The 1,153,433-nt window shown below is 37.1% G+C and overlaps 11 protein-coding genes, 1 long non-coding RNA gene, 2 other non-coding genes and 2 pseudogenes across 51 annotated transcripts in view; 9 read left to right on the top strand and 7 right to left on the bottom strand.

Annotated features, from left to right (window-relative positions):
- Positions 1-903, bottom strand: part of LOC105063313 (uncharacterized) — a 940-nt gene extending 37 nt beyond the window's left edge. Inside the window, exons 1-2 of the mRNA XM_074371310.1 lie at positions 638-903; positions 1-528 (exon numbers count right to left, since the gene is read on the bottom strand). The exon at positions 1-528 is cut by the window's left edge and continues 37 nt beyond it. Of these exons, the coding sequence (XP_074227411.1) occupies positions 1-528; positions 638-903 (794 nt within the window). The remainder of the gene's footprint in view (positions 529-637) is intronic.
- ZNF639 (zinc finger protein 639) lies at positions 66-15,342 on the top strand. Of its 5 annotated transcripts, none has more exons than XM_074367553.1 (6): positions 70-216; positions 3,657-3,728; positions 4,381-4,449; positions 5,471-5,581; positions 7,739-7,873; positions 8,029-15,342. In XM_074367553.1, exons 3-6 carry the CDS (start codon positions 4,392-4,394, stop codon positions 9,180-9,182), a joined length of 1,458 nt encoding a protein of 485 aa, XP_074223654.1. In that variant the 5' UTR covers positions 70-216; positions 3,657-3,728; positions 4,381-4,391; the 3' UTR covers positions 9,183-15,342. The 5 variants fall into 5 exon arrangements, with proteins under 5 accessions (XP_074223665.1, XP_074223654.1, XP_074223659.1 ...); XM_074367558.1 differs by lacking the exon at positions 70-216 and adding an exon at positions 320-454; XM_074367554.1 differs by lacking the exon at positions 70-216 and adding an exon at positions 474-2,358.
- A 4,395-nt stretch (positions 15,343-19,737) lies between these two features.
- On the top strand, positions 19,738-51,730 carry MFN1 (mitofusin 1). Its single transcript, XM_010947810.3, has 18 exons — positions 19,738-19,895; positions 20,957-21,072; positions 25,705-25,840; positions 27,247-27,409; positions 29,633-29,757; positions 30,552-30,660; positions 31,996-32,103; positions 34,322-34,475; positions 34,592-34,659; positions 40,387-40,508; positions 42,179-42,305; positions 42,478-42,582; positions 42,880-42,982; positions 43,132-43,361; positions 45,026-45,178; positions 45,970-46,166; positions 47,668-47,802; positions 49,620-51,730. Exons 2-18 carry the CDS (start codon positions 20,961-20,963, stop codon positions 49,699-49,701), a joined length of 2,229 nt encoding a protein of 742 aa, XP_010946112.1. The 5' UTR covers positions 19,738-19,895; positions 20,957-20,960; the 3' UTR covers positions 49,702-51,730.
- Positions 51,731-52,121: 391 nt separating this feature from the next.
- GNB4 (G protein subunit beta 4) lies at positions 52,122-103,312 on the bottom strand. 3 transcript variants are annotated; one of them, XM_074367569.1, is made up of 11 exons: positions 103,151-103,312; positions 90,328-90,399; positions 79,795-79,892; positions 70,344-70,382; positions 69,508-69,614; positions 67,170-67,233; positions 65,557-65,719; positions 64,486-64,552; positions 64,181-64,382; positions 60,167-60,383; positions 52,122-56,554 (listed from the first exon to the last, which is right to left on the bottom strand). In XM_074367569.1, the coding sequence occupies exons 3-11, from the start codon at positions 79,849-79,851 to the stop codon at positions 56,448-56,450; spliced, it is 1,023 nt and encodes a 340-aa protein (XP_074223670.1). In that variant the 5' UTR covers positions 79,852-79,892; positions 90,328-90,399; positions 103,151-103,312; the 3' UTR covers positions 52,122-56,447. The 3 variants fall into 3 exon arrangements, with proteins under 3 accessions (XP_074223670.1, XP_074223669.1, XP_045367238.1); XM_074367568.1 differs by lacking the exon at positions 90,328-90,399 and having other exon boundaries at positions 103,151-103,306; XM_045511282.2 differs by lacking the exons at positions 90,328-90,399; positions 103,151-103,312 and adding an exon at positions 102,581-103,060.
- Positions 65,730-69,501, top strand: LOC123614782 (uncharacterized). The gene is made up of 3 exons (XR_006722249.2): positions 65,730-66,208; positions 68,140-68,249; positions 68,355-69,501. It is a non-coding gene; the product is annotated as an uncharacterized LOC123614782 (long non-coding RNA).
- A 54,741-nt stretch (positions 103,313-158,053) lies between the features above and the next one.
- Positions 158,054-185,746, top strand: ACTL6A (actin like 6A). The gene is made up of 14 exons (XM_074367510.1): positions 158,054-158,247; positions 168,136-168,212; positions 168,376-168,550; positions 171,630-171,730; positions 172,867-172,964; positions 177,635-177,729; positions 178,026-178,132; positions 178,227-178,316; positions 179,419-179,480; positions 179,786-179,900; positions 180,047-180,127; positions 181,780-181,875; positions 184,322-184,408; positions 185,271-185,746. The coding sequence occupies exons 1-14, from the start codon at positions 158,223-158,225 to the stop codon at positions 185,349-185,351; spliced, it is 1,290 nt and encodes a 429-aa protein (XP_074223611.1). The 5' UTR covers positions 158,054-158,222; the 3' UTR covers positions 185,352-185,746.
- On the bottom strand, positions 164,461-165,976 carry LOC105063318 (heterogeneous nuclear ribonucleoprotein A3 pseudogene; annotated as a pseudogene).
- A 241-nt stretch (positions 185,747-185,987) lies between the features above and the next one.
- On the bottom strand, positions 185,988-205,626 carry MRPL47 (mitochondrial ribosomal protein L47). Of its 2 annotated transcripts, none has more exons than XM_010947814.3 (7): positions 205,469-205,626; positions 202,933-203,084; positions 202,325-202,385; positions 199,282-199,378; positions 192,134-192,264; positions 189,872-189,967; positions 185,988-186,311 (listed from the first exon to the last, which is right to left on the bottom strand). In XM_010947814.3, exons 1-7 carry the CDS (start codon positions 205,591-205,593, stop codon positions 186,188-186,190), a joined length of 786 nt encoding a protein of 261 aa, XP_010946116.1. In that variant the 5' UTR covers positions 205,594-205,626; the 3' UTR covers positions 185,988-186,187. The 2 variants fall into 2 exon arrangements, with proteins under 2 accessions (XP_010946116.1, XP_045367239.1); XM_045511283.2 differs by lacking the exon at positions 205,469-205,626 and adding an exon at positions 205,122-205,447 and having other exon boundaries at positions 186,074-186,311.
- A 102-nt stretch (positions 205,627-205,728) lies between these two features.
- On the top strand, positions 205,729-219,124 carry NDUFB5 (NADH:ubiquinone oxidoreductase subunit B5). Its single transcript, XM_010947815.2, has 6 exons — positions 205,729-205,887; positions 212,089-212,177; positions 213,203-213,269; positions 214,095-214,156; positions 215,221-215,327; positions 218,943-219,124. Exons 1-6 carry the CDS (start codon positions 205,764-205,766, stop codon positions 219,061-219,063), a joined length of 570 nt encoding a protein of 189 aa, XP_010946117.1. The 5' UTR covers positions 205,729-205,763; the 3' UTR covers positions 219,064-219,124.
- Positions 219,125-232,227: 13,103 nt separating this feature from the next.
- On the top strand, positions 232,228-360,920 carry USP13 (ubiquitin specific peptidase 13). 17 transcript variants are annotated; one of them, XM_074367452.1, is made up of 24 exons: positions 232,228-232,711; positions 257,196-257,321; positions 269,873-269,933; positions 278,086-278,207; positions 283,292-283,434; positions 284,947-285,131; positions 293,437-293,531; positions 294,771-294,958; positions 300,091-300,162; positions 300,539-300,632; positions 308,883-309,008; positions 310,107-310,260; positions 312,249-312,423; positions 318,066-318,154; positions 320,529-320,651; positions 322,002-322,028; positions 324,838-324,981; positions 326,324-326,490; positions 327,950-328,103; positions 341,831-341,915; positions 343,577-353,137; positions 354,815-354,887; positions 358,240-358,510; positions 359,909-360,920. In XM_074367452.1, the coding sequence occupies exons 1-21, from the start codon at positions 232,544-232,546 to the stop codon at positions 343,668-343,670; spliced, it is 2,592 nt and encodes an 863-aa protein (XP_074223553.1). In that variant the 5' UTR covers positions 232,228-232,543; the 3' UTR covers positions 343,671-353,137; positions 354,815-354,887; positions 358,240-358,510; positions 359,909-360,920. The 17 variants fall into 17 exon arrangements, with proteins under 17 accessions (XP_074223553.1, XP_074223537.1, XP_074223525.1 ...); XM_074367436.1 differs by having other exon boundaries at positions 357,979-358,510; XM_074367424.1 differs by having other exon boundaries at positions 356,743-358,510.
- LOC123614803 (small nucleolar RNA SNORA81) lies at positions 253,960-254,140 on the bottom strand. The gene has a single exon (XR_006722279.1). It is a non-coding gene; the product is annotated as a small nucleolar RNA SNORA81 (small nucleolar RNA).
- Positions 358,656-956,195, bottom strand: PEX5L (peroxisomal biogenesis factor 5 like). 9 transcript variants are annotated; one of them, XM_074367482.1, is made up of 22 exons: positions 956,114-956,195; positions 953,887-953,984; positions 913,239-913,395; positions 863,277-863,331; positions 778,593-778,698; positions 726,314-726,399; positions 721,579-721,758; positions 567,686-567,751; positions 513,340-513,411; positions 449,817-449,921; positions 440,328-440,439; positions 432,358-432,552; positions 429,242-429,368; positions 427,692-427,788; positions 418,570-418,665; positions 373,567-373,683; positions 371,230-371,373; positions 368,199-368,269; positions 366,665-366,862; positions 365,823-365,988; positions 365,277-365,434; positions 358,656-360,108 (listed from the first exon to the last, which is right to left on the bottom strand). In XM_074367482.1, exons 10-22 carry the CDS (start codon positions 449,883-449,885, stop codon positions 359,904-359,906), a joined length of 1,755 nt encoding a protein of 584 aa, XP_074223583.1. In that variant the 5' UTR covers positions 449,886-449,921; positions 513,340-513,411; positions 567,686-567,751; positions 721,579-721,758; positions 726,314-726,399; positions 778,593-778,698; positions 863,277-863,331; positions 913,239-913,395; positions 953,887-953,984; positions 956,114-956,195; the 3' UTR covers positions 358,656-359,903. The 9 variants fall into 9 exon arrangements, with proteins under 9 accessions (XP_074223583.1, XP_045367243.1, XP_074223604.1 ...); XM_045511287.2 differs by lacking the exon at positions 913,239-913,395 and adding an exon at positions 721,985-722,040; XM_074367503.1 differs by lacking the exon at positions 863,277-863,331.
- A 41-nt stretch (positions 956,196-956,236) lies between these two features.
- On the top strand, positions 956,237-966,115 carry TTC14 (tetratricopeptide repeat domain 14). 4 transcript variants are annotated; one of them, XR_012508215.1, is made up of 12 exons: positions 956,237-956,540; positions 957,028-957,152; positions 957,258-957,457; positions 958,409-958,493; positions 958,590-958,719; positions 959,030-959,185; positions 959,631-959,702; positions 960,116-960,235; positions 960,339-960,461; positions 962,507-962,624; positions 963,557-963,649; positions 964,586-964,722. XR_012508215.1 is itself a non-coding variant. In XM_010947828.3 (12 exons), the coding sequence occupies exons 1-12, from the start codon at positions 956,380-956,382 to the stop codon at positions 965,496-965,498; spliced, it is 2,313 nt and encodes a 770-aa protein (XP_010946130.2). In that variant the 5' UTR covers positions 956,240-956,379; the 3' UTR covers positions 965,499-966,115. The 4 variants fall into 4 exon arrangements, 2 of the variants coding, with proteins under 2 accessions (XP_074223572.1, XP_010946130.2); XM_010947828.3 differs by having other exon boundaries at positions 956,240-956,540; positions 963,540-963,649; positions 964,586-966,115; XR_012508206.1 differs by lacking the exon at positions 964,586-964,722 and having other exon boundaries at positions 962,507-963,121; positions 963,540-963,650.
- A 2,669-nt stretch (positions 966,116-968,784) lies between these two features.
- Positions 968,785-1,107,342, bottom strand: CCDC39 (coiled-coil domain 39 molecular ruler complex subunit). Of its 4 annotated transcripts, XM_074367355.1 has the most exons (26): positions 1,106,864-1,107,342; positions 1,103,145-1,103,199; positions 1,027,212-1,027,243; positions 1,024,708-1,024,890; positions 1,019,678-1,019,795; positions 1,018,841-1,019,016; positions 1,015,335-1,016,375; positions 1,009,314-1,009,433; positions 1,007,518-1,007,664; positions 1,006,258-1,006,416; positions 1,005,384-1,005,476; positions 1,005,160-1,005,288; positions 1,002,120-1,002,311; positions 999,449-999,552; positions 998,793-998,925; positions 992,606-992,800; positions 991,493-991,657; positions 988,841-988,978; positions 986,782-986,990; positions 981,027-981,150; positions 972,268-972,427; positions 971,735-971,841; positions 970,874-971,014; positions 970,549-970,728; positions 970,318-970,403; positions 968,785-969,099 (listed from the first exon to the last, which is right to left on the bottom strand). In XM_074367355.1, exons 7-26 carry the CDS (start codon positions 1,015,422-1,015,424, stop codon positions 968,946-968,948), a joined length of 2,826 nt encoding a protein of 941 aa, XP_074223456.1. In that variant the 5' UTR covers positions 1,015,425-1,016,375; positions 1,018,841-1,019,016; positions 1,019,678-1,019,795; positions 1,024,708-1,024,890; positions 1,027,212-1,027,243; positions 1,103,145-1,103,199; positions 1,106,864-1,107,342; the 3' UTR covers positions 968,785-968,945. The 4 variants fall into 4 exon arrangements, with proteins under 4 accessions (XP_074223456.1, XP_074223465.1, XP_010946131.1 ...); XM_074367364.1 differs by lacking the exons at positions 1,103,145-1,103,199; positions 1,106,864-1,107,342 and having other exon boundaries at positions 1,027,212-1,028,026; XM_010947829.3 differs by lacking the exons at positions 1,024,708-1,024,890; positions 1,027,212-1,027,243; positions 1,103,145-1,103,199; positions 1,106,864-1,107,342 and having other exon boundaries at positions 1,019,678-1,020,228.
- Positions 972,971-973,070, top strand: LOC123614809 (U6 spliceosomal RNA; annotated as a pseudogene).
- A 23,438-nt stretch (positions 1,107,343-1,130,780) lies between the features above and the next one.
- Positions 1,130,781-1,130,856, top strand: TRNAS-AGA (transfer RNA serine (anticodon AGA)). Its single transcript has one exon. It is a non-coding gene; the product is annotated as a tRNA-Ser (tRNA).
- Positions 1,130,857-1,153,433: the final 22,577 nt, after the last annotated feature.

Raw genomic sequence — 1,153,433 nt, 5'->3', positions numbered from 1 at the left:
GGTCCCCCGCCCGGAAGGGACCTGCCGCGGCGCGGAGCGGCCTGCAGGGGGCGCGGGCCGTCGGGCCACCCCCGGGGCTGGAGCCGGGTGGTCCCTCCCAGGCCGGGTGTGCGGCGAGGCCACGCGGCCCGATCCCCTGCCCCCACTCTCACCTCGTCACCTCCCCGCCCTCCCGGCGGGCCCTTGAGGTGTGCGGCGCAGGCGCGGAGCGAGGCGGTGAGTGCGGCCGCACGGCCTGGGCCTGGGGCCTGGCGGGCTGGGCGTAGGGCGCGCGGGGAGGGAGTGGGGCCGGCCTCGCGGAGCGCCCTGGAGCGCGAGGGCCAGAGCGGCGCCGCCCGCCGCCGAGCGCCCGCGGGCAGGGGTGCGCCGCCCCTCCGCCCGCGCTCGGGCTCCTGGGCCGCTGCCGCCTCCGAGCTGCGCCTGGGCTGGGCTGGGCGGGCGGGCCCGGGGACTGGTGAGTGCGAGGGCGGAGCGGGCTGGCGGGGCGCTGGACTGCTGCAGGGGCCACGGGCGTGCGGGCGCAGCTTCCTACGGGAGAGGGCAGGGAAGACCGGATGGCGTCTCTTAAACTGGAGCCCTGCCTGCGTTTTTCTGGCGGGATGGCGCTCCCCTCCCCCATCCCGAAGGCAGTTCCAACCTCTGCGGAGGACGCCTCCGCCCCCGCTCGCCTCGGCCCCCTGCTGCTCTTTTCCATGCGGTGCCTTTAGAGTACGGCCTTGAGAGTCCCTCTAGTCGCCGGGCCCGGGTGGGGCCGGTACGTGGTGCGAGGGTGGGGACGACTGGGTCCGGGTGGCTCCTGCGCAGCTCCTTCGGGCATCTGGGCCCCGGACGCCCGTCTGTGCCACGCTGGCCCTCTGGCCCTCTGGCCCTGCGGGGCGGCATCTTGACCTTCCGGCAGCGCATCCCGTGCCCGCGCCGCGAGCTGCAGCCATCAGGCGTCGGTCCCGGCTCTTAAGTCCCCAGCCAGTAGCCTAAGTCACTTGTTAGGGTGCATATATATGTAAAACCCCTTTTGGTTTTATTTTTCGGTACCACCTAGGGACACTAGTAGTTTGAAGCAGTTCATCTCTTTGCAAAGAGATAAAGAGTTGTACTTCAGCGAAGATTGATTCTAAGTTGGACATATAGTGGGGTTCTAGTTCAAGTTTTCCTACAGCATCTTTGTTTTATTTATTTTAAAATCTGAAAAATATATACTTGTTTCAAACTAAGGGTGGAAAAGAATGTGCTTTTAAAACTCTAGTATAAAATAGCTTTTTTATTGTAAATGCTTGTCTTATGTTTATACCAATTAGGAAGAAAGTATTTACGTTGCGTGAGAGGCCTTTAAAAGGCTGAAGTATTTAACATGTGCTGACTGCCTGTTATCTGTAGTTTGTCTTGCACGTAGACGTTCTTATTGTTGAAAAGTGACAGGTAGAAAGATACTGACGTGTTTTGTCTTAAGTTGCCTTTTTAAAAAATGTTTTAGATGGTATGATCTCCTTTTGTAAATGTCAAATATGTATGAGTACTTTAGCTTGAGAATATATCTAGACGTCCATCTGTACACCAGAATGTTGACAGTGGTTTTCCTGGATGAATGGATTCTAAGTGATTTAATTGATTTACATTTTTTTTCTAATTTTACGGCAATGTTATATATTACATCTGTAGAGTTTTGTTATGTTTTTGTTTGTTTTAATGGAGGTACTGGGGATTGAGCCCAGGACCTGGTGCATGCCAAGCATACACTCTACCACCTGTGGTGTGTTTTTTAAGTGAGGAAGGGGGGTTGAATGAAAAGTTGTATATTCAGAATCTGCCCAACAAAAGGAGTAGTGAGCAGATGTTTTTATGACATCCCTAAGTAAAAATCCAAACTTCCTCATCAGGGCAGTTATACGAACAAAAGGCACACAAAAATATTTGCTGAAATGATGGATGGAAGCATTTTTAGTCTTGAGTGGGCATTTTACCATCTTGCTTAAAGGAGGTCTGATAAGTGTTTCGATATTCAGCCCTAAGTAGGAGTCAAACATTTCCTGCCATCGGGGTGATCCTATTCCTTCACCTGACGGTCTGAATCCAAGCCAGCTTGCAACATTAATTTTAATGCCATGTTTGGTTTCCTTTTCTTGCTCTTTTGAAAGAATTTGAAGTGTTTGACATGCTTAGCTGACAGTTTTCGGTGTTCTCTCTGATACATTTAAAATATGAAGTATAAAGCTTTTAACTGTTAATTCTGGAAGTATACAAAGGAGGTATTAGTAATAAATCTTGAGATTTTAGTTTATTGCATAAACATGAAAACAGCTTTTCTTTTGATTTTTTTAATGCACTTGATGGGGGTAGACTCAAGGAGCATTGTGTTGTTAGGTGAGGTTTTATTTATATTGATACCATTTCTGTAACTATTATGGTCATCAGTTTCTTCAGGGAGTTCCCTTCCTCTCCCAATTGGTGGCTGAATAAGAACTGGAAGCAAGATGTAACTTGCTGGTAGCAGTGATTAGCAATGAAGATTTGCTCACACAGATGTTCCAAACCCAGGAGTCAGAAGACATGCTTTTTCGCTGCTGGTTCTGCTGCTTAATTGACTTGACTTTTCACTGAGTCTGTTTCCTCATCAGTAAAATTGGGGCCGGTTCGATGGTAGCCCTTCTATGTGCCCCCACAGGATTGTGTGAAGATCAAATAAAATAAGGGAAATGCAAGAAACTAAACAGCACTACTAAGTAAATGATCAATACGTGTAGTGCTGATATATGCAGAACTTAGTGAAGCAGCAAATATAATATGTCCACCTCAAGTTCCTTACCAGTAAAAATGAGATGGTCTTAGTAATGATGCCAGGTTCTACCTGCTCTGTACATATATATCATCACCTTGGTGATAAGAAAAGCAGCTTATCAAGCTGGTAGAGAAAACCTCACATTTCTTTTTCTTACTTTCCCACTGCTACGTGGAAAGAACACAAATCTGAAATGGAGGAGGCAGTTCTGATTCTAACACTAATCTATTACTTGAATTGGGGTGATCACTTTACCTCCCTATTTGTTTCCAAAACTGAAATAAAGGGATTGAAAGCATAAACTTGAAAGTCATTTCAATTTTTGTTCAAATCCCAACCCTAACACTTATTAAGTATTCCTCTATTTATGCCTCAGTTTCCTTATCAGTAACAAAGGGTAAATGGTAGGGATTTTGACTGTTGTGGATTTTTGCAAATGATGAGATTAAATGAAGTATGTACACAGCACGGTATGTAATTGGTGCTCAGTAAGTGATCATTATTATTTTTATTTCTGAATAATCTGTAAGGATTTAAACAGTTTAAGGTCTGTGATTTGCTATTGGCTTTCATTATATTGGCTTTCATCATGGCTGAATAAATTAATGCAGACTTAAATTCCTATTTTGATATTAAGATATAGCTATAGCGTTAGAAGGTAAATTCATTTCGAAGAAATATGACACATATTTACATGTAGTCACATGTTTATCAATAGATACATATTTTAGTACTTTAATACTGTATGTTCAAAGTAATATTATACTTGAGTTAATTCTGTATAACTTTCCAGTTGATTAAAGATCTGGTACCACTGTATTCTTGAGTCTCAAAAATGAACTACATTTTTGCTTATATGACTTCTGTCATGCTTTTTCTACAGGCATTTTTTTCCATCTGTGAAAACTTCCTTGTAATTCATTTTTCCTCACCTCAGTATTAAGAATTATACCAAGTAAGTGGGATATAGTAAAGCTAATGAGTCACTTTATAACAGTCCATGGGAATGTAATCATTCAATGGCTGCCATACCTGTTTTGTTCTCAGTAGAATGTTGAATGTGATCTCTTAAGTAAGAAAAGGATTTTTTCTTGAAAATTATATTGTGAACTTCTATAAGATGAGCATTTTATTCTGGAAGCCAGGGAGTCAATACAGATTTGTGACAGTATTTTTTTTTAAGGGAATGTGTCTACCTGTAGTGTCAAAACTGTATCAGAATATTCCCAATTATAAGAAATTCCCAGTATAAGAAATTATATTCCCTGTAAAACTCTTAATATGGTGCTGTAGGCACAATTAGTCTTTTATAAAAAATAATTTAAGCATAAGATTTATTGTAATTATCCAATTCTCACAATTACATGAACATTTGAAAAAGAGTTCTTGACCTCAGTAAGAAAGAAAACAGAACTCGGTGTCCTCCCTTTAAACTTGATCAGAAAAATAAATACAAAATACAAGCAAAAGGATTGTTTAACATGCCTCTTACGGATTTTCGCATGGTACCCATTTCCTATTACCAGTAAATTCTTTGGTTAGAAATTTTTATAACAATATTAACATTTGTCGTTTGTGATACATGTGTTAAATTTTTCCATTTTTAGATTAAAGAGATATGAATGAATATCCTAAAAAAAGAAAAAGGAAGACATTACACCCTTCTCGTTATTCAGGTTAGTGTATAATTAAATTATTTTAAAAGTTAGGCCATTTATTAATTCCCATGCAGTTGTGTTCCCATCCATTTTCTCATGAATGATCTGATAAGAGTTAAATATCTGGGTCAATTTTTAGGTAAAAGAAAACTTTTAACTTCTTTGTGTGTGTGTATATATATATTTATTTATATATATATGTGTGTATATATATAAAATATATGTATTTATTTTACAGACATTTAATCCTCACAACTCCATGGTTTATAGATACTTAAAATTAGATATCTGAGGTTACATACTTATACAGCATAACTGAGATTTGCCTATGTGATTCCCAAGCTTGTGTATAAGGCACAACAATAACCTTGGTGGAAGATATTTCACATCATTGGGAGAAAACTTTATCCTATACATTATTTTCAGAAATGTGAGCTTTCATTCTGATTGTGTAACTTTAGATCCTTTCTTTGAGGTTGGCTCTGCTTTCTTGGCAAATAAAAGGTCTTTGTGGCCATCTGTAATTATTACAGCTCACATACATATACTTGGGACAGTCTCAGGTATACCTGTTAACCAGTCAACCTACACATTTTTCACATATGAGGCAATTGATCTTGGTTTACTGCTTACTGGCCCTTTCCAGGCAAGACTTGAAATTAAGCCCTAACTGGTCCCCAGACCTTCCCCTGTGTATTCACTTTCTCTGCACTACATGGTAGATCTTCTAAGTAGTTAATTCAGTGTTTTTTGGAGTTAACACATTTATCACATATTTATATTTTGTGGGATTCTGACTTAGGCAAATGTATCTTTGTGCTTCAAAGTGTTATATTTTAAATTGTATAATTTATAGTTCTTTCAAAGCTTGAAGTCAGTATCAGATCTGAAATATAAAAGCCTTCAGAATTGAGGGAAATATTAATGCTTTATTATAAATACTATGAAAATTTATATATGTTGAATAAACAGATGACTGTCATTAAATGTATGTATGTTTAGTATGCTTGAAATTTTTTTAATTTTGTTTTATGTTTAGATTCCTCTGGAATAAGCAGAATTGCAGATGGATTCAATGGAATTTTTTCTGATCATTGTTATAGTGTTTGTTCTATGAGACAACCAGACTTAAAATATTTTGACAACAAAGGTATATCTAATATTTTCCAAAATATTTTTCTTTAAGTTGCTTATATAATTTTTTATTTCTTATTTGAAAATGTGGGTGAAAATGAGGGCAAGTGTTTAAACTTGTTTTAAGAAAACAGAAGAGTTTTGTGTAAGAAAGTAAGTAAGTGAATTTTAATTTTTAACATTATTTCAGACATATAGATCAAAAGCACATCCTTCTAAATCAGTTTTAGTGGGCTAGGAATCAGTGTCAAAGCAGGAATGACCCAGAGCTTGGAGCGCTTATTGTGAAAGGTTAAGAATGTTTTTGTACACAGTTCTTCCACTCAGCTATACCTTTCAGTCTGGAGGACTAATGGAAGGAAAGAACAGAGGATGAAGGATTTGATCATTTTCAATCTTACATTTTCTATTGACTCCTCTTTTCTAGGGCCTTGGATGAATAATAACAACGTGCATTTGTTCTCATCTCCTTCTGTAACCATCAAAACTCCCAATTCCTTTGAGCTCCTATTACAGGCACAGAAACAGAAATTATTTAAAAAACGTTCAGAGTCAGAGACATCAGTATGAACTCATGTTTGGCTTAATATAGAAACAAATAGTTATGTACAGAAACATTTCTAGATATGTTTATATATATGTGGTAGTGTACAGGCACATATTTTTTGTTCTGTTAGCTGAGAGAGCCTAACAGTAATGACACCTCAGTAGCAATGAGCACATCTACTGCCCAGATCTTAGTTTCTAATACCATTTTCCAATAAAAGGAATTAAGGCTTCTTGGAGAAATGGCTGATTCCAGTTCTGGGGCAGGAAATATACAAGATGAGCCCAGAACATCTTGTAGTGCCAGAAAATAAGGAAGTACTCAGAAAACACAAACACACACAGACACACACTCACTCACTTAATACAAGTATGCTAAAGGAGCATATGGAGCCAATTAAAAGAGCTCCCAATAGTCAGTTGTTCAGCCAGAGCTGAAACAATTTGACAGGGAAAAAAATGAATTATAGCCCAAAGAATAAAATAAATATCCATGAGTCCATACTGATATACATAAATGATCGAATAACTAAATAAATAAGAGAGAAGAAACAAACCTCCTATATAGAAGAATTCCAGATTATTTATGTAGATATTCATCCCTCAAGGAGTTGGATCATAACTCTCCACTCCTGAAGGTTGGACTGTACATAGTGACCTAATTCCAAAGGGTAGAGCATAGAAAGTAAAAGAGTGACTTCCAGTGGAGAAACCTGATAAATACTCCCTCAGCCCAGGTGACCAAGGTCAACATCAGCAGTCATAAACCATGTTAATAGTAGGTACTCTCAATACGATGTGATGAAAATGTCAGTTTGCCACTGTGTCTACCTCCCAGTAATCCATATCCCACTCTAATCATGAAAAAAACAACAGACAAACTTCATTAGTGGGACATCCTACAAAATACTTGACCAGTCTCAAAATTGTCATGGTATTGGAAAACAAGGGGTGTCTGAGAAACTGCCACAGCTAGCAGTAGCCTAGAGACATGACAACTAAATATTATTTGTCCTGGATGGGATCCTGGAATGGGAAAAGGACACTAGGTAAAAACCAAGGAAATCTGGATGAAGTATGGACTTTAGTTAATGACAATGTACCAGTTTTGGTTATTAATTGTAATAAATGTACCATGTTGATGTAGGATGTTAATAGTGGAGGAACTGAATGAAGGATATATGGGAATTCTCTGTACTATCGTCTCTTTTTTTCTTTTTTCCTGTAAGTTTGAAACTTCTAAAAAATAGTCTTTAAAAAAAGACATGATGTTGAAGCCCAGTTTTCTCTACTGACTGGCATTTCAGTTTTTTCATGCACTTGTAACATTGAGGCTTGGCTAAGGGAATAAAGACTTACTCAAACTCAGTAATTTAAAGTAAAATTCCCAAGTAACTTTAAAAAGTGTATTCTAGTCCAAATGGGACATGGAAGGGAAAATAGTTGCTTGTTTGGACAGATTTTCAATATGTCTGTGGTACACAGATAACAAGGTTTTCATAACAAAATCTAAGTCCTTAGTTCTGTTGGAATTCTAAATTATTTAAAACATTTGGTGCTTTGTTTTATAGTAATGTTTAATGCTTTGATATAAATAATTAGTATATTTCCAAATCCCTTTTTACAGATGATGATTCTGATACAGAGACATCCAGTGACTTGCCAAAATTTACAGATGGAATCAAGGCCAGAAACAGAAATCAGAACTACCTGGTTCCCAGTCCTGTACTTAGAATTCTAGACCACGCTACCTTTTCTGCAGGTAAAGGAAACTAATTAATAGCATTTGCACATTTTGTGTAGATCAATGAGAAAATAATGAATAAAATAAATTTATTTTTTGCCAATTATCTATTTAATAGGTCTTATTTAATAGTAGTAGTAATAATAATAATATACTTCTTTTATTTTTTTCAGAAAAATCTACTGATATTGAAATTTGTGATGAAGAGTGTGACTCCCCGGAGTCAGTCAACCAGCAAACTCAAGAGGAGAGCCCTATAGAAGTTCACACTGCTGAAGATGTTCCAATTGCTGCAGAAGTACATGCAATTTCTGAAGATTATGATATAGAGGCAGAAAATAATTCTTCTGAGAGTCTCCAAGACCAAAATGATGAAGAGCCACCAGCTAAACTTTGCAAAATTCTTGACAAGAGCCAAGCTTTGAATGTGACTGCCCAGCAGAAATGGCCTTTACTGAGAGCTAATAGCAGTGGCCTCTATAAATGTGAACTGTGTGAGTTCAACAGCAAGTATTTTTCTGATTTAAAACAACATATGATCTTGAAGCATAAGCGTACTGATTCAAATGTCTGTCGAGTGTGCAAGGAAAGTTTCTCCACCAACATGCTTCTGATCGAACACGCCAAACTGCATGAAGAGGATCCCTACATTTGTAAATACTGTGATTATAAAACAGTCATTTTTGAGAATCTCAGCCAGCACATTGCAGACACCCATTTCAGTGATCACCTTTACTGGTGTGAGCAGTGTGATGTACAGTTCTCCTCAAGCAGTGAGCTCTACCTACATTTCCAGGAGCACAGCTGTGATGAACAATACTTGTGTCAGTTCTGTGAACATGAAACGAATGATCCAGAAGACTTGCACAGCCATGTGGTGAATGAGCATGCGTGTAAGTTAATAGAGTTAAGTGATAAGTATAACAATGGAGAACATGGACAGTACAGCCTCTTAAGCAAAATTACATTTGACAAATGTAAAAACTTCTTCGTATGTCAAGTATGTGGTTTTCGGAGTAGACTTCATACAAATGTTAACAGGCACGTTGCTATTGAACATACCAAAATTTTCCCTCATGTTTGCGATGACTGTGGGAAGGGCTTTTCAAGTATGCTAGAGTATTGCAAACATTTAAATTCACATTTATCTGAAGGGATTTATTTATGTCAGTACTGTGAATATTCAACAGGACAGATTGAAGATCTTAAAATTCATCTAGATTTCAAGCATTCGGCTGATTTACCTCATAAATGCAGTGACTGCCTGATGAGGTTTGGAAATGAAAGGGAATTAATAAGTCACCTTCCAGTCCATGAGACAACTTAATTGTTCTCTTTAACTTCCATAATGTTGATGTAAAATAATAAATTTGACTTTTTTTGGAGATATAAAGATGGATGATTTCAAACATAACTTATGAGAATTGTCTAACAAGATTTTTTTATAGCTGTCCAGTTTTCTTGGCATTGCTACCTTTTTCAGTATATAATTGTATCCTAAATGTGGTATTTTCAATGCATTGTAGTTCATAGTTTTAACCACTTTTAGTGACTGTCGTCTTGTTTCTTGCATGTGTTCTGATTTCATAAATTGATAAGAAACAGATGTACTGAAGAAACTAGACTTTCCTTCTGTAAACAGAGGTGCTGTAAACTTTTTCTTCTTTAAACTCAAAACAAGCTCAGTTTTTCGTGTATGAAGTCGTTAAAATACTGCACTACCAGAACTAAAGTGCAACATACATAACACACAGTTAAGTCCATTGATACTCCCATTAATAAGAACAGGACCCTCTTGAATTCCCCATCAGTTTTCCCCAAGGATATCAGTGAACGCTCCCACCTGTGTGATTCTTTCAGTGACACTAGGAAGCCAGTTTTATGGCAAGAAGGAAAAATCTGGTTTTCTTGGCAGTCTTTTTTTAAATTCTCGTTTTATTTTAGCCCCTATCTGTGTGTTAAATAATTTTACATGGTGGTGAGGAGGAGCTTTAAGGGGCTTAACAATAAAGTAACATTTCATAACTCATTTATAAATGAAACAGGTCATTTATAATCTGTTCACATTTCATTTTCAGTTATGTAACTGCAAAGTCACGCCCAAACTTCTGATAACAAGTCATTTATTTTCTGAGAAAATCCGCTGAAGTGTTAAAATAGAAATAGGAAGATCTGGAAGATAGGGGTTGCTGGTATGATAAGGAATAAATTACTTTTTATAATAGCAAATCAGTCTTAACTCTTAGATTGGTTCCCTGTGGCTACCATAACAAATTGTCACAGAGTGACTCAAACAATAGAAATTTATTGTCTCACAGTTCTAGATGCTGGAAGTTTGAAATGTTAGCATAGTTGGTTCCTTCTGAGAGCTGTAAGGGAAGGATCTGTTCTTGGCCATTCTTCTTGGCTTGTTTGTCTCCCTGTATGCAAGTCTATCTCCAACTTCCCCCCTTTTACGAGGAATGAGTCTTTGGATTAGGGCTTATCCTGATGACCTCACTTTAACTTGACAAAGACCCTATCCCCGAATAAGGTCATATTTTGAGGTACTGGGGCCAAGGATTTCAATATACGAACTGAGATGAGTGAGGGAGAGACAACCATAATTCAGTAACAGTTTCTTAAATAGCACTATCAAGAAGATAGAATTTTGTATATCATTGGCCTCAAATATAAACATTGCTGCTAACAGACAATATTGTTAACAAATATTGATGTAGTTGCAACGACCAATTGTTGACCCATAGTTTTCCTACTGCAAGACCTGTGGGAATTTAGTGTTTAGAGAATGGTGGCAGCAACAAGTATTTTCAAAACCAATCGTTTATTTTTACTGTTCTGTCTTCTATGCATACCTGTACTCCTAGAAACTACCTTTCCATCTGATTGTAACATTCCAGGTAGAGCTATCTGATACAAATGTTTCTTAGAAGATGTAATTGGAAGAAAACCTTACCAACCATTTGGTCTTAACCCTCTAGGTTTTTAAGTTTCTTACAGAAATAGAAACTTAGGTTATTTTTAGGTCAAGGTCACAAAACCAGTTATAAAAGGCAGGAGTGGAATCCAAGTTATTCGGCTCCCATTCCAATGATGTTTCCATTACATCATGTTACATAAAAACCTAAGCTTTGACCTCGGGATGTTTTTCATGGCTACTTAACCTAGCCATTCAGCTTCCTTCCTGGTAATTCTGTTTTCACACTTTTTTGATATACATCCAGCTTCAGGAATTTGATTTTCAGAAAACAAACCTTAAGTAATGCCTTGATAGGTTTTTATATTTTTGTATATTTTACAGCCTTACATTTGATCAGGTGTTAGTAATCAAATTAGAGGTTTTAATGAAACTACTCAAGAGACATTAAACCCAAGTTTTAGTACCATATAATGTGCTTTTTGATGACTTTGCAGCTTGAGGACACATCCCAGTGACAGTTTGTCCGATAAAACCTTTCTGCTTTGACTCAGCTTTCAAATAAGCCTGTGACCATAAATTGAGGTAGCAGGTTTATATTTATGGCTTAACAAACCTACCTAAAAGAAAATTTCTAACTGCTCCTGGGTTTTTTCTACTCAAAGACAGACATTTTCACTGTACTCTTCTGTGACTTGAGAGTTCATAACTGATAGTAATGTTTATTAGCATCACAATAGTATTCTTGGCAGCAGTGAACAGTAGTGATGGATCTTTTTTTATTGTTTTCTTTTTTTTATCTTCACCTTTCAATGAGTTGTTATTGTTACAAGTTGAAAATGTGCGCTACTCAAAAGTCTCTCTTCTTGCTTATAAATTTGCCAGTTTTAAATCACCTTTCTTAGATTCCTCTGAAGGTATATTATCACATATTAACCAGTTTCTTAGTTTTACGGGGTCTATAGCCTGTTAGGTGATTGCTGAGTTACTGGCAGGTAAAGCATATACAGGTTTTTTTTTTTTTCAATAAACTAACACTATTCCTAATTTTTAAATCTTGATTTTCACATTAAGTTACTTAATTCCTGACACTTTACAGTTAACCTTACTTAGCTTGTTTTGTCAGTCTTAGTACCTTTTGCAAGCAGGTTAATATATTCCCCAAATACTGTTGATTAATTTTTAATGGAATTTTGATGACTTAAAAGCACTATAAGTGACATAAATTTGAAAAAGCTAATAAAAATCAAATAGCCACAATCCTCTTGGGAAGCAGATTGACTTAAAAAAAATCAATACTATTTATTTAAATGAAATAGTTAAGACCAACTGTAAATCCCAACACAGAAACAAATTTGGTTATTCAGGTTTACACTGCAACTTAACAGATTCATCCCTATAAATTCAAAATGAACTTTCAGATGTATATTCCTTTGTAACTTTCAGTTCTGGTGACTGAAGATACAGAGTATCTACAAGAAGTTTTATTCATGGCATTGAGTTTATGGATTTACAAATATAATATATTGGTTTAGCTTTCCATAAATTAATCTCTTAAGACAACTTCGAGTCTAAGACAAAGAAATGTGTACACCTATAGTGTTAAATATAAATTGACAAAGCTAAAAGTTGTTACATGTAATGTACATGTTTACATGAAGTTTATATGCTCAATATATAACTTTAAAAAACTAAAAATCTTAATAGTTGCTTGGAGTCTGCTTCATACTAGTGATTTAAAAAGTAATTTTCTGTATAAAATTTTTCCACATTAAAGCATCACCACAATTTCCTTATTAAGTTTATTCTCTTTAGTAACTTTGGTATTAAACTGGTAACTACCTGAACCCAAAATAAATCATATTTGTGAAAAGTAATTTCTTCATTCTAAAAAGATAATTTTCTCACATTGCTAAGTAGAAATACTGTATTATCTACTAGCCTTATTCCCATACCTTAAAAGTGATGGTTATTTAGATACTTTTTAAAATAAATTTTTGTTATCACAACCTTTAAGTTTGTTGTTTATTTTGGGTTTTAAAGAGGCAAACAACTATGACCCAGACAATCTTTTTTCTTACTAAAAATACTGAGCTGAATGAATTATATATTGAAAAATGTAATGAAAAGTATGTTTTGAATAAAAACTGAAAGTTTTCTAGTTTTCAACAGCAAGATACTGGCCACCACCAAAAAACATTACAGTTTGAAATAACTGATACTTCTGCCCTTTTTCTTCAGAGTAAGTTGAGATTAGGAATTGGAATCATACCAAAATTACACAGTAATGTAATTTCTGGTGGGTAATTTTTTTTAATCCTCTTTCTAAAGGCCATTCATCATGATGTTTTGAATTTGGAGTTTGGGAGTTTGAGAATATTGAATTCTCTTTTCGTGCCTATCATGCACATTTTATTTAGGGCTGCCTCTTCTCTTTATGGCATTATATTCCTAAAACATTGCTCAAACTATATTCTATGACTGATTACCCTCCTCTTTGCAACTTTTCCTCACCTCACTTGGATTTTCAGAAAGTCTCAAAAGTTTAAAATGTTCCCCACTGACAAGGTGAGAATGGACTTACTTTAATTCATCCGCTCTATTCTCCAAACATTTTTATTTTTGTTTTTTATGTTAATTAGACCATTTCTGTCATTCAGCTTTTTTTTAAAATTGACGTATAGTCAGTTTACATTGTCATGTCAATTTCTGGGGTACAGCATAATGTGTCAGTTATACACGTACATACATATAGTCATTTTCATATTCTTTTTTATTATAGGTTACTACTGAACTGTCTTAAAATAACTTATTCCCTTCGCACCATATGCCATATCACTCACTTCTATACCCTGTAAATATTTTATAAATTCCTGTCTAACAGCAATGCTGAATTTATAAATTTCAATGTGTCTTTTTTTTTTTATTTTTAAGAAGCAGAATTTCATGGCACAGATCTTAATACTTCTTTATGGTTAGAAGATAATAGTTAAGTGCCACAAGGTATTCTTTAGTGAACAACTAAATTAATGAAGTAGAAAAACTAACCTAAAATGACAGAATGTTAGTTTGGGAGAAACCTCAGAGATCATCTAATTCAGACTCATAAAGTGCACAACATACAAAAATAATTGTGTATAGTACATAGTTTTATTTTCACAATTGTAAATTGTATGTTGTAAAATGTAACATCAAATTTGATTCATTAATATTTTTATTTAGGACAACTAATTTTTTTTAAGCAAGTTGATTTAAAGAAAAACAAGTAAATAATCATACCTGGACACGGAAAAATTGGACAGGAGAAACATGAATGAAATTTGAGATTACAAAATTCTGATCTTAACTTCTTGTTTATAGCTTAGAAAAATGATTCTCTAACATCATTAGGCAAATGCTTTTTAAGCTAGAATAAATAGGACTTCCAACTCTCTACCACTCTTCAAAGAATTTTCTTCAGAAAAAGTTAAAATGTGCCCTATTTTTTTCATGGAATGTTATACCAGACAGCTAAAGAGAGAAAATAACAGAATAATACTGGACCATGGTATTTGGCTGTGATTTCTAGTCCCCCTGTTTGCTAAGCATAAATTGTGTAACTATAACCAACGTCATGGATGTAATGTTACCAGATTTTTCTCAGTCCATGGACTCTCTGCAACTCCTCAAAAACTTCTAGTTCACTACTAGTCAGTTTAACAGCTATGAAAAATCTACTATCAAGCCATGTGCACAGGGATGCATAGATATAAACTATGGTTCTTGTCCTCAAAGAGATTTACCACATAGGGCAGGAAAATCTGTCACCCTTCTGAAGTACAATTCAGTTAAGTATCAAACTGAGTGCCTTTTGTGTTTCTAAGTATTTGCTTTATATACAAGGCTACTGTAAATATTCTTGTATGTGTTGAGGTGTTTGGGGATTTTGTTCTTTTTTTTCTTGGGGCAGGGATGGGCTTCATATACATACATTTTTTGATTGTGATTAAATACTTCTAAAATATCCAGAATGGCTCAAGTTTATACTCCCATCAGCTAATCATATTTCCCTACATGCTAATCAGCAGTTGATATCATACAACTGTTTAATTTCCTGTAAATTTGAGGGTCATAAAGTACCATGTTACTATTGTTTGAATTTGCACTATTTGATTACTAATATGATTGAAAATATCTTAATGTGCTCATTTTGGGTTCTCATTTTGTGGACTGGTCTCCATATTCTTTGTTCACTTTGCTATTGGGTATTTTGGTTCATTTTCAGAAATTATAAATTTTAAATATTGGTCCATTGACAACACACACTGCAAAAAATAGATTCCCAGACTGTCATTCATCTGTTACAAATGTCTTTTGTTGAAGAGAAATTTTTAAATTTAACGTAGACAAATTCATCACATCTTCCCTTACAGGTTGTGCTTTCTACATCTGGTTTACAGACCCCTCTCTAACCCCAATGTCATAAACCTATTTTCCTACATTTTTTTCCTAGTAATTTTCTGGTTGTACCTTTTGTGTTAGGTCTGAGTTTCTTAGTGTGTAAGAATGATTCAAGTTTTATTTTTGTTCATTCGAGTGAGACAATTTTCTCAATAATATTTGTTAAATGTTGCATCTTCCCCCAGTGATTCATGATACCAGTTTGGTCATATATTAACTCCCCATGGGCATAACTGGCATATGGATCTGTGTCTGTACTCATTATATTCCTCTGTTCCTGCAATAGTATCACATACTTTAACAGTTGCTTTAAACATTATGGCTTTGCAATATGTCTTAATATCAGGTAGTATGAGTTTATTCTCTCTTCTCTTCTTTTTGAGAACTGTTTTAGTTATTGGTAGACTTTTCCTACCTCCATGTAAATTTAGGATTAGTTCAATTTCCATCTAAAGTCTTGTTGGAATTGCATAACAATTATAATCGTTTTAGAGGCACTGGACATATTTACAATGTTAAGTCTTTTCTTTTGTAAACACTGTATAATTCTCCATTTATTCAGGTCTCTTTTAATGTCCTTTAAATTTTTTAAAAATATAGGTTGTTAGCAGTTTTTGTTGAAGTCAATTCCTAGGTTCTTTTTTCCCCCAGATTCTTTACAGTTGGTTTCTTTGACATGCTGTCTAATTTTCTAATTGGTTGTTGCAGGTATATAGGAAAGCTTCTGAATTTTGAAACATGGATTTTGTATACAGAAACCTTTTTCAGGTTTTAATCTTTTTAGTTCTAATAGCTGTCTTTGCTTAATTTTTAACATAAATAGTCATATAATCTGCTATATATTACATATGTCTCTTTACTTCCAGTCTATGAGTCCTGAATGGCTCTTTTTTCTTATCATTGAATTGTCATTACTTCCACTACTATAATGAGCAGAAATAGCATTAGCAGACATTTCTTTAGAGGTAAGACTCCCAAAGTTTTCCCATTAAGTATGTTTTCTGTAGGTTTTGGTAAGTAGCCTTTAGCAGGTTTCTCAGTTTTCTAAGACCTTTTATTATAAGTATGTAATGCCTTTTTTTAGCAATGACTTTTTTTGTTGCTATTGAGACAAACGTGGGTTTTTTCCTTTACGTGTGCTAATATCAATTACATTGGTTGATTTTCTGATGTTGAATTAATTATCTTTGTATTTCTAGGAAAACCCGACATGGACAAAATTATTTTTTTCTAATATGGTGTTGGTTTCAGTTAGCTAAAATTTCACTTCTATATTGTTAAGTGCGATTTTCTTTACTTCTACCTCCTATCCAGCATGGTACCAATGTTATTTTAGTCTTATGAGTGGGTTGGGATGTTTATTCTCTTGTTCTATGCACTGCAAAAACCTGTATGAGATAAGACTAATCTTTTCTTTAAAGATTTGGTAAAAAGTTATCTCTAAAATCATCTAGGCCTGGCTTTTTTTTTTTTTTTTTTTTTTGTATATATGGGAAATTGCCATTTCAGTTTTTTGAATGCTTATTAGTTTTTTTCCTATTTTTTCTTAGGCTACTTTTGGTATTTGATGGTTTCCCAGAAATTTCAAACTTCATCTGAGTTTTCAAATTTATTGGCCTTTATGATATCATATATCTAGAGTTATTTCCCCCTTGGTTTGTGTCTTCACGCATTTTGACATTCTTAAACAGATTTGGCAGTAGTATGTCAAACGTGTAAGTTTTTCACATAATTAAATTTTAGTTGTTGTTAATTTCTATTTGTTTTAGCCTCTATATTTTCATTTTTTCCTTCCTTCTTTATGTTTACTCTGCTGGTCTTTGCCTATGAGTCTCCTCCATAAAAAGAAAAACAATGGATTAAATTATTTATTACTTATTATATTAAAACACTTATTTTTATAATTTATAATATGCAATGTCATTTTTACTTTGAAATACCAGAATTATATTAAACATGTAGTTATTATTTACAAAGGGATATCAAACTAACAAAGGGATATCATTATGATTTTAAAAATTCAAGCAATATAAGTAAAACTTCACTTTGAGAGTCCCTATGCTCAAAATTGATTTGAGTGGTTAGGGGTTTCAACATAACTATTAACTGGCATAGTCTAGATTTGAACTGAAGTCTTCAGATCAAGATCCATGCTTTTTCATTAAAATATTTCCTCTTTAATATATATTTGTTGAATGAACATGTGATCCCTAAAGTGGTAACTGGCTTTCACCCTTCACATGCTAGTTGATGCTTGAAATTCATCCTTAAAATTTCATTCCTTTTTGCTTAATGCCTTAACATGATTGTAAAATAGAGTGCTTATTGGTCAGGCAAGTACAAAGGAAAGCTTTTGATTACACCATATTTTGTGCTTTTTAATCCTTTATCTCTTCTCCCCACCCTCCCTCTCCAGACCATAAACAAAAACACTTACATAAACAGTATGCTAGTCATTTCTGCTAGGAATCCTTAGAATTGCGCTTCTATCAAAATGTATTTCACGATAAAGAAATTTACTGCAAGGAATATAGGGCTGGCTTAGGCAAATCCAAAATATGCAGGGATAAAGATGTGGGGGGTATATATATATATACACACACACACATACACACACACACACACACAATGGACTATTACTTAGCCATGAAAAAGAATGAAATAATACCATTTGCAGCAACATGGGTGGACCTAGAGATTATCATACTAAGTAAGTCAGATACAGAAAGACAAATATATGGTATCACTTATTTGTGGAATCTAAAAAATGATACAAATGAACTTATTTACAAAACAGAAACATACTCACAGACATAGAAAACAAATTATGGTTACCAAAGGGGAAAATGGTGGGGGGGATAAATTAGGATTTGGGGGGTTAGGAGATACAAACTACTATATATAAAACAGATAAACAATAAGGTCCTGCTGTATAGCACAGGGAACTATATTCACTATCTTGTAATAAACTATCATGGAAAAGAATGTGAAAAGAACATATATAAAAATTGAATCACTTTGCTGTACATCAGAAACAGTATTGTAAATTAACTAAATTTTAAAAAATTTTAAAGGTGAAAAGGCAAGCTGTAGGCTAAAGAAAATATTTATAATACATATGTAAAAGGTTGAGTAGTATCTCCCAAAAATATATATCCAGGTCCTCACTCTTGATACTTGTGAGTATGATCTTACTTGGAAATGGGGCCTTTGAAGATGTAATTAACTTAAGGATCTTGAGATCGTTTTGGATTTAGGATCCAGGATCCAAAGCCCCATACTGGATCTAGTGATTGGTGTCTGTCTGTATCAGAGAAAGGAGAGGGAGATTGAAGACAAACGGGAGAAGGCCATGTGAAGGTTCACCTGAGGATGGAGGCAGAGATTGGTGTTATGTAGCCCTAAGCCAAGGAATGCCTGTAGCCACCAGAAGCTGGAAGAGGCAAAGAAGCAACCTCCCCCTAGAGTCTCCAGAGGAAGGTGAGGCCTGCTGACACTTACTTTATAGACATTTGGCATCTATAACTGTGAAAGAATAAATTTTTCGTTGTTTACAAATATATATATATCTAATAATGGGCAAGCCATCATTAAAGGCAGAATGGAAATTCTTGGGCAGGAACTGATACTGCAGTCCACAGACAGAATTCCTTTATTAGAGAAATCCCAGTTCTCCTAAGTCTTTTAACTGGCTGGATCAAACACACCCAGATTACCCAAACTAATCCCCTTTACACAGAGTCAACTGATTGTAGATGTTAATCACAAATACTTTCCCAGCAACACCTAGATTAGTGTTTGAGTAACTGCGTACTAGAGCCTACCCATAAAGCAAGTATTAGAACTCTGATTTTACAGATGAAGTACCTGAGGCTCAGAAAGATGAAATGGCCTCAGTTGCAAAACTGCGCCTCACTTGCCAACTCTAGAAAGAAATTCCAGGAATTTCCGTTGAGCTTGTGCAGACTAGCAGCAGCGGCAGCGGCGGCGGCGGCGGCTCTCCACCGATGTTAGAAACGCACTCTCCCAATAAATCAGAATCTGCAGCTTAACAAAATCCTCCAGTACAAAATTCCTAAGTACAAAATTTGAGAAGCACTAGTCAAGAATACATCAATTTTCTAAGTTTCACCTGTAATTCAACAAGCACCCACCCACACACAGCTATACTCCAAGCTCAGGAAGTAAATCACGCAAGAATAGAGGGTAGTGAAAAGGTCAAAAGGTTTTCCCTTATCGCTGCTGGCCCTGTAAGCTGGAATCCTTCTGGTCCGGCACCCCGACCCCACCTTATCTCATCCCACCCCTCCTCCTTTTAGCTCTCCTCACTAAATCAGCCACTGGCAGCTAGCTACGCCCAGGCTGGGCAGAGCCTTGGAAACTTTGAAGGGACAGGGAGGGGAAGCCCAAGTTGGGAGTGAACGGAAAAGCATTCTTCTGGTAGCATTCCCTGCCCACAACAACTTCTTGCCTTCTGCCCGGAAGAAAAATGGTGATCGGCGTAGACACACTTCCGGCTACGGAGCCAAACAAAATCGGGAAGGACATGAGACCGGAAGTGACCGCCCTTTTGCCTCTACTCCCGCCGCCTCCCCGTCTCCCAGCTTCTCATGGAAGAATGAGGCGATTTGGGGGTTGTGGCTGAGTTGCGGTTGCCGGGTGACAAGTCGGAGCCGGGACAGGGTGAGCGTCCGCTGCCTCGGCTGCCGGCCGGTTCACTTTGCTCGGGGTGACCTTCGCCCGGCCAGGGACAGGGGACGGGGAGTCGTGCGTGGGGCTCTGTGACGAGACGCCGCCGCCGTCCTGCGGAAAAGGAGCGAGCCAGCCGGGTTGCGGGCAGGGCCGGCGGCCGGGTCGGGCCCGCGGAGCCCGCGAGGCCGGAGCCAGGGGGGCAGGGAGCCCGAGCCGGGGCCGGCGCACGAGGGGCGGTGGAGGGGTCTGGCGCCGAGCCCTGCGGGCGGGGCTCCTGCGCCTGGTGTGGAAGGCGGGGAAGGCCTTTCCCCAAGGTAGGTGTTCACACCCAGCTGAATCGGGTTGTTGCCCTCACCGTGCTTTCCCGTGCGGCTCCTTCGCTCAGTCGTTTGCTGACCCTTTGGAAAGCTCAGCTTTTTTTACGGCCACTCTGCTCCATTTTATACACATACACATCGGGATTAGACTAGCGTATGATTATTTTTGTTTGGTGTCTTTTCATGAGAAGCTGCCTCAAAAATTTTTCTTGTATTCCTTGAAGCTCTTGGTATTTTGGCTGAAAATTTTAATGCTCGCTTTAAGGCTTGTCCCTCTGTTCGTTGTGATGAGAACTACTTTCTAAACCTTAGAATTGCATTATAAACTTGGAATTCTTTTCCCCTGACTTTGTATATCCACCTCCACCCGCCTAGATGTCCAGGTTGAGAAACTTAACTTACTGTTCGTGAATTTGACTTCATCTCACTCACCCTGTTCCTGAGTCACGTGCAATCAGAATTTAGCCAGTTTCATTGTCAGCAAAGGGAACTAAAGTAGAAATTGCAGCCACTATTTTGGCCAGTAGGATTCACTTATTTTAGTGGAATATCACCCCAAAGGATTCTTTAATTATCTGACTAAAACACTTCTACCCCAAAACACAATTATTTGCAAGTTATTTTGGAAGTTTGTTTCATTTATTCAATTGGGGAGTTAATGTCGCTGGAAAGTGTCATTAATTAACGTATCTTCAGCATCCAGTTTAATTTGTACTTTTCTAACTTTATTTTCAGCATAATGGCGGAAACTGCTTCTCCACTGAAGCACTTTGTGCTGGCTAAGAAGGCGATTACTGGGATATTTGATCAGTTACTGGAGTTTGTTACTGAAGGATCACGTTTTGTTGAAGGTTAGTTCCTCTAAGTTTTTAAAATAAATTACTTTTGAAAATATATAAAGGTGCTTTATTCTTTCAGCTTTGGTTACTGAACACATATAGGGCATTATGCTAGATGAGGGATACAAATAAAACCCATTTCTGCCTTCCAAAGGAGCAAGATTGAAGATTATTACAGCAACTAAAAAAGGATGCTTGTGTGTGAGGTATTATTACTCTAAGCACTTCATTACATTAATGACTCATTTAATCCTCAGATCAGCACTGAGGCAGATTTTAATCACACATTTAAAGATGAATGAACTAAGGCACAGAAAAATTAAGCACCTTACCTAAGATCACACAGCTGGTAAATACCCAGACTAAAGTCAGGCAGCCCACATTTAGCCATTATACTTATGTCTTCCATCCACTCAGCAGTTAAGCCAAGATCTCAGACGTGTCTTATCCTCTCAAATGAGGCTGGGGTACAGTGGGAATAGAACAAAAGGAGTTATCTTAAAGTGAATGTAACTGTTCAAACAAAGGTGATGAGGACGTCCTACTACAGAATACTACTTTAGAGATAATTGTTGACCTTCAAGGGTAGGGATTGTGTAAACTCCAGTGGGAAACATTTGGTAGGCTGGTAGAATCAGACTTTTTGCCTTATCCCTCCCAATCCTCCTTCACCAGATTTTGAGTTCCTTGAGAGTAGGGACCCTGCCTTTTTATTCTATCATCACCAAACGTGACACAATTCAAGTTTTGCTGTTGAATGAGGAAGAAAAGTACTGGTACAGAATCTTAGTTTTCTTTTCCTTTTTTAAAAAAATTAAAGTATAATCCATTTGCAATGTGTTAATTTCTGGTATACAGCATAGTGATTCATTTATGCATGTGTGTGAGTGTGTATATATGTATATTCCTTTTCATATTTTTTTATTATAGGCCATTACAAGATACTGAATATAGTTCCCCGTGCTATACAGTAGGACCTTGTTTATCTATTTTGTGTGCAGTAGTTAGTATCCACAAATCCTGAATTCCCAACTTCTCCAATCATAAGTTTGTTTTCTATGTCTCTGAGTCTGCTTCTGTTTTGTAAATAAGTTCATTTGTGACCTTTTTAAAAAAAAAATTAGATTCCAAATATAAGTGATACGATATTTTTGTTTTTCTTTCTGGTTTACTTCACTTAGAATGACGATCTCCAAGTCCATCTATGTTGCTGCAAATGGCATTTTATTCTTTTTTATGGCTGAGTAGCATTCCATTGTATAAATACACCACAACTTCTTAGTCATCTGTCAATGGACATTTAGGTTTCTTCCATGTCTTAGCTATAGTATACAGTGCTGCTGTGAACATTGCGGTGCATGTATCTTTTCAAATTAGAGCTTCCTTTGCGCATATGCCCAGAAGTAGGATTGCTGGATCATAGGATAAGTTTATTTTTAGTTTTTTAAGGAATCTCCATACTGTTTTTCATAATGGCTGCACCAAACTGCATTCCCACCAACAGTGTAGGAGGATTCCTTTTTTCTCCATACCTTCTCCAGCATTTACGATTTGTGGACTTTTAAAGGATGGCAATTTCTGACTGGTTTTGAGGTGACACTTCATTGTAGTTTTGATTTGCATTTCTCTGATAATTAGCAATATTGAAGATTTTTTTATGTGCCTGTTGGCCATTTGAATGTCTTCATTGGAGAAATGTTTGTTTAGCTCTTCTGCCTATTGTTGGATTGAGGTTTTTTTTGTTGTTGTTGTTGTTACTGAGTTGTGTGAGCTGTTTGTGTATTCTGGAAATTTAAGCCCTTGTCAGTTACATTATTTGCAAATATTTTCTCCCATTCTGTAAGTTTTCTTTGTTTTGTTTATGGTTTCCTTTGCTGTGCAAAAGCTTCTAAGTTTAATTAGGTCCCATTTGTTTATTTTTGCTTTTATTTCTATTTCCTGGATAGACTGCCCTAGGAGAACATTGCTGCGATTTATATCATAGAATGTTTTGCCTGTGTTCTCTTCTAGGAGTTTTATGGTGTCTTGTTTTATGTTTAAGTCTTTGAGCCATTTTGAGTTTATTTTTGTGTAAGGTATGAGGGAGTGTCCTAACTTCATTGATCTACATGCAGCTATCCAGTTTTCCCAACACCACTTGCTGAAGAGACTGTCTTTTCTCCATTGTATGTTCTTGCCTCCTTTGTCAAAGATTGACTCTAGGTGTGTAGGTTTGTTTCTGGACTCTCTATTCTGATCCATCGATCCATATGTCTGTTTTTGTGCCAAGACCATGCTATTTTGATTACTCTAGCTCTGTAGTATTGTCTGAAGTCTGGATTATTCCTCCAACTTCACTCTTCAGTATTGCTTTGTCAATTCTGGGTCTTTTGTGATTACATATAAATTTTAGGATTATTTGTTCTAGTTCTGTGAAATGGACTCTGTTGACCTTTGCCCCAATTTTATGGTGAATTCTCTGCTCAAGCCCCTTCATGAATGCTCATGTACCCTTAGCTTAAAACTTCTCCAATTTTGTTGTTCTGGGAGACACTGCTTCAGGAAAAATCCTCAGTGTTCTCAAATAATGTCCTGAGTAATTTGATAGATATCACATTAAATCTATAGATTGCTTTGGGTAGTATGACCATTTTAATGATAGTCTTCCAATCTAAGAGCATAGGATATTTTTCTGCTTCTTTAAATCATCTTTAATTTTCTCAATCAATGTTTTATAGTTCTCTGCATATAAGTCTTTTCACTTCCTTGATCAGGTTTATTCTTAATTATTTTTTTTAATGAGAATTTAAAGGGGATTTTTTTTTTTTTTAACTTTACTTTTTTGATATTTCATTGTTAGTGTAAAGAAATGCAACAGCAGAATCTTAGTTTTCAATTTGGAAAGAATTTGACATGGCACAGTGGCTTTTGAATAATATTTTATTCTTAAAAAGTTGGTGGGAAGTGAAGATGAAGTTAAATGTAACATCTTCTGTATATTGAGCCTGTTAATGAATTGAACATTCTCCTAGGAGCTAGCGAATGGCAGCTTTAGAATTTAGATGAATTCAGTGTTACTATTACCTGAAACCTGAGTTTGCTTCTTGGGTGTTGAGCCAGTAGACACAACCAAACCAAAGATAGGGAGAAGGAAGGATTTATTATTACTTTCAGCAAGTCGGGAGAAAACTGAGGTCTTTCCTGAAGCAGTGTCTCCCAGAACAGCAGAACTGGGGAAGTTTTAAGCTAAGGGTACGTAAGTATTCATGAAGGGGCTTGAGCAGAGAATTCAGCATACAATTGGGGCAAAGGTTGACAGAGTTCAGGTCATGGTTGATTGAAGTAAGCAGGGCCAACATTCCTTCCTCCACCCAGGTGGTATCCTTAGTTCCCAGAGAACTCAAAGATATACTATTACGTATTTCCCTTGAGGAGGGACTAGGCTCCACTTTATCACTGCACTAATGTTTGCCTTTTCTCTGTCCCCGCATTCCTTTGTTCCCTTAAGATCATTGGTTACTGAGACCTGTTCAAGGACAAGCACTGTGGCCAAACTTAGATACCAAAATGGCTTAGACTGAAATGGATTCTCTTATGTCAAGAAAGCCATTTATGGTTCTCCTTCTCTGAGGACCCCTCCTTAACCTATTTTCTTATATTACTGGTTCTAGAATCTCAGAAAAAAAATGTTGCAAAAAAAGAGGCAAAGCAAGTAAGTTAGGAAGAATAAGTAAGAGCAAGAATAAAATGAAAAACAATGATGAAAGTAATGATACTTAAGCCAGTCTCACTTTTATTCACCAAATTGCATGTATTTTTTTAATGTACTTGAAAAGTATGATGTAAAGCTCAAGTTTAATTAGATGATCACCTGGTAAGTCGTGTCAATTTTTGTCTCTAACTGGCACCATTCAGATAGCTAAAGAATCTCCATGTTTTCACCTTCAAAATGAGATGATAAATATATAAATGTAAAAATTTATATTATTGGAATATAAACAAAACTGAAATTCTTTTCTCCTTTTCAAATCCTTGCTTTTGTAGGTACCCCTATTCTTGGAGGAAGGGAGGTTGGGGCTGGGGTAGGCAGTTACCCCCAAACCCGACAGTGGGATACAATCTGCAGTTCTCTTTTCATGTTAGCTGTTTTGCTCCATCTGTGTGGGAAGAAGACAAGAAGTTGTAAAATAGCAAGGTCTTACCTAGCTTGAAGACCTTGAACCATATCTTTTGGTGGGGGGAGGGTGGGGTACCCATTCAAACCTCACTCTATTAGCATGTGAATTCCTCTTCTGACTTCAAGATTTAAAGCTGTCAGGATGGAATAATACTAGGTGGCTATTGGGTTCTAGTTTCTCTAATCAGAAGTGCGATTTTGTCTTAGGTGGGTATTTTGTATCTTTGAAACCTAGATGACTAATAAATGACCCTTTTGACTGGACTTAAGTAATTTTTAATTATTTTGAAATTCTTTTGGATGGTATTTTTATGACCCATTGCAACGAGGCATTTACCTTTTATCAGATATTCAGATAGCATGGCATTTTTATTTTCTCATGGCATGTTAATACAGAACAAAGCTAAATATATGCATATCTGAAGTATTGTGTTTTATACTTAATATTCATCTTTATTACTTTCTCTAATACCATTTCAATTTTATAGCAACATACAAGAATCCAGAACTTGACCAAGTAGCTACTGAGGATGATCTGATAGAAATACAGAGGTATAAAAACAAGCTTTCCATCATTGGTGAGGTGCTGTCTCGGAGACACATGAAAGTGGCATTTTTTGGCAGGTAATCCTTTTATTATTTCTTCTCAAGGGTAGTTTTCAGAAATTAGTGGCTTTTCTTGATCATATCCCTAGCTTTGTTTCTAATGTTTCAGCAAGTGCTATTCCTCCCTCTCCTCTTCACAACAGTTTCTGCCTGTGTTAAATGTTAAAGCTATCAGCATGTGAAAGAATTTGTTCATTATAGCTCCTGGTATAACATAAAGCTTTATCAAAGGCAGTCATATTTTTTTAAGGATGCTCACCTCTAAGAATTGGCTTCTGCCAGTTATAAGAATAGAAAAACAAGTGATAAATATAACTTGTGACTTACTGTTTTAAACTTCTATTGATTATCAGGTGTATCTTCCAAAAGGATTTTCAGCTCCATGATTCCCAGAGGGAGAATGGGAAGTGCCATTCGATAACATAACTCCTGGAGTGGTAGAGTAACAATCTCTGCCACAGCTCATGCATTAATCTAAGGATCATTTGTTAACTACCTATATACCATGCATTCTGTTAGGCACATGGGATACAAAGATGACTAGGCCCGTACTTGGTTGTTCAGATATCATATGCTGTGTACCAGTGGAGGCATTAATTTACTCACTAAACTAACCTCATAGGGCTTCTAAGATATTTTCCATCTTAGGGCTTTAGCACTTGCAATTTCCTGTAGTTAGAATTCTCTTTGCCTTGCTCTATGTCTGGCTCCTCCTCAGTCTTCACATCTCATCCTAAACGTTACTACAGCAGAAACCTTCCATGACCACTCTGTCTGAGGTATTCCTTTTTGGTTATTCTCTACTAAAGCACCCTGTTTATGTCCTTGAAAACTTCTCACAAAGCTCTGTGGGTTTTTTGGTTTGTTTTTTGTTTTTGTTTTTTGTTGGTGTTGTCTGCTTCCCCCACTTGACCATATTCTCAGGGCCTTACACAGTCTAGTAGGAAGTAGGTCCATGAAGGAGGCCACACCTCAGGTAGGGTGGAGTAGGAGTGGGAGGGAAGAGGCCTCCTGAAGAAGTGATGACTCAGTTGTCCTACTTGAGAAGGAGAAATAGGAGTTAGTTTTGGTTGTGAGAAAGGTCCAGCCCAGATTTAAGAAGATGGGATATTAGACCACATCTGGAGATGTGAATACTGTGTTGGGACAAGTAGGCTGTGATTTCAGATTTCCTCAAGAAGCAAGAAAGGTAGAAAGGGCAAGGATAGCTTTATGGGAAATGTAGGATTTGTTTTCCTCAATTTTTCTGAAATGTGCATTGCCAACAGTTGTGTAAATCAAGTTGTCAACGTTTTCATGGAAAGTGTAATCTGATGAAATTTACAAAATTTCCATTCTAAAAAAGTTGGCCTTCGACCCAGTGAAAGAACAAAGTTTTTACTGTTATGTTTTGTTTTTCATGATTTTATGTATTCATTCTTCAGGACGAGCAGTGGGAAGAGCTCTGTTATCAATGCCATGTTGTGGGATAAAGTCCTCCCTAGTGGAATTGGCCATACAACTAATTGCTTCCTGAGTGTTGAAGGGACTGATGGAGATAAAGCCTATCTCATGACAGAAGGATCAGATGAAAAAAAGAGTGTGAAGGTATACTATTGGACCTTTAGCAACAATAATGTACCTGAAATAATGCCCTTAACTTGTTCTTTTAAAAAATGTTTTACAAGATGTCTGCGTTGCTGGAGATGGAAGAATCTTTACTGTTTCTATTCATAGCTTTTACAACCATCATTAATGTTTTGAATTTTATTCTTTTGCTTCAGAGCTAAATAACTGAAAGCATAAAACCTGTCCTTAAATAAAAGTAAATTAGAATTAAAAGTTTGTGAAGTTTTAAAAATGATATTCCCAGTGAAAAGAACGTTATTGAAGTGTGCTGTTGCTGTTTAATCTCAAATATTTACTTTCTGCAGTAAACTTTGTTTAAAAAATTGGGCTCTGGAATCTGTTTTTGACACATGTCTGTGCCTTTAGAAACTTTTTACCATTGGAGTATTTGGTAAGCATATTCATGAGTAAATGTCATAGCTTTCTCAGATAAATGCCAATGGTAGTTCCCTACCTTTCTTAGGTTTCTTAGGGAATTCAGTGGCACTAGATTTTTTCAGCCAAAAGAAGAAATAAAGGAAAAGCAATTACGATGCAAGATGTTTACTCTGGAATGAAAGCAATTGGTAAAGGCAGTGTTTCTCACTGTGGTTACTTTCTCTCAGTCTTAAGATCTCTCCCACGAATGCAAAAGTTCAGTGTGTGTAGATCCATGTTGTTTTAATTTTGGGCTACACTGTAGGTGAATTCATAGGTCTAGTTCTCGTTCTGTGAGTTTGCTGTTTGATCAGAACTGGTAACTCAGTTTGTGTAATACTGTTCAGATTAGTTATGAGCAATACATGAGATGATATTTAGGAAAACATTTTTCAAACTTTTAACCCATACAAATGAAGGCATCACTTTGTAATCAAGATTTTTACCAAATCAGAATTCCAACTACCTGTGGCTTAAGATCCTCAAAGTCAAGCGTGCTGTGCTGTTTCAAGGTAGTCATCTCATTTTTCGTGATCTGTGCTCTCTACCTCCAGTCCTCTTTCTTCTTGCTCTTTTACTCCTCTCCCCTACTGCAGAATTTAAATTTGTTTATCTCAATAAGTGGCCTGCTTTAAGGTATAAATAGACTTTGAGTCTTTGGTGATAATAGTTCACTTAGTAAAATAAATGCGACAATAATAGCTAATACTCTTGCACACTTGTTGTGTACCAGGCACTATTTTAAATACTTGTAATAACTCAAACATCACCACAACTCTGTCAGATAGATGCTTTTATTATCCTAATTTTATAGGTAAGGCATCAGGATTTTAATACAAGTTTATAAATCTATCAGAAAGTTTATGAAAGCAAGCAAAAAGAAAAAACAAAAACCAAAAACCTACCTAGCATTGTTGCTGTGGAAATTCACTTCAACCCTGTTGTGCCCACTTGAAAATAGATGTTTCCCTGTAAAATTGCATACAAATCACAAAAGAACCATACAGATACATGTGCTGATGCCCTTTCCTTGATTACTAATTTTGTTTTAAACCTTTTGTATTGTATGTTTAACTTAACACATACATGAAAGGTAATAAACTAAGTATGTCAGAAGTCATCTTGAGAAATAGAAATATTGTAATTAAATAGAAAGAGAAGGCATAATCATTAATTTCAAGGAGGCGTGTGTGGATAAGTAACTGCCTGGTGACATGTCTTTTGTTTCCCCCCCTTAGTTACTAAGCAATAAACTCATTTTAGAAGAGTCAGAAAATACAATTAGGCAAAAAGAGGAGAAACTCCAAAACTCACACACTTCCAAAACCAGTGGAAATTCTTTGGTATAGAGTTAAATTGGTGTTTCTCTGTATTTTTAAAACAAAATGCTTTTTTTAATCATATATGCTATTTTCTGATACACTTTTTTCCTCTAAAAAATAGTGTGCATTTCTTCTCATATATACCATATCAATTTCAGGGGTTGCATAGGATTCCATTTCCAGAGTGCCATTTGTTGGGCATTTAGAATGTTTCCAGCCTGGATTATTTTTGCAGAATGATACTGAGTAAACTGTTTCAAGGGTACTATTTTTTTTTTCTATTTGATCATTTTAAACCTCAGATTTCTCAAGATTGCTCAGATGGGTTTCATTTCAAATTATTTAAAGTTCTGCATTTTCTACGTTTTGAAAAAATAAATATTGTACCAAATCATAATATGTTAAATTTTTATTCAATTTGGTTGTAAGTAGAGTTTAATTTTTTCTTTCCTTCCTACTTTAGACAGTTAATCAGCTGGCCCATGCCCTTCATATGGACAAAGACTTGAAAGCTGGCTGTCTCGTACATGTGTTTTGGCCAAAAGCAAAATGTGCCCTCTTGAGAGATGACCTGGTTTTAGTGGACAGGTAAAATTACGTGTGAATTGTTTTCTCATTGTAAAGTTTTATTTAATAGAAGTGCTGCTTACTTTGGCGTGTATTACATAAAAATGTAAAATGGTCAGTTGCTGCTTTGTTCTTTGCTAGATTGTAACTTTATTACAGGAAATTTCAAGAATTGTGGCGCTTCTGTTTTGTTTCTCTAGACTGACTTTGTAGTCTGGATAATTGGCGGGGCTGTCATAGGATACATTAAGCCAATGTATAAACAGTTGGAGTACACTTTTTATAGTATAGGTTGTATATTGAATTTATGTGTAGCAGGTGTTTTTTAAAAAAATTATTTATGCTTATAAGCACTTAAATCTCTGAGCTATACTGAAAATAGCTGCTTATACCTTCATTTTTGATTATGTTTTAGCCTAGTTTATTTTTGTTTTCCTGTACTTATTTTCAGCCTTCCAAAGCATAAAGATTTAAAAGATTAAAATATTGACCATGTTACTTGCCTTGTCAAAAATTGAAGTATTCTGTCTTTAGTAAATAAACTTTTTTTAGCGTTTGTGAAGTTGTCAATTAGATAGGCTCTGGGAGTTGTCAGCAGAATAGAAATATATATAAAGCACAAATTCTCGGCTTTCCACATCTTCTCTCTGATAGGTGAGAAAGTACTCTAAATCTCTTAGGCTTCAAGCTGATAACTGGTAGAAATCCTATCCTTTAGGCTTCAAATAATTGTAAAAGTTTTAAAAAGTTCTCTCTCTGTAATCCAAATTTTCTTTTTAAAGACTATGTAATACAATTTTTGTTATTCCCCTTAGTCCAGGTACAGATGTCACTACCGAGCTGGACAGCTGGATTGATAAGTTTTGCTTAGATGCTGATGTCTTCGTTTTGGTTGCAAACTCTGAATCAACACTAATGAACACGGTAGGATCTAATCACATTATTTTGTATGAGTGATAGCAAGTGAAATGATGTCTGTTTTAACTCTGAAAAGTGAGGGAAATCCAAATCATGGATTAGAAAGAACCTCTTAATATCAGGGGTGAACAAAGGAGTTTGTGTTTCTGTGGGACTTAGAAAGGCTGATTCTGGTCTTCGTGAGTGTTCCCAGGGTTTCAGTAGCTATCTAGGGTTTAATAATGGCTCTAACTTCTAGTGAATATTTCAGTTCAAGGTGTGATACATGTATGTTGTTGACATTCACTGTGGTTATTTGCCAGTTTCTGAAGGAACAGTCACCAGCATTGTTAGGCTATTGACTTAAGTCTCTTGAATAAAGTGTAACACTCCCACCTCACCTCCCTGTCTGGCAGGCAAAGCTTTTCATGTTTTGAGTTTTGTCAACCTTTTCCAGCTTTACCTGTGTACACTCTAGGTTTCAGCTCACCTGTGTACAATTAAAAAAAAATTGTTATGCATAAAAAGCGTATTAATGGCCAAACACCATTAAAACTAGGTGTTACCAGCAAGACCTGTTTTGTCACTGTGTTATTAGTGTTTGTATGGCTCGATCTAATCACAAACCAGGCTGCTTTGACAACAGTGACAGTTGTTTATAACCTGATGGTATTAAAAAAAATAGATAAATGTTTAAAATCTGCTTTAGAGTAACTGCATTATTTCAGTGTTGGTTAAACAAACTTTGATACACATTCTGACTTTGGTACTTTTGTTTATATCACTCTTTGCATATAATTCTTCCCCTTCCCAACTTTTTACCCTTCAAAAAGCCCTGTTATCAGTACTTTCAAGCCCATCTTAATCACCACTTCCTTCTTTATAGAGCTTTTTCTAATTTCAGCTGGATATGGTGTCTCCTTCCTAGCATTTATTTATAGTATTTATGGCACATACCTTTCTCCATTGTTTATTATATGTTGTACACGTGTCTTGCATTATTATTTACTTAGTCTAAATCTTCAAAAAGATTTGAAGTATCTTTTTGAAAATTAGACTATCATATTTAGCAATATCTTTTATGTCCTGCATATAGTAGAAATAAATGAGTATTTGTTAAATTGAATTTCCAAAAAGACTTGTGGGAGTAGGCAAATCTTAACTTTTGCTTTCTTATATTTTAATTTTCTCATCTTTGAAAGTTTAATGCTCAGAGTGCTTTGGGATCCTTTATCAGTGAGTGTTAATCACTTGTTAAATGGTTCCAACTTTTAGATTCAAATACAATTTCAAATATAAATATACAAATAAAATAGTTTTTTAAAAAAGTAAACATACTGTTGGGTATTTGATGTTTTTCAGGAAAAACACTTTTTTCACAAGGTAAATGAGCGACTTTCCAAGCCTAATATTTTTATTCTGAATAATCGTTGGGATGCCTCTGCATCAGAGCCAGAATATATGGAAGATGTAAGTTATATTTTTCCCTTAAGTTTTGAAATATAGTCATGTACATTGCTGTCTGAGAAAACAATACACTTCATAGAACAGAACATCATAAGCAGCTTTTCCCTTGCCTGAGAAGACTAATTATAGAAAACCTGAAGTGGGTATGTGATAGGGACCAGAGTATTAAGCTACTTTGAAGGAAAGTTGTGTCATAAAAGTAGTATCTAATCATTTTAGATCTTGAAACTTCCTTTTTGTTTTATTTTAATTCTCTAAAGAATAATGTAACAGAAAAGTGTATAGGTCATGTGCCCAGGTGAGTTAATTTTATAGATTTAACACACCTGTGTAAGGATCCCGATCAAGAAGCAGAACATTACCAGCACCCCAGTATCAGCCACTTCCAGCCTCTATCCTCCAACCCAACCCCTAACCTCTGATCATGTCTTCTAATACCCTAGATTAATTTTTCTGGTTGTTCAACTTTACAAAATGGGATCACATAGTATCTAGTACTGTATCAGGTTTGTTTGGTTCAGCTTTACATTTGTGATTTGTATCCATACTGTTGTGCATAGTTGGAGTGCATTCTCATGGCTGCGTAGTATTTCATCCCATGAAAACAACGTTGATTTGTTCTTTCTGATAGTGATGGGCATTTGGATAAATTTCCTGTTTTGGGCTATTATAAATAATGCTGCTGTGCACATTCTTATATATGTGTTTTTGGTACACATTGGTGTATATTTCTGTTGGTTATATATCAGTGGTTCTCATTGTGAGGGGTTGGATGATTTTTGGCCCTAGGAAATATTTGGCCATGTCTGAAGACATTTTTTGTTACCACAACTAGGGGAGTGTGCTATTGGCATCCAGTGGGAGGAGAGGTTAGGGATGCTTTTAAACATCCTATAACACAGAACAGCTCCTGTCCCTCAACCAAAGACTTATCTGACTCAAAATGTTAATAATGTAGGAATCAGTAATCTGTAGGTATATATCTAGGAGTGGAATTGCTGGATTACAGGTTAAGAATATGCTGTTTTAATAAGTGGCCCAAGAGTTTTGTGAAGTGCTCATACCATTTGATATTCCCACCAGCAGATTGAGAATTCCAAGAGATTTATATCCTTGCTAACACTTGGTATTTTTTGGCTTTGTATTTCATTTTAGTCATGCTGGTGGTTTGAAACTTCTGTTTAAAAAGAGTAGAGAATCTGGCATTTGTTCTACATGTAATATTTAATTTGTTTGACACTGCTTTTTCTGATTTTAATAGTAAAAAAAAAAAAACTTGGAAAATGCATTAAAAAAATAAAACCTACACTATCTCATCACTATTCACATTATATTATTTGCTTTAATTCTTCCCCTCACTCCCAGAAGTGGAGTTTTGCTTAAGACGAAGCTTTATATCCTGCTGTTATTAACTCTTGTTTTATAATCATGCTCTTTTCAAATCAGGGTCACATTTAATCATCAGAGAATTAGGAAATATCACCCACAGATTGTTCTTCTCCATTCCAATTTAGCTGAATTTTATTAAGTCTTAACATGGAGGTCTGTTATCATGGCCATAATGCTAAACCCTAACTACTAACACTTATTCTTAATTTAAATATCCAAATGCTAGTCTTAAACCTAATAATACAAACCCAGTCCCTAGCTAATGCATTCTCCCCAACTTTAATTCCCAGTGTTTCTTAAAAGAAAAATACACCATGTATGTTCTGAATTTAAATAAAAATAACTTCACTGTAACAAATTTACTGTAGCATTTATTTTCTGATTTTAAAGGCATTAATAGATTCATTGTAGAAAATTTGAAAAATAGGAAAAGCATAAGGAAGAAATAAAAATGTTATCCATTTTTGTGGGTGTTGCTGGCATACCACCTATTAATTTACACAAATATATATATATCTATCTCATATATTCTTAATACAGAATTAGGAACCTTTCCCATGCCATTAAGTACTAACATTTGACTACAATATGTTTCATAATGGATGTGTAGTATTTGGTGGTCCATCAGAATTTTAAATTAAATATTCAAGAAGAATCATTAAGTTAAGAGAAAGATTTCTTGTCAGGCAAGTATCAAACTTCATTTATTAGAATTTTTGGATTTGTTGAGTGTATGGCAGCTGTTACTATAATATTATAAATGGAGTTTAGTATAGGCCTATAGCTGTTGGCTATAATTATGTTTGCCCCTTTTAATACTGTTTTTCTCTAGGTACGCAGACAGCACATGGAAAGATGCTTGCATTTCTTAGTGGAGGAGCTCAAAGTTGTGGATCCTTTAGAAGCACAGAATCGTATCTTTTTTGTTTCCGCAAAGGAAGTCCTTAGTGCTAGAAAGCACAAAGCACAGGGGATGCCAGAAGGTGGTATGTATTCAATATAGACTTCCTTTTGAAATTCATGTATAGATTATAAAAATGGCATTCTAGAAATCCTATCTTGCTATTTACTAGATTTTTAAATCTTCACCTAAATATTACAGGTGGGGCACTTGCAGAAGGATTTCAGGCAAGATTACAGGAGTTTCAGAATTTTGAACAAATCTTTGAGGTAGGAATTTTGTGAATGTATTAACTAATAGAAAACCCTAGCATTGGTTGAAGAGTGATCACAATCTTCTGTTTTCACTACTTAAATCTTTGTCAATAACCTTTGCTATTATTTAGTATAGTTTCTGACACAGCAAGTGAAACAAGGAGAGTTTGAAGAAAGTCCCTGCAAAATGGATGACACGTAAGAATAGAGAATTAAAGATTGTAATTTCTTCTTACTCTTTTTCCTTATGTATTTGTATTTAAATGAGACACTTTTCTGGTGTGTTGTGCAATGAGTGAAATTCCCTATATTCAGTAGTTAAGGATAGGATTAAAGAAATGTAATTGCTGTTGGGGTGGATAATAGAGCAAAATGAACATCTTTTTTCTTTTGTACCATACTATTTGCAGAGAGAGATAGAACGTAGTTAATGTCATTTGACAAAAGTATTACATTTCTAAACTGTATTGTCATCTGTTGATTCTCTACGTTTTATGCCAAATGTCCTGAACAAACAAATACAAAAAGAATTAAGATAAAGGTCCTGTATTTTAGGAATCTGGTAGGAACTACTGAGGTTCGTGAATAGCTAACGTGTGTGCAGCACTGGGGATGGAGGATGCTTCCTTATGTTTTGGTCTAGGTGTTTTATTCAGACATTAAAACTCATCCTACATTTGACTGAAAAGTTCTTCAGATGTTAATCTTCTTACCTCTTATTTAGCTCTGTCTAGCTTGCTTACTAGATTGCATGTCTCCTCCTTACCCCAGATGAACACAAATACTTCAGAACTGAAAAGACTTCCGTCTGTAATTATTCTTCCTTGTAAGTAGTAAATGCATGAATAGTAAGGACATGAATGTTGAATGTACTTGGCAGAATTTTTAAAGTTACACATTTGCTCACTATCCCCCATTTTTCATTTGGTGAGAGGGAGAAAGACCATTAGGTAGATGAAGGTAAAGTGTTAAAGAAAACCCACTCCCAGCTATCTTGGTAAGGTGTCTCTAATTGTTCAGAGGCCCCTGGGAAATCAGCAGATACCCTCTCAAGTTAAGGCAGAGGATACATGATGTCCCAGTTACTCAAAGACCATTGTTTATTATCTTTCCCTTTTGCTTTTGCAAAAGGTTCAATGCTCTCCTCACTCATCAGTTACAGTCATTTTATCCATGGGGAAAATATCGGGGAGAGTATCTGTTGTTGTTTCTGTTTTCTTTTCTTACTTACTGAGTTTTTCTTTTGTCTTGTGTCTGTCATTCATTTTTCCTACCAAATCATATACTATTCAGTTATACATTTATACCTCTTTCCTATTGGTTCCTGGTACAGCTTTTGCTTTCCCAGAATATCTCCTTGAAGAGATGGGAATGAGAAGAATAAAAGATGTGCTGTAGAGCACTGGTTCCCACACCCGGCTGATCATGAGAAACCCGAGGTACTTTAGAGAACTGCAGCTTCCTGACCTGCCCCAGAGACTGATCCAGTAGGGCTGGGATGGACCTAGGAATCTGGTATATAGTCAGAGCTGCAGTGATGGCAACAATCAGGCAGACTTAGGAACTGTTCTTTCTAGTGTTTTTGAAAGAAACATGGTATTTCTCTTTTTTACTGTAAAGGTTCATTTGAGAATCTAAAAGTGATAAATGGACAAAACTGAGCAGGAGATTTTTTTTTACATGAAGTTGTAGAGAATGTCAGGCTTTAGAGGTTTGAAATTTTTGTTTAAAACTATGATAGATGTAAAATGAGCATCAGCTGGAAATTTTTTGTATTTACCTCAAGAAATAAACAGATAGGCAAAAAATTTTGTCTGGATGGCAAACCTCTTTTTGGTAACTACATTGACAACTCTTCAACATTTATCCAAAGCTGAAATTTATTAATTAAAAAATCAATTTTGGTAATTTATGATTGCCTATAAATTTGTGCATTCCTGAGAATTTATAATTTCATAGTATAAAATTATTTAAAATATTTTATATCCCTTATCTATATATCTATATAGACTTATATATGGATATATATAAAGGATACAAGAAATGTCTATGTATTTTAAACATTAATTGGATTTGCTAATGATTTGATTGCTTTGCTCTATCCAAAGACCCAGGCCTACTCCTTGGTTAATTTATCAATTAATAAATAACATTTTTTGAGTTTTGTTCATTAAATTCTCTGTTTCCTACTGCTTTCATAATATAAGTGGAATTGTTTTTTGCTTTTTGATCTTTGAGAAAGAATTTAGGGCTATGAATTTGTGAGTGTAGCTTTGGATGTACTCTTTGGGTTTTAGTATCCAGTTTTCATTGTTGATTATTTTTAATTATAGTTTTTGGCATTTCCTATTGAATACAGGAGTTATTGAAATTCAAATGTTGGATTCTTCTCATCTAACTTTTCTTGGTTTCTTTGTGTTGTAATCACAGAATGTGGTGGCCTTTACACACATTTTCTCTGTTTCTAGAATTCATTTTTGTGTAAGTTTGTGTAGTCTTATAAGATAGTTTTTGTGAAAAGAAAAACTTTACCAAGTCACCATTTTTATCCAATGGTCTGATCTTTGCAGTGGACTTCTTGAGATTCATTTGGTTTAAAAGAAGCTAAATACTGTGAATGATCAGGGTACCAAGTTAAATTTTAAGTCAAGTAAAATCAATCAAGAAAATCAATGTTGATTCTGTTAATATGTTTTCTTATTGTTTTCAGCCTATATTTGAACAGATGTATATTCTGAAGGCAGTTTAGAAATCTGAATTTTTTGCCCAAATATTTGGCCATTAACTATTCTTAATAGTTTTGGTTGCATGATAGAAAAGAGGTATAAAATAAAATGTCAGTGAATTTCTTGTAAAGGACATTCTTGGGACAACTGGCAAAGTTTGGAAATAGACTGTATGTTAGGTTAATAATATTCCCAGTGATAAATGTTCTGAGTACAATAATTATTTTCTGGTTGTACAGGAAAATATCCCCGTTCTTAGGAGACACATGTTAATATATTTAGTAGTAAGGTTGTGGTGGTTGCAATGATCTGTCAAATTGTGCAGCAAGAAAATATATATACAGGTATGTATAAAAATATATGAATACCTGCATAGACTTATCTCTACATATTTGTATGGAAAGAAAGAAGGAAAGGTAAACAAAGCTGAATGTTAACATTTGGTATATTTACTTGAAAGGTATATTGTATCTTGGTGTTCTTTTTTGCCCTTTTCCTGTCCATTTAAAATATTTCAGAATAACACATTGGCAGTGGTGAATAACATGTTATTGGTTGTTTGGGGTGTGTTATTAAGGGGACCTGACAAGTTTGTTTTATATTTTAATTACATATAAATATTAATACTTACAAATTTGTAACTACATATGATTAAATTGCCAGCTGTCTTCTTTAGATGCTATTAGAAAATCAGATGATCTTGAGATGTGATTATTGTTTTGGTTCTAAATCTTTAATAATTTTTAAAGCAGCCTATAGGAGACTCTGACAAGATGGAATTTAAATTGTCTGCTGTAGTATTTGAAGTATCTCCTTTGGAAATTGGAGTTCCTGATAAAATAAGTCTGGGAACTACTGCATGCTGTATATGTCCCCACAGAGATTCTTCAGCATATTATGTTTGAAGGTCTCTGAGAAATGGTTCAGTAAAGAAACTTTATTTAAATTGGCATTTCTTACACTTATTTGGGAATAGAGTATTTCTCTTGCAATTAACTCTTGGTATTTTTATGATCAGTGGGAACATTAATGTGAGATACTTTTTAATTAGAAAAAGATTGCCTGTTTTCTTCTTTATATTTGTTCATCGTGTATTTTTGAATCAAGAAGTAACATATATTATCTAATAACCTTGGAGTTCTTTTCTTTTTGTCTGGTCTAGCTCTAATACTGTGCTGTTGTCTACAAATTTGGGGTCTTCATTGCTGATATCTAGATCTGCTTCATCGAGGAACATAAAATTTTCTTTAACTTTTTTTCTTTTAAAAACATTTTTATGCTTTTATTATAGTTTTGTTGAGGTTAATTTGGCCATTTTTGAGACCATTATTTAAAGTAAAATCAAAGCTTTTTTTAGACATTTAAAAACAAGCAGTTTGCACTTTAAATGTTGAATATTATGTAGTTATTGGTGGTTTTTGCTTTGGCATGTACAGAGCAGGAATACTGTAACTTCCTACCACTAATTTGCTTCAGGATTAGTGATAATTGAATGATGCATAAATGACTTGGTCATGAGCAGATGTGAGGCTATGCAGTGAAGAAAAATCATAGGCTCTGAGTGAAGGCTTTTAAACTGTTAACTAAATGAATTACTCTCATGTGCCCTTTAGCTAAAGAAATGAATCTGTGTTGTTTTCTATACCTCAAAATACCAAAGGTGACAGCTAAAATGGCAAGGGAGAATTTAAAACTTCCATCTTAGTGAAGTGAACAAAATAATCATTTTAGAGACGTGAAGGCAAAATGGATTAAAAATAGAATATTGAATGAATACGTAATATACTAATGATTTTAAGATAACAAATACAGTGCCAGAGTATTAAGTGAATACCTTCTAAAGCTTGGAAGCTATTTATTTTGACAAAGGATAGTAATACTTTAGGGTGTAATTACCATAATTTGTACTAGTTATGTATATAAAGTTTAGGATGAATTCATGGAAATATTGGAGAGTCTGGGAGCATATTCCAAGTTTAAAAAATTTTATCATAGAAGATAAGCATGATCTCCTAGAAAACATCTATTGTAGGTATTGTTGTGACCCAGATGAACATTTCTTGATTGTTCAAAGACCAGATAGGATTTTTCTGTTAATACTTGCAGTTACTTCCAGATGTTACATCAGTACAGAATTTGACTGTTAAAAAGTGAAAGGCCAATTTTAATTTGATCATTTTGCAAGCTTTAATGGTGAATCACAGTAAATGTTTTAAATAACAAGTAATTTGCATATATATTGAAATTGAGATAAAATTTCACATTCATCATATGTGATACTTTCTAATATATTTTCTTCTGTTTAAAAAAACACTGGTCATGAAACATTAACTGATTTGTACAACTATTAATGAGTTTTGAGCTTCAGTTAGCTTGAAGGTGAAACAGATGAGATAAGGTCTTCTGACCTGTATGCACACAGTATAGACCAGTGACAATAGTAGGGTTATCTTTGAAATAGCTATAGATATTTTTCTATAGACAATTTGAACTATTAGGTTGTTGCTGTTAAAGAGTATTTTTCAATTTGTTCAAGCTTTAATCTACAGAAGTCCTTTTTAAATAACCTTATGTGAATCATAGCATTCAACTAATATTTTTAATGTAGAATTCTAATTCATGGCCCAATTAAGAACTTTATTAGGTTATTGATTGCAAATATGAGAAAAATCAAGGTAGATGGACTAGAAGTAAAGGTGATCCAAGTAAAATTAATAATTCTAATGAGGAAACGTTTTGTAACATTGAAAATAGTACCCTGTTTATTTATTTTTAAATGTAATACAGTCAAAGAACCATTGCACATTACTGTGTAAAATTACACAAAGATATGAACTTGCTGTTAAAGCCTTTTTACTTTTGAATCCTTGTAATTTTTTTTAACGTTTACAATTTTAAGTTGTGTTTATCATACATTTATTTTCTATCCTTATGTGAACAGCAAGTTTTTGTGTTTAAATTCCTGAAAATGTTAGGATGGAATTACAGTAATGTGTTATGGCTTGGGCCCTCGCAGGAGTGTATCTCGCAGTCAGCAGTGAAAACAAAGTTTGAACAGCACACTATCAGAGCTAAACAGATTCTAGAAACTGTGAAAAACATAATGGATTCAGTAAACGTGGCAGCAGCAGAGAAAAGGTATGAATTCATTTTATTGCAAAATAAAAATGTTTTTGTGTCAATTCCTTAGACACTTAGAATTCCTTAGACTACGGTTCAAATTGTTACATTATTAAATACTTTTCACACTAACATCAACCTTGTAGGCTTGGCAGATGCCTACTTACATGATTTTAAGTGAATATTTGAAACTAATTATTTCTTCTACAACCTTGAACACATCATTTACATTCGCTGGATCTCAGTATTCTCGTGTGTGAGTTGTGATTTTAAAATGTTCAGTGGCTTTAAAATATCTTTAAAACAGTGGAAGAACCACTTCTTCAAGCAGGATTTTTCAAAGACTTCCAAAACAGGTGATCCTCTTTTTTACATTCAACCCATCACTCATCTTTCATATATGCATACATTGAAACCTTGAAATGACTCTTTTATGCCAGTTGTGGCTTTTTATTGGCTTGTAAACGAACAAGGTGATACTGCCTGCCAGCCAGTGAATGTGGTAAACACTGCTCTATATGTCATACTGTACTGCAGTATTTTATTCCATTATATTATCTTACAAAGGAGAAAACAAATACACAAAAGTACTAACACTATCGAAAAAAAAAGGGTAGTTCTTACAAACTTGATACACCTGAAACAAAGATCAGGATATTGTTTTATGTGACAAACAATGTGAAGCCTCATTTGGACTTCGAAGTGGGCTTAAGCCAATGAAAGGAAAGATATAAAGCATCTAAGAGTAAGACCAAGATGACATAAAAATTGGGAATTTTAAATGTACTTGATTTTGCTGGGAACAAAACTCCACTCATATCTAAGTCTGTTGCCTAATTTTGACGCAGGAATGCATTATGTACAAAATTAGAGAATTTGCAGAATTTGTTAAAACACAAGGGTCAGAACCCTAGAGTCTGATCTCCAGCCCTGTGCACTGTTTCTGTATTATGAGCTTGGTTGCTTTATTATGATAGCTAAAGTGAGTATTGGTCAACCGGATTGACCTTAATATCACTAATTTTTATGAAAATATAGGACATTGAAATAAATCTGGCACAAAAAAGATGTGATTTGAGGATGGTTTGTATGATTATGTCTTGGGAACTCTTAGCTAAAGATAATCTTAAAATCTTTAGGCCATTGTTCTCCTGTATCATCCAAGTTGACAAATTTTAACAGATAGTAAATACTCTAGGCTTTGTGGGCCATGCTGTGTTTTTTTGCACCCACTCAATTCCGTGGTTTTAGAGCAAATACATGTACACAATAGGCACAGGAATGCAATGTGGCTCTATTTGAGGAAAGCTTTATTAGCAGCTGGCTAGATTTGGCTTGCAGGATGCTATTTACTGGCCCCTGTTTATTAAATATAGTCAGTATTGAGTTGGGTCTATTTTGACTGTTTATATCTATGAAGTGGGTGGAGATTTTAGAATCATTATTAATCCTTTGTGGGATTCAGGTGCCACATTAGCAGAGAGACAGTTTATATCCAAGCTTCTGTGAAACATCTTATGAGTGAAATATTTGAATCCTTTTAGATGTTGAAATACAGTTTGGTTTTTTTGTTGTTGTTGCTTTTGGATCACACTAACAGATGATTCCATGTGTGAGTGAGTGAGTGTGCTTAATTTCTTTGGGGCTTTAATATACCCTGATAATGATGACTCTTCATACTATTATAGGGTTTATTCAATAGAAGAGAGGGAAGACCAAATTGATAGACTGGACTTTATCCGAAACCAGATGAACCTTTTAACACTGGATGTTAAGAAGAAAATCAGGGAGGTTACAGAGGAGGTGGCAAACAAGGTGGGTAACATTAGCTTTGTGACTGTAATATCTAGGAATGAGAGTATTTTTGATAATATTGAAAATGTTATCTGTTACCTTAAAGGAATTTTTTTTAAGTTTTTTTAACTTGATTTTTTGAGCAGTCAGTAATCTTTAAAGTTTTTAATTCTGATTTTTAAAATATTTTTAGGTTTCATGTGCAATGACAGATGAAATTTGTCGACTCTCTGTTTTGGTTGATGAATTTTGTTCTGAGTTTCATCCTACTCCAAGTGTATTGAAAGTATATAAAAATGTAAGTTAAATTGTAGTTAAATGTTATTCAAATACAGTTTCCTTACCTTATTCTTACTCTTATTCCACTCTTTGGTGGTTTGGCCATTCTAGTCTTTACGTGGCCATCAGGACACGATTAAACTATTAACATCTCCTGTTTACTCTCATAATAAACATAAACTGTAAAGTATACAGAAAAGTTATCCTCTTAGAAAAGAATAAGATCAATAAATGTTTACTTTTTTTTTAAGTTTTTAATAAAATCTGCATATGTTCTAGGGAAAAAATAATGTGGTCATTTACCCATTGTTAACAGGAATTAAATAAGCACATAGAAGATGGAATGGGAAGAAATTTGGCTGATCGGTGCACCAATGAAGTCAATGCTTCAATGCTTCAATCCCAGCAAGAAATTATTGGTAATTTTTATATCTACAAGTTCATGTGTGTAGTTTTTTTGTTTTTTTTTTTTTTGGTGAAAGATTTACTGTAAAATCCTTTAGGTATTTTATAAGATGTAAAACATTATATACTGTTGTTTCTTAAAATGAAATTTTGTTCTTTTTAGAAAATTTGAAGCCATTACTTCCAGCTGGTGTACAGAATAAACTACATACACTGATTCCTTGCAAGAAATTTGATCTCAGCTATGACCTAAATTGCCACAAGTTATGTTCAGATTTTCAAGAGGATATTGTGTTTCATTTTTCCCTGGGTTGGTCTTCCCTTGTCCATCGTTTCTTGGGCCCTACAAATGCTCAGCGGGTGCTTCTAGGATTATCAGAACCTATCTTTCAGGTATTATATATACATGTCTTTTTTTTTGGAGTAGGCGTTTTACTAGGTGGATATTGCTGAACCGTGCAGAAATGTATCTGATTCTACCAGTTGAGTCTCCTTTTTTATGTGATTTTCTCTATAGAATTAGCTGTGTCAGATTTGCTTATTTGTGAGCTAGTATTTGTGATATAGAGCCATTTCTGAATTAGGTATACTATGTGTAAGAGAAAGCCAATCTCAGACTTCTCATTCAGTACTGTTGTAGATTGTTCTGCATTCACTTTTAAAACTTTTTTTTAAGTTTTCTTATCTTAAAAGTTTTTGTTTCTATAATTCAGGTAAGTTGGAATAAATATAAGCATTTAAAAAATGTTTTGAATTTATCAATTCAGTAATTTTTCAGAAAATTTATGGAGTTGTAAAACCATTGCCACAATCCAGTTCTAGAACATTTCTGACACCCCAAACGATACCCTTATGCCCATTTGCAGTCTGTTATCATTCCTGCCTCCAACCCTACTGCCAGTCAGGCTTCTGTAGCTATCATTTTTGCTCTTCCGGGACATTTCCTATCAATGAAATCATACAAAATGTGGCCTTTTGTGACTGGCTACTTTTCACTTTAACATAATGTTCTCAGAGTTCGTTGTCATGGTGCATGATGCAACAGTATTGTAGCATATCAATACTCCATTCCTTTTTTAATGGCTGAATAATGCTACATTATGGAGATCACACATTTTACGTATCCATTCATCAATTGGTGGACATTTCAGTTGTTTATACTTTGTGGCTATTATGAATAATGACGTTATTAATACTCATGTACTGGTTTTATGTGGACATCTGTTTTCATTTCTCTTGAGTATATATCTAGGAGTGAAATTGCTAGGCCATATGGTAACTCCATGTTTAACCTTCTGAGGAACTGCCAAACTTTTCCAAAGCAGCTGCACCATTTTACATTCCCACTAGCAACGTATTAAGGTTCTGTTTCTCCACATTCTCAAGACTTTGTTATTGTCTGTCTTTTTTACTCTGGCAGATATAAAGTTGTATCTCATTGTAGTTTTGATTTTTATTTCCCTAATGACTAATGATTTTGAACATCTTTCATGTGCTTATTCATGTATCTTATTTTCTGAGATGTGTATTCAGATCATTTGCCCGTTTTTTAAATTGAGTTATTTGGCTTCTTACTGACTTGTAGGAGTTCTTGATATGTTCTAGATACAGGTCTTTACCAGATATATGATTTCAAAATATGTATGTTTTTCTAGTCTGTGGCTTGTCTTTTAATTTTTTTTTATCGTGTATTTTTAAAGTGTAAGTGTTTTAATTTTGAAGTCCAGTTTTTTTTAAAGGATGTTGTTTTTGGTGTGGAGAAATTTTTGTTTTTAATTACTCTTAAGAGTTGAGGGCATATTGTTACAGGTAGACCCATTGTATATTATGAAGATTCATTATTCTTCATGATATCATTGGTCCATGTCATAGAAGATAATTTTCAGACCATTTTTAGTTTCTTCGTATATTTATGGTGAACTCATTAATTGAAGTCATTCTTTCTGTAGATTTACTACTATAATTTTAAAAGAGAATACAATAGAATTTTGTAAATGTGACTATTCCATTTATAGTTGTTTAATTGAATTAATCCTTTTTCTCCCCAACCTTACCAGCTCCCCAGATCTTTAGCTTCTACTCCTACTGCTCCTACTAATCCAGCAACACCAGATAATGCATCACAGGAAGAATTCATGGTTACCTTAATAACGGGATTAGCTTCTCTTACATCTAGAACGTCTATGGGCATCATTGTTGTTGGAGGCGTGGTAAGAAACAGTGCTTTTTAATGTAATTAAAATTGAAATTTTTGCAAAGCTGTCTGCTAGATCAGAAGAAGAAAGGTGTAGTTACCTCTCTGTTTTCAGGATCTATAAAATGACATGAAAAGTTGTAGGTTAAAATTAGTGAATTAAGAGTTTCACAAGTGTAAATCTTTTTCAAATTTATTTTTAAAAATATAATTGACATATAACATTGTATTAGTTTTAGGTGTACAAGGTGACTTAATATATGTATATATTGTGAAATGATTACCACAATATAAGTTTTTAAACAATGGTTCCTATTTTTATATCACGGCACACAAAGAAACAACACTTGTACATTGAAGTAACAGGAATAATCCAGGTCCCTTATCTAGCCTTCTCTGAATACCAAAGGGATCTGCCTTGAAGTATTAGGTGATACTTTTTGTGGTAGTTCTTTTATGTTTAGAATTTTTTTTCTTATCATTAACAGCATAGGTTTACTTGTTTGGGTTTTTTTAAACCTTTGACCTAAAAAAATATTAACATCCCGTTTTGCAACACATTGAATCAACTTACCAAATTTCTGACAGGTTGTAAAAGTTCTTGCCTGATAGTTATGTGCTGTCCCCTTTTCAGCTTGATTTCTGATAATTTCATATTTTCTTACAGAGAAAGAATATACATTTCTAAAAAATGGGTCTGACTTAGAGCTCTGTAGGGAACTGATGAGTTTTCTGAAGCCTTTTAGTACATGCATCTCCCCAGTGGTGGCTTTCCTTCTCAGAGTAAGCTGTGTATTTATCTTACAGATTTGGAAAACTGTAGGCTGGAAACTCATATCTGTTTCATTAAGTATGTATGGAGCTTTGTACCTTTATGAAAGGCTGACCTGGACCACCCGTGCCAAGGAGAGAGCCTTTAAACAGCAGTTTGTGAGCTATGCAACTGAAAAACTGCAGATGATTGTAAGCTTCACGAGCGCCAACTGCAGCCATCAAGTACAACAGTAAGTCGAAAGATTCATCTGTGTTTTTATTTTAAAGCGTTATTGAAGTATGACTTACATGCAGAAATGCATGAGTAAGAGTGCAGCTCAAAGAATTAACGCAACGTGAAGATGTTTTGTAATTGCCACCAAAGTGAAAAGATAGAATGATATCAAACAAATGAGCTCAGAATGCATGGAGGTGAATGTAATTTATTTGTACTGGGACAGCCCAGATTTATAAGTTTAAAGGCATTTTTTTAAAAAACTCTACAGAGAATTTTATTATAATAACCTGGGTCCACTGAATTTCTTCTTTTATGTATCTTAAATATTTGTTTCACTGATTAAGTAAAAATATATAGAACTCTTGTCAAATCAGTGTATAATGTTCTGTATTAGGATGCTACTGAGAGCTGACTTAGAAAGTTTTCTGAGCTAAAGATGATTGCAATTTAATGGAAGAAGCAACATGCACATAATTTTAATAAAAGATGAGAAGTGTTAAGTAATATGAGAGCTTCATAATGTGAGGCTCTAGAATCTTAAATCATGAAGGATAGTGGATAATAAAGGTTTCCTGGAGGAGAGGTAGCCTGATGAGATTTGAACATGCAGAATAGAGAGTGAACAGAGAAAACAGCCAAAACCAAAGGCAAGAAGGTAGGGGGAAAGACATGTGTTCAGAAACATGACACAGTTTCAGTGTAGCAGATGTGTTATGGTGGGGGTGAGGGGGGGTGTCTGAGCATAATCTAACACTGGGACTAGGGTTTGGAAAACTGGAATCCTGGGAATGATACCATTAACGTTTAGCTCTAGAACAAATAATTTTGCAGTGGTGTGTTATATAAAGTGCTTTAGACTGAGACAAGAATTGCAGGAAGATTAAACTGTTTCAGACACAAGATCAAAGCCTGTACTAACCTAGTTAAAGCTGTAGGGAATGGTAACAGTGAGGGCACAGGGTTGCGACCACTATATTAAATTCCAGAGGTACCCATCTACCAGGCATGCTCCAAGGTGCAAAAATATAAACGTAATATTTGCCAAAGTTAATATATTAACTGGCACACAAATATAACTCCTTGGTTCTAGAAACATGGTTAAATGTTTCTATAACTTAAAGTATTTTTGACTGAGTCACCAAAGTTCATTAAATTTTTTTTCCTTTTTAGTAATTTATTTTTATATAGGCAGGGGACAAGAGTAAGGCTTATTGTGCTTCTGAATAAATATATCTAGCCTCTGCTGTTTTATAGTTTACTCATATTCACAGCAACATGGCAGAGTAATATTACTCGTTGAGCATTTGTCTTGAGGCCAGATGAAATTGAGGCCACCATCAAATTAAGCTTACAAGCGTCATACCGACCCTCACACCATTCTTAGCAGTGTTCTTTGACCTAATGTTTTGGGACTTTTTTAACTTGTGATCTCTTTTTTATATAAGCTTTAAATTAAAGTGTATTCATTTTGAAAGGCATTCATGACTGCTGATAAAATTGTTTTTTATTTTAAGGGAAATGGCAACCACTTTTGCTCGTCTGTGCCAACAAGTTGATATTACACAAAGACATCTAGAAGAAGAAATTGCTAGATTATCCAAAGAAATAGATCAACTGGAGAAAATACAACACAATGCAAAGCTCTTAAGGTATTTGAACCTTTTTTTCTCAATAATACGAACATTTATCTATCTCATTACTGAAATATAATTATGTAAAATCACTAGCAAATTTGTGTTAAAAAATTTTGACTTTACTGACTTAATTATAATTTTCCATATTGAATTCCATATGTTTTACAGTTTCAATGAAAGCTAATTTCAACAAGAAAAATCTGAGCTTAAAGGAATTTTTTAGATTACACTTAAAGCTTTCTGTTAAGCTACATTAGTGCCTTTTCAGAGCAGAAGTTCTGTAATTAAACGTATGAGTTTTCAGTCCTATATATCCAAGACGTGTAACTTCTGTTCTCACTGGAGACTGTTAGGTACACTTAAATTTGAAGCAACAAAAGTAAACAAGATACCCTAATATAATGTGGAATTCTGGTTTAATATGACTTGTCATGGATTCTTTGGAGTCTGGTGGGGGAACAAGACCAGAAGTGTCATCACCAGGTCTATACTTCTTGGCAGTTCTTAACTTTCAGCTTTATTACCCATTGGCTGGCTCACCTACAAATCTAGGAGAATCATTAAACATCATTTGTTCCCTGCTGCTAGTTGCCAGGACACATGCTCCATAAAATTGCCTGTATAAAAACAGTGTCCAGTGTCTGCAAATTGGAGAGGCTGTCCTTGTGAACTGGATTTTAAGACATATATTTAGAACACCTGTGATAGCATTTACCTATGGTATCTTAATCTGATTGGCAGCCATCTTCTCTTGGTACCTGTTTCAGAGTGTCTGGAAAAGGTAACTGACTGCCTGTCACTTCAACCCCAGTCTCCCTTCACATGCACAGACACACACCCAAGTGAATTTCCTATATTCCATCGCTCCTATTTTAAGTTAGATCACTCCAAATAAAGCCTTTCAAATTTGATGAAACTATACCCAGTAGAAATTTTTTTTTAACTTAAGTATACTTTTTAAATACTTTTTCACCTTGTAGTTAAAGAAGCAAATGATAAAATAGATTATTGGCACTTACATAGCTTTCAGATTTTGGCCAGACTGACTTGAATAAATAATATTTTTGATCTGCTAATTCTTTTCCTAACAGGAAAATTTAGAATATTAACAGTACTTGGACTTTCCGTTATTACTAAATTAGGCTTAGCCATTCAGATAGAAGTTAACTAATGCTTTAGAGTTACCTGAAGAAATACAGTGGTGTTCACATGTACATTTAACTTATATGACCTTGACCGTACACACGTAGCAATGAAAGAAGACCAAGAAAAAAAAAAAATCATTCGAGAGAGAGAGAGTGTGTGTGTGTGTGTGCGCGCGCGCGTGCCCTGGCATTGTATGGAAGACACAAACCTGTTTTGCCCTGTGTGTTTTCATTCTTTTTCCCCCTCTCTTGTTATGGGCATTTGGCTCCATCAAGTACAGTTCTAATATTAAAAAACATTTTTTTTTGGTCCACCATGGTCCTTTGACATCTGCCAGCTACTTCATGTATACATAAAATGCTTAACTTAAAGGGAATCCATGTGACTTAGGATATAACGCCTATGTAAGGTGATACGACTCCACTGTCTCATAAGCTTTTCATTCTTGTTAAAGATTTTGTCTTTTATCTCAGTATACCTTTTTTTTTAAAGTCCTGGACATTGGATTCTGTGTTTATTGCAAAGTTATAGTAGCACATATAATAAGTGCTTTAAAAAGGGTTAATAATCTGAGTTCAGATAAATGTAGCAACAGCCGGCTAGTGGTTTTTTTTTTAAGATTTGAATAGGATGCATTTTTTTCCCACTGATCTTTATGATAATTAGATTGTTTTGTTTTTAATTAGAAATAAAGCTGTTCAACTTGAAAATGAGTTGGAGAATTTTACTAAGCAGTTTCTACATTCAAGCAATGAAGAAGAATCTTAAGAGATTGCCTTGGTAATCATCATAGGAGAAAATGGAGCTTGTAAGGTTGGGGCAGTTATTTTTATGAAGTGACTTTATGAATTATACTAACTGTATCTAAGTAGCAAATCCTTGAGTAGATTCTGGTATTGATCTATCTCAGGGTGTTTGCATTTCTGAAGAATGTTATGATGTCTCTTTAGTTTTAATTTTGGGTAAAGAAAGATCCTTTGTGTGACAATAATGAATTCGTTAATAGCAAAAGAACCAACTCTGTGACCCCTGAGGGGTGGGGCCCTGCTCTTAATTAGGGCTCTCTTTGTTTTTGATTCTGAAAAACTCTGCTTCCTGGCATCCAGGAGTTAGAGAATGCTCTTTTCATCTTCTTTCTCAAAACTAATTTTTGATGCCTACTTGAATGGGAATAGTCACCTTCTTGTTTTATAAACTGCATTGCTCTAACCACAAGGGAGTGTGGAATGTTCTTGAGTGTATTATTTATGCAGGTTACAATCACTTTTGCCATCCCAGCAGGTATGTAAACCACTAATACATAATGCTGTTTTTACTCCTTTTATTCCCATTAAAACTGATACAAAACAGTATTCAGGTTTGTTATTACAAATAGTCTCTTATAAAAGTATCTGGGTCTAAGTTTGCTCACCTGTTTCTAAAGAAACATTTCAGCCTCAACTCTGATTCCAGTAAAGAACACTTTCTATCTCAGTTTTAGAAGTCAAGTTTGAAGTGATAAAAATAGCCAAAGATATGGAAGGTCTGAATTTTGGGTGGTTACATGACAGTCATGTATGTTTAACAGTGTTCCTCAGAAGGTGCTTGCCAAGGATACTGCTGGATTGTCGTCATCCCCCGCCCCTGCCCCGGTAGCTTTTATATTTATTGAATTGTATGAATTTGTCAGGGCACGGTTAAAAATTATGACTGTATTTTGTACCATAATGAAATGTTTTGGGGTTCAAGAATTGTGTCTGTTTCTCTGTTAAAAACTAACTGAAACTTAAAACTGACATTCTAGGGCTTTGCTGAACAAAATGTAATTTTGAGGACCACCAAATCAACATAACCCACACGCTGGTTAGAAATGCACAATCCCAGAGGACACAGTGCTTTAGTGTGTGCTGCTTTTCCAGGGAAGGATGTTCCAGGCTTTTTTCTTTTAATACTGACTACTTCCTTTTCTGTGCCTTTAAGGCTTGTGGATATTCCGGTCTTTTCATAGCAGGTGCAACACTATTTCTTAGGATATTTTAAAGAGAAAATAACATTATTTAGGCCATAGAAGCCTTTTAAAAACACATTTTTAAGCACATCAGATACTATGATGCAATATTCAAATCCAAACAAATATTGGTTTATAGCTAATGATGTTGCTTTATAACCAAAAAATGATACAAGCCACTAAGAAGTGGGATTAGGTAACAACTGTAACATAAAAAACTGATGTCTAGGACTGAGTACTGCTGATTAAGGTTATGAGCTCAAGGCCTTAATATATATATGCAAGTACTTGAACTTTTGAAATAGCATAGTGGTTTGGTGTCACCGCATTACTGTAGCACGGTGGTTCTCAAAGTTAGTTCCTTGATCAACAGTATCACTTGTCAACTTCTCACACCAGACCTACTGAATCAAATACTAGGTGATCCTGATACATGCTAAAGTTTGGGAACTCCTGGAATAGTGGTTCTGGAGAGTAAGTTTATACTAAAGTTCTCCATCACTAGCTTGAAGGCAGTTGTGCCTGATAAGTTCGAAAATGTATGAACGTTGGAAATGGGATACTAAAATAATGAAACCCAACCTTTACACCAGGAGATAAGTACACCTATGACCAAGCCTGTGAATTATAAAGAAATGATGTGATTTATACAGCTGATGTAGTTCAAGGTTATTGCACATTTACTTGATTGTCTGCTATGTATGTTTGCAGAATTATTTATAAACTTTGTATAAGCTTAAACTTTTTACAACACTACATTTTATAAGTATGCAAGCTTACAAGGTGAAAATAAAACTTGTTTGCCTGATAGTTGGTAAATGTAGCATTTATACTGGCATTTAGTGAGTTTTAACCTTTTATTAATGATTTTTATGGTAGACATATAAACTATCTTGGGGAGACTGGCTCATCTTTATCCTAAGGGGGAGCTTTAGGGAAAGAGTGATGTAATTTTGCTTTTTAATGAAAATCTGTGGCCTTTTAATAGTAGGCTAACATTCACAGTACTATAGGATAGGTCAGTGGCACTCCAGTCTCTTCCTTGCTACCAGCAGCCCATTCATTTTTTATGACAAAATAATTACCTGTGTTTAGATAAAGGAATCAGAGCTGAGCATGAAATACTGGGCTTGGAGTTTAGTTCTGGGACTTAATTAAAAGTGATCCTACTAAAAATTGACTTAAAACATGCTACATGAACTCTGGTTAAAAGCACTTTATTGATTACAGTATCAATTCACAGCAACATTATTTCACAGAGCTACTGCACACATAAAGGAAGGAATCACTGTGCAGGAAAGATCCAAGAGTACTGCTAAATCATGATACAAGTCCATAGTTTGGTGGAAAGCTTTTTATAAGAGCTTTAATCTAGTACATTCACCTTCCCATAGTCTAACTGCAAACTACTGACATTCAGATTCAGTTGGCCACAAGTGTAGAAACCATTCTAGGTGAAGAAAAACATTTTGATAACTTTAAAAACCCACTTAGATGTCAATGCCTTTGGATAAGAATACGCAAATGCAAGTGTTCAGATGCTTCTTGGAAAAGAGAAAACAATAGGATAGAGCACCATTGTGTAAGAGACAGAAAAGGCTTGAAGTATTTACCAAGTATATCACTGAAGTTCTATTAAAAAATAAATACTGGATGATGTAAGATTTTGTCAGGCACATATAACACCAGTTGAAACACATAACCAGTTTTTCATATGCTGCATTAATCAACTATTTTATAGGCTCAATAATTGGATTTAAGAAAAAAGACAGGAAATTTTATCAACATGCAAACAAATTTGCTAAATACAAGGTGTACCATCAATCTGATTAATAAATTACTTTTTTAAACTATGCTAGCTTAGACATTCAATCACACACCATTTTAATGAGTACCTATTGGAACCAACATTTTTAAATACTGCACTGAATTTAAGACAACTGAAAATGGGAGAAAAATTATTAATTATGAAGTGGACTTCACATTCTACTTAATCTAATTTAAAATACCAATTTTATTCATTGTGCTACCCTTTCTCACAAGAAAGATAGTCTGACTGGTGAGTGTTTTAAAAATTCTAACAGGAGGTAAGAAACCATTTAAAATTTCACTTTTCACAATGGCAAAAGGGGTATTAGAAACTGAACATAGCACTTAACTTTAAAATGTTTTTAAGCCTGAATCATACCCTAAAGGTTTTAGAACATTATTATTAAAATGATAGGCCCATTTGGGAGATTGTTTAATCGGTTTCCATTAACTTTAAACACATCAACAGGTAGGTCACAAGTGTTCAACTGTGTTATAATTTAAACTGAGACATTCACCAATAATCAAGCATAAATTTCCCTGAACATCTTCATTTTTAAAACAGTTAAAGTCTTAATTTATTACTAAATCTAACACATCAAAAGTGTTGGAGATTAGCCATGTAATATTGACACGGTATTTTTTTTAACAATAATAAAAATTTCATTTTGTCACCTGGAGAAGCTCCATTTCTCTTTCAATAGGTTAACTTTAAAATGACTTAACATATTCGAGAAGCATCTACATCTGTTATGTCTAGGAGACTAATTTACTATCATCATGCAATATTAATCAGTTCAGCTGACTCTAAATTAAAATAAGGAGATTGCCTACTAGGCTCTATTGGAGAATTGAGAAGTATTTCTTGATAGTTAAGTATCTCTTGAAATATTAAGCCAAATCTTTGCCTCTCTGAAGATGGAACTCAACATGCTGTTGTAACCATGGACTCACAACTGTAAAAATCTGAGCTAGGGAGGACCTTGGAGTATGTAGTCTAAATCTCTAATAGCATAGCTGCCAAAAATGAAGCCTTTCCATCAGAGTGAAAGCAATGTCCTTGCTGACAGCACGAAGTGCTTTCTTGGGCAGGTTTATGGGATGATGTGCTGAATCACGTGGCAATCCCTCCACTTTGTTTTAGAAAAGAATATGTGCCTTTAAGATATTCTTGCAACATCTTAAAAACTGTTCTTTATGAAGTGAATAAAGAATCTATAAGTAAACCTACTGAGGCACATTATGTTTAAATCTTTCTTACAAGGTAAAAAGAAAAATTATTAGGCACCAGAACTACAATATTGATGCAAATTTCTTACTACAATGTACAGGCATATTAAGATTTTGAAAAACTAAGATTCAAACTATACTGTACTTCTATAAATTATACACTCTTACTGATTTCAGGAAGTCTTATGCACAAAAGAAATGGTCAATCTGCTGAACTCAAAACCACAAGTAAACAAATATATCTAGCAACTGGAACGCATACCTCTAGAAAACAAAAGATTTAACTACTAAATTAATGTGGTAATAAGGTCACCATTCAGTCATTCATGTATAATTAGCTATAACAGTGGTCAGTTTTCAGTTGCCTAGTACATATTTAATTATGGGAAATGCCTTTTAACTATAAAAAATTTAATAACATCAAATCATTTTTATTAACATGTTTAAGACTAGAATACTTGTCTGTGTGCCTCTCTGGCTAAAGTGTCTTATTACTAGAATCACCAACAAAGTAAAGGAGATACTCTTTATAAGGCTATCTTGCACATGGCAGAAGTGCTTTCTTGAACAGGATTTTGGAATAAATTGCTGAACCACATGGCAACCATCCCTATTTCTGGAAATGAGTATGTTCCTTTAAAATATCCTTACCTTATCTCAAAGAGCTGCTCTTTATGAAGTGATGTAAATAGTCCATAATCATTAACAGCAAAAGTTCATAGAAGTCTTGTATATAAATACACATTCATGCCTGCTATCTACAATAGTCTGGGTTTTTTGGTCCTGTATCTTAATCATCCTCTTTCCATTTTATTCTCTTTTAGTATCAACTGATCTACACAAAACTGTTACTGACTTAATTATACTTAATAAGGTTGGTGCACTTATTAGCACATTCACAATATAAAAATGAAAATTTACAAATAAAATTTGGGAGTATTTAGGTTAGGGTTACAAGTGATCAAAAGTTAACAGACCTATCTCAACAGTAACTGACAGTTTACTAAGTTACAAAACACAATACACTTCTTTATTGGAAAAACCCCAAGACTTCACCATCAGGCAAGACTAACAATCTTCTATTGTCAATCATTTGGGTTATTTGTAGAGAAAATCCAAAGGGGAAAGTACCTTTGTTTAAGCTCAGGGGGGCACGCTCTAGTAATAGCCACATTATTGTATCATTGACAAGGAGAGGAACTGCTTATTAGTATTTTCCTCTGGCTCCTTGAAGAACTGCTCTTAGAATTTTCTTTTTGCTTTAAAGCGGGGCTCACTTTAGATTTTCTTTGAAGCAAAACCACTTAGAAACCAATATTTTGTGCAAAGGAAAGAAATATTAAGATCAAAAAACTTGAATGTTTCCTTTTTAAGTTTTTGAAGGCACAGATAGTTTCCATCAATTCAGATTTTGTATTATGTGAACATAAATTCATAAAAAGCAACCTTGTTACAATGATAACTCGTCATGTCTAGTGATTGGTTAGCTTTTACACTTCTTTCAAAAATGTAATGCTGTTACATTGTATTTCCTGTCTAGATGAATACTGATGGAGAACATTGCGGGGAAATTCTTCAGATGCAAGGACAATCCAAATGTTTATCAATCTTCTGAAACAGGGAGGGCACTCTATAACTCAGTTCTAGAATATGAAATCAATAGGAAAGCCCAACTATTTAGAATGCTACCTGAAGTGTCATTTGATCCTAACCAGCTTTTTAAAATGCCTACATTTATATGTGATTACTGCTATCTACCTATTAACATAATACAAGTTTCTTATGTATGTCTAAAATTTCAGAGTGAGAGCTCTATTCCCTGGCCTTCCTTATGATTATGTCCCCTTCAAAGGACCGAATATGAGCACTTACTTCAATTGATAAGATGGCAAACGATGTACTAGAAACTAATGATAATCAGAAGGACTCCCCTCCGCGGTACCTAGGCCTATCAGCATTCTTAACCAGTAGTGACCAGGATTTCTTTCAGATCAGAAAGAAAGAACGGAGTTCAAAGAGACTTTCTTCCAACATCAGTACACACACCTACGGTATCACTTCATCTATTCCTGTGCCTGGTTCCTCCATTACAAAACTCAAAAATGTGACACTTAATCTTATGTATACAAAGTTAAAAATATAGTTCTTTAAAAATGCAACACATACATACAATCAAACATGACAGGCTGCTATAGTGTATACATTCTGTTCTACACAAATAGACTGAGTACGAGCAAAAATTCAAGGTTAAGTTAGCTCAACTTCTCTAATACACTGGTCCTTCTGATCTTAGCAAGCACCTTTACCTTATTTTTTTCACCTTTTTTTTGTATTGTAGTTTACTTGAAAGCTTCTTTTTTTGTATATAATAATCTCAATAGAAAAATCTTCACCTGCAAATATAAGGTAAATTCTTTTTTCACAGCTATAGGCTGTAGTACGGATTTCTCCAGATATTGGTGGAGAACAGAAAATCTGTTATGCACTGTTAATTCCAGATTCTAAGAAAACTGTCCCAAGACCCTGTTGCCACAGCCATGCCATCATCAGTTACACCTAAACAGCTGACACGGTTGTCATGACCAGCAAGAACACCTGAAAAACAAGAGTTCAGTAACAAGTCAGCAGTGGGCAAGTTTTAGAATGAAGTAAGTGTATGCATCAAATACCCTGGAGGGTACTAAGAAGCTAACAAGTTCCTCTGAGCTGAGAGACTGAGCGCCAGGGGTAAGCTGGGCATGTACACGAAATGAAAGTCTTGGTACTACATGAATATCTGTGACATGTGCTTCAAATTGTGTTTTTCATTTTTGAAAAATTATAATTATGCCTTTTTATATCTAGGAAAATATATGTAGACTTTTATTTTACATCTCTGATTGACACTAAATTTTGTCAATAAGCTATTCTATTTTCAGCAAAAGCGAAATTTTAAATGAAGTTCAATAAACTTTGACCACCAGAACAACAAAAACGTAAGAATGAAGCTGTCTTACACCACCACTTCCAAAAATATCAACATAATTTATTTACTTTACTCTTTTAGCCACCAAACACTGGAATGTTCTGGCCATAACTTTCTGAAACCATCAAACTCATCCAGTTTCAGTTTCTTTTGTATGTTAAACTCATGTGATATACTGATCACCACCCAGGAGAAAATGAAATATTCTCAAATATTTGTTAGGAAAATGAGAAATGCAAAGATTTAAAAGAAAAATTAGAATATTAAATTCTCAATAAGAATTTTTTCTTTAATATACTGTGTTGGAATTTGCATTATCTTTATAATGAAGCATAGCATTTCACCCAGTCGCAGGAACAGAAGTTCATCTTGCCTAACTTAATTTTCTCTGTAGTATGGCAATGTTTGGCAATAGGCAAATTTTTTACCATTATGGGTTAAAATAACAAAAAATGAACATTGTGGCTCAATACTCCAAGTCACATTGGAAAGGATAATGAATTAGCAATTCACGAGTCACTGTTCAGCTTTAAGGTGAAAGTATCCAGGTGAGCCAACGTGATACCAACCAGCCGTAACAAAGCAAAACTAAAACTCAAGCATATGCTAAAAAATACGGAAAACAAACACTTTTTTATTTTGTTATAGATACTAATTGATTCAATCCAGGCAAAACACCTAATACCTCAAAAAAGTCATTGGATTTGGATAACTGAGTATGTCTAAAAATCCACTTGCAAAATGCTCAACTGTGAACTTTTCGGCAGTCTCTTCAGACAGGTTGTAGAAAATTATTCCTGGTAATAATACTGCTCTGGTCCCTCAGAAAATTCAACAACTGTACAGGAGTTTAAAAGGGAAAGGATATAAACGCACTGGACACCGAGGATTTGAGAGCAAGCAACACAGCAAAGTTCTGTGAGCTATGTGGCAGTGACTGTTAGTGGACCCCAAAATGCTGAATTCAAAGCAAATGGTTTGGCAAGCCAGGAAACAAAACTATACTGCAGAACCTCCAGAAGGATCAGATGCTAGTGGAACCAGAAAGGGGCAAAGACAGGACCAACTAAGACTGCATTAGAAAGTGTCCAGGAACCAGCTAGACTCCCAGGTCTTCACTCTGCAGTCAGATGATTGATGGTTCTGCCCTAGAGCATGAGACCAGAGACTTAACTTGCTGGAGAGAGTCACAGAGGGTCTCTTAACTGGAAGAAAACAGGCAGAGTTCAAGTTGGTCAAACTGCTGAAAATGGGGAATAAGGAAGGTTTACTTGCTACTGTTTTTGCACCCAGCTTTCCTCCTGAAGTCAGCCCCCAAACTGTCCAGTCAGCTTATATACTCCAGGAAGAAAAGGAGAAGCTCCACCTCAGAGAACACAGCTGGCCCAAGGGGAAAGGCCGTAAGATCGGACAGAGGTTCCCCAAAGAAAGCCTGGGAGGATCGCCCTGCAGTGAGGCCACAGCCAGGACACCCAACCACGTGCAGAGGGCTTTCCCAGTTTCAGCGCCTCCCTCTTTAGCATGAGTAAGAAGCTAAGAATCACCAGAGTTTTAAGGAAATATGCTTGACAGGAGACTGAAAAAATAAGGGGGAAGGAAGGCAACCTGCAAAACACAAAAGACTATGCTCAAAAGAAGAAAACTTCAAAAAAAGGCTTTCATTAACAACCTCAAAGAAACAAAAAACTTTACTCATGAAAAAAAGAATGGGTGCCTTAAGAGAAAAACCTCTCAAAAAGATGGTAGCAAAAATGAAAAAACAAAAGTTTAACACAAGAGTCATGGAAAGAAAAGGCAAGGATTTCTCAGAACATGGAGCAAAAACGACAGACGGAAAACAGAAAATATAATAAAGTCTAAGAAACTCCAACATCAGAATAATGGGAGTTCTACAAAGAGAATGATAATGGGAAAAAATGCAACCAATTAAATACACCCCTCAAAATTCCCAGTACTACCAGGTATAAATAAGTTTCCAGATTAAAAGCTCCACTGAATACCCAGAACGGTAAAAATGGGTCCATTCCCAGATAACAAAACTGGCAGAAAGTCTGAAGATTAATTAGTGAGAAGTACATTAAGACTAAGGGTGTAAGCCAAATAATTAATTTAACCCTAGAGAATATAAAAAAGCTGCATAGCCAAGGGGGCGGGGGGTGGGAAGGGATAGAATGGGGTTTCAAAATGTAGAACAGATAAACAAGATTATACTGTACAGCACAGGGAAATATATGCAAGATCTTATGGTAGCTCACAGAGAAAAAAACGTGACAATGAATATATATATGTTCATGTATAACTGAAAAATTGTGCTCTACACTGGAATTTGACAAAACATTGTAAAATGATTATAAATCAATTAAAAATGTTTAAAAAAAAAGCTGCATAGCAAAGGAGTCACACAGCATATACCTCACTGCTCAGCAGTAAGAACTGTTTAAAAAGTCGTAATTACACCAACACTGATGTTCTAAACAAAATTCACTACACAGGAAAAACTGGAAGATGGGCACTGAGGTGGGAGGAGGGATGTCAAGGCCAAACCCTCAACAGATAATGCGTAAAGTGTTTTTTTAAAAAAAACCAATACAGGCATGTTACTCAAAGGTATGGAGGTAAATACTTAAAAGCTCTCTTTGGGAGCAGAAAATATGAGCTGGGGTCAGAGGACTGCTGTGTTCTGGTAACAAGTCATGCAAAACTATTTGATTCCTTGAGTATAATTTTTATTCCAAAAAAATTTTTACATCACCCTGTGTAATGTGTTATTAATGACAGTCCCCAGGATGACTTGATGCTAATATTCTGGAAGCTGCAGAGGAGGACTCGGAGTATGGGACTCAGGGGAGACAATGGTTCTGTGTCCCATCCCAGATGAGATTGAAGGCAAAAAGTCATGGTCCATAACAGTTACAGCATTTCCTGTCAGGTTACAGGGAAACTGTAATTTGGAAAAGACCACCCTAAATGATACTCACTATTCATCTTTATGTCAAAACTTACCAAACAAGAAAATATTATAAACTCAGATAAAACTCTTCAGAAAACAGAAACGTAAATGTAAGTATGGTTCATGGACGGGAACTGCACTCAAAGTTGAGGCAATATTGACCATGAATGAGAAGAGCCAGGCTACCGTTCCCCATGGCCCCAGGGTGTCCAGGAGGCCCCGAAAACAAGTGACAGGAGCCCTTTCACATTTCCTGACAAAATCAAAACCTAACATGGACTTATTTACTAACCTGCACGATCTCCTTTGAGCGTGTCCCACACGTTACAGTTGAAGTCATCATAGCCAGCTAACAGGAGACGCCCGCTTTTTGAGAAGGCTACGGAAGTGATCCCACAGATGATATTGTCATGAGAATACAGCAGTAACTCCTGGTCTGCACGAAGGTCAAAGAGCCGGCAAGTGGCATCATCAGAGCCAGTGGCAAAGGCGTATCCATTTGGGAAAAACTAGAAGGAAAAGCAACATTTATTCCATCGATGTATATAGAAATTATGTGAGGCAGTGTAACAACAGACTCTAGGCTAAGACAGACCTAGGTTCAGATTCCAACTTGGCTTCTTACCAGGTGAATGATGTAAAGCACTAAAGATTCTTGAACACTTAGGCCTTAGTTTCAGATTCTGAGTGCTGGTTAGGACTGAATGAAATAATACATGCAAAATCCCAAACCCTTGTTCAGCACAGAGCAAGTATTCATTAAGTGTTGGCCCTGGCACTCCATGTGTCTTACTAGAACATTTAAACACTGCTATTCACAGAATTTATTTACATATGTGTACTCTTAGAAGAAATGTTCCAAAAATCTCATTATGAGAAATAGGAAACCTTTCATGAAAGAGAACAAAAGTCATTCCAGTTAGGCTAGGTTATAAAGTAGTAAAGAAAACTGTGAGTTATTAGTTTGTGAATCCCCTTTCTCAGACACTTTACAAAAGAGGAAATCACTTTTTTCATCTATCTATTGGTCATCTGTATTACTCTGTCAGTAATAAAATAAATAAAATAAAATATTCTTTGCAGGAATAAAATGAAGAATACAAATGTTTCCTTTGTTGCAAATATTTATAGTTTATCATTTGCTTTCTAATATTGCTTACTTTTTAAAAAACAGAAAGCAATTTTTTAGAGGTATCACACTCCCTGATTTCAAACAGTACTACAAAGCTGCATACAAAACAGTATGTTACTGGCACAAAAACAGACACACAGATCAATGGAACAGTGGAGATGGCCCAGAAATAAACCCACAAATATACAGTCAAGCTACAACAAAGGAGGCAAGAATATACAATGAGGAAACGACAACTTCTTCAAAAAATAGTGTTGGGAAAACTAGTCAAATACATGCAAAAGCATCAAACTGGACTAGTTTCTCATACCACATAAAAATAAACTCAAAACTGATTAAAGACTTAAAAGTAATAATACCTGAAACCATAAAACTCCTAGAAGCAAACATAACCAGTATACTCTTTGACAATGACCTTAGCAATAATTTTTTGGATCTGTCTCCTCAGGCAAGGGGAAAAAAAGCAAAAATAAACAAATGGGACTACCTCAAACTACAAGACAGCTTTTACACAGCAAAGCAGACTGTCAACTGTCAAGAGGAAAAGGCAGCCTACTGAATGGGAGAAGGTGTTTGCAAACAGTATATCCGAAATAAGGTTAATATCCAAAACATACTAATAACTTATGCAACTCGGTATCAAAACCAAAACAAAACAATTGATTAAAATATGGGCAGAGGACCAAACAGACATTTTCCCAAAGAAGATATACAGATGGCAAGCAGACACATGAAAAGGCGCCCAACATCACTAAATCATCAGAGAAATGCAAATCAAAACCACAATGAGGTAGCACCTCACATCTGTATTATCAAAAAGACAAGAAATAACAAGTGTTGGTGAGGATGTGGAGAAAAGGTAACCCTCCTACACTGTTGGTGGGAATGTAAATTGGTGCAGCCACTATGGAAAATAGTATGGAGGTTCCTCAAAAAATTAAGAGAACTACCATATGATCCAGCAATTCCACTTCTGGGTATTTACCCCCAAAATCAAAAACACTAATTGGAAAAGATACATGCAGCCCATATTTACTGCAGCACTATTTACAATAGCCAAGATATGGAAGCAACCTCAGTGTCCACTGATAGAAGAATGGATAAAGATGTGATATGTGTGTGTGTATATATATATGTGTGTGTGTGTGTGTATAAATACACATATCTTGCCATTTGCAACAACATGGATGGATCTAGAGGGTATTGTGCTAAGTGAAATAAGTCAGACAGAGAAAGACAAAAACATGATCTCACTTATATGTGGAATCAAAAAAACAAACAAAATGAACAAAAAGACACTCATGGATGGATACAGAGAACAAACGGGCTGCAAGGAGGGGGTGGAGGTGGGCAAAATAGGTGCAGGGAATTAAGAAACACAAACCTCTAGTTGTATAATCAATCAGCTGTGGGGATGTAATACACAGCAGAAGGAATATGGTCAATACTGTAATAACTCTGCATGGAAACAGGGTTACTAGACTTATTGTGGTGATCATTTCATAACTTATGCAAATGTTAAATCATTATGTAGTACACCTGAAACTAACACAATATTGTACATTGACTTTCAATTAAAAAAATTTTAAATCTATAAACAACTTTCAATTTTTATGTAGTCAAATTTGTTTATCCTTCTCTTTTAGATTTCTTTCCTTGTTTTTATGAATAAAGTCCTTCCCCTTGAGTCTATTAATGGATGTTCAATTATATTTTCTTCTGGTTTCTTTTTTCATAATTTCATTTTTCACATCTTAATTTTTATCTATCTGGAATGTATTTGATACATAGCATTCAGTATGAGGATCTAACTTAATTTTCTTAATAATTAAGCAGCTGTCCCCCAGCTATTAATAAATAATTATTTTTCTACTGATTTTGTTGCTACATCTATAATTCCCTAAACTCATTTACACAAAAACTCTTAGTTTTGAGTTTTTGGTCAACATGTGCTTGATAAATAAAAAACATTTTTTCCCCAAAAATATCTTCTTGCAAAATTAAGAGTATATCTTATATACAGAACCGTTAGCAATTACGTTGCTTTTGGAAAGTCTCATCATATCTATACATTTTGGCACCTGATCCAGATAGGACAATTTACCTAAGTCAAGCAGTACCCCACCTCTTTTTAGGACCCCTCCCCTCAATACTGACTGATAAATCATTCTGATTGTCATTCATAATGCCCTTTTAGCTTTAAACTATAAACACATGTGACTAGTTCATCCTCAAATACTTGTCATCTGGCTTAATTAATCCATCTGTGGTTACCTGTTTGTTTTTGTTTTTTTTAAAATGTGAAGGGGCTATCCTTTTACTGGTAATGGTAAATCCGTACCATTTACTGAGCATCCAATATAGTTTTGTTTAGTCTCCATACCATTTTCTGATGTAGGTAGTAGCATTATCCCTATTTTAAAAACTGAGAGAGGGGAAGGATACAGCTCAGTGGTAGAGCTCATGCTTGGCATATGCAAGGTCCTGGGTTCAATCCCCAGTACCTCCATTAAAAATAAATAAATGAATAATAAACAAACCAACCAACCTGATCCCCCCGCAAAAGAAAAAATCTAAAACTGAGGAATGTGTGGTTCACAGAGGCTAAGTAGCCCACCTTATCTCACAAGGCTAGTTCCCAGCAGAACTAAGGGGTTTGGCTGACTTTAAAAGCTATACTCTCTACACTAGCAGTTGCCTGTCTTTTAGACTGTTCTTCCCTTGGGTAGTTCCCTTTGACCGCAGAGATATGGGACTTTATTCTCCTCTGAATACACCGCTGATGTTCATGATCTGCTTGTTTGCTCAAGATGGTCTATCTCCGGGGAGGGTATAGCTCAAGTGGTAGAGAGCATGCTTAGCATGCATGAGGTCCTGGGTTCAATCCCCAGTACCTCCTCCAAAAATAAATAAACCTAATCCACCCCCCCAAAAAAAGATGATCTATCTCTCTATGGGGTTGAAATAAAATTTATTCCTGTCACCTACAAATAAATACCTAAGTCTATGGATTAAAACCTTTCCATTAAAAAAAAAAAACCTCTATTTGAGGATTCAATGTTGTAAGAGCACATTATTTATAAGAATTCTTGAAGATAAATTGTTAAAATCATACTACAGAGTTCAACACTTTAAATGCACAATAAAATTTCCTTAGAAATGCTATTCACTTACACTGACGGCGTTAATATCTGACACATGTCCAGTGAAAGACTGTCTACACATTCCATCGCGAATATCCCATAATTTGGAAGAGGCATCACAAGCACCAGAAACAAAAGTCCTCATGTCGGGACTCAGAGAAAGACTCATCACATCTCCAGAATGCCCAGTGAATATAGTGGTCTGCTGGGCAGTTTCAATGTCCCATAAAGCACTATAATCAAAAGGAAATAGAAATAATTAATGACTGTTAATGACTATTAGTTTCTAATACCACCCTCAACCCCCAAATCAGTATTCTTCTGGAATAAACTTACCAAGTTGTATCTCCTGAACTCGTAACAATTTGGCTGTCATCTAAAAAACGACAGCAGGACAAGTAGCCTACAGCACAGAGAGTAACAAATTTTAGGTCATTACTAATTAATTCAATTACCGTATGAAATAGTAATATATTTTTAAAAATACAATACCTAGACAACAAGTGTTTGTTAGTATAATCTATAGTTCTACTTATAATTACCTCAAACTCTGTTATCTGCAACTGAATTTTATCAACAAACTCTCTCAGGTATTTACTATGTCAATGACATCATGGTGGACCCTCTGACAGTTACAAGCTTGAAATTTGAGAAAGTCACAGTCCCGTCCACCTACTACAATTATCTAAGAGAGAGAGAGATACTTCTTAATACAAATATCTATAATCTATAGCAGACTTGGTTAAGTACTCTGGAAAACTACTTTAAAAGCCTCAGTGAAGGCTTCATGAAAAAGGTGGCATTCAAATGCTCAGAATTCAGCAGTTTCAAAATATGCAAATGGAAGGAAAACACCATTATAGAGATCCTTGTAAAAAGCATAGCCAAATAATATTTCCAAGAATCCAGAGAGGCTGAAGCCTGATGAGTGTCAATAAATTCCTAACGAACACTGCTAACCAAATACTACTGAACTATAGTGTACACACCAGCAAATAAAGCAATGCACAATCACACAGTGGAAAATACTTCATAAGTGTATCTTAATACATGTTTTCAACTACATAGTTAAGTGCTCGTGCCAAAATCTTGTAATTGTTATATGGTTATATGCAGAGAATACAAAAAATTGTTTGCTTTCTTATATTTTTCATTATTGTTTGAATTTTTTGCAATATATTTACAATTTTTACAAAAAATAGTGCCATTTTTGAAAGAGTTATGACCATCATTGGTATAATTATAAAAAGTCAGTATTTCCCTGATTGATGGTACTTTCTACTCTCAGCTGATTCACATTCATCCTTTGCCCAACTGAGCCCACTCGGTCACGCCTTCTCCGCCATCGGCTCATTCTTCAGGAGGAGTCAGGTTTGGGAGGAGAGGACAATAAGCAGTGAAGCTCACCTGTGTGACCCGGTAACTCTCGGCTCACTCTCACATTTCCTTCTCTGGTTTTTAAGTTATATATAGAGCAGATGTTGTCCAGTCCTCCACAAGCAACGTAATTACCAGAGGGAGCATAAGCACAGGTCATCACCCAGGAGGACCTCAAAGGAATAGCATGCATCTGCAGGACAAACGCAGTGCATAGGAACTATTACTAAGTGAACATTACAAAAACAGTCATTAGTTTTTCAAACCTATTTACCGTGAAGCAAAGACTACCAAAAATTAAATGTACCTTAAAAAATAAGCCAAGTAACATAAAGAATGCAATGGCTTGAGAGAAAAATAAAAAATAAAATACGAATGCATACTAAAATGCCTCTTATTTTTCCTGTATTATTATCAAATCATTCAGATTTAAGTGCTTTTTTCAGAAAGTATTCTTTTAAGAAGAACAAGAACATAGGATGTTTCAATGCTAATGTAGCCATTTGAAGAATTAAGTATAAAATGTTAAAGATAAAGAATTTAATAAAATTCTTTGTTTCTGCAGTAGTGCTCAAAAGAGGAAGAATTTCCTCCAACATTAACACTGAACAATACAAGTGAGGAAGTTGACCAGAGTGGTTCTCCCACAGAGATGGCACTACATCCTTCCAATAACACAATGGTAATATTTTGCACTGATCTACTCACACCACTGTCTGGTGCCTTATTACCCAAAACCAATCATTTGCAGGTCAGGTTGCAAAATTTAAGGTGTATGGGAACAGTAAGGCTAAATGGTCCACACAAAGAATCAACACATTGTGTGATTACTACTGTGCTCTCATTAACCTCTAAAAGAAATTTTTTTAATGCAATTTTTTTGTTTTAGGAAAATACAGTTGATAGACACATGCTCAATGCCGACTAATATCAAAAAACTGTTATATTACAAATCTGTCTTAGCTAGCTTTAAATTCTCAACTAGGCTGAAGTTACTGTTTATTTCACAAAATAAATTCTTCTAAATCTTTAATAAATCTTAATAAAAAACAGTGGTATAAGTGTATACAGAATCTAAAAGTATTTGACTCGTGAGAGTCTTCCTGGAGCTTTTCCACTACCTCTCAGCATGTCTACATCAGGGGTTCTTTCTAGTGGACATACCAGGAGGACCCACTGGCTTTTACCACCAAGGGATCTAAACAAGATGTAATTTGCCTCCAATCTACTGTCTCTTCTGAGCAGTCCAGAATCACAAATCAGTGCCTAGAGTGGACCAAAGAAAACATGCTAACTTACCCACAACCAAAAATAAAAACCGCAGGGTTGCTGTCACATTAGGAAATGTGAATTTTTTAAAAAGTCATTTGTATGTAAAACTGATGCACACTGTCTTCTAATATGAAATATGAGACTCAAATAAGACACACTGAACTATATTCCTATAGCTGTCCTTGGGAATAAAAAGAAGAGCTAAATATTAAAAGCAAACACTAAGCCTCAAGAGAGGATCTAGGTTAAAATTAATGGAATAAATTTATCCCAAAAGGAGATTAAAGTTCGAAGTAACAGAATAAAGGGAAGAACTGGTGGACATGAAACCAAATAAAAGGTTATACAAGAGAATGATTAAGAAATTCTACCTTATTTGTTGTATAGCTATCCCAAATAATTAATTTTCCATCTTGGGAAGCACTGACTAGTAGCCTAGAGGAACAAACACAAAAATAATTTGACACTCAGAGGAAAAAAGTAGTTTAAATTAGTTATGCATTGCATTCATGTAGAACAGTTCAGAAAAGACAAAAATAACTTCTCTAATTAAAAACCTGATACCAGGGAATATTCTCCCAACTTTAAAAAAATGTATTCTGCATGCCAAAAAAATTTCAACATAACTTAGCAAACATAGAACTTAGCAAAATTTAGACATTTTACTAAAAATGTCTCTGGTTATGATTCAACTTTTTCATGGTGAAAACATTCTAGTTCTTATTCAAGATTCTGGAAGATGTTAGCTGACTGGTTTATTATTTATTGATTTAAATATAATGACAATAGAGTATGTACATATAGGTCTAACCACCATATTTCATTCAGTTTACAAATATCAACTGGGAGCCTGTGAACGTAAGCAGTGTTAGGGATACAACACCAGCTATTCCTCCTGCCCTCGTGGCCGCCACCTCTGGTGGAGACAAGACACTTACACGTATCTATAGTAAACCAGGCAAGTGAAAACTGGCAGAAGAGTGGTATAAAACAAAAGGCCACAGGAAAATAAACAAAGGACAAATAATCGCTAATTGAGTTAATCAAGTAGTATCACAAAGGAAAATGCATCTTGAAAAATGGAATTTTGAAAGCTAAAGATAGAAAAAAAAAAAGTCTGTATTCTACAAGGAGGTTAAGTATGTTCCATGGCAAGAATGCAAAAAAATGGGGGGTGTTTCAGGAATTGTGAATTTCCCAGTTATATAGCGTTTGTAAGAAATAAGATAAATGGTTTAGAAAAGTAGACTGGGCTTAAATGGTGAAAGCTTTGTTCGCCAGGCTAAATATGAACTCTTGACTAAGTAATCATTAGTCACTAAATTTTTTGTTCTGTTTCAGAATTTTATTTTTCACTATGGCATAAAATTCAAAAGATGCAAAAGGAGATACAGTGAAAAGAATCACATTCCTGTCCCTGTCGCCCAGCCACCCAGGTCCCTTCACTACAGGTAAAGAACATGGTTATGTAGTGATCACTGTAAGTTTTATAAAAGCGAAGATCTAACTGTAAGCTGTTGGATTGAACCTAAAGTAAATTCTTTAAAAATCAACAGGCATCATCAGCACTGAGTTGAGAAGAACGATAAATAATAAGTGGATAATCAGAATGGGTAGGAAGCCAAGGTAAGACAGGTTCTTTGTTGATACTTCTGTCTTTCTAAGAAGATTAATGGTCTTGAGAAAATTTTAAGGAAAGTAAGCAACATTATCATTGTTTCAAGTGATTGTGTTTTGAGTTAAACATTTGCTGTATCAATGGGCAGATTATTTTTTATCTTAAACTTCTTCAAGAAAAGGAATAAAACACTTGGCCTAGCTTTATGTCAGTTGTCAATTATGTAATTTTACTTATTCCCTCCCAAGAGGCACCAGTTCTATATGACTGTGCTCAAATATCCATCTACTTCGAGATGTGTCAAGTATTAGCAACACGCAGTGACATTTTTAGGTTCTCCTGGAAGAAGAGGAAAAATGTGCAATTTCTATTAAATAATGTCTTAGTTAAGCCTTTTTCTCAGTTAGATGAACCAAATTAAAGGAACAAGTCAACCACTCTGGCAGCGAGTGCCCTGCCATTGCCAGAAACTCTGGAAAAAGCATAGACCACACTGTAACCCCATGAACAAAGTAAATCGTCATGACTAAATATTCAATTGCAAGCCAGATGGCAGCTGAGTGTGTGTGCACACGTGTGCACCCACATGCTTGAAACACACACACTTGTTTGTTGGGGTTAGGGGAATAAAAGATGTATTCAATGAAAATAAATGTCGTTACTTTATGTAATTCCATCCTTTGTGAATTTAGGTAATAAATAATTATAGAAATATCTGGTAAATTGTACATAGCAATACTGAACAAATATTTCCTTATTAACTGAAATTTCAAGGGTGATATACCATAAAACTGCCTTGGCATGTTAAAAAACAAAGTATAATAATACCCCACTGCAAAGAAAAGAAAGCCTAAATATTTTTCCTGGTTCATTTTATAAAGGATATTTTTGAGAGGTAAATTTATTTTCCATATTAAAAGTTTTTAAACTTTTAAAGTGTCAATGAATATTTTAGTAAAAGCGCTGTTCATATTAGATTTATGTTCTGCAAACACTTCATAGATATAAGTTGTTTCTAAACAAAGAAAAAGCAAGAGATGACTCTTAACAAAAATAATTCTGTGGACAGTTTGAAAATGGCAGGTACAAACCTTGAATCATATCCCCAGTGCATAGCATAGATTTTAGCTAGGTGACCCCTCAGTGTGCGTCTTGTTCGCATCTGTATTCGACCCACGGAATCCATATTTGCTGTGATCTTTAGGAAGTGATGAGAACATTATTCTTTACCTTAGACATAGCTCAGAAAATAAAGCAGAAACAGTAACAGGCAAAAAAAGCAGACATAAAACAAATTCATAGTGATTTAAGGTAATTTAATATAAGTAATTCCATAGAGTCATTATAGGATCATATATTGTTCAAGAAAAAGTATGATTTATTTGCACATCTTCCAGTGGGAATATCTTCTGTAGACTATTAACTAAAAAGAATAGACATACTTCCCAACTTCAGTAAAAAAAAGCCAGCCACAAATAAAAATCTATTTAGTAGATGCTCGAACAATAAAACATTTCTGATTTTAATTAAAGAAAGGCAATTTTATATTTGAACAGCATGTAAAATATTTCCTTAATAAAAGTGATCAATATTAATTAAACTAATGAAATCTTCCCAATAGTTTATATAAGAAAAAAAAAGGATTAACCAGGTAGTATCAAAAAGAATCAGAAGCTACCTAAAAAGAAACATGAAGTATATGAATCTGTGTATTTTTATAGTATTTATTTTTTCACAGACTTCTGTTTTAACACATATGCTTTAAAAAGCACTTGTACAGCATCTGAAAAATTAGTGTTTAATTTAAATAGAGATTTCATTTTTCTTTCAATTAAATACTAATAAAAAGAATCTGAATGTCATTTGCATCAGTGTCAAGCTGTTTCGTGTGAATTACTAAAATGAACTAAAGAAAACAAAACTTTACCTGAACGAGTGTTGCATCATTACATGCCTTCCTAGCATCCTGAAGTAAAGAAAGATGGTGACACATTTAGACATGGAAATCTACAGATATGATTTAAAATAATATTTTCATTGAAAATGCAGATTTGAAATATACTTTTTACTGTCCCATATCATTTTTATTTTAAAAAGTTTATTGAGATAGAATTCACATAACATAAAATTAACCACTTTAATCATTTTGTGGGGTGTGGTTGGGTTGGTTAGCATATTCACAATGTTGTGCAGCCATCACCACTATCTAATTCCAGAACATTTCCATCACTCCAAAAAAAAAAGAAACCCTGTACCTCCTAATTCCCTCTTCCTTCATCTGTGGGGGATGGCTAATTTACTTTCTAATGGATTTGCCCATTCTGGACATCACATACAAATGTGATGCTAAACACACATGTGGAATATCTTTACATGTGCTTATCAGCCATTTGTATATCTTCTTTGGAGAAGTGTTTATGCAAATTCTTTGCCCATTTTTAAATTGGTTATTTGATTATTGCTGAGCTGTATTGGGAGTTATCTACTCCAGATACTAGACCTTTATCAGATGTATAATTTGCAAGTATTTCCTTCCATTCTGTAGGCTGACTTTTCATTTTCTTCATAGTGTCCTTTGACATACAAGTTTTTATAATTTTGATAAAGACCAATTTATCTATCTTTTCTTCTGTTGCTTGTGCTTTTAGTGTCATATTAAACTGCTGCCCAATTCAAGGTCACAAAGATTAACAACTAGGTTTACGTCTAAGAATTCTACACTTTCAGCTGTTGTATTTAGGTACCATTGTGAGGTAATTTTTATCTACGGTATGAGGCAGGAATTCATTATTTTGCATGTGGATATCCAGCTGTCGCAGCAACAATTGTTGAAAAGACTATTCTCTCCCTATTGAATAGTCTTGCTACCCTTAATAAAAAGTCAAATCAGCCACAGACACAGCTTTATTTATGAACTCTCAATTCTATTCCATTGTAAAATGATTTTTCATTGTATCCCTGGAGTAAAACAAACTAGACTGATTTAATAAGCCCAACGTATTCAGAGTTATAGTTGTTACTAAGCTTCTGGGCAAAAAGCAAGTGTTCTGAGTCTCCTGTTTGTTCTGGCAACTACAAGTTGAGGTGATGGGAAGGATATTTACCATATAATCCAAGTCATTTCAGAAATATTTTTAAAAATATATAATACTTGAAAACTGGAAGCTAAATTTAAAAGAATGAAATTAGAACATTCTCTAACACCATATACAAAAATAAACTCAAAATGGATTAAAGACCTAAATGTAAAACCGGAAACCATAAGAAGAAAACATAGGCAGAACACTCTTTGACATAAATAGTAGCAATATTTTTTTTGATCTGCCTCCTAAAGCAAAGGAAATAAAAGCAAAAATAAACAAATGGGATCTAATTAAACTTAAAAGCTTTGCACAGCAAAGGAAACCATCAACAAAAATAAAAAGACAAACTACTGAACGGGAGGGAATATTTGCAAATGGTATGACCGATGAAGGGGTTAATATCCAAAATATATAAGCAGCTCATACAAGTCAACATCAAAAAACAAACAACCCAATTAAAAGACCTGAATAGACGTTTCTCCAAAGAAGACATACAGATGGCCAACAGGCACAACTTAAGATGCTCAATATCCTTAATCTCCAGAGAAATGAAAATTAAAACCACAATGAGATGTCACCTCACACCTGTCAGAATAGTTATCATCAAAAAGATCACAAATAACAAATGTTGACAAGGATGTGGAGAAAGGGGAACCCTCGTGCACTGTTGGTGGGAATTTAAACTGTTGTAGCCACTATGGAAAACAGTACGGAGGTTTCTCAAAAACAAACAAACAAACAAAACCTAAAAATAGAACCCCTGTATAACCCAGCAATTCTACTCCTGGGTATTTGTCTGAAAAAAAAAAAAACCCACTAATTCGAAAAGATACATGCACCTCAATGCTCATAGCAGTATTACTATTTTTTTAATTTAAAAATTTTTTTTTTTGGTTTTTTTGGGGGAGGAAATAATTAGGTTTATTTATTTTATTTATTTCTTAGTGGAGGTACTGGGGGTTTAACTCAGGACTTTGTGTATGCTAAGCAGACACTCAACCACTGAGCTATATCCTCCCCACCCCACAGCAGCATTATTTATAACTGCCAACATATGGAAGCAACCTATGTGTTGATCAACAGATAGATGGATAAAGAAGACACACACACACACACACACACACACACACACACACACACATACACACAATGGACTACTACTCAGCCATAAAAAATGAAAATTTTGCCATTTGCAACAACATGGATGGACTTGGATGCTAGGTATTATGTAAAGTGAAATAAGTCAGGCAGAGAAATAGAAATACTGTATGATATCACTTACATGTGGAATCTAAAAAATAAAACAAACTGGTGAATACAACTAAAAAGAAAAAGACTTACAGATATAGAGAACAAACTAGTGGTTACCAGTAGGGAGAAGAAAGTAGGGAGGGGCAAGATAGCGGAAGGAAATTGAGAGGTATAAACTACAATATATAAAATAAATAAACTATAAGGATACTCTGTGAAGGGAATATAGCCAATATTTTATAATAAGTATAAATGGACTATAACCTTTAAAAATTGTGAATCACTCTGTTGTACACCTGTAACTTACATAATATTGTATATCAACTATACTTCAATTAAAATTTTTTTAAATTAAAAAATACATAACACTTCTTTAAAATACTTCACAACTACATTGTATACAGATGCTATTAGAAATAAAATATTTTAGATCTACTATGAGAAAAAGATGTCAGGAAATAATTTTTTATGTAATGAGTCACATCTTTATTTTTAATTAATAGCAAATTCCCTACATGTAATCGGTTGTTTATGCCTAAGTATTATAGGGTAGTCTTTTAAAGAGATCTTAAATTTTTACACAAACTGAAGAGAATTATTAAAAGGAAGATAATAAAATAAAAATCAATGTAACAAAATAAGTAAAGGCAAGCAAGGAACATGTTTAATAAGCAATAAAATGTTTTAAATCATGTTTATCAGTTAATAATAAATTGAGGATTCATATACACTGGAAAATAAAAAGCACAATTAATTCTTCCTACTAGATTTGTTCCAAAATTTTCCCCCCTAAAGGTTAGGGTAGCATCGTCTTCAACTTTGTTTTTCCCAGCTGTGCTTATTAGCATAGCCCTGTGCAAAGAGGAGGCGTGCACTATTTATTGAATAAATGTCCCAAAAGGACAACTTGTTCCATTCAGGCAAGGGAAAAATGACTGCCACTACTTGCAGCAAAGATGAGGTGGATACATGATCTTTTTGGCAGCCTTTTCAACCTATTTATAAACACTTAGAATATTTCTACGTCAGGGTGTTCATAAGTAGTTACACAAACATATGATTTGAGTCTCTCATTCTTAGTCAAATTGTGGGTTTAGAAACCTCATTTGGCAAGGAATAACTTAGCCCACTTTCCTATGATGAAAAGAATGTCTAGAAATGACAGGGATGGCCTGAGCCATGTCCCAAAACAGTGGAGTTGAAGACTGAATTCTATAAAAAAAAGGCTTTCTGATTTAAGCTTTGTGAAAAGGAACTATCATTGTTAAGGTCATCTTTCTTAATTCAGTCATTCAATAAAAAAAAATCCACTGTCCACTGTGTTTCAGGTACTATTCTAGGCACCATGGATACAGCAGTAGACAAACCTAAAATCCTTGTCCTCACTGAGCTTACCTTAATATCAACAATGCAATTAAAACACTGCAAGTAAAAATTATTGAACTATCATGCAAATCAGTAGTAAACATTAAAACACGTTGGAATATGGGAATTCGATAAATACCTTAGCAGTTACTTGCAAATTCACATATGCAAAGATTCTAACCACACTATGAAAAACTTACTCTTATGAACACTTTAGTCCATTATAAAACTGAACATTAAAGAACCATTTCCAATTAACAGCTGAATTCCATGTTGTCCACCATAAGAAATATAAGATCTGATTATCAACGTCTTTGTACAAACTAAAAGTATCTACACCAAATCACTCCAGATCTTGCTCCAAATCAAACAAGTTACAATTACAAAAGAAAATCTGTTTTTCTCTATTTCTGTTTTTTGAATTTAAAATGAATCATATATTACACCAAGTAGTATACATTTCTACTATGTCATGTGTTTATGCCATAATTAGGTAAATATATAGTTAAATTATATTTCTAGAAGTGAGGGGGAAAGAATGGGAAGAAGGAAGAGAGGGTCTGTAAATACAGCATGACATGATTTGACTGAGACTAAAAGTACGTGGTACTTTACATACATGCGGTTACTTGAAATCATGGAAGATGATTCAGTGAGCACCTGTGCCCATGATGTTGTGCATGGATGCTGGTGAGATATGAAGATGATTAAGACACAGAATCTTTCAGCCAAGCACAAGCAGTAGAGGTAAACGTGCACAAGCAACTGTAATACAAGGCAGGCTGCAATCAGCCCTGCAACATAAATCCAAAGGGCTGCACAAGTAAGGAACTGCCACTTACTGGAATTGGTCTAAGTCCTTTACATGTCATTTCATTTTAATTCTCTCCATAAACCCACAGAGTGGGCACTGGTATCCTCACTTTACAGCAAAGATACTGGGCATCAAAAGTTTTAAAACTTGCCCTGGCCACAAGATAATTAAAAGGTGGAGTCCTCGCACTTTCCACCAAGCCATGCTGCCTTCCAACAAATCCAAGTGTAAGACTCCAGTGACCCTTTTTAGAGGAAGACTAGGACTCAATGAACAGAAGTCCCAGGAACAAAATTAGAGCAGAGGTAGTATAATCCCAGGCAAAGGAAACAATATAAGAAAAGGTAATAAAGTAGAAAAGAGCAATGTAAATTCAGGGAATGGGAACCAGATTCGTTTGGCTGTAGCACAGGCTACACAGCTGGATGTTAGCAGACACAGCTGGGAGGCAGGACCACAGAGGTGCTCACAGAACAGGCTCTGGAACCAAAATAAACCTGGTTTGAATCCTGTATCTACCACTTCATAATTATATTACCTTGGCAAGTTACTTAATCTCACTGAGGCTCAGTTTCCTCAACTACAAAATGAAGTAACACTGTCTACCTTATTGGGTTGCTATGAGCATTAAACGAGATCAGCATGTGGCCAAGTGACTGGCCAATCATTCCAGACAAGGTCACTATAAGAAATGAAAACTGCAGGCCAATATCCCTGATGAACGTAGATGCAAAACTCCTCAATAAATATTAGCAAACCAAATTCAACAATATATTAAAAGGATCATACATCATGATCAACTGGGATTTACTCAAGGGATGCAAGGATGGTTCAACATCACAAATCAATGTGGTACACCATATTAACAACATGAAAAATAAAAACCATACGATCATCTCAACAGATGCAGAAAAAGCTTCTGACAAAATTCAAGATCCATTTATGATAAAAACTCAACAAAGTGGGTATAGAGGAAATACACCTCAACATAATAAAGGCCATACATGACATATATGACATCACACTCAATGGTAAAAAACTGAAAGCTTTTCTTCTAAGATAAGGAGCAAGATAAAGATGCCCACTCTTGCCACTTTGATTCAACACAGTATTGGAAGTGCTAGCCAGAGAAATCAGAAAAAACAACAATAATAAAAATTTTTAAAAGGGCATCCAAAGTTAAATGAAAGACCTAAAACTATCACTACTTGCAGATGACATGATATTATATATACAAAACACTAAAGATTCCATCAAAAAACTATGAGAATCAATAAAGGAATTTGGCAAAATTTCAGGATACAAAATCAATATACAGAAATCTGCTGCATTTCTATTCACTAATAAAGAACTACCAGAAAGAGAAATTAAGAAAACAACCCCATTTATAATTGCATCAAAAAGGATAAATTACCTAAAAATAAATTTAACCACGGTGGTGAAAGACCTGTACACTGAAAACTAAGATACTGATAAAAGAAATGGAAGATAACACAAATAAATAAAATGGTATTCTACACTCATGGATTGAAAGAATATTGTTGCGATGTCCATACTACCCAAAGCAATCTACAGATTCAACGCAATCCCTATCAAAATTCCAGTGACATTTTTCATAGAAATAGAACAATCTTAAAATTTGCATAAAACCAGAAAAGACTCTAATAGCCAAAACAATCTTGAGAAATAACAACTGGAGGCATCATGCGCCCTGATTTCAAACTATATTACCAAGCTACAGTAATCGAAACAATATGGTAATGGCACAAACACAGACACATAGATCAATGGAACAGAACAGAGAGCATAAAAATAAACTGGACCACTGTCTTATATCATACACAAAAATTAACTCAAAATGGGTCAAAAACTTAAATGTATGATCTAAAACCATAAAAATCCTAGAAGAAAACACATGCAGTAAGCTCCTTGACATCAGTCTTGGTAATGATTTTTTTGGATTTGACATCAAAAGCAAAGATAACAAAAGCAAAGAAAACCATCAACAAAATGAAAAGGTAACCTACTGAATGGGAGAAAGTATTTGCAAATCATATACCTGATAAGGGGTTAATATCCAACATATAAAGAACTCATACAACTCCACAGCAAATAAAACAAACTGGTTAAAAAAAATGGGCAGAGGATCTGAATAGACATTTTTCCAAAGAAGACATACAGATGGCCAATGGGTAAATGAAAAGGTGCTCAACATCACTAATCATCAGGGAAATGTAAATCAAAATCATAGTAAGATAGCACCTCACACCTATCAGAATGACCATCATCAAAAACATAAGAAATACCAAGTGTTGGTGAGGATGTTGAGAAAAGGAAACACTTGAGCACTTTTACTGGGAATGTAAATTAGTAAAGTTACTATGGAAAATGGTATGTAGATTCCCTGAAAAATTAAAAACTGAATTACCACATGATCCAGCAGTTCCACTTCTGGGCATTTATTTAAAGAAAACAAAAATACTAAATCAAAAAGATATATGCACCCCCATATTCACTGCACCATTATTTACAACAGTCAAGATATGGAAACAACCTAAGTATCCACTGACAGATGAATGGATAAAGAAAATGTGAGATACACACACACACACACACACACACACACACACACACACACAGGAATATTATTCAGCCATGAAAAAGAATGAAAGCTTGCCATTTGCAGTGACAGCATGGATAGAACTTGAGGGCATTATGCTAAGAGAAATATGTCAGACAGAGAACAACAAATACCCCATAATCTCACTTATATTTACTTATTTTATTTTTGGGGGGAGGTAATTAGATTTATTTATTTGTTTGTTTAAATGGAAGTACTGGTGATTGAACCTAGGACCTTGTGCATGCTAAGCACATACTCTAACCACTTGGCTATACCCTCCTCTCCCAAATCTCACTTACATATGTAACCTAAAAAAACTAAACTCATAGAGAACAGAGTTTTAAAAATGAGATGGGCATGTGACCAATGTGCTTGGCCAATCAGTCATTCCTGCTCAGCATCTGGAGCAAGTGACACAAAGTGGAGGTGGTGGAGAATCCATTCTGGTGGTGGCAGCAACATCTAACTCAAAGATTTACCTATGAAGCCTCCTCTGATCATCTCAGGCAAAATAAATCCCTCCTTTGTTTTGACAGCTTTGTTCAGACACCTAAGGTATCCACTCAGAGTTTTTATTCACATCTAAATCATTAACTTCCTTGAATTCCTGGTGATGAGACCGGTTACAATTTTAATCCGCTCAGAATCAACATTTTTCTGCTGAGTGTTCTGCATCCATCCTTTGTTTTTCCTGCTCCTTTCCTCTCTGTCCTGTAATATCTTTGTATAGCTACTACGATTTTTCCTTCTTTCTTATTCTTCACTTTTAAATTAGATGAGTTCTTCTGAAATAGCTATCACAAAAGGTTCCTATCGGAGAGACCACAGCAGTGTCCCAAGTTATTAGGGATTCTCCCTGCTTCGTGCTGAACTTCATTTATATTTTAAGCTGTTTAGCTCTTACTTTTCCCTGGGGAAGAAGTAGGCAGCACCTGGCTACACACAACTCAGCCTCTTTCCTCTACCCTGCTCATCAAGAAGCTTCCTAAAAGATGGCATGTCTATATACTTCCATTTTTATCTCTGCCTTCCTTGATATTCCTCAGTCTAGGGAAGCATCTGTTTCCACTGTTCCAAAGGAAAGGAATGATGCTGTCCCTGGGAGAGCGCTATCTACTTTGTATGAGATTTATAGCCGCAGAAACCGTCTCTCAGAGCCCTTCTACACCTTAACATTTGATGACTCTTCCTCATTCTTACTAGGCTTTGAAGTTTTGAGTGTTTTTAATTTTGTTGAAAATGAAGCTTGTATTTGTTTCTTATGCTCTTTACTGTTGAGTTGATTTCCAAGAGTAAAAGATGACAGATATGTCTTTATTACATCATCAACAATTTTTAACGTTTTTCTGCCATCTGATGTTTTTAGAGATTAATATTTTTCTAATATAACACAATGTGATAGTATCTGCCTCATCATATTGCACCAAAAATCAAACTACGATTTCTGCACCATGTATATGAGTAAGAAGAGAATTATTATGTTTGTCTTTTAGCAGGGATTACATGCACAACATAATTAACTTCTTAAGCACAGAGGCCATTGGTCCAGACAGGTTGTTTTTTTTATTGAAGTATAGTCAGCTTACAATATTATGTCAATTTCTGGTGTACAGCATAATGTTTCAGTCATACATATAAATACATATATTCCTTTTTATATTCTTTTTCATTATAGGTTACTACAAGATATTGAATATAGTTTCCTGTGCTACACAGTAGAAACTCGTTTATTTTATATATAGTAGTTAGTATCTGCAAATCTTGAACTCCCAATTTATCCCTTCCATCCTCTTCCCCTTCTGGTAACCATAAGTTTGTTTTCTATGACTTTCTCTATTTTGTAAATAAGTATATTTGTGTCTTTTTTTTAAGATTTCACATATAAATGATCTGGTATTTTCTTTCTCTTTCTGACCTACGTCACTTAGAATGATGATCTCCAGGTCCATCCATGTTGCTGTAAATGACATTATTTTATTCTTTTTTATGGCTGACTAGTATTCCATTGTGTGTGTGTGTGCGTGTGTGTGTGTATCACAACTTCTTTATCCAGTCATCTCACACAGGTATTTTTTAGAAACGGTTTTTGGAGAATTTGCAGGCATGATAAAAACAAATTGACCACTTCTCTCCTTATAAGTTATTTAATATATGTAGACCGATACACTAATGAACAAATTTTGTTCATTGCTGGGACTACATAAAAGTGTTAAAATTTCAAAATGAAAAAGCTTGCTCTTACCTGGATCTGATTTCGCAGCTGCTCAGCCTCCTGCCTCAACTGTTCCAGCTCACTCATCCTTGAATTTGTTTATCTCACAAACTCACCAATGAAAGTCACTATTGAAAAACAGAAAGACTGATTCAGTTCTCCGATGACATATTGATCTACTTTTAAAGTATTGACATATAACTTCCTCTTGGTACCTCTGAAACTCAAATGAGATTATTACTAGAACTTAAAATTGCTTAGTAAATATAGATCTACATTATTTACTAAAGGATTTTATGGAGGAATGAGATCAGAGGATGGAAGAGAAATCTTGAATTGCAGTATTTAAGACTAAATTATAGAGAATTAGTACCAGAATGGAGTTTAGTAAAAAATACTTAACAACAGTTCAGAAGGCACCAACAGATGTCTGCACCTGGATGTCTAACAGGCACCTCAAACTTACTTCAAAACTGAACCCCACACCACACTGAAGTCTTCCTCATCTCTGTAAATGGCAATTCCAGCCTTCCAATTGTTTAAGCCAAAAACTTGGGAGTCACCCCTAACTCCTCTGTTCTGTTTCTTTCATACCCTATATCTAATCCATCAGCAAATCATGCCAGGCATTCCTTCAAAACATATCCAGGATTTGACCAATGCTGATTACCTCCACTTTGACTACCTTGGTCCAAGCTACCATAATCATTCACCTGGTCTCTCCTTTCTACTGCCCTTGTCCACTCTCTAGTCTATTCCAAATATAGCAACCAGTGGTCCTTTTAAAACACACAGGTCCTTCTGCTTTAAGTCCTATAATGGCTTTTTCACTCCACTCAGAGCAAAGCCTAACTCTGTATCTTAACCTCCAGAGCCCGTATCATCTCTTACACACACCGCTCCCTTTTCCTATCTCCCTCCCTCCTTCTGCTGCTGCCATTCAAAAGCTTTCTCCTGTTCCTTGAACACATTAAGCAGGCTCCAGCCTCCATCTTTGCACGTGCATTTACCAACGCCTAGAACCCTCTAGCCCCTGATATTTTCATCTCTTGCACCGTCACCTCCATTCAAATGATACCTTCTCAGAACAACCTTCACTGAGAGCACATACACACCCAACTAGACCCCTTACCCTGTCTAATGTCTCACGATGAGACTCAATACCATCTAGCATATATTTGCTTATTTGTGGTCTGTCTCCTCCTAGCAGAGCATAAGCTCCTCGGGGCAGAGACTTTGTTCACTTTACTCTTTGCTGTATCCCTGGTACCTGAGATAACTCTATTCTCCAATAAATTAACTAACCTGAAATTATTTAAGAACTAAAGGAAAATTCACTCTAAGGATTTAGGATGAACCCCCAAATTAAAGACAAAAATATAACAACCCCAGAAGAGAACAGAGATTGGTAACCGGCAGTATTCTTTCTCTATCTGTCCTGTTTTCCTCTTCATTCCTGCTTTATTTTTCTCTTTCTACAGAATGACTTTCTCTACTTCTCTGAGCACAAGATCCAAGTTTATATTTCTCAGGTCAAGTTTATAGCCCAAAATGACTATTCCAACTGCAAATTCCTGTAAGAGAAAATTTTTTCTGGTGTCTATCCTTCACTAGCATCAGTGGTGGTATAAAAATGTTTTACTTTTTCAGGGTTAACTTTAAATGTATATTGTCAAATCAAAACAATAAATACATTGGGACTGATTAGAATGGCATTAAACTATAAAGTACTTTTAAAAGAACTGACATCATTTTAATATTCCATTTCCAATTTAATATTGTGGTACATTTTTCCATTTATCTAAATTTTGGTAACAGTCTTCATAAGTCTTAATCATTTCTTTTAAAATTTTTTTATTCTTAATTTTTTGGGCGGATAAATAGTTTTATTTATTTATTTATTAGTGGAGGTACTGGGGATTGAACCCAGGACCTTGTGCATGCTAAGTACACACCCTACCACTGAGCTATAACCTTCCCCCAAGTCTTAACCATTTTTTGATAAAGTTGCACTGTTTAACAATTTAGCATGTTTCTCAGAGACTACCAGACTGGTTAGGTTACAGCCAATCTGGACTATCATTCTACTCAACTGAAGATAAACTGCATTCAGGTTCTTTAAAGTCACAAACCCAACTGCCCTTGCTGGACCATACCTGAAATATCCCTGGCCACGAAATCTTAGAAACTTTCATTGGTTTTGATGCCTTTTCATTTTCTGAGTTCCAAAAGATCTTGGGCAAGCAGGACTGATGTAAGTCCCTCCTACTGAGTTGCTAATGTACTTTTTAGTACATTAGGGGCTCAAAGGGGTCTCATATAACTTTTAAGGGCATTCAAAACCAACTCTTGCCCATCTCTACAGCCTTTCCACCCCAAAGCGATAGCCACACAGAAGTGACCCTCTAAAGAGGAGCTATCTGCAGCTAGCAAGACCATGAGTTGCACCCAATGAATGAGATTTTCCAGCCTGGGTGCCCAAAAGGATGGAGGTACTATGAATAGAAATGACAAAGAAAAAGAATTCTCTTATCACCACCACTCTGTGGAGGGGGAATACTGGGAGGGCCATGGGCCATGAGAGTCCCTGCACACCCTTGCTGGGAATGCCAAGAATACAAGGCCCTCGTTTCTTTCACCTGAGCCATTGTCAGGGTTGTATCTGGAGTGAGCGACCTCAAGGGATGAGACAAATCTGCCCTCAGTACAAAGAGTGGGCTTGCTTCCACTTACTATAAAAGTAGTAAATCCCCCAAGCTCAGTGTTTCTGGACTATGATGCAAACCCAGTGCACATGAGCATCCATCTGGGCCCATGTGGGTCACCCCCACGAGAACAGAGAAACACAAGGAACAGGTGCAAACCAACATCAGGTCACGCTACTTCTAGTGCAGTGAGTGATAAAGTCCTTGGCTCTGACTGAGGAGTCTCATGTCTTCTGCCAGCATCCATGAAACAGTAAGAGTAATTTATTAGCTTGTAAGGAGGTGATTACAGACACTTCACAATCCTTGGCAGGGAGAAGGTTCATAAGAAAGACAAGGGGTCCAATGTGAAATATAGTGAGTGTGTGGCAATTCCCTTTTACTAAAAAAATTGAGACATAATTGGCAGATTACATTGTATAAGTTTAAGATGTACAACGTGCTCATTTGATATTTATATATTGCAATATGATTACCACCGAAGTGTCAACAAACATCTCTATCACATCACATAATTACTATTTCTTTTGCAGAGAGAACATTTAAGACCTAGTCTCTTAGCAACTTTGAAGTAGGTAACACAGCATGGCTGACTATAATTACAACACTGTGCCTTGTATCTCCAGGAAGTCTTCATCTTCTAGTTGCAAGTTGCACGTCCCTTCTCATACAGGCTAGATTCTAGGTCCAGCACTCCATCACCCATTCTGCTAGCACTTTAGTTTCCCATCCTTCCACTTGGTCACACTCAACAGACAAAATCACACCTTGGATGTTCATCCTTGGATGAACCCAACTCCTTCCTTTCTTTCAGCCAAGCTACCAAACATGGATGGAAAAGCCAAACAGTGAGGTGCATTAGTTCTACTACAAGCTCACATAAGCAATCTAGCTGGGCCCTCAAAAGTACCTGTCTACCCTATGCAGCTTTTAACCCATCACATCCACTCTTAGTATCAACGATTTCAATTCCTTTGCACTCTTTGCCAGCTTCCAAACTTCCCACAACCCCTCTCACAGTAGCTGGCCTTGCTTCCTGTATTACAGAGAAAGTAGAAGCCACCAGACAGGAACTTTTAATTTCCCACTGCTTGTTTTACAACACGATACATGCATGACTGACTCACCAGAGGCTCCTCCTTCCCTTCTGTGACAACAGAGGAGCCGACTGTTCTGTCATCTGGGCCAATTTCTCCCTCTGAGATTTAAATTCTATCTTTCCCTAACTTTTCAGTAATCTTACACTTCTGAGGATCCCTTTTCATCTACTACGTTCAACCTCTCACTCTTGCTCCATTGTGTCAGCCTTTTTAATAAGAAAAATTTCAAACACAGAGAAATCAGTATAATGGACCTTCATAATGTCCATCACGAGAGTTTACAAACATATTTAATACTGTTATCGTACTTGCTTCATCTTTTGTGGTTTTTGCTGAAATATTTTAAAGTCAACCACAGACTTCAAGATATTTTAGCCCTAAATACTTCAGTACACATCTCCAAAAATATCAAGACATTTTCCTAATAAACCATAATACCATTAACAAACCTCCAATATTAACAGGAACTATTTACTATTTAGTAACTATTAATACCTAGTCCATTTTCAAGTGTCCCTAATTATTCCCACCGATGTCTTTCACTTCAGATTTGTTCAAATCAAGATCCAATTAAGGACTACATAATCCATCTGGTTTTGTCTCTTAAATCTCTCCATCTAGAAGAATTCACCTCTTGCTTTCTTTTTTTCCCTATGAAATTGACTTATTGGAAAGACTTGTCCTTAGAACATCCCACATTCTGTTTACCTCCTTATAATACTGTTTTGTTTCTCAAAGATGTTAGTTACCCCTTTGAAACCCAAATTGACATTTACAAAGGAAATCTCCAATTGTATGGATGTCTCCCTCTCTGCACCAGAAGTGAGGGATGGCTCTAAATGACACTAATTTAGATGACTCTAAACGAGCTTTATCAATGGAGAAGGCATGGACTTAAATCTGCAGTATCAAACCTTACCCCTGCTTTCCTTAGTAACCTCCCAAGACTGGTCTCCACTCTCAACCCTTGATATACCTTTCTTTTTTATCTTTAGCTGAAGATCGTATTTAAGCTGGTGGCTTGGGCTACCTCAGGGAGTTACTCATTTTTACCTGGGTATCACATGTATACCTTGATATACATATTAACAAACTTCTGTGTGTTATTCTCTTGTTAACCTTTTATTACAGGAGGTCTCAGTCAAGAACTCAGAAAGGTATAGGGAAAATTACTTTTCCTCCACTACTCAACAACTCCAAACTTTCTTTGGATTTCTGAAAAATGTCAAAGTTGCCTCCCCACCTTTCATATCTGTTGCTAAAAAGATGACTAACGTTTCACTCTTCAATGAAAACTTATTAGTGTTACCCAAAAACTGGGTTCACTTCCTGGTGGGTGTTGAGCCAAAATGAGACAGGAAGGAAGGGGGCATAGCACAACCATTAAAGGAATGACAAAGCAATTAACACCAACATGGCAGAATTGGGCTTCATTATGTACAGCGTAATGTACTAGCACAGTGAATGACACACCCACAGGCGCCATGACAGTTCCTAGGCTGATCGTGAAAAGTCAAAAAGTGGGTGGTGGACCAACCCCTGGGAATCCCCACCCCTTCCCCAAAGTGGTTGGAATAATCCTCCCATTTGCTGGCATATGAAATAACCGAGCTGATGAAAACTAATGACCCTCCAACACCTCTCTCCCTTCTGAACGAGACAGACTGCACTCTGTCCGTGTAGTGTGTGTCTACTTTTACTTTAAACTAAACACCCACACACAGGCCTCGTGGCCTCTCTGGCCTTCTGAGATGGTCTACACTTGGTCTGTGGAGTGTGCATCTCTCTGAATAAATATACTTTTATTTTACTGTGGCTTGCTCTTGAATTCTTTCCTGCATGAAGCCAAGGATCTTCATTTAGTGTGGCACGTCCCAGGGACTCAGATGAGATCTGGGACATGGCCATCCTCTCATGCCCCATTTTTTTCCTGTATCAAAAAGACACAAGCCAAAGACTGGGAGAAGGAAAGACTTACTACTTGCAGCAAGTAAGAACACAGGGGATCCTTCCCAAATCAGTGTCTCCCGGAAGAGCAAAACTGGGGAAGTTTTAAGCTAAGGGTACATGCATGTTCACGAAGGGCTTTTGGCAGCAGACAGAGTCCAACCTTTAGCTGATTAAAGTCAAGAGGGTCAGAAAAGGTCATCATCAGCATCCCTTAGGTTCCAGGAGAGCTGGTGTCTGAGCCCTTCTCAACCACCAATTAGCCAGTCTTGACCACTGAAACAAAACTGGAGTCTTTGCAACTGATACATTATCTTTGCTCTTGTTACTTCTCTTGCCTGACAACAATCACTTGTTCCTGCCTTCTTTTGTTCCTTTAAGATCATTAATTACTGAGATCTTCAAAAGCAAGCATTGTGGCCAGGCTTGGATCACAAAATGGCTTAGGCCAAAAACGGTTTCTCTTCTGTAAAGAAAGTCATGCCTGGTTCTCTTTCTCACGAAGGAGAAAGAGTATTTTGACCACACAGACTTTCTGTTGATGTTTTCTTCTCACCTGACAATTGATGGAGTCCTGAGAATACCAACAAAAGTGCATCCAGCAGAGACTAGCAGATTATAAACTACTTCCAGACAAGCTCAGAGTCTGATAAGGGTAAAACAAGGCAACAAGATACCCCCAGATGAAACCTAACATGATAAATGCTAATAAATTAGAGGATCTAAAGAAGTGGTCACTATATGTATCGACATGGTCTGTGTGTGTCTAATATGGCTATAAAGGGTTTGAATTCCTGAGAACAATACTGTTCCACAAGGTATAGTTTAGTAAGTAGCTCCCTCAAACTATACACCTAACAGCATGCTCAAAAGCAGAGAAGCAAAGTCTCTGCAGGCATTTATTCTGGCTGGTAGGAAACAAAGCCACCAGACTACCTGCCTTCCTGCAGGTCCTCTGTACCCAAAGGAAGGAAAGGACAGAAATCAGGAAAGTGGCAAAATATTTTATTAAAAGCTTTGTGAATTCCATGTGGGGAAAAGAAATATATGGAAAGTAAGGACAGGAGAAAAAAAAAAAAGAGTAAGACAAAGAGTCACTCACTGGGCATAGCCAGGCAGACTAACTGCATTCTAAATTAACCTATTGATGGGGTGAGGGGGTTATAAATCAGGAGTTTGGAATTAATAGATACACACCACTATATATAAAACAGATAAACAACAGGGGCATACTGTATAGCTCAGGGAAGTATACTCACTGTCTTGGAATAACCTATAATGGAAAAGAATCTGAAAAACAATATACATGTATAACTGAATCACTTTGCTGTACACCTGAAACTAACACAACAATGTTAATCAACTATACTTCAATTTTTTAAAAATTAATTCCTTCTCTAAAGTTTAAAATAATCAAGACCCCAACCTGAGAAAGGAGTAAACCAAAAAATATTCCCTGATTAGACTTTCTCTGAGTTAATGACCAAAAAAGGAAGTGATTATAGACAGGAATTAGGGTTTTCCATCTACACGGGTTACATGCATAACAGAAAATTGAGTGGACCTCCTCCTAAGGACTCAGGCCTGGTAATCGGCCCCAAAGCTGAAGATAGAGAGGCATCAAGCACACTACCTTTTAAAAAAGCTTCCAACAAATGGGAGTAGAATCACCCTCCAGGCTTACTAAACAGCCCAGTGGCCCACTGCACACCCCCCACACACTCACACACTGTCAGTGATGATGTTCACAATTATCCCTATATACAAGAAGATGGAGGAGGAGAAGAAAGAGCAGCTGTCAGATCCAGCATCTTCAGTTGCCTACGTGCAGCATATGCATGAAGAGAAGAGAGTTTTTCTTCTACCCCAAAGAGAAAAAAAGAAAAACAAAAACAAAAAAAACTAAGCCACACATTGGGAAAGGATAGCTTGCAAGCTAAAATTCAAATAAAGGATTCACACTTAAATTAATAAACAGAAATGCAATTAAATAGAGTTGGGAGGCCAGAAGAGGGAGCTCTCGCACCCTGTGACATAACAGAGCCCAAAAGAAAGACTCGTTCCCTGGCAAGGACTCAGCCAATGAAAAGCCATGGACTCTGTTTACCAGAGCCTCCCCAGATTCCTTTTCCTCGCTATAAAAGAGCTCTCCTTTCCTTGCTCTGCAAGACTTACACGTGGTTTGCCATGGCTGAGGACCCTGAATTGCAATTCTCTGCAATAAAGCTGGAGAAATATCTGGCAGTCTATGTGTTTTAGGTCCACAGCACCTAGAACTTAAAAGCAATTCCTCCAAACTAATAATTAAAAAAGGCTGATGTTCCAAAAGAAAAATGTGCAAAGCTATGAATAGCAGATCAAAGCAGGAAAACCAAGAGAGGACAATATACAAATGAAAAGATACTCAACCTCAGTAATTAGCAAAATGCAAATAAAAAGCAATTCCATACCTACGCAACAGAATTTTTTTTTTCTCATCCAGGAGTTGGCAAAGCTGCAAGAAAAAGGTAACTTATATTCTGGTGGGACAGCTCTTTGGGAAGTGATCTGGCAACATCTAACAAGGGTGATGATGTGTATACCTTTCAATTTGATAATTTAATTCCACTTCTGGGTAGATAAGCCTTAAAGAAACTCAAGCACATGTGCTCAAGAGCCAGATTCATATAGTTGCTTGTAAGAGCAATAAAATAATACTCACCAATAGGAGAATGGATAATTAGTGTTTTCACAGTGAATTACTATATTGCAGTGAAAACTAAGGCACTACAGGTGTTTACAACATAGATGAATCTGAAAAATACTGCTGAGAGGAAAAAAGCAAGTTCCAGAAGACACAAACCAACATAATACTCTGTACAAAACTCAAAAACAAGTAAAACTCAATAATATATTGTTTAGGAATGCATGCATATGCAGTAAAACTTTTTTAAAGCAAGAGAATGATAAACAGGAGGAAAGAGCACCCAACTGTAAGTGACTGTTAATTTCCAAATTCCTGAGTTGGGTATTTGCTTTACAGGTGTTTATATATTATCAATAAGCAAGCAAATACAAAAATATAAAAGTGAGTTATACATAGATCCAGGAATATATTTACAATTAATCTGACTCTTACACCTGCTCAATTAAACAAGGAGGCCATTAGACTGAGGTGATTCTAATACCTTAGAAGCCTATGTAAACAAACCATAACCTAGGGCTGTAAATGCCTTAAGGTTAAGAAATCAAACCCTGAGGACAATCAGTCACAGCCAATCAGGCTTTCCAAATGAGGCAACCATGTAAGCTACAGCCAATCAAGTAATTTCCTTGCTTCACTTCCTCCTCCTCTCTATACAAGTCTTGCCCCCTCCCCTAGAGGTGGGTGATGGGGCACTCCTAACCACTTCTGGTTTGGCACTGCCCAATCCAAACTGATTTTTACTCAAGATTATTAAAAATATGTCTCAGTTTACTTTTTAACATACCTTAAGTCCACTGGGAACCATAAAATAAATGTAATGGGATGGAAAAAAGAGACGAAAAGAAACCGAGCCTTAAGTTAAATAACTTGCCTAAGAATAGAAGTGGAGTTGGGAACTGAATCCAAGTGTGTGTGACTCTGCAACCCAGTCTCTCAACCACTCTGCTTTGCCTCCTTGCAAGGGCACGTCATGAGACCTCTCTGCTAAAGCTAATGATCCTCCCTTCTTGGTCAGGCTTTACTCCAATGGCTTTCATGACCCCACACTTCCTGGGTCTTCCTTGGACTTCACTGACTAGTCCTTCTCTGTATCACTGTAGGCTCCTCCCCTGCCCCACCCGAATTCATTTCTATAATATTTATGTTTTTCCAGGATCTATCTTCAGCCAGTTAGTTAAGAAACTTCTTCCCTCCTGGGAGGAAGGAAAGACAAAGAGGAGTATGCAATATGAGCCATTTCTACCTGTTTTTACCAAAAAAAAAAAAAAAAAAAAAATCATCAGAAGGGTACAGTGTGAATTTCACCGACAGCGATTTTTAGTCAAGATCAAATTGAAGCTGTTCCTCACACTCCCTGAAGTGATAACTGAAATTACTGACTAATGCCATTTTAAACTAATAATTTAATGGAAATTAATTTGATATAACCATAGCGTTCTTTCAATTACTAGAACTTCTTGACTAAGTTCTTTTTCAACATGAATATTTGATTCGTTTAACACATTTTAAATAACTTGATCATATAGTGAAAGCATTGTTAGCTGAGTAGAAAGCAGCATATGAGTTATCATTTTAGAAGTTCAGCTGTACCAGTTACAAATATCAAAATGAGCCATTGTACTCAAGCCAATTTACTAAATAAAACAGAAAAAAACACAGTTGCATAATTCAAACAGCCTTCTCTCTCTACTTCTTAAAATGTCCACAGAATTTACTAAAACAAGGCATTATGTAGCCTGTACAATTATACCGCTGTGCTAGTGAACAGCTATTTTAATCTATATGAGACAAAGCCATACGAGTGTTTCTTAGCTACTAATAATTTTCATACAGATCATGAAAGCTCATGTAGGCATGAAAGCATTTTAAACTGTACTTTAAAAATTAAAGCATAAACTACTTTTGCCTACTAAAAGAAGTCTATTCATCAGAAAAGTTAATTTTAAGTTTGCTATTTTACAATTAAATTCTCTAATATTCTGCTTTTCTCTTTGCAATAATGATTCATAATTCCTATACTTTATTTAAAAAAAAAAACCCTAAACTCATAATGAATTAGTTGAGGTATTTAAAGCTTTTATGATCATTCTCACCAGGGAATTTAAAAACACACTTGCTTACCCACCCCAAGTAGTCTTCCAATTACAGATACTCCCATGTGGCTTTCTTTCTCAAGAAGTCAGCCAACAATCCAGAGCTGCGGGGGGCGAGTGGGTGACAGAGGAAAACGGAAGTCAGAGGTACTGACAATACAGTATTGGCATTAAGTTTTGCTTTTTAATGTTTTTTTTTTATTTGCTACCAAATTTCTCATTACAGGGAACATTTTTAAGTGCCCAAAAAGTAACACAGTTCAGCCTCTTGTGAACTGAAGGCAGTCTGTTTTGTCTCCGTTCCAGGAAAAATAAGGTGCTGCTCTCAAGTCTGTTTCCCATCACCTAACTGGCATGTTCTGGCATAGTTCATTCTCTCACCAAACACTGACTGAATGCCTATTATGTGCCAAGAACTGGGCCTACACATGGATTAAACACAGGCCCAGCTCTCCAGGAGTCTGCAGACTAAGAAGGAAAACAGACATTTAAGTGCATGCTCACATAGGTCCATAATCTATTGCCCTAAGCCCTAAGGGCCAGATGTGTTTCAGAATTTGGGAGTTCACAGATTTTAAAATGATAATTTTAAAAGGTTTTTCAGATTCTGAAAAGGTGTATTTATCATATATTTCAAAACACCCCAACTGGACTCTGGGGCAGCACCAACATGATCCAAAAGTAGTATTTCTGCAGCAACAGGTGGGCATAGTCACAACTAGGTGGGGAGAAAGCAGACTGGCAGCAGTTTCCTGTTAGCGCAAGTCAGGCTGTGGCACCAAATGAGTTCAAATCACGTAAGGTTTTCCCACTAAAATGATAACATGAAAAAAATCCGCAGTTTCAAAGGATTCTGGATCTCCAAATTGTGGATAGGAGCTTCTTGCCCTGTAATACGTAAGAGGAGGATTTCCTGGATGACCCCTGAACTTTAAAAGATACTCAGTATTTAACCAAGAGATGACGTCTATTGAGCACTTACTATGTGCCATGCACTGGTCACAACTCTTCACAGCAACTCACTGAACAACCTCAGATCAACCACAGAAGGTAAGTGCTAAGCCATCTTCCTTTCACAGATGAGAAAACTGCATGTTATGGAGGGTATGAGCCTTACCCAAGTTCACACAACTTAACAGAGCTGGAGTTTGACTGCACTTGGGGGGTGATGCCAGAAATTGTTTACCTTCTCTGCCCCTCAACTCCCTCTGTGCAGTAGAGACACTAGTATCTATGCCCAGGGATTGTTTCAGGGATTAAATCATGCACATTTACAAGACGTTCTTGGAACTTTAAGTCAGAGCTAATTTGGCCCAGCAAGGGAAATAAATGAAGAAGCTAAAATAATCATATAATCATCAGGCCGATATCTTTATCTGTTGATGGAGCAACAGGCATAATACATTAATACTTTAAATACAAAGGGAAAATAAATTTATTACCAGAAAGAATTCTGTTCATGGCCTCAGCATCCCACTTCTGCTGAAATGCAACCACTTATTTCTCTCAACTCCTTGAGAAACACTGAGCCTTCCTCCCTGATTCTAGAGGCTCTCTAAGTTTGCTGAGAGAGGACCTGAACAGTCTCTGTCCGCATGCACCCTCACTTACAGACCAGGACTCTGTAACGAGCTGGGAGGAGAGAGGGAGATTCAAAGGGGGAGAGGACAGGAGAAAAAACATCCAATCTTTGAAGGGCTTTCTCAAACTACATCCACCTCCTGAAGATTTCAATATCTGGCTCACTCCAACTGCACCTTGCCCATCCCCACCCCAAAAGCCTGTGACTCCTAGATTGGGGCATTATTAATGTTGTATCAGTCAGGTGTGTAAGGGACGAAACATGGTTGATAACCACTAATTTAACCAAATAGCCTCATCATTGGTTCTCCAAGGGTGAGGACCAGCAGCATCAGCACCACTTAGGAAGCTTTTAGAAGTGTAACTTCTGGCCCCTTCCCAGGCCTGAAGAATCAGAAACTCAGGGCGGAACCCAGCAAGCTGTGTTTAACAAGCACTCCGTGTGATTCTGATGCCTCCTGGAATCTGAGAACCTCAGGTCTAAACTCTTGTCTAAAACTATTTGCTTGGAGGAAAGTTCAAGAATATATGTTCACGCATTAAGAAGTTCCTAAAAAAAACAAAACAAAAAAACTAAATGGCATTTATATTATCTTCCTGGTCAAATACAACATCTAGATACTTTAAAAATAAAGATATTAGATGGCATACAATTATAGAAAGGAATCATTTCTACTCCAACTGGTTTTAAAATAGAGCAAAACTATTTTCTATATCAGAATCGTGCAAATTTTTAAAATCATCTTTTTCTGAAGGACAGCTTGAGAATGAGAAAGGGGGCGATTAAAAAGAAGAGAAGTTTCTGTATAAATTTCCTATTTCAACACTCACAACAAGATATTTTTTACAAAGAAATCATTAACAATTCCTTGATGTATTGCAGGTGTTATCTTCCCGTTCTTCAAGGGAAACAATGCATCTGGCAAAATCTTCATTTTCTTTTCTTTTTCCTTTTTTTTTTTTGGTAGTCAATACCTCCTTCAAAATAATCTACCTGTATTTGGTCTCACTTTGCCCTTTAAGAAATATAAAAATGAAATAAACACAGGACTGGAAAGAACAACTTACAAGCCAAGTTATCTTCTATTTTGAAATACCCATGTCACCTAAAAAGAGAGATACTTGAAAACAAATTTTTTAACTTAAGGCTTAAATGCATTAATCTTTATTAAAGTAGCAAAGATTATGAGAAAACACCCACGAAGAAAATAGTGTTTCGTGTATCTTCGGAATTAACTAAAAAAGGAACCAAGATTCTGAAATGCTAAAACTGACTTCCATTTATTTATTTTTTTAATCTGTGTTCAAGTTTACTTAACAAAAAGCACAAGAGGTTCAGCCCCACAAAGTCATAAATCAGTCATCTGGAAGACAAGCTTCTTATCCAGGTATCATTAAACAAATCCGTTTGGGGTGAACACTTCATATAATAATCTGGGGTTCTGTCACTGAACAGGCTATGTCATCATTGCATAAATGTAAACCAAGATGGTAAATTCCATGACCCAATAAAATGTCATGCATAAAAAAATGTTAAGAGAGAATAGGAATTCATGGAACTAAAAGTAAATACATTCTGTTGTCTCATTCCTACACATTTTTTACACTTGTGTGTTATAAATTAAATCTCTGTGAAATCTGCAGTGTTTTAGACTATCTGCCATTTATAAAAGCCAAATGTTTAAACAAAAGTTCTTTAAGTAAGTTTAATTTTTAAATTAAAAAAATTTAATAATCTTCTAAATCAAGAAAAGGGAAAAGAAGGGGAAGAAGTCTTTGAGGCAATGCTAACAAAACCTAAAATTACTGTAATATCAGGAACTACATGAAACCCTGATGCAGAGTACATGTTTTAAATTTAGTGTATCCTTTTTAAGTGCCCACATACATATATAGAGATACAATGGATGCTTTAAACGAATAGGTTTAGCTTTTTTCCAGTCAACATTTTGGGAAAGCTTTCAGAAAAAGAGTTTTCTTCCTGCACTTCCCATTATTTTTATCCACAGCCCTAATGTACATAAGAAATGAGGATTATCACCATTACTGTCACTTCAAATCATCATATGATTTACTCTTCCACTCAACAAATGTGTATTTAACACCTACCCTGCACCAGGCACTGGAACTGACCCACCCAATCAGCAAAGTTCATCTTCTCATGAGAAAGGTAAGTAAGAATAATTACATTAGGATGTAAGTGCTACAATAGGGTACATATTTAGAGTGTTATATCACCAAAACCAAATGTTTCATGAGAATGTGACTGAACATACTAAGGATCTCCCTTAAACTTAATGCAATACATTCTGAAACCACTGTCTGGAATTCACTGAAACCATTTTCAGTGTGCTTGTATTTTTAGCTGTACTACCTCTTAAAGTAACCAGTTCTATAAAATCACTGTCAGCTATGTAAAATAGCAGGGTATTTCCTTTTACTTAGTCTTCAAACTACTTTCTCTAAGCTGAGACGCCTCTAGTTTTAGCATTTCTAAGGCTTTGTGAACCAAACGTTAGGAAAATAAATTATGATTATGTAAATGACAGATCATAACTTTGGCACCTGTCTTTTCCCATGTGACTCTATTCAAGTATTATCACCTCTTGGATTTTTTTTGATAGGATCATGTGTGGTTCATCTCTATACCACTAAGTCACACAGTCTTATACCCTTTAAAGTCATGCAATTTGCTTTTGCCTTACCAGAAACAACACCTTAAATTTACCAGACTCGGTTATGTCCAAAAACTTTTTTAATGAATCCCACCACTAAAGGGTGAAAATAGGACAACAGAGGATATTAGAATTTCATCCAACAAATTTGTATGAGTAACTAACAGGCACTAATCATGATCTAGCTCATTTGCTGAGCTGGCTTGACAGCACAAAATGTGCGTTGTGTAATTAACATATTCATAGAAAAGTAGCTATAATTCCCTGTGTTCCCACTTTTAATGAAAGTAAAATACTTTAAAAGTTATCAATAATAAGTAGAAACAGTATAGCACTCAGTGTCTTTTTCCCAATACAGATTTCATTCTTTCTAACATAGAGCCACAATGCGTAGGCACAAGATAGAACTCTGGAGGTTTTACTAATTAAAAAAGCAAGTGTATTTATGTGATGTTGGTCTGAGATGAACGAACATCCACCAATGCTAACTCAGGATCACACTTTCTTTACCAAAATGTCATGGGACTGCTGTCTTGGTTTAGACCAACAGCTAATTAATAACCCACACTAGCTATGTGGGACTCAACTCCATCCCCAGCTTCCCCCCAATCACTAACGCCCTCAAAACCCCTCAGTCACAGGGGGCTGATCTCACCAGGTGGCTTGAACAGTGCGCTCCCTTTTAGTGACACTTACTTACACTGCAGTCACATTTAGTTTTCTTCTACTGCTCTGATTGTCCTATTGATGTTTTCATCCTGCACTTACGACCACACGCACCAGTACTCCTCCTCAGCAGCCTGAAGGAAACACACATTACTCCTGATGCTTCACCATCCCTTCACTACCTGTCTCACCATCATCCCTAGAAAGCATACAAAGATACTCCCTCATGAAAAGATTAGTTAGCACATAACCATGGGGGAAATTTACATACCAACACTTCCCTTCTCTTTCATATCTACAGGCACAGAGGAGTCTTTGTGTGGTTTTAAATTTCTTTTCCCCCTAAAAGCTTCCCTAGTGTCACCATACTAATTAATAGACATAATGAAACCCCTTGTTGATAAAATTTAATTCCCTTAGATAAAGGTTAACATATAAGCATGAAAACTAACATCTAAGTTTAAAATTTTTTAAATACCAACTGCTTTTGCTTTTTACACCAAATGACAAGGAGATCACATTTTTCAAAAGGTTTATTTCCCACCAACGGCTTCCCTGGAGGCCCATTTAGTAAGCAAAACACATAATGAAGATCCTTTGTTGATGAATTTCAACTTCCTTAAGTAATCAGCTGTCTACTATTTTTCCACGTAAATGTATAATTTAATTTATAGAAGTTTAGACAGCAAAAAATGTTTCAAATTGTTTCCTTATAAAAACCAACCACTATAAGCCTTGTTAATTATTCTAAATACAGTGTATAATCTATGTCACATGCCAGTTGGACAACAAAGCCTCATTCAGCTTAAGCTGCATTAATGGGTTTTTAATTTCACAAACAGTTAACTCCCAATTTTCTTATGTTAAACAATTCCTGGGTAAAGGTGTTTAGGTGGCAAACTCATAAAAATTGAAGGGGAAAAAAAAAAAGTCAAGCCATTGTTAAATGTCATCATAACAAAAATACCAAAAATTCCTATGTAAGAGCCCAGAGGTTACTGGCTTTTTGAGCACAGGGACCACTGTCCTCATCTTTGTCCCTCCCAAAGTTGTGTTTTCACTTTAGTGTACACATTCTATCAATTTCTCTATAGCTACAAATATATTACAAGTTAGATGATGATGAAGAGACAGCAAAGCTTCTAAAAACATGGTATCTTTTGAAGAGGTAAGAATGAATATATAAGTACAGTCATTATCAAACTTTATATAACAAAAAATTACAAATGTAAATCAATTGGAGAGCTAAAGGCAAAACCGGAAAAACAATTTAAGCTGTATACTGCCTGAAATATGAAATACGGACATTAAGAGAAATTTTATTTTAGCAAGTTAATAGTGTACAAGTGTTGAAATCATTTAATGTGATTTCTACTTCAAAACAGATTAAGTAAGATATAGTTCCCAGCAATTCTGGAAGAAAAGGCTCTCCAACAATGCACACTAGGAAGATGGTATTGAGGAACACATGCTGTGAACTTATCGAGAATTTTCTGTTCACAACTATAGCACCAAAGGAAATTCTCTGGTAACTGTACCACCCATAGGACATCAGTAGGAAGGCTGTAGTGAAGCACTGTCTTTAAGAGGGCGCCTCTACTACCCAACTCTTGGGGTTTGAATACTGGCTTTTCCCCTGGCATATGCTAACTGACAACTGGAAAAGTCAACAAAGGTTAGCTGGAATTATTTCTACAGTTGAGAAAAGATGCCTTTGAACTAAAGATGGAAAAATGTTAAAAATATTTTACAAAAAAGAAGTATATTCAGGCAGAAATTATTTTAAGTAATCAAAACATTGTGGAGCTAAAAAGTTTAAGTTTTCATCATAAGCCAGATATCTCTTTAAATCTAACTACTGCCTGTTTTCTTTCCAGTCTTATTATGGTTAATTTTGAGGCTTACCTAAAATTAAAATTTTCAAATCTCTGTAATTTAAAAGTTAATTACTCAGTTTGTGACCAAAGTTCATCCATTTTTGTTTCTTCCTATTGACCCTCTCACCTTCCACTTACTACTCCACCAGAGAGCAGACAAAAAAGAGATGAAGTCTCAAAACACAAAGCTGATCACTTACTTGTTAGCTTCCAGGAAACCTGTAGCAGTGTCACCAAAAAATTTCAAACAGCACTCAAGTTATGGGATTCTCTGAGACAGCATCCTCCATTTGCAAGAGCATTCGATAAAGTACAGCCAGAAAGTTGGCAAATATTAATTCACACATATATTCATTCATTAAACAAATATCTGAGTTCCAACCACAGGCCTGAATATTCCAGGCGCTAGGGATTCAGCAGTAAACAAGTTTCCCCGCGGTCATGGTGCTTCATACCACATCCGTCTAGAAGATAATAAAGCATGTGAATAAGTAATAATGTCAAGTACAGGTAAGTGTTCAGGGGGAAAAAACTTGCAAGAAATTAGAGGGTGACTAGGAAATTAGAGGGTAATAAATTAATCTAAGTAAAGACCTGAATGAAAGGAGTGAATGAGCCATGCCTTCAATGGGGGAAGAACATGCCAAGCACAAGGAACAGTCAATGCAAAGGTCCTGAGGCAGAAACCAACCTGGCAAACTCAATCAACAGGAGAGAGGAAAGTAAGGCTGGAGGGGAGTAAGCAAAGCAGAGGATACTACTAGGGAGTATCCTAGGGAGGATACTAGACAGGAGCCCAACCATGTGATCACCAAGGCCTCTTGACCATAATAAAAACTTCAGATTTTACCCAACAGGGATGAGCTCTGATGACTAAGAGATATAATCTGACTTGATTCAGACCTTTTAAAGCTTACGCTGGCTGCTACGGGACAGAGACTGGAAGCTGAAAGACCGGTTAGGCACTACTGCAGTAGTCTGTGTCAAGATGGTTTAAAACAAGGGTAGTTGCACTAGAGGCAGACAAATTTGGAATAATTAAGTCAGAGCCCATAATACTTGCCAATGGAGGAACAGATGTTGGAAGAGTCAATCAGGGGAAGTAAGGACAACTCTTTGGAGTTTCAAACTGAACAACTGAACAATGGATGGTGATACCATTTACTGAGCTAGAGAAGAATAAGAAGCCATAGCCAGTGAGGCAGGACGAAAATCAATGTCCCAGCAGCCAAGGGGAAAAATGCTTCTATAAGGAAGGAGTTCTCTCACCTGTGTCAAATGTGGCTGAAAGAGCTACTTTGGCAAGACTGACACTCCCGGTGAGGGACGACGGGGAAGAATGGCTCTTGGGCACAGGAAGGATAAGTCTCTGGAGTAGGTTCAGAAGAAGATGGGAGACAAGGAGTTGAGGAGATGCAGCCCACATGGAATCCTTGAAAGACTTTTGGACTCAAAGTAGCTTTATTATTTTTTGAAGTTCTACTTTCCAGTTTTTGAAATTTCAAACTTAAAAATTGAAAAAGTTAGTAAATACTCTTATTCCTTTCACCTAGATTCACCAATCATTAACATCTGCCACATCCGCTCTATTACTCTCTATATGTAATATTTACTATTGCTTATTCATTTGAGAGTAAACTGAAGATATTTTGAACCTTTACTCCTACATAATTCACTGTGTATCTTCTAAGAACGAGGGCACTTTCTTACACAGTACAATTATCAAATTATCAGGAAACCTAGCGCTGATGCAACATTATTATTTAGTATTCAGTACATATTCAAATTTTGCCAATGTCCCAATAATGTTCTTAGAGCAACTGGATTTTCCAACCCAAGATCCAATCCAGGATTTTATGTACTGCATTTAATTGGCAGGTCTCTTGAACTTCCTTTAAATTGAAACAGTTCCTCTTGACTTTCTTTGTCTTTCATGGCATTAATATCCTAGAAGAGTAAAAGCCAGTCACTTGGTAGAAGAATCCTCAACTGAGGTCCCTCAATTGTTTCCTCATGATCAGATTTTGGTTATGCATTTTAGAAATACTACAGAAAAGTAATGATGCCCCTTGTTCAAGCACATCAAGAGGGACATATTTATTCCACTGTTGGTGATGCTAACTTTGGTTGAGGTTGTGTCTGCCAGATTTCTCCACTGTGAAGTCACTGTCTTCCCCCTTGGTCATTATCTCTAGAGAGATCATTAGAAACTGTATTAATATCCTTTTCCCCATCAAACTTTCTCCTTTGGTAACACCTGCCTGAATTAAAATCACCATGATGGTTGCAACTGGTGACTCTTCTAACTCTATTGTTTCTTCACATTTTTATTGGCAGTCTACTGGGAAGAGCTTTCCCCTTTTCCTTATTTTATTTATTTATTATGAACTTGCGGATTCTGATTTTATTCAGTGGGTTATAACCTGTTACTATCGCTATTCATTTTGGTGCTCAGACTTTCCCAGATTTGGCCATTCAAGCTAGTTCCAATGTCCTTTTGACATGTCCCATACTTTTTTTTTTTTAGTATTTCCTTACTTTGTGTTCTAGGCCGATCTTATGCTTTCCCTTCCTCAGCTCTGGAACCAGCCATTTAGACCTGGGCACTGGTTGTGTTCACTGCTACTAGGGTGTCACTGCTCCTAGGCCCTTTCCTCAGACAGAGCTAGGAATTATATGCATGTATGTATGAATGTGTGTATGTGTATTTTAACCATGAGTTCATATGGATAACTCTAATTCCAATCCAACACCACAGAGTTCTTCATTGCCTTCTTCTGTTTCGTATTTTTATTTCCCTTCTCCTACAGAGAAAACTCTAGCTCCCAAAATAGCAATGAATTTGCTCAGTCCTACAGCACACACAATATAGTTTCAGAATTGCTATAACTCTACCACTATAAATAACAGCCTACTACACAAACCTCAAAGTTTTTTGTATTTTTCTTTTCAGCAGTCCTTTTCATCTTTAGATTAAAGGTATATAATCGAAGTCCTGTGTTAAAAACTTACCTGGATTCATTTTTTTCCCTAAGATCTTATGTTAGTCATTAAAATACAGTTGATTCATCTGTTGCTATTTGTATTCAATTTTGGAAGTTTTCTTCTCCCAGACTTGTTAATTTCATTTTGAACATATAAAGCATTAACAAGTTTCCAAAACTCAAAACTAAACAAACAGGTATAATCAGAGCAGTGCCATTCCCTCCACCAGTCCTTTTATTCAGCTCCTACCCAGCCCCTATAGGTAACTAATTAGTTTCTGGTTATCTCTCTCATATTTTTGTTCTATCAAAAAATTATGCTTTGTCAATGTGGAGCAGAGAAATGGGGCAGAATACTGGATCAAGAAAAAATTTAAGATGGGAGACATAACAGAATGTATTATAATGTAAATGATTCCCTAGAAACTGGAATTGAAGATGCAGAAGGGGTGGGTTAACTGCATAAGGAAATGCCTATCAAAATACCTTCTGGTTTAATTTGAGATATATCAGAGGGGTCCCACATTCCCAAATAGATTGCCATCCTGTTTGTGACATTTCAAATTAGTTATATCCATGGCTCTAGAGAACCCACATTAAAATGGGGTTATTATTTTTGAAGGATAATTAAACTATCACTACCTATTAATGTCAGTAGGAGAAATTCTGCCCAGGCAAGAGGGAGGGAGCTAAACATTTAACCAGGAATAGCCAGGTGAGAGAAGAATGGCTGACATGAGGATCTGTACAACAACACAGACGGACAGTAATGATCATGTTGGAAAAATGAACCCATATCTCTGGCATGTCTTGGAAAACTTACAAATATGCTAACAAGTAACTAAGGGTTATTCCTCATGCCCTGGTACCATGTCAGTGTGGCACAGAGAGAAGAATACAGACTTTAGAGATGTCTGGCCTTAAATTCCAGCTGAGTTACTTAATAGCTACATAACCACTGGCAAGTTACTTAACCTCTCAGAGGCACAGTCTCTTTACCTGTAGAACCAGATGATGTCTTCTTTGCCAAGTTAATGTGAGATATAAATAGAATAATGTATAGCATTGCTTCTGGCCCAGAATAAATGTTTAATAAATAGTTCCTATAATAAATGCATACAATAACCTGTATTAGCAAGGTAAAAACATAACACAGTCTGTGTACTTCAATAACATGTCTGAAAGAAATCAGTGAAATCACGCCATCTCAGCCAGTATTTGGTAAGGGCAGAAAAATGTCCAACACTTAGTTCCAATTCTCAATTTTCAAAATGTCCCAGAGTCTATTTTTAAAGTGTAAAAATATGTGCTGACATACTAAAGTGCCAATGATTTCAAAGTAACAATTCTGGGGATGTGTTGATCAAATGGTAAAAACTTCCAGTTTTAAGATGAATAAATTCTGGGGATTTAATGTACAACATGGTGACTATAGTTAACGATTCTGTATTGCATACTTGAAAGTTGCTAAAAGAGTAGATCTTAAACATACGTACCACCCCCCAACACACACAAAGGTAATTATATGAGGTGATGGATGTATTAACTAATCTTACCGTGGTAATCATTTTACAATTTATATGTATATCAAATCAAATTGTATACCTTAAACTTACACAGTGTTATATGTCAATTATATCTTAATAAAGCTGGAAAAAATTTAAAAGCATGGATTCTACAGGTTAACAAGGATCAACAACTCAGAATAACCTCCTAAATAATGCCTATGGTTCATAAAGAGATGAACTTAAATGTATCACAAACCATGTTAATCAATTCTATAATTTTATAAATGTGTACGCAAGAATTAAAACGTTCAATAAATAGATTTTTTAAAGTTTCTATTTCACTTTCAAATTCATCCACAAACTAAAATGTAGCATGGAAAATCTTAAAACGATCTTTAACCAAATACTGAAATATACCATAAACCTTCAGAGCCTAGAATCAGTAATAACCCAAAAGCCCCAAACTGAAGAGTCTTAAAAGTGTGAAATGGCAGGGAGTCTCAAAGCACACAACTTTACATACACAGACCATCATTTTCCTCACCGACTAGAAATGACTCCTCTATTATTTTAAATAAGCAGTGTGTGCTCTATCTCTGTTCTAGAAGCCGGACTTAAAGGTCACAATCTCAGTTTGCAATACAAAGATGGACCGATAATAAAGCGTTCTAATCAACAATTAAATGCCAAATGTCTTAAGAAAACTTTCCAGTAGGGTGCTGCTAATCCACAGACAGAGCTATTTTGCCTGTGGAGGGAGAAAGATGCTTCCACACCCTTTACTAAAAGAGAAAGGGAAAGAGTGGGAGAGAGAGAGATGCAAAATAACAAAATACTGCTTGGATAAACAAAAGTCTGTTTTTAAACTTTTAGAAATTCTATCTTCCATTACCGAATAACAATAACTATCAAAGTACAAGGCAATCATTTGTGTTTTGAAGCAGAAAAGAATGTGTAGAGAAAAGGAAAACATTTTACCATCCACTGAACTTACAAATATCCAAAATCCTTAATTTCCTCCTCCCGTCAAAAATATTGGGCATCGTATCATTTCCAAAATAAATTTAACACAAAACCGCTGGACTCGTTTTTAGCCCTCGGTGGAGAACTTTTATAAGCTCTCAGCGCTCTCCACTCAATAACCCTTCTGGGCAGCCCAGAATAACCGCTATTCTCGGAATAAACACGAGCTTGCGTTTCAGTGCGCGGAGGGGCCTTGGTGCGCGGAGAGGAACCGGGGGTCCGGAGGCCGAGACGACGCTCTCCCTCGCTCCGCAGAGCAAGCGGTCCGAGCGGCCCAGGAAGTGCCCGAAGCCGTGGAGGAGCGGCGAGTCCCCGCGCCAGAGCAGCGCGCCACCAGGGCGCGCCCGTCCCGTCCTTCCCGGGGGGTCCGCCGTCCGGAGCCCCCTGTCCCAAAGTCAGGAGGGACGTCGCCAGCCCTGCGGCGCCTCCCCGGCCGAATTCCGCCCAGGCGGCCCCGCGGCGCCTCACGCCCCCTACGGGAAGCCCGGGATGCCCCCGCGGGGCGCACCGACGAGCCGTAGCTGGCGCGGCCGCCGCCTACCTGGAGGGAACTCGGGCCCGCGTTGACCGGGCGTGCGGGGGTCCGCTGGGCGCTCGGCAGCCCCTCGCGCGCGGAGCCGGCGTGCAGAGCGCAGCGCAGCGCACCGCCGAGACCAGCGCCGCGGAGATCCGCCGACCACACCCAGGCCCGCGCCGCCCAGCAGCCAACTCCGCCGCGCGCGGGGCCGGGGCGGGGACGTGGCTGGAGGCGCGAGGCGCGAGGCACGAGGCGCGCGGGCCCAGCGGGGACGCGCCGCGGGGGCGCGCGGGCCCTGGAGCGTGCACCAACCGGGCGGGGGGCGAAGGCAGCTGGCGCGGCGCGCAGCTTCTGCTTCCTATTTTCTGTCTCGTTTCCTGCTAGAAGGAGAAGAAAAACATTAATTCCCGGGCAGTTTCATTTTCTTGGTGCGGCGTCTGGACGCCGGAGCACACTTCTGAGTAGCGCCGAAGTGGTGTGGCCAGTTTCTTTCCTGGCACCGCAGAGACCTCAGTTTGCTTGTGGGCAGGGTAGGGGACTGATTCAGAAGACCTCAGGGTCTCATTTAGGTTTCACATTCTGGAATTCTAAATGTAAGAGAGTTAAACTGAAGCCCAGAGTCATACAAAATTGCCCTGTAGTGCCAGCTCGACCGTCGCTAGTTGTGTGACCGCGTTCAGTCTCGGGGCCTCGGTTTCATCATAGGCGAAATAGGGATAGTGTACCTGCTTCATAAAGGTGCTAAAATATTAAATGTGATAACATTTGCACAGAGCTTGCCTCTGAATAAACAATGCTTGGAAGTTAATTGTTACCATTGTCACTGACGAAACCAGGCCTTCCAGATAACCCTGTCAAGTCGCTCATCTCTGCATGAGTTAAATATCACACGCATCTCAACCGACTTTTTCTACATTTCTCTGCGTGTTTTATGTTTAAAATGTCATAAAATGAATGCATCTACCCAATTTGCTTCCTCTGAAGTCAGTACCGCCCGGGAGCAATTTTCCTCTCCCCCACCTCCATCTTTCTTCTGAGTTAATTCCAGTTTGACAGACTGTTGCTATAGCATTCCTTCTCTGACGTCAAACAATTTAAAGAAACAGCCCTGGGTAACGAAAACTGCAGAGGAGTTCTTTGTGGAGTTTCTGTGCTGGAGAAAGGTTTGAACAATATCCTAGGAGAACTTTAACACCTCCGCAGCCTTCCATTTCGTCTTCAGCAGCTTCCCACTATCACCTGGAATAAATCTTTTAGTACCTTCATGATAAGCACACCCTGATTGCGGCTGTGGAGAAAATGCGACCGTTTTGTGTAAACGCCAGACCATGACAAAAAAGGAAACAGCTGTGGTGCCAGGATGATGAAATTATAGGTTCTTTTTATTCCCAAATTTTCATTTTCCTTATTGTGGGGTGCTTGTTTCCACTAAGAAGAAAGAGGAGAAATGCCAAATCTTACACATATTGGTGTCAGAAAAGTTGATTGGGACCTGAGTGGTTTGTAGCTGTAACTGTTTATATGTTTTAATGATCAAATCCTGAGCATTATCATTGTCATTTTTAGGAGGGAGCAAAGGGAAATTATTATTTAAGGAAATCCTATTATAGACCAGGCTCGCTGCTTTCTTATATGTACTTAATTCTTACACTAACTTTATAATGTGCATTCTACCCCCATTTTACAGACAAGGAAACTGAGGCTCAGTGAGATTAAGTAATTTGCCTAGAATTACACAAGAAGTGTCACAGCTTTACATGGAATCCAGATTGGATTTACTCCAAAGCCCACTTTCTTTTAGATTCTTTTCTGTCTTGTTCTTGTGCACTGGCACTTAACAGTTATTATAGGTCTTTGAGAGGTGGTTGGGCTAAGATTATTGAAAAACAACTGTGCTGGTGTTTAGGAAAACCCAGTGGAAAGTACTGAGATATTCTATCCCAGAAAAGATTAGGAGAAATATAAGTCAACAGCTTCTAAACACAAAAGAACCTGAAAAGATGGTACAAGAATTCTTACTGACCATTATTTAAAGATTTGAAATTAGTTACACAAAATGATGACTTCAACCTTCCTGAGAATTTGTTGTGAACAGAGAAATTACTAGAAGAATTAAAGTCCAAGTACAAAAAAGGAAAGTTTAATTATTAGCTAAACTAGTCCATTTCCAAGAATATTATATTTCTGTTTTGCCACATCTGCTGCATATTTTTTCTGGAAAGAACACTTAGTCATTAAAGGACAAGCCTATATTGCAAATCAGAAAGTGGAGCTGATGGAAAGAATTTCATTACCAGGAATGATTTCCTGAAAGTACAGTGATGCATCTAAGTGATCCAACAATTGGTAATTTTCAAATGATAACATAATCCATGTAGAAAGTAAAAGAAAGAGAGAGAAGGAAAGAAAGAGAGCGAGAGAGAAACAAAGAAAGAAAAAAGAGGTGTTATTAACACTTTGAAGCCTGCTGAATTATGTAGACAACTGTAATGATATCCTGATTCTAATGATTAAACCCAGTGTTCTTGTGTTCGGGTGCCACTGGGTGATGTTTAGTTTTCTAACTCATTAGGACCATGTTGACAAATCCTATTCTATTAAAAGAGGATGGTGGGGTCCCTGCTGGAGAACCTTTGAAGACAAATTCTCTGTCTATTCCTCCTAGTGTTTAACAGAATACCTTGCAGATACCAAGTACTCAGTGAACAAATGAATGAATGAAGGCACTGGGCTACTTTTTTTACTCAAATAACCTTCATACCTAACCCCACCCACATGCCCTACTCAGAATCATAGAGAGGAGAAGAGCAATTATTATTTTTCTGGGAGTTTACTTATAGTTGCTTCTGCAGGGTGTTCTGCTCTCCTATAGTTAAGTTCAGAGAAGCTCTGCTCTTGGTCCTGTGTTGGATGAATCTGAATCCTGTCCTCAGCAAGCTACTCTAAAATCCACAGTACCATAGATTTGTAACCTTTGCTTTTAACTCATACCCTAGAAATCATCTGTATTTTTTCTGAGCCTACTTTCTCAGACAATGCCAAGTGCATTATGAAGAACAAAATTGTCAAAATGGTCAATATTCCAGTACTGCCCTGTTATCTGTGTTGTATACATTCCAACTGGATTTGATTCAGGATGAGACCAAATTATATACAAGCAATATATTTTATGGAACTAAATAACAGATTTTCTTCCAGCTACAACAAAATAGTTCAAAAATATTAAATAGAAAATTTCTGATAAGCTATACACTAGAGTTCCTCAAGGATGTAGGAAGTGATTCCTTAGTAGACTCTGAGAAGTAAGTCTTTGTGTCATTTCAGACATCCTTAATCCTGAGCAGTCATGTCCAAACCCTTCCCTCTTGCTCACACACATTGCATTTTGATATCAACTCTTTTCACAGCTTATATTTTGAGACGGCCTTTGCTGTATTCTTCTGACACTCCTAACACAAATCAGTTATAGCTTTTGCATCTTTGTACTCAGGTTCTCCAATGGCAATTTGGGTCCATCATCAATATGCACATCAGTGACCTTAGGGAAGTGCTATACTTGACTGATGATGTCTGTCTCAGGTGTAGGGAGGGAAGTAGAAGCACCCAGGCATGTATTTGCTGCTCTAGGTCCTGTGGTTTAGGTCTCAGGAATCTGTTATTGGGAAGGGACAGGCAAAGTGAGAAGAATACTAAGCTGCACATCAGAAGACCTGATTTGGAGGTTTGGCTCTGGTACCAAATATCTGTGTGATCATGAGCAGATCACAACCTGCTGCATTCTGTCTTGTTCAATACATAAGATGGGAGTGCTGGATTCTAACAGGATTGGCAAATAGCAGTGATACCATCACTCAGTTCTATGCCAATATATAACTTGGCTAATCAGTTAGGCATTCTTTCTCTCTAAGCCTCATCCCATTTTCAACAGTTCACTCCCCTTTTCAACAGTTCACTTTATGCCACTTCGTGTTTATGAAAGACCTACATTAGAACCTGTTTTTACTAACAGAAAGAAATCCAAAGAGGATTTTCACTTTCATGGGAAAAAAAAAAAAGACAAAAAGCAAAAATAGCATTCAGCATTTGTTTTGCAACAGCCTTCCTAAAGGCAGCCTACACCCAGAGGAGCAGGAAGAGCAATACCACTCAGCTCCTTCCCTGGAAACTACACTCAGCCTCTTAGCATCCAGCCGCCGTAGCTTTGGACTGCGTCTGTGAGCATCTGTGCTTTATCTCAATTTATTTTGTGCTTCCATTAGCAAGATGAGTCCTAAGGTAATTACTTCTTCACTTTATGCCATTTCGGCTTACAAATGGATTCCCAGGCAGGCTCTACTTTCAGATAGCAGGGACAACCTGCACCACACCAGGAAGGTGCTCTAATCTGTTGGTGAGTAGAAACATTATATTAGCTATCTATTGCTGTGTGACAAGCACCCCCACCCCAACTTTGTGGATTAGAACAACAGCAATCATTTATGTTTCTCATGAATAGCCTACTTAGGCAAGGCTGGGCTGACACACTGCTCAGCTCTGGGCAGTGCCAGCTAGTTTGACTCTACTATCAAGATGGCTCTGTCATATGGCTGGCAAATCTGTGGTGCTGGTTGTTGGCTGGAAGATTGGCCAGGGCTGTGGGCAGACACCTCTGTTCCTCTTCACATAGGCCTTTCCATGAGCTACTTGGAATTCCGCACACTACAGTGGCTGGGTTCCAAGAGCCAGGGTTCTAAGAGATCTGGGAGGAAGTGCATAGCATTTTTATGACTTAACTTCAGGAAGCATATACTGTAGCTTCCAGCATCCTTTCTTGGTCTAGACAGTCACAAATTCAGGTCATAGGGACACAGACCTCTTGATGGAAGAGTAGCAAGGTTCTAGAAGAGCATGTAGGCTGACACCTATAGTTGTGGCCATTTTTGGAAATACCATCTGCCACAAGCATATTCGCTGACCCTGGATTAATCTGTAAGCCTAACACTCTAAGATTCTGTTTTTCCACTCCTTCTTCCCACTTGGCATTACCTTGATTTATGCTAATGTGCTCCGTCCAGTAGATACTTCAAACAATGAAAAATCTCTTGCTTTCCCTGCTAGTTTTTTTTTTTTTGGCTTTGCTTTTTTAGTTTAATTTTTTAAATCATCAAACTATAAAATTGACCTTTTTTGGTGTATGGTTTTATGATTTTAAACACATGTACAGATTCATGTAACCATCACTACAATCAGGATACAGAAGAATTCTATCATTCCCCCCAAATTTCTCATGCTGTCCCTTTATTATTATTAGTGTTGTTATTCCCTCACCTCCTTCCCTAACCCCTAACAATCGTGGATCTGTCTCCATCCCTGTAGCTTTGTCTTTTTGAGAATATTGTATAAACGGAATCATACTGTATGAAACGTTTTGAGACTGGCTTCTTTCTCTCAGCATAATGCCTTGCTCCTTCTTATTGCTGAGTAGTATTCCATGGTGTGGTGGGACTGCAGTTTATTTACCCATCCACCCACTCAGCGACATTTGGGATGTTTTCCAGTTTGGGGCAATTATGAACAGAGTTTCTGTAAACACTCACATACAGGTAAACAGGTATGTTTTCATTTCTCTGGAGGAGATAACCATGAGCGGGATTGCTGGGCTATGTGATTAGTATATGTTTAACCTTATGAGAAACTGCCAAATCATTTTCTGGAGTGGCAGGCCCATTTATCACTCTCACTGGCAATGTATAGGAGTTCCAGTTGCTCTGAGTCCTTGTCAACACTTGACATTCTCAGTGCTTTTAAAAAAATTCTAGCCATTCACGTAAGTATGTAGTGGTATCTTATAATAGTGGCTTATTTTTGTATCTTCTTCAGCATCACACATACATGTTGTCTCCTGCCTTTCCCAACCCTGATCCAGTTCATGCATTTCTATCAAATTAATTCTCCTAAAACACAGCAGTGATCAGATTCATTTTTGGTCCAGATAACCTGCAGTAGTTTCCAATTACTTACTGAATTTAATATACCTGCCTTGCACTGGCTTGCAAGGCCTTACATAATCTGACTCCAACCTACTTTTCCAGGTTCATCTTTACTTTTCTACTTTACTTTTCTCTCCACCTAGTCCTTTTACTCTTCTGAGAATAGGTTCTTCACCTCCTCATCTTTGTTAGTGCTATTCCCCAAACTGGCTCCTCTGTCCCTTCCTTCTGTATCACTCAAGAACCAAGAACTTGAGGAGACTGTCCCTGGCCCTCTGTGCCTGGACTCCCACCAGGTAACACAATGCAATCTATCCCAGATACTCTTTCTGGGCTCTCAGAGCACTTCCTGAGCAGGTCAGCCAATCCAGCCCTGGGCAGGAATCCAGCTGGGGACTGAGTCTTCTTTGCTGATAGAGACCTACTACTTTCCAAGTGATTTTGCTGGTCACCTTTCCTACAGATGGGGGGGGGCCCTTACTAGCTACGTAAGTATTCTCTTCATGAATACTGCATCCCCCTAAGGGGACATTTCCGCCCCCAGACCTTTCCCCCTTTAACCAGTGCATGAACTCTAGAAAAGAAAGAGTGAATATATTGTAATGATATTATCTCATGCCTATCTTATCAGTTCTCTGAGAGGTTTTTGAAACATTTTTGAGATTTGAGATTAATGATATGGTAATTCTCCAAATGACTTTCCAATAAAGCATGAACAGCTCTGATAGCTGTCAACAATATGTCACTTCCCTTCAGCAATGAAAGCTGAGAAAGGATAATAGAATAACATTAATAATTTCCCAACAGAAACAATTGCTTTGGTCTCATAGCAAGCCACTTAACCTGGACTTCAGACTCAGGAAGAGAAAAAAAAAAAAGATGAATAGGAGATATGTAAATCAACTATTATTCTAAGCACTTTTATTTAAAGTTTGAAGAAACAGCATTCTCGGTAACAACAAACATTAATGAGCCTGTTCTTTAGAACAAAGCTCTGAGATGAAGGGAATGATTTTGAAAGCCCCTGCTTGCTCCACGGATTATTTAAGAGAAAAGTTTTATGAGTTCAGATTTTCTTAGCCATCTACTCTAAGAGGGCCAGGATATTCAAATCATGTTTTCGAAAGCCCATATAAATCTAAAAGAGTTAAGTTTAATTGTTAATGAAAGCAAATTCAGTTCAGGTCAAGTGTATGATATATTCAAGTTACATTCTATATACCTTCCCTCTTCTATAATTATGCCCATAATTACAGTGTCTAAGGCATAATATATTATTTTGTATGATCTAGAGGTTTACAATTATATGATTATTCTATGCCAAAATCTCACTCCTAGAGAACTCATGTCTTATCACTATATCTTTTGGGGGGGCAGGTAATATTTATTTATTTATTTAATTATTTATTATCGTTATTATTTTTTATTTAATGGAGGTACTGAGGATCAAACCCATGACCTCGTGCATGCTAAGCATGTGCTCTACCACTGAGCTATACCCTCCCCCCCCATCACTATATCCTTAGTCTTAGCACAGTACCTGCACATAGCAGGGACCCATCAATGTTGGTTCAATGAATGAATGAATATAGAGATCTAAGGAGAGGTCGCCGGAAGCTTCATTCATGCATTCATACATTCACTCATTCATTCATTTGTAAGTATTTGATAAGTTCTCAGACAAAAAATATCTTCATAGCTATTTAGGAATGAATAGAATCAGGCTAACAAAATGCTGATTCAACATTAATGCTTGTAGGAGGGGAGTCTTCCTGGCGGGGGTGGAGGTGGTCCAGCTGGGGTGGAAGTAGGGTGTGCATTCTAAGGCTTGGGACGGTTTTATACCCTTCTCTCACTCAGAGGTGATGTGTGAGCACTGAGCTACCTTCACAGATTCCATTCCCTTTTGTTGTCCTTTAATTTCTTAATGTGTTGTGGGGAAGGGCAGGGCACGGTGGGGGTTACTCTCACACTTTGCCACCCAAATGACAGTAGTTAATAAGGGTTTCTGGAGCAATTCACTCTCCTCGGGGACCGAGGATGGGAGAAAACTACTGGGTAGAAGCCAGCTTCTGTTCTCATAGCCTGTGCTGAGTGCACTCACGGGTGTGATATCATCACCTGTTTTTTAAGTGCTCTGTGGGAAAGCCCAACCCTTTGCACTTGGGCCAGAATATTAGCAGGGTAATGATGGTCTAAACAGGAACTGCTTTTCTCTTCTTTAAAGTACCACTAGGGGGAAAAAAATCAACAATTAGGACTAAATATCTGAAAATAAATATCTAAAATGTTCTAGGAACAAGGCAGAATTAAGACTTTTCCTAATAGAAACAATCTTCCAGAACAGATATCCTAATTTAGTATTTCCCCTTCGATGCCTTTTAGGTTTATAGACATTTATTGACTATTTAGGAGTCAGCACTTCACATTATTTACCCCATTTACTATCTACAACAGACTTGTAAGGAGATGTTATTATTCCTATTGTGTAAAGGAGGTGATTTAGGCTCAGAGAGAGCAGAATCTTGCTCAGGGGTGGGCATGAAGGGTTCAGGCTCCCTTATCCCTCCCTAACCTCCACCTCTAACAGCCCTCCCAGCTACGCCAGTAACTATACAACCTAAGGGAAAGGTTGTGCAAATATTATGCAAATAAGGCTTCAAAACATGCCCCTTCCTCAGCAATACCCTAGCCCCCAAGACTCTCCTGTATGGAATCACACTCCTAATACGTGATAGAGCTGGCAAATGGAGTCAGAGCTTTCTGACCCGATGCTTGAGGGGGTTCATCTTTGGAGCCTACTTTCCAGCAGTAACACAACTGCCTTCACTTAGGTTTCATTTTGAATATTATATTTTCTTCTAAATAGATTAAGGCAAAACCTCTGGTTAATGAGTGCCTCAGAAGTTTTTCTATCTCTTCAGTTATATCACATAAATAAACAGCAGGCAGGTGGAGAATTTAACCACTCCGCCCTCATGCAGCTTGCCCCAACATTTACCCAAATCCCAGAGACTTCACAAATTCTTTCCATCTGAGATCATCAACTTCTTTACTCTTTTTTGGCACCCCCCCCCTTTATCAGGATAGCTACTTATTGCTCTTCCTGTTTTGCTTTAACTGAAGTGAATTTGAGCTCTAATCCCTTCTGTCGGATGGATTTCCTGGTTTAAAAGCTTTGGATCAGAATGACATTAATCCTACTTTTTCTGCAATGTGGACTTACTGCTCATTACAGATATTTGTACTGTTCCATCTTACTTTCTGAGAATTCCATGGACTTTTTCATTGCAAATGAATCAGTGTTTTGGAATTTGCATCTTCTCAAGTGATAAGTGGGCTGTCCCATTTTTGAAAATCTCATTTTTAAAATAAAATTCTAGTAGTCCAATCTTATCAATTTTTCAAAATCTGATGTAGTTACAACTAAACCTAAAATTGAATTACTAAACTTTAATTATTTACATTATTAGCAATGTTCAAATTTAAGTATATTTTGGGGTGGGGGACATAATTAGGTTTACTTATTTATTTTTAGAGGAGGTACTGGAGATTGAACCCAGGACCTTATGCATGCTAAGCATGTGATCTACCACTTGAGCTGTATCCCCACCACCAAATTTAAGTATATTTTATGTAGAAATTGACCCTAGGGCAGCTGCATGAGTCTGCAAGAAAGTTCCTTCTTTTTGATGACAGTGAGTCAGATTTGTATTAACTCAGAAATGAATTCAAGGGAAAAAAAAAAAAAAGAAACTCTGTCATCTAATGAGTAACTGTTTCATCTTGGTTTAGTTGATAAAGCAGCAGCTCTAAAAATAAAACTTACTGTAGATTTGTTCTTTTTTTTTTTTAATCAAACTCTCAACTTGCCTTTTGGCATACCTAATGAACATATAATTTTAAAAAATGATCAAGTATTAGTAGTTGGAAGGAATTTCTTGGTTTGGAGATAGTGTGCTAATTGTTTGGGTCAACATATGAGCTGCCATATAAATTTCAATAAAGTTTAAATGTCCCCAATTTAGTTATTTTTCATGAAATCAGACCTAGTTTTTTTTTCCACATTGACAATGATTGCCTCGACCAAATAATATATGACAGCTTTCCAGATCTTTTTCTTCTTCAACCGACAACTACAATGGCATTTTGTATATTTCAGTGACATTTATTAAAATCTGCCTTTTATTGAAGTTATCTGTGTGATTGTGTAATAAGAGTCTTAAAGATATAAACCAAGTCTGAGCATCTTTGTATTTCTTACGGCACCAGAGTTTTCCAACTTTCTGTGCCCCAATCCACCCAACATACTACTGTCAAAATCATTTACTTGAAGTTCAACTCTGCTTAAGTAACCTTTTGGTTAAGAATCTACAACAGATTCTGGCTGTTTACTGAATTAAATGCTCCTGCCTCATCTGACATGCATAGCCTGCCATTACCTAGCCCTAACCTGTCCTTTCCAGCTTTATCTCTATGGTATTTTCCATTGAAACTTGGCTCTTCCTACTTCTGAGAAGAGGTTCTGGGATTTCCCATTTTTCTTGTGCCATTCTCACGAACTAGAGTGCCTTATATAGGGACCTGTCCACAAAGGCATGGCTAATTCTCCCAACCGAACAGGTAGTTTCTGATCTTTGCAACACTTGGGTTATACTACTCTTGTGTATTTCTGTCACTACTGCCCACTTTGGCTTAAATGATAATAACCTGTGTGCTTGTGTTATCTCCCAGATTCGAGAGTAGGCATGGCATGCTTGAGAGAACACAAGCTATGAGGTTAGGAAAAAGTTCTAAGTTCATATAGTGCCTCTATCACTTATGAACCGTGAGACTTTAGACAAGTAACTTCCATTTCTGACTTTGTTTTTTTTCATTTGTAGAAAAGTCTTTGATTCACTTGCCTTCTCTCTCATGCTATGAGTTATCCCAAAATTAGTGTAAATAAAAAGATTCTTTCCACCTAACCCAATCCCATTTGTAAATACCAAAGAAAAGTGATAAAGATAAAAGGAGATAAACAGGCTCATGAATGAGACAGAAAGCTTATACAGGAAGTCTAAGGAGGTTTGAAAAAAATAATTAAAGGTGTTTAGCTGAGAAAAGAAAGAGTAGAAAAATAGTTTTTTTTTTTCCAATTCCTTGAAGGAGTTTTATTAGTGGTCTGCACATTCACTGAGTCAGGAAGCAATATCTGCAGTCAGTCAAAGCCACAAAGCCCCTGGAAATCAAAAAGAAGTCAAACTCACTTTTCTCTGAGTTTTTCCTTCCTCTACTATGTCTTTTAAAAATAAGATATTGAAAAGAAATGTAGACATCCAGCATATATTGAAAGATTAGGTATTTGGTCTCCCAAAACAGAAGAAATTTTTAAGGAGAATTTCCTGAAATAAATTTACCATTGCTTCTGCTGGAGAGGGAAAGAATTAACGTACACATTAGTAATAATAGTGAATATAACAAGCCTAAACATTTGTTGAGTGTTTATTATGAGCCTGTTAAGTAATTGGTATCCAAAATTGTTGTCTTGCTTAATAGCCCAATAACTTTGCTACTCTGAGTGGTCCATGGAGCTTCTAACAAATGCAGAGTTACAAGCCCTACCCCTCAACCTATAGAATAGAATCTATCTTTTTAAAAGATCCCCAGGAAACCACCAACAAAATGAAAAGACAACCTACAGAATGGGAGGAGATATTTGCAAATCATATATCTGATAAGAGGTTAATATCTAAAATATGTAAAGAACTCATAAAACTCAATAGCAAATAGCAAAAAAAAGCAAATAAAAATAGCAAAAAAAAAAAAAGATTTAAAAATGGGCATTTTTCCAAAGAATACATCAGATGGCCAATAGGCACATGAAAAGATGCTAAACATCACTAATCATTAGGGAAATGCAAATCAAAACCACAATCTTGCCATTTGGGACAACAAGAGTGGAACTTGAAGGCATTATGCTAAGTGAAATAAGTCAGAGAAAGAAAGACAAATATATGATTTCACTTATATTTGGCATCTTAAAAAACAAAACCAAACCAAGCTCATGGATACACAGAACAGATTAGTGGTTGCCAGAGATATGTGTGGGAGGGGGAATGGGGTGGGTGGGAGTTGGGGTGGTGGCGGTCCTGTGAAAGGGATGAAGGGAGGCAAGGATACAAACTTCCAATTATAAGATAAATACGTCTTTATTTATTTATTTATAATTTTCAATATTTACCAAAATTTTTAAGATGTCTTATTTCTATCATTAGGAAAAAAATTAAATAGCAATATAATGTATAGTTGGTACTCCTTGATTACTGCTTCTGATTTCAATTCTTGAGTTGGAAAAGGGAGAGTATTTTTGATGAAACATTCTACCACTATTATCTACTTGCTGTCTGTTATTTGGAAAACAACCCTCTGCAGACACTAACTATACCCTTTGAAAATGAGAAAGGCCTGACCACAGTCTTCCTTTATTCTTCTACTAAACTGAAGAATATAAAAGTAATTCTTTCTAAGTTTAAAAGTCCATTTCCCACACTGAAGGAATTTAAAAAAAAAATCTTTTACTTTGGAATAAATATAGATGCACAGGAAATAGCAAAGATAATACTGGAGAGGTGTGTTGTGCCCTTCACCCGATTTCCTCTTGAAGCAACGTTTAAACATGAATTACTTGACAGATTTCATTTCTTTATTCTTATAGCAAGAGACTAGCACTGGGCAGCTGTGTCGTCAGTTCTAACAGCAAGTCCAGTCCTTTCGGTTTCTCTATTTTGAAAACAGGGAAATAACTTTTTTCTTAACTTCCCATGGTTGACCCTGAGTCATAGATGTTTACAAAGAAATCTCAGCCCACTATGCTGTATAATTTCTCCTGCCATATACATGTGTAAATGTAACCTCTTAGTTGCAGTTTCAGTTCAAGAGTGCATTTGCTCTACGCTTCTCTCTTTATAGGGAATTACCAGGTGCTGTGGGTACTCTGCTCAGCTAAGCCGAGGCAAGGGTTGCAGAGAAAGAGGGTGGAAAAGATAGTCTCGACTGATAAAACTTTCCCTATCATTTTTAATGTGTTGAGGCTTCAACATAACTGAAATATAAAACACTGATTACTGAAAAAAATACTGCTCTATTAAATGACATCTGCTTGATGATGAGATTAAAACAAAACAAAACAAAAGGACAAAACCTGACTACTTCTCTTGCCAAATCTGACTACTTAACCATGGATAGTGGTAGAAGCTCGGCAGCTCATAGGTGGCAGGAGACATTGGTTAAGTGGGACACTCTGCAGTCAGATTTGCCCAGGTTTAAATGTGGCCCTGGGCAATTTCCTGTTCCTCAATTTCTTTATCTGCCTGGCCTTTTGAACCACTCAAGAAATATTAGCTATCATTCCTGTTGTAGAAATTATAAATAGTTCATTCACATTCTTTGAGATTCCCAACCACCTAACGTTATTCAAGAATCTTTTTTTAAGAGTTTGAGTAGAATTGGTATTAATTCTTCTTTAAAAGTTTGGTAAATTTCACCAGTGAAATCATCTGGTCCTGGACTTTTGTTTCTTGGGAGGTTTTTGATTACTGATTCAATCTCCTTACTAGGAATCAGTCTGTTCAGATTTTCTATTTCTACATGATTCAGTCATAGTAGTTTGTATGTTTCTAGGAATCAAGAAGTCTTTAAAACCAGTGTAAAGCTGCATGTGTACTATGATAATGTCGATTTATAAGATACACCTCAATTTTAGCCTTTAACAAGTGATTCTATATAATCTCATGTGCCCACTTGTTTTTGAATGGCTGGAATTCTCTTCTCTCAACATGTATCTCCAGGTACCATCTGACCAAATTTCCTATCTATACTTGTGTTTGTCTCCTATAACCATTCGGATATCTTAACATTTTTATGTTTACTTCATGTAGAAATTGAAAAATTATTTGAGAGAAAATCAAATGCGATTGTTAATCAGAGGGCTACCGCTTCCAGGTTAAGAGCCCAGGACAGGGATAATTTGGCTTTGTCTATCCAGTGGAAGGAGTACCTAAACTGAAAAAAAAAGCCTTGTCATTTTGCCAAGCTAAAGAAGGAGTTTTCCTATTCCACATAAAGGCATCCTACGAGCTAATTAATTAGTTCAATTAAAAATAGACGAAAGATTTGAGTGCAAAAAGTATGAGAGCATGTATTAGAAAAAATACTCAAATAGCTATAAACTCTTTTAAAATAGCAAATATCACATTATTACAGTTTTCAAATCTTCTTAAGTGCTCCAGCATCCCTTAGAAATATTGCACATTCTCAGGTCATAGAATTACAGAATTTTTAGAAACATAATAAATCCTAAGGATCTTGTGCAGCTCAGCCCTTCATTTTACAAAGGATAACAAGCGCCCCTGGGGGAATTGACTTGCTTCAAGGCGTTGGATACACCTGGCAGCTGAACCCAGCTATTCCAATCCCCTGTGGTAACAGTCTCCTGGTGCACAGCTCTGAACACCTTTTCTTATGCTGTCTCCCTTTAAGTCTCACTGTCTTTATTTTTCCTTCTTTCCATCATAAACCAGCCTGTCATTCCCAAGGTCCTGGCTTCCTCTAGGAGAAGCCTGGGAAACAGTTTCTCTCCTGCACATCCCCTATCTCACACCATGCACATCTCCACCCACTACTTGGTACTGTTATCAAGTACAGAGGGGTCTGTGTTTATTATCCAAGTCCATACACATAAGATATGGTGAAAAGAAGCAGAATTTATTATCACATGAAAATATTCACTAATGAAATCACTGCTCAAATTCCCACATATTTAACACTGGTCTTTCTTTCCTTGTACATGGCATCTACAACTTGGTCAGTCATCTCCATCTGATTTTTAGATACAGTAAACATCTGCTAAAAGAATGGGAATACAGTGCAACCTGATTGAAAATGAAGGTTGCAAACCTTGTTAAAGGTGCCAAAATTCCATGAGGTCTGTAGCTGTAAAATTAGTCTTAGGAAATAAAGATTCTTACCTCCCTCCCTCCCTCTAATTTTTCAAAGATAGACGAAGTTATTGATAATGCAAATCTGACACAATTTAAGATTAAACTTGTTAATTAAAGAAAAGAAAGTAGATGAGAGTCATAACACAACAGGCACTTGTGAAAAGAATGATTTAATTATTAAACCAATGAACTATCTTTTTAATTATGCTGCAAGTATCAATTATATTTTGTTCAATCAATTGCTCCAAAACAAAGTCAAGAGCTTGATTCATGGTAAGATTTCATGCATAATTTCAACTCCAACCTAAATTTTGTTCAGTATGAGATAAATTGAATTTAGTTTCATAATCTTCTCCTTTTAGAAATCAAGTTTCAATCAAACATTTATTTATCATCTACATGTAAAAGTATGATTCCTTCTTTAAATGATCTTTTTGTAACACCATAGCTCCTCAGAGGGGGAATATATGCATACTTGAACAAAGTTTAGAAGGCTAGAAAGACAGTAAAATGTTAGTATAGGTTATCTCTTGAGTGATAGTGTGGCAAGTGATTTTTGTATTCTTCTGTGACCTTTACTAAATTTTTCAAAATCTTGAAATATGAACATATGTTTCTTCCTTTCTTCTTTTCTTTTTCTTCCTTCCTTTCTTTCTTTTTTCTTTCTTTCTTTCTTCCTTTCTTCCTTTCTTTCGTTCTTTTCTTGGAGGGACTGGGATTGAACCCAGGACCTCATGCATGCTAAGCATGAGCTAAACCCTCCTCCACTGAAAATAATTACTTTTAAAAGACAGAATGCACCTTCTCGCCATCTCCTCATAATCCCCCACTCCCACCAAGAATCTGAGGCACTGAGGCTACTAAGTTCTGCTGTCCTCAAGGGTGGAGCCACTTCTACCCTTACAGTTACTCTTCAATGCAGCTAATCTTCAGTTTTGTAAGTCAAAATTTAAACAATTTATATTTCTGAGTAATTTTGGCATATTTCTAAGGCTTTTCATGACCCTCCTTTTTCAAGCAAGGGAGGTGGCATAGGTAACATGGGACAGGTGGAAAACTCAATTTTTTGGTATGACCTTTCTGGCCTTGGGGTATAAAGTTAGTCCTGAGAAGTAAAATATCTTATCTTCCTCTACCTAAAAGATAGTGAGCCTTTTATGATATCTCTTCTTTACCATGTCAAGCATAGGAAGTCCTCAGCCTGAAGCCTTTCTTCTAGCAATAATCAGCTAGAGGGCCAGTTGTTAAGGCCACCCCTGGCTCATGAGCATAAAACCAGGATGCCAGTGTCCATATAAGAAGCTGTAGACATAGTTCTGCCTGCAGGAAAGCAATGGCTTGTTCTCTTTCTACCTAAAAGACAATTTAATGTTTTCCTCTATTTACTTATTTCCTTTATTAGTCTGTTTTCCTGTGTATACTCTGTCTCCTTACCCAAAGGAGAATACTTTTCCCCTTCTAATTCCAGAATTGTATGGCTGACAACAAAAGACATGTAAAATGAAAGAGTAAAATAGAGACAGAAAGTTAGGATTGAGGAAATTATAAATAAATAGTAATAAATTTGTAATTAATTAACATATAGTGCATTATAAACATATTTTAGTCGATTTCTAATTAAGTAGAATAAATTACAAATAAGATTAGAAAGAGGAAAAGGCTTATAAAGGCACAGGTCTTGAAAAACTATATAGTTGTTATAGTTGATCTTCAAATTTCACTCGAAGTTGTCTGGAAATTAAAGCTAAAAGAAAGAAAGAATCAGCATAATTTCATTTTCCTTCATTAATTCAGCAGGGGAATCTGTGGTAGATTTATATGATGAAGCAATTATTGAAATCACAAATGGCAGAAAGCCTGTGACAAACAGGCAACTGTTTCTCATGATACTAAATATAACCTCTATTATTAAGACTGAAAAATTGTTACCTTTTCCCAGATAACAGTTTAAGTAATCTTTTGATACTCTCTGTAGATTATTTAGATGGCTTATTTCCATTTCAACTTTAAGAGAATTTTTTCTTTTCTGACAGTGTCCTTGCATAGATTAGGATTAGAAAATGTTAATAAAGTAAAAATATTTAATATTTTATTACAATCAATATAGTTTGAATAATTCTGAACTATCCCTCCCTCATTCCTTCTCAAGGCTGTCTAGTCTCCTAATATTGCAGAATTTAGAAGAAAGAAAGGACGTTAGAACTTTTCTAGTTCTTTCCCCTTGTTTAGCAGTTATGGGTGTGTTTTCTCAATGTCTTAGTCTCTGAAAATTTCTAGAGTACAATTTTCAAATTGTTAAAAAAAGTGACTATCAGAGAAATAAAAAATGAACACATGTCAAAGATTTTATTCAATTCAATTAGTAAGGAAACCAGAAGAATATTAAAACCAGTTCAAAGAGCAAATGAGCAACTAGGCTGATAAAGGCAAACTAACTGATCCTGTCCTAGTATAAAGTTGGTTAACCCCCTAGTAGAGCCACAGGACTCCGTTCCACTGGGTAGTTCTTATTTGCATCTCTTGAGGATGAATAAAGTCGATCTTTGTTATTTGCGAATTCCATTGCCTGCTCATTAAAATTTACCTGTAATCCCCAAATTAATACTCACCACGCTTTTGTGGTCATTCAAGGACACGCATGGAGCAGTGAAAAATTTGAGTTGCCTGACGTGCATGTCCAGCAAATGACACTGCCTTCTTGGTGCAACTCTAACACTGTAAACAAGTGTCCTTTTCCTAGCCTACTTAGTGCCGTGTTTTTTTTTTTTTTTTTTCCCACTTCTGTGTGGTTCTGTTGGTGATTTTGCTGTTTAAAATGGCCCTCAAGCATAGTGCTAAAGTGCTGTCTAGCGTTCCTAGTGCAAGCATGCTGCGGTGTGTCTTATGTTTTGTTCAAGCATGAGTTATAATACTTTTGGCCGTGATTCAATGCTAATGAATTAACATTATGTATGTATATATTAAATAAGATGTTTCTAAAGAGAAACACGCATGAAACAAGGCCATATATTGACCAGTTAATGAAAATGTTGTGATCAGAAGCTTTCAGGAACCTAACACTGTATTTCCTGTAGAAATAATATTTGCCAATTTAGTATTCACGGAGACTTTATAGAACATCACTACCAGGAGTAATGAGGCTCAGCTCTATCTGCAAGTTAATCTCTGCATGTGCAGAGTTACAAAATAGGCCTGGAAATAGAAAGTCAAGCCTAGCACTGGACTGGTAACTCTTTTGCTTATTTCCAAATTTCAGATAATATTTCTAGTAATATAATTAGCTTTGTAAAATGCCTTGACCCCACTAGAATTCTCTGCTCTTTTCTGAAGTTGTGAAACACAAAGCAGGACACATTTCTCTGCTAACATTTAGATCAGTACCATGTGGAATGCCTTTTTCCCCCTTCTGACTCCAGAAATGCATTGTCTTCCAACATATAAAATTCAGTCTCCTGTGCTTTAAACATCATCACATGAAATTCATACTTAAGCTGTTGTTCATTGACTCCTAAATCCCTTTCTGCTATTCCTACTCTTTGGAAAACTTATATTTCAGTTATACGATTATATCATGTTTTGCTCTTAACCCAAATATAAGATGGCAAATTAAACTCTTACAAGCCCCTTAGATTTGTTTGCCTTTGGAAGTTTAGAGGACCTTATTTATGTTTAGGGTAAGAGTCATTTTCCTAATTCAAAAGACTTGCTGTAGAGCATCAAAAGACATTTCATCAAGTTCTGTCACTCACTGTTGTGATCATGGGTAAATCACCTCACCGCTCTGTGCCTCAGTTTATCTCATCTCTAAAATGAGATTGAGAACCACCTAGCTCGTTTACCTCCCACTATTATTTTAATTGCCAGCTGCAAGTGAATAACACAAAGTTGAACCTAGTCCCGGGGATCAGAAAGTAATACGTAAGCTGAAACTTGGAGAAAATAAAGGGCAAAGAGGGATAGCTTGTGAGAAGGGTCATCTGGAAGACAATGTGTGAGGCTTGAGAAACTGCAAACCCAGGATGACAGGAGCGCCAGGGGGGCTAATGTTTTGAGGATGTATTGGGATGTGGGTTCTGTAACTGCCTTCTTTCCACTAATTATGAGTATTCTTTAAGCTACATTTCTGTTAAACAATTTAAAATAATCATGTATTTATAATCCAGCAATCTGCCTCCTAGGCATATATCTGGAGGGAACTCTAATTCAAAAAGATACAAGCACCCCAAGGTTCACAGCAGTGCTATTTACAATAGCCAAGACATGGAAACAACCTAAATGTCCATTGACAGATGACTGGATAAGGAAGGTTTTGTGTATATATACACAGTGGAATACTACTCAGCCATAAAAAAGAATAAAGTAATGCTGTTTGCAGTAACATGGATGGGCCTGGAGATTGTCATTCTAAGTGAAGTAAGCCAGAAAGAGAAAGAAAAATACCATATGATATCACTCATGTGTGGAATCTTAAAAAAAAAAAAAAAAAAAAGGACGTGAACTTATTTACAAAACAGAAACTAACTCACAGACATAGAAAGCAAACTTATGGTTGCCAGGGGGAAAAAGGGTAGGAAGAGATAAATTGGGAGTTTGAGATTTGCAGATACTAAATACTATATATGAAATAGATAAACAACAAGTATATGTTGTATAGCTCAGAGAACAATATTCAATATCTTGTAGTAACCTATAATGAAAAAGAATACGAAAAGGAATATATATGTGTATATATATGACTGAAACATGCTGTACACCAGAAAGTGACATAATTGTAAGGTGACTATACTACAATTAAAAAATAAAATAAAAAAAAATCAGGTATTGATTGACTTAATAAATTCTCTATTAGATGAACATTTCCCTGCTTATTTTGCTGCATCTTAAAATTGTGAAATTAATTTGAGGGGTTCTTAAGCTTTTCCAATTCCCAGCTACAGTCACCAATTTTTGCCTAAAGTTGAAGACTATTTATATATCTTTCTGCTAAACAAGAGTAAGAACATACAAAAAGTAAACAAGAATATCACTGACTTTTCCTACAATAAGTCAATGAGCTAAATTATAGGATTCCAACTGAATTTAGAGAAGAATTCCTGGTGACATAGGACAGGTTTTCATCCTATTTTACTTGATGTGGCAAATTACAAGTACAGTAAAGCCCAAAGGAGATCTTAGCAGGCAGAATTTGGCCAACCCATTTTAAAAAGCAAAGTTTTACCTCAAATTCAGTAAGCTGGGCACACAGAGACTGCTGCACTGCCATGACCTGCATTGGTAGGAAGAATCTAAGGCCTCAGAAACAGAAGTCAATCAATAATTAGGGAGTTGTGCGGCCCTGTGAAAGGTGAGCTTGTGCCTGCAAATTAAAAACAAAAGAAAACTGTTTAAACATCTGGCCTTACAACATACTCATACAACTCTTTTAAAAACATATTGGCATAAATCAAGCTGTAGTTAGAAAAACACCTCTATTTAAAAATGGCTCCTTCTAAGGGAAATCTGAAAGAAGAAAAGAAAGCTTTCATCAGTAGCATAAGATGCTTCATTATTTCAAAATCTAACCAAACCTATTTTAAATAGGAGTCATTTAATCCAACATGTGCTTACTGTGAATGCCTTTAGACTCTAAACCAATTCCTCCTGTTTAACAAAGAAGGGCATACTGTTAGCTGTGATGAATATGCTAATAACATTTGAAAGAAGGAAGATTATGCAACCACATTTTTTTTTTAATTGAAGTACAGTCAGTTACAACGTGTCAATCTCTGGTGTACAGCACAATGTCCCAGTCATGCATATACATACATATATTCATTTTCATATTTTTCCCATTAAAAGTTATTACAAGATATTGAACATAGTTCCCTGTACCACTACATCTTATCACATCATCTGATTTTGATAGAAAAATATAATATGTTATCAACATCTTATATTAAATATTTTAAAAGTAGCTTATATAGAGGAGCCAATTTGAGATCTAAAATGCTAGCTCTAATTGTAAAATATGAATTTCAGTTGTAAGCTGTGACTATTCCATGACCAAGTGTTCATGACTCTGAAATAAGTGTCTCTATCTTAATTCGAAGTGATCTATTTTAGAAGGAAATAACTGCAGACTTTCAATTAAGGAACATAAAATGTTTAGTAATACCATATAAATAAAAGGCATAGTTTATACTAGCTTTTTTATGGCAATGTTCTATCTACATCCAAAAACCTTAAAATAGTTTACTGTAAAAGTCACATTATACAATTTGGCTATTGCAATTTAAAAAATGGAAAATAAAATGCCATGTTGTTCCACAGAGGCAAATATACCAGTTCCACAAATGAACATATTGATTGCTCATCACACTTAGCTCTGAGCCTCCTGTCAGCCAAAGCATAAAGAAAAATACAAGTTGCATAATTCTTCCCATCTGACCAAAAGAAACATACTATTTCTTCAAGCAGTCTTTTCCTGATACTGAATTCTAAAAGGAAGTGGAATTAACATTTATTTTCTATCTTACGTATGCTGGGGAATTTACATACATGGTATGATTTTATCCTCTCAGCGAATGTCATAGTAATCCATTTTCCATTCTATGAAATTTAGGTTCAGATCTAGGATTGTTTAATATCAAGGTTTGTGCTTTTTCCACATTTTCCAAATTCTTTGCAAAGAGCACTTTAAACCCTGCAATGTATCAGGATACATCATAAGGACTTTATTAGAAACTCAGAACCATTCTTCGTATGGTCATTTCTTCTATAAAACCTCCATAGAAATGAAAGATACACATTTAAAAAAATGACTTAGTAAGGTACTGTTCTGGTCAAGATAGCACAATTCACTCTGTTTTACCCACTAGATACCACTATAAAATCTAAACAGTACACATGGAGCAGCTATTTTAGGACACTTGAAAAGTAAAGAGTAGCAGACAGACTGGAGAAGATCAGAATTTGAAGTATCACCGAGCTGCTGGTGACTCTCCAGCTTTTATTCCTTCAGTATTCCCTAGCCTGAACTGAAGGCAGCCCCAAACCTAGAAGTGTGGTCAAAATTTGCAGCCTGAACCCAATTAGGTCAATTATCCACTAAAATAAAAATATGAACATTCTCTTAAAATTTCAATAAGACCCAGAGCCCTGTAATATTCAAAATATCCAGAACACCATCCAAAATTGCTCAGCATTGAAAGAACCAGTAAAGTCTCAACTCACGTTGGAAGAGAAAGTCATTTAGATACCAACACCAAAATGACACATACGTTAGAATGATATGGCAAATTATTTGAAGCAGCTTTTATAAAAATGCTCTAGGAAGTAAGGGTGAACACTCTTAAACATATACAAAGACAACAATTCTCAGACAAGAAATAGAAAATATAAAAAACCAAATGGAAATTTTTACAAAGATGAATAAGAAAAGGTCCCTGTGCTCAAAATGCTTGTGACCTAATTAGAAGGAAAAGAAATGTTAAAATTACAGTAATACCTAAGAGAATAAACATCTAAAATAACAGACTGAAATCCATTCACAGATTTCAGCAAACTCAGAGCACCTACTAAGGCACCCAAATCATGACAATACGGTATGGAAAGTGCTGTGACAGGAGCACTCAGAGAGGAGAAGGGCCAGAAGGAGGGAACGATCAATCCTCCGGAGTTGGGGGAGCTGTAGAGAAGGTTACGGTAGATATACTGTTCAGGATTAGATTAGCCCAGCGTGACAGAAACTCTAAAAATCATCACTTTTTTGCTCTTATTAAAGTCTAGGTGAAAGCACTCCAGAACTAAATTTCAGGGGGAAAAAAAAATCCTATTATCAACTACCCAGTTGGTTAAAATATCTTGGGCTTTAAAAGCTGGTCAATATCTCAGTGGTTTTACCTCCAACAAAGAGAACCTCTGCCATTTGTGGCTTGCCATCTGTTTACTAGCGGTGAACTAAAAACATCTTTGATTTTCTGTTCCATGTTTCTATTCTAAGACCCTTATAATTAACACTGTTGGGAGCATAATGTCATTGCACCCAGTGCAACCTAGTGCCAGCAAGCAGCCCAGACACAGCTTTCAGCCTTCATGGTGGGTTGGCTCATTATCCAAATACAAGGATGCAAACCTACTACAGTTGCATTCAAAGGACTAAATTAAAGGGCAGGGGCTTTAAATTGTAGAATGAATCACAAGCCAAACTTGTTCAATCTGTTTTTCATTTGCTAGCAGCCAAGATTTGAAATATTACTCCCAGGTCTCTGCATTGCTTTTTTTCTCTTGTAAGATTAATAACAGATAAAGCTGAGTTGAACTAAACTGGGGAATGGCTGAGTTCTTAACTCCCAGATCTTTTTAAGTGTACCCTTTTCCCAGTTGATCACAGTTTCCAGGGATGGATGGGACAGGTCAGTTTTCATAACTGCTCTCCTTTGATATTATAATCCTTTTCATTCATATCAATCATAATTCTGAACTTTCTGGTCTTGTTTGCTGTTTCACAAGTCCGTGCTTTTTAAAAATTATTTTTTATAGTGGTAAAAGTCTTCTATGTCGCTATCTTAGATGTAAGAAAGAGGTAAATTTTTACAAAAGTAACTAGAGATCACCTTCTCCCATCTCTCACTTAGGCCTGATGCTAACCAGTTTATGTGTAAATTATATCATAAGTAGAAAACATTTATTCTGAATGTATATGGCATGATATCCTTTTGTCTTTGTGACTATTGCCCCAAAGTAATAAACTAAAGGAACTGCTGACCTAGCTTTAAGGATCTGGTAAGAGGTTATAAAACTTACTTTGTGGCTCTAAGCCTATCTCCTACCTCCAGCCTATAGATAAGATGAGACTTGTCAGAGGTGGAAACAGTTATTGGAGCATAAGCATGGAAATCTCCCTACCCCACCCCTACCTAAGTGAGATAAGAAGCTGCAAGAGAAGATCTCAGAGAACTTGCCATGGATCTTCAGGTGTCTAGAGGACTTGGAGACTGACTTGCACCTAGAAAAGTCAAAAGACAGGGACTCACTAGAGTTGCCCCTGAAGACAGAGTGAGAAGTGAAGGTTATAGTGGGAATAACCAGCACTTTCAGAATTTGTTGGAGGAAAAATATGAGTATTTCCAGTGAACCAGAGTGGACATCGCAGTACGTGGTCAGCATGAGGTTTGCTTTCTTTATATGTTTCTTTCTTTCTTTTTTAATTCTCTTGGCTTTACCTTCAAAAGATCCAGAATCTGACTGCTTCTCACCCCTCCCCTCCTATGCTCTAGTCTAAGCCACCACCATCTTTTTTTTTTTAATTGAAGTATAGTTGATTTACAATGTTGCATTAGTGAGTTGTCTTAAAGCATCTTCATCTAGGAGTCTGTCTGCCTGGTGAGATGTCCCTGAGAGGAAGAGTGGTCCTGGGATGTAAGGAGAGAAGCAGGGAGCTGTGGTGGGTTCAGCTGGAAGACACTTACCCACATCAGGGAACAGTGCGGTGGGGACCTCTAGCAGGGAGTCTTCAAACAACCCACAAAAACATCCCATGAGAGAAAGAGCCAGTAACTTCATCTGTTAAGCAGAGAGCCTGACCAATTAAACCAATGTGGTCCCAGTCAAGCAAAATGATTGGGGGAGAGGTAGAGAAAAGGAGACCCCCTCACTGCCAGTGTTCAAACCTAGGTCTGGTGAAGAGCTGTGGAAGAGAGATGCTTTAAACTGAATGAGGGATTAAAGTTTTTATTTTGATCAACTGAACTTTTTAAGTTATGAAGACAAGACTGTGTAATAATACCTTAAAGTTGTAAGAAAATCTTTCAGATCTGGCCCAGATAATGTCCATAGCTGGGGAAGGGGCTGCCATTCTGTCCTATCTGAAAGGCAGTAAAAAAAAAACAAAGCTATTTAATAATTTTGCCCACAAAATCCAGCTAGTTCAGGAACTATGATATAATGTTGAAATGGTCAGAGCTGTTCTTAACCCTGAAAATTGAAAACAGCTTAATAAAATGCAACGTACTGCTATTAGGTCATTAAAAATTATGTTATAGAGGAAACTTTAGAGCAGAGGAAGAGATTTATGTTATAAAGTTTTTTTTTAAAAAAGCATGTTACAAATCAAAATATACAATATGATTCTCTTTTTGTAAATGCAAACAATACATTTTCTCTCCTCCCCCATATCATTAGGAAAAAGTGGAAGATTATCCTAAAACATTAACAGTATTTATCTTCAGTGACAGGATTATAAGCTATACTTAAACTTTCTTCTTTTTGCTTATATTATGTAGAGAAGGAAAATATTTTAAAATTTAAAAATACAAATGAAAAGGAGGAGAATTCCACAAATTAAAGGAACAAGAAAAATATGTCTGAGCTTTGGTGATAGCAATGACAATGAAAAGAAATATACAAGAAGCTTTATCAAATAATTGATGGGGGGAGTGGGTGCAGCTCAGTGGTAGAGTGCATACTGAGCATGCACGAGGTCCTGGGTTCAGTCCCCAGCACCTCTATTAAAGTAAATAAATAAACCTAACTCTCCCTGCCCACCCACCCCCAAAAGAATTGATAGGCACTTGGTTCACCAGCCTCTTAAACTCCCTGGGGCTTCAGCATCCATTCAAACTGAAGCAATTTCGGGTGAACGAACTATTTGGATCCTTGAGATTAGTTACTTTCTTCATGTTTCTCAAATGCAAGCTCCATGCTGTCATCCCTCTGCTCTTTTCCCTCTCTTTCTTTCCTAAGTCACCCTCTCTAGTCCTCTCTCAACTGTAAATAAACTCCTGCACATCCTTACCCTTATTTTACAGTCTGCTGATCACTTCCTAGAAAACATGTGCCTTTCATAGAGCAGAAGCTCAATAGATGTTTGTTGAATATTTTTTCATAGTGTCATTCCACTTGGATACCCTCATCATTGCTGTGCATCCTCCAGCCTGTTGCTTCTCCTCTAGTACTTCTATTCTATATGAATAGTGCCAGCATCCACTCAGTTGGCAAACCCAGATGTCTGAAGGTGTCCCAGAGTCACCATATACTTGCCAGTCTCACTGGTTCTGTCTCCTTCGTGTCTCTCAAGTCAGTTTTCTTCCCACCACCTTTTCTGCCCCGGCCCTTGGTTCAGGCACCCATCTTTTCTCCCCTGAACTGTGGCATTAGTCTTGCCTCCAGATTTTTCCTTTTTCATTTCATTCTCATTCTCTGACCAATATTCAGGGTGATTTTTTTTTCTCTGGAAAATTATTGGTTTATTTTGAAGTAGGAAAAATACAGGGTGATTTTTTTTTAATGCAATTCTGATTGCATCACTATACAATTTTAAATCCTTCAAGGGCTTCCCAGAGAGTTCAGGTAAAAAACCAAAATCTGTAATGTGGTAGATGACCAAAATTGCCCAGCATCAGTTCTCTAATTATCTTCCTTTTTCTGACAAACTATAACACTCTACGCGTATTGGAAACCCTGTAGTTCTTTTTTTGTTTTTTGGATAAGCAAAAAATTTTCATTTTTATTAATTTCACACAAATGAAAAAGAGTACATTAAAGGCAGGGGGCAAATTAGTATTTAGTAACTCCCAACACCCACCCCACTCTGATTTCTTAAATAGTTGGTTCACATTTCACCGAAAACCCTGTAGTTCTTAAACACATCCTGCTCTCCGAGATTTACCTCTGAGCTCTCTCTGCCTGGGATACTCTCTCTCCCATCTTCATCCTCTTCTCATGATTAAATCCTACTCCCACTTCCTCCCAGAACTCAGTTCAGGCATCACCTCGTCTGTGAAGTTCTCCTTTGTTAGAGTTTTCTGTACTCACTTTGTTCTCCCAAACTATCTCTTGCCTACTTTGATTACAGCACCTTACACCACACTGGGTTCATTTATTTATTCTGTGTCTTCCCCCAATGAAAGAATCACCAATCATGTCCTAGTTATCATGTGCTTGGCATATAGTTGATGCTCAGAAAATATTGATGTCAAATGTCTTAGTGACTGATAGAGTATGAAGACTACCCAGAATGGAGAAGTCCAAGTTGACCAAAGTTTTGATACTGGGTAATTAGGAGAACTGAGGTGCTGAGAATAGATACAGGGAAGTTTAGAGGCAGAGTTAGTTTGAGGGAAAGGCTGCTGCTTTGGCTTAATACATAATGAACTTTAACTGACTGTGTCCACATGGAAGAGACAAATTTGGACATTTTAAAATATAACCAGAGTGCTCTCACTCACACAGCCCCATGACAAACACACGACCATGGGGGACACGTGGGCACATCTGACCCGTCACTGGAGTGGCAGAACCCAGGGCAGTGTGTCTCCCACAATTACCCCTCCTTTCAGTAGCGTGTAAGAAGGGAATAGGGTTAAAATAGATACCTATCTGCTCATATTTGCAAAACAAAATACTGCAAAGGTAAATCAAAACTAATAAAAATGCAGATGGGAGTAATTCTTCCCAGAATATACTTTATTACATAGTTTTAGCATCTTGTTAATATTTTACATATCCAAAAGATAAATAAAAAAGAAAAAGCAGTCCCTAAAAATTAAAAAAGAATTAAAATGAATGTTTCATTGTTTCTAATTATGTATCAAGTCAGTGATATAATTACACAGAGAAAATTACTTCAAGTTATTGAGCCAGTATTTTGACATCATCAATGGAATGTATTCTAAGGAAACACTGAGCTGCAGAGAAATCATCAACTTCATCCATTAAATAGTTTTATTGTTAACAGTAATATTAGTGTTATTTTGCAACTATTTTTTATATTGCAGGATAAAGCAGATAACTATGTTAATACTGTTAGGAATCAAGATCTTCCACAGTAATATATTATATTTTGTGTATATATATATATATAGCCCTATAATGTTATCCCTGTAATGTTAAATCTGAATCGGAAATATCAGTGTGTGCCTGTGATTTCTTTAAGTTTACAGAAATATGTGCTTCCTAGCTCTGACCACTGAAAAGGCCTAGATGTAATGACAGCACAGATTGTGGCCTTTAAATACCATTTCCCACTCAAAAAGACAAGGCTCCTTGGAGGAATGAGTGATTCTAGATCTAAGACCTGAGATGTGTGTGTATATATATATATATCTTAGATATATCTTTATCATCATATATATGATCATCACAAAGAAATTTAATTATCAAGCATGTCTTAGATGATGAGGTACCGGTTTAACCAAAAGAGATGAATTTGTAAAATCAGAATGCTTCTTTATTATTCTAGGAGGTGAAGTAAAACTACCAGTTAAACTGAATATTCATATTTGCATTCTCTGTCTGTGGACAGAGCTTGGGAAACCAAATGATAAGCGGGAGTAGCATGGTGAGCACCAAGCTGGAGTGACTAGTGTTAGCTGAATAATTCTAGCAGCTGATGATATATCAAGCCATAATCATCGGAGGCATTCATGCCACACAGGTGACTCAATACACATCTGCTACGTAGGGTGGATTCCCCTGCTCCGCTTACCCAGTACTGCAGTATTACAGACCCTCAGCCTCTGCTCACCCTGTCCCCATTTTTCTTTTCTTCTGGCCCCTGTCCTCCCCCTAAGCAGCTTCTTTCTTTAGACATAATGAGACTATCAAGTCTTAGGAGCAGAAGACCACATCTGTCCTGCAGACGTGGATTTTTGCCACTTACCCTACAACATCAGTTGCACACGGTTCAATGAAAACACAGATTTCTGACTTCTCTTTTTAAAAAAAGAAAGAACGAAATAGAAAAAAGAAATTGGGCAACGACTGGCTGGAATAATAGAAGCAGCACACAGCCTTCAGTTCATCATGAACTCCATCCAGCCCACGTCACTCATTTCTGTCACCTGTCTTGCCACTGTAGGCACTGAGTTTGCAGCCCTCATTTTAAGGTGTCTCTGTAGGATGAGTCCCTCCTCTGAGCCACTGCCCTTGCATGGCAGTTAACTCTCGGAAGCCAGCCTTTCTTCCTAGTGTCCAGGTTCAAGGCCAGAATAGGCTGTCTCCCTGTTGGCCTCCTGTCCACATTTGCACCAGCTACTGATGAGCTGGTTAAAGCCAATAAATCAAATGAGTTTGCTCAAGAGGAGACTGAGGCCTGAGCCTTGGGGAAAACTCACGGCAGAAAAGTGAGAGGAGGAGAAAAAGCCTCTTCAGAACAAGGTTCCTATTTGCTCTTTTCCTTCCTTTTAATTTTTTTCCCCTTTAACGGAACTTCCCACTTGCAGAGTTGGGAATCAGTGCTCTTTCTGGAGCAAAATCTCTGTAGTCAGAATTCCTGAAGTGAATCTCTAACCTGAAGTTTCCTAGCTGAGTTTTTGCACATACTTGCCACGTCACCCACTGCGTTACAGACACAGGCATGCACTCAGGTAGCTCCTGTGTTTAAGTTGTGCACAGACTGAAACCCCAGTCAGTTTTGGTCCCTATTACAGATGTTAGCTTGCCTTCCATTTTTAACTCTGACGTAGGAACATGCCCTGGTTGCCTAGGAGACATGAATCTGGGTAAACCAGGGAGAAGAATGCCCTGAGGGAGGGCAAATTTTGCTTCTCTGTGGTGCTGCTCCCCCAAGACTCCAAACCTCACCCTCTCCCTCGCACCCTGACCCAAAGAGACCCATGGTGAACCCAGCACCACGGGGTGGGGCACAGCTGACCCTCCCTGCGTGGCAGCAGCCAGGACAGTGGAGGCCCCCTGATCACCCCTCCCCTGGATGTCGGTTGTACTGCTCAAGTTTCACCTGCTGAAAAGAACCCTGTCTGGCCCCTCTGACTGGGTCAAGTCTCTTAACCACTCTCAGTACTGAAGACCAGTCCTTTGTCACACTGCTCCCCGTGGCAGTTGTGCATGTATTTGTGTCTGAGGAAGGTCTGCTTCTCTCACCATGAGGGACCGTGTCTGCTGTGCTTGTGGATGTGAGTGCCCAGCTTCTCATACACTCCCTACCCAGAGTGACACTCAACAACCACCGCGTGCGTGAATGAATCCTAGACCACTGGCAGTGGAAAGGACCTTAGGTGGCATTCGGTCTGCTTTCCTCATTTGATGTGTGAGGTAAAACAATTTACTCAGATCACTTAGATTTTCAGAAAGGCAGCATTCTGTAGTAGTTAAGACCACAGACTCTGAAGGCAGAATGCCTGGGTTCATAGCTGGCCTCTATCACTTACTGGCTCAGTAAGTTAATATCTTTGTGCCTCAATCTCCTCATCTGGAAAATGGGGGTAGTTGAGAGGATTAAATGATTTTATAAAGTGCTTAAAATTTTACTTGGTACATAGTAAACACTATATAAGACCTTGTCCAAAAAAAATATATATATAGGCTTGAATAGCACCATATTCTGGGTCTCTTGATTCCCTATGGAGTGCTTTTCAAAAAACTGCCTAATATTATTTTGTCATTGGTGTAGACCACTGCTGTCCAGTGGAATTTTCTGTCATGATGAAAAGGCTCTACACTGCCCAGTATAGTTGCCCACTAGCCACATGCAGCTGCTGAGCACTTGAAATGTGGCTAGTGTGACTGAGGACATTCATTTTTTATTTTATCTTAATGAATTAGAATTAGAATTTAGACTCAATGATGGACAGTCAGGAGGAGGATCCTTGCAGCAGCCAAGTCATCACAGCTGATAGAACAGGGGTCTGGCTACCCAGGGAGATCCTTCTGAGCATGAGCAGCTCAGCCTCCTGGAAGCCAAGAGACTCCCCACATCTTTATTGTGGTCAGGCCTCCCCGGCCAGGCATCTGGCATCAAGGCAGAGCTCCTATTCTCTCAGGTACCTGTGCAGGTTGGCTTCCCCCTAAAACTGTGGTTGAATAAACCAATTAAAAGCATCTTTCCTTTTTTTAGGGCCAGACACTATAAATTAAAAAAAAAAAAAACAACAGTCTACAGATACACAAAAACTTCCAAAGCCTTAACATGAACCTTTTTTTCAACCGGTTTTACAATATATATTCTTCAAGAACATTTTAAATGCTTCTTTTGGAGAACTCCTTTTCCAAATGTATAGCTATCTATTGTCATTAAAAAAAAATCAATTCAAGAAAAAGGCAAGACCTCGACTGGTTGGATTCCAAATTAAGCTACAGCTTGTGCTAAAAATAGCTTGCCAGTGTTGAGAATCTGTTCTCTGAATTTTAATGGCTTGCCTCTCTCCCAGAGGACAGCATTCACTGTGTTCTATGGCAGGACTGGACTCTGGGAAAGCACACTTCATGTTTTCTCTGGACTCATTTCTACCTTGCGTTCAAAGCAGAGTGAAAGTAACCGACCATAGTTTTAGGTTCTATTCACGTGCGTTGTTAACTGTAAAGAGGATAAATATCTATACTTTTCTTAGTAGGAGGTGTGTGTGTGTCAGTTCAGCTTTGTGTAGGTAACCCTAAAGGTATGCATGAAAGGCTGAAAGCATGTTCTAACATAGATTTTACCTTTTTTCCCCAACCATGTTATCGTTTACTAAAATCTATCTTCCACTCATCACTGAAAGCTTTTGTGCTTTCTAATTTCAAAAGACAATCTCTGCTTTGTCTCTGGAACTTTGGGATACTTTTCCATGTAGTGGTGAAGACCTCAAAAGGAAAACAAATGACAAGCTGCAGACTTAATGTGAAGTAAAAATTATATTTGAAAATTGATTACATTAAAAAATTTCAAAGCCACAGGAAAGGCATTTATCACACAGAGCATTTTTTCCCAAGATTTCATGTTCATCAGTTATTCATGCACTTATCTTAAATAATCAAATAATTCTAAAAACCTTTTAAATTATTTTGAGAATGAGCACTTCTGCATATGTACACACCTCAGGTGCCTCCAAAGCCCGCCTCCTTCACTATCTTGGCCACACGGACAGTGCATTTTAAATATAATAGCCGTATTTCCTGACATCAACTTTCTTCCTCACACCTAACTCTTTTTATTTATTTACTTGTTGTTTATCTATTTTATTCATAGTAGTATCTGCAAATTTCGAACTCCCAATTTACCACCTACCTCTTTTTAAAGATGCCTGAAATTTACAGTACCTTTTCTTATTAAAAAATTAAGGCATATATATCAAAAAATTCAAACAATTCAGAAATATACCAAATATAAAATGAAAGATGTCTGAAATCTCACTCCTCTATAGATAACCACAGTTAAAGTTTGGTATTTTTCCTTCCAGACTCCTCCTACTCTGTCTCCTCCTACCTGGTGGTCACTGGGATGCAGTCAACATTCAACTAAATTTCATATCAGTTCATGCTTCATCTCCTCTTTGAGTTCCTTGCGTGCCAACTAGTTCCGATTCATCCACCATAATCCTTTCTCAGTAGAGTATTAGCCTCAAACTGAATTTAAGCTTTCTTTACCTCTCTCCACCCTACTATCCCTGAAGATAAAACATATTCCAATCCAATTTTCAGATATCTGACCAAACATTCCTCACAAGATTCTAATGTCTAAACCAAAAATGGAGTTTCTGGGCCCATAAAGCTGAGGAGTACCCTTTTGACCCTGGAAGTCCACTCTAGAAAGCTCTGAGTGGTCTGCTGATCTTTCTCAGACATCTCTATTTCATTCTCTCTAACTCAACACTGTCTTTACTGTCTTTATTGCAAAAGTCTGAACTGTGCTTCTGTGCCAAGACTCTGTCAAGTTATATTATAGATTGAGTTTTCTTGGTCTGGTTGTATAAATTTTGAAAAATAGAGAACAAAACCTTCCTCTCTCTTTTCTGTGTTGAGTGGTTCCTTAGATGATAAAGAATATATGTGTTGCACATATAGAAGATCCTCAATAAACAGTTCTGAGCTAGAGAAAAATTCTCTGTGACACCATTCCCAGTATTAACAACAACAAAAATTTAACTTTATATCTCAATGGTACAAATGGATATTGTAGGAGGCTTAAGGGAAAGGGGAGGGAAATTCTGTGAACAATTCTGCATCCCAGGGGATAAGGGTCTTTAGCGATTAAAGAGTTAAGTCTGGAGGGATGGCAGGCAGCAGCCTGAGGGAGTGTTTACAGAGTGAGGAAGGGAGGAAGTGTGGAGTCAGTGAGGAAGGGGCACAGGAGAGGGAGTGGGGGAAGAGAGCTGGGCATCCGGAGGGAGAAGAGGATTTTCAGTTGTTCTCAGCCTGGAAGACTTTCTCACAATTTGAAGCCAGATAGTGGCCAGAAAACATCTCCCATTGCTGCAGAAAGGGTGAAAAAGGTACTGAGTGCAGACAGAGTGAGGCCAAAGTTGTGAGACACAGGCCTTGTGCCCAGAATACATTTGGGACTTCCAGAGATTGAGTGGAGCTCCAGGAAATTAGGAACTGGGTTGCTTAGACATCTAGAAACATGCTGACAAAGCCTTTTTACATGATCATCGTAACACCTAACATTTGTTTGGCAATTTTTACAGGCCAAGGGCAGCCTTAAGTGTTTTATATTCATTATCCCATTTAATTCTTAAGAACCCTATGAGGAAAATCCCCATTTTAGAAATAATCCCTCAGTGAGGCTTTGCGGGTTAAATGGTTTGCCCAAAGTGTAAATTTAAATAGTACAGATTTCTAAAAGTTAGAAACATGATCTTCATACAAATATATAATGTCCAAGATTTGCTTACCTCATTTGTGAGGGAACCAGCTTGTTTAGAAGAGAGGATGATTGTGTGTACTGTGTGCACGTGCCCCTCAACGGTGGAAGAAAAGAATCCCAGAAAAGACTGTGAATAAGATAGATAAGACTGACTAATGTCCTACAGAGCAAGAAAACTAAAACCTGTAGGGGTTTTTTTTCTATTGGACAAAAAATCATTTTTTTTATCTCTCTAGGACAAAAATCTTTTGCCACTTAACAATCTTCTAGACATTATCATCTACTTTTAAAGACTTGGAACCCGAATCAATAAAATGTAGTAGGTTAAACAAAATTACACCCTCCAGATGATCAGGTGATCTCAGGTGGCCTTACTGGGCAACGTTGTCTATAGCACTGGCTAATGGAACTTTCCATGCTGGTGGAAACGCTCTATAACCGCACAGTCCAGTGAGGTAGCCACGGGCCACGCGTAGCTACTGAGCACTTGAAATGTGATTAGTGTGATGGAGGAACTGAATTTTAATTAATTGAAATTTAAATAGTCACAGCTGACTAGTGACTGCTGTGTTGGATTGTGTTAGATAACACAGCTCTTTGACTTGACAGCACAGGCTGCAGAATACACAGATGGCTCAGATGCACAGTAAATATTGAGAAGTACTTTTTTGGGTGATACTGACTAAAGTTGCCAGATTTTTTTAAATTGAAGAATAGTTGATTGACAACATTGTGTTTGTCTCAGGTGTCCCACATAGTGTTTGTTGTTTTATGTTTTGAAAAGCGCTGTTCCAATCCATGCTCTCCTAGCATGCACTTTCTAAAGAAGGCAAAAGTGGTATGATTGATCCCATTTAACAGCCAGGTAACCGAGGGTCAGCTGCTGAAGGCAATACAATTGGTGGTTAAAGTGGGATTTGGACCCAGGTGTGTTTGGTTGAAAGGCTGACCTCTCAAATGCCTACAGAAGCTGGGCAGGTCAGACAGGGGTCAAGTGCTTTGGTTATAAAACAAACTGAAAGCAGCTAGTCTAGATCCAGTTGATTACAGTTCAGAATTGCCAGATCACATCTTGTAATTTTTTCTGGAAAATCCATAATTCTGGCCTTTTACGTAAAGTATTCTTGATTTTTTTTTTAAGACTCTGTATAGACCAAACAGAACAAGTCTGCAGTCCTGATGTGGCCCACCGGCTACCCGTTTTCAACCCTGGCTAAGCTCAATGGTGGGAAATTTTCCTCGTTGCCCGGCTGCTTCTACCGGGAACTGAGAACATGGGTTTGGCCTTTCCGGATCTTTCCAGGCAGAGTCAAGGGCTTCTCCCAGGAATGATCCTTTCAGTATTTGTCACCTACCACCACATGGTTATTTACATGATTGTTTTCTCAACTAGATTGCACGTCCCTGGAAGAGAGGAACATCTACTCAGCTACCTATTGCCAGCATGACACCTGGCAAATAGAAAGCATTTAATACATGTTAGTTGAGTGAGTTTGCATAAAAATTAGAAGTTTAGATAAATTGGGCCGTTTCTTCCTTTTCGCTTTAAATTTCTCTGGGCCAAACCAGTTTATTTCCTCCTTCTTGTTGCTGCTGTTGTTTTGAAGCCATCTCAGACATCCACATAAATATGACACACAATAATTCAGAGATGATCTCAAAGTATCAATGGCTCCCATCTTTTTAAAAGCCTTCTCTGTGTAGTTCCTTTCTGTGCATCATTTATTTAATCCCTCCAATAACCCAGTGAACATCATTGTCTAACTCTTTTACTGAAGAGAAAACAGATGCAGAATTGTTAGGTATTTGCCCAAGGTCACCCAGCTCTCAACTCTGTGAGCTCTGCCCCCTGTACATTTAAAATCTATCTGGACGACATTAACACGTCTAATCCTTTCCTTTGGTGGGAAGGCTGTGAATAGAGGAGGAAGGGGGGCTGGGGTGGTTCCCTGGGCCAGGGCGCTGGGGCAGGGCTCTCTCCCTGGGAGCAGCTGTCAGAATTAAGCAAAGTAGGCAGGTGAGAGTGAGGTGGGGTGTGGAACGGCAGAGCTGGAGTGGGTGAAGCCAGACAGGAGGTCTGAGGAAGTCACCGTGAGGAGAGCTGGAAAATAGGACGCAAAGCCAGCGAATCTGTGAGAAATAGGAGTTTAGGGAGGGACAGATTTTGCCTGAGTCAGAGGGTCGTACTGGTTTTCTTCACATGGTCTCTGAAGCTTGGTAGTTGGGAAAGCCACAAGAAGGCACAGATTCTGTAATATCCTGGAGCAGTGCCAGGCACCAAATCAGGGGCTCAGTCATACTCCGTGACTGATTACCTGTCACAAGCTTGCCCATAACGGATGCATTAATAGATGTCTCTTACCCTTAAAATTCAAGCAAAACAGAGGTTTGGAAAATTTGAGGAAGGTATCAACCCAGTAGGTATTTCGGATCATGGTTTTTCTCCTCTCCGCCCATTTCCCACATCAGCAGTTTATCTACCCATGAATATGTTACCATTCAGCATTTATTAATCCATTCATTTGTTTTAAGGATCAAACTAAAATCCATTTGTACACATGGATCAAATGCTGTTTATTCTCAAGGAACACATAACAGAGCTGGGGAAGTTCCAAAATAACCAAAGGAGAGAGAATGACCTCCAGGGGTTTGGACTCTGAATCCTGGGCTGGAGTCTCAGAAAAGTGTGTGATTGCGTCCCACTAAGTAAGAAAAGGAGTAGACTGGGTGAATGGTGAATTTTCCATCAGACTCCATAGCGGAAGGGCACATGATTTGAAGCTTGAATCTTACAATTCTAAGATGCATAAGAGGAGGTAAGTTACAATCTGATACACTTGGTACAAAGTTAATGAAAGTGGTTCAGACTGAAAATAGAAACAGTCTCAAAAAAGGTAAATATGTTGGATCATCAAATTCACAACGGGTTATTAAGAGAATCTAAGTGTGTTTGAGGACAGATGTGTTTCTGACCCACTATACTGGCCTCCTAGAGGGCAAGCATACTCAAGAACAAAAAAAATCCCTGTGTCTTGTATGAAATACTTTTAAACGTTTGTTCAAACATAAAGGATTTCCTTAGAAAATGACTTTTGTTTAATGTTTTGAATTTAATTTGAAAAGTAAATACATGAATTTCAGTAATGCCAAAACACACACACTTAAGAGTACACAATAGTGAGAACTTATTTTGAGATAAAAGAGCCACCAACAGAAATAGAATATTGAAGTGTATGCCTGAATATAATTTTCTAGTATCAGGTTGAATTCATTTCAAAACAGACTGAAATTCAACTTAACTGTGATAGGTTCCTCCTCAACCCACAGTGGTTTACTTATCGCTGCCACAAAACAAAAACGTATCTGTCAGTGTGTAAAGTTGCAAAACTTACTCTTTTATTGATATAAATCTTAGAATTAGTGTGATGTGACGAATCTGTCCCACTAGAAACATATCGATTAACCATGTTGATCGATAACCCCAAGTATTATTTCTTGATTAATTTTTAAAAATCACATACTTACTAAGGAATGTGAAATATTCCTTTTGGAAATATTCCTTTTTGAGGAAAACTAGGTCTTTCTATTGACTTTACCAAAATAATTTTATAAAATACAGCCAGTACCATCTCACATTTTTTTTCCCAGAAAAAAAAAAAAAAAAAAACATGGCAAGTTTAAAAGTCTGTATGCAGTTTTTGAACCACTCCAGTCATTAAAAGCAGAGCTGCAAAGACAAGGGTTAGGGGAAGTGGGAGGGTTCTTATCTGTACTGTGAAAGTTTTGTTCTCTGTGAAGTAGAATTTCATCAAACTGAATGTGTTATGAATTTTAAATGTATTTGATGCTAAAAGAGAAAAAATAAGTATGCTGTCCTTTCTTGCAAGCCTGTCTTTAGATGTGTCTGGTCATTACCTTGGCAACCCTTACAAATGGCAACTGACGTCAAGAAGAGAGGAAAAACACTGCTGAGAGCATACACTCTATGCATTATAAATCATCCTGAGGACCTGGAATTCTTAGACTCTTACGGCCCCTAAATGGCTTTAAGGTGAGCACAAGCAATGTTGCATTTTAGAAACATTCTTCAAACTTTTTAAGGACTTGGGGATCTGAAAAGAGCCTCTTTGAGTTTTTAATTTAAGTGAAATAGCATTTAGTTATTAGCTTAGGTATTCAATCTCACAATAACTGCCAAGCCCATTGAAGTGTTTTGTATTAGTAAATTGCAAAAACAAATGGAAGCTGCCTTTTCTTCTGAAAGTATTTTTTCCCAACGTTGCATGAAAAATTTCAGACATAGGAAGTTGAAATAATTTTACAGGGAACACCCACGTACTTATCACCCAGCATCTCCCATTACTTTTTACTCTCCTGCCTTATCACATACCTATTTGTCTATCTGTCCATCCATCCATCCATCTCCTTATATATACCTTAATTTACCTAATTTTTGATGCATTTTGAACATTAAAATTGCAGATATGAGTTCCCCCTAAATATTTCAACATGCATATCATTAACTAGAGTTCAATTTTGTTTATAGAGTTTCTTTTGATATAACATTTACAAACAATGAAATGCATAGATATTAAATGTACATTTTCTGACGTTTGAAAAATGCATACAAACTCCTATCAAGATATTAAATATTACTATCACTGCAGATACTTCCCATGTGCCTCTTCCCATTCAGTACCCATCTTTACCCGCCCTCCAAAGTCAACCACTCTTCTAATTTCTAAAAGTATTTTTAAGAGCCTTGAATAAGGGCTTATTACTTCTAAGAGCCTCCTCCCTTGAACTGTCCCAAGGACTTCATTCACCCTTCAAATTAAAAGTGCACATATTCAGTGACATGTAACATAAGCGTGGTCAGCATTTACTTTTCCCCTTTGCAGCTTTCCCGCCCCCTCCTCCTTCAGCCATGTAATCACAATACTCACCCTCCAGGGATGAAAGGCAAAATCAGAACAGGCTATGTAATTTTCGAGGCTCAGAGCAAAATGAAAATGCAAGGCCTCTGTTTAAAGAGTTTTAAGATGGTGACAGCCAAGTATTAAACTACTTCTAATCTCTCTCCAGGATTTCTTCTGCCTTGGCCCACAGACCATACAGTGGATGGCAATCTTTTCATTTCTCCTGATGCCAAAGCGTCTGAAGGTGTACCCAGCTTTGGAGAACACAGGGGTCTGGCCCGTGAGCTGTTTCAGCACCGTGGCTGCCCAGGTCAGCTGGTCTCCACTCTCCCTCACATGAACGGTGAGGCAGAGCTCACAGATGCGAAGTTCCCATGTGGGACTCTCCTTGTCACCCTGATCCTGAGCTGTGATGGAGAACAGGAAGAGTGTCTGTGTATCTTCTTTGGTGAGGCATCTGTTAAGGACTTTAGCCCACTTTTAAATCAAGTTGTTTGTTTTTTTATTGTGGAATTGTAAAGGTTCTTTGCATATTTTGGATAACAGTCCTTTAGCAGATATATCTTTTGCAAACATTTTCTCCCAGTCTGGCTTGTCTTCTCATTCTCTTAACAGTGTCTTTCACAGAGGTATTATTCATTTTTTCATTTAAGAAGATCCCTGCCTTCCTAAAGCCTACACTTTATAGACAGAGAAAATGACAAAAAACAAGTAAATGAATAAACATATGACAGGCATTTAAGTGGAGATAGTTGCTGGGAAGACAATCTAAATAGGGAAGGGGGTTAGAGAGTAGCTGGAGGAAGGTCACTCTGGCTGCCGTGTAGACCTAGTGCGGCCAGAAGTAGAATCAACCGTATGGGAGCAGGAGTGGGGGTGGGGTGGGGGGGCAATTAGTCTATTGCAGCCATACAAGCTAGAGACGATGTGGGGATGGACCAGGGTAGAAGCGGTGGAGGCGACGAGAAGTATCCAGATTCTAGACACTTGTTAAAAGTAGAGCTGATATAACTTGCTTGCAGGTTGGGTGTAGAGGAAACCATTCAGGGATGAAGCTAGTTTTGGGCCTAAGCAACCGAGTGAATGGTGGTAAAACCGAGAGGGGACTGAGGAAGGAACAGGATAGGCAGGGACCCAGCCCGGGCAAGGGACAATCAAGTAGAAAATTCAGGCGGAGAGGTCCAAGCAGGCCATTGTGATTCAACCCGAAAGGTGAGGGCTAGAGCTGTAAAAATTTGAGACTCTTCAACATATGATCACGTGCTGGATAGCTTTGTGGGCCTTCCAGATTCTCTCTCCAGGCCTCTCCACCCTGCTCCCTGCCTCCGTACAGGAGTCGTGGTTTCCGGTTTCCAGCTGGATTCAGCCAGCCTGGCAACAGATCAGAAGAGAAGAGAGCAAGGTGGTGTGATTTACTCCCCAGCTTCCCCTCTTGCAGTTCCCCTCAGTTGCCTGAGCCCCTCCATGAAAATGTACAAGCCTGCACATAGCTGCCCCTCCAGATGCAGTAACTGCTCCCTCCGGTCACCCCTTCCCGTCCTTGAGTGGAAATAGCTCCTCCCCTTACTAGCCTCAAAGTACTGCTGTCCTTACACCTTTACAAACAGTCCCTTTAGTGATCTCTGCTTGCATTCTCTTAATTCGAGTGTGCCATCTGTTTCTTGTTGGGACCTTGATTGGATTTAAAAGCCTGAGGTTGGAGGAGATAGATCACTTAGGGAGAAGAGGAAGAAAAGAAATTTGCATACTGACTCCTAGGACAGTCTTATTTAGAGGCTGGAAAGAGGAGGTGGGTTCCACAAAGGGGAGATCAGTGAGACAGAAAAAAATCAGGGACACGTGGTGTCCGGGCAGTGGCTCAGTGAAGACAGGTGCAAGAAAGAGCCCTCCTAAAGTGCCCCAAGTCACCCTTGGCCTGGGATTCCTGCCCTCTCTCCCATTTCTGACTCCTTCTTGCCTCAGGTGAATTCTCTCTCATGGGTTTTGAAATTGCTTTGTAATTTGGCTTCTGACATCCCCAGGTCAGCTGATTCATTCTATGTATCTCAGCCCTAAGGGAGATGGTTTGAGTTCTCCTTGGAGGCTCTCAGAAGTTGTGCAAATGTACAGATGCATTAGGTATGGGAGGGAGGGAAAGGGAGCGGAATCGCCAAGGAACACACGCACACAGACACACACAATTATACCTGTCTCGGCCACAAACTGTGACTGTGGCCAAGGCAGGACCTGTTTCATATTCACCACTCACGCTGAGTACCTAACATAACGCCCAGTACACAGTAGGAGCTTAGCAGATTTTTTTTTGATGAACTATTATTTTTTTTTTTAATGGCTCATTGTGATGTAGTTAAACCATGCTTTTGGTGCATGAAGGCCCTTTTTACAGACTTGAAAACTAACTCCTTGAATTGTCCTACTTTAATTGTTCCCTGACTATGCTTTTGTATACTATGTAATGCCTGAGCATGAATGTATTTTTTTTTTTTTGACACAATTGTATTGAGAAGCTGGCAACATAGACTCTGCAGAAACAAAGGCTGTGGATTTTGGTCACTTGGGCTCTAGGGCCATCAGATAAATATATTAGTGCTGCACTTCTAAGAACAATCCTCTTTGTTTAAAGGGTAAAACTGCTATTCACTAATATCTTGGTGCCATTCCCAGAAAGCATGCTTTGTGTAATTGGCAAGTTTTTGCAAAGCTGTTCACTATTTGCAGCCTCCGTGTTAGTGTGCTCAGCTGATTTCCTTAGCTCTCTTTTTCTTACCCTGACTTGGTACAGGTGAAAAAAATCTCCCTCTTCTGTAAACTGGAGTTTGAATCCTGGCTGTGCCAACTTCACAAGCAGTAACCTTGTGAAAGACCTTAACTGCTTTGAGTCTTAGTTTTCTTATCTATAAAATGGGGTTAGTAGTACAGTTGATTCTCAGTACTTACAGGTCCTTATTTGCGAATTCATCGATTTGCTAGACTTTATCTGTGACTCCAAAATCCACACTTGCAGCACTTCTGCTTCATTCACAAACACCTGCAGCGCAACGAAAATTTGAGTTGCCCAACACACATGTTCCCAGCTGAGTTTAAGCAAGGTGATGCTATGCCTTCTTGTTTTAGTTCATACTGTAAACAAGTCACTTTTTTATGGTCTATTTAGTGCCACGTTTTTGCATTTTTGTGCTTTTTCTTGGTGGTTTTGCTATTTTAAATGACCCCCCCCCAAGCATAGTGCTGAAGTTCTGTCTAGTGTTCCTTAGCACGAGAAGGCTGTGATGTGCCTTACACAGAAAATACAAGTGTTAGATAAGCTTTGTTCAGACGAGAGTTATGGTGCTGTTGGCTGTTAGTTCAACATTAATCAATCAACAACATATATCTTAAGTAAGATGTATTTAAACAGAAACGCACATAAAAGAAGGTTATGTATTGACTGGTTGATGAAAATGTGATCAGGGGCTTGCAGGAACCTAACCCTGTATTTCCCTTAGGAGAAATGGTTTAGTTTATTGGCTAAACCAGGGTTTGCAAAGACTTTAAGCTGGGCCCTAAAGACTTCACTTTAACTTAATTACCTCTTTAAAGAACTTATCTGCAAATATAGTTATATTCTGAGGTCCTGGGGCATTAGGACTTCAACATATAAATTTAAGGGGGATTCAATTCAGCCCATGACACCATCTATCTGTGTATTATTTCCCATGTCTGATTCTCTTGCCAGCCAGACTGCCCATTCGTCATTCCCTGAGGTTTCCTTGCCAGGTTTCTGGGCTTTGTTTATAATATTGTGTCCTTACAGCATCCCCCATTTCTGCACATCTAAGTCAAATCTACTTTTCGAAAACCAGGATATTGGCAAGTGCTCATTAAAGAGGTAATTAAGTTAAAAAGAGGTCTTTCAGGTGGGTCCTAATCCAATATGATTGATGTTCTTATAAGAAGAGAAAATTTGGACACAAGCATGGATGCTCACAGAGGAAAGACCAAATGAGGACAGAGATAGAAAGTGGCCATCTACAAGCCAAGGAGAGAGGCCGACACCTTGATCTTGGACTTCTCTGCCCCTAGAACTATAAGAAACACATTTCTGTTTTTTCACAGTTGACCCTTGAACAACATGGGTTTGAACTGTACAGGTCACTTATATGATTTTTTTTTCAATAGTAAATACTACAGTACTACACAACCCCCAGTCCCTGGTTGGTTGAATCCCGGGTGTGGAACCACACATATGGATGGGCCGTGTATAGGGAGGCCCAACTATAAACTACTTTAGGATTTTCAACTGCACAGACCGTGGGCGTTCCTCATCCCTGCATTGTTCTAGGGTCAACTGTGTAGGCTACTTGGTTAATGGTATTTTGCACAGCAGCCCAAATGGACTAAGAAACAGACAAAGGAGTTTGGGTTGGATTCTGTAGTTAGTCTGAGCAACTGAATTTTTTAAAGAGTGATCCATGCTGTTTCAAGAAAGGAACTGGTACCACCTATATCTGAGGGTATTTTTAGTTATTAGACCCTGACACAAAAAACTGTTCAGGACTATAGTTAAACTAGAAGGTCAGAGCCTGGGACAAGGCTGGGCAAACACTCTAACCAAACAGTGATATTGCATGAGTTCTGAAAACCTTTTACAATAGCATGTTTAAAATTTTCAGTGGAGCCATAAGGACTACAAAAGAATTTTTCAGCAAAGGCCACTGAGCATAAGATGTACTATTTCCAAGGATGCTGAGGATATGATTAGAGGTATGAAATCTTGAGACCCAGCTTGTGAATAACAGGTCTCTAACAGGCAGTCAACTGAGAGTCCTGAGCTGATGTATGTGCCTGGACCAGAGGTAGCAACTGAAACCTTACTTCAGTTTGTCTTTTCACTTCATTTGTTTTTGGCCTTCTGAAGTCTGATCATCCTAGGGAAACTGAGGCAATGATTGCATGAATCTGCAAAGCAAGTAATAAAAGCCAGAACCAGCCGCTGTGTTTGTAGTGAGGAGGGTGTGGTTTGGGGAGGTATTGTAGGGTGATATTGACTGAACATAGTAACTAATTGGATCTGAGGGTACAGAGGAGAGAAACTGAGATTGCCCAGAATAACTAAGAGTTTGAATTATGAAAGAGCAGAATAATTTCACTTTGGGGCATATTGAGATTGAGGTACATTTCCAACTGGGGCATGTGAATGCAAAATTCTAGCAGGCCAAGACTGGAATGTATTGATTGGAGAGGTATTTCCCTGTGGGTGACAGATAAAGCCGAAGGAATGAACGAGATATCAGGGATCCACACTGGAAGAAAAGACAGGTCGAGGCTGTGAAGAGCTGTTCCCAGGCTGCAGTGGAAAGAAGTGGAGACTCAGGAGTGGTCAGAGATATAAGAGGAAAACCAGGACACAAAGCCACCCGCAGAGGAACAAGTAATGTGGTTAAGTTTGGAAACATGGATAGAGGCAAATACAGAAGAATGGGGTTAAAGTGGAGGAAGCTCAAGACAGATGAATTTGATTTCAGAGAAGTGAAAGGCTAGCTTATCTTAGGGAGCGGGAAAAGGGAGCGGGAAAGGAATTCAGAAGAAGAGAAACTGTGGAATAGGCACCATATGGAATAAAACAGGAAGTAAATAAAGCTGAACCAAAGGACTGCTGATCCAAGTGTGACTTCAGTCGATATTCTGTAGGGTAAAAGTATGAGGAAAAATTATAGTTTCCCGATGTTGCCATTAATGCTTCACAGCTGTTTTAATCAGCACTTTTTCAGTTGCAAGTGACAGGAATCTCAATGCAGAATAGATGATAGAAAAAAGGAAATTTATTGGCTTACATAACAGGAAAGTCTAAAGAGTATAATGATTTAAGGCATGGCTAAATCCAGGGCCTCAAACAGTGTCGTCAGAACTGTGTTTTTCTCGATTGTTTGGCTCCACTTTCCTAGGTAGCCACTGGCAGCCCTGAGAATACAGTTGACCTGCTTTAGCAAGCCCACACAAAAAGAGCATTTCTCTCCCAATTTTCCAGTCAAACCCTCATATAGACTCCAGTTGGCCCCACTTGGGTGCTGTGACCACCGCAGGACTAGCCCCTGGGGCCAGGAGATGAGACAGTTTGACTGACTGGGTCTGAGTCACACTCACCCCTGAAGCCATGAATTACACAAACTCGAAGTGGGGAAGGAGTGGTTTTCAGAGGAACATTGACCAAGCAAAACAACTGGGTTCGCTACAGGCTGAAAATGTGAGCAGAGGAAATAGACAGTAGGATCAGTATGTGTCAGGATAGGCTGGGTTATGTACGATTACAACCCCCTAAACACAAATGCTGAAAACAACAAAGATTTATTTCCTCTATCGCTACATGTCCATTGCAGGTTGGTTGGCCACTTTTTTCCTCGGAGTATATTGTTGGTCATGGAGGCAAAAGGAAAGAGAATGTGGCAAAGGAAGCATTATCTCTTAAAGTTTCTGCCTGGAAATGAGGCTTCATAATTACTCACATTTTGTTGGCCAGAGCAGAGGAGGTGGAGAAGTAAGACTGAACCAGTTACCTAGAGAGAAGAGACCTGGAAATTTTGTAGATGATCCTAACGATGACCCTAGGCACTAACCAAGTTTGGATTATTGGCAGAGAGAAGGTGGCAGAGAAACCAAGACATGAGAGGATCTAAAAAGTTTGGAATGTCCCAGAACAGTCAGGGAAGCAAGTGATGCAAGAGAAAAAGCAAGGAGCCCATGGGGCAAGGGAGATATTAAGCAACTGGAGAACAAAGGGAGAAGGCAAATCCAGCCTGACAGCTGTGAGAGAATGCTAGGAAGTTCAGGGACTATTATCACGTCTCATTTCAAAGCTGGTCACAGAAAAGTTCATTGCAGCTTCGTGGGACAGACTGAATTGAAGCTGGACCAGTCTACTCGAGTGAGCAGGTGCCAAGGATAAAGACCCAGTTGTTGATACTTGGAAAATGTCCAGTCAAGGAGGCAGAACATAGTAGTCAGGAAATTTATAAACCTATAAAATTCAGGGTTCAAGTGAACAGTTGGCTTTAGGGTGAATGTGGCTACTGGAATCTAGACACAGGCAATATTCAGAGAGTTGAGGTGATGCAGAGGCAGGCTTTAGGAGCCAGGAACGCTTGCCACAGATGAAGCCCCGGCCTTGGAGTGAAGTTTTGGAGGAGACAGTTCAGGACCCATGGAGACCTATGGGGAAAGGACACTTTTATAGAACTTTAACTCAGGGGAGCTAGATGAAAACCATTTTTATTATTTGGTAAATTCTTTTTTTTTTAATCTGTTTTTTTAAAATTTATTTTATTGTTACTTTTTTTTAATGGAGGCACTGGAGATTGAACCCAGGACCTTATGCATGCTAAGCATGCGCTCTACCACTGGTAAATTCTTAATATCAAGTTGAAGCCTAATTTCTAGAACTGCAAAAAGAATTCAACTGCAGGAAGTTCTATTTGCTTTTGAGCTTTCCAAATGGTGATGCAGAGCTTCACAGAGCCTTTTGACCATGGAAGGTTGGGGCAGAATTAATGAGTGAGTGTTGCTGGACCCAGCTGGCAAGGAGAGGAGGCATGGGAAGGGTAAGGAATTATGTTGGTCCCAGAAGAATTGTAAGATCAGAATGTTGGGAAGTTCACATGTGGCTGTTGAGGTTGATGGCAGTGGATAGGGCAGAGAGAAGGACTGAAATCCTGCAATGATCAAGGAAAGGGGAGAGGTCCTGAATTTCCATAGATAATAATAGGGAAGGTGGGGGAAGGGATATATAAGTGAATGGGTTGGGCTTCTTTCCAAAACACATATCGTGTTGAGAGGAGTGGTAGAGAAAAAGTAGGGAAGTAGCAACGAAATAAAATATAGCAATGCCTCCTTGCCCTGTGAGTAATGGGGAAACATGACAGGTCTCCTTTGGAGATGACACTGGTATTGGTGGAAAACCAAATTTTAATTGCAGCGGGGCACGAACTGTATTTAAGACAAACTGTGTTCAAGAATGTAGGGGAACTTGTTGACCCTAGAATGGGGGGTCCCCAATGCCCAAAAGGAGATTCTAGTTAAAGACCAGACATGGCAGATATGAGAATGGATGGAACCAAGGTATGAAAGGAGGGAAGTGAGAGTTGAGTTCTGCCTGGATGGCCCGGGGCACAGGCAGAGTCATGGGAAGGCAGAGTGGGGAGAGCCAGGCCAGGCAGGACCCCAGGCAGCCTGCTTCAGTGTGCCAGTCAGGATCTGGAGTTACCAAGCAGGGAGGTAAAGGAGCTCAGCCAGAGCCTGGGAAGATCAATTCAGTTGCCAGCAGTGGGAGCACAGGGAGGGCAGGGTGGCTGGGTTCTGGGCAGCAGCTAGCCCCTTCCTGCTTTGGCTTTGAGCGGTTTTCCTGATATAAATGGAATAAGGAGGAGCAGGGACTTCCAAGTACATATTGGAGAATTCAGCAGAGAGCTAGCTTTTTTGAAAAAACAAACAAACAACAACAAAAAGCCCAATTTCTGGTAGCTATCCATCTTTCTATGCATGATACTAAAGATAAAAATTATAAAGGAAATAATTGCTGTATTAATATCAATGTCAATGGAAAAAATTCTGAACTTCTAGATAACAATATTCACAAATATGCCAAGACATAGACATCTAAGATACCTAAAATACAGATAAAACTATCATTTAATCTATATGAATATTTATAACAGCAGAACATTAGAAATGATTGAAATGTCAATCAATAGATAGTTGCTTAAATAAATTATGAAATATCTACAGTGAAATTTGAAGGCTTTCTTTTTTGTAAAATGCCAGGTAATAAATATTTTAGAGTTACGGGCCATAAAGTCTCTTTTACAACTACTTAATTTGTAGTTGTTGCACAAAAACATTCATAGACAACGTGGAAGCAAAAAAAGCATGGAGCATTCCATTATAACTTTATTTACAAGAATGGGTGAGTGGCCCACAGGTCATAGTTTGCTGACCGCTGTTTTTAAAAATTATGTGAATCTATATATAATACTGTGGAAACCTGTCCAAATATATTAAGTGAAAAATGCATGTTTCAGAACAGAATTTGTACTTACATAGTATATTCTTATTTTATTAAATATTATTTATGTCAAATTATATAAGTAAAGTTATGTATAACTATATATAATGATATATTAGAATACTGTAATTATATGTAAATTATATCTATATCTTTTACAGATAAAGAGATAGTATAAGCAAAGGAAAAAAGACTGAAATAATACATACCAAAATGCTAACCTGGAGATTAAAACCCCAATTTAGAATTGTAAAATTATTTTCCTAGTATAATATTTTAAGTGTGTTTTTGAAAGCAATAATGTTTAAAACAAATTTGTGACACAAAACAAAACATTTGTAAACATACACATAACTCTGCTAGTCATGTACAACCATTTTCATTTTTCTGTGTTCCCTTTCAGTCCTTATCTGCACTATATGTTTGTCCAAGTATGTATATTTTCCTGGTTTTATATGCCTTATTGCTATTGTACCCTCAGGGTCAGCATTTTATAAAAAACACAGCTCAGTAAATATTAGTTAACAGTTGTGATTATGATCATAGTGATAATGATGTGAAGTAGAGCAATTTTAGGAAAAGTTTTTACAGTAAGGCTTCAAACTAGCAACTGCAGTCAAAACTTACTGTTGAGTGTTAGTCAAGAACCTTTCAGAAGGGATATCTTGCTGAATCCTTCAGAATCTCTTTGTTCGCATGTCCCAGGGGGTAGATACCAAAAAGGTTCTGGGCACATTGCTGTCTGTTTCTTTCTCTAGCCCAGCTGGCACAGTGGGAATGACTTTGATGCTTCTAACAGCTGACAGAACAATATGAAATGATCAAAGGTTCAGCTTGTAAATTACTCTGCTTGCTTTTGTCACCCAGAGTCTGAGTTCCCCCAAAACATACTCCTAGATTTAGTGCAGCGCTGATGGTACAAGCAATAAAATCAGAGGCTTTTTAATCCCTGTGTTAGTTTATTAAAGTATGACAGTTGATAAAGAGGGTGAGTAATCTTAAGAGTAGCATAATGAGATTCTATATAAGCTACCAGAGGTAATGGGAGGGGTGGACAGAGAGGCTGGACTCAAAAATCACACCTCACGGTATTATGTATAATAGGCTAATTATGACCTAACTTAATGTTCAAATTCTTCAATGATTGAGTGTTTCCATCTGGATTATGGACACCTTTTGATGTCTTTATCAGAAATCAACAAACATAGTGGTAGGTTTAAATCTAGGCTTTCTTGCAGTTTAAGTAGGGCTGGAAGATGGCAGTTATTTGAATCATCTGCAAAAACTGATGGTTTTATAGTTAATAATTCCTCTATTTCTCATATATATATATAAACCTTTGATATCTTCCCCCTCCCCCCTAAAAAAGAACAAAGAAACACCTTCTCCCCACCTACCAACAAAATAAAACAATTGCTATAGCCTGTTCCCTGGTTAGAGATACAGAGCACGCTACAATTAAAAAGGGAGTACCACCTATTAGGTGTGCTGAGTGCCTCCTCTTTTGTTTGCAGCTGTCTTATTCAGATGCCAGAGTGAAGATAAAAGATTTCAAATAGAAGGATTGCACAACCACCACCCACATCTTCTCAAGCTTTGGTGGAAGTCTAAGCCCAAGTGAACATTTGGGATCCATTCTCCAAGTAGCAACTGGGAAGTGTTAGCAGCCATTTCCACCCAATGTGGGAACAGTTACAGTCCCTGAGTGGAACCAGGGCTCATTTCTCCCAGTATTCCCAGTGCCTGGCCCAGAGTGGGTATTCCATAAATTAGCTGACCAAAGGTTCACCTTGATTTTGTCATCCACAGTCTAGAGCCCCAAGAATGTACTCCTAGATATGGTACACCATTAATGGTACAGTCAATACAATCAGGGCTCTGCCTAAATAGCTGATGAATAAATGGAACATCTTTTCTAAAAACCCATCTTTTTTGTCTTTTTTTTTTTTTAAATAGAGGTACTAGAGATTGAACCCAAGACCTCATGCGTGCTAAGTACACACTCTACCACTGAGCTATACCCCGCCCCCCATAAAATACCATCTTGACAGAAGTTTGATAAAGTTCTGTGCTGGTGAGGTTTGGACGACAAAGTGTAATTCCAAACACGTTAGTGGGGGAATGTAAATTGTACAACCTGTGTGTGATTTGGCAACGACCATTAAAATAAATGCGTATACCCTGTGACTCAGCAATTCCACTTCTGAGAATCCATCCTGCATTAAAAAGAACTCTCTCACACATGCACACAGAAAAGGACAGTCACTGCGAGATTCTTTATACTAGCAAAAGACTAGAAATAACATAAATGTCCATGTATAGAGAACTGGTGAAATAAATTATGGTGTAAACATATAATGGAATTCTGTCTGACATTGAAAATGAATAAGATGGAATTATAAATATGGACATGGAATGATCTTCAAGATACTAGGGTTTAGTGGAAGAAGTCAGGTACAAAACAATGTGTTCAGTATGCTATGCTTATGTAAATAAAATATAGTGGGAGGAAAGAATACAAATATATGCTTTTATTTGCAAAGAAGAGCTCTGGAAAGTTATAAAAGAAACTGGTTAACAGTGGTTCAGTCTGAGGGGAGGTACTGAAGAATTTCAAGGACAAGAGGCAGAGAGGCTTTTCAATCTTTTGTATTGTTTTAGTTTCTAGCCATGTGTATAGACCATTCACTAAAATTTTTAAAATAAAAATGTTCAAAAGTAAATATCTTAAAATTAGTTTCCAAGGAGAATGCTTTTTAAAACTCACTAGCATAGGGGGCAGGGTATAGCTCAGTGGTAGAGTGCAGTGCTTAGCATGCACGAAGTCCTGGGTTCAATCCCTGGTACTGCCATTAAAAAAAAACACACAAGAATAAATAGAAATCACTAGCATAATGTAAGTTACCATTTATATAAGAAAAATTGTGGGGAGATATATCTACATAATTACTTATAGAAGCTTATAACACCTCTGAAGAGGAGGACTGGCAGCTGGGGACACAGGTAGGAGGGAGACACTTCTTTTTGTACTTTTTGATCAAGAGATATATATGTATATACTTAATAAAATAAAATATATACTTAATAAGAACTTCTAAAGTTTACTGAAAGTGTAGCGGAAGAAAGATATATCTTAAGAAAAAGGAACAGCATGCTTGGTAGTTTCAAATCCTGACTCTTTCAATAGCTGGGTGACGTTGGGCAACCTGCTGAATTTCTGGGCCTCTTATGTAAAACCCTCATGGGGATGTTGTGTGGATTACATGGAAAATAGTATATAAAAGCACATTTCCTATGATAGCACATATTAGGAGGTCAGTCATTGGTAGTCATTATTATTGTATGGCAGATGAAATTCTTCCTACTGTAAAACGGTTTCAGTTGTCCTGAAGAAGGAATACAAGAGCAAGGACCTTGGACTCGGTTCAGTTACTCCTTGGGCTTTCCCATAGCAATCCCATAACGTGGCATTGGCACCGACCTAGATCAGTGGGAAGCACACAACTTCAAAGCGACCCGTGGCAATGCGGAAGCCCTTTATGGCACCGATTAAATGTTTACTCGTGTTGTGATTTCTCACAAGACCTATATCAAATGAACAAAGAAATTTTTTAAGTGATAATGAGTAACAGTAAAGACTTGTAAAATCCACAGAGTATCTAGCACTTCATCTTTTTTCTTTTTTTGTCTTTTCAGGATCACACTGTTAATACTACAACAAACCTATTTGTGTGTTATAAAGTTACCTGCCATGACCAAATATAATTTCACTTTCTTCTTTGTGTATCTAGGTCATATTATTTGAAATGGTTAGCGGATCTCTTACTATTCTAATGGCAAATAGATGAATGAATCTTACTGATCATATGTCTATTGGTAAAAAAAATTCCAGACTCCAGATATTTATCCTTTATCTCAGTAGTGTTTGCATGAGTGTTTTATTTTTGGAATTTCCATAAAGAGAGGATGGTACTTGCAATGACTATACATACACATATCCACACAAAAATGTTTATGTTGACATTTGTTTTTCATAATTGCCAATGTCATATATTTTGCAGCATGAAAAAATTCCTAATGTACTTAAATGTTTGTGTTATTCTTAATTGATGATAATCCCCTGAATGTTTTTCCTAGCTTGCATTAATAAGTATTGCAGTTCTTTTTTTTTAACTCCAAACTTGATAAAGGCTGAGACAGAGGACACGATCAGTAACATTTTGTGATGACTGCTGTGATTCCATCATCTGAATTCTAACAGAGCTAGTGCAAGAGGAGCGAGGATGCAGCATCAAACGCGTTCTGGTGCAGCTTTACAAGAATGGAAGACCAGCGACCCAGCGAGGCAAAACCAAGTGTTGCACCGGGTACACAGAGGAAATTCTTGATGCTTAGAGATCACAAAGGATTTCTGAAAAGGCACTCATTTTTATAGATCTGGATTCAGAGCCAACCACTGAGCACCTCCTGTGGGCTACATAAGTTTATATACGTGTTACTTCAACGTATTTTATTTTTAGGTTGACATACAGAATATGCTAGCTCAGGCAGGAAAACTGCAAGTATTGATTGTCTTGGTATGTTATACCCTTGAGGACTGACATACAGACAATAAGCCTTGAGTTGTTGTTGTTTGATCAGACTAGCTATCAGTAACAATAATGAAGGCTGTGCCAAGACTTTAGAGAAAATATGTTAGGCTACAAAGGAGAAATATTAATGCAAAAAAAAAACCCCTCAGATATTTTATGTTTCGTAAAGTAGATTCTGCAGTGTCAGTATTTTTCTTTTAATGTATTTTCTACCAGTTTTCCTAATTATGAAGAATGGAAGAAAACACGCTGCCACAGTGTAATTCTTGCCTCAAAGGAAACAACGTCATTATTACTGAGGATGCGCAGTCCCCTGACAGTGTTCTCTTAGGATGCTGAATCAGTTTCCTTTCTCAACAGTCCTTTCTTTTAGCAATTTAATACGTTAAGGCCAATAATTTTATTGCCCTATTACGTCTTTTGCTGATTAAAATTTGTGAAAAGCTTCAGTGTGCAATTTTATCTGCATTAACATCAGATCAGTCCTGACATATCAGATGGACTCTGAAGTGTATTTCAAATGGTTTATAAAGCAATGTGTCCAATGATACATCAAGAGAACAAGCTGACCTGAAATTATGAATGATCTGTTTTCTTTTCTTTTTTAATTGAGGTATAGTTGATTTACAGCATTATATTAGTTTCAGGTGTATAACACAGTGATTCAAAATTTTAATAGATTACAGTCCATTTTAAATTATTATAAAATGTTGGCTATATTCCCTGTGCTGATCTATTTTCTAATATCTTTCCAAGTTATCAAATGAAGCAAAACTCTTACTTTTTTTAACATTTTTTTTATTGAGTTATAGTCATTTTACAATGTTGTGTCAAAGCAAAACTCTTACTTTAAGCAACCCATCTAAGCATGACTTTTCAGTATTTTCTCAAGCTGCCCTCTTTGTGCTATCAGATTGAAGATTTCCCTGTATTCCAGTGTGTCCTCTGTGGGAAGAGACAGTCATAGCATCTCAGGCCTCCCTAGAGGCTAGGGGTGTGGTCTTCATTAACCCTGCTGAATTGTTTTGTTTTCTGATGAACTCTGAACTAGTGGGACAAATATTTTACTTTTTTCCAATCTACGTGGTATTTTACTTCCATGGGAGATGTTAAGAGATAATGCTGTTGAGAGATATCAATACATGTAATCTATTTAAATTGCTATGTATGACTATGCATTTAAATGGTAAATTGATATAAATGAATTATTTTGTGTTATAGACACAAATAGTATCTCTTCAGTATTTAACTATTACTATTATTTAAAGTAATAGTTTTTATATTTTATTTATTTCATAACTCAGCTATTTATTAGTCTAACACAACATAAAAACAGTGCAAACAGTTTGGGGATTTCATGTGTATCCATAGAGCTGTAATCATGGGGGCCACAGATAATAACATGGAGTAAGTACTTGGTGGGCTGTGCTACTGTGTTACAGGCATTGTCTCTGGGGTCAGTAAACTCTTTCTCTAAGGGATCCAATAGTAAATATATCCTCCAGCTTAGTGTGCCCTCTGTAGTAACTACTCAACTCTGGCCTTACAGAGCAAAAGCAGTCATAAATGAATAAGATTGGCTGTGTTCCAGTAAAACTTAGTTTATCATCACAGAAATGTGAATTTCATAGAATTTTCATTTAACAAAATATTTTTCTTAAAAACATTAAAAAAAAATCTTAATGGAATTAAGATTCTGAGCTCACTGGCCATACAAAAACAAAGGAGGCTGGATTTGGCCCTGGGGCCACAGTTTGCTGACTTCTGAGATTTCTCAATGGGTAAATGGAGTTTCTAAATGAACAGGTATACTGAGATTACACTGCTAAGTGAAGAGAAAAATTTTCTCTCACTAGCCTTGTTCCCCATCCTACTATCACTTTATGCCAAGCCACTGCCACTGAGACTGATGAGGCTTTATTCAATTGTTGCCAAGGTTAAGAGCTATCTATATGTCTAGACCCTAGACAAACCAACTTAAGAACGGCTATCAACCACAAGGATATACAACCGATCTTAAGAGTGTTAATTGGCATGACATAATCGGATTGGGGCGTTTTGTATAGATCAAGCTGCCTGCAGTGTGGCCAAAAGGCAGAGCGACAAGTTGTTGCAGTAATCCAGCGGAGAGATAATGGTGATCCGGATGGACTGGGCTAGTAGAAATAGGGGACTAAGAACAGTTTGGAGACGTATTTAGGATTAGGTACTCCCTTGGATGAGGACTGATTACATTGCTTTATTCCTGTCTCACAGGATAAAAGAAATTGACGACACTTACAAAAATAATTTTTAAAGTGCTACTTAAATTTAGCTGAGATACTATATCATCTCCTTCTTCCTTTAATTATTAACCATTAAAAAAATTTCAGTATCGTATCGGTTTGTCCGATTTACTGATTTCCCCTACCCCAAAGTGGTGCATAACATTTAAATTTTTTCAACAAAGTTGAAAATACTTCTTCTGAAAAAAAAAGTTGCATTCACCACAATGCAAAATCGTCGGAACTACTGCGTGGAGACAATTTCTCAAATTCCAGAATCTGTTTTCCAGGGGTCCACCTTGCTGTACTGTATTCCTACCGCTCCTCTGCACCCAACCAAACCCCTGAGCCCGCCCCGACTCTGGCCAGCAGCCTTCCTCCTCCCTCTCTAGCTCCCTTCGCCCCACTCTCCCGCCCACTCGGGAAGCTCCGCCCCCCAGTGCCGCAACCCAACTCCTTTCCTCTTTCCGTCGCTTTCTTCTCTCCCCGCCCCCATGGCTGCCCTCGATTGGCTAACCTGGCGGTGCCGCGGTAGGGATGCAGCAGAGCCTCGTTCTGATTGGATCAAAGGTAGCCGGGCCCCTCGTAATTGGCTAATAGGAGGAGACAGCAAGTGTGACTGCGCTCCGGGGTGTGTGGACGCTGCTTTGTTGCCGGAGGCGGGTGGCGGTGGAAGTTAAGGGGGTCGGGGGCTAGAGCTTCTCAGGACCCGCAGCTGCGGCCGTTGCAGTCACTTCACCTGGTGGCCTTTACCGTAGGAGTCGCGTCGACAGCAGCCATGAGCGGCGGGGTGTACGGGGGAGGTGAGTGCGGCCGGTCGGGAGAGCGCGCCTTTTTAGCGTGTTGGGTGTGTAACCGCCGTCCCCAGCCCTCCTCTCCCCGGCGGCCCTTCCGGTCTCCCCCTCTCGGGACCCCGGCCTCCCCGCCCCATCCCCGCCCTGCTCTCTGCCCGCCTCCGGAGCCCACCCGGCTCTGCGAGCACCTCGGGCGCCGGGAGTCGCCGCCCCCTGCGGCCCCTTCCAGCCTCCGCCTGCCGCGGAGCCGGCTTTTGGGGGTGCGCGCCGGCTCGGGGCTGGGCGGCCGGGCCCCCTCCCTCTCACAGTCGGCTCGGTCGGGCTGTGCGCGCGTGTGTGTTTAAACTCGGGAGGTCCCAGCAGTTCGCTAGCGCGGACGGAGGGTTTCCGCGGCGTGCGGGAGATGGCAGAGCGAGCCGCGAGGGGTGGAACTGATTGGAGGAGTGGCGGCCACTCAGGGCGCAGCCTCCTCTCCGTCCCCTCTCCGCGCTCGCGCTGCCTCACACCTTTCAGTAACTCCTGCCTGTTTGTCCGCTGTGAATTCTCCAAAATTACTCGTGGGCGGGTCAGCTCGGACTTAATTTAGGAACACATTGTAATTTCAGGATGCTTAAGGATGAGTAGGCTGTGGTGTAGTGAAAGATGATCAGGGGCTTGGGGGGTCACACAGACCTGGGTTGTAATAGCCTCACCATTTATTTAGCTGTTTGGTCTTGGGCAGATAACTTAACCTTTCCCAACTTCAGTCTCTTCGTTTGTGGGATGATAATCCCTACCCATTGGGGTGGTTGTGAGGGTTAAGTGGGTGTAATGCTACACTGATTACAGTCTGATCCAAGGATCAGCCGCATCAGCACCTCCTGCAAGCTCTTTGGACATGTAGAATCTCAAGCGCCACTCTCAATCTACTGAATCTGAACCTCCGTTTTCTGCAGGATACCTTGATGAAGCCCTGATGTATACGATTCATGTTTTCTGTCGTGTTTGATGAGTTAGAAAACAGAGACAAATCCAAAGTGTTGCTTTCTTTTGTTATTGTGTTTAATAAGGATACTGTTTCTGAAGAGGATGGCATTTTATAAGTAGGAGATGAAGACAAGGTTTTCAAAGTTCTTAGTAGTTTTGGCGTGAAGCTTGAGTCTTTACTCAGATGATAGCGCTGACCCTCACCCCCTCCTTAACCCATTTACGTTCTTGGTGTTGATTTCTTAAATGTGAGAGTCACTAGTTTCACATTTTTACCTTGGAGAAAGCCTAGTGAATCTTCATGATTTACGTCTTCCCCATCTGAAGATGGTCCTGACAGAAAAACTGGATCTCTGTGCCTTTGCCTCATGGAGACTGCTGTCTCTGTTTTGACTTTCAGGTTCACTGATCCAAGAACCTAAAGGCTGTCCACTATATTTCCTTACGAGGCATTGTTTATTGTGACCAAGGTAGAAAATGGTTACTGATAATGCCAACAGTTAACATTTATTGGATGCATACTGGGCACCAAACAGTGTTCCAGAGGCTTTTCATGCATTGCACTTAATATGTACATTAACTCAGTTAATCCATAAGAACCATGGGAAATAGTACTGCTTATCCCCATATTTTAAAGGGAGAAAATGAGGTATAGAAAAGATTAAGTAACCAGCCCAGAGTTACATAGCTTTCTAGTAAATGGGGAGCTGACCTCTGGGATGAAGAAAAGGCATTTCAGTAAAACCTTTTGCTGTTTAAAATTAAAAAAAAAAAAAAAAAAAAGAGTTTGGTTGTTTTTCCATAAGCCATTTTTAAGTATATAACCATAATATATTCATGTATGGGTTAGGTATTCAGAATAAACATCCTGCTTCTCATTTGCTTATGTAGAGGAATATATCTTAAAGCCTATTTTACATATAAAGTATTTAAAACTCACAAAAATAAGTGTATGATAAAGATAAGTGTGTTTGAGCTACCACTGTATGGCCAGTATTTATAGTGGGTCACGTTTTCTGTGAAAAGCAACCAAACCTCCCCCCTAAATTTTGTGTAATTAGCTTAGTAAACTGTATTTTTAACCTAATTATTAAAAAGGTATCTGTAGTTTAAATTTTAAAATTTGTGCCTGTCTTATTCCAATAGTTTTTTCTGATGATATATGACACTGATCTTTAGCTTCAGGTATAATGTGTAATTCATCCAGATTTCCATACTTCCCATAATTGGTTTCTAGGCCTGCTCATTGCTCCTGTGATCATCTTTTCTGATACTCCTCTGCTTTAGACTCCTTTGCGTGATAAAAAATAAACAGGTATACTACCAGCCCATCTTTGATAAATTGTTAGTTTTATCACTTCTGCACCAAGCCCCCATCTCTAATCTTAAGAATTTCTCAAAATCATCTTCCCCATGAATTGGGGCACCTTTGTCCAAACAAACAAACAATAACCTTTCTACCTCCTCACAAAGATAATTAGCTTTCAGTATTATATTGGAACGTTTTAAGGCCAGGTTAGAAAATTGCCCTCATTGCTCTGCGTTTTCTCCGAAAAATCACATCACCCCTAAACTTGGAAACCATTTACTCTGGGGAAAAACATCAGAATCCTCAAAAAAGTGAAAATAGCATTTTTAGTGAAAAGAGATTCAACCCTGAAGTATTTTTATCCACTAGAAATTGCATCCTAGTTTTAAAATATCTGGACCTTTGTGGTTAAGCTATTAAGCCGCCTATCTCCATTTACCATTTTCCTATTTTAGGTTCATTGTTGCTTTGTTTTTAACAAAACATAGGAAATATCTCTCATCCTCGAAAAAAGGAAAATGAACAGATGCAAAATTCTGAGAATCTAGAGTCTTAACTCAAGTTAAAATCCCAGTGTCAAATTTACCACACTAATTAAGACAGGAAAATAACTGATTTATTAGATTTTTCTTTTCACACAAAAAATATTTTTGAGTGCTTGCTGTGTGCAGAGTATAGCTTCTTCCTTCATGAAGCTTGCAGCTCCTTGTAGGTGAGTCAGTCAAATAAATAGACACCATATTTCATTAATTTTTAGTTGTATATATGTTTTCCTCACATTTAAAGAGCCAAAGTTGGAATATTATTGATGGCATGGCAGAGTTTAATTGGCAGTTTGTTTTTTTTAAGTCGTGCGTGAGAAAAATAATGGTGCATCTTATAGTTTATAGTGTCTTGTATTGATGGTAAAGGTTATTGACTAATTCACTGAAGTATGTTCAATCATGACAAGGTATGGAATGTACAGAGGTAGCACAAAGTTATTAACTCAGTGTGGGGGAGTCAAGGGACTTTACAAAGGAGGTTTTGGGGATGATGGAAGAGGAACAGAGAGGGACAGCATGCAGAGGTTAGCTGAGTGAGAGTAAATGGTGTGTTTAGGAGACAGCATAATATCAGCAAGGCTAGTGGATGAGAGGGAGGTGAAGACTGCTGCCAGATTATGCTAAATCTTGAACATTACCTGGGTAGAATGATTTGAATTTTATCTTGCAGATGAGAAACCACCAGTCAGTTCACCCCTTTCTTTTCATTGAAGGAGTTATGTACCAAAAAGTTCAGTTACAATTTTGAAAGATCCCAGTACAGCAGTTTGAAAGGTGGATTGAGCAGGTGAAGATGGAAGCACAGTACCCGTAGGGCACTGTGGTAGTTCGTGGTTGAGATTAGAGCTTGACTCGAGACAATGGCAATGACATTAAAGAGGAGGGGAGTTGAGAAATACTTAGCAGAGATATTTGGCAGAACTTGATGAGGGGTATGAAATATGAAGGTGTTCACAAAGGTTTTTGCCTCTGCTGACCGGGGCCACTAACTGCTAAGCACTGCTGAGATTAGGTTGGGCGGGATGGGATAAGAGAAGACTGATTCAGATGTGCTGAATTTGAGGTAGCCGTGGGACATCAGGTGGAAGTGATGTTGATGTACAGTAGGAAGTTTGAGGTAGGATCTAGATGAAGATGCAGGCTGGAGAGATTTGAGATTAGAAGTATCAGTATTTAGGTAGAAGTTGAGGCTGTAGGAGTGGAGCAGATTACCTAGGAAAAGTAAAGTTAGAGGGGTTTCCCAAGGAGTCCATGCATATAACTATTGTATTCTAATTGGTTTCTTTTGTAGTCTGTCTGAAAACATTCTAAGAAGGTGTTCATAAGTATTCTCAGATATCTGTATGAGTGTGCTAGGGCTGCCATAGCAAAGTACCATGGACGGGGCAGCTTAAACAACAGAAATTTTCTCACAGTTCTGGAGGCTAGAAGTCTGAGGTAAGGGTGTTGGCAGGGTTGTTTTCTTCAGAGGCCTTTCTCCTTGGCTTATGTTGGCCTTTTTCTCCCTGTGTCCTCACATGATCTTCCCTGTGTTCATGTATGTGTCCAAATTTTTTCTTCATGTAAGGACATCAGTCAGATAGGATTAGGGCACACCCTAATGATATTTTTACTTAACTTAATCATTTCTTTGAAGACCATTTGCAGCAACATGGATGGACCCAGAGATTATCATATTGAGTGAAGTAAGACTGAGAAAGACAAATATCGTATGATATCACTTATATGTGGAATCTAAAAAAATGATATAAATTCTATTTGCAAGCCAAAAACAGACTCATGGACATAGAAAGCAAACTATGGTTACCTAAGTGGAAAGGGCAGGGAGGGATAAATTAAGACGTTGAGGGTTAACAGACACATTACTATATATAAAATGAACAACAAGGATCTACTGTATAGCACAGGGAACTATATTCAGTTTCTTGTAATAACATATAATGGAAAAGAATCTGAAAAGAAAAAACATATATCTATTTATGTATATGTATAATGGAATCACTTTGCTGTACACCTGAACTAATATTGTAAATCAACTGTGCTTCAATGAAAATTTTTTTTAAAAAGACCTTCTCTCCAAAAACAGTCACATTCTAAGTTATTAGAGGTTAAAACTTCAACATGTGAATTTTAGGAGGAAACAGTTCATCCTAGAATAGAACATTATTAAAGGGGTCCATGACACAGAAAAGGTTAAGAGCCCTGGCGCGTGGCAAAAGACTGATCCTTGAGAACAGGAGTTGAAAAGTTTGGTTAAACAGGCAATTCATTTAGTTAGGATATTTCTGTACCCCGCATTCTGGTTAATCAGAGTGTTAAAGTTTACTAATTCATGTTCATTGGTATACTGCTTTACTTACTGTTTGTACTTGAGTTTACATGGTGTAGTGAAAACAAATGCAGTATTCTACTTTTAAGAACCTCTACTTTTAGACAAAATAATTTAGACCAGTGAGTATATGTAGAAAGGTTGATTACTTAGGGAAATGTAACAAATGCAGAAACTTCCTTTCAAATTAGAAATAAAAATAGGTGGCTTTTCATTTTATTTAAATAAAAATGACATCATTATGCTGTAAAGATACCATCTCTCAATTATGATAGTTGTAGTGTAAGAATTGGTTTTTCTTTTTTTTTTAAGGGTTAAGCAATGTATGATTTTTATTCTCTTGCTCTGAGAGCTTGTATCAAAAAAAAATATATTAAACCAAGGAAAATAACTGAAGATTTATGGGCCTCTTGTGCTTTAAAAAGGAAAAAAAGGGTAGCCACTAATTTGCTCAGATACAGCAAGCTTAGTGGTCCTGTATCTTCCAAGATTTTAAGAATGTTTCTTCAGGTAGGAGGAAAGGGAAAACATTCACTACCCCTTTCCAGAATTTAAACAGCAGGCAGTAGACATCCTTTACACCCAAGTAAAACTATGGCAGCAGTTTACATGTGACCAAAGTGAATGCAGAATGATGTTCTAAACACAGCTAGGACTCTCAGTAAAGCTAATACACTAAAATCATGATTACATTTTGAAAGAAAATGCACAAAAACCAAATAGAAATTTTGAGATTTTTCATTTGAAGGTAAATCTTAATGCTGTTAAATTCAAAAATATTCTAATTTAAATACCCAATTCTGTTATCTAAAACACACGTTGCAAACATACAAATATCTGTTCTCTCCACATGTCAGAGCCCATTCATTTCATGGTTTGGAAATGGGGAGAATAGATTCCCCTTAAACTGCATGTAAGCAGGTGCTTCTTTACAGTTAACTTTAGCAAAATTCATACAAAATAGTAATTAACAATGATCTTCTTTACTTGTTAACTCACAAGAAAACACCTTCAAAACTGCATTTTGTTAAAGTTTCTGTACTAAAATGTAGAAAAACTGAACTACACAAATATTGAAAAATTAAAAATTCCTTAATTTTTTATTCCTGGTACCACTACCACAATTTACAGGGCAATATACCTGATGTAATGAAAAGAAAAAGAAGAAGACAAAGCTACAACAGATAAAAGACCTCAGGAATGTACATCTAATTGACACTACATTGCATTAATCAAAAGCTGCACTTTTTGCAAACTGTGGCTATGACAGTCCTGAACAAGTAGGGTTTCCTGTTAAAGCTGCAGTAACTTTTCTGACTATGGATCATCGTTCCTCCTGTGGCAGATTTTTACAGTTCCTCTAATGCATTTGGGACGACTGTCTCAAAGTAACCTGCAGCTTTCCTGACAACTCCTCGCTCGCTCTCCTGCTAAAAACTGTAGCCCTTTTCTGCTGAGTTTTTAGAACCTTCTGCTACCATATCCACCACTTCCACCACCAGATCCATAACCACCACCATAAGGACTTCCCGAGCTTCTTCCACCAAAACTGCCCTGCTTCATGGGTCCATAATTTGATTGCTGTTATCCACTATAATTTCCAAAATCATTATAGTTCCCACCACCACCATAGTTACCTCCAAAATTTCCTCCTTCGTTGTACCCATCGTATCCTCCACCACTGCCACCATATCCACCACCTTGGTTTCCATATCCTGGTCCACCACCGCCATAGCCTCTTCTACTACTATAACCAGGACCACCACCATAGTTGCCACCGTCACCTCCAAATCCATTATATCCACCGTCACCTCCTCCATAACTACCTCTGCTGCCACCACCTCCACTGCCATAGCCTCCTCTTCCACCAAAGTTTCCACCACGGCCAAAGTTACCTCCACCACCTCCAAAGTTTCCACAACGACACATAAAGTTGCCAGATCCACCTCCACGACCTCTTTGTGATCCAGCAGACTGCATTTCTTGTTTAGAAAGGGCCTTTTTCACTTCACAGTTATGCCCATTAATAGTGTGGTATTTCTGAACAACAATTTTATCAACTGTATCATGATCATCAAAAGTTACAAAAGCAAATCCTGTCTTTTTCCCACTCTGTCTGTCTTCCATAACTTCTGTGGTTTCAGTCTTGCCATACCTTTCAAAGTAGTCTCAGATTATATTCTTCAGTATCTTCTTTAATACCACCAACAAAAATTTTCTTCACTGTTAGATGGGCACCAGGCTTTACAGAATCCTCTCTAGAAACAGCTCTCTTTGGTTCCACTACACGCCCATCAACCTTGTGAGGTTGAGCACACATTGCTGCATCCAGCTCTTCAACACAAGAGTAAGTCACAAAACCAAAGCCCCTGGAACGTTTTGTTTGGGGGTCATCACCACACAATCTGTAAGTGTGCCCCATTTCTCAGAATGTTCTCTTAAGCTATCATCTGTAGTTTCAAAGCTCAGACCACCAATAAACAGTTTTCTCAACTGCTCTGCTTCCTTTGGATCATGGCCCTCCTCCCCGCGGCGGTGGCGATGGCCGGAGTCGGGCTCAGGGCTACCGGGTGGCGGTTTTACCTCCATTTTGAGACCGGACTCACCTCTTCCAACTCGAGTTCAATATGGGACTGAGAGGAAGAGGCCAAGAATTGATTTTTCTTTATTTTAAAAATTATTATTTGTTTGGTTTTTGAAATACTTTAAACATACTAAAAATAAAATCTGTATATAAGTTCATATGTGATTCTTCTGTACTCACTACTGAGATTAAGTAAATGTAATATTTTGTCATATTTGCCTCATATTTTACAAAATGTTATTGATATAGATTCTCCTTTCTGCCCCCTGAGAGGTAATCAGTAAGCCGAACTTGGTATGTAATACTCCCAATCCTATGCATATTTTTATACTTTATTAAGTGTGTGTGAATCCATAATGAATTAAATAGTATCAAAATATGTGTGCATAGTAAATAGTTTTTTAAGCTAATTCTTTTGAGATTTATCCATGTTGATACATGCAGATCTAGACTATTCGTTTTTAACTACTATGTAGTATTTCACTGTATGAATAAACTGTAGTTTATCTGTTTCCCTACTGAGAGGTCATTTAATCCTTCTGCCCTTTCCTGTGGCAAGCAGTGTGATGGTAATAATTACAATGGCAGCTACCACTTACTGTGTTTGTTATGTGCCAGGTAATGTTCTAAGTGCTTACATACTTTGAGCATCCTGTGAGGTAGGAACTATTATTATGCATATTTTACATATGCATAAACTGAGGCAAGATAGTAAATCAACTGAGGTCACATAAGCTAGTGAACGGTCTCATACATGTCTCCTTGTGATATACTTAAGAGACTTTCTCGAGGGAAGATAAAAGTGGAATTTCTATATATGCACATTTTCAACTTTAGTGTAGATGACTGAATTGTCCATAGTGGTTGTACTGGTTTACAACTTTTAACAGCAAATGTATAAGGGTTCCTTTTTCCCTGTCTTTGACAACACTTGGTCTTATCAGACTTACTAATTTTTGCTAGTTTAATGGAGCTGAGTAGTTTTTCTTTATTATCTTTAATGATTGATTGAAAAAATCCTTCTTTGAAAAATCCGTGCCTAGAAAACCCAAGTGCTTTGTTTTAGGAGCATGCTGTTTTGGGTGAAGTATTTTTAAAGTATAGAGGCTTTTCTCTGAATTTGAATATGAAAAAAATACCAGCATTCTCGCTCAGCATTCAACTTTTTATCTCATACACATCTGTGAAATGTGCAAACTTTGATGATACCTTCATCTTAATGATTTCTACCTGGCCTGTATTGTTATACCTTGAACTTCAGGCATTCAGGTATGCTTCAGGTTCTCTGTTTTTCTTGGGTTTTTTTTGCTAAGTTTCTTCCCTATGTGCATGAAATATAATTTCCTCTAATGTATGAAAAAATGATACCTAAGTGTACTGAATATCATTCTTTTGCCCCCCTATATCTACCTTCCACCCATTTCCACCTTCTCTGTGCCCTTAAAGTCTGACCCTTCTAGACTTCATCAGTGGACTCTTCTGACTTCTGGTTTGGCCGGTGGTAGAGTAATCATACTTCCTGCTTTGTGCCACTTGTCCTGGTAAAATATTAATAGGGATTCCTATCACATTCAGAAGTGACTCAGTTTGGATGAGAAATTATAAGATCACCCTTGCCAGTGGGGAGAGAGGTTGGCATATGTTAGTCTGGTTCCTTTCCCGCAGGGTCAGCCAAGACTGCCTCCATCCCTCAACTGAAGGTCACAGATCCTGTCAGGTGCCCTCCCCACACAGCTCTCTCCAGGTTCTGGTAACGGTTTCCTCTCTGCATTTCTTCAGTTCTAAGGGTGGCTACGTATTTCTGTTATTACTAGTCATAGGGTATCATACCGTCCTTTCTGGTTTTCTATATTGTGCCTGTATCTTTGTAAATAGTCCCTTTAATCAGTAAACTCTGCTTAAGTTAACCTAATTTTAGTGTACCATCTCTTTCCTGTTTTAACTTCTACTGATATACTATGTATAACTTGATATATTTTAATTAAGTGAACCTTTAGTTTAGGGTGTATTTAAAACTAGGTTCAAGCTAGTAATATGAATGTAATGCCTGTTTTGATTTTTATAGAGCTTTCACATATATTTTCATTTTAAGTATGCTAAGTACTCTTAATTTTCACATGATACTTATAAGTTGTTAATGTTAATTATCTTTTCGTCTTTTCAGATGAAGTTGGAGCCCTTGTTTTTGACATTGGATCCTATACTGTGAGAGCTGGTTATGCTGGTGAGGACTGTCCCAAGGTAAGTGTAACATTAGTGTTAATTGGATATCAGGGGCCATTCATGCAGAGTTAAATTCATGCAGAAATTCTGACTCAAATATGGTAAAAGACAGTAGTTGGGGGAAAATGACTCCTTGATAAAGACAGGTAAAAGTTGTCAATCATGTTTTTGACCCTTCCAGGTCGATTTCCCTACAGCTATTGGAATGGTGGTAGAAAGAGATGATGGAAGTACATTGATGGAAATAGATGGCGATAAAGGCAAACAAGGCGGCCCCACCTACTACATAGATACTAATGCCCTACGTGTTCCGAGGGAGAATATGGAGGCCATTTCACCACTGAAAAATGGGATGGGTATGTTTTTTTTTTTTATGGATTTGATTATAAATGTAGAGTATGCATAGTATATTTTAGATGTAAAGCAATGGCTTCTTGTAAGTTGGACATCAGCTATTTTTTGTTGTTTTTATTCCACGAACTGATGTTCCAGGCACTGAGAATATAAAGATGCATAAAACATGTTCCTTTTCCTCAAAAAACTCATAGGTAGGGGAGATAGATGTATATATACAAATATGTCGTGTAAGAGCTATAATATAAGTATATTTGATAAGCAGTGGGATTAGAGAGGGGAGGTATTTAACTCTGTCATTGGGAGTCAGTGATGGTTTCCACAAAGGAGGTAACTTTTGTACTGAATCTTAATCACTGAATAAGAATTAGCCTGACTGGCAAGGCTGGGTAAAGCAGAGCCACCAGCATGTGTGAAGAGATGGAGATGTGGAAGATACTTGCATATTCAGAAATGTCATCAATTGAATATGACTGTAACATTGGGTTCATTAGGGCCAACTGCAGAAATGGTAGGCAGAGAGTAGTCATAAAAGGGCTTGTAATGGCCAGGGGTGTATTAAGCTGGTAACTGAATGGTAACCCCAAAGGAATTTAAACAGACAAGTGAATATATGCCAGCTGGAAAGATAATTCTAACAGCAATATTCAGGCTATATTGGAGGGAGATACTAGAGACAGAGAGATCAGTTAGGGAGGTGAGAGTCCAGATGAGAAATGAAGAGGGTTTAAGTTTTAACACTGATGGCAGAGGTATCTAGGACGAATGGTACTAAGTGACTGAAGGGGTGAATCAAGAAGAGTTGAGAAACTTTCCTAGATTTTTGATTGGAGTGACTAAATGGAGGGTATCATGCATAGAGATAGGAATGGAAGGGGGAGGAGTAAATTTTATGGTCTTAAAAAGCAAGTGTGAGACCCAAGATCACTCACAGGTTAATTCCGCCAGCCACCAGGAACACGTGTGGTCTACGAGGGGAGCTCTTTAACGACTCAGCATCCTACTTCACCCTCACCAGAATGGCCATATTATAAAGACAGACAATAACAAGTGTGATGAGGATACAGAGAAAGTGAAACCTCCATATCTGTTTCTGGAGAGAACATAAAATGGTGCAGCGGCTTTGGAAAATAGTTTGACAGTTTCTTAACAGGTTAAACATAAATTCACTGTAGAATCGAAATAGTTCCACTCCTGCATATCAACACAAAAGAAATGAAAACATATGTCCACACAAATACTTATACGCAAATGTTCATAGCAGCATTATCCATATTAGCCAAAAAGTGGAAATAGCCCAAATGTGTATCACTGGATGAATGGATATATAAAATGTGGTATATCCATAAAATAAAGTACTATTCAGCAATAAAAGGAAGAAAATACTGATGTAAGCTAAAATATGGATGAACCCCAAAAGCCTTATGCCAAATGGAGGAAATCAGACACAGAACTCCACGTAATGTATGATTATTCTCATATGAAATGACCAGAAAAGGCTAGCCTATAGAGACAGAAAGTAGAGTAGTAGTCGCTGGGGGCTGTGGATGGAATGGGAAGTGACTGCAAAAGGGCATACAGTTTCTTTTTGGAGTGACGGAAACGTTCTAAAATTGGATTGTAATACTAGTCACACAGTCCTGTAGATTTACAAAAGAAAATCATTTAATTTTACACTTAAAATGGATCCATGTTATGGTAAATTAAACTTCAATAGAGCAGTTTAAAGAAAAAAAGAACTGGAGGACTTTTTTTGTTACAAATATCTTATTGTATTATCTTGATACTTGGAATAAATGACTGACTTTTAGATTAAAAAAAGATTCAGTTCCCATAGTTTTTACTGGAAGTTGGTCATGTAGGTACCCTATGCCTAACATGTACCAAAACCTTGAACTCACAGAAGGGTGTTCAGCATAAACCACATTGTTGGTATAAACAGCTTAGGCACAATGAACTACTCTTATTTAGGGAAAGTTTTATATCATTGTAGGAAACTGTTTACTGGCCAAGTTCCCAGATGCCAGCCAAGGGTCAACCTTGTAAGCAGGCCTTTTGCAGGTCTGCTAAGTTTAACTCTTTCTGCACAGCAAGTAAATGAGTTTGTTATTAGTTCGAAGTATATGAAAATAGGTGCAGATCTAGTAAGCAGGTGAGAAAGATTTTGAGACATGGAGGTGCATGTTATTACCCAGAAGGAGTCTGGGGTATGAGAAGGGGATTGACAATGGCATTCCTTGTGAAAACTTACGTATTTAACCAAGAGGTGCCTATGAAGGAAAGTGAGAAGGAACAGTTAGGGAAGTAGGAGAAAATTCAGGAGAAGGCCAAGAGAAGAAAAAGTTATAGAAGCACAGAAGTCCAGTGATTGTCATTGTTCTCAGCTGTGACACTGAGATTTACATTAAGAAGGGGAAAGAAAAGTTAAAGCTACCAAGGAAGTCCATTGACCAAAAAGAACCATCCTGATAGGCCTGTTGTATGTTGTACAAGTAATGACATTTCTTCCTTGGACTGTGGCAGAAAAAGTTTATAAACTAGTGAGTCCATAGTGTCAGATAATGAAGAGAGGTTGTGTGAGATTACAAATACGAAGTATCTGCTGAGTTTGCCTGTTAGAATGTCATTAGTGACTTACGTGAGCAGTTTCAGTGAAATGTTTAGGTGGAAGACAAGTTGAAAACATACTATTCCTTAATTTTCTTTTTCATGTCTTCATCCTATTTCATGTAGAGTATAAGCTTTTTGAATGTCTGGTCTAGGTTTCTTCTGTGTTTCCTCTTACCATTCCAATTGCATATTAGGCCTCTAGTAAGTACTTACTAATTTGGGATTTTAGGTCTATTAGATACATTAATTACATCTGGGACAGGTCTAGGGGTTGTAATACTTTGGGGGCTGGAAGAACCATATCTAGAAGACAAAAATGATGTCTGTGTAAAGTACTATGTTACGAAGTAGATTGTAAAATAAGTAGGTTCTATATGTTGAGGTATTAATGCTAAATCATTAAAAACGATCTCTCAAAAGCTGCTATATTCAACTAAGCATTGTTTTCAAGGTATTAATCTTATATTCTAGTTGAAGATTGGGATAGTTTCCAGGCTATTTTGGATCATACCTACAAAATGCATGTCAAGTCAGAAGCCAGCCTACATCCTGTTCTCATGTCAGAAGCACCGGTGAGACAAAGACTTTCAAGTTTCTCTAGGTTGTTTTTAACTCATTTGAAGAATGTTTCTTTTTTCTTTAAAGAAATAGAAATTCATGTTCTGGATTTTGAAGTTAGGGAAAGGTGGATTAATTTTTAAATATAATTAAAACTTTTATTATTTCAGTAATTAAAATAGTCAAAGAGCAATAATAAAGCGCCCTAGTGGGTTTTGGTGGTTATTTATCTATTTTTTCCTGAATTTTCTTTGGCTGCTTCCCATTTTGGTTTATGAATTGTCCCTTATCCCTCAAGGGCATTGCATATCTGCTTTTATATTTAGGTCTCCAGGAAAGAAGTCAGTGTTGAACTAGGGCTAGAAATTGCTAGCCCAAAGTCTCTTGTGAAATACATTTGGTACAGAGTCAAAGGGGCCCAGAAGGCTAGTGTAATGATCGTAAATTACGAATATTTTGTTATTGTTTTCTAACCTGTAGTTTCTTTTATGAGTACCAACTACAAGTGGGAGAATTTGGTTTAAAATTCATATTTAAAAAAAAGGTAGATTAATGGTGATCTGGGGAGGGAGGATATGAGGAAGAATGGGAAAGGGAGATTATAAAGGAACATAAAAACTTTTGGAGGCTAATGTATATGTTCACTGTCTTGATTGTAACATTTTCATGTTTGAATATATATGTCAAATTTTATCAAATTGTACACTTTAAATATGTGCAGTTTGTTATAAGTTAATTATACCACAATAAAGTTATTTTAAAATCTAAAATGTCAAAATAAATGTATTTTATGCTGATTTAAAAAATAAAATTCATATTTAAGATTTTGATGACTAGATTCACTGTTAAGATTTAATAATACTTCATGTTTATAAGAATCCTGATTTCCCTGTACTTTGAAAAGTCTAATTTCTAGAATTCATAGCAGCAGTTTTACTTATTAAATAATAAACTTTATATTTAATTTATTAAATTTATTTACAAGCAGATATAAATGTTGTAAAGATATTACCATGAAGATTTTCCATGGTATTTTACTCTATTTTTAATGTTTCACATCTTTATTAATGCTGTAATGAGTCTTGAGATAAATCACCATTTTAGTCTTTAAATAATAAGTAATTTGCATTTCTTTTTCCCTCTTCTCAAGTGGAATACCAGAGCAAAGAGAGAGAAGCTGACAGAGTTAATGTTTGAACACTACAACATCCCTGCGTTCTTCCTCTGCAAAACTGCAGTTTTGACAGCGTATCCTTGAGAGAGTAATACTCTGCTGTTCTTGAGAAGCAGCTGTGGTGCTGCTGAAGGTGATGCCCCAGCAGGAGGGCAGGAGCCAGTTCTTGCTGGTTCAGAAGTCTGAGGGTTTTTCTCTATTGCTTTTTGGATATCTGTCCTTTAGTATTTCTTATTGGAACTGATACATGTGAAAATGTGAGAGGGAAATAGGAAAGAAACATTCAAATCCTGCTCATTAATTTAACAGAGTTGAAAGAAAATTTGTTTTTAGAAGGGGAAGTAGAGGGCAGTGTTTAAGTCAGTTGGCTGAGATGAATTCAAAGCTTGCCATTTCCCTCCTTCTCTCCAATACTGTAGAAAAGTGGAAATTGGCTATAATTCATTGAAGAGTTAATTACCAGATATTTATAGGAAATACTATGTCCTGATCTCAAAGTATAATTAATATTCTTGTTGAAAGCTAAATAATAAATTTAAATAGTACTTCAAAATAGAATTGGCAAAAGTCATAAAGAAGTACGTGATTTTAATTTTTCAAGTAGTAGTTATAGTTCAGTGGAGGAATAATGAAGCTTGACAAACCTTTATAAAGAAAAGAATTTAGTTGTATATGTGGGGGAAAGAGCCCTATATTTAGAGTTTAAGTTTCAGTGCTTATAAACAGATCTTGAATTAGGTACTTAAAACCAGAGCTTCACTTTTTACTAATTTATCATGTATACCTCCCTGGATTGCTGTCATATTCAAATAAATTTTATGTATGTGTGAGAATCACTGTGGTAACTGTAATCCAGCATTTGTCTGTCGTGCTGTGTCTTGGAGATGACTTTAGCAAAAGTGTGGAGGTGGAAGGTGTGAATGTTCTTCACAGTGACTTAGTTTATAGTTGATTCATGCTCAGCTTCAGAAGGAGTTGTAAAAATAGGTGTAAGTCAGGCTGTAGAGGCCTTGCATGTTAGATTTAAAAAATGTGAACTTTAGAGAACCATTGCAGGTTTTGAGTAGAGGAGGGAGAGTGCTAGCAGACTCATTGTGTGCATTATTTAAGTTAATTTTCACAATAACTCTGCCAGGAATCAGAATCAAAGTAAGCAAACTGCTCCCAATCTGCAACTTGAAAATGGCAGTTCTGAATTTGAACATAGGTCTGTTTGGCTATAAACATAATTGGCATTTTATTTTTTAACTTTTTGTTATAGAAAATTTCTAACACAGAAGATAGACTATTATATTGAACCTCCACGTGCTCGTCACCCAGGTTTAACAATTTTCAACACAGAGCTAAGTTGTATGAACTACAACCTCACCCACTCCCCCTCCCTTCATGGTTTTGAAGTAAATTCCAGATATTATGTAGCTTTATCTATAGAAACTCTAGCATGTATCTCTAAAAGATTTTGCTGTTATGTCTCTTACAAAAAAAGATATAACCACAATTTATTTTCTTTTTTAAAAAAAAGAAACAGTTTAGTATATTTGAATCAGGACCTAAACGACAAGGGTGATGTATTGTTTGATATAGGTCTCTTCTGGGCTATAGATTCTGCCCTTCCTTTTTTTTTTTTCTTATAATTTATTTGTTAAGGGAAGCAGATTGTTTGTCTCATAGAATTTTCTAACATTTCTGGGTTTTGCTAACTGGTATTTTTTACTGTGTTTTTCTAGCTCAGTGGTTCTCAAATTTTTTCTACCTAGAACTTTTATGTGGATTGTATTTGACAGTATTTATCAAATTAGAAATTAAAACAGAAACTTAAAAATTATATTTGCTTATTTTAAGTAAATTAATAAGCCCATTGTATTTTAACATAAATAAAATATTTGAATAAAAAATAACTGTATTTTCCAAAACCAAAAATACTAATGAAAGGGTGGCTTCGTTTTACATTTCTTCAAATCCCTTTGACTTTGGACCTAATAGCAGAAGTTGGATTCTCATATCTAGCTTTTGTATTCAGTCTGTTGTGTATCACACATGACATAGCCTCTGGAAAACTCCCCTGTACACTCATGAGAGAATGACAGTGAAAAAGGCGAATAATATCTTAGTATAATTCTGAAAACTGTTTTGGCTCCTCAAACATGCCCTCAGGATTCCTTTACACTTTTAAAAATTACTGAGGATGCTACAGACCTTTTGTTTGTGTGAGTTATAACTATCAATATTACTGTTCGAGAATTTAAAACTAAGACTTCTTTTAACATTTACTTGTTAGTTCAGTTAAAAAGAACAAAAATAGATGCATTAGTGCCAACACAAATAACAGTTTTATGGAAAAGGTAATTCTATTTTCCAAAACAAATAACAATGAGAAGAGTAGTATTGTTTTAGCTGACTTGATATCTGGGCTCTCATATCTGCCAGCCTCAGGCTCTGTCTGTCCTTGACATCGCAAGTTGGGAAGAAGGCTTCAGCTTTCTGCTGCCTGAGCTGCATACTGTTGGGAAATTCATTTAATTAAAAAGGAAGCAAAATCACAGAACTCAGTGGTGCAACTCTCTTTTTCAAGACTGCATTACTCTTCTGTTCCCTCTGCATTTTTGTTGGTCCCCCTGAAGTCCTACACTTGAATAGTTCAGTGGTCAGCTAGTGATTTGGGTAGATTTTATACTCGGATTTTGGATTTTACCCTTTCTGTGGTTCTGTTGCTTCCAGAGTTTCTATCTTAAATGTCCGGCTTTTCTTTCTTCTGTTGAGTTTTGCTAGCTCTTCTAGCCCTGAACTGCTTTCCCTTGGTTCACTGATTGTGGTAAAGTTGGGGTTTTTCACCACTGCTTTCCTAAGCCATAGCCATGGAGCTGGGAGAGCTGGGAGAGCTGGGAGGCACTTTCAGGCAAGGAAGCTGCAAACGTACAATTCTTAACCCTTTCTAGTTGCAGTTTCATGAGGATTAAAATTTTGGCTGAATTTTGACTACTTTTGGATACTTTCTGGTATCTTATAATGGTCACTCAAATAAGCTCAGATTTTATAGTTGCCATCTATAGGAGGGTTTACATGCCTTTATGCTACTTTTTAGTCTGGCGTTGCTGTCTCACTTTGTACTAATAGAGATAAAATTAGTGTTTATGTGTATAGTTGACCAGAGATCAGTAGAGTACCAGTAATAGCAAAGATAACTACTAACCTATCTTTCTGGCCATTTGTTCTCAGACCTCTTTCCTCTATTCATCCCTACCCATGCCTTGGTTTTCTGCCTTTAGCCTCTTGACAGGTGATTTAACTATCCATTTCCTTGGCTTCAGATACTAGTTATACAGTGACAAATTACAAATCCTTATCTGTAACCCAGATCTCCTGTGAGCTTCAGGCCACGTCCAGCTGCCTACTAGAGCTTTTTGTATTAGTTTAAATTTGAGCACTTAATTAGTTTCTGTTTAAACTCTTTAAACTCATTATGTCCAAATCTGAATTTATCTTCCCAAATTTATTCCTTTTCCTTTGTATTTCATCTTACTCCCAGTTGTCCAGATCAAGAGTCTTCCTCATCAACCCTTCAGATTTAGTAGTTATCAAGATCTATCTATTCTCCAGCCTCTCCCCACCCCAATCCAAACCCTCAAATCCATTTATTTCTGTCCACTGCGGTTGCTGCAGCCCTTCCTTTTACCTGGTCCAGTCTTCACACTGCAGCTCTGATAATCTTTAATTGCCAGCCTGCTGATATAAGCCAGAATCATCTTCCACATCTTTCCTTCTGCTTTCAAGCTCTGCTGAACTACTTTGCACTTCTCTGACCTCACCATGCCCCCTTGCCTCCTGGCCTTCCCACAGGATCCTACTCCTCCCCATGTCCCCCTCCCCAGCTTATACTTGGATATCCCGGGGGTTGATTAGGTGGTCTCTCCTTTATACTCCCCAGGGCATCCTGAGCTGTTCTTTTTATAGCTTTAACTGATCTCTGCTTCACTGAACAGGATATCCTTCAAGGCAGAGACAGTTGGTTCACCTTTGTATGCCTTCTGTGCTTAAGGAATGCTAGCGCTAGACTGGCCTCCCTTCTTCCCTCCGTTATTGAACACCAGACTCATCACTTGCACATAATAGATGCTCGGTAAATATTTGATGACCCAGTGAATGGCTCCACTCCTGAATGTCCGCTTACGATGTTCACATGATGCAGGCCGTCTGCAGCACAGAGCTGTGGGAGATGGAATAAATGGGACCTGCCGATATTCACTGGCTGTTGAACGTGCCTGGAATGGCTCTTCCTATTGAGTCAGGAGGGAGATGATAACTGCCAGTCAGCCGCCAAACTGCTGAAACTGCTTTCATCCTGTGTGAGAATGGTTCTTGTTCTTAGCTCAAATGTAACAGCCTCCCACTCTTCCTACCAAGTTTCTGTAGATTTTTTAAATGCCTCTGAATTTGTTGTAAGCCCTTTGATCTATGCCAGAGACTTTGAGTAATTGTGCTAATTTTGACCAGCTTAAATAACAGGTGTCTCTGGGATAAAGATTTTTCTGACTTCTTCATGCCACCATTCTGGGAGTCCTAACTTTTGTCATTTGTTTTTAAACCAGAGATGTTATTTGATATCAACTTTCATCCCTAGATTTACTTTAACACATGTTGAGCCATAATGCACATATTTAAAAAGTGCCTTAATAAAACCTTCCCTTCACAGTAAGTCTTTTTTTAGGAGCCGTGATACTTTCTTTTCCTTAATGCTTTAAACTAGATTTGCTAATGGTCGTTCTACTGGGCTGATTTTGGACAGTGGTGCCACTCATACCACTGCAATTCCAGTTCACGATGGCTATGTCCTTCAGCAAGGTAACCGTGTAACCAGGGTACACTGGACGTGTGGGCTGCCATGAGGACACAGATAATGAAATAAAGTAAAGAATAGTCCACTATCAAAATTTATCAGTTTCTGAATGTCTTTTTTTAAGTGTTTTTTAAATCTTTAGTATATAGTATATATTTAAAATGGATGCATGAATTCATTCATGCTTTGAGGGATAGTTCAGTTAATTCTACTTGAAGAAAATTTGTTTATAAATACACTGAGGAAATTTGTCCCAAGGAGTTTGGATTTAATTCTTAGCTTTATTTAATCTGTTTCATAGGCATTGTGAAATCCCCTCTTGCTGGAGACTTTATTACTATGCAATGCAGAGAACTCTTTCAGGAAATGAATATAGAACTGATTCCTCCATATATGATTGCATCAAAAGTAAGTGACGGTTGATTTATTTCTGGGATTTATCTCCAGCTCCCCACCCCCATGTTGTGGACTCTGTTGATAAGCTCATGCTCTTGGCACTCAGGAAGCTGTTCGAGAAGGATCTCCAGCGAACTGGAAAAGAAAAGAGAAGTTGCCACAGGTTACAAGGTCTTGGCATAATTACATGTGTAACGTAAGTAACCCTTACTCTCTTTATGAAAGCATTATAGGCTATAAGTCTTTGAATAGAATATGAGCACTTATATTTTTAAACTTTATCTTTTTAATGATATTTTACAAACAAAAATTTTTGGTGGGGGTGGGGGGTGCTTTTCATACTTGCCAAATTTGTCAACAAACTGCTGTATATTCACTTGGATTACTGTGGTGAGACCTGAAAGGAGCTTTGTTTTTGAGGTAAAAACAAGCATTATGCTATTCTGTACATTTTTTGGCTAAGAAAATGGTTTTTGTGTATAGAAACCTGCCAGTGTGGCTCAGTTATGTTCTTTTTCCTAACATGAGTCAGCTATATTAAAAAATGTGTTACTGTTCATAGCAAGGAGCCAACAATAGATTTTCTTTACTCAGAATCCATCTCTGAACATATGACTTACTGATGGGGGAGAGGTTAGTAAAACAACCTTTCACACTACAGTATACCTTCATTTCTAACAGTAAGAGGATATGAATTTCATAATTTTCTATGGCAGGGATATATCCTATTTGACAGTTTTTTACACCTAAAAGTTTTTTGTGGGTGTTCAGTACAAGAAAAAATTGTGACGATGATTAATAATACTGCCTAGACATTAGACAAGATTTTTCCTTCACAGCTCAGAGGTCATATGTATTTCACAGCAAGTTTTGTAACTTTTATACTGTCAGTCTTTAAAAGTTATATAACATGCAATACGTATGCATGCTTATATATATTCAGCTAATGAAATCTTGCTTCTAAGTCTACACTTATTTTTAAGGAAAAAACAGTGTTCTAAAACCAGTTTTGTTATGTAGGACTGTGGTACAAGGGTTCCCACTTGTTTTTATCTCCTCATTTTTTTTCATAATGGTTGTAATTTAAATGTATAATTTAGCTTGTAATATGAGTGTTTAGAATCTGATTTCTTGATGCTGAGAGTCCTTGCTGGGTAGATTTATACCTTTGAAATGACAGCCAACAAGGAATGTGGTCCATTTTCATTAAGAATTTTAAAAGAATGTTACAAAAGCATAGATTATACAAAGACAAACCTCAGTAACCTTGTTTCTTAACCTTTTTTTTAAATCCATAGTGTGTTATCCAGGATTTTCAAGCCTCAGTACTTCAAGTATCGGATTCAACTTACGATGAACAGTATGTTTTCATATTTTATCTGAAGATTTATAATTTAATAGCTCATTAAAACTTTCATACTAATCATTTTAAAAGCTGTATACTTCCTAAATGAGGAAAGAAATTCATTTGTTTAGTTAAAAGAGTGATAGAATATGCTTAAGCAGTCTAAAGGTAAACAGTTTTGTTAAATACTAAATAACATTTTAAAAGAAAGTAAGATATTCTCACTCTGCTTTCTCACAAGGTGATGATTCCTTAGTAGTTTATGATTCTGAAGAGCATCGTTTTTGTCTTTTGTTTATTAGTGTTTAATATGTTTTCAGAGTAGCCGCACAGATGCCAACTGTTCATTATGAATTCCCCAATGGCTACAACTGTGATTTTGGAGCAGAAAGGTTAAAGATTCCTGAAGGATTATTCGACCCTTCCAATGTAAAGGTATAAAAGCTTCCATAGTTAGCCTGGTTTTACCTTTTAAAATCTTGTGTAATTGCAAAACATAAATAAGACTGACTAAATTTGTTTGGATGTGCTTTATTGTTTGAAGTTCTTCTGTGTGACTACTTGTTTCTGTTTTGTTGTAGGGGTTATCAGGAAATACAATGCTGGGAGTCAGTCATGTTGTCACTACGAGTGTCGGAATGTGTGATATTGATATCAGACCAGTAAGTGCCATTCTCCTGTTTATGACATCAAGGTATCCTATAGCGCAATCTCATACCCCCATTATTTATAATGGCCATCATTATTTAGGAAGGCAACTTTGCCCATTGACTTTGAAGTCCATTTTATAAAAGAGTATGTAAAAAGAAAAAAAATGAAGTTCCACTAGAAAAGGAAAAATGCAGAACTCTGTAGAGCTGTGGTGTCCAGTGTGGTAGCTACTGGCCATATGTGGCAAATTCAACTAAAATAAATAGAAATTTAAATTTCAGTTCTTCAGCTACACTAGCCACATTATAAATGTAGCTAGTCTCTACTGTATGATAGCACAGTTCTAGAGATTTCCTAAAATGTGACACAAACCAAAATATGTATATATTATTGGTGACTTTTCATGTATATAGTGCATTTATTTTATTTTTCAGGAAGGTGGGTTTAAATTATGTAACTTATACATGGAGTTTAGATGATGATCTTACCTTCGTATTTTTGTGCTTTGCCAAGTCTCCAGGACTAATTCCATATTACATACCATACTAATTATTAGATAGAGTAGATCTTATTTAAACAGTAGATGTAATTTGTAGCCAATATACTATATCTGCTTTCTTTGAGTTAATTTATTTGTTTATAGCATAGTGCTAAGGGTGTGTAAAAAATCATATTCAAAAAAGAGTTTTGGGTAGTTATGAAAAACATTCCTTATTTCAGCTAGTTACCTACCAGGCATGCGCTGCTTTTTAGGACAATAGGGTTATAAGTATGAAGTTTTTTTTAGTATAAGCTAAAGGCCACTTTTGGGGGAAGGCAATTGATTTGAAATAAGGCAATTGGTTTACGAAGTAAGAGATTGATAACTTTTTTTTTTTTGGTGAGATTTCTCCTTTTAACTAATGTTGATTGCAGAGGAGAGGCTTATGTATTCCATTTTCTCTTTCAAAAGTTAGATGATTTAGACATTTGGAATAAATTTTTAAAATATGAACTTAGCCACTAAAAAGGCAGGTTGACATTTAACTTTTTGATGCCATACATGCAAGTTAGAGGTAAATATAGTCCTTATTACTAGGAACTTAGTTTTATTTGGGGAGGCCTCAGCATGTGGATTTTGAAAAAGCTCCCCCTGTGGTTCTGATGCACATCCCTGCAAGAGGAAGGTAGCAGTCATTTTGGCTGGGACAACTGATGGAGTATGCATTATCCATCATAATCATTCAATCTTGTCTGATTTTAAACACCATACCTTCTAGATGAGCATGCTGAGATGATGAAATTATGAAATGCACCTCTAATTAAATATTGGCAGCTATCTGCCAGAAAATCATGATTGGGTTTTAGAATAATTGCTTTAAATTGGTGGTTCTTATACTTTAATGCACAGTAGAATCATCTGGAGAGTTTTAAACTTTGCCTCAACCCCATCCCCAGAGATTTTTATTTAATTGTCCCCAGGCATTGGTGGTTTAAAAGCTTCCTAAATGAGTTGAATGTACAGCCAGGATTGAGAACCACTGGATTAAGCTACTAGGTCTATATAGAAGTAAAAAATTTAAAAAGAAAGGCAAAACTCTAGTGGAGGACATGGTTTTATTTGTAGTTGTGTTTAAAACCGTTGGAAACATTTGGAACTAATTTATTTTTGTTTTCATCCCAGGGACTCTATGGCAGCGTTATAGTGGCAGGAGGAAACACGCTAATACAGAGCTTTACTGACAGGTTGAATAGAGAACTCTCTCAGAAAACTCCCCCAGTAAGTTATGTCTGTTCTTTAGTGCTATTTTTCAGTCATACGTATCCTCACTGCAGGTGTAACTTTATATAGACATGTTTTGTTTTTCAGTAGATTGATGGTATTTTGCTTGGTATAGTATTACTTAAAGTTAATACCCCTTATTAATCAAATTTTTCTAGATGACATCTATTAGTTACTCTTGTATTATTTGACTCTCACTTTATTCATTGATTCCATATGTAAGTACCTATAGTCCGCTAGGCATTAGGGATAGGAAATACAGTCCCTTCCCACCAAGCGCTCAGTCTACTAGGAGGAGTAGATATGCAAAAAATAAAAACTGTAATGTGCTAAGTGGTTCAGTATGTTATCAACCAGGCACTCTCAGGAACACTGTGGGACAAGCACGTAACTCCCTAGGAGTATCAGGAGAGCCTCATGAAGAAGCCATTTGCATGATTAGGAGTTTGGCTGGATGGCAGTTTATGAAAGGACATCTGTGTAGAGGGAATACCGTGTGCAAAATATGAAGGGAAGATGGCACATTTCAGTTTAAAGGCATTAGCTTATACTCGTGTAGAAGCAGGGAGAGCCACACGGCTGGAAAGATGGATGGTGTAGTAGTTTCCTAGGGCTGCTGTAACAGAGTACCCAAACTGGATGGTTTAAAACAACAGAAATTTATCACCTCTCAGTTCTGGAAGCTAGAAGTCTGAAATCAACATGTCAGCAGGGCTATGCTCTCTGAAACGTGCAGAAGAGAATCTGTCCTTCCCTCTTTCTAGCACCTGATGATTTACCAGCAGTCCTTGGCATTTCTTGGGCTATAGGACTTCAGTCTCCATCTGCAACATCATATGGAATTCTCCCCTCCTAGGTCTGTTCTCTCATAAGAACTCTAGTCGTAATAGATTGGGGCCCACCCTACATCTGCAGAGACCCTGTTTCTAAATTAGGTCACATTCACAGGGACCAGGGATTAGAACTTCAACATATCTCTTTGCGGGACATGGTTCAACTCACAGATAGGTATCAGGTATTGTCACTTATTAATAGTAGAGGACTGAAGAGCTTCTGTGTTGTTTTAAAAAGATCCCTTCATGCACTGTGACAACTTTTAAAAGGATAGAAGAACGTGGTTTAGGGAGAAGGTGATTTATATGGTACATTAGTAATAGTAGCAATCATAATCTCATAAACTTCCATCAAGTAGTTCTTTGTAAGGTAAATATTATGTTTTAAAATACTTACTAGGGGTTACATAGGCCCTAACAATATCTATAGAATTTGTATATATGATAGCCTTTGGTTTCTCATATAAAAGAATGTTTTACATATGCCACATTTTAATAATTGTTATTTAAGTATTGATATAAGCACAAGATTGACACCTGTCTTACCTTCTTGGAGATACAGTCTGATCTGGAATATACCCCAATTATAGTACTAATTAGATTTCATAGAAAATCCCAGAACAGTGATTGTAGACATGGGCTGTCTAAGGTTTGGTCAAGACCAGTTAGATACTATCCTTGGCTTTTAGGAGGTGATTAGAATTTAATGAAATAACACAATCCATTCTAATAAACATCAACCAGTTCCTCGCCTACAAAAACCTGTGTTTGTCCCTCTTGCTCCCAGCACTCCCACCCAGCCATTCCACATTCTCCACCCCTCCCACACACACACATTATGTCACTTTGAAAAAGACTCAAACTGTGTGTTCATATATAGAATATTTGGTAAGTATCAACAGTTTGAGAACTATCCCCAGAAGCAAATTCCTAGGTAGGGGGCAAAAATCTCTCAGTACAGGAAGTGAGATAGGGATAGTGCTGACTGTAAGACCATGTTCATTAAGAGAGCATTCAAGCAGAACAGAAACTAATTTGGAAAGAAAGCTGTATAAATAAACTCTCCAGAGATCTAATGTCTGCATTTTGATTTGGGTGGGAGACACGGAGGATTCAGGAGGGATGAACTTACATATGAGAGATGAACTAAGATAGGAGGGACTAGGGTAACATGAAGGCCTAAAAGGGTAATAGAAAATTGAGGACTGCAGAAAGGGCAGCAGGTTGGGGTAATAATTATCCTTGGTGTTAGACGAAATGAAGTAATATATGAAGCACTTAGCATAGTACCTGATTTATAGTTAAGCATTAAGTATGTGTTTGCTGTTCTAGGATTAAATTGTGAATGCCATACTCTATAGTATGCAGTTTTCTAAGGTTTATATAATTTATTCCTTATTAAATTATATAAGACATAATCAAAGTTCTTTAATCTATCTTTATATACAGTAGTCCAGCCTACTGTTAGCCTAGCTATTGTAGAATAATCATGTATAACTAATGCTTGAACCAGGGCGACTAAAAAGAATTCATCAGAACTGAATTTCCTAAGTTGAGTCACTTGTTCTAGTTGACCATTAGGAATACTTATTTCTCTTTTTCCATTTTAGAGCATGCGGTTGAAATTGATTGCAAATAATACAACAGTGGAACGGAGATTTAGTTCATGGATTGGTGGCTCCATTCTGGCTTCTCTGGTTAGTAGATGCACTACTTTGTAAAATAGTTAAAGATTCTTATTTAACTTAAATGTATCACTAAAAATATTAAATTTAGTAAAAAGAGTAAAAATAATTCCAGTACATCATTTATCTTTGCATTTTAAACTATCAAATGAGTAGTGGCCCTGATAATAGTTTTACATGTTGCAGTATAAGAAAATGCTTTATTACCTTATTACTGGGTATTTGTCAGCCTAATTTCAGTTTCCCCTCAAACAGAGGTGGGAATCTGTTAACTTATCCATGCCTCTGCTGACAAGTACTCACGTTGGCACTTGTCAGGACTTACCTGCAGCACATTTAAAATTAAATCATTCCTTCTCAGGATCTGGTTGCTTCCTGGCCTGTTAGCAAGGTAGAAGTCAGGAATTGGTTCTTGAGGCAGATGGTGAAGTCATGGTGTTGGGTTTTGCATGTTGCTTAGACTGGTGCCTGCCTTGAATCAGGAGAAAATCCTTGTACTTATCTATACCCTAGATTTGGAGAATTTCCCCTTCACCTCAGAGCAGCCAGAGCAAATGTCACTAAGTACTTAATGCTAAACATTTTAGGCCTATTAAATGTTTGTAACTGTCCATTTACATATTTCTTGTCTGTGTTCTATTTCTAGTCTTTTAAAAGATCTTAGTTCAAAACTGAACAACATAGGGAGTAGATTTCTCCTGCTTACGTGTCTTAATAGCAGTGTAGTTCAGGTTCTTTCCTCTGGTCACTTTCCTCCATTCACCTTCTTTTTATTTCTTCAAAAATCAGGAGTTGTGAAAATGAAGATATTAAAAGAAAAAATTTTTTATAAAAAGCCACATTAGTATATATAATTTTTCTTTCCATTTCACAGGGCACCTTTCAACAGATGTGGATTTCCAAACAGGAATATGAAGAAGGAGGGAAGCAGTGTGTAGAAAGGAAATGCCCCTGAGAAGGTTCCCAAACCTCTACCTTCTGTGTCACCTTACGTTTCATAGCTTTAGTACACTCAGGAAGAGAACAACCATCTTTTGTAGAATGTTTATACATTTTTGCATATTTCAATTTCCACTTAAATTTTTTAAGGCTTTAACTGGCTCTATAAATTAAAATAAGTTTGTGCTTTCCTTGAAATGCACTTATTCTTATTACAAGCATTTTATAATTTTGTATAAATGTCTATTTTCTCTAAATATTTTGCTTTCAGTAAAATGTTTTCCAACTCTGTTTAGTATATTACCAGTGGATTGGTAGAATTACTTTTTATTGACTAGTAAAATTTATTGCCTATGCCTTTTATCTTAGGCTTGCAAAATTAAATAAAAATTACTAGCCATTCCAGAAATACTTTTTTTTGGACTGCTGTGTTGTAACTTGCTACTTTAATCACTAAATGAATTTATCATTATTTTAAATGAAAGTACTCACTATTTATTAACAGTAGAATCCACAGCCCCTTCGTATCTAGTAACAATAGCAGTAAAAGTATTAACCTGAATTCCAAAATTACCTTATTGCCTTTGCTGTAGAAGTTGATACCATTTTCCCACTCTAAGATACAAGAGATTAATTGAAGTCTGCTTAGATGTCAGAATTTATAAAATGGGAATTTAATCTGAAGTTATACCACATTTTGACCACTTCCAGAATTAGCATGCCATAACAACACTTAAAAATAGTTGGTAGTCATTTGACTAAAAACACAATTTATTTATAAACCACTTAATATGTATTTACTTTTGTATACAGACTGTAATCCAAGAAAATGGTAAATTAAGAGTTCATATCTTAGACAAGACTTGACTTCTGGGCTTCAGAGAGATGTGGAAACTTTTCCTGAAGAAATTTTTCTTTCTTTTTCTCTAAACTTTTCTTCCTTGCTCTGATGCGGGCTTGTTTCTCAAGTCTCAATCTAGAATAATAAAAGCATAACAGCAACTTATACAAAACTATTTCTGTAACTCAATATATATATACATCCAATCAATTACTACAGGCCTCAATCATGCCAGTCATGAATTAGATGTGTCACGTGTATTATTAACCTTGAATAATCACTGTAAACCTACATGAGTCAAAGATAAACACAAAATCAAAAGCATCAGTGGGGGAAGGTATAGCTCAGTGGTAGAGTGCATGCTTAGCATGCACAAGGTCCTAGGTTCAATCCCCAGCACCTCCACTAAGGCAAAACAAACCATCTGTGACTCTACACCTATTCTCTTTCCCATTTCCTGATGGAAATAAGAGATTTCATAACCCTGTAACAGACTGGGCTATCTTTCTCCCCTATTTTAGAAACACTAATTTTATTGACTACATTAGATTTTTTATATCCTGAGACTTTTAGGAATTTCCTAATTTCAGCAGCACTCAGTCTAGTGTATGTTAACTCCCCACAACCGAGCAATGATGCTTAGTGCTAGTGGACTTGCCACTCTAAGTGAATTTGCCTCTGCCCATCAGCAGCATCCCAAGGCATTAGGCATTTATTTATGCCTCAGCTAAATTATAGTGACTTCTAGGGTCACTTCGGAGTCATCAAAATTGCAAATGATAAATTCACAGATGCCAAGCCTCCAGTGTACTTGATTTTTTATAGGATATTTTATTAATCAGTAGGTGTATGTTTATATAAAATATAACAATACAATTAAGAGACAGGTACTGAATAATATGCCAGTACTACTGGTGGGGAAGGTCACACAAATTTGATGAGGGTTATATAGAAAGACAAAAATATGTATATATACAAAATATATAAGCTACTTTGTAAATTAAGTATAAAGACTAAAAGTTGAAATCAGATTACCCATTTTATTCATCAATCTTTACTCCAACTAAATTTTGGTTATAAAAAATAAACCCATGTGAAATAATAAAGGTTTGCTATTCTTAAGAATATTCAGAAGATTATGCTGCATGCTCTGAAGGTAAGGCTAAAGGAGGTAGTTTCAAATGTAGAAAAAGTTTAAGGTCTGTGAAAGTGACACTGGATTCATAAATTCTTACATATTAAAGTCATGTTATTTATTTATTTATAGGTGTTTCAAATTCACCTATTTATGACTAAGGACAAAAGGATCAAATTGGAACATTAGGTTTGGAGAAAGTGAGGTGGAAAAGCCAGTGCAGCTAATTCAGTTAATTTCTTCAATTGCTTAGCACCTGAACTGGGCCTTAAAATATGACTAGGTGGAGAGAGTTCAAAACTGTAGGAACTGTAGGAACAGGGACAGGAAAAGGGTAAAATGAACAAGTTATATTTAGGAAACAAAAAGAATGGTCTGACTTTGATGATAGCTAAGACTAAATTGTGGGAACCCTGGGTGGGAAGGAGTTTGGATTCTGTCTGGTACACCAGAAGTTACTGTATGTTTTTGAACAGCACTGATGTGATCAAAAGGTTTGAGGAAAATAGCCAGGAGGCAACATTTGAATGGACTGGAGTGAGGAAGATGTTCAGTGATGCAATTTGATGACAAGGGTCTGCACTAGCACAGAAACAGAGTAGGAAGGACACATTCTGGAGACATTTTGCAGGAAGAATTAAATGAAGGATTGACTGAACATATAGCACTGGTGATGAGAAAGACTGACATCTAGTGCCCACTTAGAATGGATACATATCAACAAAGGGGTTCTGAACCCAATTCCAGTTCTCAAGACACCAGCAGGATGTCCAAGAATTCAACTCAATTTCTGACACTGTACCTGGAAACAGCATCAGAGCTTAGAACCTATGCTTCTGACTGACCCACTACCGACTGGAAATTCCCACAACCACCTCCTTGGACTTCAAATGCCAATCCTAAATCCAGGTTATTACCCATACTTCTGAATGGCTGGCTGTAAATTGGGGTTCCGACAACCCTCTCTTTGGGTTTGATTAATTTGCTAGAGCAGCTCACAGAACTCGAAAGCCATTTACTCACTAGATCACTGGTTTATTACAAAAGGATATAGCTCAGGAACAGCCAGATGAAAGAGATAGTTAGGGAAAGGCATGCGGAAAGGACAAGAAGCTTCTATGCCCTCTCTGACCCACCAATCTCGCCAAATCTCCACGTGTTCAGGAACTCCCCAAACCCCTCCTTCGGGATTTTACGGAGGCTTCATCACAAAGGCACAACTGATTAAATCACTGGTCATTGGTAACTGGTCCAACCTCAGCTCCTTTCCCCTCCCTGGAAATTATGGGGTGAGACTAAAAGTTTCAAAGGGCTATTCAAAGTTGGTTCCCCTGGCAACCAACCCTCTTCCTTCAGTGCTTCCCAAAAGTCATGTCATTCACATAACAAAAGACTAAAAAAACCCCAAAAAACAAAACAAAAAAACCTCCCACCTCATCACTTAGGAAATGCAAAGGTTTCAAGAGTTTTGTCTCCATTTGCCAGAAATGGAGACAAAGACCAAAAGACCAAATAAATTTATTATAAATCACAACACCTCTATACATAAAACTGGAAATGGTTTGGTGGGAAAAAAAACTGTGATTCTAAGTTATACTAAAACATCTTAAAGCTCTGTTTAAAGATATATTTCCTCCTGTTTAAATTTTTTGTTTGTATTTATTTTGGTATGAAAACAAGCTTTTGGGGGAGAAAAATCAGTTTTTAAAGAACTCTTGCTGAAAGATGACTGTACTCTTTGGCAGCTGTTAAAAGCTGTGGTTCTTGTGCTGCTAGGATTTCTCCTTTAAATTTCCAGCTGCTTTCCTGCCCTGAATTCTGATCTCTAGCATCTTTAGCCTGCAACCGGCCAGCTTCCCCACCTGTTTCTGCAGCCACAGCCCTGGGAGTTAAGCAGCACCCGTGCTCCAGAAACTATAAACTAGCAATTCTTTTCCCTTTCAACTGCAGTTTTGGGGATTAAACTCTCCTTAGGCTTCTGTCTGCTTTTGGATGTGGATCTAAGTGTTTCAAAATCGCTGTTTTTAAAAATCTTATTTCATTTTTATAATTATTAGCCTGGGAGTTCATATGACCCCTTCACTCCTCTAATGGAACAGAAGCCTTGTGTTCTCCCTACTCAATAACAAACTTAGTGCAGAAAAAAATTTGCTATAAAAAATACCTAGAAATCACCATTCTGCCGGATAACAGGAATTCAGATGTACTGCAACAGGTTCCTCTCCTCACCCCAGCCCCTCTTCACTCAATCAGCTCTGCAAAACACACCTCACATTCTATGCAGCTGAAGTATTTGGACCTTTCTTTTAACATTACAGAGGGATTTAACCATCTACTTACATACAGATTGATGATTAGAAAGGCAACAAAACTTTTGAAAGGATATACACTAAAATGTTAACAGTAGCTATTTCTGGATGGTGAAATCGTATTAGACTTTAATTTCTTTTTTTACCTGATTTTTCTGGTTTTTCCACAATGAACATGTGTTAGTTATGTAAAAGTTTAACACATGTCACCTGATGTAAAGATATGTTTTATTAAGGGTACTTGTGCTCACCTGACAAAACGTTCCACACAGGGCATCACAAAGAATCGTTTCCTGTTGTATCTTTTATTCAGGTACCAAGGTATAGGCCACTGCTTGAACTTGTGCCTGCCAAGAAAACAGAAAGGTGTCACCTTACAAAAAATACTGAATATATTTTCACTTTTTGCAGAGATTTAGCCATCTTTGGACCATAAATTTTCAGTACAATGAAATGTAATTGGCTTTTAAAGATTTTTAAATGTTTATACCTTAAAATTATAACGTATTCTAAACTTAGAGAAAAGTGCAGGTAATATAAGACACTCATGAGCCCACTACAAAATTGTAGATGTTAGTATTTTACAAAGTTTGCTTCAGATTCTTTTGAAAACATATATATATAAAAGTTTAAAGATGCACCTTAAGTTCTCTACTTTCACAATAGCTCCTAGCCTTAAACTAGAGTATAGCATTACCAGATATATTTTATACTTTCACTACATACATATATTTGTGTTCACTAATTTTATACATATACATGTATACACACATACATAATTTGAAACATTGATATTTATTTTATGTATTTAAAATGTAAACAAATGACACCAACTGACATAGATATCTATCTGTATCTACCTTAACATAACAAAACCTAAAAAATCATAATGTTGAGTGGGGAATAAGGGAAACTGTGAATTCATACTATAACATTTATTTGAAAGTATTTCAATTAAAAAAGTAACAGAAGGATTAATTTCAGGGCATTTAACCAATCATTTCTAAAAATCCAGAATTAATCTATAATATTAGAAGCCTAAATTCCAATCTCTTTGTAATTTTGGCGTTTAGTATATAATTTGACAGGCAGTGCCACTGGAGCAATGGACCACATTGCTTTAAGCAGAATTGATAATTGTACTAAAGTCCCTCAGTTCATCAGGATAATAGTCTACCACTATTTCTCAACAGCCAAGGAAGGGCAAGACACATCCAAAGAGGAATCTCTGACATTACTGCCACATGATTTTTCTGTCAGAAAAAAAATTTAGATGTAATATTTTTAAGAAGGAGCTCTGCATTTAAAAGGCTACCTTAAATATTTTAACATACAATAGAAAATTAGGGAAAAGGCACTGAAATTATATTTGATTTAATAAGCTACACTGGAAAGATGATATAACTGTTTTGTTCATTACTTTGTTTAACTCTAGGAAAGTTAAAAAGCAAAATTTTAAAAACCTTAAAGAGAACAGCACTCTCACAGATTCTAAAAGTGACACCTAGTCTCTCCCCTAATCCCACCCTTTCTTAATGGACCTCAGTCAGGACCTCAGTAAATTTTAGTAGAAAATAAAATAGATCAAAGTTTTTAGTCAGATGTTTTGACAATTCCTCTCTTTTCTGTATTGGATTACAGAGTTACAGACAACATAGCCACTCCCTTAAATTTGACTCCGAGCGGCACCATTACCACAAATCCATGAAAAGAATCTACCAAATGCAGGAGCACATTTATGTAGTATAATTTCAAGAGTGTAGGGAAAGTCTTCAACCACCCATAATGCCTCATCTTGCTGACTGATGTTTAAAATTCTACTAAAGATGCTTCCATTTGGCAGCTCAACCCAAATGCAAAAAAACCCAAGGAAGAGAGAATACACTGGGTCCTCTCAGTTAATTATACCTCAGTGTGAATGTTTTTTTCATCAGACCCTTTCCAAGGTCTGACAGGACTTTGGGAACTGGATGTAGGGAACAAGATGTCACAAAAGGTGGAAAGATGTAATAAAAATAAACTGTTTCAAAATCTGGACTAGGGCTTATCCTAGTGGCACTGGGAGCAAACTGAGACTGGTTCATGTGGCCTTACTCCTCGAGAACTTCTTTTTTAATAGTGCCAGTTTCTTAATGGGTAAAGAGGATAGGTGTGTCCTAAAATTAGCCTCATAGGATTTACAACCTTCTGAAATTATACACATGCACATTTTCCTGGGGAAAGTATCTATAACTTACTTTCATCAAATTCCCAAAGGTCATGTGATTCTCATGAGATTGAGAATGACCGTTATAAAGAACCTGTAAGTAACTGTATCATGGGAATGGGCTGCCTGGGCTTAGATACAGCTACCTTCATTCAGATCCTGAAGTTACAGAGGGGCTTCGGGACCTCTGCTTATGTTAGATATATCTCTAAATTAAACACATATGGTGAGAGTTTTCTTAAAAGGTGCTAGATAGGGAAAGGAGGCATGAGATTTCCACTATTATCTCAGAAAAGCCACCATGTACCAGATGATTCTTCCAAAGATGTCTCTTCTCCAAGCACCAGGTCTAGCTTTTTCTTGACCAGTCTGAAGAAGTCTGAGGGCATCTTCCCTTTCCTGGACAACTTTATCTAATGCATCCATGGAGTCTATTACCTGAAAAGAGAATAGAAAGACATAATTTCAACAATCACTCATGACAGAATTTCAAAGAAAGAGAACATATAAAGACTATGCTACAGAAAACCTATCATGAATATTTTTGTCAAAGAGCCATTCCGTCAAATATTTACCAAAAATCTTTTTGGCTCCAGTATGCGTTTACATAGGTGTCTGCAATATTGTTTACTGTAATTTTTTTTTTAAAGTTTAGCTTCATCTAAATGAAAATCTATTTAACTCAAATTTCCATATATTACTTTTGTTTGAAGTAGGATACACCCACACAGATTCCTTTTAAGGATCCAATTTGACTCCTCATTTCAAAACTCAATGAGCTACTAAGAAGTGATAACAGTTCGCTACTTTTTAATATTAAAACCCATCTTTTTGGCCTTAACTAATCAGTGTGTCCCTAACACACAGACACATTATTGTGCCCGCTTGGCAGCTGTTGCTATTACAGGAAACAGAGAATCAATCTATCCTAATACTAATCTCTAAAGATCCATCAAGATATAGGAGAATGCTATTAGAATCTCTATTTATTTTTAGCTCTTTCTTTTAACATTTCTATTGTGTCGTACACTGTACACAATGATACACTGCTCAAGTAATATATATTTATTTATAAATAAATGTTCATACATTGGGGATTGTAATAACATACGAGTTAAATTTTTTCATAGTTCTAAATACCGAGAGCCATTTTTAGGTGGTTATGTGTGTTTATTATCTTAAGCATGACAGATATGAAATGTTGCATATACACATTTGTTCCTTTTAAGAAAGCTTTAAAGGGGGTGGGGCAGCCATATGACAGAGAAACGCTGGTTCCCTTGAATGGAGAATGGTATATTTAGAAACCAGTATCTGGGTGATACATGTCTTCGTTGCTGCAAAACATTGGTAAAGTAATAGGATTTTATGTTTAGATATATTTGCCATTTCTGCCATCAAGGAAAATTATGTCTTAGAGACTCTTTTAAGTGGTTTGGCTGTTTATAAATAGCACATTGTTTATCTGATGAGAAAGCTTTTGCTAGAATGGTGCTATTCTAAGACTTTAAAACTTCGATAATAGATTATTCCCTCTCCCTGCTTTAAAAAAATATATTTCAGAGGTGAACTTCAGCCCAATAAATAATAAGTACTACACTTCCTGAATTAGTAGAATGCAAAATAATAAAAGTTTTCTCTAGATAAACTGAAAGTGACCATAATTTTTTAACCTCAAATAGGTGCAGTTTTCTGTGTTTTGTGATATACTGCTAACAGAAATTTATCAACAAAAAATAAAAATAATAATTTTTCTCAAGTTAAGAAATAAACTGAAGCTCTGGAACTGTGTGAGGACACTCTTGGCTCTGGGAAAGTTATAAACTAAAAAAGGAAGCTCTCTGAGGTTGGCTGCTTTGAATAGGGTGTATCTAATTGATGCTTCTGATTTTCCTTGTCATCTGTTGACATGAACGTGAATAACTGGGTGTTAACTCTGTGGACTTGGTAGACATTTACTTTTTATCTTTGTGAGCTAACATTAGATTGCAGTTAGGAGCCTCAACCCTGACTTTGCTTGGACAAATTCTTTAATGTAGTCAACAGCCAGGTTTACTGAGTTCCTGAGGATCAGAGAGCTCTGTGTTAGGCCCTGATCTCTCTGGTCCCTTCACACTTCTTAGTTTGTCTGTCTTCAATAGGATTTGTCATTCTTACTTTCTCAAGGATTTCATAGAAATTCATACAGTTGAGAGGAAGTGACATGTGGATTCAGCTACTCTGGTGGCCTTGAGTTCATGTAGGGGGTGGAAGTGCTGAGTGTGGGCTGCATGTACAGGTGATCAGATAGTGTATCTCAGTGTGTGGCTTTCACATCTCTTTCAGGTCCTACAGCTACTTGGGGGATTATCTTTATAATCTAATCTGCCATGGAAGTTTAAAAGTCTTAGAATAGCACCAGTCTAGCAAAAGCTTTCTCATCAGATAAACAACGTGCTATTTATAAACAGCCAAACCACTTAAAAGAGTCTCTAAAACATAATTTTCCTTGATGGCAGAAATGGCAAATATATCTAAACATAAAATCCTATTACTTTACCAATGTTTTGCAGCAACGAAGACATGTATCACCCAGATACTGGTTTCTAAATATACCATTCTCCATTCAAGGGAACCAGTGTTTCTGTGTCAAATGGCTGATTCCAGGGCTGGGGCAGGAAAAGTACAAAATGAATCCAGAGCATCTTGCTGTTCCTCATCAAAGAATAATGAGGACACAGGAGCCAACTTGAAGGAACCCACACTGGCCAAATCTGGGATGATGATATTAAAGGATTATAACTCAGTGAATACAATTAGAATGAATAAATCAAGAAAGAAAAAGAAGAAGAAAGGAAAGGAAAGAGAAGCGTAGGGGAGGGGGGGAAACAAAGAAACGGAGAAAAGGAAAAGCCTTTCCTTACAGAAGGAAGCTAACTGATATGAAACTAGAAAACCACCATTCAGCAAACATCATAGTAATAACTGAGGCAAGATCAACATCCATGGATATGAAAACCAGTGAGCGCAAGTGTGAGGAGTTGCAATATATTTACATGATCTCAATACAAAGAAAAATTAGTAACTACACAGTGGAGGAACCTGACAGACAGGACACTAACCAAATTATTAACACTAACAACTTCAGTAACAGAACAAATCAACATCAAGGAAAACGAACTGGAAACTGGCAGAAGGTCTCCCATACAACCAAAGGTGCAAGAAAGATCTCCTCTAGGTAGGACGGTTTAAAAACAAAGAGTATCAGCTGCACCTGCGGGGGTGATCTGTAAGGAAGAGATCACACGGATGAACCCTCACCCTGGGGAGGGAGCGAACTGAATCACAATCTGGGCATCCCATTGCTGAGGTCTTGTACAGAGGAGACAAGGCCCAACGCTTACTGAGAAATCCACTGAAACAGAGAGGGCTGGAGAAGCCTAGACTCCACTCAGAAGGAGTACGTGCATGCTGGCTTGCTGACAATCAGGCCAGAGAGAGCCCTGCACTGGCAGCTGCTAGCCTGCTGCACTTCCAATCCAAAGGGTGAATGCCCCGGCCCTACTTACTCCACGCCACAGCCTGGTATGAGATCAGGGCAAAGCTTTGGTCTAGCTATGCAGAGACAAACTAGGGTCCCTGGGGTGTGATCTGGGTGGAAGCTTGCACACGGCGGTGGTGGGCAGACTCTGTCAGTGTACACACTTGGCAGCGGCCATGAGAATGCACAGTGGCTAAGCGCTGAGTCTTAGGCAGACAGGCCCCAGGCAGGAGTACGCAGCGATTTCGCATCCCAGCGAGAGACTCCGGCTTCGCCCACCCTACACCGCAGCTTAGCACTAGATCTGGAGCAGACAGGTCCTAGGAGAATTCTGCCACAGAGGCAGCACGGATCTCTGGTGGCAACCCAGTTAGCTCAATTTTTGCAATCACAATGTCCTGACCTCCAGCCTACTCCACACTGCAGCCTTGCACTAGAGATGGAACAAACACAACAGAGAAAGGGACGTGACTTTGGGATTTTCTGCGCCGAACCATGACCTACCCAGGCGCTGTGACCACGCAGGCCTCACTGGCTTCAGCAATTACCTCCTTTGGGGCAGGGCACAGATTTAAGCATCAGAGCCTAACTGAAACAGAACTTCAAGGCTTCTATTCCAACAACTGGGGAGCACACCCTGCCCCCTACAGGGCAGTGACAGCTACAGAGCAAAGCCCAAGGCAAAGCATAGAAGCCCCGTCTCACATCCAGCACAGGCTCTAGACACAACACCGATCACACCCCCTGCCAAGGGGTGACGGCCAGGGCACTGTGAGGGAGGACCCAGCATGCGCCCATACAAAAACGGCCCTTGCACCAAAATTACTGGACTCAGTCTACAGGGACGTTCCCACATAAAAACACTCCTTCAAGACCACAGTGGATAACTGTTTCTCCTAAATTCATAGAAACAGAGAAAGTTAAGTAAAAAAAAAAAAGCAGAGAAACTACTCCCAATTAAAAGAACAAGAATAATAAAAGACTTCAACAGTCTACTAGACCCCGAGTTTAAAAAAGAGGTAATAAAAATGCTAAAGGAATTAAGAAAGATTATCAACAGAAATGCAGGTCACCATACCAAGAAACTAATGATAAAGGGATCAATACAAGAAGAGGATATTACACTTATTAACATGTATGTACCCAATATAGGAGCACCTAAATATACAAAACAAATACCAACAGACATAAAGAGAGAAATGGACAACAGTACAATAATAGTAGGAGACAGTTAACACCCCACTGACATTAATGGACAAAGTTTTTAGAAATATACAATTTGCCAAAACTGAGTCAAGAAGAAACAGATAATTTGAATAGACTGATCACTGATGTGAAATACTCTGTAATTTAAAATCTCCCTACGTACAAAGTCCAGGACCAGACGGCTTCACTAGGGAATTTTACCAAACATACAAAGAATAACTTATATACTTATACCAATCTTTCTCAAACTATTACAAATACTGAAGAGGAAAGAACACTTCCAAATTCATTCTACAAAGCCACCATCACTCTGATAGCAAGCCAGACAAAGACACTACAAAAAAAGAAAACTACAGGCCAATATCCTTGGTGAATATGGATGCAAAAATTCTCAGTATCATCAAACCAAATCCAAAACTACATAAAAAAGGATCATACACCATGATCAAGATAGATTCATTCCAGGGTTGCAAGGATGGTTTAATATGTGCAAATCAATCAATGTGATACACCACATCAACAAAAGACAAAAACTACATGAGCATTTCACTGGAGAGGCTGTGGAGAAAAGGGAACCCTCCTACACTGCTGGTAGGAATGCATTTTGGTGCAGCCACTGTGGAAGACAGTATGTAGATTCCTCAAAAGACTAGGAATGGACTTACCATATGACCCAGTAATCTCGCTCCTGGGCACATATTCAGAAGGACCCCTACTTCAAAAAGACACCTGCACTCCAATGTTCACAGCAGCACTATTTACAATAGCCAAGACATGGGAACAGCCTAACTGTCCATCGACAGATGACTGGATAAAGAAGATGTGGTATATTTATACAATGAAATACTGTTAAACCATAAAAATGACAACATAACGCCATTTGCAGCAAATGGATGTTCCTGGAGAATGTCATTCTAAGTGAAGCCAGAAAGAGAGAGAAAAATACCATATGAGGTCGCTCATATGCGGAATCTAAAAAAAAAAACAAACAAAAACCACTTAAATACAAAACAGAAACAGACTCATAGACATAGAATACAAACTTGTGGTTGCCAGGGGGATGGAGGGTGGGAAGGGACAGACTGGGATTTCAAAATGTAGAACAGATAAACAAGATTGTACTGTGTAGCACAGGGAAATATATACAGGATCTTGTGGTAGCTCACGGTGAAAGAGAATGTGACAATGAATGTATGTATGTTCATGTATAACTGGAAAATTGTGCTCTACACTGGAACTTGACACAATATTGTAAAATGACTATAACTCAATAAAAAATGTTAAAAAAAAAAAAACTACACGAGCATTTTAATAGATGAAAGCACTTGATAAAATCCAACATCCTTCATGATAAAAACTCTCACCAGAGTGGGTATAGAGGAAATGTACGGAGGATCTATACTCTGAAAACTGTAAGACACTGATGAAAGAAATTGAAGATGACATAAACAGATGGAAGGATATACTGTGTTTTTGGATTGGAAGAATCAATATTGTTAAAATGGCCATACTAAACAAGGCAATATACAGATACAACGCAATTCCTATCAAATTACTAATGACATTTCTCACAGAGCTGGAACAAAAAATGTTAAAATTTGTATGGAAACACAAAAAGCCACGAACAGCCAAAACAGTCTTGAAAAAAGGGGAATGGAGCTGAGGGAATCACCCCTGACTTCAGACTATACTACAAAGCTACAGTAATCAAAACAGTATGGTACTGGCACCAAATCAGACACAGATCAATGGAACAGGATAGAGTCCAGAAATAAACCCATGCACTTACAGTCAATAAATCTATGACAAAGGGGGTACTGGGGGTTGCTGCACAGCTTCAGGATGGAGGCTGGTCCCTAGAAAGACCAAGGTCTAGGATGAGAGGGTGGAGCATTCAGCCTCACCACCACTCCCACCTACATAAAATAGATAAGCAACAGGATTTACTTTATAGCACAGGGAATCATACCCAATATCTTGTAATAACCTATAATGAAAAATAATCTGAAAAAATATATACAAATGAATCACTTTGCTGTACACCTGAAACTAACACAATATTATAAATCAACTATACTTCAATTTAAAAAGTACTACTGAACTCTACACTTAAAAATGGTTAAGATGATTAACATTGTAAACTGACTGTACTTCAATAAAAATATAGTTTAAAAAATGGTTACGATGATAAATTTTGTTATTTTTTTTACCTCAGTTTTTAAAAATGCATTAAACACGTTGATTGCCACATCACCCAAATCTGAGTGACAGTTGTGTTTCCTCAGGGGCACTCAATCCACAGTAGGTGATCAATGTGTCAAAAAAATTTGACCTAGCTAGTGGAGAAGAATCTAAACCAGAACCAGAAATGTAAAATGGTGAAGGTACTTTAGAAAATGGTTGGGCTATTTCCCAAAATGTTAAACACAAATTTACCATACCAGCCAGCAATTTCACTCCTGGGTATCTATCCAATAAAAACAAAAACATATTTTCATGTATATGCAGGAGGAAGGAGGATTGACTGCAGATGGGCACAAGATTTCTTTTTGGGGTGTTGGAAATGTTCTAAAATAGACAGTTGTGATAATCATACAACTCTGTAAATTTCCTAAAAATCAAGCAGAAATAGAAAGAAATCTTCTTGCCAAGAAATACAGGAACCATACATTCACACCTTTCAACATTTATCTCACTCTCAGCAATCTCCAGCCTCCCCCAAATCTCACCTTTTCTAACCTCTCCGGACTTGGCATTGGCAACCTCTGCCGCTTAGCCTCCTGTTCCAGAGTTAGGAGCATGTTTCTTTCTTTCAGGAGAACATACCTATATCAAAAAACACAAAGCTTGTGATGCTATCCTGTGGTTATAGTAATAAAGTTGTGATTTTTGACATCAAAATTAATGATATACTCAAATGTCCTCTAGAAATCTTGATTATACAGAATATCATTACAAAGAATAATCCTTTAAACAGAGCTACATCTATTCTTACTCATTTGTTCAATTAACTTTCCACATACCACATATCATTTTAAGTAAGTGCCAGAAGAGTTACAAAAAAAGCACAAAACACAGTCCCTACACTCCAAACGGAGAGAAAACATGGAAGATTAAATAACATTTATTCAGTGCCTGTTACACACCAAGCAATGTGCTAAGCACTTTATATACATTTATTTCATTGAATTCTTACAATTCTCTTTGAGATTGGAACTATTTACACTTTCTAAATGAAGAAACTAAGGCTGAGAGAAGTCGGGTATCTGGGGGCACATGGCTAATTCAAGATTCAAATCCTGAACTCCCTGTGTGTAAAACCCATTCTATTTTTAGTCCACTATGCTGCCTCCAGAACTCTAATATGGTATGGTGTACTGAGTAGTATAGACAAGTACTAGTAGCATTAAGAGGAGAGATGAGACATCCTTCTAAATAAGATGATCAAGGAAAGCTTCATAGAGATGGAATTTGTTAGGCTGGAAAGGAAACCAAAACAAACACAATCAAATCACAAATCAAAACACTGAAGTGGCAAAGCTCAAGTGAGAATGGGTTTTGTGAATAAATGTTTGATTGAGAATCAGAGCTGCAAGAAAGGAAAGGAAATAAATGTGCAGGCACTGAAAATGAAGCAAAGGAACTGAGGTACTTTTTGGTATGGAAGAAGACAATTTGGGGGGAAGGAGTGGCAGAAGAGAAATTATGTGGTATTAGCCAGGATGAATACTGAAACTGCTCTAACTATTCCTTTACCAATAAGCCACAATAACAGTGCTTTAATACAACTTATTTTACTATAATGAATCTGTACTGTTTTATATATAACACTCCTGACACCAAATAAGGGGTTTTTTCCTCTCCTGACACCAAATATGTGTGTGGTATTTTCTAATACAATTTTTTCAACTCTCTAACACTAACTACATGGAGTTAGTGCCAGATTCCATAGATTTAAGGGTTCAGACCCACAAGATTGCCCTTCACTTCAGATACCAACAGCAACCTCCAAGCCTCACATACATCTGACTGATCAGCTATAAACTGGGGGTCCCAACAACCCCATCTTTGGGCTCGATAATTTGATAGAACGGCTCACAGAACTCAGGAAAGCACTTTACTTTTACAGGTTTATTATAAAGGATACAACTCAGGAACAGCCAGATGGAAGAGATGTAGAGGTCAAGGTGAGGGGGAGGGGTACAGAGCTTTCAAGCTTTCTCAGGGTACACCGCCTTCCCAGCACCTCCAGGTATTCATCAGCTGGGAAGCTCTCCAAACCTAGTCGTTCACGGTTTATTATGGAAGTTGCACTAAAGCAAGCATGACTGATTAAATCACTGGCCACTAGTGACTGGACTCAGTCTCCAGTCCCTCTCCCACTCCAGAGGTGGGAGTGGTGGTGAGGCTGAATGCTCCACCCTCTCATCCCACCTTGGTCTTTCTAGCGACCAGCCTCTATCCTGAAGCTGTGCAGCAACCCCCAACACACATCCTGCCCCAGTAGAGAGTTGCCTAATTATAATAAAAGACACTCCTATCACTCAGGAAAATTCCAAGAGATTAGGAGCTGTGTGTTAAGCAATTAGAAACAAAGATAAAATATATATTTCTCATTGTATCATACAAATAAGCCTATAATATTAGTGGTTTTATAAGCATTTTACAGTTCTTTCACCTGCCATGAAAGATAAATAACCCTTTAAATCAGGGGATAAAACTTTAAATTCCTACTACAGTGCCTAGACAAATAACAATTATGAGTGAAGTGGGCTTGGTAAAAGACCAAGATGGGTAAGAAGCAGGGCACTGCTCCATTTAGACCAGCTGAACTGTTACCATGTAGGAATGTAGAGCCAGTGTTGCTATAATACAGGTCTGACCATTCAAGAGGAGCCAGAAATCCTTATCTTTACGTGAAATTTCCCAGTTTAAAAACACAGTACAGCCCGAACACATATCTCTGGGCTAAATATAGTCAATGCAGGGGGTGGGAAGTCAAGAGGTACAAAAACATTACATCCCCGTGACTTTTTCATTTTATAAAGTGAACAGTGATAACAGCTAGTGAAAGTACCTCAGAGAATGGATCTTGAAAATTTTTATCACAAGGAAAAACTCTTTTTGTAACTACATATGGTGATGGATATTAACTGTACTTATTATGATCATCTTGCAATATACACAAATATCAAATCATTACTCTGTACACCTGAAGCTAATACGTTACCACAATTATCCCTTAACTTACACACACACACACACACACACACACACACACACACACACACGGTCTATTAAAAATGCAACTCTGTCTTAAATCCTCTCAACCCTCTTTAATTCACCAGGAGAACCTGCCAGGAAACCCTGCCTAAACTTCCTATTAAGTGCACCCCCAACACACTTCCCCAAAGCAAATAAGCTAAAGATTCCAGACCATGCAAAAGGTAATAAAAAGGAAGAAGGCCTAAATGTGACCAACTTGTCCCCACTTCATTTTATTAGTTTCCTGAAATTGTTAGTATAAAGGTGGTAGTATGACTGGTAACAGTTACAGTAAAATTTCTAAACTCCCAACTATTTGAGAACTCTGATACATTTGTCTTAATGTAATTTGACCTCTGTTGCATTTACAAAAACTTTAATGATCTTATATATCACCCACAGTACTATAAATCACTTTAATTTCTTACATTAGATAGAAGTTTATATCTCATTACTATACTGTAACTGATTCAAACACGTAGATGTTAATGTACTTGGTCCACTTACCAAAGTTTATGTAAATCTTCATTACTTTTGTTCCGTAACTGCTGACAGGTCCATGAAGCTCCTAGGAAATCAATAAATCCACAATATGAAATAATTTTCTAGCTATGTACCCTTTGGCAAATTACTCAACCTCTCTAAACTTGTCCCTTTATATATAAAATGTATAATACTTTTAATATATTATGGTATAATATATAATTATGATTAAATTGTGATTAAATTAGGTAACATGAAAATATCAGTAATGTGACTGACAACAGCATTCAAAAATGTTAGTATTAGTATAGAGTGTATTTTCAAGTCTAATGTCAAAATACTTCATATTATTATAAATTAATTTTCAATTATTTCTAAAAAATGAAATCTAAAACAAACCCAAACCTCACTTTAGTTAATAATTTCAAACTACTCCTCTTCTAAACCTTTTCCAACCTGCCAAGGAACAGTTAACTCTGCTATTACATTGTCCTTTTAATTTTCTCTAATAGCCATTCCCAAAGAAAATCAAAAAAGGAAACACCTAAATAATCCCCAAACTGGATTAACAACCCTAAAATGATGGAGGGTTCAATAAATATATTTAATATTGACCAATGCAAATATCTCACCAGATTTCACTTTTTCTTCTCCCCAATTCTTTGGGTCATCAAAAAATTCTTCCAGTCCTCTTTTTGACAATGTGGTATGAAGTAATCTACACTGGTGAAAAGATGTGACACTTGGTGTATTCTTAGTCAACAGACTAAGAGAAAACCTACAACTGAACATACATAAACAAGTGATTAAATTTTTATATTTGGATTTTATAAACAATAAATGGAATAATTTCCTCATCTACCTCGTTAAAAAATCTACTTGGAGTTTCTGCACAAGAAACAATAAAGTCATAAAATGCTTTAGAAACTATTTTTAGCACTGCATTATAGGTATCACTACCCTATACTTTCAGAGCTGAATATATTCACATAATTTCAGAGGTAATAAATTGACATAATTCTATTTTAAGGTAACGTTTTAAGTCCTTCATAAGGTGCTAGTGGGTATATGAGCAGAAAAAACCATTCTGAAGGTTAATTTTGCAACATGTGCCAGAGGCCCCAATGGTTCTTCCTTTAACCCAGTAATTTCACATCTAAAAATTTCAACTAAAGAAATTATCAAAAATTAGAATTAATAAATTAAAATATCTATTGTGGTGATCATTTCTAATGTATAAAAATATCAAATTACTATGCTGTACACCTGAAACCAACATAATATTGTAAGTCAATTACACTTCAAAAAAAAGTCTACTAAAGCATTGTATATAATACCAAAAAGTTGATAATAATGTAAATGGGCAAACAGGGAATGGTTAAAAAAAATTATTGTGCATCTGTATGATAATCTATTATGCAGTAATCTAAAAATTATGTTTTTAAAGAATATTTCATGACTTGGGGAAATAATTTGAAACACAATAATGAAGTGTATCACAAGTGTTGTATTCCTATGAAAAAATTTAACCTGAATCTCATCATGAGGAAACAATCAGACAAATCTGAATGCAGGGATATTCTAAAAAGGCTGACCTTATTAAAAAAATGTCAATATCATGAAAGAGAAAAAAAATGAACCATTCTGAATTAAAGAAGACTAAAGAGACATGACAACTAATGCAATAAATGATTACTGATAGGATCCTGAATGAAAAATTAAGAAAAGAAGAACAAGAACTTACCAGGGCAATTGAGGACATTTAACTTGGACTGTACGTTAGATAAGAGTGGGACAATGACAGCAGTGTATTCATTTTCATTGCCCCGTGTAATCACTGCAGTGTTGTGGTTATTAAGACAGTGTTCCTGTTCTTAGGAGATATGCTGAAGTGTCATGTTTGACACTCTGACATGCCTTAAACAGTTCAGGAAAAAAAGCATGGATAGAAAAAGTACAGAAAATGTGACAAAATGTTGAGGACTAGTCAACATAGGTGAAGAGTATATGGTTATTCTCTGTACTACTCTTACAACTTTTCTTTTGGTCGGAAATTCTTAAATTTCCTAAGTTGGGGAAACAAGGGTAGAATACAAAAATGCATTTATGTAAATATGACCCTGATTTTATTTTAAAATTACATGTATGCACATACATGCAAAGTCAAAAAGAATGAAAGGAAATCTGTTTATCTCTGAATGGTAGAATTATTGTTGATTTCTTCTTCAGAATACTTAACCCTATTTTCTAAAATGACTGCAAATGGACAGATATTCATTCAACAGTAATGATAAAGATCCAAAATTAAGTAAAAAGGATGAAGTACAAGGGACAACTGATTCAAGTTTGCCACCTTGATCAAGCTGCAACCCCTAGACCTCTGCAAAACCACCACCACCCAACACTGCTTGTCTCTGAAGTCAATGTAAGTAATTAAACACTGCAGAACATAAGAGACGCTCAATAACTGTGCCGGATTCGAGAGCACAAACATTACTTTATTTAAAAAAAAAAAAAACTGACATACACAACTATATATAAAATTCAACTCATTAAAAACAAAAGCCAATAAAAGGGAGGAAACCGTACATCCTCAAGTCAGAAATGATCAGTCTGTCCAGAAGACAAGGATCTTTCCAGAAATAATGAACACCACGTGTAGACTATTCCTTTGTCACACCTGCAGGGCGACTTTCCATTCATTTGGCTACTTTCATTTATTCACTCAACATTCACTAAACAATCCCATTACGACAAACTCTGGGAGTACAAAGCGCTCTCCCTCCCCCATCCACCGCCTTTTAAAAAAATCTATCCAAACCTGACACAGCCTTCAGTTTCACAGCCAAATGCTCCTCAGTGAAGTTTTTTCCCAGCTCACCAAGCCACACAGGATGCTTCTGTACCTCTAGGTTTAATTCACCAAATACTGGGCTTCTACAGACCCCGAAGTACTGCCTGGTCCACAGCAGGTGGCAACAAAATGTTTGCAGAAGAAGGAAATGGGGGAGATGGGAGACGTCTCCAAGGTCACTCACTCCACACCGCAGTGGGTTCGGGCCCAGCCATCCCAGCAGCCTTTCCATCCCTGAGCGTTCTCCGCATCTTGGCAACCGAATAAGATCCAATGTTAAACAGATGGATAAACTGACTCCTCACATCACTTACCCTGTGCTAGCAAGAGCCTGAGGGCTTATTAACGACCTGGAAGCCTTTACAGCAGCCGAGACTCTCCTGCAGAAAACAGCCAAACCGGCTGCAGCCATTTTTCCGCCTAAGTAAGCAAATCGCATTTCTGCCAACAATGATGTCACTTCCTGTGTCTCTCGCCGACCGGATGCAAAGAGCAGGAATTGTCTTTGCCCTCGCTCAACATGGCCACTTTCCGGCTTCGCCCTCGGAGGTAAATTGGCTCTCTCGGCCCCCGTTACTCTCCCTCGCCCCTCTCTTGCCAGTAGTAGCCATGGCGGCCATGAGTTTATTGCAGCGGGCTTCAGTCACTGCGATAGCGGCTCTGTCCGGTCGCCGTCTTGGCACTCAACTTGGATTTGGGGGCTTCCTCACCCGTGGCTTTCCGAAGACTGTCGGTGGGTGCTAGCTTTGGGAGAAAGCGCGCTCAGGGGATGCGGAAGGAGAGACGGAGGACTCTTCCCGGATGACCTTGGTGGAATCTGGAGGGAGCCGGGAGGAATTGAGGACTTGGGGCTTGCGAGACGGAGCATGGGCTTGTGAGGAGACTGAGGTTGTTTCTGAAGTAATCAAATCGGTCATATTTAAGTTAATAGTTAGAATTTGTGAAACGCTTTGTTACTCACCTCTCCTGTTGGTGCTAATTTTCAGATCAAGCTGAGGTTACAAAGGCAAGGAGCTGAGAAAGGTTTTAATTAAAATTTTATTTTAACGTCAGAAGGAAAAGGACTATAATATTAATGCATATGTGATGGTGAATCCAGCCTGGATTGAATTCGTTTTATATTAACGCAGTCATAAAATAATTATTTTTTAGTATCTTCTTAGAGAAGAAGGGACTCATGAGAAAGTTCCTCGGTCCTAGGAAGGTCAGTGCAGTAGTGGGGGGGGGGGTGTTATTTGAAGCCTCTTGGAGACTGTGAGTTGATTTCTAGGAGAATGAGTAATCATAACAGCAAAACATCAAATGCTTTGTATTCAGTGTATTTTATTCGTTATTGGATTCTGCAAAGTAAGTACACTGTTATTCCCATTTTACAGATGAGGAAACTGTGACTCAGTTGTTGCAAAAGTAATGCACTGCTGTAATAAGTTGAGTAATAGTAATGGTGGCTAACATTTATTGAGCACTTATGTGTGGGGCACCATTCTAAGATATTAAAGGTATTCATTTAACCCTCTTGATCAAGAATACACTGTAAGCTATTTGTCCTGTGCAATACAAGTAGGTACAGAGGAACTGAAATTTAAAGCTAAAAATATCTTCTCCAACTTAAAAGTATCTTTTTTTTGTTTACTGCTCTGCTCGTCTCCCAATTTAATTTGAATTATGTTGCTGGAAAACTGATGGAAAGGACCAGTGGTATTCAACACATTTCTAGCAGGAATTTGAACTTGTTGCAAAACTACATATACTAACATCCTTGATAAAATTCCTTTGTAAGCCATTTCTGACTACAAATATCCTCCTCTTCAAATACTCCTCCCCAACCCCATAGTATTTAATCATGCCTAGCTGGAAATAAACTGAGGTAAAATTTTACCCCTAGATCCTTTAGATCTAGATACTCCCCATTCTTGGAGTTCTGGAAGGATCGTTGCAGGTAATCTATACCCTTTCCACTGGATGCAGGAAAGGATCTGATAGCTATACTGAGTGTTACGGTGCTTCAGTGGTATACCTACTTTCAAAGGTATTTTGCAAGTGAAGCCTAATCTGTCACCGTGGAATGAAAGGTTGTAATCTGTTTTATATTAATGTTTATGTCTGCACCTATGAGGATGTGAGATCCAGCAGAGTAGATGGAGGTTTTGTTTCCTCTGGAGCTAGATTGCCTGGGTTCTAATCCTGGCTCCAGAAGTTAGTAGCTGTGTGAACTTGGGTCATCACATCTTGGAAACTAAACTAAAGGCACTTAATTACTCCGAACTTGCATTTTTTCATCTTTAAAAAGAGGATTTTTATTACAAGTGTGCTTATATTCTGTTGACTTGACAGGGAAATAAAAACTAATCTCTTTCCCTTTGACAAGGATAAACTATAGCCCTGAAATGTGTTTCTGCATAATTTTGCATCTTTCTAGAAATGTCATTTTGAAATGTACTTGTCTCTTACCATAAAAACTGTTTAAAAAAAAAAAGATGAAAATTTAACTTACCTCAAAGGTAGTGGTGAAGAGTGAGCAGGAAAAAGCTACAGCACCGAACATTGTCTTCTACAGGGCCCTGTGGCCACACTTTTCTTAAACATCTGGCACTGTTATGTTATCATCAGTCACCTCAGTGAAAACGTTTCTCAGAAAATAAGCAGATAAAAGTATTATACTTAATTAAACAATTTATTAACTGTCAGACATCAAGGGATTCTAGAAATGAGCTTAAGTCCTTCAGCTGCAGAGAACTTTAATGTTAAAGACTGATGTGCACATATTATGGCTTAAGAAACTGAGAAGAGTATTGAAATGATTTTATAAACAAAGTGGTGTGGGCTTAATTCAGACATGGATAGTGGGGCATGTTAATTGGATTCTGGGGATAGTTTTAACAGGTGCAATTGGCAGAAAAGTAAAGGATGTGTTTTCTGATATATCTGCATATGCAGCTCTTGGGATAGGTAGGTGTTGAGAGAGAAGGCTAAAAAAAGGGAAGTTAGGGCCAGTTTGGGGGAGGGACTCAATGCAAAGCCAAAATATCTTAACATTCTGTAGGCAGCCGAGAGTGTTTTAGCAGGAGAACAACATCAATAGTATGTTTTAGGAACATGCTTTTGAATATTGGGTGGTTTATCAGGGATGTTGATTACTTAAGCCAGTGAGGTGAAGAGAGCATGGAAAGGAATGAAGAGCTTGAATTTTAGAATCAAGAGGCCTTGACAACTGATGAAATCAGGCGTAGGATGATGACTGAGATTTTTAGCCTGAGTAATTGAGTTGATGGTGCCATTAACTCAAAATAGTCTGAGAATAAGGGAAAGAAAATGACCAGTTTTCAGTACTGTCTTGGAGACACAAAAAAGTCTTACATTGTCTTACTTGATCCTTAAAAATATCACAATTCTCCAAAACATAGCTTTCCAGAAGTTATTTGCATTTTTAAAAAAAAACTGGTTATTTAAACTTTAGTTCCCTGTAATTAATGAATAGCTAGTTGAGAATTCCAGGCTTTAGAGAGTGGTAGAAAATGCCTATTTTTGTGACAGGAGGGTCTGAGTTCCAGAAATCCTGGCAGTCACCTGACTGTAAGCATTGTTCACCCTAATATTTTTAGATTGTAAGCAAATGGCCATACTGCAACAGCAAATCATGAAGGCTCACAATATTTGTAAAAAGTTGAGTGCTATGAAATACTCTTTAGAACAATGAATGGTATGACAGTATCTATAAATTTAATGACATGAATAAGTGTTGCTTAACAATAGGGTTATTATACGGAAAGAAAGCAGTAAGTTCACATTACTAACTGCTTAATATTGCTAGAATGCAGCCAGATCAAGCTTTTGTCTGTAGTTTTTTTTGTTTGTTGGTTACAGTTTCCATATCTATTAATAGTGTCACTCATAATCAGTTGTCCCTAAAATCACACAGTTTGATCCTTAGTTCTTATCTCTGTGCATCTTTCTGATTGAAAGGGAAAGTTGGAAGTATATGTCCCTTCTGAGAAGATTTACTTTCAAGGACCTTAGAAAGATCCCCTACCAACATTTAATTTACTTAAGAAATGTAAGTGTAACAGTATTTATGGAGCTCCTACCATGTGGCAGACACTGAAGGGTTCTGGAGATACAGTGCTGAATAAGACAGTTCCTGACCTGATGGACTTTAACAAAATAATTTGGTTTAGGGCTTATTGTTCTGAAAGAGATAACCAAATGATATTAAGGAGAATAAGTGGGAAGCCAGCTTTGCATAAGGTACTCAGAGAAAACCTCTGTGAATAAGTATTCTTAGACCTGAAGGATGAGGTGAGGAGGTAGCCATTCAAAGAGCCTGAGGAAAAGCTTCCAGGTAAAGAGGGAAGTAAATGCCAAAAACCTGAAAGTATGAAAGAGTTCTTGGCAGTGGAAGGAAACCATTGAGATTGGTGAGTAGGAAAGGTGTGCCTTTTTATTCAGAGAGGCCATCTATTCATATTCTATGAGGGACAGGACCTTAGAAATCTATGCCAACCCCCAGTAGTATGCTAATCCTTGTTGCATCCCATTACTGATACTTGAATGTAACCTGGAGTGGGGAATTGGGGAGGCAGTCCAGTATTCTGTTCAACCACTGAAATTGTTAGAAGCTTCTTCCTTGTATTAAGCTGAAAATTACACATTAATCCTAGTTCTTCCTTTCAGGTCAACACAGAATAGTGTAAGCCTTTAGTCATTGGACAACCCTTCGGCTATTTAAGGCCAGTCATCTGATTTCTATCCTGACTCTTTGGGCCAGTCAGCTTCACTTCTTTCAGTTTCGGTAGGTTCAGTTTCCAGGTTGTTTGCCATCCTTGTTGCTTAACTTGGGGCATACTCCAGACTGTCCCTCTGAAACAGTGTCCTCTGGGAGGGACACACTTACGCAGGTCTAGGTAATGGATGGGAGTGGGGCTCCTCTTGTATTGACCTCGTATTTCTGGCACATCAGATTAAGATTGAATTACCTTTGGGGGTTCTTTTTGTTTGTTTTTTGGGGTAGTTTCTTGTTGTTGTTGTTGTTTGTTTGTTTGTTTTTAGTAACCACATCACACCAATGACTTTTCTTAAGTTTGTGAGCAGCTAAACTTCTGGAGGATTCAGGCAGGACCTTCCACTTTCTATACTTAATCCTTTTAGATTCAGTTTTTTATAAATGTGTAGGAAGACTTTTTTGGGGGATCTCATTTCATCATCAGGGTACCCACTCTTGTAACTGTAGTCTTGTATCTTCAGGAATGCCATCTCCACCTCATCCAGGCCATTCATAGAAATCTTGAGACAGCCCTTTGGCAGGTTACTGCATTAAGTGATCAGCACCTTTTGGGTATAATCAATCAACCAATTACCTATTACAAATTTCATCTAACTTACTACTTCTGTCGGCTTATAATGGGCCTTCCTGGTACCCCCCCAACTCCACTATCCTGTCTAAAGAGAAACTTCTGGGCATATTCTTTTCTGACACTGCATCCTTCTTCTTTCTTTTCTTGTCCTGATAGATTTATAATTATGTTACCTATTTGTTTCTCCCAGCAGGATCTATATTCCTCTTATACTGTAGGCCTAGCGTAAGACCTGTACATAGTAGGCACTAAATATTTATTGAATTAATGAGCAGTTTGTACTGTTATCCAGCCCATTTTTTCATCTAGTCCACAAAAATTTCCATAATATCTTACACATAATGTGCTGAAATACGTACTTACCTTGTCAAATTCTCTTGTTATTTTAAAAGTCTTAATGGTATTATTTATGCTTAGTAAATTCATGCCAACTTCCAATTCTCTTGTGAAGTAACCTCCTACATTCACTGCAGGCTGCTGCAGATGATACCAACATTAAAAAGACAGTTCCTGCCTTCAAGACAGTTATGTTTCAGTGGGAGCAGTGAAATCAAGTATACACATCAGTAAAATACATAGCAGTTCAAAAGCAGGAGAGCTCTCGTCTAGGTGGGACGCATGTTGGTTTCTTGGAGGATAAGATGTCATCTGGGCCTAAAGAATAGATTTTAGGAGAGGTGAGAGCATTTACATTTAAGCATCAACACAGGATACAAATCTTTCTGCCATCTGTTATGACTGAAATCCCTTTAATAGGAAATTAGTTTTTTATTCTGCAGTGACTCATGGGAAATTTCCTTGAATGAGGTTATGCAGCTGAAAGACAGTAACTCCCAGTTTCTCAGTAATGTTAGATGCTTTCCTGCTTTTAACAGAAAGCTCTTGGAGTGGACATAGTATCCTTTCAGAGTTCCAAGAAAGGGAATTCATGTAGATAGATGATCCAAGCACAAAAGTTTTGTCTCAGTTTATCTCCAGCAAGGCTTGATTAAATACCGTCTGGGAGAGGATTTGAGGAAGAGAAATTCACAGTAACAAATGGCTTAAAAAGGGATTTTATCAAGATATATTAGAGTGTTAACTTCTAAACATGTTCAAACTCCTGCTGGAGATATGTTGAATAAATATCTTTACATTTATTTTGCATCAAGTCCCTAATACATATTGCCTCATCATACGAAATGGTATAATTTAAGTTAATTTCTTTTGCAACATTATCAGATATTTTTTGCAGAGGTAAACAAAGATAAGTAGCCCACCAGGAGTATCTGATCTCCCTGCCTGCTACTGAAACCTATTATTTAGATGTTGCTTTAACATTAAATAAAAATGAAGAAAGCTATAGTTTAGAACAGTACATCAGAAATGTCTGTTTAGAGATACCTTATCTGCCCTGCCTTTAGTACTCAAAGAAGCTTGCATTTTTAATCTCAGGTATGTATATTTGGAGGCAGAGAAAGGATGCTTTATTTATCTTAATCCATATCCGTTATTTATGCATGTACATCTTCTTATAATCTGATTTTATCTCAAAATATAACAGTATAAACCTTGTGTATAACAGGGTAATTTAATATTTCCAGCTCCTGTGCGACACAGTGGAGACCATGGGAAAAGACTATTTATCATCAAGCCCTCTGGATTCTATGACTGGCGTTTTTTGAAATTAATGGTGAGTTAAAAGTTTTGTTGAACTAAACTCTTTACTTAGGAAGAGGAAATTTTTTTCCTATTTAGAAAACATCTTTCATTTTATGAAAGATTTTATTTTATAAATTCGTATTTCTTTTCTCAACAAATATTGAAATTGTGTAGTAAGGCCTGATTTGCTACCGAATTTATTTTTAATTTAGTGAGTCTTCTCCTTTTTCAAAAAAAGTATTAATGCATAATGGAGGTAAAAATCGAACCATTTCTTTCTTCTCAAGATTATGGGGTTTTGAAATGTAACCTGTTGTTCCCTGCCCCACCCCCACATCTATAAATTACAAAGCTAAAAACAGATTCATTTGAGGATAATTATTTATATTACTAAGATATTCTTTGAATTACTGAAGAACTCATTGAAGGACTTCTTTAAATAAGTAACTCCATTATCTTGGGATATGATTTTTATTTCTTTGTGTTTAGGAACATTGGTTTCAGAGAGTGAAGCAGGGTATTGACCGTATATTTGTATCTGAAGACTCTATACAGAAGAGACTTAGAAGGTGGAAGATTGTCTGGACTCCCTGTCACTGTTCCTAAAGCTGTGACCCACCATTTGCACACTGGCTGCCCTCTAGACCTTCTCCTGCCTGTCCGTGTGCTTAATGCCCTTCTTCAGCCCACTTTTCTTGTGATGACTAACTCAATCTCTGGAAACAGCCCTCATAGTCTTACTTTTATTCTTAATACAAAAATTTCTTTTGTTACATTGCTTTAACCAAAAAGAATGAAAAATCATGTAAATACACATTGCATTATACTTGTACAATTAGTCTTTACTTTTTCCTTTCATTTCTGATGCTAAATATAGGCATCTAAAAACTAAAGCAAAAGAAAAATACAGAAATAAATAATTTGGTACTGCACCTCCAATTTGGCAAGTTTATTTTACAAGAAATAGAAGGAAGTCACGAAATGAGGACAGTTTCAGAATGGGGAAGGAGAATTAGGAAATTGTTGTGTGAAAACTTTTTTTTTAAATCTTAACAGAGATTCTACATTTTGTTGACTGGGATTCCAGTAGCGATTGGCATAACTCTGGTGAATGTATTCATTGGTAAGTATCTCCCTCGCTGACTAAACTGGTACATTTTTAAAACCTGTGACATTAATATAAATAATAAGTTATGGATACTGTAAGGAAAAGTTCTTTAAATAATAAATAAACATAAGCATGGGAATTTATTTTAAAATAACCAAACCTTAATCTACAATAATATACAGTGGACTTTGCTTTTTTTTTTTTTTACTTTTTTTTTTTTCACTTTTTTTTTCCCCCTCTGAAAACCTTTGAGGTCACTGACTCTATAGGCCACGTAAAAGGCCTTTCTTCCTCCTCCTTCTCATTTCTTAAAACTAGCTTTGAGAAGTCTGAATAAGGAAAATAGAAAGAGATAGAGGTGGAAGAGAGGCTGAGGGATAGAGTAATTTTTTTTATCCATCCTGGAACATGTAAAATGATAATCTTCTAAAAAAGAATGGATTTGTGAATGACAATAAATATTAGATTTTCCTGGGAAATTCTGCTCAAAGTGCTTCCAATGTCTTGAATCCTAAAATATTCTGTCTAGGAGGTTTAGGGAAAACCAGAAGGAATAATATGTCTTTTATTATATCTTGTTACACTTATAAAAACAAAATGTGAACTCTTGTATAATGCCCATAGACAATGCCTTACACATAGAAGACATCTCAAAAATATCTAATGAATGAACTGATTTTCTACCAGATTGAAATTAATTTAAAATATTAGATATCTTCATCGGTACAAAATAAAAGTTTCTTTCAAACCACCAGAAGATGGTTTCTTACTTAAATAGTGAAGAATCAATATTATAAACTCCTGATACTAAAGTTGAACATCACTGTTTTCTCTTACTAGGTGAAGCTGAGTTAGCAGAAATTCCAGAAGGCTATACCCCAGAACACTGGGAATATTTCAAGGTTGGCATAGATCACTGAAAGTTATTTTCAGTTAGATGTCTTGTCAATGTACTGGTTAATGTCTTAATTTAGCAATTGTGATATAGTTTTATATTCAGTTTTTGATATCAAGTAAATGATACATTTTGTGCTCACTTTTTACAAGCAATTTGTTTTGGTAATTTTCTGCATTGTTTTATTATCTTAAGCTTTATGGTTTTTTTAAAGACTGGCTCTACACTGTGTTGTCAACCTAGCAGAGTAACAGTCCGAATTTCTCCTACCTTCAGTGGCCATAGGAAAGATTGTACTGAGACTAATGCTCCCGCATTTATTGAGCACTTACCGTGCAGCGGGCACTATGATAAATGTTTTGCAAATATTATCTCATTCCATGTAAAAGGTACTATTATTATTCCCACTTTAGAGATAAGGAAGAGGAGGCCTGAAAGAGGTGGAGTGACCTGTCTAAGGGACAGGGCCAGTATTTGAACCCAGGCAGTCTTGACTCTAGAGTCTGCACTATTAATTAGTCACTTGACCACACTGTCACTGCTGCTAAAACCCAAAATTAATTCTGTTACTTGTACTAAATGTTGTAGTGAGATTACCTTGATTACAGTATATCTTATCGTGTTTTATTACCTGAGTGAATTATATCTTAGAAGACAAATACTTCATTATTAAATCTTAAGGTAAGCCATACAAGTGGTTTGTTTCTCTTTGCTGACTGGTGGTGGAAAGAGCTCCAAGTTTGGATCAGCAAACCCTGGGATGGCTCCTAAACCTTCCGCTTAAGATATTCAGAGCATAGTGTAATAGGAAAGAGCTTTGGAGTTAGACAGACCTGGCCTGAGTCCAGATGCTGCGACTTAGTATTTGTATAACCTGGTGGAATTTGCTTACCCATAAATGGGGACAAAGGTAGTACCTACCTAATGGATTAAAACTATTTAAAATATATATAAAGGGCTTGGTACATAGTAACTGTTGATTTACCTGAGATGGTCATTTTAGGAGAACAGTAAACTGGAAAAGCAAAGTACTTTTCAGAAACTAATTTTAAACAAATTTTCTTCTTGTAGCATCCTATATCAAGATGGATTGCTCGAACTTTCTTTGATAGTCCTGAAAAGAATTATGAAAAAACAATGGCTATCCTTCAGATTGAAGCTGAAAAGGCTGAATTACGGTAAAAAACAAAAACAAAAACAAGAAAGGTGGGGGGTTGCGGGAAAGGAAATCCTTTCCTACAGTTGCAAACCACAAGAAGTTTAATAGAGCTGTTTCAACACTGTAGGATGCTCTGTGTAAAAGGCTGAAGATGGGGAGAGAATTAGCCTGTTTGAAGTGGAGACTAGAAGACTATTAGGAGATAATATCTGTCAAATTAAAAGGAATTCTTTTAAAAAATATCCTGACTCTAAAGTGCAAGGCAGCCCTCTCCTTCCCCCTCCCCCTACAGCTTCCTTTCCTCCTATACCCAGTTTCATCCTTAGAGATACCACTATTTAATGATTTCCTATATATGTTCCTAAAAAAATTTTGTGCATTAAAAATATATTTTATGGCAGGAAAGGGTATTGCTCAAGTGGTAGAGTGTATGCTTAGCAATACACAAGATCCTGGGTTCGATCCCCAATACCTCCTCGAAATAAACAAGTAAACTAATCCCCCCACCAAAAAATAAATATATATATTTTTTATGTATCATTTACAAAATATATTGATACAAGTGGAATCCTGTTATCAACACTGTTCTGCACCTTGTCTTTATTTCGTCTAAATATGTAGTTATCCCTCAGTATCTGAAGAGGATTGGTTCCAGGACCTCCAGCAGATACCAAAATCCAAGGATGCTCAAGTCCCTTATGTAAAATGGCATAGCACAGTCAGCCCTCCATATGTGCATGTTCTGTATCCGAGGATGGGGAGGGCCAGCTGTATCTTGGTGATCTTTCTGTAATAGCATATACTCCATTGTTTTTTCATGGCAGCACTGGATGGATGTGCTTTAATTTTTTTAGCCAGTAGGGGGCCTGTTGTTGGTACTTAGGCTCTTTCCAAGTTTTTTGATATTATACATAGTGCTTTGGTAAATATCTTCATACATATATTTTTGCATATTTATTCAATGTAGCTGGAATATAAATTCCTAGCAATGGCTCTGATAAACCAAATGTTATGTTTGAAATTTTAAGTAGCTATTTGACAAACTCTTAAAGAATTGTTCCAGTTGTCTTTTCTGTCATCAGTACATGATAATTCTGTTTCTCCATACCTTCCTAATAATAGAATTTATTAAACCTAAACATTTGTGCTGAAAAGGTAGTTGAAAAATGTTATCTCATCATTTCAATTTTTTTTTTTTAGTTTTGAATTTTTTGATAAAGTTTGAGTATTTTTTCATATCTATTGGCTCTTTGTATTCCTTTTCCATAAATTGCCCATTTTTCTACTAATTTGTACATTAATTAAAATAGCTTCTTTTATTTTTGTTGCAGATATGGTTTCCTGGCTTGTCATTTGTTATTGACAGTGTAGAATTTTTTGCAACATAGTGTTTTTATGTTCCAGATAACAAAACTGTAGTAGTAGCTAATACGTTTTTGAACACCTACTGTGTATCAGTGCTTCATTACTTTACATGTATTTACTTATTGTCAGGTTTGTCATTCTTTCTCCTTAGCTTCTGGAATTTTGTGTCATGCATAGGTCTCTGATGGTTACAAAATGAGTAAATACTACAAGTCCAAAATTATTTTTTTAGGTGCTTGGGTGGTTCAGTGGTAGAATTCTCACCTGCCAAAATTATTTTTTTACTGTCCACTCATGTTTCCTTTTGCTACTTTAAAATATAATCTCATCTGAGATTTATTTTGATGTTTGGAGTGAGGTTTATGTTCAATCAGATGCACCTGTTAAGTTCAGTGGGTTTTGAAAAAAAAATATAGCTGTGTAACCACCATGGTTGAAGTCATTTCAGTTACCTCATCTCCTTCCTGTCCCTTTCAATCAGTCCCATACCCTGCTCTTGGCTCCAGGCTACCATTGATCTGCTTTCTGTTCATTTTAACTTTGTAGTTTACAAAAATTGCTATGATATTGAAAAATATTTAAATGATTAATGAACACATGGTTGGCTTATTTTCTAGTGTGTAATTGCATGTATGTGCGGTTACCATATAGAACTGTCAGTAAGTATTTAAGAGCATGGAACAACATTATGCCTTATACTAATAACTTTGGACATTTTTTAACTTCAGACATATACTTTTGAGTTCCAAATAAAACACCAGATCCCAGAACTCCTTAGACATATAGAGATCCTAAACAATTTCAAAACAAAACAAAGTAAAACAAAAACAGGACTGTGACTTTTACCCCAAAGGAGAGATGCCAGTGTGGGCATGGAATGGGGAGTACCTACAGTTTAAAAAAAAATACATGTTTAAGTATTTGGAAAACTGAAGCTTAAAAGAAAGGTATAAAATAGAAAGGGACTATCTCTCCTAATTGATTCCCCCAGAGATAACTATTATTTTTGTCCTCCAGAATTTCTAATACTCTGTGCATGTGCACGTGTGAATGTGTGTGTGTATAGTTTCACAAATAATTACTTTCTGTTTTTTACTGAAACAGGAAGATGCTACACATACTCATTTTATACCTTGCTTTTTAACCTAACAGTATATCTGTCATCTCCTTCCATATTGCCATATGTAATTTTTCTTCATTCTTTTTATCAGGTACATAGGTTATCCGTTATATAGGTGAACCATAATTTATTTAACCAGTTCCCTTTGATGAATATTTTAATTACTTGCATTTTGAATATTACATTCTAAAGAATAGAAAAGAAAAAAGATGATATTTAATCCTAAAAAAAGCTAAATATATTCTCTTATATTCCCTATTACAAAGGTATATAATCTCTCATAGATAGGGTTAGTGAGCTGGTTAAGGTTAATGAATTATTTAACTGTGATAGGTTTCCAGTCATATGAAAAAGTTGCTGTGTAGTCTATAAGAATGGAAAGGGAAAGGCTTGATGGAGAGGAAGGACTGCTTCAGAAACGTGTGGTAGCTTGCAAAGACTTGGCTTTAGGGGAAGGAAAGTATCTTTCTAGAAAGAGATTATTCAGTTCGTGAAGAAGATTGAGGACAAGTAAGTAGATCTTAGAGGTGGAGAATGTTTTTCTCAATCCTGGTTTTTCTTTTTTCTTTTCTTTACAAGTTGTCTCTCTGATGTTGAACAGGCTCAGTGTGATGCTGGTGGCTGGTGAATAAGATACCATTCCTTTTCTCAAGAGGTTTTCTGTCCTGTTGATGATAGGCTGCCAGTATAGACAGGGAGTGTGAGCTTCTCCAGGAAGGCTTGCTCATTTTTTAAGTCCTAGCACTTGGCACAGCATAGGGGCATAATAGCAGGCGTTCTGTAAATGACTCTCATAACATCTAAAAGACAGGAAAACAGGAAATGCATTACCACAATTCAAGTGAAAGTGACCTGTCGTCAAAGAAAAGGGACAGGAGGAGGAATTGATTATCAACTCAACTGCTACTTGGGTGACTAGAAACAATATGTGTTGGTTAACTATACAAGCAAGATAATAAAAGCCAAATAAATCCCAAATTTTGCTTATAGGGATTTGTCAGATATATGTATACACATGGATCTGTGGAGGGACATTATACTTTACATAAAAGCAAAAGACTCTCTAGTGGTTGTTCTTTATGGAGATACTTCATTAAATTTGTAATTGGAAATGCTATAATCACAGTATCACTATTCTGTCTGTTACAGGTTAAAGGAGTTGGAAGTACGAAGATTAATGCGTGCAAGAGGTGATGGGCCCTGGTATCAATATCCAACTGTTGATAAGGCACTTATTGATCATTCTCCAAAAGCAACTCCTGACAACTAATCTTTTATTTCTTTAAATACAAAGTATATTCTATTTAGGGAGAAATAAATTACTGAATATATTCTGTTTTTTTCCGTGTGGTAAATGAAAGATCCTCTTCATTGCTCTATTTCTCAACATTGGTTCAGGTTAACACTTCTTTGTGTGTGATTTCAGGTTTTTTTCCCAGCTTTATTGAGCTATAATTGACAAAAGTATAAGATATTTAAAGTGTACATCATGGTGACTTGATATATGTATACATTGTGAAAGGCAGATTAAGGCTTTTGATTTGGAGGGTTTGGCTTCCTCTTTTAAGAAGGTTTAAAATGTAATTTTAAAACACTTGGAGAAATAGGAATTTGTGAATTCCTAAAAGTGTGACTTTAAAAGATGAATGTTTTATTTGCCTGATAAATGGAAGTTAGAGAAGTCTAATTATGTTAAGCATCAGGAAATAGAACAGTTTATATACATGTGAGTATTGTAAACATCTGGATTATTCAGGGGCAACTCAATTTTAAATTACAGAAATATTGAACCAACTATACAAGACATAAACACCTTGATAAACAATTTTTTAGTGAACAGATCTCAAAGTTTAATATTTTCAAGTTTTTTAGCCATATATCGTTCTGCTTAAATGCACACGCACACGCACACACACACACACATGCATTTTTCTTTGATGCACTGTCTAAGATTACTTAGAAGCCTTTTTTGTGAACACTAGAGAAGTTCCACAAGGTAAAATGACTACTGCCAAGGCTAGGAAATGTAACGGCTAAAATATTGGCTATTATTTATTAAGCATTTACTGTCTGCTGAGCGCTGTGCTGAATAACTGCATTTTTCACCTTATTTTCAAAATGACCTTTGAGGTACTATTACTTTCTGCATTTTATAGATACCTGAGAAATTGAGGCTCAGAGATTTTAAACATACTCAGTATTTACAAAAATAAGCATTTACACTCCAACTTCCAAAATGACATGTTAGCTTCAAAAAAAAATCATTATTTTCAGTGAATACCTTTTGAATGTCCTTGTGTCCTAAGAGTCCCAAGTGCCCTTTGAATCCAGCCAGTGTCCTTTGAGGTGGCTGCATTTTCTTACTTCCCCAGAAGAGGGCTGCCTCACCTAGTTACTTACAGATTTTGTTCTGAGGATCCCTGTGCATTCTAATTACCACCTCATAATTCTGCCAAAGGATTTGAGGGAAAGGCATGCTGTCCCTGAGCCCCTGCTTACCCAAATCATTCAGTTTTGTAAGAGAGGTAAGGAGAATGGAAGTGGATAGGTCTTGTCATTGGTAATTGTAAATGTGTTACATCTATGTACATTTATGTTCAGTTTTTTTAGACTTGACATTTATTTCTCGACACCAGTATACTTTATTTTCTCCTTTCTACTATTATATAGGAAAACTTACCATAGAAAATATGGAAAATGGTACAAGAAATACTGATAATTCCACTACCCGTACCTGAGAAATTTCCTTTTTTAAAATTTTTTTTTTAGCATAGCTGGGCTCATATATATATAATGGAGAGATTTTTTTTTTAAGTTTGAAAGTGTTTCTAGAAGAGAAATGTTAATTTAAAAACATATATACTGATTTTTATGCAAACTTTTTTTTCCCAATTCAAATATTTAAACTAATTTTATATTGGTCACTAAGATACGTACTGGGATAAGGTGGTCATCACGGTAGACATGTTTCCTACAAGGAGTTTACTCTTTAGTACAGATGATAGATGTTAAATCAGAAATTATATGCATTGAGTTTGATAGGTGGATGTGTAGAATATATATGTACACATATATAGTTATCAACTATAGTCACCTTGTTGAATGTGAAGTAGGAGCAAGCATGGAAATCCCCGAGGTAGAGATTTAAGAAGAGAAACTGACAAGAAATAAAGAACCCATGCTGAAGACAGGGCACGCAGTACTATGTGCTAACAAATAATGAGACAAATGACACTAAGACATATCCTGGTAAATGATAGCATTTTAGGGCTTAAAAATAGGGGAAATAGGGAGAGGTTGGTAAAAGGGTACAAACTTTCGAGTGTAAGATGAATAAGGTCTGAGGGTCTAATGTATAACAGGGTGACTATAGTTGATAGCACTATTGTATAAAAAAATAAAATTAAAAAAATTAAAATGGGGGTAGGGAAAATTTCTAGGCAAAAAAATCAGATCACTTGTAAAGTAGAAAAATCGAACTTCCTTCCCGTATCATGTGTTCTCATTCTTGTAAAATTATTTCTGACTGGCCATTTATCCATAATCATTTTAATCTATAGGCATACATAGATACTTAGAGTGACGTTCACCTATTAACAATGGTAGTTCTGAGTGAAAAACCTGGATGATTTACATGCTTTACTCCTTGTAACTTTGTTTCATCACAATATTTTCATACTGTTCTACTTTTAGGACTACTATGGTGGAAAAATTTAAGAATCATTTCTAATTGAGTGAACTAATGTTCAGTTCACAGAAACTTTTTTGTGTATGTTCTTCAAAAATAAGAAGGAAGGAACTATCTTTTTGTCTGGGCAATAACAGAAAAAAGAATAAAGTTTAGCAGGAAACCTGACTGCCAGTAGCAGTAATACACATTTGGCTCTATATCAGTCAGCTTCTGCTGTGGTAACAAGTAACCCCAACACCTCTGGGGCTTTTAATAATAAACAACTATTTCTTGGTCTTAAGGGCTGATGGCTAGCTTTGGACCAGCTGGGCTCTTCTGGTACCACATATCTTCTTTTTCTAAGACTCCAGGCTGAAGGAGAAACCTTTGATGATAATACTCTGCCCACAGGTGAGCATGGGGAAGGCAGGACAGAAATGACGGTGTTTGAATAGATTATGTAATACATCACATGAACCTTGATTCCATACTGTCTTGTCTTGTTTTTTTATCTGTGTCACATATTTAACTTTGCCCTTCTATGAAACTATAAGCTTCTTGAACACAGGCATTAGGGCTTTGGATTCCAGTTCTTTTATTTCTTAGCTGTGTTACCTTGGGCAAGTTATTTGACTTTGTGTAGTCTTGATATCCTCATCTGTAAAATGAGGATAATCATAGGCCCAACTTTAGGGTTGTTGTTAGGATTAAATGAGATAATACACATGTAACCCCCGGTCTAATAGAAGCTCAATAAGTTATCACTCTTCACCTATTTCTTGCCCTCTCTTCTTTCCCTTTTCTTCATCCTCTTCCTTCTGCTGTCTTTTACCTTTTTCTTCTCTCATTAGTTTTACAGGACAAACTTTTCTTGAGAAATATTCATGTACTTCAACTGTTCTTGCAAACTGCTTATATTTAATGGGGCTGTCAAAGTGACACTGGAAATAATACAATACAATTTAGATGAGCAACACCACCATCTGTATCTGCTGGAAGTTGCATTAGCATGTCTTGACTTCCTCATATACTTTGGAGCTTTTGTCATCATTTCAGGAGGGTTTAGGAGATAGCTGAAGTTTTTTGTTTTGTTTTGTTTTGTTTTAAATAGAGCAGACAATGAGAATGAGAAGAAAGCGAGGGAAAATGCAATTCTTACATGATTTTTTTCCTCATCCACAGAAAGTATTTTTTATTTTCCTAATATTTTATAAATGAAGAGACTCAAGCGTGGAGCAGTGATGTAACTTGGAAGTACAGCTGGATAGCTATGGCTAAGAGTAGAACATTGGCCTTTTATGTCCCAAATAAATGTTTGTCAGTTTTTACTTTACAAGTTCCCTCACAAAACATGATTTTCACTGCTTCTCCCTGATTTGGTCATTGCTTGCTGCACGCCCTTTTGCAATGTCCCCAGCAGGCTCCTTCTGCCAGCAGCCATCCCACTTCAGGCGATGCTGCTCTGGGCAGCCAGCCTCATCTTCCTCAAAGGTCACTTTCATGTGCATCACTTTCCTGCTCAGCAGCCTTTGGTGAATTTCCATTGCCTGTGAGGAGGAAGCCCAAAGTCCTTTCCCCAATCCAAATTGCCTGCAGTGTCACATTCTTTTCAATGATAAACTTTCTGGACCCTTGATTCTTGCAAAACCAGTCCATCCTTTACATTTATTTTATGCATTCCCCCAGTATGCTAGTTTTAAATCTGTGTCATGCAGTTGATGGCTAATTCTGTCTATGTTGTTTGTGGAACATTGCATCTTAGGTGGACAAGGGGAAAATGTGTGGACTTATACATTTACCATATATACTTTGGGCGTCTGGAGTGTCAGGCACGAGATATTAGGAGTTGAGAAGACAACAGGTGGTTCGTAGAAGAAAGTATAGTTCCTCATTAGAAGAGAAGCAGAAAGGCAATTCAAGTTGTATTAGTTTCCTATGGTTGCTGTAACAAATTACCACAAACTTGGTGGCTTAAAATGGCAGACAATTATTCTTTCACAGTTTCTGATTCAAAGTCTGAAATCAGTATCACTGAGCTGAATCAAGGTGTTGGCAGGGCCGTTTTCCCTCTGGAGGCTTCGGAAGTGAATCCATTCTTGTTTTTTCCAAATTCTGGTGGCTGCCAGCATTCCCTGACTTGTGGCCACATCGCTTCAATCTCTGTCTATGTGATCACTTCGCCATTTCCTCTTCTGTGTGTGTCAAATCTCATCTGCCTCTCTTTTATAAAGACATTAGTGATTATATTTAGGATGGACCCAAATAATCTAGGATAATCTACCCATCTCAAGATCCTTAATTTAATCTCACATGCCATGCACAGAACTTTTTTTTGCCATGAAAGATAATATTTACAGGTTCCAGAAATTAGGATTTGAATCTCTTTTGGGGAAAATCAAAAACTTTTTTTGGAGCAACTTATATACATAAAAGTACAGCTTAGGTCTGGGAATACAAAGATGTATTATGATGGTCTCTTCCCTCAAGTGACTTGAAATCTAGTTAGGGAGACAGAATAGATAAATAAGAGATATTTTTAAATGCACTTACTGTCTAATGAGTGATATAGGCAGTAAGTGTATGTGACGGACTTTCTGAAACATGTGGGGTAAATAGGATTTAGAAATTTCGAATGAATGAGGGAGAATGTTCCAGCTGGGGTTCATCATAAGCAAAACTATAAAAGCATGAATGTTCATGAAGTGATCAATTTGCTTAGCTATATGTGTGGAGGAAAGCAATTCCCCATAGTAAACTGAAGTCATCCCCCCTGGAGAGAAAGGAAGGGGTCAGTTTTGCGGATGATGATAGAAATATTAAGAATAGTTAGCATGTTCCAGGAACTCTGTTAAATGCTTTAAAAAACATTTCACATCCTTGTAACAATTCTGCAGGATTAATACAGTATTTACTTATTGAATTTTGGTCTGATGAGCATCCCTTATTTACAGAATGGCCCCTTTCCAATCACAGGCATGGATATATTCAGAGACGCAATCAAGCAGACTTTCTCCCAGAAATCTGGATCTTGAGTAGAGAGATGTATGGATGGAGTGAAATTACTGTTTCATCAACTGGTGGCAGCATTTGGAAAGAAAGTGTGTGAGTGGTTACTACCGTGAGCTTTGGTTTCTGATAGTTCAGTCTATCCTTCAGTCCCAGGAGTCAACCATTACCTTTCCATACACCCCTTCTTAATGTTGGTCAGAGCTACTTTTTTATTGCTTACAACAGAAGAACTCCAAATTTTTCAGTCTCAGAGAATGTGTTGCAAGGAACAGATGCTGAGGGATACAAAGTGGGTATTTGGAATTGCCTTTCAGTTCAAAATTCAATAGAAGGCAGTTAGATTTCCATTCAAATTTCAAGATAGGAAATAGGAGACCACAGTACTCAGTGGTGAAACAGATCAATCAGGTGAGCACCCGTGTTGTCTGGGACTGTGTGCTCAGAGCCATAAAGTTCTGGGAAAGGTGGCCGTCCTACACCTTGGGCAGTGGGAAATATCAGGGCTCTGTTTTAAAAGACATCAAATAATTTGATGCAAGAAATGGACACACTCAGAACTTTACAGTCTTTAAGGAATAAGATGAATCTCAAAATATTTATATGACCATGATAAAAATACTTTCTGCTTGCAGCTGTAGAATGAGATCCTGGAAAATCAAATCCTACTGCTGAAAATGCTGCCCTCCTCACTTTAATGTTCAGGTAATGGCACAAGTGAGGCAAGAGTAAGATTCCCATAACTGAAACAGAAAAACCTAGGAGTGTGCAGGGGTCTTGGGGAGTCCCAAATTCTAAAACTTCTGAACTTCTCCCCATACTCTTTCCTTCTTTTTCCCGCCTTCCTTCGGAGGAAACCACACTTCCTTTCAGGAGCAAATTAGTGTTTTTTCTCATTGTCCAACCCTTTAATATTTTCAACTGATAACCATTTCCTCTGATAACTCAATGTAGTCTCCAAGAATACACTGAGGAATCAGAGTGGAAGAGTTCAGCAGTCATACTGAAAGCTGTCACAGAAATCAGTAAATTCTACAAAATGGGGCAATGTCTGTGGAAATGGATTTTGAGGATTTTTGACCAAGGAGGGCAAAACAAGAATTTGGATCAAGCCAAATGGATCAATATGGATTTACTCAGCAGACATTCTATATAGAACGCATTAGCGTGGGCGTGATCCTAACGCCAACTTTGGTTGCCCAGCCCACACCTGGACCAAATGCTGGCTCAAGGCTAGAAATCCCTTGTCATAGCATAGAAGGGACTCGAGACAGAAGCACTGAATTTGATCTATGAAATATGTTTTCAAAGGGGCCCAGAATCTCTCAAAGGCAGTTTACTAATCATTCCAACTGACTTTGCTGCTCACAGGATTTGCCCATGAAGTGGGCTTCCTGATCCCAGTGGGGCTGGAAGAGTTCGGGGCGGATACCCCAGATGGTAGTAATTCACTGCCAGGAGTAAAGCCAGCACGGTTTTGATATGAGGCAACAGTCCAAACATGATTAATATATCTTAGGGAATGGCTAATTTACAGACAATTCTGGCTATGTTTTATCATGGGGTTCCCAGGTGTATAAGCAGTGGACCTTCCACTAAGCTAGTGTATCCCACTCTCTCCAGCTTCAAGTTTAGCAAGCAGAGACCTCAATCAAGCCACCTTACTAGACAGTCAGGAGGAGTTAGTTGGCACCCCCAGAGTTCCTTGATTGGAGAGGAGGCTGGATTCCTTAGGAAAGATGCTAAAGATAAAGTATTATCAGATATGGACCTTCTGAACTTTCCTCCTGGCCTTCCCTGCAGCCGCTTCCCTAGTAGCAGTGCCCTGGAGAATGGAAAACAGCCAAACTTTTAAAAGACTATTAGAAACTGGCTATGATTGAAATGATAGCTTGCTGGAATGCCACTCCCATCAGCTAGAGGGGAGGTTATGGGAGCCAATGATATATGGATTTCTGACCTCGTTCACCACACAGTAGACTGAGTTGGGACCCCAAGCTCATCTTGTGGCTAGTATTCCAGATCCTGGAAGTATTTTTGGATCACATGACTGTAGCAAACTGTAGAATCTCCATATTGACTCCCTGACCTGTGGACTAAGAGTTACCAGAGGAGGAAGGACGAGAGGATGCCACCGGTGTTCCCCTTCCCTAACAGAATTGTAAACGTGAATCAAAGCTGCCTTTCGAGTGGAGCTGCAGGAATTCGTGCCAGTCTCAAAGACCAGGAAGACATAGACTTGGCGATTTCTGTCATACTCCCGCTCTTTTCCCCGTCATTTCCTATTATTTCTCCCATTAGAATAGACAATGATAGTGGATTGCAGTCAAGTTAATAAGGTGGTGATTTCAGTTTGGTTGATGTTCCAGAGATGAACTCCTTATGAAGCAAGTTAATACATCTCGTGGCATTCAGTTTGCAGCTACTGATCTGGCGGAAAGTATTTTCTCCATTTAGGTAAACAGGTTTGTTGTCACCTGAAGGATAGGTTGCACAATTTAACTCTCTAGCTTAGGGGCATGTCGAGTCTCTGATTCTGGATGATAACACACGACCTGTAGGGATCTTGACCAGGGGTTGGCAAACTTTCTCTGTAAAGGGCCAGACAGTAAATACCTTGGGCATTGGTCCATGTGGTTTTGGTTGCATCCACTCCACTTTGCTTTTGTAGTGCCAAAGCAGCCACAGACCAATGTAAGTGGATGACTGAAGCTGGATTCCAGCAAAACTTTATTTACAAAAGCAAGCTGCAGGCTGGATTTGGTCCATGGGCTGCAGTTGGCTGACTCCTGATCTTGACCATCAATGTCTATAGGACATCATGTTAGTCCTACAGGGACAACAGTGTATAGACAGGACCTGAGGAGCAGGAAGTAGCAGGTGTCCTGTGACAGAAGGTGAGAGATATAGTCTGAGAAATGCCATCCTAGTGAAATTCCAAAGGGGAGTTTAATAATATAAAAAAATGAAAGTCAGATTCTTCTTCTTTAGCTCCCTACTACTGAGAATGAGGTGAGTTTCTTTGAATTTTGGAGCCAGTCTGTATCATGTTTAGATACTTGCTTTGTCCATTACTAGGAAACTTGAAAAACAGCTTGTGGCCCCATGGTTAACATGTTTTTTCACTGTGCTCACACCAGGCTTGCCTACACCTGAGTGGAGGACAGGTCTCACATGTGCATGGAAATGGTGGTGGGCATGAGGAGGGATGGTATCAGATTGGCCTGAAAGGCAACCTGCCTGCCCAACTCTGTGAGTAACTTACGAGTCAGCCTCCTAGAAGGACTGTGTTGAGTATTACGCATCATGAAACCCAAAAAGGTGAATGGGGATCTCAGATTTCCTCTTAAGTGGAATAACAGCTTACCTCATCTTGATGGTAAGAGCTGTGCAAGGAGTTTGCTCATTCCAATGTGAACCTGCCTTCTAGTTAGGCAGATTGTCTATAAATGTAACAGTAGAAACTTGCTGGGTTTTATGGAGGGTAAAGGGGACAAGCAGGTAAGAAAGAGGGTAGGTGGAAGAGAGGATTGACGTAATCAGTGGTAACGCAAAGTTAGCATTTCCCTTATTTATAAAAAGAAATGGATACTCCATGAAAAGCACTAAGATAACACAGAAAAACACAAAGAAAAAAATATTTTTTTCAGCTAGAGATAACCGCCATTAACATACAGCTTATTCCAATCTAATGTTTTCTCTGTGCTATTTCTATGTGTGTGTGTATTTAGATGGGATGATAGTATATATGCTCATTTATCATCTGTTCTTGAAATCTGCATTATAGTGATTGTTTTTGCATGTCAATGAATATTCTTATACCACATGGTTATGTAGAATTTCCTCAAACAGAAAATGCCTTAAATTTCTTAATCAGTGACCTATTGTTTTATATTTAGTAACCAGTGCTTCTTGCAGAGGCTACCTGCCAGCATAGAAAATTTTATGGCTTTGTCTCCATAACTAGCTGTCACCATTTATGGCTTTACCAGATCACTGCACATAATTAGAGGACATCTGAGGTCAAGAGCTATTCCGTTAATTGGAATAATTAAGGTATCTTTTTTTTCCTCTATAGATTTCCCCAATTTCCCTTTTGGCACTAGTCACAGTAACTAATATTCATGTCATGTCTTAATGTGACCTTTGTCAGTTCTAGGAACATTAATACAGCAATGAATTTTACCTAAAAGGCACAAAGCTGACTGCAAAACATATCTGTTACAATGTCACAGATGTGAGTCATTCGTTTGGTAGGTACTTGCTGAGTGCCTAAAATAAACAGTGCACCACTCCATTCTGGCCAGCAATATTCCATAAACACTGAGCTTCCACAATGTGCAAGGATATGAAGTAGAACTTCTTTCAGAGGGTTTGCTTTCTATACAGAGGGGCAAGATATGGAACTCAGACTAATTAAATAAGAGCACAAAAGATGTTATAAGGCAGTATCTAATGAGAGGTACAGGCAATAGGGGCTGTCATTTTTTAAAGATCCCTGAGGGTTGGAGCAGTCAGAAAAGGCTTCACGGACAAAGTCTTGAAAGGACTGGGAAGGTAGAAATGAGAGGGAGAGAGCTTTCACCTAAGGCTAGGAGAAAGTACATTTATCTTTGGGGGACAGTGGACCAAGCTCACCAGAAGTGTAGGAATGAGAGTAAAGTCTGCAAGGAAGGAGAGCTTGACAGAGAGGTCCCTCAATGCCAGGCCATGGGAGTCTGGGCTTCACCCTGAACATCATGGGAGGAGGCTTGTGAGCTGTAGTGTGACTTGGTGGCCTAATCACCTCGATGTACAAAAGTCAGTTTTTAGTCTTAGGTCCTCTGATATCTCTTCAGTAAGACTTTGAATTTATGTTGGAAGTTAAAATTGTTTACCTATTGTTTACTTATCATCACTTTATTCCTGCTCTTTGATCAAGCTCCACATGCAGAAACTGACCCAAGAGTAAAACAGTCCAGTTATAAATTCATATGTAGACTTTGCAAAAGTAATTGAACTAGAATTTTGTCCTAAAACAGCATGATTAAGACATTGTCTTAATTCAGTGATGTTTCTCTTATTAGCTTTTTTGTCTTGATAAATTTTTATATTATAATACAAATGTAACATCATTGAAGACATTTTGAAAATAGAAACACAATCCTATAACCGAATCCTAAACATAACTGTTTAAATTTTACATCTTTCCAGTCTTGTCAAAATGCATATTTATTTTTACCCAGTTGCAATAATATTGTACAAGTATTGTAAATACGTTGAACTAAATACTACAAATGTATTAAAACATTTTTCTAATCATTTTTAAGATTTGTATAAACATCTCTGAATAGATGTACCCAATTTAATCATTTTCCATGTTTAAATAGTGTTATTTTCCCATTTTGATTAGAACTTTCCATCTGATGTGTCACTGGCATTCTGGTGTGCAGAGATGGCATTCAAGTGTGATGAGATCTCTTTGGTCCTTGGGAGGCCATGGTTAGGACTTGCAGTAACTTGGACCCCCAGACTACTAGCCTCAGGCTGCATAAAGCATCCCTGATGGATTACTTCCTTGGGCTGTACAAATATCATTTTCGATATGTGCCATTGCATGAAAAAAATTAGGATGTGCTTTTACAGAGGTGCTTCAATCTCTGTTAATATTACTGGTTACTGATCTTAGATTGTTTTTTCCAATTGAGTTTTAATTACTTTTTAAAGCAATACTTGCACACAATAAAAATGTAAATGGTAGAGAAAGGTAAAGAGTGGTTCTAAGTTCCTCTCTAACCTTAGGCATTGTGTGTCTCTCCACAGAACCCAATTGTCATTAATTTCTTATGTATTCTTCCAGAGGCTTCCTAAATTCAAACAAGCACCTAGCTATCTAAAATTTGCATAAATTTATTGATATTGATATCGATATCTATCTATAGCTATGTAGGGGCAACATGAAAAATACTTAGCAGGGATACAACCACCTGGACGGCCCGTGGTATACAGAATGTGCCAGAGCCCCTACTGTGCACCCTTAGCCTTGCTTTTACACACTGATTTACACTCGGCTTTTTTAACCTAGTAATATGGTTTGGAGATTGTTCCACATCAGCACATACAGAGTGCTTCACTTCTCTATTGGTACCTTTTTCTTCTTTTAATGTTGGTAATGGGGATAGAATGCAGGCCTTCATGCACGCTAAGCTATTACCAGTCCCTCCCCACAGTGGCACTGTACAGTAACTGCTTCCTACAGATGGAGTTTTATGCTGGTCTCAGTCTCTTGTTACTATAAACAACCCTCCAACAAATATCCTTATACAATGTGAATTTATCTGTAGCATAAACGTCTAGATGAAGACTCGCTGGGGAAAACAGTATATGCATATAAAATCATGGTTGGTATTGTTAAATTTCCTTCCAAAGAGGTTTACTGTTTTTATTCCCATCAGCAATGTATATGAGGGCCTATTTCCCAAACCTGGGCCAACTCACTATATCTTTATCAGTCTGAAGGGTGAAAAACGGTGTCTCGATTTAATTTGCATTTAATCTAAAAATATTAAAAATGTTGTTTTGAACGCTTCTGAAGCAAGTTTTTCTCCGTATTTAAACAAGTAAGCTTCACCCACGCACCTGAAACGGGCACAGATACTACTAGAAAGTAAATAATAAGCTGGTGAGGATAATACAAAGCAAAAACTCCTTGAGAGTATCTGCCCAAAGAGGAGGATAGCAGTAGTGCTTAATTATTATTATTTTTTTTCTTTATGCCTTCTCGTCTCCATTTCCATCAGGTTGCATTAGGAAGCTGTGAGTTACATAAACATATAGTGTGTTGAGCTTTGCTTGAGGTATGGAAAGTTAGATGAGCCGGGCAAGAAAGAGCTCAGCAGCCTGTCTACTTCACATCAAATTCCAGGTACCATCCTTTCTCCCTAGCAGAACCGGCACATTTGCAGAATTAGGGAAAGTGACAAATAACGGAAGAAAAAAGAATGTAAGTACTATTTGATCTGGGAGAGGCTTACAGAAATCAGCGTTTTGATTCACAATTTTCCCATTTCATTAACTGTCAGGGATCGCCTGTACCCTGCCCCGTACGCTGAGTGTAGCTGGGGAACCTCAATGGAATTGAACCTGTGTTTTAAGAGTTTTTTTTGGAAGAGCTTGAGAGTATACTGTGAGGCATGCTCTGTTTGCAGATTATTCCCCGCACCCGCCAACCCAACCCCATTTATTATTTATTTTGAGGAATGGACGTGCAAGTCAGGTAAGATGTATGTCTGTACATAAGATCCCAAATCAGTCTACTGAATGCTTGACACGGAGAACTCAAATCTCGCAGAAGACGTTCCAAAGAGAAAAACATAAAGCCTCCCCCACCCCTGAAAGTAATCTTGACACCCCTACCCTTGTACTTAAAGAAAATCTGTATTATTGTAACAATATACAGCTATCCTTACTGGAGTCTACCCTATTTTCTTTTAATGAGCTTTAGATGTTTTTTAAAAAGTGAGAAATAAGGCTTAGTGAGATTAACACCGAAGTGCAAAGCACAAATTTCGATTTGGGCCCGACGTTAGGTTCCAGATTTGCACCTCGAGTCCCATCCCTACCCAATCAGGGGAAGTCCCCGCTGTTCTCGGCTGTTTTAAAAGCAAGCGGTTTTAAAACCTCAAATCCTCTTTGTGTTGGCTGCCTCAGAGCTGACTCTTCGCAACCTAGCGATGTAGGATAGAAAACACCGCGGTGGGGGCCCACGGCGGCCCGCTCCCGAGCCTGCGCCCGGGGGCTCGCCCTCCGCCCCCCGCCACCGAGCGGGGCCAGGGCGCCAGGCCCCTCTCCAGTGCCCCCTCCCCGCACGCTGCGGCTGGCGCTCCCAAGCGCCCCGCCTGACGCTGCAGCTGGGCCGGCGATTCGCCATTGGATTAAAAATAGCAGCGTCCCCTCCGCCAGCCGGGGGCCCCGGGTGCCCGCTCCCGCCCCGCGGCCCGCTCTCCCCGCCCGCCCCGGCTCGGCTCCGGTCGCCCGCGCAGCCCGCCGCCGGCAGACCCAGCGCTCCTGCTCGGCTCGGCTGCGCGCCGCGGCCATGCAGCGCCGGGGCGCCCTGTTCGGCATGCCGGGCGGCAGCGGCAGCAGGAAGATGGCTGCAGGAGACATCGGCGAGCTGCTGGTGCCCCACATGCCCACAATCCGTGTGCCCAGGTCCGGGGACAGGGTCTACAAGAACGAGTGCGCCTTCTCCTACGACTCCCCTGTAAGTGAGGCTCGGCGGCGGCGGCGGCGCCTCGGGGGAGGGTCGCGGTGCCGGCGGCCTGAGGCGGCCGCGAGCGGAACTCGGCGGCACGTGAAGCGGGGGGAGAAGATGCGCAGTGGCAGCCGGGGACCTCCTCCCGGAGGAGGCGGCGGAGTTGCCTCAGGGGCACGGCAGTTCAGCAAACACTTAGCGAGAGCCTACTGGGTGCCGGGCGCTGCATTCCCGAGGCTGCTGCAGCCGAAGACTGGGCTTGGCGGCCGGGGTGGTTTGCTCCGCCAGCCCTCTTAGGCTGACAGGGCCCCAGTTCCTAGCAGCCTGCCCAGAGCCCCGCCACCGTTTGAAAGATAGATCGAATCGAAGAGTTTCCTGGTCTAACAGTCTGTTGCAGATGGCTTGCGTCCTCTTTGGGGCGAGAGCGGAGGGCGGGTTGGTGGATGAGACTGATTCCCTCCGGACGCACACAGCCCTTCTCTGTCTGGGACCGTTTGCTTTTCCTGGGATTCCCACTCCTGGACAGTTCTCATTTCCTCTCTGAGCTTTTCTCCGTCCACTTTAAATTTCTCCCCGCTTCTTTTCGTTCCGTCAGAATGTCGGAAGAAACCCTCGGGTGCTTCCACCCGGGCAGCAGAAATAGGGGGTCTACCGGATTATTACGGTTTCCTCAAGCCTTCCCTTTCCCCCTATAAATGAGTCACTTTGGCTGAAATGCACTAGTGTATATTATTAAAAGTTCAATCGCGAGTCGTGACCTCAGACAGACTGGAGTGGGAAGTGGAGACGCACCGCCGTTTTCCACCCAGGACGGTTGGTGGTGGTTTTCACCAGGTTGTATGTGTATGTGTAGGAAGGAAAAGGAGGGTGAATGTCCCTTTCAGGAGTCAAAATGGGCTTCAAAGTGACTCAGCTGTCTGGCGTTTATCATGTCTTTTTGAGGACCAGGTTATTTTTATCCACCCATTTTAGAGCTCGTGTGTCACCCGCAGATCTCAATGCAACCAGGAGGTGCATGGATTTGGAGGGACTGAGGCAGGTTTCACAACAATAGTCTCACACATTTTATTCCTATTATGTATTGTTGGAGGGAGGAAAAAATCAAATGAGTGGCAAAATTTCCAAAGTATCCTTTATTATCTTGTGAGTTGATTTCGGCTGCTTTCAAAGCTTTTTTGCTTGGTACACATTGGAGTCCCAGAATTAGTATCTTCTCTGATATTTAATTTTTCTGTTATGCTAATTCCAGATCATTTGGTGGATAAAAATCTCACGTGTTTGTTTATGACTTGACTTATTTTTTTCTTCCAAAAAGGTCTGTGTAGAGTGGAATGAAATGGTTATATTGAATATTTAGCATATTGTGATCGCACTATTTAATGTGACTGCCAGCAGTCATTAAATACTGTTAACCACAAAGTATTTGAAAGTGGCATTTTCAGATTTTGTGTCCAGTGTTGGGCAGTTTCCCACTAATAGTTCCTAAGGGTGCAGAGGGTTGACCCTAATTAACTTAAGCCGTCAGTGGATTGTGAACTCCAGGAAGAAAGTGGCCTTAAATCTTTTAGGATGACACAACATGTGAAGTGGGTAAAACTACTTTTCTGTGTTTGATCTGGGTTACGCTTCAAATTCTTCTTACAAATTTTGTTATTGGAAGTCTTTACCACGTCATGTAGTGTATGGCAGGTGTGAAAAAAAAGCTGCTTATCTTCATTCACTTCCACAAATAGTTATTGGGAGCTTACTGTTTGCCAAACACTAACCTAGAAGCATCTTATCCAGTATAAAATGATGATTTCATTCACGTCACAGTAGTTCCTTGGGGAAGACTGGCTTATTTACAAGGCCGATGAATCAGTATATTTCATTTTCTATGTTTCAAGGGAGGAAGAGAAAGAAGGTTTTATAACAAGTTATATTAAAGCACAGTGCATGATAATTCGAGATCTTTCCCTATGGTACTTACTTAACACTTCATCATGAAACCCATGAAGGTTCCTGAGCACCTACTATGTGTCATCTCATACATGCATGGCTGTAAGAACCATCTGGAGCAAAATCCATTGGTACCAAACATAGCAGAGACTTTAATCCACAAGTGCCATAGAACTATGGTAGAGAAAAGACTAAAACCATGTGAGTGGAAAGAAATAGTCATCCTTGTATTGGATACTTTTGTAAATGGTCATAGATAAAGATGGATAGAAATAAATAGGAGACCAGCATTCTGACCCAGGTAAATCACATGTGCAAACACATAAAGTGTGACTATTTTCTTCTTATTTGCTTGTAATGTATTTGGAAGAAAAAGACTGATTTTCTAAGCAGTAAGATCAGAACTAAGTAGAGAGTAGAAGATGGGGCCTTTCATAGCTAGAATAGGATCTTGATTTCATACATCAGTTATGAGAAAGCTACTGTGAGTAATGTGATTTGAAGTGGTCTTAGAGGAAGACTGAATTGATAAATTTTTATTTTGTGTCTACCATGTGTAAGGCAAGGTGTGACCACCTTTGTGGTTCTTCACCTTTGTGGGTGAAGTGGGACTGATTTCAGTAGTCCTCTCCTCCCTCTCTGCCCACCTGCTAGGACTTAGCACACAGCAGATGTGTAATAACAGTTCTGGGATCAGTGTGAATTTGTTTTTTCATCTAGCAATTTGATTTCATCCCAGGCCCACCTTCTCACCTTGACCAGTAGGTTCACCTCTCCATGACTTGGTTCATCTTGCAAGATCTGCAGTGGGACCTTCCTGGAGAGTGGGGACTGTATCTTTGTGTCCCTAGCTATTGGCCCAGCATCTGGTATATATACCAGGAACTCAATGAATGTCTAGGAAATGTATGAATTATATGCAGTTACATCTTCTGAAAAGGGTTACTATACAACATAGGGGAAACAGTGAGAAAGGAATCACATGGGATTATCATGTAGAATGTAGTGACTTTGTTGTGGGGGACAAACGTGAAAGAGAGAGTGAGACTGGCAGAGTTGGAATCCCAGCTCTGTGTCCTGGCTGTGTAACTTCTCTGTGCCCCAGTTTCTCCATCTGTGGAATGGGGGCAATATTTGAACCTACCTCATGGGATTGTTTTGTGGATTAAATAAATTAATATGTAAAATGTGCCTGGCCAAACAGTAATCACTATAGGAAGAAAGGAAAGAGATAAAGAGAGTTAATCATGGGTTGTAAACCCAAGTGTTTGGTTGTCAGGTGTTATGTAGAAAGTTTGGTGTGGGTAAGTGGGGAAATTGGTTCATACTTATGCTCACAAACCTTCATGAACCACCATGGAAAATCTACTCTCATGTCCTTAGTTACTGAGCTCCTCTGTCCTCTGAATGTACTTCGTCCCACCTCCCCTTACCTTCTAGGTTACCAGTTCTGGGGAGTTAGTCTCTGGGTCTTCAGCATATAAGACTCATTTCCTTTTCCAGGACCACCTTCCTCTTTTGATCATCGCTCAGAGCTCATTCTCATCTTTTCTGTCTGCTTCAGAAAAGCATCCTTTCCTCTGAACCGCACAATACTTAGGGTCTGTGTCATACAACACGGCAATTACAGTCTGTCTTCTATAGTTTTATAGAAAATCATTCTATTTTCTTTTATCCATTTCACTGGTAGTTTTAAAACATTACTAGGTGTGAAGCCTTATTGAGTATTAGGTACGAGAGTTGCTGAGCCACTCGGCTGATTATGCCCCCTCACCACCTGTCTGAGGGTGGGGAGTTTATCTTATGCCCCGTCTTAGCTGGAGTCCACTGAAGACCGAGACAAGGGCTTTGGCACAGGCTGTTTATTTTGGAAAGATATCCCAGGCAACAGAAGTGGAAGAATGTCCAAGGGAATAGGAACAAAGGGAAGGAAAGAAAGTGAACCCAAAGGTGAGGTATCGAGCCTGCTACCACGGTGGATGCTCAGCCCGTCCAGGACTGCCTGGGGGACTGTCAGTGTACCTCAGCATCATCCACCTGGGACACGGAAGAGGAGAGTGCTTACCCACTGGCTCCCACGGCCCGTTGGTCAGGGGTGCCCCATGGCCGAAAGACTCTGACTCTTCCTGGTTTGTGTTTGTGTTGGAGAGGCTGAGCAGGCTCCCCGCAGGCTCGCTGAGACCAGCAGCTGCTGAGAAGCGAGAGATTCCCTGTGTCACTGTTGGGTCTCTGCCTTCCTGGGAGTCTTTGCAAAACTCTGGTGGACAGACTTTGGTAGTTGGTGGTTTAGATATCCATCAGGAAAGGCTTTGAGATCATCTACTTGTAGGAAAATTTCATGTTAGGGGCTCACTAAATCCTTCTGTGATATTGTGATTTACAATAAGGAATATATATTTGATCTTTGTCCTTGTTCCTGGCACAGAGCTCCTAAAACTCTTGGAATTTCTTGCATGATAGGAGCCAGGAAAGTGTCTTTTGTTATGCATAACAAGCCCTTTCAGCCACACCTGAGTTTCTGTTAGGGGCTTTTGGACCATGCCTAAGGATGGGCTGGTTGTCAGGGGAATCATCTGCAAGATGAGAGGGTTGGAACTTTGGGGCCCCCTCACCTCCTGGAAGTGGAGAGAAGCTGGGGACTTATGTAATCAACAGTGGCCAATGGTTTAGTCATTCTTGCCTGTCTAATGAAGACTTGAAAATCCCTGCACTACACCCTTTCCCCAATTCCTGCGTATCTCTTCTGGTTGTTCACTGGTATCCTTTAACATCCTTTGTAATAAACTGATAATCTAGTAAGTAAATTGTTTTCCTGAGTTCTGTGGGCTGCTCTAGCAAATTGATCAAACTTGCAGAGGAGGCCATGAGAACCTATGACTTACAGTCAGTCCTTCAGAAGCACAGGTGACAACATGGACTTGCGATTGGTGTTTTAAGTAGGGGGGCAGGGGGAGGCAGATTAGGGGACTGAGCCCTTAACCTGTGGAATCTGATGGTGACTCCAGGTAGTGTCAGAATTGAGTTAAACTGTGGGACACTCAGTGTCTTCAGAGAGTTGGAGAATTGCTTCCTGTGGGAAATGTCCTCCTTACCCCCATCCCAATTTGGTGACCAGAAGTGAAGTGTTCTGTGAGTAGAGGAGAAACACAGGAGTGCACTTCTGTCTTTCTATCCTTCCTTCTACAAATATTTATGGATCTGCCTGGTACTACCTAAGACATTACTGCTAATAATAATGACAGCTAATATTTGTACAGAGCAGTGGTTCCCAATGTATGCATCCTGGCTGGACCAGCAGCACTGGCGTGCCCTGGGACCCTGTTAGAAATGCAGATTCTTGGATCCCATCCCAGACCCACTGAAACAGACACTCTGGGGATGGGGTCTAGCAACCTGTGTTCATATAAACTCACCAGCTAATTCTGACACGTGCAGAAGTTTGAGATCCAGTGATAGGGCGCTTACTAGGTACCAGGCATCATTCTAAACATATTTATTCATATAGTAACTCATGTCATCCTCTTGACAACCTTATGCTGTATATATTGTTATCATCATTTTGCAGATGAGGAAACTGAAGCACAAAAAGTTATACAGACAATAAATGGTAGAGCTGAGATTTGAATCCAGATTGTCTGGCTCAAGAATTTCTCCTTTTTTTGTCCCTTGTTTATACCATCTTAACCGTGTTAATTGTACTGCTCAGTGCCATGAGTACATTCACATTGTTGTGCAACCATCACCACCATCCATCTCCAGAACTTTTTTATCATCTCAAACTGAAACTCTATACCCATGAAGCAATAACTTCCCATCCCCCCTGCCTCCAGCCTCTGGTAACCACTGTTCTATTTTCTGTCTGTGTTAATTTGCTTATTCTAAGTATCTCATAAAAGTAGAATCAGACAGTATTTGTCCTTTTGTGTATGGTTTGTTTCACTTAGCATATCTTCAGGTTTCATCTATGTTGTAGTAGGTATCAGAATTTCCTTCCATTTTTAAGGCCAAATAATGTTGTGTAGTTTGTGTAGACCACGTTTTGTTTATCCATTCTTCTGTCGATGGACATACGAGTTGCTTCCACCTTTTGGCCATCATGAATAAAGCTGCTGTGATCAGTGATGTACAAGTATCTGCTTGAGTCCCTGTAGAATCTGTGCTTTTTACTATTGTGCTATGTATGCTGCCTTCTAGGCAATGAGACTTGCCATCATGGTACCTACTTGTTTCCCAGGGGAAAAAATAATTTAATTTAGGATCTATGTGGAAAAATCCTCCTCCTAATGGTTAAACAGATATAAGATAGTAAAGCAAAATTTAGGAACTTACAGATTTTTTTTTCTCTTTGAGGATGTAAATTTAAACTAAATCTAATTGGTTTCACATATCAAAAGTTCCCTTCCAAAAGCAACTAAAAAGTTGTTTTCTAGCAACAATTCTCAAGCTTTTTGCCCCTTTATTCTCTTAAATATTTTTGAGGATGCCAGAGAGCTTTTGTGTGGTTTCTATCCATTGATATTTACCATATTAGAAATTAAGACAGAAAAACTTAAAACAACTTCCATTCCGTTAGCTGTTAGAGTGATGATGCCTTCGAATGTCATGTAGACTCTGAAAAATGCCACTGAAAGCTCATGGGAGAATGGGAGTGAAAAAGGCAGATAAGTTCGTGTTATGAAAATAGTTTTGACCTCCCAGATCACTTGAAGGGTCTTGGGGCATCACGGGATTCCCAGGCCGTACCTTGAAAACCAAAGTTCTAGAGTTTAGGCAAGAAAAATACAACTGGTTATTCCAGTGACAAACTCCACCTGCATTGTGGTTTTTGTGGGTTCACATTTTCATATTTGTGGTGATTGAATAACTTGTTGTTAATCTTAGCTCAACCATAATGTCATATTCCACATGTACATTCTTTTTTAAGCAAATTAAAATTTAGAGAATTTGACTCCTTTTGGAAAAAAAAAACTGCAGCTACTCAGGCTGGGAAGTGTTGGCTCTTTCAGAGATGGGAATTCTTCATTCAGGTGACTGTAAGCTTTACTGTAGGGTGGTATGGCTGGGCTGTTTCTTTGGGGAACCTTAAATTTTAGCATCCTGATTTTTTTTCTTTGGCCACTGGTTAGGAGACTTCTGTCATCTCATGCCTGAAAACTGAACACTTATCTGCTGGATTCAGGGAGCTGAGCGGGAGAAGAAGCTGAGGGTGGTCTCAGTATCTGGATATTGAATACCAGCTGGATATTGTCTCCTGGCTCTCAACCTGATCCCTGTTTTGCTAAGCTTTCTCCCATGTTGCAGGGGCTAGGAACCTGGACACTACATTTCCTGGAATCCTTTGACAGCACGATTCTGATTTTGATTCTGCCAGAGAGATCTGGAAGGCCGAAGAGAAGGAGAAGTCACTATTGCTAATGTACATGGCAGATGTGAGATTTCCCTATCAGCTTCTGAGTGTCTTCCTGGGACTCAGAGCCACCTTGGTTATGGGAGAGCTGGGGTCGTCTGTTCAGCTTCTTGTGATCCTTGTTCATCCTGATTTCCTGAACTTGAGTAGTGATTTCTCTGACCTTGGCTTTCACAGCTCTTCCCATGATTTTGTAAGCCTCTAATTTCCTATGTTACATCCTTTCCTGCTTGAAATACTTAGAATAGTTTGTAGTTTTCTGACCAGTTCTGGATACATGTCTAAGTCTCCGTGTATTATAATACCTCTATTCTTAACTGAGCCCATTGTCCCACAGACCTGAGTCCTTTGTTTTTACCTACTTTAGAGAATAAATCAGTAGTTTTCTGGTGTGGAGGGGACTGCTTGGAGTAGCAGAGGGGTCTGGGGCTCTGAGTGCTACCTACACAGATTTTTCAACCCTTCCCCCTTATTTTAGCTTCTTTTTCACCCTAATTTCAGAATCAGCTGGAGCTGCCAGTTCTGGAGTCTTTTGGAAATTCTGGGGTGTAAATCAGATTGGATCATGACTTTCCCACTTGCAGGCCTAGGATTCGGCTTTGTCAGCTCATCTTAGTCTTTTTAAGCACTTATCCATATGGAGTCCAGTTTCCAGATTTTGTGGTTTATGTTTTTTAAAAAAAAATCTCCTAAGTGTTCTTTTATTTGAGCTTCAGAAAGGAGTGAAATTGATGTATGGATGTAATCAGGCCTATGTACCCTAGAGTCCTGCTTTTCCAAACTAATAATCAATAAGTCACTTGCTGTCTCTTTTTGGCAGCAATTAATTAATTACCTTTAAAGTTGTATCATTTTTAGAGCTTTGGAATGTAAGAGATGATGCTGATCCTGTCTGGGAGCCTTGCTGGGAATGTTTGTGATCTCAGCCATACTGAATCTGGACTTCTGTGCAACTGTGCATTCTCTTTTCACTCCCCTGCATTCTTCTTCCTCTGGACTGGAGCTCAGTTAAAGGTGCTGTCTTGCATTCAGTGCCCTGGGCTGGGAGATGTACAGTATCATCCACTCTACCTCCTGCTCCCTCTCTCTGTTTTTAAATAGTTGTGTAAAATTTACGATCTTTAGCCTACCCGTCAGTGGTATTAAGTATATTCCCATTGTACAGCCATCACCACTGTCCATCTCTGGAACTCTTCATGTGCAACTGAAACTCTGTCCCCATTAAACAATAACTCCCCATTCCTCCTGCGTCCCTTCTGTCTTCTAGGTACCTTATAAAGGGAGATCATGCAGTATTTATCTTTTTGTGACTGGCTTATTTCATGTACCATGTTTTCAGGGTTCACCCATGTTGTAGCATGTGTCAGAATTTCTTTCCCTTTTAAAGCTGAATAATATTCCATTGTACATATACACCACATTTTGTTTATCCATTCATCTGTCAGTGGACACTTGATGGCTTCCACCTTTTAGCTGTTTGAATAATGCTGCTATGCACATGGGGGCATCCCCTCTCTTTTACATCACGTCCCATTAGTGACCAGGTTCCGGCTTGTCCTCCTCTCTCCTTCTCCACTGCTGGGGCTCAGGCCCTCATCATCCCTTGCCTGGACTCTGGCGGAAGCCCGTTAACTGACCCCCTTGCCTCCCTCCTCCCTGTCACTTTGCACTCTCATTGTTTCTCTAAAGCATGGGTCTTAACATATCATTTCCCTGCCTAGAAATTTTCGAAATTTCCAGCTTTCCTTGCTAGGTTGTCCCTTGGCACCTGCCCTCTGGCCCCATTCCCTTTGGCCTGAAGGACTTTATGTTCTGCATGTGCTCCGTGCTTTCTCTGCCCTACGCGTTGGCCCGTGCTCTTCCCTTGGCCTGGAATGCCTTCTCCCAACCCCTCACCACCTGGGAAACCCACCCATCCCTAAAAACCAGCTCAGGTGTTCTCATGGGGTCCTTTCCCCCAACCCCCCAAGCTGGGTTAGAGACTTATTTTCCTGTGCTTTCAAAGCACTCTGTAGATCTCTATCATGGTTGGAATACTGATTGTTGAAGACACAGAAGGTGTTACAGAATCAAAGAGAAAAGAGTTGAGGACTGAAAACTGTGCCATTTGTGAACCTAGTAAGGCTGCATCTTTCCTATTTTTTTTCTATTTTTTAAAAACCATGAACATATGCTTTGGAATAAAAAATGTTATTGAAAATAACCACTGCCATATTTTCATTTTATCATATTGTCTGGAAAGTCGTAAGCTTGACCCTTGACAAGCTGGGGAAAAGTGTCTTGGGTACTTGTCTGCGTGTTTTGTAGATGGTGATTCTAGATGCCCCGGGGTCTTGGTAGACATGCTCACATGTACCGCTCCTCAGGGAGATGACAAGAGAGCTGATCTCCGTGGACGTGGCCCAGGCCTCTGTGCCACCACGGTTCACATTCAGTGTTAGAGGGGGTCAGCCCAGGACTCCCCTTGTCCCCACGTGCAGGGCAGGTGTGAACAGGAGCACCTAGTTTCGAGCTGGAACAGTAGGACAACGCAATAATGACGAGAATTTAATGAAGCTGAACATGCTTCTAGATCAGAGATGTTGCTTGAGGGGCAGAATAGTATGTGCTTCCTGTGATAAGATTAAAAATAAAACCTTTGTTTTGCGGTAAGTAGCAAGTACTGATACTTATTTAGAGCCTACTAGGTACACAGGACTGCGCTCTGTGTGATAGGGGGTCGGGAGGTGTGAGTATTTAGGAGAGAAACAGAGGCCCCAGGAGAGGAGAGTATGATGGGAGTCTTTCTATCACGGTGGAGTGTGAGCACCGATTTTGCGTGTCTGTAATGAGGCAAAGCCTATACTAGGTATTTTTATATACATCATCTCATTTAATTACAGTAGTAACTGGCTAATAAATTATAGTTACCATTGTTGTCCCATTTTACAGAAGAGAAAACTGAGAGTCAGGGAGATTAGGTAGCTTGTCCAAACACTGGTTCCTGACAGAGGTGGAACGTAAGCCCTGACATGTCATGAGGTTGGACCCTGAAGCAGTTACAGGATATTTAAGTTTTAAACAGTGTGGCTCTTGTAATGTGTGAGTGGAGCTTTCAGGCACAGGAATAATCAGTAAAATCTAGAAGTTACTGGTATGGACAACTGGATGGGGTCTGAAGAGGTGGCATTTTGGGGGAGGGAGAGGACGAAGGCATGGAGGTGGGACCAAGCCCTGCATGTATGTGAGAGACTTAACTGGCTTCTGGAAGAGAGGATTGCTGGGGAGATTGAAAAGCAAGGCTGAGACCTCTGTGGGTTATAAAGGAGATTGTCTTGATCAGGTTAAACCAGAAGGGCTGGCCAGTTAGGATCAAGAGAACAGCGTGAGGCAGTGGTTATGTGGTGCCTCTGTTCTGGGAATGGAATGAGGAGTAGGTTTGGATGTGGGGAGACCTTGGGAATTCAGCTAGGAATCTCCTGTAATATTGGTGGGGGGTGCTTTCATGAGAGTGATGGCAGTGGGGATAGAGGTGGGGTGGAGGGACTAACCTCAGTGGAGATTCTGATGAAAGATAGGGCCCAACTTAGTGACGGAGTCGCTTAGTGCAGTGGGTGAAGGCGTGGGAGAAGTTAAAGATGACTTCATGGCTGGCACCTTGGGAGATGGAGCCTGTCAAGGACACAGATGAGCAGGGTGGCGGGTATAGCTCAGTGGTAGAGTGCTTGCTTAGTTAGCCTGCATGAGGTCCCAGGTTCAATCCCCAGTACCTCCATTAGAAACAAACAAACAAACAAACAAACAAATCTAATTACCACCCCCCCCCCCAAAACCAACCAACCAACCAAACAAAAGGACACAGATGAAGAAGGTGAAATAGTCAGGTGTGAGTGGGCAAGTATTGCATGCCCGTGCGGAAGATGTGGGACTGGCACGGAGCTCAGGGGTCAGGGTTCAGACTACAGAATCTGGCAGTCCTTAGTTTAGAGACCCTGGATTTGTGAGTAGCAATTCCTTTTGAAGGGCCCCAGGGCTCCACCTCTTTGCCCCTGGGATCTTCCCCCAGGTTATGGGGGAAGCAGTGACTGGCATAGGCCTCTTGCCCGTCCACTGATTAGCCATGTTCCAGAGACACTCAGACTGGAGCCTGGGGCAGTGCTTCCAGCGCGTTGGTGTGGCCTCTCTCTCCAGACCCCCAGGCAGCTGAGCAGGACCACTGACAGATATGGTTGAGTGGCTGAAGCGGATGAGGGTGGGCACGCTGAGGAGGCCGCCGAACCCTGTAGCTACTTTACCAGCATCTCGGAGCGCAGCTTGGTGGGTCCTTGCCCCTGTGGTTGTCAGGAAGCTATCAGCTGAGAATGGCCACCTCCAAGGACTCCAGCTGTCCTTTCGAGTCTGGGGAGGGGAGCCGGCAGGGCCTGCTGAAGCTTCTTCCCTCCCTTGCAGAAAAGCCTGGCAGGGCACCTGGTATAGGCTACTAACTTGAGCAGGGTGGCTCTCCTTTGCCTGCCCCTTTTGCTTTCCTGGAATGAAAGAGCCTTGAAAAAAAAGAAGAAACTGCTCTTTTCCCCAAGACGACGTGTGCTTGCTGACAGCCGCCCACCTGGCACCTGCCACCAAAATGACATCTGCTTCTCAGTTGCACTCGGTAGCATGTGGGGGACCAGACTGGCCTAGGTTCAAATCTGCCCCGCTTCTTATTACTTAATAGCAACATGACTTCAGCAAGTGCCTTAGTTTTACTGAACTTCTCTGAGCCTTGGTTTTCCCTTCTGTAGGACCTCCCTTGCACGGTTGTTGTAATCACGGCTGCACATGAAATGTTACTTGTTGAGCTCCATCTCTTTAGTGAGATGCAGAAGAGGGGTCCCTCTAAGAAGGTGAAATGGGATTTAGGGGGTTTGGGGATTACCATAAAGGGACGTCTTGTACTTGGTAATTCTTTGTGAGGCTCTGTCCTAGAGCGAGAGCTTTGTGTTTGCTGGCCTCCTTGTGGGGAACTCTGTTCAGGGCTATTATTCAGACTCAAGTTCAGTACATGCTGATGGGCTTTTATGGGTTAGCATGGAAACCTAATCCTCGTGTTGAATGCAGTTTATCAGGGGAAATGCATCCTGAAGAAAATCATCTCTTTTTAAAAATAATAAGAAATGTCTATAAAAGGTTTTTACCTTTGACAAGGTGGTTTCACACTTTTTGTTTTTTTAGATGTAAGTTGGGAATGACTTAGCTGTATTATAGCTTCAATTTAGCATTGCTGAAGATGCTCACCTTAGTGTCTTCATCCTCTGATGATTTTTATTTTGCCCATTTGTCCTGTGAGCATCGTAGTCGCTGCTCCTGGTGCCCCGCCTGAACCCTTCCCAGCTGTTCAGGTGACAGCATCCTCATTGCTCCAAATACCCAGAGCAAGGATTTAGTTTTGTTTTTTTTTTAAGGATTTAGTTTTCTACTCAGGAAAAAAGTTAATAAATGATGCCTCAGTGGAACAATACATTTATAATGTGTCAAAAGCTGCTCGGACTGTGCCTTTAGCCATGCAGCTCCGAGGTGTAGGAGTTCTCTGCAGAGAGAATAGGAGTTCTCTGCAGAGAGAACATGCAAGTCAGAGCAAACTGGAAGAATCATTACTGCATTGACATTTCTATTTTTCCTTAACATTTCATGGCCACAAGCATGATTTATCAATGTTGAGCTATCTCTTGGGATTATATGCATTTTTTTTCCTACTTAGCTAATAGGGACAAATTTATTTCAGTGGATTTGCTGTTGAAAACAAGTTTTTGCATTTTGCAACTACTGTATTCTGGTAGTTCTGTTCTACTAGTGAACTGTTTGAGTCTTTTCCTCATGATCATGATTTTTTTTTTTTTTTTGAGTAAAGATAGACTTATTTAGAGAGATACATACTACATAGAGTGCAGGCTGTTTCAGAAGGTGAGAGAAAGGCCACGAGGTGTGGGGGTGGGTGCTCAGGTTAAAGTAAAAGTAGATACACATTCCATAGACAGAGTGTGGGCCTTCTCTGAAGATGAGGGAGCAAGAGAGGCCTTCAGGGCGGTGTTGCTAGTTTTTATGGGCTTGCTAACTTCAAATGCTAACAAGTGGGAAGATTATTCCAACTACTTCAGGGAAAGGGTTGGGATTCCCAGGAGTTGAGCCACCACCCACTCTGACGTTTTTGGTCAGCCTTGAAGCTGTCATGGTGCCTGTGGGAGTGTCATTTACCGTGTTAATGTTACAATGAACATATAATGAAGCTCAAGGTCTACTGGAAGTCGAACCTCCCTCCATCTTGGGCCTCAAGGCCTACTAGGGGGTTGAATTTTCCACCATTTTGGTGTTAATTGCTGCATTATTCCTTGAATGCCTGTGCCCTGCCCCGTTCCTTCCTGTCTCATTCCCCCCTCAGAGATTTTACTCCCATAATCTTTTGGGGGTGCAGAGGGGCGACTGTCTGTCTTCCAAAACTACTTCTGGGCTGAGTAGGGACATGGACCCTCCCTATCAGGGAGTAAAAATCTCTGAACACCTAATCTAGGGGCCCCAGGTGCACGACAGTCTTTTGTTTTTGCATCAGAGGGTGGTATGGGCTGGAATCCTTGCATAGCCGTCTTCTGATGTGGGACTGTTGTAACCTGGAAGACACAAACTTTACCAAGAGGTTAAAGATAAAAAGTTTAAAGAGGAAGAGTAGGATTATGACTATTAACTGTAAATGAGACCAAATGTCTTAATGCACAGGTTTCCCCCTGCCACGTATTATCGATGTAAAGAGAAGTACACTGGGGTACACTTGTCTTTGGGCCCTCATTTTGAGGAGTGCCACATACCCAGATATATCCTGAAGGTGCAATAAGAGATTTGAGAGCAGATGAATTTTAACAAGGAAGCAGTCATCTGGATCCATGGAAGAGATAAATTATGAACATAGTGTGGGGACTAAGATCTATTAGTATAGTTAAGTCCCGTAGTATTTTATGTTCTTGGCTTAGATGAGATGGTGGTGTAAGTGATTTTTACCCACTGTTTCCATGGACTTCCAATGAATTTTTTTAAAGATGAAGCACCTTTGTAACATCAGTTTAACTGTCCATAAATGGCAAGACTTAAAAAGACATGGTTAAACACCTGTAATTGATAAAGAGACTTGTTTACAGTTACTAGAATTATGACTGATTATATATGATTTTTGGCGGGGCAGGGGGAGTTAATTAGATTTCTTCAAATTTTTTTTTTAATAGAGGTACCAGGACCTTGCGCATACTAAGCATGTGCTCTACCACTTGAACTATACCTTTCCCCCCTCGTATTTTTTTGATAGTGCTTTTTCTCCATCATATTTCCCTTTTCTGTGGGTTGAATGCTTGCTGCACTTGATCTGAAACGTTGTTTTACTTTATTGTACTTTTGCTTGCCATCTGCGTGTACTTAAATTTTGTATTTTAAAACTGTGGTCTGTTTGTTTTGCTCTAGAAGCCAGATTGTACTGGGAATCTGTGCTCTGGTCATTGGAATATTCATATGTGCCGCTCAGATATGGAAGTTCCCGGGAGGCTGAATTAATAGGCAGATGGTTGCTTGATGAAAGCAAGAGTTAAGCAGAGAGAGATGGGTAGTCTTATGAAGTAATGAGTCAAAACAGGGAGGAGTTGACCTCGATTCCTCCCATTTTCACACACCTCTACATCAGTTCTGTTTTCGATGCTGAAGGGCTGTATCCTAAAGTTATATCCTGAGTCTGCCCCAGTTTCCCCATGTCTACCACGAGCCCCTCCCTTCTTCCTTCTGCCACGCCCACAGGCTGAGCCACCATCTTGCCCTGGGTAGACAGGGCTGTTTGTATGAACCATGCGGTGCACTGTCCAATATGGTAACCCCCAGCCAAGTGTGACTATTGAACACTTGAAATGTGGCCAGTGCGGTCAAGAAACTGAATTTTTTATTTAACCTAATTTAAATTAATTTAGATTGAAATATGCACATGTGGCTAGTGGCCACTGTATTGGACAGCCCTGGTCCAGACTATACAGTAGCCTTGTGACCATGTGTTCTTTGGATCCTCTCCCCGTACACAGTGATCTTTAAAAATGTAGATCAGGTTGTGGCGCTTCTGACTTGGGAACCCTCTCATGGTTTTTGTATCCTGTTCCTCTCGTGCCCGTGAGGCTGACTCTGCTGGCCTCTGCGGACCTCTCCTCACGGTCCCTTGACTCCAGCACCCTGACTTTCTTTCGGTTCTTTGAGGGCATAGCCAAGCTTTTCTTGGAGCTGTGGCCTCTGCACGTGCTTTTCCGTCTAGAGAGGGCGCTCTTCCCACTGTGCTTGCCTGGCCCCTCATCCTGAGGTCTCTCCCTCCCAGAGACCCACCCCCACCCCATGCCCCATCCCCACCGTGCTGTGTCAAGACCCCAGCTCTCCTGTCTCCATCCTCAGGCTCCTCTATCACTCTTCTTTCTGCTGGAAATTGTCTTGTATGTCTCCTTCTGTTTATTTTCTCTCTCTCCTAGATAGGATGTAAATGTTATCAGGACAGCAGGCCTGCTTGTCTCTCTGCTGAGTAAACTCCTCCTGCCCCATATCTCCACCCGCCCCCCACTTCTCTTGCCCTCGGAGAAGACATCACAGCCTCATTCTCTCTCACAACTTCTTTTCCAGACTCCGCACAGACCATCCCCTTTTGTAAACTTGGATGGCATCCAACTGGAGTACGGTGTCCTTGATTAGTTTCATTTTTCTCAGCTGTAATCACATTCTTGTCTGCCTCCCACATCACCTCTCTTTTACTTGTGTGTTCCCGCGTTTCCTTGGCTACTCATTTCGAGATGATCTCTTAGTTATTACAAACTGCACTTTTACTTTGAGTAGCGAGAATATACAGCCCCTTAAAGCTGTGAAGTTGGGTTGCAAAAGCCTAAGGAAAGCTTAGTTTAAGAAAAGGGGACATTTGAACGAATGCCTACTCTAGTCCATGCACATTTTTTGATTCTAAATATTTTCAGTTAAGAAAAATATTGTTTTTATTATTAAAAAGTAAGTGAATCCATGTTCCTGAAAAATAAATTAGACAATGCCAAAAGATTATGTGAAGAAAAAAAATCCCACATTTCTCTGTGCTGGTATGACATCCTATGCCACGAAGCGTGTGTGCTGTGTATATTACAACACACACACACACACACACACACACTTTTGTTACTTCCTTTCTTCACCCAAGAATACCATGTACGGCTTTTCCTATCAGTAAATACTCAACTCAAGTCAGTTTTTAATGGCTGAAGAGGGTTATGTTTCATGGATGTACCATGAATTACTAAGCAGATCTGTTCTTTAGCATGCTGGTTATTTCTTTTCACCATTACAAACAGTTTAGTTCATTTCTTTTCTTTAAATAATCAACGTTCTAGAAAATACTGTGTTCTAGTCCTTTTTGTCTCCCTGGTGCACAAATGTGAGTCAGTCTTAGCTCGTGTTAGTAGGTAATTTGTCCTGGACGAGGGTTTGCTGTGACTCTGTCTCCCTACATCATGTTTCTCTTTGAGGCAATGACCGCTTGTTTTCCACACGGTCCTGTAGTTACACAAACAAGTGTTACGTGGCGACGCTCCTTCCTGAGTGCGTGGCGGCACAGGCTCACTCTCCCTTCCTGTCCTCCAGCGGGGGCTGGTCTCCAAGAACACCCCAGCGTAAACGAAGTTCTTTGAACACCTACCGATTGACAATGTGGTGTATTTTTATTTAAAGTGACTATTCACTTGCCCTTCTGAAACATGTTATAACCTTGACCTTTATATTTGCCACTGTTTTGATTCTTTTAAATGGCAGGCAGTGTACAAAGAGGTGACTTTGTCCTTGATGTTATTTCTAAATCGTACGCAGGGTCCTACAACATAAAGCAATAAATGAATGGCTCTGTAGCGCTCGTATCTATATTCAGATGCACTGAAGAGCAAGTTTAAACAATGCAGGGGCTTCTGACGCTGCTCTTCTCTCTTAGGGTTTGATGGTGGGGTGGGAGTGGTCGTCAGAGGAAATCATTATAGAGCCTTGGAGGTGCCCTGTATGGTATTTCTTGACTTCCTTGTAATTTCAGGTTTCTAAATCAAGTCTTGCCTCTTGGTCAAGTTTCTGCTCAATGCATCCTGTAAATGATAATTAGAATCTTACTTTGCTAAGAGCATGCAGAGAAGCACACATCGGCTATTCTGGGCTGGGGATCTCTGGAAGCAGGAGCCAGATGGGGTCCAAGGTGGGATGGGGTGTGGAGATGGCACCGCTGTCCTAAAGACCCGTGTGAGGCTGGCCTGATTCTGGAAGGCAGGAGTTCTGGTGTCGTGCTGCTTAGAGCCTGACTTTAGCCAAACGCACCTGAGAAGCTAGTATTCCTGCTGGTGCCTCAGGCTGTTTCTCTGTGCGTGGCCATCGGTTTTCTTTTGATGAACCCCATTGTTTGGTTATGCCAAAGACTTGAAGTGGAGCCTGTGCTACGAAGTATTTTAAATCCAGATCAGAAGGGCACTGAGGACCAGTTTGAGAGACTAAACTATGTAAATGAATCACAAATAACTATGTAAAACTTACCATTCCTTCCATAAACGTTTGTTCAGTCCTGCACTGTGCTGCTCAGGTACTGGTTTTGCAGTTCAGTGATGAGTGTGATTTTCCTGCCCTCAAGGAGCCAAGGGATGCGTGGTTCAGCTTCTGAATGTAGTGGCCCCCAGTGAAGGAAGCATGGGTTTCTCACAGCTACAGATTTTATTGAGCAATATGCTAATCACTGTGAAATGAAAGTGGATATGGGGTTAAGGACTGTCAGCACAGGGGACCAAGCAGAGGGATGTGGGAATTGGTCATGGACAGAGGCTGGCAGAGTGGACAGGTGGACGGGTGTGGGACCTGGGGAGCATCTGCAAATGCGCAGACGGTGGTATGTGCAGCCAGTTTTGATGTGGGCTGCTCTGACGGCTTAAGGCCCTGCCTGGTGTCCCCAAAGGTCCTTGAAGGGATACTTTCTTGGCAGTGAGACACTCAGAGTTGGACAGTTCACCCAGCTCTAGACCAGTGCTCCTGGAAGTGTGGTCAGCTGACTGGTGCCAAGAGATAAGTACAAACTTTGAGAGTAAGTGTTAGAAATTTCTATGGCAACTTGACATTGCAGCCACATCCAGGCGCAGGAGCAGATTAGTTTGTTTGAACAGGATATAGATCCATATGGGTTTTGTGTTGCTTACATATATAACTTCACACCTGGCTGGAGAACTAGCTACGTGCAGCGGGACCACATATCTTTCCTTAATGAATAGAAGTGAAATGAAACACATAACAAAACCAAACCTGGTCCTTCAGGAGGACTTGGTAGTTTGAGAAACGCCACTCTAGATCAAGCACGAAGGTAATGGGAGGTGAGGCTGAGGGCCCCCAAGTCAAGAACTTAAGTAAATATAAAACCATTGATCTGTTCCAGTTTCATCTCAGGTTTTCTTCAGTATACAACTTCCCTTCCCCTCTTCCTCTTCTTTCTTGTCATTGGCATGTGTCTTTTTTTCATGAACTTTATTTTTCTATGCACATTCTACACAGCTCTATACATATTATCTACACACATTACACTCAAGTCATAAATTTGTCATTTTAAATGATGTTACAGTATTTTGTTGTGTCATATATTCTTAGCTCCTCTATTTGGGGCCTTTGCTACTTTTTCCAATTATTAATAGTTTATCTGTGAATTTTTTTTTTAACATTTTTTATTGATTTATAATCATTTTATAATGTTGTGTCAAATTCCAGTGTTCAGCACAATTTTTCAGTTATTCATGGACATATACACACTCATTGTCACATTTTTTTCTCTGTGAGTTATCATAACATTTTGTGTATATTTCCCTGTGCTATACAGTGTAGTCTATTCTACAATTTTGAAATCCCAGTCTATCCCTTCCCACCCTCCACCCCCCTGGTAACCACAAGTCTGTATTCTCTGTCTGTGAGTCTATTTCTGTCCTTTATTTATGCTTTGTTTTTGTTTGTTTGTTTGTTTTTGTTTTTTAGATTCCACATATGAGCGATCTCATATGGTATTTTTCTTTCTCTTTCTGGCTTACTTCACTTAGAATGACATTCTCCAGGAGCATCCATGTTGCTGCAAATGGCATTATGTTGTCGGTTTTTATGGCTGAGTAGTATTCCATTGTATAAATATACCACTTCTTCTTTATCCAGTCACCTGTTGATGGACATTTAGGCTGTTTCCATGTTTTGGCTATTGTAAATAGTGCTGCTATGAACATTGGGGTGCAGGTGTCATCCTGAAGTAGATTTCCTTCTGGATACAAGCCCAGGAGTGGGATTCCTGGGTCATATGGTAAGTCTATTCCTAGTCTTTTGAGGAATCTCCACACTGTTTTCCATAGTGGCTGCACCAAACTGCATTCCCACCAGCAGTGTAGGAGGGTTCCCCTTTCTCCACAGCCTCTCTGGCATTTGTCATTTGTGGATTTTTGAATGACGGCCATTCTGACTGGTGTGAGGTGATACCTCATTGTAGTTTTGATTTGCATTTCTCTGATAATTAGTGATATTGAGCATTTTTTCATGTGCTTTTGATCATTTGTATGTCTTCCTTGGAGAATTGCTTGTTTAGGTCTTCTGCCCATTTTTGGATTGGGTTGTTTATTTTTTTCTTATTGAGTCGTATGAGCTGCTTATATATTCTGGAGATCAAGCCTTTGTCGGTTTCACTTGCAAAAATTTTCTCCCATTCCGTAGGTTTTCTTCTTGTTTTATTTCTGGTTTCCTTTGCTGTGCAGAAGCTTGTAAGTTTCATTAGGTCCCATTTGTTTATTCTTGCTTTTATTTCTTCTAGGAGAAAATTTTTTAATATCTGTGAATATTTTTATAAAAATAATTTTTATTTTTCTCTCTTACTGTTGGGTTTCTGAAGTCAGACCCAAAGGAGCGATACTGTGTTGAAGGCCACAGTTTCCTTGCTCTCGAGAAGGGCGGAACTGATTTCTCTTGTGGGGGTGGATGTACACGTTTCCTCTGTGGCTTCAGGCTGTGTAGTTTCCATACTTTTTGCTAGTTCAGTAGACATATAACTGCCTTGAGATTGCTTTAATGTGCTTACTTCAGGTGGTGGTGAAGATATGATGATTCGATTTTAATATTTTCTTACGGCTGAAACTAAAAGCTCTTTAAAAATGCCGACAAACTCTTACCAACTTGAACCTGAATGTTGACATCCTATAACTTTATCAAATTTTTACGTAGTTTGGAAATAAGCTTTTCTTTGTTATTGCTGTATCTTTCCCCATTCTGTTATTGTTGGTTTTCTGTTTGTTTCATTACATTTTGTAACGTAAAACGTGCTCACTAGTGTTTACATTTTTATCCTCAAGTACTCCATCTCTTTTGATATCCCATGTTTTCTTGGCCAGAAATTATTTTCCTCTTCCCAAGTAGGATAAATATGCTATTCTGCTCTTTTCCAGTTTTTGAAGTGCTGATCTATCTGGACCTTATTATAGTGTTTGGTATAAGATGTGTGTCATCTTAGGTTAATTTTCTTCTATGCTGATGTCCTACTGTCCCAGTAACTTTTATTACTGATTTCTTCCTCCCACCCCCATTTCTGTATATCTTGTGGTTTACTTACGGCAGCAGTGATCATAGAATGAATATATTTTTGGAATCTCCATTATTATGCTACCATTTATTTAAAAAAAATTAGTCCAATATATGTGAATTGCATTTGTAGTCTATTTTAATTTAATAAAGCACTCTACTACTACTACTTGAAAAAAGTATTGTTTTGTGTTCTGCCCTCTTACTCTTTGAGTTGCATTTCACTGTCAGTTGGTACAGTTCTCTAACCTGCCTGATTTATTTTTAAAAAATTTTTTCTTTAATTTTTATCTTTTTTGTAAAGACACAGCACATCAAACCTTAAAACAATGGACACCGGACATTAAGACAGAGGTGGGCCATCCCAGTCTTTACAGTCAAGTATAATTACTCTTCTTCTTGTGTGTACTCTGCCAGCATTACTACGAAGTCCAAGATGTGGCCCTAGTTTGTGCAGTTTCAGCACGGTGCTTAAACAAGAACGTCCTGCCTCATTTCCTTGGCTGCACTTTTGGTCACACGAAGGGAACTGCTTTGGAGTGCTTTCTAGGGGCAGAGATCTTAGTGGGGGTGTGGGTGGTCAATGAGAGGATGAGGTTGAAGGTTTGAAAACTTAAGAGTCAATTAGCTCTGATTGATCCCAAGCTATAATCCATTCTGTGTGCTTTGGTCGCAAAGGAATTTGGGGGAGATTTGTCAGCACAGACTTCTCAACATTAGTAAGAGAAGCTGTTCAGAGCACATGGCATGGAGTATTGATTTTGTATGTGAAAGAAATTGTCTTATAGGACCAGCATTTAGACATTAATGAGGCAAGAGGGAAGAAAGTGTAGATCATTAGACTTGGGGGGTGTTCTGTATGGTTAGCTTTTAAAGGGTTTTCTGTCTCAGTGTGTCTTGAGTTTTCAGAATTACTGGCAAGTGCCCTGGACAGTGCCTTCATCTCAGAGCCTCTGGTGAGAGGCATGTGCTGCTTTAGAGGCCAGCCCGTGTGCTGGATGGAAGATGCCCGTGGATGTTTGTAGTAGGATCCTTCCCTATGCGGGGTTGTCTGTGAGTGCCAAAGCGTTTTTCTCTTTGTGACAATATCAAGTGACTCCAGAAATTTGAGATTGAAAGTTTGGCATGTCAGATTTTTATCAAGATCTCTAATAAGTCAAAGACTCTTGGCAATGAAATAGCAAAGACTGTATAATTATTTTAGAGATTACTCTTGCATTATATAGCTAATCTATATTTTTCTTCAGAAGAATGCTCTGTTTGAACATTTTTCTTAGCTTGCTAACTTCTTGGTTCACCCATTAGCTGCCTAATACATTTTTTCTGACAGGTTAATATTTGTTATTCGCAGGCTGTGTGGCTGTCAGACTCGCTTTTTTTGTTCCTTCTGCTTTTTCCCTGCTTCTGCTTAATTCCCGCTCAATTATAAAATAATTGAGATAATAGGAGATAGCACACAGAACTTTTAGCTCACAATAAATAATTATTGATGTTTATGTACTACTTTATAGTACAGAGGGCGTGTCATCCCCTTTGAACATCATGAAACCCTGTGAGGTAAGAATGATTGGTTCAGCCATGTTTGTTGAGGAAAAACACTGAAGCTCAGAGACCGTATGACAAACCTGTTTAGGCCACAGGGCTAATTAGTGGCAGTTTAGGACCTTGGGTTACAAATCTCATTTCCTCCAGTATATCTTCTGGTTTGAATTCCTTTTGATCCAAATACATTTTCTTGGAAGAGAATGGAAGTGATTTTTTTTTTAAGCTCAATTTAATGGGCTTAATGAATAACTGACAATTATAATGATGCAATATTTTTTTCCTTAAGGATTATGACTATGCAAAAGAATATGTTTATTAAAAAAAACTTTTGAAAATATTTACCTGATCTATGGATCAGGTGAATGCAATGTGTTACCTCTAGTTGAAGAAATTTTCTAATTTTAGTCCAATGATCTCATTTAAAGGAAAAAAGCTAACCAGAAGCATAAGATGTATAATACTGAGTTTTTTTGGATGGTATGTTATAGTCAAGTTTTAAAAATTTCATTTGTAAGTATTGCCAGTGTATAAAATTGAAATTGATTTTTTATCTATTGACCTGTATTCCATGACCTGGCCAAATTAAATTCTTTATTAGTTTTACTAGTTGTTATTTTAGTAGTTTGTAGATTCCTTAGGATTTTCTGTATAGACTATAATGTCATCAGCAAATTGAGACCATTTTCTTTCTTTCTTTGTGATCATTGTGCCTTTTTCTTGCCTTATGCAATGTAAATGCTGTAATAATAAGCACACGTTTGTGCTAATGCTGTCATAATGTTCTTGTTGTGACAAGAGTCCTTTATGTCTGGCTTATAAACCATAGCTACAGTGTTGGAAAACTTTATTAGAAATTAAAAAAATAAACAATCTTGAGGTATTGGAACCTTAAAATTATTTTTCATATATTTGCAATGAGCATCAGTGTCTGTTTTGATATTGTAGTTTGTGCTCTTCTAAAATTCAATGTAAGGATTTTTGGTAGGTGTTTGTTGGCAATTCTGACAGGCGTTTAAAATTCTTGATTTTTAAAAAATTATTTGGAAGGGTAAGACTAGTAGCATAATAAAAATCTATTTCTGCTGAGGAAAGGATGGCTGATTTTATAGGCTAAGTTTACAGAGAAGCACATTAAGCAAAGTGAGAGAAAAGGAGAGATGAAACTGGGATAGAAAATCAAGTGTCTAAAATGTGAACACTGTCCTTGACTGTTCAAGTATGTCTATAATTAATAATATTTGAAATGTGGCATAGAGAGATAAAAGAGAAATAGATTCAAATTTAACTCTGACACTTCCAAGCTATGTGAACATGGACAAGTGACTTATCCTTCGTTTTTTTTAAACTGCACAAAGGGAATCATACTAAGCAGCGTGCAGTATTGTTGGGACTAGAAATAGTACATGCAAAGCCCCTGGCACACATCAGGCATGCAATAAGGTGAGGACTCCGTCCTTTATTACTTACTTATTACATTATTATTTATTTATTGAATTGTTATTATTTATTTAATGGGTACCATCAGATACCATGCATCACCAAAGGAAGGGAATAATATCTTTGAAGCATCCTATCCTGTGAAAAGGGTATAAAACTTTATGTTCCTGGAGATTTTCACTGACCAAGGAGGAAGACTGGTGATGAACCATTGCAGTGATGGTTGCTGGATCATTTGCCAACTTTCTTCTATCTCTGATCGTCCGTTACCCTAGTTTAGAAAGTCAGACAGGCATGTTTATTTCCCAGGCTCTCTGAGGAGCTCCCTGCCTGTGAGACTGTGCTCAGCTGGCTGGGAGCACTTGGAACCCCAGGTTGGGTAGGAGCTGCTGCTGGGTGGCTGTGAGCTTTTAGAGGTCACCGTAGATGACTACCACGGCCAGGTGGCCTTTTGCTAGACTTTGTTTTCATTGTTTGTCATCGTTTGCCTTCCTTCCCCTTTCCTTTTTCTGCATATAGACTGCTTGACTAATGTTGTAATGTGTCTCTTTCTTCTAGAATTCTGAAGGTGGACTCTATGTATGCATGAATACATTTTTGGCCTTTGGAAGGGAACACGTGGAAAGACATTTTCGGAAAACTGGACAGAGTGTCTACATGCACCTGAAAAGACATGTGCGAGAGGTGAGGTACACGCTTTGGGAGAACTGGCCTTGACACCTTCCCTGTAATGTGGTCTTAGTGGGTGGGTTTCATCCCATGGAGATTTTACTATGCCCACATAACTTCTCATTCTCTTGGATGATGGGAAAGAAAGATAGCACTGTTGGCAGAGATTCATAGGTTTCCCAAACGTTATCTTAGCCAGTTTTATATTTCTCTTCCTCTAAACTTCGGATTAGAATTGTTCAGAAAGACATGGATTGGCTGATTGAAAAAAAAAAAATCAAGTCTGAAAGTATAGAAAATAATGCCAGAAACACTCATGGATACAAAAATCAGAAACAAAAAACATTTGGATATTTTTGCTTCATGTTCTGCTTCTTTTTTTTAAGCCAGAGAAAGAGCTTTCCTAAAAGTTCAAGTCCCTTTTGGTCCCCTCCCTCTGCAGAAGTAACCGCTGTTGTGAATTCGTTGTTTCTCATTCCCGTGCATGCCATTATATTTTATGTAGCTATATGGGTATTCATGAACAGTGTGTAGTATGGCTTCATGTGTTTTAAAGATGTCGATAAGCATCATGTTGCTACCTCTAATTCTCCGTGGAGCTTTCCCCTGCAGCAGAATCTATCCATGCTGCAGTGCATCTGGATGTATTTAATTCATTTCAGTAGTTGTTTGGTGTTCCACCTTGTCATCTGTTCTTCTATTCATTTAGATTGTTTCCATTTCTTTTGCTTCTACAAACAACGTATTGAATAACATTTTTATACATTTCTCCTGGGGAAACATGTACAAGATTTCTTTCAGAAATACACCTACAAGTGGAAATATCAGCTCAGGAGTGTGCTTATCTTCATTTTTCCTAGATATTGCCAAGTCCCTCCCCAGAGTGGTTGCACCAGTTTATATGTCAATCTGCAGTGATTATGAGTATGTTGCCCCACACCCTCACCAACACTTGATCAGACTTGATTTTTGCCAATCTAATGATTGTTGAAGTGGCATCTAAACATTTGGCATTTCCTTGAGGAGATTTCGTATGTTTATTGGCCATTCTTATTTTTTGTTTTCTGACTTGCTTATTTATATTTTTGGCCTATTTCTTTCTGGGTTTATCTTTTTCTGATTAGCTCTTTTTACATTCTGGATACCAAAAATTTGTCTGTTACATACAAGTTTTCTTACTGTTTGTGACTTGTCTTTTTACTTTGTTTATGAATTAATTTGTAGAACAGAAGTTTCAAATTTTGATGTAGTTAATTTGTTAAACTTTTATGATTTGTACTTTTTGTATCTTGTCTAAGAAATTGTTTCCAACTGAAGGTCATAAAGATATTTCTTCTAATTTTTTTTCCAGAAGTGCGTGCACACGCGTGTGTATGTGTGTGTGAATGTGAGAGAGACACAGACAGACAGACAGACAGACAGACAGACAGTGAATGTTTTAATATTTTAGGTCTTTTTAAAATTGAAGTATAGTTGATTTACAATGTTGTGTTAGTTTCTAGTGTACAGCAAAATGGCTCAGTTATACATATATAACTTTACATATATAGCTTTATACATATACATATATAGCTTTTCCATTCTGGTTTATTACAGAATATTGAATATAGTTCCCTGTGCTGTACAGTAGGACCTTGTTGTTTATCAGTTTTATATATAGTAGTTTATATCTGCTAATCCCAAACTCCTAATTTATCCATTCCCACCCTCTTTCCCCTTTGGTAACTGTACGTTTATTTTCCATGTCTGTGAGTCTGTTTCTGTTTCATAAATAAGTTCTTTTGTGTCATATTTTAGATTTCACCTGTAAGTGATACCCTGTGGTATTTGTTTTTCTCTTTCTGGCTTATTTCACTTAGTATGATAGTCTCTAGTCCATTCATGTTGCTACAGATGGCATTATCTCATTCTTTTTTGTAGCTGAGTAATGTCCCATTGTATATAAATACACCACATCTTCTTTACCCAGTCATCTGTTGATGGACATTTAGGTTGCTTCCATGTCTTGACTAGTGTAAGCAATGCTGCTACAAACATTGGGGTGCACGTATCTTTTTGAATTAGAGTTTTCATCATTTCTAGATACGTGCCCAGGAGTGGGATTGATGGATCATATGTCACCTTTATTTTTAGTTTAAAAAAAAAACTCCATACTGTTCTCCATAGTGGCTACACCAATTTACATTTCTACCAACAGTGTAGGAAGGTTCCTTTTTCTCCACACCCTCTCTGGCATTTGTAATTTGTAGACTTTTTAATGATGGCCATTCTGACTGGTGTGAGGTGGTACCTCACTGTAGTTTTGATTTGCATTTCTCTTTAATTAGCGAAGTTGAGCATCTTTTCATGTCCTTATTGGCCATCTGTATGTCTTTATTGGAGAAATATCTAGTTAGGTCTTCTGCACATTTTTTTGATGGAGTTGTTTGATTTTTTTGTTATTGAGCTGTATGAGCTATTTGTATATTTTGGAAATTAAGCCCTTGTCAGTCTCATCATTTGCAAATATTTTCTCCCAGTCCATAGGTTGTCTTTCTGTTTTGTTTATGGTTTCCTTTGCTGTGCAAAAGCTTATAAGTTTTATTAGGTCCCATTTGTTTATTTTTGCTTTTATTTCTATTGCCTTGAGAGACTCACCTAAGAATATGTTGCTGTGATTTATGTCAGAGAATGTTTTGACTATGTTTTCTTCTAGGAGTTTTATGGTGTCATGTCTTATATTTAAGTCTTTAAGCCAGTTTGAGCTTATTTTTGTCTGTAGTATGAGGGAGCGTTCTAACTTCATTGATTTACATGTGGCTGTCCAGCTTACCCAACACGACCTGCTGAAGAGACTTGTCTTTTCTCTATTGTATATTCTTGCCTCCTTTGTTAAAGATTAATGGACCATAGGTGAGTGAGTTTATTTCTAGGCTCTCTATTCTGTTCCATTGATGAATATGTATGTTTCTGTGCCAATATCACACTGTTTTGATTATTGTAGCTTTATAGTATTGTCCGAAGTCTGGGAGAACTATGCCTCCAGCTTTGTTTTTTTTCTTCAGAATTGCTTTGGCAATTCTGGGTCTTTTGTGGTTCCATATAAGTTTTAGGATTATTTGTTCTAGTTCTGTGAAAAATGTCCTGGGTAATTTGATAGGATCATACTAAATCTGTAGATTGCTTTGGGTAGTGTGGCCATTTTAACAATAATTTTTCCAGTCCAAGAGTATGGAGTATTTTTCCATTTCTTTGCATCACCTTCAGTTTCCTTTATCAGTGTTTTATAGTTCTCAGCATATAAGTCTTTCATCTCCTTGGTCAGGTTTAATCCTTAGTATTTTCTTTTTTTTGATGAGATTTTAAAAGGATTTTTTTTTAACTTTCCCTTCTGATATTTCATTGTTAGTGTAAAAAAATGGAACAGATTTCTGTAAGTTAATATTGTGTCCTGCTACCTTGCTGAATTCATTTCTCAGCTCTAGTAGCTTTTGTGTGTAGTCTTTAGGGTTCTCTATATAGTATTATATTATCTGCATATAATGATAATTTTACCTCTTCTCTTCTAATTTGTATCCCTTTTATTTCTTTTTATTATCTGATTGCTGTGGTTAAGACTTCCAATATTATGTTGAATAGAAGTGGTAAGAGTGGGCATCCTTGTCTTGTTCCAGATTTTAGTGGGCAGGCTTTCTGCTTTTCACCATTGAGTATTATGTTGGCTGTGGGTTTGTCATAAATAGCTTTTATTATGTTGAGATACGTTCCCTTTGTACCTACTTTGGTAAGAGTTTTTATCATCAATGGATGTTGAATTTATCAAATGCTTTTTCTTATCTATTGAGATGATCATGTGGTTTTTGTCCTTTCTTTTGTTGATGTGGTGTATCACATTAATTGATTTGTGTATGTTGAACCATCCTTGTGTCTCTTGGATTAATCCAACTTGATCGTAATGTATGATCTTTTTAATGTGTTGTTGTATTTGGTTTGCTAATATTTTATTGAGAATTTTTGCATGTATATTCATCAAAGATACTGGCCTGTAATTTTCTTTTTTGGTAGTGTCTGTCTACTTTGGTATCAGGGTGTGATAGTGGTGTCATATAATGACTTTGAAAGTGTTCCCTCTGCAGTCTTTTGGAAGAGTTTGAGAATGATCCATGTAATTTCTTCACTGTATGTTTGGTAGAATTCCCCAAGGAAGCCATCCAGTCCTGCACTTTTATTTGCAGGGAGTTTTTTTTTTTTAAATTATGGATTCTATTTTACTTCTAGTTATTGGTCTGTTCAAATTATCTATTTCTTCTTGATTCAGTTTTTGGTGGGCTGTACATTTTTAGAAACTTGTTCATTTCTTCTAGGTTGTCCAATTTGTTGGCATGTAATTGTTCATAGTATTCTTTTATAGTTTTTTGTATTTCTGTGGTATTGTTTATTATTTCTCTGCTTTCATTTCTTCTTTTGTTTCTTTGGGTCCTCTGTGTTTTCTTCTTAGTTAGCCTGGCTAGAGGTTTGTGGATTTTGTTTATCCTTTCAGAGAACTACTTCTTAGTTTTACTGGTTTTTTTTTTTTTTTTTTGCTTTGTTTTGTTTTGTTTTTTAAATCTCTATTTTATTATTTCCTCTCTGATCTTTATTATTTCCTTCCTTCTGCTGACTTGAGATTTGTTCTTCTTTTTCTAACTCTTTTAAATGGTGGATTGTTTATTTGAAGTTTTTTTCTTTTTTTTTTTTTTTTGAGGAAGGCCTGTATCACCTGCATTGCTATGTTCCCTCTAAGGACTGCTTTTGGTGTATCCCATAGATTTCGTATGGTTGTGTTGCCATTGTTATTTGTCTCAAGGTATTTTTAAAATTTCCTCTTTTATTTCATCATTTACCCATTGGTTTCTTAGTATCACACTGTTTAGTCTCCATGTAATTTATTTTTTCCTCATTTCTCTTTCTGTGGTTGATTTTTAGTTTCATGCTGTTGTGGTCAGAAAAGATGCTTGAAATAATTTCTAGCCTCTTTAAATTTGTTAACACTTGTCTTGTGTCCTAGTATGTGGTTAATCGTAGAGGATGTTCCATGTGCACCTGAAAAGAATTTGCATTCTGTTTCTTTTGGATGTAATGTCTTGAAAATATCAATTAAGTCTAACTGTTCTATTGTATCATTTAGGATCTCTGTTGCCTTATTGATTTTCTGTCTGGGAGATCTGTCCATTAATATGAGTGAGGTGTTAATGTCTCCTACTATTTTTTTATTCTCATCAATTTCATCTTTTAGGTCCATTAATATTTGTTTTATGTATTTATGTGTTTCTATATTGTGTGCCTATATGTTAACAAGTGCAATATCTTTTTGCATTGATCCGTTTATAATATATGTCCTTCTTTATGGCCCTTGTTTTTATTTAATTCTTATTTTTTACTGAAGTATAGTTGATTTACAATGTTAGTTTCGGGTGTACAGCAAAGCAATTCACTTATACATATACATACATATATATGTATTTTTTTTAGATTCTTTTCCATTACAGCTCATTATAAGAAATTGAATATAGTTCCCTACCTATACAGTAGGTCCTTGTAGTTTATCTATTTTGTATATAGTAAAGTGTATCTATTAATCCAAACCTCCTAATCTGTCCCTCCTCCCCCTTTTCCCCCCTGGTAACCACAGTTTGTTTTATATGTCTGTGAGTCTATTTCTGGTTTGTAAATAAAATTTGTAATTTTTTTTTTTTAGATTCCACGTATAAGTGACATCATATGATATTTGTCTTTCTTTGTCTGACTTACTTCACTTAATATGATAATCTCTAGTTTCACCCATGTTGCTGCAAATGGCAGTTTGTTATTTATTGCCTTTAGTTACTTTGTCTTTTGTCTCAGCAAGTGAGGTTTCTAATTTTAATTGGCTCTTCTTTATAGTTTCTAGTTCCTCTTTACAGTAGTCTACATTTCTGTCAATAGCCTTTCTTAATTCCTCCAGAATTTTCATTACCCTGTTTTGAACATGGGATCTGGTAAACGGGAGAGGTATATTTCATTTTTTTCTTTTTTCAGGGGACTTCTCTTGTTTTTTTAATTAAGAGTGGTTCCTCTGCTTCTTTACTTTATAGTTCAGTGACTATGAATTTAGGAGTAACAGGTATCTACTGTGGTCTTGAAGGGCTGTTTTTATGCAGGAGGGTCCCTGTGTAGCCTGCATGAGTCTAATATTTTTGTTGGGGCTGTTTTTAGTATGGAAGCCTGCTATATATCCTTTCACTGTGTGTGCAGGCTGTTATCCCCTCCATAGGGGATATGATTGGTGTTGTGACGAGAGCCTGCGCTTGATGTTGGGCAAGGCATCCTCTTTGCTCTGTGGTGTCACAGCCCTGTCGGGGGCAGGGTCTGCTCCCCAGTTGTTGGAGTAGAGGCCCTCCTGACCCGTTTTTGAGCTGTGGTGTGAGATAGGCGGGACTGGAGTACTGCTGCTGGGAAACACGCCACCGCGTATTCCTCCCCAGGGGCCGTCCATTGGGAAGGGCACTCTGTGGTGTCTCCTGTCACCTGGTGTGTGGGTTCACAAAGTACACTGTTTTTGGCACTGCCCTCAGCCCTGCCTCAACCATAGGTAGTCAGGCAGTCGGCCTGGGTGTTCACAGAGCCACCTGTGAACCTGTGCTCACCTGTGCTCACAGAGCCACTAGTGCACATCCATTAGCACAGAACCGCTGAGCTCAGGCAGTGGGGCTGCCGTAGTTGCACACCCAGATCCACTGTGGGTCTACTGAGTTAGCCCAGACCCCAGCCCTACTTCTTCAGCCTGCAGCTGCTACTGCTGGACCGCACTGGCCCCAGGAGCACAAGTAGTCTGCTTGAATGTCCTGCAGGCACTGAGTTTACAAAGCTGCCTGTGGCATGTAAATCCGTGGATCACTCAGCCACTGGGACACTTAGATTTCAGCCCTGCTTCTGCGTGACCCTTGGGGATTGGCTCAGATTTCAGCCCTGTCTCCGCATGTGCGCAACCCACTCCACTTGTGTGGTCCCAAAACTCTTAGAGGCAGAGTTGCGCATTGTGAGCACCCCGAGAATAAGGCTGCCGTGGCGGCCCCACTCCTCCCTTCAGTGTGCATGTTAACAATGGGGCTTCAGTGGTGGCCCCCAGCATCTTGTGCACACCCCTGGTTGTGCCTTGGACCACACTCCAGCCCCTCCATGCAGCCAACCCCAGGCCTCTTCCCAAGTCTGCTCTCTGAAGCCCGAGTTTCAGCACCCAGCCCTTGTGTGCACCAGCAGATATATGCCGAGGGCTGGGGAGTGCAGCGAGGTGGCTGGGACTCTGTGCTGGTCTCGCTCTGTTCTGCCTGCCACAGACCTGCTGCTGGGTTCTCCTCTGACCCTCTGAATCTCCCTGACTGTCCTGGCTGATATCCCCGCTGGTGAAGGGGCTTCCCAGGGAGAGGGAACCTTTCTTCTTTCGCAGTTCCCTCCCAGGGGCGCAGGTCCCGTCCCAATTCCTTTGTTTTTTTGTTCGTCCTGTTGGTTATGTGATAATCTTGCAATTTTGGTTTTATGAGATCTTCTGCCAGCGTTCAGCAGGTATTCTGTGAGAATTTTTCCGCATGTAGATGTATTTTTGATTTATTTGTTGGAGGAGGTGAGCTCCACGTCCTTCTGTTCTGCTATCTTGACCTGGCCCCTTTTAGGTCTAATTCATCTATAACCTACTTTTATACTTGTGTCAAATGTGGGATTCTGCTCCTCCCCCTCCCCCTTTTTAATAACTAATTGTCTCGGTATTACTAGAGTAGTACAGTCCTTTCTCAGTGGTTTATAGTGCCATTAAAAAAAAATATTTTAAGTTGCCAGTCACACTTAGGTCTGCTTGGGGGCTCTCAGTTCTGTTCTGTTGCTCTTATTTAGACAAATATCTCTGTACTGTTCCCAAAGGTCTTGACATCTAGCAGTAGAAGCACTTCTTCCATGTTCATTTTTTCCTAGAAATTTAATGGGTTTAGATGTTGATTTTTCTATATAGATTTTGGAATCAGTTCATCTAGTTAAAAAAATCTTGTTGAGATTTTGATCATGATAACACTGAATTTGTAGGGTGATCTATAATCCACAGCACTGTGTAAGCTCCATGAGGAAGGAACTCTTGTCTGCTTTGTTCACCTCTGTGTCCTCAGCACTTAACAGTGCCCAGCACATAGCAGGTGCTTCATAAACACTGATTGAATGACTGTTCAACATGGCATACCCCTCTATTGATTCAGGTCTCTTTTATGCCCTTCAGTAATATCTTGCAATTTTTAATAATGGAGCTTTTATTTTGTTAGATTTCTAAGGGTACCCTATAATTTTTAGAACTATTGTTACTGCTGTCTTTTGTCCTCTAAGGTGTTTTAATTGGTTATTGATGGTGTTTGGGGATGTTATTAATTTTCAAATATTGATTTTATGTTTAGCAATACTGTTCAACTTTTGCATTAGTCCTAATAGTTTGTAGACCGTCTTGGATCTTCTGAATAGTCCATGCTGATTTAAAGTTCATCTTTCTCTCACCCTAGCCTAGCTAATATGTTCTCTGTTTAAGTTCTGGACAAAGGAGAGATCCCCTAGTTGGACAGTGGGGAGAATAGGAGGAAGAAAGGCCAGGAGGTCAGATAGGTCATAAACTGAATGATTAGCTTGAAAATAATCTAACGTTGGACTGATGTTACGTGATTTACATTCACCACTCCTGTTAGGTGGGACATAGCAATTCTGATGAAGTTCATTTTGTATCATCTGTCTTAGCGGAAAGTGATGACGTTTTAGGAAACTGGGAGGGAAAAATGAAACTGAGGCCCAGAGGCTTGAAACAACTTGCTCAGGGTCACAAAGCTAGTGGCAGAATTAGAGAATGCAGTTAGCTCTGCCTCTGACGCTTTAAGCATTTCACTTTCCGACCACAGCCCTCTCTCATGTTAGCTCTTTCACCCATTTGTTCCTGTTTTGACCTGTTTAGCCTCATTCTCAGGATCCATGACTTGAAACATTCTCTTTTTATTGATACCCTCAACTGACCCTCATCCCCTTGTCTTGCCTCCCTGGCTGTCCTCCAGAACCCCAGCCCGTGCACACATCAGTATCATCCTCTGCTTCCACGCACGCACGGCTCGGAATCCCGCACTGCCATGGGGTTTGGGACCGTGTCAAATTCCTGGCCTTGCCTTTTCCACTGGGCCCTGTCACTGCCCTGCAACCCTGCTCTACTTCCTCTCCCACTCCAAACTTTGGGTGCTTTCCGCGAGCCCCTACCTGCACCTCCCTCATCGTTCTCAGAAAACAACTGGACTTGTACTTCCCAGAGAAAACAGGGACCGCTGGACAGGAACTCCCTGAGCTCCTTCCTCCCCTCCTGGGAACTCATTTGCAGTGGCTCCACTTTGGTTTCCTCCCATCTCTGCAGAAAGCTGTGTTCTCTCTGTTCTCCTGCCTCATTAACTCCACTCCCTTTTATATCTCCAACACCTCCCTCTTCTGGCTTTTTTCTCCCACGCTAGGAAAGAGCACACCTCAGAACTGTCCCTCTGACTTGAGTCCTCCTTCAGTCATCCCATCCATCAATTAAAGCTTCTCTAAAACTTTTCTGTTCTCCTCATCTTCACTCCACCTCCCTTTAAGTTCACCACTGCCGTCTGATCCATCTTCCTGTGAATCCGCTAAAACCGCTGAGGTTGTCAGTGACCTCTTAGTTGCCACACTTGGTGGATATGCTTTAGCTCTGATTTCACACGAATTTTTGAGTCTTTGAACTTATTTTCCTTTTGGAACTGCTCCACCCCTGCTTTCATTAGCACCGTTCTTTGCTGGCTTTCCCCGCTCGCAGACTGCCCTTTCTCTCTTCCTTTCACTGGCATCGTTTCATTCCTTTATCCTTTAAATACTGGCATTTCCTAGGATGCCATTTGACCATCCTGTCTTCTTTCTCTGAAAGCTGCTCTTCCTCATCCGTGTCACCCATACCTTTGTTTAGCGGCTGTCTCTGAGCTGGTGACTTGCAAATCAGTATCTCTCCGGAGCTGGAGACCTGACCATCTGACTCAGGCCTGGCTTCTTCTACTCAAACACCTCATAGGTACTTCAGGCTCATTGTGCCCAGACTGAATGAATTATCCTCTTTCTCCGAGTTGTTCTTCGTCTTGATTTCTCAAGGCCGAGACATCCTTTGCAATCTGCTTTCATTCTGTGGCAGGTTGGTGACCAAGTCTAGTTATCTGGGCCTCCCAAATGGCTCAGATGTCCATCTTGTCCTCTTCATCCCCACTGTTGTGTGAGTGCTCATCCCTTAAAAGGGCTAGTGCTGTGCCTTCCCGACTAATCTTCCTTCAGACTTGCCGCCTTTAATCCCACCTAGTCTGTCCACTGCACCCCAAGCGATCTTTTCACAGACGCATCCATCTGTGCATCGGTGGCACACTGGAGCTTAAATCCCAGATGTCTTTCTCTATTTTGCAGGATGAAGTCCAGACTCTTCTGCGTGTGATTACAAGGCTCTCCATGATCTAACCCCTGTAACCTTTCTATCCCTCCCTCGTACTCCATCAGCTCTGGGCTCCAGACACAGCAGACCACTTCTTTCTGGACACACTGTGATGTTAGGCACTTGTACATGCTGTTTTTTTCTGGGGGGGGGGGGGGATACCCTACTTCTACTCCTATCTGCTCCTTTTACCTGTTGTACTCCCTGAGGTTAGGATATCCATCTGTCCATCCATCCATCCACCCACCTGTCCCTCTGTCATCATCCATCCATCCATCCACCTGTCCATCTGTCATCATCCATCCATCCAACCAACCAACACATACTCTCTGAGCAGCTGCTGTATGCCAGGCCTGCTGCTCTTCCTCCCTCACCAGCCCTGCCCAAACCCTCCATCCCCAGAAGAACTATCATTTCTTTCTTATGATGTGATCCTCACCTCATGTAACACTCACCGGAGTCTGTCCTGCTCTTTGTGTGCATGTTCCCCTACTAGGCTGGCGAGCTCCTCAGTGGATGGAGCGTGTCTTCATTCACTCTGCATCCTGAACTCCCGCACGGAGTCTGACGGGCACGTCTGCTGACTGAGGAGTTCCAGTTTCTCAAACCCTGTTGATTTCTAGTGGTCACTGTTGCATGCACAGAGGTGATGGTCTTCAGAAGGAAGACCTAGTAGTTTTTTTTTTTTTTTTTTTCTTTTCTGAAAGGAAGTGGATCTAATCCGAGTCTCAGATGTGACTCTCACAGTCAAGGAGAGCTGCGTGTTCCAACAGTTCCTTTCTTCTCTTCTCCCTCCACTGTCACGCAGGGCCGGAGGGGACAGTGAGGTTGGAACAATTAAAAGGATGCCGTAAACTTCTGTAGAGAGATTTCAGGTGACCTCCAGGATTGGTAAATGTGGCTTGTTAAATATGCTATTGGTGCAGGTTTTATTTCAGCATTTTTTGAGGCGTTAAGTGGAGGGGAGAGGAACAGAGGCTCTGCGATGTCGGAGGAGGCGGATTCCAAGAAAGGTGACATGAACGTGGCATTAGTGTTTGGAGAGACAGGTTTTTGAGCTAAAGCCTTCAGTAATTTTCACATTCCTAAGATGTGAACTATAAACTTGTACTAGAAGCTGTAAAAACTTATTGTGAGAATCGCAAAGATGAGTCTCCGCCTTTATTGCCAAATGATAAAATGTGGGAAAGGAGACTTAAGATTGACGGGAGGAGAGACTAAAGAAGCAGGAAGGCCTCGATGCTGCCATAAGGTGTGGCTGCTTGAAAAGAGGCCGGGCTTCGACCCCAACGCCGCAGCGTGTTGGAAACGTGCTCTTTTCTAATAACGGGAGGCACATGCAGTGTAGAAATACGGTTTTGGCCTTTTGAGACAAACGTTTTAATTATGCTATTTGAGAGTAAAATTCTTAGTGTGAATCAGAAGGGGAATGAGTGAATGAATGACCTCTTTTGCATAACCACTTGATGGCTGTTTATGTCCTTGCACTGGGGCCGGGGATGGAAGATACATGAAGCTTAGGATGGCAAACATGGCTGATCGGTGGAGCTCCAGAAGTGCCTAGGGAGGTTAGATTGAGGTTTAATATGACCAGAACATCAGTGACTCTTTATTAATAATTATGAACTCTTTCAACAGTAATTGTTGTGCACACCCAGGACCAAGCACAGGGGTCCGGTGGGTGGGTTGCAGGGGAACAAGAGTCTCCCTCCTGGGGCCACCACCATCACTCCGGAGTAGCTCCCACCTCAGGCATGGACCCCAGCCTCTTGGGAGCATGTGCCGATTTGCAGTTGAAGTGCCCACTTCACCTCGATTCCTGGTTTCACTTCCCTTTCCAGAAGTGCTTACTTGATAATTTGGTGAAAACATAATCCAGTGGAACAGTAGCATTGCCCTTTACCTACCTTCATGGACTTGGGTCAAGTTCCTGTTTATCCTGGGATCTCTAGTTCAGGTTGAATATTTCCTTTTGGCCTCTTATAAAAACCGGGAACTCTGAGATGTGCCCCCTGTCCCATGCCTCCATTGTCTGTTGCATAGGCTGCATTTTAACAATCTCTTGTTTTCTTTTCAGAAGGTAAGAGGGGCATCTGGTGGAGCTTTACCCAAAAGGAGGAATTCCAAGATTTTTTTAGGTAATGTAAATAGTTATCAATAGTGTGCCCGGATTTTCTCTGTGTATGTGTGTGCATGTGCATGTTCGGTTTAAATAATAGGTTGTTTATTGCTCTACAGTTTAAGGATGAGAGGAGCCAATTTAATTCCAGATGATCTTTCTCTACTTCGTGTTTACCCAGTGGTGAAGGATGCTCTCAGCACTCTTGTTGGGTTAGTGTTTTGAAACAATTGTTTTTATAGTGAGTGGAGAGTAATTGTGATTCTGCTTCTGGTCTCTTTTTTTCCACTGCCTTTAATGAAGAGGCAGGTTTTCTTTTTTTCTTTTTTTAATATTAGCAAAACGACAGATTATTCGGATTTTACCATGTTTTCCACTAATGTCCTCTTTTTGTTCCAGGATCCTATGTTGCATTTGGTTGTCATGTTTGCTTAATCCTAATCTATGATAGTTCCTCAGTCTTTTTTTGTCTTTAATAATCGTGGCACTTTTATGACACTTTTGAAGACTACTTGCCAGTTATTTTGTAGAATGTACCTCAGTTTGGGTTTCTCGTGTTTCCTCATGGTAAGTCTGAGGTCATGCATTTTTGGCAAGAATACTGTAGGGGTGATGGGCCCTCCACGGTGCCTGATATCAGGGCGCACATGAAGCTGGGATGTCTTCACACTGGTGAGGTTAACCTTGATCCCTTGTGAAGGTGGTGTCTGTTGGGTTTCTCCACTGCAAAGTTAAAGTGTAATTAATCAGAATCTCAGGAGTGGTACTTTGAGATTACGCTAATACTTGTTTCTCCTCAAAGTTTGCTGGCTAATTTTATCGTCCATCAGTGGGTCTTGCCTGCAACAGGGATTACTGTGGTGTTTGCCTGATGGTGATTTTCTGTCTGCCTCATTCAGAAGAAAAGGTTTTTTGCTCATGCAAATTCGTAGTGGTTTCTGTATCATGTAATCATGATCATATTTCATATTAAGCTTCTGATATGGTTTTCCTGAGAGAAGAAGTGGTTTATTAATTTTTGAACAAGCAGGTTTATACCCCTAAATTGCTGGGATTATTGTTTGAGAGGAATTTCAAAGTTGTTTGCATATTGTGATTTCATCTATACATATATACTCACATATGTGTGTATGTGTGTGCATATATGTATGTGCGTGTGTGTATATGTGTGTTTGTGTGTGTGTGTGTGTGTGTGTGTCACATATACACATGTACATAGATTACTGAAAGTCTGGTAGAGTTTGGCAAAATATACTCCAAATTGTTAATAGTAGCTCTTTCCTGGTGGTGGGATTGAGGTAATTTTTATTTTCTTCTTTTTGCTTATCTGTATTTGATTTTTTTCTGTAACAAACTGTAATAAAAAGACATTAATTATTTGAAAAGTACAGCCATTGGAAACAGTCATGGGGCTGAGTTTCCTTCCTGCTTTGATTCTCTGTCGCTCTGCGCTGGGCCCACTTGCTAACTTTCTCTCTCGATTTTCAAGTTGTGGTTTTCTTGATGAGGCTTATCTGCAGTGGGTTTTTCCACCCTGGCCAATCTTTCGCACTGCTCGGCATGTGTTTGGACCACAACCCCAGTCAACCAATTAAACTCAGAGCAGCTTAGAATGGGCCTGAAAGCTAAAGTGACTGCATTCTGATGTTTTGGTTGTAAACTTTTGGCTCCCTTCCAATAATAGAGATAATTGACTTCTTCTGAATTCAGTGACATCAGCATGACATTCTTTTTTTAAAAAAACACTTTTTTTTTTCTTTTTTTGGGGGTGTGTGGAGTGGGTAGAGGGTAGATAATTAGGTTTATTTATTTATTAAAAACAATGTTTTTTAAAATGGAGGTACTAGGAATTGAACCCAGGATCTCTGTGCTATGCACGCACTTTACCACTGAGCTACACCCTTTGCCCCCAGCACGGCATTCTTGAAGGTGGAAATAATTAAACATTTTGACTCGCTGTTGTTATTTTTTCATTATTTTCTTTGGTTGAATAAAGAAGTTAGTTGACCTCTTGTCTTTTAACCTTTATGTCTTTTACTCAAAAGACCTTGCAGTTTGATTTTTCTAGTGGTCATTTTGGTGGTAGAAGATATTGTCAAGTAATTGCTTTAAAAGTTAATCCAAAGGTAAGCACTGAGGTTTTGGGCTTCAGTGTGGCCCCCTCCTGGGAGCACCAGCCCTCCCTTTCATTTCAGTGGGACTTCTTCTACAGGCTGTTCTCTGTGTTTTCTCAACATTCCATGTCTTAGAAAGCCACAGGGTGTGCCTGAAACTCACAGCCCAGTAAAAATGTTCCATTTGGACTGTACCAGTTTTTAAAAAATGTAAATTTGAATGCTGTAGGCACTCTGGGGTTTGTCCTAGGCACCGTTTCTCTCTGTTATTTTATACTCAGATGCTTCGCTAATTTTATGTCAGTAAGAATTTGGTTTTGTGAGTCGTGACTTACAGCTCCTCAGCTGGTGCTTCTTATCTCCCAACAGCAGGCCCTCTTCTCTTGCCACACTGATCACAGCTCTGTTTTCAGGTTGGTGTGGCCTGTAAATTAATTTCAGTGAAGGATTGTATTAGGCATGCCTCTGGTTATGTAACAGGAAACTTAAAATACTGGTGATTTTAAAGAATAAAAACCAAAAAACAAAAACAAAAAAAGATGACCCCCCTCCAAAACCCCCAAAACTGGTGAATTTAAATAAGGTAACTGTTTTTCTCATTTCATGCAGATGTTAGGAAGCGGCAAGTGCAGGCTGATGTGGTGGCCTCATGTTGATCATGATCTAGGTTCTTCCCATATTTCTGTTTCACCCTCCATCTTGCCCTGTGATTTCCAACCTTCATGGTCACTTCATGGCCTAAAATGGCTGCTGGAAGTCTAGCCATCATGTCCCCCTTCTGGAAAGTAGGGAAGACAAAGAGGGAAGGACAGAAAAGAAAAACCTTATCTCCCAGTGGATTCAGCTTCCTTTTGTCAGCCTTCTCACAAATCCCCACACAGAACTTAAGTTTACACCTCTCTGGTCAGAACTTGGTCACATGCCTATACCGTGTGCCTCACTGAATAAAGTCTGTTACTGAGGAAGAAATGGAGAATGAATGCTGGGAGGCAGCTAGTAGCCTCAGCATGAGTCCTTCCTAAAAGAGACATTGGGCTGTCTCTTCATGAAGAGGAAGAGAACTCAGAACTCTCTTGCAGTCTCTTTGTTTCTTCAACTAGAAAGTACTTTTTCATTGCTACTGAAGCGTAGTTAAGATGACCCTTCTTCCCCCTCACAGAACACAGGCAGATGACTAATGCTTTCTCCTGGATAGAGGGTTCCCCCCTGTTCACTTAATGACTTTGTGACTAATTCCTTTTCCATTGGCTCAACAGTGACGTTGAAACTGTTGAATCATTCAGTTAGGACCTTCAGTATTGATTTTACAAGGGAAACTGAGGCTGAATGGCTTACCCGAGTCTCCTGAGCCCCATTCTGCCCCTCGACATTCAAGTCACTCTTCCTTCTGAATACCTGGACAGTCATTTAAGTCACACCCCAGTTAAGAATCCTTCCCTCAGCTCTAGCTTTTGCTGGTAATTTTTTTTTAAATCAACAATGACAGTTATTGCTAATTTTTGAATCACTTAAACTTTATACTTCTTTTAGTAGTTAGGATTTAAAAAATATCCTTTGAATACATAACACATGGGCATTGCTTAAAATTGAAACTTTATTGGAGCCTCCATAATGAAAAGTAAGTTTCTCTCTCCCTTCCCTATCTCCTTGCCACTTGGTTACCCTGCCCAGAGACAAACAGTATTTTCTGTTTGTGCATCCTTATATGTCTTGTGTATTCTTCCAGCAATAGTCTAGACATATACCATACTTGCAGGCTTTTTTCCTATAGGCAGGAGGGAGCATTAACATTTTGGTTCCCAAACTGTGTTCTGAGGCATCTTAGGGTGTTGCAGCGAACTCACAGGTCCATCATGGGATGTTTTAACTCTTCAAGGAAACAGTGATGCTTGAACATTGCATGAATGATTAGCTTGTTGTAGTTTCATTAATTTCATCTCTTTCTGAAGCTGCTTTTTTGGTGTTTTCTATGGTAAAAGGCAAGTACCACAGGAAAATAATGTGGAATAGGAATATGGGAGACAGTGTCCAGTCTCATTCAAAGAGAAAAGTTGAGCAGTGCCCAGCAGGCACACACAGCCCATTAGTAAGGAATTATGACTATATAGGAGTGAAATAAAACATTTTTCTTTGAATATATGTGTATTATTTTTTTCAAATGGTTACTAACTTGTTAGAATGTAAATGCTTATTAAGTTATCTGGACCTAACTACTAAATAAACAGAACTACTAGGCATTTCTTTTGGCTTAGGGCTGCTGTGCAAAAATTGCTGGGGTGCTTAACGGTGCTGTGAACCGAGAAAGTGTGTGTAGCTCTGCAATAATGTTGTTTAAGCTGGAAAGGGACACTATTAGGCTGTCTTTTACAAGGATAACTTACAGCTGTATGAAAGATTGTGACTTTGGGGAATAGGCAGGTATAAAAGTTACTGTTTAATGAGATAGAAGGAGAGTAGTGGGGATGTAAGGGAGTCTGGGATCTTCAAAGAAATACCCCAGGACTCGTGATGTGATTCTGGCCTAATCTCATATGTATTTTTTTTTTACAGTAAAACTACAAATGTGTATAGATGTGTAAATAACTGCTAATGCAGTGAATTAAAAAAAATACCATGTCTTTGTTATGTCATGAAAATAGTGTTAAATATTCACATTTTTATTGACACCTCCCCACTTTCACAGATAAGAGTAAATGTTCTGTGTCTGTAGACTGGGAGATCAAAGAGTGACCGCTAAACCCCAGAGAGCTTCCGTTCCACTGTTTTGGCTGTAGCCCTGGCATGTGTGTTTCACCAGGGACAGGTTGAAAATAACATTTGTGGAAAGTTCCAGGAACGGGCCTGTTCAGAAAACTCATCTGTGCCTATAATGACCAGAAGGTTGACGTAAACCCCATTTTGCCATTTCCTTCTGAAGTAGGTCCTAGGGCCGGGTCTGTGCACAAGGACCATCCCCCTGTGCCTTCTTGAGCAGTTCGTGAGATTTCACAGCCCCGGAGCAGCAGCCTGCTCATCTCCAGCTCATAAGTTAAAGTCCACGTGGTCAGGCCGAGAGAACTCTGAGCCAGGCTTCAGAGCTCTCGTTTGATTTAGGGATTCTTTCCTCGACTGTGCTGCTTTGTAGTGACTTCTTGGAAATGGCTGTGGTCCCAGCCACTTCTAGGAATCTGAGAGGATCATTGAAGTAGAGTTGAGGAAGAGGTATTAGAAAAAAAATTTTTTTTGACTTAGAAAAAGAACCCAGGATTGCCAGTTAATATTCCCAGTGGAATTTAGCTGCTGGAGAGGTTGGGAGTCTTTGTTTTGCTGGTTCTTAGGCTGTGGTTACTCTGTAGGTTCCTCAACTAGGTATTTTTGGGGTGGTGAGACTCCAGTCAGAGAAATACAGAAAGGTGGATTTATACCTAGGATTGTGGGGGTCACATGTATTGAGGAGAAACCTTAGATTTGTCCCTTAGAATCAGAGTGTAGGTTACCTCTGGTGACTTTCCCCTGCATTGGATTAAGATGTCTGGGAAAGATCGTGGTGCCCTTCGATCCCATTGACTTTAAAATAAAAGTAAACTATAAACTAAGTGTAACGGAGCTCATCAAAGCTCTGCGTTTTGCATGACAGCAGTCCTTGTTTAAACAATGCATCAGTTACCAATTAAAAAAAATTCTAACAACACTTTGGATGCTCTGGCCTTGCTCTTGTCCTTGGCATGCTGGTGTTGTGAACTTCCTAAAGTCTCCTTTCACAGGCATGTACTGAATGTGTGGTGTGTGCTGGGCGCTGGGCGCTGGGCTGGGGCTAAGGTTATGGAAGGTGAATTAGACTCATTTCCTGCTCTTAAAGCTACAGCCTGGAAGCATTTGAAGTTTGCATCTTCTCTATACTCAGATCACACAGAAGATCCCCCATGATATCCTGGTCCTCCTGAAGCTTATTTCAGGATTGCTTTGGAGCTGCCAATCATGTTAGTTGTGTGGAGCGTAGGGAAGAGATGATGTGGTGGTAAGGGGGGTGGCAGCTACTGTCTGTGGAGCCCCTAATACCTACCGATCCTGTACTAGGTGCCTTAAAAACTTACTTTATTTCATCCTCTCAAAGTCTTGGGTAGGTAATTATTACTCATAGCTTACTCATGAGGAAAATGAACTTGGAAAGAACTTGCCCAGGCTTAGTACCTAGTCAATATCAGAGCAGTTTTTTTTTTTTTTTTTTTTTTTTTTGGCAGGGTCGGGGGGCTTAGTTTATCACTGTTTTTGGCCAGGTAAGATCTGAATTAGCATTAAGTATATTTTCTGTGAAAAAGAGACACATAGATAATGTGTTACATGAGTTGAATCTGTACACAAAAATGAAAGATTTGTACTTTGGTTACTTAAATTTATTATACATAATAATAAAGAAAAATTTAAGAATAAAGCTCCCCCACTCACGATTTTCATTTGTCCAGATTTCCTTCTAATTTTTGTCTATGATTTTAACTGCTACAAAGACTTTTCAGGGAAGATGAATTTTGCATTTTTAACATTAACGTGGCATAAACATTTCCGTGTTTCTATGTAGTTAACTAAATATCATTTAAATAATATTCTATTGGATTGAACACCATTCTCACTGAATATTGAGGTTCTAATTTTTAAACATTGTAGATATTGGGGCATTCAGATTTTTATCGCACATATAATGCCTGCCTTTATTTGAATCATTTTCTTTAAGTAAATGCCATTAGTTAGTTCTTAAACTCTTAGGTTCTTTTTTAAACGTTGCTTTTTGTCGAAATTAACCTCTTATAACTTTCTAACAATGTAGTTTGTTTATTTTGGCATACCTGATTCTTATTATTTGGAATCTTTTATTAAAATGTGTAGACTGCATTTTAGCTGTATCTCATTTTCCACTAAAACTGCTCTCCCTTTGAGAATTTAAGAGCAGAGCTGTACATAAAAAGATACCAGGTTTTTGGCTGGAGGCATACAACATGGTCATAACAGAATCTAGATACTTTGTTTCTCAGGCGGCTGCTTGGTCTAGTAAAATAGCTTTCTCCTATTTACAGAGCTCATGTTTGTGTGTGGGTTTGTGTGTGTGTGGGTGGAACATGGCTCAATGGCTCTTTGTCACCATAGTTCTAAACATCTAAATATACAAACATGATCTGGGATGCTGGCACCCATGTGGGCACAAGACTGAAATGTCCATGTAAATATTGTGACAAGACATTTCCTTGAGTCTTTGCCTATCCTTCCCAGAGATTAGCCAAGCAAAGAGGCGATGACTTGATAGACAACAGGCTAGATTTCTTACTGAGAATTCTCCACAGCCCAAGCACAACAGGACTACTTATATCATGGGGCTTCCCCCTCTGATTTACTGTGCAGTATATCAACAACTCTTAGTGGGGAGGGAGAGGGAGGGGGAGAGAGAGAGGGAGGGAAATCGAGATTTTTATTTTAAAATAATTGTTACCATTTACTGACAGCTTTTTATGTGCCAGGTCTCTTGTTTATAATTTATTATTTATTCCCCGTATAAACTGTGTGAGATAAGTGTTATCTCCATTCTCCAAATGAGGAAACTAAGGCTTACAGAGTTTATGACTTGCTTAAAGAAACATTAAGTTTTGGGGGCCAGAGTTGAACCTAGGTTTATCTGCTCTCAAACCTATGTGCTGTCTTCCACTGTGCTGTGAAAAACATTCCAGCCCATTCTTGGGAAATCAGGAGCCAGGTACCCAACAGATAATAAGGACCAGCCTATTCCTCTAAACATCTTTAAGAATTGAGTATCTAGCACAGATGTCTATTTCAGTGGTAAAGCTGTGTGATGTGGCTCAGTCCTCTTTGTACATCTGTCCCGAGTAGATACGGATGTAGAACTTCGGCAACTTGGAAAAAGCCTTTTATTCCTGGTTTGAGGCCGATGGGTGGCAACATCAGAGGCGGGAATTGTGAACGTCGGCCCGTGGTTTGTCGTCCCCGTGGATTTCTGGCTTTCCTAGTGAGTGCTGCCTTGGTGTAGAATGTGCTCTTATACTTTCTTGTTCTCTGTTTTTGTTTTCTCCTCAGATCTAGATACTGATGATGATTTAAATAGCGACGATTATGAATATGAAGATGAAGCCAAGCTTGTTATATTTCCAGACCACTATGAAATAGCACTGCCAAATATTGAGGAGTTACCAGCCCTGGTCAGTGAGTGTGCACGGCTGCTAGCTAGATGCGCGTGACTCTGTGTCAGGTGTGTGTGCGTGTGCCGTGTGCGTGCGCTGGGAGGCGGGGAAGGCGGGTCGAGCGAGAGGAGAGGAGAGTGAGCTGGAGCAGGGCAGATCGCTTCTCCCTCCTGGAGAGGGCCTTGCGAGGCTCCATTCCAGGAACGTTGGGCGGTGTCCCCTCCGCCGCCTGTGACTTCGGGGCTGCTTGGGCTTCACTGCTCACCGGCGGCCTCCTCCAGGCGGGCTGGCTTCTTGCCACCTGTGAATCACAGTCTGTTGCCTAGGTTTTCAGACCGCGCCCCCGAGACGTGCCAGGGCTGCTGGAGAGGGGCTGCCTTCCGATCAGAGGAACGCCTAAAATTTTCTCTCTCCTGCACGTTGGCCTTCCACGTAGAATTTTGTTTGGGAAACATAAAAGGGCCCCACTGAGAACACAGCAGCACAGTTATAAAAATAACCGAATATTTACTGATCCCGGGTCTGCAGGAGGACTGTGGGGGCTGTGAACCCACTTGTTAGTTTTGTTCCAGGACGAAGACAGCTTTCTAGGTTTTAGAATTTAGGTTTAGTGGTGAGTTTTTTTGTTTTTTTTTTCCCCTTCCCTGCCCTCCCCTCCCCTCCTCTTCTTCTCCTTTCTTTTTTGTAGAGTGACTTTACGTCTTCTTGAACAACGTGAAGCTGGGGGTGGTGGTAGGAAACCAGTTTCTGTTACACTTTGATTTTCAAATCCTGTGGGGACCCAGACCGTTTTCCTGTTCTTCCCTCATTTCCTGTGTTGTCTCCACCGCTGCATCCTTCTTTCCTGTGTTCCCTTCCCTATTTCTCCCTCTCTCCCTCTCTGTTGCCGCCTGACTTCTGAGCCTGGCCGCAGGTAGCGCGGTCAGAGGTTGGGGTCGATAGAGTTACACGTGCCAGTTCGTTTTTTCCCTCCTCAAACTCTGCCAGGACCAAAGCCAGGTCTTGGGGGTCCCGATCCTCCTGGATGTTGTGTGACTCTGTATCTACAGCCACCTCCTCACTCGCCCCTGCGGAGAGGGGACTTTTGTGCTTGGGGTTCCACTGTCGTTAGGAACCAGGTTTCTACCATTCAACCTCTTTGACCTACTTCATCCTAAACATAAGACCAGAGAAATGAAAATTTTGTATGTTTAGCTATGGTAGCTCTTCCCTTTAATTATCTGATATAGCATAGCCTTTTGAGTCCTGAGTGCATAGCTTTTAGCAATGTGTGAATTAAATTACCTCTGCTTTCTCCAATTCCCTGTTTGACTCACATGGCTGTTACAAGGGTGAAATATATGAATGGACAATATGGTCTTACCTTGTCCCATTACCTGATGTTATATACAAAGCTTCTATCTATATGACACTGAGAGTTCTTACGGTTCTTGTTTAATGTAACTCCTATGTCTGCTGTCAGAAAAGAAGCAGCACGCTGTGAATGAATGTCATGAGAAATGATTTTTCTCTCACTCACTTAAGAAGTCTTTATGTGAAAAACTTGAAGTACTTTCAATTATTCTTATATTGAGAACATAATTCTAAGTATGAACACTTACAGAAAAGTGAAGTGTCATAGAAATCTGAATCCAGCAATACATATTACAATTTTTAATACAGAGTGTTTTAGAATTTAGAAATGCTTTAAGAATTAAAGAGGGAGAGAATTGTTTGGAAGGTGAGGTAGGGAGCTAGAAGGAAAAGCCTGGATTTATCTGACAGTAACTGGTAAGATTTACCTATATGACAGATGCTAGTTACTATAATTTCTTTTCATGCTTTCACTACATTTTTGGTGTTTGATAATTCTCTTTTGAAGCTTTCAAATAGCAAAAATTACTGAGCACCAAATCACCCCACCAAGTGACTCTTCCATCACCTCTTGAGCTTCTCATCACAAAAAATTTTGGTTTCAGATAGGTACTCTATAAATTCTGCCAGAGAGTTAAACCAGCTCTTAGTGATGCAAGGGTCACAGAGACATCGCATTTGGGGGCTCATTAGGGATCTTAGAGCCTGGGACTCAGTGCCTATTTGTTGACTCAGAAACTTGAGCATTGGTGTGCTTGGGAATGGTTAGCAACCAGCTCCCTGGGGGAGGAGCCCTGTGCTCTAGTGTTTGCTGATTTCTGTGGTGGAAATCCTCCCACCGTGGCCGATTTCAGGCTAACAGCACAGATCACAGTATTGGGAAGGTATGTGCAGTAGGACACCATCACATAGAGGTTCCACTGTTCACATGATATGGACCTAAATGACCCCAAGAGCATAAAGCTAATAGTAAGATATAGTAACACAACTAGGGAGTAAAGAGTTTTGAATATTTGTTACCTTTTAAGAGTATATTTTGTTGTGAGTTTTTATAATTTAATTTTTAATAATGACTGTGTTTAACAACTCTCTTGCAGAATTTCTTAAAATTCAACTATCAATTATGTGAGCCAGTTTGAGCCAATTCCAGAACAGCCCTGAACATGAGATAATTCACAGTATAATTATAGGATAATGGATCCTGACCTTCAGTTGTGATCCATAAAAAGGGCCTCTGAGTGATTTTAGATGGTATTCTGAGAACACTAGGTCATTGTTTTATAGTGTCTCAGACGTTTAAGGGAATTTTGTTGAGTATCACCAGGAAGGATGTTCAAAGGAAAGAGAATATTACATCCAAATAGTGGTCAAAGTCATTGTGCATTGCAAACTAGAACACTTTGAAAAGACCTCATGGGGTGGAGAAGATTCATGGGAGGACAGGGAAGGGATCAAGGTCGTTAGTGAAACAAAGTTATAACAGGCCAGACTAAAAAGATTAGGATGTGGAGCCAGCAGTGCTGAGGCAGCATGTCCACCCTTAAAATCAGAAAGCGGCTAATGGTGAACTCAACCCTGTTTTCTAAGGGCGTTACTGGAAGGGGGTGGAGATGAATTTTGATAATTGAAAGGAAAGGTAATTATGTAACATTTGCTTGTGGGAGATAAATGGGACTATCTTTTAAAAGGTTTAGGGAGAAGCAAGATAGAGGATTAACAGGTACAAACTACTAGGTATAAAATAAATAGATACAAAGATATAATATACAGCACAGGGAATATAGCCAATATTTTATAATAACTTTAAAAGGAGTATAAGCTATAAAAATATCAGGTCACTATGTTGTACACCTGAAACTAATAAAACATTGCAAATCAAGTATACTTTGGTTACAAATTTCTACCAAATAAATACCCCCCACCCCAGCTAAAAAAAATTCAAATATATTCACGGAGGCCTGATTGCCTGATCTGAAATGGAGTATGAGCTTTTGGAGGGCAGGGACCTTTTTCTTTTCCTGACCGTGCCTAGCCCCTTGCTGTCAATTGGTGGTGCTTAGTATAACCCTGGAGCATTTTAAGTTGGAGAAGGATAGGATCTAATGTTCATAGCAGATCACTCTGGCTGCTGGGCAGAGAAGAGGAAGCAAGAGCGGAAGAAAGGGGACTGGAAGGAGGCTGCTGTGTGGCCATCCCGATAAGCTGGGATGGTGGCTGAGATGAGGATGCGTGTGACTGAAATCGAGAAGAGGTAGATTCCAAATAGATTTTGGCTGAAGGACTGATAGGAACTGCTCATGGCCTGGGTGGGGGTGGGGGTGGGAGGGCCCCTGAGGGAGCTTCCTCTGTTGTCTCCTCATTAGCTCTGGGGTCAGTGGTCAGTGCTCCCCAGGGGGAAATATTCTGCGTGAAGTTCAGCTAACTGTGCAGGATGCCAGTCTTGTAGAATACAGATTTTTGTTTAAAAATTTTTTTTTAAAACAAGTCACTGACTTTTATTATATTCAGAATTGGGAATCCATCATGACTGTCTCATTTTGGAATATTTTTATTATCCCGACAGCCAATTCCTCTCAACCTCTCATCCCCCCAGTCTCTGGCAATCACTGATCTCCTTTCTGTCTCTATGGATTTGCCTATTCTGGACATTTCATATAAAAGGAATCATATAATACATGGTTCTTTGTGGCTGACTTTTTTTTTTTTTTTTACTTAGCATATATTTTCAAGATCCATCCATGTTGTGGCATGTATCAGTATTTCATTCCTTTTTATTGCTGAATAACATTTCATTGTATGGATATATGACATTTTATTTATCCACTTATCGTTAATGGGCATTTGGGTTATTTCTTCTATTTGGCTGTTATGAATGATGCTTCTGTGAATATTTGTATAAGTTTTTGTGTGGACACATTTTGGGTGTATACCTGGGAGTGGGATTGCCAGGTCATATGGTAATTCTCTTAAACCATTTGAGTACCTGCCAAACTGTTTTCCAAAGTGGCTACACCATTTTACATGCTTATCAGACTGTGTTTTTAAAGAGAGCAGAAATAGCTTATAGCATTAAGCAAATAGCGAATGTGGTGAGAGGCATATGTCCAGAATCAGTGGGGTTTGGGAGAAAGCAGAGAGTCTGCCCTCCCCATGGTAAGTTGGTGCCAAGCTGGACATCACAGATTTGCTCAGGACGTGGACTGATCTGGCACAGAGACACCTAGGCATGTCCCCATCCAGGGTCACATTTGCACCAGATTAAGAAGGAGCTGTGCTGCTTGCATTCCATTCAAGTGCCCTTGAACACCTGTCATTGTGTGATGAGTTAAGGATATTGGATATCTGGGTGTATATTTGTTAGGAGGAAAACACGCCACTTGGGGAAATCCTAGGCATTCCTGTTGCTAATTTCACCCTTGTAAATTGTTCACCTTATGCTTCTCACTTCGCTGGCTAAGAGGTAGGAATTGTTAAATCTGACTCCTGTGCTTGGGTTTACAAAGTGGATTTGGTTCTTTGCTATCTTGTGTTATTGTTAATATTGCATACTCCAGGCCTGGACAAAACCTAGCTAGACCCAGCGAGAAAGTGCTGGTGTCAGGAAAGTAGCATCTTGCTCTCATGGTAACTGAGCTGTTTGAATTTTCTTGAATTAAGCTGTATTTATTAATAAACTTTTAAATTCACCTTATAGAAGTTGCTGTTCTCTCAGACTGTTTTAATGTATTACATCTGGGTTTGTCTTACAGGTAACAATTGCTTGTGATGCAGTTCTCAGCTCAAAGTCTCCGTATAGAAAGCAGGACCCAGACACATGGGAAAATGAATTGCCAGTATCCAAATATGCCAATAACCTCACGCAGTTGGACAACGGAGTCAGGATTCCTCCAAGGTGAGGGTCAGACAGCAAAGTGGAACTCTACCCCCTAAAACTGGCTGAAGGAATATTTATTTTTCTACCTCTTCACTGAATTAGTAGTTACATATTTTCTTATCAGATGCCTTTTCTTAAAAATAAGCTAAAAAATTCTCTCTAAAATTATCTGTACCTGTGTAATAGATGCTGAACATGGCCAGCCCATACCCTCAAGCCCCTCCCCGCCCTAAGGCCCTCGGCTGCAAGCACCTGCAGCTCTTTGCTTGAGGGCTTTCTCTGCCTGCAGAGCCAGGTAGGCCACTGCGTGGGACAGTCAGAAATGCCACGGAGTTAATGCTCCCTCCCGTCCTCCTGGAACAGCTCTCAACCAGTGACTGCAGAGTGGAGGAGGACTACCCTAGATCCCTACCCTCAGGTAGGGGCCTGCCTCCTGGAGTTCCCCAGAGGGACTGAGCCCCAGTTGCCCATGGGGCCATCAGCTTGTTGACAGTCCTTGCGCTGGCTTTCTGTCCTTTCAGTCTCTCTTCCCCCACTGCCCTAGGGTGCGTCCTGGGATCAGTTCCCAAACAAGCCATTTGCATTCAAATCTTTGTCTCAGGTCTGCTTCTTGGGGAACCCAACTTAGGAAGACTTACAACAGTGTTCCGCACATTTTGGCTGGAATGCTCCTTAGACTACTTTGGCACCTCCTGTAATTAGATGCTGGTGTGTTTCCAGAGGCAGGTGCTAGAGGCAAAGGGCAGGTGGATGAGGACTGTGTCCAGTGTGGTTAAACCCTGACTGTACTGCATCCCAGTTCTGTGTGGGCCTAGGGAAGGCAGGATACCTCTGGGCCTGTCTCCCTTTGTTAATGGGGATGGTAATGCTGATGCTGAAGGATGTTTATTAGAATTAAACGATGATGAAACTTCTGTAAAGCACCTGGCACATACCTGACATTTAACTTTCAGTTGTTTTCCTTCTACCTAATTTAGACTGTCAGTGTCGTAGAGTCTTGATGAAACTAGTTTTACTATTTGTGGCTAATGCTTTAGACTTTAGATGTTTGTACACGTGGGATCTTTAGTGTTTTAAGCTTATTCAGGATTCACTTTCCCTCATGTAGTAATTTTAAGGAAATGACCTTTCCTCCTGTCCTCAGGTTCTGTATCAATTTTTTCTTTTTCTTTTTTTTTTTTGTGTATATATATATATATTTGTTGTTGTTGAAGTATAGTCAGTTTACCATGTTGTGTCAGTTTCTGGTGTACAGCATAATGCTTCAATCTTACGTGAACATAAGTATATTTGTATTCATTGCATCAGTTTTCTAAAGTAAAAGAGCCATCTTGGAGCTGGGAGGAGCTGGCCCCCACCAGAGGGGCAGACAGGGTACTGAGTGGTCCTGTAGCTCTGGAATGAGTCTCTGTTATTCCACTGACCATCTCCTGGGACCCCTAGCTAGAGACACTCTGTTTTCTTAGATGTTCATTTTCAAATCACGCCTGATGCCCCGGCTGTGCTGATTGCTCTCTGATGACTTTCCAGTGGTTGGAAGTGTGCCAGGTGTGACCTGCGGGAAAACCTCTGGTTGAATTTGACTGACGGCTCTGTGCTGTGTGGAAAGTGGTTCTTTGACAGCTCCGGGGGCAACGGGCACGCGCTGGAACATTACAGAGACCTGGGCTACCCTCTAGCTGTGAAGCTGGGAACCATCACTCCTGACGGGGCAGGTAAGTGTGCCTTTACTGACTTGGGAGCTTTCAGAGGCTCCCTCTTAGATTCAGCCAGTGCCTTAATCTCTGGGGTTGGAGGGCGTAGGCTTTGGACTCAGCCCAGGTTTAAATCCTGATTCTGCCTCTTGTTAGCTGTGAAGTCTTGGGCGAGTTCTCAGATCCTTCTAAGCTTCAGATTATCTTGAGGATAATCATGGTGTCTCTCTCACAGGTTTATTAAGGGGCGTGAGCACGTAGCCCAGTGCACACAGCAGGGTCTTGATATAAGGTAGCTGTTCTTGTTAGTGTCTTTCTGTATATCTCTTGGCTGAGAGGACAGAAGCAGGAACCAAGACTTGTGATATGAATGTGCATGATCAAATCCACCATTAGAATAGTAGGAGGAAGCCCTAGAATTCATTATAAGAATTATTATCATTTTAGGAACAAATGGGGAAGGTGGGTTTTAAAGGATACTGTGTGTTCCGCGTCCCTGACATCAGCTGGCAGTGATGGTGTTCCAGTGCAGCAAAGGGTTAGAAGTGGTTCCTGCTTGTACTGTCAGCTTCACCACTGGTTTCCTTTATGCTCTCACACCATATGCTCTAAAATGTTAGCTTTTGGTTATGTTTGTACAGTAAATTCCTTCTATCATTTTGTGAGGGAAAAGGGAAATAATATCAGGGTTAATAATGAGAAACTTAAATACTGAGCAGTGGCCTTAAGAACCCATCATCTAAGCATCACTGAAACCATTTATGAAGCACAGACTTGGACCAACACCTAGGTCAGTCTTCTCCATCTGTCTAGGTTTTAGTCTCTTCTTGTTTACTTTAAGGTAAGATGATTTTTTAAGGAAAAATATTAAGACATGTGTCTTTTCTCTCCTTCTTTGTTATCTTTCCCTGACTGAATCAGCCTGCCTCAGAGAGAACTGGTAAGGGTGTTTTCACTAAATATGGTGCACTCCTGGTCAGCCACGCCCTTTTCATTGAACTGATTTCATTTCTCATTTGTTTTATAATTGAGGGCTGGCAGTTAGGTTGTGTCAAGATTCTTTTGATTCACCTTTTGGGTAATTTTCCTACTTCCAAAGGTTAGTGGACTTATTTTAACTCTTTAGAGAAAAGTAGCTTCAAGAATCTCAGGTGCTGGTGCCAAACATTTCCCTTCAAGTTAATAAACCTCTACACAAGCCAAGTCGAATTCTGAGCTTTCCAGGATCTGAAGAAGAAATCCAGGACATGCAGCTGGATCCAGGGTGCAACACAGGGTGCATGTTCTACATTGCTTTTGCCAATGTTTTATGCTTATAGCACGGTGCTTCCAGGTCATTGCTGTGTTGAATGCCTGCTTTATATGGTAATCGTCATTGTCCTTGTAGGATCTACTGAGAGAAGGGTTTGTAGTGTAGTCATTCTGTGGGGTACAATTGCAAGGAAAGGTTAATTTAGATGTTTCTATTTTCGGTGCTGTCTTATGTAGTATTTTTTTTCCTCTCATTGAATTTCTTTTTTTTTTTTTTTTTTTTTACTTTCTTATTTTATTTTTTTAAACACCTTTATTGTGGTATGACTCCTGTACAGTAAACTACACATAGTTCAAATGTACAATTTAATGAATTTTGATAGACGGGGAGTGATGGAAGTGTTAGTTATCTTGATTGTGGTAGTGGTTTCATTGGTGTATACATCTATCAAAATTCATCAAATTATGTAGTATTTTTTGATAAGGCTGGTTATTAGATCCGGTTCTCAGAACCTCCTGTCCAGGACTACAGTTACCTGTATAGGAGGCTTTGTTGTAAAATTTCAGGTGTTTGAAGTCAGGGCTATGTCTTACCCATCTTTGGATTCCATACAAAATCTTACACATAGTAGGCATGAATACTTTTGTTAAAGGAACCAACTGGTTTATAAGTATATAAGTAATTAGATTCTGTTTAAATGTATGCTAATAATAAAGGCAAGGATTAATTCTGCTCCCTATGCATCTTTAATTTTCTAGAAGCCTTTTTTTTTCTAGCGTGAAACTTATTTTCAAATTATGATTTAGAGTTAATCTAAAGTTTCTTACCTTTCAACTTGAGGAAGGAAAAGTTTTATATTTGCCCTTTGGGTATATGAAAAGCAGATGTTCAGTGTAACATATTTAGAAAACAGAGAGAAAAGTTTAGAGAAGTAAAAATCACTGGTACTACCACCTGCCCAGACAAATCACTTCTAACAATCAACATATTTCCTCTCAGTCTTTTTTCCTTTCTAAGACCTTGATCAGTTCTTATACAAATACACACACACATACCCCACATTTTTACAAAAAATTGAATCATGCGGTATAAAGTTTTATTCCTTATTTACTCAATTTAACACTGAATTATATTTTCCATATCATTAAATATTCTTAAGTATCCCATGATAATTCCATAAGTCATCTCACTATTCCCCTGTGAGTTTGTTACAATCTTGCTATTCTGATGAACATCTTTGTACTTATGCAAATCTTTGGGTGTTTGTGTAATGATTCTTTTTTAGGACACATTCCAATAAACATTTTGAGAGTTGAAACTTTAAAATTTTTAATTGCTGAGTTTCTCTTTTAAACAGCCATAGTAATTTACATTCACACCAGAAATGTATGAAAATATCCCTTTCGACAAATCTTTGACAACTCTGAGTATTCAGAAATTTAAAAAACCTTTGCTAATCTGTTATCTTGTTTTAATTTGCTTTATAGTGAGGCTGAACATTTTTCATAGTATTCTTGGCCGTTGGTAGTTCTTTTTGTGAATTTCTTTTTTTTAAAATATTTTTTTAAAGACTGATTTATTGATTTATTTAGTTTTTTTTTTTTCTAGGAAGTGGTAATTAGGTTTATTTACTTCTTTATTTTTAGAGAAGGTACTGAGGATTGAACCCAGGATCTTGTGTATGCTAAGCATATGCTCTACCACTTGAGCTAAGCTGTCCTCCCCACCTTTTTGTGAATTTCTTAGGCTGATTTTTCCAGTAGGTGTATGTGTAGGTGTTTTTCTTACTGGTTTTTAAAACTCCTTGGCTATTAAGAATATTAACCCATTATCTGCTATAGTTAGGTTTTCTTTCTTTTTTTTTTTTTTTGGTAGAAGAGGGAGAACTTTTAAGATTATTCTTATCATATAATTGAGAGTATTTGAATAAATACTCATTTTCAATCATAGAAAGCATTGAACATTGGTAAAAACAATGTAGAACATGCACCCTGTGTTGAGGATTCTTGAATTCATTTAGCCAAAAAGAAAAAGCTCACTTTTTGACAATAGATCAGGATTTGATTCTAGCTTATCATGTGCAGAGTTGGTTTTAACACCAGTGATTATTTTTAGTCTAATTTTCATTTTATATTAGTTTATGGGATACATCAATTCTATTTTCATTTCTTTGGAATCTGTTTAATAGATTGCTAGTTGTACTTTATTGTTTGTTTAAATGCCAAGTGAATTAATGAAAACATGCATAAAATTTCCTTAAATGTCTGATGATGAGACCTGTGGATGTTGAGGCCTCTCTATCTGGGGGTGGGGTGACCACCTCCTGACGAAGGTACCATTGCCGAGGGCCCAATTTCCTTACTCGCTATGAACTAGGCTCACTGAGGCTAATTCAACTCACAAGAGACAGAATCTCAAAGTCAGGGCATTCATTTTTTAGTTTATAAGGAGAACCACAACTGCTTGTTAAGTGGGATGTTTATGTCAACTTGACCAGTACATTCCTTCCCTGTGGGAGCCTGATTTATATTTAGAATGTTGCTTAGTGAACATGGAATCCAAGCAGGTTGTGAACTCAGATATTTAATGGTAATGTGATCTGATTATCCTGGTTTCTTTCTCCCTAATAAGAATATACCTGTTCAGTGAGAAACTAACTCATCTTGAGGTGTCAACCTAGAATTAGTTCTCCCAAGAAGCCTTGATCCCACAGGCTACGCCATTGTGCTTGCTGGGTGATAAAAGTGGGCCCCCTATCAGATTCCACTCTGGTTCCCCATGGGTACAGCAGCAAACAAACAAAGCAGCACATCACCCTACAAACAAACAAAACGCTTTCCTCTGTGGGAGGAGACATTCATTTGGCAACACAAGGATGATGTTCTTGGTGGGAAGCAAATGAAGAGAGTTGGAGGCAGAAGAGGGTGTTTTTTTTCTTCCATCATGGAAATTTGTTTGCCTGAGAAGAAGCCTTGGTGATTGCAGGAGAGTCTTCCAGAGATGCTCATGGCAGCTGTGAAGTCGACTATCCCAGTGGCCCCTGCACCAACTTAGCAGCATCTCAAGGTGGTTTTTCTTCTCTGGTCTTCCCCACCCTCAACTTGGCATCAGCCCAAAGATTTGGAGTCAAGGCCCTGCCTACTTCATTTTAGTTCTGACCTGGCTTGTGCCCCTCTTGTGTGCCTCCGTAGCACCTTGTGCTGCTCCATCGTGACACTTTTCACGAGATCCTGTAGCTGTGCTTACTGGGGGTCACCTCGGACAGCAGGGCCTGAGCACCATGTTTGTTGTACACTGTTACAGCTCTAGCATCTAGCACAGCCCCTCAAACGTAGTAGGTGCTCAGTAAATATTTGTAGAGTAAACAGATGGAGGAAGACAGACATACCAATAAAGTTTGCTTCTCTGATTCACCTTTTTTCTTTTTCTTTTTTAAAAATTTTATTGACATCTTTTTACTCTTACTTGTTTTCCTTTCCTGGCCACAGTCTAGGTTGTGTCAGGCCTGGGAGTTATACTGTCTAAGGTGATTGTACATACCTCTAAGTTCATTCATTTTGTGTTTGGTCTTTTAGACTAATTGCTGGAGTAGTCTCTTGTTTCTCTTTTTCCTGTCTGTGGCTGATGCTCTGTGGGCACACACAAAAAACTCGAGGAGAGATGCAGTTTAGGTAGATCACACTTACTCTGGAGAGAACCTTTCCTCATCCTTTCCTCTCTGGTTTATGACTTGGTGTTTAACCAAGAGTTCTGGTTTTCTCTCCATTTGAGCTGTGAGAACAGAGCAGTGAGGCTGGCTTCTCTGGTTTTGTTATTTTTTCTAAACACAGGAGCTTGTTGAGGTACATCTTTACCTCTCTCCTTCTGCTTTCCTGTGTGGGGATCTGAGGGAAGGGTCTGAACTCCTGCCATTTTCTAGGGGTTAGGAAGAAAGCCTGAAGTCAAATAAGTAAACCATAGCTAGCCAAAGAAGACGTCTGTTGAGGTCATTTATACCAAACCAGCATTCGTATAAGATTATTTGAAATAAGGAAGTTTAAACTTACGAGGAAAGGGATCCTGCTTATCTTACTTAATATTATATCCTCAGTATTTGTATATATTTGGTATTCAATAAATATTTGCTGAATACAGTGAATGAATGGGTGAATGAATGAGTGAGTGAGTGAGTCCCTGTGTATGAACAAGGATGACCAGTCATATACTAGCCGTACCTAATAGCATGCCATCATATAGAAACATTTTAATCTTTGGCAATTAATTATAAAACTTTTTTTCAATCAAAACATAATAAATTTGGAAAAAAATAGAAAAGCAAAAAAAAAACCTTCCCAGAGATAAGAAATTATTACCATTTTTATATAATTTCTGACAGATTCTCAGCTGTTGTCTGAGTCTTAGTCTCTATCTTTGTGCTGTAATTTTTTCTGTAGTTAATTTTGGAACTTAATACACACACTATTTTCTAACATGCTTATGACATCAGTGGGTTATTCATGCTCTAAACCTTTTCTTTTACCTTTTCCCTTCTGTGGATCTCTCTGTGCCCTCCATGGCTTAACTTGTCATTTAACTTGAAATGAAGCAATGACTAGTTTCCTTCTAAAGTGAATGTGGTTACTCATGAAACGCTGCTGGGCTATTCCTAGCAGGATCTTTCTGTGAACTTCCTAACTGTGTTCCTTGGCTCCAAATTTTTAAGTTCAAGTAGAAGTCGGGGAGGGTAATACTTGTCAGGCAATGCTTATGTGCTACAGTAGTTTCTGAGCTAAGACTTGACTTTGCTAAGCTGAAGTTGGAGGTAAAATGAGTTTCCCAGTGAAAAATGTGTAAGGATTTTCAGCTCCTGAGTCTACTTCAAATTTTTTTTCTATGACTACATGTCATTTATAAATTCTTCACGATTGCCAAGTTTAAGGATCACAGTTCAGTTTTAGATTTCTAGTGTGTTACTCACTAAACTGTTTTTGTCATTGGAGTAAGAAGTAACTATTATGTCTGACCAAATCATGTCATATTTTTGGAGCAGTTAATGACTGGAGATAGGAAATGTTAAATTTCTCACTGTGGCAGGAGCCTAGTGGCTTAAGAACAATAGAATTCTATGTGATTTTCACTTATTTCAAAATCCTAGACCAATGCCAATGGTGCATTTCTAGCAATCTTACTATTTTCTGTTGGGGCTCTGATAATTAGGGGCTTAATGTCTTGAGTCTTGAAAACTCTCTCATTAGTTAATAATTACCAGAATTAAATGCCAAAGGAGTGTCACTTTCACTTTTCAGCCAGTATTTCCTATCACTTGTCATAGATTAGAAATATTGTTGCTGTATTTAAGTTATTAGTTCAAATAATTTTTTTTTTTTTTTTTTTTTTTTTTTTTTTTTTTTAGTATTTAAACTTTTAAGAAATTTTTTCTTAAGTGGGCTGGGGATTTTCTTTTGTTTTTGCTTTGAGAGCACTAAGTTATATTTAAAGAAGAAAATAAATGAAGGCTACCATCCGCAAGTTAAAATAGGCCTCTAGGGGAGGAGGTATAGAAGAAAAAGCTATATAATGTTTAATCTATTAATAGTAGAAACATTGACTTTTTTGGGGTGGCGGTGAGACTCCACGTATCTGGGTTTGGGTTGGAGGGTCACCATAGTTCCTGTATGTTACTTTCTTTCTCCTCTTGGTGATGTTCCAAAGAGTAGGAAATTCCTTGAACAGTCTTTTACTGTTCTAAAGAATAATATCTTTATATCTATTTTCTGATTTTGTTTTTCAAATTTAGGAGCAAAGAAATTGCAGCTTTTCACTCCCTTCTTGTTAACAGCCTGGTGCTTCACTGAGTCTGTTGGTCTCCTGAGAGATCTAAGGAAATAGTCTGGTGCAAAGGAAAAAGGACTGGGCCAGGAGTCAGAATATCTAAGTTCTGGGCCGCATGTGCTGTTTGAGGCAAATGACTTTTCTAAGCCTTATTTTCTGATCTGCAAAATGGGCCTGAAAATGTTTCCCTCTGCCACACTGCACAGCTGTTTGAGGACAGAAGAGGCAGCAGTTCTGATAGCTGTCGAAAGCTCTAGGCAGGACTTCTCAGACTTTACTGTGCACACTCGGATCTTGTTAAAATGCAGATTCCCATTCAGTAGGTGTGGGGTGGGGCCCGAGATTGTGCATTTCTAACAGGCTCTCAGGGAATGCTGTTGCTTTGAATCCATGCCCCACACTTGGAGAAGAAGCCAGGAACGGTCTAAAGCATTATGTTGTCGGGTGGGCTGTGAGGACCCTGAGGAGGGAAGCCGCCCCCCTCGGTACCCAGCTTCCCAGCACCAGTGCGCCTTGAATGGGTTACCCACGAGGCCAACAGGCTGATCTGTCCGGCCGGGGGCGGGGGCGTGGCCTGGGGGCGGAGCCTCCGGAGTTTCCCCGTGGTGCTGGCGCATCACTGTTTCCTATGTGCTGCAGGCGGCATGTTTGGAAGCACTGCAGTCTTCACAGGTCCCTCACCAGCTCTGTGAGGTGTGGACACTGACAGAGAAGAGAGAGGGGGAGGGGGCAGGTAGAGATGGTAGGGCTGAGACTACAGAGGGTTCCACAGGCAGAATTTTGTTTTGTCCTGGACTTACTCCCCAGTGCCACCATTCAGCCACCCCGAGGCTGTGTGTTCTCTCTGTTCTTCACAGGTTCTCCCTCCGGGTGCAATAGGGGTCACCTCCTTCCTCACCCTTCCCTCTTCCTCAACTTACAGTGATGCTATTGGGGTTTGGGTTAGAACAATCAAATACTCGGCATTTATATTTGTCTGATTCTAAGTTGTTTTAACTTTATGCACTGTTTTCTTTTTCTTGTTTCAGAAAACCTTTTAAAAAATTACTTTCTGAACTATCAGAAGAATTGCTATATGAGTATATTTACAAATATACCCATTATATTTATTATCATCTGTCTTTTCCCCAGTTGAGACTCACAAGGGGGTTTTGTTTTGTTCATTTATATAGTCCAAGTGCGTGTAGGAGCTCAGTAAGTATGTGTTGAATATTGAATGAGTTGATTGAAGATCTCAGTGCTTATTTTCTCTTCACTCTCTAGATGTTTATTCTTTCCAAGAAGAGGAACCTGTTTTGGATCCTCATTTGGCCAAGCACTTAGCACATTTTGGAATTGATATGCTTCATATGCATGGGGTAAGCAGGTCTACTTTTGTCTCTTTTTCTGTCTTGCGGGGAAACTGATTTATACAATATATAATTTCTGTAGTGCAAATCTTCATTTTATAGGTTTTAATGTTGGCACTTACTTCTTGAATTTAATTATTGTTTTCTTTTGGTTATTGGCTAATTTTTTTTTTATGTTATAATAAAAATGGTACCTCATCAAGTACCATTTTGTTTTAGCTGGAGTTTACTTGCAAAATTTCTGTCTCCTTTGATGGATAGTTGCATGAATCACTCTTTGTTCACTAAAGGGAGCAGGTACAGGGAGAGGACCTTTAAAATGATCTATGACCAATATCACTTTAATTACTTTCAGGAAGGGAAGCAGGGCTTGGGGAGGAGGCTGGGGATAGGGGTGGAAAGAATAGGCCAACATGTTATTGTTGATAGAAACACTCTGCCTCATTTCATACTGTTTTCAGGCTGAGATTGTGACTAGGTGACGTTTGTCCCTATGAGGAGCTGATTTAAGTGTATGTGTTTTGGTTTAGCCCTTTTATCCCCGCCCAGGCCATCTCGCTCTCATTATGTATCTCTGACTTCCTTTTCTCACTCATATCACTTTTAAATTTATTTTCACAGCTCTTTATTTTTATTTTCTTTCGGGGGGTGGTAATTAGGTTTACTTATTTATTTTTAATGGAAGTACTGGGGATTGAACTGGGACCTCATGCATGTTAAGCAGGCGCTCTACCACTGAGCTATTACCCTCCCCTCCTCACCAAATTTTTTACTGTTCTTCTTTAACCTTCCTCCTATGCTGAGCTACTCCCAAGCCCCATTGTTTTATTCCACTTTCCTCTGCAACTGCCTTGCTTTTTTGTTTGCTGTGTTGCATTGTGTCTGCTCTTGAAATTATTCTACTTGCTTCTTTTTTGATTCCTATTTTTCTTTCTTTCTCCTATCTCCTTTCCTCTCAGCCTTTGTCTCTTCTATTTTTAAATCTTCTAATTTGGTTTTAAAAAATTATCAGAAGATATAAAATTCACGATTTTAACCATTTTAAAATGTACAGTTCTGTGGCATTAAGTACATCTGCCTTGTACAGCCTTCACCGTCTTAGTCTCTTTTCATGAAGTTACTTATTTCTCTGTTTAATTGGGGGGAAAAGGGCAGAAACATCAATTGCTGTTAGAAATAATTTTTGAGACATGATCTTAGAGCGATCATCATCGTTAAAGCTGTTTTTCCTCAATGATGTTGCCCCAGACAGAGAACGGGCTCCGGGACAACGACATCAAGCCGCGGGTCAGCGAGTGGGAAGTGATCCAGGAGACAGGGTCAAAGCTGAAGCCCATGTACGGCCCCGGCTACACGGGGCTCAAGAACCTGGGGAATAGCTGCTATCTGAGCTCTGTGATGCAGGCCATCTTCAGCATCCCGGAGTTCCAGAGAGCGTAAGTGTCTCCCGCAGAACGGGCGCAAAGCCTGCCTGGCGCCCCGCCCCGCCGCGTGCAGCCGGGCGAGTGCACGGGAAAGCCCTTCTTCTTTGGTGGCAGGACACCTCGCCGCACCGCCTGCGCTGTGACTTCTCGCCCTGCGCTGGGTGAGAACCCTTGCCGAGGGTTATGGGGATCCGCTGAGCTAGGGAGAATTCTGTAAACGGAAAAACATCAACAGGGCATTTGTCGTATTAATAATGGCTTCCATTTTTAGACCATCACCCTGTATGCCAAGAATATAATAATCATTAATCTTCACAGCAAACCTGCCAAATCTCTTCTATAGATGCACTAGGAGAGAGTCAGTGATCTGTTGGGTCAGTGTCGCCTTCCTGGTGAGTGGAGTTTCTTAAAGGATTTAGGCTTTTCAATTTTTTTTCCTTCTCAAAATGTGATTCCCAGATGGCGCTGGGCCTTTGACTATTGGATATGGATCTGTATGTAGTGAGACCAGTATGGAGATTGGGAGTGAGCATTCAGAAATTGTTGTAGCAGTTTGACATTGCTCTGTTTTATAAATGGCATTTCGTTTTTCCAGTACAGTTGAGCCTTGAACAACACAGGTTTAAACTACACTGGTTCACTTATATTTGGATTTTTTTCAATAAATATGTGCTACAGTACTACATGATCTGCGGTAGGTTGAAACCTCACGTATGGAGAAACCCTGAAGCCAAAGGGCTGACTGTAAAGTTAGGCGTGGAACTTCGACTGTGCGGAAGGTTAGTGCCCCTAAATCCCGTGTTGTTCAAGGCTCAGCTGTAATTCATTTTTTATTGTATTTTAGAAGGTATCATTTATATGAGTTGAAATCAACAAACGAGTTGGCCCTTCACCACAAGTTATTGGGAGGCACTGATTTAGGGTGCTTGCTAACTATGCGCATTTAGTTGCCTTCTTCCTCCTCCCTTCCCCTGGGTGGAGTGGCTGCCTCTGGCCGTTTTCTAATGTAGGCTGTGCTTGGGACAGGGAGCCGCAGAGACTGGCAGCTGCAGCTCATGGGCAGCTGCTGCCTAAATTTAGGAAATAATCTCTAATGTTTTCCAGAGCAGGTAGGTTTCCACCTTGGTTCAAGTATGGAAGAGGACACATGCGTGCTCGGACACACTGACAGGCAGACAGCAGGCTAGGAACAACAAAAGGCCATTTTTCACCCACGTGGAGTTGACCACTGATGGCTTTAAGGGTGATTATATGTCATATATGTCATGTGTATCAAATATCCTTTTCTTTCCTCTCTTGGTATTTGAAGTCTTACCTCTTTTTTTTTTTTTTTTTTACTTTTCCTGGCTTTGGAAATCTATGGTCAGTTTTCCATGTCAGATTTTCATTTTTCCATCTGGGCAAAAACAGTGGGTTCTATTCTGATCAGCATTGTGCTGGGTGTGGGGGGTTCAGTGGTACACAAAAGGATAGGTGCCTGGCCCTCCCTGGGGAAACAGACATTAAATAAACATAGACAGCCTATTACTTGTGATGATTCGATTTAAGATTTTTTGACTTTATGATGGTGCAAGAGTGGTATGTATTCAGTAGAAACTGTATTTCGAATTTCTGAGTTTTGCTCTTCTCCTGGGCTAGTGGCTTGAGGTACATACTCCCCTGTGATGCTGGGCAGCTCCCGGTCTGCCACTCGATCCCAAGAGTAACCATTTTGGACCCAGACAGCCCTTCTGTTCTGTACTTTCAGTACCGTAGTCAGTAAATTAGATAAGGTAGTTAACACTTTGTTATCAAACAGGCTTTGTGTTAAATGATTTAGCCTAACTCTACGCTAATGTCAGTGGTCTGAGCACGTTTCAGGTAGGTGACACTAAGCTGTGGTGTTTGATATGTTAGGTGTATGCAGTATATTTTCTTTTTTTTGTAATATGTAAGGTTTTTTTAAATGGGATTGTTTTTTCTTTTCTTTTTTTTTAGGTTTATTTATTTAATTTTATATTTTGAGGGGGACAATTAGGCTTATTTTATTTTTAGAGGAGATACTAGAGATTGAACCCAGGATCTACCACTTGAGCTGTCCCCTCTCCCCTGCAATACATTTTCAGTGTAAGATATTTTCAACTTACAATGGGTTTGTCAGGACATAACCGCATCTTTTGTCAAGGAAGATCTGTAATCCTAAGAACAACTGCATGGTTGTAAACATGGTGAGTTCCATGAAGGAGAAGGGAATGAGGTGGTCAGGGAGGATCTCTTTGAAGAAAGGACACACGAAAGGACACTGACCTTGAATGATGTGCAGGAGGAGTGGAAACAGGGTTTTGGACAAAAGGAGGAGCAAGTTTGAAGCTCTGAAATGGGAAAACCTTTTCGAAGATTTGCATCATGCATTGTATTATTTTTATGAATTCTGACCCTTGTGTCTTACTTGTATTACGATTTGATTGGGGAACAATGTAGCTTCATCTTCTCTTTCTCATGCTCCAAGATTTTTTTTTTTTTTTCAATATTGAAGGAAAGCTCTATGGCCTTATGGTAGATGTTATATAATTATTATTTCTTTTAAACTATAATGGAAGAGACTTACGTTCTTTTGTTACAAAGCCCAGCAGCGTTTTTAGTGCTTTACAGTCTATAGTTTTTGAAAATATTTTCTACGTTTCAAAGTTTGATGAACAATTAACTTTCTGAAGTTTTTCTTCAATGAAAAAATGTACCTCATGTCTGTATTTTGGATTTAAGATTTGAATCTCTTGCCTCTCAAGTCTCGTTTCAAGAGTTTTAGAATTTTATGTCATCTAATATTTTATATTCCATTTCCTAAACATTTACTGTATAAGAAAATGAGCAACTTATCCATACCTTGATCTTTTTGTTCTTTTCCCAAGTCTCACTGGGTAGAAATACTTGCTCTGGAAACTCCTTTTTCCCCAGTGGGACTAACTCAGTGGAGTTGCGTCTAGGAGCAATATTTCCATTTTGCAAGTAGAAAGAGTGACTCACAGAGAAATTAAATGACTTCTGCACAACCACAGTGGAATTCAGGAACATTAGTCTGACTCCTTGATACCCTGTTTGCTGCTTGAACCCAGTTTACATTTCAAAATAATTCTGATGGGGAGCAAATCTAAATAAACTGGTGTGCAAATTGAATGACAGCTTGGATTGTCAGATAGCAAAACTGTTTTTTTGCTTTGAAAACCACTAGATTACAAATTGAAGATATAATGAGTTCTTTAAAAATTATCCCACATTACTGCTGCATATTAATTTAATTTTGTTTTAATGGAGGACAGTCCTTGTTGATTAGAAAAGGAATATAAATTACTAGCAAAATGGACTTTTCTGATATTGATGGTTTACAACCCCCTTTAACTTTATTCTTCTCCAGCAATCTTGCCTGAAAACCTAAGCTTTTCACTAATCTTCATATTCTCAGTAGGTTTTCTTTTGTCTTGTCAGGTTTTGAGATATGAGAAAGACTGGATTGTATGAGAGCTAAGGTTTATAACGTTTATCATGTTGTATGTTATTAACAGCTCTTCAATGCAATCTCTGACTCTGAATATGGTTTGGTTCCAAAGTTTGGTTTATCTATTATTTGGCTCTTGGTCCACTGAAAATTTCTAGATGGAATTGTTGCCTAGTGACACATCCAAAAGCTGTTTGAATGGGACTGTTCCAGAGACATGTGCTGTTAATTTCGGTGTTGGTCCATAACCTCAGATACAAATTCTGAGTTTGTAGACAGCAGGTCCGAGAAATTCCTAGTTGTTGAGGGATCTAATTAGAGGTCATTACTAACTATAGTGTATCATGGCTCTCTGCTAAGGCTTTATTGAAATAATTCCTTTCCTTTTGGGTTAAAGGTAGTCAGTTACAGAAATTGGTTATGTAGTTCATGGAGATTATATTCTAGTATGTAATCCCTAGAGAGATAAATAATAAACAAGAACATAAATAAATTAATATAATTGCAAATAGTGATGCATGCCAAGAAGAAAGTTAGCCAGGGTGGGCTGATAGGGGATTTTAGGAAGGGTGGGGAGGGACTTTTAATCAGACCTGAAAAAGAACAGGGATGGGTAGAGAGAGTTCCAGGAAGGAGACAGTGTATGCCTGACCTTGAAGCAGGAGCGAGCTTGGCGTGCCCTGGGCAGCAAGAAGGGGAAGTGGCCGGGGCATTGTGTGTGAGGGGGAGTGAGGTCAGAGAAGTGGGCAGAGCAAGTGCAGGAAGGGCCAGGGAAAGGGATCTGCTTCTGGATCCTTCTTCCTAGAACCTTCAGGCTCAGAGAGTCAAAGCCTCAAGAGGGAAAGGTGAACAGCTCAAAGCAGGGGGTATGAAACAGAAGAAGAACGTAAGAAGTGAAGGGAATGATTGTGCACTGAGATGAGAGGCGGGTGGGTACAGTTAGCGCTGCTCAGTCGGGATAGACTGGTCAGAAAGGGGTTGTGGACTGCAGGAGACTGTGGCCGGGGCAGGTCCAGCTGGCAGAGTGGTTCAGAGCACCGCATGGGAGCCAGGCTGCCTGGGTCCCCTCTGGGCTTCATCACTCCCTCCTGGGTGACTTTGGAATCTCACTGAAGAATTTGCCTCCCAATTTCTCATCTCTCAAACGGGGTAGCGATAATAATCCCCTCCACATATAGTTGTAATGAAGACTTAATCAGGTAACAGAGGAAACCCCCCAGAAACAGTAGTTGTCACTCTTACTGTCATCATTATTCATTTTGACATGATTGAGATAATTCCTAACTTTACCTTTTATTTTCGAGATGGTAGTTGTGATGGCATAAGCCAGTGGTCCTTGACTCTGGCTGCATGTTAGAATCACCTGGGGAACTTGTAAAAGATTCCCAATCCCAGGGAGTGAAATCAGAACCCCTGGGCGGTGGCTCTGGTTTCTGCATTTTTTCAAGAAATCCTTTAGGGAATTCTAACTCGCACCCAGGGTTGAGACCCACTGAGAGAAGCACAAACATTTCAGCGGGGCCCAGAAGCATGGCTGCAGGAAAAACTTCTCTTCGGGTAGATGATTTAATTTTGACAGGAAGGCAAGAAGGTCTTAGCCAGGATGACAGCTTATTTTGGTTCTGTTTTTCCCTCAGTTCCTCTGTTTTGACTGTTGCTTCTCATTTTCTAGGTATGTAGGAAATCTTCCAAGAATATTTGACTACTCTCCTTTAGATCCAACACAAGATTTTAATACACAGATGTAAGTAACCAATTGTAGCTTTTAAGAAAAGTATCTGATAAAGTGTTTATAGTAGTCTCTGGGTTGCAGAATTAAAGTCAGTTCTTTATTTTCTGTATTTTTAAGAGTATTCTAAAATGAGCATGTGTTGCTTTTATAAGAATTAGTAAATTTATAAGTTAAATTTTATGTATTATATATTATATATATAATTAGTAAAATTATAAAGTGCTGAGAAAATTTAACATTTCAATCAGTATCAAGCAGAATCAAAAGAGTTATTTGCGAGTAACTGAGACACAGTGTTCAGCTGTAGTTGTTGGAATTTGTGGATAATTTTAATATCTCTGAGAGGAAACAACAATGACCTTTTTGTCTGTTTCTCCCTCCTGCCCAGGACTAAGTTAGGACATGGCCTTCTCTCAGGCCAGTATTCAAAACCTCCCGTGAAATCTGAACTCATTGAACAGGTGATGAAGGAGGAGCATAAGGTATGTGTCCATGTGTTTGCCATGTCGATATGTAGGAAGGAGGGACCTTCCCAGCTAGAGGGTGGATTTCCTGTGATTTGGGGAATGGTGGCTGTAAATGTAGCAAGCTGCCAGAATAGCTGTTTCATTTTAGGGTCCACGGTGTGTGTCCGCTCTTAAAAATTGTGGTGAGGAGTAGCCAGGGCTGGGGTTTCTAGTGGCAGTTGCTTCGTGGATTATATGTAATTGCCATCGTTAATGGTCTTCAGAAATAATATTCTGCATAAAATAGAGCTGAAGTAGAAGGAATAAACTTTATAAAAATATAAACATTTTCCCCTTGGTAACACAGTCTTGGCCTTCCTAGTGTCTTTCTTCTCCTAAGCCTCAATTTTGTTTGCTAGGGTTTCTCAGGAGGCTGGTTGTTAAAAAAACAACACGCACATTGCTGTTCCCTCTGGAACTGAGGGTTCTGAATGTCTGGGGAGGGCTGGGCAGTCCTCATTTTTGGTAAGCGGCGGAGGGTTTGTAAGTGTAAGAAACTTAGTTGGCCATTTAATCACTATTCATTGATTAATTGAAAGATGTGCTTCATCTCCTAATATAGCCAGACTTGCATTTCCATGTGCCAGCAGGATGGGCCCCTGACCCCTCCCTGGGCTGCTCTGTTACACATCTCCAGAGGGCGCCACTTGCCACCTGGCCTTTTTGAGCAGTGCTCTTGGAATTCTGTAGTGCACAGCTTAGGCAGCTGTATTTGGCAGCCTTGGCTCCCACTGTTGCAGATGTCCTGGCTGGAATGCATATCCCACTTCCCCAGCACCTCCTCTGCCTTCACAGTACCTTGTCTTGACTTAGTGGGCAAGTTCTTTCAATTGTTTGTCAAGTGTGTGACCTGTGGGCTCCTATCTTCAGTCAGTCATCCTTGACGGATGCCTGCAGACTGAGAGCAAGAATCAAAAGTGAATAAGTACATCTTCATAATGAAGCCAATTAGTTGGGGAAATGGATCAAACAGGAGAAGGGAGATTAGGAAGGGAACATATAGAGGCAGTGTCTGGGGTGGGGAGAAGGAAGTTGGTTGTGAGGAGGGTAGAGAGGGTTAGACATTTGGAGTGGCCAGGCCTGGAGATCAGAGTGTTGTGAGGCAGGAAGACTTCAGTTCTTCAGTTGCATTGTTATCTGGCGTTGCAAGATCATGAGTTCCTTGTCCGCCTGAGACTGGAAGACCCTCAGTTCGGATGGTTTGGGTGTAGGGCTGGGGTATGGGGTTATCCAGGCTGCTTTTACCTCTGAGTTCCTGTGAAACTTCGAAGAGGTGATGGTGAAAAAACTTGGTCCAAAATTTTGTTTTTGATGGCATTTATCCTGGATTTTCATCCAGGCTGTCACTCCTTGGACCACTCTTGGGGCAGAGTCCACGCTCCCTGCTGGAACAGGAGGAGACTGGATTGGGACTCAGGATCCTGGCTTTCTCTCCTGTCCCAGCAAGGATCTGTAGACTGTGTGCAAGTCCCGTAACCCTGCAGTTTCAGCCATCGAATGGCAGATTGGTCTCTCCGAGGGTTGTGAATATTGCAAGTGTGACGGTCCCCTCTCTAATGTAAAGAAAATGTATCCAATATATGACTGCTGTGCTTTTGGAATCTCTTCATTTGAGAAAATGTGAAGTGAAAAGTCATCGGTTTAGTAAAATTTGGCAGTAAAATTTGGTTTTGTTAATATCACAGTATCCTTTTACATTAGGGAGTAAAATACTTCCTATATGAGCAAGGCATGTAATTTAGTCTGTGAAAGGCTGGGGACCCTTGTCCCCTCCTTGCCATGGACTTAGTGTGGTAGCTGTGTGATCTTCAGGGCTCTGAGGCTTGCAGGTGAGAACCCCTCCCTGTCTGGCTCTGGGTGTGTAACCTGGCAGCATTTGGGCCATTTGTCCTGCTGGTGTGTTTGCTTGACTCCCACACAAATCTGTGAATTTCCAGGTTCTTTTAAACACTCAGACCCTCTGGCAGTCCCAGGCCAAGGACAGCAGTTGGCTGGAGCTGAGTAATAGCCCTCCCTTCACACAGGACACACAGTCCCCAGCTGGCTTCAGTCCCTTTGTGGTTCATGACCTGGCTGGTGCGCATGGTATTTGGGTGTGTGACCCTTGAGCTAGATGATTTGTAAAGTCCTTTCCCCAGTAGCTCTGAGGTGCCAGGATCAATAGGATCCCATTAACATTCAAAATGAGCTTAAATTGACCACAGGATTTTCTTTGTGGCCCTGGAGGTGTCAGTTTCAAGCTGTTACTGCAGCAGACAAGTAATTCATTGTAACAATCTCCACTCCTCTTGACAGTGGAGGGAGTTACTTTCTGAGGCATCAGGATTTTCACCAGCAATTGGTTTCAGAGAAACGGTTTTGAGTATCTTTATTCTTTCAGGTCTCAGGAGCCCTTTGGTCAGGTGATCTTGTCCCTAGCCTCTGGCGTTTTTATCTTGTAGATGAGCCTGAAATGCTCCAAGAGAGGAAGGAATATGTGCTGAAGCAGAGAGGAGGATAGATTACGAGAGGAATGTGTGGTGGAGGGGAGAGAACACGGGAGAGCCATGTGGCAGGAACTCCTTTTTACACAGCCAGTGATACCAATAACTAGCCTCACATAGATGGCCAGGCTCTTCCTGTATGGTCATTGATGCACAGAATCTTTGCCTACATTACAAAACTAGGGAGTAGGGGAGCGGGGGTTTACACCAGCAAGTCTGGCGCCTGAGTCTGCTTTTGACCACCGCACTGTCCTGCTTGCGTAACTGTGGCTCCCGTACTTGTTTCAGGCTCCCTGTGTCTCAGTGTGTGGATGCTGGTAAGTGGATGGCCAAAGGGGCTGCTTAAGGTTTGCAGAATTACCAGGTAGCCCGGTATCTTGGGCTACTTACGTGTTGGGTCACTTCTAGAGTATACACTTCCTGATATTAAATTGCTCTGCTACAGACCAAGATGAAATCTAGTTTTTATATACACAGGCTTACTATATATTTCTTCTATAAAAAGGTTTGCAGTTATTTTCTTGGGCACTGCCATTTCTATATAAGTTTGTTGAATTGATTTTTAAAATTAAATTGCATCTGTAGTAGATAAAGCTTCCTCACTATGAAAGGATACTTTTTCTTCTCCAAAAAATATATTCCTGATCTTTACGCACTCTAAGACAGCGCTTTCACATTTTAATGCTGAATACGCCTTAATTTATTTTTCCTTCCGAAAATAGCTTTTTTTTTTTTTTAAACAATTCTGTATTCTGAACAGTTTCTTAAACGATAATTCATTTGATTTCCCATCTAGCTAATCCTTGACACGTAATTACTGGTCTCGATTTTTGACTAACATGAAGTAATCAATGATCTACTTCCAGGTGATGTAATTTTAGCTCCAAACATAAGAACTGTTTTCACTAACCTCTGTTTTCCTGTGTTGGACAGATGTGACATTTCTAAGTCACCTTTTGAAATATGAAATATAGCCTGGGGAATATCCTCTGTTCTTTTAGCCTAGGAGATTCTGGATTTGAACCTGGGTTAGGAACTACTGGTTCAGGGTTTATGCTTTAAACGTTTCAATCAGCAGATGGCAAACACCTGCTTACAGGGGCCGGGCTGAGCTACGTGTATCTTTTTCTCATTCCCTTGGTTTTCCAATGTAAATATCTGTACAAATGTTGTTCTACAGTGATACAAAGCCTCATTCTTGCTGCTTGTTTGTTAATTAAAGCATTAGGCTCAGAGGAATGTGAGTGGACAGTGTCCAGCCGCCTTCTTGGTGCAGCATTAAACAAAGTCCTGTGTAAGCACTTGGGAAAGATTCTGAACACCATAGTCCTCTCTCTAATTTTAGCTGATCTGTTTTGCAATTGCTGATGGAGAAAGTAAGTACAGTAGCCTATAAATATGACAGGGTCCTTAGGTGGTTGCTGTTTTGGAGACTACCTGGCGCTCCCTCTTATAAAGTTAGTTTTGGGACTGGCCATCGCTTCTGGTGCCCCAGGGCCAGCTCACACTGAGAGTGTGAGCTTCCTGAAGGCAGGTCTGACTCTTGGTCAGTTTTGGTCTCTCTCTCTCACCCTGTTTGGGGATAGGCCCATAGGGGATATTACAGGTGATGTCACTGGCCCTGGGCCAACCAGAAAATGTGGTATTTCTTTGATTTAGGTCTTCGGTACTTGTTTTGGCTTTTTGGTTTCTTTTAAGTAACTGCCTTATTCCAGAGCCAGACCTTTTAAAAAAATTATTTAAATTTGCAAATATACACAGACAGAGAGCAGAGTATAATGACTCTCCCCTGTACCATCGTGTAGCTGCAGCGTCACCAGTCTGCCTGTCTGGGGTCTTTATTCCCCCTGAACTCAGTCTTTCCCTACCACCCCCATCCTCTCCTTTCCTTGCAGTATTTTAACACGAAACCCAACATCCTCCTCTTCACCTGTAGGTACGCAGTATGCACCTATAACTAGACTGCCTTTTTTTAAACATTGGTATCATGTTAAAAGTTGTTTAAAGTGTTAGAAGCACAGCAGCAAAATGTATCCGCCAACGCCCAGCCCGTATCTAGGTTTTCGCTGCAGCATCAAAGACATCTTTTTCAAGTTCCCCTCTTTTTGCAAGTGATTGATAGGTTGAAGGAGCTGGATCATTTGCCCCAGGATTGCTTTAAGGATTTCTCCCTTGCGATGTGGTTTAGCTTTTGTTTCTTATAAGATGGAAGTTAGATCTGGAAGCTTCACTGGGTTCATGCTCAATTTTTTGACAGCCTGACTTTCATGTACATTAGACATGAGGGGACCACAGTAATAGCTGATCCTGAGCATGAGTGAGACCTCCCCTCAGAAATCAGGGCTAGGATCGGTGTGGGGCGTAGGTGCGGGCGGAGGGGCCAGCTGATGCTCAGGCACTGAGTGTGGGGTAGCCGAGTTTGAGATCAAATCAAACCCAGCTGCGAAAGCCGGGAGCCGGTCTGCAGCGGGACGTGGAGAGGGAGAGGCAGTCTCTCTCTGTTGAGGAAGTTTTTCAAATAACTTCTCGATGATCGTCAATTCTCAAGCTATAGCTTGCCTGTTGAACGAAGGATTAAGCAAGGTCAGTTGACGGGAAACAAAGAAATGAAATGGGCACTGAGAGACAAGAGGCGTGGGAGGGGGATGAGTGAGGCTGGGCCACTGTCCAAGTGCAGGGCCGAATCTCTGGAGTTTTCACCGTGGTCTTCATTGAAACGTCTCCTCCCAGTTGTATGACCACATGGTGGCATGGAGTAGCAGCCAGCTTTTCAGAATTTACTAACTTTCAACGAGTTAGTAAACTTTCCCAAGCAGCTGCCTTGATGGGACTGGCAGCCACCTCAAGCTCCAAGACGGCTTGTAGGGAGTAACGCCGCCCGCAGCGGGCAGTGAGTTGTACTGATGTGAATGCCTCAACCGAAATGCACGGTGCAAGCAGGTTTATTCCACGTGGGCCTCCATGCTGCCGAGAGTGGAGATGTAATTGCTGGCCTGGCCTGTAATGTTGGCCCCAGAGGTGTGTGGGTTTGAAGAGGGCTTACCCAGAGTCCGGGACACACTGTCTTCTTTTCTCAGGAGCTGGTAAGAGGGGTTCAGGGACATCAGAGATGAGAACTAGACACATGTATGCAAGAAGCAGCATTAGGACAGGAGAGACAGAGAGAAGGACAGACAGATGGACACAGAGAGACAGAGAGATTGACTTTTCTAGTTGTGTGAGTGGGTCAGTTACTTAACTCCTCTTTGCCTCAGTTTCATCTGTCAGGTGGAGGAGATAATGATAATCATCATCATCATCACCTTGTGAGGTTGGGTGATTTAAGCAAGATACGCATGTAAAGTACTCAGAACTATGCCTTGCACCTAGTAAATATTCATCCACGTACCTAGATGGTATCTGACATGTTATGCCACTGGGTAAATTTCTTTTGAATGAATGACTAAATGTTAGCCCTCATGCAAAGGTTAGGCATTATTTTTGCATGTGTCAGCTGATACTCTGTGGATGTACATCAGCACTGAGTGAAGAACGTTACAACTTCTACTTCTACATACTTCTCAGAAGATGTAACAGTAGTTAAATTGATCATTTAACTAACAGTTAAAGCTGCCAGCACTGTCTCAGGTCCTCTGCAGTGCTCCTTAATGCTTGTTACAGATACATTTTGTCTCTTATCTTCCTTGTTGTCTGTCAGCTGTTGGAGGGCAGAATCTGCAATAATGCTCTGCATGAAGTAGGTGGTTGGTAAATACTGGATGCCAATTTTTTTTAAGCAAGGTAGGAAAATTCACCTGAGTTTTATTAGGAACATTGCTTAGAACACACACATTGGAGAGATTTTATATGTAGAGCTGCCCCATGGCTGCAGGGAGATAGATATTGCAGTTTTCCCATCACCTGTTGTGTCTGACTGTGATTGGGCACACCTGCCGTGATCTCTCAACCCTAGGCATTGATCCCGATGTCCCAGAGATCTCAAAGGAGTATGGGACAGGGCCTCCGCCTCCAAGGACCACAGTCAGGCTGAGGAGACTGGCCAGAAGCAGGAGAAGTTAAAGAAAGTAGGAGGCTGGTTGTGCTGTGTACCCAGAGATGGCCCAGATAGCAAGTTCTCTGGCCTTCGGAGGAGGGGGAGGGGCCTGGAAGCTGAGCACGAGGAAGTTTTGAGAAGTGGTTGGGCAGCAGCCCCACCTTTGCAGAGAGCACACGAGTTACTTCTGCTGGATTGGCCAGGTGAAGTTTGTCTCAGAGACCTACAATATGCTACAGCTGCCTCCGTTTTTGCTGCGGAGAGCCTAGAATTGGAATCCTGCTTCTGTTCTCTGTCAATTGCATGATAATCCGGTCGTAAGGCCACTTTCTGTTGACAGACCTACGTGGCACTTCTCTGGCAGCCTCAGTTTCCTGAGCTATAAAATGGGGGTCATGGCAGTACCTCCTTTGTAGGGCTGTTGTAAGGGTTAAATGAGGTGGCACGTAGCACCTTTATTAGATGGGCTGGACTTAGAGGGGACTCAGGAAACAGCTTTATTCTGAGCCCGCCTCTTTACTTGAAGGTGATGTGGGTGTTCCACTCTGCCTCAGGCAGACTGCCTAGATTTCTAGTGGTTTCCAGCAGACTGCCAGCATTAAAAAGCCAAGTTCACATCAAAGCCAGTTTATGGCTTCTCCCATGACCAAGCTCGGGAGCCTTGGAGACCAGCAGTGCAGAAGGGTTCTCGTCCTTTTGTGTCTTTGCTTCACCTCTTTGCCTCCTCCCACCCCTTCTGGCCCCTCCCGCATCAAGGATATAGGGTTGGGAGATTGGAGAAGAGGTAGAACCTTTCACTGAGCTAGTGCGTTTGGCTCTCTTGGCTGCTGTGTGTTTTCTGCCATGGCCAGCCGTTTTGTGGGGGCATATCAGTGATCCTTTAGAGGTGTCTCCCACCCCTGCTTGTCCCCTCAGGGACCTCCTAAAGGGCCTTTTCCCTGATGCCCTGTTGCGGTGAGCTCTGTAACCCCCCACTCCGGCTCCTGTCCGAATCTCTTCAGCTGGCCGCCCTCGCAGCATCTCTGCGGCGTCCTCCCTGGAGGAGCCTGGCTGCCTTCTGAGCTGGGGAAGTTACACGTCCTCGTCCTGCCACAGTTGTCCCTGCTCTTCCTATACTAGCAGCTCTGGCCAGCCTCTTTTCGTGTTTCCAGTGAGGGGTGAGCTCCTGGGGGCTCCCTCTGCTCTTTTCCAGAAACAGCCCTGGGTGGGCTCACGAGCCCAGTGGCTCTGCTGCGGTTAGAGCCATTTCCTTCTCTTGCAAGTACCCTGGTCTCTACCAGGGCTCCTCTCGGGTTCCCTTGGGGGAGGGAGGGATGGAGCTGCTGCAGAGTTTTCCTTATTTCCTTCAGAGGATTTCCCCCCAACCCAGTGCATTTCTTGCCTGCTCTCAAATGGACTGTCGTGGACAGACCAGCTTGGCCATCAGCCTGGAGCAAGTTCTGTGAGGAAGAAAAGCGGAGTGTTTATTGAGCCTTAGTTTTGAGTCCAGGGAGGGCCCCATCCTGTGGCCCATTTTGCGTCAGGGTCATCCATTGTACGGTGCCCGGTACCTAATACACAGTGCACGTTGGCCATTATCCCTGTTGTGCTTCCGTGGGCTTCAGTTTCTTATCTGAAAATTGGGGCTAATGGTCATCCCTGCTCTGCCTTCCACTGAGCACTGCTCGTGTGATGAACGTATTGTGAGTTGGCTTTATTTTTATTTTTTAGCCTCAACAGAACGGGATCTCCCCGCGCATGTTTAAGGCCTTTGTGAGCAAGAGCCACCCGGAGCTCTCCTCCAACAGACAGCAGGATGCCCAGGAATTTTTCTTGCACTTGGTGAATCTAGTCGAGGTGGGTCACTTATCAGAAATGCCTGAAGGGGTTGTGAGAGGTGTGCCCAGCCCCCGCGTGCGGTCCACACTGGCGTGGCCGAGATGCCCCCTGCCCCCGGCTCAGTCTCCCCCAAACCAGCTCCTCCACAGTCTGCTTCTTGGAGGCGCTGTCTGCTCAGCACACCTGATGCGATCGCTCCCCGTGCCCGGCCTCCGGGGCACTGGTGGGCTCCTGTTCTCCTAATTCGCCCGTGTTGTAGGAGTGTTATCCATTATTTCATTCGCTGTTTGTGTTTTCTTGTCTCTGTGACAAGCTCCTTGAGAGTCCTGTGTGGCATTTGGTGTCCTGGCATCACTCCGAGATGGTCACCCTTGGCTCAGAGCAGAGGCGAATCACATTCAAGACTGTGGTTTTTAAAAGCCACTGAGAATTCATGGTTAAAGGCTTTTTTCCCCTCTTAATAAACAACTGTTTTTTTTTTTTTTCCTGATGACAAATATGTTCCTCGTGGAAACAGAGAGGCACAAAGTAGAAACTCAAAATTTCTCATGCTTTCAGCCCCACAAACAAGCAGTGCTAACATTTTAGTGTGAGCCCCTCTCCCTCGCCCTCAGTCCTTTCCAGGTGCAATCGATTCTCTCCATGCTGGTTTGTAAGCAGAGTTTTTCACTTAACCTGTTGTGAACAAGTCATTACATACTTGAATACAACATGATTTCTTTTCTGTTTGTGTATAATTTACATTAGTGCATCTATGTATTCATATCATACTTGGTTTAATTTTTCCAGGGCAGTCCTTGATTTCCTTCCCCTTTTCCTTAAGTTGGGCTCCTTCATCTCCTAAGTCTATCTAGGTCAGTCCCTCTGCCATGACTTTTAATGGCTGCATAAGATTAATTCACATGATGAACTATGATTTTTAACCAATCCCCCATTTTTGGACTTTTTAGGTAGATACCGAGGGTTTGCTTTTTAAAGTCCTCTGGAGAACTGGCATGCCCAGGAATGCTTAGTAACCCTAGCTCTTTGCACCTGGTTCATGTTTGATTTTCTGCTCATTTTTACTCCTGGCTTAATATTAGTGAGTTTACTAACCTGATATAATCTCACCTTCAGAGGAACCGCATTGGCTCAGAAAACCCGAGTGATGTTTTTCGGTTTTTGGTGGAAGAACGTATTCAGTGCTGTCAGACCCGGAAAGTCCGTTACACGGAGAGGGTGGATTACCTGATGCAGTTACCTGTGGCCATGGAGGCAGCAACCAACAAGGGTAACGTTCCAGAGCAGAAACGAGCAGTGTGCTTCTTCATATGCAAAAACCTTCCAATCAGAGGCACCACGGTTTAGCCACTTGGGAGTAGACCCAGCACCCAGGGAGTCTGGTTTGCACGTCTCATGTCTCTTTTTTTCATCTTTTCCTTGGTCCCCACGTGACTTTCTTTTGCGAGGAATCAAATGCATCACAGATTTTTGTGGAGGGGTTATAGGTGGAACCTACTTCAGGGCCTGTAAATTTGACCAGCTGGTTGGTTTGGAGTCAGCTTAATTAGGAGGAAATTATTTGTGATTATATATGTGGAAAAATTCTTTAACCTTATCACTCATAAGTTGTGCTGTAGAGTCTGAGGGAGATGATCAGAACTGCATTTTTTTTTGCTGTGGGGCATTGAAGTAGAGGCCTCTTAACACAGTCCAGCTTTGACATCTGAGTAAGATGCCTGTTGTGGGACATAGAGTCAGGGCTGTTAGTGGGGTGAGGCCCCTTAGAAGGGTCTCTGGACCTTGGAAGCAAGCAAGAAAGCAGATACCATAGCCAGGTGGGTGGGGGGGTCTCAGGGGGAAGTTCCTTCCGTCAGTCTGATCTGGTTCTTCCCAGGCAGAACAGTAATTTCTTAGAATTCACATCTTAGAAACAGAGAAGGGCTGAATATCTGCCAGATTGCTTATCTCTTGTGAATTGGTCATTTCTGTAAAGTTCAAAGACTCCCTGGGTGTCCTTTTTCCTCTTTTTTTTGGCGGGGATCGTCATTTTATTGTGTTCATTGGAAAGTGATGATTTTAAGATGGAATGATTCCCCTTTTCTCTAGGTTCATGCAGCTTTTGACTAGTGTTTTAATTCTCATTTATCATACAAAGTGGAATAAATGCCCCGCCGAGGGTGGGGGTCTGTAGTGTGCTTCCTTTTTAGAACAGGGCTTACTTGCTTTCTCTCGCCTACCTCAGGGACCCTGCCTTACATGTGCTGCTCAGTGCTGGCGTCCTCTCTAACTCACTGTTTATAGTCTATGACGGTAACTTCTTTCTTTCCAGAAAGGAGATTTATAATTTAGTCTCAGGAAATGGATTGCTGGGGACACCTACTGCTAGCATCCTAGGTAGAAGTGCATCATGAAGTGACTGTGGCCTGGGGACTGAACTTCAGAAGCATGTTCAGATGTGTGTAGGAAGACACGGGGTACAGCAGTGTGCCTGAAAGCTGATAAGTCAGGAGTGTTGTCGTTGTTGTTTTGGTAACACAAAAGGAATTCCAGAAAGGTCCATTTGAAATCTATACAAAATTTTGACTTACGGGTAGTTTCCAGGAGCAAATCTGCTGACTCTTGGGAAGTTTACGGTGTGCTCACTTCCTTCCCCTTGGTATTTAATCATTTGAGCAGGGATGGTGTAGAAAGGCCTTGCAGGTTGGCCGCTGTGCTCTCTGCAGTGCTGGGTACCCCCAGCATGGAGTTGTCTTGGCGGCGTTGGTTAGGATCACGGGCTGGGTGCCTTGGATAACTGCGGTCCTTATAGCTCATCCTGCCCCTTGGCCCACACCCTCCAAGACCTCTAACCATAGTGAAGGGCCCGGAAAAGGAAAGCTCAGGTCTATTTCAATGTGAGATTCTCTGGTGTGAAGACTTTGTGATTGGAGGGGGTGTTGGGGTCCACACACTTGACCTCTGGACAAACGAAGGACCAGATGCATGCATCACTTACATCACACGCATGGCCCGAACCTCTCACCTGGGCCGGAGTTCGCAGTCCCCCCTCTCAGTCTCAAAGGGGTCAGAAAAACACAAATAGCGTGACGCAGCCTGTCACTGCCACTGTAAGCAGGCCTTCGGCAGGCTTCTCTGGTTCTGTTTCTGTGGAGGGCAGCGAGTAAGCAGCCCTGCCTCTGCCCAGAAGCCTTCGGGGGAGACTGTTCGTTGTTCAGGGAGGTCTTTCTCATTTCAAGAAAAGAGATTGCAAAGTCATTCGTTTGCTCTTTTACTCAGATGAACTAATCGCCTACGAGCTAACGAGAAGGGAGGCAGAAGCAAACAGAAGACCCCTTCCCGAGCTGGTTCGTGCCAAGATACCATTCAGCGCCTGCCTTCAGGCCTTTTCTGAACCAGAAAACGTTGATGATTTCTGGAGCAGCGCCCTGCAAGCAAAGTCTGCGGGTGTGAAGTAAGTGTGTGTGTGTGTGTGTGAGCATGTACACGCTTGTGTGGTGGCGGCAGCGTGAGGGGGGGACCTTGAGAGGCGGGGACGGGGGGAGGGGAGGGTTGGCGGGTGTTGCGTGAGTCTGTGCGTGCTTGCCCCTGTGTAGCAGGTGGGACTAGGGTTTACACGCCATAGCTGTCACAGCCTCTCTTGTGTGAGACCAACCCAGTAAGACAGGCTTGTAATCTCTATTATGTGCAAGGGCTTTTTTTTTTCTTTTTTTAAAAAAGCAACTTTGTAGTTTATCCTCTGTAGGGAATTTGTTTTTCCTTTCTTTTATCTGCCAAGAGGGTGTAGCAGAGAATCCTTTCTTCCTGTGGCAAGAATGATATTAATGAAGAAATTATAAAAATACTTAGGACAGTCTTCAGTATTTAAACTCCACTGTGATAGGTTTTAATTCCACAACTAAAGATTTGGCTTAAAGTGGTGACTGTGTTGCTACCCAGAGACCGGGGGTCTCAGTGCATCACAGGGTGGACATCACGGCTCCTGAGCGTCCTTCCAACAAGCAGCTGCTCAGGACATGGTCAGGAGGTACTCTGTTTCCATATCGTGAGCCTTGTATCAGGTACAAACTTCTTTTCCTCCACTTGACACCTTAATTGACTTGATACAGTTAAGTCCTTGCCAGCACCCTTCATATCGTTGGAAAAAGAGTACTTACAGTGGCATAAGAAGAGAGGAGGGCTGAAGGTTAGGCTCTGGGACTCTCACCACTTTTAGATACTTCTCAGCCATTTTCTTCTAGGCTAACAGGGCCCTGGCTGATGTGAAGGGAGGGGGATGGACAAGCTACTGCTGGTTTTTTAATCACAACCTCATGTAGCAGTCAAACCTCAATCCCTTACTCTCTGTGACAGCATCCCCCAGGATTCCTCTGTTTCAGATAATCAACTTCATGTGTTAAACATGGAAAACCAAAAAGAATTTATTTCAAAAGCTACGAAAAAGCCATCTTTTCTTAAAATAATTTCTTTCCCCCAAGTTTCTTTATATCCAGATGAGATTAATGATAATTCAGTTATCAGTTATCCGTTGTGGGTTAAGTTTTCACCCTAGGACTGCTTGGCTTTGGGGAGGGGTGTGTCCTTGCAGATCACAGTTGGTGAGTTCAGGCTAAGTGTTTGAGATTCACTTCATTACAACATGGACCCATCTTTGGGCAGTTAAAAACCTACACATAATATTAGTAGTGGAAACAATTAATTTTTTTCTCTTAGCTTTATTGAGATATGATTGGCATACAATGTTGGGTAAGTTTAAGGTGTACAAGTTGATTTTATTTATTTATTTATTTATTTTCACTTATCAACAGTGGGCTGATGAGTGCTGAAACATTAATCCTTCTCTTTGCCCTTTCATTCTGATTCTGTATGGAAGGTGGAAGCAATCTAGGGCCTGGCAGCCTCAAAAACCCCCAGCATCAGGTGTGCGCTGCAGAGTGGTCATCTTTGGCCTGGCCGCTTGGTCGCCGTTCTCTGCTCTTCAGGAAAGCGGCCCCATGTCTTAGGAATGCAGGGTGTGACCTGCTCTCTGGGCCTGCAGGAAGGAGCCGCTCCTCACTAGGAAAAGGCCCGTCTTTGTGGTGGAGCTGGGAGGCATTCACCTTCCCCAGAGATGGGATTTCTGACCCTTGGCTAGCAGCCAGGAGACCTGGATTCTTCGTCTGTCCACTTCCCAGCTTGTGGTCTATCCAGGGGCAAAGTTGCCGCCCAGTGTCCTTTCATCTGAAGGGAGGAATGACGCCCACTGACCTGATTTTCTCCTCAAATGCTACAGAATATTTAGTTGCAGGCAGTGCTCATATAATCATCTAGAATCCTTGAGGAGAGCTTTCTGCTGTCTCTAATCCTTCACAGTGGATTTAAACATGTTTTTTCTCTTTTTTTACATATAAATGTGCTCTTATGGTTTTATGTATAGGAAAGAAAATTAATGCTAGGTGTATCACAATTGTTAATAATTGAAAACTGGCCTTTGTGGGAAAGGAGAAAACAGTGTTTTAGGGTCAGAAAGCAACTACCATTTATGGCACGTTTTTGTTCCAGGTTATGTGCTGAGTGCTTCCCATCAGCTGTCACTGAACCCTCTTAGTACTGTGGTGGGGCGGAGCCATTACATATTCTCCCCATTTTACAGAGGGGCGAGTAAAAGGAGAAGTCATTGACCGCTAAGTGGCGGACTTGGAATCATTCATGTTCGAAGTTTGAACTCTTAATCCTTGTTAGGTGTACAGTGTCCCTTGCTCCTTACCATCCTTGCTTATGCTTTTATCTTTATAATCCTTACATAGCCTTGTTTATTCCTTATTATGTCTTATGTTTCAAATATTAGTTTAGGGGAAGCCAGTTCAGTGGATTCCTATCAGATCTTTTTTCTTTCTTTTGTCCAGCAATCTAGCCCTGATCACCTTATGATGTTAATTTGGGGCCTTGAGTTTTTCTTGTGTGAGACCAAAGCCTTTAAGGCCAGAAAGAGGCAAAAGATGTCCTCTTGGTAGATCTTGGGTCAGAATGGACCAGACATAAAGACTCTTCCCCTCATCAGCCCTGAACGACAGCGCCTCGGACGGATGCTGGCATTCGGAAATTCCATTCAGCAAGCGGCTATGACTGCTCACCTGGTGTTTTCTAGGCAGTGAGTTGAAAAGACCTAGTCCCTCCCCTCAAGCAGCTCACAGATTAAGGATCAACAGGGAGAAATTTTGTCTTGACCTTATCATTTATGAAGAGAAAAGCAGGGTATGGGGTTCCAGAGCCCAAGCTTTAGGTGGACTGGCAGTGTTTGAATTCTCAGTGTAGAATTTACTAGTAGGTGACCTCGGCCAAGTGACCTCACCTCCATAAGCCCATTTCCTTTTATGTAAACTGAGGATACTGATAAACTGAGGATAAAAATAGTACTTTCTCTATAAGGTTGGGGTGAGGACTAAGGCGAGATAAGCTGTACGGTGCTGTGCACAGTGCCTGGCAGGGTAGGTATGTACTGTAATTGTTACTACATTATATCTATCTTTTTTTTGGCCATGGATTGTACAATTTGGCTGTGGTTGATTAATTATTATATTTTCAACATATTTCATGGAAAGGATAGAACTGTATTTTTTCAGTTGCCAGGTTTTCAATAAAATAGATAGTCTTAATTTCCAGGAGAGGGACAGTTATATATATTTTTCTTAATAAGGCTTTCATAGTGTTTTTGCCTGAATTGTAATTACTGAACAATTGCTATATTTTAAATAATGGTAATAGGTTGTCAATAGACAATGCATTAGTGTTGTCAGACAGGGTTCTAAGCGCTTAATGTCTTAATTCATTTCCCATAACAGTTCTTGAAATTGCTCTGTGTCTATCTGGATCTTTTTGAATGATTTATATTCTAATGGTCTTTATTAAATACATAACTTTTTAAGAAAATTTTTAATTCCAGGAATTAATTTTAGGAATAAAAGAGTAAGTGGTACATAATTTATAACTTTGCTGGATTTAACTAACAAACTTAATGTCCCAAACCTGCAATTAATGAATGTCAGGTGTTAAGTTAGAGATTGATTTGAACAAATTTATGTCGAGCAGTTACTACATGTGTGATTCAACTTGAGATCCTATACAGGTTACAACGATGAATTAAAGAATATTTACCCAACAGGGCAAATATAATGTGGGCATCGTCTAACCTGCGAATCTACTGTTAGGTTGGTAGTTACCCATAATAAAGTGATGTGTTAAATTACCCCCACCCCAGCCTTGAGTTCCCTCCGCTGCTCCCCACTCCCTGGTATTGCCAGCTGATTCCTCACCCAGGTTCTGACCACATAACAACTGCAATCGTCTGGGGGTTCCTGAACCAGATCTTGGAAATCACAGATTTACTAATGACTTTTGCTTGATTTCACTGTTATATTTTCCAGATTTTAAATTAACGTGGTAAGAGGAAGGGGTCAGGGAGGTGACATTTTTTACAGTAGTTGAAAATATCAGATGGAGTTTGTTAGTTTTGGTGAAATTGAGGACTCTAATATATTTAAGAATGATGTTTACTTCTCAAAAGATAGGAAAACCTGATTAGAGATAATACGTAATTTCTGGAGCGTGAGCCAGGCTCATAACAGATCAGTCCCTTAGGACAGTTAATTGCTTGTTTATTTTTGTTTTGTTTTTTGTTGTTTTTTCTTAAGAACTCCATTAAGTGATTGCCTGTACCCTTCTGCCCTCCTTGTGATGGAGAACTTGAGATATAGAGAGGTTAAGTCACTTGCCCGAGGCAAAATACAGATCAGTGACAGACCAAGTTGGTGACCAAGGCCTCACAGATTCTGGCTCTTTCATGACGATAATCATGCACCTCCTAGTGTTCTGGGCAGTTTCATATCATTTCACGAACACTGTGCAGCCCTGCAGGTAGATGTTATTAATACATCCATTTTGTAAATGTGAAAATGGTGCCTCAAGGAGGGTCAGATTTGGAGTGAATTAAGTAGCATCCAAGTGTTTTGATACCCTTTGGATAGTCCCTCAGCCCCTGTGCAGTGACTTCTCGTCTACACTAGGGGGCAGTAATGTATTTGCATTTGTTTTCTGAACTCTAGGAAGATGAGCTCTGAATAGAAGGCAAAGACTAGATTTTGAAAAGTGGACTTTGTAGGGAGCGTGTTCTGAGATCTTTTATTTTAAAAGACACCTATGGTATCTGTCTACAGCTAATTTTCTTTTTTCCATGTACCTACTACACCCACTCAAATAGAAATGGTTGTTATAAGCAAGATAGTAAATGTGGAGAGAATGAGCTGGAACCAGGCATGAATTTGGTGTATAAATTGAATAGTTTGTGCATGAAATTGTCAAACTCAAGTTCAAGCAATTCAGCATTCCTGAAAGTTTGAAGGGAAACTCAAGACATTGACCATATGTATTACTTTTTAAATTTAAGGCCCAGATTTAGATATTTTAGGTTCCCCATTATATATATACACGTATAAAATACACACCCACACACCCACACACCCACCCACCTACCTACCTTTAGGAACCTTGTAACCGTGGATTTTAGCTACAGTAGTTTTTAGTGAGGCCCTAGAATTTACAGCTGTCAACCTCAACCAAAGTTCCAGTAAATCCTCCTGATGCCAACTCTTTATCACAAGATAGACTCTTGGTGGAATTGGGGGAGGTGTCAGATTTCTTGGGGAGCTTTTTAGACCTCATACACAGACGTATAAAGCACACGTGCCCCCACACACCTACATATGTGTATACTAAATCCCAGCAAGGGTTTTAGAAGAAAACATATTTCTGGTTGAAGACAACTTTCCAGAAATATAAAATGCCACAGCAAAGTAAAAGTAATAATTTTGCAACATGCCCAAAATCCTTCTCCAGGGACAGTGTTCTCCTCTGTTAAACATTTTCTTATTGTGAAGAGGCCAGGATGAACGGTGAAGGGGTGAGTGTGTGTCTGCTCGTGTCTGCTTGCGTGTTGCTCCTCTTCAGTGCCGTCTGGGGAACTGCTGGGTATGCCTCAGACAAAGCTTTTGATGCTTCATGAACTGTATTCATAATTCTTACTGCCTTGTTTCATTGATCTAATCCCCTTGTGTTTCCCAGAACATCCCGCTTTGCCTCATTCCCTGAATACTTGGTAGTGCAGATAAAGAAGTTCACTTTTGGTCTTGACTGGGTTCCCAAAAAATTTGGTAGGTATCTTTTGCATGCTTTTGCTTAAAACATCAAATTAGCCATTTGAAAAACATGGCATGTGAAAGAGCCCCTGGGGTTGGCTGTCAGAAAGTTTCATTACATTGCTTTTCCATGATTCCCACCTTTCTCTTTTGAAAGATAAAAATATATGATAAGCATTGACAGTAAATAAAAAAAAAAATTGCCACATGCTAACCCATCCCTCTAATAATAGGTTCTGTAAAGACCAGATTCTAGGTTCTGGAAAGACTGGATTCTAAGAGTGAACAGGACCTTCACATTGTCAAATAAATGATGCTTCCCAAACTTTCACATGATCTTGGTGAAATGCTGATTCAGCAGATCAGGGGTGGGGCTTAGGATTCTTCATTCTAACAAGCTCCCAGGTGATGCTGATCCGCTAGTGTGGCTGCTCCAAAAACCATGCTTGGGGGTGTAAGTAATTGAAGATACACTCTCAGCATCTCTCCTCTGCCTCTGAAGCGGGCAGGTGTGGCTAATGGCATTTGCTTAAATCATACACGTTTTAATAATAACGTGAGTAGTCAGTTGTATTAAAAAGTCAGGAAAGGGATGTGACTGGCTTAATTGGGCTTTCTTCTTGCTGATCATAAAAGCCCTTGACTAGACAATGTATAAGAACATTTTCTTCATTTCAGTCTAATGTCAAGGTGTTGTTAGGCTGTCCGCAGTGCTGTGGAAGGATGTCCAGTTTTACCCTCTGGTTTCTCAAGCAAGTACCTCGGACCATTTGCCAGTCTTTTAAAGTTTTTATGTTGAGCACTTAAAAAATCACACAAGTCTTATGCTGGTTAATTAAGCACTCATCTGCTCATCTAGAGGGGATAGGTAGGAAGAATGTAAAATTAGCAGGAGTGTTTTCCCAGAGACCTCTGGCACTTATGGCTTACATAGAGCCCGTTTCCACGTGGCATCAAGCAGCCTGGGACTGAGTCTGCAGCATCTTTTGTTTTTCCTGGTGGAGTAATTTTGTGGGCAGGGAGGAGGGCAGAGGGTAGGTTGTTCATCACTCAGCCTTTCCTCGTGGACCTGAGAAGTTCCTGAGAGAGAAAACTGACTTCTAAAGGCTGTGAACTGCCTCGAAAACAGTTTTCTTATTTTCTTTTGTCCTTGGAATTTCTGTAAAGGCTAAATTCAGAACAGATCTTGTAGGCTTGCTGACTTTAAAGCAGCCCCAAAGCTTTCATTAATGAACCTGAATTTTTCTATTGAGGAACAATTGTATTGATTTTGTGGGTCAGGCATTATGTTTGATTTTGCTGTCCCCTGAGATTAAAAAAAAACTTTTTAAACTAAGCTTTTTCCGTGGCTGGTTGTTTTAGGATTTATGTACCTGGCATCATAACTGTTTTGGAGGATAGTGTTTTCAGGTTCTGTTTGCTAGCCCAAGAGACATACCCTGCACCAGCGTTTCAACCCATTTTCCATTATTACCCTATCTGAGTGTGTGCAGTACTCAATCTCAACAGGCTGTTAGACTGATACATTTTTTATTTGAGTTAGTCAACGTAATGACAGCTGAGCTGAGAATGTTAAAAAAAAAAAAAAGTCCCTTAAGATGAATACACTTGAGATTCAATTAATTTCTTTAAAGCTTCATCCTTTTTTATTACCTTAGGTCGAATAATCACAATACCAGTCATGATCTGAGAAAAGACATAAACTAGGGGTTGCAGACTCAAATGCCTAACCAGGGTGATAATGTGAATGAAAGAAGCAGGCTGGGTCTGAGAAACATACAGCTGTAGCTGCCTTGGTCTTTCTTGGGTATTCCTGTTTTGAATAAAGTCATGGATTAGGAAAGCTGTTCTCTACCATAAGAATCAGAATCACATAAATATGTTCTGGATCATGGGGGCAATAGGGAGTGGTGGGGTCTGTAGCAGACCGGCACAGGGGGCACATGTTGCCTAGAAGCTGAAGACCAGCCCCAGGCAGTTGTCACCATATGAGAATACGCTACAGCCTTTTGTTTTTCAAAATAAGCTGGAAATCTGGATGTTCAAATTAAATTTTCTGATTTAAAAATTGGAATTTGTTGCCACCATTTAAAAAACATCAAACAAACTGGGCAACAAACATTCTCTGGGCTACCAGTGTGCGACCTCTGGCTTACCTCATTTGATCTTGTTCCGTGTGAAATCCTGCCACCCCCTGTATTTCCCCTGATTCTGCATTAAAATCTAACTAGTCTCAGTGATTCTTCTGGTCCAGTGCTTTACTCAGGGAACTATAAAGCATCCCTTGGCTCTGCCTAGACACGTGTGCATAGAGTTAGCAGTGCTGGTTTTAGGAGGTGATTGTGTGTGTTTGGAGAGTCCAGTGAATATTATCTTTCTCATTTCACAGATGTTTCAATTGACATGCCAGACCTACTTGATATCAACCATCTCCGAGCCAGGGGGTTGCAGCCAGGAGAGGAGGAACTTCCGGACATCAGCCCCCCCATAGTTATTCCTGATGACTCCAAAGGTACCATATTCTGCCAGCAGGACCTTCTCGACCCATCCCCCGCTCCTCTGCTGGAATAGTCCTTTTTCACCACTCAGCTGTCCCTTGGTGCCTTCCTGTGCTGTAACCCACCATAGACACACAGATGTGAAGCCTGGCTGCACCTGTAAACTTAAAATAGACATGAGAAGTGGCACGGACCCATCGTGAGCAGTCGAAATGGACCTGCCACAGAGGGCAGCAAACCTCCAAAAGGCTTTTAGGTTTTGTTGCCTCTGGTCTTGCCTCCCTCCCTCCTCTTCCCCCTAACGCACCTGTGGGGAAGAGGAGGCCTGTGTTTTCAGTGGGCTCTTAGGCTAGGGGTCTGTGTCATTCCTTTGGACACCTAAAGGGCAAATTCAACAATATTATATGCATTGGTTTTAAAAATCTAGTCTGCATCTCACCACCCCAGCTTCGTCACTGCTTCACAGCAAGACAGCAGTTTGAGTTTCTCATTCACTCTGTGAATGCTTAAGTAGTCATTGTTCAGAGTCCTTAACTTTTTAAGGGAAAAGGACATGCAAAAAATAATTGCCTTTTTGAGTCCAAGAACAGCATGGAGAAATCTTGGTTTCATGAGTAGCTCAGGCGTTCTGATGAAATCACTTTCATTCTGAGTTCGCTTGCTCACCTGTTTACTGTTCACCTTCCTAATGAGTTAATTAGGTAAATCAGCTAATAGTGCACTAAACAGAGCACCCTGGGCCCCTCTGCCATGGGGTTTCCCATCAGCTGAGCCACGAATATTATGGGTGATCACGTTCAGGTGCAAAAGAAGGGTAAGGGGAATCCAGGAGGAGCAAGAGAGGGTCGAGACGGTCACATTGTTCTCTAATGCCCAGTCAGATGCTAGTTACAGAGGATGGCCAGTAGGGGAGGGGCTGTAGGTGGGACAGTCTGGGTTAGTGGTACAGGTGGTTCATTAAAGGGGTTCGAGGAAGAAGAGATCAGTCTGTGTGACCGAGAAATACAAGATGGTTTGCTAGCGTTGCTCCTGCTTTCTCTGATGCTGATAACAGAATCCTTGGCCAGTAGTTATATAGAGCTCTTAGAAGTACAGGGAGAGAAATTATCTGGTTCATTAAGATGATAAGCAGAGCGTCATGTTTTTATCTGCTCTGAATGCCCCAAACCTGGTGTTTTCCTCTCTTTACTGGAATGACTTTATCCTGCAGGCTGGCGGGGGCTGCGTGGGGAGTGGAGGGGCTGACAACTGTGTGGGATCTCAAGGGGTGGGCGGTTGGTAAGTGCTCTGGATTAACTCTTTCTTTCTCTAGAACTCTCTGCCATGGTTTGATCTCACTTCCTGCCTTCTCCTTTAATTTCCAGATCGCCTGATGAACCAATTGATAGACCGTATGTATCTTTTACATTTTTTTCTCAGTGTCCTACAGTTGTTACTGGCCTGACACGCTTATCTGTGGGGGTTCAGTAAAGGGGTGTTGTTCTCTGCGTGTGGATGTGCAGCTTTTCCTGGGTGGGAACCATTCTTGGTCTGCAGGTTGAGGTAGCGGCAAATCTAAACCAGTGACATGGTGATGAGGTGGCTCTGTGGTTCAGGAGAGCGGCCGTTAGCGAGAGTGCCAGCCAGCCCTGTGATGGAATCTTGGCTCTGCCACTTGTGACTGTGTGACTTAGAATAACTGACTTAACTTCTCTGAGCCTCAGTTTCTGTGTGTGTGAAAGGGGGATAATGATGGCTTTTCTTCCCCTTCTGGCTGCGCGAGTAGGCCTCTCTCTGCAGTGGTGGTGCAGTGGCCTGTCACTTTCTCCACTCCTACTTCTGGACACGTAATGAAGACACACGACTGCCAGGACATGGTAGTGTTAGTTAATACTCTTAAGGTTATTAGTTTCATTGGATTGCTTTTTAGTTTTGTAGCCTTTTAGTTCCTTAATCCTGTGGGAGTTGATGCTCTTGGTTTTCTAAAAAGAACATTTAAAAAATCAACTATTTATAGTGAATAACTTACGTATTTAGGAGGAAGAGGGAGTCTAAATCTTCTTGTCTGTAAAGCTGTTCTGGAGACACCATTGTTAATTTAGAAGTTCAGGTGTTTTACATTGCAAGCACTTTACGTGTTGATCAGGTGTCTTCGACCTTCATATATCCTTTCTTGGGTCAATTATGATTTGCTGATTGCTGAGAGAAGCTGTTAGGGTCAGTGTGGGTCATGGGCAAACCACTGCCTCTGAATAATCTGTACTAATAACAACGGCTGTTACTAATTTCGAATGGTTACAGTGAGTCATGTTGTATTTATTACTCCACAGATTCTTTCAACTGTATATAACCTTACTATTAATACAAAGCCCAGATTCTCACTTGATTATCATGGTAAGAAGGGCAGAGCAGGTGACATTTTACAGAGGTTAAAACTGAGACCCAGGGAAGTTCAGAGACCCAGAGCTGGGACCAGAGCCAGGGCTTGGAGATGAGTGTGCGTTTCATGTCACTTGACCTTTCCTGGAATGTGAGATGTTTGCTGGCTGCCCCTGATGCTGCAGAGAGCTGGCCTCCAAGATCTTGCCCCGGGGAGGTGATGGGTGGTTGAACCTGCCCGTATCAGAGGAGCCTGTCTGACCTCAGCGCTCAGCGATTTTCCAGCGTTAAGTGGTTTGGCCACTGATATCCTCCTGATCTAAGCCTGCTGTCTTACCAGCAATTACCCATATTCCACAGGAGAAAACAGAATTAGTGGAGGTTAATTTACATTTACATCCTGTCTTTCTCAGATTTTTAAAAGGAGTAACTTTGATTGTTTTCTTACTACAGAAGTAGAAACATATTTGGGAATTATGGATTAGCAATACGAGTCACCTCTGGTTTTAGCGCCCATCCGTGACCACTGTTAGCAGTGGGTACCTGTCCTTCTACTGTTCTTTACCTGTGCCTGGTTCGTTTACAGAGAAATGGAATTAGACTTTTCAATTTAATAAGCTGTTATATACATACATAGATAGCCTTATTAAGCTTCACTACTTAACTGCATTCTAGAGAAAAGAGTCTTACAAAGAGTTTCATAGTTTCTTTCCTGCAGGACTTTGGAATTTTCACTTTGTTAGCTTACATTGTAAATTTCTAAGTGGAGAATAGAGAATGTATGTTTAAAAAACTTACTTGACCAAGGAAACCCCCTGTTTTGTGGTTCAGTAATTGCATCTCTCTTAGAACACTAGGATACTCTGAGACACAATTTGGGAATCACTGTCTGACATTATTGCTTTCTTAAAAGTTTATCTTGATAGGATGTTCTGTGTATCTTCTTCATGAAAGAGAACTTTGGTAACACATTTTCAATATAATTTTTGTAGGACAGGTTTCTCTGTTCCTGAGTTGTACTGACTGTTGTCTTTGGCTGAGGTTTTGGTAGATGAGAGACCTCAGGACATGGACACATAAGGGATATATTTTGTGCTCCTGTTCCCAACCCACCTTTGGTGTAATTTGAGAGCACGTGTAGGTGTGTCTGTGTACACACACATACAAGTGCATGTATGCATATCCATAGAAGCATGTATGTATATATACATATAAGTCTATTTGTGTGTGTATATACACACACGTGGATATACACATCTCTGCCAATATCTGCATATTATGAAAAGAAAACCTGTATCTAAGCTAAGGTTAAATTTGTAAAGCAATCTTAATATCTTAAGTGTATACAATTGAAAAATGCATTCTTTCCTTCTATCTTAGCATTAAGCTGCTTACTTCCTTTGATTGTAATATACCTGAAGGACCGCTATAACTTCCTGTGAGATTTAGGGAACAGGCTCTTTGGCATATAGATAATGTTTTCCTATTCAAATTTCAGTCTGGGAGAGGCTGCTGTGGAGGTCTTGAGAATGATCTGAGAGGCTGAAATGGTTCTGGGAGCACGCTAGGTCTAGGTCTCATAGGAAATTAGAGAATCGTTTGTCAGTGCTTGGATTGTTCAGGTAATTGCCATGGTTCCTACTTAGGCCAAAGATGAAAATTCAGCTCAAATAGCTTACTATTTGGATGGCTTAAAACTAAACACAGTTAAACCATCATCTGCGCATTAAATGAAAACAGCTTCATCTTTGGGTAGCTTGTGGGCAAGGGGACCGAGAGAAGCTAAGACAGAAGAAATAGGGTTTACTCTCTTACACCAGCATGTCCTGTTGTGCTCTGTAGCATCAGACATCGATGAGTCATCAGTGATGCAGCTGGCCGAGATGGGCTTCCCTCTAGAAGCGTGCCGGAAGGCTGTGTACTTTACTGGAAATATGGGAGCTGAGGTGGCCTTCAACTGGATCATTGTTCACATGGAAGAGCCAGGTAGGTGGTCAGAAAATGGAATGACTTTGGAGTCTGAAACCATCTTCAGTGATGCTGACTAAGCCTTGGTCCTTCCCTATCCTCTGAATGTCCTCTAAAAAATGACTTTTCAGCTCACAATATGCTGTGTTGGGGGAAGAAAGATTTTTTTGCCTGTGTAGCAAAGTCATAATTTTTGTATTTTATCTTTTTTAAAATAATAGCTTAATTGGGATATAATTCACCCTTTTAAAATGTATAATGTGGTAGCAAAAAGACCATTGAAAAATGTGGGCATACTATATTTTATTTATCTTTTCATCAATTGATGGACATTTGGGTTTTTCCACTCTTTTGCTGTTATGAATAATGCTGCTATAAGCCTTTTGTGCACAAATTTTTGTATGGACATAATGGTTTTCATTTCTCTTGAGTAGAATTGCTGTGTTATATAATAATTCCGTGTTTATGAGGACCTGCCAAATTGTTTTCAGCCGTGTTTGTACCATTTTGCATTCCCAGTAGCAGTGTATGAGGGTTCCATTTTCTGCACATCCTCACCAAGCCTTGTTGTTGTTTTTGTTATTCACATTCCAGTGGATGAGAAGTGGTATCTCATTGTGGTTTTGATTTGCATTTCCCTGATGGCTAGTGATGAACATCTTTTCATATGCTCATTGGCCATTTATGTATGTTTGGAGAAATGTCTATTCAATCTTTTGCCCGTTTTTAAAATGAGGTTATTTGTCTTTGTTAAGTTCTAAGAGTTCTGGATACAAGTACCTTAACAGATATATGATTTGCAAATATTTTCTCCCGTTGTATGGGTTGTCTTTTCACTTTCTTGATGGTGTCCTTTGAAGCACAAAAGTTTTTAATTATGTTGAAATTCAGTTTATTCCTTTGTCACTTGTGCTTGTGGTGTTGTATCCAAGAAACCGTTGTGTAACCCAAGGTCATGAAGATTTTCTCTTATGCTTTCTTCTAAGGGTTTTGTAGTTTTAGCTCTTACATTTAGATCAGTGATCTGTTTAGAGTTAATTTTTGTATATGGTGTGAGGTAGGGGAACAACTTTATTCTTTTGCATGTGGATATGTGGTTGTCCCAGCACCATTTGTTGAAAAGACTGTCCTTTCCCCATTGAGTGTTCTTGGTACCTCTTGTCGAAAATCAGTTGATGTGGGTTTCTAGCTGAACTCTCAGTTCTATTTGATTGGTCTCTCAATCTATATGTTTATCCTTATGCCAGTATCAGACAGTCTTGATTATCATAACTTTAGGTACTTTTTCTTCTTAGCTCTAAAGTGTTGTTTATTTCAAGACCCAGAACAGAAAAGGGTCTGAGTGTGTTGCTTTCCCCAGATTTTGCTGAACCACTGACCATGCCTGGTTATGGAGGAGCAGCTTCTGCTGGAGCCTCTGTTTTTGGTGCTACTGGACTGGATAACCAGCCTCCGGAGGAAATTATAGCTATTATTACCTCCATGGGATTCCATCGAAATCAGGCTATTCAGGCACTACGAGCAACGGTAAGCATGAGAGACTGTGTGGGAACACCTTCCTTTTATTGGAGGTGGTTTGTGTTTCTGTCAGTAGCAGCTGAAACTTTCTAATGTCCTTTGATCATTTAAAATCATGTCTGTCTCACGCTATACCCCACCATGCCCCACAGGGATTTATTTGCTAAAATAAATGATTGAGGGAATCGTACAGAGATTTTAAGAATAGGAGATTTAAAAAAAAGGAGGGGGGGGGAGATAATACAGTAAGAGCAAGATGACCAAAGTGCAAGAAACTGTATCATCTTAATGTTTATTAGCAGGAGGTCAGAGATTTGACTTGGAGCTCGCTTGTGGTCTTAGAGCTAAGAAGAATGCTTGAGATTCTGTGTTCAATAAGGCAGTTCTTTAGGAGAAATCGTGTTTTTCTGACACCAAGACCTTGGAGCAAGGTCTCTGAAAAATCCTCATAGAGAAGGCTTCTTGGAATTCTCTGCTTCTGTTTCTCTCTGCAGAGAGGAAAGATTCTTCAGGTATTCATGAACACCCTGATGGTATCAGGAGAGAAGGGACCATGAGACTGGAGGGCAGATAGAAGTCTTCCTCTTGTAGTGCAGATAACTGTTGAATATCAAGGGAAAATACTTATTTTTTACACCATAATCCATTTTTGAGTGGATATCTGCTCCCGATTCTTTCTTGCCTGTCCTGGCTGGGTGCTGGCCGGGGTCCCTTGCTGAGGTCACAGCAGCTCCCACCTGGCTCATGGCAGTATGGTTGGACTGTCTATTTCCCTTTAAAATGCTTGAAATGTCTCATCCAGATTCAGTTGCACTCAGGATACTTGCTTATGCCCCACTTATTTTACTTGCTTGATTGTTTAATTTGGAGAATCTATGTCTAAATGATATGTCAAATGGAGGAAGACGGAAATGTTTTCATGGTCTGTTGATTTGAACTACATGGAGTTCAGTTTAAAACAATTTCACTTAGCTAACCAGTGTGATCATCACTAATCAAGGCATTAATCTTATCTCTACTGCTGTTTGACCATTCAGCCAGCACTGAGGGAGAGGAGGCCCTGACACAGGGCCCGTGTTGGCCCTCTACCCTGCAGGGTTATCTGTGGCAAATACAGTTGGTAGAGAATATAGTGTGTGCAGTTAGTGTGGCTTTGGAAGGGGCTGCACTTGAACAAATGCCATTCTCTTTGGCTTTCTGCCTCCATCATCATCAGCGTCAGCCTGCAGAACTGCTGAGCTCAGACTGAAACGGGCTCTGGAATGCCGAGCTGCTTTCTGCTGAATCCAGCGACAGACCTGGGTGGGGAGACTTGCACAGTGTCAACTGACAGTGCGTTTCACGTGCAGGGTCAGGGCTGCTTACTCAGATGCCCTTAGGACTAATGAATTCAGGCCTAGTTTAAACGGTCAGGAGAGAATGAGGCCCAGGGACTGCAGACATTGTAACAGTGCTTTTGTTTTATCAGAACAGTAACCTGGAAAGAGCACTGGATTGGATCTTTAGCCACCCTGAGTTTGAGGAGGACAGTGACTTTGTGATCGAGATGGAGAATAATGCCAATGCGAACATTATTTCTGAGGCCAAGCCTGAAGGACCTAGAGTCAAGGATGGATCTGGAAGTAAGTTCTCGTCGTAGGGATTGCGGGAGCAGCTGTGAGTATGCATTTGGCTCCTGCCCTCCGCTCCCGCTCGTGCGTGTGTGAAAACTTTTGCCATCCTTCAGAAGTTGGCACAGGTCCCGTCTCATACATGGTGTATTTGGCCACTTTGCAGAGGCCAGGGTGAACTCAGAGAGTCTGGGACAGACTCACTGTCATGTCACTTGGTAGTGTGTGCGCCTCAGTTTAGCGCCAGCTCTTCGTCTAGCCTGGAGGTGGAATTTTATCCTGGACTGTGGACGTTTTTGTCCAAAAGACAGCATTGATTTTCATGGTGATATATTTGAAGAGTTGAAAAGCACCCTTGACCCTGTCGTTGCCCAGACCTACTCCTGGTCACTTTCTGAAGGCTGCTGGGGTGGCAGGAAGAGGTGCCTTCTCACGGCAGACACTTGGGTATGTCATTCTGTGCCAGGCACTGTGCTAGGCACTTGTCATATAAATGCTTACTTAGTCCCCACCACACCCCTTCTGCAGATGAGAAGACAGAGTCACAGAAGGATTAGGTAACCTTGCCCAAGGTCACATAGCCCTTCAGAGCTGGAGCTAAGAGTCAGACTCAGAACCCGTGTTCCTCACCACTGTGATGCCCTGCTTTTTGGGCTGGCCCTGCCTGCAGGCTACTGGCCCCGCACCTCCTCGGTCAGATCCCCGCCTGCTCATCTCGGCGTTGCTTCTCCTGTGCCCCCGGTGCCCACAGCTCGGAGGCCTGGTCCTGTAGCCACGTCCTCCACCCCGTCTTCCCTACCTCCAGGCCTTTGGTCAGGTTCCTCCTTTGATGGGACTCACCTGTCTTTCCCGTCACTGCGCACTGAAGTCCTCACCGTTACTCAGAACTTGGCCACAGATTCCATTTCTCTGGACGGCTTCCCCAGGCCCTTGTCCTCGGTCCCTTTGTATTGCACATGCTGGGCGCAGTTACACCAGGGCCAACAGCACCGCCGTGTGTGTCATGTTTCAGCGTCACAGCAACCTGTTATTACCTCCATTCTCCAGATGGAGAAACTGAGGTAGAGAAGGCGAAGTAACTTGCCGAGGCCACATTGCTAGTGCTGAGTGGAACCCGAGTTCCAGCCCAGGCAGTCCGCCTCCAGAGCCCGTGCCTGGAGCCACTGTAACGTAGTGTGTTCTATTATCAGAGGTGTCACATTCCTCGTGCAATAAAATGAGTTACGTACATACCTGTGTCTCCCAGGCGCCTGGGAGCTTGTGGAGGACACAGACCATATGACTTTTATTAAGCTTGTGGTATCCAGCACATAGAAATTACCAAGTTAATAATAATTGGATTTAATTAAATTTACTATAGCAGCATTTGTTCCTATAATCATTTAGCTGCAGCTCTGCTCATTAGTGGTCTAGACAGACCTAACAGGGGTGTGTTGATCTAACTGTGGAGACAGAGAGCGGAAAGGAAACTTACTTCATTTATATGAGATAGGAATTTCTTCACTGAAACTCTTTTCGATCCTGAGTAGGTAAGAAAAGGATGAGATGTAGTTCTCCCGACTTCCATGTTCATCTAACGGGTCTTGTATTTTTGGAAATCACTGACTCACCTAAAGTATTAAAAGCTGTAATGGACAAGTTACTGAATAATTCATGGTTTTGTGTTACATGTCCATCGGTTCTCTGATTCCCTGATTTTCTGTAATGGACTTTTCCTTAGGGGTGGTGAGTTCCTGCAGAAGAAATCAACCACAAGATGGGGCTATTGTAAAGCTGCCAAGATATTTGGCTGCAGAGGGAAGGAGAGTCTGATCATTAGGGTTTCCTGTCTTCTGATGGAGCTTGCAGGGGCCAGCTGCCCTCTGAGATGGTCATTAATGACATGGACCAGCCAGATCATCTCCCTAGGCTCACTGAACTCCGTCACCTGCAGATGTCCCTGGCTTTTGAGTTGCAGCGTAGAGAAGGATGTCATGATGATGTGTTCAAGCACTCTTAAATTTAAATGCACTCTGGGCCAAACTCTATGGCCTTACTCCTTGTTGCTTCCAAATTTAGAGCGCTTGTGGGCGAGGGTGGGGAAGGAGAAAGCACCATGAGAAATCACACAGGATATGCAGAATCTATGGGCAGTAGGAGGTGAAAATTTTAATTATGCAAAGAGCATAAACCACCCTAACTCACTCAATGCATTTTGCATCTGATTTTCTGGAAGAACAGATATTTTTAAAGTAGCCTTTCCAGCACTGTGCCTGGCCCATGGGAGGTGATCAGCAAGAGAATGGCTGAATGAAGAATTAAATGAATGCTAGGTGGTGGTGGGCAAGGGAACAGTGTTTTCAGTGCCTCCACTAAGTGCCATCTGGAGGAACTGGCAGTGCACTGCTGTGCTGTATTGCGTAAGTCACAGGAAAGGGAAGAGGTGATTTCTTATACTTTGCTGCATTAGCACCTGAACCCATATGTCAGTCACGTTTCTTTTTCCTTTTACAAAAATTAACATTTATGTTATTTTTCTTATAATTAAAAGGATATGTGATAATTTTAGCAACTTGAGAAAATACAGACATATGAAAGAGGAAGATAAAGATCCCTCACAATCATACTACCCAGTCATAACCACTGTTAAATGTTTGGTGTATATTCTTTAGATCTTTCTTTGCAATATATAAAAATGAATATAAATATATTTATAAAAATATGACATTCTATTCTATACGTGCTATTTTTAAAAAGTGAAGTATAGTTGATTTGTAATAGTTTCAGGTGTACAACATAGTGATTCAGTAGTTTTATAGGTTATGCTCCATTTATAATTATTACAAAGTAAGGGCTGTATTTCCCTGTGCTGTACAGTGTATCCTGGGTGCTTGTCTGCTTTATACTATACCTATGTATATTATATAGCCTCTCTTTCCCTAACTAAGGGTGTACATTTTGCAAATCTAGGTCATTGAGCATATATGAATGATGTTTCATTGTACCATAATATGTACATATCTAATTTTAGGCCAACTAGTTATTATTTAAATAAAAGACAATTTCAGAAAGTTTTAAATAGTAGGGTTATTTGCATATTCAGAAGGTGATGGCCACAATTTTTAAATAATACATTTCTTAAAAGGATGAATTCAGTGCCCAGAAGTACAACCAATGCCTCTTTCCGTCCTTATGCAGGTAGTAAGTACTTGTTCAGCACTTAAGGTTGTTTCACTTCTTCCCTCCTCCCTTCCTCCCCTCCCTTCTCTACCAAAAATGATGCTGTAATGAACATTCTTGGGCTCTCACTTATTATTTCTCTAGGGTAAGTTTCTGGAAGTGAAGCTTTGGAGTCAGAACTGCATAGTGCTGAGGTTTTAATACAGATGCCCCCATTAGCCCCCGGAAACACAGCATCACCGTGTGCTCCTGTCCCATCCCTCCAGGCAGTGTGTCCCATGGGCTGCGCACCCTGCGTGGTTTTCATATCTTTATTGCCTAGTTGTTTTTCTTGTGTTAATCGCTTCCTCATTGCCTTTGGCCTATTTCCCCATTTTTATTGAGGTTTTTAGATTTTTTTAAAAAAATTGATTTGTATGAGAGTTTCAGATATTGTATATTAATTTGGGAATACCTCATATTTTTACAATATTGAGTTTTTCTGGCCAGAAACGTAACCCTTTTCCTTTTTTTCATTTCCCCCTTCTCCTGCCCCTGCAAAGCTATATGGTTTTCTTTATATATGTCCGTGCATTTCTGGTTTAGTTACTTCTCAGAATTAATTTTCTGTGTTACTTATGAGTAATATTTTTTCCCATTATATTTTCTAAATTGTTTCTACTGAGTTTTGAAAAGTTCCTGACCTTGTAATTGGCCATTCAGTGGGTATTTGATTAGAATTACACTAAAGTCGTAGGTTCTACCCTGGGAGAGGGAAATGTGTGTTCTGTGTAGGTGGGTTGTTTACATTCCCAAGATTCCCAAGCTACTGCTTTTTACTTTTGTTTTGATTGATGAATTGGTTGGGACATTTGACCTGGAGATAATGAAGACATTTTAAAGGTTTAAGCACTTGCTATCTAGGAGAAAAATGGAGAGCCAAAACAGACAGGGAGACAAACCAAGTAAAGCCAACAAGCTCAGTTTTCAGGGTTCTTTTGTAAGTAGCTGAATTGCTGAGCCAAACTTGTCTAAGCAAAAAGGGATGTCTTGTATCGTAAAAGACAAGACTTTCCTGGAAAGTCCCAGGAAGACTTGCCTTCGGGAATGCCCTTGACTCTGGGACTCAAACCCTTTTATCTGGGTGTGTCTCTTGGCTCTGCTTCCTTGGGGTTGGTTCCAGTCTCAGCCAGGATCTCCGTCACGGCCACAAGGTGGCTGCCAGTGCCTCCTACTGCTGTATCTTTCCAGGTTAAAATCCAGCAGAAGGAATCTTGTCCCACAGTTCTCAGCAGAGGTTCTGGGCATATGAGTGTCTGTCATGTACCCTCCCTGTCATGTGTGAGCTGAGAGGAGAAGGGTTGAGCCTCTCAAAGCACTGGGTTGAGTGTGGTCCTAGACCAGCAGAATCTGCATCACCTGAGGACTTGTTGGAAATGCACATTCTTGGGCCTCACCCACACCTTCTGAATTAGGACCACTGGGGGCGGGCTTAGCAATTGCGGTTTAATAGGCCCTCCAGGTGGTTCTAATTCAGCTTAAATTGAGAACCACCACCTTAACAGCAAAGTTAGGTTACTCTTTAAGAAAGAGGCTAGTGGCCACTGGAACATCACTGTACCAGGTTAATGCTGAAAATAATGACAAGGTAGGTGTTTGAATTGGAAAAAAAAAGTGACTATTACAAGGACAGGGATTAAAGAAGCACTTGTATTAAACTCTTCCTTTAGGAAATACGTTAATTAAAAATGACTATTGCCATCTTTTTGAATGAGGAAGTAGTGTCATTGCATCAGACTTTTATTTAAATGTTACCTACTTTGATTAAAAGGGTCAGTGCTGTTAGCACTTGGTGAAGTCACAGCTGTCCTTTATGGGTGTCCACTAAGTGCCAGGCCTTTCCGCTACGGCTTTTCCCTCCTTACACGAAGTATTCAGAGGAAGAGGCGGTAACTGACAAGGTTATTGACTTGCTTGTGGTAGAACCTCCTTGGAATTTGGGTCTGGCTGATTTTAAAGATTGCATTTTCTCCTTTACCCCCTATTGAGTCATCTTACTTGAAATTTTCTGAATGGGAATGGAGGCAGGAGTCCTTTCCAGAAGGCTCTATTTTATTGTCATGTCCTACCCATTTTAAGGGCTACATTTGACTTTCTGTTGAGTTTTTTAAATTTTGAAGAAGTGGGCAATGAAGCCTTCAGTCTGACCTCTCTGGGCTTCTACCCTTTGCAGAATCATTTCTGTTTCTGTGTTGCACTTTATGAGCATTTAATTTTTCTTTTTTTTAAGAACTCACTGATTGCTAGTGTAATTAAAATGTGATTAGGCTGTGATTACTCAGAACCTGCTCTGGCTCCTTCAGCCATGCTGCTGTAATGGTGCCGACATCTGCTGCAGCTGAGGCTTTTTCAGCAAGGGGAGTAGAGAGACGTTTCATTTCCATAACGGTGGGGCTCCCGAGGCGCAGGGCTCCCTAAGGAATGCAGCCAGGACAGGCTCAGGAAAGCAGAGGTGTGGTGCCCAGGGAAGTGAGCCCCAGTGGTCCACTTGAGAGCCACACACACTCGCTCAGTCCATCTGGGCTCTCGTTCTCATCCCACGTCAGCATCTATCCATTTCAGTGGTGCTACTGGAAGTCAAGAGGAAGCCACTCTGGGGAGTAAACTAATTTACACTGAAGTGTGGGTGACCGAGAACTATTAAGCTTGGCGGGAAGTGTCTGATCTTTGTTGTTTAGGCAGTATAAAAAAGAGAAGGCCTGGTGGATTGGTAATTTTGAGCTGGCTGGGGTTGAAGAGGCAATTTGTCGACCTTTAAAGAGTCTGTCCATGTTGTCAGCTGCCTTAAGCTGTTATTGATGTACCCAAATCCTCCTTTTTCTCTTTTTGGGAATTCAGTGGTTCTCTAAAAGCTCCAAATCCACCCTCTGCCCCACACCATGCACCTGGGTCTTGTCTTGGAGCAGGACTGAGGGAAACCAGGCTGTGGGGGATAGAGATTGTTTGCAGGTGGAAGGTGTTTGTGAGTCAGATGTTGGTAAATTGGGGATGACATGTTCCCCTCTGTTGGTAAGGGATGGGTGATGAAACAGATTATTCAGGTTAGGAAGATTCAATTGGAAAACTCAGTATGGGTTTCTCCCTGGAATTCTGCAGGGCCCCTGGGGTCTTGGTGGTGGTTTCAAGGAGTCTTTTGGTGTTTCTGTATTTTGAGCACTCTGTAGCCTCACTAAATAGTGTGTCGTGCCCTCGTGAGATGCTGCTGCTTTTCAAGTGGTTGTAGATGCTTTAAAGGCTTATAAAATATAAATTAACTGCACTCTTGAGTCTAGCGTTGCTTTTGGTCATTATGTGTTACTGAACTGTAATTTCCAAAAAGGCAAAAAATCATGACTGTCAGGTACATATAAACAACACGTACCACAGGTTTTCTTTGAGTCATTAATTAGGGAACCACTTAGTTGTCAATGCAGGTTCAAAAGCATCTGAAAAGCTAGGATATTTAAAGATAATTTGATTGCTGATCTAGATATCAAATTAGTGTCTTATCAGGATCGTAACTCCTTGAAGTTATAGGTGTTGACGGAAGAAAAACACACAGCCTAGAAGTTGCAAATTAAGTTTTACCCAGGGACCTTGCTGAGAACTACAGCCTGGAAGACAGGCTCTTAGAGAGCTCTGAGGGACTGCTCTGAAGAGGTAAGACAGGAGACAGAATGTATGGGAGTTTTTGCTTAAAAAAAAAAAAAAAGTGGAACATGAAAAGATTACTGCTAATCACAAAAAACAGACATCACAAGTTAATATTCTGAGTGCTTTTCTATGTATGGGAAGATGCAAGAGTCTGCGCTCACTGAAATCATTCTTCAGATTTGCATCTAACTCTCTAAGGCTAGTATCCAGCGCATAGAATGGTTCCTGTGTTTTCTCTGTACTGAATTCCCCTCAGGGCACGCCACTGGGGTGGCTGCAGTGGCTGATGGCTTGATCCTTGTAGAACCGAAATGGCCGGCAACACTCCCTGCCCGCAGTGCCCTCTCTTGGTCATAAATTCCACCAAGACTGGGGAGGCATTTTGTGACCAGTTTGTCCTGCAGCACTAAGAATTCTCATTCCTAGGTCAGACGAGGATTTTGTTGATAGGCCATTCGGTGTGCTGTTTTTGAATTAGACCCTGTTGGCAACCTGAAGTTCTCGGGATCGTCTGATTCCTGCTGGCTTATTATGATCCAGGAAGTGTTTTCCTTTATTACTTCTTCCCATATCTAGAGTTGCACTGTTACGGTTATTCTGTATAGAGCTCTCTATGTGATCGATGGCCTCAGGATGTGTAGACACCATTAATTTTGTCAGAGGCCTGGTTACACATCAGGTAAAGCAAGAGACAACAGTCTTACAAAGCAGAAGATCAGTCATCTAGCGAGTGGTGTTAGTAAGGTCATAGCACAGCAGAGAGAGAGTCAAGGTATAGACAGCCTGAAACAACAAAGAGAACAAATTAAAACAATGGTTAGTGTAACTGGTTGCAGTCTGGATTGCAGTAAGTCATCAAGTCCAGAGGGGGAGCCAGCTGGAGAAGCCAGATTCGGGAGGGCCCAGGTAGAGAGGGAAAGATAAATGTTTCTTTGTGCACAAAGTTATACCTTATCAATTTGCTGTAAGTCATAGTTAGCATAAGAAGAAAGGGTTTCTGGAAAACAATGATTAAAAGCCACTAATATTTCATACAAAAAGTCATAAAATTATAAATCATATTTATCAGTTCATTCAGTCCTATGTAATTAATTTTTGTTGATCTGGATGAAGCCATCATTCAGTCCTATGTAATTAATTTTTGTTGATCTGGATGAAGCCATCAGGTTTTCCATTGGTTTTGTAATTTCTTGCCCACTTCAGTGGTTCGTTCTAAAAGTAGTTCCGTGATATGTGTAAGTCATCAGAAACTTGTATTTGTCAGAAAGTCTTTTTTATGGATCTTGAAGGTCTTCATTTTCTAAAAGCATCAAAGTAAAACAGTGACTGTCTATAAATGACAGAAGACTTTAAAATGACATAGTTAAAGATATCATTACAATGCAGTTGACAAAAAACTTGGTTATTTCTAAGATGTACAACATTTTAAGATAGTAACTAGAATTATGACTGGTAACATTCAATTATGACTGGTAACCAGGACATACCAGATTTTTAGAGATTCCATATAATTTTTGGAATATCCATACGAATGACATTTACCCATACAATATAATGCAAGAAGGTTTATCACCATCTGTTTAACAATGTTTCCCATGTAATTTAACATACCAAATCAATCTAATTAGTTTAATATCTTTCTTTGGGATGTTTCAGGGCCCTTTGAAGCATCCCAAAGTTTGCTAGAGGTCAGGAGAGCTTCATTTAGAATTTGACTTGGGGAAGTTTGTCAAAGATATCAAAAGGTTTTAAAAAATGTGGTCAAATGGGATCCTAGGTCACTGTGACACAGTACTTATTTCATTCAACCAGGGTGACAATAAAAGGTTTTAAAGGCAAATACAGAAAGTTACAGATTACTTAAAAGGTAAAGAAACTTTAGTCTGTTATGAAAAGCAGATCAGTGTTCCAAGGAAACTACAGAGGGCAGCTCTAGTGCCTGATGGCTTGATCCTTGTAGCCCTGGGATGGCAGGCAGTCTACACGGGCATACCTTCGCCGTGCTGTGCTTAACACATAGTGCACTTTTTACAAATTGAAGGCTCGTGGCCACACTGCGTCAAGCAAGACTTTTGGCACCATTCCCCAACAGCATTTGCTCACTTTGTTGCCTCTGTGTCACATTTTGGTAATTCTCGCGATATTTCAAACCCTCCACCAGCAAAAAGATCATGACTTGCTGAAGGCTCAGATGATGGTCAGCATTTTTTAGCTATAAGGTATTTTTTAACCAAAGTACATAAATTGCTTTTATAGACATAATGCTATTGCACACTTAATAGGCTACAGCATCGTGTAAACATAGCTTTTATATACACTGGGAAACCAAAAAATTCCTGTGATTTCAATATTTGCTTTATTGTGGTGGTCTAGAACTGAACCCGCAGTGTCTCTGAGGCATGCCCATGTCTGTTCCACTGGACAGAATTTTTTGGTACAGGTCAAAAATCTACACGTTAACAAGTAACTTCACTAAGTTTGGAACCCTTCTTTAATCAGTAGTAAGCAGTGAGATGAGCTAAGTTCATTCCCCTAGACCAGGGGCCAGCAGACTTTTTCCCTGGAGGGTCAGAGAGTGGACCTTTCAGGCTTCACAGGCCACACACTTGTCATCTCATCTTTCTGTCCCTGCCCTTTCCCCCTTTCTCCTTGGCAGTATGGAAGCAGGCTGTGGGCTGGATTTGGCCTCTGGGTCATCGCAGTACGCCAGCTCCTACCCTAGACAGTCCTTGGGTGACACAAAAGGGCCTTCTGCTACCTCGCTTGCTTTCCAAGTTTTCATGTAACGTTTCTAACAGTGCTTTCTCAAAGAATAAGATCTAAATACAATCCCTATTTTGGTGGGTGGGGTGGTAAAATTTTGATATTAAAACATTCTTCATATTAGAAAAGTTGGGAACATTTTCCCAAGTTCGAAAAAAGGCAAGTTTTGATGAGAGAGGGAAGTGGGAGGGAAGTTGCTAGTTTCAGACACGGACTCCAGCTGTTTAGAGGGACTCCCATCGGCCGGGTGTTGGACATACTGGGTTAGGCAGTTTTGCCCAGTGTTTCCAGGTCCTTTGAAAGTTTCTCTGTTGAATGTCAACATTTTAGGAACGATTTACCTTGCTTCAAAATGCATTTTCTGTCTACAGAAAAAGGGGTATCTATGTTTTTTGAGAGTGTGAGACCTCTGGGAACTGGGAGAAGAACCAGCAGTGGCTTCCTGGCTGGTTTATTCACCTTCACTCTCTCTTTGGAAACAGATGTAAATTGAGATTTCTTACCTGTTGAATGTTTGCAAATTTATTGAGATTTTTCTCTTGTGCTGTTGGTTCCTAGCAGGAGGCCTTGAATAATGCATGGCGTGGTTGCTTTTATTGATAAACACAGTTAATTTTAATTATAGGACTAAGATTTATGTTAATCTTTTCTCTTTATTTTTGTCATTTTGAGTATACCCATGAATTAATTGCTTTTAACCAAAGAGAGGAAACATTCCTTTGGGGGCTTAATGACATGTTTGGCTGTACTGGGGTGTAGGGTTTGTTCTTTTCTCTGTGTCTGTGTGTTTTGTCCACATGGTGGCTGTGTTGGTGTCTGAGCAATGTTTGATTGACATGCCCCTGACTTATGGTGGGAAGTGCTCATTAAATCCTCTGTTCAGTTATTTAAGTCATTGTTTTGGGGGACAGTTCCTTTGGGGGAAAAATACTGGTTGGAGCATCTCATTCTCTCTTTATTTCATGAAAATTCTGAGGGCAGCTGCCTTATAGGAGACCGGCACCATATGTCTCAAATTGAAGATTTGGAATTTGATGTATTGGAATTGGAATTATTCTAAAAGAGCTTTAAACACCAACCAGGGCCAAGAAACCTGACAAAGTCACCACCTACACTGTCTTACTTACTAGGGAGCGGGTGGGTTCTTAGTGGTGGGGGACACAGGGGAGGGCAGCCGAGGGCGGGAGCCCTGGATCACTAAGTGCCAGGCAACGTGATTATTATTCACAGCTGTCTTTTTGCCTGGTTTCTGTTTCAAACCTGTGCTTTTTTTTTCTTTCTTTCTTGTTTTCCTTTTGGTTGTCAGTTGATGTGACAGCTCACAGCAAAAACTTAGCTGATGACAGGAAAGGCAATTTCCCCCGATTCATTTCTTTTTTAAAATAATTTCACTAATTTATACCCCAATGTATACTTCGGTAGGTGGTTTATATAAATATATACAATATGAAAAGATATAAAAACAAGTGAGGACATGGAGTGAAGGGGGCCATGCCTCCCGCATGGTAGGCGCTGTTCTCTGTGCCTGGAATATTTCCAGAAAGAAAGCAGACTTGTCCTTATGGAGCTGTATTCTAGCCCAGGATAAAGGGAGGGCAACAAGGAAGAAATGCACAAGTAAGGATGCGCCACGGTGTTACTTGGAGCTCTGTGGACAACAGTAAAGCAGGGTTGGGGTGAGGTGGGGTGGAAGGAGAAGAATTTGCTGTTTTATAAGAAAGGCCTCTGGGAGATGACCTTTGATTGAGACCTTGATGAAGCGAGGGGTGGATTATGCGGCATCTGAAAGAAGAGCTCAGGTAGAAGGAACAGTAGGTGTGGAGGCTTGAAGTCCTCTGTATTCACGAGAGGAGTAGCCAGGGGGCTGGAGTAGCTGGAGTGGAGTGAGGAGGAGAGCATGAGGAGGTGCGGGGGGCCTCACAGGTCATTGTACAAGTGAGGTTGGGCTTCCACTTAGACTGCTCTGGCAGCCACACTGAGAATGGTGGGGAGGGGGCAGGGGAGGGAGCAGGGCGTCCAGGTAGGAGGGGAGGCTGTTGTATTAATTCGGGCAAGAGAGGATGGTTGCTGGGATTAGGGGTTACTAGTGGAGGTGGTTAAGATGTGGTTGGATTCTCTATAAAGTCTGAAGGAAATGCTGGATATATTTTTGAAGGATTTGCTGATGGATTGGATGTGTGTAGAGTATGTGAAATAAGTCAAGATTTTGTCCTGAGTTCCTGGAAGAAGGGAATCACCACGAACTGATGTAGATAAAGCTGAGAAGATGCTCAGCGAACGGGGAATGAAAGGGAATTTTCTCAGCCTGACCCCACAGCTCACCTCGTACTTACTGGTGGAAGACTGAATGCTCTTCCCCTAAGAGCAGGAACAAGACAAGGATGTCCACCCTTGCCACTGCTGTTTAACGTGGGGCAAGAGGCTCTAGCCACGGCAGTTACACAAGAAAAAGAAACAGGCAGCCAGATAAGCCAGGAAGAGGTAAAACTATTTCTGTTTAGCCAATGACATAGTCTTGTATATAGAGAATCCTAAGGAATCGACTTTAAAAACTATCAGGACTAATAAATGGGTTCAGCAAGATTGTAGGAAACAAGATCAATATACAAAATTTAATTGTAGTTCTGTACATTAGCAGTGAACATTCTGGAAATGAAATTAGGAAAATGTTTGCATTGAACGCCATGAGACTGGATGAGATCACCCAGAGAGGGAGGGAGAGAGGAAATGAGGTGGGGGGGTGGGGAGGGAGAGAGAGAGAGAGAGAGAGAGAGTGAGAGAGAGAGTGAGAGAGAGAGAGAGAGAGAGAGAGAGTGAGTGAGAGTGAGTGTGTGTGTGTGTGTGTGTGTGTGTGTGTGTGTGTGCGCGCAAGCAAGCAAGCAAGCAAGCAAGCAAGCAAGCAAGCGCGCACAGAGGAAAGAAAGGTCTGAGGTCAGAGCCCCAGGTCACCAATATTTAAAGGTCAGCGAGAAGAGTAGAAGCCAGTGAGGCATCTGGGCAACCAACATAGAGTCATGTCCTGGGGGCAAATGCTTGAGGAAGGAGGAGGTGGTCCACAGTATGCAAAGTGCTGAAGGGTAAGATGAGGAGGGAGGATTCACAGCTGAGTATTTGGATGGGTACTGGCAACCAGCAAGAGGGAGAGAATGGCAGAGAGAGGGGCCAGGGAAAGGGTCTATCCAGAACCAATACACTTGTAAAATACAACAGAAATTGAGTACTAAAAAAATGAATATGTAAGGCCATTTTTCCCCTATTAGATTCAACAGGCATGACTGCTACTCTAAGTTATTAAGAAAGCTTGTCAGTGCTCACTCGGTGTCTGTGCTGCCTCATCGCAGTCTGCAGCAGTTTGCGGAGCTGGGCTGGTACCAGCCTCGGGACCCACTGTGTGTTGCGTAGGTGTTGTGTAGGCCTAGGACTGGCCAGGGGAGCATGAGCTGAATTTCCTCCACTGTGGATTTGTACAGCATCCTGTGCTCGATGGCGGGAGGTACTTGTTAGGGAGTAAACATCCATCTCGTGCTCTAAGTAAGGCTACACATCTGTTCAGGCAGGAAGCCTGAAGTTTGGTCCCATATAGTTTATAACCATGAGCAAGTCAGAAATCACAAGACGCATATCCTGAGCATCATCCCTTCCTGGAAACGGTACCAGCTATCTGCTGTCTTCTTCCTAATCCTGACATTTGTGTGGTATTTTAGTCTGAACTGCTCATTTAAGCCTCACACAACCTTGTGAAGTGGGTGGATTTTTCATTTCTGTGAAGAAATGGGCTCAGAGATGAGACAACTTCTCCACCCGCATGCTGCTCGGAAGTGATGGAGCCAGGACCACCCTTTTAGACCTGTGAGCTTGCCCCCAGACTGGGCTGTGGGATTTTTAACCCCATTTCAGATAGGAACTTACTGTCGGCTGTGCTCTGATTGTTTATGTCCTGCTTTTGATATGAATTTGCAGGTTGAAGTTGGTGTCACTTGGGATGTGTGTGTATGTGGGTGTTCTCAGCATAGCAAGTAAACAGACTGTGTCTTTCAAGCTGAACAGTTGCTGGATTACACTCTTACTGGCTTTAAATTCTGATCAGAAGTGCTATTGATTTCTAGAAATGCCACCTTGTAACTGAGTTGTTTCTTCTTTCACAGTGTACGAATTATTTGCGTTCATCAGTCACATGGGAACATCTACAATGAGTGGCCATTATGTTTGCCACATCAAAAAGGAAGGAAGGTGAGTCTTTTTGAGAAGGTAAAAGGAGATCTGTTTGAGCACCTGCTATGTGCCAGCCACTCCACTAGGTGTTTCATATGTTATCTCATTTGGTTCTCACAATAGGGGTAGACTCTTAAAGCCATTTTATACATCAAGACTCTGAGGCTCAGGGAGGCTGAGTAGCTCGACCGTAGCAGCTGCGTCTGAGCTGGTGTTCAGAGCCCCTCTCCACCGTCATAGCAAGGCGGCTTCCCAAAGTAAAGGCGCACCCTGCAGCAGGATGTCCACATTTGGACTCTGTGGGATTGTCAGATTTGGCCAGCAAAATGAAGGAAAGCGAGAAAACCAGGATGCCCCATTACATTTGAATTTCAGATAGTGAATCACTTGTTAGTATAAATAGGTGTCAACTATCGCATGGGACATACTTGCATTAAAAAAGTTGTTTGTTCCTTATGTGATGCTCACATTTGACTGGGTGAGTTAACCCAGTGTTCTATCTGGCAACCCTAACGCCCAGTGTTTGCCCTCTTGCAGCCTTGGCTTCTTAAGGATTGTAGGGTGTGTGGTGAGCCGGGAATGAGACAGTTGTGGGGCGTGAGGCCGCTGCTCTCTTCAGAACCTTGAACCTTCTCTCTGGGCTGGATCCACACAGGCCCCCCTGGTCTCCCTTCCTTGAGCTCCCCCTGAGTAGCCTGGCCTGTGGGTCAGCATCCCTGCTGAGGCAGTGCCTGGGCCGCGTGGGCGCGGGAGGAGCGTGTTCCCTTGGTCCTCCTGGTAGGACGTTAACCTCTCACTCGGGGCCCCGCACTGCAGGGGTGACTGGTTCCCACCCGGGGGTCCACTGTTCTCCTTTCTGGTGTGTCTTTTAGTTTTGTCTTCTCAACTTGATTCATAAAATAGTTGAGCACAGGAACTTGGTTTGGAGTGAATTGTTTTTATTACCAATCACGATGACTCTTTGAAAAATACTTTTCTTAAGAAAAATAGCTTAATTATAATTTAAAAAGCAGTGAAATTCATTATAAGGAATTTGTAAAATACAAAAACATACAGAGAATATGGGGTCTGGAAGCCTAGAGATAACCATTGTCTGTATTTCGATACAGTTCTCTTTGTTTTATTGTTTTCATCGGGAGAGGGTGTGCATGTCTGTATACACACGTCCTACATGGAAACGTGTGTATGTATTTACAACTTTTGTAAAGCTTAAAGTCCACACACAGTGTGTATAACTTTGTAACCTGCTTTTCCCCACTTCATATTGTGATTATTTTCTCACTTTACCAAGTATTCTTTGAAGGTATTTTAATAGTTGGACAGTTCACTGCATGTCTACTTACTTTTGATTTTTAGCTAGTTTTACACCTAAGGCTGAAATGAACACATACTTCTTTGACTCAGTTTCTGAGGCCATCTCTGGTTTCTACAAATGAAATTAGGAGAACAAAGGGTTTGAAATGTTTGGAGGCTCCCTTGGGAACTACTTTTTGATCAAATGTGAGGATAAAAAAGCAGTTGTCCTTCCCTGCTAGCGTTCTGCTTCCCTTCATACAGCGGACTTGAGTTTGGTTTATCGAGAACATCTTGATTGTTTTAGGTTTGGTGCAGTAACTTTCTTCTGCAGTATTTCCTGGAACTGACTTAAACCCATCAAATGCTTCTGTCTTTGTTTTCAGATGGGTGATCTACAACGACCACAAAGTCTGTGCCTCCGAAAGGCCCCCTAAAGACCTGGGCTACCTGTACTTTTACCGCAGGGTACCGAGCTAAACCTCACGTGCAGACTGGCGAGAAGAAGCCATATGCCTTTTTAATTTGCCAAAAAAAAAAAAAAAAAAAAGAAAAAAAAGAAGTTGGGACAGCCAGACATGAAGGAATACATGGGGTATTTATAGTTTATTTAAAGAACATCATTTGATGCCTTCTGAAATAGAACTGGGAGGAAATTTCTATCAGTGATGATACACTACTGTAGATAGTTTTTCTTTTTATAAATGTTTAAGAAGAGAATGATTTAAAAAGAGAAGTGTTCATATTGCTGGTGGGGGATCTGTCACTGGCACATCAAAACAGGACTGTGCCACCAGCCCTCTGTTGTAGTTTGGGGGTCAGCGGCCGCGGCCGCCAGAGAACCCAGGTCGTGGGGCCAGTCCTGTCGCCTCACCCACAATAAACAAAAAGCCCACTTTTGTTTCATATCGAACATCAGTAACCAGGCTGGGCTTTACTTGTGACATAATTTTTTTCATGATGCACAATAGTTTCTGACCTCTCCATGTACAGTAGATTAGAACATCCACAACGAGAGATGTTTAATTTAAATCATATCAAAATTCATAATCTGATTGTGTGAATGTGTGTGAGAATGAGACCCAGAGTGTGAGACCTTTCTAGGCAACTAGAAAACCTGTGACGGGTTGGTTTTTAAAGGTTAAAATAGGTGGTATTAAGCATAGCTGGAGAAAGCAAGTAAATATTTTAAAGAAACTATAACTCAGGAACAGTTTAAAAAATTAGCTCCCCCACTTAGATGTTCAGGCGTAAAAAGGGCTGTGGCCCCTTTCCGTGCTGTCAAGAATCCCTGTGGGTTTGTGCCACTGGTATCAACACAGATGCCCACAGCAGCACATATTGTTCTTTGCCAAAGGTAGATGGATTCTGTCTGTCAGCAGCCCTTCCCCTAAGGCGTTGTGGTGTGTATTGTTAGTTAGGATAGCTGATTTCTTCCTGCCATAACACGTGACAGCTCCCTGGAATCATGCTAACTGCGCCAGATTTGTCTGTCGTTTTCTCATCCCCCAGCAATCTGCTTGCCTCCGTTTCTACTTTTTCTGGGGCCAGAGTCTCCTCTCTGCCCTTTCTTGGCTTGTCACCTCCTGACTTGCCTCACTGCTTATCTGCTGTGACCAACAGTGTGATCTTGGGCAGTTTAAGGGTTTCAGTTGCAAAGAAACTTTACATGACATTATGAAAGACCATCGTTTCCATTTTTGGTATTTTAGTATTTTAGTTGCAATCTGGAATTGGATCAGAGTTTCAAATGTGATGAAAAAAGTAGAAGGCTAGTGCTCTAAAATTTTCCTACTGCGCTGTACCAAATGCCAGGGCCTCTGGAGTTTCTATTTCAGATTCTTCAGTCAAATAAAGCTGGATTTATTGCTGTCTGCTTAACATGCATTTGATTGGTAGAAAGGATCTTTCTGGAAACTGTAGGAAAATAAAGCAGAATCAGTTGGGTGAAATACAGCACAGAATTTCACAGTTCTGTGAAATACAGAAATGGGACGATGACTTGTGAGTTATGAACAGTCAGGATTCTGGTTTTGATTGGGGCCCTGCTCACAGGAGATCAGTGATACTTTGTGTGCGAGGGATGGGGAGCCTGAGGCCTGTGGCCCGGGGACCTGGGTGCTGCTGAGCTGGGCGAGTCCCTCAGCCTCCCTGTGCCTCACTCGTCTGCACAATGGTGTGGTGACACCTGCCCTCTCCTTCCAGCTGTGCTTGGAGGATCTGGCGAGAGCCGGTGTGACAAGTGTCGTGCGCAGGCAGGTCCTGGTAGAGTCAGTGTCCTCTCTTGTCTGATCTGATGTTTTCTTCAGTTTGAGAACAAATGAGATTGGCAGGAGGGAGCTCATGGTGTGAAAATCCTCTACTAAACTCTGCCCCCTGGTGTCACCTTCGAACATGGTCTCGGACATCCTAGAGCAGTCCCAGTCTGGGACACGGGTCCCTGTCTCCTGCAGAAACCCCCACACTAAGGAGCCTTACAAAATCCAGTCTCCTCATGGCCGAGTCTCATAGAATAATGACTCCAAACACACATCCAAAATGACGTCTTTTCACTGCTGGTACGAAGTGAAGGCCTTTTTTGGGGGGTGGGAGGGTGGTTGGGAATTTGGATTGAAATGTGGAGAAAATGGCATGTGTATTTTGAACAACAAAAAAATTTATAATCAAACTTTGAAAAACAAATGGTGCAAAGTTGGTATATAAGATTATAGGCTACACATTAATTCATTCAGTAGGAAAAGAAATTTAGCCCTTTTGATACCTAACCATATTGTAAGAAAATGTAACATGGCTGCCTTTTTTTTTTTCTGCGTCACAAAACAAAGGGCTATTTCTATAAGGCAAAGTTTTATATGTGTGCTATTCTTTATTTCCGATTGAGAGTTGGGAAAAACTGGAGCAAATATTGGTTTTCTTTTATGCTTACCAATGCATTTACATGTATATCTTAATATATTTCAAGGCAAGTTTCCCTGGAATCAGAGTCTGGAATATACTGCTAATTTTCCACATGTATGTAGATGAGATGATGACTGAAACTGGAATAGTGTGTGTATTTTGTCAACTGATCATCAGCCTGTTAGGACTCTTCTGTGTGAGGCGTGCTGGTGTAATTGTGAAATTCTCACTGTGTGTGGCTGTACGTGTGAAGGAGAGCACCTTCTTCCTGTAAATATCTTTTGATACCCATTTGTGTAAAATCCTGATGAATATGTCTTTGGAGAATACAGCTATCAGATTTTTATTTTGTCAGTTGATCTAAATGCCCATATAACTAATCAGAAATCCAGTTTGGCTCAGCTTGGGATTTTTTTTTTGAGGGGAGAAGAAGTATGCAGAAGGGACGAGTCATGTTTGAATGCGGCTTCACGTCAGCACTGCTTTAATGCTTTGAACTGACGTGTCGTTTTCTCCCACCCACAAGAGAATGTGCCTGGCGCTCCCTGGGCTCACCGTGGGCCGGAGGGAGTGGCCCGAGCCTCTTACCCCCAACATCATTTACTCCCTCTGCCTGAACTGGATGGAGCCTCACCTGCAATTCACAGTGAGAGCACCTGGGCTTGTAGCCCGGCTCCGCTTCTGAGTGTGATGGGACTGGGTCACAGTACTTCTCTCAGCCTTTTCCTTTAAAGTGAGTGGGTTAGACCAGTAAGCTCACAAGTCCCTTTCTGCCGTCACATCCAATTCTATTTTTATTTTCCTATGGTTACAGCTGGGGTCAGGCATGTGAGATGCGAGGGATCACACAGAGGCTAGACGTTAGGCTTTTGGTTTGTTACAGCTCACGCACCCCACTTTAGAACCTGCCTCATTTTTAGTGTCCCCACCCCAACTGCTCATTCCCACTTTCTTGAGTAATTTCTTTGGTAATTATCCCATCTCCCTCCTCCAACACCCACTGCCCCCCCAACCTCCAACGCTGGAAACTCCACTTCCCAGTTGGTAAGGTGTTTTGTTACTGTCCTCCTTGAAAATGAGAAATCTGTTTAAAAACACCTCCTGCCCTAAAAAATCTGAGAGCTACCTTCTGCTGACTTTGTGACCTTAATGGAATATTTTCTTACTCTAACTCAGTTATAGCTGTGATCCTTAAATAAGATTTTCTGCCACAGAAAGGATGCCTTTTCACCTCGTAGGCATCACTGTTGCTAAATCACACCATCTGCAGGGAAATGGCCAGGGGCAGGACTGGGGGATAGGATTAGATAAAACGTGGTTCTATCTTTACCTAAGGTCAGAAGTCCTAGGTTCTGTACCCTGACGCTGGTGTGTGAGATCGCCCACGCAGTGCCATGGAGGTTCCCTACTCAGTAAGTCATCCTGGAAGAGTGTGTGTTACGAGTCTCTAGATCTGCACTGTTCAGTAAGTCATCCGTGGTCACGTGTGGCTAATGACCTCTGGAAATGTGTCTTGTCCAAACTGAGGTGCTGTACACAGGAAATACACACCAGACTTTGAAGGCATGGTAACAAAAAGGGAATGTAAAATAGTGCATCAATATTTTCTATTGATTTTATGTGCTAAAATGACAATACTTTAGATATATTAAATAAGGTATTATTAAAATTTTATCTTTTTTCCAAATGTGGCTACCAAGAAATTTTGAAATTGGACACGTGACTTGCATTGTACGTCTGCTGGACAGTGCTTCTCTAGACCAAGTCGGGTCGGGGAGGCAGTGAGATGCCATAGGAGTGGAAGGTAATTCTCTGAAGCATCCAGGCAGACAGAGGCAACACAAATGTTTTTGCTGGAGTTGGGAGCACTGTGAGGCACAGAACAAATGCCTTCCAGAAAGCAGAAGTTTTTTTTACATAAAAACCAATATATGTAAGACCCCTATTAAAAAAGCAAATGAGTCCAAACCCCGTTCCTTCAGCTTTGCCTAGAAGCTGCCAGCTTTGCATTTATTTTCTAAGCATCTTGTAGGTGCCAGGGATGTCAGCCACATGAGGATGCTGGGCGGACTTATTTCACTTTGGGCAACATTCTCTTGTGGTTTCCCCTCCACAGGTATTGTTTCATCTGTTCAGAGCTGGGCATGTTAAAATCCTGTGCAAATCTTGCCGCTCCTCCCGGCCTCAGCAGAGGGCTCAGCCTGTGGGCAGCGCCTGTCTGCCCAGCAGGGTTTGACATTGGCTCCTGAAAGAGTGTGTCTGTTTTATTTCGCACTAGTCACAGTTGTTTAAAATATCTCAAATGTTTTGGGAGAGTATTTGCCTGTGATAGAAAGAGAGATGGATGATTTATTGCTTCAGTTGTTTTAAAATTAAAAGCTATTCTCACAATCTGAGGTCCCTTCATGGCTTTTTGTTTCTTTCTTTTTTTTTCTTTTGCAAGATGCCAAGTAAACAGATTCTGCCTTTTACAGGTTCTTATCCATCAGTGGAACAGGTAACTTGGGACAGTGCCTAATTTTATTTCTTTCTAGGGTTTCTTTGTGTGGGCCCTGAGGCTGCCTGGTCCCCATCAGTGGTGGAACATCCGCAGTGGCAAGACGTTATCCCGGGAGGGAGGGAGGGGCCCGGGCGGGGGTGTCTGCTGTCTTTCAGAACTTCTCTACTGGGTTTCAAGTTGCACATTGGAATCAGTTGAAACCTTTCTGTGGGTTTCCGGCTCTCAGTTTGCTGGTGGCTTCCTTGACACAGGTATAGGCAGAATCAACACTAGTTGCATTGAGGGATTTCAGCAGTTTTATGAAGCCGTGTTTCTAGGCTGTATATGAGTTTCCTGTTGCTGCTGTAACAGATTACCACAAACTTAGTGGCTTAAAACAACACATTTCTTAGGTCAGAAAGTCTGGAAATGGGTCTCACAAGGCTAAAATCAAGGTGTTGGCAGGGAAGCTGGAGGAGAGAACCCATTCGTTGTGTCTTCCAGCTTTTGGAAGCTGTTCTTGTTCCCTGGCTCACACCCTCCTGACAGCATTGGCTTTCCTCCAGCATCTACTTACGTTGTTATATCTCTGTCACTGGTTCTCCTGCCTTTCTTACAGAGACCCTTATGATTACATTGGGTTTGCCCAGATATTCCAGAGGAATCTTCCCATCTCAGGATCCTTAACTACAGCTGCAGTGTTCCTTTTCCCATGTAAGGTAACACAGTCACAGATGGGGGGGGACATTATTTTGCCTACCATATAGGAGACGCTAGTTACTACTTAAAATATGTTTATTCAGTGCTTAAAATTTTTAAAAGAATGAACCTCTGCTTCTAAAAATCCAAGTGAAATGACTGACACCAGTGTTACGCCGTATGTTTTGGTGAGGGGGTGAGAGGAAAAGGGAATGATTGGGAGAGTGAGGGGTCATTTACAATCCAGAGAACTGTGAAGTTTTAGGACCATGTTTGCAAGCCAGTTGCTGTTTACATCCCCTTGATCCGTCCCACTGTGTCCAGTGGGAGAGTGTACCAGTGTGTGTATGTGCTGTTTGAACTTATGGTCCTGCTTTTCAAATGTCGTCAGGGACAAACTTCAGTCACAGTGGGGAAGTTTAATAGGAAAATGGTGAGTTATCCTCATGTAGCCAATTACTTAAAAATCTACTCGGAAAAGTCTTTCAGTGAGGTCAGGAGGCAGGGTGGGATAATGGGAAGAAGCATAGAGACACGGCCAAATCCTGTTGTCAACACAGGGTAGCTGTGTGACTGTGCAAAGCACTTAATATCCTAAGACTCAGTCATCCCATCTGTTCAGTGGGCATAATACTTGAGTTCGAGTATCACAGGATACTTTTACTGTGCTATTTTATGTCATGTTAACCCATATAGCATTTTGGGTTACTCTAAGGAGTTTTTGACCCATTGAGTCTAAAAAATTCCTTTAAAACAATCAGAATTATACCAGCATTGATGACTTTTTTTTTTTTTCAGGAAATAATTCCATTAAGCCAATTTATGTTGTTATTCTGTATAGCATGGTTCATCATTCAGTAAATACTAACGGTCTACCATGTGCTGGGCATTGTTTTTCTTAGCTGTGTCAGTAAACAAAGTAGACTAGGTCTCTGCCCTTGCCGAGTCAATTTTCTACCAGGGACAGACAGATACTAAACATAAGAAATAAGCAAGTACGTTAGAAGAGATTGAGTCCTATGGAAAAAAGAAAACGAAGAGCAGGGGTGGAGGTGCAGACTGAAGGACTAAATTGGATACTCAGGGAAGGCATCGTCTGGAGGTGAGATTTGAATGAAGGATTGGAGGAGGTGAAGGAGTCATTCGAATGGATGTTTGGGGGAAGGACGTGCTTGGCAGAGGGACTAACTGGAGCACTGACTCCGGGGTGGGGACATTTCTGATCTGTCAGAGAAGCAGCAAGGGGACCAGTGTGGTTGGAAGGAAGGGAGTTAGTGGGAGAGGAGAGTGGAAGGGGCCAGATCACCTGAGCCTGGGAGGTGTTGGAAGGGCTTGACTCTAGAGTGCAAGGGGGGCCATTACAGGGTCTTGAGCAGAGCAGTGACCTGATCTAAGTTCCAAGAAGATAATTCTTTGTTTAGAGTAGATGATAGGAGGGCCAGGGAGGAAGTAGGAGCTACTGTGGCAAGTGAGGGGAGAGGATCATGGCTCAGATGGATGGGGTAGCAGTGGAGGTGGTATGGATGGCCAGATTCTGGACACATTTGAAGGTAAAGCCAATAGAATTTCCTGCTGGATAGGATGTGGGATGTGAGGGGATAAGCGTAGCTAAGGCTGCCCCCAAGTTTTTGTTCTGTGCAACTGAAGAATGTAGTTGCAATCAGCTAAGGTGGTTAGGGTGCGGTGGGGTTGGAGGTGGTGGTGGGGAAGGATGGCCAGTTTGGGATACATTGGGTTTGAAATGTCTGTTAGACCTCTGTGGTCGATGTTGAGTAGGAAGCTGGATATGCAGCTCTGGACTTTGAGAGAGAAGTCCTGACTGTCGGTAATGGGAGTGGTTGGTATTTAGATGGTATTTAAAGCCATGCGACTGGGTGAGATCATCAATGGAGGGAGACAGGAAATATAAGAGGTCCAGGGACTGAGCCTTTCAACATAAGAAGTCAGGGAGAAGATGAGCCACAAAGGAGACGTGAAGAGAGACCACCAATATGCATGGAAACCAAGACGATGGCACCTGGAAGTGGAACCCAAGTGGAGAAGGCGTCTTGAGGAGGTGAGAGTGATCACCTGCCAGATAACTGCGGTAGGTTAAGTAAGATGAGTTCACCGTGAGATTGATCGGCTTGGGCTCTTGGGTGATCTCCATGAGAACAGTTTGGGAGGAGAGGAATTGCAGAAGATGAGTGTAGACAACCCTTGGGGGAGATTTGCTACCAAGGAAAGTAAAGCAGTGGGGTGATGGCTGACTGGGGAAGTGGGATGGGATTTAGAGAAGTTTTTCCTTTTAATTGTGAGAAATAAGATGGTCAAACAAAGGAGGGAGGATGTAGGAGGGAGAGGGAAGAAGTGCTGAGCCATTATTCTTGAACAGGCAAGAGGTGATGGAATCTGGTGCCAAAGTCGGAGCCGACTCTAGGCAGGGCCTGGAAGACCTGCATGGGGACAGGAGGAAGGCAGGGACCGGAGTGTCGATGCCACAGCCAGGAAAGCAGGAGACTGAGTGCCGTGAGTCTGGGAGTTCTCTCGTGTCTGCCTTCACTGCCTCAGGGAAGTAGGAAGCATGGCCAGCTTAGGGGAGGTGTGGGGCAGAGTGGGGATTTGAGGAGAGAGGAGGGGGTAAGAAAGTTACCCAAACTCTTCCCAGACTTTTACATTTTCCTTTCTAATGAACTTACTTTAATTGTTAACAATTCTGTACATTTTATAAGGACGGTCTGAGTCATCAGTTTGTTTTCCATCCTCATCAGTTTTTCTCACTATTATAACTTTTGCTATTGCAAATTCCCCTTTGCAGCCGTTGTTTCCACTCGGCCCAGCTTTCCCAGGTCAAATTTTGTAAATCTAAATTTTGTCGAGAGGATTTTGTTCTTTTATCAGCTTTTAACCAATAGCACATTTTACTACAAGCAGTGTTGGTCATCATCTTGGTAATTTCTCAAGCCTACTTTTTCCCAGGTCAGTTTGTGCAGTTTTTAGTATTAGATGGGATCTTTCACCTGTCTTTAAATCTCTTAAGACATTATTTTTTTCACCTGGCACAGTTTTTGCTATTGTTAATTATTTGCAGGAATATCAATTATGGCCTGGATGCAATTATCAGTAGAGCAAAGACTTAGGACCTTGGGCGCCCACTGAGTTTAAAACTGCAGGTTAGAAACGTGGTAGCTTCTAGTAAATTGCTAGTTTCCTTTTCTGTTTCCCTTTCAAAGAACTCAGGCTGGAAAGGCTCTACTGCCTGGTCTCCACCCTTCTAAACAGTGAGCAGACTCGAGCAGAGCACCTACTGAGAATCAGTTTTTTGCCCTGTGGAACTAAACTAATGTTAACCATTGGTTCCTCACGTTCTGATTCACTGACGATTAACTAGGTGGCATTATTTATTATGCGATGTAAGTAAGGAAAAAAACAGGTCAGTCCTTGTGAGCCCTGAAGTACTGGCTAGTTGAGGTACTACCTCAAGGAGCCCTGTACAGAAATGTAAAGGACCCTTCAGACCTTGGGCTGCTTCTGTATACACTGGGGTGAAGCAGCTGTTTGGGGACATTAACATAATTCACATTTAAAGTGGGAGGGTAGGAGACATAGGAGTTTGAGTGATGCAGCAGGTGGGGAGAGGAGCCACAATTCACCACTAGGTAGATGGCATTTTACTGCGTGTAGAGTAACAGTGGAGCAGGAAAGAAAGATGTACAGCTTGATTTTCTAGAGGAGAAAACAGAATCCCACCTGAAGTGCTGCCGCAGATCGGAAGCAGGGGCAGTCAAGAGGGAGAGCCTGTTGTCTCCGTCCCCAACCTGACCACTCAAGGACTTTAGTAGGCATCTCGGAAACACAAACTTCCACATCAGTGGCATTCGTCCCCCCCGGGGTAAGTCCGCCCTTTCCCTGCTCCAGGAAGTCCTCCCGTCTCCGTCCGGACACCTCACATCTCCCTGGGCTCGCTTTCCTTAAGCACACACCACACTTGTTCCTGTCTTGGCATCTTTTGCTAGCTGTGGGCTCTGCCAGGACGCTTGTCCCCAGCTCCACTTGGCTGGCTTCTTGTAATTTAAATCTCAGTTCTAAGGTCACCTATGAGAAACCTTTCCTGACCACCTATGAAGGAGCCCCAGTCACTCTCAGAATCCCTTACCTGCCTTGTTCTTCTTAGCGCTTTGCAGCACGTGGCGTTCTTACTCATGTATTTGTTGATCTTTCCCAGAAATCTAAGCTCTTCAAGGGCTTGATTTGATTTACTTACCACTGTCCTACTCTAGAACAGTGCCTGCAACTTAGTAGGTGCTGAAATATTTCTTGACTGATTAAAAAAAGAAAAAGACCCTAAAACTGAAATATATTTTAATACTTTTATTCTAAAAACAAAAAAATCACAAAATCCAATTTCAGGTTAAATAATATTTTAGTCTTTAAAAATTAACAAAGGAGTACGATTTTAAAGTTTTGCTTTGTATCTAAAACGCATGCTTGATTTCCAGATAACTCATGCAAAGTCATATGTAGTGACTGATAGTCAATAAAAAGAACCTTTTAATCAGTAGTACAAATTAGATTCTATTTGATTTGAAGCAATTCTGAACCCAGTAACTCATTTTCAAAGATTTCTGAAAAGACTTTGAAGCCACAAAGTTTATTTGAAAACATAGTTTAAAATTGCACAGATATAAATACAATTTAATAATGTGAAAAGGGAAGGCATGCTTCCAATTATAGTACAAAAATACTACCTTCATCTTGGTAAGCCAGTGGAATAAATTAAACACATCAATATGGTAAGAGATTATTTTTATGATAGTAATTTTATTTCAAAGAGCAACAGAGGGAAATAGAGTTGTGCTATGATATATATTTCACTAAGTACAGATACATCATCATGTACTATGCCAATAACTTACACCCCAATTGCCATTAATTTCCTATAGGTCACTTAGTTTGGGTTGGTTTTAACTTGAAAACTCAATGTAAACATTTAAGGTTAAATTTTTTGTTACCTATTTCAGCTTAAAAATGAAATCCCAAGATTTTAAACATTGAGCATAAGGAAGCATCACAGAAGAATCTGTCTCAAACAGTATTTTAGATCAGACTAGATACGCAATATTCATAGATATATAAAATATATAGAAATATCTTTTCTAAATAGTTAATAAATGCTTGTTATAGTTTGTATAAAGTTTACTAAATTAATCAGGTTTTTTTCTCCCCAACAAATATAAACAAACTTGGGCAATGAAAATTGAAGAGGGCTTGGATTAGATGATATGGGGGGGAATTGAAAATAAATTGTTAAAAGTTTCCTTTAAGTACTGGTAACACATTCAATCATGAATGTGTTTTTCACGTGGCACAGGTTTTTAATGGTATTTTTATGTGTCTCGGTGAAAATGCCAAACTGCCTCATTGAGTGAGTGTATATATCCCCTAGTCCTTTTTATCACACCGTTTCCAAGGAATTCAAAGGAAAAGGAAAAAAAACCTACACCCATTTTATTTTTGGGCAAAGAACTGCCTCTTTTTTTTTTTTTTTTTAATCTTATTTTGAGTGCAGGTTTGCAGGTTTCCACAGGACCTGTGGGAGCTGTGCTGTGATGCTCTGCAATGCTCCAGGAGAGTTTGCTCAGGTAGGTCCTGAGAAAACAGGGCTGAGGTTTTGGGGATCGGGGCACTTGTTTTCAGAGTCTGTTCTTTTGGTATTTCTGCAGAGCGTGCAGGTAGTGGAAACTATTCGAGGCAAAATGCCACATAAGAGTTTGTTAAATCTCACTTGAGTTTTCTGTTTTTTTTTCCTTCTCTTACCTGTTTGATGCTGCCACACGATGGTCTTTGCCGGTACTTGGGGAATTCTGTCTTGGAGCTCATCTGTAGGTGTGGGCGTGCAGGGGTGTGTGAAATGAGGACAAAGCTGTCACTAACATACAATGTCCTCACTGTCTTTCGAACTTTGCTCCCTCCATTTTCTGGTCTCCTTGCCCTTATTTTTTCATAAAGCAGGGGTCACAGAAAAAGGCAGTGAGAGAACTTTACAGTTAAGGTTGAGTGACTGTGAAATCACCTCATCAACCCTGAATTTCAATGTTTTTAGATATATTGACCAAGTCCAATTTCTCAAGGAATGTGGGCCCAAGTAGCTCACTTACAAGTAGGGCCGTGGTGAGGACAATGGTGTGACAGACACCCCACACACTGTGGGGCATTTGCAGAAATTAAGGCCCCATGTCCACCGTGCCTTTTGATGGTTTTCATGTGCCTGACATTACCCTAACCTCCCCATCTTATTTAGAATGTCAGTATTTCTAATTTACAAACAACTTGAAATGCACTATTCAGAATTTAGAACCCAAAACTGCTGAGGCAATCAACATGATTTTGTTTAGCAGCATTCAAACACAAGGATTTTTGTCTCCATCTTGCATCTGTTGTTGTGCCTCAACTGGTTTTTAAAAATCGTTTGGATGTCTAAACACCTGGATTCCTCAGAGGACCAGTTTGGCACTGGCTGCAATACTGCATAAACCAGACGTGTGACAGCATGAGAACAGTCTCCAGGACAGGATTTTGAAAGCAAATAGAAAAACTGGAACACAAAGTTTATGAAAATGCTTCCTTGTTCAGAAGCAAGGAAAAATACGCTAACCTATGAGACTTACTCATGCACTGGGTAGATTTACATTCAGTAAAGTTCTCTTGCATGCTTTGGTTAATATTGGAGTAGGCAGATTTGCAAGTACTAATAATGCATGCGTTATTTTGGTACCTGAGGTTGTAAGTCTTACTTTTTAAAAACCGCCTTTTTACAAACCTTATGCCAGAGCTCATCTATAAACCACTCCTTAAAAATATATAGATCTATCTACTTCTTAGTTCAAAACAGTGTAGTTTCAACCAGTTCTATAAATACTGAGATGATAGGGAAACTGTGCCATAACACCCGGAGAGGGAATAAATTTGAAATTATTTTACAAAGTTGAAATCATGCATGTGCATGTGTAGTAATTTCTAAAACAAGAGGCCTCCAAAAGATGACACACAAATTAAGCCGTGAAAATACCCTGTTTCTATAGTGCTATTAGAAGCGTTTCAAGCAATAAAACAGCAACAACTTACAGTCCAGTCCTGTGTCACTGATTCAAGGACAAATGAAGGGAGACAAAATGACCATCTTGCTTTCTCTCTCTGCCCAAGGAGCACACCAAGTTCACAGCACGGAGTTTGGGTGCTCCTGTCATAACTGGGACTAGCTACAGTTGTGTTTGAGTCTTGCTTGTATAGCACAAACACACTGGAAAGATTTATCTAATAGTAGTATCTAGACATGGACCTAAGATTTAACATAGTTCTCTTTAAAGAATGCAGAAAGTGGCATACTACTCTGAAAGAGAGTGGGTCCTGGACATTCCAGGCCTGTTAAGTGTCACAAATTTGCCATTCTAGTTGCAATGCAGACTGAGAGAGCACAGCTCATAGCTTTTCTATTAGTTTCCCAGTGCACAAGACCTGCCGTTCTTTCAAGGAGAGTCATGGGAAGTGATCTTGGAAGAGAGCAAAAGGAATGATGACTCACCATGATTGCCTTACTGCTCCTGTTTCCTATCCCTCCACCTCCTCCTCACTGGTAAGGTATAGGACACAGAAATAGCCCACTAGACACAGTTATATTTTGAAATTCAGCAATGATCACCAGCCTTCTCTGCATTTTCATCCCATCTACTAGTGAAATTGTTCCTTGAAAGTCACATTTATGAAACTGAGTAGCCCTTTTAGTAAAAATGTTACCATTGTCTAAGAGATCTTAGGCTACTCCTCAGTAATAACAAGAAAAAGCATACTCAAAGCCTTCCCATGGTGCCCCAGAAGGTAACCCAAAACATCCTACCTTTCAAGTGGAAAGAGTAACGTAAATGACAATTTCACACCAGGAGGATAAGAAGCCAAAAACAGTTCCGCTTAAAAAAAAAAAACAACAAAAAACCAATAAGGACTGTTTTAAAATCTTGCTACTTAATTTTTGGTGGTGCTCTGATTTCTATAAACTTCCACTTGCTTTCTAGTAACTGTTTTTACTTAAATTTGTTTAAAAGTATTATTGAAAAGCAGCTTGGGCAATAATTCTGTACTCCTTGACATGAAAATCTTGCTTCTGATGGACACGGATATATTGGAGAAAATCTTACTGAATGCTCTGCAAATTACCAAATTATGATGGGAATGGAACACTGTTTACTCTAACACAACTTTTTGGAGTTTGAAGTTACTTTGTATTACAAAAGCAAAATAAAACTTGGGCTACAGACTTTGCCACCACTTAGCAATAAGCAAATTGAAATATCCTGCACTTGTGCTACTGTGAGGCTTTCAATTGTTACTGATCTCACACAGGTAGTGCCAGCAAGGCTAAGAAAACAGCTGATCATTACTGCAAATTCAGTTACTGTTGGAAGTGTAGAATGACATCATCAACAGAACACCCGTCAGGTTTTCTCCTAATGGACTCTGATGGCTGCACGTGTCAGCTGGCCAGCTGGTGAATGCACAGGATTGGGAGGAGGAACACGCAGAGAAGGGATGCTGTTCTATCCGGGATATTCAGGCAGGCAGCTCTCATGGGTTGGAGGCTGGCCCAGAGTCCCTCCCAGACTGAGTTTCAAGGATGTTAAAATTCTAAATAATACCATTTATTCTTTAGAAAATATTGAGCTTTATTTTGCTTCTCAGACTGCAGGAAAGCAGGCCAACATGGGGTTGTGATCTACTGCCCAGCAGTGAGTGACTGAACGCCTCTGCCCCCTGCTGGCCAGCGGGAGGCATCACCTAGCCCAAGTGGGCTTTGATGGGAAGATAGAAGCTGGGTACCACCAGAGTGCCCTCAACTCTTTGTCCTTACAAACTGAAATAGGTTACGATGTATGGAAGCCTCAAGGACTTGTGGTTTCATGTGTCCTTGGCTCCCCTTCCTACCCCAGCAATTTCCAACAGGAGAGAAGATCCCTACCTGGATCCGGAACTGGACGTCTCAGCACATACATGCGTCTCTCCTCCCCCAGTCACACTCTGGAGCCAAATGCTGTTTTGCGTGGTAACTCTGATCATGCAAGTAACCAGCTATTACTAACCAAAGAATATGAAGAAAAAGTTGGGATCAAATTGCTTTGGGGAAGAGTCTGGAAGAAGGAAGGAGACAAAAGAAGAATGGGACAGTGCACCATGACTCATTACTAGACTTGGACATCAGTGAAGTTATATTTTGGTTAGCATTTTGTAATTTTTCTAATTATTAAAAAAATGATGTCTTTCCAAGTCATCACCAGACTCCCAACAGGCAGAAGGCACTCTGAAGAACTAAGTAGAATATAACCAAGTAAATAAAACACAGCCAACAGAAAATTCCTGATACTTGATAAATGTTCAAAGTGAGAGCCAGGCATGCACCATTCATATTAAACCACTGACATTCCGTGAGGTTCAGCTAGAAAAAACTGATCTTCTATCACTTAAAATGCGAAAGAGTGAGCAGTGCAGATTGTGGAACTAAGAAAACACGTAATTCTTAAGAAAAGATGTATTTATCTCAAATACTATTTAAAATATTTCTCTCTTAAATACTGTTTAAAATATTGACAGTTTAAAAGGAATATAGATGTGCAGGGCAGTTAGCAAGGAAAATATGACGTTTAAGCAAGTTAATGTTAACTCAATAGGAATCACAATATCGCAGTTTCTCCCTGCAGAGAATCTGTGAAGAGATGCTACCTTATCTCTTGCTTATATTCATACAGTTCCCGAAAAGCATGTGAATAAGATCTATGTTTGACATATTTACACCCTATGTCATATCTGCTTTAAGAAAAACACTCCTTTCAAAATCCTACACTGTGAAAAACTATTTTCAGGAGTTTTTATTTGGTCCATTGATCTAACAAGGCTGAGTTCTCAAATCTTTCACCCCCAAGTTAAAAATTGGAGCAACAAAACAAAACTCCAGCAAGGCATAAATAAGATAATAAAGTGCATATTTACAGTCCCAGAAAAGTTTTAATTGGGAACAGCAAAAATTTCTAGTGCAAAAACAGCTTTTGCCAGCAAAGCTCCCTCTCTGGAATCAAAGGGCTACAGGAAAAGTTAAAACTGGAACAGGTTTAAGCAATGCCTCTCTTCAGTCAAGAGTTAATATATGTGCATGCACCTTGGCTCAAACTATGTTCAATCTGGTAAGGGGGGAATTTCAGGGGACAGTTCAGAAACAGTCAGAATTCCCTGATCCGAGGCAGTGCTTTCTCTAGGTATCCCACGAGCAAGTTCCTTAGATGCGTCACCAGCTGCAGGTGGGGACAAAAACCCCAAAGAAAATACTTGCAATATGTTTGCAGCTTGTGAAGAGCATTCACGTACCGATACTTTATCTTGGGTTGTCTTGTGTCTCTCCATTCTTTCGAGCCCAACCCTGACTCTGTATACAACATTTTGTGCTTTTGGATCCGAACAAAACTGGGCATTATCTGTAGGAATTCTCTTGAGTTACATCACCATGGTCTTTTGAACATCCGTTTTATCCTTGTTGGAATTCATAATAAAATAGTTTTGTATTTCTCGGTATAATTACACAGATAAGGGATTATTATTTTTTATTTTTTTCTTTTCCTTCAAGGATCCAAGTTGAAAGCTCTTAGGAGGACATCCAGGTCACCGAGATTAGCTGCCTGGAAGAGTTCCGGTTGGTCCATCAGAGAAAGAGCGATTCGGAGGGCAGCCCAGATGTTCCCAGAGATTGCAGGATGAGGAACTTGCTGTTGATTCCTGCTCTTTCTTTGCAAACTGAGGGCAGTGAGAAAATTGCTGACTGCTTCTCTAAGAGGGTAGAAAAACAGACATTTAAAAATGCAACAGATTTCAGAGTTAGCAAACTTAAAAATGAATTAAGTTGTCACAGTCCGAAATCCTAAATCACCTCTCTGGTGTTTTGGATCACCAGATGAACAACTTTCTGATTTTCTCTTCATTCCTTTGTGAAAAGGTATTGTTAAATAGTGAAATCAGAAAAAAAAAGGAAAGCATATTTTATTTTACGCATGTCACGTGGGACAGGAAAAGTAATAGCAAAACCATTGCTAAAGCATTAATGCATCTGATTTGCCCCCTCTCTGGAATGATTTGAAGACTTTTGCAGACATGATTTATATGATCAGAGGAAGCATCTGGCCTCACTTAGAAACAAGAAATCCAGGAGGTTGAGTGGAGTTTGTTATCAAAGCCCCTGGGCTTGAATCCCAGTTATTTAGCCACAGGCAAATTTCTTAGCTTCTCCAAGCCTCGGTTTCCTCAGCTTGGAAACCGAGAATTACAGAGAGAATAGGATGTCATTTTAAAACCTTGTTCTGAGGTGCAGTTGAATCAATTTATGTGAAAGTTCTTATCATTAAGTTAGATCAATAGTTCTCCATGTGTGGTCTGGGGAACTCTGGGGAGCAGTGAAGTCAAAGTTATTTTTATAATAATGCTGAGGTGTTTATTTTACCTCTTTACTTTCATTTTCTCATAAATATACAATAGAATTTTCCAGTGACTATATGATGTATGATATCCCAATGGAATGAATGCAGAAGCAGATGTGAGAATTTGTCTTCTATTAAGCAAGATATTAAAGAAATTTGCAAAAATGACGAATGCTACTCTTCTCACTTCACTGTTTCAGAGAATTATTTTTTGTAAAATATATAATTTATGTTAACAGGTAATTATTATTACTTTTCAATGACTCTTTTAAACTTTTCTATTTAATTTCCAACATGGTAAAGATTGATAGCTACAGCTCACATACACACAAGCCCCTCGAGGTTCTCAGTAACTGTTAAAGTGTAAAGGAGTCCGGGAACACAGCTTGTGACCCGCTGAGTCAGATGCTGTCCAGAAGCCCTCTAGCCCCTCTGGTCCACGACTGTGCTCTGTTGCTCGTGCACCTGGTCTACTTGCCAGGACTGCCCTCTTCAGCTCCCCTGTCTCCTGGGGCGCGTATTATATTTGACAAACTTGTCTTTGCTAAGAATGGCATTGCTTTAACGTGTATCTTCTGTGGTCTTCTTAAAAGCTTTCTGTACACTTAACTCCATTGAATCCTTCAAGGTAGTCACCATCAAGCATCTGGTAAGAAATCTTAAAGCGAGGCTGGATTTCTGATTCTGGTGCACACAATCCAGACATTGGCTCTTGTATATTGTTAGATCTGCCTGGAAATAAAGGGTGATTGGGAAATGGTTGCACTGTATGTAGCAACCTGGGTTATGAAGGGAGTGGGTGTTCGCATCATCCCCCCTTTTGGATTTCTTGTAACCAAGTAAGAGAGGAGGATTCATAACATACGCACATGGAGAGTTTACTTTGGGAGCCCTTTCTGGCTTCCTCAGCACAGGGTGGCAGCTTGAATGACTGACTCCATTTCCTCTCATCATCCTGGGCCTGTAAGAACTTGGAGAAGGAAGATCCTGGAACGCCCTCCTGCCCGGGCTGCTCCTGCCCCCGGGGCGCAGTCTCTGAGGGCCTGAGAGTAGCACAACTGTCTAACTCGTTAGCCTCATCAAGAAACTCCAGGTTTTTCCAATGAAGATAGTCTAACCCTGTTCCCTAACTTTGGGAACTCAGAGTCCTTTTGGGGGCCTCAGAAGATTGTACAGTGTACAAGTGAATTGTTTTCAAATGTTTCACACATATATGTAACAAGTTTAAATTGTTTTAAATATTTGTCATGATAAATAAGCACATTCATTTAAAAGCATTCTTCATTCTATAGTCGCTTTTCCACATTATGCTAATATTAAAAATATTACTATCAAAGGGGATGAGATTTATGTTGTCATTAAAAAGGGGCCCTCACTTTTGAAAAGGTTAAGATTCTTTAGTCTCAGTTCTATTTTGAAGCTCCTACTGACCAAGGCTAGAATTTTAAGCTCCACCTAGGTTTCACGCCAACAATTTCCTCTCACTTCAACTACATACAGTATGAGGGGAGGCTTGCTTTTGACTCTTTACAGAACGTATGAAGTGACAAACGGTGTTAAAGCTGCGTACACGGACACCTGCAGTTCCTGAGGGAGAGGTCCCGAGACTGGTGGAGACAGAGGTGCCGGTACCAGCTCGCGGCGTGCTTCTGGGCCACACCTCTGCTGAGAGTTATTTCCTCAGCATCTGCTGACACCTCAAGCAGACCTTATTTTCAGAATCCATTTAATGTCTCACTTGATGGTCTTTTTCCTCAGGAAAAAATGCAAGATGCTTATCGCTTCTCAAGGTTTCCCGTATCTGGCACGACAATAAAAGACCCACAAAGTTTAGCCGAAACACTTGGCTGTTCCAAAGTACCTAATTGATCAAGATGGACAGATTTAGCAAAGAGGAATACAGGATGCACAGTTAAATTTGAATTTCAGATAAACAATGAATAATTTTCAGTATAAGTATGTCCCATGCAATATTTGGGAAATGTTTACCTTAAAATGTATTTGCTGTTTATCGGAAATTCAGATTTAGCTGGGCACTCTGCATTTTATCTGGACACCCTAAAACTGACTTGCTCCTGTATAGGAGACTTTCTGCTTGAGATTAAAAATTCACACCTCAACAAAGTCTGTCCATTTATACCTGTTACGGACTTTCATAGCCTCTTGCAAATAGTTGCCCTACCGAGATGTACATCTGTGAATGCCAAGAAAGTGTTCTGTTGCCCCTCAAGTATTTTTTCTCTATACAAGAAGTTACAGTTAAGAAAAACTCATCCGGAAGCTTTAGAAAGGCCTCCTTTAGCATGTAAATCAATGAAGTTAGAACACCCCTCACATCATACACAACAATGAACTCAAAATGACTTAAAGACTTATAAATATAAGACAGTAAGACCATAAAACTCCTAGAAGAAAACACAGGCAAAACATTCTCTGACTTCAGTCATAGCAACGTTTTCTTAGGTCAGTCTCCGAGGCAATAGAAATAAAAGCCAAAATAAACAAAGGGGACCTAATCAAACTTACAAGCTTTTGTACAACAAAGGAAACCATAAAATGAAAAGAGAACCTACGCATCGGGAGAAAATATTTGCAAATGATGCCAATGACATGGGATTAGTTTCCAAAATATACAAATAGCTCATACAACTCAATAACAAAAAAACAAACAACCTTATCAAAAAAATGGGCAGAAGACCTAACTAGACATTCCAAAGAAAACATCCAGATTACCAACAGGCACATCAGAAGATGCTCAACGTTGCTAATTATTAGAGAAATGCAAATCAAAACTACAAAGAGGTATCACCTCACGCCAGTCAGAATGGCCATCATTAAAGAGTCTACAAATAATATATGCTGGAGAGAGTGTGGAGAAAAGGGAACCCTCTTTAACTGTTGGTGGGAATGTAAACTGGTGCGGCCACTATGAAGAACAGTATGGAGGTTTCTTCAAAAATTAAAAATAGAATTAGCATATAATCCAGCAATCCCACTCTTGGGCATATATCCAGAAAGGAAAAAAACTAATTCAAAATTTATATGCACCCCAGTGTTCACAGCAGCACTATTAACAATAGCCAAGACATGGAAACAACCTAAATGTCCATTGATAACAAAGTGGATAAAGAAATTGTGGCATATAAATACACACGCGCACACACAATGGAATATTACTCAGTCATAAAAAGAATGAAATAATGCCATTTGCAGCAACATGGATAGACCTAGAGATGATCATATTAAGTGGAGTCAGAGAAAGACAAATATATGATACCACTTATATGTGGAATCTAAAAAAATGATGCAAATAAACTTATTTACAAATAGACTCACAGACAGAAAACAAACTTATGGTTACCAAAGGGGAAAGGAGAGGGAGGGATAAATTGAGAGTTTGAGATTTGCAGGTACATACTACTATATATAAAATAGATAAATAACAAGTTTATGCTGTATAGCACAGGGAACTATATCCAATGTTACAATAACCATAATGGAAAAGGATCTGAAAAAGAATATATATATATACATATATGTGTACATAGATCTGGATCACTTTGCTGTATACCAGAAATTAACATTTATCCTGCAAAATAATCTTGCAAGATAGGTATTATTACCTCTCTCTTTTTTTTTTAAACGCAAGTGAAGAAACTGAGGTTCAAAGTTTTGTGCCCAGAGCCATAAAACTAGTAAGTGGCAGGCTGTGATCTGAACCCAAGCTTGACTGATTCTAAAAGCCTGGCTCTTTCTGAGAATGAGCAAGTTTTAAACTCTACAAAAAATATAAACCCTAACATTAATTTCTCTTTTTTCCCCCCAGCAATGAAAGTAATACCTGTATTTCCTAGAAAGACTAGGAAAAGAGAAGAAAATAAAGCACCCACACTTGTATTACCTCAAAGAAATAAAGGTCATTTACAGTCCATGTCAATGGGGAACAGACAGACGATACAGACCTGAAGGTTAATGAGGCGTCACCAGTGAAAGAGAAAGACATTTCAAGCTCTAAACCCACCATTTAATTTTTTCCTTTTTAAAAAAAAACCAAAAACTAACTTTACTAGTAAATTAGGCTTAGAACACCTGGATTCTTGGTTCTGCTTTGCCAAAAACTAGTCCTGGGACCTTCCTGAGTCACTTTGCTGTGTTCCCCTGCCCCACCTTCATGGTTTTTTTCCTTACCTGGAAATGAAGGGTTGGATGGCTCATGTTTCTCAAAGAGTTGCCCTTGAGGGTGTTAAAAACCCAGATTACTTATCCTCATCCCCAGTCAAATCAGAATCTGAGCGAAGGGTCTGGGAATCAACACAGCACAAGGTGCCCACATGACTGCCACCCTCTCAAGGCTGAGAAACAGGGACGCAAACTGTTCCTGCTTCAACAGGCCACACGACTTGAATGTTTGAAACTTACCCTTAACACGAGATTACTCTACAAAAGGAGGTATTTTTACTGGGAAACATTCAACCTCAGCCCCGAGCATGGCTCTTGGTTGCCAGCCCTGCTGCCATACTTCACCTGTAGGCTCCCAGGTTAATGCAGCTTATCCCCAGGTTGTATCTGGACCGGATGAAGCCTGGCTGAATCTCCAGCGCTCGCGTGTAGGCCTCCACTGCTTCCTCGCTGCGGTCTCCATTTGCCAAGGTCGCCCCCAGACGATTCCATAATGAATAGTCCTGATGACAGAATCAGAGCTCTCTGACAACCCATACAAGCCACAGCGACAGAGCATCCCCACACCCCTGCCAGAGAAGGATGATAGCTAAAAACGTATCATCCAGTGCTCATGGACAAGGACCACAACTGGTGAATTACTCAAAAACTTTATTGGACACCCTCTGAAATGACTTTCCTTCCTCAGAAAGCAGCTACCATTTGATGCTGTCAGGTCAGGCAATTCATGTTTCTATTTTAGGTACTTAAGTATTAACAACCAGGTAGCATCTCATTAGTGTTGATCACTTTAAACCATTGGATTCAGGGAAATAAAATGTAGCAGAAGTTTCCTAAGTCTGGCCTGTGAAAATTAACAGAGATCCTTATGGTTTCTTGCTGTGCACTTACCTCTGGCCGAACAGTTAAGGCAGCATTAAATGCATCTATTGCTCTATTAAATTCTCCGCTCAGGTGGAACAGTACTCCCAGACCTGTCTGTAGATCTGGGTCAATCATATCTCCATTTTGGTGGGCAGCTTCTAGATATAATTCCTTCACTCCTTCCAGAACAGAGCTACAAGGTTAAAAAATTAGATTTGTTATCCAAATAGTCTGAACATAAATGATTCACTATTATGTTCTCTGTTCCAGGAGAACATTACAGACTGGGAAAATCTTGCTTAAAATAGCTTAATGAGAGGACTGTGAATACTGCATGTTAAAAAATACCTGCTAATTTTCATGAAATACTTTGCTGTACACAGGTAAGACTGTGTTAAGTAAGGTCTTCCCAAGGAGAGTTCCACTGAGCCTCTGAGTGCCAGTGTAGAAAACTCCAGGGCTAAGTTTCCTAAGGCCTCAGTGAGAAAGAATTTAATGTCATGATTTATTGCTGATAGAAATAAAATTCCCAGAAGAAAGGACTTTCACTTTTCCCCATATCTAATTCTCAGGCTTTATAAAACTTGGCTCATTGGTCTTTATTATAACTTATTTTAGGTTGTTATATGTCCAAAGCATTTGGCTTTGATGAATGATACTCAGATAAAAGTCTGTGAGTGTCCACGGGGTAGATCACGTGTCCAACGTTTGGCTCTGGTCTCAGCATCAATCTTTTAAATTGGTGCTGCTACTTCAGCAGAATGCTGTCCTGGAGACCATCCTGAAACGCGTGGTGGTGGGGACCTGAGGCTCGTTAATTGCCCTGAAGGTGATTAACTGTGTACATGAATGCAGTTTAATGAGGATACCTGTCAACCGGAGACTTAGACATCCGCCGGGTGAGGCCTGGAGATCCCTTCTTGCTCTTCACAAGGTATTTGTACTTTGGATTTTGTTTAATCCAGTTCTTTAAAGCTTCACAGGCATCCTGCTGATGGCCAGTGTTAGTGTAACTCACAGCCAAAGCCATCAAAGCTTTCAAGTTGTTGGGCTGCAATTCTAAGCACCTGCAAGAAGACCAAAAATAAATAAATAAATAAATAAAACCAAGTTCAGATTTTTTTTTTTTTTGGAGCCAGAGTCTGAACAGTTCTTTAGAAAATCTGAGGTCTGTATTAATTAAACGGTGCAAAAGCATTGCTAAGTTTATGTTAAATCCCTGGAAAATAGCACATTTATCTACATAGAAATTGGGAACTATGTACATTTTTAAGTAAGTTATAACTCATCCTGAGGAGTGCCAGGTTTGGTCATTTTAATGAAATGGCTTAAAAACTGTAGAAAATGTGGCTAATCCCTGCACATAATTTATTAGTAGCTATAAAGTGTATCTAATGAGAAGTAGGGAATACCACTATTTTAATGCTGCTTACTATCAATATATTAAATGTATCTTATCCACAAAGCAAACTGACTTGAACTAATACTGGACATTCAGAGATAGAAGACAGCACAGTGTTTTGTAAAGGAGAGGGGATTCCCTTGTTTCCAGATGTGGATTTAGGAGGCACAGGCTATCACTGCTCCCCCTCATGCTATTCCACTGGCCTCTGGCAAGGGCTTTTCAATCGTTGATGTGCATGAGAATCATCTGGGGATCTGGTAAAATACAGAATCTGATACAGCAGGCCTGGGGCAAGGGCAGCCTGAGGCCGTGCAGGTCTGTTGAGCTCCCAGGTGATGAGATGCTGGTAGTCCCTGGATAAGACTTTGATGAGCAAGCCCTACGTAGTACCTGTATCAGTTATTTAGGAAGAGATTATATCTATATATTTATATCTACATATTTACTTTTTTATAAGAAATGGTAGGGGAAGTGAAAGTTTATTTGGTAGGGACTATTTTTCCAGGATTTAAATAGGGGCTCTAATCAAGTAAGACGAGATGCTACACCCACCCAAAGTGGTCTAGACCATTAGTCAGGGGCTCAGAAGTTATACTTTCCGGCTGCTGAAACTATCTCAGGAGATTCTCCGTAGACATGTGGACCTAAATTATAATGAGATTATTTTGAGTATGTTTTTCCCGAACAAAACTTTCAGGTGCTGCCGAAGTCTGGAATGTTAAAAGGAACTATTGATTCAGTGAATCTATTTTATGGCTGCTTTTGACATAGATTCTCTTGTGCCAATGAAGGTCAATTGATTTGTAGATGGTAAAACACTATGACTTCGAAACATGGTTTCTTCATAAGTTCTTGCTTTCCAGAGCTAAGTCTAAGTAATACTTGGCATCTGGTCAAATTCTTTACAATGTACTTAAGGGTCAAAAGACAAATCTGAAACAACAGCAAGTCCATTTACGAGTGACCAGGCCCATGAGTTTGCACTTAGCTTCACCTACCTCTGGAGGGCAACAATCGCTGCTTGTTCGTTTTCATTCTCTGCTTGGGTTATCCCGAGGAACTGCCAAGCCTGCAAAAACAACCCATGTCAACATTGCAAGAGGAGCAGAATCACTCACATGCTTTTGTTGGTTTGTTTACATGTGACAGATCCCTCTATGCAGAGCAACCTGTCTTGGATGTGAGAGCCTTGTAAAAGGGAAAAATATCACATGCATTTCTTCATTCAAACTCTCTTGGGACATCTGGGTTAAGATTCTCTGTCACTTACAAATTTGCAGTATTTATTCCCCATGGGAACCTGAGTTTCTGAGGTTTCGTGATATTAGGTCTTAAAACCAAAAGATAAATAGATAAAACTATGCATCTGTTAGGAAAAGAGGTAGAAAAATAACTCAGAAATGTAGCTAAATAGCCTAAAGTTTACAATAAGGAATCTCAAGATGTACAAAGTTAGCTTGTATAAATGAAAGTCAAGCAGGTATTAGAAGAGGTAACAGGAAATTTAGGAACCAGGGGAAACAAAACAACCCCTCGACAATGTGTTCACTACTTAATATTAGTCATTGTTAAAAAGCATAAGACAGAAAAGGCTATATAATGTATATATAATTTTACAGCCTACATTTACACTTCATACTGTATCATAAGCACTTTCATGTTTTTATAAAATCCCCTATTTATAATTTTTAATTTAAATTTTGTTAAACTGATATCCCATTATTTCCCTAACCAATTCCCTTGTTGCTCTAAGTTGTTTCCAGTCCTTTGCTGTTGTCAATAATGTGAAGAATATCTTCAGGCAGATTTTTCATGGAAATTTTTAATGGAACAAATTTGTACTTTTATCCTTGTAAGAACCGTAATTCTCACACCATTACAAGAACAATACGCACCAACAAAATCTCTCCTTACACACATTGTTCTCACATTTGCTGGGGGCGTATCAGTCTTAGGGATTTAAAAAGATTTGTATCGGAATCTTAGGGATTTTAAAAGGTTTGTATAGCTCTTCCGCCTTTGAGAATCAACGCTATGAACATTTTAAAGCAGAACTATATGAAAACAGAGTCATCTTGAAGGGCTGTAAAAGTTGTATTGGCTTTTCCCCTCATGGGTTATTATTACACATACCATAAAAACTCAAAGAAAATACTAATTATTCACCCCTCTCCAGAATAACAGTGATAATTTTTAATCTTTCGAATCTATACAGAGCAGTCTCTATTTTGATTTCACCTTCCACACATCTCACAATGCTTCTTAAGAAAAGACTGATAAAGCAGTCTTTCTCTGGGGCATCCTCCTAGCCTTTGGGTGTGGTATCATTTTGACTGTTCACAGATCATCTATTATCTTAGCCTTGCGGTCTCCATTGATTCAGAAGCCTTGGGTCCTTCCTTGTCTAGGATCCATTAGTTACCAAGTGCCCTCATTTTCTCAGTCATGAATCAGGGATAATAATGTATACCTTAACAAAAAATCTTCCCAGCGTGGTTGTGTCAAATGACATAATATATATGAAAACACATAGCGTGTAGAAATGTAAGATGACATTGTTTTGTTGGGGGTGTGGGGTGGGTTGTAGTTTCCTATCAATGCAATGATTTTCTTTTCCCAAATGATAGATCTTTTAAAAATTGTAGTATTTTGATTCAGAATTCCAGTTCTCATTTCAATCTCATTTCACTATCAACATTTTGGCTAACAAGATACTAGGAGCTTTATCTAATGATCAGTTTACTTGTAATTTCTATACAAACTAAGTACAACCAATAATAATAATGAAGGCTAAATATGTACCAGGCACTGAACTGAGCACTTTATTTGTATGAACGAATTTAATCCTCACAATACGCAGTGAGATAGTTATAACCGTGATTTCCATTTTACATGTGAGGAAACTGAAGCTTAGAGGGTTTAAATGGCTTATCCTAGATGGCATGGCTCATGGCTGCCAAGTGGTAGAGTGGGGGTTTGAACCCACACAGTTAGGACAGCAGAGCTTCAAAGCTTAACCATGATTCTGTACTGCCTTCTCAGCACTACATACGTTTCTGCAAATTCCTCTGGGAATATCCCTTATGTTTCCTGAAAACCACTCACAAATGAAAAAAGCCCTTTTACCTGCCAGCATCTGATAGGCCTTCACAGTTTGAGAAATGTTGTGGACCAAGATAAAACTGCAGAAGCCTCTTTGGTGGTCTCCCAGCCTCCCTCTCCAAGCACCCTTCACACCTCAGAGCAAGCAAGGGGCTGTTCTAACATGCAGATCTGGTCCTGTCCTTCTCCCACGGTGGCTCCCCGGGGCTTTCCGGCTGAAGTTCAAAATCTTGCCTATGTCTTCTTGCCTCCTCTTGCCACTGTCTCCTCCCTTCTCCCCACGGACCTGATGTTTTCTGTCCCTCTGCCCACCCACGAACCATTCTCTCTTAACAACAGCTGATTCCCCTGCTGTCTTTGATTCTCTCTCCTTCCAATCTCAGCTTGTCGGGGAAACCTGGGGCAGGATCCTCGCTCTCTGCTCTCCTAGTGTCCTGTGCATCCTCTGACGTTGCATTGATTACACTGCATTGATTTACCTACTTGTCTTCCATGTGGATCACCAATGTGTCTTTTCAACTGTTCCATTTTTTTCTAGCTCTTCAATATTTTAAGCCAATGCCTGGCACAATTCTTGGGACATGGTATGTGCTCAGTGAATGTTGACTGAGTAAATCAAGGGTGAGATGTAGTGTGGCTCTAGACCCAGACAGAACTCCAGTCTGCCCCCCGAAAACCTGGACTGAGCCTCCAGGTTGGCAGTTTTGATTTTTCATTTCTTGTCCCCACCCTTTATTTTGGGGGACCATAGATTTCATTAAAAAACAGGTACCTACCTATATGTAACTTTCAAACACCTATCTGACTAAGCCAGGTTAACTTCTCTGGGAAGCTTTACACTGATAAAAATGCCACCCAGTAGAGCTCTGTCCCTTGTTAGCACAGCAAACCCCTTCCTGAGCCTGGAGGGATGGAAGGAAATGGTACCTCTGCATCTCCGGGGTCCTGAAGAATTGCTGCCTCCATGAACAGGATGGTGACTGGCAGGTCTCCTTCCTTCAGCCTTTTTAAGCCTTCTTCAAACGCTCCCGGCCAGTCCTTGAAGGGGTTTTCAGTGTGAAAGTAATACCCCTACAACACAGGGAAGGGCCAACACGGATCCACTGATTTATCTCTTCATTGTTACATCCAGTCAGTTCTTTTCAAATCTGAATTGATTTTATTTATTTAAATTATTTAATTAATTTCAATGAAATTGATGTTTTTCCTTTTTATGACTGTAGTACATTTTCACTGGGTAAATGTTAGATAACATTCTGTTATTGAATATAAAAAGAAACAAAAAGTTACCCATAATGCTGCCGCCTAAATATTACTGCTGCTAACATTTTAGAGTTTGTGTTCCTTCTGATATTTCTTTTGTTCTTGTTACTTTAGCTGTTTCCCCCCAGGATTTAAAAAATACTGACTTTGGGGACATATTTTTGCTAAGTGCTGCCACTCAGCCTACCACATACTGTACATCTGCATATATATAGTGGTCCTTAGGAGGGCTACAAACCATTGTGACAGCTAAGATTTTTTTTCACCTTCTATGCCTCAAACCATTTGTTGCTCCACTGAGAATGCATGTTTTAAAACTTATAGACCTTTTTTTATTGTAAAAATTTAAGCAATACAGAATGTACAAATAATCAACTAGTATTTTTCTATATGTATATAAATTAAACAAATCCGTTCATACTTATAGCTTAAGCCTTAGTTTTAGTTATTAAAATTATATTATGCTAAAAATTATTTAATCAATTCCCTTTTGATGGACATTCAGGTTACTTCCAATTTATTTTTTTGTCATCCTAAATAAAGTTACAGTGAAAGCCTCATGCTCAAACCTTTGCGTATGGTTATTACCTTAGGACAGACTTCTAGAGAGATTTAACACACTAAAGGCTATGAGCTGTTTTGAGGCCCTTGATACGTGTAACTGAACTGTTGTTGAGAATGTATGTCCCGACTTACACTCTCAGCAGAAGTATCAGAGATATTATTTGTTGCAGCATTAAGCAGAGATGATCATAAAATCCTTCCAATATGATAGATACAAATAAGCTAGTCTGTTGATGATGCTACTAAGGTTTTTAAAATACATCAAATGGAGACCTTCATTCTCCATACGTGCTTAGAAAGACAAAACCCTTTGTCAGAATCCACAGGGTGTGACCAGCGCATGCAGTGGTGTTAGGGATCTGGGGCCCTGGCCATGTCTCCCTCATGTGCATGGATTAGAACCCAGAGACTGATGTTGTGCATCAATGTTTTCTTGTCTCACTTAGTTTTGATTTCTTTGTGGAAAAAAATTATTTTTAATGAGATGGTTGTTCTGATTTTAGGAGATTGCCTGGAGTATTGTGGGACAAAGAATACTGGGAAGAGGAAGGCATTTTAATGACTATGTAGATGGCTAGTCCCCTAAAATCAGACTATTCATCATAATCCCCAGCATCTAGAAAAAAACACTCAATGAACATTTGTTGCATTGAACTGAGTATCACGAAAGTTATCCAGAACCGAGTATTGGAGTTTCTCCACCAGAAAAAACTGTAACACAAACCTATACACATATATTTTCCCTGTGTAAGAAAATTCCACATCTCTTTCTAGCTTTCAAGTCATTTAAACTTGTCTCAAGTGAGTTTTTTTTCCCCCCAAGTGCTTTGAAAAGCATAAATCCTAGAGCAACTGGGACCTTCGTGGATAGTTTGGCTGGTTGCTCTGGACTCACACATGTGCTGGGCCTCTCGTCAGGGAAATAGCTCTGAGGAATCCCCCTGAAACTTGACCTGGTTGTGGGAAGGGCATCTTTTCCATGGACTTTTTTGCTAGCTGCATAGAGACCACCTGTGAAATACAGCCCTGAGCCCCCTCTTCACTCCCCTGCCCACTGATACCACTTCCGTCAGCTCTTCAACATGGGTCACGTGGCGGACTGACAAAAAGCCTGGCGAGATTAGCCCAGTTCTTGCTCCAACCCACCCTCCACGTTAGTTCAGGAGCTGGCCAGCCGTCAAGATCCAAGCTCTGGTTGGCTGCCAAGCCGCCTGTCTGCACATTGATGAAGATGAGAATTCCATTCCAGCTTTGCTGCCTTCACATGCCGGATGATTATACTGTTTATCTACCAGAATTTCTCCTAGGTCAGATTGACATTAAATTTTTTGTTTAATTCTTGAATGTTTCACAAAATAGTTACCAGCCACTTTATAAAAATACGATCAAAAGAGGCTGAGAAAACCGGTCAGCATATGTAAGAAGAGAAACGGGCACCTTCTCGCTGGCTGAGATTGTAACTTGGTTCTGAGCTTCCTGGTTCTCGGAGATCCAGTTCCTCCGGGCCATTTCTTCCCATTCTGCTTGCATCTTATCCCAAAACTCTGTATCTGACTAGGAGACAGGAAAAATGAAGAGAGATGGATTTAAGAACATGCCATATCATTTGGTTTATTTTCAGGGAGACAGTTTTCTTCATCGGTCAACATGAGTTCTGAGGAGGAATAAAATGTGCAAACTGGCCACGTCCAATGATACTCATGGTTGAAGAGCTTCTGGAGGGTACTTGGTGGTCAAGGTGAACTTGATTAGTTGTGACTTATGCCAAATTCAGCTAAAAATCCATTACTGAACAGTTTCAAGTGTGGGTACCAGGCACAAATTAGGGGAGGGGTGGTCTTCCCTAGAGTTGCTCCTAGGATATGAGGAATTAAGAGCAACTGCTTTGGGACTGGCTGGGCAGTGCCTGGCGAGGCAGCTGCCATGGACAAGGGAAGCAACACTGGTTGACCCTACACTTTGCCAAGCACTGTGCAAAGAGAAAACAGACCCTAGAGGGTTCTGGTTGTAAAGCTGGGATTGCACAGGGTTTAAACCACAGTGTAAGCCCATGTTCATCACCTTATGGCAGACATGGGCTCCTGGTGCTGATGGCTTTGGCTATGAACTCAACTGAATCTTTTCTATGGCAGGATGATGTTTTGAAAAATATTACTTTGTATTTTTCTATTTATAATTTTTCTCTACATCTTCCAAAAGGGAAACCGACCGTTTTCTCTCCTTTATTTTGAGGAACGTGTGTGTTCCTGGACTGAAGCAGAATTTTTCTGCAAGATCTGTCCCTGATTGGTTTCTATTTTATGAAGCCTGAAGGGGGTACTTTAGGTGTCCTGGACAGGGGGACAAGGGACAGGTATCTTAAAGTACTGAAGAGGGGAAGGGGAACTTCCCAGGGGTGGGGAAAGAGAAGGAAGGAGGTAGGTTCTGAGATGAGTGGGAGATGATGCTTGGCTTTTAGGTATTTCCCTGGCAAATCTGCCCAGCCTCCAAGAGGATGAGAGAGGCTGTGCTGGGAACTCTGATCCCCATATGGTAGGGAAATGGAGAGAAACTGGAATTCAAGGAACCACTGGGGGCTTGGTTGGCTGTCAGCAGTCAGCATGGCAGACACAGGGTAGAGGCTCTGTCTTTGTTCTCTGGCATCTCATACGCCTTCCAGATTTGGTGCCTGAGACTAAGTTACCTGCCAGTTTGGTAAGATAGATGCTTGGAAACTACCTCTTCCTTTAAAGAAAACAAAGAAATTGGTATTCCCTGAACACCCGAGTCTGGGACTGGGATCCAGTTTCTCTGCAAATCTCAATTTCTATGATGCTAAATCCTGTGGTTTGTCACTGTCGCATCACGGTTGTACTTTTAACCATCTAATCCTCCCAGCCTCTCTCTCTACTCCACCCTCATGCCTGGGTGGTGGTTGCTTGGTGGTGGGACCTCTTCTTCAAAGTTGCTCTGAATAGTAATTGTAAGCTTATTTCTTCTGAATACAAACGTGCAAGGAAAAAGGGTCAACCCAATGTGATTAATCCCAGGCTACTAAATAAACAGTACTTCTTGTTCTTGTCTTTTATTATGTCCAGAATACTTATTCCTACCCCAGAAATGGGTCCTGTCCCTCCAGTGGAGGCCTCCCTCAACAAAGGCTCAGGGCAGCAGGCATCTTGACAATCTGTGCTGAGATGCTAGAAGCCCCATGGAATGGCTACCCCTTATCCAGGTTAAGGTTAGGAATAAAATTCAAGATTTCTTTTTCGGTGAGTCTTTCTCGTAGAATACCAAATTATGCAAACAGAATGATCTCAGATATTCAACAGCGAGATAGAAGACTGGAAGGAAATATCCTACCATGTTAAGAGTATTCTGTCTTTGAATGAAGGGATGATGGTGATGTTTTTCCTGCTTTTTTATGCTTTTCTGCACTTCCTGAATTTTCTGTAAGTATGCACTGCCTTTATAATTTTAAAAAGGTTAAAAAAACAGTACAAAGCAAAATTATCTTTCCTTTTTAAAAATACCATAAAATCTGCACATTTAGATACTGAGGAGATTCATTTTCTTGAATAGCTTTTCAAAGATTTAGGTTCAGCTTGTCTGCAGAGAAGTAAAGAGAAATCTATCAAATGAATTTTATAATGTTTACTGACTTTCCCAAGCCTCCTGATGGAAGATGTGAAATGCCAATGACTTCAAGTACTTTCTAAGGCAGTTATGTTCCCCTAGTGAGACTCCTTGGAATCTAAAGCTATTACAAGTCTTTTGAACGACAGAATGAAGATTTTATAATGTGTACATCTGGATTACCAAAGGATGCATCACCTTTCCTGCAGTTTCAAATTAGAGCAGTAGATGCATAAATAAGACTGCTGTGGCAAGAACCCCAGTTGAGGTGGGGCTGCCAGGCTCTAATTTAATGAGATACACCAGGACTGTTACCACTTAGAATAAGTTCTGCTGACTAATTAAAGTGCACAGCATAGTTTTGTTTAATTACAGAAGACTACTTTTAGCACAATCAATTTTCTCCCGGTCTCAAAATCCAGACTTCATTCAAGTAACTGCAATTAACACTCCTTTTTTTTTTCTATTCCTAATCAATTTCAGAGAAACCTGAAACGTATTTGAATTTTTAACATTTTAGACATGACCGAGGGCATTTTATGTATTGATGATTTTCCTAGCTGTTCTGGAATTTTGGTAGCTTATTTTTTTTATACCCTACAGGTAGTAAATTATCTTCTTACACCAGAAATGAACTATTGTTTGCAATCCATTTTCATTTTTAAAGTAGCTTGCTGATGATAACAATGGTAGGTAGCCATTAAAACTTGGGATGTATAGCATAGTGGTGAAGAACAGAAGCATTCTCCTCATAAAGACCAGGAACCAACTCAGACTCTATCACTGACCTTTTGCAGGTCCCTTAACATCTCCAGGTCTCATTTTCCTTATCCTTAAAATGTAAGATGGGCTAGTGATGATCTTGGTTAATCATTATTAGGACTAAATGAGAAATATCCATGGCATAAAGTATGTAGTAAATGCTCAATGAAAGTAGATGTGCTTATCAGTGTTTTTGTTCCACTGAGAAAAATATAAAGAATGAAACAAAAATTACCTACGATCTCAAAGCTCAAACATCTGTCAGTATTCAGATGTTTTAATTTTCTGTATATACATATCCTCTTCTAGATACCTTTCTCCCCTGCCTTTAAATCTTTCCTTTCTACCTAATTATTCAAAAATAAGAGCAAGGTTAAGATTATTTCAAATATGGACTGTTATATAGCAATTAAAATGGTATTTATGAAGCATTTATTGTAATATGGAAAACGCCTTGAGTTATGCTGTTTCTTGTCATGTAGTATGAGCACAATGATGGAAAACAACAACAAATGATGTGTGAGGAAAAAAAGACTCCAAAGAAATGCACCGAAAGTACTGTGCTCCTCGGCTGGGGTTAGGAGTCACTTGCCCTGTCATCTTTCCTTGTACTTTTCAGCAGTTCCCAAATTTCCTATTGGTAGCATGTGTTATTTTGGTAAGAAAGTAAGATTTGGTTTTTAAAAAAAAAAGCTTACATCTTTTCAGTTTCAGTTCCTCCATGATGTTTTCTCCAAAGACCACACGCTAGAGCAATCTCTTGCCTCTCTGAATGCTTTCAATACTGATATTCTGGATCAGTGGTTTGGAAGAAGAGAGGCGTGTACTAGAGACCACCATTATCCCTATGAGCTTGAGCAAGTCATTTAAACTCATCTGTACATCATTTCTTGTCATTCGTAAAGTGAGAAGACTGGGTTCATTTGACAATAGCTCAGGCTTCTTTGGGTAGATTGCCTCAGAGGATCAGAATAAGGGAGAAGAGAGAGATTAGTCCAGGATCTGTCTTTTTTTTTTTTTAAATAAAGGGGCTTCTAGCTTGTTCACTGATCTCTAAAATTTATATTTTAAAGCATTTTTCTAAAAGTATATTTGACATTTTCCTTTCAATTTTAGATTATAAACCCAGTAAATAAAAATTCCTACAAGGACGATGACAAAACTAAATATTGATTAAGATATAAAGAATAAGAAAATAAGCAATTTAATTTAGAACCAGGGACTTTTAAGGGATAGCAGCATATTATCAGCTCCCATTCACCAGTCTATTTTGGTCACTCTTGAGTTAAAATAGTGTTCCTTTTAATTTTGTGGTCAAGCATATTTGTTGATTAGAAAGATCCTGGGGTTGTGTTGTGAAGGAACTGATCAATGTGAGATTACAAGTCAATTCTGCCTGTGAGGAGTCTGACTTCCCTTTTGCCTCTTTAGACATCCGTTGATTAACTGTCACTGGATCAAAACTGAAACAAAACAAAACAAAACAAGAACCAACCAACCAACCAACGCATTCTGTGTATGCAAAAGAAAAGAGAGTACCCCTTGCATGGTGAGGAATGAAAATCACTATGGAAATCTGGACAAAGTATTTGCCAAAATAAATAATTTTTGTTGAAGCAAAATTATGTGCATGATTTAGGGACCTCATCACTCTGGCTCTGGTAGCCCAAGCTGGTGAAGAGTGCCTAACATGTCCCCACTCACATCATCTGTTGACTGACAACTTAGTATTAGTTGAGGGTTCCATGCAGCTGCCCAGAGAACATATTCAACCTGAGGCTGCAATCAAACGTGTGCAGCACCCTGATCAAGGACAGGATAGAACTGTGATTGGTCAGAACTAGTCTGAGCTCTGGGTGCATCTCTGGGGGTCCCAGGTAGTGAGGGTCACCAACAAACTGGAGTCTCTTCAGGCAAGAGTGGATGGGCAAGAGTAAACCTGTTTATGAAGCAATTCGCCTGGTAAAGCAAAGCTCAGAGGGGTGCTGAGCGCAGAGCAAGCGGTTCAGCCTTGTTTTTGCAGACAGCAGAATTAGGGTGAATGAATGGCAGTTCCAGGGAGACAGTTATCAAACACAACATGAAGCTGTCTGAAAATGGAATGGGCTGCTTTCTCCTCAGAAGGATGGGTTCCCTGACGTTAGAAGTCTTCAGAGACACAATGACCAATGTGAGGAGTGCTGTACAGATGATTCACAGAAAAGTTTGACCTATGGTCTCTTACGACCCTGAGTGTCTTTGCTTACAGTGTTATTAATGGATTGATTTACTGAGTCGAACAGGGAGGTGCAAAATGAGTAAAATCCCTATGAGATAAGAAATGGATCTGCCACGTATGCCCTTTTCTCAAGCTGAACAGTATAGGGAGGAAAACAGATGGGCTTTGGCATCAGCTTTAACAGACTGCAATCCTAACTAGGCTCTTTGTCTCTTTGTCACATTGAGACAGGAAGGAAGGGGGCAGGGCACAGCCATTCAAGAAATGACACAGCTATTAACACCACAGTGGTGGAAAATCCAACTTCCAACATGCCTTGAAGCCCAAGATGGGGGGAGGTTTGAGTTCTGGTAGACCTTGAGCTTCATTATAAGTTCATCATAATGTATCAGCATGGTAAATGACAGTCCCCCACAGGCACCATGACAGTCCTGACACTGACCATGAAAGATCAAAAAGTGGGTGGTGGCCCAATTCCTGGGAATCCTAGCCCCTTCCTCAAAGTAGTTGAGAATAATCCTCCCACTTGTTAGCATATGAAGTTACTGAGCCCATGAAAACTTACAACCCTTTTTGAGTGAGACGGCCTGCACTCTGTCCACAGAGTGTGTATCTACTTTTACTTTAAACTGAGCACCTAAGCCCCACATCTTGTGGCCTTTCTCCTGCCTTCTGAAACAGCCTGCACTCTATGGAGTATGCATCTCTCTCAGTAAGTCTACCTTTACTCAACTGTGTCTTGTTTTTGAATTCTTTCTTGCGTGAAGCTAAGGACCCATGCTTGGCGGGGCACCTCCCAGGGACTCAACCAAGACCTGGGACAGGGCCATCCTCTCGCCTCACATTCTTTTTCCTGTATCAACAGGACCTTTGGCAATTTAGTTCACCTCTGTAACTCAGTTTTCTGGTCTGTAAAATGTAAAAGTTCTCTTCGAGTGATTGTGCAGATTAAGTGAAGCAAGTACATAAAGTGCTTAGAATTTGTAACATAAAGGATCTAAGGAATCAGCAATTAATGTTATTTTGTATTGCAAATGAAAAAGAATATTTCCCACAATAGAGAGAGGACGCAGTCCCACAAATTGTAAACTGTATGGTTCGGAAATGAAGAACAAAAACACTGGTACTAACACTCAGATTTTCCGGTTGCCTCTGGGTTAGACACGCTCCCCTGTTTAATGGAGGCGGCCATCACTGCTGATGTTGGCAGGAACCTGGGCAAACAGCCTGAGGCTCTCACCAAACAACACGCCAGCCTGTTGGCTGCAGGAACGTGGGGAGGAAAAACTGGAAATGATGGGAAGGAGAGGAAAGGGCACAGAAGGCTGGAAATAATTCAATACAAGGTTTGAGCAGGATGTCAGAGGCAACCAAGAGTCATTTCAAACAGATAATCTAAGAGAGTTTCCTGTTTTTTGCTTTCTATTCTTCTTCACCTGCAAGTGGCAAAGGAATGAGAGGAATGGAGTATTAAAGCACAATGAGCAAAATCTGTTGTCCAAATGGGCAGGGGTCACTTTTCAAAGGGCTTTTAGCATATTCATCAGCAAATGAGCACCTTTGCAGAACCAGAATTTCACAGGATATCTCTGTTTGTGGCTCCAGCTGGTATTTGCATTCACAACAAAGAACTGCTCTTAAGGTGCCCTGGAATGGGGTTTGGGGACTAAGCCTGGGGTTTGCTGCTACTTTGGGAGTAAGGTCTTGTAGGGCCAGTTTCTCAGAGGCTGCTTATGTCTTGCAGGCCTCCGGCTGCAGTTCAGGCTGTTAGCTGCAGGAGACTACAGGGCTGCTTTACCCCGGGCGTGGGGAGATGAGGAGGGCCCTTGGGTGTGAGCCTTGTCTCATGCTCCATGCGGTGAGTCACAGCCTACGTGATGAAGGAAGGGGCAGGTGGATAGCTGTAGTGTCATACCTGACAGTTAGCTTTCCTTCCTGTAATGCAAGTGCCTGACTTAAGCTTTGATTGCCGCTTCAAAGAGGCACCCATTTCAAAGATGGTATCCTCTTCAAAGAACGCTATCTCGAATAAACACATGGCCAGCCATGAAGACCCCTTTGTTTTAGAGTTCTTGGTTGATTTCGATAACTGACCATTGGGAGGAGTGTTTTTTCTCTTCCTGAGCTTTAAATTCCCACTGTCATGTTTTAAATTCACCAGTACAGGGTGAGCACTTGAAGCCCTAGGCCCCGACTCTCCACCCCAATGAAAGGAGAACCTTGGGCCCACATTTGTACTATTTCTCGCTCTCTACCTGTGACTTTGCTGTGTGGCCCCAGGTGTGCCACGTAATTTCCAGGACCTGTAAGTAATAAACCTTTATTTTTCTTTTAGAGTTTCCTGATGGGTCTTGCTGAGGGCATCTTGCAATCATAATAAGAAGCACAAGGGCCAGCCCAGCCACAACACTGCTTACAGACAGGCTGAGACAGGCTCGGAGCAACAGTGAACTGCAAGCAATGTAACTCAGTTCCAGGGGTTTTCTCCTTTAGCCATGTCTGCAAGTGGGGAAGGTTACTGGGAAACTCCCTACCAGTTTTATAAAATAAGATGTGAGAAATATTTGCTAACCCAAAACTATATGTTTGTGTTTGCATCACAGCAGTATTAAAACAAAACAAAACATCACATCTAAATGTGGAAGGTCAAAACACCTACTCTTAAGAAGGTCACTGTTCAATGATACAATTAAAATAGAGGTAACTAGTTCAGGAGAGGGTGAACAAATGTTGCAAAAAGAGATAAAATTACTTGATCAAAATCACACTATTATTGGTAAACAAAAGATCTGGAATTCAAGATATTCCATCCTTTCTTTTTAGGGCTGACTGAATCTTCCAAAAATGGCCTCAGTGTTATTTCTGGTCCCCCATCGGAACTTTGCCACACTCCATTAAAAGGTGGAGTATATTGCCCTGCCTTTGAACACTTGGCTTTAACAAAGAGAATGCAATGTTAGTGAACTGGTGTGACTTTTGAGGCTAAATCCTAAGCGGTGATGTAACTTCTACCTCTCTTTCTCTTTCTCTCCAGCCACTGACCTTTGGAATCTAGTTGCCATGTTGGAAGGAAGGCCACAACTCAAAGAAAGGCCACGTGTTTTAGCCATCTGTCACACTGAGGTCTCAGGTTACTATGAGGATAAGGCTTCTGACATATGAGCGAGAGTGCCTTCAGATGATTCCCACCCCTTGCCATGGCCGGCAGCCTTCAAGCCACCTAGTGGAACAAAGGTGAGCCATCCTCTCTGAACGCTACCCAAATTACATATATCCAAGTGAAATAAATATTGCTGTTTTTAAGCCACAAGTGCTGGAGTAATTTATTACACATGCAGAGTAACTGGAACATACTTTAGGTCAGAGGACTGGAGAAGAGGAAAACCAGGTGTAGACAAGGGACCTTATGATGGGGCTTCCTCAAAGGGTTGGCAGGCTAGTGATGTAATGTAGCATTTCCTCAAAAAGTGTTCTAGAAACAAAGAGTTCTGTGGTCAAATGAGCTTGAGAAACTTTAGGTTAGACCAGAGGCTGCAAACTGGTGGCCTATAGCCAGGTCAAGCCAAGAATCATGTTTTTCCCCTCATCCTGAATGTGAAATTCCACACCAAAACCCAGATTTCAGGACAGCGACCAAGATGGTGGAGTAGAAAGACCCTGAGCTCAACTCCTCTCAAGAGCACACCAACATCACAACTATCTGCAGAACCAGCATCAATGAAAAAGACTAGAACCTACCAGGAAAGATCTTCAACAATAAAGACAAAAAGCAGCCACAACAAGGTGAGCTGCAGGGGTGGACCCATGATATAATCAAATCCCATAGCTGCTGTGGGCAATTCAAAAACTGGAGAATATTTATATTACAGAGGTTCTCCCACAGGATTGAGAGTTCTGAGCCCCACATCAGGCTCCCCAGCCAGAGCATCTGGCATGAGGAAGAGGATCTCCCACAGCATTAGGCTTTGAAGGCCAGTGGGGCTTGACTGTATGAAGCCTGCAGGACTGGGGGAAATAGACTTCACTCTTGAAGGGCCACACAAAATCTCATGCGCTGGAACCCAGGGCAAAAGCAGTAATTTGATAGGCGCCTGGGCCAGACCTACCAGCTGGCCTTGGAGGGTCTCCTGGAGTGTCAGGGTGTGGCTGTGGCTCACCCTGGGGATGTACACACAAGTGGTAGACATATTGGGGATCACTCAAATGTGTGAACACTGCTGCTGGTGGCTGTCACTTGGCTTATTAGCATCAAGACCTGGCCCCACTCAACAGCCTGGAGCTGCCAGTGCTGTGATACCTCGAACCAAACACCTAACTAGGCAGGGACATAGCCTCACTCATCAGCAGACAGGCTGCCTAAACACTTCCTGAGTGCACAGCTGCCTCTACACATGCCTCTAGACATGGCCCCATCCACCAGAGGGCCAAGACTCAGCTCCACCCACCAATGGGTAGGCGCCAGACCTTCACACCAGGAAGCCTGTACAAGCCTCTAGACAAGCCTAGATCATATAGCTTGAGTGATGAGAGGGCAGTGCACTGCTGGAATGCATAGGATGTCTCCTACAGAAGGCCACCTCTCCAAGGTTGAAAAAACATAACTAACCTACCATATACAGAAAAAAAAAACAAATAGCAACTTAGACAAAATGAGATGTCAGAGGAATATGTTCCAGACAGAGGAACAAGATAAAACCCTAGAAGAAGAACTAAGCAAGGTGGAGACAGAATTCTTTCTTCAGTAGATTGCCTAAGTAATGATCATAAAGATGATCAAAGAACTTGGGAGGAAAATGGATGTAAAGAGCAAGAAGTTAGAAGTTTTCAACAAAGAGTTAGAAAATATAAAGAACAATCAAACAGAGATGAAGAATGAAAAATACATTAGAAGGAATCAATAGAAGACCAAATGATACAGAACTACAGATCAGTGAGCTGGAAGATAGTAGTGAAAATCACTGTTGCTGAACATAAAAAATAAAGAATGAGGAGAAATGAGGACAGTGTAAGAGACCTCTGGGACAACACCAAGTGCACTAATATTTGCATTGTAGAGGTCCCAGAAGGAGAAGAGAGAGAGAAAGGGCCTGATAAAATATTTGAAGAGAAAATAGCTGAAAACATCCCTAACCTGGGAAAGGAAATAGTCACCCAAGTCCAGATAGTGCAGAGGGTCCCATATGTGATTAACCCAAAGAGAAACACACCAAGATACAATGTAATCAAACTGACAAAAATTAAAGATAAAGGGAGACTATTAAAATCAGCAAGGTAAGCAACAAATAACATACAAGGAACTCCCATAAGGTTATCAGCTGACTTTTCAGCAGAAACTGTGTAGACCAGAGGGGAGTGGCACGATATATTTAAAGTGATGAAAGGGAAAAACCTACAACCAAAAATACTCTACCCAGTTATGTTCTCTTTCAGAGTTGATGGAGAAATCAAAAGCTTTACAGACAAGCGAAAGCTAAAAGAATTCAGCACCACCAAACCAGCTATACAACAAATGTTAAAGGAACTTCTTTAGGTGGAAAAGAAAAGGCCACAACTAGAAACAAGAAAATTACAAAATGAAAAAGCTCACTGGTAAAGGCAAATATACAATAAAGGTAGGAAATCATCCACACACAAAGCCAGTAAAGAGTTTAAAAGACGAAAGTAGTAAAATCATCTATATCTACAATAAGTAGTTAAGGGATACACAAAATAATTAGTTGTAAAATATAACACAAAAACAGTAATTGTGAGGGGAAAAGAGTACAAATGCAGGGTTTTAAAAATCATTTAAAATTAAGAGATCAGCAACTTAAAACAATCATGTATATATATAGACTGGTATACAAAAAACCTCATGGTAACTGCAAACCAAAAACCTGTAAGAGAAACACACACAAAAAAGAGAAAGGAATCCAAACATAACACTAAATACAGACACCAAATCACAAGGGAAGAAGACAAAAGAAGAAAGGTGGGGATGGTGGAGACCGAGAAAAACAAATCCAAAACAATGAACAAAATGGCAATATGAACATATTTATTGATAATTACTTTAAATGTAAATGGACTAAATGTTCCAACCAAAAGACTAGCTGAATGGATACAAAAGCAAGAACCATACATATGCTGTCTACAAGACTCACTTCAGATCTACAGACATATATAGATTGAAAGTGGATGGGAAAAGGTATTCCACACAAATAGAAATTAAAAGAAAGCCAGAGTACCAATACTTACACCAGACAAAATGACCTTAAAATAGAGACTGTTACAAGAGACAGAGAAGGACACTACCTAATGATCAAGGGATAAATCCAAGAAGATATAACAATTGTAAATATGTATGCACCCAACATAGAAGCACTGCAATATATAAGGTAAATACTAACAGACATAAAAGGAGAAATCAACAGTAACATATCAGTAGGGGACTTTAACACCCACTTATATCAATGGACAGATTATCCAGATAGAAAATCAGTAAGGAAACACAGACCTTAAATGACATGTTAGACCACATGGACTTAACTGATATTTATAGAGCCTTCCATCTGAAAGCAGCAGAATATACATTATCTTCAAATGCACATGGAACATTCTCCAGGATAGATCACATGCCAGGCCACAAAACAAGCCTCAGTAAATTGAAGAAACTGAAATCATATCAAGCATCTTTTCCAACCACAATGTTATGAGACTAGAAATCAAGTACAAGAAGAAAACTGCAAAACCCACAAACACGTGGGGGCTAAACAATATGCTACTAAACAACCAATGGATCACAAAGGAAATCAAAGAGGAAATTAAAAAAAAAAAAACTTAGAGACAAATGAAAACAAAAGCATGATGATTCAAAATCTTGAAATTCAGCAAAAGTAGTTCTAAGAAGGAAGTTTACAGTGATACAAGCTTACCTCAGGAAATAAGAAAAAATCTCAAATAAACAACCTGACCTTACACACTAAAGGAACTAGAGAAAGAACAAATAAAACCCAAAGTTAGTAGAAGGAAAGAAATCATAAAGATTAGAGCAGAAATAAATGAAATAGAGGCTAAAAAAATTAGAAAAGATCAATGAAACAAAAAGCTGGTTCTTTGAAAAGATAAACAAAATCAATGAAAATTTAGCCAGACTCATCAAGAAAAAAAGGTAGAGGGCCAAGTCAATAAAATCAGAAATGAAAAAGGAGAAGTGGTATTTGACACCACAGAAATACAAAGGATCATAAGAGACTACATTGAGAAACTATATGCCAATAAAATGGACAACCTAGAAGAAATGGACAAATTCTTAGAAAGGTACAATCTCCCAAGACTGAACCAGGAAGAAATAGAAAATATAAACAGAATTACTGAAATCAAATCAGTAATTTAAAAACTCCCAACAAACAAAAGTTCAGGACCAGATGACTTCACAGGTGAATTCTACCAGACATTTAGAGAAGAGTTAATGCCTATCCTTCTGAAACTCCAAAAAATTGCAAAGGAAGGAACACTTCTAAACTCATTCTATGAGGTCACCATCACCCTGATACCAAAACCAGACAAAGATACCACACAAAAAAGAAAATTACAGGCCAATATCACTGATGAACATAGTACAAAAATCCTCAACAAAATACTAGCAAACCAACCCCATCAATACAGTGAAAGGATCATGCACTATGGTCAAGTGGGTTTTATCCCAAGGATGCAAAGATTTTTCAATATCTGCAAATCAATCAAGATGATATACCACATTAACACACTGAAGAATAAAGATCATATGATCATCTCAAAAGATGCAGAAAAGGCTTCTGATAAAATTCAACATCCGTTTATGATGAAAAATACTCTCCAGAAAGTGGCATTGAGAGAACCTATGTTAACATTATAAAGGTTGTATATGACAAACCCACAGGTAACATCATACTCAATGGTGAAAAGCTGAAAGAATTCCCCCTAAGATCAGGAACAAGACAAGGATGCCCACTCTTACCACTTTTAGTCAATATACTTTTGGAAGTCCTAGCCACAGCAATCAGAATAAAATGAAATAAAAGGAATCCATATTGTAAAGGAAGTAGAACTGTAACTATTTGCAGTTGACATGATACTATATATAGAAAATCCTAAAGAAGTCACCAGAAAACTACTAGAGCTCATCAATGAATTTGGTAAAATTGCAGGATACAAAATTAATACACACAAATCTATTTCATTTTTATACACTAATGATAAAATATCATAAAGAGAAATTAAGGAAACAATCCCATTTGCCATCACATCAAAAGAATAAAATACCTAGGAATAAAGCTACTTAAGGAGGCAAAAGATATGTACTCAGAAAACTATAAGATGTTGATGAAAGAAATTGAAGGCAACACAAACAGATGGAAAGATATACAGTGTTCTTGGAATGGAAGAATACTGTTAAAATGACCATATTACCCAAGGTAGTCTACAGATTCAATGCAGTCCCTATTAAATTACCAATGACATTTTTTCACAGAACTAGAATGAAAAAATTTTAAATTTGTATGGAAATACAAAAGACCCTGAATAGCCAAAGCAACCTTAAGAAATATGATTGGAGCTGGAGGAATCAGGCTCTTGATTTCAGACTATACTACAAAGCTACAGTAATCAAAACAGCATGGTACTGGCACAGAAACAGATCAATGAAACAGGATACAAAGTCCAGAAATAAACCCATGTACTTATGGTCAATTAATCTACAAGAAAGGAGGCAAGAATATACAATGGAGAAAAGACAGTCATAAGTGGTGCTGGGAAAACTGGACAGTGACATGTAAAGAATGAAATTAGATTATTCTCTAACACTATATACAAAAATAAACTAAAAATGGATTAAAGACCTAAATGTAAGACCAGAGACTATAAAATTCCTAGAGGAAAACATAGGCAGAACACTCTGATGTAAATCACAGCAATATTTTCTTGGATCCATCTCTTAGAGTAATGGAAATAAAAGCAAAAATAAACAAATGGACCTAATTAAACTTAAAAACTTTTATACAGCAAATGAAGCCACCAACAAAATGGAAAGATAAACTATGGAATGGGAGAAAATATTCAAATTATGTGACCAGAGATTAATTTCCAAAATATACAAACAACTCATATAGCTCAATGTCAAAAAATACCAAACAATCCAATCAAAAAATGGGCAGAAGACCTAAACAGACATTTCTCCAAAGATGACATACAGATGACCACAGCAGGCACATGAAAAGATGCTCAATATCTCCAATTATTAGAGAAATGCAAATCAAAGCTATAATCAGAAGCCCCCATAACTGAGAAATATGTGTTGCTTCTGAAAAAACAAAAAGCCCCCAAAACTACAATGAGCTATCACCTCACACCAGTCAGAATGGCCATATCAAAATGTCTACAAATAATAAATGCTGGAGATGGTGTGGAGAAATGGAAACCCTCCTACACTGTTGGTGGGAATGTAATTTGGTGCAGCTACTGTGAAGAACAGTATGGAGGTTCCTTAAAAAATAAAAATGTTACCATATAATCCAGGAATCCCACTCCTGGGCATTTATCTGGAGAAAACTCTAATTTGAAAAGATAAGGCACCTCAATGTTCAAGTAGCATATTTACAATAGCCATGACATGGAAGCAGCCTAAGTTTCCATCAACAGATGAATGGATAATGATGTGGCATATATATATATATAATGGAATATTACTCAGCTGTAAAAAAGAATGAAATAATGCCATTTGTAGCAGCATGGATGGACATAGAGATTATCATACTATGTGAAGTTAGTCAGCAGAGAAAGACCAATATCATTTGATATCACTTATATGTAGAACCTAAAAAAATGATACAGATGAATTTATTTACAATCCAGAAATAGACTCACAGGCATAGAAAACAAACTTATAGTTACCAAAGGAGAAAGGGTGGTGGGGAGGTATAAATTAGGAGTTTGGGATTTACAGATACACAATAATATGTATAAGATAGATAAACAAGATCCTACTGTATAGCACAAGGAACTATATTCAGTATCTTGTAACAACCTATAATGGAAAAGAATCTGAAAAAGAATATATATAACTGAATCACTTTGCTGTACAACAGACATTAACAACATTATAAATCAACTATACTTCAAATAAAAAACCCTCAGATTTCAGAAATTCCATAAAGATCTGTTAATATCAAGCCCACATGTCTAGAAGCAGTAATTCTCGGGTGGTACACATGGTTTCCACTTCATCACTGTCATCACCAGATCATGACTTTTCCTGCCTCGCTCCTGAAGGTAACTGAATTTGCAACTTCTGGACAAAAGTGAGCAGGTTTCTTTCTGCATGACTTCTTGGGATCTTCACATACTAATGTGCATTTAAAAATCTCTAAGAGGGGTATATAAGCAGTAATCCCTAAATGTTAATTACCTTGAAACTCACGTGCAAGCGTGTGTGTGCATGTGTGTGTGCTACGGTGTTAGGGTTCTCTAGAACATAGCTTGGAAAATGCTGATCTAGAGACCCAGAGCATGAGCACCTGAGACAGAGCTGTTCGGTGGGATAAATCTGGTATAACATCCTTAGAAGCTATCAGGGATAGGAAATTACCACACATTGTTTTTATGTGATTGTTTCCAGTGAGACTCGTCTCCAATTCGCCAGCAGGTTCTCTGAGCCTCACATCTGCTGTGTGAATCAGAATTCGTCAAGATTTTGTTGTTGTTGTTCCAGAAGGGGAAATGAAACCCAGAATGTGGAAGGGAGAATTAAAATAATTTTTGTATGTTTTTCAGAAGGCAACTTGACGTATTTACCATTTCAGTAGTAACTAGTCATTTACAATGGCTTTTGAAACTATGTATAATTATGTATACAGGTTGGACAAAGACTGGGAGAAACATGAAAAAGTGGAAACAGTTACTTTCTTAGTGCAGTAGGATTTCTGGGTATTTTCTGATCTTTCCTCCCCAACTTTTTGATTTTCTCTCATTGTTGTGGCTTTTAAAATAACATAAATGAGAGAAAAATCTTTGATAAAAGAATTATTTTCTGGTCACCAACAACTTTAAAGTTCTGTAGCTGGTTCAGGGCCTGCAAAACATGCAAACACTCTTTATGCTGGGAATAGCGATTAAGAGCAGGAGTTCTGGGGTTAGACCTGGTCATTATCCCAGTTCCGCCACCTAATAGTGGTGCGACCTTGAGTAGGTCACCGAATCTCTTTGTCCCAGTTTTCCCACATTAAAATGGGAGTAACACTTACTGGTAGGGCTGCTATGAGCTCTGAGTGTCTTGAAAAACATAAAGCACTGGGTTCAAAACATAAAGCTCACCCTGGGAAGCTTTCAAACCTATAACTAAGGCAACCTTTGTAAACTGACATGTAAATTGGTTCTTTCCTCCACTGCATTCCTTCAATGCAGGGCAAGGCCACCAGAGGGACTGTTTTAGAAGCAGTTTCCTCTGTAACAGTATTTCCTGGTGATAAAGAATTTAACTGCATATCTAATGCCCAGGTAGACACTGCCTTCCACGGTGGAAACCACCCCTCCCCCATCCTGTCAGGATATCTAAGGAAGAAAACCTAGGCCTGTCATTTCGACAGGAAAAGTCAGATTAAAAATTCACTCATTTTGTATTGATCATATTGCACTGATATTTTGATTTTCTCTTTTGACCACCTGATGGTCTTCACACCAGGGCAACCACTGTGACCCAGTCTGCCATCTTAAGAGGGTACTAGGAAGGAGAACGGTGGAAGATGCTTTCCTTAACCCTGAAATCAACCGGGTGACTCAATGGCAAGGCAAGGATTCTGAAGAGCTGCTGGGAGCATCCCCTCCCTGGGTCAGGGTGGTGTTGTCACGTGGGGAGGGGACAGTGTTCACGCCACCTTGAGCTAACATCCAGCTAGCTGTGGAGTTCATAGCTACTGTGGAGGTAGGCAGTTTCTGTCATACTCACTGGTGCCTTAAAAAAAATGCCAGATGGTCAAAATTATCACACATTCTCCTTGTGTATTGATTTATTGGCCTGCGAGGATTTATTTGGCTAGAACTAGAGAAATATTTTCTCTGCCAAGGATGCTAGGCATTGGATCTAGGGTCTTGGCAGCAGCTGCCTCATTCTCAGTATCAAAGCACAGAAGCGAAGCCCAGTAAAATGCCAGTTCAGACACTCTATGGGCTCAGGAGAAAATCTGCTGTTGGAACGCTCTTTTCTACAGAACCTAATGAAAAATGTAGAGGAGGTTATAGGTAGATTGACAGTCATCTGTTTTCAATTATTAGATTGTCCCGGCAAGATCTGCTGGACTTTAACAAATGAGAATACCTGCATTGCTCTCAGGAGCTGTTATGTAATTAGGAACACACTTTAAAAGGCCAGGAACAACACTGTTTAAAAAGATACTTAGACAAGATAGTATTGCTTTTCTAATGTCTTTATAAAATGGATTTTTTCATATGTAACCTCTTCCATTGAGGTAACTCATAAAATCTGAGGGGTAGGATCTTTGCAAAGTAATTTACTATATATACTTGCACATTTAATTCACTCGGGCAGCAAAATTATTGGCAAGCCTGCTCTGTAACAGGCAATGGTCTAGTCACTAGGGTAGACCAGTGAACAAGACAGACGCTAATCCTGCCTCGGTGTGCGGTCTGGTGGGGCACAGATCAGTGCAACTCAGGGCTGCAAGATAAGGGGGGGAGGTGGTCTGAAACAAAGAGGAGGGGAACCCAACCTAGACTTAAGAGTTCAGGGATCTTTTCTAGAAGCAGGGGAAGCCAACTGAGACTAAGAGTGAACAGAAGCTAGCCAGGTAATGGGGTGAGGAAAGGACATTTCTGATAGGAGAGACAGCATGTGCAAAAGCTAGAAGGAAGATAACATGGCCTATTCTGGGAACTCACAAGGTATTACGATGCCAGTGTAGACATCAAGCTGGGAGTCAGAGTTGCGGATGTTGAGGCAAGTATGGTTCAAATCATGAAGGACCTTATGAAACTAGGACCATGAGTTTGGACTCTATTCTATAAGAGCAGTGGGAAGTCATCATTCAGATCTGTGTTTTAGAAAGACTACTTTCCCTGAAATGAAGAGAATGGAGTGAGTAGGGGCAGTCCAGTCTCCACTCTGGAGGCAGGGAGACAATTACAAGGTCACTGTCTGTTTAAGAAGTGACGATGACCAGAGTAGTGTGTTGGCAGGGGAGATGGAGAGAAATGGGTGGATTTGAGAGAGAGGACTTGGTGTCTGATTAGGTGTTGGAGGAGAGATAGATGTTGTGTGTGGAGGGGGTGTGGGGGGAGAAGGAAAGAGAGGCAGATAGAAAGAAACAGAGAGATACGAGGCTTTTCACTTGGGAGATTCTAGTCCCTGAGTTAAAGAATAGAAGAGGTGAAGTAGGGTTATAGTTAAGAGCTCAGATCTGGATATGTGTGGCTGAAAGTGTCTTTGGTATGACTGAGCACAGATGATGAGTAGGCTGTGAGTCTGGGTCTCAGGAGGAATGTCAGAGCCGCGCATGTGGATTTTGGAGTCATCAGCGTGTGAGTGGTGATGAATCACACGGGAGGATGCACTCACCCAGTGAGAGGTGTCGGGAGAGGAGAGCAGGCTGCCCAGGGTTGCAGCCCAGGGAACATCAGCAACAAGAAAAGGCAGAGGAGGAAGAACTCACTTGAGAAGGAGAAAGAGGATGGGTTCAGAAAATCCAAAGGAAGAGAACCCTTAAGTGGGGGAAGTGTCTGACGACGTGAAATGCTGCAAAGAGGTTAAATTAGGCTAAAGGGCACCTATGAGTGTGGACAGTAATGGAGACCTGAGGATTTTGTCCAGAGCAATGTCCATAGAACAGGGGTGGAAGCCAAATTGCCACAGATTGAGAGCAAGTGAGAGTAAACACATACACACAGTCGTGTTGTAACAGTAAATACAACCATCTTTGGTGTGTTTGTGGAGTTACTGCAACTATGAAGTAGCTGGAAAATCCCCACCTTTGCTTAACTGTTTTTTTCCCCTCAGTTTTATGCATTTATAACTATCCACCCACCTGTCTATCTACTTATTTATCTATCTTACAGTGAGCCGTTAAGCCAAGTGCCTTATCTGAATTATAGCCAAGGCTAGGGATAGAATGAGGTAGGGAAAGGGACAGCCATGTTTTCTTTTCCTGTTTATTATCTCATAGAACCTGAGCATCACAACAGGAAGAAAGAAGCCTCAGGAGCATCTAGTCAACCTTTCCCTATGGGGATGAAATGTGGGGGGCAGGACTGGGGAGAAGAGAGACAAATTAGGAGGCTATTGTAGAAATTTAGGTTGAGACGAGGGTGATTGCAATGGGAACAGAGAGAAAAGACTGAGTCAGAGATTTTCTAAGTGAAGAAAATAGAAGGATTTAGTGACAAAACTACATTGCTTCTTACTGAAAGCAACAATATAACAGTATTGCCACCCTGAATATATATAATTTCTAAAGAGCTTTCAAGTGTACTAACTTATTTGACGTTCATAAGTGACTTCTACAAGGTCAGTAGCTAGTTAATAACCAACCCAGGGCCAGACCCACAGCTCCTAATTCCTGTCCTTACACCTTTTTCATTAATGCAACCTTGTTTCCCTCATCCTGCTCTGCAGCTTTAACTTGTCTTTAACGTTAAGGATCAATCAAGGTTGTTGCTTGGCAAATATTGTCTTGGTTGGAGAAAAGAGCAGAACAGAGCCCTTCTGCTTGTCTCTTGTCACTTAATTTTCTGAGACAAACCAAGTTCATTCTGTTTAGAAACACAAGGTCACTGATACTGCATTCAGCTTCGTCTCTATCAGGAATGAAGGAAACTGCGATGGAATGTTAAAATGGGACTCTTTCAGTTGAAGTTTTGGCTGTGGTTCCAAGAAAAGGAAAGGAAAAAAGAATGAAACAACAGGTGCATGACTACCTGTGCAGGACTTGTAAAAGGAATAGTTTTGTAAACATAAATAAAATTTCTCTCCCTCTCTCTATATATATACCCCCCAAGATTCAGCCTGTAATCCTTACAGGATTAGGATCCTTATATGGCTAATTTGAAGGGGCTGGGGACAGCATTTCCATAAAATGAATGGCCAAGGATGTGTGTTTCTAATGACCAGGTCTGGGCCACCAGGCGGGGAGCCAACCTGGAGCCATCTTAAATTCCACCCCAAAGGACTTCCTGGAAGGTTGAGGATTGGTGACCTTGTCATTGGAACTGCAGCTGGCTATTCCCAGCACGAATCTCTGAGAGACCCACACAAGCAGAACATGAGAGGATGTGCTCGTGTTAAACATTCACTGGACACAGAAAACACCCGTGCAGGGCATGCCAGCACCTGCAATGTAAATAAAGCTAGGCTCCTTCCCCTAGTCCTCACTGCTGTGGTCCTACCCCGGAGGGCTCGGAAACTCTGACTACTGAGCTGAAGTGGAGGGAGTAGAGCCGGGAGAGAGAACATTCTCCTGGTGGCTTCTCCACTACAAAGGATCAGGCCTGAAGGTGCTCCTAGTTCAGGGAGGCAAGGAGCTCTAAATTGTAAATATGGAAGGAGGCACACAATTATTAGAGAGGACTGGATATCTTAGTTATTGAAACAACACTGTTCTTGAGACCAAAAATGTCTGGAGGACTTTTTATCATCTTAGACTGCAAAATTGATGGAACTCTTTTAGGTTGAATTGTGTTTTCCCAAAAGATATGGTGGAGTCCTAGCCTCTGGTATCTGTGAGTGTGATCGTATCTGAAAATGAGCCTTTGCAGATGTAATCAAGTTCGGATGAGGTTCTTATGGTGGACCCTTAATCCAGTATCACTGATGTCCCTATAAGAAGAAGGGAATTTAGACACAGACACAGAGGGAAGAAGAACATGTGAAGCTGGGGGAGAGACTGGAGTTATGCTACCACAAGCCAAAGAACACCTGGGGCTTCCAGAAACAGGAAGAAGCAAGGAAGGATCCACCCTGGAGGATTAAGGGGGAGCATGGCCCTGCCAGCTCCTTGATTTCAGACTTATTTCCAGAGCTGTGAGTCACTAAATTTCCTTTATTTCAGTCAGAGGCTAGATCACAAATGGGGTTTGAATGGGCAGTAGAAGATTCCACGAGGTTTTTTTCACTCTCGCCCTAGCAAGTTCTGCCCATTAATTGAAACGCTAGCCAAGAGACCTACTGCCTATTTGTTTATGCAACAAATACCAGTTGTGAATGAACGATTCCCCTACCTTACTGAGATGTACCCTTTCTTGCACTCTCATTTAATTCCTCAAATGGGCTTATGTGCATTATTTCTATTTTTATAAACAAGGAAGCTGGCGTCACAGAGCTTAAATAACTTGCCCAAGGGCAACGACTCAGCATGCACAACTGAGATCTGAACAGAGGTCTCCCTGACTCCAGCCTGTGCTTCTTCACTGTACTATCATCAGATTAGTCCCGCCACAACTGGTGAGATGTCAAATGGCTTGTGTTTTCTTATAGTCCATGTTCAGAGAACTATGCCTTATTTTGAAATGATTTCTTAGACTCTGGATGCAAGAACATATTTTTCTTGGCAATTGTGGCTTTTAAAAAGACTAACTGAAAAGTCTGTCTATAGGAAAACAGGCAGAGAATAGACTGGGTAGCTCAAATAAATTCAACACATATTAAATTTTAGATTCTAGGTCCATGCTTTGTTCTTGGATTACAAACCTAAAAAAAAAGATGGTTCTTGACCTCAAGGAACTCAGTCACTTGGGAGGAATTTTTTTGGATTATTGAGAAGTATTATAGACTAGAAGTCACAAGACGTGGACTCCTGTCCTGGTGCCACCACTCCTTAGGGGTGTGATGTCACCAAATCAAATAATCTTTTTTCATTTCCAAATTTTGGGAACTTTCTCTGTAAACTGTGAAGAGTAACACCACAGTTAGGTGATGTTATTTTTTTTTATTAATAAAAACACTTTAAAAATAATTTCACATTTCAATTTATTTAAAAAAATTTTGGTGGGGGAGGTCTTAGGTTTTTATTTATTTATTTATTTAATGGCAGTACCAGGGATTGAACCCAGGACCTTGTGCAGGCTAAGCACATGCTTACCACTTAACTATACTCTCCCCAAAACACTTTTCTTGTATGATTAAAATCCAAAGAGATGTGACACAAAATATCAATCAATAATGGATGCTGCTCACTATTTATAATAGCCAAGACATGGAAACAACCTAAATGTCCACTGACAGATGACTGGATAAAGAAGTTGTGGCATACATGTATGTGTGTACATGTACACACACACACACACACACACACACACACACACATACACACACAGGAATACTACTCAACCATAAAAAAGAATAAAATAATGCCATTTGCAGCAACACAGATGGATCTGGAGATTGTCATATTAAGTGCAGTAAGCCAGAAAGAGAAAGAAAAATATCATATGGTATCACTAATATGTGGAATATTAAAAAAAAAGACACACTTATCAACAAAACAGACTCAGACACAGAAAACAAACTTAATGGTTATCAGGGGGTAAAGGGAGTGGGAAGGGATAAATTGGGAGTTTGAAATTTGCAGGTACTATCTAGTCTATATAAAATAGGTATACAAGTTTATACTGTATATCACAAGGAACTATATTCAACACCTTGTAGTAACCTATAGTGAAAAAGAATATATGTATGTATGTGTATGAGTGAAACATGCTGTACACCAGAAATTGACACAACATTGTAAACTGACTAACATTCAATTTAAAAAAATAGAAAAAAAAAACTAATGGATGCTGCTAACTAGTCAAGCACAAACAACCCTGTTTAAGTCCTTTAAGGACAAAACTGCATTAGGGCCCCCTTCCTTTTTTTCCCTTGGAGACAGAGCTTGTGATTTATTTTTTAAAAGAATATTTAGAATATGAAGAACATTGCTGACTCAAGAGAAATGTAAAGGTCAATTGTTGCATCTAAGCTGTGCTGTCATGGCATTTGAATAATTAAAAGGTTGTTTTCAGAGATAATTGTAGTCCCACATTTTAACTAAGTATTTAATGATAATAAACTATAAACATGCTGTTTTTGTATGGGGAACTCCCCAGAGCCTACTAACTGCCCAGATGGCAGGAAATACAAGGATTAAAATGTATTTAAATTAGGGATCACCCAGATCTTTCAAACTAGAATAAGTGAGTGTTGAAGGATTTTTAAGCAACTATTTTATTAAAAAAATTTTTTTTGGGGGGTAATTAGTTTTATTTATTTATTCTTTAAATGGAGACACTGGGGATTGAACCCAGGACCTCATGAATGCTAAACATTTTCTCTACCACTGAGCTATATACTCCCCACCAAGAGGGTATTTTAGAGTATTCCTTAAACTCAAAGTATGAGAGGACAGGGCTTTTATTTCATTTGGGCTTTTGTTTTGGGGTTGATTTTTTTAAAATAAAATACTTTAAAAATATTTTTTTAAATTATGTAAAACTGTTTCCTGGTAGGCAAATTAGAGAAAAAATAGATGAACAAAAAAAAAAAATAACCCTACTTATTCTACTATCTAGATATAATAACTGGGAGCACTCTGATGTATCTTAATTTAGGTTTTTCCCCTAGGTGTATGTATAAAACCCACTGCTCATGAACACTCAGTCTTAGGCCCAGTTACTTCCATCTCTGAGCTCCAGTTTTCTCATCCATAAAAAGGAGTCAAATATTACCTCATAGGGTAGTTGTGAGGAGTAAATTTCATAATACTTACAAAATATTTAGCAGAGTAGCTGGAACATAACTGTAATAGCTAGCAGTTATTGAGTATTATTTCATTATTGTGGAAGTGGAACTTTACTGTATGTGACTGTTTAACCTTTAATTATGGACATTAACACGTGTCAATAAATATACAACTATTACATCATTTTAATGACCCTGTGGTATCCCATTATACAGATTTATCTCAATACATTTCACCTTCTCCTACTATTGCTATTATAAAAATTTGTATCAAATATCCTTGGGCATGTATCTTTATGCAAGAGTCATTATTTCTCTAGGATTATTAAGTTGCTGGGTCAAAAGGCACAAACATTTGGAAGCTTTTGGTATATTCTGAAATTGCCTTTCTGAAATATCACAGAAGTCCATTCTTCCACTAATACTGAGTATTGTCATTAAAAAAAAAATAATTCTTTTTGCCACAGTGGCCACTAATGATGCTGAACTTTTTTTTTTTTTTCCATATTTATATTCCTGGTTGCTAGAAAATTTGTAAACCTGTCTCTGGCTGCTGGGAAGACTTTTAATGATTCAATTTATTTAATGGTCATAGGACAATTCAGGTTGCATATTTCTTCCTGAGTCAGTACTGGTAAATTATATTCTACTGAGAATTATTTCATTTCTCTAAATTTTTCAACTTCTGACTTTTTTTTTAAACCACCTTAAGTCTGTTTCATCTTCAGATATGCCTCCCATTTCCCTTTTAATAGTACTTATTTGTGCCTTTTCTCTTTTTTCTTAACCAACATTATCAGAAGTTTATCAATTTTATTCATCTTAAACCCTGTTTTTGGCTTTCTTGTTCCTCTCTATTATATGTTTTCTATTTACTTCTGCTGCTACTGTTACTGTTATTCCTTCCTTCCTATTTTCTTTGGGTTCATTGTTCTCTAACTTTTTAGTCGTCTTACGTTGATGCTTAATCTACCAATGTTCAGTCTCCTCTCCTAAAGTAAGTATGTACATGTATCTAATACTTACATGTATTGCTTTATCAATATTCTGCAAGTTTCATTTTATAGAATTTTGGCACTACTCAGTTGGAAGAATTTATTAATTTCCATTACAATCTATTTTGAGGTCATGAGTTATTCTGAAGAGCGTTTTTAAATGACCAAATACATGGAGTTTTGCACTGTGGCCAGAGAACATGATTTACATGAAACAAATTCTTTGAAATGTGTTGAGACTAGCTGTATGCCATGATCGAATTTGGTAACTGTTCTAGGTGTGTCTGGAAAGGATGTATATTCTGCAGTTGTGTGGAGTGTTTTATATTTGGCCACTAGATTAAATCCTCTGTGTTTTTACTGATCTCTTTCTGCATGATACCAATTTCTTAGAGAGGTATATTAAAATATCTGTTAAAATGGTAGAGTTATTTATTTCTCCTTCTAGTTTTATCCATTTTTGCTTTATACATTTTGATTATATCTTTTCAGTCTTATGCAAGTTTGGGATGGTTTTATCTTCCTGTGAACTGAGCCTTTTATATTAGAAATCTTTGTTGCCTTTAGTATTGCTTTTGCCTTAAAGTTTTTTTTCTGATGCTAATAGCTATGTCAGCTTTCTTTGGTTAGTTTACTTGGTATATATTTTCCATGATTTTTCTTTCAGACTTTTCATGTCCTAATGTTTCTGGTGTGTCTTTTATAAACAGTCTAGAATTAGTTTTATTTTAAATCTAGTCAGCTAATCTTTGTCATTTAATTGGAGAGATGGGATAATTTACACAATAACTGATGTATGTGGATAGATTTCTCCATCTTATTTTGTTCTATTTGGTCTACCTTTCTAAAGTATTTTTCTCCTTTTCTACTATCTTTTGGAATGACTACATTTAAAAAAATTCCTTACTTCTATTTTTTCTCCTTCAATAGATTGTTAAGTCATACATTCTATTTCTGTCATTTTTGTGATTACCCTTAAAAATTTAACATGCATATTTCATTAGTCTAAAGTTAATACATATATTTATCCACCTGAAAAACACAAAAATTTAGACACTAATTGCAATCATTATATTTTTTCTTAAAGTTCTATTTTTTTCAAATTTTCCCAGTTACTATTGACAATCATTTGTCTTTTAATGATATTTTTCAATTCCCTCTTTTATGAAACATTACTCTTTTACATTCTATATCTGATAATTCTCAAGTCTTTGAGGTATGATCTTTTGTTTTTCTGACTCTCACTGTTTCCCTTCTTGAGTGTGTGAGATATCCAATTTTTAACTTAAAGTATTTTAGGAAATTTATCTGTGAAAATTTCCTAAAGCTTGGCTTGAGAAGCATTCCTTTACAGAGAATGTGTATGTGTTTATGTACATGTATATTTATGTATGTGTATCATATATGTGCATATGTTATGTGCCATATGTGTGGTTTAATGTACACACGTGTGTATGTGTTTATGTATGTGTTTGTGTGTATGTATGTGTGTTTGTGTATGTATGCATATTGGGCAAATGGCTGGAGGCACCAATATGAGGGGCTGCTTTAAATTGAATTCTTGGCTTAATACTTTTAGGACCATGCACGTATGAATTATAGCCTAATTTGCCTGAAGACTGCTCATTGTTCCACATTCTCTTAGGGGAACTCCCCTAACCAATTCTATATATTTTTTTTAGAGTTCCTCAAAGCTTCTGCTCTGTTACTGTATCCTTATCTATTATCAGTAATTAATACACACTCCCCCCTCCCCCAATTTATCCTTCTTTAAAGTGTGGGCTTTCAAGTACCCTGGATTTTAAAAAACTTAACTCTCCACTTTTTTTAGGTCTGAGACTTTGTTTATTATCAACTATGTGACTGTTAAAATCCTTAGCTGCAAGTAAATGGCATTAACAGATAATTTAAGGTAGCTGCTAGTGTTAGTTTTTATTCTGAATTTATGTTCCTACTTCACATTTTTGGCCTCTGGGAACTTCTCTTACGCTGTTTAATGCTAATTCACACACTTAAAAAGATGTTCAATATTTGTGTTTGAATATTAATATTTACAGTAGAAGACTGAAGGATACCTGGTCTACCATACTGTAGACCTTTCTTTGGACTTTTAACTTTTTATTTTCTATGTTTGGTTATATATTCAATGCATAAAAATTCATAGTTCTTATATCTTCAATATAAAATTTACTTGTAATCAGTGTAAACTGTCCATATTCCATTTACTCCTTTTTGGTTTGAATTCTACTTTATCTAGTATTGTGTCTAGTATAGCTTTGCCCATCTCATTATTACTAATTTTCTGTGTAATTATGCTTTCTGTATAATTTTGTTTGGATGAATTTCTTTTAAAAAACATAATTGTAATTTATATTTGAAATTGTAAGAGTATCTTTGTTTTCTAACAGAAGAATTTAACTAATTCATATTTATTGTGGAAACTGAGATAAGAGAACTGACTTTGGCTCTTTCCCCCATCACCTGCCATACTGCCATACTTTCTCCTGTTTTGTCCTTTATTAAATTGAAAGTGTTACATTAACTTTTACTGTATTAGTAGTTACAGTTCAATTAAAAACAATTTTGACCTTTTACTTCTCTACTATATCAATAACCAATGTAATATTGAATTCCTTCATTTAACATGAGCGATTATTTATCCTTTTTACTCCTTTCAACTTGTACTTTAGCCTCCCAGTATTTGCTGAAAAATCAAGTTTTAGACCTTGATTGTTAATAAAGATATTACATGCGTTTTATTTCAGAAGTAATCTTAGAATATTCTTAGAAATTCTTCATACTTTTTGGCATTTTAGTGGTATCCATTCCTATCATTCAGTACTGATTAAGATTTTTTCCATCTGTGTTTTGTTTCTTCGATTATGTCAATGAAAACTGAGACAGAGGAGTTAAGAGCAGGTTAAAATCAGAGAAATAAAATTCAGAAAATTAAATTTCCCTTAAATCGCATTTAATTTGGATGTACCAGGGTTGCCTCTATATATTGATACATCATTAAAACACATGAAGCCAACTTCAAGTTTATTAAAGAATAATGCAGATCTTTTATGGCAGCTTTTCTTAAAGAAGTGTTAACAGTCCCTTATCTTGAAGGTATAAATTCATTTACTTCTGATGAGTTGTGTAAGTTTCACTGGGAATCAAGAGATTTAAATTTTAGATCCACTAATGTTATTAGGCTTCGGAAATTCTACTTAAAATCTCTGGAGAAAGGCAGTATTATGTACTTTTTAGTCATTGTCCTTGGATTGCAAGGCTTGAGTTTGAATTCTGACTGTTCCTACTTACTAATGTATTACTATGCACCTTTGGGTAATTTCTCCATCTACAAATGGGTTACTACTATTTAACTCTTAAGATTATTTTGAGAATTAAATGTGATAGCATATGTGCAAAACTAAGTGCAGGCTTGACAAATAACAGATGCTTAACAATGTGAGAGCATGGTAGGGTAACAGCAAATAAATGTATCTCAAAATAAGAGATTTGAAAAATAAATAATTTAACCTATGCATTGATTCATTTTACCAAGAAGAAAATGCCATATATATATATATAAACCATTATCCCCCCTCAGTGTTCTGATGTAGTTTGCTCTCTAGTGACAGGCTTTTAAGGAGAAAAAAATTTTCAACACAGGCTGTTAAACGTATTGGTTGTTATGGAAACCATAGTCTCAAAACTAATCAGCAAATCTAGACTCTGATAATCTTGTTGAAGGAAGATGCTTTCTCATTTGAGAAGAGAAAAATCTACTCTTTCTGGTGTAAGAGGTAGGGATTCATCCAGGCAGGTGATAGATTGTGATGTAATGATTCTGATTTTTCTTCCCTTTGGACTTGAGATAAGGAAACAGAAGGATCTGACTCTAAATAAGATTCAGGAAAAATTCCAGTTTCAAGAAGATTATTCAAAGTTGTTTACAAAATCAGGTATAGCTTAAAAAGCAGTTGACATAAATTAGTGGTTTTTGAGTTAAGACTTAATTGTTCCTAGGGTTTTGTATCGTTTTTTCTTTGAATATACTGTAATTCAACATCACGTTTTTTACATTAAAAATGTAAGTGGGACACATCCCTCAGTCTAGCTGTTACAAAGTCATAAACATCGCTACTTGGTCAAGTTTTCCCAAATAAAATAGGGCAGGAATGTCCAAATGAGGGCTAGACTATTAAGTCATGCTATTGTGCTAATGCCTTATACTGAAAAGAATAAATAGAACTCTTTGGGTACATTCAAAAGAAGCTTGAATTCTACTTTTCAATGCCATCTAAACTCACATAAATTCTGTACTTTTCCTTCATTTGTACTGAGCGCAGTTTGTGTGCCATTCTGGGGAGTGGAGACACAACAGTAAACACGATAAAGTCCACCCTTTCATGGAGTTTCCAGTTGAGCAGAAGGATATGGTAATAAAAAATACAGATAAATGAGTAATATAAGTTCAGATAATTACAGCACTTTAAGAAATAATTATATAGGACAATTACGGAAGACTTCTTTTAGTGATCAAGGAAGACCCCTTAAAGGCACTGATGTGTAAGTGAAAGCACTGCGGGCAGAGAATATGGAGATGCGCATGAGTTTGGAGGGACAAAGGGACAGAAAAGCCAGTGTGGCTGGAATGTCCCATTGGGTGGGGAGAAGGGACAACACGGAATGATAGCAGGGGCCAGAGCATGTCCTGTGGACCATAAGTAAGGACTCTGGATCTCATTTTATTTGTGATGGGAAACTATTGGCAGATTTCACCTGCCACTATCAGCAGGGAAGTAATAGGATCTGATGTACGCTCTGAGAAGAGAACTTGGAGTTCTTCAGGGGAGCAAGATTGGAAGCCGGGAGACAAGGGAGGAGGCTGTGGCAGTGGATACTGCCAGGGATACTGCTGGTGTGGAGGAAGGTGTAAGTAGGGTAGATAATAGATGTGGTTGGAATCCTTTAGTTGGGTCATTATTCCAACAGGTCCTCCCTACTGGATTGGCTGTGAGGCTGCAGGGGAAGGAAGAGTGTCTTCTAGGATTTGGGTATGAGCAGATCAAGGTTCTGTTATTGAACTGGGGTAGGAACAGGTTTGGAATGTGAGATTTAAGAGTTTGTTTTTTTGACATGTTACATATACAGTGAATCCTAGAACCCAAGTGGCAGAATCAGTAGGTAATTGAATATTTGCTTTGGGATCTCTGGGGACTAAGAGCCATTGGGGTAGAGTTGGTGTTTAAATCCACAGGACTGAAAGAGATGGTTAAGGAGAAGATGGAGATGGAGACGAGGAGGAGCAAGGTCTGTGTCCTGGGACTAGTGTAGACGCACACAAGTGGACGAGCCAGCAAAGAAGACTGGGGAGGAATGGCCTGTGAGGTGGGAGAAAACCAGTATCCAGCACAACACACTGCTTGGCACACAGTACATGGTCCACACAAACCTGCTGGAGGAAAGCATGATAGATCTGGCTGCTGCCTCCTTTGCCTGGCTCTTGCTCTCATCTCCCACTGCTCCTCCGTCCCCACCCTGCATTCTAACCTTACCCCATGACCCCTGCAGGACCTCCATGTGCCAGACACTCATCTGTGCCTCTGTGCATTTGCATGTTTTCTTTCCTCTGCTTTGAATGCCTTCTCCCTCTGCTCCCACTCCCTCTTTTAACTCTGAGTGTGATGCCTGCTCTTGGGAAACCTCCTCTGTCCCTGTTTTAGGATTTTTAATTATCTTCCACCAGATTTTGAGTACACTGAAGGCAAGGATTGCTCTCTCTCATTTTGGGATTTCCAGTGCCTAATGTAGAGTTGGAAAAGAATAGTCACTTAACAAGTGTAATGCTTTTTTAAACAAATAAATGAAGGCACTATTCAATTTGTGAGCATCAATTCAACTTCCTAGATGACTTTACATTCTCCCTAGCTTATGTTTCACCCCCAAATGCCACGAGCAGGTGCCTGGTTAGTTTCCCAGGCCCAGAGAACACAGTGGCACAACATGTTCAGAGCTCTCTACTTGTGCTTATTCAACTGAAACAGAAGATGCCTTCTGTTCTGTGCACAGCTCATCCATATCTTACACGAGAGAAACCTCCTTTGACAAGGCTTTAGAAACATCACCATTTCACCACGTAAACAACTTAGACATCAATGGTGTAGAAGAGATAAAAAGCATACAGTATGGTTCAAGCCATATCATAAAGGTTCCTTAGCGTCAGCATCATTCAGTGGATTTATGGAAAAAGCTCCTGTTCTTTTGAAAATATTTCAAAGATCCTATAAAAATCGTGAAGAAGCCCGATGAATTGCAGTGATTTTACTGGATCACAGTGCTGCTCAATCAATCTCATGTTTAACAATGAGGCGGTATTACACATGCACCATCAACTTCTCAAAGTGGCTGCATTCTTTCTGCTAAAACCCAGATGTGACACAGCTGTGATGTGGGGCCAATTCCTTCAGTGTAGTTCAGATTTCATCAGGACCCTGTACCCAGAATTCTGTAACCAGGACAGGCAACTGTTTCTATTTTCATTTGCAAATGGATGGGGCAGAGCAAGACATAAGAAGGGCTCACATCAAACTGTCATAAATGTACAAAGAACAAAGTTGGCTTTAGAGCTAGTGTTCAGAGCTAAAATGGGGACCTATTTAAGAAGAATTTTAAAAGAGAGCCTATGTTCACGTCATTCACCCTTTTTGAATTCTGGCACAATTGTAGAGAGCATCAGACCATATTTTTTCAGCACAGGAAAGAATTATTTTGTAAGTGGCACAGTATTTTCAATCATTTTAGTTGAACCTTGAGCATCTGTCCAAAATTATGTGCGATATGTCCCTTGTAATTATTTTTGCTGAAATCTGTTAACTTCAATAAGTATACTAATAAAGGAAAGAAAAACACTGAAGAATGGTAGAGAAAATCTGGGGAGGAGGAAGAATATAATAAAAACATGAAAGGAATATTCAACCAATAATGAAATATATATAAATAAAATGTAAAAAATATTATAAGTTATTTAATTCAGTGGCCAATTAAGATGATAAATGACAGACAGAAATAGGAAAAAACTGAAATATGTATTTAGTAAGTAGAGAAGATGACTGCTTACCTATTAGAGATACGCTGCAATCCTAGTGATATCTTCTCTTTGAAATTATTATTCTTAGGTTAAGAAAAATAAAGGTTGAAAACATACTGTCCCTAAGAATGTCACAGGAACACAGAACTAGGAATGATTTTGGCAGAAACTGGAAAATATACTCTGGGCGATAGAGCAAAAAGTAAACTTGCATTTCTCCTTCGCAATTAGAACCTTGACAAGGAACTTGCTAGGTAAAGATCTGGTAAGTAGAGAAGTTAGTTAGGAGTGAAAAATGACCGAAGCCTGTGCGGTAAGTTCACGCAAGGAGCTCAGCAACAAATTCAATCAGAACCACATGTTCTCTTTGCCCACTGTGCCTTAAATTGCTGCAGCAGGAATTTAGATTAGACATAAAGAAAGTATATTCTGATTGAAATGATTGCAAGACATTGAAATGGGTCACCTAGGAAAGTTTTGGAATTATTTCCTAGCAATTGCTAAAAATAGAACTGATACTCAGGGATGGCCCTAGGCAAATGTGGAGAATCACAGACTCACAGACCGTCACAGCAGAAGACAGCCTTAGAAATCATCGAATCCAGAGGTTCCCCAAAATTGTCTTCACACTGAATCACCTGGGGATCTTTTCAAAATTCCCAAACCCAGGCCACAGCCAGGGCAAATGCAGTCATGGTCTCTTGGAGTGGGACAGGCATCAGGATTTTTGGAAGCCCCCCAGGTATTTCCAGTGGGCAGCCTAGTTAGGGTCCTGTGGATCCAATTAATGGTCTTAGGTCACAGGTGAAGAAATCGAGGCCCAGAGGGGAAACGGGATGTTTTCAAGCCTGCCAAGGCAGCAAGTGGCCCAGGAGAAACAGAGCTCAAGTCTCCTGACCCTGATCTGATACACAGGGTATGTTTTAAGAGAAGAAAAAAAAACTTATTTTATGTTTATGAAATCAATACATTACCATTATGGAGTTTTAAAAAACCATTGAAATTACCAATGAAAATTAATAATCTCTCCATCTCACTATTCAGAGATAAGTTATGAATTACTGCTGATACTTTGCATTTCCTTCTACTCTTTTCTCAAAGTCCATGTGTACTTTTAAATTTTTGCAAAATTTAGGATCACCCCTAAGAGCGTGGCAGTGGGCTTTCTGGAAATCGAGGGAGCTAGAGGTACTGATGGTGTTGGGTGAGGCTGGGGCACATCTCTGCTGTTTTCTCCCCCTTCTTGATGGACACACAGCCTGAGGCCCCATCTCTCCAGACACTTGCATTTAGCCTGAGAACCAAATGGTTTCAGGATGGACTATGTAAGTTCTTCCTGAGTAAAGACACAAGCCCATATAGATTTAGTGTCACCAACAGCCATGCACCCATACTAGGGATGCTAGGGGAAGTCAGACTGAGAAGCTGCATCTGCCCCACGCATGTAGTCACTTCACTTCCATTATGCTTGTGGTCCTTGCTGGAATAAGTCAGGACCTCACCTGAATTTACAGTGGGCTGTGTGTATTTGTGTGCATGTGTGTTCTCACCCATCTCAGGCAACCTGAACAGTGCAAAGCTATTATTTTGAACAGGATAAATCTTTATCATTGATCCAACTGATCACTGTGACTTGACAGGTCCATAAAATCAAACTTCACTAAACACAAGACATAATTCCAATTTTGAAGACTATATTGTATTATTGGCACCTGGCCAGTTAAAACTAAAACCTAATTTATGAGGCAACTCATAAATGTGATGCTCACAATTCAACATCTGTTCACCACAGGTAGAGAATAAAGGCTTTACTATCAAAAGTCAGCTTATTTTGGAAAAGAAGACTCTATTCAGAATACCAAATGAGTCATAAGAAATTATTTATTTAGACAAGGAAGTGGCTAACTTTAAATGTAGCTTCCTCAACTGTATTCTTTACAGCTGTGGCTTCAATAAACACTGTTACCATCACACAAACACATCTGAGTTTAAATTAGGGGAAACACACTCAGACTGATTTTACCTCCTCTTTGAAAATGCAAAATTTTTTCACATTTAGGTTTAAAAGCAGAGTGATCTCCGTACCTCCCTTCTGTATTCAGATCAGGTAGTGAATCTTGTGTACGTCTGCGTTTTCACTCCAGAGCCACGCAGGACACAGACATGGATTATTTGACTGCTCATCCCTTTTCTACGCTTACCCAAGCTTTTCGACACAGGCAGCAAATAGTGTTTAATAACCATAATATTCTGATTTGGGGGCTTGAGTTGAGGTTGTTTATTTATTCATTTTTACTCTTTGGATACAAGGTAAACTAGGATGGAATATCCCTGGAAGCTTTTTATCCTCAGATTTCACCATGCCATTCAGTTTTGTTTTGTTTTTTTTTACGGGAAATCAAAATTTTCTCCAATTATTTGTATATGGCTCATGTATGATATTGATAATTTCTAGCTATGTTTTTAATACCTCTCTACCTTTTACTTACTCTCTCTCCATGCCTCCAACCCTCTTGGCCCATTAAATACAGCTGCCTTTGTCAGAGGTTGATGTGTGTTTCAATGAATATCAAGTCATTTTAATACAAATTAAAATCAATATATTACATAAAGAAATCTGATATCCTGGGAACTATAAAAAACATTGATAAAGAAAATCAAGAATGGGAAAGATATCCCATGCTTTTGGATTGGAAGAATGAATACAGTTAAAATGGCCATACCATCCAAAGCAATCTACAGATTTAATGCAATCCTTATGAAATTACTCATGACATTTTTCACAGCACTAGAACAAATAACCCTAAAATTTACATGAGACTGCAAAAGACCCAGAATTACCAAAACAATCTTGAGGGAAATGAACAAAGCTGGAGGCACAACCCTCCTAGACTTCAGAAAATTCTACATAGATATAGTAATCAAAACAGCATGGTATTGGTACAAAAACAGACATATAGATCAATGAACAGAAATAAAGACCTCAGAAATAAACCCACACACCTATGGTTAATTAATCTTTAACAAAGGAGGCAAGAATATATAATTGGGAAAAGACAGTTCAGCAAGTGGTGTTGGGAAAGCTGGACAGCTGCATGTAAATCAGTGAAGTTAGAACACTCCCTCACACCTTACACAGAAATAAATTCAAAATGGCTTAAACACTTAAACATAAGACATAACGCCATAAGCTTCCTAGAAGAGAACATAGGCAAAACATTCTCTGATATAAATCGTAGCAATGTTTTCTTAGGTCAGCCTCCCAAGAAAATAGAAATAAAAGCAAAAATAAACAAATGAGACCTAATCAAACTTACAAGCTTTTGCACAGCAAAGGAAACCATAAACAAAAAGGCAACCTATGAACTGGGAGAAAATATTTGCAAACAATGTGACCAACAAGAGCTTAATTTCCAAAATATCCAAACAGCTCATACAACTTAATAACAAAAAAAACACCCAATCAAAAAATAGGCAGAAGACCTAAATAGTCATTTATCCAAAGAAGACATACAGATGGCCAGAAGGTACATGAAAAGATGCTCAACATGGCTAATTATTAGAGAAATGCAAATCAAAACTACAATGACAGAAGTTCAGAATGACCATTGTCAAAAAGTGTACAAATAACAAATGCTCTAGAAGGTGTGGAGAAAAGGGAACCTTCAGACTGTTGGTGGAAATGTAAATTGGCACAGCCAGTGGAGAACAGTACGGAAGTTTCTTAAAAAAATAAAAATAGAGTTACCATATTATCCAGCAACCTCAGTCCCAGGCATATATCCATAAAAGATGAAAATTCTAATTTGAAAAAATACTTGCACCCCAATGTTCATAGCAGCACTACTTCTAATAGCCAAAACATGGAAGCAACTGAAGTGTCTATTGACAGATGAATGGATAAAGATGTGGTATATATATGCAATGAAATATTACATAGCTGTAAAAAATATGCCATTTGCAGCAATATGGATGGATCCAGAGATGATCATACTAAGCGAAGTCAGAGAAAGACAAATATTATATGATACCACTTATATATATAATCTAAAAACCAGTAAAAATGAAGTTACTTACAAAACAGAAACAGACTCAGACATAGAAAACAAACTTAAGGTTACCAATGGAGAAAGAGGGGAGGGATAAATTGGGACTATGGGATTAGCTGATACACACTACTATATATAAAATAGATAAACCAACAAGGATTTACTGTTTAGCACAGGGAACTATATTCGATATCCTGTAATAAACTATAATGGAAAATAATCAAAAAAAGAATATAGTATATATGTATAACTGAATCACTTTGTTGTACACTCAAAACTAACGCAATATTTTAAATCAACTATACTTCAATAAAAAAAGAAAAATCTGATGTAAGAAAAGAAAAAGAAATCCCTAACCAAATTCCAAGTCTGAGTAACTTTTAATGTTGTTTACTCTCTGAATCCAGAAGTTTCTCCCTTTATCAACAGCTCCAGGGGAATGTACAAATGCAGCTTCGAGTTCTGCCTGCAAGTAATCAGCTGCATATGTTTGGGCAAGTTCCATAGTGTCTCTGGATTTCAGCCCCTCCGTAAGGTGATGAGGTGAGCACTATGAATCCCTGGCATGAAGCACAAACTAAAATGGCCTGTGACATCTCTCACTGTTAAGTACCAGAGGTTCCAGAGAAGACTGGGGATCTCTGGGAATGTCATTAAGACCCGTGTCGGCTAATCTTTTGTATCAACTCGACTGGGCCATAGAGTACCCAGATGTTTGGTTAAACATCCCTGCGTGTGCCTGTTTCTATATGAGATTAGCATTTGAATTGGTAGACTGAGTAAAGCACTGGCCCTCTCCAATGTAGGTGGCCATCACCTAATCTGTTGAGGGCCTGAATAGAACAAAAAGGCAGAGGAAGGAAGAATTCCTTCTTTCTCTTGTCTGCTGAGCTACAACATGGTCTCCTGTCCTCAGACTGGGACTTACACCATTGAGTCTTCTGGTCCTCAGGCCTTTAGATTTGGACCGGAACTCCACCACCAGCTTTCCTGGGTCTCTAGCTTGCAGCTGGCAGACTGTGGGACTTCTCAGCCTCCATAATCCTGTGAGCCAATTATTTATAATAAATCTCAGTCTCTCTGTCTGCCTTTATCTATATATCCTACTGGTTGTGTTTCTCTGGAGACCCCTGACTGATATAAGATCTAAGGGGCAGATGACCGATCATCTGGGAGGAAGAAGGAAGACTGGTTACCCTCATGGAAAAGGACCACTTTCTTAATCAATAGAAAATATTTATGTATTGAACATCAGCTGTGTATCAACACTGTGTGGTATACTATACGCCCTAGTCACATGAATAAAGGAAATCCAATTTGCCCACAGGGAGTTTATTGATTATTTACTGAACCCTGTAGGGTTGAGTTTGGTGTTCTACTTATTAAATCAACGAGCAGTTTAAGTTTTTGTCATTAAAAAAGAGAGATCTCTCATCATCCAGTATCTTGATTTTATAAAAAGTCATTTAAAATCAAAATGGAAAGATGGCTCTACTGACCTGAACACAGTACTAAAGACTAGAATTATTTTAACCCCTGACTTTGCTATTTGACAAGAATAAGGCATTAACCAACCTGCAGATCTCATTTTTCTTCCTTTACGATAAACCAGGAACAATGATATTCAACATCACAGGAAGCTTTGTAGAAAGCCGGTGATTGGGTTACATGGCACGGCACTGCTAAGCAAGAGGTGGGGTTCTGAATGTTCCAGATGAGTAGAAGGATGTTATTCCTCCCACAGAAATAAAATTCCTAGAAAATTATTTAATAATTGGTCCTAAAAGTTAAAAAATCTAGGAAAGAGAAAAAGAGATTGAGAAAGAGAGGATTTCTAACTTTCATACAAATATCAGAGCTGCACGGTGCGCGCGGCACAGACTGCTAGCCGTCAGTCAAGACGCAACTTCCTTTCCTGACAGAACTGTGGTCGTTTCGCAGCCTCCCCTGCGGTTTGGGTGGGGGAGGTGTGGTGGTGGTGTGGGTGCTTAACTGAGCTCCAGCCAGTAGACCGTGAGCAGATGTGACCTGGGCCTGAACTTTGAGGAAAGTGGGTCTGCCTCCACCTCTCCTTGCCTTCGTAGGGGCTGGAGACACACACCTGCAACGTGGCTTTGACCATGCAGGGGAGGATAACACCCCAAGGTCAAGGGGAAACAAACTGCAGGGAACGCAGGGCCCTGAGCGGTGGCATGGAAGAGATCTGCCTGCTAGTCTGGGAGTGAAGGGAATTTAGCTAAGCTACTTTTTGGTCTGGAGCTTGTCTACACATGATAGTCTAGAAGACCAGTCTGTGGATAACTGAAGTTTTTTTAAAATGGGTCAAGTCAAAGATTTATTTACTTTAGTATTTACACAGAGGATATCAAGGGGCAGGGAAAGATTTTGGTAGCCGTTCAAAACACCGACTTAAAAAATTATCAGTGAACTCTAAATATCTCTCTTCCTTTAAATGAATTGCTTATCCATAAATTTATCTAAGACCATCTCACACCTCTTTATACTTCCACCCATATCACCTATGAGGGTTTATCACTAGTCACTCAACAATATTTCTCATCTATGCTTCATACTGTTTTTGGAAATCAACTTTTCTTTGTTTAAAATGGAAGGACATTGAATCATTTTGAGAGCACAGCCGCCAGTTTCCCAATGAACTCGCAGCACATCTAATCTTTATGTGATCTATCTACAATTTGACATGGGAAACACGATAGCTAACATGATGTGCTAAGCTTTAGGAAAAATGTATCTCAAGCAGTTAACCTCAAGATTCCTTCAACATTGCCCAAAGAATGTCTCCACATATTTTCAGAAGATTTTCTCTTTTTTGGAAATTGAATCTAAGTCAGAATGATTTAAGTAGTGTTTAATCCATTAATCTCTTCCTCCTACTTCAAAAAGGTGACACTGTCATAGAAAGCAAGAGAAAATACGAGGGGGTGGCAGAGACAGATAATCTTCTTGGTAGGAGGGCACCCAAGTCAGCAGTTTCTTACATAATCCTGTATTAATAAAAGCAGTTCAAGAATGGTCTCCAATTTTCTTCAATCATTTAATATTTCTGAGTTGCCTATCAGATCCATGGTGTATACACAGAGAATAACTTCAGGTGGAAACAAAATTTCTGTATGGAAAGAATTCTTAAGTTTATGTCACTAGAGCCGGGTTTGGTTGTACGTTGTTTTGAACATGACACTTCTTGGTTAAACTTAACAGAGATAAAGGTCACTTACACATCTAGACCAAAGAATTACTAGTTAGCATTGAACTCTTTCATTATCCATGTTTTTAAACAGTCATTACTAATTTGCCTTTGTTTTTTCATCCAGTGCTACTGAGGGAAAGTTAGCCCCAGGTCTGAAGAGGGGTTATCTTGTGAGCTGTGTCCCCTGAGACAGGACACAGAAATGGGAAGTCAGGAGGCAGCTTTCAGTGAGGCTTGACAGGGCACAAGTTTGTCTTCTATTAGTCAGCAAGTTCTGGTATTTCTGAAGCACGCATGAAAGAGGTGCTTAGATAAAATAGATGCATTAGAGGAATAAATTGCTAATTTGTTCATTTATTTATCCAGCAGAAGTTTGCGGCGCCTTGTTCTGCTTCAGCCTCTCTGAAAGGTGCTAAGAGCATCTAGCAAGATGAGACACGATCCCACGTGTAAGAAGTCAAAATTTAGCAGGAGATGGACGTGTAAATCCATAATGACACCGTGGGATAAGCTGCACGTGGTGATCTCCTGAGCTGCAAATATCTGCCATTCTCCCCGATCTTTAAGGGCAGAGCTGTCTTACTCATTTTCTATTCCTAGTCCCTCGCCGAGCGCATGGCCCACAGAAAGAGCTTAAACATGTCTGACTAGTCTGTTGCTACATGCAGTTTATTTTGAAGTCTGAGGCACCTCGAGAGGCTGACTAGCTAAACACAGTACCAGAAAGACTCACAGAGTAAACAATCTTATGGTTACTGGGGAAAGGGTGGGGGGGAATATTTGGTAGTTTGAAATTTACAAATGTTAGCCAATATATATATATAAATAGGTTAAAAAGTTTCTTCTGTATTGCACAGGGAACTAAGTTCAGTATCTTGTAATATCCTTTAATGAAAAAAAAAAAAAAAAAAAGAAAACAAAACAGAAAAAAACACAGTACCAGATGCTGCCTGGCTCCCTCCCTCCCTAACAGTGATGAGAGGTCTTCCTGATGTGTGGGTGTGGGTGTGCTGACTGCCCACGTGACCTCCACTCGCCTCCGCGGATGCAGCATAGTTCTCTCTAGGCCTTACTGAGCCTCTGGGGCTTCTCCCGGCTTCTCCCTCCTGCGCCTCCCTGTGCATCTTTCCCAGGGAACTCATTGTAGCTGATGGTGCATTTAGGCTGCGGGCTAGGAAGAAAATCCAGGAGGAGGCATGGAGGAAGTCCCTCCAGGAAAGAGGCTTTTTTTTTTTTAAAGCCCCAAAATAGAAATATTTGGCTCTTTGTCCTAAAATTTACAATACTTTAAGCTGAGATGAATTTTCAGTGATTTTTCAATAAAATGTAAGGTATGGAGGCAAAAAGGTTCACCCATACAAGGCCTTGCTAGATCTAACCGTTCAACTTGCACTTGAACAATGTTAGCTTGTGCACCTGAACAGGTTTCCAGGTCACTGAAGACATGCAATCAGTGTGCACGTGGTGCTCATTGCCTTCCCTCTAGCAGAAAAGATTGTATTTTAGGGCATTTGAGCTCAATGTTAGTTGAATTGCATATTGTCGGGTATTACGTAGTGTAAATATTGACTAGTTTGTTCCACGCAAAATATAAAACATGCCTAACGTTATTCCATGGCACGATGGGCTGGTGTTACCCGCATTGTTATAAATGCATCTCACTGACCGACACTGAGACCAAGACCAGCCACAGACACTTCAGCACAGTCCCTGGCAGAAACCTGCACGCCACAGATGAAATTGTTTACATCAGCTGTGAAAATGCAAACACTAAATTACATCAGAAGGCGATATGGCCCTTTATAGGAAACAATAGATAGAAGTGTTGTTCACATTAGGCAATTAACAATTATCTGTTAATTTGAAAAATATTTATTCAATAGTTACTAAGTACCAGGCATTGTTCTAGATCTTGGGGTACAATGTTAAATAAGAGACAAGATCCCTTTTCTCACAGAGGTTACATTTGAGAGTGGAGAGCCAGACAACAAACAGATAAATGAAAACAAGTAAGAAAAGACAAAGTGATAAATATAAGGGGGGAAAACAAAACTCTGGGCGCTGTGATAGCAACTGGTGGTCAGGTTCGGCTCTGAGTGTCTGAGGCTCTGACACTCAGGCTAGAACTTGAATGACAGGAAGGAACCTGCCACAGGAGGATCTAGGGGAAGAGTATGCCCCACAGCGGAAAGCCAGCATGGAGACAGCGGGCAGTGAGGCTGCTGTGCAGGATGAACAGAGCACGGCAGTGCCCCCGGGGCTCACGTGGGGACGAGGAGCAGAGGAGCTGGAAAGGGGATCAGGTGCCAGGTCATGAGACAGAATGATGACCAAAAAAATCAGGGTTTAAGAATGGGATAGAATGTGGAATAGAAGGAAAACTGGAATCAGAGGATATAAAAATGGAGAGTCTGCAAAAATTCAGCTTGCTCCAGGCATGGTTTCCATCTGGGTCTTACTAGCATTTAGAACAGTCTCTGATGAAGCCAATCTGCACTGCCATTCTTTATTGGTCTTCAGATGAAAAATGTGACACTTTTAGTTCTTTTGAGAATCTTAGATTCCACTACAGGGTCTGTAACTCACCACTTTTCCCTTGATTACCAACATAATACGTGTTTATGATGGAACATTTGGAAAATGCAGATAAGCTAATGGAAGAAATAAAATCACTCTAAATCCAGCCACTCAGGGATAACTACTGTTAACATTTGGGCACAGACTCTCTTTATGCTTCTATAGTGCAGTGATTTAGAATCTGGGCTCTGAGTCTGGGTGAAAAATCATGGCTTTGTAACCTGCTAAATGAGGGTTGTTCATTTCTCAGTCTATCTTAATCGCTTATAAAATGCCACATAACTGTACACAATATCTCGTAAGCCTGTTTTCTCATCTGCAGAATGAGAACAGTAATAATATCTTGGTCATAGGACTGCTGTGAGGATTAAATGCGAATCCACGCAATGTTCCTGAGGTAGTGCCTGGCACACAGGGTGGACTCAAACATGTTAGGTATTATGCTATTAACATTTTATGAAGTTGGGATCATACTGTAAAACTGTCAGCATATAAACTACTATTTCAATTATCACTAGATATTTTTTCATTATCTTAAATATTTTTCTATGTAGTTTTTAATGGTTACATAGCATTTTACTACAGCGATAGTAATTTAGTTAATTCTCTGTTATGGGACACTTGGGCTATTTCCAAATTTTCACTATTAAAAAAATTCTACAGATAAAATATTGCAAACTTTCATGGTTATTTCTCTAGGATAAATTCTAAGAGGTGGCTGGGTCAAGGGGCAGGTATATTTCCAAGACTCTTTGAAGCACTTTATTATGTCTTCTACTATGGACTTTGATTATACCCTGGGTAACAGTAATGTTGGGAAGTAAGTAAGTAGTTCACAGATGTGTGCATTTTTGTATGTCTGATTTACCATGAGCCTAGTGAAATACAGTCTCACCCCAACCTTGTGCCTTTTTTCTCCACACTGTTCACACCTTCTGGTCAGCATCAACCTTCCTCATTCCTTAAGGAAGCTACTCAGTTCTGGGCTTCTAGCTGAGCAAATTTGCTTACCAGTTTCTGATCTACTGAAAATTCTTACTTATCATTCACTTTACCTGAAGCTATAAACTTATAGCGTTTTTAGTATATTAGAAATCCAAGCCCCTCATCTTAACATTAAGAAACTAGTAGAGGGAGCAAGTGATTTGTCCAGTTGGTCATCTGGTCCAGGCCATTGTTAGACAGCTACTCAAAGCTGGCTCATTTCTTTATCTTTAGTACGGAGTTCAACAGCCAGCACATGTAGACAGCCAGTAATGTTTGCTGAATGACTACCTGAAAAAACGTATAGCCTTTTAGGATTTTGTAGCTGGAGGGGACCATAGAGGTGTGGAAAATGAGATTCATGTTGGTTAATAAGATGTTCTTTAGTTATTAGTGACAGGTTGGAATAACAACTCAGGTCTCCTAACTCCCAGGAGAGACAAGGAGAAGCCAGGAGAAAAAAAGGCTTTCTGGGGTGAGATGGGCGTCATGTAAAGAGATTCAACTCATTCTGCCTTGTTCTGGGAGGGCGAAGCCAGGGATAAGCAAAGCTGGTAGTGGCTAGGGGGCAAATTTCAGGGAAGAGCTTTTTAATAGTTAAGATTGTCCAAAACCGAAATAGGTTTTCTTGAAAAGAAGTGAGTTGCCCCTAATTGGAAGTGTTCAAGTAGAAACAGGTGTGTTTCAATAAATAACTTGTCAATTATGTTTGAAAAGAGAAAAAAATTGTTTTGCGTATCTGGTGGAGACAGATGACTTCTAAGGTCTCTACCAGAACTAAGATTAAGTGATTTTATGAATATATATGGATAGATAGATGGAGAATTTCCCTTGTTGCTATATTTCTTTGTAACTGTCTTTTGAGTGTGAACCCACTGTCTCTTCATTATAAATGGGACCAGATAAATTCTAAAGTCTTTACTGCCCTAAGATCCTATAGTTCTAAATACTCTTCTTTTTAGTGCTAATTCAGTGTGTACGCACAGTAGGAGTTCAAAAGATAAATTTAAATTTGCTCTTAAGTCTGGGAAAATCTACACTTTAAAGATAAACTGAGCTGCAGGCTCCATGCAGTTGAATAATTTGATTGAACTCAGCTGGTCTCAATCAAATCAGTTGATCACATTCAAGAACCCTAAATGTGCATTAACTATTTTTTAAACAAACAAACAAAAAGTTAAAATTAGAAGAAATTTGGGTGGGTTGCATTGTGATGAGATAAAAGTGTTACTGGGTTTCTGAATGATAAGAAATTTGGCTGGAATTATTTCCTAGAATATAAAGAATACTTTTAATTGCAAATATGATTTAATTGTACTTCAAGTATGGAGTTACTGAAAGATTGCCCACAGTACAATAATTCATCCAAATTCTAGTCTTAAGACACATAAATGAACCCTATTACAGAAATACTTTCAATTTTCAAGATTTCGTATCAGTAATAAAAATGGAGGTTCCGACAAGTTCATACTTGGGTTTGGGGAAAAGCTCCACTCTCAAATAGCAAACTAGCAAAGCTCCGGTGAGAATCAGAGGGCGTCTGTGACACATTCTGTGATTCTAACCAGGAAGCAAAGGGATACAAACAGCAAAGGATGCTGTTTTTTTGGCTTCCCTTTTTCCTTTCTTTCTCTCTCTCTCAGTAGAAGCCTAAATAAGGACGTTAATATTCAAATTAAGTATTTCATTTGACTTATCAACATTGTTACTGTTTTGGACACTCCTAACAGTAAAAAATTATGGCTCAAGTTGAGATGAGCTATCCAATTGCTTAGACTATCTCAGCCCTGCCGTTTTCCCCACCCACTTAGGAAAATGTATAATACTTCAGGCGCATCAAGACCTTCTAGATTTCAGACATTGTGCTAGATGCCACAGAGATAAAAACATCAGGCATGAACCTTGGCCTCACAGAAGCACAGCAAATACAGAGCACAGGTTCATCACGGAACCCAGACAAGGCTCAGAGTTCTTTCTGACCCAAGACTCCAGACAGCCGCTGCTCAGCTACCACAGAATTGGCATAAAAGATAACACCTATTAGTCACTCCTGTGGGAAGTCAAAAGTTTTCTAGTAACAGGTTTCATCCTAACAATCACAGTTATGGTTATTTCATGTCTAAAAAGCAAGACCCATTTCATAGTATCCTGCTGAAGTCTGAGTTTTTCTGAATTCCACTCTCAGAAACATGAAACACAAAAACAAACAAGTTACCTCCACTGCTGCTTTTGCCCTTTCAAATTCCTCTTCTAAGGAGTGGTTTCTGGAAAGCAAAGCGCTTCCCCAGCGCTGTTCCTTGGTCAGTCGAGCCTGAAATAAACCAAACACGTGGTGTTATAGTTTTGGAATCACGTAATACAAAAATGCAAATATTTTTCCTTTTCCCATAGTCCCCTAGAGTTTAAGAACCTGCAACTGATGTCATTTTTGTACTACTTTGCGAGCATGACGTTGCCCAAACGGGAAAGACGCCAAAACGTGTACAAGTCCCGGAACAGTGGAGCTCAGCTCTGGTCCTATTAAAACCAACGCCTAGGCTCAACCTCCCAAAGATCTTACTTCTCATTGGTCTTCGTTCTGGGCGTTGCTATTTTAGTTAAGTCTCCCCATGTGATGCTAATATGTAGCTAGGAAGGAGAATCTCCGTTAGCGGGCTGGGCATAAAAGCTATCTGAGCTTTCAGCTTGTTAGGAGGACCAGCCTCATGTGAAACTGTGAAAGCTGCGGAGATGGACGGCAGCTGCCAGGTCTTTCTCCTTAGAAACACAGCAGGGCATCCTGCTGAATTCCCTTTCCTTGGCCTCCCCTCTTTTGGCACACACCTGCCTCATGTCCTGTGTCCTCAGGACGCTGCTCTCTGCTAAATAATAAAATCACTTAGGTAAAATCTCGTCTGGTAACACCAACTGCTTTTTCACAATTAACAGGTAATGTGATACAGAACTTGGCTAAATGCAAATATTTCCAGAAGATCCCCCATAAGGGGTTTGCTGAAATTAAAAGAAAATTATTACTTTTTAATTCCACAATGAATACATTCTTTTTGAAAAAAATTAATCATGAAGAAAGTGTAATGCTAGACCTTTTTTCTTTGAAGTAACATATATTTACACACCCGTAGATAGAATATTGCAATGTGTTTCAAAAATTCTTTTTAAACACAACTGGTATGCTATTCTGTGGCTTACTTTTTTCTACTCAACAATGTATCCTTCAGTCTCCACATTTCATTCATGTAGCTCTACCTCAGTCTTTCCCCAGTATTTCCTAGTAAGTATATACTGTACTTTGATCAGAATTCTCCTCATGAGAATTATCCCCGTGTTTCTGATTTTTCGCCACCTAATTGCTTGTTTTCTTGTCTATCTTGCTCTGCTGTGGGATCCACATGGGTAGGGTTTTTGTGTGGTAACTTCTGCAGTGGCCCAGACAGAGCCCAGGGCCTGACAAGAGATGTATGCCCAAGGACACTGAGGCCAGGCCTTGGGGAGGAGGAGGGGAGAGGCTTGCAGCGAAGTCTCCCTGCCCCTTTCACTGCGGGGGCAGGGTGGCTCCTTAGCCGATGTGGCAGACTGATGTTATGCAGGGATATTCAACCTCCGCTTCTACAGGAATTACTCGAACAGGCCTGGGTCCCAACCCAGACCAATGATATAATCTATGAAGCTGGGGTCCCCGGGCATTAAATGTTTGAAAAGCTCCTGTGGCGATTTTGAAAAGCAGTCATGTTTGAAAATCACTGTTCTACAGCAAAACATGGCTCGTCACCCAGCACTTACCATCTATGCTGCTCAGCCGTTTCTCAGTCTTTCTCCACCATCACTGGTCCTAAAGAGGAACCCCTCCCCCCGACCTTTTATGATTACACAGGAGTAAAACCAGGGCTCACTACATGCCAGATGCTGCTCCAAGCCCTTTACTTACTATAATTCATGCCTTTTCAACAACCTGAGGTAGGTATTACCATAAACTCCAAGACATTGAGGCACAGAGAGATTAATTAACTTGCCCCATGTCTCTCAGCTAGTAAGTGGCAGGGATGGTGCTTTGGGGCCGTGCTCATAACCACTGCCCTATAGTGCCTCTCACAGGAGGCTGTGCTCAACTGAACATTATAGAAGATGCAAAATAGAGAAAAGCTGTCCCTTGGAGGTTCATGCATGGTTGAGGGAGTCAGCCAAGAAGCCTTCAAGAATACTGTGGACTGAAAATAATAATGAAGTAATTATTAGGAAAACTTTTGAGCATAAACAATAGTCAGACTGTATTTTGCTTTAATGAATGTGAAAGGTTAATCTATTGGAACATTAATTTACGTTTTGTCCTCCTTGATGTATTCCCTGCCATATCCCTGGTATCTCCTGCAAAGAACAGGTGCTCCATAAATAATCAGTAAATATTTGTTGCAAATAATGCTGCTGGGAATATATGAGTGAATGAATTAAAGGCATTTCTCTCCCCAACTCCCAGAAGGAAGCTCTGTGTCCTCAGTCAAGGTCTTCTGACCAGTCCAGAGGCTAAGGAGGGTTTAGAGGAGATTGAGCGGGATTTGTCTTTCTGCCTGTGCCTGGAGTGGCAGAGTTCTGTGCCAGCAAGCCCTGGTTTTGGGGGGTAGGTAATGGAACTTTTTCTAATCCAGACAATTAAGACAGGGAGGGGGAGGGAATCTCCAAAAACATAAGCAAGATTGATCATCATGGGTCCCAGAGGTTAGGATGTGAACATGTCTTCTGGGGAGCCCCCATTCAGCCTACTGCCATCCTCATCTGACACTCTTGGGTGACTATTTTTGATCAACAAATATAAAGGTGCAGACGATTTATAACCTTTTAGAATTTATAGCTTGTTAGGGTGTTACAGCCTGGTAGAGAAGCTAACCTCAAAAATAATATGACTTTATTGTCTTGTTGAAAGTTAATTTTGTATCTAACCTGGTAAACTTATTTTGGCATTTCTTTCCCAACTGGCTACATAAATCTCTGTTCCTTAATCCTTTGCTTTTGCCTTCCTGCTGGTTCCTTCATTAATGAAATAAGCAAACAAATACATTTTAAAAATGTGGACATGTGGTAAGAAATATACTTCGTGCACTTATATAATAACGTCATGAATGACATTAGGAGAAGAAAGAATGCACTAATATTTTTGTCCCAAGCCACTTTCATTTATTAGAGGCACTTTTCAGCAGTGAAATACGATGTCTTTCCTGTGAAGCCTGACCTAACAGGACTCCATTACTGTCACTGGCTTCCTTTCATTAATGTTTCACGACCCAAGTGGATTATGAATCACAGGATGCAAAAGTCACCATATATCAGGAAGAAGGGGAAATCTCTCTCTCAGGAGTCGACTAGTTCGTATTCTCTTTACTACTTAAAACTGCAAGTGTAAATAGAATCTCACTGTGAAAATGAAATTTTATTTTGATAGCACAATTACTATTTAGGTAAGTGCTATTTTCTACATTGTTAGAAAAGCCTTATGTTATTACTAATTCAAATCTTATTGAGCTCACATTTTAAAGCTATTTACTTTGCCCAAGTAAGCATAAAATAAAAGTTATAAAATATAAGCAGATACTGAATGTAAACAGAGGCAGTTTTCAAGCTGAGAGCAGTATACATCTAAAGGTTCTGAAACTTTTTAGCAACTCAGCAGTGTGCCCAGCATGCTGATGTAGGACTGAGAACGAAATACAGATTACAGCACATAGTAAAGAGCAGCCTTCCTTTCAAGTAACATTTTTTTTTTACATCCAATTTCTTTACAGGCAAAACTGTAATACGGGAAAACAAATAAGTAATGCTTGTAAACTGCAGACATTTCTTAGTATTTAACTAGAGGAATGATAAGCCAGACAATTACACCCGTAAACTTGAGTTGCAGCTATTTTGGTGGCACAATGGCTGTCCCGGCAGGTCTCAAGCTTTCGTTCACATTGGAATCACCTGGAGGTCTTGCTCAAGCACAATCTGCAGGATCCACCCCCTGGGTTTCTGAGTCAGTAGGTGTGGGGTGGGGTCGTGGAATCATCATTTCTAACAAGTTTCCAGGTGACGCTGACACCGCTGTCTAGGGACAAAACACGCCCTGGGAACTTCTGATACTGCCATTGTGGGCACGTAGGTGGAACTCTGGAGCTCACAAATATATTCTGACGTAGGCATTTCTTTTCTTCTTTGTATGATTTTTAAAAATGCTCCGCAGTTAACAGCAACTTCCTGGAAGTGCCTTGGCTTTAAAAACAGCACTTTAATTGGTTTAAGCTAATTGGATTTTAGGGAATTACACTCTCAAGAGAAGAAAGCATTTAATTCCTCCAGCTGTTGATTGCACTGGATGATCGGAATTAGGTGAAGGGAAAGAAAAAAGCATGAAATAATTCTAAAAATAATGTTTCCTCTCTTTATTCAAAATTATGATTGTGATCAAAATTATGATTTGCACATTACTGTGTTTGTGGTTGTCCTGGCATAATTTTGTTGGCTAACCTCTGTATCAGTCATTCATAGCTTCTCGTACAATTGCCTTTACATTATTGCTAGAGGTGTTCCACCAAAACACATTTTTAAAAAGCTCAGCATCTTTCCAAAAGAAACTGAAGGAGAAAAGGGATCTGCTTAACCTAGAAAAGAAAAATATAACAACTAGCAGACCTTACACAACAGTCATTAAAGGCTTAATCTCTGAAGTCAGACTGCATGGGGCTAAATCCTGTTTTACCACTAACCACTACCTGGTGACCCTGGACAAATTACTTAATCTCAATAACCCTCAGTAGTTTCATTTGCAAAGGGCATAGTCACTCATAGAGTCCACAGAAGAACTGAGCGCAATAGTTCATATAAACACACACACGAAATGCTCAGTACAGAGTAAGTGCTCAATAAAACTGGCTTTGTTATGATCATTTTTCTGGTTAGTGCTTATCAAATGTACTTTGGAAATTCATTAAAAAATCTGTGGTTGGAGTGCTTTTGTTTAGTGGTTGATGGAGACTAGCTGGACTTTTACGCTAGTGTAGATCGTTTAAACATTCGCTTTATTGAGATGGTCAGGATATTTTTTCTTAATCAGTCAACAGACATTTATCACTGAAAGCACACAAAAAGCCTGCACCTCGAGCAAATGCAAATTCCTAGAACTTTGTGCAAAGGCAGGCAGCACGTGGTTCTCATCTCCACCCAACTATGAAATTCTGTTATGAAACATCAAGGCGAATCAGGGCTAATTTTTAAAAAAGATGGACAGTCTATTATCATGCATAACTAAAAATTATTTTCAAAACTAGCTTCAAAATGATAAAATTTTGTCCTTTCATTTTTTCTTCCCTTTAATTAACCATTAGCCTTTACTTTCAATTTTTTTAACTTGACGTTTTATTTCTTCTTTTTGTTAGCATCTTTATTTTTTTTCATTTTAAGAAGTATTTGTTGAGTACCTAGAATGTGCAGATTTCCTACTATGCTGAAGTGATCTTCAGATTTCTTTCCTTCCTTTTTGCCTTCTCTCTGCCTTCTTTGCTTTGTTCCTTCCTTCCTTCCATCTTCCCTTGTTTCCTTCCTCACTGGTGGCTCACATGAATGGCCAGGAGGGGAAAAGGGATGTTGATGTGGCTCCTGTACTGTCTTCCAAACAGCAAAGTGATATTTATAGTGTCCTATCTAATTGTTTCTATTAGACATAAAGGTCTTCATACCTCCTATAATCTTATCTCATCTTTCTAGCTTTTCCACTGCCTCACTTGTGGCTTGATGGACAGTGGACATTCAACCTCATTTGTTGAACTGAAATGGAATGAAATGGAAGCCATCAGGATTTCTAAGAGTAAGAGGTTGAGAATGAATTTGGGAGGAGAGGCACAAACGTGTGTATGGCCTCAGATCAGATGACAACCCTAATTCATCTTGCAGTTTCCGGAAGAAAGTGATAGCCTTGAATATCGCTTAACTCATATTAACCGTATAAACTTAAGCAATAATCAGGGCTTGCAGTGAGAAGGGAAATGGATGGTTTGTGAGTTCTCTCAGGTGGATAAACTCAATGTGGCTGATGGGAGGCGATGTGTGATGAAGAACAAGGGCTTTAGAAGCTGATGGGTGTGGTTTGAGGGCTGGCTCCTCCTCTCCATCTTAGCTGCGTCATCTTGAGAAAATTAGCTCTGTCTTCTAAAATGCATTTCTCGTCTGAGAAATGCAGATAATATTAATTGCCAAGATTACCGTAAACATTTCAAATAATATATTAGAAGTGTCTCATATTACTATCAACATGCATTTACCTTACTCATTTTTTACATTACATTTACATTTACATTACTTTTATATTACTCCTTTAGAAATTTAGAAAACACATTTGCACTTTTATCTTAAAGTTTAAATTGTTCTGGTTTGGGGTACTGCCAACTGGATGGAATTATGACTATGCAGAAGGAAGCATTTGCTGTGCCAAAGTTAGCCACATCAGAGAGTTACATGATTGTGCCTTGGTATCTGGGGAGCCTGGCTGATGAATTGACTCCTGAAGTCCAGCCTAGGTTGGGAAGAGCCTGTGTTGGCACTGTCCCTACAGTGTCCAGACTTGAAAAAGAAATGCTTGAACCATCACTCTCCAGCAGAAAGTGGATTCTTTTTCTTTTGCCTCACCACTATCTCACTGAAAAAGCTAATTTTATATCATTACCTTCTGTGTTTTTCCTCAGTTCTTCAAATGTTTTCTAATTTTTCAGATTGCGTGATTTCTTTAAACAATTAACTCCAGGGAATACTAAGTACACAGTTTGCATAATGTCAAGAAAATTTATTCTTAAATCTACAGAGATTATATAATTTATTATAATCTTCTGCCACTCTGATTAGTGTATTCAAAATACTATTTGAAGGAGACTTGTTTATGTTTTTCTTTTTCCCCATCTTGCAAAGAAAACAAGCTAACATGAGATTTCTTCCTATTGTAAACTTTCATTCTCTTTGTGATTCTGAAATATGATTTTTAAGCAAGGCTTGTAAATAGCTCCTCACTGGTTGAACTAAAATAATTTACATTAGCTTGAGAGAAAAGACATATCCTTGATTTTCCTGTGAACCATTTGAGTGATGGTGGAACAGTAACAAATTTTGGTGAGCTGAAATTGTTTACCTGAATAGTTTGCAAGTTGAAATGTTACATCACCTCAGCATCTTATTTATGTAAAGAGAGCATATATTTAAAAGCAGTATGCTTCTAACAGTAAAAACATCTTTCTGCCCTTTATTACTAACAGATGAATCAGTCTAGTCTCTTGCTGCTCCACTGGAGTGACTTCGTATCTTAGATGATTAAATCCCAAATTCATGAAATTTTCCTTATTTAACCACAGGCTGGAATTAAAACTTGGAGATTATAAATTTCCTTAGTTCAGGCAAATCTTGGTAAGTAAACATGCAGTGCTTTAAAAAAAACAATTTAAGGGATAAATTCTTTACAAATAATTGGTAACCCTCTAAAAGGATTCACTACATTTTATCTAGACAGAGAACTATCACAGGGCACTTTACCTGATGTTTTGGAGGACAATGTTGGGAATCTCATACAAATTTTCTGAAGCACATTGTGTCTGCTTAAAGGCACACCAGTGGGTAAGTGGAAGGAGGATGTGGTGGGATGAAATCAGACAACCAGCTGGAAAGTAGCAGTCATTGGAATAATAAGATAAATGCATTGTGGGTCTCCAAGGCAACTGAGGACCCCGGCTGCTCCTCCGCCCTCCAGCTCCGTGTGCAACAGCCAAGTCTCCCCCTGCTGCAGGAACAAGCGTTCTATGGCTCCATTAAATCGTTCTAAGGATTCCAGTTTATGAAATAGTACCGATTACTTTAGCTGAGTCTAAATCTCTAATGCACTTATCAAGAAATGTTTCTCTAATAAATGTTACCAATTTGCTTTGAAAAATATACATGTAGAATGAACACAGAGGAAGAAAATACATTTTCATGCTACATTAACAATTCATTAAGCTTCCCAGGGTTATTTGCTCTGGAAGTCAGTGGATTTGTTTTCCAGCAGAGTTCTGGGAGCGGTAATTGCCCACCTTTCTCTTGCAGAGGGTGAGGTGTAGGGAAGGGTGCTGTTAATGGCCTAGAAAGATTTCCAGAGGTCTTCCATTTCCTCATCATTTCCTCTCTCTCTGTGTCTTCCTTCTCTATGCCACTTATTAAGTTGTAGGCACAGTGACAATTTTCTTAGTCTCACTGTGCCTTAGTTTCCCCTTTTATAAAATGGGGACATTTATAAAAAATTATTTATTACCCCATAAATAAACCTACCTTACAGAGTCATTTGTCAGGATCAAGCAAGCTAATTAATATGTACTGGAGGGCTTCTCACAGCACTCAGTAATATCTGCTATTATCAGAGTTAAGCCTTTACTTCATCCCAGACACTACACCTCCCCTCTTAGTTTCAATATCTTATCTAGTAAACTCAAGAAAATCTCTCTTGCTCATTTCATCCCACTTATTTGCCAACTATATGGTAGATGCATGAATGTGGACACATTTCTTAAGAGATCTTTACGGTTTTAGACCAAGGCTGTACCCTTGTAAAGTGTTTGAGCAAATGAAAAGATTGAGACTCCCTTGGGCCTGCTTGGCACAGCCCTCACCATAGTGGCAACTAGTTACAGACGAGACAGTTACACTGGAGTCAAGGGTCGAGTAGCGGACAGACGGGTCTGGTTCACACCCTGCTTCTGCCCGTGATTAGCTGGGCGCCCCAGAAAAGGATTTTGACTTCACCAAGATTCTTCAAAGACCTTTAAAGTGAGGCTAATGCTAATTCACAGGATTACTTAGGTATTAGATGTAACATATGAAAAGCACATAGTAAAGTCCCTAATACTTAGTGGGTCCTCTCAAATGTCGCTCTTAGTCTTACCATGACGGCTAGTGCTGTAATTATTTATTCCTTAGCAGTCACGTTCCTGATGTGTACGTGCCTTGGTCTGCAGGGCATAAATGTGATGAGTGCTCAAGACGTAATTTCCTTCTACTTGGGTCTGTTATATAAATAGTGCTAACGGTGCAGTAGAACAGATTTTGTATTGAAAAATAATGGAACAGTAGGTGGTATAACAAGGAAAAAGTGCTAGGTACAAAGTGACTTCAGCGACACATTTTCCAGCCAAATCTATCCTTCTCTCTATCTGAGTCATCAGTTTAAGCATTGAGACAGATGCTGAGTGAGAAAGTACATGAAATACAAAATACAGAAGAAACACTTCAACCTTTTCTGTGAAAATTTAAATAAAATGTTTATGATTATAAAAGACAGGTACATTGAGGAGTTGGTTTTGTTACCTGTGTTGGAGGCACTAATTCCAGCTCCGAAGCCGACTCAGAGTTCAAGGCGCTTTTCCCACCACTCAGTTCTGGTTGAGATCTGTGCTCTGAGGACCTATAAGGGACGCATGAAGGAGAGTCATGTACATCGACAAGCAAATTCATCTAGAAACCCAGCCAAGAAACTCGGCGAATTTGGATCACCGAGAACCATGGTCACAAAGCTCTCATCAGCCTTTTGATGAAAAAGATAACATATATTTCTGTTATAATGATCATGTTTGGAATTTAAGTGGAATTTAAGGCTGCAGTGTGCTAGGTGTTATTGTCTTTGGTTTAGAATTCAGTCCAGTTATGCGTAAAAAGTAAATAAATGCAATGCCATTTTTGTTATTGAAAGTTCTGCTTCATTAAAAAAGTAATTCTGGGGGAGCAGGGAGCTTTCTCATAAAGTGCCTCAGTGAGATTTGATCTTTATATAGAATTTGGATGTCATAATAAATGGAGATGTGTGAGGGGTAACAGGAAACTGAAACATGCCGTCCCTTAGGAAGCTTTAAAAACATGGTAAAATTCAAGTGGCTAGTTTTTCTCATGGGCACCCATGGATTATTCTTTTTTTGTGGGGGCAGGGGGAGGTAATTAGGTTTGTATTCATTTATTTAAAGGAGGTACTGAGGATTGAACCCAAGACTAAGCATGTACTCTACCGCTGATTCTTGGATTCTTCTTAGTGCATTATCTGACAGTGATGATTAAGAAAGTCAGAAAAGATTATCTGTGTAGCCAGAAACATTTAACTACCATTCATACAATACATTGAATACACACACATATGTAAACATACATGTGCACCTGTTTTGATTGGTCACCCAGTTACATATTTAGAAAATTATCAACAAAGATTGAACAAATACTGAATTTTGAATTATGAATCTACCAAAATCCTAACTGGCTGAATTTTTAGCAATTCGGATGAAATAATTTAGTTTTAGAAGCCACAAAAATTAACATTGATAAATAGGGGGTTGTAAATGGCAACAAGAATCTGGATTGACTGAGTTCATTCGCTATTTCAGTATTAGAGTACATGACGCATAAATGACTATTTTCTTTTTTTTTTTAGTTTTTAAAAATTTTTATCCATTTAAAAATTTTAAAAATATTTTATATAAGTTTTAAAGGTTATAGTTCATTTATAGCTATTACAAAATATGGGCTATCATCCTTGTGTTGTACAATGCATCCTTGTAGTCTGTCTTACACCCAATAGTTAGTACCTCACACTCCCTCACCCCCCATATTGCTCCTCTCCTTCTCTCCCCACTGGTAACTACTAGTCTGTTCTCTGTATCTGTGAGTCTGCTTCTTTTTTTGGTTATATTCACTAATTTGTTGTATTTTTTAGATTCCACATATAAGTGATATCATACAGTATTTGTCTTTCTCTGCCTGACTAATTCATTTATATGGCCCTCAAAGTCCATTCATGTTGCTGCAAATGGCAAAATTTCATTCTTTTTTATGGTTGAAATAAATAACTCTTTTCTGATATTAAAATATCTTACCATAAAAGTTCTTTTGACCCAGTTCTAGATGAGCAGGATTTTCTCTCTGTCATGGGATGCCCCTTGCCATTCCGATCTCCATGAAACTTAACATCATCCCATTTTTCCAGTTGTGTTTGAATGTCTGCTAAGTATATAGGAAGGGGACGAAGAGGGGGGAACAGGAGGAGAATACAAGGTGTAAAGAGAAGAAGAGAGATCGATTAAGACCAAGAAGTCTCATACAAGTGAAATTTACTTAACCAATGCTCTCAAACCCCAAGACCAAAGGTTGCGTGAAAGTAATTAAAATGCTTGCAGCTAAATAAATGAGATCTATTAAGAGAAATTAGATTGTTTTTACAGTTAAACAATCCAGTTTTTTAAACTGAATTTATCTCAAGAGGTATGTGCATTCTGCATTCTGTGTATGAACGCATGGCGTCTGGTTGATAATGGGCTAACAGCTAAGGAGGCGGCTTTGAGATACTTCTGGCACATTTCTAGAAAGAGATTCTGTTGAACAGAATGAATATCATTGTTAAAAGGAAGTGGGAAGAAACTGGAACACTTTTCACAGTTTTTGTTATAGACTACTTAATTTTTCACCAAAGAAGGGAATTTATAATGGAAATAGAGAGAAAGGAGGTGACAGAGAAAGCTGAGAGTTGCGAGAGCCATTTTCTCCCTGTGGCTCTGTTCTTACAGATAAAGAACCTGGCTGGGCTCTCTCTCATTAACAGGTGTGTGACTGTGAACAATCCACTTAAACAACCTTGGGGGTCAATTTTTTCATCTATGAAAAGCTGGGTTTGCTGTCAATGCCCTCCAAAGAACTTTAAATAAGAATTTGTTTGACTTCTTCACAGGACATTATCTCAAAAGCAGAGAAGTGAAAATTTCATTTACATGTTTATTGTATTGTAATGTATTTAACAGTACATCCTATGCACATGTATAAATTTCATTGATTGAAATGGAATAAACGTAGAACTCATGGATGGTGAGGAAGTGTCGGAGATAGTTATAAGGTTTTCCTCCAAAGAGAGGTCTCCAAGAGGGGCATGGCAGAGGAGAGGGGAGCCTGTGTGAGCAGCTGGTTTGCACAATGCGCTGGTTCTCTTCCCTTCTCCACCATCCACCCCAGGTTGAGCTCATCTACATCCATGACTGTGAAATCATGGATGCCCCAGTCCCATGCTCTGACTTTCCAATCTCCATGTCCTGCTCAGTTCTCTTTCCTGAGTTCTGGATCTACACTTCTAACAGTTCATTGGACATCTCCACAGAGAAGTCCCACGATCTCCTAAAATACGACAGGTTCGAAACTGAACTCAGCAATTTCTACCTTGACTTCCTCCTCCCCACCTTTCCCCGCTGTATCCTCATCACAGAGTTTGACACATTCTATTTGTCTTCCTGGCTGGCACACATACATCTACTCAGTCCACAAATCCTGTTTCATTTTATTTTATTTTTTGAATCTGTCTCCTTCTCACTATCCCCTCTGCCACTATCTTAGATGCCTGAATTGGTCTCCCTGCTTCCATGCCTTTCTCTACACACCCACCAGAGAAAAATTTTTCTAAAATAGAACCTGTTGATGTCACTCCTCCAAGCAAAAACCCTTTAAACCCTGCCCTCACCTCAAACTTAAGGATATGGCATCCAAGAACTCCCATTATCTGACCCCTGGTGACTCTCAGCCTGATTTCTCACTCCTCTTCATGCTTGACTATGATGCCAACACTTGCACTGACTTGAAAAGACATCTGTCAGTGTTTGTGTGTGCATTTCTTTCTCTTCTACACCAGGAACGCCATGCCCCTTCCTCCTCACCTCTCTCGGATCCATATTTCCTTGTCTGGCAAATTCTTACTCACCCTTCAAGACTCTGCTCACATAGCAGCTTCTATAAGACACCTTCTACAACCTCCTGGCTGGGTCAGGGGCTCTATGAAGGTGCTCATGTACTAACTAACTTGGGCTTTTCTTTATTACAGTACACAGGACATATTTTATTACAGTCATTTAATAATTTTTTCTATCTCTCCACTAGACTGTAAACTTAATAAGGGGCAGAGAGCTTATATTATTTATCTTTGTATTTCCAGCACATAGTATGGAACATAGTAATTATTTAGAGAAATATTTACTGAACAAATGAATAAATGAATTCATGACCATCTAACATGTATATATCACAGTGCTAAGTGATTTTACATATATATATGTGTATACACACACACACACACACACACATATATATATATTCCTTTAACCTTCAGAACTTTGTGGATAAAGTTACTAATATGCTCATTTTATGGCTACTTCCTCATGCACATATGTATACCCATACCCACCAGTCAGTCACAGCCTGGAGAGATACACATTCCCCTTGGTTTTCGGAAAGATCTGCCACTGCTCTCCTAAGAAAGGAGAGCTTACTTTGACTGGTTCCATGAGCTGAGGTTAAGGCCTCCTTTCTCAGGAAGACGTGCAATGGAGAGAAGTACGGGCTTTGATGTTAGTTAGAGCGAGGCTCCAATTCTAGCTCTTCCTCATACTAACTGAGTCTTGGGCAAGTTATTTAAATTTGCAAATTTGGTTCCTCACTCATTTTAAAGTGTTGTGATGAATTAATGGGCTCATACATGTAAATCATGTAGCACAGTTCTGGGTATTGTAGGCCATCAATAAACGGTAGCTCTTATTACTGTGTTGGGTGTATCCCCATGCATGTTACATGTGACTGTCTCGTCTGGCTGTTCCTGGAACTTGGGTTAGCATTTCCTCTCTCTCTCTCTCTAGACTCTCTTCTCTCTAGACTGAATGCTCCTAGAGAACAAGATTCATGTCTTATTTTTACTGTAACTCCAGTGCCTAGTTTGGTGCCTGTCATTATCAACAACTCAATACACATGGGTCAAGTAAGTGAATGAATAAATCCACACCAGTTCAGCAAAGTTGAACTCCCCAACTGCTCTTTAATCTAAGCACAAAGAAGTGTGTCCTGCCCAGTTTCTGATATAGAATTCATCTTTTGGACTGCTTTGCCCATGGTTTTAATGTCATTTGTAGAACTTCCTTGCATCAAGGCAAGGGTGAACAGTAGCAGACACAAGCTATCGCCTTACCTAAGTCTAAGGATGCCGTGTCCGAGCCTCGGAGAGCCTGACCTCTCTGCTCAGCGTCTGCACTGATGAGGTCAGATGCGTCAGTCTTTTTCTTGAGGGATGATGTTTTCGATGAGGCTTCCAACTTCTTGGCTTTGGTTTGGGTTTGAGAGACGGGTTCACTCAGGTCAAGGAGATCTAAGCCTGTGGTCAATACTATCAGAGATGGAAGAGGTTAAGATAAGCCCATTCACTGCTCTCAGATTATTTTTTAAAAATAGGTTTTGGTTAGGTGCAGAAGGATTTTGTTTGTAGAGTAGGCAAGAAGCACCAAACTAAGTTAGCTCCCCACTGATTTATCAAGACAGTTTGTATTTAGACTGGGAACCTGGCTGGATGCTCTCCTTCAGCTGTCATGTAACAAATTCGCAAAACAGGGCTTAGACCAGCCTCCCCAGTGATGAAGGTCTGAACAAAAGTAAAATGATAAAATTGAATATGAGTTTAGATACTATTTACTTTATGACTTTGCTTTATTTATAAAGAGGCATATTTTAGAGGGCATATTTTCTGGGGTAGCACCTAACTGTCATATTCAGAGGGATGCTTGCAGACAGTGAAGACGAAGATTTGGTAAAGTTTCTAAATGTCTTCATGTTTTCACTTCAAACTACTGAAGTATCCAGGGTATAAAGGAAGACTGTTAATCATCTTTTATTTAATTAAGCAGTTCAATCAGAAAACGGCTTGCTGTTTAGGCTCACACTAGAGAGGTATTTTACAATCCATAGTTGATGAATAGGTACACATGTTAATACCTTTGCTGCTTAATATGCAAATTCAAATTTCAACGTAACAAACCATAAAATGGTTACCCTTTTACTTCCCAGCAGGTTGATTACATTGTGTTAAATACTCTAATGAAGGCAGAAATAATAATTTGTCCAAATGCAAACTAGGCAAATGAGAAATAAAAAGGCAAGCTCTGTAACTCTTCATTCTTTTTTCTCTTCAGTGCAAGTAACTGATGTTTGATTAGCTCATTGTGAGAAATGGAAAATTCCAATTAGACAGGGTCCCTCCAGCCCTCCTTCCGAGAGGCTGGCTTCTGAACTGGGCTGGTGGGCTTCTTGGCGTAGGATCTCTTCACCTGGCTAGCTTAGGAAAGCCAACAAAGTGACAGGGACACTCCCCGTGCTAACCCTTCCCAGCACCGTCTACAAACAGCTCCTCCTCCTCCTCTTTGATGTCTGGCTTTTCCTCCTGGTAGGGAGTGGATGGATTTTTGCTGACATCTCGACGCTCTTCCATCTACTGCCCCCTTGCATTCAAGGCTGGGCCAGGGCTAAACTGAGCTCACAGCAAGTATTTCTTTAGTACTGTACGTTCATCATGAGCTAACCAATCCCATGGGATCCTTAGGATGTCAAGCTTTATTCTCAATAATCTTGCTTTCTGACTTCAATTACAAATCACAATGGTTTGAAGCTGATGGTGAAGTGGAACGACCTGGCTCTACCACTGCTTAGCTGTGTGGCTTCAAATGGGTTTCTTGACCTCTCTGAGTTTCAGTCTCCTCAGCTGAAAAATGCAGAATTAGTAGTCTGTCCTTTAGGTATGACATGAAGATTAAATGATCTAATTTGTAAGTCAAATGTGTAAAGTGCCAGCATATCATAGGTACTCAGTAAATATTTCTATTCTTTGGTGGCCAATTTGTGATGCTTTTCTTTCCTTTTCCTTTTTGTTGATCTCCTATTTTCCCTACTCTTCTCTATTTCAGGCAAGAATCAGGTCTACACACTGATGGAATGAAAAAACACCAGTGGGAATAAGATGGAGGATGAGACAAAAATATTGGTCCCACAGAAGATGCTATGAAGTAAATTTATTAAAAAAACACCCTGAAAGTGTCAGCTTATCTCACTTGAGTCTTCCTAAGGAAATGGGAGCCACTTTCCAATGAAAGATGCTCTGAACTATGAGGAGTGTTCTGTGGGAGCAAGCACTTGAATCTGGGGGGAAAGAAGTGGCTTTCAAGGCTCAGCTGCCTGGCTTGATGTCTAAAATGCAAGCGCAGCAAGCAGCCAGGGTCAGCTAGGATGCCGCACATTTCATATCCTTTGAATGTTTAAATAGAAATTTCTAGGCCACTATTACGTTGGCAGGAATTCTCAGCCCACCATGATTTCCTTACAATAGAGGCAAGGAAGTGGATGACAGTCTGTGGAATGCTGTATATGTCTTTTTACTAATTGTACAAACAATTAAGAATTAGTCACTAGCTCCTACACTTCTTTTAAAAGCAAATTATATAGGACTCGTCTGCTTGTATATAGAAGTACATTTGTTACAGAATAATAACTGATGAGCATTAATTTAACTCTGTATCTGCTTCTCACCATTCAGAATAAATGAATTACTAAAAGCCTGAATTGCGAATTCAAACTTGGCTCAGTAACAATCTTTCCCCTCCAAACGTCCTCAGCACTTCCTGCGTTTGTTCTGAGCTCTCTGTTCCTTTGTTCTTTTCCCAGCAAATGTGAAACAACTGCTTGGCAGGCACAAAAGGCCTTATTTGGTACCCAGTTGATGAAGGGGGTGGCTGGGAGGTGGAATGGCAACCTTGAAGCTGAGAGAGTCCCCGGGGAACACAATTTCAAAAGCATAGAAGGACGGGTGCAGCCTTTCACTTTCTTAAGAAAGATAAATCTCATTTTACCGTGTGTGTGTGTGTGTGTGTGTGTGTGTGTGTGTGTGTGGTGTGCGCTTTAGTTAAGACAAAAATAAAGGGTTTCATTGTTGCACATGGGCTTCAAAGACAGCATACCTTGACACAGAAGAGGGCGTCTGCTCTACTGATTTTCTGAACCCAATTTTAAAGATGCTCTTAGGCACATGAAGCTTTGTGTTTCAGAATTTGTGTTTCTATTTAAGCTAACCACCTGTTATAGTGGATGTGAAACGGTGTGTATATGTGTGTGTGTGTGTGTGAGAGAGAGAGAGAGAAGGAAACAGAGCAACCTGAAGATTCTATGCTATTGGCTTTGCAGGTGGAAGAAAGGGCCATAAACCAAGGAATTCCAGGTACTAGAAAAGGCACGGAAATGAATTCTCCTTTAGAGCCTCCAGAAGGAATGCAGCCCTCTTGACATCTTGATTTAAGACAGCTGACCTCCAGAATTGTAGGATAATAGATTTGTGTTTTTCTAAGCCACTAGATTTGTGGCAATTTGTTACAGCAGCAATAGGCAACTAATACAGCTGGTAGGCCAGCATCCACACCGGACTCACAGTCCCACCACCCGCAAGCCCGTGCCCTTCACCACTCCTCTCTAGACTTTTTCTGAACTTGGAGGGAATGTGCTGATACTATTGATGTGACTTTGATTATTTTTTGTTTAGCGACCAATTATTTGCCAGTTTGGGTAGTCTGAGGCATAATTTAAATAGTTGGTGCTCTCAGAAACTTTTTTTTGGTAACCGAATTCCATTAGGTGTAATTTCCTGAAGCTAGAAGATGAAATATGTTATGTAAGTGTTTGTTTCCATCTCTCTCAAGGACACTTGATTGAAGATCACAGCCTATTAATCTGGAAGCCTCCACATGGCAATGAAGATGTTTATGAATACTGCATTACTTGGGCTTTGGGAGGTGAGGCTGCTTACAACAGTTAGGATACAATGGCACATATGATGAAGCCCTGATTTGATACTTCAATGGCAATGCTATTAACATCACTATAGTATAATGAGCCTCAGATTTTTAGTGACTTTCTCTAAAGGAATAAATCTACAAGGAGTAGGTCAGAGAGAACAGACCATGGGACAGCCCTGACCAGGGTAGTCACAGAATGTGCCACCCAATTTGTAAGCTACCCTGGCATTCCAGAAAACATGGAATTCTTTAAAAATTTTTTTTAAACTGAAGTATAGTTTGGAATTCTTTAATATAGTGCTTACAGAGCAAACTCCTTTAGGAAACATTTTGCCAGTGATGTCAAATAGATAAATTGAACTTAAATAATTCAACCAACTCTTGCCTTTTAATTGGAATATGTAATTAAGGCTAATTCCCAGATTTCTAAGTTCTCTCAAGAGGCATGCCATTGGGTTCACGACTATTTGGGCTTCATAAAAATGTATTTGGAATTAAATGTATTTGTATTACACTAATTTTGCAGTTAGGTGGCTTTAATGGGATTGTGAACTTTGTTAAGGGTAGCTTTTCCTTTATATAGGGGTCTCTTTGACAGGTATACAGGTCCCATACCAATAATACCAATATATTATTCTTTTTTAAAGCATGAACAATATTTCTTCTATAGTAATTGTCCACCTCATAGCTCAAGATTATGGATAATTTTTTTAGATTATGTAGATTGATAAATGCAAACCAAGAACCCCCTATTCTTGCTCTTTAGAAAAGAGTCTTTCCTGTACTTTGAAATATATTAGATCTTTTTGGAGACTATAGACCAAGAAGTTATTATTGCAAGTTTTATAGTAATTACTTGTCCTATAATATAATCAGTATCTTAAAAACAGCTACTTTCTAGTTACTTTCAGAGCATTTGCTCTATGTATCAGTATATAATATATATTTATTTGCCATTAAAAATCAAGGATATTAGCAATGATCTTGGCCTACTTACCATCTAGGGATACAGCTTGAGAGGGCCAAGGAATTAGTTACCTATCTAGATTACTGATGAACTAAAGATAATTTAAAATGTTAAAGGCAAAAAAATTGGAAAATATCCTGATTTGATCAGCTTGAAGTTATCATCATTGGATGACCAAAGTTAATCTTTAATTTAGAAACAAACAGAAAGTAAAAAAGATAACTGAAATACTTAAGAATAAAATTACAATTTAGAGCTTATATGAGGTAGGAGATTGATAAGTTCTTTCAGGGTCAGTAGAGAAAAAAACCTGTCATTTGACTGACCTTTGGAAGAGACAATTATCTTGTTTATTTTGTGTTAATTTATATAAGAACTATATTCTTTATATATTTAAGAAGTTGTCAAGATAGTGGCACACTGGTTTATTTCTTCATTGGAAGAAGATGCCAGCTATAAAAACCTCTCATCTTGATACAAGGTTCTTCAAATTTCTACTTGATTGACTTGGTACAACTTGAAGCAGGTTTTCCCCCATACTTACTCCAGGATTGTTTACTATCCATTCCTTGAGTGTAACGACATATATAATGCTTGGGATATAATAGGCACTTAATGTTCAACGACTGTCCTAATTGCTCAATGTAATTTCATACTGTTCTATAAAATGATGATGTTCCATTTAAAATTACTATTTAGTAAAAATTTGGACAGAAAATGATAACTGTATCTTTTGCTCAGAAACCTTAGCTATAAAATTATTGGACCATATTAGGATTCCAAGGTGTTTGTATGCTGAAAATTTTTCTGTTTAAAAATGTGGAATAATGTGAATTATGTTGCATACTGAGATATAAATTATGGGCTTGTAATGATTTTTAAAAAGAACTATAATCCTTAGGGATTACCAAAATACAGTGTGCCTTGAAATAAGTTTTCAAGATTAAAAAACACACTATCTACAGTCTTCCTTAAGGATAAAAATCTGTGTGACTCAGATGCACTGAATGCTGAGGTCGAGAAATAAAAAACCCACAGTCTCAACATACCATTTTTCCTGACGTCTTACTTTGGATGGTGTTATGGATTGAATTGTGTTCCCCTAAAACTCATATGTTCATATGTTGAAGTCTTAACCTCTAGTACCTCAGAATGTAGCTTAGTTAAGATGAGTCAGACAAGGTGGGCCCCTAATCAGTATGACTGGTGTCCCTATAAAAAGAGGAATCTGGACACAGAGACCGAGGCACGTACTGAGAGACATGCACCCACTGAGAATGTCGTGTGCCAACAGAGTTATGCTGCCACAAGCCAAGAAACTACCAGAAACCAGGGGAGAGGCCTGGAACAGATCCTTCCCAACCGCCTTCAGAGGGAGCATAGTCCTACTGACACCTTGATTTTGGACTTCTAGCTTCTAGAATTGTGAGACATCAATCTCTGTTGTTTAGTGCACTCAGTGTGTGGGATTTTGTCATGGCGGCCCTAGGAAACTAACACAGGAGACAATACTGTAGGCAGTGTGATCACAAGAAATTACACATTCTTTTGATTTTTTTCCCTCCAATATTTCACAGGTCTCTCCTTCATATGTTAGAAAAATCAAGGTGAAGAGCAGCTTTTGAGTCGGATATTGTGTTGCTCTCTCTGGTGGGCCCTTCCTATGTGACTCAGATTTAACATCATTGAGAAGGGCAGAGGATGCTGGAATCCAGATCTGAGAATTAGGCTTGGCAGCTTTTTCCTAGAATAGTGGGAAGTTCTCAGTGTGTCCCATGCTCATGGATTTTCCGGCAATTAGAGACACAGGGCTCCTCTGTATTTTTCTGGGGGGAGCTCAGTTTTGGAGGGGTGGTCTCCAGTTTCATAAAGAAGGAGGATGAATCTGACCTGATAGTATCTGAACTTGTTTAATGTCCTGCCTAAAATGTACCAAGTACATTTTTATTGGCTTGATTACTCAAAGTGATAGCTGAATTTGGAAAATGATTACTCTGGTGTGTTAGAAAGAAAGTTAATGCGTTTGGAAAGGGAAGTGTTGGGTGTACAGTTTTCACCCGCTATCTCACAGTAATGGTAACGTCTGTTAGAGCTTACATGGGCTTAAGCGCTTACATAAATTGCTTCATTTAATCTTCCCAAGTAACCTAAGAGATATAGATCTTACTGTTATTAGACAGATGAGGAAATAGACTTAGTTAAGAAACTTGCCCAAGGACACAGAGCTGCTAAGTGGCAGAGCTGGGGTTAGAAATCACAAAGTTTGACTCGAGACTGTAGACTACACTCCCGCATAAAGTCCCTCTATCTTGCGTTACTCTTATTGTTGTAATTTTTAGCATTTCTTAAAAACCACAGTTTCCTTCACTTGTGATTTTCTTCGCTTCCTTAAAAGTACAATAAAACCACACCAGGAAACAGCAAGCTGAGGACATGAAATGAATTTAACAAGACAGTAGGTAATTATCCTCTCCTTTCCCCATTAAATTCTCTCCTGCAGTCCAGCATGACTAGTGTTCTTTGATTCTGGACATTATTTTTTCATTCCTATTTGAACAACATGCCTTTGAATGTGAATGTTGACTGAACGAGATCAATGCAGAAAGGCTGCCACTGACCCAGAAGGTGAAAAGTAGCTTTCGAGTCAAATCTTCTGTTGCAGCCTCAGGCTGGCCCTACCTAAGTGCCTTAGTTTTCGCATCAGTGAGAATTGGAAAGTGCAGAGGATGCTGGAGAAGGCGTGCTTGATACCAGTGACATCCCGCATTCACTCATGGGATGACTGCTCATTAGTGCCTATACAGATCGTTTACTGTTTGAATGTCTTTAATCTCAGAAGAATGTTCAAGTAAATTGTCGTAAGAGGGAGCAAGTAACTTATTTACATGTCAAAAAAATGAAATTGGCTGGATAATCTCCCAGCTCTCTAGGACATTTTAATTGTCATTTTAATCCACCAGAAGGGGCTGTCTATATTTTAATTTTACTGGACTTTTGTCATACAAAATATTTCTAGCCAGAACTTGACAATCCTTACTCTGAAATAGATGCTTTTGTTTGAAAGATTTCCTAATGTGATGTGACTTGAGATGCGAAGATGTAAATCGGAAAATAGGCATTGAAAGCAGATTCATTGCTAACTGTGGTACTCTAGTGTTCAGCAAAAGTGGTTGCTTTAACATCCACTGAAGTTTCTTATATAATGAAAAATGATTTATCGGTTTATGTTGAACTGTGTATGTTCCAAAGTTTCATTTGGTTGCAAACATTATTCTCCACTTAAAACACACTGTGGAAAGAAAATGTCCATTTTTCTATAGTGAAAAGTAACTCTCCTTGAGGATCAGTTAAAAGTGAAAGAATTACCGGCTGTGTTGGACGTTACTGGCCTTGCTATTGCCTCCGACTTGGTTTCACAGAGAAAGTCATCGATGGAGGGACTCAGGAGGGGTCTGCTTTCTTGCTGTTCATTCACCAGCTGAGAACAAATGAATACAGGTGTCAAAGGGCACTGTTGAACAGCAAAATCAGATGAATTAAAATGCAGCCTTGCAACAAAATGAGAATAGCAAGCCTACCAAAAAGATAAATAAATCAATAAATAATGGGGTAGGGGCGAGAAAGAAAAAAAAAGGGGTGGGGAGTGAGGCTTTTAGCATTGTCAACATACTTTTGATGCAGCCAACTTTAATTTTTAAAGCTCAAGCTTTTTTTCTCCTCCTAGAACAGTTTGAGGATTATTCTGTAATTTCAATATGCAGAAACTGACATTTAGTGAATCACAGTACCTAAGGGCCAGTCCCACTTTTACTTGGATGACAAACTCCTACTGAGTCTGGAAACAGTGACTTCAGATCTTGAGGTGACACATTCTGGCTAGGGCTGGTCAGTCAGTGCTATGTGCTAAGAGCACACACAGATCCGTGTGTGTGGATACATGCTCTTTTTCTCCTGCTCTCAAAAAGCTCAAGTCACCTAAAGGTATACACCCTTCCTTACATATCCTTGGAATGCTTTCAATAGTGTATAAGCAATATTATTTTGAGAGAGTAGAAAATGTTATATTAACTGTACAAGTATCCAGTAGATATGTTTGTGAAAATCTGTATGTAGGATAGATTTCTGTAAATTCAATTATATCTCCCCATTGGTTTGTTCTCTAATTTCAGAAATCTTTCAGTTTGATTTTTATTAGACCTCATTATCAGTGGCAGCCAACTATTTACTTGCAGTTACTCTGCACCTCTTTGAATCCAAACATCCTTAAATTCTGTTTCTATGGCTAAGAGAAAAAATACACAAGATACACAAGTGATTAGTTCCTAAACGAACTGTCTTTAGTTTTTTGGGAGTTTTTATATAGGCCTTTCTTAAAAGGGGCATAGCCGCCTAGTTTTCTACTTGTTATAAAAAAAGATGTGTCAAAAAACCTCTAGGGTTTTAAATACCTATTTGCACGGCTGTATTTTAAGAGACATGCAAAATAACAAATGGTTTTGGAGTATTGCCAAATCAAAATATTTTATATGTCTCAGTTTCACATCATTATTTCTCTGGCACAGTGTTTTTATATTATAGTGGTATTATAGCTTAAAACTTATGGAAGATGGCAAGAGACCTAAATAATGGTAAATATGGGAAAAAAAAATGCAATTCTATTATTGCTGAAGGAGGAATATGGAAACCTTCAGTGATCCTTTGGGGACTGAAAACCAAGAGGCACATTTGGTACTTTTATATATTCACACTATTATCTTTAAATAAATCTCAGCTCTTCGCTAGAGTCTAACATTTTCACATAGAATTGGCAATTTGATTTTCATACATATTAATTTGTGCACATTATCATGGGCTAAGTAATGAGAATGCTCATTTTTCTTTTAGTATTCAAATCACGGAGACAGAAATTTCTTCAAGTATTGTAAGTTTTGGTGTTACTTGGTATAAAGACTCACAGATTTCTCTAGGAATCAAATTATCTGAGGTCTGGTTCTAGGTCTTCCTGGCCTAGGCTCAAGTGTATACGGAGCAAAGACTCAATACAACCAACAAAACTGCGACTTTAAAATACGTATAAATATGCACGTGTGATGTCATAACTATCTCTTTGTTAGCCGTTATTTCTCTGAAGAAGAAATCTGATTTTATTCATAGATAACTAAAAAAGTTTAGTTATTCTCTTAGCCATAGTGTGGAGAAATATCAACTATTATGTAAAGATAAATATTATTTATATTCCACAAAAAGCCCCTTATGCTTTTTCTTTACTTTGGATACAATTAAATTCCTTTGTAAAAAAAGGACTAACAGTTTTTTTTCCAAATCATAGCTCTTTGAGTAGATGTGTGGAATAGACCCAAATTCCCTATAGTTTTAGAAGACCGGGATATTAGATTTCTATAGGCACTTCCAGTTGTAAACACTGAAAAATGGTAGTCTAAATTTGATAAAAGAATTCTAGAAAGTAAAACCTTTGTCCACATAAACACCTAAATGGAAAAACAAAGGAAAAGGCACAATTAATGGAAAGGCCTATCCTTTTAGTCAAGTCTGCTTTACCAAAGGTAATAGAATTTTTTTTTTCTTACTTTGGGGAGTCTCTCTCTTCATTCAGACTTTAGCCTTATTATCTGGAGAAAGCATCTCTGGCATTCTCATATGTTCTCAGCATGGACAGAAAAGAACACCAAAGAGGAGGTTTGTTCAGAGATCCTAGGGAATCCAGGACTAAGGCATGGCTTCTCCAGTCTTTTCCTAAGCATTTGCCTCCTAAGGCCTGTGTCTGTTCCACACCTCCTGTCTTATTTGTGACCACACGTCACACCTGGGCTGATGGAGTTGTTATGCTGCCCAGTTCCCATAACTGAACTGTTCCTCTGGCTTTCTTCCACAGACACAAGTCAAAGAGGAAACAACGCATTTCTTTGTGAGTCCGTGTTTTTCAAGCTGGAGCACAGTTTATCTGTTGGTAAATGCCAAGATTGGAGTAGGGGACAGCGGCAGGGTTTGGGGTAAGAAGATGAAGGGTTGGATTTCAGATCACATGGAGAGGTAATTTGGGAACTGATGGTTTTTCAGTTTTGATGGCGATATGGAAGACGAAAGAGGAGATATCATGAAAAAATCTTTTCTTATAAGCTCTGAGGTCAGAGGCTATGTCTTACTTATATTTCTTGGAATCAAATGTCTTCATAGAAGAGGGGTTCAACAAAGGGCTACCAAGAGGGATAGTGACTCTGCAGAAACTGAAGATACAAAACTATCCATCTTAAGCAGTCCAATTTTGAACTCTCTTCAGTCTGATGAATTTAGGAATCATTATTTTAGCCACACTAAGTCCTGTTTTATTTTATTTATATAGCTAAGAATAGCTTTTCACATGTCCCCTTCTCATTTTCAAACAAATTTATGATTTCCCTACAGTGACTTGAGAATGAGTAAATCTTTTAGGTCATAAAGGAATATCGCAAACTGAACAGAATCCCCTACATAGCTCGCTCAAGTTTTACTTCCAAATTGTGTGCCTTTTATTCTGTCTCTGTTTATGGGTAGGATACAGCTTATTGACTTTCTCTAAGAATTACTTCCTTCAGTTTGAAAATCCTTTGTGAACTTACCTCATTTCATCCTTTTGGTACAGAGTACGTTGATGTTATAACAATAATAGAAGGTGAGTGAAGTGGTTCCCATGTTTTCTTGAATAACTAAGTTGGAATGGCTGCAATTTTGGTCCATTCGGATTACCATAAATGAATTAAAATGACCCACTTCATTAGGTGCTAAGGCCTTTGTCTCACTTTGTTTACATTTAAAATGTTCCTTTATTATCCTTCTTTGTCCTCTTCTCAATATTTAGATTAGTTCAAAGGCCTTTCTAATGGCAACAGATTCTCATTTCTCTTTAAAGACCCTGTTCTACTGGCACACTGTCTGGAAACCTACTTTGGCACTAGGCAGCGAGGGCCCTCTCACAGGACCTCCAGGTTCCCATGTGTTACTTGGTTTTCTAACCTTATGTTTATCTGCTTTTCTCCCACTAGACTATGACTTCTTTGAGGGTAGAGACTTTATCCAATTACTTGTTTGTATCTCATTAGTAGCAGATTAATAAATGCTGACTGATTTTATACAGTCTAACTGAAAGGTGATTTGTACAAAAGAATGATTGCATGGGCGTCCTCAATTTCATGCTGGGTTTGATCAACTAACAGAGAGGCCAGTGCCCCTCAGAAATGTTTGCCAATTTCCTGGCAGGTTTTAAACCACAAATCTAAGTCCATTTTCCTCCACTGTCACATCATTTAAATGCTTGGAAAACTAGAGCTACCTAAAGGAACATTTCCAAATGCAAGGCTTCTGTTGAGAAGTCAAGAATGCAAAGAATGAATGTCTAATGAGACAAACAGAAATAAAGGCATGGGCCTGCCTTACTCCATCCTTGGAAGAAGGATAAGGATCAGTGCAAATGAGAGGCCAGTGGCACTTCAAGACATAACACTATCATCACACTTGGGGATTTTAAGTCAGAGATTCAAATTTGGAGATTTTGAGTGAAAACCCTTACATGGTCAATGAACATGGAAACAAAAGGAAACAGAAGTAAGAAGACAGGTGAGAACTTGCATGTAGGGACTTCTTGTTGCTGAGAATTCAAAAAACTATTGAAACTTTACAACTTCCTTGTAATCATCAGTTGTAAATGAAATATTCAGTCAAACCTCTTCAATTTGCTTATGACTTGGTCATTTGATGTGGCTAATGGTAGCCACCACAGGACCAAATTGATTCTTTCCAAAGGTAGAGCCCAATTCTTCTCCCCTTGAATATGAGTTGGAGTTAGTGACTAAATTTTTAAAAAAAGAATTATTTATTTTTATTTTATTTAAATTGTTGGGGGGGGGGAGTTCATTAGGTTTATCTATTTTATTTTTTAGTGGATTGAACCCCAGACCTCGTGCCTGCTAGTCATGCACTCTTCCCACTGAGCTATACCCTCCCCCTCCTGGTTCTTATTTTATATCAATACTATGTTTAGTTTTGAACAAAATGCAGACTATATCATCCAGCTTTAATGAATTACTGTCTGTTTTAGAACTTTGTCTAAAAATGCATTTGCCTTAGTTCACCTTGAATTTCCTTAATTTCAATGTTAAAAAATTAAATTATTATATGATACAGGGGAACATTTAACCAAGATGAAAGGAGAGTATTTTGTTTTTAAATACTACCTGCTACCTAATCTCCAGTGCATGTTTATATAGCTTGTTTTATGACTTAACCCTAAGTTTATTTATCTTTAAACAGTATATTGCTTAGGTGTTTTATTAAAAATATAGAGCTAAACTTTGTGATAACTTATATTACTCTGTATTAACTACAAAACAAAATATGTTTTAGATGATAAAACAAGGTCTGTAAAGGATAATAATCCATTATTTCATAATTTTACACTTCAGATTGATGATCTCAAACTATTATTTTATTTTAAAATAAAATATTCTATTTTATTTTTAAATATTTTAGTATTTAAAGAATAATTTTAAAAGTTAAAACATTGAAGCTAATAAGTTAATAAACAGCTGACAAATGTCTCATATTGCAATCTTGGTTAGAAAAAAATTTGTAAAAATATACCAGTCTTTTTATGTCATCTAAGTAATAGGAAAAAATTTAAGATTTTGTTTTTATATAAATAAAAACACAAATGGGCTTTTAAAAGATGTATCTTTATGCATTTTAAACATTCCTTTTATTATTTGTGACTGTTGATTCAAAGTATGTATCACTTGTTAAGTAGGTTTTTGTTCATAATTCTGTAAACTATCTGTTTATTAGTCCTATCCAAGTTTAGAAATTTGATGGGCCAAGTGCATCAAAATAGTGATCATATTAAAACTAAGCTGACTGATTCAATCCATTGAAAAAATGAGACAACTAAATCTTACTATGCATCACTTATGCATTCAGCCTTTGAGAGCTTTGTCATGGTAACTCGGACACCGACAGAATTAATTTCTCATGAGCTAATAGGACTCATGGTACTGCCTCATCCCCCAGTTCCTGGAAATGGTCCCAGTGGATCTTCCTGTAAAGGATTAACCATGTGATAATTTTCAACTCTTTGACTTGATCTAAATGTCAACCAAGCAACTACAAATATTTTCCTGACAGGATAGTTAGACTTTAAAATGTGAATCTGTTCATGGGGAAATAAATATTACTGTTCACACCTTGGCTAGTGCTAACATGAAGGCAGGTGGGAGAGTATAATTAAAGTAATTGTTTCAAGTTAGTAACAGAAACCCAAACAAGGCTATTTTTAGTAGCTTTGAGAATGTTTTTCCAATCAAGGACATTACTCTTTATCAGACACAAAGTCAAACCAATGCCTAGGTTTAAGAGGTGGGGACAGATAGAAAAACAAAGGCAGAGTTAAAAAAAATTCCCTTAACAAGAATGTCTGGAACACAGTTTTAAGACCCTGTGCTTTACAACAACAACAACAACAACAACAACAACAACAACAAAAAAAAAAAAAAAAAAAAAGGAAGGGGGGAACTATATTTTGCTAAAAAAACGACCAGGGATGTGGTTAAAATGGAAATTTCTGAAGGTTCTTTATGAGAGAAAAATATTCGCTAAAGTCATTTCATTCTCATAAAGAAGAATACAATTTCTCCTACGATATACTCAATCTTCTGGCACATAGTTTTCCTTTGTACCCTCAAACTGGATTTATTTATACTATTACAGTCTGGAGCAATGCTGTTCAATAGAAATATAATGAGAGTCTGGTAATTTTAAATTTTCAAGTAGCTACTTTAAAAACTGTGAAAAGAGACAGGTGAAAATAATTTTAATAACACATTTTATTTAGCTCAATATATCCAAAATATTATCATTTAAACTTGTAATCAATATAAAAATGATTAATGTGATAGTTTACGTTATTTTTCTTTGGACTAAATCTTCAAAAGTTGATATGTATTTTATATTTATAGCATTTATCAATTGGGGGTACCCACAGAACACTCAATAGCCATGTGTGGCTAGTGGCTGCTGTACTGAACAGCACAGGTCTAGAGAAACTTTACTTCTTCCAGGAATTGATGGCTCAGATATTCTTTTTCCCTTTCAAACCTTTCATCAATGCACATTTGTTTCCATACTGTTTGACTTAAACAGTGTTAGTCTAGGACAGCGTGAACTTGAGCTTCTATGGAAAGCTTGATATACTGTTTAACACAGAAGTAATAATTAAATGAAACAAAAAGAGCAATTCTCGGGGGGGGGGGTCCAGCAATTTCAGAGTTCAAGTCACCTGGCCAACTCTTCTGTTTTGTTCAATTTGTTCAATGTCCTACAAATGAATTGACTGGCGTATGCTTGGCTAAATCCCTCTATAAGCAATCCTAATAATCACATAATACAAAAATGTTTCCATATAAACTATTCTACACTTCACAGTCTGTAGAATGAAGTTACTAAACAAGTCAGGGACTCAGTGTTTCAAGGGCTTATCTGTATTTTATTGATTGTGATTGTCCTGAAGACAGCAATTAGCTCTGGATGTTTCTGGAATCTATGAATGAGCAGCTGGCATCGACACGCTGGTGATGAAGATGAGTCAATGTACTCGGCAGTATGTAGCACTATGTCATAGGGGCTTTGCAGGAGACACCAGGACAGACATGTTTCCAGACACTAATACATTCACACAGGGGAACGAGTAAGAATGTGGTATGGTACACAGATTGGATGCTGTGGTTGCCATGAGAAGTACTCACTTTTTCAGATCATTCTGCTGCTTTTTGGCTTGTGCACGCCACTGGTGCATGGCAGGGAAGAAGCCACTTGTGTATAGTGGAAAAAGTATATCAACTAATAAAACTGCATTCGACTGAGAAATAATTGTATCACAGCTGTCACTGGATTAATTCCATAAAATTATCAACACAATAGGTGCATTGCATTTTATGAATCAGAACTCCCTGTGTGCTGATTCATAAACTAGCCAGTATGCGACAAGAATATGATGCATCAAAGGAAGCGTTTATATCATCTTCATGCAGTAAAATCGTAGCTAGTACCTCAAAACACTTAATGCAACATTAGACAGGGATTAAAGAAGGAACTTGGTACACACAAGTGTTCTGAGTATGAGAAAATGGTAATCATCACAGTTTCTTTTCTAAATTAAAAATCAAAAATATTATTTTGCACTATATTTAAATTCAAGTTTAGGTTATAATGGTAATTTCGGACAACTGAAAAGGATTACTGGAAAGCACATAGCAATGCATGGTTTTGAAGAAAAAGAATTTTGGGCACTAGAGCCTGTCCAAAATTGTGATGTCCTGACGTGATATGTTATAGCATAACTATGCCAATTGTGAATTTGGATAGGTTTTATCTACTGATGTACATGGCTCTGCCATTTGCTGAGAACTCCAAAGTAGTTCTCACCTTCCATAGCCTTCACCTGAAGAACTGTGGGCTGACTATTTCAGAAATGGATTCTACAAAGGGCAGGAGATCAGTGTAAAATTGTATGCTTCACTATGTAAACTAAGTAAATAGTGGAGGCCTTGGTAAATATCAAGCAAATTTCTTTCCAACTATTACTATATGTCATTGGGAAGAAGTCATCTCTTCTTTTGGATAAAAAACTCCCAACATAAGATTTATCCCCAAATCCTGGGAATCTTTAATAACTTTTTTTATTATTCAATTTTGATGTTATATGTTGCTATAATTTTCATTACTTACAACATAGTGTTTAGGAATGAAATAAAACCACACATGTTGGCAGCAGCTGGGGCTGTGATCTGATGATATTCTAAAAATAAGTTACCATAATTTAGCTTTGGATATAAATGCCTTTCATGAGGAATTTAAATGGACATTTTCTAATTCTAGACATGTTCATATAAATTGGAAGTGAATCACTGCATTTACTATTGCATTATGGAAAAAAAACCCCAAATGTTTAAGATAACAATCTAATCTAAATTATAAGATAAATGCAAGTAAAAATATTTTGCATTTAAGAATTTAAAACTGATAGTTCCACAGAGTGGTGATGAATATATTATACATATGTATGTGGATTTTACAGGGTGTTTCAAAAGTCCCTGAGGACATACAGGATTCAGTCTCAGCGTGTCTTTGCATACAAATGCAAACCTTTTTCTATACTTGTTATAATAAATGCTGAAAATGGCCCTCATGTGCTTTTAATAGAGATGATATTTTTGTTGTCAAGGTCACTAAGTAGAAGAGGGGTCACAAATGCCATTTTCTGCATGGGGACTCAGGGACTTCTGGCTCATTCCTGTAAATTAGTTATCCACATAAATATGTATAGACATATATGTAGTATGCATAGTCACAACAGAAATATATTTAACATTTAAGAAAATTTAGATATTCTACTGGTAAACTGACATATGTATACAATATAAGTTGTATTTATTCACAGGAAATTTTTTTTGGTTGCTGTGGTTCAAATGTACCATTAGCTTAATTATTATTTCTTTCCCAAAGTCATTAACAAGACTCCTTTATAAAGAAGTAACATGTTTTACTTGCATGTACATTTTCTTTTTCTTTTTTTAACTAAAGTTGAGTAATGAAAATTAATATCCACAAATAATTAACTAAATGATGGAATTTTCCTTTTTTTTTAAAAGAATTTTGGTTTTCATTTTATATTGTATAATTGTTTCATTGAAACTGTTTTTTTAAAAATTGGATCGAGTTAATGGTTTTTTTTTTTTTTTCTACTTAAAAATCACAATGTCTGATATATTAACATATGTCAGCTTCCTACAGGAACCCTAAGGGTCTGCCCACCTGTGATGTCATAGTAAGGAGGGGCTTTTCTTCAGCAGACTCCTCCCTCGGTATCTCCTTCATCACCATGGCAACAGCCTTATCTGCCGCCCTAGAGCCTTTTCCCTATAACAGTGAAATCAACAATGACTTGTATCAGGAGAAATCTTTAACTTATTATTTATCACAAGATATTCTAATGTTTAAAGAGCAATCCAACATAAATGAAGAGGTAGGCTGCTGCAAGTGAATCTTGAGGCTTTTGGCTGAGGAGAAAACACACAAAATCTGAAAAAAGATTATTTGTGAACTTTTTAGTTAGCTACTTTCTCACCTTTACAGCTGACATATTATATTTAATTTTAACATAGTATTTTATATGTATAATATATTTTAAGGCATTTTACATGACATGACATAATTTTTATAGTATTGATTTAAAAACACTATGGCTTGCCTGCTATGTTCATTTATAAATTATTCTTATATAATCCCTAAATCTTTTGAATGATAGTGAAGAGCCTGGGGTAGGGATTAGGATTGGGGTCTCAACCCCAAAGAGGACTTTTGCTGGGTGATCTCTGGAGTCTGTCATTTTTGAGTGGATTGGGCATAAAAAGAGTAAATTTGTCATAAAACCTCTAAAAATTCTTCAGTGGCCTAAAATCACAGGAATTCGCCCAGCTTGTTTATTTTGTAGAGGTAGTTATGAAAAAAATTTGCAACTCTCAACGTTCTTGAGACCAAAGAATTTAATAGGATTTTAGAAATGTCTTTTAATTGGAGAATTCCAGAAATCCAGATGTAAATAAAGGATGGTTAATAATTGAGGTACTGATATATAGATATCTACATTTTTTTTTTTTGTCTCATATAAGCAGCATTCTGGACTGTGAAGGGGTGTACTGGCTTTCTGTGGTTTTAGTTTACCAGATTATTAAGTTTTTGAGAGCAGATATGGCACAATGGAAAAAACAAAAACCAAAATATCACCTTCCCAACCCAATTAGTAACATGTCATACTACGTAAAAATTAAATAATCTTAAACACCTTAAAAGCAAAAACTTCCATTTTCTTTGGTCTCTGGGTAGAGCCTCCCTGGAGAAAACCATTTTCTACTAAGTGCACACCTGAATATCTGTGTTGTAAATCTACTTAAATTACTGATGTAGCATACAGAGATATCACAGGCAAAGAAACAAAAATGGACAGGGGGTCCGTTGTCTGAAAGGGAATTAAGAGCTAAGGTCAATATTAACTCTTGAGGTTAATAAATCTTGATAGTTTCTATACAAAAAAAATGATAGAATTACATTATCATCTTTGGTTTCCACAGGGCTTTAAGTATTTAGAAGGTAGGTTTACTCTTGGAAGCAAAACAATGTTCATTTTCTCAGGCATTGCCTTTGCAAAATGTAACAAGTGGCTGCTTTTATTTTGAGAACAAAGAAAAACTTTCTGTATAGTTAACTATATTTAAAAATATGTGAATCTACATTGCTGAAAGTTTGTGTCTTTGGTTTGTTTTGACTTAAGAACTAGCATTATTGAATGATAATGTGTTATTTCTATAAAGGAATGTTAACTATTCGAGATTTTATTCATCAGATATAACACTAGTAATTTTCATATGTGTTCTGAAATGTTTAAATGGGCACAATCCTTAGATTAACTAACTTCAGGAAGAATAAAGGGAAACAGTGATTCATTCATTGCCTAATTGGGGTGCATAATGATCCCGGGTTTTTCCTTTAATGAATCAATGTCAACTTCCTAAAATAGAGATACATATAACTCTGAATTCTGGGAAAAGACTTACTATGGCACTATTAAACTATCTGACAAATTTTCAAACTATAAAAATTATTTGGATGAAACATTATATACTATCAGCTTAACGTACCTTTATAAGCTATACTCATTTACAGGCTAAATGTAGTTTAACAAATATTTTTGCAGCTTGTTTTTTTCCAAAAGAGCAAAATCATTTGTGAAGAATTCTTTCCATGCTCCAAGAAGTTTAATAATACAGCAATAAACAAAGTGGCATGCTTATATTTAAATTCCTAATATATTTTTAAAAACATATCTAATGTTACAAGGTATAATTAAAGAATTACAATTCAGACTCTTCTCGGGCTAAGAAAAAAATGTCAATTGATAAGCATCTCAAAAAATTTCTGGTGAATATTTTGATATACCATTTATTTGAAATGCTACCAATCCATAAACTATATACAGGTATTTTTCATATGTGCAACTATATAATAGCTAGAATTAGCAACGGACATGCCATTTCACTAAAACAAAACCAAAACAAAACAAAAATTAGTCCTTTCATGCTGAACTCTAGAACAAAGCAGTGGTCAGCTAGAAAGGATGTATAATAATCACATGCGGTGCTTTTTATTTCTTGCAGAAAAACCCACCAAAGCCAGGGTCAGGTCACTTTTTTGAAGACAGTGCCACTTTTTCTTCAAGGTTACACCTACTACCTGAAAGAGTCATGACACCCAGGTTAGTGCCTGCTAGCAACTTTTTTTCTTTACAGCCTTTTTGGCTTTTGAATTATTACCCAACGAGCCTCACTGCTTTACAAGTGTGGTACAGTCTGAGAAGAGAGCAGGAAGGTCGGTCACGTGACATCTCCACGACTCCAGACAGTGTCTAAAACCACTGCCAAATCACGTGAATGAACTCATTTATCACAGCAAGATTCCCCCCAGGTTGTATTGCCACCTCCACCTGGTTTCTTAAAATCAAGCTGTGTTACTTCTGACTTGTCCATTTATCTTGTGGGATAATGCTGCTAGAATTCAGAACCTGGCTGCTAATTGACTTGGCAATTCATGAAGCTATACAACTTTGCTTATCAGCAGCTCTGCAGGGCTGACAGTAATACAACTGTGCAGTTTTTTTTTTTTAAGTTCAGTGGCTTAAAACATTGTAAGGAATATATATGCATAATTATTCATACTTCAAGCTCAATTTTCTTAATATAACTATACCAAAGGGTCAATATTAACCTATTATTTGAAACAACATGAAGACAGCAAAAAAGGAAATAAACACTGACTATACACTCAAGCATATAAGTGGATTTAGAGTACATTAAGCTGGTATGCTTCTACGTCATTCTAGCCACAACAAAAAACAGTGACATTTTACAAGTTGATTATCATATCATGACACCCTCTAGCAATTACTGCAGCCTATTTCTTTTCACATAATACTTCAAAATCACCTCCTCCCACTTCCTTTTGGAATCTCTTGAGATATTTTTGACTGGAAAACTATCAGCATAAGGGGAAACTTCTATCTTTTTTTGTGGTTTGTCATAGAAAATTCTGATTTTTTTAAAGTTTCTTTTATCATTTTGTTTCTTCACAAATGAAATGTATAGAATAACAGCTTTTCTAACAAACAATAATTTTTGAGAACAGTCTTTAAAATTAACTTCTGCTATAAGACCAGGCTTAAATGAATGAAACACAGGGAGTATAGCAATGTGACGATAACATTCATTAAGAAAACTCAATATTGGCCCACTTCTTCTCCCTTTTTATTTTTTTCCAATATAGAATATAAGAAACAGAGTAGAAGTATTGGAAGTCACAGATCTTCACAGGTTGGATACCAGCTATCTCCAGATGAGGAGGTGTTGGCTCCAGGCGTGTCTTGCAGGGAAGGGACCTCACCTATTTGGAGCAGCTACTGTGTGCTGAGCACTCTACCAGGTCTGCTCCATAGCTGTACTTACTGGATCTCATGAGAGCTCTGTGGGGCAGATATTATTGTCTTTGCTGGACATTTCTGGGCTTTGTGACTCAGAGATGGCATGATTTGGCCCAGGCCTCAAAGCTGGTAGGTGGCTAAGCCAGGACAGGAACCCAGACCCACCTGCCAGCCTCTGTGCTTCCTTCTCTACCACACTGTTATCTCTCTTTCCGCTTCGTGAGCCTGGAGGGCTCTCCCATGCCGCCCTCACTGATGGCCAGAAACACAGCTTGGTTATGGTATCACTCAACTTTGGGGCAGCAACCACTTCTCAATATAATTTCGCAGTCTAGATCTAAGCAGACATTTTAGAGAAATATTTTCTTCAGTCTGCAGTGGTCAATAAGATTCAGCCACCCATAACTTCAGCTGTAAGCAGATTTCTAACAAAATGTTTTTTCCTTCTGTCTTCATGGAAAATGGACCTCAGCATTTCATGTACACAAACTTCTTTTATTCTGTAGATCTTAATTAGGTTTATGAACTTTAGCATCTCTCTAATTCTTATTAAATGCTAACTCAGTGCCATTAAATGACATATTTACTAGGATTTTCCTGAGATCTATTTTGGATGCACGAAATAAAGTAATTCCACAGTGACATGGTCCATTCATAAACAATTTTCTAGTTGTTTTATTCTATTACTGCTACTATGGAGTTTGTAGCTTAAAAATTATTTTTATTATCCTTAATCTATCAACAGTAAAACAGAGTCTCTTCATCAGAGATATTAAACAGAAGAAATGGAGGTATTAAATTAGGGGAAAATTAAAAGATTATAATACTAGACATCTCTGCTAACCCTAAATTATCTAATATATGAATTTAAAAAGTACTCTTCCTTTTATTCTGATTATAAAATTAATATATGCTATTGCCAAAAAATTAAGATAAAACAGAAACAAGAAAATAAAAACAGCAACCCTAACATTTTTATGCATTTCCCCCCCAATTTTATCTTTACAATATTGAAAATTAAACAGTTTTTTAGGATGAATGTTTTAAGGATAGACAAACAATAATCAAGTTTGCAAGTGTGAATGTATTTCTTCATATATACATATATGTAAGCAAAAACCTGTCATTTAATTCATTTTAGCCATACTGTCTCAAATGAAGTGCTATTCAGTATTGCATATGCTAAAAAATCATATATCTCATAAATTGTGGACCCTGGACCTACATGCACATGTGGTAAACTGGCCACAAAAAACGGCTAATTTCTGATGGCTGTGCTTGTTTCTCTTGTGCTGAGCCAGGACAATCTTCTTTTACTGGGAAGGTAAATGTCATGGGAAGTGTCATGCTCTCTTCAAACTTCTCTTTCAATACAGGAAAATGTCAGAGCAATGTTCCCTGAACGCTGGCGATCTCTGCCTGCCATATTGTGTCCTTTCCCAGTTAAATGTGCTCCTATAGATTTCTTCCAACACAGAGCAGGGTTCAGACCATGCTGCTCCTATGACAGTAACATTTAACTCACTCCACTACCACCCCGGTGTTTTGTAAATTTTAAAAGTGGAACAAATAGAACTAAATCTGGGCATATTGATCAATTCTTGTTTCTAAACATCCCAAAGGAAGCGCAGATCTAGATGGAAACAATTGGGAAACGAACAGAATTCTCTCTTTTCTTAACTAGAGATTCATATGTGGAATTCACAAATCATAATGCATTCACCATCGGTTCAGTGATCTGTTTATAGCTGGAAATAATGTGATTTCTGATTCCTTAATACGGGTAGTCAAGTTGCAGTAAAGAAATTGATACCTCTCTATTTAAAATAATGACACAGGGCATTTAAAAGGAGGACATCTACTTGATTCTCCATATCTTTCTCTCTTACTAGTTTTTTCCCTCCAGTGTTGTTGTTGTCTTCTGGATGACAGGTACACTCTTCTCCAAATCATCACTTTTTCTATCAAATCTTCTGAGATAAATGAGGGGCGCTTCTAGTTACAATCTACAATATAATGCCTATGTCCTCAGTTTGTGTTACGTGCTATTTGGCACTTTTTGTTGTATGTGGTGATGGGAGAGTCATGGATAATAAGCTCTTTAACTTTAAATCTCCATCCACCAAAGTTGCTGGGATTCTAAGCCCCCCACATGCACATTCACTTTCCTTGACCTGAATAATTGGTGTAGGGGTCCTTATGACTTTTACAGGCCCTCTAACTTTTGCCTTCCTGGGCCCCTTCCTCCACACAAAAAAAAAAAAAAGCTAAAAATTGTATTTTATGACTGTATTGGTATGAAGACAGATATAATCCAGACGATTTATTATTATATATTCATTATCATAATAGTCATTTTGGGGGTTCTGACTTTAAAGGACATAAAACATTTTTAGGGGCCCTTAAACGCATCTATGCTACTATACCCTATGGACTGTGTCCACTGTGCATGGTGCAGAAGTTGACCCGGGTTGGTGTCTTTTAAACAGTCAGTATGGTGTCCCTGGGGCTGCTGTGCTGTCCCTGGAGCTGCTCTGTCACCTCTGGGTGGTCCATTTTGGCAGCAGCGGCTTCAGCCACCCACTCAGCACGTCCCAGCGTGGGTGTTTCAGCCCTAACAGGCCCCCTTGCCACTGCCGCTCTCACGACTTCTGTGAGCATTCAGGGAGCCTCTCTTAACAGTATTCACAAACCCTGGTGGGCGCCCAATCAGCAGCATTCATCTCGCAGTTCTTAAAACACACTCAGAACACCTGGAACATTTAGGCCTGGAGCAGAAAACACTGGCATGTAAGATTGATGTGACTCTCTTAAAATGTAATCTCTTCACCAGACAATAGGCCTAAGCACTTTATTCTCTCCTGCCTCACGGGGTGTTCCTGACCATCCAGGAGCACTTCTGAGGAAGCTGAGTCAATCTCTCTCTCTCCCCCTTTATTAAAACAAAATCAGCCCTCAATGACCACAGTCACCAATCGGTTCCAGAGCAGTCCTTCTCATTTTTTCCTATTTACACAGTGGGTTGCTAGAGGAAGAGAACTGCCTGGTACCCAAAATTCCTGAGTCGTACGTGAAAATTAAGCTCCTCCCAGGGACCTCACTTTAGTCCTTTATTTTATAGAGCTTGTGAACTTGTGTAAGCAGTGATCGTGCTTGTTTTTTTTTGAACCATTTTGCATTATTTGGTATAGTAATAGACACTCCAGTTTACTCAGTAAATACAAGGAACTATTAAACACCTTTTTCAGATTATTCAAGATGCTGAAATCACATAATATGGCCAACTTTGACAGAAAGTGATTTTGAATTAGATAAAAAGTCTTAATTAGACATTTAAAGAAATGAACTAGTTGCAAGAACCTAAATAAAAATTCATTAAAATTGGAAAGTGTTGCCAAGTAAAAGATGATGAAAATTGGCTCTGAAGGGCAGATAAGACTTCTTTTTTAACAACCAAGATCCATTGGTCCACAGTTTACCATTTGTTTGTTCTTTGGAGAAGGTTAAACATTCCCCATCTCACTCTCACCTTGTCCTCAAGTTTATTTACTCTGCTCAGCAAGCTTTCCTGACAAAGGGTCAAAGTCACAACACTCAGTTGTCATTCATCTATAACCAGTTCTGAATTAGGGAAGTTTACTCCCAGGCTTTCTCTGATTAAGTGGCTCCAACTTACTTGGAGCCTATTTTACTGTAATGTTGAGTTTCTCTCAATATTTACTGTAATACTGAGTTTCTCAATATCAACGTTTGCTACCTAGGCTGGTGTGGTTTAAAAAAATTGTTTTCTTTTGACGTTGTTTGACTTTATGTTAAAGATGACATAAATAATACATACTTGATAATTAAGAAGTAACTGGAGAATGTAGTAGTAAGTTTTCCTTTTTGTATGATAAATCCTAAGTTTGTTATTTATACTTATATAAATGTACTTATGATTGAGGTTTTTGATGATTGTGTGAAATAGGTCACCAAAAAAATTAACTGTAATTAAAGAGTTACTCTTGTTATTTTCAATTCCTTGTTAAATCTCAGATGATTTGCAAAGCGGGCATTTTTTGGGGGGATGTTATTTTTTAATTAAAAGGAAAACAACTGAAAGATCTAAAGATTATTTTGTTATTTTTTTCTTTTCAAAAAATATCCTCCCTAATACAAATACTCCAGACTGCTTGTAGCTTACTTGCACAAACGGATGGATTTCCAAAACTTGAGAGAAAGTAAGATTTTATGAGAATCATTCATCACCAGCATGGACAGTTGCTTAAATTATGCTGAATTAATGGTGTTTTGGGTGAAGGGCGAGGTGAGATGTGGCCTCCTTCTGGGAGGGGTTAGGAGAAGAGGTACTGAGGTCTGCTTTCTATGTGTTTGCAAGCAGGCAAGCTGGAGTAGTATACAAGATAGCAGAATGTGGTAGACAGTAGTCTGGTGGTAAGGACACTTGGGAGGAACCATGTACAAAAATTTGGTTTCTTTATCATTCCTGTCTTTTCCGTATATTCTTGATTGGAAAGTTTTCCAAAGTAAATATAATGAATAAGAATCCCTGTAGGTAGATGTGTGGTCAAGACCATCAAACAGTTACCTTGAATGGATTTTATTACCTGTGAAACTCTTTTTGTCATCAGTGATTACTTGCATCCCCCCACTTCTTGCTCCTAGTAGGTAAAATCTATTTACCAAGCCAAAAAACAAGTCACAAGGAAGAATTCCCTCCATCTACCAAACTGAAGACCTGTAAATATTGACTGTCATTATCTTAAAGCAAAGAAATTGAATCCCAACACCTTTAAAAAATAGATGTAAAGACCCTATGATAAATACATTGTTACCAAAATTCTGGCTTTGGGATAGCAAATTTATGTAGATGTCTTAAGGCAGAATTACAGTGGGTCCATTTTCTTTCTAGAGGAGGACTTGTAACTAGTGAACCTGCATTCCCTGTTATGTATGTTTCAGGCAAATTCTATCACTAATTTATGAAGAAGACTTGTGAACTCAGAGCCTGACTATTCAGTGGCCTTCTTTGTGGCTTTCCTCATTTTCTGGCAGGTGCACGTATTTTGACCAGCTTGTTCTCCAATCACCAAATGCCCCAGTTTTATTGATATAACTTAGGGAAACTAAAGCACAGAAACTAGGCTAAATTCACAAGCCAAGAAGATCTCAGCTAAGGTGCTCCATCTGCCTGACTTCTCTGAAACAGCTCTAAGAGAGAAGCTGAGGCTTTGGGCATTTCTCTTCTGAAATTCTAGATCAGACCCTGGCATCTCTGCTTATCTTAATAGTCCTCTGGGGTCATTGGCAGTGTGTGAGACTGCTTCTCCCTAGTGCCTTCCGGTTCCTTAAAAGGATGAACAGTCTTTCTTACTTTATGGAGAGGAGTTAGGAGAAGTTTGGAGAGACCTCAGAGCTGTGAGCCCCAGTCACTGTGTGGCCAGGGGATTAGCTAATGGAGCCAGGGCAGCCTTCCTGGTCAGTGGAAGGGAAAGAGGGACGGCCATGTGGCATGTTGGCACCAATACCGGGACTGGAGTCAGAAGACAGGAGTTTCAGTCCCAGCTCTGCCTTTTATAATTATTCTCTCTAAGGCTTCATTTTACCTTTTAAAAACAGGATAGAAATACTACCTACCTACTTCGTAAATTTGTGAGAATTAAATGAGTATGAAAGCACTTCCCCAATGCCTGGCCCCTGGTAGTTACTCAATAAATATTGACTCTGAACTGTTACTGCTGAGCTCATGGGCTCTGTGGCCTAGTTGTCCTTATGAAGTAGGTAGCAAAGATGCAATGTTCTGTTTGTGAGATTTGTCCATGTAGTAAGTAGAAATCGTTATTACATTCTCTCCACTGCATAGTATTTTATCACTTGAATATATCATAACTTATCTAATAACTGTTGATGGATATTTGAGTTATTTCTAGTTTTTGGTTATTGTAGAAAACACTGTAATGAAGTTGAGTTTAGAAGCTGCAGGGAACAAAAGAGGGGCAACTGAAAAAGGTGTGAGAGCAGTAAAGAGACTTCAATAACAGCAACGGAGGCAAAGAACAGTCACAGTATGGGTAAGAGGTCTTATCCATGAGCAAATTGAGAGGAAGTCTATGTCTGCAGCCAACAAGCAAAGACCAGTGCTGGGATGACCTAAATCAAAAGGGACTAGTAAGGCACAGAAATCAAGGATCAGAAGCAAGACTGGGATGCTGAATCTAGTGACCAGGGATAATGAGAAGCTAGTTTCTAATGGGTTGAGATTAGTAATTTATGGGCTGAGTTGTGTCCCCACCCCCAATTCATATGTTGAAGGCCTAACCCTCAGTAGCTCCAGTAGCTCAGAATGTGACTGTATTTGGAGACGGAGTCTTTATTAAAGCGGTAATTAGGTTAAGATGAAGTGTTAGGGTGGGCCCTAATCCAACATGACTGGTATTCTTACAAGAAGAGGAGATTAGGACACAGAAGGAAGACAGTATGAAGACATGGGAAGAAGATAGCCATCTCTAAACCACAGAGAGATGCTTCAGAAGAAGCCAATCCTCTGACACCCTGATCTCAGAATTCCAGTCTCCAGAACCGTGAGCCAATAAACTTCTGTTGTTTAAGCCGCCCAGCCTGTGGCACTTGTCATGGAAACCCCAGTAAATGAATGCAATAAGGAAACAACTACTATAATTACAAAGTAATCTTACTTTTGTACCTTAGAAAACTGTTTAGAAACATCCAAAGACAATTCAGTTGCAGGTTTATTTTAAGCCTTCTCAGTTAATTCCTTTTGTGATGTCTAATCTGATCAACAAGACTTCACAGGTACTGAAAACTAGCCATTCTGAACCAGGTGACCAAAATCGGCCACTAAGGGGATATCCTATCAGGGACTATGAGCTGCTTGTCAAGGGAGAGTTGCCTAAAAGAAATTCAAATGAAGATCGTGCCTGTAGTGCTGGGCCAGTGCCAACAGGAGCTGAACTGAGCTTTTAGCCAGATGACCTTAAATTATAGTTTGGAAATTTTTGAGAAGAATTTTCTTGTGAAAAAACAAGTTTCTTTTGATTTCTGAAATCTGAATGCTCCAAGGAAGTTATTTATTCCTAACTAAAAGTTTGTTAGATTATATACATTTTAGAGACTTCAATTAGCAAATATATACATCAGCTAAATATATAACGGATATGTACATAAACAGAGAACAACTGAAAAAACAGAACTGGAAAGTAATCATGTATTACAGGTAGTTTTATTGTTGTTGTTTTTCCCTCAAAAGCTCTTGCTAATATCTCTGCAGTTTATTTTGGGGTACAGCGTACAGATGTCTCTGCCTGTGACATACAGCCTGGATTGTTCTGAATGAAGATGTCACCTTGGGATGATGTCCACTGGGGACTTGAAATGAACAGGATCCCTGGGGTGCCTGAGTCTTTTAAATAAAGCCAGCTTCCCTCTTTCTAATCACTACAAATCTGTAACTCACACTTCCATTGTTATGCAGATGATGTACTGGCTCATTTTACTCTTCTGTCAAACTTTCTGCAGAGCTAAAATCACAGTTTGATTAATTCCAAATGTAGGACACTGTTACAATTATATCAACAGATGAAATTTGCTTTTGAAGCTATCATTTAGGTGCTTATTTAAAAAGCAATCTCTCAATTCTTTCCCCCACTGTATGTACTGACACCATGAACAGGAAAGGCTGGATTAGGAGGCAACCAGGTAATCTGTTCTAGCTGGTCAGTGGCCTAGTGGTCAGTGGTCTAGTGGTCAGTGGCCTGGTTTTGAAGCCAGTGTCTCTATTGTGCCTAGACTCACGTCCTACTCTGTATATAACATATTTCTTTTTTTTGGGAGGTTCTCCTTCAACTAACAAACCAAAAGGGGAAGGAAATAGTTGCCAGGTTTCTACCTTTTCTTGAGTATAATTCTATTTGCCTATCTGTCATTTCCAAATTGCCAAGGGATACCCTAACCCAGAGGTGTGTGGCAACGTGGCTTTACATACATGTGGTTTCTGAGGCTAGTTAGGTGGGATCTGTGTTGACAGAGCATGGGATATGAAGTTGGAAACCCAGGGTTTGAGCCCCAGAAACAACACTTTCTATTTTTGTGTGACCTAGGGCAGAGAGCTTAGTTTTCTCTAAGTTGGAGAGTGAGACTGGTACTAATAACTGCCTCCCTGACTTTGCAGGGTTTTTGTGATGCAAATAGACAGTATGTAAAAGTGAGCACTCACTCTGCACTAATACTTTTATAAATCAGCAAAATCCTATTAGCTGAGTAAATTATTTTCCATATGTATTTGTAAGTCTATAGTAACTGAAATAACTATTTATTATTTTGAAAGAATAATTTGACAAGGCTATACCATAATGAAATGAAAAAGTTAATGGGCTTCCCGTAACAGTAGAAAAACAAGGCAAGTCTGGGTTTGGCCCATTAAAGTAGCAGTTGCAAAACTCCTAGGTACCATTAGATTGCTGATGAATTCACAGACTGTGTTATGCGCTCTAAGGTTGTCAAATATAGAGCCATTTAGGAAATCTATTCAACCAAAGTTATATAATCACAATAAAAAAGATGACCTTCAACTTGCAAAGTCTAAGAAAGGATTCAACATAGAGAACCTTAAGATTGTTGAAACATTTCTAGCAGTTCCAAAAATATGTTTTTCTACTAATGCATTCACTGGTTTGTCTGATGAATTATAAATAAGTATCACATTCATATCTTGTTCCTAATTCTGAAGGACTGGAACAGTTTGTGGACTATCTAGCTCAAGGAGGTGTTGGGTCATTTCTACACCCTGCTTTAGGCAGATTGCCTGTATCTCCTATGCTGGAAATATGCCTCTAATCTGTGTCTCAAGCCACTAGAAATAGGCAGAAGAGTAATTTGATAATACTTTAATTTTAAGTTGCCTATGAAGTTTTTCTCAGTCTCCTAAAGATGGATTCTCTGCTATCCCCTTCATTTTCTTCCACTTGATTCTCAGATATATATCAAAAGAAATTAACAGTTAAAAGAGATTTGGCCTGAACTCATTTCAATCTGCTAAATAATGCATTAAGGTCTATTAGGTTCCAAGATAAAAGCAATTACATGATACTGATATTTCATTAAATAGATTAAAATTGACCCTAATTCTAGACAGATGTTATTTGTGTAGAAAAAAATTAATTTCTTTAATTTTAAGATCCAAGTTGTTCCCACATCAACATATGCCAGAGTTTTTTCAGCTCTTAAAATGTTCCCAGAAAGTATGGAAAGTCTTAGATTCTCTGCCTAAGCTATTCCTCTAAACACTTTATTGAAGAAAGCACAAAATGATTTAAATCCATCAAAATTTGTCTGAAAATTTACCATTACTCTTCCCTCCCCAACACATGAACAATATTACATTATTTCCTTTTAGCCACTTATCATAAAACAAAAACCTAATTAACCAGTATCCTCAATTAATTTTTCCAGAAAATCTCACGTTTAGAAGAAGAAATTAATTTAAAAACAAACCAGCTCATCTGAAGGATACTAAAGACACCAAGTTGTATCCCACAGTCAGCATATATCCAGCCCATTTCTGACAATTACACCTGGGTACCACTCAGTAAGGAGAGATGCACTGAGTAATAGCCCTGAGGACTACAATATCGTCATTCTTCAAAGAAAGAATCGGGTATAGTATCACTGTACTTAGTAATATAGAAAGAAATATTAATACATTTTAGAAAGATCTGCCACTAAAAAAGCTTTTCCCCCCTTTTAGTCAACCTTGATGTGATGAAAAGTTTCAACTAATAATAACACTCAAATAGCTTTGAGTGTTCTGGTTAATTGGAAACTTGTAATATTTCACTAGACTGAAAAAACACAAAGACTTCTGTTTTATTTCTTAAACACTACTTTTCCTCAAATGTCACCATCAAAGTCATAGAAGATGAGATATTTTAAAGGCTTTCTTCCTGTTTTTCCTTTAGTCTATTACAGATGCACAGTTGCTTTTAGGTGAGACATGTATATGTATATGCACATCTATGTATATATGTTCTGTCATACCTACATATATATATTAAATATGTATGTATTACTATATTTATATCCATATTGAGGCGAATTTATTCAACTGAACAAAAAGTGAGATTCATTTTCTAGCCTTATTTCCATCTATAACGTTTGTAAAGACCTTATTACAAATGTCTTTTAAGAGATTTCAAATTTCAGTAAAAATACAATGTATTCTGTTGTAGAACTTTCTGTACTGAAGTCATCAAGATTTAGAAATTCCAGAAATATATTTTCTGCCTGACCTTTCTAACAACTTAAAAAAAAAAATCTTTCAGCAGGCTTAAAGTTATCCTGACCTTTTCTTTGAAAAGTGAAAATGAAGTTGTTTGCATTTTTACCCTCATTTAAAAAAACGCTTATTTTCTTAGAGAAGATTAAATTGGAAAGAGAAATGTGCTTCTTGACTTTGAATATTTTAATATCATAGTGATTTCAGTTACAACAACAATAAAACAAACTATGTCACAGTAAAGAAAGAAAGTGACTGACAGTTTTTGTAAGAATTTAACTTGGATTTCTCTATATGGAACTTCTTATCTATTCAGGTCTCTTTTTAATTAGTACTGTAGAGTTTTACTCATTTGTTTTCAGTTTAAATTCTGTGAAGGTTTATAGTTTTGTTTAAAAATCTTATCGCACCATGTCAATATTTTTATCTTTTCCCCCTTCTCTAAAATGAACAATGCAGTTAGGTACTTCAGAATGCTGCGATCTTTTATAAACCTAGTTTCTATCTATATGATATTTGTGACTGTAGAGGCAAGAGCAAGGGCTGACAAAAATACACGGACTGGAACTTTCCTTTCAATAACCTGGGTTTCAGAAAGTTATGTCTCAGTACATGCAAATATGGCTCTCAGAATGTCAATCTTCTTATAGGGCATCAAATTTTGACAGAGGACAGTCTGTGTGAGTTGCCTGGCACCATGGAATGTTCTTGAGAGAAGGGGCTCCTGGTGCGTATATGCCTGCTCAGGTCTGCAGCAGCCTCCTCCATCTCTTCCTCTCCTACAGCCCCCCTCACACAGCTCCTCCAGGCCACTGCCCACACCAGTGAGGGCGGTGTCTACGCGAGTTCCTGCATGTCTCCAGAGGCTGTGTTCTTCACTTGGAATTCCCATCTCCTCATCTCTACCTGTTGAATACCTGGTATTCTTCCAGAGTCTATTGAATCACGATGATTCCCTTGTTGAAGTTTAGCCTGTGATCTCCTTGGACACTGAGTCTCATTCTGTTTTGTGTTGCCACAGGCAGTGTCTGTGGGTACCGGGGTGCTAAATGAAGGCTTGTGGAGTGGATGAATGAATGAAGGCATGGATGGATGGATGGAAAGATGATATGTAGTCCTATCTGCCTAAGACTTCTTGAGGCTTTTCCTAAACCTGGGTTACAGAAGTATGATACCACTTCCTTCCCAAACCCCTCCGCCACTAGGCAGAAACTAGAAACGACTCCTGTCTAAGAACTTAATGGAGTACTTATCAGTGAGAATTCAAAACCTTTTCACCCCATTTTAGTGGCCCGGGGAAAGGCTATTAGGAGTTTATGGTTCATCCATGGGCTTCTTTCATATTTTCTGCAAAGCCCTTTGTCGGGGTGGTGGAAATCACATTTATTTTGGATTAACATATAGTAGAAATTTGAAATAGAGAGAAAAGGGAGAAAGAAGATTGGCTAAAAAGGCTCTGCATATCACTTCTTGGCCTTTTGGCTAAGATCAAGTGTAAAAGGGTCTGCATAATTAAAAATAACTGGTGGCAATTTAGTCCTCTCTTCTACCCCCTTTCCCTTCAAGTTATATCCCCAAATCTCCAGTGATATCTGCTGGAGACACAAATACCTTCTTAAGATGCAACTTTTTGCTCATAATTTAGTAGTAGAGCCAAGTTCTACATTGATACTGACAAGGTGTGGATGAAGAGAGAAAACAGGGAAGTGACTTTGTATGTTTTGCTCTGTATCACATTGGAAGAGCCCAGAACAGTGCCTGGCACAGAGTACGTTGAATGAATCTTTAAAAACCACAAACAACTCTGATAAAGCAGAAGCAGGAGCTCAGAGCTAGGTCACTCAGCATCCCTCAAATTTGCAGACATCTGGTGAAGTGGTGCTAGGATGAAAAGATGTTGAATTTCACAGTGCAGAAGTGTTATGAGTCAATCTTATTTTGATCCTAAGATTCAGGGAGACCCAGCTGGCATAGAGGTTACATAAAATAAAGAGAAGAAAGTATAACTTTAATCAAAGATGCCTTAAGGAAGGACTACTAGATTCTTGTTCAGTGATATTGAAACCAACACAAATTAACTTAGTGCTGAGAGATACGCAGAAAAGTCACCCAATTTTTGAAGATTATTGGCAAAAGTTGAAAATTGCAGAGATGTTTTACGTGGAAATATAGTGATTATGTGTTCTGCCTAGAGGAAGGCAGAAAGCATTTTCTGATTTTCTGAGTTAAGACAATTTCCCGGAACACTATGAGAATGGAGGAGGCACAGGGAGACGGTTATAGAGTCAGTCCTGGAAAAGATGGCTGTGTGCATTAAATGTGTTCCTCGCTTTGAAGCCTCCAAGAATAAAACAGTATTTTACTCAATATTTAACCACAAGAGAGCAATTTCTACTTCTTAGAAAACTACTCAGAACTGTAAATTTATTTAAAGAGTGTCATGGTCCACAGAAGAGATGAACCTCAGAGCATCTAGCTAATTAAAGTAACTACCAAAATGGTATTAAGTATGTTACAGAGTTTCCAGTTGAATTCTCACAAACATGTCTTTGAAGTCAATTTGATTATCTCCTCCTTATTTTAGAGAAGAGGTACTTGGACCTCAAAGAGAATTACTTGTCCAAAGACAGGTACCTAGTAACAGTAGTAGTAGTAATAATAGTAATCACTGAGCATCTGAAATGTACCAAGTACTGTGCTGAATACTTCACACATATTTCAGTAGTACCTAGGTCACAACAACTCTTTGAAGTGTACACTTTTCTCATAACCATTTTACAGATGAAGAGACAGATGGAGAGAGTTAAGCAGAAAGAGTCAGTAAGTGTCAATGCTGGGACAGGAGCCCAGAGTCTGGCCTCAGAGTCTGTTTTTAACTACTGTTTTATTGTCTCTCGTTAGACCTGTGATTAGAAGTCAAGACTGGGGCCACACTCAGACTTCAGAATGCCCACTGCAGTTTATTTCCTCCGTGGATAAAAGTATATGGATTCCAAGTAGCCATACGTGGATAAGTTCCTAAAACAGGCCACACAGCTAGTGGGAAAGTGAGCACCAGGATCTGGGCACAGGCACATTCGACCCCCAAGCCCACGCCCTCTCTTCTGTACTGCGCTAGGCACCTTTAAGTGAAAAGGCCGAAGACACTGCAGCATGTGGTAACTCTGAAGTGATTCATTAGTAAAACTCCCTTTCTACCTCCCTCTGGACCAAGAGGCAGAAAGCCCAAGTTTAAATCCCAGCACTCCCACTTATGAGGGTGTCACTTCGGGTAAAGTTGCCTTTCTGAGCTTCTCTGTTCTCGTCTGTTAAAATGGGAATAGTGGGGCCCACTTCACAGAGCTGCGTGAAAGAACCCAGCAAAGGGAGTGAACAGTGTGGGCGTGTCATAGACATTAGTTTCCTTTTCTTTCTTCCTTGCTCCTTTGTCTCTCATCTCTTTCTCCTCTTGAGCAAAACTGAAGATATCACTGTTTTAAAGTGCTATAAGCACTTCACTACAATTGGTGTGTATTTGTGTATACTCATAAGGCATCCACAGACAGTAGAGGAGAAAAGGGGTTTTGTGGAATGAAAACATTTGAAAATTTTTTCAGTCTTCAAGTCCTACTGAATTCTCTCAGGTATCCTATATTTCAGGCCATCTCAAGACCAGCCATGGTTTGGGAAGCCCACTCCATGGATACCAGAACCTGGTCGAGTACCATCTCATTCTGTGCTCTTGTGGTTTTGTAGTCTGTATATCCTGGATTGTCTTCTGTGTATACCACAGTTACCAGCACAAAGGGAGAGGTGAGGAGGAAAGTAGCAAGCCACTCTGGCAAACTCTTTATGTCAGAGATCAAGCAGAATTCTTAAAACTCTCCAGCGAAGTAGGTCCTAATACTTCCTTTAACAATGCTGAAGGTTAAGGTCGCAAGGTGGGATTTAATCTTGGTTTGTTGAACTCTGAAGCTGAAGACATTCCCACTGCGACAGCAAGCTGCCTCCCTCTAGGTGCTTGATAAGCAAGAGCTAAACTAAGATAGTCTTTAGGCTCATGAAAACCTTTCCCAGCTAGAGCTATTCCTTATTAGGGGATAGGTCTGCTCTGGTGAACACCTCTGAGGGTCCTTCACAGGCACCCTTGAGTCACACTTGATGGAACTCAGGCTCCATGCTACGTGTAGAAATTGCAGGGTCAGAATTGAGGGGAATGTTTATTTCCTTTTGAGTAATTTGTCTGCAAATAGGACAGGCTGCTACTGGGTGAGTAGTTCATGGTCGGGACGTTCGGGCGTCACATTTCTGTGATGAATGGGAAGACAAGCTTAGGAAGACAAGCAAGCAAGCTTAGCTTCCACTCAGCTCTATCTTTGAAATAAAAAAAAAATCAAACAGCAAATACTTCCTTAAAATAGTTGAGTGTAACTTCTTAAAAATAATTAAATGTTAGAAATGCTTGCCTTTCTTAGCTTTAGAGAGACACCTGACAAAAAGTCCCTCAGAAAAAGGAATAAAGAACTGTCCCTCTAGCGTTCCTGCTCCCAAATTCATTCTCCGGAGGCAAAATATACTGAATAGGAAAGATGGAGCCCCTCTCCCTTCTCAGCCTCCTTTGGACTTGGTCAGGTTGGGTCTTTAATAAAATGAAATTTGTGTTTAAACATCTATTCTCTTAGCTTTAACCTGAACCAACAATTTTTCAGAAGCTAAGTTTAAGTCAGAAGAATTTAAACAACATGTATCATGGTTTTAGGTCGGAAAAGAGAAAGGCATTGATGGAGAACCTGTTATGTGAGAGGCATATGATACATGTTTGATCTAATTTAATTCTCAAAAAATCTTTCAAAAGTAAGGTATTATTCTGCCCAAGTTTAATAAAAAGAGACAGGCATAAAGGGATTTGGTAATTTGCCCAAATCATTCAGAGAGTATGTATCTATTTTCTAGAATCCCTTTTAAATTTTCATGTCTTCACAAACTATGTTCCATGAGTATAAATAGGAATTACATCAGCTTTGTTCACTATGAAATCCCCATCAACTCAGAGAGTTCTTTGCACTTAATAGGTGCTCAGAAAGTATTCTGGAATGAACTTCCACCTGGCTTCATAAATGGATATAAGTTAGCTTTCAAAATTAATAGAGAAAGAAAATATAATATACATGTATAGAATCAAGGTAGCATACTAGTCAAAAGTCAGTCTAGAACAAAAATGGATACCATGAGTTTCATTTTCCTAAGCTACTTATTACTAACTAGGAACACTGAACCTAATCAGTTATACAATTTCCAGTTTCTTTAAGACAGGAAACAAACCAATTACTCTGGATGTACAGCTCCCTACAAAGAAATCACTTCCCTCCTAGAGAATTCTACCCTAGGAGAGGGTACTAGATAATATAACGAATAATGTCCTAAAAATATCTTTAAGGGAGGCATGATAATGAACACATTCTATTAGGCTGTTTCTTACTGTGTCTTTCCACCCTGGCCAGTAGCATCACACTGGAGCCTAACCCAACACACATTATCATGTCCATTGCATATGAGCTTAAGAAACTAGCAGAACAAAGGCTTTTACTTATGGTCTTGGTATGCACAGGTGGTTCTCATCTCTCTAATGCTGGCAACTCGTATTTGAACTCAATTACAAATGTATATTGCTCAATTATTTGCTTGGAGTCCACCTAAAGTTTTTAATATCTATGCCCTCAATCTTTATGATTATACTCCCAGGACTTTGAAACCCGCCAAGTATCATACAAGCACAATGGGAGTGAAGAGAGACATATGTGATCTAAGAATCTGAGAGGGCTGACTCAGTCAGCATCCTCTCCCTCAGTGTTCAAGGGTGGGGATAGCTACTGTGTCATCTGGAGCGTGACACTGAGCACAGTCACTGGTTCTTCCCTAGATAGCTTGCAACCATCTGGGCTTCTCACATCCATTCACATTCAGGCACATTCCCTACTACTCCAACTCCTACATCTTTTGGCAGGAAATACCCACACAGCTGGATTGGATGCATAGGATGCTTTTATTTTTTGCCTCATTGAACTGTAGCTTTCCTCAAGCAATGTGTGTTTTCTTTATATGCCAGCCCAGAAGTCATTTAACAGGAAGAAGGCATCTCAGAGAAGCACTTCAGGAAAAGCCTTAGCAATGACAACAACAGCATGTTGCTTCTGATTTATGGAGCGTTCACACAAGTCTTCCTCCTCTACTCCCTGTAACACACAAGTGTTTATTGCATATTCTGTACAAAGTTCTCTCTGGAGCTAGTGAGGCAGGTTTGTAACTGCTGTGACTGTGATTTGTTGCCTGTAAGACTATGGGTTAGAGAGCCATAAGTCAGCCAGTCAACAAACATTACCAGGCCCTGTACCAGGCTGAGGAGATAGTGGTAAACAAGACAGACAGATGCGATCCTTCCAATTTGGAAGCAGTGAGAGATATCACACAATTATTTTCAAGTGTGATAAATGCCATCAAGGAGAAGCACAGGGTGCTACGGGAAGAGACAACAGCAGATGTTAAGACAGAGACCTTTTCCCTTATTTAGACGTGCCAGGGAAATACCTCCTCCTCTTGACTGTCCAGTGCTGCCCTTAGAATTCGAGAGCTTTCCTGCTTTGCCTGCTCATATCCTACCTCTGTCTGAAGGACAAAATAGTCAGTGCAATAGTGATCAGAATGCTACTCAACTAATTTAAAAATCTTCATTCTTCATGAAGGAAGATCAACTCTGCCCTTTCTGGAAAAGAATTCCGTATTCATTTCATAGGTAAGTTTAATTAGAAACTTTAATATATTAGTTATTTGCTTTAAATTCTCTGTGAATCAGTATGTTCAAAGACTTCAAGTGAATTCTTGATTATTCCAGTAAAGGGAAAATATCCAGTAAAGGGATAAATATTTATCCAGCGACATGGGGTTCAAGCTCCTCCACAGAACACTGGGAAGGCTCTCCCTATAGGAGGGTAGCAGATGGCAGTGGTTCTTCAATGTGGCACCTGTATCCACTGTATCAACATCACCTGGGAACTTGTTAGAAATGCAAATTCTTGGACCAACTCTCAACCTCCTGAATCAGAAACTCTAGGGGTGGAGCCATCCGGCTGTGTTTTAACAAGCCCTCCAGGGATTCTGGTGTGAGCTTTAGTTTGAAAACCAGTGGCATAGTGGTTAGGATCATGGGTTTGGAATCAGACAGAACTGGATTCAACTCCCAGCTCTACCACTTAGTAGCTGTGGGACAATAGGTAACAGCCTCTTTAAGCCTCCGTTTTCTTTCTCTGGACAATGGGCACGGTAGTAACGGTGTCTAACTTGTAAGTCTGATGTAAGGATTAAAAGAAACAATGCTTGTAAAGTAGGTAAGATAGTAAGTATTTAAAGAGTGTTGGCTGTTACTTTAAATGAAGTTTTAGCTATTTTTCATCTATGTGACTGGACTTATGGGGTTAGTGACCTTGTTTACTTGTAAGACAAAGTGGGGCTATATTTATTTCTAATAAGGTGACATCCTGTTCAAGTAGACAGTGACATCAAAACTATCATCAGAGCCATCAATGTATTTCAAAGACATAGAAAAACTCCCAAACTAAGATTGATAATCAAGAGATATCCTTTGAACACCACATTGGGAGCACTGGGTACAGAAGCCTCTCTCAGACTAGGAGGTTTTCACAAGCTTTATTTTATCTCAGGTAGGTCTGACCCAACACTATCAGAGAGACCTCTGCCTGGGGCTCTGCGGTGAAGTCTTCCTTGTTGCCTTGGCAGCTAGGCTGATGTCTGTCTCTTTAGAACTCTTTCTCTGAACCTCTCCTAAGGCACTGATCATTTCTGCCGTGTATGACAGTTAATTGTGAGCATGCTATTACTTCCCAATTAGGTATTAACTTCTTGAGACAGGGCCCAAATCTGAGTCATCCTCATACCGAGCTCAATCTCGGCATCTACCATCACACCTAGCCCCTGGGATGGGATCAATGTCTTTGGAATGAAAAAATGAGTGAATGAAGGAGTGAATTAAGTTTTCAAGCCTAAGTACAAAAACTGAAATAATGTATTCCCAGTACAGTAAAGAGGCAATCACTGTAAGAAGAGAACAAGCTATTTCACCCCAAAGTGATATTTGATCCTTATCATTACCCAGGAAAAAAACGGAAGCAAGTGGATATTACCTCCTAGACCCAGCTGGCAAATGCATATCCTGTTCTTATTAAGTACTTGTGATTTCAGACCAGTGATTCAATCTCTTAGGACCATGGAAATATCCCCACCTGCAGAGAGTATGGTATTTCCTTGCCACCTTATACATTAAATATATAAAGAGGATCAATAAAACATTAGATTAATCTTTGTATTTTCAGATATACTGCAGTACATTGTACATAGGAGGTGCTCAATCAATATTTATTGAATAAATGAATGAAAGAAAAAGGGCTGTAAAGCACTGAACTTGGCAGAATAATAAAAAAGCAATCAAGTGAATACAATAAGATGATGTGTTTATCATCTTGGAAGCCAGACATTCTGGCTCTTTCTTAACTCAGGTTGGAAGGCTCTATGCAAAATCTGAGAAATCAGGATTGGAAAGTGCAGTACAGGGAAGAGTTCAACCTATGGACTGGGAGAAAATATTTGCAAAAGATGAGACTGACAAGGGCTTGATTTCCAGAATATATAAACATCTCATACAACTTAATAACAAAAAAACCCAAACAACCCAATCCAAAAATGGGCAGAAGACCTAAACAAACAATTCTCCAAAGAAGACATACAAATGGCCAATAGGCACACAAAACAATGCTCAATATCACTAATTATCAGAGAAATGCAAATCAAAACTACAATGAGGTATCACCTCACACCAGTCAGAATGGCCATCATTCAAAAGTCCACAAACGATAAATGCTGGAGAAGGTGTGGCGAAAAGGGAACCCTCCTGCACTGTTGGTGGGAATGCAGTTTAGTGCAGCCATTATGGAAAACAATATGAGATGCCTCAAAAAATTAAAAATAGACTTACCATATGATCCAGCAATCCCACTCCTGGGCATATATCCAGAAGGAACCTTAATTCAAAAAGATACCTATACCCCAATGTTCATAGCAGCACTATTTACAATAGCCAAGACATGGAAACAACCTAAATGTCCATCAACAGGTGACTGGGTAGAGAAGCTATGGTATAGTTATACAATGGAATACTACTCAGCCACAAAAAAGAATAAAATAATGCCATTTGCAGCAACATGGATGGACCTGGAGAATGTCATTCTAAGTGAAGTAAGCCAGAAAGAGGAAGAAAAATACCATATGATGTCACTTATGTGTGGAATCTAAAAAAAAAAGACAAACTTATTTATGAAACAGAAACAGATTCAGACATAGAAAACAAACATATGGTTACCAGGAGGGGAAGGAAGTGAGAAGGGATAAATTGGGAGTTCGCGATTTGCAGATACTAACTAATATATATAAAATAGATAAACAACAAGGTCCTACTCTGTAGCACAGGAAACTAGTATTCAATATCTTATAGAAACTTATGGTGAAAATGAATATGAAAATGAATATACATATGTTCATGTGTGACTGAAGCATTGTGCTGTACACCAGAAATTGACACAACACTGTAAACTGACTCTACTTCAATAAAAAATACATATACAAAAATAAGTAAATAATGAAACTCCTCTTCCCCTTTCCCATGGGGGACACTCAGGGGCCACAGGAAGTGTATTGCTTTAATAAAAACCTTTTATTGGCAGCAGTGTGTTTTCAATAATAGTGCTGGTCATTCTTTCAACTCTGCCTAGTATTATTATTTTTTTAATTTAATTTTTTGAATAGTTGTTATATGGTCCCAAAATTAAAAAAAAAATGAAAGAAGATATCTAGTGGAAAATCTTCCTCACACCCCCCTCCCCCATTGCCCTAACTCATCCACCCTAGTGCCCCATCCACTGTGATGAGTTTCTTCTGTATTCTTCCCGAGTTTCTTTATGCTTATACAAGCAAACACAGACACTATACATATTTTTATTTTCCCACCCTTTTAATGACAAGAGGTAACATATTATACCAGTTATTCTGTACCTTGCTTTAGCCACTTAATACACCTTAAAGGTTTTTCTGTATCAGTACATAATTTCTTCATTTTGATTATGTTGTATTAGCACACTATTCAGTTGTAAGGGTATAACTTTATTTCTCTAGTATCTTATTAGTGACTAGATTATTTTCTATTTTTTATCATTATAATCATTGCTGTAATAAATAACCTTGAACATGGTGCTACATATTTTCAAGGAGCAATATTAACTCACTGTTGCTAAATTTTGGAAAATTATCTTGCTTTTAGGTCAGACAGAAGCAAACAAAAAAATCTATACCAATACTCCTTATACGAGTGTTAATGTTTCAATTACTTGATTTTATTATTCTATCTAACTCTGGTTAATCTTCTCTTATATAAAAGTTAAACTGTAGCACAAAATATTAGCACAAATAAAGTTATAGAAAGTTATTATAGAAATGTCAGCATAATGAGTTTTCTGATGGAGTCTATTGAAAATTATTTTCTCTTTGTGGTCTATACTATGTGTCGTTTGCTCCACACACAGCTTTACTCTTCTTTTTTTTAACTGAAGTATACCCAATTTACAATGGTGAGTCAATTTCTGGTGTACAGCACATTGCTTCAGTCATACATGGATATACATATATTTGTTTTCATATTCTTTTCACCATAAACTACTACCAGATATTGAATATAGTTCCCTGCACTGTACAGTATGACTTGTTTATCTCTTTATATATACCAGTCAGTACAGCTTTACTCTTGATTTCAAACCAAACTCCACCCTCCATATGTTCTTCTCAAGTCTTCTAACATCCCTGTTTTGGGCACTAGCAGTCCCTCAGTTGCTCAGATCAAAAATCTGCACCTAGTCATCTCTTTCTCTCACCTCCAGCATCCAATCTACCAGCAAGTTTTGTCAGCTCTGCCTTCAGAATGAATCTTGAATCTGACCACCTCTCAACAGCACCACTGCTGCCATCCTGCTCTCCTTGTTCACCCGGACTGAGGAACCAGCATCCCCGCTGGTGTTCTGCTTCCACCTGTCACCTGTCCCTGTCCCGGCCCCCCAGTATTCTCCTTAGCAATCAGAGAGGTCTTTTGGAAAGGCAGATCAGATCGTGTCACTGGACTCTCCCCCAGCAAATCACAACTGGCCCCCCTCTTACCTTCCCAACATTGAAAACCTCTCCTGCTCTTTCCCCGTGCCCCAGTCACACTTCCTGCTCCTGGGACAGACTGGACTCATTGCTACCCCAAGGCTTTGCAGCTGCTGTCTCCTTTGCCCACCACCAGACCCTTGTGGCTGCTTTTCACATTTAGGTCTCAACTCAAGTGTCACCTCCTTCAAGTGGCCCTCTGATCACTGTATCAAAATAGAACCTCCATCACTCTCTAGCCCTTTACCTTGTGCTTCTTATCACCAATTATGGTTATTTTTCTAAGTGTTTGCTGTTGTCTCTACCATGAGGCTGAGATTCAGCAGAGCTTGGATTTTCTCATTTGTTGCTGCATCTATAGCACTTCGAGTAGTGCCTGGCTCATGGTAGGTGTTCGATAAACATCTGTGGAATGAATAGATAGATTATAAAATGAAATCTTGTTTGTGCAAATTTTTGGATAGTTTTGGAAATGACAGAGTAGTGAAAACTAGACTTCAACTGACGAAATGCTTTCAACCAAACCAGCTTTCATAACGTCTGTGTAATGTCCCATTTTAGAATGTGTCATAAAAAGCAGTGGTGTGGAAGTTGACAGATCTTAAATAGATTTAAATATATATGTATATGTATCTTTGGAAATTTTGGACAAACTGCTTAAACTCTCTGTAGATCATTTTTTTTTCATGTGTAAAATGTGGATTTGAATGGTATGAATTCAAGTTATACTTTAATTATCTGTTAATTGAACAAGTGTTTATTGAACATCTACTATGTCCCAGGCATTGTGCTGGGCATTTGGCATCCCTGGTGAGCAAGGCTAATGGCAGCTCTCCATTCGTGGAGTTTACAGCTTAGGTAGGGAAGTCACATTTTTCCAAATAGTGAAAAGTGTGATGAGGAGTTGCATGTGGTGCAATGACAGCTCAGAACAGGGACCCTACCAAGTCTAGGATGTCAGAAGACAGACAGAGACATGTGACTTGAGATCTAAAGGGTGGTTCTAGTTAATTAGGCACAGAGAGGTTGGAGAAACTTGTGGGCAGAGGGGACATCCCTGCCAGGGCTAGGAGCATAGCACATTCTGAGAAGGGGAAACAGACCAAGGTGGCTGCCTGCAGAGTGACAGCGAGAGGCAGGCAGGGGCTACACGGTGTTACTCAGTGTGCTGTGTGGGCCTGTGAACTCGCTGGTACCATGCTGCGATGAGACAGGTATAGAAATGGAAAGTACGCATTCAGAAATTTTTATAGCAATTTCACAAAGTAATTTTATGTTTGTTCAATCTGATAATAAAAATGTGGGGCTTGCATTTTGCATGTCTTTTTTGTTTTCCTTTCATTTATCTGAGAATTTAATCTTTATCATATTCATAAAAGGATCAATTCACAGCAGTTAGATGTTAAAAAGCAAAAGTGGCCCTTTAGTAAAGATAGTTTGTGCAGCTGTGGGCTGTACCTTGTAAGCCAAGTTAAAGGTTTTGGTTTTCATCTTGTGAGAAACAGACATACAGCACAGCAAATGCTTATGGAGCTGGCATACTACATAATGGTCTGGCTGTGAAGCTAAAGTTTCAGCCAACAATTTCCTTTACTTCATTAATAGCTGAGTAAAACCACCCTATATGCATGTACAGGAAACTACTAGTAGATTGTGAGCCCTTGGATGGGATTTATCTGTTCCTGGGTCTCCAGAGCCTTCCTAATTCCAGGGAGAAGTTCAGAATAATATTGCTGAATTCAATTATAACTATAATTCAGAATAGTCACTCTCAAAGTTTTCAGCCTGTGACCCAGCTAGGAGCCTGTACCAGTCCCTTTTAGACCCCTGGTTTGTTCAAGGCTCACTATTCTAGGAGGGAGAAGGGCCACCAGACACTGGGGAATGAGGCAGGGTTACAGCCAGATGGGGACACACACACTTCCCATCCCAGGCTCCAGAAATGGTGCAGAGTGGCCTTCAGAAACAGTTAAAGACAAGTGGTGAGTGGGGAATGGGTGCCTTTGAAACAGTTACATATCTGAGTCACAATCTCAACTTTCCAGCTGATTCTTGCTTGAATTTTAAGCACTTCCTTCATTTCCCACAAGTAACCATCAGTTACTGCCAGCAGCACATAGTTCTTTCTGTGTCAGATCTAAAGCTCAGAGATTCTTAGAAAAACCCAGCCGCCCCTTTTGATGTTACAGAGGAGAATTGAGGGTGAAGGCCTGGAGTTGGCTTAACACTTACTCGGTTTTATCACACAGAGAACAAAAGCACCAGAGCATAAACCCCAGTTTTGTTGAAGGTAATTAAATGCAAACACACTCCAGCAAAATCACCAAGACCCAGCCTCGAGGCCCCTTTATTCTATTACCTTTCACTACATCCTCTTTAGCCTGATAACTGCAATCTGGAAGCAGTTGTCCCTGTCATTAATGCGAGTTATTGAGAGTCCAACTGTAATTCTATCCTTCTTTTCTGACTCAAAGTTATATCCCAAAGGGAAATATGTCATGCCAGTCGGGCTCACATAAGAATGACTTATCCTATCAAGTCCTAATAGTCTTATAATGGAGAAAAGCAGTGGCAAGGATTACTTGAAACAAGGGATAATCCTAAGTGACATGTTTAGAAATCCTGATTTTTTTTTTTTTTTTTTTTTGAATAGCTCTAGTCTCCTAAAAGCAGTTAAAATCAGGTTGCTGCCCTGGCTGACAGCAGGGGGCAGCAGATCAGAGTCGGCTCCAGCTCTGTGAACGTGGTTTCAAGGATGGAAAATTTGCCGCAGAAAAATCCTCAAAGTGCTTAAACCTAAATACGGAAAACCTAAGAGTTGATTCCTCATTTAAATTTTTTAAAAAAAGAGCTGAGTTAAGCATAAAGAGTTTTACATTTATTTTCAGTTTATATTCTAGTTTGTATTAGGTTGACACTCATGAAATTGCCTTTTTTTTGGTGTAAGTCAAAAGCTATTAAATATTGGCAATTTCAAAGGGTTAAAGCTAATATTTTGAGCAGAATTTAGGTACAGAAGTTCTCTTCAAGCAGACAACAGTCCTTGGTTCAAAGAGAATGTGATGGTGAGTCCTTGTGCAAAGTAAGGTCAGGTCCTGTTTAATTGCCCGCCTCTACCTCTCCCTACTCCCCACATCTGGGATCATGAGGATCCCCAAACCCCTCATCCATGTTGTCTGTCCCCAACCAAGCACTTCCTCAGCTTTGGTCACAGTGCCCCCGCCCGCCCCGTGAATACTCACTCACCTCACTGTCCCAGTCTCTCTCACTGCTCATCAGATCAAAACTCAGCTGTGGCTAACATCACAGGCTCTACAGTTCTCCCTTTCCTTTCAGACCCCCTGAGACCAAGCAGGACCACCCCTCCACCCCCCCGACTCCAGCCTCTTGTGTATAGAAAAGCTGAAGTCTCCCAGGCCTCCCTGAGTCATAAAAGAGCAGGCTTAAGCAGTTGACGATTAGGACAACAGTCATAGAGTCCTTGTCTGATGCACATTCCTAAGTTGTTTTACAGGTACTATATCTACCACAAGAGGGAAAACGCTAAACTGCATGATGACCAGATCTCTTCCCTGGCCTCCCCTTCAGTAATCACGTGAACTGTTACTGAGGCTGTTGCCCCCAGGATCATACATACCCCTGCTCCTCCCTGAACAGAAACCAATTACTGTTACCTAAGTCTCAGGAGGAAGCTGGAAAGAGAAAAAACAAGAACTACTTAGAACAAACCAGGCTCAAGATGGTGGAGAATTTGACTGCCAGTGGACACTAAGCCTCATTATACACTCTTTGTAATGTATTAGCATGCTAAATGACACACCCACCAGTGCCATGCAACAGCTGGAAAGAGCCATAACAGGACTGAAAAAAAGGCAACTGGCTCCAGCACACCTTGAATGAGGAGATGATGGCAGAGTCTCCAATAAAAGCCCATGTGGCCCAACCTGGAGCTGGAGCTGTCTCCACCGGCCATTTTGGCTCACATCTCTCCGCTCGAGTGCTTTCTTTCCTTTTCTGCTTTTGAACAATAAAGCAGCCTGCCTTCCGCTTCGTTCCTCTGCCTCTGTTGAGAATTCTTTCTCAACCGGTGGGCAAGGAACCACACTTTTGGTGGGCTTTCCAATTAGGGGATCTATTAGCTAACATTCCCACTTGGAAAACAAGGTTTCTATGTCTATGTTGCTGAGCCTTGAGTGAGTTCTTCTTGGTCTGTTCTGTTAGCGGTTCTCAAAGTGTGGCCCATGGCCAGGACCAGAAGCATCTGTATCACCTGGGAACTTGTTTACAGAGCAGATTCTTAGTTTTAACCTACTGAGTCAGACATTCTGGAGATGGGGTCCAGCAATCTGAGTTTTAACAAGCCCTCTGGGTGATGTGAATGCAGAGTGAAATTTGAGAATCACTGCACTAGGTCATAAAGCCGAGTTTCTCCTCTGATCTCATTTTCTGTTACCAACGGCCTTTTACAAATTTTATCTTCTAGGCAGTTTCTAATTTCCTTCCCAGCAGTTTAAACTTCAGCTGAATCCCAGGCTTGTAGCTGGGTCCTTATTATGCATGGAATGACTTCTCAGTTACCAAATGCCACCCTCCTGGGATGCTGATATCATCCACTCTGGGTTCTGAAATGTTAGCCTCTGCCTATCTGTTGGAACCCAGGAGGTCGGCCATTTGTGTCAGCTGCAACTGGAGTTTGTGGTATCTCTGAACTTGGAGCTTTGCCTGCCTGCCTGAGTCTCCTATGGATGGGCTCAACCCCCCAGACCTGTCCTGCCTTGGTGGGTGGGTCCTACTATATCTGGTCTTTCTCTAACTCATTAGTACCAAACAACCACCTTTAGATCTGAAATATAGTAAATGCTTTCTAGGTAGTTTACATTTGAGCAGTTAAAAATAAGAGGAAGTGTTAGGAGATGTCATTCAAAGTAGATACCTTAGTTCTAAAAGAGGGCCCAACTTTTCCTTTTTTCCCCTGGAGGCGTTACATGCTTGCTCATCTGGACAGCGAATCGGAGGAAAAGGGAAACGCCAGCTCATAGAAATGTGAATTTTGAGAAAGAAATCATGTTACTTAAGCACAACTTCAAATTTTGCTTATTTGTCCATCTCCCCACTACATCTTGAGCTCCTCGAAGAAGGAAATTTTTGTCTAGTTAATTCTTGTATTTTTAGTCTGCAAGATGGTAGATGCTCAATGAATGTTTGAGAAATGATTGAATGGAAACACACACACACACACACACACACTCTCTCTCTCTCTCACATGCAAAAATTAAGGATCTATTTCTCCAGATGGTCTAGATTATTAAAGGTTACCAATAGAAAAATGGACTGTTTGCACTTGACCAAGATCTAAGCTCAGCATCCACGGTTCAAGGTGGGGAGCTACAGTAGATTTAGTACTTGGGTTGGGTATCTCTGTCAGTAAAGGCCCTGGCAAAGCTACTGTCCTTAGAATGTAGATCATCATCACATCTCAGGCTGTAAAGACCTCAAGGAACTCCTTTCACTTTTTGGAGGAGGAAACAGGCCAACAGGGGTGAAGTCAATTTTCTAAGGTCACCAAGTTGGTTGCTGGCAAAACCTAGAACAGAACCCAGACTTCCTATTAATTCTTTTCCCAGTCTGCTTTAGAAATCATGTTTGGCATTTATTTATAATGATAGAACCACATTGGAAAGGATGACTTTTCCCTAAATTTTTTTTTCAAGATTATAACTATCTTAAAAAATGACAATATGCCTGAAGCCGTATGCTCTGACTTATTTAAATTATTCTTGTCTGTTTCTTTTAAGAGAAATTCGCTGTGTGTTCTTCTCCTAAAGAAGTTCAAAGAAGTGTCATTTCCAAGCTTATAAATTGCAAATTCGTTGGATGCAGCACGGTCCAATTAACTCAAATGCTAACCAGAGGGGTCCTAAGATATTCAGTCAATTTCACATGTATCCTAAACTCAGCTTTCCTCAGCTGCACATATGAAAGAAATAGAAATAGCAATGAGATGTTGATTTTTGTCTATTAGATTGGCAAAGATTAATTCTTTTGGCTGGAGTACAGGTAAATAAGATTCATAGGCGGTATATGAGAGGGAAATTGGCAAAGTCTTTTTGGAGGGCAGTTTGCTGATGGAGTCAAACCTTTAAAAGCACATGGTCTTACATCAGCAGTTTTCCTTCTGGGTAGGGAGGGTATAGCTCAGCGGTAGAGCACATGCTTAGCATGCATAAGGTCCTGGGTTCAATCCCCAGGACCTCCATTAAAAAAATAATAAGAAATAAGAAATCCAAATTACCTCCCCCCAAAAAGAGTTTTGATTCTAGTTATTTATGCTAATGATACCAGAAAGTGCAAAGATGTCCCTGTACAAGGATATTTATCCCAATATTATTTAGAAGTATGAATAACTGGAAGCAACCTAAAGTCTATGAATTGGGGATTAGTTATATACATTATGATAATCCATAAAACAACATTCTACATAGTTATTAAAAATTATAAATTATATTTACTGAGATTTAAAGATCTCTAGGACATAAGCAGGAGAGAAAAACACAGTTCAATACCTCAGGTACAGTATGATCATATTTCCATAAAATTGTGCGTGTGTGTGAGTGTGTGATTATAGGGAGGCATGTGTAAAGATGACTCTCAAAATGTTAAAAGTGATTACTTTGAGATGGTGAACTCGAGGTGCCTTTCTTTCCTCTTTATGTTTACATGAATTTTATACATGAGCAGGTATAAGATTTATAATTAGAAAGAAAAAATCTACCTTCATATTTTAAACAAAATGAAACTCAGTATTTTAATATTGCCAAATTATGTTTTATGACATTCTGAGACATGAACACTAGGCAAATACATTTATGATGTTTCAAAAGCCACAAGGGTTAGGTTTCAAATATAATTTGACTTGATTCTTATTCCAAATCGGAAAAATAAAGGTTAACTTAAGCTCCACTTGTGTTGTTAACTTTTTTTATAAAGACACTTTTGATGAAATGATTCATGACCCTAGACTTTTATCCACAGACATCAGGTGTTGTTTCCAGGAGTGACAGCTCTTCTGGACCGTGAATATTCTTTCTGATCATGTACCCAGTGACTCTTGTTACCAGGAAATCTACGGCCAGTCACGGAAATGCTGCTGACCACCTGCTGCATAACTGCTATGCACACATGTGCCTTCCACGCAGGAGCTGTCACCCACCCCACCAGCGATGCTGCTCACGCTGGCACTTCAGGGAGCTCGTCCTAGATTAAGTGACTGGAGGCAGCGGAGCAAGGCATATTTCCTTCTTTTGACAAAGCTAATTTCAACACCAATGAAATACTACTCAAAAGCAAGCATTTCAAATGAATTTTTAACTGAAATTGGAAAATAGTTTGAAATTTTGAACCAGAAATGTTGATATAAATGCAGATAGAATTTTAACAGTTTTAAATTATGGTGCGTCTTTACTTTTTCTCTTCCAGTTTCAAGGTACAGCAAGGGGACCCATGTGTCTGGAGTCAAGTGAGAGTGGCAGACACTGAAAACCCATTTGTTGAATGAATGTAGTTCCACTTTACATGAAACTATCCTGAGCACTGGAGTCCCTGTAGAACTCTGTCCCCAGAGATTCTGATTCAGTAGGTCTGTGGGAAGCCCCTGAATCTGCATTTCTAATAAGCTTCCAGGTGGTGCTGATGGACAACCTTGAGAAGCATTGCTTTAGGCTGCAGTCTGTTCCCTATATTTTCTGACACTTGAGCGTTTGAATTGTGGCCCATTCTGACATGCCGGATGGAAGAAGCATACTTCTCTATCCAGGAAGGTTGTCACAGTACTCAGAAGGACCCAGTGGGACACAAAAGATGGGACTATCCTCCCAGACCATTGATGCAGATCTGCCAAATCCAGCCTGGCAACTGATGAGCAGAGCAGATGCCCTGGCCAGCTTGCTTTCACATCCAGGCTGCACCAGGCCTCTCCAGACTGAGCAGGTTGGCATACCATTTGTGTATATGAATAGCCGCTACCATATATGTATCTGCATAGAGTAAAATTTGCACCTACATATAACATGCTTCTGTGCAAGCAGATATGGCAGGATCTATGTATACATAGGAGGAAGATTGGAACGGATGTGTATACTGAACCAGGAATTAAGCTAAATGTCTGTTGAGTAAACTGAGCTATTTAGCGAGAAGGAAGGGCAGTGAGAATGAGCATTTTTGAAGCCTCCCTTATCTCCCATGCACTGGTAAGGATCCTCATACAAAGTGTCTCCGTTACTCCTGAGCATAGATGGCACAATGAGATGGGCTCTGTGATCCTTGCTCAGGGGATGAGGTCTCTGAGTCTCCGGGGTTAAACAACTTGTCTAGTAAGAATGAAACTACTGAATGGCAGATCTGGAATTGGAATTCATTTACACCTGACTTCAAAGTCTATATTTTCTCCACTGTTTTCTCACTAACACAACATGGAGCAAATAAAAAATTTATTTGATAAAAATATTATTATAAATCTAACATCAGTTTGTATTCCATAGATCATTTATTACCGTGGTTGTGTGGGTTTTTGCTGAGTACACGAAAGAGCTCAATACTAGTAGCCTCATTGTGTGTCTGATGTACATTTGATTGAACTAATGTACTTTTAAAAACATTGTTTTTTTGATGGCACAATCTCTTACATTAAAAAGTCATTGTGTTTGTGTGCTTCCCTGGTTACAAATGGCCAGTTGTCAATTTTAAAGCATTTTGGATAGCAAAGGACCAGATTTTGGCAGAAGTAATCTGGCCAGGAATCAAACCCAGAAGAAAAACCAAGCTTATGAAAAGCCCTGTATGATTTTGTTATTGTGGGAGAATTATTTTTAAAAAAATGTTGTGTATGTGAAATCAGAGGAACCAAGGGAGCAATTGAGGTAAGAAGCCTTACATCAGCCCTAGCTTACAATATGAAATATACAACTATAACCACAGAAAGTATTTCTGAAGAATTTATAATAACATGGGAAAATGATAATGTGCAATGTCATGTGAAATAAGGAGACTGAAAGTGTATATGTGGGTGATTTCAATCACGAAAACCGTATCTGCACAGGAAAAAAGACTTGGAGAAACTACAACATAATAATGGTAATAGCTGTCTTTGCGATGTGCTTATGGGTCATTTTAGCATTCTTTACACCTGTGTGTACTTTTTTTTGTTTATTTTTTTTACCACGATCATATAGTACTTTAATGAGAATAAATACATCTTTCATTTTTTTTTAAAGTTAACCTACTTATTCTGTCCCTATTAGAGTGTAAGGTAGGCAGTACGAATTATTTTGAAAGCTATCATGGTAGCCTACCTTCTACTGTGTGTGTGTGTGCGCACACATAAGAGAGAGACAGAGACAGAAAGAAAGAACAAAAGAAATGAGGGGATGGGATAGGGTAGTGAGGAGGACTGGGCTGAATAATTCCTGATTGCTGGTATTTCCCTCCTGCCATTATTTTCAGGGTTCTGGAGTCAGGTTTACACACTGGCGAAGTACTTCACCATCTTACAGGATGAAGGTGGAGTAGGAGGGAGAGGAAGAAGCTTTCATCTGTGTAAGAGAGAACCTGCCTCCTGGGTTCCTGAAGGATAAAGTGAGTTAGTAAACCTCGTAGAACATGTGGCACTTAGGAAACGGTAACTATTATTATTGAATCAAAAGGAGCTACTTTTAGTTTCTTATTCAAGCTTTGCATCTAATGATTTCTCCCTTTTTGTCCCTTCTAGGTAACCTAATTTTGCTCTGTTAATTTTCCGAAACACCTTCAATTTGCAAAGGAACTTTGACTACTAAGGAATTAGGTCTTTGCTAGGAGGGCAGGACACAGTTTGTGTAGGTGCCCTTGACAGGAGAAGGGATAGGATTTCACGTGCCTCCCCATGAGCCTGGTCATCAAGAAGAAGGGTCAGGGTGAGCAGGGATTTATACACTTCTTGACTTTCCAGGCTTTCTCTCTTGTACTATCTCAGATTGCCAGGAAGGGTTTAACCCTCACTCCTATAAGCTATAAGCTCCGTCTTCAGCACTGAGATGTGTGCTGGGCTGGGCTTTCTGAAAATAAAAGTAAGGGGAACACACTTAACAGCTTGCATGACTGTGTTTCCCTAGTTACTCAGTTATGTTCCATGTATTTAGCACTATCTCTGGACTGAGTGAGGCTGGTGCCTCATTGAGTGCTAAAATGGCATCAGTGGGATGTTGAGTTATATAAGCAGTCAACACACGTTTATTGTATCCCTAACAGATCCCAGGTGCTAAAAGAAACATAAACAAATGTATAAAGCAGAGCCTATCCTCAGGAGCTCCAAGTAATCTTGTGTGACAGCGTTAACCATCTTGCAATAGTACAAAGTTCATATTGTTTTATAGTAAGAGAAATGCTAATCAAATACAATTAAAGTATGGAGTCTAGTTAATATTAATGCACCAAAGAACCAACATTGATTCATTAGTTGTCGCAAATGTATGATACTAACCTAAGATGCTAACCACAGGGGAACCTGAACGCAGGGTTTGTGGGGGCCCTTTGTTTAACCTTTGTACTTTTCTGTAAACCTAAAACTATTCTAAAAAAGAAAGTTTATTTAAAAAGTCAAATATTGGCTATATTCCCAATGTTGTGCAATATATCCTTGTAGCTTATTCTATACCTGATAGTTTGTATCTTTTAATTCTCCACCTCCGTCTTGCCCAACCCCCTACCCTCTCCCCAATGGGAACGACTAGTTCCTTCTCTATAGCCAATATTTTGTAATAACTGTAAATGGAGTATAACCTTTAAAAATTGTGAATCACTATATTGCATACCTGTAACATACAATATTGCACATCAACTATACTTCAATTTAAAAAATATGATATTGTAAAATAAGTGCATAAATGAATAAAGTTAAAAAAATCAGATAGAATTTGTTAAGCACGGCAAACAGTTTTGCCTACAAACTCACTTTCAGCCTTTCAACCCTGACTTCCTTTCATGTAACCCTCAGATGACAATCAATCACCTTAATTTTATTCTCTCTAGGAAAACCCGATGTGTTCACCCGTTCTAGCTGCAAGTCTCAGCTGCACAGAATCTTGGCTTTGGGGTTGCCCTTGCACTGGATATAAGACATATGTAACCAGATGTGGTGGAAATCAGATCAGCTCTTTGGCTGGGAGAAGCAGGGTATCCTCAGTGTTTCTGAATACCTGTTTCTAAGGATTTACTAATCCTGGAATCTTAGCTCAGGGGTGTTGGTGTAATTTCTCAGGGGCATCCAACATTCACCAAGTCTGGTGTATTTGGAACAGGAAGAATGCAGGAAGATAAGGCTTCTCTTGTGTAAAATGATAACTCTGTTTCCTCTCTGAGCTTCAGCTTCTTCATCTGAAAGTAGGGTGATAACTATCAGTTCTGGCATTGCTTGGTCCTTTTGACCTAGTCCAAGCAGAGTGGCAGGCCCCACCTCCGCCTCCACCACATCCACCACTTCTCCTGTTTCCGCCACCTCCCATCACCACACTACCCCTGTGCCTCTACCAACTCCCGCATCACTTTCGCCACCACCATTCCCACTCCTAACCACCACCTCATAATGATGGCGCCTGAAGGCTTACTAAACATCATGACGATTGACTCTGAAGAGGTAAGTGTCTTTAAGACGAACTCCGCCGAGGTGAATACACAACATGGGGGTGAACCCTCTCCAGCCAAGCTCCACAGAGATGACACTACTCATGACATCCAGGCCAGAAATCCCTCCTTTCACCCAGTTAACTGTGGGCTGGCTGAGCACCCCTTTCTCCATTAGGCTCAATGGAAGACAGATGCCAGATGCACCCTGCCCATTGCTAACTTGGACAGATGAGATGTAAGATGATATTTAATCTGCCAATCCCTTCAAAATTGTGCCTCTGCACAAAAGGACTTCAAATTCAGTTACTCTGGAGATTCAACAAGAGTTGCCTGGTATGATTAGATCAGCATGATGAATTCAAACCTCAAAACCATCATTTAACACTCTGGTGCGTAAGGGAAATAGTGTGTTTAATAAAACTCTCAGCATCCACTGGGATTGGCATTATAAGGTTCATTAACACAACCACACAAAATAAGAGTTGAAGGGGAAAATATCATGGAGCAACATAATGAAAAGAGGAAAAGGAACTTTCAAAGCAGATATGTGTCAAGGAGGGGATGCAGGTGGAGAGGCAGCCTCTCTTGGAGTGTTTCAAATGCTTGCGGGTCATCATTCCATTTCAGAAGCTGACTTGCAGGGGTGCTGCATCTTCTAAATGCTCCAGGACCTGCTGTTGCTGCTTCCCACAGGGTATGAGACTGGTGTTGGCCTGTCTTCAGCCATTAGACGCCAGTCTTAAATCTCCTCTGTAGTTCAGTGTACAGTCACCTATTGTATTAGAGGTTAAGTTCTGATGCAGTAATTGTCAGAAGTGTTTTATTCACAGGGATCATAAAACATGAGCCCGGAAAGGACAGCCTAGTCTAGTGAATGGCTCATGAACTGGAGAAAAGATGGTTTTGCGCTCTTGGAAGTTTGCCACAGGACCTGGTGCCATCTGCATCCCTCTGGGAAATCCACCTAAGAATTACACTTCAGTTTCCTTGTCCTGAAAATTAAGTTTCCTACACGGACTTCTTTTTATGAGGGTAAAGGTTCTAGGACGATAACTTTTGATTGAGTAGGCATCCTTTGAAATAAATATACTAAACAAAACAAAACAAAACAAAAAACCACCATAAAACAGGAGTGAACAGTCCTGAAAAACAGGATTAATAGCTCTCGCTAGAAAGTGTCAGTAAAGGCTTCTTGAAATTCTTAGTCCAATGGTTCTCAATGTGTGGTCCCCAGACCAGAAGCCCTCCAATCACTCAAGAACTTGTTAGAAATGCAAATTATCTACTGAATCAGAAACTCTGTGTGTGTGTGTGTGTGTTGGGGGGGGGGTCTTGGTAATCTGTGTGGATGGTCATTTTTGAAGCCTTAAACTAAAGACTTCTAGAGGGTTCTGAAGAGAGTGAATAAAATATCTTGGTCTTGGGGAAATAAAGCTTCAAAGGAAGCCTGAAGAAAGCAGAGGCTGAATCTTAGCTTTGAGTACAGGTGGCTTTCTGTGTTAACCACAGACACGTAGAATTTTAGGCCTGAGAGAGACTTCAGAACATACAACCCAGTTAGGCCCCTCATTTATACAAGTGCAGAGAGCTCCAATGAATTGACAATTCACATGCCTAGACTTCTCTTATTGTCCAGAGCAGAGCATCCCACCTAATATGTACATGAGTCATGTGGAGGTTACAGCTGGGCCAGGAGATGCCCTGATCCCTACGAGTGACCAGGCGGGGCTGTGACCAGTCATGTCTCCTTGGAGAGTGGCCTGAGAAGAGTAGGGTCTGAGGGTGCACAGCTGAAAAAAGCTGGGAAGCACTTACCCAGAGAAAGAATGAACTGATGTGATTTAGTACTGATTTCTTGTCCTATAAAATGAGGGTGGGCAAAAAAAATGATGGAACTGGTATGATCACAGCCAAATAGGTCTCCCGCAGTACAGCCCCAAAATGCTTGGCATTGGGACTCCTCAGCATTTCACAAGGTGCAGAATTTTAATTTTATTCACCAGAGTTTCAGGGAGGGGGATGAAGAATGTGCCGATTCTGGCTGGGTACCAGTCAGAGCTGGGGACTTGGCCATGCCTCCCAGGGAGTGTGTACAGAGGGGACAGTCAAGTCCAAGGAGCCTGGACTTTGGGTGAGGGTGGGCAGAGATGGATAAGAACAGAGTAGGGAGGAGGGGGAAGGGCAGGAAGGGAGGGGGAAGAGAGAGCGAGAGAAGTTGGAGATTGATTTTAGTAATTCCTGTGAATGGGGAGGTTTAAGGAGACGGAAAGAGATACACTGTTGAGAGATTTTCTGTGTGAGGTGTTGTGAGTCCCCACCCCCAACCCCCCGCCCCAGTCACCACTGTCAGGAAACTTCATTAATGCTCTGCAGGATTCTTCAAAGCTACGGCATCTGACTGCCGTTTCTTTGAAATGACACTAGATTGGACTGTGTGGGGCTCCAGTTCTATGCAGGTAAGATGCTCTCTATATAGGATTCATTTCCTTCTAAAGGAACAGCAACCTTAATGCTCCATTTTTATTCTGCCTATATTTTTAGAGCAAACTAGAACTCCTTAAGAATGGCATGGAGTCAATCCTCAGAGACTTAATTTAGAGAAATTTCTCCCACATTTATTGAAGATTAAAGAAACTAATACATTTGTACAGTAGTGTGAGCTCATTATTTTAGTACAAAGAATGATCTTCTAGCACCCAAGAGAAATAAGTGACTTAGTACCGCTGTGTTTAGAGGCTCTAAGATGTAAAAGACGAAAGGGAAGGAGTATTAGCAACCTTCTCTCTTCCCCCAGATCATTTACTGAGTGCTTACTAGGTGCCAGACGCTATGGAGACAGGATGGATGAAGAAGAGATAATCAACGGTCCTCACACTCAGGGAGACGGAAGTCATGACTGACACAGTGGATAAAATACAGTGTGAAAAATGACATCTGGTAGAAGTGTGCCAAGACTGGGACACAGGATCAGAAGTGCCCTTTATTACTTATTGTAGGCCAAGTGGCACTGTAAACATTAAAGACGGGTTTATTTTATTGCGGTAAAATATGCATAACATAGGGCAGCACTTGCCATTTCAGCCATTTTTAAGTGTACAGCTCAGTGGCATCAAGTATATTCAAACTGTTGTGCAGCCATCACCACTGTCTCTCTCCACAACTCTGTCATCTTCCCAAACTAAAACTCTGTACCCATTAAACACTAATCTGCGTCCCCTCCCCCCCCCAAGTGCCTGGCAACCACCATTCTTTCCGTCTCTGTGGACTTGACTGTTCTAGATTCTTCCTATACGTGGAAACATACAATGTTTGTCCTCCTGTGTCTGGCTTATTTCACTGAGTATAACTTTATGGTAAGCATTTAACTGCAGTATTCATGTGATTTTTATACCTCTGTTGGGTTGGTAGCATTTCTACCATTTTACAGATGAGATCATTGATGATCGGAGAGTTACTGGCTCAAAAATCAGATAATCAGCAGCAAAGCTGGGATTTGAACCCTGGTCTGCGTGGTGCTAAAGCCTTTGCTACAACACTGATTCATCCCGTAGGGAAGAGGGGGGCGTCAGGGGACCTACAAAAATTCAGTCAACCAACCAAACCACCAACCCACCCAGAGCTTTCTGATACAGCTCACACTAGTTATAGGATTAGGAATCCCTCCCTTTGGAAGTAACAAGGTTATTAATCAGTTATTTCAGAAAGAAGGTTGACAGGAGGAAGAGGGTCTAAGGTTCACTCCGCTTTTCACAACTGGGAGAAAAACCAGTTGTGGTAAATACATCTATTACCATATGGAATCCTCCCAGAAAGTGCCTGCCAGACTGCAGATAATTGTAACAGCCTTTTATGTAGCTCCAAACAAACAAGAGCCACATTTTCCCTCCCAGGACTCCTTTCTGAGGCGGATACTTTACAGGTTCTGACCTTTTAGAGCCCACCACGCTGGAGCCGGAGGAGGGCCGCTCCCAGGGCAGCGCACAGCAGGCTGCTTGGGAGAGGGATGTGTCCGGGAGCGAGAGCAAAGACAGTTCTCAGGGGTCGGGGTCGGGGTCGGGGTCGCAGTGACCATCGGCGCGCCTGGAGCCTCTGACTGCCGCCTCTTTGCCTGTGCCCAAAGCCCTCAGCTCTCACCTCAGAGTGGTGAAATCCCCTCCCCTCGGAATCTCCTTGTCCTCACCTGCCTCATGCTGCACCCAGATTCCCTCTCCCTACTCAGGCCCAGGAGACGGATGGTTTCCCCAAGCTCCTGCTTTCCCTGGGGTGCACACATTGAGGGTGACGGGCAGGGACAAGGCTCATCTCCCAGCCTAGCCTCCCAGACACCACACCCTGCTTTAGCCCCTGGAGGCAGGCTGCCTCCTGTGATAGGAGCTAGAACAATCAAAAGACACAGCGTTAGGCTGACCTTTTCTTTTTCTCCCCATTCTGCCCGTTTATGTTAATTACAGCAGCTATAATGGAAAGAGCATAACATTTTAGCATCAGGAGGCCTGGGTTCCAAGTCTGTCTCTATTAGTTACAAGCTGGGTATCTCTGAACAATGCACTAATGTCCCCTGAACTCGACTTTTCTCACCTGTCAAATGGGGATAATAATACTGACATCCAGGGTTGTTGTGTAACAATCAAAGTGTAGAACACATACCAAAGCACTTGCAAAAATAAAGCACTATGAAAGAGGTTTTTTTTCTTACTGTATTTACTTTTAGGACCATACTTAATTTTCTATTTATGGCGCATGAAGGTGACCCTGAATACAAAGCAATATCTTTGTATTAAGTTAGCTCCACCATCAGCATTTGTATTGTGTGGCCACTGACTGTATGCCCAGTGGTCACCTTGGCAGTGGGGAGGGGAAACAAATCATCCCATCTTTTAGCACAGAGATAGCCAAGCCAATACTTACTCCTTACATAAATGAGTGAATTGTTCATTTGTTGCACAATGAATCACATCTACTTCCTCATTTCCTAAAATGAAATCACCTAACGAATTGGATGAACAAAGATGAAAACTGGCTTTTAATTCATTTATTCAAAGTATTTAAATGTGTAACAATTAGCCTGCAGTAAATTACTGTGAGGAGAACAGAAACTCATGTTCAATTAGTCAAATTCTTTGCTATAGTGTTTAGACATAGAAACTCAGTTTCTGCCCACTGAGGCTAATTCTCTGGGAAGCGGAATGCAATCTGAATTCTGTGAGCGATGATTCTTCCACCATGTGAAGAATCCCAAAAAGACAGATGAGGTGGTGCATGCAAAGCATGTGACATCTGTGGCCCACTGCTGTCATTATGGATGAGAAGGAAAAACAAGGCTTGAATTCTTAGATGCTTAAGTCAGACAAAGGTCTCTTGAAGGGCTCAGTCACAATTCTCAACACAATGCTTAATTCTACCAATTCTAGATCTCCAACTCCTTTCTCCTTTCTCCATCAACTATTCAAATTCCCTGGGCAAAGCTGAAAGAAACAGGACCAGATAAGGCTTTCTGGTAAAACTGGGTAACTCAAATATTTAGCACAAGAGATGCTTAATTTCAGTGGGACTCTCAATAAACTTTCCAGAAGAATACGTCCTCCCCCCAAAACTATAATGATTGAAAAATTTGTAAATGTAAGCCACTCAAATTACAGTTATGAATGCACACTTATGAACACACAGCCTACTTTTCCATATAAAAATAAGTCATAATATCAATATCTTTCATCAGGAGTTATTCCAAATTTTATAGAGTAGAGAGAATACACCAGAAATTTTAGAAATATAAGTCCACATCAGTTCCTGTTGGAAGAGCAACTATTAACTTGGACAACAGCAGATTGCTGCCTTCAGAGATGCATGGGAGATGCGATGTTTGTACTCAACTCAGCCTCCTAAGAAGAAACTTTTATTCAACAAGAATCAAAAGACTCTGGTCCCTGCTAGAAGAGCTGGAGCAGTCTGGGAACCTGAGTTCAAATCTAGTCTTGAATACTCAGGCAGTTTCCTTAGCCTCTCAGGCTGAGGGGTCATCATTTGTGAGAACGAGGGTACAACTGCTCATCTTACAGTGCTGCTGCGTGGGTTAGATGAAACGCCTGAAAGATCTAGCATGGCCTGGCCTGTGCCAGGGGCTTAATCAGTACCAGTTGCCCTTCCTCTTCCCTTCCCCTTCCTCTAGTTTAGTTAATTATGCTCTTCAAATGATCATATCCCATGTTAGACTGGTATATTGAGTTTATAAGCCAATTCTTGTAAATCTTAAAAGATTTCAACTTATGCCAATTTTAAGGCACAGTTAACAATTTTTCTGCTATTTATCAAGAAAGGAACACAAACTTATTGAGCACCTGTGACACACTCATAACAATCTGCAAGCCCCATTTCTATACATGCAGAAACAGGAACCCGCTGAAATGAAGGGAAATGCAAGATTACAAAACTAGTAAGTGGCAGGATCAGGACTTAAACTCATATCTCATAAGCTCTCCCTCTATGTCCTCTTCACAATGCAAGACTGCCTCTCAATATGTTTGTTTCTTGGTATTTTACTGTAATGCTGACCTCAAAGTCACATTTGAAATGAGAAAAGGTGTGCAGTGCTTGCACTCAGAACATCTCCTACCTTATTTTCTGCTTTAGAAATGACAGAGTGAAAAACTTAAGACAATTTGCAACTGGCTCCCTTAGGATTTGATTGGATGGGAACAAGTTAACTGCTGTCCTTGTATCACAACCCCAAGAACCAGGGAGGGGCTGGTGGATGGGAGTTCTTAGGTTGCTTTGCTTTTTCTTGTTGTGGTTTGGCCAGCGTGCAGCGGGCTAATGCTGGAGCGCTGGGACACCAGGGCTGGGACAGATTTCCTGAGTGATGACTCAGGATTCCAAGCTGGCGTCCCCACTGAGGGAGGATATTTGGCACAGTCATTAAAAGCACAGACTTTTAATTTCAGTTAAAGTCCTCTCTCTATCACTCACTCTCTTGTGCCCTTGAACAAGTATCTCAATCTCACTAAGTCTCAATATCCTCATCTTTTAACTGGGGTTAATGGCACTACTTCTCAAGGTTATGACAAAAGTTAAAGGACAAATGTATATAAACCTGCTAATGCGACACCGGGCTAGTGAGGACTGCAGCCTCCTCCACCAGGGTCCTGCATCTCGACAGTTCCCACAGTGCCCAGCACAGTGCATGGCACATACTAAAGGCTCAGTAAATGTTTAACAGAACAGTACCTTCTGTCCCTGGGGAGGAGCTTTTCTTTAGGAGTGCTGCAGCATTCTCTCTGCTCAGCACCCTGTTCTTCTGGTGCAGAGTTCCTCTGCTGGGCAGCTCTGATGGCAAGGTCTATTAAACATACCAGATCAGAATCCTCCTCCTTCCTCTGTCACTCATTCATCTCAGTTATCCCACTCAAGGCCACACAGTATAGTCTTCTGCATCTTCTATGTGGTTGCAGAGTGAAATTGCATGACTATGGTATTTTTCAAAGTTGGAAAAGAGAAAAAAAACCTGAAAAGCTGGTGGCCCACAAGCCAAATTCAGTGTGTCTTGTTAACCTGCAATGTTTGAAAAATTCTGCATCTGAATGTTCTCACTGGGGCATCCATTTCTAGTTTGCCACAGTCCTCACCAGCCCCTACTACATTACACACAGCTTCACTCTTTTAAACGGCCTACCCTCTCCCCTACCTCTGATTTTATGGCGCAGGGTGAGCACAAAGAGGAAGTGTTTTGAAATCACAATGATCTGAACTTGAATCCAGGCTCTTCCTGGCTGTACGATACAGGGTAAGTGGACTAGCCCCCATGAATCACAGTTTCCTCAATACTAGACAGGCTGCTCTCACCTGCTTTGCAAGATTGCTGTGAAGATTAAATGAAATAGTGCCTAGAACAGTGCTGGGCACAGGCAGGGACTTAGGAAATACAAATTCACTGGACAACAGCTCTTAATCTTCCCACAGAAATTCCTTGTTTACAGGTCCAACATGGAGACTGAAGAAAGAAATATTAGAGATGAAAAAGTTGGGTGAGGAACTATGTTGGAATAGAATTAAGAAGAAGATAAAACAACCAGTTCCCAAAGCACACATGGACTCTTAACTACTCCAAGCAGGGTCAGTAACAGGGTTTCAATGGCTACTGAAAAGGCAGAAGCCCAGGGTGAGGTGAGCCAGAGCTGAGCCCAACTCCAGACCAATTAAGTCAGAAATCCTGTAGGTGGGACCCAAGCATCAGTCTTTTTTTTAAAAAAAGGCCTCAGGCTGTGTCAGCGTGCAGCTCTGATTAAGAACCCAGGAGCTGGAGGCTTTCCCACCAACACAGTACACAGCACCAGAAAGACTTTCCAATTAGTGGAGGCAGCTTTTGCCAATTCAGGCTCTCCTGGACACCAGGGGCCACTTCTAAACTGTGCGAAACAGAGCTGGGATATACAAGGATTTTTGCACTGACAGAAAGAGAAGGATGAATGAGCAATATCTGACATGAATTATTATTTCTGTGGGCCAGTGTCAGCAGCAGAGGGTACGCATTGAGCAGCCCCTGGCTGTGTGGGGTTTCATGGTATTTGAGAAATGGACCTCCTCCTTTGGGGATTTTCAATTGGGTAGGAGCTCTCACAAACTAAGGAGCAGGTCAGACGTGGCAAATCCCTTACTGAGGCATCGAGAAAGTGCACTCATTTGACAAACTGGTAGTGTCTTCCTCAGATCCATGCACTAGGTATATTTGTCTATTAGAAATGGGGTTGAAATTCCCAGGCATTTAAAAATGTTTTAAGTCTTAAACTTAAAAGGTGATTAGTAGTTATTAGTAGTTATATTATTATACTTGACATTAATTGATCACCTACCATGTGCCAAGGATACACTATTTCTAACTCTCATGCCAACTACATGAGGCAGGCATGACTATTCTCATTCAAAGAAAACTTTTAGGGAGGTTAAGAAACTTGTCCATAATCACAGCCAGAAAGTGGCCAAGTCAGGATTAAAACCCAGGTTTGTTGAAACACTTATTCTATTCAGTTGCTTGATTCTCTGAAACAAACCATAAAAAAATATAGAATACTGATATTAAGTAAACAGCATTCTTTGCCTGTAGTTCCCAATTTTTTACAATAACTATATTTTACATGTTATAATCTGGAGGTTTTTTTTTTTTTTTTTTTTTTTTTTGAGGAAGGAAAAACTAAATGCTAAGTACAGGGATCAGATCTATTATTTAGAACTCTGTTATTAATCAGATGCTTTTTCTGAATTAGAAGCATTAACATCCAGGAATAAATAGAAATGTATTCAACTTTTCATAATTATAAGTACATTTTATGCATTTATATTTCAGAGCAAGGAACCTGGAAGTTCAGTCCACTTTTTCATGATGGTCTTTGCATCTGAGACACTGACACCTCCTAAAGTTATTAAACCATCAAACTTCACAAAGGAAGAGGCAGACAGAACCCTGATGCAATCCTTATTTAGCAAACTGTCTTCCTTCCTGTAGGATTTTAGCTTCTGTTTGGTCTTTTTCTAAAGCATCTGCTAAAAACAGCTGGGCTTCCCTCTCTCCTGTTTATGGTCAGTAAGGTGAGAAGTTATGAGGAGGAAAATTAGAATTTGGAAATGGGTGCTGACAGAGTTGTCATCTCACCAGAGAAGATGAATGAGGAGACAAACAGGAACGCAGCACGGGAGAAATACAATTAGGTGTGCGGAGCCCAGGAGAGAATCAGAGCTCAGCGAAATTTCCTCCCTGCAGGAGTTACCAATTCAATCCTGGGAAATTATAAATGATGCTACCACTCTTAAAGCTGGGTAGGTGTAGGCTACATTTCTCACCTTCTCTCTCATCCCTCAGCCCCACCAGCTGCTGATAAAACAAAGTACCAAACAAAAGGAATGCCTACCTCAGATGTTCCCTCTATGGAAGCACAGGACTCTTTTATTAATCTGCAGCCACTAAAGCTATTAATGCTCATTGTTAAAATGCACTTTTAACACAATTATACAAACTGGCAACTAAGAAGTTTTTAAGAAACATTTTTGCTGATGTTGATTTTAAACACAAGCAATCAGTATATCTAGATTCATGGCAAGAGACTTTAATAATATTTAAAGGCCACACAAACAGTAAGCAGATCCTACCACTAGCTTTTTTGCTTCTAATTCCATTATATCTCTTCTATTTAGAGGAAACACATGGCTTTATTGATAGCTGATGTTTGGAAGAACACTATTTCAGCTTGATTAGTTATACATAGCTTTCTCATTTTTTTACTTTTAGTCAGTTTGGTTGTATTTTATTTTTAAAAATTGTTTTTGGGAGAATTAATGAATTACCAAATACAGAACTGGAAAGGACAGACAAGTAGTTTAAAAATCACTTATTATTCCAGCATTCAGAGATAATCACCTTTAATAAATTAGAATGTTTCCATAGAGTCTTTTTTGCTAAGCATGTTTTAACACAGTTGGATCTTTCCAAATTTTTTCTTGCATTTGTGTTTTGCTTAATATGTTGCAAGCATTTTTTTAATGCCAGTATAAATTCTGTTAGCATGATTATAGCTAAAAGTGGGCAAGGGACTCAAAATATCCCCAATGGTAAAATATTTTGCACAGGTAACCCCCTTTATCTACCTTAATCTTCCGGAAAAACTATGAAATTAAAAAGGGCTTTTGTGTTTCCCAACAGTGTTCATTCCATAGGTCCTAGAAGAGATACGAGGGGTAATCTCATCTGGCTATTGAGGAAATTTGCTGCTTCTTAAGTTCCGAAGACATTTCTTTTTTTGTTCTTTGTACCTGCCTTGGATAGCTTTATTGTTTAAGTTCTACAAGAACAAGCTCAAGAGTTAACTTTCAGTAAAAAAAAAATCTGTCATGAATATAGGAGCTTTGGTGCCAAGAACGCGAGGAAAGCCTGGTGAAGTGAGCCATTTTTCCCATTTATCTTGAGGTCAGTTATGAGAAAAATAAAGGCATAGTTGTGTGCAAACTAGGAAACAGGACACTACATTCTTCATTTCTATTTGTTTCTTGTGTTTCCAGAGAAACCTTTGCCTGTGCAACTCCATTATTCAGCACTCGGCTTCTTCCAAATAATCTCTAAGTAGGGACTGGCAGTTCTGAAGCAGGTGTCCAGCAGGAGCTTTGTTTTGACCCTGACACAGTCCCATCTTTCTCTTTGCTGTCTGTGACTTAAAAAAATTCTTTTTAAAGAAGGCTCCCATGGGTGCTAAGTAATATACAGCAACTAATGATGGTATCTTTAAACAAGATGTTGTGCAGTTTAATTTTCTTGATGCCTTGTGGGAAGGCAGTTGGCAGGAAGAGCATGGGCTTTTGAGGCAAACTTTATTTTAATTCCATTTTTGCTGCTTTACTAGTTATGTGACACTTTTCAAGTTTCTCAACCCTTCTCAGCCTTGGGTCCCCCCTCCCCCCCAGATTGTTGTCTGGCACATAGTAGGTGCACAACAATGTTAATTCCCTTTATTCCCACCCCTCCCCAACTCCTGTCATAACAAAACTAAATTGGACATTTGGGAAATTAAAGTTTGATCCACCCAACTCTACCAATCTCATCTACAATGCTTATGCATGTGCTTAAAATGAACTCTGCCCAAGCTGACATAACTAAATTTCTCTGCACCCTGTCCCCAAATCTGGCCTCAACATGAACTTAAAACCTCATATATATGTTTTTATGGATTTGTTTTTTTCCTTACTGATGGGCAGGAAGTTCTGAGGAAGCTGATTGAGGGCCTTACTTGTGATGTCAGAAGTAGATTTCTAAAGAAGGAAGAATAATAAAAACTCACTGGTGGTTACTACTCTTTCATACCAGTATACTCTGAAATAATTGTTCCAAAGACAGTTGATTGATAGAGGGTCTGATTCTCTTCAAAGGTATACAGAGAGGTTCTAAATGTCATCTTACTTTGGGAGAGAAGTTCTCCTTTTCTTTGGCACTTTGCTGAAGCTAATTAGGTTTCTCCGTTTTGAGAGATATTATGTGACTCTTCTGCTAAAGACTCATAATGAGCTCTGCATGCTTTTCATTTTTATTTTAAAGAAGGCTCGGGTGTTAACAAAATTCATCTAAGAGGGCTTTTTCTAGTCTGGGGGACAGATACATTGTTTTTACTTGGAATATGCAATTTCTTGACTACTAAATAAAGTTTGGAAGCCTCAGCATAAGTTTTGCTTCTCCAGGAAAAAATTTTGCTCATTAAAAAAAAGAGAATCAGTAGTGATAAAAATACTAAAGTTACTTCTCTAGAACTATTTATCATGTCATCTTTTCAAGACAGTTGAAAAACAAATATGAAAGCTTATACACTTTTTCTCTTTATGATTAGAAAGTTATCAAAAGAATTATTCAAAAAGAAATGCAATATAATTCTGTCACTTGTAAATTCATAAAATTAAGCCACACTTTGCCTCCCTCCCTAGTATTACTGATCTAAAAATAATAGTTCTAGATGTGTTCATTTTTCTACAGGGGATCTCATCTTAAAATTACTGTTTAACACAAGAGATTGATTCATAACCACAGGGTCTTAGTGAGTGGCTTCCTTAAAGATGATACCATTTTGGATTTATTCACAGGAAGTAATCCTCTTGAGTGGCTCAGATGATTTTTTTGTTTGTTTGTTTTCTTTAAGAAATTCTTCCAGAATTCTTGTGAGATAGAACTAGGGAAAATATTATCACTTTGCTGATAGGGACATCGAGGCTTAGAGATTTATTCAAGGTCAAGGAGAAAGTCATTGGCAAAGCCAGAAACTTGAATACAAGCATCCTCACTGGTATTTTAGCTCTGCTAAAATAACTTCCTGTACTCTTTGGATCTGCATTAATGTAAGAGTTTTGCATTTTGGAACACAAGCAAAAACTTAAAAATCTAGAATGTTTACAAAAGGCTATATATTCTAAAATGCATTCACAATGATTTATTTTTATCATTGCCTTTCAATATGAAGAAGTCATAGGACTTAATTCTATTACTCCACTCATATAAGTTGCTTAGACTTCAATATAGGTCTTATATATTATATATAGGTCTACATATATATTTTTGGCATAGGAATATCTTGGTGGGTCCATACATCTGTGTCCTCAATGCATATGGTACCATAGTAAATTATATCCCAAGTTATTTTTGGCTCTAACAATATTTAGTCAATTTCCCTTCTCAGCAAACTTAAAAATTCAAGCAAACCAAATTTATGCAAATCCATGTTTGTGATTCGGCTGTGGTCAGCCTCAGGAAGCAGAATCCTGTATAACTGCCATGTAGGATGTGATTTAAACTTGAGGTTTTAGAACAGCAGTGAAACGTGTGCGGTGGTGTCTCCAGTGACATTTAAAGGTGCAGCAGGGGTATGAAAAGACTGCAACGTGCAAATTCCCATAAATATGCATAATTCATGGTAAATCAGTATATGTCTAATCATAGCAACGTACATGATTTTCTTGTAATCCCTTCCTTTCCTTTTTAATTTGATAACTTGCACCCTGAAAGGAGGGAAAGATTTGAATGATCACACACAAGCCAGGGAAAGCTGTGGGGAAAAAAATGCCTAAGGATCACTTTGATTCAATATAAGGCAACCATTAAAATGATGTTTATAAAAACTAAATAATGATGTGGAAGAAAGGAGACTGGCATAATGTTACATTGATAGGTAGATACAAAATTGAATGCATACCAACTGCAACTATGCAAAAAAATTTAAATTATGCTTATGACTATGCAAAAATGGGAGAGGATGTAAAATGAAGAGTCCTTGGGAGCCATGGGTGGTACTTTTTATCTTGTTCAAAGTTTCTGAGGGGGGTTTTGCATACTCATAAGCATAGTAACCAGTGAGATGGGACCTCCCAGGGTGACTGTCAGCCCTCTAGCCCAACAGGTAAGGCTTTGGGAGGAAGGCTAGGCGCTGCTTTTGGTTGGATGCAGGCATCACCAGGACCTTGGAGGGGCAGAGTTGTGGCCAGTGAAAGTCTGAAGGGGTGGCAGAATATCAATTCTCAGACCACTTTTCCAGATGGACAGGTAGGGAGTCTGGAGCTCTGCCAACAATCCTGGATAAACTAGCTCTCCTGAACAGTTCAGGCTGAGAAGAAAGGTCAGCCCCTGTGGGGCAGACGGGCACCCAGCAAAGCGACATTTCCAGAGCACAGCAATGTACTCTTGAACAGAAAGCTACTCAACAAATGCTGAAGCAATAGGCTTTCTTGTTTTGTTCCAGGCAGGCATGAAATTTTTCAAATGAGCACAGAGGTAATTCTAGGCACAAAGGAAGAATTTAACTTATCATGAGAAACACCTCAGATAGGATGACTCGAACACATGTAGCAATCTCAGTGCAGTACCTGCCTTTTGCTGGTTACCTTGCAAGGCTGTCTGATCACCTGGTCCTACTATTCTGTACAGTGCAGGGTCCCAACCACCTCAGAGGTGGGCATTTATGCAAGGACTGGGCAACCGCCCTTTTTCATAGGTTTGCTTTTGGGTATGTGCGTTTATGGGTATGTGTCTACGCATTCTCTGTATCTCTCTCTCTCTCTCTCTTCCTCTTTTACACACACACACACACGCAGGAATATTGTCTTTTGAAGGGAGAATATTTCTTTTTCAGTTTACCCATCTTAATTGATATATGCTTTTATTTATCCCTGTACATCTTTCCCTTCCAAATAGAAGGGCTTTCTCAGATTTTACCCTGTTACATTCCTAGCTCAGTAAAGATAGTAACAGATCTCCTTGATAAGTCAGGGAAGCATGAGGAAAGGATAACTTCCTAACTGTGAACTCCTTGGACCCAGGGCGGTCATGTATAGCTGCACAGCCTGAGCATACAGCACATCTCCTTGGGGGAGTGCAATGCAGCAGCGGGCATAAAACTCCTGCCTCAGCGTGCACTGTGAAATGGGGATGATGGTACCTACATCAAGGATTTGTTGGGAGGATTAAATGAATTAACATATATAAAGTGTTTAGAATAGGGTGTAGCACATAGTAAATGCTACATAAATGTGTGTTATTATTGCCCTATTCCAAAGGACGTTGTGAACAGGGCAGAAAAAAACAAACAAACAAAAGTAAAGTCTATTCCCAAAAAGAGGAAGGAGCGAATGGAAAAACAGAAAAATCTGAAAATCTATTGTTCTCAGGGTAAGACTGCTCATTCATTTAGTGAAAAATAAATTGCTTCTTTTTCTCCAGTGAAGACATACAAATGGCCAATAGGCACATGAAAAAATGCTCAATATTGATAATTATCAGAGAAATGCAAATAAAAACTACCATGAAGTATCACCTCACACCAGTCAGAATGGCCATCATTCAAAAGTCCACAAATGATAAATGCTGAAGAGGGTGTGGAGAAAAGGGAACCCTCCTATATTGTTAATGGGAATGCAGTTTGGTGCAGCCATTATGGAAAACAGTATGGAGATTCCTTTAAAAACTAAAAATTGAGTTATCCTATGATCCAGTAATCCCACTCCTAGGCCTATATCTGGAGGGAACTCTAATTCGAAAAGATACATGCACCCCAATGTTCACAGCAGCACTATTTACAATAGCCAACACAGTGTATAAACCTAAATGTCCATCGACAAATGACTGGATAAAGAAGTTGTGGTGTGTGTATGTATGTACATACATACATACATGTGTACACACACATACATACAAAGGAATACTACTCAGCCATAAAAAGATAAGATAAAGCCATTTGCAGCAATGTGGATAGAACTAGAGATCATCATACTAGGTGAAGTAAGCCAGAAAGAGAAAGAAAAATACCATATGAGATCACTTATATATGGAATAATAAGAAAAAAAGACACAAATGAACTTATCTACAAAACAGTAACAAACTCACAGACATAGAAAACAAACTTATGGTTACCAGGGTGGGAAGAGGGTGGGAAGGGATAAACTGGGAGTTCGAGCTTTGCAGATACTAACTACCATACGTAAAATAGACAAACAACAAGTTCCTACTGTGTGGCACAGGGAACTATATTTAATGTCTTGTAGTAACCTATAGTGAAAAAGAATATAAAATGGAATAGATGTATGTACATGTATGACTGAAACATGTTGCACACCAGAAATTGACACAACATTGTAAACTGACTAAACTTCAGTAATAAAAACTAAAACAAATTGCTTCAGTTTTTTAAAATGCAAAGTTTCCAAGGTTTTATATCTTCAGCTTAAAAGTTTAAGAATAATGAAGCCTGTTTGTCAGCTTTAATTTGTTTTATTCTGTACTAAACAATTTGATTAAAAAAAATCCATCAACTGATGCACCATTGTTCTTTCTTTTTTTTTAGAAATTACTCCCATAGTTCACAAAAATTAATGTGTCAATTTTGGGACACATTTAAAGTTTAAAGATAGAAGCTGAGAGTGTAGGGAAGTGATAATTCGACAACCTTCGACTGGAAGAAAACTACTTCCACGCTTAGTGTTTTTCTACAACAGAATTCATTAATTATTCACAAATTATACAAATGAGATAATTTTGTTAGCAAAAAGTGATGAATGAATGTTTTTTTCTATTGAGAACATCCAACACAAAGCCGAGATGGTACATTCTCTCACCATTTCTTTAGTAAGTCACTTATTCATATGTTTCAAGAATGAGATCATTTGGTCAAAAAATACTATGACGAAGAATAAATAACAATTGTATTGAATGATCATTTGTGTGTGCATGTGTTTTTCCTAGATCACAAGACAGGAAGGAAATTTCACTCTGAAATGACCGAATCTTAGCGTTGTTTTGAAGAAAGGGAAGGAAGCAATGGAGCATTAAAAACAAAACAAAACAAAACAGGTTTGCAAGAACTACGTTTCTGTGAAACCTGATATATGCAGTGTCAGAATAAGAGACACATTCCAGAGGCGGGGATCAGAGAGTGGGGCTGAGCAGGAAGGAAAAGACCCGTACTGCAAAGTCTGGATGGCAGAGAAATAAAAGCACAACCACAAAAGTGACAAGGTCAGGGCAATGGCAGAGCTCAGGCATCTAGGTCCAAAGTCAGGAGAGAAAGAAGGGGAGTTTACTCTCTAAATTAAGTATCAAAATAAGAAAAAAGCATTTTTGTATGGTCTGTCTGTTCCTCAGTCATTTTTATTTATCAGATTTTGAATTTGTAACATAAATCAATTCAGTATAAATATTGCTACCCACAGCTGCTTTTCAAAGCCCTTATGACACTGGATGCTGATCGAATCAGCAATCAGGAGGGTTACATGCAGGGTTCATTAGACAAAGCGCTGGCAGCTCAATTCAGAATGGATGGATTTGGAAGCGAGAAGCTGAACAGTGGGCCAGGTTCACAATCCCCACAGCCACCTGAAAGGGAGATGAGCAGCTGATCCCAGTGGAGAAGACCTGAGAGGTGAGCTGTGCAAAAACCGTCTGCTTCAACATAGAGCAAACACCTTGCAAATCTCAAGGAGGAGCTTCGAATCCCACTTTTAAAATCCTTCATATCTGTACCCTGATATATACCGGAGAGCTGTCACAAAGTTTGTGAGAACCTCTTTATGAAGTAGGAAGCATCTCATATAGACATCCTTTCATAAAAGTCTATCAGACAAATTAATAGAGTTAGCTGCACACTTGAAATACACACTCTTCTCGAGTGATTTTTCTGGCTTGATTGGTATGCTTAGCTTACCAGCATGAGGGAGTTTAGAAGAAAGGATAAGAAGCAGTGAATTTAGGAAGGCAGTTCTAGGGGTAGATGATTGAAGCCAAGACTAGTGGCTACAGACCTGATTTCTAATATTCCCTGTGTTAAAAAATAACCTAGTGACGCAGTCAAGCTATTTCCCTACTCTAAGACTCAACTTCTTTTGGTTGAACTAGAACCAATATATTTAGAGTTCTTAGCAGCAGCACCCTTTCTTCAAACAAAACTCGTCTGCACCCTAGGGGCTGACTTGTTCTCGAAGGGTGGCATCACATACATGGACCCCTTCCTCCGTTCAACTGGGAACGGGTTCCACGGAGTACAATTAAAAACCACCAGGTTAGATTATCTTCTGAGTTCCTTCCAGCTCTATTGTCTACGGTTCTCAGCTTGACCAAATGAATCTATTTAAAAGGACAATACCACCAAAACACAAAACAAATCCCCAAACAACAAAACCAGTAAAAGCACAACAAACCTTCCACAGTGAAAGGTTGAATGGTTTCTTTTCAAGTTGTTTGTGCTCCAAATGGCTAAGTTTAAGCATCACTGTCCTTGGCTGTTATTTTCATATATCACATCATCTTTACTCTCAGCATGTCAGCTCTTGTCATTTCAATTTTGCATGTATTTTTGTCAGTGACTAAACATGCTGCCAGCACGTTTCCCCATTAGATTAAAAAAAAATGGGCCATTTGAAAATTACATAACATCAACATATTTTTCCAGCTTGGAAGTCCAGTTTTTTTTTTATGCTGCATATAATGAACATAGGCTGTACATTAATATTGTAAAATAAAGATATATAATGGCATTCAAGATATTTGTTGAACTTGAAGTGGTAACTCACGGTCTCTCTCTTGGTGATCACAGTTTTTAACTGAGCCCTGTGGTTCGCATTATTGTTTGGGAAACTGGAGAAGATGGACTGGTGGAGAAAAGCTGGGTGCTGGCTACTCCACCAGTCTGGTACCTTGTTTACTCTTTTTAGATGCTGAGTTGGTGAGAACAGAAGGTAGTAAAAACCCTGAACAGGTGGAAATATCAGCAGTATCTTCTGCTTCCAAATATTTGACCTACTCATTTTATCAGATAGGGATTCTTTATATTTTAGGGTAACCGGTTCCCTTTTGAGGTACTGAAAGCCATCTGACAACTATACCTAACGTCCATTATTTTAACCAGATGGACAACTAGGTTAGGTTAGTTTTCAAGGGAGAGGGTATAAAGTGGGAGAGAAACAGCAGGAGAGCAGAGGCCTACCCAGGTCCATGTCACCATCCTCCTCTCCTTTGATCTTAGAGTCTCATGACTATAACGGGTCACGAACTGGAACCCCACGGCTGTATACAGACCCAGACTGTTCTGTCTGACTACATGTTGCTATAAAACTTTTAAATTTATTATAAACATTCAAAAAGCAGCAGATCAATTGCTTCTCTTGAAAAATCAGTATATGTGGTGATTCTGAGCCCATTTCAACAAGAGAGCAATTATTTGAAGTTGGTAGGTGCTGTCTGCTCTAGAGGGGCCAGTGGGTGACATTAGCCACTGTCCTCCTCACTCCCTATTTTTCTCACAGTCTATTCCCTTCATTTCTGTACTTGGTTGATCCAAGGAGGTATTTGTATCTACGACTTTAGAATAGACTTTATTTTTTAGAATTATTATAACTCAGTCTTGAAGAAATCCAAGGGGATTCTACACCTAATAAATCTAAGGGTTTTACCACCAACCCCAGCACCTATTACGCACCCACCACGCACTCTGCTAAGCATTTCTATATAGCAACTTACTTAATCCTAACAACTACCTTATGAAATAGGTAGTATTTCTTCATTGTATAGCAGAGCAGCCTGAGGCTCAGAGAGGCTGGTTGACTTTCCCAAGGTAATACAGCTGCTATCTGGCTGTAGCCTGTTTTCATTCAGATTCTGACTGTGAAGGCCCTGCTCTTGACCCTTGTGTAACAACTTTGCTAAATTCCCAGTGGCAACGCGTGCAGTGGCAGAAAAGCTGGCAGGCTCTCAAAGGCATCAGACTAGAGTACCTGGCCATGTCCTACAGAAGGCACGCAGATTGCTTACTGGTGAAGCAGTGGGAGGAAGCCAAGCGAAAATGTCGTGATGTAGCAACCAACTCGACGTGCAGGAAGCGTGAGCTGCTGGTGGAAAGAGCATGAGAGCAAACAGTGGTGGCCCTGGAGTCTGGACTTGGCTCTGACCGAAGGAGGCTGAGCTGGACACGAGGCTCTCAGAGAGGCATCCCCATTTGAACCTCACAACAGACGTCTGAGCCAGATGATATTATTCCATCTTACAGATGAAGAAACAGAAATGCAGAGAACTTAAACTGCTCACTCCAAGGTCTTCTGCATAGCAAGTGGCAAAGCCGAGACTAGAAACTAGGATAACAGCCTCTTTGTTTCTGGTCTCTCTCGCCTGCCTGTGTCACTCTACAACGAGTGGCCTTTTACCTTCAGATCTTTCTGACATGGCAGAAGACTCTAAAATTAAGATATTAGGTCGGCCCTTTTTGTTTTTCCTAGAATCAGAGGTGATGCCTAGGGGAATCGGTACACTAAACTGAAATGCATGAAGTGAAATAAAATAAAATAAACTCATCATTGTGAGTCTATAAGGAAAAAAATAAAGATACTTTGCATTACTGTGATTTCCACGCCCCCCAATTTCCAATTACCGGTTACTCAGAACTATTTTCATATTACCTAACATAAATAGATAATATCTTGGAATAAAACATGAGTGAAAGTGCCTTTATCTCAGTAATTTTTTAATTTAACCTGGTGCAAAACTTTCCCTTTGCCTTATACAATGTATATTGATGATAAATCTCTTTGCTGACAAAATGGCATTGATTGGACTACAGCAGTGAAACTTTCTTTACTCTGATCCTGATTTCAGAGAGACAGCAAATTTGGAAAGATTCAGTCTCTCTCATCACAGATAAATATGGTTTATTTTCATTGAACCATTTCTCATCCATCAATCTTTCCTGAGGAAGATGCCAATAAGCCTATGTCTGGTGTGAGCATAACGGGGGCAACCACAGTTGCATAATATGCCTGGTCCTGCCAGAGTCTTAGATAATCCTGCTTCAGAATCTCTGGGCTGCTCCCTTGTCTCTGTTCTGCAACTCTAGAGGGGGCTTCAGTTCTTAATGACCAATATGGAGTTCCAAGAAGGTACCCAGCGAGAGTGTTATACGTGACACCAAGAGACAGGGTCTCATTCTCTGTAGGTCTCCTCAGAGGTAAATGGGATCTGAGTTATATTTAAATTAAGTTACCACATTGATATGGCAAAAAAAAAAAAAAGCACTGCCCAGATGGTGCTGAGGACAACAAGGCAGTGACACACATCACTCCCATCCCTTTTACTATTTATGAGTCCAAGAATCAGGCCAGCTGCTTAGATGGTGGTATGACCACACTAACTGTTAGTACCAGAAGGAAGCTCAGCATTCTTTCCCGTTAATCTGTTTTTCTCATTCTTCCATTTTTCTTTCATGTTGGCCTTTATTTTCGTCTTTAGGATTCATTCCTACAATGACCAGTAGGATAAAGTTACAATCCTCCTTAAGTGCTTATGTGCTATTAGAACCACAAGAGAGTGGCCATACTGTGTCTCTTCTTTTCCTTTGGAGAAAAACCACAGAAATTCTAGTTTCCATTGCTTTCTGCTCAGGCCTCTCCTACAAATGTAAAAGGAGACTCTCACAAAGGTTTTAAACTAGGAAAGGGATGTGTTGTCTCTCTCCATGGTGCTTCTCATGCCTGGTAGAGGCCCTCCCAGAGGAGGTGTGTAGGGAAAGGAAGGGTGAACAGATGGTAATAACCACCCTTCAGCTCTGCTTTTGTATATACTTTCTTTGAAGGGCATTTCTCTCCTAGCGAAGCCATATGAGCCAAAGAGGGAAATAAACAGTTAAGGCGTGTTTGTGGAAAAGGTTATCCCTGTGAGTGTTTGATAAATAAATACTGGTCAATTACAGTACTTCCCTAGTAGACAGTTATTTTATACAACTAGAGCATTGAAGCAAAACAGCCTCTTAATTTCCATCTATCAGTTGACAGGTAATGGGTGACATTAGAGAGCTGTGTAGGATGACGGACAGTGTATTGGACTAGACGTCAGGAGGGAAGGCTGGCTTCCAGAGCTCTCTCTGTACCTAACCAGGGACTTGGGGCAACCCAATTCACCTTTCTAGGTCTCAACATTCTTGTCTGCTAAATTGGGGGTGTGGGGTAGGGTTACAGACTGAATGTCTGTCTCCTCCAAATTCGTATGTTGTTGTAGCCCTACCCCCCAATGTGACCGTTGTAAGAGATAGGGTCTGTGAGGAGGTGATAATGGTTAAATGATGCCATAAGGATGGGGCCCTAAGCAGAAGAGGAAGAGACACCAGAGCTCTCTCTCTGTCTCTGCCATATGAGGATGTGAGGATACAGTGAGAAGGTGGTCATCTACAAGCCAAGAAGAGAGCCTTCACCAGAAACCAACCATGCCAGTGTGCTGATCTTAGACTTTCTAGCCTCCAGAGCTGTGAGAAATACATATGTGTTATTTAAGCCACCCAGTTTATGATATTTTATATGGGAAGCCAAGCTGACTAACAGGCGGTGATGATAGCTAATTAAAAAGATGATGGTTTACAGTTTATAAAGCACTTTAACAAATTTTATCTTCTTAGAGAAACTCTAAGAGGTGGGAAAAGTAGCGTATTATTTTACAAACAAGGAAGCAGAGTATTATTTGACAAATAAGGAAATACTTCACATCAAAGGCTACCACAGGATCACAAGGCTACTAAATGGAATTCAGTCAGACTGCAAAGGTCTTTCAGGCACCATTTGTTGTAAATGGCTGTGGTCTTTTGTTTTTAGCATCATTACAGTGGATGTCTGTGAATTTCAGTTTTCAGATTTCAGGTAATGCCCAGGTGAAGAATGGTCGATTTATTACAAGGCATACATGTATTTTTTCTCTTTAGAACTGCAATAGCTATTTCCTCTGACCCAGCTGTTCTCACAAAGTATGGTCTGGGACCAGCAGTGGGAGCTGAGGACTCAGAAATGCAAATTCCTGGGCACCACCTCAACCTGCAGAATCCGAAACTCTGGGGGTGAAGCCCTGCAATCTGTGTTCTGAGAAGCCCTCTAGGGGATTCTGCAGCTGCTAAAATTTGAGAACCGAGATTCTGGTCTCTCTACACTTGTTCCCGTTGTAATGGGCTGACATTTGACATTTCCCCACCTTAGTGCACTGAAGAATATGCAGCTGCAACTCTGAGTCCTACAACCAACTCAATCCACGACATACTGTTAAAATCGGTTTGAAATGCTGGAATCTACAAGCGTGTCCTCTTTACAATGATAATACTCTATAATTTTGTGTCAGCCTTGGTTACCTTCTTTAAGTCTGCTTGGAACTTGAAAATATTTTAGAAACAAAGCTATCTTGGTCCAGCATATCATAAACTTTGAATTAGGCTGACTCTATTCTAATTAAAAACAGTAATTAAAGTAGAATGAATTCATTATTTATTCAAAGTGTCTAATGTTTTCAATCACTTACTCAAGGTCCTTGACTGTCTACTCCCCCACCCCCATTCCCCATATCTCAGTAACTTGAGGGGAAATTCATTTGTAAATGAAATCTATTCCTAAATAAGATGCATCCCCTTCCAATCAAGAAAGTTTTAATAAGTAATAAAGACAATCCAAAGTATATACTTAAAATTTCTTTACATATCTATTCTAGAAAGTCAAATATAGAACTAATTCTATATATTTTATTATAATTATATATAAAATAATTGTATATACGTATATTGTATATGTTATATAATATACATATAATGAAATATATGTATATACTTATATCAAATGGGTTTTAGAGGCATGAAGATTTTTATTCATTGTTTCCTTTGATTGTTTTCCCATGCTTCAAGTTTAAAAGCTCTAGGGATTTCTGGAGGAAAATATGGACCTAAATGTCAATGTGACACATTTATATTTAAATGACTACAGAAGTGTGTGGATGTGTGTGATTACATATTAAATGGCATCTCCTATTACTTTAGGACATCAACACTGATCTAAGAATTCTCTAGAATGTTTTTGTGTGTATCTCAAAGAAATCTTGTCAATAACATTTCACAAAAAGAGAAACACAACATTGCCTCTTAAGAATAAAACCTGACACATTTCCAAAATTACTTTTCCTCATGTAGAAATAACACAGAAATCACTGTTCATTCCCTTGAATGTGGGCAGCCAGAGTGAACAAAATCCTCGTACTCTGTGCTGCTTCTGTTATTAATTTGCTTACACAGGCAAAATTGTGGGCTTTCTGTGGAAGTACAAGACTTGCAAATCACATGACCGATAAAATGGCATATAGCTTGCACAGCATGTGTAGAGCCACAACTTCTGAATGGCAAGCTTAACGAGATTAGTAGACTTCTGCCCATCACAGCACCCCAACTATCTTGTTCATCTTCTTTAGATTTTCTTTTGGCACCATTTACTGAAAAAGCTTTTTGCAACTATATGAAGATTGCTAACAGACTTCTACCATGTTTCTGAAAAGACATAGGAAGACTAAACTGAACATAAAGATTCCTCCCAAAATACATATATTATATATAATATCTATGAGATGAAGCAATATCAGACAAATATATTTTACACACATCTACACACAGACAGACACACTTTTAATGTTGATCTCATAAACTTAGGAAGAATTTGTTGTAGTATTATAAAGGCTAATTAGAATGTTTTCCCAAATATTTTACTTTGAGGTGTCAACACTGTCATTGTTTCAACCTAGGATTTGCTCATTACATCAACACCAAATAAACCTTCCCCCAAAAGAAGGACTATTCTCACTGCCAACAGCAAACACCAAAGCCAACTCATATTCATAATTACTCATCTTTTGAAACATGTTTTGACATGAATGACTCAGCAAAGCTGGGTCAATGCCAGCTGGTGCCAACTGGTCCAATAGCACTGGAGGAAATATGATAACTATAGTAAGAAAAGCCTTATTTTCTGAAGAGGCAGGAAAGTGGGTTCTCTCTTTAAAAAGAGTCCGTATTAAACTTAGTTAATAAAATACGTTCAGGCACAACAACATAAATTCTGTGTAAAGTGCCACATTAAAAAAAGAACAATGACTCCCTTTTCTGACTCCCCAAATTTACTTAAAACAAAAAGAAGCTTTAGGGAAAAAAAAGAAAAAGCAAGCAAGCAAGCAAGCAAGCAAGCAAGCAAGCAAGCAAAGCAAAGCAAAGCAAAGCAAAGCAGCTTTGGGGGTAGAATGATACTAAAGAAGTCCAAAAAAAAGAGTAAGAATGTAACTGCTACATGAATAAGGAAGAAATAAAAAAACTTCATTTTAATAGAGAAATGTAGAGGTCTGTGTGTTCTCATAATATATTCAATTGTATTTTACTAGTTCGTTTGCCAGGGACGTCCAGTCCTTTAATCAGAATACCAGTCTACAGGGCAGGATCTATAGGAGATGAAGAGCACACCACCCCAAGTAATTATTCTGGCACAGTTAAAATGATAGCTAATAGCCTACCAGAGCACTCAGGCTCCAGTCCCACTTATCTTATTAACTGAATTGACAATTTGGCACTAAGTAGAGATATAGGGCCAAATCCAATCCTCACACCCCCTTCATATACTCAGTAGCAGGAGAGTAAAGACAAAGCAAGAGAAACATGAAGGTATTTTGAGTGAACACTGTAGAATGGACGTATTCTCCACCTTTTGGGGAGATGCTTTATTCAGTCGGTTTTTCCCAGGAGACCACTTCTGTTACCTCAGTTATTCCAGGCCTAACAAACAAGTCTGTAAGTCAATTGTTTCTGGTTCCTATCTTCTGATGGTCATTTTTCTTCTTCTTCTTTTTTTTTTTTTTTTTCAGAAATAGACACAATGGCTCCTTTAATGCAATCACCACGATGCAAAACAAACTGCCTGGATAGGAAATTTTCCAAATTCAACTTGGCTTTCTGTAACTTGCTGACTGCTTTCTTTCTAACCTCTTCATCTGCTCAGATGCCTGCGAATTATTTCCCTATCTCTACTGAAGCTTACATCACCCTGAGAATCAGTGCCATTTACACATTAAATAGATGTGCAGCTATCTTGTCTCCCCTGATAATTAACAAAGACATTAAGGGCTAATGCCAATTCAGTGGCATGAACTGGATACCTTCCATTACCTGGTATGTCATTGTTTATGGTCTATTAAGCAGTTTTCATTTCACCTTATGGGCCCATATGAAATCCAACCTAGATGTTTCTCAAATGACAGGCAATATTAAGGGATATTAAATATTTATTTTGGTTCTTTTTTTAAAAATCATCTCTAAATTTACTGCAGACAATCTGAGAAATTAAATTAGGCAACATCTATGTTTTAAACTTCTCAATTTTTAAAAGTCTTTTGTTCCCCACCCCCTAAATTATATTCATTGTTTTATAGTAATGGTGGTAGCATTTCTCATTTTCAAAATAATACACTTGAGAAGTTCTTGTTTAAATCTTTTTTTCCAGCCAAATTATTACTGATGTATTGATTCATTTTTCAAGTAGGACTTTTGATTTCCAAAAGTTCTCTTATCTTGCTCTGCTTTATTTTTCATCATTCGTACACACAGAACATACATAGTGACATTATGCAGGAGTCAGTGGATCAGAGGCATCATCTGGAGGCTTAGTGGCTCTCAAGATCTACCTTGTTATGCAGGCCTCAGTCAGACAGGCTAACCCAGCCTCCAGGGCAGGGCTGAACAATCTAAGTGCTTTGGTTGTCAAAAATCTACAGTGCAACAGCAGAAAATATACGGAAGCATTCACTTACCTGCTTCGGATCAACAATTATTTCCAGGTCTTCATCACTGCTTAGTTTTCCATATCCTTTTTCTTTACTTTTCTTGTGAAAGAATAATTTTAAATGATCATTTAGTTTCTTTCCATTAATAACATTAATTCCTACTTAACACTTTTTAAAGACAAAAGTATTTACTTAGCCTTGTTCACTGGGCATAATGCATCATGCTTTATGTCAGTCCCTCACGGACAACATCAAATATCTTTATTAAACTGCTGGCCTTTGCTTGGCCTCTTGCATCCAAATTATACCTTTAATGTGTTTCTGAATCTTGTTATGCTTCTTTTTTCAATTCTATATTTTCAGAAAAGATTCTTTAATGACTTGAGATAAATAAGCAATTTCTTAGAGTCCCAGCACATTTTTCTTAAAGACCGAAACCACATTTAGTACTTATACTATGTTTAAGACTTAAGTTATTGTTTTATTTTAATCCTTTATATATTTTTAAGAATAAGCAAGTATAACACAATTCAGATAATAAATCCTTAGATTTTCTACATTTGCTTATAAATCCAATGAAAACTAACTTTGGAAAAAACAATCCAGAAATAATTTTAAAAAGATAAATAATCTTCAAAATTAGGTAGTTTGAAAAGTTGGAAGAGTACAGACCATTTTGAAAAATGCACTTTATTGGCATTTTCTCCCCATCTACCCTCCCCATAGGAAAAGTTATAAAGTTAGGAAAGGACACAGATCATGACAACCATTTTACTGTTGTGTTACAGGAGAAAGATAGTATGTCTGAGCCTTTTTTTCCTTTTTCCCAGTGCACTGGTTAAAGGAAATATCAGAAACTACAGTTGCTTCTTCATAATTTCAGAAAGCATAGTACCTCTGTAGAGGACCAGTAAGAAAAAGAAAAGAAAATTCACTACGTAGTTAGCTGTAGTCCAAGGTTATTATTTTTTAAAAAACATTCCTTGCTTTATGTATTTACTGACTTCCTTCACAACAACTGATCTGGACAAGATGAGTTTATGTCCTTATGGAAGAAACAGCAATCTTTTTACTTCAATGAAAAGGAAAAGAAAAAAAACAAACTAGCTGCTTCTATAAACATTCTGCTTCCCAAGTACATCATGCGTCTATTTTCATACCTTCTCTAAACTCACACACTGCTTTGAAGCTTTGACAGTGCTTAAGAAAAATTTGTCTATGAAATTTTGTTGCTGACAAGAGTCAACCCAAAGTTTGCACTTCCACCATAAAATCTATGCAGAAAGTTGAAGCTGTTTACCATTAAGCTGCATCTATGTGACTCGCTGGTTTACAACCAGCTTTTTTTTAATTATTATTATCATGGATGAAATAACTTGAGAACTTTGTTTTTCATATGGATCTGCACAGAGCCACGAAGGCTTAGAAGTCTTTTCTCTTCCTGAAGTGATATTCCCTGGAGGTACAGCCCATTACTCCTGTCACCTCTGGGCTCTCCCCTCACTTCTGGGCTCTCCCCTCTGGCCTTGATAATCTCAGGAATCCTAAGTTAACATCACAATTCTGGTCATTTTCCCGTCAGTTTCCTGATGACTTCTTCCATTCATCCCTTTTCTGCAATGGCTTATAAATTAACTGAAGACAACCTTACACGTAAGACATGGAAATCACTAAAAGATCTGGGATTCCTATCCAACTTCTTCACGGATAAGGGCTTCTGGGCAACGACTTGTTGAGGGAGCTCTTCTAAGCCATGGGATGTACAGGAACAAGAAAGACCTGGGTCACTGACAGCTTGTTTATCCACTGGACGTGTGACTATCAGTTAAATCACATACACAACTTTTTGACAAACATCAACTAACACCTTGCTTGATATAGAAAGTATTACTGCTAATGAGGGGGAAAATCAAGCGGTATATAATGAATGGCTGCACTCTAAAGTTCTAAAGTAATATCTAAACTTTCCTTGTTGTTTCTTACTATTTGACAAAAACAAAGGGAGTCTGTTTTAAAAATACAATGTGAAATTGTTCAGTACTGTAGAACTTCTAAAAGGATTTATTGTGATTTTTAGACATCAACAACAGGAATTCTTTATGCAAACCTAAAAACTGCCTCAGGAATATAAAATATTGAAAATGGATGTATTTACTCATTGCTTCCATTGCATTTCACTTATTTTTAACTTGTCAGAGGATAAAACTTTATAATGGGGGAAAGCTGGAATAAGGTGAGGTAAAGTGAGGTAGATCCAACCACAATGTTTATCTTCTTGCTCAAAGTTGGTTTGGAGATGCTTGCTATCTAATGAGACACTATTTTGTTATTAATATTTAAAAATAATTACACGTTACATGCAAACTGTGAAAGGATATTCAGCAACATGTAAGCAAACCTCAGAGCTACAGAATGACTTCTTTCTACAAGACCACAGCATCCCAGTGAGTACAGCTGACTATGGATGATCTTCTTCCATCAGTTCCAATCTTTGCATTTTTCCTTTTTTTCCTCTTTAGGAACCAAACCCCAAATCTTAGATGCTTGCTTTACAGAGGCCATCACAAGATTTTAAAGACACAGTGAGAAAGACTTCTCAAACAATACAGAGCAGAGAAATTTCAGCAATGAAGAGCACGAAGCTCATATCCACTTGAGAGCACTGGAAGGGTTTCTTTGAAGACTCTTCTTGCAATCTCTGATTAACACCCCCAGTGAATACTATATGGATGACATAGCACTGAGAGACAGGATGACTGCAGCTCAATTACTTTAAATACATCTTTGGAAGTAGTTATAGATGTTAACAAAGAATCTTTTAAAAACTCCTGCACTCTTGTAAAATTGTGCTGGGTAGGCGAGTGTGGGGGTTTATGAAGCAAGGCTTCAGTAAGGAACAGCTAAATCGCCATGGATAGTACCATGCCCCAAATGGAAAAAGCTTTTTAAAATTATAAAAGCCAGAAGCTTCTCCTTATAAAAAACACTTAAAATTTTTTTCAAGTACAGAAGTGTGCCTGTCACATTGTTGATGCTTAGTAAACATTTAATGAAATCCTTTTGCTTTATAGCAAAAAGGAAAAGGTTAACTACTGCCATTACTCCTCACCCCTCTTATTCTCTCTTGTTGATGTCATCCTCCACCCATGTTTATACACAGATGCGTATATGTATATGTGTATAAATATGTATGTTCATATGTATACGTATGTATTTTTACGACATAAATGTGGTCGTAGTATAAATACTACGCTACTTTTTACTCAATAATGTATTGTGAATATCTCTTCACGTTAACACACATTGATATCTATCTGACAAGTTCAAGTCCACCTCAAAAAAAACACCTTTTTTTGTTAAGAAAAGTTTAAGAAATCCTGAAAACCATCAGACTGAAAATGCACTTAACCCTTAAGAGACAATGCCAGCTCATAAGTATTGTCAGCAGAACCCTGGTGGTTTCTGAGATTCTTTCAGGTGGTCTGTGAAGTTAAAACTATTTTCATGATAGTACTAAAACATTATTTACTCTTTTTTGCTGTGCTGACAATTTGCACTGATGGTGCAAAGGCAACAGTGGATAAAATTATTAGCACCTTGGTAGGAATCAAGGTAGTGGCACCAAACTGTACTTGTTGGGGACTGAACTGGCTAATTTAAATAAACGTAGTAGCATTTTTACTTGGAAAAAATGACCTACAGACAAACTATGGCTACTTAAATCTGGGCATCTTGCATTTTTCCCCCCAAATAAATGAAGAGAGCTTTCAAGGAGAACAATCAACATTTGATGCCAAAATTCAAGCTTTCAGTGAAAGTTAGAATTTTGCAAACTTGTATCTTGATAACTTCCCAACAGTCAAAGATGTTCCTCATGAGATTAGTGATATTAGTGAATTATTTTTTGGTATTGTATAATGAAATATGGCAACATTTGGAAGATATGAATAACTCAGTGAACTAATATTTCCCAAATGACAGATACATGGCATGTTATCAAACTGTGCATGGGTTAAAGATCTACTCAAAGTGTAGGGGAGAACAATGGATTTTAATATAAAAAGTACACAGTTTATTGATATCACTTCAAGTGTCACATTGCTACTAAACCTTAAGAAATAACATGTCAAGTTTTGATGGAGTACTAAAGATTATCCATAATTATTTGAAATGGTTATTAAAATACTCCTTCCTTTTCCAACTGCATATTTGTATGAAGACAAATTTTTCTTTTTATATTTTAACCAAAAAAAAGGCAACAGATTAAATGCAGAAGCAGATACAAGAATTCATTCTTCTAGTAAGCTCTCGTATGAACGAAATTTGTAAAAATGTATAACAGTGCCATGCCTCTCACCAAAATTTCTATTTTTTGAAAATAGAGATTTTTAAGAAATAGTTATCCGTGTTAGCAATGAGTGTTTTGTTGCTATTTTCAATGAATTTAGTAAATACATAGTTAAAAAATTTCATAGTCTTCTTTTTTAAATACAGTAAATGCCAACAGACATAACCTATATAAACAAAAGCTCTCTGGTGTCTTTAATATCTTTTAAGAGTGCAGAGGGGCACTGAGACAGCAGTTTGAAAATGACTGCTATAATAGAAAGAATGTAAACTTATTCTTGTTCTGAGGTTGTAGAACAATTTTCCCTTAGAAGATGAGTTTTCATTTTCCCTCTCTTTAATAATGATAAACAAAGTCAATTTAGCCCTTTTAGATACTGGTGGAAAATTCCATAATAGGCCATGTTAAAAATTATCCAATTAAGTCTTGTGATAAATTGCATTGCGTGATACTTAGTATATATCTGAATTACATTTAATGATTATAGCTTTAGAGTTTGCAAATACTTCTACATGTGTTATATCCTTCACTTTTTCTAGGCAATTTCATAGGTAGGTATTATTCTCCTTACTTATGTTAACAGCTGAGGAAATGGATTCTAAAAGAGAAAAAGTGCTTTGTCCATCTAGAACACAGAGTCAAACTGACGTCTGCTGATCTTAGGTTCTGTGGTCTTTTTTCATCCCTAGAGAGAAAAAAAGCCTTTTTGGTTATCATTGGCATAGACTATGCACAACTCTCATACAAAAGAAACAAGAGCTGGGTATTGACATAACTTTTGGATCTGAGCAAGGATCCTGACTTCTCCAAGCCCATTTCCTTTGCCCATATATAAGGATTGTGGGAAATAATATTATGCCCAGTTATGTGAAACAGTGCTTAGTATACATTAGGTCCTGTTATTATTATTTTCTTACTTAGCATAACAGTGTAACCCTGCACAAGGCCAGAGTAGCTTGGGTTTCACCCAACTCTTAGGTCAAATATGGAAAGGTTCAGTCAATAAGACAGAAATAGATAAATAGCAAATGAAGAGCTTCAGAACAATTGCAGGCCTGAACAGCAATAACAGAAATGCAGACTTTTCCAGGCTAGAAACGGCCAGCGGTCGTTCTATACATGCTGTTGACCTACACCTCAACTCTGCGTTCCAATTTAGAGGTGACCAGCTAGGCCAATACATCACTCTTGCCAGGCTGGGTCCAGACCAGCTTTGAGTGGCTGCTAGACATCGCCACCTTGAATGTCCTCCTTCCGGTCCCTACCTTAGGCTGCTGAATCCGGGTAAGGCTGTCTAACCTTAGCTATGAAGGCTGTTTTCTCTGTTTTCCTAGTTTTGGTTCTCTTGCCTTCACACCTGGAGCCTCTCTCTGCTCAGTTCCTTCAGGACAAGTCAGGCTTCCGAGCAGCTTGGGAAGAGCCCTTCAACTACTTGATGTTTGGGGGCGATGCTGGTAAAAGCAGGTGTGGAAGGAAATGAGCCAAATGCTGGCAGTTAAGGAGGTAAGAGTTTCTGGAGGAAGCAGTTCATTAGCAGAGGAGTATTAATGGTATTAACTTACCTATCTCTGCACATTGATATCAACATAGTATATTTATATATTGATACCCGATGAGTTAACAATGATAATAACAGTTAGCATTCATAGGAACAACCTCACCTATTTTTCTATATAGATATATACAACTTTATGCAACAGTAATAAAATGAGAATGATCCATTAAAAATTTCACTTTGTTATAGCAAATTTATCTGGGGGAGGATGGTTTGCTACGCACTAGAATCATGACTTTACATATGTTATCTCATTTAATTCTCTTAATAATACCATGACTTTGTTTTTATTTGTTTTTAGTTTTCAAATGAGGAAATGGAAAGTCCTAAAGGTTTAGGATTTTCAAGGTTGTGCCTAAGTTCACACAATGCATAAGCAGCAGAGCAGAATTAGATCCAGGGGGCTTCTGAGCAGTCCAAAAGGCTGGGTTCTTTTTAGCTCAGCCCCTTGCCTCCAGCATATTTCCATCTGACTGAATACGTAATGCAAAGACTCGTGTTTGGTTAAGGAGAAAAAGAAAAAAAATCAAGAAAAGTCAACAGCCCTTTAGTGTTTTTTCAGACAAACATCCAGCTCAGAGAGGTCAGTCTCTGAGATCAGATTGCTTGGTTTAAAGCCAGCTCTGCCACATACTAGCTGTATGGCTTTGAGCGAGTAATTTAACTCTTGCATGCCTAAGTTTTCTCTTCTGAGAATAATAGCAGAACCTATCTCCTTGAGTTGTTGAGGGAAAGATTTAATTAATACAAGGGAAGTGTTTGGAACAGCGCTTGGCACATTTAATATAATCAAAAAATAAATATTAGCTATTATTAGCTGATATCTTTCTTTCCTTCAGTCCCTTCCTCTTTCTCCTCTCTCTATGCCACCCTCACTCCCTTCCTTCCCTCTTTCCTTCCTTCTGTCCTTCCTTCCTTCCAGGTTGAGTTGACAGTGTGTAACCACTAAGCAACCTTTTCTAGCAAGATGGTTAAGACTCATCAAAGATGGTTCAGAAACTCAATCTTGAAGTTAAAAAAAATTGTTTTTTTGACTAGGATTTAAAAATAGAACCTGGTGTGAAGCAATTCTTGCTGTGTCAACTTTTAGAAGGCTGTACTGAGAACAGCAGAGCTTTATTTTAAGAAGACCCTGAATGGCTTAGCTGCAGTTCATGGATACATCAGAACATCCCCTTGACGGTTCGCTTTCCTGTGAACCTAAAGCCAAGCAACAGGAAGAGTTCTGGCCTGACCAAACCTCCCCTTTGCAAAAAGCCAACTAAACCCAACTCAGATGCTGCTGTCAAGTAACTGGAGCAGAACCCCAGCAGTGAGCCTTCGCTGACCCTTTTGAAGTTCACCTCTTTGTTAAATCTACTTTTAACACAAACTGGATTTTTTACAGTGTTTCGGGGATGATGCAAAGTATTAAGGATACAGGAAAAGAATGACTACAGATGGTGGATTTGGAAAGTAGGTAGAGAAGGACTTTGGTTTGTGTCAACATCTGGGTCCCAGCCTTGTTTTTATCACATTTTTCTTAGCAGGCTGTTTATCGCAACTCTTGACTGAGCTCAGCTTTTCCACTTTCCAAATAGAGGTTTATACTCAATGATCTTTAATGTTGCTGTTTGTATGATTTCTTTTGAAACTATTGGGAAGCCAGTTAATTAGTACGTTTGTAGTGATTAAGAAAGAGGGCCATTGTTAATTAAAGAAAGAAGCTAAGCCTAATTAAAATATAATACGAATTCAAATCCTGAAGAGGATTTAGGGTCTTCCACAAGCCGCTATGTATACTTCCTTCACATCTGTCAAGTTCAATATTTCTTAACATAAGAAAAGCCTGCAACAAAGGTAAGTCTCCATTTTGATGCAACAAATAGAAGTAGTTGAAATTGGATGTGAAAATATGTTTTCACAAGAAGGAATACGTTAAAGCTCAGTCATCTTTAAGTGTCTGTGTAAACACCTGTTCAGGAAAACCAACCAGGCAACAAGGTACAGAATTCATTGAAGGGAGTGAAAAGTGGAGACACAAATGTAGCTAGGAGCCAAATTATAGGTAATAAACCTGAAAGAAGATAATAGCAAAAGGAATAGAATCGCCAGGGTTTGGCAAGTTGGTGTTTACATAGAAATAAACTTGGATGTGTATTCTTTGTGTTATTCTGGAAGGCTCTTTACTGAAAAATCAGTGAAATTCCATTTCAATATAAAAACTAAAAGACAAGTTTACATATTCTGTCCCAAAGCATAGAGGATAGACTTGGAGTAGTTTTTGTTTGTTTTTTTTTTTTTTTCCTGGCATTGGTCTTGGAATTGACTGAATTCACTGGCATTTTTTGCACAGGCCTCCAAGGAAGCCAGCAGAACTCAGTGGTAGGGATAAGTCAGAGGCCTTGGAACAGAATGGAGTCCCCTGGCTCCATCCACTGCAGGCAGCCAGGGCCCATGGCCCCTACTTGCCTTCTGTGTCCAACCCGCACCAAATGCAGTTTCTGATACAGAGAACACTCAGTAAACATTAAAAGCTAATTGTTTGAAGGGAATCGGCACCCCGCTTCCCAGTTTAAGTAACACTGTTGTACCAGTGAAACCAACTGAATTAATCCAAACCAATCCACCCTTCCAGTTCTCTGTCATTGTCTGTACCATTTCACTAAAAATTATTTAAACTTTAAAGAAGTGCATTCAAATTTGTTAAATCAAGTAGAAGAGTTGTGCTAATTCCTACGCTAACATAAATATTAAAGATGAAACAACTGAATCACATAGAAAAGTTAGGTTATCTGTTCAAAATCAAAATTAATAAAAAGTAGATAATGTATATCCTTAAGAACATATCCCATAACATTTTCCTCTGGTTTCCTAAATTTGACTAAGAGATGAACACCCCTTCCTACCTTCCCCTCCCAACTTTCCTACTATTTATGGAGTTCCTAATATATCCCAGTCACTATGCAACACTCAGACACACAGAAATGAATTAGGCCAGTACCCTCTCCTCCAGAATATCACTATCTAGATAAAACTATTTCCCCAAATTTCCCATTCCATTGTATTGTCAAGAGACTTCCAATAGTCATTACAGAATTGTTTCTGGTGGACATGATCTTTGAAAACACAACCAAATCAATTTTAAAATTGTAATTAAGTACATATTTTGTGCTTGGCGTTATAGCAATGTAAAGTTTAAAGAAATTTAAATTTTGTAATATTCAGATGCATATACTACTCGTAATATAAAATAATGGAAAAATTTTACATTTGATTAGCGCATTAGTGCTTACAAACTTCTTTTATCATCTGCTTAATACTTATTGAACACTTACAGCTATTCTGTTCTCATGATAACCCTATGAGGTAATAATAATAACACTTATTAAGTATTTATGATGGGCCAGGTATGTCTAAGCATTTTACATATATTTATTCATCTTGTTTTCACTATAACCATATGAGAACTTTATTGTCTTCATTGTACAGGTAGGAAACTGAGGAAAAGAGAGTAAAGTAGCTTTCTCAAGGAAGAACCAGGTTTTGTATCTAAACAAATATCCAGGTCCCACTCTTAGAGATTCTGATACAACTGGTCTGGGGTGGGCTTGGGCCTCAGTATTACTTTAAACACTTAAAAACACTCCTCAGGTGATTCCAATGTGCAGCTAAAGGTTAAAAATGACAGGAGTGAAGTCAGTGTCCCCATGTAAGCAGTGGTTTACAATCAGAACAATTGCACTTCTGTCAAAAGTTAAAAATGATTAAATTTAGGGCAGTCTAAATCAGTTATAGATCCCGTGAGATCTAAAAGTCTATTGCATTAAGGAATGGGCTCAATTACAGAGGGTAGAGTTACTAATGTTGGCAGCAGGCAGGTGAAGCACTGGGTAAAAAGAGCACCTGATGGCATGAGTCCTTAGACTCAGCTGCTCCCTGTATGACAGCAGGACAGTAAAGTACAAACGGATGCACTGAAATCCTTTTTTTTGGGACACAAATTTCTAAATCTGGGGCTGCGCAGTTGGGTGGGGTATGGTGAAGTGTAACAGTCACTGTGGGCCCGGGTTGGATAAAACCAATCACATGGGAAGATTAGAATGCTGGAACCCACAAACTTGGGTGGAATGCCAAAGCCAAACTGCATGGCAGGAAAACGTTCCAGAGAGCACACAAAGAGATGTCATCAGAAAGAAGCCAGTGGGCCAAGGGAACAGGTAAGGTTATGAACTCAGGATTCAGGTACCGGTGTGACTAAGATTTCTTGAGATTAAGGTGATTCTCCTATGTTTCCTGTTTGAAGGACTGTGGTCAACTTTCAAAAACTTGCTTGTGCTAACTTTAAGACTTAAGTGTTCTTACATTCAGGGTCAATGATTTTCTTTTTATTCATGATAGAGTGAAGGACATTACCTAAATTATATATCACAGTAGAATATTTGAATAGACCAATGTACCACAGACCAGCTTAGTCCACAGAGGGCTTAGCAATATCTTCAGAATTCTTCGTTTTGGACTGTACGGATGGACCACTTAACTACACACCAGACCAGCTGAGCTCCAGGTTCCCCAGTTTGAGATTTGGCTTCCAACTTAAACATTAAATGGAAGCTGAGTGGTGCCACTGCTAACATTTTCCCTCAAGCCATCATACCATCCAGAAATGAAGTGTCCCCCTTACCATGAAAATATTAAATACTTTGAACTTTAAGTCCTGCTATTCTAACAAGAGGGCATATTGCTGTGAACAGACTCAAAAATTTTCATATAAATACAGTTTTTATGTAGTCATCTTAGCATAAAAACTTAATATATGAGGTTTGATATCTTAAATGTATTCTTTGGCAAATATTGGAAAGTGTAGATGATTTATAGTTACATAAATAATCACAACAATTCACTAGGAGAGCATGATAATATTTTAAATGGGATTATCTCTACTAACTCATTTGCTGTTTTGAATGATGCTTCTATATTTATATATTAAAAATTTAAAAAATGCTCACCATGCTTATTTTATATATTCAAATTCTTACAAACCTCTCACGAAGTAGATACTGGAGAGGGATACGTAGTCCCTCTTTTATTTTCAGTAGACAAAAATTAAAGTGCAGAAATATCAGGTAACTAGTACATAAAATTTAAGCATGTATATACTGTGTTTCTACCATTCTAACTTTGTTATGATATGTTTAAATAGTATTTTTTTTACTAATATACTTGACATATTTATATCTAGTATTAGTAACCACATTAAGCAATTTTCATTTCTTGTTAGCTTTGCCTTATGCATTTAGATCATGGAAATGATTCACCAGGAATAATGACTTTTCCAATAAACTTTGACAGAATCATTCCATGAATATTATTTGTAAAAAAAAATACCATGAATATTATTTATAAAAGAATGTTATAAAAAAACTCATACTGGCTGTTTGTTACAGGTACATTTCATCTCAAATGATAAAAATGTGACTTTTATCAATATAGAGGAAACTTGGAGTTAAGAATATGTTGTTGGATATTACAAAATCACATTTTGATCTTTTAATTTTATGATCAACTCCTTACCTTGTATTTCCCAACATTTATGTGGAAGGTAGTTATTAGTATTAAATATGAAAGAAATGAGCTAAAAATTATATGTAGGTGCATTGGACAGTGCTTTGTTGCTAGAAATCAGGATATCCTGATCTTGCATTTATGACCTAAATGCATAAAGCAAACTTAATGGGAAATGAACAGTGCTAATACTAGAGTGTAATATGTCAAGCATATTAGTAAAGGATAGCTTTGCTCCAGTGTTGCCACTGCCAGTTAATACCATTTGTGCCAGTTACTTAATACATCTGAACCTTGGTTTCCTTATATGTAAAATGACTGGATCAGATGAAATTATTTTTATTGTGTTCCAGCTCCACCATTCTATGCATCTATGCTTGTAAGAAAATGTTTCTTTGGTTGTTGCATTTATAAATCTCATGTAGGTTCTATTATCAATCACTTTCAATAGAGAAAAGATCTTGGCCTTTATCTTACTTATGTATTTTCCCTACATTTAAAAATAACATTCAACTCTTTTTGTTCCATTGGTTCCTGTTTCTCATCATGTTCCATCATTCTGATAATATTTAAACTGTTGATAGTACCAATAATTTACTGAGTGCTTACCTTATCCCAGGAACTTTGCTCAGAACTGTGCTTACATTATTTCACTTAATTTTCACAACTTCCTAAGGCAAGTATTCTCCTTATATCTGTCTTACAGATGAGGAAACTAAGATGTAAAACTACTGGTACATTCCCACTAGTTCACTTGGCTAGTCAGTTTTGGAGCTATCATTCAAACCTATTTGCACAACTCCTATCCCTGCATATGAACAACTCTGTAATGCTCCTGAAGGACAGAGGATCTGCATCCCACAATCCCTCAAAAATCTGGGAGTGTGTCTGAGACTTAGGGACCACCTGGCTCCTTGTGTCCTACATGTATTCCTGGGAGCAGCTGCAAATGTCAAGCACTTTCATCAGGACTCCCCTCCACCACGACAGCCTGGTCTTTCAGCAGTCTGCTCCCTCACCTCCACTGAAACTGCACCAAAACGACTTGTGGTCTTTAAGCAGACGTGGAGGCCCTGGGCACTTCCCCCTTAGACCATCACCCTCTCCGGGATCCCCGGACAGCATAGCACTGGGGCCCACAAGGCATTTCAGTGATGTGCTTACTGCATCCTGGATGCATTGCCACGTCCAGATCATCAAGTTTTATAAGCAAAGTCACAAGGCCAAGGTGACTGCATCCACTGCAGACACATGCTGATGTATAATAGCTGGGTTCGCATAGCAGCTGGCAATTTCTTATCATCATTGCCCCAAAGGCTGATCCCTCTGCCTGCCCCAGTCAGAGCTGCTTTCTGAGATGTAGAGAGCCTTGACATCCTTTCTTTCCCTTCACTCATCTCTGGGTCTTTATCTTGTGGTTATTCTTTCTTGCCAATTTTTTTTTTTTAGGAGGAAAAATTGTCTGATAGGATGAAGTTCTCCACCTGTGGTTCAGATCTCATTTCCCTCACATGGATTTTGCCACTGTTTCACCAGTTATTCTCTCACCTGCATCTTCCATCTCTCAGTCTCCCACAGTTCTTTCCCTCTGTGTATCAACAGACACAGCTCTTCTGCTGCCTAAATCATTTCTAGGTTCATACTATCCTCCCTCTTTCTCTCTTTCCCTTCTCTCTAAAACACATGGTATTTATTTTAAAAATATTGCAGAAAATAAATCATACAAAACATGTAACAAAGTATATTTTCTTTACTTTAGCCATTTGCTATGACAAATCAAATCTAGACTGTCCTGTCTCCTAGATATGTAATTGCCACTGTGTTTATTTATGAAAGTGGTATATTAGACGTTTGTTTTTGTTCTTAAAAGGTAGGATATAATAATGATGTCACCTCCTGAGTCCTATTTATATGCCAGGGTTTGTGAGAACCTGAGTCAATCCCACCCGGATAGTGCCCTCAGAGAGCAAGCAGTCCAGTGATTAAAATAAAGACAGAGTAGACTTATCACACAAAGCAGATATGCTCTGAGGTGATACTCGATATAGTCTATTCTGCCCAACCTCATGGACATGTCCTGGTTGCTAGACTGTTAAAAGGTTTATTCAAGCTAGGTACAAATGGGAAAGTGTGGAAACAAAATTACTGGATTTTCAGAGCTGAAAGGAATCTAAAGAACATTTAGTCCAACCTCTGTTCCCCTAGCATTACAGATGAGAGAAAAAATGAGGCTCAAGAAAGGTTAACTAAAAATCAACTACTGTGTGTTCATCAAATAGTGATTTTATGTCAGAGCTGGAGTATGTAAACCAGGAGATGCAATGGAAGTGGAGCAAATGGTCCCTACTCATAAGGAAATTCTGTATGTAGCACAAAAGCCCTGAATAATTTTTTGTTGAACAAATAAAATTTCTAAAAATGAAGCAATTAAAGAACAAGTATTAAAATATGTAGACTATCAACGCACAAGAATGTCCAAAATGGTGAAGAAGAATGTGGGATGGAACTGTTTGAGAAGACTCCATAAAATATCTGATTCTTGATCTGGCTCTTAAGTGATGTAAAATAAGTATGAATGATCATATTTTACTGGGTTTGGATAGCAGTAAAAACTCCTCGTTATTTTAACAGTAACACATGTATATATTTAAAAATATAAGTAAGACAAAGAAAGAAAGAAAAATTACGAAAACCATTATTCAGAGCTCACCCTTGACATTTTGATGTCTGTTTTTCCAAAGTTTCTATAAAATAGATGTTTCTTTAATTTTCATTTCCTGACTACCAGTGAATTGGAACATATAACTTATAAGTTTGTCAGCAATTTGTACAAGTTTTGATAAAATGCCTACTCATATCTTTTGCCCATTTTTCTTTTTTTTTTTTTTTTTTAAGACTTTAAAGTTTTAGAGCAGTTGTAGATTTGCAACATAATTGAGCAACTTCTGCCCCCATACACGCATAGGCTTCCCTATTGTCAACATCACTTACCAGAATGGTACATTTGTTATCAAAGATGAGCCTACATTGACACTTCATAATTACCCAAGTCCACAGTTTATTTTAGGGTTCACTCTTGGTGCAGTATATTCTATTGGTTTGGACAAATGTATAATGATATATATCCAGAATTACAATATCATAAAGAGTATTTCCAATGCCCTAAACATCCTCTGTGCCTCTCCCTTCCCCCTGCAACCATTGATCTTTTCACTGTCTCCATAGTTTTTTGCCTTTTCCAGAGATCATGTAGTTAGAATCATACAACATGTAGCCTTTTAAGATTGGCTTTTTTTCACTTAGTAATATGCACTTAAAGTTCCTCTCTGTCTTTTTGTCATTCGATAGCTCATTTCTTTTTAGCACTGAATAATATTTCACTGTCTGCATGTACCACAGTTTTTCCATTCACCCACTGAAGGACATCTTGGTTGCTTCCAGGTTTTAGCAATTATGAAGAAAGCTGCTGTAAAAATCCATGTGAAGGTGTTTGTATGAATGTAAGTTTTCAGCTACTTTGGGTGATTACCAAGGAGTGCAGTTTTGGATAGTATGGTAAAAGTATGTTTAGTTTTATAAGAAATCACCAAACTATCTTCCAAAGTGTCTGTACCGTTTTGCATTCTTGACAGCATTTGGTGTTACCAGAGTTTCAGACTTTGGCCATTCTAGTAGGTATGTAGTAGTAACTCATTGTTTTATTTGCATTTCCCTGGTAACATATGATATAGAGCATCTTTTCATATGCTTATCTGCCATCTTTATATCTTCTTTGGTGAGGTGTCTCTTAAGTTCTTTGGTCCATTTAAAAAATCAAATTATTTACCCATTGTTGAGTTTTAAGAGTTCTCTGTATATATTGAATAGTAGTCCTTTATCAGCTGTAGTTTTTTAAATATTTTCTCCTAGTCTGTGGCTTTTTTCATTCTTTTAACATTGCCTTTTGCAGAGCAGTTTTTAATAACTTTTAATAAATTCCAGCTTATCAGTTATTTCTGATTTTGCCCATTTTCCATTGAGATTTAAAAATGATTTTAAAAGGATCATAGTATATATGCTTTCTTGATTTAATATATTATGAGCTTCCTTCTTGTAAATATGCATATTTCCACAACATCATTTTCAATTGCTATGCAGTGTTACACAGTTTACCACTAGTGGTGGACACTTTTAAGTTTTTATTGAATTCTGTTATTGTCATTGCTTATAAAATAAGGCTTCAGAGGGGAAGGTATAAAAATATAAAATAAGGCTTCAAACCATGTCCTTGTAGTTAAAACTATGTGTACATTCTTTGGCAGGGGTTGATAAATAATGTAAGCTATATTTATTTTTCATTGTGCTCTCAAGCAGTTGTCTGTGAGTTTGACTTGAAACCACTATTTTAATCATTTTAAGATAAAAATTTAAGAATATCTATAGCTTGACATAAATGCTCTAATGGGATGATATAATATGTATTATTTTCTTGCCTACTCCTGCCTCCCAATATATTCATATCACCAAATCCCTCTCATGCATAATTAACAATGCAGTATGTATTTTCTCTATTTTAGTCATTGTCATAGTCAAACACACATACTTGTAGATAAATACGTTTAATCATATACACATATACATTAGCTGGGGTTGTCACTGTTTTACATTTTACAAATAATATGATATGACGCTTACTTCTTTGTGTCTTTTTTTTCCCTCTCACAATTATGCCTCATAAAACATCACCTAAATCAGCCTTCATAGCTCTAGTTTGTTCTTTTTAATACTTGCATGTTATTCTAGGTATGAATGTACTATGACTTTTCAACCGTTTTCTTAAAATGGGCATTCACTTGGTTTCTTTTTCCCCTCAGCTCTGAACAGTGCTCCAACTAGCATCCTCAGTTTCTGATTGTTTTAGTTCTATGAGATAGATTCCTAGAGGTGGGATAGCTGAATAGAGAAGTATACATGTGTTTAATTTTAAAATTGTTTAAGAATTTTGCCAGGTCATAATTATATTATTATATTACACCTTTCCTCCAACCTTGGCAGCAATAGGTATTAACTGCTTAAATTTTTTTTTTCCTGGTCTGATGTATGTAAAGTGATATCTTTCCTTTCATTTCTCTATTAGTTAATTTGAACATCTTTTCATGTTTGTTCACCATTTGGAGTTTCTCCTCTAGAAAGTGCCACTTGTGTCCTTCTCCCAGTTTTATATTGGGTTGCATATATATTTTATATATGTCAGCAATTTGTAAGAACTTTTTGCATAGTAGGCTATTAATCATATTATGGCTATTTAACCCTTTGTCAGCTGAGTTGGAAATAATTTTACAATCCTCTATTTTTCTATCAATATAACCCTTTTTGGTTAATTTTTCCATCAAGAAATATATTTACTTCAGTTTCAAGTACATCTGGAACATTCAGCTGCCCTGGAATTGCAGAAAGAACACCCAACACATGTATTTTACAACAAAATACTGAGATAATGGCAAACATAATAAAACTCTTCCTTTCAGAAAAATTTGACAAGTATAATTAAGAATCTTGATAACTCAGGAACCAATTGCAATCACAATGTGGAATGTCCCATAAAGATCCAAATTATCTTGTATTTTCATAGCATGCTAAATCTGGAGGGGATCTTAAATATTATCTTTAGATAAATCCTCATTCATTTCACAGGCTAGGAAAGTATAATAGATGAGACCAATGAGTTTCTATTTTCAAACAGAGAAAAGAGTGATATAAATCTAATCCATTCTGGGTTATTAGCAGAGATGTAAGCTGACACAATTCAGGTGGGGATTTGGAGCCTGGCCTCAAATACCCTGTTGAGACTTTTCTAAATAAAGCCAGAAGTCTTAGCAGCTCTGTAAACAAGTTTATTCAGAAAACTCAGTCTCCAAAGGGAGCTTAGCTCACTCTATTCTATCCTGAGAAACCTACAAACCATCTGGGTCTCAATCCATTATGAGAACAATCTGTATTTTGCCCCATGCTTACGTGTTACTGAATGAGGAGTATATTAGGTTTTAAGAAGGATTGTCTAATTTCTGTGGCCTGTGGACTGTGCACGAAGAACAAAACAAAAACAAATTTTTAAAAAACACCCTACACTGCCATACATTTTAATACTAAACTGCAAAGCCAAAATACTAAAATTATTTGATCAAATTTATATTACTGATATTTTAATCCTTTAAATAAATTGTCCAAACCTATATAAACCAAAAAATCATATATATATAGGCCTTTATTATTTCAAAAACTTAATAAAAATAAAAACTTTTCATATCTAAAAGTTCCCAAGGCCTCAGATCTTTTATTCAAGTTCAATTATGGTACAATTGTTTTTCAGTTTGGAAGATATTTCTACATATTTTATATTAAAATATCATGAATTTAACCTAAAAGTTTCCCAAGAAGAACAAACGGCAAATAAATAATAATTACATATTACCTAACGCTCCTTAACAGACTACTTTGGCTCCCTTTGGTCACTAAAATGATAATATTAAAAGAGTAATTAAATGTCTTAAAATCCAGTAGAAATCTGTTCTGCAAATAAGTGAAAAGGGTTAACACAATAATGATTTTATTTTTACACAATAATGATTTGAATTTTAAAATGAGGCATGTGAGGTAATTCTCTAGCAAATGCTACTGACCACTGTTTTTATTCCAGTCTCTCCCTTGACTGTTTATACAGAAAATCTTATATTTTTTTCTTACACAAGTGATCTGACAATTTTAGTTACAGACAGCTATTTGGAATAGCTTTCCAATTTGGAAGCAATATTATTTGAACAGTTAAGACTTTAGAAAGGTCATCCTAGAAATGTATTTTTTTGCTCTTAAACTGCCTAAAAAAACCTTGGCTAGAAAATTAAATCTTGAATAACTTACCAATAAATTTCTATGTCCTCAAACTTAGACCATAGAGACCTCTGTTTAGAGACCCCTGCTGCTAAGCATATAGATGGTCACACTTAATGAAAGCACTTCAGATGACATCTTCACAATTTTATATCCATGATGGGCAAGCCAAATTCATTTTTAGTTATTAATACAGTTATGGTTACCATTTGGCAAAATTTGGAATTAAGATAGAATGGAGACCCAAACTGTAGATAAAGCTTTTTGGTCAAGCTAAAGGGAACTATATCTGGTTCATAAAATATTAAAATAATGTCCAGAACAACTGGGTATATTAATATGAATGAAAATATCAGTTCTACACTGGGGCCCAAATACACATCAAACAAAATGAAATGAAAAACTGGTTCTGAACTATCTTAACCTGTTGTTTTTGCAGAGGTTCAAAGTCTTGCTACATCAAAACTACCTGGATTTTTGTTAAAAATGATATCCCTGGGCTCCACCCAAGACACTGAAATCAAATTTCTGGGATAGGGCCCTGAGAGCACTTTCAAAAGCACTCCAGGTGGACTTCTTACGTACTCGAGTGTGAACATCACTGACTTGGACAAAGTAGAATATCTGGTTGAGTTCATCAAATGTTTGATCTGAATCAGTCTGTAAGAATTTGAATAAAAGAAATGCAAAATACAGACTAGAATTACTTGATACTTAGGTATTTCAGATAAATCAGACTAGTTAACATTTTGCTTAATATTTTTGCAAATTCAGGACCTAGAATACATTAAAGTAACTTTACGAAAACTGCCGAAGACATTTAAAAATATTTTTAAGTTAAAATTTTAGTTTATGAGTGTTTTTTCTTATTGTGTTAATGTTTAAGCATAAAACAGTAACTTTTAAAATAATATATATATAGAGGAGGGTGAAATCTTTCTGATTGGAAGAGAAATAATGTGTTAAAATAGGCATTGAAAATGGTGAAATTATAACGAATTACCCTGCATTAAATTACTTCTTAGAACAGATAGATAAAATTGAACATAACTTATTTTGAGTCTTAAGACAAATCAAATGAATGGATGAGGCCTAATTTATTCCTACCACAGGTGTGCTTTCCTTTCTTGTCCAAAATTGACATTTTTACGGACGTGATATGTCACTATGAGACATGAAATATCTAGGCATAAGGGCATCCATCTTACCATGTTTATCTGTAAGAAGCCTCCTGCTATTGTTATTAATTCAAACTTTTTCAATACAGCTTCAATCAAGTGACACAAAAAATTACCCAGTTTTCCCTTGACATGATCCTCATTAATGGATTCATTGCTCTTAGGTTGTTCTGTGCTTCAACCTTGAGTAATTAATAAAACCTCTCTGCTTTAATTGCTAATCTTTCCCTTAATGGCAGCTGTGACATTTTTAATTAATTACTTCAGTAACCTTATTCCTATTCATATCAAGGTCTTACATTCTCTTCATCATTTCCTTCCTTATTTATTAATTATTTTTGTTACAAGTGCACCTAAACCCAATCTCTGAAGTAGTGAAGACATATACAAGGTCAAAAGCATATCGTACACTTGTGGAAGACAGACATATCTATTTTTTTTTCAAAGTATCAAAGTTAGAGGAAGATAGAGTGAGGGCCACTGGAAAAAATACAGAAAGTAGAAATAAATCTTCAAATCATATTTACTAATGATTTGACTCTTTTGGTGATGTTCTCGGGCCTTTTCATTCAGCTTAACAGCTGATTTTTAGAATGGAATGTTTTGATTAATCTGTTTGCATACTTCAGATTAATCATCTAATTGCCAAAGATTAACCTCATTTCATTGTGTATAAACATAGTGTTGATGGGTAAGTGATAATTTTACTCATCATTGCTATTTTCAATTGCTTAAGGAAATTTCCAGTTTTTAAATAATTTATTATTCACATTCATCAAAATTTAACCTTTATATGTTATGCTCTCTTCTCCATTTCTTGGTCATAAGAATTGAGATAGTCTGCAGATAGTATTTCTTTATGGATTCATTTACTAAACAAATAATGAGCAATTACAATGGGTAGCTGTAGGGGGTTGTGTCCGGATCATATTCCTCAACTTTTCTATCTTTGAATTTTTGGTTCTGTCTTCTTATATGTTCTCATAAAGCAAAACAGCTTAGTTAATTGTTTTTTTTCCTCAATGCTTAATTAATGGAGTCTATGCCTACATTTTACCATTTATTTACTTAGATTATATTTATCTTTACCCCCAAAAGGATTTGAAACAGTTTCACAAAATTAAGCAATCTTAATTTTTAATTAATCTTAAACAATAATTTAAAAAATAAAACCAGAAGAAAGCCAGTTAAAAGGATCAGGGAAGTACAAGATTGTAGGAACCAGCATGAGTTCTTTAGTATAAGTTCTCACTAGATTTAGATCTGATCTCCTAAAATGGGAGAAAACATTGGATTTTATAATCTTTACTGTCCTTTTGAAGCTAAGGAGATCATGTCTTTCTGCTCAAACTGTGTTGGTAGTTTTTTAAAAAATCATATTCAGAATAAAATTCAAAGTCCTTAACGTCTAGACTTGCACTGTTTAATATAGTAGCTCATCACTCATATCTATGTACATTTTAATCAATTAAAATTAAATAAAATGAAAAATTCAGTTTCTCAGTTACAGTTGCCATATTTCAAATGCTCAACAGCCACATGTGGTCAGTGGCTACTGTTTTGGGCAGTACAATACATGAAAAATTTTCATCATGGTAGTAAGTTCTGTTGGGCAGAACTAATCTAGAAGTCTCTGCATGATCTGGCCTTTGCCTGCCTCTGGTACTTTACCCTTTACTTCTTTTCACTTCCCTACTCAGCTCTAGCAACAACTGGCCCCTTGCTATACTCAGACATTCCAAACTGGTCCTGCCTCAGGGCCCTCCCACTTGCTATTCCATCCACCTGAAACACTGTTCCTTCAGATATTCACATCTCACTTTAGGTGTCTGCTCAAGACACCTCCTTGGAGAGCGCTGATCCTAGTATCAACCACATCATTCTTTATGCTCTTATCCTGCCTTATTTTTCTTTTCAGCACTTGCCACTGCATTATATAATTTAGTCTTTTCCTCCCTGACTCCCTCACTAGATTACAATTTCTATGAAAGCAGGGTCTTTGTTTAGTTCACTTCTATATGCCCAGCCTACTTCTACATGCTCGGTAAATGGTTTTTTACTCCAGTGGTTCTCCACAGGGGATGATTTTGCCCCCAGGGGATATTTGGTAACATCTAGAGATAGTTTTGTCAGAACTGGGAGGGTGCTACTGGCATCTAGTGGGTGGATGGGAGGGATGCTGCTAAACACCCTACAATGCACAGGGCAGCCCCCACAATGCAGAATCATGGAGCCTGAAATGTTAATAGTACTGATGCTGAGAGACTTGTGTTGACTCTATTAATTGTCCACTGAGAAAATATAACAATTAGTCTGGAGGAGCAAAACTGAATTATAGGGGTAGTTTATCAAATGGCTCAGCAACTGATGTTTTCTCCTAGTTCACATACATTTAAGGCAAATGAAATTAAAACACGTCTAAAACTGACATTCTTCAGCTAGCGTCTTCTTTCTCATCTGGTACCAATCTTATACTTTTATCTGAATAAAAATGTCATGTCATTCATCTTTGCCATATCTCATTGTCCCAAAGGTCTCTTCCTGTATACATTTTGTGGCACTAACAATTCTCAATTTTCTGTGATTCACTGAAGTATTAAAAAGTCTCTCCTTTAACATTACTCCTTTTTAATCTCCCTTATGAAATAGGTTAAATAATAACAGAGAATTGGCAAGTAGTGGAAAGGGTGCTGGTCAATAGGACACCTGAGTTCAGTAGAGGGTCCTCCACTGATTAGGTCACGTGGCCTTGAGGAAGACATGCCATTTAAATAACGTGCAAAAGTGACAGCACCTCACACAGGCCTGAACACAGGGGAAGAAGACTGCATCCATCCACATTTTCCCTTCCCTCCTGTTAATACTCCGTGAACTACATGAGACTAATACACCTTGAAAAACTTCCTTGGTGGTCTCCACCTAAAACAACGTGAGCTGTCAATTACAGTGTATTATTGAAATCCAAATCATGATGATTCTAAATATTACCTGGGAAAGGAAACTTCAAAAGCAGAGTTGGATTAGGAGTTCCTTTATATCTTTTTGTTGCTGAGAGAAAAGCTTTTAAGCATTAATGGTGATTTAGCTATTCAAAGCAGGTGGCTTCATTATCTTAAAATGTGTCAAATTATACTAATTACCAAAAAGGGCAGTGTAAGCTATATTGTAAGAAAACCGTAGCATCCTCTCCTGAAAAGATGACTGGGGAAATGCATGGGATTTATGGTTCTAAGATACTTAATATTTCAGAAGTTGCCAAGCATTTTGATAATGTGACCTTCTCCTTTCCATCTTTTGCCATTATAGAAAATTATAAAGAGCTCTATTTAGTAGGTCTTTGTGATAATTTGCTTAAGTGACTTTAAAGGAAGCAGGATACTTGATTTTGAATGCAAATAAGATCTGGTTTGCTAATGCAGTCTTTTACTTCTCAAGACTGAACTGTAAATTTCAATTCCTGAGTTATCCCTCGCTAGCTCTTCCGTCCAGTCCTTCCTCCCCTTGTCTTTTTTCCTTTTCAAAGAAATGACAACAGACCTCATTTAAAGGGTGATTTTTTAAACTCCAGAAGACTGGAAAGAGTAAGAGTTTTTCAAAGACAGAAAGCAACCACGCGCCGAAGGTAAGAATGAGGATGAGCACAGCTTCTTAGCACTGTCTGCCTGAGAAGAAACCATAAAATTCAATATTGAACGTGGCAGCTGGAATCCGTATAGAAAGAAAACAATCTTGTCCCCTTAATTTTATTTTCTCCTTTTATCATCTCATGGCAATTTGCCTAGTGGAAGAGACTCATGGAGCCTAAAATAACTTAATCCTTAAATGGCTTTATATCCATCACCTTCATGGTAATCTCATTTGTCCCAGGTTTGGTAAATAGCCCCTCACAGGGTAGTGATATGATCTGTAATTAGACTTCTAAAAACTACTCTGAGATGAGTAAAGAAGAAAAGGATTCCCAATTTAATTTATTTGTAAATGTTACGATCATAGGTAGATATTTTGCCTTATCGGTATTTTAATGCTAACATCAACTGCGATCCATTTAAGGTTACCCGAACACTAGCACAAAACAATATGCAATTAAGTAGAGTACTTTTGTACAATCTTTTTATGAGAAAGAGGCAAATAACCCCTTACCCCACCATCTCTACCATAACAAACTGATAATAGAGATTTTATTATAAATGAATGAATGAATGAATGAATGGAAAGCAACAACCCCAAACTGGTAGGTTTTGTTTTGGAGTCAGTGCCATTTAAGCCCAGTATCTTCTTTAGAAGAATTATATGATTACAGTACTCAGCAAGGAGAATTGATTTATAAAATGTTGACCCTGGTTCAGGTACTACAAAAAAAGGGCTGAATTTTGTTTAAGTTTATGTTTAATATGCTTTATTTAAAAAGGTGAGTACAAACAAATAAATTAAATTAAATTAAATTAAAAGGTGAGGACATAAAGAGAGTTTAACAGTGTTCATAAAGTGAGGACAAAAGAGTTCAACTACAAGGAGGAAATAGAAAGGTTAATGATCCTCATTTTATGGGATATGTATATACTGTGAGAGAATGATAAATTCTAGTACATGGGATATATATCATACATGGGAAGAATATTTTAGATTACCTATGGTAATACTTTTAAAATGTTTTTATTTTAAAGATATCCTGACTTTACATTATCAAATTATCCTTTGAGATGCAGAGTTAACTTTAAAATGTATCTCTCTGTATCACAATGAAAAAATCAGGCATTCATTCATCAGACCTAAGAATAGAATTCTTTTCACAATTAAGGATTACTAAGGATATTTCTTTTTTAATTATTTAGCAATCTTCAGTAAGAAACTGCAAATGGTTCTCAACTGAGCTTTCTGTAGTTTTCATAGCCGTACTTTTTTCTAGATTGTTTTCCTTTTAGGAAAAATGATGAGTTTTGTTCCTTTGAGTAAGTTAGTAGTTATTGTTATATAATTAAATATGTAAGAATGACTTTAGACAAATACGAAACTATAAATGCTTGGTTTTTTAATAAAGAAAATGCACAACAGTGTATTGTCCATGATACATTTAGTCATGTTCAAGCATTAAATGCAACACATATGAGTGTAAGTTTCTGTATGCACGCACATGTGTGTTTAAAATTCACAGTAGTTTCATTTTTCTCACCTTGAGATTAGGTCTCAGTTACTCAAAATGATGGCAAAGAACATTTTTTGGATAACATAACTTAATCCTTAAAAATATGTAAGTTTAAGTTTTACTATCCTTAAAATTTTTAGTTTTATTATAAAATTCCTTAAAATCATGTCTTAATTTTTAATTTATCATTTTTATACTCATTTTCCATAATTTTTGGATCATTTGCTAAGACCATTTATCTTGACTCTATCTGGTGTCTTCTACCATAACTTGGAACTACAAAGTATTCCTTCAGAAGTTCATTTCCAGTTAAGTTCATTAATGTATATGACAAGCTCAGTAGAATGCCTGGCATATAGTAAGCATCCTGTAAATGTTGGCTATTTTGATTATTATTCATACAACAGGAATGAAATATAATTAGTATTTCATAGTATCCTGAGGATACTCATCTCCGCTTACAGAAAGAATAGTCCAGGAAAAATGACTAAAAATTAATAATTATCATATTATGGATGATTTTGTATTTCTTTATCATCCAAATTTTCTACAATGAGCATATACGACTTTATGGTCAGAAAAAGAAATCAAATCTTAGTTTAGTAATTGCCTCTTAAGTTTTATTGAACTTCTCCAGCACGTCTGTCTATCATATTCCACTGTGAGCTGCCAGAACTGCCAGCGTGCACTGACGGCACTGAGAAGTCTTAGCATCGTTGGATGGGCAACATGATAACCTGTCCAAGCTTATGCCCTTGAAGAGTCTGAGAGCAGAATGAAAATGAATGAAATTCGTTTTATGTTTCCTGTGACATGTCAGCAGGCCTCTCTTAGGAAACTGTTAGTTGAGAAAGGAACCATCCTTCTGATTCTGTGCTTCAATTAAGGGGCAGTGTACAATGTACGTGACTTTAGTGCCCAGGATGGGCAAAGAAAGGAGACTCAAATTACAGGCATGCAGAGCTATTACTTTAATTAAAACTTTAAAAGCAAACTAAGAGGTTATAGTTTCCAGCAAGCATGTCAGAAATTTAAATCTGGAGACTTGTCAAAAACAAAAACAACAAAAACCACAGAAAGTAGTCTGGCTAAACTCTTAAGTCATATAAGGATAGTCTTAAAAATGTGTAGTAAAAAATGTGCTCTATCTTATAGGTACTTACTGAAAAAATAAGGCAAATCTCTTTCCACTAAATTCGTTTTCTTCTGCGAGGGGGAGAAAAAGACCCCAGCACCCAGAAACCATTTGGGGCTATTATGGCGATTTTGCTGCTGCAGTTGCAGCTATTTCACCGAAAACTCTCATTTCGTCCTTGCACTGTAGTTACCATAAGATGCTGGCTACATGTAAACACTGGTGTATTCTTTCCATTATTTAAAACCACTTTACAGCATCAACAATAGAGTATAAACATGAATACGGCACATCCCTTTCAAGTAAGGGATCTGAGGGGTGAACACAAATAACAATAACCCACTTATAAAAGTGCTGTGAGAAAGGAACAGGGGAAGGACTGTGGGGATTCCAGGCAGAAAGAGCTCTGTTTTCTCCCTTCGCAAAGCCTTGGAGAAATGCTGTGCTGAAAGACAAGTTGGCTCTGTTACCCCCTTGAGGACAGGACCATACCTTGTCCATCTTTGCATCCTCTGTGGCTAACCCTCTAGTAAATGCTTAAAAATGTTTGTTTGATAATATTGTGCAACAAGAGGGTGGACTCTGGAGCCAGATTTTCTGGGCTCAAAATCCCATCTTCGCCAAGTTAGAGAATGAGCTACTGGAATTTAATTATGATTTACAGAAAATGTGTTTTCTCCAAAATAAGGGTTTTGTTTTTGTTTTCGTTTTTAAATTCTGATGTAAATTTATATACTATATGTTCTCAGTATAGCAGAAGAAGAAGAGGAAGCTCCATTCAGGGAACAGGCATCCGTAACTGTCTCATACAATGAGATGTTACTTCAAGTGATCATCATCCTGTATTATTAAAATCCCAAACAAAGCAACAACCCTGATGTCTTGTATTGAACTAGAATTTCAGAGTGAGAGGGGCCCTCCATTCTGTATGTTAATCTCCTCAACATCCAGGTGAGGAAACCAAATTGTAGAGAGGACTCGAGTTAGAAGAATCGAAAGCAATGATATGAGAGATTTGAAACAAATGGTCTGAACTTTTGATGCAGAGTAGGCACTTAATCAGTGTATAATAAATAAATAAATAAAAGAGTAAATGAGGAATGAATAATCAACATGTGAAATTACAGAAAATTTAATGGAACTATTTGGGCTTAAGTTTATAGAGACAGAAAAATAATGGCTAACTGATTTAGACAACAGATGGGCATGAGTAAATTGAGGAAAAAACATATCTTTCTGTAAAAAGCAAGAAGTAAAATGCTGTAATGCCATCACCACCAACAGCATGAAATATTCTATCTTTTTGTCCTCAAATCTATCCTTCATTTTATTCTAGGATCTCAATCTCATCCTCAGGAAAATGTGGCAGGTCATATCACAGAGAGGAATGACTTGAATCGATTGTTAGATCATAGCATTCAAAGTTTTATATAAATCCTTACTGCTATTTCTAACGTGTAAGTTAACTTCCTATTTACTAGATGTCAGCTCAGTGCTATGAAATATTCTTTTGATATCTATATCCATTTCTCTCAACATGTGAATGTTCATGATCCTGCCTAAGGGATTTCTAAGTTGAAACAGATGAGACTTACAAGGTGCTAACACGGAACTCCTATCCCCAAGTGACCTTTAATTTGGTTGTTTAATTTGTCCTTGAGTAAATCTGGTTAGGTTATCTGTCTGGGGATGAACAGGATTGAAATGATTGCTGATTTCTCAAAAGAAGCAGATGTAACCACCAGAGCAGCCGGAACCAGGGTTAGTTCTGGAAGTACTGTGCTCTCAGTACACGCCTGGCCTTGCCATTGACCTCCAAGGTGAAGGATGCTGAACTATCAGCAACTCAGAGGATTCCTGATGGATTCTTCTTTTTTAATCACTTTTAGGATGTAAACACTATATTTAGTTGCAAAGTATTATTTTTAAATGTTGGTATTTATTATTTCAGTTAATTTATTTGCATCAGTGTCTGAACATTTTTTATAGATATAAGTAATTTTGCATTTATCATCTGGGTTTGCTCTGTTAATCAATACACTTAAATCGATGGGGATTCTGAAGAATAGAGCATTACTGATTCATGAAGAAAAATATTTAACTGAAAATTTTATTACTAAAATTGTTAGTGTAAAAAGAATGTTTATTAACATATTATATTTGTGTATGAAGTTATTTTTCCACAATGAAATTTTATACTGGGTTAACTTCTATAAAAGATTCTCCCCAGGGGGTAAATTGCTGTGTCACGATAAAAGGAAAAAAGATTTGTTTACAGATTTGAGACTAGTTTTTTGGTATGAAGGAAATCAGGAGAACCACTATGCCACTGTATTTTTGACTTATGAATAGCTTGAATTGGCAGTTAACCAAACTTAAATGTTTACCTATCCCCAGACAGAAATATCTCTAATAATTTCCTCTCTGCTGCGTTGGGAAAGGGACACTTTTCCTCACATAACATCTAGGCTATGAAATAACCCTGAAAAAAAGAATACATAGATTACTAATTCAAGCCCCAGGATGCCTTCACAGATTTCTCTCCCTTTATATGTTTCTAAAATATGTTTTAAAGCTGCGGTCAGTAAAAAGATAACCTTTTCAGCAGAGAAAAAATTTTAAACTTTTATATTTGATTGGGGACTATTTTTTGATACTTAATTCAAAACACTGTCTATATGGCCTCAACTGAGTGTGCTACTCTATAAGTCACGTGCAACAGAGCCATAATTTTAAATCCTTATTTTCCATATACTTCACATTGAATTATATTGCCTTGTGAAACTTCTTGAGTTATTTCTTATTTTATTTAAATCTTATCTTGCTGTGTAAGTTTCTTGTGTCTTTTCAGATAAATTAAAAATTCCCTAAAAGGAGTGATTGTCATAAAGCTTCACTTCTATAAAAAGAGCTGCTCAAAAATATTTGATAATGGATGAATGAGCTTATACTTTTATCAACAGGAGCTGGATACACACCTTTCAAAAAAGATTTAGTTTCAGAGAAAGGGATCAGATTTCAAAATAAAGAAAAAGTAAGATGAAGAAGGAAGACGCAAGGTGGGTGGATATCAGATATGCTGAAGAGATCTATTTCTTATTCTGCTGTGTTTCTCAGATTTTATTTTAGCACCCACAGTTTGGAAATCAGATAAGCTTTCCTGGGAGTGTGGCCAGAAAATAAATTGGATTTCAGTGATTTACATTTATTATGGTTGTATAGTGTGTCAGGCACTGTATGGAACATAGATATTACATGACACTGTCCTTTCCCTTCAAAGGCTGTGTTCTGATTCACACCTATATAACATATATACCTTCTGTGAATACAAAACAAAACATATGTAGTAATTGCCGCCATGATTAGTTTTATACTCACAATTTCCCATCATTTGATAATTCTCTGTTAACAAATTGTTGAATGGGCTGGAATTGTTTTGGCCAGTGTGTAGTTCATGCAAGCGTATTCTAAAGGAAACAACATTGACTATAGCAGTGAGAGGCCAGTCCGGCTTTACCACTAACCAGCTGTAACTGACAGTTACCAGACAATTACTGCCAAGTAACTAATAATCTGTTAGTAATTATCAACTGACCTTCTGACTTGACAACAGTGCCATGAACACAAGCCATGATATAAATCAGAACACAATTTTTTAAAAAATTTAAGTGAAAAGTTCTGGTTAAAGACAATGCAAACATTGGTGACTGTGAAACTCTTTCTAAACCTGCCTTTTGCTTGGTCTGTTTTCAGGGAGGAGAAGGGCTTCTGTTGGCCTGGACAACTGTTCAGTTTTTCTTTGTGACAGGAGACTGGCTGCTGCTCTGAACAGCAGCACACCAATTCACAGAAGGCTCGCAGTACAGTATTTAGACTGTTCCCAACAAGCCTGTCATCCATGCCTGCCTGTCCTGGCTGGTGACATCCAGTTGCTATGCTTCTCAAAGGGCTCCCCCTGCCTCTAGAATGGCTCTTGGAAATTGTTGCAGATTCAGTTTGTTCAAGCAGTCTGGGATTTTCGTTGTGATCCAGGACAGCAGAGATAGAGCGTCTAGGTTGCTCTTTTAAAGGCATTTGGAGCCTCAGAGATCAGTGCAACTACGTTTCACAAACAGGTGTGAATGGTCAACAAGTGAAAGCATTTCTTCGAGCTCTGTATATTGGGGTCTATTTTAATTGTGTGCATAAGGGGGTGGGAAGTGAGAAGGAAGAAGTGACAATCTTTTTCATGACTAAGTGGGGTAGCATCCTACAAGCTGTCGAGAGGGCCTTCAAATGGATCACATAGGCTATTTAAGGCCATACAGAGTCATAGCTGGGAATGAAGGCAAGAATTTGAACTCTAAGTCGCCGGATTTTTAGGATTTTTATGTAGATTGTGATTCACTTGTACAATCATGCTTACTTAAAGGATGCATGAATAAGTGCATCAACATTCCTCCCATTTGGTCAGCTTTGTTTATTCTCTTATAAATCAGTGTTAGTCAAAAACTTTCACTGCCCCAGATATTAAACATGATAGCTTCCTATAAAAGGGAGCTCCTAGCTCTGGTTAGAGTGCTAGTTTCTGGTCTCTACTTTTGACTTACAAGGTCCTCTTATTTTAAATTTTCAAAAAGGCAAGCATAGCTGTAGGGTCTAGTTTCCCAGTTTTATTTATCATCATAATTGTTCTCAATCCCCCCTAAATGGGTATACCAAAGGCAGTTACAAAGGCTCTGCAGCTGGATCAGATGAGCAGGACACCAGTATCTACATTTCCTTGGGGTTCACTGAGGAAATGAGATAGATGAAAGGAAACAGAAATACTTCTCACTGCAACTAACTTAATCCATTAATTGGTTTGAGGGTATAATTTCCATTATGGTAATCTTGTTGTAGAAGTTTTAAAAAGGAGACGTGCTAGCCTCTGTTTTAATGAGACACTGCATTAATTGGGTATTGTGAGCAACTCTTTTTCACCCTCAATAATATAAGGGTATTTCTTAAGCAGAGAATCCAGTGTTCAAATTTGGCAACAGATCCATGTTCTGATTGTTAAGAGTCAGAAATAAAAAAGTCAGGCTTTTGTATGACTTATTATACATTTCAGTTTTCTACTCTGAGATGCTTGGAGAGGCCCAGAAACTTGTCACACAGGTAGGGAGTGCAATAACTTGTACTGATACTCCACTCAAAAATTTTCCCCGTGTCTTTGAAACCATGAGGAAAATGTGAAGATCATCTTCTTAGTCAAATACTGCTATGGCATTCATTTTACTCATCATAACATAATTCATGGGGGTGAGTAACAGACGATTGTCATTTCACATAATAAGCAAATCACACAACTAATAAAAGAAAAATCTAAGCCTGTATGACCAAATATTACAACTAAGTAGAAAAATGTAGAGAAAATATAATATTAGTCTAATGTTTTGGTAAAGTTGGTAAAGTCTAATGTTATGGTATAGTTTTTTCCTACCAAAATCCAGTTTCATAAATATATGTCAAACTTGGCATATCATTTATTGAAATTGCTTTTTTCTTGCATTAAGTAATATCTCAAAATGCAAATTTACTAAATTTTAGTTTAGAGTTATAAAATAATATTAAGATTCTGTTTAGTCCTCCTGTGGATGAGAAAATGGACGCACAGCGATCAGGAGGTGTTCCCCAAATCATTCACTAGTTAGGGAGTAAGAGGCCTGGGGTCCACTTCTTTTGCTTGCTGGCTCATACTGTTTCTTTGGTTCTGCATATCTGCCTCCCTCCCTTTTTGATATTAATCAGACAGGAAGTTGAGTGCATTACTCAGGATTAGTTGGTTTCTAAAGGAAATATTCCATTTTCATAATTTAATTTAATTCCATCTTTAAAGAGCTGGGATAAGATGCTCAATCTCTGCTGGTCTATGGGAATCTCTAGAAGTTTAAATCAAACCAAACAGATAATTTCAGGCTAATTCAAAGATCAGTTAGTTCAGTGATTTGTGACTTAATGCAACACGTATTGTTTGCCTACAGTGAGCAGGCTCTGTGCTAAGGGCCGGGGTTAAAAAGATGAACAAGACACAGCCAAGGGAACTCACCAGAAAGCAAGGTGAGGGGAGGTGAGACGGACATCTGAATAGGTGTGGGGTGCTAGGAAAACAGAGAGGAAGGTAGGTACCCCAGCCCTGGAGACTCAGGGAAGACTCCTTGTAGGAGATATGGCTTTAACTCTTGTAACTTAGTTTCGAAGGATGAGCAAGTATTCACTAAGTAGATGAGATGGTAGATGAGATGGTGAGTTTTCTGTTCAGAGAGATCATTAGAGAAGGCCAGAGGCACGCAAGCTTGGGTGTCATTTGGGGAAGCACCAAAATTTAGCAAGACTAGAGGCCAGGGTGCTTATGGGGAAGTTGTAAGTGAGAAGGCCAGATAAGTAGGCCTTATAAGTCCTATCTTATTTTGGAGGCCAGTGTTTTCCACATGTCAGTGTGCACTAAATTCACCTGCCGAGTGTTAAAGTGCAGATTCCCAGGCCTTACCTTCATGGAGCCTGATTCAGTCGGGCTGTAGTGGGTTCCAGGAATCCGTATTTTTAACAAGCATTCTAGATAACTATTCCAGAGAAGGCTGCACTTGGAAAAACACTGCTATAGATGATGGTGTACCTTGAAAGGACTTTAGACAGAAGGGTGACATGATCAAATTAATGCTGTAGTAAAGGTTGGTAAGATACGTGTGACCCTGACAGCAAAAGGGCTAGCTGAGGCACTATAGGGACTCTTCAGATAAAGACAATAGAGTGATTGAAGATGGTGGCTGTGAGGAGGGGGGAAAGACAGGGCAGAGCATGAGTAAGTTAGGAAGCAAGTGCTCAAGCATTTAGATTTAATTTGAGGAGTGAGAGAAAAAGAGGCATGGATGAGGGAGAAAGAGGAGAGGATGGGTCCCAGGTTTCAGGTAATTGAGTAGGTGGTGGTGCTATTAAATAATTCAGGAAAACAGAAGATGAGGCAGGCTTTATGGAAGTTATTGGTGGTGATAATGAATCCAGTTTGAAACATGTTGACTTTGAGTTGGATCAGGCAGAGGTGGTCAGTTAGTGGTGCTGGTATTTAACAGGGAAGAAAATACTGGTTTGTAGATATTTAGGCTGGGCATAGATGCCAGATTTACTATGTTTTCAATTTAGTTACTTTACCATTTCTTTGCCTGCCAACAGACCAGCTATCTATATAACCATTTATTAAAAATGGCAGAACCATGTGCAGTATAAGCCACAGGTAAAACAATAATTTTTGACAAGTTAGGTATAGAATACTTATACTTTAACTCTTAACTAGGAGATTAGTTAGATTAATGCTTCCCTGACATGACATAGAACATTTACATTCTTATCTTATTGATTCTGAAACCAGGACATGATCACATGAACGTGTTAGAGGTTGAACTCTGAAAAATTATTTCTAACAAAATCATCTATAATGGAAAACATGATTTTTATTTTGGTACTTTGAATTTTATATTGAGTTCGTTGACCAATACTATTACATTCTGATTTTTATAATGTTATTTCTAGGGCTTCCACTCCTAAAGTAATGGGAAGTTTTAAATTAATTAAAAGAAATTAGAGAACAGTGGTTCCATTTTATGTAGATATTTTAATATCAATTGAGATTAGTAAAATCTATGCATATTTCCACTAATCTTGATCCTGCCATTTAGAAGTTCTTTTTCAGTAAAGCTGGTATTTTTCTCTTTCCCTGCAAAAACTGAATCTCTAAGAGCAGAAGAAATTAAGAGAGGCCCCCAAATAAGAAGTAACTAATTTTTCAATACTAAAGCCAGGTATTTTAAAGATAGGTTTAATAGAGGTTAAAGCATTAAAGTAAAACATAAATCACTTGGTTCACCACCATACTATTTTTGAATTTTTTATAATAGCAAAGTACAAAATAAAACATACAAGTGAAATATTTAGATAAGTGACAGATTTGGGGGGGCATATTTTGATTTAGTTTATACATACAACCTGAGATTTTGCTTCTACACGTGCAACACAGAGTGATGCTACACTGGGATTCTGAGCTCGAGTTACTCCCTCCCATAGCCTTACTATTTTCCCAGCTTCCTGGGCATTTCTGATTCTAGGGAGGCTTTTGGCACAAAAAGATGGATGTTTCACAGCTGTTTGTACTCCACTAGAAGAGTGCATCCCATTACAGACAAATGTAGTCTCAAGGTACTAATGTATACAGATGTTGAGTTCAGAGACTTGATAGAGCTGAATGGATTTAGCATCTGTCTTGTGGAAATGCTAGGAAGAATGCATCAGAATTTCTACCCTCTAAGGCCATGCAACGTTCCAGAAGACTTGCAAAATCTTTTTGACCCCTGATAGTTGAGTCATTTTGTAATAGGTGAGTTACTGGCATGGAGACATGAACTGAATTTGCTATGTGGGCTCAAGCAATTGAGTAAAAACCGAAGACCCAGATCGTGGACCCCAGTCCCCAAGTGATTTGATATAGAAGTTTGGGTGAGGCAGCCAAACCCTGTGAGTTGAATTCTCCTTATCGGCATGACAAAGATAAAGGATCTATATCCTTTGCCAACCTCAGAGAAGCATTTTAAAGATTAACTTTTATGAGGCTCTCACAAAAAATGACTACTGTAGTCAAGATAATCAGTATTCTACCACAGCTGAGAATTCTGCCATACTGCGGATTGCTTTGTCAAAAAGTATCTGTTGTTATTTGGAGAATGGGGAGAATGCTGCAAGTACAGCAGGATCCTCCCAAGGTGCATACCACTTGAAGAATTAGGACAGGTTGATCTCTGGTTTCATAAGCAGTAACAAGTATCTTGATGCTAGCAAAGCTTTTAAATTTATTTTCCATAATATGGTTAGTAGTAAACTGGAAAAATCTGCCCTGACCAAACCCTCAGAGATGGATTGTATCACTAATTAAGGGCCTCATAATAGAATCCTAGAGCTAGAAGGAAAGCCAGTGATCTTCTAAGCCAACCATCTTCCACAGAGACTAGCAAACTCACATCCAATCTATGTTTGAATATCGTTGGTAAAAGAAAGCTCATTTCTTCACCTTTCATTATACACATACACACATACATATATATGGTTGTACATATGCGTTGTGCAAGGTCATCTGGATCAGGAGCACAAGTCAGGTGTGAAATCCAAGCCTCTAACTCCACTTGCAAAATTGTGTGCCTGGGTTTGGGGTTGTGTCCTCCAGGGAAAAGGGGCGTCTTTGCATATGCAGCCCATTCAGAGAGGGTCCCTTTTTATAAGTTGCCCAGAGATGGCACATATCACTGGCATAGTTATTTCCCCTCTCCTATTAGAGCTTTGACTTGTGACTTTTAAATCTTTTTACTATGTATCTGAATGGGAAGATTTACTCCTCCATATCTCAGGCTCCCATATTTATATTATGTAACTGTGGGAGACATAATAAGAAAATCTCCATATTCAGACACATCCCCTGGATGACTATTATGAGTGCAGTTCCTCCCTTGGATTCTTGGAAAAATGTGTGTGTGTGTGTGTGTGTGTGTGTTTTGCGTGCATGCATCTGGAAAGGTCAGGGCTAGAGATGTAAGCAATCCTTACAACTGGGTGTAAGCAAGTGATGTCCTCCTAGGACAGTTCCAGCTATGATGTTCAGTTCCAGCTATGTCTCAACGGTCTCAGGGGTGTGTGTTAGCACTATTATCAAAATCACTGTTGACAACTAGCTGAGGTGGCGAGGAGGTGTCTAGAAGTTTAGAGGCATGGATTCTAACTCCAAGTGACCTTGGTCAGTTAGAGGTACAGTTAGAAACCATTAGGAGAATCTATTCTATTTCTAAATCTGCATCCCCAGACTGTCCTCAGGCTTTACAGAGGTTGAACCCATTAAACTGCGTAGACTGCTTTGACAGTGGAGTATTGCTTAATTACAGTGGCAATCTAATTATAAGGTTTATAAGGTTTCCCTGTAATTGATTCCCTCTCAAGTGTGTGGAAACTTCACTTGATATGTATTCACTACTGAAACTCATGGGAATAAACTGGATTCTGGGGCCGTGTGTCTTAGAATCAGGAAGTCAATACCAACTGCATTTTGGAGTCCTTATTCAGGACAGTAAGGGGCTCTTCTGTGTATTTCAATCATTTATTCTTTCACTTATCCATTCATTCACCAATTCATTCTTTCATCCATCCATTCATTCATTCATTCATTCAATAAATACCACATTAACAGCGTGCATCTAGCACTACTAGTCTCTGGGGATACAAAGGTGTATTGAATATGTGGTCATTGCCACAGATGGGCTTATGAGTAGTCGGGAAGACTGATAAAAATAAATAATTAAAGCTATATGCTAATTATGGTGTTAGAGATGGATATAAGATGCTAAGGAAGCATTAAGGAAGACATCCCTAATTCTGCATTGTGTGTGGGGGAGGTGGGAGAGTGCTGGTGGGGGCAAAGAGCAGCACTCACTGAGGAAATGACATTTGGGTGGAATTTGAAAGGATGAGTAGACATTCAGTGTACAGAAGGCAAGAGTTTGGGGATGAGGAAACGGAAAAAAAAAAACCCAGAACTATAAGAGGAGAAAATCAAGCATCTGTTACCACTGTAAACAACCAAGTGTAACAGGCGCTGCTGTGGTGAACTCCTTCCACACACAACATACATGAAATGCCTGGCCAGCTCTGCAGAAACATGAGCTAATCCTTACAAAGGCATCACGACAGATGGGTATGTTTGTTATCTTCTTGCCACAGATGGGGAAAGTGAGGTTTAGAGAGAATAAGCTATGCGAATGAGATCACACAGATGAAAGTCAGGATTTGAACTTGGGTCTGTCCAATCCTGAGCACAAGCTCTTAACCAGTATGTTTTTGTAGCCTCTTCAAATGCGAGCGATCATTAAGCAATGTCTGATGCATGCCATCAAAAGCCTTTTAGCATCCTCTTTTTTCCTCATTTTTGGGAAAGCAATCAGCTCCAGAAGTCTGAGCCATCAAGACCTAGCCGTCAGTTTCTTCATATGTAAAATGATAAAGTTGTGCTATGTGAACTCTAAAGACCTTTGTATCTCAAAGATTCTATTTTAATTTAATTTTGCCCCAAGCTTAAGAACACTTTTTTAAAGAACACTTCCTTTTTGTCTTACATAAATCTTTCTAAGGACTTATGTAATAGACTGCATATCAATATTAATGACTCAAATGCACAGGGCATCTTGATTATAATCATTCTTTGGATGAATATGAAACACTCATAGGCCCAGTTTTGCACATTAAATTCCTGCATATGGAGGGAAAAAAATGTTCTTATCATGAAGGTACATGATATGTATTTTAATCCCCTAATTACTAAATTCTTTTAGGGCTCTTTCCAATTCCTCAAAAAGAACAGAATTGAGCAGTAGATGGACACTGATGAATGATGGAGGGCTCATTCTGCTCCTCTTTGCCACATGATTTAATCAGCCGATATATTCTAGCATTACTATATTCTCCTACAGGCCTGCATGTAATGGCAGGAAATACCAAATGCACAAGGCTTAAAGAGCATTATTTTCTTTTTTAACTCTTATCCCTTAAGGCTGACTGGACTGTAGCTCAGTCAAAATAAGAGAGATGTCTCTTTTAAGCAATATCTATAACATGTTATGGTGGGCATTGGCTTTTTAATTTTTTTAAATTTTCCAAATCTAAACTCCATATTTGGGAAACTGTCCACTTCTGGACTCTTGGAGGCAAGCAGACATGCACTTTCCCAAACTACTTTGCAGATGTGTTGACTTGGTGCCACCAACCAGCCACACTTGCCCCACTTTGAACTGAGATCTGGGGACACACAGAAACAGTTATGGTAGAGAATTCTTGGCAGTGGGGACAGCAGCTGAAAAACATGGGGTTTTCATGGTTCCTCCATTCGGAACCTCATTCTAGGAGTCTTTGAGTACCATAATGTCTTTTCTTAAAACATTAGACAACTTTTTATTTTGAAATGGTCTCAAGCCTACAGAAAAATTGCAAGAATAATACAATGGATTCCCATAATATCCCTTCTCCAGATTTATCAATTTTTAACACTCTGCTATATTTGCATTCCTCTCTATGTAATTATATCGTACGTACTATTATTTTCATTATTCCAGATCACTTGGGAGTAGGTTACATACACTGTGCCCCTTTACCCCTTCATATTACAGCATTTATTTCCTGTGAACAATGATATTCTCTTGCCATAGCCATGGTTTAGTTATCAGATTCAGCATAGATAACACTAACACTAATCTAATCTCCAGACCGTATTCAAGTTTAAGTTATGCCAACAGTGTGCTTTATGACAATTTTCTTTCCCAGTCCAGGATCATGTATTGCATTTAGTTGTCATGTCTCTTCAGTCTTCTTTTCATTGGTTTTTTCCTGACATTAGCATTTCTGGAAAACATAATCTGTTTATTTTATACAATAGCCCTCATTTTGAGTTTGTCCAAGATTTTCTCATGATTAGATTCAGGTTGTGCATTCTCAGCAGTAATATCACATGAGTGATGTTTGTCCTTCTTGGGGCACTGCATCCAGAGGTGGACATCCAGTTGACCACCATACTGGTGATGTAGATTTTGATTACTTAGGGTGTTGTCCAATTTCTTCATGGAAAAGGCACTATTTTCTGTTTTGGTTTGTAGTTTATATGCTTGATATTTTGATGGTATGTAAATATCCTGTTTTTCCTCAAACTGACCCTCTCCTCAGATTTAGCATCCATTGACCATCTTCACTTGAATCAAATTTCACTATGATGTTTGCAAAATGGTGATTTTTCTATCTTTATCATTCCTTCTGTGCATAATAATTGTCCAAATATACTTTTAATAAATTCCCTTTATGCTTAAATAAGCCAGAGTTGTTTTCTGTTGCTTACAGCTAAGAACTCCTGATTGATTTACTTGTAAACTTAGGCAACTAGTTCCAAGAACCTATCAAACCAGTTCACTCAAATGGTCAATTTAGTCAGCCCAAGGAGGGACAGTGAGGAACATCTTTAGGAAAAAAAAAAGATACAACTTTTCATGGCACTTCATTCTGTAAGACTTACAGACTAGGCTTTCTTCCATTGTCAGTCAGATAAATGACTACTAAAACTGAAAATATAAAATATTAAATAGTTAAACTAACACTGAAAAGCAGGAAAAAAAATCAATTTTTGTGACTAAATGCCACACACTTGGTTATTTGAAAACCTTTAGTGGTTATTATAATGTTTACTTTTCACTGAGATTTTTGATTGTAATAAACATCAAAATAAAGAACAATAGTGTAATGGGAATAACTCACTAGGGTAAGGCAACTTTCATTCCAGTACTAGCTCTGCTAATTAAGCTATGTGGGACTTTCTGAGCAAGTCTTACTTTCCCGGACCTCAGTCTTCTCATCTGAGAAATGAGATGGCTGAACAACAAATTTTTAAGCGTTCTTCAAACTCAGGATTCTGTGACCTCAAAACTGAAGATTAGTACAACTGTTGGAGACACAAAGAACTGTTAATTTAGAATATTCTAATGAGCACATGTGAATCCAAGATTATTCTGGTATAAAAACCTAACACCTGTGAGATAACTCCCAAGTTATTCAGAGAATAGAAACATCAGAACACAGTGCTTGGCATGGTCTGATCACATCTCGAGTGGCGTGTCTTGTTCAGAGGGCTGTACTTTCACGGAGCCATTAAAACATCAGAAACGTCATTATGAGAAACGATTGAGTGAACTGGGCTGTTTATCTTGGAGGAGAATAGATTTAATGGGATGAAGGCATAATAGTTCTCTAAACATTTAAAGGTTTGTTTTATTCAGATGGAACACAGTATGTTGCTGTGCTTTCTGCAGACGGAAAAACAGCAGCCAATTGGGCAGAGGTAATGATACCAGCGTAAGGAAGAAATTTTATTCAAATATACTTGTGAGAGTTCCTCTTGCCCGCTCTTCTGTCAGGGACCCCATCATGCTTCTGTGATATCAGAAAACTACTCAAGAATCAAGCTTTTTGCTAAGTTCTCAGTGCAGTAGATCAGGTCCCACGTAGACGTTTTCAGATCAGTGCTTCTCAAATGTTAATGCACATATAAATCACTGGGTATCTTGGAAAACTCAGTTTCTGATACACTAGGTTTGGATTGGGACCTGAGATTCTGTATTTCCAACAAACTCCCAGGTTTTTCCATGTGCATATAATCACCTGTCCAGTCTGATGTAATATCCCCACATGATCAGAGGATGCCATTCAGTATAAGCATGTATGTTACCGTCAATACCCATGTGAAAGGTGGTAAAAAGATGTTCTGCAGCTCTAGCACCTTCATCTTCTCATGATGTTTAATTGTTTTCGTCTTCCTTATTTCCTTGAAGACGTTCCATATTTTCTGATCTTTCACTATTTTTGATCACTTTGCATGATGGTACTCGTATGGCTCTGTCTGATACTCACTCATATACTTTCAGGTAACCAGGGAATAGTCCCCCCAGATTATGCTGGGTTTTGCTTATTTTAGGTCATTACTTCAGTCGACTACATCCACTGGCGTAATGGTCCCGGATAAGAGGTCTGTGTGCACAGGAACAATGTGCTCTGCTCATGTTCAGCTCCCCCTTCACTCTAGGCCTCTTCCATCTCTAAGCAGGCATTGCACCACAGTGAGAACTGGATACTGTACCCAGGGCCTTCTTTTTGTCATTGCCTCAAGAAAACTTCTTACCTCACCCTGATAGGATACCAGTTTTAACCCTCAAGGATGTACAGAATAATTCTATCCCCTTCCTACATAATAACCCTTCAAATATTTATATAAAGTTATCATGGTCTCCTTGAGTCTTTACTTTCCAGGCTAAACATTCCCAGTCCCTTCTATCCTTACTCATATGAGATGAACTCCTCAACCATACCAGTTGCTTTAAAAACTGTATAATTTTTAAGAGGGCATGTGGGAGTGGGAATTTTGTGGTTCCCTAGGTAGATTTCTGGCATCTGGCATCCCAACAGCACCAATTTGCTCCTGGAATCTCCATGATTTATAGACCACCATATGGCATTCTGTTTGGAGGAAAAAAGTTTTCACTACACCAAGTCCCACTTAGAGGCTTTGTCTGCCTTTTCAGGGGTATTGATGCATGAACAGGGGCTTTGGAGAGTTGCGAACGCACCTGTAATGCAAACTTTCCCACTTCGCTCAGGTTCGCCCATTTCAGAGCTGCTGACAGGGTTCTGTGTGCTTCTCTTGAATGAAATGGTGGATAAGAGCCTTTTCCTATCTAAATGAGCTCATTAGTTTTCATCTGTGCGATTTTTAACAGTTATTGTCTAAAAATAATTTTAAAAGATGATCAATTTAGTGAAATCTCACATGAAGAATAATAATGGTCATTTACTTAATGCAGTTTTAATAGAAGTCATATATTAGTACTAATAAGGATCAGTCAAAAATGACAAATATGACACCTAAAGCATAAGCAACAAAATTGAAAATAAACAAGTGGGACTACATCAAACTAAAAAAGCTTCTGCACAGCGAAAGAAACCATCAACAAAGTGAAAAGAAAACCTATGGAATCAGAAAAAATATTTGCAAACCATATATCTGGTAAGGGGTTAATAGTCAAAATATATAAAGAACTTACGCAACTCAACAGCAAAAAAACAAATAACCCAATTTAAAAATGGGCAAAGGATCTGAAAGGTATTTCTCCAAAGAAGATATAAGAAAGGTTACAGGTACATGAAGAGATGCTCAGCATCACTAGTCATTAGGGAAAAGCAAATTAAAACCACAGTGAGATAATCACCTCATGCCTGTTAGAATGGCCATCATCCGAAAAAAACAAGAAATAACAAATGCTGGTGTGGATGTGGGGAAAAGGGAAACTTTGTGCACTGTTGGTGGGACTGTCAATTGGTACAGCTACCAGGGAAAATGATATGGAGGATCCTCAAAAATTTAAAAATACAACTATCATATGATCCAGCAACTCCACTTCTGGGAATACATACAAAGGAAACAAAAACATTAACTCAGAAAAAATATCAGCACACCCACATTCATAGCAGCTTTATTTACAATAGCCAAGACATGCAAATATCTGAAGTATCTACTGATGGATGAATGGATAAAGAAGTTGTAGTATATACGTATACAATGGATTATTACTCAGCCATAAAAAATGAGGAAATTATACCATTTGTGACAATAAGGATGGATTTTGAAGGCATTATGCTAAGTGAAATAAGGCAGACAGAGAAAAACAAATACTGTATTATACGACTTACATGTGGAATCTAAGAACAAACAAGCAAAGTCATAGAAAAAGAGATCAGATTTGTGGTTACCAGAGGCAGAGGTTGTGGGGAGCGGGGACTGGAAGAAGGTGGTCAAAAGGCACACACTTCTAGTTATAAGATAAATAAGTACTAGGGATGTAACGTACAACATGATGAGTATAGCTAAACTGCTGTATGACAGACAGGAAAGTTGTTAGAGTAAATCCTAAGAGCTTTCACTACAAGGAAGGAATTTTTTCCTTTCTTCTTTCTTTCTTTTTTCATTGTGTCTACATAAAGAGATGAATCGTAGCTGAACCTATTGTGGTACTTTCATCATATATGTAAATCAAACCATCATGCTGTACGCTTTAAACTTATGCAGTGACGTATGTCAATTATTTCTCAGTAAAATTGGGAAAAAATGACAAAACATACAAAACAATGATTTTTAAACACTGGAAGAAAAGGCCTCACAGGATCCCTGAGAGAAGGGAAACAAAAAAGGTGAACCCTACAATTGCCTAGCTTACTGCTGGGAAAGAGTTCCTAGCACATAATGCAAGAAGTGAGAACCACAAAAGAGTTTGGTATTTTCCCTGAGTTGAGGAGACAGAGTGGAGGATTTGAGGAGGCCAAGGTGTGAGAATACACAAGGCAGAGTTCTAGAGAGAGGTCTGCACAAAGTGAGACCTCTAGAGACACGCAAAGGCTCCCCCCTCTAGTTTTCCACTGAGTTCTGATCGTGTTTGTGAGGAAACTATCAGAAAGGAGCAGGCAGAGCAATTCTCAGAGCTCAAGTAGGGCTATAAAGACTTTACAATCCCAAAGCCAAGCCAAGAAACCTCCTAGTAAGTGGGACATCAGGTAAAGTACTCAGAAGGATATTACCTCAGTAGAGAGGACAAATTAGCCCTAGACCAAAATATTTTGGTAGCTTCTGGTACCCCATAAGAACTCTTAAAAGCAAACCTTGAAACAATCAGGCTGTTTCCAAGTATCTTAATTGTGTCCAAGCACAAAGCTTAAAAAAAAGGGATGAAAAAAAAAAAAAATCCAGGACCCAACAATGTAAAATTCACAATGTCTGGCATCCAATCAAAAAGCACCAGGCATACAAAGAAGTGGGAAAATACAACCCATAATGAGGATGAAAATCAATCAATAGAAACAGTCCAGAAAATGACACAGGTAATATAATTAGTAAACAAGGACATTAAAGCAGCTACAGGTAAATGTACTTTCACATGTTCACTGCCTACCCACAAGGCCATAGATATAGTCTCTTATTTTAACCCACTTGGGATGGACTTTTATGTACATGTAAAATAGAAGTCAAGACTCACTTTTTTTTTTTAGTATATGGATATCCAACTGACCAAGAATCATTAATTGACAAAGACCAGTTTCCCTTTGCAATGTAGGTGTCACCTCTGTCACAAATAAAGTAGTTATAAATGACATTATAAGACAGCATTGGCAGTGTGCTGTATCAGACTTTGGGCTCTGAACAATCCGCAATGGCCTTGATATTTAACCAATAGGGTATTCACTGTTTTCCTATTTATATTCTGTATAATAATATACAAGATACACAAATATTTCTTAACAGGCTGGGAAAAAAGTCTTCCATTCGGTATCCCTAGTAAAGGGGATGGCATAGGTGAGGAGGGGCAGAAATGGGTGAAGTGGAAATAAAGGAAAGGGTCGTTGAAAGAAATGCAACCCCCAATTCATAGCACCTAGTCTCTGATCCATGCTATAGTTCAAGATGATTTTTTCCTTCTACAAATTCTGAATTATAATAAGGTTTCATATTTCAGAAACTTGGCAACCCCATTTTCTTTATCGGTATAGTTGAAAGGACATCGTGTTTAGATGTCCCTAAACACTCAGATTGGACTTAGGTCCCGTAAGGAAACATCAGGCTTGGAGTTTGCCTTCACTTTTAGTGTAGGAAATGCACACTAGTTATTCTATAAACGTATCAAGAAGTTAATTCTAGACTATAAAGACTTTAAACAGCTCTAGCTTATGCCTGTGTTGGCAACATGTGATCTCAATGAAAAGTGTGAAAAAGCAGCCTGCCAGATGTTTTGACTACATGGTGCATCACATCTTAATGTTTCCTAGGTTGGCAGTGGTAATACTAGAGATTCAGGATTTTAAAATTAACAAGTTCTTTTTTAACCTTTTATTATTCTTTACTTTAAAAATGTTTTAGAGTCAAATATTTGTATGCTAGAATTTTTTCTTTCAAACACATGTTTTTAGGAAGAATGTTTATAAACCATAAACAAAATCTAGGAAGAACATATTGTGTTTCTTACAGTAAGCCTGTAATGTAAACTGTTGGCCAGTATAGCTGGGAAATGAGATTTTCAGGTTAATCAGATATTCAGCAATATTATACCATAAGTATTATAATTTTTAAGTGTTAGAAGCTCAATGTTACTCTCACACCAAGCATGATTTGCTTGTAATGTATCAGAAAGCACTCTGGAATCTTGCTGGAGCTTGTCATAATTTTGAGCATTAACTTCACTGTATATGAATTTCCTTTAATAGAGTTTTAGTTAATACTGTTTCAGACAATAAATTCATCCAAGGAGTACTAATACTGATTATCACTGATAGGAACACTTCGAGGAGGAGGAGCAGGTACTGTATGAGCTGGGGGAGATGGAAAGGGAGGGCAGCCGCTACCCATGACCAGAGCAACACAACCAACCCATCCATCGGTCAGTATCACCTCATTCATCTTACGACATAACCCCTGCAAAGAACCCCCTAATCTTCAAAGATTCCCCTCTAAAAATTCAAATACTACTATAGTGTGTGTGTGTGTTGTGTTGGTATTAATTATATTTCTGTTAGCAAAAGGTTGATAAAGAAATAACACAGGATAGAAAATGGTGGCATCAGGAGGTAAAAATGATCCTTTAGAGAAGTAGAAGTACCCATGACAAATATTACCTACTTTAGAGTTTTTCTTAAGGTGTCAGTTATGACAAACTGCTGTTATAGATGTTAAAAACATTCTATAATCTTACCGTGGACTGGTTTCTTATGTTTGTTGTTTCTAGTGAACCAAATGAATCCCCAGTGGCCAGATCTAATGTATTAACATAATTTATGTCATTCAAGCTGTTCTTCTTCATGAAAAAATTTTTTTAAAGCTTAAGTAAGGTCATAAATAAAGAAAAACACAAAACTCCTTTGAGGGAAGACAAATAAAATGGCTACCTTTAGAACTGTTAATAATCTTATAATTTTTGTCATTTAAATTTTCTTTAGTTACTGTCTTGGGAAGCCAGAGGGTGTAGAATGTCTCCTGGGTAGGCTTGAATAAGTCAAAAAAGTCTGTTTTGAATGCCTATAATAAAGATCAGTTACAATTACGAATAGATTTTTTTGTTTGATTGCTTTCTGAAATAACTGTCTTCTGTAACAAAAAAAATTACTGGGGATGCTTTATTAAAAATAAACAAGTCAGTTCAAAACTGAAATTATGTTGTTCTGTATTTATAGTATTTCAGAAAAAAGTTTAGTTAAGGGAATATTCAGAGACGTAATTATTTTGCTCTAATTGGCAGTGTTAATGCATAAGCACATATACAAATGAGTATCTCAGTGCAGAGCACACAGAGGTCCTGGAGGGATTAAGATAACAGGTCATCTATCAAGAATAGAGAATTGGTCAGAACCAATACTAAAGTGTATTTAATCACCACTGGCTCCCCTGGTCAAAACGAAAAATGAAGTAAATCTAAAACAGTCGCTAAAGAAACAACCTTTGCTTGAGTTGCTGGGGTGATGAATTCCCCTTGGAAATAACTGGTGAGGCACTTGGAAAACAGCACAACTCTGGGGCCCTGCTCCTAAGAACTATACTTGTGGCATTTACTTTGACACCAAGAAATATACACTACTATGCTATGCTGTCTATCTATCTGTAATAGATATCAACTTTTATTTTCTAATAAACTAGTAGAGTAAGCCAAATGTGTGTTTTTAAAAGTTTGCGGCTTCTAAAACAAATTGTTTCTATGGAGAACTGGATGAATTAGCCATGTGTGTTAGAATTAATAGACTTTATTTACAAAATTATTAAGTTGTACAAAGCCACTACAGAAATTTTAAATTACTGTTTTTTAAGACTTCATGTGAACACCTCCCCTACTTCAGACTGCCTATTTACAAAGCATTTTATTTTAAAATCTCTTGGATACAGAAAAGTGAAGAATTAGAAGCCTCAGCTAATGACTGCAAATATTTTCTGTTTCACTCCTGTTTTAAGGTATCAGCCAAGTAACACCAGTGTTTCAAATATAACTCCAAAGTTGGCAGAAATGTTAGTAAATCTGCTCATTCCTGGTCCACTTCACCAAACATGTATTCAGATTTTAAATCACAAATGTTTTGAAGTGTTTGGGCTATGCTTCTTCTCCCTTGTCATTAGAGTCGGCTACACACAGGAAGATGGTGCTATCTCTGATAAGGAAAGATTATTTAATCTAAATGTACCAACACAAAGGAGATTTTGTCTATAGGCTAAATGCTATTCTCTAGGAAGGAGACTGGGGTTTTAAAACTTATGCAAATAACTATTATAAATCAGGTTGTAATAAGCGTTATTTTGGAGGGGTTCCCACTCAGATGATCACATCATTTGATAGCTACTAAACTATTAAAGACTTAGAAGTTAACATCATGTTCAACAGTAAATAGGAAAAAAGTATTGTGAAATGGAATTTTGGCAAGCATATTGGATTACAGTCTTTATTTAGTAATGTTTCCAAGTTAAGCTTGGTAGCATAGATTTGTGAGTTTTACTGCAACCTATCATATTTGCTGTTACAGCAGTGCACAAGCAAAAAACATTAAGTCGGGAGCATGTGCAGAGCCTTACGTTTTGTGTATTCTCTGAAAGTGAAATGAAGCCCTCAGACATTGTTCTAGACAATTCAAGTTTCAGTAACATCCTCCCTTGAAATATTCAGAAAATTGAATTTAAATTGTTTTGGAGGTGCTTGAGTTTACCAGATTTTTGCTTCAATTCTTTATTCACAGAAACATATTTTCAAACAAAAAAATAATGTGGAAAGTTTTTGTAAATTGGCCAAGTAGTCAATTATGAATTTTGTGTGAATGAACAATTTTCTGAAGATTGACTCTATTTATTAAAATCTTCCTATTTTTACTCTTGTGGATAAACTGTTTAGGGATAATAAACAGATAATATATAAAATTGTAAATATTCTTAGGTGAAGATGAAGCATAAAACTATGGTAATAATCCTTTGTTAATTTTTTTTAGCTGTCATTGTTTGAAAGCTTCTTTGTTACTAAACTTTCCAATTAATGTAGCTTTAATAAGAAACATGCATATTTATTATATATATTGAGAAATATACTTCAGGCACTAATTATTGTCCATTAATTGATATAATTCTATTAATAATTTTCAAAACAGGATGATGGTAGTAACATGGGAAATGCTTTTAGAATTCTGATAGTGCTGATTCAGAATTCTTACAAAATTTAGGAATATGATATAATACCAATTTATATAAAAGTAAATTATAATCCAAAAGAATTTCCCCACAGACTTGGAAATCAAACATCGAGTAATACTAAGTCATAAATGCAATAACATGTTAATTTATCTATTTTCAATTGCTCTAAAAACACAGAAGTAACATCCTCAGTATTCATACATGTTACATACTAGGGTAAAGGCACCATATATGATAACTGTATTTGACCATCTTTGGAATAGAAGAGAAGCCAAAACATCAAACCTGACGACTAAAGTATTTAGAAACAGTAAAAAAGAGTTCAGTTTATACTTTAGGAAACTGAGCTGGTATTTCATTTTTCTCCCTCAAAACATACACCTGCCTTTATAAGGAAGAACCAACAAGGAAATGAGTACTGGAGTCAAGGTTAAAGTATTCTTGTCCAAGAGAGTGGAGAACATCAGAGAGAAGCAGTGGATCAGTTCAGATAAGCTTTAATAGCCAGAGACAGCACCTTCCCTGAAAACATTAGAGCCTCTTGGACATATCTTTGAAACTCATCCTCCTAAGTCATCCTGTGACTCTAGGGATAGGTGACAATATCCCATCATCTGAAGGGGGGAAAATACAGCACAAACCACTGAAAAAAATTATCACTTTAAAAAATAATACGAAAGTGGCAAAATGTTCCAACTGCTAAGAAACCTTTGCAGATGGTAAAGGAAAAGCTTTGTCTTTCCTATTATTGTTTGCCCTTCAGTTGACATACATGCCGAGTTGCATCAATAGGATTACAACGGAAACACGGTCATCTCCAGGTTTCCTCTGTTTGGTTCCTTGATCTTGTTTAAAGAAACAGGCTCACGGAATGCACACAAAACAAACTTCCCCAATCGAAGTTCTGAGATCTTTCCTCCCCCTTCTCCCACCCTCAGAAACCCATCTAGTTTTATGTATAGCACTGGACTGAAATGTCATGGTCATGTTGCACCACTTCACTTGTTGAATTGTTAGGAAGGCAGCACTTGACCACAGTAACTTGGTGAACTGCCTTGCTCTTGTATTAGTCCCCAATATTCTTATCCAGTTTGATGGAAATGTCTTACCTGCATGTGTCCCTGGTACATTCTGCTTAGGCTTCTTTAGGGTTCCCAGAGGCCGCCGGATGCTTTTCCCCCGTGTCTACTTGCACACCAACAGAGGGGAGAAGGCGGCGTGCACACTGGGTTCTTAGAGGGTGCCCCTGAGCCGGGTCGAAGGCTCCAGGTAGCCGGCCGGCGGCGGCTCCTAGACAAAGCTGCGGGCTGCCGGGAACTGTTCTCCGCTCGGGGTGCTGAAAGCGGACACAGGAGAGCGCGTGGAGGAGGCGAGGAGCCCAGGCGGCCACGCTCTCCGGCAGGCTCAGGTCCTGCTCTCCCGGCTTCTCTAAAACTCACTCCTTCTCCGCCGAACTCTTTCTCGCTTCCTGCCAGGCTGCCTCATGTCTCTCTCACTCTTTTCGCCGCGAACCCCTTCCTCCTCCCAGCCCTGACGTGAGCGCCCACACCAGCCGCCGCCGCAGCTGCCGAGGGGGGCGCGCGCCGCCCTCCCGGCCGCGTCCCTGCCGAGAGGCCGCGGGGCCGGGCACGCGCGCGCGTCCCCACTGGGGCCCGGGAGCAGCCCGAGGGAGGCGTGCGCCCCTCCGCGCGCGTGCTCGGGAATGCGCGCACGCGGCGGCCTACTGCCCGCGGGCGGTGGTCGTGCTAGGTGCGGCATTTGCTTCTACCGGGATTCCAGAAAAGCCGGAGGCTAGTTGCAAGAGAAGTAGGTGGACGATGCATTGTTTCTCCGAAAGCCATCAAAACCAACTAAGCCCGTCATTTTACAGACAGAATAAGCTGAGCGTGGGGATTTCCGAAGAGTTTACTTCTGTTCCGATTCAGCTCTCACAAGTTACCTCCGTGTCACTTGGTGAAAAAGACTCTCCCCTCTCACTCCACCCCCAATTCATCGCTGACCACTCTAAAATCGCAAACCTATCCCTAAGGGCCTTCCACGATTTTTCTCCCTAGCACTTAACATCACTTAACATCCTGCATATTTTATACAATTGTTTGATTTATTGTCTGTGTCTGTATATACAATGTTATTTCCATGAGATCAGGGATATTTTGGGGGAGGAATATATCCGATGTATCACAGCACAGGACAGTACCTCTTGGCACATGGTAGGCACCCTATAAAAACTTGTTGAATGGATGGGTTTTTACTATAATAATATATAGGTAGAGTGCATTTAAATATGTCCCAAGTTGAAGAGACTGGATAATTCAATGTAATCTTTACATTATAAATGTATATACATACACATACACATACCATGGGCTAGTGTATGTGTATATACTGTCAATACCTAGTTTTGTTGGTAAAAAGATCTCCAATCACACAACAAGCCCCTTAAGTTATATACAGCAGGATATAATCCCAAAAATACTGCATATAGCATTGTATACCTTTCATAAAGTTAAAAAAAAAACTCCCTAGGAATATAAATAATATTCGTATATAACTATATAAACAGAAAAGCAATGTTAATGACACTGGGTGAGGGAAGGCAGGAGAAAGGGATGGGGAAGTATTTTATATGAAGGTTAATTGTCAGCATCTTAGCTATTATGATGAGTGGTGATTCATAGACATGCATTACCCTATAAAAATCACTATGTAACTAAGCAAAACAAAGCCATGTATGGACTAGTGAGAAGACACTGAAAATAACCAAAAACAGATTAATCCATTTCAATGCATTTGAGTTCCTAAAACAACCAGCCAACCAAACACAGAATGACTAAGACTTGCAGGCAGGAAGCATAAATTCCTATTAGATTCCACCAATAGTTAACCTTGGTCAATTTCCTTTACCGTTTTTAGACTTCAGCTTTTTAATGTCTTAACGCTGCATGATAAACTCATTGCTTCATCTTTAAATTTGAGATATGTTCATCAGCACTGTAAATTGTAAAGTACAATCCGGTTCTAATTTTTAATTGTCCTTTATAGGATAGAGAACTGGAGTAGGAGTCAGCAGGTTGAAGGGCCAGTTCTACCTCACTACCTCACTGCTCTCTTGGGCAAGTGTACTAATTAATTCTCTATTTCCTCACTTTTGAAGTAAGGCAAGTATCTATCTACTCAGCCCACTGCACAGGGCTGCAAAGGGAGTTGTAAATTTTAAACCACCATATATAAGTATGTAAACAAGCTTTTTTTCCAGTCCAGAAAATATGAGTAGTGATTTCCTGAGACTTCAAGCTCTATAAATTTAAAAGGGTTAAATGATTTACTATAAAATGCTTGCATGTTAGTATAGAAACCTAGAGGAAATTCTAGTATTTGATTTGAAAGTGCCAGAAATCTGTGAAGTAACAGTGGGGCCAAAGTTTTCCAATCCATTATATGCTTATTTATAGCTCATGGGCAATTCAAGGAGCCGTCAACCAGAAAAGAATTTGAACTAGTATGGCAACTACCTAGAGCTGAAGATAGAAGTCAATATAACCTCTTTTTAAAACCTAAGTAACTCATTTAGTTACTCCCTACATTCTCCAAATCTCAGGAATGAAAGTGCATCTGTGAAGGCATCCCTCTCTTCATTCATTCATACATTTATTCATTCATTCATATTTTATTAAGAACTTATTAGTATGTGGGAATGTTGTGCCATGCTGAAATACACTGATGAATGAGACTGACATGGTCTCTACCTTCATGGAACCCACAGTCCAACTTCCTGACAAGAGTACATTTTACTATCCCAGAAAGAGAATCTGTCTAGACTTTTATTAAAACAACAACCATCACCACCACCACCACCCCGCTACAGAGATTCCATAATTTCTCTATTTCTCTTTTCTAAGAGATCACATCTAAGCTTTTCTAGTCAAACATTTCCCTCTCAGTTTTGAACTTTAATTATCTCTCTAGCACAAATATTTCCTTCAAAGCCTATAAATACGAGCTTTGTGAGCAAAGATACTTGGCTGGTTACCAATTCAAGTGTCAGTATCTTGAGACACTGTTGATTCACAGAACCATCTAGCAATTTATACACCTCATTTGGCCAGGCCAAAACATTTTCATCCAGATCCAGCATTTTAGCTCAAGTAATACGGTGTTCTGGTGCTAGCAGACATATCAGGAGAACATAGAAAGGATAAAGCAGGTGTTAATTTTATGATACCCATGATAAAAAGCTGAATCTTAATATAATCACATATGTGGAAATCATTTTTGCAAATCAAATTGTTTTTTAAGAGATCTTGAAAGGAGAAAATGTGCATAACTTTCTCTATCCTATGACTGCAGTAATGGTGAGAAATGCATCTCTTTGTGTAATCTCTGGTCCCCCCAGGGAGTCATTAAGGTAAACTGGCAGAAGGCAAACAACCCAGAGATGCAGCAGTTTGAAAAAGGTGTGGTTCTTTTGGAACAAAGGCAAGGGATAACAGCCATATATCTGCTTCTCTGATACCAGAAATATTTGAATAAAAAATGGAAATCTCTGCCAAACATCTATAGGCTTTGACTTTTCACAGGATTTTCTACTTTTCATATTCATATCTGGCATCATGGAAAAAGGACTTTGAAGATGAATTTGTAATATGTGTCAAATCCAAACAATTACATCTATGATATGAAGCAAAAGAAGAAAGTCTCTGTAAACACTGTGGAAGGAACAGTTACTAATGAATCTTTTCTAACCAACCTGCACATAGGTATACATCTCATTGGCAGTAATGCTGCCATCAGCAGTAGTCTCACTTGTAAGTGGCTGGGCCATCATTGCCCAGCTAAACCCAGAATTATTCATGTTATGATGGTACACGTTGTTTCCAAGGAAAATAAAGATAATCCATATTTCATATCTTTCACATAGTTGTTTTGCCACCTAAAATTGTCATGATTTAATTCTGGATCCAAGGTCCAGAAAATATTTCTCTTTTGAAATTCAAAGACCATCGTTACTCACAGTGTGGTCTGTTGACCAGCAGCATCAGAATCTCCTGAGAGCTTGTTAGAAATGCAGACTCTTGGGCCCCATACCTGACTTACTACTGAATCAGAATCTGATTTTAACAAGATCCCTAAGTGCTTTGTAGGCACTATCAAATTTGAGAAGTACTGCGGCCTAGAAGGTTTATTTATTCATGGAAATATGTGGTAAAGCTAAGTCTTGCTTTTTGCAAGGATAGCACATGAGTGCCAAGAGAAAAAGCACAACACATATCCTTCATTTATAAGATAATCTCACTGTATTTTGAGAGGCCAAAGGACTTGGCATACTATCACAGCACACCCAGCTTTCTTACAGCAAGAGCTGTGCTAATACTGCTTGCAATTTTAATCACCGTAATAAAATTAAAGAGTTGAGTGGTAGCAGAATATATTTTGGATTGATCAAATTAAGTTTTGTTTATAAGTAGGTGACTCCTCCTGCATATTAAATGGCTATTGAAGATTCAAGATTTATTAAATCTTTCAAAAAGCTGAGTAATAATGATGATGTCAGTATGCTTGTGGACTTAAAAAAATTAGGAATAATAGTCTTTTGGTGATTAAAGCATCTTTTATAATCTGTACAATTCAAACCTTGCTGCTCAAAGATGGTGTAGGAGAGAAGAAAAGCCAAAATAACTGTAGACCTAAATTAGAATGACTAATTGGTTTTTGTTGTTCAATCAGAGGGAGGAATGTGTTGTTAAAGTTTGCCCAATTGCCCTTTTTGTCTCTTTGACACATTGAATGGGATTAGCTGGGGTTCGGGGCATTAGATCTGGAAAGAATTTCAAAAGCCCACACAGCAGACCCCAAGCTGTGAGGGGAATTATGATCGAAGAAAAGTATGTGGACTCTGCTGACTAGGAGAAGGCAGCAATGTTGTTCCAAATGAACAAACAAGGGGGATGCTTCCTAGTTGGGCCTCCTAATAAACCAGTTTAAGAAATCACACTAAAATAATTTACATTTGCTTTTTTCTTTATAATGATGTTCTTTCAGCAATCCAATATTGCTTTTAATATTAAATGTACTTTCTAGAGTTTCTTAGTCCCAGTGAGGAAACATTTGCAAACAAAAATGTCTCTTGCTTTCGACGACTCCTTTCACAACCATTCTAGCAGAGGCTCTCTAAACCTCTTACCCATCTCAAAGCTAGTTTTATCACCTCATCCATCTCCCACTCCAAACTACATTGCAGCCAGATTAATTTCATAAAGGCCAACATTGATCATATTACTGCCCGGTTCAAATATCTTCTTGGCTTCCCTATTGCTAACTAATATCCAAAACCTTTAGCTTTTTATTCATAGTCATGGAATATAGTTGGCCACTCAGAGCCATGTCTTTTTCTTGTGGCAGAAAGAACTGTTTTTTCGCTTTGAGGAACCATTTCTTCCCCACTCTGGCCCATTTGTAGGGTGGAAACATTTTACAATCAGGCTTTGGGGGTGAGACACGTGACCCAGGCTGAGCTGACCAGTGCATTCAGTCCCTGTTGGTCACAAATATGACCCAAGTCAACCAACCAGGGCAAATGGACTCAGCTCCAGGACTAAGTGGGAGCAGATCGATTCTTCATTAAACTGGGTGTTCTAATGACGTAAGCTTGAAGCTGCCAGAATCTAGCACTCCAAACCTGAAAGGAAGCCAACCTGGGGGAAGAAGAGTCTAGGCATGTTCCTGGAGACAATATTTGAACTATTAAATAAACCACACTTAAAGTTAGCTTACCTGTGTGCTTTTTAGTCATTTCAACTGGTACATTCCCTTTTCTGGTTGAGTTGGATTTTCTGTCACCTGCAACCAAAATACTTTTTAATACAGTGGTCGTCCACAAACTGGCCTGTCTTTTTTCAATTCTGTGTATTCCTTAATCTTTGTAGTAACTTTATTTTATATTATTCCCCAAAGATAGTCCGAGTTACACTTCTACTCTTTCCTCTCATTGCAATGTATTCTCTGTCCCTACTGCTTTGAAATGAAAGCTCATTCATTTTTCAAGTTTGGTCTCAAATTCCATTATCTTCATGAAACCTTTACTGATCCTCCAGTTTAATACATTTCCTTGCTGGGAACTCCATTATGATAGGAAATTCTCTTATTTCATAAAGGTTTCCCCTTGTTTAATTATTTCTATGCTTTTTTTTTTCATGCCCTATTAGATGTAGGCAGACAAAAACTTTGTTTTATTTTTGTTTTGCTTAAATAACTTATGACATCTTGAATGGAAAATTCTTAGTAATAACTGAAGAACATAAATTATTTTGGAAGTATCTGGAACAGTATGAAAACGTTTAAAGTAAAATAATTTAAAAAATTTACTCTGAAGGTATATTTCAGATATAATTCTTTTAAATAAAATATTAATGACCCTGTGTTGATTTTATGTAGAATCACACAAAGCTAAGACTGGAAAAAAAGCTTACAGCTTTTGTGGTTTGACTCTTTCCCTTTTCAAATGAAGAATCTGAGGACCACTGAAGTCAAGTGACTTTTTCTTGACATGCTTTTACAAATGTGAAACAAATAATTATATTTAAAGCTGAATAAAGGAATTTGGGAGTACACTAGTGATGATGAAATTTAGTTAATGCCACAAAAATGCTGATATCTGAAAATTTTTTTGATGATTAGTACCCTAAGGGAGGAAATGCAATGGAAGAATTGTTAGACTTAGGAAAAGTTGTAAATCCTCAGAAAAATTTGCAAAGACATTTTTGGAATGTGATACAAATATTTACCTCATAATAATGAAAATGGCCTTGGTTTTGATATAAAGAGAGGGGATTTTATATTTTAAGAGTTCTTCTTAGAGGGAGAGATGAGCAATATTATATCAGTTAGAGAGGTGATATAATCTATAAAGAATGGAGAATTATTTCTCAGGGTAAACTCATGGTTTCTAATCCTGATTCACATAATTCACATAATTTCTTACATTATCCTATTCTCCCTTACCTACTGTTAAAACAGACAGTTGTATGGGGGAGAATGAAAACTTAAGGCTATTTTTGAAAGAGGAAATAAAGAGTTTGATCTGATATATAATGCCTGTGGGTAAATGCTTGTAAAACTCTAACTTTTTAAAAGTAAAACAATCTTGGTATTTATTAAAGCTTAGGCAATTTTGTAGATCGATGGTATATATATTTTTAATTCCACAAAGAATGAATCACTAGAATCACTAGAATATTGTATGTTATTGTAATAAACATCTATGGTGCCTGAGTTTAGACTCTTATTTCCTTTCTGGACTAACTTACAAGAGTCTCCTAAATTTCTAAACACCGCCCCTACCTTCATTCTAATTGATTCTCTACAATGCAATGAGAGTCAACATTCAAAAATAAATGTAAATTACTTTTTAAAAAGTCCTTCAACTCTCTTCTTTAACAAGAGGATAAAAATCCACATCATTTTCAAGACAAGTAAAGATTTTCACTACTTTTTCCTCCTAAGCTTCTTTTCTCACAAGTCCCCAAATATAATCTAGGGTTATCCGGCTGCTTGCTCTCCCTGGAATATGCCACACTGGATTGCACCTCTGTGCTTTCACATATGCTGTTCCCTCCATTTGCCACTCCCTTCCTTCTTCTCCTTCATGTCCTGGGGAATTCAGAGGTTTGTTTCAAGGATTGCTCAAGTGTCAGCTCCACTGTGAAACTTTCCCTCACTCCTGCAGGCCTTGTTTATGACTGCATGCTGGTTTTACACACATGCCATGGTTGTTATCTCAAGACAATGTACACATCTGCCTTGCAGCAGAGGTGGTTCTTTCTTACACATCACTGTGTAAGAACCTCAGGGCTGTGAGTGCTTACCCTTTAGTTTTCTGAAGTGATGCAGTCAACTTTTACTGAGTAAATATGCAAAAAGACCATGTCAATGCTAATGAAGGAAATAAATTATGGGTTTTACCCATCTAGCAAAATAAGGAATTGGGCATTCAAAACAAATGGAGTCTTTTAAGTCCTCTAATGAAAAGTTATTTTCAGGCACACACAACATTAACTAAATTAAGACTCACAGAAGGATAGAGCTGAAAAGGGTGCTGGGAATCACATGGATCATGCATTTGATTTTCCAGATGAGGAACCTGAGGCATAGACAAGTTAAGGGATTAACCTGATCAAGGCCTCAGTCCCAGCCAACCTCTATGTCCAGCCCCAAAGCACTGGACTCCCAGGGCTTGAATGCCTCAGGAAAACAAGTCTAAGAACTACCTGACCAACCGATTGGACCTTCCTGAAAACCAGGATGGGCCACAGGAGGCCTAGACCAATGCTGAAGATGTGATTCTTCCACCCAAGGTGAAGAAGAAAAGCTTTTGAGGTGAGATGGGGTGCGTGGGAAATTTGATAGATTCTCTTCTGTAATGAACTGATAAGCCTCATTCACACCAGCAAGTACTCCTAAGGAGACTGATTAAGTTTGGTAAATGGGATATAGGTCGAGCTTTGAAATTTCTAAGACTTTGAGAAGGAAAAATATTCACAACATAAGAGGCAGATAATAGGCAATTATACTTAATATGCAAATACTTTTATGAATAAAGTTAAAAAAATAATCCATTAAGAATGTGGGAGAAACCTAAATAGAAAATTCATAAAGAAGTATAAATGGTCAATAAATATAAATGATAAACAAAAAAGTTAGCAAAAATAGTAATAATAAATAGGTACTTGAACATGGAAGCTCCATTGTCACTTATCAGGTTGGCAGATTTTTTTTTTTTTTTGTAAAGAAAATGCTCAGTATTCAGAGATTTTTGAATGAATATTTTTTACACTGCAGTGCGTATTGTCATTAATACAACTTTTCTGGAGGATAGTTTGGTAATATGGATCAAGAGCTTCAAAAATGTTTATACCTGGTGACTTAGTATTTCCACTTTCAAGAATTTAAAAATAATCACAAGTTTACACTACGATTTATATATGAAGCATCATTTGTAATAATGGAAAATTGAAACAACTTAAATGGTCAACAATAGGAAAATGATAATTTATTAATTTGGAGATAATGGGACACTATTGATCTTTAAAAATGGTGACTTGGAAACCAAAGCATGGAAAATATGAGGGTATATGTTAATGAAAAAAGTGGTTTCTGTCATAATATTAATAATAGAATGGGTATGTATATACAGGGAGTGTGTGTACACATACATGGGTATATGTGTATGTGTATACACATATTATATTTGTATTATTATATATACTATTTACATTTAATTATTATATATAATAAATATATAATTCATTGCTATCTGACTCTGTATGAACATTCATTGTAATCACTTATAAAAAAAATTACATAAAATTGACTAACCTATTCACTATCCAAATTTATTCTCTAAATTAAAAACAAAACTATAAGGGATTTGCAAATACTGTTTAGGGAAGATTTTCAGTTGTCCCTGAGTCCTGGCAAGAGGACATACAGAGTGCTGTAGGCTCACTGTACCTGTTCCCCACAGGAGAGTAAACATGCCATACGTTATCAGTACCATCTTCAAAACCCACTCTCTCCCGGATGGTCTAGACATTCAGCATTACCAGAGATCACTTCTGTGAGGTATCTAAGGGTTCTACCAGCCCAGGCCCAACTCAGATCTTATTTTTAGTGTCTAACTCACTATTTTATCATTTACATTACATACATACAGTTCATGTTTCCTGTAGTATAGAGGGAAATGGAATTTGTATTTGCAAATGTACAGTCTCCACCTGTACTGCATGTAAACATACCTACTAATGAGTTCATTAAGAGTTTAATAATTAGGTTATTGGTGTTCTATATGCTTTATGTTATGCAGAAATTCTTGGTGTATTGTTACATTTATGTTTAAAAGTATTTTAATGATATTTGAGGAAATCACTTGGAAGGTTTTGATGGGCTGAGAACTTCTGTATTTAGAGTAATGAAAGATGGCTCTTTTTAACTGAATATTTGCTATCCAACATTTTTTGAGAAGCAGATTAAATTCAGATAATGAAGATAATGAGAGATTCTTGTGAGTAGTTTTGATTTTTGTCTGGAATGAAATGCACCTAAAATGCTAGCCATGTCTTCTCTATGATACTGTGAGTTTATGCTGTTTTACATTATATTTTCATGTTTTCTGAATTTTGTAAAATAAAGTTTTGCCATGAAGTTCTTCCAGTAAAGCAAAAGAAGGAAGAGAGATAAATGAGGGTCTCAGGACTTCAGTGAAGAAGCTGAACCACATTTGTATAATAAAGTGTGGGAAGAACGTGTTTTTGCATAAGTTTATCATGGTTGAAACCTAAATTTATGACATAGGTTCTGAGAAAAAGAGTTTATGAATAATTACTTAGCAAGAGCCTCTCTTTTTCTCTTTTGCATCTTAAGAATTCATATTACTTTGTGTCTCTTGAGTGGTATTGAGAGTCAGCAACTGGAATCACAAATTCTAGGCATTTAACATTAGTAGAGATACCCTGTATTTATATTATTCATAAAGAAGGAACATGAATATTTACAAGTATTGTTAAAACCGTGTGGTAGAGACAACCAAACAGTTTCTGTAAGGTAGCTGCCCCAAAGTTCTCCAGCCTTCAGGATTCTCTTCCTTTACTAAGAGCAGTGGAGATTCTTTGTACCACTTGATCTAGCAGGAAGTCCTATTTGTCCTTACTTCCTCTTTCTGAGACTTCCCAGGGAGTACTTACAGGTCCCCTATTCATCTGGATGGCTTCTTTGGGTTCCTTGCTTTCTTATAACTATTCTTTAGGCTTCTGTAGCAAGTGACATAATTATCCCATGTGTGAACACAGGTCCCATCTGAAATCCCCTAAACTTGTAAGACCAGACTGTAGTTTTTAATAAAACTTTATAGAAGACATGAAGTTAACAGAATAGGGTTTATAATATAGAAGATGGAAAACACAACTGGAGGGTAGAGACACTGCTACTTCCAACTGGATGCTCTCCTGTTTCTCTTGGCTAATGCCGTATTGGAGGGGTCCGCTTTTCTCCATCATTTAGGAGTGACTTTGAACAAGTACTCTTTGCTCTTGAGTCCAGGGCCCTGAAACCTAGACAGATTTTTGGTTTTCAGAAATGACACCCAATGAAGAGGGCCTTTTATTTTTTTATGCAGAGAATTGTCACTCCTCAATTTCCATTCAAGATCAGGATCTTGCTCTTAGTTGCCTTTCCAATGGTCCATTATTTCACAAACGAGAGAGCCCCGAGTGCAAAGGTGAAACCAAGCCCCCACCATGAATAACACACAGAAGTGCAGAAACTTTGAAATTAAAGCATATTTTTAAAAGTGTCAGTGCCCTCAGAATCAATTCCTTGGGCTTAGCTCAGTTTAAAGAAACTAATCTCTCCATTGTTCCCCCCATTCTCTCCAAAGTCTTTGAAAACAGAAAACTATTCAAAGTATTTGAATGAGTATATCATGGCAGTCCTAACATTGGTTGGTTGGGGATATGTGCATAGGGTGTTTTCCAGAGCAGATATCAAGAGTCATGCTTTCCTTTTTCCCTGTTACCTTTCCAATGAACCATAGATGGGAAATTAAAATTAATAATATAGAAGTCCTTGTTATAAATTTAAGATATGCAAAATATTGTATCCCAGCTCAGTTATACACCAGACATATGTAGCTTTTTAAAATCATTGAATATCATTGGGCCTTAGTTTCCTCACCTATAAAATGGGGATAACAATACCTACTATTAAAGTATGTTGCAAAGATTGTAGATATATTCTGTAGAACACTGAGCATGGTGTCTTACACATCACAGATGATGAATAAATTTTGATTATTGTGATTATAATTATAATTCAAAGATTACATCTCCGACTCCCTTGCTCCCCTGTCCATCCGTCACAATCACCTGGCAAAAACTCAATTCTGATTAAATCCCATCTTCAACTATTTTGATACCTGCAAAACATTGTTGGCCTCATCTTGAACTCAGGTCCACAAATCTCAAGTAGGTCTTTTGTGCCGCCCAGCAATCCTTCATTTCCTTAGTCAATTCACTATCTCATGCTTCTGATCCTCAATGACTCTTTCCCTCAACTTACTCTCAGCTGACTACTTCAATTTTTTTATTTCACTAGGTAAATACAAAAAACCAAGATGATTTCGATACTCTCCTACCACCTCACCTGTTAATCTGCTTGCATCTGTGCCTGAATACTTTACTTTCCCTTTGTTTCAAAAGACAAAATTTCGGCTCCTAATGTCAACTCTTCTCCTTCTGAACTAGATCTCATTCTCTCTTGTCTCCTCAAGAACTTCACATGGGCAGTTTTTCCATTTCTCTCTTACATTATAAACTGTCTCAACTCTACTGCTCATTTCCATTAGCCTAAAAACATGATAATATCTCCCAACTTAAAATGCAACACATTCCTGACTCATTCTCCTCCAGTTATCAATCTTTTCTCAGTTCCTTTACAGTTAGACTCTTTAAGAGATTTGACTATTCCAGATGTTTTTACTTCCCTTTTTCTAATTTCTCAGGAATCCACTCCATTAGGGCTTTCGACTATCCTGTATCATCAAAACTGCTTTGGCAAGGTCAGTGATGACCTTTATGTCATCAAATCTAATGGTCAGTTCTCAGTCTCCATCTTATTCGACCTGTTGGTGGCATCTGATACAGATTTTCACCTCCACCTCTTCAAATAGTTCCTTCATTTTGCCCCTAGGACATCTCTCTCTTTTGGCTTCCTTCCACTTTACCATCTGTTCCTTCTTCTTATCCATGGCTGGTTCTTCCTCAGTTGAACACAGATGTGCACTGGGACTCATTCCTTGAGCCTTGTCTTTATCTCCGCTCACTCTCTGGATGATCTCATCGAGTCTCATTCTTTACATTGATGATTCAGCACTTCTTTCTCCGGCCCTGTTCTTGCCTGTGAACTCCAGACTCACATTTCCCACTGCTTACTTAACATTTCCACTTAAATGCCTAATAAACATTTCAAACCTAACAGTTCCCCCAGTCAAACTCTTGTTTCCCACTTCCCTCTAAATCTATTCTTTCCACAGCTTCCCCACCTTTTCCAGTCTTTCAGGCAAAAAACCTTGAATTATTCTTGACTCTTCTCTTTCTGTCACATTCTAACTCCAATCTGTCAGCCAATCCTGCCCACTCTACCTTCGAAGTAGGCTACTTCTTTCTACCTCTCCAGCTACCACTCTGGTTTTCACCTGGACATAAACCTAACTGTTGTTGCTTCCACCCTCATCCCTCTGTAGATTTTCTCCCACAGCAGCCAGAATAACTCTTTTAAAACACTATTCTGCTCAGTCTAAGTCCTTAGGCCTGCAACACCACATGGTCTGCCATAGTAACCTCTCTGATCTTGTCTTCTCTTATATTTCCTTTGGTTCATAAGTTGGCTCCAGGCAGATGGGCCTTCTTGCTGCTCCTCCACCACCCCAGGCATATTTCAGTCTTGGAAATTTGTACAGAGAAGTTCTTCCTCCAGTTATCTATATGGTTCATTTTCTCACTTCCTTCAAGTCTTTCCTCAAAAGTTATTATAAAAGATACTTCTCTGAGCATTCTATCTGAAATAGTTTTGGGTTTTGTCCTAGTTTCTAGCTTAGAGCTCCTAAAGCCATTGGAATTTCCAGTGATGAGAGTGATACAGGTATCTTTGTTATGTTAATGAGGCGACTTTAGATTGCACCTAAGTGTGGGGGCTGGTTGCCAGTAGAGCCAGCCAGATGCTTAGTGGGTTGAAACTTTCCCCCTCCCTCCTCCATCTCCAGGGCAGACAGAGGGACTGATGATTGGGTTCAGTTGCCAATTGCCAATGATTTAATCAATCATGTCTACATAATAAAAACTCCACAAAGCCTCCAAAGGACAGAGTTCAGAGAGCTTCTGAGTTAGTGAATTTGTGGAAATTCAGGGAGAGTGGCCAGGGAAGCTTAGCACCCCTTCCCCATGCCTTTCCCTCACTATCTTTTCTGCCTGGCTGTTCCTGAGTTATATCTTTTTGTAATAAATCAGTGATTTAGTAAATAAAATGTTCCTCTAGCTATGAGCTGCTCAAGCGAGTTAATTAAACACAAGGAAGGTGTCATTGGAACCTCCAATCTGTAGCCCGTCAGTCAGAAGCACAGGTGACAACCTGGACTTGCAACTGGCATTTGAGATGAAGGGCAGTCTTGTAAGACTGAGCCCTTAACATCTTGAACCTGATGCTATTTTCAGGTAGATAGTGTCAGAATTGTGTTGAATGGCAGGACATCCAGCTGGTGTCCAAGAATTGCTTGTATTGTGGGGAAGCCCTACACTCTCCCCAACACACATTGAAATTGGTAATTAAAATCCTTAGTCTCCTTAACTGAAATACTAGTTCTATAAAAGAAAGACTGATTATTGCTATATCCTTAAATATACACATACATATATACCCATGTATGTATACATAAATGTACACACATACGTAGATGTGTATTTGCATTATGTGTGTGTGTGTTTATATCTTTATTGAATAGATTACAATTCAGAGGACCTTCAACTCTCTGTATTTATTTAAGGCAGTATTCAGAGCCTGGGCAACTTCTCTGTGAAGCACTTTCTCTACCTGACCTCTTGTTCTGCTTGCTCTGAAGTGTGTTTTTCTCATTTTCTCACCCAATTTTGACTTCTGCTGACACAAACCAGTATTTCTGCCTCATATTCCATCTGACCACAACCAATGGCTGCAAGTGTTATGCTTGACTCACTTTAAATAGCCATGTCTAGCCTAACCTGTGATTTGTCCTCACAGATCAATTTCCCTACTGTGTATTCCACATGCTACTTGGTGGTACAGCTGATACCAGCTCCATGTGCCACAACTTCCTGCGCAGTGCTTCACCTATTATACTGTGCTCTAAGTGTATTTTATATGAAAGGAAAAAAGAAAATAACCCAAATACATCCCATCAAGCACTTGAGAGGGCACTTGGACAGCTATCAATGAAGACATGGGGATGTACACTTTTCAAACAGTCCAGTGTCTTATATCACCTGATTTGAAGAAAGCTATCCACACACTATTGGGGTTTTAAACCAGTCTTTGAGTTCCATGGTTTCTTATCCATTGATCCTTTGGCTTCTGTAGAAGTCATCATTTTCTCGCTAGTAATTACATGGCAGAGACAAACTTCTCTTACCATGAAACAACCATTGGCAGCACAAAAATTTTTCTAGGAATGTTATAGGTTCTTAATGGGAGTAAGCAATGTTATAATCTTCTAGAAGGCAACCTAGAAAAATGTGTTACATTACAAAATGTGCAAATGTTTTGGCCTCAAATTTCACTGTAAGAAATTTATCATAGGGATATACTCATTAAAGTGTATTATGATATAAATTCAAGGATGTCCACTGCAGTGCATTGTGAAATAGAAACACTTGGAAACCACCTAAACTCAGCAAGGTCTTGGTTAAAGTGGACTTTGGAAAATGAATTTTTATGTAATCATTACAAAAGATGAGATGATTTTTATTATGTGTTGAAGTGGAAAGATGGCTATATTAATGATTTTAAAAGCATATTATAGAACATTATATAAAGTATGAACACATGAACTTAAAATACTTATTTGTGCATAGAGGTCCAGAAGGCTATGTTAAATCTGTTAACAGTGGATGCCTCTAGGGATTGGGATTGGGATAGGAGGTATATGTGTGTTGCAGAAGTGGGGAGGAGAGTGGAGATGAAGGGAACTCTTTTGGTCTACTTTCTTTATTATTTTATACTTGAAAACATAATTAAAAAATAATTTTATAATAAAAACGCATATTTTAATTTTGAAAAAACCCTTTCTGAGAGCATCTGAAATTTCTAGCACAATAACATCTCTTGGAATTACTGTTAACTGTTCATGCCAATCTCATGTCACTTTATGTCTCCAGCACCAAGACATTTTGGGGTCAATGGGACCATTATTTCCTTATCTTTTTACTGCAGTGGAACCAGTATTTTCCCTCAGCTATGTCTTCATATAATTGAGTTTTCATAATACATCTAATAGTATGTGTTATTTTAAATTTTCTCTTATCTGTCTGTCTGTCTGTCTATCCATCCATCCATCCATCCAGCTATCTAGCTAAATTCAGATACTGCAAAATGGCCCCAGGATCTTTATTTTAGAAATTCAACTACTGGATTTATGGATGAAACATTCACTATCAGGGTCTCTTGACACTGATAAAGGATATAAGCCGTGTTCTCAGGCTGCATGGCTCAAGCGATGCTCTCTGAGGATCTGAGTGCTGCTTATTTTCTCCCCATGCACCCAAAAGCTATCACATTGCTGTGAAGTGTTCTTCAGATATTGACAGAATAAGCCTAGAAACAACATCTCAGAAGCTTGGGGGGTGGAGCAAATACTTCTTGCAAAAGAAATAAACAAAAATCATATTTGGTGTTTTTCTTTTCTTTTTAAAAAAAGTAAAAAAAGGCCAGAGAAACTGGTAGTTCCGGATGCTTCTTTAAGTTTTGTTAACCAAGTTCCTTGGATTGAAAAGAGACTGCCTTCTTTCATGCTGAGAGAAACAGAAATGGAAATTACTCCCATTGTTGCTTAGCTCAAACACTTGAGAATTTATTGACAGTTCAGCAAAAATAGCTAAAGAAAAGGAGAAAAGGCTAAGCAGTCTGTATTAGGGCAAGTCCTTCTTCTGCAAAAATGATCATGTGAGGTCAGGTGTCCTTTAAGGCCATTAAAAGGACTTGTGGAAAAGGAAGAAACTATTCAGAATGAACCCCTAAAGAAATTTGAGAAATAGCCATTTTCTTTTGGGGCTCCTTCACCTACATGACCCATCCAGACTTCCAGCCTAGATCAGGCTGCCTGTTCCTCTCTCATCCCTCTCCCACTTCCATCCTGCAAAGTTTAGGGGCCCAGATGTTAGGCAGGTGTGTAGTGGAAAGATCCCTTGGCTGGTCTTCAGATGTGCTGGCTTTTAGAATTTCCTTCTAAGAGATTATGAGGATCTAGTGGCATAAAATAAGCATATGAGCCTTATGGCTTATCAAATATTATACAAAGGTAGAGCTGTTGTTATGATCATATTCTGTCCCTACTACTCAAAGCTCTGTGAGCTGATGCAGGTCACTTAATCTCCCTCAGCTTTTGTTTCCTTAGCTGTAGGTAAGTGTGAAGGCAGTGAGTGTCTTTCTAATCTTGGGAACTATCATTGATATAAATACTCTTAGGCACATGAGTCACTTGCTGAGAAAACCAAGATGCTTATACTGGTCCAGTGGCCTAAGGCAGAGTTCAGTAACCCAGAAATAGCTGGAAATCAGTGTCTTATCTATCAGCTGCTCTTAACATTCAGGGTTCTTTTGTTTTCCCAAAGAACATCTGTGAGGATCCCAATCATCTGATTTACTTGTAATATGTACACCTTTTCTCTGGCGTAAAGGATTGTCTGCAGCAGGGATTAAGTAGGGGTCATAGTTAAGGGAGATTTTGATAGGACTAGCCCCTTATATCCTAATAGGCCATTTACATTATCTGTACTTGTGCAAACATCGTCACTCCATCTTCCCATGAACCTGGTGAAGAGTCAGAGTGGGAGATGGCCATCATATTTTGGACCCTCTTCCTATTGAGAGGTTGGGCCTATGTTCCCTGTTCATGAATCTGGGTTGGCCTTGTGACTGCATGACCAGTAGAATATGGAGGAGGTATAACTGAGTCCATTTCTGGGCCCAAGCGTTAAGAGATTGGCAGTTTTTGCCTCGTGTCTTTTAGAACAAACACTCCAACAGCCCTTGTTAGAAGTCTAAGTACTTTGAGACTGTCATACCAGAGAGACCACATGTAGGTACCTTGAGCCACAGTCCCAGGTGAGCCTGGCCTTCCACACAGTCCTGCTAAGGCATAGATATGAGAGTGAAGACATCTGGGAACCTCAGAACAGCCCATACTCAAGCTCAGTTCTACAGAGTGACCTCCGTCAATGCTGCGTGGAGCAGACACATTGCCTAGTTAAGGCCTGCTCAAATTCCTGATTCAGGAATCATAAGCCAAAATAAAATGGTTGTTGTTTTAAGCCACCAAATTATAGGTAGATACCTATATTACACAGCCACAGGTAGATAACTGCAACGGACAGTAATAATCCCATTTTATAGAAGAGCTCTGAAATGAGGTCGAGAACGCTATTGTGACTTAAGGACTTGCATGTAAACTGTCTTACTAAAAATCCAGTCTACTGTGTCACATTTCTTCTTTATGATAATACTAATTTTTCTCTCTGAAGAATGGTCTTTTTAATCTCTAGACACATGCAGCTTATCATGCCTTGTTGTACTGTTTCAGAAAGTTTAGGGCAAAATTTAAAGCTCAATTATATTAATTATAGATTTCACTCATCCCTAGTTTTCTATTTCTAATTTACGAACCTATGTTATGTCTTTTTCTTTAAGCTGATATAAATCTTTTTTGGAGAAAAGCGAAACATTTACAAATTCAATAAAATACTCATCATTGCCAAACTCTTTTTATTATTAATTTCTTTTCTTTGGTTGGGGGGGTTCATTAGGTCTATTTATTTATTATTATTATTTTTTTAATGGAAGTTTTTGGGATTGAATCTAAGACCTAGTGCATGCGCTCTACCATTTGAGTTACACCATTCCTCCTACCAAACTCAGTTGATGGCCTTGTTTTAGAGTTGCCAGATAAAATACAGGATATAAGTATCTAAAATGTATTCATTGTATATCAGTGAAATTGAAGTTCAAATTAATTAGGCAGCCCACAGTTTTGTTTGCTAGATGTGGCAACATTATCCTCTGTGCTAACTCCAAATATCTGTTCCTTACCAATTAACTCTGCTACTCATCTGGTTCAGGGGGAATCTCAACAGCCATGTGCAGTTCAAACCTACCTAGGTGGGAGATGGTAAACAGGTAACCAGAGTTCAAGAAGATTTATGCGAAACCTAAGGAGGTGTCTTTACCAAACAACAGCCCCAGGCAGAACTCCAGCAAAAAAAAAAAAGTTGCTTTATTTCCTGCCTCCACTCTCCAGCCTCCCTGCCTATCTCTTTCTTCAGTCTGGGATCCATTCCCATAGGGCCTTGCTTAAATTAGCTTTTATTGTCGGATCAGTTGTGTATTAAATACGTATTGAGAATCTACCACGTGCCAGGCACAGTCATGAACAGCTACTGAGGACTGAATCCATAAAAGAAAGGCCTCTGGACATAAGAGGAAAGAATTACCACATACTGAGAAGTGACATGATGCATTTTATATTTTACCACATGTAACAAAGTCCTGTGGGAAAGCCTTACAAAGAAGGTTCTGTTTGAGCTGAGACTTGTCAGAGAAGAGGAGTTTTCCAGGTGAAGGGGTCTGCTGGGGGAAGGACATTGCAGTTCGAGGGTGCAGCAAGTGAAATCTCCTGGAAATGTCCAGTGTGGCTGCCGTGGGGAGAGGGGAATACAGGCTGGACAGGAAGTTGGTTTGTGAGGGTCTTAGTAGCCAGCCAAGGTAACAGGATTTTTTATTTTTTTTCAAACAGACACTGTAAGCAATGAAGATTTTTAAGCCACAGAGTTAACAATAAGATATAATTTTGAGAATATTTCTGGGAGCAGTGTGGAGGACTGACCAGAGTAGGAAGACTAAATAGAGGACAACTGTGCTAATTATGGAGCATGACAATGAGGTGCTCAACCATGTTAGGGGCATTCAAACTGCAGAGGAGGGGCAATATTCAAAAGAGAATTCTATAAGAGAACCACTGTGCCATGACAACTTGTTAAAAGCAGTTTTACAGATGGCCTTTGATTATCTGAAGTAATCAATATAAAAATAAATACACCTTTAATAGAAAAATCCCAGCATCTATGACAATGGAGGTACTATTTAAATATATTCAAAACAAATTAGGGAGATGATTCTTTATTCTGTCCAGTCTTAAGGATTTTCTGATTGCTACCCTTACAAAAAATAGATTTGTTTTACTAGTCCTAGACTAGTTTTAGACAGTCAAAATAAAATAAGGGCTGGAATAAATATCTATAGATAATTTGAGCAAACTTCCTGCTGCCCTATGTTCACACTTTGGCTGCCAGCCAGCCAGCTAGCTAGCTATGGAGCTGCCTTTTATTTATTAGTCTTGTGATGATGGCCAGTGCTCTTAGATCCTATATCCTGTGTCCTCATCTGTAAAAGGAGGGAAAGAAGACCTACCAGCCTGCCTGACAAAGTTATCATGGAGGTCCATTACAATGATTATTATATAATACACAACCAATGCTAAACACATCTTACGTTAGTAACAAAATAATAGTGAACATTTGTTGAGTGCTTACGATGTATCAGACTCTATGCTAAGCGATTTAAATGCATTCTGTTATTGATTTTTACAATGGTTTTTGTGTGGGTACTATTATGATCCCATTTTATAGATGAGGGAATTGAGGCTTAGAGGGATTAAGTAACTTGCCCAATATCTCATGAATAGTATGTGATGGAACTGGAATTCTAACACAGGTTGTCTCCTGACCACGCTCATAGTACTGACTCCACAGTACTGCATCCTTCTGGGTAGTTCTTTTTAATTTACACACTGTTTGCAGACACGTGTTAATGTAAAGAGTTACTAAATAAATAAATTGTTGAGTACTTGCCAGATCTCAGAAATTGTGTTTGGTACTCATTTAGTCCTCACACCTATGAAGTAATTATTATGTATCCTTGTATTTCTTTTGAGGAAACTGAGGTTTAAATTTAAACAATTTCCCCAAGATCACATAGAAAAGCCTCTGGACAGAGTAAGGTATCATCCAACTAGTTGTAACTACTGGAGCTGGGATTTAAAGTCAGGTCTTCTAATTTCACATTATTTTTCATTGCTTGATGGTGCCTCATATGCTCATATGTGCATCTGCCTCCACGTGCACCTTCTAAGGGAAAAATCTGTACCATAAAGGAGTCTGTGACCTCCCAACTGGAATCCACTGCTCCCATCATCAGGACCTGCTGTTAGAAGTCATAGTCTCCCTGCAGCATCCGGGTAGAGGTGTGATGACAGAACAGTTTGGCTTGAAGAATGTTAGGAGAATTTCCTGACCTGTGTTTAAGACGTCCCCTGCTTCTTAAGCTAGCAGGCCAGGTGCTGTATGAAGCCAGCTTCACAGAGTTAACGCTGATAAATATTGTTAGCCACTAAAGCAGAGATGCTCAAACTTTATCATGAATAAGAATCACTCAGGGAACTTAATAGAAATCTAAGTTTGCTGGCTTAACCCTCAGAGATTTTGGTTCTGAGGGTCTAGGTGTGGTATTTTCTAGGAAGTATTCTAGATGCTTCTGATGCAGGAAATTCTTGAATGATATTTTGAGAAACACTGGGCTGCACTCTTCTGTTCTCTAACACCATGACAATCCATGTCCTACTGGAATGTTTTTGGAAGGGATGGAATAAGCAAGACTGTAATTGTGATCTTTGCCATGAATTCAGAAATGTTTGCATTTAGGATTTTGGTGTGCTAATCTTTTGTGTGAGTGTGTTTGAGTTCTGGATGACTTGTGACATATAGCACATGTCATTAGCTCTGGAAATGTCACTCTGTGGATCTGGGCGCTCCCAACATCTTACCACCAAGTGGCTTAGATCTATACAATGGATCAGTAGATGAACCAAAGCTACATAAAAGTCTACAAATAAAGAGGAGAAAAGGGAAAGCTATAGTGCTCACTCTGTGAAATGCAGATTATTACTGAGGGAAGTGCAGTGTGTTAGGTGTAACCTTAGAAACTACATAAACAAAAGGAAAAAGGAACATAAGCCATGAAGGTTTGAAACATGTGCTGAATTCAGACTTGTCCTCCTTAAGCAGGCTCAGGACAGCTCAGGTCAATTTTTTTAATGCTCACATTTTAAAGCCTAACTCATACACAGTGACAGAAATTAAGTCATTGATTCCTTTTCCAGTTAAAGGAAATGTTTATCATTTAAACTACTTTGTGAAGTTCATAGAACATGGTTTATACTTAATGAATAATCACTCTTCTCCTTTCATGTCTTCTTTAGAAAGACCCTCTCCCTCTATACCAGGAAAGGATCTCTGTTATGTTGTTCTATCATGTAAGTACCCGCTGTACCTGGTTATTGAGTCAGCTGTGAATAACTAGAATGAATAAATTAAATTACACTCCTACACACCCAGAATATTACTGAGAATCTGATGCTAAGAACTCCCCTGAAAAAATGAGTTCACTAAATCAGTTCTATGAAGGAGTTTATAAGTAATAGACTACCATTTATTGGACAGATATTTACAAGTTAAACCTAACCTCTGGCTAATAGGAATAGTCTTATTTTTTAAAAAATTGGAATCTTTTATGTCTATTCTAATAGGGCAAATTTATGATCAACATTAAATTTCTCTTCTTTGCAGTGATGAGAAGTAGAATTAATCTTCATGGTATCTGTACAGAAACTGGAATTTTGAACATTGCAATGACAGAACATCACAGAACAGACTTTACCATGCAAAGGTAGATAGCCTCTTGTACTTTTGACTTTGAGCAAATATTGATCGAAAGCCTCATATTTACAGGATGTTGTACTAAAATTATAATAATAGTTCTTAATTTATCATAATGCCTTGCCTTACGTAGTACAAACTGTTTTCAGATTCAAATAACCCTCACTGACCTGCCACAATCTTCCCAACATAGCCAGGGAATGTGCTGCCATCCTAATGTGACTTGACCACTGTAGGTCCACTCCACTGTTTCTCATCATGTGATAAAATAGTCACAGATCAACGTCATGTTCACGACACAGACAAGAGAAAAACAGAGATCTAGAAAACAAACTAGTGAAATCAGTTGTTTGATTTAAAATTCAGATATAGTTTTCTCTAGCCTATTTTTATCCAGATATTAGAAGATTATTTAATTATTTTAAATGAGATGAGTCACGATATTCTAAAAATCATATTTCTGAAGAATATTTATGAACATGGAAATTCTCATTATGTAATTTTAGGTGTTCACATAATTGTGCATGCAATATAATCTTAATTTTAAATGATCATATTTACATACTCAGACACACAGAAAAACAGACTGCAAAGAAATACATCAAAATATCAATGATGGTTAGGAGCTCAACTTCATTAGACATTAGGAAAACAGAAATTAAAACCATAATGTGACAACACTTTATCCATCAAAATTGATGAAGTGAAAAAGAAAGAAAATATTAAGTTCTGGTGAAGATATAGAGCAACTAGAAGTCTCACAGTCTTCTGGTAGGAGTGTAAAATTGGTACAACCACTTTGAAAAATCATTTGGCAGTATCTACAAAACTGAACGCATATTTATATAGTCTACATATCCTATGACTCAGAAATTCTACTCCTAAGTAAACAACTAACATAAATGCAAATATATGTTCACCTCAAAACACGTACAGGGATGTTCATAGTGGAATTATTTGCAATTGCCCCAAACTGGTGGTATATTCACAGCTATGAGAACAAATGCACTGTAACTATACAGAATGAGATGAATAAATTTCACAAATCTCTCTGTTTTCTTAACTTAATGTTGAGAGAAAGAAGATGTTATATCAATGAAAAGCATACAAAATTCCCTTATCATATTAGAAGTCAAGATAATAGTACTTATCTTTGGTAGAGAGTTGTGACAAAAGGGGGCATGAAATGGGGAGGAATCTGAGGTACTATTTCCTGATCTGGGAGCTAGAAACTGGTTATACAGGTGTGTTTGTGCCAATTTACTTATCTAAACACATGTAATTATTGCAATTTTCTTTGGGTTTTTATACAACAATTTAAAATCTCCAAAAAAGAAAGAAAAATTAATGGTTGTTATTCTCCACTGTGGGATATGGGCAAATTTTAGATTCTTCTTTATCTTTTCCATTATTTTCCAAATTTTCTATAGAATAAATATATAATACCCTTATAATTAGAAAAAATATGTTCAAAATAATCTTTTCTTATACAGTTTCTTGAGAGGTGTTACTTTAAACTCCATGGAAAAAAATTCAAGTTAAAAATAAATCTTTCATATCTGCTATCCTATAGTCCTAGGAGGTGCTCAGGGCAACCTGCATTACTTCCTACTTAATTAGAATCTCTTTGGGTCAGATTCAGGAACTGGGTATTTTTTCAACATTCCTACGTTATTCTTATTCACAACTGACTTTGAGAACTAGGCAGTGCATACTGTTGCAAAGAGGAAGGTCTCCTTACAAAAGAAAAGTGGTATGGGGAGAAATCTGTTCTTCTTACTGTTCAAAGTCATTTCCCTGGCCAAAGAAGTTATTACCTAACAACTTGAAAACAGTTTTACTTTTGCATTGCATAAATGAATTACAAGATGCCAGAGAAAGTGATAGTGTATCAAAGGCCTCCTCTCTTCTTATCTAAAAGACTTCATAATATTGAAAATGATAAGTGGTGACATGAGCCAATTGCCCAAACTTGCCCAGTTAGTGATTTATATGAAATTATGTCAAGATGATCCTAGTTATTGCATTGTGCTCAAAGATTATTCATAATAAAACACTTATTTTAATCTGAACTTTCATTAAAGACATTGTTGATCAATATTTAGTGAGTATTCATTGTATACTGGGTAGTGAGAAACAGAACAAAATGTCAAATAGCTTGGCTATTTCCCTCCATTAAACTCCACTGCTTGGAAGGTAGTATATAGCAACAGTCTATGACAGGAGAGAAATTCAGATTCAAGATTATCTAACCATGGCCTCCTGTATATAGGATAATGTGATTAGGCTGATAAATTTTCACTGTAAATAGTTTGTAATTATAAAGCTAAGCAAAATTTGCATTACTCTCAGATAATAGTTTCCAGAACAGATTAAACCATAGTACATAATTGTGGAATTACTTCCAAATGAGAATCTTTTACTGTTTTCTTTTAATCAATGCCACCTGCTTTTCTATTAATAACTATAGTTGTTTACATCATAATTTTTTCCACTTTGTGCTTGCATAAAATGTCCTTCACTTCAGAGGTAGGTGAAAACAATTTGAAAAGGTCTTTAAGATTCTTCAGAAGGCACTTTCTGAACTTAAACTATGTTATAATAAACTATTCCCAAAACAATATTAATCATGACTATCTTGACTCTAGTTTTGAATAAAATACAGTTCTGCTTTAAAATCCACTTAAACAGAAATTTTTTAAAAGATAAACATTTCATCTGAGTGCAATTTTGAAATATTTTCTTCTCAGTTCTACTTGAAGAGTCTTGAATGTGTTCAATTAAGGTTTCTCAATTATTTTTATGATTGCTGATTGTGATGTCACGGATACCAAAACTCTGAAGAAAGTAGCTAGGGAGAGATCAAAGTATATTTTCTACAGAAAATGTAGGCGGGCAACCTCACCTACAAAGAAGTCATCTTTTTAACGTTTGTGCATAAATAAGTGCAGCACTGAGTAACCCTAGAGAACAGAGAATTTCACTCTTTTATTTGATGGTTGAAGTAAATAAACACCAGAGATGATAGAGGCCATATCCAAGTGCATAGAGCTAGTTAGCATCAGTTGTTTCTAGCCAAAAAAAAAGAAGAAGAAGAAAAAAAAAAAGGTCCTATGAATTATAATTCCTTGCTTTTTAAAATTCCATTGAATACATTCTACTTTGTCAAATACATTATCCTATAATGATAAAAGGAGCAATCAAATTTATTATAGCATTAATATTTATCATTTTTATCCATGAAACCTTCTGATAAGAATCTAAGAAGTAAATACGGCTCCCTTAGATGTAAGCTATGTTTACCCAAACCAAACTTTTAGCAGCCCTCCTCAGTGTCTTTGACCATGGTTTATAGTTTCTCTGTTCTTCAGCTGGTTACCTCCTAGTTCTCACTTTTTATTATAAATAGCTAAATTAAAGCCCACTTTATTGTTACATTTATGGGACACAGTGTAGAGTCAGGGCATGTTTGCATAATATATGCCTTTATCTAATATTTATAGAAAAGAATAACAAAAATATCAAGAACAAAAATAGAGATAACATTTCATCTTCAGGAATACTAGAGACATGACCATAAAGTCATATTACAATTTTGCCAGATTTAATACATTCGGATGAAGACAAATGAGGATACTAAGGTTTGGATCAGTGAGTAGGTGAGGAGGTTCCAGTGATGAAAGAGAGCCATGGAAGAAAAAAAAGGAAGTGGCCCATTTGAGACTCATCCTTTTTCCACAGAACAGAAGAGAAGCAGGTTTAATGGAAAAATCACATTATATTACCATTTTAATTCCTAGACGGGTTTTTAACAGGAATCTGGTACATGATTGGAGGCAAAATTAAGTTTTAAGAGAGACTGTAAATAGTTCCTGGTTGGGGGATGGGTAGTAGTGGTGGGAAATTTGGAGCTGAAATCTGTAAAAGACTATCTAGGGAGACCAAAGCTGGGGAATAGTTTAATAATAGTTTAATAATAACCAAGAGCTGGCTTTTTGAAAGAGTAAACAAAATCAACAAACCTCTGACCAGGCTCACCAAGAAGAAAAGAGAGAGGGCACAAATAAACTAAGTAGGAAATGAAAATGGAGAAATTACAACCAACACGACAGAAATACAAAAAATCATAAGAGAATACTATGAACAACTATATGGCAACAAACTGGACAACCTAGAAGAAATGGACAAATATCTAGAAACATACCATCCACCAAAACTGAATCAAGAAGAAATAGATCATCTGAACAAACCGATCACTAGAAGTAAGATAGAATCAGCAATAAAAAACCTCCCTGCAGGCAAAAGTCCAGGACCAGATGGCTTCACTGGTGAATTCTACCAAATATACAAAGAAGAACTCACATCAATCCTTAAACTCTTCCAAAAGATTGAAAAGGAGAAAACACTTCCATACTCATTCTATGAAGCCACCATCACCCTGATACCAAAACCAGACAAAGACACTCTTTCCTTAAAGATAAGGGAAAGCTCCCAGAGTAAGGTACTCACATTTTCATAGAAATAGGTAGACACAGCCCACCTAAACTTTGGCTACTGGTTTCTCCAGTTTACTCTTCACTCAACTCCCTAGTAAGTGAATGACTAAGTAAGAGCTAATGGGCTTGTACACTAGATTTTCAGCTCAAAATCTAAGGGAATTTATAAACCACACCCAGGTAAATGATGACTAGAATCTTAGTGAAGTTCAATGACAAATAGAGTACTTCAGCTAGGCTGAAGAGGTAGCACATCCACCAAGGGGGAAAAATCAGTATGGTCTCAGACTTACTAGCTTCATTAGAAGTAAAAGATTATGGAATGACAATAAAAAACTTTGAGGAAAATAAATGTAAATCTTCAAGGAATGAGTTCAGAGCTTCTCTTCATTACTTCTTCCTCTCCAGGAATGAGGAAAATTGTTAGTCAGACACAAAATATACAACATATAGCCCAGGCTTGCTTGTGGGGAGAGCCCTTGTGTAATGAAAATTAAAAGATCCTTGTAAGTGGATATGTCTCTTTCTTTTGTATTTCCCTTTCATAATGCCAAGGTGTTAAGGGCCAAGAACCTTGACTCAGCATCACAGAAGGCAAATAATCCCAGCTCAGCATTCAGAATTGAGGAAAAATCATTATCTATCTTTCTTTGTTTACATTGCACCTGGTGCTGGTATGTGTGTATTTTATCAACCTGGAGAAAAGAAATAGGGCCTATCTTAGCTTGATTTTTGCCAAAATCTATTTAAGCTTAATTTGTTTACAGCTTAGTAATAGTTCACATGGGCTATTCCAGGCCAACAGAGTTTTCTGCATTGGGCTGTGGAAACAGTGTTAAAAGTAGTTAACTAGGAATGACTTACAAAAGTCTGAAGTCAGAAAGTAGTCCAGGGTTTCTGTTCAAGATGGGGTGGCCGTTTTGTGTTTGAATCCTCATTTGCCACTCTAAATACATAGCAATAATAGATAAACTCTAAAGTGAAAAAAAATTAAAAAGACATGCTAAACAAAAAATTTAACTACACATATGAAAATGCAAGAGAAAACCAAAAATAGTAAACTATAAGCCTACTAGACTTTGGAACCAGAATTAGGCAAATCTGAGTTGGAGCAAGAGGAACTAAATGTGTCCTGTGTAAGGCAGGAGACTAGGGTCAGGTTTACTGCTTAAAAACAGGGACTCTGTTGGACCTCTATCATCCATGAAAAGATGTTGTGAAAAGTTGTGACCAATAATTTCCTGAATTACAGATAGTGTATATTGAGAGACAAAAGTATGCAGACACAGATTCAAAGCTAGGACCTGGGCCAATCTACTTGCTGGTTATTGACTAAATATCATCAAGTACTTGAAAGGGAACCCTGGGACAAGGTGGAATTTGAGACAACTGTAAAACTGTTAGGCAAGGAGGAATGTACACAGTGGTAAAAGACAAATTGCCACAGAAAGTAAGAGTTCAAACTAAAAATTCAAACAAAGGAAAAGAATACTAAGAAAATGAACAAAATAAAAAATGAGGAAGTAAATGAACTCCAGGCTAACTCTGGATTAATTAACTTGCAAGTTAATCTTAAAAATAAAATAATTTAAACACTGGAATAAGAAAATCAACATTTGGGCAAACTATAAACTAGAAGAAGTCAAAGGGAGAATTAGGAAATTTGAATATAGCATAGGAATTAAACCAAAACTCATAGAAAAGTTTAAAAACATGGATTGTTCATTTGAGATATTCCAATAAAAATTTAATAGAAATCCAGAAATGAAGATAGAAAGAATAGCAGAAAAGAAATATTCAAAGATAATGATGGGGAGAATATTCTAAAATTAAAGAAACATATGAGCCTCATTTGAAAATGCCTGCTGTATTAGTTTCTTAGGGTTGCTGTAACAAAGTACCACAGACTGGATGGCTTAAAATAACAGAAATGCATTATTTCACAACTCTCAAGGCTAGAAGCCCAAAATCAAGGCGTTAGCTGCACTGATTCCTTCTGAGGGCTATAAGGAAGGATTTATTCCCTGCCCCTCCCCATCTTCTGGTGGTTTACTGGCAATTTTAATGTTCCTTGGCTTGTAGATACATCACCCCAATCTCAGCTTTGATCTTCACACAGCATTCTCTCTGTGTCTCAGACTCTTCTCTGTCTGTCTCTGTGTCCAAATTTCCCCTTTTTAAAAGGACACCAGTCATACTGAATTAAGGTCCACCCCAATGACTTCATTTTAACTTGATTACCTCTGTAAGGACCCTGTTTCCAAATACAGTCAAATTCTGAGACATTGGGGTTAGGATTTCAACATTTCTTTTTCAGAGGATACAGTCCAACCCATGAGACTCTCCAAATACTGAAAAGGGAAAAAGGAAAAGAAAAAGTGAAACTTCAGAAAATCAAAGAGCAAGATAACCAGAAAGAAGAGGCAAATTGACAATAGAATTCTCAGCAGCAGTAGCTGTCAGAAGACAAAGGAAGAACGCCTTCAAAGAGCTGAGCCAGAATTCCACATCCAATTAAAAATAGTCATTCTAGAGTTAGGGCTAAATAAATCATTGTTTTCAAACACAGGGGGTTCTAGAAGGTTTACCACTCATAGATTCTTGCACAAAAACCTACTAAAATTGAACTTAAAGAAAAGTAGTAGGATGCAAGGACCTACAGTAAGTTCAGAAACTGACAACACATATTAGAATAGCAATTAAATGTAAAAAACATATTTTTATGTGGGCACATTTAAGACTCTACTTAACAAAATCAAGAAACATTGAAAGAATGAGGCTAAAAATGTACAAAGGACTTAACTGAGAGGATAGAAAAATTGAATAACTTTAGACTTTGCTAGAGAAATTTATAGATATACATGGCAAATGTGTATCACATAAACAGGCAAAAAGAAAATAGGAAGCAATGATATTAATATCAAAGGAAGCTGATTTCTAGGTGGTAAAATTGAAAAAATATTAATGTTATAAACATTACAAATTTAAAAATCAGGAGTAAAAAATGAGACCCACAATGAGAAAAACAAATCAATAGCCCAGCTGAAAAAAGGGCAATGGTCATACAAAGGTGACTGATGGAAGAAATACAAATGGCCAAGAAACATGAAAATATATCTAACTGCATTAATAATTATATAATTGAAAATAGTAAATGATGAAATACACTTTGGCTTTGGATTAGTACTGATTAAATATATAGATAAAATCCATTATTAATGAAGATGTAAGGAAATAATCACTCTCATGTTTTATTGATGGGAGTTAAATGGGTAGTTCTTTTTGTAAGTAATTTATTGTATATATCAAATTGTAAATTGAGCAAATCATTCATCTAGGGTATAATCCTACTTTTAGACATTTAACCTAAAGAAATAATTACAAAGATGTTCTTCACATTGTTTATAATAACACCCTGAGAATCCCATGGGATAAAATAATCATTTTAAAGATGACAAGGCAGAACATAAAGCATAAAGCATAAAACAGGGATGCTCTTTGGCATCCTTCACTGTTCTCTTTAACTTTTATCTGAGAGACTTTAAACCACTTTTGTCACTGCACTATAGAATACAGAAACAGAAACTTTTCCTTTTAAATTGAGAACATGAATTTATTGTCATAAATAAGGAGTGGCCTCAATAAACAATAAGCAACCAGACAAACTACCTAATTATCATCAGAAGGATGGACCTAAGATCAATTGCTCCAAGCCAAAGCCTTCTTTCTTGGCAGACATTCTCCATTACATCAACTTATTAAGGTATCTGCAGTTAATTCATTTTGAAGGACTTCATTATATAGTTCAATTTTATGGCTATGGTTTTAATACCTTCCCTGAAAAATGCCTAGGCTACAGTCATTGAGCCCTGTTCTACGGTGGAGTCACAAATGCAGATCTCTGCAGGTGCTGGAGAGTAAAGTAATTGAGTAGAACAGTCTGGGTGAGAAATGTATTTAGCTGGGGAACAAGGCTTCTTTGAGGACAGTCTCAGTTTTTAGCAGTTAGGCAATCTGGTGGACATTTCCAATGGTTTCCCTCAATGAATAGTTCCAGTCTTTGAGGGGAATCATATGGCGGTGGACAGTGAAAGCTACTGGATTGGGACATTCAATTTAATTTTCCTGTATCATCAGGTCTTTTGTCCATTTCAATGTAAGCAGCTACCTTTTTCAGAAGTGCTGTATCAGCTTTTTCAGAAATGCTGTGTCAGCTGAGATTGACCTGCAGTCCTCTGAGACCTCTCTCTCAGTTATTTTCCATAGAAGTAGTATGGCAGTGCATGTGCCTGGGCCACAATATAAGACTGTATAAATTTTACTGATTAGCCCAGAATAGTACTTTTCCCTACAGGATCTGGTTCAGCCTATGAGGTATGTTTCACTATCACCGTCTTCAATAATCAATATTATTCAGGATGAGTAATTTCCATTTCCTGTCATCACCTTTCCAGTAATTGAAGGGCATTTTTAACTAAATTGATGGAGAAAGAAAAAACTGAACATACAGTTCACAGGTGTTAATTTGTGGTACAGATTAGGACTACCTGAGAATTGAAATAGTACCAGAAGATATTCCAAACAACAACAACAACAACAATAAAACTACCTACTTGAACTTGACTAAAACTAAATTAATCAGTTTTTCTCACATTAAAGCTGATTCTCCCTCCATGTTTCCTATCCCAATGAGTAGAACTAACATCCTGTTTTCAATCAACATCCCGTTTTCCTGTTCCTTCCCAACTACCTCACTTTTAACAATTCCCACCTTGTCCTGTCAATTTTATCTCAGTTGATTGTAATTCATCTACTGCCTTTCCTATATTAATGATATCACCATTTAAAAAGGTCCCCGATTGTTCTCCTTTGGTCCATCCTTGTCTCCTGTAATTTGCTTCCTACATTTGCAGCCAAAGTGACCTTTCCAAGATGCAAATCTGATTATTTCACTTAACCACTTAAATCTTTTCAGTTGTCATCAGGTAAAGGTTCCATGGCTTAACATGGAGCTTATAAGGTCTGTTAGGATGATGCTGCCTACCTTTCAGTTTCATTTCTTACCACTCCCTTTGGACCATTATGAACTATATTCAGCTTTTCCAATAATGCCTTTCTCTTTCCCTAACGTTTGGTTCCTTGAACAAATTCAAAGAACTTGAATTTGGACTTGTCTTCCACCTGCTCTTAACCTGGCTAATTTATGAAAATATTTCAAGTCTTATTGGTATATCACTGTGTTGGATGACTTCTCTAATTCCTAATTATGGTTCAGATGCCCCTTCTGTTGTACTAACTCCATGGAAGGTATTATACCAAATTGTAATTGTCTGTTTACTTACCTATGTGCAAAACCCCAGTGTGTTAGACAATAAATTCCTGGAGGCTAAAATCGTATTTGTTTTATTTGTCTAGCACTTAGTAGAATGGTAGGTGAACAATATGCCTAAATATATGCTAAATGCTAAACATTCACTGATAAATGAATAAATGAATGAATGAACTGGAATAAATCTCGGCTAGGGATATTTATTGGAAGTACAGTCAATCTAGTACCAGACTACGCCAAACCCAGGCAACTGTGGGCTAAAACTAATATAAATAACCTTTTACATATATTAAGAAGATTAGAATGTTTTTAACATTTAGCATTGCTAAATAAATATTTGAACTAATATCAAATAAGCATTAATGGCAAAATTCTTTCTATTAAACAGATGCCATTCATATTGTTATGAACACTTAAACCAAGTGCCAGCAATGTGTGAACCTCCAGGCAGAATGTTGTTGTTAGATGAAGTTTCTGCTTGGGAACTAAATTTGACAGGCAGACAACGTGCAAACATGTACAAGCCTGGGTTATGTTCAACAGAAGGAGAAGTGATAAGACTCTTTAGTTTGTGTGTAAGCTTTTTTCCTAATAGGATATGAAATTCACTATTTTAGAGAAATATGTTTAGAAATCTGTTTCACTTGGAATTATGAGGGTTAGCAGCCTGGGCCCAGGAGTCAGACAGGCTTAAGTCCAATACTAGCTTTTCCACCAACCACTTAGAAGAGATGCTGAACCCCAGTTTTAAGTATTCATAAGATAACAATAATAATAACATCTGTCTCTGTGATGGTTAATTTTATGTGTCAACTTTACAGGGCTATGGGATACTCAGATAGTTGGTCATTATTTCTGGGTATGTCTGTGAGGGTGTCTCTGGATGAGATTAGCATTTCTCAGTAGACTGAATAAAGCAGATTGCTTTCTTCAATGCAGGTGAGCATCACCAAAACTATTGAGGGGCTGAATAGAACAAACAAGGAGGAAGGGCTAATTTGTTGTCTCTCTTCTTGATTTGGGATGTCCATATTCTCCTTTCTTTGGACATTAAAGCTCCTGGTTCTCAGGCCTTTGAACCCAGGACTTAAATCAGCAGACCTCCCTGGTTCTCAGGCCTCTGGCCTCAGACTGAATTATACCACTAGCTTCCCTGGCTCTCCAGCTTGAAAATGGCTTATTGTAAGTCTTCTTGGCCTCCATAACCATATAAGCAAATTCTCATAATAAATCTCCTCTTATGTATCTATACATATCCTATTGGTTCTGTTTCTCTGGAGAACCCTGACAAATGGTCTAGATTACTGTGAAGATTAAACAAAACTGAATATTTAAAATTCTTGGCATAGTACCTGGTACACAGAAAGTACTCTCAGCAAATGTTAGATACTATAATTCTTTAGTCCAATCCTTCCATTTTACTGATGATGAAATCAAGGTATCAAAGATGTTAAGTGAAATCACCTATGGGCTCATAATAAAAGGGAGAAGACTAGAACTAAGATCTTCTGATTCCTCATTCTTTCTGCTATACCTGGTGCCTTTTACATGATTGTTTGAATATAGTACATGAATACAAATTAAAGAGGCATCATAACCCATGGTGTCCCAACGTCAATGCTGATATGAAATATAAGTATTATTTAATTTCTGATCTATCTGCCCACCTTCTCTGTTAATTATGAGCAGTAATAAGGGAAAAAACATGGAGAATTATATACAAAAATGCCACGATCTGAAGAAAAAAGTGATGACGTGAGAAAGAATGTTAGTTCACAGCTAACTTGTTCTTTTATGCTCTAAGTATAGTACCAAGGTGGCAAGTATATATTTTATTAAATGTAGTGCCAAGATGGTAAGTATATATTTGATATCAGGAACGACCTTCCTGTAGGCAAAGTGTGTGGCAAAATGGAAAAGGGACAATTTAAGAATCAAAAGGAACATTTCTTGTCCATTAATTTAATCAGCTAGTAGAGATGTATGAAAGTTTAAATATTTATTCTTCTGATTTTCTAAGGATTTTCTACTTAAAAGTATGTTTTGAAAATGCAAATATCCTAATATTAACAAGGATTTGGATCTAAAACCGTTTTTCTTTTTTTCTGACTGAAGTATAGTTGATGTACAATTAAAAATATTTTTTTCTAATGAATGGACACATATTAGGTGGGTGAGTTTGTGTAAGTGTTGCCAGGAAGATAGAGATGATTAGCAAAGCATATTTTTAAAATAATATTTCCTGACTCTGCCAATATTCATTCATTTATTCATTTTTTTCCAAAATTTATAGGACTGATAAGAACAGATACTACATCTGATCTTAGCCATAAGCCCAAGAGATGATACACTTTCATATTCAGCCAGGACTAAATTATTTGTTTTGGACTTAACTCTTCTGACATAAACAACTATAAAACTGGAAAAAATGAGGTAACTGTTTTGAGGAACTGGTAAACAGGCAGTGCAGAACTGTGACCCTTGAGAGGAGGGAAACACATGTAATGAGCTCCATGTTAACCCCAGATTTCTGTCCTGAGGCATTTTCCTGACTGTGGTTCAGGTAGGTTGACCCAAGCAGAAACCAGAAGTCTGCCTCTGATGAGGCAGGGATCAGTTTAGGGCTAAAGAAATGGCTGGAATTTGTGTAGCAGAGATTGGAAAATAAGAGACCTGGGTGTATGAGAAGTACCCACATGTCTGTAGGGTTTTGCTCACATCTTTAAATAAGGGCTGGTCTTGTATAGGGTTAAATCCCTCAAGGGCCAGCACACAGCAGCTTGTGCGAAGGGTTAAGAAATAAATTGATGTAAAAGAGGTCACAGAGTACTGGGAGATGGAGGCCACCCCATCCAGAGTGGAGTGCACTTACCGTCTACCTCAAAAATGCAGTAGCAATCCATTAGGGTACGTTTCAATAGAAACAAAAATCCACATCTTAGAGTAAGTAAGCACCATGCAATAGAACTAGGGATAAAACTCAAATAGACTCATAGTAACAAAGCGTAAATCAACATAAATTATCCAACTAAGGGAAAGGAAAAGATTTTTAAAAATGTACAGACTCCTTAACTTGTGAAACAATATCAAGTAACATATCAAGTTACATATAACATATATGTATTGAAGTTTAAGTGGGAGAGGAGATGGAGAACTGAGCAAAAATATATTTTAAGAAGTAACAACCAATTTCCTAAATTTGTTAAAAAAAATCAATCTAGGGATTCAGGAAGTTCACTGGATCCCAAGTAGGGTAAACACAAAGAAAGCTACACTAGGCACATAATTGTCAAACTGCTGAAAATCAAAGATAAAGAGAAAAATCCTGTAGTCAGAAGTAAAAAGATAAGCTTGGAAACAATGATAAGAATGACAGCTTAATTCTTACCAGAAAAAAGAGAAGCCAAAAACAAGGGCAGGATATCTTCAAAGTAATCAATCAATAACAAAAACTAAATGTAAACCAGAAATCTATATAAAGTAAAAAAAATGAAATAATTTTTTTATGCAGAAATGCACGTGCATACTTATGGTCAATTAATCTATGACAAAGGAGGCAAAAATATACAGTGGAGAAAAGACAGTTTCTTCAGTAAGTGGTACTGGGAAAACTGGACAGCTACATGTGAAAAGATGAAATTAGAGCATTCTCTAACACCATATACAAAAATAAACTCAAAATGGACTAAAGACCTAGATGTAAGACTGGATACTATAAAATTCTTAGAGGAAAACATAGGCAGAATACTCTTTGACCTAAATTGCAGCAATATTGCTTTCAAACCAGCTCCTAGAGTAATGGAAATAAAAGGAAAGATAAACAAATGAAACCTAATTAAATCTAAAAGCTTTTGCACTGGAAAATAAACCATCAACAAAACGAAGAGACAGCATATTAAATGGGAGAAAATATTTGCAAATGATGTCATTGATAGGGGATTAACATCCAACACAGACAAACAGTTCATAAAACTGAACATGAACTGAATAGACATTTTTCCAAAAAGGATACTTAGATAGCCAACAGGCACATGAAAAATGCTCAACATTGCTACTCATCAGGGAAATGCAAATCAAAACCACAATGAGATATCACCTCACACCTATTAGAACAGCTATCTTTAAAAAGAATACAAATAACAAATATTGGCAAGAATGTGGAGAAAAGGAACCCCCCTACATTGTTGGTGGGAATGTAAATTGGTGCAGCCACTGTGGAAAACAGTATGGAGGTTTCTCAAAAAATTAAAAACAGAAGTACCATATGACCCAGAAATTCCACTTCTTGACATATATCCAAAAAACCCCCCCACTAATTTGGAAAGATACATGCACCTCAATGTTCATAGAAGCATTATTTACAATTGCCAAGATATGGCAGCAGCCTAAGGGTCTATCAGCAGATGAATGGGTAAAGAAGATGTGGTATATAAATATACAATGGAATACTAATCAGCCATAAAAAAGAATGAAATTTTGCCATGTGCACAAACACAGATGGACTTGGAGGGCATTTTGCTAAGTGAAATAAGTCAGAGAAAGACAACTACTGTATATATTCTACCCATATGTAGAATCTAAAAAATACAACAAACTAGTGAATATAACAAAAAAGAAGCAGACTCACAGATATAGAGAACAGGCTAGTGGTTACCAGCGGGGGTGGGGCTGTGGTATAGGGATCGGGGAGTGAGAGGCACAAACTATTGAGTGTAAGATAGGCACAAAAGTGTATTGTACAACACAGGGAATATAGCCAATATTTTAAAATAACTAAATGGGAAATAACCTTTCAAAATTGTATAACATTTTTTTAAAATTAAAAAAAAAAGTTTTGTGCTACTTAAAATGCTGAAAGAGTTTTTTTCAGGTTAAACAAATAGAAAAGAACATAATATGAGAACTGAAATCTGCAGAAAGGAATGAAGAACACTGGAAGTGATAACAATTTAGGTAGATGTGAAAAAACTACCTTTTCTGTTTCTTGATTTTTCTAAAACACAACTGAGAGTTTAAGACAAATATATCACATTTCCTATGTGACTTATAATACATGTAGAAGGAAAATATATGACAACAATAGCACAAAGGATGGGACAAAGGTAAATGAAACTATGCAACATGCTGTTTCCAGATTCTAATATTTAATCTGAAGTGCTACAATATTATTTTAAAGAGGCAACAATAAGTAAAGGATAAATATTATAATTACTTGGACAACTATCAAAATATTAATGAGATATACAACTAAAAAGTCAATAGGCAAAATAATATAGAATACTAAAATATTCAGTTAATCCAAAAGAAGGGAAACAAGAAGAAGCAAGGGACAAAAATCAGAGTGGACAATTAGAAACCAACCATATCAGTAATTACACTAAATGAAAATGGACTGACCACCTTATCTTAAAGGCAGGGATTGTCAGATTGCATATAAAAACACAAGACTCAAGTATGTGCTATCTTAAAATATGTGTTCCAAATTTAAAGACTTGGATAGAACTAAAAGGTAAAATAAATATGCCATACAAACACTAACTTATTCATAATTAAAAACTCTCAGAAAACTAGGAATAGAAGAAAATTTCCTTAGTATCATAAATAGTATTTACTAAAAACCTATAATAAACATTATACCTAATGATAATATATTGAGTGCTTTCCCTATAAAACTGAGAATAAATAGGCAAGGGTATCAGTTCTCAGTTATTTTGGACATTGTACCAGATGTCCTACTCAGTGCAACAAGGCAAGAAAAAAAGGCATGTAAGTAGAAAAGAGGAAGTAAATTTATCTTTAGTTGCAAATGACATGACTGGATTTGTAGAAATCCTAAGAAATCTGAAAAAAATTATTAGAACTAATTAATATTTTAGGGAAAGACTTCAGTTCAATCTTGTTCAATATAAAGAAATCTTGAAAAAGAAAAAACAGGGTTGAAGCACTTTCTACTACCTGATTTTAAAATAACAAAAACTATGGTATTGGTGTATTGTAATATTGGTGTAATAAGACAAGTAGATCATGTGAACAGCACAGATAGTCCAGGAAAAAATTCACATGTATACAATACAATAATTAATTTTTGAAAAAAGGTGCCAAAATAATTCAATGGTGAAAGGATGATGCTAGGACAATTGTATAAAGCAGTGGTTCTCAACCACAGGCAATTTTGCTTCCCAACCCTGACCTTCAGCAATGTCTGGGCACATTTTTGATTACCACAACTGAGTAGGGGCACTGCTGGCATCTAGTGGGTAGAGGCCAGGAATGCTGCTAAACACCTATGATGAATAGGACATCCTCCCACACAAAGTATTTTCTGACCCAAAGTCTCAGAGAAATCCTGGAATAAAGGTATGAAAAGAAAAAGAAACCTTCATTTCTACCCCAAACTATGTACAAAAATAATCTGAAAAGACTCCAAGACCTAAATTTAATAGTTGAACTGTAAAGTATATGGAATAAAACATAGGAGACTACCCCCATGACATTAGGACAGGCAGATTTCTAATCAGAAAGAAAAAAGAAGCACTAATCATAAAAAAAAAAATGATGAATTAGTTCTCATCAAAACAAAAAATTCTTCCCATCCAAAGTTAGTAATAAGATGGAGCAAGGCAGATATACAGATTGTGAGAAAACACTTGTAATATATAAGTACAACAAAGGATAGGTGTCCATAATATAAAAATCAATAATGATGACAACTCAATAAAAATGTCCAAGTACTTAAAAAGACATTTGACAAAAGAGCATACTGAATGGACAATAAGCAACATAACTCTCATCAGGGAAATGCAAATTAAAACCATGAGCTATCACTATACAATCACCAAAATGGCTAAAATTAAAATAAGACTAATAGTATCATGACAAAGATGCTTACTTCATGACAAATGGAATACCTGGCATAATAGGTAGGAGTATAAAATGGTACAACCACTTTGGAAGATGGTTGGTAGTTTTTTAAATAAACACCTACCTAGCAATTTCACTCCTAGGTATTTACTCAAGAGACATGAAAACATTTGGCCAAAAAAAAAAAAAAAAAAGAAAGAAAGAAAAATCATGTACAAGTATGTTTATAGACACTTTATTCATAATTGCTAATAACTGAAGATCACCCAAATGTCCATCAACAGAAAGTTGTAGGTATTGATACAATGGAATAGTACTTATCAATAAATAAAGAATGAACTTCTGATGCACACAAAAATATGAATACAACTCATATTAAGTGAAAGAACATAGCAAAGTACATACTGAGTAATTCCAATTATATAAAGTTTAAGAAAGTTACAACTAATCTATGGGGATAGAAATAAGAACAGTGTTTGCCAACATGGGAGTGCATAGTGACTAGAATTGGGCACAAGGAACTTTCTAGGGTCATGCAAATGCTCTGTATCTCAGTTTTTGCTGTCTTCTACATTTCTCTTTGATTCTTTTTCTTGACTGTATTACCTCTACCTTTCAGTGAAAGATATTAAAATTATATTTTTCAACTAAAATTCTCTCTCCCTTTCCTTTGCTTTTGATAAGTTTAAATGGATAACTTTTTTTGTATGTACATTATGGTGGGGATACAGTGTTCCTTCCACCTGATCCTGATTCCTGTTAAGATGCTTCTAATCTAGGTTGCCCAATTATTAGAGTATCTTTTAAGCCTGTAACACACACAGTCTGTGTATGCTTAAAGCAGGGCTAACGTTTTTGCAGAGTTTGCTACAGATGCTGGGAGGGAGAGGACCTCATTCCTTCTGAGATCACACACAAAGATGACATGAGGCTGGAGCTGGGTAGGGGCAACAATTTTTGCCTCCACTTAGAAGGGACCTGTGGTGAATAAAGTTACCAAAGAGGAAAGCAGGGCGGAGAGAATGAGATGTTGGATGACATCTTGCATCCAGTCTGCTCCTAGACTTTTTTGTTATGTGAGCCATTAAACAGTGCCTACTCTCATTTTAAAATTTTTACATAAGCTAGTATGAGGAGCTTGTGCCTTTGGCAACCAAAGGAGACCTGACTAATACAACAGGACTGCTGTTTTAAGAAGCTTCCCAACTAGAATTCTCAAAGGAGCCTGCAGGAGGTATTCCCTGACCTTACAAAGCAGTAGGAGTTCGATTTCTTGGAAGAATGAAAACTGAACACACTCATTCTCATCTTCAAATCTATTGGGGAAAAGCAGATGGATCCAGCAATCTCCTATAATTGCTTACTTGGCTAAATCACTCAGGACTATAGAGATTTGCTGTTTTATGAAATTAAAAGAAGAAACAACAGGAGCTATTATCTAACTTCTGAAAAAGAATAATACCGTCTGGTTCTTAAGGCTCAGCAGTCAAGAGGTCATAATCAGTCTATTAGTCTTGCAGTAGTTAAACGCTGCATGCTTTGCGTCTTGTTATGGTTGGCATCAGCTGTTTTCTAGCTTCCACACAGGGAGATTTCCTACATTCTCTGGAAAAAGAATTGAGGATACCAAACACCCATCTCTTAATTTAGGTCTCTTCATGAGAGAAAAGAAAGCTATTTGTGATTCCAAAGAAATGTTGGATCTAAAACCTCTGATTTAGGAGATCTGAAAGACTGTAAGGTATGCCAAAGTGCAGAGGTTAGAGGCAGATATCCTGTAGGAAACCCTGAAGTTAGATCATCCTGTTCTTAAGTTTTAACTAGATACCAGTCTGGTTGATGAAGGCTGAACAATGGCTCAGTGGCACACTCAGTCTGAAAGGGAGATGTCAGGAGGCCAACGATCCCCAAGGGCTCCACAGGAGGGCAGTCCACTAGGGGCTCCTACACCACCGCTTGCTGTGTGTCCTTCAGCGACACTTCCCTGCCCCCAAATATGAATCAGAAAATTTGGAAAATAAAGGAAAAAAAGACAGTTATGAGTTACTAAAACCATTCTTTGCAACATTTTGTCATATTGCCTTCTGGTATTTCACCTTAATATACATTCTTCATGTGACTGTAATTGCAGTATACATACAGTTTAGCACTGTACTTTTTCCAACATGACAAGTATTTTCTCATGTTTTAAAAATAATACTTGTAATAAGCAGCTTTAATGACTGCATTACTATTTTATCTATAAAACTAATTCTTGTATTTTAGATGAAAATCCCTTTGAAAATTGGATGAAAGTTTCTACTCCAAGTGATTCTCATCCCTCAGTGTGCTCCAGGATAACATGGGGACTATTGAAAGTCTGCTGTCTGAGTCTCAGTCTCAGAAATTCAGAAGTGAGCCCAGGCAACAACATTGAAAAACAAACAAACAAACAACAGATTCCTTTGGAATGCACCCCTCAGCCCCATATAGATCCTCAAAATTTATTGTACAGCAGTAAGATTCATGGATTCTTTGGGTTCAAGAGCCCCAGGTTATCATATAGTTTATATAACACAGTTTACATGACTATTATTAATTTTTGGACAGATTTCTTTTCAGTGTTTCTCCATTATAAATAATGCAGCTGTAGACATGTAGATGTATATGACATTTGTCAGAAGTAGGATTCCTGGGTCAAAGTACATGACAATTTCATGGCTCTTTTACATATTGCCAAGTGGCCTCAACTTGTGGGTCCTCTTACCACACTCTCTTTCCCTCTCATGTGTGCACAGCACTACTCAGCCAGACTCAAGGGGCCCCCTCTGCAAGTCTCGCTTTCCTGTCCTGCCCTCTCTTCTTAGATGCTCTTTCCATCAAATTCTAGCCACTGAGTTCTCTTCAAACTTCAAACTCTGCCTCCCTAACTCAGCAGAATCAGAGGGCTCTGTCTGGGTTCCCTCTCTTTGTGCAACAGGCAGCATGGAGACCACCTAGGCAGGGATCTGGTACAAGAGTGCTTGCTTTCCTCCTCATAGGATCACAGTCCTATGCTGCTTTGTTCAAAGTCTGAAAACCATGGTTTCATGCATTTTTTTTCTGGTTCCCTAAATATGCAAGGTAGATAAAATAAACCTGGTCCTCCTCTTACATTTTGGCTGGAAGCAGAGGGGAGTCTATTTTTATTAAATGCAATTACTAACATGTTTGGATATATTTCTACCAACTTTCCCCATGCGTTCTATTCTTTCTCCCCACTTCTTTTTCTGTTCTTTTTCTCTCCTTTCTTGATAGTGGTTTTCACAGTGTTCTCCAGAAGCCCTCAGAGACCACTTCTGGCAAGTGTGTGCAGGGGTTGTGTATATATGGAGGTAAGTGGTCCCATAATATATATGGCTTGTACAAGGGCTGCCCTGAAAGTAAAGAATTGAAAACCAATTTACCAAGATAATTTGTGATGAGTTATCCAGTTAATTAGACAGCCAATTCTGTTTATCTGTCTGATTTACTGAACACATGTATACCAGGGACAATGCCAATTTGTGTTAGTTCTTTCAGGGAGCTCATCTCTAAAGCAGGCTACAAGGACTTAGTCTAATAATTGAAATTTTCAGGCATCTTTGTTAGTCTATTACGTTAGTTTTCAGTGATCATGTTCTTCTCTGAATTGAAGTTATTTATACAATTCTGTATCCATCTCCTTTACTAGGCCTGATGGAGGGCAGAGATTTAGGTAGCAGCACGTGGTAGGTGCTGCAAAAGTATTTAATTAATTGAATTGCACAGAACTGTGGAAGTCAAGTTGTGGAAATATTGTTAAAAAAGAAAGCTTATGGTTCCTCCTCAAATTTTCTAGGCAAAAAATTGACCCTGCCTTTGTTTTACCACTGTGCTCCTGTGAAATAGAGAGCTTTAGAGATATTAATATGATTGCATCTATATCTTCTCTGTTGAATATAACTTCATATTATTTGTAAGCCTGTTGTTATTTAGATGAACACTGACTTCTCTTTTTATAGATTTGGCCAGTCCCTATCAGGCATGGCTCAAGCACCTGGCTCAGTATCAACTGTAGTGCTTGTTAATAATGCGGGTTTTTTCCATCCATGCTCCAAGAACTATGTGATCAGAATCTCTAGAGAGGGTTACCTGGAATTTGCATTTTTAAAAAGTGCCCCAGGTGATTCTACAATTTGATAAATATTGGCCTAGGTATTTGGTCCTGATTTATCAAGGAAAATAACCCATGATTTTTGCTAGGGAAGAGGTTCTCACCAACTTCTTTTCTGTGTCCTAGTCCTCCTGCTCTAGTCATACAGATGGGTAGAAAGCTCTCCTAGAATACTAACGACTTATCCATTTATGAGTAAGATCATTTCAGAAACCACCTCTTACTGTACTGTTGTCTTTAGAGACTACTAACAAGTCAATCTTAATTAAGAATGGCAAATGAAAATGAGGTGTAGTTGTGGGTTCAGCAGCTAAGTGCTTTTCTTACTAATGAGAATAAACTTCCAGCTGTTTTGCAGGACTTTTTAGCATAAAACACATCAGTCAGAAGTCGTTGTTTGCCACCACCATATCTCAGCTGAGCCCTTAGAAATGGGCTACAATGCAGCCAGGAATTAAGGAACACCTCTCTTCTGCTTTATTTCTGTGGGCTATAGGGGCAGAAAATTTTTCCTTCTACCCTTCTAGGTTCTTTAGCCGGTCTAATAATTAAACTGATATAAGACAGATTAAAAGAAAAAAAAACCCCAAAATTTTAATAACATGTATACCTCCTGTATACATGGGAGAGATCCAGGGAAAGTAACTCCCCCAAATGGCCAACCATCACCTTAATTACCACCTTCAGCTAAAGACAAAAGAACATGTTAGGGGTGAGGAGTCAGTTATGGGAGGTGACCAGGAAAATCACAGTTAGAACAAGGGTAAGTTTGTACAGAGATTTAAATCCTTGCCTCTCCACTGATAAGAGTTTCTAGAGATTTTGAGTTATCCTCTTCCTGGTAGGGAGAGGAAGATGCCCTTATAAATGGAGATTTCTCTTATAAACATAAATGTCTCTTACAAAAGGGTAGCTTTTACCCAGTTTTCAGAGTTTCTTCTTTGTCTGCAGTTTCTTAAAAATAACCAGCTTAAAATAATCAATATGTCAAAAAGCCCCATTTTGGGGTGACAAATTCTGCTTCCCTTCAGGGTCAGCCTGGGCCTACCCTGTGGATGTAACTTTACATTCAGTCCGAGCAGGCTCTGGGTAAAATGCAGGCTGGTTCTGTGCTAAATTAGAGTTGGCATTGGATTTCTGGCATGGCTGTATCATTATTGGCTCTTTGAACTTGGGTAAGTCCATTACTTTCACTTAGTTTTACCTCCTCTGAAAATAAATATAATCATACTCTACCTGTTTTTACCAGACTATGGTGATGATCCATGAGATAAAACCTATTCATGGTTCACAGTATTTGAGGGCCCAGGCAACGAAAATTTCTTCTCATCCCCAAATATATCTTCCTCTGTTCTGTCCCCCTGTTACTCTATATCTTACCATGTATAGTTTGGGAGTAAGGAAGAAAAATAATAATTTAAGTATTTAAATATACATATCACACCATCAAACTAAATGCTTTAAGCCAGTAACGATTCATTTATGCATTTATCCATTCACTTAATAAAAATTTATTTACTACCTACTAGTAAAAATATATTTTATTAATTTTGTGTGTGTGTGTGTGGAGTGAGTAAAAAAACGATTAAGTATAAAGTCAACGTATCAAGAGTATAGCTGTTAGCAATGACTGAATGGCTGAGTGAAGACATGTTGGCCTAAGGAAAGATTATGTACAGCAAGAACAACAAAGCATTTGCTAGAACAACAAAGCATTTATCAAATTGAAGTCACGCTCAAGGCAAAATCATGCTTGAGTGATGAATGACAGCCTTTAAAAGTAAGTTCCAATGTCCAAGCATAAGAGGGAGGGAAATTTTCAGCCCCTTCTCTCCACATCAGACCTGCCTCTTTTGTCCATCCTCTTCTTAGTTCACCTACCTGCTCGCCCTCTAAGAGAATGAATAGTTGCAACCTAATTTATCATGGTCTTTTAAGTGATGAACCTGTGTTCTACTTCCTGTTTCCTGTTTTAAAGTGATAAGCAGGTCTAAACAGAGCCTGTCTCTTTGGGGCTGGCTAGGCAAACCAAACATAATTCTACCTTATCCACACATGCAGCTATTTGGATAAGTTAAGCCAGGGTTTGATTTACAAACCTAGTTATTTCTTTTCCTTTCAGCCCCTCAACCTCCTTCTTTTCATTGGTCAACTAGGGGTGGTTAGATTCCAAGATTTAGATTTAGAGAAACTGACACCTTGTGACCTTCGTGCCTAAGCAGTGTGGAATCCAGCTTTTACCAGTGCTTGTATAAATTCAGGTGTGTGGTATAATAAGAAATCTTATTAGTAACGAGTCAAATGCCAAAAGGCTCTCAGTTGCACAACATCTGGTATATAAAAATCCCAAGTTAGGAACAGGAAGTACAGTATACACTGATTGACAGAATGTTTGAGTTGGAACAGTCTTTTGATATTATCCAGTCCATTGTTCTTCACCCCTTCGGGCTTTGAACCCTTCGAAATTTCATAAAGGCTATACCAACAAAAATTTTCAGACAGTATCAAGGTGTTCCTGTACTCCTCAAAACTGTGTGCCTAGATCCATGAACACACCTCCTAATCTTATCCAATCCCACCATTTCATAAATTTTGAAACCAATTCCAGATTCATTCATTCACAAATACTTACTGATCAGCACCTATGTGCCCGCTATTTTGCTAGTTGCAGGGAATATCAAGATAAATCATTTCTGCTTTCTTTTCTCAGGAAATCCTCTAAAGTTTAAATGAATTGCCTAAGGTGATAAAAAAAAAGTAAGTGGCAATGTGGGGGTCTCAAACTCCAAATCCAATCTTTGAGGTAAACAAGGCTGGAAATCAGAAGAGTTCCGGCAGATAGCATTTTACCAGATATAATAAAATGCTGGGGGAATAGCAGAAAAGGCATTTAGGCCTGGGCATGTGGGAGAGTTATTTAGGGGGCCACTGGGATATCAAAAGCATATATTCCCCAACTTGGGAGGTGAAAATGCTCTAAAACTGACTTATGGCGATGGTTACTCTACTCAGTAAAGTTGCTAAAAATCACTGAATTGTACACTTGAAATACATGAATTTTATAATATGTAGAATATAACTCAATAAAGGTATTAAAATATGTTTTTCGAGCTCTGGCATGTAAAGAGTTTGGAAGTTGTCATTTCCATCCTCACAACAAGAAAAACACTGAACAGGCTGAAAAGCAATGACTTCTCTTAGATCCATTAAATAATTGAGGTTATAGAGCAAATTGTTACCCTAAAATCTGGAGAGACTGGTGAATACAGAGAATCACAGCTGAGATCAGTTTACCTGAAGCAGAAGCCACTGAAGTATAAACGGGTAGGAACACTTGCATGGGAATCTTGATGAATTTCTGGAGACTGGGCATGAACTAGCTCGAGAGTTAAGTACTCCTAGAGGCCCAGTCTTAGGGAGACGCCACACTTTCTTGGGTTTTATCTCCAGAAATCTCACCAGGTTCTTATCTTGAAGATGAGAGAATAATTCCAGAGAGCAGGGGGAGGGGAAAAGTAACCATTTTGAAATACGCCCAGAGTGCCTCCATAATAAAAGCCTGCCCTTCAAGGGAAACTACATTATCATCATCATCATCATCACCATTGTTATTATTATTATTTTAAACTTATTTTACTTTAGTGGGGGAGGTAGTTAGGTTTACTTATTTATTTTTAGAGGAGATATGGGGATTGAACCCAGGACCTTGTGTATGCTAATCATGTGCTCAACCACTTGAGACATACTCTCCCCCCTGAAACTACATTATCAGAGTCTTATCTGACCTAAAAGAGGAGCAACTGGCCAGATCCAGTTTCCCTCTAGACTTCCCACCACAAGTAAGAGGAGGGGGGAAAAGAAAAGACTAAGAAGTACTACTAAAGCCCAAGAATTTAGGTTCACTGAAAAAATGAGCTTTTATCATAAGATTATGGAAAATGTCCCCTCCATAATACCTCACCATCACATCAGCAGGACTCCAGTATAATATCGGTGGACTACAATTGAGAGAACTATAGGTCACAAACTGAATTTAAGGAGGTCTTAGTTAAGCACAAAAACAAAGGGGAGTAAAAAAACAAACACACATTGAAAACTAGAGGAAAGGAAGCCTCTGGCACCTACAGATACAGCAAACGTTAAACACAGCCTACCTTCTTGGTAGATTATCATACAACCTCACACCAAAAGTCTAATTACCTCTGTTCCTTTTGCTTAATGCATCATGTCTGGCTTTCACCAAAAAATTACCAGACGTGCTAAAAGACAAGGAAAGATGTATTCTGAAGAGACAAAGCAAGCATCAGAACCAGATTCAGATATGGCACAGATCTTAGGATTATTAGGTAGGGACTTTAAAATAACTATAATATATTAAAGATGCTAATGAAAAAAGTAGATCACAAATAGATGTAAGAACAGATAAATAATGTTGGCAGAGAGATGGAATCTCTAAGAAAGAATCAAGGATATTTTATACAACACAGGGAATATAGATAATATTTTGTAATAACTATAGAGTATAACCCTCAAAGATTGTGAATCACTGTATTGTAATGTGTAATTTATATAATATTGTACAACAACCATACTTCAATAAACAAGAGCTTACTAATGTAAAAAAGTAAATTCTAGAAAATAGAAACTGGACAAAATGAAAAACACCTTTAATGGGCTCATTAGGAGACTGGACACTCCAAAGGAAAAATTGGTGATCTCAAAGATATGTCAGTAGAAATTTCCCAAACTGAAATGCAGAGAAAGAAAGAATTAAAAAAATATGAACCAGAATATTCAAGAACTGTGGGACAATTAGGAAACGGCTAGAATAGATGTTATGAGAAGAGGAGGAAAGAGAAAAAGGAACAGAATTGTTTGAAGTGATAATGGCTGTAAATTTTTCAAAACTAATGACAGATTCAGGAAGCTTACAGAATACCAAACAAGTGCCAATAAATAACTGCAACTAGATATATTCAAACTTCAGACAATAAAAAACAAAGAGAAAATCTTGAAAGAAGCCAGAGCAAAATAACATTTTATCTATAAGGAACAAAAATAAGAATGACATCAGACTTCTAGTCAAAAGGTATGAAAATAAGATGGGAGGGGAGTGAAATATTTAAAGTATTTAAAGAAAAACTGTATAAAAGACCATATCCAGTGAAATCAACATTCAAAGGTGAAAGAAAAACAAAGACTTATCAGACAAACAAAAACTAAGGGAATTCATTTTACCCTGAAAACATTATTAAAACCTTGCAAGAATTATTAAAAGTTCTTCAGAGAGAAGCAACAAAATGTGGGGAGAAACTCAGATCAACATAAAGAAAAGAACATCAGAGAAGAAATAAAGTAAAATTAAAATATTTTATTTTCCTAATTCTTTTTTTTTTTAGGTATAATCGACATACAACTTTCTAATTCATAACTGATCTAATAGATTACTGTTAATTCAGAGCAATGATAGGAACCATGTTTTGCATGATTATAGCATATGGATAGATATAATGAATGACAGCAATGTTGTAAGAGATGGCTGTGAAGAACTGGGAATACCCTGTTATAAGGTAGCTGCATTATCCATGAAGTGGTAACGTGTTACTTGAAAGTAGATTACAAATTACGTTACTTGTAAATGTATATTGCAAATTCTAGGGCACCTCTAAAAAGGTTTAAAGAAATATAATTGGCATGCTAAAGGAGGAGAGAAAATAGAATAATATAAAAAGTTCAATTAAAATGATAGAAGGCAGTAAAAGAGGGGAAGACAAGAAACAAAAAAGAATGGAAAGGATAGAAAAGAGCTACAAACATTATAGATATTAATCCAACTATATCAATAATTAATTAAAATATGAATGGCATAAATACACTAATTAAAAGATGGAGATTGTTAAAATAGATTAAAAAACAATACCAACTATATGTTGTCTACAAGAAATCCACTTTTAGATAGAAATACACAAGTAGATTAAAAGTAAAGGAATGGAGAAAAATACACCATGTTACCACCAATCAAATGAAAGCTGGAATAGTTAATTTCGGATAATATGGACTTCAGAACAAAAATATTGATTAGATAAAGAGGGGTATTACATAATGATGAAGGGGTCAAACCTTAAGATATTACAATCCTTAAAGTGATTCATTAACACAGAATCAAAATACATGAGGCAAAACCCAATAGAACTGCAAGGATACACATATAAATCCACCATTGTAGCTAAGGACTTCAACACCTCTACACCTGTAATTGACAGATCCTGTGGGCAGAAAAAAGCAGTAAGAATATAGTTGAATCGAACAGCATCATCAATCAAGTGGATCAGACTGACATTTACAGAGGACTTCATACAACAGCAGACTACATACTCTTCTCAAACTCACAGGGACCATTCATCAAGATAAACTACATTCTTGACCATAAAACACATGTTAACAAATTAAAAAGAACAGAAATCATATAAAATATGCTCTCAGACCACAATGGAATTAAGCTAGACATCAATAACAGAAAGATAGCTGGAGAATTCCAAGATAATTGGAGATTAAACTATACACTTATAAATAACAAGTAGGTGAAAGAAATTGCAAGGGAAATTGAAAAAAATATTTCAAATTATGTATCAAAATTGTGGGAAATATGACACAACATTGTAAAATGATTATAAATCAATTAAAAATGTTAAAAAAATTATGAGAAATAGCAGAAGTAGTGCTTGTAGGGAACTTTATGGCATTAAATGAATATACTAAAAAGAAGAAAGATTTAAAATGAAAATCTAAATTTTCACATTAAGAAACTAGAGTAAGAAAAGTAGTTTAAGGGAAAGCAAGCAGAAAAAATAAATGATAAAAATTAGAATGAATCAATGAAGTTGAAAACCAGAAATCAATGAACTTGAATCTGCTTCTCTGAAAAGACCAACAAAACTGATAAACCTTAGTCAATCTAACTAGAAAAAAGAGAGAAGATATATGAAAACATTCTCAACATCATATGCCATCAGGGAATTGCAAATTGAAACAATAATGGGGTACCACCTCTAATTCCAAAACAGTGACAACACCGAATGCTGGTAAGGATATGGAGCAAGGGGAACTCTCATTCATTGCTGGAGGGAATGCAGAATGGTTAGCACTTAGGAAGATAGTTTGACAGTTTCTTACAAAGCTAAACATAGGCTTACTATATGGTCCAGCAATTGCACTCATGGGTGTTTACCCAAAGGAGACAAAAACTTATGTCCACACAAAACCCTGAAAATAAATATTTACAGAAGCTTTATTCATAATTGCCCCAAATCCAAAGCAACCAAGATGTCTTTCAACAGGTGAACAGATAAATGCCCACAATGGTACATCCATACAATGGAATATTAATTAGTGATAAAAAGAAATGAGCTATCAAGCCACAAAAAGAAATAGAGGAAACTTAAATGCATATTACTAAGTGAAAGAAGTCAGTCTAAAAAGGCTACGTTCTTTATGACTCCAACTATATGATATTCTGGAAAAGGTAGAACTATAGAGATTATAAAACGATCAGTGGTTTCCAGGGACTTGGGGAAGGGAAGTGGGATAATTAGTTGAAGAACAGAGAGGATATTTAAGGCAGTGAACCTATTCTGTGTGACACTGTAAAGATGGATATAGGATACTATCTATTTTTCAAAACCCACAGAAGTGTACTACACAAGAGTTAACCTGGCAGTAAACTATGGACTTTAGCTAATAATAAAGTATTGACATTGGTTCATTAGTTATAACAAATGTACCAAAGGTAGATGTTGAAAATAGAGGAAACTTCGAATGGGGGTTGGGAGTACATAGTGATTCTCTGTACTGTCTGCTCAATTTTTATGTAAATTTAAAAGTGTTTAAAAAAATATATATATATATATATATTTGCTCTACTTTACAATTCTGATTTGTGCTGCCCTCCATAGGAGCTGTGATAGTAAACCCCTTCAAAACAATAAATAAACATCAGAACTTATAGATCCAAATAAATCTTACTCTTTTGGAGCAATTACCTCAAGGGGCAAAGTCCTTGTCCTAGAGATTGTTTTAACATCTGTAGGATAAAGATATCCCTTGAAGTGTTGCCTTCAGAGCTCATTTACAAGTTGTATCATGGGCTTTTGTTGTTCTGCCTCACATCCCTTCAGCCCATCTCTGGTTTCAGCAGCAGCTGCAGTGGACAGCTACATGTGAACTCAGAAGCACATGGATAGCATCCCACTAGGAATTTTCATGCCTTTTCCAAAGCTGCAGAAGTCCACTTAGCCACTCAGAAGGACAATCCAGAAATACAGAATACTGAACAACTTGGGCTGCTCTCAACCAATTGGAGCCAGAGGATAAATGGCCAGCTTCCTGTCCTTTGGCTGGAAAATTCTGGGAAGTATTCTGTACATGTTTCACACCCAGTAAAGTTGAGATCCTAGTGCTCCCAACAGTAACTTCGAAAAACACTCTTATATTGACTTTTTCTCTTTCCCATTTCACTCTCACCACTCCTTCATTTTTGATTCTTGAGACCACTGCCTAAATAAAGGTTTGGACTTTTGTTCTTGTGTCTGGCTGTGCTTCAGAAGCAACAGAACTAAAACACATTCTATATGGATAATGATAACAGGAAACAGAACAACTATGGCCACATATTTTAAAGATGTCTTAGTGAAACAAATCTGCAAACTGGTTAAAGAAAAGACCTCAGGAGAACACCTTTAAGTCATGCTTTAACTGGTGTTTAGAACAGAGAATTATAAATGTCTGGAATTAGATAATGACTTAACAGCTATCAACACTGGAAAAGTCTTCCCTTCCCTCTTACACAGCTATCAAGAGCCTAATAATTGCAATTCATGGGCTGGATCTGAACGTACTCAACATCCTTCATAGCCCTTTCTTTTCCCAAGGCTTCACTGAAGAGATTTGGAGGATATTTGTCATATCTTGAGATTTGACCAGGCACTAATGTGTCTGAGGAATTAAAGAGTGAAGTGGGAGATGGATATAACAAGAATAGCTTCCATCTGGGGAGTGGTACCCAAAGCAATGTTGGGGGGCATCTTCATAGGCATGGTCACAAGAAATCTATGAAGTGAAACTTGAGCAAGCAAGTTTCCAAGCAGCCAAACTGTGCATAGCAGATGTGTAAATGGGTAACAAGATCTCCACCTGTGGTGATTTCAAAAATATTCTCCAGAAATTCTTCAGCACTCCTCCTTTCAAAAGGGGAGCCTCATTCTCTTCCCTTTGAGTATGGACAGGACATAGTGATGTACTCATAACTAATAGGATATGATGGATGTGTCATTGTGCGTCATCTGAGACCAGGTCATAAATAGCTTGGTGGCCTACTCCTTGCTCTCTCTGGCTTGAATATAAACACAAGATTCTTGCTCTAAGTGAAGCCAGCTACCATGTCATGAAGACACTCAAGTAGCACTAGAGCGAGGCCCATGTGACAATGAACTGAGTCTCCCTGCCAATAACCATGTGAGTGAGCCATCTTGGAAGGAGACTCTCTAGCCCCAGTCGAACCTTCAGATGACAGCAGCTCTGATCAACACCTTGATTTTCAACTTCATAAGCAACTCTGAGCTAAGCTACTAGCTAATCTGCAAGTGATTCTGACATTTTTGTCTAGAAAATAAAGCTCAAACTCCTAAAAAGATCATGATCTCTATTCCCTCACCTCTTGGTTTTCTTCTTCATGCAGCCTTTTTCTAGTCATACTATTCTGCTTTCCATTCTATCACCACACCATTTCCCCTCCTGCCTAGCATATACTCTGTTCTCTGTCTGCAGGTCTCTACTCTTCTTGCTCCAACTCTCTCCATCTGAAGAACTCTTGCTTATTACTCATGCCTCAGCTCAAGTGCTGTGCTCTCTGTGAACACTGTTTTCTGATTTCTTCAAGAAGATTTAAGGGCTCTTTCCTCATGCTTTCAGGGATCTTTGTGCACACCTCTCTTACTATACTGAATATGATGTAAATACTCAATATGATGTAAATACCTTGCCTTTCCACTCATCAGTACAGAGACTAATATGTCTTTTCTTTCTTTTTTTCCTCTTTCTACAATCCAAGCATCTTTTATAGCATCAAGTAAATGGAAGTGCACCACACCTGATTTCAGTAACTGAATGAACAAATATAGTGTTAGGGAACTCTTGCCATTCAAATAGCAAATATAAGAAAGTTGGAAGTCTAACTCAATCCTTACCATTAATTCATATTCAATAAACATGTACGAGCATTATCTATGTGCCATGCATAAAGCTTGGGTTTACTCTCTATACTATATTATTATAGCATAATAATCTGTGGAAAGGCATAGGTTTTATTATCTTCACTTACTTTATAGTTTAGGCAGAGCCATAATTCAAACCCAGATCTCCTAACTCCAATCTGAGAATTCGCCTTTCTCAAACCCATGGCCTCACTTCAGTAATAAAAACAATCATATTAGAGAAAAATCCTTTAGGGACTTACTAGAATGAATTGGGGCCATGTCCTATTACATTCTAGAAGAATATTTTTCAGCATTTGTTTTGTAAACATTTCAATAAATACTTCATGCAAAGCAGTACTTAATAGACACTTATGTACTGACCAAACAGTTTTCTCCTTTTCTTGTGGGATCTTGAGCTATAAAGAAAGGCAAGAAGCATGAAAGAAAACCAGCAAAGCACTTTATGACAACCATACTGGAGAGCCAGTAACTCAAAGAAAGGTAATTATTAGAATCATCAGAAAGTGTTCTCAGCACTAATGAAAGGTTTTCCTGGGGGAAGCTCTCGGTGGTAGTTATTCACACAAATTATCTCTCAGGAGCCCATGGCAGATTGACTAAACCAATTTTCAATTAAATTGCAGTGCTTTCCAAGTGGCAGAAGAGTGAAAGATATCTTTTAAAGAGAGCAGTTTCCTATCTAATAAATAACTACCTGCCATGGTATAAAATTTAATAGTAGTTGTGGCATGGTACATCAAAAAGTAAATTGCAGTGTACAAAGTTAACAAATCCTCAGTGTGGATGCTGCCAACTTACTCTTCCTAGCAGCACCAAGCAGTGGCAGATCATGGACAAACACTACAACTCAGCTGTTGATTCCATGTTAGACCGTAGATACATCTAAAATGAGGCTAGTCACCCATTGACCTAAAACAAATAGACTGCCAGTTATTTCTCCAGCAAAAATGGGTTTATTTGGGATCTACAAAGAATTACAATTCAAGTTCTACAACCACAGCAATTCAAGTCCCCACACAGCAAGGCGAGGGGAACTCTTTCAAAGAGGGGAAGAGGAAGCTGGGAGCTATAGTAAAGAGTCTACTGAAGGAACTAAGAGTTTGAAGTATAGTGACTTCTCATTGGCTGAGCTTTAGCCAGGCACGCAGTTGGAAGTCTTTCTTCTTCCTGTTGTGCTCTGGTTTTGTTGTAGGGCATGAGATCTCCTGACTTGATTTTAACTGAGGTGTCTGTTTATTAATTTTCACTCACCTCAGCAAGAATTATGAGTGAGGTCTCTGTTTTGGTTTTCTGTACATTTAGGTATATTAACATGTTACTGGTGGACATTAATGTGAAATTTAATAACAAAATCATAGCCAAGTCCTCTGTAAATATAACATAGTTATATTTAGTTATATCCTAGCATAGTTTCTATATCTTATTTTGTGGAATCTAATATACCATAATAATGTATTGATAAGATTATTTCAAAATCATTGATATGATTTTCTTGAGGGCAAAGGTTGTGCTTTAATATTTTGTTTTCTTAATGTTTGAATGAATGAATGAAATAATGGAATATATGTCATCATATTTTTAATCACATATGGTAAACATTTGTTTTTGCATTCCTGGCATCCCTTCTGTCTTCTTCTGGTATTGTCACTTTCATTATCCTATAGGGAACCACCCCTTCTCCACACTCAATTCACACGGTATTGGGCATGGATGAGGTGGGATAGAAAGATCACTTCACCCCCAATTCTAAGACCTGGCAAAATTGTATATTCCCTTATCTTGGCCGTATGATTCATGGATAGGCTTATAAACAAAGTTGTTTAAATTATAGTGTGTCTTGGGACTTTTGCTGGACTCACTGGAAAAGTGGCACCTGTTCCAAAAATTTGGGCACCTTTTCTAGTTCTGTCATGAACTTCTCATTTACATGAGCCAATAAGTTCCCAATACTTGACCAGTTTGAGTTGAATTTGCTTCTTTGACTTCTTCTGTTCTATTTCCTCCAAGGGTTTGTAAATCCCTCAGATTAGATTCCAGTAGAGTGCTGTGATGCTGTAATAGTCAGTGGGAACTAATTAGGCTTAGCCATATTTCTACAGAAGTTTTGAATTTGTCAAATGTATTGAAAAACAAGTAAGTGAATAAGTAGGTAGGTAGGTAGGTAGACAGACAGATAGATAAGCTGCAAAGAGTCCTGAAGCAGGGACTCTAAAAATTAATTATTTAACCACACGTCCTTGCATCTATCATTCCACAGGGAGCTCTTAGAGGCCAGGCTATTTTCTTATGCTCAACATTGCACTGAAATACTAAGTCAGTCTCTTGAACTACTTCAGAGGGTTACGTTAAATGTGGCCCAGCATTTTCTAGGTCAATAAGCCAAGTTATATGTTCTACTGACTGGAGAACGGAAGGCTGACACTTCCTAGGGTTTATTTCAACCACACCTTAGACTATAGCTTCGATAAATTAGTCATTTTTAATGATGAATTTCCTCATCTATAAAGGGGGAAGATAAACAACAAGGTCCTACTATATAGCACAGGGAACTATACTCAATACCTTGTAATGACCTATAATGGAGAAAAATCTGAAAAAAAATACATGTGTGTGTATGTATATATGTGTACATATACATATATGTATATATCTGAATCACTTTGCTGTACACCAGAAACTAACACAACATGGTAATCAACTATATACCAATCAATCAATAAACAAACATAGGGGGAAGATTTGTTATAGGTATAGTAAGGAACAGAAGACCGAATAAGACAATCCTTTTGGTGTTAAAATTCCAGTGGTGATTTCATTTCTATTATTTTATTAAGGAGTGTGAACAAGGAACATAATACTAAAGTCCTCGGTGAAAAGCCTAAGGGCTTTGCCTCAAAATTGACTAGATATTCTAGGATACAATTACAGCTGGAGGCATTATGTTTCACTATGTGAAGAGAGTGACTGAGGAGATATAATAAAGTACTAAGAGACGGGAATACAGGTCAGTTTTAAACTGGACAAAGATTTTGGGTCAGTGAAGTCAGTCAATTTTGCCTGGAGAAGTAATCAACAGAAGAAGCATAAGAAAAAACTGCAAGATATGCTCATTGGTCAGTATTAGACTTAGAAAACATAATTTTAAGATTTAGAGCCACAAAGACAGTTGGCTTCATTGAAATGTACTCAAAACAGTGGTTGAATCTCACTCTTCTAGTAATAGCTTAGCTATGGGAATTGGAAGACATAAAACCTTGGTTTCTGTAAAGTGAAAATAAAAATAAATTTTTCATCATATAGTTGCTTAGTTGTTAAAATAAATGAAAAGATGATCATCATAGTTAACAGTAACTTTATTTAGTACCAAATATGGGCCAAGTATTGTGCTACATGCCAGCATATGATCTCATTTAGTTCTCAAGACAACCCGATAAAGTAGGGCTAGTGTTATTCACATTTTACAAATAGGGAAAATGAAGCTGGGTGGTGGGGTCGGGGGGTGGGGAGGGGTTACACAGAGAGGTGATGCACCTTGCCTAAATTCCTCAGCTAGTAAGTGATAAAACAGGCTTTTCACTGAGGCAATCTACACCAGGATTTTAAGAGTGTCTCTATATTGCTTTTCTACCAGAGCAGACAGTAACAACTTAATAAATCAGAGTTGAAACAGAATCATGCAAACGCCCAAGCTAGGGAAGATGACTGAACAGTACCCAAGTGGGAACAAAATGTAGTAGACAGGTGACTTGTTCCTGGCTCCTTTTTATAAATGTAGTGTTGATTCAAGATGCGGTGCCCTGCTCTAGATCCAATGCCAAATCCATTTTTCTTCCTTTATCTGCCTTTTCTGCCTGATCCTTTGAAATAATACCTCCCTCTTCTTTACTTTGAAGCAGAATGGGGAATGAATTTACATAGCAAAATTTCTTTAAAATTCTTCAAGTTTCTTAAACTATGATGGTTACAAAAGGCACCATCTTGAACCACCATTTTATTGGGATTTACTGAACATCCAGCAAGAGAGCCTGGACACTGGATGCTGACTCTGTGCTTACATGGACTGACTGATCCAAAGCCTTTCCTGTTGCATGGACACACAGAAGATTGCTTATATCTATAGTTTCAAAACATCTTGAGGTCCTGAAGGCTTTAAAGTAGTAAAGAGAAAACTGACAAGGGAGAAGTAGCCTTACCAGATAGTAACCACATTACAGAATAATATGGACAAGGACAGTCTGAGGGACTCGTTGGAGTCTCTCTTTGGCTTCCCCTCCTGTTTACAGACTGGCTACAGGAAGAGCATACTTACTACCTGGAAAGTCTCAACCTAGATCCAGATGGAAATTGTTACTTAACAGAGATACTATCTGGCAGGTTTCCTTAGAGATCCTGCCCATGTTATATTTTATAGAGATGAAGCTCCCAGTAAAGGCCATGACTTTGGTTTCTTCTGTTGCCCAGATAGTTTGATCTCTAAATTGGTCTGAAATCAATACTTTAAAAATGTATGTCACTGATCTGAAACTAAAGGCCTCTCTTTAATTTCTGAATTAAATTTAACTCCTATTTGCCTATAAAACTACATTAGACATATATAAAACTTCCTATTTGTGGAATAATAAGCAAGGAAAATCAGAAGACTTGAAAAAAATTCTGCAGCTCCACATGTTACTGAAGACTTGGAGGAGTTGTCTCCCTCTGCAGCAGTGGCTTTACTGAGAGAAGCATGTATGGTCATTTGTCTGACTGCTGTCAGCTTCATCCTATCCTTTCATGCTTTGCTCAGTATTTCAGGGAAGAGAAGTCGGAAAACTACATTTCACAGACTCCCTTGCTCACATGGTTCTTCTGGTTGGTTCTATCAATGGGAAACAATGTAGGAGATTAGACTGAGAGGCAGGAGGAAAAGTAGACATTTTTCTTCCTGTTTTAAGTTTTGCTGGCTCCTTGAACAGTGACAACTGCTTGGGGTGAATGCAGGCTCCTGGGTTGCTCTCAGACAATGTGGTCCAGCAGCTGTGTCAGGGGGGAGTGTCCCATCATCCTCATCAGCACGGTGTTCAGGTGGGCTGACTCCAGCAGCAACAGTGACAGAAGCCTTCTGAGCTACTGCAACATCAGTGGAAATGGGAGTTCCAGGCTTCTTGCAATGGTGGTGACAGCAGTGGCTCCAATGCCAGTGGCAGGTGCTCAGTAGCCTTAGTGCTGAAGTTCTTGTGGACTTCATCTATATTCATACCACCATTTTCCCTCTCCTTCAGCTTAGAACAGCATCTCGCAGCTACCAGTATCTTTCCCCTTTTACTTCTCTAGACCTCCTATTTGTAACCAACGTCCTATATTACATTTCCTCTGAATGAAAAACCTAGCATGGCTTCTTTTCTTCACTGACTTACACAAAACAGAAGAATGTTTAGGAGATTCATGATTTATGGACTCAGGAAGACTTAAGAGAATGTTCCTTTTTAAAATTAGATCAGGATGTCACAGAAAAGGAACCATGTAAGATAAAGAAGTTTTACATGGAAATGAAAAACAATTTTGTGATACTTTAAACCACAAAGGAGACCCAACAGCAAGATAAGGCACCAATTCATTATTCTGAAAATCGATAAAAAAAAAAAAAGGTAGAGAATCACACATTTATTCCTCTTTTCCTATATGAACTGGATGTCAGGGTATCCAAATAGTTACTGAAGGAAAATTCTTTTTTAATAAAAGAATCACAGCTAATAAATGCAAGATAAATGATAGAATTAGAAAATCACTCTTTTGCAATACCTAATGGAATAATGAATAGGTAACAATCAACAGTGGCTGCTATAACCATTAGGTGAATGGTTAATGGAAAATTATAACGGATGGATCTGAGTTGACACCACCTGAGCCCTGTAATTAATCTTAATGTCACTAAAAATAGACTAAATAGATATTATGTGCCACATTATGTAAAGCAATAGAAATTACAAAGCACTACCTATAAAATATCCCTGAAAAAACAACTTGATCTAATTAACCTGAAGATATAAGTCCTAGTTTTAAGGGAAAAAAAGGAGAAAGAAGAATATGTTAATTTACACTGCAAAGATATTATCAGCCAAATCCAGAATGTGGCAAATTCTACCGTTTTTTTCCCCAAATAAATGATGTTTAAAAAAAGGGGAGCATAAACTGATATCCATGAAAAGAGAATTAAAGAAAAGTCAAACAGTTACAACGTGTGGTCCTTTGCAACTATGAAAAGACAGCTCTTTAGACAGTTGGAGAAAATTAAACATAGATAAGGTATTAGATAATGTTAAGGAATTATTGTTAATTGTGTTGGGCATAATATGTTGTTTTGAGAATGTGTGTGTTTTTAAAAAATCCTTTTCTGTTAAAAGAATGAAGTATTTATGGCAGAAATTATATAATGCTAGACATTTGCCTTAAAATGCTCCACTACTTTCTTTCCATTGATTAAAAGAAAATAAAAAAGAGTTGGGGTGAATACAGATGAAGCAAGAGTAGCAGAATGGTTCTCAGTATTGCATCTATGTGATAGGTACACGGGGACTCGTTATTACTATTTTTGTATGAGATTTTTCTAATAAACAGCTTAAAATAACTTCCTTTACAAAATGCTTTTAAAATCCAGAGGCTCATGTTTTATTTATTTTAAATTGTCAACTAACAGCTCATTCTATATTTTATAAAATATTTAAAACCACTGCAAATGTTGAGACTTCTTACTCCAATTTGTTTGAGTTTCAAGTTCAAGCTGAGAAGCCCTGCTCTGCTTCAAATACACATCATGATAGGCAATTCACAAAGAGAACATTTAAATGGCGTAGTGGCATTAAAACAAGATAAACACCTCAATAGACCAGAAGTGGAACATAACGCAAAGAGTTACATGAGAGGGGCTGAAGCTGTAGGCCTTTTGGAGTTTGGGTTGTCCACACTAGGAATACAAAGACCAATATTTGCTTACCAGGCTGTCACTTTTATAAGACAATGAGCTGCTTGCAGACTAGCACCGTATGTCTCCATTTTAATATGCCTAGAAAAGTGCCTGGAACACATTAGGCAAAAATTGAGTAAATAATGAGCAAGCAAAATGCTTGAGGAGCAGGATGGAAAAATGCTTGATCACAAGAAAAATGCAAGCTTGAACTTGTACAAGCACTAAATGGACATGTGTTACATTCTCCTGTTATAAAGACCAGTGGGGAAAAAACCCTATCTGTGAGGCTCAAGAGCCCTTACATAATGATTTTTTTTTCTCATAGGAAGAAGATGGACCGACAGATTACGGCTCTGATTTACTGCTCTGAAGCAAAGTAGTGCCAAACCACGTACCCCTTCCCAAAAGAAAGATGGCATCTCTGCCATGAGACAGTGTGTGTCACACAACTGGTCTCTACTTAAAACTCTTTGTTTAGAAATCCTGCTTGCTCACTGTTGTGATACACACATATATACATGTATATATAAAAATAAACCAGATAGAAACTCATCCCTGCGTATCAAGAATCCAGTAAAAAGGATTCTTATTGAATGGCACATGGCCACACAATTTCTGCCCTGGTAAAGATATAAGAGGTAAAACTTTGCCCCTCTTTCCCTGTAAAAGTCCTACAGTTTTTCTTATAAGGACATGTCTGGACATTGCTGGCAAACTCTAATGCTCACCTCTTTTCCCACGCAAGTTATATCATTTCCAGGGTTCAGGACTATTTGAGCTATATCAAACAGGGCTTTGGAGGGCTGCAATCATTGTAGAAAATATCTGCATATTGCTTGCATGATATGCGATAGAAACGAGTGAAATTCTACCTCATTTTTAATCCAAAGGGTCAAATTATGGTTTGCCAGAGAGAAGAGGCAGCCTAGTTATGGTAGCCTCTACCAAACCACCTCAAAATGAAATGCTAGACTGCTTAAATGTTATAAATCTGGGCAAAATTCAGCCTTGACATACCACATAAGTGGTCAATTGCTGGCTAATAGGCAGGAAAAGTCATTACTTCCTAAGGGTTCCTTCCAACTTATACTAAGAGGAGAATCATGGCCTTTTGCATTTGGTGCTAATTTTAATTAATGAAAAATACTGACATCTACATTTATAATATTTTATATAAATGAAGTGGAAAAATCCTTGGATTGAAAGCTAAGTTCTAGTGCCAATTCTGACTGGCCAACTGTGTGATCTCGGGAAAGTCACTTGACTCTTCGAGACAGGTTTCTTTCCTACCTATAAAATCAGGGGGCTTAGGCCAAGGCTCAATCAGATGGTCTTTAAGGTGCCTCTCAGCTATGTCATGTGAATTTTTCATGTGTCATGTGAATGTATGTGAATAACTTATAAAAATGTTTAAAAAGGCACGGAAAGCAGATATTTCAATGAGTAATAATGTTGAGGATTTTTGGCACCTACTATTATGTGAGATGATATGGCAAGAAAGAAAAAGAGAAAATTAGAGTTTTTGCTTTTTATTTTCACCGAAGTTCATAAAGTGGTCCAATTTAAAAGCCTACATAGAAGATAGAAAATCAATTAAAATGTTAAGTATTAAGTATATATGAAATACTTGAGAATTCTAAATATAAGGTACAAAGGCCCAATTTTTAATTAAAAGTCATTTTACTAATAGGAACTTTCCTGAACAATAATAACCACATTACTACCAATCTCTATATTCATAATCAACTGCTATTCTATATAGAGGAGACACAGAGCTATAAAAACTAATGGTAATCATGTGTGTGTGTTCTTAATCTGCCTGTTATATTTCAGCAGACAGGAACACAACCCCCACAAACACAAAAACCTGGATACTGTTGTTAGTGTATGGTTTTAAGAAATTGTTATCAGAATTCCTAGAGTCTGCACATATTGTCCTGAGATATGAATAAATGACACCCATTTATAACCTGCCACCTCCTTTTGGCACTTCATAATTTTATCTTAAAAGTCTAGTGACATGACTGACTAGTTTCAGTCCCTGCAAAGTTGTGCATTTGAAGTGAGATCAACAGTGGCAAAGGTAAGAAAGAGTGATTGACATGGTGTGTAATCACTTTAGGTATCAAGACTTTGGCTTGTTGTTTATGGGAGATTCTATCTTCTTAGAAATGCATCAAGGAATGTGTTAGTGGGACTGTACCAATAGTGATGTCTCAAAGACAACCTTTAGTACAAATAGGATAATTTTAAATTTCTATTTAAAAATTTGTTTTATTACAGATGGAGAGTCACAGGAACAGAATATATTATATCATAACTATCACAACTTTAAAAAATTTAGAAGTAGGCAGTGTGGTATAGCACTGAGGACGCTGGGTTGAGAGTCAGATGGACTTTTACCTGTTTTGGGTTTCCCCACTTCTATCTGTGTGAGTTTGGGCAAACCATTTCACCTCTCCTAGCTTTGTTTTCCTCATCTCCAAGTTGAGAATAACATGGTTGACTCTGCCTACCTCATGGGGTTGTTACAGGCTCCAATAGGATTTTTGCCTGTGATGAAGCAATGAATTAATATAAAAGATTCTTCCTCATTATTATCAAGAAAAATATGTTATTGCTGGTACCTGTCACTACAACCATAGAAGTGTTTAGAAAACTCAAATTCCTCCTTCCTTGGTATATGCACAAAATGTGGACTCTTCTAACTTTGTCATCAATCACAGTTCCCCTGAATCCTACATACAATTTGTTATGGTTAATTTTATGCGTCACCGTGACTGGGTCACATGGTGCCCAGACATTTGGTTAAACGTTATTTCTGAGAGTGTCTGGGAGGGTATTTCTGGAAAAGATTAGCATTTGAATCAGGAGACTGACTAAAGCAGATTGCCCTCCCCAGTGTGGGGGGGGGGGGCACCACACATTCCACTAAGGATTGAATAGAACAAAAAAAGGGGGAGGCAGGGGAGAATTCTCCCTCTGCCTGCCTGACTGAGCTGATACACTGGTCTTCTCCTGCCTTCAGACTGCACCTCACTCCATGGGAGCTCCTGGTTTTCAGGCATTTGACTAGAATTTACAACAACAGCTCTCCAGTTCTCAGGCCTTCAGATTTGGACTAGAACTTGCACCGTGGGTTCTCCTGGTTCTCAGAACTTCTGACTCAGACTGGAACTACATGACCAACTCTCCCGACTTTCCAACTTGCAGATTGCAAATGGTAGCCTCCATAACTGTGGGAGCCAATTGTTTATAATAATCTCTTCCTCCATCTCTCTCTCTATATATATTATTTATATATTTATTAACATTTATTTATATTATATTTCCTATTGGTTTTTTTCTGGAAAATCCTGACTATTACACAATTCCATGTTTTTCAAAGATTTATTAGAGTGGCACAAATACACTATGACTCTTCTAGTTAAAAATATTTGGCTGATTGAAGGACCTACTTTATCCAACTCCTGATAATAACTTTCATCTCCAAGACCAAAAAAATGTGTGTTCTAGTTCCTTGGTCTTGTACGCAACTGGAATTTTATGTGTTTGAAACTGATGTCAAATCCTCACCTCCCAGACATGCTCTGCCTGCCCCATCAGAACCATATTTGTCCTTACTGAAATCACCTGCATTCTCTCAGCTTCCATTCACTCTGCCAACAATGTAACAGCCCAACCAAGAAATATGAGAGCCGCCATACCCTGTGGGTGATTTACATATTTTATCTCATTTAATCCTCATGACCATCCAACAATACTGATACTACTGTGGCTTTCAAAGGGTAATTAAGTTACTCAAAGCTACATAGCAAACAGTGAAACCAAGAATTGGATTCAAAGCCACCTCACAGATAAGTCTGTTGGGCCCAATGACTAGGCATACTCCTTGCTCCAGTCTCCCTTCTTCTCTTCCCTCAATTGCATATTTTTTTGTTAATCTAAGTTATTTGGGCTCAAAGCAATTTATTATAGCCAGGGTATATGACTTCCTCTGGTATTTTATGCAACATTTTCAAAACAGCCATGACTGTGTTTTTGCCTGTCAGCATTATTTTTTTTTTCATTCTGAAAGCATTCTATCAAATTTGATAGGGTTGATATGTTCTATAAATCCCTACTGCCTCCTTAAATGCAATCATAACTTTCTGCGGGCTGGTTCCTACGGACAAGGCTTTATAGTCCATATCTTCTCAGTGAAAGATTTACTAGGTGGTGGAATAAATACATGCCATGCATTTCACAGCTTTTCCACCTCAAATGGCATTTCTTAGTCAGCACATTAGCTTTGCCATATGTATTGCCACAAATAGTAATTCTTCCTCAGAGTTCAGGAAGATTTGCGGAAACAAGTATTTCCAAATTAAATCTTATTCACAGTTTCTGCTCAGCACAAACCAGCCTAACTTGATGAGTGCCTTTGACATGTTGAGGAATAATTAAATTTAATTTTCATGCACAGAATGAAAATGGAAAACATTCCTGCAGGCTTGCGGTGGCTGACACTATGCTATCGCCTTTATGCTCTTAAAAGGGAAGGGATGTGGATTCTAAGAGAACAGCGCAGTCCACAAAAGTCTAGGAGAAAACATTCGAGAACAATATAATCTCTGCTGATGTGGTAGCTTTTATTTTAGCCCTTAAGGATGAAAGCAGGAATGCACATGATGATTTTTTTTTTCTTTTGAAAAGGTAGAAAGGTATTCTGACCTATTTATTATCCAAATATTCTTCAGAAATTCACTGGCTTTTAAAGGGCAGACCTGAGAGGAAAGCCATAGAATCATAGATGCTGGATTGTCAACAAGCACTGAAATGGAGTGGGGCCTTTACTATTGTTGGACTTTTTAATATTATTAATAATAACTAAAACAATAGCTCAGTGTGTTTAGAACCCCTTATGAATCAGGATCTATTTCTAAAGTTCCCTTTATCCCTAACAGGACAGTGTACATGTCATATCTATTTGCAGTTGAGAAATTTGAGCCTCAGAATGCTGATGCAATTCTGATATCATATAGCTAGTAAATGACTCACCTGTGATTTGGCCCTAAGGTCTGGTTATCTCCAAAGCCTGTGCTCTAACACAACATATCATAATTAAGAGCACAGTTTCAAAAAGCAGACTCGGACTTTCAGACTCAGACACTTCCAATTACTGGCTGTGTAAACTCAACTTACTTAATACATCTGAAGTTCAGTGCAAGGAAGCAGTCACATCTGCCACCCAGACATCATGTCCCTGCACCTCCAACCACATAAAATAGGGGTTTGATGAGAAGAGGAAGCTGGAATAAATGAGAAACGCCTCCAAATTTTAATGACTTAATACTTTTACTTTAGAACCCATAAACAACTCCTACCATCTGGCCTCATTTTTTTTTTTTTTATCACACTGGAGGAAATCTCAGCCTACTACATGATATTAAAAAAAAAGAATCAGGATCAAATTTCTCCTTTCTCCCCAACCCCCACTTCGAGCTCTGAGCACAGAGTTTTGCAAAGCAAATCTTTGCTATTATTCTTACAGAGAAAGAATTCTGGCATGGATGAAAAAGAACTCCAAGTAAGACAAGCACAAGAGGTGTTTTGTTTCTTTCAAATCAGTGTAATTTACACAGCTGTGTATACATGAGCAAAGCTGTTTCAGGGAAGCAGATCTGAGCAGGGATTTTCAGGCCTTGGCACCATGTCCTTCAGAGCTGCTCTCAGATCGCTTCACCTCACTCTACCTTAGTGTCTCCATTCAAACACTCACAGAAAATAAAATGAACGAAGAGAATACAGAGAACCCTGAATAAAGAGAACTGAATTAATCAGACAATAAGGACGGTCACTCTGTGTTCTTGTCAAGAACCTACATCCTTCTAAAAATACCTTTTTTTACTAGTGAACCATTATACAACTTACAAGTTTAATGAAAGCAAGTTGTCTCAAGTTTAGTAAAGTTCAGCCCTTTGTTCATGGTTCTGACACAGATTGGAATTTTCAGGCAGAGCCAGCTCTTACCTAGGAGTGAATTCGACACATACTGTCTGCCATTCTCTAGAGGAGAAAAAAGCAAGTGGAAGTGCTGAATCTGTTGAGTGATGAGTAGGTCAGAAATGTCCTCCATCATTATTGCTTATATTCAAATTGAATAACATTTGGCAATACAATTTTAGTTTATGAGACAGAGTTCTTTTCAGTATCAGTGTATCTTTTTATTCCCTCAAAACCAACTCAGTCACGTATAAATTGGGTAGCCTATGGGTTTCCCAACTTTCTATCTGTGCCTTAACCTCCATAAAGAAGGTCTACTTGCTATGGTAATACAAAAAATAGTGAGCACTCATTGAGTGCTGTGTTTGGGCCAGGCAGAAGTAGAAGCACTCTTTAGGTATTAACCCATTTAATGTATATGAATATATTCAATATATGAACATATTCCTGGAGAAAAATCATGTATGTAGAGAAATCATTTTTATCACCACCCAGAAACAAACTGACTATGGTTTGTTTGAAATTTCTTACATTTCATAGAAATGGGATCATTCTAAAAATATTTTTCTGCATTTTTTAACATAGTAATGTATCTATGAGATTTCCATGACTGTACATAGACATATATCTAACTTATCATTTTTAACTGTTACATAGTATTCCATGGTATGAACAACTGATAATTTAAGAATTTCTCTTTGATGATAATGTTTGTTTTTTAAAAGTTTATTGTTACAATAATATTGTAGTAAGCATCTTTTTACATATATCAAACAAATGCCCAGAAATAATTGTTGGGTCATAAGATATGCAAATTTTAAATACTGATCAAATCTAAATATTGCCCTTCAAAAATTCCATATCAATTTATATTTCCTGCCCAGTGATGAGGAACTTGCCAACTCAGGATATCATTTATCTTTAAAATTTTTACTGTTATAATAGATAAAAATTATTCCCTTAATAGTTTTAAATGCATTTCCTTGGTTTTTTTGAAAGATAACTCTCTTCATGTTAATCATCTGCATTACTTCTGTGAATTCTTTGTTCAAATTTTTCCTATCTTTGATTTGGTTTGCTTTTCTTTTCTTTTTAATTGGTAGGTGTTCTTTATATAATTTATATAATATTCATTTTCTGTCATCATCTTTTTACTTTTTTTGAGTTGGGTCCTTTTATTAGTAGATATCTTAAAATAATATTATGCACATATTAAAAGGACTGTCTATATGAAAAATACTGAGACATTTCCTATTGTTTTTATATTTTCCTAGTCTCAACATCTTTTGTCAAAAAGCAAGTTTTATAAGTTTAAGTGTAAAAGGAAAAAATTAAATGAGATGCTGAATGGCTCATCACTGATGTCTTTGGGTTAATAACACTTCTGGTGGTTTCTGGAAGGTGAAGTTCAGGCAAATTTTAATTCTAATCCATTAACTACTATCTATGAAACACCTCCCATATAATGTACTGTGTTAATAGCAATAATATCGCAGGCCTTTTTTAATGGCCATTTTACTTTTTTATGGTGCCTTTGTAGTATGAGTTTAAAATCTTTGGATAGTCAAATTTATTGATGTTTTCCTTCACAGCTTCTGGATTTGGTATCTTATTTCTAAAATGTGTTTTATCTTTTGCTAATATTTTATAGTTTGTTGTGTTTAAAACTTAATCAATATGGAATTACTTTTGGATATGTTCTTCTGTTTTGAGATGTGTGTTCTGAATTATCTATTCAGGTCATTTGTTCATTTTCTATTTGCTTTATTTGCTTTCTCTTATTGTTTAGAAGGAATTCTTTGTATATTATACATCAAATTCCTTTTCTATTATCTTTTAATTTTATTTATTGTGTCTTTATGGTTCAAACTTTAAAATAGTTCCTGTTTTCTTACTGCATTTTTGTTTTAGTTTGTTATATTTTATATTTTAATACATAAGGAATTTTTTATTGTGGTAAAATATGCATAAAAGTTACCATTTTAACATTATTCACATGTACACTTCAGTGGCATTACATACATTCACATTGTGCAATCATCACTACCATCAATCTCCAGAACTTTTTCTTCTTCTTCCCAAACTGAAACCCTAAACCCATTAAATAATAACTGTCCATCACCTTCTTCTTCCAGACCCTGGAAACAACCATTCTACTTTCTTTATTAATTTGACTGCTCTGGTACCTCTTATCAGTGGAATCATACAATATTTGTTCTTTTGTGTCTTGCTTACTTCAGTTTTGACTAAGCTGTATAAACATGAGTGTACAAATAACTGCTCGAGTAGGAATATTTAAGCCCATAAATTCAAAAACTTAGATGAAATGGACCAATTTCTTGAAAGACACATCACCAAGCAGTGGTATTTTAATTTCTTTGGAAACTGAGAAAGTCTATTTCAAAAACGAAATCTATCTCTCTGTATCAAAGTACCTAGCACAGTGCTTGCTTCATGGTGGATGCTTGATAAATTGTGGTTATTGTTATAATAATAATTACATTACGCATTTCAAGACTGAGTGAAAAAGGAATGATATACTAAATTAGATTTGGATATGCCTTGCTTAGAAAAGCTGCACTACTTAAATCCTCTTTGGGTCAAATTATGCATTTGCTGATCTTTCATTTTTTGAGTTCCTTAAAATGCTTAATGAATAAATCAGCATCATCACTGGGTGAGAAATTGAGTGTGTGATGCTAGGGACTAGGAACACATAGATGAAAAACGTGACATCCATCCCTGAGCAGCTCATAATCTAGCAAGACCTAATTGGGTATACGTAGTGAGATACGGATCCAACACATTTCCAAATAGACATAAAGTGATTTATCTGGAAGACAGACAACCACCTAGCACAGTGAGGCTCATCTAGAGACGTTAGAGAAGTCTTCCTAGAGCTAACAGTTAAGCTATGCTCTGAAGGGTTTATACTTTAAGTGAATTCACTTTATAGGAACATAGGCAGAGAAATGAGCAGAAGGAAGAGTGGGCTGGATATTCCAGGAAATGGCTTGAGCAAAGGTCTACAGGAATGAAATGTTTCTGAGAAATGTCAAACAGTCCAGAAGGTTAGAATATAGAGTATGGAGGGAGGAGCTGGAGAAGACAGATACTGGAAGGGAAGGTAAGACTAGAGGTGAAGAACTGGTTTCTTAAGGGGTTGCTAGTGACCGAGTTTGAGACTTTATTAATATTATGAAAGGACTATTATGTGGTGTTGGTGGAAGGAAGAACATTCTTCAGTATGTCTTCAGACCCTATATAAGCAATACTATATTTGTCATCACATAAACATACCCTTGATTCCATTAACTACACATTTATTTTGAATTATGCTATTATAGTATTTTTTATATGAAAGCTCCAGATTATTGAATCAGGAAATGTACTCATACTTCATAATTCCACATCAAAGTTGTTCCACAATTACTTCCCCCCCCCCCAGAGTTTAGCACCTTTAATTTGTCCCAAAGTTGCTGAAGCAAAAATCATGATAAAACATTCTGCTTTCCTTTATACCCCTCCAACACAAAAAACAAACAAAAAACTTCATAGTAAAAAACAGTTTTGTACATGGGAAAAAACAACCTAAATTCAAAACTTACAGATAAGGGTTAGCTCTATCACTGATCTCTTTAAAAAGTTTATATAAATATCCAGTCAAAACCAACAGGGTTATCTCCCTTGAAATGTTATCTATACAGATTTCCAAGTAGACCACAGGGCTGTCACAACTACTTTTGATAGGAGTTAAATCTGTTATCTCAATTTATGAAGATCATCAGGAGCTAAATTGCAAATCAAATTACGGTTAGAAACCATGCGGCAGTTTAAGGTTTATAATCTACAGGAATGTGACTGAGAATTAAAGAAGGGAGGAATAGAGAGGCCCAGAGTGAAGATCACACACCAGAGAAACCACTGAAGAAAGACAACCTCACAGAGGAAAGTAAAATTGATCTTGGAGAATTCAGGGAAGTTGCTGAAATACAGTCAATTTAAGTATTCTAAAGCTAAACCCCTTGCAGAAAATCCTACTTCTATGCCTGTAGAGTATTTATTATTATTTCCTATAGCCAATTAAAAAAAGTATCTTCCATAATATATGCAATGAATTTAGTTTATCTGGGAGGCTGAAGGTTACTCTGTAGTGATGCCTCTCAGGAACATTACCATTTCTTCTCCCTAAGCTCATGATCCACCCCTTGAAACATCAAATCTAGATAATATTTCATTAAGATTAAATAATATTGAGAGCATAAAATGGATAATTAAAGCATTGTACTGGATAATAAGTCACTACATCCACAGATATTTATTGAATACCTATGATGCTCCACAGACACTGTTTTGAATGCGTGGAATACATCTGTGAGAAAAACCTTCCTGCCTTCATGAAGCTTATGTCAGAGAGGAAAAACTTTCCGCCTGCTCTCTTACGTACATTGAATGGGGGGCCTGTAAATTATACTAACAAAAGGCAGGTTAACAGGGAAAAAAAGCATACATTTTTATTAATCTTTATATGCATAGGAGTTCCCAGAAAAGATGTAAAACTCAGAGAAGCAGTTAGACTCAGGGCTTATATACCCTTTTAACAAAAGAAAGAGAGTTTGGGCTTCCAGAGAAAATAAATAGAAGGCAAGTGACTGAGAAACATATGAAAGAACTAATGGAAGATAAGGACTATTTTATTAAGGTCTGTTTATGCAAACTCATTATGGTGTTAACTCCCCATCATAGAAGACAAGAGCATCTCTCCTCTCCCTAGTACCTTCCTCAAAGGCAAATGTATACCCTGCTTTCAGGCAGATAAGAAGAGAGAAGAGAACTCCTTCCATATCTGTTGATTCTCAATTGCCTTCAGCTCAAAATAATCCGTATGTCAAAGAGGCATATTTGAGGGCGGCATATTCCGATTCCCTTGGCTTACACTGCAGAAAGATGATTGTGCAATATGCTTATCTAAACATAAATGTTTGTCACCTTGGACTCAAAATTATCTTCTAATCCAAATTTTCTCAAATCTGAATATGCAAAGTATCACCTCGGGAACCTTGCCGATGCTGATGCAGTAAGTCTGAGGGGTGTCTGAAATTCAGTCTTTCAAATCTAGTAGGTGATGCCCATGCTACTGGTCCATGGACCTCATTTGAACAGCAAGGTGACCCATAATTTGTCTAGCTTGTTTCCCATCCAGAAAACTAGTCAAGGAAGATTCTCTAAGAAAAAAAAAACAAAAAAACAAAAAAAAATGGTATTTTAAATCAAGTCAGTTTGAGAATGGCTGTGTAGTATGTTTTTCTCTGAAAGATTCATAACACATATTACCACATGAAAAACTTTGGGAATTTCTTCAGTGAAGAAATTGTTTAACTTTGTTTTCCCTATTTTGTTACAAAATGACACCAAAATTGTCCAAAAGGCGCTTGTTCAGGAGACACTTTAAAATTCCCACTCAAGGAATGTTTCATGTTTGCCACTAGCTGCTTTATACACTTTGCTTTTACCTGGCTGCTATTCAATAATTTTCTGTTTTGGAGTCAAAATTATAAGCCTCAAAACTGGAATTATTTGTGTTAAAGTTAAAATAACTTATAGATCATAATGGCATTTGATGAGAAACCCTTGGAGAAAATAATCCTGTTGACAAAGAAAAAACAAACAAACAAACAAACACTTCTTCGACAATTCCAGAGCTCTGCTGTTTACTGCCTTTTGTAGTAAGATAAGTAAGAGAAGGATAATGACTATTAATATTCCAGGAACCATAAAAGCACAATGAATTTAGAGATAGATGGAGCTTAGATGAATGTGGCAAATGTTTTATATAATTTTAAAACTATTCATTTTGTTTCTGGTTATCATGATCACAGTTTCTATTTTTTCCATATCCAAAGGAAGAAGAACAGGAATATCTCTGTGGTATTCAACTGTTTTAACTGCAAAGTTAAAAAAAAATCTCTGAGGAAGAAACATTTAATTGTGAGGTTATAATAACCATAAATCTTGCACAGTATATTGCTATAAGGAATCTTCTTTGTTCTCTTAAGCTATAGGTGAACTCCCTAGACTTGCGCTAATTTTAGTCAATCTCTGCAAATGAACTCTTCAAAAAGCTTTATGTAAATTAACCCATGACACTATATTGTGTGGATTCTCTTGTTAAAGGCACTAGACTACAGCGTACTTCCTTGCTGCAGGCCATGGGAATCAAGGGTACCTCTAACAAGATTCGGATCCCAACACAAGCAGAAGCTATATCCTCTCACCCTTCCTATTACACCACTTTGTGGATATCTGAGATTGGTCTGAGATTGTCCACAACCTGTAGTAGAAAGTGCAAATGTAGTAATGTGACTCGGGTAGCAGCACCCACTTCACCTCCAGCCCTGAGGGGTAATGGACAGAGAAATTATAAACGCTGTTAAGTCTTCCTTTACACTACAGAGACTAGAGAGGGTACGGCTGGCCTCAATGAAACAAAACGCTTTGCTTTTACAGCTTCAGTTTGTGTGTGACTCAGAGTGGTCATCATGATGGTTTTGTTGTCTGGCAGGATTCTGCAATATGTCTCATTCCTTATTTTCTTTAAAGTATCTATGCAACTCTGCATAATAATGTATATTGATCTCTCCCTTTGGGGCAGAACAATTTCTGCAGATTTTGTTGAATTTGGGAAAACTGTTTCTCTTCTTAAATGTAAACTTAAATTGTCCTACTTATGAAAATTATTAGTCCTTGAGGATCATGTGTGTATGTCTGCACTTTCGAGTGATTATTCTGGGTGAAAATTTTACCATGAAGAGCAGTACTACAGGTAGAATAAAGGGGCAGAGGGAACATATTGCACCAAATACTGGTGAGCAGATTTCAGAGACCAAATCCTAAGTTATCAACCCCATTCAGGATCCTTGTGCCAGGCCTAGAATGCCAAAGTTCACCTGGACTGTTTTTTCATCCTCCTCCCTCACATGCACACTCTGACCCACCCGCTGTGGAGTTCTTATAGACAGCGTTTCATAACCCTGGGTGCACGCTGGAAACACCTGAGCAATTTTTAAAAAACACCCTGCTGAGAGCCCCCTCTAGAGATCCTGAGTTAGGGGATGGGGAGGGAGTTTCAGTCCTATTTGAAATACTTTTTCTACTTAAGCTTGAGTGACAATAGCAGAAGTTCATCCCGAGAGAACAGCCAGTTACACATGATCCAAGAGCTGCAGAGACTCAGATGAAGGCTGGCTCAGGGGAGACAGGGGCCCAATCTCCTATCTCCTCCCATGCCCCAGAGAAAGCTGCCCTTGAAGACCCCTTGAAGATGGGGAGGAGTTGACACTGGGCAATAGTCTGAAGGTTTGAAAATTTTCATTCCCAGAAGCCTTTATTATTTTCTTTGTTCTTGATTAGAGATTTGATAGGAACATGAAGCAGAAGACTGTAAATAACTGTTTGCTGTTGTTAGATCTTATCCAGAGAAAGCAAGAGCAAACTGCATCTGAACTGGCAGTAAACTGGTAGCTCTCAAGATCAAGAATGCTTTCCTTTATTTTTCCAACTTCACCACTGATAACAGACAATGCACAAAGTAGGTGATCAATAATATGGATTCTCTTTTTTGTTTTAAAAAATTTTTTTTACTTTTTAAACAATTTGAAGGCTTTTAGACCTATATAAAGGAGCAAAAGCTATCTATTTTTCCCTTAACTGTCTTATGTAAATGAGTTATCCAGAAATAGTAGTTTAATTTTGGTGGTGTTTTTTTTTTTTTTTCCTTTGGGGTTTCTATAGGGTGTTTTGTTACTTTTGGGTTCCTGTAATTGTGTACTGTAATGACACAATTAAATTCAAATGGGGCTGGCACAAAGGTGTTTTTGCTCCATAAAAAGACTATTCTTGAAGCCCATTTACTGAAACTGGTATACCATTAAAAAAAAATCACTTACTTGATGAATAATGTGGCTAAGTAAAGTCTTTCAACCCAGTAAAATAAGGAAGAATCAACAAAAAAAACTCTTATATTTTCAGTACTTTTTTGCCTGGCTTTTCATATATAAAAGACTTTCTTCCAAAAGGAAAAATCTTACACAGTGCAAGTCAAATATGTGCAAATTACTGTGCCTTTTACCAACTGTTATTTCTAAAGATAATCTCTCAAAAAGTCACTTTAAACTAATGAAAAAAGATAATTATCTTGAAAGTGTCCTATTCAGTACTCATCTTTTAGTCCTGGAAAACATGAAATAGGGTTTCCTCCCTCCTCTCACCTAAGTCCCCTTTTCCAGTTGGCATAAACATTAGCAGAACTTGTCATCATAAGAAACAAATATTCTAACTATGATACTGTGATGCAGACTTGGGTTCTGAATTAAATCACCAGGTCTTAAGATATCACTTAACAGAAATGGGCTATCTTTGTAAAGGCAATTTCTGTGAATCTATAAGTAGGAATTTCTCTGAACTAAGTAGAACATCTTCAGCTTACCATACGGGTGAATGGGTCCAAATAAACATTAAGTTGTGTAACAAAAAGTGTTCTTAGAGGGTCTATTGCAGTCTATTATTAAATGTACATTCTACAGTTGATTTTACTCCATGGAAAAGGGCATGTAGATACTTTCCATAAAATATTTCCTAAAAGTACAAATATTCAGAGACTGTACTGGAGAAATTAAGGAAGTCACAATGGTTACTCCATCACGTTAGCCATCAGGATTCATTAGATATTTGCTAGGTTTTATTGGTTGAGGAACCATAATTTTTGATTTGCTTCTTTATTTCACTTTATCACTTAGTTAATTTATCATTAACTCCATATTTGGCAACTCAGCTTTTGCCTGATGCAGTATTTCCAAAGGGGTAGTTTTACTTCTTCCAATATTTCCACTTAGAAGACTTGAGATAGAAATTGCACCAAATATAGGCACCTTAGTGCTTTAACCTTATTTCTCATTGGTTTACAGTTATTTTACTCATATTTTTTAAAGGCAGAAGTAGATGATAATTCCCAAAACTCATTTTAAAAAGAGAATATTGTAGATGCAACTGTGGGTGCTAAGTTTTAAGTATTTCACCAACTAATCAGTATCAGGAAGGACCCAAGTGCCTTCTGTCTTTCCACTCTGACATCTTTAATATGTAGCTATTTGTTCATTTGTTTTTTCGGTCTCACAATCTCAAAAGTTTTCTTAGATCTTCAAGTCTTGTGTCCAGGCAGAAAGAAGGCACAACATAGAAGAAAAAAAGATGCTTTCTTCTAGTGTTCCAATTATCTATTACTACATAACAAACTACCCCCAAATTTAATGGATTTAACCAGCAAATTAAAAATATTATACACCATGATTCCGTGTGGCAGGGAACTGAAATTACTGGTGGTTGTCCAAGCATCTCTCTTTTGCTTTTGATACAGCTTCTCCACATGGCTAGTGTGGACTTCCTCATCTCATGGTTCCCTCAGGATAATCAGGGAAAGGAAGGAAGGAAGAGGAAATGCTGGGTGTCATAAAGTCTAAGAAGCCTGCAGGTGACATAGCATCACTATTACCACACTATGCTGGTGGAAGCAGTCACAAGCTAGCCCAGATTCAAGGGAAGTACCTACAGACACCCCTCTACCTCCACTCTCAATTGGAGTGTCAAAGAATTTACCTTCATCTTTATCACAGTCTACACTCTTCTCAAATTATGTATACTTCCTCCACATGCAAAAATACACTTGCCCCTCCCAAGATCCAAAAAAGTCTCATTCCACTATGACATTAGGCTCAGGCTCAATGTCTAGGATCTCATAACCTATATCAGATCTAGGTAGAGATAAGGCTTTTAAGGTGTGGTTCTTTGATTCCAGCTCCTTGAGTACAATTCCTCTCAAGCTGAAGAGCTATGAACTAAAGAGATGAGTTAACACCCCCCATATTGCACTGACTGATACTTGGTCTCCAAGATGTGGAAAATCTAGAAAGCAAGGAGAGACTGATGCTGGAGCACCAGAAGTTAAGCAGAGAAAACAGCCTGAAAAATAACTTATCTGTTCCCCTCCTTTGTCATTCATTCCAAGGAATCTTCATCTAGAGGCCTCTATATCCAGCTTTCATATTTTACATTTAATAAAAAACACTCTATTCCTTGAGATGAAAATTGAGTTTATTCACAGAAGCCACAAATGACAGACTTAACCAACAATCAAATTAGAAATGAAAATGTGTGTATTACTATAAATTTCTATGTGAAAATTTAAAATTCAAGGCCCTGAAACCAAGATTTTGATCACACGAAGATTGTAAGTTATGACGGTCAGGCATACCATCATACATGTCAGTTTATGCTGTTCCATTTAAGCCATTTCCATCACTGCATAAGAATTTAGACTTCTATTGTACACCAGCTCTATTTACAAAGGCAACAGCCACATTTAATAAACTAACATTTTGTAGATGCTTACTTTTGGAGCAACCTCTTTGTAATGGGAAAATAAAGTTGTCGTAAGACATGGGCTAAGATTGTTTGGAAAATACCTGCACTGCTTCCTTATTTATTTGTCTTGTCTGTTCCTGTCTCCTCCTTTCCTCTTCTTTCTTTCCTTCCTTTCTTTTTGCCTCTCTCCCTCTCTTCTCCCTCTCTTCATTCTCTACTTTCTTAGCATAGTTTTCACTCTGCTTTTGAAACAGATAGTTCTTTCATAGCAAAACAAACAAACAAACAAACAAAAAAACCCCAGAATAAAACACCCTCCTGTAGCTCTGAGAACTTGTGAGTATTACCATATCAAATGTCACAGACAAATGTCTAGAAAATGTTAAATTCCTGAAGGTAGTAAATATATCTGTCACTTTTCTTTTTTTATTTCTTAATTGTAGTCAACCCATTTCAGTCATCTGTCCTTTGCTTTGCCATTAAAGAGGAAAATACTCTAAACTGTAAAAACAACCAATGTCCTCTTTATAGCAATTTAAAGTCAAAACAACTTATCCATATTCATTGACTACTGTGAGTGATAGTTTATGTATTGACATTTTAAAAATACTTTCAGGGTGAAATCAGTATACTTTATGGCCTCTATTTGTTTAAAAGTTTTATAATATCCTGAAGTGACAGAGTTTTATGAATAAAAGACCATCTGGCTCCCCAGAGTATGTGAATTTTTTTCAGTCTCTTTGAATGGAGCTTTATTTTCAGAAACAAGCTACATTTAAAACATGGGTTTGTGATGAATAAACCAGTGAGGCCTTGTAAAGTGCCAATTTTGTCCTTTCAAGGGGGCCTTTCTTTATCTCTTATTTCTATCTCTTCATCCTTCTATGTCCACAAGAAATGGAAATTATTTTAGGTCTCTATTACTTGCCTTCTCTTTGTCTTGAGTTTTTATCCAGAGGAGTCTGGGACTGAATCACAGTGAACCAACGTAACTAGTACCATTGAATACGGAGGCCCTCCATGTTAAGTGGGGGAAGATAACATAAGATCCCCCCACCCCACAGACTCCCATGTAAATAATCCAGTTAATAGTGAAGACCAGAGACACACCTGTAGCAGTTCTGGAAATAAGGAACGGTGTCATTCACATTCTAGAAACATCCACAATATTCTATAAATAGAATGCAGGTACTACAGGACTGATTAGAAAGAGAAGGTTGACTCGTAACTTTTCTCTAAGAGATATGAATTGTGCTAGGAAATTAAGCCGTGTGTGTACTATTTAAGCAGGCAGGAAGAATTCAGCTAAAATTTTAACATACTGCTAAAAGCCAATTGTGGGCTTTTGTGAAACTATAAAAGCCTTGAAAACCACAGGTATAAGTGGATTTTATACCAGCTCACAGGATCTTCTCACATGTGTCCATGGGGTACTTATGAGAAAGACTAAGAAGGAGACCAAAGAAAGCTTCTGTTGGTAACGCAGACCTGGAGAGAGGGAGTGGCCTCCCTGTGGGGAAAGTACAAACTGTTTGGGTCCTATATGCCCAAAGAAGAAAAGCCTTAAGTCTCTCATGGAAGGGAAGCAAACCTTATTGTCTCTAGGACACAGGTGACAATTTATTGCACCTGGGGAAAGGGTAAAAGCTAAAAAAAGAAAGCCCTCTATCTTGGGTAGTAGTAGGGGGAAATTTTCCTTGGCCGCAACCATTAGAGTTATTCTACTGTCAGGGAGGGAGCAGGAATCTCACTATTATACAAGACCTCCTGAAGATAAAAGGCAGACCTTGGCTGCCACTGGGGAGAAGGGACGAGACCTCTGGAGAAGCCACAGCTAACAAACCTAGGAATGCAAAGCCTGCTTAAGACACGCCAAACTGAGACAGAAGATAACATTCCTTCTCCTAAGCATAAGGTAGACAAGAACCAAGTACTAAGAAACAGCTGTCTACCATTGGGGATATGGCAAGGACTTACAGAGAGGCTCCCTCTAAGGCCCGGGTACACAGCAAAGGACAAAATGTAAGAGCAGAGCAGAATTATTAAGAAAAACTCATCTGCATGCTAGCCCCCAACCTAAGCACTCGGTAATGCTAGGGGAATTTTTAGTTGGTAAGGCATGGAAGTTAACAGTAGCAACAAGAAACCCTCCAGACCAACTCTTGACTCAACCACTCATAGTAATCATTTAGCGGCAAAAGAAACATACATATCATATGCCTTTCAAGGCATAAATAATATTTATCTTAGCTTCTACTCTCATACAAATAATAAAAATCATGTCACACAAAAAAGCAAGATAAAAATAAAAACAGTGTCAAGATAGAAGACAATCTACCAATTCAGACATAGAAATGACCCAGATGTTGAAATTATTAGATAGGGATTATAAAATATGATAATATGTTAAAGGCTCTAGTGTAAAAAGTAGACCACATTCATGAACAGACGGGAAATTTCAGCAGAGAAACAGGAACAAGAAGAGTCAAATGGACATGGTGGAAATAAAAATTCAGTCATAGAGATGAGGAATTCCTTTGACAGGTAGACTCAACTAAGCAAAAAGAAAAAAAAAATCAGTGTACTTGAAGATAGGAGAATGAAAATTATCATGTAAAAATTCTTAAGACAACACAGCGTCAAATGCTGTGGGTCAGCACCAAAAGCTCTACTATACATGCAATTTAATTTCATAAGGAGAAGAGAGGAAGAAATATTCAGAGACAAAAGTTAAATATCTCCTCTCCCCAAATAATGAAAGATCCACAGAGCCAATAACTCAGAGAAATCCAAGCAGGATTAATACAAAAGAAACAAAACACATACACCTACATATGTCTATACATATGCTTAAACTGTTAAAATCAAAGATAAAGAGAAAATCTTTAAGGTAACCAAAGGGAAAAAAAAAAGAACACCACATTACATGTAGCAGAACAAAGATAAGAATTAGAGCCGACTTCTCATTAGAAACTCTCTAAGCTAGATACAACGGGGTGACATCTTTAAAATGCTGAAAGAACAAAAACTGTCAACCCAGAATTCCATATCCAGTAGAATATTTTTCAATAGTAGTAAAGAAATGCATAGGTATCAGAACATATCTTTAATAAATCAACTATAAATCAAACACCTTCAGAACACATGCATACTCTGCCCACTGTACACTGAATTTAATCTCTGGTATCTAACCTCATGTCCTAGATCCAAACAGTAGCTAAACCTAACCTCCAATTCTAGCTACTGATTTTACCTCCTAACCCTAGCTATCATCTCCTTCAAGCCATTCCTCTTACAAATCACATACAATGATCTTGCAAATTCCTTTTACAGGTCAGTTTATAATGCAATAAATAAATAAATAAATACATACACACATACCAAAAAAACCCTCACAAAATTACATTTCCCACTTTAAACAGCCTGTCTCCTGAGTTTTTATGCACCTTTGTAAAAATTTAAATGACTTTGAATAAATGCATTTAGAAAAAGACTTCTGGAATCAATTCTCAATGTTCAATTAGAAAGAAACTTGGTACACATTTGCTTTAACAAAAATAAAATCTATGGTTCTGAAACCTCCATTTAAAATGGCATTTAAATCTTTCATGAATGTGATTAAAACATATTTTTCAATGTATTAACTTCAGAAATGAAATTTTATCTTTTGTTTTGACTCCCTGTGAAATTCCCACTTCTATATTACCTCTCTTTCACTATTTTCCATTTTCAAGTTCTCCCCCAATCCATTTTTATTGACATTTTCTTGAATTTTTTTATTCCATAAATATTTATTCTATTCTGTATTATGACATTGAACACACTATGATTTTTTTACATTATGGACTTTAATTTCAAGAATTACAGTTACTTTGTTTTGTAGCCATAGTTACTGCTGTGTTTAAGTGGATTCAGAACTTACTGACAGTTTTCATTTTTTTACTGTCTTCACCTCTCGTGAGTTAATTTGTTGATTCATCTTTAAGATGGCTGAATTGTATCTTCACTCAGATTTTTCAGACAAGTTTTATGAGCTGCTGAGTATTGGAGACTATTCTTCATTTACCTTCACTAGTCAATGATAGCCTAGCAGAGTAAATAAATTTTAATTCAGATTATTTACCCCCTTAATAGTCTTCCAAAATATTTTTTCCTTTAAAAATAGTTTCCCTTTATGGTGAGCCTAAATGTAACAAAGATGTCCCTTAGTTCTATAATAATTAGCTAAAATGTTCAAAGTCCATCTGATATAACTCTAGGAAGCCTGGACTCTCATTGTATTATCTTCTTCTAGTATTTATGAGTATTTGAATTTTTCACAGCTTGATACCAGTTATCATTGACTACCATAGATCACTACTCTGGCTGTACTCATCTATTTCTCTCATCAACTTGTCTAAGGCATCTCTCCTGCTTTGTCCATGCTAATGTAGTTTTCTCTTGATATTTTTGTCAAGGGGTGTACTCATGCCATTAAAAATAAAAATCCTCAAAGCATAAATAATACCTATCTTTGGTATTTAGCAAAAGGGTCACTGTGTGAAAAATTAACATGTAGCATAGTGCAGTAATTAAAAGTGTGGCCTCTGTAGCCAGGCTGCCTGGATTAGAGAAAATCTCAAAAGCAACCAGAGGAAAGTCAAATTCTCTTCTAAGAAGCAATGAGTAGACCAATAGCCAACTTCTTGGGAGCAACAGTAGCTATCGAGACAACAGAATGACATTTTCAAAGTTAGAAAAATACCTGTCAAATAGAGTATTAAAGAGTGAGGAAAGATGGATGGTTTTTCAAAAACTCAGGAAGTTGGCCACTCGTAGAATTTACTGAAGGAATTATTTACAGATATAATTTTAAGGCAGCCAACTATTTAGGAATAAAGGAAATAATAAAACTTATTGTAAATACAGGAAAGAAAAAATGGTAAGTTGAAAACCAAATAGTGTAGTAGAAACAAGCAAAAATGTAGGTATAATCAAAATAAATGCACACACAAAAAATAAATGCACATAGAATAAATTCATCAATTAAAAGACTCAGATTTGAGAAAAACAAAACAAAATCTAGGTATTTAATGTGGTACACAAATTATAACAACCTAAATCAATAATGAAATACACCATATTCTAGGTGGAATTTTAAAATCCTGCAAGCATGTTAATTTTCTTCATATTTATCTATAAATTTCATGAAATTCCAACAACAAAGATTTGATTCAGAAATTTACCTATGAGATGCCCAAGAACTGGCAAGACAATTCTAGAAAAATCATCACTGGAAACAGTCAAAATATATGAAAGAATTAATTCTCTAAAACATAATATTGAAATAAAAATTGTAGAAAGAAACATAATTTAGATGAATTTAAAAATACATATTTGCAGATTTATATTATAAATGAATAGACAGTCACATGGACTGAAGTAATACACAACAAATTCATTCTTGTCTTTAAGAAGAGAGAAGGGAGAATGGGCTTGGTTGAGGATCAAATGGAATTCAACTTTATATGTTTATTTTCTTTTATTTAAATAGATTAAATAAAACTTTTTTTAACTGCAGCAAATATAATGAATATTATATGTTTGTTCCGGGTGGTGTGTATGTAGGTTTTGAATATTACTCTTGATCCTTCATTAATATTTTAGCAATTAAAATGGAATATTTGGATAATAAAAACAGTATTAGCACTGTTGTAGAGGGAGAATTTAGTGGAAATCTTTCAGCCATTGACAGATCAATGTGACAAAATTAAATAAGATTTAAATATTTTGAATATATAATTAAGACCAAATATATATATGTGTATGTATAATATTCATGACATATTTATAAAAATTGATCACATAAGCCACAAATTACATCTTAATTTATCTTCAAGGGCAAAATTGTACAGGTCACAGCCCCTGACATCAGTAGACTCAAATAGTAATTTGATTCCAAATAGTAAATAGTAGAAGAGTTTAGTTTACTCCAACAAAACAACAGAACATTAACAGAAAGAACTCTTCCAATTAAAAAATGTTCAAATAATTTTGTATCACTGAGGAAATCCAAATGACATTTAGATTATTAAATATAAATGAAAAAATAAGAATCACCAGAAATTCAAAGGAAGCCTGCAGCATGATAGAAAAACCAAGAGAATAAAATGGAAAAAAACTGTCTCTAGAAAAAACAGAAATAAATTGAGGAAGAGAAGAGAACTTCAAAAAGAAAACTCTAATTATTAACCTCAGGGAAATTCAAGACTATAATACATGCATATTACTAGTACTATCTTTTATGGGAAGACAAATTCAGACAAGATTAACTCTTGAAAATTAAATATAAGATTACTATATTAAAAATAATTTCAAATTTGAAAATAAAGAATTTACACAGAATGTAGAATAAAAAGACAACCATAAAATTATGTGAAAAAGGATAAGATACATAGAGGGTCAGTTCTAGGAATCCAATATCCAATTACCTGACCCAAAAAGAGAGGTTAGAAAAGAACTGGAAAGAAGGTTTTTAAATTATAAATGTAAATGTTGTAATTATAAAATTTATAATTTCCCAGAGCTGAAGAGAAAATGTTCATGTATTGCACAAGATGGATGAATAAAAGATTAAAATCTGACATATCTATGTGAAGTATTAGAAAATTAATCATAGAGAAGTTCCTAAAGCTTCCAAAGGGAACAAAAGATAATCTACAAAAAAATGAGACTCCAACTGAAATTATATTTCTCAGAAATGTGGGGTGCTATGAGACAATGGAACAAATGCCTTCAGGTATCTGAGGAAGAACAATTTTTAAAGTAAACTTCTCTTCCCAGTCATATTTTTAACAAGTATGAAAACAGGATAAAAATATTTTAAAATATGAAAGGACCCAGATACTGTCTTTCTTAGGATTTACTTTTTAAGAGGATGTACTCTGTTGAAACAAGGGCATGAATTAAAATGGGAGGTCAGGGAACAGTGAAAGGAAGTGAAGTTCTATCCTTGGCTCAGAGAACAGTTCAGATTGGAGAAGAGGGATTCTGGGAAAAAACAAAACAAAACAACTTAAAATGTATATAGATAAATACATCTGGAGGAAAATATAATTCGAAAAGACACATGCACCCCAATGTACACAGCACTGTTTACAATAGCCAAGACATAGAAACAACCTAATTGTCCAACAACCGATGACTAGATGAAGAAGATATATTATATATATACAATGGAATACTACTCAGCTATAAAAAAGAATAGAGTAATGTCATTTGAAGCAACATGGATGGACCTGGAGATTGTCATTCTAAGAGAGAAAGAAAAATACCATATGATACCACTTATATGTGGAATCTAAAAAAAAAAAAGATACAAATGAACTTATCTATAAAACAGAAACAGACTCAAAGACATAGAGAACAAACTTATGGTTACTGGGTGGTAAAGAGGGTAGGAAGCGATAAATTGGGAATTTTAAATTTGCACCTCTTGGGGAGTGATGGAAATGTTAGCTATCTTGATTGTGGTGGTGGTTTCACTGGTGTATACATCTACCAAAATTCATCAAATTGTACATCTGAAATATGTGTAGTTTATTGTGGAACTATACCACAATAAAGGTATTAAAAATGTGATAGAAAATATACAATGATGAAAAGCTTGGGACTACTTTATATGATAAAAGTACACCAAGAAATACAATCAGAGATTCCATTAAAGCAAAACAAACAAAAGAAAACTATATGACAAAGTCATAATCCAAAGAGGCAGCCATCAAATATGTAGCATGTCTTAGCCATCAAATAGTGTGCACACAAGAGGAATAAATTTGAACTTGGCTTGAGAATATTCTCCTTTGATAAAACAGGATACCATTAAAACTACTAAAACGACAACAACAATAGCTGAAAAATTTACCTAGTCATTAGAGTGTAATCACTAAGTATTGGTTTTCAACTTTTAGGATTTACAGACAGTTTATAAGCATGTAATGGAGAAACTAAGATGATAGAAGAAAATAAAAATGACAATGAAAATGCTAAGATAAAGCCCACTCCAGCTGGGATTTGAAGGGCAAGGGAAGATAAGCAGCGATAATGTTCTTATGCAAAGAGAGTAGTTAAAAGCTGTGTATATTGTTATTGAGAAAAGAAGTGGTGGTTTAAGAATGTTGCTAAAATGGAAATTGAAAATAGTGGTATAATTCTGGTGAGAAAAGAGGGTGGGGGAAGAAGCGTGATAAAATTGTGTTAAATCCTTATCTATCAAAATAAGAACTCAACCGAGGATATCTAAATTATGTCAATCTTGAAATAGAAGTTTAGTGATCTTATTTAGAGATAAATAGATTATTGAGACAGGAAGGCAGCAAGGCACAGCCATTCAAGGAATGCTACAGCAATTAACATCAAAATGGTGAAAGATTCAACTCCCAGTAGGCCTTGAGGCTCAAGATGGGAGATTTAACTTCTAGCAGATCTTGAGCTCCATTATATGCCCATTGTAATATATTAGCATGGTGAACAACATGCCCATAGGCACCATGGCAGTCTCAAGGCTAGCCACAGAAGGTCAGAGTGGGAAATGGCCAACTCCTGGGAATCCCAGCCCCTTCCCCAGACTACTTAGACAGGTCCTTCCACTTATTAGCATATGAAGCCACCAAGCCCATGAAAACTGGCAACGTGGCTCCTCGCCATTGCCCCTCTCTCTCCGTTCAGAGACGCCCCAGAGAGTGTGTACCTACTTTTAATCTGAGCACCCAACACCCACGCCTTGTGGCCTTTCTCTTGCCTTTCAATGTATCTCTCTGAATAAATCTACATTTACTCAACTGTGGCTCGCTCTTGAATTCTTTCCTGCGTGAAGCCAAGGACGCACACTTGGCAGGGCACATCCCAGGGGCTCAACTGAAGCCTGGGACATGGCCCTCCTCACGCCCCACATCTGTTTTCCTGCATCATCATCACTATAGGCATTAAGACAAAATTGGTTTAAATGGCTATCACCAGTTAGAGGCACTTTAGTGGAGAGGGATAGGGTACAAGTTGGTTAATTTTCTTTATAGTCCTTCAGAACTCTAATATTTAACACCATGCATATATTTACTCTGAAAAGAAAATTTGCAACTCAAAGACCGTGTGAAATAAAATGACAGTGAGAAAACTGCATAAGGAATATATACAATGTGGTAAAAAATGAATTCAGAGATAAATCAACAGTCTTAAAGAAAGTTTAAATAAGAAATAATAAAAACAAATGAAAAAAGAATTCAGTGCAAGTTAGAAAAACATGACTAAGACCAAAAAGAAGAGGATAATAATCACACAACAAAAATTTCAAATTAGAAAAAAAGAAAATTATAAATGGTTATATGTATCTGACACTATTTAAAATGTCTTACTTGTTTTAACTCCTTTAATCCTCATAGAAAAACTACAAGGGACTCACTATTATTATGCTCATTTTCAGATGAAGACATTGAGGTGCAGATAGATAACTTGCCCAGAGTTATCTAGTAAACAACAGACTGAGAATTCAAACTAGTGGTGTGCTGGGAAATGCTTAGCAATAACTAACAAACAGCACTCCTCTCACACTCCCTTCCCCCTCCCTTCAATAAGCCTTGATTTGCAGTGTTTGCAAGTACTTCCACCACGATCAATTTCAAACTACCAAAGAGTAGTGTCGACTGAAATAAGTGCACAGCCTAAAAGTTGAGAGTTATGTTTTATTCAGCGGACATTTCTGAGGACTTGAACCCCTTAAAGCCTGGGATGACAGCCACTCAGATCACTCTGAGGGACTGTTCTGAAGAGGTAGAGGAGGAGCTAGGATATATAGGATCTTTACAACAAAGACCAGGTAGTTGGAACATTAGAAGATTACTTGTTAACTAAAGAAAACCAGGCATCTCAAGTTAAAGAATTCAGTGCTTTTCTATGTATGGGAGGGAGCAAACATTTGGGCTCATTGAATTCATTCCTTTGACAAGCACTTAGCTATCTAGGGCCAGTCTCCTGTCCTTTCTTATTCTGAGTTCGCTCAGAGGGCACCATTGTGAGTGCAGCAGAGGCTGGGCTGCAGGCTTGTCTTCACTGTGGGGTGGTGGCAGCCACTGATGACTTGATGGCTTCAGCATTCTTTGTTTACTGATGTGGTTTGCAGTATTTTTCGTTCACAGTAGACACTGTGAGTAGAGTTGGAAGATGCACACAATTTGCTCCTTTGAGCCTGTGCAAGCAGACCGCAGTGCACCACTGATTCAAATTCAGACAATCTGGCCCCGGAGGATTAAAGCAGAAACCAACATTGATGGCATTCTAAGGATGCTTCCATTAATGTTATTTCTAAGGGACAGATATTCTGTCATTGTTAGATTGCCAACATTACTATAAAAGTCTACTATTAATTAATTCAATGAAACAAGTGACTACATAGTTACCAAAGCGATCAAAGCGATACCTCACTTCAGCCAAGTAAATGAAAGATTTAGTCAATAAATGACATTGGACAATTGCCAGATATAGTCAGATTAGAGCCCTGCTTTATGCTAAATCAAAATAAATTCTGGAGAAATTAAATATGCAAATATAAAAAAAACCTGACAGTATTAGAACAAAATATGAAGAGACTATTTTTATGGTTTGACATAGGGAGACTTTCAGCAAGTCACAAAATGAAAGATTGTTAACATGTGTTTGAATGAGTCGATAAGAAAATGTATAGAATCAGTCATAAATTAGCAACAAATACAATTATCTGGGGATTGGGATTGGATGTAGGTTATATATCTTTATCTGCATCTATATCTATATGAATTCTCGGTGATTTTCACTTTGTTATAATTTTCGTATTTTTCAAAGAAAATATGGTTTATGATGGAGGAATACAACCTACAAATTTGGACTACATGTATGATATTTTGGATAATAAACATAAAAATTGAATAAGAGGAACTAAAAAATACGAATAGATCAAAAGCAGAGAAAATTAAAGGAACTCATCAAATTCCTCCTCCTCTCATTCCTTCCTGATCCATGTAAAGCTTCAAGTTTAATGTGTGTTGATATTGGTCATTTTAACTTTAAAGGAACAACGAATTCAGTTGCAACTCACAGAAAAAATAAAGAAAGCTTTCCAATTCAGTTTATGTATTCATTTAACAAATATTTATTGGGTACCTACTCTATTAGATTCTGGGGCTACAGTATTAAATGAGAGTTCCCAAGGAGTTTAAATACAGAAAAATAATAATAAAATCAAGTTATCATATATAATATCAAAATCTGGCAAAGATAGTAAAAAACAAACAAACAGCAACAAAAGAAAAACCCCAGAATAATCTGAAGGATAGAAAGATGCAAAGATAGATGCAAAATAACCTTTTAAATATTAAGTAATTGAATCAGCAGTATATTAGGAGACAATTATGCCAAAGCCAGATAGGTCTTATTCCAGACATTCAAGGGTGATAAATTATTAAAATATCAGTAATACTATCAGTAGGTAGTTCAAAGAAAAAATACACACTGATCTATCCAATATCTGTTTCCTCACTGAACATTAGTTTACTTAACAAATATTTATTGAGCACTAATTTCAGGTGCTCTGCCAGGCACTGGACATGAAACAATGAAAAAGATGGGTACCGTCTCTGGTTTCAGCTAGTTTACATAATAGTGGGGAAGACAGAATGGTAACCGAGTAATTGTACTACAGAGTGAAAACAGAGTAATTGTGAAGGAAGTACAGGTGCTAAGGGGGCCATGTATCAAGGGTAGCTCTTCCAGGCTGGTGTGTCTTGGAAAGCTTGCTGAAGGAAGAGGAGTTAGCCAGCAAAGAAGGAAAACAAGTGTTTTGGGCAGAAGAAATAATATGCACACAGACTGCAAACTGAGAGGAAATAGAGTATGGTGGAGTGTAGAGGCAGATGGCCGGTGGTGAGAGGTGAAGCTGAAGAGGTAAGTAGGGCCGATCATTCAGCTCCTTGTGAGCCATATTAAGGAGTTTAGATTTTATTCTGAGAGCACTAGAGAGCTATTTTAAGTGGGGGGTGGGGGGCGGTGTGTGACATAATCAGTTTTGCATTTTAGAAAAGTTCATTTGAGCAGAAGTATGAGAATGAATTGGGGCAGCTTGGCAGTTAGGTATAAGTTCGTATGATAATAGAAGAGAGGGGGTAACAGTATGAACTAAGGCAGTAGAAGAGGAAAGCCAGGGCAGATTTAAGAGATATTTAGGAGGTAGAATGGTGAAGTCTTAGTGATGACTGGATATGGGAGAGGGGAAGGTAGATGGAAGAGTCAAGAGCTGCTAGGTGGCAGTGAGAGGATTTGACAAAAGCTCTCATTTATTGTGTTCTCTTTAATGAAGTCATAAAAGTTTTTTGTTTGAACCTGACAAATTTATTCTTAATAACAAACACCAGAGACATTCCTATGAAATCTGTAACAAGATAATAATGCCCATTATTACTATCATTATTTAATGTTATATTTCAAATGGCAGCTAGTGTAATAATCCAGGAAAATGAATAAAAATAATTCTTGGCAACCAAACAACTATTCTAATTAAATGCAGATTCCATGTCTATGTACCTAGAAAATCTAAGTGACTCAAGAAGAAACCTATTAGGAAAAGTTAACAATCTGTAAAATTTCAAATTATAAATTGATTTAAAAAAAATCAGTAGTTTCTCATTGTATCAGCAAAAACACATTAGAAAATATCATAAAAAATTTTTCTTTTCAAAATAAAATTCAAACATGAAATACCTAAAAAAAAGGTTTAAGAATTAATCAGTATTGATATGAAAGAAAATATAAAACTTTACTGAATAAACAGACTCATACAAAGTTCTTGAATGTGAAGACACAAATAGGAAAAAGTCAATTTTCTCAAACTGATTTATAAATTTGATACAACTTGATTTTAGAGTTAATCTAGAAAGTATGAGAACAGCCAAGAAAATTTTTGAAATTTTAAAAAGAATTCTGATTAGGAATTATACTGCCAGAAATGAAAATATATTATAAAGTCATGATAATTAGAAGTCTGGTACTGTTACATAATTAGATAGCACAGTAGGATAGATCAGAATGCCTCAAAATATTGCCAAGTATATGCCAATTTTAGTGTATTATGAAAGTAACATTTAAACTAGGGAGGAAAAGATGGGAGTGTGATTGAATAAATGCATTTATCTCCTCTCTCTGTGGAAACCTTTCTAAAATATCAGTAAAAGGATTTTTAAAGAGCATATAACTACAAGTAAAAATGGATCAGGAAAGAACACAAAAGCAGATGAGAGATGATACAATTTTGGGAAAACAAAGAGCCAATGGAGGAATAGTAATTAACTCAGTGAGGGAAGGAAGCTATAACCCCTATGCCTGCAGCGAGTGACACTGAAGTGAAGTCCAGACACAGTGGAATGTGGTAAACTTGAAAACAGAAGGATTGAGGGATGTCTCAATGGGATGAATCAGGGGTCTCCTCCAACGCTGTTCCCATAACAACAGTCAGTCATTTACCTACCCCAGGCTAAATAAAAGAGGATTACTTCCTTGGGAAATTGAGAAGGGGCCCCAATATCAGCTACATTTAGGCTCCATTATCTAAAAAGTTATCATCCTAACCCCTTTGCTCTAAAAGAAAGCCTAGCAATTTAAAAGGTCATCTTTTTCCCACTTCCCCTAGAAAAACTCCAGCCATATTTGTGGAACCTGTCTCTTAAATGTGCATGGTACACTAGAAAATTAAGCAAAACCTCCAACTTGAAATAAAGAGGACAAAGCAAACAGAAAGCAAACAAATAAAATCCTCAGAGGGAACAAAGACAAAAAAAAAAACCACCCTATAATTTGTATCCTCAGAAGGATGAGGGAAGATACTGCATGAATGAGAGTAATATATAAAGGGAACAAAAGACAAGGAAAGAACTCTTAGAAATTAAAAAAAGGGAACCAGAAAAACAACAAGAACAACAAATCAATAAAAGGGTCAAAAATAAAGTTAAGAAAGCATCACAAAATGTACAACACAACAGAACAGAGACAGGACTTATTAAAGATCTCAGCTTGAAAAACAGGAGTGATCACTGTAGGCGTGGGAGGGGACCAACTATAGAAGGAAGGTATACCAGGAAAAATATATAAGCAGGGCACAGAATAGAGCAGTTCATTTATGCTTGCATGATAGTCTACTGTAGATTCATACTATAAATTGATGTTACTATATTACGTTACTATTGTCAAACCTTAAAGTTTTTTCCTCCAGTTTATAACTCTTACAAACAATCTTGCTGCAAACAGCTTTGTCCATAAAAAATTGCCTAAATTTCAGCTTATTTTCTTAGGACAGATACAGGAAATGGAACTACTGGATGCTGTCCCACTTTGAAGTAGTGAGGTACTTAGGAAACCACTTGAATATTTAAAGAATTTTTATGAACTAAGTGGGGTGTGATATGATTTGAAAAATGATCCTTGACTGATCAGTTCTTTCTAGGGAGAATATAGTTGTAAAAAACAATATATTCACAGCTTACTAGGGAAGGTTGGGACTCTTTCAGATCTCTCAGATCTTAGAAGTTATTGGAGGAGTATTTGGGGCCATCAGATGGAAACAAACCCTCAATAGCATATTCACAAGGAACTTGTAAAGAGGAAACCAAGGGCTCTCTCCCCAGCTTTTCCAGGGAAGAGAAGAATGGTGTTGAGTTTGAGATTAGGAAGGTGGAGGACAAATAACCAGTGAGAAATGCTCTATTGCACTCTTCTTGGTAATAGTCATTTTTCCTTCATTCACCTGTGCCCAGGTTTCACCACACTTTGGCCAAAGCTGCTTTGTTATTTGTTCTTTGTTACTCTTTCTTTGAGGCAGCATGGGACGATGCATGAGCTCCAGACTTACAAACACCTGAGGATATTATTTGGTTCTTCCACTTATTTGATGATGTTCCAATTGTTTATTGCTGAAAATTAAACCACCTTATGAAAGAGCAATTTGAGCAGGGTTTGGCAGGGACCGCTTGTCTCTGCTTCTCTTAGAATCAGCTGGCATGGCTAAAAGACTGGAGACTGGAGTCATCTGAAGTGGAGTTTCTCAACCTCAGCACGTCTTTTACTTGGGGCTGGGCATACTTTGTTGTGGGGAACTGTGAACCGTAGGATATCTAGAAGTATTCTGGTCCTCTACCCGCTAGATGCTAGTAGCACTCCCTTTCGAGTTGTAACAACCAAAAATATCTCCAAAAATTGTCAAATGTTCCCTCCCAGTGGGGAGGCAACATGGTCCATGGTTGAGAACCACTGCGAAGGCTGGCACGTATGTGGTAGTTGACGCTGGCTACTGACTGAGACCTTAGGGGAGACGAATGTGTAGGCTGGAACACCTACGCATCATCTCTCCCAAATGATGTGCCTCCTCACAACGTGGTAGCTGAGTTCCAAGGGCAAGCATCAAGGTAGGGCAGGGAAAGCAGTTTGCTCTTTGTGACATAGCTCTGGATGTCAGGCAGCTTCACTTCTGTTGCATCAGTTTAAGCAGCCATGAAGGCCATTTTCAATTTCAAGGGGAGGAGAAATAGATTCTACCTTTTGACGAGGGACTCTGTAAATAACTTAACATGTAATTGTTCACTATGATACATTTGTGGGTCTATACCCTTTCTAGTTCTGTTAGTATTAGTTGCTAGTGACTTAATGAAAGCATTTACTCTTAACTTCCCTGGGGTGTTCTTCAGAGGGTTCAAGGGAGAACTAGGATATTGTTTCTGGAGAGTGGCTAGGGCCCAGAATAAGAGAAGGGATTTTGGTGAGGGAGCAGGAGAGGAATTCCTAAGTGGATCTTGTGCACAGAATACTGTCTAGTTGGAAAAGGGGAGAAGGGCAGAGAGGAGAGCCAGCTCAAATGGTGCTACAGCCAAACAGTGCTTGCTGCCACAGGTTTTGGGGATACAAAACATCAGGCTGGTGTTCAACACTGAGCTTTATTCAGACTAGGGGAGTAGCAAGAGAACTGTCCCCTTTAACACTTTACCAATCAATCATTTCTGTTATAGGGCCATTCCAATATAAATGTCTTTAACTGATTTAAATTGTCATATCACAAAAACTCTACCTCCTAAGACTCCCAATGTGGTGCCCAACCTCAATTATTCCCTAATTATAGGATAATGGAAAAAGGTTAAGAATTCTTATATTATTTTAAGGATCAGTTATTCAGGGGAAAGTAACAACAACAAAAAGGTGAAAATGTTTGTCTTGGGCTATATGAATGCAGTTGGTTTTCACCAAGATCAAGTTCATATAACTGACGTCACACCTTGTTCCAAAACAGAGCACAGCTTTCCTGGGGCTACTCAATCTTTATCAGGTTTTCCTTTCACGAAAGGCTGCTCTTGCCGAGCAACTTCATTGCCTTCTGGGAAAAGATGTTCCATAGCACAGTCTTCACCCACTGGAGAACGCTCTCTGGAATGGCAAGTAGTTATTGATGTACAAGTCTTTGCATGTTATGATAAAAAAAAGCCATCTTTCTGTCTCCTTGCTTCACCTTACTGCGTTGAAGTTGGGCCCAGCCATAAAATCCAAGATGGTAGAAATACTAACGGTCTATAATTTAAGATCAAAGCCACTTATCATTGGTACAAAGGGAAAAACTGACCAAATAAAACAGAGCCTCTGCTATTTGCAAGAGGAGACTCCTTGGCAGCAAGGGTTGAGAGCAATAGGGTCTTGCTCTTTGTTTCAACAGGATTCTTCAACTCAATAGGATTTTTAACTTCTACCAAGTAATTCTATATTGGGGTTCTAACCGATAGAAATTCATATCAAAATAAAGTGAAAAAAACCCCTATCTCTAAAAGAGATATATATTGCAACATTATGTACAGTTGATAACAATGTAAAAGTCCAACAAGAGGAGAATTGCTATGGAAAGTGGCACATTCACTGGATGGAGTATTACATATTATTAAGGTGTTGGTTATTAAAAGCAGGAAAAATGCTTGGGTATAATGCTAAGTGAACCTTATGATATCCACAATTGTATAAATGCTGTAATTTCTTTGTTTCAACATTTAAGAAATTCCACAATATAATAATTGCATCATAAAATTCAAATACATGCATATAATCTTATTAAAATTTTTTTAAAAAGTCAAAAAAGTAATAATACTTCTTTATGACTCTAATTTTACTCTTGTTTCCAGATGTAATCATTGTTAATACCATGGGGCATTTTTCTTCTCACCTTCTATACATTTCCATGTTTCATTTTTTAAATAATGAGATTTATATTAAATCTATTACTCTACAACATGCTTTTATTACTTAATGATACATATTGGAAATTTTTTCCATAACTAACACTGCTGTTATTCACACTGCATCACATTTTTTTAACCATCTATTGAATTCCTAAGTGTGAACATGTTGCAATGTATTTACTCCTCTACTGACACAAATTCAGATGGTTATCTGTTTTTTTAAAACTCTGCAATGATTCAATGAGCATTGTTGCACATATATAGTTTTGCACTTATATGAATATTTCTTAAGTATAATACCTCAAAATACAAATTTAATAGATACTGCAAACTGCCCTCCAAACCCCTTTTTCCATTATATATTCCAACAAATGGAATATAGCAGTGCCTACATCCAACTGAAATTTAAATTTTCCTGATTACCAGTAAAGCATGCTTATTGTCCATTTATATTTCTTCTTCTATGAGTTACCTGTTTATACCCTTTATGAAAATTATTTCAATGAGGAAAAAATAATGCAATGATGAAATACACACATAAAGATATTCATAGTAGTTGTATTAGAGAATAGAATTGTAGGTGATTTTTTTTCTTTCCTGTAACTTTGAAAATTTTCAATTGATTACAATTAAGTTTTTTTTTATTTTTCTAAGTGAAAGGAAAAGTCGTAAGTACCACTGTGCCTATTCTTTAGTTATTCCTACTCCTTCAAAAGTCCCTTTGGGACTATTTACTAAAAATAACTCTATCCCCTAATCAGCCATTGAAAAAAAGCCAGAGCAGTTTGTTCACTGTTTGAGGATACATGGTTTTTATAAACTTAAAAAGCAGTACTGATTGCTGGTTCTGAACCTTCTATATGGCAGATCTCAATTTCTGTTGTGTCATCGTCACTGAAAACTTGGCATCAGCATGCTTTTAGCTGGTAAAATTGTACAAATTAATCTCACAAGAATTTGCTGAAAGAATCAAAGTGATAATATAAAGAACATATTTTATAGGGGGAAATGATTTATTATAAAGAACATATTTTATAGGGGGAAATGATTTATTATTTCATAAAACTGTCATTTGTCCCTTGTCCATTCTAGACAAAACACATCTGAGAATCACAGCAACTCTGTTTGGTGATCCTGAACAAAGTTTGATATTGAAGAATGTAAGGGGATGAAGCACAAGCTAGCCTCCAGTCCCCATATTGATTTTAATTCTTTCTGTATTGATCTTTGCTCAAGACAGGAGGCCAGGAAGATGCTACAAGCATTTCTGAGGACAGATAGTACAGTGGGGAAGTGGGGAAGAAGACAGAAGCAAAGGCTTTGGTCACTAGGCTGTTTGCAGTGATCTGGACATGAGGAGGGAACAAACTCAAAGTGGAATTAAGTGGGGAAGATTCAACACATGGAACTGGGTTTTGGAGTTGGATAAAGTTGGGTTAAAATCCTGACTTGGTCTCTTTCTACATGTGAGACTTCGGGGAAGTAATATCTATTTAATATTAGTTTTTTTTTCCAACTTAAAATGGGGATAAGAATATAATTGGCTCAAAAGAGTTATTGTGAGAATTAAATGAGACAAATGTATGTAAAATGCTTTGTGCAGCATGTGGTATAAAGCTACTGCTCAATAGATAATGGTGTGACATTTATCTTATTTTTTTTTTTAAGTTTAATAAAGCCAGAATCAGGTGGTAGAGATCCAATCACGGAGACTGGTGTTGGAGTTTAGAATCCATGCCCTGGAGGACTTGAGGGAAGTCCTGACCTATATTATTTCCTTTGCTCCATGCCTGTTCCTGGATTCCTGCTTGTCTATCTAGTTCCACAGGAATTAGAATCTGTACAGGTTCACTTGAGGATGAAACATTAAACTACTTGGCATATTCCTGTTTAAACCCCACTAGTCTAATGGTAGGACTGGCTTCAGATCTAACAGATCCCTGGAGGGGGTCTCCGGAGGGCCAGGCTGAAAAGTACTGACAATAGATGGTTTGAGAAGCATTTTGAAGGAGAAAACAAAAAAAAAACAAAAAGCCTTACTAACAGCTCAGAGGATCAGTGAAGGAGGGAGGAGGGTCAAAGAAGTTCTGGCCTGAAAGAGATGGAGTAGTAGAGACCAGGATTCTCACCACAGCATTTCTCATACATTCTGCAGCTCATGGAGTGGGACTTGCAGTCAAAGCAAGTCTTCATCCAGTGTATCTAGTTTACTGTACTGTAATTCTCAATACTTCTACCTGATCACTTTTATTTTTCTTTTGGAAAGACCTCTCTGTTCCTTCTCATCACTTATTTATAATGCCTTTACATAAGTGACTCCTATAGCATCCAAGATTGCTATTAGCAGTAGCCAATGATTTTTACAAATTGTCTCTGACACATACTGATTTCAGCAAGAGGTTATATCTTTTACTACAAACTGATTTTGCAGAAAGGTTTCCTGGAAATAACTTTTTGATTGTATAAGACTTCTCAAATGATTCAAATTTTTGATACAGATGACTAATAAGTGTTAATAAATAGCTCAAAAAACAAAATATCAAAACAAATAAACAACCCAATTAAAAATGGGCAGAAGAACTGATTAGACACGTTTCCAAAGAAGGCATATAGATAGCCAAAACAGGCATACGAAAAGATGCTCAACATTACCAATCATCAGAGAAATGCAATTCAAAACCACAGTATCACCTCACACCTTGTCACAATGGCTATCAACCAAAAGACATAAATAACAAATGGCGAGAATGTGAAAAAAACCAGAACACTTGTACACTGTTGCTGGGAATGCAAATTGGTACATCCACTGTGGAAAACAGTATGGAAGTTCCTCAAAAAACTAAAAACAGAACCAGCATATCATCTAGCAATTCCACTCGTGGGTGTATATCTGAAGAAAAATGAAAACACAAATTCAAAAAGATACATGCACCCCAATGTTCATAGCAGCACTATTTAAATAGCCAAGACATGGACACAACCTTAATGTCCCTTGACAGATGACTGGATAAAGAAGCTGTGGTATATTTATACAATGGAATACTACTCAGTCATAAAAAAGAATAAAATAATGCCATTTGCAGCAACATGGATGGACCTGGAAGGTATTATGCTTAGTGAAATAAGTCAGAGAAAGACAAATGCTGTATGCTTTCACTTACATATGGAATTTAAAAAATAAAATTAGTGAATAAATACAACAAAACAGATGCAGACACACTGATATAGAGAACAAACTTGTGGTTACCAGTGGGGAGAAGGAAGATGGGGAGGGGCATGATAGGGGAAAGGGATTAAAAGGCACAAATTACAATGTATAAAATAAAAAAGCTGTAAGAATTTATTGTACAGCAGAGGGAATAGAGCCAATATTTTCACACAGGGAAAATAGCTAATATTTTATAATAACTTTAAATGGAGTATAATGTATAAAATTTTTGAATTGTTATGTTGTACACCTGAAATGAACTTAATATTGTAAAGCAACTATACCTCAATAAAAAAATCTGGTACAATAAGTCTTGTGCTACCTGAAATGAACTTAATATTGTAAATCAACTATACCTCAATAACAAAATCTGATACAATAAGTCATGTTTATCTATTGATAAAATAACCCATAGCAGTTGACGTTCTAAAATTATCTGCTATGATATTGATAGTCACCATGCTAGGAACTTTACATGCCTCAATTCACAGCAACTTTATGAGGGTAAAACAACCTTGTCCCGTTTTATAGATGAGAATCAAAGTTTCTAGATATGAGGTTACCTGCAGCTGCTAGGGAGCAGAGAAGGAATTAAAAGCCATGATATTAACTTTTTACCTAGGGCATGCTTCTGAAGCTGTGTCCTGAGTTTTCACAGCAAAGTGACAGTGGTTCCTTGAAGCATCTTCCTGGAATGTCAATTTTACTAGACTCTTTAGATGAAGATATTTTATACTAAATAAGCATTTATGCTGGAATGTCTAGATTCATCAGCGTGGAGTAGAAACAATGTCATCCTACATCAGAACCCCAGAGTGTGACAACCCTGAGGTTACTACCTGCCCACTCTGTTAGGATGTCCAGGCTTTCCTAGCAACTCCTGATATGTTTTAGGGTCCTAAGGGGCTCACTTGAGTTCAGATGGTGGGTCCTGCCTGCTCTAATCTCCCACTAGCTGATGCAGATCTCAGATGGTCTCTCTTGAGAATGGAGATCAACACAAACAGGGCCCTGGAAGCTAAATATCTAATAACCTGGTTACCTCGTTGTGGCTGCTGCTGCCCAGACAGCATAGATGCTTAGTTCAGCTGCTTTTTGTTTGTCTGAGCCAGCTTCTGCAGCCCAGCACTCACTCCATGGATGTCCTGTCTGCTCTGAATGCCCTCCCATGCCCTGGATTCAGGAGAGAGGTGCTACACTCTCCTTTAGTATTGATTCTTCCAAGTATCCCCAGGCTCTTCTCTGAGTCCACGGCCTTACAACTTGTGTAAATGAAACCTTTGATCTCTCCCCAGGCATGTCCCGTATCACTTCTGGATTGGCATATGGTCACAGACAGCTTATGTCCCATGACAGGAGTTTATCCAGGTCTTCTGCAAGTAACTGGCCTGATCTGCTTTACCAACTTACAGTACAAATACAGATACGCTTTACAAATAGGTGCACTTTGTTTTTCAAACCAACTGTTCATGTTCTGCATCCTCCTAATTCAGTCAACAACTCTAGAGCCTATTCTGTCTATAGGGATTAGTCCGTTCTCCAAAAGCCAAGCAAACAAATGTAAAAACCCAATTAACCTATTAGCACCATTGGTTTGGACACTGCCACAACATGCTGCTGTGGAACTCTAATCTCACAGGTGTTTGTCCAGGCACAGTGACACTCTTGCTGGCACAGGGTGCAATGGTGCCCCATGCTTGACCCCCAAGCTTACTGCTGTCTTAGTTTGTGCTTCTAAGATCAGCCACCACTTCCCTCAACAGGACTCCATGCCTGGTAGATGAATCTGAACAAGCTTTCAAGCCTCACTCAACAAATATATGGGCCCAATCCAACTTCCTTTTTCCCCATGGTAAGCTACCTTTGGATAACAGGGTGATTGGTAGGTTTCCAACCAGCAGAACTTTATTACTGCTATCCTAATGCAACAAAAGTTTTTTACTTTTAAAAATAATTTTGAACTTCAAAACCAGAAAGGGCTCATTAGTTTTTCAGGAAATCTTTTAACTCCTTATTCAGTTTGTCTTCCCTCAGAAAGTTTTGCATACTAAGGGATATTATAATGGCAAGGGAACCGTATAATCATCTGTCACCACTGATTCTCAGGAGAAATGTGCTAAATTACATTAGATGTCTCAATCTTCCAATCTAAGGATAGCTTTGAGTTCTGGGTGCAGCTGATCCCTGCCTCATAAGGGAATTTTTCTTTATTTAATATCTGGCTTCCCACTTCATAATCTAATACCTTTTCAGTATGACAGATAGTGAGAACATCTATTTTTTTTTTTTTCAGAAAAACAACCCCACACCTAGCTTTGTTATTTCTAAATTCTGAGTTAATCTATTTTATCCATGATTGTCTGACTATATATAGATGTCTTACGGATTGTAAAGCAAAACTCATATTATTTTTATAGATAAAACATGCAATGGCAAAGTTATTTGAAGCTTAAGGTGAGCAGTTATGGGCTGAACCCCCAGATTCATGGCATTTAGGGGTCGTTTGGAGGGAAAATCGAGAACTACCCTAGGGCTCCAAGTGTAAAGACATTATTAGACTACAGGGCTTATATTAGACCTTAATGAACACTATCAGGTCCAAAGTTTAAAATTTTCATGTTTCCTAATATGCATTAATAAAAGTATACACTATAACTTCTCTGCAAGAATGGTTAGTGTAACCTGTACTCTTATAAATGTACAAAATTATCGGACTTTTTAAAGAAGTCAAACCGAGACAAATTCAACCAGTAAGAATTCAGTAACGGTCCTATCACAATACACCCATATATAATGAGTTTTTGTCAAAAATATGGGAGCTAAACTATAGCGATGGTTAATATAATACTGCATAAAATACTGCATAAATTGCTAATAGAGCAATTTTAAAAGGTTAAAATATTTAATAATTAAAAACTAAGAAGCATTTACTCTGAACAAAAATATTGATGACTATGAGTATGCAATAAGATAGAAAAATCTTAAGTGAAAATATAAGAGAATATTAGACTATATTTCCAATGATATGATAAAGTGGGCAGTTGGAAGAACAGCTTGCCTCCACTCCCACAGTCTTTAGCTCTAGAGCCCACCCAGGGCCTGACTCACACTGGTGGCCTACCGGCCAAATCCTGATGATTGACATATTTACTTTAGCCAGCACAGCATTGTAAACATTTTGCATAAACTGGTAACATTTAAACAATTGTTAATTGCAAGTAATAAAAATGAAATTCCTGAGTTTCTTAAAAAAAAAAAAAAAAGAAAAGAATTGGTAACAATCCTGTGTGGCATATGAACCTGTCAGGACCACCACTCTGCATGATTCAAGATGTCATCCCCATGGATTCTAAGTAAATGATGACTGAACAGCATTTTGTTCCTCAACTCTTTATCTAGCTTGAATCATTAATTTATGTTATCTAGGCAACCCATATTTAGGGACTCTACATACCACAAACTGTGTAAATCAGTATTACTCTCCTTCTCCCAATGGAAATCATCAATGTCTAAATGGGGCTTTTGCAGGAGAACAAAAGAAGGGTCAGAACCAGGCACTCATCATAGAGATGCTTCAGGGTTGGTCAAAATAAGAAGCATGGAGGAATAGGCAGGTGGGGAATGACCACAATTGTCTAGCAGGAGACATTACTCCAAATCCAGGAAAATAGTTGAATTCTAGGAAGTCTATCTGTATAGTAAAGGAACTAGCAACAGGACTCGGTTGAGGGAGACATCTCTACTTCTGAGACACAAGGGAGGATTCTCTCATCCTTGTGGAAGGAAGTTGGGAATTGAGCAGGCACCAAAGTTGAGGTTTAACTGCTGGTATTGCTTTGTGTGCTGGAAATCCTGGTAAGTATCAGAGGGAAACTAACATCAAAGCAAATCTGGTGCTGAGTTCCCCAACTGGAAATCATGGGTTTTCTGAATTATATACTTGATTAGGAATGGGGCTGCTCAAATCCAGGAGAGAAGGTTGCACACACAAGCAACAAAGCCTTACATGATGATTAAGTTTACTCACCTATGAGGGTTGGACTGGTAAGAGACAAAGGACTGAAACAAAGTACTGATGACTTTAAATGCCCTGAGACAAATTGTTAGAGAAGAATGGCCAACATTCTCTAATTCAATTCAGAGAGTTGAGTGGTTTCTTATCACTCAATACATTTCCTCATGTCCACATTGAGTCAGTCCTCTGAAATTAAATATAGAAACATGGGTCAGGAGTTTTCAAAAGTTCTTTGAATCTTTCCAATCCACAGTTAATCATTCTTCCTTATTAGGCAAAGAAGAATGTGTTCCAGATGCTATCTTGTCTGTACTCACACTTTGCTAGGAATTAGGGAGCTAGATTCAGTGCCATACAAATGTGGTGAGAAGATGGAGCATCATGACAGCACCTTGCTGGCCTGTTGAGAAGGCAACTGTGTCTGGACAAATGCACAGTATAATCTTAGCTGTAGCTCCATCATCTGATACTGATTTTACAGCTGTATTTCTTAAAGACTCAGCAAAGTGACAAATGAATGAGACAGTGATTCTTTCCTCATCAATCTAATTACTAAGTTACTTCTGGACTCATCCATGTGCTGTCCCAGGGCTTCGCATGACTACTAGAATGAACTGTACAGACCAAGAGGGGCCAGGTCCTAAAACTAGAGTCAACCATGAGAGTGGGGCAGAGATGCTAGAAATAGACCTAAATTATATTAATTTTAATTAATTATTCATGTATAATTTAAAAAATAGTGGCAACTATTACTACTCTCACCTATTTATTGACCACACACTAAATATGCACTAATACTCCATATCTAACTTAAACAATAATGGCTTCAGATTGTGTATTTGAAGAATTTCCTGGGTTTAACAATTTGGTTACAGGTGGATGGGAGGGCAGTGTGGGATTTGTCCTGAAGCTTCATTTGCAAAAGCTTTATTCAAAAGGCAAAAAATTGGGCAGCATATATTTTTTTCCCACTATCTTATGAGGACACTGTTTAACAGATTCACTCTAGGATATTTAGGAGAATATACTTTGTCCAGACTTAGTGAAGATACATGTTACATGTTAATTTAAGATTTGTGTCTGGTAGGAATGCAAATGATTTCTGTTCAGTTGCAAAGATAACACCAATGGTTACAGTTTATTGCCTTGCAGGCACTTTACAACTATTAGTCAATCATTTTAATCATCCTTTTGTGTGATTGACTGTATAACTCCCTATTTTCAAATTCTCTCTTTTGCCCCAGACTTACCATCTTGCTGGTTTGCTTTTTGTTACTAAATTGAATAAAATATTTGACAATGTTTAGTCTATATTTGCATCAGAGTCATATTCTTAACTTTGGTAAATGAAAACAGATACTCTGGGGGCATGGCCCCTGCTCCATTGGTTGCTGGGACCAAGCAACATCTGCTGAGCTTGTAGTCCTGCAGAATATTACTAAAACTGCCAGAGATTCTCCTGCATCCCAGAGTTGACAGCTGCTGCAGATGAATGTACCACTAGAAGCAGAAAATAATAGCTTTTCTCTTCCTCCCAACTTCCCAGCCCTTCAAAGAGCCAGCAGAGCCTCCTTTTGCATAAGGTAACCAAAAGAAGGTTGGCAAGAGAGTCCAGAAAGCTTGTGGACTTCTGGCTAACTATCATATTTGGAAGAACATGAAAAGGAAGAGACGGAACTGAGAGCTAAAAAGCAAGTAACTGGCACAAGGAACAAACAAATGTAGATGAAAGGGGGCACTAACAATACACCTTATACTATCTATAAGGTACATATAAGTTGCATTAATTATAAATCTCATTTTACAAGAAATGCAGGTACAGTGAAGTTAAGTAACTCGCCCAAGATCACACAGCTGTTGTGTGGCAGAACTGGGATTTGGATGTAGGCTTCTTTCTAACATTGACTATTTACCCATTAGGCTCTATTGCCTTCTTTATAAGGTGGAAGACAAATAAGAGTAGTTGCTAGTGTAATAGGGCAGTAAGTATGAAGGAGATTAAACAAAAACCGATGGAGCCAGGGTGATGGGAATCCAGGAATCGGAAATTGGAGCAAGCAGGTAAAAATCTGTGGCCCCTAAAATGTCCCCATCCATCATTCTGAAACTTTGGCTCCAATTCCAAACTTTAGAGGACTTAAGAGAAAATGAAGGGGAAAAAATGAGGTATAAATAACAAGATAGAGATTCAGTCACAGAACAAACCAAGAGCTCTTTACTAGCTGGGGCACAGGATCAAGGTTAGAAAGCCATGCAGGGTCCAGGCTAAAAGATCTAGTTAACTAACTGAAGTCCAACTGGGAATCCCAGGGAATATCATTAATTGCATCTTACTTGGTTTTTTATTTCCTCTCTGTCATCGTTCTAGAGTGATTAAAAACAGGATGAACTCAGATGAGTGTTTGCTCTCCCAAAAGAATTAGAACTAAAGGTCTGCTCAATTGCCAGGTCTCTGCTAATATATGCGGAACTCAGAGAGAATGAGCTTAAATTAAAATACAGGAGAGTGTTTGAATGGTCACTTTTTAATTCAACTTTAGAGAATACTTATCAATGAGACCTCTTATCACTTCTTTATTATTCACACATTCATTAGTTCACTTAAATACATAAATTAACCACTCCATTAAATCCTGAGAATACAAAGAGGAATCAAACTCATCGCTTGCCTTCAAAGTGCTTACCATTCAGAGGAGTGAAATATGTGTTGGCAGCTGTCTGTCATGTAAAGCAGAATTAAATAAATAGACAAGGAAAGAACTGCAGGAGAAGAGGAAATGATGGCTCACATTCTCACTATGGGGTGAGAGTGGTTTATGGAAGAGGTTGCTTTGCAATGATTCTTAATCAGAGAAGGATCATACTATTTATGTGAAATGTGTGCCTATTTTAAAAATTTTCTATTTTGAGGACACTAGTAAATGTGGAGTACCTCTTCTGTTTAATAGCTGTTTTTGTGCTTTTAAACTTAAATCTCTTGCCCAACACACACACACACACACACATACACACACACAGAGGTTTGTACTTGAACTTAAAATACCTGGATGTACTCACAGCATAGGTTTTGAAGTGGGATAAAGTGGGAAGGGAGAGGAACAGATGTCTTGTACTTTTTGGTTCATACACTATTATTTTGATTGATATTTTTAGGACAAGCATGAAATATTTTTATAATAAATTATCTTTCATAAACATAATACCTCCTTTTCCCAGATCAGTATGATTCTGACAGGAAGAGCACAGTGGAACTGGGGGCAGAGGAAGAAAAAGAGAAAAAGGCAGAGAATATATAGTTTTGGAGCAAAGAGTTACGGAACTTCAGTCTAATTGGGTTAGGTCCTAAGAGCTTGAGTATTGTGAAATCTTTTGGCTGAAAGCAATAGAAAACTGTATCTAATCTGGCTTAAGCATGAAGGGAAACAATTATTCAAAGTAATTGAAAAGTCCAGGGGAGATGTCTTTTTCAGGCATAGTTGAATCGAGGTGCTGAAACACTAACTTCAGAAATATTTCTCTCTTCATATCCTGCCTCTACTTTTTTCTAGCTGGGCTTATTTTCAGGCATGAAAATGGCCTGGCAACCTCCAAGCTAATGTTCTGTGGGGTTAGGAACCTGAGTAGAAAGAAAGTTTTTCATTCCCCCAATTCTAACAAAGTCAGGCCAGCTCTCTTCAGCCTGACTTCAACCACATCTCCCCTGTGAAGATTGCTAGTTCCAGGAAATCTGAGGGCTGTGTTTAGCTACATGTGCCTCATTTTCCCACCTCTAGAATGTCTTCTCTTGAAACTGAGAAATCAGCAAAAAATTTAAGGGACATGCTGGAGGTGGTTATCAGAAGTGGAAATGGATTATGGGCAGGAAAACACAACAGAGAAGTCATGCTAAGGGGTTTGCAGATTTGAGGAATGGGAGCATGGAATCTTTGTTAAAGCCCTTAGCATGAGTGAGAAAGGAGAGCGTCCAGCTACTGACACACAACTACAGTTTGGAGAGTGGCAGGCTCCCTGATGCATGACAAAAATGATCTCAGAGACTACCACAGATGATGAGTTATTCATAAGAAAATACTGCTCTGGTTGTTTTTAGGAGAATGAAAAAAAAAATCCATATTGCAAGATACATAGTCCCAAAGCAGCTAATTTGCTTATAAGGAGATACTTCAGTATCGGGAGAATAATAAGAACAAATGTCCCCACTTGTGTATGCAGATGACCCGAAGACTCACTGTTACTGAAACATGCAACCCTTGTTTCTTTAAATTAATCAGAATGTGCTCTGTTTGCCTATGAGCAGCAGCTTATCTTCTCAGACTTTTCTTTCTAGTTTCCTCTCCTGCTTATTCATTCTCTTCCCTCACCCCTCTTATTGATGAACTAAAGTGCCATGATTTTTGCTATACAATGCAGAGCCTTGTTGAGGGAGTAGTATATGCTTGCATTTGTCATCTGCCTTATTTGATTTTGAGCCCATGTCTCTAACACCTTGGTTTCATCCTGAATGCTTTTTTCTCTGTTTCTTGATGTTGGTTTCAGCACTGGCAGAATCTTTGTCATAGGGGGCTAAGAATTGTGTGTCTGCTGAAGCATTTCTCATAAGTGAGTGTGCCAGAAATAAGTCTGGAAGACTGTCTAACAGGCACACAGACACACACACACACACACAACTGCGGGATAGAATCTGGGCTCATCCACTGCCTCGCCATCTCCCCACCTCCTGCCACCACTACTACCTCATCAGATATAATGGTGGTTGATTAGAATTTGTCATATTTTTGTTATTTATTGCAGTTTAGAATAGAATATATAAAATACCACCCATTACCTAAATTAATTCTAAGGAATTAACTATACTATGCTCACATTTTTTTTCCTCTTCATTGCCATGATTTTCTTTCTGGATATCTGTTGTGGAGGGGATGTGGGATTGAATGACATGAGCATTAAGATTCAACATTTTTAACACTGAAATTCCAATGTAACTATGATTCTATGAATTCACATTAAAATATAGCTTTGCTTTATTCCTCAGTGAAAATCTATGACAGCTTCCTGCCATTCCTAAAGTAGTATTATTATTATTTTAATATACCATGGAATGTTTTCTGGAGTATCATGAATACTTAGAAAGTTTGTCAAAAGAAACAAATTAGGTCATTTTGCTTTATGACCTAATGTTCTTCACTTTTTAATCATAGTTCTTATATGATTAACTGTAAGATACTCTATATGCAGTAATCCTCCTTGACATTAAATATAAATGGCAAGTGGATGAAATCCAGCATTTTATACACTGTTACATTTTTACCTCAGTTCTGGTTCCAACTTTGCTTTTACCAGATGGGCAGCTTTGAACAAATACTAACCTTTCTAAGCCTCAGTTTCCCCATGCCCCCGCCAAATGTAGCTACTAACTATTGTGTATATGGCAGGATGTTCTGAAGACTGATCACAGAGATACAGATTAAAAGATTTTGTTAAATTATAAACTACATAAAATTTTAAAATATAATGTATATATAGCTATCAGATTTGGTTTGAATGCAAACCATAAGCTCTTTTAAGGGTAAGCACTTGGTCTATTTTATTCATAACAATGCCTGACATAATAGACACTCAATAAATACAAATAAATATTTGTAAATGAACTTAACACTAGGCCAGTGTTCTAGGTTGAACTGTATTGCCCCAAAAGATAACACTGGGACCTCAAAATGTGACTTTATTTGGAAATAAGGTCTTTGTAGATATAACCAAGTTGAGATAAGGTTATATCAGATTAGATTGGGCCCTAATCTATTGTGTCCATATAAGAAGGGGGAGATTTGGATTCAGAAACAGAGAGGAGAAGACCATGTGAAGATAGATGGAGAAACTGGAGTGAGGCATTAACAGTCAATGAATGCCAGCAACCACCAGAAGCTAGAAGAGCCAACTAAGGATCCTGCCCCAGAGCCTTCAGAGAGATCATGGCCCTGCAGACAACTTGATCTCAGACTTCTTGCCTGTGAGAGAATCCTTCTCTGCTGTTTTAAGCCACCCGGTTTGGTAGTTTGTTATAGCAGCCCCAGGAAACTGATACAGCCAGGATCCTGAACAACGTGGAACATGTCTGTGATGATGTAGGGGATCACTGTTTTATCTCAGTCTTCATACTTAGATACTTTATTTGAAGGCAATTTGATTTACCTTGACTTACATGAATGCCTGGAACAATTAACTGTCACAACAGAGATTTCTTTATTATCACAGAGGAAAACAGCAGTATCTATTAAACATTATTAGCAATTACTCTGTCTTGCATAATATAACCTTAAGCCCACCCAACTGTCTAAATCTTCTTCTGTTTTCTGCCAAACAATCATTTCAATCCAAACCATTTCTCAACGTATGCTACTTAGATGTTAGTAGTCCTATAATATTACGTGATTCCCAAAAGATTTATGGTTGATCATTGCAAAATTCATATTTTCAGATACCTGCCCTTTCTGAAAAGAAATATTCTTATTTGCCATATGCAAACTTCTTGCTGCAGTCCGTCATTGGCATAAATTGCTTGGTTAACTATTGCTTGCCTCTAGAGTTTAAACTCGATGTGCCAATGGGCTATCGTGCAACTCCATCTCAAAACATTTAGTGAGCACTCAGAGATGTGAAGACTGGGATAACCCTCTAAAAGAGATTACTTTTGGTCCACAGGTTTTTGTGGGGTGATGTGACTGATGCGTCTATGCTGTGGATATCATGAAATCATAGACAATGACACCTGTTGTTAAGACAATTTGAAGCCTTATATCAACAGTTTGTAATCATTGTTAAGATACAACCTTTGGAATATTTATATTCACAAATATAAAAAAATGTACTTGTGATTCATAAGTCATCCTTCTGAGGTACTCCCAACTTTTCAATTCAATCTTTCCATAGGGTCACATATTTTACATTAGAAAATCCCCAATGGGTAGCTTTCTCTTTGCAAAGGCACTTATGAATTATTATACAAATATGAAAAGTTCTCCATAGGTTCATCATGGGACAGAATTTATAGAAACATCTTCTATCTGGGTATCCAATTAATATTCAAGGACATTTCAAATATGCCAAGATTTGTCATGAATTATGCATTGTTTTAGATTTTTATAATCTCCTTACTTTCTTTGAAATATGTGCTATAAATCTTGCTCTCTTTCCTCTAGTTTCTGATATAACATTATGTTTGAATCATTTTTTTCTGTTCTAGCTTCTTCCAGGGAATAAACAAAGTATGATGATTTGTTAAAAATAGAAGCTTTTTAAAAATCTCAAAATGCCTTAAGTCTCACAAAGTTAGTGATTTGTCTTTATGTGTATAGATGCCAGTACTGTGTAATGGCATTTGATTTTTAAATTTTTGTGCACAGGATTGTCAAGGGTTTCCTCAATTATATTAGGTTTCATTTTATTGGACTCCTCTGGTCAGAAAAACAACAGTCTGAAAGCCAAAATCCAAGCTGGTCCAAGTAAGCTCCATTAAAAATACAGCATATCACTGCATTTTTGTCCCAACAACCATCAAATAATGGTAAGGCTTTCTTTTTCTTTTTCATGTTATTTTGAAGACATCTGTTTATCTGTAAATGGAACTCAGTAATGCAGTTGTGCAAGATCTTCCAATGAAAAAAGGGGGCAAGGACAATGTCAGATAGAGTGGGAAGAGTATTTTACAATTTGTTATTAATATGATATTAGTTTCTCATTTTAAAAAACTGCCTTAATGATATTTGCTGTGACACTATTATTGTCCAAGAAACACTTGCAGCATCCTTACTTTGGCAAGAGAATATAAAAACATTTGTCTGGGAAACTATTTGAACAGTAGCTCCAATATAACAAGATTTAACTTTAATCATTAGAATTCAGAATTTTTAAAAACTATAGACTTTGGTATAGGAGAAACCTCAACTCATTTGATCACAAGAGTAACTGTGAGACATATATTATGCAGATGTATTTTTATAAGAAAATTTTTTGTTTTGCTTATAAGAAATTTTCCATTAAATCGATTGTCTGTCCTTAAGTCACCTCTGTTTCACATTTCTGTTGCTTTCCTATAGTATATGACTGTTTATCAAAAACTTAAACTGCTTAAAGGCAAAATGGCACAGTAAAAGCAAAGTTAAAATTTATCTCTTCTAGTTCCTAAATGTCAACCAAATCTTACAGGCATACATTTCTAGTAACAAAGTGAAGGAGTATTCTTCAAAATCTGCCCTCCACCTCTTCATTCTAGTAGACCTTATGTCAAAATCCATTTCTCCTGTCACCTTTTTGCCTTGTGTTACTCTTGGCTTCCACTATGCCCCATTTTGATCTTTTCTTGTCTTTATAGATAAAGACTCTCAGACTTGAAGAGGTTTAAATAACTTGCCCAGAGTTATAAAACTAGTAAGTGTTGACATCAGTCTGTCTGGCACCTAAGCACTTATTCTTTCCACTGTTTCAAAAACTACTTCAACAGGAGTGATTCCACGTACACTTGTGTGTTGGCTATTAAAAGTAAGTATGTTAGAACAATACTTCTCAAACTTTGATATACATACAAATAAACTAGGGATCCTGTTAAACTGCAGGTTCTAAATCAGGAGGTCTGGGGTAAAGCCTGAGCTTCTGTAGTTCTTTTAAGATCCCAGGAGGCTACCACACTTTCAGCAGGAAGACCTTGTAAGACCCAGGAGAAGTTGGATATTCTTAATAAAGCTACTACTGGATTTTGTTCACTACTTTGCTTACAAACACTCCACAGTTTTTAGTGCGTATTATCTTACTCATTTTTAAATATGTTTAGGTGATGACCATAATGAGTCAAATGTTTTGATTTTATTGTTATAATAATATAAATGAGATTCAAATAAATTAATATTCAGGATTATTAGCTATTCTGTCAGTTCTTTGTGACCTTTTTTCTTTTGCAGTGGAAAAGATAAAGCCATCATTAATAAAATAAATAAATTGAATATAATCTACTCCAACAATCCATTTCTCAAGAGAGACAATGGGGATTATGTGGACAAATATGAACATGTGCTCCTGCCCCTTCTAACATTTTCATCCAGGTGAAAACAGGTACAAGGAGTACAACAAACAGCCTTGAAGGAGATGCAAATTGCCATAGGTATGACAGTATGGAAAGGGCTGTTCTCAAAGAAGCACAGGGCAGGCGCAGAGCTTCAAGAACCAGACAAACCTAAGTCAGAATCATGGCTTGCCATTTACTGGGAATATGACTTTGGGCAAGTCACTTATCCTTGCTAAGCTTAGTTTTCTAATCAGCAAACATCTACCGTGTAATGTTGTTAAAATAAATAGGCTGATGGATGGAAAAGGACTTGACACATAGTAGGCAAGCCACAAATTGACAACCTTTTGCTATTTCTGCCTGAAGGTGCGCTGCTGAGTTCTGACTTGGGGCACACCGGCTTGAGGGAGTTCTCCTGAGTTTCTCTTTCTTGTTCCCGCTCTAGAGTTTCTGTTCAGTTGTTCTCAATAGTGTCAAAGAATGGGATCGAGAAGAATTAATCTAATCCTAGACAAGGCATTCTCAGTGGTATCTGGATCACTCAACATCCCACTCACGTTTGCACATAATTATGATACTGTGGGTCATAAATATTTTACCAATTAATGCAATTGGGACAAGGCTCATCTCTACAGTCATTAAATCAAGCCTGCTTGGTTTGGTCAGAAAGCATTACTTGACATACTTGTGCAAAATAAGTTTTGCATGTGTTTTTGAAGCAGAGAAGCCAGAAACTTTAAATAATGAGTAATTAAAATTCTGAAAATAATGAATTCCATCATTTTTAAGCAGATACTTTGGTGAATTTCTGTTGGCATTTGACACGGAGATCTTTAGTCCTATTCAGCACAAACAAGGTTTCTCAGTACCAACCTCCTCTGTCCCAAATCTGTGATAACTGAAGGTAGTACTTTAGCTCTCTTTTGGACACCATTTTAATTAGTAGGTAATGGGGCCTGAAGAGCAGGGTAGAGGTAGGAAGCTGGGTCTAGGAGTCACCAGTATGCTCACCAACACAACAAAGTGATTTGAATTTTGATACTATTTGGGGAGATAATGAAGATGTTTTTCAGCCTCCAGAATAAGAAGTTTGGAGTGGAATAACCTTTTTGGGAAGATATATTCAGCTCTACATTTAAGACGGCACCAGGGTCTGATTTAGAGCTTACTGTCTATGGCTAAAGCAGGTGTTTCTGGTTGTCCATTAGCCTAGAAAATATAGTATCACTAAACAAATTTTTTACCTCTAATTCACTGGTTATTTAGCTTGGATTCCAAAGCGCAAAATCACAATTAGTCCCTTACTCCTCTCCTCTGCAACAATATCTCCCTGACAAAACCTCATTCTGAATGAACTGATCACTCATCTTTGCTGAGACTTTGTTCGCTGTCCCATGCAGGCCTGCAGAGCCTGCACCTGCCCAGTTTCAAAACCGAAGAAAGAGCCTTGAGTCAGTAACAGAGACATAAATGGTTTAATAGCTAGAGGGAGCCTGTATCGGAAGCAAGGTCCTGGAGCAACATTGCACCACGTGTGGAGGGGCAGGACATGGCGGCAGTCTTCACTGAAGTAGGGGACAGGTGTGTGTGGGAGGGAGGTTACCAGTTATAAGGGAAATTGACCTCAGGTTGGTTCATTGGTTACCAGGGAAACTAGCAGAGCACCACGATTGTCCTTTGATAAGGACAATCACTAGCTGGGGCCTGGGGCAGGTATGTAGGAAGGTTACTCCTGTGAGGAGGGTATAAGTGAAGGGTATGACTTGATATGGATAATTGGCATTTTATTAGTAGTGTGTCAGGTGTTAAGCAAAACAAGATTCAAGACAAATGTCCTGCCCTCCTTTCAACCAGTTTTTATTTCTAAGCCTTCTTTGCACAGAAATTATAAAACTGATTCTCCCTGAGACAATGTCTATGATTCGCTTCTGTATTCCTAGTACCTAGCACTATACCTGTTAAATAGCATTTGGTCACAAACAACCTATTTGGAAAGGGAAAATTTTGAAATATAAAAAAGGAAGAGTAATAATTTGGAATGGAGGGAAGCAGGGAGGAGAAGGTATGGAGGGAGGAAGGAAGAAGTAGTTGTGACTACAAGGAAAACCAATTTCCTTCCACAGAAATGTCTCAGATATAGCCAATGTGAGGTAAGTTGACAGCTTTCCATTCAGGGATTTTAAACTTGGTGTCCATGGACTTAAGTACCACCATATCTATTAAATTCCTTGTGATCATGGATTTACTGAGGGATCAGGAGTTTCATTAGGTAACTGGCTTGCCTGGTTCTCCATGTCTTCAGCATGGGGTGCCCAAATTCTTGGTTAAAATATTATTCTGGCTGTGTCTGTGAGGCTGTTCCTGAATGAAATTAACATCTGAATTGCTAGACTGAGTAAAGCAGATTGCCCTCCCCAGTGTGGGTGGGCATCATCCAATCTGTTGAGGGCCTGAATAGAGAACAAGAGGTGAAGTAAGAGAATTTCCTCTCTGACTGAATTGGGACATCAGTCTTCTGCCTTCAGACTTGGATGGACCTGGGCTGGAACTTACACCATTGTCTCCCCTTTGTTTCCAGCTTGCTAACTACAGATTCTGGGACTTCTCAGCCTCCATAACCATGTAAGCTAATTCCTTACAATAAATCTCTCTTCCTTTTTCCTTCTTCTTTCCTTCGTTCCTTCCTCCCTCCCTTCCTCCCTCCCTTCCTTCCTCCCTCCCTCCTTTCCTTCCTTTCTATCATATATATGTACATATTATTATATACTATATAAATATTTTACAAATAAAATATTGGTTCTGTTTTTCTAGAGAATCCAGACTGACACAGGCACCTAGCAGATATTCATGGACTCTTAGAGATGAAAGGGAACTTAGAAACTATTTTACTTCTTAAACTAACTTTTGCAGTGTGATAGCCATCTGAGTGAGTTCTTAAAATTTGAGACAGATTGTATAAAGGCAGCATTTGCCAATGCAACAAAGGTTCTGGGGAATTTTATTTGGAATGTCCCATATATGCATTTCCATATATGTATCTGTACATTTCATAGAGAAGCTGCTAGGTTTTCATGTTTATTTTTAAAAATTTTTTATTATGAAAATTTTAAACCATATACAGATGTAGAGAGAATGGTATTATAAACCTTCATGTACCCATCATCTGGCTTCAACAATTATCAACTCATGACCAATCTTATTTTATCCTCACTCCCCACCAACTATTTTGAAACAAATCCCAGACATCATATCATTTTATGAATCAATGCCAAACAGCTAATTTACAAGTTCATTTTTAGAGCACAGTCATCTACTGATTTGAAGATTGCCTGTATTTCCACCTTGAATTGAATAATGGATTTATTAATTTTCTATTCTTTTTTCCTTATGGACATTCTTCTGTGTATGGGAAAGAAAGAAATCTCTGTACCAACTACTTAGCCATATTTTTCTATTTATGTAGACTATTTTGAGTAGAGAGTAAAATTTTCATTCTGTTACTAAAAATGTGACTTTGGACAAATTTTAGCTCTCTGTATCTATTTCTTCGTCTATGAAATGAAAAAAAAAAAACGCTTGAGGACTGTGCCTGTGACATGGCAGTCTTAATGTTGGTGACTACTATTATTATTATTATTTAATGTAACAACTAGAGCTTGAATATGCAGGTGAAAGTGATGATACACTGTAATTCTTGTAGTTAGCTCCAAAAGCCAAGTATATAGCAGGTGCTCAGAAAATGCCACCAAGAAGCAAATAAGTCACCTCTTCCTCTTTCCACCTTAGAGAATGCCAGGTGTCCTCGTGTGCCCTTATAATAGCTTTCCCCTTGTGTCAAAGGGACAGTAGGGCAGATTGATACCCTCTGAGCACACAGTCTCAGCTTACATCCGGCGATAAATAATGAAGCAAGCTAAGGGATCCTGCCTGCAGTCAATTATCTCAGGTCCCTGTTTCTTAGTCTTCCAAGGGTCCCTTAATAGGGACTTTTGTAGTCACAGAACTGAGAGCAAAATGGAGAAGCAGAGAAAAAACAATCCCATCTGTCAAACTGATGATGGATGCTGTCCAAATCTGTGAACAAAACCTGAAGTGCTAATTCTATGCACTGCTGATGCCTTTAATTATGTGACTTTGACAGATGGAAAGATCATTATGCAGTTTTTATTTAAGAAGCTCATGCAACTGTAGTTTTTGTGCCAAGGGTAACCAGTCACATTAAAGAATTTGCCAGAAAGTAAACGCTACCTTATTTATAGCTTACTAAGTCCTAATTATGCTTCATAAATGGACAGTCATATAATAAGGCAAACACAAAATATACATGACTGCAAATTACTACAAAGCAGTTACATGTCAGAACAGGCAGCCATTTCAAACCCCATAATACTTTCCTGGCAATACGAAGCAAACACACTCCAGATAATACCTTTTTGAGGCAGAGTTCCAAAGATCTGAAATGATGTTTTTCCTTAGTCTTGGTTTCAACGAGACCTTCAGAAAGTTACTGAACAATGATGGTTAGCCTTATATATATTTCTCTTTGTGTAGTCCATACCTATATGGGTTTATCTAATTGCAAGGATTTTTCATCCCCTCCTGCCAGTTCTCTGAAGTACTGCCTTTATTGTCACCTGCACTGGTGTCTTACTTATCCCTGAATTACATCATCCTAAGTTATTTTTTACTTTCTTTCCTTTTGTATTCCTGACTTGGTGGGTTTTTATTTCACTAATATCCTCCCAATCTTCTCATCATTGCCTTTTTCTAAAGAGGAGACTTAGAGATCCAGAACCTGGAGGGGACCCTGGATATATAATCTATGGGTGATTACTGAGTGATTAGAGGCATCCTATGTTTTTGCTTCCATAGCTTCTCCTCAGCCCAAACTTTCTTCCCAATCAAGCTATTGCAGTTTCATGGCTATGGTCTCCCTCCCATTCCCTTCCTAACTTAACCTGCATGCTCTTGCAAAATGGATCTTCTTAAGGCACAGTCCTTCCACATTTCCCCTGCCCAAGAACCTTCAATGGATCCCTTGCCTCTAGAATAAAACCCAAAGTCTGGCATTCAAGCTCTTCATGACCTGACCCTAGTCAACCTATCTATTCCTGTTCCTCTTCTTATTAATGCATATCATCTGCTCTAAGTATAATGTTCTGTTTAACATTCCCTAGTTTCTCTCTTCTAATCTTCTATTCCTTTGCACACTCCCATTTATCTGCCTTAAACACTTTTCCAAACCATCTTTGCTTCTTTGAACCCTAGACTTCCTTTCTAGTTGAGGCAGGAGAACTCTTCCAATGTGTTCACACTCAATGAAGTTTCAAACACTGGCCATGTCTATGGATATTTATGTGGAATTTGGAATAGTCCAAATTATTCTTCTTCCTCTTTTATATTTCAAAATTTTCCCTTTCCAAATAGACTGTTAGTTTTTTGAAGGGAGTAACCACATATATATCTTGCTAAATTATAAGTTACTGGAGTTTGGGACTGTGAGAGGTAAAACAGTAAGTGTAAAGAACACAAGGATTAGCCTTAAACAGATTAAAACTCTGATCCTGGCACTTGCTATCTGTGTGCCACAGGACGAGTCATCTAAATTCTGTGAACCCCAGTTTCTTTGAGATGACAAAGACAGAGGGTATGAGTTCTAGTTCTGTTTTCTTCCCCAAACTAAAACTTCACTTTAGAATCATATTTGTAAATTGAGGAGGTTGGAATAGATTATAATTTCACAAATTTCAGTCATTTATGAACCATCTTGATGATTTTTTGCAATAACTGAGTACCATATGAGGTATTATTTACTTAATATTTCTTTAAATTGACTGACCTTTATTTTACTCAAGTAAATTTTTATAAAAGGAAATGATATATCTCTGCCTAGAAAACTAGAATCAGTTGCCATAAATAGAAGATAAATGTGAAAATAAACAAAACAGAGCTATCTTATAAAAAGAATTGAGATAAAGTTTCCTACTGAAAGATCTGAACCTGAATTTGACATTTTCTTTGATAAAAAAAGAGACTATCAAGTACAAAGGAGATGTTAAAGAAAAGTAGCACAAAAACAAGATTTTCTCTTTCATGTAATCCAAATATATTGCAAGAAAATTGAAAAGAAAATGACTTCCTCACTTGGTTGCTCGTTGGTAGCAATTGCCATGCTCCTACACTTATGACTCTTTTGGATTCTCAGCAATGGTCTTAAGCCCCCCTAGGAAACCTAGATCAGGTTCCTCACATTCAATCACACTTAACATGTGGTGAACAAAGCAGAAGTGAAAACTTTGTACCAAAGGTTACAGTCCAGGCTGTAGTTTGACAAAATACTTAGGGCTATATGGTAGTTTTGTATTCTATTCATAATTTCCTCTGACAATTTTAAACTTTCAACGTGTTTGCAAGAATAATCAATCAGGCAACAATCACAATACCCACATTTGGAGCCTGCTTCACTCCACACAAAATAGCAAAATACTTTTATCTCATTTGATAACCTGTGGGTAAGAAGAAATGGGTGCCAACTTTGGAGCCAATCTGAGTAAGGTTAGGTCCAAAATCATCACTCTCTAGGTCTACAGCCTTGAGAAAAATTATTTAATCTCATTTATTTCTCAAGGTGGTCTTTAAAGATAGCAATATGGGAGGCTCCTGAAATCCTCTCCTCCCATAGACACACGAAATGTGCAGCTACATGTGAGGCAATTCCCTCGGAAAGAAGTCCAGAAACTGAGTGACTCCTATGCAGTGGGCAAATGAAAAAATATGCACATCAATACAGGCCACTTTGAGTCACCAGCATCTTTCTGGAAGGATCTTGTACACACATTTGCACCCTAGCTTTCGGGACTGCCACCGAAAGGACAGGTCCCTAGATCGTCTGTTCTGATAGCCAATGGGGCTTCAGAAGTACCACGGGACTTCCAGAGCTCAGCACAGAGGGAGCAGGCAAAAATGCTCATTTCCCCGTCTTTCCCTGAAAGGGGCCTACCTGCATACTTTAAAAGCTTCTGCCTGAGGTTCAGGTTTCTAATTTAGCACATATCTAGGGCTGACAGCAATCTTCCCCAGACACTAGGGAAGCTGGCAGATACCTCCCCCAACCTGTCTCCCCAGCCTGCTCCAAGTCACCAGTATCTCTCTGGAAGGAGCTTATACACATGTATGGCAATGCCAATTTTTGTGGGTGTCACCTAAGAGATGGGCCCTTAGACTGCATGGCTCTGACAGCCATTGAGGCTTGCATTTAGGAGTCCTACAGAACTGTAGCAAAAAAAAGTTCTTACTGGGCTTAGGAACTACCCACCCTCCACCTGTATCACCATGGATATACACTTGGGCTTAGTGCAGAGGGAGCAGGCAAAAATACCCACCTCCCAGTTTTTACATGAAAGGGGCTTAGCTACATACTCTCCCAGATGCTGCCTGAGGGTCTGGCTTCCAGCATCCAGGTGCTAAGTGCAGTTCTCCCCTCTGGGTCACTGATGGGTCTTGGCATACCTTCAACAACTAAGAGCCACTAAGAAGAAACCAGGTTGAATAATCACAAAACATTTACTGAATACACACTAGCAGAATACACATTCTTCTCAAGTGCCCATGGAACATTCTCTAGGATAGATCATGTGAGACCACAAAACAAATCTTAATAAATTTAAGAAGACTGAAATCATACCAAGTATCTTTTTCTGACCAGAATGATATAAAACTAGAAATCAATTACAAGAAGAACACTAGAAAATAGACTTTAAAAAAAGACAAGTGAAACTAGGAGCTAGTTTTTTGAAAAGGTAAACAAACCATTAGCTAGACTCACTAAAAAAAAGGGAGAGGACTCAAGCAGATAAAATTATAAATGAAAAAGAGACAGTCCAACTGATACTACATAAATACAAAGGATCATAAGAGACTATTATAATAATTATACCACCAATACATTGGACAACTTAGAAGAAATAGATAAATTCCTAGTAACATATAACCTACTATGACTGAAACATAAAAAATGAAAAATATGTATGGACTAATTACTAGGAAGGAGACTGAATCAGTAATCTAAAACCTCTTAACAAACAAAAAGCTGGGACCAGACAGCTTCTCTGGTGAATTCAACCAAAAATTTAAAGAATTAATAACATCCTTCTCAAACTCTTCTAAAACAGAAAAGAGGACAGAACACTTTCAAACTCATTTTACAAGGCCAGTATTAACCTGATACTGTAACCAGGAAAAGACATGGAAGAAAAGAAAATTACAGGCCAATATCCCTGAAGAATATAGATGCAAAAATCCTCAAAAAATACTAGTAAACTGAATTCCACAGTACATCAAAAGGATCATACACCATAATCAAGTGGGATCTATTTCCAGGGATGCAAGGATAGTTCAACAACCACAAATTCAATCAGTGTGATATATCACGTTAAAAAAATGAAGGCTAAAAATTATATGATCATCTCAATAGATTCAGGAAAAGCACTGAAAACATTCAACATCCTTTCATGATAAAATCTCTCAACAACTGTGTGTAAAGAAAACATATCTCAACATAATACAACTAACATCATACTCAGTGGTGAAAAGCTGATAACTTTTCTTCCAAGATCAGGAACAAACAAGAGTGCCCATTCTCACCACTCCTACTCAACATACTACTGGAAGCACTATTCAGAGCAATTAAGAAAGAAAAAGAAATAAAAGACATCCAAGAAAAAGAAATAAAAGACATCCAAAGTGGAAAGGAAAAAGTAAAATGGTCTCTATTTGCAGATGACTTAATATTATATGTAGAAAACACTAAATGCTCCACCAAATCCTGTTAGAACTAATAAACAAATTCAGTAAAATTGCAGGATACAAAATGAATGTACAAAAATCTATTTCTATATACTAACAATGAACTATCAGAAACAGAAATTTAAGAGACAATCCCATTTACAGTAACATCAAAAAGAATAAAATACTTAGGAATAGATTTAACCAAGAAGATGAAAAATCTCTACACTGAAAACTGTAAGACATTGACGAAAGAAATTAAAGAAGACACAAATAATTGAAAAGGTTTTGTTTTCATGGATTAGAAGAATTAATGTTGTTAAATATTGACAGAGTCAATGCAATCCCTGTCAAAATTCAAATAGCTTTTTTTTTTCTTTTCACAGGAATAGAAAAAAAAAACCCTAAAATGTATATGGAACCACAAAAGACTCTGAATAGCCAAAGCAATCTTGTGAAAGAACAAAGCTGGATAATATGAAAATTCAATTTTTAATTTTTGAGAAATCTCCATGCTGTTTTCCATAATGGCTGTACCAATTTACATTCTAATCTAAAGTGTTTAGTTATTCCTTTTTCTCCACATTCTCACCAACATTTTTATTCTTTTCTTTTTTGATAATAGCCAACCTGAGAGATGTAAGGTGATATCTCTCTGTGGTTTTGATTTGCATTTCCCTGATGGTTAGTGATGTTAAGCACCTTTTCATATATGTATTTCATATTTCAGGTACATCTATATGTCTTTTTTGGAAAAATGTCTATTCAGGTCCTTCGGTTTTTCAGTAACTAAATTATTTACTTATTTATTTTTACTTTTAGGTTATACGAGTTCTTTATATGTTTTGGATATTAACCCCTTATCAGATATATAGTCTGCAAATATCTTTTCCCATTCTTTAGGTTACCTTTTAAATTCCTGATTGTTTCATTTGCTGTACAGAAGCTCTTTAGTTTGGTGTACTCCACTTGTTTATTTTTGTTTTTGTTGCCTGTACTTTTGGGGTCTTATCTAAGAAGTCATTGCTTAGACCAATGTGAGAGCTTTTTCTGTATGTTTTCTTCTATGAATTTTAGTTTCAGATCTTACATTTAAGTTTTTTATCTATTTTGAGTTAGTTTTTTGAATTGGGTAAGATAGGGGTCCAATTTCTTTCTTTTGCATATGGATATCCAGTTTTCCAACACTATTCATTGAAGAGACATTCCTTTCTCCATTGTGTATTTTTGGCACTCTTTTCAAAAATTAGTTGATGGGTTTACATGGATTTATGCCAGGTCTCTCTATTCTATTCCACTTGTTAGTGTACCTGTTTTTGTGCTAATACTATACTGTTTTGATTACTATTGCTTTGTAACATAGCCTGAAATCAGGAAGTGTGATCTCTTGAGTTTTGTTCTTCTAAGAATTGTTTTTGCTGTGAAGGGCCTTTTGTGCTTCCATGTGAATTTTATGATAGATTTTTCAATGTCCATGAAAAATGTCATTGAAATTTTGATAGCTGTATGTTGAATCTTTTAAAAAAAAAGCAACTTTCATAGAGACAGAGAATAGAATGCTAGTTTCCATGGGTTGGGGGAAGGGGAAAATGAGATGACATAGGCCAAAGAGTACAAATTTTCAGTTATAAGAGGAATAAGTTCTGAGGATCTAATGTACAGCATGATGACTATAGTTAATAATACAGTATTCTACACTTGAAAGTTACTTAGAGTAGATCTTAAGCATTCTTACCACAAAAAAGAGTTAACTATGTGAGGTGATGGCTGTGTCAATTATCTTGATCTTGGTAATCATTCTGCAATGTATATGTATATCAAATCACCATGTTGTACACTTTAAATATATACAATTATATCTTTCAATTATTCCTCAATAAAGTTAAAAAAGAAAGAAGAGCAAAGCCGTAGGCAAATTATATACCTGATAAGGGTTTAATATTCAAAGTATTTAAAGAACTCATATAATTCAGTAGGAAAAAACCCAGTCAATTAAAAATGAGCAGAGGAACTAAACAGACATTTTCCCAAAAAAGATATAAAAATAGCCAACAGGTACATGAAACATCAGGGAAATGCATATCAAAATCACAGTGAGCTGACCTCACACCTGTTAGAATGGCTATTATCAAAAGAAAAGTCATAACTAGTGTTGGCAGAGATGTGCAAAAAAGGTAACCCTTGTGCACTGTTGGTAGGAATGTAAATTAGTGCAGCCACTATAGAAAACAGTATGAAGAGTCCTCAAAAATTAAAAATAGAATTATCATGTTATCTAGCAATACCACTTCTGGGGATATATCTGAAGGAAATGAAAACAGAATATTAAGGACATACCTGCACTTCCATGTTCATTGCAGCATTATTCACAATAGCAAAGATATGGAAACAACTTAAGTGTCCATCAACAAATGAATGGATAAAGAAGATGGGATTGTTGTGTGTGTGTGTGTGTGTGTGTGTGTATTCATACACACAAAGACACACACACACAAAGATTGGAACGTTTTTCAGCTATGAGAAAGAAGGAAATTCTGCCATTCATAACAACATGGATGAACCTTAAGGGCATTATGCTAGGTGAAATAAGTCAGAGAAGGACAAATACTGCATGTATCACTTTTATGTGCAATCTGAAAGAACCCAATTCATAGAAACAGAAGATAGAATGGTGGCTATCAGGGGGTAGGAGAAATAGGGAGATATTGGTCAAAGAGTGCAAACTTTCAGTTAGAAGATGAATAAGTTCTGGGAATCGAATGTACAACATGGTGATTATAGTTAACAATACTGTATAATGTTCTTAAAAGTTTCTAAGAGAATAGATCTTAAATATTCTCATCACACACAGAAAAAAGCTAATTGTGATGTGATGGAGGTGTTAGCTAACATGACGGTGGTAATCATTTTGTAATGTGCATTGAAGAAACTAATTCCTAGTGGAATTTCAGAACTGGCAGCTCCTCCTTATGACTGATACGTATAATCACCTGATAAAGTAGGCAGGACAGTTATCATCATTTCTGTTCTACAGATATTGCTAGTGAAACTCAGGGAAGGTCCAAGTGGAAAATCCAGTCACTTGTAGGTAATGACTTAGATTTGAATTTAAGCCTTTTGATTTCCAGCCCAGTTTTCTTCTATCTATTGTGTCTCCTTTCCTCCTCCCTGCATATAGAAGCAGGAAACTGGCCTCAAGATGAATGTGCTGGAAGGTGAAGGGTATGATGTTTCTGCCCATGTGCTCACATATATCTATACACTTGAATCAAGGAAGTAAGTAAATACTATCTAAAAGGCCCCCTGCACTCTTTGCCTAGCCTACCTTTGGTACTTTTCCTGAAGGGCTTCTAAGTATAGGCAGTGTCTACACTCCTACTGATGCACATGCTTTCCCCCCAATACACCAGGCATTTGCACTGTCTATTGCCTTTGTTCCCTTTGTTAGCTTCTTCTGAAGTATATTTCTCCATTGTATTCCTGGCCCTATAAACAAAACAAAAACTTGGTTCCCACAAAACAAAACACCCTACAAAACAAAAGCCCTGGGCCCAGATCAAAGATCACTTCATTGCTGTAGCTTCTCCTTACCCTTCCCAAAGAGAAAAGATTGCTTCCTCATCTGTGTCCTCTTTGTATCTGAAGTTACATTACTCACATTTGGAATGGCTTTAGTATGCATGTTTGTATCACTTTCCTGCCTGTGAACTCTTCAAGATGGGGAGCATATGCATGCCACTTTTGTAACCAGTGTCTAGCGTGTTGTACAGTAGTACATTGTACTTGCTCCACAAATGCAGGCTGACATAAATTCAATTGAAGTTGTTCTTCTGAGAGAACATAAATAGTGAAAAAATGTAAATTGCCTATATGTAGAATAGTTAGAGACACCAACAAAAGTGTTTAGCATAAGACCGGTTACTTGGTGTTGGGATGTCGCTGCTGTATCTTTGTTTGTAAATCATATAATAATATGTAGATAAATTCATACATCCATTAAAACACAAATAATCTAATTTTTATAGCAAGACAGAGATCATAAATATTGCTGCCTGGGATTTTCTTAGTATTCTGGGCTTTGCTAAAAAAAAAAAAAAAAGCTATATTAAGAGTGCTAAATTGAAATTGCCAGACTATCCAGTTATCGGGGGAACTCGGTAAAATGCAGAGTTATGCAAATGAACACAGGAAATTGATCAAACTTAAATAGTGAACAAAACAGAATAAACCCACAGTCACTGCCCAAAATGCCACCAAGGTCCTTGCTTTGCTCCCCTAAGGAATTTTTTGTCCCTGCAAGATACCCTGGGACCAACTAAGTGATAATTCATTTCAAAATGAGATGGCCTATTTTTGGAGTACTGCTCTGAATTTTTCCTTTTGCGTATAATAATCTATTGTCCTGGATACCAAAAATAGTATGGGGCAGGGGTTATTTAAAGCTTTCAGCAGAAGGCAGTTATGCAGCCTGATGAACTTCTTAGAACAAAAGAAGTAAGTTTCAGTTAAAGGGAACTTTGAAACTGCCTACAGCAGTGGAGTCATGCATGGTGGTACCATCAATATTTTTGTTTTCCTTTCCTTTATATCCTCAGAGCTGGAGGAAGCTCCAAAGTCCAGACAGGGTAGAGATTTGACTTGATACAAACTAATTGGTAGGCATTAGTTAGGAAAACCCACACAAAAACAAACAAATAAAACATAAGAAATCATTTTAGAATAGTGATGTGTATTTAAGTTGGATGATGCTGGGGCAACAGGAAGGACCAGTGCTTTTTGCTTAAATATTTTTAAACAGGAGTCCCAATCCTTTTGGGCCACGTGACTTCCTTACCAAGGGGCTTAAGAAACTATAATGCTCTTTAACTATTTGAAGGGTATTTTTGTTTTCTAATACTACTATAAAAGAATACCTAAACCTTAGTGGTATTAACCCTTTAAAACCTTAAACCTTTAAAATAGCACAAATTTATACTATTAGAATTCTGGAGGCCAGAAGTCTGAGATCTGATTCATTGGGCTAAAGTCAAAATGCTGTCAGAGTAGGGTCCTTTTAGAAGCTCTGGAGAGAGAATCCATTACTTTGCGTTTCCCAGTTTTTGTTGCCACCTTCATCCCTTAGATGATGGTCACTTCCCTCATCTTCAGAGCACATCACTCCAATTTTGTTCATTATCACGTTGCCTTCCCTGTACGCAAGTCTCCTTCTGACTCTTAGAAGAACATTTGTGATTACATTTAGGTCCACTTGAAGAATCCAGGGTAGTCTCCCCATCTCAAGATTCTTAATCAGATCTGCAAAGTCACATTTGCCATGTAAGGTACCACTCACAATGTCTGAGGATTCGGAGGTGGACACCTTTGGGAGGGGGAACATTATTCAGTCTACCACAAGGGCTATTGAGTAGAAGAGGAATTAACTTTGTTTTGTTTGACTATGAATATAACCAGCCATGGCAAGACAAATTTTTGAAATTTGAAAGGAAGTATTTTGGATTATAAGCACTTTCCAAAAGTGGAGAGGATTCACTCAGGTGTATGACAAGATTTTAAACTGGAATTATAACTAGATACCACAATATAACACTTAGGACATTCCAAAGAGACATGCTAGACAGAAATAAAGATTTTCCAAGAAAATGACTCCACAAGGAGACTATCAGGGGGTCAAAAGATTGGAGATGGGGAAGGATTTCTGAAGAGATTTCTTTAGAGGGAGATTCTCTCTTCTTTCTTCCTCACAGGGAATGTGGCAAGGGTGGTTTCTTCTCTGTGTCCAGCCTCAAGTGAGTGAGAGCTTTGGACTAGGGTGTGGCCAGCAAGAGGCTTTGGCCATCAGTCTCAGTGGGTAGTGCAAAAAGAAACAGATGCTCTGTGTTGGGAGAAATTGCCCTTTTTCAGTGCTGAGTCAAAGGTGCATGAGGCCCAGAGAACATATGTGGAACCTTTAGTAAAGTCCCGCTTAAGAAGATTTCTACTGGAAGATGAAGGAAGTCCAGTAGAGGGTCTGGATAGGGAGGACTGCTGGAAAATCAGAAGCTGAGGAGGGAGGTAGAGCAATAAGCCAAAGGGTAGGACTTCTGGTATCCTGGGAATCACCTCAGAGGGGCCCAGCAGGAGAGCCTCCAAAGAAAGCGCCAACTCCATATACTCAGGAACTATCAGTTTCCATCATTAACCAGACCATGGACTGTGGAGCCAGCTTAAGGCAGCACTCTTGACTCCAAGTTTTGTGTGTTCTTGAATTTGAAGAAATTGAGAGGCCCTCTTTAAGAAAACAAATAAAGCATCACAAATACAGAATTATGTAAAAGGCCATGGAGGAGGCCTTTGCAAATAAAGAGCTCTAAAAAGAGCTCTTGATTCCAGTGGCTTTATGCCAAGTTCATGAAGTAAGAATTTTCTGCTGCCTTGCCCACTTCTCTCTTCCAACTGCAGAAGGCTCCGAGAACAAAATTAGCTAGGTGGGTCAGGAAGAAAGGGGGCAGATCACTCCATAGAGGGTAGGAAGAGATCTGTGCCTTTGTATGAAGACTGAAGTGCTGACCAACATATTGAATTGAATATTTAATTACAGAACTGAGAAAGTACTCTTGTGATTAAAAAAAAAAAAAAAAAAAACAACCTGTAGCATTATGCATTAGCCATGAGTGACCAGAAACCATGAGTTCTGCCAGAGTTTCTCTTCAGAGGCTGAAGAAAGCTTCTTCCACCAAGTACACATTAAAGTGACAACGGGAAGGAAAAAGTTGTATTTTGATTACATTGCATAAGTTGTGCTTATTCTGTATACAGATTACAAGTGCTGGTGAGTTCAATACCACTAGTATGTACAGTTGGTGATAGCTTGTCAGTGATGCTGTAGAATAGCTTCAGTTATCTCAGGTGCAGTTATACTAAGCAATCTTTGTCACTCTGGTTCTGATGATTCTGGTTCTATGCTTCTCAATCACTGATAACAGAGCCTTTCCTAAGACAGATTTTGAGAGGGAGAATGAGAAGTAAGTGAAAGGGCAGGGAGGTGGGGTTAGGTTGATTATGTATGTTTATATACGTATACACGATTATGCCTTAAGTGAAATGAATGACTTCAATGACAAGGGGCAGAGAGGAGGAATTAGGATTATATTATTATAATATAATGAAATGGCACAGAGTTATTTGAAAGTGGACTTGGATTAGTTGCATATTGCAAACTCTAGGGCAACTACTAAAAATAGAAATATAACATATTAAGAAAGCAGAGAAAGTGGAATCATAAAATTCTGAATTAAAACTACAAATGGCAGAAAAAGAGAGGAAGGTAAAAACAAGAACAAAGAATATGGGTAAAAAATAGAAAATTGTAACAAATATAGTGGATATCAATCTGTACCAGTAATCACTTTGAACATCAATGGTCTAAATACACCAAGTAAACAACACAGATTGCCAAAGTAGATGCAGAAAACAACACTCAGGTATATATTGGTTACAAGAAACTTGCTTTAAATATAAAGATACATATAAATTAAAAGTAAATGGATGGAGAAAGATATACCATGCTAACACTAATTAAAAGAAAGCAGAAATAGCTATATTAATTTCAGACAGAGCATACTTCAGACCAAGGAGAGTTATCAGTGATAAAGAGGGGCAATACTTAATGATAAAGGGGTCAATTCTTCAGGAAGACAACAATCCTTAAAGTTATATGCCTAACAGAGGAGCATCAAAATACATGAGGCAAAAACTGATAGAACTGCAAAAATTAACAGATGAATCACCATTATAGCTGGGAACTTTAAAACCCCTCTATCTATGGACAGATCTGGCAGGCCAAATGTCAGTACTATCATAGTTTAACTCAACAACATGGTCAATCAACTGGCTATCATTGACATCTATAGACTATTTTATTTAATAGCAGCAGAATACACATTCTTCTCAAGCTCCCATGGAACATTCACCAAAATAGACCACATTCTGCACCATATAACACAATACAACAAATTTAAAAGATTGGGAATCATATAATATCTGTTCTTAGACCTTGATGGAATTAAACTAAAAATCAGTATCAGAAAGATAGTTGGAAAGCCCCCAAAGAACTGAAGGCTAGACAAATAGATTTCTAAATAAAACATAGGCAAAAAGAAATCTCAAGAGAAAATTTTAAAATATTTTGAACTAAATGAAAATGAAAACACAACCTATCAAAATTTGTGGAATGCACTGAAAGCAGTGCTAGAGGAAAAATAATAACATTAAATGAATATATTAGAAAAGAAGAAAGATCTAAAATTAAAAATGTGTAAACCTTAGGAAACTAGAGAAAGAAGAAGAAATTAAATCCAAAATGAGCAGAAGAAAACAATAATAAAATTAGAGCAGAAATCAATGAAATTGAAAATAAAAAGTCCATAGAGAAAAAATCAATGAGACCTAAGCTGGTTCTTTGGAAAGATCAATAAAATTGACAAGTCTCTAGACAGGTTGAATAAGAAAAAATGAGAAAGGATACACATTGCTAATATCAGAAATGAAAGTCAGGATATCACTACAGATCCCATGAACATTAAAACAATAATCAAGGACGTCTATGAACAACTCTGGACCCATAAATTTGATAACTTAGATGAAAGGGATCAATTCCTTGAAAGACATAATCTACCAAAACTCACACAAGAAGAAATAGATGATATAAATAGTCCAGTATCTATTAAAGAAATTAAATCAATAATTAATAACCTTCTAAAACAGAAAGCACTAGATGATTCAATGATAAATTCTACCAGAACACTTAAGGAAGAAAATATACAAATTCTCTATAATGTCTTTCAGAAGACAGAAACAGAAGTAATACTTCCTATTTCATTCTGTAAGGCCAGCATTATCCTAATACCAAAACTAGATAAAAAGTTTAGAAGAAAAGAAAACTAAAGACCAATAGCTCTCATGAATATAAACATAAAAATTCTCAGCAAAATATTAGCAAATCAAATCCAACAATGCATAGAAAGAATTATACACCACAACCAAGTAGAATTTATTCCAGGTATCAAGGCTGGTTCAACATTCTAAAATCATTTTTTGTAATATATCACATCAGCAGGCTACAAATAAAAATCGCATGATCAAATCAATAGATATGGACAAAGCATCTGACAAAATCCACCAGTCATTCATGATAAATGCTCTCAGTAAACTAGGAGTAGAGGAGAACTTCTTAATTTGATAAAGCATATCTACAAAAAATCTATAGCTAACATCAGATTCAATGGTGAGAAACCTGAAGCCTTTCCACCAGGATGAGGAATAAAGTAATGATGTCCCATCTCACCACTTCTTTTTAACATTGTACCGAATGTCCTAGTTAATGCAACAAGACAAGAAAAGGAAATAAAGGGTATTCCAATTGGGAAGGAAAAAATAAAACTGTCTTTGTTCGTAGATGACATGATTGTTTATACAGAAAATTTGACAGAACTAACAAAAAAACTCCTGGAAATAATAAATGATTATAGCAAGGTTTTAAGGCACAGGATTAATATACAACAGCCACATGTAAATCAATGAAGTTGGAACACTCCCTCACACCATACACAAAAATAAACTCAAAATGGCTTAAAGAATTAAACATTTTTAAGACAAAATACTATAAATCGCCTAGAAGAAAACTTAGGCAAAACATTTTCTGACATAAAGCAATGTTCTCCTAGGGCAGTCTACTCAGGCAACAGAAAGCAATTTTCCAATGAAAACATACAAATAGCCAATAGACACATGAAAAACTGCTCAGTATCGCTAACTATCAGAGAAATGCAAATCAAAACTACAATGAAATATCACTTTACACCAGTCAGAATGGACATCATTAAAAAGTCCATAGACAATAAATGCTGGAAAGGGTGTGGAGAAAATGGAACCTTCCTATACTGTTGGTGGGAATGTAGTTTGGTCAAGCCATTATGGAAAACAGTATGAGATTCCTCAAAAAACTAAAAATAGACTAACCACATGATCCAGCAATCCCACTCCTGGACATCTATCTGGAGGAAGCTTTAATTCGAAAGGATACATGCACTCCAATGTTCATAACAGCACTTACACAATAGCCAAGACATGGAAACAATCTAAATGTCCATCAACAGATGGCTGGATAAAGAAGTTGTGGTATATGCGTGTATGTATATGTGTGTGTGTATATATATATATGCGTGTGTATATATATATGCATGTGTATGTATACACACACACACACACACACACACACACAATGGAATACTAATCATCCATAAAAAAGAATAAAATAATGCCATTTGCTGCAACATGGATGGACTTGAAGACTGTCATTCTAAGTGAAGTAAACCAGAAAGAGAAAGAAAAATACCATATATCACTTCTATGTAGAATCTTAAAAAAATACACAAATGAACTTTTGTACAAAACAGAAACAGTCTCACAGACATAGAGAACAAATTTATGGTTACCGGGGGGAAAGAGGGTGGGAAGAGATAAACTGGGAGTTTGAGATTTGCAGATACTAACTACTATATATAAAATAGATAAGCAACAAATATATCACAGGGAGCCATATTTAGTATCTTGTAGTAACCTATAATTAAAAAGAATGTGAAAGGAATATATGTGTGTATAATTCATGAAAGAAAGACATTACGTTGTACACCAGAAATTGACACTACATTGTAAACTGACTATACTTCAATAAATAAATGGAAAAAATATTATACAAAAGTGAATCATTTTCATATATACCTGCAATAAACAAGTGGAATTTTAAATTAAAAACAAATATCGTTTACATTAGCACCCCCCCAAAAGAAATACTCAGGTATAAATCTAACAAAATATACGCAAGATCTATATGAAGAAAACTACAAAACTCTGATGAAAGAAATCAAAGAAGAACTAAGTAAGTAAGTTGAGATATTTTGCTATATACAGGAAGACTCAATATTGTCAGCATGTCAGTTCTTCCCATCTTGATCTATAGATTCAACATAATCCCCATCAAAATTTCAGTGAGTTAGTTTATGGATATTGACAAACTGATTCTAAAGTTTATATGGAAAGGCAAAAGACCCAGAACAGTCAACACAGTATTGAAGGAGGAGAACAAAGTACTGAAGTACTGACACTACCTGACTTTAAGAATTATAAAGCTACAGTCATCAAGACAGCATGGTATTGGTGAAATAATAGACAAATAGGTCAATGGAACAGACTACAGAGCTTAGAAATAGACTACACAGATATAGCCAACTGATCTCTGATGAAGGATCAAAGGCAATACAATGGAACAAAGATAGTCTTTTCAACAAATGGTGCTGGATTCTCTGGACAATCACATGCAAAAAATTAAATCTAGACACAAACCTTATGCATCTCAAAAATTAACTCAAAACAGATCATAGAAATAAACTTAAAACTCAAAACTATAAAACTCCCAGAAGATAACATATAAGAAAATTGAGATGACCCAGGGTTTGGTGATGCCTTTTTTAGATACACACCAAAGGCATAATTCATGAAAGAAAGACTTGATAAACTGGACTTCGTTAAAATTTAAAAAAAAACTTCTGTTCTGCAAAAGACATTTTCAAGAGAATAAAAAGACAAGCCACAGACTCAGAGAAAATATTTGCAAAAGACACAACTGAAAAAGGACTATTATCTAAAATATCATAAAATTGACAAACAATAAAAAACCCAACCTGATTAAAAGTGAGCCAAAGACTTTAACAGACACCTCATCAAGGAAGACATACAGATGGTAAGTAAGTATGAAAAGATACTCCACATGATATGTCATCAGGGAAATGCAAATTGAAAAAACAAGATACCCCTACACACCTATCAAGCAGCCAAAATCTGGAACACTGATAAATACCAATTGCTGGCAGGGATGTGAATTAACAGGAACTGTCATTCACTGCTGGTGAGAATGCAAAATGATACAGTCACCTGGGAAGACAGTTTGGTAGCTTTTACAAAACTAAATATACCCTTACCAAATGATTCCACGATTTCGGTCCTTGGTATTTACCTAAAGGAAGTGAAAACATGTCCACACAAAAACCTATATATGGATATTTACAGCAGCTTTCTTCATGACGGACAAAACTTGGAAGCAACTAAGAAGTCCTTCAGGTGGTGAATGGATAAATAAACTGTGGTGTGTAAGACAATGGAATATTATTCAGTGCTAAAAAGAAATGAGCTTTCAAGCCATGAAAAGATACTGATGAATGTTGAAGGCATATTATTAAGTGAAAGAAGCCAGTCTAAAAAGGCTACATATTGTACGATTCCAACAATGATATGACATTCCAGACAAGACAAAAGTAAGGAGACAGTAAAAAATCAGCGGTTGCCAGAGGTTGGGCCAGGAGGAGGGATGAATAGGCAGAATACAGAATATACTTACAGCAGTGAAATACTCTAAAACGGTGGATATATGTCATTATAAATTTGTCCCGTTCCAAGGAATGTACAACACCAAAGTGAACCCTAATGTAAACTACAAACTTAGGTGATTTTGATGTGTCAATGTAGGTTCATCAACTGTAGTAAATGTACCACTCTGGCGGGATCTGTGAATAATAAGGAGGCTATGCATGTATGGCAAATCCCTGTATCTTCTGCTTAATTTTGCTGTGAAACTAAAACTGCTTCAAAAAATAAAGTGTATTAAGAAAATAGTTAAAATATGCTACTGCCCACACTCAAACATTTGCATGCCTTTGTGGGGGCCCCTGTTCAAAATATATGCTAATGTGAAAGAGTAAGTTTACAGCCAAAACACATTTTTAAAGTTGGTTTATCTCCAATTGTATGAGTGTTTTATTACTGTTATTATAAATGCCCTTTAATGCAGGCCTTCTCATTCATTAGCTTAGAGAGTTCTAAAGTGAAATGAAAAACAAGTTTCTTGACAAGCTTACAGACTTTAAAGCTGTTAGAGTGGGTGGAAGAAATGAGTGCTGCAAAGCTTTACAGATATTGATAGGATTGCTTTATTCTGAAATGATGACATAAATAAGCCTCTTAAAAGGCTTTGCTAAGTCTATCATGAAAATTGTCATGTAAATTTTGGGAACTTGATAAATTTTGGAACTTGGGCATAAATAATACATTTCCCAGCAAAACTTGAGCCAATACTTTTATTGGCATGTTCACAAATTTCTAAAGCTTCATCATGGCAATTGCCAAAAAGGCAACCCTTAAGCTAACACTTTTCATATGCATATTATTTTCTGTTTTGAATTGAGAAAATGACTTTTTCTCTTAAGGAAGTAGGAAGGAAGCTGATGTTTAATGTTTACTGTGTGCCAGATTCTTAACATGAACTATCTCACTTTATCCTGACAACAAATCGATAAGGTCAATATTGTTATCTCTGTTTTAGAGACAAGGAAACTAAGATGCACTGAAAATAACAGTAGCTAAGACTTATATAACACTGTGTATCAGGCAATGCTTCAAATAGTTTTTGCATATATTGATGGATTTAGTTCCTCATAACAACTTTAAAAAGGTAGGAACTGTTATTATCAGCTTTTTGTGGATGAGAAAACTGAAGCACAGAGAGATCATTGCCTTGTTCAAAGGAAGTGACAGAAGCCAGGATGGAAATGCAGGTAGTCTACCACTGAACTATGGCCTAAAGAACAGTAAAGGCCTTACAGTAAGGCAATGGGAGAGCCGTTTCTTCTTGTCTAACTCTTGAACTCTTTCTCATTCTTCAGGGTTCAAGTTTCCACTAAAATGACAGTCATTATTATGCCCTGGCTCTCAGGGTACTGTTAGGATAAACTGTTTCCCTGAGCTGTCATGGCCATATTATTTGTAGTCCTACTTAACAGGCATTTAGTTCTCATCTTGCTGTTTACATGTAAGCTCTTTGAAGACAGAAACTAATGTCTTCTTATTTCTAAGTAACCAACCTTTGTACAGTAGTGGGTGCCCTGTATATTTTGAAATGAAAAAGAGGATTATCGATTTTCATTTTTAAAGCAACAATGTTTTCGTTCTTGTTCTATGCTAAAGGGGCAAATATAACATGAATGGAAAGGTCTGTAGCTGATGATATTAGTATAGAGGACTGAGCAGTTTAAGTCTGAATTGTTAACATTCAGAAGGGTAGAATGTCAACTAAATAAATTTAAGCTAACAGAAATAATGCAATATAAACTGACAGAAATTTTAGAATACAATATAATAAAATTATATAATTATATATAATAATACAGTATAATAAAATTATTATCTTCTTTATGTGAATGTAACTTCTCTTCAACCCCACTGGCCAATGGGTGACAAAAGATATGTTCTTTGACACATGAGCCCCTTGTGGAGCCCTGAGCCACTACTCACTGGTCATTGAGAGTACGTGGCCTGATACACCCATAAGTAACCACATCAGGTTCTTTAAAGCTGAGATGCAAAGTCCAGTTCCCAGAGACAGAGACATCCACCTTCTGCTCCATGTGATGGGGCTCTGGTGGCTTGACCCAGGCATGTGTGTTGCAGTGAAAGCAACACTGAATGTGGAGTCACATGATCTGAGTTTATATCCCAGGCCTGATACTTCCTAGTTGTGCATGTGGGCAAGCTACTGAGCTTCAGTTTTTTTCATCTGCATAATGGGTGTAAAAATACCACCACATTGAATTGATTGAAGGGTTGATTGAGATTCTGTTTGTGAAAGTCCCTGGCCCATGATTCTCTCAGTATTTGAGCAATATGAGTTCCATTCATTCCTGCAAGGATAATTCCAGTGGGTTTTGGACTCCTCCACTGTGCAGTGTCACTCTGGCTGCTGGTTTCTGGGCTCTCATCACTCACTTTCTGAGGTCTTCAGTCCACTCAGTGCTGACTTCAACCCCAGAAGCCACTACAGGGGGCTTGAGGCTTTCCTGCCCTCTAACTAGAGTTCTCCTCTGCTCTGCTGCTGCCATTGGTTCCCTCCAAGCCTCCAACATGCACTTCACTGCAGATTTTATTTTTTCTAGAGGCTTTCTTGAAGCCCTCTCTAGCATTCGTCACTATCTTTAGAGAACTTCCAGCCTTGCCTGCCTTTGGCCAGCTAACTAACACCTTACTTCCCAGAGTCCGTGTTCAGCCTCCATGTAGTCCACAAACATTTACTGAAGGCCTACTAAGTACCAGGTCAGACACTGGAGTTACTGGGTTGTTGTCCTCAAGGAGCTCAGAATTTAAAAGGGAAAAGAGACAGACAAACAATAACAACACAGTGTGAGATGTGTTAAGAGGGAGAGGAGCAGAGAGCAGAGACCAGGGCTCATCTGTAGACCTGCCCCTCTAGTATTCCAGTTTTGCCACCCCAGAGACAGGCCTGTGTCTAAGGCTTTGGATGCACGAGAAAGTGACCACGGGTCCCAAAGGCTGACAATGAAAAGGTCCCGCAGGGCTGTCATTATAACTTTCTGTGCTGTGTCCTGGGAGTGGGAGTGGATAGGGCATGGTCATGTTCTCTGATGCTAGCAAGCCGCTTTGTTTCCTAAGCCCCATATTGGAAGCAATCATTTGTGTGAGTTCTACCCCTGGTGGCCTCTCTCCCTTTAATGTGGACAGACTTCCCATCCCCCTTAGGCCCTACCACGGCACAGGCTCATTTATTCACCCAGAAAACATTGATTCTGGGCCATAAAAGCTATGCAGAGTGCCTCATGGTTAAAAAAGACTCCTCTGATGACAAAACCTGAGCTTTGGTTGTTCTTTCCACCAGTGAAGGTGGACTTGGGCTAATACTCTCAACTCTTTCACTTGCTTGCCCTGTAATCAATGGCAGACACTCACAGACATCACTCACAAAACACCAGGGTGTGAGCTTCTCACAAGTCGTGTGAAGATAACTGGCCCACAAGGGGACTGAGCTCAGAACATCAACTTCACTAGAGGTACATTCTGAGACCCTGGCCTAAAACAAAGTCATTGGCTCAGAGGAGAGCACCAATATACGAGCTCAGGGCCACAGCTGCTTTCATAAGAAGGAGTTGGTGAGCCAGTTCTAAGAAGTACACTATAAAGAAGAGTGTGTGCATGTTCTTACCACAGTTTCTATAAACTAACAGATGAACAGAATGGAGTAACTGCCAAAACAGGTAAAACAAAGTATATGAACAAAAGAAGCCACGATCAAGAGAAAGAAATTTTTGTTTAAAAATATTTGAAAACTTGGCCCTCAAATCATGGGTTCTTGAAGGTAGTGACAGTTCATTCATTTCTGTATTCTCAGAACCTAGAAGACAGTATTTTGAACATTGCTTAATAAATATTATACAAAGGAATTCACAATTACTTGCTAAAAATCTGGAAAAATGAAACTATGAAAAACTAGGTAGTTGCAATAACATGTACTTAATATGGTAAATCAAATACAGAAAAAACGTAAGTCCATCTTATAAAATATAAATGCATTAGAGAACACAAAAATTTACAATAAAGGGTGGGGAAGAAGAGCTTAAAATTTGGTGAAAATATTTGTTCCCATCTTCCCGTTGTGAATTTTTCACTCCCAAAGAGACTTCTGTGTTTTTAATTTTCCCATGCAGTCAGTAGAAAATACACGTTAACTGGGCTTTCAGAGTTAACAGCATCCTTAAAATTCATTTTCATTGTTGCTCTCTAAACCATCCATTTCTGGACTCTTAAAATACCTCCAGCTACTAAACAGGATCATTTACACATATTTCACTTCAGTTCATTGAAATGAATTTCTTTCTTGCCCAAGAATAAAACAGCCATTTAAAAACAACATATTGTTTCCTTACAAAATAAAGTACCAAGAAGATTTAAAAATTAAAAAAAGAGAGAGAGACAAATAAGAAAGTCCTTTGTAAGAGGCTAACTGCTGCTTCAACAGGGCATTTGCCCCTCTGCTCCTACATTCTACAGTGACTCCAGGGCCCCCCAAGTCTGGGCATAAATAGCCCCAAGTGGCCCCTGATGCAGCACTGCTGTCTCCATCCAGCCATCCCTCTGCCTGGCACCGCAGCAGCTGGAGGGTGATGGATATGCCCTCTGGCTGCCTTCTAACCCTCCCAACCCACAGCCTATGTGCTCATTAAGTTTAATGCCTCCACCCCATTCACTCGCTAGAACCAGCTGGAAGGAAGCTGCTACCAATCAATGAGTAGATCCATTACCCCCTTTAGCGCTCCAGCCCACAGGGAGAAAGCCTCAATTTAGCAATGATAGGGTAGACTTTGGGTAATACCATGGGAAGGATGTGCCTTCCTAGGCTGACATACTCCCCAGAGAGCTGCTGGGGATGAAAGGAGAAAGGAGAAAGGAATTCCTGAAATGTTTATTTCAGAGTCCAAAATTAAACTTATTACTTAGTCACTTTGCTGTTGTTATTTTCTTTAATCTAGAATATTATCCCAATGAGGGTTGAAACGAAACACAATTTATCATAAGGATGGAATTAAAATAATATAATACCTAACCTGATTTCATATCAATCTTAATAGTTATTTTTAAAATGTTGGTACTGGTTTTCTCAAAAAAGAAACATTTTGAAAATTTTGAAATAATTTCTGTGCACATATACCTTTGATTTACTTGTTCTCATTCATCTACTGTCGTGCATTGAAAACTTATGGTGGCCCCATAACACTATGTCAAGAAGAGCAGTGTGATATGGAGACCCTTGCTATTCAAAGTGCGGCCCAGACCAAAATACAGACATCAGCAGGGAGCTCGTTAGAAATGCAGAGTCTTAGCCACATCAGACACGCTGAACCTGAACTTGCATTTAACAAATTTCCCAGGTGATTTATATGCACATCAACATTCATGAAATGCCAGTGTAGGGCAGTCTCCAAATCTTTTTTTTAAAAATAATGCATCCCTACCCATTGAAAAAAGTAACACTCTCCAATATGTGTATATACTTATAAATTATGTATGTATCACTGTAACATGATGCATTATGTATTTTGCATAAAATAAAAATTAAAATAACAAGTTAAAATATAGGCATTCCAGTTAATTTGTTGCTATAGCCTCAATGGATCATTCTGAGCACATACCCACTGTGCAGATAGATCCCTGGTCATGAGGAAGGTGCACTGGGCTTAAGAGATGAAAACTTGGGGTTGACTCCTGGCTTTACCAATGCTTAGTTTTAGTTCTCAGGATGGCTTGGGATAATACAGCACAACTCCGGCTGTACAGTAGTCTGGGTTGCAGACAGTAGAGATGATACAGAAAGAGAGCTAGCTGGAAGAGGAGTCATGGCTAGGGAGAGGCTGATAATTCTGTCAAGTCCCAATAAAAGAAAGGCAACCCCAGTTCAGCAATAGGTAGGTTCACAATCTAAAGAAAGTCTACTTCTTCAGAAGATGTTAGTGGCCAGTTCTCCAAGGCAGGTATTAACTGAGTGATTAAATAGGAAATAGAAACTTGTGAGAAGTGTAAGTAGATGCTTCAAGGGAAGAATGGAAGAAGCGAAGTTTGGAGTTGGGCAGAACTGGTTTCAAGTGCTGGCTCTACCCTTTATAATCTTGGCACATTACTTACATTCTCAGAGTCTCCATCTCTTGTCAAGGCTAAAAAGAGGCTACCTTGGTCTGTGTAGAAGTTTTAACAATTAAAGCCACCCCAAAGGAACCCATCTTGGCTTGAGGTCATCCATGAGGAAAGAAACAGAAGAGGCAAACAATTCCAAATGAGAACCACCTGCTTTTTCCCAAACATGATGGTTAATTTTATGTGTCAACTTGACTGTGCCATAGGGTGACCAGATATTTGGTCATACATTATTCTGCGTGTTTCTGTGAGGGTGCTTTTGGATGAGATTAACATTTAAATACACCAAGTAAAACAGATTGCCCTACCCAGTGTGTGCAGGTTTTATGCAAACAATTGACAGTCTGAAAAGAATAAAAAGGCTGACACTTCCTAAAATAAGAGAGATGTCCTCCTGTCTGACTGCCTTTGAACTGGATTGGTCACTTTTTTTCTGACTTTGGACTCAAAACTGAAACAGTGGCCCTTCCTGAGTCTCAAGACTGCTGGCGTAGCTGGAACTACACCATTGGCTCTCCTGGCCCTGCAGCTCCTGGCTCACCTACAGATCTCAGAACCTGTCAGCTTCCATAATCACATGAGCCAATTTCTTATAATAAATTCATCTATCTAGCTATCTATCTAAAAATAATTTATGCATAATATTTATAATTAAATAAGGAGGTATTCAACTCAGTGCACAGGACCAATTCCCAAACCCCTCTGTGGTTGGGATTGAGCTTCTGCATTACAAAGTGCTGGAAGCCCATTCTCATGACATCTTGAACCCCCAGTTTTCAGGTGGTGATCATGAATCCAGTTGCTGTGTAGCTGCTTCATGATCAAGAATCCACTTTATGCTCCTGTCCCTAAATCTTCTTACAGTGTAGTGGAGTAGCTAAGAGTGCCCACTTTGGAACCATGCAGAAGTGGGCCTGAGCACCTATAAATGTTTAGCACATGACAACTAAGAATTAGTTGTACTTTTTTCAGGGTCATAAATGATTCTAGTACGTCCCAGCTGGTAGGCAGACCAGAGGGCTAGTTCCTCCTGGTGTCACATTCCTGAGGAGGCAGAGCTGTTCCAAGTGGCTAAGACATTAGGACAGGAGGAAGCTAGAGGGAGATCACTTGGTGGGAGGGAGGAGGTGTATGGCTGAGCTTAGATTTGAGAAACTGCACACGCATTAGGCCATCAAAGTGCTCAAGGCACCCAACAGCTCCCCATGTTCTTTAGTCTCCTAGAAATGGAGTATCAGAAGACCACTTCCAAATCCCTCAGTTAACAGAGCAAAAGTAAATGCCCTCCTGTTCGGTGGTTTTTCATGATCTTGGACAGAGGATTGGGCAGCCTTTAGTCTACTGGGCGCTCATTACGTTCATCTGGGTAGAGGCTGACAACGAGGGTATGGCACTTTAATTCTCAGAGAAATGGCACTGGTGGATTTCACTAGATTCTAGTTTCAATTAGACACACATTTGAGTTGTGGCCCTACCATGTACTGGCTGTATAATCTGGGGCAAAGTAATTAACCTGAGTCTCAGCTTTTGTTCTTCACAGTGGAGATCATTATACTAATAGTTAACCTTCATGGATGTTTTCCTATGTGCTAGACAGTGTTATTTGCTTTATGTTGATTATCTACTTTTATTCTTCTGGCAAGTTTGAGTTCTGTACTATTATCACCCTCCCATTTTTACAGATTTGGAAACTGAATTTAAAGAAATTTAGAAATTTACTCAAGGTTATACCTACAAGGTGATGGCGTTGAGATCCTGCCTCAGGCAGTAGGAGCGTTACTGCTGCCAAGATGGAAGCCTCAATGTCCTCTTGAGTAGTTCTCAGGAGGAGGATGGAGTGTGGAAAAGTACTCTGTAAACATTAAAGTGCTAAGACAATTGTAAAGCATCCTTTAATGCAGGCTGAGACACCCCATTGCATTCTGCATTTGTCCCTTGATCCTTAGTGGTGAGGGGACAGTCGAGGAGAGGTCAGTATCCAGGAGCCAGCCAGAGAAAATGTGAAAGCTGATCGAGACCTTGAAGGAGAAGTGGGATTGGTCTCGTCAGAGCCACATTTATGTAATTTACCTGTGCATAAGCTTCACGGTATTACACAAATTACTGAACACTTTCATTCATTAGCAAAGAAGCTCTATGTTTCTTTACAACACAAAAGACAAATTGCCAGTGAGGTTCTATTAGCACAAAGGTACTCTTTTTACTATTAATGACCAGGTTGAGCAATTCTCAGAAATGGAATTGTTGATGTTCTCTGATGTGACAGGAAGTCTCCATGTGGAAAAAGTAAATGCCAATGAGCCTGATCTATGTCTTGTGAAGAAAGCATGATCATTCAGTTTTAGAATAGTTCAAGTTTCATTTCAAAACACAGGGAAGGAAGAAAATATGTCTTTATTCTACCAAACTGAAAAAGAAAAAATACTTGTAAGAGAGGGTTTACACCATTAATCAATCATTCATTCATTCAAAAAGCATTTACTAAGTACCTTAAATGCGCCAAGCCCTGTGGCAGCCTAGTGCTGAGTTCCTGTGATTCTGGAACTCTGCAGAAATTCCAATGAAATTTTGTGGGAAACAAAAATATCAAGAGGGTTAGCTTTAATCTGTCACAAAACAAGCTTCATTAGCTATTTCCACATAATGATCTGAAAATTACGTATCAAATGCAATACATCAGTTTGTTGGGAGAAATGCTTCCACTGTAATAACTCTAGGAGGACATGCCCCTCTTAGGGCTCACAAGAAACTTGTGCCTGTCACAGCAGATTTGCTGCTCTTCTCTCCTATGAAGCACCACACTGACACAGAAGTCTAAAATTTAAGTAACTGCTTCAAAGCAGCAAACTCCCAACTTAAACCTCTAGGATAGAAGGCCCATCCCTATGGGAGACTTTATTTCCAACCTGATTTCCATTTATATGGCGCAATTCAGACTTTCCCCCTTAAGCTAATATCTTAAATGACTTGGCAAATCTAGGCTAAAGTATTAACAGGACCACTTTTCTAAAGTCACTTCTACCAGTAGAAGCCATATCATGTTCTCCAGACATTTGCTGGTAAGATGGTTGTGGTTGTTGTTGTTGTTATTATTTTTAAAAATTATTTTAACACTCATGTACGAAGGCAGTCATCCCTGAAGGAACATTCTGAGCTGAATTCAGGCTGCATGTCATGTCTTACATCTGAAAGCATATGCTTCAGAATGTACTAAACATGAGACTAAGTAAATTGAGTAGCAGAACAGTATGTACAGTATATAAACTGTGATGGCATTTTGGTAAGGAAAAAAAAATGAAATCATAAAATCCCCAAAAGAAATCCTATGTATTTTTCTGTGGGTGCACATCAATCCATGGGACAAGTATGGAAAGTTATGCACCAAACTGATGATAGTATTCCTTTGAGATGAGAGTAGGAAAAGTCAAAGAGGGGAATCCAAATAGTGATAATAGTCTATCAGGGTTAGTTTCAGCATTATGTGACCAAAAAGTCAACTTAATAGTGTCTTGTTCTCTCATATAAGGGAAGTCCAGAGATAGACAGTACAAGTGAGAAGAGTCCATGAAGATAAGGGGATGGGTTCCTTCCAGAGTTCTCTGCTATCCTTAGTGTGTGGCCTTCATTCTCACAGCCCAATACAACTGCTAGAGGGCCAGTCATCACTTCTGAGGTCTAGGGAGTAGGATGGAGGAATAGAAAGAAAAAAAAAAAAGGAACATAATACACTTGCCAACCATCTTTTAAGGCAATTTCTCAGATGCCGTCATATAACATTTTCATCTATATCCTGTTAACCTGAATTTAGTCAGGTGGTGGATTCTACTTGCAAGGAAGGCTGAAAAATGTTGTTGTCATTTTACCTGGCCATGTCTCCAGTTCAAGTGAGGGATTTTATTACTAAGTCAAAAAGGGAGGATGGATGTTGGGGTAGGCACTTGAGGTCTTTTGCCTCAGTCACCAAACGTCTTTGACCTAACCTGTAATGTTTTAATGTTTTACAGAGGGATGAGTTTATATATTATTTGTGTAACTAAAAACCATTTTTGAAGTAAAAAGGGTGGGTAAGAGTAAGTACTTCATTTTTTGAGACACTACTCGTCTGAAAATGTTTACGACACTTTCAAATTGTATCTAATTGACTCAGACTAAAAATTTTGCATAGGAGGAAAATCCAGTTTCCTCCCTAAGCCCACAGTGATTATGTGGGGCTAGAGGAGCCTAGACTTAAATGGGAATAGCTCTGGGACTCAGGGTTATAAATTCCTGACCTGCACCCCACTTTGATAACCTGACCAAGCAAGTTCTATTCTTCCCTGCCTTGTGTTTTTAAAAAAATTTTTAGTCCAATACACATAAAATTTACCATCTTACCTGTTTATAAACTACACAGTTCAGCAGTATTCAGTATGTTCACATTGTAGAATAGCCCCAATTTCCAGAACTCCTTTTAACTTGCAAAACTAAACTCTATACAGTTGCTGACAACCACCATTCCACTTTCTGTCTCTATGATTTTGAGAACTCCAGGGACCTCATATAAGTAGAATCACATGGTATTTGTCTTTTTGTGATTGGCTTATTTCATTTGGCACATTGTCCTCAAGGCTCATCCCTGTTGTAGCGTGTGTCAGAATTTCCTTTCTTTTTAAGAATATTTCATTGTATGTATACACCATATTTTGTTTATCCATTCATCCATCAATGGACACTTGAGTTGCTTCCACCTTTTAGATATGGCAAATAGTATTGCTATAAATGTGGATGTACAAATATCTCATTGAGACCCTACTTTCAATTCTTTGGGGTAAATACCAAGAAGTGGAATTAATGGATCATATGGTAATCCTATTTTTAATTATTTGAGGAATTGCCATACTGTTTTCCATAGGGAATGCACCATTTTATACTCTCATCAACAGTGCCCCAGGGCTTAAATTTCTCTACATCTTTGTCAGCACTTGTTATTTTCTGTTTTTTAAAAAACAGTAACTATTTTAATAGATGTGAGTTGATAACGCTTTATAGTTTTGATTTGTATTTCCCTAATGATTAGTGATGTCGGGTATCTTTTCATGTGCTTATTGGTCATTGTTGGTCATTTGTATATATTCTTTGGAGAAATGCCTATTCCTTTGTCCATTTTTAAAAAATATGTAAGTTTCAGGTGTACAGCATTATAATTTGACATCTGTATACACTACATAGTGATCACCAGTACAAGTCCAGTTATCATCCACTGCCATACAGTTGACCCCATTCATGCATCTCATCCACCCCTCAATCCCTTCCCTTTAGGTGACCACTAATCTGAATTTGTTTTTTATTTTATTTTGTTTGTTCTGTTTTTTAAGATCATCCATGTTGTCACAAATGGCAGAATTTCATTCTTTTAATGGCTAAGTAGAATTCCATTGTGTATATCTACTACATCTTATTTTTCCATTCATCAATTGATGGACACTTACATTGTTTCCATATCTTGGATATTGTAAATAATGCTGCAGTGAACATAGGGGTACATATATCTTTTCAAATTAGTGTTTTCATGTTCTTCAGATAAATGCCCAGAAGTGAAATGGTTGGTAATTCTATTCTTAATTTTGGGAGGAATCTCCATACTATTTTCCATAGTGTCTGTACCAATTTACAGTCCTATCAACAATGTATGAGGGTTCCTTTCCTCCACATCCTTGTCAGCTGTTGTTGTTTTTGTCTTTTCAATGATAGTCATTCTAACAGGTGTGAGGTGATATCTCATTGTGGTTTGATTTATATTTCCCAAATAATTAGTGAAGTTGAACATCTTTTAACGTGCCTGTCGGCCACCTATATGCCTTCTTTGGAAAAAATGTCTATTTAGGACCTCTGTACATTTTTTAATTAGTTTTTTTTTTTTTTTTGGTTGTTGTTGAGTTGTATGAGTTCTTTGTATATTTTGGATATTAACCCTTTATCAGATATATGATTTGAAAATATCTTCTCCCATTCAGTAGGTTTCCTATTCATTTTGATGATGTTTTCCTTCACTGTGCAGAAGCTTTTTAGTTTCATGTAGTCCCATTTGTTTATTTTTGCTTTTGTTTCACTTTGGAGTCAGATCCAGAGAAACATTTCTAAGACTGATGTCAGTGAGTTTACTGCCTATGTCTTCTCCTAGGGATTTTATGGTTTTAAGTTTTATCTTCAAGTCTTCAATTTATTTTGAGTTAATTTTTGTGTATGGTGTGAGATAGTGGTCTAGTTTCATTCTTTTGCTTGTGGCTGTCCAGTTTTCCCAACACCATTTATTGAAGTGACTGTCCTTTCTCCACTGTGTGTTCTATGCTCCTTCATCATAGATTAATTGCCCATATATGTGTGGGTTTATTTCTGGGCTCTCTAGTCTGTTCTGCTGATCTATGTGTCTATATTTGTGCCAGTACCATGTTATTTCTGATTACTGTAGTTTTGTAGAATAGTTTGAAATTAGGGAGCATTGTCGCCTATCTCCAGCTTTGTTCTTTTTTTAAGATTATTTTGGATATTTGAGATCTTATGTGGTTCCATACAAATTTTAGAATGATTTGTTCTTGTTCTGTGAAATATGCCATTTAAATTTTGATAGGAATTGCTTTGAATCTGCAGATTGCTTTGCATAGCATGGTCATTTTAACAATATTAATTCTTTCAGTCTATGAGCATGGAATATCACTCTATTTGTGCTTTCTTCAGTTTCTTTCATCAGTGTCTTGTAGTTTTCAGAGTACAGGTCTTTCGCCTCCTTGGTTAAATCTATTCTCAGGTTTTTTTTTTTTTGATGCAATTGTAAATGGGATTGTTTTCTTAATTTCTCTTTCTGATAGTTCATTATCAGTGTATAGAAAAGCCACAGATTTCTGTATATCAATTTTGTATCCTGCTTACTGTTTACTGAATTCATTTATTAGTTCTAACAGTATTTTGGTGGAGCCTTTAGGGTTTTCTATAGTATCATGTCATCTGCAAATATGAGAGTTTGACTTCTTCCTTTCCACTTTGGATGCCTTTTACTTCTTTTTCTTGCCTAATTGCTGTGACTAGGTCTTCCAATACTATGTCGAATAAAAATGGTTAAGACTGAGCATCTTTGTCTTATTCCTGATCTTAGAGGAAAAGCTTTTATCTTTTCACCCTTGAGTTTGATGTTAGCTGTGTATCATACATGCCCTTTATTATGTTGAAGTATATGCCATCAATGTACACTTTGGTGAGACTTTTTAACATAAATAGATGTTGAATTTTGTCAAATGCTGTTTCTGCATCTTTTGAGATGATTGTATGATTTTTCTTCTTTGTTTTGTTAATATGATGTATCATGTTGATTGATTTGCAGATGTTGAACCAGCTTTGCATCCCTGGATAAAACTCACTTGATCATGGTATAAGATCCTTTCAATGTATTGTTGGATTCAGTTTGCTAATATTTTGTTGAGGAGTTTTGCATCTATGTTCATCAAGGGTATTAGCTGTAATTTTCTTTTTCTGTGGTGTCCTTGTCTAGTTTTGATATCAGAGTAATTATGCCTTCATAAAATGTGTTTGGAAGGTTTCCTTCCTCTTCATATGCAAATAGCTGTCTGTTTCAATTTGGTAGCAACTTAAACACATTAGAAAGTTTTATCTTTTTACTCCTCCCTTATCATGCTTCATGCTTTTGATGGCACATTTTGCATCATTTTATTTTATGAATCCCTTAACTAATTATTGTAATTTTGGTTAACTTTACTACTTTTGTTTTTTAACCTTCATGCTTGCTTATAAGTGATAGAGCTACTACTTTAACTATATATTTACATTTCCCAGTGGAATTTTTACTTTTGTATGTTTTCTTACTATTAATTAGTAACACTTCTTTTCAACTTAAAGAAGCCCCTTTAACATTTTTTGTAGGGCCAGTTTAGTGGTGATGAGTTCCTTTAGTTTTTGCTTACTGGGAAGCTCTTAAATACTCCTTCAATTCTAAATGATAACCTTGCTGGGTAGAGAATTCTTGGTTGGAAGTTTTTCTTTTCCTTTCAGCATTTTGAATATATCATGCCATTCTCTTCTGGACTGTAAATTTTCTGCTAAATCTGCTGAGAGCCTTATAAGGTTTCTTTTGTGCATAATAAGTTTTTCTTTTTGCTGCTCTTAGAATTGTCTCTTTACCCTTAACTTTTATCATCTTAATTGTAATGTGTCTTGGTGTGTTTCTCTTTGGGTTTATCTTATTTGAAACTCTCTTGGCTTCCTGGACCTGGATGTTTACTTCTTTCCCTGGATTAGGGATGTTTTCAGCCACTATTTCTTCAAATTTTTGGTGCTTTCTGTCTTTCTCTTATCTTTCTAGTACCCTTATAATGTAATTCTTATTCCACTTGATGTTGCCCTAAGGTCCCTGAAGGTGTTTTCACTTTTAAAATTCTTTTTTAACTTTGCTGCTCTGACTGGGTTCTATTGCTTTGTCTTCCAGCTTATTGATTTGAGGTTCTATCTCATCCAATCTATTGTTGAACCTTTTCTAATGTATTTTTCAGTTCAGTTATAACTTTCGTTTGGTACTTTGTTGTAGTTCCTCTTTCTTGAAGTTCTCATGGTGTTCATCCATTCTTCTTCTAAGTTTCGTGAGCATCTTTGTGACCATAACTGGACTATATCAGGTAGATTGCTTATCTCCATTTAGTTTAGTTCTTTTTCTGAGGTTTTGTCTCATTCTTCTGATAGGAACATATTCCTCTGCCTCCCCATTTTGCCCAATTCTGGCTTTTTGTTTTCATGTATTAGGTCAATCAGTTCCCTCTCCCAGTCTTGAAGGAATGGCCTTATTCAGAGATGTCCTGTGAGGCTCAGAAGTACAATCCTACCTGGCCACCAGAGCCATGTGCTCAAGGGCTGTCCCCTATATGAACTTTATGCACCCTCCTATTGGGGCAGGGCCATGGCTGCTGCTGCAGTGCACTGGTGGGTGAGACTGACCCCCACTGGCTGTGAGGATGGCCTCAGATGCAGGGGTGAGTGGCGTTCTTAGTAGGGCATGCCCATTGGTGCTGACAGGTAAGAGGGAGAATTCTGAAATGGTGCTTGCCGGCACCAGCATTAGAGAGATAGCCTGAGATCACAAAAATTGCTCCCTCCAGTGTCTTAGTCTCCCAGGGAGTGTACCAACTAGTTCCTGCCTCTCCGTGGGTTAGTAAGTGGGTCTGTTTCATTTACAGTCCATAAGCTTTTCAATCTGGTGTTTCTGTGCTGGTTTTAGGGTCGAGTGAGCCTGTGTGCAAGCCCTTTAAGAATGAGTTTTCTGTTCCCTGCAGTTCTGTAGTTTTCCTGGATATATTTCCTGTTGATTTTCAAAGCCAGGTGTTTTGAGGATTCATCTTTCCTATGCAGGATCTAACAGGTGGAGTGCCTAATGTAAAGACAAGTACTATAACTTACATCAGTGGCAGTAGCCAGAGTATTTACAGAGTATCTACACATCTGCGCTGATTCTCTGAGCTCCAGCTGCTATTGGGTGGTGAAAAGAGAGCTAAGTGATACCTGCACAGACAACAAGTTGCACTGCAGGAGAATTCTGAGCTCAGAGAAACCAAATCTTTTATAATGGGTAATACGCATGCCTGCACTTTCTCTGGAGAGCAATATTATCTCTGTCTTCCAAGGCTGTTTGCTATAAAAAAAATCCTCAAAAGATAATCCAGGACAAAGAGTAATTAGTGCCTCACTTGCAAGTCAGGAAGAAAACCATGAAATTCTCTCACAACAATGAGTAGCACCTTTTATTTTGTTCCTCAGAGCTTTCTGGCTACCAAGACCAAGTGGTACATATTCCTCCTAATAAATATATAGCTCTCCTTAAAAAATGGAGCATGACAGTTGAGATAAACTTTTTTCTAGCCGAAAGCTAATAGGGGAAACAGGCACTTGGAAGCTTACCTAGAACATAAATTAAACAAAATAATAGATAATGTATTCAGAGTTTTGTACAATACAGGGAAATTAATTTTCTATAGCCATTTCTTACACAAGCATGGAAGAAAATCAAGACAAAAAATAAATCAAACCTCTGTGAAGAAATTTTTATGATGACATTCTATGTATTTTAACAGTAGTAAAGTTTTAAATGTCTAATTTTCAACATGTTAATGTTTACAGGGTATATACGTATAGTCAAAGTTTAGTCTAATGCAAATCATGGACAGGAGAACATAGTCAATAGTTTGTTTTATATGTTTTATATTTACAGAATTCAGCTGCCTGGATTTGTCCCCCATTTTAATGAATAGAAGCACTCTATTAAACATATTAAAATCAAACACTGACTATTTTGTTCTAGGCACTGTGCTACTTACTGCATATATAGAGATGCATATAGTTTCCACCTTCAAGAAACAATCCTAAACATCTCAAATAGCTTGTTTGTCTTCTATCCATTTTCCCTGTCACCATGTGGATGGCTTAATTCTGCAGAAGGGAAGAGAACCCCCGCTTGTTCATATGCAAGCAGTTAGTAAGCAAATAGTCTTTTCTCCTTGGATCACATTTCATCACTGTCATTTCATGAGGTTCTTTATTTAAGAGCTGCCCAGTATAGTAGTGAATAGGCAAATTTGGCTACTAAATTAAAATAAAAGTATAATTAAATTAAATTAGTTTTTCCATCACACTAAATGCTCACTAGCCACATGTGGCTAGTGGCTAGTGTGGTAGACAGTGCAGGTATAGAACATTTCCATTATTGCAGAATATTCTGTTATATAGAACTGTTTTGGAGTATGGCCTTGCTTTCTAAAGTGGTCTTTAGGTATAAACTGGATATGTCCCAGAGCTGTACTCCTAATTTTTCACAGCAGAAAATTACTCAATATGTCAGACTGAAGTCCAAATGACATAGATATGCAGATATAAAGATTCAGATAGAGATACAGATTTAGATATCAATATTTATTTGACAGTTACCCAACTCCTGACATTCATTCTTAAGGAGGAAAGGATCAGTCAGGCAGTAATTAGCAGAATCAACCCTCTGAACTTTATATCTGAGTGGGTGATAGTTTCAGTAATACTTTGTGGCTTTTACCCTATATTTGAAATTTTCCTACTGCTATATTCTGGAGGGTGATTTTGTTGGAAAGTATAAAATCTGTAATTATCGCATTAGCTCACAGAAGACTTAGACAGGGTATGTGCTTTGTAAATGTCATTTGCTATTTGCATGTGGCATTTAAATTCCTCCTAGTGTTAACACACCACAGAGATCTTTGTATTGTTTCTGAGTTGTTTCTTTTGTTAATTTTGATTCTGCTTGCAGCAGGCATTTTAGAAGTTACTGGAAAAGTTAGACCTTCGTGTTTTATAATGCCATTGACATTCAGTAAGCTTAGTAAAGAAATGAGACTCCAAGAACTATGTGAGGAGATTTTAATCTCTGATCCACTGTTTCCTTGAATTAATTACTGGAGAAAGTAGAACAAACTTCCAATATCTGATCCTCAGAGTTCAAGGAAGAAATAAAACAAGTACAGATGGACACAGTGAACTGTATTACAAGTAAATGTCATAATGTATACATGTTCCCATGCTATCTTTTTTGAATTTTGCCGCTAGTTTTTATGGCTTTTATCAGTTTGTGACTAGGACGGCAAGATTCATTTTACATGGGGAAATCTTTCTTACTTCAAAATGGTAAGTCATCCATTTTGGCTCTTGGCACCATTTCTTAATAAAACCTTCAACGGTCAGGTATTCTTCAATTTCTATCATTATCACATGCGTTTATTTCCATGAATGACATTCTTTTTTTTTTTTTTTTTGGTGGGGGGAGGTAATTAGGTTTGTTTATTGTTTATTTATTCTTAGAGGAGGTACTGGGGGTTGAACCCAGGACCTCATGCATGCTAAGCGTGCGCTCTAGCACTTGAGCTACACCCTCCCCCCCGATGAATGACATTCTTCATCTTGCAAATCTTACTTGACTTTAAACATTTTTAAATTATGTGGATACTCTGGGTTTATTTGTTTGCTTCTGTAATCTAAGTAGAATCTTGCATATAATGATCCTCTGGCAACTCTGGCACTTCTCTGCTTTACAGAATCCTCACTGGGGCTCTTAGTCATGTACTCATCTGCACGTGTTCACCCCCATATTCCCTTATAATTAATAATCCAGTGTGATCTGAGAATGCATTAGAATTTTATAACTCGTACTAGACTTCATTTAGAAAGTTTGTAATAATTTTAAAATTGCAATTCAAAACAAAATAAAAGAACATAGATAAGCTAAATTTTTGATTTCCTTAAAAAGAATATTCAGTCTTCTTTCCCCCTGCAAAGACAGGCACTGTGAACATCAGGGTTAGGTCCTTTTCTCTGTGTATATGTGTGTAGGTATACACATTTTTCGCAAATACAGGATCATATATGTTACATTATAACATAAATTTTTTTACTTCATTTTCACTTTACCTGGATATGTTCCCTATTCTATAATCTCTTAAATTATATATGTTCTAGAACATTACTTGTAATGCAAATACATAATTTACTGAACCATCTGTATCACTGGATATTTTGCTTATCTCCAGCATAGTGGCTTTATCATCCATAACCTTTTGATTTGTTCACTCTAGTACATACTTACTTTTTGTTTTAATACAGAAATTTCTGAAAATTATTTGAAATAGCTAAATTTTAGTGTTCTATTCTTATATAACAATCCAGCTTAATTTTGCTCATCCAAAACCATAATTCATAACTGATTTGACTAAGCCCTGTGGAATCACTCATTTTCTTAGCATTCAGTTTTTCAACTTTATACCACTTGCCAAAGCCTCTTTCCTACACTCCCTCTTGCTCTCATTTTCTGTCTTCTTCAAAACCTAGTCCTATGTATTTTATTTACAAGGAGACATAATTAATTAAAAACAACTTAATGTTTTCCTTTCTGAAGTCATTTGCATTTTAACAGGGATAAAACCCTCATATTAACAAGATGAGACTTTAGTGGAGGAACTGTAGGTCCACTAGAAGGTTGGAGAAGACCCCTATAAACAAATCATATAATGTGTTGCTTATTCTTCTTATTTTAAGGTTTTTGGGGTAAATGTTACCTGCCCTGTTTACTCATCAGTTAAGCTGCAAAATATGCTTGATATACCTTCAGTCCTTCATATGATTCAAGGTAACAAACTAAAGAGTTAGCAACTTCAGGCAGAAACTACCTGCTGCTATAATGCTGGGATGCCTAGCACAGTGCCAGGCATACAACAGATGCACAACTCTGTTATTTAATTGGTCAACTAACAGTGATTCAGGCTGTGGTCACTGGTCTCTGGACTGATGATTTTATTTGCTTTTTGCTGCCTGCAAAAGCAATCCCTGCAATACTGTTACAGATGATATGCAGCAAGTGGCTGTGAACCATGTTCATAGTTCCTGCATCTATAGGAGAAAGAATGGTTCTACAAAATCAGGAACATTTGTACTGAGTCAAGGGGTGGAGGGGATAAGAAATGGTGGCATAGACAAAAAAACTCCATCCCTATTATGCAAAAAATATGAACAAGACATAGCTCTGCTAACAGTCCAAAAGAGAGACAATTGTTTAAGTAATTCACCATTATAAATGCAACAACAGAATAATACGCATGGTAAAATGGCACCAAAAGAATGGGCCATGAACTTTACATGGAGAGGTCAGCGAAATCTTCACCCAAGAGACACTGCTTTAACAGGGTCTTATAGGATGAATAAGAATTTGTTAGGTATATGGAAAGAGAGGAAGGAGCATACTGTACAAAAGGGTGAAAGAATGTATCAAGTTCAATAAATGGCAGATATTACGATCCTGGAGTACAAAGTTTCAGGCACAGAGTAGCAGAGAAGCAGATTGAATTGGAATTATTATAGAGGCTTTGTGGGCTGTGCTAAGGAGCTGGGGTTCTACTCTCTAGGACAGTGGCTCACCATCCCAGCTGCACATTGGTACTGCCTGGGGAAGATTTTTAAAAAATACAGATGCCCAGAATCCACTTACATGTATTTGAGAGGATAGCAGAGGTATTAGTTTAACTCTGGATGTGACAAGTTGGGGATACCTGTGGGGCATTGAAGATGGAGATGAAAATAATCCATGAGTGATAGGACACAGGAGTCTGGAGGTTTGCAGAAGTCTGTGAGCCCTAAATTTCTGTGGGTGCAGAGAGTGCATGGTACATTAGCCTAAGTATAGGTAAATTGGTGCTTGAGTCTTGACTTAAGATACCAGCTCTGTAACCTTGGGCAAGTTACTTCTCTCTGAGCCTCAGTGTCCTAATTTGAAAATGAAGATACCAGGGGAGCCAAATGAGATATAAGTGAGAGCGCTTTTTAAAGTACTGTGTGACTATGCAGTTTTATTATTATCATTAGTGACCAGTGTATATGTAATGGAACTATTTTCTTTCTGTGCACATGCTGCAGAAGGAAATATCAGACCAGGATCAACAGATTTGTCTTCAAGTCTCAGTTTTGTTATTCTCTACCTGGGTGAGCTTAGATACTTGACATCACTCCTTACACTTTAACATCTTTAAAGTGAAAATTTAGATTAGACCAGTGGTTTTAAAACTTTGCTCATTGGAGCCTTAACATTTTTCATTGCGATCTCTCAGGGGCTCCAAAGGGATAGGGCATGGGGAGACACAACAGTCCTACTTTCAGCTGGCTTCTGTGTCAGACTTTTCTGCAGGGTTCTTTTAAAAGAAAATGTTTTAAAGCTACGGACAGAAAAGTCTGAAAACCTCTGAGTAAGATTATCTCAAAGGAACTTTCCTGCTGGAACATCCCATGGTTCTACAGTATTGTAAATGATCCAGCCTCTTGAAATTCCTGCCTTCTTCACAAGGTTGTATGGAAGAACAGTTAAGAAGGGCTCCCAAAGCTGTAAAATAATCGTCTAAAGTTGCTCACTGACCATATCCAGATATCAAGGGCTATTATACTCACGTCCATACTCTCACCTAACTGAATATTTTATTCTTCATGTTTTAGGTATAAATGTAGGTCAGGGATGAAAATACTCATCACACACGTCAACTCTAATGGCTGCCTAGACCCTGTGAAGACGTGGTTTCTGTGTGCATTTGGGTTCCCCGGTATAGAATGCTGTGATCAAATATTAATTTCTAACACAAGCATAGAAAGAAGAATACAGACACATATATTAATATTTTTCTTTCCTCTTAGAAGCAAAACTTTGCTTCCTGTGTGGCCAGTATAGCTTGATTTCAAAACATGCCTCCACCTTTTACTTTTGCATACAGGGATTTTATGCCTGTGGAACTATGCCTAAATCTCACAGCTGAGCTCTCTCATGCAGTATTAAAGGAATTCTTCCCTATTTTTTTTTTTTTTAAGTCTTATTCAATGAATGTAAGGAAACTTCCTCAACTGGATAAAAGGCATCATCTTGGTGGTGAAAGACTTAACCTTAAGGTCAGGAACAAGGTAAGGATGTCCTCTCACCACTTGAGTACTGTACTGGATGTTCTTCCCAGTGTGAGAAAGCAATAAAAGGTTTCTGGCAAAGGATTTTTATCCAGAATATATAAAGGTATTAGTAAAAAGAAGATAACCCAATTTAAAAATGGGCAAAAAGGTTTAACAGACATTTGATCAGAGAAGACTGCAAATAAGCACACGAAAATACGCTCAATATCATTAGTCATTAGTGAAATGCAAATAAAAACTGCAATGATAAACCCCTACATATCAGCTAGAATAGCTAAAATAAAAAAGACTGACTATACAAAACGTTGGCAAAGACATGGAGTAACTGGAACTCTCATACACTGCTGGTAGAAATATAAAATGACCTAACTACTTTGGAAGGTAGTCTGGCAGTTTCTTAAAAAGTTAAATACATAGCTATCATACTGCTCAAACATTTCAGTCACTCCCAGGTATTTACCCAAAAAAAAAAAAAAGCAAATTTTGACTCAGAGACTTTTACACTATACTCATAGTCACTTTATTTTTAATAGCCTGAAACTGGAAATAATCCAAATGTCTACCATTACCACCTGTCTGCTAGGTAAATGAATAAACAGATTATGGTATAGCCATAGAATGAAATACTTCACAGCAATAAAAGGGCACAACTACTGATATTTATGCAAACACAGGGTATATATCAAAATAATTTTTGAAGTGAAAGAAGCCAGACAAAATATAGTTTTCTTCATGAAAATTCTAGAAAGTGCAAATTAAACTATAAAAACAGAAAGCAGATCAATGGTTGCTTTGGGACCACAGGGGTAGGATGGCAGGGACCAAGGATGAGCAGGAGGAAAGGATTACAAAGAGACATGAAAAACCTTTTTGGGGTGATAGGTATGTTCATTATTTTGATTGTGGTAATGGTTTCATGGGTCTACATATAAATAAAATCTCACCAAAATATAATCTTTAAATATACAGAGTTCATTGTATGTCTATCAGATCTCAATAAAATTGTAACAAAAATTAATTACCTGTCATTTTTGGTGACTGTATTAGTCTTTTATTTTTACTTTATTGGAAACAAGCCCATGCATGACTTGCTGTGGAATTTGAGCAAGTTACTAACATCACTGGGATTCAAAATTTGCAATTTTAAGAAATAATTGATTTCTAAAATGATAAAAGGTCCCCACTCAACATCTCTAATCTATGATGTATAAGCCACATTCAGGGAGATAGAGGAAGACCTAAACTATGATACTTAAATTTTTGACAAAAACATTTTCTACGGTAAGGAAGGGTGGCAGCATTATAAATTGACATGTAGAATCTGACTTTGGTTCTTGTACCATGAGCTCTATGGATTCTTTTATTGATTTTTCAGTTTGTTAAGGCATCTGTGGAAGATTTCTTTTTAGAACTTATACAATTAATATAAATTTGCAGTATCCATGAGACTGAAATTGATGTGGACTGAAGAGCCAGAATGCTATAAATTTCTGTTCCAAAAATCCATAAATGTTTATAGACAATGCTTTCTGGAATGATAGGAATTGAAAGGAATGTGAATAATTATATTAATATTAATCTTTATTTTCCAAACAATGACTTAAAAAATAAACTAATACATAATGTTAGCATTCATTGACTGCTTACTTGGTTCTAGGCACTGTGATTATTGCTTTGCAGATATTTAATTCAATATTATATTTACTTTTTTACAAAAAACAATGAAGGATGACACTACTGAGATAAACGACCAGTGTCACGCAGCTAGTGAAGTGCCAGGTATTAACTATTTTCACCACAGTATTTACAGATTATGAATTTAACCTGAGCCATGTGGGTTTCGATTCTGTTTCATTCCACTTCTAACTTACAGATTGGTCTTCAGAAAGTCACTAACCCTCTTCACATTCTGGGGTCTGTGCTTTGAAACTGAAGATGATTTTCTTACAACTCACCCACAGAGGACATAAGAAATATGACATAATCAGATGGCAAAGAAAACCTATTTGTGTTGACAGCATCATCATCTATAAAAATTTCAAAAATAATTTTTATAATTTGGTATTTATCAACAAAATTAACCTTTTTTTTTAAGATTAACATAAAATCAACGCAATTCTTCTATCCTTTTTGGAAGCAGAAAATCCACTCCCTTCCCCCACCACCCCACCTTCAGAGAGATTTCTATTAACTGGTGTTTCCATGGGCACCAGTAGTTCTCATTTCCTATTCTAGCTGAACTCTAACTGATAACTTACTGTTATCTCATCCCAAGTGATTCTTCTTTTTGCTCTTATCTTACACAAAATGGGGAGGCACAAAGACTTTTCCTTGATTTCTCCAAAATAATGTCAATTTGTTAGACTTCTCTGAAGTTTTAAGGCAATGGAAGAGGGGAGTTACAGCACAAAATTACATAGAAAACATTTTAAAACAGAGTATTAGATAATCCTTTTCTTAAAACTCCTTCAGTGGACCTGTTAGCAGGAATTATACACCAACTCACTCTCTTCAGGCTCCAGACTTCTGTCATATAATTTGAACACTTCTGTCTGACTAATACCTCTGTTATTTTTCTCTTCCTCAGTGAAACCCCCCAAATTTGTGATAACTTTCTACCCTGAACAGTCTAGCTAATACTTTCATACATTTCCTTCCAAACTATAATCCTCTGTCCTCATCTTTCACACTAATAGGCAGTTTCCTTTTCAAAAACATTTGTCTCCATAAGAGGAATTCAGATGCCATGCACTGACATACACTTTTTAAAAATCTCATTTCATATTAATGTAATAATACCTTGTTAATTTGCAGTGACTTGTTTGGTAACCTTAATACAAACCAGAAAGTAAGCATATATGATTCCCAGGAAGCCAAAGTCACCACCTCAGGCAATTTATTTATAAAAGTAAAAGTGTACAAGAAGTAACAGTAATGATCAAAACGATAAGAAAAACATTCGAAAAGTTTCTCTTATAGCTACGTGCAAATCAATGAAACTAGAACACTCCTTCATACCATACACAAAGACAAACTCCAAAAGGTTTAAAGATCTAAATATAAGATGTGACACCATAAAACTCCTGTAAGAGAACACAGGCAAAACATTTTAGGGCATAAATCACAGCAATATTTTCTTAGATCAGTTTCCCAAGGCCAAGGAAATAAAAAGCAAAAATAAACAGGACCTAATCAAACTTAAAAGCTTTTGCACAGCAAAGTAAACCATGAACAAAATGAAAGACAACCTACAGAATGGGAGAAAATATTTGCAAATGATGCAACCAACAAGGAGTTAATATCTAAAATACACAAACAGCTCACATGACTCAGTATCAAAAAACAACCCAATCAAAAAATGGTCAGAAGACCAAAATAGACATCTCTCCAAGAAGACATCCAAATGGACAGCAGGCACATGAAAAGATGCTCAACATCACTATTAGAGAAATGCAAATCAAAACCACAATGAGGTATCACCTCACACCAGTCAGAATGACTATCATCAAAAAGTCTATGAGTAATAAATGCTGGAGAGGGTGTGGAGAAAGGGAACACTCCTACACTGTTGGAGGGAATATAAATTGGTACAGCCACTATAGAGAACAGTATGGAGGTTACTTAAAAAACTAAAAATAGAGCTACCATATGATTCAACAATCCCACTCCTTGGCATATATCCAGAAAAAAAGAAAACTCTAATTCTAAAAGATACGTGCACCCCAATGTTCAGAAAATACTATTTATAAGAACCAAGACATGGAAACAACCTAAGTGCTCATCACTGGACAATTGGGTTAAGAAGATGTGGTAAATACATACAATGGAATACTACTCAGCCATAAAAAGAATGAAATATTGCTATTTGCAGCAACATGGATGGGCCTGGAGAATATCCTACTAAGTGAGGTATGTCAGACAAAGACATATTATATGATATAACTTATATGTGAAATTTAAAAAATAATACAAGTGACCCTATATACAAAACAGAAACAGACTCACAGTAGAAAACAAACTTATAGTTACAAAACGGTAAAGGGAAGGTGGGAATAATAAACAAGGAATATGGGATTAACAAATATAAACACCGCCAGCTAGAATCTGAAGTAAATTTTGTAAAAGAAAAAAAATCTGATGGAAATATTTACACATTTGACCATAACATTTTAATAAATGTAAATAAATAGATTAATGATTGACTTCTTACTTCATACAGCAAAACCTTCAAAAGGAGATGTCACTGATCTAGGCTTCACAGGATGAATAATACTGACTAAATTCAGAGCCACGGGAACTTCAGGTGGAGGAGGCACAAAAGCTAAGGCACAAATATGCCAATTAGTTTTTATTCTATCAGGAGGACACTAAGAGCACCATGAATGAGTACAATGGAATGAAAAGCTCAGGGGTCACTACTCCAGTCAAACAAGTGTTAGAACAGGTAAGTTAAGAGAAGTATTTCTTAGGAGTACTGGTAGAGTAGATTAAAAAGTCCTGAATTTTTTTCTTGTTTTTTTCTTTTTGAGGTGGGTAGGAGAGGTTTAGAGAAGAGGATTCAACATTGAGGCAAGTTATCAACAAAACTATGTACGTTTAACTTAAACAAATTTACAAGTCCAGTTGTGTGATATGACTGATACCATTGTCTAATACAAATGTCTGGCACACATTTTCCTCTATGTGTTTTTATCAATATTTATTATTTCCTTATTATATGCATGTTACGTTACTTAAGGAGTAATCTCAAATACCTGGAACATCTAAACTTTGTATACAAGGAAATAAATAATATACTTGAGCAGCCTAGTGCCCATTCCAAGAAAGAATACACTCACCATGTCCCCCCAAAATCTCAGGCTATTTTTCCATTCTCCTTCAATTCAAAGATCTTGTCCAACCATAGACTTCTAAGGTAGAACCACTCCAGGGAATTTTATCTTTAGCAACTCACCTGGACAACTAGTGCTCTGTCCATGCCCCATACTTTAATATAATATGCTAATGTTTGAATACTGAAATTTTCCAAATACTAAATTTCTAATCATTTTCTATGAATCACCTAGCCACAAGTACACACCATCATTAGCAATCCATTATGTTTAATTTAGACCTCATCAGTGCCTTCTTTTCTTGCAAGAATTCAAATGCTGTACTTCCTGGGCTTAACCTCTATCTCAAACTGTCAAGAAGATAACCATCTCTTTGACTGGCAATTTTTTTTCACTATGTTTGACACACTTTTAATTGTTTCTATTGATTTATTCTCCCTAGGAATTGTATGTGATGATCAAAATACTTAAAATATGACTTTCCAGTTTTGCCTTCAAGGAGATGGTGTAGGTTGTATTCAAAAATGTATTTTTAAAAATCCTTATAAGACAGTGTTATGAACTTTGTACAAGAAAAAGGTATAAAGGATGTAGCAAATAGGCTCTTGATCCCATAATGAAACTTCAAAAATAAAATTGAAAGTAGATAATAAAACAATCTTTAAAAACTCACAGAAACAAAAACAACTGAGCAAGGAATAGGAAAAAACAGAAATCTGATGACCAGCAAAGGTTTCCATAGTGAGCTCAGAAAAATTAAGGACCAATTTGCTGAATTAAATAAAACCTTTAGGGCAATTAAATGTTTTCCAGGGGGATTGCCCTAACCATCACTCTCCTCTTTCCTCCCTCTTTCTTAGCCTGGAAAGAAACAGTAGTGGAAATTCTGCAGAGATTCTGATACATTGTGAAAATTGCCTCATCAGCTTTCTAGAAGCTATAGAGTCCCAATTACCACCATATTTTAATAGGATTTGGAATCCGCTTGATGCAAATTTTGTCTAGATGCCATTTGTGGCAAAATAAACTGGACAACTTTCTGTCTTCATGAAATGTACGTTTAAGTTTTTATACCAGAAAAATGTATCCTATACCAGATTCTTTGCTAGAACATTTTTCATTTTCCTCCAACCCTACAATGTTCCTTCCCCTCCAACCATAACCCCTACCCCTGTGCTACAGTCTCCTTTTAACTCCCAGAACAGCTGCACCTATGAGGCTATTCATGGAGGAAGTACACAAGCTACTTCTGAACAACCATTTTGTAGGCTGACTTTTCTCCTCAAGTTTGGCTCTCCTCAACCTAGGCCCAGAGCACCCACCAGAGCAGACATATCCTATACCTTTAGATGAGAGAGATCAATGAACTCTAAGATTGAAATTGAGATGGAAAATCAAACCCCTTACTTTTTTTTACAGAACTAGATAAAATTGTGTGCCTGCTTACCTGATGGCAGTAAGCTTGCTCTCCATGCCAGTGAAATTAATCTTGAAGCTGATATGAACTGCACTTGACTTCAGAATAGCAGCTCCTTCTGCTATCATCTGATAGCACCACCCCTTGGGAGTCTTCTGGCTTTGTGCTGTGGACACTTCCTTCAAAAAGGGTTGATTGGATAGTCTGACCCTGTGAAGTTTGGGTAAATCTAATTATATTTTTCTCATATAAGTTGCATGCATGTGAAACTGAAATTGGACATGATTAAGGGGAGTCTTTTCTGCCCATTTACCAGGTGCAGATCTCTTAGGAAGATGGCATCTACACTGTAAGTCATTTTGGAAGCTTAAGTAAGTTCTGGGTGAACATGAAGGTTGGATAAGTCAACCAGAATTTCAGAATTGGCCAGACTTACTTTGGAGTTAGGACTTGCAGCTGGCAACTGGGCAGTGATTCAGGAGGTAGCTGATGCTAAAAGAAAAAAAAAAGAAAGAAAATATGGGACTTACATGCTTATAATCAGCTGCTAACCTCCTTAAAAACACCCCTAATTTCCCCTGTAGTGGTTTATTTTTCCATCCAAATGGTTTCTGGATGTTAATTTTAATCTGATTTCACCAGGACATCAACGTGGGGAGAATAAAGGACAAGGCAGGTGAGCAGCAGAGAAATTTTTATCTGAGCCCCAGTCGTTCATTTATGCCTGTGGCTGAAAACACCTGAAAAAATCAAAGTGATGGAAATAGCAGAGAAGCTAGACTGCTCAAGTCTACAGGCAGTTATTAGAGGAAGGAGAAACTCAGAAACTAATGTGTAACCTGAGGAGAAGTTGGTAGGAGAAGGGAGGAGATGTGAAGGAGAAACTCAGAAACTAATGTGTAACCTGAGGAGAAGTTGGTAGGAGATGGGAGGAGATGTGAAGGAACATGAAGAAAGAACAGGAGAGATGGGGAAAAGGTGTGAACTTCATTAGTTGATTAGAACTAGGTCATCAGCTGAAGCTCAGTTCTGCTGTTAGAAGAGGAGCCCAATGTCTCAGTAACTCACAATGGTAACATTTCTTTCTATCTCATGCTACACGTCTATCACAGGTCCATGGCTGTAACTGCAGAACCAGCCCCAAACTGGCCCCATCTTGTTTCTAACAAGATACTGAGTTATTTTCAGAGACAGAACAACAAAACCACAAGTCATGCAGCTGAAGCAGGCAAAGAGAAGATTTTGACCTCAAACAATATATGGAACCAAAGATTCTCCCCCGGAGATGACTGGAACCTGAATGTTGAAACTGGAACCTGAATGTTGAAACCTTTTCAGATGCGGAGGGCCCGAGCTGAAGCCCCTTTACCGTACCTTACCGTAAATGGACAAGTTCCCAAGTCCTGCCGTCACTTCCACAGACCAGCTCTCCTCCCCTAACTCATAAAAGTTTGACAGAAACCCAATTGGACAGAACTGAGCCGTGCCTCCTGTCTTCTTGCTGGTCGACCTCACAATAAAGCTTTCTCTTTTCTCAAAAGCTGAGGTCACAGCATTGGGGTCTGTGCATGTCAGGCAGCAAGCCCTTCACCTGGTGTAATGAGATGGGAGGGAAAGGGGCAGGGCACAACCACTAGATAAATGAAGAGGGGCTGCAGCTGTGAGCATGTGAATAAAAACTGGCTGGAACTGGCTGAAACCAAGGTAGCTTAGAGAATAGTCAGATCACTGACCTTTAGCTCATTATACCCTCATTGTAACACTAAAAATCATTCCCCCTTATACCATGACAGTTCCAGGGTGGCCCATAAAAGGCCAAAAAGTGATCGGTGGTCCAATTCCTAGGAAATCCCTCCTTTCCTCCCCAAAACAGCAAGAATATTCCTCCCACTCTTAGCTTATGAAATTACTCAGCCCATAAAAACCAACCACCCCATGCCCTGGGGCCGCTTTCACTTTGAGACTGTCTGCATTCTGCCTATGGAGTGTGCATCTCTCTAAATAAACTTGCCTTCGCTTTTCTTGGGCTTGCTCTTGAATTCTTTCCTGAGAAAAGTCCGACCTAAAGACACCTGCGGGTCCCAGGGTGGGACATTGCCTTCAGCAGCAACAGTAACACTGGGACGGGGCAGCTGATTGTCTTCACTTAGGGTTTGGACTGATGGACTGAGAGGCCTTAATGGAGGTTTCAGAGGGAAAACAGCATGACAAAATCACAAGACAGAAGCTCACAGGGACATACTTCATCTCTACTCACATTTCACTTGTCAAAGCAAGTGATATGGCCAAGTCTGACGTCAGTCGGGTGGGAATGTGTACTTTGAAAATATGTAATTATCAATTACATGTATTATAGCTAAAAATCTTCACAAGCAAAGATAGATGTCATTTCTCCCTTCTTGAGGGGAGGGTATTTTGTAGAATGTCCTTCAGTTTAGGTTTTTCTGATGTTTCTCTAATAATTAGACGGGGGTTATGGGGTTGTGGGGAGGAAGCCTGCCGAGGAAAACTGCGATTCTCATCACATGGTATCAAGAGTAGGTCCTGTCAACATGACGTGTCACTGTTGACGTTAACCTCGAGGGAGGGCTTGGATTCCTCCACTTTAAAGTTGTTTGTTTTCCCTCTTTTTGGTACTGTACTCTTTGCAAAGAAGTCGTTGTGCACAGCCCACGCTTGAGGAGTGGGGAGTCATGTTCCACCTCCTGAGGGCATTTCACTCCTTTCACAGGTGAGGAATCTGAGGTGTAAACAGTTTAAGCCCAAGTTAACATAGTTAATTAAATGGCATCAAGATTGAAACCCATCTCTGTCTGACTTATAAAACTATTCTTTTTTCAGTGCTACACAAAAAGAAGCATAAGATAGGGAAATGGCTAGAAAATAAGAGGATATATCTATGAGTTTGTTTTAATAAGTCACGTTGAGAGGCACGGCCTCTTGATAATAGAGACATTCAGGTAGTGATTCCTCCACTTGCTACTTACTAACATTGGGACTGAAGAGTCATGCTCCCTGATGTTTATAACACTATCCAACTACTGTCCTAACATGACCTATTAATCTGTCCTTCTACAAATATATCCCGGCTCCATTCTAATCACTAAACCATTTTTCAAAAAGGAAATCAAGTTCTTGAAGCATTGTGAGGAAGAGTAGGGGATGAAAATGATTTTAATCCATACTTCTTATGGTTTCTGAGCAGTGTGGGTTTTTTTTTTATTTGAAGAGAGCTGTAACTCCAGATCTGCCTAATAAAGAGAAGTCATGTTTCTGTCACAGAAATAGCTTTTGTACAAATGGGAAACTGTCACTAAGGCTGAGAAGCAGAGGAACAGGACGGTCTGTGTCTGGTGGGCGAAAATTGTGTGAGGTTTTTCCTTCTTACTGTGGTGATATAATTCATTGTTGACATTTTAAAGTATGTGTCAGGTCCCATATCTAGTTTTCTTTTGAAGTGTCACTGACAATGCAATTGAAAGACAGAAATGACCATATAACAGTGTTGAGTTGGGTTTTCTAAACTAGGATCAAATCTCTCCTGTGACAAAAATTTAATTTGCAGAGAATGTATAAAGATAAAATAGTTTGTGGACATTCTATATATATCACATGAAGAAAAGTCTTTATCCATTTTTATAAGCTGAATAGACTGTGAAACGTCTGAATCACATGTGCATCCCATATGATTAATTGTAATCATATGATACCCTTGAATCTGATTAGTTTAAATACTCTCATGAGTGGTGATTTCTAAGTAGCCTGAGCTCTTGGCTGGCAGTTAGGAAGTCGAGTTATTCACCTCTATTTCTCATACTATAGAGACATATTTTCATAAATAATTTTCTCCTTTAATTGCTGAGATTATCTGGACTTTCTGAGGCTGTTATGCGAATCCTACACAAGGATTGAACTTTTAGTGCCAAAACTGTTTTGTTTACCATTGTGTCTCAGCACTTATTACATTCAGGACTAAGTGAGATTTGTTAAGTGAATATTGAATAAATGTTTTCGAGAGAGAAGCATTGTGTAAATTTAAAATAGTCATAAAATACACAACTACTTCTAAAATGAAAGACCATGTCTAAAGTCTAAGATCATTAATTTCCTTCAGCTCAGGATAAAGCTTTTTCTTATAAGACCAACTATAATGAAATCTGTATCATGTAACTTGTGTGATAGCACATTTTCTTACCAGTTTTCTGATCAAAGGCAAGGGCCCCAAAGGTGGATATTGATGACTGACTTCTGTACTATGCCTCAGGAAGTCACTAACAGTTTTTTAACCAGTAGGCTGTTATTCATATGAACAGAACCTAATTTTTCTTTTAATAAGAAAAATATATAAAATTATATTTTCTTTATACTAAATGACAAAATTGATTGAAAATTAATGCTGATGAGAGTATGCTGAAAAAGTTACTCTCTACTGCTAGTGTGATGGTATTTTGATACAATTTTTCTAGAAAATAATTTGAAGGCATATATGAAGGGGCTTAAAGAGCTCACAGTCCCCTTTTTTAAAAAAGAAAATCAGTTCTAGTTCTAGATGTTTATCTAAAATAAATCATCAGAGATTTTGATAGAGATGAATATTTGAGGATATAAGGATGTTTGTTACATAATAATACTGATCATGAACAAGTGTCTTAATTGAATTGTGCTCTAAGTTTTTAGGTAATGTTTCTTTTTAATTCAGTGTTAATTTAGAGAGTCAAATTGTTGTAGAAGGCTTAATACAGAAAAAAAGCAGAACTCTGATTACCTCTTTCCAACTCTGATCCCTAGAGGTAGCCACTTTCGGTTCTTTTAACTGATTCTTAGGATATTTGCTTCTATACTTCCATGATCCTAAAAACAAACAAACAGAAGAAACAAGCAAACAAGCTTAATTTTTATCCTTTAGTATTACCCATTGACTTCCTGCTGTGGAAAATTATAATTTTTCTTTCACTACCCCTATCCCCAGCTTATACACACCTTTACTCTTTCCGCTTTCTTCCCAGCAGAGTTTTATCGTAACTTTGGTTACATCACTACAGTGTATACAGTATTATGATTATACAAACACAAGACCTGGCTGAGTCATATTGGGTACTGTTATTACTTTTCCTTTTCTGAAAAAGTTTTGGTTTTCCTTACTTGTTTTTTTTTTTTCCTTGTTAGGTGAAGCTACTGATGTCTATTCTCAGCTTCCTTTGCATTTGTAGTTCTTTTATTCACTTTCCCAGTTGTACAAATCTTCTTTCAGTACATACATACTTCAAGCATCAATGTCATCCTCCTAAAGAAAGTCTCCCACGAGCTTTCGACTTCCCACATCCAGATGGCTGAAGCTTAGCTTTTGTTTTTTGGGTCTCCTTTCACCATCATCCTAGGGCTTCTCTTTCCAGCTTTTGCATGGAATTTCCTTTTTCCTGGATTCCATGTCTTCCCTTCTTAATTTTCTTGTTTGGTTTCGCAGAACACAGATTCATGAGAACTGGACATAGGAGGTAAAATTTTTGAGACTGTGCAGTCTGAAAATTTAAAAATTTTACTTTCATGCTTAACTAATAGTTGGCTGGGAATAAAACACTAGATTAGAAAAGATGTACCCTCAGAACTATGAAGGCTTTGCTCTATTGTTTTCTAGTTTCAAGAGTTGCTAATAAGAGGCTCAGTAACAAAGGCTAACATTTTCTCAGCACTGACCATGTGCCAGTCACGATTCTGTATGTATTTATGTTTATTATCTCATGTAGTTCTCACAGTAAACCTGTGAGGTAGGTGCTACATTTAACTTCCTTTTTACAGATATGGAAACTGAGACTCAGGGTTACAGTGAATTTCCCAGAGTTACAGGTCTAGTGAGTATAGAGTCTGCGATTTGAATTCAGCTGAGCTGGATGGCAAGCTCAGGCTCTTAGCCTTCATGCCTTACTGACAAATTGATTAGTGGTGTTTTCAACAAAACCATGAACTTTAATCTGAATACTTTTGTTATTCTTCTTCTTATTTTGAATTCAGTATCCTGACATTTCCCAATGCTGTGCCTTGTGGTGGGTCTTTTCTCATTCATTACCATGAACACACAGCGAGCCATTTCAGTCTGGAAACGCTGTGCTTCAGCTCTGGAGAAGGTTCTCGAGTTACTTCTGTATAGGTTTCCTCCCTTCCATTTTCTCTGTTCTCTGTTTCTAGATTTCGTGGACCAGTCCCACTCACTTTCCTATTCTCTGTCTGTTCTGTCTTCCATAGCTTTACCTTTTGCTTTATATAAGCTTTATATAAGCTTTCCTCAGCTTTATCTTCCAAAGTTTCTACTGAATTTGTTATTTCTGCTGTTATGTTTTAACATCCAAGAGTGCTTCTTTGTGTCTTCTGAATGTACTTCTTTAAAACACTCTGGGTTTTTTCCCCCATAGGTTTATCATCTCATGAACCTCTCTCATATATTCATATTCACATTAATCAGAATATTTTGATTTTTAAAAAATTTATCCAAGTTGCCCTTTTTATTTTTGCTTGTATTTTATCTGTGTTATCTGGTGGCCATAGGCTATTTGTATTAGACTGGAGACTTTGCACAGGTGGGTGGAGCTTGCTGACTGGGCATATGTGTAGTGAAATGGCTGGGCTGTTTCATTAGGGAATTCTTGATGTTTGGGTTAGTCTCATTGCTAAGAGATTAGTGTTCCAGTCTCCAGCCTGAATGGGAAGAGTCTGGCTGACGGCATTTTGGAAGAGAGCCTCCATGTACATGTGTACCCAGTTCCTGTGCTTTTGACACAGCACCCATATCCTTAAATGCCCTGGTAGCTCCCATTTGAGGGACCCTCTGTTTTACTCTTTCCCTGGACTAAACCTCCAGTATCTTCCCGGAAGTGGGGTGGGAAGTGGGGAGACAAGAAGCAGGTACTTGCACGTGTCGGGCAGGGTTCTAGATCTAGGGCTTCAGCGCTATCAACCATTTCTCCAGTTTTCAGCCCCATCTTCTCTTGTACTTCACTTCTTGGTGTCTCTCTTGAGTTCTGATGTTATTTACATAAGGCAAAATGAATTGCTTTTCAAATTTTCTCACTGCCAGTTTAGGATTCAGTTTCTTGGATTTATTCCATTAATTAAATTTGTCCAATTGCTTTGTTTTTAATTTATTTTTTTATTGAAGTATAGTTGATTTACAATGTTGTGTTAGTTTCTGGTGTACAGCATAGTGATTCAGTTATACACACACATATATATATTCCTTTTCATATTCTTTTCCATTATAGGCTATTATAAGATATTGAATATAGCTCCCTGTGTTATACAATGGGACCTTGTTGTTTAGCTATTTTATATAGAGTAGTTAGTATCTACAAATCTCAAACTTCCAATTTATCCCTTCCCACCCCCTTTCCCCCTGTGGTAACAATAAATTTGTTTTCTATGTCTGTGAGTTTGTCTCTGTTTTGTAAACTAATTTTGTACTTTTAGTCCTGGTGTATATAAGCCTTTTCAAAAACTCCCCTTTTGGTCATTTTGGCAGGGTTTGAGGAGTTGACAAAGGCAAAACCTGTGTTGAGGGGTGGTAGTGGGGGGCAGTAAGCCTGACATTTCCACATAGTACCTTCTGCTCAAGTGCTTTAAGCTTCAGTTTCCTCATATGCAAAATTAAGATAATTATACTTATCTCTTAGGGTTGAGATAAAGATTAAAAGATAATAAATGAGATAAATGGACATAAAACATTTCAAATGATGTCTTTCACATAGCAAGTTAGTCATTACTAATACATGCTGACATGATATCTTAAGAACAGAAACACTCAAATTAGCTTAAGTTAAAAATATGTGTAGAGAAAAGATACAGAGAAGAGTTTTGGAATCAATTCGGAGGAAGGTTAGCAATATCTCCTGCAACTGGAGATGCTTCTGGCAGCTATTCTTCCTGTCCCCTCACTCCGGACACAAAACTGCCCATTTCTCACACCCCACTTTCTAAGTATCTCCTCCATTTTCTTGTTTTCACCTTTCAGACAAGCTTTCTCTGTTTACTTAATGTGTCCACTGCTGAAAATAGCTTCAAGCTCCAGCATAGACCCTTATCTGCCTGACTCTTTTTCAGTTCCTCAGTTCCATTTTATCACCAAGACTGGTGGACTGGCCCTACTTGGCAAAGAGTCCATCCTTGTTCAGTCATACAGCAGGTGGGATCCTGAGGTCCTAGTGCTGTCTCTTGCAGGCTGTGTAGTGAGAGGGCCCTAGAGTGATAAGTACATGAGGTACTGCTCATAATATAATCCTAAGAGATAAGAGAAGAATTTAAAAAGGACATATGGGACCTTACAAAGTTTGGTATATATATGCATGTGTGCATATCTATGTACATGTATATATATGCTAAATGCCAAATACTAATATATGCACACTCATGAGCTTGTTGAAAGACAAATGAGAAAGTGCATGTATTTAGCATAGTTTGTGACACATAGTAACATTCAATAAATATTCTGTTATTATCATATTTAAATATATACAAAAAGTGCTAGAGGAAAATTCACCAAAATAGTAATTGTGATCATTTTTCTAGGAGGTGTAGTCAGGAGTAATTTATAGTTTCTTATTTATATTTCTTTGTAATTTTTTTACAATGAACATGTAATTCTTATATAATCAGAAAAATAATTTTCTCAACCTACTGATAAGGAAAAGGCTATATATGAAAAGCGTAACAGTTATCTTTAATTCATCTTCCAACAACTGGGTCATTTAATTACTCGACCATTTGAAAACGTTTTATAAAACAACTCTTTCCTTTTTATGTTCTTATTTTTCCCAGATTTCTGAATTTTTGTGGTAAGGTGAGGAACTCGAGAGTGTGTGGGCCTTCTAATGAACCGAAGATTTAGAACGTTTGATTTTTCAGCTGTATGTCCCAGTATAGGTTCCTAGTTATTGACTCTCAGATCAGGCATTCAGAAATGGAGAGTTACTACATAGGAAAAACTATGTCTGAAATCTTTATACCAAAATTAAGTATTTTAAAATATTACAGAATTAATACATCAATGCATTTAATGAGTCACTGTTATCTTTTTTCTGGTACTCTGGCACTCACTATCATCCTGAACATTATTTTCCTTTTTCAAGGCAATCCACTTTGTTTATCTTGAATCCAGAGGATAATCGCAAACTCAGATTCTCACAGCTAGAAAGGTAGATTAAATATCATCTACTTCAAAATCAGAAGTTTTCAGATGAAAAAATGCAAACTAAGAAGGTTTCTCTTTTTTGATAATAAAACTAGTAACAAGCAAGAGAGTCAGATATAAAACCACACTTTTAAATTTTAGCTTGATACTCTTTCCACTGCAAGTCCTTCCTACTTCCCTGTGTTCACTATAAATCTCCAGGTCATTACCAACTTGGTCAAATTATATTGCTTTTTGAAAGTACCTATTAAGTCATAGGTGATTTCTATGGCACCAATGGATTATATAGGTTGATTCTCAATTTAATGACTCATTACCAAATTGATAACCACAGTATTTTAAGTGAAAAAAGGAAATGGCCTATACCATTCAAGTTATATTTACTTACACAAATGTGTTTCTTTGGGGAAAAAAAATCACATCAAAATTAATGCCCTACACCATTCAAGTTATATTTACTTATACAAATGTGTTTCTTTGGTAGAAAAAACCACAACAAAAGAAATTCCCACATTACTTGCTTTCATAAAATTGACCCTGTGACTCATAACTCATATTTCCTTTTGTGCTGGGCCTTCTAGGAAACTCAGAACAAAATCAGGAGCAATCAAATCCATAGCAAAGGTCTTTCAGCATTTTATTTTTCTTTGTAAAAACATTGCCTCCCAACTTTGAGTTCTTTTCCTACCTTCATTTTTCCTTTAAATCTGTTCCTTAACCATATCATTTTTACTGATGTTGTTTCATAAATAATTTCAAGTATTTTTTGAAATAAGGCATTATATAAAGAACAAGTGAAACAATTTTCATATGCTGTTTTCAATGTACCTGCTGGTGTAGGTACATACATTTAAAAAAAAAACTTGTTACACTTTATTGAGTAACAAGTTTATTTTTATGCCTTAGTGTTCGCTGTAGAAAGGCTCCATATTACATTTTATGAAATAAAATGAATAATTTTAAGACTTAGAGGGTTCTTTAGCTGTGTAAATCAGCATTGTCCTTGAATCTCCATTCAGTTCAATTTTATCCATAAGTCTTATTTCTTTCTATAGTTTTTGACAGATATTTATAATCAAAGTAGAATATATATGAGGTTATGTGAATAAAATAAAGAGGCATATCAGACATATACACACACCTTCAAAGATGGTCTCAACGTATCTAGAACAGGAACTACATAATTTGTATTTATGCAGGTACATCACTGAAAAATTAACAGAGGTACCTAGAAAAATTTTGGTTGGTGGTGAATGCTCAGATCAAACCACTGAGACATTTTTTCATCCACTTGTTCTCATAATACTCATTCATAGTTACCATGTCTATTTACTTATGTTAGCAAATCCTAAGAGATGAGGTATATTATGACATGTCATTTTATTTGTAATTATAATTATGTATATTTTGATATTGATATATGAGAAAATTATAACTTCAATTCCAGGTAATGTGTAATTTTACAGCTCTTAGTGTTTAAAAATAACTGATGTGTTTTATATACATAATTGCACCATTGGCCTATTTGTATGGTACAGCATAATTAGAAATATGATTCCTATATAGCCCACTGGTTATTTGTATATATATATCTTTGTATGACATTTATTTTTTGTATTATATATAAAATATTATATTTTATATTATTTCATTACCCCTGAAGTATTTCCATATACATTATTTTCTTGAATCCTCAAAGTAGTCCTATGAGTTTCATAGTGTTGAGCCTACTGCAGATGTACAGAAACTGAATTCCGGGGAGATCATGGGACTGAAGGTCACACAGTAGTAAAATGACAATGCCAGGACTGGAGGACAGGTGTCCTCACTCTCAGTACAGGGCGTTTCGAATGCAATCCACTTTAGCGTCCAGCTTCTAAAAATCAATACTAGCCTCTCTTTAGACCCACACAGAGCTTCTTATGAGGCTGACTTCATCCTGTTCTACCCCTTATTAATATTAAACATCAATAGCTGATAGAATGGAGAGCAGATTATATATCCACCCATTACTACCTATTACTACCCATTACTCCCACACGGTATTTACCATGGGAGAAGACCAGCCACCTTCCCAAACATTAAGGCCTGGGCTCTCTTGGAGTCTTCTCAGCTACGTATATTTCAAACTTGCACAGATACTTTTAGTTTGCACAGAGAAAGAAACTTTTCAGAAAATTCCCTATACACATTGAAACACCATCTAATACAATATGGTTTTGTATATGAGTTCAAAGTACACAGATCTTTTGAATAAGGCAGGTTTACAGCTAAAATAAAAAATATGAAGTGAATACATTCAGAAAGAAAAACTACAATGTTAATAGGTATTTTCCTTTGAATTGGGGCATTGTATCTGAGATTTTTAAACACGGCTTTTTTATTCTTTGGAATTTTCCAAGTGCAGCATCTCAAACTTGCATCTAATCAGAACTCTTAAATTTCTTCCCTACCTACCACACAAGCCAGGTATGTGTACCCTGCCAGACTTTCACAAATTATTAATGAGCTCTCTCTCCATTCTCCTTTTGCTCAGGCCAAAAACCTAGGAGTCATTCTTGCCTCCTCTCTTTAGAAGAGCACACATTAGAGCAAAATATATCCTGAATTTGACCACTTCTGATAAGCTCTACTGCCATCCTCTGAAATCCTACCTAGATTTACTTCAATAGCCACCTAATTGGCTTCCCTGTTTCCACTCTTGTTCATCCTCTTCCCCTCCTCCAAGTCAATACTCCACAGTGCAGCTAGAAGAGTTCTAGGAGTACACAATTCAAACTGTGTTGTTCTGCATTTCTTTCCCAATGGCTTCCTCAAATCTTTCCCTGGGCTGTATGGGAGCTGGTCCTGGCTCACCTCCCCAGCTTTCTACCATTCCCCTCTTCCACCATTCCTCAGGCCACAGTGGCCTTCTTGTTCATCTCTGAAATGACCTGCTTGTTCCCACCTCAAGGACTTTGCCTTTGTTAGTTCCTCTGCCTGGCACACACTTGCCCAGGTCTCTGCAGAGTCTACTTCAATTCATCCTTGTCTCTGTTCAATGTCATATCCTTAGAGAGGTTTTCCTGACACTACCCAAGGCATTGCTCCTTCACTTCTCTGTTCTTGTGTGTTTCCTCCCCCTGCCTTCTTCCCCTTCCTCACTTCGACTGACTGTATATTCACTTATAATCTGCCTTCCCCTCTCAGCTGTTAGCTCCACTGAGGACAGGGACAACGTCATTCGGTGCTCCATCACCAAGCTTGCAGCATCCCTGCTCCATAAATATTTTCTTTCAAGTTATAAAGTAGTACTTTATAATTAGAAATAAAATACATACTTTTGCCTAAGCATGAGCCAAACCCCAATTATAGACTGAGAACATTCTGCAAAGTATGGCTTTTACAAAGGAGAAGAATGAGCTGTCAGGAGAATTGAGAGGTTAAATGAAGAAAGTGGAAGTTGAGCTGAGCCTGACCTGAAACAAGACATTACAGAGGCAAAGGAAAAGAGGAGAAAGAATGGGAGAAGGAAAATAAGACTGCAATTAAAAATAGAAAGGTCACTGAAGGCCAGCTTCCAAGTTACTGGTGACCGAGTGCCAGAGAAGACCAAATTTTAGAACCAGCTGTGGAGAGTGGTTTGGCACTTGGCACCAGGCTGCCAAGGTTATTATTCTGTAACAGAGCTCTATGGACCCTTTAATGATAACAGCAGGCACTCTGTTAAAAGGCTAGCTGCAGAGGGCACCAGAGATGGAAAGTGAACAGCAAAGTGCATGACATGATATGGCTTAAATCTAGTAACTGCACCTGCAGAAGACCAAAATGTGCATAGTGCAGAGACTATAAACAGAACAGGCACACAAGACAGGGCCCCGGCTGTTTTCAACGATCAGATTTACTAGAACTGAAAATGAAGTGAACTCGAAAATATCCACAAAGAGAAAACATTCCAAGAGAGAGAGTACTGGTAAAGGGAGGAGAACCAGACAGGGGTCACATGCGTGTGCACAGTTAGATGACCATCCCTATGCAAACAGCATTATGAGGGGAAAACAAGAAGAAACCTGAAACGGAATCAGACATTTTTTCTTTCTTTTTTGTACTTTTTATTGGATCTATGTAAAATGGATATTAATTAAACCTACTATGGTAATAATTTCACAATATATGCAAGTCAAACCTTTATGCTGTACACCTGAAACTCATACAGTGATAGATGTCAATTATAAAAAAAAAAGAAATGCTGCATATATACACATATACCCTCTCTCTTTCTCACTCACACATATGGCATTACATATACGGACATATCTATGTAGAACCAATTTAAGATCTGCTGACAACCATCTGGCAGCACTGTGAATTCAAAGGCAGAATTCTTGGAATCTGGAACTGGTTAGATCACAGATTGGTTGAGTGATCTTATGTGAGTCATTTCACTCCTCTAAGCCTCACTTTTCTCATGGGTAAAAGAATTTAACTAGATGATTCCTGAAGTCTATTCCTATTCTTACAATGCCTATCATTATAACCATTGGCATTGATTTGAGCTAAATGAAGTAAATCATCACTGACAGCTCCAAAGGACTGATTGACTCACTTCCTTCTTCTGCATGTACTTAATCAAATATCATTCATTCATCATCTATCCATCCTTCATTCAAGGAACATTAATTGAGTAACTTCAATATGCCAAGCATCCCTCTAGGAGCTTCAATAAGGTCCCTGCCCTTAAAGAACTCTACTAAAGGATTTGACATTGTAGTTTCTAAAGGTTAATTTGTATTCAGGACTTAGGCAAGATGCTTTTCATCAACAGAAAGGTTGGTTAATTTGCCAATATGCCAGATTTCTCTCTCTCTCTCCCTCTCTCTCTCCCTCTCTCTCTATATGTATACATATATATGTATATATGTACCTGTGTTCTCCCATGGACACAGATATTGGAATTTTATCTGCAACGTTTGTATACATACAAAGTATGTATATACACGTATAAAGACTCAAGCCACTGAAGTCTACCAACTACACTGATAGTGATAAACATATTTATAGCTCAGTCCCACCAATCAATTCACAGGACTCTAGCCCCTCTTAGGTTCCAAACTCGGGCATGGACATACTACTGCTTGTGCAACAACTGCAAGAATCACTGTGTCCCTATTGAGGCGAGCCTGCTGGGTGGCTCACACAGAGCAGAGCCTCCTCCCAGGGAGGAAGGTTATACATTAGCCTCTCTTAAGTCTGTTCATTTCTGACATTGATGCCTATTCATCCCCAAGAGATGAATTTATTTTTGTGAAGCTTTAGTTATCAGAAAAATAACTGACTCTTAAACAACCAAACAGGACTATTTTAGAATGTATGTCTCATTTTTTTTAAGGAATGAAGACAGACATCCCAAAGGACCTGTGTTCTTTAACACAACAACCACCTACTGAATCAAAAACTCACACTTATTTGAGAGACAGATGGCCATTTCCTCCTGTTCTGTTCTACCTAGTAACCCAGAGATACATGGTTTTACAGAAAAACCTAAACTTTTAAACAAACAAACAAAAATTATTTGTTTCACTTAAAAAACAAAAATAAACATACAAATACTGAATAATAGATGAATTATTTCATACTCTTTTTCATTACAGGCCATTCTAAGGTACACTCATTGGTCCTTTAGGATCTGTCTTGGCTTCAGAGAGCCAGCGTGGTACTCTTCTCAGGGTTGTACCCATCCATTGAGTACACAAGGCAGGGGTATAAGTGGTGGGTCATTTTGGCCCATGGTGGGACATTCTGATGGGCTCAGAACCCTCAGGGATAAGGGTTTAGGTAGGGCTACCAGGTACGCTATAGAGAAGGGTTAGTACGGAAGGTGAGGAGACCCTGAAAAGCTGAGTGGAGGAGGGAGACGATGAGTACCAGTTGTTGGTACCAATGTCAGCTGTGGGAGCTAGACCTTGTCCTACTAACATTCCTTTTCTAAGCTTGTCTCAAGAAAGGAGGTCCACCAGAATCCCAGAGGATCTGCTGCCAAAACATGTGGAGAAGGAGATCCAGGGGGTCCAAGGGATGGATGGTAGTAGACAAAGAAATGAGCTGCCCAGATCCTGCTTCCAGGAATACATTTCTGCCTGACTGCAGGAAGCAGCAAACAGCAGACAGCCTCAAATCACTAGCTTCTTCAGAGTTTGTCGCAACTGCAGAGAGCCAGGGCCTCACTCTTCCTGGGATGATCGGCAGCCAGTGACTGAGCAACATGGCAGAATACTTCAGCCCAATGCAGAGTTCCTCTGATGGTCAATATCTGCTCTGGAGCCCCACAGGGTCGGCAGAGGTCTTGATACACCTGTATCATGATCTAAAATCTCCTCTTGACCAATCTTGCTTCCTCCCCCTTCCCTTCCTTTCATAGACATTATGCTTGTCTAAGTATCTGCTTCCAAGGAACACAACCGGAGGCACTCGCCCCTTCTCCCATCCACACATAACAGGGCCTCTTACTTTGCCTCATCACTTATGTTAATGGGACAAGAAATGGGAGAGGTGGCCAGGAGCACAGAGATATGATGGTCAGAGTCTGGGGGAGTGAGAAGGGACAGGAATAAAATTATTTCAGTGCTTTTTCACTTTTCTTCTCAGTCCTGAGGTACAGGTACCATCTTCAATGGCATGGGAGACTGACAGTTTGACGTACCAGGACACCTTGCTGCTTAGGGTAATAGACAAAGCTTCAAGAAACAGATCCATTTTTAAATGTTCTGGGGGTACTCGTTGGTTAAAGGAATTTTATAATGATTACTTTAGTAAATAAAATAATGCCCTCTTTATTTCACGAACATAGATTTTCATATGTTAGAATTATATAAATGACACTTCAAAAAACTAAAATAAAGCAGCTATTCTGATTGATACTATCTCAAGGTCTGGGATGGGAAAGATAAGAAAACTACTCTCACTGTTATACAAAAATGTATTTTTAAAAAAATACTTCCACTTCACACTCTGCTTACATTGAAGATAGCATCCTTTCCTCTTCCCCACTCCTTAATCAGCCCCCAGTCCCATACCTGTTCCTGGCATTCACTCTTTCTAATGGAGCATAGCCCTGCCCCCATGGCCAGACACATGGAATTCTGGAGAGTGGCTCAGAGTGCTGGCCTGGCCCCAGGACCAGGACACGCGGAGGAGGGCCAGGCCAGTTGCTCAGGCACTTCTGCAGTGGAGCTGAGAACCACACAGATGGAGCACAGCTTCCATCTCTCTGGGCTTTTGCACTCCTACACAAAACATTCCAAGTGAGGGCTCAGGAGGCTGATCTCCTCTCCATGTTTGTATCTTCATCTGCACACGGAGGACCCTCACAGGCATGGGCTTGCTGTGGAGCTTAACTCATATGGCAAATATGAGAGGGCCCAGCACAATGCCTGGCCCATCAAAGTTGCTCAAAAAGTGGGTGTTTGTTCACATATGTGTTCACTTATTCCTGGTCTTCTATATACAGCTTGATGTTTCTATATACGCATACACATTGTGAAATAATTGCCACAACCAAGCTGATTAACACATCGCCTGACGTAGTTACCATTTCCTTGGTGTGTGCATGGTGAGAACATTTAAAATCTACTCTCTGAGCAAATTTCCAGTGTACAATGCTATATTGTTAACTGCATTCATATGGCTGTTTAATTGTCCTATCTACCTATTTAATTGACCCTCTTATCATTATATAATGATTTCCTTTGTCTGTAGAGGCAGTTTCTAAGTTAATGTCTATTTTGTCTGATATAAGTACAGCTGTCCTGCTTTCTTGTTGGTTACCATTTACATAGAATATCTTTTCCCACCTCTTTACTCTCAGCCTGTGTGTCTTTAAATCTAAAGTGAGTCTCTTGTAAACAGCATCTCTGTGGTTTTTTATTTCATCCATTCAGCCACATTACGCCTTTGATGGAGGAGTTTTTATAAAGTAATTATTGATAGGTAAGACTTAATATTGCCATTTTGTTCACTGTTCTCTGTCTGTTTTGCAATTGTTTTGTCCCTCTCTTCCTCTCTTGCTGTCTTCCTTTGTTACTTGATGATTTTTTGTAGTGATTTGCTTTGATTCTTTTCTTTTTATCTTTTGTGTATCTACCATAGTTTTTTGTTTTGCATAAAATGTCTTATAGTTATAATTTTCTATTTTAAGTTGATACAACCTAACTTCACTTGCACTGCAGATGTGCACAGTGAATGGTGATGAGGCTGCTGGAATCCTCCTCCTCTTTTTCTCCCTATTGGAGGTAAATCACAGCCGTCCTTCTTGGTGCCAGGGTCAGGGGCAAAGGTGTATGTACAGTCATGGCAGTGCCGTTGTCTGGGACATAGGTGCCCATGCTGTGGCATCAGGGCTCGGGGGGAAGTGGAGTGAAGGAGGGAAGGGTGCAGCACCTCTGGCCCTGGCTGGATGCAGTGACAGCTCCTGCTTAGGGGGCGTATAGTGGCATGGACTCCAAGCAGCTCTGTCAGTTGGGGTAAACTGTAGTCCTTGGTGATGAAGGCTGCTGGGGTCCTTCTGGTTTCCTTTTCCCCTGTGGGAAGAACTTAAAACCCAGGGGATCCCTCTTGGCCCTAAGCTTTGCTGGGCTGGAGGATGGGATGATACAGGTAAAATGCTTCCTACATTTTTCTACACAGCCATCTTCAGTTTTTGTGCTTCACTGTTTTGCTATAGTTTCTTAATTGTAGTCCAGAGCTTTCCAGAGCTATTTTCATTGGTGATGACATAGTTATTAAATTATTGTTTCTGTGGGGGCATGAGGGCTAGAACCTCCTAGTTTATCATCTTACTAATGTCACTCCATGTATTATTTTTCTTAAAGTGGGATTCTAAAATTGGATCAACCTCTGCAGCTAGTAAGTGGCAGAGCCAGATTCAAACCTAGGTCTGTCTGATTTCAAAGCTACCCCTTGCTATAGTTTTTTTTTCTTCTCATTCATTTATAGCTTAATTCTATTCCTCCCCTACTATCTTTTCCATGATTCTCTGCCCTCTCTTTCCATTGAAACTCATCCTCCATTAGCAGAAAACATTATTGGGTCACTCTTTTCACCTTCTCACCAAAAATGAGATAGTGATTTCTTGCTAATAATTTCATTTCCCTGAAAATTCTCTCCCTTGGAGGCAACCCCTTATGTTGTTTGTCAAAATTTTTAAAACAAGGAGAATAAGCTCCTTATTCCCTACTACCATCCCGAAATATGGCTAACCTCCAGAACAACCCCCTACTTTACCTCAAGGTGTCCTCTACACTACATTCCTTGGTAACTCTGGCATCTTCCCTTACTGGCATCACAGTTCCTTGACCTTCTCAACACATACAGCCTTTGTCTCTACTCCATTTGAACCAGTCCCAGGCGTGACCACATCCTGCAACTTGGCTTCCCTCAGAATAGCTCTATATCCCAGATCTATAAAACTAAAGTTTCCCTTCTCCCACCCCTAGACTCTTTTTTCATTCTTCATTTGTCCTAAAGCCATTAATTACCTTCCTGGAGAATGGCAATAAGCTGGTTCATTTTGTTCCATAGTGGGTTCTTGTGGACTGAAATCTATTAACTCTTAAATCTACTTGGTATCTTTAAAAATTATCTATATTTTTCTATCTATGACATTTTCCAAAGTACCTTTTCTCAATCTTCTTCTCCCTCATCAGAGATTAGCTTACTGGTATTCTCTTCCTGAACAAAACCTTAGCTCCTACTTTACAGGGAAGATGGAGGGCCACACCATATGATTTTTCTCTCTCCTTCTCAACAATTTGGCTTCACAAGCTCTTATTTGCCCCATCCATCTCAGAGAAAGAGATTCTTTTTCAAGGCATCCCTTCAAAGGTGGCCCCCATCCCTTCACTTGTCATCCCACTCTTTCTGACACTTTGCTCCATCTATTATTTTTATATCTTCTATTGTTCCTTCTCTCTGGATTATTCCTCTATGTCTAGAACATGTTTTCTATCAGTCACTTGAAATAACTAACCAACTTGCAACTTGCAGTGGAATCCTCTCGATTGAAGGTATAAACTGGACCTCAAAGGTGTCAATCTTTACAATCCTAATTAAAGATCAAGGAGGATACAAAGATGTCACGGGAGACTTCAACAAGGTTCCACAGTGCAGAGAAATACAGGGACCCACACAATATTTAAGGTAACCTACATTATGGTAAGTAATAGCAACTTGTTCAAGTTAGGATGATTACTTCTACCAAATTTTAGGTTTTGGGACGTAGATATGGGTCGTCAGGAAAGAGGTTGCTAAACATGCTGCCGAAATTCCTAAGTGAGGAACATTATTGGTGATTGTCCTGGACTTCAGTCAAGATACACAAACCCCTTTGGGGAAAAAAGCAGGTGTAGGAACAGGAGCAGCACTGTGCATAGGCGTCTCAGTTTAAAAGAACACATCTATGCTTCCAAATACCATTTTCAGAAGGTCAATAACTGGAAGGGGATTGGGATTTATCTGGTTCAGAGGTGAATAATAACCTGTGGGTTATATTCTGTCCATTGTTGATAATTCTTCTTTGGCCCACATTGCGTCTTTCATAAAAATTGTACCAACACATTAAAATCTAAAAAAAAATGACATAAATTTCATGGTTCTTAGGAAATATTGGGAAACTTGACAGCCCAAGTCTGAAATTTCAGCACAGCAACCCTTGGCTGGGTCTGAGTAATGGCTGCTCCTTTAGATGGGGCACGTGCTCTTCAGTCTCCCATCATCACTCTCATTCATTCAGGAGGCGTCATCATCTGAATGTCCAACTTTCAGCTTAGTCCAATGCCCTGAAGTTCCAAATGGTAAAACTGGGACCCAGGGAGTTTTCATGCTGACTCCAAGGTCACAAAAGCTAGTCAGAGAGTGTTGCACCTGCTTCCTGGTGCTGTGTCCACATACTACATTGCTTAACAAAGCTGGTTTAGCATAATATTTCTGAGGTACAGAAGCAATGAGCCTCATCCTAATGGAAGTACAAAATCCAGGTAACACTTTTGGCCATTATTAGCTTTCGAACCATCATTTTGGAATAATGCAGTTCACTCAGGCAGTCTTGTCACTGGGCAGATCAATAGCTCTGACCTACTTGATTATGTAACTTGCAATTGTGTTTCCATTATAAAACTCATTACCTAGTACAGCAAGAAAAAAAAAAATCCTCACTTATCTTTCTTAGACTCTTTTCTCAAACTGTATATACTGAAGGTCAGGACTCCTGACCAGCTTTATAACAACTTTCTGGCTTTTGATCTGGCACAGAAAACATAAGAGACCATAACTCTGATTCCACAATTAATTTTCATCCTAAATACCTAGACTGATGTTTAGACAGCTTTATGGATGCCATCCTGGGAATTTATTTCCTTAACATCTATATACAGTTCATTTGTTGCTTCCATAAGAGGTAAACCGAAGGGAGACTTTCACATTCCAAATCACAGCACAGGATGCATCCTTCCCTTCACCTCCCTTCCCTTCCCTTCCTGTTTTTTCTTCCATGCGTTTCTTATCCTGTCCTTTTTCTTCCTTTCTGTCTTTTCCTTCACATCTCTCTCTTTTCTTCTTTAATCATTTATTGGTTGCTCACTGCATACAAGTCCTTGTACAGGAAAGTCTGAGGTAAAAGGAGACTGATAAAGAGCAAGGTCAGGTGCGTGGATGCATAAATGATGATACAGGAGTGTAAGACGAGAATAGCAGATATGCTCAGTGTTCCACTCTGTTCTCTCAGACCCCCTTATCATATATCAGCTTGACTGACAAAGGCAACAGTGGCATCTTTGTTGGGGGGCTGCCCTCAGGTTTCCAGAGCCCACTATGCCTATGTGCACCACAAGCCAGAAGCACCTGTACCAGTACCAGGTAACTTGTAACCCAGGGCTAGTCAGTGTAGGGATAAAAATACCCAGATCCCACCCTCTTGTCTGGGATAATTCTGAGTACTAAGTTAGTTTTGCACAGTTTTCCAGAGTTTCTCTATATGACAGTAATGATCAGTTACCCATGACAATAGTTGAATTAATATCTCTTAAAGGCTGCCTTCTCTTCCCTGATTGCTTTCTTCTGTATCTAGACACGTTCTCTGCACCTCTCAAAAGACTACTTGATTCAAACCCTTGTCTCTGAGTTGGCTTTGGGAAGAACCCAGACTTAGACAGAGTAACTCATGACATCCAGAACCTCTTTTCTAATGGGGAACAGATAATTATAAGACTAAAGTCATATGGGGACTAGGAGAAAACAATTCTGTCTGGCGGAGTTGGATACACTGTCAATTTAGGAGGTGACATTTGAACTAGGTCTTAAAAAATAAATGAGTGTTTGCCAAGTGGAGGTGATGAGATTCAGTAACATTAGCAGTGATACACTTGACATCTGTTTTCTCCTTTGATTCTCAGAAAAGCTTTATGGATTAGGTGCTTCCAAATATCCTAATTTCCTAATTTTTACAAATGAAAAAACTGGGATTTGAAGAGATTAATCAATTTACATGAGGTATTCTTCCTGGAAATGGCAGGGCTAAGATGACTTCAACCCAGACCCACATGGCTCCAGAGTCATAGCTCTTCATGACACTACACCATTCAGGAGAAAAAACAAAAACAAAAACAGGTTTTTGAGGCAGACAGATCTGAGCTTGAATCCTTTGAACTGGCTGTGGGTCCTTGAGTGAAAATTAACATCTAAATCTGTTTTCTCCACTGAAATTGGAGATAATTACTTTGAAGAAAGTTTTTATAAGGTCTAACTGAAATGCAACATGTAAAGTACCCACTACAATGCTTGTTGTAAGTAGGCTCTCAGTAACTAGAGCAGTAGTTACTGTCATATGTCATGATATATGATTATTATAGGCAGGTGAAACTGTTCATGTGAAAATTGTGTGTGGAGATCTCTGAACACCAGCACCTCCTACTCCACAGTGTGGTAGTTTAATGTACCTATAGTGTAGTACTCATGGTGAAAAGCAGTGAGAAATGAGGTTACAATGGAATGTTAGGACCTGATATTTAAAAGATACATATGTCAAGCTGAGGTTGACTTTATCCTACAGGAAGCCATCAAAGGTTTTTATGCAGGGATGAAGATGACATGTTTACACCTGCATTTTGGTGTTAAGCAGGGATAGGATTGATTTGTTCAGATGTAGGAGGTGGAGTAGGGTGGATAACCAGAAGTCACTACAAATGATAGATTAAAGGATTGTGTGTCTGGGGGAAGAAAGACCTTTCAGGAGGCTTTGGGGATCTTCTGTAGGAGTTTTCCAGTTCTCATTGCTCTCCAACATTTTCAAAGCACAGTAAAATTATTAAGTGGGAGTGAATTCAAAGACCGTATGTGTGACCTTGAAACAGCAGCCTCCCTTCCTCAGTCAGTGTCAATCAAATTTAATGCCCTCAGACTTGCTGTGGACACTGGGAATCTGCATGCTTGAGGGAAAAGACCTTACAGGTAATTCCCCCATTTTTCCCTCAGACTTCTGTCCTTGAGTCTTTTTGTGGACGATGAATCTTTGGTCTAGTCTACTTGGTTTCTAGCATTGACTCAGTCTGTGGTCTTGCCCTGGTCTGTAGAGTGCTCCCCTGAGCCTCAGTTTGCTCATCTGTAAATAGGCAATAATCACTTTCCGCTCTTCTTATAGAATCAAATGCCACCTAACTGTATATATTGTAGGTCACTATACAACATCTTGCTTATTAGTGAGACAAAACTGCTTTTCCACTCCGATCAAGGAGTCTCCTTCCATCTAATAATTATTCCTGTGGGATGAGGTATTTGTTCACAAAAGCTAAATCACCATTCAGTTAAATCATTTCTTTATTTAAAAGTTGCAGTCACTACCTTCCTACTTGATCTTGTGGCAGAAGTCTAAAAATAAAATCATAAATTCATATAATTCAATTCCAACTTAATTTAACCTTTTTTTATGACATGGGTTTTAGAAAAAAATCTTTCAATTTTGTCTCTTTTGGACCATGAATTTTCCAAATTGATTACCTATCCATACCCAGTTTTATTACTTTATTTTCTTAAAATGATTTTTTCAATAATTAATTGTTTCTTCTCAGAGTTGTAATAAGTAGAACAACAACTTCATCTGATTCATTTAATTCTCCTTCAGTTTATATCATTCTGCATCTCTTTCAAAGGCTAGATTCCATCACCTTCAAGATGCTGAAGGAGATGAGTTCCTCGCCTTAGAGCTTTTGCTTGCACTGTTCCATCTTGAATTATCAAAACTCTTTCTTTCAAAGCTCTGCCTAAAATAACAGGGGAGATTGGGTGGGGAGAATATGGGAACTCTGTGCTATCTGCACAACTTTTCTGTAAATCTAAAACTACTCTAAAATTTTACTAAATGTTTTATTTTTTTAAAAAAATGATTATTCCAATTGGAAAAATAGCGTGCGCAAAATTTAGACGTGGATGGTAGCCCTGTGTATTGTGGTGGGAAAGGGGGTGGATGAGGGAGGGGTAGAGAACAAAGGAGGTAAAAGGAGGAAGGTTGGGCTTAGCTAGCCTACAAAGTAATACTTTAAGGTGAAACTGGAAAGTACTCCAGGTGTTTAACAGTAATCCAAGTGGTCAGCATTTTCTTTAAGGAAACTGATATCTAACTGTAGCAGCCTGCCTCCAAGAGAGCTTTCAATGATCCATATATTCCGGTATTCACACTCATATGTAAATTCCTCCCACATGAAATCAGGGCTGTCCAGATGTGACCAATAGAATATGGTGGGAATGGTAGTATGTGATTTCCCAGGTAAGCTCATAAATGACATTGCAATTTTCACCTTGGTTCCTCGGATCTCACTCACTTCAGAGGAAGCTAGCTGCCACACCGTGAGTATACTCAAGCAGCTCTGTGGAACAGTCTTCACAGAGAGAAACCAAAGCCCCCGTCAACAGCTTGGAAGAACCTGCTAGCTATGCAAGTGAGCCTCATTGGATCCTCCACTTCCTTCAGATGACTGCAGCCCCATTTGACAAATGACTGCAACAGCATTAGAGACTCTACGTAACGATAGCCCAGCTGAGCCTTCTTAATTTCTTGATCCACGGGAACCATGAAAAACAGTAAATCATCATTCTTGTTTTAAGACATTAAGTTTCGGGGTGATTTATATGATGCAAAAACTAACTTAAAGACTAATATTTATTGAGTGCCTACTATGTGCCAGGAATTTTACTAGGTGTTTTTGCAAATATTATTTCTGTACCTAGTCATTTGGCATAGATATATTTATGTTTATTTTACAGATTTAAACAAATTCAAAGCCAAGATAATTTAAGTTACCTACTTATAAGTGATAAAGTCTTGAGGCCATCTGACTCCAGGCCAGTGTTCCTTAATATCAAGTAAAATGTTGACTGAGCAAACAGAATGAGGAGAGGCTGAGAGCGCAGAACTGGCAAGACACCATGGCAGAGACTTATAAAATACTATCCTTTTGGTGGGGTGGGTAGGGGTGGGAGGCGGTAGGATAGGAGAGAAGGAAGGAAATAAGATAATGGAAGAAAAGCACTATTTGGGTGAGAATTGGTAAAGAACTTTGAGGCAAAAATGGATTTGCCATGAGAGGCAGCTGGGAACTCAGTGCCACCTAGTAATTTATTACTGAGGACTCTTAAATGTCCAGCTCCATTTTGTAACAGTTAGGAACACTAAAAAATAATCTAAATGAATCAATATACAAAACAGAAACAGACTCACAGACATAGAAAACAAACTTAAGGTTACCAAAGAGGGAAGTGGGTGGATAAATTAGGAGTATAAGATTAAAAGACACAAACTACTATATATAAAATACATAAGCAACAAGAACTTACTGTATAGCACAGGGAATTATATTCAATATCTTGTAATGAGCTATAATGGAAAATAATCTGAAAAATATATATATAACTGAAGCACTTTGCAGTATACCTGAAACTAACACAAATATTACAAATTAACTATACTTCAACTTAAAAAAAGTAATTAAAAAAAGAAGTGTTCTATTGGTATATGTGTGACTGGATTAAGCCAGAGAAAAAGAATAGGTAACAGAGAATCAGTCAATGTTTAAACTGGGATGATGGTTATAAAAAATATTTCGAGCTGCTAATTTCTGTTCCTAAGAAAGTTGTTTATCAAATTTAAGAATTTGGTCCTTCTTCAAAATTTCACTAAGAAGAACATTTCTGCCTTTCTTCTTATTCATGTTACTTGTAAACCTCCAGGGAGTTCATAAATATTCACATATACAAATAGAGTACTAATAGAGTGATGTAACTTCATGCATGAGTCAACACCTTGGAATTTATTTCCATAATCTTCAATTGTAAACCAGAGAACAGTTTGTTTTCTTATCTGCATGGTAAGGTTTTAAACGAATGATTGATTAAGTCCTTAGGAAGAGAATCTTGGTTTAGAACCAGTAACAAAAATGTTTCCAGTTTAAACAAAGTAAACTGTGGATTGAAGAATGAAAGTTTCTTATATTGAGACTTATACCATAACCTATACTTGTGCCTCTGGACAAAATTTCTTTTTGATACATTATCTTCCTTTAGTGAGTATCTGCAGACAACAATTCACGTGGTCAGGAGAGGGCACCAACATATATTTTCACTATTTGGAGAACTGGCAATGTGTCCCATTTTTGAAAGACATCTTTTCACTGAGTGCTTGAAACTGATGATCTGTGACCTGATCTGAGAAGCATTTCTTTGAAAGGTACTTATTTTGGTATGCCGTTTGAGGATAATGACTAGAATTACTTAACATAATGATTTTACTTTATCTTTCTTTCTTTTATAATGTATGCCACCGTTCTGAACTATGAAATTACTCGACTTTCATTGTTAACTAACTGGCCTAAAAAGTCATCAATGCATAAATTTATGACTTAGAAAAAGTTCATTCAGGAAGCTCTTAGGTTTTTGGGGCAGTTATGTAATACACAATACCAGTGGAAAGAATTTTCCCAATTGGGAATTATTGTTGGAAAGTTACATACAGAATGGGAAATAATATAAGATCATGAGAATGAAGATACTGTTTAAAATTTCAGCACTTTTCGTGGAAAGCTTGTGACAGAACCAATAGGACCTTTAATTTATAAGCAACAGGTCTAACCAGCTGTATCTGTGAAGGTAATATCACCTAACACAGGAGGCAAATCCTCATATCTCAGAGGCATAACAGGAGAGCAGTTGATTTCTCACTTAGGTAAATCCTGATTGACAAGTGGCTTTCTAGCAAATGGTTCAAGCACCCAGATTCTTCTAGCTTGTGGCTCTATAACATCAACATGTGGCTTCCAAGGTCACTATGTTCATCTGTATCAAGCCAGAGGAAATGAAAATTATGCATGAGGGGCTTTACGGACCAGTGGTAAATGAATATACATCACCTTTGAACTTACTCTATTTGCCAAGGTTCACTGACATGGCCACATCTAACTGCAAAGGAGGCTGGGAAATACAGTCTACTTGAGTGTCCAGCAAGAAGAGGAAATATTTGACAACATCAGCTAGCAATTTCTACCATAAAAGCCACCTGCTTTATCCTTTTAAATGTCAGTTCTGGGGGTCTAAATGAATAGCAAATTTATATTCACCAATATTTTGAGTGAAGAAATACAAAACCACTGGCACTAATTGTTCTAAGTGCTCTGATTTGTCATTTGTCATTGTCTAGAAAGTGAGAATGTAACTGTTTCTCAGATTTTGTATTGGTATTGACAGAATTATCCAGAGTTATTTATTTATTTATTTTTGGCTAAGCCATATCATCATGAGCTCTTTATTTGTAAAGTAATTTTCATGTATCCCACTTTATCATTACTGACTTAAGTAGAAATTAATAAGTGGTTTATGATACCAAATCATCTCACTATGTGGATCACTGAAACCCTCTCCTCAATCATGATGGCACCAAAACATGATAAATTCTCCTGCCCCTTTCTTTAGAAAAAAATACTCTGATAGTTTTTTTTCCCCTCTTTCTGTCTCTAAATAAGGCTCTGGAAACCTGCTATAATTAAAAGCAGCAGCATTCTCTGGTAATGGGAATCATGGGAATGTTCTCAGACCAATTTGTTTCTCAGCTCAAGTTTACCATAAGAGCTGTTTTTGGTACAGAGACTCTCAAGGGAAATCAAGGGAACCTCAGAAACTTGTTCAGAATTTCCAGGTTAACTGGAATGGGGAAGCTGTGACAAGTGGCTGTGCCACCTGCAATTTGATGAGCAGCTGGAGGCCCCCAAACAAGAAGCATCTTCCCTACGTATCTGCAAACTGCCCCTCCACAAACACACAAATCTTATTCCAAGTCAGCCCATCAGAGTCAGAACTCTGAATGTTCTATTTCATTAAGATGTTAACATTACTGCCATTTAAAAATTTCATAGACAATTATTGAGAAATAACTTAAAGAAGAAAAGTGTTCACAATGCATTATGTCGAATAGTTCTTGGTTTACTAAATGACCTGAGTAACAGAAGTTAGTCCTCAGACCACCCTGACTATAACACACTCCTTCCTTCTTAGCACTGCTACAGGACATCTTGTCATATCATCCTACTAGCAATTTCCATTTGTAGCTCTACATTAATGATAATTAAGGAGGTTTCCAAAAGAAAACACAGGCAATCTTAACATCTTAACAAATTAGCTACTTCCAATTTTTCTAACTTGTTTCTCATCCTTATTTGTATGTATTTAGGGCATTGCTGTTATTGTTGTTGATGACGTTCTTGTTGATATCTTTTAACCTCTTTTTACTTCTTCTGGTGTCCCAAGGAGCCTGGTTTGAACAGAGTTAAGTATTTAATAAACATTTGTTGACAAATATTTATTGTGCTCCTACGAGGTGCTAAGTATTGTTCCGCGTCCTGGGAGACAGTGATCAATGAGACATAAATTCGGCCTCAAGTAGCTTATGTTCTCAGAGTGAAGATGGGGAGAGAGATAGACAATAAGATGTAAAGACATAAATTAGGTAATGAGATAAGTATGGAGAGCTGAGTGAATGATTAGTCCAAGCAGAAAACAGCAGTTGCAAAAGGTGCAGATGTCGTGTATTCAAGGTACAGCACAAAGGCCACTGCAGCCAAAATAAAGAGTGAAGAGAGAAAGGGAAAGAGATAAGGTGGCAGAAGTCAATAGGGGATTTTGGAGTCCCTGAAGATATTACAGAATTTATCGAGAAGCCATAGGAAGGTAGTAAGAGGCATGGCAAGATCTAATTTATGCTTTGATGACTCCAGTTTCCATGTGACAGATGTGTAGAAAGGCAAGAGGAAAGTCTGGGTGGACAGATGAGTCTGGTCTTAAACTAGGACTATATCGGGGACAGAATGAGAAATGCTTAGATTCTAGGTCTATTTGGAAGCAGAGGCAACAGGGTTACAATGAACTAAATGTGTGCAAGGAGGAATTAAGTGAAATCAAGGAAGACTACCAGGCATCCAGGTATCATTTAGGAGTGGGGTCCCATATATTATAATAGAGATAATTTGATGATATTCATTCAAACAGTTATTCAATGATTACTTTGTGTCAGACAGTATGCTAGGCATTGTGACCAGGAAGAATCCCCTGGGGAATTCTAATCCAAGCAAGAGTGCTGAGGGCTGGCATTAAGGCAGAGGAAGAAGGATAAAGAGGAAATGACAAATTTAAGAAATATGTGGGAGGTGGACTTGGCAGAATATGGTGCCTGATGTTGAGAGTGAGAAAAGATTCTGGGATGATCTGAAAATTTCTGATTTAAGTGGGTGGATGGTGATGCCATTAACATAGAGGGAGTGCATGATAAGAAATTAGTTTGTGGAGAAACTCCTCACTACATTAATAACAGAAGCTAATATTACGGATCACTTCTTACCTACCAGGCACTGTGCTTAGTGCTTAACACAAACATTTAATCCTCAAGACACTATTGATGCACTATTGTCCCTGTTTTTACAGAGGAGTAATCTGGGAAATACAGAGGTGAAGTAACTTGCTCAGTGCTACCTAAGTAGTAAGTCAGAGAGTCAGGCCTTGAATCCCTGACACCAGTACTTGTGGATGTTGGGTTTGAGTTGCCATGGATATCCAGTTAGGGGCACTCAGTAGATTTATAAATATAGATCTAGAACTTGGGATGTGACCAGGAGATACAGATTTGAGAATTGTCAGCATAATAGTGATTGTTTGATTCCATATCCTGTATTAGCTTCCTTCTCTTCCTTGTCTTGCTTTCTTCCGCTCCTAATGTGTTTCCAGAATCGCCTTCCAAATAATCTGTTTGCACTTGACCCAGAATCTACTTCTGAGAGAACCCAAATCCAGATGGAAACTGACTGAAAAGTAAATAGACGGTGAAGAAGAAATAGCAACAAGCCCTTTCTTAGGAGGTTGGCTATGAAAGGAGGGAAATCAACAGGGAAGTAACCACAAGAGAATGTAGGATTACTTTTTAAGAGAGGAAAACAACCAAGTTTATTGCTAGGAGGAAAGAGTTAATAGTAAGGGGAACATTGAAGAGGTCCTGGTAAAAAATCTATTTTCTGTGAGGCTGAGAAAAAGTTTTTGGCTCGGAGGGAGGGGTGACAGAGAGAAGGTGGACTGGGGTTTCCTCTGGTTGCTGAGAGGTGGAAGACCACAGATTTTTGCTGATATCAGTCTGAGTGCTTGCATGATTTTTGCCATCAGAGCTCAGCAATCAGGGAGTAGAAGTGGAGAAGATGACTGGAACAACATGAAACTGAGTTAGAACTTCCAGAACTGACTTCCTTGAGCAATCCAAGTGTCCAGGGTAGGAACAACAGTGTCCATGAAAGTGCAGATAGCCCAGACATTTCCAGCAACTCTAGTTCTTGCTGACCTGATCACAGACCAATTGACTGAAACTTCAAACCCCCAACCACCTCTGCTTTGTCTTCTTAACTTCCCTTTGCCTTACCAATTTCTGCCTTACAACTTCCCTGACCTTCAGACTTCATGAATATTCTTACTGTCTTTTTTTTTTAAGTAAAATTAAAAGTTATGAAGTCACTGAGTTAAGAGTTGCTGAAGTTGGAAACATTTTGAATACAAAGAAACAGTCCCAGAGAGGTGCTCACTTTCCAAGATTATAAAACAAGTTAGTGGGAAAGCCAAGGGACATTGCTTTCTCTACTGTACTGAGATGTCTACTGTAAAAGTAGGAACAAAGAGGCAAGAGCAGAGAGGGGGATGTGCAAAAAGGAAAGTGTTTGGACTTTATCCTTTATTTAAAAAAATTCTAATTTGCATTACTTTTTTCTTAATTCTTGCTAAATATTTTTATTTCCACAATTTATTGCTTTAGTTTCCATCAGGGACCAGATACAGTAATGTAATAACCCTGCTTCCCTCACTGCAGCCATTATCACTTTGTCTTTCAAGGACTGACTTCCCTTCCACTAAAAAGGATGGGGTGATGTGGATGAGATTGCTGCAGGCAGCTTGGAGCCTGGTGTCCACAACTGAGAGTCCCTCCTACTTCCTTAAGGAAGCACCTCTGCACTCAGCTCTGTCCCAGGAGGCAAAGGGGGCAAGAGATCAGGCAGGCTAATTAACTCAGATCTCTCCCTTTGGCCGAGGAAATCATTAATCATAGAGCCACCACATGGCTAGTGATCTTTTAATGATGATTTTAATTTGCATACTAAGCAAACAGTCTCAAGAATGTTGCTTTGGGTAGAATTTGTGAGCCATGCCTAAGCAGGTTATTTCAAAGTCAACTGCACTTTAATACTCTTTTCTGAAAAGTCACTCTTTCATTTTGACAGCTTCATTTTGTAAATACCATCACCGGGCTGTCACTTGCTTGGTGCTGGGTAAATTAATCCCAACCAAGCATTTATTAGTTTTAATAAAAAAGGGAAAAAAATCTAAATTTAAAATTGCTTTTAAAATTGTAATGCTTGTGAAATAGCCTGGGTTTTAGAACCTAAAAAGGATTTTAGATATTATCTGCTCCAAGCGATTTGCAAATAAAATTAAGATCCAGAGATGTTAAGTGACTCACCAGAGGTCACAGAGCAACTGACTGGCAGAGCTGAACTGGATCAAAAATCTGTTATTTTCCCCTCAAACTCTTAATGAAATTAGATACATTAAGATACCATCGTGCTTCAAAACAATATACTGTTTTTTAAGAATCAGTTAAATCCTACATAGCTGAGTGTATCTGCATTCCAAATTAGACAGCTTGGCTCACAAGCATTTTTGCTGTCAAAAGCCATATCATCTCAAGCTAATTTCCTTAATTTGAAAAACAAAATTTACTTAACTTGTTTTTCATTAAGTAATAATACTTGTCTTGCAGTAATGTAGCCCCAAAATTGCAATCACGAAAAGAAACAGGTTAATTTTACTCAGAACAGTACTTAAAAGAAACAATTATATCTCAAAGACTTCAGGGTGTAACGTATAGGGAATAAAGTGGCCTGCTTTAATAAGAAAAGATAAGACATTTGAAGCAATTTACAGTTTTACAAATGATCTTACAGCTACCCAAATTATTATAAATTATCCAATGGTGTTACTATCTTTTACAACTTAAGACACAGGGTTGCTATGTGACTTGTTCAAAGTCACACAGCTAGTTGGTGGCCCTGCCTAGGTGAGATCCTGGGCTCGAGGTCTCCTGGCTCTCAGTTCAGAGTTTCCCTGACACTACACTAAAAGCCCTTCATTGAACCATGTGTGATATTATGGTTACTCTGTGTCCTGGACACTGGCTAAGTGACCAGATGCTCACCCAGTAAAGGGCACGGCTAAATTCCTTGATTGAGGTCTAGTGTCTGGGAGAAGTGGGACAGAACATGTTGCTCCCTACTTCATCAGAGTTCTGACTCCAGCGTGGGCCCTGCTAATTCTCTGACTCACCGCAAAGCTACCTCCACCGGCGGGTACCACAGCCCTCCTTGGAAAATGCCCTCCCTTCCTACTTTTAAAGAGCAAAAACACAGGCCCCAAATGGTGTCACTTGTGCTAAAGCCCATGATGCCAAACCTAGATTGAACACCTAATCTAATTGCAATTTCAACCTTCATCAAAAATGTAATCTTAATCAACCATTCTGGAATTTTCTGGTCAGAACCAATGAGGTAATCTGTCACATGGGCCCTCTCCATCCCACCCCTGCCCAACTAGGGAAGAAGAGGCAATCTGCATGATAAAACCCATTTGGTCCCTCATCCTTAAAAAAGATGATGTACTGATGCAAAAGAACTTTCATCTTTTGCTGTGACTTCCTTACCCTATCCTCCTTTCTATAAAAAAAAAAACTTTCATTTTATATAACTCCTTGGAGCACACTTCTCGTTGCTAGATGGGATGCTGCCCAATCCATGAATCACAGAAGAAAGCCAATTAAATCTTCAAATTTCCTCGGCTGAATTTTTTTTAACAACACACTGTGGGTAACACTACTGATGGCTTAAGAATATGCTCACTAAGGATGTGCAGAGGGTAGAATAAAACCTCTTTAAAACAGTCACCCAGCATTAAGAGATAAGGAAAGAAGAATGTGGAAACAGAAGACTGCACAGAGCTGTGAAGGCTACAGCCTGAGTTCTGGAATGAGAGAGGAAACAGCTCAGACAAGGGTTTTATAATCGGGAGGCAGCACACTTGCCTGCCCAGGGACACTCCCTCTTTACCCTTCTGTTCAACATGACAGGCAAATTTAAAACATTCTGCATATACTTTTCATCCCAGGTGACAAAGAGAGAAGGGTGTTCATTTCAAATCCTCTGGAGTCTTGTCAACCCATGCTTATTTCAAGGACCCTCAAACTGTGGCACATACTCCAATTGCTTTTATTAGTTCTCCTCACTTAAAAAACCTCATCATACCCAACCTTCTCTCTGTAACGAGGTTGGTTTCCTGATGAAAAGGGAAAGGGGTAATATAATTAGGATAATATTTGCAGCATTCAGCTGTGTTTTCATGAAGTTTTCTCCTACTTGTGATGACCATGCATTCTAGTGTGTGCCTACTGTCTCCATATAATGATCAATAACATCCTCTCGTACTGTCAGTGTCCTTCTTTGGAACAATATGTTATTTGGTCACCATAGTCATACTTTGTAAAATGAATTTACAATTTATTTGAACACATTATATAACTTATACTGATTTTCCTATGCCATACCTTTAATCCAACAAACATTTATTGAGTGTTTGCTGCATACAAAATATTATTTCAGAAGTTGTAAAGCTAAGGTGGAAATATGATGCCTATTGCCCAAAAGTTCATTATCATGATGAAAAAATAGACAATGAAAGAAAACACTGCTCTAAAGTAGAATGATAAACGTTATAAATAAGGTTTCAGTATTGTGTTGTGGGACAGTGAGGGGGAGAGGACCTTAGAATTGGGGAGTTTTAAAGGCAAGACTTGTGCAGGCATCCCAGGAAGAAATAGCAAGTGACAATAAGAACACTAACAGCAAAAACGACAACCGCAGTTATCATTTATTAATGTCTACGATTTTCCAAGAATAATGAAGATTACTTTAGAGATATCTCTAATCATCTCTAATTTAATCAACTTTGATTGACTCATAATTTCTATTAAGTCTAATCTTTATTATTGATGTTAGATTCCAAGCGGAGCAAATGGCTAGAAAGTTTGGTAGATGTCTTGCTATCGAGGACCTTGAAAATCCAGGTGAGTAATTGAGATTTCAACCTACAGGCAGCAGAAGCCATCTCACATTTTGATTTGAAGTGAGAATAAGATCAGATGGCAGTGGTGGAAGGACAGTCAGAGGGGAAGAAGGCAGAAGACTGGTTAAGAGGCTATGTTAATGTCGTAGATACAATGAGGGACTGAAGAAGGTGAGGGGTAATAGACACTAGGAGACCAATTTAAAGCCAACTGAAAAAACGATACAAAGGTGATTTCTCAATTTTATCAGCTATGAGATTTTCTTGTTTGTCATAACTAGTAAATTTCTAATTCATAGGATAAATTGGTGGCATGTATGGAGGAATGGGTTGTTGTACTTGAAATACTGTGCATCTTTCTCCCTTTCCCCCCTCATTCCTGTTAGAGCATTATTGTTTAAATTATTCTTAACTCACTAGAAGAGTTCAGTAACTTTCAGGAAAAGAAGAGTTACTGCCTATAAATTATTTACCTCCTGCTTTGTGTGCATGTTTTTTAAAAATTACTTTTAAACTTTTCAGTATCATGTAAATGACACTGCAGAACAAGCTGTCAAAGATGGATTTGCTCACTGGGAAATTTAAAAAGTAAAATAAATGCAGAGAAAAGAGAACCTGGCTTAAGAGCGAATCTCTGCACCACAAGGTGGTATTAATGATCATCGTCAGCAGGAAATTTATTTCGAATTGTTTCTCTGGTTTTGGTGTTGGCTAGTATTCACCCATGCATATTCTTTCAACTGGTTGCTTGATTAGGATGTAATTGAATTAGGATCAAACTCCTCACTTTAATCTCCTTGGTAATACCTTCACATCAACAAGAACTATGGGCCAAGCTGGAACAAGTTCAGGCTAAAGAATGACAAAATGTGAGTTACATTAACAATTTTAAGTCATTAGGATACTAGTTACCCTATTAATGCCAAAATAAATTGTAAAAATTTTATTCTGAGAGTTTGTCTTTAAGTTAAATGTTGGATTTTTCAAAATGTATATTCTGTCTTAAAATTATCAGGTACAAATTCCAAGGTGACATTCAAGTTCATGCAAGTAATGCAGCCACTCATATTCTTTTCATTCAGAAAAGAAGTTACAACTTAATACAAAATGTTCATGAAGAATGTCTCCAGTTTCCTATATTAGCTGCAAACAAGATTCTAAGCACTAATAATTTATGACAAGCCCCTTTGAATTATGGGTTCATCTCAAATTGAAAAGATTCCTAAATCATTTCATTTAAAAAGTGGATATGTCCTATCACACAAAATGTATTGTCTGTCACTTCAAGGATCATTTAACATTTTCAACAAAGTTCACATTAGTTGGACCATCTCTATAATATCGTTCGCCTAGAAATGCCCACACAAAACATCTTTGTGCTTTCTCTTTCAATCATGCTTTTCTCTTAATTCTATATTCTCTGTTCCCTACCAGAGGTAACAAAATGCTAAGCTTTTAGTGAAAAGAAAATGACTTTTGCCATCTGGAATACTTCTGAGAATTTCAGAAGAGCTTGTTCTTTCTCATAAATAGTTTTTCCTATTTTCCTTTACAAATTAACAATGGTCAAAAAAGAGAATTTATTCAAATCTGTATAACAGTCTATGCTTCACAATACACTTTTATAAACATTATCTCACTTGATCCTTAAAAGACGCTCTAATAGAAGTAGGGCAGGCATTACTGTTTTAAATAATTTTAATGTGAGAAAACTGAGGCTCAGAAAGATAAAGGTCACTTCAGAAGAAAGTGGTGGAGCTAAGATTTGCACCTTGGTCTGAGTCTGTATCTAAGTAAGCTTGACACTGTCCCCAAGACAATGTGTCAATACCAAGGAATAACAGGAGACTGGTAAATAGGCTACAGGATTTCTCCAACAACTGAACGATATACAAAAAAAGGGAAGAATTTTCTTACAATGCTAGTGACTGCTGACGTGTATACTGCAGCATCGTGCAGGCAGCCTGGTATTTAGCACAGATGGTAAGACCTGCACCTTGGCAGGGAAGATCATTTATCCATCAGCAGAGAATAGTTGGCACTCAGGGCCAGGTGAGGGAGGCGGATTTATAAGGGTCCCACGGCAGGGGTGCATGTTACAGTATTTAGTGAGATGGTACATGCAGAGCCCACCTTCTTCCCAGGTTCACATGCTGCCCAGGAATTGGAGTAATGTCATGTTGAAGTACTGACCATCGTGCCTAGCTCAGAACCACTACTCCTCTCAGGCTTCTAGGTCCTTCCTTCTTTCCTCCCTCCCTCTCTCCTTTCCTTTCTTCATTCATTTACTTACATCAAGTATAACTGACATCAAGTCCCATTCTTGACTTGAGAAAACGATATCCAAATCCTCTTTTCTTTTGATGGGGTGTCCACCCCTTCCTGGAAATTTGAATTCTATAATTCTATCAGGTCATCTCTTTTGGGATACACTATTTAAATGCTTTATATTCCTAGGTCAGTCATCAGCTGGAAACATACAGACGAGAGGAGTGCAGTTCAGCTAGCTCAACCCACCAACCATATCTAATTTTTAGCTTTGGCTCAACCAGGACACCCCTGACATTTAGAAATAGCATTATCAAATGATACTAAATTAATGATCTGACACAGAGGACAATGTACACTGTTTTCCAAATTTGTACAGGATTCATAAATTTGCTTTGGAACTTGTACCCAGATTTGAGGGATGAAGTTTATGTAGAGCAAGTAGGAGTTCAGAGCCAGTAAGAGTCAACTATTTCTCTTTCAGAAGTCTATAGGGATATATTCACAAAACAGAAACAGATTCACGGACACAGAAAGCAAACTTATGGTTACTGGGCAGAAGGGGGTGGGAAGGGATAAATGAAGTTTTGAGATTTGCAGATACTAACTACTATATGTAAAATAGATAACAAGTTTCTTCTGTACAGCACAGGGAACTATATTCAACATCTTGTAGTAACCTATAGTGAAAAAGAATATGAGAACAAATATATATGTGTAGATGTATGACTGAAACATTATACTGTACACCAGAAATGGGCACAATATTGTAAACTGACTACACTTCATTTACAAAAATCGTTAAAAAAAAAGAAGTTTATAGAGATAGTGATAAACATCACAAAGTACTCCCTCCCCTCCCAAAAACCTCTGCCCACTTTTCTAAGAGTAAGTCAAGAGCATGGATGGGGTTTTACATTTCTTATTATTTCCAGTTTTAGGTCACCTAATTCTCAACACATAATATGTGTTCAGCACATATTTATTACATAAATTAACTTTTTCTCACTATAGGCATCTTCATTTTCTCAAAGTTACTGGTTTGCTGAAGTAGGGAAAGCTCAAGTACTATAAAGAAATTTCAGTGTATCTCCTCACCTCAAATTAATTTTGCATGACCTAGACCCTCATATATAAACAGCTTTTGAGGCTAGAGTCCATCATTAATAATAATGCTATCTTCTGATAAAGTGTGTATTGTAGTCTAGTTCTACTGCAAATCGGTGGTAGAAATATGCAGCTATTTAATAAAAATTGGTACTGCCTTTTTCTTAGTGGAGAGTCATAGTTGGGAAGCAGCTTCCCAGCTAGTGATTAATTTGCTCACAACTTGATTGAGTTGAGCCATAGAAAAAGGTTTTGTCAAAGGAAAGGGAGCAGAAGTATTGAGTCACTTCCAGGCAAGGCTGTTAAGAAGAAAACACCTGAGAGAATGGTGGACCTTTGTAACAGAATAGCCGGAGTCTTTGAATCTCCTTATAGAAGAAACCTGCCCTCCAACCAGAAACATGCACATTACACTATTAGATGAATATAGAATAACCTCATAATTTGCTAAACTGTTGAAATTTTGGTATTTGTTAAACAGCTAGAGTTACCTAACTATGTATACTTTTGGAAGTAATGTAACCAGAAATTAGGGAAAAAATAGCCATGCATCAATTTCAGAGATTCTTGAATGCAGTGCTGAAGGAATCTCAGATACAGCAGGGAGAACATTAAACAGACCAGGGGAACAGGAATAGAAGAGAATGACAAAGTACATAAGGAATTTCTTAAAGTTATGAAAGAACAGAAGAAAGATAATTTGATTCAAAAAAATTATGATTGAGTTGCTAAATAAGAACTTTGTCTTTCCACAGATCTTTACTGTTGGTAAAATATGATGGGGAGCGTAGCATGGACTTAACCATTAGGGTTTGTTTTTTATCAAAGATGTTTAACTCAAGCCTTTAATGACATTTTTTTTCCTCTAAAAGGAAATATATTCTAATTTTTAAAAAGACAACAAAACTAAGACACTCTGTACAAATTTTTAATCTGATCTTATTTAAACTCAGCTATTATATAAAGTGAAGATTATATAATATTAAATGTTCATTGAAAATCTGTATACATGACTAAAGGTATTTAAATAGCTGAACAGTTATTTCTGTGTCCAGTAGAAGAAATTTATTTCAGTAATTCCTTTTAAAGGATATTATTGTTATTAATTTTTCTTGCTATAAAAGCTTAAGGCCTCTCTTGTGAAGCTGTAAGATATTACAAAAAGTCTTCCAAGATGCAACTTCAAAGACCCAATCATTTCCATGGGACAGCAATCCTTGTTTGCAGTCCTGAAGAAATTCTTCTTCCTAAAAACTTTACTTATGATAGAACCATCACTTCTCTCAGAGTGACCCAATACAGTCAGAACTAGTTTAGTGAAAGTACATTTTAAAAATTATGGCCCCAAATTTTAGTGCAAAATTGACACTTCTCAGATTTTCGCTGAAGTTTAAAAATGTGTATCTTTGATTTTGTTTTCCCTCCAGTTACAATAATTTCCTGAGGCCAAATAAATGTGGACTTGTGTGCTGAATGTCAGCTGAGTTGTAGAAAGTTGCTGGTAATTCACTTCTTAAAATATTATACAGCATTTTTCACTTCTTCTAGAATACTGAGTGGGCCTAAATCCTCTATCCACTTGCCATTAGCTGGAGGCTGATACAATGTTATATTAAGAAGTTTAAAATAACATGTCAGCAGACAAAGTGAAATTGATGTTGTTGAAGACAACAACTAATGCACATATTAACTCAATTATGATAATTTTCATTTTTATTTTGCCTATCATCCAATGACTGCCACGTTCATTTCTAATTTCAATCCCATTGTGATTTTTTCAGTAACTCTTTTGCTGATATTCTCATAACATCACCTGTGCTTTTTAGAACAGTGCTTAATATATAATAGATTCTCAACAAATATGTTGAGCTTTCTGAATTTTTTAAATGAAGCAGATATACCATTTTGTTCTAGCTGATTTAGTTTAAGATTCTGAATTTTTGTAACAAGCTTGAATCAGGATCATCCTGTGGTGATATGACGCATTCTGTCGGGAGCTGTGCTCCTTCCTCTCAGGCCTGCAGGCAGAACGCCCACAAGGAGAATGCTCAGCACCCAGCAGTCCAGAGGAGTGCCCTGTGGGCACTGTAGATGCCCTTCTTTCTCCTCCTCCTGCACTTCTCCAGTAACTTCGACTCATCTAAAACTAGATTAAGGGGCATGCCAACCAGACAACTGCCCAGGATGTCAGTCTTTAAGGAGTGCCAAGGCATTAACAGGATAAAGTAGAAACAGGTGCCAGTTGACGCAGGTTTCCACCCGCAGCTGACTAGCAAAATGCAAACTGGTATTACTTCTGCCAAAAGGACATGCAAACAATCCTGCTGGATGTGCCTATCTATTCTGTTGGATATTCAGAGGATCCTGAACTCAGCAATGATAGCTAAAATTACTAAAATAAAAAATGGCACAAAGTTATTTAGAGTGAACACATGATATATCCAGATGTTAAATCCTTTAATATAATTCATGGAAAATTTTCTGGTTCTCTAGTTTTCTTTGTCAATTTTCTGAACCAGATTCTTTAGAAGATTGAATCTGCTTCAGGCAGTAGAAGTGAGTTTAGTATGTTACCTTTTTTGGTGTGTAATTTTTATTAATAGAAAATCAGTTTCTCTTCATCTCTACTAAGTAAATGTTGAATAGGTAGTTAGATCTTGTTGGTTGAGAGAAACAACATATTAGTATGTCTCAGTCCAGTCTTGAAGCACTTCTGACAACTGGATCTATGGCGGTGGGGGGGTGGGGGTGCTATCATGTAGACCTGACTCACTTTTGCTTTCTAATTCCAGACCATATTCATTCTGAACCTTGAGAATATTACTGCACTTTGGTGTTTGGTCTTTACTACTATATGTGCTCACTGTTTAAGTGGCATGAACAGCAGGAACATCAGCAGGATTGTCACACTAAAGAAATGATGCCCAGAGTAGGTAATAGGTAGGCTCACAGGAGACAGTTGTGCTCACTGGAGCCAGACGACACGATGTGCCCACCCAGCATCAGCAACATGCAGAGATTCTGATGTCCAACAGGACGTGATGAGACATCTTCCTCCGGTTTTTCAGGTAAAGGAGACCAAAACAGCATATGTGAAAATTATTATTGGATTTGATTGCAAATTAGAGAAAACTCAACTAATAGTAGTTTAAACAAATAGTGTACTTTTCATACAAGCCAAGACATATGACATAAAAGCTAGCTGCTGCATTGGTTCAGCCATTCAACAATGACATCAGAGACCCACACTTTTCCAGCTTCATGTTCTGTCATTCTTAGCACTTCGGCTTCCATCCTCGTGTCCATAACTCTTAATTGTATGTAATATGGCTGCTGCTATTTAGACATCAAATTCATGTCCAAGCCAGGAAGAAGGAAACAGTGAAAGAGACCATAACAGAGTATGCCTCTTTTCATCAAGAAAGAAAAAGCTTTCCCAGAACCACCCTGGAATAAACTTATTCTTGATCTCATTGATCACAGCAGTGTCACATGACCACCTCTGGCAAGGCTGGGACAGCTGGGACCAGGCCAGCCATAATTGGCTATACTAATCAACTACCCATCCCTGAGACTGAGTACATTGTCATCCTGCACAAAGTCAGGATCCTTTTAGTAAGGGAGAAGGTGAAAAGTGGAGTCAGTAAGTAATTAAAAGGGTCGGCCACTACCAGGTGTCATGGGATGGAAGTTAAGTGGGAAGCAAAAGAGAAAGTAAACAGTGGCCATACCTTGTAGCTCAAGACCTATCTCTGAGCACACACAAAAGATACCTACTGGAAGTATCCTAGGGAAAAAATGTGGACAAGAGGAAAGACTTTTTTAGACAATGAGAGATCCCATAATATAGGTTGGGCAAGACTCCTGAATGTATTACTTCTTGCCAGTACTAGATCATATATTAAATTCAGGCTATAGCAGAGAAGATACAAATGAAAATTATTTTACACGAATTCAAGAGAAGAGGCTTTAATTTTATTCACGACAGGGATAACAATCACATTTCCTCCTTCCCACCACACCACAGTCCCCTCCTGAGAATCTTCAGTTTCACTTTGGTTTGAACTTCGTATCCAAACACTGCTGATAATTTTAGGATAATCAGTAGAGTATTCACTCATTTTGAAAGTTCAAGTTATTTTGGGATTAATAGAAAGAGGAAAGATTCATTTATTCCATTAGTAAATTTGTGATACGAAATACCAAGAGGATAAACAAAACAGCCCAGTTTTTTTTTCTTCCATATCAGAGTCACAATCTATAAATATTTTTTTCATAGCTTGAAATAAGTAACAAAAGAATGGATATTTGTGAGTTTCTAATTTTCTAGGATAGGTACATTCTTTCATAGTTATTTGAGGATACATGTTTGTAAAATTGAAAGTTCTGGAATATAAATGTTTTGATCATAAATAGTTGTACTGACCAGCAAGGGTTTAGTTTTATTTTTATCTCTTACTGCCTCAGTTTCCTCCTGCTTTGAAGTATATAAGTAGGAATGCTTCTACTGCAAATTATATTCATACTATTTATAGCTCAAATGCAAAGGAAAAAAAGAATATATTGTTTCACATAAATGAAAGGTCCATGGCTTGATCCAGGGTTTATCTCTATTCATCTTTTTTTTTTTCCCAGCATTTATTGAATATTTACAGAAGGCAAATGCTCTAGACAGACATCATGAGATTCAGGATGGATGGAATAGAGGTTTGAATCTGAAGTGTACAAACTACACTTCTGATAGTTCATAGGGTAATCAGTACTTAAAAGTGTATTAAAGTCAAAGGAATTGGGACAGTTATAAAATATACATACATATTATACATATATAATTTTAATGTGAATCATAAAATCTGTAAAGAAATTTGTATTTTAAAAAATTAAATGCTAACATATGTTATTTTATTTAGTCCTTTAGTCACCCGGAGGAGGTAAGCGTTCCTCCTCTTCTGTGACATTTAGGGAACTGACCATTTAAAGAACTGAAAAAAAATTTTGAGGGTCACACAGTAGTATTTGATGCAATCAGATCTAAATTCCAGATCCTCCAATTCCAAAGGCAGAGCTTCGTCTATGTTCATTTCTGATTCGGCGCCATATTATTCTCTGTTTTATATTTTGATCTCACTTTCTTCTCCTTCAGATGGCCCCTTCCATGTAGCCAAAGAAGATGGGTGAAAGCAGCTCTAGTTTATGGTATTCTCATAGCTCTTGATCTGAGAGGAAGAAAGTCTCACTTTCTCCCATTGTCCCTGTATCACCTAATAGTGAGGCTCTGATTGGCCCTGTTTGGATTATGAATCTACCACGGAAGGAGGGAGATACAGTATTCGTGTTGAATGAATCTGGATATTGAGCTCAGATCTGTGGGTAAGGGGAGTTGCTTGGATTCAATCCATCTACCCCATATAGAGAGGAGTTTCCCAGAGGAAAGGGTTAGGGTTACAGTTAGATTAAAAACAAAGCAAAACAGTAACAGCAACAGATGACTACTCATGGGGCAAATCAACATTTCATGGACTCTAATGCTTAAAAACGAAAAGATACTGTTTATCTTCCTCCTACCTTGAAAAGAATATCATTGCAGTCATTATCAGGAAGTACAAGAAAAACTTCGAAGGCATAAAGTACTCTCATTAATTTAGATCAGTTTAGTATAATAATATCTACTAGCACTGAGTGGCATGCTGAGCCAAGGATTACATTAGTCACTATTGTTAGGGCAATTACATTTTTCAAAAGAGGAAACTGAGGTTTACAGAGATTAAGTTGCTTAAAGTCATGCAAGTAGCTAGCGGAAGAGAGCTTCTGGCTTTAAAGATCTACTCTTTACAAGATTCATTATCATGAACTGGTTGAAATCTTTTCATGTTGTCTGACATGTTCTGAAACATCCTGAGGTTGTTCTGTTGTTTTCAAGGGTATCAGCTAACAGCTAAAAAGAAAACGTTACTTAGCAGAAGTCTTTGGTCTCCCTCTTTATTCTATAAATTTTATTTTATATTTATAATTTATAAAATTAATAACTATATGAGAATGACTGATAAGCACCATATGAATTTGTTTTCTAAATTAATATTTAAATATTTGTTTCCTTGAATAATTTAAACATTCTTGCCTACAAGATTAAATTGTACCATCTTTGAAACATATTTGTTAAGCTTGAGCTCAGTCCTTATTTAAATTTTCACAAATTTGAAATTAGCAGAAAACAAAATTAATGTTTTTCTCTATTAATAAGGCTAAAAAATAAGCCAATTTCTTCCTCTGTTAGGATGTATACGGTAAAGTATTAGTAGAGTCTTGAGGGGAAATTTTTGAAAAGGTCCAAAATGAAATTACAAATTAATTAGAAAGAGTTCAGCATTCATCTGTAAGACATTCGGCTGTATTTCAGAGCTTCAGGTCATCACTCAACAATCAATTAATATACTTTGTTAGCTGTGTCAAGCATTGGCACAGAAGTTGGGAACCCATCAAAGAAAAATATGGGATCCCTGACTTCAAGGAACTTAGAGTCTGGTCTGGGAGACAGATGAGTAGACATATAACTAAACAGAGCCTGAGGAGTGCCAAGTTGGGGTACACATAAGGAGCTATGGGGAGCCATAGAAAAAGCTTCTAAAACAACTTAGGTGACCAGGATTTGGTTAGAAAAGCAATTACAAAAGCTTCCTAGGAAGCTTGATGCCTGAAAGGAGTTGTGAGGGTTAATTATAAGTAGCATACGACAAGAGGGGATGGAGACAGAAAGGGTTCCAAGCAAATAGGCTGGTCTCCATCACCAAGAGAAGAGGCAGATGGAGGAAGGGGAGGGAGTTGGGGAGAGATTTAGAAACCTAAAAACAGGTCAGTAGAACTTAGGAGAGAATGTGGTAGAGAAGCAAGTGGGGATTGATGGGAAAGAAGTATTTGAGTTCCATCCCAGCAACACAGGTAGATGGCATTTTTGAAACTCACTTGCCTGTAAGTAGAGAGATTCCACCATCAAAAGAAACAGTAGGCAGCACATGTAATCCAAGAGGCAAGGTTTCAAGAGCAGCCAAAGTCCATAACAAAAGGACACTAGCTGATGTCAAGAGGTGCCCAAAGCTGTAACTGGGGAAAGGAAATGAATAAATCTTGGGGGAAGGAAGTTACGGGAATGAGAATGAGAAGTACAAGGAGCGGTTGGTCGAACATTGTAACCAACAATACCAAACAGTTCCTTGATCTGTTTTTCTTTTGAAGGCCCACGGACTCTTAAAGGCTCTGACTTTCACCCGATAAAACACACAGAAGATACACATACTTAGCTACATATGTGGAAAATGACTGCCAACTACAGCCAGGAAGGATTACAGGACCTCATGTCCCCCAAGAGGAACAACATTCTGGGCAAGACTGAGGGCAGGGAAAGGCAGAGCTATTTTAGACTCCTTGGCCTCCTCCTCTCTGAGCAGAAATTGTGTTAGTATCCCTTGAAGGCTATAAATAGCAATCTCTAACGAAGAAGGAAAAAAGAATCACACACTTCCCTGCTGCACTTAGGGAAACACAATGCTTGATATAAATAGAACACTCAGAAATAAAAAGCACTTTCTTGTTTATGGGAAATTATGAAAGGAACTTATACATCATTAAGATTATGGTAATGTTTACAATTAGTAGATTAAATTTAAGAGGAGTTTATTGATATAGGAATGTCTAACACGTAAAGAAAGAAAATATGTGGGAAATATGGCTGATAACGAGTACTTCAGGTATGTTCCATGGCATTGTTCTACTCAAGGGACTTGTTCCAGAAACATACTTAAAGCAGTCATTGAAACAGCCACTCCATCTTGGTTGGCCCAGACCACCTTCCAGTTCTTCAGCAAGGTTACTGATGAACTGATATTCAACCCAGGCCCACCTTTCTCTGAAGACAGAAATGGATATGGTCCCCTGGATTAACATTCTTGATGCTTTTTCTTGGACGTGATTTTGTTATTTGCTGCCTGTCTTGCATACCCCACTGACAGTGAGACAGTGAAAGATGACCTCTATATGAATTTACTCTGGATAAGCAAAACCCTTTACTCATCCCCTCCTTCCTCAAGAGGAAGATGAGACAATCAGATATGATTAAAGGTGTCTGGTTTCACCCTGAGGCAGGTTGAGAGGCTGGTATTAATAGACCAAATGACTGCAGAGAGTCCCTGGTTCTCCAGAAGATTGAGCTCACACACACAAAAAAAGCCTTTAAAGAAAAAAAACTGATGTGAATTTGTGCAGACCCAAGTGCTCCTATACCTCAAAAATACCTTGCCTGTATTAATCTCCCATTGGTTACAAACAGCAAAGAAAGTGAGTAAAATTTCTGGAGTGGGGCAGAAAGCATTCAGTAATTTCTTGCAAAGTACACAGACAGGGTGTAAAAAGAGTTCTTGGACAGTACAAGATACACTAACCACAAAAGGAAAAGACTGATGAATTAGACTACATTAAAATTAAGAATTTCTGTTCATCAAATGACATCATAAAGAGTGAGAAAAAGACAAAATCTCATACTGGGAGAAGATATTTTCAGAACATGTAACTGGCAAAGAGCTAGTATCCAGAATGTATAAAATACCCTCACAATTCAATAAGTAAAAGGGTAAATGATGAAATAAAAAATGGACAAGACACCTGAACAAATATTTCACTAAAAAGGATATGCAAAGAATCAATAAATGTATGAAAAGATGTTCAGTTTAGGCATCAGAGAAATGAAAACTAAAACCACGTGAGACAACATCACACACCTTCCAGAAGGGCTAAAATTAAAACGACTGATAACAACATGTGTTGGTGAGGATGAAGTGCAGATACATACACTGCTGGTAAGAACAAAAGTTGTGCAACCACTGTGGAATGCTGTTTGGTATTATCTGTTAGTACATTGTGAATATATGCCAGTGTATGGTTTAGCAATTCCACTCCTATATATATATATGCAGTAGAAATGCACACATATTCACTCCAAAAACTATATATAAGTATGTCTATAGCAGCATTATTTGTAATAGCCCTAAACTGAAAATATTCCTGAAGTTTATTTCTAAAAAATGTAAATTTAGAAATTGCAGTATATTTACAGCATGGTTTATTGGACTAATGGATTGAGGGGGGAAAATGACAGATACAAAACAATAATAAAAAATAAAGGAGAAAAGTTATCTATGTTATTAGAAATCAGAATAATGACTGCTATGTTATGAGTGGATATGAGAGGATGTGAGTGGTGCTTCTGGGGTGCTGGTAGTATTTTATTTTGTGACTTACATGAGGTGCTTATTTGTGATAATTCATCTAGCTGTATACTTATGTGTATTTTTCTGTATGTATGGTACTTCAGTCAAAAAATTTTTTTAAGTTTATTTTTAAGAAGTGCGTAGAAGTGGCTTAACCCTCAGTTGTTATTTAAATAATTCCTTGGACATCTGCCATCCAACGCTCACTTGCCAATTGTGGTTGTGTTTGCAGTGCTGACAGAACTAGAGCAGCACAGAGGATCCCTACCTAGTGTGGCCTGAGGCTAGTTGGGACTCCTTGACCTTCAGGGGGAAGGTGAGGGTTAGCTGTCAAATTAATATCTATATTTTTAAAATTTAACATATAAAAAGGGAAATTTGGTTTAATTATATCCCTAAAAGGAATGTCATGTGATGGCTTGATAAAGATATGGATGCAATGAAAATTGCCTGACAGTGTTAAAATACATACAATTTTGCTGTCGCATGGAAAGGTTCACAGTTTCCCAGAACTAAGTAGATAAACATGTGTGTGATATGAGCGAAATAATTGGGCCCTGGTGGGATTGATCTATGAACAAGGCAATCAGTCTGCTTCCTAAAATAATTTTCATGTCTCCAAGGTAACATCACATAATTGGTGTTGTTTTTTCCATACCATGTTTAGCACAGCAAAAATATAAACAGATTGTTCTAACTTACAGACAAGATATTAAAAAAGCTTAAATGGCCAACCTCTTATTTAGTTATAAATCATAAATTATCAGATAAAAAGGCTGAATTCAGAGGCTACATATCACCTTCAGGGTCGAGACACACTGCTCAGTGTGGAATATGAGTTTCATCACAAGCTGCTTCTTGCAAACTTCTCCATCTTCCCACCTTCATCTGCCCACTGCATCCTCTCTTGTATACTCCTGTTGCTAACTACTTCTACTTACCAAATATTTGCTCCTCCATGCTTCCAAGTTTTGTCCATGCTTTTAACTCTGTATTGAAAAGCCTTTCCCTTAATTATCTACCTGGAAAATTTCTATTCATCCTTCAAAAACTTCCGTAGTCTCAAAGATGAATCACTCCTTCTTCTATTCTAACTGCAAACCATTTCTGTTTCTGTCGTTGATCTTATGACACTATTTTTTTTCCTTCTCTCCTTCTATATTTAGAATTCCTTGAAGATAGGGATTGCATTTTATGCATCTCTATACAGCAACTCCTGTTGTTTCAACATCTGGAGCATGGAAAATGCCCAAGAAATATTTAGTGAATGGAACTGAAAAAAAATTTGCTCTTTCACAAGCAGTTTGCCAAAGAAGAAATTCAAATGGCTAACTCATTATTTCCTAACGTGCTCACATATTAGAAAATACCCAATCTCATTATTATTTAAACAGCTGAAAGTTAAAATAATATACATTATTTTCTTTCCTAGGTTAAACACTTAAGATGATTATAATACCTCAACTACTGCTGATACACTCAGTTCAGTACTTCTTAGAAAGTGCTTTTAATAAGTTTATAAAGTTTGCCCTGTAAATATATTACTGGATGTCCATTCTCATGAAATAATCCAACAATGTGGATATATTTATGCACTGACCTGTGTTTACAGTGTTATTTATAATAAAGAAAATGGAACAGAAGCAAGGGGACCAGAGTTAACGAAATAATTAATCCCCTTAAATTGTGATATATCTCTACTGTTAAAAAAGAAACAATAGGACCCAAATGGAGTCACTTGTGCTAAGTTCCATGACAGCAAACCAAAACTTAATTGCAATTTCAGCCATTCCTAGGAATGTGACCTTTAACCAATCAATTGAAATTACCTGATCAGCACTATTGAGGTAATCTGCATGAGAGACCCCTGCCCTTACCCTTAAGGGAAGTCAGCTTGCTGGAAATAATTCTTCCTTTTGTTTATGATTTCTTTGTCCCATCCCCTTTGTGCCTATACCTTCCACTCTGTACAGCTCCTCAGAGCTTTTTCCTTTTTACTTGTTAGACAGGATGCTGCCCAATTCATTGAATAAAGTCAGTTAGATCTTCAAATTTACTTGGTTGGATTTTATTTTTTAACACTACAATGAAACATAGTGCTTTACAGTGTGTTTAATTACAGGAGAAATGCTTATAATATAAAATCACCACCCAAAATGAGATACCAAAATGCATATGATATATACAGTATCATTTCAATTATATAAAGAAAACTGTTGATTAAAAGATTAAAGGAAAAATACACCAAAAAGATAGCAGTGGTACTTCTAAGGAATGAAGTTAAGAAAAATTATTTTGCATCCATAAACTTTCCTCTAGTTCCTAAATTCCTATAATAGTCTGGTTATCAGGAGAAAAGAGTCCCCTTAATTATGCTTTCTTATATATAAGTTAAAAACACAAAAGAAAACTGTTTTTAATTCAAATAAATTCTGGATAAGGCAACCCTGACTATTAATAATTCTAAAACATAGAAATATTTTAAAATCATTTTTAGTACTGTCCGGTGACCAGATAACTAGAATTGATCACAAAAGGGTAGAGCATTTCCCAGAGAAGGGAAGAATGTAAATCAAATATTTCTGAATGTAGAACCAGGTGGTGGGACAAACCCTCTCACATATTTCCTTAGTTACCTGCCATGGAAATGACACAGAGCAGATGTCATTATTCACAAGTTGATGGCTTGTCTAAAATCACTCTGGTATAGTCAGATTTTGATTCCAGGATTATCTGCTAAAAATAGTGTTGCTCATTCTATTGCAATGAATTAACACTCTAAGCAAAGTAAGAGTTCACAGCCTACTTCAATGAAGAAATAAAAAGTATTTGTAGTGAGTCATACGATTTGCATACTTAAAGCTTTTTATTAAATAGATTAAGATTGCTTCCTGACTCATAACTTACACAAAACTTTTTATCAAAGTTGAGGAATGCCTTGAAAGCAGGGACTAACAAGTATGGTGACTTTGTAGTTCTCAGCCTAGCCCAGGGTCAGAGGCAACGTAAGGACTTAGTAAGAACTTATGAATTAAATTAATCAGATCCTTCAGCAGGAACTTAAATCTTTCCAAGAGAAAGTTATCCTAAATTTCAAATTAGAACAAACTAAATAAATGAGGTTTTATTATGTTTCTTAATGCACACTTTTGTGAACACGATTCTTAACCTTGACAGTGGTTTTACGGTCTAGAGATAGGTCTCCCTTAAGATTTTAGTGTAGCCATTAAAAACCCTCTCTTTCAAGAATTTTATGAAAAATTAAAACATCCTATTTTAGGAGCAAGGAATAAAGACTATTGACCTTAGTCTCTTCTAGAAACACTTGCTCATTGATTTTTATGGTCATTACTACAACTACTATCTTATTAATGGACCTGGAAGTGACCAAGATTTCAAAGATACAATTCTTGATAAATGTGATCTTTGAGAACTGCTCACTTTGAGTCAGCTTTGGGTTCTGTGCCACTTTTGATAAAGACTACTGAAATTAAAGCAGAGCCAAAGATAAGACTTGGTGGCCAAATTCTCTTCAGAATCATTATTTTCTTTATCTTTCTAGGAAAACAATGCTTTGAGAAATATTTCTAAACGGGGAAGGGGAAAAAGATGTCTTGAGCTTCTACTACGAACCAGGCACTGTATAAACATTATTGCATTTGGAATCACAAAACTCCTATAGGTAGGTATCCTTCATACTGCAGATGAAGAAACAAGACTACATGTTAAAGCAATCACTCAAGGACTCACAGCTAAAGAGAGACTGAGCAGAATTTTTGAGCTCTTTCTTTGCTCTCAGATACATTCTCTGCCTTGCTGTCAAGAGGAAACTGCAATTCCCAGGTTCCTCTATTATGGCTTCTGGATATATTCAGCGAAGGAGTGGGAGGGTCGGTACATGGTGGAGAAGAAACTGAGTCCCCCTACCAAGTTTATGCTTAACCTCTCTATCCAAAACTTTATTCCCTTTCTTGTCCAGCCCCTGCTCCCCTCAGGATTGAGGAGTATCCAAAAAAAGGGGAAGGCTGAACCAAGCAGAACCCTGAGGGGTCTTCCCAGGTACAAGCCCCTCTGTGTCCCCCACTTCTTGTCTGGCCTTCCCCAAGTTCCAAAGAGAAGACTCAAGAAGTTAAAGATTAGAACAGTAGAGTCACAGGACTCCAAGTTCCTCCTGAAGGGAAATAGATGACAATCTGATGCATATCTTTGAGTTGTTCTGCAGAAACTAAGACTTCCACCTAGTGGAAGATGGTGACTACGTGTTAACCACAAGCAGCAGACCCCAGACTGGTTGGAACCAGAGAGCTGATGATTAAGATTCCTCAAACATCACTCTGTTATCTCACCACCAGCCAATCAAAAGAATGTCCATGAGCTGATCCCATACTCTGCAGCTCTCACCCCTAAATTGTCTTTAAAAACACCATCGGGGTCTTTTGAGCACTATCTGCCCATTCTCTTTGATGGGTGCCCTGCAAATAAATGTACACCAGCAGCCAATGTCAGTAGATTGGCTTAGCTGCACATTGGGAGAGTGGATCCAAGTTCGGATCAGTAACAGATTAGGAGGCCAGAGAACAGTAGACAAGATAGTCCTCCCTCTCTCGCTTTGCCTGAGCTAACTTTTCCAGAAGCAGCTCCAGCAACTTGGTGCCTCCAGTCTAATGGATCTAGCTGTAGTTCTAGTTCCCATTAAATGGCCTCAGTCTGGGGCTCTGACAATCCACCTCCTCCTTGCTGCTTTAGCCTTAGGGGTTGTTGCTTCTTGTTCTTGCTAATCTCTGAGTTGCCTGCCCTGCTCCCTTTCCTATCAGCTTCTCAGCGCTTTCATCACCTGTGCAAATAATATTCTGCATTAAAACTCTAGCATTAAAAAAAAGAAAGAAAGAAAAAGGAAGAAGGAAGGAAGCTCCAGGATTGGTTTCTCTGCTCCTAATTCAACCTGACTGATAAAGATTCAAATCTGAGTCTGCTTGATACCCTTGCCTAGCTCTCTTTTCTATTAATCCACGATTGTACACTGCCAACAAAAAGGTAATTTTTTTAAGATGAATGCATGGTCATACATTATTAACATATGCCAAGAATTTCTGTCTATGACTCCATTTCATATATCCCCTGACTATCCGATGTCTTGTCACTTTATGCATTTTAAAAATATTTTTATGTAACTGGATACTATTACTGACATAGCTATGTTCAAAACATGTTTCTGTATAAGTTACTGCAGTGTGGGCTGGATTTTGGCAGAGAAATAAATGGAGCCCAAAAAGTATGCCACATAACCATGGATGTTAATGTTTTACTAAGACTCATTTCCCTTTAGCCACCAGTCCTGCAATTTGTTATATTGTCAAATGCTAAACCTGAAGACTTTGCTATATGTTGTGGAAAAAGAGACTCAATATTCATAACTGTCTAACCCACAAGCAGTCGAAACTATTTTCTCCAAACTTTAGAATGCTTTCAGGCAGGTGAAGATACTCCCTTTCCTGAAACATCAGAAATATTATAATCAGTTTGTTGAATGAGCTGGACTCAGGAGTGTGCCGGTAGAAACAAACCTTATTTTTCTTCCCCTTTCCTTCAAACCACTCAGCAGCCCAGTTTCCCCTCACTATTAGGATAATATGCTCCCCAAGTCCCATAGCTTTTGTAGTTGCTCTTATATGATACAAAGATACTTCCTTTGTTTTCATATTAAAGAGCCCAATCCACTCCAAGTCTAATAATCACAAAATTCTTCCCTTAATTAATTTAACAACTGTTTACTGAACACCTATTTACCTGGTAGTATTCTAGGTTCTGTGGTTACAGCAGTAACTAAATTAGACAGAAAACTCTCCTCTCATGCAGTTCATGTTCTGATGGGGAGATAGACGATACACATCATAAGTCAGCAAAATACATAGTATGCTAATGACAAGTGCTCAGGGAGCTTAGTTTTAGATAGCTTGATGAAAAGGGGACATTTTAACGTTTTCAATACTCCACTTCCAGCTGATGACCTTGCTTTCTATTTGCCTGAGAAAATTGTAGTATTCAGGAGTGAACCTGCACAAGCCCCCAGCACATCAACCCATTTATCAACACCTATGCCTGTATACTCTGCCTTCTCTCCTGTTAATTTGGAAGAACTATTGACGCTCTTAGATAAATCCAACCACCCCACTTGTGCACCAAATCTAATCCCCTCTTGCTTACTCAAGAACACTGCTTCAGTTGTTCCTCTCTCTTTCCTGTGTCATCAGTTTTTCTCTTGCTCAGTGGCATGTAAACATCTCTCATCTTAAAAGTCCTTTTACAGTCCACTTCTGCCTCCAGCAATCACCTCGTTTTCTTTTAGAGCAAAACTCCTCCTCTCCTTGTCTATACTCTTTACCCTCAATGACTCCTTCTCTGTTCTCTCTAGAGTCTGTTCAAATCATGCTTTTTGCCCCATTACTTCACTGAAATTGAAAGGTCACCAACAGCCTCCATGTTGCTAAATACAGTGGTTATTTCCCAATCCTCACTGTACTTCTCTTGACCACTATTTCACAGAGGCCATCAGTCCACCTCACTGAACACATTCTTCACTTGGCTTCCAGGACACACTAGCCCGGTTGTTCTTCCCTGTCTGTGGAAGTGCCTTCTCAGTTTCCTTTATGTTTTCTCCTCATCAACCCACCACCTAAACATTGGAAAGCGCCACATCTCAGTCTTTGAACCTCCCATTTTTTTCTATTTATACTCACTCCCTCATGGTCTCATCTAGCCTTATGGCTTTTGATACCACTAATGTCCTAAAGACTCCCAAATCTATATCTCTAGCCTTAAATTCTATTCTATTTTATTTATTTCCAGGGGGTTAATTTTTTTTTCATTTTTACTCATATTTCCCCAGATTTATTGAAATATAATTGACAAATAAATTGTATAAACTTAAGATGTACAACTTGATAAATTGATATACATATGTATTGTGAAATGATCACCACAATAAAATTAGTTTAACATATCTGTCACCTCACATAGTTAACTTTTGTATGTGTGTGTGTATGTGTGAGTGTGGTGTGTATGTGTGAGTGTGGTGTGTGTGTGTGCAATGAGATCGTTTAAGATTTACTCTCTTAGTAAATTTCAAGTATGCAATATAGTATTATTACCTATAGTCACCATGTTGTATATTCGATCCCCAGAACTTGACCAACTTATAACTGAAAGTCTGCATCCTTCGACCAACATCTCCCCAATTCCTCCAACCTCAGCCCCTGTCAACCACCATTCTATTCTCTGTTTCTATGAGTTTGATATTTTTAGATTCCACATATAAATGAGATTATATAGAATTTGTCTTTCTCTGCCTGGCTTATTTCACTTGGTATAATGCCTTCAAGTTGCATCCATGTTTTTACAAATAGGATTTCCTTCTTTTTTATGGCTTTTTAGTTTGATGTAGTCCCACTTTATTTTTGCTATTGTTACATTTGCTTTTGGCATCACATCTAAAAAATCATTGCCAAGACCAATGTCAAGGAGCTTTTCTCCTATGTTTTCTTCTAGGTTTATGGTTTCAGGCCATATGTTTAAGTCTTTTATGCTTTTTGAGTTAATTTTTGTCCATAGTGTAAGATAACAGTTCAATTTCATTCTTTTGCATGTGGATATCCAGCTTTCCCAACACCATTTATTGAAGACTCTCCTTTCCCCATTGTGTGTCCCAGACATCTTTGTCAAAAATTAGCTAACCATACAAGTTCAGGTTTATTTCTGGGCTCTTTTTGTGTTCTATTGGTCTGTCTGTTTTTATGCCAGTACTATACTGTTTTGATTACAGATTTTCCTCAACTTACAATGGGGTTACCTCCTAATAAACTTCTCCCAATAATATTTTCATTGTAAGTTGAAAATATTGTAAATTGAAAATAACTTAATATGCTTAACCTACCAAACATCATGACTTAACCTAACCTACCTTAAACATGCCCAGAACACTTGTGTTAGCTTACATGAACAAAATCAATTATTACAAAGCCTATTTTATAATAAAGTGTTGAATATCTCATGAAGTTTATTGAATACTGTACTGAAAGTGAGAAGCAGAATGGTTGTGTGGGTGCAGAATGGCTGAAAGTATATTGGTTGTTTACCCTGCTGATCGAGTGGCTAATTGGGATCTTCCCAGCATCACAAGAAATACTGCAAAGCTGAAAAATTATAAGCTGATCATCATAAGCTGGAGACTGTATTATGGTTTTGTAATATAGTTTGAAATTAGGAAGTGTTATACCACCAACCTCTGTTTTTCTCTCTCAAGATTGCTTTGGGTAGTATGGCCATTTTAATAATATTAATTCTTCTGATTCATGAACATGGCATAGCTTTCCATATTTTTTTCTTCTTCCATTTCTTTCATCAATTCTTATAGTTTTCAATGTAGAGATCTTTCACCTCCTTGGTTAAATTTAGTCCTAAGTATTTTACTGTTTTTGATGCTATTATAAATGGGATTTTTAAAAATTTCTTTTTCAGATAGTTTGTTGTCAGTATATAGAAAAACAACTGATTTTTGCATGTCGATTTTGTATTCTGTAGCTTTACTAAAATTGTTTGTTAGTTCCAGCAGTTTTTGCTACAGTCTTTAGTGTTTTCTATATATAAGATCATGTTATCCGCAGAGACAATTTAACTTCTTTGTTTCCAATCTGGATACCTTCTATTTATTTTTCTTGTCTAAATGTTCCAACTAGGACTTTCAGTACTATGTTGAAGAGCAGTGATGAGATGGGCACCTTTCAGCCTTAAATTTTAGATTCATCAATCCAACTGCCAATTCCACATCTCCACTCAAATGCACAATAGATATCTCAAAATTAACATGTCTGTATCAGAGTTCTCTTCTCTATTCCAAAACGTTCCAATTAAAAGTTTTCCTCTCACCTTAGTAGGCCTCTTTGACAGGAGAAGAGGATATAGTTGGCTTATTTTCTTTCCTCACTCTATCTCCTCCCAACTCCCCAGCTCGCTCCAGGACTGCACAGGGGAGGGAGGAGAGGGAAAGGGGCAGGAAAGAACTTCCCTGACCGTCATGTATCTCTTGCTCTGTACTCTAAAAATTTAGTATAATATTTCATGCTACATTTTCAAAAAGAAAGTGAATTAGGAGGTAGAAGATGAGAAACAGAGGAACTAGGCAAGAAGTTATTTCCACAATTCATGTGGAAAATAATGGTGGTCTAAACTAAGAAATAGTCACAGGAAGGGAAAAAAGTGGGCAGGATGGTGAAGTTTTCAGGCAGTAAGTTAGCTAGCAGTCAATGATTGATTAGAAGTGTGAAGGATTGGGAAGTCAGAATGATTTTAGGTTCTAACTGTGGAGTCTGGGTGGATGCTAGTGACACTGAGGCAGAAATACATGGAAAGCATTCAGTTTTGGAGAAAGGGAAATAAGTGGTTCAATTTCAGTCATATTGCAAGCTCATGTCTAATAGACACTAAGGAGAAACTGGAGAAAATGTTCATGTAATTTAAATACAGATGATAATTTTTTAAAATATGAAACAGAGTATGTCTGCACAGTAATAGGACTGGAGGGTCAGAACTGTGTTGAACTAAACTAAGGACCATCAAATAAGGAGTGCTTCCATTTTCCATTCTTGATGGAATAAACACAATTGAAACAAAAACACACATCATTCTCATCATTATATAGCCATGGGAAAAGGAAGTGGGCAGGTTGGCATAATATTTTGTTATAGAAATAAAGATGTGGGGTGCCCTGCCCACAGTTACAACCTTTTAAGACCTACATTAGGTTTTATGCCTTTCTGTAATTCAAACCCTTGCACAAACCTAACATCCTTTCCTTATAAATCCTACCCACTCCAGTCCCATCCCCTACAACTTACTTCCAAAGAAAATGGTATGTATTTAGGGCACTCAGTGAGTAACAACAAAAGTAATGCCAGTGTGTCTTCCTGACAACAGCAGTTTGGGGGGCTTTAAGGCTGGTGAAGCCACAGGGAAGCTGAGCTGGAGACAGTTTTGGATCATGAATCATTTCTAAAATTGTGAGCTAAATTCTAATTGCAGAATCTTTATTACTGTGATATTACAACAATCTAAAAAGAACATAGCTGGATTCTCAGATGACAGGTGGAGCTCACAATTTCTGGCTGAAGACAACTCAATTTTGTAGTTATAAATTGTGCAAATTTGATGTGGACATCACTGTAAGAGGATACATGTGGAACCCCATTAGGTTATTATTATAGTGACTTTTTTTCTGGCAGTAAGATCCACTTTATCCTTAGAATTCTGCAGCATATGGAGATCCCCTACAGGGAAATTTCTCCACACAGAAACTTTCTGGATTAGCTTAAGTTACTAAAAGTTTAGCTTTTAGTTTTATGGTAAACAGCAGCATCATTGAAACCCTACAATTTGGCCTGAGCCTGCATTTACAGTCTTGACTCTTTACTTACCTTAAATTCACACATGAGCCCATGTGTTCCCGCTTACTGCCCTCTGACCCTGGACTTCATTTTCCTTACCTTGTTCTGTCTTCCTTTCTTCTCTGGGCCCTTTGAGATGCAGCTTCTTCCATAAAACCTTGCTCTATCTCTATACTTTGAAGTCATTCTCACTCCTTCTGAATCCCTATAACAAACAGTAAATTATGAGAAACTTTTGTAAACTGTAACACACTTAACAAATGTTTGATACATTATTATGATACTTTGCGTCTCCTAATTCTATTGGGAATTTTTTTGTTTATGAACTTTTATTCACCTTGTGTTTCAGGGGACACCAAGACTACCACTAGGTTCAATGATTTACTAGAAGAACTCATAGAATTCAGAAAAGCTATTATATTCATGGTTGCAATTTGTTACAGAGAAAGGATACAGATTAAAGGATCAGCAAAAGCAAAAGCTGCGTAGGATGGAGTTCAGGAGAACCAGGTGCAAGTTATCCTCTCCCATTAAAGTTGTAGAGACAGCACTTAATTCTCCCAGGAACAATGCGCAACAAGGTATATGATATATTGTCAACCAGAGAAGGCCACTACAACCTTGGTGTCCAAGGTTTTTATTGGGAGTTGGTCACACAGGCATTCCATGCTTATGTGACTTAGCTAACTATTCAGTCTCCAACCTCTCCCGCACCCCCCAGAGGTCAAACTGACATAGCATGGCTCTGGGTCGCAAGAGAATAAAAACAGGTATTTACTATAAATTTCATTGTTGGCATTAACTGTCTTGTACAGTCCAAGGGTTCAGGTATACAAAGATACTCTTTTCAGGCAAAACATTCCAAGGGCTCAGAGGGTGTCTCCAAGGAGCTAGTCAAGGGCCAGTCCTTTCTCTGGAATATGCAGGACTTGAGCATGCCAAGCCCACTGACTACATACCTTGTTTGGTAATATTCAGCTGTCCAACCATACTTAATGATTCTTGGGTGTCAGTGTAGGATCCATACTGTCTCCCTTGTATTTAGTTATTACTCAATAAATATTTGCATTTTTGCATCATTATATATCTTCTATTCATTACACTTCATATAGCAGATATATTGTTCAGCTTTTGTTATGGCTTTTCTCTGAATGTTGATTCTTAGCCAAATTCTCCTCTTTATCACAATGACATATTTCTATAGATATTTCATCTAAAATCATGGAGTTAGAACTATAGAGTGACTTTTTTTTAACAGAAAGTGGTGATATGAAATGTGTACAGTGCTTATTTGCATTGTAAAACTAGAAGAAATAAATTTGAAACCTGAGGTGTTTCTATGAGGCCTGATGAGTTCCCCCATCTATTTAGAATAAGAGCCTATGCTGAATATTGCATGTATATTTTGGTATTTATATCAAGCGGGAATTAAAAAAAGAAGTCACACCCATTATAAGTAGCCACAGTTAATATTTTTAAAGAAAGATAAAAAATGATTAGCTTTATGGAAACAAATATGCTTTAGCTAAAAATACTGTATTGAAAAATATTAAACCAGCTTCAAAGCTGGAGCCTGTCTGGAGTGAGAGGCAGACTAATGTCATGATAAAAGTATGTAACCCGGTATCAAGACTCCTGTTATGATAGAAGACACCTATAGGAAAACCATATTTCCCAGCTGTCCTGACATTTAGGTTGAGATCATTTCGTTAATTCTCTCATGTGGAATCTAATGTGTCACTTTTAGTCCCAGAAGGCTAAAAGCAAGTGGAGGCTACGTGTTCCATAGGGTGGGACTGCTTGACCTCTACTAGACTTTGTAAGAGAAGAAACAAATATTTGTGGTAAAGCCACTGCAATTTCAGGTCTTTTTTACTGTGGTCAAGCCTAGCGTGGCCCCGCTATTGTACCCAGGTCATAGTAACAACCCTGCAATTAGCAGTAAACCAAAGGCACTATGTGCCAGCTCTTCAGCTTTCAGCTCACTGATGTATAACATGCACAGTCCAGACTAGCTCTCTCTAAGGTTCCTCTTCACTATAAATACAATTGTTCATTGTTAATTGCCTTTTGTATACCTCATTCTTTTTATATCCATCATTAAGATAACTAAGTTAGTTCCCTTCATTCTTCCCTGCTTGTGATGTGTCATGTTTGTGATATCAAAAAATGAGAAAACTTAGTTCACCATAGTTTATGGAACTCCTTCAGCACAAAACAAAAGCAAAGAATGTTCTGCTGGGGTGCTTCACAGTGTCAGCACTGGCTCTGATGATAACACGGGTTTCTCCCGGCAGTGCTACTGTCCACTGTGACACTTAGAGTCAGTTCTGAATTTCCTTAACTATATCTGAAAATGTCTGGTTTCTATCTGAAAGGGGAGTTCACTGTACCTTTGAAGCAAATATGTAAGTATTACTATACCAATTGTACTTTACAACTGCTTTTAAAACATTTGAATGCTGAACAGATAGTGTGGCAGATGATCTGTGGTTTCCTGGACATCATTGCCTACCCATTTCTACATCTCTTCTGTATCACAGGTAAGACATCCAAACTACATTTCCCAGAATCCCCAGCAATAGAAGTCAGATTCTGACGATGAGAAGCACTTAGAGTAGATTTAGAATCTGGAAGAGAAGAAGCCAGTAGTCTCTGCTGGCATGTGAGCAGATGCAGGAGGCTAGCAGAGGCCTCGGACAAACTCCAGAGAATCATTCACTTCAAGACCCCAGCTGGAATACTTAAAAGTAACATCCGTTTTTCTGATTGAAACCTGACCGATACAGATAGTACCTGTAACATTAGTGAAGAACCTAAGATCTTCTTCGAATTATTTACAACAATAGAGTAGGAATAAAAAATTAAATTCTATTGAAAGATTAGAATATTTTCAACCCTTTCTCTTAAAATCCATTTCAAACTATACTAAAGAAATTTTTATTTGATTGCAGTTTAATTCCCTTTTGATTATATTTAATGTTCTTTCTTTATCTTTCTTTCTCTTTAAGCCTAGTGTTATTTTTGAACTATTGTATAGGCTCTTAAAATGAAGCTGGAAATAATGAATGCCCACCAAAAGAAAATTTAAATTATCTGTTATAAATTGTACTTGGCCTGTCATTATAGATTCTTAAAGGTGCCTTAGCAGAGATAGAATACCAGAGAGACTAATTTTTAAAATATTTCCCCAAGATACCATAAATCTGCCAATTAAGTCAAGAAACATTTATTGAGCACCTATACTGGTTGTGCTCTCTAGAAACTGAAATTTTAGTCGGCAAGAAAAATGCAAGCATGGAAATGTAGAAAACAATAAAACATATTTAAATAATACTTCAAGACAACAGTCGAAACATTGCAAGGTAATGAATGAGTCATTGCTCACATCATTAACCAGAAGACTCAGAACCTGTAGGGTCCTCACACGCACATTTCCCCTGCCTTGACAAGGAAATTAATCTGTTCATATTAGTTTGAGTGTTAAATATTGCACAAGAAACCATGATTAAGGAACCATGATCACCCTACAAAATATTTCCAACTGGTTTGAGATGTTACCAGGAGAGGTCTTCAGGCTTGACAATGGACCAGATGTCAATGATAAATTAAGCCCATTCAAGACAGAAACCACCTACCTATCAATATCCTCTCTCATAGTCAATTCCTCTTTTACCTTTAATACTTCTATTTTAAACTTTGCATTGAGTGCGCCTTGACTTTATGAACAGAACTTCACCCATTAGTGGACTGGAGAAATCACCCTCACTACAGCACAGTCAGCCTGCTGAGAAAGAGTTAAATTCAAAGAGAAGGAAAACAAAGAAGATCACAAAGCCTGCCCTAGTTACCTCAACTCACCTGCTCTCCCTTTATCCATATGCTCACGGCACTTTAATCTATTATATGTCCATTTGTCCTTTTTAATCCTTAATGATACGGAGTATATTTATCCCTTGAGTATGGAGACAAGCACAAATGGTCCTTAAGTTTTTCTCCTGTTCTGTATTCCTCCCACTTGCTAATTCTATCCTTAAGTCAAACTCCAAAAGTAATCCAGATTTCAGGAAGGGGGGAATTTGGCTTGATTCCAACTTTCTGGGTTTTATCATCTGGGAAGTAAATAGTCAAATAGAAGATTTGCAATTCCTGCCTCCCATTCCTGTCCCATTGGCAGGGGATGCTTCCAGGGGGAAAAAAAAGATGACCTGGTCAAATATCCTTGTAAATATGCTAAGGCTAATGACTTCTAGCAAAGTAATGGCATTTACTAACAGGACAGTCCTCATCTGTAGCAGGATATACCTGTTATATGATTATTTATGATAACATACCTGGAATCTATGGATTTATAGACATGGCTTCCTAGAAAATGTCACAGAAACTATGCAACTCTCTGAGTATAAAATGGAGTACAAAATGTCATGGCCCAAATAGCTCTTTCTCCATAAGTGACTTAACTGCACACCTCATTGGAGATCTGGGACCAGGAAACATCCTGATGCAGCCAAAAAAAGGACCCAGTAAGGTGCACTATTTCAGATGTCTCCCTCTGTTTCACCTGTGTCTCATGATTACTTGTGTCTGAAATCATTAGTAAAACTTGTTCCTGGCCAGAATCTCTGATTTGTGTGTCCAATTTGATAATCCAGTTCTTTGTATTATCTCACCATCTAATCACACTTCTGCTTCTCTGACTCTAGCCTTGAGCCCAGCCTTGAAAAAAGTACTCTACTTAATTCTTGGGATCCCATCCCTTCTCTACATCCTAGCTCTGCTAACTAGCTCTTCTCTGATTTCTCTCTCCTGAAACCCTCTCTTGATAAACTTGAGGACCTCAGACTTTGCAGGACTAAAGTCCTGCATTTTTCATGCTAGTCTCTACCAGAGATTTGAGGGTTGTTGTTGTTGTTGTTTTAACAACCTAGCACAATGACTATCAACTTTGTGTCTGTGGAAAGATATGACTGGTTTGACTTATATCCCTGACTCTTAAGAATAGCACCCACTCCTGGAGTTAGTGGGCTCTTTCCATATTTTGAGTCTCATGTTGTACCCACACTGGGTCCCTTGTATGCTGAATCTTCCAGAGGGCTCTGCCAACCTTAGATACTATGTTCTGATATCTCTTCAACAACCATGGCTGGCCTTCTTCCCACCTAGATAGTAACAGTAATTGCAGGTTCAGCCCTCCTCTATCAGCTCCTGTTATGCCCTTATATGTGATAGGTACTGTATCCTACAATTAATTTATATCCCACCTAGTCCACAGAACACATAATAGATATATAATAACTGCTCATGGATAGAGATAAGACAAAGAACCCACATAATGACTACAAATTATTTATACTTTCTATGTACCAGGCATAGTGTAAGGAACATTACTGTGTGTAATTTTTGCATTTTTATTTTTATTTTATTTTTTATTGAAGTGTAGCTGATTTACAGGTTAGTTTCAGGTGTATAGCAAAGCAATTCAATTATACATCTACACATATACATATTTTCTTTTTAGATTATTTTCCATTATATGACTTTATAAGAAATTGAATATAGTTCCCTGTGCTATAAAGTAGGTCCTTGTTGTTTATTATGTAATGTGTATCTGTTAATTCTGAACTAATTTATCCCTCCCCCACCCTTTCCCCTTTGGTAACCACATTGTTTTCTATGTCCATGAGTCTGTTTTTGGTTTGTAAATAGAATTTGTATCATTTTTTTTAGATTCCACATGTAAGTGATATCATATGATATTTATTTTTCTCTGTCTAACTTACTTTACTTAATATGATAATCTTTAGGTTTATCCATGTTGCTGCAAATGGCATTATTTCATTCTTTTTATGACTGAGTAACAGTCCATTGTATATATACCCACATCTTCTTTATCCAGTTATCTGTCGATGGACATTTAGATTGTTTCCATGCCTTGGCTATTGTAAATAGTGCTGCTATGAATATTGGGGTGCATGCATCTTTTCATATCATAGTTTTCTCTGGATATATGCCCAGAAGTGGGATTGCTGGATCATTGATAAGTCTATTTTTAGTTTTTTAAGGAACCTCCATATTGTCCTCCATAATAGCTGCACCAATTTACATCCCACCAACTGTGTAGGAGGGTTCCTTTTTCTCCTACTGTATGTAACTTTAAATCCTAAAAAAAATTCTGCAAATGGACTATTATTTTAGTGATGAAGAAAATGAGACTTAAAAATGATCTGATTTAGGGTATGAATAAAGACGGCACAGGATTCCTGTGATCTAGCAGAAACAAAGGAAGGAAAAGCATGTGACAGAAATAATGTCATATTAATTTCTTTCCTAGTTCATTTAAATTCTTTGTGAAGAGGGTCTCACTATTTTTTAAATTGCTTTGTTTCCTATTTATTGTTTTCCAACATAATGAAAAAATTCAATTTAGTCATGAGCCACATGGTTTTCATTTGGAGAGTCCAAATTAGAAGAAGTCACATAGCTCCAGACCCACCTCAGAAAAGTTATTTACAATTATTTGCACTGCAATCCTTTCAGTAATGGATTTTCACACTCATTCATGGAACTTAATTCAGAGGCTCAAGTGAGAAGTTCTGTTTTTACATTTAACCACTGAAGAGAAAGCATATTTGGTATACTTGGCAGAAATATCTTCAAAAATGAACATGGAAATGTACTGATCATTAGTCAAAAAAGAATATCTACCTTTTAATTCAGATAAATGTAGAAACTCATCTACCCAATTCTGAGGTCTTTGAGAAACCCCAATTCATTTCTTTAGTCACTAGACACTAGATATATTTTGGCACTATATCTTAATCTCCTGAGTGATATATATATATATATTTTTTCAGTGCCCAGGAAATATGCATTAGTGATTTAATAATGTTCCTTAACAAATGTTTGCCAAGTAAGCTGAAAACAACTTGCCTCTCGAGGAGGAAGGGATGGACTAGTGAGAGAAAGAAGGAATGTAACAACCTTTCATAATTTCTCCTTTTTCTAAGCTCCTGTAGCAACTATTAGACGTAATTCATTTAGCCAACGAACACTTATTTAATATCTACTATGTGTTCAGAGGGGAATAAGAGGTGGTAAGAAAGACATTATCTCTGTCCTTTTGAAACTTACAGCATAGTAGGGGAGACAGTAAACCAACCACAAAGACTAAAAAGAAAAGTGCTATACAGGGAAAGCAAAAGATGCTATGAGACCAGTTAACAAACAGACCTAACCTAATACAGAGTCTGGGAAGGCATCTATTAGAAAGTGATACTGAAGCTAAAAAGAATGGGAATTAGCCAGGCTTCAAAATGTGTTAGGGAGGCTGAAGGAGGATTAAAAAGATCTAAGGAACTTTTGAAACTTTATAAAGTTTAACTATATATCCTGAATCAAAAGAAAATAAAAAATTAAAACAAACATTGAACTCTTTTTAGTAGACTTATTTTTTATAGCAGTATAGCAATTCTGAAACTTTTTGATTGTACTGTAGAAGAGAAAAATTAAGTAAACATATTGATGTTAAGAACCAGGGTTCTCACTGCAAAAGGGAGATATAAATGGAATAAGGGTAGTAAAGAAAGAACCCTATGGAGTTTGCATTGGAATGGGAGATCTCAGTATTAAATATGTGTATGCGTGTGGTGGAGAGTATGTATTTTGTAGCTTTCTTTTCTGAAAAGAAGCAATAAGACCCATTAGCAAGGAGTAGAACTAGCACACAGATCTCCATTTCTAAATAACTTTCCACACTTATAAGGATCCAGAGCTCCTTTGAAAATAAGAAAGGTGCTAAAAAATATAGAGATGTGATAAAGGGACCAGAACCCCTTTAAAAGAGGCCCACTGGCCACATCTGCAGCAATTTAGCATCAAACTAGAGACAGTAACTCACTGAATAAAATAAGAATCCATGACTCCATATTGATGATGATAATGATGACAGACAGTAGATAGATAGACAGAAGAAAAAGTTGCTACTTATAATAACCAGAGGGAATAATGAATTTAGAAAATTATAATTTTTATATTCATAATATATGTAAAAAATTGATTCAGGCAAAATCAATAACTAGCTGATTACTATAAAGCTTTGGAGGTAAGGGCTATTGAAAAGAGCAATAACCAGCAGAGTCTGGCATCAGGTAGAACTTACCTATCTATCTATCTTTTAATTTTTATTATACATATATATGTATTTATATTTATTATTTATAGAATTTAAACTTATCTGTCAAAAGAAAACCCTCTGAAAGAACACCCTTGGTTTCCATCCATGAATTGACACAGGAGGAGAAATGTGCATCTCACCACATGCAACGTTTCAATGCAAATCCAATTGGCAAGTACCAAGCATGACCATTTGTTCTGTTATACAATATAGGCACAGAGCCCAGAGACTCTGAGCTTTTTAAGGGCTTACACGAACACTGGAAACATGAAAAATATATATGCCTTGGTTTCAAAATATGATAAGAAGTGAAGTCTAAATCTATAAATAATTAAACATTTAAATAAATTATAACATGTCAACTTCATTCTTAGAATTCACAAACATTGTCTTTATATTTGAAAGCAATTTTTAGGTTAGACTTTCTGACTTAATTAGGAATTCCCTAGTTTATATAAGTATTGTAAAGAAATCAGAACTGATTTTACCTAAATGAATTACTTAAAACTCTGTCTTCTACCATCTTCTACAGGGCTTTCTCCTACATAATGATGGTATCAGTTAAGACAGATGAGGTAACATGGATGAACATTTCATTTATGCACAACTAAGTTGGTAGAGAATACAACATCCTTGGTAAGCAAGGTGTTTCTAAGCTTGCAGGCCCCAATTTAACCCAATATCCCAAATTATTCTTATGCTTATCCTTTGTTGAATAAACTCTTTCCAAAATCGCAAAAACTTCCCTCCAGATTGGGGGAGGGGGTAATATGTGGTTCCACCTCTAATTATTACTTTTGTTATTTTCATGGAAGCATTTCACAGTATAAAAACATTATTATAATGTAGGGTTTAGTTATCAAAGTAGCCAGAAGGGGTGACTGTGTAGCTTATTCTTAGTTAGATCCTCTCCTCTGTTTGGTCAAAATTTAATTGTGTTCTTGATTCACTCTTCTTGTGATGGCAAGAACACTACAGTTTTCAGTTTCCTTCTCCTTATTTTGTGCATTATTAAAAGATATTTCCAACCTACACACTTTTTCTTGAATGTACTAATAATGCATTCTATTTTACCTATCAAGCATTTATACCCTCTTCTTCTTCAACATAACAAATCCTCTTTTTGATCAGTTTTGCCACTTGATAGTAGTCAGATAACTCCAAAATGAGGATTTGTAATGTTTTCCCAATCTAACTGGTAAAAAACATATTTAACATGGTATGTGAGATATGCTGATATTTTGATACAATACAGGTTTGGACTTCTAAAATAAGTGGGCCTGTGGCCTTTGAAGGTCTTTAAATGGCCCTAATGTAAATAGTGAGCTAGAGAGTTCATACAGTTATTCAACAATTAGTTGAGAGTCCACTATATTCCAGAAGCTCTATTAGGTATTACGGGGCATACAAATAACTGGTAAGTACTACTTATGTCTCTTAGGAGCCAGCAACATAGTGAGGGAGTATGCAAGTGATTGAGTAATTGTTTATTGATATTTGTTCTCATTCTTTAGCACATCAGTAAGCTACTATCAGAGCACTCCTTCAGTTTGATGGACCATGGAACTGAGCTTCTCCAGTGGCATGTGGGCTGGAGGCATGCCAGCACTTCCACACATGGCCACTGAAGCCTCATGTAGATATCCTCACTCTCTCTTTTTCTCTTACACTGCTGACTGGATGTGGAGAATCCACTGGAGGCTTCTGAAGCCTGAGGGGCTAGTGGTTGCACTAAATTTAATAAGCCTAGATCGCCGAATAGCTGCATGTATCAGAGTCCCTCTCCCTCATGGTTATGTACTATAAGATGAGCAAGAATTAAACTTTGATTCTTTATATCACTGAAATTAAAGGTAGTTTGTTACAGCAGTTAGTATATCTTGAATAACATAGGGAGATTAAATTTAATGTCACATAACTTCAATTTTTAAAAACTGTTACAATACAGAAGTTTGAAGTGCTAGAAATAATTTCAGTTTGGAAGCGTGAAATAGGGATGGTCATTCTAACAATGAGTAATAATATCTGAGGCAACTGCTGATAGACTGCCACAGTCCCCACCACGTACAAATCTCCCTCTTCTTGTCTCTCCTCTCTTATCATTTACTTGAATGTGTATCTTCCCATTTCATTTTTCCTTCATCTTAGCCTTAGTTTTTCAAGATCTGAAAATAAGCCCCTTATACTACATTTTTTCTATCTTTCTAGGTTTATATTTTTTAATTTACTATCATCTTTTTATGCATAGATAATATTCTGTTAATTATATATCATTCTCATTTCCATTTAACTAAGTCCTCTAGGGCATACAAAGCTTTGTTCACATGTATTATCTGAGTTATTTTATGTATTTATTACTAAATATTAACTCTCTGACAATTACCAATCTTAGGGAGAGAGACAGATTGTAGGATTTGGTTTAATGGTTAAAGACATGAACTTCTAGGTCATATTTATTTTGAGTTTAAATCTCTGCTTTACCACTTACTATGTGACCTTGGATAAATTATTTAAGCCTTAAGTTTCTTATCTCTAAAGCAGCAATATGCCTGCTTCATAGAACTGATATATGGCTTAACTGAAATAGTATACAGAAACACCAAGTTTATAGTGGAGACCTAATAAATGGTAGTTACCAATATCATTATTACCATGGTTACAACCAATATTAATACATCTAAATTTTAAAAACCCTACTGACAAGGAGGCCTGTATCTAGTAATGGCCCTATAATTGGTCATAATCAGTAAAACAAGGGAAAAGACAGGACTGTGGGATGCATCTGGGCAGAGCTACAGATACCTACATAGGCAGCACATCAGACCTCTGCAAGTACATGAGCCCCACTTGCTTTCAGACTCCCCTCCTCTGGGGCAAAGCCTTCAATGTAGGGAGAAGGGAAGACACACACATAAAGGGAAGTGAGCCAGCTTGAGCCCAATTCTCAGGGCTTTGCTCCAGCAACTTGGGAGCAGACTCCACCCTTAACAGGGAAGTGAGGACCACTGAGCAGAGAGGAAGTCCCATGTCACACCCAAAGCAGACTCTAGCTCCTCCATCACAAATCATGCCTCCAACCAAGATGGCCAGCACACTCTGAAGAAAGGTGAGACTAATGTCTGCATCAAATCCAGTCCTTCTACAAAAAGCACTGGACAAACACAATCTATACAGGGACACTCCTACTTAAGAGCACTCCTAAAAAACTACAATAGGTAACTGTTTCACCTAAATTCAGAGACAGAGAAAGCTAAGTAAAATGAAAAGACAGAAGAATAATTCTCTATTGAAAGAGCAAGAGGAAACCACCAAGGAAAAAATAATAAACAGAGATAAACTGTTTACTAGACAAAGAATTTAATATATTGATAATAAAAACGCTAACTGAATTAGAGAAAAGAATTGACCTAAACATGGGTCCTTTTAACAAGGAACTAGAAAACATAAAGAAGAACAATCAAAAATAGATAATTCAATATTTGAGATAGAAAGCACTCTAGAAGCAATAAATAGCAGACAAAATGATACAAAAGAAGGCATAAGTGATCTGGAAGTCAGTAACAGTAATCATCCAACTGGAATAGCAGACAGAAAGACAAATTTAAAAAATGAAATCAGCATATGAGATCCATGAGATAACATAAAATGTGCCAACATTCACTTTAAAAAGTCTCCAGAAGAAGAGAGAACGAAGGGTATTGAAAATGTATTTGAAGAAATTATGACTGAAAACTTCCCAAATCTAAAGAAGGAAGCAGGTATCAAGGAAGCACTGAAGGTCCTAAACAAGATGAACGCAAGCAGACCCACACCAAGACATATCATAATTAAAATGGCAAAAGTTAAAGATAAAAAGAGAATTCTAAAAGCAGCAAGAGAAAAAACAAAGAGTCATATACAAGGGAATAGTGGTATATCAGCTGACTTTTTAGCGGAAACTTTGCAGGCCAGAAGGGAGTGGCATGATATAGCCAAGGTGATGAAAGTAAATACCTGCAACCCAGGTATTACGTAGAACAGGAGGAGAGACAAAAAAACCTCTCACACAAACAAAAACAAAAAGGATTCAGCAATACAAAACCTACCCTAAAAGAAACTTTAAAGAATCTTCTCTAAATGGAAGAAAAGTATCTATGGGAAAGGGAAAAATCACCACAGAAAAGGCAAATATATAATAAGGATTGCAGATCACTTAAATAAGCCAGTACATAGATTTAAAAGACAAAAAAAAAAAAAAAAAAAAAAAAAGTAAAAACAACTATAGCTACAAAAAACAGTAAAGGGTTAAGCATGAAGTTGTAAAATATGACATCAAAAACGCAAAATGTGGAGGAGGGGAATTAAAAATGTAGATCTTTTAGAATGTATTTGAACCAAAATGACTATCAGTTTAAAACAAGCAAATACAATTAAGGGTCAACATATATGAACCCCATGGTAACCACAGATCAAAAACCTACAATAGACACACAGAAACTAAGAAAGAAACCTAAGTATACTACAAAAGAAAATCATCAAAACACAATAGGAGAAACAAACAAACGAACAAAACCCAAGAAATGAACAGAGAAAAACTACAAAAACAATTGGAAAACAAGGAATAAAATGTCAATACATACACTATCAATAATTACTTCAAATGTCAATGAGCTAAATGCTCCAATCAAAAGACATAGGGTGGCTGACTGGGAAAAAAAAAAGAGCCTTCAATATACTGCCTACTAAAGATTCACTTTAGGGCAAAAGAAAACCACAGACTGAAAATGGAGGGATGGAAAAAGGTATTTCTTGCAAACAGAAACTATAAGAAATTAGGGGTAGCAATACTCATATTGGACAAAATTGACTTAAAAATAAAGGCTATAACAAAAGACAAAGCTATATATATAGATATATTTCAGAAATCTATTTCATTTCTATACACTAACAATGAAATATAAGAAAGAGAAAATAAGGAAATAAACCCAATTACTATCACTTCCAAAAGAATCAAATACCTAGGAATAAACCTACCTACAGAGGTAAAAGACCTGTACTAGAAAACTATAAGACACTGATGAAAGAAGAAATTGAAGATGACACAAAAAGATGGAAAGGTATACCATGTTCTTGGATTAGAAGGATTAATATTGTTAGAAACACAGCTTTTTTATGTTCAATATGATAAAATCAACTGTAGTCTTAATGTTGGCCAAAAGGAGTCACTTCATTTGGTTCCCACTTTCTTTTGGTATGACTCCATTAGTCTTTGATAGATTCTTTGCTTTTCAGCACAATGAAATATTACAGGTTCATCCTGAACATTCCTGTCCCACATATGGAATCAGCCATTTCCCCCAAGGAGCTCTGATTCCTTTTAGCAGAGGAATTTCAACACTACAATTTAGGCATTCTGAATGCTCACTGCTCCTGAGTCGTCATATCTCCATGCCTTTTTAGTGGACACAGTTGGGAAACACATATTTTTATAAGATGAGAGAAAAAAAGTCATGAGTTCTGCCTAATATTTCCAATTGAAATTTAAAGTCACAGGACTTTTACTTAACATCATTGATTCTCGAGCTCTGTCTCTGAAAATCTTGATTCTTAACAACATTAACATAATTACTTATTTGATTTTTCCTATTATATACACATATATGTATGTGCATATACTCAAAAAAATCATTGATATTATCACTAACAATAAAAATTTTGACTGTAGGTTAAGATTTCTTTGCATTTCAGTACCTACAGTCAAAATGCTGCCTTTAAGGTCAGTGAATTAATTATTTTCTATGAGTGTTTACGTTCCAAGATGTACTTTTAAATTCTCACTTGTCAAGATTCACTATAACTTATTGTTCTGCCCTAAAACAATGACTTGTATTGTTAATATTATTAAATGCTTATATATTTATCATTATTGTTTCTATTGGTTGGGGCCATTTAGAGGTTGTGTCTCTCAGGAGATGGAGATTATGTCAGCCTTAGCCATTAGTTCTCTTCTTTAGATCATGGGGCTAATTTATCATCTTGAACACACTGCTAAGCCTTGTTCCTCCTTGGTTATTATATGTGATCATTAATCCCAATTCACAGCTCAGTTCTCTTCCTGACTGGTTGTAATGTGTGACCACCAGTATTGACCCTAGCGTAACTGCTACTTTTACCAGGATTGTAGGATTGTACTCGTGGTTCTGTGTGTTTGGATGGAAATAAGTACCTATCTATGCTTTATAAACAAATGTAGAAGCAACAACACACCCAAATAAATTAGCATTCCCCTGTTTTTTTTTTTGGTAAATACAAAAATTAGACATGCCCTATTCCATTTACTCTTCCTTTTTTGTTACAACTGTTTTGTATACTTACATTATTATAAAAACTCGTGGCCTTACACAGACCACTTCTTCCAACTAGTCACAATAATCATCATTATTATTTTGATGCTTATATTATCACAACTTTATCCTTTTAGCACTGCCACATGTCCTTTAAATAAAATAATATAAATATATAAGTAAGTAAAATACCCTTGTTTTCTGGCAATGACAGTTTTTCCAGATCTAAATTATCCTTGCCCTGAGATCTGGAATAAGCTATCCCAAAGAGTCTTGGTTCCTTTAAGAGGAGAGTAATATTTGTATCAGGTACAATCTCTGTCCCATCCTTTCCCCTTGGCTTTACCGTTTCAGTTATCACTCGCAGCTTTCCCAGAAGGTTAGCATTCTGCTTCTCCCTTCCCGAGGGCTTTTTCTGGTGGCTTGGTTTCACTTCCTGATTGGCAGGCTGGAAGTGCCAGGGAGTTAACACCACCTGGGAGCAGCATTCAGTTCAACCAAAGACTCAGAAACGCTGAATATATAGACTTCGACTCCCTCAACCACAGTTGGGATAATTCTGTGGCTTGAATTTCTCACTGACTCCCAGAGTTCCAAGTTAACTAGCAGAGGTAACTCGCAAGATACGTATTCTCTATCAACTTCCTTCCCTTTCCTATCCCATTTTTTGATTCCTCTCTTTGCACTGGACTCTCTGCCTCAGTGTATGCTTCTGGAGGAACCTAGGTTACACAGGACTACTGTAATGTAATACAGTATAATGTTGCTGTAGTGACAGAGATGGAAAATACAGGTCCTTACTCACTTTTATTTTCCAGTTTAAACTTTTATGTTGCAAGTCTCCACCTTTCTTATAATATGTGGTTTCACTGACTGATAAGACTTTCTTCTATTTCAATAAAGGGTTACTAATAAATGTCTGACAATAGCAATGTGATAATGATAGAGGTAACAGCTATGATCTGAATAGCTGAACTTTTTCAAAGAATTCATTTAAATTCAACTAGCATTTATGAGGGACTTATGTGTCAAACACTGGGCTAAGAGCTAGGAACATAAAAGTAAAAGAGCTGACATCAGTAAACAAATTAGATATTTGCCTGTCAGAAAGTTGGAGACTTAAAAAGGCCATGTTTTGACATTTATAATCCTACAAAGGTCACATTTTCACACAAGAATGGTTCTCTTGTAACAGCAAAAAAATGGCTATTTAGGAGAAAGACAATATGTTTTTTTTTTCTCCTCCATACTTAGGGATACTTGTGACAAGGAATTTTCTTATCCTGCCTCAAATCTTTTAAAAATCCTATTAACCTTAGAAAAAAATTTGTTTACACAAGATGCTAAACTGAATTCATAATCAATAGCAACATGAGACTTCCATTAGCATTTAAAAAAATTAAATCCTGACAGAAGTGTCTTCTCTATTTGACGGTTGTGTATTTTAAAGACTGCTGAGAAGCTAGTTTTAGGTGCAGACTAGACTGAACTTCACAGTATGAAGGGCAAATGTAAATTCAACACTAGGATATTTTAAAAATATATTTGCACTGATTATTTAGTTACAAGGAGGAAAACACACATTTCTTCTACTTACTTCTAGTCAATATAGAAATACATAATCAAACATAATTCACCAAGGAATATATTCAGAATGAAACGTCTATATAGGAGAAGTCCCTGGTTTCCCAACACTAGACTTAAACTTCTTTTCAAATTTACAATTAATTCTTCTAATTATTGGAATCTTCTGTGGTATTTATTTTTCAGAGAAACATCACTTATTATTGAAAACCTTGGTTTCTGCCTATTTTCTGTTCCCAAAACATACTCCTCTCATCTGATTCTTTTTATGATGTCAGTACTTTGAGAAATAATATGTGCTACTAACAATTTAGAAATATCTTTTATCCCTCTCCCCCAAAATGATGCTTAAGTATGTCAGTTTAAATAAACTAACATTTGACTGATACATTTGGCAGTAGCTACAAATTCACATGCCAATGCCTGGACTGATTCTACCAGAAAATATGGTGTATCCTTGTGTTTTCATGCTGCTAGTCAGCATTAAAGAGCAGTAAGATCTTGTTTTTTCTTGTTCTCAGTTTTCAAAGTGACATCCGTGGGCATGTACCTAGTGTCCTAGTAAATACATATAAGTTTGATATTATACATTCAATACAGAATGCAGAAATAGGGGAGGAGTAGGAGAGACATTTTACTATTTATCAAGATATGAGTACTCATGCCTCATTTTCTATATTTACATTTTTTCTCCTTGCATTAATTCTTTTTCTCTTAAATAGAATTTTTTTTAGAGCAGTTTTAGGTTCACAGCAAAATTGAGTGGAAGGTACAGATATTTCCCATATACTCTCTGCCCCTACACAGGCACAGCTTCCTCTATTAACAACATCCTCCACCAGCATGGTACATTTGTTACAGCTGATAAACCTACACTGATACATCATAATCGCTGAAAGTCCACAGTTTACAGTATGCTTCACTCTTAGTATTATACATTCCATGGATTTGGAATTTATAATGCCTTTTCCAAAATGTCATATAGTTGGAATCATACAGTATGTAGCCTTTTCAGACTGGCTTCTTTCACGTAGTAATATGCATGTAAAGTTTCTCCATGTCTTTTTTATGGCTTGATGGTTCATTTCTTTATAGTAGTAAATAATATTCCATTTTCTTGATGTACCACAGTTTATCCATTTGCCTCCTGAAGGATATCTTGGTTGATTTCAAGTTCTGGCAATTATGAAGAAAGCTGCTATAAACATCTGAGTTTTTGTGAGGTTTTTGTGTGGATGCAAATTTTCAACTCTTTTGAGTAAATACCAAGGAATGCAATTGCTGAATCATATGGTAAGAGTATATTTAGTTTTGTAAGAAGCTGCCAAACTGTCTTCCCAAGAGAATACCATTTTGCATTTCCACCAGCAATGAAAGATAGTTCTTCTTGCTCCACATCTCTGCCAGCATACAGTGTCATCAGTGTTTCACATTTTGACCACACTCTGATAGGTATTTAGTGATATCTTGTTTTAATTTACATTTCCCTGATGACATAAGATGGGGAACATACTTTCATATTCTTATCTGTCACCTGTATATCTTGGCCCATTTTAAAATTAGGTTGTTTGTTTTCCTATTGTTGAGTTTTAAGAGTTTTGTTTGTTTGTTTGTTTTGTTTTTTTGTATATTTTGGATAACAGTCCTTTATCAGATATGTGTTTTGCAAATACTTTCTCCCAGTCTGTGGCTTGTCTTCTCATTCTCCTGACAGTGCCTTTTGCAGAGCAGAAATTTTTTAATTTAATGAAAACCAGTGTATCAATTGTTTCTTTCATAGATTATGCCTTTAATGTTTTAGCTGAAGTCATCACTAAACCCTAGGTTGTCTAGATCTTCTGTTATTTTCTAAGAGTTTTATAGTTCTGTGTTTTACATTTGTCTGATCCATTTTGAATTAATTTTGTAAAGAGTGTAAGGTCCATGTCTAGATTCTTCTTTTCTTTTTTTTTTTTGCGTGTGGATGTTGAATGGTCCCCACACCATTTGTTGAAAAGACTATTGCTGCTCCATTTTACTGCCTTTGCTCCTTTGTCAAAGATCATTTAACTATATTTATGTGGTCTGTTTCTGAGGTCTCTAGTCTGTTCAAATTATCTATTTATCTGTTTATTCACCAATACCACATTATCTTGATTACTGTAACTTTACAGCAAGCTTGAAATCAGGTAGCGTCAGTCCTCCAACTTTTTGTTCTTCTCTTTCAATATCTCATTAACTACATTGGGTCTTCTGCCTCTCCATGTAAACTTCAGAATTAGTTTGTCGATATCCCAAAAATATCTTGCTGGGATTTTGACTGAGATTGTGTTAAATCTACAGATCAAGTTGAGAAGAACTGACAACTTGACAATATTGAGTCTTCCTGTCCATGAACATGAAATATCCACATTTATTTAGTTCTTTAATTTCTTTCATCAGTTCATAGTTTTCCTCATATAGATCTTATACATATTTTTTAGACTTACACCTAAGTATTTCATTTTTGAGGTTGCTAATGTAAATGATACTGTGTTGTTAATTTCAAATTCTATTTGTTCATTGCTGGTATATAGGAAAGCAATTTACTTTTGTATATTAACTTTGTATCCCACAACCTTGCTATAACTGCTTATTTGTTTCAATTTTTTGGCAATTCTTTCAGATTTTCTACATAGATGATGCTGTTATCTGTGAACAAAGACAGTTTTATTTCTTCCCAAACTGAATATTTTTATTTCTTTTTCTTATCTTATTGCATTATGTAGGAATTCCTCATTGCTTTTTCTATCCCTTTTCCTTTCTAAAGATCAATTTCATGAGAAAACAACTGGAATTATTTAGGCTTTTGATACAAAAGAAGCAAAATCTAAAATTTAACTTTAGACATGAAAAGTTTTTTGAAGTTCTTATTGTCCAAAATTATTTCTAATATCGTATTAAATAGAAACTTAGACTGAGACATAGTTGTAGTACTAATCAGGGTAAAGAGATGAATGCCAGACATGAGTCTGTTGAATGTAACCATGAATATAGAGAGTTAGGGATAGTAAACATGTAGCATTCAGGCTGTCACTTTTCTGTCCTGAGCTCCTGTTGCTAATCAAACTCATTACTTTTACCTGCTGAGTTTAGAAAAGATTTGCACAATGTTTCTAGCAGCACCATCCCTAAGTCAAGGTTGGCTTGAAATTATTGAATGATTGAATGATTTTTAATTATTAAAGAATGAATTTACCACCCTTGAAGTACAATATAAACAGTTTACAGGATAAATTGCTTCTTTTTAATTTTCATGGTATACCTCAACCAGAATAAGGTGAATTTTCCCCTGGGCTCTAAAATTGAGAATGTTGCATCTGTTGCATAAAAATCTTGTGAGTTTCTTCCCTATCCTAATGATGACAAGAGAAAATAACCCCAACCCAAAATTAGTAAGAGCAATAAATCAGCTATTTAGGAAATGTATACTCAAGGGATAAACTGCTTTTCCTAACAAACCTATGTAATGACCATAGATAATGTTATCTCAAGTCAAGTTTAAGTCTCTGGGCACTGCAGATCACTTTGAGAAGAGCTTAAATGATATTCCCATTTATTTTTCTTCTCAGGTTTCTATGGAAACATCTTTTGAGGTGGCCTTTGCAGAAAGAGAAAATTTTGTTTTATTTTTAAATAACACGATAACAAGGGCTATTAATATGCAAAGCTAACATTCTTTATAGATTCATGAACCCAGGATAAAGTGTGATTTCCTCATATGTTTGTTTCCCAAGAAAGCCAGTGTCATAGAGCCAACATATGTGCATTTGAAGAAAATTATTCCTCATTTTTCAGTTCAGGAAATATATTGTTTACTTTGTTTCACTTTTTAAGCCACTCTATTTTCATGCAATATACACATTTAAGGAATAACAAATTTCACAAATTGAAAATTTAATCAGGTTTTACTTTCAATCCTTCTTATATATTCTTAACATGGAATCTGTCGTCAACAAATCAAAGCAAAATGCAAAACACGTACAAACATATATGGACACAGCTGTCTGTCTCAACTATAAAAATGAGATCCTCTTCTAAAGGTATAATCTGAGCACCTGAAAAGTAGGCTAATTCTCTAAAACAAAAATAGCACTTTTAGAACAAAGTGTTTATGTTCTTACAAAGTTTTACTTAGTGTAATTTCACAATTGAATGAAGAAGTCTGTGTCTATCTTATCCATAGCATTTATATATATTTTAGATATTAATCATATCCAGCATTAGCCTGGTCTGTCCTCCCTTTTTGGTCAGTCTACAAGCAGCATGCCTCTACATTTCTAATTATTTTAGTTTTTTCTTAAGGTCCATTTACGAGACTTGTAAATAACATCTCTGATGCAAACAGATAATTGCTTTATTCAAGAGTTAGGACAACTTCTCTTAAAAAAAGAAAAGTGGAGTGTGTGGTAAGCGACACAGAAGCATGCATCTACATTATTATGTATAACACTAACAATGTGTAAAAATGATCAATCAAGATTAACAGAGTAATTACATTATTTAGATGCATTCAAGTAATGCTAGAGGAACACAGACAGATGCATGGAATATGGATGCCTTTCAAGCAGGATCGGAAAGAAAGGAAAGGTTGAGTCAGGAACTGCTATTCTCAGTTTCTTAGTACTATTGTACTTTTTAGACTACGTACACATATTGTTTTGCTAACAATTAAAAAAAATAAGCTGGCAAAGTAAAAGTAGGGGAGGAAACTCATCCCATATTCTTTTGCCCATGCAGGTATGTTCAGATATGTACAACTGACTAGGGTACTCAATTCATAAATAATATAGGGTCAAATGCAAAATGAGTAATTACATTGTCCTCCTCCTTTCAGTTACTTTATATCTCTTAATTTGAATATGTTGAATAAGATAAGTTTCTCAAGAAGAAACCTTACTGTATCTTTTTCTATGCAGAAAAATATTCACTTATCCCTCCATTGGATTTTTGTCCCAAGCCATCTCTCTATAGCAAACATTTGTCACTCACCTCCCAATCCTATCATTCATGTTCCATAAATCCTTTTGCCTCTTCAGAGAACTCCAAATAAAGAGGCATAGTTTCTCCTTATGGTTACATTTATTTAAATACATTTAAAATAATCCTTGCTGTAAACCCTACTCTCTTGTTCCATGAGGCACAGCTGTCTTTCCTTCACCATTTTTAAACAGTAAGTGTGCTTTGTTGAAATGGCCAGACTTTCTCTCATTTACCTATATGACGTCATGCCTCATTGTTTTGCTCCCCTCACAGCCAAGCCTTCTCTGGCCCACTTCTATACACTGTCTCAAAGCCTCTGCACCCAGAGCCCTGACCTACAGCTCCTGTGACAGTGTCTTCAGTCCTCTGTGAGGGCTGTGCTTCTGGATAATGTAAACTGCCACCCGTCCATTATAACCTCAAGCAGGTAGCCATAAAGAATCAAAATAAATTAACCTCAGCTGCTATGTGCTGCAGTATATTGTCCAGAAGTTGTTCCTAATTCCTTCTTTTCATAAAAATTTAAAGACAGCATGACACCAACAGAGCAAACCATTCACCTTTATCCTCACAGTTAAAAATACATGTCCCAAATGTAGGTTTAAAATTGAGAAAGTGAATTTTCTTTCAACTGGAATGGTTAAAATTTTTAAGACACAATAACAAGCTCTGAAAGTTGTAGGTTTCAAACAGGAGATGAGCGGTCAAAATCACTCACAAAATAACAACTTTTATTATAGAAACATCAGTCTGGTCTCTTAAAATGCAATATATGAAAAGCCAAATTAAGAAAATAAATTAAGTATTGTTCTGCAATATAAAAATTTTTTCGTTATTTAAAAATCTTTACCTCAAAATTGTTTTAGAAAATGAATTCCCCAGACATTTAAGATTTTCCTCTAGATCATTGACCACTCTAACTACTTTGATAAGAAGACAAAGAGCAGAGAATTTTAAATCTATTTTATTGTGAGGCATTGCTCAGATTTAGAAGACGTTTAGAAAACAATTCCAGCTGCCAAAATCACAAGTTATTGTATAAAGAAGAGGTCACAGATTTGTCTAAAAGCAGATAACTAGTCTCTAATCTTTTCCTCTTCTTTCCTTCTTTTTTTTTCTTTCCTTCTTTTTTTAAACATTTTTGAGACAAAATTTAAAATTTCAGGAATCACATAAAAATCTGGACTCCTGGCTTCTTCTCAGAAAAATCTGAGGACCTGGCAACTCACATTTCCACTGGCAACAGTAGCTAGAATACCCCAGTCCCAGAGGCCCCTTCGTATACCACCGCACACCAGATCCAGCCAAAGTCACTCACTTAAATTACCCGCCTCATGTTTTTAGGCATTTATTTGATACTGTGAATGCCAGTTTCCTAAATAAATGAGTTATGATACTCATTACTTAGAGTACTAGCAATGATCTTAACACTTACAGGAACAGTTACAAGAAATTCTATTTAATGTTCATTACTTTTCATCAATAAGTAGTAATTTTGTATTTAAACTGATAGTGGCAGAGTAGAGTAAAAATAAATAAATAAATTGAACTTTTGTGTAACTCAGCTAAAAACAAACTAGCCAAGTAATATTTTCCCTGGTTTTATGACTAAATTGATCTACCGTATATTAGTCTCCTAGGGCTGCTTTAACAAATTTCTTGGTGTCTTAAAAGAACAAAAATTTATTCTTTCACTGTTCTGGAGACAAGAAGTCTGAATTCAAGGAGCTGGCAGGGCCACACTCCCTGGAGAACCCTTTCTGGCCACCTCCAGCTTCTGGCGGTTCCTGGCGGTTCCTGGTGTGCCTTGATTTGTGTCAGCAGAGCTCCAGTCTCTGCCTTTGTCTTCACATGCCCTTCCCCTCACAGTGCCTGTGCTTCAGTGTCCTTTCTCTTATAAGGACATCAGTCACTGGATTTAGTCAATTCTAAATCCATATCATGTCACTTTGAGATTCTTAACTTGATTACATCTGTAAAAACCTATTTCCAAATAAAGTCACATTTATAGGTATGGGGAGATGGAGGGAAAGGGTTAGGACTTGAACATACCTTTCTTCAGGGATACAATTCAACTCACTACATACTGATATTTCACAGATTTAAATAAATTTTGGCTCATTTTGATTTAAATATTTAAGCTCTAGTCATTTTCCAATTTAAATTCACATATTTAATAAACTCAAGCTATAAATATGAAGTTTTCCTTTGGTTTCAAAACTAGGATTTCTGCTGAATTTTAATTAGTTGCATCTAATAAGCCAGTTCTGTCACAAGACAAAACTGAAATAAAGGAACTCTTACAATTTAAGCCATAGTTTTTAATCAAGAGTGTTTACCACTTTTCTCTCTTTGGCCATGGTTTTCCAAGATGGGTGCATGGCCCCTGCAATGGATGCTGGAACAGTCTAATACAACTTTGACTTTGTGAGAACCAACTGTTAAGTATTTAGGAATTTTGAAAGCTAGTAGCAGGTTAAAACTGGCCATAATTGAAAGTGTTTACACCACAAAATTTGGTAAATGCTACAAATCAGCAGCCCTTCTTCCCAGAGATCCTCCCGTTAAACAATTACCAGCACACCACTGTCTGAACATTATCGAGTGATCAACAGGTGGTCTGGCAATTTCAAAAGAAAAAGTAATTATTTAGTGTTTTGCTCACCTCCATTTCATAAATATGAAATGCAAGATTAATTATTACCATCCTCAAAATATTGTTGCTTCTTAATTATCATTATCTCCTTAAATGATGTTCAGAAGCAAGGATAGCTACAGTTAAAGAGTTGAATTAGTCTCAGCTAATGAATTTTCACATCATTTGCATAAAGCTGGCATTTTAAATTGTTATTATATGGTTATATTGTATCTACAAAAATAAATCAGTGACTTAAAATAATTCAGAAAAGCATGAAAGTAATGACAAAAAGGGTAATGAAAAGGTTTCAGTATGAAATATCACCATATATATGAACAGTATTCCAGTGCAAATGTGGAAATTGAATATGTGTGTGTTTTGACAGAGATTCTATGAATATAATGATTTCTTGCAAATAACAAACACAATTACATATATCTAAAGAGTAGACTGTCGGACAAGAGATCTAGCCACCTCTCTCTCTCCATGTATTGTATACTATGAGACTATGTAAAACAGTAACTAGGTAAAGAAGCTCTCTCATTTTCAAACATAGCACAGTGACCTTTCTAGTAAACCAATTACATTTTACCAGAATGAATGCATAATAATGTTTCCAGCATGAAACTTTGTTATCAACTTTTAACTTTGTTAATTAACTTTGTTAATCAATTTAGAGAGATGTGACCAAAACCACAGGCATCTTTCACAGTTGTACTCCTCATAGGGAAAAGGGATAAACATTCTGTTACTAGTGTGGGACACTCATTAAATTAGCTACAAAGTTAACAAATATTACATTCACAGGGAAAGTAGAATGAGTTGTAGGTAAAATTCCTTTATCAAATAACACTATTGGATGTCATTTAATATCAATTACATACAAAGTAAAGGAGTAAAGTGCTGTGACATGCTCACTGTAAGAAAATGTAAGCTTGAGTCAGAACAGACAGTGCAAGCTGTGTGTGTGTGTGTGTGTGTGTGTGTGTGTTTGTGTGTACACAGGAAGGAGGAGTACTGCTGGACAAATAGAGAAACAGCACCCAAATGCCAGGCCACATACTGCCTTACTCATAGAGAACTGTTGGCAGTCACCAACTTGACTCCTCATCTTAACTCAGTATTGAAGAAAATGATTCAAATTGCAAATAATAGTCTAATTAATTCAAACTTTCATCTTATCTGAAAGGCATTGATTTTGGGGGACTGGGACACACCAGTGATGAAATCAGACAAAATATCCTGTCTCATTTTGGTGAGGGTGTGGGTATGGGCATGGAAACTGACAATAAACCAAATAAATAAATGAATTAGATAGTTTATATTTGACAATTTTTGTTCTGAAGAAGTGACAATTTCATGTAGTTTAACTTAATATTTTAGAAGATGATAAATACAATGGATACAAAAAAAAGGGCAGAGGGAGAGGGAATTTTAGGGTGAGGTAGGGTGAAGGAAAGGGAATTGGAAGGAGAGGAAAGGTTTTACTGGTACAACCTTCTCTATGAACTCACAGAGAAACTGGCAGAGAACAGGACTGCTTTCCCCACTAAAGAATGCTAGATGTTAAGAACTAGAATAAATAATTTTAAAATTTGTATGGAAACACAAAAGACCCCAAATAGTCAAAACAATTTTGAGAACAAAGAACAGAGCTGGAGGAATCACCTCCCTGACTTCACACTGTACTACAAAGCTACCGTAATAGAAACAGTAATAGTCCTGCTCCCCCTCCCCCAACAGACACATAGGTCAATGGAACAGGATAGAGAGCCCAGAAATAAACCTACACACTTATGGTCAGTTAATCTATGACAAAGGAGGCAAGAATATACAATGGAGAAAAGACAGTCTCTTCAATAAGTGGGGCTGGGAAAACTGGACAGCTACATGTAAAAGAATGAAATAAGTACATTCTCTAATACCATATACAGAAACAAACTCAAAATGGATTAAAGACCTAAATGTAAGACTGGATACTGTAAAACTTCTAGGGGGAAATACAGTCAAAAAACTCTTTGACATAAATCACAGCAATATATTTTTGAATCCCTCTCCTAGAGTAATAGAAATAAAAACAAAAATAAACAAATGGGACATAATAACATTTAAAAGCTTTGCACAGCAAAGGAAGCCATCAACAAAATGAAAAAACAACCTACTGAATTGGAGAAAATATTTGCTAATGATATGATGGATAAGGGGTTAATATCCTACATATATAAACAACCTATACAACTTAACATCAGAAAAACAAACAACCTCATTAAAAACTGGGCAGAAGATGTGAACAGACATTTTCCCAAAGGAGACATACAGGTGGCTATCAGGCACATGAAAAGATGCTCAATACTGGTAAAGATCAGAGAAATGCAAATTAAAACCACAGTGAGATATCATTTCACACTCGTTAGAATGGCTATCATCAAAAAGACTACAAAAAATGAATGTTGGCAAGGATGTGGAGAAAAGGGAACCCTCTTATTACACTTTTCTTGGAAATGTGAATTGGTACAGCACTGTGGAAAACAATATGTAGGTTTCTCAAAAAGCTAGAAAGAGAACTACCATGTAACCCAGCAATTCCACTCCTGGGTATATATCTGAAAAAAACAAAAATACTAATTCAAAAAGATATGTGCACCTCAATGTTTATAGCAGCACTACTTACAATAGACAAGATATAGAAACAACCTAAGTGTCCATCAACAGATGAATGGATAAAGAAGATGTGGTACAAAAATAAACTCAAAATGGCTTATAGACTGAAATATAAGACAAGACACTATAAATCTCCTAGAAGAAAACATAGACAAAACATTTTCTGACATAAATCTTAGCAATGTTCTCCTAGGGCAGTCTATCCAGGCAATAGAAATAAAAGCAAAAATAAACAAATGAGACCTAATTAAACTTACCAGCTTTTGCACAGCAAAGGAAACCATAAGCAAAACAAAAAAACAACCTACAGAATGGGAGAAAATATTTGCAAATGATGAGACTCACAAGGGCTTAACTTTTAGAAAACACAAACAGCTTATACAACTTAATAATAGCAACAACAACAACAACAAAACCCAAACAACCCAATCCAAAAATGGGCAGAAGACCTAAACAAGCCCTTCTCCAATTAAAACATACAAATGGCCAATAGGCACGTGAAAAAAATGCTCAGTATTGCTAATTATCAGAGAAATGCAAATCAAAACTACAATGACGTATCACAACAATCAGAATGGCCATCATTCAAAAGTTCACAAATGATAAATGCTAGAGAAGGTGTGGAGAAAAAAGAACCCTCCTACACTGTTGGTGGGAATGCAGTTTGGTGCAGTTACTATGGAAAACAGTATGGAAATTCCTCAAAAAACTAAAAAGAGATTTACCATATGATCTAGCAATCTCACTCCTGGGCATATATCCAGAGGGAACTCTAATTTGAAAAGGTACATGCACCTCAGTGTTCATAGCAGCACTATTTACAATAGCTCAAACACAGAAGCAACCTAAATATCCACTGACAGATGACTGGATAAAGAAGCTGTGGTATATTTATACAATGGAATACTACTCAGCCATAAAAAATAAAATATTGCCATTGCAGCAACAAGGATGGACCTGGAGATCACCATTCTAAGTGAAGTAAGCCAGAAAAAGTAAGAAAAATACCATATGATATCACTTGTATATGGAATCTAAAAAAAAACCAAAACAAAAAACCAAACCACAAATTAACTTACAAAACAGAAACAGACTACAGACATAGAAAACAAACTTATAGTTACCAGGGGGGAAGAGGATGGGAAGGGAAAAATTGGAAGTTCAAGATTTGCAGATACTAACTACTATATATAAAATAGGTAAGTTTTTTCTGTATAGCACAAGGAACTATATTCAATATCTTGCAGTAACCTATAGTTAAAAAGAATATGAAAACAAATTTATGTATGTATATGTATGACTGAAACATTATGCTGTACAACAGAACTGACACATTGTAAACTGATTATAATTCAATTTAAAAAAAAAAGTGGTGTGTGTGTATATATATATATATATACACTATATATATATATATAGTGTGTGTGTGTATATATATATACACATACACAATGAAATGCTACTCAGCCATAAAAAGGAATAAAATTTAGCCATTTGCAACAAGGATGGACTTTGACAGTCTTATGCTTAGTGAAGTAAGTCAGACAGAAAAGGACAAATACTGTATAATATCACTTATATGTGGAATCTAAAAAATAAAACAAACTAGTGAATATAACAAAAAGGAAACAGAGTCACAGATATAGAGAACAAACTAGTGGTTACCAGTGGGGAGAGGGAAGGGGGAATGGTCAAGATAGGAGTTGAGGTTTAAGAAGTACAAACTGTTATGTATAAAATAACTAAGCTACAAGGCTATATTGTACAACATAGGGAACATAGCCAATATTTTACAATAAATATAAATGGAGTATAATCTTTACAAATTGTAAATCACTATATTGTACACCCATAACTTATATAATATTGTATGCCAACTATATCTCAATTAAAAAATACGTAGTTACTTATAAAAAATAAAATAAAGTGAAAGAAAACCCAGAATGCCAGCTGTTGAAAGAATAGGTGTTTTGAAAAGATGGACAAGATAAAAGCATTTCTTTATAAATTAACAGTACCAGAAAAGATGGCTTCTATTATTTCAAGTGACTTGCTCAATCTCTGTGTCTCTAAGATATATCCTATATCTTTAAAAGCCTGAATTTACCACCTTGTGGCCAAAATGGCACAAGTTTGATACTGAGATTTGGGATATCAGGATTTCTTAAGAAGACCAAGTAGTAGGACAAGCAGCTTAACTGTCAAGAGTCCAGTGCTTGTCAGAGAAAAAAAATTGGCTTATTTTAAAACCAAATCCAAATCCTGCAATAGAAAATGGTTATAGTTTCAAGCTGAGTACTACCTAAAGAGTAAACTGGAAAACCACTGGCTGTATCTTCCAAGTTGAGAGTTTTAAGGTTAGTGTGTGCTAACCTTGCCTGTGTAGCATCTTTCAGAATGCTCAAAGTAAGTTTCAGTGGAAAATTTCTTCGTATTTCTGGACCCACATGCAGTTTGAAAATCTAGAACTAGATGACAGTGCCAATAAACAATTTCTGCCATTTCTAAGAACCTATAATTATGATGAAAGAATTTCTAATTTAGCAGAAATAAAGACAAAGAAAGGAACCAACTGCATATGGAACATGACCTGTGGCTGCAGCCTTCATACTGAATAAATATATCCAAGTAAAATGTTGCAAGCAGCATTATCCCTCTCACAGATATGATAAAGGGAGCAGTATAGAGTGCCTAATGAAGGGCTTAGGCACCAAAGTCTGGGTTTGAGTCCCATTTAACTAGCTATGTGGCCTTGAACAAGTTACTTAATCTCTCCATGCCTCAATTTCTATCTGGGAGTGATCATAATAATGCCAGTCTTGTAAGGTTAACGTGACTATAGCATGGGTTAATATATGTAAAAAAACTTAGTGCCTGGTATTCAATAAAGCTTCTTAGAGCTGGCACACAATAAGGACTATGGAAGTAATAAGACCTCCCAGGCTACTGTGATGACCTGATGGATTTGGAGACATAACAACCAAGAAGCAGTACTATGTGTATGCAAAAACTTTTATAGCTTAAAGACTATACACAACATTCCGTCTGGCACGCCATCATCTCTCTAAAACCTAATGCATTCCATTAAGCCTAGAGAAAATAGAGTCAAAGGAAACTGTCATATAAAAATAAAACAAAGGGCCTGAAAATAGCTTGTTCTGTTCCTTACGCATTCCCTTTTACCTTTGTGGACACTTATTACTCGTTTAACAAGCAAGCCCCTTTGTCACATCCCTTAATGTTTACAAACTCCAAACTTGTGAAGTCTAAGTTTAGACTGTTTTATTAAGGCTCACTGAGATCTTTATAGCTTTATGGGAGTTCACATAAGATTTCCTTACAAGGTCATACCAAACCATTAAAATCTGGTGTTGCTTTCATTTACTCATACATTTCCAGGAGATTTTGCTTTAATTAACAAATCTTAGGCATGGAATGCGGTGAGGTGTGGGGGCAAGCACAGCAGAATCCAGCAATCTAAGCCTGAATTCTGGATATTGAATTTCAGACCTCAGTGGATATGAGTGAGTCACTGAAGCCTTTGAAACTTCCTTTCATATCCAGAAAAACAGGTATAATAACTTTGAAAAACAAATGTGAAAAAACTTTCTAAACTGAAAATACTATACAGAAATTCAAGAACACATTCAGGTGCCATGAGGCTTATATATAAATACATACATATATCTATGTATGTATGTATATACATTGAGAGCCCCCATAAGGAAAAAATACAGTATTATGAATATAAAATTAGATACAGAAGTATCTATTAATTTAGAATGATAAAATAAGTCACAGCAAATTATAAACACTAAGATACTGACAAATACCACAAACATGATGAAATCCAGCAATCCAGCATAATATTTTTATTAATTAACTGTCTGACAGGCTGTTAAAAATAGGCTTTTCCCACAGTTTTGGCTAGACCCTCTTTAAATACTTCTTGATATGACAATGGTTTTATAATATAATTTTCCGATGGTAAGAAAAATAATTCAAACCTTCCTTTAAGATGACTGATCAGAATTTTTAAAGTAACTTAGAATAGTCTATAAATTTTAGCTTCGCAATTTGTTTTTAGCGGTATCATCTACATTTTTAAAATTATTGTCAAATGTGGAAAAACCTCTATTAGTGTCTTTCCTGTGTGTGCTCTATGATCTCAGAGCATTTCATGTTTTCCTGTCTAGACTCTAACTTAACATAGTCATGACTTAGTGATACCCCTTGATCAATTTATCCTAGAATTATGTTATCTTCATCAATTTCAGTACTCTTATCAAATTAAAATATTAAAATGTGCTTTCATATGATGTATTTCTCTTCATTAATTGGGTTATTAAACAATCTAAAAGCCTAATTCATTGCTTCTACTCAAAATTTATCCTGGAAATGATTCCTATAGTGGGGTGGCTAGCACTAATTTAATCATATAAGAAAGTAATTGCAAGCTACATAAATATAGTCCACAAAACTCAAACTAAATGTATTCTCAACTCAACTTGCCTTTAGTTGGATCCCCAAATTAACTCTGGCCTCTCCAATGCTACCTGATACTAGAAGTGTGACAGATAGTAAATAGGTGTGGAGAGAGACAGCAATCTTGACCAATTGCTATTAACATATCCAATTTTAAAAAAATTTACCAAAACTTTTGACAATGTGAACATGGACTTGGGCCCCCTCCCAGGATTTTGGGAAGCTCCAGTGCTGCTGAAGCTTAAGCTTATTAGCTTCATAACAAATTTGTCTATGAAGATTTAACTTATTTACCCAATAGAAAAGTATCTCTTGCACCTTATTACTTTCAACAGCCTTGACAGCAACTGATACAAATAAGCTCTGAATAAATGTTTAGTCAAAAAATAAAATAGATTGCACTATGATCAATACAATTAATAAGAATTCAATTAGCCATGTGATAATAACGATACAGGAAGAGATTTTCAATATACCAGACAAAGCACTATAATGTAATGGCAGAGCATAAGCTGTGGAGCCAGGGTTCCTAGCTCCATCATGCAAAGGCTCTATGTGTTTCAACCTTTTCCATGCCTCAGTTTCCTCTCCTGAAAAATGGAGATAATACTAGTAACCTGCCATGTAGGGTTGTAAGGATTTAATGTACTGATGCATGTAAAATGCTTAAGAAATTTTAAAACATAGGTTAGCATAGTATTTGGCAAATGTAGCTACTTTTCTTTTACAAATAAAAACCTTCCTTCTTCTCTCTTTCCAAAAATGTTTTGAGGCAGCATAAACAAAACACTTCAAAAGGCTAAAATACAATTCATACCTGGGATAGTCAAAATGATGTATAAACGAAAGACAAGAAAAATAATAAAAAGTCAGGGATGAAAGCAGTACATGAAATGAAAAATATCATATGAAAAAAAAAAAACCCTTATAGTTGGTAGAAGCAGGAGCAGAGGAACCCTGTAAAGCAGCCCACTCTGCTAAAGAACACCTTTGGGATATTGCAGCAGCAGATTTTGCTCAGTCTGTCCTGTTATTTGGCAAAAGATGCTGGCAAAAATTATTAGTACTTAAGTCAAACATTTCTCCACCTTTTTCTCATCCTCTTCAGATTTTACATTATGGAGAAGCATTTGAATTAGTCAAGTGTTCCTAAGGGAACTTTGTTCCTCAGTGACTGGCTAGGAATTATTAAGCAGGCGCTGGCAGAGACTGGGCAGGCTAGATTGGAATGAAAGGAATACCTCATTTTTAGGGCTTCTCATGATCCTGTAGGACCAAATGAGTAAGTCATGGGACCAGAATAAATGCAGAAAAATGGGCACCCAAACCTAACATTTAACATTTTCCTTTGCAAAATAAGGATGAGAAACCTTTAAAGGTACTGTGTATGATCAAATAGTAAGGATAAAGAGTTTTAAAATTTTATAAAATCCTGCAGATTTTTATTGTGCTAACCACAAGAATCTTCAAAAGCTATAGCATGTTTGCTTCCAGAATTATAGTTCTCTGATCTGAAAAAGAAATCGAAGCAATTCCTAAGTTGTCTTTTTATTACTGTTGCTGTTCCAAATTTTCTTAAAAACAAGCCTCTAAATGTTTGTGCCTTCTCTAAAATACAAGTCCCCGAGTGCCACTTTAAACTTGATGTTTTCTATTAGAACTTAAAAAGAACATCTACCTTTTATTCGAATTACTACTTCAGTTAAGCCTGTTAACATAAATTATGATACTCTTTGACGCTACATAGGTTTGTTAAGTACTATTTAGCTGCAGAAAATATGAGCCATTCTTGTAGAAATTGATGAGTTAAAATAATTTCATTTGCCTATAATGTAAATCAGAGAGCCAATCCTGGATTTTTTTTTATTGTATTCATGGGCATACTGAGAAAATAATTTTTCAAAAATTCTCAGAAGTAGTTTTCATAACCTAACACCAAGGAAAAATTGGGTATAGGAACAAAACTTTTAGGAGGTTTCTTTGGAATTAAAAACAACCACAAACCCTGATTTTTACCAGCACACCATAAATAAAACACACCCTTAAATTAAATTGCCTTTTTTGGAAATTTTTTGAATTTTTAAATTGTGGTAAAATAATTTAACATAAAATTAACCTTTTTAACCATTTTAAAATGTATAATTTAGTGGCATTAATTACATTCATAATGTTGGAAAACCATCACCACTATTTCCAAAAATTTTTAAAGCCCAAAATAGAAACTCTGTAACCATTAAGTAATACCTCTCCATTCTTCCTCTCTTCCCAATCCCCTGTTAGCCTCCAATCTACTTTCTGTCTCTATGAATTTGCCTATTTTAGAAAATTTCATTTAAGTGTAATCATATAATGCTTGTCATTTTGTTTGACTTATTTCACATAGCATAATGTTTTCAAGGTTCATCCATGTTACAGCTTGTACAAAAACGTCACCCTTTTTATGGCTGAGTAATATTCCATTCCAGATAAGATAGATAGACAGACAGACAGACAGACAGACAGACATCACATTTGGGGTATCCATTCATCTGTTGATGGACATTTGGGGTGTTTATATCCTTTAGCTATTGTGAATAAGGCTGCAAGAAACATTGGCATACAAATATCTGTTTGAGTTCTTTCTTTCAATTCTTTGGGGTATATACCTTGAGGTGGAATTGCTGGATCATATGATAATTCTATGTTTAACTTTTTGAAAAACACCAAACCATTTTCCACTGTGGCTGTAACATTTTACATTTCCATCAGCATTGTATGAGGTTTTCCATTTCTCCACATCCTTCCCAATACCTGTTATTTTCTATATTTTAAAAATTATTACTATAGCCATTCTAGTGGGTATGAAGTGGTATCTCATTGTGATTCCCTATTGACTAAGATGATGTTGAGCATCTTTTCCTATATTTATTGGCCATTTATATGTCCTCTTTGGAGAGATGCCTACTCAAATCTTTGCCCCTTTTTTAATTGAGTTCTCTTTTTGTTGCTGAGTTTTAGGAAATCTTTATACATTTGGAGATATTAAACCCTTACTATATATCTGATTTGTACATATTTTCTCCCATTCTTTAAGTTGTCTTTTCACTTTCTTGATAATGTAACTTTGAATTTTTAATAATAGTCTTTACATTTTTCTCTTTAAGGTAAAATAGAATATGAAAGTATTTAAAATACTAACCGTAGCAGTCATTAAAAGAGCTATAAAAATGGATTTTCTCAACTGTTCATTATTCTTAATGTGGAATACATTAATTAACCTTGTTTCTTGTATGTATAAGTGAAAGCTGGTTTTAATTAAAGCTATTTTTACAATAAAGAGGTTTTCAGAATAAAAAATGACATTAGAGGAAAAACTGAACATTTGTTTCATTGGTAGAACACTTTTCTCACCTATGCCTGAGGAATCATTTACTTTACTGGAGTTAGATAGAATTGATCACAAGAGGATTTATTGTATCAGAGGAGGGAACTGTGTAAGGTTAGTGGAAAGAGAATATGTTATATCAGCAAATTCAAGGCAATAGGCATAGGCTTGTAATACAGTATGGAAAAAGAGAAAAGATAAGGAAATTGAGGACTTTTTTATTCTTGGGACTACAGAAGTTAGATAAGCCAAGAACACAGCTAGAATTTACCCAAGTGCACAGAGCATATAACTGACACTAAAATGTGTAAACTCTACTCTTGGTTTTTTGCCATGAAACTTCCTCCTCATATTAATGATATTATAAATGAGAAAAGTCACAAGTACTTGCAGTTTATAGGAATCCAGGATGGAGCTACCTCCATGTCAGGAGAAGGAATGAGGAAAAATTTAAAGAGAGACAAAGGATAGGACCAAAGAAACGGCCCTTGACTGTACATAAAAGGAATTATGATGTGCTTGTGTGCTAAAGACCTTCATCCCCATTAGGAAACCTTTAATTAATTAAATCTTTTTGCAAGCATGGACAAAAGAATTAACCATGAAGTATTGTAAATTACATTAGGAAAACAAGTCCATAAAACAGAGAGCTGATAAAGAGTTATAGAAGCCTTCATAATACTGTTTCAGAATCAAAGCTTCTTCTCAGTGAGTTTTGAGAAGGTAGAATTGCAACCAGACTTGATAGAATCACTGATACCTAGAGCTTTCAATCATCCCCCAATGCAATTTACCCCTGAAAGGTGCACAGAGTGATAGTATCCTAATAGCATTGCCACTTGAAAAATGAATGTAGCAGAAACTGACAATTTGCTACAGCCTTTAAAACTAGAGAAGTGTTTTCTAGGGAATGAATCTTTAAAATATTCTATTCTATATGAGAAAAAGGAACAATCCCTCTTAAATAACATATATATGGCATCTGTCAAATAATGTTCCAGCTAAAGGTAGGATCAGAAATCATTAATGTCTAACATTTTATTTTGGGGAGAGGTCCTGAGGACAAAAGAGCATGCACTCTTAAGGCAAATATACTCATGGTAAACTCTCTGCATGGTTAAAAAATATAGCTAACTCAAAGAAAGTGGAAGGAGATGCTATTGATACTAGCAGAGTCTGAATCCAGTGAACCCAGTCAAAATGTCTTGTTACAAGTATGAGCGTATGTGGTAAGTATGCATGTCATCTTAAATAACAAATTCCAATATATCCCCAAATACATGAATTTTCAAGTCTTGTTCTGTGAGAGAATCAATAAAATACAAGATAAACCCAGCAACTCAAAATGTCATGCCTGAATGTGTATGTATGTGCATATGTGCATGTGATTAAATACAGCCATTCTCTCCACCATCCAGACACTTAAGCATGTGTGTAGCCCAAGGGCTCATTTTGTGTTTACTGGATACCAGTGCTTTCTTAACATTGTTGCTCTGAGATGATGGGGAAAGACTACATCCCTGTGAGCAAGTGGTGAGTTTCTCTAGCCCCTGAAAAGAAATGAGACTAGTTCTGGGACCAGCTGATTTTTGTAAGATATTATCTCCAGGTCCCACACTTCTCATTTTGACTAGAAGGAGTCAAGTCAAGATTAAGGACACTCCTAGATGTTGGAGAAGAAACATCTAATGACACTTTGCAACAAAGATTCATCAAAACACTCTGGAGTAAGTCGGTCACAGGCTGAAGAGAGATAAGAAGCTAGATTTATGAGCCAGGTTATCCAATCACAAATTACCAGCTCTATCACTTTCCCTTGTGTTTTCCCATGTGTTTGCTGAACCTATTTTTAAGTGTTACTTTCTAGTCCACACAAAAATTCAAGCTCCATGTGGGCAACGGTGTGTGTCTGCTTTATCAATAGCCTCATTACCCTATGCTTAGGACAGTGCCAGGAGTATACTTGGCAATTAACGAATATTTGATGAAGAATAACTAGGTTTATATTTTAGGAAAATAACATTCCTGAAGCCAGAGGGTGAGGGCAGCACTACTGGTGAGAAAACTTTAAGGAGAAACTCAACCTGGAGGAAGGAATCATGACTAACATACAGACATTTCTCCTCTTGTGAGGGGTTATTCTTCAATTGCCAGCCTTGGAGAATGTGGTTTTGATTTAAGACAGCTCTGTGTTTGGAAGCAAGGTAAGAGAAGCAAGTGGGGAGCCTTTAGAGCTGCATTATATTGTATAATCAATAGCACAGCTCAGAAAAACACTGGGGAGGAAAGCAGGGAAGCAGTTTAACTGTAGTCGGTGTGGGACTCAGGAGGGCTTAGATTTGTTTCCAGTCCTAATCTAGCCTCTAGGGAGAAGCAAAGAGACACGGTGTTAGGCCCTTCACAAATGCTTTCTCATTTAATCCCACAGTAACTCTATGAAGATAAATGACATGGTACTTTACTAAAAAGAACACTGATGCTGAGAGAGATTAAATAGCTTCTTTAGTTCTTTAGATGGTAGAGCTAGAGAATGACTGGGCCTGGACTCAAAGTTGGGTCTGTTTAATTTCAAGGCCCACTTCTCTTATTCCAGGACTTCAGTCTGCCTAACTCTCAAATCTTATACTCTTAACATTTCGACCCTTTATTGCACTGATAATAGCAAAATAATTGCTTCAACATAGGAATGTGCTGTCTCTAGATTACTATTTTGTGTTTGTGTAAGCGATATGGGTATGAACCTCTGCACCATGAAAAAGCACTGCTTGTGATGAAAGATTAGAAAACAAAACCAAAAAATAGACTGTCCAGAGTAGGGAAGAGGTTGTTTTGTGTCAGGTTTAATTAGGAGTGATAACTTCATTAACAAAAACTGCTTATTTCTTATATGGTTTTTAAAATGTTTTTGTATAAATTTAGCTTTAGAAAAAAGTCCAGAGAAATTTTTCCAACTATCTTTAAATGCCTTTGCTAGCCTGTGGAAAATAATTTCTGTGTTCATAAAAAATTCATCCTAGGTAGAGTAATATGTCTTAGGGCTAAGTGCTTCTTCATGTGAAGCACTTCTTATTCTTGGGATGCTGCTGATTAATACAAGAAAATTCTACCATGTTAATCATTAAAACAGGGAGGACTTTGTACAATCTTCCTGTGGGTCCTCTTTTCACAGTTCATTTGTTTTCATTCAATTTGCATCTTCTCTATGAATGGCTCCTACCCTCTATTTTCTTTCTTTTTTTTTTCCCTATCCTCCATTTTCATGTGCTTCAGTAACAGAGAAAGTATCTAGGCACTGAATTTTAAGGATATTGAAAGATAAAGCAATTGAATGTGTAATAACAATGGATACCATGAGTAATTTTTGGCTCTAGAATAAAAACGAAGTTCCAAGAAACCTGAGCTGAAAAAGCCTCTCATAATTAATATGAAGAATTTAAATTGGCTCTGGATTTGATTCTGCCTCTACTTGTCCAATACTCAAGTAAATAAATTTGAGGCTAGGGGGTTGGCTGACATATTTATGGAGGACCTACTATGTACCAGATGTTGTGCTAGCAAGTACTTTACATATGCTAACTCATCATTTCTAACAACAGCTCTGTGAAGTAGTTACTTTTATCCTCACTTTATCCTTGAGGAAACTGAGCCTTGGAGAGATGAAATAATCTGCCTCAAATCACACTACTAGAATTTGTCAGAGGTAGGATATAAACCTTGGTGAGTCAGGCTCTAAACTTTTGCTTTTTATTTCCATAGAAAGGACATTATTTTAATTAATTGCATCTTTGAACATCATCATCATTAACTATTTGTTGAGCAAGCATCTTCTGAAAACAGCACATCAGTCTCCCTACGTAAAACAGAAATGTAAAAGTAGAAATCATTTTCTAACATCTCATTTTGTCTCTTCCTTTCTTTTGTCTTTTTTAAATTGTACTAAGTTGTACCTCTTGTTTAAAAATTATGAAATGTACACAGAAGTGTGCATGAAATGGTTATGTATATTTTAAAGGATCATAATACAATGAATAACCAAATATCCAGATTAAGAAAAAGAATTTTACCAACATGTCAGGAGTCCTTTGTGAGACCCTCCTTAATCATACTCTTCTCTTTCCCCTATAGAGTTTACCACTCTTTTATGTTAATCATTCTTTTGTGTTTCTTTATCATTTTGTCACCCATGTATGTAGCCTTAGACATATTTTATTCCATGTTGACAAATTAATCACAAGAATAAATCCTGTTCATAGGAAAAGTCAGTACTGCCACCACAATTAGAACAAGGTTCTCAGGAGAAGATAAACTGAAAAGTTTCTGGGGGCATAGTCTGACTTCAGCTTCCCCAAAAGTTTATGGGAGCCTCTAAGGAAAGCAGTAGACAAGATGATAAATGAATATGGAAAATTAGAGTTGATTGCAGTTGGCTGTCTGGCAGACTTGAAGTATATCCAGGGACTGGACAAATAGGAAAAGTTAGTTTTGTATTTTCTACTTCAAGATCACCATTGTCTACCTTCAGTTCTCAGGAGCGTATTAAGGAAAAACACTTCTGTGGAGCAACTCGGGTGGTCACATCTGACCCAGTTTGGAAGGGAAAGTAGAAATTTCACCAGCACATGATCTGGACACGATAAGCACAGAATGCTCACTTGGACATTCTGTCCTAGGTTTAAAGGTAGGTATGGTAGTATCAGCAGATATTTCCATTTCTACCCACTACAGGGGAGACAGTTTGGAATTTGAGTTCTGCCAGTTATACAGGCTTGGTAAGCCCCTTGGTTTTCCACTGATATCCCACAATGACCACATCTTAGGAATACAAATTAAGATCTAGAACTAAAATATTTTCCCTAAAGTGAAGGGCAAAATGTAAACACCCTCATGAAGAAAGCATAAAGCTTTCAAGTTATCTGTTGCTATAACAAATACCCACTCTTGAGAGGAAGCTGTCAAAAATCAGTGTTTTTTAAAAATATATCATCTATTAAATATAGTTTATGACAAAAAAATCTACATATGTGAATAAATAGAAAAATGTGACACATAGACCAAAGAAAAATCAGTCACTAAAAGGAGATCCACAGAAAACCCAGAAGTTTCAATTAGCAGATAAGGACTTTAAAATAACTATGATTAGTATGTTAACACATATAAATTTAAAAAATACTATAGTAGGAAAGGAACTGGGGGATTTCAGGAGAGAATGGGAAAAATTCAAGAACTGAAAACATATACTTTTACATAAAATAAAATAAAGATGTATTGAAAAGATTAATGGTAGATTGGATACAGCAGAAGAAAAGACTGGTGAACTTGGCAGGGGTGAGTAGAAACTACCTAAACAGACGCACAAAGAGAAGGAAAAACAACAACAAAGACAACAAAAAAATTCAGTGACATATGAGGCATTATCAAGCCATCTAAAAATATATGAAAGTATAGTTCCAGAAAGCAAGGATAGTGAAAAGGGGGCAGAAAAATATTTGAAGAAATACTGACTAAAAGCAATCTAATATTTGATCAAAAACAGCAAACCACCAACCCAAGAAGTCTGGTAAATCTCAAGCAAGATACTCATTCATTTGAAGAAGACATCTGTGTCTTTTGCAAAATCTTTTATAAAAGATGTAGACCATTTTTTTATTCACTATCTTTATCATACAGAGGTATAACAAAAATACTTCTAAAAATTCACTGTTAATAGAAAATGAATATATATTTCTACTTGTCTGATTGTTTCCAACCCAAACACTTTCATATCTTTTGCTTTGTTAGGAAATCGGAGCTGGATATAGTGAATACTTGTAGCAACTAAGTTATTGTTATCCATATCCTCCTTCTAAAAGCTTTTCTTCTGTTTTCCCTCATATTTCATGTGTGTTTTATGCTGGAGGGACTCCATAGTAGGTGGATTTTGGAGTTCACTAGACCTGTATAGGAATTTAATCCTTAGCTTTCTTCATCGTGACTTAATTCCGTTGTGCCTAAACGTCCTAGTCTGTAAAATGAGGGTAATGAGAACACTCCTATTGCTTCTCTTACAGCATTGCTGGAACATTAAATTACAAAGCACATGCAGAGCCCACACGTCCTGGGATAGAGCAGGACCTCAGTTAACGCAGGCTATGGTTACTCAGTCACCTCAAATAATGCTTGGGAGTAGCTTCACATAAAACATAAATTATCAACAATAATGTTCATTCTAGTACAAAGCAAACATTTATCTAAAAAACTAGTAATACAGGGAATTATGAAATTAATGAGAGATTCTTGATCCTTGTCTCTGGAATAAATACTGGCCCAATATACATGATGGCCTGAAATGATCCACTAAATTTCTGGGCAACAGGAATAGTGCATAGAGTGAATACAGCACTTTTTTCTGGAATAATTGATAGACGTTAATATAAACAGGACTTTAGACATCTTTTGTTGAACTCCATTTTACTGTTAGGGAAATTGTGTATTTTTAATGCACAATTTAAATTTCATAATTTTTGTTATTTGCTAGAGTTCTACAGTACCTCTCGTGCACCCTAGTCCCCAGTCTCCAAGTCACTGGTTTTGAAAAATCGCTAAATCTGTAGGAAGTTAAGTATCTGCAAAACAGGAATAATAGCATCTTCCTTGCCTACTTAACAAGTTGTTACAAGATTAAACTGTGAAATATTTTTAGAAAAAATATATGCAAATGGGAAACTGTTATACTCTCGTTCTCTGTAGTTTCTTTTCATCAAACAAAATTCTAGTATTGATCGTCTCAGGCAATGAGAGAATTCCTATTATACAAAATACATTTACTTGGTTTTATTTTTAAAGGGAGAAAAACAAGGGAAAAAAAGGTTATGATGAAATATCATTTACCTATGCTTTTTTTATAGTATGAATTTGAAACAACTACTACTTAAAGTCTGGGTGTGAGGAAAAGTCCATATAATGGACACAACATTTGACCTTTTAAAAGAGAATAGAGGTATGTTTTCTGGTGCCCAGAGTAACTGATGATTACTCTGTTATGAGGAAAAAGAAACCAAGTACATAAAATGATTGCATTGTGCTGAGAGGTTTTTGTTCTCTTTCCATATACAAATGGATTGCTTCTTGGTCCATACTCTTTCCATTCTACCATTATAACATCCTCTTATATCTACAGGGAACAACACTGTGTGGTATTAGAAGAGAAGAGATAGATTGGCTTATTTTCAGATATAAGCATTTTCTGGGCAAGTGTTTGCCAACACAAACATAATCCATTTTTTTCTAAGTAGGAATTGCTATAAGTTATTTAGTAGATTTTAGAGATGTCCTTTATAATTCATATCACTTCAGAGCAAAAGACATTTTTTAAAAAGAAAAGGAAATTATATTGAGAGCTTCTATGTGCCTATGGATTCCAAAATATAGCTCTAAGCCAGATCATACTTTTGATCACCAGACCTCTAGTGCTGTTTCAAATTCAGCATATACAATATTAAATTCATCATCTCTTCCTCCCATCAAACCTGCCCTCTTCTCCATATTTCTTATTTTTAATCTAATAATGAAATTATTATTGTTTTATTGCTCTTTTAATGGAACTGTTTTTTTTCCCACTTAACTGAGGTATAACTGACAAATAGGAATTATATATTTTTAAGTATACAAGTATACAACGTGATGTTTTGATATACATATACACTGTGAAATGATCACCACAATCAAGCTAACATGTCCATCATCTCACATAGCTACATTTCCTTCCTTCCTTCCTTCCTTCCTTCCTTCCTTCCTTCCTTCCTTCCTTTCCCTCCCTTCTCTTCCCTTCCTTCCTTCCTTTGTACTGTTCTTCCTTCCTTGCTTTTTCTTTCTTTTTTTCTTTCTTTTTTGGGGTGAGAACATTTAAGATGTACCATCTCAGTAAATTTCAAGTCTACAACACAGCATTGTTAACTACAGTCACCTCGCCATACATCTCCAGAATTTACTCTAATTGCATAACTGAAACTTTGTACCCTTTGACCAACACCTCCCCACTTCCCCCTCTACCCTGCTGCTGGTAACCACCTTTCTACTTGCTTATTCTACTAGTCTATTTTAGAGTCCACATATAAGTGAAATCATGAAGTATTTGCCTTTCTGTGTCTGGTTTATTTCACTTAGCATAAGGTCCTCCAGGTTCACCCATGTTATTGTAAATGGCAGGATTTCCTTCTTTTTTAAGGCCGAATAATATTCCATTGTATGTATAGACTATATTTTCTTTATCCATTCATCAGTCAACAGACATTTAAGTTGTTTCCTTATCTTGGTTATTGTGAATAATGCAATCACTTCTTAATGGTCCTTATCCCGATACATTATCCATACTGTTCCAAGGCTGATCTTCCTAAAACACTGATCTGATTATATATAACTCCACTGTTTTGAAGCCCTCAATGGTTCCACATGCCTACAACAAGAAATCTAGTCTCCCCAGTATGATATGTGAAACCCAGTGTCTGGCCTTCTTATCAACTTTCTCAACTTCAACATCCTATACGTACTTTGTGTTTCAGTCAGGGTAAACTGTTTAAGTTCCTCAAATAGCATACTGTTTCATGCTCTCCTATCTTTGCACATAGTTTCCCCATTGCCTAGAATGTCTTTTCCATTCCCATACTCACTCACTGCAACATCCATTTACCAAACTTTTACTCTTCTTTCCAGACCAGACCCAAACTTTTCTCCATTGTGAAGTTCCCTCTGATGTGCCAGAAAAGAAAACCTCCTCTTCTGAGCCACCTTGATACCTTGAATAGAACATCCTGTTATTGCTCTTAACACATGGTATTGTTATATCTTTTCACATGACTGTTTCCTTTTTCTAGACCTAAAACTCCTTAGGATAAGAAAAGTATATTATTTGCAATGGTTTCTCAGTGCTTAGCCAACACATTGCATAGAGTAAGTAAGTCCATAGTAAGTTTTTGTTGAATACATAGTAAATGAATTTTTTAAAATATCACTTACTTAAGAATAGTTTCCATATATATATTATATATATATAATATATATATATATTTTTTAATCCTCACCAGAGCCCTGGGATGTCAGCAACTCATGGTCTCTGTTGTGGAATAGTTAGAGAGATTAGCGGCACTAGTTAGGGAGAGCAGTGGCACTACTGACAGGTAAAAGAACTTCTCTCATACAAGGTCTAAAGGTCCAGTGGATGGGTACTATGTGGCTGACATGATTCACTGAGTAATTTAATGTGTTAAAGTAACTGCTGTTTACTCCCCTTCAGGTTTGATTTCTATAAGGAAATCTGTGCATATGCTGCCAGCAGGTATTTTTCTTTTCTCAGCTATTGAGAGGCTACCAGCAGCCTGAGGTAACATTCTCCCTTCTTCCCAGAACATAGATCGTACTATACTGACATTTTTTCTTCACTATTCAGTTTCCCCTACTGCCTGTGATCTTGAGAAAAAGAACTATATCATTTTCATTTCTGTATCCCCAGCACTAATCACAGTGCCATATTTAGGGGGCTCTAATGAAAAGTTTCTAGAAAAAAGGAGAGACTGGAAGGTGGAGTGGAGGGAGGGAGGGAAAAGGTGAAGGGAAGAGAAAGAAAGCAGTCATTCTTGCTTGCTAAAGTAAGAAATATAAACATCATTTTCATTTCGCAGATGAGAAAACGAAAGAATAAGTCTCCAAGACTACCCATGGACTGACTCACTGGTCAAGCTGAGACAAGAACTCAACTGTCTCAGAGTCCAGGGAGCACATAATCTGGCATCTGGAAAGGAGTAGGCCCCCACAGGTTGATATTTCCCTTCTCCTTCCCATTGAGACTCTCTGTCCTCTGATAGAGACAGTTGTGTGAAGCAGTTTTTTCTATTAATGAATAAAACCAGGGCTTTGCTGAATATGCTCAGAGAAACTTCAAAAGAAATCCCTTATTCACAGCATTCTTTCAAAAATTATTTACTGGTTCTCTTGTTCTTCCTCCATTCCAGAGTTCCATCCTTGCCTAGTAACGCAGAGGACAGGATAGTTGTAATATTAATAAGCTGAAAACTGTGAGAGGTCAGTGGAATATATTTCCACTAAAGCAATTTATAGGAAATGAAACCTAGGTTACTTCTTTCTTTAGCTATTACTCTTTTCAACAGTTAAGAAATCTCATTTTTAAATTATCAGAGGACATTGAAATTATGTTTCAACAATTCTTAGAGACCACATTTTCTTCCCAGACACATCTGCCCACAACATTCACATCCAATTTTACACCCTAGAAAAACACCACTTCTCTGGGTTCCCAGAGCCTCCTCCAACAATATATTTATTACACTGTAATTATCTTTTAATCCATTGATTTTTTTTTCCTACTAGTTTTTGGGCCTCTTGAGAACAGGGAAATATAGGGACTATAAAATATTTGTTTGAATCAATCAGGGCTGTATGTAAATATTTAATTTTTTGAATTTTGTGATAAAACTACCTTCTCATTATACCATGTCTTCTCTCTGAACCTAATTTCCTCCTGTAGTTCTCTTACATTACAGACCATGAATGTATCAGGAACATGAGTTCAAGAGTGAGCTGGCAGTTACTAGTATTACAGCTGGGTGATTCTAATCATTTAAGTATACTTTGAAACATATAAAACTTAATATGTAAGGTTTGGCCAAGTAAGAACAAATCTTAGTGCTCCCTGTTCTAGTTAATTTTGATAAAATTAAAAAGTACCAGTAGTTCCATTATACCAAGTTCAAAATTAAGAAAGTAAAGTGTAAGATGATGATGATAGATAACTATTGGATTTACCAGACCAGGACCCACTTGATTTCCACTTGGGGAACTGCTTCCCAACTCTGAGTTCACATAATTTTCTCAGGTTGGCCCTACTTCAGTACTTCAAGGGACTTCATGAGACTATATGAACCAGGCCCATGATTCAACCAATAGCCATGGTGATTAGTTCAGGAAAGAGCCTGGAATCTCAGTTAATGCAAACACAGCCAATCATGAGAAGTGTATTGAAATAATTGTGAAAGAGAAGCTCTCTTTCTGTAGAAGTTGCTAAGACAATGGCATATATGTCTGAAAATGCTGGCTGTCACTGAAACAGGAAAGGACTTGCCTTTATAAGGAGCCAACAGTGAGTAAGACAGAGAGTAGTAGAGACATTGCTTGAACCCTTGGATATAGCCATACATGACACTTCAGTAATGGAAGCCAACAAATTTTCATTTTTGCTTGAGCTATTTATGTTTCCATAACTGCAATCTGAAGAGTAATGGCTAACAAAGTTATTGCTTTCTCATACTTTATGAAATAAATTGAAAAGTATTAAATCCCATCAGCCTAAATTTCTGGTCAGTTGCTAACTATTTACTCCATTTTTCCTGAATATATTTCATTTATTGTAAGTCTGCAAACTCACTAATACATGTCCACAATTTATAATCCCAACTCTAAAATACTGCCCTATCCAACTAGAAATAATCTTTCATTTCCCTGAACCCTTAAAGAAGCATACCTTAAGGAAAAGATAAAAATACTTTCAACTTTCCAAATGTTTACATAGTTGTCTTATTTGGATGAAATTACTGTGACTCAGCCAAATTTTAATTATCCACTTGAACTGTTTCTTGAATGATAAATAAATGGAACAGTAGACTGTTTTCTTATTTCAGTTAGTTTGTATTGTTGTTACCAAATCAAAACTTTTAAATCCAAATTTATTTCAGTCTCATCATTGAATTAGTATTGTAATTACTCATTCTCATACTTAATAATTTTAGTTTTACTTGTAACTTAAATGTAATTTCACTGTCTGTATATGAATTGCTCTGACCTTATTTATGCATTCATGAACAGTTTATGATTTCCCAAAATACCCATGGGAAATAAGTAACAAACAATTGCATCTGCATTGTTTTACCTAGCTTTTATACAGTTCCTACCTTGGTGAACCGAAGTAGACTGTTTTAGTATTTGGGTTTATCTACACTATAGCTAGATTACCTGAAAGGTAAATCTTATAATGAAAATTCCTTAGAATGTGTATCATCTACACACATAATTAGCTTTATTATATCAATACAGGCTCATTTCCAGTAACTCCTTTCCTCAAATCTTATACTCAAAAAACACTAAACCACTTACATTCCCTAAAATGTACCATGTGTTTTTTCCCTTCTTGCCTTTGGGCATGTTCTTCCTTCTATCTGTATGACTTCATACCTTTTATCCACCCAGGAATGCTTATCTATCTTTCAAGTCTTAATTTAACTATTATCTTCTCAATGAAACCTACCAGATACCCTCTACATAGCCCAAGACAAAATTGATCATTTCTTCCTCTTTACCAGCACTGAACCTGTCCATGGCTCTATTATTATACTCATCCATACTGAATTACTTGTTCAACTGTTTCCTCAACCAAAATATGAGTTCTCTTTGGGAAGTGGACCAGATCCAATAGATAACCGTACATTCAAAGATTAGAATGTACCTGATAACATAGTAAATACTCAATTCATGTTTGGCAAACCAATAAATACATTAATTCATGTAGATGGCAAAATTAATTTATTTATGTTTGATTCATTCAACAATCATCTAATTTTGGAAAAATTTTATATTTTTTTTATAATTTTGTATTTTATATTAATCAATGTCCTAATTCTATTTTATAGAAAAGATTTAAACATAAAAATGAGATCTTTAAGCAACTTTTTAAAGTAAAGTTCTAGATTTCAATAGCAGAGTTTGAACTAAAGTCCATTAGTTAAGGTTCTAGGTTAAAAAAATTTTTTTTTTGCTGTAAAATTTAAACGGTATGTGTTTAAGAAGTAGTGTAGGTAATATGGCAGTTAGTGTAAGAAGATCAAGGATAGTCTCCAAAAACAATGAATATATAAGACATACTTCTGGCATAAGAAATTTTTTCAGCTTGTAGAAAGATATAAACAACACCTCACACTGAAAAGATAAAATAATAAAAAAAAAACATGCTAACACATTGCTGCTAGAAAAATGGCATACTTGGAGGTTTCATTTTAAAGGCCACAAAAATAGAAGACTCTCAAAGTGAAAAGACATTAAAAAAGAAATTGTAAAAATTTCTTTCAGCAATTACATAGATGATTAAGTCAAGAGACAGATAAATGTTTTGACCGATCTATGATCTGTGACCCCCAAGGCAGCCCCCCTCAAAATATAGAACCCATGCTTCCAGCTTCCTATTGCATGAAAAGAATGTTAGATTTACCATGTTTTCTGACTGATTCTGTATGATTCAGAAACTTGTCTGAATTTATGCTGCCCTTGTCACTGAATAAATGTTTTCAACTAGGAAGAATGAATCATTCTGTTATTTTAAAAGTTTTCCTATGTATTTCACAAAGAAACAAATTTCTTGGAGTTAAGGCAATGTTTACACTTGACAATAATAGTAAACTATGCCAGTAACATGTAGTTGACTTAGTATACACTGAAATAAAGGAGCAGGGTACCAATGTCCAAAGCCACGGCTTTTTTATTATTTGGATCATATATGGCACATTTTTTCTGTTCTGTATCTAGCGAGCCATAGCATGTCTCTAAAATTCAGCCTTTTTCCAATTAGTCATCCATGTTGTCGAAGTAACTGAGATTAAAATAGAAACAATTTGAGATTCAAGAGAAAGAGAAAATAGAATAGGAAGAAAGTTTATTTCAGTTTAAAATTTTTCCAAGTGTACATACAGCTTTGTCTAATGGCAGAAGCAATCTCAATCAGAAACATTATTTCTTTCTTTGCTCATTAATTGAAGCATTATACAGTTAGCATATCCATGAGCTGGACATTGTCCTGTGTTTGTAAGGGAAAGGAAATGTAAAGAACATGCTTTTACAACACAAAGAAGAGTTACTGTATACAAACCATAATACTAAAAACTACCACATATCACCAATAGCTACTTACGTGCTAAATTATTTTTATATATTATCACATTTAATCCATATTACAATCCTATAACTTATTAATTGTGCCCCCATTAACATGATTTTTTAATTTAAAATGTCAATAGAAATTTTTTTAGAAGATGGTAATTGATCAGCTAGACTAAATGTTTCACAAGCAGAGCAAAAAACACAAAGAGATGAAAACCATGAAGGAAAAGTAAAAGGCTTGGAGGACAGATCTAGATCTAGGAGACTTAAGAGTATAGAAAAATCAGAGTTCTACCAGAGGAAAAGTAGGCAGTTAATTCTACCTGTTGCAATTACAAAGTATACAAAAACGCACAGGAACGTCTATGAGGTTTTATTATCTTAGGGAAAAGGTGGTCTTCAAAGGATTAACGAGAGTTTAAAAGGTTAACTCATATTCTAGGCTGAAAGACCAGAATATACAGAGAAAACAGAAGAGGATTTCCTGTGTATGTCTGAGGAGTGGTGAGCAGCTCAGTGTGACTACAACACTGGCTACATGAAAAAATGACAAAATATGAATTTGCCAAGCAAGTACATTAGGGTTTTTTGTGCTAAGGAATATGAACTGTAGCCTATGGGCGAGTTGTTCTCAAACTTGAACATACATAGTGATGTCCCAGGAGTGCTTATTACAACTCAGATTCCTGAAATCTAGCCCCACGTGACCCAATAATCTGCATTATAATACTCGAGTGATGCTGATATTCAGAAACAACGCTGTAAAATTGCTGAAATCATCAAAGATTTTTCATTAAAATGATGATGTTATCAGACCTGTGTTTTAGATGACTAATTCTGGCATCAACGTAGAGAATGAATTAGAATTGTAGCCTGGGGACTGGGAGATTGGGTTAGGATATCCAGAGGGCATTACCAAAGTTTAGTTGAAAGGTAATGAAAGCACTAGTTAGAGAACCAGCAGCAGAGACAGATGTTGGGGGCAGTTTTAAAAGATATCAGAAATTGAATGGGCAAGGCTGTTGGTCAATTGAAAGTTGTTAAGAGGCAGGAAGGAAAGAAAAATAAAATAAAAAAACAAAAACAAAGATCCTACTCTCTTAGGACAAGATTGGTTATTCTAAGGCCATGGCAGTGAGTAACCACCCAAACAGGAGTTAAAACTACTAGTCAAAAGATGACAACTTCCCTCTGAGAATAAATTTCTGAAAGTCATCCAATAAGTCTGACCCAAGAACCCATGCTTCTACAGCTAACTTCAACACACTCCTACTCTTGTAAGTCTTCTAAACTCTGAAATCCATGCCACCCCAAAGTCTGTCAATTTCTCCCATGCTTGTCCAAATGTTTGCTTTGCTAAGAGGGACTGCCTTGCTAGCTGTCTAATAACAGAGAAATGGTTGAATAAATGGTAATATAATCCATACTATAACACTTTACCCAGTTCTTAAAAAGAACAAGTTAGATCTCTGCCTAATAAGTCTCTATCTAATAAATTAACCTGCTTGTTTTACTTACTGTGTGGTAGTCTTTTCCTTCTACAAGCAGAAGGCAATGTAGAAAGTGACAGCTGTATATTAGACATTTTGCAAGATGCTTTCACTTTAAATCTTCATTTGTTTTTATACTCTTTAAAGTACTTTCATTACTATTTTGCATGTGAGAAAATGAAGGCTCTGGTAAAGAAACTCACATAAAATCATAAAACTAATCTGATTCTGATCCAGGATTTGACCCCAGGACTTCTGACTCCAAGTCTACTGATTCTCTTGGATTTGAGCTTGATGGAAACTAGCTGAGATAGTAATCTAGGAAGAAAAGCAGATTTCAGAAGATAGATAATAAGCTCTGCCTTGTACATGTTAATGATGGAGTTTGGGAAAGGATATTGAAGAGGAAATGAGTAATAAACAGTTGGAAATATAGAGGAAATGCAGGAGAAAAATTGGGTCAGGAATGATATATTTGGGGGCAACTGTATTTCATGCTGATGCAAGGTTAAATGCTAGTCATTTAAAGTGATAGTGGACAGAAAACAATGGTTACCAGTGGGTAAAGTGGGTGGGAAGGGATAAATCGGGAGTTTGAAATTTGCACCTCCTGGGGAGTGATGGAAATGTTAGCTTTCTTGATTGTGGTGGTGGTTTCATAGGTGTATACATCTATCAAAATTCATCAAATTGTACATCTGAAATTATATTTAGTTTACTGTATAGGAATTATACATATACTTTTAACACAATAAAGGTGTTAAAAAATAAAGTGATAGTTGAGGAGAAATTAGCAATGAATGAAAGAGAGGGGGGAAATTCATTCTTAAAAGAGAGAATCAAAGAAAATACAGTCACATACAAAGCTAGAGGAAAGCTTTAATAAAGGAAGATGTGATAGATAATGCTATATGTTACAGAAAGTAATTGAGGATGAGAAATTTAATGATACTACTAGATTAAACAGCTACTACATCTTTGATGATTTCTATGAGAGTAATTTCAATCAAGTGACAGGAATATGGACCAGATCTCAGTGAGTTAAAGAGCAAAATAATGGGAGAAAAGAAGAGACAATAAGTTTAGAGACTTCTATTCCTGGTAGTGAAGGGAAGACTGCTAAAGCAGAAAGTGGTTGAAGAGGAAAACACAAGTAAGGGAGTTTTCTGTTGTGTTTAGAATGGAAAAAACTCAAGCATATCTGTAAGCAAATGTGAAGAAACCAGTGAAGAAGACGCTTTAGAATTAGGCAGCAGCAGAGATGGAGGGACTGAGCCTTTGTGCATGAACAGCTCCAAAGGTGGCTGAAGTGATAGATGGGTTTGCCAGTGAAGGGGAGAAAATTAAGGGATCACCATCCTATTAATAAAGACAATCTATGCCTAAAGTTTCTTTAATTTTATTTAATCAGAACAGTTTTTCTCAAGGTATATATTGAATTTTTATAGTAAGAGGTATTTATGTCAACAAATTAACATGGGAAATTGTTGGAGGAAAATTAGATAGCATGGAGAATGGCAGGAAAAGGTTTAGGGGCAGGGGAATTCAAGACCAAGGGAAAAAATGAGGAGATAAGCTTTGTGTATAGGAGCCAAGAACCTGTGAAAACAAAGATAACAATTACTCTGACAGTCATTATGATTTTGGACTAATTCCTTAATTTCTCCATCCCTGAGAGTTTACAGACTAATTATTAGCTTTCCCAACTATAAAATTATGGGGCATGTCAAGTATGGTACACCTAATCGACCCGTAGAATACTAGTATTTGCCTATCTGCCTCAAGAGTAAGGCACTGAAATTAACTGCTCAGAGTTTGGGGGTGTGCACAGTGATGAATCTGAAAGAAGCAAAGAGTTAGAAATTTACAGAGAAACACTCTTCATCTGAATATATTACTGGTTTTAAAAATATATATTGTTTTCACTAAATCCATTTGTTCTTATTCACTTCTCCACTTCATTTTAGGTACTTTTATTCCATTGTCTCTATGCTTTACAATAAAACTATCCTGTAAAAATTTTCTTGCAATTTACTTTTTCCAATTTCAGTGCAGTTCATTAGAAAAAAAAATCCACTGACAAAAAAAGGTTTAGTGTTAGAGATTCATCAATTCAAGTTTTCAGACAAAAGCAAAATTTTTCATAAATGGACTAGAGCCATTATTAAATAGTAATCCATTAATTGCTAGAAGGAACCAGAAATGGAAAAGTGATTTGCAGATAAAGTGATTTAAAGCCAACTAGATTTCCTGAATAGCACACAAACTGTCAGTGAGTGCAAAGACTTCTGCTTAAATTAGAATTCTTTGTGGAATTCAGTTTAAAGAGAAAAACCAGAAATGGAACCATCATAGGAGAACAAGGTCATCTGATTTATGTATAGCTTACTAAAGTTGTGAATGCGTTCACTTGTTCTATGATTTGCCTTGGTTTTATAACATTTTGCATGTTATTTGTAGTAAGTTTAAACAACATAGACAGGCAAATCCTAAGAGGTTACATATTGGAAAAAGCACTGATTCAGAAATTTCAGAGAGAAATAATTATTTGGTGCAATGCTACTGAATTGGCAGTGGCTGTGTTTATTTGATAACTTTTAGTTGAAAATACTGCTTGACAGCTGGGCAAGTGTTAAAAATATTAAATCCTTGTGACAGATGAAATGATTGACTTATCTGTGCCTCTATAGCTATAGCTATAAAAACAAAGCCAATAAATAGGATGTAGCTCATAACACTGCATTTTGAAGAAAAAATATTTTCTCTTGTAAAGCAGGAAAGTTCAATTACAGAACCACTAAGGAAGCATATGTAATTCCATCATCGGTGGGTATATGTGTATAAGTGACACTCATTTAAGAGATCACTTAATCATCTACCAAACAGTTCAGTCACTAAATATTTACTGAGTGCTAAGAATATAATAAGCATTATTAGAGACTGGACTTTCAGATAGGTTTACTAGGCAGAGCCATTCCTTGAGAAGGCACCAATAGATCATTAATATTGTCTATTCATGTGAATGAACATCATCTTTCTCTGTTTTAACAATACCTGAAGAAGTTGTTTACCTAGGGACTCTATAAGAATAGCAAAAGGAGTTAGTTGAGGAAAAATAAAATATAACAGTCTAAATATAATTATAAATTAAATTTTTGTAATTATTTAAATGAGTTTGATTCTTAACTCACTGATAAGGATACTTCATTCATCTCTGGGGTTTTGATTTAGTACCAAATAATAGGCAATTATGGTCATTTCTCTATTCAGGTTCTGGTCCTGATCCTGTAATTTGTCCTCCTCCTCTTATTCTTTAAGTGTGTCCTATTCAGAATTCAAGAACAATCAACCAATACTTTCAGAACAGCTGACATGTCAGGTACTGTGCTGTCCCCCATGAAATCAAATTACATTTGTGATTGTCTGAGTTTCTTGATCTATCATATTGTTCATGCCAGATTCATTGATTCTTTCTTGGTCATTATTGAAATAACAGTTAAATACACCTTTCTATCTCTCTGCAAATACTCTGGGTTTAGGTGGTAGATGCAAATGTGGGTTTTTCTTTTTTTTGGTTTTTTTTTTTTGGTTGTTTTTTTTTTTTTTTTTTTTTTTGTTCCTTTGTATGTCTGTCTTATCTGTAAAAGCATAGTAGCAGCTGTTAATTTTTTGGTCATTCCTTTTATTCATACTGCCCTCTCCTTACTCCACCTGGTCCTAGTCCCCATTATTTTAGCCCCACCTCTTTTCTCCTTTCCCCTTCACCCTTCACTTCATCTCTCCAAATTCACTGCCACAGCCAGATTTCTGCCAGAGATCCCTCTAGGCAGGGCCCTGTCACCCTGCCTCACACAGCTTCCTAACAGGGAAAATAAAAAAGGCTTAGGGCTGCAGCTTAACTAAGCTCTTATTTAAGACTGAGTGTAATTCTCTCATGACTACTATATATGGGTTAACTTAACAGCTAAAATATCAAATAACTTAGCTTTATCTTAGGATGGCAATCAACCAATCAACCAATCAACTCAAACTTCCACCTTAAAACTGAAACTTTTATAACGATTGAAAGCCCATGGCACTAAATTGAAATCTAAGAAGAGACAAGGAAGATAAAAATCTGCAAATTTAGAAGATAAAATGGATTACTATGAAGCTGTGCCAAATGTCTATTCAATGTGGGTTACAAATTAGAAGGGAGCCCATTCCAATAAACTCATACTGAGTAGTTTAAGAATAACGAAGAAAAACCAAGGAAAAAACATTTGACTTGAAATTAAAGCTCAACCCAGTGTAGTCTGCTTTTCCCCTGCTTCTCCTTTTTAAAATGTATTTAAACCTCGATTAGCAGGCCTTGAAATAACCTTGGAGACATGAAATAATCACTGCCTCCAATAATGATTCTGTTATCCAAAATGAGAATCTTATTTACCCTTTTGTTAAAAGATACTTATTGAATATTTTATCAGTTCCTGGGTTGTGCTGTAAGGATCCAATAATGAAGCAGTTACAGGCTCTGCCTCTGGAATGAGCTCATCCTTTGGGATCACATGTGAAGAGAGAAGCACAGAATGCTGTGAGTATCCCTGGAGATGGCACTCAACTCAGCCTTGGGAATTTACCTACTGTTTCCCAGAGGAGAAAACATCTAAGCTAAACCCTGAAAGACGAGAAGGAAGTAAATTAATCTTACTCTTAGATCTTCGAGATTCCCAACCTTGATACTATTTTTCAGACATTTTAATATGGAGATGAGAGAGATAAATAAAATTATTCTTTTCTGTCCAATATCACCACCCTGATCAGCACTAACTCTTTTCTGCCTTCTTCCAAAAGTAGGAACAAGAGAGAAGCAAAGACAAGTTGGGGGAGAAAGTTGAAAGTCTCTTAAACAACTTTCTGGAGCAGATTATACCAAATTATAGAGGAGTTCTATGTTCCTGAAAACACACACACACACACATGCACGCAAATCCCCTATTAAAAGTCAAATACCTGGAAACTTACAAAGCCAGTCTAAAGAGGAATAGTTCAAAATACAAATTGGATACTGGATACTGGGTTCCTGGGTTTTGGCACCAAAAAAAGAAATTGAATACTGGGCTTTGTAAAGAATAATGTGAATGAATGGTTGATCTTATACTACAGACATTATAAAAATGAAAGGTATTGTTATTCAGAATTAGCTTGAGCCTCTTTCTCTAAAGTTCCTAAAGTTTTGATGTGTTCCTTCTGCTTCACTGTAATTTTCCTATTCAGAAAAAAATTGTAGCTAGCCATAGAAGCATTAGTAATAATAAATGTTATAATAGTAAGCTCAGATTTTTAAAGGTGAAACTTAGGTAGATATCACCTCCTCAACACCCCCAAGAAAGATCTCTCTGAACTTACCTAAAGAAAGCTCGACTGATAGATCAGTGACAGGCGAAAGTACAAATGAAAGATGATCCCTGAGAAGACAGTGTTTAAAAAAATGTATCATTCTCTCAGCCACATAAATGTCTATTATCATCCTGGATTATTTCAACAAACAGCACATCATCCCACCTTTGTCCCATAATAAATTCATTCTGCTAACTTTAAAACTCAATGGTCCTTTAAGCACCTACACCTTCTCAACTCCAACTTCCCTATTTACCACTGTGAATCCATTATCACTCAGAGTTTCTACAAATTAATAATCCCTACATCAAAATTTCTCTTTCTGATCACCTCTCCTTCTACAAATCCCCACTGACTCATTCTGCTGAGTCACTTTTTACACAAATTTAACACTGCAACCTCTAAATCCTTAGCCCCCCCCCCCCCAAATTCTTCCAAGCCTTCTGAAGTGAGGAGGAGGTTTGGATGTGGTCACTTCTCTCCCATGCAGATGCTTTATATACAAACCAAAACTAATCATCTTTCAACACAAACCTGCTATTCCTTTGATTTCCCCTATCCTTATAAATTACTAGAAGCTTGCTATATGCCAGGGGTAGATTGAGCACTGCAGGTAGAGCAATGTCATCAGTCAGGGTAAGCTATCTGATACAACAAAAAAGCCCAATTTCAGTAGTACTAAGAACTGCACAGCTTACTACTTTAAAAAATCACCACTGTTTCTAGTTAAGAAAATCTACAAAAGGACCCTCTGAACTTTTGTTCATTCATTCATTCTACTATTTATTAAAAACATACATTGAAAGCCTAATATACACAAAGGATGAAAATATAGAACAAAGCTACTTCCTCTAAGAAATTGATAATCTGGCATTTGTTCACCAAAAATGTATTGTGCCATGAATTATGCTAGGAATTTAGGAATATAATAGCTGATAAAACATGACAGCTGATCTCAAATACTTCATTGCTAATGCAAAAAATATTTAAGTGAATAACTGGAATGCAATTCTATTAATATAGAATGAATGTACAAATGAAATAAGGAGAAAGTGGGCAATGCATGGTGAGCTGGACTTTTGCTCTATAATTAGAAGAGTTTGGAATGTTAAAGAAACTTTTTTTTTTTTTGTAATCCTAACCATAAAAAAACTTTTAAGTAAAATTAAAAGGTAAAACTATTTCATAGTCCTTCATTCTTTACTTTTCATAAATGAGATGGTTAAGCTACAGATCTATCTCCATCCTGCAAAAAAAGGAGGAAATGTGAATTCTGCAACGGTTGTCAGAGGGTAAGAATCAGGAAGCCCAGGACCCCAGGTCTGGCTTGGCCAGGTTTAATCAACGTGTGTTCTGGGGCAAAGCTGTTTAAAACTTTAATTTCTGGGCTGAAAAAACAAGGGAGTTAGACTAAGTGATGTCTAAGGTGTTTTCCATTTCCAGTATTTTCTGACTCAGCTCCTAACAGATTGTCTTAGTGTTGGGGAGGGGTTAGCTACAGGAAGGTTTATGTGTCCTATTACATCAGTCTTACATCAAAATAAAGGCTTTATAAGTTGTGCATAAAAGATGAAGTTATGTACATCTCTATGAACAAATGGTCTATTTCATAAGCTTATTCATCTGATGAAAGAGTTCTATAATCTGCTTTGCTGAGGTTCTTTATGCAGAGTTAGAGCTGCTGGGTAAAGTAGAAATCCCTGTGTGTAGTAATTCTTTGGTATAAATTATGTATTAGAAAAAATTTTTAATTTACTCTATGATCAAAGGCCAAAAATATCAAATTCAAGTTCAACAATATTACTGCTTTCTGGCATGACTGATCACAAATCATAGGTAATTTTATGAATCAGTTTGGACTTCAAATCAAAAGAACTTTTGACTGACTGTCCCCACAAATCAGTGTTTAAGATTTACATTCCAACTGATTGTATATTCCATTTATATTCTGATGGAGGCTCAGGTTTATTTCAGATATAGACATTCTACTCTGATAAAGGAATCATCTGATCGTGATAGTCTAATAAAAAGAGTGAAAGCCTCATTTAGTCCCTTTCCCAAGCTCTTATTTCCCATTTTACTTAACTTATTCCTTTGGGAAACCAGATTTTAAAATATATTACTACTCTGACCTTTTCCCAACAAACTAAATTGTCAACTATTTCTGTAAGATATATTTATAGAAATGTTTATAAACAAAACTAATGAACCAGAAAAAAACAAGTTGCTAATAAATTCTATGTTTAATGATGAGACACAAAAACACATGAAACTGTAAAAAAGAAAAAAGAAAAAAGCACTGGCATTTATCTAGTTTCCCTAATTTAACTTATATTTTAAATAAAGACATATAATACCATAATTTACCAACTGGACTAAAAGAAGACACCTAAGTTCTTGTCCTAATAATGTCCCAAATCTAATGATTACAGAGAGAGTTTCACTATCCGCCTTTTACAGTCTTTCAAAACACTGTCCATAGAGGCATATATAAGTACATTAGTTTTAAGTGACTGATTGATTTAATTCCAAATTAAATTTTTCATGAATGATTTTCATGAATATGCTGAATAGCCCAGTAGATGAGATCCATATTTCTTACTTTAACATGGTCAGCTTCAAAAGGATGTGCTTGGCAATGCAGAGAAAATTGCTTTAGACAAGGTATAGTACCAAGGGCAAAAGAAGGTGAAATATGGAAAAATTAAGTGGAATTTTTAACCAAAGGAAATATAAAAACTGAAGTGGCTAAGACTTTAAATTAACTAACAGTTCCCTTCTGTATTACTCCTATCCCTTGACTTCCCACCCCCACCCCAGTTCAGTAGCAACAGCACTCATTGTCTCAAGAAGAAGAAAAAGAATATTTATTTTTGGCTTTTGAATTTCAAAAACTTGGAATCAGAGGACAAAAGGAAAGAAGTATGATGAAACAATCCATAGGAATCCCAGTAAAGCTAAAAGATTTAAAAATTAGCTAGAAAATAAATAATAATAATAAATAAATAATAAAAATAAGGATTCATAGGATGGAAGAGATCAGAGGGGAGAGACCCTGCCTAACACAGAGGCCCAGGTGTGTTTGGGTGAGTCTTTGCTCCAGTTCCTGGGTGAGGCCTAAGGAAGCAGCAAAACTCTAAGGTTCCCACGTGTCCTGTGGTGGACGTGCAGAAGAGATGGCTGTATGAGGGAGGTGGGCAGTCTTCAGATGGTGTCTTAGATGTCCCCATGACACTACAGGGCTCAGGAGTGTAGAATGTTTCCTGTGTTTCCGAGAGCAGTACAGAAATCGCTCAGGGAGCCAGCAGCTTGGTAAAGGGTAAGAAGGGACCCAGAAGTTACCAGCAGGACCAAAGAGGAACGAGATCGTTCTATCAAATGTTGATGTGGGCACCTGACACTATAAAGGGCCAGATGTGGTTTCCCAATGACTGGGCCCTATGAAAGTGTCCCAGAATTTATATTCAGTGCCAGATAAAGGCAGTTACTGAGAAGGAATGCCACAGTGACTGAAATTATGGTTCTACCTTTCCATTAAATTGATTCTCAAATTAGAAATTTGAAATCTTATAGAAAAATAAAATTAATATTCTTGTACAACTTTGTTTTCTTGGACTGAGAGGTACCAGATAAATGGGATCAACACTGGCTGATTCTAACTTAGGTCATGCATTGGCTTCAGACGAGAGCCTAAGTGGGGAGCACATGCACTGATCTGAGACATGAGGACAACTGATGACTTCCCTCCCATGAGATTGGAGCAGGGGAGTGAAGGGGAGGAGCCACAGTGATCTAATGTAATTCCTAGCTCTTCCTGGGACTTGCTCTCAGAGCTCCTACGCATGTACTCCTGTGTGCCTCTGGCTGGGCTACAGCCAAATTTGAGCTTAAGCATTTTACAGGCATTGTCTGTTTCCTCACTGCAACCTGTTTCTCATTGAGAGGGTAAAAGTAAGGAAATGGAGGCTTAGAATGTTATATATTCAAGTTCACACCATTACCAAGTGAAGATCTGAATCTGAGTCTCCCTGGCTCTGAAGCCTACGCTATTTCTAACCCCCAAGTTGACTCCATCGCAGGAAGTAGAGTCAATTTTCAAGGAAATATAACTGGGGCGGGGGGGGAATACTAGCACTAGATTTCAGGAGATTAGATTTTTCTACAAGGACGTGTAAAAGGGGACTTTTGACTTTGTGGGTAGGATGAAGCCAGGGAAGGATTTTTTCCTATTTACTCACTCAGCCAACAATTATTTTTGAGTACCTATGATACACAAAGTACTATACGCCAAACAGGGTTACAACGGTAAGTCCCCACTGCAGAAGGCACTCAAAGGCCAGACCCCGACTCAAGGTACATCCTGAGGACCACGCCCGTCCCTCCTTCTTTCACTGCTCTACTCTGGAGACCAGAATAGCTTTACAGCATCTGGAGCAACAGGCAGGGAGAACAGGGAGCACACACACTGATCTGAGGAATGAGGACAGTTGATGACGTCCCTCCTAACTCATTTCCGTACCTCTAGCCTCTCCCCTTCTCCCATCCATTCTTTCCTCTTTCTGCCAGGAAATACCGTTTCTAATACACATATTTTACGAGTCAAAGTATACCACTTAACTACACCACTTGCTTGCCAGATCCCATATGATGAAGTTTACAGTCTTTAGCATGAGATCAAGGCCCTTCAGTATCTCTCCTGCCCTCCCTCCTCCAATCTGTCCTGTTTTTCTGATACGCTGCACAACTCTTAACTCTTTGCGCAAGCTGTTCTCATAGTCTAAATGCCCTTCCCAACCTCCTATTCTGTGCATTCCTCAAATGTCCTCAAATTCTAACTCCTCTAGGAAATCTTTCTGCTTGTGAAATCAATAATTCCTCCCTCTGATTCCACATAGCAATTCCTACACATTTCTACAAAAGCACTTACCTCATCAGTTATGTCAAATGGGCAATACTGATCAGAGGGAGAATTCAGAGGGGAAAAAAATCCATGAGAGTGGAGGAGGTAAAAGCATTAGAGTTAGTTAGAAGAAATGGAATGTGTAAAGTCAGTGAATTCAGAGGAACACGTATAGGTCAGCAAGATCTTGTGAAAGAATAAATTAAAAATAAAAAAGAGGGAGAAGCTGAAGAACACTTAACAAATGCATGACCAGAAAATGAAGGTGCCCCAAGAACACTTTTAAACCCCATGGAGCAGCTGGGGCTGAAATTCTCAAGGTCCACATTTAGTTTTCTTGGTAACAGAGATCTGCGCCATGCCACTAGCATTATGATGGGCAAAACCACACGCAAGTAAATTTATAACGAGAGGTGGCACTATACATAGTCTAGTTATTATCACCTTTTGACAAAGGTCTGGAGAGAGGTTTGGAGGCTTTTGTGCCAAAAACAATGATTAGACCCTAAAGGATGAATTTTGGATCATGTATTATAGTAGAGCTCATTTCAGTCTGCAAGCTCAAGATATTTTCTGGGAACAGGGCATATCTATTGTTTCTCCATGCGCTTTGCTGATGTGGATAGTAAGTCAAGTATTTCTTCCATTCCATGATGTCTCATCTATTCTACTCGTCAGCCCTACTGATGGAAAAAACTTTAAACTAGATTTTTTAAATTGACATATATTCAATTTACTGTGTTAATTTCTGGTGTACAACATAGTGATTTAAATAATATATATACATATATATTCCTTTTTATATTCAGCAGCTGATGCAAACCTTGCATCTGGATCACTGGACTGTCCTAATCAAGGACATCAAAATGAGAAGGTGGCTAAAGAGAGTGAGACACCTCATAAGATGGCTTGCCTCTCTGACAAGGGAATATAGAAGAAATCTCTAAGAATTGTCAGCAATAAAAGGCTAAAAAACAAGGGAAACTGAATGAATGCCAAAAGGTTTAAGAGGTGAGAGTGGGGCAATGCTGTGCTTTTATTGATCCTCTCAGAAGAAACAGCCTAAAAAAAAAAAAATGTTGGTTCCAAGTAAAGTGTTTTAAAGTAAAAAGTTTTGAAACTCTTAAGTACAATGCTAATTATAAGACAAAGCCTTAAGCTCTAAAGAAAAAAAAAAAACTTTTTTTTTTAAAATGTGGTAGTTCAAATCTTTCTCCTTGCAAATAACAAACTCTAGCCTTTGAGACTATGAATGTACAAAAGAGCCAACTGGTTTCAAATTAATCTTCAGGGATTCATTACTTTGAAATGGGAACAACATATCCATTAGCAAAACTACAGTGATGTATTTCTGAAACCTCTTTGTAAAACAAACCAGGTAGAAAGATTCGAATTTGGGATACGCTTGTAAGAATTTTTAAGGCTACATTTTTGTTTTTGTTTTTGGTTTTGGTTTTGGTTTTGGTTTTGGTTTTTAACTTTCAGGACGGACCTTTGTTCCCAATTATACTGAACTGAAATGATCTTGAAACAACGGCTCTGTTGGTCTCATGTTATAAATCGACTTATATTTTATATCACTTTTATGTGTGTTAGGCTTAAGCTTGTTTTTAGAAAGGTGATATTAAATAAGAGTACAAAAATTGGTAAAGGTAGAAAATCTTCCTATAACACAGAAATGCATGGCATTATATGTTTAACAATGGTTATCCAACAATTATTCTTTAAGGCTGAAGTTTGGGGAGATAATTCTTTGAAGATTATTTTGTATCTTGGTTTGAAGCTATGGGATCTGTGACTTCTAAATGAAAAGAAGTGCTGGCCAGCCCTCCCAAAATCTCTAATAAAATATGCTTTTTAAGAGATATATAACTACAAATTGGAAAGGCTATTTGAAAAATTTAAACTTTTAAAATATTAAAGCCTTTACAATTAAAGCTAAAGAATGTAAAGATGGCAGAAATGTGTATTACACCAAAATTAGATAAATTAGATTTTATTTTAATTTGAGGATTTCTTTAGCTGATCTTCCAACTGAATAGATGTGTCTTTTTTTGAAGGGAGGGAAAAAGATTAATTTGTATGGATTTAATTTTTAAAGGAAGTAATATATGTTATACAACTAACTTTTATAGCTAACTTAACTAGTACAAACTTGATAATGTTCTACTACACTCTCCAACAATTTTGAATACAGAGTACTCAATATAAAGTAATATTTTTCAGAGGGAACTCAAATTAGAAAAGATACATGCACCCCAAAGTTCATAGCAGCACTATATTCAATAGCCAAGACATAGAAACAACTTAAATGTCCATCAACAGAGGACTGGATAAAGAAGGTGTGGTATATTTATACAATGGAGTATTACTCAGCCATAAAAAAGAATAAAATAATGTCATTTGCAGCAACATGGACAGATCTGGAGATCATCATTCTAAGTGAAGTAAGCCAAAAAGAGAAAGAAAAATACCATATGCTATCACTCTTCTGTGGAATCTAAAAAACAAAACGAACAAACAAACAAAAAAGAAGATACTGATGAACTTTTCTACAAAACAGAAACAGACTCACAGACATAGTAAACAAGCTTATGGTTACCCGGAGAATGGGGGTGAGAAGGGATAAATTGAGAGTTCAAGATTTACAAATACTAACTACGATACCTAAAATAGATGAAAAAAAAATTCTTATGCATAACACAGGAAACTATATTCAATATCATGTAGTAACCTATAATGAAAAAGAATATTAAAATGAATATATATAATATATATATGTGTGTGTATATCACTGAAACATTATGCTGTACACCAGAAATTGATATATTGTAACTGAATATACTTCAATTTTTAAAAAGTAATATTTTTGGTCAGGGTTGCTTGTAATCAATTAATCCTGGTCTCTAGAAAGAAAAGAGGGGGCAATATAATAGAAAATTACACTCAAGTATAATGATTGGATTCTTTCCAACCTGGAAGTGAGATTAACACAAACAATAATACAACTACCACCATGGTGCTATGAGATTTGACTTAGACTGACATGGAAGCTCACTCTGCATTGTCCAGAAACCTTAGTGAGGACCTCAGATTCCTGTATTCTTCCAGTGGGAAGGGTTGTGCCTGCACTCAACTCTCCAAACTTGTGACTCCCTTCCCTCAAGCAGAAGGGTCTGAAACTTACCACCCGCTGTAAGCTCTCTGGGTCTAGGGCAGTCAAACTCACAGAAATCTCCTGAAAATAACTAAATTCAGGCTGCCTGGCATCCCAGATCTGCACCTCCTCCACCCTACTCTCAACTGAGAAGATTGCTTTCATGCTTTTCCTCTAAGGAGGAAGTCTTCCTAGCCTAGAATGTTACCTTCCTACATTGTGCCCCTGGCCTCAGCTTGCTTTTCTAGATAGGGGTCTGTGTGCTCCTTCACACTGGCTCTTGGGTCCTAAATTTCCCAGTAAACCTTTTCCTTAACCTATACCAAGTGATGTTAAAAATTTGACGTTAGCTACCTTGTATAACAATCTTCTAAGGACATTCTGTACACAAAGAACGATGGCAGTCTGTGGTGAAAGGTTTATATAATAACCCTACTGGCATGGAAAGAATATAGATTATTCCTCTGCCATCATCTGCACAACTACAGTCGCTCCTCATTATTCACAAATTCCATACCTGCAAATTCACCTACTCATTAAAATTTATTTGCAGCCTCAAAATCAATGCTCAGATTCTCTCATGGTCATTCATGAACATGCACAGAATAGAGAATAATTTTCCCAGCTGAGGTCATACAAGGAAACATTTACCTTCCTGTCTCCTTGTCTCCTCTAATACTATAAACAACTGTCCTTTTTTGTGGTCTATTTAGCGCCATGTTTTTTGCATCTTTGAGCTTTTTCTTCATGATTCTGCTGTATAAAATGGCCCCCAAGCATAGTGCTGAAATGCTACCTAGTGTTCTGAAGTGTGAAAAGGCTGTGACGTGCCTTATGAAGAAAATACATGTTAGATAAGCTTCCATCAGCTGGGAGTTATAGTGCTGCTGGCCAAGAGTTCAGTGCTAATGAATCAATAAAATGACACATCTAGAAAAAAAAATAGGAAATTTACTGATCTGTACACGAAGCCATCCTGGAAGTGCTAAAGTAACATCTATAGTGTGTGACGGAGCTGTGGATAAGATGGAAAAATGGCTAAGTCTGTCAATTTATCAGATGACAATCAATTTAAAAAGCACAGCAGACAGTACTGTTGTGAGGCTGAAAGTCAAAGAAATTTATGGTTATGTTATCTCGGGTAAGGAAAATGTTAAACCCTTCTTAGCTAGTGCTGGCTGCTTGCATGTTTCTAAAGGAAATACAGGGTGAAAGATGTTAAATTTGCAGGTAAGGTTAGGTTCTGCAGAACAGGAAGTTGTGGAAGAATTTTTAAAATACCTGCTATGTGTTATAAAGGAAAAGGGTTATGTGGAAAAGCAGGTTTTCTATGCCAACAGGACTGACTTGTTTTACAAGGACGCTGGCAAATGACCTATGTAATGCAAACGGCATTTCAATGGCATTTTGGTTGATGAAAATGCTGTGACTGAAGGCTCATGGAAATCTAACCCTGTATTTCCAACGGGAGTAATAGCTCAGTGTTCGATAATTCAGTGTTTGTCACAACTTTACAGAAGATTACTAACATGGAGATTAGACTGTATTAGGGTCAATGCAGTAAGGAAATGTTTTTCATTTAAATGGAGAGTTGGTAAATGTCAATCTTTGGGGATCAACAGAAACAAGAGAGCTGCTGAGTGCAGTCTGTCTTTATAGAACAAGAACATTCCATCAACTCTGACCTCTTTTCTCTCCCTCTTGAGCTAATGGGTGTTTCTCAACCCTTTGACACTCAGAGGGAGCTAGGCCTTTTCCTGCAATGCAGGCACTCACTAAAAGTAAGTAATTTTCTGAGGATGTAGAGATGCTCCTGCACTAGTAAAAAGCTACTCTCAATGGAAGTGTCTTGTGTGGGAGTGCCAGAATCAATCACTGACTCTGGCATTCCTGGTGTCCTTCAGGTCTGGAATTCTCTGTGAGAGAGTAAAAAAGAATACAAATGCACGATAGAAGAGATTAATTAAAAACTCTTTGAGAGGGTACAGCTCAGTAGTAGAGTGCATGCTTAGCATGCATGAGGCCCTGGGTTCAATCCTCAGTACCCCCATTAAAATAAATAAGTAAACAAATAAACCTAATTACTTTCTCCCAAAACAAAAGCAAACAAACAAAAAATAAATATAATATTAAATAAATAAATAAATATATAAGTAAAATTTCTGTGACTCTGTGGTCCTGATTTTGAATTCAGAGAATTAGTATGAACTGATAATTATTTTATTTTCAGGAGGAAGAAGAGGAAGTTGCTGACCAGGCAGAGGAGGAGGATGCATAAGAGAAATATAAAGTAATATATACACATGTATGTATATACACATGTAACTATATGTATGTTTATGTGTGTGTGTACATATATATGCGTGTGTGTGTGTGTGTGTATATCTCCTCTCTCCACAGAAAAGATCTATTAACAATGGCTTACATTATAAATTTATATTGCATTAATAGGCCAAATTTGAAAATTTCTATGATCATGATTTCTTACAGCTATAATTTAGAGATTTAAAACATAATACAAAATAATTTTTCAAGTTTAAGAGTAAAGATAAATAAAAATTACGAGCTGTGTAGAATGAACAATTAAGTCATTGCATATTGAAATCTGTGGGATGCAGCCAAGGTAATATTCAGAGGGACATTAATAAGCCAAAACACATTTATTATTAACTAAGAAGAACTGAAAGTAAATGACATAAGCTTTTGATTGAATAAACATGAAAGGACAAAATAAACCAAGTATTAGACATGGAGATTCACCACCAGATCTCCCTTCAAGGAAAGACTTTCTGCCCAGGGACAGAAAAGAAGTGTGGTCAGAAGGCAGCCTCCAGTTGCCAGCTGCTTCAGGGTCTACCTCAGCTACAAAAAGCCCCTATATCCAACTTTCCCAGAGTAGCCTGTACCTGAAGGAGGTGGGGTATAAAGAACTATTTGACCCACTGAAGACAACTCTGATGGGCAGTTCCCACATCAGAGCTCCTGGCCAAGGCTTTGCTTAGCCTACACAACAGTTCTTTTTCTCCTTCTGTCCAGTTCTACTTTGTTTTCCTTCAATTCACAATAGATACAAATAACAGACCAAAAAGTTGTCTTACAAAATAAAAAACCAAAAAAATACAATAGATAAAATTCAGATAAGACTGACCACAAAAATTTATAAAGGGCACAAGTAAACAAGATCAAGATTTTAAACAGGGTTTAATTAGATCCCATTTGTTTATTTTTGCTTTTATTTCCATTACTCTAGGAGCTGGTTTGAAAAAAATCTTGCTGAAATTTATGTCAAAGAATGCTCTGTCTATGTTTTCCTCTAGGAGTTTTACAGTATCATCTTTCATTTAGGTCTTTAATCCATTTTGAGTTTATTTTTGTATATGGTGTTAGAGAATGCTCTAATTTCATCCTGTTACATGTAGCTGTCCAGTTTTCCCAGCACCACTTATTGAAGAGACTGTCTTTTTTCCACTGTATATTCTTCCCTCCTTTGTCATAAGTGTGTGGGTTTATTTCTGGACTTTCTATCCTATTCCATTGCTCTATGTGTCTGTTTTTGTGCCAGTACCATACTCTTTTGATTACTGTAGCTTTGCAGTATAGTCTGAAGTCAGGGGCATGATTCCCCTAGCTCTATTCTTCTTTCTCAAGATTATTTCATCTATTCAGGGTCTTTTGTGTTTTCATACAAATTTTTAACATTTTTTTGTTCCATTTCTGTGAAAAATGTCATTGGTAATTTGATAGGGATTGCACTGAATCTGTATATTGCCTTGGGTATTATGGCCACTTTAATGATATTGATTCCTCCAATCCAAGAACATGCTATATCTTTCCATCTGTTTGTGTCATCTTCAGTGTCTTTCATTAGTATCTTATAGTTTTCAGAGTACAGGTCTTTTCCTTCTTAGGTAGGTTTATTCCTAGGTATTTTGTTCTTTTGAAATGATGGTAAATGGGACTGTTTCCTTAATTTCTTTATCTGATATTTTCTTGTTAGTGTATAGAAATGCAACTGATTTCTATATGTTAATTTTTTATCCTGCAATTTTACCAAATTCATTGATGAGCTCTAGCAGTTTTCTGGTAGTGTCTTTAGGATTTCCTATGTATAGTATCATGTCATTGGCAAATAATGACAGTTTTACTTCTTCTTTTCCAATTTGGATTACTTTTTTTCTTTTCTTTTCTTTTCTGATTACTGTGGCTAGGACTTCCAAAACCATGTTGAATAGAATAAAAGTGGTGACAGTGGGCATCCTTGTCTTGTTCCTGATCTTAAGAGGAATTGCTTTCAGCTTTCCACCATTGAGTAAGATGTTAGCTGTGGATTTGTCATATACAGCCTTTATTATGTTGAGGTATGTCCCCTTTATGTCCACTCTCTGGAGAGTTTTTATCATAAATGGATGTTGAATTTTATGAAAAGCTTTTTCTGCATCTATTGAGATGATCTATTTACAAACCAAAAATAGACTCACAGACATAGAAAACAAACTGTGTTTACCAAAGGTGATAGGGTGGGGGAGAGATAAATTAGGAGTTTGGAATTAACAGATATACATAAATATATATAAAATAGATAAACAACAAGGACCTACTGCTTAGCACAGTGTACTATATTCAATTTTTTGTAATAACATATAATGGAAAAGAATCTGAAAAATATATATATATGTATAACTGAATTGCTTTGCTGTATACCTGAAACTAACATTGTAAGTCAACCACACTGCAATAAATGAATAAATAAGTAAAACAAATATAATGATAATGAAAAAAAAATTTAAAATGGAGGCAAAACTGCAGAGACAGATATAGTCAACTTTATACTAATATATTTTACAAGTTAGATAAAATGCAGTTTTCACTCTGTGTTCTCCTCTCCAGGAAAACAAACAAACAAAAAGACTAAAATTGGCAGAATAAGGAGTCAGTTTATGAAGAAAAACTGGACCAACAAACATAAAAGTAGCTAATATACTCCCAAAACAAGGTAGCAGGCCCAGATTGGGTGAGTTTTACAAAACCTAAAAAAAAAAAGACAAGCTGTTTTGAAGCACAGAAAAAGATGAGACGCTCCCCAATTCATTTCTGAGACAAGCATCATTCTACTATCAAATAGATATAGATTCTAATACCTATTAAATGAAGACAGCACAAAGAAAGACAAATGTCATAAATGTAGATGCAAACTTCTGAAATCAAATATTAACAAACTGAATACAAAAGCCAGTAAAAATAATCATAAATAATAACCAAGTAGGTTTTATCCAATAAATGCAAGAATAATTTAACATAACAGAATTGATCATGTAATACACTATATTAACAATCTAAAGGAGAAAATTATATAATATAAATAGATATTTTTAAAAATTGATAGAATCCAATATCCGAAATCAGAATCATATTTTAAAACCCTTAGTTAACTAAGAATGGAAAGTAAATTTCTAATTTTATATAGGGTAACCATCAGAAATTTCAGCAAACGTTCATTTTATAGTGAAATTTTAGAAGGCATTCCATTAATGCCAGGAATAAGACCAGGATGACACAACCATTCAACTCTTCAACATTGCAATATAAGCTCCAGCTAATGCAGTAAGATCTGGAGCAAGAATGAGTGAATAATAACTGAAGAGGCATAAGGGATGTAAAGATTGGAAAGTAAAGACAAACTGTCAATTTCTGCAAACAGTGTAACAGTCAATTTAGGAAATAGAAGAGAATCAAAAGACAAGCTTATTCACAATAGCAAGAGAAGTCACAAAGTACTCAAGAAGAAATCTAACAGGAAATGCAAGACATTTATGAAAAAAACTAAGAAAAACTTTTCTGAAATATATAAAAGAGTTTGCTAAGTGGGAATATAACATATTTATAGGCAGGAAGTTTGTTTATTGGAAGGATATCAATACTCCCAGGATTAATTTATTGATTATTGATTTATTGACTATTAATTTATTGATTCAGTGCAATCCAATCAAAATACCATAAGAAGTTTCATCAAATTTTTGACAAAGTTTTTAAAAATGCACAGTGAACAAGAAAAGCCATAATCATTTTTAATACAAATAAAGGTAGTATCTATCGACACCAGCTAGAAATCAAGACAAGCTCTAAAATTAAAGTAATTAATATAATATGGCCTTGGTTCAGGAACAAAATAGATCGATGGAACACAACAGAGCATCCTGAAACTGAGTCATGTATGTAAATAAGGAAATATAAAATAAAGGTAGTAACCCAAATCATGTTAATTCCCAACTTCAGAATATGCCCCCAAATGTAAAAATATGATAGAAAAATACAGGTAAATATGTTTTTGACTTTGAGGTAGAGATGATCTTCTTCAGTATAACACAAGAACAGAAGCCCTAAAGTTAAAAAAAAAATCTGTATTTTTAAAGACAGCATAAACATGGTAACAAAATGAGAGGTAAATATTTACAATATATATAATAGTCTAAGGGTTAGTAACTTGAATATATAAAGAACTTTAACTCAATCAGAAAAAGACAGAGACCTGCTCCCTCCACCATCATATGAGCAGTTCACAGAAAAGGAAACATAAATGGCAATGCACATGAAAGAAAGAACCCCCAAAGCAATGGTAATCATAGAAATGTATATTAAAACAACACACTGAAATGACAAAAATTTAAATTTTGCTATTAAATATTAGTGAAGATGCATAAAATGCATCATACACTGCTGACTGAAAGCATAAACTGGCAAAGGCCCTAAGGAGGACAATTTTGTGTTTGTTCAAATATAAAGTGGCACACATCTTACATCCAAGCAGTTCCATTGTCTCACCTAGAGAATTACACATATGCTCTAGAAGATGTGCTCAAGGTTGCTCATAACGGATTGTGATAAAGAAAACTTTGAAACTATTTACATGTCTATCAAAAGGGAAATAGGGACCATAAACCTGGGACTCCCCACCTTATGTAATATGTAGCAGTTAAAATAAAAAATATATTAATAAGAATGAATTTAAATACATCTTTTCTAAGACAGATTATCAGATCAAAGCAAGTTGTAGATAAACACCAAAAAATAAAACTATATGTCTGTAGGGATGCATATATATTTTGGTAAATGCGAAAAAAAATCTAGAAGGAATATACCAAAGGGATAACAGTTCATTTCTGAGGAGATGGTACTGAATAATGATTTATGGGTAGCAGTAAGGTAGGCAAAACAATGGGCCCCCAAAATGTCCATTTTCCAAGAACCTGTGACTATGTTAGGTTACATAACAAAGGGGAATTGAGATAATAGAATGCGTTAAGGTTGCTAATCAAATGACCTTAAAATACAGATATTATTATGGATTATCCACCCAGTGGGCCCAGTGTAATTACAAAGGTCCTTAAAAGTGGAAGAGGGAGGCAGGAGAGAGAGAACCAAACAGATAGTAGCATGAGAAAGATTTGGCTTGATATTGCTGGTCTTGAAGATGGAGGATGGGGCCACAAGTCACAGAGTAAGGGTGGCCCCTAGAAGCTGGAAAATGTAAGGATATGGATTTTTCCCTAGAGCCTCCAAAAAGAACACAGCCCTGCTGACACCTTAGTTTTATCCCAGTGAGACCCATTTCCGACTTCTGACCTCCAGAACTGTAAGATAAATTTGTAATATTTAAGCCATTACATTGTGGTAATTTCATTATACAAAAGAGAAGGCTAATTTGTTATATAATAATAAGGTTAAAAAAAGAGACTTTTGGCTCACCTGTAATACGTCAGTTTTTTAACTATAGAAAACCAATTTATATAATTTCAAGTTACGTGGAAATGTATCTGTGCGTAACTTCCTTTTTTTAGGTAAAGGAAAAGAAAAGGTAGTAGCTAAATGCCACCACTATCACTATTTTTATTATTATTAATACTTTATGCTTATTTGTTTTGTTTGTTCATTTAATTCTAATGCAGCATGATACAAATTGGCACTGACTGTCATAAAAGAGGAATGACTGCCTAAGCGTGAGGGAGTTTTGAGGTTCATTCTGAAGGCTTGTGTATTCTGCAGCTGGTCTCCAGACACTGCAGATCACTTTTTTTAAGCGTCACACTGCTATATCCATTAAACTAAATTCTGTGAAAAGTCTCAGCACTTGGATGTTAAACGAGGAACAAAGACAAATCTCGATCCAAATGCTTCTGTAAACAGATGTTGTTAGTTTGTAGCATCAGCATGATCTATCCCACTCTGAATCTACAACTTGAGTAGCTGCTGTGCTTGTGAGGCTGCAACCTAATTCATTTGATAACTACAATTACCAAATCTAGACTTTGCTGACTACAGAGTTCAAAAGAACTGCGTGGAAGGAAGACCTACTGAGAACTTCGGAAGCTATCAATAAGCTCTCAAAGCAGTTTAAAGTACTAAACAACTTCAGTTGAAAAAGTAATACAGTGTTTGTCATTTATACATGTATGCAAGATTTCTATTCCCCTTATTTTCAAAAAGTGCTTAAGAAAAGCCACACATATGCAATTAGAAACCAAACAAGTTGATAAAAGGAGAGTGATAGGTGTCATACCAACTTGAGAGAAGTTAGTGAAATATTTACTCTGGATTTCCTGGCAGCTAAAACAAAAGGAGAAAAGCTCTGAAGTGCATTAAGGCAGTATTAGAAATGTTAATTTATTGCCAAGTTTTTCATTGTTTGATAGAAGAAATCATGCAAGTCATTTTTTCAGAGATAGAATTTCACTTGGCACTAATGTTAAGGAAGATTTTATGGCATATATCTATAAATGAGAAACAATGGATAAATCAATGTGTAATTTTGTCAACCAAGGAGCCATCTATAAAATTGAGAGCATACATGATACTAAATCTTCACTCCATAAAATTATTTCTCCAGAGTGTGGTGATAATACCATTCAGCTATATTGCTTTCAGATGGTCTAACTTTAATATGGATGGAGAAGGTAGACAAACTAGAAAAAAAAAAAAAAAGATAATTAATTTGTTCACTAAGCAGTTTTTCAAATATTAGATTCATAAATTAGTTTTGGGAATTCATGGCTGAATTCCCTTATTAGTAAGTGCCAATATTGTGTTTTATGAACTAAATAGGGCTTCAGATATTTTAGAGAATATGTATGAGGGACAGAGTTCCCACTCAGCTATGGAAATGTACAGGAAAAGCTAACAGCAGGCCAACTTCAGTAGGAGTATACACTAACTTTAAAAGTAATTACAGTAAACATTAATATTTTCTTAAAAAAATTTTTTTTAATTCCTAGGCAGCTATCTTGAGTATCTAATTAAAACTTCCAAGTTTTGTGCTATATATGAAAGAAACAATTTTGGAATAGGTAGTGGACAACCAATATTCCTTTCCCAACAGCCCTGGCTATCCAAAGTAGGGATCCATGTAGTTCTAAGAATGCTTCTTTTGCCACAGCCAACTCACATTAGTCAGGCTGGCCTATTAGCACCATCCATTTCCCTGGCCATAGTAATTATTCAGGAGTAGGCATGTGACCCAAGCCAGTTCAATTAGAATGAATCTTAGGACTTGACTTGAATTATTGGGACTAATCTGCTCTTTTCAAATCCTTTCCGAAGCTGTTGTTGTGTGACTGAGACTGAAAGCCATGATGTCCAGTTTTACTACTGTAAAGAAACTCACTTTGAGGGTGAAACTGACACAAGCAGGATGTCAGAGTCAAAAGAATCACAGAGAAATGATTCTGGAGATCTGATTGCACCATGGGTCTCTGGATCAAACCATTCCAAATAAAAAAACTAGATTTTTCAGTTTCATGAACCAGTAAATTTCCTTATTTTATAAGCTATGTTAAATTATATTTTCCATTATTTGTGAACAGAAGCATTTGCTAGCTTTTATTTCAGTTATCAAAGAACCTACCCTACACATTAAAATAAAATAAAAAACTTCCTTTATGAGCTACTTTTAAATTGAACTACATTCTGATGGGTCTACAAAGACAAGTTAGGAAGAAAAGTATTCTCAGGTAACTCAATGGAAGACCTTCTGGTTGAGATTCTCTTGGATTGCTCATTTACATACGAGAAAATATGTGACAAAATTAATTATTTCAGTCCTAATATAGTTAAAGCTTTCTTGTTTTGTTCTGACAATAATAAAGTCAACAGATTCAGTTTCTTAAGAAGTTAGAATAAGAAATCCATATCATTAATCTAGAAAATGTTGTTTACCTTTATTTTGACATAACTGGTGACCTGGATCATTTACACTGCATAAATGAGCCCAAGATTTTCAATATTCAAGGATTAAGGCAGTGTTATTAGACAATTGCTTTTTCCTATGCCAAATTCCCACTGAAATGAATAACGGAATATACAATTATGCATCAACTTTGTAAAACAAAGGTGAAAGCTATCCTTAATGTTTGAAAGTTGGGAGAATTTCTACTAGATACATACCAATAGTCTGAGGAAGGTATTGAAGGATGACACACACAATTCTCCATTCAGAGGATGTGGCATGTGCAAGATAAAAACCAAAGGAATTCTCAAGACATCTCCTTACCTCAGAGATCCCACCACTCAAGGCTTCAGTCTAAAGGTCTCTGACTAACAATAGTGAGACAATGGAGTGATATTTGGAAGCCCTGAAGTTTCCTGCACATACTGAACATCAGCCTAAATATAGTAGAGACACTCAATGAATAAATTAATGATTTTGAGCAAAGATCATGACTAGCACACTGGACACTGCCAAACTCAAAATGAAATTTAAGATTAAATTCAAGAATTTTTTTCCATCTTAGAGAAAAGAAGATAAAGACAAAGAGAGAAAAGAGAAATGACAAAACAAGAAAATCAACCTATAAATATCAATAATTATTTTTAAAAAACAGCAGAAGGAGCAGAAGCAATAATCAAATAATAGTGAATAATAGTGAAAAATCTTCAAGTAATTGAAAAAAATTATGTTTTAGGAAAAATTTTAATATACAGTCCCTTGATGACTTTTAAGAAGGATTCTATTGTTGGATAATGAATAATCCCATAGAAAGTAAACATATTCTGTTCAAGGAAAGGGATATAAAAAGACATGGGGATTATAAAACATGTTGGAGGAAGCAAAAGCTGAATTCAGGGAAGTAGGGAAAACAAAGTAGCTGAGAAGTGAGAGAAGGCAAAAGATCTCAAATGAGTATTTGGGGAAGAAAATGATGTACCTTCCATAAAAGAATCATTTTCCTCCATTTCCCAATTAAAAATTTAGATAAAATATATACTGTTCACTAGTGCTTCGGAGGTGTTCTCAGCATTAGGAGACAATGCATTGTGCTCAAATCCTGCCTCAAAGTTAATGTGAGACAAGAATGGAGGCTACCCATGAGTCACATCCAGACTGCACACAAGTAACTCTCTTGCTTTAAAGAAAAACTTTGGTCTAAAAATTCAAAATCTACATCATATTTGTGACAAACTAACTGAAAAAAAAAAAGTATGTAGGCCAATTCTTTTGGAATTTTCAAACTTTCAAGAGAAAGAATCCAATAAGCTTTGAAAGAAAAAAATACCAGATTATTCTCAAGGAACAAAAGTTGGCATGACCCAAACTACTTCACAACACTAAACAGTAGAGTAACAATGGAGTAACATCTATAGGATGCTGAGAGGGGAAAATGTGCCTTAAGAATAAAAGAGCTAACCAAGATTTTCCTGTGTAAGGAAAGACATTTTGAGTGTCCAAAAAAAGGACACAAATGAACTTATTTACAAAACAGAGACAGACTTACAGACATGGGACAAACTTATGGTTACCCGGAGGGAAAAAGGGTGGGGATGGATAAACTGGGAGCTCGGGATGTCTAGATACTAACTACTATATATAAAATAGATAAACAACATGTGTCTACTGTATAGCACAGGGAACTACATTCAATACCTTGTAATGGCCTGTAATGAAAAAGAATATGAAAAGGAATATGTGTGTGTGTGTGTGTATATTTATATATATAAAACTGTATATATATAAAACTGAATCACTATGCTGTACACCAGAAATTAACACAACATTGTAAACTGACTATACTTCAATTAAAAAAAAAAAACTACAGGCTTTGGAAGGAAAAGAACATAGGCATTTCTCAGTACTGTCGACTGAAGAAAAATGCACAGCCTAAAAGTCTGAAAGTCAAGTTTTATTTGCAGATCTTACTGAGAACTACAGCCCAGGAGACAGCTTCTCGGATAGCTCTGAGAAACTTCTCTGAAGAAGTAAGACAGGAGACAGAATGTATAGGAGTTTTTGCTAAAAAAAAAAAGTGGTCAAACATCAAAAGATAACTGCTAATCACAAAAAAACAGACATCTCAAGTTAACTATTTTAGTGCTTTTCTATGTATGGGAAGATGCAAGAGTTTGAGCTCACTGAAATTATTCTTTATATACGCATCTTAACTACCTAAGGCTAGCATCCAGGGAACAGAATGGTTCCTGTTTTTCTCTGTACTGAATTCCCCTCAGGGAACACCATCAGGGTGGCTGTAGTGGCTGATGGTTTGGTAGCAGACAACATTCTTTGTTTACTGGAATGGCAGGTAACATTCCCTTTCCACAGTATTTTGAAGAAGAAGTGATCTTAGAGATGATGATATGTCATGTAAAAGGGTATGGTCAAAACGCTAAAAAATAATAATAAGCCTTGATTATACCTTAACATAAAAATGGGAACCATTTTAGGTTTATGAAAAGAAAGTGATGAAGGTAGTAGTTTTGCAAGATTAAACTGCAGAGGATGGGCAGATGTAAAGGAAAACATGAGGCCAGAAATTATGTGAAAAGAAGAATTATGTGAAATTATTTGAGAGAAGATGCACGAATAGGAATTAGTAGTCATATGGGAAAAGAAGAGTCAGCGCTACAGGTTCAAAATCTGTGCAAAGGAATTTAATTTAGTTGCCAGCATAATTCCTCCTTTATTACCTAAACTGGGTTTCCCACAAAGGTGACCTAAAACCAGTTACTTTGATGAGGCTTTGACAAGTGGGAATTAAAGTGTTCTGGATACCTAAATTATCATCTCCATCTTTATAAAGAGGACTGTGGGAGGCCAGGACTACTAGAGGAAGTGATTCAGATGGTCTACCATTTTAAATTTCAGTTGATAGGTAAGAGAGGAGAAACTAAAGACAATGCTAAAGTTTCAACATAAATGACTAGGAGAATAATGATGTCATTAACATAAATAGCAAACTCCAGAAGGAAGTCTGGTTTGGAGAGGAATATGAGTTTATATTTAAACCAGCTGAATGTGAAATGGCAGCAGGACACCCAAGTGGATAGTTACTGAAGTCTACTGAAAACCTGGACCTGAAGCCCACAGGATACGCCAAAACTTTAGGAGAGCAGTACAGCTTTGGAAATCAGTTTCAAAGGAGAATATTAAAGCCATGGAATTCTAAGGGGAAAGAAAAGAATAAAGATAGAAGAGGGTCAAGGAAAAAACCTTGGGGAAGTTCTACATAAACAGAATAAATAGGAAGAAGAGTCTTAATAAGAGTCTGATGAAATATTTGAGAGGCATTAAGAGAACCAAAGCAAAGACATCAATAAAGAAGCTTATAAACATGAGAATTTGTGAATGTGGTCAAAATACACTGAATGGTCCAAAGAGTGAAGACTAGGGAAAGCTCACTACATTAGCTTGGATCTAGGTATGGCTATGTGATTTATACAAAGTAGACATTTATTTCCCTTGTAGTCTAGAGAAGGGTGACCCTGCTTTATAAAGTTGTTACGAACCCAATCTCTTTACTGCTCCTAGGACGTTGCTTGCTTGCTTTGTATGGTTCCTGATAGCTTCTCAAAGTATTCACATTCTAGGAAGCCATCCGGAGAAAGGGAAGGAAGGAGGTGTGACCCAGAAGTGGCACACATCACTTTCCTTCACATTCTTTTGTGTAGGACTTATTCATATGGCTACAATTAGCTGAAATGTAGGCTGTAGCTGAATTATTCATGTACATAACTAAAAAAAAATCTATAATAATAGAAGAAGAGGAGGACAAACATTCACTGCCACTGTCAGTGAATTTCCTTGATCTTTAGTTTAATTTAGATGACTATTCTTTACACTATCAAAGTACCTGATCCTAGTATATACTACAATGACCTGAATTATTTTGTTTAAACATTTCCCTTTTCAGACTATCAGCACTGTGAGGGCATGGAATATAACTTATTCATCTTTATATTCCTACTCCTAAAGATAATGCCTGGTACTAATATGTGCTAAGTAAATCAATAATATTAGATGAATGAATGAAAGAGACAACATTAAAAGTAGATCCAACTTTTGTAATTTAAGTGATAAAGAATGAAAAACTATTTCCTCTAGTGAACGTAGAAATGTTATTGCATTTTTTCAGATACCATAAAAAGTTTGTTTTAAAATTTCTTTGAAATAATTAACATAATAAGCACTGTGCCTTAGACAAGAAACAGTTTCAGAGGACAGAACATCTAAATGAATTGACCAAAACAGTAAGTAAGGAAAGTACAGGTGTTCAATATCCATTATGTGAATACATACAGTAAAAACCTATGTCTGTGACTTGCACTTTTATTCATCCTTTACTAAAAGCTGCTCCTTCCCTGGATATTCTGATCCAGAAAATCTTGAACTTTTCATGGGTAAACATACTTAAGGGTATTAATTTATTCAGGTATAATAGTACTCAGCATCTGTCACTGAGTGAGTTTTCCTTAGTGAATGAAGCACCGTAAAATATATATTTCAGACTAGATTAACACATAGGTTTTAATTGGAAGGACCTCAGTTTGTGGTAAAAGCAGCTTTCGCCTATGATCCTAAGTTGCCTTAAAATCAGGAGACACTTCTAGATGAACAGCTAGCAGAGCCATCACTTGGTTTTCAATTATTTCTTTGCCAGTTTGGAAATATACAACTGAGCTCAAAAACTTTAAAATTAACTTGAAACCCCAGGAAAGACTCAGGAGCAAGACTAGATTAAAGCCTGAGCCCTATAAGGAAAAAAAAAAAGACTTCTGCAGTCAGTTGATAGTATGCTTTACAATGAATAAAAACAAAATCTCAATAAAAAATCAGCACTAGAAGTATCCTTTCCTAATATTGTAAAGATTATATATCTTCACCCAGCAGCCAAAATCACTGTAATGCTGAAATATTAAAGTCAGTCTCATTAAAGTCCAGAATAAATACAGGCATTCTGAAGTTCTGAAAAGTATTAAGAAATTGGAAGAAAATACTAAGAGTATAATTCATTGCATAAAATACGATTATATATCCAGAACTTCCAGAAAATCATCAAAAAAGCTTAAAATTAATAAGAGAATTATGAAAAGTAACTGCAAATAAGTCTCTCTCTAGGCAAACATATACATATTTGTATGGATATACACACATACATATACATATACATATAAAATATATATATTGTTTATAACAAATCATCAATAGTTAGCAAATATAATAAAAACAAGATTCTTCACATAACAATAAACAAAACAAAAACCAAACCATATAATATACAGTATCTAGGAGCAACCTTAATGTGATATATAAGAGTTATATGAACAAGATGGCAAAACACACGAGCAAGAAGGGAAAATGTATTTTGTTTCTATACTATACATTTAGATATAATTGGCTAATAAAGATAGCAGAGATATCAATTCTTCAGATTTAGTATAGTTTAATATAATTTGGCTTAATATAATTCTGTCAACCTCTCAATATTGAAGATATAATTCTAATAGGGAAGTCCAAAGAATATAAAATAAAAATTAGGTAAATTTTGGCTTATAGAAGACCCTCTGAATACAATTATCAAAAATAGAAGCCAACAAATATAAAAATCTAAAGCTTCTATATAAAAATACACACATTTATATATACATAAAATGGCAAAAGGCAAAGTGAAAAATCTTCAACACTCAAAACTGGCAAAAAGCAACATATTCCTGTGGAAGACTTTGCTAATGCCTAGCCTGTATCTATATGATGCTTCTTCTTCGCTTCAAGAACCCATGTTGTATTTGGGACAACAATGTGTCCAACTATTTCTTTACTCTGGTAATTAGAGATAGCCATGTAACCTAGTCTGGCCAATGAGATATAAGCAAAACTTTCTGGATGGCGTTTCTAGGAAAATTATGTTTTCCTTATCTAAAGAAAGATTTCCTTATCCTTATCTTAAGAATGAATACCTTTTGCCATCTATTCTTTCTCTCTTCCTTCCTGAAATATGAATCTCATGCCTAGAGGTAGAACAACTATATTTGACCATAAGAAAATAAAAGTCACATGCCAATAAGAGTGAAGCATCAAGAAAGAAGTCTACTTCCTTGAGTGCCTGCACCAGCCCTGGAATACCACTGCTGAACTTGTTGTGTGAGAAAAAACATATACTCTTATTTAATTAAGGTACACTATTTGGTTTTTGTTCCGTGTAGTTAAACTGAAAAAAAATTTTCAAACAATTTTTTAAAGAAAAAGATAAATACTCTGTTAGGGAAAAATTGAACTAAACATACAACATATAATTTTAAAACTATAAAAATCAAATATGAAAAGGTATTGAAAATCACTAACAACAGAAAAAAATTTAAACAAGCTGCCATTATTAAAACATCAAGATGCAAAAAAGTTTAAAAACAAAGGGTAGCATTCAGTTGGTGGTGGATGTGGAAACTGTCATACATGGCTGATGAGAGTGTGAATTAGTAAAATCATTCATAAAGCATTTTTTCAGTATGACTTATTATACTTTAAAATATACATGTTCTTTGACTCATAATTCTAAATGTAAAAATAAAGCCACAAAACTTCGAGATGAAACCATAAGACAAAATCTGTGTGACCTTGGGTTAGGTGATGAGTTTCCAGATATGACACTAATAGCATACTCCATAAAAAAAGTCAGTAAGTTAAAATTAAATTAAATTAAATTAAATTAAAACCTTTTTCTCTGTGAAAGACACCATTAAGAGAATGAAAAGACAAGCCACAGGCCAGAAGAAAATATTTACAGATTACGTATCTGATAAAGATATTTCCAGAACAGATAAAAAAAACTCAACTAACCAGTAAGAAAACAAATAACACAAGAAAAAATAACTGGCAAAAGAGCTGAACAGTCACTTTATCAAAGAAGATACATGGATATCAAATGAACATATGAAAGGATGCTCAACATCATTATTAATTAGGGAAAAGCAAATTAAAATCACAATGCAATACCAGTGTGCACCTATAGTATGGTTCAATTACAAAGCAAAACCAAAGAGAGCATAAACAGCAACTGCTACTAAGGATGCAGAATAACAGGAATCTCCCATTCTTTGAAGGTAGGAGTGCAAAATGTTATAGTTACATTGGAAAATAGTTTTGTATACAGTTAAACATACATTTACCATGACTGTAAAATCTCAAGCACATTGAGAATGAATGAACCAGAACTGCATGCAACAAAATGGGTAAATCTCAACGCAATGTTAATGAAGAGAAGCCATACACAAGAGTACATATTTTATGATTCCATTTATGTGAAGTTCTAAAACAGGCTAAACTGGCTGATGGTGTTAGAAACGGTTATGGCCCTGGGGTGTATGGTAGTTACTTGTGCATGAGATGAATTTATAAGAAGAATTCTGGAGTGCTGGTAATGTTTTGCTTCTTTATCTGGGTACTAATTACATGAGTATGATCACTCTGTATAAACATAAGCTGTACATATATGATTTATAAACTTTTTTATATGTATGTCCTTCAATAAAAAGTCTACTAAAAGGGCAGAGGAGGTTGGTTAAATCATCATATATCCATGCAATGAAGTATTCTTCAATCATTAAAATATTACAGTATGCTATTGGTATGAAAATACAAGTAAGTTGTAAAATAATGTAGTATGAGCCCATTTTACAAAAACTTTAAAAGTGTGTACATAAAAATAATCTGAAAGACTATAAAATGAGATGTTAATTTTGGCTGGGCATGGATGCTTTGCATTCTTTGCATGAACATTCATTGTTTAATTCTTGTGTGATGAACATATATTAATTTTGCATAATAAAAGTTTTTAATTCATATGGAAAAAAGTTTAAAAGGAGCTCTTACTTTATAAGATATCAAATATAGAATAATTAAACAGCATAGCAGTAGATACGTGAGTAAGTGAAAGAGAATAGATAATCCAACAACAGACAGAATTTTTCCTATGGTAAAAGTTGTGCTAAAAATATGCATAAAAGAAGGGATACTTCATAAATAGCACAAAAAGAACACTTTGGAAAAAATAAATTTAGAGCTACACTCCATGTAAAAAAATTAATTTCTCAAAAATCTAGAAGTAAATATTAAAAACAATCAAGCAACAAAAAACATAGTACAGGGAAATATTCCTTGATTGTGAAGGGGCTTTTTAAAAAAAGACTATATAGGTTTGACTACATTAAATAAAAGGCTTTTATACTTCAAAAGAAAACATCACCAAGATTAAATACAAACAACAAACTGTGAACAACGTTTGGTGTAAGTATGGCATATAAACAACATGTATAGTTGATATTTAATATCTCAGAGAAACTTGTAAGAAATTCATGTAGATGTCAATCAAAAAGTAAGAAAAGAGCATGAAATCATGAATCACAGAAAAGAAAATATAAATGTCCAGTAAACACATAAAGATGGCTACACAGATTCCAGAATATCCCTCTGATACTGTGATAAACAAAACTAAGCAAAAGAAAACTGGCATACAAGTAATCTGTTTTTAGTAGCAGCAACCAAACAAGAAAAAATTATAACCTAATGTCAGACAAGCACTTCCACTTACAGCCAACAAGTAAAAGGAATCACATTTGGCCTCCCACCAGGAACAATTAAAACAGGACAAAATATATGAAATAATAGTTTTCAAGATATCAGTCATCAGACAAGAAAAGTGATCATTGAGAAATGGGAAACAAATGAGGCGAATCCTAAAACTGCTTCATTTTACTGCTTTGAGAGAGTTCCAAGGCCACTATTCTGCAAGGAAGAACCAAAGCAGACCCCATAGGCATCAACAACTGAGGAGATTCTGCTGATACTCTGGAGAGACTAAAAAGCTAGAATTCTCAATATAGAGAGTACCATTAAGGAGACAGCTGTACAGAAATTTCCAGAGATCTTCGGAAGATACACTTTGAGTCTTCAGTTATATACTGATCAGCTTAGGAGGAAACTACCTGAGGCCAGGGAAACAACCTCACAAAAATATTAGAAGGAATAATTCTAGGAGCTCACAGGGTCAGGAGTAGTCCCTGTTCCCAACAGCAGGAGTAAACAACTGCATAGTTCACGGAGCATCCAGCAGGGTACTCAAAAGTTTTGCCTCAGCAGTGAGGAAAATTAACCTTTGACTACATTCTGCTCTGATCCTGCCTAACAGAGCTTAAATGCAAAACCCAAAATGAATCCAACTATTGCCAAGTAACTTAACTGTATCCCCAGAACAAAGTACAAAAATATTTCTAAGAATAGTGATTTCTAATTCTGCTCTTCCAATTGTCACATATATATATATGTATATATCTCTTTTAAAACTTCTCATTATGGAAAATGTCAAACAAAATCAAAAGAAAGAAGAATAGCATAATAAATTCCCACAGATGCATTACTCAACTTCAACAATTGTAAACTTTATAGTGTACAATTCAATGCTGTCTATGCTGTTAACCACACTCCCACCACATCAAAATCGGATTATTGTGAAGCCAATCCTTGGTATCATATCATTTCACCTACAAATATCTAAAGACAAGGTCTCTTTTTAAAAACATAATCACAGCATAACTTCACCTCAAAACATTGATCATAATTCCCTAATATAATCAAATAGATGATCAATGTTCTAATTTTCCAAATTATCTCATAAATATTTCTTTATAGTCTATTATTTGATTAAAATGAAGTCAATACTTGCATTTGCCTATTGTGTATCCTAAATAGGGTAACTTTATAATTTATTGTCCAAACTGGGACAATATCTGTGAGTGAAAAGGAGCACTATTAATAATTATGCCAGAAAATCAGCTTAAATCACAATAATCACAGGCAAACTGAAATGAGTGATCACCATATTCTTAAATCTTATATTCTTTCATTCATTTTTACCAGCACTCCCACTTGTCTGAAAAATATACACCCCTCCGCCATCATGCTTTACATACTTAGACTGAATTAAAAACTGGAATACTGGCCCTAAACAACAAATGGAGAAAAGCATCTATATCTAACTTATGTGTAGTCCCAGATACCAGATGCTAGAAGTTTTCCCCCAAGGACAGCAGGGGAGTAAGAACAAGTCTAAAGGGCTCCATGGGAATAAAGGGAGATCATGCAAAGCAGGCATGCGTTCCAGCTGTTGGAACTCTAACTACTGAGTGGAACAGATGATACATTCCAGGACATTTTTCCCTTGGGCCATGTAAATTTTAGGATTGAAATATCTAGCAGAATAAAAATAGGTTCTGAATAAAATTATAGCATATTGAATATGAATAAATTTGGCTCTAATAGACTAATAAAATAGACTGCGTTATCGTTTAGCCAGTTTTTACATAAAGGAAGCAGTATTATTAAACCCTCACTCCTTAAGCATTTCAGAGGAAACTTTTTTACTTGATTTTTCAGGTTTCTTATAAGTTAGTTTATTAGAGTAATAGGGGGAATTAATTAGAACAAAAGCATTATATTTTATTTGCAAATAGATTTTTAACTCCTTAAGGGCCAGGACCATTTTTTTCTTTCTTGTATTTCATCCAGTGATTGGAATATGAAGGATATTCATATTATGTGCTTATTATCATAAAAAGAATGAATGAATGAATGAATGAAAACATTTTATAAGCATAAAAAACATCTTAAACTTTTGTTTAGTCTTCAGTTTCTTTATTACTGAGTCTGCAGACACAACCAAAAATTTCAAGTTGTTTCTTGGAAATTGATCTATCTCTCTTGAGTATCCCACTGATAACATGAGCAGCTTATACAAACCACACAGAAAGGTTTTGAGGCCTTCCATTTGCACAAGACAAGAGAGAGACCTTATTTCTTAATCTTTTCTTCTCTTCCTTGGTTCTCCTGTCTTTGCTAGTTACTTTTTAATGGTCATCATAAGTTTCTCTTAAATAGCAGTCTGTTGCTCAGACATTTCAACTGCGGCCATCTCCTTATAGGACATCATGAATGTTTTAGTTAGTTTGGGTTGAGAATTTCCCAGCCTTGCTTTTTTGCTTTTTCTTTATTTACTGCTTGACCCCATTGTTTCAGTTTCCAGTAAGTCTTGTCACTTCTATACTAATAAGAAAGAATGGAGTCATGCTGCCTTAGATCCCATACCTCATGAGGAATAGGTCTGCTGGCTATATATAAAGCTTTAAATACATAAAGCATCTTGTAAAAGAAATTATCAAAATGACATTGGTAATGGTTGAGTAATCTGAAAATTAAAGTACTTCCTAAGGGTCAGTCTAGGGAATCTTGGCTTTAATATTCCTGAAATGAATACTTATCAAAAGAAAAGTCCTTAAGATAAAGGCAAACCATGGACAATGAAGTATGGAATACTTGTTATAGCTTTAAGATACAGACCAAAGAATGCTACTACTTTTTGAGTAAATAACGTTTGAACTTTACTTACATACATTGCTACATCTCCTTACCTTTGGCCAGAAGATTCTCCTTGTAAGAGTATCTGTGTTATTATGTTATTTCATGCTGCAAAGACAGAGATACTTTGTAAGTTGGATCTCTTCAATCTTATGTCACTCCAGTTTTGTTAGTAATTTTTCATGCTAATCCTCATAGTGCTATATATGCATGCGTGTATTTGGGTATGCACATATTCATTTGTATGCACCCTTGTGAGATGCGAGCTTCTTTTCTTAATTCTTTATTAACCAAAGAGGATCGTACTTTTTCCCTCAAAGTAAGCCAAAGAGAATCATAACATTTTAATGTGGCAAAGTTCCCTAGAGATTTTATAGTTCAATGTCTTCATTTTACAGATGAAGTACCTGAAGCCCAGAGGTTAAATGACTAGGCAACTATTACACAGTGCAATTTAAATTGTCCTGCAAGCCTCAGAACATCTCATTCATTGGCCTGCAATGACCCTAGCCTTCTCCCACCTGGCCTAAAATTCCCATCAGCTTCACAATGCCTGACACTTAAAATACTTATATCAATTAATCAATAGGGGTTGGGTAACTAGAATCATTGTTCTTTTATGACATTGTTAGAACTGGGGCTGGAAAGAACTAAGCACAGTTTGTCTTTGATACTCCTTTCGGTCTCTTTCTTACTCTCTTGCTTTTTTCTTTTGCAGCCTCAGAGGACTCTTTAGCTTCTGAAGTCTGCTCCCAGCACCACTCCTACTGGGGTTTTTAATTCCCAGTAGTGACCCAGATCGTTCTACATTACCTCACAGACTAGCCAAACTTATTTGACTTGTGTTCTATTAATCTATGTAACCAGGCCCTGCTATGATAAACTATAATCTAGAGTCCACTACCATTTCTCCCAATCTTTCAAATAACCCATTAATATATGACTTGCTAGCATTTCAAATATCAAGGCATAATATAAGTTTCTCTATATCTCATGGTTTTAAACGTTGATCCTTCAAATGGAGTAATTCTAGAAAAGCAATGACTCCTAGGGAAGTATGTCCCCACACGAAACTCAATCCCTCAACAGTGTACATCAGCTGTCTAGCTGTCTCCCATCAGAATCTATGAATAACTTTTTTCCCTTGACATTCTCCTACATTAATCTTAAGGATTCAAGAGAGGAACATTTTAGTTCTTTATGCATAAAATAGCTTATGAACTTTTTCTCTGGCTAATCTAATTGGTCTCTATTTTAGAGTACCAATATGTTATTCATCATTCCTGATACTGTTGGTTTGGTTTTTTTAAGGCCAGCTGAAGTTTCTTTATCTTAATAATGTAGACAATTATACTCACTAGTAATAGTCACAAGACATTTACTGAATGCTTCCTGTGTATCATTTCGCTAAATAAGTACATGCTTTGTCTCATGTAACCATTTCAACAACATTTTAACCTATATGCTATTAATATCTCTTGTTTTGTTTATGTGGAAACTGCTGGGTGTGTGATCTTGGGAAACTCACTTACCTTTTTGGATTTCTCTAAAATGGGGATGATAAAAATACCAGTCTCACTGCGAAATCAATGAAATATCCACATAAGATGTTTATCACAGTGCCTGACTTACAGTAAGTGCTCAATAAATAACAGTAAGTATTGAGTAACTCATTCTAGGTCATAGAGCTAGTAAGCTTTAGAGATAAGGATCAAAGCCAGGCCATCAGCCTCCAGAGATACACTCTTCTATCTCTAAAGTGGTATGCACAGAACACTTATGAAGGTGGCTATTATCAAAAATGATTAACCTAGATTCTGAAACATGAAATCAGCTATATCTTACCATATGCCTTTCCCAAAAGAACTTTAAATTTGATCCCTTAAAATTTCATTTTTAGTTCTGCTACCTTCTTGAACAAATTTAAAATTATGCAGCAGCAATCTCACATCTATTTAAATACATTATAAATGCTGACACATAGATGTCATCAAAGAAAAACTTAAGTCCAATACAAAATTAACAAAGCCATACACTTGAAGCAAGGAAACTCATTTTTTTTTTTGAAGTGTAGTTGGCTTATAACATTGTATTAGTTTCAGGTGTACAGCAAAGTAATTCAGATATATTTGATTATTTTCCATTACAGGTTACTATAAAATATTAAATACAGTCTCCTGTGCTACACAGTAAATCCTTGTTGTTTATCTACTTTATGTATAGTAGTTTGTATCTGTTAACCCCATACTCCTAATTTATCCCTTCCCTTCTCTCTTTCCCCTTTGGTAACCACATATTTGTTTTCTATGTTTGTGAGTCTGTTTCTGTTTTATATAGAGATTTACTTGTATTATTTTTTAAGATTCTACATGTAAGTGCTACCACATAATATTTGTCTTTCTCTGTCTGATTTAATTCACTTGGTAAGATATTCTCTAGGTCCACCCATGTTGCTGCAAATGACAGTATTTCATTCTTTTTTGTGACTGAGTAATATTCCATTGTGTGTGTATTTATATATACACACACACCACATCTTCTTAAGTGAATCATCTGTTAATGGGTACCTGCGGTTGTTTCCATGTCTTGCTATTGTAAATACTGCTGCCATGAACATTGGGGTACATGTATCTTTTTGAATTAGAGTTTTCATCTTTCCCAGATATATGCCCAGGAATGGGATTTCTGGATCATATGGCAGCTCTATTTTTAGTTTTTTAAGAAACCTCCGTACTGTTCTCCATAGTGGCTGCACCAATTTATATTCCTACCGCCAGTGTAAAAGGATTCCCTTTCTCCACAATGTCTCCAGCATTTATTATTTGTAGACATTTTAATGATAGCCATCCTGACCTGTGTGAACTGATACTGCATTGTAGTTTTGACTTGCATTTTTCTAATAATTAGCAATGTTGAGCATCTTTTCATATGCCTGTTGGCACATTCTGTATGAATTCTCTGAAGAAATGTCTATTTAGATCTTCTGCCCTAACATTTTTCACAAAACTAGAACAAATAATCCTAAAATTTACAAGGAACCATAAAAGATCCAGAATTGCCAGAGCAATACTGAGGAAAAAGAACAAAGCTGGAGGCATAACCCTCCCAGACTTCACCCAATACTACAAAGCTACAGTAATCAAAGCAGCATGGTACTGGCACAAAAGCAGACTTATAGATCAATAGAACAGAATAGCAAGCCCAGAAATAAACCCACACACCTACAGTCAATTCATCTATGACAAAGGAGGCAAGAATATACAATGGAGAAAAGACAGTCTCTTCAGCAATTGTTGTTGGGAAAGCTGGACAGCTGCATGTAAATCAATGAAATTAGAACATTCCTTCACCGCATATACAAAAATAAACTCAAAATGGTTTAGACTTAAATATAAGGCATTACATCACAAAACTCCTAGAACAGAATATAGGCAAAACATTCTCTGACATAAATGATAGCAGTTATTTTCTTAGGTGAGTCTCCCAAGGCAGCAAAAATAAACAAATGGGACCTAATCAAACATAAAAGCTTTTGCAGAGCAAGGGAAACCAAAAACAAAATGAAAAGACAAACTCTGGAATGGGAGAAAATATTTGCAAATGATGCAACTGGCAAGGGGTTAATATCCAAAATATAGAAACAGCTCATAAAACTCAATACCAAAAAAAACCAAAAAACAAACAAACAAACAAACAAAAAAATCAAAAAATGGGCAGAAGAAAACTCATTTTTTGTTTCAGCAAAGGTTCAAAAGTTTTGGAAAGAAGACTAAGTTTAACAGAAGAAATATTGAGATAATCTCTGATTGGCAAGTGTCCTATTGATGTGGGATTTTTTGGAAGTTTGGGAGACTTTCTAATTGGTCTTCAGATAAACTGATAGCCCTTGGTTGACTGTAAAAAGGCAAGACACTTAGGGAAGTTTCAAAAAGAGGAAGGAGAGTTTGAGGTTCCGAGTAGAAGATCATCAGTGACTGAGCATTTCCTGGAACAACTAGGGTAAATAGTAGCTGTTATGGCAAGATCTTTCTCAGTATTCCCAAGTGATCATCATCAGAACCCTGTGAGAAAGGCAGGGCAGCCATTATTACTCCCTCTGTCACCAATGAAGAAACTATAGCTGATGAATTAAGGTCCCAAGGCCACATAGCTATTAAATTGATAAAGAACCTGGACTAGAATCTAGGTTTTTCTCATTCCTTGTTCATTGTTCTTTCTACCACGTCACACTGATTCCATATCTCTTTTTCCAATTTAGACATGTTTTGATTATAAGAAAATCGGCAACTCTTTATTTAATATGGAATCAAAAGATATTTTCACCATGTACTAGAGAAATGATCTGAAAATCATTTTATTCCCACTGGCCATTAGAAGGGGGTTTACTTTCAGGAGATGAAAGCCGCATGTAATGTTATTTAAAAGTTTCTCTGTTGACTTCTACAAGAAAAAATTGCTAATCTGGTCTTGCGTCCTCTAAATATCTCTTAAAATCATATAAAAACTGTGAAAGCACTATCCATCTTATACATTAATGTATTTTATATGTAAGCTGTAGTTTTCTTATCTTTAACCTTTTGTAAGGGTTATTCTGCACTTCTTCTTCCTCTTTGACAGCTAAAGCTATTGAGTGCAAAGAAATCTTTCTTGTAACTGGTGTAGTGGTCAATTAAATACATAGGGATTTTTTCCTTCTATATACACTCTTCTCTATTTTTGTAAAGTCAAGCCTAAAGCAACTTCTCCTTGCTCAAAAATAGCGTGACACAGTAAAGAGTCCTGAGTGGATTGAGGTCATTTAGGTTCCTGAGCAATAGAGCAAGCACCAGGAGACTTGCATACTGGTTTTAATGAATATCTTAAAAATACATTTGCATAGTTCACATTCTAAAACCTTCTGTGTCAAACAATGAGCCTTAGAAACTGCAAAAGAAAACGCAAGCCACCATCTCCATTACTTCATCCTCTTCCTCTCCCCTACCTCTAGCCTCACAAGTGTGAAGATTATTGATACTGGCAAGTGAACTAAAAGAATTAAAGTCAGTATTCCCAAGAAAGTTATATCCATTTTCATTACTGAAATTAGTCGTAATTACTGTAATCCATCTTTTGTAATGCAAATACATTTTCTGGAAATTGCAAAGAAACTGTAGACTAAGATATAACTTAAAAATCTATAGAGAAAGTCTAGTATAATCTCTGAGGGTTGTTTTTTCACTCAATTGATTTTTATTTAGAAAGAAATGTGGTTTATAATTTGATATTAGCATGCATCAAAGAAAAACTAGAAGGGGATTCCAAAGTAACAAAACTACAATGGCAACTAAACCTTTTTCTGTTTTTAATGTGAACAGTTGGGGGAAGGGAAAAGAGAAAGGACCAATGGGCTGCTTGCTCCTAAGGCAACGTTTTGTTGACAATGAGAGAAACAAGCCAGGTACTGAAGCCAAGACATTCTAAAGAGAGAACATGGCTTCTAGGAAGTGATAAAATTTTAAGCTAAAAGTTTTGTGGGTTAATGGAAAAAAAAGTGAAGGATTAGTGAGGAAGGTAATGGATTGTACCTTAAACATTTATCTCTATACTTTTTTTCTAAATTATCATCTTTAAAATAGTGATGGCTTAACATTATTTGAGCTCAACCACTCAGGAAAACTTATTTTTATGTAAAATAAAAATACATAGAAAAATAATAAGTATATCACAGAGGCATTAGAAGAACACTACTACTTAGAAATCCCAGAGAATGGTTCTATAACTTAAGCCTTTCCTTTTGGAACTAACAGCAGTAGAAGTTATTGTTACCTGGTGGCAGTATTCCTCAGTAACAGAATAATCTCTCTGAAAACTGATACTAACATCTTGAATATAGAATCTAAAAGTAAAGACATGAAGTGATGTCTCAAGAATTGCAGACGTATCTTTTTTGCCTAGACTGAACGATGACGTGCTTGTCTGAGGTTGCCCTTTATTTACTTTCCCCTACCCAAATTAGTAAAATCTGAAAGCATCATTATGAAAAGCTAGCCTAGAGTTTCAAGTATATTTACTTGATGTAGGTGAGAACTCTACAAAGTAATTGAAGGGCCAATTTATAGAGCAAGTAACTGGATTATTAAATAATACTTAATTTAATGATATAAAAACTCAGTTAACAGGAATGTGAAATTGATGATTTGATGATCTCATCCATATTGCCACTAAACTGAACAGGCCATGTGGCCCACATATTTATTGCTTGGTGATTGGCTATTAAGACAAGCAAGGGCATTAGATCAAGATAATGGAGTAGTAGGACACAGAACTTACTTGCCCCAAACAAACACTTCAAAAATACATCTACATGTGGAACAATTCTCACTGAACACTATCTGGAGACTGGCAGAAAGACTCCTGTACAACCAAAGCTGTAAGAAAAATCCACACAGAATTGGGTAAGAAGAGAAGAGAAACAATCAGATCAGGACCTGAGCCCCTGAGAGGGTACTCAGAGGAAAGGGAGATTACACGGGTGGAGATCATCCCTGAGGAGGGAACGGTTTAAGCCACGTACAGGGTGCTCCAGCCCTGAGGTCCAGCAAAGGGAAGATGAGCCCCTTGGTTGGTGGGAGTGCTGATGGGACTCACAGGAGAGCTGTGGGAAGCATGGACTCCACTCAGGAGGAGCGCATCTGTGCTTGCTTGCTTCTGACGTAGGGTGGAGAGTGTGGCTTGAGAACGCAGGTGTCGGTGACTGGATCCTGCTACTGCACTAACACACGCCCCAGCCTGGGTTGAGCAAATGCTCCAGCACTACTTGCTTCATGTGGCAGCTCCACATCGGAAAGAGAGCTACCAGGACTGGGGAAAGACCTTGGCTGTGAGATGCTGAGGCAACTCAAACCTGAAGTGGTCTCTGAGCAGGGAGGGGGAAGCCATTGCTGGCACTTACATGAGTGGTGCATCAGAGACAGCTGGAACATCAAAGGGCTGCCAGACTGCTACAGCCCAATGCCCAGGACCTCCCTGAGCCCAAGCCAGCCCCTCTTATTCCAGGGCTGCTGGGAGCAGGAAAAGCTTATACTTCAAGGGAAATGAGTCTTCTCAGACCCTATCCTCAAGGCTTTTGCTTCAACAATATGGGGCCTGATCCCACCCCTGATAGGGTGGTGATGGCCACTGAGCAGAGGGGAAGCCCAGATGACACCAGGGTCTGGCTCTAGCCCCTTCATCTCCAGTTCCACATCCAACCAAGGTGATACCTGCCAGCATACCCTGAGAAAAGACACAACTTGTGTTCATGTCAAATATAGCTCTCCCACAAAAGCTGCTGGGCATGTGAAACTATATAGGGATGCTCCTACATAAGGACACCCCATAAGACTGCAATAAGCAACTGTTTCACTTAATTTCACAAAGTTAAGCAAAATGAGAAGACAGAGGAACCTGTCTCAACTGAAAAAGCAAGAGAACATTCCTGAAAAACAATTAATGAAATGGATATAAACAATTTACCAGATAAAGAATTCAAAGGATTAGTAATAATGATGCTAACTGAATTAGGGAAAAGAATAGAGTGAGAATTTTAACTAGAGAATATCCCAAAAAAGTCAGATTTTTGTCACGAAACCAGAACAAATAATCCTAAAATTTACATGGAACCATAAAAGATCCAGAATTGCCAGAGCAATACTGAGGAAAAAGAACAAAGCTGGAGGCATAACCCTCCCAGACTTCGCACAATACTACAAAGCTACAGTAATCAAAGCAGCATGGTACTGGCACAAAAGCAGACATATAGATCAATAGAACAGAATAGCAAGCCCAGAAATAAACCCACACACCTACAGTCAATTCATCTATGACAAAGGAGGCAAGAATATACAATGGAAAAGACAGTCTCTTCAGCAATTGTTGGGAAAGCTGGACAGCTGCATGTAAATCAATGAAATTAGAGCACTCCCTCTCCCCATATACAAAAATAAACTCAAAATGGTTTAAAGACTTAAATATAAGGCATTACATCACAAAGCTCCTAGAACAGAATATAGGCAAAACATTCTCTGACATAAATGATAGCAGTTATTTTCTTAGGTGAGTCTCCCAAGGCAGCAAAAATAAACAAATGGGACCTAATCAAACATAAAAGCTTTTGCAGAGCAAGGGAAACCAAAAACAAAATGAAAAGACAAACTCTGGAATGGGAGAAAATATTTGCAAACAATGTGACTGACGAGGGCTTAATTTCTAAAATATACGAATAGCTCATACAACTCAGTAACAACAACAACAACAAACAATAGCCAAGACATGGAAGTAACCCAAGTGCCCGTGAACAGATGAATGGGTAAAGAAGATGTGGTATATATATACAATGGAATATTACTCAATCATAAAAAAGAATGAAATTCTGCCATTTGCAACAATATGGCTGGATCTAGACAGTATTATGCTTAGTGAAATAAGTAAGACAGAGAAAGATAAACATCATGTGATATCACTAATATGTGGAATCTAAAAAATAAAACAGATGAATGTATATAACAAAAAAAGAAACAGATGCACAGATATAGAGAACAAGCCAATGGTTACTAGTGAGCAGAAGGAAGGGAGGATGGGCAAGTTAGAGAATGGGGTAGAGAGACACAAATCACTACATATGAAATAAATAAACAACAAGGATATATTGTACAGCATAGGGAAATATAGCCATTATTTTGTAATAGCTTTAAACGAAGTAAAATCAATAAAAAAAATATTGAATCACTAAAAAGAAACACAAGCAAGAAAATAATGAATATTGAACTCATCTGTGATGACTATTAATACGATACTATGAGGGCTTCCATTAGTGACCAAAAGCGTGCATATAGGTCTTAGGATTTTCTGTATTTCTTCTATATTACTTTTCCCATACAACATAACTTCTAAATAATAAGTTAGGACTGAAATGCTTAAGGTTCTAAATTAGTGCTGAAATTTTGGCTGCCCACTAATTTTTGGTTGTCCCTTCCAATAACAAACTTAAGATCAACCATAAGGAAAAGAAAACTCTAAATACATACACTGTGCTATGTCAGGGATTTTTGTTTATAGTATTAATTTAATATTCACAACCATCAAGCATGGAAAGTGTTATTAGCCCCATTGTCAGCAAGAGGAACTTCAGGCTTGGAGAACTTAGGGAATCAGTCAGAAATACATCAGTATTAAGTGATAGAAGCAAGAGTTGTCTCCAACCACTCCCCTTCTCCGGTATTTTTAAATTTTACATTTCGAAATTGAAACATCTTTTTTCTGATTATACGATCATTGTAAAAATTAAAGTCATACAAAGTTAAAGGGTCACCTCTCTGCCAATTTATGCACACTCACGCACACACACAAACATACACTCACACCCTGAAAATGACCATACAGCAATCCTGACAGATTGCTCCTTCCCTGGCAAGAAGCATCGCTGATTGTAAAGTTATTTTAATTTTTATTGAGTTGAAGTCAAATCTGCTTACTAAGTCTGCAGAATAAATAAAATTTTCCTTCTATGTTGAAAGCTTTCCCAATACTGTATTTGAAAACAATTCTCATGCCCCAAATTAGAATTTTTTTCTTTAGGTTTACTATGCCCAGTTCCTTCAGTTTTCCCTCTTTTATGATAGGATTTCCAGCTCTATAATTTTCATGGATTATATTCTGGAATTAAATATAATATCCCAGATATGATTGATCAGTTGCAGAATATTTGACTCTCTTACCTTGGACATTTCATTTTAAAGCACTTTCTTGAGCATATTACCATTATGACTAAAATCTAAATGTGCATTTACTTTCTAGGCATCTATATCAAATTTTTCACTTTTAATGAACTTACAGCCAATTGAAACCCTGAAGAAATTTTGCCAGATCTCCTTTCTACATTTAAACACTTGTTTGTTTTAATCTAATTCATATCCTCTGTGTTAATTGTGAGGATGTTCCTACTATTTACCTATAATCCAAACCTGTCAAAAATTTTTGAGTGAGTTCTATCATCTGGTATATTAGTTTTCCCTTCTGGGTTATGTCACTTCCAGTTGAATCCATTCACTTCCTATATCTTCAGGTCACTAATAAACATGTCAAACAGGTCAGGACAAAAGTTACAGCCCTGCAGTTTGTCACTCAAACACCCTTCTAACTTGATATGAATCTATTAATCAGCTGCCTTTGTGTACCATGCAATGGTGCAATAGATAAAAATTACTCATGGTATTGGTATTTTGAATTAGCTTAATTCCTCCACATTTTACATAATGATTGTAGCATCAAATATTATAAAATTATATACTGATTGTATTCAAGATGACACATGGGCCATCATTTTTTTGTTCATAGTTATGTATTTATTACAGAGCATATTAGAAAAAAAAATCACTGGTACATTACAAACTTGTGACCTTACAGATATTATCATTTAGCACGAAGCTAAGTTTAAGTAAAACAAATCAGTTGATGTTAAAGAAAAAATACAAATATAAAAGTAGAGATGGTACATGAATATGGTGGCAAAAAATATGAAGATATTAAGCAAATGACTGAAAATAGAAAAACTCTGCAGAGTTTTATAGTTTTCAATATACAACTACATCATCTGATCCACATAAACCACAATAGAGAATCAATGAGAGACTTCAACAAATGCCTATAGAATTTGTTGGGCCACTATTCTCAGTCAGTACGTTTCAAGAAAGATAGGAAAAGAGTTTCACACAATTTTAACTTGTCCTAAGCAAACCTCTACGGTTCCTGGGAATCAACAACTGCCTCTAATTCTCTATGAAAGTAGGCAGGGTTAAAAATCTAACAATAGAAATGTACTTTTCAGTATTTTTTCCTAAAGTGCTCACAAGCCACCTGTCTAATAATCTGCTCTCCACTTGGGTATGGCCTAAAGCTTGTGAGTCTATGATTTCTAGATATATTTTACACCCATTATGAAAATTGGAACATTGCCTATCTCCAGTCTTTTGACACTTCTACTATCCAAAATTCCTCCAAGATGCCTAGCAATATCTCCTAAGTCGCAGATGGATTTTTTTTCACTCTAGCATGTATGTATTTCATTTGACCCTAAGGACTTGAATTAATTTAGACCATCTGTATGCTCTCATCAATCAGTCAATAAACATTCTGAATACTAAGTACTGAGCAGTATGTTTAAAACTGTTTCCCCTGGGGAACTCAGAGTTTAGCAGGAGAGAAAGATATGTAAATAAATACATATTTACTTCAACATGACAAGTGCTACAATTGAAGTATGTACAGAATGCCATGTGGATACAGAGAAAAAACTATCCACCCGTGTATGGCTTTAAAAAGACTGAGATATTTAAGTTTTAAAGACTGTCCATGAACTCCCCAGGCTAAGAGGAGGCATTTACACAAAAGGATTAGTAGGTTTAATATTCAGGAAACACTAAGGAGTTTGGCAAAGCTGGAGTTCAAAAAGCATGAAAGGAACAGATGAGATGAAAGAAAAGCTCAAAACATACCATAAAGAGCCATATGTGCCAACGTAAGAAGTCTGAGCTTAATTCTATAAATCACAGAGAACAAAAAATGTTTTCAAGCAGGGGAATGACAAGATTTATTTTTAGAGAAATAATTTGTGGGAGTAAAGAAGTTCTCTTCTTTACTTGATTGGAGGGTGAGAGAAGAAAATGTATGCCAAGCAGCAGAATGAATTTTTAAGGAGGCTGCTGAGATAATGCAGGCAAATAATAAAAAGGGCCAGAATCAGGGTGTTGTCCTATCCTATTTGTGCTTTCAGTTTCTCATCAGCACGTTCTTCTTCCAATTTAATTATTAGTTTTGACATAATAGGGATTAATTCTACTATTTCTCCATCACCTATTAATGTTAGAATTTTCTCCAAGTAAGAAATGTCACCTTCTTTTATTGTATTCATTCTTAATATCATTACAAATATATTTATTCCAAAAATACGCAAAACTTTTAAACAATGAAAAGCCAATATTTTGTTAGTATTTTCTGTATGCTTCAGATTACTCTAGGCCTTTATCCTTCCTGACACTATTAGACATTTTGGTTATCCATCTATTTGAATTTGATTACATATATGTGACAAAATTTGCTAGATGCCCCCCAATACGTCTTCCTCCTTTTAATTTATTAATAGAACACCCAGATTCTAGGTAGAAACACAGATATCCAGACTAAAATTTGAATTTCCTAGTCTTCATTATAGCTAGGTGTGGCCATCTGACTAATTTCGGTCAAAGGAGGTAAAAGGAACTAGTACGTGCAACTTAAAGAGTATCCTCATAGTGTGGAGCCATGTCCTTCTTCCTTTCTTCCTTCTTAATGGCTGGAAGTAGAGCAGCTACATTGAACTATGGGGTGATCCTGAAAATAATGTCTGTATGCAACAGAATCACCAAGAAGGCTGGATTCATGAGAACCTTATAGAGCATGGACACTGTGCCAGTCCTGGACTATCTATCTTCAGATTTAACAGGAAAGAGAAATCAATTTTTTAAGTTAATAAAACTTAAAGTTCCTATTAGTCAAACCTAATCTCGAAGTAATACATATCTCCTCTTTCAAATTTAAATCTCTTCCATCTTCTCTTTAAAGATCATAAAGTACAAGTGGAAAAAGAAGTAAAAACATCACTGGGACCCTTCCTCCATATCACCCAATACTTATATACCACGTAAGTTTTATTTGGTGCCTTTGTTTTCTTCCCTCGGAATAATCTCAAATTGTAAAGCCAACATGTTATTTGAAGGACTTTCATTATTATTGAGCCATCATTTCTTTCATTTTTTTGCTTCCAATTTTATTGAGATATAATTGACATATAGCACTGTATAAGTTTAAGGTGCATAGCATAATTATTCAACTTACATACATCATTAAATGATTAACACAATAAATTTAATGAACATCCATTATCTCATATAGATACAAAATTAAAGAAATAGAAAGAAGTATTCTTAGGATTCATTATCTTAACAACTTTCATATATAGCATACAGCAGTGTTAGTTATATTTATCATGTTGTGAATTACATCCCTAGTACTTATTTATCTTACAACTAGGAGTTTGTACCTTTTGATTACCTTCATCCAATCCCCTGCTTCCCACCCAGCCTCTACCCCTGGTAACCCCAAATCTGATCTCTTTTTCTACGAGTTTGTTCATTTATTTATTTTTCTTTTCCATTATGGTTTATTTCAGGATATTGAATATAGTTCCATTGTGCTATAGAGTAGGACATTGTTGTTTATCTGATTTGTTTCTTTTTGAAGTATAAATGACCTACAGCACTATGTTAGCTCCTATTACATAACACAGTGATTTGATATATCTATATATTTCAAAATGGTCACCACAATAAGTCTAGTATGATCTGCCACCATACAAAGATACATAATCTTTACTATAGTTTCCCCCACTGTACAATTCACACCCATGACTCATTTACTTTGCAACTGGAAATTTGTCTCTCACATCTTCTTTATCCATTTACCTATTGATGGGCAATATATCACATCTTCCTTATCAATTCATCTATTGATGGACACAGATTGCTTCCATATCTTGGCTCTTATAAATAATGCTGCAATGAACATAGGGTTGCACATATCTTTTTGAATTGGTGTTTTTGTTTTCTTCAAATAAATAACCACAAGTGGAATTGCTAGATCATATGGTGGTTCTATTTCTAACTTTTTGAGGAACCTTCATACTGTTTTCCATAATGGGTGTACCAATTTACATCCCCACCAACAGTGCACAAGGGTTCTCTTTTCTCTACATTCTCACCAACACTTGTTATTTGTTGTCTTTTTAATAACAGCCATTCTGACAGATGTGAGGTGATATTTCATTGTGGTTTTGATTTGCATTTCCCTGATGATTAGTGATGTTGAGCATCCTTTCATGTGCCTGTTGACCATCTGCATGTCTTCTCTGGAAAAATGTCTGTTCAGGAGGTGGTCTTTGCATTTTGTTGATAATTTCCTTAGCTGTGCAAAAGCTTTTTAGTGTGATTATTCCCACTTGTTAATTTTTGCTTTTCTTTCCCTTGCTTGAGGAGACATACTTAAAAAAAAATTACTATGGTTAATGTCAAAGAACATACTGCCTACGTTTTCTTCAAAGAAGTTTTATGGTTTCAGGTCTTACATTTAAGTCTTCAATCCATTTGAATTTATTTTTATGCATGGTATGAGAGAACAGCCCACTTTGATTCTTTAGCATAAAGCTATCCAGTTTTCCCAACATTACTGAAGATGCTCTATTCCTCATTGTATATTCTTGTCTTCTTTGTTGTAGATTAACTGACCATAAGTGTGTACGTTTATTTCTGGGCTCTCTATCCTGTTACATTGATCTATGTATGTTTTTGTGGCAGTAACATACTCTTTTGATTACTGTAGCTTAGTAGCATAGTTTGAAATCAGAGCACATGATACCTCCAGCTTTGATCTTCTTTCTCAAGATTGTTTTGGCTATTTGGGGTCTTTTGGGTTGCCATCCTTTCTTTTAAATTCACTGGTCAAAGAAATCTATTTATCTTTTCTAAAAAGTCTAAGAAATCTACATTCTTAGAAATAGATTTCTAAATTCAGACTAACTGGATTCAAATCTGGCTCCTCTACTAAATTTTTGTGCAATGTTGGGAAAATTACTTAAATCTTTCTAAGTCTCAGTTTCTTCATCTGTAATACTGGGATAATAGTTACAAGAATTATATGAAATAATCAATGTCAAACACTTATTACAGTGTCTTTTATACTAACAACTGTTCAATAAATAAGACCCACCATTACTTAGCATGACTTAGTGGTCCAGACATTCCTACATTACCTTTTTTCAGGTTTTACAAAATCCAAAATGACATGGTTCCTGTATTAATGGTCTTTCACACTTTCATATCTTCAAGCAGTTGTCTCTCATTGATCAGATTAAGCTCATACTGGAGGTTTACTTCACTGCTTCCTCAACTTTTTAAAAACAAATACGAAGCACACTATCATTTCTTTAGTTTCTTTGAACAAGGTGTGCCTTTATGCCATTTCATTACTCAATTCTACTTCTAAACCCCATCCCACCCAGATCTTAATAATTACATCCTTGTCTTAACATTCTAGTTTACTTTCCTCATTACTTATGTTCTGCATTGGTGTGGAGACATTTAAGGCCAAAAGTGTTATTAATTACCCCTTTCTTATTTTCTCCAGTGAAAATGCATCTTTTCCACTATTGATCTGTCAGTGTTAGATCTGCTATCTTGTATATTATTTGGATTTAAATTTTTTGATAAACATTATCTCTATGTCTAAACCCCTTTTAAATTTGAGTTGAAAACTCTTTGAAAAGTCTGCAGGTTCTCTTCCAGGTTTTGCAATGTATATTCCAAATTTCCCAGGTTCCCAATTAGTCTGGAAAACCCTTTTTTATCCCATGATACTATATATTCAGTTAGCTATTCACTTGTAATATCTTCTCTTTTTTCACCATTTGAGTTCTCCAGGATCCCAAAGTCACTTATCAATCATTTTATGCTTGCTTTGATGGTTTTGATTATCATCAAAAGTAATGGTCAGCAGTTTCAATCACTTTCAGGTTTTCTATCTTCCTAGTAAATCTTCATGTAGCTACAACCATACCCATCTTCAATACAGAGTAAATAAACATTCACCATTAAGACTCTTCTTCCTAGGTCATTATTATAGGTTTTCTTAAACATATTAACTCCTCTGAATTCTTAATGCCAATTTTTAAATATGAAAACAATTCCAGTGAGGCTTGCAGTAATGTAAATGTAATTAAAAACCAATGTTCCTTCTGCTACACTACATTATCACAAAACTTCACTGACCTCAAACTCTTAAAATCTAGTGACTAAAACTAATACACATGGTATAATATAATAAACTTTAAAACTATAAGTTATAGGGGGTAGATGGGTATAGCTCAGTAGTAGAGAGCTTGCTTAGCATGCATGAGGTCTTGGGTTCAATCCTCAAAAAAAAAAAAAAGAAAAGAAAAGAAATTATGACTGTAAATTATACTAATTTGTAAAAAACATTATGAACTAAATAAGATCTGTACTAAAATATGGATACAAACTGTAGAAAAAAAGAGACTTACACAAGTTAAAGAGATTAGGAATGATTTTATAAAGAAGGTGAAATTTTAACTGTGATTTTAAAAAACGGTCAGCATTAGGTAGGCAATACCTTAATGGAAGGTTTTCTAGGAAACTAAAGGCATATACTAGAAATATCTATGACACATTCCTCAGGAAGTAAGGACACCAGCCTAACAGAGCAGGAGCCATGTTTTATCACCAATCATGTGCTCTAAGTAGAAATGACTCATAGGATGGTTGACCCTGAGGCTCAGACATTGGAATGAGCAGGATACAGCACAGTGTTTCCTTAACTGAAACTCCACTGGCATAGCCTCAGTAGTCCACAAGGTTCTCCACAAGATTTTTTTTTTAGATTTTTTTTAAGTCACTAGTTTACTAATAGTTCTGTGTTATGACAAAGTTTACCTTCTTACACAATCCCATAACTACACGGCCTCAAATCATGAAAACTCAGGTAACAAGACTCCTTACACTTACTACCTACTCTTCCTTCAATCTGCTCGGTGGGACTTAACAGTAACCAAACGGTCAGATGTGGTCTTAGAAAGGAAGAGTCCATCTCAGCTCCACTACTTAATAACTGGCAACTATTTTTTAAATTAATGTATAGTTGATTTTCCATGATGTGTTAGTTATAGCATAGTGATTCAGAAACACATACACACGCACACATATACATTCTTTTCCATATTCTTTTTCATTATAGGTTATTACAAACTACTGAATATAGTGCTATACAGTAGGACCTTGCTGTTTATCTATTTTATCTATAGTAGTTTGTATCTGCCAATCCCAAACTCCTAATTTATCCCTCTTCCCTTGTTCCCCTTTGGTAAGTATAAGTTTGTTTTCTATGTCTGTGAGTCTGTTTCTGTTCTGTAAATAAGTTCATTTGTGTCATTTTTTAGACTCCACATATAAGTGATATTATATATTTATCTTTCTCTGTCTAACTTACTTCACTTAGTATGGTAATCTCTAGATCTATGCATGTTATTGCACATGGCATTATTTCATCCTTTTTATGGCTGACTAATATGCATATATATATATATATACCATATCTTTTTAAACCAATCATCTGTTGATAGGCACTTGGGTTGTTTCCATGTCTTGGCTATTGTGAATAGTGCTGCTATGAACACAGGAGTGCATGTATCTTTTCAAACTACAGTTTCCTTCAGATACATGCCCATGAGTGGGATTGCTGGATCATATGGTAACTCTATTTTTAGTTTTTAAAGAAATCTCCATACTGTTTTCCATAATGGCTGCACCAAACTACATTCCCACCAACAGTGTAGGAGGGCTCCCTTTTCTCCACACACTCTCCAGCACTTATCATTTGTGGACTTTTTAATTGTGGCCATTCTGACTGGTGTGAGGTGATACCTCATTGCAGTTTTGATCTGTATTTCTCTATTAGTGATAATGAGCATCTTTTCATGTGCCTATTGGCCATATGTATGTCTTCATTGGAGAAATGTCTGTTTAGGTCTTCTGCCCGTTTTTTGATTGGGTTTTAAGTGTTTTTGTTATTGAGTTGTATGAGCTATTTGTATATTCTGGAAATTAAGCCCTTGTCAGTCACATCATTTGCAACTATCTTCTCCCATTCCATAGGTTGTCCTTTCATTTTGTTTATGGTTTCCTTTGCTATTCAACGCTTATACACAACATTGTAAAATGACTATAACACAATAAAAAAAGGTTAAAAAAAAAAAAGCTTGTAAGTTTGATTAGGTCCCAGTTGTTTATTTTTGCTTTTATTTCTATTGCCTTGGTAGACTGAACTAGGAAAACATTGTTACAATTTATGTAGGGGAATGTTTTGCTTGTGTTCTTTTCTAGGATTTTTATGGTGTTATGTCTTAATTTAAGTTTTTAAGCCATTCGGAGTTTATTTTTGTGTATGGTATGAGGGAGTGTTCTAACTTTATTGATTTAACAAGCAACTGTCTGGCTTTTCCAACACCACTTGCTGAAGAGACTATATTCTTGCCTCCTTTGTCAAAGATTAATTGACCATAGGTGTGTGGGTTTACATCTGGGCTCTTTATTCTGTTCCATTGAGCCATGTCTGGTTTTGCACCAATACCACACTGTTTTAATTACTGTACCTTTGTAGTATTGTCTAAAGTCTGGGAGGTTTATGCCTCAGCTGCATTCTTTTTCTTCTCCACAGAATTTTTAAATTTTGTATTTTCATTTATTTTCTAAGAAAATTTTTATACTTGATAGCTATATCCTTATGACCACCTCAATACCAAGTATTGACAAAAGATTTTAGTACCCACATCTATGTATGTATCTGATTATCTTGGTGCTAACTAATTATTGAAGAACAAAACAGAAGTTGATTCAATACAGAAATGATGTATTCACATGAAACAAGGTCCAAATGGTGACATAGAGTAATGTATGATTAAACATTTGAGACAATTCAAATGGGGAAAAAGTGATACCACACAGTGACCCAGGCACAGCAAAAGCCAAATACCTATCTTTAAATCAATACTATATTCACCTGGTGACAGAGATTTGGTTTCAGCAAAACATCATCTGCCTCATTGAATTTTGCTACTTGAAATTTTACTGAATTTTCAGCTTTGTTTAAATTAAATATATAATTTTATAGGTTTTATGCTTGTACAAGAACTATAAATATAAGACAATTATATATAATTTTCTGTTTATTTTAATTTAGTAAAAATAATTTAAGTCAGCACTGGTCAGCAGTGAAAAATTGTGTTGTCTTTAAAAAGCAGTCTACCTAAAATAAAGAACTGGAAATACTGTATATCTTGATCTGAGTGGTAATTCAATGGATGAACAGATATTTACAAATTCACTGAACACAATATTTGTGTACTTTACTGCATCTATATTAAACCTCAATGAAAAAGTGGAAAAATAACCCCCCCCCCAAAGTAGTCTGTATATCTCTTAGGTTTGAGGAAACACTGGTAGAAGAGCTCTAGAACAGACAGATTTAGCTCCTAGTTGCAATTCTGCCACTTACCAGCTGGATAACCTGGGATAATTTCTTAACCAGTACAAGCTCTATTTTCTCCATCTGTAAAATGAGGATAATAATAGATCCTTGCAAGATGTTGTGAAGGTTATAGGAAAATTTTTCAGGTGAAATACAAAAAAAAAAAATAGACCTAATATATAATATTGCTCACTAAATACTAGTGATAAAGAAAGGGAGGAAGTGAGGATGGGAGGGGGAAGAAAGCAAGCTTTGGCCTAACATGATACAGATATGCTAATATGTACTCACACACAACCACACAGACATGATTTTGAAGGTTTTAGGCAAAGGAGGACGATGATGAAAGCAGTCCTTTGGAAACTGCAATCTGACAATATTTTTAAGGAAGGGTTATAGTAGAAACCAGGGTGCAGGAAGTCTACTAAATTTCATCATAACTTTCAACAACCAGACTGTATAAATCAGTAAATTGCATGTCCCACAGTAAGCTACTGGAGAGCTTCAAAAACTATTGTCTATCTCGATTTTCCTCCAGGCTTCAAAAAGCATTTATTAAGTACCTATTTGCTGCAGAACTAATAAAAAGGGTCATGATTATGCTTTCCCAGGAACATATGAGCTAAATGGATACACTAAACAAATCAATAAAGTAGAAAAATTACATAATCATTTTAGAGTCAAGTAAAGAAATAATGGCTATAGACTTAAAACACCCAACTTATCCATTGTCAGCATTGCTTGGAAACCAGAAGCAGAGTGGGGGATATATTTCAGATAAGGTGGTCAGCAAAGCCCTCTCTGAGAAGATTACATCCAAGTAGAAGGAGATAAAGAAGCTAGCCAAATGGATGTTTGGAAGAAGAACGTTCCAGGCATATGGAAAGGAGCAAGCCTGGTATGTTCAAGGAAAAGCAAGGAACAGAATGAGCTAAAGGAAAGGAATAGGAGAAAATGGGATCAAAGAAATAGTGAGGAACAGAGCAAGGGGAATACACAGACAATGATAAGAACTTTGAATTTAATTCTAAATGAGATTTTAAAAAATTGGAGAATTTTTAGCAAAGGAGTGACCTAATCTATCTTGAGTCTTTCAAAAAATTACTCTGGCTTCTGTTTTAAGAAGGAACTGTAGTGGGGAAGGACAGAGGAAGGGAGAACATTTGGTAGGGGGATCCATGTAAGTAGACAGCACACTGGCTTTATTCTCTACTCTCAATGGAAGAGCCCTTAGAGAACCACTCTTAAGGGCTGAGAGAACTGTAGGGAAGAGAAGACAAACATTTTACTTCAGGTGGGCTTTTGCTGAACCACAAAAGCCAGAGGCCCATCTTGGTGTGACCACCAAGGTTGGAACTCTGAGAGAGTGACCCTGATATGTGACCCCCAGCATTTGGAAGTATTTAAGAACAGGAAGATGTAAGTTTGCCTCCCACCTGAAGATTATGAAGGTGGCTGGAGCTCCCCATGATGGCAGCAAGGAGAGAAGAAAGCAAAGAGGGAACAGCTTACCCTTTCCCCACTGTTAAGGCAAGGATGTGAGTTCCCTGTGGGTCACTGGGAGACCGCAGGAGGTAACCAAGCTCAAGCTACCCCACATAAACTAATATTCTGTCAGAAATAGAGAAACCCAGGAGAAAGGGAGAAGGTGTACCTCCAGGGGCAGGGGCTGAGGTTGGGTCATAAGAGCTCAGCCTGGACACATTGCTTACACAGTGCCCGCCTTATTAGGGGGGCTCGTACAACCAGATTACATGTAGGATTTTTCACTTTTTCCTACACTCTTCATTCTCTCACCATCTACCCTAGAGGAAACAGAAAAAGTAGGAAAGGATAAAAAAAAATAAAGAGATCAAGTGAAAGAACAGGTTCGGCCCCACCTTTTCTTATTTCATGAACCCTAACCTCTGCTATATTCCTCCATAAGCATGTTGGAAAAAATACACCCAGAAGATAGCTCATCTTGAGGGCCATTGCTACTCATTTCTCCTTATAACCTAATTTGCATTATAAGGACTCAAGATAGTTTGCATAATATTTATAGATAAAATGATAGCCGATTATGGAAATTAGGTTTTTTTCTAAACAGAACATAGATAAAGGAGGTCATTCCTGTCTTCCATCTAAATATTGCTGTCTTTATTTGATCTTGACAGAAATTCACCTGCAGCTGCTTGCATAAAGTATAACAATGATCTCTTTACTCCTGTGGGGAGATAAAAAATGAGGCTTTAGAGTTTCAGCTACTCAGCACCCATGCACAGAGAGTCACTTAATAAATGATAGATGAGAAAATGATATACAGTGAATACATAAATATTAGGGGACGTCAATGATTACAGGGTAAATTAATATAGATAACTTGAATGAATATAGATTCATTCATTCAACAAGTACTTACTGAGTATTATGTGGTAGGAGCTGCATAGTCAATAAATTCCTTACAAATAAAATCGAAATAGAGGTAGGTATTTTAAAAGTAAACACAAATTATTACATAATTCTGAACTCAGACACATGCTATTAAGCAAAAGAACAAGATGTAGTGATGGAGAACTCTTTACGCTTGGGGCAGAGGGAACACTTCTCTGAGAAAGTGACATTTAAGCTGATAACTGAAGGATAAAAAGGAACCAGCAGATGAAGAGTTGGAGCAAAGGTTCTGATTTGGAAGTTCGATGTTTACCAGAAATTTAAAGAAAGCCAGTACGATAGGAACTTAGAACAGTGAACAACAGCGTAAGATAAAGTTAGATGGAAGATATAGCATGTGCCTATGGACATTCAGAGACGTGGTAGACTTTCCAAAGCACTTGATTGAATTTTATTCCAAGTGTAATGAGAAAACTTTGATGGGTTTAAACTCTGAAGACCCATATTTTATAAGATCACCTGGGCTGAGTGCTGTGTGGGAGAATGGATTGAATAGGAGCCAAAATACAGAACAGTGAGGAGATTACTGCAAAAGATCAAAGATGTCAATGTCTTGGATTAGCAGATAGCAGTGAAGGTGAAGAAAACTATCTTCCCCTCCAAACTTGTTACTTTTGCGACTTCTCATCTTCCTCCCCATCACCTGGAATCAGAACCTTGGCATCAACTTTGATGCTACCCTTTCTCTCCATCATTCATGTCCAGGATAGTGAAACATTAAGAGTACGTGCTCTGGAGTCAGAATAATTAGGCAAATGGATTGAAACAGTGTTACACAACATTTACCTGGTAGGTAGCTGCCATTGCTATGCTCTAGACTGCACATTGTAACTCAGGAATTCTTTTAAATTTCAACTCCTACAATGTGCAGGAATCCTGGTTGATCACACAGCAGTTTCATATACAGTCGGTCCAAATCAAGTAAACATAGCAGCAATGAGTCTGAGAATGGATATCTGATCCTCCTTGGTTATGCAGAGAAGACTACTGTTTCCTAAGTTGACTACAGTTTTCTCAATGAATAGTGTGCAGTCCTTCTTACACCACAAACAGTCATATAAATCGTGAATTATGGTGGCTCTGAAGCAAGATGAACCTATTTTAGGTTTTTATTTCTCAAGAAAATCTAAAAACCAACCCAGCTAGAGTTAGAGCTGAAGTTTCAGAAAGGACTGACAGAGTCTTGGTAGTCATAAGAAAGTGAGGAGGAGTGAGATCGCCGAGGAAGAGCACTTGCAGTGAGACAAGCCAATGATTGAAAAAAAAACCTGTACGTAGTAGAGAGGAGGATGAAACTGAACCCCTGAAGGATTCAAAGCACCAAAAGTCAGAATGCTAATGATCTTCCCGTGGCCCCTTCCAGATCCACTCTCCACCTGCTCTGTGCGAGAAGAGATACATGTGTGGACCTGTATGGATAACATCTACGAACTCTCTTTTCCTCATGCTTTCAGTTAGTAACTTGCATACGGTTAACAGGATGTGCACCAGCAAAGATAAAAGGGAAGCGAGAGAGGCTGGAGTATTTATCCCTCTGCAAGGTTTCCATGGACTGGACTGTACCCCTCAACCAAAGTCCACAGCTCCTCCTAGCAACAGGCCATTGTTATTACACCCAGATTTTTGTACTATGCCTTGTATTCTCCCTACATTCTGCCCCTGCACTTTATAAAATGGTCACTTTATTAAATGAGTAATGATGAAAAAAGGAAAAAGTATTGAATTACATGCTTAAAAAGCCAGCTGTTTTTCTGTAGAATGTGGAAAGCCTAGGTCTCCAGTGGACATCCTCATCCATATCCTGGTTTCTTTCCAGGGGCAGATTAAATAGTGTTTATGCCTATTTGTGCTGACTCTGAGGAAACAAGCAAGGACCTGACTGCAGGTTTCATTTAACTTAAATCATTTTAGGATAGAGTCCCACTAATGTCTAAAATAATTTGGGGAGTGGAAGAGTGGCAAAGAACCACCAAGAGAGCCAAACTTCTTTTATTATTTTGAGACAGGAGATTTTCAAGCTCAGCAAGATTTCCATTCTGCAGTGAACCTAATTAAAGTAAACAGAATTTTAAAATGAACCAAACCCAATTAGGCAGCAGGAGTTAACATTTCTCTTCAATTATTATGTGAGGTCACATCTCATAGCTGTGTCCTAGACACCTTCCCTTCTCAGTCAATGTGTCTACCCATCCACTGCCCTTCCCAGAGTACTCAAGAACAGAGACCCCAGACCATCAGATGGACTGAGCCAGCCCAAATATCCCTACCTCATCTCTCTTGTCCTGTGCACAAACAGATGCTTTACCACACAGTCAGCTCACAACACAGAGCTAAGAGACAGCAAAGGTGACACACAGGGAGAGAGAGACATATAGGGAGAGAGTCATGCATTTTTTAATGCTAATTCTATAGCTACAACTGATACTCCTTCGCAGTTTATAAATTTATATGACTGCTGAGACTATTCAACATCTGAAAATGTAGAACTGCTACTATTTTCATAACAAAAGAAACAGTCCCTGCTGATAATATTATGTCTATCCTAAGAAAAGTTGAAGGGTTTGAGGATGGCAGTGGAGGGGAGGAGATCAGATATAGCAAATAAAATATGCTATAATTATTATGTAAATGCTGCTAAAGGAAATGTCTGGTAAAACTGTAGTACAACTCAAACACTGATATCATAATGCATGTTACTCTAAAAGTAGGGTGAAATAAAGTTTTTATTTTAAATAGAACTTATACCACATTCAAGGGATGCATCTGAAGGCTTCGAAATCTAAATATTGTTAGATAATTCATATATAATTACAATGTATATACAATAATATTAACACACCATTCAGAATTGGAAAGATTTTGTAATAAATATAATGACATGGAAGAACTGAATACAAAAATAAACTGAATTTCCTAAATGTGTATAAAACTTTTCACCTCTCAAATACTTTTTTATTTTTATTTTTTATGTGCATGCATTAAAAATCTATCATGTACAAGTTTCTAACAGTAGAATCTATGTCACTGAATAAAAATGGAGATAATTAAAAGGTGACCAGAAAACAAAGGTAACTACTTGGGAATTAAGATTCATGCTTCTATAACCTTTGGATCAAAGAAGAAATTAAAACTGAAAGTTTCTAGAAAGTATGGAAAGATGAACCATTCACACCATTTATTTATTTAGCCAAGGAACATTTATTGAGCACCTGCAATGGCAAAGAAAGCACTCTGCCAGGCATATAGGAATGTGAAGACAAATGTGACAGTCCTCCAAGGTGAGGCAATCACAGACTGCAGTGGAAATACATGCTAAGGACTGTGGGAATCCAGAAGAAAGAACCATTAATTCCAATTGATCAGAATACAAAAGAACAAAAAAGTTGCATCTGAATAAATCAATTCATGGGTAATGTGCTAGCTTTAGAGAGAGAAAGTGAAGGGAAGTGGACATTCCATGTGGCAGGAAGGCACGAAGACACAGAGGCATGAATGTGGAATGGGTGAAACACAGATGTACAACAGAATCTGTTAGAAGCTGAGCCTGTATTGATAAGATTCAAGATTAATAAGGTGTGGATGGCCTTAGATTCTCAAGCTTTAAAATACAAAGCTCCTGGAGAACTTGGTAAAAAGAAAATTCGGATTCAGTTGGTGAAGGGTAGGGGTTCAGAGATTCTGCATTTCTAACAAGGTCCCAGGCCATGATGTAATGTTGGTGTGGACAATACTCTGATCTGCAAGGTAATAAAGGATTCAAGAGTGGAAATCATGGAGATTTAGTGTCCTTGGAGAAAAGCAATGTAATGGAGCCATTAAAATACAGTCTTTGTAATCAGACAGATTGGACTTAAATTACATTTCCTTTACTTATTAGCTGTGTATCTTTCAGCAACTTACATTTGGAGCCAAGTTTCCCCATTTGTAAAGTGAGAAAATGATTCTTACCTTAAAATATTGTTAGGATTACATGAGATAATGATTGTAAATAACTTAGGATAGTATATAGCAAAAAGTAAATACTCGATAGGTGGTAACATTATTTCCTGGAGCCTGTAACATGAGAGAGCTCCTTTCTCTCCTCTGCTGCTCTCCTTAGGCAGAAAACCACTAATTTTTCTTTTTTTTCTTGGCCTTTTTTCTTTCATTATTGTGCTAAATCTTTCCTTCATACTATGTAACTCCTGAATCATTTTAAAAAAAAACTATTAGATGCTTACTGTATTGTCACTATTGAAATTATTCTAAATTAGAGCTAAACTCAAAGCTTTCTTTTTCTTTTTTTAATTGAGATATAATTAACATATAACATTGTATTAGTTTTAAGTGTACAACATAATGATTTGATATATGTACACATTGCAAAATGACTACCACAATAAACTTAGTTAACATCCATCATGACACAGTTATGATTTTTTTCTTGTGATAAGAACTTCTCCCAGCAGCTTTCAAATATACAATACAGTATTATTAACTATAGTCACTATGCATTAATCACTGACTCTTCTGAACAATGTGCTATGTGCTGGTATTCCCACACTGCGTCCAGGAATTGACAGATTGTAAAAAGGGAAAAACAAGGGGCAGGTACACAGCTAGAAATTTCATATGGTTAAAACTTTTCCTCTCAGATTTACCATGACTGCTCATAACAAAATAAATTTTTATAAATAATGTATTTCCTCACCTTCAAAGCTTAAAAACCTGTTCTATCAGAAAATTTGACAATTTAACTTTGGTAAAAGTAAGGGTAGGTAGGCAACAGGCATTTCAATTAATGTCAGAATTATTTCTGAGTATCTTGTAACCTATAAGAATCTATTATTTCTAATCTTGAGGCAGCTGTGTGATTAGACACACCCAACATTTCTTAACATACGTATTCTCCCTTGCAAGATCTTAATTCTGTAGTCACGATATTTACATGATTAATGAACCCTTTGGAAGCTCAGAAATCTCAATAAGCAAAGGCCACATCTGGAAAGATTCTGCAAATCTCCATTCATACCAGATCAAGATTCAGAAGATTACTTCCCTATGATCTCTATACCTTTCCCCCTATTACTTTTAAACTGTAATTTAATACTATTAAATGATAAGAAATTAAGAAAGTGTAAAACATATAGCATTTGCAAATCCCTTCAGAGGACAGGCATACAGATGTAAATGTGAAGCGGTAGGTATAAAATGTTAGGAATTAGTGCTGCCTATGGTGAGCTACAGTGTACATAACTGACCTAAAAAAGCACTCAAGTTTAAGATTTTAAAAGCACCATCCAGCCAAATGCATATATCTGCAGGCTGAATTTAGCCACAGAAACACTAGTTTGTAATGGTTAATAATACTTCTAATCAAGAATCCAGTATTATTAATTGTTTAGGAATTAGAACTTTTTTCATTATCAGTAACTGTTTAGATATAGATCTCACAGTTGAAAGTTATTGTGTCCACATGTTCTGTTACCCCAAGTTTAATTGTTCAAACAGCTGGATGGGGTATTGAAGATGCTTAAAGTGAACATAAAATTTCTTCCTCTGACTGACTTTTGAGAGCATTACCTGTAAATTGTACAGACTGAAATGTGCTTGCCTGCCCTGAGAAATGTCAGCTCTTGTACCATGTAACTGGATTTGATAAAGATTGCTTGGAAGCCAAGAAAAGCCAGCAAGACTATGTATCACATACAGTACTCAGAGGAAGCTACACACAAACGCTTCATGTTTTGGTCCAAGTGTAAAGAACTTATTTCTTTAAAAATGTGGACTACTTCAAGTTTTGGTAGGAGGCTCTGCACAATAAATGTAGGTAAGATTCAGTACTGCAGGATTTTGGTGAGCAACGTAGACGTAAGGTATGTTTCCACAGATAACATGTGGCTTCTTCTGATTGTATAACTCTATGCTATTCACTACATGGTTTTTAGCCCCAGAAACAGTAGTGAAATCTAGATGACTTAGCCAATGTGTTCATGAGAGTCAAATGTTTTCATAATATTAACTGTGACTATGACTATGACTAGGCTATAATTTGAGATCAGTATGACATCATTATCAATCAAACAAAACCAATCCTGACACAAAGTCCACATTTGGCAAGACCTTTTAAAAATCTGCCTACAGTGTTAAGATACTGGCATATGTTTTTCTGCAGGTTTACTGGTAATTTGTATTTATTTTGTAAAATGTCTATTCATATCTTTGTAAGAGTCTCTTTTTTTAATCAATTAGTTTTAAAACAATAATGATAATGCTGTTCACGACTTAAAAAACAAAAAAGCAAGCCATAAAAAAACCCCGTTTTTTTTTTAAAAAGCCTCCTGTCCTTCACATAACCTCTCCTTCACTCACATATCTCTTCCTAGAAATTTTCCATGGATTTACAAGCTTATATATGTGTATAATACATTTTAAGCAAGTTTAAACAAATGTGAGTTCTCTCTGCAACTAGTTCTTTATCATTTATCAATATGTTTTAGAGCTTTTGTCCAGTGAGCACCGCAGAATTTCTTTCCCAGTAATTAATGAACACTTAACTTAATTGCTTTTTTTTTTTGCTATTACGATCTAAAGGCATATATGTGTTTTAGTACAAAGTCTCAGTGAAAGTAGAGTAGGAGAAATTTCATAGATGCTAACTCAATCTCTATTCTATTACCTTTTCTTTGTCAAGTTATTCTATTAGCTATGCTATATTCTAAAATGGTAAGGATGTCCAAGATGTATTGTAACTTGACCATGAAAACAATATCACAGTAGATCAGTGTACTTGTTAAATTTAGTCTCTGAATGTATTACTCTACATCATTAGAATAGAGTTTATCATGTCTTGGTTATTTTAAGGTACAAAGAGAGATTTTGCCAGTATGACAGGCATATTTAAACCTCCATGAAAACTAATGGCTATTTTTTAAACAAAAGGATTCGGAATCCTTTGTTAACAGCAACAAAAACAGTTGTTTCAGCAATTGAAAGTTATGTGACATTTGGTAGCCTTTTAAACAAAAGGACATAAATCTTCACTAGAATCTTGATATAGAATGGGCAATGTTATTGTCTTTATAGTTAAGTGATAACTGATTTTTTAAATTATATTTTCTGTATCATAAAAACCATTAACCAAAATTTTCACCAAGATACAATAATATATCAAATATTTTTCTTTGTCTGTTTAGGTCTGTCAATATTCTAAGCATCAGTGTAACAGCTCTCACTCTTCAGCAGTATTTAATGTGAATAAATTACAATTCAATATTTCCATTACACAATTAATTTTATATGATAACTGTCCAGCTAGACATGAGATTTCATGGACTAAAAAGACTTTACTGGCATTTCTTAATCTAACCAAATTATTTCAAATGAAAATACTATTGTGAAAAACATTAGAAAGCAAAAGGGAAATTTCAAGAGACCTGTTAGAACCATTATTGGTATATCACTACTTTAAGTCAACAGAAAGCAAAATTGGAAGAAATTTGAAACTATGTTCAAATTTAGGACAATTGTTCAAATGCAAGTTTTTCTAAAATATGTTCCTTATTAATTTTATGACATTTCCTGTTATATACATGTGTGTGTGTATATACACACACTTACACACAGAGAGATATATGACAGCATGTTCTCTCTAAATTAATACTAATAGATGCTCAGCATTGCTAATTATTATAGAAATTCAAATGAAAACCACAATGAGTTATCACCTCATACTGGTCACAATGGCTATTATCAAAAAGTCTATAAATAATAAATGCTGAAAAAGATATGGAGAAAAAGGAATCCTTGTACACTGTTGGTAGGAATGTAAATTGGTGCAGTCACTATGGAGAACAGTATGGATATTACTTTAAAAACTGAAAATAGAACTACCATATGATCCAGCAATTCCACTCCTGGGTATATATCTAGAAAAGATGAAAACTCTAATTCTAAAAGATACATGCACCCCATGTTCACTGCAGCACTATTTACAACAGCCAAGACATGGAAGAAACCCAAGTGCCTATCAACAGATGATTGGTTTAAGATGTCATATGTATGTGTGTGTGTGTGTGTGTGTGTGTGTGGGTGTGCGCGTGCACACGCATGCACACGTGTGTGTGTGAAATATTACTCAGCCATAAAAAAGAATGAATTACTGCCATTTGCAGCAACATGGATGGACTTAGAGAATATTATGCTTAGTGAAGTAAGTCAGACAGAAAAAGACAAATGCTATGTGATACCACTTATATGTAGAATCTAAAAAACAATACAAATGAATCTATATACAAAACAGAAACAGATTCACAAACACAGAAAATAAACTTATGGTTACCAAAGGAGAGAGGGAGGCAGGGAGTGACAAATTAAGAGTATGGGATTAACAGATACAAATTATTATACATAAAAAAGATAGGCAACAATGATACTATATAGCACAGAGAATTATAGCCACTATCTTGTAATAATCTATAATGGAATATAATCTGAAAAAAAGAGAATTATTATGCTGTATATCTGAAAAACTAACACAATATTGTAAATCAACTATTCTTCAACAAAAAAAATGATCTTGATAAAATAACAAAATAAAAATAAATAAAACTAATAAAAATTTATTTCAGGAACAGATGAAATAAAACTCAAATGAGGAAGCACAACTCAGCATCACTCAAATGGTTAAAATAGAATAGAAACTTCAAAAAAATTAGCAATTTTGTTAATGTCTAATCATGAAAATGGCTCTAAGTTTGTCTGATATTTTTAAAGTTATTTACATTGACAGGAAATTGCCTAATTATATTGCCATAATTAAGTTTCAAAGTTTATAGAGAAACATTTTGTTTTATCAAAAAGAATGCTATTTGGATGAAAATGAAGGTAGTACCTATGAATGGCACAACGAAGTGTTTTGATAATACAGGTAAGAAGAGACATATTACAGTTTGCAATAAGGTTTTTGTCTTTGGGAATTTTTGTTTTGTTTTGTTTTATTTCTTAGTGAAGGCACTGTACAGAAGGCTCCCTGGCTAGAATATGGTAATGCTTCTCATTATGACACAACTAATTAACTACTTTAAATAAGAGGAAATCTTTTATTTCAAATAAGTTTAAACCCTGTTCTGGTTTATGATAAATCTCAAAATGCTAAAAACTGTTACTCTAATTTACTCACTAAATACATTTACCTTCAGATGAACTCAATATACAGTCTATTTATTTAAATAGCTATCCTGAATCTTACTTATATTACAGATCCATCAGTATCCTGGACCTTCCCCTAGAAACTTACCCCAACTTTCTCCTCTGTAAGTTATAGCTCTGGGTCTTTCACAACCTAATCTGCAGTATCAGTAAGGAAACCAAGTGTCCCAGTTGCCCAGGACAATTCTCATTTACACCTAACATTGCACAATTGAGAGCCCCTCCCTCCCTTTCACTTTAAAATAGTTTTGGTTTGGAAAATAAGTTATATGGTCACCAGTGTATAGAGAACACAAGAGCTTCAGCTATAGTCTTTGTAATGATTGTCATCATCATACTTTTTGACCAAATTAAGAAACTTACTAAGAACTATTTATGGCTTTCAAAGAAACTATGTCAGTTTTTAGTTACTTAATAGGAATCATCTCTTAACACTACTTAAATTTCATTCTTGTTGATAAAGATCTCAGATTTTTAATATTTCTCAAATGCCTTTTTAAAAAAAAAAAACCTTGCAAACAACATTCTCTTGATAAGAATTAAAAAGAAAAAGCTTTCCTTTTAAACTTATACCTAAATAATATATTTTTGAGAAATTAGTATTTAGGAATATCAATAATGTCACTTATGCTTCTTTCACTTCACAAATATTGAGGATCAACATGTGGCAGTTACTCTGCTGAGCACTTTTTTGGGGTTGATGGCAAGGAAGGAGTGATGAGGGGAGAAATTTAAAACAAAATATAGAAACTTCCTGTTACAAATCCCATTAAAATGACATTAGAGGAGAACAAAGTAGACAAGGGATGTCAGCAAACTTCGGAAGAGGGAAAGTCAACAGAGGAATAGGAACTGACAAAATGACTAGAAGTTGATATTTCAGCACTTTCAGGGTTGGATAAGAAGAAACAAGCCAATTCCTCCCACAGAATTCAAGTATAGAGGCAACAGAAAGCTTATAGGCCACATGTTTCTGTATAATGAGGATTCAAATAAAGAAAGAGGAAGAAATGAGAATTCAGGAAAAATAGGGGAACTGAGACAGGAAAATCTCAGGATGACAGCTTGCATCAGGCCAAAGAATAGCCATTCAGCTTGCTGCAGGAGACAGAGACCTTCAGGAAAAAATTCTGCAGAGCTGAAAAGAAAAAGGAACTGACAGAGTGTTTGGAATGGTGTTTGAATATGTGAAGAACTTGTTAATAGACTTGACAGATACGATGAAGCATTTCTAAAAATTGGTAAAGGGCACAATATCAGTAACTCCCAATGTTAATAGGGGCAGCCAAGACATGGAAGCAACCCAAGTGTCCATCAACAGACAAATGGATAAAAAAAAAGTGCAGTATTATATTATGTGGAATATTACTCAGCCTTAAAAAAAAGAAAGTCTGCCATTTGCAGCAATGTGGATGGACCTAGAGAACATTATGCTTAATGAAATAAGTCAGACAAAGAAAGACAGATATTGTATGATATCATTTATATGTGGAATCTAAAAAATAATACAAATGAATGTATACGCAAAACAGAAACAGACTCAGACAGAGAAAACATTATGGTTACCAAAGGAGAGAGGAAAGTGGGGAGGGACAAATTAGGGGTATGGGATTAACAAATACAAACTACTATATGTAAAATAGGTAAACAAGAAAGCTATACTGTATAGCACAGTAAATTATACCCATTATCTTACAATATCCTATAATGGAATATAATCTGTAAAAATACTGAATCACTATGCTGTATACCTGAAAATAACACAATAATCAACTATACTTCAGCTAAAAACAGGAGAAGAAGGCATGGTTCTGTAGAATAGACCTGAACTAGAATGTAGGAAGCCTGAATGACTGTGCCAGCTCCACAACTGTGTGGTTGCAACATCTTGTTCAAGTCAGTCTTTCTGGTCCTCAGTTTATTCATCTATAAACCAAGAAGACTGCATTAGTTGATCCTTCTGCTTCTAATCCTAAAATTCTATTATTTGGATAATAGGCTTCAAGGTATTTCTATAGCTATCAATTTTATTTCAGTACTACCACATTCAACAAGTCTTTAATGAGCATTTTCAACGTGCCAAACAATGTTCTAGGTGCTTGGAATGCATCAATGAACAAACCAGATGAAGATTCTTGCCTTCATGGGGCTTATATTTTAGCTCACACCCTGTGAGGTAAATGTTATTTACATTTTTTCAGAGGAAGAGGTTTAAGGTCAGATGTAGGCAATTGTCCTAGATAAGTTAGTAGGAAGCAGAGTTAGGATTCAGAATCAGGGCTTCTGATTCACAAATTGTGCTCTTTCCATACTACACATATTGTAAAGGACATAATTCAGTAGGGAAACAACTATGAGAAAAATAGAAGCTGCTACTAATAGACGTGGCTATTAGATAACATTATCATATGTTCTTATTTGAGGTCTTTGATGATGCTAATCATTTTTTTAAAGAAATGAAAACCCTAATGGCACTAAATAAGGAATAGGTCTTATGAAACAGATGGCTTAGCAGATGATAGATTGCTCCTTTTCTTCTTGGCACCTCCTGCTGAAATAATGTGATATGCAGGGTGGTTAGGTATGTTTGACTTTTGGGGTCTTAACTGGTAGACATTTCTGGAACAGATGCTGCTTCCTTATCCTGAGCTCAACAAATTCACAAGTACAATCTGCAGCATTTCCTTTGCTGGCACTCTTCTGATATTGTGTCCAGTTTTATCAACTCTAATTAAAATATTTTACTTTGAAATACGGCCTAAAATGAGTCAGAAGTTTCAGGACAAGAAACCCAAAGAAATTACTGGAGGCCCCCGATTGCTCCCAAGAAGATGAATGACACTCATAACCTTTGAGTAAGAAACACTGCATTAAATATATCTTCCAAGCAATAGAATTTATTATGTACAACAATAATGTGCAGGCTACTGGGACAGGTGCTGTGAGATATAAGGATGAGCAGATGTGATTTTGGTCTTCAACAATTTTACAGTATAGGAGGGGTTTAAATAAGCACATAAATCATTATAATGCAAGGAAGAGTGCGGTTAAGTGCTTTATGGGTGGGTCAAAGAGTGAGTTTGGGAATTCAGAGGAAGAGGAACTCACTTTTTGGCTTGACTGTGATGGGCTAGGGCAGAGTAGAGTTAGAGTAAAAGAACTTGCTAGGGTCAGATTTTGCAGGATGATGAGCATTTCTGCAACTAGAAATGCCAGGGAAGATTTTCCAGATAGTGTGGGCTTAAGTGTGGAAGTAGGAATGTTTGCAGAGAAGTTAACAACTTTGACTAGAGCATGTAAGATATATGGAGGAACTGGATGGTGATGGCCTTGCAAATCAAGACAAGCTATCTGAGCTAAGAACAGGTTATAACAGGCAATTATTGAAGGATTTTCTGCAAGAAGATGACATGATCTATGTTTTAGCAAGCTGAGTTTCTCAGGGGTTGGGCTGGATTACAGGAGAGAGAAACAGAAGGCAGTGAGATCAATTAGATGGTTCTTATTATAGCCCAGAGAAGAGATAATGAGGGCCTGAAGTAGATCTAGCACTCATTTCAAGACAATGAATATTTCCCCATTAAGAAGAGGAAAGTCTGTACCTTTTGTAATAATTGCAAACTAAGACTTGATCAAGGTTGCTGGGGACATTAACTAAATCACTAACTAAAATAGGAGCCCTGGGGTTCATTTTCTTTCCCCTAATTTCATAGACTTCTAGAGAAATTTTATATTTTGTATACATATCCAAATGATTTTAGGGTCTCTTGAGCATTGATTTATTATTTAACTATAACCTAAAAGGTAGAAACCTAAAGCAGAATTCAAAATTAATTTTAAAAGGTTTCATATTATGTAATGTAAGGTATCTTCTGATTCTTCACTGTGAATATGAGCACACAGTGTCATAAAAAGTAGGTGTTAGTAAATATTAAAAGATTTTCCTCTAACCAATCTTCTATCCAACAGAATTAATAAAATATATTAAAAATAAACTGAGTTTCTTGTAGGATGTGTCATCCAAGGGTTTTTTAAAAAGTGAATCTCTATCTTTTATAATTAAATCCCTAAGTAAAAGCAAATACATAAATAAAAATTGTGCATGGAATGATATGGGATAGAATTCAACACACGGGAAGGAATTCTTTCTTCAGAGTTCTGACACAATGTCAAGGAATGGATCCAGGCTAATTTCCCCTGTGCCAGACGCAAAGGTGGAGAGTGGTCAGCTGTTGCCTAGAGCCTGTGAAAGGACTAAATCATGCCTATATGCTACTAAGTCATGTTCCAGTCCGTCCCCAAACTTCCAGGCCACCTCAGAGAAGGAGTCATTTTTGCAACCCTAAATTTCAGCCAGCAGAAATAATGTTATTTCATACCCAAGGTTCTAGTCAAATACAATTATTCACTCTTCAGGACACCCTCCTGAACTCCCTATGAAATCCTTCTCACATCTTCACTGCAAGTAATCTTTCCAACTCTAAGCCCTCATAGCACTCTGAGCTATTTCCTGACTTTTTAATATTATTTTCAGTACAGGTTATCTCCCTTATAAAATCGTAAGTTCCCTGAGGGCAGAGCCAGAGTCTTATTTTCATAGCTTCATGGTATCTAGCACTTAGTTCTTGCCACAAAAATCACACAAGAGGCACTGGTAAAGAAATGTCTAAGCCTCCATTTCACAAAGAGCACTCAATTGGTCCCTAAAAAAAAATTAAGAAAAAGAAATAGCTGGAAGATTCTTTAAAACTTACCAACTTAGGTAAAATTGGATGAAATCTGGGTCTCAGTGTTAATTACCATCACCCAGATCTATCTCAGGCTGGATCAACACTTCTTAAGTAGGATCAGGACTGTGGATTTCATGTTACTCTTCCTCCCACCTCACCATCTTTTCCCCTCACCTAGGCCTCCATTATAGTTTATAGAATGAATAATACAACATTGACCAAGTATTTTCTTTTTCAAAAACTGAAGTTTTCTTTTTAAATAATCTGGTTTTGCCCTTTTTAGCTCATCGTTCCCTGCCTCTATCACAATAACCTTTTCCTTTAACAAAGATCTCTGCTCTCACAGGAAGCAATCATTACATTTTGAACTATAAATGGAAAAATAATGGTATTATATTGCATTATGGAGCTTCTGCCGAAATTGCTACTTCTCGGGAATTGAACGTATACTGGGACTTTCTGTCTCTTCACAGTGTCTGTTGTATTAATCCTGGCAAAGTGCTACAGGCTTCCATCTCACCCGTTTTAAGTCTGTTTGTGTAGCACTTTATATTTAGTGTCTTAAACCTAGTGTAATTGCACTGAAGTTGCCAGACAGTGTGGGTGATAGATGGACTGCCACGGGTTAGTTTCCTATAGACTCTGACCCAAGGCCTTTAATTTGCTTGCCAGTTCCTCTCTCACTCATGCCTTTGACCACACTGGGAACTAATAACAAAGAGGAACATCCTAGGCCCTCTCTAACTGATAAATTTTACTGTGCACAGGTAATATGATGTTAAAACAATCAAATTAAAATTAGAAATACAAAAAAAATTTAAGCCTGGTTAAGGCCAAAGGGTTACTCAATCCAGCATCTGTTTTCCTTCACAGCTGACAGCACCACTGAGAAAATATTCAAGGTTTAGGAAATATCCTTCAAAGCTTGAATTATTGATAGTTTCTATCTTTCAACTCAAAGAGTTGTTGAGGCATTATTCAGTTCTACTGGACCATTAGCTGAAGGTTCAAATTACCTGTAGTATTCATACACAACCTTGCAATTTCTATGGGACCTTTTTCTACATTGATTAAATGTGTCACTTGTATATTCATTTTGTCTCAAAATTTCCCCATGAAAGGCATCAGAGCCATTAGGTAACTCACAACAGTTCTTAACACAAATAAGTAACAATAGCGCTGAACAGTTAGGCAGAGCTGTTCTCACTTGCTGACCTACATTTCTTTTTACTTAAAACCTTAAGATGGTTTCACCCTCTTCTGTGGCTCAGACTTTTGACTATGCTAAATAAGAACAGTGCAGAATATTTATCGTTATTAAGAACATGGCATTTGGAACAAGACTACCTAGGTTTAAATCCCAGCCCTGCTATTAACTGGATCTGGGAGAGAGCTTAGGCAACTGACTTACATTTCCATGACTTAGTTTCCTGTCAACTTAGAATTAACAACCTATTTACTTGTAAGCTTGTTGTGAAGAGTTAAGATCCATATGTAATTGTACGTAAAGTCCTTAAACAGTGCTTAACCCATAGTATACTTATTTTGTCTAATAGAGCTAGCTTTATTGTGAGACAACTCACTTAAATATAAGTGATATCATAGGTTGTGTGATTTGGTAACTTTCTGGTCCTTACTGAATCTCTAGCCAGTTGTCAAAAAACTGGATTTCCTATTGTTAGGGAGGTGAAAAGGATTTAGGCCTTTGATAATCTCAGCCATGCCTATGTAACCCAGGTATCATTTGAGTTCACAATGCCTTTTTGTTGTAAATAAAATCAGAAAGACTATCCTCTACCCCAAGTGCTATGTGAAGTCCAGTGACATCTGCTAATTCTCATTGACAGCTCCAAATCTCTGATTTTTATGTCTCTCAGTTCTTATAGCTATTCTCTTCTTACTGCTCTAAACCAAATCCAGTCTGGGACTCTGCTTGATTTCCTTGATTCCTTCTCCAAACTACTCACTCGAGGTACATTTCTATAGTAGACTTGAATGAAAGTTTGGGCTCACATTGGTGTATTCAATATATTACTGTTCAGTGAACCATGTTCCCTGGAGTTGTGTACTAAGGGGGTTTACATAGAGCAATACAAACAATTTCAGTTGGAATATTAGTCACATGTAGTCTCGGACATTATTAACCACCCCACAGCTGTAATGTCCTATTTCCTCCAGAGCCTGCAGGTTCCTGCCACATGGTCTAGAAGCCTCTCCCCCCACAACACAGACACCTTTATCTGCCTCCTTTTCTTCGTCTTTTTTTTCCCCACCTACACCCAGGTATCCCTATTCATTTCTTATTCATGCTCTCCCTGAGGGCATCACCTTCCACCTAAAAAAGCAATTTCTGAAGGCACTTTTCTAAACTAGGTAGTTCCCTTCTAAAACAGGAATCCTGATATCAGTTAATAAAATATTATTTTCTCTGTTATATTTATATAATGTTTTTATCAACGCAAAAATATGGATTCAAATATATACTTAATTCAATCTATTTCACAAATATTTATTGAGCTCTCGTAGCAGTTTTCAGGAAATCCAGACTTGTCAATCATGGACACTGCCCTGGAGAGATTTAGCTCTTTTTATCCACTACAAGTACTATGTCAAAAGGGATAAATGATACGAGACATTAAGATGATGCTATCAGCATTTAGATGTAGATTAACCCTATTTGAACAGGCTCAGGAAAATGTATTCAAGAGTTATTAATTCCATGTTCAATTTTGAAACAGTTGGTTGTAAGTCAGTGAACCAGACAGACAATCTAGCAATACAAAAGAGAATACTAAAGGACATGTTTCTTTCAGGGATGTTACAAATTATTATAACTTTGAGCTTTACATGCAAAGTAATATCAGATGGTTTATAAAGAACTAAAGTTTTGCCATCTGCAAATTCCATGTAAATTCCTAGCCCACTCTAAGCATTTAACTAAGGCAAAATAATAATGACTGTTTAGGCAAAATATGTATATTAAGAAAGAAGATAAATAAACATGCAAGGAAGTTAACTTATAAGATGATTTTTTAAAGTATTAAATACAAAAATACATGATTAAGTTTTATATTTGATTAGGTAATTTGATCTTTTTCATTATTTTGGCAGAAAGATGATCAAAATGAAATGATTCTGCTAAATAAAGAGGACACCAACAGGGGAAAAACAACACTCTCTGTAATCAAGTTTAAGGAGAGAACAATGAAAACAATGGCCTGTGATTACAAGGCAGAAAAGATGGGGACATGGGAAGAACTCACTACTAAAGCAAATTAAGTCATTAATCTTCCGACTATTGAAATAACATAGCCATGTGAGTTAGCTATCTAACTTGGTATCACTAATGATAACTGTTCTACACAGGTGTCAAAAAAGAGACTTTTAGATATTGGTTTCATTTTTTTTCCCTATGTTATCAGCTGTTGGCTTTTAGGGTCTCCTTTTGGATGCAGAAAATTTCAAAGACAGATTTTAAGAGGTAAACTTTTCACTAAGAACAAGCATCTCTGCTTCTACAATTGTATCTGGTGGTAAAATAGCATACATGCTTTCAACATTAAATAAATATTTATTAAGTGCCCACCCTGTGACAGCACTGTCCTAGGGGCTGATTGGACTTTAGGAAACCAGATGGTCTCCACCCTCCTAGAGCTCACTGTTTAGTGAAGGAGGGCCTATTTTCATACTAAGCAGCCCTGTTTCTTTTCTGCACAACTCTAAATAGAAAAACTTTTTCTTTTATTGAACTAAAGCCTGTCTCCTTAAAAACTTTTATCCATCATGCCTTCTGGAATCATGAAAAATGAATAGAATCTGTCCTAAACCTTATTCTACAGGCAGAAGAGGCCTTTGAGAATTTACTTTATCAAAGCCACTAAAAAAAGTTAATGACAGGGCCAAATACAGGATCCGGTAGCGTATCATTAGTAAATTCCTTCTTAGTTAAAATCATTCTCCATACTAAAAAAAAAAAATCACAGAAACATATTCATTGTGATAAAAAAAACCAAACTGAAATATATACCAGCAAAAGAAAGGTTAAGAAAGATGGTATATTCATTTCATGCAATATTATGCAAACACTGACTTTAATTTAACTGTTTACCCAAGAGTGTGTAATAATATAGGGACTTTCATAATGTAGAATATTAAATGAGAAAAAAATTCTAGACAGACCAAATAGTTGCTTATTGAACATGAATCTACCTCCATTCCCTCACAAAATGCCAATAAAGTAATTTTTAAGTCATAAAATCAAAAGCACAAAGAATATGGGAAAGAAGAAGCCAGTAGACAGGAGAAAATAAAAATAAAATTCTGAATTTGAGAAGTAACCAATTTAATAGAACAAAAAGATATGGCTGAGGGAGCCAAAACATTAGTGATTTACACTGAATAATCCCAGAAAGACTCAAAGACGGAAAATAGTACTAAAGGTACGGGTACAGGTGGGACAAAAAAAAACAGAAGGATTAGCTGGAATCTATACATAGATGTGTAAATACATACTTATTTTTATTTAAAAGGAGGGAAAAATAAACCAAAAAAAGGAAAAGAAAAAAATGCCTTCAAAATTCTGAAGAAAAAAATATTCTCTACCTAGATATCTGTGCCTGGAAACTGTTAATCAAGAGTGAAGGCAAAATAAGAGCATTTTCAGACATACAAAGTCTCAAAGAGTATACTTCCATAAATTATTTCTCAGGAAGCCACAGAGGGGTATGTTCCACCAAAACAAGGGAGTAAACCTACAAATAGGAAAACGTGAAATCTAGAAAAAAAAAAAAGGATCTCATTCAGGAAGAAGGTGAGGATAATCCTTAAGATGACTGTGAAGGGAAGAAAGTCCTGGGGCCAGCTGAGCTTTGGGCTCAGAGGTCAGATTGTTCCAGATAAGTCACCAAGATAATCATACAAATATTTCACCAAGAAAACAATGAAACTGAGGCATTGGTTTATGTGTTTGAATCAATTGATAATTTACTTAATGACAAGCACATTAAAAAACTAAGCACAGAAAAAAGATCTCCCCTGAAAACAAAAAATTTCACAAGAAAGGAAATATGATAATAGGACACGGAAGAGCAGAACTGTAAATAAAATTTATATAATCATCATAGTAATAGAGACAGTAAATGTTTATTTAACCAAAAATTTGTGACCTAACAATATGGGAGAAAACAAAGTAGATGTGGATAGGCGGGGGTTGGGTGAGGGGTAATGCTGGAGCGAGAGAGCAAATTCTCATCTTCCATAACAGAAAGTCAATAGATCTAGAAAGTCATGTCATCAAAGAAAAATCTATTATTGTAAATACAAAAGTAAATTCCAAAAGAAACAGCAAAAACAGTCGAAAACAGTTGCTTCTGGTATTGAGAACAGGGCAAGGGACTGCTAATTTTCATTATGAGTCTTGAAGAATAATTTGATAAAATTTTTTTAAAATAAATGATATTTGCATATTTTTTGGACTTAATAAAAATTAAATCTAAAAATGACCTCTAAACACATTACACAGAAGTCCCAAAACTAAGGGCAAGAAATGTACAATCTGTAGGGTAGGCTGGCCAGCTGGAGACTCAGACAAATGTCAATGAAGTTTATATTTAGATTATTTTTTCTGGGTGGTTCAAATTTTCTTTCATGAATATATACTACTGTTATAACAAAACAATTAAAATAAAAAGGAACCAAATTGAGCATGATTTGTTCTTTGAACCCCTGATGTTTCCTAATATTGAACACATTATTTCTATGTACATAATAATCTACTCTTCAATTCTCTTCCAGATTCTTCTAGGAATTGTTGTTAAATTCATTATTCTATTCCCAGAAGATATATCCCTCCATCCACATCTAACAGACAGACAGACAGACACACACACACACACCTTTAACAATTTAAATAGTTGTTACCCATCTCTGCATCCTGTCCATCCCCATTCTATAGGGCCCTTCAAAATCACCAATAATTATTGGCCTGTGACACACCAAAAGTTCTTTCATACCCTAGGATTCAGTTTAATTAAGACTAAACAATCGAACTTAAAACAATTCAGCACTCTATTTACTTTTTCATAGATGTTTACACTATATTTTTCCATTCTAAAGATCCACCTTTTTATTGGAAGAGGTAAAAACAATAGATGAATATTCATGTATTTTTACCATGATTACTTAAATTTCTGTGAGATTTGAATTCTTTCTTTTTAAATTTAGTTTAGGTTATTAGCAAAAGTCTATTTACAAACAGAAGAAATTTCATTTTTAAAGAGTTCATCTTATCTGAGGCCTTAAAATATTACATAATATTTCTACACTGTCTTTCATATGCGCTTCCTTTTATCTCCCATCACCCCTGTCTGAGCTCAGACTCTCATCAGTGCTCCTCTGGATCACTAAAATAACCTTAAAACTAGTCTCCTGGGTGCCAAGATTTCCCTCTCCAACCATTATCTGGATTTGGAACCCTGCTCCAAATGGCTTTGTGCTTTCCTGCCTTCCATATCTTCCTTTTGATGTTCAAATTGTTCTGATGCTTGGAAACTTCTTTCCCGCTCCAATATCTGTTACTCAAAGTACTGGATCGTTTCTCAAGGTCCAGCTCAAATTCCAATCCTGTGAACCATACCCAACTTCTATTACTTGGAATTAGTCTTACCTTTTAGCCATTTTTCTCTCTAAAACATTTTTGTACTTCTATTAATTATTTCTAACTCAATCTGTTTCAAGTTACATATCATCTTTGAGTCTCCCAAAACATCTAGTATAGGGCTTTATTCATAGTAGAGGCACACTAAATGCTGAATTAAATCTTAGCTCAAATGGCACAAAGTTGGATTAAGTCAGAAGTATCTGATAACACCAAAACTAAGACCTACAAGAAGACTGCTTAGCTTGCAGCCATTGTAACTCTTACTTTTCCATAAATGTTTTTTAAATTTATTTATCTCACAGGCATTTGGCAATTGTTTAAACTTCAAGATCCTACTAATTACTTGGTTTAGAGAGAGAGATGTTAGTTCACATAGACATATTTATCTTAATCTTCTCTGGCTCATTTTTGCTTTATATGGGAAATCTATTTTTCTGATATCTCGATGAAAGAAAATTAGTCTGTCCACTGAGGTGAATAATGCCTTAGATAAAGGATAAGTCAATGCCTGCATAGCTGTAAAATTCCATTGTTGCTCTCCATTTCCTCATAGAACATTTCAGGGAAATAAATGGAAATTAGCTCAAAGAGCTCTAACACTTTATCACATTTTTGGCATGTTATAAAAACATGTAAATAGAAGTGCAAACCATACTTTGAATTTCAGGTTATTTTTGCAAAACTGACCAGAACTCTATCACCAAAAATACTGATGAACAAAAAAACAAGTTTAGAACCAAGGATGCCAATATTCCCGTAATCCGATCTTTTAAAGGTGGACTCCTAAGCCTCCAGTAAAAAGACCCTATTTTCACTTTCTGAATTGCTACAAAGATGCAATATTTAAATGTCATAAACTTAGTCCACTAAAAGTTTTGCACATACAGTTCTCAACAAATAACATTTTATTAGAAGCTTCCTGTGAGAGCTTAATTAAATTTAGATGCAACTAACCTGTATTCTTTTATTTCATTAAATATGAAACTATAATATTTATAGTATCTCTCCAAATGATTGGGATAAAATATGTTCAGAATGTCCTAACTCAATTAATACATTCTGTATCAGTCAGGATACTCTAAAGAAACGGAACCAAGAATAAACACACACATAAAGAGAATGAGATTTATTTTAAGGAACTGGCTCACATGCTTGTCAAAGCTGGTAAGTCTGAAATCTGTAGGGTAGGTTGGCCAGCTGGAGACTCAGACAAAAGTTGGAAGTTGCAGAGTTGGGTCTGAAATTTGTAAGGCAGGCCAGCAGTCTGGAAACTCATGCAAGATTTCTGTTATAGGTAAAATTTCTTCTCCAAAAAACTGATTTTGCTGTTAAGACCTTCAGCTTATTGGATGAGGTCTATCCACATTATGGAGGGTAACCTGCTTTACTCAAAGTCAACCGATTATAATTGTTAATCTTCTTAATCACATTACTAAACACCTTCACGGCAAAATCTAGACTAGTATTTGACCAAACCACTGGGGACCATAGCCTAGCCAAGCTGACACATGAAAATTAACCACCACACATTCAGTCAGTAAATATTTACTGAGCACCTCCCAAGGGCCTAGTACTACTCCAGATTCAGACCTTACCCTCAAGCCATCACTTACCATATGGAAGGCAACAAGTAAATCAACACTTACATTGCAGTGTGCAAAGTGCTATGCTAAAGTGTTAAAAAGGCTAGATTAAGGGCATCAGATTGAGTCCTGGTGATTTTAAGAGCCACTAGAAGAAAGATAATGATTGAACAAAATTTAGAAGGATGAGTAAGAGTTACTGAGAAAGAGGGGGGACAAAGTCATTTGCAAAGTGATCTGTGTAAAAGAAAAAAAGATGCAAGTTCATTTGATTTGTCTAGAGCAAAAAATACATATGCCACCAAGGCAGAAAATTAAGCTGAATAAGTGGTCACATGCCAGATCACAATGGACTTTGTGGGCCAACTATGGCATCAGAACCACATCCTGAAGGCTATAAGAGTTCATCTAAAAGGAGTTATACAATCAAATCAGCATATCAGAAAAAAATAACCTTTACTGCAGGGCTAAGATGAGGCTAGAACCAGAATTGGGAGAGTTGGGGTGGGGAAGGACTTAAAGCAGACAGACCCTGTTTGGAGAGTGGCAACAGGTAGCTGAGAAGTTGTGAAGACCCGCAGCAACGGAGTGAAAGGGAGCAGAAAGCTTTCAGGAAGTCGAATACATAGGATTTAGTGACTAATTGACGTGGGCTGAACAAGATGAGGGCATATGTGATGACTTCGGGTTTGGGGTTTGGATAAATATGAGGACAGTACTGTCATATAAAAAATCTTGGTTAAAGAGGTAATGCATGATGAGAAAGGTAGAATAAGGTAAATGGAAAAAAATGAAGTGAAGAATATTCCAGCAGCTACTACTGCATCTTTCTACATCAAAGCAGATGGTAAAAACAATTTCATAGATTTCTCCCTAATCCTCTAAATTTACTTATATACAGCCAAATTATGCTTTGTGCAGAACAAAGTAGGTTGCTTAATAACAAAAGTAACACGTTAAGGTACACTTAGTACTTAAGAATTTACTTATAAAAGAAATTACTCTGCTAAATTACCTTTGCCTCTTCAGAAAAATGTGCGAAACACTCCAAAATTCTGAATGGATTAGGTGATAAATAGGGCAACACTTAGCTTCCTGCCCAGAATTTGAAAACAAAATTTCCCTCTGATAATTAAATAATAAAAACAACACATAGTGAAATACATCAGAAATAGGCAGAATCTTAGAGAAACAGATTGCTAACCGTATTAACAAATCTAAACAATGTGTCTATTTAGAATTGGAGCAGAAATAAGTGTTGTAGAGCTAAACACAGGTAGGAGCCATCTAAGCATTTCTCAAGGAGAAGGACAGTGAAGATGAACATCTGGTCTTCCTGGCATGCATATCCCTACTACTGAGATGCATGAGTAAAGCTACTAAAAATCTGATGCAATTAAAAATTCAAATTAAAATTCCTTTTCCTTTGGTTACAGATGACTTACTAGGTCACATGCTTCAAATCTGGCTTCTGAAGTAGATATTATTAGGATGTCCTATACCTATCTCTTCTCCTGAACAGAACGCCACATGGCCCAAACCCTTCTTCTTCTTAAGGGAACTGCTCCTTCTCTTACTCCAGGAATTCAAAACAGCACTTGCCATGTTGTTAAAAACTCAGCCCCTACAGTAGAAAGCAGTGGAAGGCAGAGCCAATGAATAGGAAGAAATAGAATCCTGATGACATCATTTGAGCCCTTGGGTCAAACTTCACCAAAAGTCAGCCATACTTCCTAGGCTTTTGAGTTATGTGAAGTGTTCAATTCCATATTTTGTTTATGCCAGTTTGAGTTTCATTTTCTAGAACTTGCAACCTAGAGTTCTAACTAATACTATGCATCATTACAAACTTGAAGCTCTAGACACAGTGAGTTGTTTCTGATCTTATAAAAAAAAATAACTAAAACACCAAACCTCCCAATACTACACAGTTAATGTGGCAATCAAGTCTGACCTTCAAGTCCATTAAAGTCTATAAACAGTCAACTAAAAAGAACACATTCTTAAGTGATTTTTTTTCATTGTAAAATAGGAGAAGTAGAGAAAGTTTTATCTACTTCATTTGCCAAGTTCAAGAAAATGGTAGTGACATAATTTTTTAAACCTTAATTCCTATAGTGACTACTGAAGTTTAGTTTCCACAAAATATTTCTATGAGAAATTCCTGAAGTTGACTGTCAGTTTATCAATCTGCAAATTAAGATGGCTGAAAAATCTCAGTGTGTAGCCATGCAGAGTGGCTAGGAGATCATAGGTGTGACCCCCAAAATATCTCTCAGTCAATTAGACATGCAAACATTTCAGAAAGTCAAGAACACTGCAGCTCCCTCCCCCATAGAAGATTCCTTTTTCTTTTTTAACTTAAGAGAATAACTCCAATTTCTCATTATTGAGTTAAAGCATTATTGAGTAAAATATTCATAAGTGCAAGTTAGAGACGAGGTAGATGATCTTCAAAAGTGGAATAAAATAAACTAAATGAAATTTAGCTCAACTATGCATTGAAATGTATTTACGAAGGCACAGCTCAAAAACAAAATAAATTATATATTTACTGCTTTGATTCAAAACCCAAATGTCTCATAAAGTCCACATGTAGAGAGTTGTTAGTAAATACAGCAAAAGAAGACAGCCTTGATTATTTTTCACAATGATTATATTTTTTAATTTCTCATAATTTTTATGAAAAGTTTTATTCAATGACAATATTTATTTTTACCTTCCTATTATAGTTTGACAACTTACATCAATGACTACATAAATTTGATTATTTTAGCTCACATAACATGATTTCAAATCAATATTCTGTAAGCCTTAGGGAAGGGAAAGTCTTATACCCTACACAATCCTGCACATGATAAAACATTATAATAAATAATAAGGTCATCCTTAAATTTTATACCATGTACTATCCAACCTCATTAGGGTAGATACAAAAGGAATCTGGAGAAGAGTATGTATCAGAAATGATGTGCCTGTGTAATATTTCTCAGTCAAGGTATTAGGGGACATAGCATTTGAACTGTATCATAACAGGTCATCAAGCAAAGGTGATGGGTAGTGCATTCTAAACAGTAAAGCCACAACATAAAGAAATAATTAATCATAATACCAGCCACTATTGATTAAATATTTTCTCCATGCTAGATACACTGTACCTGTATTAACTTATTTAACTGTATTAACTTATTTCATCCTTACAAATGTTTAATGATAGTCTAAGTTTGCACAGCAGTTAATTGTCCCTCTCCTCCATAGCAATCATTGACCATGCAATTAAAATTTGTATCTTGGCATGGAAGCAACATGAATGTCCACTGACAAATGACTGGCTAAAGAAGATGCAGTATGTATGTATATGTGTGTGTGTGTGTGTGTGTGTGTAAAAAAAATATATATATATATATATATATACACACACTAAATACAGTACTCAGCCACAAAAAAGAACAAAATAATGCCATTTGCAGCAACATGGACGGACCTGCAGATTGCCATACTAAATGAAGTAAGCCAGAAAAAGAAAGACAAATGCCATTGATATGATATCACTTTTTTGTGGAATCTAAAAAAAAAAAAAAAAAAAAAAAAAAGACACAAATGAACTTATTTAGAAACATACTCACAAACACAGAAAACAAAATTGTGGTTACCAGGAGGGGAAAGGGGGAGTGGAGTGATAAATTGAGAGTTCAGGATTTACAGATACTAACTATTATATATAAAATAGATAAACAACAAGGTCCTACTGTTTAGCACAGGGAACTATATTCAGTACCCCACAATAGCCTATGATGAAAAAGAATATGAAAAGGATATGAATATAAAAACCAACTATACTTCAATTAAAAATAAATAAATAAAAGTAAAATAACATTTGTGTCTTGGAAAAAAATGACTATACATTATATAACATCAGCCTTCCAGAGGCTCACAAATAGTGGAGACTGTCAATGAATGCCAAAGTTGATAATACTGATAACCTCCCTCGTTTCATAACACCAATTCCATCTCAGATAACACTGGTATTCTAATAGCTCATCATTCCTTCATGTCTGGACTTAATTCTCTTTCAATGCCATGAAGAAGGGAAAGAAAAAAGTGTAATTCTAGCGCTAAATAGAGTGTCCTCTCTCTCTTACATACATATGTACATATATGTACATAAATAAATGTGTACAGCTACATTTCACAGGTAATTTTCCACAATAAGCAGTGCCAAAATTAGCTGATTAATGTGCTAAATTATTAGGGTAACTTGACTATTTTTCATCAGGATAGTGCCCATTTGAGGTAAGAGTTTCTCTTTTATGATTTTGTTTTTCTTCATTGGCCTTGTAAATCAAATGACTTTGCCTCAAGGACAGTGGGAAGGATCTTAAGTTTTTATTTTCATGTAAGGAGGTACTAGTGAAATAAGTATCATTAGTTAAACACTTCTTCACAAACAGTCCTTATGTGGAGACCTTGTTGATATGGGATTGGAAGGACCAGAACCCTATCCACCTGGCCTCTCCTCAACTCCTACAGCAGCTACTAGGGGAACTTCAGAGAGCTGCTAGAAATCACTGATGAAGGCACACTAAACTGAGAGAGCAAAGGCCTGGGTCAGAGACTGTAAAAGTGCAACCCTATGGGCAAAATCTGCCCTGGAAGTGTGTTTTGTTAGACTCATACAGTTTTTTGTTTTTCTTTTTCTTTGTTGTTAGCATTTTAAAATTGAAATATTTTACATAAAATATCTGGAGTCCCAGCTGATAATTAAAAATCATATGATCTGCTATACTGAACCTCCATTTTCACATGTAAATCATCAGCTGCATCTGTGTGGCAGTGACCCCTTCACCTGTGCTTATGTATTTCTTTATCACCACCTTCCATGTTCTAATTTATAACCCTGAATTATGTTTCCTACCTGACCCTTGTAGCCAGGTGACCAATGACCAAACTTTTAATAAAGTTATGCTACCAATAATTTGATTGACCTTAAAAAGTCATTAAATCTCTTTGGGACTCAATGTCTTCACCTGACATTGGGAAAGGGAGCTTCTAAGTCTAATATTTATTCTAAAATTTAGAATACTCTCTCGTTAGAAATGGACTGCCTGCTATAACTTCTACTATCAGTGAAATCTTGTCTTGACTACCATAAATTAAATTTAAAATAGTCAGTTTTACTAGTGCATTTAATCACAAGAAAAGGCATCATTAAGTTAGGAGTACTGAAAAGAAATACACATGTACTTCAATTTTAATGCCCTTGGAAAGGCTTAGCTACATCAGACCTGATTTGGAAAATTTTGACTGAGAAGCCTCTCTGAACACCTGGGGACTACTGACTTCAATTAGATTACAGCTGGCGTTGTCCATTATCTATTTAAAGCCTAACAAAGAAAAGAGAACAGTGGGGGTGTATTCATTCTCTTCAATTAAATTCTCTTCCATACAACTGATTTAGGAAGTAATTTTACCCAGGATTTACTCAAACGTTCTCTGCCACAAGAACTCTACATTACCTAATTTGGATGTGTTTTCAATCTATTATTTCAAAAAATTAAGTCACTTAAAAAGCACTGAGTAATTTTCTTGCTAGTATATGCCACTTTATATCACATTCTCAAAAGCATATTGTGTATTTGCTGGGTCAGACTAGAACACGTGTATACCTAACCACTATCTTCTGGGGTCATCAATAAAACAATGTAAGATTTTCCAGGAAACAAAATAACTAAATATGCAAACTGATAAGTGTACTAATTGTTCTAGCTTCACTTGTCATTATGGGTCTCCAAGTGAGAAGGGTTTAAGGCCTTGCCACTCAAAGCGTAGTTTGTGAACCAAGAGCATCAGCATTCCCTGGGAGCTGTTACAAAAGCAGAATCTCAGGCTCCACCCCAGACCTGCTGTTTTAGGACCCACTGTTCAGCAAGACCCTCAGGTGAGTTATGCACAGATTAGTTTGGGAAATACTGCTGGGCACACTGGGGAAGTAATGGCTGGGCCTGAACTCTAATCCTGATCCTGCCATTTATTAGCCATACTTTATTTCACCTCAGTTTCTTCATCAGTAAAATGTGACTAAATATTAATTACCTCAAGGAACACTCCCTGATTTTATTTACTTATTACATCTGAAGACTCTGGCACAGAGTAAGTCCTCAATAAATGTTTACCAAATCTGGCTACCAAAAAAAAAAAATAGTCAGAATCTAAAAATTCTGACTCCACTTTGAAGTTAAAACTCAAATGTATTTTTACAAATGAATGTTTTTTTTTTACCATGAGCTGAATCTGTTCACTTTAAGATGTGGAATAATTTCTTTGATGTTTCTTCTTAAAAACTCAAGTGGAGATTGAAAGGGAACTGTTTTCCTTCCTCTTCCCTATTTCTTCCTCCAACTCATCCTTCCTTCAAACACAAATGAAGGAGAGAGACCTAAAGAGAAAAACTGAATGAGCACTGCAGTGATTTTTCAGGACCTCCAAATGAACGCAATTAAACTCCCTCAAAGCCCCAATCCAGCACAAAGTGACCATGCTGTTAAATGGTTAAATGGCAAGATAACAACACAAATCAAACTTATTTTACATTACGGATGCAATGTTTGGGTAAAAGTCTTGATATGTTGAGAGAGAGAAAGTAACAAGATAACCAGGGAGCAGAAATTTGCTAAATTTAATGCAGAAAATCAAAACAGACAATAGGAATACAGAGACACCATAAAGGACACCTTTGAGCTACATGTCTAAAATATAGGATATGGGTGATCAACAGCCCTAGGCAGTAACTGATGTGAGACCCTTTGACTAACCTGGGACCTCAGCTTTTGAACTATGGACCAAATGTACAATCTATAAACCAGTCTATTGTACTTGTAATATGAAAGAAATCACTCTTCCAATTTTGGTCAACAACAGGTTCTTCTATACAAACCATAATCTTAACTAAACTAGTTAGATTTTAAATTTTTATTTTATGAAATATTATCTTAACTCAAGTGAGTCCCTCGTTACTGTCTGCTTGTGGATCTTACGTATAGCCACTGTAATGTTTTTTCCCCAACACCACTATATTAATAGTCTCCACTTGCCAAATGGCAGGCCTTCCATCCTTTCTGGTGTCCTTGGATTTTCCATGCGAATGTGGAAGGAATATCTCACATAGGCTATGCGTAGCTTCCTATCTCAGCTGCCCTTATACTCTCGCTCTTAACATTCCTTTTGGCTAATTCTGCTTGGCAAGGAACACAATGGTGGTAGTGACCTTTGACATCCTCTGTTGTGTCTATTTTCTCAACATCTGGTGCCTAAGAAATCTTTCTGCCTCCAAGTTCCTGGCATGAACACCACCTGCAACTCTATTCTGGCCATACTGGTGTTAACCCAGTCTTGACCTCCAGTCCTCACCTGGAGAGAAATGGTTGCCACTTTTTGTGGGAGCACAAACTTGGGTTAACAAACTTTGATATTGTAATGATTGCTTTTACCAAATCATATTCTCACCTTTATATAAACACATAAGAAATGTATAATCAAAACCAATGCTTTCTATATTTGTCTTTATACTGCTAATTCAAAGCAAAATGTCTAAGAGCACAAAAGACTAAACTCTCAATACCAGTCACCACCTTATCTATGGAATTTAGCTTATTTGCCTTGAAGCTGCTTTGCAGGAATCTGCTACAAACTGTCTCCTTGCTGTAAAAAGCAGAGACATACTTTGCTTGCGTTGCTTAGTTTGAGGTCATAGATTCAGGGCTGCTTGTGCTTACAGAAAACCATAACTCGTCCCCTGCCCTAACCGGCAGGACATGCTTCGCTTATCAGGCGCAGGTGGATAGTGTAGGCTGCTCTTGCTCACAGAAGACTGCGACTTAGCCCTTAGCTGGGAACAGCTGGGCTGCTTCACATGTTTAGACGATTTCTGATCATTGTATACTCTGTGCTGGTCTGGGTTTTCATTATCAATTGTTCGGAACACTGTAACCCTGCTCATGATTAAGGTGTAAAATAACTGTTTGTACTATTAATATTGTAACCTTCTCTCTAAGTATAAATTAAGATTATAATGTTTCTGTTTTTCACAAACTGAAAATACTGACCTGCATCCCTGCACATACACCATGCTCCTTACTTATTCCTATGACGTATTTTATTTTGATTCTTTGTTTGACTATTCTCAGTAAATACAAGAGCTTTGGAGGAGCTCGGGAAGTTGGTCTCTGGCTCACTGTCACTCTGTTGACTTGATAAAGTCTTGAGTAATTTTGTTCTTCTGCAGTGGGGACTTTTGCTGGACAAAACCCATGACGAACAGAACCCACAACTGGTGACCCCAATGTGATCACCACTCTCCGAGATGAGAACCCACAACTGGTGACCTCAACGTGACCACCATTCGCAGGGACAAGAACCCACAACTTTTTCATCTCTTCATGTATGAAGGCAGAAGGAATCCCAAAGCAGAAAAGCTTGGGATCATCGTGATAAAGTGCTTTCAACCCTAGCACACAAACATCTCTGTTTTCAAGGTCATAAGCACCCACAAGAGTCTAAGCAGAAAGAAATTTTATTCATACATCTATATCCTACACTAATTCTCCCTTCCCATTGTGACAGTCACCTTCATTTGCTGTGATAGTTCTTTTGTCTCTGGAGCCATTTTATCTCTTATCTCACTCTGGTTTCCTTCAAAGATTCCTATTGAGCCACTTTCCAACCTTCATAAATGTCACAAATGTCAGTATGAGTCTGACCCTGGATCTCAGACAAATCAGGAAATGGAGCTGGAAATAAGGGAGGATGGAGAGAAAAGTGTTTCATACCTCCACATACTCAGTCCTGGTCTTGTTAGCCCCATATTTTAAAACTAATTAGTAGCATGTTTTTGAAACATTAAAAATATAAGCTAATATTAAAATGGTCCTGATCAGCATCCTGCATGCAAATATTTCCTCAAATACTGAGCGCACTTTTCTCAGAATCTGAGATAAATTTCAATGTTCTTGGCAAAAATATGAAGGTAGATGAGCCCAAAAAACAGACTTCAAAGTAGATTATTAAATCTAGTTGCAGTTAACATACTAAACAAAAACACAGTCATTAGTCTTTAAGTTTTTGATAGTATACATTTTTAAAAAATGAAAGAATCTTGGATTATATAAGGCCAATGACTTCATTTTAGAAACAAAAACTTACAGGTAAAGTGACTTCAAAAGTAACTAGGCTTGACCTCAAACTGAAACCTCCTGATTCTTAATTTGAATCTCTTTCCCTTACATCCATTATCTTATAAGGGTAGCTTGTGGGGTTAAAGTATTTTGCCACAATGATCCATTCATTCAGTCAGTAGATATTTATTGAGAATCTACTGTGTTCCAGGTGATGTACAAGAAAGGGTGATCTATCAGGGGTGAAAATCTTAGTTCAAACCTCAGGTCTTCCAAATCTGATGCGTGTTCTTATGCAAGTGATATATATATATAGCCAAATCTCAGCATCCTTATCCTAAAATGAAGGTTATAGTTAAATCATCTATAAGGTCTCATTCAGTTTTCAGTTTCTATAATTCAATTAAATAGCTATATATCTTAAACAACAGCAAAAAATTCATGAATGAAGATTTAAAGTTTCATAAATACTTCACTCTAAACCAAATGTAAGATGTTCACTTGGCAGATTTAGGTCATTGGATGACATCTGATGGATACTTTTTTTTTCATAAAAGAAGAGACTATGATAAATTACTACCTGCAACTATGTCCAAACAAATCAAACTGCTAATAACTTAAAAAAAAAAAAAAACAGGTTTAGTGCACATCTTATAAAGGTACTTAATAATATACCTTTTAGAATCTGGAAAAATAAAATTACTTTAGCTATGCCTCACTATGTTTGATAGCTCTAAGCTTTCAGAATTAAGTCCCCAAATGCATTTTATATAGACTCTCTAATGGACATCATAAATTAAATTTGGCACCAAGCTGAATTATATCAACCTAATAGATAATCTCTAAGGCCAACCTAGATTTTAGATCTCCTACAAGTAAGGTTTGGGGAGGGAGATATATTTTGATGAATTTTTCAATATTTCAAGAAATGTCAGAGGCTTAGGTTCTTAAAATAATCCTAAATATGTTTAAAATCAACAGATCAACAGAATAACTGGCCATTTTATTTATTATAGTAAATTAACAGACTATGTTTAATTCTGGTTTTCCCTTATAAACCTACAACTCTGGAACACTGTTAACCAAAAATTTTCTTGTTACAAATGAGAAAAATATGGCCTAGGGTGATAACTGTTTTTCAAAAGTTTACCAGCAAAGCCAGAGCTACAACTGTAGTATTCATTTCTATTCCACTACACTGCCATCTCCTTCTAATTTTTTTTAACTTAACTGAAATATAATTGAAGTACAATAAATGTCTTAAAGTATACAATGTGATCAGTTTTGACCCATGTATATACCCATAAAACCACCACCACAATCAAAATGACATGGCACATTATCCCAAAAATTTACCTCAAGCCCCTCTGTATTCCATTCCTCCCTCCACCTCTACCCCTGGATGACCACTGATTTGTTTTCGGTCACTATAGATTAATTTGCATCTTCTAGAATTCTGCATAAATGAAATCACACAGTATATGGTACTCTTTTTAGCCTGAATTCTCTCACTCTGCTTAATTTTGAGATTAATCCACGTTACTGGATGTATTAATGTTCATTCCCTTTTTATTGCTGAGTAGTATTGCACTGTATAGATATACCATACATTTATTCATTTAAGCATTGATGAATATTTAGGTTATTTCTAGTTTGGGGCTATTAAAAATAAAGCTGCTATAAATATTCACATACAAGTTTTTATCTAGAACAGAATGGCTGGGTCATATGACACGTATATGTTTAACTTGAAAAATATCCATTAATTTTCCAAAGTAGTTGGACCATTTCACATTCTCACCAGCATGAGAGCTCTAGTTGCTCCATAAACTTGTCACCATTTAGTATTGTCAGATCTTTCTTTTTTTTTTTTTTTTTTCATTTTAACCACTCTAAGGGTATGCTATCCCAGTTGTTATTGCGTTATTTTAACACCTTGGATGTTCCTGACACAACTTGTGCTACTCTGCAAATTTAGAGGAAACAATGGCACATTTAATAATGTAATATGTGACTGAATGACAAGGATAAGAGTATTTTTTCATAAGTTATTTTTACCACAATGGCAATTACATTAATATCTGTATTTATCAACAATTAAAAATTGACTTACAATGTATACTACTTAAATATTTTTGCCTTTTTTAAAGTACTTTTTAAGTTTATTTTTCTTTAACCTTATTAACTTCTTTTTCTAAAAGGAGCACAGAAAATAACCAAGTAGTTGAATACACAACTGCCCAAAGGACAAGAGTAAATAATATAAAAACATAAACTCATTCAAGAAATAAAAGAGCTATTTATTGCATACCAAATAGACACAGGTTTTTGAAATAATAATGTCTAGGGTTGGCAAGAGTGGGTGTGGTAAAATAGACATTCTCATTTATTACTCATGGAACAGACTACTTAGAAATCAATTTGGCCATTTACAGTGAGAGCCTTAATAGTGCTCATATCACTTGACATAGTAATAGCACTTCTAGAAATTTTAAAACTCTAAACAATCAGAGGTATGGACAATTATTTATCTTTCAGGATTTCAGAATTATTTATAAGGCTTGTAAACTGAAAATAACCTAATTGTCCAAAAGTAGATGAATGGCTAAATTAATTATGATTCATACATGTGGTATTATGCTTCTAATAAAAATAACAGATTTGAAGACTATTTAATTGCATGAGTGGTTACTTATATAATTTTTAGAGAATGAAACAAAAAGATTACCACAATTATATAAAGGAAAAAAATGTACCTTAAAATGCAAGAAGGAAAGATACCAGAAGTTTAATAGTGGTACCTGTTCTTGAAGAGTTTACACTTAAATTGGTAGATATATTGAGTCAGTAAATACATTACTTGTATCTATTTAGAAATATGCAAGTAATAAAATATACAAGTAATATATCAAAGCACAGAGGCATGACCAACTAATTAGCTCTGTACAGGGAATTTCTTTTGAACTGAACCTGGAGGAATGAGTGGTTTTCCAGATGGAGAACTAGTAGAAAGGCATTCTTGGAGGAAGAAATAATGTATGCAAAGCCACTGAGTTGTTTGTCTCCCTGGTATATAGTTCGAGGGCGAAATATTCAATTAATGTTTGTTGAATACACTAATGAATGAGTCATTAAAAAATTCATTCTCTCTGTTCTTTGTCTCCTATATTTCAGTTACTAAAAGTCTGCCATTACAACATAATGGTATATTACAAATTTCTAAACTAATTTTATATCAGTTATATCTTAGGATGTTGCTTCCTAAAATCATCTTGGAACTCCTTAATTTCATCAGTAATTGATCAATAATTTATTAAATAGTTAATGTAGGTGATTCTGGAAGACCCCCTCAGAGAGCCAATCACCACCTCTTAAGAGTATTAGCTCTTTTTCTTGCCTTATATCCTAAGAAACAGCTGATATTTAGACCAATAATACTTTATCTACTCACCAACTATAAATCAAAAGAGTGACTTAATTGATTTTAGAACCCTTTTCTTTGAAGAAGAAAAAAAAACCTACTACATGGGGCTCTTTGATACAAATTAGGCTTCTTTTTTTTAATAGATTTTTTTGCTGTTGTTTATTCTTCTTAAAATAATAAAATGATATTTTGGCAACATTGATTGCAAAATTGATATTAAAAAATCTGCACAATTACTTAATTCCTGAGTCATTACTTATCTTTTTAATATCCATACAGATTGAAATCCATCACCTTTGTCAGCAATGGAAACTTGGTAATGTTTTTCTAATCTAATGACATTTGACAAGAAAATGACCATTGAAAAGAAAAGCAGAGGGATACACTCTCAACTGAGGCAAGATTTAAATCATATATGGGAACTTAACTTCAAAAAGATATTTATTTATTATTAAAATAATAGCAACTAAAAACTTTTTTTCTAGCCATTTTACTTACAAGATAGTCTAAACAATCCCCTATATCAAGATAAGCAAAATGTTGCAGTCATTCATCTGATCATTCATTCAACAAATGTTTACAAGAATCTAGTACATGTAAGGTATTGTATTAATACAAAAAATCAACTTTTATTGAGTACTTATTATGTGCCAGGCACTACACTAGCTATTTTTTACACATTATTTCAAAATTATTATGAATTAGGTATTATTATTATTATTATTATTATTATTATTATTATTATTATTATCTCAATTTTACAGAAGAAAAATGGGAAGCTAAAGAGGTCAAATAACTTGCTCAATAGAAGAGGTCAAATAATAAGTTCATAAGTGGCTGTTCTGGGATTTGAATTTACAACAGGCTCTGTTTTCTTTCCACTATACCACACAAACCATTTTAAACCATTTCAAAATTTAAGGGATATAAATATTTAGAGTATCTAACAATGCACAAATCAATATTCTGTTAAAGTTAAGTATGAATCACTTTTAAGTTAGCTACCTAAATTTCATTTGTGGTTAAAAGTGTAAATATTAAAGTACTTTTTCTGTTGACAGTAATTCCCAGTCTCATCTGTAGCACTTGCTAACAGCCAACATCGCAATGAATTTCACAGAGGTAACTGAAAAACTATCATTGCGTTGACCAGCATGGAAATTTCCTGCTGGTCCCTCTGTGTTAGCGGAGTTACCCCTCAAATCTAAAATGCCTATAATCGTGTGGAATATCCAAGACTGGGTTCTTGCCTATGTGTTTGCCAAACAATAGCCAGGAGTTGCAGCTACTCAGTTCTACTATTTTGACTTCCATGGTAGTGGACTAGAGCGTGATCATTTTATAAAAACATTTGATTATTAATTTAGTTATACAATAATCTTTTACTGAGTACTTATTTATGCAATCTATATATTTCTTTTGTTCAAAGAAAATATACCCAATCACAGTTTACATATCTATCTTGAGTAAATAAGGCATGTTTAGGACCTTCACTGATTCAGTTTGCATATACACTCTAGACATGTGGAGAGAGTCTATAACTACTTCCAAGTCCTCTAAATACCTCAGACCTTTATCAGGAGGGACACATGCCTTTTTCACCATTTTTATCTCTAACCCCATGCATACAAGCCTTGTATACTGTTGGTGTTTTAAAAAGTTTGTTAAGTAAATGAACTCTATATCCTTTCAAATCCTTTGGCAGCATCCTTAAAAAAATAACAGTAGCCTCTGGGTCAAAGGCTCTGGCTCTAGTCCTGACAATATGACAAACTCAGCATCTGACTTTTTAAACAAGCCATAGCAACCGACTGCTTCCATGAGATTGAGTAGAACTGAATGCATGGCTAGGATGTTAAGGGATGGTACCAGATGTTCCTTAGTACAGCACTAGTGGCTTTCAGCTCATTTCTGAAAATAATTGCTTTAAAATGAGCCTTCAACCAGAGAGCTCATGATGAACAAGAAGGTTTTTGGAGGTGATGCTGGAAAATATTTGTGAGTGGTCCAGCCCTGCAGACCTAGGAACTATAGAGAAGATAAAAAGCTCTGAGACCCTGCTGTCAGAATGGGCTCAGAAATTCCAGCAGGAATGAATGTCCACCTAGTGGGTCCACACTGGGAGACAAAATTGACTCTGAGCAGTGAAAGGAAATACAATCATCAAGATGCACCAGATACCCTGGGAAGCCAGATAGGTGGGCCAGATAGAATCTCCCAGAAGAAGTAACCGGTTCAGGCCCTCCTCACAGGAGCAGGTGAAGCACGCTTAGAGGGAGTCTGACAATGCTATACTTTATGGAAGTCTGCAGGCAAGTAATGTCTGTAGGTTGGGTTTGGGAGAAGAATGCCAGACTCTAGAGTCAGTAGCTACAAATAGCATACAAGGTCAAGGCAGGGCATAGCAAGGCTGGACTAATGTTGAGTCTGATAATCACAAGGTTTCTCAAGAAGAGCTCTTAAAATCATCCTGCTGCTCATTCCTTACCAGACTTCAGATTCTGTGAAACTGATGGCTGCTTTTTGCTCAGAGAAAATACATTTATTTGATTCTGTTTTTAACTTTTTCTTCAACTCCTATACTATCTATAGCTAATATTTTTCAAATGGTTCTATGATGATTCCTTTGAATAAGAGTTAATGAACATAATCAAAAATGGTTGCAAAATCACTTCGCTGTTACATTAGTAGTCCAGTGATCAGCACAGATCCCAGGATAACCTGGTCCCCTCTTTTCATTGCACATGCAAAGCACTAAGGTGCAGGGAGGTTGCATGACTTCTTTGACACAGTACAACTACCAGTTAGAGAGAGCATTAGGACCAGAATCTATGTCACGAACACGCCTAGTTCAGTGCTTGTTCCCTGCACAGTGCTAGTTCTGTTATAATGTGAACACATTCAGCTTTCCTTGCTGACTGTTTTATCTTGCACAAGACTTCATGAAATAACATTCTTATCAGACTATATTTCCCAAATAGCTTGCTTACTAAATTTCTCTTACTTACATGAATATCTTATTTGTTGGTCTTTGCTTTTACTGCTAAAAACAAAACAAAAAATGCAATGTCCAATGTGTTTATACAACTCAGTATATGGCTCAAAAACTGTCAGATACAATTTATGCATGGTAGTCACTGTTAATAATCAATGACAATATTACAAAAATCTTTAAGTGGCTTTATTGATAGGGATATTAAATTTGATAGGATGGGAGAAACTAAGAATTCACATTAAAATAAAGGCAGGGATGTAAAAATGCAGTGAAAATTACCCAAGTAGGCATCCCAGCTGAGCCACTAATCAATTCTGTGACCTCAGGGAACTCACTTAACCAGATTCCTCTTAAGAAGAAGGAGAAGGAGAAGCAGGGAAGAGTGGGAGCGGGACAAGAACGGAGGTAAGGGGAGAGGAAGGAGGAGGAGTTGGAACTAATATAAAAGATTCTTGGATTTAAATAAAGCCTCCAAGAGCTCCATGCAGATGTACTCCAATTCTGGCAAAAAACAGGGTCTAGGATATAAGCATGGTTTATGTACATAAAAGTCTGTGTGATAATAATAGCTTAAGTCAGAGAATAACCATATGCCAGGTATTTTTCCAAGAGCTACGAATATGTGAATTCATAGATTAATTGTCGCAAATTCAATGAGATAAGCATCATTTTTATCTCCATTTTCCAGCTGAGGAAACAGAGGCATGAAGATTAAGTAACCTGCCAATGTCATACGCAGAATAAGTGTAGAACCAGGGTTTTAACCCAATCTGGCTCTAGAGTCATGCACTTAAAATGCTGTGTTATACTGCCCCTTGACGATGGGTGAGCTGACAGGTTTGGGTGGCTGACGATGACAGAGATTAAGAGATTTTGTATAGTCTTCTAAGGTAAAATGGATAATAATTATAGCATCCTTCCTGGGACTGTTTTTTTAGTTTACAATAGTGGGGCACCGATATTTATCCAGTTGCTAAGGTCAAAAAATCGAAGAGTAATTCTTGATTTTTGACCTTTCTCTCACCCCAGAACCCAACAGCAAGCCATCTTAGGTCTCCCATCAAAACAAATCCAGAATCCAACCATTTCTGACTACTATGCTGCTACTACTTGGTGCGTCTTCCTGTTCACCTTCACCTGTAATGTTGCAATTATCTCCTAATTCACCTCCCTGCTTTTACACTTACTCTTCTACAGTCTAATCTCCACAGAGCATACTGAGTAATTATTTTTAAAACAGATCACATCACCCATCTACTCAAAACCCTCCTATAGCTTCCCATGACATTTAGAATAAAATCTAAACTCCTTACCAAGGCCTGACTCATGATCTGGCCCTCGTGGACTTGTTATCCATTTTTCCTTATGGAGTATATTTTGCTATCTGAATGAAACTTGCTGAAATCTTTGAACTTCTGTTGTGATGTTCTGTACTTTTTCCTACCAAAATGCAACTGCTCTGTCTCTACTGGAGGAGAGTGAACTCATTAGCATTAAACACTAAGATAATCACTACATTAAAAGCCCATGCCATGTGGAGATGCAGAAATGAAAGCTGCCCCCTGCTTCTTTTGCTTTTCACATTCTATGGAAACTTTCTAGAGTGCCCTGAGAAAATCTTTTTTTTTTTTTTAAATGACAAAAACTACCTGCTCAGCAGCCCTTTCTTCTCTAGGTATTGTCTACTCATCATTACAAATGATAAGTTGCTGGCTTAAGACTGATGTTTGTCAGTTCAGATAGAACCTTTGGAATAATTAATGATACTATTTATTTTTAAAATCACAGGTTTTAAAAACTGGTGGCATGCGTACACAGTGTATGAAAAGGAAAAGCTGCTGCTTCCTGGAACCTGACTTCCTCATCAAGGGAAATCAAATAAGTCAAACATACCGACACTTAAAAGTTGAATAAGAAGCCTTTGTCTCTTTTTGTTTTTCCCTCCTGAGCTGTGATAGTTCAGGAAAGTGCTCTAGAAGATTCCATTCATGTGTTCTGAAAGCATTAATTCCTCCCTTAAACATCTATGGAAGTAACCACTATCTAGTGGTTTAAAAGACCATAAAATGGATACAAACCCTTTTCTTTTCATTAAATATCTTACTGCAGCATCTATGATTTGATTCCATATATACAGACAACAATAAAACTAAAAATCTCTAAACTGGCTGTTTTCTAGGCTCAATCATAGGAGTTGAAATAAGTTAGTTCTCAATTTCCAAAACAGTATTTATAACAACAGTCTTTTTTATGTGCTAAGACTGCATTTAGTTCTCTAGAAACAGATTTGAAGTTGTGCCCTCTGCTAACCTTCTACTGAGATTAGATCTACACATTTTAAACTCTATTTGAAGCATAGATTACAGTCTCTGTGACTCTATCATTAAAATAAACAACCTCAAAGTAATATATAATCACAATAAACCAAGGAATTAAGGTGAAATTCTAAGTTAGTAATTCACTCAAAAAACGAGTTAGCTACCCTGCTGTGGGCTTCAAAGGCTGTAGATAATAAACTAAAAACTATAAGCAAACTGAAACAAAGACAGTGAACATAACTCTTGAGACTGATTTATATCATTTTAATACTTCTTCATCTCTCTCCCAGAAAATATAGACTGAACTGTTGATATCCTAACCAGGTACGAGATCAAAAGTATCTTACAACCAATACAGTACAAGCACTGACCTTGCAGAGTAGACTCCAGCCTGCCAGAGTAAGAAAGTAGTGTCTTTGAGGACCCCTTTTGTGGCAGGCAAGAACCATTTTGTTGCTGATTTGGGGGAGGCCTGGTGAGTTCTGGGGGAGGGTCTAGGGCCAAGCTAGTGGGGGTGAGGGTGGGGTCAAAGAGCTTGGAGTATAGGCTCTTTACCAACCAGTAAAAAAGTATTTCAGTATTTTTAACTCCTGGAAGAGCCATACAATACATGCCAATCGAACATTACCCTTGACACTGTCATGAGCTTTGGGTAGCTGAGAAAGAGAAGACGGAAAGCAATGGAGTGGGGAGAGGAAATGAACATATCAGTCCCTCTAAAATATTTTTTCATCTTGCTATTTCTCTCCCCTTAGTGAGATCCTACTCATTCATCAGAATTCAATTCAAATGTCACTTATAAAGTCAAGTGCTCCCTCCCAATTCCCCACCTTCCTTGTTCTCATTCTCCCCTCACTATAATTATTTGGGAACCTGTGTGAGTATGGGTATTTGCTCAATGCCACATTAGACTCAAAGCCCTAAGGGCTCTTAGACCTTGACTTAGACATTGTCCTTTGGCTTACTGTTTCCTTCCACACAACTAGAAAAATACTTAAGGCATATTAAATATTTTTTGGATAAACAATGAATGGAGAGGTTAGTTTGATTTTAAAACACTACATAGCATATAGGGCCAAACGAAAGAGCAACTAACCATAGTCTACTCACAATAAAGGAGAAAGTCACGCAAGTAAAAAAAAAGATCAAGATAAAAACATGTAACATTTATTGAGTTCTTACTATGAGATAATCACTGTGCTGTGTTTCAAATACATATACCTTATTTAATTTTCCCAAAACCCTATGAGGTAAGCACTATTTTCACTGTCTTTATTTTGTAAATGAGGAAACTAAGGCTTAGAGTAATAAAGTAAACTGCTAAAATTCAAAAGCTAAAATTTTAAGCTAGTTTTGTCAAATACCAGAGACTGAGCTCTTAATCTCCACACATTCAGTTTCTCCACGTTGAATCAATTCAGTATATATTCCCTTCCTTTGGGGTGAATGAGCCAGCAAATACTGTATGCTTTTTACTGGATTGGATTAAGTATGCATAAGAACCAAACTAATGCATTGTAAGAGAGATAACTTGACAAGAAAAACTGCTGCAGACATGTCCTGGTATCTATTGATGAGCAGATGGTGCACTTCTGAGAAATATCAGGATATATGAAAGAAAACATTTAGGCAACTGATGTTTATGTGGGTGCAATTTTCTGGCTACAGCAGATGCCTATTGCTTCCTGACATCTGCCATATCCCACTCTACATACCAAAAAAACATATAGCTGACAAAGTTGCATACATTGTGACTTTGCATTTCAGTAAATTGTATTTACTGGCCCTAAAAGGCATCCTCTAACCAAGAATTCAGAAGCTGAAATTGGTCTCTCAGGTACTACAGCGCAATAGAAAGAACACAGACTTTGGAATCAAACAAGTCTGAATTCACAATTCTGGGTCTGCCATTTACATGCTGTAAGATCTGGAACAATGTTCTCACTTCACAGAGCTCAACTTTCTTTATCAGTAAAATAACAGTATTACCTAACTTGCTGGTTGCTGTATGATTCAAAGAGGAATAAAGTGTCTGACAAACAGCAGACACTTAATAAATGCCAGCTAAATATCCAAATCAAACCAAAGTTAGCTTAATATAAAGGTTAATTTAATGTATCAACTTGGAGGGTGTTTTTGAATGAGACTAACTTTTAAATCACTCAATTTTGAGTAAACAGATTACTTATGTGGGCGAGCCTCATCCGATCAGTTGAAGGCTTGAATAGAACAAAAGCAAATGGGAATTCTGCCTTCAGAATCTGTCTGCACCACCAGCACTCCTGGGTCTCCAGCCTGCTGGCCCTGCAGATTTTAGACTCACTAGCCTCCATAGTCATAGAAGTCAATTCCTTTTCTCTCTCTCTGTATATATATGAAATTATATAAACATATATATACAGACATCCTATTAATACATATGTACATACATACACACATATATATACACACATATCCTATTATGTACACATCCTATATATATCTACATATATATATGCACTTACACATACACACGTCCCTTTGGTTCTATTTCTCTGGACAATCTTAACTAAACGTTCCTTAATTGTCTGATGAAACAGGACAAAACCAGTTTTAGACTGGGAGGGTAAGATTGGGTCTATGGGTAGAACAGGCTTGAAACAAGGAGAAATAGAGAGCACTGGGCCTGAAATATCCATAAGCCTAAAGACAACTCAATTGGGAGCCATCATTTAGAAAAGGACTCAGAAAAAGTGTTAACGGAAGTGTGGGAATTGGGGCTGCTGAGAGAAAAGATGAAAAGTAAATTCTAGGGACAGGTTACAATGATTGCTCTTTTTGTAGTATATGATTTCCAAATCTCAATTTGTGGTGTTTAATTAAGGCTCAGAGGAGAAAAGGGATGCTCTGAGACTATAGTCCATTGAGTGGTAAGACCAAAGGGATAATCTAAGGCAGGGCTCTCTAATTAGGAAAGACTGGAGGCCCCCTTAGAGGTCAACTCTCAGAGAAATCTTAGGAACTCTGAGAGATCACACCATCTGGGTTCACATAACCAGTGACCATAGGATGTCTACAAAAAGGCAGCAGGTTGCAAGTTCTGCTGGGTGAACAAAGCCTAAGAGTAGGCTTCCTCATGTCTTGAGTAAAGTCCATTTTCATCTTGTGTCCTGAGTTCCCAGAGAAAAACTCTAAGGAAACTCAGATAACTGAGATAACACCTCTACCAAAAACTTTCTTTTGTTCAGAAGCATATGTTTTTGTTGCAATGGACTGATTGTACATCTATGCAGTTAAGTTCCTTCCATTCATGAATCAGTAAATTGAATTTTTTAAGTCACCCTTAGTTACTTTGGCCCAACACCAATTGATTAGTATTGGCCTTACTATACTAGCCTATGATTAGTCAATTTTAAACAAGGATGTATTAGTTAAGGTTTTTCAGAGAAACAGAACAATAGGTATATATATATATACACATACATAGAAAGAGAGAGAGAGAGAGGGAGAGAGAGAGGGAGAGAGAGAGATTAGGTGATTATGAGGAATTGGATCCTGTGATTCTGGAGGATAAGTCCCACAATCTACTGTCTGTCTGCAAGCTGAAGATGCAGGAGAGCTAGTGTTTGTAGTTCAGTCCAAGTCCAAAGGTCTAAGAACCAGGGAGCGGCTGATGTAAGTTTCAGTCCACCGGTAGGAAAAGACCAATGTCCCAGCTCAAGCAGTCAGCAAAAGGGGCAAATTCTCCCTTCCTCTGCCTTTTTGTTCCATTCAAGTCCTCAGTGAATTGGATGATGCTCACTCACATTGTTTGACACAGGGGGAGGTCGGCAATCTGATTTACTCAGTCTACTGATTTAAATGCTAGCCTCATCCAGAAACATCCTCACAGACACACCCAGAAATAATGTTTAGTAAATTGCCTGGGCACACCATGATCCAGGAAAATTGATACATAAGATTAACCATCACAAAAAAAATTGGGGTCATCATTCTGGGGATCATATTTCTAAGATCTTTCAAGAAAAGTTATAAAGTTGGGGACAGGTGATGCTGCTAATAGGGGTCATTTAAATTGCTATATTCTAGGGCAGGGGTCAGCAAACTTTTTCTGTAAAGGGCCAGACAGTAACATTTTAGGCTTTGAAGGTCATAAGGTATCTGTCTCAACTACTCAACACTGCTTTTGGAGCACAAAAGCAGCCACAGATAATACATAAATGAAAGACCATGGCTGAGTCCCAGTTAACCTTTATTTATGGATACAAATTTGAATTTCATGTAATTTGCACATATCACAAAAGGTTGTTTTTCTTTTTATTTATTCTTTAACCATTTCAAAATGTAAAACCCATCCCTAGCTCATGGACCATACAAAAACAGGTTGCAATTTGCTAACCCTTGGTCTAGGATGATAATTCTTAAACTATGGTCTTTGATAACTTGGGAGTTGCAAGTTTTCTCCTCATATGTGATTCAAAATTGTTAGTTCCTTCTTTGGTTGTCATGGGCTGGATAAATGACATGAAATACCATAGACTTACTGTTATGTACATGTGAGGCTACTTACTAGTAACCTACTAAATGATTTATTAAACGCTACTTATATTTAGTATCAAAAGCTAAAACTGGCCCAACACCAGAATTGTTCCCTACCTCTTAGCCTTTTTAACTTTTACAAAGATTACATGTTTTATCCCCAAATTACCTCACAGATGTGTTAAACACCATCATAACCATAACACATTGTACTTTTATCCCATACCACTTACATAACTGTAATTAATTTATTTAATTAAAGTCTAGATCAGACTATTAGCTCTAAAAGATCAGTGGTCATGGCTGGTTTTTCCACCACTGTGTACCCAGTCCATAGCATATCTGGAAAATTGTAAGTGTTTGGTATATATTTGTTAGCTGAATGAATGAAATGAATTGCTTCAGGTCACTAATTGCTTCAATTCTTTTTTTTTAATTTTAAAGAACTTTTCATTTAGCTTTAACATTATCAATCGAGTTTGTTAATGGTTGTTTGGTTACTCAACTATTTGTAATGATGTCATGCTTATACCAATAGTATTTTGGGTATATAATTTTGTACTGACAGGTCTTAAGACAAGAATGAAATGTGGTTCTAATGAGTCATTCACACTTCCATTGTTAAAACAGTTATATGAAATTCAGTCCATGGAGGATAGCAGGGGGAAGGTTAACAAGGACACTTCATTATTACCTACAAGTTCTCATTCCAACAGAAAATGGTCAAAAAGTTTGAGAAAGCCATTGTATTTGCAAGAAATGTATTTTGTGGATGATAGAGGCATATATGTTTTAGTTAATACCCTTTGGTTCAGGGATCATAGATATTTAATTTCTAGAAATTCTTGCTTCTTCTCTACCTCAAGGCTAGACTTTCGGAACATGTCTACAAAGCCTCACCTCAGCTCCACTTGGGGTAACACAACTTTTACTAGCTTGTTTCCAAGACAAGATGTGAGAAGGAAGGAGTTCACCTAACTCCAGATAATACTTCCAAGTCATTAGCCTTTTGTGTGCTTTGTTTTCACAAAGGTGGAGGTACAAATGGAACTCCAGGGATGATGGTCCTCCATGTCTTAAATTCCAAGTCTAATGTGAAACATAAGACTTCCTTAGAAAACATCAGGACCACTGATCTGTACTCAACAGCTTCAGATACAGTTTTGGTCTATTTATTCCAGTATTTCTAACATTTAATCAAGGAAGATCCAACTCCAATGACTCTTATTTTAAACAATTTTACTAAGAGCAACATTAAGGTAATTGAGGTAAAAACAAAACTTAAAACAAGGAAAAAGAATGTTAATTACTTTAGGGAAATGTGTAAAATTACTCTTCATTGAATGCTCAATGGTTATTTCTTCTAAATTGCTCTTTAGTGAGTATTTATTGTGCACATTCTCAAGCTGCTCATTAGAATCGTTCATTCGAAGATAAGAGGTAAACTGTGAAACTATCGATAAATTCACTAGGTATAGAGAATCTTGAAATCCTTTGTGTCCTCAACTCCTTTGGCAACCTCTGCACAAAGTTATCAAGGAATCTAAAGACCCAGTTCTGCCAAACCCCAACCTGACACTCTGATGTGTACTCAGAATTTAACCTGAAAGTTTTACACAGATTGACCCAATTTGCAAAGTTGAAAAAAGTTGTTAAATTGTTCCTTACACTACAAAAGTCCTTGAAAAGAGATAATCCTGTCAAGTTGTGAAGTCTAGTGATCTCAAAAAAAAAAAAAAAAAAAAAGGAAAGGAAAGGAAGCTTTTTTTGTTACAAGTGTGGAAGTGCTTATAAAGGAGACAGCTGCTGCTGCTTGGATTTAAACTGTCATTTCTTTCTTTTTTTTTCTTTTTGACAAAGAACATTCTAGTACTGACAAAAAAAAATCTGTTTTTTCTTCCATCTTTGGTCTAACTTACACAAGTTAACACCTCTCAGAGGGCCCCTCAGTCTCCTCTCCGCCTATCCAGACCCTACCTGTCCTTTCAGTTCTAACTTCCAACTTCTGCCTGAGTCAGCTTCCAAGTGCATCAGCACATATCGATTCCCTTTTTCTCTAAAGCACCTTTGTCTCTGCCATTCATTATATCTCATGTTGCTTGGTTGCTTTACTTTTATTGAACTATTCCTCTTCTCCATAATCAGAGTATAAACTCCAGGGGCGCTAGGAGAGTGCTTTATGCCCTTTCACACTAGGAGAGGAATGTTATGAGGAGCTACTGGTAGGGTGTTGTGATAGCACTAACACAGGCCAGGGTGGAGGGGGTGCTTTGGAAAGACTGCCCAGAGGAGATCCCCCAAAGTGACATTCTCTCATTCCTAGGCCTCTGCTTAACCCAATGATCCAGCCAAAGCTCTAGTTCTTTTTAATCTTCCTTCTGACTATATTTACCCCTTTCTGAAAGCACATCCACCTCATACTCAATCCTTTTGGTTCTGCTTAAACAGTAATACTTCCTTCATTTCTTTCTTGTAAGGGCAGAAAGAGCTGAGCTAGAAACAAGTTTGCTACAGGTTTCATGGGCACTCTGATGTATTTTTATTTTTCTCTTATACCTCTGTATTATGTATGCTGTAATGCTACTGCATATGGATTGGTTCCAGGTCACTGGTTGGCAAACCTGTACTCCAGTTCTGGAGTGATATTTCACTTGAAGACTTCACTGTCTCTTGAACAAGGAAGTTATTTGTGACAGACAGAAGATAAATAAATAATAATGCAGCAGACTTTCCACCCAGGGATTTTTGTGTTCTGCAAGCAAGTGGTAGTATTATATCCACTCTATCAGTAGGTGGCTGAGAATAAACTTTATGTATCTAGAAAGCATAGCAATAAACCTATAGGGCTTTTCCTAAATTAGAAAAGGGGCCTTCTCCTTCAAACAGCTATTTGTATACCAATGTTCACAGCAGCATTATTTATAAGAGTCAGAAGATGGATGTAACCCAAGTGTCCACTGATGGATGAATGGATAAACAAAATGTGGCGTATACATACAATGAAGTATTATTCAGCCTTAAAAAGGAAGGAAATTCTGACACATGCTACAATATGGATGAATCCTGAAGATACTACACTAAGTGAAATAACCAGTCACTAGAGGACAAATATTGTATGATTCCACATATATGAGGTACCTAGAGTAGTCAAATTCATAGAGACATAAAGTAGAACAGTGGTTGCCAAGGGCTGGGGGAGGCATGAATGGGGAGTTAGTATTTATTGGGTACACAGTTTCAGTTGGGGAAGATGAAAAAGTTCTGGATATGGAAGGTAGTGGTGACTGCCCAACAATGTGAATGTACCTAATGCCACAGAATTGGTCAAATGGTAAATTTTATGTTATGTGTATTTTACCACAATAAAAAAGGGGGACTTTCTTGGCAATACTTATCTCTTCCCTAAAAGTAACAAAAAGATGAAAGAAAAACTAAAAATCAGATTTCATCCATTTCTTCACTTGGCTAATCCCATTCTAGCTGTTCCAATGTTGAGCAATGCAGTTAAGAGTTACCTGATTGTTTTCTTTTTAGGATGCTAAAAAAAAAAAAAAAAAAAAAAAAAAAAAAAAGCTGTCTACATTATTATGGTATGCTCCATAATTGAACAATTATCAATAAGTAGATGATAATCTTGATATTACATATTTATGAAAAGCTGCCACCAAATACATTATAAATTTGGTAGAATGTACTGAGTTTTATTTTCCTTCAGAAGAAAATCCACACAGGAAATTCATGAATTTTGAATTAATTTCTTCTGCTGAAAGATAATTTAAGCTTGTCAAAAAAACTTTACAATATAAATTGTTGGAACTAGCTACTGATAAAGACTTAAAAGATCATTTTCAAAATATGGTCTTATTTGCATCATTAGAGATAAAACTTGAAAGCTGGGATTCTGAGTTTTCTGAAATTACTTTAAAATTTCTTTTCCCATTCCCATCAACATACCTCTATGAGACTTATTTCTCTATCATAAATATTATTCAAATGAAATACAGATAGTATAGATACACGCTATCCTTAATGAATATTGTTGTCAATCCAAACTATATTTGTTAACAAATAATAAGCAAACTAATGCTTTACATTCAAATCTTTAAAAATTGCTGTACATGATTTTCCTTTGAAGTGTGTAATAGGCATTTAACATTGGGAACTGCTATTTTAATTATAATTTTTTAATTTAGGTATGATTATGGAATGATAAAAAGTTACAAGTGTAATAGATTCCCTTTGTGTTAATTGTTCATATGCATATTTTCAATGAACAAGGTAGACTTTTGTGATTTCCTATGCTATATATGCTCTAATAATATTTATCAAAATTTAATTTTATTTGTTTAATATTATAAGTTTTGAGTTTGTACTTTAAAAGAAAAAGCTCTCTAGAGGAAATACATATTTTAATACTATTTTAAAACTTTTCTTTTAGTCACTATAACCTTCCCATACCAGGTAGACTTTTACTTATTCCCCTATTTGTTTCCTTTGAATCTCTGAAATTTCATGTACAGGGACATAAAAATTATATTCCACAGTAGAAAATAGGAACATGCACACATAACTTAGGAAAGGGAACACATTTTCTTAAATTAACTAAGCCAGTGCTGCTGACAGTATGATCTCACAATGTCCTGCATTCAGTAGAGAACCTATTAAAATTCTTATCCTAGACTTACTCAATCAGCATCTTTGGGACTGGTGACTTGTAATCGGCATTTTAAATTAGCTCCTCTAAGCTATATTTATGTACACTGAAGTTTGAGAACCAGTAAACTAAAACAAAAGTAAATAATACGATTATCAGGAGTATATCCTCTTAGACAAGAAAGAAAAGATGATCAGATGGGAATCTCATCAAAGGGCAGAAACATGAGACTGAAATCAAAATTACAATGTCTTACTGTACTCACTGATTTTTTAACTAAGATAGAAAACATCAGAATGATGTCACAGGCTTAAATAACAAAACAACAAAGAAATGAAAGCTTTCATGGGAAGGTGCACCAAAGGGAATAATCTGCCTTTGTGAAGTGTTTTGCAAAACTTGAAGGAAAAGTACAGCATATCATGTGTGTAAAAATTAGTAAAACAGAAACTTCAATAAAAATAGAGTCAAGAGGCAGATAGGAGGGCTCTCATGTTCCACAACAATAGCAGAGCCCATTAGGAAGAAAAAAAGACTTCCTCTTCTTGCCTGGCAAGAGTTCAGCCAATGAAAAGTCACTATACTTCAACTCTCAATTCCTCCAACGAACTATTCATTACTTTAGCCCTCCCAACTTCATTTTCTCCTCTGTGAAAGAGCTCACTTCTTGCTGTGTGGGAACTTGTACTGTGGCTCCCCATAGTTCTAGACCTTGAATTGCAATTCCTTGTTGATCTCCAATAAACTCACTTTAGCTGGAGAAATATTTGATAGTCTATTTGTTTTAGGTCAACATGTGTCAATGCAGGAACAAGGCACAGTCTTTTGGCATTTTCATCTTTGACCAGCCAGCCCAAACTCAGATACAATTTTGTATTATACATAATCTGTTTATATTTTATTTGAATTCCTAAGGAACTTCTATCCAGGACCAACCAAAGATCTTTATGCTTTGCTTTCTTGAAGCTTTCAGTTTCACATCTTTGAGAATTATGGAGTGTTTTCCTGTGGCCAAAAAATACCATCTATGTAAAAGGTGTCAAAGAAATTAAAAGAATGCATAAAGTGGTTTTTATCTCTTTAGGAACTACATTTCTGTCAAAAAAAAAAAAAAAAAAAGGAGGGGAGGAGGAGGGCTTAAAATCCAAAGCAACAGAATATTAAATAGTTTAAAATACTGTCAGTAATGCAAAAGCCTTAGTACTCACATAGCCTTTTTCACAATCCCAGTGTATCCGATAAAGAGGATTTCAGAACACTGTGACTGCAGTATGTTTCATAGTCAATGTGGTTTGAGTGATAAGGCTCATTTCTCTTCTCCTCAACTCTCCCACTGTCTATACTGTGCTTTCATTCTGTCTTTTCTGCCTGTATGTCTACATTCAGCTCTTTCCCTCCAAATAAAGAATGCTGCCTCTGACTATGACTATATAAGAACAGTTCCTTTTTTAATCCTAGTTTCACCCATGAGCCAAAATGATACGTTAACATTTTTTTAAAAGTACTATGAATAAATCGTTTTGCAGCAATGATCTATGGAATGGCTCCCAACCCCATCCCTTGGTGTTTCATACCCATACCATGCTCCTGGGTAACCTGGGTTTAGAAAGCAGCAGCTGCCTGAGCAGCACGTGAAGACATCCATCTGTGGCATAACAGAAAGAATGGACACAAGGGACTCCATTAGGTCCTCCTGACTGAATGGACAGTAGAGGCTAAGGAGAGAGGGAAGAGTTCAACTTAAATCAGAGGTTTCAAGCTGAGTCATAAAGAGAATCATGACACCATAAAGAAGAAACAGAAAAGAGAAGAACTGGTTCTGAGAGCAAAATTATGCATTTCACTTCAGATATGAAATTTTAAAACTGATGACAGAGATGTCTAGCAGATAACTGCAGCTACAGTACTGCAGCCAAAGAGAGGGCGCAGGTCCAAAGGTGGTGATTTGATCATTTTCATTTCTACAACAGTTATGGCATTATAATGGATGAAACATCTAAGGGAAAGAGTGAAGAAAAACAAGCAGAGCATATGGCTGGACCTTTAAGGCATGATGAAGAGAAGCCAATGAATGGGACAGCAGAACAGTAATCAGAGAAACCAAATGAGAACTGGAGTGGCTCAGAGTTACAGAGGTCAAGAGTGGAAGATAAGCAAGAAACTGAGGATCTCAGTTGTGTGAAGCACAAGAAAACAGACCAATGAGAATGAGAATTAAGAAAAAATTAAGTTTATCAATTCAGAGGCTATTAACGTAAGCCAAATTTTAAGATAATGAGGAAGTAGGAAAAATGGGTGATATTAGCACTGACCAATAGAAAGGTAATACGTATCACATGTATAATTTAAAAATTTCTAGTAGCCACATTAAAAAAGTAAAAAGAAATAAGTAAAATTAATAATATATTTTGTTTAAACCAATTTCAAATATTAAATTGCAAAATTTCAATTCACAATATAAAAATTTTTTTTTGGCGGGCGGTAATTAGGTTTATTATTTATTTATTTTCTCAATGGAGGCACTATGGATTGAACCCAGGACCTCGTGCATGCAAAGCATGCACTCTACCAATGAGCTATACACTTCCCCCAGAATTTTATATTCTTCTTTTTGTTCATCATCTTCAAAATTTAGTGTGTTTTTCACACTGGCAGCACATCTCAGTTTGGTTGCTACATTTCAAGTGCTTAATAGCCACATGTGAATAGTGGCTTCCTTACTGGACAACTCAGAGACAGAGAATGTAAATATGCCCCATGCAACATGCTGAAGACAGGAATGGGTTATGGAAACCAGTACCCAAAACTACAAGTGGGGATAAGGTGTCCTAAATGGATTATCTGAACCTCAGATGAGAAATGGGATGACAGTAGCAAATAAAGTGACAAAATGACATAAAAATGATATTTGGGAGCAAGGAGGACACCTCTGTCATGTTCAATACACTAGGAGGAGAATGAGAAATGAGGATAAGACCACTCACTGTAAGAGGGTTAAGGGGAAGGTAGTCCTATCGAGAGAGAGTCATATTTGAGTTATGTTGAAGGAAATTTTTGATTATGAGGAACAGCAGTGCGGAAATGAATAAAGATCAACCAAATTAAAATAAGCAAAGGCTATTTATTCAGAGCTTGCTACAGAAAAGAAGTTAGCCACTGTCACTTGCATTTTGGCAGAGATTCAAAGCAGGCAGAGTGGGAAAGCTTTATAATGGAAAAAAAGGGAAGGTTTCAGGTATGCCTTGAATGACAACTGTTGGCAAGGGGAAGCTGTAGGCTGGCTCAACAGAAGTGGGGAATCCTATGTGATTAATTAGGAATACGTATTTGGCTTTTTCTGGCTGGTCCTAAATTGGAAGCAGGTACAAAAATTATGGAAGCTGTTGGTTATTACTCAAGTTCTGGACATTTGGGGCAGATTATAACAAGGGTTTTTGTTGTGTTGTTTTTACTGTTACTGGAGATAGTACTCTGACTTTTTACTACTCTGATTTATAGCAGGCTGGCTTCCTGGGCTGCTCACTATAGATAATGAGTTGGTTTCCTGGGCAGGTTGCTGCAAACTGTGGGTCAGAGTTCTATTCATACATATAGTCTGGCCATTGTCCATATGTATATTCAATCACTCAGTAGCCTTGCTTCTGTTATTTATTTAAGATTGCATTTTTTAATTTAATGTAGCTCAGGAATGTTGCATGTTGAAAGTCAAAAGACCTGAGTCATAATCCCCATTCTTTTACAATTAGTAGTGTGACTCCAAACTCAGCATTAAACTTCTCTGCACCTCAAATTTTCTCATCCAAAAATGGAGAGAAGTCAAAAGTTTTCAGTTGCAGAAAATATAAAAGGAAGACAGAAAGACAGAAAAAAAAAAGATGACATCAACCACAGAGCAGAGAAAACTAACGAGGCTTCAATATAAATTAAATATAATTTAAAAAGAAATTATAGATATAAAAATATTGAAACTCAGTCTAGAAATGAACAAGCATCAGAGAGATGTTAAGTCATAACTAACCAAACAATAGGAGAAATCAGAAATATATATCAACAGTTAAGACTAAATTACAAGATGTTTATGCACCAACACCGTAGTAGGTGATAGTCAAAGAATGGCATCTGAAACTCATGAACTAAACAGAAGCCTAAGTAAGAAAAAGTGGTACTAAAGGCATTATATACAGAAAATCATTAGAATTAATATAAAGGTAGCCACTAGAACAACAATATAAACCTTCCTAAATACCAAAAGCAATATAAAAAGGACAAAGGAAACATGTACAATGTGAATGACAGAGATCAAAATTTATCAATAACATTGACAAATTCAAATGGACTTAACTCATATATGAAAAGAAAAGGTTACTTCAGCTTACAGAGTAAAATCCATCTCTATGCCATATATAAGAGAAACCCCTAAAACAAAGTTACTGAGAAAGATTAAATATAAAGAGATGAGCAAAGGTATACAAGAAAAAAAAAGCAAACAAAAAGAAGGGAGGCATTGTGATCTTAATATCTGATGAGCTAGAATTCAGTACCTTAAGCATTTAAAAAAAGACAATAAATGACATGTCATTATGCAAAATAACATAATATATAAAAATTTTGAATATTTATGCACCGAATTTCATAGCAGTCACTTTATAAAGCAGAAACTCCAAGAGATCCAAGGAGAAAGAACCAGAAACACACAATAATGTACAATTTTAATATACCACTCTCCAAGACAAGCTGACAAAAATAAAGATATAGAGGTCCTAGACAACATAATCAATAAAGTAAATTATATGAATGTAAATCAGACTTTGAATCCCAAAATAGAAAATATATCTTCTTTTCAAGAGCACATAAGCATTCATAAAGATAGACATACATTGTGGTCCAAAGACAATCTCAATGAGCTTAACAAAGTAGAAATAACACAACAATAATTATTTCATTTCATAAAATAGAAATGATACAAAGATAATCTTCTCATATTAAAAATATAGAAATTAATAACAAAGTCAAAACATAAATAGGACTTTCTATCCAAAGTTAAATAACTCTTTATTAAACAACTCTTGAAGCACAGGGGAACTGAAACTTCAGAATTATTTACAAAAATAATGGCAATGCAGACACTACATATTAGTATCAGTGAGATAAAGTTAAAGCAAAGATTAGAGAAAAAAATGATAGCCTTAAGTGGTTACACAGAAAAAAATGAAAGAAGGACAATAAATTAATATCCACTTGAAGTAATGGAAAGACATTCCTTGTTCTTAAATAAGATTTATTTAATATCACAGAGATGTCAATTCTTCACAGGCACATAAAGTTTAACTTGGAAGCACTTAAAAATAAACACAGAGAAAAGGGAATATTAAAAACAATGGCAAAAATAATGAGTTATAAACAGAAAAAAAAGAATAAGTAAATTTAAAATGTCTGGGGGAAATTAACAAAATATGGAATCTACTAATTAATCAAGCAAAAGAAGAAACACAAATATACAAAATAAGAAATGACAACAAGTAAATAACCATAAAAACAGGAAATTTTAAAAAATCATTAACAGACTGCATGGTACAACTCTGGGCTAATAAATTATAAAAACTTGATGAAATGTATGCATTCAGAATATTGACTCTAGTGTATGTAAGATTTTGAACAAACTGATTCCCTATCTCTAGAAATAGAGATAGTTTTTGAAAATACTAGCCTACAAAAAGTATAAGGCCAAAATGGTGTTACAAGGGAATTCTAGCAAACCTCCAAAGACCAGATTATTCCAATGCTTCTATGTTACAAAACATAGAGGTGAAAAATCTGCTTATCCTCTTCCTAACTCCCTCTTTAACTATGATCCATGCCCACAACCATTGCCTGAGCTCAGATCTTCATAATCTTTTGCCTGGAAGCTCCATTCCTTTATCTTCTAATTTTTCCTGCAAATTGATGCTGGAGTGTTACTGCTTTGCAAATGAAAATACAATCACATTTTACTTACTTTCGCAATTTAAATGTTCTGGTAACAGAAGTTGTAGGTATGAAAACTACAATTGGGAAAATTCGGCTATTGTCTTAAACATGTTCTGTATAATAAATTTGATTATCAATTCAGTTTTTGGATATGCAGGGCTTAAGGAGCCTTTGATACATCCAGGCAATTTCTTTGGAAGACATTATGAAATTGAAAAGACAAGACAGCTGAGGATGGAATTCTAGAAAATATATCAAAGGAAACTAAAGAAAGAGAATTTAGTAGGGAAAAGTTGAGTGCATAAGACAGATCTTCCCAAGTGATTTTGTGGGGCAGGAGGGTAGTAACCATCTTCATTTTGAAAACCTTGTCTCAGGATATTTAGCCAAGGTCATATAACTAGCATATGTTGTACCCAGGACTAAAGCTCAGAGTATAGCCAAGGCCAGAGTTCTGCACACACTGCCTCTTTCTTCATCTAATAGTCCTCAGCAAGTCTGTCCTTTGAAATGTCAAGGTTTCTTATACTTCCTAGTGTTGATAGCTCATTTGTCCTAAATTTAATTCTCCTTAAAAGTAGGAACCATATTTTATTGTACCCTGTAATCAACAAGGGTCCCTAGCACAGTGAAGCACTAATTCATGCTACAGAACTCTTGTGTAATATTAACTATTACTATAACACATATTTTCTTAAATCTATTAGATTTCTCTTTAAGACTAGCACATATTTTTAAAGCTGTTTTGCTACTGAAAGTGTCGAACAATAATCTGTATTGATGCTGCAAAGAACAGAGCTTTATTTGGGGTCTTAAGAATTGCGATTTGGGAGACACAGATTTGGTAAAACCAAAATACTATTCCAGGGAAGAGAAAGAGACAGGGACTTAAAAAGACAAAATCCACAAAGGTGTTAAATTGTGAGAGAATTGTGATTTACTCTGATGCACGTCAGGATATTTGTCCTTAAGAAATCATGAGTTGTTTTAGGGTAAAAATTACATAAGTAGATAGGTTGTCACAAGTTATTTTAGGGGATGTGTCCAATAAGCATCTTGAATAGGACAGTAAGTGTTTAAATGATCAGATTCCATCTGGGCTGAGAGATGAATGAGTCACTTCCTCAGTGGCCTCCCAGCTCCATTTTAGAAAGCTCTCTTAGCAATACTGACTCCATTTTGATTTTCCTTTCATAAGAGACTACACTGCAAAAAGTCTGAAGCCTTGTCTTAATACTCTATTGAGCATTCACCATCAATAAATCATTCAAATGGCAAGTCTGATTATGTCTTCTTAAACTACTGCATTTTCCATTTATTTTGAGTCCAAATGAATGAAGTATGTTATCACTCAGGTTCTGGCAGAAAGAGGTATGGCTCTGGATTATCCTCAAACTGGATAATTGAGGAGCATTTAATAGACTACAGAAGTATGGGAAGGGTTACAGGAAATTAATTTAAAATAATGCTTTACCCCAGGGCTAGCAGTTGTGGAGAAACACTACTCCTCTAGTCTGATGGTGCAAAGGAGAGATGACTACTCAAACCTGGGAAAAGAAGGGCACTTGACAGATCTACAGCCTCTGCAAGAGAGACTAGCCAACATTTTATTATCTACCAGTGAGAGTCCCTTGGGAATAAATGGGGAAAAAATGCCCCGATTTCAGCCTTCAGGGAGATTTCCATTGGCTGAACACAACCAGAAGCTAGAGGGACAAAGAACTCTTTGATGCAGTCCAGATAGGTCAGTCAGTCCCCTGGGGCACAGAGAGGATGGAGAAGAGTAGAGAGTGAATCTGGGAGGGCAAATGGAAAATATCCAATATAGTACTCTTGCAGGTAACATAAAATCTAACTGAAGCTTGTCTAAGCAAACAAGGGAATTTATTGACTCAAGTATCCCAAAACTATAGCAGTAGCTCTATCTTCAGGCCCAGCTTCATGTAGCATTTCAAAGGATGTCATCGGGATTCAGTATCTCTCTAACAGCTCTTCCATGTAGACTTTATTCAAAGAGGCAAGACGTCTGATAGCAGTTTCAGACTGAAGTCCAGGAAAAAACAGTAAAATAATAATAAAATAAAACAAAATAAGAAATAATAAAGTAAAAAACACAAGGTCCTTTCAACAGGTCCTTTCAAGGTCCTTTTAATCAGAGTTCCTGGGCTTAACTCTCAGTGGCCTAAATCAAGTCACCTGCTTATTCCTAAACCAATCAACTTAATCAGAGGAATGAAACATGACTGACCTGTACTGAATCACATGCCTATTCTCAGACTCAGTAGTTTAGGCCAGACAAAGCCCAACAACAGAAGGTGGGGAAAAGGTGAGCACTGTTACCAAAACTAGAGAAAATGGATGTTAGGCTGCCAAAAGACAATAATGACCCCTGAGGCCTATTTGGTAATCTAATTCACTTCTCAGCTCTACTTATCGTGATGTTCAGGGATATCCAGTTTAGGATATCCAGGAAGCCACCGTTTAGGTTGACCATGTAGCATAAGAAAAATATGGTGACAACTTCTACCTTTCTTCTAATTTCCACATTTTATGCCAGTGAAGCCATGACACATTTATTCATGCATATATGTTTATATAAACATATGTGTATATACTGCTATCTATATAAGTATGTATATAAAATTTCCCATCTTGCAATAATTTGATTTGCTGTTCTATTAAATATTTATATTAGCTTTCAAAATCTATAAGCAGTGTGCACCACATGAACATTCTCTTCAGGTTACCAATTCTTGGGGAAAAAAGGAGCCACTTCTTTCTTAGTTGATAGTATAAATTCTTTCAAACTATTGGAATAGGAGGATGAATTAATGAGTCAACTTGATGTTATTAATGATAAAATTATCCTTTGGGGTACTTTTCTCTGAAAAAGCAGTATCTTTATTTTCAAACATAAGTGGTTTTGAAATCCAAAATATCACGCCGTCACAGAAGTTTAAAGCTGGAAAGGCCTGGGCTGTTTTAGGAACTGAGTACTAACAAAGTTCAAGGGACCTAAAAACTAGACAACATTTTAAAATCAAATCTTGAAGAAATGAAAGTCTGTGTCCCAGAGAAATTATAGCATGGCGAGGTAATGAGTGGAGCTTCTATATTTTAGTCAGGGACACCACATGAACTCGCAATCCACAGTAAATTTAACCATGTGAGTGGCAAGGGACTATTAAAGCTGAGCCTAGATGTATATTCTCCTTAAATCATCCTGTTTAAGGAAGAAAAGCTTTAACCAGGTAGACATAGGATTCATTTCTCTCAGATCATATTTACAGGGCAAATGGAGGGTTTTGTTTTTTTTTTTACTGCAGCTGCGTCTTTGCTGATAAGACAAAGTGAAGAATGCAAGTACTTAATCATCACATCTCTAAAATGATACAGGAAACCTTCTATTTTTAGCTGTCTACTGTGCTTTTTTACCTTTCCTCTCAATAATGTACCTACATATTAGTTTTTAAATTGCTTACTTACACAAAGCACATTAGCTTCTCATGGATTTATACGCTGGTTTCATGTTTATTCCTCTACAGAAATAAGCACATCTCTGAAATTACCCAGTAATGAAGCTAAAGCTAGATGATTAGAAAAGCAATTGGAGAGCAAGAAATCATTTTCTTTTAGTCTTCTTAACAAGAAAGAAAGTGAGGTGTACCAAAATGAAAATTCGTTACTATTTAAGATTGCTTTCCCGTTGTCCTCTTCCTCCTCCCTGGTTTTTGCTGAGCTGGGAGACTTAAATATGTCACTATGGCATCCTAGTAGAAGGGCTGTCCACTTTGCATTTTAATTGGTCCCATTTTTGGAAACCAGTATCCTTGGGGATCATGTTTCACCACTATGTTGATAATCCACTGAAATGTGGCAACATCCTCTTCTGATCTTCCCCCATCTCCCTAGGATTTTTCTTACCCAGGCTGAGAGGCTGGCAAACCTCCTGCAAGTCTGCTGAGTCTTTCTTTCTCACCTATATTCTGGGCCCTTTTTTTCTTGTGGACACAAGAGGAACGTTCACTGTTTTTCCATACACCTCTTGGACCACAGAGGTTCTAGGGTTATCAGTAGGCACCTGCTGTACCATACCACCTCTCCAGCATTCTTTGTTCCATTGCTCTCCAGTTGTTATGGTATGTGATCCTCAGCAAGCCTACCAAAGTCCCAGAGAGAAAGCGTCATTCACAGAGAGTAAACCCATCAGAGGAAGAGGGGAAGAAGAATTCAACACCATTCTCTCCTCTCCCTATACTTGCTCTAGAATTCATTCCAAGGGAATTTATTTCATTTACACAGAAAAAGACAAAGCTCTCTTCCTTGCCTTTATCTCCATTGCCATTCTAAACCTATATATTTATAATAGCTGCTTGAAAAGTCTTCATCTGTTAATTCCATCATCTCTGTCATTTCTAGGTCTGTTTATATTGATGGATTTCTCACTTGGCTATGGGTCACATTTTCATGCTTCTTCATGTCTAGTAATTTTTGATGAATGTTGGATACGGTAAATTTTATTGTTGGATGATTTTTCTGTTTCGGTAAAGGGAGTTGAGTTTTGTTCTGGTAGTCATTTAATTTACAGGCATACTCGTTTTATTGCATTTCACTTTGTTGCACTTCACAGATATTGTGGTTTGTTACAACTCTGCATTGTCAGATGAATGAGCATTTTTTCAGAAACAGAGTATTTTTTAATTAAGGTATGTACATTGTTTTTAAGATTTTTTTTAGACTGCACACTTAATAGACTATAGTATAGTATAAACATAACTTTTACATGCACTGGGAAACCCAAATATTAGTGTGACTCACTTTATCGCAATATTCACTTTATTACAGTGGTAGAGAACTGAAACCACAATATCTCAGAGGTGTGCCTTACCTGGAGATTAACATGATCATTTTGGAGTTTATTTTTCAACTTTGTTAAGGTGAGTCTAGAATAGATTTCATTCTAGGGCTAATTTTAGCCCTTCTTAAGCCTTCCTTCTTCTTAGTATCAAAACTAATGGTATAACCTTTTGGGATCTCTATTGAATTCCCGGAATGTGAACAGGTCTTTCCAATCCATTTGGTCAGGATTCAAACATCTCTCAACCCTGTGAAACTCTGATGGTTTCTCAGCTTACAGTTCCTTCCCTGGTAGTTATTTGTCTGACCTTGCAGAGTCTCATCCCATATATGTTAATCTTAGTATTCAGTCAAATACTCAAATGGACACCCATGAAAATTTCTGAAGTTCTTTCTCTGCTTAGCTCCCTTATCTTTGATCCTCTGCCCCATAAATTACAGTTTCTTAAGTCTCTCTAACCCTGGTATCTGTCTTCCCAGCTTAGCAAAGCTGCAGCGCTCTGTGTGGGTTCCATCTCTGTGCACCACTGTCCAGGAAGTGCATCCAGCCAGAAAACTGGGAAGTTGTAGGACTTATCTAGCTTGCTTCCCTTCTCTCAGACACAGCAGTTTTTCATTGCCTATTATACAATGTCTGAAAACAGTTGTTTCATATATTTTGTCCTGTTTTTCTTTCAATTATTTATTGTCTGGCAACAGTCAGTCACAGTTGCCAGTTTTCCCCATTTATACTCTTACTGACAACCCCTAAAATAATAGGTATCCTTCTATGTAGGTGCCCAATGAGAAGTGGATCACCATTTAATCATTTATATCAGGGGAAAAATCAATTAATAATTCATAAATGATACTATTATAACATCCCACATTTCCATATATATGTAAACTAGACTGTATAGTCAAATTTTATTACTTCTGTAATGACCATAATTCAGGTATGTCACAAAGAGAGATCAGCTAGAAGATTTATTCACAAAACAGGACAAAGAAAAGTTACTGGAAGAGAGGAAGAAGATGGGAACTAAAAATGACTTCCAGGAGAACAAAGGAAAAGCAATTTCTTGGAGAACAAAGGAGGGATTAAGTTCTCCTCTTTTCTAATAAAATTGAAAAGTTTCAGAATTTAATAATACAGGAGCCTGCAGTCAATGGCAGGATGGGGGCTGGTGTTGGCTCACTGAATGGCCTTGGTAAAACAAAACATATTCCGTCAGAAGAGGACAAATAGAGGCTCGAGTGAGGAAGAGCTAAGAGGATTTTCATGGCTGCCTCCAAGACTAAAGATGTGAGGTGCTAGAGCCAGCCTTAGAGCAGAAGTGTGTCACATGCCCCAGGGGAAGATGACATAGGTCTTGCATGGATCTTAGGAGAAATTGAAATGAACACTTAGGATAGAATTTCAGGAGAACTGGGAAGGTATACAACCTCTATGGACAAGCATGCCAAAAAGTCCCATACAGCTCTGAGAAGAGGTAAGGCATCAATGTTTGAAAAAGACAAATAGGTAAATGGGTTTGTAAATACTGAGATTGCCCATAAAATTTCAGAAGTGATATACTATTAATTCACTTAATATCTCTTACACAAAATGTTTATTTTTGTTTAATCATTTTTAAGAGGATCTATCATAAGAACACTTGCTCATAGTTCAACTCTCTCTCTCCATGAACATTGGGAAAGGAAATTATGCCAACTCAGAAAATTTCATAAAACAAATTTCCTAGTAAATGGTATGAAAATGTCAACAATTCAGTTCTAATTCATCTAATTCCAGGGATCCAAAAGATACTGCCTTGTCACTTAGTTCAGGAAATGAGTTATTCTTAATTTTGTCAGAAATAAGAAAAGACTTGGAAATACTTTAATTATACAGAGATAATCAATGTAGTGGTATTTGTTATTATGAAATTATACTACACTATTGTGAATTTTATCCTTCTATAAATCTTAAAATTTTAACAGATCCTTCTATTCTGTAGGACTGATAAAAATTATAGAAATAATCTACTTTTCTTTCATATCCAAGCCCACAGGTGTGGAACTAAGGAAGGTTCATCAGGATGAAAACAAAGTATCAGTGATAACCATTCCTGCTATCTTTTTCAATTATGGTGTTTCTATGACTTGTTCATTAGTGAATTCCTAGCATCTAGAGCACAAGTAGATATTCAGTAAACATTAGGTGAATGAATGAATACAATTCTTATATGCATGCTAGTCACCATGATGCTAACAATGAATGCAATAAATTAATACAATATAAAGAATTCTGGATCATCAGCTAATACACGTCTAAGTGTCAAGAAAAATAACAACAAAAATAAAAGCAAAAAACCTTTCCTGACATGATGGTGTTTGGTTTTATTTGTTGTTGTTGGGGAAGCAGTTGAAAAGTGGCCACAGAAATGGGCATGAAACAGTTAACAGCAAAGCCCTAGGTTCTTACAATTAGGAGTGATGTTTTACAGCTTAAAGAGGGAAGTCACCTGAAGTCAATGACTCATGCAGAATGGAAGATAATTTTTTACTTAGTGCTCAACACAGAAGTTATTTTGCAGAAATCACAAGGGTAGGTAAGAAATCTCCTTAAGTTCTAGATCTTGGAAATAATGAAATAAACATATTACAAGCTTAAAAATTTTGTTGATAAAGACCCTTAACTGAAATTAAAGCAATTTAAAGTAAAAGGACAGTGAAATGTCTACAATTTGCATTACAACTCTGATAGAAATAAGATGTGATCATTGAAATCAGAAAGATACTGGCATGAACAAGTACTGAACGCAGTAGGTTGAACAATGCAGAATTTCTAAACATTCTCTGTCCCTTCAACTGTTCTTCATATAACATGGCCTCTAGTTGCTTTCCTATCATGGGATTGTACTATCAAATAAGCTTCATTGCCTTAAAATGTGGCACTGAAGTACAATACAATTGTGATAGTTAATTTTATGTGTCAGCTTGGCTGGGCCATGGCTCCAGGACCATGGCTCCTGGACCTGTGGGCAAAAATTATTCTGGATGTTTTCTGTGAGGGTGTTTTGGGATGAACTTAACATTTAAATTGGTGTTTTTCGGGTAAAGCCGAATGCTGTCCATAATGTGGGTGGGTCTCATCCAATTAGCTGAAGGCCAGAATAAGCTTAATAGACTGACCTTCTTCAAGCAAGAGGGAATTCTGCCAGCAGATGGCCTTCAGATTAGAACTGCAACCTCAGCTCTTCCTGCCAGCCCACCCTGCAGATTTTGGACTTGCCAGCCTCCATAATCACATGAGCCAATTCCTTAAAATAAATCTCTTTCTATATATATACACACATCCTACTGGTTCTGTTTCTCTGGAAAACCTTGACTAATACAACAAGTATGCAGACATTTGTCCTATATGCACAAAATACTGCAGAGAGATTATTCCTAGTCATACCTTAGAGAGATGATCCTTAGTCACAGATACAATGAAATCAACAAATATTAATACAAGATAAAAAACAAAAACCAAATGTAAACCCGGGAAAAGAAAAATATAAAGGCAGGAAGAGAGAAAATTACATTTGCTTTTTTAGCTATCACATCATTCAACTCATAATTGAGCTAAAGGGAAAAAAAACTCCTTTAAAGTTTTCTTATAAATCAACCCATCTACTTCTGGGGTATCCAGTTACTATGTTCCCTGCACCTGTCCAGAAAGCTCTTTTATTCCAAGTTGAACCAACAATATGAACTACTTCTTTGGAATACCACCTTGGTCTGTTGCTATAATTTCCAAATGACATGTTTGTTTGCCATAACTACCTCCCAAGCCAAGAGATGGTCCCATGGCCCAGAATCAGTTTATTTCCAGTTCCCCTTCCTGCAACCTAGTTAAGCCTTGTTCAGCCATAAATGCGATATATATGGCATACTCTATCCCATCCCTTACCCTAAGTGAGTATGGTATCTGCATGTAAGTATTTGTATATCATCACTCATTCACTCAAACATATTTATTAATACATGTTATGTGCCAGACACTGAGCTAGTTATTGAGTACAGAGTCATGAACAAGACAGACATGGCCCTGCCTTCATGGGTCTTATACTTTAGTTGAGAAAACAGATAATCAATAAAAAAATAAATTATGATAACTGCTATGATGGCAATAAATGGAGTGTTGTGAGAGATAAGAGGTCACCTTTAAGCTGAGACCTGAAGGTAAAAATAAAATAAAGAAAAGGAAGGGCACAGCATGTACAAAAGCTCTGAAGTGGGGAAAACTTAGAGCATTTAGAAAATATCAGAAAATCTATGTGGTTGAAACTGGATGACAATGGAAAGGGTTGAAAATGAGGGAGGATACACAGGTAGAAACTAGATCATAAAGAACTTCACAGTAAATTTATCGGAGCAAAGAATGCAGCCCTCCTGAACTTGGAAATCCAATTACTTTCTCAGAAAGTGAAACCAGGAAGAATTAAAGCGTAATGCACAAGAGTCACCATCTGTGGCAGCGGCTACAAACAGAAGACAAAGTGTGTGTGTGGCTAGAGAGTTTGAGAAATATACAATTCCAGAGTGACTACAGTATAGACATAAAGAATAATGATTAGAATATGATTATAACTTAAGGTGAAAAATAATCAATGATATTGAACCCTGCCTGAAGAAGTAATCTGTTAACAAGTCTGCGATATTCCTTAAAGGTACCTCTGCAGCCGTGACAGGATAGGGAGGGTGGGGGAAGTGTTAATAGGTTGCTCAATATCTTCTTGTCAATGTGCCAACAAAGACAGTTCTGCTGTTATCTGTTTGCATATTGGGCTTCCATTTCAAAAAAGGTAAAAAAAAAATTTGAAAACTGCTTCAAAAACAGCAACTCTAATTACATATATGTATAAAATGATATACATGGAGAATATAACATATATATATATATTATATATGTGGAGACTATAAAATATATACATAAGGAGAGGAGGAGGGGAGAGAGAGAAGGAAGAGTGCTAGGTGAGCAGAGTATCTGATAGCCTTAGCAGAAATACTCATATAGAGGAAATGAATGCATAAGATTATGTAGTTTGATGGAATTACTCACTAACATCACCTGACAGACTGCTTTTGCTACAATTCCAGGCTCACAAACAAACTTCTTCTGACTAAAGCTGGCTTCTCATGGGGGAATATACTGATACTCCATATGAGGTTCTGGTGCACACGACATTTATATTTCACCATTAAACATCAACAATGTGGTTTCTACATCAGTGTCTCATTAGTTTGGTTAGTGTGTATCACTCTGCCAAGCCTGACTTGCATTTCTACACTTGAAAAACAGGATCCCCCAATGCAATGACTACCTCATGGAACTACCACACCTAGACTTCCTCAGACTGACCAACAATGTCTCTCTGTGACTTCTGTGGGTGGTCTCTTTTCTATCCACAACCAGTTGGAACTAGAGAATCTCATCCATTTAAAGAGACTATCCACAGTAGGAACCCCACTTATCAGCAATGCAATGTGATAGGAAAAGAAATTCCTACCTATTTCACAGGAAAAGAAACAGTGGCTTAAAGAGAGACATGCAGTTTTAGCACTTGGACTATTTTAATCATAGAACAGAGAATGTTAAGGGTTAGATCTCAAAGTTCATTGTATCAAAATCCTTAGTTTTAAAGGTGACAAGAGAGGCTTAGGAGATTAGATGGTCTGCTCCCAAAACACAACCAGGACTCCTGGGCTAAACTGTTTCCACTATGATAACCCCCTACCTCATGGTAATAGTTGCTCACACTCTTAATCTTGCAGCCATTGAAACTTCATATTCTCATTCTATGCAATGGTGGGTAAATTTTGAAATGAAATTATGTTTCCTAAGAAATAAAAGACAGCCTTCTATAAAACATTCTCCTTCTCATTATGAGCAATAGGTAGTTAACTCCAGCCTATATGGCAGCCAAAATGATCCTTTTATAATGAAGGTCATAATGTGCCTTTCTGCTTTAAAACCCTGAAGTGACTCCTGTTTCATTAAGAGTAAAAGCCAGTTCTACCAATAGCCCACAAACCCTGCACCTCTGTGCTCACCCTTTTCCTGCCACACTGTCTTCCTTGCTGTTCCCAACACACCAAGTACCTACCTGCCTTAGGGCCCTTGTACTAGCTGGTCCCACTACCTGGAACTCTTTTCTCCCAAATAGGCTGAATGACTAATCCCTTCAAGTCTTTACTCAAATGTCATCTTCTTAATGTGACCTGCCCTGACCATTGTATTTAAAAGGATTACACCCACCCCTCTGTACTTCCAGTGCCCTTAACCCTGATTTAACTTTATACTACATTTACTTATTATGTTTATTGCTTATTATCTGTCTCCCTCCACCAGAATGTGACCTCCATAAAGGCAGAATTTTGGTGTATTTTTTCACTATTATATCCCTAACATCTAAAGCAGTGTCTAATCCTCAAAAAATATTTACTAGATGAATTCATTCATTCATTCAATTAATTGCATTCAGAAATTTGACCACTTTATATCTACCAATAATAAGATGTCATACCTAACGTGAGTAAGATCAAAGTTAAATCTTTACTCAGATATGCTGGCTCTTCCAATGGATTCTACTAAGGGGGGCAATATACTAAAGCAATAATACATTTCTAGTCTCTGAAATTCTTCTTCGGTGCTGCTATCAATAAAATAAAAAGGAGTTATTGTTTAATAATTAAAAGATGATCAATTACTCTTTTTCAAAGAAACATCCAAGCTGCATTAAAAATGGATATCAAACCAACCCAGAATGTATTTGACAAGGAATACTATATATTCAGCATCAATTAAACTGTCAATTTTTCTTGGTTATAATCCAGACATGTTCCCTTGCATAGTATTTTGAGAAACTGCCACAAAATGAGAATCTCAGAAGTGTGTGTGTATTTATGTGTGTATGTTTGCATCTAAAAAGATTTTAAAAGGCAGTCATGACAAAGTGTCTGAAGGTAAGCATACTGACCTATTCCCTGCGAGTATCGCACACATCTTTAAACTGTTTTTTTTTTCCAACAATTGTGATGGATTTGCTCTTAAACATCTTCATTCTATTTCCAGGTCCTTTTTGCAGACAAAGACAAACATGGACAAATGGCTGGCTGAGAATAGCACTGCAGGTGGCCACCGTGTATCGTCTAGCATTGCACATCTCTGGGAGTGCCACATAGATCGTGTATGGATTCTAAATGCACCAACACCCCCACCACCACCTTGCCCTGGAGTTGTGCAGTATTCACCTGTGGGTCTGCTCAATCTAACCAGCCCAGATTGGAACTGAAATCAATGATCTTTTCCTCTTGGAAAAAGTAATTCAAAATTACTGAGCTAATCAATCTTAGACAATGAGATACGAACTGACTTACATTAAAATAATATCCTCATAACATTTACCAGTAACTGAAAAATGGAGGTGTTAGAGACTCAACTATCTTAAAATGACTCTATGTGATAGGTAAAAATTTCCCATCCCTGACTCTTTGTTTAATTGCAGCTGGTTTTCTGGTGAAGGGTAGAAAATTTGATATCCACAACGATCTTATAGCACCCTCAAGTGGTTAAATATTAGGTTGGCAACGTTTTTCTTAAAGAGGTGTGGAGGTCTGTGATAGAAATTAAAAAAGGTGGTGAAAACAAAATTACTGGATGAATAAAGATATATCAACCCTTATCACAAGGTCTTGTAGTTTGAATTACTTCTCTAATAAGGAGAATGGATTTTTGGCTGTCAAGCCATACTTTTCATTTAATATTCTTCATTCTTCCTTGAGTCAACTTAGGGGGACTTTGAATGGAACTCTGAAAAGAACAAAGCTAACAACCTTATATGGTAGCAAAGATATAATCTAAATCTCTTGCACCATGTGCTTATGAGTGAAACCAAGTAGCTCTACTATAAGAAAAAAGATTCAAGGTTATCTTTGGATATTAATAGATATTTCTTAAATAACATAAGTTCCATGCATATATATTTATAAACCACATCCTTAAGGAGCATGGTTTCAGTTGACCCTCTAAACTGTACAGCATGGTAAAAAGTATACTGGATAGACATAAAGATAGTATGGATTCTAAAGTTAGTTTTTGAACAAATTATTAAGCTCTGCATATCTGTTTATTCATTTTTTAAATGTTAGAGTAGAAACTAGAGCAGAGACTAGTTGGTCGAGATTCTTTTGGTTCCAAACTATAAATTCACTCAAGGTGGCTTAAGCCACAAAAAGGAATTTTTTGTAAGAAAAAGAGATGCTGAAAAATTAAAGGGAGATGTATTAATATAATCCCAGGATCTTGTTCAGTTCTACCCACACTTTCCTGATCCACACATCCCATCCTTAACCCCAGATGAGGATAGGCTTTGCTGAAATTGTTTCCATTAGAGTCAAGAGCTAGAAAGAACCTGTCTACAGGTATTTGTTATACAGTCATAGATTATTTGTGTAAATCCTTTCCAAATGGTAATATACAAGTTTCTGAGATCCAGATACTTTACCTTTTGCACACAGTGTCACTTGCAGATACACATGTTATTTTGGAAAAACTGGGGGATCCAAGAAAAGCTACTTTGTGATATGCTGCTGCTTCTCCTTCATGTGGCTGCCTTGGTTGAGTTAAGTTTTTGTGTTCCTTGCTAAATAAATCAGGCATTTAATCTTCGTGTGTGTGTGTGTGTGTGTGTGTGTGTGTGTACACCCACACAAAGGCAACAAGGGATCTCTTCCCACCAATCTATAACCTACCTGAAATGACACATATAATTAAAATGTCCATAACTAAAACATCCCTACCTACCTCAGTTTCAGTGTTGCAGTCTCCAGGAAGCATCTTGTTTTTTCACATCTCTACTTCTTTAATTATATTGCTCCCTCATCCTGAAACGCACATACTTTACGCCATCCTCTCCTCTCTTACCTTCATCAATTCCCACTACCTCATCCCCTGGGGGAAAAAAAAGGGAGCTAAGCAGACACGTAGCAGGTGTCCACAACAATAGTACTTACCACTGTGCCATATCTGTTTCTTCTTATATCTACTCTTCATTGAACTGTGTGCCACGGAAAAAACAGGTGTTTTTTTTTCACCTTTATATCTCCAGGGCCTAGAAAGCATTTGTTAAAAGATGTACATACTTATTTATTTAGAAACAGAATTTGATGTCACAATAAAAATTGGCCCAGGATGCAGATCCTAAAGATCTGATTGTCTTGAATGCCCTGCCCTTTTCCTCTCCTATATATTCACTTTATCATTCATACTGCTTAATGTGGAAAAATTATTTTGAAAACATTTAAAAAATATTTTTAAAGCTCAAGCCAGCAACCAAAAAATTAAAGTAAGAAGTGAAAAAAAAAAGTTTTCTCTTTCTATGTCCACCTTGAGAAACCCCAAGTGTGGGATTGGTTTCTCCAAAATAAGAAGCAAAACTAGTTCCCTCACTTTCTCTCCTCACTCCCTCCAGTCCTACCTCAAAAATTCAGTGCTCTGTCCCCTTCAAAGTCAAAGGGTCTAACCCAGGAGAAAATGAATTCAAATACAACTGTAATCAGAAAGGGCTCAATTCCCTGCTGTGGGAGAGGTATTTGGAAAGTGAAGAACAGTGTGGCTTCTGGCACTTAGCTACTATCACTACCTCCAGGCCAGCACTAACCAAAGATAGAAAACACCTGCCTGAGTTTTGATTACATCTGCTTGAATTTTATTTTCTGTCACTACTGTGTATACTGCTAGCTTCCAATAAATGTCACTCTTGATGAACACCGCTTACCCTCTAAAAGCAGCTACTTTCTCCTATTTTCATGGCTAAACCACAGCAACTTTAAATGTTCAAGATATGGGGTGGTTGAAGGTTACTTTGGTGTTGGAATTAGGAAAGAGTAGCCAGATCCCATAGTGATGAAGGCACATTGCTACTCAAGAAGGACATCACAAGGTGGCATTCTCAGACTGCCACTGTCTGGCATCTGGCTCAGACACTAGCTTCTCAGTCCCTCCAGAGATAATTAGATCATTAATAACATATTAACTAAAATGTCCATATATATAGTTCATTTTTAGTGGTCAGCTTTTCTTTTCAGTGTCAGCACCCTCTTTCCTAATAACAGAAATTCTCTAGAGTTGCATCGCTTAACACAAATCAGTCTGTACCACTGATTAAACTTTTCTGATGTGCCCCTAAAGGCTTAACATTTATTACTTTTTAAACTTATTCTTCTTTATTGCATTTTCTCAAGTCTTAGTAAACTATTTACCTATTTGCCTGGATTTTCCACAAAATACTGTGAAGGCATTCACTATATTCTGGCTGGGTCTTCTATTCAGGTGGTGAGACACTGAAGGGCAAACTGATCTCCCCAAATAGACATAGCTGGAGAGGAGGCAGAATAACTACTGCTTTTTATTTTTGTTCAAGAGGACTATACTAAACTACACTTTTTTAAGTAGTATAGATTTTTTTTTAACATACTGTAATAAGACCAAGCCACCTTATCTCAATGTAAGTGTAAGTTAGGCTTTCTATATGATAAAAATACTCTCTCCAGCAACTCTGCCGGTGAAGATCTTTTCAGACCTAGGTTGTCACCCAGCTGGGTGACATTGAGTAATTTATTGGGAGTCTCTGGGCCTGTTTCCTCAATCTCTAAAATGAGAGTACAGTAAGGTACAGAGGTGAGGTTCTCAAGCCAGTATGTAAGGGGCAGGGGGGAGCCTAAGTCACAACCACTTTTGAAAATCACTTGAATTACCCAGAAGTACAGTATACAGACTTTCGAACACAACACGACTGTAAGTAGACCTTGTGGGCCCTAAATTTTGAGAAACCACTTGAAATAAAAAAGAATGTATACATGCACATATCTAGGCGTTAACGCCATTCTGGTTTTAACTCTAAAGTCACTAATAGTGAACAGGGTACAGATGGAGAACACAACTTCAGTGCTTAATAAATGTTAGTGTCCTTCCTTTTTTCTGCCCTTTAGCCTACCACAAAATCTCCCTGAGCAGTCGTTTTAACGTGGTTATGCCTGACGCGTAGAAAGTAAGTTAGCGAATACTTCAAGGAAAGAAACTTTGCAACCCGTTTGAGGTTCTCATCCTAACACTGGCACTTAGAAGCGCCTCACTAAATAAGAGGATAAGCTATTATTTACCACAGATTAGAGCTGGGCCATTTCAATGTAACATCACCTCAGAAGTTTTAAAAACCAAGCTTGCCACAAGAATCGCTACCTCAAAGCCGCAGTTGCCCTTAGCTCCGGAAAAGCCTGGCCCAATCCTCCCGGCTTCCGTAGTCTCGCTCAACTTCGCGAGACCGAGGCAGAGCTCCGCGGAGGCGCAGCTGAGGGCGGCCCCAGAACACTTCCGGGAGGCCAGTCTGTAAGTGTCTGTGATGTGTGCATCCGGCGGCTTCCAGGCTGGGACCACCCGGCTGAAGTAGAGGGTACGGAACGGGAGGCTGGCAGCCCATCAGTCACTGGGCCCGGCAATCTTCAACCATGGACCGGGACCTTCTGCGGCAGTCACTGAATTTCCACGGGCCGTCATTGCTCTCCCTGCTTCGCAGCGAACAGCAGGACAATTCGCACTTCCGGAGTCTCCTGGGGTCGGTGGCCGAACCTGCCCGGGGCCCGCCGTCCCAGCAGCAGTTACAGGGCAGGTAATGGGACGGCGGCGCCGCTGCGAGACGGGGGAGGGGACGCAGCTCTTGGCTCCACTACCGCAGCGTCCTGAGTCCTGAAGGAGCCGAGCGGTGGCCATGAGCACGTTAGGACTGCGGCGCTGGTTCGGAGGGCAGGATGGAGGAGGGGTCCGCCCTCCTGGTGTGAGGGCAATGCGGGATGCGGGCTGAATTTTTTAAATCTGGTAGTGCGTGCAAAGATGCGGATTCTTTAGCTAAAATCCCTCGGGTGTTCCTATTTGGAACTGCGCGGGTGGCACTTTTTAAGTTTCCCCGCCCTCCACCTACAAACTGGCGAATGAGGGAATCCCTGGTTAAAACTTTTTCCTGGAGGATGTACGGCCAGATGTACGCCCAAGAGCTTAGACTGGACCCGTTTGGGCGATGAAAGCCGTGAGCAGAAGCTTGCACGTACTAAAAGGTCTTGCAGATAAACCAGTTTTCATAAATTCTGCTTCTTTTTAAGAAAAGAGAAGAGAGTTGACAACATTGAAATACAAAAATTCATTTCCAAAAAAGCGGATCTGCTTTTTGCACTTTCCTGGAAATCAGATGTACCTACAGCTTCTGAAGTTAATGAAGACAGTGAAGGTTAGTTTAGTCTTAAAATCTTTTGACTGCGGTTTGGTTTAACAGCACTTCAGATGAAGCAGAACAGGAAGCTATTGTTAGTAATTTTGTTAATTATTTTTTCAGATCATTATGCAGTCATGCCACCTTTAGAGCAATTCATGGAGATACCCAGTATGGACCGGAGAGAGCTATTTTTCCGAGATATTGAGCGTGGTGATATAGTGATTGGAAGAATTAGTTCCATTCGGGAATTTGGGTTTTTCATGGTGTTGATTTGTTTAGGCAGTGGCATCATGAGAGATATATCGCACTTAGAAATCACAGTAAGTTACTCACTTTCCAGTTGTTTCTGATTTTGATAAAGTGTCATCTCAATGCAAGAATTATGTCTTTGCATCAGTTGTAATTAAGTGTACCCTGCAGACATAGTTTTGAGAATTAAATAAGTGTTAATTGGAGAGAAATAAAGCACCTTTTCTTTTTAAAAAATTAGTAGTAATAGAGTTATTTACAGTTTCCTCCACCATTTCTAGTTTTTGGGGTTTTTTGGTACCTTTGGTTGGCACCCGTGGGGTCCTTTTTAAAACAAATGCTCCAAGAGATATCAGTGGACATGGTAAGATTGACTGGTAGCCTGAGGTTGCTGAACACATCTTCAATTACTTAGTATTCAGCATTAGATACTTGCATGTGGATAATTTAGAAACAAATTCCTGTCCTATTTATATATTTACAGTAATTAAGTAATTTGTACATTATAATGAGATACTTTGCCCAAGATGAATAGACCTGAATTTGAAGTAATATGTCACTTTAATGTAAAAGGTTCAACATATCACTTTAAAGGATTTGATAATATAAAAGGCAGATGAAAAGGGAAGAAAAGCAGAAGGTATCACAAACTGGATAACAGATCTAAACTCTGGAGAATTCACATTTCATTTTCATTGGAACTCGTGCTTTCTGGACAAATTTTAGTTTTATATTTAACAAGCATAAAGTATCTTTTTGTTTCATAATCCATACTTACATTTGGTTCCTAAAACTAATTGCAAATTTCATGAGATGTTAGTTTTTGAACAGTACCATTGTTTTATTGTGTCTGGGCACAGAAATTATTAAAATCCTTATTTAAATTTAGACTTTAGGGTGCTAGTTGTTTCCTTAATGTTCCTGTCAACTATTTGCTGTTTCTACTGAACAACTAGAATAAAAGAAGACACTTCCTACCAAAGAATGGAATGTCTGGTGTTTTAAAATACTTCTCATTTCAGGCTCTGTGTCCATTAAGAGATGTACCTTCTCTCAGTAACCACGGCGATCCTTTATCATATTATCAAACTGGTGACATCATTCGAGGTGATCAGTTTTATCATGTTAGTAAAAAGTGACAGTTGTCATAGTTATTTTAGTTTGCATTGCCTTTTAATCAACTTAATTTTCTTATTTTTAAAGCTGGAATCAAGGATATTGACAGATATCATGAAAAGCTTGCAGTATCTCTGTATAGCTCATCTCTTCCACCATACCTATCTGGTATTAAATTAGGTGTAATTAGTTCTGAAGAACTTCCTTTGTACTACAGGTAATTTATCCACATTGTCTCAACAAGTTAATTGCAAAACTGCTTCTTGGCTAAAAAATAACAAATTTTGTCCAATTTCTAACAAGAAAGTAGAATCTTACTTTCTCTTATTTCAAAATATGCTTGTTTTATTTTTATAACTTTTTAATTTCTTCAAACTTGATAAAAGGAATCAAATCACAATAATGCCACACCTTCATGTACAAAAATGGTCTGAGTATTTAAACCCTATGTGATAATGTTAGTTCTTGAATAGAAGTGGGACATGCTAATTGTGTTAATCATACATTTTCTTTCTTTTTTTCTCAAGGAGAAGCGTTGAACTAAATAGCAATTCTTTGGAATCCTATGAGAATATCATGCAGAGTTCCCTGGGATTTGTTAATCCAGGAGTAGTTGAATTCCTTCTAGGAAAACTAGGAATCGATGAATCCAACCCACCGTCTTTAATGAGAGGCCTCCAGAGGTATAGTAAATAAGCATTATTCTATTAAGTGGTGAGATGAGTGCTGAGGTCAAAAGCTACTTAACTGAGGGACATTTTTGATTATCCTAAGCCAGATGGCAGCAATATGCCGAAGTTTGAAGGAACTAGGTGATCCTATCTCCTTCTGGAATGGAGTATTTTAACACTGCTTGATGTGTATCATGTGACCAAGAGGATGCAGAAAAAACTTACAAGATGTGAAGAAAGATGCAGAAAATTGATCAGTTTTGTGTGTATGCTTAAGAAAAATACTATTTAACAGTAATAGTCATTCCTGAGGGTTCAGGAATTTTGCTTTGTAAATGGAATACCAGTTTCTTGCTTGGGATTCATTTTTTAGTGTTCAGTTTTCATTTGTCTGGGCAGAGTGAAATATAGTTACCCAAAAAAGCATTTACAGTTTGACTTTTGTTTTCTTTAATAGCAAAAATTTCTCTGAAGACGATTTTGCTTCTGCATTAAGAAAGAAACAGTCTGCATCTTGGGCTTTAAAATGGTATGAAAACTTTGTCTTTCCACCATTGTGTTATCTAGTCTAAAAGGTTCAAGTAAGGCAAGCATGCTTGTGTCATCATTAAGACCAAATTTGTTTATAAATGAATTCAAATTGATAACCTTTTTGACATTAGCTATTTTACAGGTGTAAACGGTGTTATGTCATAAACTTTAAAAATTTAAGTTTTAGCCAACATTTTTTATTTTTTTTAAAAAGGAATTAGTATACTGGTATCTGGATTTCATAAATATTTGTTATAAAATTATCCAAAGACAGAATGCTTTTAGTTATATTGAGAATATCGAAGACTAAATATTAACTAAATTTGATATGCTTTAAAAATTTACCCATGGTAACATTTTGTTTGGATAGTCTGTGAAATATTTACGTTTGCTTGACAAATATCTTTTTAGTGTGAAGATTGGAGTTGATTATTTTAAGGTTGGACGCCATGTGGATGCTATGAATGAATACAATAAGGCTCTGGAAATAGACAAACAAAATGTGGAAGCATTAGTAGCTCGTGGAGCATTGTAAGTGGGTCATGGGTTTTAAGGATTATTTACAACATAAATGTGTACAAGATTTATGAATAGCTTACAAGATGAATTCCTCTAATTTTTTTCATATCTATAGATATGCAACAAAAGGAAGTCTGAACAAAGCAATAGAAGATTTTGAGCTTGCATTGGAAAACTGTCCAACTCACAGGAATGCAAGAAAATACCTCTGCCAGACACTTGTAGAAAGAGGAGGGCAGTAAGTGTCAGATTTTGTTCAATAGTAGGGATCTAATATTTCAACCAACTATTATAAAATCTTGAACTTAATGTAAGGAAATAGCATCTTTAACTCAACTTAATTCGGATACCCTTAGTTTAAATTTTGGTTGAAAATGTTTTCTTAGTCCTTTTTTCCTTACTTATTACTTAGACTCTTTATGATTGGAGATATTTTAGTGTCTTGAGTTCACTGTTCTGAATATTAATTCTTGTTATATAGAAATAGAAGAGTAAAGGTACAAGCAATTAGGTAATATTCTTTTCTTAGACATGCACTAGAAGTTTTTGTTTTAATAGAAAGAAATTTAATTTCTAATTCATTCCATCATTCTAGTAATATAATGCCTGAAATATAAATTGAGAACTCTATAGTTAATTGTGAATAAGTTGTCACTGTTGTATTCAGCTTATTTGCTCTATTTTGTCTAGTAAAACCACAAACTTAGATTAAATGGAAGAGCAAAACATTAAAAACAAACCCTATAACCTATGTTACTATCCCAAGATGCTGGCATAATACTTGGCATAGTAGTTGTATCGTAAATATTTAATGAGTAACAGACTAGTCTAATTCATAAAATGCTTTGAAGAAACATAATACTTCAAATATAAATAATTTGGTAATAACCAGTTTTAATAATTAAAGGCCAGTTTATAGTTAATAGCATCTTTTCACTACTTTTTAAAATAGAATCATCTCTTTTCTGTTTCATGAATTTGCCTGACCATTCCAGTTTGTATGATCATTCCAGAATTCCATGTTAATGAAATTTTGTAATATTTGTTTTTAACCGATATGAATTTCTACTTGGACCTAAGTGATTGGAACAGCTTTTCACTTTCTCATTAGATACATAGCAAGTACCTACTTAGATATGGTTGTCTTAGTATTCACATATTGATTTTTTTTTAGCTGAGTGAATGGCAATGCCATCTATTCTGTTATCCAAGCCAGAAATGTTAATCGTCTTTGGTCCCTTATTCCCCTCATCCAATCTGACACAGAAGTGATCACATTGAAGCCACTGGTTTTTTTAAATTTGTTTTATAATAATTACTTTTTCCTTCTTTCTAAAAACTGAAACTATTTTGCAAAGTCCTTTCACAGCTCTGTTTCCAAACTTTCTAATTCTGACTTTTCACAGCAGAGACTTGTGAGCATGATCTAATAATTATTCTGTCTATAGGCTGGTTGTGATATACATATATGCCTTGGTATTTCCAACTTTTAACAGTGAATTTTGGGGGAAAATTTTCTGTAGAAAATTCTTTGTAAATTACTAGGAAAAGTCAGTCTGTATAATTCTGGGCTAAATCAAGATCATACTAAGTTTACACAGGACCTCAGTTGATCATGTATTTTCATGTCCTGTATACTTCAGTGCCAATACTTGACCTACAGCATGGCTTTAGTTACCAGTAATGGTTTCCTACTTGTTTGGTTGGTTGGTTAATTGAGATACAATTGCCACATAACATTTTATTAGTTTCAGGCTATGTACAGCATGATGATTCAATATATGTGTATATTGTGAAGAGTTCACAATAAATCTGTCATACATAGTTAACAATTTTTTTCTTGTGATGAGAACTTTTAAGAAGTATTCTCTTAGCAACTTTTGAATATACAATACAGTATTATTAACTATAGTCACCATGCTGTACATTACATTCCCAGGACTTTGTCTTCTAACTGGAATTTTATGCCTTTTGACCACCTTCACCCATTTTGGCCACCCCTCCATCACCACGACTACCACCTCTGACAACCATCAATCTGTTCTCTGTACCTATGAGTTCTGTTTTTCTGTTTTATGTGGTTTTATATGGTCTTTTTGCAAAAAAAATTAAAAGGCAATAACAAGCATATTAAGTATTGTTCAATTTGGAAAATAATTTGTTACACATGGTTTTTCCCTAATAAATTCTCTCATATAATCAATCCTCTGCCCCATATGCATATTTGAGGACTTCTTATTTTTACCAAAAAAAAAAAAAGCTAAATTTTCCTTTCAAATTTAGGTTAGAAGAAGAAGAAAAGTTTTTAAATGCTGAAAGTTACTATAAGAAAGCTTTGGCTTTGGATGAAACTTTTAAAGATGCAGAGGATGCTTTGCAGAAGCTTCATAAATATATGCAGGTGATTCTTTATTTCCTCTTAGAAATTTAGTGATATTTGAAATTAGTACCAAAACTTAACTTTCTTCTGGGGAAGATTAGAATAGATCACTTAATTAAGGCATTACGAATTTTTTCAGATACAGGTTTTCTTAATTGGGTTTGACATAGCTTCATAGTTTTAATGCTCAAAAGTAAAAATAACCCCATGAGAAAATTCCCGTTGTCTAAATTTGGTATGCGGCTTTGAGAACTGTCCTCGTTGCGAGCTTTCCTGGTGGTTATAGAATTCAGGGTTGTTACTGTAATTGAGCTAATTATAAAAAACCTTTTTTGAGAAATATTTTAGATTGTCTTTTCCTGTAATACTGATGATGATGTTTTCTCATGCATTTTCTTCTGAATTGGACCATTGCTGCTGTGTCTGTGACATCTGGTGCTGCTCATCCCCATCCTCAAACTGGAAAATGATTTCTTATGTAATCATGCATCCACCTGGGCTGTGCTATTTTTTAAATGGTTTGTATTTGAACGTGGTGATTCCTTCCTCAATTCACCTTAATGGACTTTCTTTGAATTTTATTTATAAACTTTGTGTCCTGTTTAAATTTTAATTTTTTTTTAATTTTTGTGTATTTTATTTTTTTCTCTTTTGTGCATTCTGGGTCATGGGTACCAATGCAATGGCTTCCCCTTTTTTCATGGAATACCAACTGCAATATGGTCCTCAATTCTGTTCTGGCTGTTCCAATGATTAATGCCAAACACCTGTGTGATTAATTTTTATATGTTAAAAATATTTGTTTAATGCTGGATGAATGGTGATTTGGATATACTACATTCGGTTTCTGGTTGGGGGGCGGTCTTTTGAAAACTGGGTTTTATATATTCTGCTATTTTTAACGTGTGGTTTTTTCCGATATCTGGGTTCTAAAAGAAATCTTTGGAATTAAGAGAAAAACAAGCTGAAAAGGAAGAAAAGCAGAAAACAAAGAAAATAGAAACAAGTGCAGAAAAGTTGCGTAAGCTCTTAAAAGAGGAGAAAAGGTAAACTATGATATTCAGTATTCTTTAACTTAAAGCAAGTACTGAGTTGAACCAAAGTGCCATATGGGAGGTAAAGTAAGTAAAAAAATAAAAGTGCTTCAAGTCATAATCAGTAATTCTTAGCAAGTATGTGTACACCACAAATTTTTTTATAAAAGAGATAATGCAAAGTGGAGTCTAAGGCTAGAATTCTGCAAAATAAATAACCTTATAATTAAAATATATAATAAGTTATTTTAGTGGGGGAGGTTATAGCTCAGTGGTATAGTGTATACTTGGCATGCATGAGGTCTTGGGTTTAATCTAAAACCAGTACCTCTTGTTAAAAAAATAAAATTAAAAATATATATATATAATAAGTTATTTTAATTATCTGTATTTTAGGTAGAAATGTTTTAGAACTAGAGCAGTAGTTCTCAACTAGGAGCGGTTTTGTCCCCTAGGGGACATTTTTGGTTGTCATAGCTGGTAGAGTGCTACTGGCATCTCGTGGGTAGAGGACAAAGATGCTGCTCAACTACAGTGATGTAGGAGTCCCCCAACACCACACTACCCTCCTAGCAAAAAATTATTCGGCCAAAAATTTTAATAGTGCTGAGGTGGAGAAACTATGAACCAGAGGTGGCCAAATATAAAACTTCAGTTCTCTCCTTTATGTGTTCAGATGGTCTTAAGTTTTTAAGGTAATATTAGAAGTGTCACTGTGTCTTTCAGAAATGATGGATTTGTTTACAGTGACAACTGTCTACACAAGTATTTTTTCCCCAAAACCCATGAGTAATGATAAACTTGGATTCTGTAGTAACTAAGATTATTATAATAATTCCTTATCTAAGGCATAGCTTTTATGAAATCGTTAGAACAGAACTAAAATCTTTATGGATAATTAAACATTTTATACTCAACATATCTGATGAGTTAACTACATTTTTTTAGGCTAAAGAAAAAAAGAAGAAAATCAACTTCTTCCTCATCAAGTGTTTCTTCTGCTGATGAATCAGTTTCTTCTTCATCATCCTCTTCCTCTTCTGGTCACAAAAGGCATAAGAAACATAAGAGGAACCGCTCAGAGTCTTCTCGAAGTTCCAAAAGGCATTCAGCTAAGTCATCCTCAAATCAGGTAGATCAGAATAAGAAAGATGAGTGCTTCCCCGTTCCAGCCAATACTTCAGCATCTTTTCTTAACCAAAAACAAGAAGTGGAAAAACTACTGGAAAAGCAGGATAGGTTACCATATCAAAAGAAACAGGTAAAAGAGAAAGATAGATGCCCTCTCTCTTCATCTTCAGTTGAAATTCCGGATGATTTTGGAGGTAGGTCTGAAGATCCAAGAGATTTCTATAATAGCTCTAAAACTCAGGCAGGTAGTAGCAAAACAGAAAAGCCATATAAATCCGAAAGACATTTTTCTAGTAGAAGAGATTCCTCAGAGTCCTATAGGAATTCAGAGGACAAGATGAAAATTTATGGTTACAGAAGATTTGAAAAAGAGATAGAAGGAAGAAAAGAGCACTATAGAAGGTGGGAGCCTGGTTCCATGAGATGTTCCACTTCACCAGCAAGCTCGGACTACTCTTGGAAGTCAGTTGAAAAATATAAAAAATACACTTACACTGGATCACGTGACTTCAGTAGACATGAGCAAAGATACCAACTAAATAAAAATCAAGGAGAACATGAAAGAGAAGGTAATTCTGAGGAGGATAAAACAGAGGTTCCAGAAGAGGGACTAAATAGCAAACAGCATTCAGAAAGTGGAGTTAAAAAAAATTTACCTCAAAATTTACTCAATATATTTAATCAGATAGCTGCATTTGAGAAAGAAAAAGGAAATAAGCCAAAAAATTAATATGCTAAGGGGATCAGCACCATTACACTAAAGGCTTTTAATGAAAGTTTTGAGTCTTGTAGTTATAACAGTCTGGTGCAGAAGTCTCTGCTCCTAAGGTTATTTTATTTGTAGAGATTGCAGAAATCAGATGCCTTTTATAGCTATTCTCAAAGTATATTTGTTTCAGTTGTAGGTCCCCTTTTAACAGCTTGATTTTTTAGGCTTTTCATGAGTATGTTTATGTACAGTATTTCTTACTCAGATGATTTAAACTTCTTCACCTAAAGATAACTCTCAAAGTAGTGTTTCTTATGTATGAGAATTTTGGGGGTCCACCTTATCCTGCTGTTTGAGAGAAAATTAAATTTGTGCATTCAACACTTGGATCATTTTTATCAATATTACTTCATTCTCCTGTCAAATTAAAATCCCTTGGCTTTTAAAAGATACATTTGAATATTTCTTAAGTACCATTTTATAGTCTTTTGTTTAAATATTAAGTTTTTTGCATAACTTTAAAACAGTAGACAGGTTGTCTGTCTTGTCTAATTGACCTCTAAAGCCTCATTTAATTCAAATGGTTTGTGTACCGACTGTTTAACAAGTTTCTTAGGAATAAAGCCATGAAAGTTGAATAGGGGCCCATTTTGCTCATTTTTCTTTTTCTTCTCCCTTCTTACTAGCAGTATAGCCCTAAAAAATTTCTTTAACTATTGGCAAGACCCTGAGAGACTACATTCCAGGCAAGAATAAATCAGAGTAGGAAAGAATCCTGTTAGCAAAAACAGCAAGAGAAGCACACTATAAACCTGGTTTTCCACTAAGGGATAGGAAACTAGAAAACTGTCCTAATATTGCTCATGTCCATTTGGGAAGGCACTGGGATGTTTTTAAATAGCCTAGAGCTGTCCTGCATTTCCGCTTTCTTCCTTAACACCTCTCCCCTGATGCCTCCTTTCTCAGAGTCTGAATAAATTACTAGCTGACAGAGCCACGTTTTGCTCAGGATAAATTTCAGCAACTAGAGCTGAAGAAGAAAGGAACTTGTATCATACGGATCTTCCCCAGATTATTGAAAACAGTATAGATAGGGATAGAGAGAGAGAGAAATAGAAGTCATAGGTGTTTACACTTGGTTTTAGAACCTTTCCAACTCATGATGACACTGGACGGGTGGGTTGGGGGATATGAGTATCCATCTACAAAGGTCTAAGTGAGAGAATGTTAGAGGAAGAAGACACTTAGTCCTTGTTCTGTCTTGCAGTTCTTGCCAACAGTAAAATAGCAAAACTTTTAAGTGCAACTGGATGTGTACTATTTGAAACCTTTAGACTTCAGTGATGGGAGCCTAATAAAAAAGCTAAAATTTGTTTTGCAATGGAACAGAAAAAGAAATTCTGGTCAAAAACAGTAGATGATAGCAGTAGAAATCAGTCACTTGGGCATCAGTCTTTGCACCAACAAGTTGATCTGAAGGGACTCTCCAGTTCTTTCTGTGTATTAATAGCTCTGGTATCATCCCGACCTAGTCCTACATAGTGGTGTTTTTAAAGAGTGGAAACTGTCTCTTGACATACCCCTTGACTTTTAGGAATGTGTAGTACAGCTTCAGAATTTTACATACACTTTAATAAAATCTCTGAGCATCACTGTCAACCAGCATTGTCATTTTCCAAAGCATCTTTGTGGTTTACTGTTAGATTCAGGTACAAAAAAATTAGGATAGTAACTTACATAACAGCCTGCCTAAATTTAGAAATTGCATCTTCCCCAAAGCTGCTTTCCCAGGACATATGAATCGTAAACATAAAAGAAACCCATCACAGAAAAAAAAAAGGGGGGGGGGATTTACTTATTAAGAATCCCTAGTGGTATCTTAAGCAATTTTTTTTCCCCTTAACATCATTATGTCTATAGTTTGTACATACCCAGGCTGTATCTTGGTTTCCATAAGTAGATGACTTTCTGACACAACAGGTGAATGTTAAGATGACTTCGCATTTGGAGATAACAGGGTTGATCCATTGTCTAACCATTTAACATTACACTGAGGTTGGAAATGTTACTGTAAGAGTTAAATGCAGGCTTGTACGCTGGCCTGAGAACCTAACCATTCCACAAATACTGTGCTAGACTGGTTGGTGACTCAGTAATAGGTAGAAGTTATTGTGCAATTCTTATGTGTCAGGACCTGTGCATTTTATATATAATACCTGATTATTTTAATAAACTTGATAGAGGTAACTTACTGTCTCTATATTATAAATGAGGAAGAAAGCATAGAGAAGTAACTTTCCCAAGGTCACAGAACTAGTAAGACATAATCCCTTCAGTGTTTCATAGATTCGTTAAATACGGTGTTTAATATTTCAACTTCCAAGTAGTTTACAAAGTACTGTAGGGTGGAAAATAAGAACTTTAGTGAACATTCAAAGTGACCATAAGATTAATCAATTCTTAGGTCTTATAAAATAAATCTCACTCATCAGAACAATGTTTTACCAAAAAAATTCAGCTTTTTACCCATCTTATTCATTGGACTTGGCCATGCCTTTTGCTGGCTATTTCTAAAAATAATAATAATAAAATACTCAAATAATGATCAGGAGAAACAGGTTTACACCACTCCTGCCTTTCAGAAGGAATTGCAAATGACAGTTCTAAGCAATGACAGCTGTCATAACAAATATTTTTTCCCAAAGATTGAAAGAGACAGTACTTATTTAAGTATATAGATTCTGATACATCTATTTGAAAACCAATTTTATAACATAGTCATCCTTCACACTCTGTTCCAAGAGTTCCAAATGTTGGGCATATGTAATAAAAGTATTGACTAGAATAACTAATTCTTAATCTGGTTGTCTACCTTCACTGCAAATTTATGAAATTCCTATTGCAAGTCAAGTCACACCTAGCTGTCTTGAAGTTGTTTATTAAATCAGGGAAATCTTAAAAATACATTCTTGGCTGCATCTTGAGAGCAAAATCTTTGTGTAACTTCTTTCAAGATCAGAGTAGACTACTTTCTAGAAATTTAAGCTGCACTCATTGTTATATAGTGGTTCTCTTTCCTACCAATCGTTTTCCTGCTGAGGGAAGATAATGCTATTTTTTGGCTAAGAATTTTTAAATTATGCTAAAAGAAGAAACAACAAATTTCTTCCCACAAAGAAAATATGTTTCTTTTAATAAAAGCTAACTTCAAGATCTTCTAGGGTAAAAGAGAATTTTAGTAATAATATAAACTCTATATAGTACAATGACTCTTAAATCATTTTTAACAGTTTTATATTTTCCACTGGATAAAACTTTTGTCTGGTCATTTCATTCCTCTAACACTATTTCAGTAGGCCTCTATACCAATGTACGGCACCCGAAAGCATAGAGTGGGATATACTATTTTAAAATTATGAGATTTTTGTTTTTGCATTTACAACTTGTTCAAAAAAGAGATTAAAATGTTTATTTGGTGCTTTTTTTGCTTTTACCATTACTGGAGCCACTGCTAGCACTAGTTGGTCTAGAAGTGCTGCCAGTTAGTGGAGAGGCTGGGAAGTTCAGCTCTAATACTTTAATCGAAGTCTGAGAAGCAGAAGTACTTGTACTTTTAGATGACCTAGAATAAAACCAGAAGTACTGAAAAGTTAATTCAAAATTTATATTTTAGCAGAAACCCCCTTATTAATGGCAAAAGATGCCATAATCCCACAAGTAATTAAAGAATCAAAAAAGATATACTATTAATAATGCTAATAATAAATTTTAAAAGCATGACCATTAATAATATGAAGAAATTAGTTTAAAAAGGAAAAGAAGGGTAACAAGGTTTCAAGCTAGTAGAAAAAACAGTTCAACAAATGTATTTCTATATGAAAAGTGCTTTCATTATAATCAATTTAAAGGTAGAATCATTAGGTATTAAAAGTTGGCAAAATTCATCAAACATAAAAACAAAAACGGGCATGGGAATTTGAGTGCCGGCAAGAGTGACTAAAATGATAGGTTATGTAATTCAAGCTGACGAGAAGAAAGTGAGGGGGCCTACTGATCGGATAGAGTGGTGGGTCCATTTGAAAAGTATAACTAGCCATACAATTCTAACTGCTAAGTTTTTAAAATATATATATTTATATGAAAGTACTGGGATGTTCAAGTGGCTGCTCATCATGTTTACAAAGAAAGTGGGGTGTTTATGTTTTTAAACACTATCTTTTGGGAAGCCCCTTTGTGACATCTCTAACTTGGTAAATGTAGGAGATTGGAAATTTTAAAATTAGAATGATCATTAATAATTTTTATTTTGTTAAAGCACAAGGATGTTGACTAAATGTCTACCTGATTATAGAATTCTGGATAAAACTAAACTGCAGAAGTAAAGAATAATTTCCTTCTTAGCAAAATAAAGCATCATAAAAGTCTGACTACGTAAGATTTAACAATGGGTTTTAATCATAAAAGTCTTATTCTATATGTCTGTAAAGACAAGTTGCCCATTTATGGTTTAATAAATTCTCCCCCTACTCAGGGTTGACCATGCTAGATGTAACCTCCAAAATTTCACCCTGCTTTATCCTACTGAAATAGCTGGGAGTCACAAAGCACTCTACACCAAAATGGAAATGATAACACCAGACAGAAGTCAGAAGAAAAGAGTCTGGCTCTGCTGGCTGTTTCCTGCGTATGTGACACTGACATACGAAGGCAGGTAATGCAGAGGAGAGCACTGGCACTGGCAGGTCCCACAGCTGCGGCAATGTGCAGGTGCTGGGTTCACTTAGGCTGGAAGCCATGAGAGTTGTATGGAAGGAGATGGGTTTTTTCACCTTCCACTTACCTTGCTGATAACAGTGAAGTCTGTGAAGGAGATCTAGAGCTGTGACGACTGCCTTTAGTACTAGCTGTAGGTAGTTCTAAACCACTCTGGAAGAAGATTCAATAGCAATCGTTAGTACCACTGCATTTTAGAGTATTTCTCATTAGATTTCACTTTATGATGAATGCCATAAATTTTTTATTTTCATTAAGTGTTTAAGAAATATTTTTATCTAAAAGGTATTCTTATTACCTGTTCAAAGTATGTTTGAAGGATAATTCCGATTTCAGCATTTTCTTCTGAGATATCAACTAACATTTCATCAATGACCTTGTGAAGCTGTTTCACTTCACGAAGTTTAATGTCTTGTTCTTCCAGTGTTTCATCTTTTGTGTCTTTCAAAAGACGGATTTCCTTGGTGAGCTTAGCATACTGTTGGTCAATAGTAGTCAATTATTATATAAACCTATTTTCCACAACTTAATATTTTTTAATGGATGAAGGAGGATTTGGGGTCATCATTTGGAACTCCAAAAAATATAAATATGACAGGTCAGTTTTCAAAAGTTATAAATACCTGTTTAGTTACTCTCTCTAATTTTGGCTTCTGCTCCTCAGTTTCTCTACTTAGTTGACGTACATAAGCTTGCTTCTCTGATAATTTTTCTTTAACATTATTTGTTAAATGCTCTATAACTGCTAAAGTATTTTCCATGCTCTGCAGAAAATAAAGTATTAACATACTTATTGGTTAGAATCAAATAACTTATAAATTGCCACTTAAGTATTCATTTAATTTTCATTTATTTTTGTATATAATGTACATTCTATTGGTTGATAAGTATAATGGTTTTATGGATTAAGTTTTGTATATAATTCCACTGGAAAGTATTTTTATGGTAATTGAGAGAAAAATAAACAATTCAAACAATGACTGTTGAAAGTATACAGTTCTCAGATTCCCAATTCAGACCTTTTCCTTCAACTTCATTAGCCAAAAAAGTCTAAATTTTTATATAGAACCTGCTTACGAAGCACATTGTTTTCTCTTTCAGTGATGTACTTTAGTAACTACTTTCTACTAAATTATTTATATCCTTCAAACTTTTTTGTTTTAAGGAACAATCTTTAAGGTGATCTTTAAGGATTCAAATGAAATAAAAGTTCACTAAAAAAGGTTAGTGGGTAGATCATAATTAGCTAGCTATGATTTATCAACTAATTAACAAGTAATTGTCACGGATCCAGTCTGTGCTTAGCCTTGGAATTTTAACTAATTTAGTTACTATTTTGATCTCTTGTTTTTTTCTCACTTAAATGAGACATCTCTTACTATCTACTTCTCTAAAAAACTGTCTTTGTACAAGAAAACAATAGAGTAATAATAACAGTAGTTAACTTTTACTAAGGGCTTATCGTTAAATTCTATAGAATTTACCTGGATATCTTCCTGTAGTTCTCTGATTTGTCTTTGTTTGTATCTGTATTTTTCATCAACAGCTCTTTTTTGTTCTTCTAGTTGAATTTTTAGCTCATATTCATCACCTGGAATTTAGGGAATTTTTACTTTAAATGTTTAACATGCTGTGAAGAAAGCAACCTTAAAGTCTTAAATAAATTAAACCTTTAACATTTTTTGTTATGAAAGGTTAAATTCCTTATGTCTAACTGTTAAAAACAGGGCATGAAATAACTATTCTTATTTTGTCAACACAGAGCAGCCAATATGCTGCTATTTTCTTCAGATTTGAAATTAATTCCCCAGAGAAGTTATGTCATATCACTAGAACTAATAATGGAAATAACACCTTAGCACTTATTTTACAGGAGGTGGGGGTGATCAGTTTTTCCGACTCAAACATGGTACATTTTTGTTTTCCTTGTCTCATAGTGTTCCTCTTTTTTAAATAAATAACTGTACAGCTTCATTGCATGTATATTCAATTAGAAGTTTGAATAATTCCTACATACTAGATGGAGTCACTTTCCTAAAAGATTGTTTGTAATTGTTGTTGCAACTGTTCAGCACTTGCAAAGTGTTTCCTAGAGCATAGATTTCTTTTTCAGCTTTGTTGATCTTAGCATCCAAACTGTCACCTTCTCTTTGAAGTTCTTCTTTTTCTTGAGCAGCCTGTAAAATACAGAATAGAACTGATTGATTAAAAGTATTTATCATGGGGGAGAATGTCTGTTTTCAGGGCAAGAAATACTTAACTGACAACAGTACCAATTTGCCTTGGGACCTTACATGCAGCACCAAGCACTTATTTCTTGTACTTGATTTGAGTAGAAGAACAAATCCTCAAGGCCTTCCAAATATAGCATATAGATACAAAATGGTGATGGAAATGTAGTAACTAACCAAAGCTTACGTGAAAACTCTCCAACAAAAATGACCAAAAAGTTAAGCAGGTATAAATTTTACTGGGAAGAAAAATAAGGTTAGCTAGAAGGGGATTTCAAAGTAAATATTAAATAAAAAGAATGTATGTTTCTGGCCTGAAAGAGGCTTAGCACACTTTCTCATTTTAAATCTTAGAAGTAAAAGAGGTGAGCAAGGAAAGTAAATACTTATCATTTCAAACCCAGGTATATTAGAAGTAGAGTTATTATGTGTGTTGTTAGAAGTAGTTATTAGAAGTATGATCTCAACATCCCTAAGTAGAATTAGAGTGCTTGCTTCAATCGGACATACTAAAATGAACAATACAAAGAAGATTGCATGGCGCCTGTGCAAGAATGACATGCAAATTTGTGAAGTGTCCCATATCTTTAAAAGGAAAAATACTGCATGATTCCACTTCTGTGCAGTATCTCATGTAGTCTAATTTACAAAAACCAAAGTAGAATGGTGGTTGCTACGGGTTTCAGGGAGGGAGAAATGGGGAGTTAATGTTTAATGGGTACAGTTTGTTTTAAAAGATGAAAAAAGTTCTAGAGATGGATTTCGGTATTGATTGCACAACAATATGAATATACTTAATACCACTGAACTGTATGCTTAAAAGTTGTTAAAGCAGTAAATTTTAAGTATATTTTACCACATTTTAAAAATAGTTTTAATTAGAGAAAGATAATTGTGATAAACATGGCTAGAAAAAATAAAGTGTAAAAACTGCTGAAAACCAATTCCTCAGTGAGTGGATATACTCAGTGACTTTCCAGCTTAACTGTGTCACTGGGCTAGGCCTTCTAGAGTTGTGTCAAAATAGTTCCAAAGAACTTCTCCAATTACGGGTTTACAGGGTTAGCATGCATATATACTTAAAAGTGCCAAAACCCACTTTTTGTCAAAATCAACTAATAATTTCATTGGTTAATTTATTCAGTCTCAAGTATGTACATTTAAACCAGAATATGGTCACTGGAAAAGTTTTAGTGGTAATGTTACAATTCTTAACATTTTCACTGTTCTTTGTTTTATTATCCTTCAAGATATATATTACACATATTTTTATAGCAAATAGCATATAATAAAAAAAGCTTAGCAAAAAAAAGTTAAGTTATTAGATAAATTATATCTAATTCCTTTGAGTCCAGAATTAGCAAACATTTCATTTGAAATATACTATAGTGAAAGAAAGAGTTAGAATGAATCAAAACAGCTAGGTTTTAGTTGTGGATTTCCTATGAGTGAGTTGAACAACATTAAATGATACACTTCCCTACTCCAAGTTCAGTTTACTTGTCAAATGAAGGGGTTGAATTTGTTCATTTATACAAATTCCTGATTTAATTCCATATATACCTTAAATTTCTAAATCTCTATGATCCCATTTGCCTCGAAATCAGAAATTATGTAATATTTACCTTTTATCTTGGATTAGAAAAGCTGATATTTGGAAGACATTTTTACTTACATGTTTTAAATCAACATTTTAAAGAATTTTCTAGTAGTTCCATTTGATGGTTTCATTCAGTTGTGATCAGAACTGGACCATTTCCTTATAAAGACAAGGGAACTTGGAAATGGGTAAAAGGAAATATAAAACCATGTGTGCCACATAGACAAGAGGCCAGTGCAGGACCAAAAATGAGGCCTGTGTGTTGACCTGCTTCCTCACAAAAAATATTAAGAAGTCCCAACCCCCAGGTCCTCAGAATGTGATCTTATTTGGAAATAGGGGTTTTGTAGATGTAATTAAGTTACAATGACGTCATTAGGGAGGCCTTAATCCAATATGATTGGTGTCTTATAAAAATGGGAAATTTGGACAGAGACACGGACATACTTTGAGGGAAGCCTGAAGGGACAAAGGGATTATGCCACATGAAGATGAACGTAGAGATCATGGTGTTGCTGTTGCTTCCATAAACTAAGGAACACCAAAGATGGCAAGCAAACCACCAAAAGTTAGGAGAGAAGCATAGAACAGACTGTCCCTCGCAGCCTTCAGAAAGAACCAATTCTGGTGACACTTTCATCTTGGATTTCCAGCCTCTAGAACTGTGAGACAATAAATTTCTATAGTTTAAGCTACCTAGCTTGTGATATTTTGTTATAGCAGCCCTAGCAAACTAGTACAAGGGGTCAGCAAACTGTATGTAAAGGGTGAGACAGTATTGTAGGCCTTATGGGCCATTCAGTCTCTGTAAAAACTACTCATACTTAATACCATTGTTATTGTAGCATGAAAGCAGCCAGAGACATAGGTATATGAATGAGTTTATGTATTGTGTGTTCCAATGCTTATTTACAAAACAGCATTGTGCAGCATTTAGCCCAGAGCCCATAGTTTGCTTACTTCTGAAATACAGTATGCAATAAATTAAACAGTTGTTAGCACGGTGACTAAATTCCTCTTCCCCAGTTATTATATATATATATATATACACACACACACACATATATATATATATATACACACACACATACATGTATATACATATATACAGAAACATTACCTTTGGGAGGAATGTAAAGGATATAAGGAAAGGAAGGGAGCTTGGTTGACTAAATTTACATCCTGAATCTACCACATTCAGAAACAGAAATGATGGTTAGCTTCTAATTGGCAAGTTTAAGTTTTTCCTAGCAGTGAAACTGCTGAGATCTTACTTTTAAAAAGTTAAAAAAAAAATTATGCTTATACAAATATAAAATGAACATGTCAAAGATTTTGTTCAATTCATTAATGAAGTAAACTATGAAATTTTGACAAGTTCAAAAGGAGAATTGCAACAGATTTTACACACACACACACACACACACACACACACACAGAGTCAAAAATGCTGAAATAAGTTTGTTTATATTTACAGATTCAAAACTGGCTAATATCTTTTAGGGCAATAAAATAACAATGTTTAGGTTATCTTTCCTACAAGCATAAGTCAATTGTATTTATACTGGCCAAATCCATTTGCATTGTTATGGACGAGAATAATACACATGACCATCAATTTTCTCTAAAATAACATCTATCCCAATATAAGGTGTGCTAATCTACACATAATAGGAATCTGAGAAGGAGAAGAAAGAGAAAAGGGGACTGAAAAGGTATCTTAAGAAATTATGGCTGAAAACTTCCCAAACCTAAAGAAGGAAACAGATATCCAAATACAGGAAGCAGAGGGTCCCAAACACGATGAACCCAAACAGACCTACATCAAGACATATAATTAAAATGGCAAAAGTTAAAAAAGATTCTAAAGGCAACAAAATAAATGAAAGAGGATCAATAACAACTGATACTGCAGAAATACAAAAAAAAAACTCATAAGAAAATACTATGAACAATTTTATGCCAATAAACTGGACAACCTAGAAGAAATGGACAAGTTTCTAGAAACATACAACCTGCTAAAACTGAATCAAGAAGAAACAGAACATTTGAACAGACTGATCATAAGAAGCGAAACAGAATCTTTATGTATAAATACGTACATACATACATACATACATACATACACTCCCTGAAAACAAAAGTCCAAGACCAGATGGCTTCACTGGGGTATTCTACCCAACCTACAAGAACTTATACCTATTCTTTTCAAACTCTTCCAAAAGACTGAAGAGGAGGGAACACTCCCAAGTCATTCTATGAAGTCAACATCACCCTGATACCAAAACCAGACAAAGATAAAAAAAAAAAAAAAAAAAAAAAAAAAGGATAATTACAGGGCACTACCTTTGATGAATATAGATGCAAAAATCCTCAACAAAATATTAGCAAACCAAAACCAACAACATATAATAAGATCATATACCATGATCAAGTTGGATTCACTCCAGGGTCACAAGGATGGTTCAACATACGCAGATCAATCAGTGTGATACACCACATCAACAAAAGAAAAGAAAAAAACCACATGATCATCTCAATAGATGCAGAAAAAGCATTTGATAAAATTCAACATCCATTCATGATAAAAATGCTCACCAAAGTGGGTATAGAGGGAACATATCTCAACAAAATCCATTTATGACAAACCCACAGCTAACATAATATTCAATGGTGAAAAGCTGAATGCTTTCCCCCTATATTCCAGAACAATACAAGGATGCCCATTCTCACCACTTTTATTCAACATTGTATTGGAAGTTTTAGCCACAGCAATCAGGCTAGAAAAAGGATCCAAATTGGAAGGGAAGAGGTAAAATTGTCATCATATGCAGATGACATGATACTCTACACAGAAAACCATAAAGGCTACATACAAAAACTATTAGGTCTGATAGGTGAATTTAGCAAGGTAGCAGGATACAAGATTAATATACAGAAATCAGTTGCATTTCTTTAAACTAACAATGAAATATCAGAAAAGGAAAGTAAAGAAACAATCCAGTTTAAAATCACATCAAAAAAAAAAAAAAAAAAGATACCTAAGAATAAACCTAACCAAGGAGGTGAAAGACTTATATGCTGAGAACCATAAAACACTGAAAAAGGAAACTGAAGATATTCAAAGAAATGGAAAGATATCCCATGCTCTTGCATTGGAAGAATTAATAGTGTTAAAATGACCATACTACCCAAAGCAATCTACAGATTTAATGTGATCCCTATCAAATTACCCTTGACATTTTTCACAGAACTAGAATAAATAATCCTAAAATTTATATGGACCCACGAAAGACCCAGAATTGCCAAAACATCCTGAGGAAAAGGAAAAAAGCTGGAGGCATAACCCTCCCAGACTTCAGACTGACTATACTACAAAGCTACAGTAATCAAAACAGCATGGTATTGACACAAAAATACAGATATGTAGATCAATGGAACACAATAGCCCAGAAATAAACCCAAACACCTATGGCCAATTAATCTTCAACAAAGGAGGCAAGAATACACAATGGAGAAAAGATAGTCTCTTCAGCAAGTGGTGTTGGGAAAGCTGGACAGCTGCATGTAAATCAATTAAGTTAGAACACTCCCTCACACCATACACAAAAATAAACTCAAAATGGTTTAAAGACTTAAAGATAAGACCTAACACCATTAAACTCATAGAAGAGAACATAGGCAAACATTCTCTGACATAAATAATAGCAATATTTTTTACATCAGTCTCCCAAGGCAAAAGAAATAAAAGCAAAGATAAAACAAATGGGACCTAATCAAACTTATAAGCTTTTGCACAGCAAAGGAAACCATAAACCAAACAAAAAGACAACCTATAGAATGGGAGAAAATATCTGCAAACAATGTGACTGACAAGGGCTTAATTTCCAAAATATACAAACAGCTCAAACAACTCAATATCAAAAAACAACGAACCAATCAAAAAATGGACAGAAGACCTAAATAGACATTTCTCCAAAGAAGACATACAGATAAGCCAGCAGGCATGTGAAAAGACGTTCAACATCGCTAATTATTAGAGAAATGCAAATCAAAACCACAATGAGGTATCACCTCACATCAGTCAGTCAGAATGGCCATCATCAAAAAGTCTACAAATAACAATACAGAGAATATAGCCAATATTTTATAATAACTGTAAATGAAAATTAACACTTAAAAATTCAATAAAAATTTTGAAAATTAAAAAAAAATTTAAGTCTACAAATAATAAATTCTGGAGAGTGTCTGGAGAAAAGGGAACCCTCCTACACTGTTGTGGGAATGTAAATTGGTGCAGCCATTATTGAAAACAGTATGTACATTCCTTAAAAAACTACAAATAGGGTTACCATATGATCCAGTAATCCCACTCCTGAGTATACATCCAGATAAAACTACAACTTGGAAAGATATATGCACTCCAATGTTCACAGCAGCACTATTTACAATAGCCAAAACATGGAAGAAACCTAACTGTCCATCAACAGATGAATGGATAAAGAAGATGTGAGATATATGTATCATATATATATATGTATATGGCCATAAAAAAGAATAAAATAATGCCATTGCAGCAACATGGATGGACCTAGAAATTATCATACTAAGTGAAGTAAGTCAGACAGAGAAAGACATATACAGTATCACTTTATATGTGGAGCCTAAAAAATAATACAAATGAACTTGTTTACAAAACAGTAAAAGACTCACAGACATAGAAAACAAAATTACAGTTACTAAAGGGGAAAGAGTGGAGGAGGGATAAATTAGGAGTATAGGATTAACAGACATACACTGCTGTATATAAAATAGATAAACAATAAGAATTTACTGTATACAGAGGGACTGTATTCAATATCTTATAAATTATAATGGAAAAGAATCTGAAAATTTCAGAATATATATATTTGGTTATATATATATAACCAAATCATGTTGTTGTACACCTAAAACTAACCAATATTGTTTATCAACTATACTTCAATTTTTTTAAATTAATATCTATCCCTCTACAGAGTTGTAAAGTATGTTAGCCAATAGAAAATCAATCAAAGGTGTGCACTTCTGTAGAATCAGGCAATCCCTGGAAGGCCCACTAGAAAATGCCAAGTGTTTAGTGTCACCATGAGGTGGCATCATTGCAAATGCACTGATTGTTTTTGCCCATTTTCAGGCCATGGATAATTTTTCTCAATGTAAACCAGATTGAGTTTAGTTATAAAAAAAGTTTCATTTTTATACAACTGGCACATGTGAAGTGGTATGAGTAAAATATTTAAATATGCCACACAACAAAAATTGCGAATAACCATGTGGCAAGCTGTAGACCCTGGAGAAGATGGAAAGTGAAGTGAGGCATCAGGAAATTGAGACGGGCAACTGACAACCTTGATTAATTCCACATATTCCTGATACTGGCACAGAAGGAATACTCTTCCTCATAAAATTTGCCTGTCTTCCTGAGAAGTGAATTCTTCATCATCATCATTACCATGACAGCAAAAACAATAATGATAACTAACATTTATTGAGGGCTCCTTTTGTTCCAGGTACTGTTTTAAGGGCTTTACATATATTTTGTCACTTCTAACAACAAAAATAACAATATTATCCTAATTTTGCAAGTGAGAAAACTAAAGCCTCAAATAGCTAAATAACTTATTCAAGGTCACCTACCTAATCACTGATAGAGCCAAGGCATGGGCAAAGACACTCTAACACCAGTGCTTTTATGTAACTCATCAGATCCCTTGTTGGTAGAGAAAGTTAACTGGAACTGCAACATCTGTCTACTTCCCAGCTTAACAGACTCGAACCTACCATTCACCTCTTGGGAACCTTCAAAACCTGAGAGGAGGAAAGGCCTGTTAATACTGGGCAGAAGCACGAAGTACCACAGACTGACGAGTTATAAGAAGGGTTTGAGACCTGGGACTCATTTCTCATACATGAGTTAGGTGGAATTTCCTGAGGCAAAGCAGCAGAGTGTGCAGTATGTGTTTGGGGCATCCTTAAAGAAGGACTACAGAAGAAAACTTGCAAGATTAAGTAGAAGTCAAAGGGAAGGCACATCCACAAGGGCCATCCTCAAAAAGTGTGAACTGGGGACCTCCTTCCCACTCCTATCCATGCATGATACAGGAAAAATGAGTTAGTTAAAATTCCCATTCCTTCTTCGTAGTTTTGAGTAACTTCCCAGACCTCTCTGTAAAGGAAATCACACCTGTTCAGGGTATTTTCTACATGGGAAAGATGAAGATAGCAATAGTCAGGAAGGAAACTGCATCCAATTCCTGATCACTTCTAAACTGCCCCTTAAGTTTATGAGGTAAAGATAACTATGAGACAGCAGACAACTCTCAGAACATCAGAGCAGATTCACCAGATCTGTTTGTCTTCCATCCAATATGAAGGCAAAGGAACAACCCCCTTCCTCTCTGGACATCTGCCACACACAGCAATGGTAAACTGGGGTATAAGAGTCAGAGTGGGGCAGCTCCAGGTGACGATAAAGTCTAGGGTGTGGTCATACAAATGGGTGACAGTGAAGTAAAGCTCTGAGCCCGAGGTGTTGAACAGGTTGTCACATGCATATATATTAGACAGCCAGAGTGGCAGCAGGTCTTAGAATAAAAGAGGTTACGACCCTTGAGTAAATGAGAGAAAACAACATCACACAAATGACAGTCCAAAAAAAGAAAAAGAAAAAACAACAGTGGTCCAGACCTCTCTTTGACCTAATGGATGTGTATAAAACTAATATTGCTTTAGTACCTCCATCTAGCAACTGATGTTTTCTGTCCCTAATCAAGTTCAGTAACTTCTAGAGTGCTATAAAATTTGGAATTTCACAGCAAAAAAAAAAATTGCCATTTTGGTTGCTAACAAAGAGCTAAGAAAGAAAGGATACTTCATTTTATCACAAGTATAAATCAAGATTACCTTTATTACATAATAGGCCTGTGTTTTCTCCTCTTCTCCTTCAGGAGGCAGCATAACAACAGTAAGGATTTCATATCTGTTCTTCAGCTTATCAATTTTACTTAGCCGCTCATGAAACTCAGTGCTAGTATGAAAACAAAAAGAAAGGGAAAACACTGAAAAACAAATAGCATACTTTTTTCAAAAATAGACTATACCGTTTTTGCTAGTTACTTTTTCCCTTTTATCACAGTAAATTTATGTTTTTTGTTTCAAACTTATTTTATTATAATACTAATAACACTAATATATGCATAGCAATGCAAAGAACGACTCATCTGTGTGCTACAACCTCATGAAAGGGAGCCTTCCAACCATGGTCAAAAGAAATCTTCAACCTACCAGTTTTCTACTCCTACATAAAGCTGATGGTAAAATACGTTAAGTATCAGAGTTACAGCTTTGCTTGTTTTTAAGTATTATCGTTGTCTCATCAGAAAGTATTTATTCATCTTTTAAGTGATTGTAAACAACAAGGTTTGTTAGACTTCCAGCTTTAAGATGGTGGACTAAGCACAAGCGTAACTCTCCTCCTTCCTAAAATGGAAACGATTAAAAGAAAAAAAAAACCTCACCACAGCTCTGGGAACAAGAAAGACAATTTTTTTTTCATGAATTCATGAAAAAATGGAAAGCAAATACAATATGATTGACAGGAGAAAAAATGGATACACACACTGAAGATTAATATAGAAATAAAGGACACTTCTTTCCAAAGAAGTCTAGAGAAAATCCAAACTCAGGAATAAGAAAGAAAAAGAGCAAAAGTGATCTTTGAGGGTATTAATAAGGTAATTAATAAAAGGATTGCCTACAGAACATCTGGGCCACTCTCAGCGCCTCAAAGTACACAGAAATATTAGCAGGAATTATTTCTGTTCCAATGATAATCTCCAAAATTACCAGAGTTCCTACGGTTGCACATTGAACCTGGAGAGAAAAGTGAAAAAGAACATGATGTAATTCCAGACCTCCACAATAGTGGAGGTTAATAAAAAAAGGCAGTTCTAGTCAGGAATGAAAGTTTTCATCGCCCAAAATAAACTCCTTATGCTCCAGATAGACTACCCTAGAGCGCAGAGTCAGCCCTTCCAGTTAGGGGAGAGACCTGTTAGAAAAAGAGATCTACCTAATTGTTGAAGAAACCATATCAGCTAGCTATACCAATCATCATGGTTATTAATTAAGCATTTGTTAATAAATACAACAGAAAGCCAAAGGCTATCAGCATTTATGAAAAGCCAGCAGCATGAATAAAAAGAAAATGAGTCAAAACAGAACAGACCCTAAGAAAAACAAAGATAATACATGAGACAGAAAAGAACCTTCAGAGTATTCTAATTAGTATCGTCTAAAAGATGAAAGAATATTGCACCCCAAAATAGTCATAAAACAAGAATGGGCCACTATGAAAAGAGAGAACCAATGAAAGAACAGAGTTCTTACAAATAATCTTCCCTTTTTAATCTAAAAGTAGTGAAGAATGTCAGGCACGGTGGCACTCCTGCAGTCCCAGCGACTCAGGAGGCTGAGGCAGGAGGACTGCTTGAGGCCAGGAGTTCTGGGCTGTCCTGCACTATGCCGATCAGGAGTCCCCACTAAGTTCAGCCTCAATATGTGACCTCCAGGGAGCAGGAGACCACCAGGTTGCCTCAGGAGGGGTGAACTGGCCCAGGTCAGAAACACAACAGGTCAAAAGAGTGAATCAATGATATAGAGAGAGGGAGAAAGAGAAGGGCAGGGAATGGGGAGAAGACAGAAAGGAGGGGGATGGGGAGAGAGAGAATACCTTAAAAAATGAAATAAAAATAATAAAAAATAAAAACAAGACAAAAATTTAAAAATCTGGAAGACAAATCTAAGAAGGCCAACACCCACTAAAAATGAGCAACACATGGGGAGAGTGGTGTGGAAAAAAATATTAAAGAATTAAAATATTTTCCTGAGCTGAAGAAAGACTTGAATGAAATAACTGAAAGAGCTCACCAAAGAAAAATGAGAAAGTATAAAACACCCAGATATATACATGGAAATTCTAAAATGCTCCCAAATAAAAACACTGTCCTAAAGCTTCCAGAAAGAAAACAAGGTTCCCTACAAAATCAGATGAATTAGTCTGGAATCAGACCTCTCATAAACAACACTTTAGTCTAGAAGAATATGAAACAATGGTTTCAAACTTCAACTCTAATTCAAATATGGGGTAGAATAAATATGTTTTAAACATGCAAGGACTCAAAAATTTCAGAAAACATCAGTCCTGGGAAAAAAATTACAAAATATACTCCAGAGAAATGAAATGAGAATCCAAGAAAATATTATGACAAAAGGTACATGAAAGGCAGCACTATATACAATAGCCAAAACATGGAAGCAATCTAAATGTCCCTTGACAGATGACTCGATAAAGAAGCTGTGGTATATTGCTACAATGGAATACTACTCAGCCATAAAAAAGAATAAAATAATGCCATTTGCAGCAATATGGATGGACCTAGAGATCATCATTCTAAGTGAAGTCACAAAGAGAAAGAAAAATACCCTATAGTATCACTCATATGTGGAATCTAAAAGAGAAAAAAAAAAAGGACACTATGAACTCATCTACAAAACAAAAACAAACTCAGACATAGTAAACAATCTTGTGGTTGCCAGGGAAAGGGGGCGGGAAAGGATAAACTTAGGAGTTTGAGATTTGCAAATGTTAGCCACTATACATAAAAAAAGATTTTAAAAATGTTTCTTCTGTATAGCACAGGGAACTATATTTAATATCTTATAATAACCTTTAATGGAAAAGAATATGAAAATGAATATATGTATGTATATGCAACACTGGGACATTGTGCTGTACACCAGAAATTGACACATTGTAACTGACTACTTTAATAAAAAGAAATTTTTTTAAGATACATGAAAGAATATTAAAACAATAAACATGTAAAATGTGGGTAGGCTGAAATTATTGCTGGCAATGGGCTGTACAGTTTAATGCAAGTTATAAGAAAGGAGTTCTTTTAAAAGTAGAGACATAATATTAAAAACAATAAATAATAACCTGAAACTATAATCAATGATTTCAACAATACATGAAGGATGGAGAGAAGAAATGCAGCAGTAAAAGATGCTAAAAGTCTTAATTCATTTAGGAAGGAAAAATAATAGGAACGACTTAATCTTCAGTATTCATAGAGAGATAGGGAGATTAGAGTTTCTTCTGAATTTAAGAATAAACAACCAGTAAAAAAAATAAATAAATTCTGCATCAAACTAAAAAAAAAAAGAATAAACAAAAAAATAATTAAAATTAAAATGTGTATCTACAAACAAAGGGGAAAAAAGTAAAACCAATGAAAGACAGGAAAGACAAAAAGAATACCTACCATATGATCCAGCTATTCCATTTCTAGGTATCTACCCAAGAAAAAAAGAAAGCACGTGTCCATACCAAGAATATATATGTTCATAGCAGCTTTATCTGCAACAGCCCGAAACTACAAACAATTCAAATATTCATCAACAGATAAATGTATATATATATATTGGCACAGACACATACAATGGAATATTACCACTTTGCAATAAAAAGCTGAGATCAGCAAACAATCCTAAACCTGCTACTTGTTTTTATACAGACTAGGGTAGGAGCAAAGAATGACTTTTACATTTTTTAATGTAAAATGGTTGAAAAATTAAGAGAAAATTTATATTTCATGAAACATAAAAATATATGAAGTTCTAACTTCAGTGTCCATAAAGTTTTACTGGAACACAGCCAACTCATTTATTTGCATATTGCCTAGGGCCGCTTACACTCCACAATGGCAGAGTTGAGTTGCTGCAACAGAGGCCATATGGCTCACAAAACCTATAATATTTACTATCGGCCCTTATAGAGAATTGTGTGGGTTACAGCTAAGTAATACTTAGAAAATTGTTTCAGCCTTCAAGGTAAATTAATTATCTATCTCAAGAAGTCAGAAAAAGAACATCAAAATAAACCCCCCAAAAATAGAAGAAAAAATAGTAAACGTGAGAGCAGCAGTTAGTAAAATAAAAAATGAATTCACAATTTTAAAAAATCAGCAAGAGTTTATTTTTTTCAAATAAAATTCACTAACTACTGGCAAGACTTATGCCATCCAAAAAAAAAGTCACAAATAATCAGTATCAAGAATGAAAAGCTACAAACACTATAGCTATTAAACATATAATAAAATTATATTGTGAAAAACTTTACGGCAATAACTTTGAAAATTTAAGTGAAATGGAAAATTTTTCCTAGAGAAAAATATAATTTACTAAAACAGACTCAAGAAGAAATATAGTATCTGCATTGTCCTATAACCAATAAATAAATTGAACCAACAGCTGAAAATCCTCAAAAAACTCCAGATTCCCAATGGCTTTACCAGTGAGGTATTTGAAAGTTTAAGAAAGATATAATTCTGCTTTTATAAACTTGTCCAGAGGATAGAAAAATAAGAACACAAAAATAATTTTATAAAAGTAGACATAACCCTCATAACCTGAAAACTTGACAAGGGCAGGAGAGAAAGGAGAATTATAAACAGAGATACAAAAATTGTATAAAGATATTAGGAAACAAAATCTAGGCCTATACAAAATGTAATATGTGACAGACAGTTGTGTTTATTACAGGAATGTAAGTTTGTTTTACCTTTGAAAAAGCAATGAATATATTCAATTATATTAACAGATTGAAGAAACTACATCATAACAATAAGTACAAAAAAGCATACAGTAAGTCAACATTCATTCTTGATTAAACAAATGAAAACAACCTCTTCCAGAAACTGACACAATATTGTAAACTGACTACATACTTCAATAAAAAAGAATGCAAATTAAAAAAAAAAAAAAAACCTCTTAACAAATAATGAAAATACATGGGAGCTCCCTTAATATCATACAGAGTATCTCAAAAAAACACCACGGTAAAGTTGATACTTAACGATAAAACAATGAAAACTTTCCCTTTGAGATCAAGCACCTGCAAGATGAGGGTACCTGCAATCACCACTGCTTTTCAGCAGTGAACTGAAGGTTACATAACAAGGGCAATAAAGCGAGAAAAACAAAAGAGAAAAATTGAAAAGGAAGACACAAAACTGTTATTTGCCAAAAATGTCAGTGAAATACCTAGAAATTAGAATCTACAGATCAATTGTTAGAACTAATAAGAGTTTAAGCAAGGTTGGTTGCTGGATACTTAATATACAGAAACCAACTGTATTTCTATATACCAGTAACAAACCAAAAATGAAATGTTATAAAAGAGATAATGTTGACAGTAACATTATAAAAAAACATGTAGCCAGAAATAAATCTTATAGAAGATATGCAAAACCTATATGAAAAAACTGCTTCAATAAAGGCAGCTGTTGGGTATCCATAAGGGAAAGTATGTTATTAGACCCTTACCACAAACCACACACAAAAATCAATTCCAATTAAAGATCTTAACATAAATAAGGGAAATCCAAAGAATGAGGTAGGAGTTAGCTTAAGGAAAGAGAAAGGAAAAAGCATAGATTTGTGGATAAAATATTTCCTATGTATTATATTAAAAGCTTTTTCAAATGAGTAAGAAAAAGATGGACAAGCAAGGTGGTGGAGGTGGCAGCCAGCTCTTCTGATATTACCCTTACATTTTCAAAATGCTAAAGCAGAACTTTAAAATTCTAATTAATACCTTATGTTTTGCCGTTCTTGGTCAACATATCGTATTTGTGATGCAAGCATTGTTTTGTGAACCTTAATTTCTTCAGTCCGTTCTTCCATAGCTGAGTATAATTGTTGCTTTCTTTTTTCCAGAGAAAGAACTTCTTCTGCCTTACTGTGAAGCATTTCTCGAGTACGTTTAACTTCAAGTTTTAAAAGATTGTCTTCTACCATCAGATCCTAACAATATAACAAAATCATCAGCTATTGATATAATCATTTGTGCACCTAAACCAAAATGTGTTTCTTTTTTATTGCTACAAAAGTGAAACCTGAAAATACAATTTCTTCCAATTTCTAAATATTAATTAGGGTTAAATTTAAATTGCTCCAAGTCATGACTTGGTTTTTCTTTTCTTTTTATTATAAGAAAAGGGTTTACAGCTATTCCAAGTCTTTTATTATAAATTAAACTTTAAATTCAAGTTTTACTTAAAAAAAGTAAGAAGTTATTCCTAAAATTGAAACTTACAATATCCAGAATATATATACAGGCCTATGGATGAGGATTTTTATATTCTAAACTAAATCATACAGAATAATGTGTAAATAAATTTTTATTTTAAAACAACTCAGTCATGACTATTGATGCAAGAATACACAAATAGATCAATTTTCAGAATAGAAAGCCTAGAAAAAATACTCCAGAATATAAGATTTTACTGTTTAAAAACATAGCCTTTCAGTTGGAGAAAAGATTAGATCCCCACATCTCATATGTACCAAAAATAAACTCCAATAAAACAGATAAACAAGTTTCTACTGTACAGCACAGGGAACTATATTTAATATCTTGTAGTAACTTATAATGAAAAAGATTATGAAAACAAATTAATACATAATTCATGTACATGTATGACTGAAAACATTATGCTGTATACCAGAAATTGACACATTGTAAACTGACTATACTTCAATTAAAAAATAATAAATAAATTTTAAAAATGCAAAATAATAATAATAATAATTTAAAAATAAACTCCTGGTCAATTTAAAAAACTTAATATAAGAGATGAAGCCAATGCAGCTACTAGAAACAGTTGCTATTTGTTTGAGTTTTCGTGTGATGAAGACATTTCTAAGCATAAAAATTATACAGGGAAAAACACTTAAATATTTGATATTAAAAAAAGTTTCTATGTCAAAAAAACTGAAGTAAAATTTACAGACAATGGGACAAATACTGACAATATTTATGAGTTAATATTTTTACACATAAAAATCTTTTGCAAAGCAATTTAAAAATATAAACCTCCTAGTAGAAATATGGGCCCAAAAAATAAACCTAGAAATCCAAAAGAAAAATTATGGAACATAACAGAAAAAATGTTTCAAACATTTTAACTGAAACATAAATATTTTAAATTTTATGTTTAAACTTTAGATGTTTTAAAATGTCACCAGTGCAGGCTAAAATCAATGAGATATCATGTTTGCCCATCAAATTGACAACAATTTTATAAATTATAATACCCAGCCCTGGTGGTGGTGAGTAAAATAGAAAATTTACATACTGCTGGTGGCAGTATTAACTGAACCCTACAGAGGGAAACTTGGCTTGAAAATGGTTTCAAGGCACCAAAAATGTTCATTCTTTTTGAACCATAATTATACAGCTGGAAATTTATCCTAAAGAACTACATGAAGAACTGTACAACAAAATATATGCATAGTACATGATAGTACTATTTAGAAGAGCCAAACAATGGTAACAAACATATATCCAAAAAATAGGAGATGGTTAAATAAATTATTGTAACTTTATGCAATGGACTGTAGGAAGTCTTTGAAGATATTTAATGTTTAGGAAACACGTACAATGTATTTTTAAGGTTTTAAATACAATACATAAAGCAAATTCTCTTCAAAAGATTGAAAGAAAATAATATACTATAACATTGTTTATCTTGTGTACAGTGATATAGTGACTTATTTCCTTCTTTATAATTTGGTATATTTAAAATTTTTTCTACAATTAGCATGAAAACATATGCTTTTTAATAGTATTTATACATATGATTTTATTGTACCTGTTTCAAAGCTTTGGCTTTATTAAGTTCTTTCTCTGATCTGTCATTGAAAAGGTTCAATTCATTTATTTTGGTCATGAGGGACTGCTTTTCATCACAATTTTTACTATTTGACTTCTTGATAAAGTAAAGATCATTCTGTAAAAAGGAAACAAGGTACATAAATACATATTTTAAATAACAATATTAAATACATACTACTAAACATGTCTTACATTAAGTTATATATTCTATTAAATACTTCTAATAATCAAATTTTTAAATTTCACCCTTCATGCTGTAATGTCTCTGATATAATTATCTATTGATGTTTGGGTTTACTTTGAATTCAATAATTCTAGGAAATATTACGTATGCTTACAGTTAAAACTGAATTATTAAGTGACTGCTACTTATGAGGAGAAATAGGTGGGAGAGGATCTCAAGCTTTGGTTCAATAGATGGTTCACCTTCTAGGGTTCATTATTTGATTCAACCCATGTCCCAGAAGGTAAAAACATTTACAGTGTGAGAAAGCTCAGGTTCTTGGTTAACTATAAGCTCTGGAATCAGACTGTCTTAGTTACGTATTAGCCATCTGATCCTGGGGAACCTCCTCTTCCTCCGTTTCCTCATTTCTAAAATGGAGATAATAACAATACCTACCTACCTGGGCTGTTGTGATGGTTAAAGAAGTTACTGTCAAAGAGTATGTACAACAATGTTTGACATGTAGAAATGCCATGTCTTATTATTATTATTACATATCTAATCACATATTGCTGGAGAGAAAAATGCTAAATAGGATGTAACTCCATCGGATGCGTAGATGGGTCATACATACTCAGATTCCAGTTTTCTAGCTTTATACCAATTGGAACCCTCCCTCCAACGCAAAACCAGAACAAGGTTTGTGCTCCTTGTCCTCTGTTAGTCCCTCTTAGGGTACCTAAAACAAAAATTTTCTAGTGCCAAGACCTATCCCTCTCCTCTCCTTCTGTCTTCCTGTTTCCCTCCCTTCCTCCCTCCTCTGTCATTCTCATTGCTTGTACTTCTCTGATGTATCAGGACCTAAGACTGATGCAGGGCAGTAAGAATATTTTTACATAAAGGAATGATTTTATAAAATTAACTTTCAGAAAGAAAATTCTAATTTGAGATAATTTCCAACCTGAAGTAATTTGTTTCTATTAAGGAAAATAAGAGATGGAGTGGAATGAGAGACTGAATACAGAATGACTTTACAATCTGATGCTACTACTGAGAAGAGAAAACCTTCATTAGCAGGTTAACTAGCTTTAATATCTTCAAAAATTCACTGCATTTCCATTCACTTTCTCTCTCTATCAAAACCAGAGCTGAGATAGGCATTAGTACTAGCCTACTGCATAATGGACAGAGCCCCACGGTAGTTAAAAGGGGGAACACTGGAAGCATCCCCACAAAGCAAAACAGACATAATTCAGGTCGGGGTCAAAAAACATGTTCAGATACAAATGTCATCCTCCTATCATTCTGCAGCACTAATATTCTCATATTCTATGAAATTTTAAAAACATTTATTGAGTACCTACTAAAAGTACTATATTAAGATATACAATGCTTCTAATGCCAAGTGCCCTAAAATAATATTAAATATTGTTTTCTATTTTAAAATGAATACTAGGACTCAGAAAAAGTAAAATAGCAGTAGTAGTATAACCTTGACATTCAAAACCAGTTCTAATTCCAAAACATGTGCTCTTTTCCATTAAACCACAAGAAGCAGGTTTTCTAAAATTTCATCAGGCCCAAACTACTCCAAGCCAATATTTTGTCATCTTAAAATTTATTATTATTGTTTTTTTAATTTTAAAAAGCAATAGCTGAGCCCTTTCACCTTTTAGCCCTAAAGGAGTTCAGGGCAATTCTTTCTGTAACCACTAGAGGACACTCATCACTAGCCTTTCCAGCTGTTTTAACATCTAAACCCTTTGGAGTTTTCCCCACATTTAGGTCCATGCTCACTCCTTCACTCTTACTTTTCAGTTAAACTTTAACATAGGTTCTATATTACACAGGTTCCCCTAATATAGGTTTTATATTGCCATAAACATATTAAAATACCTAAAGATGATGAACATTTTCATCTTATTAACAATATTGAGTCATCTGAAATATTTTAACTAAGTAAATATTTGGATAACAACAATAGATGACCCATAAAAGAGCAGCTTCTTTTAGGTGTCATTTCAAAGATAAAGGGCAATCAAGTTATTATAGTAGATACATAATATAAAACTGGAATTTATCAATTTTTAAAATCATACTATTTAAGAGTATTTTTAAGTCACATGAATTAGGGATCAAATCCTAGCTCTCCATGAGGTAGCTGTGTAATCATGTACAAGTTACTTAATCTGTAAAACAAGTAATAAATTCTTTCTCACAAGACATCTATAAGGATTAAATGAAATAAAATGCTAAAGACATATTTAGCATATAGTAAATACGTAATGAATGGTAATGTTTCATTCTCTTAGTCAGTATAGAAATATGAACATTAGTTCATACATTTTTTATATATGTGGGTAGCTTGGCAGTCATCCTGTCCAAAGTAAAGTCCTATGAACATGTCAACTTTAAAACAGAATGACTAATGATAGAATATATGAAGCATAAAATGTAAGTTACATGAAGCTTCTTGATCTCTATTTCCAAAAGGCTAACTGTAGATTTTTTCTCTTCCAATGTCTTTTTAAGTTCAACAATTTTTGTTTCAAGTGCTTGTTTTTCTTCTGAATTAATTTCTCCCTTTAACCGTGACATTCGGCGTTCCACTTGTTGAATGTAAAAATCCTGTTACAGTTTTAAAAAATAAGTTAGTAAGGAAAAACAGTTAAAATCATTTCTACAAACGCAAAAACACTGTAAAAATACTTTCTTATATGAGTTTGGCCTGATGTCATCATTTACTAAAGTCACTTTAAACCTTCAGTAATTTACAGGATGAAATCCTTCTTAGTCTAAAGGGTAAAACAACAAACTAGTCTTCAAGAGCCAGGGTACATGACAATGACACAGAAATAATCTTCTGAAAATATAACAAAGCAGCTAAGTAGGTATTTATCATCCTACCATGATGGAACCTCAGTGAATCCACTGAATTTACACAGACATTGATTTTTGATGGGACATTTTCTAAGGGGTGTAAAAAAGATAAAGTCACAGACTGTTAGGAGTGAAAGGCCTAACAAATCTGATGAACTTCTAATGAGTTATTTTTAAAATTACATATTAGCATCTGTAATTTTGAGAAACTAAGAATATATCAGACAGGGAAATTAAGATGTAGACAAGGAAGACATTAAGAAAGTAATGTAAGGCAGAATATATAAACAGAACAAATAAGGAAAAACTTAAAAAATATTTTTAACCTATTGGTCCACAGGTTGGGGTGGGGAAGCCAATGTCTGCATAACTAAGAATCATAGTTTTTCTAGGTTTCAGATATTTCACTCCTTGTTTTGTTTTGCTAGAGATCCAGTTGCTCCAAGATTCCTTTAAAGCATGGCTCTTCCCTACTAGAGTTGTCTATCCTCTTATCTGTTCATTTCAGATTGAGAGAAAAATAGTTTCTAAGGCTCCCTCACCCAGCTACTGACCTAACATGATAGCCCATCTTCGGCATCCATCTATCCCCTCAAGAGTTCTTAGAAATCTTTGTTTCCTTAGGACACTGCAGTATCTTGACTGTCACAATGATAACAAATTAATCTGGAAAATATTCATAAGTGTAACATCTACCTGACTGTACATAATTTCTTGCTGCTTCAAGGTTTCAAAGTCCAGTTTATGTAACTGATGGTTGAGGTGCTTTAGAGAGGAACGGGTTCCTTCAATTTCAGATACAACAGCTTTTTCTTTCATTGTCTCCGCCTGTAGTTCCTGGACTTTCTTAAATAACACATCTTTCACTATGTTCAATTGAACTTCTACTTCCTGATGATAAGAATAAAAGTGATTAATGAAATTATAATACCTTGAAATGTTTTATTGCCTGAACATTATAATTTGTGGGCTCTTAAAATGGGGGGCTCAAAGGCCCCCATTTTAGCCCTTCCCACAACTTCAACAAATTCCCAACATTGCTTGTAGGATACTCTAATCTAGTAGACTAGAATAGCAGTTTTCTGTTCCTGTAGCTTGTACCTTGATCTGTCATCTTAACTCTGTTCTATGTCACCTTAGCCTTAGAACTTGGCTATTCCAGTGGTTTCCCTAGAACATAGAATATACTGGAGGATTTTTCTGGTCAAGATGGAAAAGTATTAGGACCACAAGCTCACCTACTCTCATGATCACAACAAAATCACAGCTGACTGCTAAATAATCATTGATTAAAAAGACTGGAACCTAGCAAAAAAGATCTCCTTCAACTGGAAACGTAAAGAGGGAACCACAAGGGGATGGCAGTAGGGGGTGCATTCATGATATAACTGGGTCCCCTATCCCTGGGTGGGCGACCTACAAGCTGGAGAAAATTATATTGCAGAGCCCCTCCCAGAAGAGTGAGAGTTCTGAACCTCATGTCAGGCTCTCCAGCCCAGGGTTCTGGCATTGTGAGGAGTCCTCAGAACATCCAGTTGTGAAGGTCAATGGGGCTTAATTGCAGGAGCACCATGGCAATGGAGGATAAAGAGACTTCACCCTCTTTGCAAGTGCACACAGAATTTTGCATGCACTGGGCCAAGGGCAAAAGCAGTGATTCTATAGGAACCTGGGCCAGACCTGCCTGCTAGTTTTGGAAGTTCTCTTGGGGAGGTAGAGGGTGGCTGTGGCTCACCCTGGGGACATAAATGCTGGTGGCGGACATTCAGGTAGTGTTCATCTACACAAGCTTTCCTGGAGGCTGACATTTTTGTTTAGGTCATTGGTGCCAAGACTTAGCCCCACCCAACAACCTGTAGGCTTAAGTACTGGGAAACCTCAGGCCAAACAGCATACTCAGTAGGAATGCAGCCCCACCCATCAGCCGACTTCCTGAGCCCACAGCCACCTCTAGACACTCCCCTAGACACAACCCTGCCCACCAGAGGACAAGGATCCAGCTCCACCCAGCAGGGGGCAGGCACCAACCCCTCCTGCCAGGAAACCTGTACAAGCCTCTAGCCCAGCCTTACTCACCAGGAGGCCAATAACATAAGTAAGAAAACAACAGCCCCACAGCCTGTGGAAGGAGTCTGTAATAGCAGGCCAGATTCTACCCTGGGACAAACTGGGCCCTGGCCCTTGGGTGACAGGGGAGTGCACTGCTGGGATGCACAGGACTTCTCCCACAGAAGGCCACCTCTCCAAGGTCGAGAAACATAACCATATGAATAAAACCATATGATCATCTCAATAGATGAAGAAAAAGCTTTTGATAAAATTCAATATCTATTTATGATAAAAACTCTCCAGAAAGTGGGCACAGATAGAACATACCTCAACATAATAAAGGCCATATATGACAAACCCAAAGCTAACATCATACTCAATGGTAAAAAGCGGAAAGCATTTTCTCTGAGATCAGGAACAAGACAAAGATGCCCACTCTCACCACTTTTATTCTATTCAACATAGTTTTGGAAGTTCTAGCCACAGAAATCAGAGAAGAAAAAGAAATGAAAGGAATCCAAATTGGAAAAGAAGAAGTAAAACTGTCACTGTTTGCCAATGACATGATACTATACATAGGAAATCTTAAAGATGCAACCAGAAAACTACTAGAGTTCATCAATGAATCTGGTAAAGTTGCAGGATAAAAAATTAATATACATAAATCAGTTGCATTTCTATACACTAACAACAAAACATCAGATAAAGAAATTAAGAAAACAATCCCATTTACCATCACATCAAAAAGAATATAATACCTAGGAATAAATCTATGTAAGGAGACAAAGAATCTGTACTTCAAAAACTATATTGTTAAAATGGCCATACTATCCAAGGCAATATACAATCCCTATCAAATTACCAATGATATTTTTGACCAAACTGGAACAAAAAATGTTAAAATTTGTGTGAAAACACAAAAGACCCTGAATAGCCAAAACAATCTTGAGAAAGAAGAGAGCTGGAGGAGTCATGCTCCCTGACTTCAGACTATACTATAAAGCTACAGTAATCAAAAGAGTATGGTACTGGCAAAAAACAGACACATAAATCAATGGAACAGGATAGAAAGCCCAGAATAAACACACACACTTTTAGTCAATTAATCTACAACAAAGGAGACAAGAATATACAGTGGAGAAAAGACAGTCTCTTCAACAAGTGGTGCTGGGAAAACTGGACAGCTACATGTAAAAGGATGAAATTAGAGCATTCTCTAACACCATATACAAAAATAAACTCAAAATGGATTAAAGACCTAAATGTAATACCAAATACTATAAAACTCCTAGAGGAAAACATAGGCAGAACACTCTTTGACATAAATCACAGCAATATTCTTTTTGAACCAGTTCCTAGAGTAATGGAAATATAAGCAAAAATAAACAAATGGGACATAATCAAACTTACAAGCTTTTGCACAGCTAAGGATATGATACCATCATCAAAATGAAAAGACAACCTACAGAATAGGAGAAAATATTTGCAAATGATGTGACCAACAAGGGACTAATTTCCAAAATATATAAACAGCTCATACAGCTTAATATAAAAAAAACCAAGCAACCCAATCAAAACAAAGGGCAGAACACCTAATAGACATTTTCCCAAAGAAGACATACAGACAGCAAACAGGCACATGAAAAGATGCTCAACAATGCTAATTATTAGAGAAATGCAAATCAAAACCACAATGAGGTATCACCTCACAACAGTCAGAATGGTCATCATGAAAAAGTCTACAAATAATAAATGCTGGAGATGGTGTGGAGAAAAAGGAACCCTCCTACAATGTTGGTGGGAATGTAAATTGGTGCAACCACTATGGAGGACAATATGGAGGTTCCTTAAAAAACTGAAAATAGACTTACCATATGATCCAGCAATCCCACTCCTGGGCATATATCAAAAGAAAACTATAATTCGAAAAGACACATGTACCCCAGTGTTCACAGCAGCATTATTTGCAACAGCCAAGAAATGGAAACAACCTAAATGTCCACTGATACACAAATGGATAAAAAAGATGTGGTACATATATACAATGTAATACTATTTAGCCATAAAAAAGAATAAAATAATGCCATTTGCAGCTACAGGGATAGACCTAGAGATCATCATTCTAAGTGAAGTAAGCCAGAAAGAAAAAGAAAAATACAAAATGTATCACTTATATGAGGAATCTTAAAAAAAAAAAAAAAAAAAAAAGACACAACTGAACTTATTTACAAAACAGAAACAAACTCACAGACATAGAGAACAAACTTATGATTACCAGGGAGTAAAGGGGGTGGAGAAGAGATAAATCAGGAGTTCCAGACTTGCAGATACTAACTACTATATATAAAATAGATAAACAACAAGTTTTTACTGTACAGCACAGGGAACTATATTCAATATCTAATAGTAACCTAAAATAAAAAATATATGAATACATGAACCTATAATTAAAAATAATGAAAAAGAGTATTAAAACAAATATATGTATATATATGCATGACTGAAACATTATGCTGTACCCCAGAAACTGACACAGTGTAAATTGACTATATTTCAATAAAAAAGAGTGCTAGATAAATAAATACACTAGAGACACACAGCTTATAAGTTCACAAAGTTTAATAAAGTCTTAAGAGTGTCAAGGGAAGAAATCACATCACCCAGTTTCCCACCTTCTTTTGGGCACTACCCAGTGGGCAGGTAAATGTTTAACCACCAGCCTTCTGGTGGGAAGCAGGGGGAAGAGGCTGATTACCACGATTATTTATAGTCCCACTATGGCCAATTTTAAGTACATTATTAACATTATTCCACTAAATGCAGCACTTGGAAGAGATATGCATTAGCAGACCATTATGCAGTGTTTCTACTATACAGATATAATAGATGTTAGTTATCTTGAGTAGTCTTAAGAGAAGAGGTAACTGTAAAATGTTGTAAAATAATTTGAAAATGATATGTGCTGAGTACTTATTACTTTTGTTTATAATGTAATTTAATTGTAAGTCTATATAATTTAACTTTTAGTAGTAGTTATGGTTAACAGCTGACTTATAAAATTTCAGAAAATTTAACTATCAGCTCTTGTGAGCCAGTGTGAGCTGGCCCTAACACACTACTGGCACTGCCTCTTCCTCACACCTTGCCTGTAGCTGCCCTCCCTACATGTGCAGCTCTCTAGGAGATAAAAACCAGTCCCCCATTCCCACTGCTCCTTTTTCAGGAGGCAAGCCTATTTTGACCTCAAGACATCACATCAGTGTATTCCAGGCTTCAGGTAGACCTCCCATGCCAAGATCTATTGAAAGCTATCATTCTAAAATGTTGGAGTAAGTTTCCTCTGTGCACTTATACCCAGATAAGAATAATTCCCTTTGCCAACCAATGTACCTCAACATGAAACAAAAGAAGTCTGTGATTGGCACATTTAGGTTTTCACCAATCAAGAAATATAATCTGATCTAATCTTGTGAAATACATTACTTGTCATATAATAGACAATTTTCATTGAGTTTAAGACCTTCTGAAAGATTGCCTGGCAGTTTTACAGTTGGTGATTGATGGTGAATAACATAGCACATCTCCAAAACAAGCTTGGGATTTTTTCCAATCAAAATCGACAGCTACAAGATTATGAGTACAACCCTATTAGGGCACAATCAGTTCACATGCTACCAATCTAATATTTTTCTAATTCAGCTAATTTCTGTAAAAAATCACTAGTTTTTAATTCTGTCATCAGAAGGTCTATTTCATATAAATTTCATGGTCTTTACAAAATATTTCTAATAAGTCCTAACACCCTCCCATTTCATGTGCTACAGAAAATCATGGTCTTAAGGGGAGAAAAAGCCATAATTTTTAAAAAATAATGTTGTATGATTTGAACTCAAATACCACTCAAGTCAAGATTATTGCATGGATGTGCAGTATACTGTATATATGTATTTAAATGTAATATAATGTATATGTGCAGTCAAACTGTAATAATTCTACCTAATAAAACTGAAAAGGGAAAAAAAAAGATTGTTGCATGGCTTCATTACTCAGGAATTTTATACATACACAACAGCACACTGAGGAAGCTGGATTCTATCCAAATATAAGTGAAACCATACTTGACATAAGCCTCAACAAATGGAGGATTTTGCCACCACCTTCAGCTGCCCCTCCTCTTCCCCCTTCCAAAAAAGAGTAAAAGCAAGAAGTAGTACCTACAGTGATAGGTCACACAAGTCAATCTGAAGTTTTCAAAGAGGAAATGGTGAACCAGCCTTTTCCAGTTCCTCAAAAGTTGGCTTTAATGCCACCAGAATGACAGAGATGAAGGTAGAAGGGGGATGCCAGTGAAGTGAGTGAAATGTTAGCACTTAAAAGCCCATTTACCAATAAATGGTAGAAGAATGTAAGAGGTTCAAGAGATAGATGATGAAGAAGTAATGAATGTAGACCATTGCTGGGAATCTGATCACAAACAAACAAAAATGAAGATAATCAGTTGTAAAACAAAGGCACTTTTCAAGGTATATTTGCAATATAAGACTATCTGTATGAATGGCAAACAGGAATAGGGACACAGTAAGAATTGAGAAGGCAGAGAATCTAAGATAGAGGGGCTACCTTTAAAAGAAGACATCAAAGTTAAAGGCTGAAAGTGAAGAGAACAGAGAATTAGGAGCTTAAGATTAAAAAAGGGGTCCAACAACTCAACAATCTGATTACAAATGTGATCACACCAGAAATTGGAGCCTCTTAAAAGACCTCCTACTCCTCTGATCAAGAGTCTAGTTAAGTCACTATTGCTAAATTTGCTGTAATTTTTTAAAAACCTTACCTTTACACCTCTTTCCTCCTCCCTTAGCATGTCTTCCAAGTTAGTAGCTTTCTCCTCCACAGACATAGTTTTCTCAGTTATATGCTTTAATTTTTTTCTTACAATCTGATTATGATTTTTAATTTTGTATAACCTATAGAGAATTTATGACGAAAAAATAAATTTATGAGGAAAACATGTCTAAAATATATTTAATGCAAACAAACAATAGTTTAACCTAAGATTTCTTCATATAACTTAAAGTTTTCTTTTGCCATAAACCTTTTTATTACCAATATATACTTAATAAGCCATAAAAAATATTTCTCCTAAGGTGGAGAGGGTATAGCTTAAGTGGTAAAGCACATGCTTAGCATACACAAGGTCCTGGGTTCAATCCCCAGTACCTCCTCTAAAAATAAATAAATAAATAAACAAATAAACAAATAAATAAGCAAACCTAATAAACTCCCCCCTAAAAATAAATGAAATTTTAAAATAACAATTAAAAAAATTTTATCCTAAGCCTTTGTATTGAAAAACCCAGGAAAAGTTTTTTAAGTTTAATAATTTAGTAGCTATAATTTTACAGTTATTTAACCAAAAAGTCAAATATTCAATAATTTTTCTAGGGTTAGTCAAAAACCATAAACATATTTAAATATCTTTTTTCTTACCTTGTTGTTTCTTCACTAATGTCCTTTTTTATTTTGGAAATATTTTTCCTCAGAGCTTCTAAATCACTGGAACTTCTATTCACAGTGGCTTTTAAAGAATCCAGCTATTTATTAGTTAATAGACAGAAATTACATATTTACTTTATATCTTATAAATTAATTTCTTTTCTGAGAAGTTCTGTTCTGAACACCTTGATTTCTAGGCTACATCACACCCACAAATAAAGTAACCATGTTGCTGCAATACATATTTAACAATTTTTCTTTTTGATCTGATACTAAATTTTAAATGACTTGTATGATACTATAGAAATCTACACATATAAGTTAAAGGTACATACAGCAAAAGCTTCACAACACTGTATTTGGTAATGATTTCTTGGATATGATACCAAAGGCACAGGCAACAAAAGAAAAAACAGGCAAATTGGACTTCATCAAAATTAAAAACTTCTGTGCCTCAAAGACAATAACAACAATGCAAAAAGGCAACGCGCAGAATGGGAAAAAATATTTGCAAATTATATATCTGATAAAGGACTAATATCCAGAATATATACAGAACTAACTAAACTCAACAACAACAACAACAAAAAAAAGCAGCCTAATTCAAAAATGGACAAAGGACTTGAAGAGATATTTCTCTAGAGAAGGGATACAAAAGGCAAATATGCACATGAAAAGGTGCTCATCAGTAACCACTAGGGAAATGCAACTCAAAACTACAATGAAGTAGTACCTCACACCCATTAGGATAGCTACAATCAAAAAAACCCCAAAATAACGAGTGTTGATGATGATGTGGTGAAACTGGAACCCTTGTGCACTGTTAGTGGAGATGTAAAATGGTATAGCCACTGTGGAAAACAATATGACAGTTCCTCAAAGTCTTAAAAATATGATTACCATACGATCCAACAATTCTGAGACAACTATACAACCATGTTTATAGCAGCATTATTCACAATATCTAAAACATGGAAGCAACCCAAGGTCTCAACAGATGAATGGAAAAGCAAAATGTGGCAGGTACATACAATAGAATAGAATTTATCCTTAAAAAGGAACTGAATTTTGACATATGCTATACCATGGATGACCCTTGAGGACGTTCTACTAAGTAAAATAAGTGAAATAGGCCAGTCACAAAAAGACCAATATTTAATGATTCCGTTTATATGAGGTACTTAGAGTAGTCTAAATTATCGAGACAGAAAGTAGAATGGTGGTTTCCAGGGGCTGCAGGGAGGAAAAGATGGGAAGTCATTGTTTAACAGTACAGAGTTTCAGCTTTACAAGAAAAGAGCTATGAGGATGGGTGTTGGTGATAGCTGCACAATATTAGGAGTGTATTTAATACCACTGAACTGTACACTTAAAAACAGTTAAGATGGTAATTGTATGCTACATGTATTCACCACAATAAAAAAAAAAATTTGAGAAAAAGAAATGAAGTACTGATACATGCTGTAACACAGATGAACCTTGAAAACATTATGAAAGTAACCTGACAAAAAAGGCACCATATTATATGACGTCACTTATATAAAATGTCCAAAATAGGCAAATCCATAGCGACAGAAAGTAGATCAGTAGTTGCCAGGGCCTGGTTAGAGGAGGGAAAGGAAAGTGATTGCTAATGGGGCTTCTTTGTGAAAGACAAAAATATTCTAAAATTAGATGGTGGTGATGGTTTCACAATTCTGTGAAGTACTAAAAACCATTGAATTGTACACTTTAAAAGGGTGTATTATGATATGTGAATTCTATCTCAATAAACAAATTACAAATGAAGGAATTCTTTTCAGCAATTGGTTTAAACTTCAAAATTTTTAAGAATGAGCTATTAGGAGTGACATTGAATTTATGCAAGAAATTCACTTATTTTACTTTTTAGGATCGTACTTATTCTCTTTGGACAGAAAAAAAATCTTTCCTTCTTTATCAGAAATAAAAAGTATAACAACTTATAGAATAGAATGCTCTGCAATATTCCAATTTCCCACCTAATAGCAATAACTTCAGATAACATGGCCTCAAGGCACAAATTTCATAAAGATCCCTTTATTGCTAACTAAGGGACTGCTAACTCTCCCTATGGAATAATCTTTTGGCATGTATGCTCAAAAAAAAAAAAAAAGAACAAAGCAGGAGAAGTTTCATTCTCTCTTAGCCTGTTTCAAGGTATTTTACCACTATATTGTCCCACTACCACACTAGAATATTTTCCCTTACCAAGATGAGAAACTGAACTTAAGCAGGTAGCTCCACCTAGAATCTGAGAGTTAAAACCACCATACATATGTAGCACTGGAAGGACATTGCTAGTTATCACCAATGTCAATAATTCACCTTCACATTTGCGCGTTTGCCAACTATCTGATAATTACGATTTGCAGTCTAGACCCTTCAGGAGCCTTCTGCCTTAGGTCACTTATAAGCGTGGCAGGCAAGTTGGGCATTGCACAACTCCAGGGGGAGCCCGTCACGCCACCTGTGATGTGAATGACACCCACCTGTTGCCTTCACCAACCAAGGTCTCATTAGAGTATCCCAAGGAAGTTCCACAAAAAGAACTAGAAGGCAGTTCCTTAATCAAAGGAAAGTCTTTATGGTTATTTGTATAGTAATTTGTCATAAACACACAAATTAGTCTTTTTTGTTGACATACCTCATCTTTCAGCTGAATTCTGTTAGCTTCATGACGCTGATATTCCATTCTACATTTTAAAACTTTACGATCAGCAACAGAAATTTTTTTCTCGTACTCTGCATTATTCCCAATCTCACTTTCCAAAAACTTGATCTTTTCCTTAACCAAATTTTCTTTTTCTCTTATTTCCTGCTTTATCCTTGCTAATGCCTAGGATTTAAAAAATGTGTTAAATATAGTTAATATGATGAACAAAACTAAAACTAAGAAGAATTTAGTTTTTTTAATAGTCAAAATTTATTTTACCAAAACTTCTCAGAAAATTTTTTTACAGGGAGACTATTTTATATTAATAAAGCACAATATTAATATACTAGACAATAATACCTATAAGTTCTTATTTTTAAAGGCCTCTCTGTTTTCTTTCATCCATCTGGTACTTTGCTAAAGAATAAGAAAAATATCAACCTTTTATCAATGGAAGATGACATCTAAAAATATAAAAGTACTGAATAGTTTTCACATAGAAAGCTGGATTTCAATATTTTCCAAATATTTCACAAGACCAGCTTTTTTCATTTTTTGAGAATAGTATTTTTGCTACTAGTTTCAATAGGAATGCCTTCACTCAGGCTTTTTGCTGGTCTTGGGAATACAAAATAACTAGAATATACAAAGTAGTAACTGAGGTGTGGACAAAGCACTATGGGATCAAAGAGGTGATGAAGTCTACACAAGAGAAATCATTAAAAGGCATTACCTAAAAGGCTTTGCTTGAGTCAGGCCTAAAAAGATAAATGGGGCTGCATAAATCCTCTCGTGTGGTTAAAGTGTAGCAGGGGAGGGCAGGGATGGAACAGGGATACATTAAGAAGGGGTGGGTACAGATGAAAGGGTTGGGGCTGGAAAGGTAGAAGTTAGGGCCAAACTGTCAAGAAATTCAATTTTTCAATTACCATGTTAAAGAGGGTCAACTTTTAAGCAATGTGGAACAAAGAAGATTTTAGAGTTGTGGAATTAAAAGACCATATATGGTTTTTACAGGTGATTCTGATGGCAATATGTTAGATGAACTAGATGGAGAAGGAAAATTGACCCTAAAATATATTTCTTTCAAGTTTTCTGAAATAGGGTCCCACCAAACAACTAATCCCAGGAGACTGGTTCAGGGGAGGGGATGTGTTCTGAAATCAGTAAGTTTTAGAAATGCTGTGTGTAGTATTGTACATATTGGCATATTAAGCCAAAATATATCTGAGATGCACTGCATTTTTAGACACATTTTAAATTTGTTTAATCTAGTATTCCCATCTCCATAACAATTAACATTCTATAATTGCAGCATTCTACATATATCTACTGTGTTCATTCAACCAAAGGACAGGTCAAAACTTCCCAAGTTTATATATGTCAAACGATTATTCTAGAATTTCCTGACTTATAATTAACTTTTCTATCACTTAATCACATGCTTTAATATCTACTTCAAGATTCACGTTTCTTACCGGTGTAATGTATTTACAATTGTTTTCGTATAGGTGATGCTTGTAAGTAGCATCCCAAAATGTCTACACTAGACTAGAACTATAATAGACAAATATTTTTTCCTTTCCTAAATAATGTAGAAGTTTATTCTAAGAAGCCAATTTCAGGATCATATGGTCAGATTCCTGCCAAGAAGGCACTGAGAAGGCAGGAACTATTTTGGAGGACGAAGAACAAAAGGGTCCAGTCTCAGATTAAATCCTCTAGTGGTGTGAAATGGCTCTCACTGGCTCACCAGAACTGACTTACACACCTCTTCTCAACTCTGTGATCAGTGGAATCAAGTTGGTATAGAAGTAGTTTCACCAGACATCAGAAATGCTACAAATCAGGAGCCAGTCCTTAAATACATCCCCCTACCTATGGAGCCTCTTCTTAGCACTCTCTCTAGTCTCCATCAATACACACTGCCAGATGTCACTTCATAAATAAGGAACCACTGTGAACATGACCAGGGAGCTATAAGCTGTGGATTCCACCAAATCAGCAGGCTGAGTCAGTTTAGCTGCATGGTTGTATGAGAATTCAATTATGGATCTGCGATCTTGGATCTGACACATCTGATTTACATAAAGGAAGCAATCAGGACTTGATGTTTGAAAGCAATAAAAAGTCAAGAAAAAGAAACTAACATCAGCATTAAGAATTCAAAGGAACTCATAGTTAAGATTGGTTCTTCCATGTCCCTCCTAGGGAGGCACAGGCCATCTTGCTGCTAAAATATTTATTACTTACAGAAATTTATATTAAAAGAGTAACATTTTACATATAAGTTACATATAACAAGTAAACCACATCAAGAAATCAGAATTCCAAACTCCTAGTGCCTGAACTGCTTGCCAAATGCCTTTCCATGGAGTATATTCAGAATGGAAGTCAGCACATTGTCTCACCTGCCTTCTTTCCTCCTCAACTCCTTCTCCTTCCCAACTTTCTCCAATCTTCTCTAATTTTCACTCACCACTATTTTATTCTTTAATGATTCCCCCAAAAGTTCTCCTAAATTATCTCTGGAAGTAGCAAAAAATAACACGAGGTCTGTGTTTAATCAGAGTGGTGTTCTTCCCCTTCAGAGCTTCTAATCCACGATGGGTGCCGCAGGTTCAGAAGGGGAAGCTGCAGTCTAGGTTTCTTTCCTACTCTCCTTCCTTCTTTATTGGCTATCCATGAGGCTCATTTCCCTACACCTGTCATTAGCACACATGTTAAATCCAAGGCACCCTGGACAACCGTGTATAAGTCAGGGCATTGGTTTTACTGCAGTAACACTATCTGTTGATTTTCTCTTGTCCCACATTTCAGAGTCTTCAGCATAATATATATTAAGTAACTAATCTTCATAAAAATCACATTTCTAAATGGATACAAAGTCAACTGTAAAAAAACATTTACCAAAACCACTGAATCATGCTACAAAAGTGACTTTCAAATAGGGTGATTTACATTTGAAATGAATGAGTTAAATACAAAAGAGATAAATATAGCTGAACACTGCAACGACCAATTACTTTACCAAGGCACAGTTATCGATGTCTCGATCTCTCTTCTGCATCTGTTCTATTGTATTCTCCCACTGTTTAATGAGTTCTTGCCTTTCATTATGAATCTTACGAAAATCTTGTGCTGCTTTATCCAATTCTAACTGTCAAATAAGAGCAAATAACATTTCTGTGAATTTAAGTGCTTTTGCAAACATCACCTTGACAACTAAGAAATAAAAATCTTTACTAAACCAACCTGCACACTTAGAGTCTCTGCAAGTTCGTTGTCAAGTACCTTTCTTCTCTGATTACATTCCACAGTCAGTCTTTCTAACTGCAGGGTCAGTGCCTATGATGTAGTTACACACAAAAATATTCATAATTATCATTTCATTAACATAAAAGATGTTAGTATATCTCACATTAAGTGATATTATAAGTCATATTATAGTATATATATTCATTTATTTGATATCTAAAACAACTACAAAATAACATATATATATATATTCATCTTTTAACTGCAAAATGTTGCAATGAAAACTCAATTGTTTCTAAAAAGACCTTTAGTACTTTTTAAAGTTAGAAAAGGGATTAAACAATAATTTGCCATTTACAATTATTTTAAATAATGCCTGTGGTATTAAATCTATTAGAAAATAGTATGTTTCATGATAACTAAAGTACTACCAGATTTAATTATAAGTAGATATTTAAGTAATGGTCATAATAATATATTATGTAATCTATAGCACTATGGTCTCAAATCAGCAAAAACTATCTGTAACATTCAAACTATTACACAAGAGAAGTTAAAATACTTATCCATAGTCCTAGTACAAAACTTTCTTTTCTGAAATGCTTTTGAAAAAACTTCTCAATCAGGATTCTTAACCTGAAGTCCCTAGATCCCTAAATGGTCAAAGAGCTTCAAAGGATTAGTAAAACTTGCAAAATTTTGTGAGTATTTGAGCATATTCATTTTTCTAGAGAGAGGATACCTGACTTTAATAGACCCCCAAAATTTTGAGAACTACTTTAAAATTAAAAGTCCAACTCAGATTTTAAAAATGGTTGATATTATTACAGATTCAGAGAAAATCTAGTATTTTTAATTTACAATATCTCACCCTAATTTTATTATCATCTTGTTTTGCGTACTTCTGAAGAGTGAGGGCATCACTGTCTTTACGAGCTGATTCTTCCAGCCAGGCCTCCAATGCTTGCTGGTCCCAGTTCATTTGACATTTCAAACCATCCAATTTTTGAGTAGTTTTAAATATATAATTCTAATTTCCAAAGAGAGGGGGCAGGGAAGATTACAAAACCTTACTTACTATACAAACTAAAATTAAACATAAGATTACATATTACAGAACATATTTAAAAGGAAGAAAGAAACCCCGTCCCTGTCCCTGATCTCCAGATGTATATAACATACCATATTTAATTGTGTAACTATCATATTTATATTTTAGTTCTTAAGTTGTGAAATAGAGGGGAGATGATTACACAAAGTTGAGAACAGTAGTTGAACCAAAGTTTGCTTAGAAAGGCTTTAGGGTAGCTCCTCTAGAGCAATCTCATAAGTCACTTCACCAAAGCCACGACAAGTAGGTACATAATCTTAGTAAAAATAACGTGCTTGATATGCTAACTCAAACCCAAGACAAGTCCCTTTCAGCCCCATTTCCAACCAGATTGCTGCCTCTAAAAGGCCTCTTATCTAATTGAAATAAATGTAGTAGTTAAAGAGATAAACTATTTCTGTCAATGTATTCATTTAACAAATCTAGATTCATAAAAAAAAATAGGTCAATATTCAAAAATTAATATAAGATATTTATGTATGTGTATGTATACATATATATACATTTTGTAAAGAGAAGAAAATCAAATTTGCATATGTAAAGAGAAGAAATCAAATTTGGAAAGACCTCCCAATTAGGTAATTAAAAACTAAGGAAAAGAGAAAAATAGGTTATGGTAGTTTAATATTAGAGTTACAAGCTGGTAATATGAAAGGTAAAAATTTTAACTGAAAAAGAATTCTAAAATAAGTGATTTTTTAATGTAGCTTTAAAAAATGTAGAATTTTTAAATAAATTATGCCTAATATGGCATAACAGGCGGCCAGCATGGTACTTTGCACATAATAAGGCTCAATGAGTATTTGGTAAATGAAAATTGTGAAAATAAATGTAATATTCTGTCATTGTTGATTCAAATCACAGCTCCATGTGACTTCCACTGTCCATAAAACAACATAAGTGGATGTCAGGAAACTAATGAATGCCTTTGCCATACAGAAAAAAAAAAAAAATCGATGTTTATTGGGTGAGAGAAGAAGGAACAATAGCACAAAATTTAAGTAACATTTTGAAACATACTTCCTTATCACTTTTCTTTTCCCGTATTGAAGCCATCTCATTTTCCAGTCGCTGAACTTCACCCTTCACTCGTCCCAGTTCTCTTTCAGCAATAATCTTAAAATGTTCTTCGCTTTCAATCTCATGCTCCCTGGCTTTACAAAGAGACTACAGAATAATATACAGGACAGAAAGACTTTTAAAGTTTTAATATTATAAAATATTTATAATAATCCATTAAACAAAAAGATAATAAAGTTCCTACAAAATGTATAGATTAAGTGCTATTAATTCCACTTCTCTGAAACCCACACCACATCAGACTTCGTGATTCAGTGTGGTCATTGTTGCTTACTAGTTGTAAAAAAGTCAGTTTGTGGAATGTGCTGGGAAAAAAATGTCAGCAATTTTCAGATATTATGTTGGTCTAGGGAAACTGCAGGAAAACAAAGTATATAAAGATGAGACCTGAAAAGATAATTCACTTATCTAAAAATAAAAATGAAATTGATTAAAAAATACTTAGGAAATAAAATGTATGAATTGATTTCACATTCTAATTAGCAAACATAATTTTTAAATAATTTTGTAAACACTTATGGTTGTAAATATTTCCTAGAATATATTAATATACAATAATGCTTTTGTGTTAAGTTTTACTTAAAAAAATTGTATTTGTTGACTACTGATCTTGTAGGGCTTCAAAGTTATTACCATCAGTATTATTTTTACATTATTAAAGCTGTTACTGTTGTAGGAAGTCTATCATCTTTTGTCTCTATAATCCTGTTTAACTGAGGTTTGACTATAATGAAATATACCTAACGAGAATCTCTGTCTCTCAAATCCCCAACTCAGTGGTTTAACAACTTGAGGAAAACATGTTATTCCAAGCCATTTTTAATTACTAAATCACATCAGGATTAAAAAATCCTGAGATTGTTTTTTTAAAGGTCATTAAATTTATAACTTTAAATAAGACTTTAAAAACCATAAAAGTTATTTATCTATATTAATTATAAATTATTATTAAAAACACAACTTTATTTTCAAGAATTACACAATTCTTCAAAGAAAAGTAGATGTATTTTTTAAAAAATAGTTTGAGATGGAAGTTAGAAAACTCTCCAATGCTTACTTGCAGAGCTGTCTGATTTCCTGGGCAGCAACAAAGAAAGAGCTTCTACACATGAACAGATTATCCATAAAACAGATGCTTACTTAATTAATCACTCTAAGTTTTAATTTATATTATTTGTATTAATATTTCTAAAATGCATTATACTTTCCCCAGTTACCTTAAATAGTTTCCTAAATATAATTTAACCTTTCTGTTATCTCAGGATTGTCATTATAAATTTCAATTCTTAAGCCATGTTAAAATACCGTGGTGTCCTAAGAGCTACTCAAGTGTGTGGACTCTGCCTCCACACAAAATGGCCCCAGGGGATTATGCTGAAAAATTTAAATATAGACAAAAAATCTATTACGTGTTATATTAGGTCTTTTCCCACTTAAAGCCATCATTGCTCACTACCATCACTGTACCTTTTCATATAATCTGCTGCCTAGTATTATATCAGACTATATGAATGATGATTTCTCATTCAATGAATTAATTATTCCATGAACTTGGTGATATCCTAAAAGTATTTTTTTCTACCTACTTTCAGGTTCAAGGCTATGTTCATAATCATTTAGTTATGCTAAAGTTTTCTTTTATATCTCTAAAACCAAATCATAGATGTAAATGTAATGTGAAATGTTCCATGATTATACATGATATATAATCAATGTGGATTTCAACATTATTATACCTGTGTAAATAAGAACTCTTGTTTGACATTTTTGAAATGAGAAGTCATAGCATTAATTCGATCTTCATAGTCACGTTGCTGATCTTGCAAGCTTGACTTTTCATTCTGCAGCTTTGACAACTGTAAATATTAAGTGCTATGATTAACCAAAGTCCTACTAAGTTTTTACCATATTAAAAGATCTAAAATCAAAAGAAAATTAAATCTTCATTTATTTGCTTGTTTCAATAGCCATTTGAACTTCTAAAATCTACTGATCTTTTAAGTCTTGTAAAATAGTATTGTGATTTAGAGATTACTGTGGGAAAATTAGCACCATATTAAAAGAGAATAGAAATCTCTCAAATTTACAGCTTTAGCAGGGTCATTGCTAAAATGCTTTTTTTCATACAGCAGTAATTAAACGGAGGAAATGAGATTCTATTCCATAATTATATCACAAGATAGCTAAAGCAAACAAAAGCATAGCAACAAGATGAAATACAAACAGAGCATGAACCATAAACTTGAAAAGTAGCTGAACACCAGGCATAATAGCTTCTCCCTAAACTCCTATTCAAAACCAGTAGACTTAGGCTAACCTTAACACAACAGAATAACTCCCATTTGCTTACTACCTATTTTCTACTGTATTTTGTGTCTTTGAATTAGAACCTTGAGTAGAAACAAAACATTGTAAATTCAAAGCAAACAAACAAACTTTAGTAAATTACAACATAAATTCTCAGGACCATTAGAATATGTCATCCCTCAAAGCAATGTAAAAGCTCAACAATACAAAAATATGCTTCCTTAGAGTCTTGAGCTGCGGTTCCCAAAATTGGGGTTACAACTCAGGAGGTGCACAACACCATCCGCTGAAGTGCAGAAGAAATATTTGAATATTTAATTTAAAAAGAAATAAAATAAATACTAATTTAATCATTTGTTATGTCCTTTATTTTATTAAACTTACTAAATATAGTTGACCCTTGAACAACACGGGTTTGAACTATAGGTCCACTTATTCCTGGATTTTTTTTCAATAAATATAGTACCTATATTTTCATTTTACAGATCTTTAACTAAGTGTGGGGAAAAGTCTATGTTCAACTAAAGATCACAATATGTGGAATCAAAAGAACTAGGGTTTGAGTCCTGATTCTATCCAAACTGTTTCACAGCTTCCTGTCCTTGGGTGAGTCACTTATCAGTTCCTGATTCTTGAGGCAGAGATAGCAGTACTCAAATCTGAGGGGACTAGCGCCCCTAACGCTCGCACTGTTCAAGGTCAACTGTAATAATAAATGTGTATTTTTTGCTTTTTATTTCATTAATTTCAGTTTTTATTTTAACTTTTATTTTTTTTAATTTATTAGAGGAGTTCTTCATTTCTTTACTTTTTGTCTTACTGATTTTCATGAACTAAATGTTTATGTCACCCTCAAACTCATATATTGAAGCCCTAACTCCCAATGTGATGTTATCTGGAGGTGGGGCCTTTGGGAGGTAGATAGATTTAAATTAGGACATGAAGATAGGACCCTCATGATGGGATTAGTGTCCTTATAAGAAGAGGAAGAGATACCAGAGCTCACTCTTTCTCTGCCACGTAAGAACACAGCTAGAAGGCAGCCATCTACAAGTCAGGAAGAGGGCTCTCATCAGTATCCAAACATGGTGGCAGCCTGATCTCAATTTCCAGCCTTCAGAATTGTGAGAACTAAATGTTTGTTTTTTTGAAGTCACTCAGTCTATGTTATTCTTAAATAGCAATCCAAGCTGACTAAGACACTGATTTAAAAATGAAGGCATTTAAGACTATAAGTTTTATCTAAGACAGATTTTTCGTTCTTACCCACGGAAATGGATATGAAGCAGTCTTCTTTATTGTTTTCTAAAAGATGACCTTTTCCTTTCAATTTCTTTCTGCTATCCAGGAATATATTCCTGAGAAACTTACCTAAGAATTTAAGATTGATGTCTTAGTCAACTTTCATAACAAAATACCATAGACTGGGTGGCAGAAACAACAGAAATTTATTTCTCACAGTTCTGGAGGATGGGAGGGCCAAGATCCAGGTGCCAGCGAATTCAATTCCGGAGAAATGTCTCTTCCTGACTTGCAGATGACTGCCTTCTCACTGTGTCCTCACATGGCAGAGAGAAAGAGCCCTGGTCTCTCTTCCTCTCCTTATAAGGACACTATTCCCATCATGGGGGCCCCACCATCAAGACCTCATCTAAACCTAATTACCTCCCAAAGGCCCCACCTCTAAATACCATCACATTGGGGATTAGGGCTTCAACATGAATTTGGTGGCTGGGAAAGGGCTAAGTGGTTGGGAACACACAAACATTCAGTCCATAATAATGGAGGATAATTTTTTAAATGGTTTATTATAAATTCTATTGGTTTATGATCAGGGAATCAACCTATAAAATTTCTATCACTCATTTTTTAATTGTGGTAAAATATATATATATATATTTTTATATATATAACATAAAATTTACCATTTTAACCATTTTTCAGCATATATTAAATACAGTGTCATTAAACATATGCACATGTTATGCAACCATCAGCACCATCTATTTCCAGAAATTTTTCATCTTCCCAAACTGAAACTCTGTACTTATTAAACACTAATTCACCATTTCCCTTCTCCTCAGCCCCGGGAAATCACCATTCTACTTTGTGTCTCTATGAATTTGACTCTTCTAGGTTATCTCATACAAGTGGAACCATACAATATTTGTCCTTCTGTGTCCAGTTTATTTCACTTAGCATGATGTTTTTAAAGTTTATTACTCCCTTTTAATGTTTTAAGGTTTTTATTCTGTTATAGTAAATGATCTACTTTTGTAAATGTTTTATGAACATATTCTATGTAAGGGATATATGCTCTCTATGCTTTTATTTTTACTGTATTATTTATATCCTTCATATCTTTATTTTTGTCTATTAGAGCTGTCTAATTCTGAGGAAGTCAATATTGAAGTATCCCAGTATATCAAGGTCAAGATCTACTTGCATTTTTAATAGTTTGCACTTTTATATACTTAGCTGTTGTGTTGTTTGGTACTTTAACTTTTATTTTCTTTATCGATTATGACTTTTATCATTGCATAATAAACCCAGAGCAAAAGCATCTGCTTTTTAATGAAAGTATAATGATTAACTCTCCACAAGTTGATAATTCTTCTCTCATAGTTTCCAAACAATATTTTATTGCCTCTTTCTTAAATATAAAGAACATGCAAGGACCACCAGATATTTACTGAAAACTTACATAATATAAGGGATATCAAGATAAACAAACAAAAAGATCCCAAAGGAAACAGATAATTCAGGACAAAAAAGAAAAGTACTAAATACACATACACACACACACACACACACACACACACACACACACACACACACGGATACAGACACGGACACACATACATAGATGATAAATGATAAATGATATTGTATTCCTAAAACAAGGCCATGTACTACAAAAAAGCAACAAGCAAATAACCTGAAAATTCAAAATATGATTAATATAGTTGCCAAACTAAAAACTGCTACATAAAGATGAAACAAAACCCTAAAAGCTTACAGAGATTAAAAAAGTAACCTACAAAAAATGGAAATCATTTTAATATCAGATTACTCACCAACAACACTGCTGGAAAATAAAAGGGCAATACTTTCCAAATTCTGTGGAGAATTTATTTTTAACCCATAATCTTCTACCCAGCCAAATTACCATCAAACATGAGAATAAATAAAAACATTTTCAGATTCAGAGTGTTCACTTCCCATAGACTCTTCTTAAAGAGACACAAAGTATTTCATCAAAATAAGGGAATAATCCAAGCTAAAAAGAAGATAATGTGATGTAGGAAATAGAGCATCGACCCAGGAAAGGAATAAAGTGAATTCTTAAGTTAACAGTTGGAGGTATGCCTGTGGAAAAACAGTCCATACTGGAAAACACAAGACTCCAGAAGGAAGGAGTTGGGGTTGGAGGGGTGAGAGAAAGTATTTGATACTATGATTTAAGGAACAGAAACTCAAAGCGGGCAATGCAAGGAACCAGACTGGCAAGCAAGGATATGAGAAATTAAAAGCACAGTAATTATGGGCCCTTCTTGAAACAGCAATTTGTGGATAGTACCCAACTAATCAAAAGATGAATCGAAGTGAAAAATTAAAAAAAAAGATAAACTGAGCAAAAGTGGCTGCATTAAGGACCATTAAATCATCTTAAATACACAACTAAGACAAAACACTTGTAATAAATTAAGAACATTGAATAGACTGAAAATCAAATAATGTAATATTAACATAATAAAACCACCAGTTTTTAATGGGGAAAAGAAGGTGGCAGAAAGTGTTAAGAGAGTTAATTTCCTCATTTTGAAGACAAAAGGTGAAAGAGCAGGGAGTCAACCCATACTGTCTACAATTGAAGCAAATAATTTTTAAAAAACAATTAATTTAACCATTTCATTTTTTCTTACTTAGTTTTTCTTAATATTAAAGAAGCTTTTTAGCAACCACTCTCTCTTGTAATTAAGTAACACTCACTGAATTTCTTCTCTTAAATACAAGTAAAATATACAGTAGGATCCCATATTTATAATACTCCTGTCTTTTCTAACTATATACCTGTAGACCATGATGTCTTGGGTATTTGTTTAAGGCCACAATAGCCACTTTTATGAGCAACAGTGGGTTTTGGGGGGAGGGAATATCATGTATTTTTATATTTTATATCCTTCTGTTCTGCTTGAATATATTAAACTTTCAAGAGTTGCTTTTTTTAAATATCAGAGTTTATTCAGCTGAAGTGATTATGGTCCTCATTATTCTTTTTATTGCTCTTTAATATTTTTCAAAATAGCTAATATAAGTCATATGTATATAAAATCCTGAGACAAATAGTATGACAATAATACCAAAAACTAACATTTAAATGGAACTTTAACCTATATTAATGTCCTTAGAGCTGTATAACAACACTGTGAGATAATTATTTTACTTATTACAGTTTAAGTAGAAGAAATAGACAAAGTGCTATAAGTGGTATCTGAACAGCACTTCTTGATATTCCTCAGTACTCAGTGATATATTTATTTCCTAATGTTGCTCTTCACTGAAAAATACAAAAATCAAAAACTGAAGCCATCTAAATTAGACGGAAGTAAGTAAGTCAGAATATTTTGAAAAAAGTTTTTCAAAACACAGAGTGGGGGATTTTCATTTTCATTTCTCAGAGGAGAGAAGACCTTCTTTTCCATTCTCTAAAGTAGTGTAAACATCATCTGTTCTCCGACCCTCTTCCATACAACACATTGCCATGTGATGGAACTTTAGACTGGCTGCTAAAGGTTTTTAAAAGTTTCCTGAGCTGGCTGCAAGTTTATTTTTATAACTACCATGCTTTGTTTGCAAGCTGCTGTAAAATATTCCTTACAACGTAAAATATTTTATATTGTTCTGTGACAACTTAATCCTCACTTTGAAAAGCTGTAAACTGCACATTTTACGTTCTTACTAGAACATCCCTCTTGAAAACATTTCTTCAAGTCACCTTAACTTTAAACATCATACGCCGAAACTCAAAATGTCAACCACAACGTATTTTGTTTACAAGCATCCCCAAATAGCTGATGCCACGCAAATCTCAGAAGTCCCTTTGCAAACCGCGCTTAATTCTGAGGAAGAAAAAAGAGGGCGCGGGAACAGTCTTTACTGCTCAGGAGGCTGGAAATGAGTACATGGAGTGGAAGAGGAGGAAAGAATACAGATTCAGGCTTTATAGTCGTGAATATCAATTGCCGTTTCTGTTGTTTGCTTGTTTTTATGCTTAGCAAGTACCGAAAAGGGCGAGCAGGTGTGGAAGGAGATGGTGCCGAGAAGAGGTAGACAGAAAAGATGAGATTAAGGAAGGAACAGAGAGAAATAAAAGGGTTGTATTTCTACAAACCAGAAAACGTCCCTCCAAAACCCCCCATCCCCCGCCTTCTTCACCTGATCCTCACCTGGTCTTCCAGTATCTTGTTCTCCTCATTCGCCACCGGGATGGCGAACCCATCCTCCCAATGCAGCTCCGCCAGAAATTCACTACTCATGATGACAAATGGAGAGGGGACTCCAGAAAACGTCCGGAGGAGGAAAGAGTCACCTTCTCGTATCGCCCGTGAACAGCACCTGAGGTAATCCCAGGCACTCGCGAAGCTCGGGAGTAATTGCTACCGGTGCTCAAGCAACCGTTTCGCGCCCTTAGTTACCAAACAGGAAGCGCTCAAGTCCGGGGGCAGGACTTCCGGTTGAGAACTCCTTCCTTGGACCCAGAGAAACGTTTTTTTCTTCGGGAGAACCCAGAGAAGCGAATAAACTTACTCCTCCAGAGGTTCACTGGGTTGCCAGGCGCCAGCACAACAATCCTTGAAAGCGCGGCCCCGTCCGTCCTCCCGGCGCTCCCGAGGGGTGTAAAATCGGTGGCGCCCGCAGTCTCCGGGGGACCACAGGGCACGGGAATGGCTTAGCGCTACGCAGCTGCTGCGATCGCGGGCGGAAGATGAGAGCGAAGGACAACAATCAAGTGGCGTTTACCGAGTTCCATTAGTAGATGAAATCTCGCAGGCTGAAGTAGACTGGTATTTTGAAGCAGAATTCACACCCTCGAATCGTTACTGGATGTTTTGATCTTCGTCTGTTTTAACTTCTGGTCTTCCTCACAGTGCTCTGCTGCCTGGCTGTGGAGTCCTAGCTGACCGCAGACGTGAACTGCGCAAAGAAGGCAAACTTGCAGCGCAGACTCCCCACTCCTTTATTTTCTTTACATTTTTCACTTGTTAACATTTACAGTTCACATAAAAACCTGTGTTTCTTCCTAATCTGAAAAAAGGGTAGGTAACATCTGTGCCTACATTATCGGAAGACTTTACTCGGCTGAAGAGGCGCCCCCTTTAGACTGGCAAGCATTCCATCAATTCACTAACTTGAATCACCTGCTAGGCACAGGTAGGAGTTTGAGTTTAGGGCTGATTTTAGGGCCTCTGTGGTACGGCTTCTCAGAACTAGAAAGGACAAAACAATTAATTTAATCCTTTAATTTTCTAGATGAATAAACTGAGTCTCCCTGGGTGAAGCGATTAAAGTAGGCAGGACCTAAACTAGGATACAGGTCTGCTAATCCAAACTATGCTCTCTGCTATGAGGGGTGTTCTTGGCTGGAATACTCTCTACCAGTGCATCATAAGGATCAATTAATTTTGCTTATCCAATAATCAACTATCTAGATTTTTTTGCCCTTTGGAATTTTATTTTACCTGTTCATTGTTAATTTTTTTTACTATAAAAAGTTTAAATATATGTAAGAATAATGAGTGGGGTATATATACCCCACATACTCATCACCTTGATTTAACATTTTTTTTCATGTTAGCTTCATCTATATCTTCTGCTGAAGCACTTTAAAGTAAATCACAAACAGCATAACATTTCACCACTAACTACTTGAACATGCATCACTAATGTTTAACGTTTATTTTTTAACTTTAAAACAATGTTATTATCACATCTAACAAAGTTAACAATATAAAACTATCTCTTCATTATCAATATCTTTTCATATTCGTATTTCCTCAAATGTCTTGAAAATGTCTTTTTTATCCTTGGTTTGTCACTATACTTTTGAAATCCTCTTTTGTAGCTTTGTCTTTGTGTTTACATGACTTTCCATATATTTAATCTTATGGACTTAGAAATAGTGTCTTCAAAGACTAGAGTTAACAAGGCATTTTATTCCCCACTTCTTGAATTTCCAAGCTGGTGGGGGAGAAAGACTCAGATGTAGAGGGAATTTTGACCTATATGGAATAATGGACTTTTAGAGCTTAAATAACATTATAGAAGATCATCTTTTATTTTATAATAGTTCAGTCATCCCTACTAATAAAAATGTTAGTATCCAACATATATTAAGATGACATATAGTTATTTCTACTTGAAATTTGTTCTGGCAATGTCCCTTTTAAAAATTATTATTTAAAAATGTAAATACTGAGGCAGCTGCCTTGGCCTGTGCCAATCTGTTGATCCACCCCTCTCAGTGTCAGCTGTAGCTGCCAAATACATGACTGCAGCTGTCTTTGCTGGGTACTCCCCTAGGCCCCAAGGACATAAGAACTTTGGCAGCCAAATCCCTGCAAAGAATCCTGTTTCCTATACCTCAAGGCTTCTATTTCCTGAATTTCAGGATGACAATTATACAATGTTGACTTTTGGACAAAATGTGCATGCAGTCTCCAAATTCTACATTTCTGCCTTTGAACAATATCCCTGCTTCTCCCCCTCATCAGCACAGCATTCCATCTCATCCAATTCCCACTTTTATAATTCTACAACTTCCAGATCATAACTCTATTTGTATTCATTCAGATCTAGATTTGAAAACAAAACCCATAGATTTACAAGCCTTGTCATTGACCATGAAATAATCTATTTAATCCCAAAATGATAAGGTAGATGTTACTCTTTTACATCTCATTCCCAAATAGATAATTTCATCCAAATCAGGTTGATTAGGCTAAAATATGAAAAGATTTTTGGTTTGCCAAAATGTGATCTTTGTAAAAAAAAAAAAAAAAAAAGGAAAATACAATTATGTGTGAAGTTACGAAAAAGATATTCTCACCTCCATACCAGTTCATTCCCAAAATGTTGCCACTGTTTAGTGTTTATCTTATGGCATTTTTTAAAAGGAAGCTATAAATATATACATATATTAATTTTTCCTATAGAAATAGAATCATACTATAAATGTTCTTTTGTAAATTCATTTTTTCATTTAGCATTAATGGCCGTGTTTCCGTGTCAGTGTATTAGATCTATGGTCTTTTAATGGAGATTAAAATTCAGTATTATCAATCAATATTAACTTTTTAAACAATGCTATAGTGAACATCTTTACAATACTGAATTTCATCAATTCTAGAGTATACTTATTTTCATATTTTAATATCTCTGAAATTGGAATACATCTTTCAGTTAGAGGCATCTTAAGATTTGGTGAATAAGATATAATCTTGCACACCTGTGTGTTTCTTCATGACATTCTTAGGAGTAAAATTAATGGAAACAAGAGTAAGCCATTTTATTTTGATAGCTACCACTAAATTATCTTTCAAAACGTCTATACATACCGAAAGAGAAAGACTATTCTTGCATACTCTGAATGTTCTGAAGTATTAAATATTTTACAACCTAAGGAGAACAATATAGTATCTCGTTCTTAAATGACAGTTCTATAATAACAAGTGAGACTGGACAACACAGTTCTGCTAAGAATTTCTTTATCATATCCTTTGCCCATTTTTTCCCATTAGATTGTCTCTTCTTATTCAATTACTGCAGTGCTTTATATGTTATAGATAGTATTTTCATGCATATTTGTGTATGTGTCTATGAATAATATTTTTCTTCCATTTTTTTTTTTTGCTTTTTTTTAAACTTTGTTTTTAGTGTATTTTGCCATACATACCTCAGAAACTGCTCTTGTTCCATCAGTATGCTTCACATTCCAGTGGTTCTGTTCATCATCAGTTCACCTGATCTATGGACTACATTCAGCTCAGCTGTTCCTTCCCTATTAAAACATTTTCTTCTCTTGGTTTTTATGAATTCTCTCCATCTCCACGGTCACCATGTCAGTTCGGACTATACAGAAAAGTTGAAACAGTTTTACAGTGAGCACCAGTACCCCCTTGATCAAGATATTTCCTGGGTTCTACCATCAATGTGACTATTCTCGTTACCACATATCTATCTATTCATTCATCAATCTATCTTATTTATTGGTGCATTTCAAAGTAAATTGCAGTAATCAGTACACTTCCCCCGTAAGTACTTCACTATGCACATGTTTACTTTTGTTTACATTCTTTCCTCAATAGGTAAAATTTATATACAAAGAAATATACAAATCTTTACAAATGCATACACCTGGTTAACTTAAACTACTCTCAAGGTACTGAACATTAACACTACCCCAAAGAGTTTCCACTTGCCTCTTTACAGTCAGTGCCTGCTCTCACTTCCCCTAATCCCCAGAGGCAACTTACTGTTCTGATATTTTCTCTAAGTTAGTTTCTCTCTTTTAAAACTTCAAATAAATAGAAAGGCACTATATTGTGTTACATTTACAATTTATTTCCTCTCAGCTCCAAATTCACCCATTTTGCCTGCCCTGTGAAAACAGATATGGGCCCTTTATTTCTCTTTCAACGGGTGGCACGCTATCAAGATTTATCAATAAAGAGCACAGGAGACACTGCAGGAAGAAAAAAGCTCTTTTTCTCCCTGGTTCCAGTGTGCTCACCTGACAGGCTCCTGCAGCATGCATAGCTTCTCCAGCATCCAGGTCCTGCATCACAGGCAGTTTCTCCAGCATCAGGCTCCTGCAGCACTTGACTTGCAGCTTCTCCAGTTTCCAGCTCCTGCTGTGCACAGCAGCTCTCCTTAGCACCCACTCCCACCCCAATTTGGGCAATTTGGCAACAGAGTGCCCCCAGTGAAACATCTCCCCATTAATAGATTCCCCTGGCACCACAGAGAAAAGATTTCCAGCAAGTTCAACCAGCACAGTGACTTCTCTGCCATTCATCAAGTCCTGGAAGACCACTTCCCTGGGCACACTCTCTTAGCTTTAAGGATAGTAACTGCTCCTTGCATCTGATATTTCTACATTCTTTAGAGTTTTGTTTACTTCTTACCAGCCAGCCCCTTGTTACTCCAATCCTCTGTTACAGTTAACAATTCTTTATATTAAACTTTCTCTATTAAATTACTGTGTGGTTTCTCTCTTCTGATGGCACCCAGATTGATGAAACTATGTACTTTTTGATGTCAGGCCTTTTTTCACTTGGCTTCATGTTTTTGATATTCATCCATATTGTGGTATCAATGGTTTCTTTCTTTTTATCGCTGAGTAGTATTCCCTCATGTAAGTATAACACACTTTATTTATCCATTCTCCTAATGATGAACACCTGGACTGTTTTCAGTTTGGGGCAACTATGACTACAGCTATTATAAACATTCTTGTACAAGTTTTTTAAATACATTTATTTATTTTAGAATAATTTTGATTTACAGAAAAGTTGCAAAGATAATACAGAGTTTCCGTGTATCCCTCATCTAGTGTCAGTTTCCTCTAACATTATCATCATACATTACCCTGGTACATTTGGCAAAAGAGAGAAGCAAATATTAGGCCATTACTATAAACTAAACACCAGATTTTCCTGTCTTTCCATTAATGTTCTCTCTCTGTTCCAGGATCCAATCCAGCATGCCACATTGTGTTTTGTTGTTGTGATGTCTCCTTCGTCTCCCCTGGTCTAGGACAAGTTCTCAGTTTTTTCCTGTGTTTTATAACATGGACAGTATTGAGAAGTGTTGTTCAGATATTTTGTAGACTGTCCCTTAATGGTTTACCTGAAGATTTTCTCATGATTTGTCTGGGGTTATGGGTTTGGGGGAAGAAAACCATAGAGGTGAAATATACTTCTCATCACATCATATAAGAGGGCTCATGATGTTCTCATGGCATTACTGGTGATTTTAACTGTGATCCTTTTGTTAAGATAGCACTTAGTGGGAGGGTATAGCTCAGTGGCAGAGCACATGCTTAGCAAGCACAAGGTCCTGGGTTCAATCCTCAGTCCCCCCATTAAAATAAGTAAATAAACCTAATTACCTCCCCACCCCACCCCCAAAAGATAACATTTGCCAGGTTTCTCCATTATAAAGCAACTTTTTCCCCTTCAATACTCTAAATAATTCACTGGGTTCAGTCTGCCCTCAAGGAGGGAGAGTACACCCTACCTCCCAAAAGAAGAGTACCTACATAATATTATTTGAAATTTTTCTGTAAGTAAGATTATTTCTCCATTTATCTATTCATTCAATTATTTATTTATATTACTACAGACTCATATATATTTTATACTTTGGACTATAATCCAAACTATGCTATTTTGTTACCCAATTTGTTCCAGATTTGGCCATTGGCCCCTTGTGTTTCTTTGACATGCCTTCGTCCTTTTGTTTTTTGAGCACTCCTTACTTTCCGGCCTGCAAAATGCTCTAGGCTCATCTTGTATTTTCCTTACATGGCCCAAGAATTAGTCATTTCTCCAAAAAGCTCTGGTTCCTTTTATTGGAGAATGGTATTTAGAAAGCAAGATCTAGGCTCTGTGTATGTTTGCTTTTACCAGGTTGTCATTGCTTCTGGGCCCTTTCAGCAGACAAAACTAGATAATATATGTATGTATATTAACCCAAGAATTGATATACATCTATAATTGTGTTTGTATCTATCTATCTATGTAAACTAAATTTTAATACATACTGATGTCTCCAATCCTATACCACAGAGTTCATTCTAGCCTGCCTTTATTTATTTTGTTGTTGTTGATGTTGGGAGATTTTTTTTTTTATTGAAGTATGGTCCATTTACAGTGTTGTGTCAATTTCTGGTGTACAGCATGATAGTTCAGCCATATATATATATACATATTCATTTTCATATTTTTTTCATTATAGGTGGCCTAATTAAATTTATAGGCTTTTGATTCCTCTCTTATTTATGTGAAACTTCCCTCTGACAGTGAGAAACTTTGCTCCCACTATCCATCATCCATTTACTTATTTGCTCAATCCCAAAGTACATTTAAAGTAGTTTCAGAATTATTAACATATACTCTCAGTACAAGCCTTTCAAGGACACATGTTTTTATTTCTCTTGGATAAATACCAAGGAGTACAATTGCTCACCATAGGAGAGGTGTAGGTTTAGTTTTACAAAACATGTCAGACCTTTTTCCAAAGTTGTACTGTTTTAAGGGCTTTTTAAAAACTTAAATAAGATTTCTTCCAGGTTAAAACTCTTCAGTGGATTCCTGGTTTAGTTAGAACTAAATCTAAACTTCTTAGCCTGGTCTATAAAGTCCCATGTGATCTTATCTCTGCCTATTTTTTCCCAGCCTCATCTCTTGCCATCTTTCCCCTTATTCCCTGTTTCAGCCACCTTGAATTTTTTACATTATTTTCTCAGAGCTTCAAAACACCAAGGAGTCTTTCTGCCTTTGGGTCTTCATATGTGCAGATCCCTCTGCCTGGAATATTTTCCTTCCATAAGGTCTAGTTCTGGAGTATGCTTCAGGGCTCTATGCTCTTCAGTTTATAGTATATAACCTCCTCAGAGAGGCCTTCCTTGCCCATTCAATCCAATATAGCTCTTACTTGTTATTCATTCTTAAAGCAAATTTTTCACACTTAGTAATTACATTCGGATTAATTCACCACAATTAGTACTCATGTTTTTAATTGCTTGTTTAGTTATTTCTATCTTTGCCACTAGACTATAACATGCATGACAATAGGATCCATGTGCATTTTATTCAGCCTATATTCAGAAATTAGAAGAATACCTGCACCTGGTAGTGCTCAATAAAAATCTGCTGAGAAAATAAATGTATGAATGAAAGGAGGAGTTTTAAATTTTCACATAGATAAATCTGTCAGCCTTTTCCTTGATAACTTTTGTTTTGCACCTCACTAAAGGAAAGCCTTTCCTGGAAGACTATAAAATTGATCTATTTTTATATATTATGTATTTATACATATATATAATATACAATTTCATTTACTAAAATTATACTATTATTAAATTTTAATAATATTTAATTTTTAATTTTATATATTTATTGTTAAATTTTTATTAATATTAAATTTTAATGTTTATTCATTAAAATTTATTGTTGTTTATTAAAATGTTTTATGTATATTTATATTTTTCCTAGTACTTTTATAATTATATATTCTACATTAAAATTCTAATGCACATAAAATTCATATTTGTGTATTAGAGGAAGTAGATTCATAGTTCTTTTTCAAAAAAAATAGAAATTTTCCCAACATCACTTATTAAATAGTCTATCTTGCTCCTTTGGTTTAAAATGTGTCCTTTTTTATGTATTAAATTCTTATATATCCAATGCTGTGTTTCTGGATGTTTGGTATTTTGTTGATTTATTTATCTCTACAAAAGTGCCACACTGTTTTGTCTAGCATAGCTTCTTACTATGGTAGGGACAGACACACCATCCAGTACCACCATTACAACTATTCTTGTCTATTCTCAAACACTTCCTTGGAATCAAGTTGTCAAGTTCAAAAAAAGGACACAGGACCCTAGGGATTTTCATTGAAATTTCCTTGAATATACATAATAATTTAAGAAGAAATGAAACTGTTATTGTCTTCCTCCCCAGAAATATGGTCAATGTCTCCATTTTCTCAGATTTTCTTTTATGTAATTCTTTCTTAATATAGTTGCATATGACTAGATTCAGAGCATATTTATAACCTCAGAATTAGAAGAAACTTCCAAGATTGCCCACAATCTACAATCCAGCTACAGTGTGCACTTCAGTGACATGCAATGCTTTCACACTGCTAGTGCTTATGTGCTCACTCCCTCCTGAGGAAGTGCATTATATTATGAAACAGATAACAACTTGGATAATGAGATAACAGTCTCATTGGAAGAAGGTCAGAGGAGTCTTTTAATTGTCCTGTTCCACAATTCCCCTTCCTATACAAAACATGTTTTTAGTGGTGAATATCTTGACCAGTATCTATAACCTTTTGCAAACTTGTACATTTTACAAGACTATATTAGATAACTGGCTGTTCAGTTAATGAAAGAGGTGGATGTAAGTCTTAACCAACAAACACTTACCTCACAGCCAAATACTATGCAATATTTCTGAAATCACTGTTTTTTTTTTTTAATGTTTTTATCATTGTTGCTGAAACATAGTAATCCGTTGATTAATGCTCGCTGAATTAATGAACTAATGAATGGATTAGTTCTAAGGATTTATTTCTCCTGATAACAGGGAACCGTAACTATATTTAATGGAAACATTTTCTGTTGCAGAGAAACAGTAGAGGAAAGATCTCCTTAATTACAGACTTCAAATTCTTTTCTGGGAAATTACATTCACAAAATTTATTTTGCCCATGGCAACTATTGCCTTGTAAAAAATATTACGTATTTTTGTTGAGTACAGTGGGATATGTGTGTGTATGCACATGTAAAATCAATTGCTGTAAATGGGTAACCTAAAATAATGGCTAATGATTTTCTGTGACATTTCCTAGAAGCAAGGACAAAGGGGAAAAGAAGGCCCTTTATAGCAAAGTATTCACATCTACCAGTAAAAACAATCCCCAAAATTGAAAGAAATGGATAAACCAGTACTATAAGCAGCTTTCATATTCATAGTTTCATTCTTTTGCTGGTGGAAACACATTATTTTACAGATTTTATTCACTTACTCAAATCCAGTAGATGGTGCTACATGTCTGTATATGTAAAGTACCACAAATGCCTTTTCTTTTCTTTTTTTTAATCTTTTCTTTCTTTTTTAGCCAGAACTCTCATCAAGGTCTACCATTATAATGAAGCTCATTATTCCTGACATCTGAGCCAAATCTCTAGGTGCAGCCTTAAAGATGTACCTAAAAAAAAAAAAAAAAAAAAAAAAAAACAGAAATAACTGTGGCCCAAATACCAACCTAACAATCTATTAACAGTTTTTTTTCTCAGCTCATTCTCACTGTAAAATGAAAAAATCTTTGGTGTCACACAGAACTCTGTGTCATTCCATTAAAACAACCAGATTCAATATCATAGTCCCTCTTATTCTTCTGAACACTGTTAGTTGCTATTATTGTGAAGCAACCATAACAATGATAATAATTAACAATGAAAGTTTAAATTAAGACTGTCATGGATAAATCAACATGTAAACTATCCATTTAAGAAGATAACACATGCTTAAAAAAACTTAGGTATATGAAATTTTATAAAGCAAATTTGTTGAATCAGTGATTAAGCTGATCATAAATGTTAATGTTTCTTTGTGAGTCATAAAAGACTGGAAGCTTTAGAAAAGTAGGAACTCTATTTAGGTAACAGCAAAAACAATCCATATCACCCAGTAACCTACAAATAGTTAATTTATGTTACTTATTTACTATAAACACGACAACTAAACTTGACATATATTCTGAATCAGAAGGTATCAATTTTTTGCCTTTTTTATCTTTGTAGATTTGTTATTAGCTCACAAATTTCTAATGCTTTGAAAGTCTCATATTATAAAATAAGGATAAAGAGATGTCAACTGCTAATACAAAAATTAGGACATTTTTATTACTGTATTGGTTTATTATATTAAATTCTGATTAAGTTAACTGTGATATGATTTCACAAAGTCCTTTCACATTCTTTGAACATGCTTTTACTCTTCATTGTATCAAAAGAAAAATGAGAACTGTAATCACTAATTTTAGATGAGTTCTATACACAATATAGGTATTATTAATCTGCTGACCAAAGGCTTAGTAGAAAGGTTTTATTCAGTGAATTATATCACTTTAACGACTAGACTCTAACACAAATACAGGGAAGTCAGAAGTAATGATGACTTTCAGATGACTGTTTTGTCACTTGTGCTTTCCTGCATTCACATCTTCATTAACTCTTACCATTCCTTGAATAAACTCAAAGAGGTAGAATTGCGTGGATTATTCCTAGGCAGATCATGCAACAGGGAAAAGCATGGTCTTAATCCAGCAAAGACATCTTATTTAAAACCCCAAAATAAAAAACAATTTCAACAGTTATACTACAGGTAAAGTAAGATAACATAAATCAACTTACATATCTATTGAGAACAAGATCAGGGTGGGGTGCCACTAAATCGCCTTTGTCTAACTAACTACTCACCTGGAGGTAGTTAACATTGACCCAATGACTAGAAGAGCCACACAGGATACAACTTCTTAAGGAAGTGGCTTTTTTTATTTCTGTCTTTCTGAAGTACGATAATTGACATATGTAGAGTTCTTCATTCGTGAAAGGAACATTGACCAAACTGACAATACTTCAATAAAAATATTTTTTTAAAAAAGGATCATTGACCTAAGCCCTTAAGTTACAAAATTGAAAAAGTGGTTATCCTTTCCCTCAAGAATTTTGCCATTAAGTGAGGAAACTGACCACAGAAGCTGCCTTCTGACTGGTAACTGCCCCCATAACTAATCTCTCTACTACTATCTCCACACCTCAGCCAAAATGACTTTTCTAACCCTCAAATCTCAGCACAGCAGCCCTCCTCATAAAAGCTCCTCCACCACTCTGCGTGGCCTCCTCACAGGGATTCCAAAGCCCTCAGGAACTGGCCCTGCTCTCTCCTGGTCTCATCTCTTTTTCTTCTTCATTTCACATTGGGAATTCTGGCCACAATGAGTTTGTTTCCTTTTTCTCAAGTTCTCCCTAACTTCAAGCCTTAGCACATCTGTTCTTGCTGCCTGGACACGCTTCCCACACTTTCCCAGCTAACGTCACTCTTCCCTGCCCTGTTGCACTTCCCCTGGCCTCACAGTTCCACTATATGGCATTTCCTCTTTTTACTTCTCTGAGTCCCCCTATTAAACTGTAAGCAACATAAGTCAGAGAGTGTCCAGCGTACTTAACACTGGGTCCCCAGCACTAGGCACACAGAAGACATTCACTCATTCATTTATTCATTCAAACTATAGTCACTGAGCACCTAATGTGTGACATACTCTCTGTAGTAAGTGATGGGGACATATATCAGCAGGCGAAACGAGAGTAGGATGCTGCCTTCTAGAATTTTTGTTAAATTAGCTAAAGCACACCAAATGCACACAGTATAACAAAGTTATCAGGACTTATCAGAAAAAAGCATGTCTGGCTCCAGGTGGGAGGGGATTAGGGGCAGAGCAGTCACACCAGTAGAATAAGGTCTTACCTGAAACTTCAAAGACGAGGATGCAAAGGTTCCTGGTGAAAAGTTGAGATGAAAGTTTATTCCAGGTGGAGAGAATAACAATAAAAAGACAATAATGTAAAAAATCTTAAGTCTAGGAGGTGGAGGGAAGTGAGAAACTACAAATAGTTCAACACTGCTGAATGGGGAATGGGGTGACTTTTGAGGTAGCATTTGCCTGGGGGAGTACCATGAGCTGAGGCAGGGAGACTGGAAAGGTCCCATGTCACAAAAATATTCTCTTACAGACAATAGGGATACCTTGAGTAATTTTAAATGGAGTAGGGGGATGAATGGAAAAGAGATCAGTAATGAGGATCTGAAATAGGAAAGAGAAAAGAGTCAGAAGATAAGACCCTGTGACTGTTTAAAAGTGAGACAAACCAAGAGGATGGTCTTCTCATTCTGCGGGAAATATCAGGGACCAGTGGACTTGGGATGAGAAAAGCCAGCTCCAAAATCTGCCAGCAATATCGTTCCACAAATAGTGGATTTGCTTAGCCTTTCAACCTCATATATTCTCCCATGTGCTTAACAATCCCACTCCTTTAGTCGAGTGTAGAGCGACATCCACAGTGCACATCATCAGAGTGTTCTTACGCTCCAGGGTCCGTGGTAAACACAGAAAGATAAAGAAGACAAGCAGGAAGTAATATCCTGTGTCTTACACTATACCAGCAGTTAGTTAAAGAAATAAATATATATATATATAGGTATTGGCTTTCTTTGCTTTCAGTACTGCTTTTCAAAATAATATAAAGATTCTCTCCTTTACTTCTTTGTTCTTTTCTGAATTGTTCTCATAATCCTTACAATGAGCATGAATTATTTTTACTATCAGAAGAAAAATACTTTTTAACAACAATAATACCCCTCCTCTGGGCAAAAAAAGAACCTTGGGAGGTAATGGGGAGTGGGAAAACAGCAAACAAAAAACATACCCACCACATAACTACTGTATAGAAAAAGGTAGGGTAAAGATACAAAGAAACATGCATTTGTCGTGATGTACACACCATCCCCGTGCGCACAGTGTGAGAACAAGCCTGGTACGGTGCTACGGCTTGAATCTTCCATGCTGCTGTGTGGAGAAAGTACCACTCCACCGGGCTAAGAAATTTGGCATTTTTACAGTGAAGGCTTTAAGAGACACTGCAGAGAGGTGGCCTGCTTTAACTCAATGTACTATATAGCTCACCACATAATATATGGGTAAGTTTACTCAAAGCACTTTTTATCAGCTGTCAATCTGTTTCTTAGCCTGCATTTGGCTACATTTCTGGTAGCAAAGGAGAAAGCAGGATTATTCTGTGGTTCTTGCCCGAGGGGTACTAATTGCTGCCTATTACTTTAGCGAACTGTGTGTGGAAATAATTGCTGTTCTTTTGCTATGTTCTGTAGTATTATTCACATAAATCCTATGTGAAGCTAGATCTGTATACCATTACTCAGTCTGGTCAAAAGTGGATGATGTCTGTGTACATGCGCCTAGATAATTGGAAGTGGTTATGTCATCCCATGATGAGACCATTGAAGGTATATTGAGGCTTTCCTCTTGGAATCTGTTCAGTATGCCTGCCCACATTCTAAGAATTTCATGCCATCCATTGTTTTTCTTCTCTACATGTCCAATGCTGACTTCTTGTTATTCCCATAGCATTATCTTACTCCAAACTCTTTTGAGAATGAGTTTCTTAAGTTTCAGTGAGGATTTCTGAAAATACTAACTGTTCTCATCTTCTTTCTCATATTCTTTTAACTCTACCTCTCACTGAGGTTCATGTAAAGGTGGCTGGTAATGGTGGGAGAAAGAAAGTGAAAGAGAGAGGGGTGGGGAAGAGAGAGAAAGAGATGCACACATTAACCAAGAGTTTTCTTTTATGAACAAGAAAATTGGCCGTCTTCCTATTAGCATATGAGGAACCTAAGAATGTCGCTTGTTGTCAAGGCAACAGCTGTTTCTTGGGTAGCTGCAAGAAAAAAGAAGATAGAGCAATCTTTACAGGATCAAGTCTTTTTATCATCAAATCATAAAAAGGAACCTTGAGAGTCTACCCAGCCTATTCACCTGCCCTTAGTTAAGGCTCACTAAAATAATTTGAAACTAATATAAAAAAAATCTTATTTTAAATAATTCTGAAAAGATTACATAGCTTTGCTTGGTAATCATCTACAATGTTTCACAGTTCACATCACTGATAAGTTTTTTCCAATCATTCTAACTTAAATCTCTCATGCTGCAGTTTGAAATCCACTTCCCATAGTTCCAGTCTCAGTGGAAATAAACAACTGTACTCTTTCCTCTCTAAGAGAGTCTTGCCTGTACTTGAAAAAAAATAACAAAAATGTCTGACAAATTCCTCAAGGTGAATAATGCTAGGTACTTTTATCTTTTCAGCCATTTGTATTGTAAACCTTATCTGATGACATCCTACACTCTTCAAGACCATTCCTAACTAAGGAACCCAGTCCTATCTTGTTACTTATCAAAAAGGCTGGTCAGTGATGCCCAAAAGGAGCAGGACACCACCCAGTTCTCAGTCTATCTGCTCGAGTCTCATAGGTTGACTTACTCAGTAGATTCATCACACGTTGTTTTGCACATACAGACTGACAGAGCTTTTGCTTCTTGATTTGAACATCACTAATTCTCTATCTGGTACTTGGGCAGCTGATTTTTCTCAAGTAGTCAACTATATTTTTCTGGTAGAATAGTATTTTCTTGGTTCTTTCAAGATGAAATCATGCACTCCCTCTCTGACAGTGGCAGGTTTAATAAGCACTTTCTGTCCCACTGTTCATGTCACTATTTAACGAATGCTGAGCACTTGCCACAGGAAGTCATCCTGGAAATGTTTTTTAAAAGATACCCATACTGGTCAGCCAGGCACGAAAATTTGTCACCTAGAATCAGATACATCCTCCTCACTGGATTACCTGTATCATTTTGACCCATTACCTTAGTTCTTCAGTCATGGATGACATACTTCCTCGTCCAAATTTTTTTGTCCTTAAAATGGAGGGACTGCAAACATAGACTGAGTTGTCATTTATTGACCCCTTTCTCTATATGAAACACTGTGCTAATCAGTTTACTTATATTATCTCATTTCAGCTTCACAACAACAAGAAAAAGTAGATATTTATTGTCATTTCCATTTTACAGGAAAAGAAAGTGAAGCTTAGTATGGTCAAGTAACTTTCCCAAAATAACATGGCCACTGCGCGATGGAGCCAGATTTGGGCCTGTCCTCTGTACTCTTAACCACTCTGCCAAGAGCAGGAGAATGGATGCTCCACTCACATGCTGCTGAAAGCATTAAATTGGTAGAATCTTTCTTGAAGGCAATTTGGTAATATCTGAATCCTTAAAAAGGGTGCATATCCTTTTCTCCGGTGTTTTTTTTTTTCATTTAAGAAATGTCTATATAATATTTACTATGTGCCAGGCACTTCCCTAAGCACTTTTCATATATTAAAAATAAGCCCTTATGGCAATGTTATAGTACCTCTCTTTTACAAAAGAGCAAATTGAGGCATTTAGAAACTAAGCAATTTTCCTAAAGTTTCACAATTCATAAATGCAAAGCTAGGTTGTGGCTGCTGAACCATATATTGATATATTGACAAGGAAACACAGTAAATGAAATAATATGATGCTACATCTAATTTTTATTTGAAAAATAGAAATGTATATACGGACACAAAAAGCTAGAATATAAGCACAACAAAATTAAACAGCGATAAGGTTAGGAATGGGTGATTTTTTTCTTGAATATATGTGTATTTGTCTTTCTTCTTTCCCTTTTTTTTTATGGTGAAAGGTTATTTCTTTTCTAAATAGCAATTCTTAATTGAAAAGTAACCTAAAGAGACTGTAATAAGGTTTCTCTGAGATCTTTTGACAGCAGGATGGTGCTTACATTATATAAGCTTATATAAACAAGGCTGTGCTTAGAACAAACTTCAACTGGATATCTCGTCTCCCTGGTCCATCCTTTATTAATATCAAGCTAGGAAGCCAGGAGGATTACTTGATTTGCTTTAATGAAGTTATGTGACCTAGTGAACAACCCTAGTTTATGAATTTGGAAAACCTCACCCTAGATTTATCAATATGACAAGCCATTTAACTCCTCTTGCTACATCTCTGGGTTATGTTGGAGGTGCTTGCGGTTCCAGAATAGAGAAATGATTAAGAACCAGGTTCCAGGGATCAGGCCTCTATAGGTTCCATTCCTAAGTCCGCCACTTATTTTATCTGTGTGAACTCAAATTCTCTGGGTTTCATTTTCCTCATCAGTAAAATGGGGGTACTAAGAGCATTAAGCATTAAGCCCTATGGCTTTTGAGAGAATTAACTGAAATAATGTGTGTAAAACACTACTAAGTCAGGTAAAGGACAGCTGTTCCATTATAACTGTTTATTACTGATTAATGTTCATTTTTAAAGTAACTTTGAGAGTCTCTAGTAAAAGTTACCGGGCAATTTCTTCAGGTATTCTCACCTGAAGAATTTATATTTTTCTTTAGTACGGAGATGAGAAAACACAGGGCATCATCTATGATCTGATCTATTTAAACTTGTTAGACTTCAGTCTTCTAAATGATCTCTGTTGTTTTCTAAGGTCAGTTTTCATAATCAATGTGATTACTACACCTATACTGATAATGATTCTATGAACTATTCAGAATCCATAGTCAACCTGTACTGATTGTTCTGACTATGCCACAGACTGTTTGCTTTTGCATATAGTCTCAAACTAAACTGTGGACCCTCATACACCTAATGCTCATCAGACTCCCATGCTATATCATTTGACTACTGCCAGTTTCTATGGGGAAGGAATATCAGATTAAATTCCTTGTGTTATGGACAAAAAAACCACCAGTGAAATCACTTTTTCCCATAGCACTCAATGGCCATTCCCAAGAAAGACATCTTCCATGTTTTCATGCTGGTGTGTGGAGGAATAAATGAGTGCACTCATGTGTGCATAAACACACACAAACCCCCCCACACACACACACACAATTAAACCTCTCTTCAATAAAATTAATTAAGGGAGTGGTATTTACATCCTCCTAACACTGTTTCCTCTGAATTCTGAAGAAACAGCTTTGAGAAAACCCTTGCTGTCTTTTGCCGATAGAGTTGTTACACCCAAATCTGAACCAGCTTTTCAAGTGGATTTGGTTGTGTGAGTCAAAGCAGAGCGGGTGTTGTTATGTGTCTCCCTGCCTCTCCCCACTTCCCACATTAGTTGAGCCTCACTGCTCTTCACCATAATCCTCCCTGCCCCACTCTCCACGTTGGTTGAGCCTCAGTGCTCCAACAAGTAATGCACTTCTGACACAATGGGGGACAGTAGGGGCAGTGTGGGGGAAATCAGATAATGCAGACACCAGCTTGACAGACTTGCTTCCTTTTGAGTGCCACATTATGAACTGGCCAAGTGAAACATGAAAGTATTATCCTGTCTTATCTGGCGGTTGAAAGGGGTGCAGCCTCCTTCATGGTAAGATTTTTGGCTTGTAGCCAAGGGATTCTCACTTTAGCTGCTTTACGTATTTACCCAGGGTGCTGTCTTCTTACTTCTGTTAGCTGTTTTGACTCAAACCTGCTCCAGGATGAGAGAAAACCTGTCAGGACCAGGTGATGTCTCTGCCACACAGGTTACATAAGAGTGGGTAAATTCTGAAGCCAATTTAGAAATGTCTGCAGCTGGAGGGTGAGTTTAGGGACTCCAGGATACCTTCCAGATATGCTAGATTTCATAGGGTTTCCCATATTTATGCATCTCCCTAGGACTGGCTTTCGTCTTCTCCCAGGGAAACCTGTCATTCTTGGATTACTATCTTCCTATCTCAGAGAGGAACATGTAAACACGCACGTGTGCATGCGCACACGCACACACACACTCTTCAGAATCAGAGTCTACATGAAATGCATCCAGGGTTGGTTTCTTCAACAAGCTTCACAAGTAAATCTGATGCCTAATCTGTGGTTTAAGAATGACTGTCCACAGCCTTCCTATAGTCCCATCTAGAAACAAACTCAAGGGCTAACTTTTTAAATTTATGAGCCACTGTGATAAAGCAAAACCATCCTGAAGTTCAAAGTTCCTCTTATTGCTGACAATAATTAACAACAAATTGTATAACACTACTTTTGCAGATACCCAGAATGGCTGCCTAGTTTTTATTAAATGTTATGAGTAAATGGCTTAATTTGCCAGAACCAAAAGCATAGCCTTTTTACAGCATAATTAACTTTACAAAGACCAGCACACAGACCATCATCCAGTTGTTGTTTGTGTGACCCTGAAGACAATTGTTTAAGGTACCTGAGGTTTGGTCTCATTAGGGTAAAATATATTCTCTTTCTTATAACTCTCTTTTAAAGATTGAAAATAAATAAAGACCCTTGCCCAACACCCAGTTGGTGTATAGGAGCATCCGATTCAGGTTGGCTTCCTTCTCTTTCTTATTTCTGTACTTTCCTTACAAAGAACTAGATTTTGCTTTCCACTGGACCAGACCCTAATTTACCTATTTATCCAGGATGCTAAATAGCCACTCTATTTAAGAACTCAGAAAAGTAACACACATCATCCTAGATATTCAAGGGTATGTATAGGTAGTATTTCATGAAACCACATAAAAGTGATAATGAAGGAAACTAAGATTCTCATCTTCATTTTACAGGCACTTGAATTTTTTGAGGTTGTGTGCTTCCAAGAAAACAACCAATCTGTGACCAAGATGTAATTAAGACCCACGATTTCTAATTCACAGGCTTTGACTCCAACCTCTGAAAATGCTTCAATTCAATGAAACTAATGGCACTTTGGTCTCTGGAATTAGATCCTGTTATCAATGACTTCCACATGGAAAGATCATTCCAAAATGTGTAATTAACCAAGAAAATGCAAATAAACCAATTTGTACCTGCTATTTAGAGGTAAGACATAGAAATGGCTTGAGTTCATTATTTGAAAACTAACCTTTCTGCTTCAAATGTAGCTCATGTTCTCCAGTTGTTCATGTATTTTTTCAAAAATTACATTTTCAGTGAAATATTGTAGATTATTTGTGATTCTATTACCAGTGCAGAGCTTGGAATGGAGAGTGAAATACATGTCATCAGGCACAATGGGAAGAAAATCCTTTTTTGAATGACCTTCAGCAATTCAATGTAATAAACATTTTTTGAAACTCTATTGTGTACCAGGCCCTGTGCTGAGTAGGGTAGGAGTCAAGCTCCCAGGCTAGCACAGAGGGAAACATGGTAATACTTGGCAGATGTTACTGAATGATTGAACCTAGTGAGATAGGTACACATTTAACTATAGCTTTAAAAAGCAGATGGGAAATACATAATTAAACAGGTCTATAAGGGTATGGTCTAGAAAGGCTGCTTAGAGGAAGAAATATTTAACATGGAACTGGAAGACTATTTCTTTCAAGTGGCAGAGACTCAATTCAAAGAAGTGTAAGGGGGAAAAACAGAGATTATGGGTTGTCACTATTAGGAAAGGACTGAAACACACTGACTCTCTTAGTCTTTCTACCTCTCTTGTCTGATTCTCTTTGCATGTTGGCTTTGGTGTCTTCTACTACACATGAGCTTTCTCCTTGTATTAGGAACATGGCCACTGGCAGCTTTGGGCTAAACTTCATTCCAAAGTAATGATTCAGAAAGAAAAGAGTCTCTCTTGCCTACTTTCAGTCTAGGAAGGACTCCAATTGGCCCAGCTTGGTTTACTTGCTCACCCTTGTGGCCACAAATATGATATTTATACGGCCTATGTCAAGTAGCCAGAATTGGACACTATTGTGACTGGCAAGGCTTTTGGAAACACATCATTGCAAAGGGATAGAAGCAAGTTCTATTAGAAAGAGTATTTCTGGGTAGATCAAAAGAATGAATGCCACTGCAGTCTAGAAAAGCAAATTGGCCAACCTCTGTGCTAAGATGGGGGAAAGGGTCGTTTCAAGCAGAAGAGTTTGAGCAAAGGTAAGAAGACGGAAGACTCAGCATCTGTTGAGGGGTCTGATGGTATTGGTGGTACACAGTGGGAAAGAAAGGAAGATTGGTTGGGGTCAAATAGGGTGAATATCTGAAGCCCTATAAAGAAGTTGGTGCTATATTCTCTAAGCAGGGTACAGGTTTTTAAGGTTTTGAGAGTTACATAATATACTCTACATTTTAGAAAAATAATTTTCTTATATGGTGGAGGATATGCGGGACAGAAATCCTGAAGACAAGGAGATTGAGTAGGAAAGGTCTGGTGGGTATGCTGTTTTTGTCTGAAAGCAATCATTTCCTGGTAAGAACTTCCTCTCTGCTCTGTGAGGTCTTGGTGAGACTGTCAATCAGTGTCCCACAGAACCACAGGCTTAGGTCAATTTTAATGCTGCATTTTTTGGGACAAACAGTTGATTCATGGATAAGCACATGACTCAAGCAGAGCCAGCCTGAGTTCTTTCCTGAGATTTAACCCATGGATCCCTTCAGAAAACATTCTCTAAAGATGTAGGCTGTGAGTTTCCAGCAGTCATCCTGCCATTACATACAATGAGTCTGTGTAAATAGAAACCAATACATGAGAAAAGAATAGAGATGAAAGGAAAAAAAGCGCTCTATGGACATTGTGTCAGCCCTGGATTGACAGTGTCTTGAAACTTCCAGTTATATGTGTCAATATCATTCATTTTTTGCTTGTCTCTTAATTGCATTTATTTCACATAACAACTGAATACAAAAGGACAACTGAACAAAATTTACTGAACACCTATATCATACTAAACATGGTACTGGATACTTTAGGCACATTATCATATTAAATCTTTACAAAAGCTCTGAAAGTAGATATTATGATTCCCCATTTTATAGAGGGAGAAATCATGATCCCCCAAAATTAAATAACTTCAAAAAGTATATTTAACTAGTAAGAGTTGGAAATGATATTCTAAAGATTTGTTCAACTCCAAAGCCTATATTCTTTGTGCCTCACCATATCTATGCTACATTGCACTGTACCATTATAAAGCAGTATTCTCAACAAGAAATAGTAAAAGCCCGAACTAAGGCAATACCAGCGAGAATAAGAGAAGACAGATTCAAGAGATAATTTAGGAAAGAGAAACAATAGTTCTCAGTGATTTATTTTCAGAGAATTTTAAATGTTGAGGAACAGTAGAAGTCTAAGAAGATTCTGAAATCAGTTTAATCTCAGTATATATGGAAGGAAGCCTGACTGGAAGGGAACAAATCATGTTTCATTTAAAGTGTAAGTTGACTTCTGGTGGGAATGTAAATTGGTGCAGCCACTGTGGAAAACAGTATGGAGGTTTTTCAAAAAAACTAAAAATAGAACTATTGTATGACCCAGCAATTCCACTCCTGGGTATACATATCTGAAAAAAACAAAACCACTAACATGCACCCCCATGTTCATAGCAGCATTATTTACAATTGCCAAGATATGAAAGCAACCTAAGTGTCCATCAACAGATGAATGAATAAAGGAGGTGTGTGGAATACTACTCGCCCATAAAAAAAGAATGCAATTTTGCCATTTGCAGCAACATGGATGGATTTGGAGGGCATTATGCTAAGTGAGATAAGCCAGACAGAGAATGACAAAATACTGTATGACATCACTTATATGTGAAATCTAAAAATTACAACAAACTAGTGAATATAACAAAAAAGATGCAGACACACAGATATAGAGAAAAAACTAGTGGTTACCAGTGGAGAGAGGAAAGGAGGAAGGGGCAATATATGGGTAGAGGACTAAAAGGTACAAACTATTATATATAAAATGAGCTACTGGGATCTATTGTACAACACAGGGAATATAACCAATATTTTATAATAACTATAAATTGAGTATAAACTTTAAAAAGTGTGAATCATTATACTGTACACCTATAACATATAATATTGTACATCAACTATACCTCAATAAAAATAAATTAAATAAAATAAAGTGTGTGTTGAGTATCCAAGTAGAGCCATCCAGTGAGTTAAGAATACAGTTGCAGTGATCCAATATATACATAGGTGTGAGAGTAACACATCCATACCAGTATTTACAGCCTCTGGAGTGGATGAGATTGTCCACAGACAACCCATCAAGTGAGAAATAAAAGATGGCAGAAGAGGAATCCTCTAGATTTGAAAGCATCCGCATTTAAAGAATACGCCTTTGTTCATGCTCCCGCCCTGTGGAGTGCTCGTCTCCTTTATCTACCTTAGGAATGTATAGTCATTTGTGATGACATTACACAATCATAATACCTCTTCAAGATTTTGTTGGCTCTTCATCTTTGTCCTCTAATAAAACTGAATGCTTCAACCTTTGTATCAGGCCCTTGGGATTCTGTACAATAATACTCTTATTATAGTTCTTATAATACTATTATTCTAGAGCTTTAGGGACAAGAGCACAGACTTCAGATTTAGACAGATCTGGGTTGAATTTCCACTCTGTGATCCACTAGCCACGTGGCCTTTGGCAAATTATCTGACCTCTTTTGAGTCTTAATTTTCTCCTATGTGGGAAAAGGGACAAAAATACCTCCCTTGCAAGGTGGTTTTGAAAATAGAAGATATTTGTAAAGCTATTGGTACAGCAACTAGCACATAGGAAACACTAGACTAAGAGTAGATATCATGTGTTTATAAATCTATTTCTACTCATCAGTCTCCTCCCATGTCTTCCTCATCTTTATACCTCTGTTCTCTGACAAAGTGATCTGATACCTCATGGCCACTCAGGAAATGTGTGCTGAATTCACACATGAGTAGATATGAAGCCAGAGAGGTAAGAGGACAATCAGGAGAGAATAGAGGCATGGAAAGAAGGGAAAAGAGCATGTCAAGACAGATGGTAAACAGTGCCAAATGCTCTCGACAGACCCAGGAGAACGAGGGCTGCAGTATGGCACGCGATTGGGCAGAAAGGATTTTGGTCATTTTTGAAATTGTGATTCTAGAGAAATGTTGAGTATTCAAAGGAGATTACAGTGACTGCTGCATAAACGAGATGGAGAGATGTGAGGGCAGGAAGTCTAGGCAACTTTTGTAATAAGCTGAATGATAAAGGGACAGAAAGAAACGTGGCGGTAACTTGAATGTGAAACATGTAGAAGGACAATTTTTGTAAAACAAGAAAAAATGTTAAATGCATTTAACTGAAAGGGAGGACATGGTTGTGTCAGGAAAAATATCTGAGACTTGGAAATGGGCAAAAACAATTATTAAATGTCCTACTGGGCCCCTCCAGGGCCCCTCCAGGATGTATCTGATTTTGTGTACCTCTGACTGACTTTCTGTTGACCAAGCTATTTTAAAACTCTGTGGAGGTGGAATTTTACTTGTTAAAAAAAAAACAAAACTGGGTAGTAATGCAAATTATTCTTGGAGATAGCAATACAAATGAATTTTGTCCAGTGGAGATATCGTTGACTTTTGCCCTATAGAAAAGGTAACCTTAAACATATGGTTTGCTGTCCTAAAGGATATTAAGCAGTTTTCCATCTACTAGTAAGTTTATTTCAGCATTCCCAACTACTTGTACATATCTCTGTTTTTCAAATTCTCCTTCAATACAGTCACAATTATTTCAATAATGGCCCTTCATTGATTAATGAGCTGAATAAAATTTTTGTCATGTGTTTATTTATATTTGTATGAGAATCATTTTGTATGTGCTTATGAAACTGATATTTTTAACACTTTGAAAATTATAATTTAGTGATGGAAGGGTGCTATTGAAGGAAGAGCAGAGAAAAGAGAGCTTCCTGCACAAGATCCTGGAAAAGGAATTCAGTTAAGGAGTGGTGTGGAGGAAGCATCTCCTTTCTAGGAAGAAGGGAAGACGGCAAATAACTTTTTTCTTGATGGAAATATGTAGTCAAACATTTGATCGTGTATTGTCTAATTTATTCACCACTGACTATATAACAAAATGATGCGTTCATTACATACTGGATCTCTTTCACTGTCCCCACCTTTGTTAGGCCAGGGTAAATGGTCAGTTGGTGTAAAGAGACACTAAATACTTGGTTTTTAGGGCAAGTATATCTACTGCCACTTTTCAAGTGAGTAGCAAATCACATTTTCCCATAACTCAAATATCTGTTATGTACTCCTGATTTAAAGACGTTTTCTGAAATATGTCTGCTTTCTGGGAACACTCAAAATTGTGTTCTGGGAACACAGAGAACACTCAAAATATTGTTATAAAGTATGAGGCCAGTTTGGCATTATCTATTAAGAGACTTCAAGATGTGACTTTTGATTTATCAATTCCACTTCTAGGAATATGAACTACAAACAATTAAAGGCTAATATTGCATTTTTAAGTATTCATTGCCACAGTGTTTGTTACGGTGAAAAAACAAAAATAACCTTAATGTTCTTCAATAGAGAGATGGTTCAAAAGAGTATGATACAGTGCACTGTTGTACAGTCAGTACAATCACATTTTTAAAGATTATATTATGACACAGGACATATATATGCAACAAAATGTTAAACAAAAAGTCAGGACACAATTACAAATACAGTTTTGTAAAATGTACACATAAAAAGATTAGAAAGAAATACAGATATTCCAGGCTATCAAAATTTAGTTCCTGAACTCAGATAATAAGCTTTCAGACAGTCAGAAATGTCTGTATGTTAAAGTAGTAACTGTCTCTGAGTGAGAGATGACAGATTATTTTCTTCATCTGCTTTTGTAGATTATGCACATTTGCTAAATTAAAATGTTTTCTTTTTAGTTAAAAAGTTATTAAGATACAGATATTGCTATTTTTACAGTAAGAAGAGATTAAAATAGTTTCTCTTTTAGTCTCAGATTTTAGGGGAAAAGAGAATATTTATCTGCCTCCCTGTGGCTCTCCATCATTTCAAATCTAACGTAAGGCACTTTTTCTTCTTTGCTGTCAAGTGGTTAAAGAAATAACCTAAACCAAGTACAACTAAGTAAAGTAACCTACCAGCGCCCCAATCATGTGAGTCAAAAGTTCTCTCTCTTCCCAGTCCACACAAGTCATCCATCACTAAGAACTGAGTATGTTCTCTTTTTAGTATTCTCCCAACTGTCTAATTTTCATCACCACCACTATTAAGTTTACTTCCCCACCATCCTTCTCCTAGATTATTTCAGTCTTTTTGTCTGTGTACTTTCAGCCTTGACCCTCCCCTTCAGTACATAGAGCAAGCAGAGGGATCACCCTGACAAAGTAAAATCCTTCAGATGTTTCCCATACCCACTATTGAGTACATAAAGTCTCAACTCTTTACATAGTTGATGAGAGCCTCATCTTTTGGTGTCTACTTAAATACCCAGCCATATAGCTTCAAGCCTGGTCATACTCTATGCCCCAGCACATAGAAACACTTGCATCAGAATCCGTAGAACATGTCATGTTACCACACACCTCTCGGTCTTTGTACATTCAAGACTCTATGCCTAGAATGTTTTTTGATTTCTCACTTTTCCATTGTGCCTAACAATAGCTGACATCTGGTTACCCTGCAGGTCTTAGCTGAGATAGCTCTTTCTGCAGGAGGCTTTCCTTGATGTCTGGGTCTGTATAATATGCCCTTCCACTTGCTTGCATGGCGTCCTGTTATAAGCACTCTCTATTTTACGGTATCGTAAAGTATGTCAGGATAACATGTGGTATGGAATATAGTGTAATGTATTTTATAGTAACTATTTTTTCTTGATATGTTTGTTTTCTTGTTTATATTTGCTTATTTGTTATTTGGTTCTCCCTGACTAGACTGTAAGCTCCTTGAGGAGAAGTGCTCTTCTTATTTACTTCTATAGTCTCAATGCCTAGCACAGTGCCTGATATATAGTAGGAGCTTGATCACTTACATCATTAAATGTTTAAATGGATAAATGAATGAAAGCATCTGAAAGCCAGATAAAAATGGCTATTGGGTTACCCAGTAGACGTTACCTAGGTAAAAAGTAGAGCAGCCACCATTCCACTATCAGCATGTATGGATGAGCACACTATTTTATATAAAACATAGTGAATAACATGGAAAGCAGAGGCTTACTTAAGAAATGAAATAAATGAATGTTACCCGATTTTAAAAAGTCTAGCAGTCTTTAAAAACATCACTTATTGTTTCTAATTAAACTGAATACCTTTAGTTTATCTGTACCAGAATTTGAAGTCATCATGTTTTATCCTCTGTGATTTCTTTAAATTGGTTCACTGTCTTAGAGTGTAGAGAAGATGTAGTACTCCACTGCAGCAACCCCCTAAAGACCATTCCACACAAGTCACCCTTGGTATGTATTGTGGGAAAGGGATGTCTGGGCCAAGTAACTTTGGGAAATGCTGCTTATTATGTCCTGCTCCTAGGAAGGTACAACAGCATGGCACATACTAAAGGCTGAGAAAAATTTGTTAGCTTAACTTTTTTGAAGCCTGAATTATCAAACCTGTTTGAGCTTGTAACCCAACTAAAACATTTTAGAAAATGCTAATATATGAATACATAATTGGATTCAAGGTCAAGAGACCAGGGTCCAGTCCTATCTGTACCACTCCCGACAACTCACTTCTCTTCCAGAACCTCATTTTCCCAGTCTTTAAAATGAGGAAGTTCTACATGGTGTCAAAGATTCATTTCAGATTAAATTCTATTTTAATCACATCAAATAATGTGTTGTTCTACTTTGCATGAAAGATACTTAAGAAAATACATATGTCAAGGATTATTTAATGTAATCATAGAAAACTGAATTACATTACACTTACATTCTGCTTTTTAACTTTACGTCATCATCTAGACCTCTGGATGGACATTCAGATAACTGAAACCTATTTGATCCTCACTCATGAAAATAAAAAAATAGTTAATTTGGCCCTCTCTGCAATGGTCCTCTTAAATATATAGTGCTATTTTCTTCTTTTCCCCCCTGATAAGTAACTGAAATAAAACTAATGGATATACAAGTACAAAGATATCATAAGGTTGGGACCTCTGAGTCTGACAAACAAAAAGCCGATTCTGTGTCTGCAGCATGCTGTAGACACATCTGGCTTACTTTAGGTCACAATGGAGTAATGTGAATTGTGCTGAAAACCACTATTTGTGCAAATGCAAATAATATTCCATCTGCTCGGGATTTTTTTTCTTATATGGCTTTTGTTCCAGTGTGGTAAAAGCCTGTTTCTTTACCCCGAAGTGCTCCTGCTGATGAAGAGTGAAGTACATGACAATGAACTAAAATCCATTATCAAACAAATACAGTGAGCTTTTCAGCAAGTTATCACAGGGAATGTTGCCTTTTTCTCTGGCATTAAGTTGAAAGCGATTTGTGCTTATGCAAATAAGACAACGTGGTGGGGTTTTGAAATATTATATATATATTTGAAATATTATATATATATATTCCATAGCCTGTATTTGCTTTGTAACTTTTCCATTTTTATATCTCTCTTGGTTGGGGAGGGCAGCAGAGAAGCATTTTGGCAGACTTCTTTAGATTTCCTTCTGGTTTGAGTAGTGATAAGTCCTCAACAGAAGAATTTGAGCTCTGCCTTACGCAGTCTTGAATAAGTTACTTGGGAATTGGGAGAACTGCTCTCCCAGCTTCTGAGAAGAGCCTAGGGCAAGTTGGAAGGAAACTTAACCTTTGTGCTGCTGAAACCATAAGTGAGTTTCAAGAGATCCAACTTCAGGATTCACTGGTGGTGACAATTAAAGGTAAATGGTCCAAGTTCAATCTTAAATTAAACATTTCTGAGTGCTCATACATTCTTTTCAGTGCCAGGGACCTTAATCTGAGGACTCCGTGAAAGTTATATTCTTCCTAAATTTAATAGGCAATTTCTCTGTTTTCAGGAAGAACATCAACATGAGTGACAGTTATTCTACCGCTACCACTATACAAGACGTTGATAAGCCAACTCCAGAGAACAGTCGGATTCGTGAAAATGTACTCAGCCTTCTTTTCAGTCCACTTGGCCCTTAGCTTGCCATTTGTTTTGCTTCCTTGTCTCCTTCTTCTAAGATCTATGATTTCTATTTTGACAAAACAGAAAAAAAAGCAAAAGAACTTGATCCTTTCTTCCTAAGATCAGAGAAGTGGGGCAGAAGATTATAAGCTTGTAGGAGCATGAAAACACACTTTTATTTTTACACAAAAACTGAGGGCTTATTTTATAGCATTTCTGGCTGTTTTATTTATGCCTGATGATTTTATTCAATATTAGTTGGATTTTAAATAATCCAACTAATAGTTTCATCTTGTGAAATTTGAAGAATATTCATTTTTGGAACAGAGCATTTTTGGAGGTTTGTCTTTTTAAAATTTTTATAGTTCATAGATTTCAGATTATGCATTTCTCTTTTATGTTTAAATTTTATAATGCTATTTTCAATTAACATTGATTTGTGAGTTTGAAATATAATGAAGTACAGATAATGATGATAAGATACAGTGAAATAATAAATGTAAAAGCACTTGAATTATTGGAAAAAATTTGCCATAGACATCTAAGATATTAATGCTGTTAATGCATATAATTTGTAATTCTGGGGGAAAATGATTGCCAGAAAATGAACAGTATTTCCTTTCTAGAGTACACTGTAAACGTCAACAGATTGATTGTTTTCTTAGAGCTTGCTTACTAGGACATATATTAAGTTACCTTTTATAGCCCAAGTAAAGCCTGAAATTAAGCACTTGAGTACACAATTGTGTTATATCGAGAGTTTTGCAGTTAAGCCACCTGCAAATATTACCATTATTCCCTAAAGAGCTCAATTTCACAGCTAAAAGTGTGATCTAAAATGAATTAGTAATTTAGAACCAAAACCTTCTAAACTATAGCAGTTATGTTGGTATAGTGTCTATAATTATACTTACAATCTTGTAGTGTATTTACAGCTACTGAGAATTCTAAAGAGATAAAATAGTATTTGCCTGAATAAGGCCACTTTTAAGAAAGGTGATTTCCTTTCATGCTAAGGCAAGATAACTTTTCACTCCTCCTGACTTCAAAGGAAAATGCATTATTCCAAATATGTTTTAAACTTTTAACATAAAATCCTTACACATTAAACCTTTAATATATTAACGGTTGGTCAGGAAAATGTCTCATTCCACTCACAGTAATGTCTCAGTTTAATTAAACCCTGAAAAGTAAAGGATTTAAATTCAAATCCTGGCCAACATTAATTATAGAATTCTTAATATTGTAGCATGCCCTTTACTAAGTTCCTGGGATATGCCCTGTACTAAGTAAGAAAGGAAATGAGCTTCTGGGGACAAAGGACTGATTACTGTAAAATACTGTATGTATTGATGTGTGATACATCATCCTAAAGTCCTCTCCCAAGATTAAAAAAAAAAAAACAAAAAAACAGAACTTTGAAGTCCTGGAAAGTCAAACTTTGAAAACCTGGAACTTTGTTCCAGTGTTCTTTTTCTGCATGTATAGGAAAGCAAAGACCCACTGTTTCTAACATTGAATCTCCAATATTTTTCAGCCTATTTAGTGGGGAGATCACTTATCTACAGTCCCTCCTTAATCCTAGTTACATGGACAATTGGTATGAACACTGCCAGGGAAGAAGTATTCCTGGGCCAGTTCATGGACAGTAGGAGCAAGACCCAGCAGTGACTGAGGACAAAATCCACAAGCATGCGCCGGGTCCTCTCCAGGCCTATTCTGAGATCCTTGACAGTCTCCTCACTTCAATTAGAGATGACTTGTTTCCATACTAATCAATCAATCAACAGGTTTTTATCAAGCATTCATTTTCATATCAGGAGCTCCATGAACTGCACCCTCAGGCAGCATGCTGAAGGGCAAAAAGCACTAACTAGATTCAGCATTCCCATCTGAGATCTGCCAGTTACAAGCTGGCTATGTGACCTCCTTGGTCAGACCCTTAGTTGCTATCTTGATATGGCTCCGTTTTCTTATCTCATCGTTGTAATTCCTGTCCCATTTGCCTCTTGGCATTGTTCTGAGAACTAAAAAAAATGAAGTTATGGAGAAAATGCTTTGGAAATTATAAAATACAAAGCAGACAGAAAGTGGTGTTATTGGACTTCATTCTGTATGATTAATAAATTTCTGTAACTTCTCAAAGGAAAGGTCTTAAATAATTTTAAAATTGCAAAAAAACCCATATTATAAAATGCATCTCAAATATCAAGTGAACACTGTCAACTCTAATTTTCGTAAATAGGCAAATAAACTTTAAGTTATTGTGGGACAAACGATAAATGCATTCTATTTTATTTTATTTTATTTTACTTTATTTACTTCTTATTTTATTTCAGCCAAAAGTTTAGGCAATGACACCAAGTTTCCAGAAGTCAAAAAGAAACAACTCGTAGTCAACTAATACTTTGTAATTTGGTCTTAAAAGAATTACAGAAATTCAGTAGGGTGTCACTAGTGTTCAGTGCAGGATTCTTTCTGACATTACTTAGGATGTTTATGTGTTTTTTTCAAACCCCATATTCTGAGAAAAAGTCATTTAATAAGTTGGGATAACAGGAAATGCTTATAACCATCCTTCATGAGCTAAGGATTATCAGTCAACACAGAAATGTGACAGATTTCCAGGAATCCACAGCCATCAGGTCAAAAGCAGGAAACACTGAGTGCCGGAATAACAATCTACCTATTCTGAAGCATGGGTCTGTGGCCCCCTCACCAAACTCAAAGCCAAAAACAAAAAGAATATTAAGTAATCTAAATGTATATTTTAACAGACAGGCAGTAAAACTGACACACTTCGCTCACAGGAGAGAAATTATGCCAGTAATCCAAACCAATCTAATCATTAATGAACATTTCTAACTTGTTTCAAGGCCAAAACTGACTTGAAGCAGCAAATTAAGAAGGGGGAGAAGGAATGTAGGATATTTTCTACAAGCAGAACTTAGTATATTAACAAGAAGTGACAATGCAGAAGAAAAAGAAAAGATAAAACCACCATAAAAAGCAAAGCAAGAATTCAAAAAGGGCAGCTGTGCAGAGCTCAAGGATGTGCCAAATGGTCTTACATCAAAGGAGCCCTCTATAGCGATCTACAGAAGACTCTTGAAAATGTTTGCTTAGTACATAGATGATTGGAACTCATACTAGAAAAATTTAAATATAATAAAAGGCTTGATCATTGAGGGTTTAGTGCTTAAGGAGCAGTACACTTTGGCTCAAAGGTACAACTCACTTGCCAAGAGTTCAGAGTACCCAGATGTAACAACATTTTTACCTTATTTTAAAATCATCTGCATTTTCCTACAAATAAATGATAATGTTACTGAGTTTCTACTGATGTGGAAAGCACTCATGATAATACTTCATGTGGTTTTGAAGTATTAGCTATATAGTATTTAGATACTATGATAATATACACTATGATAAATTCCTGGTTCTGTCCCTTAACTGGGAGAAGTGATTTCCTTGACTTAACATTGCTATTCCTCCATTTCTACCTTAGCATCAGCTCCTCTAGGTTTGTACTTGTGACTGTCATTATACAGTCTGTAATCAATACTGTGGCCAGAATAAAAACAAGAGCCCCTACATTCATAGCAGTTTATCAACTAGGATATTCTATTGCTGAGGATTGATTTTCAGTTGTTTCAACATGTTACCTCATGATGGCTCTTCCTGAAAAAAAAAAAAAAAAAAAAAAATATATATATATATATATATATATATATATATATATATATTTTTTTTTTTTTTAGCAGCTCACAGTTGATATTCAATTCCAATGCAAGGCACTCATAGGCCAAGAGTACACAATGATAATCTATTGACATAGGAGAAGAAATAATGAGTTCATACTTATTTTTATCTTAAAAAAGTAATAAAAGAAACCTTATAGTACTTAATATACAATTGATACTGACACCCTAAATTGGTCACCCTATCATAAAAAGTTTGTCAGTTTGGCTGAGGGAAGTGTGTGGTTTTAGCAATGAAGAGGGTCAACAGGAAAGCCCTAATTCATCTACAAGCTTTCAGCATATTATGGCTTATTGCAGTTTATGCATGAGGCCAAAATATACAAATGGATATTAAGATTTAAAGAAGAGAGTCTTTTTTGGGGGTGGAGGGAGGAGAGGGAGGTAATTAGGTTTATTTATTTAATTTTTTTTCCTTAATGGAGGTATGGGATTGAACCTAAGACCTAATGCATGCTAAAAATGCACTCTATCACTTGAGCTATACTCTCCCCTCATTAAAGAAGAGAATCTTTACAATGCCTGACATTAGACAAAGAGAGAAGCCAGGTTTATTACAGATTTTGCTGGTAGCTTCTTCAAAAAGTACTTAAAAGAGTGGCTGAACTTAAAGGAGAATTGTGACTTTTTTTTAAAAGACAGCTGTTCATAATTTGTTGACCTTTTCTGAGATGATAAGTGTTAGGCAATGGGATGTTATCCAGTAGGTATTTTATAAAAATAAATAAATTTAATAATGATGATGCTGCTAGTGGGAAAGGGTTTTCTATAACATAAATAAGTAAACAAAATAATTTTTAAATTAGTTATTCATCTTTATCTCCTCCTAGTTCTCTCCTCTTTTATGAATTTTTATAATGTTCACAATATACAAGGTTACATATATTACATCTAATACACATTTTACTTATATATCACATAGATATTTACATTAATGTATCTAGTAAATAAACATATTGAAGCTGCACACTCAAACATTTTCTGCTAATAGAAATGGGTGATAAACGAACTCAAGCATAACAACAGCAACATTTTTGTACCTAGCAACATCTTAATGATAACAACCACATATTGCCACGTTCCTGGCCACATTCTAAAGCACTGTGGAATCATGATTTTATTTGCTTGTCACACTAGACCAGGAAGAGATAATATGTATCAATCTGGATGCTTTCAGTTGCAAGTAACAGTGACTGGCCAGTAGTAGTGTGAGCTTCAGACAAAGCAAGGTAAGGGCTCTTGGCTCCATCTCCTGTTATTTTCTCAGCTTTCCCCTTCTCTTTGAGTCAGCTTTAGTCCTCAGGCTGGCTTGCCTCATAATCTCAAATGATTGCCAGTAGTAGACAGGGAAATGGAATTCCTTATTCATGTGTAAGAGAAATGTATGTGCGTCAGAGACAGACTGACAGACAGAAACCACTCCTGCCCATCTGCTAACATGCAGGAAGCTTCTTGCCCAGAAGCCCTGAACAAGACTTTCTCAAGTTTTATTGGCCCAAATTGGCTTAGACAGGACCTTATCTAAACCATTCACTGTTAAGCTTGATAAGACCATTATTATTGGCCACTAAAGAGTTGAAGTGGAATGTCTATTGACGAGTTCACTGATACTATTCTCCCCATTTTACAGATCCTTCCCACTCTACTTACCCCAAATGGGGTAGGTAGCTTACCCAAGGTCACCTAGCAAATGACTCATTGACTTAACTGAAATGATCGTTCTTCTCCTCTTGATAATTATCATTTACTGTAATTATTATTATTTTATTTTTGCCAAAATAGTGTTAAAATGACTAAGATTTGTATTGCATAAAAGAGCATAATATTAGGGGAAAACTACCTACAGATACACAGATCTTATAGATAACTGAGAAGTAAGACAGAAAGTGTCTTAAATCCATGAGACTTAATCAATACAAGAGGTTGGAAAAAGTGGCCTACTGTATTGAAAAAAATAAAAGTAGCACCCTACCTCTTCATAAATACAAAAATAAATTTCAGACAGTTTGCATAAAATCTAAAAAATGAAACTATAAAAGGAGAATTAATTTTAAGCAATAATTTTTCTACTCTCCATGAGTAAAATATTTGGGGATAATATTTATAAAAGTATTGAAATTTACAACATTATAAATAAAGGAAAGGATTTATTTTTTACTATAGGAAAGTAAGACTATATTCATTTTAAAACATCATAATATTAAAAGGCCAAAAATAAACGCAAAATACTAAATGGTTTTTATTTTCACATAAAAATAGTTTTTATAAGTCAATAAGAAAAAGATAAACACACCAATAGGTAAATGATAAAAAGATGAGAAAACATGATTTACCAAAGAAGATAACTCAAATTCCAATAAACAGAAAAAAATTTTTCAAACAGACTAGCAATTTAAAAAGTCCTAGTAAAAACAAATATACCTTTCATTTAAAATAAATTTAATCAAAACAAATGAAATATCTTGTGTTTTGTTGATAATGTTCAGTGCTGATTAGGTTTACAGGAAACTGGTACTCATACTTCTGATAGAAATTGTATTTTTCATTTATTAAATTCACAAAAGTTTTGAAAAATAACATGCTCAACTTATGCAGAGGGAATTTGAGAAGGATATTTTTGCATTTTATTGTGGGAGTATAAAGTGCTATAACTCTATTGGATTTTGGCATTAAATTCTAAATACCTCAAAAATGTCTATATTCATTGACACCTAAGAAGACACCATGAAATGCAGACAAAAGTTTGTTAAATAAATTTATATAATAGCTCTAAATTAGAAACAACCTAAGTATCCACAAATAGTAAATGGTTTGATAAATTATTGTCAGATCATTCAATCAATTATTTTGCAATCATTAAAAATTATGCTTGTAAAAAATATTTGTCATGAGGAAAGAGTAATACATTATTAAATGAAATGTTTATCAAATCTTAGCAAATACACTATGATCTCAGTTTTGTAAAAAAATGGATATATGTTTAGAAATAAGCTGACAACATATTCAAATGTCTTTGGAATATGGAGAGAAACGAGATTTTCATTTTTCAACTTATATTGTTGTATAATTCTCAAATATTCTACAATGAGCAACTCAAGTATTTTCTTATTTAAGAATGTATTGAAATCCTTTGTATTTTCAAAGTCCGTGTCCTTTTTTAAGAAACAAGCCCTTCTCTGCTTCATTCATGGATGTACATACTGAGGAATTATATATGGAGATCATAACACTACACTACAAAAACATATGTTACAGCTAAAGTACCACGACAACAATAAAATTTTTACATACCTACAATTGACTGAAGGGAAATCATACCTATAATACCACCAAAACTGTGTAAGAGCTGAAGCTCGTTCTAAAAAGTCTTACATACCTGCAGCTGGTTAAATGTACTAAAGAAAGCCTAATGTTTATTGAGCACCTACATACCCGTAAGTTAATCATTTTCATACATGATCTTATTCTATCCTCCCAATAAACTGTGAATTAGGTATTATTCCATTTTTATAAATGAAGAAATTAACGCTTCCTTGAGGTTATGTGCCTACCTAGCTAGCTAATGATACAGCCAAGTTTCAAATCTAAGTCTGTGAGACTCAATGGTTCCTAACTTTTCACAACTCCATTCATGCTGCCTTTCAAACAATTTACAGAGAAACAATGGATCAACTAAATGATGAATTAATTCAAAGCAAATAGTCTACAGGAAAAACAAGGTATAGTTTTTGAGGAATAGCATGTGATTGATTTATTTGCAAAACTTTATTTTAGCTTTTTGCCCTAACTATCCTGATAATTTAATTCATTTTCTAATGTCAATTTAGATTTAAGTTCCTTCCTAGTCTACAGCCCTTAGAACTGATAGGAAGCTGTGTCTGCAAAATGCCAACTATGCTGCTTGCTACCTTAAACTATCTAAAGGAACAGACGATTCTCTTTTCATGCAGGTGTTAGACTTTATGCAGACTCCTGGGGAGTAATGACACACTGATTATTTGTCTTCCTTGGGATTTCTTCGCTCAAACCACCATTGCCAAGGTAAAAACAGTACATCTAAGAAGCTTCAGCTAGTTAAGTATTTTATACACAGAGGATTAACATATCATGAGTCAAGTAGTTCACCGATCTCAAATTCTGTATCCTTTCTGAGACATTTGACAAAACTCTATTGCTAGTAAATTCCACCTTGCAAATTTCAGAATAGATTTATTTTAAAGGCATCATAAGACCATATAATTGCACACTGACTTTTAAGAATTAATAATGCTGGATACATAAACAATATTTTTCATCCAGTTCTCTCAAGGGTTAAACACTTTGTCATTAAACTTTGACAGAAGGAGAGATGACCTCATTTAAAAATCACTGCAGATGGACCTGAAAATGATATTTTTCTCTGGTATCTTATAGCAGCCAATTTCCAAAATCATTTGTTATGCCTTTTAGTTGTGTTGCTAGGTTTTATTTGCTTGGGATTTTTTTTCAACATTCATTTTGAACATCAGTATAAGTACATTTGTTACCTTTGTTGGAAAGATTTCTCCCAACGTAGAAAAATGGCTACTTTGGATTCAGGGCAGAGATGAGAAAAAAAAGAGGTATGTGTCTCCCTTTTTCATTCCACTATAGTCTCCTAAGACTGTTCCACTTTCACCCCACCCATACACCACAAATATTCATTTGTAATTTTATTTGTATTAATAACATACTATCAAGATGCTGTTTAAAAAACTTCACTTAGTTATGCACAAAGCTTATATCAAAACACTACGACAAAGACCTTAGCAACAGAAACCAATGAGCATATTTTATTTTCCAGAATTAGGTTAAATGTTATTTGAGTCTGGTAACCATCCTCCCCAACCCAGGATACAATTGTCTTTAAAAATAATCTGTTTATATTGAAATTTTATGAAATGACTTGGAAGTATTCGTTTATCTTTTTTAATATGAACTGCAGGTGAAGTTGCTTTTCAAAACAGTGTTTTGATCATTCTTTTAACACCATGGCATTAAAAGGGTGGAGCCTCACCAATGCTTATTCAGTTTTCAAAGACATTGTCACCTGATATTCTCAGAAACTTGTGATCATAATTGAACAAAGTAATAGTTAACAGAAATTAGTTCTAAGTTATTGGAAACTTTGGATTCCAAAACCCTCTAGAAATGAAAACTTTTCACCTGTCCTTAAAACCCGGAGGTCAAGTATTCATTGACCAGTAAAGACCACCCCCAATCAGCTAGAAAACACTCTTTGAAATCCAGTTAACTCTTTCCCACAGACAGCCTTCTTTTTCTATTTTATCAGAAAGTTAAATTTGCCATTCTATACTCCAATAAAAGTTAAGTTGTTTTGATCTGATAATTGTAAGATGTACTGTATGTATCTTAATTTGTAAGTTTTTAATGCTAAAGCTCAAAGCTGTTCAGATATAACAGGAGGGCTGGAAATGAGGTACAAAATACTGGAATTCAAATTAACCAATAAATATATTTTAATATATATCAGCAGGACTCTAGAGGATTCCATTAATGTTGAAAAATAGAAAGGATTTAGGTTAATTTGGTAAGAAGGCAGGTCAGAACGTTTACAACAGTGGTATAGAATTGTATAGAGATGCAAAATTTTTCAAGAGAGCAGAATTTTTTCAAAAACGCTGACTCTAGCTGTCACAGCCCTGCCTTGGCTAAATCAAGTGGAGAGATAGGAGGACTTTCTAATTTGCTTTCCCTCTATTTTAATAATAGCTGTGCATAAGTAATTTATGAAAGGCCAACCAGGCAGTGGGCAACAGAAAATTAAACTCATTTTATCTGAAAGCAGGTGGATTTCTATATATCATTAGCATGCATAGAATTCTCACAATGTTATTTCTCATACTGATGGAATGTAACCAAATAATATATGAGTTTTTTGCTTATGCACGAGTGAAATTTTTAGATAAAAGTGCCAGCCCCAATGGCAATTTTCTGCAAAACGAAAACTAATTCTGTGAAGCTTCTTATTACTGGAAAGACTCATTTGGCTTGCATTAGAGACTGACATAAGTGACTTTAGGATTTTACTAACAGATTAGATGAGATGTGCCACATACTGTAATATCATTAGAGAATGTAACAGCACTGGAACGCTTTGGGGCACTTATTAAGGGTACCGGCACAAGTAAATTGTTTTCCTTTATGACACAAGCTTTTGAATTTTTTCTCTGATTAGAATGCTTTAATTTTATGGATTTTTTTTTCTGACATTTAAAACAACTTTTATTTTACACTCCCCAAAATTGCACACAAATTATGTTTTGCATGATTCAGCTCAGTGTTACTAAATGCATTATCTATGCCTTATTCCATGAATATCACCTAGGCAGAGGGTAGATATGTATTAAGAAAACAGCTTACACAATACTAAAATCAGAACCCTTCTAACAGAATATAATCCTAACTTATAGCAAAGACTAATCTTCATGGTTCTGAGGAATTTTTGCTATTAGTACCTTTCACTTACTAAATGTTTGTGTGGGTTCTACTCTCAGCTTCTAACAAGATCTTAAAATTAGATCATTAAAAATGGTTCTTATAATATGAATACTCCTATTCTGTTCAGTTTCCTTCCTAAAATTCATTCAAATATATGAAATATTATAGCTTTTTTATTCTGATGAATCTTACCTTATCAAAATTCATGTATCAAGCAAAACATTTCTTGCTAAGGTATACAAAAACATAGGGTGAAGATGGAAATGCTTGTCACTTTATAAAAGAAGCTATGGGAAAAGCTGGGGGGATTTGGGGAATGATTTTGTGCTCCACGTTTTTTCCTTTCTGAGTTATCTTTTCCTGATATAAGTTTTTCCCCCTTCATTTTAAAAGTCCTTTTACTGTTCATCATCAGAGAAGGAAATTAATGGAAAAAAATGTACTACACACCAAGTTACCTAGAGAATAGCACCCAAAGGATGAGTTGGGGAATGTGCATTCCGTGTCTCAGTCTATAGAGTGCTGAGGTTAAGGGTTGTGGAGTCATACAGAAGGGAGGTTAATCCCAGCTCTGCCATTTTACCACCCATCTGACTTTAGGCAAATGACTTCCCTTCTCTGAGTTTCTCTGAGTTTTTCTTTCCTCACCTATATGATGAGATCATAACACCACTGGCCTCTCTGAGGACCACATGCAATTGGATCTCCCTCCTGTTCATATTCTTTCTCTACAGTGCAGGGTGGCCCCACAGGTTGAAAATTATGTCAGACCAACTCTGGTAGACATTCCAGATTTCAACAAGAAGAACTCAAGATCGTGTTAGTTAAAAGACGGTGAAAATAACCAATGAGATAATCCTCCATGCGGGATCCTGAGCCAGGGTCTCTTCAATCTAGAAATGACTGAAGTCAGTCATTGCTATGCTCAAAAGTCACCTCTTCTGAGAACTGGGCTGGACCGAGTTAGTCACAGCCATCGTGTGTTCCTCATGCTATTTTTATTAGCGCACTTACCACACTGTATGGATATTATTTCTTTAAATATGTTCCTCACATCTTGAACTCTTTGAGGGCAAGAACTTTGTCTTTTCAACTTCTTAACTTCAGCTGCCAGCGCACTGCCTGACATACAGAGATCACTAAAATGAGCCTTCTGTGAACTTGGAAAAATGTTTGACACCTGAAAACAATTTTAGTACGAAACACAAAAACTTTAAAAGTAAACTAATAAGGGTTTACTTAAATTTCCACAAACTGTCAACATAATGTCGTCTTTGTTACTTGTGAAATTTAATGTTCATAAAACTTCATTATATTAAAAAAGAGTAAGGTATATTTTTTCATCACCAAAATTTCTGAGCAGGCACAATGATTACTAAAAAATTATAGTCAATTTAAAAATAAACAAGATATACATAGCTAAAAATTTGGGGACGTAAAAGTATCACAATCCTTTTAAATTATTTTTGCAGAAAAAAGTATATGCATAGTTGAAGTAGGATGTCAGTGTATTTCGATGTGATATAATGTGGGGTAGGGTCTATAAAAGTGGGAGGGCCCCAGCCCTTGGAGGTCTTTAACAGCCTGATAACAGTGGAAGAGTAGGTCAGAATTTAAACAGGCTGGCTGAAGCATGGTGAGACTAATCAAGAAAAGCTTCTTAGTGGAAGTTTCCCTGATCTTCAGTATGAAGGTAGGGAGAGAGAGATGGTCTGTAGAAGCAGAGTTATACTTCACCAGAACTAATCTTATAAGTAAGCAAAGTAAGACTGGGAATATTTTCTGAGGTGCCAGACAAGACCCCTTGACTCACCTGCACCCCTAATCCCCCCAAAAAAAACTTTTCCAATATATCTTTTGAGACCTAAATTCTACCAATAATGAATAATTTTATTCTCTAAAACTTACATCAGCTAGTAGATGTAGATGTGCCTGAGAGATCCAACTGTTTAAACAATATCATTGATTTAGACCGTATTGTGGGTTTAACATCGTTCTTGTCAGGGAAAACCTAGACTTGTTAGGGGAAAAAGGGGCATGAAAGCACTAACTGAGCAAGAGGGATATGACTGGAGAGGAGCAGTAAGGCAGGTATCAGGATTCTACTGTGGACTGCATTCGAGACAGCCTGCATTCCTGGGCAGGACCTGAGACAAGCACAAACTGTACTGAACCATCTGTTGGTAAAGTGTGAGTTGTATGTGATGGGAAAACCACTGAGGGCTCATAAACTGTGGAGCAGCCTGGCCAAAAAACAGGAATAAAGAATTACATATGCCTAAGAAAGGAACAGGGAACAAAAACAGTAGCAGACACATTCTTGTTGACCCATTGCAAGAGAAATCAGATTAATCCTATAAAGATGCTAAAGACAGGACAGTCAATCTTAACATATCTGTAGCTAGTTGTTTTATTTAATTCTCAGAGTTTACCCACATGTCCCAACTAATAGGTGGACTAAAATTGCCTCTAGGAAAAACCTAGCAGAGTTTGCTACTCCAAAGTTGAATGCATGTGTTATTTTTAAGATTAGCAACATCTGGGAAAACACCTACCAAGGTACCCTTTATTTAAAAGAAAGTTAACAAATTCAAGTTAACAAATTGATCATATAGTATCATGCCAAGAGATTGTAATATTATTACAGAAAGTAATAATAAGAGTGTTGGTTATAATAACTATAAATGGAGTATAACCTTTTAAAAAGTGTGTATCATGATATTGTACATCTGTAACTTATATAATATTGTACAGAAACTATACATCAATTTTAAAAAATTAATTTAAAAAAGAGTGGCTACATGTCTCAGAAAATTCAAGGAGGTATGGAAATATTCAGACCTCCTGCTGGGATGGAGTAGACCGGGAATTCACTGCAAGTCTTTGAGCTCATAACCATATTTCTTATTAATACACAAATTTGCTTTATTCTTAATCTTAAAACAGACATCTATGCATTAGTTGGGAGATAAGTAGTTATTTTTCTTTGTTGTTTTATATCATTATTTATCCTGTGTCTTCCACGGGTAAAATGATTGGTACTCAAGGTGATATCAGTGAGTTCCCCCATTCTTTCCACAACTTTCTATTTCCTGATCTCTTTTCTCTGTTCTCACCATAAAATGCTTAATCTCATACCCTATAATATTCAGACAACTTCAGCTCAGTCAAACTGAGGGAAGCATAGAATTATTCTGCTACAGTTTGTCTCTAATCTATCTTCCAATTTGAAGAGGAGTCTAACTATTGATCGTCAAAGAACCTTTAGGAATGTTATGAAAATGGGTTAACATTTATTTAAAGAGGACTCATCAAGGATCTTATTTCAAACAAACAATTTCATTCTTTCAAAATCAGGGAATGGAAAAAAAGGATATTTTTCCTCAAAGTATGAATACCACAAGAGTTTGTCACATTGATTCATTGCTTATAGATAAAAACAACTTAAGCTGATTTTTGTTGTTTATAGAGTAAGTGTAAAATGTTCCACCAAAATAGGTAGTGACATTTTTGTGTCCATAAATGTGCATGTAAGTCCAATTATGTATTTGTTGTCATTTAAACATCACCACCATTATTGAAACAGAAGTGCCAGTACTAATTCTTGCTGTCACATTTTCCAAAAATGAAAATAAGGCTTTTAAATAAAATGCTAAGGTTTTCAATCTGAATTATTCATTCTTTGCATGGACTTAGCAGAACACCCTTAGCAAAATAGCTAAACAAAAGCCTACCAGGGTTCTGGTTTCTAATCTCGTTAAGAAATACATTATAGGATTTTTTTTTAAATTTCACAGTTAATGGAAAAGTTTTTCTTTCCTGAAACTCACCAAAGAGTTCAAGAAAGCTTCTCTAACTGCCATAGCCTCCATCTAATTGAAGTACCGTGAGCAGACCTTGAAAACAGTGGCATTAGTCACACAGCTAAACAAACTACGTTTGATGGTACCAGTTGACCAATCAGAACCATTCCCCAGATGATCTTTGTGGGAATAACAATCCATTAATAATAACTGAAGCAATGATCTTTCATGCCACCTTTCTTTCATTCGAGACCACTCCACTGGTAATCTCTTAGGGGAACTATTAGCTACTTCAGTGTCCTTCATAGAAGACACTGCCTGTTCCAACATTTATTTCCACTGTAATATTTTTTTCCCTCTCTCCCACAGAAGTGCCTTTCAGAAATTAAAGTAATTTTCACTGTGGCTCTAGGAAGGATATAGGGAGTGAAGAAAGAAGAAATGGGTGGGAGAACAAACAAGTGGAGAAGAAAAATACCTTTTCTCTCACACCTAGCTCTGAAATTCAAAAGTATTAAAGAAAAGTAATGCACTAAATTATAATATTCAGTAGTTGTTCATCTTAGCTATTCTGCCATTAAGGAGAATAAATCTATGTGTTTCTAAATGTTTCAAACTAATTATAAAGTTTTGCAGAATTTTCTTACCCCTGAACTTAATATTTGTATTAATCTTACACATAATAATATAAACTGGGAGAGTGAGAGAATGAGAGGGTAATCAGAAGTAGACCAAGCTGTACTTCCCGCTACCTACCATACCGTGAGCTCTATGTTGGCATCTATGTTATTTGTCTTCTCATGTCCAGTTCCCGGCACAGCATAGGTACTCAACAAATGTTTTATGAAAAACTTCTCTACAGTAGGGGACAAGCCAGAGATGAAACCAGCCATATTGCTGATTACTAAATATTGCTAAATTGCTAAATATTCTGTAGCCTACACAGTAGCTGCCTTTGTCATTTCTTTTTTGATATTGACATGAACTTTACCACTACTTTAATACTGTGTTTTATACTTACCAACTTCTTTCTCTTACAGGAGCTTGTTAACATTTTCAAGAATGTGGTTAGATCAATTTACACAAATTCTCAGCAACAGAGGCCATAATTTAGAAGACATTTTCCACTAGCTGAACTCTGCAGAATAACTCATATGGTATAATCTCTACCCAGCTCCTACCCCCAAACCTGCTGGCTAACTGACTGATTAAAAAAAATCTTCCTCAAGTCTACAAAATATTTTAGCAGTTCCAAACTTTCTACATCACTTTGCACATCTAACATGGTGAATATATAACCAAGGATGTTAGGGAAGTATCAATGATGCATGTTATTAATCATTAAATATATCCATATCCAAACTCTGAAGTAAATGGTTGGTTTGTGTAATAGGGTGAAATTTTGATGTATTAACAAGCTCTTCCTCTTCCAAGAATATTATGTCACTCTGCGACTCTTCTCAGTTGGTCAGAACTAGGCATTACTTAAGGAAAGAAGGAAGACCTAAAAGAATGCAGAGTACACAGACACTCAGTTCTTGTTTTCTGATTGCTGTAACAGGCTCTTAGAACTCATGCCTTTTAAAAAAAAAAAAAACCACATTTTTATTATGGAAATTCTCAAACAAATACAAAAGCAGAGAGATTAATATAATACACTCCTTTCTATGCACCACCCAGTTTCAACCATCATCAACTCAAGGCCAATCCTGATTAACCTACACCCTTACCCACTCTGCTTCTCCAAAAGATAAAGACTTTTTGGTAATTCCCTTTCTCCATACCAGTTTGTTTGTTGTACAAGATGTATTAACTGGGAAAGACTCATTTTTTTTAAAGAAAATATAACCACAATAAATACCATTGTCACATTTAAAAATTAAACAATAATTCTTTAATATCATCAAATATCTTATTAATCACATTTTTTCTGACAGCCCTTAAATGAAACACACAGCTTTTTTACTTGCAAGACTGAGCTTTAGTATTTTAAAAATCTAATCTCTGAAGGATTCAGTACATAAGATTTATCCATTAAAAAAAAAGTTGGAAGGAGACGATGTGAGAAGACATAACATTTTACTCCAACAACTAAATATAGGTCTTCCAGAAGGGGGGAAGGTAAAGCAGGAAGAGGGGATAGACAAGAAAGCAATTGTGCTATATGTTTAAAGTGGATTGGATACTGAGTCCCGCACCAAACACTTTGAGTCAAGCCCCAGAAATCCTTGGTGAGTGAGCACCGTGTAAACCCTCCAGGATTTAGATGCAAACCTGAATTAAAGGGAAATTGAATTTCTGCCCTTCAGTAAATGAAAGCTAGAGGTAGACATTAATTCTATCTGTAGAAAAATAAAGTGCTTTTGATACACCTGGGTGTGTGGCCTATAAATTTATTCTGAATCCACTTGATTTGTTTTTCTAGGTTAAGAACTAGGAGTATGGGTCTGACCTGTTCTATGTGACTGACCATCCTCTTGAAGCACACAAAAATAATACTCAATCACATAAATCTCCTGGGAAAGTTGTGTTCTCACCCGAGCCCCTCAAATGAAAGTACTATCACCCATAATAAGGTTCCTTTGGGCCCTATGTAAAAAAAGTTTCTAAATTCCCATTCCTGGAATTATTTAGCTTCCTAGTTGTAAATTCCATACAGTGCCAAAATAACAGGCAAATATAGACAATAATAATAATAATGTGTTTTTCTATTAAACATCAAGGTATGTTTCAGAACACTTCAGTGACAAGAGATTTGGCCTACTAAAGAATCTGCTTAATAGCAAAACACTTCAGACCACAAAGTTAACATTCGATTATATGTGTCTTACAACAAACGCTACCTTGATCTGTTAAAATAATAGCTATCTTGATAGGTTTAGGATACTGCTAAGCATTTTATGTAGGTTGCTTCATTTAATTTTCATAAAAGCCCTTTCAAGTAGCTACTGTAATCCTCAATTTATAAATGAGGACACCAAAGTCACACGACGGACTAATGAGTGGAAGAGCCGAGAGACCAGCACAATCAGGTGTGTCACTCATTGGTTCCTACAGCCCTAACCACGGTACTACCCTGAATCCCACATTTGGTCACTTAAAAAATATATATATTCTCAGGGGGAGGATATAGCTCAGTGGTAGAGCGCGTGCTTAGCATGCACAAGGTCCTATGTTCAATCCCTAGGACCTCCATTTAAAAAAAAAAGAAATAAATAAACCTAATTACCTCCCTCCCTCCCCTCCCAAAAATTAAATAAATAAATATTTTTAAAATACATACATATATATATATATTCTCAAGAATATGGTCTCTAGAAGTGACATTTCCTTGAACTCTTAACTATTCATATTTTTATCTTGAATTCTCAGTTTAAACTTCAAAGTACTGAAAAAGAACAAAAGATACTTAAAAATAAGTTCTTCAGAATCCTAACCCATATTGATGCTTTACTATTGTTTTTTTAACTACAAAAAGCTTTGTATTTCTTATCAAATGGCTTTTTCAAGCTACAAGTATAGAATGTGACCTGGCATTCATGACCAGGGTTTCTGTAATTCCAAGTCAGAGTTATGAAAGAAAATTATGAGACAATGGTTGATAATATTGAAAAAAAAAATCCATATTTACAGGAGATTTTTTCAAGTGACTTACTATGATGTCTATTCATGGGAAGAAAGCATTTGAAAAGACAAATATATAAAGAAGTTATCCTACAGTGAACAGAACAAAGCCCATTAATGACAATGATGTGAACATTCAAGAAATTATTAAAAGGACCTTTCATTTTGAGGGAAAATTAATTTACCCAGAATTTAGTGCAATTGTTGAAATAAGAAAATCAGAGAGGCAAGGAAGTGGACTTTGTGGCCAAAGTTTTGCCTAAAGTAATAGCAGTTATGAAGGAGACAGCATTCTGCTTTTCTCTTTCACATTTGTCAAAAAGCACTGGAGAGGTGGCTCTTAAAATTCTTATTTCTTTAACAGCATAGTTTTTTTTTTTTCTGCCAGAACTTAAAATAATTAATAGGTCTATGGACTTTTATCTCTATTTTATCTAAACATATTTTAAAATTCTTAATTTGTGAATTTTAGGGGAAAGCAGATTTATTTCATAAATATCCCAGGTTTTCTTTTTCAAAATAATTTAAATACATAGAGCCTTGTAGAAAAGAAGTAGGTGTTTATCAGGGACACTTGCCTTGAGGCAGAGAGATGGCTTCTCTGTCTGACTACCTTCACAATGAGTAGCCACTTTTGTCCAGGAAAGTACTTGCACAGTTTTAATTCTATATAGGTGCTTCTCTCTCCACACTAACCAACAAACCAACAAAGAATAATACTGGAAACCAGGGAGGATAAAAAGAGATATTAGACCTGTCCCTTGACCTCAGATTGCATACAGTCTTCCCTGCTTGGGGAGAAATTCCCATTTCCTCTGCTTGTCAAGGTGTACATTGAAACCTTGGACCGCACTGCTCCAGGAAAGAGAGGTCACAGCCAAGAAATTAGCAAAGAAAAAACTAGCTAATTCTTGAATTTCAGAGTGCTCAGATCAGACCTACCAATTTAAATGGTAATTGAATAAATTTTCAGGGATCTTTCACATGTAAGAGGCGACTCTAGAGAATGACTTGTGTGTCTAATGTTCTCTTTAGACCATAAACACTTCATACATTCAGAAAAAGATGATGCTATGAACTACAGTCTGAGTCAGGGAAAACTTCATACTGGGTATAACTGAGATGTGAACTACTCCTTAAAGGACAGGCTAATTTCAGATGATAATAGATGGGCTATCTGACTCAAGAACGAGTCTAAGCAAAGAGCACAGATGATGCACTCAAGATTCAGCAGTGACCATGCAGGTTCCCAAAAAGGCCACCTGAAAGGGGATCTATCAGGGTTACCACAAAGTCCTTTAGATCCCCCTGTCCATAGTGTAATAGGGCTGACTTCTTTCATAAACGTCACTGTGTTATGGATGGAAAATAACTCTTAATTATAGGGTGGATTTAGGGTCATTGCCTTCTGAATTCACCTCCAGTCCTTTACACTCTAAAAGGGCTGCGTGCTCCATCAAATATGTGTGCTCCCTGCTTCCAGCCGAAAATCTGTCCTATAGAACTCTGATATCCTTCACGCTTCTAAGCTTTTGCATTTCAGGCAACCCTTACCCCTCAACAATTAGCTCAACCATAACTTTATACCTAAAATCTTTCTGATACTTTCAATTCCTGAAACACTGCCCCTCATTCATTATAAGTGGTATGTGTAACCTAATTAACATTATCATGCAACTGTAATCATCTGTTTACCTATATTTCTCTCTTACTAGAAAGCTGTTCTTCAAGGACATAAACAATACCTTGTTCATCTTTCTATTCTTAGCTCCCAGCTCAATGCCTGACATATGTTAAATATCTAATTGACGTTTCTGGGTTTTGGTTGAGGAGGAGGAGGAATGCACTTTAACTGTGGTATCTAGGTGACTTCAGTTAGGCAGATCAGAAGCTATGAAAGTAAAAATAAGAACAGAGAAAGGAAGCGTGAAACTTGCTCCCCCCGCCAAGGAGTACTAGACTAAATCGTGACAAAGGCATTTTGACTATGAAGGTTTTTCTTAGGGCTTAGCCTCCAGGACCCTTGGGACCCCCAGGATGTCCTCTGTTGCTGTGAGCTTCTCACTTGGATTTGCCCTCCCTGGCCTGGATCCCACGCCCCATGCTTTTTCCTATTTCTTCTTTCCCAAATCCCCCATTGAAGTATTTCTCTCAGTTTACTGCTCTCTGCGAGCAAACCTAAAACTTCAATGTGTGAAAATACGTCATTGTGTTTCCCGAGTAAATTTTCCTGAGATGCTTCATTCAAAGAGACTTTCCTGTTAAATTTAGGGAAGGCTATACACAAGCCCACTCTTATAGACTCAAAACGTGTATTAACATATTAAAGGCTCAGAAAAGGCTTATACCAAAAAACTATTGATTTTGTATAATCTTATATTTCCCAAAATCACTTGACCATGAACCTTTTTTTATACCACCTCTTAATGCCATAGGATTCCTGTTCCCAGAACACATCCCAGGAAGAACCAGGAAAGGATAAGCAGTTCCAAGTGACTTACTTGGACCACAACAGTTATTTACTCAAGACTATGTTTTAACCTAAAGGCTTGATCCTTTGGTAGGAAGTTCAGGTACTTACTTGTGACAGATGTTTTAGATAAACAGTCTCTGCGGAACACTTCAGATTATGTCATGATGGGGGAACTTGTTTACATGCTTATTAGGTGCCAGGCAATGTACAATATGTTTTCACATATCTTTTTCCAGTTAATCCAGAGAACAATCCTATAAGGTAGTTGCATGTTTACCCATGTTAAAATGAGGCAACTGAGCTCAGAGGTTAAGTAGCCTGCCCAGATCACACAGTTACTAAATGGTGAAGATGAGTCAAATCCAGTTCTTACAATATTAAATCTCATATTCTGTCAATGTCCTCATGCTACGTAAGTTTCTAGGTCAGTATTACTCAAAGGTTGGCCCTAAGATGCTTGTCAAAAATTCAGATTTCTGGGACCTATCCAGATGTACTAAATCAGAGTTTTGGGGATGGACCAGGATCAGGCGGTTTTAGCAAGTTCTTGAGGTAATTAAGGCCTACAGTTCTAGGTATATATTATTTTTACTACATCACACTACCATCATCCAACTAATGAATCAAACAACACATTACAGTGTTGGTCTTGACTCACACTGCCGTACTCTCAAGGCCAGCCCAATCAAGTCTCCATCTACAACGTATTTGAGTGTTACCATATAGCTTCCCCTGAGTAAGGCAACTCCTGCCCCGAAGATGAAATAGACAACAAATGAGTCTTCTAACTGAATGCAATGGTTTTGTTGATGCTATAGGTAAAACCCATCACTTCTACTGGCTATCTCAGTGAAATAACTTATATCTCAATTGGCAAAAATTTGAGAGCAAAAGATACCCAACAAAAGGCAGTGTTAGAAATAACCAAAGAAACTCAAGGCTTTTGACTTTCTTCTGCTAACAGCGATTTTTAAAAGATTTTGCTTCTCTCTTATTGCTAATGCCTTTTATATACTAGTATTTTCCTCTTTATTAATTCCCTAGACAAACCAGCTTCCTTTCTGTGAAATGACTTGCCACTAAGTGCAAAAAAGGTCAAGTAACTGTCCTTGTTCTCTTCACTGGATGATGTGAAATATTTTCAACTACACAGTGAGGTGCTCTGGCCAAGAAAAAAAAAAGCTAGAGTGTACAAGTATGTGTGGAGGCGGGCAGAGGTGAGCGAGAGAGAGAGAGAAAGGAGACGCGAGGAGAGGAGGGGAGAGGAGAGAGAGAAAGCTAACTAGACCCTTTTTGCTCCCTTGTCTTTTTGTTCCTTAGTTAGAAACCACCTCTACTTCACCTCTTGTCTTCCCAGGTCATTACTATCGTTATAGGTGTCACACAATGTTAACCGTACTCCCAGGACTACACAGCAAGGCAAGGGTAATGCCAAAATCTAGAGGAAATTCTAGGGAACCCAAAGGAAAGGAAGGGGTGAGGCCTCCAAAATCCTTTATGCACCTCAGTTGTCATAAACTGGGTAGCGGTTTGAAGAGGAGCAATTTACATGCCTGCTTTTTTCAGAGCAAGTCTCACAGTGGCACCTTCCTCTGTTGTTGTTTCTCCTAAACTTTTCCAGCTCTTTCTTCTTATGTAAATATATAAGTCCTGCACCCCATTTCATGCTTTATTATTCCCAAATAGCAAATGCATTAGGCCCTTTGATTCATCTGTGGAGAATGCATTTTGAAGCAAAGCTTAATACCCTAAAATGGTTAGTTCATGGGGTTTTAATTTTAGGAATATCAGAAAAGCATTAATTCATAGTCTTCAATTGGCACAAAAACTCAACGGATCTCCTCATGGAAAATCCCCCTCCCGTCCTTTGCTCAGAAGTGTGTGTAGGAGACTTAATGCAAATCAAAGCCCTCATAAAACTTGTGTGCTACCTGCTGGCTTCCTGGAGAGGCCGCCCAGACCACAGTCTTGTAGAAAACCTGTCACCATAGGGAAGGCGAATCCTTGAAGTCTTACGGTGGTCAACCAAAAGAAAACTCCTACCACCTCTGGGGCTTTCAAAATGTTTTTATTAGAGACCAAGTTTTAGTCCCATGACCAAAAGCAAGGCCTGAAGCCCCTGATCTTATTTTTATTTTCTGTACTGATCCGACCACCCTGCTCAGTCACCCTTCTGTAAAGACAGTGTGGTCAGTTTCATATCACAAAAATATTAGCTTAAAATAGATGATGGTTCATTAAAAACTGCATAATGCTAATGGCAATTTTGTGACTATTATTAATCAATGGGTCATTTTTTTCTCTTTCTGCGTAAGGATAACTTTTGAGCAAATCATCCTCCATGAAAATAAGTAGTTTCATAGTAAATGAATAGCTGGAAAATAATTTCTGCAAAACAAAACAAAACACACAAAAAGCAGATATTCAACATTGATTTTAAAATCTCAGAACCCAGGAACCAAGCAGAGATCATATATATGATCTGTACCTCCCTACCCACTACAGACATCCTTGATAGATCCTCAAACTTTTCCAGATAATCTGTCCTATTGTTAGATATTTCCTCTTTAGATTGAACTGAAATCTGTAGCACTAAACATTCTATTCATTGATGAAAGATGGAAACAAAGAGCATGTGAAAGTCATAATCATTCATTCAATCAATGAACATGGTAGCAGGCACTGCATTACAGCTGCCCAGGAGTCAGGGTGACAGGGGAGCAAGCTGGAGGCCAGAGGATTCTGTCAACTGAAGGGGAAGCTGAAATTCTAGACTGGGGCAGGCTAGTTGGAGTGAGATGGAAGATTAGAAGAAGAAATCATCTGAATCAGAATAGAGCAGAAATCTGTCTCTTTCATGGCCCTAGAGTCCATGAAATGACAGATATTTCTACATCAGAGGCCAGGCAATTCATAGGAAATTATGTAGAGCTACTGGGGGATTTTTTTGTTCCTTCAATACCAATTTCCACTGCATATTAGTTTTTTTCATTTCACAGGTGAAATTAGTAGTTTCTAAAATGTAGATAAAATAGGCAATTTTTGAAGTAAAAATTATCCAACCTTCAATTCCTTCAGCTTCTAAGAAAAAGAACCATAATCCAGAAAAATAATAATTAAATCCAGACTCTCGTCCCAGATTCTGTCTGATCTTAAAAAAGCTGTTTAACCTCTCTGAGCCTGAATTTCTCCATCTGTAAAAAATTAGAGTTAAAGTATGTCTTACCACATCACAGAATGGTTGTGAGGCCACAAAAAGTGACCATTCATCAAACTCTGGGCCAGATTTTGAGTTCTGCAATTTAGGTACATTACCTCCGAAATCCTCACAACAGTCCTGTAAAATGAGAACCTTTATCCCCATTTTCCAGATGATGAAACTGAGGTTCCCAAAGGTTTGGCAATTTTCCACTGGCACTTTAGCACATGCATCTGACTCCAAAGCCCTTTCTCTTAACTAGGTGCTAAACTGGGAAGGGTCAGCAACTAGACTTCTTATGTAAACACGTGAAAGGAAATGCTAACAATATGTTTATCTCCCCTACAACATGCCTGTTTATAGGAATTTGACAGTGGATTTCTTATTACTATTACTTTCACTGAAAAAGGAAAAAAACTATTGTAAAATTTTTAAAAAGTTTCTCACAATACAGTCTAATGAGTAAAAACCACACACACATGCGCACACACACACACACACAAACACACACACTCTTCAATCAGCCAGTCTCAGTCTTGCTCTACCTCCCATTATTAACAATTTGTAGGTATATCTTTCCAGAGCTTTTCGATGCACTGCACATATACATAGATTTTTATATCAATAGGACTACACTACACATATTATTCTAAGATTTGCCTTTTTTTTTTTTTTTACTAATCAATGGACCTCTTTCAGTCTGCATAATATTCCATGTGTAGGTGTACCATATTTATTATCTTAATGCTAATGAACTCTTAGTATGTTTCCAATTTTCAGTTATTACAAATGTTATAATGAACATTATACATATATCTTTGAGCAGGTGTACAAAATATTTCTATAGAATTGCTTTTAAAGGTGAATTGCTGGGTCAGGTAGTTTGTGTATTTTTAATCTGGATGAGTATTGTATCAATTCACCTTCCATCACAGTGTTTGTGTGCTCTTTACATCCTCACTAAAACTAGACATGGGCAGGCTTTTACATTTCTGCTAGTTTAATGGAGAAAAAATGGTAACTTGCTTTCATCTGCATTTCCCTGAATGCTAGTGAGATGATACATTTGTGTTTACTATCTAGTTGTATTTCATTTTCCAAGAATTATTTGCCTTTCCATATCTGATCAATTTTCCATTGGCATATTTTTCTTTTTACTATTAGATTTGTAGGAGAACTTTACCTATTGTAGATATTACTCCTTTGAATATTACATGTATTGCAGATATTTTCTTTCAGTTTATTGTTTGTCTCTTAACATTTTTTAATGAATAGAGAAAATTTTTCATTTTTTTTTAATTTTCATTTTTATGTAGTTAAACTTGTCACTTCTTTTCACATATGACTTGGTAACTTCATGTTTTGCTTAGAAACTTCTCTGGCTGAAGTTCATAAAAAATATTCTCTTATATTTTCTTCTAGGATTTTTATGGTATTGTTATTTTGTTGTGTGTTTGTTTGTTACATTAAATTCTCACTTACCCTGAATTTTTTTGTGAACAGTAAGGATCTAATAGCATCTTTTCTCAAATGGGCAACCAATTGTCTCAACACATGAATTGAATAGATCATCTATTCCACTGATTTGATATGTACTTTTATCATAACTACATCATCATGTATACATTGATCTTGTTCTAGACTTTGTATTCTTCACTGCTTGTTCCATCCCTGTATCAATACCACATGCATATTAACATATCTTTATCATATATTCTTCATTTACTGTTGGTAAGGTAAGTCTTCAAAGGCAGTTCTCTTCCTAAATTTTCTTATTCATTTTAAGTAATGGTGCCAAGGGATCCAGATGAACCCTATATGCCTGTTTACTCTTAGAACTGCTAAATTCATGGGGAAAATAGTGCTACTTCTGATGAAAACATTATTAATACATATCATACTGAAAAAAGTCTGTTTGAAGTTACCTAGAATACCAAATTCCACCACTACATCTTCATACCAAAGCGATTATGCCCCTGAGTGACTGATTTTGAGAACCTCAGTCCTTGGCATCTTTCCCTCTTTTCCCAATTAATATAGTCAAGAGACAAATATCTCTCAAATCTTGTTCCCTTAGAAAGGCAGGAAATTGATCAAAAATCCTGGTTTTCATAAGTGATAATATAACATCCATGTAATTTGGAGAATTCATATTAATACACATTTTTAAATAATTATGAATATCTAATAGATATATTTAAGTAATTAGAGCCAGAGTAGTTCAGTGATTTAAATTATGGGCTTTAGAACCAGAAATTTTAATTCATCTCATAGATTGTGGTAAGTTACTTAACTTCTTGGGAAACTCAATTTCCTTACCTATAAAATAAAGATGAAAATGCCTACGTTGTCTGTAAGGATTGGAAATAATGTATGCAAAGTACTTAAACATTGCAGCACTTAGTAGATACTCAATAAATTGTGATGCTATCAGTTATTTCTGTTGTATGCATATAGCAGTTTTCTCTTTTCAAAGTGCTTCTGTGGGTCTTTTCGTGTTCTTTCTATGGATGAAATATGGGCACAGGGACTTTGGGAGGGAGGGCTGCCGGCAATCATTCACTGCTGAGGAGGAAAACAAGGGTGAGCTTGAGAAAGCACTGTACACTGTGGGATCTCAAGGACTCAGATTCCTCCTGTATCCCCAGTCAAGACCTGAGAGACAGAGCTCCTTTGAGAGCATTTGAATGTTAGGAATGTATGAGGTTTTTATAAGATGATCCATTTAAAATAGATCATATTTAATCCCATTTAGGATCTGGTTTAGATGAGATTTTCTATATAACCCCTGTGAATGAAAAATACTGTCAAAATTCTTGCTTCCTTACATTTCACAAAATCAGTGGGAAAATAAAGTTGTATGTACATTTTTCATCATTTCTTTGAGTCTCATTGTAGGCCAATAAAGTATGTATTAAAAATCCTCACTGTGTCTAACTTGCTTACCTGCTGAAGTAACCACTTAATTATGCTATAACCTTTATTGGAGGTGCAATTTAGAGGCAAGCTTAAATAGCTCAGTGGTGGTTTCATTTCAAGCAATGAACAATCGTATTTTCTCAACATTGCAAAAAATTCACTTTCTATCCATTTGCTAAGAATGACTTGTCTCCATATTTTCTTCCCATCCCTAAAGCACTGGTCAACATGCTTTGGTATATGTGCAATTTAGCATAGAACAACAAGGGCAATAAAGAAATAAACCTCAATTTGCTCATAAATAGGTCATTCAGGGAGCAAGTCAGAGAATATATATCTTGGGGAGTGTGTACAAAAAAACATGGTATAGACACTGATTATTGTTGCCTTCAAAGTAGAGTGTTACTTTTTGGGACTCAATGCCCAAAGTGGATGCTTTCAAGGCATAAAATTATATGAAAACTGACATGTGATGTAAAAGGCAGAGTGAATAATACATATTTTAGAAGTTTGCAGTCGAGTATCTGAAATGTATTTGAATCTAATCATTTTCCTTGTGAATGGTAATGTGATAAAAATAAAATTTCAAGCCAGTTTTTAAATGGACAAAGCAATAACCACATATAAATGAATAATAAATCAACACTTTAAAAAATTAACAAAAAGGCCACTTAGTACATACATGACCATATATTTTTACATTTTGCATTTGCAAATAATGACGCCTCACATGGATGGTAATAATTGTTACTGGCTTTTAACATTGGGCAAAGCACAAATACTAAATGTACTTGAAGCTCAGCTTTAAGTAGATTATGAACATTTAATATAGAATGTTATCATAATATTCAGAGCACCAAATTGCAGACTTCTGTCACCCACTTTCAAGCATGCTTCTGAAGATCATAGTTAATTCTGCTGATTTATGGTAATGCTGCAGCATTATCGTCCACAGCATCAGAAACCACTAACAAGCTTAGTATAAGCTTGGGCTGAAATGGTTTGAGGTTTAAATTTCTGTAACGATTATAAAGTAGAAGGAGTAAAATCCCACTTCAGCAAAAAAAAGAAAAAAAAGTACCGCATTTCTACTTAGTATCGCAACCATCCCCCACCACCCCCATAGTCTTCCCTGGCTACATCAAGAAAAGTAACTTTTAATGGACTGGCATTTTAAATTTGCCATATAGTCTTTTCTAAATGATAATATCCCTAATTCAAATATATAATGCTCACAATTTTTCCTTGCTGAGGAAGACTACTCTAAAAGAGGTTACTCTACCCTATCTTTCTAAAACGGTTGCTCTTTTTAAAACAAATTCCATTCTGGAGGCCCCCTTTTTGAACATTAATTTACATTACATTCAATCTTCTAGAAAATGGTTAGAAATCAGAACATTTTAATGGCCATTATCCTCTTCTGGCCAAATGATTGTGTCATGTTAATGTAAGGCCCTTAAGCAGATGAGACCCATTTGTTGTCTTCTTTGGGGCTGTTGAAGTCAAAGGAAGTCCCGGTCTGAATCAGCACAGTAAACAGGGGCTTGTCTATCCAGACTGCTCCCCCAAAGGTGAGTGCATCCTTATCACTGAACACAATGAACAGATGCTAAAAGTGGCAAGAAATTTGTAGCGTCTTCAAGATGACAAACACGGTAACATCCACACCAACCCTGCTGCAAAACAAAAGAGCAGCTCCTGCGGTTGCAAACCGAATTCTAAGAAAGAGAGCTAAAGGAAGAACTCCGTGTCACACACTTGTGGCTATACCCTCCTGCTTGGAATGAGATAGAGACAAATCCAGCAGGAAGTGGCTTGGTGTTTTCTGTAAGAAAATAAATTTGTGCTGCCATGCAGAGGTTTAGCAAGTGTCTCTCTATGAAAAAGCCCATCTTTGCCTTTTCTTTCTTGGGTAATAGCCACATGAAAAATAGGACGGGCACAGGGGACACATGTTCCACAAAGGTGCTAATGGTCTGGGGTGGGGCTGGTTTGGGCACAGACTTGCCATGAACCCTTCCTGAAAGCCTAAGAGATGGTCGGTAACATAGACCTCCTTGAACTCTAATTTCAAAAAACCAGAAAGTAGGCCGACCCTTAGGACGCAGGGAAAACATACAGGTAAAGAAAACAGAATAATAGTGTGTTAATTTACAGTGCTTGTCTCTGTACCAAAAACCAAAGACGAGGAAACAGCTTGTAATACTTGTTTTCATTTGAGAGCGATATTTTGGTATCCCTGAAGGCAAATCTTGTTCAGGACAACAAAACAAAACTGAGATTCTTAAAATTCTTCTTTGCTCTAAGAGGGTGAATGTCTTTTATGTGGGTAGAGGAGGTGTCCCTTTAAAGTATATGCATAAAGATTGAACTATGACTCAGGAATAGCCATTGATGGGCGTGAATGGGAGAGAAAATGTAAGAGATGAAGTACAACTAGGTTGGTGGGAAACTAAGGAAGTAAGAAGAGAGACTGGAGCATCTGTGTGGATTTGGTACCAGGATGGCAGGGGTACCCAGGGAACAGAGCCTCTGTGATTCCTAATGGGCTTCCCAAGGCAGAGCAGCAAGGTCAGTAGCGAATGTTCAATATAAAGTGAGCAATGGGTCAAAACAAACAAACAAACAAAAAGCAAACCAAGGAAAGAAAGTAACTCGTAATTTCACGCCTTTTAGAACCCAGAGCAAAACGGGGAAACCACAGGTCTCCCTAAGATTCCGGATGGCTCCTCTTCTGAAGTTCAAACACCGACTCCTCACCACGGCTTTCTTTTCAAGATGTCATTCTCCCGCCTCCACACTCACTACCAAACAAACATAGAAATCTACTACTGTTCTCCCCATGCACTCCATTTTCTTCCAATCTGAGAGCCATTTGTGTGTATAATTGAAAATTAGCAGTGCAGCTGTTTGAAGAGAGTAATTTATCACAGCGCATTGTTCGTGCCTGACACTTTAGACCTGGCTCTAACAAGCCAGTGGTTGCCGGGGGTTGAGCTACAGAAAGTGATTCGGCTGTAATGCTGCGTTTCCCCTGCTTTGTTGCTAATTGTAGCCTCTTTTTCTCCATTGAATTGGGAGTTGAGTAAAAGAGCTTGTTTGCTCTGTGCGGTGAGGCTGCCAGGGCCGCTTGGGCTATTATCACAAGATACTCTTGATCTTTTGAAAAGCAGGAAATAGAATTTTTCTCCAACAGGGAAAGTAATTTGCGATGCGTCCATTAGTTCTTCATTAAAGCAAGATTAAATTGCATGGCAAATCACATCTGTGTTTGGATGATTAAAGGGTGGCATTTTAGAGGCCAAAACTAATTACTAGTCAAAATGAATGGGAGTGAAAAAACAGTCATGTTTTTACATTAGATAGTGTGGCTTGTAATTAGATTCAAGCTAATTCCACTATTTCTTCTCTTTTAATGAGATGAGCCTGTCCTCATCTTTTTCTAGGCCATGCTAACAACCCCAAATGTATAATTTTGATAATACTAAGAGTTTACTTTGTTGAAATTTCTTTGCTACCTGCCACAAGTGACTGTTCTCTCCAGTGGTACTTCATTATATAGAAACGCAGCAACTCAGCAATATAGCTTACAACAAGTCATTCCTACAGGGGAAAGAGTAATTTTAAATGAATATACATACATGTATATACATAAAAATGTATACCTTTTTAAGTGTTATCAAAATTAGCCATCTCCAGAAAGTGGTGCAAAACAAATCCTTCTCAGTTGGGCAACTCAAACAAGTACCTTTAGCAATGACAAGTGAGAAGTAAGGTTTGCACGCAATAAAGTACTGAAGGGCTCCAAAGTCAGTGTGAATTTGGGTGCTGGATTTTTTTTTCCTGCCTTGCAGTATAATTTTTCTCATCTCTCACGTATGTTTTCACCTTTTCCTATGATTAAGGCATGTTATGATGGATTCCCCTCTGAGTTTCAGTTCCTATTTTTAGTAAAAACAAACACTGGAAATTAAAAGCATTGCACCAAGGAAAAGAAACATGTAAAGACTCCCCAAAGCAATTATATTTCTCAAAAGTAGGTTAAATTTGCTTTCAGAAATATGTTTCAGTTTTTAGGGGTGGAAAAACAGTGATTTCTGAAGTAACTATGGATCATATTTAGATGAATCAAGCCGACATTGAAGGAATAAAAGAAGTAAATGGGCATTTACTCTGACCTAGGTGCTCTTGGGTACACTGCCTTAACAGAAACGCCTTAGGAGGACCAGAAGCCATTCAGCTCTCTGGACTCCATGTTTGACCACACCAGCTTCAGCGGCCTCAGTGAAATAGCAGCCTATTAAACAGGACAACACAAAATTTTCCCTTTCTGGCAATTAACTCGGACTTTGACATCAGGATTTCCAACTCACTTGTGATTAAGTCATTATTTTAATAAAACTCTTTATAACCAAGTCCCCACTGAAGCTTTAGGACTGTAAGTCAAGCGCTGCACTTTTCCCCCAGTTATTTCCAGAGCCTAGCACCTTTTATACAATTGAGAAAAATGAATAATTGACCAAAAGAAGAGAGAACAAATAAATAAATAAATTGGGTGAAAGCAATTTTCGCAAATCAAATTTTCCTCGGTACTTTTTTAGTAGTCAATGAAACGCAGGCCATTCTTCCTCTGGTGATACAGACAAAAGAGCAAGTATGCAGCCTTTTAAAATGTGTGAACGTGGAGTTTACACGTGATGCCAATGCAGAGATAAGAACGGGGACAGGATTGCTGAGATCTAGGAATTATACCAGACACATAGATTTTTATATTAAGCATCTATGTGTCCATTTACTCACTTATTCATTCATTCCATTTGTTAACTGAATTTCATTTAAGTTAATTGCATTCTTCAACTTTTTGTACTATAGTTTCTCATATAACCAACCCTTAATACATGATATTTCCTAAGACAACAATAACTCCTGTTTCGTTCTTATTTTGCCCTAATCTTTTGCATCTTGTCACAAAAATGTCACAGTGGCACAAGGTATTCAAAAGACTTCTGGTACAAAGCAGATGTACAATGCAACACACAGAGGCAGTCACGATGGGGCAGTTCGTATACTGGTTGTTCACGTGTGTGGTGCTTTGACTGCAGTGCCAGTGAATCGTTAGAGATGATTTCTTTTGATACCAACTCAAGAAAATGGATAAAACCAAAGTTGGTGATCCATGATTCCACATGAACAAATGGGTACTAATTATGCTCCTATTAGCCATCTCAGGAGAGGGATGAGTTTGATTGACCTCTCAACAAAGTGTTCCTAGAAAGAAGTCTGTACTCAGCAACTTTCACTGAGGACTTATGGAGAGCTCTTTTCCCGGTACTTTGGGAACATGTTTCTTACCTTCAGGGAGTTTGAACTAAGGATCTTTATTGGTGATTTAAAAAAAAACCCCTAGTTACTACATATAACATTAACATCTTTTTCTTATGGTTGAGACCCTCGCTGTAAAATGACAATGTCAGTTATCATTCCACATATACTTATTGAGGGCCTACTGGGTGCCAGGTACTGTTCTAGGTACTGGGGATATAGTAGTGCATAAAAAAGTTTCTGCTCTCATGGAGCCTATAAAATATAGAAACAAATAACAATAAGTTAAAAATTGTCTTAAATAAGAATTAAGAGGTCTTTAAAACCCAACTGATTAAAGGAACATTACAGTGCTTATTAAGCACGACATATCCAGTTCAGGTGCAAAAATAATTAGCAAGGTGTGGCTTTGTTTTCATCAGTGCTGCTCACCTCAGTTCATTTGGGCTAAAGGGACAATGACTGAATGAATTGTGAAGAAGGAAAGAGCAATTGTCCTCTTGATGAGTAACAACTGGTTGAGGGGAGGAACCATTGGTTGTCCAAAACACCCTACTCCTAACTGCCAGAAACTCTTTCCTTGGGGCTAGTTGGGAAAAAGACAGATCTTTATAAAGGGTCAACCTGGAAATAGGTAGTAAATTGGAACTTAACAAAATATTTTTTAAAGACTTGGCTAGTTATCCTGAGGCCAAACTATTTGGCAGAGTGCCAGAATCCCTGTTTGTTCACTCTGTGGAAATAAAGTGTTCCCTGCCAGTACTCTCCTGCAACTAATCCTGGAAGACATAAGATGGCCTCTGGGCAAACCCATCCGAAAGCTTCCTGTACTGTGTTTTTCCCAACAACCTGCTTCTTCAAGGAGAAGTATTTGTTAGTTTCCAAGTACCATTCAAGATCCTAAAGCCCATTTGAATGTGATTATTTTCCAATTATTGGCTTAATCAAAACTGAGCACAAATAACTCTATCTCAGGGAACAAGAGGACATAAGCCTTAAATTGTATCACAAGTAACCTGTTTTAGAAACATTTTTTAATGCAGTCATTACAATGCCTGGCTAGGGGTGGGGGGATGGTGGGGGTTGGGCAGAATTCAACAAATGCTGTGACAAAGTCTATGTCTCTCAGCTTGAACTCTGGCGAGTATGACTAGACACAAAACCAACAGACTAAGATAAAGACTTTCAAAGCAAACACTTAAATTATTTCTTTAAAAAAATTTTCCCTTCCACTTATTAAGCCTCCAAAGGAGTGCAGGAATTAAAAAAAGGAAATATAAAAAGATACAATAGTGCCTCCTTATCCACAGGGGATACATTCCAAGACCCGCAATGGATGCAAAAAACCACAGATAGTACCGATCCCTATATAGACTACACTTTTTCCTATATATGTACCTATGATAAAGTTTAATTTCTAAATTAAGCATAGTAAAAGGTTAACAATAATAACTAACAATAAAATAGAACAATTAAAACAATATACTATAATAAAAGTTATGTGAATGTGGTCTTTCTCTCTTAAAATATATTACTATACTGCACTCACCCTTCTTGTGATGGTGTGAGATGATAAAACACCTACTTGATGAGAGGAAGTGAGGTGAATGACAGGCATTGCGACTTAGCTTTAGGCTACATTTGAGCATCTGACTACATGTCAGAAAGATCATCTGCTTTGGGTGACTCTGGATCATTGAGCTTGAGGCTAGTTGATGTCAGGAGCAGACAGTGCTGCTGGTTGGGGATCCCTGGCAGAATGGGGTGGGATGGTGCAAGATTTCAACATGCTACTCAGAAAGTCTCACAATTGAAAACTTACGAATTGTTTATTTCTGGAATTTTCCATGTAATACTTTTGGACCACAGTTGACCTTGGGGAACCACACACCACTGAAAGCAAAACCAGGGATGGGGCAAGACTTACTGTAATACCTAGGCAAGTATGAGTTTTCCTGCACAGACTCTCCTCTCAGCGAAACTTAGTCGTGGATGAAACAATTGGCAAGTCTGAGAAGAAAGATCATCGTGAGGCTTTCCAAGGAAGGGCAGGGAGAGGGAAGGAGGTTTAAATGTGTGGAATTACTTTTTTAAAGTAATGGAAGCCAAATGCGCCTATAATTTTATGTTCTGTCACCCTAGCTTCAGTTACTGTAGCTTATATACCGATAATATCATACCACCTTCTGAAAAAAAAGTATTTACACACATAACCAGATAAGAGTTAAGGGTGTGTGAGATATATATATACACATATATAGTGTGTGTGTATGTATGAAATGCTATATATAGGGTTTATATATATAAATATATATATATTTATACTTTTATATGTATCAAGTTGTATACATTAATTATTTTAACATTGGGGAAGGGGACAAATAGAGAAGACTTTATAGTTCGGTGTTTTGGGGGGTTTTTTTACACTTTTGGCTTTGTATTAATACCCTGCATGTCTATCCTTTCTTTTTTTCTTTAAGTGCAGAAAGGGAGGAGTTTGTCTCCAACACTGAAATGAAGAACTGGAGACTGTCCTGTGCTCCCAGGCTTGGGTGGAGATACAACTGTGAACAGCCTGCAGCCAGGTCATTTTCTGACGCTAAGGGAAAGCTCTCGGAAAGCCAACTCCCTCCCCCTGTAAAGGCTCCCCTACAGAGCCGGGCCATCTGCCGCCCTAACCTGGGTTAGTTTAGCCTACGGGAACAGACCTGGCTGGAGCTTGGGACAGGGACCTAACTGCTTCTACTGCACAGCACTGCCCAAGGGCACTGCAGACCTCAGATTCTTTTCAGCGGGATGCCAGAGGAAGTAACCCGACCCACAAAATCTGTCCTGACCTTTTCTTGAAAACCAGCCTGGAGTTAGCAATATTCCTCCCCTCAAAATAGCTTTTAAAATGCTTGCATAACAGAAAAAGGCAAGTGTGTTACAGAATAAAAACAATTTAAAGGAGAAATGACATAGGGCTGGCTTACCATTGTGTAAACTGGTTGCAGAGAGAGAACTCAAATTTTCTTTCTTATGTATTTCACACATATTCAAGGGAGGGCCAGAAGGACATTACACAGACTATAGATTCCACTCATCATGGGCAGATACGGTGAGAAATTAAAGGTGTGTCTGCCTTGTTGCATCTGAATGCAACAAGTGGGCTCTTCCCTCTCCTGCTCTCTAATTTTCACAAGTTTCTCTTTAGCAGCTGAGGAAACTGAGCCAAGAGAAACAAAGTTAACCTTTCCAAGTCACACCGTCCAAATAGGTTTAAATCCCAAGTCTGTCAAAAGCAAAACCCATATACATTCTCCTTGACACACAGTTTCTCCTAAAAGAACCTACTGCTTTATGGAAATAGAGTGATAATGATGATGATGATACAATTAAAAGTTATTTTGGCTAGTGTTTACAGCTAAACTAAGTAACTTATAGAACGGTCGAAGTGTCATTTTTTGCAGCAGAGATACAGAGCAGAAATCCCTAACACCCTAATACAAGACTGTCCATAGAAACTGAAAAAAAAAATTCAGCAACTTTACCAAGTGTGAGGCAGAAAATATAGCAAATTATTTTTTTTAATAATGAAACTATTTTATTTCTGCCATGTAGAAATAAGCACTTTATTTATTTATTTTTTTGGGCTTTAACTAACTGCAACTTGTTTTTTGTTTTTTGTTTTAATTTTTAAAGGTTACTTTCCATTTACAGTTACTACAAAATATTGGCTATATTCCCATGCTGTACAATAGATTCTTGAGCCTACCTTACACCCAATAATAGTACAATAGTTTGTACCTTTCACTCCCCCACCCCTGTATTGCCCTTCCCCTCCTCCCATCTGGTAACTACTAGTTTCTTCTCTATATCTATGAGTCTGTTTCTATTTTGTTTTATTCACTAGTTTGTTGTATTTTTTAGATTCCACATATAAATGATATCACATAATTTTTGTCTTTCTCTGTCTGGCTTATTTCACTTAACATAATGCCCTCCAAGTCTAACCATGTTCTGCAAATGGCAAAATTTAATTCTTTTTATGGCTGAGTAGTATTCCATTTAAATATATATACCACGTCTTCTTCATCCATTCATCTGCTAATGGGCATTTAGTTTGCTTCCATATCTTGGCTATTGTAAATAATGCTGCTCTGAACATTGGGGTGCATGTGTCTTTTAGAGTTACTGTTTTTGTTTTTTTCAGATATATACCCAGGAGTAGAATTGCTGGGTCATATGGTAGTTCTATTTTTACTTTTTTGAGAAAACTCCATATTGTTTTCCACAGTGGCTGCACGAATTTATACTCCCACTAACAGTGTGAGGGGGTTCCTTTTTCTCCACATCCTTGCCAACATTTGTTGTGTTCTTTTGAATGATAGCTATTCTAACAGGTGTGAGGTGGTATCTCACTGTGGTTTTGATTTGCATTTCCTTGATGATTAATGAGGTTGAGCATCTTTTAATGTGCTTGTTGGCCATCTGCATGTCCTCTTTGGAAAAATGTCTATTCATCCTTCTGCCCATTCTTCAGTCAGGTTGTTTGTTTTTGATGATGAGTTGTATGAGTTGTTTATGTATGTTGGATAGTAACCCCTTATCAGTCATATCATTTGCAAATATTTTCTCCCATTCGGCAGGTTGTCTTTTCATTTTGTTGAAGGTTTCCTTTGCAAAAGTTTGTAAGTTTAATATTTTGATTTGTTTTTGTCTAGCCTTTTTTAAATGTGTGTGTTTTACTTACTCAAAACTAGACTTACACTGTATTAAATGATTTTTATCCTTGCTTTAAAATGTTTAAAATGTAGCTTAGGCAAAAATAATGAGAATAACCAAAATATCCTTAAACAAATGATAGTACCAAAATGGAATCTAAGTAGCTCTTTAAAATAATAAAATAGATCCATATGACCTGTGTTGGAAAGCTGTCTAGGATGTATCATGCAGTGAAAAAGCAAAAGGCAAAACAATATGGAAACTATGATTCCATTAGAACCAAAATCTAAACATACATGGTCACATGTATTCATGTGTAAGCATATATGTATTCTCTCCTCATATATGTTTGTGTGAACATAAGAAAAAGACTGGAATAGTGGTTGTCTCTGGAGTGGAAATAGAAAGGGAAAGAGGAACATTTTCACTAATTTTTTATATGCTCATTTAAACTTTTATAGTAAATATGTCTATTGTGGATGGAATGTATGTCCCCCCCAAAATACATATGTTGAAACCCTAATTCCCAGTGTGGCTGTATTTGGAGTAAGGAAGTAATTAAGATTAAATAACATCATGGAATGGGGCCCTAACCCAATAGGATTAGCGTCCTTATAATAAGAGGCACCAGAGAGCTCATTCTCTCTCTTTCTCTCTGTCCCTCTCTCCCTTCTATCTCTCACTCTCTCTCCACATTTCTCTCTCCCCTTAGCTCTCTCTGCCTCTACCTCTCTCCCTCTCTTCTCCCCCTCCTCACCTCCCACTTCTCTCTCCCTTAGGAGAGGTTGTATGCTGGTTCAGGATTAGAGTGGGCCAAAGTTCAGGGTTCTGGAAGATAGAAAAAAGAGTAACCAAAGTTTGGTTAACAAGTATTTTGTTCCACCTGATCAACTGGAACAAGCAATTTAACTGATCATTTATGAGAGAAAGAAAAGGAATTGCGAGGGTCTATGTCGGGCTTTGTTGCGTTTAAACAAGGGAGGCATCTTTGAGTCTTCTTAAGTCATTTTTCAGAGCACAAAAGACAAGATTTCTTAACCTTCACTGTTTTCCAGGATCAGAGGGCTCAGGTAAAATTTAACATTGTCAATTTCTGCAAATGAGGTTAAAAATAGCTACCATTCCACTCCTTGAGAAATTACTGGTATCCTTAGTATTATGCTGGGCATAGTCCATAAATATTTTTATAACTTTCATAAAATTAATTTAATTCATAACAGCCCCCTGAAGTAAATGCTACTGCCCCCATTTTTACAAATAGGAACCAGGCTCATGGAAAGTAACATTCTCAAGGTTACAGGACTAGTAAGTGGATACAGCAGGTACTCAAGCCAGGTCTTTGTAATTGACTCAGTGCCCTACACCCCACTGCCTTCGTGAAATTACATGGAAAGTGTTTGTAACTGGAAAGTTGGTGGATTCCTTGGTGATCTTTAAGGTGAATGTGGATTTAAACAAGTAACTTCTCTTGGAGTTTATACAGTCTGAGTGGATGGTGACTTGGAGAAATGAAACTTTATATGGTAAAAAGAATACAGGTTTTCACATTGAATTACCTGGCTCTGAGTCCTAGCCGCATCATTTGCTCAATAAGACATTTTTGATAAATTGCTTAATTTAGTTGAGTCTCAGTTTCTCCACCTTTGCAAAATGGAGATGAAAACAGGATTATTTCAAGTTTTCTCTGATTTGATCAGTATATTTAATGCTTTGCAAATTATAAAGCACCAGTACCAAGTTAGCTGACCTTCATTGTCCTTCCTATTCGTATCAGCCAGCCAAATTTAAGATGCCGCTATTAAGAAGATAGGACTCATCCAAGTTGGCTAGAACGTTTTATAGAGTTGTTGACATGTTAAGTTGAAGCAGTTATTTACTTCTAAGATAAATATGTAGAACATTTCTAACAGAAGAATGATCCAGGGCTAATAATTTAAACCTGACAGGGTCATCTGGGATCGTGGTGCTTCATATGCAGAAGATGTGTTAAACAATCAATTGAAAAGAAACAGGGAAACTCATAGAGTACTTGACCAATAACACTGTGTATAAAATCTAGGAGTGCTTAACCGAGATAGTGAAAAGATACACTTGCAATCATAATATAGCAATGCACTCAATCCTCATTATACAGTGCTGCCTACAAATGCTGTTAGAGTTTTTTCTAACTCTGTTTCCATTATAATAAAACCCTGCTTTTAAGGATTTATAATTCAGCCAAAATAATTTGCTACAGGAGTGTTTCAAAAGACCTTTTTTTATAACCCTTTGAATAAAACCCCAACATCAGAAATTCTAAACAATAAAGACCCTGCTACTTCTAAAGCAGTTGTTGTTGGATGAGTGTTAAATTTTTGGTCACGTGGGCTTTACTTCTATTATATGAAGTTCTTCTAGATCACATCTTACTTTAGTTAATAGGCATTAATAGGAAATGGAGAGCTTCAAAACAAGTTTCTTTGGTATACTTTTTATTAAGAGAATGAACAGAAAAGGCATTTGAATATAAAGAGAAGAAGTTAATGCATGGTTGCTAGGATTTTCCTGGTCCACTTAGTCCAGCCCTGATAATTTAGATTTTACAAAATATATTTTAATTTGTCTAAACCATACTAAAAGCTATGTGCCTAGGGAAGTTTATTAAAATTTTAAAGGTACTAAGGGGATAATGGAAAATACTATAATAGAAAAATCACTTAATCTAGGATTTCTAAATTTTGCTCCAAGGAACACCAGATGTTAATAGTTGGCCTACCCTGAAACAAAACAAACTGAACAAAATAAACAATAAAATGAATCCAGTGAATTGTATATATTTGGAATATTTCACACACACAAAAAAAGCCCTCCTTGGAAATTCACAAAGTAACTTTAGCATACTAAACATTCTGAAAAATATATTTAAACCTATTTAATATATTTAACCCAGTGTGGGCCACATTTATTTTTACCCAATGGCTCCCTTCCACAATCAATCACTGTTAATTACCAAAAAAAAACCCATAAAGAAACAGTGATTCAATCCACAGAGCAGTTTCTCTTCATATAGCAAGAGACCATGGCTAGAATCCCTTGTTAAAAAAACAGATTTCAGGGTCCCAACCTCAGACTTACTAACTCAGACTCTGCAGAGTTCAAGCCCATCTTCTGCATTTTGACAGCCTACTCCTGCCCCCATCCCCAGCCCTGGGATTATTATGCGCTCTAAAGTTTAACAGCCACTGAGATGGTGTCCAATAGGATATCCCAAGGATGTAAAATTGCCAGGTGTTGTTCATCTGGGGTAGAATAGATACATTATTTTTAGAGGTTGACATACCTTTTATTTGGAATCAATCTCATTATAGAGGATATGATTGGACAGGCAATGCAGTTAAATTAGTGTAACTAAAAAGGCATATGTGTAAGATGGCTTTACAATAATACAGAAAGCCTCTTATTGAGAATCTGTTATCAGTCATGGTACTGAAAACTCCAGGATTAGAAATTCTATTGTTCTTGGAAGTATAAATTCACAATTTTTTTCAAAAGCAATTTTACGTTAGATATCAAGACCTTAAAAGATACGAATACCCTTTAACTCAGTGATTCCACTTCTGGGAAAAAAAATTAAATTCAGAAAAATAAACTTTGTACAAAGATGTTCACTACAAAACTTATGATAGGGAAATATTGGAAACAATCTCACCCTCTGACAGTGTGTAAATAAATTTGCATGTATTCATATAATGCTATATTAGGTAATTTATATCAAAGTTTATAATAACATGAAAAGTATTTCAAAATGCTAATTTGAAAAGCAAGATAGCATCCAGGAATTGAAATTAGAGAAAGAAGGGAAAGAGGTAAAGAACCTTTTACTTTTAAATTGTTAGAATTTTTTACAAACAATATGTATCATTTTGACAGTTTTTTTAAGTTAAAAATAGCCTTAATAATTTGAAAAAAATACACTAAAACTTAATACTACTTATATATAAGGAATTAGATTTGAGGTAATTTTAATTTTCTTCTTCAGTTTTTTGTATTTTCTAAATTATTTCTTATAAATATGTATTTCCTTTATAATCATAATCTGAACATTATTCTTTTTAAAATTCCACTAGCTTAAGGCAGGCACTCTCATACATTGCAAGTGGGAATATAAATTGTCACAAGACTTTCTGAAAGTATTTTGACATGAATATAGATTCTTTTTGTAATCATAATACAAATTTTATTTTCAAAAAATTCACCAGGAAGCGTTCAGCAGAGAAGTAACATTGTCCAGTATATTAAGTAGTAATTTGCCCTCTATAAGAGCTAATACATTTTGGAATTTCTTCCAGATAAATGCAAATGTAAAACTGGACACAGTTTCTAAAACTGTAAAGTTTGGAGGAGGGACCCATAGAGCTGGGACTTAAACCTGTGAGGAGGGGACTGGTTCTAAAAAACCCTGCAAACTAGGACCGCGTATTCCTTCAGAAACCAATTGCTGCCAGAACCAAATGACAGGAACAAGAAGTAAAAGCTGAACAGGAAGCTGACCAAAAAGCCTCTAGTCCGTTTTTCCTCCTTAAGCCTTTTTGTCTTCCTCTAGCACCTCCTACTGGCAGAGCATTCCAGGAAAGTAGAAACATGATTGCAGAGTCCCAGCCCTAGCATCGCACATAGTAAAGAAGAGTGGATTTGAAGCTAAATGGCAACAGCTTAGTAATTAGTACACACAACATGTTATTATGTGAAACAAGCAACTTGCAAATGATTCAAACTCTAAATCACGTTCACCTCCTTGTCCGAGGATTCCAAGAATCAATGATTGCCTCCCTTCCCCAGACCCCTATATCTTTTCTTGTTTTTTTTAAACACAATGAAATAATTACTGTGTTTTTCAAAATATATTTGATAGCTTTAGCCAATTTTTAAAAAGTAAAAAAGAGGTGCAATTAATAATAGACACCGTTCAACACAATATGCCCAAAATATTAAAATGTCAACGTATAACATATAATGAAATATTCTACACTTTTTCTTGCACTAAGTCTTTAGAATCCAGTCTGTATTTTATACTTATACCACATCTTAATTCAGTATAACCATATTTCAAGTGCTTAAAATCCACATGCTGTTAGTGACATCACTGGACAGCATAGTTCTAGAGAATAAGCTTTGTCCAACCAAAAAATAACTGAGAAAATATAAGCCCAAATAAGTGTGTGTGTGTATGTATATAACATGATTGTAGATTATTACAAATAAAAAATGAGGACAAAGAAGGAATAATGTATAAATAATTGATGTGACAAACGAACTAATACAACTAAACAACGGGGGGATAAACTAGGAGTTGAGGATTAACAGATACACACTATTATATATAGAACAGACAAATGACAAGGATCTACTGTATAGCACAGGGAACTATATTTAATATCTTGTAATAACCTATAATGGAAAAGAGTCTGAAAAACTATATATATATATATATATATCTGAATCACTTTACTGTATACCTGAAAATAATATAACATTGTAAATCAACTATACTTCAATTAAAAAATAAAAATAAAAAATATCAACTGGAAAATGGATAAACAAATTGTGGTACATCATACAATGTAATACCACTCACCAATAAAAAGGAACAAACCACTAATACATGTTACATGTATGAATTTCAGAAGTATTATGTTAACTGACAAAATCCAGACACAAAAGACTACATACTCTATGATTCCAACTATATGACATTCCAGAAAAGATAACACTATAGGTAAAGAACTCGGATCTGTGGAAGTTTGGGGTAAGGAGAGGGAATTGTGCAAAGAAGCATGAGGACATATTTGAGGATAAAATTTGTTTAAAATAAGGAAAAGGAAAAGACTAGAATAACTACTGTAGGGTTGGAATGGAATTGGAGTATAAACTCATGTTTTTTTAATATATAGACAGATACAGCTCTGTGTGTGTGTGGGTGTAGTTGTGTGTGTGTGTGGAGGGGTGTGCACATAGCTCCTAGGCCTGTGTGCTGAAAAGGTCCAGAGGCAATGACATCCCAGCACCAGTGAGAATTGTCAGCAAGTAAGGAAGTACTCAAAAAATGATGAAGTCATGTCAGAGGGCAGGGGAGCCAACTTGAAGAGATTCCCAATAGCCAAGTCTGCCACAATTTGAGTAACAAAATAGTGACAATACTGGATTAGAATCCCCCAAATAAAATGATTATTGAGTCCATGCTGAAATAAATAGTTGAATTAATAAATAAATGAGGAGAAGGAAAAGCTATTTCTTATAGTAGTTTTCCACTAATAAATGCTAAAGGAAAATGGAAATGGAAAACTACCATTTGGCAAAGACCACAGTAATAATTGTTTCAGGCAAGAATCTTTAATGTATGCTAAAATTCATGGCCAAATTTGTGATGAAAAACAGCTGATTTGTGTAGTCTTAAAATGTCTTCCTATAAGAGATTTATTAATTACAAAGGGGAAAATCTTACATTCACAGGAGAGAAAAGCTGGAAGACACCACCTTGACCAAGAGATCAGTGCTAGCTCTACTAGCCAGAGGTTCAAAATGGTATCAGCACCTCCTACTATGATGCACTACAAAGCGCCAACACCGCTTTTGTGGTATTCTTGTCAAAAATGCATAATCTGAGTTTAATAGTGAGGAAAAATACCAGACAAAACAAAATTGAAGAACCTTCTACAAAATAACTAGCCCATTTTCTTCAAAAGTGGCCAGGACATGAAAGACTAAGAATGATGAACTGTTCCAGAATAAAAGAGATGAAAGAGACATGACAAGTGAATGCAATATGTGACCCTGTTGCAGAGAGAGGACGTTAGTGGAACAGTTGGTGATACTTTATTAGGTTTTTAGTTTAAGTTATAGTGCTATAGCAATTTTAATGTCCTGATTTTGAAAACTGTACAGTGGTTGTTGTTGAGAGATAATTCTCCATGTCTTTTGAACAGAGGCACTGACTACCTTTGTTTCAAACTGTCTTTTCAGGAATGTTTATATGACCAACAGCCTTGGAAGATAGAGATAGTATCTCCCTTTAGATCAAAGGTCAGGTGTACTTACTGTCCACTATAAAAGATGTAGTTTCCCTAAATTCAAGGTTCCTTTCTTGTAATGCAACCCACTACATGTGTGGGCATCCATCTATCCTGCTCTCTTCACATAACCCAGTGGGAACTGGGGTACGGGGTACGGGAAACCTACACAAGTGTTGATACTCTGGCTATTGCTACTGCTGTCAGTAATAAACTGTGCTTCATTTCTGACCCAAGGGTCTCATGTTTTTTGGGTTTTTTTTTACTAGCACCAAAATGTGGCAGGTTAGAGGAACTTCAGGTAGACTTTAGGAGCTGAGACAGCCTCCAGCTCATAACCAGCAAGAAAACAGTGACCTCAGTCCTACAACCATATGAGCCTGAATTCTGCCAACAATTTGTCTTGGAAGAGAATCCTGACTTTCAGAAAGGAACACAGCCCAGGTGACACATTGATCTTAGGCCTGTAAGACTCTGAGTATAGGACCTGGCTAAGCCATAAAATTTTTTTTTAATGCTACTAAATACATGGCTATTTGTACACAGCAGTAGAAAATTAATACACTATGAAACTGATCTCTACTTTGATGTCAAGATCCTTAAGAACCTACTACTGTAGCATGTTTTAGAAGAAACACTTTCTTCTGCACTTTAGCAGTTAAGGAACCTCAGTCCTCTACAATGTGTTTGAGGCAAAATTAAGTCTTCGAAAATATTCCATGAGCGATAAAGTTATATGCTCTCCATAATAAGTAAGTCTCAGTAATTATACTTTCTCATCCACTACTTCACAGAGAAGGAACAATGACTTTCTTCATTTTGTTTATTTGTATGAGCATGTATTACTTATTGAAAAATAATTCTCAGTAGCTGGGGAATAATGAAAATTGCATTAGCAAAAGAAAGGGGACCAAATCTATTGAGATGCTGCTTTGATAGCCCACTTCTGGCTAAATTAAGCCACAGATGGCTCCCAGTTTTCATGGGAAGACGGCATTTTTCATGGAAAGAAAGAAACTGCTCTGAAAAATAAAATGGTGGGAAAGAAGAAGCAGAATTAAGCGGTTCTTGGGAGTAGATCAGAGCAGTAAATGGGACAGAAAGGAAGAGGTACCTGGTGACTAGCAGCTGGGAGGAGATTCCCGGGAGAAGAAATGACTTATGGGGATTTTTCTGAAGAAATGCTGACTTTTTGCATGTGAAACCCCTTTTTGTACCCACGAGTCTTCAGTAAAAAAGTGAACATTTTTCTAACTGGGCTCAGTTGGATTTCTTGTGAATGCGTAAGTTTAGCCCCTCACAAAAACAGAGTCAGTCTTTGTGGATGAATGGGGTTCATCAACATCTGGCTTTTGTTTCAAGGTTTCAGATGAAAAGATCCTGCTGTGTACAGCTGTTGAAGTTGGCCCAAGATTTTTACCAAACGTAATGCTAAAGATGATAACAATTTTGAAAAATGATAGCCTTTTATCCTCTTTTATATCGGCTTTATTTTATGAGAGAAATACAAGTAGAGAAGATATTCTCAACCTAGGGAACCCCTTAGTTTTCTAATGTTTATTGTGGTGATAAAAATGAAGATTTGGAAGTAGGAGAAATTGCAAAGAGTGGCCCTACAACTGAAACTGTTAAAAAAAAAAAACGAGTCCACATTCAACAAATTTTATTTTAAATGTAGTTATTTTTCTTTTTTTCCCCATGCACTCACTTCTTGGAAAATAAGTCATTTCCATATCTGCTTGATACCAAGTCCTGAACACATAATTACTTTCTTCTGTTTTACCAAAATAATGATAGTCTCTTTAATTCTCAAGTTTTTCCTTGCTTCATTTGTAAAAATAACTTAATTAATTAAAACCTGTAGTGGGTAACTTTAATTAGTAAACCTGTAATTACTATTTTTTTGTAATTACCATTTAAACGAACTATACTTTTACTCTTCCAAAATAAACATTTTGTATTAAATCGAGTTTTGTGCAAAACAGCATGATATCTGTGTGTATTAAGCCTATGTGTCCTTTCCTTTGAAGCATGTCTTGCATAATTTCAGTTCTATCTGTCCCGTCCCCCTCTCCTTGCGGTGAAGAAATCTTTTTCTTTGAAGATTAAAATTTCCCCCAGATCCTATAGTGCTTCATATTCCCATCCCTCTCAACCTCACTCTACCCTCTCCTTCTCTCCAAATACTCACAGTCTTCTTGAAGTATGCCCACAAAGTCAAGACGTAGTATCTGGCTGACAGCTAAGAAAGAAAAAAATGTAAAGCCCCAAGTACATGGCACCCTGGGGTAACAGTTTCTCACCACTGCCTCTCGAAGTCTAGATTTCTTTTTTAAACTAAGATTTCTGTAACAGTTAAAACCTGTTATAACTGATTATAATTTTAAAAAAAATCTGAATTTAAAACATAGTTTTAGATGAAAAAATTGAGACTTTCATTTAGAAGTCATAAATATTTCTGTTTATGAGACCTTCATAGAGTGGTAGTTGTAAATATCTCTGTTTATAGATGAAAAAATAAAAAATATAGAGTGGGTAATGGACTTAACCAAAATTTTGCACTCTGTAAATTTGAGAGTTTTTACTTTCTACAGACATTTACTAGTGCCCTCTGGTGACAACATGGATAAGAAAAGATACTGTGACACGGGCCTCACTTACAATGTTTTTCTTTTGAAAATGAAAATTAAGACTATTTCGATAAACATGAAACAGCCTTCACTTTTTCTGCTCTGGTACCACTGAATAAGTTGATATGATTTTTTTTCATTCTTTTCTATCTCTCATAATTCTGAATATTGAATAATCAGCTTGGAAATGGCGCAGTGATACCATTTCAGCTTTTCGTTTCTTTTTCAGCTTTTCACTTTCTCATTTCATTTATGAGGAGAGGAAAGGACAGGAGGGCATGCGTGTTGCTCATTTTTATCCTTGCTGTCTGCACCGCAGAACGCCCAACTGATCCCAGGCTGCCTCCATCTGAATCAAGTGTCTCTTTGAAAGGGACCCCTGCTCCACACCCTAGAGTCCAAGCTAGATCTTGTCTAACTGCAACTAAAACAGCAACAAGGAAGAAAATGCCTTAGATTCGCCATACATAAGCAGTGTTGAGCAGTCTGAGGGAAACATTATATAAAGGATTCTCATTTATTTGTATTCCTCTGAATTTTTGTTTTAAGATCCAGAGACCCCAATAAATGGTTAGGAAAGTCAATGAACATTTAAGGGAAAAAAAATTCCTTGCCAGTGTAATTCTGTTGAAAACAACAATTTTATCCATCTACTTCAGTGAGGGAACAAAAATAAGATGGTGGCCTAGAATCTTAAGCAGAGGAAAAATTAAAGAACTGTAATGGCCACTTATGAGAGAAACCTCTTTTCAAATGGTACTGGTGTCCTTTTTTCTCTCTGGCAACTAGTAGTATTCCATAAATAACTGGCCTGCTAGTAAGAATCACATACTTTCTGTGTGCCAAGTGGGCCTGCCAGTCTGCTTCTGTCTGATCCATCTGCTGAACTTAACTTGTGGTCTGATTTTCCTTAGGATTAAAACAGAGTAGAGAGATGGGAGAATACTGGGAACATAAAATAGTTTTTGTTCGTTTCAGCTTTACGTTTGTTTAAAATCTGCCATGGACTTTCTTATACTCAGAGGATCAATGTGTAGTTTCCCAATAGGTTTCCACAGAACATATAGTCCCATGAAATGCTCTATGAAATAAATACACTAAAGATTCTGCAGCCATATAAACTTAGGAAATAGTGCAATTATAGCTCCCTCCTGGAGATTCACAATGCGCAGTAGTAACTTAAAGGTTCAGAGTAGTCACGTGGGAAAGAACATGGTTTAATTTTTTTAACTCAGTATTATCCAAGTTTATTTGACCAAAGAACATCTTTTTTTTTTTTTTCATAAACACTCTTAGCATCAGGCTAGTGTTCAAAGAGTATACTTTAGCATCCTGACTTAGAGGTTCATAAGCTAGCAGGTTTACCATTTTGATATATGAGTTATTTTTCTTTAAATGTGTGTGTATATAGGTGTTTGTAAATTTACAGAAATAAATCAAGACCAGTAGTTCTCAACCATAGGTGATCTTGCCTCCTGGGGACATTTGGCGAATGTCTGGAGACATTTTTGGTTGTTACAATTTGGAGTCGTTATTAGCATTCTTGGTAAAGGCCACGGATGACACTAACCCACCCACAAGGGACAGGATGGCCTACAGTGAAGAATTATCTGGCCCATGTGCCAATAGTTCCAAGACTGTGAAACTCTGATCTAGACTGTGGTTAACTCTGAGGAGCGGCATTGGAGGTGGGGAGGCGGGACAGTTTCACTTCTGATTTTGTACAAGCATACTTTAATTATTTTTGTAGTTGAATATATAATTAAGCAAAATTATATATATGTACATTATAGAAAAGTTTAAAAATATATCAAATATAAATTTTAAATTACCCAGGCATAACCACTATTTAAATGCTGGTAGATGAGACTAGAAATACTGTAGTATGAATGCACATTCTAGCCTTACACCCACCTCAGCTTGTTAGAAATAGAAAAATAATATTAATAAATCCACAATAGCCTAGGATAACAATAAAGGATGGTTATGTTGGTCTAGAAAGCATATAAAAATCTCTGAAATATGGGAAGCAGAGATTATGAAGGAGAAATCAAGCCCAAAATGAATACATAAAGATGTGCAGAAGCAGCTTGAGGGAAACTTCAAGACAGATGTAGACTTGAGGAGATGAAAGAAATTTGAATAAAACTAGGTAGTTATTTGGGAGTCCACAGAAAGAGCAGCCAAGTAGGCCTAATGTTTATTACCCTGTTTCTATTTATCTACTATAGAGTAACAGAGGGCTCCCATCCCAGACAAAAGCAACAAATGTGGGGCCCTTAGTCCAGAGAGGTAGAGGTGCCCAGTGTGGATGGAACTCTCCAAAGGTATGAAGAGTTCCCATACCTAGAATACTCCAGTCCATCTGCAACCCATGCCACCTCTCGCTTGCAATCACTAGAGTCAGGTTACGGGCAGGAAAAAAAATTTTAAAGCACAACATTCACAGATGGACCAAGAAAGAATCTAAAATAAGATTCTAAAAATATATACATCATGTATTCAAGAAAAAACAGTTCTAGGCCCCACAACGTCAGAAGCAAAAGCAAATCTACTCTGGAGGGATATATCTTCACCCCAGGCAACTGATGAAGTTGCCACTAAGGTAGAGTTTTAGATTTAATGTAAAAGAGTCGTGATAGGTGCTGTGAAGATATTTTAGGAGTACCTTAACCAATTTATCTTGCTTACATTTTTTCTAAGTATATACAAGATTCTATCTAATAAAAACCTATCTTTAAATAAAACAGAAAGGTATTTCACCTTGGGCCAGCACCACTCCCATTACAATCTTGTCCCTGACCTTTACACTCCCTCAAGAGGTAAACACTTTCCTTCCTTTCGAGATAACAAATTCCTTGCTTTGTTTTTTTTTGTTTTTTCACAGTTTTACCAATGGGAGTGGTGCTGGCATGTATCTTTTCTATCTGACTATTTTGTTAAGATCTGCTGTTTTTGTTTGGGGTTAGTAATAGACTACAATATATCTTGGTGTGAATATCTTTTTATTTATTTTGCTTAAGATTCTTAGACTTTCTATTGAGAAAGGAAGGAAGGGTGTAGGGCACAGCCAGTAAGGGAATGACACAGCAATTAGCACCAAGATGGCAGGAGATTTGACTTCCTGTAGACATTGAGCTTCATTATATGCTCCTTGTAACATATTAGCACGGTAAATGGCATACCCACAGGTGCCATAACAGTTCTGAGGCTAACCAGAAAAGGTCAGAAAGTGGGCAGTGGCCCAATTCCTGGGAATCTCAGCCCCTTCCCCAAAGTAGTTGAAATCCTCCCACTTGTTAGCATATGAAATAACTGAGCTCATAAAAACTAACAACCCCCACACCTCGTGGCCACTCTACCTTCTGAGTGAGATGGACCACACTCTGTCTATGGAGTGTGTATCTACTTTTACTTTAAACAAAACACCCACACCTCGTGGCCTCTCTGGACTTTTGAGATGACCTACATTTGGTCTATGGAGTGTGTATCTCTCTGAATAAATCTTACTTTTACTCTACTATGGCTAGCTCTTGAATTCTTTTCCTGCTCAAAGCCAAAGATGCTCACTTGATGGGGTGCATCGCAGGGACTTGCCTGGGACCTGGGACATGGCCATCCTCTCACACCCCATTTTTCCTGTATCACTATATCTGAGGGGCATATCTTTCATCAGTTTCAAATTACTCTCAGCCATTACCTCTTCCCATATTTCTTTTCCCTCCTTCTCTCTATTCTCTCCTTCAGGGATTCTGACTAGATACATAGCAGACCATATGTTTGCCTTGAAACATTTTATATTTTCCACATACTTGCCTTTTGATGCTGCATTCTGTGTAACTTCTTCATATTTCTTCGTCATATTTTGGAACCATCATAGTAATGATTTGTTTGGGCAAGTATCATCATTGTATGCTAAATCTAAGGGGGAAAGTTTGATAAAGAGCAGGATATTTTAATGATCTTAAAAGGGTCTCCCTCCCAAACTGTTTATTAGTTGCAAGAGGGAAAGCAATAACTGGATGTGGATAAACTAGAAAACACCTTTAGTGCATAATCAAAATTAACATCACCAATAAGAGGAAGTTAACATTGCATACCTCCAGTTGTGATATCCTGAGAGAAACACAATATCACATATGTCGCATTCTAGCCAGGGATACATAATCCAAATCAAACCGTGAAGAAACAGCCAACTTTCCTCATGAAGGGTTCCACGATAAAACTAAGCCTTAATGACTTCATTTACTATTTTCTCTATTCTCTATTCTAGATACATAGGAGAGAATTTAATTAACTTTATACAATGGATGCCCCAAGGCTTAATTCTCTCAAGGAACCCCAATTAAGAAGGAATGCCTCAGAAAATTCCAAATTGAGACATTCTGTTGTAAATAACTAGCCCATATTCTTCAAAAATGTTAATGCCAAAAAAGACAAAGAAAGACTGAGGAACTGTTTCAGATTCAAGGAGATTTGACAACTAAATTAATATGTGATCTCGACTGAATTCTGTCCTAGAGGGAAAAAAAATGTTGTAAAAGACAATATTGGGATAATTGGGATATAGGATGTAGATTAAAGTACTTTATTGATGTTAAATTCCCTGAATCTGATAGCTGTGCTGTTGTTATATAAGCAGGATATCATTGTTCACAGGAAATAAGCGTTAAAGTATTATGGGGGTAAAGGAGTATAGTGCATGCCATCTACTCTCAATTAGTTCAGAAAATAATTATACACACTCACACAAAACCAGCTATTTTTAAAAAAATAAGTACCGTATTGATGTTCAACCTCCCTGCTTATCTTAGAAATGCAAATTAAAACAAGATATCACTCTATACCCTTAAAATGACAAATATTAGGCAATCAGATAATAACAAATGTTGGTAAGGATGTGGGGAAATGGTAACCTGCAAGGACTACTAGTGAAAGAACAGACTAGCACAGAAATCCTGGAGAGCAATTTGAGAATACTAACCAACTCACACTCAGATCCATTAAAAAAATTCAAATATATCAACAATCCCAACTGATCTAAAAGGACTAAAATTCTCCAGTTAAAATACAAAAATTGTCAGAGTGGATATAACGACACAAAATCTATCCATATGCTGTTTAGAGAAGACAGGCATGAAACATAAGGAAAACAATGCTCATAGTTCTTTTTTTTTTTTTTTTTACAATGGAAAAAAAATCAGGAAACAGCTCAAATGTCCACAATTAAGTGAAAAATAAACTGTAATTTAAAAAACATGATAAATTAATATCTGTAATACTTTACAACAATGAAGATGAATTAATTCTAGATATATACATTGATACATAAGAATATAGAAAAACTCAAGGAGAAGGCAAATCAGAAGAGTGCAAAAAGTCATACTACATTTATATAAAGTTCAAAAACAGGCAAAACTAAAAAATGATTATTGTTTATTATACATACATGTGTAATAACTTTGAAAAATGTAGTAATGGTGAACACAAAATCCAACATAATTGTTAGCTTTGGGGAAGAGAAGATGGCACAGAATTAGGGCCACATATAGGCCAATAAGAAAATCTCAAAAAAGACAGACAGCATACAGAATAAACTCATTTACCACATGCAATAAAATTAGAAATTATCATAATAATAGCCAAATGTATTTATGTCTTTTTGAAAATTATAAAATCCCATTTTAATAACTGTTGGATTAAAGAAAAAATCAAAGGAGCAATTGGAAACTATTCTGATATGAAAAGTAACAGCACCGTATATCAAATGGTGACCCCAAAAGATGTCCCTGTCTTCACATAACTACATCAAACTTTTGAATAATTTGTCCATTAAATTGATATCCATCAAGTGACTAATAATCTCAATAAGTAGAAAATTTATCTTAGAATCAACATCATTCATTGCTTTTAAACACTTTTATTATTTGATTGCTGCTCTCTATATTTTCTTATTGCTCTTCTCTAATTTTATTTTGTTTATAACAAATGGTGAATGGTATGGGGATATTCAGTGCCCTGTTCCTTAAAATATTCTACAGATTTTAAATTTTAAAAAAGAAAAGAGATAATATTAAGTAAATGTATTAAATAAAATGTAGAAGTGTATGGCCCTGTGGGTATGATCTGAAATTCCACATAATTATAGATTAAAATATAATTTTCTCAGATTTTAAGAAAAGTTACATGTAGTATATAGACATATATATGCATATTATATGTAGGCATGGAGAAAGGAAGGCCTTCTTAATTAAATAATACATGAATTGCAAAACTTTAGGAAAAATGTTTGTAACTGCTGAAAATATGATGACATCAATATGAAAATCTTCTATAGGATGAAAAGCAACCTGAAGTTGAAAGGTAGGTCACAAATTTCAACCCAAATACAATACAATACGGGGAAAACGTAGCAAGAAATACCCAAGATCTATATGAGGAAAACTTTCAAATATCATTGTAGAAAATAACAGGAGGCGTGAATAAGTATATTGGCATACCATGTTCTTGTATATGAGCACTAAACCCCAAACTAATCTTTAAATAAATTGTAATTCCAGTAAAGAATCAACAGGTTTTTTGTTTTTTTTTTTAACAAAATAAGCTACAACTCATTGAGAAAATAAGGCAGTAAAAATTGGTGGGAATTTTTTTGGGGAAAAAAAAACGAGCAAGACTGGCACTATGAGATATTTCAGTATAAAAATAACAAATCTATTGCACTTGCATATGAATAGACAGACAGCTCAGTAGAACAGAAAAGGAAGTCCAGAAATAAATCCAAAAGCTTAAAGAAAATTGGTATGTGATAAAAGTGGCATTTAATTATAAATGATTTAAAATGAGCAAGTGGATCACTTGAGTACCAACTTAGGGAGATAGGGGCATGGTTGTTTGGGAGGGAAGTAAATTTTAATTTACTCTTTATATCTTACCCTAAAATAGATTTGAGAAAAATCAAAGATTTAAATGTGAAAAATGAAACAATGAATAATTGTAAGAAACCACAGGAAATACTTTCTATAATTGCAGAATAAGGAAGTCCTTTTATATTTTATAATACATAGAAGCCATCAAAGAAAAATTAATGTTTGACTATGAGAAAATTTATTTATGGAGAAAAAAAGCACAAGTAAAGAATTTTTGTGTGGTAATATTGAGGTCTTATATGATGTTATCATCAGTGGAGTTATGGGCAAAATCTTCCTAAAAGCCAGATGCAAAGGAAGTAAACTAGACACTCCTAAAGAGTTCATAGTTTCATTGCCACTTGGATCTGAATGTGTTTAGCCCAAATTGTTCCCACACAGCTACCGAGAGGTGTCACGCCACACATCTAGTTTATTTATCCTTTACTGCTGAGTATGAATATGTTTATCACATCCTGTCCAAAAAGTACATTTTGATGAGAAGGAACAGAAAGTATCTGCAGGCCCAGAAACCCTGGGGAGATACCACAAGCAAGAGAAAAGGGAGCAAAATGGGGAGGGAGGCAGAAGATACTCTAGACAAAGAAGACTTATTCACAGCTGGGCCTGAAACAGGTTCTGGATATGTTGCTAGATTCAGAACTATCTAGTGGAGTACCACTTGTGCTAGAATGAGCTCTGACAAAGTCCCTCACTATCCATTTCCAACTGAATTTGGATTCTCTGCACTGCTTGGCTGAGATCTGCTTCCTTTGCTTCACTTTTACTCTAGATGGCAGCAGCAGAACAAAATAGAGGAGAAAAAAAATATCTATTTTCAGTGAAATGAATGTAGTCTACTAGGTAAAAATAAAAGGTCTCAGAATGTTATTTGAAAGAAAATATGCCCTTTCATTTTTTTCTTCCAGTTTAGAAATATATCAACAATATGTCAGTAGTTAAAAGTCAAGGTACAGATGTATTCACAATTGTTCAACTTGTAAGGTGACAGATAATGTATTTATAGAGATTTTTTATTATGATAACAATACCTCTGTGAAGACTCACAGCTTATATACATAAGTTTACATTTGGAAGCTGAGATGTCAAGGTCAAATGTCAAATATGCTTTTAAAATTAAAGGAACTTTATCCAATAAAAGGCCAAATGGACAATAGAGAGAAGTTCTCCAGCTGAAAAAAACTTTACTGTTTCTCTAATAAATTTATGTTTTTAAAGTTGTATCAAATAATCATACATACATGAAGCTGACTTTTATATATATATTAAAATTACAAATAGTTTATAAATATTATAAATGATTTTATCATAAAATAAAATGTTCTACCATCACTCCCTAAGCTAAGAGGATTTATGATCCCAGAACATGATTTGCAGATGAGATTGCAAAAACACTGGAAACATTATTAAAATTTAAAAAAAAGACCTAAAGAAAATCCAGGAAAATATAAGAAAGATGAAAGTTGTAATAATTTTCAAAAAGGAATTTCAAGAAAAACATTATCTTGGTTGACGTTATATTCTCACACACTAGGCTGGATACAGCGGATTCCCAAGGGATTGGAAAATACAATTGTCCAGGTTTTGTGCCTCATGGCTCTAGAGGATGCAATTCACAGCTCTGTAGCCACAGGTTTATGTATTGGTTTGATTAACTTTCCTGCAGTGTATTAAAGTATCTTGGAGAAGGGTCATTTTTTTCCTAATTTACACAAAAGTGTCCTTTGGACCACCAGTGACCTGTTATCATTACTCAGAAGGGCGTCATTAAGTTAAAGCTCTACCAACTAACACTTTCTTTTTGTTCTAAAATTATTAGCTTGATAAATCAGAATTAATTAATCAATATCTTTAGATTACCATTGTTCAATCATCTTTTAACTAGATCAATGGAGAGGCAGCGCAGAATTGTGTCAAGGACTCAGGCTATGATGCAGAGGTTTTAGTTGGATTTGTAGCTCTGTCATTTACTCAAAGGTCCTGCTGGTGTTTGGGTGAATTGGAAAGTAGTCTAGCACCATGTAATCAGAAATTTTATTTTTTAAATTTCTTTTGATTTAATCATTGCATTCAAAAAATCTGCATGAGAGAAAAATCATGAAGGGAGACAAAGTATTCTGCACAAAGAAGTTTATCATTACGTGATTTCCAGTAGTGAACAAACTGGAAACTATCTACAACAGAGGAATGGTTAAGCAAATTGTAGTTAATACTGAGATTCAGTATTTGAATAAATATTTATCAAGGGTTTACTAATTTGCCATGTATTCTGCTAGGAGATTCAGCACTGAATGTGACAGATAGGGAACTTGACTTTCCTATAATAATAATTTAATGTCAAATTTTAAAAAATCAAGAAGAAAACCTTTGCGAACGAAGAATACTGCAAACCATATCAGTAAACAAAGAACGCTGAAATGATCAAGTCATCAGCCAATGCCGCCACCCCCCAGTGAAGACAAGCCTGCAGCCCAACCTCTGCAGCCACTCACAATGGTGCACCCTGAGGGGACTCAGAATAAGAAAGGACAGGATACTGGCCCTAGATAGCTAGGTGCTTGTCAAAGGAATGAATTCAATGAGCCCAAATGTTTACTTCCTCCCGTATATAGAAAAGCACTAAATTCTTTAACTTGAGATGCCTGGTTTTCTTTAGTTAACAAGTAATATTTTAATGTTCCAACTACCTGGTCTTTGTTGTAAAGCTCCTATATATATATATATATATCCTAGCTCCTCCTCTACCTCTTCGGAGCAGTCCCTCAGAGCAATCTGAGAGGCTGTCATCCTGGCTCCAGTCCTCCCGCCAAATAAAACATAACTCTCAACTTTAAGGCTGTGCATTTATTTCAGTAGACACCTTTAAAATAATATCATACTTTACAATGCTATAAAACCCTTATTATACTATCCACTATCTAATTTATATACATATATACATAGAGAAAGATATTAGGAGAAAATACATGAAAATGTTAATCATTGTTATCCCCAAGTGAGGGTAACAGAATAATTTTTCAACAATTTTCTACAATGAGTATATTAGTATTAAATTTTTTTTAATGATACAAAATGGCATTGTATCAAATGTGGGCTACCATAAAAAGAATCATACCTAATCCTGTACTCAAAAGCCAGAATCACTTCATAGTAAGGAAAGTTCCTAAGTATATAAAGACAAAATACACTGTCCTTTTTTGGTGTGTTTTAATTTCTATTGCAGTCTTTTGCAAAGCCTGCTTCCTCCTGTGTTGGAAAGGACTATTCTGATGGAGAAGAAATGCTAGAAGCACATTTCACCCAGATGACACAAGGGGGTGCACAGGCCCTGTTTCCAAATGCTTCCCTTTGTCTTGCAGGAAATGAAGGAAAAAAAAAGAAAAAAACAAAAAAAACAAAAAACCAGACATTTGATTTGGTGACCAGTTAAATGCTTAAACAGACTTATTTATACAGCCTACAACAGGCTTCTAACCTGAGAGCTCTTTGAGGGCATGGTCCTCTGTACAAGCCACCTCTACTTCTCCACTTTTATTTTGTAAGAAAAAATATTGCAGGAGAATAAGCAGCCTTTTAAAGCACAATTCATAAAACTGGAGACAGTCTAAATGGCCAAGAACAAGGGTTGTTAAAAGAATTATGGTAATCATAAACAAATTAGAAAGTAATCATTAAAAATGCTGACATGGAAGCATTAAAAAGCAATTTAAAAAAAGCAATTTATACAATAAAAGATACAATATGGTCTAATCTTTTATTTAAATGTATCATATACATACATAGAAAATTCTTGAAGGGTACATATCAAAATATTAATAGTTATTATCCTTAAGAGATGAGTGGCAGGTTTTTTTAATTGCCTTCTTCCTGCATGTTTACTTTTTATAACTTTTGTCTATAATAAATAAAGATTTGTTTTTAAAAAACAAGAGTAAATGAGTACTCCCAAATAAAAATAAATATCTGTCCTTATGACCTTTGTTAATTAAATATATATGTAAATCACTGCACATTACTGAGAGCATGGTGACAATACCACTGTATTTGCTGAAGACAGCTCCACTTTATGTCTTGTTTTGGTAAACTATTAATAGTGCCCCATCACTCTCAAAAGTTTGAATAAATCACTCTACAGGTATATTTTTAAATTTTTCCCAGGAAGTTTTTAGATTACCTTGCAAATCTTCCCCTTCTGTCAGCAGGCTGCTTCCAATTCAAAAGATCCTAATCCTTGTCTCTATCAATGTGCTACAATGCAAGGCTACCCTAGGAATACTGAGATTCCCCAGGCTGCATTAGGGTTAATGGGGGGCAAGGGTACACTCCAAAACCCATCTGGATCACAGTCAAGTTCATCATTATGTGATTTACAACAGTGAACAAACTGGAAATGATTTATAACAGAGGAATTATTGAGCAAATTGTTGGACATACTAAGATTCAGTAATCAAATATTTATCAAGGGTTTACTAATATGCCATGTATCCTGCTATGAGAAAGTCTTTTTGACACCTAGCTTGACCCCTTTGCTGAGGTGCCCTCAAGGCTGACTTATGCATCAAGCACCAGGAACTCTCCATGAGACAGCAACATGACACCCTCCCATCACACACCCTCTAACAAGTCTTTTGGGACAGAATCCTGGCACTACTAGGATACACTACTATACTTGTAAAACCAACTACCCTACTGCCTTGTTGAAAATTCCACCGGTTAGATGTAACCAACACCACTCTAATGAACAAGTAAAATGGAAAATGTTCTAAATTAATCTCAGGGTATCTCCTGGGATTTAGAGCACAGGGCCCAGTTGAGCTCCACACAGGACCAGAGTCAGACTGGAAAGCACAGGCAACTAATTCTTTCTCTCTTCTTTTCTTTTTTCTTCTATCCCTCTTTCTCTTTCACTCTATCCCATTGCATGTTTCTGCTTCTTGGTGCACATCTGTATTGTTCTTCTTACTCTGCAGAAGTGCTTATTCTGCTACTCCACACACAAAGCTAAAGACGGCCACCCTGAGTGTCCCTACATGTCCCCATGTGTCCCTACAATGAATGGATTGGTTTCTCCTAAGTTAGGTATCTACTCTGGCTCAGTCACAGCCAGGAAGGGGTGAAAATGGCCCATCCATTTGGATTAGGGAAGAGGAATGCAGTCTGGGTAGACAAGTCCACAAGAATCTGCTAGCTTTCCCTCCTTCAGAGAACTTGGTAAGCTTCTCCTATTCGATGACATACTCTGACTAAACAGGTAGAAAAGAAGGAGCTCAGTAACTCAAATCCACACACAGGTATTGTGATGAAACTTCCCATGACACCTTCAACCATAGTTTTCCTCATGCTTGTTTCATATTTTCTTAATTGTATTGCCAACTTCCAAGGAAGTAGGAACATAGTCCTCACCTACTTTCTTCCATATCTTAAATCCTAAAATAAAGAGTCATGAGGAAGTCACACACACCCATCTGAAGAGCAAAATCTATCCTTTTGCTTCTTCATCCATTCATTCATGTAACATTTATTGCATTGCTACCTTGTCAGGGCTTGTGCTCAGTGCTGTGGGAAGCGATAAGACACAGTCCTTATTCACAGGCATTCACAATGTACTGAGAGAGTCAAAGAGATAAAGAATAATTATGTTACAATGTGATATGACTTACAACAGAAGTGTGTACACAGTGTGCTGAGTGCAAAGAGAAAGGGTCTAAATCATCCTTGGGGAAATCAAGAAAGGTGTCAGAAAGATTATACTCCACTTGGGTGCTGAAAGAATAGGACTTTTCCTAGTGGAGATGGAAGGGAAGATTCCAAACTAAAATAACAATAATAATAAGTAGCTACCATTTACTTAGCATTTACTGCATGTAGATACTCTACCACATGCGTATGTGGATTATCTTGTTAAACCTTGCAGCCAAGCTGGTCTGCCTGTCACTCCCCTATGCATATGTATCTCAGGATCAGTCACTTGGAACATGAGATCCTCAGAAGGACAGAGCCATGGGCATGTAGGAAATTTAATAAATGCCAATTGATAAACTAAAAATATCCCCTCCCAGCATGTGTATGAGGAAACAAGCACTCTTACACACTGCTGGTGGAAGTACAACTTCCTGAAGGACAACTTGTCAACACGCAGCAGAACTCATTCCTAGAAATTTACCTTCAGGAAATAATTGAGAATTTAGACAAAGTAAAAACTGCAAGAATGTTCATCATAGTATTGTTTCTAACAACAATCTGAAATGTCAAACAATGTTGTCATAAAAGTAATGCTGTAGAAGGATATTTATTGAATGAAAAGATGTCCATGACAAATTTTCAAAAATCAATATAAAAGCAGAATATATAGAATAGCCTCAATAATTTTATTTTACATGGGCATATATACAAATATATTTATATCGTTATATAAATGTAAAATATGCATATATTTAAAATGTGCGTAATATATCTATAGATGTGTATGTTTTATTTTCTGTATATGTTTAAGTATATATATGAAATACATAATATAAATATATAATATAAATAAAATCTAGTATATACTGACTATATGTAAATATATATATTTTATGTATATATACACACACACTTAAATGAAACAATAGAAGGATATACAATAAAATTTATAGTGATTTCTCTGGCCAAGAATTTGAGGGTTGGATAATCTTTCTTTTGGTTTATCCCTCTTTTTGAATTGTTCTACAGAAAGCTCATATTATTTTTATAAATAAAACAAAAATGAGCTTAAAATGCCATTAACTGATGTCAATTAATAATTTAATCACATTTTAACTTACCACGCTTAGAATAAGATCTCAAGGTGTTGACCTACACTCAACATAAAATTACTTGGTACTTATATAGCAGTGATATCTCTGAAAGTTGTGGTAAATTTTTACACTTTTGAACAATGTTTTTATGGAGGTTATTTACATATTCAAGTTATCTCCCATTTCAATGAGGCTGAATAATCCAAAAAAGGGAAGTTCCCAGTCTGCCACTTACCAATAATTTGAGCTTCAGTAAGTCATTTATCATCTCTGATCCTCAGATTGATTATCTATAAAAAAAGAAATAATAACTTCTCTTACAAGTTCTTGTATGGATTGAGTGAATGTACCTGTGCATACTTTATAAAACTTTATACTAATATTCAGTGGAATTTTAACTAAGGTTAGATATTAGTTCTTTAAGTTCTCCTTTTGGGAATCTTCTAATTTTTAAGAATGTCCAGAAGACTGACATCTTTATAGATCACCAAGTTATGTGCAGTATGCTTGTTGTTATTCAATTGTATGCAATCTATGAGGCATTGCCAAGCCAGGACAACTCTGTTGTTCTCATTAATAGGTTTCACCACTGTTCTTACAGATTTGATGATCTACCATAAATAAGGAATTGACCTTGCTAGTTGAAAGCTTCTGTGACTGAATGAAACATCTTAATCCATTGAACTGTCCGTCTACAGCAGGATGCTAAGCCTGACAAAACAGCCAGTAATAATGCTCGTGTTAATTTTAACTCCCTGGGTTTTTTTGTAACCATTTGTCGAAGGATGCAAGCTAAAGAGTTACTCTTCTCTCTAGTACAGTCAAAAAGTTGGTGATTTCACTCATTGGAATTCCTTTTCCATTCCAGCTCCTTATGCCCTCTCTAATCTGAGAAACCAGTTTTAAACATGCTGACCATGAGATTTGATTTAACGCCCCATTTCATCTTCTGAGTTCTATCTCTGTCTCTTATGGCTTCATTAGACACCTGTCTCCTGTACATTATTGGAAGCCACAATGTAATATGACATTAGAGTCTTTAGTTATAGAAAAGTGTTTTCTTTAAAATAACAAATCTTTTTACTTTTTACAAGCAGAGTCCTTTCCTCAGGTCAGCTTTTGATAAATACTTGTAAAATCATATTGGCAATGCTGGTAAGCATATTCACTTGGAGAAACTAAGGAGATCCTAATTTTGGAATCTTGCAATCTTTTGGCATCTCTGAATTTGAAAGATGATCTGGGTGGTGAACTTATAACACTGTGTTCTAATCTTCTTTGGGTCTATGACACCATTATGAACGTATCAGGGCACATCTGAAGGATGTTTCCCTTCCCTATCCTGCCAGTCCTCCACCAGCTCAGACACCTGTTTTGGTATACTATTTTCTACCCTTGCTTACCATGGTGAATAATGGAAAAGCAACTGCAAAGGGAAGTTGAACTCAAAGTGATCTTTGTCCTTTAAACTATATTTCAACACACAGTAGTACATCAACTACACTTGAATTAAAAAAAAAGTATATTTCAACTGTCATAGCATCCAATGCCTTTTATTCTAATTGCTTACTTAATTGTAATTTGTTGTATTTGCTTTCCCTTTGGAGCACAAGTTCTGGTGCTGTTTACCCACTATTTAACACAGTGCTTATTACAAAGTAAGTGCTGAATGATAATATATTAAATGAATGGATCACCTCTTCCAATCCTGATTCCCATTTTCAACAATGAAATTAACCAGTCAAGAGGGAGGTCATCAAGAGGGGAGAAATGTGAGTCAATCCAAGAAAATACAGTCCACAGGTGCTAGGCAAAGTTTGCTCTCTGGAATGTGAATCAATCCCCAGTGTCACCCACAATAAAGATGTTTCTACAGTGATGAATGGGTGACACTCAAGTAAAATGTTAAAATAAGTTATGTTGAATCAATGGCAAGGAAGCTGTCACACTTTGTTATTTTAACATCAAATAGGTGCCCCAATGTTCATAGCAGCACTATTTACAATACCTAAGACATGGAAACATCCCAAATGTCCATCAACAGATAACTGGCTAAAGAAAATGTGGGGGGGGTGTGTGTGTAAAATGAATATATGTACACACACACACACACACACACACAAACACACACACACACATATATATATATATATATATATATATATATATATATATATAATGGAATACTACTCAGCCATAGAAGAGAATAAAATAATGCCATTTGGAGCAACAAGGATGGACCTGGGGATCATCATCCTAAGTGAAGTGAGCCAGAAAGAGCAAGAAAAATGCCATATGATATTGCTTATACGTGGAATCTTAAAAAAAAAAAGAGAGAGAGAGAGAGAGACAAATGAACTTATCTACAAAACAGACTCACAGACATAGAGAACAAACTTATGGTTACCATGGGTAAAGGGGTGGGAAGGGATAAATTGGGAATTCTAAAATTACAGCTTTTTCTCATTCAGGACTTCGAATGTATCTTGCCATTCCCTTCTGGCCAGGAGTGTTTGTGTAGAGAAATCAGCTGAAGGCCTTATGGGGGTTCTCTTGTAACTATCTCTTTGTTTTCCTCTTGCTGCCTTTAGAATAATTTCTTTATCTTTAACTTTGGCCATCTCAATTATAATATGTCTTGGTATAGGTCTGTTTGGGTTCTTCTTGTTTAGGATGTTTAGGACCCTCCATGCTTCCTGTACTTGGATATCTGTTTCCTTCTTGAGGCTTGGAAAGTTTTCAGTCATGATTTCCTCAAATACCTTTTCAATCCCCTTTTCTCTTTCTTCTCCTTCTGGGACCCCTATTATGCATAGGTTGGCACAATTTACTTTATCCCATAGGTCCCTTATATTTCTTTCATTGGTTTTTACTTGCTTTTCTCTCTGCTGTTTTGATTGGGTGACATCTGTTATCCTGTCTTCTAAGTCACTTATTCGTTCCTCTGCATTATCTGGTCAGCTTTTAGCTTGGCTCTTATCTCAGCCATTGAGTTTTCTGTTTTTAACTGACTCTTCTTTATAGTTTCTATTTCCTTTATATAGTATTCTCTGTATTCATAGTCTCTCTTATTCCTTCAGTGCTTTAATCATCCCCTTTTTGAAGTTATGATCTAGCAGATTGTCGAGTTCTATCTCATTGTTCGTTCTTTCGGGAGACTTCTCTTGTTCTTTTAATTGGGAGTGGTCCCCCTGCTTCATTTTACTTATATTTCTCTGGCTGAATGGATTTAGGAGTATCAGTTATCTTCTGTGGTCTTGAAGGGCTGGCTTTTTATTTGCTTGTTTGTTTGTTTTGATTTAAAGTGGGAGTGTTCCTGTGTAGACTGGGTGCCTCTAATAGTTCTGTTGTGAGGGCTGTTCTTAGTATGGATGGTTGCCACACCTTTCTTCCGTGTGTTGGCTATTGTCACTTTGACTGAGTGGTTGGTGCTGTGGTGATTAGAGCCTGCCTTGACTGTTGTTGTTGAGCGGGGACTCCTTTTTTGTTCTGTGGTTGTCACAGCCTTGACAGGGGCCAGGTCTGCTCCCCTATTGCTGGAATAGAGGCTTCTAGACCCATTTCTGAGCTGTGGTGTGTCGTAGGCAGGGTTGGAGCGCTTCACCTGGGAAGAAGTGTCACTGACTATACCTCCGCAGGAGATGTTCTCTGGTAAGTGCCCTCTGTGGTATTGTCTGTCACTTGTTATGTGGGCTTACAAAGTAATCTTTATTGACGCTGCCTTTGTCCCTGCCTTAGCTGTGAGAATGTTGGCCACCCACTTTGGTGTCTCCCCAGGTTCTGGGCCCCAGGAACCACTCGCACAAATCTGCCAGTGTCAGGTGCTAGGGCCCGCCATAGCAAGCATGCAGTCACACACCTGAATCTGTGGTGCACCACAGGGTCACTGCAGCCCCCAGCCCTGCCCCCGTGTGTGGTATGGTATGCCGGCCTGTTGTAAATACCTGTACTCACCCCTGCTGTGCGCCAGAACTCCACTCACTGCCTGTTTTTCTCAAAGGTGCGGGTCCACAAAGGGTCCAGAGTGAACAAATCCACCTTCTCTGCCTGGGGCTGTAAACAAATCTCAGTCCTGCCTGTGGAGTTGCAGAGCCCCTGGGTATGGATTCAGCTTTCAGCCCAGCCTCCACACAGCCGGAGGCAGCTGCGGCAGCCACACGGCGGCTATGACCGAGCCCCACCTCTCTTCTCGCGAGAACATCACCAACCATGGAGCCAAGCGGAGGCAGCGGCTGCCTTGCGCTCATTCCTGCCACACACACCAGCAATGGTCCTTTTCGGGGGATCTCAGGCTGTTCTGTTCCACACACACACACCCCCAGCCAGAGCTCACACTGCACTCCAGTCCCCTGAGGCTGCCTCTGTGCAGTGGGCCCCAGCCCTCTGTGCGATCTCCTGCAGCCAGTCCTGGCTCATCCCTGCCTGCTCGCATCTAGGGCTGGGGATTGCAGGGACCCTCCATGCCAGTTTTTGTTAGTTCTGTCTGCCTAGCAGTTGCCACTTTCTTCGAGCCTCAGAGGCTCCGCTTTTGTCCCTGCTCACCTTCCCACTCAAGTGGGGGTGACCCAGCATAAGGGTGCTTTTCTTCCTTTGCCACTCCCTCCCTGTAGGACCAGTCCCACACTGATTTTTTCTTTTTTCTTTTTTTTCCCCTCTTACCAGATTTTGTGAGAATCCTGTATTTCAAAGTGAGAAATGCTCTGCCAGAGTTCAGTAAGTGTTCTGTGCGATTCAGTGGGTTTGTAGATGTAATTCTTGGTGTATTTGTGGGAGAGGGCAAGCTGTGTCTCCCTACTCTAACATCTTGCACCTCCTCTACTATATTGTGATACTTAAAGTGAGTTTCTTGTAAGCATCACATAGTGTTTTTTATCCATTCTGACAATTTGTCTTTTAATTAGTGTGTTTAGACAACTTTCATTTACTGCCATTATAGGTATTTTTTTAGTTTAGATCTACCATGTTAATATTTGTGTTTTGGTTATTCTCTCTATATTTTATTCCTCTGTTCCCACTTTCCTACATTCTTTTGATTGTTTGAATTTTTTGTACTTTATTTTAATATACATATTGAGTTTTTTAATCATACACTTCGTGTAATTTTTAGTGGTTTCTCTAGGGGTTATAATACATATCCTTCAGTTTTCACATTCTACTTAGAATTAATATTTTACTACTTCAAGTGGAATGTAGAAACCTGATCACCATACAGGTCCTTTTTCTCCTCCCATTTTTATATTGCAAGCAGCATATGTACTATGGATCTACATATATTGAGAACCCCATTGGACAATGTTATAATTTTTGCTTTCAACTGCCATATATATTTTAAAGAACTTAAGAAGACTACTCCATTATATTTACTTCAAAATTGACCACTTAGGTTTCAGGTTCCCCTCTGGTATTATTTCTCCTCCATCTGAATAATTTCCTCCATTGTTTGTTTTAGGGCTGGTTGCTGATGATCAATTCCATTAGTTTTCTTTCATCTGAGAACGTCTTTATTTTACCTTCATTAATGGAAGAAATTTTCACTGGTTGCAGAATTCTGGATTCTTTTCTTTGTGCACTTTTAAAACATCATTACCACTTCCTTCGGCTTTAGTATTTTCTGATGAGAAATCCTCATCTATTCAAGTGATTTTTTTTCCTTAAATGTAATGCTTCATTTTTCTCTAGATCCATTCAAGATTTTTTTGTCTTTAGTTTTCAGTAACTTAATTATCATGCATCTGGGCATGGATTTCTTTGCGCTTATCCCATTTATGGTTTCTGAGCTCTTGATTATATGTTTATATGTTTCGCCAAACATGGGAAGTTTTCAGCCATTAATTCTTTTTGTTTGTTTGTTTTTGTTTGGGGGATTTTTTTTTTTGTATTTTTATTCATTTCTTTTTTCTTTTTTTATTTCAGCCATTAATTCTTGAAAGGTTTTTCTATACCACATTCTTTCTGCTCTCTTTCTGGGATTCTGATAACATTGAAGTTAGACCTTTTGGTATTGTCCTATAGTTCCTGAAGCTCTGCTCATTTTTTAATCTTTTTTTAAAATTTTTGTTCAGACTGGACATTTGAATTGATCAGTTTGTCGTCTCTATATCTCTATTTTGCTATTGAGCCCATTTGGTGAATTTGTAAGTTTTCAACTTTCATATTTTTCAGTTCTAAAATGTTCATATGGTTTTCACCTGGTATCTTCTATTTCTTTGCTGAGACTTTTTAGGTTCCCTCTTATTTCAGAATCATTCCTTGTCACTTCTTGCAGCATTGTTATAATAGCTACTTTAAAGTCTTTAATAATTCCAACATATGCTTATCTTGGCATTTGTTGATTTCCTTCTCCCTTGTAAGTTGAGATTTTCCTGGTTTTTCATGTGCTGAATAATTTTGGACTTCATCCTGGACATTTAAAATACTATGGATGAGATTTTGGGTCTTCCTTAAATTCTAAGAAAAATATTGATATTTCTGTTGTAGTAAACAGTCAACCTATTTAGGTAGCAAGCTCCAATCTTCTTTCTGTGAACTGTGGTTCCAATGTCAATTTAATTTTCAAAGTCTTTGCAGTACTACCCTAAGCAATCCCATATGTGCCCCTCCCACAGCCAACATGGGACCTGGGCAGTGGTCTACTCCATAGTTCAGTTCTCAAAGCCTTTGATACTCTTTGTTGGGTTAGATAAATGTATCACAGCCCAGAGATGAGCCCAGGAATTCATACAGCACTTTATGGGATCACTATTCAGCTCCCTTCTTCCCACAGTCTCTGTGGCACTGTCCAGCTCCCTGTGGTCTTTCTTTCTGGTCCTCTGTCCAGAAAGCTAGGGTTTTAGTTTCCTCAATCTCTCAAGCACTTCCCAGGACTACCCCTGTATCTGGAACCAAGCAGCAGGAGAACAGAGAAAGAAAAAAATGCAATGGAGATTTACCCTCAGTCTTGGACCATGTTCCCCCTAGTCAAAGGGGATTTCTCTCTCTCAGTGTTTTAGGCACCAGCCTATCCACCACTATCTAATGTAAGAGTAAATTGATTCTGAGCAAGGGCCTCTTTAAGAATGAATGAGTTTTAATAAAAAGGAATTTGTGCCATATCTTCAGTTGTATAAGAGCCCTATTTATTTTGGTTGCAATTGCAGGCAGGTTGCAATTCTATTATGGATAATCAAAATGTCCAAATAAGTTTTCTATAATAATAGGAATTACTTTTATAATTACAAATAATAAATATTATTTAAAAATAAATTAGCTGAACAGATTATTAATAGGCTTCTCCTGAATCTGTGACACTGGGTTAATGTGACAGCTAAAGTCATGGCATATACCCCAGCTGTTTCTACACGGACACCTGACCTTCCACAGCCTGGAGCAACACATGGTTGAGCTCCAGTCAAAGCAAGGGAATCAAAGGAACCATCTAACTTTGGGAAATTCCATGTCCTTTTTGTTGCTACATTATTGTGGCTGTTCACAGTGAGCGATAAAAGGTCAGGACTTTAGCTTTAAATAAACTAACATGGACCAATCAAGATAAATACAGTCTTAAACTCATTTGCATGACTGAGTCTCTAGTCAATTTTTCCAAACGGAAGATGTCCTTGAGGGGAGTCTGGCATGAGCAGGAAAATATTATCGTAAAATTCATGTTTGACTGATTCCTCTTTCCTATTCATGGTTGAAGTTCAATGAGTCAGAGATAGGTAAACAGTTAATGATTTGATCTTAAGGAGATTGAATAAAAGTCCACATTTTGAGAAGGAAGAATATAATATCAAAATTTTTTTCATCCCTTTAATAAATTAGCCTTATTCAATTTCTTTTATCAATGTTTTATAGTTTTCAGAGTATAAGTAACTTCTTTGGTGAAGTTTATTTCTAGGTATTTTGGTTTTGATGCAGTGGAAATGTTTATGCCAGTTATAAAATTCCGGTTTTTGAAGTAGGGGAAAAAAGTGAATGAAGGGCTACAAATGGCAAAATATTCTTCTTTCTTATGACTGAGGTGTATTCCATTACAAATATATGCTGCATCTTCTTTATCCATTCATCTATTGATGTGCACTTAGGATGCTTCCATGTATTGGCAATTATAAAGAAAGTTGCTGTTAATAGCAGGGTGTATGTATCTTTTTGAATTAATTCTTATTTTGTGGTTGGCTTTATTCCTTTGATAACTATGTAAGTTTAAAAAGCTAAAGCTCTAAACCATCTTAGAAACAATGAACAGTACATATATGTAAATTTTAAAAATATGTGCAGTATATTGTGTATACGTATTTACATGCAATATATTGCATATGTGCAGCCAAACTGTAACAATTCTACCTAATAAAACTGAAAACTGAAAAAAAAAAAAAAAAAAGAAAGAAGAAGCTTTAATTAAAAACCATGAATCAAATCACTGGACTTGATAGTAACTGTTTTTTCTTTTTTTTTCCCCCAAACACTTTGATACAAGGCTCTGTGTTGAGGAGAAATTTAAAAGACAGAATATTTATCATCTAAGGCAATAAATTAAAATATTCAGTCAATTCTGTCTCTGCCACAGAAGTGGTATTGTCGTCTCAGCTTTTAAGTAATATCAACTGAAATAATATATGTGAAAAGTGACTGAATTATTGGGACAGAAAGCATGTCAGTGTTTGCCAGGGGCTGGGGTTTGGGGAAGGAGGTAACATTAAGGGGCACAGGGAAATTTCTGGAGTGATAGAACTGTTCCATAATTTATTTATGGTGTACTTGTATGCATTTGTCAAAACTTGCAGCGTGACTATTACTGTACTTAATTTACCTTTAATAAAAATATTTTAAGTGCCTGGCATATAGTAGGTAGTCAACAAGAGAAATACAGAAATTAATTTTTGGTTTAGATGATATATTATGTTCTAGAAAATAGAATCAATGTGAGACCAGTGAGTAAATTTCATACTCATATCTTGAAAGACAACATGATCAGTTTCACTAGAGTTTGGATGTATATAAACCTTATTTCTACCCTTCCCCATTAATAAGATATAGAAATAGAGTCTTAAAAGGGTGGTGGCCAAGCAGGCCCTACGAGGTCTATCTCCAGTTTGGAGGTAGAAAAAGGAATTTTTCAAGTAAAAGGACTCAGCATGAGTGTATTTAAAATGGGACTTTTAAAATTGAGGGCAGAGAGCTACACTGTCATGATAACATTTTGGGTCACAGTCACATTGGCCAGTTACATTTGAATAAATGTAGCATAAGATTTTCCCACACATTCTTGGCCACTTTGAAGGACATGTTTTCACAGATATTATGACCATGAAGGGGGCAAAATGAGACATATGGCAGTCACTGAAGGGGACAGTAGTAAAATAGGATCAAACAATGAACAATTTCACAAGCTAAAGTTATTAGAACATTGTAGGTTTATTCACTGCTACTAATGGTGAAAAGTTAACGTTTCTTCTGTTCTTATGCATAATGTCAGGAAATTTGCTAAGTAGTTTAACATTTAATGTTATTACATAGAATAATCTATTACTATAGGTATTATTATTGCTCTACTTTACAGAGGGGAAAACTGAGGCTAAGAGTTTCCATTACTTGTCCAAAGTCACAGAGTAAGTAAGTGTGGCAGGGCTGGGATTTGAATTCAGTCTCTCCTATTCTAAACTTCCTACTTCTAATCCATGTCCTACAATGACTGCTGAGTGGAAATGCTTTTGATTAGCTCTTCTGACAGTGATGTAATATTTACTGAAGAAAATTATTTCTTTCTGTTATAAATTTGTGTATTGTAGAAAGACCTTTTGAAGGAGGACAGATGGATTGAAAATTCAAGATATTCTAGGTTTTTAAGTAAGCCCCCAAGAGCTTACATCTTTAATCTGAGACTTAAATATGGCTTTTTTTTTTTCCAAAAAGAAAATAACAAAACATTGTCAAGATTGGCAGCATTCCACTGAGGATCCTAGGGACTGCATTTCCAACATTAATGCAGGGCACTCTGACCTTGCCCTGAAACACCGGACAGGGCAGCAACCAAGGGCTGCAAAGAGGCACCTTGTAAAAATGGAATGGAACAAGCCAGAGTCTTGAAAGAGAGCTAAGCAAATACTGAGGTCAAAAACCCTATGTAAGTGTTGTTCCAAAGTCAATCCAACATCTGGAAATCAAATTCTCTATTACTTAAGACTGACAATGACCCTACACTTTTTGAAGCCACTTCATGCCATAATCAGCACCAAAGGACGCAGAGTTTCATTATTTGATGTTTCAGCTTTGATGAAAGAAAAATTCTGAGGAATCAGGGGTTCTTTCCTTTGTTCAGAAGAAATCAGAGTTCATTTCAGGAACTGTACTTTCTCTATTAAAGGGACTGTGTTGAATTTGAACACACTATGAATCACTCAGTAAAATTCTTTTCACCTTTCTGGAAGGTAGTAGAATACAGTCTACAGTTATTTTATCTTTCTGATAACACACAAAATTTATTATTTATACCACATGCTTCAGCTCTAGGATATATGCAGCTTAAACTCTTCTTTAATTTTCCTGTCTTTGTCTGGTTTTCTTATTTTACTTTATTTTAACCAAAAAAAATTTGTTTATTGAGGTATAGTCAGTTTACAATGTTGTGTCAGTTTCTGGTGTACAATTCTTCAGTCACACATGAATACACTTATACTCATTTTCATATTCTTTTTCACCATAAGCTACTACAGGATACTGAATATATTTCCTTGTGCTATACAGTATGAACTTGTTATATACTCTATACGTACCAGTCAGTATCTGCCAATTGTCTGGTTTTCTTAAGCTTGTCATAAAAGGATGAATCAAATATTTCTTCTTCAGTGAAAAATGTGAATTAACATATAAATTAAGTGGAATAAATAGACTATAAGTAGTCAGTTCTAGTCAAATTTTACTACAAATTAATTCCCAAAAAAACTTAAAAAATTTTTTTTGGGATTTAGGAACTATAGATACTAGCCTATGGACCTTAACACTATGATAGAAAGGAGCTTTATTTGTCTATATTGAATGGAATATTTTAAAATTAAATAAATTACAATTTTAGGCTTAAGGCTATACATGTGCATATACATGCATACAAACTGTAAACAGATATTAAAATAATTTTCTTATCTAGAGCCTTAAAAAGAGCATATATATGCATTCATAGTATTGAATCAGAGATCTGTTTTGAGAATGTTGATGCTATTAGCAGATAATAATCTATTACATCCATATATTACTTTGTATTTAATTGTCAAGCACTTTTACATTTACCATCACATCAATCTTTACACCAGTTCTATGAAGTAAACGGGAGGAATTATTACTTTTTAAAAAAAGAATCACATCAGTTTTTATCCCATTACCAAAGGAAAAAAATAAAAGAGTATATTCAAGAAAGGGAGTGGCCAATGGTATTGAATGGTGCTGAGAGGTCAAGGAAAATGCATGCTGAAATTAATTCTATCACTGAAGCCAGCTCAGCTCATGACTCATGTTACAGTTTATTTCCATCAAGATACTTTTCAAAAGAATAACTTATGGTATGATTCTAACTTGATAAATAATAAATAGCTTCTACTATTTTACATATAAGTATCATAGCTTCTACTATAATATATCTTGCCTTCTACATTCAATACATGGAATACACAAATCCCAACACTCAAAATATAATTTAGAGAGGATTTTTCTGTGGTTAACAATAGAATTCCTTACGGAAATGATTCGTCTTATGATTCTTTTATATGAGGATTTTTCCTAATACATTTAAAATATGGTTCAATTTTCAAATCTGTCTGACATGAAATTTTAAAGACACATTTTCTGTGCAACCTGTACTATGATCTTTCTGTATTTTAGTGTTTGCTAGATTAGGAAGAATTTAAACTTTCAGGAAGAATGAAGCTTAAAATCTGTTAAATAAAAATGATTAGCTTTTCTTACCACTCAAAGATTATCTTCTTTAAGTTTTCAAATCTTATTTTCAGTTGCAGTGAATAAAGTGTTAGCATTTATGTTCTTGGGTTCTTAGGGAGACTCTTCACATTCTCAGGAAATTTATTTGTTATATGGATAATAGTGAACTCCATTTTTACCTGCATATATGCACTTCTTGAGGAATTTTCAAGCACTAGGTACATTGTGCACAGTGGAAAATGAGTTAGAGACCTTCGTCTCAGATAATCTATTTGTAATCATTAGTGTAATATTAGCTTATGTTTTCACTTTGATGAAAGACACATATACCACACAGAGTGTTTTTTGGCTTGAATTTTTAAAACCTTAATAACAATTCTAGAAAATGGGAGGTGCTTACTTTCCCATCTATGTTTTTTCAATTTTAAATGTTGGCCAAAATATAAAGATACAATGATTAACTAGCTGGCTCTAATCTGAAAGAAAAAAAAAAAAGACTAGAGGAAACTGATATGGTACTTGACATGAACTGCATTACCTGAGAAAGCCCATGAAAAGTGCAAGTACTGCTTCTCTTCCCTCCGATCTACGGTGAGAGAAAAGGAAATAGTAGACCTATTGGAGCTGCCAACTACAGAACCAGAGCAGGCTCATCTCCCAGCACAGTGAGAGTTACATAGTTGGTGTTCAGTAAACAGTGCAAAACAAACAGAAGAGTAAATGAATAAATGACAAATGAACCTTGTGTTTGTACCAGTGATGAGAAGCAGGAGGCAGTGTGTTAAATAATAACAGCGAATTTGTATTGCATGGTTTTCATGTGCCCAGCACTGAGACTAATTTTAATAGCCAAGATTCATTGCTGCTTACCATGTGCTCTACTGCTTACCAGACCATTACTGACTGAAGCTTCAATAAGTAGTAGTATTATTATCATCATTTCATCTTACAGTTGAGTACTTTGAGGCACAGAGAGGTTAAGTTACTTGCCCCAAATCAAAGAGCTGGTCAATGGTTGTTCTGGGCTTTGGAAAGCTAGTATTCAAAGCCTACTCTTCTAACCATCAGTCCATGTTGCCTACATTCGGTATGGTTAAAAACTCTCTATTTGTTGCATTTGCTAAAATCCAGTTCAACCAAATTCTTTGGGTATGTGTTAGTACTAAACTCTTTCAAGGCTGTCTGTGGGACCTGTCTCTACTACCAACAGACTTATTGCCACTCCTGGAATATATCTGTCTTCCAGAATCACTGACTTTCAGAGCTGAGTAGCAGCACAGAGATCACTATAAGGTAGTAGTCAAATACATGGGTTTTGGCCTCAGGCTAGATCCAAATCCTAGCCTTGCCCCTGTAACAAAATTTCTTAAAGTTCTGTTTATTATTATCCCACCTTGGGAAAAAAGGCAAGGACAGTGAGAAGAAAGTAGGTTAGTACCTCTTACCAGCTACTAACTACGTTAGTTCAAGTTCCTACTTTTACTAAACTCTGTCTCAGTCAGCAAGACAGGGCAATCTGGTCACTCAGGAGTAAGTCCCTGCTTCTAATGAGTAAACTTTGTTGTCAATGATTCTTTACTTCTGATGAAGCAAGCAACTTCGTGAGAAAAGGAGCAGTGAGAAGCTGGCCCAATCTTCTGACAACAGAAGGGGAAAAGTTAAGATCATAATAATATTGAACTCTAGTCCAGCAGTTTTCTAAGTGCAGCAGTTTTCTAAGTGCCATCAGCATGCTTCTGGGGTCCCCAAGAAATTACAGGAAGTCTGCAAGGCCAAAGCTATTTTTATAATAAAACTAACATATTATTTTTCTTCTTCATTATGCTAATATTTACTAATGGTACAAAAGCAATGGTGCATAAAACTGTTGTTCCCTTAGGAAAAATCAAACCACTGATACCAAACTACACTGTAGTCACACCCTTCATCATCATGCGCTCACAATAAAAATAAAATGTCAGGTTCACTTCATAATGTCCTTTATAAAGCAATAAAAATGATTAACTTTATTAAATCTATACCTCTTATTAATATTCTGTATGATGAAATGGGAAGTGTGTATACAGTACTTCTGCTGCATTCTGAAATATGGTGTTGTCTCTAGGAAAAGAAATGCATACAATGGAGTAACACGCAGAACCAGCTTATGTTTTCATGAAACATCATTTTTACTTGAAAAAAAGAGTGGCAGAAGAATGATGGATTATCAGATTGGGAATTTGGTAGACTTTTCAATTTTTTTAAACTAACAAGTAAGCCTGTCGCTTCCAGGAAAACCAGATGGTAATTTTTGCCCCTGATTAAATTTAAGCCTCCAAGAAAAAATTAAGATTTTTGAAAACTTGACTCCACTGCAGTGAACTTTACAATTTCTCGCAGAAAATTTGTTTGAAATTGTGTAATGAAATGGGTCCATATTCAGAAGATCTGAATAAGTCAGTGAACCAATATATTCCAAACAAACAAACAATAATGTTACGAAATCATGCATTAGTAAAAGATTTATTCAAAGTTGAACATAGGTCAGTAGATTTGAATACAACCAAGTACAGAAAGTTTATTTATATGGTTTCTGTTTCCATGTTGCAATTAACCTATAAGAAACTATCACTTATAGGGTTTCGTATAATATAAAGATAAAAAAGTAGGAACAGACAGAACAAGTAAATTGCCCAATATCAGAAATAAATTGCTGAAGATCTGAAATTAGAAACTTAGTTCCAAAATCCATACCTCCCAAGAAAAAGTTTCTAATAATATTACCCCTGTCTTGGTAGTTAGATCCTCAGTGGTAGTTACAAAAATTCTGAAGAAGGACATGGGTCCAACTTGATCCCTAATCATCAGAACTTAAAACTTTAGAAAGAATTGGTCTATAAAATAGTTTCCAACTTTTTAATACTAAAACATTCTACATTTAGTGCTTGTGTTTTGAGCCTCCATTGACAAAATGTTACAAGGAATGATACTCAGTCTGCAGGCAATACGCAGTATACATTTTGATTCAAGGGACCCCTTTCAAAGATCCAAACCCCACAAATTGGAATTCAAAAGTCTTTCTCTAAACCTTTAAAAGAACTAATAACAGGGGTAGCCCTCAGATTCAGACTTACACAGAAGGCAATAATTTGTTCCATCACCTGTGGAGGACTCTGAATTGTGTGTGTGTGTGTGTGTGTGTTTGTGTGTGTGTGTGTGTGTAGAAGGAACACTTTTCTCAAGAGAAGTCTGTGCAGTACCTTTCTAAAGTTCTAGCTGCTTGGGATTGGTAGGAGAAATAGGACTCAGTCTAATCTCCTTTGTGAAGATAGTATTACTCTGACTTTAACGAGTGTTTCAGATAGATCTTATTTCAACTCGAAAGATATAAACGCACCATGTTATTCCACTGCCAAACCAAATCTGGAATCGAAGCAGACAGAAGATGCAAGAAAATAATGGCTGTGCAAATGTAAGATGTTATCAGTGTCTGGTCACATCCTGCCCAACATTTAGATTCAGAGACATTTAAGATTAAGCAGAAATCTTAACATGCCTTCTAGCCAATCCTCACTTTTCAAAGATGAGGAAATTGTGGCCCAGAAAATTTTAGCGTCTTGCTAAAGTTTTTACAGTTGAGTTAATGCCAGAGATGAGACTGAAAGCCACAGGCTTTTCTCTGCACCACAATTTGATAATCTAATTGCTTTTTTTCTTGATTGTCAGTTCCCTTTCTCTAAACCTAGATTGAGGTTTTCCTAAGCACAACAAAAGGGACACAGCATGCTAAAGAATTAGTTAAATAGAATCAAGAAACCCTATTTACTTTAAAAAAAAAAAAAAAGAGCAGGTTTGTTAAATGCTAAGAAGTTCATAATAGTCTAGTAATTTGATACTAGTTCTTAGGTTTCAATTACAGGAAAACATTATTGCCAAAGTCCGCAAGTGCTATCCATAATTTTCAGATTACTTCCTTAGAAAGTGTGCTTTTGATCTGTTCTTTCATAGAAGAATAAATGTGAAGACTTCAATGCTTAATAAAGTTGAAAGCTTCTCCCTGGGGCAACTGAAATTCTTATCAAAGGGGTGATAGACCTGGTTGCCGCTACAACAAAGAAGTGCCATATAAAGCCAAGTGGAAAGCAGTTATACATCATTGGTGGTACAGGGCCATTGAACACGGTCATATTAATTGGAATCTATTGCACAGGACATTCCACTACATGCTGGGCAAATGACCTTGAAAGTTTTGAGTCTCTCTGGTGTATAAAAAAGTTCAGATGTAAAAATAATCATACAGATGGTGGATTCTCTATCCTTGAATGGACATAGCTACCCTGAGATCTAGGTGGCTGAAAATTTTCTTTTTTAAATAATGCCCTTTGAGTGAGTCCCCATATATGCATCTTCTTTTACAACCATTTGAAAACTTGTCTTCTAATAATTTCACACAGAGCCTTCAGTGTAGCAACATTCAAAAGAATAAAACTAATGAAACACAGCAACTTTTACATTTTGACTTTTGTGCTTTGGGAAAATTCCGATTAAAAGATATGAGGCGGTTTAAGTTGGAATTTCTATATTGCTCCCAAAATGAATAACTTCTAATCTAATTGAAAAATTAGAGAGATTTAAAGCCAAGGTAGTATGTAACATGTTTCAGATACACCAGGACACAACCCAGTGCACTTATGACTTAAAGTTTTGCATCCTTAGATGCTCATGTTGTTTCTGATGGTAGGTTGTGTGTAAAGAGCAATCACCATATTTGTTGTTCAGTCAGAAGTCAGTCCTGAGCTTCATCACAGACTCTTTGTCTTACTCTTTAAACTAAATATCAAGAGAAAACACCACAAGATATAATATTATCAATGAATAATCTTAAAATGTCAGAAATATTCATCAAGGTATAGCCAACTGATAAGCATAATCCCATTCTCAGTTTCCCAAATTTTGACAGATTTTATAAATAGTCTAAAATACAAATCAGTGAAAATGTAAGCCCTAGCTAGGTGATGACCAGAGGATGAATGTCCTTTAAAAGTATATTTCAAGCCAACTTTCATTTACTCTAGACTGGAAGCCCCAAATTCTTATGCTCATCAATCTTTTCATCAAGCTAAACAACATATATGAAAAAGATGCTGAGTTTATATTACATCCAAGTTCTATTTCCCACAGGAATCAAGATAGAATGTTGACTGCATTTTTGATTAATGTATTTATCATTAACATAACGTTCATGAGATGTCCAAACAGAGAAACCAACACGTTTGTAAACATCCTTTTTTTAACTAATTAAAGCAAACAGAATAACTATACCTTTTTTCTTCTGTAACCATAACCAGTGTCTTCTCTTTACTTACCTTTCTACCAACAGGTGAAATTTCTGTTTTTTACCTTTCACAAAATGATTATTTCAGAATGAACTGGGGCCCCCAACAGATGGGCATTATTATTGCCAAGAAGAGCAGGGAGATTATTTACAACCAGAGTTCATTAGAGGAAAGTGTCTATGGATAATTATTTACTTTCATAAATGTATATCACCTTGTATTACCCAAACAATTTATCTACATGAACACTGGGTAATCAAAGTAGAGAATTTTCATCCCCAGAGTACAAAGGTTTTCAAACTATCATGATATTGTTGTATTATTTATCTTAGTGATTGGTAAACTGTGATCATTTTACCTGCCTAAAAGACCCACCAGAGACATTTGAGGAATGTTTGATGGTCCACTTAACTAAAAATCAATCACTGACGATATGACAGTAGGTTTGGAATCAGAAAAAAAATCTAATTTGAATTCAGAATATAACACATATAAATTCTCCAACTTAGATTATGTGAGTCCTCTAATCCTCAGGGTTTTTTTCATTTTTAAAAATGAAATTGATAGTGCTTTCAATACAGGCTTGTTATGAGAATTAAACATGATAATAAATTTAAAACTCTTCGCATAGTGTTGGACACATAGTAATTACAGGGATAAATGGTAGTTATCAGGGCCACCCATAGACTTTATTGTTCCTTTGAATTAGAAGAAGCCTTGTGGGTATTTGTATTCAACTTGGAAAGCAAAGAACGAACTGGATTTTAGCCTCCCCTGGCCACCTCAGCCTGGTGCTCCTGTCCAGTGGACAAACTGCACAACTGTGCTTAAAGGCCTTGGGTGCTATTATCAACTGAAATTGCTATCATTTAAATAATTCCTTGTGAATAAGTATTTTCCTCTCTCTAGGAAACCCCTGCTATTTTAATATTCAATGAAAATAAGATGTTGAGACAGATAATTTCACACACTCCTGGAGGGGAATATAAATGATACAATATTTCTGTGAAAAAAATGGTAATATTCACTAAGAGACTTAAAGCAGCTTACATTTTTTAGTTTAGTAATTCGATTTTGAGTCCTTACTCTAGAAATCATCCAAGATACAGAAAAATATTTGTATAGTGTTATATATAATAGTGAACATTGGAAATTATCCAAACTTCTGGTTATAGTGAAATGGAACACTCTACAGTCACTTAAATTGCTTCTCAGAGAAGTTTCAATAATAGAGAAAAAGTTTATTTTATAGAGCAAAAAATGTTGAGTGAAAAAAGTAGGACGCAGAATTGCATATTTATATGTTACCATTAAAGAATACATTGAAAAAATTTTGGGATAAACCAAAAACAAAATATTTACAGTATTTCTCTCTGAATAGAGCAATTACAGATGATTTTCAAATTTTTCTTTACACATGCTCTTTAGACTGAGTATTCTCATTATTATAAGCAGAGAAGGAGGTTTTTTTTTTCATTTTTGAAAAATTAAACTGCTTTGAATAGGACTTACATTAGTTCATTTTTGCACTGGTCCTTTAATGAGTCAACCAGTATATAGCACAGTGAAATAATGGCCAGGTTTAATGTGGTGGGAAGGAAAATAAGAGGAATACCTAGAACTGAGATTATTTTGAGTGGTCTGAAGTACAAAAGAGAGGATAGCTGAGGCTTTAATTTGGTTGGTAAATGGACAGTTAAACAGTATGAGCGATGTCTGCATCTGGCCAAGGTGGAGTAACTAGGATCAGATATACCCTCCCTCCTGAAATAACCAGAATCCTGACAAAATGCATCAAATGATAGTTTTTAAGACATCACTCATTAGCTAAGAAAGGAAGTAACCTCTGAGTCAGAAAACTATACAAAGAGTTTTACCAGTGCCCAGCTTACTGCCTTGAGAGTTTCTCAGCTGGGACATAGGGAGAAGTACCCCAGTGGTCTTCCTGACTTGAAGAGTTGAAGCTCGGCTTTCAAGGGGCCAAAACAGCTAGAGCTCACAAGGCAGAGTCCCAGAGAGGATAAATCTGCATTGAGAGAGAACTTCAGAGGTTGGCACAGGTTCCTTCTGGAGTAGTCAGCTGAGTACTGATCAGTACATACACATAAGGAAACTACTAGCCACCAGGGAAAAAACATTTAAAAGATTAGAAGTATAATCCTCAGACCTCATACAGGACTAGAAAGAAAAAAACAATCAATAGAAACTGATCCAAATATGACACAGATGATAACATTAGTAGATAAAGACATTAAAATATGTATTACAAACATTATAAGCGTATTCCACATATGTTCTCTAAGTTAGAGGAAAGATTGAACATGTAGAGATATAAAAGATATTTTTTAAAAGACACAAACTGAACTTCTAGAGATGAAAACTACAAAATCTAAGATGAAAAACACACTGGATGGAATTAGCTAGAGGAAGACAGTGCAGAAGAAAAAGCTGATGAATGAAATAATGTGGAAATAGAAACTACCCAAATGAAAAATACAATGGGGAAGGGAGGAGACTGAAAAAAAGTAATGAACACCTGTAAACTGCAGAATAGTTTCAAGCAGCCTAATATAAGTGTAACTGGGGTCCCCAAAGGAAAGAGTAGATGAGAGGACAGAAAAAAATTAGAAGAAATAATCACTGAAAAGTTCCCAAATCTGATGAATACTATAAATCCATGGATCCAAGATTTTCAACAAACCACAAGCACAGGAAACATGAAGAAAACCATTGCAAGGCACATTATAAACAAATTGCTTAAAATCATTGATAAAATGAAAATCTTAAAAGCAGCCAGAGGAAAAAGGACACTTTATGTACAAAGGAACAAAGACTACAGATTTATCATTGGAAACAACAGAAGCTGGAAGACAGTAACATCTTTAAAATACTGAAAGGAATAAACTGTTAACCTAGATTTCTATCTTCAGCAAAAATATCTGCCAAAAATGAAGGTAAAATAAAACTCTTTCAGATATACAAAAGCTAAAAGAATTCATAACCAGCAAGCAGAATTACACTTTAAAAAATGTTAAATGAAGTCCTTCAATCAGAAGAAAAATGATAGCAGATAGAAATCTGGAACTATAAAAAAGGATGAAGAGCATCAGAAATGGTAACTAACTACACGATAACTATAAAGATATTTTCTCTTATTATCTAAATCACTTTAAAAGATAATCATTTAAAGAAAAATAATAATATGTTTTGGGGGTTATAAAATATATAGAAAAGTAAGAAAGACACAAATGAAAGATTGAGAATGAGAGAGGTTAATCAACTTCAGATTCTACAGATACTAAAAGTACAGTAAAGAAATATTATGAACAACTCTATGTCATTAAGTTCAATAACTTAGATGAAATATTAAAATTCTTTGAAAGACACCAACTACCTAGGCATTTCCTTTGGAAATCCCAATTCTGCTCAGTAGGCAAAAGCAGGTTAGTATATAATTGAAAGAGAACAGATGTAACCATGGAAAATTACAGGGCATAGTTAGTAGTTTTTAACACCTGGAAATTTTTAGTTCCTTTATGATCAGTTTTTTAGCAAAAAGGCATCAGTATAATCTGAGAATACAATTTTAAATGTGTCAAAGATGTGATGGAAAGCATTTGTCTTTCATAAGGCCTAAAAAAAGGAATCACTGTTTTACATACTTTTAATGTGAGATCCTATGTAAAAAGTAATTTTAATGCAGTGATTAAGGCAAAGTTAATGATTCTTGTATTCTCCAGAATTATCTTTTTATGAAATTGGATAAAATATCTAAAATATTCATAAATTACATGAAATAAATATCTATAACATATAAGGGGCTTCCACAAATTAATAAGAAAAATAAATGAGGCTGTATAAAAATGATCAAAGGATATTGATTTTATGATAATTTATAAGAAAAGAAAAAAATTGCAAATGTCCACAAATTTAAAAATATTAAACATCTCCAACTTCACTAGTATCAGAGACATGTAAAGTAAAAAGATGAGATAGTATTTTTCACCTACTAGCTTGACAACAAGTAAATGACCTTAATAATAATCATTGCTGACAATGAAGAAATGGAAAATTTCATAAAGTCTTTTGGGAATATAAATTGCTACAGCTTGAAAAGAACAATTTAGCATTATCTACAAAGTTTAAAATGAATATATGTTGAAGAACTGATAAAACTCACATGATCACCTCAATAGATGCAGAAAAAGCATATGACAAAATCAAACACCCTTTCGTGGCAAAAATACTCAACAAACTAGAAACAGAAAAGAATTTCCTCAACCAGATAAAGGACATCTACAGAAAAACCTACAGTTAAGGTCAGCTTAATAGTGAAAGATTGGATGCTTTTCCCTAAGATAGGAATAAGCAATATATATCTATATCTGCCCTCTACTTCTATTCAACATTGTACATCCTGGAGTTTCTAGCCAGGGCAATTAAGCAAGAAAAAGGAATACAAGATGTCTAGATTAGAAAGGAAGAGTGAAACTCTCACTATTTGAAGATGATACATTCTTGTATGTAGACAATCCTAAGGAATTCATCAAAAAATTACAAGAACTAAGAAACAAGTTCTGCAAGTTTGTAAGATTCATGACCAATATGCAAAAATGAATTGTCTACACTACCAATGAACAATCTGAAGCAAAATTAGTAAAACAACTCCATTTATAATAGCATCAAAAAGAATAAAAAACTAAGGAATAAATATAACCAAAAAAGTCAAAGACTTGTACATTGAAAATTGCACATTACTGAAAGAGATTAAAAAAGATCTAAGTAAATGGAGATACATTCCACGTTCATGGATTGGAAGACAATATAATTAAGATGGTGGTTTCCTCAAATTGATTTACAGATTCAACACAATCCATATCAAAATCCCAAATGGAGTTTTTGCAGAAATTGACAAGCTGGTCTTAAAATCAATGTGCAAATGCAAGTGACCCAGAATAAACAAACAATCTTGGAAAAAAGAACAAAGTTGAAAGGCTCATCATTTCTGATTTTCAAATTCACTGCAAAACTACAGTAGTAAAAACAGTGTGGTACTGGAACATGGATAGACATATATATTAATGGAATATAGCTTACATTTACAGTTAGTTGATTTTTGACTGGGTTACCAAGACCATTCAATCGGTGAAACAATAGTCTATCCTTAGACAAATTGCTGTTTCCATAGAGGTGAACCACTATGATTTTTTGTGTTGGAATCAAGTGTCCACTGTTGAGGTTAGGAATTCAGGATCCTGGAATAGACACCTCTGACACTCACCCATTTGGAGTGGGTGAGAAGCAATTTGCATGCACACACTACCAAATGCTAGGCAGATACTAATAACAGATGTCAACTGTATCAAACATAAATATTTTTTCTGATTGTCAGATCTTGAACGGGAGTAGAGAGGTCATTATAGCTAAAGTGGAATATGGAGATGAGGAGGTTTGTTAAAATAGAAGTGAAAAGTATGTTTAGGAGCTTGTGCTTAGTAGCCAATAGGGAGTAAGCATTGAAAGGTATGAAAGAAATGGAAGCTAATCTATGAATCTAAAGAGATAATTTTAACTCTTTCTTAGAAAATACATTGAATAAAGAAATTTCTAAGCTACAAGGATATATTGTACAACACTGGGAATATAGACAATATTTTACAATAACTATAAATGAGTATAACCTTTAAAAATTATAAATCACTATATTGTATGCCTGTAACTTATATAATATTGCACAGCAATTATACTTCAATAAAATAAAAAAATAAAAATTAAATTAAATTAAGTTAAAAAAAAAAGAAAAGAGATTTCTTCCTGGGTCCTTGGAAGACAACCCAGGCTTTGACTTTCTTCTTCATGCTTAAGTAATACAAAGTTGAACCACTACTTTAAATCACATTGTACATTCTATACAGTCAATGGTACCTGAAATTCCAGTACCAGGCCATTATATGAATCAGCACTTCCATCTTCATCAATAGTAGGATTCTCTCCACTCACCCTTTTACCCAGAGAGGGCAAAACTGTAGAAAGGCCACTTGCTTTGGCAAAAGAGAACATGGTCAGCCTCTTCTTTCTGGTTTGTCTACCTTCTTCCACATTCTCAGCTGCTGTTGCTGGTTTCTTTAAGTTGGAGTACTAGGAGGGAAGAGAGGAAAGGGAGGCAGAAAAGTGCTACCAGGATTGGTACTATTTTAAGATGTCTTTGCATTCTCTGGCTTGGCACATATTTAAAGCTGAGTCATTCTTAAAGATAGTTTTGTGGGTCCTTTGAAGACTAACCTGATAGACCCTTCCAACTGTAACTCCCATGACATGGGTCTTTCTGTACTTACAGCTACCAGTCCACCCTTAGCTGCTACTAGAAGCAGCAGCGTGCTTCTCAAGAGTCTCTGTTGGAGACCCATCACCTTGTCAGGCAATTTTCTTGGAAAAAAATTCTTGCTGTGTGAAAGTATAAATTTTCCTTATAGTTCAGGTTAATTGAGCAGTCTTAGGTTATCTGCAATCAAAGGCACTTTTACTGATAATTGGGATATGTTAACTTTAATTTTTCTCTTCCTGGTATTGTTAATTTTGTGGGAAGGGAATGTGTTTGATTATTCTTTAGGAAATTTCGGTTGTCCTGTTTTGGAAGCGCTAAGCTTAGTGTCTTCAGGGCCTCAGAGAATATTCAGAAAATGAATTGATTTTGATTATGAATAAAAATTATAATAACATTATTTTTAAAAGTCTTGAGAACCTTATTCCAAAACAAACTAAGGGCAGGGTTCCCAAATTTTTATTCTTAGACCGCCCTGAGTTTTTTCTGCAATTGACAGATTTTATTTTCACTGTATTTTGAAAATTAGATGGAATGCTCATATGTCTTAAGCAGTAACTGTAATATATTTGCCTTAAAAACTGACAAGAAACCAAAAGAACTAGAACAAAGAGCACTAATTTTGTACCCAGCTGCATGCTAAATACACAGTGAACCAATTTGAACCCAAGTATAACTGCTATTTACAGATGCCTGTTTAATTTCATAAGTAACACATGAATATGTTCTATTATGAAAGATTCAATCTCCAAGTTCTTCCCTTTTTATAAGTATTTGCATACATACTTACATATAACTTTAAATATTTTACATAAATGTCATCGTAAATATATTGTTCTGTGGCTTGCATTTTTACTTAATAATTTGTTTTGAAAATTTTTCCAAGCCAGTATAGAGAGCTCATTTTAACAACAGCATAATATTCAATAATGGAGTACATATAATTTATTCAACCGTATCCAGTTACATTTAGATTCCTTCCAATTGTCAGTCATTATAAACAACATTGCAATGAACTGTAAACATTTCTTTATTCATATCTTTCTGTACCATTTTTAAAAATTAAGAGAATATATACCTGGAACAATGAAATATCCTTTAAATCACTCCCATATGCTTGATTAAAGTTCTTGCTTCAAGTATAAGTAGAGAGTTGTCTAAAGCAGGTTGTAATAATCTATCATTTGAACAAACAAATCACTGCCTGCATGGACATTACCTAAAATAGTATACTTAATAAATGTCTCATGTCTCACTGCAACAGACAAGTTCATGAGCTGACTAACCAAATTGGGAATGCAAGCTGACTTTAGGCATGGTCTATTAGAGCAAATACTTTCTTTCCTTCTTTTCTTCCCTCCCTCCCTTCTGTCTTCCTTCTTTCTTTCCTCCCTCCACTTCTTTCTTCCTTCCTTCTTCTCACACGTGTAGATATCAGTAAGCATTTATTAAATACTTTAGCATACACCTTTCAAATCTTAGTACTTCCATTACCCACTGAGGTATATCTGTGTAATAATTATTACATATGGGCAACTCCTAAGAGGTGTTTCTAATTTTGACATTCAGAAGACTAAAAGATCAGCTTTTGAAGAGTGATCTTCTTTTAGGCAGTTATAGAATTACACTTGTTGAGCTGTTTGTTTTTCATTATAAATGAAGACTTGCATAACGTTTTTATTGCCCGAAAGATGAACACCTGCCATGCTTTTCGGGTTATCGTGTAGTCTATAAATAGATTTTCTCATTCAGCAGAAAGGAAGCAGAAATTTGTTTTACATAAGCAGAATAAGTTTTATGTAAGGTATCAAATATTCCTGTGGTTCATGAGTCAAAAACCAAATGATGACACCAAATGTCTCTCACATATTACAGTCTGCATTAGCAGTAATTCTTAGTTTAGCAACCTAAGAAGAATATTGTAACAGAATCAAGGTCTGAAGCCATCAGAGGCTATTTTTAGACTTCTATGGGGTCATGATCTGCTCTTTTTTAGGTGTGGATTTCATGTATTAAAATTCAATAACTACTTTTCCCAACTTCATTAAGCCCTTAAGGCAAAATGCATAGTGAAAAATTCCTTGGGAATCCCAAACACTAACAAAGGATTTTAATTTTAATTTTAATTCCAATATTGTTTTCAGTAGTTCTTCAACTTGTTTACTGTTGAGCCTTCCCAGGCAGCCAGTTGTAAAAGGCGTCTGTGATTTGGCAGTACAAGAACCCATAAAGGAATGAACACTAAGTTATTCCAATTAGCACAAAGGCCAGGTTAGATATTAGTCAAGTGCAGAAATAGACAATATTCCTTGTACATGTAAGGGATTTTGTTACACAAAACTTCCTGTCAGATTGAAGTTAATTTAACCATACTAAAGAAAGAAAACGTTCAGAGACTTTGTAAATAGATTTCTTAGAAGGCTGTAGAACTGAATTATATCTCTCAGTTGAGTCTTTTTAAAAATCTTAATTATACTCTCAGCATTGTCCTATTAACATCAGTGCAATCTCTTCATAATTTGACCAAAGATTGTTTTAAAACGTAATGAGTTAGAATCAGGTTTGCATTTAGATCTGCAAAGGTGCTTAAAATTAGGAAGAATTTTTAAAATACATTTGTAAATCCAGAAGTGATTTTCATTCTAATTCTTATTCACTCTAAATAATCTTAGGTAACTGTCACAAGGATTTCACACCATTTGTGATTTATAAGTCATAAATGCTTTCTCAAATTTTGATTGTATGATGACAGTATTCAAATATTCAAATTTTTGAAGTGTGAATTTAAAATGATTTATTAATCACACAAGAAAAAAGTGACTTATTGGCTCTAAATTTTGCAACTTGTGCAATTTATTTAATTCTTGCTCAGTGGTGGCATGGGATTGGATAATGAGAGGTAGAAGTTCCATTCATTATTCATTTTCTATGACCAAAGTTTGCCAGATTTCACCACCAACCTCTTGGCTGCTTCCATTTTACAGACAAAGAATAAAAAGCTTAGAGAAGTTGAATAACTTTCCCAAGCTCACATAATGTTTTAGTAACAAATAAGAATTAGCTTTCTGGAAATTTCAGGATGTGACTTAACCCACCAAATGATCTTAAAATACCGATGCAGTGACTGAAAATAGGGACAAATTGTAGCTGATGCCATAGAGCAGTAGTGTAGAAGTTTGTTATTTTTAATATTTTTCCCAAGAGGCAAAAAAAAAGCAAAGTGTATAAATAGAATAAGAACTATAAATAGCTAATTAATAACAAAAAAAAGTACCCTCACTAAGAACTAAAAAAAAAAACCAGATATACATAGAAAAAAATCTGTAAGAACACACTACTTAATATAGTTACTTTTAGGAATCAAGATTGTGGAAGGAAAGACTTTAATTTTAAAATTTAAAATTTTTTTATTATTTATATTGGTTGCAACCAAAATGTATGATAGTCCACAAACATTCATCGAACTTTTACAGCACTGTATTTGGAATATATCAGCGAACAAAACAAAAATTCTTGTTGCCATGAAGCTTACATTCAGCTTCTGTTACCTCATAGTTCAAAAAACAGCTGAGGCACCTTTAATTTAAGTTTAATTGAAACAACTGCAAAAGAAAAATAAACACACAGAACTGCTTTCTCAAGCAACATAAGTTACACCGAAGTGAATTTATTTGTTTGCTTTGAATGACTAGGAGAACGAAAGACCCATGTGAAGGTGAAAAGAGGAACCAAACAAAAAATAAAAACAGAATTTGGAGATGGATAATACTGTAATACATGAACTATCTTTATCTCCAATATCAGCCATGTTTTATGATTTCAAAAAATTACCTAAAGCATGAATCACAAAACTTGAATAAATCAAGAACAGTGGTTAGTGTTTATATTTGTACTAGAATATGGTTCCTGTAGCACATTAATTTTTTATGGCTTGGGTGTCAGCTGACAGAAGGAGGAAGAAATCTAGGAAGGAAATGAGAGAATAACAAAATATAATCTGAATCAGGGCTTTGAATCTTAGCCCAAATGATTCAGCTAATTGCCTGAACAAGATATTGTAAGTATTCCAGAGCAGAGGCATTTAGTGCATTGCAGCTGAATAAACCAAGGGGCTGAGTGATTGACTCAAAATCTCTCTTTAATTAAAATTTTCCATTATCAAAAAAGTGGCATATATTGTACCATACTTAGGAAGAACTAATTTTTATTTATAAACACATGTATATTTTTAAAATGTCTTTCAGACATATACATGAGCACTACAATATTCATGGTGTAGTTCCAATCAGGTTTAATTTTTAAATATTCTTAAATTTATACTTAAAACGGGGGTGGGGATACCTCAGTGGTAGAGTTCATGCCTAGAATGCACGAGGTCCTGGGTTCAATCCCCAGCACCTCCACTGAAAAATAAATAGATAAACCTAATTACCTACCACCACAACAACAGCAACAACAACAACAACAAATTTATACTTAAAAGATTTGCTACATGATACTTTTTTCCCCCTGAATTTGATTTTGGATCCTGCAACAAAGTTTTCAAAATGCTATGTAGACCTTGTACTTTATTAGTCCTATTGAAGAAAACACTAATTTCCAAGTACTTACCCATTATAATCATAGCTATGTTGCTATTGAATGCAATAAAGTATGCTATAAAGAGCTAGTGCATTTATGAAGGCAAATTCTATGTCATATATTCATTCAACTTTCATTCTGCTAATCTTGGATTCTGAAATACATATGTGTATATTGTATTTACATATAATATATTAAAAATATATTACCTATACCCGTATATGACATGTGTTCTTTGGATATTGTACTATGCAATAGATGTAAGACAGTGAAACCATTCCCATTGCTCTCTGCCCTCCTACCATCTCCTGCTGGGATTCTCTCTTGGTGCCATCCACCCACAGCTGAAAGGCAAAAGAGCCTGTGATGCAGTCAATGCAGGTCGGCCTCCCAGGGCATAGAGCTGGTTGAAGAAGTGTGGAGAGACGGCCTGGAGAGACGGCCTAGAGAGGCCAGCAGAAGCACTCCAGCACAAGGTCCAAACTGTGGTGAAAAGAAGCAGTGCAGCTACTCGAGCTGGGGGTATGCCCTTCTCTTCCAAAAGCTTTCATTTTTGCTAATATCAGAAATAGCTTTCCCTGATGAATCCCATCAGTATTCATGTAATTTCCTTGTACAAATTGCAATGACATTAAATATTTTATCTGTGCCTGATTAATTTATCATGTCTTTCATGCATGTCATTGTTTCTAAGTTTTTGCAACGTGTATATGTTATGTATGCTAATACTGAACCACAGAAATGGGCAGCCTAGGGCCTCCAGCTCAGATGGCTAGGCCCTAGTACTAAGAAACACAATGTTGAGAGTTGCTGTGGTCCCCAGACCATATTAGCCTCAGGCAGCCTGTACTGCACAATGCTTAAGAATAAGAGCTCTGGTGGAGAGGGTAGAGCTCGGTGGTAGAGCACATGCTTGCAATGTACAACTCCCTTGGTTCAATCTCCAATGCCTCCATTTAAAAAATAAGTAAATGAATAAACCTGATTACCCCCCCCCAATAAAATAAAATAAAATTAGCATTAAAAAAAAAAGAAGGGCTCTGAAGTCAGACTCTGCTACTAGCTAGCTATATGATATTGGGCAGATTACTTCTGCCAACGTTACTTGTTTGTAAAATAGGGAGTAATGATACATCTATCTCAAAAGGTCATTCAAAATTGAGATGAATTAACATGCACAAAACGATTACAGCAATGCCTAATATATAGTAAGCACTGAAAAAACGTTAGCTTTTATTATCTCAAAAGTTAATATTTTTGGTGTGACACAAATTGGCTGACTATAATGAGACTCTGCATAAGAGTAAAGATAGATTAATATAAATTACAATTAAGAAAAGAAACTCAAAATGACTTTGAGACCACATAGGGCAGAAACCACACCTAAATGACCAATTTGCAGGCAAACAACATAATCCCAGAAACCAGCTTTGTAGTATGGGGTCTCATATCTAATCTGCTTAGTGTTTATGTTGACTATTCTATTTCCCTCATTCTACAAATTTACCAAGTATTTTGGGGTCATTCCAAGTGATCAAAAGCTTAGGTCAAATCATATTGCCCTGGCTTCTCTTAACTGATCCCACATCTCAAATGTCTTGAATTAGCCATTTTCCCTCTCTGTGTCTCCATCTCTGCTCTTGTTTCATTTAATGCCACTTTATTTTCTCTGCTCCTAGGGACAACACTTTTTTCACCATTCTAGTTCCCACAGGCCTCTAGTTAACTTTGCCTTGTTCCCACTTAGGGCCCAGGATTATTCTCTGTAGAAACCTGGAGTTTTATCAACTTTATTCCTGTCAAACAATTTCTACCCCATATAAAATGATTGTCTTTGTGTAGTCATTTTATATATTATCCATAACTTTTGTGGATCAAAAAATTGAAAGCATAGAAGGCATGTTATTACAGATAAATGAAAAATGATTAGTAGTAATTTAACAAACTCAGTGTTTTGCAAATTGTAGGCCATGACTTATTACGGGTCATAAATTAAGTTTAATTGGCAGATTCCAAAATTTTTAAAATTAAATGAAATACAATGAAATAAAAAAAATAAAATGCAGCTATATTGACTGTTTATGAAGCTTTTATTTTAGTTGTTTATATGTATGTATGCTTGGTCACCATGTAAAACATATTTCTTATTCTGTATCAAGATATAAAAAGTTTGAAAGCCCTCCAATACATCACATGTACTTTTTATTGTTTTTTAAATGCTCTTAGTCTTTTTATAAGGACATTGATACATTTTCAGTCAGATTGTAACTTTGCTGAGGTAAGGTACTCATTCTTATTTACCTTTTGTATGACAGCTCCACAATTTAAGTGAACCAACATTATTGAAAGCCTCAAAATATACACTACACTAAGTATTCAGTAAATATCGACCATCTTGACATATATGCAACTAAAGAAAAATAAAGGCAGTAATAGCTGAAAATAAGTTTGTAAATGAAATATCCAATTACAATAGGTCTCCAGTTTATCTCATTATTTATGAGACCCACTGTATTTGTTAATACAGTTGAATTAAGTGAAAGATTGACTATATACTATATACCAGACCAGACATTTTGCTAGGTATTTAAGATAGACATGTGATTAACACAGTCTCTGATCCCAGAGACTTCATGGTCTACAAAGTATATGTGTTTTAATGAGAGAGAATTGAATTGTAAGTATTAAGTGCTTTTGTTTCACAATGTTCTGTTGGTGTGGGCATCATTATTCCTACTTTCAAAAAGAAGAAACATTTAGAGATGTAAGACTTTACTGGAATTTTAATCCCTCTGAATTCAAAGCTCATGATCTTTCTTCTGTATCTGCTATATTAGGCCTAAGACTTTTATGTGTCTTACTTTGTCAAATCCCAGAATATGGAGAGACATAGGACTGTAACATTCACAGTTATGAATCAATCAAAAATTATATTTTGAGTGCCTACTAGATGTTCATGTTCTAGAAAGAAGACAAACATATAAAAATTTAGGACAGAAATTAACCACTGAATTCAAGGAAGCCTCTAAGGTTGGACAAAACTGATTGCCAGAGGAATGGACCTTATGAAAAACACTATAGAAGTCAAATAGAAGATCATTTCAAGAGGTCTGATTACCAAAAGCATTTCAAAGAAATCGGGCTCCCATATCGTAACACAAAATTGGAACAGCCCTGAGAAACACTTGCATTTCTGTATTCTGGTATACCCCCAGTCCCCACTGACTTTAAACATGTAAATCTGGGCCAAAATGACTAAGATATTACCATCAAGTAATTATGGTTTACTGCAATCATTTTCCATGATTTTATAAAACTAACAGTGTCCTCTGTCATTGTGGCAGTCTAAAATGTAGACAAGATAAAAGTAGAGTTGATTATGGAGAGAACAGTGGTGACGCAGAGCAACCTCCTTCCTTACCCAACAGTGTCTAATTGTTATATGATTAGAAACAACTCATATAACAGATATTCCTTGATTACTTTATTATTTACTGGGCACTGGTCCCAGCTCTCAGGAAGCAAGAGAAAGTTGGAGAAAAGTAAACTTAAAAAGCTTTTAGGAGTTTACGAAGCATACTGTTAGGTTTCATTTTCTCACAATAATCCTGTGTGGAAGGTCCAGCAGAGATTTTAGACAGTTTGGCTGAGGTTGTGCAGCTCCAATCTATTATTTTTTAAAATTGGTTTACAAGGGGTTTTGTAAATATTCTTGAAATAATGTTGAAATCAAGATATTTTGAAATACATGATTCCTTGACAATGCCAAAAATCCCTTGCCTTTTATCTCACAATAACTTACTTGATTAGTGATGGTGAAACGTATCTATACTTTTTCACTGTCTTACTCAGTGTGCTTTGAGATTTCTTGAGTAACTGAACATTTAATATTCTTGGTTCTTTTAATTTTAATTGACATGCAAGGGAAATGTAAACGTTTCATGTCAACCTTTATATGCTTAACACCTTTTTTGAAATATGCCTGAGCATACTGATTCAAGGGATTAGAATTCCAATCACACCTCAACATTTGGACATGTTTCCTCTTCTTTAAAGATAAAGTTTAAACTTTAAAGATAAAGTGGGGATAAAGTTGCCTACCTAATGATCATTTGTTTGTAAACTATTTTATAAAATCACTTGCCAAATGTCAAGTTTATGAAGGTTTATGAATGTGTCTTTAACTATCATCATTTTAATTTCCATATATTCCTACTACAGATGCATAGTGTAATTTCTTACTATAAGATCTCAGCTTAAACCTTACTTCCTCCAGTAAACAGCGCATTGCCTGTCCCCACAATTATGTTGTGACACGCTGCTCTAGGCTCTAAAAGAACATTCTCCCATCTGGAATTTTTCTCATTTTATTGTAATTGCTTGTTCAGTCACATTTCTTGCCTGATAAACTGAAAGCTCTTAGGGAACAAGGTCTCTATCCATCTTTTTCACAATGATACCCACGTGTGCTTGCAAAATATGTGACATAGTAAAACTCTAATAAATACTTGTAAGGTGAATGAAAAGTCAAAGTTGGAGCTTTTTCTTCGTTTCATAAAATTTTATTTTCAGTGTTGAAAATGATTACTTTAAAAAGTTTTCATTAGTGATGCAATCCCCTAAGGTTCTAATCAATTTAATTTTCCTCTAACACATTAATGTGAATATTTTTGCATGGAAATGAAACAACAATAATAATAATAACAAAACAGTATCATTAAAATGCCTTCACAGTATATGTGCCTAGATAACCAATGTCTTTGAATGAGTGATCATCAAGAAGATGAAATTCAGAATTATCATACTTTTTGAGTTGCTGTGAATTAATTACATATTATTTTCCAAAAATGTCGTCTTATCAAAGACATCCTTTTCCCTACGAAGATAATTCTTAGAAGAGAAGAAAAAAATGTTTCTATTTTCCTGCCATGGTAGAAAAAGAATTTTCAAAGCAAGATCAGAAAAAGAAATAAAATAAATCTATAAGCAACTTTCAGAAAACAAAATTGTGATAAAATGTCAAGACTGCTTGGGTGTATAAACAATTTTGTTAGGTTCTCAACCCATTTCCTTGGTTAAGTTATATATTCTTTGGTATTTCTCATGATGAATGCCAAGCCACTCTTCATTTAAACAAAAAATATGACCTATGAACAAGAGTATTATGGTTACTATCTTAATATTAAAGCTTATGTGCAATGTAATTAGTAAATTAGAGAATTCAAAGGGAACTGAGGGTCCAAGAATTATCTCCTTTTTCTCCTCTTTTTCCCCCCACTCTTTACTTCCTGGGGAGGGGATGGGGAATTCACGTAATTAAAAAAAAATTTTATTCAACATATACCCATCAAAAGAATATGAGATTCAAAGAAACTGACCATGTTTTTTCTTTTGCTCTTTACACACTTAGCACTTAACAAATGCTTGGCTTGTTGTATGTATTCCAGAAATGTTTAATTGATGAGTGAATGAAAAAGTTTTTGTAAGAATCAGTTTTTCGTAATAGCACATTAGAATTTTCAAAAATCCTATCTTAAACTCCATACAAATGTGTATTTGGTCACGTGGATTATGTTAACCAATATATCCAATAATGCTTGGTAGAGGGAAAAAACCTTGTTTATGGATAAAAACCTAGCTTTATTCAGTGGACTAAATCCAATTCAGCCTTTACATCCTCTGCTTTTAAGACAACTTAATAGTACTATGTCATTAATATTACTGCAACTCCTTTTTAAAAATCATTAAATTGAGGGGAGGATATAGCTCAATGGTAGAGTGTGTGCTTAACATGCATGAGGTCCTGGGTTCAATCCCCATTACTGCCATAAAGAAAAAAAAAGTTAAATAAATAAATAACCTAATTGCCCCCCCACACACAAATAAATAAATAAATAAATAAATAAATAAATAAATAAATAAATAAATAAATAAATAAAAATCATTACCTTATTTTCAGGGAACAGAATGAAAAACTCACAGAAGAATAACAAACAAAATAGTTAAACCAGGTCAAAAGATTCATCAAACCCAAGAAAACCAAAAAAATTTTCTATCTACTCTCTTCTTGCCCATTTTTGCCCAACTGCATCTTTAACATTCTTTGTATAGAAGTATCTTCTTCTTAACATCACCAAGTATAGATTTAAAGCAAAACAATTTTAATCAAATTCACATGCAGATTATATGAGTTCCAGCCAATTCCTCTTATCATAATTGACCAGAACTGTGGTACTGTTGTGCTTTATAGAGTTTTAGAATTATTTTCTTTGATGCATGTTTCATACCATTATGAAATGATATGGACTGTTTAAAAATATTTTTTATAAAACCTAGACTATTAAGAGAGTATTGGATAATAAAATTTTTGAAACGTATGAATTTCCATCTTTTTGGCTTTGAGACTTCCTTTATATTGGAAGTTGGAGAAAACCTTATTAAATTTCATACATGTTTCAAAGTAGTTTTACTTATCCAAAATATTTTTAAAGTACTAAAAATTATGTATCCTCTGCAGTTACCTTTCAAAATACCTTATTAGAAGTGGTATAGTCAAAACAAGCAAAAGCAGGTAAGTCCAAAATACAGGAATTTTATAGTAAAAACTGAAAATGCCTATCATTTTTTAAGTTTGCAGATCATCTTTAAAAATTTTAGATGTATCATGTATTCATGAAGCATATAAAAATTAGTCTAGAGAATAAAAATAACAGCAGAAATATAAAACATAAAATATAAAACATACCAGTATCTTTGAAGGTCTTTTCATGTCCCTCCCAGACTGAAAATCTTTCTTTCTCCTATCCCAAGATGTAACCGCTATCCTGACTTCTCTGCTAAATAGTCCCTTACTTTTCTTTATAGTTTGTATCACCCATCCTTAAGCAATTTCATGTTTCTTGTTAAGTTTCTTGAGTAACAACCCTGAACCTAGATGTATACAGAAGGGCTATATTGCCACTGTTAACATACACCTTCCAAGGAGAATAGAAACTGAACAGTTTGTATGTTATAATCTTCAGCTTCCCTGAAAGTGCAAATGAGCCCTTTTTTTAAGAAGTCAGTGAGTAAAGCCATAAGTGAATAGGCAGAACATCTATCAGGACAGGAATGTAAGTCAACTTGGAAGATACAGAGACAATGAAAGATGGACAAACTTACAAAATATCATTACTCAATAACATCATCAAGGTTAACAGGAAGGTGTATATATATTTTTCTCAGAAGTATATAAAATATATACACTATATTGCATACATGCAATGGGAAGTGGTTTTACCTGAGAGTGAAGCCCTCATGAATGGGATTAGCATCCCTATAACAGAGGCCCCAGAGGGACCCCTTGCCTCTCCCACCACTTGAGGTTACAGTGAAAAGTCAGTTATCTAGGAAGAAGTTGGCCCTCACCAGACACTGAATTTGCCAGCACGATGATCTTGGACTTCCTAGCCTCCAGAACTGTGAGAAAAAAAATTCTGTTGTTTATAAGCCACTCAATTTGTGGTATTTTGTTATAGCAACCCAAATGGACTAAGACAATTATATATTTATTAATTTATTTTAGAAAATTAGAAAGAGCCTCTGAAAATTAAAAATATGATAGCAAAAAATGAAAAACTCAATAGGGAAGTTGGAAAATACAGCAAAAATATTAAGAAATGAACACAAGGAGAGAAAAGAAAATTAGAATATCAGTTTAGGAGATACTATATTCAGTCGGCATTCTAGAAAGCAAGAACAGAGAAAAAGGAGGAGGAGAAACTGTCAATGAAATAATTCAAGAACATGGCCCCAAAAGAAAAACATGTGGTGCCAGACTGAAAGACCTTCCCGTGTGTTCAACACATGGATATAAATAGACCCACAACAAAACATGTCATCATGAAATTCCAGAATACTTGAGACAAAGATATTACAAGCTTCCATAAATAAAAGAATGATCCCATACAAAAGACAGGGGGTTAGGATTGCTTTAGACCTTTCAATAACAACATTGGAAACAAGAAGATACTTGAGCAATGCACTTCAAATGTCTGAAGGAATGTGATTTCTGACTTAGAATTTTTTTATTTTTATTTTCTCTCTTTTTTGGGGGGGGGGGAAGGGGAGGCAATTTGGTTGGTTTATTTATTTATTTTAATGGAGGTACTGGGTATTGAACCCAGGACCTCATGCATGCTAGGCAAACACTCTATCACTGAGAATTTTATAGCCAGCCAAACTATCTTCAGCTATGAAGCAGAATAGAGAAACTTAAAGACAGAGAAAAATGCAGTAAAATTTACCTCCCTACAGTCTTTCTGAGGAAGCAAGCAAGGTTAACAAGGGACACTAATACAGGAGAGAGGTGAAAAAATTCCCCAGGGTGTTGGTGCAGTGAGATCTCAGATAATACGTGTGTATCTGGTGAAAAGTATAACCAGCCCAATTTAAAGGAGGTAAAAATTTCTCTGGGAAAGACTTTGGAATCGAATTGTTGATAAGTAGTTAGAACATTAAGTTTAAAAAATAATTTAAAACTCTAAAAAAGAGGATGGTGAAGGAAGTATCCTAATTTATCTTATGGCTCAGCACTGAGTATATGAATATATAGTCATATATATGATATTGATCTCACCCAAATTTCAATAAGACTAAATTGGAGGAAAAGCAATAGAAAGTATGAATGTTGTAGGAGAGGCAGTAAAAAGAAGAGAACTAAGGCCTCCTCTTGCATAGTGAGAAGTCCACAGATAATGCTAGCATATGATTTAAAAATATAATTATAACTCAATAAAAAAAGTTAAATAAAATAAAATAAAATGTGAGTAAGACAAAAAAAATATAGAAGATAGCAAAAATAATAAGCTAAAAAGTTAAAAGTGGTTGTTTCTGGGAAAGGGGTAATGATTATAGATGGGAGTAGGGTACAGCAGTTTCTAAAATTCCTTGGGAACTAACTGATTCTTTAAATTAGGTATAAGTTTGGCAAAAAGAAAAGCTTAAGAGGTGATATATAATTTTTAAAAAAGAAGGAAAGTGTATTGTGTGTGCTTTGCAGAGAATTCAGGACTGAAACTCTGAGGTCTGGAAGCACCAGTGGTAACTGAGAGAAGTGGAAGGATGTTCAGAAGGTCAATAGGTAAGATTTAGTTCTCAAGTTTAGATTCCTATTTCAACCTCACATTATCAAATCATTTCTCCATTCGTAAGCTGACTTCCTCCACCAATCTCTTTAGGCAACTCTTATCATCCAACTCTTATGCCTACTCCACCTTAATTAAGTTGCTAATGGTATTAAGATATTGTCATATAGGTGTTAAGGGCACAAACTTTAGAATCAGAAAGACTGAGTTTGAATTCCGACTTGATTCTTTATTTGCCATATGGTCTTTGGTGAGATAATTCACATTTCTGAGTTTTAGTTTCCTCTTTGTGAAATTAAGAATAATAACAGCCACTTCTAAGGGTTAATGAGAGGATTAAATGATGCAATGTATGTGAAGATGCTGAATACAGTGTCTGGCATGTCATACGTGCTCAATCATTATTAATAAACTCTAGAAGAGTATTACTGTTAGAATCAGTATTTTAATTTAAATATGAGATCCAATTATTTGAAATAATTATGGGTACTTGATGCCCTTTTGCTAGTCCTGATTCACTAGTCTGATTCACTGTTGGAGCATGGAATCAATTCAGGTGATCATTATCAACATTTTTAAAACTACAACACAAAGTAATAAGGAATAAACCAAAGTACTTTGTACTAGTAAGGATTTATTTAAGTGTTTGAGAAACATTGGCCTAAGTTTTTTTTTTAAGTAATTAAGTTTTTATTTATTTTTAATGGAGCTACTGGGGATTAAATCCAGGACCTTGTGTGTGCTAGGCATGCCACTGAACTATACTCTCTCTGCTGGCCTAAGTGTTGATAGGAGGGAAGCATGCTATTCAAAGGTAGTGGTGGTCCTCTCCTTTTAAGTAAAAGAACAGTTATGGAAAAGTAGATTAAAGATAGTATAAATAATTGTGTGTGTTTCTCAAGTTCTTTGCTACAAGAAATTATAATGAAAGTCTAAGGTCAAGTCCATGTTTACAATAAGTTAACTGCTAGTTTTCAGGACTACCGAAGTCCAAAAAGGAAATTTTTGGAGTCTATTGCATCCTAGCTCATCTTTTATACCTAAGAATAAAATTCTAAAGTCTTAAAAAATAAATTTAGTTTAGAAAAATGTTTAAAAATTTTTATGTCTTAGAAGAAGTAGATATATATTTATCACCCAGACCTTGGTTTTTAAATACAATTTGGAATAATTTGAACAAAGTAAACAAAGTAGTATCAGATTATGCACAAAGTATAAAACAAATCACCATGAGTCCATACTTACATAAATAAGTGATTGAATAAATAAATAAATGGGAGTGAAGGGATAAAGTTTCCTTATTGAAGAATTTCACATAATACATATAGATATTCTCCACTCCTAGAAGTAGAGCTTAATCCTGCTTCCCCTTCTCCACTCTCCCTCCACTCCTTGCCTTGAATGCAAGTCAAATTTATTACTTTCAAAGAGTACAGTGTGGATAAGGAACAACTTCAGTGCAGAAATCAGAAAACACTACTTAACCAAGTGATCAAGGTTAATATCATCAGGAATAAGTCATGTTGATGACATTTTACCTCTGAGATATGAGGACACTTTGCCTTTGCAGTATTCTTTCCCCAAATCCATAACTCCAGTCTAATCATGAGAAAACTAACAGACAAAACTAAGTTGAGGAACACTCTAAAAAATGTTTGATCGGTAATTCTCAAAATTGTCAAGGTCATGAAAAACAAAGAAAGACTAGACAATACTACAGAGCTACAGTAATCAAAACAGCATTATATTGGTACAAAAACAGACATATGGACCAATGGAACAGAATAGAGAGCCTAGAAATGAACCCACAAACTTTTGATCAACTAATCTTCAACAAAGGAGGCAAGAATATACAATGGAACAAAGACAATCTCTTCAGAAAATGGTGCTGGGAAAACTGGACAGGAGCATGTAAATCAATGAAGCTAGAACACTCCCTTACACCATACACAAAAATCAACTCAAAATGGATCAAAGACTTAAACATAAGACAAGATACAATAAACTTCCTAGAAGAAAACATAGGCAAAACATTATCTCACATACATCTCAAAAATGTTCTCCTAGAACAGTCTACCCAAGCAATAGAAATAAAAGCAAGAGGGGGAGGGTATAGCTCAAGTGGTAGAGCACATGCTTAGCATGCACAAGGTCCTAATCCCCAGCCCCTCCTCTAAAAGTAAATAAACCTAAGTACCTCCCCCGACCTGCCAAAATAAAGTAACTAAATAATACAAAAATAAATAAAAAATTTTAAAAATATTAAAAAAAATAAAGGCAAGAATAAACAAATGGGACCTAATCAAACTTACAAGCTTTTGCACAGCAATGGAAACCATGAGAAAAACAAAATGACAACGTACAGAATGGGAGAAAATTTTTGTCAAAGATGAAACTGATAAAGGCTTGATCTCCAGAATATATAAGCAGCTCATATGGCTTAATAAGAAAAAAGCAAACAACCCAATCCAAAAATGGGCAGAAGACCTAAACAAGCAATTCTCCAAGGAAGACATATGAATGATCAATAGGCACATGAAAAAATGCTCAATATCACTAATTATCAGAGAAATGCCAATCAAAACTACAATGAGGCATCACCTCACACCAGTCAGAATGGCCATCATTCAGAAGTTCACAAATGACAAATGCTGGAGAGATTGTGGAGAAAAAAGAACTCTCCTACACTATTGGTGGGAATGCAGTTTGGTGCAGCCACTGTGGAAAACAATATGGAGATTCCTCAAAAGACTAGGAATAGACTTACCATATGACCCAGGAATCCCACTCCTGGGCATATATCCAGAAGGAACCCTACTTCAGGATGACACCTGCACCCCAATGTTCATAGTAGCACTATTTACAATAGCCAAGACATGGAAACAGCTGAAGTGTCCATCAACAAATGACTGGATAAAGAAGAAGTGGTATATTTATACAATGGAATACTATTCAGCCATAAAAATGACAACATAGCACCATTTGCAGCAACATGGATGCTCCTGGAGAATGTCATTCTAAGTGAAGTAAGCCAGAAAGATAAAGAAAAATACAATATTAGATCACTCATATGTGAAATCTAAAAAAAAAAAAAAAAAAAGAATGAACATAAATATAAAACAGACATAGACTCATAGACATAGAATACAAACTCGTGGTTGCCAATGGGGAGGAGGGGTGGGAAGGGACAGGCTGGGAGTTCAAAATTTGTAGATACTGACAAGTATATATAGAATAGATAAACAAGATTATACTGTATAGCACAGGGAAATATATACAAGATCTTGTGGTAGCTCACAGTGAAAAAGTATGCGACAATGAATATATGTATGTTCATGTATAACTGAAAAATTGTGTTCTACACTGGAAACTGACACAACATTGTAAACTGACTATAACTCAATAAGAAAAAAAAAAAAAAGAAAGAAAGAAAGGCTGAGAAACTGTCACAGGCCAGAGGAGACAAAGGGAGATGGTAACTATTTGCAATTTGGTGTCATAGATCAAATCCTCGAACAGTAAAAGAATATTAGTAGAAAAATCAGTGAAATTTTAATAAAGTCTGGAATTCAGTTAATAGCAATATAGCAATGTCAGTTTCTTGATTTTAGCAAATGTATGATGGTAATGTAAGATATTAACATTAGGGGAAACAATCTAAAGGGTGTGTGGGAACTCTGTATTAACCTGGTAATTTTTTTGTAAATTAAAAATTATTTCAAAATAAAAAATGTATTAAAAAGAAATATAATTCAATAACAGTAACACTAATAAAGAACTAAAAGCAAATAATTCTTGGAATCAGGAGACCTATAATTTTCTAAATAAATTCTGGAAAATATTCAGAGAAAAGAGGAGGTGAGCAAATTTTTAGTACGTTAGTCACAGGCCCCATATGATAAGAATTTGAGATCATCTATTTTCAATGTTTCATACTTACAGAAGTTGAGAATTTTCCTTAGGTCACCTGGACAGGCAAGTCAGCTATCTTGTGATAGTCTTTGCTCTAAGCTCTACATTTTGATGAAACTTTAGGCTCTCCAGTGTGAGATTCTGGTCTTGCATGAGCCACATCTTTGCTTTATTTTACTCTTAATGGGTTCCCCTTGTCCTTAGTATAAAATTTAAACCCCTTGGTTGTTTTCCAGGGATCTCTAGCCAAGGTCATTTCTTGCCACATCTCCCTTGTACTCTATACACCAGTCATTCTACACTTTGGGGGCATTCACACAATTTTTTTTCTGACTATTATATTGTCCCTTTTACTACTGTCCCCATTGTACCTTGTTAAATCTGGAATCAGCTTTTTCAGGTTCTACACAATGGTGCTTCCTCAGAGAGGTGACTTGATCATATAGGGTAATCACAATAGAATTGGGCCTGCCATAGAGAGTTCTCTTGCCCTCTGATCAAGTTTTCATAGTTTTCTTTCATATTAAATTACATTATCAATGGAACTCTAAATAAACACAGGGGGGAAAAAAAGCAACATTGCAATCACTCTAAGAAATTAAACTATTTTCATTTGTTTAAGCTCATCTTGTTCTTATCGATTTGTGCATATAAGTTTTACATAGTTGTAATCATTGTGCAGATCAACTTTCCTGCTTTAGTTTTTATCCACATATTGTCAGGCATTTTCCATGTTGTTACATAGATTAGGTATTTATTTTTATTATTCCTGTCTCATTCATTCACTTATATTTGGAGCCTACAATATTTTGAGTACTAGGCGTGATAATGTGCAGAAGCAAAAGTGAATGGTTGCTCTAGAGGAGTTTATGTCTGGTTTACATTAATCAGACACTTTGCTTTCTATCATTTATTAGTATTATTATTAAATACTCAGTCTATATTAATAAAATAATATGATCGCCTATGCTACGTAAATTACACTGTGTAGCCTCTTTCCTCAAATAATCCCATCTATAAATTGCATTTACTCTTATTCTAATTTCTCCTCATAAACTTTCCTGGGAAATCTCATTTGCTTTCCTGATTTTAAAAGCTAGTCACCATAGTCTCTCCAAACTTAATCTCTACACTATGCTTCTACTAAAATCTTCACTGAATATTTTGAAGACATCTCAAATGCAGTATTTCTCCTAACAGAACTCCTTATGTCTCTCCACAGATCTTCCCTTATGTTCTAAATTAATGGCATCATTATGTATCCAATCGTCCAAGTAAAAACTTAAATTTATCCTCAAGTCTCTCCTCATTTCTCATCATGTCACTATGCCCCATTGCTTCAACATTTTAAATATCTCAATTTTGTCTCTTTTTCTTCCCTCTCATTGCTTTAGTTCAGGTTCTACTTATCTCTCCTCTACACTTGCAATAGGCTTTTAACTGGTTTCTGCCATCTCTGTCGTGATTTTTAAATCTTTCTTCCTCTTGACTGATAAAAATTCTCTTCCTAAAACCCAAAAGTAGTCAAGTGATTTCCCTACCTCCAAACTTCTGATGGCTTCTTTATTATCTGACACTATCACCATCATTTATTGAACACCTAATATATCCTAGGCCTTCTTCTAAGTACTTTATATATTTCATTTCATTTAATCCTCACATCAACCCTTTTGATGTAGCTACTATTATCATTCCAATTTTATGAATGAGGAAACCAGGGAATGGAGAATTTAAATAATTTGGTCAAGGTTACAGCATTAGTAAGTGGGCAGAGCTAGTAGTTTGAGTTTGGAGTTGTTGCTCTTAACAGTACCTTACAGCTGCCTTTCAGAAATATACTAATTCTAAACCTCTTAATGTGGCTTATATTATGTTTTCCAATTGGATCCAAAATCCAGACATCTATTCATTAAATATGTATTAAATACATGTATAATTAGGTATTAAAAAAACTTCCTTCAAAGAGCTTACAGGTGGTGGAAAATAATATGAGAAAAATATTAAATGAATTTTCATATTAATATGAAAATAACATGAGGGCAAAATTTGCAATTAAGTAGTGTAATTCAATGAAATAGAAATATGCTTAATTCTATGAAACAGAGTAAAAAGCTTCATCTGGGTTGAATCTCTCTTTTTCATACTTTAGTCATTATTCTTGTTGTTACTGGGTTTAGAATGTCTCCTTCCTTGACTATATGACAAACTACAGTTTCTTCTGGATGCTACTAAATTGTCTTCTGCCCTGTAGAAACACAGTGACTTCTCAGCACAGAATTTGCATTCCTCCTTTGTCCATCTTACATGGTGCAGAGTTGCAATATCACGTTGTCTGTTGAATTGTCATTGCTTACTTACAGGTCTGCCCCTGACCTCAACCCCAGACTATAAACAGAGATCAGTCTTATTTTTCTTTGTATGCCCTTCTACCACACCTAGCACTGGACATAAACTATGGATAATTGTTTAAAACATAAAAAATAAACATGAAAGCAGTCAGTATTTTACTATTTACTATGTGTCTGGTTTTTTCTAAGGTGAATAAATGGAGAGACGAATGAATGAATAAATGAGAGAAAGAGTCTAGAAAGAAGTTGGCTGGTTAAAGCTATACTTGACAGATTTTCAGAGTTACTGCTAGGTTCTGCTCTCTTTACACCATGGTAGGCAGCAGTCTAAGATAGCCTTTGTGATACTTGCCTCCTGGTTATCCATGTTTTCCTATGGGCTGAACCTGTAAGCTGCTGCTAACCAATAAAATACAGCAAAGGTAAAGTTTTGCAGATGCAATTAAGGTTGTGAATATTAATCAAAAGGGAGATTTTCCTGGGTGGACCTAACTTAATCAGGTGAGCCTTTTAAAAGAGCATCTACAGGTCAGAGGCTATGATGGCTAATTTTATTTGTCAACTTAGTTGTTTAGTCAAACACTAGTCTTGATGTTGCTGCTAAAGGTATTTTAAAGATATGATTAACATTTAAAACAGTAGATTTTAAATAAAGTAGATTGCTCTCTGATGTGTTTTTTCCAGTACCAATACTACTACAATTCCCAGTGGACAATGACTGGGTGTCCAACAAATTTAACTAAAATTTGACAATATCTACCTGGAGATAGATAGCATCAGATTCCACAGGTTAAGGGCTCAGTCCCACAACACTGCCCTCAGTTCAGATGCCAATCTCCAAGTCCAGGCTGTCACCTGTGCTTCTGACCAACCTATAAACTGGAGATTCCCACAACCCCCTCTTTGAATTTAATTAATTTGCTAGAGCAGTTCACAGAAACATTTATTTATGTTTACCAGTTTATTATAAAGGATATTAAAAAGGATATAGATGAATAACCACAAGAAGAGGTACACAGGAAGAGGTCTCAATCGCTGGAGCTTCTGTCCCTAGGGAATAAGAGTGCGCCACTCTCGTAGCGCGTGCATGTGTTCACCAATTCGGTTGATCATCAAATGTCCTTGCTAAAGAGTTTTTACAGAACTTAATTTTCAGTCTCCCTTCTTTCTCCTTCCCAGAAACCAGGGGTGGGGTTGAAAATTCTAATCCCTTGGTCTTTAGGACAACCAGCCTCATCCTAAGGCTACCTAGGGGCCCTACCCTAAGTCACCTCTTAGAATATACTCTGCTGTTAAGTCTCCTTATGAATAACAAAAGACATTTCTACCATTCAGGCTGGAAATTCTGGAGGTAGTTGAGGTGGCAAGTCGGGAGATAGAATTCCTTCCTTTTGGGGAAATCTCAGCCTTTTAAGGCTTCAACTGATTGGATGAGATCCACCCACATTAGGGAGGGTGAGGTATAATACATATTTTGAAAGGATAATATATGCTGTTTTAAGCCTCTAAACCTGCAGTAATTTGTTTTTATGAAGCAATAGAAAAGTAAAACAAATTTTAAATACCTTACCATACGCAGGCAAGAATTTTGGCAATTGACATTTTGATTATTGTTTTTTGGGGAACATGTCATTTTATTTTAAAAATTTCACTTTAAAAAAAAAATCACAAAAGGTAACATATGTACATGAAAGAAAAAAGTAACAAGAAATACATGAAAGAAACCAGTTCCCCCCTCCCATAAATAAACTATTCTGCAGTTCATGTCTTTTAATATGTGAGGAAAAGCTTTCCATATTTGTATATCTAGATGTACTTCTTACTTCAAAGGTTCCCAAACTGTTTTGGTTCATAACATTCTTAGTATTTTAGTACTCAGTATACTGCTCAAATAAATACTTAATGATTCTGTTTATTAAGTAGTTAGATCTAAAAACTTAAGGAACATTTATGTCCTAATGATTTACTATACATGTGAAAAATAAAAAAGTGTAAACTAGTAGAAGAAATATTTTAATCTTATTCTTAAATAATCAGTTTCTTGCTAGTAGGGTGTGCAAACTCATTGGTCACTACACACCTCTCTTGGAATCACAGTGGACACTGCCACCCTCATTTCCTGTTTGATACTGATTTTTTGCTTTATTGTTACATTAATTGCTGAAAACCATGATTACAAAGATATGAAATCATCAAATGGAATGTAGCATAATCTAATATTGAAACTGAACTCCCTTGAGATAGCTGCATACACAATGTCCAACAGGTATCATGCATCAGTGTGCTTACTTCAAAAATGTAAAATATCCCAAAGCACTCTTGTGAATTCACTGCCATGTCCTGGTGCTTCTTGTTGCACAATATAGGAACCCTGGCCCCATCCCATTCCTTTAAATGGGTGCATATTAACCAATTTTATGGATAAACTTATTTAAATTGTTGCTCTATTAAGGGTTAACTTAGGCTCTTCCCTGTTTTTATTTCCTTTTTTCTTTCATTTTTCTCTTAATTGTGACTGTGAGATTCTTCCATCCATGAAAATTCCTTATGAGCAATCTTGCAATCTTTTTGAGTATTTCTGTAGGATAAATTCCTATAAATTGAATTGCTGGCTTAAATGGTATGATTAATTTAAATGTTGATACTTAAAAAAAAGTCTCCGAAAAGGATAAACCAAGTTACATATTTGTGTATCAGCATGACCATTTTCCTAATTTTTTCTAACACTTGTTTCATGAAACTTTGATGTTTTAATATGTATCTTTTTGTTGAGCATTTTAGTTGTGAGCATTTTTACTATATTTAGTGACTATTTATATTTAGTTTTATGTCAACTGTTTACATCCTTTGTCCACTTTTTCTATGGGATTATTTGTGTTTCCTTATGATTTGCAAGAGATATTTATTTAGTAAGAAACTCAGTCATTTTTTTCTCCTGGCTATTCTTTAACTTTATTTATGGTACTTTTTTTCCCTTTGAGTAATTTTACGTGTTTATGTATTCAAATTTACAAGTCTTTCCCCATTGGCTGCTGGGCATTTTGTTATGGCAGAAACAAACAGTAGTTTCAAATTTACTCATATTTTCTTGTACTGTTTTCTTGATTACTTTTGCACTTAAATTGTTGTTCCAACTGGAATTTATTTTGACATAAGCAGTAAAGTAAGGCTATGCATTTGAGAGTTTAATTAATGCTAACTGCCACATTAAACCACCCTAAATATTTGTGGTACAACATTAATAAAAATTCCCTTCTCTCTAACACAGAGTCCAAACTAGAAAATGACAGACTTCATTTGGACTCAAAATGGGCAATCCACATTCAGAGCCCATGCTCTTATCTCTATTTGTTGTTCATCAAGGGGGCATGTGATCTAGTCCTTTTTGCTTTAAGTTCAAAATCCCATTAGGTTAGGGCCTAAAGAGGAATGAGGCTCAATTTCTGACCTGCAAAATAAAACCACTATAGTTTCTTTCTATTTTCATCCTGGGCAGCCTATATCATAAGAAATACATCGAGGGACTCTACAATATCAAGAAAACTGAACACAACAGTTTGGTTTAATGTAACTTTCCTTGATACTAACTCCTATACTTAATGTCTGATAATATATTGTGATTAAAAAAAAAAAAAACAAAGATGCCTATGGAACGAAAGTTGAAATATTTTGAATTGTGACTCCTTAGTCTCTCATTAGCTATTTATAAAATATGCATAGTTTGTTTTGGAAACAATTGGCAGAAATATTAAAAGTACTTTTAGACTTGAAGTCTTTGTTTCTTGAGGAAGAAAAACTCCTACAGTCTCAATTTTGTCAAATTAAAATTATTTTCAAGTGAACTACTTTGAGAAGATTTAAAATGATGATAGCATGTTTCCATATCACATTTCACTAAGACAACTCAAACTAAATATAGTGCCCCAAAATTGATCAAAATCTTAGGTTCTTTGTGTTCCAGTAGCTGTGTATACAAGGTTTCATTATGTGTGTATTTAATCTATTTTTAAATAACATATTTTTTATTTATAATTTTTTAAAATTAGAAACAATACTACTTTTCAGTGTAGAAAACTTGTAAAATACAGAAAACATGAAAAAAAATTCATAATGCTACTGCCTGAAGATAACCACTGTTAACATTTTGGTAAACATTTGTATTTTGGTAAATATTTATAATATATTTTCATATGATATATGTATATATTTTCTGTACAAAATTGATCCCACATACAGTATTTGACATTCTTCTTTTTATAGTTACATTATAGACATTTATTCATATTAATAATATTCCTCTAAATAGTTCTCTAATGGCTGCAGAATATTCCATGGTATAGTGTTTTAAAAATGTAAATACTTTTTTTTCCTGAGAATCAAGTAGTATGCTCATTCCAAAAAAATTCAGATGATGCAAAAAAAAAAAAAATAAAATTTATGTCAACCATAAGTCCACCTTCTGGAAATTTAATACAACTATTAACTTTCTGGCCATTTATGTGTACACATAAACACATGCACACACACTGTTTTAAATGTGATTATGCTTGCTGTTTTGTGACTTTTCCTCTCTTTAAAAAACTTTTAATTTTAATTTATTGCCAGTTTTATTGAGATATAATTGACATTATTTCCCTTTTAATAATGAATGTCTTTTCAAGATAATGAAAATAGCTCTACATAAAAATTTTAAAGTTTGTGTAATATTCCATTAGGAATATAACATGGAGACATTGATGTGGGCTTTGGAAATGGAAAGGGGAACTTAAATCCTAGTTCTACTACTAGAACTTGTGTGATTTAAAAAAAAAAAAAAACTGATTGCTGTAAATCTCAGTTGTTTAATGGAAATCATAAGGTCTACCTAGCAGGAATAGTAAAGTATTAGCAGGAAGGTGAGGTGGGGGTGTCCAAACTCAAATGTTTTTGGCATGAAAGACCTGAAGAGGACCAACCTTTATTCTTCAAAGATTAGATGATACCGAATGCTTTGACCTGGGTCCAAATGGAACTTTCGTAGACTTACCCAAAGTCATTTACATTGAGAAAAAAAAAAAGGAAAGTAATACACTGAAGGCCAAAACAAATAAAGAGAGAGAGAGAGAGAAAGAAAAATCCATAAAGCAAAAGTAGTAGTAAGTAGCCCTTTGCAGGAAAAAGCCCCTCAGCCAGAAACCCCTTTTGTCTTATCACCAACCTTAAACCAGGCACCCCCATGCTTTACTCATGTCTGGCCCTCACACACCTTTCAAATCTTGATCGCACAATACCTTGCCTAACATGTCCATTCTTCTCATAGATCAAAGAAGTAGGAATGGAGAATAAGTAATTAACAGATGACCGGGTCTCTTCTCTAGCTTCTCCTTCAGTAATCTTGTGAACAAACTATGTGAACAAGAAAGCATCTACAGAAAAGATCAGGAGAAGTCGACAAGCCTGCACTCAGTGGGGGATAGTGACAACTCTGACCCCCTATCTCAATGATTGACTGAGATTTCTTCCTCTTTCCCCTTTAAAACTTTCTCGGCTAAGCAGAATCTTCAGAGTTGGTTTTTGTGGACCCTGAGTCCACCACCTCCCCACATGGCCAGCATTCTGATGAAAAGCAACTTTCCTTTCTATCAACATTTGTCTCTCCTGAGTATTGATTTTTGAGCAGTGAGCAGCCGAACTGGAGTTTGGTAACAATAGGACCCTTATACATTGCTGGTGGGAATGCAAATGGTGCAGCTGCTTTGGAAAAGAGTCTGGCAATTCCTCAAAAGGTTAAACATGCAGTTACCTTATGAGTCAGCAATTCCAATTCTAACCATATACTCAAGAATAATTAAAAGGTCTGTCTATACAATAACTGTAATCTTCATATATTATTCCTAACAGCTAAAAAAGTGAAAATACGGCAATGTCCACCAACAGTTGAATGAATAAATAAAATGTTGTGGTATACAATGGTATATTTGACAATAAAAAGGAATGAATGATGATATATGCTACAACATGGCTGACCCTTGAAAACACTGTGCTAACTGAAAGAAGCCAGCCATAAAAGACCACACATTCTATGCTTCTATTTATATGAAATATCTAGACTAGGCAAATCTAATAGCGACAAAAAGTAGATTAGTGGTTGCCTAGGGCTCTGGCGATTGGGGTGAAATAGGAGTGACTGCCAACAAGTATAGAGTTTTTATTCTGGAGTGGTGAAAATGTTCTAAAATTGATTATGGTGATGGCTGCACAACTCTGTGAATATACTAAAAACTATTGAATTTTACAGTTTAAATCAATGAATTGTATGATATGTGAATTATATCTCAATAAAGCTGTTGAAAAAAGCAAACTAGGGCATTATAATTCTGAAGGATCGTAATAAAATGGTATATAAAGCACTGGACAGGGAGGTGGGTATAGCTCAGTGGTAGAGTGCATGCAGAGGTCCTGGGTTCAATCCTCCATTAAAATAAATAAATAATTAAAAAAAAAAAAAGCATTGGACAGATGAAGCCCTTAATAAATAGTGGTTATTACTCGAGTGTGTTTAGTTTGTTTACATTTTCCTCACCATGATCAGTATTTTAAAAAAAGTATTCCGTATATAGTAATATGGGGCAATTCTACGGGCTCCATTTCTTTCCCCAATCCTTAGAGATGTAGAAGTGCTGATCAAACGTTATGTACATTTTTTAGGGACCTCCTTTCTTCAGAAAGACTAGGGCTATGCCTGTGGGCATTTCCTTGAGTGTAGAGTGCCAGCAAATCATCCTTTTCTGAAGCTTTTTTGTCAAAATAGTAATACAACACACAAAAGAATACTTCTAAGTAGTATTTCCACAGGCCTTGCTTTGGGAAAATAATAGATACTAAAAACATCTCCATTATAATGCTTAACAGTATTGGGGTAGGTGCTGGTAGAAAAAACACACAAGTTGATTCTGCTTTGATCCTGTTTGTGGACATTCCTATTCATTGCAGCAGGGGAAAACGTCGTCTCCTATTAAGTTTCCCTGATTACTT

Source organism: Camelus bactrianus, chromosome 1, assembly GCF_048773025.1.
Source record: "Camelus bactrianus isolate YW-2024 breed Bactrian camel chromosome 1, ASM4877302v1, whole genome shotgun sequence".
NCBI lineage: Eukaryota > Metazoa > Chordata > Mammalia > Artiodactyla > Camelidae > Camelus > Camelus bactrianus.
Note: the sequence above shows the minus strand (reverse complement) of the source record. Positions and strands in the feature narration are given on the sequence as shown.

What these genes read in the sequence shown, in the direction of transcription:
- ZNF639 (XM_074367564.1), top strand. Translation starts at nt 4,392, where the DNA reads ATGAATGAATATCCTAAAAAAAGAAAAAGGAAGACATTACACCCTTCT. An exon ending in AAAATATTTTGACAACAAAG is followed by an intron (nt 5,582 to 7,738) that starts GTATATCTAATA and finishes CCCTTTTTACAG; the next exon opens with ATGATGATTCTGATACAGAG. An exon ending in CCACGCTACCTTTTCTGCAG is followed by an intron (nt 7,874 to 8,028) that starts GTAAAGGAAACT and finishes TATTTTTTTCAG; the next exon opens with AAAAATCTACTGATATTGAA.
- MFN1 (XM_010947810.3), top strand. Translation starts at nt 20,961, where the DNA reads ATGGCGGAAACTGCTTCTCCACTGAAGCACTTTGTGCTGGCTAAGAAG. An exon ending in ATGAAAAAAAGAGTGTGAAG is followed by an intron (nt 27,410 to 29,632) that starts GTATACTATTGG and finishes TTCCTACTTTAG; the next exon opens with ACAGTTAATCAGCTGGCCCA. An exon ending in TATTGAAAGTATATAAAAAT is followed by an intron (nt 42,583 to 42,879) that starts GTAAGTTAAATT and finishes CATTGTTAACAG; the next exon opens with GAATTAAATAAGCACATAGA.
- GNB4 (XM_074367569.1), bottom strand. Translation starts at nt 79,851, where the DNA reads ATGAGTGAGCTGGAACAGTTGAGGCAGGAGGCTGAGCAGCTGCGAAAT. An exon ending in AGTTCAGGAGATACAACTTG is followed by an intron (nt 64,383 to 64,485) that starts GTAAGTTTATTC and finishes TTTTGATTATAG; the next exon opens with TGCTTTATGGGACATTGAAA. An exon ending in CAGATATTAACGCCGTCAGT is followed by an intron (nt 60,384 to 64,180) that starts GTAAGTGAATAG and finishes TTTTCCTTCTAG; the next exon opens with TTTTTCCCAAATGGATACGC.
- ACTL6A (XM_074367510.1), top strand. Translation starts at nt 158,223, where the DNA reads ATGAGCGGCGGGGTGTACGGGGGAG. An exon ending in GATTCAACTTACGATGAACA is followed by an intron (nt 179,481 to 179,785) that starts GTATGTTTTCAT and finishes ATATGTTTTCAG; the next exon opens with AGTAGCCGCACAGATGCCAA. An exon ending in TCGACCCTTCCAATGTAAAG is followed by an intron (nt 179,901 to 180,046) that starts GTATAAAAGCTT and finishes GTTTTGTTGTAG; the next exon opens with GGGTTATCAGGAAATACAAT.
- MRPL47 (XM_010947814.3), bottom strand. Translation starts at nt 205,593, where the DNA reads ATGCGATTTGCTTACTTAGGCGGAAAAATGGCTGCAGCCGGTTTGGCT. An exon ending in CAGGCTCTTGCTAGCACAGG is followed by an intron (nt 203,085 to 205,468) that starts GTAAGTGATGTG and finishes ATGTATGTTCAG; the next exon opens with TTGTAGGTTTTCTCTTAGTC. An exon ending in GTCCGGAGAGGTTAGAAAAG is followed by an intron (nt 192,265 to 199,281) that starts GTGAGATTTGGG and finishes TTCTCTTTTCAG; the next exon opens with GTAATAGACTCCATGGATGC.
- NDUFB5 (XM_010947815.2), top strand. Translation starts at nt 205,764, where the DNA reads ATGGCGGCCATGAGTTTATTGCAGCGGGCTTCAGTCACTGCGATAGCG. An exon ending in TCTGGTGAATGTATTCATTG is followed by an intron (nt 213,270 to 214,094) that starts GTAAGTATCTCC and finishes TTCTCTTACTAG; the next exon opens with GTGAAGCTGAGTTAGCAGAA. An exon ending in GCTGAAAAGGCTGAATTACG is followed by an intron (nt 215,328 to 218,942) that starts GTAAAAAACAAA and finishes TGTCTGTTACAG; the next exon opens with GTTAAAGGAGTTGGAAGTAC.
- USP13 (XM_074367386.1), top strand. Translation starts at nt 232,544, where the DNA reads ATGCAGCGCCGGGGCGCCCTGTTCGGCATGCCGGGCGGCAGCGGCAGC. An exon ending in CCTTCTCCTACGACTCCCCT is followed by an intron (nt 232,712 to 257,195) that starts GTAAGTGAGGCT and finishes TCTTTCTTCTAG; the next exon opens with AATTCTGAAGGTGGACTCTA. An exon ending in CACATCAAAAAGGAAGGAAG is followed by an intron (nt 341,916 to 343,576) that starts GTGAGTCTTTTT and finishes CTTTGTTTTCAG; the next exon opens with ATGGGTGATCTACAACGACC.
- PEX5L (XM_074367482.1), bottom strand. Translation starts at nt 449,885, where the DNA reads ATGGTGATGAAGGAGATACCGAGGGAGGAGTCTGCTGAAGAAAAGCCC. An exon ending in CACGGCATCCTTAGACTTAG is followed by an intron (nt 429,369 to 432,357) that starts GTAAGGCGATAG and finishes CTATATACTTAG; the next exon opens with CAGACATTCAAACACAACTG. An exon ending in AGGACCCCGGAGATGCAGAG is followed by an intron (nt 368,270 to 371,229) that starts GTACCATTTCCT and finishes TTGTTTTTGCAG; the next exon opens with GCTTGGCAGTTCCTCGGGAT.
- TTC14 (XM_010947828.3), top strand. Translation starts at nt 956,380, where the DNA reads ATGGACCGGGACCTTCTGCGGCAGTCACTGAATTTCCACGGGCCGTCA. An exon ending in AGTTAATGAAGACAGTGAAG is followed by an intron (nt 957,153 to 957,257) that starts GTTAGTTTAGTC and finishes TTATTTTTTCAG; the next exon opens with ATCATTATGCAGTCATGCCA. An exon ending in AACTGGTGACATCATTCGAG is followed by an intron (nt 958,494 to 958,589) that starts GTGATCAGTTTT and finishes TTATTTTTAAAG; the next exon opens with CTGGAATCAAGGATATTGAC.
- CCDC39 (XM_074367355.1), bottom strand. Translation starts at nt 1,015,424, where the DNA reads ATGAGTAGTGAATTTCTGGCGGAGCTGCATTGGGAGGATGGGTTCGCC. An exon ending in ACATCGATAACTGTGCCTTG is followed by an intron (nt 1,002,312 to 1,005,159) that starts GTAAAGTAATTG and finishes TTTAAATCCTAG; the next exon opens with GCATTAGCAAGGATAAAGCA. An exon ending in TAGAGATCAAGAAGCTTCAT is followed by an intron (nt 988,979 to 991,492) that starts GTAACTTACATT and finishes TCCTTTTTACAG; the next exon opens with AATGATCTTTACTTTATCAA.